Source organism: Alternaria atra, assembly GCF_907166805.1.
Source record: "Alternaria atra isolate CS162 genome assembly, contig: 21, whole genome shotgun sequence".
Lineage (NCBI taxonomy): Eukaryota > Fungi > Ascomycota > Dothideomycetes > Pleosporales > Pleosporaceae > Alternaria > Alternaria atra.
The window spans coordinates 2,848,038-3,922,135 of record NW_025091319.1 but is presented as its reverse complement, the minus strand read 5'-3'; the positions used below and the strand labels follow the sequence as shown (position 1 = coordinate 3,922,135).

The following is a 1,074,098-nucleotide window of genomic DNA, read 5'->3' as shown; positions in this document are numbered from 1 at the left end:
GGCTTGGGCGTATGGTGTGTCTTCGCAGGCGGGTCATCACCGTCGAAGCATCCGCCAAACCAGCCTGGATACTTGCATGATGAAGTAGACGTAGGTGTCGACGACGTGGTTGTCACAGTAGGTGCCGGAGCAGGTGTAGTAGTGATTGTCATGGTCGTAGACGAAGTCGTCTCGTCTAGGCAGCCAAACCAACCGGGCGTCTTGCACGTCGAGGTCGATGATGTCGTCGTAAACGTCGTCTTGCTGTGTGACTTGGTCGTCGATTCGTCGAGACATCCCCACCATCCTGGGGTTTTGCATGTTTCAGTTCGCGTGCGACTAGACCTGGTTGACGTCGATGTGGCTGTGGGCTTCGAGCTCTTGCTAGTGGTCGTCTCGGTGCCGTTGCTCTCAAAGTACTCCCAAGTGTAGCAGTCGGTGCAGTCAACGTAGGCTTCGCATTTGGGAGGCGCATCGTACTTTAGTATAACGTCTCGGATGACTTCAACAATCTTGTGGGTGCCAATACCCATGCGCCAGCCAAAGTCTTTTACTGTATCGTATACGCACTTTTGCCCGGTATGGCAGACACTCTGCAAAGCGTATCCGCCAATAGTACAGGCACTGGTAGCTTGGTTGCATGCGCCCATGTATATGGGATCTGCAGTATGTCCAAAGTGAAAACCGCCGGTGAACTTGCGCTGTTGCAGTGAGCCGATCTGGTGGCCGGGTGGCACAGGAAGACCGAGACGGGACGCTGGCATGGCTTCTGGGACAGCTTCGAAGGTAACTGCAGGATGTCCAAACGTGAGGGAGAGGAAAGACGATACGGCACCACCGAGAGAATGACCAGCCATCCAAATCTCGGCATCAGGATACAATGCCGTGACATTGTGGTACAGGTCTTGAGCAGCGTAATAGTATCGGTTCTTCTCGCGAAGGGCAGTGACGAGGCAGGTGGAGTTGCAGGTGAAGGCCGAGGTTTGACAGTCGCAGACTTGTCGCCACAGGTACTGCCCACCCTGGCCGCAGCAGCAGCTGAAAAACAGATTGTCGTTGATCTTGTCGTTTGTAGTCGTCTCGGAACCATCGAACATGGCGGGAGATGTACCCTTCAAGCCTATGACGACTGTCGAGTTCTCGGTATCAGCGAAGATGTGGCCTCGCAGACCGTCTGATTCCCAGCCGAAGTCTTCCGTGTAGTTGAAGCCGCCACCGACATCCTCCCACTCGCCAGTACCGGGATCTAATATGTAGGCGTCTGAGGCCATGCGTGCGAAGCTGAGGACTGTCTCTCGGTCGGTGACGTTGGGTCCTGCTATCTCGTCGATTGTCCAGTCCTCTTCAGGCAGCTGCACGCCTCTTCCGCTTCTTCTTCCCCACTCTAGTATGCCGGCGATTGTTTCCTTGCTCCTATCGGCCAGTCTCTGGATGTTCATGACCTCGGATTTGACGCGCAGCCGCGGCACGGGCTCGCGACTGACCGAGTGCTCGTCTTGGGCTGTCCATACTGCGACATGTTCTGGAACATCGATTCGCCTATGGAGCTCGGGGTATTTGTAGGCGCCATGGTGGAAGATGTGTCGCAGCGTAAAGTCCTTGTCGATGTTGTGAGCACTATGCGGGAGAGGAGGCGGCGGCGGCGGCGGCAGGACGGACATGTCGGCCGCGCTCGCAACGCTTGCAGCCAGGAACGACAGCAGGAAGGAAGCAGCCACCCGCGATGCAGAGGGACAGGGTGTTTGTCGGCCCATCTTTTGAGATTATGATAAGGAAAAGAGATACGAACCACAGAGAGAAAGAGTGAGAGCGCGCGATGGCAAGTCCAAGCAGCGGGTGAAGGCTGCCTCCATCGGACATCGATGACGATCGGTGCTTCACTTGACCCCAGACGCCCAGTGGCGCCGCTCCTTTCACGTGCGGGTCGGTGCGGGGAGCTCCCATCGCTATGGATAGCGAGCTCTGGGTAGCTCAACCACGAGTACCAACGTCGACTCCAAACGCCACTCGTTGCCGTCTTCCATTGACAGACAGTCCACCCGACACCTTGCACATGTTATATCCTCCTCTCAAGTGCACCAAGACGATTTCCGGTACACGCGGAAGTGCAGTGCGCAGCCGCATGACGTGAACGCATGAGCTTCGTTCCCCCAGTTTCCCAGCAGCATCACTCTCCCGATGCAGGCACACGACACTTTTAGATTTCCATTCCACGTCCTGCAACAATAACAACATGACCGGGCGGCCCAGAAACCTGCATCCTTCGCGCTCTTTTACGCGGCTCGACTCTGCGCCTAAGAGTCCGCTCTCACGAAGTCGAGCCAACACACTGCAAGGGCCACACGCATCAGACATGCTCGATCCGTTAAAGGCTGCCATGGTACCCGAGGAAGATGAGAACACTGACGGTGACGTGTTCGCGAAAAAGGAAGACGAACATGAAGATGAAGAGAGCGACGAGTCCAAAGTACCCGACACTTTCGAGGAGCTGCCCATCGAGATCCGTAGCTTGACCGAGAGGTATCTTCTGCCGCCCATGTCACACGCCATCGCATTAACGCCTCCGCAGGTTCCTCGAATCCCTCACAGCCAAAGTACACCCCACCCCCCTATCCGCCGACGCCCTCGCCGATCTCTTCCAAGACTTCTACGGCCGTGCCTCCGCAAAAATCAGCACACACATAGCTACCCTCTCTGCTCGGTTGACAAGTGACAACTATGTCGCAAACGCGAAGAAAGGGTCGGCCCCATCAAGTAAACCATCGTCAATACGGAAGGGAAGCGACCCGTCAGGGGAACAACAACAACAACAGATGCTCAGTGCGACCGAAATGGCTGACCGCAAGAAAGCGCGGAGATCACTCGAGCTCAAGCGATTTGCACTTGAAGAGGCTGTGGAGCGCGCCGTGTGCGAGAAGGTCTACCAGCGGATATGGCGGCATAGGAGCACTGATGACGAGGAAAGGGATCACAAGCTCAGATCGCGCACAGCTGCGCTCTCGCTCGTTGGCATTGGTCTGAAAGAGCTCTTGATGACAGGCGAGGAGTTGACTGAGGAAGAGCGCCAGAAAGCCAAAGAGAAGGAGCCCGAGATTCGGGAATACCTATCTGCGGCACGTCAAGACATTCTTAAGATGAACGAAGAGCGGTATCCGCTTGGAAAGGTCCAGCATTTGACTGCTGCACACAAGTCCATTGTCGAAGCCTTGTCAAAGATATTTCCTTCCACTTCGTCTGCTGATGAAATTCTCCCGACGCTCATCTACGCACTCATCACCATGCCACCTGTCGACTTGAACGTGATTAGCGATCTGAACTTCATACATCGTTTCCGCGGGTCCAGCCGTATGGATGGCGAGACTGCGTATTGCCTGGTCAACTTGGAAGCAGCCATCTCATTTTTGGAGACCGTCGATCTTTCTTCACTACGCGCCGAAGAAGCCACTCCTGCGAGGCCAGACTCCAGGCCTTCGACGCCCAAATCCGAAATCACACCCATGCCCCTAGGGCTTTCGGACGCGCCGGATCTCATCCAAACACCAGCAACTCCCATCTCCAAAACACATTCCAGAGAACCCTCAAGTCCAACGACCACCAAAGCTCAGCGCCGCTTGAGCAACCTCATTCAAACACAAACCAACAAAATTGAAGCTGCCTCTGATGCAGTCCGGGATTCTATTCTTGATTCCGCCGACCAGGCACTCGGGAGAATTAACAACACGTTAGACACTAGCTTCAAGTTCTTCTTTGGTGGTCTGAAAGAGAAGAATCCAAACGGACCCGTGCAGGAGCAACCAGTACTCCCCAAGACACTGGAAGATGCAAGGAAGCTTGTGAGCTCTCCCACCCGCGCAGAGCGAGACGAGGACGCCTTGAGTGTCAGTGCAGCAAGTTCAGTGCAAGGTGACGAGCCAACAGAGGCTCCTATCAGCAGAGGGCTGGATGCGAAGATGGCTGATCTTTTTGCTGGCAAAAGACAAATCAGAGATCGTAGCGTCGATTCCACAAAGTCAGGGGGCAGCAATAGTGGACGGCGCGTTGCATTTGCCTCAGCACAGAATGTAGAAGAGAAGACACCATCACCAGCTCCTATCAAGACGGATCCTCCAACGCCGAGCAACACTTCGGCAGTTGACTCCCTGCGCAGTATGGGCAACAACTTCAATCCCTTGAATCGGTTGTCCAGTATGAATGTACTGCCTCGCTTTGCACGCGCTGTAAGCAGCAGTAGTACACCTGTTCTCCCTTCACCGAGCCAGGAGCAGGTCAAGGCTTCGCCTTCTCCAGAGCCACTAAGTCGCACAGCCACGAACGAAATACCACCAATAGATGACAAGGGAGCGAGGGCAGTCGCTGCTTTGGAGCAACTGAAGAAGACTACACCGCCTGCCAAGCGCTTCTTAGAGGCGAAGGATTCTCAGGACTTGAAGCTCAAGGAGGTAGACGAGTTATTGAAGGAGTATCAAAGACTGGCTGGCGCATTGAGAGGAGCAATCAACTACTGAAATGGACCATATACTTAGAAGGAGGAATGTTCCCAGACAACCAAGACCGAGAATTCCAATCATACATGCTACCTGTACCAACTCTATGCGTGTGTTGTAACATTTGCTTTATTACAAAACGTTTGCAACGCAGTGCGTGGTGAACAGCGGCTGGCTCAGGGCTTCGGCCAAAACGGGGGTTACCGAATGGGGAAGGGGCAACCAATGCGCACGGACTGTAAACAAGCAGCCACAACACACTGTTACGCGCTCCGCATCGACACTCCGGCCAACTTTCGACACCGCAATTCCCGAATCGCAGATATGGCGGAACCAATGTCAGACTTTTTGCCAGAGAAGCTCAACACCTACTCTGACGACATCATCATCGACGACGTCGATATGGCGTACAATGACCCTCCCTCATCGCCTTTCGTAGACCATATCGATGTCGAAGACCAGGAGAATATCGCTCCCAACGCAGCGGCCACCCCCGTAAAGCCACTAGTCGATCTGGAGGACAGCGCACCGCAATCTGCGTTCAGAGTGTCGCCAGAGAAGAAGTATGGGTTGAAAGAGCGCACAAGCCCAATGAAGACGCTGCCGGCGAAGAATTTGATGGACGAGTTCGACGACGCAGCACTCAAGATTAGTAGCGAGGATCGACAGACTCCTAAGAAAAACATCTCTCCAGTCAAGGAGACTTCCGTCGACCGACCTGGATCCGCAATGAGTAGCAACTCCCGCAAAAGCCAATCACCCTCGAAATCGTCTCGCGTTCCATCACCCGAAACCGCTCAGCGCAAACCGACGCATACACACCAGCGTCAAATATCTGTTACACCATCGAAACGACCAGCCTCTTCTCACCAAGAGCCAGCCCTTCGTGATAATGAAGGCTTGACTACCGCAATGAAATTCATGGAGGAGAGCAACTCGAGAAACCGGGAGACTCCAAGGAAACAAACTTCACGAGATTGCGAATATGAGATTGATCTGAGTATGGACAACACAGACTTCAACCCAGACGGCCCAGAGGTAACATCCTTGGATGTTGACGATACCTGCTTCAGCAACTTCTCAGAGATGCCCGGAATAGATATGACAAAGTTTGCCCGCCTAAAACAGAGCCCTACAAAGAGAGAGATGCCAGATGTAAGTCTGTATGACATTAGTCAAATATAAGATGCTAACAATGTGACAAGGCTACGCCTCGCGCTCGCACCCAGATGACCCCTTCAACGGTCCGCCGATCAGAGCGTACACCTAGTCCTACGCCACGGCGCGCATACAACGATAACGATACTACAAACCTGCTCTTGGATTTCACAGCTCAGATCGAATCCTTCTCGTCGTCTCGCCGCGAGTCAGCAGGACGCGGACGCCATTCGCCTAGCAAGTCTGCCGCTGAGCCAAATCTCCGCTCATACTACCAGAACCAGCGATCACCGGCCAAGGGTGGATCGCAATTGCCTGCTACCCCAAATCAGAGAAGCCAAATGTTCAATCTGTTAGATTTCGAGCTGCCTCCGGCACCAACACCACGATCGTTACCTACTGTCACTATTCGCGAGCTGGAGTCTGTAAAGTCTCAGTTTCAGTCTCAAGTCTCGTCTCTCACCGCTAGCTTATCTGGGAAAGAGGCTGAGATCGACGCTCTTTCGAAGGCCATTGCCGATGCCGAGCGCCGGGTTGGCGAAGCCCAAGAGACCGTCCGCGACGAACGTTCTGCTCGAGAATATGCAGAGACCCAAATGGTAGACTGGAAATCGAAGGGTGAAGAGGTCCAGAAACTACTGCAGGATGTTCAGGCCGAGATGGCGCGCAACGATGCTGAGCGTGAAGATCTTCTAGCGAGATTAGCTGATGCTGAAAAGCGTGCCGACGATGCTGAGAGCCGCTCGGCTGAGCTTGAAACCAAAGTCATCGATGCTGAAAGCAAGAACGTCGACATGACGACTTTCATCAGCGGTGACGAGGGGGATGAGAACAAAAAGGTCTACTCTGAGCTTGAGTGCCAATCTGCCATTGCTGAGAAGGTTAATGAGATTGCACGCGACTTACATACAGCCTACAAAGCTAAGCACGAGAAGAAGATCAAGGCCCTCAAGGACAACTACCAGAAGAAGGCCGACGAAAAGTGCAAGGAGCTACGAACGCAGATCGTTAGTCTCGAACGACAAGTGGAAGAGGCGGGGAAAAAGCGCGACAACACATTCAGCAGGATTAGTCCCGGTGAGCATGACTCCAAGGACGAGAACCAAGGAGCGACTCCCTCAAAGTCTATAAGAAACGCCGAAGACGCTCAGATGCTAGAAGCGCAGAGAGCCGAAATCGAGAACCTCAAAGCTAGACTCGCTGGTCTGCAATCTGAACTTCACTCCCTTCGCAAATCCCACGATACCCTTGTGGAAGATCTCGAGGCTGAGCGCATCGAGAAGGGCGAGCTGGTAGCAGCTGCCGAACAGATGCTGTCTATGTGCGGTGAGAAGATGGAAGAGATGCAACAAGAAGACCTTCGCCGTTCACAAATGAGCTCTGCACCACCCGCTGCGCCTCCACAACAAGCACCGCCCCAGCAAGCAATGCGTAACACAGGCTTCCTTGCTGGTGGTTCTAGTACCCTCCGTCCCGGATCCGCTCTTGGGGGTGGCCGCCCCGGCAGTGCTATGGGTGATCGTCTAGGTGCCATGAACGAGCGCCCAGGCAGTGGCATAGCCAAACCATCCGGTCTTCGTGCACCAGGTGGCCTGAAATTCCAAGGTACTCCCGGTCTGAATAGGAGCCAAAGCGGTGGCAAGAGCAGGCTACTATCAAACATTGAGCGTATGGGCGGAGGAAAGACACAGGAGTAGAATGCCTGGCCCCCTATTGTACGTGCTATGAAGGGGTTTGGATACGAGGTACCGGTTGTAACGTTGGGATCATACCCGGGTATATGGAATTCCCCACCAAAAGATGGAGTTGGGGCGGCGCAGTGACGGAGGTGCATATTGGGCTCATTTGATTACGAGCATGATGACTTGGACGCTGGCGTTATCAAGGGTGGCTACCTTGGTAGTCAAGCTCTTTTCCGTTTATTGTTATTTGCTGGTTATGTTGGTGTCTTTTTAACGCGCCTGTCGGGCACACAAGAACGCATTCGTGACCACTTATACAGTTCTGTGCACTCACAAGTCTTACTGGTTCATACTTTCACCAGCCGTGCTAACATATTTTGTCCACTGTCTAATGCTCCTATGACTCAGCACCTCCATTGGGAAAATACAGCCAAAACGCATAACGAAGAGAGGCAGCAGGTATATGATGCAAAGTGTTGTAAGCAGATTTAGGCTGGTTCAAAGGTGCTCCTGCAACTGCGAACACGTTTCCACGCTATCACGTGATGCTGCAGGAACATGTTTAGCGCGCCTATCCCATGAATGCATCCAGTGCCATCGTCCAGAATCGTAACACTCACATCTCACTCTTGCAGCAACGCCCCGTGTTCACTTGCTTGTCTATATCCCATATGAGGCATACAGCATGGTGTGATAACCGATCATCGATACGATCGTACCTGCGATGCGTCCGTGCTAGCGACGACTAACGAAATGGTAACGTCATGTCGTCGGCCTCTCAGCAGCGACATTGAGCATCGCCAGGGGCTCGTTTATGTAATTAAGCTCTCCCATGACATATTTCAGCGTCTAGAAAAGCTATATGCCGCGTTCTATGTAACCATGGGGATGTGGGTAACCTGCGTGTGGCTGGATGTGGTGAGGTCTTGGCTAAGTGTGATGTAGTCACAGCCCGGGATTACGTTGGAGACCAGCTGTCAAACAAAGATGCGATTTCATCATAGCAACATGCACAAAGGTCTGACGAAGCGCTGACGACAGATGTACGATTCTGGATTGGGAGGCACTAGCATATAAGATACTCTGTTGGCCGGCTTCTGTTGTGCATCAACTAGCACAAACATCTTCTCTCTACTCACAGTAAATAATCAATCCTTCTTCTCGTACCTCACCACTTATCTCTATCATACTACAAGCACCAAACATCATGTCTGGCAACGACAACCCTGGAAACTTTGCCAATCGCCCTAAGGAGGAGGTCAAAGCTGCCGCGCAGAAGGGCGGAGAGCATTCTCACAGCGGAGGTTTCGCGTCCATGGACGCCGATAAGCAGTAAGGAATTCAATTTACGAACTGCCTGTGTGACATATGTTGACTTTGTATACCACAGACATGACATCGCCTCCAAGGGCGGCAAGGCTTCATCCGGTAGCTTCGAGCCCGGCAGCGAGAAGGCCAAGGAGGCTGGCAGGAAGGGTGGACAGTCGTCTTAAGTCTTCAACCACCTCACTATATCACCTGGGTGTTGCGACTTGATATTGCTCCTGGTTTGCGCCCAAGAGGGTGATTACAAAATCTTGAGTAGTCAACGAATGAAACGATATGACATATCTCCTACAATCGTGGACATGATGTGAAGCTCTTTTGCTAGCGAGCGTGTTCAATTGTTTCGCAGCGTGACTAGTGTTGTACAACCTGTTTTTCCATTGCCAACCCAGCCCAACTGTCATAAGGTATATGCATGAATGTCGTGAAGCCTCCCAGATGCGACCAAACAAGCCAGTTTGCCCTGCATATGTAGTGTCAAAGTGCAAAATCCCAAGGGTGTATAACACCCACCCACCCCAGTCTACCAAGAAAAGAAAGAAAAAGAGGAAAAATCCAGCGTCCAGGAACGTGATGAACGAATGTGAAGAATGTAAGGGGGGTGTATCAAGAAGAAAAAAAAAACGCTCTAAAACATCACCATCTAACCGTACATGTCGCAGCTCATGGTCTTGATCTCATACTCACTCAGGCCCTCAACAACACCACAGTTGACATCCCAGCCCAACTCGAAAGTGTCGCTCTCAGGCATGTTAGCCTTAGCATTGGGGGCGCAGTTAGCATCGGGAGTGTAGTATGAGACCTCCATGTTGGGGGCTGAGTTCCAGTCACAAGCATCGACGCGCTTGTAGAGAGTGCGGCGATGCATGCGAAGAGCCTTGCGTTCGACGGCCTTGTTGGTAGAATCGCAGAAGCAGCGGGCCGCGAGAGTAAGCTCATCGCGGCGGCACTCGCAACGGGAGCCGTCGACTGCATAGCGGCGGGTGCCTGCCTTGACCTTCTGGTGAGGGCGGTTCCACCAGTGGCCATCAGTTGAGTTATCAGTCTCCTCGGAAGCTTCGGAGTCATTGGTCGCTGTCTGTGTGGGCTGGTATTGCTGATAGACGGTAGTAGCCACGACAGTGGTAACGACAACAACCGGGCTGTCCTCAACAGGCGTAGCGGCTGGCGGTTGCTCGTAACTCTCATCATCCTTGGGAGGAGCCTCGGGCTGTGCATAGGTTGGCTGAGGGGTTTGCTCAGGCTCAGTCTCGGAGTATGTGGGTTGCTCGGGCTGCGTGGCAGACTGAGATGGCTCACTGGGCTCAGTGCTATCGCCAGAGCCAGTACCAGAGCCAGCACCAGAGCCAGCACCAATGTGGACTTTAGCACAGTTCATGAATGACTGTAACGAAATTAGTGTATGTCTCACATGCATTTCGTCTCACTCGTGACTTACCTCATGCTCGCGATTGAGCCACACCCAGCCGAAGATAGCATCGCCTTCGGGCATACCAGTAGGTACTTTGAAGTCGAAGGTCTGGGCCTCGGGTGATCCGTCCTCAGTGGCATGCGGGCAAGCGCCGTGGTATGAGGCTGCCATCTTCCATGTCTTGCCCTTGTCGGTCGAGAAGCCGACCTGGCAGGATCCTCCAGAGTGGGTACCGCCAGGCGCCTCTGGGTCGTAGTCGTAGTTGGTGAGTTGGAAGTAAGCGTCTTGTCCAGGTTGCCAGGTAACAGTAGCATCCTCCGTGTCGAACTTGTCAAGATGACCACGGCAAATACCAGGAGAGGGTCTGCTATCACCACCGTCGGGGCCACAGCAACCGAGTGGGAAATTGAACTCGGGGTCAAGCTCCGTGGATTGCTTGTTGATGGAAGGGGCTCCTCCCAGGGGAGCTGGGTAGTACATCGACATGTGGGCCTGGGCAGCGCCAGCCAGGGCGAGCACAGAAACAATGTTGGTGTACATGGTGATTTTGGTAGATGGGTTCGTAAACAACGTATTCGCAATGAGTGAGTTTTCAGGGTATCAAATGAAGGATTTGGAGCCTTAAGTGCTGGGTATTCCAAAAGAACAGTCTATTGACAATGTCCCACTGTGAATATAGCAAATGTCTGAGAGGAACTTCCTAGGTAGCAACAAAGAAGCTCAAAGATGAAGACGATCCAGCGTTTTCGAACACAAAAGAGGGAATATAGAAAGAATGTCGACGAAGGCTTGCTTGTCAGGAGGGAATGTGTGTCACTGGGAGTGATGCCCTCTTCCACATCGGGCGGCCTCCAGGCTTTATATCGTCTACCGACGACTGGACCAAGACTGCCGGTTGGCTCGTATGTGTTCCCGTCCAGCACGGTCAGTCTATAGCGGCTGGAGGCTGTTGTGCGACCAGCATGTTAGTCGAACCTGCCTAACAGTGGAGCTGACTGGAAGCCCCTAACTACTGCGCGACCAATGTGAGCGAGGTCACCTCGCGTACGTGCGGATACGAAGTTGGCCTTACTGTTTCGAAACAGCGAGACGCGAGAGCCTGTGGGGTCTCGGAGCAGTCCCGTTCAGGACCGCAAAGGTGTTTTCACTGTTCCTGGCTGGCGAGCCTCGGACTATGTTTGAAGCCTTGCCCCTTTGAGCGTAGAAGCGGCGCTTGTTCCTGCCAAGGGGTGTCGAGGCGGGGAATCACACACGAGATTTTGCCTGCCGTCTAAACCTCATCTTGTGATGATTAGCCAAGGATTCGAAGCGTCTTGTTTCACCACCAGAGATCTTCAGGGTTCTTCGGCTGGCTTTCCAGTGCGGATTGACGTACAGGGAGTCCATTGGTGCGAGAAAAAGTTATTATCTATAAAACCGCTTGCTTGACCTCGCCACGTGCGTGTGATCATCCGTTCCCGACGTTTGTTTTCACCCATGTCCCTTCGTTTTACTGTCTCCAACTGCTATATAGATAGTACCTCGACGTTCAGATCTACAAAGTTGCTTTGGAAAAAGTTGACATGTAACACTGTTTACTGCAAGATGTACTCGAAGCGGGCTGCGGATGCCGTTACGCGACGTATGCCACCTTCCGTAAACGTTCTACCTGCGTTTAGCTTCTCCCCATCTCCACTAGAGGGGTGTCATCATCTTTGTCCACAGCTGCAGACTGCAGGGGATGCTCGGTGATGCGCTGCCAGACACCCGTCTGAAATCAGAGCTCCATATTATACGGACTCGGGAATATCGGCATTGGGCATCGAAGGCGGCATCGAGGCGCGAGTTCCAAATTCACTTCTCTTGGATGCAGCGCAATACGAGAGGGGTCTTCTAAACAAGGACAATTCCTCGTCACACGACGACATTTTTGAAGACGTCGCTTGCTTGGCCGCTGTCGTGACGTCGGCTCTCCTCGGTATGCCTCGAAATAGACGCCGTAGTGAGCCACCATCAGGCACAGTACGTATGCAGCCTGAAAAATATCATCTTGTTGTATTTTCGACAACATCCTGGTCCCATGTCACTGGAAATACCTAGAACCCGATAATACCGTTAACAACATCCCAGCTCCCAAGTCGCCTTAACCCGTCAAATCTCAGTGTGGCTTGTTTTGACATTAGGGATTCCCGTGCCATTTCCGGGCAGCCATTCGATGGCTCAGGCAAGCAAACACGGACTGACCATGAAGCGCCTGGTGGGACAACTAATGAGATCCCGCTAATCCCAACCGCCCGATTGTTTCACCTCAACATCACCTGCGTTATCGATTGGGAAGCGATATCTGCACGGATACCTATCGCGGCCCGCCAGTTGGAATGACAAGCGAGATGTTCCATGTCTTGTCCCGGGGTCATCTGGGATTGCCTTTAATCTGGGACCCGTTGCTTAACAAACAACCTTGTGTATGGAGGCGTTTGTGTGATGCCCTGGAATTTGATATAGACCAGTGAGATGTTGTCAAGCCGTTGAATGGTAAAAGCAAATCTCACGATGGACTGCGATGCGCTCGCCGCATCCACGCCCAGAACGTTTGTGATACTGTGATGAAGCTAACGGGCTCTGAGACGCTCGTTTGCCCAGTACGGTGCGTTCTAGTTACCGCAATGCCTTGAGAATCGTGATATATCCCTATGCGAGGGGCAAATTGCACAGCATGTATAAGGCTGACTGTATCTGGTTTCACGGTCTCAAAACAACCCAGCGTCCCTGTTTTCGATATGTAGATTTCTCAAAAAAACAATGCTTTGGCAGTGTCACTTGATGCACAGCAACATGCCACTTCTGCCAACATACAGTGTTCATATGCATCAGGAGAACATCGTCTGCCAAGTTTATCTAGTTCCTGGCGCTTCTGCTAGCCGTATGTCTTGTATCCAGGTCTTGACAATTTGTTCTAGGCCTTGAAGGCCTAGCTCGAGTGTGCTAACCCAGCCCACTAGACACCCGCATACCCGACACCTTCTCCGACACATATAGTGCATTGGGATGCCAATGTAGCGTACCAACAAATCACAAAGACTCAAGAGGAGGACTACCATGACTAGCCATATCCTCCATTTATCCTCCGCCGGAGCAATATACTTCAACTCCCTTGGTAGCCCGTCAAATCCATAAGCACTCAACTTCCACCATCCACCTCACGGCATTACTCTCCGCCCTAAGCCATGAATTCAGTCCTGTAGCCCAGTCTCCGAAGTGGTGTCATGATTTTTCCAGAGTACTGGCAACTGAATCGTCTCATCTAGATTGTTGTAGTCCTTCCCGCATATGCTGGTGAGGGGGGGCATTTAGTAGCTGGTATAAAGCAGGCGTGAAACTATCCATCATCCCCCTCCATGATCTAGAGCTGAAGTTGTTGCGCTTGGCCGCACGGGACTGAAGCCAGTTTCACCATTCCGTAAATTCTCTGTCGGCGAAGGTTGTGCCCAGCTGCGCCGTCCAACACTGATATGTCGTCATACCTATACCGTACGAATTTTGAGGTACTCCGTGATTGAGTTGTGGAGTGTATGATTGTAGATACTGTTCATTGCGCGGATGAGACAGTTGTACACAGCGATGATCTTAGTTTCCGCTTGCGGACCCCGAGCTGTAGTCCCGCTGTAAGAGCTTGGGATGGGTAGGAGCTTTGTCGAGCCACGCTCCCATGTGTAGGACTTTCGTTTGCAAGCTGGGCCATAATCCTGCATCGTGAGTGTTGGATACATTTCTCTGTTGCTTTCGCGCATTCACATTTTCAGCTCGTCATCGGACGATATCTTGAGCGTTTAGAAGGGGGGAACAAACTACACTCATGGGCGTATCACTTCGGCCTCGTTGCTTGGACAGAAGGCTGTTTCGGCGAGTCGATAAAAAGATGAGAAATTTGATAGGATGGCAACAATAGCGCTCCAACGCCTCTGCTCGCCGTTCAATGTCCTTTCCTACGCATTGCAACTTCACACGATCATTTTGCCAGCTAATGAACGTCCACATATTATCCGCTGGTCTGTACATATCAAGTCTTTGTTAACGGTATGCAGCCTGCTAAGCATATGAGAAAGAGCACAAAAGAGTTGAGGGATGCCCCTAAATGAAGCGGGAGGAGTTCTTTCTGTGTCTCGCTAATAGTGATCAAGCCTAGGCACAAGTGCGTATACATTGAGATGTTATCCACGATCTGCGGCACAGTGTCACGGCCGCTAGCTTTTGATAGTATATGATTTCGCTATTCAAATCTACTTCTGAAGAAGCTTCTCTAGCTCCGCGGCTATCGCATCACCGACTTCACTCGTACTTGACTTTCCGCCGATGTCGGCTGTTCGAATGCCGTTGTCGATGGTGATCCTGGTCGCCTCGTCGATCTTCAGTGCAAGGTCTGGTAGGCACAAAGAGTACTTGAACATCATGCTGATAGAAAGGACAGTTGCAATGGGGTTGACGATGCCTTTGCCGGCGATGTCGGGCGCAGAGCCTATTAGTTGTAAGCGGACGCGCATGCAGTGACTCGTTAAAAATGACTTACCATGAATGGGCTCGTAGATTCCGTTGAGTTTGGTCTTGCCATCTGGAATACCGCCTAAACTGGCACTCGGCAGCAGACCCAAACTTCCTGGGATGACACTAGCCTCGTCGCTAATGATGTCACCAAACAAGTTGCTTGTAACCACAACGCCATTCAGCGCCCTTGGGTTCTTGATCATAAGCATAGCCGCCGAGTCGATGAGATGGGTGCCCGACTTGAGATGCGGGTACTCGTCCTTCATGATGCGCTCGAACGTTTTTCGCCATAACCTCGAGGTCGCTAGAACGTTGGCCTTGTCCAAACTCCATACTGGCACGGGCGGGTCCTCGGCAGATGCGAGACTACCTGCTAACCGTACTACGCGCTCAATCTCCTCGACGCTGTATGGCTCCGTATCCATGGCCTTGCCATCGCCCTCGTCTTCCTTCCTTTCGCCAAAGTATATGCCACCGGTCAATTCACGGATAATGTTGAAGTTTACGCCGCGAACGTTGTCAGCCTTGAGGGGCGACGAGTCGACGAGTGAGTCGGAGGCGAAGAAGCACGGTCGCAGGTTTCCGAAGGTGCCGAGTTCTTTGCGAAGTTTCAAAATTCCCTGTTCTGGGCGCACCTTGCCGGTTCCCCATTTCTATACCAATTGTCAGATGGCCTTGGGTAGTTTGGGTATTGTAGGCTCATACCGGTCCACCGACAGCACCGAGGATGATGGCATCGGCCGACTTCGCTGCTTCGAGTGCTTCATCTGTGAGGGGGTTGTTGTGCGCGTCTATCGAACACTAGAACTTGTTACCGCGGATCAACTACGTCATGCCTCAAAACTTACTCCTCCAAACAGGTGCTCTTTGAAGTTGAAAGTGTTGTCTGTGTGTTTTTGGACAACTCTGAGGACCTTCATCGCCTCCGCGACAACCTGGACATGTTCGTGAGTAGTTGCGCAGAGAAGGTGTCAAGGTTGCTGTTACCTCGGGGCCGACACCGTCACCTGTATGCAATCAGCGCTCTGCTTGTCGAAATTCCAGAAACATGGCTTACCGGCAAGAACAACAATATTGTGGGCAGTCATGATGATTCGAGTATATCTGAAACTCGAGGAAGGGTATCGCGCGCTCAAGAAGTTTTACCAAAGATTCGTGAAGCTACCCCACGAAGCAGTGCCAGCCCCGCTAGATGCCGCGACCCCTCCGACGTCGGCCACCTTGTGCCGAACATCGACCTACCACCGCTCATCTTTCCCAGCATCCTGACGCTTCACAGACACGACCAAGTTATGCTTTTTAGCCCTCGTTCGCGAGGACGCCGATATCGCCAGGCTGAGTTGCTCGTTACCGCTCCCGGTGTCGCAACCAATTTCAATGTATGGAAAGTGACTCTTGAGTTACAGGCCTCTCGTCGTAGCTACACGCGCAAGGAATGGTCCATGGTGCGAAATCACATTTCAAGGAGGCTTATACATTCCAATTTTTTTCTCTTAATACATCTTACGCTAAAAGTAATCCACTACACGGTGCGTTCGTGAATGATGATAGGATACAGTTCACACCTAGGTACCTTCAAAGCGTACCGTGTGTCTCAAGGTACAGCATTACTAGAATGAGCTTTTTTATAACATAGAATGTTGGGAAATCGTATAGTAACACTGTAAGAGACTTCGAAAAGAGTAACAGGTGCGTAGGTTGCCCCAACTTATAATGCTCTCTCAAGTCACAGCTGTATGATTGTGTCCCCATCAAGTCAGAGTGATCACTTCTCACGAGCCAGGACTTTTGATATGGGCCGGAATACCATTCTATCTACCGTTTCGTATCACACAGATTCATATCTACTCCCGTGAGATATATTATCATGTCGTCTTTTTACTGTACTGTATTGACAACACTGCTTTGCAGTGGGGTCATACAGAGCTTCTCATGCCGTTGTACACTGGCAGCTCTATCATGCTTGCTCCTGCTATACGATGAGCAGATGCGGACACTGACGAAGAAGTGAGGTCCTCGTTTATGTGGTCGGGTTATATTTTTAACAGTATCTAGGCGATCGATTGGATGGAAGCAAATTATCAATCTGCACAAGATGCTGTGTCTTCCTACCAATTCGCCCACGCTAGTGAACTTGCATACGCCGGCGATGCCATCATCGAATTCTTTGCCACCGCCACTTATGAGCTGCCTGAGTATGACACTGCAACAGAAGAATCGAAATACCCGCTCTCGTTTTCGACGGACATACCACACCGAACTGCCGGCAGAGGTATGGAACATCAAGATACAAGACTTGAAAGATATCATGTAGATACTGGATCCGATGATTCCCACATTGGAGCCAGTCTAGCTATCTAACACGCTGGGTCAAAACCTTCCAGTGAAGACGTATGTATTTTCAACGAACACAAGCCTTATTGCCGAATTGACGCCACTCTCCTTAAAGGATGAAAGCAGTGCCTCGATGACTACTCCTCAGGCAATAGCAGAAAGGCTTCCTGACCTTAGTAAAAGGACGTAAGGTACCACGTCGGCCAAGACTACGGCAGTGAAGAGAAGCACAATGCGCGGTGAAGTTCACGACGATCAAGACAACACCTAGGTACCACTGCAAAGAGTTGTTCCACAGCTGTTACAATACTTGCGGGAGTCGCCGCTGCTGCTGTTGTAATGCTGTGAACAACAAGTGCGGGGATGATTGCTGGTAGGTTAACTTTTTTTTTTCCATTTATTCAACAGCCGTGTCTCTGGGCTGGAACATACCCACACCCACCTTGGTTGTACGAATCAGTTTTGGATAAAGCGCGATATGCTATTTTTATCGTTCAGTGCCGAAGCGAAGTTTCGTCTCGTTCAATCACATCTTCTATATTCTGCTCCATTGTTCTTGTGTGGGGAAGTGATTGTAGAATTCCGAGTGTGTGCAGGACCTTCGTAAGCTGACCCTCCACAAGCATACGTATGTATTACGACTACCGCCTCTTCATCCACTGGAGGGTGCCAAGTGTTCAATCGGCAGTAACCCTTCGATGTGCGGCCGCGGTTGCCCCTTATGATTGTCCAACGGCACAACAGTGAGACGACGCGAATGATAGGGGGCAATACTTGTCACCACATCACTCATTGCTCCTAACAAGCGCGCATATTAACCTTTGGGGGACGTGTGCGACTACCATTAAATGGTCACGGCGTGCCATGGAGTCTTGGAAATGTTACTTTTGGATGCTGCAGGACTGGCGACTGGGAAATTGGTGGTTTGGTGTTTGAGTAAGCAATACACGGAACCAGTACCATAAGGTTTGAAGCTTCATCCCATACCAGTTAGAACCAAAATCCCCGTGGGGTGTAAAAGTGATGAAAGTGGCCTGCGGCCACGGTGATGCGTCGTGGAGGCTCTGTGATCCGACGCGGGATGGCGCACCGTCTAACCTCTCGTGCACCAGCCTCCGCAGATCTCCTCTCCACACGCAAGCTACAAGTCTCGATTTGGCTCTCGTTACACGCATCCTCACCTGCCGATCACAGCCAAGTGTCTTGGATATGAAGATCCTCAGATTGCGCCTCACATTCAGTGCGTGGTCTTCTATATAATTATGGCCGTCCGCGTCTTTTTCGCGACAAGCCTCCGCGTTTCTCGGCGCCGCGCAAGGACGTTGCGTATTTCGATGCGCCAAGGCATGCGCAATATCGTGATGCAATGTTTGGACGGTGGTTGTGCAATTTGTACTCTGATCTGCAGCTTTGTGGTTGGGTTAAGTCAAAGTGTTGGAGATGCGTTTTGGACTGGCTGCTCTGGGCATGGGGCTTGGAACCATCCCACTGTCCGCGTATCGCGGTTGGCGCAATTACCCTGTAGTGACCCCGTGGGTGTCCCATGATGCCCCAGCTTACCTGTTTCCATTCCACCACTAGTCAGTTTGTCAGATATAATGCACATAGTCCCCCTCTACGTGTGTTGGCTGCAGTTCGTGGTCCACGGCCTTGAACAACGCCGGTACCGCTCACCGATTTGCGCGATTAAAATCACCGCTTTTTTCTTCAACAAACGAAGCGAACTACGGTTCGCGCTCCAGACACTGTGCAGCACAGCTCTAGCCGCATAAGACAACTTACTCATCTTTCTCTCTTTCATGACTTTGTAACCTCACACCTTCTTATATCGCAACTGCAACAACGATCCCAAGCTCGTCCGGTAACGTACACACAAAGCCGTCCGCGGCGAGCGTTCTGGCCACCACATCCGAGACCTACACCAAAGACACAAGGACTCAAAGCCACCACACACTTCACCATGTTGTCCGTTCGCTCCAGTGTCGACAGCATCTACAGCCGACTCAGCGGCGAGAAACCTCTTCCAAAGCCGGCCTACCACTGCAACATGAACCCACAAGAGCAATCGCTTTGGGCCATCATCGTGAGTACCCTTCTACCATCTGCCTTGTGTTTAAAAGAACTTGTACTAATAATTTTTACGTAGGGTGAAGAGAAGTATGAATATACTCGTGACAAGAAAGGCAGAGTACACAAGCGCCGCCTCAACTACGTTCAACGCGCCCAGAAGCAGCGTCAGTTCTTCGAGTCTCGCGTCGGCCATGCCATCGTCGGCGACGAGTGGATGAGGATGAAGCTTCCCTCCCGAAAGTGCTAGTATATCGCTATGCACACGTGGCTGGTCACTGCCAGCATTATGACCGACACGTTTTGGTCTATTGTGTCGCGGAGTTAGTCGGATGGTTTTTGTTACTGGGTTTCGGTGTGGCTCAGGCGTGCTCCCGTCTGAAGTGAAGATCATAAACTTCTTTAAGCTACTATCTCTTTTGTACTGAGTTTGGGGGCGTCGGATTTGTGGCCTTTCGCATAGGATATACCCGGCATATGCATTCAGCGTGGAGTTTTTTTACGCTACTGAGATCAATACATTTTCTGATCACAATCTAGTTTTATGCCTTGACGACATTGAGAAGGTGAAATTAACTGCTAATGGAATGTTGGGAGTGGTACCTACGCAACTATAAGTCATGTTGGAGAACATGATAGTAGTGCAAGTAACATGCGGAAATCTTATACAGAGCCCTCAGAGTACTTGTCCATAATGAATGAATGATAGATGTCTTGCCTGGCATATGAGGTGGTGTAGAGCTGGAGGACGCCTAGCTGTCGGCCCAACGCCACTGGCCGTAGCTCGCTTCTGCCCATTGGCTGGTTCAGCCCTGGCGGCCGCTCAGCCTTCGCCGCGGGCTGTGACCTCACTCTCCCCAATTTCTTACCCAACACACCGAAAGCGAATCGCCATCTAATCGAGTCATAATGTTCTGGCCCTACCCATGAGGAAATACGCCTTGGAGAGTTACAACATCAACCCCACACTATGTCGGACGAGGAGGGTCTGTTAGTCATCGCCGCGAATGGCGACCTTGTCCTTGATGTCGCTCAGGAAGAGGGCAGGCAGCAATTCTCGTATCGCGTAGACTCCAAAACACTGCAGCAAAACTCGCGATATTTTGAGAACCTGCTGAGTGATCGCTTTCATGAAGGGCAGCAGTTGGCGAAAGCTTTAGAAGCACTCCAGTTGAACCAGAGTGCCCAAATCGCAGATGCTCCTGTCGATGTGCTTCCTCACATATCCATCGTTAATGTCGGTCGTGTAGCCGTCGCCAAAGCCTCTTCCATTCGAAACCTCATCGCAGACTTTCTCCGCGCAGTCCACGGTCTCGACCTTGCCGTAGCCAATCCTCCCGTGGCCAATCTCGCCAATCTCGCTGTCGTTGCCGACCGATTCGATGCTGTCGCGTGCCTGTCAAAGCATATACAGAGGAAGAAATACCTACAGTTGATCGATGCAAAATCGAGAGGCAAGCCGGTTCCAACGCAGACGGAAGAAAGAATACGGCAAAAGCTCTTTGTCGGTCTTCTCTTCGATCATCCGTCGTGGGTGACGCGATATTCAAAGCATCTGATCATGCGGGACTCAGTCCAGTGGCGGCCGGGAATAGAGGAGGACCATACAAAAGCGTTGTGGTGGGACATACCAGACGTCGAGGACGAGTTGATACAGCGACGAGAGTACATACTGGAGACTATCAACTCTCTACAGGCTCATTTTCTTAAGCTATACACGTCGGGAGAACGTCAATGCAAGCTCTGGTATGATACGTCGCTACAATGCGACTCTTTTCAACTAGGAGAGATGGTGCGCTTCTTTTCCAAAATCGACACTATACGGTTGCAAGGCAAAATCTACGACAATACAGAGCCGACGTACTATCTTGGGGACATTGATCGACTTCTATCATCACTTCGCCAGTGCTCCAACTACCAGGTCGACAGCAACCATGGACACTGCGGGCTGCGGTCACGAATACTCCCGCTCCTTGACCTCATACAAAACCAGCTCAGTCTCGATACAGGTATCTTGGATATCGGCATTTGCGCGGAATGCTGGTCCAACCATCGCAAGGAGTATGCCTGGCAACTAGCCAAGCGACCGGTGATGTGGGCACACCCAAAGTCTTTAACGGGTAATCGGACGCTTACCAACGCAGTCGTGCGTAAAAGTCACCAAAGGACGCCAAGTAGCTGCCTCAGTAGACATGTGGCGGTCAGGGACCTTTTCATGGCTGTGGAGCGCGACTGGACTGCGAGGGACGTTTATTGAGGAGACAATACACCATCAAGGCCGCTTTTGAGTCCTTTCAAGCCTCATAAAGACCTGAGCTCAAAATGCCCCCGTCAGTTATTGGTACGCTAGAGCAGATTACTAGGGCAGTTTCCGCCTTGCTACAACCGGTCGAAGTACCGCTTGATCTATTAGATGTCGTCGGCATCACATGGAAACAGTTCCCAGCTATTGAGGATAGTGGAGATATATTGCAAAGCTAGAGGACCGCGAGGTAGTGTCCGCCTTAGTAACACCAAGGAGTCAGAGAGGGAATGTTGATGTATTGAAGGTACTGCAACGAGAGGAAGACCAATCCACTTCTTCAACTCAGTGCCTATTGACCTCGCGAAAGATGTTCTTCGAGTGGAGTGGAGTGGTTCATGCATGTTTTAGTCTCTTGAGCGCATTACGCGTGATTCGTTCAAAGAACAATCGATGGTTGTGAGCCATGCCTGTGAGTGGATCTGCTTGTGGTGGCTGAGCAATCAGCAATTAACGCTACCTGCAACAGCTCGGCTGTGCATGCTTGCTTCTGCGTAGCACATGGCGTTTTTCGAATGCAGTTTACCCGAGGCACACCGACTAGCAGTAGACACACGTTTCAATCGCCTCTAATACCTTAATTCTCAAGGCCTCTGCTGAGGCGCACACGAGGCAGATTCAACGCTACTAAACGGTCTCCATACTGTAACGTTGCGATTGTTGTGAATAGTATATAGATTCATGAACCATGGGACAACTTTCCTCTTACACTAAGACAAGGGCATTGTGCTTGAACAAGCTTTCACCTGTCGTTACAGTTTACTCTCGAACTCTTTGACGTTTGCCCTTGCTCGAATGTCTGTCTCACTTTCCGCTGTTCAGTATTTTGACAACACCCAGTCTCTGAACTACACTACCTCGCCATACACCCAACACCGTACACTGTCCAGAAAGCCTGAAAATATGTATCAAAAGTTGAAGAAGACCTTTTCGACCCGCAAAGCTTCAAAGTCGAGCAACGACTATACCACACGGGATGCAGAAAATGCTGGACAGATGCTGGATAATACGCTTACAGCTACACCAGTCAGCAAGAGAAGTTCTGGATCCCGCAACAGTGGTCTTACACCACCCTCACGCACTAACCCGCTTGCCTCGGCGTCGCCTGCTACACGGAGGCCTAGTAAGTACTACAAATCCCACATCAGACGGACTTCACGAGTGTTTCCTTCAGACACTGACTTCATGCCAGACAGTTCAAGTATAAATCCCTTCAGTTCTAATCGTGAAGCCCCGCCGGCTTATACGCCAGGCCCAGCCCAGAACGTTCATGCAGCAAATTCAGCTCCAGCTATCGATCCCACGGACGATGATCCTTATGACTTCCTCCGAACCTTCGATACAGTCTTTCTAATTGACGACTCAGGGTCCATGGCTGGTCGTTCTTGGAAGGAGACTGGCAAGGCTCTTGAAATGATTGCACCGATTTGTACTCAGCGCGATGCTGATGGAATCGACATCTACTTCCTCAACCACCCAGACTCTAGTCTTTACAAGAACGTCACATCAGCGAGTACCATCATTGAGATCTTCCAGACTGTGCGTCCCAGCGGTGGTACACCAACCGGTCAGCGCTTGAATAAGATCTTGAAGTCATATATTCGGCGATTTGAAAAAGACCAGAGTATCAAGCCCATGAATGTTATTGTCATCACCGATGGTGTGCCATCTGATGACGTCGAATCCGTTATCGTCTCAGCCGCCTTGAAGCTCAATGCGACACCCGCAGAATTGTGGCAAGTGGGTATTCAGTTCTTCCAGGTTGGGAAGGAACCCGGTGCGCGAGATCATCTCAAGCAGCTTGATGATGACCTACCTGAACTGGTGCGCGAAGCGGGCGATGGGACTCGTAGAGATATGGTGGATACGGTGCCTTTCACTGGTGAAGGGGATACTGAGCTTACTGGCGCCGGAATACTGAAAGCAGTGTTAGTAATGCGCCTGCACAAACTGCATATGAAACATATACTGACTTTGTACACTCACATCTAGGCTCGGAGCCGTCAACAGGCGCTGGGATCGTAATTCCAAGGACTTACATCGTGCCTAGCCATGCATGGTTTGCTTCTACAAGTATTCATGGTGTGCCTTGCTGGTGGGCCATTCGGAGGGGTTGTCCAGATTAATCAATCTAATATGTCCAGAGATATAGGTTTTGACGTTGATTGGATGGTTTTATGCACCTGATGTAGGAGGTGGTGTTATCACGGGAGTTGGTGGTTCGATATCCTTTGCGGGTTGTTTCTGCATACGCATGATGATACCCCCTAGCCTGCATGATACGACGTTGCATGGAGCGGTTGGGCGGATATCTGCATTCGATTTTCCTGCTTTAGCCATAGGCGCTATATGGTCGTACCGGTGTTCTCGAGGGCTGGCTCTTATCTCTTCTCACACTACTCATACGTTCATCAATAGCCTCACTCTATAGATTCCAACCTCGTCCGCTGGACCAAAAGTCGTTATCTCGTGATGATCACAGGGTCCACCTACCAAAAAGCCTATACATGAACGATGTTCTCTGAGAACCGAGAGAGGGGTAGTCTCCATGCAGGTGTGCCTGGAGGCCTGAAGTCTGCCTGAGGATGCCTTACAAGGCAGACTCGCCTATATCTACCGGGACTGATCCTACGCTTCTGAAATCATACACGACGCCATAGGACACTAACGATGCCAAACCAGTGATACGGGTTGTCGTGGCTACCAATATATGTTATAGTATATGCTACTTGGTGCAGCTGGCTCCGTGGAAGGAGGGTGCAATATGCTTCTCCAGTGAAATCCATAACTAATGGAGTGCTTTCCCCTCTCTTGCTACAATTCAGTCAAATTTAAAATTGGATGCATATTCGGGATGTGTATGCAGCCCGCTTTATTAGTAACATGCATACACAGGATAGGCACCGAAACGCTACACTATTTACAACACGCCTCACGAACCGGCAAACGATTCTCAGCACTTTCGGTAAATCGATACAAAAGTAGACTCTAGCAATGCATAGCTCAAGTGGTACTGGGAAGTTGTGGATATACGAAGTCAAAGAAAAGATCTAGACAGTGGATTACAACATAATGGAAAACTGGTTGGCGAATAGCTGTTGCATTTAGGTCTACATCAAACTTAGCTTTACTCTAGGCATTGTATCTAGGTATCGTTAGTGAATTCGTACTCATGTCAGGAGTTCCGGTATTGCGACGGCCCCAGAGCTATTGAGCATCGTGCAGTGAAACATTGTTTGATTGGTCTCAGGACTTTCTGACTAAAAGAATGAACCATGTTCACGCTTGTCTACGTTAGAGGGCTACAGTATGCATGGAAGGTATTCTTAGTCGCTTGTTGCAGTGGGAATACAGGCTCTGTAGATGTTGATTGTGGAGATGTAGGTGATTAGAATGGCTAGACGAGTTGGTATCCTTCCAGTGCTTACACTAATTTATTAATCTTCCAAGCCGGATGTGGGTTGGCACCGAAGATCTTGTAGGATTTGAACATTTGAACATTTGAACCCCTCAGCCCGTGCCACCATCTTGCATGCCACGTCTCGTACCTAGGTAAAATTGATCAATTCTCCTCGAGTAGAACCCCATCCAAATCACTTTATAACTCCAGTTTTGCAGTTTCTTACCGCTATGAATGATTTCCACCACTTCCACTGGACGCCCCACTTGAGCATGCTGCCCATAGTAACGATGACAAGCGGCGGAGTCGAGTTACAAGGGGGCGAGATTGCCGAGCGTCAATACGACATAGCATGCGCATCATGTCGTTCGATCAAATTCATTGACCTTCCACGCAACAGTCTAGTCATGCCTAGTGAGGAAACAAAGCATTACACTAATGGCATTACGATGATGGTAATTCGTCAGAGCCTACCATATAAACCGGGCTGTGCTCTATGTAGCGTTTTGAGCCGTGCTCACCGTTACAGAGAAAATAGCTGGCTGCCTAAAGCTTTTAGTACAGTGCGAATACCTAAGGATCATCCATGGGAGCAACTGCTATGGCCTACCCAAGAGAAGGACTATCTTATGGGTACGATCATATTGCAAAGAAGCCCAAGTGTTTTCAGAGCTCAGCGGGTCCCGGAACGTTACGATCACTGTCGCGCAAAAGTCTGGGTCAAGAATTGTTTACAATACCATAAAAGCTGTCGCACTGGGAAACAGGTTCCGAATCGCATGCGACTGATGGATTGCTACGAGAAGAAGATTATCAAGGCTGAATCAAGCTCATGTTGGGTTGCATTAAGTTATGTTTGGGGCCCGGACGATGCTTCAGCGTCGACTAAACAGACGACTAATGTCGGTCGATACTCGTGGCCATCTTATATTCCCCGAACAGTAGCAGACGCTATGACCGTTACTATTGACCTTGGGTTTCGTTACTTGTGGTGTGATGCATATTGCATTGAGCAAAAAGACAATACGCATAAGGCTGACCAGATACGCAACATGGACAAAATTTATCGGTACGCAGAATTCACTATTGTCGCCACTGGTTCCAGTAAACACAGCGGTTTACCTGGAGTCAACTGTGCTCGTCAATCGGAATATAAAGTCTTCTCTATCGACGACAGAAACATTGTTTGTTCTGGTTTGTCACCAACGGATGCCTATACGATACTCCGAAACTCAGCATGGATGGAACGCGGTTGGACGTTCCAGGAAGGCCTGATGTCAAAAAGACTCCTTGTTTTCACCGATCAGGAGATGTCCTTTTACTGCGACACTGCGTCGTGGACAGAATCGATTGGTGGCGTTGAGCACATCAAAGATCCAAGTGGTGTCATATGGGACGATTGGAGCACGAAATTATCGCCTGTTTGTTCCGTCGATCGTACGTCGACTGCACCGCATCATGAAAGCATTTTTCATCGACATAAGAATTTCATGCGTTTAGCTGCACAATACACCAAACGTGAACTACGCTACCACTCCGACGCACTGAATGCTTTCTCTGGGGCGATTGAGTACGCTATATCCCTGTACGAGGTTTTTCTAAGAAATTACTGACTTTGTATACCTACGTTTAGGTACTTGTCGGAAATACAGCCCTCACTCTACCATATCGCTGGCCTACCATACTTTCCAGGAACAATGGAAGATGATGGCCTCAAGGAAAAGTACTTTTTTCGTTCATTGGGGTGGGTATTGTTCTTGCCCAGCACTTGTAAGCGAAGGCAAGGATTCCCATCCTGGTCTTGGACGGGCTGGATAGGTGAAATGGTCAGCCCATTCGATCTTCCAGACAATTTCACACCGCTCGCACGGAACGTATATCTGGGCTCGGAGAGCGTGTCTGCAAATACACACTCAATTCATGAAGACCTCTCCCGAGCGTTTCTCGACACTGTATCCGTCATTCACTTTGACGCTGATTTAGTGACCTTACACGATTTGCCTGGGTTCAATGAGCCCATGTTTGAAACCACCGCGTGGGACATGGGCAAGGCTCAAAAAGCGAAAAAGATGTTTCCAGGCGTGTCATCTTTTGAGCGAAGAGAGGTATATACGAACATGATTCAGGGACTCTGGTCTTTCCTACTGCTTGGCTGCTTCTCTCACAATGGGCACAACAAAGGATTACTCGTGGCCGTGGAGTGGAAGGACTTGGTCACGGCGGAAAGGGTAGGGTGTTTTCAAATTGACGACCTTGGATTTAATATCTCCGGAAAACTAAGAACAAAAAGGGTGAGACTTATCTAAGTAAAGGTGTACAGAACTTGTTGGGCACTTGCAAGCACTACGTGGTCTTTTCTCAATAACGGATTGAAGTACAGCTGAATGTTATCGAAAGAAGCTGCACCATGACACAGGTCCGCTCATACATAAAGATCCTGTTTGTTTGTGTCTTGTACAAGATTGAGCGATGTGGTGCAGGGATGGCGTAGGCGGGATCTGCGCGTCGATGACGTTTTGGCTTCCCAGTAGCTTGGCCAACCCCAATTACAACATTTCTGGGCATGTCGACCCAGAAAGAGGGGAAAAGCACCGAAGCTGCCATCCCTTACTTCACCAATCTCGTGTGGACTATTTACCGTATCAAAATCGCCCTGCTCACCTCGGGCTCGTCGTCGGACATGGCCAAATCAAAGGCGCTGCAGAGCAACCTGGACGTCGACTACGTGATTAGCTATCGCTTTGCGAAGACTGGTATGTGTGCCAATGCGGGGTCTAGAATTGATATGCTGATAGGCGCGTAGACAAGACGAAGGCGATTGCGCAGTTTGAGAAGCTCTGCGAGGCTCTGGCCAACGTTGGGCTGCAGACAGAGGTCCGCAATGGAGAATCGCACTCGATACTCCTCTTCGTGAGAGTAGCTTCAGACGAGCACTTGTTTGGTGAAGTATACAGGTCCAGGTACGCAACGCTTCATACCGCCTACAAAGTCGGTTCCTAATTACGCACAGAGTCCGCGACTGGATCCACGGCGTTCGAACGGCTGCCCCCGAGAAAGTTACCCGCGAATCGCTCGAAGCCGAGCCCCTCTACGAGGCCGAGAGACTGCGCATAATATACCAGCTCATCACAAACCCTCCGTCCGAAGGTGGAGCTGGCATAACACCCAAGGAGGGAGAATGGGAGAACGTCGAGTCGATCTTTGCGCTGCACGACCATGCTTACAACAAGGACTGGATTAAGAAGTGGACCTCGCAGTACTTCCTGACGACGGAAGATTTGGACGATATCAGGAACCGACTGGGAGAGAAGGTAAGCTTTCACAATACTGTCTCGTGCGCATGTAAGCTAACACGGCCAGATTGCCTTCTATTTCGCCTTTACACAGTCCTACTTTACCTTCCTCATCCCCGCTGCCGGCTTCGGTTTCTTCTCATGGCTCTTCCTCGGCTCCTTCTCGCCTATCTACGGTCTTGCGAGCGCCCTGTGGTGCACCGTCTTCACCGAATACTGGAAACAACAGGAGGTTGACCTGGGCGTTCGCTGGGGCGTCAAGGGTGTCTCGAAAATCGATGTTAGGAAGAAGGACTTTGAACCTGAAAAGACCATCACCGATCCCGTCACTGGCGAACAAGTCGGATTCTTCCCGGCATCCAAGCGCTTCCAGCGGCAGTTATTGCAGATCCCCTTCGCCATCATTGCAGCCTGTTCGCTTGGAGCTGTCATTGCGACCTGCTTTGGCATAGAGGTCTTCATCTCTGAAGTCTACAACGGACCGCTGAAGAGTCTTCTTGTGAGTGTTGACTCTGACCCGCAGCATACGGCTTGGCTAACCTCACCAGGTCTTCATCCCCACTGGCATTCTCACAACTGTTAATCCCGTCCTCAATACCCTCCTAACGCAGGCCGCTACGCGTTTGACCCAATTCGAGAACTATGAGACGTCGCAGGCGTATGAGAAGGCATTGACTCAGAAGATCTTCGTCATGAACTTCATCATGTCCTACCTGGGAATCTTCCTGACTGCCTTCGTTTATGTACCCTTTGGCAAGATCATTGTACCTTACCTTGACGTCTTCAACGTTGCCGTCCGACCCTTTGCTGAAGACGAGAAGCAACTACACCTCAACTCGACGAGCTCCAGCTGGAGCATCAACCCCGACCGCCTCCGCAAGCAAGTCATATACTTCACAGTCACCGCCCAAGTCGTCAACCTTGGCATGGAGCTTATCGTTCCATACCTCAAGCGTCGTGGCCTTGCCAAGTACAAGGAGATGCAGTCTGATAGGGCTGCGAGGAATGGTGGTTCCGCACCGGCTACCGTTGAGAATGACCCAGCTGAGGACGCTGCCTTCCTTGACCGCGTCCGCAAGGAAGCCGAACTCGATGTTTACGATGTCACCGCCGATCTTCGTGAGATGGTCGTGCAATTCGGGTACTTATCACTCTTCTCCGTGGTTTGGCCACTTACTGCTGTATCCTTCTTGATCAACGACTGGATTGAGCTTCGCGCCGATGCTATGAAGATCTGTGTTGAGATGCGACGACCCACTCCATGGCGCGCGGATACTATTGGCCCTTGGCTCGACTCCCTCTCCTTCCTTACCTGGATGGGCAGCCTCACTACATCCGCTCTTGTCTACATGTTCTGGAATGACCGCACTGGTCCTAGCGGCAATCCTTCCAACATTCAGCTCTGGGCCCTCCTCCTGGCTGTCTTCTTTTCCGAACACCTCTTCATCCTCTTCCGCTGGGGGGTTCGCATCGTGCTGTCCAAACTCGATTCTCCCGGCCTACAGAAGGAACGCCGTGAACGCTTCCTGGTACGCAAGCAATACTTCGAGGAGAATCTTAGCCAGCTGCAGAATATTCCCAGGTTGAGTGAGAAGGGTGGCGAGATTACTAGGAAGAGTCTCGAAGAAGAAGCTAGGCAGGGTAGTCTTAGGGATACTACTCCCGAGATTAGGTTCTGGCAGCGCCAGAGGAGCTGGAGGGAGAGCGCGGCGGTTGCTAAAGATCTCATCAGCAGGGCGCAGAATGAGACTATTATGGAGACGAAGAAGGAATTGTAGAGGATGAGGGTAGCCTGATTGTCATGTACAGCCCGAACCGTGGGTGATGGGAGTGACGATGGTGGATATCCTTCAAGGCTTTTATTGTGTTGACTTGAGCATTGTTAGCCTGGCGTTGTCTGGAGTACTCCTACTTTGAAATGCTACTAGTCAATGACAATTTACATAAATGACTGGCAACCATATTGTACATGTTGCAATGCAAACTTCGGCCCTTAATCTTGTGCCTACGCTGGAGCTATTCCTTGAAATCGCTTCTGGCCAAACATACAAACAGGCTAATCTTTCTTCCTCAAGCGCATGCATAAAGCCTGCTACTCAATGAGAAAAGACGTCCCGTTGCTGGCGACATTTCTGAAGAGGGGACTGACGTCGAAACTCGCAATGCGACGTCCTTCGATCAGACCAGGCTTCGGATTCGGCGTTACAAGAGCAGGAGTTTGTGCTAGATCGAGTTGTCCGCGTTCAGCGTATCATTAGTATCATCTAGGTGCTCCTAGGAGCGAGCAAACAGAACAGCGAAAAAAAAGAACAGATTTATCATGGAAAATCTACAGTACAAAGAAACAGGGGGGTTATGGAAGACGTATAGAGACTGTACATCTCGTGTCGTTCGATGAATTAAAGACCAGACAGAAGACAACATCGGTGGCGGGGAGGACTCGTGTCGCCGCGTCGAGATCTGTGGGATCAACATGGTGTGTGCGAGGCCTGTTCCGGTCGATGAGGCGTCCGTCCGGATAATGTACGTAAATAGTTGCCAAACGCCTATAGCGCCGTAGATTACCTTGGGTATCGTGCGAGGGTTGAGACTTTCATGCCGCCCTAATCTGTTCGCATGGTGAGTAGACCCTGCCGAAGCATTCGTACTCGCCTACCCATAATGACGCCTTACGCCACACGCTTCTGACACTTGGGATTCCCGCTGGCCCGTTAAGCTGCAATCATCGTTCCGTTCAGCTGCGCCTGGATCGTTTTCCACATAGCTTGTGCCCATTCATCATTCCATGTTTGGGCGTCATCGATGTCCTTGTCAAGAAGTGTCCTGGTTTGATTCCGGCTGGAGAGGAAGTAAGTTCAGTCCGAAAAGGTTCATGAGTCCAAAAGAGCTCATGAGGACAAAAACTTCATCCCTGCAGCGTACGCACGAAAAAGTATGTAGCACCCACTTCAAATCCAGTATAACGCGACTCACTTGAGCTTTCTCATGTGGTCTCGCTGCTTTGTGTACGTCTCGTAGTTACCGCCAAAGACACATTCGAGGATACTGGGTCCAATGTTTTGTCCTGAGCGAGCGGCCTGCATGCGGTCTTGAAGGGTGCGGTACGCCTCTCTGAAGCAATCAAATGCAAGCTGGACCTTGTGTGATCCACCAGAGATGTTGTTCTCGGGACGGTTAGGGTCCTGGATGGAAAGACCGTCATACCTCTCTGGACGACCATCAATGCCGTAGTTAGTCTGCGATTGTCAGCCGTGCGAACCTATATCAACCAAGTTTGATATCGACATGTGAATGCTTACCTTTTCAATTATCGCTGGTGGGTGCATCTGGATGCGTTTCCGGGACAGATCGAAATCGCCGTAGTACTTCAGAAATCCTAGAAAGCATTCTCCGAGGTTGTCCGGTTTGGGGGAATGCTGAATATAGCTGACGATCATGCAGATGATACTGTACCCTCCGATCCCTCCAGTGTGGACTTCGTTCAGTCCATGCATAACAAGGAACTGCTTCATGAGTGCTACCATATATATCATGTCAGGGTACTGTTGCTTCCACTGTGCAAATGTGGCTTGCGCTTGCACTCCGCTCAAATTTTCGAAAGAGATGTCAACTTGAAGCCCCGTGAGAGCGTCTTCGAACTTGATGATGGGGACGCGCGCAGGGATGACCTGGGCGTGACCGTTGGCTGCCAATTTCGTGTCTTTGAGCCTCCTAGCTGCCTTGTAGAGCAGGCTCTTGTTGGCGTTCCTCGCGGACATGTCCACAACAGCTTCTCCACCGTTGTAGTGTCTATCGGAGACATATACCAAATCCATATCAGCCGTGGGCAAGTAGAGACCTGCAGGGAAAGAGCCAAAGCACAGGATACGTCCGTTCTCCTGAGGAAACCTGCGTTGGCCCATGGCGCTGTTGACACGATTGACCAGCCTATTACGCTGTTCGTGCTCGAAGGGCTTGGGTGCGACGAAGTCGTAGAAGTCGAGGATCTCGTTGTGAAGCCTAGCATTGCATTAGTACAAAAATCGCATTACGAAGCCTAGAGGTTCTCGTGCAAGGTTCCAGGATATACTGGCATCGCAAACCTCTACGAGAAATCTAGCCGCAGGTATACAAAGAACTTACCACTTCTCAGGTTCGCTAGCAAGATGTGCGTAAGGGTCGGGTGAGGGGAGCCATGGCGTTGGATTGATGTTGGGGACGGGCAACCATTCTTGAACTACACCGCTCAAGCTGGCCTTACGCTTGTTGTTAGCCCTCGCAGGACGAGGTGCTCGATGTTCGGCTAGAGCAGCTTGTTGCCTATCAACAATGCTGTCAATGTGTGCAATTTCGCTCAAGGAGCCTTGAACGGTGTTGGGGCCATCGTCGTCGTCGTCACCAAACGAGATGAAGTCGTCGTTGGCAGCAACAGAGTTGTGTCCGGCTGTCTTCTCTGCCTCTTGGTTCTTCGCTTTCCGAATCAACTTGACAAAGTCGGTTCTTTTGCCTGTGGTCTCATCGGGAGGCGGCAAGGCAGTGTACGGGTCCGGGTTAGACCACTTAGGAACAGAGTCGCCATCAGCACGCTTGGCTTGCGTCCGGGCTGCCTTGGGCTCCCGCGTGTCGCCTTCGCGATCTTCATCGGCGGAGTCGGCGCTCTCTACTTGCATATCTGCTTCTTCGTCATCGGACAGGTCGTCCGGGTTGTGGAACCGGTTGGGGCCGTCTGCGACACCCAGTGCACGCTCAGGACTACCCTCGTCTTGGTGCTTAAGAAGAGCGCGCTCATGAGGGGCAGCCTTCTTGAAACCGCCCCGACGGTAACCATTCGCGTTGTTCCTACCGTCTGCACGAGAAGAGCCTCGCGAGGCCCCACCACGGCCGCGCCTTCTTGATGATGCAGAACCGGCAGGGCCACGCGGCACGTTGGAGTCTCCAGCAGGCGGAAAGCGGGGAGCAGGATGGCTAGACTCGAAAGTGAATTGAGACTGGTTGCTGTTGCGCGCGCCGCCTGGTCGATAGCTGTCGCGATCATTACCAGTAAACGTCATGCGGTCTACGAGTGGTGGCGGGCGCCGCGCTGGGCGATACGAGTCTCCCATGTTGAGTCGCGTTTGCAGTAAGGTGGGGTGTCGCGCGCAATTGATTACTTCGTTTGTTGTGGGCGGATGTTCGATAGCGGTGTGTTGCGGATGGACAAAGGTCTTTGGGCGCGAAAGATTTGTCGAGACAGAATGCGAGTAAGCCAAGACTCTAGCGCGGCCCCGTGGTTTTGTGGGGTGAGCGCGACCCAACCCCCGTGTTCACTCCAACTTGCCTTCAACTGGTCGGTGCGTGAAGTGAGTTGAACAAAGTTTCCAGTAATGTTTCTGGTGCACAAACGCCTTTCACTTCTCCACTGCTACATGGAATATACACAAAGTCCCTTAACTAACTAGCCTGAAGTCTGTGAAACCATAAGACTGCATTTGAGCCGCAAACGAATCCCATGCCTTGAGCATGCAATTGACGTATCATACACTCAAACACTCATACAGGCTCTGATGTCCGATAGGTTTCTGCTAAAACAAAAAAAAAGGCTAGTCGTTGCGGAATGGAAATGGGTTTCAATTGTACTCGGTGGTAATCTTCTATTGATCGCTACGACGTAGCTGCGTTGATAGTACAGTATAGGAACACTGGGGAAGAAATAGAATACACAAGAGAGTGGAGAGACCGAAGCATACTCATGCTAATCTGACCACACTCTCAACCTCGAAGCGCCATCGCTTACTGTATCCATAGAACATGCAAAGCTCAAACGCTATGCCCAACGCCCCAAATGCAACATATTATTCCTTCGTCACTCCATGTAGTTCGTCAAGGTAGTCCGACCAGTAGATTCCGTCCTCGATATGGGCTGGTCGAGAAGAACTGCGGCCAAGTCTCAAGTAAGCTCACTCCTCTTTTGTGAACTTTGGCTTGAACCCTTCTCTTAATTCCTTTTCCCGCTCCGCCACCCGTTGATGTCCTTGCACCTCCCTCTCAATCCTCTCTCGTGCCCTCAATATCTTGCTCTGCAGATAGAAACTTCCGCCCTTCTTCGGATCGTTCAGATCAAATAGCCTCTTGAATCGCTCTGTGACAGCCTCTATTTCGATGTTACCCATCTTTCCGGGACCCACGTTGAGGATTTGGCAGGCTTCGTCCATGGTGATATTGGAGGACGAGAAGGCGCCACCGCTGCCTCCACCATTTTGACTGGCGGCTGCGTATTTCTGTGAAGCGGCGGCCTGACGGTACGACTCGGAGACGGCACGGCCTATTATTCGAGCGCCGGAGAAGACGACTTGTGTTATTATACGGTGGGCCTATGGGTGTTAGTCGAGGATGGTGTGACAAGGGCCAGGAACATACCATTGTAAGAAGAGAAGAGTTGAGGAGCAAGTACACGATCTCCGGTTGCAACAGAAAGTTATGTGGGAGTCACTCCTGCCTGTCTTGGGTGGGTGGGCGTTGTTGTCGATGAGGGCATCCCCAAAAATTCTGGGTCGCCTTCCGCGCTTTCGGCCTTCCTCCGCAGCCTGCACGTGATCATCACGCCGGTAACCTCGACCAATCACGTCACGATCGCAAACCGCGATCTCCGCAACCATCTTTGTGCACTTGACAGTGGCTGTGGCCATGCAATACGATTAAAACATAGGAGTAAGAGTGATGCATCCCTTGCACGCGCTTTCCAGTCGTGTTCTTCTGGAGATTGTCGCCGGATGGGCTACCATGAGGCTTCCGCAAGTCGCCCTCGGACTAAGACATTCACATGCTCAAAGATCCCCGCATCATTTCCGGCGGCAGCATCATGTGCGACCTTGCATGACACTTCTTGACTTCTCTCGGGCTCTAGGTTTGCATTGTTAATAGCCACCCTTCCTATATAATCACCGAGCGTGGCTTGACAAGAGCACAGCACTCAGCCTCATCTGCGCAGCCAGGCGATGACGCACATCTCCATGCATGGCAGCACTAGGTTGGTAACTTCCAAGCTCACAACAACATTCATGTAAATCGGGTCGCGCCAACAACATGCTTATATCCACCTAGATACACCCTGGATAGTGCACATGTCCACCCCTTCCAAGTCCAACAACGATGCGTCGTCCCCGCAGCCGACCGGTGATCCAACGCCCACCTATGCGTCTTTCTCGCCCGCCAACCTAGGCCAGACGACACCACAAACAAAACTGCGATCGGCCATACTTGTACACCAGAAATCCCCGCTACTCGCTGCCACTCCACCGCAGATTACTCGCGTGCTCGCATATTCGCACCCCTTCATACTACCTCTGAACAAGTTTGCTGGGCTGGTAACATGGACAACCGGAGATTCATGGGAGAGCTTTCTCCTAGTCGCAAGCTTTTGGGCGGTCGTCATGTACGGTGATGCCGTGACGAGATATGCAGGGCCTATCATAGTAGTATCTGGCCTGATACTGGGCATGTACACCCGAAGATACTCCCCACTGTCATCGACGGGGTGGACAGGGGAGAAGGGACAGAAGGCGCACAAGCGGGTCGAGTCAGACACCAACATCAAGCACCACAAGAGCCTGGAAGAGATTGTGGATAGTCTAAAGCTCTTCACTTCACGCTGCAACATCCTACTGGATCCCTTTTTGCGCCTTACAGACTTCCTCTCTACACAGAGGACTGCGACCTCGGCTACTACACGGCCAGCACTCACCGTACTATTCATTCGAATTCTTTTCGTATTGCCGCTGTGGATAGCACTCACTTTACCGCCATTCTATATCCTGACTACGAAGCGAGTCGTACTGGCGGTAGGCACAGTAATACTAAGTTGGCATTCACGACCTGCTCGTGTAACCCGCACCCTACTGTGGAGATCGAGGACAGTACGACGTACCTGCGCCTTCATCACTGGGTTGGACTTTGGCGAGATTGTATCGGTAGACAGGAAGGGTGCGCCTCCTCTGCCACCTCGAAAGAAGAGCACGCAGGAGGTCGCGGCTTCACTGGCGGCTAAGCGTCGGCCCGAGTCTACAGGGGTACGCTTCACGTTTTCCATCTATGAGAACCAGCGAAGGTGGCTAGGCATTGGATGGACATCCTCTATGCTTGCTTACGAGCGAGCGTCCTGGACGGATGAGCACTTGAACCCTGTTCCACCAAAAGACCAGTTCGAATTGCCTGAAGTTGAAGGGGGTCAGTCAAGATGGCGGTGGGTGCAAGGCAGTGAGTGGAAGGTCGAAGGTGGAGAGAAAGATAGTAAGACTGAGAAAGGGGCCTCCAAGGAGGAGTCGGCGTGGATATATTACGACAACAAGGTGCGTTTAGGAACCCCCTCTAATATTATATTGATGCTAACTCAAATAGTGGAGAGACGGACGAAGAGGCCAAGATGGCTGGGGACGTTACACGCGGCGCCGGAAATGGTATCGCGATGCTGAGCTCGTGGAATCCACCTCATCCACGGATACCACTCCCATGCCCACTCCTAAACCCGGGCCAATCGACACTTCCGGAGACCTTGACCCTAACCATCTCACAAAGCTTTCCTCCAGTCTCAGTGTAGCATCTAGCACCGATCCTACGCTAGTAGAAGGTGACGGAGGCGAGTATGCCGCGTCGATAGCGTCTGATACAGATGCAGCGAGCACGAAGAGCAAAAGGAGCTGGTTCAAAAAGAGGCGAAGCAAGAGCACAAGCGGTAGTGTCAGCGGTGTTACAGTCGTCAGCGACACGGGTACAACCGGTACACGTAGAAGTGATGAGGATGATGTGCAAAGTCCTCTTGACCGCATGGCCAGGGATGAGGAGTGGAGACTTGGGGATGACATTCGTCAACATCTTGATATTTGAAGTAGCTGAGCGTTTGGAGCACCATTGCCATTATACATGTATTATTTGACCCCCTGCCTGATACGGTCGCGCCCTGTCTCTCTTTGGTGAGCTTTCGCATACTGATTCAAACGATCTTTGAAATGATTGAAATAATCATCTGGAAGATTCGAGTGATCGTCTTGGGTCAACGGATTGCTATAGTATCAGTGTCTTCTCTGTTGCCTCTCTGTGAACATCTGTGCTACAACAATATCAATGCCTTTAGTTTGGTGATTCTGCCAATATATCAAGCAGATTCATGCAAAGTTCCACAACAAAGTACAAAGACCAAGTTTTCAAGTGAATGTCCATTGATTCATAGTCATATCTCATCTGATACTTCCAGCAGTCGTAACCCTAAGATTGGCAGTTCACCCCAGCTTCCAGCAATGCTATTGTTCCATGTCCAAATCGCTCAATGGATGTGTTGTTGTTGAAAGAGATTCGAGGTTCAGGGTAGTTTGACGCTTAGTGCTGTTCCCCAATCGTTAGTGCCAATTTAAAGCAGACAGATAGAGGCACTGCATCAGTGCATCGTAGGATGTACTTACGGAGCAAGATCCGCATCCACAGCTGGAGCAGTCACCAGCGCAGTTGCAGGTAGAGCAGTTGCTGTTCAGCTGTTAGCCTGTGCCCCTTCCATCTTCCAAGTAAAGTGTCCATCACGGTGCTGGCGCTAGCCCTGAAGCAGCAACACGCCAGCGTGTGTCAGCCACCAAAGATTGGTTGCAAGACGTACCAGGGAGACATCTTTATGATGGTGATTGGTTGGTTGGTTGGGTGGTGTTGTTTGGTTGGTTGGATTGTGAAAGTGTTGGAGCGTGATGAGCCATCAAGGTGCTGAGGGCAAGACACTTATATAGACCGGCTGGTCGCCGGCTCGCGACTCCCAACAGAATACCTACCCACGCTGCAGTGGAGACTCAGCTCTCTCTTGGAATGGTGGTCATGCGCGACCTTGGCCATGGTGGTGGGGTCCGATGGAGAGTGACATATCGACTTGCTACCTGCCTCCTGGCCCCCCTCCCAGACCGCCTATCGAAACTCCGCATTTAAGCGTGCACTACGCTCTTCGTCGACCATACACAACAGAGAGGACAGAGGGGAGGAACACTTGGCTGGTGGAGGTTCACCGGCGAATGGTTGGATGGCTCACCCCACTGGGTGTGGTAGATGTTGAGAGTTACCGCTTTAGGCGGCCTCTCGCACAATTCCCGCACATACCTGTATACTTGATCGGGCCGGTTAACGGGACGCTCTCATATGGGATCAGGCTGATACGAGCATCTCTCGATGGTATTGGGCGTGGCACTATCTGCCGCTGCAGCCGCATCACCATACTGGGCTTCACTGCACCTTTGCTTCACTCCAAGTTGCTACCTGACCACTAGTATAGAGGGAAGCCTCGGAGTTCTCTCCCTTACCATGTTCTAGCGTATGGGTTGACGTCCTGCACATGTAAGACATATTGCAGATCGCTCACAGGACCCGTTGGCCTGGAGCCTTGTAGAAAACGGCACGGGCACGGCACCGTCAACGTGGGATAAGCTTAGTGACCCCTAACGGAGTGCTTACGTCTCAACTGTCTACTGGCTGCGTGGTAATCGGGTGGTGACACTGCATGTGTATTCCCCGCTCTTGGGCAGTGTCTAACTGTGGAACTGCCAGTTTGCAGTACAACTCTACACGAACCTATGTTACAGTGCACATGACTCAAATCTTGAACCCAGAACCAGTTTTTCTCACGGTAGAATCTTCGGCGCCTTCTAAGGCATGTGAATGTAGTTGATATGACGTACCGGCTATGGATCTAGATCTTACACTAAGTAGAAGCGCGTGATCTTGATGATGATGCATAGCGCTCAAAGTAGTATGGCTGAGAAGCCAATCGCAACGGTCCGTCAGCGGAGCTATGATGCAGCTAGTGGGCAACACGTGGGGAGAAGCCTCATAGTTCTCGTGGGGACTTACCTAGGTAACCCTAGAAAACGACATGGGGCACAGTACATCATGAGATGTATCATCTACATGAATGAAACAGCTTCTAAGCGAACCAATACTCCCAGCAAGGAATCTAGCCTATATAACTTTGACGTATGAGCGGATGGCGGTTGCCGCGGTACCTAGGTACTTGGCAAGATGTACCTATCTTATCCCCACACTTAAGCACACTGATACACTAGTACTCCACAGAAGGCAACCACCATGTCCCAACAGTTCCAGCAAAGCGGTATCATATCGATACAAGAATGGTAATCACGGTACCTCTAGAACCTGAAGCGGCAAGAATCTTCCAGCAGCGCTTTTAAGCCGGAGAAGGCTCCAAGGCTCCAAATCCACTGCTGTCACCAAGCTGGAGTGATAGGCTACAACGATTTGAAGATCTCCCCAGAGGTACACCGGTCGCCTCACCTTCATGATTCGGAATGCAACATTCCTTAGACACCGTAAAAGGAAGGTGATATCTATGTTGAAAGTGAGACATAAGAAATTGGCGGTATGGCTGGAGTGGATCAGTCATGTGTTACTTGTTGCCTCAATTGCCTCTACTTCGATCTCTCATCGAGCCAGGATGATGCTCGAGTGAATGAAATGATGCTTTGTGAGAACATCGAGTAAAACTGATGATAGTCATTCAAAGACCGTCCTCATAGGTAGCAGTCGCCTCACTCATAAGTGTTCGAGACTTTGACGGAGGCTTGCTGTTTCATTATACAAGAGGATATAAATGTACAAGTATAAGGACTGAATACATAGACTCAGCTGACTCATTCATCCCTTTCGCAGCACATTGATCTATTCGACTATCAGACGACAGGACCACTATCTCCATCTCTCCATATCTCCCGAACGTGTGAAGCTGCGTCGGAAACTTCCCTCTCAGCAGTAAGTGGATCTTTCTCATCGGCAAGAGAAGCCACATACGCTATCCGACTCATTTCGCACAGGGCAGCAGCAGGATCGAGACGTCGTAGTCCTAGCGCTCTGAGGAACTTGTCCATAAGCTTTTCAGCTTGTTCCTTTTACGTATCTGACTTAGCACCACTGCCCCACGCGTTCACTTCGGGCCCGGTACGGTTTTGCGGAGTACGTGTGATATTCTCTAACGTTTTGGCAGTATTGAGGACGAGCTGATCGTCTCCATACTGACCAATTACTTGCAATCCTATGGTGTTGAAGAAGGGCTCGGTGGCTTTCGAATTCCCCAATTTTTCCTCGTTGTAGGGTGCGGCTGTTGGAAGAGTGATTGCTGGTAGTCCGGCAAGACTAGCTGGCACGGTGAAGACATCATTCATGTAGGAGTACACCGGGTCCTTGGTCTCAACTTCAGCCAATGAGGGCGCCGTTGATGGTGCCGTGGGGCATATGATCACGTCTACGCCCTCTGTCTTTGCCAAGGGCTCTTCGGAATCGAACAGCGGGTTTGGCGACGCAAAGACCCGGTTGAAGTCTTGTTGTACAAGTCTGCGAATCTTTTGTGCTTGTATGAAGTAGTTGTCGATAGCCTGAGCGCTTAGTGAAAAGGCCCCAAGTAGTATACGTCGCTGAACTTCAGGACCGAAACCTTGACCTCGAGTCTTAGCAAAGAGGACACTGTCTGGTGTTCCATCGATGCCTTCTGCTCTACTGCCGAAGCGCACTCCATCATACTTTGCAAGATTGCTAGATGCCTCGGCTGGTGCGAGGACATAGTAAGCTGATAGCGCTTGCTGTGTTGTCGGTAGTCGGACAGGATGCAAAGTATGACCATGATCCCACAAGTGCCTGAGTCGAAGGATCCACGCTCTTCGGACAGCGGGGTGCAATGTGTCAATGTTGTAGTCGAGAGGAATGCCGATCCTCAATGAAGTTGGTTGGTGTCCCTTACGGAACTTTGCGCGGGTTGTATTGGGGACGGAGGTTGGGTCGTGTGCATCGTGGACGTTGAGCTTGTCTGTAACCTGTCAGAAATGACGAGATGCTAGTCTACAACGCCGAAAACTCACCGAAAATGCTCTTTACACTCGCGACGTTCTTGCCGAATATCCCAACAGTGTCCAGGGAGTTGGCATAAGCAATAACGCCCCATCTCGACAGCAGTCCGTAGCTTGGCTTGTACCCAATGACTCCAGTATACGCAGCGGGAAGCCGTACGGAGCCTCCAGTATCGGTACCTAATGCACTGATCGTTTCAGCACATATACTCCAATTCGTCGAGGATAAATGACTTACGCCCAACATTGTGAAGTAGCGACAGCAAGCGCGCTTCCACCTGAGCTTCCTCCCGCACTCGCTTCTTCACTCTCATATCTCTGCATCTTCACTGGGCCGAAATGTGAATGTGTTGAATGCGATCCCATGCCGAACTCGTCCATGTTCGTCTTGCCCACCACCACTGCGCCCTCATCTTGGAGCAGCTTCACCACCGTCGCGTCATATGGGCTGGTAAAGTCCCTAAGAATTCCAGAAGAAGCGGTAGTCTTCAGATGCTTTGTGCAGATGTTGTCTTTTATCGCGATTGGCTTGTCATTGAGGCTGCTAGCGGACTGCTCGTCAAGGACATTCGATTCGGTGGCATCGCTGCGCGTGAGAAAGGACGGATCGACGAGTGAATTGAACGCATTGAGATGCTTATATTTCGATTGATTCAGTAAGTACGTCTTCGCATGCTTAGAGAGGGACATGGAGGGTGGCACACATCGCCGGCGCGTTATCGCGAGTGGGATGTCGGAAGTTGACGAGCGGGACAAAAAGTAGTCGCGACGTCATGTGATGTCTTGGGTGGGTGTGGACTGACTCGAGTACGCTCAACGTGCCCTCCACCGAACAGCAAACACCTTTAAAGTGCTTTCATAGATACGATGCAACTCGAGCCAACGTCTACGACTAGTATGAAGTATATCAAGACGATCACGAAGGACCGTCGACTGAATGCTTGACCAGCTTCGAGAACATCCCAAGTGGGGGTTATCATTTCCCGCTGCGACTATTGTGACGAAGCCTGGAACCCCTCTATCGATGAATGAGCGGAACATGTCAAATGCGAGCTCTATCTTCGGGACGCAGGTCATGCCATACGCTTGCTTGCATCTACGATCAAGAAAGATCCTATTGTTCTTAACGGTGCGACTGTACAACATGTTTAGATGCTACCGACCCAATGGACGGAATCTCAGGAGGCACTAGAACAACGACACGTCGCGTTACAGAATGGCCTACAAGGTATTCTTAGGCATTGTTACTGTATGTACATATATGTATAGGCAATTAATAGGTGTCTAATATATGAGAGTTTGACGGGAAAAGAACATTTCCAATTGTTTTAGGGAAATCGCAGTTCGGCACCAGGGCAGGCCGCATACGTCAGCGTTGTTAGGAAAGCATTGGAAGAGCAAGCTCTTCAAGGAACGAATAAGAGAGGAGAGAAGGATGATCTACAAAGTAAAGACGAGGACGAAAAGCCTGTGGTAATCAAGACGCACATGCCATTGGTCCTACCATTTGCGTATGGCATGTCAGGCAAACAAAATAGGCAGTATGTGAAAAGCTTCGTTCTAAGAAGTATCTGCCGGTGAGATTTCGGTCTGGGAAGTTTTGTCCTGAACGGTTTCGGCCTCGGAAGCTTCTGCTTGAGCAGTTTCTGCTTGCGAGTTCTCGGCCTGAGACATTTCTTCGGGTGGTACGGAGTGATTTGAGGTCGCATTGCTGCCTCGGCGTGTTGAAGGATGCGGTGGAGCATTCACCAGGTCTTCCTTCGCTTCAGTGAGAATAAACTCGTCCTCGGTCGATTCGATGGTGAAGCCCATGCCTTCCAGTGTCATTGTCCATGATTCGCCCTTCTTTGCGATAGGCGAGTCTGGAGGAAGCAAAGTATTGAACAAGTCCTCAAATTCGCATTTGTTGCGACTAAATTCAGTAACGCGTGGCTCCTCATCTAATGGTAGGTCCTTGAGCTTCACAAGCTCCCACTGAGGCCTGTTCGGTGTGTAGTGCCACTTTGGTTTATTTTCTGAAGACGGACAGATTGAAACAAAATAACCTGGATGTTTTCTAGGCCGGTCCGCCATCTTGTCGGTTCGAAACTCAGTTTTGATTCGATGGCTTGAGTTAAGCCTCAGAATCCATTTGTAATGTGGTTTCTTCAAGTTAACACCGACCCAGGATATCCGTGATGGGTTGGCGTTTCCAGGATGATCGACGATGACTTCCGTGACATTGTATCCTAGGACGTCCGCAGGATTAACCCTGTATGCGTTTTGTAGGTGAACGTGTTGCCGAAGTTCCCTCTCCATGTCTGGCGACGCCATAGGTGTAAGGTTGCTGGTGTTTATCCAATGTTGAGTGACGTGATATAGATCTGGAATCCAGTGTGTAAACTCTGTATCCCTAACTAATACACACAGAATCCTTGGTATGATTACCTGTTGCTCGTATGTCCTTGGGAGGTCTTCCGTAGACTGGAAAGTTGGACAGGCGATGCGACCTGCATTAACAATCATTAGGCAAAGCCGGACCAGCGCTTGTTTGGAGGGTTCTTTCAATTCTTTTTTTCCGTACTTATCCTCTTCATCATCACTCCGCTGGATGTCTTCCATGGCACGATCAAGCCTGTCAACATCGAGAAAGTTTTGACAAAACTTTCTGAGCTTTCCTTTGGATTGCCAGTCGTAACGGCCATGATCAGGATGTAATACATCCATGAAGTCCAACAGTGTTGGCCGATCTTCTTCAGATTGTCCTGGCTCCTGAACAACCTTCTTCATCACGTCTAGGAAGAGTTTCCGAACGTGCAGGCAGTCTGTTACGTTCAAGCAATGGACGACGCGTGAGGCCATGACTCTATCAAGCTGTAGCTGGATGTCTACTGTTGGAGGAAACTTCATCTGGCGAAGCTCTGCGCACGTAGGAATTTTGTGGCTCTGGTCACGACAGCTTTGCCTGAGCATGAACAGTGGTAGATCCCGGGTACATTGATACGCTTCGGAATCCTTTTCCCAGACACTTTCGACGAGTTGCTTCAGATTCCCGGAAGTATGTTGCATATCCGCCTTGAGAAATTCGAAAAGTTTGTCAAGATAACGCCAGGTCACGCGATTCTGCGTTCGAGGGTTCCCTACTTGTTCGTCGTAGTACTCCCCTATCCACTTTCCCACGTCATAGATGTCGACTGCGATTTTATTGCTTCTCTCGAGCTCTTTATTGAGCTCGCGCTGCTTCAGGTTATCAAGCTGCTGAAGTGCGGTTTCTCCGACCATGACAATGCCGTTGAAGCTGTCAAGAATGGCTCTTGTTTCGGGCCCTGGCGCTTCGTGTGGTTTGTAAATAATATCGTGTTCAATATTCGACCAAGCATTCATGACAAGTGTTAAGACCTGGATCTCAACGGTAAAATCATCCCGGTGGAGCTTAACATGAAAATGGTCTCCCCGATATCCAGGGAAGATCTCTTCGGTTGTAGAAATGTTTCTAGTTGTGGAATTTTCGTCGCTTGTGGAGATGGCTTCGGTTGTGGAAATAGCTTCGGGAGCCTCGAACCTCGTCCATTGCGAGATTGCGATCTCCATGTCGAACAGGTCCTTTGGAATATATCGGCTCTTTTTGGTTCTTCTCACGAGCTCGATTTCGGTGTGTTCTACGAGACATTTTTCGACCTTTTCGACATCGCCTGGGAAGTAGAGGAGGATCCGAATGCCACCGATGTCAGGGAGACTTTTGAACATCTCGTCGACATCCGAAAAATCGCCATAATCGTTAAGTCTTACATGTCCTTCACCCCAGTACCTTTCCCAGCTTACTCTAAGATTCTTCATCTGATTTCTGTCATCTTCTCTTTTTATCCTTTCCTTTCTCTTATTCTGGACGGATTTGACAGCCGATTCCATTTCCTTCATTCTAAAATGGGGATGGTGACATCTAACATCCGCTTTCTTGAGTGCTTCGGGTAGTAAGATGTCATTAATCCGACGTGTACTCTTTTCAATCAGTGCGGACCTTTGTTCGTACTCTCTCCGAAACTTCTCGATGAGCTTAGTCTCTTCCACCATGACGTCGGGATAACACCGCTAGCAGTAAGACTAGAGGTCTCTCAATGTAACGCGGCAGCCGAGGCTCTAGTGCAAAGGTTGTCCAACAACAAGAACAAACAAGGATATATCAAATCAAAGTAGAGAATGTGTCGGAAACGCTGTCAGCGATGAAAGTGGAGTTCTGAACTACCAGAATGACATGTTGTGTCACCTCTTATGGTTCGACCACTTTACCCCACTCTATATGAGCTATGCGGCATTTTTGCTTCCAATAGCTAATATATTCAAGGTGGTCTTACTGGGTAGGCAAGCCATGGCGAGGCATGAAGGCAGTTCTTATCTCTCAACAACCTACATTCAACTGCATCCGGTGAGAGTGGCCGAAGAAGACTACCTTGGCAGATTTGTACGCAGATTTAGGCAGCTTATTGCTGGCTATTTCACCAGTGAGCGTACAGTGTTTGATGTAGAAAGGCTGGCCCGGAAACCACCTTATCTGGAAAGGCTATGCTGTGGTTGCACGCGATTGGGATTACTCAGTAAGCATTCGCAGTGAATATAAGAGAGTCTCAGGTATTTTGACCGGTCATGACACTGTCTGCCTGTAGGTGGTCAGCAGGTAAGGCTCCGCGGGTCGCACGCAAGGCTGCAAGATATACAGACCAAATAGGAAGCTCATGATGAATGGCTTGCATACAATTACGCCTCGCGAAGTCCAAGGCATCACATAATGACTGCGACTGGATTACACGGGCGGGTCGTTATATTGGTTTTCTCCTCTCACTTCTTCTCTTCACGGGCCAGAATACAGCCACTTTCCGCCGCCAAGTACTCTAGACTTGAGAACATCGCAATCTGAACTTCTGACCCCTCTTACCGTACACGAAGAGCCCATAGTGGATGTTATCGAATATGACACATTTTTTCCCGAGGGGTGCTACTAGCAGCACTTTCTCGTGCCTCGAGTTTCGCGAAGGTAAGTTTACAAACTCTCATGCGACAAACGTCGAGCAGCTTCTCGGTCGAATCCAAGCGGTTAAATCGGGCTCGGCGGAAGGCGTCTCAGGTCTCTGCATGCTATTCGAAGACATCAGTCCTGAAATGGCCGCTCAAATCGATCACCTGTTCAATATTGGGCTGGAATTCTTCCACAACCACTTGGCGGCAAACAAGTTTCCCCAACTAGGCTCACAACTCAAGAGAAGCACTGTCTCATTGTTATCGTCGCAAAATGACCCTCAAAAGTCTGTTCATTTGTATTACAAGAGAATCCTCCAAGCAGAACAGCACTTGTCGCCAATTCCTTATAACCCCCGCGTAGAAGGAAATGCAGAGAGGTATGCCGGTCAGATGCCACGAATGAAGGAATGCTGTGTTTCAATTGCCGATGCGTGCTTCTCTATAATGAGGAAGGAGATTAGCCCAGAGTTATGGATATGTAAGCCGCACCTTCTCTTCCAAACATGACAGAGCCTATCAATGACGCCTGCTGGAAATAGGCGTGATGCTCGTGGACAAACCATACTCGTCCGTCCGGTCAGCTCACCAGTTTCAACCGCGCTCAGCAACACCGAGCTTTTTAGAAGAGACCATCACAGCCTTGTCTACATCTCCATTGGAGTCCGGCGTCAGTATCTTTGAGCTAGCACGACACCCAATACGAATCATCCTCGCCGAGTGGGCGCTCTACTCGTTGCTGATGGGTCAATACGTCAAGCACTACGAGTTCTCGTTTGAAACTGTAAAAGGTCTGAGCAGTACTGAGATCAGCAGCATCATGCTCGATCTTCACCGTTGGCGGCGGCGAGGCCAACGCAGCGTCGAAAAGCTGATGGCGATGAGATCGTTTGTCGATGAAGATGGCGGGCCGAGCAAGGTCCTATCCAGAGACATCGACTTCATTTCTCAGCAGATCGTTCAATATCGGCAGTCTTTGGAGTCAATGGTTCCGATGCTTATGTCGATGGTCCAGCTTATGGACTCCCGTCGTGGCATGGAAGAGACCGTATACGTCAAACAGCTGACCCACATTGCATTGTTTTTTCTACCGTTGTCCTTCGTGGCGAGTCTCTTCAGCATGAATGAAGGATTCGCGATCAACTCAAGTGGGTTCAAGATATACCTTGCTGCCGCACTTCCGCTACTCGCACTAGTTTTGCTAGCGTCGTATCTTCCGAAGTGGGTCAGTAGTCACTCTATCAGCATGAGAAGCCAAGGCGTAGAAAGTCGTCATTCATAATGACACGAGAGATTGGGACGTCGGGTTTTTGTACTGTTCAGAGCAGTCTTTACCTAGCTCAAACTTAGCATAGTGATGGGTAGAGAAGATGGTAAAACAAATGGTTCTTGTAAATTCTGCTTCCTTTTCTGCATAGCTGGAGGATATTCTTGATGCCGATTCTGAAGGTCATTTCGTTATACATAGGCAACCATGTACCAGCAGTGTCCTGCGGATTAGTAGTTAGGTGTGTATCCACTCGCTAACCCCCGTTGTTGTATGTTTTTGACCATGTTTTTTTTTGTTTATACAGATCGAAATATGTGTTGTTCGTTTGGTGAATCATTAGTCAGATGTCTCTATACAATGCAATGAAGTCTGCTAGAATAGTGATGACAGGTATATGTCTTACAGACGCTATGTTGCATATAACGAACCCAAACGCCTCGCTATGCAAATAATACCCATGCCATGTTCCTATAGAAAAAAAGCCTGGTAAACACCGCTCCAAAAGCTTATTCGTCCATCTGCCACTGGTACTCCAGTTTCTCGATATTTGCTTTGCGATTCCTTGAATCGAACCACTGCTTCTCGAACCCGTTTCCTCGATCGATGCCGTCCCACCGATGTCCCGGACGGATATTGTATCGGTTTGGTTGAAAAGGTCCTTGGTATAGAGGCTTGCCTGTAATACTACGTCCAGCCTTCTTCTTGCGCAAGAAACCTGAAGCAGGATCGTTCCAGTGCCCTCGTTCCTTTAGCTCGTCGTTGAGCTCCGCGTCGTCTGCATACCGCGCAATGGTCATCGTCTTCGCATCCTGTAGCTGTTGTTTCCTGCGCTCGGCCTCTGCATTTTGTACATCTCCGCGCGCTGCCTTTTCCTTCTCACGCTTCTTACGCTCCTCTTCTTCAGCTTTCTTTCGTGCCTCTGCGCGCTTCATTGCAACGTTGATTATACGACCGCTGGCATCTCGGTAAATGGTTTCTTGCGCGGCGCTCCCCATTTCTTTTGTGACCTCCTCGGCCTTGCGCTTCTCCTCTTCTTGTTTCTTCTTTATTGCTGCTGCGACCTCGGCGGCACTTTGGAGTCCTGCCTTTGCACCAGACTCCATCCTCATGACGCCATCTGTGTCTACCATCTCTGGTGCTTCATCTTCGTCTTCGGCAGCTTTTTGGCGGTCAGCAGCTGTCCCTGCTATGATCGCATCGGCGGCGGCTGCATCGGCTGCAAGTTGTTCGGCATGTGAGGGTGCGGCGACACCCACGGCTGTCCACGTCGCGGCACTGGTGCCTTTGGATTTCTTCTTGGACTTTTTGAGTGTGCCTCCACCAACTATAGCATGATTTGTTAGCCTCGAGTTCGTGTAGCGTGCGAAAATCAGAATACCCATACCGATCATCGGCGCATCCTCATCGTCCTCGTCTGCCTTGTCTTTCCAGCCCAGGTTGTCATCGTCGTCAATGATGAGCCCAGCATCCTTGTTCTTTCTCTTGCGCTTTTTCGACTTCTTTTCCGAGTCTGCTGTGAGGTAATTCTTTGCCAAATAGTCGGCGAGTCCAGACATGTTCAGAGTGGGCGTTTCGTGTGAGTGGTGTTGCAAATGTCCAGTCGCGAAGCTCGGTACGGAAAGTTGAGAGCTTGGCGCGCGCCGCCATTCCGCATCACGTGCTCTCGTGTTGTCGCGTGCTGCAGGTGTAGATCCCGCTCGGCTTCGAGCAGTTGATCTCATTCACTTTTACACCTCGAATCATCATGGCGCCAGGAGAGCGCTCAGAAGAAGTTTGGCTATGGTACACGGCAGTATACGAAGCGATTCAAGAGGTGCCTTCTGGCAAGGTCACTAGCTATGGTCATATTGCTAAGCTAGTAGGAAAGCGTGCGTTGTGTTGCCAGATGACGAGGACGACTTGCTGACATGTTTCTTTTGACCGTAGCCGAATGCCCAAGGTAATACACCGAAGAGGACATGACGATGTGGTTGCAACATCACTAACGCATGACGTCAAAGACAAGTCGGAGTGTGTCTCAAGAACCTGCCGTCGCCATCGACCGATAGCAGCAAGAAGAGTCCAACGTTCCATAGCCGCAACGTGCCTTGGCAGCGCGTGATCAACGCCAAAGGTGGCATCAGTCCGAGGTCAGCGCCTCTTGTTACCATAACAAGGCTTTGTTGGCTGTTGTTCGATTGCTGACTGGAACAAAGAGGACCGAGCGCAGCGGCTCAGCAAGCAGATGCTCTGCGCAGGGAGGGAGTGGAGGTCAGACAGGATGCCATGGGGCAGTACACAGTGGATCTTGGGCAGTACGGCTGGTTTCCTGAAGTCCTTCCCAGCGAGGCTGGCTTAGTTGAAAGTAGCGACGAGGAGGACGAGGAAGAGGCCGCGTACCATACCTGAAGCATGCGCCTGAGGATGCACCGGGAAGGGCTGTCTTAGTCAACCATGCCAGTTACGACACGTTAATGTTCCAAGATAGCTGATTGATGGAAGGGCGTTGCAATGCCATGGTATGGTATGGGGTACATATCTTGGCTGGTTCCTAGTAGCCCGTGTAAGATGACTGGGCTAGGCTAGCAAGAAGGGCACAGACACAGCGGCCGAGTCCGAGCCCTTATCAAGGCTGCGTGGTGAAGGGCGTCATCTAATAAGCTGCGATTGTTGGGATGCATGCCGTGACTGTTGCTGTCTGAGGTGTGGAGGGACAATGTGGGGTCGGCGATCGGAAGATGGAGCACCAGCTTGGGGCGCTTGAGAGCTGGGAGCTTCACGCATGTCCTTGCATACCAACCAGGAACACGGCGGCCTCCAACTCGCCCACGTTGGCCACCAAAGGCGCCTGAAACCGCCATGATGGCATCATGGGCAACAGCGTCAAACCGGACGCGCTTCGGGCTAAAGCGGGAAATGGGCCTCGGCGAGTCGGAAGCTAGAAGCTGGGTCATGAGCTCCTACAGCTCCCCTTATCAGGAACCACGACAAAGGCGGGGATGGTGCCTACGCCCTTGACGACATAAGGACGGCGCGAGTAAACAACTGCCTGGCCCGGACACGAGCCGTAATCTACCATAAGTAACTGCATAGCCACTCCCCTCGCCCGATCAGACCTCATCATCCTGAGTCACTTCTTAGAGTCATTCACAAGACAGCTACTAGTCATCCGCCGCGCCTCCCTCTCTCCCGCGCATATTACCTTGCCATACTCATCGTGCCTGTCACTTCTCACTGTTTACTCTCTCCATTACACCTAATCCACCTACTAGCTATTTGCCGCAGCACCGCTCAGCCACCGACACTCTCTCTCCGTTTGCACCATACCAGCTAGCCACGATACATATCATAGCCTCAGTTACCGAACCAAGTCGCAACATCGCCATGTCGACCTCGCAGACCTTCACCGGCGACCTCCGCAGCGACGCCAAGGAGTTCAACCGCGACAAGAACAGCAGGGCGAAGTGGGCGCATGGACAGTCGTTCGGCCCTGGACGGCGAGAGGAAGACGGCAAGCCCCGCCCTGCTAAGCTGTACCCTCACGTCAAGTAAGTCGCCTCTCAGACCGGACCTGGAAGGACCATCAGAGTACTAACGTATGCAGGGCATCGGCTCACGGCCCCATGAAGGCTCGTACCGCTTTCAACAAGGACATGACTTCGGCCAGTGACGAGTCGTCTGCTGACGAGGACGTTGAGCACCCTTCTGCAGCCCCTGCTCCAGATGCCGAGATCGCCTACTCGTTCGATGCCCAGCGGGGTCCTAGCCATGGCAGCCAGATCCTGAACCATGCTCTCGAGAAAGCCGTCGAGCGCTTCGAGACCAAGGAGACGGAGAAACTGGTGAAGAACGAGTACGAAGTGCTTGACTTGTACGATGAGGCGCCACGGCCCAAGCGACATGTGGCTGCTGAAGATGACGAGTACGAGTTTGTCGACGTCTGAGATGGGCCTCCTGACTTGTTCTCATTTCTTATCGACTCTTCTTCACATGTTTTGCATGCACGACTCTCCAGCGTCCCTTGACATCTGATATCGACTTCGCTATCGGTTCTCTCATTGATGTTTACATTTGCATTATGGTCGTTGGCAGCATCAATAGGTGAGCGTCTGGCGCTTTTCTGAGGACTTGAGCAGCCATATACCCGTCTCGGCTTGCTTGCTTTTAGTTTGGGATATTGGTATGGTACACTTGGTCATGAACTGGACAAGTGACGGCCACGGGAGTTTGTGGCCTGTACTTTGTGTTCTGTGGGTTCAATCCTATAGCTGCACATACACACACGTAGTTGGTAATGATATCGCTAGGGGCGGCATGAATTCATGTCGTTCAAACCGAGTTCGTCTTGCGGTCAGTTATAACTGCAGTTGCTGAGGGTGGCTAGCTTGCGAGAATCTGACCATGTTTAGTCACGCAAACATGGCGATGTTGAATATCTGGTGAAAATGGCGCAAGGGCATGGTGATGCGCGGCCTCGTTCCCTAATAGGATGAAAGCGCGACGGCACATGGATGGAGTGACGGAGCGCTTGGCCGGCGGCTGATTAGCCTACGTCATCGCCCATCAGAGACCAATGCGCCTCAGGTCTCTCACATTTCTAGAATCCCAACGCTTGCGACACCCCGACTAGAAGCTGTCGCAGCAATTCCAGTCCCACGCTATCGGGACACTATACACCACTCGTCTGCCCCCCCAAGCACTCGGCTTGCCACGAGCACAGCCCCCTTTCAACTCTTTTATCGCCCGCGGCCTCGTGCATGGCGCGCGCCGTATAGAGTGATCCAACCGACGTCCCCCATCAACACTCAACATGACAGTGTCAGTCGACAATCCACCACCACAATCAAAGGGCAGCCGGCCACGATGGATGCTCCACGTCCAGGCGCAGTTTTGGCGCGTTCTTATGGGCATCGGCATGATGCTGCATCGTCTCGCCCGACCACGACCACCGAAGCCTGCCTTCCATAGGGACATCGATGCCACCGTCTCGCCGCTGAAAGGCAAATTCCGCCTCAACTTCTACGTGCCCAAGGAATACAAGAAGCAAAAGAAGCTCAAGGGTACTAGGAAATACCCTGTTGTCATCAACTTCCACGGAGGCGGCTTCGTTCTAGGAACCGCGCATGACGATGCGCGCTGGTGCGGAGTTGTTGTTGACGAGGTCGGAGCCGTCGTCGTCAGCATCGATTATCGTCTTGCGCCTGAGAACCCGTTCCCCACAGCCGTCGAAGATGGTGCCGACGCGGTACTCTGGCTGGCACAACATGCCGAGGAATTGATGCTCGATGCGGATCGGTTTGCTATATCAGGCTTCTCCTCGGGAGGAAACATGAGCTTTACTGTTCCGCTCTGTCTGCAGGGCGAACTCTTTGATCGAACTACATCTGGCGCTAAGATCATCGACGACCGCGCCGGCAGCGTTCCCAATGCTATCATCCGGCCTCCTCCCACGTTCGGCCAGAACCTCACACCGAATGGCTCTCGCGTGCCCCTCGTGCGCCAAAAGTCACGCCTCGACCGCATTGCTATGCTCCGCCAGACAGGCGCCTCCTCGCTGTCGCTCATATCCTCGTACAAAGACACCTCAGGAGTTTCAGTCATGACGGAAGCGTCCAACACTGTTCTCAAGATCAGAGGCATAGTATCCTTCTATCCACCTACCGATTACACACAAACCCGCGCGCAACGTCGAGAGACCTGCTCAAGGGTTGACCAGAACCTTCCTGCTGTCTTCACCGATCTTTTCGACGACTCTTATCTCCAACCACCCTCGCTCGATCTCGCACACCCATGGCTTAGTCCCGGTATGGCACCTAAGCACATGCTCGAGGCGCTCCCTGACGACATTGTCCTCTTCTGTTGTGAATGGGACATGCTTCTTGCTGAAGGTGAACGATTCCGTGACCGTCTGCAAAAGGATCTCGGAAAGCGTGTGCACTATCACTGTGTACCTGGTGTGCCGCATGGCTGGGATAAGGCACCTAACCCTCTTAGAGAGAGCCCTGGTGCTCGACAGCAATATATGGTAGCATGCAAAGAGCTGAAACGCATGTTTGACATTGAGGATGACGAGGAAGATTCGCATCAGAACTTGCCATGTAAGAAATACCACAAGAGTGTGGACTTGGGCAGGGCGGGTCTGCAGGCGCCGGAGCAGGCTCGAGTGTAAGCTGTGACTTCGTCTTTTTCTTTTAAGCTTGTGGTTATGTGTTCCAAAGTCTCACATCAGCGGCGTTTGATAGGTTCTCGAGGCTGAGCCATCCTTAGCATTTGTATGGAGGCGTATCTTTTCTGTAAGCACATTTGTCGTGTGGGGTTTTATATTGTTCTCTAAGTGCTGTGTGATGTTGTTATTTCGTGGGTCCTTCAGGACACCTCACATGTGTGTGTGTGTGTGGCTGCCGAGGTTGGTAGATACTAAATCGATTCGCTTTACTCCGATATTCAGAAAGCTGAACAGAAATGATATTACGTTATTATTACTCCCTAAATATTGCGATGCCATTTCAGTGAGTGAAATACGATAAATCACCACTCCTCTGTACAAGTACAAGTCGGTATCCTAAGACGCGCTAGATGATTAAATCCTGTTCAGGCAGGCAAACAAAGATGGTAAATTAATACCCATGCTTTGCAAACTCCTTCTCCGTCCAGTCCCATAACTCGTTCGCAAGCTTGTCGTTGTTGAGTATCGCTTGCGTGTACTCCTTACCATTACCCGCCGACGTGTAGAAAGCACCATTCTTGACCTGGCTCTTCGGTGCGGTACTGGACCACAACTGCATCTTCGCACCCTCGGGAACACTAGTCAAAAAGGGACTACACACGATAGAAAACAACGTTCCTAGCACAGGCCGTCTCGTCTTCAAGTTATCCCAAATGCCCGTGTTGACAACGCCCGGGTGTAGAGCGGTGGACGTCATGTTGGGATATTTCTGGGCGCAAAGCCTGCTGAAGTAGTAGTTTGCTAGTTTCGACTGGCCGTAGCGAGCCACGGAGCTCAATTCCTCAGCAGGTGTTGTGAGTGTGGGGAATAGGATACCCTCTTTAGGGGCTTGCTTGAAGAGTTCGGAGCTGAGGTTGATGATGCGAACGTCGCTGTTTGGTTGCTCGGCGGTACGCTGGAGTAGTGGGAAGAGGAGCTTGGTGAAGAGAGTAGGTCCCATGTAATTGCTGCCGAATTGGATCTCGTAGCCATCGCTGGTCAGGTTGGCGGGGTTACCAGTCGTTCCGGCGTTGTTCATTAGAATGTCAATTCGGTTGTTCTCGGACACGATACGATCGGCGGCTTGCTTGACGGACGCGAAAGATGCCATGTCCAGCTCGAGATAATGTATTCTTCCCTTTGCTGAGGGCACTTCTTTTTCAATCTCTTCGATTGCTGCATTGCCTCGCTTGCTGGTTCGGGCTGCGAGATACACCTTATCTGGGTTGTGCTTGACAAGTTGAAGGACGCTTTCTTTGCCGAGACCACTGCTACCACCCGTCACGACGATAGTCTTTCCCGATAGATCGGATATGTCTTTTGCAGGGTTGAAATGCATCTTGTAGATGACGTGGTTGAGGGATGCGATACTCGAGTCTACTGCGGTATCTCGTCCGAGAAAAAAGACCGTGGTAGATTGGTGATAGCTAGCAACTTGCGTGGACTGATGGATTGTGAGATTTGATAGGATTCTTGGAGACTGATAGTTTGAATGGATTAGTTGGTCGTCAATAGATATTGATAGTCTATGAATATGTTCAAGACATGAATCTGAAAGAGGTGTCGACCCTATATACTGTCATGAAAGATGACAACGGTAGACGCCGCTTTGAGCGCATCGCAGATCTCATCCGAAGATTGGTAATTTCAATTTGAATCGTAAAGTCTGTTATTTCCAAGGAAAAAAAGTTACAAGAGAAACCCGATTAGGCGTCTTGCTGGTCCGTCTTTAGACTTTCGGCAAGACTCGTGACCGACCGGGCAAACGTGTCCCCGCCATTCTTTTCTCTGTACACTTGAACGTCGTTCACTACGATGTTTTCCGTAGGGCGCATATACTTAGGGTACGCGGTCGGCCGTAAGGTATACCAGTACCTACTTCCCGTTGGTTGAGGGGCGAACTGTAACGATGCCTCAACTCAGCTATCGAGCCAAGTCATGATCAGAACAACACAGAATATTAGAGTTTCGCATGTCATATGTTGCTCGCGCTCAGTCTTTCCGCCAGTCTCGATATGCATACAAACCTTGGAAAGATTACTCAACACGTTCTTTAGAGTCTCCGCCGTCCTCCCTCAGTCCCCAAACGGACGCTTAGCGTATTTCTTGATTAGTGAACACCTTCGCGGTATCTTGCGAAATGTCGATAAGTATTGCAGAACCTGTCGTTGTTCAACCTTTGCTATGCGCCTGCAAATATGTGCGATTGACTCGGATGAATGATTTGCCCGGGCCATCCCATTCAAGGCAGCAAGCATTCCGTTGACTTGTTGTCTTGTGCCATCATGCCCTACTCGAACCAGGCGCAGATGTAACGCCTGCAACACTCCTTGCAAGTGGCGACGACGCCCATACGATTTACGGCACGAATGGGTCATGATATACTCGGGCGTGGTCAGGGGAAGGAGAAGGAAATGAGTGTGTGTGTTGTGCACAATAGATATCCAGAGGAAGAAGGCGACCAGGAGCAGAGCTGAGTGTGGCTTCGAGTTCATTTTAATCTTTGCATATACTGCCACGCGGCGGGAACAACGACGCGAAGAGATATTGCTGATCAGGATACCAGGTTCGCGACTTCAACAGTCGTTGGAGTTGATTAACCATTTTGGCCTTTTTAATCTTCGCCAGACCCCAGCGAACGAGATCCAAAACTGGGCTGCCAGTTCTGCTTCACCGTACGGAGCAGAAGCAGTTGTTGACCACGTACAAGCGGGCACAATGCTGGCCTGTGAAGTTATGATTGAAGTGCTGCGCCGGATTCTGTCGAAACTGCAATATTTTTCTCCGTGGAGGAAACCTGCGTCGCTCCAACGTTCGAAGACTGTCCAGGCCTGTATATCAGTCGCTAATATATCTCACAGGAGTCTGCATTTGACACGCGTCTTCGATGTGTACTCGTATATAACGCGACGGCCAGCATCAAGTTGTGCTTGAAATGTTCGAGAACGATCGTTCGATTAATCGCATGGTAAGGTTACAAAGCGGCGCATCGGCACGTTACACGAGCAAGCTGTAGGGTTGTGGCAGGTAAAATGCTTATACTCGCCTTCGGCATATCCTCTGGATTAGGCATACACAGGTGGAATGTGTTTTGTATGTGCGGCGTATTAGCCGCCTACACAACATCGCGTAAGTGCCTGAGGCCAGGCTGTTATGCCTCGTTTCAATCTTCCGTCGCGCGTATACATGCCTGCCTCTGATTAGGAAGGCGGCGAGACCTCGACCGCAATCTCTGGGTATTTCCGAAACGTCGCGCCGTTATCCATGGTGTGTTGGGGCCTCATTTCCCGTCGATCACAGTCGGGCGAGCACTTACTGCTTCAGCGCAACCAAGTGTCGCAGTGTTTGCTGTTATACCTGTGTCTCTCAACTTTCGTATCGCAAGAATAGATCTCAGCTCTGTCGTCTCGTAGCACATTGAGTTGTGGGCAGCTTTGACTGTTGACAATCTTAACACAGCCAGTGATGTCGGTCAGATCGTCTTGGCGGCGGATCGCGAAATTGCTCCTTGGCCCAGCGTCATCTTGAAACCAGGCTTGTGCTTACCACAACTTCTTAGCCCTGCAGCATTTGTCGCTTGTTCCCCCGGTATCGTCACCCTGCCACGACGCTTGCGAGGTAATCCCGTCAAAGTTCATGGGTATTGTTGGCACGGCAAGCCGCGGGGCCAATCAAATTTACTCATCTCATACAATGTGCATTACCCTGGTCCTGGCCTCGTGACGGGTTCTCGACTCTGCAATTTCTTTCAGACGCGCGAAAGTGGATTGATGATTGCCGCTGGTATGATGGCAGCGAAGTGTGGAGGCGCCAGGTTCGTTTCCTGGCGGACCGGTGGTGATACTTGCGCAAATCCCGCCGTTCTTTGCATCTCTTTCTTCTCTCAACCTTCCCACGACTGTGTCGCGGCCTGTTCCATCTTTCTGGCTCAATTGAGCTGTCCATTCCTTTACATCTGCGCCCATATTTTCTCGTCTTTCCTTCAACCTCAATTTACTTTCTGATACTCTAACGAACTTGAAACCCAAGATGCCCGGGATGCTTACAAGGTCGAAATCACTGAGGTTTCTGAGAAACAATCGCAGGGACGCCACGGAGCAGGACAATGGGGACTCAATGCCGCCTGTTAAGGGCCCTCAAACAGACTTTGACAAATACAAGGCAACGACTTCCGATTCGAGGACCGAAGGAAAGCTAGGAGTTCCGGACATGGCAAAGCGGCCAAGCACATCAGGTGGACCTGGAGAGCGTCCACTCATGTTCCATAGGAAAACAAATCCTGGACCATCGATCTATTCTCAGGATCATATCCACTCCTTTCAATCACCCACTACTTCGACAACTGTACTCTACAGCCCAGACGCCACGAAAGAGCAGGGAGTCATTGGTATCGCTCTTGGGTCGCCTACCTCAAGCTCACACTGGAAAGTCACATCTCAGGCGGCAATATCAACAATAGATCCTAGGTTTCCTGATTCCCCAATGGCGACGCTCAGCCAACCCAACGATTCCTCAGTCTCCCTGGCCAGCCGCCCGGAAGCACCAAAATCTAAACTCAGCCGATGGAAGTCGTTATTCCGGAAAGCACCTCCACCTCAAGCGGAAAAGCCCTCATTCTATCAGCTGGCGCAGACCGTCACTGCAGCACCGCGCGCAGACAGCCACCATGATGAAGAAGCACTTGAGCCTCAGGCACCTCAACCGGAAGAAAAGGAGAGGGAGAAACTGCGCAGTGTGTCCCCGCCCACCTATCGACCCAACATCCGAGCATCGCGCAAATGGGCACCAGGAGAGTTTGTTCCACCTCAATCGCCACCAGAGACGTCTGCGGCTAGGGAACGTGCATCAACGCTCGGAAGTGTCCCATCACATGGACCTGCAAAGTCCATGCAACGGGCTTTTACAACACCGGATCTGGGAGCGCGAGGCATGCCAGACGACGTCCCACCTGTGCCACAGGTTGAGGTATCGAAAGTCAGCAGCAAACCGCCACCACAAGATTCAACCGCGTCTGCAGGCGATGGAGGGCCTCTTCTTGACGTCAGTCTCCCCGATATCACAATGGAGAGATACAGTGTTATGTTCGGAAACCTTTTGCAATCTGACCTGAACCGATCATCTCTCTTGGCCCGGCGACAGGGCAACACGGAGAAGGTCAAACCATTGCAAGAACTGTCTGCAAAGGTATGTACTCGCAGTTCTGGCTACGTCGGATCTTGGCTAATAGCACAGCAGGACAATCAAAAGGACGAAAGTTCTGTAGATTACAGCCTCCAACGCAGGGTAACGTCGCCTACTCCAGCGTCTGGTTCGCCCCGGCTCTCACTCTTCCCCTGCACCAACCCAAGTCGCGCACCATCACCTCTCTCTGGATCCGTGATGAACCGCAGCAGGAAGGATCTCAAGCGATCTAGAACAATGCCCACAAAAACTCCATCTAAACAAACATTCGCTCAAAATGCGGAGATTCCGGCGGTACAGATTGATTCCGCAAAGCTGAAGCCTGTACTATCTCCATATCTGAAGCCATCGTTGACCCCTACTTCAATCCGCAGCTTCGAATCTGATACCGACTCAATCACGATTATAGTTGCTCAAGCATCTCCCGGTCACCCCAAACCCATCAAGCTACATCTCGATGATCGAGAGCCTGAATGGGAGATTTGCTCCAAGCCAATCAAGGCTACGAAAAGCGAAAACCTTACGGTCAACAGTGTGCCAACCTCCCCACTCATCCGCTCTCCTTCGCAGAAACAACCAAGAGTCACGAAACTCAGTGCCCTCTCATCACATCCATCTTCTGCTCCTCTCGACGCACCCTCGCCTCTGCAAAGGTTGCAGAGTTTGTCAACTCCACCACACTCGGCCAGCAGACTCGGCGAGAAGCGTGTAGAGATCCAAGCAAGAAGAAGGGAAGGAAGGACAGAAGAAGTCGCTACGGCGAAAGCCATGGTGGGCGTTGCAAGGAGTGTATCTGTGAGCAGAGCAAACAGCCCAAGAGCGGTGGTTCGTACCATGACAAGCCCGCATGAGGATCGCGTTGTGGATCGATTGGCCCTCACCCCTACGATGGTGGAAGTCAGGAACCGAAAGAGCCAGAGAGTACAACTCGAGGATGCCTAGACTTTGTGTCTTTCTTCACTTCTAAAACTCTTCTTTTTTGACTGAAATTTTTTCCTATGTCTATTAACGTTGAATCGCGTTTCTAGCGATCAGGGCTTGGTGTTCCTTGGGCGTTGCGCGCTGACACAGCCCGAGTTGCACATGCACTCGCGTGTCATTTTGGTTCATGCGGTTTGTTTCTCATAAGCGGGGGTCGTTCTGGTTGCATTATCCAGGAGATCCCTGGACTTCCTTATGTGCGTATATATGGGGAATAGGGATGATCTAAGACGTACTGCTGGTCGGTGTGTAAGGAGCTAGATGGGAAAGGAACTGGGCTAGGCGGAAAATGTTGATACCGCTGGAAGGCCTACAGGCCTCCGAATGATACTTTTTTTTAACATCCATCACTAGGTTCATTGTGATTGTGTCGCTTGCTACAGCTTGAGAGCTTTAGGCTTCTGCCGAAGGCTGTCCAGGCATGATCTAAACCCAAATTCCTGGGATGGGGCCGAGAGGATCGATCGGCGAACTTCTCGGATGAATTGCATGCCTTTCTCTTGGAGCATCGTCCGAATTTAGGCAGATGAATACCTTGAGGGTATGTTCTGGTGTTGGGTGCATCAGTTTGGAAAACAAGCTTTGCTGCACCCAGATCATGACCGTGACTTGTCGCGCACTCGCAGAAGGGCACACGTGCAGTGCGGTGGCTATGGCGCGAACGACCCCGCTCGCGACGTCCCGCGACAGGCGAGAAGGCACATCCTCATCTCCTGTCGCCCATTCATAACAAGCTTTGATAGGAGACATCAAGCTCCAGCCTTTTGCCTCCCAGACTTGGAGCTCACGCTCTGCATTCAAGTTCGTTTCATACAGAGATGGCTTTCAAGCGACTTTCAAGGGCGCGGGCCATCGTTTAGCCCCCACCTCTTTGCTAGCAAAGTTCAAGCCTCCTCCGATGCGATAAGCCATCCTAGTGGTAGCACGGTACATCTGTCGGGTTTGCAGCCGTACTAGTCGCAAACGTGATTGCAGAGAAGCCATCGGCCAAGTCTTTCCCGCTTTACGATACAGTATGCCACTCGCTTTCAGGTTAGGCGATATCACACAGCCTGCCTGGCGTACAGCCACAGCTGCTCTTCATTGGAGAGGCCGCTCCAGATAGCAGTGAGCGCTGCACCTCGGTCAAGCAGTACTGTCGCCTACTGTGGGCTCTCGCCAAAGGCTTAGCCCAATATATACAGCGGTCGCATGCCATCCGTTCAGGCTCGAGTGAGGCTGAGTACCAAAGACATGGAACCCTCTTCAGCCTTCTGAGCAACTTCCATTTCTCCCTCTACAATCATTTCACTTTATTTCAGCTTGGCTTTCGAGTCGGTGTTTTTGATCTAGACAGGATCGTCCCACGTGACGGCTCTACGCCTAGCTCTGCTTGTCCTCGCACTGATCAAGCAGGTGTAATAGAGGGCTTACCACCGTATACGATTCGACACCCTCCCAGAATTAGTGGACCTGAACTTTGAGAGCCCACTGAAACTGCCAGTTCGAGAACTGCTCAGCCTTAGCTATCTTCGATCCAACGAGTAGCAATCCCAATACAAGTCCACGCACCAATGGTACCAATACGAGCTGGGAGCGCTGCCTAGCCAACCCGCAAAGTTCAGCAACTGTAACAGCGAGGAAGGAGCATTCCGAGGAGTATGTCTGGTCTTGAGGTAAGTAGACATTTTGTGTTCTCGATATCCTTCGGCAGCTGTGTATACCCTTCGTAGATCCTAGACTCGGCACGCGACCTCTCAAGGTTCATGAATAACAGTATTATGTTCTGATCGTTGCTTATTATCATCTAGATTGTCGCAGCTGTTTCCGCAGTCGTTTCTGCCTTCCATGGTGGATCGGAGCTACTCAGAATTGTCAAGCAGAAACGTCGCGCTCGTAAAGCCCGCGATCAAGTTCAACAAGAATGGCAAGAGGAGCAGCTACAAGCTTCTCTACTCGCAGGGGAGCAGCAGATCGATCTTAGGTACAAACAAGATCAGAGAGAGCTGGGCGACTATGTTCGCGTAGGAGATGGTGAGTTCCATGATAGAGGTTCGTACAGTAGATTGGATAACTGACGCTGGCGTACAGATACAGCTCGAGAACGCCTCTATCATATAGGGTTTATGCTGCAGGCTCAGATTATCAGCAGCTTACAGCAAGCTGCTACGAAGTAGGTAATACAACGACTTTCATGCCAGAACAAAGCTAACTTTGACATTCAGCGGAGACTTGCCCCTCAACTTGCATGTCCTACACGAAGCCTCGATCACGAAACGGACAGAGACGCTGACAACGTTGGATGAATTGAAGCAAAGGATATACATAGCAAGACCTATGGTACGGCAATTGAGGCCGTTCGGCGAGGATCATACGGGCGCCCCGCATGATTACGGCAAGGCGCACCCACTATCGGAGAGCTATCCGACCGCAAGCTTCCCATCACCGATGGACCTTGAGGATAAAAGATATACCTTGGCCGACTATTGTGGGAACCAGGCTACCGAAGATACGTCTAGCAGCTCTCGATCGGCCTACACGCTTGCACAAGCTGCAGATCCAAACCTCAATTTAGCTCTGGATGGACTCCGCCCCGGAGACCGCGCATCTATTATGAGAGATATCCAACACATAATAAGCTCTTATCAAGGACTCCGTGTTGAGAACGGGTCAAGGTCTCCAAAAGGCTACACGCATAGCGGAGGCCATCCTGCCCGACGAGATACTCTTACCATGCTGAACGACAGAGACTTCTATGATGAAGCAGTACAAGAGCAGGACCGAAGCCTACTGCAGCGTTCTCATGGCCCATCGTCCCCAACCGATGCAGTAAATACAGTTAGGCCTATGTTTGCTAGGGAGAAGGAGCAGCACATCTACAACCAACTCTCTCCCGCGAACAATCCATATCCCCGGACACGAACCCAAACGCTACATCCTCGATGGTCAGATGCCTCTAGCTCAGCGCAGTCAAATGCGGCTTCGCTCGGCCGCAACAGCTCCAATTCATCGCAAGGTGACCATGTCCGCTCTCCAGTGTCGTTATATGATCAACACGATGAAACTCACAAAGGCTCACCGTACACCTCTCCCTACATAACTGCAGAAGACAGATATACACCATCGCCCATTGCACCACTGGCACCCTTACGTCCTCAACCTAATGCGCCATCGACCACTTCTCCCAACCAAGACGCAAACACACCAACACACATGCCCTGGCCCGGATCGCAACAGCACCAAAATTCTTCTCCTCCATTACAGCATGCGGCACTGGTACAGTATGGGCCGTCACAGCCATACAATGTGCCCATTGAAGAAAACACTGTCGACATTAGCAAGTCAACACATCCTCAATATTACGTAACGCCTCCAACAGAACGTGGCACATCTAGTCCACGCAGTACCAGCGACTACCGAGCTACTGCGTATAGTTCCCCGATCGTAGCTCCTACGTCTTCAATGCCAGGGTCTACAGCTATCTCCCGCCCTCGACACGCTAGCATCACACCCTCTATCGCCTCGACCGACAGCAGTAACTCTGTCCCGATCGGTATCCTTCCAGGCCGCCGTGTGCGTAACAACATCAGATCTGATACTATACAGAGTGGACCTGCGGGCGGGGAAAGAATGATGAACGGCCGCCCAAATAAGGACAACGATTATTGGGGGTTCTGTAAAGGTGCCTGGGCTGTAAGAGAGGACCCTAAGAAGGGCATCGCTGTTCGTAGTCAGCCCCTCGGCTACTATAATACAAGACAAATCTGGAGTTGCAAGGCATGGTAAGTCATGACTGTAAGAAACGCAAGTGAAACATACACTGACTTCGTACCTCCTTATCTACAGCACCTTCACAGGCGACGTCTTCACTGCCCCGCATCCCACAAAGAAAAACAAGACTGTCGAAATCATCGATCCGCGAGTCAAGACCTCAATGTCGGGGATACGCTATCGATGGATATTCCTCGCTAAATCACACGTTAGAAAGAAGGCATCAGACCCTAAATCGAACGATGACAACTTTGGCTGTGTACTTTGCCTAGCACAGGACAAGGTAACGGGTGTTTATGGCGGCGTAGAAACACTTATGAATCATATCGCGCTTACGCATGTGGCGGACATGAGCGAGCAGACAAGGAAGAAAGTCAACTGTATTTTGGGCAGAGTGGCGAAGTGTGATGAGGAGTTTGACATCAACGTACCGATTTTCAAAGAGGAGGAGCTTGCCGGTTGAGTAAACATAACGAGCGCTGAATTTTGGAGCACGGCAAAGAACGGCGTTGCGGATTTGTGTTTGAGGATACCCTTGCTTGGATGCGCTATAATGTACCCTAAAGGTATCAGTTGTGTTCTGTATCGATATGCTATAGAAGTAAAACACTGCAAATCCCTTTGGGGTACGATTTAGACAAAACGTGTTCGTTCAAATAGCCTGATCTATGTGTAGATAATGCCTTGTCAGATAGAACCGACAACAGTGGTAATCTAATCCTCTGACAATGACTTGCCCGGCCGCCAGTTCTTGTACCGTTCTGCTTCCGCCGCAATGGTATGCGGAACATGCTGTTGTATCGCCTGCTCAAAGTGCCGCATATACACTTTTGGCTCACTACTAGGATCCATTGTGTAATCTGTAATGGCCAACTCGATAGCAACAGCGCACAACCCACTGATATCTGCTCCACTGCTCCCTTCAGTCCTCTTGGCAACAACATCTAGATCAACATCCTCTGCGAGTGGTCTCTTTCGCGTGTGGATCTGCAGAATCTGCTTTCGTGCTTCCTCGGTTGGGAGGCCAATGTGAATGTGTGCATCGAAACGGCCTGTACGAATGAGCGCCGAGTCGAGAATGTCAGGCCGATTGGTTGCGCCAATGATGAAGACGTCTTTCAGTGCCTCAATACCATCCATTTCGTTTAGCAGCGTTGTGACGACGTTCAGGCCGCTATCCTGGGTCTTCTCACGCGATTTGCCGATGGAATCGATTTCGTCGAAGAAGATGATGCAGGGTTTTGCTGCGCGCGCTCTGCGAAATACGTCGCGGATAGCTCGCTCCGATTCGCCAACGTACATCTTGATGAGTTCGGAACCTTTGACTGCGAGGAAGTTTTGTTTGCTCTCTGTTGCGACGGCTTGCGCGATCAGGGTCTTTGCGCAACCGGGCGGGCCGTAGAGCAGGACACCTTTGCGAGACTGAGGTCCGCCAAATTTGATGTCAAGGTCAGGATACTAGAAGCATGGTTAGTGTTGTGGTCGGATTGTAGATGTGGATGAAGGACCAAGGACGCAATATATGAGGCGTTGCGACATGAGGGAACGATGCACAGTTGAAACGTACCTTGAAGGGACGGATAGTGATGGCCTCGAGCACAGCGCGGACGTGATCCAGACCAGCTATGTCCGTCCATCTGACCTTGGGAACTTCGAGGATGCTGTCCTTGAGTACCGTCGGTTGTACCTCGCCAAACACTGCATCAAAGTCCTCTTGACGGACGTAATCTGTCTGCTCAAGCTTTTCGCTAAATGTAGTCTTCTCCTCTTCGCTTATCGACTCGTCTATCTGCTGTTCTCGTCGGTCTCTTGCGAGAAGACACAAATCGTGAATGTCACGTCCGACGAAGCCGTGCGTACGCTCTGCTAGCGCAAGGAAGTCAAGGTCTCCAAGCCTGCTAGTGCCCAAGATCTGTCTTAGGATATCCTCTCTCTGCTTAGCGTTAGGTGGAAAGAGTTCGAGCTTTGTCTTGAAAGCTGACGGTGACCGAAGGCTAGTATCAATGTCGTATATGCTACGTGCTGCTGCTGCGACAACTACTTGGCTGCCGCCCAATTTTGCTAGCTCAGTCCGCAGCTTGTTTACGAGTGTCTCGGCTTTATCGAGGAACCTATCAAGATTGTCCATGATAATCAAGCTCGGTTGGTTGCCACGAGCGTCCTCAAAAGCGTCGGATATTGCCTTTGCTTGTCCTTTTGGATGTGTATCGGGATCTACTCGGTACACTTCTTGCCACGGGCATTCCGCTAGTCGCTCTAGTAGAAGACTTTTACCAGTACCCTCGGGACCGTGTAGTAGGAAAGAAGTAGGTCCACAGAGGCGTAGGTCGTGTTGGTGTGGTAGAGTATTTGTGAGATAAGAGAGACGTTTATTCATGGTAGTAACGTGGCTAGAGAGGCCACCAATTCCATCACCCCTTACTTGAAGAGTTTGTGTAGAAGTTTTCGGGGCCTGCTGAGTGGGGATATCACCAGTGGTGGTGACTTGAGTGATAAGCTCATCGAAATACACTGCATGTTTTTCAGTTGGACTTGGGTCAATATTCTGCACAGTGACGCGCAGCTTCTGGCTCTTCTGCTTGAAGCCTTTCTGCTGAACTGGAAAGCTGCATCCTGGGAGGATGATGTCGGAGTCCACTGCTACGCGGTCGTCAGAAGTGCTAGCCAAAGATACCCGTTGACCTACCTAGAGTATGTCGTAACCAGTACAAGAGTTGCTCGTTTGAGCTGAACTTGACAGCTTGGTTCTGAGCATCCGCAAGACTGATCTCTACGGATTTGAGAGGTTTCCAGGAGTCGACCTTCTCGATGAAAACGGGATCATTGAGAGAAAGCTCGTATTGCTCTCGCAGGAGATCAGACACCTTGGCAATCGTCTTGTTTCCAGGGTTCGTCTGAGAGGCTAGCCAGGCTACTCCATAGCCTTTGAAGCCAGCAGCTGTACTTAGTCGGACACAGTCGCCGTTGACAAGCCCCAGCGCTTTTAACTCTTTTTGCGATAGATGAACGCGGAAAGCGCCACCCTCGAGCGCATTACCGGGAATGCTGGGCGGATTACGCTCCAGCGGACGTAGGGTGTAGGATGTTGCTGGACTCATATTATCATCTCGCACTGTAACGAAGGTGGGAGGTGAAAATTCCAGAGATTGCTTGCTGTATTGCTGTGAGTCACGTCACGTGCCTAATTCACGCTCCAAGTCTCTAAGCAGTACGCAGATCGAATCCAGCTCCACCAGTGTCTCTTAGCGTAGCATTTCCAGTGCTCTCCAGTGTCGCCCACTGTGGTGAATAGTATTAGGGTGACTAAGCGACTGGTGAGCTAGGCCAAATGGGTGTGCTAGCGCGGCCTTGTTCCGAAGCTTTTCTGAGTATCGGGCTCGTAAGAGGGCAGCTTGCAATGTAACGAAGCTGCGCAATTGATGCCACCGCCGCGCCTTCCTCGACATCTTCGGCCATGTCATCCCTCAGGGACCGCGTACCAGATTCGCTGCGCCCACAGGTCGACACACGTACTATCCTCGACCGCCGGCGATGAATCCCCGCAAACCACGACTACGAACAGCCACGATGCAGAGAAGAAAAGCTGGTGGACCGCGGCTTTGAGCAATATTGCACCCTGGAATCATCAGACGTCATTTACCGAACCACAACAGCAACCACAACCGCAACCGCAACTGCAGGACACTCGTGCTTCCGACTCAAACGAAGCGAAAAATGGCGTATCTGAAGAGCAGACCCAGGAAACTGGGGCTGGGCAGACCAGAGAAATAACTGAATCGCCAGCGAATCGTCAGCGAAGGATACTGCGTTCGGAAGCACGTTCACACGGCAGAGAGGCAGACAAGATCGAGAATCGAGACCAAGATATCATTCCAGTGAGGAAGTACAGAAGTTCTTTAGAGAGGCCGTTGGACCAACCAGTCGTTCCGAGAAAAGTGCTGTCCTTGCCTGTCGCCCCCGATAGGAGTGGCCATGTGCGGATACAGGAAGCCACCATACAGAAAGTTCAAAGGAAGCAAACTCCGATAACGATCAGCGAGAAGGACGCTACTACAAGCCCTCAAAACGATGATACTACAATCATACGACAGCAGCTCCAAAGCTTGTTTGAGCAAGTGAAAGCCCTTCAGGTCGCATTGGAAGCGAAGATTGCGGCGGGGCAGCAATCATCTTCGACTCGCCAGGAAAACGACACTCCGACTGTGGAGCATACACTATCTCAGACCGATGAGCGACAATCAACATCGATACAGTCGGGGCCGAGAGTCACTTCAATGACCAGAAGCCCGGCTCCCTTCCGTCATGCAGAGACTCCTTTCCCAAAGACTGGTTCTGGCACTCTTTGGTACAGTCAAAGAGCTTTCCGTGACTCGGCTTGCACATTAGGAAAGGTAGCCACAGAACTAGAGGCAATGCGCTCTCCTAGCGTAGCCTCAGTTGCTCGGCATCTCCGCAGTCGCCTGCGTGTATTGGTTGAAAACGCAAAACTTGAGAGCGACTGGAAGCTGAGGGGCATGCTAGGGTCCCACTACACGAACTGGGACCTTCTTTATGCGGAAGACAGATACTCTCCTAACGTGATCAATCGGCCAGATCTGCTCTTGAAGCTGCAAGTGATAGATATAAGGTCAAAGTCGCACAGTATTTGGAGGAATGTGATGCAGTTGAAGAAAGAGCTTTCAATCATTTCGCCAAGAGTACCAAGAGTGCTGAGGATGGTTGTCTCGCACATGGAGGAATCCCGCGTGCAAACTCGCGACCATAAAGAAAATACGGAGAAGGCTCAAAACAACGTTCCGTCAAGTAGCTTAGAGAAAAAGAACGATGGGGAGAGGTTGACGCGACGAATTCATACGCAGTCGCGTTCGATGAAGTCATCAAACGATCTTAACATCACTACTGAGGATAGTCGCCGGAAAAGTACAACAGTGGAGCGATCCTTGAGGACAGAGGACGAAACAACACCAGAGTCAGGACTGAGATCAGAGTCTAGCACAACTACTACTACCAACGTGTCTTCTAAACCGACACCAGGTACATCCGAGCTAAGTGAGCAATCGCTTCTTGAGGAACTCTTCCCAGAAGCGAGCAGCACTCCACAACCTCGTCAGCCTGAGCCAAGCGACCGGTACCCAAAGCTCAATCTTCCGGACTCAATGCCTATTGTTCGTCGAGAATTCTCCGACCGCACTCCGTCACTCAAAGAGCAAGTGGTTGAAGCCTTGCAGAAGCAGGGCGAGCAAATCACCGTTCTCCAACTCACGAATTGTAGCACTGAGCTGACGGAAGCCGATTTCCGTCGGATCATACCAAAGAGCAAGCACATCGAAGGCTGGCACCGAGATGAGGACTTGTATAAGATCGTGCCTGGCCGTGACCCCTTGAGTCTGGAGCGCCTACCCTTTTACTATCTCCTCTTCAAGAACGCAGAAGCAGCCCTTGCGTACCAGAAGAACGCTTCGAGGCTGCACAAGCTGAGCGCTCTCCATCAACCTGCGAACATCTTCTCCGCCATCCCGCCACCTAAGGGGTTCCTCGAAGAGGGCGAAGACATCACAGCTGCGATCTCATCCTATAACCTCCTACCCACACACCACCCCATGAGCCTGAACGTTCTGATGCAACCTTACAACCCTGCACTACGCAACTTGATCGAGAGAGGTGGCTACCAACCCATTGCACCTGCAGTCGATGAGAAGGGAAACCACATCTGGAGGGTACTCATGCACATCGAAGGCTACGAGCCTACACCTTCGGACCTTTTCAAGATCTTCTCTCGCGACGCGTACAAGCACGGCATGATTCTCCCCCTCCGTAACGAATCACAAGCATCGATTCATCGTCTCCGCGACATGATCAACCTCAAGATGTCGTCCAAAGCTATCTCGTCGAGTCGTCCCCGCGCATACGGCACTTTTGACCAGTCGACCTCCGAGTCGGAGATGACGTACGATGATCCGGCGATTCAGAGCATGCTAGGTGGTGCAGATGAAGATAACCCGAGCCAGCAGAACCAGCTGGTGATGAATCGCGTGTACAATCGATGGGTGCTGGATTTTGAAGACGAGGATATGGCTCGGAGATGGAGCGTGCGGTGGCATCGTAGAATGCTGCCCGAGTTGAGCCATACGAAGGGAGCGTGGAAAGACAGTGAAGAGGCTAGAATCTGCAATACGGAACTTCTGTGGTGATGACATGGTTGTACGATAGAATGTGTATATAATGATGAGTTTTGCTATAAAACTCCAACTTTCTAGCGATCTGCGAAGTCGTTCTACGTGGTGTGTAACACCGGGTATCATAATGTCATTTCTCCCGCGCCAAATGTGGATCTCAAGCCTTTGAGTACTAAGAGCTGGTGTCGGCCGCAGTCAGGAACGCCGGACTCCAATATTCGTTCTCGCCAGCTTGTGTATCCACCCATACCAGACTGTCAGCCATGAGGTCCTCGACGACAGCATGGGCGCGAGGTCTCTCCCAGTTGAGGTTCAGCTGCAGCATGGAGACGGTGACGTAGCCGAGAACCTGTATGGCTTCCAGCACGGTGCTCTGGTCTGTGTTCAATTCCTTGGGCACGCTTCTTATCAAGCTTCTGTGCCCAATCTTCATAATGGAGAAGCACGATCCAAGTGGAGCGAGCGAGTCTACGGCGCGCTTGATGTCGTCATCGCTGACTTGCATGCTTCCGCCTATGCGCTGTGACTTGGATATGCGTGCTTTGAGATCCGATACACTGATCAGCCCGCCATTCTCGGATCGCGTAGCCCGACACTCCTCCACAATCAAGACGCCCAAGTTGAAGTAGAAGTCGTTGACACTCCCGCCCAGCAGTTGTGCCCAGATGCTCTCCCCACCACCTGCACTCGCCTTGCCATCTTTGCCATCTCGGTGATACGACGATGCGAGGAAGTCAATGTTGAGTGCCGAGCACATGCGCGCGAACTCGGCGCGGAATGCGGGATTGGCGCGAATGTCCTTGGAGTGTGTGACGGCGAAGTTGTGGAGGAGGGATTGAAAGACGGAGAGCTGGGTCGAGAGGGAGTCGGCATTGCGGGTTCGGAGCGTGGCGCCATGGGACGTATAGTGGTGGTTTTGCAAACCGCGTGAGGAGAGCGAGGAGAGGCCTGGGGTGCGGCGACGGTCCATGGTGGTGTTCGTGTTCGTGTGCGTGCGCATGGGCGTGCGCCTTTGGTGCGTTTCTTCTAGTGAATTGGTAGCTCGGACGGACGCGACCAGAACGTCGACGTGATGCAGGGTCTGTTGGGCGATCCAGTTCCACAGTAATAGCTCGAGGCTACTGCTCGTGGCTACTGCTCGTCGGCGAGACGCTTGCGAAAGATTGCAAATGCAGGTGTCACCTGCAACTGCCACCTTGGGTGCACCGTGTCTCTTAGGAAAGACTCAAGAGTTGCACTACTCGTAGTTGGTCGGGCCGGATAGGTAGAGGAGGTAGATCGTCAAGACGTCGCGTACGCAGATCGCATCTAGACAACAAGATGCTTGCCCACGACCGCTTCTTGTCAAGGAACACCCATTAATCAGACAGTTCCCTCCACCTCATGCGGAGTCGGGGGAGATCGTCATACCGAGCCGAGCCTCATGCTAACTCAATGACGTATGGCGCGCGTTTCGGTGAGATATCGGTCGCTCTTTTCCCGGTATATGGCATCAGATGTCCACACGTTTCCTGATAGCTACTCATGCGACAACACAATCTTAAGTGCTGGGCGCGGCGCGTTCACTCAAACTTATTCTTCCCCTTCAACTTCCCTTCGTCTGTACCTTGTTGACCCGAGCCATTAATCGACTGGACCCTGAACCAGTGCTAGGCTGCCGCGCTCACGTGTTTTAATATTTTCGCGTCTTACCCTTCTTGGAATTTATGATACCCCATTTATTCTCACCTGCTCGAGTAGAGCTTTGCGAAAAACCTCTCCTCAAAATTCTACGACATACCTGGTTCGAGGAAATCTTCCGCCCCAGAATGGACCCTTCGACAATCAACAACTGCGTACTACTGCTAAACCTGCCGCCAAAAGCACTCGCCGGCATCGACCTACTATCCTTCACATCATCACCGCGTTTTCGAGGCGTCAGGAACGTTCCGCCTGGATTGCATTTCGTTTTCACTGCAAGCGACAGTACCTTGTCTGTAAGACATGGTGCATGGTTCTATGTTTCGCCTGGTGTAGGCTCGCCACAAGTCTTTGTCAAGAAGTGGGACGAGAGCGCCGAAGACCTCGTAGCCGAGACCTCACAGGCCGAAGTTTTGAGACACAAGGCAAACCTTGGAAGCATATGGAAGGACGGCCTCACGCCATATCGCCAAAGTGTGCAGGAAGGGGATTCTGGAGCTGAAGAAAGCTGGTCCGAGGAGTCTACGGATTGGAGCAAACTTACATCACAAGTTACACCCACCATGTTATCGAGGATATGCGGGCTAAACCCCGATCACTGGAACTTGACATCCGCATCTTCCGCCACACAGGATCTGGACGACATACCGGGCCTAGAGACTAGCAATAGCATGCTACATCCGGAGAAGGAGCTGCGATTCTTGCCCATCGATCTCAAAAAGACCTGGAGAGAAGGTGCGACTGGAAGAGAACGCACAGAAGCTGCACAGGACCGGTCCTGGTTCCTCGGAGACCTTATCGACAACCATTGCCAGGCAAGGGACTTACGGGGTCGAGAGAATGAGATCTTGGGCGAGTTACAGTTCACCTTTCTCATGGTCTTGACGCTTAATAACAACTCCTGCCTCGAGCAGTGGAAACGACTTCTGCGACTCTTGCTCACATGCCGGCAAGCAGTCAAACAGCGATCCCATCTGTTTCTCGACTTTCTAAAATGCCTAAGGATACAGCTTGGTCATTGTGCCGATATGGAGGGTGACTTGTTCGATATGAACGACGTAGGCGGGGGCTTCTTGAAGCCGCTCTTCGGTCAGTTCCGCAAAGCTCTCGACGACTTTGACGGAAAATGGAAAGCAGATTTGGTAGACGAGCTGGACGACCTGCAGGATTATATGCAGAAGGAGTTTGGATGGCAACCAGAGGGTTCGTATCTGAAGCGCGGTATGTTGGAATTAGAGGACGGCGAGCGGGTAGAGATGGAAGTAAACGGCGCAGATGCAGACGACGAGTTGGGCGATTACGCGCCCACTATCGTAGACTTGACTCCTGAACAGCAAAAGCTGCTAATCGGGAGCGATATCGGTCACGCGAAGCATTCAAATGGTGAAGAGTCAGAAGACGACGTCGATCTGGACGACATGGATACGCGATACTGAAGCATTAAGTAGACCATGCATAACCGGTGAGATTGAAAGAGACATTACCAACTTACTTAGCTCACCGGTTTCGTCTCCACATACTTTATCCCGTCAAGCTTGGTGGACGCCAAACAAGCCCTACGGCGGTACTTCGTTTCAAAAATAGGCGCCTGCAGGAAGCCCCCAAGCGCTAGTATATGCATTTCTTGTATCCACGTGCTAATGGCTATTGCGGACTGCACAGCCTTACGCCTAATATAGTGAATACCATCATACTTCAACACGGTGTCTGAATTGATGTAGCCAAGCAGATGTGGCGAGAATACATGCCGATGCCCGTTGCGGCGCAGCTCGTCAGCAAGGCGTTCAGCACAAGACTTTGCACAAGATGAAGGTGGTGTAAATCTCGGCCCCCAAGTTCTGGCACAACACCAAACTGCTTCGGGAAATTACAGCCTTGGCTCGCTATTCCCTGGCACGCTATTGACACCCCTCATCGCCAACGCCCGTCACCCCATCCCAAATACAGGCAGCTGAGGCTGAAGCGCCTCCAAGCTGTGCATACAGTCATGCTACGTGTAGGAGCTTGTGACCGCTCATTGGCCTCGTTCATCAGCTAAGAGCCTTACGTGGGGAGAACGGCGAGTGATCTTCACGCGAAATGAGGGCTGTGAGCCCCCTTGGCTATGGACCCAAGCGATGCGGTACGCCTGAATGATTCGATAAAAGCCACGACTGTTCTCACATGTTGTGAACCGTCGTCCCAATACTATTCGACGTTTCTGGCTATCTTCTCACCACCGCGACAACTGGATCTCATATCCCGCTGACTTTGACGATACAAATCTTCATAATGGAGAAGCAAAACGGTAAGCAGTCGCCTTTCTTTTACCTTTGCGCTTCAAATCGACGCGATTTGATGCATCTCAGTGAACACACTGTTGTGAAGCGCATAGTTTTTTGGAACAACTACGCCGTTGTAGCTTTCAAGCTCTATACCGCACACACCACGGTTCTCTTGCTGACAGTTTTAAAGTACCCATGCAGCAATACCCTCAGTCGCCAGACATGACCGGTCACCCACCCATCTACCATCAAGATCCCAACGCGCAACAATACCAACAGCAACCAGCCATGTACGCGCAAAATCCTCAAGGCCAGCATCCGGGCTCGCCGCCGCCCCAGCACCCCCAAGGCGCATACATCCAGCCCGACCATGCTGGCGCCCAGCCTGGCATGCCTCCCCAGCAACAAAGCGGAGCCGTTTACCAGAATGCGACACCAATTGCAAGCCTAAACCGCGGTCCTGCACCTGCAGATTGTCCCGCGTGTGGACAACGTGCCATGACCAACGTCGCATTCGGTAAGTGTCCCTGTACGAACTGCATGTGAGACGTACACTGACTTGGTACTCCTACATTCAGAGACGGGAAACACCACACACGCCTGGGCTCTCGGTCTGTGCTGCCTCTGTTGCTTAGGATGTATCCCCTATGTGATGAATTCGCTCAAGGATGTCCAGCACAAGTGTGGTCGCTGCGGTGTGTTGCTTGCGACTTGGCATCGCAGCGGAACCACCGAGGTACATATTCACTCTTAGACCATGTGGGGATTGCACATGTTGGCTACACATACAGCGGAGAGGGAAGATGTTGTAGGATAGTTGAGGGACAATTGAAGGCGGATGATACCCAGAGGAAGTAAAGGGCGTTGAAGCGGCTGGGTGCAAGGTGTTTTACACGTTACGTGTCGTTGTCATACCCAGATTTGATTGTATTTGAATTGAGCATATTTTTTCTTGCTATGCTCCGTAGCGATGTGTGAGCTAGGCAGATCTTCGAGCGCACTGACTAAGGCTGGATTTTTTTAACCGGGAGGCTCATGTTCCGTCTTCGCCAGTCAAAAGGTATCTGATGTGCTCCATGTCGATATAAACGTTGCTAAACCCTAAAAAACTGGTTGTTCCAGACTGTAAGCACTCGCATGCATCTGACGTCACATAGGGTCATCCGCGCATCACATGTTGAAAACCAAGATTTTCAGGCTATGCAACACCATCGGTACAGCGCCACACATCGTGAAGGATCGAATGTCAATCCGGCGTTAAAATGCCGCGTAGCCACTTATTGACATCACTGCCACTTTACGAGCCACACAAGAGCCACCGCTAGCAAACCCAAGCTTTGGCTACGCAAACCAAGCTTTTGCCAGCTTCCAAGATTCCTTGTCTCATGTCGCTTAATCGCGTTAAGATCTTCATTTCCTCCACATCACCATGCCGCCAACCGTCCAGATCGAGGGTAACGGCAGGGTTAGCAACAGGTTTGTGGCTGGTAATTTACCAATGCGGTGGAAGAGATGTGAGGAATGATGTCGTTTGGCAGGATACGTGACCGTGTGACGATGTGTGGTGAGGAAATTGGCTTTTGGGGCTGATCTAGAATATAAGGAACGTATCGTAAGCCTCTCTGTCCAGTTTCCACAAGGCCTATCCCTCTTCTTCATTCACTTTGAGTGCCCAGTCAGTCCGCTAAGTGTAGGTGCTGCTTGCTTTGCTGGCACGCTACGCGGTTTGCTGCCTCCTCTTTCCGGAACAAACCATCACAACAAAGACAACAATACGTCATCAGCACTCCATATAGATACCTCACTCCAGCACCTCACCAAGCTGTTCTCGACAATAAACCTCACCATCCACGAACATGGGTTTCTTCAACAAGCGCAACACGACACCTGTTGCCGCAGACACTACAACGGCAACTGGTGCTCACGAGAAGCGAACTAGACCCAGGCGTTCTTCCAAAGGCGGGTCGGCGTCTTACAACAGCAGGCCTGGCTTTGGATCATGGCTCAAGGCTACTTGGCTCGACATTCTGACTATGGCTCTCATGGGTGCTGTTGGTCTTGGTGTTTACTTCGCTGACCCAGCTCCGAGCCGTAGCTTCCCCATCATCTTCCAAGATGGAGAGATTGTCTATCCCCAGTTCGCTTACCCTATGCGCAACGAAATTGTCCCGATCTGGGCTGCTGCTCTCATGGCTTTCTTCATCCCGTTCGCTGTGTTCCTGATCGTTCAGATCCGTGCTCGCAGCTTCTGGGATATCAACAACGCCACCATCGGACTGCTCTACGCCTTGATCACCGCGGCTGTCTTCCAAGTCTTCGTCAAGTGGCTCATTGGCGGTCTGCGCCCTCACTTCCTCGCTGTTTGCAAGCCTGTCATTCCTGCCAACATTCTCTCTACCGTCGGCACCAATGACAATGGTGTCGAAGCTGGTAGCGCCTATGGTAACGTCGCCAACGGATATCGCCAGATCATGTTCGACCGTAGCATCTGCACGGGTGACAGGAAGGAGATCAACGACAGTCTCGAGTCTATGCCCTCTGGCCACACCACGGCTGCCTTTGCTGGATTTGTCTACCTGTACCTATACCTCAATGCCAAGTTGAAGGTCTTCTCCAACCATCACCCAGCTATGTGGAAGCTCATCGCTCTTTACGCACCTATCCTTGGAGCCTGCTTGATCGGCGGTGCCCTGACCATTGACGAGTACCACAACTGGGTGAGTCTTCACAACTGTCACTTCAGATATCTAGATCATTGCTAACAAATGCCCAGTACGACATCCTTGCCGGAGCAGTCATTGGCACTCTGATGGCCTTTAGCGCCTACCGCATGACTTACGCCTCGGTCTGGGACTTCCGCTTCAACCATATCCCGCTTATGCGTCATGCTCCCTTCGTCTATGGAGCCGGCCCAAGCTCTTTCGATGGATTCCACGACACTGTCTTCACCCGCAAGGCTGGATGGGGTACAATTGAGGGAACATCCTGGGGAGGTGCACCATTCGATGCTGCAGATGGTCCTAGAGGTACCATGATGCCGCACCCCGATGGCCCTGCTCATGGCCACCACGGCAGCACCTCGAGCCGTGTGCAGAGGAAGCCTGTCGGTGCTGACAGACATGGTGAGCAGATGGTCTAAACTACAGCTTAGCCTGGTGAGCACCTCAAAGATCTCAGCTTGTAGATAGGGTTGCGCAGCTGCCGCATAGCTTGATGTGCAGTTGTGATAATACTAGGGGAACTCGAGTAGGGCGTTTATTGGGTATGCCAAGCTGACGACTTCGATTTCACGATTATGATAGCGAGGCGTCATTGAGCTCTGGGAATACCATAATATGTATAGTATAAAGTCAATTTAATAACAAGCTGTATCAAACACTATTGGGTCTCATTCAAGCGTGAAGCCTTGTTCTGCCGAAATGTCTCGGAATCATCCCGAACGGATTCCGAACATCTGCCCGCGTGTGTTGAGCCATGGCGCGTCATACAAGGAAACCGCGCGACGACGTGTCGGCAAGTCACGGTCGATCTCAGCTCCTGTGTAAACTCCAAAGTGCCTGATAAGCTCTATCATGGCGCTGGGAACAAGCCTGCCCTTCTGGCCCGCCTTGGTGTTTACTTATCTAGAGCCCAGTAAGCCCTCTCTCTCTCTCCCTCTCCTCTAACACCATGCGACAGCACCCAGACATGTCCCATAGCACCGTGGACACGTCCTCCACCGACTCCAAACGTTTACAGCTAATAATTCTCAGTATCGGAGCTCCTAGGCGCCCATGCCGCCTTCTCAGACCCCATCTCCTTCACGGAGCGCCAACTCCCCGTTTCCCTCTCTTCCACGCCTCCGCCTCCTACTGCCATACTCCTCGCCTACTCCCTTGGCAGCCTCTTCCTGATGCTCGCCGCCCTGAATATCCTCTGCACAGCCATCACACACGATGTACGCACTACACGGTACTACTTGATGATACTGGCGTGCGGGGATATGGGGCACATGTTTGTGAACTATGTCGGCATGGGGAGCGAGGTGTTTTGGAACTTTGATCGCTATAACGAAGTCATGGTGGGGAACGTGGCAATTACAGTGTTGCTTTGGACAATGAGAGTTTTGACGCTGAGTGGGGTGTTTGGGCGGCTGGGGAGGTAGATAGAAACATGGCAAGGCAGTTTGAGTGGAGTTGTATTGTGGAAGGTCTATATACGCTACAGATAAAGATTAAGAAAATAAATAAAAAAAAGGTGTAGCAGACCCGACCGAACACCGTGGAAAGCAAGCGGTTGAAAGGAGACGGGACGCCTGTCGTTCTTCAATCCCAGGGACTAGCAGAAGGAAATATACTCTCACAGCTCTTCGAGTTGTTTCTTTAGATCTCGTGCCAGCTCCTCGCCATCTTGTAGGCTCATCATTTCAGTTGGTGCGAAGATGCCTATGTCCAGGGCGCCATTTCGTATTGTGGCCTCGACATCGATAGCATGCTGTGCATTGGTTAGTTTCTGCTCAATCCAACTGTAGCTTATCACTCATGTCAACTTACCAAGTACGCTCCATTAACGCGCTCATTCACAAGCTCGGCAGGTACCTCAGAGCTACGATTCTCAGCTTTCGATACCTTACTGACCGATTCCTGCCAGTATTGGATCGGTTTGATTGTGATGCCCTCCTCAGTCTGAGCATCTCCCTCCATCTCTTGTGTATCCGGCAGAGACAGGAAGTTGACGAATGTATCGACCTTGATACCAGTCCATTCGCTGATCTCGAAAAGACTTGCAGAAGCATTCGCTGGGTTACTGATGTCTCGAAGATCGCGTTGGATATCGCCAGCTAGTTCTGCAAGGTTTCGACCGAGTGGCGTCTTGACGCGTAGTGGTAGTAAATTGACTGCAGGTACAACCGCAGTTGCTATACCATTGATAGGTAGCGAGCGATTCGCAAGGTAGACTCCGATGACCACGTCCTCGTCGTTTCTGCTGGCTGAGTTTGTGGTGTGGATCTTTGCGTACGCAGCGAGGAAAATTGATTGCACTGAAACACCATGTTGACGAGCGATAGCCTCCAGTTTCGAGGTCACCAGCAAGCCTGGGATAAAAATCTCTGTCCTCGTTTCTGGGCTCTTGGAAGGCTGAAGCAGCCGGTTTTGGGACAAGTTCGCGAGATATCTCGTCCAGAAGGCCCGCTTCTCCCTTATCGCCGATGCTGTGCACCCGCTAGCGACAACATGGACGAATGCATCGTTTGATAGAGGAGTTGTGGCACCATTGCAGATAGCTTGAAACTGTTGCATCATGAAAGGTAGGCTAACACCGTCGTATAGCGCATGGTGGATATTGAGCTTCAACGCCCAGCCGTTCGCCGTTTGCGAGGCGAAGAGGTGCACCCATGGCTGTGTAGTAGCAATACCTTGCATATGTTTGCCGAAGTTGTCATGCTCATCGCCAGTGACATCTGTGACAGAGCCTTTTGCATCTTTCGATACGATCGCTACGTATGGCATTCGTTCATTGCCAGATGATGCGAAGAAAGTCTGCAGAACTGGACTTATCGCTACCAGGGCTTGCCATGATTTTTTGAGATCGACGAATTCCATAAAGCCATGGATCTCATAAGTAAACTCCGCATAGAAGTTGCTACCTTTGGAGTTTAGCCACATCGACAGCATGTAGAGCTGTCCGGCGGTAACTGGCAGAATTTTGGTGACACTTGAATTTTCGACACAAGCTCGGTCCAAGATTCCTGCTTTGTCTAGACCTTGGAGAGCTTCTTGAATGATTTTATCAAGATCGGTATTGTTGTCTGGATTCCGTGTCATACGCGTATCCACAATGCTCGCCATCTTCTCGATCGTACCAGCTCGAAGCATCTCACCAACGCTCAGAATGATGCCCTGTTTGCGGAGAAGAGAAGATACTTTGATCGCACTGATAGAGTCTAGTCCCATGTGGAAGATAGTCATGTCGCTCTTGATTTCATCTTGGGGTATCTTCGATACTGAAGCTAGCTTTTCGCGGATTTGGCGAGCTGTTTCTGTGCTTGTTGGATCCCTAGTGTCCTTGTCGTCGACTTTCTCGGAACTACTGATCGTACGAGATGGTTCTCTAGTGAAAGCCGGCAAGCCACATATCGATGTGCCCTTTGCGGTAGCCTCGATGACAGGCACCTTTGGTCTGTTCATCAAATACTGGAGCACGTCGTCCATTCGATCCAATAGCTGCTTCGATCCTTCTCTGTCGAGAACCTCCTCTTTGACCGCACAACGCCAGACCAACATCTCGTTCACCACTTCCATCTCTACACACACCGGATATTCGACGTCGCTATGGCCCTTAATGCTCGTGTAGAGCTTTTCTTCCCCGCCCTGCTCTTGTTCCAAGCCCTTCTGATAAATGAATAGACCCCCAAACAATCTGCCATCGACACCAGCCGCGGACAAAGCTTTCCGCAAGGGGTAGTGCTGCCACTGTTTGATGTTCATGAAGTTTTCTTGTACGTAACGCAGCATATCCGTCCCAGATCCGTGCAGAATTGCCCGGATTGCCACTGTGTTCATAGTCGGAAACAACAGCTGAGACCGTTCATCGTCGTCCCTTCCGGAAAGTACGGACCCGAAAGTAATATCTAAACTCTGGGTATAGAATGCTGAGACGAGAGCAAAGACTGATTGACCAATGGTTTGCAATGACACATTGCTTCTCCTCGCAAAAGCCTGGAGCTTGTCTACCCGCACTACACTGTTTTGCTCGTGACGATGAACGTAGCTGCCGATTCCGCTAGAAGCGTCTGATCGTCGAGGGAAGAAGCTCTGCTTCGCATCTGAGAGATAGTCTTGCCAGAAGCCTGCAGAAGCAGATCCGGACGTCGCGATGATGTCTGCCAACGAACGTTCATAGCCGGGTCGAGAAATGAATTGATTCTGGTATGCTCGGTACACGTCGGCGTGCAGCAAGCTAAGAGACCATCCATCGTAAAGGGCGTGTCCGATTGAAAGAACAAGGTAGCGATGATCGGGAGTCTCGATGAAGCTAAGGCGGAATGTAGGTGTCGAAAGCGAACTTCGTACGGCATCATGTCGAAGTTCATCGAACACCGATGTGAAGTCAGGAGTATCCTCCAACTTGAGGTGAGACCAGAAATTATAACACCTTTGGTAGACAATCTGTGCGAAAGAACCGTCGATTTCCGGATCATCTATCTCCACAAAACCAGTTCGTAGGATCGGTGAGGCCGTAATGACTGCAAACCAAGCGTCTCGAAGCTTCTCAATATCGACCCAAGAATGCACCCTGAGCACATCGTGATTGTAGTATCTTGTGTATTCTGATGCAACCATCTCAGCCACCATAGCTTCTTGTAATGGTGTAAGGGGAAGCACCTCTTCGACATCGGCCGTATCAAACGCATGCTGTTCGAGGTGTCTTCTCATTGACTGCTTGTAGGGGTCAAGGTCTGATTTCGTAGACTCTTTGCCTGGTGTTTCCCTGGCTGAGATATGCTGTGCTATTTTCGCGATGGTCAATCCGCGCGTGATGCCACTTACGGGAATATTCACTCCACGTTTCTTGAGCTTTGAAGATAGCTTGATAGCATCGATGCTGTCGAGCCCGAGCTCAAAGATAGAAGTAGCTTCGTTAATACCCTCGAGTTCCAGACCGGATAGATCAGCGATCTCTTCCCTGATTTTGATCGCGTCGCTGGTCCATTCGAAGCTGGTCGTGTCACCAGCATCGTGGATCGCTTCCGTTTCCAAGATAGCTCCGTTTTCTACTACACCGTTCACTTCAGCATTCGATTCCGGTATAGAAGACGGATCTTGCAAGACCTGTCGCAATGCTGCCTCGAATCGATCTAGAAGCTCATTCGCTAAACTTCCATCTGAGACATGACCTTGAGCGACCAAGGTCAGTTTGAACACGTCGCCCGTCTTCTGCTCGACTTCCAAAGCCAAAGGATAATCAGCGACAGTGTCATCATCTAGGATCTCCCAAACATCGTTCCTTGCCCACTCTTCGTCTCCTTGTGTGATTTGGTATGCAAAGAGATTGTCAAACAGCGGTTGATTCGGAGTTCTCTTGCACCACTTCATGACGTCTCTTAGTGGCGTGTGCTGATAGGGATGAGCTTCAACGTTGAAGTCATGCACTCTCTTGATAATCGATGCCCAAGATTCGCAGTGTTGAGCGCGATGCTGATATGGGATGGTATTGAACATCGGGCCTATGATGAGATCTGCACCTTCTAGGTCAATGCTACGTCCAGAAACGATAATTCCAGCCGTCACAGGACCTCTGATATGCTCTTGAAGTACGAACAGCCAGCAAGCTTGAGCGACGGCTTGCGCCGTAACGTTGAGTTGACGTCTTACAGAATCAAAGTCTGTCAATGCATGTAGTATACGGGTAACCACGACAGCCCTTTTGGTTGACTCGCTGGAAACAGCGGGTAAAGGAGAAGACCTCTGAGTCAGATGATCTTGCCAAAACTTCTTCGCTCCGTCTGCGACGTTCAGCGGGCCATAGGCGAGTGCAGTATGGAAGGCAGGTGCGGCAGACTTCGGGTCCTTGTCGTTGTAGTAGTTCCATACAGCTTGGAAGATTAATTCGATACTGTTGCCGTCGTAGAGTGCATGGAAGATATGTATGACCAGCAGCTTCTGCGTTGGGGTAGCGACAAGACGCAGCTCAAAGGGATGTATGAGCTGGGATTTGTTGAGCTCCAGCCAGCTGTGTCGCAAATTTTCAGTGTGCTCGGCAAGATGTTGGTCTGCGGCTGAGGTTCGCGTTATTCCATGAAAAGGGACGCCACCAAGAACTGCTTGCACATAACCTTCTTCTGTGTTGACGAAGACCGTGCGCAGTATCGGGGTTAAAGTATGCACGCTTTCCCATGCCGCTTGGAGTTTCTGTTCGTTGATGCTGTCATGTAACCGGAATTGGAAGGTGTTGAAATACAACCCGTTATCGCTTTCCAAAGTCCTCGCAATCATACCTTGTTGCAAAGGAGTACATGGCGCGACAATGTCGATCCTACTAGATTCGATCGATAGTGACTGTGCGATGGAATGTTTGTAGCGATGTTGAACTGCGTGGATAGCTTGTTGTGCTGCGAGAAAAGATCCATGGCCTCGATTGACAGGACTGCCAGCGTTGAAGGCTTTCGCAAGACGACGAATGGTAGGACAGCGCATTACTAAAGATGCACTGGCGGTTTCGAAGCCGACCTGCTTGAGTGTACGCGATACTCCGATCACAGAAATTGAGTCCATACCTAGCTCATATAAGCTGGTATCCTTGCCAATAGACTCCTCGCTCACGTCCAGTGTTCGAGAGAGTACATGACGGAGCTTCTCATCATGTTTTGACCAGGATTCGTCTCGGTCGATTGTGTTGGCTGATATCACCTGCAGTTCGCGAGAGGAAAGTGCTTCGTAAAGCTCTTTTAGCTTCTTAGCGTCTGCCTTGTTGTTGATGTTCAGTGGCATTGCAGTGAGAGGAACAAAGTGCGTGGGGACCATGTATGGAGGAAGCCTCTCGTGACAAGCTTCCTTCGCACTCGCCATCCCTTCGACATCGTCCAGTCGGACCTGAAGTTGAGCCCTGGAGAGTTTGCCACACACCAAGAAAGCCACCAGTTGCTCTTTCTGCTGCTTTGGATGCTTCAGTACTAGTGTTGCAACATCAGAAATCGTCTTGCTGGACTGTTTAATGACCGAGTTGATTTCAGCCACCTCGAGGCGTTGACCACGCAACTTCACCTGATCGTCTGCACGTCCCAGGAAGTCGAATGTGCCGTCGTGCAGTACTCTAACTAGATCACCAGTCCGATATACACGCTCGTTGAAACGCTCTAGATAAGGGAAGCGCTCCGCAGTTAGCTGAGGACGATTGAGGTAGCCTTTGCCAACGAGTTTGCCTGAGACGCAGAGTTCACCAACACCACCTCGTAGAACTGGGGCGTCGGAACCTGCGTGAAGGACTAAAGATCCGACATTGTCGAACTGAGGACCAATATTCGAGGGTTTGCCGTTGGCCGGAACGCGTGGGTACATTGTGCATCCTATCGTTGCTTCTGTTGGCCCATACCCGTTATAGATGACAGCCTTTGGACCCCACACATCGAGAATCTCTTGTTTCAGACTCTCGCCACCAGTGATGAAGACACCCTTACAAAGGCTGGGTACTTCATCCGGGTGGAGGATCTGGGCAAGACTAGGCGTCAGATCAATGTGGGTAACGTTGAGATCAGAAATAGACTTCGCCAGATCTTCGAAGATGAGGTCCCGATGTGCTGAAACCACGCAGATGCCAACAGACCAGCTCCAATACTGCTCAAGTACTGAAACATCGAAGTGGAATGAGGCAAACTGAAGCCATCGCGAATTTTCATCCCAATGTCCAGCGAACAAACGCTGGAAGGCAAGAAGCGCCTGCACCGCATTTTCATGGGTCAGTTCGCAGCCTTTGGGTGTGCCCGTAGTGCCAGAAGTATATAAGCAGTAGCTACGGTCCTGAGGGTTTATCTCGTTGTTGTACGAAAGCGCAGAGCCAGATAGCGAACGCCAGTCGATCTCGTCGAGCTTCAGTACAGGCACACTGATGGTCCCCTCAAACTTGGCAGCTTGAGAAGACAAAGATACAACAGCTTGAGCCCGCGAATCCTCAACGATATAAGTCTGACGTGCAGCAGGTGCGCTGGGATCGACAGCGACAAAGCCGCAGCCAGCCTTCAGTATCCCCAGCATGGCGAAAGATGCTTCCGGACATTTGTCGAAACACACACCAATCAGGCTACCTGACTGAACCCCGTAAGAGGTGAGTAAGCGAGCAACTCTGTTCCCTTCTGCATCCAGCTCAGCATAGGTCCATTGCTCAACAACCCGCTGCCCTTTATCATTCACTGACACGAACTCAAATGCAATGCGCTTAGGGTATTCAATCGCAGTATGCTCGACCAGTTCGTGTAGTAGCTTAGCATTAGACGGTAACTCAGACTCCTTAGCGGGCGTGATAGAGTAGAGCTGCTCCGTACAGCGGGTCTCGACTGCAGGGCTGGTCGAAGTATAACTCTCGATCAAATGATCTAGCTGATCAAGGATCAGTTTGGCCTGTTCTTTTGGTATTATATGCGGTAAGAACGTGAGTCGATACTCTAGGCGTCCATCTACCGGCTCCAGCTCTATCGAAACCGGGTACTCGATGGCCGCTCTTTCGTCGACCACTTTCCATAGAGTACTAGCCTCTGTAAGACCAGGAAACTTCTGATAGGCAAATATTGTGTCGAAAAGTGGTTCGTTCGGAAAGCCCATCAACGTCTGGATCTCCTTGAGCGGTGTGAACTGATATTGCTGGATCTCGGTATTCAGCTCCATGATTCTGTCAAGGAATGCGACTTTATCACTCAATATCGTGCATGCCACTGGTACAGTGTTGATGCACGGGAAAACAGCATCTTCTGCCCCTTCGAAGATTCGACCGGATAGCACAACTCCGCATGTTACTGAGCTTTCTCCAGTGTAAGCGCTCAACAAGGAAAGCCAACTCGCAATACCTGCAGTCTGCATGGTGATGTTTGCATTGCGACATCCGTCTTCTAGGACACGAAGTGGTTTTGCGGATTGGCGCGTGTAAACTAATGGAGAGCTTGGACTGTATCTCAAAGGTGCAAGGTTAGGAAAGCGACATGTGTTTGTAGCCTTCCCAAGGCCAGCCCAGAATATCTTTCGATCGGCGGTGTTTGTACCGCTAAACTGAAGGATGCTGCCGATGGCTGCGTCGATAGGTCTTGGTGACGGTAAAGGCTGATCCAGATATGCAGCAGCAACGTCATTGAAGATGGATTGGAGACTTTGCGCGTCGAAAAGAGCATGTAGAATGGCCAGGTCAAGAGCATAGTACCCCTTTTCCTCAACGATGCGCAATGCCCAAGCTGGCGAGTGCAGCTTTTTCAGAGATGCGTGCTGTAGCTGCTGGACCCATTGATCGATTGAATCGGAAGTAGTGTTTGAGGTGACAGACCACGGCAAGTCGACGGATTTGGAAGTGTATTCAATCATAGCAAATGGGTGAAGCGGATCCTTGACATGAGCAAATCCGGCTCTCAGTACGCTGTGGCGTTCCATTGTCAGGGTCCACGCCTTCTTAAGTCTATCGATGTCCACATCCAATTCCAATTGCAGGCGAAGGGAGTTCATATATACAGCTCCTTCTTTAGCCAAGAACTGCGATACCATGCCGTTTTGGAGCGGAGTACAGGGGCGAAGGGCTAAGACATCGCTATCCGGGATGTTGTTATCGCTCAGTACCTGCGTCCTATATTTGTGTTCGAAAGCAGCGAAGTCAAATTGTGAATTTGTAGACACATCGGATGGGCTCGCCTGATCTATAAACTCTGCAAGATCGGCACACGTGGTATGCTTTAGAACATCAGTGGCATTTACACGATAACCTTGTTTCCGGAGTGCAGCTGCGACTTGCACTGCGCTGATACTGTCAAGGCCGAGTTGGTAGATCGAGGTTCCTGGAGCAATATCATCCTGTGAAGTATCGGACAGTAGCGCAAAAGTGTCTCGAACATCAGTCTCTGTCTTAGTCCATCGATGATCCAATTCATGTCGAAACCCATTGGTAAGGAGATCGGCACCCGCATGGTCTTGGAATATGTTCGCCAATGCTCTCTTGTCAATCTTCCCAGCCATTGATCTCGGTATATCTTCGACGAAAAGAAAGAACTGGGGAACCATGTAAGACGGTAGGCGGTTGCTTGCAGTCTTCTTAAGCTCTCGCTGCAGCTCGAAAAGTCTCCTCTTCTCGATCTTGCCATGCGAGACTAGGAAAGATACAAGCTGCTCTTTGCCCGTCTCACTCCTCTTAAGGATCTGGGTGGTCACAAAAGCGATGTCTGGATGGATATTCTGAATGACGTGGTTGATCTCGCCAAGCTCTACTCTGAGCCCACGAATCTTCACTTGATCGTCCGTGCGTCCCACGAATTCGAAGTTGCCATCGCTCAGCATTCGTACCATGTCGCCACTTTTGTAGAACCGCTGGCTGTGATAGGTGACAAATCGCTCGCTTGTAAGACCAGGTTTGCCGAAGTAGCCTCGCGCGAGTTGTGCACCTCCAATATAGAGTTCACCGGTACTTAGCACAGGCAAAGGCGAGTCACCTTGAGATGAGAAGATGGCGAAGGTCGTCGTTGGGAAGGGCTTGCCAATGACCGACGTGCTTGCATCGCTTGAGATAGGGCTTATAGTCGTGCAGAAGGCAGTTTCAGTAGGTCCATACGAGTTGACACATGCACTTCCCCATTCCTCTGCGATGGTGGACGACATGGCTTCTCCGATACAGTACAGCCACTTGACGCTCGGTATATCCGCCCTCTTGAGTGATACTGCAACTGAAGGTGTAAGGTCGAGCAAGTCGACCTGCAGAGAGTTGATGACTTTAGGTAGATCGTTCAACAAATCATTCTGTTCCGCGGTACAAAGGGTGAAACCGAAGGTCCAGGCCAGGAAACAATCGTAGTAGCACATATCAAACGTCACAGCCGCATATTGTAGCAGTCGCGACGATGAACTCCAAGGGACGCGAGATTTGGAGCTCAGGATAGTTTGGATTGGAGCGCGATGTTCCATGCTGACCGCTTTCGGTACACCCGTGGAGCCAGATGTAAAGAGGCAGTAGGCTAGGTTCGAGTCCCTTAGACTAGGAACGACAGGATTGCTATGCAGTGTGGGTGCAACAGCCTGAATGTTGACAATGATCGCCTCGGTTAGATCTTTGGGAAGTATCGAATTATCAGAGCAAAGCACGAGCTTTGGCTTCAACTCTTGGAGCATGACCTTTCTACGTGCTTTGGGTAGACTGGGATGTACCGGTGCAAAAGCGGCTCCAGCTTTAAGAACTCCCAGTATGCTTGCATAGAACTGTGGACTCTTTGGTATATGAATAGGGACAACGTCTTCAGGTCCAACTCCTTCTCCAATGAGCGTATGCGCAATGATGTTTGCATTTTCGTTCAGAGTCTTGAAAGACCAAGTCGTCCTCCCGCCATCCGGAAGCAAGAAGTCTAGCGCTACACGTTCTGGGTGCGACGCCGCCATAAGCTCGAAACCAGAATGTAGCAAGGCTGTTCCAGTTTGGAACCGCTCAAAATCTATGTTGGACTCCGCTCGGAGATGAACTGGCAACTTTGTGATGTCGATAGATGTTGCATCGGGAGACGCAATCAACGATGACAGGCAGGCATCGTAAGTCTCCAAAACCAATAGAGCCTCCGCTTTGGATAGTAGTGACGTTTGGTAGTGTAGGACTAGCTCCAATGTGTTCGCGGTCGGATCTTGAACGATCTCGCATACCACGGGTAGATCCATATCGCCCAGGTCTTGTTCAAGTGTCCAAATGGAAGAATCCAAAGGTGCTCTCGGCTGCTGAAGTATCACAAGAGTGTCAAAAAGACGACCGCCCTCTTGGAGTACCATGTTCTGTATGCGTCGAAGCGGAGTCAGCTGGTGAGCAAGCGACTCAATACTGAGAGTATGTATCTGGCGTATCAAAGCGTCATTGGACTGTTGGGAATCGAAGTTGACGCGAACGGGCAAAGTGTTAAAGCAAGGAGCGACGATGCGCTCGAGGCCATCTCCGGCAATGCCGCGCCCACTGACAACATTGCCGAAGCAGATATCGTTCTCACCCGTGTAGAAGTGCAGCAGTTTTGCCCAAGCGGCCTGTACTACCGCCAGTAATGACACCGATGTGTTTTGACATGCTCTCCGTATGTTGTCGAGCGGTAGTTGTAGACGTCTTGATGAGGATGCGGATTTTCCAAGAGCTCTCGAGTTGTTACCGGTGAGGTTAGGGAAAAGAGTAGGCTCAAGGCCCCCTAATAGAGCGGCCCAGTATTGATCGCCCTCTGCATAATCCTGATGAAGCATGTGCTGCAGGTACATATCGTGAGAAACTGGCGGTGGCAGCTTGTAGCCCAGATACAAGTCTTGTATCTCCTTAAGGAGCGTGGTGATGGCAATGCCATCGTAGAGCGCATGATGGCAACTAAATAGCAACTTCGTGGACGTTCCATCCTGAGCCAAGGCAAAGTAGACCGGAGGCTTCTCGGCTCGAAGGAGGTCGGAGATAACGCTGTCCATATGTGATGGCACCTTGTCTATAAAGCCATGGAAGTGCCAGTTCAAGCCGGTATCGCGTAGAACAACTTGCGTAAATGCGAACGATGGGTCTTCAGTGGCAACGAAACAAGTACGAAGAATCTCATGTCGCTGGACTATGCTCAACCAGCAGTTTTGCAGCCGCGAAACGTCTCCTTTGACGTCGAAAACCATCGTATTGCAGTACGCCGAGCCTGCGAACGATTCACCGCTCGACAACATTGCTTCTTGAAGTGGTGTACAAGGTAGTAGCCTTGCCACCTGAAATTCGCTTTTATCATAACGCGCAAGAATTCGAGACACTTCGCCTGGATTGAGGAAGTTATCTAGGTTGATGGTAGGGGGCTTGGTCGTTTCTCGCACTGGTGAGCGTGAGTGCAGATCGTGAGCAGATGCTAGTCGAGCGATTGACGAGTTCTTCAACACCGTAGAAACGGTAAAGTCGCCTAAGTCTAGTTTTCGAAGTCTATTACAAAAACGTATAGCTGACACGGAATCCAGACCCATGTTGAAGAATGATGAAGTCCGCCGAAGGTCTTCCGATGATATGCCGAGTGTCTGCGCAAGAACATGGGCTACGTTTTTCTCCCACAACGATGACGTTTCCGGCTCTTCGTCGCTGTCGGTTGGTTGCATGGTAAGTTCCAATTGGTCTTCCGATAGATTCGAAAACAAGCTTTGGAGGAGGCGTTTGTCAATCTTGGCCTGCATCGTCATTGGGAGGCGTGAGATGGGAATGAGATAGGAGGGAACCATATAAGGTGGCAAGCGACGCGATAACAGATCGAATAGATCCAACTTCGTCGGTTCGAACTCCGTGAGTTCTAAGCGTTGGAAACAGTCAGATACGGCTGTGGTGGGTACCCAGAAAATAACGAGTGTTTGCGCATTGTTGGGACGCGGTAAAAGAAGAGTGACACAGTCTTGCACTGATCGGTGATCGAGCATGACTGATGTGATCTCGCCAAGCTCGACACGCTGACCACGAATCTTAACCTGATCGTCCGAACGACCCCTGGAGAGTATGGATCTATCAGGTAACAGGATGCCCATATCACCTGATCTGTATAACCTCCCGTAGAGGGGATGATTGATGATTTTTGCGGCGTTCAGTTCTGGACGGTTCAGATAACCACGGAAGACCTGGTACCCTCCAAAGCAAAGTTCTCCTACCGCGCCGCGGGGGAGAATAGCCTCGCTCTCGGGATCAAGCACGAAGGCTGAAGTATTGGTGAAAGGCATGCCGATGTTGTTGATGAGATCGTCTGGAGTGACCGCTGCTCGAACGGTGCATATGTTTGTGGTTTCGGAAGGACCGTACCCTTGGTATAAGCCTTTACCTGCCCACGTTCTTCGAACATGTTCTGTCAAAGCTTCTCCCGCAGTCACCAGAAACTCGACTCTCGGCACATTCTCCGGATTCACTAATGCCGCGACTGTTGGTGTCAGACTTAGATGTGTGACACCCAGGCGATTAATCGCAGCCTCAAAGTCATGGAACAGATCATCTTTCTTCGCTGTGCACAAACATATGCCAACGTACCAGGAGAAGTATATCTCAAAGACACTGACATCAAATGCCTGTGAGCAGGACTGGAGCAGGCAGGATTCCGCGGAGATAGGGTATATGGTCGAAAGATACTGCAGATTGCTCATGAGGTTATCTTGGGTAACGAGAACCCCCTTGGGTGTTCCGGTGCTGCCAGAAGTGAACACAGCGTAGGCAAGATGCTGTCCGTCGTACGGCACGTTCAAGTTTTGATCAGAGTAGTCTGAAAGCTGGCTGGCGTTGAAGTCTATCAGATCGACTCGAAGATTCTTTCGGATATCAAGTGAAGTCGAGGAGTCGGAGACACAGACCTTGACTCGCGCGTCATGCAAGATGGTCTTGACTCTCTCGATTGGTGTATCAGGAACGAGCGGTAAGTATCCGCAGCCGAGCTTGAGAACAGCAAGGATGCAGACATAAAGATCGATCGACTTCTCCATCATGATGCAGACTAATTGATCGTTGCCAACTCCATGCTTAGCAAGTACGCGGGCAAACTGGTTAGCGTGGGAGTTCAGCATCTTGTAGGTCGCTACCTTTTCGACTTCCACACCACCACGTATAACACGGGCGAATTTGACAGCCGGCCTTCCGGGATCCATCAGAGCCCATTGTTCCACTGCATAAGCAGGACTACGCTCGATAGGTCGCTGCCGAGGCGTAGGATTGGCGATTGACAAAGAAGGCGTGGTGAAGCACCATTTCATCTTATCGACGTCGTGATCAGTTCTTGCTAATAATAGTCCCACTACTTCATCGATCTGGCGCGACAAACATTTTATCTGTTGCTCTGGGAAATTTGATGCATCGTAGGTGGCGCGAAACGATATGTCATCTTCGCGTGGTTCGAACTCAAGTGTGAGTCTGAATTCAAGATCGTCCGCGCTATCGATGACTCTGGCGGCAAGTGTCGAGTTTGAATCCGAGGCTATTGATTGTTGCCATACGAACAAGACGTCAAAAAGCCGTGTTCCAGGTCGTATATTGCCTGCCCTTGCTATCTCGCGCAAGGGGATAATGCTGTGCTTCAGACTTTCTCGATTTAACGCTTGAGTCAAACGCAAAAGTTCATGAGTGCTGTGAGCGTTGTCGAGGTCTATGCGGAAGGGAATAGTTGCGATGCAAGGACCGATGATACCCTCCACACCGGCTACAGGGATAGTCCGCCCAGATGTAACGTTGCCAAAAAGTACGTCGGCTGTACCGCTGTAAAGACTAAGCACGTATGCAATAGCAGCTTGGAAGTAGACCTGAGGGTTGATAGCCATTTCATGAGCGCGCTGAAAGAGCTGGGACCGATCGATAGTAGATAGCCCAGTAAAGTGACGTGTAACTCGATCGCCAACAAGCCTCCCGTGGTAGTTGGGAAGCGAATTCGGAAGGTAGCCGTTGAGGAGACTAGTCCAGTAGCTTCTAGATGCCTGATGATCTTCGGGCTTCACTTGGGATAAATATTGGACTACTTCACGGAACTGTGGTCGTAACGCAGTTTCCTCATTACGCAATCGTGTATCGAGGTCATGTAGCAACAGATCGAAGGACCAGCCGTCGTATAAAGCATGATGCATGCGGAACAATATATGAGGTCGTTCAGAGATTGTCATTATTTGCGCGTGAAACGGTCGCAGGAAGTCTTCCTCAGACTGCAGTGTGTAAAGCATAGAGAAGCAGTCCACCTCCTGGATTTGCGAGGCCAGTAGTTCTTTCCAAATGATTTGAGAAAAGGTTCCAGAATGTTGCGACTGCGCATAGAAACCGGTACGTAAGACCTCGGTTTTGCTGGCCAAATAGTGTATGGCGTCTTGAATGTCTTCATACGTCCGCGAAACTGAAAGTTCGACCTCGATCCAGTTGCAGTAAGCAGTAGGTCTAGACATTGTCTCCACAAGCATAGCTTCCTGTAACGGAGTACAAGGTATTACGCAAGCGATATCGCTACGCCACCGCTCCAGCTGAGGGATCTCCATGTAGACGAGTGACCTTGGAGAGTCTTTCGTGGAGCCATGTAGACTAGTGGCTGTTGTAGACTTTCTACATATCGCGATGAGATCTGTCAATGTTTGAGCTGATAGTACATCCATTGCTCCCAGCTCGAATCCCTCTCGGCGTAGCCCAGATGCTATGCGGATAGATTGAAGAGAATCCATCCTAGCGAAAGCAAAACCCAAATCTAAATCAGGATCTTGAGAGATATGGTGCCTAACGATACTCAGGATGGACCGGCTTACAGGATCGCCCGGGGTGATGGTGGTAGACGAATGCGTTCCATTAGAGTTGGCCTTGCGGAGGTACTCTCTTGCGAGAGAGTCTTTGTCGATCTTCCCCGATGGGAGTTGTGGCATGGTATCTATGAAGCAAACGTCTGATGGAACCATGAAAGCCGGAAGCCAATGGCTACACATATTGAGCACATCTACGCGTGTGACTTCATGCGAATCAGCAGCGCAAAACGCGACCAAAGACTCCTGAACGATCATCACTGTCGCTGTACGACACCTCGGTATCCTCATGATAGCCTGTTCGATCTCGCCGAGCTCAACCCGCTGCCCTCTCAGTTTTACCTGACCAGCAACGACGCGGCCTAAGCATTCCAAGACCCCATGGTGGTTGATTCTTGCACGATCACCGGTACGATATAGACGACCATACTCTGGGTGTTCGACGAACGACGCAGAAGTGAGGTCTGGGCGATTCAAATATTCTTCAGCAACTTGAGGTCCCCCGACAGCGAGCTCACCAACCTCCCCGGTTCTGAGAATCTCGATTGGCATCAAGGGCAGATCTCCGGTCGGAGGCGTGATAATAAAAGCCGAAACAGTATCCAAGGGACGACCTATCGTACTAATCGGTGAGCATGTCGAGAACTGTGGCTGCAACGTGCAGTGAATCGAGGCTTCAGTCGGTCCGTACATGGCCCACAGTATACTCTCCTTCGTTTCGTCGCCACCATACTCATCGATAACATGTTGGGTAAGCATCTCACCAATGGTGAGTAGCAATTTCAAACCAGGCACGCTCGATCTGCCCTTAAGAAGATTGCTTACAACTGTTGGTGTGAGTTCAACTGCATCGATTTCGAGGTTGTTGATGGTTCCTGGAAGGTCATCGAGCATCTGCGCACGTGTACTGCCAACCAACGTCCGCCCTCGGAACCACGGAAAGAAAATCTCAAATATGGAAACATCGAAGGTCTTGCACTATGTTAGTACGGAGCGAGATGCAATTACACATGTGCACTTACAGGAGCTGCAAACTGAAGAAAACGGGCGAAGTCAGGAATGTGGCGGTTATGAGCCAATAGACTTTGGGTGACTGCGTGGTGCGACACGCTCACAGCCTTGGGCTTGCCGGTAGAGCCAGAAGTATACAGCACGTAGGCTAGATCCTTGGTACTCGGCCTTGGTATTTCGACAATCAGGTGATCCTCACGATCGCAGAGTTCCTTGTCCACGAAAACCACTTCGGTGTTGACGGCTGTCCGTATACCTTCATCGAAGGTCGAGAACGTGATGAAAAGGTCAGGGGATATATCATCGAGAATAAACTTTAGTCGTTCTGTAGGTGTGTCGAGATTAAGAGGACAAAACGCTTTTCCTGCCTTCAAAACGGCCAATAGGGCTATGTATAGTTCCGGAGACTGTGGCAGAAACACCGGGATGATAGACGAGGCACTTTCAAGCCTTGCCAGTCTTTCAGTAATTCTACCAGCCAAGACATCGCTCAGAAGATGTAGATTCCTGTAGGAGAACTTCCGCCTTTTCGATCCATGTTCCAGGAAATCGATAGCACTTGCGTCATAATCAAATGGCCGCACAAGCTCGTGGAGGAGGTCAGGTCCGCTCAGAATCGAAGGTCGCTCATTAAGTACCGATAATCGTTGGTTTGCGCCGTTTTCTTGGATCATGTCGTGTAGAATATTAGATAGTGTGGCTAATGGCAATGTTCACTGGTAGGGAATTCGAGCCGTTGTCGTTCCTAGCGATACGTTTATGAATTTTCAGAGAAAAGAACTGCAATAGATGCACTCGTTATTGCTGAACGGAAATTTGCAGAATGCGATGCTTGTCGCAAGTTGCTGTGATGAGAAACTGCAGCACGGTGATTGGTTGAAGGGCTTCAAGTACCTTGAAGCCAGTACACACGAGGCTGGTGCACGTGAGAACGGGTTCTAACACTCTGTGCTTGGGTAGCGCGTTCGAAGCTTAATCACGAAGTGTGCAGTGCTCTGTTGTTAAGCGCAGGCAGCAGGCGACCTTCAAGAACGCGACGCGACCTCCGATTCGGAACGAGCGAGCAGTGCTGAGGAAGGATAAAAGTTTAAGCTGAGGCGAGAAGGTTTTCGATGATTTCTTCGGTCGCAGCTCTCTCCGTGATGTTGAGCGCGTTATCCGTGGTGGCAGCGTCATACATCCTGGTTGACTGGCAGGTGGACGTGTCATTCGACAAGCGGCGCGTAAGATCTGATACCGTGAAGCAGACGCTTTTGGCGGCTCTGCAAGCGAACGGGAGTTAGGAACGAAAACTGCTCGAGACAAGACTAGATCGAGACTGAAAACCGAGGCTCCACCACAATCATGCTAGCCTGGAGTCGTAGCGCAAAGTGGTGGGTATAAAGGCGTGGGCGCCTTTCCGATGACGACAACGCCGTCGCGTTGGCTGGTTGGGCGTCATTTTTTATCACCTATTTCTGTCTCCCCACGCTGGTGAGAGGAATCTGTTTGTCAAGCGCAAACATGGTGTAAGATCCCGTTAGGATGTGGTGTTGGACGCGATCTCGGAGCTATGTCGCTGCTTGGTGGGGAAGATGCAAACCGGGCATGCCGCCGAAAAATCCCGTGCTTTACGTGACATGCAAAGCAGGTCATCCCTTGAACAGGATTATCAGATGAAGTCTACCCCTGACCTGATCTTAGGTGGCTGGTAGCCCAGCCCTACAGGAGTCACTAGGTATGCACGCTGCATGCCACCTCTGTCTATCACAGAACCGTCTAGCTCAAGCTCACATGCCGCTACCCGATGACCGAGTATATCTTATAGACTTTCCACATGCGAAATTCTAAAGTATTTGAACAAAAACTCGTCACGCCGCCATGCTGATGCATGGAAATATAGCAAGGCGGCCCTCTATGATCATGCCAAGGCCCTAATTTAGTCCTACGCTCCTACCATGTCTTCCATTCTGCGCATGGGTAGCTCTGACATCAACAACGCTGAACGTTCACATCAACATCGCCTTTATGGCATCTTTTTTTATTACAGCCCGCAGTCGTGTATTCGTCGCGACACCCACTCCTTCGCTTATGTGCAGATGAATTGCTTTTGAGCACTGCAGTACCGGAATCGCATTGAAGCACGCCAGGCGCGCGCCACAATGCCCCGTTATCATGACGATGACAATTTTGAGAGTCAGCCCCTTCTGGACTCAGAAGAAAGTGAGATCGAGGACGAGCCCTCTGTTCGTCACAGTACGCAATGGGAGAGGCACGTAGAGCCGTCGTTAGCGACTGTTCAACCTCAAGCTTTCGACGGTCCTACTGTCTTTCGTCAACGATTCATCCGCCAAATCCTGGGCCTGAACCCTTTCAAGACTTCCTACTTTACACTGTACAGACAACTGGATGATGCTGGGTCGAAAATCATTCTGGCGTTGGGTATATTCACTGCGATTTTGGCAGGGCTGCCGCTTCCTTTGATAGGCGTCGTCCTGGGGCGCATTATCAACAATTTCCCACCCCATCCAGACGAGCTGAAGCATCTGCTGTTCCGTCTCATGTCAGTCGCGGTCGGTTATTTCGTCGTTACTTGGGCTTGGGCCGTCTGCTGGGCTGTCATAGGAGAACGCGTGAGTAGGAAAACCAGAGAGAGACTTCTGCATCGTGCACTAGGCATGGATATGACCTACTATGGTGCGTACATGCCCGAAATATACCTTGCATAAATCATACGTTGACTCGAAATGCCTACTGCAGACACCGTCTCGCCTGATCTATCTAGCATTCTTACAGAAAAGACGCAAACCATTCAACTTGGCACCTCGGAGAAGGTGGGCCTCTTCATCGCATCAATAAGCTACTTTATCTCTGCATTTACTGTGGGATTCATGCTCAATGCAAGACTGACCGGAGTAATGTAATCATCATCTTCGCCGGGCCAGGGAAAAGTCGTTAACATAGCCAGGTTCGTCACGGTGATACCTTCCATGGCATTCGTTGTTTACTTCGGCACCAAGCAAGTTTCCGATCTATCCAAGCAGGCCGCAGTGTACACCGAGAAAGCTGCCTCCGTCGCTGAAAGTGCTATCCGTGCGGTACAAATTGTACAGGCTTTCGGCTTATTCGAGCAGCTGAGCGAGGAACATGTTCATCACTTGCGATCAGCATTGAGAATCGGAATCAGAAAGAGCGTTGCAGGTGCTGTCATGCTTGGCTCAGTGTATTTTGTGGCATACGCGACGAATGCACTTGCTTTCTGGTATGGCGATCGCTTACGGGATGGTAGTGCAGAGGCTGGCACCATTTATGCGGTTGTCTTTCTCATACTAGATGCTTCTTTCGTCGTCGGGTCGTTTGGTCCATTCATCCAGACGTTCGCTATGGCTGCCGCAGCAGGGGCTGCCGTACTGGACGTTCTGGATCATCCGACATCCGATATAGACGTCTATTCCCCAAAAGGAAAGCCAGCAGAGAGTGCACACTTTGAGAAAGATCTTGTCCTTTCATCAGTCTCGTTCGTATATCCTGCTCGACCTACTGTCAGGATCTTAGACAGTATCGACCTATGTATAAAGTCTGGACAGGTGACGGGTCTTGTTGGACCGTCCGGCTCGGGAAAAGTAAGCATGAAACCTTTGGAGGACGTAATCTTCTTGCTGACGTGATCTTTCTTTAGTCTACTATCGCATCCTTGCTTTTGAGGCTTTACGATCCGACCTACGGCCACATATATCTTGGCAATGATAATCTGAAGTCATTCAACGTTCACAGTTTGCGCTCGCATGTTGCGCTAGTCACACAAAACCCAGTCCTTTTTACTGGGACGATACTGGATAACATCAAGCATGGTATACCGAGTCGAGAAAGAGAGCAATTAACCGAAGATGAGATTCTTATCCGATGCATGGCGGCAGCGACGGAGGCATACTGCGACTTCTTAGACCGTCTTCCAGAAGGCATACACACGAAGATCAGCTCTGGGCCCCAGTCTCAACTGTCAGGCGGTCAGAAGCAGCGTATAACGCTCGCGCGTGCGCTAGTGGGAAATCCATCGCTTCTTCTCCTGGATGAATTCACAAGTGCCATGGACGGTACGAGCGAGGCTATTGTACTGGAAAATCTACGTCGTTCTTCTGCGAGCGCTGCCCGAACTACTGTCATCATTGCACATCGTCTGGCAACTGTGCGAGATGCCGATCGCATTGTTGTTATGAAGGACGGTAGTGTAGAAGAAGATGGGTGCCATCAGGACCTTCTTAAGAAGAACGGCGTCTACGCGGAGCTTATTAGGGCACAACAGTTTGAGAAGGGACAACCGTCGACAGCCTCATCGATACGATCTACGGCTCGCTCATCGCACAAAGAGCATAGAGATTATTCGAGTGAACCAGACGACACGACCCCATCGACCCCAAAGTTGCAAGGCGATGCGCCCAATATGAGCGCATTGACATTGATCGGAAGATCATTGGCGTTAAGCCGCCGTGAAACACCTGCCATAATCGTCGGTTTGGTTTCTTCCATCTTCAGTGGTGCAGTCATCATTGGAGAGGCGCTTATATTCGGAAACTTGGTCGAACTCTTGAACGACACAACTGGAGCAGACGATCTCACCAGCAGAATCTCCTTCTACTGTTTACTTTTCTTCGGTCTGGCCATCATCGCTCTGGCTTCCCACTCCTTTGGCAAAACCGCTTTTGGTATGGTCTCAGAAAATCTCACTCTACGGGTCAGAGATCTTTCTTTCCGAACAATACTGCAGCAGGATATTGCCTGGTTTTCTAAGCCTGGTCATTCCCATCATGCCTTGATGTCGCGTCTGAACTCAGACAGTGGCAGTATCAGTGGGCTCTCTGGTGTTATACTTGGAACCGTCTTCTCAATTGCGACATCTGTTCTCGGCGGCATTGTCCTGGCCCACATAGTAGCATGGAAGATTGCTATAGTGTTACTGGCAGCCGTCCCTGTCATGCTGCTGGCTGGCTTCCTGCGCCTTCGTATCTTGGCTATGGCAGAAGAACATCACCAAACGGCGTATAACGACGCAGCAGCTCTTGCTTCAGAAGCCACTTCCTCCATGCAGATCGTTGCGGTTTTCGGACTCGAATCTCACTTTCTTGACGGCTATCGAGAGGCGATCCGAAAACCGTACGAAGAACATCTCAGGTTCAGTGTGCTTGGCAATATTCTGCTCGCCTTTTCACTCTCTGTCACATATTTCGTCTACTCCTTGGCGTACTGGTGGGGGTCTAAGCAAGTGCGCAACGGCAACTATAGTCAACGAGAGTTCTTTATAGTGCTTCCTGCACTGCTTTTCTCCGCACAATCTGCAGGCCAGCTCTTCAGCTTGGCGCCAGAAGTAACAAGGGCAAAGGCTGCTGCCCAGAGCGTCTTCTCACTACATGATGAAAAACCGACTATCATCACAGATCGGACTCCTTTGGACTCTACCATCACTAATACATCGAACGGAAACGCCTTGTTATCCGGCCCTTCAGCCTCATATGGTACATTCGGTATACGGGGAGAGCTTGAATTCCGCAATGTCAGCCTCTACTATGAAAGTCGGCCAAATGTCCCCGCTTTGAATGACGTATCGTTCCAAATTCGACAGGGCGAGAACGTAGCTTTCGTCGGCCGTTCAGGTGCTGGCAAGTCAAGCACAATTCATCTGATAGAAAGATTCTTCGATCCAAATGCAGGACAAGTGTATCTCGATGGGCAAGACATTCGACAAGAAGCTGTTCGTAACCATCGCGCCCGCCTAGCGCTCGTTGAGCAAGAGCCAGATCTTTTTCCAGGCTCAGTCAAGTTCAACATTGGACTAGGCGCACGGCCGGGCACCTCGGTCGGCGATGAAGACATACAACGTGTGGCTAAGGAATGCGAGCTCCACGATTTCATTATGAGCCTGCCGGAAGGCTATAACACCGAGGTCGGCTCTCATGGATCGAAACTTTCAGGCGGTCAGCGTCAACGTCTTGCTATTGCTCGAGCTCTGATACGCGATCCGGAAATCCTGCTTCTCGATGAAGCGACGTCTCAACTGGACGCCAATACCGAACGCGAAATCCGAAGAGCAATTGCCGCTGCTTCTAAAGGCCGGACTACGATCATGATCGCTCATCGATTAGCAAGCGTACAACATGCAGACCGTATCTTTGTGTTTGACACTGGACGTATTGTCGAACAGGGCCGGCACGATGAGCTTGTGGCTATGGGGGGAATATACGCCGCCATGGTTGCCACGCAAGAGCTGGATTAAACATCGTCAACGGTGCTTTCTCAGGTTTGCACTATGCAAAATCGGCGGTGGATTTTGGCTGCTCTCAAACGCAGCTCTTCTTATGCCACGGATGCATTGTATCATATGCATGTACTTGTATCTTCATTTTTCGATCATCCATAAGGATTCTATCCGCACAGCAAAAGCGTACGCAACAGTTTCTTTGCCAGTATCATTAGAGTCCTCTTCACAATTAATACTTAATTCCATCAACTACGGTACACAAGTTCCGTCTACCTTCTTCGCTATGATGTTTCCTATTCAGGCTACGGCGCCGCCACTGCATGCTCGTGGGATATTATATGTACCACATGTGGGCTATGATGATTAAAATGCTCGGGTCGAGCCATGATCGTGTAGCGACAATGCTCAAATGAGTCCGGTCGCTACAATATCGTGAAAACTGACACTGACGCAGCAAATTCTTTTTACCAATCAGGTCATTCTAGTTCTTCTATCTCGTTACTACTGAGAGCTCCCAGGACTTTTGGGGCGACGACCATCAAGAAAAGGACTTGAAGCGCCTCGTTCGTCATCAACATACTTTACCTGCGCTAATACGACCTGCTTTTGAGTGATCGGCAGCAGCGGCGTGCTAACCGAGCCTAGTAACAACGCCGAGACATGCAGTCAACTGGTGGTGTCGTTGGGCATGCACCAGTTGGGCCGAGACCGCTCCGAACTCGCAAGAAATCTCTTCATCTAATCTGATGGATTGATTCATTTCCATCTGATAATTTCTACTCTGCCAAGCCAGTACTTTACCCACGACCCCACGGAGACTATACTTTTTTGAACCAGCCGATGCGACTCCAGGGCAAGTGCAGCGGGGCATGCCTGAAAATTTTGCCTCCGCCATGCGCTTCATGGGCGCCAGGTGAGCTTTTGCTCCACAGCCTAAGCTCCGTCATCTTATCAGATGGCGCGTCTGGAGATCGGTGACATGGGGGTTACGCTGCCATCACTTGGTTAGCGAACCACATATGGTAACACCGGGTTGGAACGGACCGTCAGGGTCTACTGTTACGAAGTGACATCGGACCATTCTCTGACGAGCGTGGCAGCAGTCGTCGATCGACATGGGTGAGCTATACGCAAGAACGGATCCTGGGCACGGTTATGGTCAAGGTACAAGTCGTGGCTCTCGTAGACTTTTTCCATAACGTGGCGACGTCAATCGTACGAATACCCAGTGATTGAAGCCTCTTGTGATTTTTCAAGTGGAGGATTGAATAGGTATGTTAGCATCTACGAATCCACTCGTGTTGTTCATTCGCGTCGAGTGTAGACGTCATTGGTGTTATCACATGAATCCGCTGACTTTCGGCTTCGCGCGTACAGCTTTGCGATTATTCAGCCCACAGGATCGAGACTTGGAGTGTCGTTGGAACAATCGGCGTACGTGTTTCAGAAATCTGCGAAACAGAGCGACAAGTATCACGTCGCGTCGTTCGTGTCTACGATACTAACAGCGCTGTGCCTTTTGTAGTGATATCCGCTGTTCGTTTACGCAAATATGAGCCCGCACGCCGAAATGTCGTCGAACACGTCCGAAGGACCAGCTCCGGCCGTCCAGCGAGCTTTCAATGGTTTCTTGAGTGAGAACTTTGAGGAGAACCAGCTTCCGGCATTTGAGAACCGATCACATCTTCGATACACTCCGGAAGATGAACTACACGACTTGATTTGTGTCGGTTTCGGACCTGCGTCACTAGCTATTGGCGTAGCTCTGCATGATGCTTTGGACGGAACAGACCCTTCCCTTGTAGATGTTCCTGGTCTACAAAGCAGATCACCAAAAGTTGCTTTCCTTGAGAAGCAGTCGCAATTTGCATGGCACGCAGGTATGCTCCTACCAGGAGCGAAGATGCAGATCACGTTCATGAAAGACATGGCTACCATGCGCAACCCGAGAAGCGAATTCACATTCATCAACTACTTGCACCAGAAAGATCGCCTAGTGGAGTTTGCCAATCTCAACACCTTCCTACCAGCTCGTGTTGAGTATGAGGACTACATGAAGTGGTGCGCCAGCTGGTTCGAGGATGTTGTAGCGTATAGCCAAGAAGTCGTCAAGGTCATGCCAGAGAAGTCACCGAATGGGGAGATTACTACATTCACCGTGGTTTCGCGCAACACCTTGACAGGCCGCACCGAGTCGCGGAGAACCAAGCATGTGGTCATCGCTGCGGGTGGAAGTCCGAACATCCCAGCGCCGTTCCCTACGAACCACCCCAGGGTTATCCACTCGTCGAAGTTCTCGTACATGTCGAAAGAGCTTTTGAAAGACCACAACGCACCATATAGCATTGCGGTGGTTGGAAACGGCCAGAGTGCCGCTGAAATCTTCGACTTCCTACACGCAAACTATCCGAACGCACGAACACGAATGTTAATCAAGGGAGGAGCCCTACGACCGAGTGACGACTCGCCGTTGTAAGTAATAGTTCAAAGCTATGCTGTTTCCCTGCTAATCAGGCCAGTGTCAACGAAATCTTCAACCCTTCACGAACAGACTGCACGTACAACCGCGATCCCAAGCTCCGCGCAACTACGCTCCTCGAGGACAAGGGCACCAACTACGGCGTCGTCCGCCTTCCGCTCCTCGAGCACATCTACGAGACGCTCTACTTACAACGCATTCGTCATGGCAACTCGCCGGCCGAGGAAGAAAACTGGCCACACCGTATAATGCCATACCGTCGTGTTATTGACGTGACTGACTCGCCAGTTCGACATGGTGGTGTACGCCTCCAGGTGCAAGATACCAGTCCCCTATATTTCTCCGAGTGTGCGGGCGGCCAAGAGAGGCAGGAGACATTGGACGTCGATGCCGTCTTTGTAGCAACAGGCTATCGCAGAGATCTGCACGAGACGCTGCTCAAGGACGCGCGACACCTGATGCCTGGTGGAGAGTTGGAGGGTGCCAAGTGGCAGGTGCAGAGGGACTACAAGATCAACTTTACAGAGAAGAGCGTTGGTGAGGATGCAGGTGTCTGGTTGCAAGGCTGCTGTGAAACCACGCATGGTGTAAGTATTGTCCCGTCTTATTGGTGAGGTGCGAGAGGTGCTAATGATGACGACAGTTGAGCGATACCCTTCTTTCGGTGCTTGCGACAAGGGGAGGTGAGATGGTGAGGGGCATCTTTGAGAAGCCTGCCAAGTGGGACAATGGTGATGTGCTGGGAGGGTACGAGGTGCGCGAGTGATCAGCGGTAATGGCTCGCGCTTTGGGAAAAAAAGGTACATAGGTAATCTTCTCCTTTACTTGCTTCAACTACTATGACGTCTTTGACCATTCCAACTTTGTGCCAAAGCGTGTCGCTTATCTACTTGTCGCTTAAAGTCCAAATCTCACTCTTGCATTTCATGTTGTGCGCGGTGGATATGGCGAGCAGAAAAAGCAATCCTTGTTTGGCATTGATATCAGTGCCTAAGTAGCATTCAGGGTCGTGCCTTCCTGTTTGAGGACCCTGGAAATTGAAGCGGCCCGACGATGAGCACAACGTGACTCTGGGAGTCGAGCTTGGTGTAGCTACTGCATGAGTCTCGATGAGCAGACGGTAGCCAGGAAGGAACGATGAGTAGAGTGAATTACAGCAATCACCCCACGATCATGGGCGTGAGGAGGCTGGCTGCTTTCGTCACTAGCGCAACCAAGGAAAGAGCCCAATTCCATGGATGTTGCAATGGCGCCAACATCAGCGCTACGCTGACCTCACACCCATCCTTTCCCTCTGCCTGTGAATATCCCCTCTTGCGCACCAATCTGCGCGTCTGTTCCTCTGCGGCTGCTCCAGGTCCTGCTGCGAACAGCGTACGGCCGCTGACCACGTAACACCACCCCGCAACAGCCAAACGAAGCACCCCCGTCACCTCGAGTCTCGTACGGCCACAACAAGTGCGCTCCCCTTCAGCCTACGCCTTTTGCAATCACGACTCCAGTGCTGCGCCGCAGTCGCTGTTTGACGTAGCTCAGCCCACTTCCCCAGCCAGCGCGTACCCTCGGCATGCAACACCCGCAGTGAGGACTGATTGGCGTCTCCTCCCGCGACACAGTCGCTTCCCAACCCTTCGCACCCGCAATTCCCGGTTGCTATGGAGCCGCAGTGGACAGCCTATTCAGAGGCACCGGGCAATCGCTACTCGCACAGCATGACTTCCTCTCCACACGCCTCGAGAGACGCCAGCGTGTCTTCGCAGATCAAACCGGACCCGTACGCAACGCCGTCACGACAGAATTCAATGCCTCTACAATCGCCCACCGGCACTGCTAGCCGCGGACCCGAATACAACGACGGAGATGGTGATGTGCCCATGGAGGATGCATACAAGCCACGGCTGAACAATATGGCGCGCCCAACCCAACAACAGAGGCATTCGCAGCAGTACCTGCAGCAAGAGGAAAGTACTGCCGCACGCAGATACTCGCCTATGAACCTTTCGCCCACCTCGCCATACTCGGGTGGTGCACAGCAGGGTGGACAGAACTACACCAGCTTTACCCCTCAGGCCCAAGCGCAGAGTCAAGGCAACCGACAGAGCCCGACGCGCAACAATCCCTACATATCGCCGCCCAACAACTACTACTCTCCGCCATGTACGTTCATTCTGTGTTTCGATATACTCCTGTCCTAGCGCCCTGATACTGACTAGCATCACTTTAGCCTCCCGACCGCATGCGCCTCAACTGCCACCCATACAGTCCAACATGAGCCCAGAGAGTTTCTACCCGCAATCTGCAACGGCGCAATTGAACGCAGTATACAACAGAGAGGCTCGGTCGCCGCGCGCATCTTCCAACTCTAACCCTCCTCCGCAACTCCCTCCCATGGGACGAGGGCCGGTACCAAAATTCGAAAAGTGTGTCAACACTGCCGACTTGCAGCCTAAGATCAACGCCCAGCCGCCTTTTCGTCGCGCCAATCCAGAAGGTGGATTTATCAGCGTAAGTTGAGCAGCATAATATAAAAATCATATGCTAACAGCAACGTCTAGCCTCTACAAGCGCTCACTGCGCATCTGCCCATGACCTACAAGCTGTGCAATGGCGGCTTCAACTACCAGTCGTCGCGCAATCCTCGCAGAGTACTCACGAAACCGAGCAAGGGTGTCAAGAACGATGGATACGACAACGAGGACAGCGATTACATTCTCTACGTGAACGATATTCTGGGGTCGGAAGAGTCCGGGCACAAGAATCGTTATCTAATTCTGGATGTGCTGGGTCAGGGTACCTTCGGACAGGTCGTCAAGTGCCAGAACTTGAAGACACAGGAGGTTGTCGCAGTAAAGGTTATCAAGAACCGGACAGCATACTTCAACCAGAGTATGATGGAGGTGTCTGTCCTTGATCTGGTGAGTGTTCTGCTATAAGGAAGTACTGGCGGGACTAATGTGACGCAGTTGAACAAGCAGATGGACAAGAATGATGACCACCATCTTCTGCGACTAAAGGACACTTTCATCCACAGGCAACATCTGTGTCTGGTGTTTGAGCTGCTGAGCGTCAACCTGTACGAGCTAATCAAACAGAACCAGTTCCGCGGATTGTCCACAACGCTGGTACGCGTGTTCGCACAGCAGCTAATCAACGGTCTGGCATTGCTTGGAAAGGCAAAGCTGATACATTGCGACTTGAAGCCTGAGAACATTCTTCTGAAAAAGTACGTAACAAATTTGGTGGTGGCGTGCATACACTGACCCAGTGACAGCCTTGAGAGCCCTATTATCAAGATTATCGATTTCGGTTCCGCGTGCGACGAGCGTCAGACTGTGTACACTTACATTCAATCGCGATTCTACCGATCTCCCGAAGTCCTACTCGGTCTACCATACTCCGCCGCGATTGATATGTGGTCACTAGGTTGTATTGTGGTTGAGCTGTTCCTCGGTCTACCTCTGTTCCCTGGCTCGTCGGAGTATAACCAGGTGTCAAGGATAACAGAAATGCTTGGACTACCACCTCATTGGATGCTCGAGATGGGCAAGCAGTCGGGAGAGTTTTACGAGAAGTCGCAGGATGAGTACGGCCGTAAGCAGTACCGACTCAAGTCAATGGAGCAGTATTCACGGGAGCATGGCACGAAAGAGCAGCCCAGCAAGAAATACTTCTCTGCTACGACCCTGCCCGACATTATCAAAAACTACCCCATGCCGCGGAAGAACATGAAGCCAAACGAGATCGAGCGAGGTAAGCAAGCGAATCAACGCAGTTGCCGTCACAGCTAACGTTCCATAGAAATGGCCAACCGAGCTGCCTTCATCGACTTCGCTCAAGGTCTGCTAAACCTCAACCCTCTGGAACGTTGGACTCCTGCTCAAGCCAAGTTGCACCCTTTCATAACCCAAGCAAAGTTTACTGGGCCGTTTGTACCCCCTATGACTCTGAAGTCCGGCTCAAGCAGATCCCCAGCACCTGGCGTCCAGGAGCAGCAGCGATACGAGGGCATGAGCAGACAGCGACAGCAGCAACAACAGCAGGCCGTTGCACAGCAACAACAGGCCCAAGCCGCCCAACACGCTGCGTATGCGAATATGCAGATGAACCAATATGCCGCTGCACAAAGCCCGCAGGCTCCGCAAAATCCGTACAATATGTACCCTCCGAACCACCAGGGCGCCCCTCCACCTTACCCTGCGCAGGCAGCACAATATGGCCAGCCGATGAACATGATGCAGCCACAGCAGCCGCGGCAATACAACCAGCCCCAAAACCTGTACGCCCAAGCTACAACCCGCGCGGGTCGACAACGAGCAACGACAATGGATCAGCAACAGTCGGGACAATCAGGCATCCCTCCTGCGCTCCAGAGGGTTATGAGTCATCTGGATCCAAATGCGCCCGTCCGTTTGCAACCGTCACCAGCATATTACCCACCACCGCCTGATGGTGCCCCAGAAAGTGCGAGCAGTGCCGCCAGGAGAAGAGGGTCGCGAGCAGGCAATTCGAACCGTAACCAGAATTTTGTGCGAAATTTGGAAGACCGGACACTTGAAGAGGGTTTCATGGGTCAGAATCATTGGCAGTGAGGGGATGGCTCCGATGAGTAGTTCTCATATTACGAAAATAACGCTTTGCACAGCGTGGAGATCTGACGGTGGATGAGTCGCGGCGTTCTGAGTTCTCCTTGATGCCCATTTCTCCTCATGGTGCTTCCGTCGTTATGGTCGTCTGAGACACTGGCAAGCGGTATCATGCTATCAACGGGTGGAGCCATACTCGAATGACCGCGCGGGCCGCATATCGTTCACAACGGTCTGCTCAAATTGTACTACGACCCAATGATGCTCAGCGTCTTAAACTGGCTTCAGACACGTCCCCTGGTGGGCCAGATTGATGACTCTACAACCTGCACTGGGATTAATCGAGCGAGGTAAGCTGGACCTCGATTGGAAGATACACAACAGGACGGAAGAGATGCATGTTCAATAGCATGACTGTTGTCGCCGAATGTCGAGCCATGACTCAAAAGCGCCCAGCCCTTGGGGAAGTGGTGTATGGCAGCAATTGTACTTTTAGTAACTTCTCATAAACTCTTTTGGTTGCGTCTTTGTGGCCAATAACTTGCGCATTTAGCTATCACTATTGTTGTTTATGTGATGGATGGTTTCGATGATGGGACATGGTCAGAACGGGGCAGACTTGGAGTATTAACAAGTACAGAATCCTAGTAAAGACGAAACTCAAATGATAAGTATTCTAGACATCAGTCTACTCTTAGTGACTGTACAATGATCATTTGTTGTTGCATCATCTCAAAATCGGATAGGCGTTGGCGCGCCTAGCGTGCGACTGGGGTGAATGTGTTCGCGTCTGTTTAGGGTTAGGCGCGGGGCACACAGTCATGGCTTGGCGCTGGCTCGAAATTCGGTTGCGGAAAGTTCAAACAAGGCGGCAGTGATTCTGGTCAACCCACAACGGCGCCTGCCACATATATTGCCCCCGACCCCTCCGGCAAATCCCAACTCTCGAGAACAGCAATCATGGCGTCCCGATTCTTTGCCGCCAGCGACAGCTCCTCGGACGAGTCCAGCGAGGAGGAGCTCTACTCCAACGACGAGGAGTCCGAACAGGAAGACAGCGACAAGGATTCCGACGACGAGTCCGATGACGATGACTCTTCGGACTCTGGTTCAGAAACCGGTGCCAACCGCTTCTTGAAGGACGCCTCCAGTGACAGCGAGAGCGACGACGAGGATGTGAACAAGGTGCTGAAGAGTGCCAAGGACAAGCGCTTCGACGAGTTGGAGGCGACGATCAGGCTCATTGAGAATGCGCAGAAGATCAACGACTGGGCTGTCATTTCCGAACGTACGTTCACTCTAGAAATAGCCCTGGAAGGGGCATGGGCGATGGTGGCGGGGTACATGAACAGTGCTGACATTACGGGTATACAGAGTTCGACAAGCTCATCCGCCAGGTGCCAACTCTCACCAAGCAGAACGATGGCAAGGTCCCCAAGCTGTACATTCAGGCCGTTGCCGACCTCGAGACGGTTGTGGTCGAGACACACGAGAAGCAGAAGGTCACCCCCAAGAAGATGAACGCTGTCAACGGTCGCGGGTTCAACGCTGTCCGTCAAAAGATCAAGAAGCACAACCGCGACTTTGAGAAGGACATCAACGCGTACCGGGAGAACAAGGAGGACTTTATGCGCGAGGAGGAGGAGGTTACTCAGGCACCCAAGGAAAAGAAGAAGAAGAACAAGATCCCTCAACTCGGCACCGAGGTCGTCGAGGAGGCAACTGACGATGGCTTCATCACAGTTGGAGCTGGTGGCAAGGCTGTCCTGTACACCGCTGAGGGTATCCTCAAGCACTTGCGTGCGATTGTCGAGCAGCGTGGTCGCAAGAACTCGGACAAGCTGGAGCACATCCGGACACTGGAGAAGTTGTTCGACGTAGCCGTCAACGACTACCAAAAGGTCCGCGTTCTTTTGACTCTCATCTCGACGCGCTTCGATTTGACGTCTGGTACTGCCAGCCACATGCACCAGGAGCAGTGGAAGCTGTGAGTATTGCTGAACCGATACATGGCCGCTATTTGCTAACACTGTCTAGTGCCGACCAAGAATTCGGAAAGCTCCTCCAAATCCTTGAGAACAGCAACGAAATTGTTGTCATTGAGAACGCCGAGGAATGGGAGGACGACGACAAGCTACCCACCATCACACCTGGCGAGATCTTCCGTATTCCAGGAAGCATCGTCTCTTTCGTTGAGAGGCTCGACGACGAGCTCACTCGCTCGCTGCAGCACATCGACCCACACACGTCAGAGTACATTGAGCGGTTGACCGACGAGGCCCTGCTGTACGCTCAGCTCGTCCGCACCTTGGTATACGTTGAGAGCATGAAGAAGAACCCAAGCCTGGAACTTCCACAAGATCCATTGAACCGCATTGTTATGCGGAGATTGGAACACGTCTACTTCAAGGTACGCAAATGTTCCACTCTTGTATACCTGCTCATGCTAACATGCCCAGCCCTCGCAAGTCATCACTATCCTCGAGAACAATGTTTGGAAGGCGATCCCAGAGAACCTTGACTCTGAGATCACCCCCCGCGCCATCTCCAACGACACCGCCTCCCTCGTACAAACCCTATGCACATACTTGTTCCAGAACAGCGAGGGCATCATTCGTGCTCGCGCCATGTTGTGCCAGATCTACTTCTTGTCTCTGCACGACCAGTATTACAAGGCTCGCGATATGATGCTCATGTCTCATTTGCAAGAGACTATCAGCAACTTCGACGTCAACACACAGATCTTGTTCAACCGTGCATTGGTCCAGGTCGGTCTCTGCGCTTTCCGCGCCGGTCTCGTCTACGAGGCGCAAACTTCGCTACAAGAGATCTGCGGTAGCAACAGGCAGAAGGAGCTACTCGCACAAGGTCTGCAAATGCAGCGATACTCCCAGATCTCGCCCGAGCAAGAGCGTCTCGAGCGTCAACGACAACTTCCCTTCCACATGCACATCAACCTTGAGCTGCTAGAGTGCGTCTACTTGACTTGCTCCATGTTACTTGAGATTCCTCTCCTCGCACAACTCGGCTCATCACCAGACCTTAGGAAGCGGGTGATTAGCAAGACCTACCGCCGTCTCTTAGAGTACCATGAGCGCCAGATCTTCACTGGCCCGCCTGAGAACACGCGTGATCACGTCATGCAAGCTTCGAAGGCACTCTCTGCTGGTGAATGGAAAAAGGCAGCTGAGTTCATCAACTCGATTAAGATCTGGGAGCTCATGGCCGACGCGGAGAAGATCAAGGACATGCTGTCCTCGCAGATCCAAGAGGAGGGTCTCCGCACATACCTCTTCACATATGCACCCTTCTACGACACTCTCTCCATCTCCACACTAGCGGGCATGTTCGAGCTGTCAGAGCGCAAGGTTTCCGCGGTCGTCTCAAAGATGATCTCACACGAGGAGCTCGCTGCCGCTCTCGACCAGGTCAACTCGGCCATCATCTTCAGGAAGGGTGTTGAGTTGTCGAGACTCCAGACCCTCGCACTGAGCTTATCAGACAAGGCATCAGGCCTCATCGAGTCGAACGAGAAGACGCTGGAGCAACGCACACAAGGTACCGCCAACGCCTTTGAGAGGCAAGGTGGACGCGGTAACCGCGGTGGCCGAGGAGGCGGCCGTGGCGGTGGTGGTCGTGGAGGAGGCGGACCAAGGGGTGGAAGGAATCAGCAGTTCACTGGTGGTGCTTTGGGACGTGCCATCCAGGCTTAGACGTCTATCTCGTCTTCTGGGAGGCAACGTAGGGTCATGGGCGGCGAATACGGTTTTGTCGGACTACACCTTTTTGGTAGTTCCGTGGTAATGCGAATGCTTTTCAGCTAGATCATGAGTGAGAATGCAGAAATGAAAAAGTACATGGTCATGTTTTCGTGTCGACCACGCCTATCGTTTGGTTTCTTGTTGGCGTGTTTTCCTTCTACAACTACTCTGTGGTAGTGTTTTAGAAACTCGTATCCTTGAGGGAAGTCAAACTGCCATGGTTGATTAAGCACCTAAGAACAAATGGGATGACGGAGAAAGGGCGATGTGCAACGAAATGGACACTTAGATGATTAAAGCCCTTATTAGAGAGTATAACAAAGTTATGATTTGGAAGGAAAGAATAATAATATGCTGTGATACGTATAGTAGAACTGACATCTTGGCATAAATCGATTTGATAGGAGCCGGTTAGAAGATGTTTCCTCCAACGAATTCGATATGCAGCCACAGCTGCAAAAATTGGCAAAAAGGTGGGCGAGCCCAGAGACTCGTTACTCTATAACCCGGATTCGTTCCTTATAGCACAAAGACGCCCCCTGCTTCGCTGCGCCCACGCTCGAAGATTTGATGTTCTCACACAGGCGACCCCAAATGCCGACTGCCGTGATTACCATAATCATGTCCAGCCAATGAGAGCACAGCTTAGATCAGCCAATCCAAGCGTCCGCCCCAGTTCATATGTTATGGACACATGAAATCCAGACCTCCCACCCAGTGAGAGCCACTACGAGCCAAAAAAACAATGGACGGGCGGGTGATCGAAACCCGGACCTTCCGCAATCAAAGTCGAAAATTTGCAAAGCGGACGCTCTACCACTGAGCCACACGCCCCTGGTGATTTATGAAAGAACGTGATTTGGATGCATTATATTGTAGGTGGTTTCCCATACATCTGACAAGAACGCCCCGAGGCAAGTTTTGTAGATACGTGATGTGGAGTATTGGCATATGGGGTTGCCGAAAGATGCCGATCGCTGCCCGAGCTGTCACTTTGCCGTTGCGACGGTGCAAGGCCGTAAGATTGATGTTCAGCCGACAAGACAATGCGACAACGGGGAGCAGAAGCATCGATCGACCTGGGCACTGCGCATCGTCAAATACGTCTCTTGGACTTTGTTGTACCTATCCGATACATGTCCTCGACCACCTGCCTTAGCCAGGGGAGACGACGGATTTACCGGCCCGCCAAGACCCTGTCGATCCATTCGTCTCCGACACGCGACTTGGGAACTTCTCGAGGATACGCAAGACACAAGTGCATGGCAGCCGCAATTGTCCCACACTGGTGAACAATGAAATTACGAATAGCCTCCGCATGGCACACCCTCGCCGTTTTGCTTCTGCTGGGCGGAGCAGCGCAGGCTTCTTTGGGCGACAGATTGCCCGACTTCAAGGACTGTGTACAGGTACGTGTAGATATGGGAGCTGATTCTTGGAGACTTCTAGGCGCGTTCGCTAACACGAAGTCCACAGGTTTGTAAAGAAGCCAATTGCGGCCCAGATGGTCCGTCGATACGTATGCCACCCATATCCATCCCGAAATTCTAGTCTCGTGCCTGGTACTCACAACTCGCGCAGCCTTCCACCGCCGTCTCCTTCTCTGGGACTGTCCCTCCGAATGCGATTACACATGCCAACACATTGTAACTGCCCAACGCCTCGCCCGCGACCCTCCATACATGCAGCCCATCTACCAATTCCACGGCAAATGGCCTTTTTACCGCTTCATGGGCATGCAAGAGCCATTCAGCGTCATCTTCTCCCTCTTCAACTACCTTGCGCATGACTGGGGCATGTCGCAGCTCCGCGACAAAATCCCCGCTTCGTACCCGCTGCGAAAATACTACCTGTGGTTTGGATACGTGGGCCTGGCAAGCTGGACGTTCAGCATGATCTTCCACACGAGGGATTTTGGCGTTACGGAAAAGTTGGATTACTTCGCTGCTGGCGCGAACGTGCTGTATGGGCTGTATTACGCGCCCATCAGGGTCTTCAGACTCGATAGGAAGGAGCCGAGGAAACAGAGCTTGCTGAGGCTTTGGACGGGAGTTTGCATTACCTTGTATACGCTACATGTCCTGTACCTCTCGCTCTGGTCTTGGGATTATACGTACAACATGGCTGCCAATGTTGCTGTTGGCGTCGTAGCCAACTTGCTCTGGAGTGGCTTCAGTTACCTCCAGTACCAGAAGATTGGGAGGGCATGGGCTGTCTGGCCTGGTCTGTGTGTCGCCTGGATTATCTTGGCTATGAGTCTGGAGTTGTTGGATTTCCCGCCTTGGAAGGGCATGATTGATGCGCATAGCCTGTGGCATTTGGGTACGGTTCTGCCGACTATTTTGTGGTACAAGTAAGTTGAATGGTCACGTCGTATCTTGTAGGTGATTAGGGCTAACGATTCCCCAAGCTTCCTCGTCAGAGACGCCCAGGAAGATATTGCAGGTACGCGGCTCAAAGATTGATCGACACAATCGCTCTCCGATAAGACTACCATTCGCCCGCTGTGTACGGCTCCGTCGCTTACCATTTTCGTCTCCAGGAAAACTGCCTACGGCTGGTTATGGTGCTGGTGCTTGGAAGGACAAGAGCTAGTTCCGCCTTGAGATGCTCGCGTGATATTTTGCGTTTGCATAGCACGGTGTTCCTATAGAGACATACACAGGACCATGCAATTAGGCTGTATATTGAGCAATACATCTACAAATACACTCAAGACCTGTATTCGTCTATGGGCTTGCACGAGTGTTTAGGTTGATAGCAGAAAGTCTCGCATCACCAAGTGCGAGCTTTGTGCAGAGTGAACAAGAGAGTGAGGGGTTCAGTCGTAGTATTCATAGATTACTAAATAACCAATCGAATACAGCAGGTATCACAGTGAAAACGCCCGACATCTATCGTCGTAGAGAAGCCATAAAAGTAGACCCATCGCAGCCTGACATGAAGTGAAAATCGACAAGTGCGTGATCCTATCTCAACCTTACTCATCCGGAATGCTTAAAGACCCCTTTGTCCACTCGCCACCATTCAAACCTGCAGAGGTAAAGTCAGTGCATATCCCACACGCATCTCGCACAATCACAACTTACCTCTTGTGAAAGCCGTAATGTCATCTCCTTCCGTCTGGAAGAACACATACAAGCTGTCCCACAACGTCTCCTCTCCACGCTTCTCAGCAAATGCTGTAACAGTAAGATGCGTACCCCCAAGCCCCACCACCGAACCCGCTACATCAGTAACGGTAAACGTCTGGTCTTCAATGAACGTTGTGTTTTCAGCTTGGTACGTAACATTGTACCCCTTGATACTTCGATCCGCCATTTGCGCGTAAAAGTACGTTGTGTAGCCAAGAGACGTGATGGGGTACACGTCTTTGATGGCGCCCATACTGGCGTTTGTCCAGGAGTTGATGGGGTGGGTCGGCGTGGACGTGGCGGTCTCATTCGTATCTTTCCACCAGAACTCCACGTCATTGTCCTTGTTATTTAACATGGCGTAGGATGTGGTGCCTGCGCCCCAGCTGTAGCAGCCTACACCGGCATGGCCGTTGAAACCAGACCATGGTTCGATGAGTACCCATACGTCCTCTGTTTGACCGCTGTACCAGGCGTACTGATGAAAGGTGGATTCGTCGACAGCAAACCATATGTTCTGTGGCGATGATGATGCGGTCAGTGTATGTCTTTGAAGTAGTTTGTACATCTCAAACTTACCATGCCTGTTTGTCCCTCAAAGGGGTCTGTGTTATTGAGGCCAGACGCTGTAGGAAATTTCGTGAAGTCGGAATCTCCGTAAAAGTTCCCCTTGTAGCAAGCCTGTAAACCAGTGGTTGGCGAGTCGAAGGCTTTGAGATTGAGGTCGCTGAGCGGACCTGGTTGCCAGATGTCGCTTGTGTTGGACTGGATCAGTTGCTTGACGGTGTTATTTTTGTCGATGTAGAAGATATGGAACTGTCCATAGTCAGGATAGTGCTTTAGAATGAGGAGGTTACCTGAGTTCGATCGCGGAGTCGCGATCTGCGGAAAAGTTTATTCGATCATACTCACATATTGAGTCTCATTGAGGGCAAAGGAGACTGCAGATATAGGTGATGCACTTTTCGCATCACCAGCAACAGTTTGAGCTTTACCCCCACCAATCCATTTTCTGTCCGTAGTATATTGCATGAATCTAATATCGCCTGTATGGTGCTGAAAGTAAAGCGTGAAAATCCGTCGTTGGCCTTTATTCCAAGATTCTCCAGCTAGAGCGATACCTGTACCGTCTGCAAAGCAGTAAGTCTCAAGTCAGCGTTCGTTTCGTACATGTCTCGTAAAATCAACTTACTGAAAACACCCTTTGTCGACAGGTAGTCGGCATTGAGAGAGCCGCCAATACATGACTCAGGATTATCACGACAGAAGGGATGAACTGTGTTCTCATCTCTGTGTATTGTTAGCGCCTTAATTATAAGGCAAAGATACATGCATTGTGAACCTACGAGTCTTTTTTCTGTAATCCCAATCCCAGACCGAGTCCTAAGGCGAGACCGATAATCGCAATGATAATGACTCCAATGAGAATAAAGAACGTCCGCTTCTTCATGCCGCATTTTCGATCCTCCTTCGGTGGCACTGGTGGAGGACCAGCTTGAGGATTATCGTACGGGTCGACATGCTCCTTGAATCCATATGGCCGGATGTGCGGAGAGGTAATGGTAGTGCCTCCATGTGACGAAGGTGACATCGGTCGGCCTCCATGAGGGTAATGACTGAACTGGCCCGGTACTCTACATATTGGTGTATAAAGTCAGCACATGCCTCATAGGCAGTTAGAACAAGGATACTTACACCTGAGGTCCCTCGAAATCTGGAGTAGGTTTGCCGACTGGAACAGCTGTGGCGTATGGGATCTCCTTCTCCGTTGAATACCTATTAAACAATCAGATCAAAAGGCTGGGTGGAGAAGCGGCTCAGTTCTATCGGATGAATTTGTTAACTCAGCGAAGATGACATACCCTTGCTGATAAGTTTCATGGTTTTGTGGTTGAGGATGTTGGTGATACTCATGTTCATACGGTAGAGGAGGGGACACAGCTGCTGGTGAGTTTGCGTTAGAGTAGGTATGAGGCGAGCCCTCGGCTGCATATATCTGATCGTGCTCATGGAAACCCGGTGGAGGAGGGCTCCATTGACTATCGGTATAGCTCCGGGGACTGCTTATATCGTCACGGTGTTGGTCACGGTAGTCCATCTTGCTCAATGAGAAGACTAGGTATGGAGGGTGGGTCGGAATCTGAACGGAGAGATCCAAGTCCTTGAGCCTGGTCAAGTGGTATGAGCCCGATGCGGCTGCGCCTCAAAGAAATGTGGGAAAGGGTCTCTGAAAGGTAGGAACAGGGTAGCCTGCACGCCTAACTGCGCCCGTATACTTCTGGACTATGGATCGTCCGCACGTACGCTAATGCCTGTCTCCTGCACAACAGTAAGCACAGCAGTTTAATATGTAGCTATGGAAAGAACCAATCGGGGTTCGCAAGGCGTTCTGTCAGCATCACCGTAACCGGATGATGTTGGGCGACGGCGCTGTCATTCGTTATGTGTTAGCTATACTTCGATCAGATACATACATGGTCGGAAAGGAACCGAGCATGCGATGAATCCGACGGTTGAAGATCTAATGTAAGTGTACCATGGCCCGAGGGATTGGAGGGAAATGCGATTGTCCAATAATAGTCGCGCGGCACAGCCCCACCGTATGATACAGCCGCCTTGTAGATATCCGGCAAAATAGTATGGCATTCTCATCGTAGATACAGCATTGTGGCTTTCTCTGGAGGCCAGAGCTCAGCCCTGACCCTAATCCAGGGCTGAGAGCTGAACTAATATTAGGTTGATGATTCGCCGAGCCCAAAACTAATGCATGCACTTCCTCTTAGCCCGGAGATGCCGAGCGCATATCAGCTGGAGAAGATAAGCCCTACTCGCTTGTTGATATACAGGTGTGGTGGATCAACCGGTAAGTCTTTCTTTGGAGGTGTAGCGAAGTGCGGGAGGATTCCGAAAACCCCGCGGCTTGACCCCAGAATCTGAAGTCGCACTTGAGTAACAACAGGGAGAGGACAATGTTCCCAAACAATGTGCCGCGCTACGGCCCTTACCGATGTAAATATTGGAAGATGCCTCACTTGTTAGCTGGCAAGGCCACTCTGGGTTCATAGACATGGGTAAGCAGCGTTGCGACGACTCGGGAAGTTCGCGCTCGAACCGTATCTCGGGCTGAGCTCATCTTTGCAGATTGAGGTTCCACGAGGCGTGGTGGCTCATTGGTAGTCCGCAGCTTACCGTTAGGCGCACAATACCTAGGAATGGTAGGAGGACCGAATGGTGTACCGATGCCGATCCTGTCAATGAAGGGACCATCAGCAACGTACGGCAGAATGACGCACCAACAGTGAATACGATGCATAAACCGGGACATGAGGAGGGCACACAAAGAAGCTGTGCGGCTCAACGGACACCAATGCAATAACCCGGGGGTCCGGAAAGGATTCCTCTGTCCGACTCGTCTGGAACCAAAGCAGATGACGCTGAAAGAAGACTGAAGGTTCGAGATTGTAAGGGCGGCAGTATCTGTTAGAGTTAGTATTGAAGGGACTTCCGAATGTGTGCTGGCTGATGTTGATGTTGATCCACTCTGTAAGAGCTTCCGGTTGAGCAAGCACCAGGAACGCTCTTTCTGTCGTACAATCCAGTATACCCAATATGTCTCCACGAACAGTCAGACCCTCAGTTTACCTGGCTTGAATACTCTATGCTGTCAGCCAGACACTTCCTGTGTAGCTCTAGTGGAGCCCTCAAGTATCCGAGCATGGTTCTGAAAGTCGCCGACGACCATGGAGACGGAGACTTGTTGCAAACTCAAGGAAAACTCAATGGGATACTCATTAACAAGTAATATCCACTGATTCTGTATAAAGTGCGCTCCATCGGCACATAGCTATGTGCAGATTAATACAGGACTGTATGATAGAGCATCTGCAGACGGAATGACTTCTCTACCGCAGGAAGACGATATGGGGTAAGCAGTACCACTCGAAGACGCTGTAGTACCACAGAAGAAGCTAATAATGTGACAGGCAAGTATCAGATTGGTTCGAGGAGCGCCCAATCAATAAGACCAGTCGTCAAAAGCTCGCCCGAATGACAGGCGACAGAGTCCTCTTTGCTGGCGTCGATTGGGCTAAGTTTCCTGAAGGCACACAAGCAGGCAGTAAGGTTCGCATGCTGGACTATGCGTGCGGCCCTGGGTTTCTCAGTAAAGTGTGTAGAGCTCGAAAGCAAATGGAATTTCTTTTGCTGACTGCAATTCAGATCTTCGGACCATATGTATCTTCGATCCACGCAGTTGATGCATCCGCCGCCATGATCGAAAAGTACAAAAACAACATGAACGAGTTTGGCCTTGCTTGCGAAAAGGTCGCAGTTATGGTCGGAAACTTACTGTCGGACCCACCTGAACCTTCTCTCCTGGCTAGTGAAGAATATCAGCATTTCGATTTCATCACAGTCGGATCAGCCCTGCATCACTTTCCGTCCGCGGAAAACGCTGTTAGACTCTTGGGTGAGCGGTTGAAGCCTGGCGGGGTCCTGCTCATCCAGGATCTGTATAGCCACGTGAGTAGTGAAGCTGTTCAAGAGTCAGGCCAAGCAAAACATCCGCAACAAAAGGAGGGCGATATAAAGGCGTTGATGGAGAAGGCTGGCTTGGTTGATTTCAAATTCGAGGTTCTACAGGAAAACCTCGAGATTGAGCTGCTGAGCGAGGAGGTGTGCCAAATCCAGTGTTTCATTGCCAGAGCGGCCAGGCCTTTGAGCTAGCCGGGACTGTGCTCGATGATGGGTCTCGTGGTGATAGTTTCGCATATAATTGTTACAGAAAATAAGTTTGTTTGTGAGGAATCACCTGAGATATGTCGAGTGAATAAGTGGCCGAGCCCATCGCACAGCCACAGCTCAGCCACAGTGTCTCCTAAATGAGTCAGGGTCATGACGCACAATTGTCCGCACCATCGAAGCCCAGCCCACGAAAGCCATTTGACCCTTTCACACCCAAACGGACCTACACCCCTACCCACACTGGAGACGCGAAATCACTCGCGATCGACAGTGAAGCCTAGCAGAAGACCCTCGCACACACCTCATTCATAGCAGACGCGTCTGCCCCGCCTTCCTTTAAAGTCGCCGTCTCCCCCACATCAGCATCCGACGCCGGCCCAAGTGAACGGCAACACCCGCGCGACACATCGCGAAATATTCACACCAACCCGCAAAGCGACAGGAATGGATTATATCTGCCCTAGAATCATGGCCTTTTTCTGGTACTCGAATCTCCCTAAGATTGCGAAGTTGGGCGACGTCGTCAGCACTGGTCACCGCGTTTGAACGCGATATTTGAACTCCGGATATCTCTATACACCTGGAGCCTACTGGCGAGAAGGGCAGACATTGAAGAGAGACGCTTGAAGCGGAAACATAGCGACAGCCGCCTTCACAAGTCTTGATTTGTGACAAAGGACGTCCGCGCCATCCGAAACAGCCTTCACATTCACCGTTTACGGCGCGTGCTCAATCATCACGACAGTGCTCGCAGCAGTGGCCGAACAGAAGCTCTTTGGAAGCATACCTGCGCCTCCAAGGGTTTCTCCGGTACCAGCGGTCACATTCCCCGCAAACGAACCGCTCAACCGTGGTTGTCGCACACCCCTGACTTTCCTCGCTGACTACGTACTTCATCTACCGGACGAGACCTTGCACACTTTCGGTCTTATAAAGTCGATTTACGCCTTCCGGCGACATCCTCACCGCAAGGGCAGCACCACACCACACAAGCAGCCACAAAACCCATCACTACCACGCATCACACGACGCCATCATGAGTTGCACAAAGATACCGGCAAGCGTCATCATGCCGCCCCGGGAGCTGAAGCAATACAAGCGATGGCAGTGCTTGCACACCAACGTCAGACCAGCTGAGCAAGGCTACATTCCTACAGCACACGAATACGAAGATTTTCACCAGTGGCTGAAGCGACAAGACTCTGGATACTTCTCAGACATATTCGATGATATCACCGGTCACATCTCACATTGTGGTTCTGAAACAACGTCATCTTCGTTCAACTCACCAGTCGCATCGATATGTCAGCATGCGATGCATCCCGTAGCAGCGGGCCAGCCACAATCACGATGTCCCGTCTGTATTGTTGAGTTGCATGTCAGATACATGAACGTCCTGTCCGAGGCACTTAAAAGTGCTGGTGGTCGCGCTCCCTCTTGTACACTCACCAGCTCTGAACACCAGGACATAGTGTACAGCGCTTGGTGCAAGGGGAAGATTAGTACACTCAAGGAGCTGTCGAGACTAGAGACCATGGCTGAAGAAGAGGCTAGATGGTCCGCGCAGCACCCGGAGACCAGTCACGAAGAGACGCAAACCGCAGCGAAGGCGGTGGAGCTATACTGGTCAGAAACAACTGGTTGCTTGGAAAGGCTACCGCGCTCCAAAAAGCACACTGCTGTAGTCTTCGCTCAAGATACCGACTTTGCGCCCGGACGACCCAACCCTTACTTCCACCGACGATCACCTCGATATGAACCTGGGAAATATACAGTTGCGGAACAAGACGAACCAGAAGAGGACCAAATCTCAGAAGATTCGGAAGACTACTCCCAAGTCAAGATCCATCATGTTGGTGAAACAGAAGAGTCGGTCAACGAAAGTCTGCTTTCCAATGAAGAGGAGTCACGGCCGGTCTTTGACTCAATCGACGAGATCGAAGACGATGACGAGAATAGTGACTGGGAAGACATTGACTCTGGCGACGAAAGCTCTGAATATGGTGATGAATGTGGCGAGGGTGATGGTATATATTTTGAAATCGAGGAAGAGGCGAGCTTTATCGTCTTTGGCGATGACTGAGCTGATTCACAGCGGCCCAATACTCACCCACTACCACATGACCACCACGAGCAGTGCGCCGCATACTATGAAGCGATAATTACGAAGCGTATAAATACCAACGAGAGAAGATGCACGGTGCAGAGACGTGAAGAACGATGTCCAATGAGGACGATATAGGCGAAGGACATAAGCAGGTACCAAATAATGGTTGGCAGATTTCGATTCGCGGTAGGAACGTGAAGAGAAGCAACAGACTTCATAGCACGTATATGAGTGATAGTAAAGGCACTCATCTATCATCAATGACAGTAGTTCGTTATCTTGACACGCGCGCATCCATTTCCATGATTCTTTTCATTTTCGAAAAGTCATTGCTTGCCCCTCTCACAGGTGCCTTCATCTCCGCGACATCGTACCTGCACCATTACCTCTAGGCACCATGGCCGCGTCTTACGTAACATCTGCACTCGATGCTCTCGGCTTTGACGTCCAGGACTGCTGCAACGAACTCGCCTTCTGGGCCCTCAGAGCAGATGACTACCCTGATGCCTACGAAGCATGGAACGCAGCCTTCTGGCATCGCAACACACCTCCCACTGTTCACGACGTTGAGTGGTGCAACGCTCTCGAACTTATTGGTCTAAGCCTGCATATCCACAACCGCTCCGCAGAAGCTGAAACGTACCTCCAAGAAGCGCTTGCGTATAAGGAAAGGACACTTCCACACGGCAACAAAAGAGTGTATGAATCTCTTGTCGGGATTGCGAGAGCGCTGGTCGCTCAGAGCAAATACGTGGACGCAGAGGCGTACTTCCGGCGTGCACTTGATGGCTATAGGCGGCTGTTTCCAGAGGAGAACAGAGAGTTGTTGCAGATTACCAATGAGCTTGCATATAGTCTGGCGTGTCAGGGTACATCTCGCACGGTACGAGAAGCGGAGGCATTGGCGAGAAAGACATTGAAGATAAGAGAGAAAATTTTGGGGAGAATGCAGCAAGAGACGGTAGAAAGTGTGTGGACCTTGGGTTTTGTGGTGGAGAAGGCTGGGAGGAGAGGTGACGCGAGACATCTGTACGAGAGGGTATATAGAGAGGGGGGAAGGTTGTTGGGGCAGGAGCATGTTGATGTTTTGGACTACAGAAGCGATTTGGAGAGACTTGGAAGAGAAAACGATGAGGTGGTACAGTGTTTACTGTTTTGAATTGTACATTGAACTATATATACGCACTGATGTTATGCACGCCTCTGACGTTGCGCGTCTGTGATTTAGAAAGCAGTCTACTGCATCTGCATTACTACGCCTTTTCCTTGCCCTTCCCGTAAGCATCCACCAAAGGTGCTTCAGGCACTTCGACACCCTCAATCTTCCACCTCATATCAGGGTACGAATCACTCAGCACGCTAATATCCACCCTCTTACCCTGTGCCTCGGGTGGCAGCGAGACCTTGGTAGAAGCCTGCAATCTCGAGTGTGCGCCTCCAGATGCATTTGCGCCGCGCCCACCTCGTCCATGACCACCGTTCCTATTAGGGTCAGGCCAATTGACACGCTTCAAAGCGATGATTTCGTCGGTATTGGAGTACGAGATGATGGCGAAAAAGCCTTCAGTCTGCGGCTTGGGGTAGCGTGGAGCAAAGATGCGTATGCCGCCTTGTTGCATTCTAGCTGGGTTCTGGCGTGAGATTCTGAAGTCCAGACCGAGTGCGTTGACGTTGCCTAGATCGAGCTTCAGGATGGGTAGGCGAGATACCGGCTCGATGAAGCGCTTAATACCAGTATGCGGGACACCAGCAAATTTAGCTGAACGCTCAAGCACCGCGGAAGATGTAGTGGTGGTCTCGATCAGTGTCTTCGGACTGGCTTTGGGATGTTCGAGACGTTTTTTCTCCTTGTCAACTTCCACGCCTGGGAAAATTGACAATGGTCCGTCGGTTGGCCAGCGAGCGGACTTGATAGCCTGGAGGATCGAGATCATCATCTCGCATGAAGAGAGATAGCCAAGTTCAGTTAGCACATCAATTGATGCCTGCACGATACGAATGCTCTGATCCAATACACTGTTCAGATCACCGACGTAATCCGATATTGGCAAGTCGATGCGCGAGAAGTGGGCTTGCAGGAGCAGGAACGACTTGACGTGTGGATCCCACATGGGTAGACCAAAGTCGTCTGCAGGGATTGGGAGGGCTTTCGACAGCTCGGCATTGATGAGGTCTTCATTATGACGAACGGGTAACTCATCGTACTCGGTAGCGTGCGAGATCCATGAAAGAGCATCCGAAAAGGTTGCGTTGCGCTTGACATTCTTTACAAGGTAGCGGATTGTCTTATGGCTGAGATAGTAGTAACTCATGATCTTGCCGAGTGGAGTTGGTTCAACTTCGCCTGTTGGCTCTACGACCGCGCAAGACGACTCGTCTAGTTCACTGAGAGAGGTTTCCACCAGTTCGACCATGTAGTCGTTTGCGAGGGATTGTGCAGCTATCGTATTGTGCTCTTCAGCCGAAATCTCAAGCCCATAGAAGGAAGGATTCTTATGTAGACGGCGGAAGAAAAACGTCCAAGTTAGGTAGTCCAATGCGTCTTGCTTTGTAGCAATGGTACCGGCAGAGATTTCAGCACCCAAATGATTGTCGAGCACCTTGTGAAGTGACGATTCGACGGGAAATCCGGTATGCAGGAAGTGCTTGTAGAACTCCTTCTTTGCGTCTTGCGTGAAGATACGTGCGATACCCGAGTCGTCGAACTGAGGACGGCCAGCACGACCCAACATCTGCAGAACATCTGTCAGATCCATGTCTTTGTACCCTTCGGTTTTTGCATCGAAGAACTGTGTGCCTTTTACCACGACGAGATGGGCCGGTAAGTTCACGCCCCAAGCAAGTGTACTGGTCGCGACGAGAATTTGAATCTTGTTGTTTGCAAAGAGCTCTTCAGAGAGTGATCGATCGGTCTCGACAAGACCAGCGTGATGCAGGCCAATGCCAAAGCTCAGTGCCTCACGTAGCGAATCGTCTTTGACCCGATCGAGATTGACGGCCAGGTCGTCTTCAGACATGCGCAGGAAGCGCCTTGGATTATCTTCCATACCACAGAAGTTGATGAGATCGCGAGCTGTTAGACGAGTCTGGCGACGCGAAGCTACGAAGACGATAACTGGCTTCTCTGGCGAGTGGGCTTTGATTGCAAGGAACGTCGGCCGGTTCATCGACTGCATAAGCGGACAAAAGCCCCGCTGCTCTGGGAAGCCGTCGATGAAGATCTCCAACGGTACTGGGCGAACAGAATGCCGGAAGTTGAACAAGCCCTCTTTGACACCCAGCCAATTTCCAAGGTCCGATGCGTTGGCGCAGGCTGTTGACATGCCAAGCAGGCGAATAGAGCCATCTTTCTTCTGCGATGCGATATAGTTCATACGTGAGACGATGATTTCCAGAATTGGACCACGGTCTCCACCCAACAAATGAATCTCGTCAATAATGACCAAGCTGACTTGGCGAACATAACCGCGAGTTTGCCAACTACGACTGATACCGTCCCACTTCTCTGGAGTCGTGATGATGATATCAGCATCACGAATAGTGCGTGTGTCTGGAGTGTTGTCACCAGTCAGTTCAACAAGCTTGAGCCCCATCGGACCAGCAAGTCGCTTGCCCCAATCTTGTACACGCTCGCGGACAAGTGCCTTCATAGGCGCAATGTACACAACCTTTGAGCCTGGCTTCTCGCGGAATGCCCACCACATTGCAAGCTCAGCTGCAACGGTCTTGCCACTACCTGTCGGCGATCCAAGTAGAACATTAGCGGGTGTATGATATAGGCAGTGGAAGATCTGCGATTGCATAGGGTTGAAATATTGAAAGCGTTGCGCGTAGACTTCCTCCAGCAAAGGGTTTTTCAGTGCAGCGATGGGTAGAGGCTGGAGATTCAGTAGATCTGTGTAAACGCTCTCGGTGTCCGGTCGGATAAGATGCTGGAAAGATATGGGATGAACCGTCTCTGCGCCCAGCCAACGATCAGACAAGGCGCGAACGTATACCTGCGTCGGCAAAGGATCAGACAGCGGGATCGTGAAGTTGAGTTCGTGATCATCGTACAACTTCCTCCGCGAGAGGATGAAGAACTCGTGGTGATAGATCTCAGATGTCTCGGAGTTCTCTACCCAAATCCAGAACGACTCGGAAGTACCATGGTGGCGATCATTCCAGACGAAATCGGGTGTGAGAAACAGCTGTATTCGTAGTACATCTCTGTTGAGCGGAGCGATCTCAGATTCAATGCTCAAGGTCGGGAAGTTGTTCATGAGCTTCGAGATCACGCCGCCCATCTTCTTATTATGGACCATGTCTCCTATCTCCGTTGAATCCATGTCGCGCAGAGTCTGTATTGAAGGATACTTGTGGTCGAGCGCACGCAAGACCGGCTGTGGGAGGTCATACTGATGCAATGGATGCTGAAAAGACCAGCATCGGTGTTCAATAGACTGACAAAGGCTGAGAAGTACGCGACACTGGTAACCCCAACGCCGATTAAGCGCAATCATGAAAAGCGCACGCGCAATACGCGCGGCATTCTGGGTTACGTAGTTTGTGTCTGAAATGAGTGTGAAGTCTTCTAGTCGTGCTCGTGAGATGTGAGCTTGAAGGAGGTAATTTGTCTTTCCGTGCGATGTGGCATATCCATCCTTGACTTGTGTGATGACATGTCCTTCTTCTTTAAGCGCTGACAGCTCCTTCTCCTCGGATTCGCGTGATTGCACCTGGTCAAACTCGCCACTCATGCTGACCATAGCCAAAGCATCCGCGTCCGTACTACGAGGCCGCATCATAGTGTTGAAGATTTCTATACTCGATTGCTGAACGTAATACTGACTCGCGATTCGTCCGACATCCTTCGCTCGAAGATCTTCAGTGGTCTCGTTGAAGATTATCATCTGGCTCCTCTGTAGGATTCGTGCGGCGTCGATAATAAGCTTCCGGCGTCTTCCCACGAGCTGTGGGTCGTCGCGGATCTCCGACCATTCAATGCCATACATCAGCGGGCTTTTCTGCATCCGTACGAACAGGTACGAGTAACCAAGCCACGTGACAGCTTCGGACACGGTCGTTACTGTACCCAATGAGATTTCAGCATTGAGGTTATCTATCAATTTTGCGGAAAATCTTGACTCAATAGGCTGTTGCTCAGTCACAGCGCGCATATAGTGATCAAGCCTATCGTGCGTGGTACAGATAAAGCCGATACCAGTGTCCTGGAACTGAGGTCGACCAGCACGACCAAAAATTTGCAAAACGTCCAAAATACCAAGGTCGGTGAATTTACCTTCCTGGGCGTTGTAGACTTGGGTACCCTTAATGAGGACCGCTGCAGCGGGCAAGTTGACACCCCAAGCAAGCGTCGCTGTACAGCAGAGCACCTTCAACACGCCCTCGGAAAAGAGACGCTCGATCAAGTTTCTGTCAGAACGAGGCATACCGGCGTGGTGAGTACCCATGCCTTTTCCAAGTAGCTCGCGTAGTTCTCGACCTTTTGACTGTTTCATGTCGCGCACAGCATTCTCATACCGGGGATGATCTTGCGGGTCGAATAGATCGGTGCACTGTTCCTCCATAGCCATGTCATACAACCGCCTAGCAGTCTTGACTGTATCTTTCCTTGAATGCACGAACACCATTATTTGATGACCCAGCTTGAGCATTTCCACAACCTTGTCGAAAGCCACTTTTTCCACATTTTCGCGTGACTTTGCAGAACCCGGCTTCCCCTTTGCGCCAATGAAGTGCTGCTCCAGGGGTACAGGACGGAATGAAGCGTCAAAGTAGAAAAGGCCGGCCATCTTATTCACTCGAAGAAAGTCAGCCACGTCGACGTAGTTCGGAAGTGTCGCTGAGAGACCGACGATCCGGATGAGTGACTGTGTACTCTCGACTTGTCGTTGGGTGCGGGCCACTAAACTTTCCAGAACAGCTCCACGCTCATCGTGCAGCATGTGAACCTCGTCGATGATGAGCAGTCGTACTTTCTGTACCAGTTCGGTATCTCCTGTGCTTTTCCTTGTCACCACATCCCACTTTTCTGGTGTAGTGACTATGATTTGCGTATCCAAGATCTCAGCCTTGGTAAGATGCATATCACCAGTGAGTTCGCGAGCCTTGATACCCAACCACGCTAGGCGCTTTCCAAGCTTCTCAGTAACCTCAGCAGCGAGCGCCTTCATGGGTGCGACATAGATAATCTTGAAGTCCTCCGTCATGACAGTAAAGTCGGTGGCTTCCGGCTCGTCGATTGGATTCGGCACAACGTTCTTGGCCACGGTGTTGAGGATTGTGAGCATGGCAGCATCTGTTTTACCAGCACCCGTAGGTGCGCAGATCAGCATGTTCTCACTAGTTTTGTATGCAACTGGGTATACAAGACTCTGCATCCGGTTGAGTGACTTGTAGCCTTTAAAGGTACGCTGACAAAGACCGTCCAGTTCTTGGATCTCTAGCAGCCTTCGACCTACGCCAACAGTACCTACAGCTACTGCAGGGATCTCATATTCTTCGTAGAGGTTGTTATCGCGGTGTACAGTGTCCGGAGGTAGCGCGTACTTCTTGCCATAAGCTGAAAGCTTGTTACCGGCTTCGTGAGTCCGATACACGTGAGGATATTGGGGACCTGTTCGGTCCATAGCAGGCGCTAAAGTAGCTGTCTTGTGTTCCCAGTCTGCGCGGCGCAACGCTTCTTCGCGTTCGGCTCGAGTCTGCAAACGACCCATGACACCACTGCCCTGAGCTGGAGTGGGTTCATGTAGGGATCTCATTATGTCCTTTCGATGTGATATAAGGTCCGCCACCAGATCCAGCTCCCCATATCCCACAATGTCCGCGAGCATCATTTGCAACTCTTCGTCTAAGCGTAGTCAGTATATCAAGTATATTGGTCGTTGGTACGAAGCCTTACCGTTGCTGTCACTGGACAAGATCGCTGTAATCTGCTCCTTCAACGCTCCAGAATCCAGACCAGAACTGCTTCGAGCTACTTCAGAACATTTCTCTGCTAGCCATTGCTGGCTATAAACCTCTCCTGTAGCTTGCCCGTCCAGGAATTGGTCCAGGTGGTCACTGCTGTACTCTTCCTCGTACTCATCACTGATGACATCCCAGATATCTTCACCGCTGGCAGTTCCAGAGAAGTCGTCGTCGTTGAGTTCAAGATCATCTCCGTATGCTGGCGCCTTTTCAGCATCAGCAGGGAGATTGAGTTCGGCAATGGCTTTGCGCATAGCATCGAGTTGCTCGAGCCATTGCACCTGGGCGTCCTCGATGGCGGGCGACATGATTGCGACTTGTTTAGAGGTTGTCGTCGATGTGACAGAGGTCAGCCTGTTTGACCGCTCTTCAGGAAAGAGGGCGTGGTTTGCCTCTTCGTCAGGCTTGGCAGAATCGATGATGGATGACTGGGCTGCATTCGGCTGGACTTGCCCCGCCCCCACGCATTAGCGCTATGACATAATCAGGAGCGCCGCGCCTTGCTGGCGGGACCGACGCATGATGCGCTATCACGGGCCGGTCGCAGGCACCTCTTTCGAGATCAGATAGTCGCAAGGCCCACACTTACTACACTCTCTTTTGTCGCCTATCTGTACCAGCACCTTTACCTACAATCTCATACAACAAACCGCTAACATGAAGGTCGTCTATATCGGTGTAAGCACCCACCCACCCACTCACTCACTCACCGCCTTCAAGAAACCGTCTAAAGTCGCTAACAATGCATTTAGGTCTGGAAGAATGAGACGAAACCTAGCGTTGAGTTGACATGTGAGCGCGAGCTCAGCTCCTACAGCCGCTTCACACGAGGAAGCATCAGCGAGTTCGTACGTGACGAGGCCCAGCACATAACCTAGGACGATAGCAGCATGGGAACGACAGTCAAGCTGATGGGACGCGTAGATGTCTTTCTTCGCGGGCCAAGTTGCCGAGCGAACAAGACCAGGTCAGAGACAAGATGTGGAAGAGAAAGGTACGACACATGACATCCCTACGTGCTCCCTGTCTAACAGCGCTGTCAGACTACATCTTTCACGCCTACAGCCGCTCAGAAGGCGTTTGCGGCATCATAATTACCGATTTCGAATACCCCAAGCTTGTCGCGCATCAGCTCCTCTCCAAAGTTCTCGACGAATTCGTATCCAAATACCCAAAATCCGCCTATACCTCCGCTACGAAGGAGAGCCCACAAATGTCTTTTCCCGAGCTGAAGGACTACATACAAAAGTACCAGGACCCACAACAGGCAGACAGTATCATGAAGATTCAGAAGGAGTTGGATGAGACCAAGATTGTGCTGCACAAGACTATCGAGAGTGTGTTGGAGCGTGGAGAGAAGATTGACAACTTGGTTCAGAAGAGTGACGGGTTGAGCGCTCAGAGTAAGATGTTCTACACACAGGTATGTCAAGAATACCGTAAAGCGACGCGGTTGGAAACTAACACCGGTTTCAGGCCAAAAAGCAGAACTCGTGCTGCATCGTTATGTAAATACTAGGTTCGCTTTGCTGGCTTCTTGACCTTATCGGGGCGTTCACAACTGGACTTCGTAGTCGAGACAAGTAATCTTGCATACCATTTACACTCTATACGAACAATACATTTCGTACTTCTAAGTACACATCTATGCTAATGGCACCTATACCTAGCGCTCACCTACTTCGTCAGGCCGACAACTCCCTGTTCCAGTGACCTCCTCCAGTGTCACGGGACCAGGTTGTTGTTCTTGCCCAACAATGTCAATGACCACATCATTATCATCCTTTTCTCGAACCATGGCATCTGGCAATTCGCGCTCTTCGTCAGACTCGGGATCAGATGCTAGAGAGCCTTGCTCGAAAAAGGCTTCAACATCTTCTCCTGCGACTAGCTGGCCATCGGAGCTCGTCTCTGCCTCAGAGCCTTCATCTATGATATCGCCAATCTGTCGAGCATAGGCTTCCAGACTTGTTCCCAAAAGTGTTTCAACCCTGTCCCAGTTGTCAAATTCGCCGTCCGGCTTGTCAAGGAAAGATGGGCCTCTCCAGACAACGAAGATGTCAGTTGTGGTAAGCAGTATGTTGATCCAGGGCACTTTCCGATCCTCCTCCATTTTACTAAACCACTCTTCAATACCCTTGATGAGATTGTCCTTGGAATCGTCGTCGGTGAGTTCGCGGTAAGTGACGTCCGGTTGAGAGGGTTCTTTGTCGCATAGTAAGGTGCGGCATTGCCATACATTGTATTCCCAGCTATTTTTAAACGAAGTCTCAGCCCAACCATCATCTTTAGGACAACGGTATGGGGAGTCAGGATCGTAGCAGGGGTAGTTCCGAGCGTAAAGGCCGCTTGAACGATGTCGAGTATCCTTCGTTGTGTCTGGCGAGTACGAGAGGCGCTCCTTTACTCCCTTGTGTGTCCGTGTCCGAGGGAAGATTTGGTCAGCTGCTGCTAAGCGTGCAGGAAACTGGACGCCCTTTGCATACCCTTCCACAGCTGTCTGCGCTATACGAGCGCGCGAACTCGGTGTCCACAGTGGGATTCGCAGCCTCCCATGAAGCTTCCAAACGCGCGATATCCTCCAGGTCATCGACGTTGTTGACTAAATCGGTTTTCCGCTTGTAGTATGCCCGCTTTCCGACTTGGAAGTTCTCACTAGTAGCATCCAGAGGCAAGATACGCCAGGGGCCGCCAGATTCCATCCACTTCTCCCATAGCTCACCTAGAAGCTTGAGATGGATCTGCAAAGTGCACATAGGACACCAAGCGATCGTATCGCGCTCCTTGCCCTCTTCGTCCGACTCATCCTCCCGCTGATCTTGAGCTTCTAAACGGGGATCCCGAGGGTGTAGTGGGTGTCCGCAACGCTCTGCCAGTACAAAACCCGCAAACGACGCTTTTGGCGACTTTTCCTCTGCATCTGGAGCTCCATCAAGTTTAGCGCGCTGTTTTGCGCGCCACTCTTGGAAGTCCATGTATTCGAATGCGGTTGGAAGGAGGAGGTAGTCATCGTCTAGTTTGGCGACGTTGAGGACGGTCTTACGTCAGTGTTTGTAGAGTGAGAGCTCATATGACAGGAAGAGCGCAGAGGCTTTAGGTTCGATCTTTTGGGACAGTGTCACCATGAGCTTCGGCCGCACGACCAAGGTAGATGTAGGCTTGGTTCTTGAAAAACGGCTGGGTGACAGAAAGTTGAAGTCGAGAGCGAAAAGCTGGTACCAAGAGTTGAGGATGCTGTAGCGACGAACGTATCTCTTTTGGTGCTTCGTAATGTTGGTATTGAAGAACATGGGAACTGCAGCGTTCAGGTCAGGTGCAAGGGTCCATGGGTTTTCGGTTCGCTTCCACAATGGCGTTTTTCTTACATTTAAGTCACATTCACTTTGGCTTACGTCACGTTCTTGAACGATATAAATGGCGAACAGGCACCTTTTGCATGAAATCCTCTTCGTGTCTTCCATAGACCCACAGGAAATGTTTGACTAAGGTGGAGGAAGAGCTTTCTAGCGACTGGAGGAAGGCTTCACAGTGTGCACCGGGGCGAGGAGCAAAAGTGTGCAGCATGTGTAATGAAAGTTTCGGATACACGAATATTTGAGTTGTGAGGATTGTACGTGAAGAAACCACCAGAGGGCCAAGTAGCGCAACGAAATAGTTAGCATCAATCAACTACACGGGTATATTCTTCTTCGCATGATTGAAGTCCTCCAGAAATTCCTTCGTGTCAGGGTGACCCGCGCCACAACGCTTCTCAGTACCGACGTAAGCCCGCTCATATGATGTTAGAGCCTCTTCATATCGGTTTTGCTTGGCGAGGATGTCTGCAAGTGTATGAACGCCGACCAATGTATCACAGTCATCAGCTCCTAGGAGTCTTTCGCTCTCTAAAACGAGGCGGCGGCAGACAGTTTCCGCTTCTTCGAGGTGGCCTTGTTGAATAAGCGTTTCAGCGAGGCTGTTCATGGTCAGCAAGGCTTCATGCCGTGCCTTCTCGTCAAGGTCGGTATATAAGTCGATGACGCTACGGTATCGCGTTACCGCCTCCTCGAGCTTGCGTTGCTTAATGAGCGCTCCGCACAGAAAATTCACACTTTTGATTGTCTCCGAGTGGTCAAATCCAGATCTTTTCGACCTGTAGTCCACAACCCGACGATGTATATCCTCGGCTTCGGCAGCTTTGCCTTGCATGTTGAGCAAAGCGCCTAAGGCACGCAAACCATGGTATGCGTCATCAGTTTCTTCGCCGTAAGCTTCTTTCCGTATACCGTGCACTCGTCGATGGATCGCCGTAGCCTGTTCAACACGCTCGTTGGTCATGTATGTGAGCACAAGTCCGGCCATGAGCGACTGTATCTCGACGCTGCCAGGTCCATAAACTCGTTCATATCCCTCGACCGCGCGCATATGCATGGCCTCGCCTTCTTCGTACTTTTTCTGTTTGTTCAATCGTGCTCCCAAGTTATTTGCGCTGTCCAGGGTGTCCAAGTGGTCGGGACCCAGCAAAGCCAGTCTGCCTTCATACGCTCTTCGAAACATCTTCTCCGACTCGTTGTATCGATTGAGAACGCTGATCGCTAAGCCAAGCTGATGATAGCTGCAAAGGGTATCTTCGCAATGAGAACCTTGAACCTCCTCGAGTGCTGCCAGTGCCGTACGACCCAGATTCTCCGCCGAGGTATGGTCCCCTATGACGTATGCAAACCGTGATACCATCTGGATAAGGCGTGCCCATGTCACAAGCAGGGCCCTATCTTCTGGGCGGTAGTTGGCGGCCTGCCGAGCGTGCGGGAAGAGGTATTGGCAGACCTTCCAGTTATCGTGTTCTGGCTTCGGAAAATAGTCCCTGATGATAGCGACGTATTTTTGCATCCAAGCTTTCAGCTCGCCATTGATCTCCAACCACCTCTTGGTAGTGTATTGCACTAGCCTGTGCATATTGAAATGGCATCCGTCGACGTTCGTTTTGATGAGCGCAAAGTTTGAAAGTACCCTCCAATCCTCGTCGAAACAAGCAGATTTGATCGTTTTATCACCAGCTTCTCTCTGCTGAGCCGCACGCTGGCGCCGCCTAAGATAAAACCGCTGCCGTCTGCTTTGGTTCCACCAATTGAAGCGGGGCTGGAACGGAGTTGTTGAGGCGGTTACTTCCTCGCCATATTGACCGGTGAGAAGCGTCTCCGGAATGCTCTGTCGACCAAACAAACACATCAGCGACAGGAGTCTTGCAGCCGAAGGATTTGTCTGGCGCACATACTGGAGGGACAGATGCCATGTCTTAACGATCGAATTCGTCCTGTTGGTGTCCCGACTCGTTTCGTGGGCACTTGTTTCCAAGAGCTGCACTGTTTCTTCACTCGGCGTCCGGATCCTCTCAATAGCTTTCGAAATTGTGAGGCGTGGGTAGTTTATGCTGATGTTTGTCGCAATCTGAGATATTGCTAGTGGCATGAAGTCGACCGTCTTAACAAGCTCCGCAGCTTCAGCTTCGGTATAAGTGACTTTGCTGTTGAGTTTCTTCTTCAGCAGAGCAATCGCTTCAGATTCATTCATCTCATCCACATCGATGTGGTATGCGCAGTTTCCAGTAATCATCTGCGCAGCCTCAGTATTCCTTGATGTAACGAGAACAGACCCTCTTGTCGAAGTGGTAATGAAGTTGCGAATCTGTGGTATGGGTGAAGCATCGTCGACGCTGATACTGGATGCGACTTTTGGTGCAGGCGCAGTCAGGACGTCAACAGAGTCGACATTGTCGAGGATCATGGTCCACGGACCATTCGATTCGTCTTTCAACCAATCGCGCACCATAGTAAAGATATCTACCGCCTTCTCGTCCCAGCCTCGAAGACCGACTGCTTTTGCTATCTTCCGGAAGTCCTGGGCGACAGCAGCCGGCGTATTAAATGTCACCCAGAACACCCAAGTGTCCGGTGCGGCTTTTCGTACGCGATAGCTGTATTCGATGGCTATGCGAGACTTGCTAAAACAGCTGTCAGTCAAAGACATGCACTGGATCATGGCAGGATCTTCCACTGCCAGCATCATTCGAGCACGTACCCGACGCCGCCAATACCTATCAAAGCCGATCTTGACCCAGGTTGACATCGAGTCATAACATCATACATCACGCCTCGCTCCACGAAGTCTGCTTCTCGCTCGAATGGACAAGTGCTTGTCGGTTGTGGTGAAGAAATCTCATCTGCAGAGAAGACATTAGCCTATGTTTCTGGAAGAGTGTCGAAGAATAGTATACACATACTGGCCGAAGGTGGTGTCACGTTTGACAGCCCATAATGCATCGCCTCGATGTATCTTCGAATGACTTTGTCCGCCTCGCTCACATCGCTGTCGTATTTCACGCTTACAATAGACTTCCACCCACGTATGGCTCCTCCATCGCCAGGCTTGAACAAAACCTTGTCAATTATTGTCTCCAGCTTCTTAATTTGATCAAAACACTCCTCAATCGCGGGCTTCAATGCCCTCCTTGCATCGTCTGTCAGATTCTCGATTTTTGCATTCGTATTTCGAAGCGCAAGAACAAAAACAGGTAGTCGAGTGCTGACATGTTTGAGCGCATCCGGCAGACTGTCCTCTTTCTTGCGATATTCATTGAGACGCTCAGCGACTCTAACGCTGATATCGATAACTTGAAGAATGCTAGCAGCGACACTAAGAGCTGCGAGTTCCGCCATGGCGTTGCGGGTAGAATGGGAAGACTAGCTGAAGACAAAGAAAACGTAGACAAGGGGCAAGCCGCAAGAAGAAGTCATCGCGGGGCCTCCAAAAAGACAGGATTTCTGCAGGGTGACGGCGCAGCAAGGCTGCGACAACTTGTGATGCATCGACATGGGTGGCGGCAACAGTAATTCGCTGATGGCGCGTACAATCGAAGCGCGAAGGATGCCGTGTGATACGCCAAGAGGCAGCCGCCACGGTGGAGAGTAAATTTGCATCTGAGAGATATTCACAGGTTCAGGAAGAACTAGGAACAAGTCTGGACAAAACAGGATGAGGAACTGCAAATTGGCAACGTGACGCGCGCAGGTAGAAGCTGTACGGCGGCAGGGGAAACTGAGCCCTGGATGAATAAGTATCAACAATCTCACATACACTGTTGGTCATCTTCGTGCGTGTGAGTTAGACTTCGAGTGACATCTTTTCGAAAGCTTTGCCCGGCATTCACGTAACGAAGCTCATGCTGTCGTACTTTGCGAAAAAGCGCAAGGCGGGAAACTGCCCCCGGCCTCCCCAGGACCAGCCACCAGCGCAAACCTAAAACATGACGGAAGCGAGGGGCACGTAGGATAGCATTCAAAAATAAAGAACAGTAACAACGCACACCATGTCCGATCGATATCATCGTAATCGCGATATTATTACTAGGCTTTCATTCCTAACGTCTGCATGAACTAACGCCGTATCCCAGGTACTAGTCATGTATCGTACCGATTATTCTACCTGAACTGGATATCTTGGAAAGAAAAAAGAACTAGAATGAGTACAACTCCCTCGACTTACCGACGCCTTCGTAACGGAAACCTAGTGCCTCCAGAGGCACAGGGTCAACGATATTACGCCCATCGAACACGTACATGGGCCGCCGCATCACCTGCGAGATGCGCTTCCATGATATTTCCTTGCGCATTAAATCCACGTCGCCACTATGTACTGAGTCTCCGCGAACATGTACGGGACTTCCCTTGTTGCTGAATTCGTCCCATTCTGTCAATATGACCACGGCGTCGGCATCGGTACATGCGTCATAAGTCGACGAGCAGACTGTAAGCCTATCCTTGATGCTTTTCGGGTGTGGATTACTGGTCTCGATATCCTGACGTATCTGCGATTCCTTGACTTGAGGATCATAGATTCTGACGTTGGCACCTTCTGCAAGAAGGTTGTTGACGACTGTGATGGCTGCTGATTCGCGGGTGTCTCCTGTGTCCTTTTTGTACGCAAAGCCGAGAATCGCAAGTGTCTTATTCGAGAGTGAGTTGTACAAACATCGCACGATGCGGCGGGTAAATCGATCCTTTTGGTACTCGTTGATGTCCACTACTGATCGCCAGTAGGCAGCGACTTCGAACAAGTTCAGTGACTCTGCGATGTATGCCAGGGACAGAATGTCTTTGCGGAAGCAAGAACCACCGAAACCGACCGATGCTTTAAGCATTCGAGACCCAATGCGCTTGTCTAGTCCGACGGCGTAGGATACCTCATCGATGTCGGCACCCACGGCTTCGCACATGGCACCCAACGCATTGACACTGCTGATTCGTTGAGCAAGCAGAGCGTTTGCGGCCAACTTGGCCAACTCCGAGCTGAACAGGTTGATTGTGATGATGCGATCCGCGCTGACCCAAGCAGAGTAAATCTGGGCTAGGGCTCGTGCAGCCGCCAGTCCCTGAGGTGTCTTTAGGGAGCCGATCAGTACACGATCGGGATTCGAGAGGTTTTGAATGGCGGTTCCTTCGGCCAAAAATTCGGGGTTCGACAATATCTCAAACTCTACTCCAGGTTTGCTTGTTGCTCTTAGAACATCTCGAAGTGTGTCCGCCGCTCGGCACGGTACAGTGCTCTTCTCTACGATAATCTTGTTGTCCGTCGCTACAGCCCCAATCTTTCGGACAGCAGACTCCAAATAGGACAGTTCGCTCGCATGTCCTGCACCCTGACCCAATGTCTTGGTTGGGGTATTGACACTCAACAAGATGAGCTCAGCTTCGGCAATGCCGCGGTCGACGTCGGTGGAGAAGATGAGGTTGGGCGCCCTCTTGTTTGGAATGCCATCGCGCGATGGTTTGACCATATCCATGAGGCCAGGTTCGTATATGGGGAGGTCATCTGATTGCCATGCAGCAATGCGCTTGCTGTCGTAATCGACTACCGTTACCTGAATGTCCGGATTCGCGTTCGCCATGACTGCCGAAGTTGGCCCTCCCACATATCCTGCACCAACGCAACATATCTTAGTTATGCGGCCAAATGTTTTGGACTCGATGCAAGGGCGGTATGAAGGTGCCGGAGTGGGCGCATCTTGCCGTGTATGAGTAGACATGAGAAGCATGAGAGAATTGGGAGAAATGAATGTGAAGTAAGACCCAACTGTTCTGTTCAGTTGAACGATAATTGAAAAAGTGGCTGTGGAAGTCTGAAAGATACCTATAGGTACACAAGGCTATCGAGCTCTCGAATGAGATATCCACAAACCACGGACAAGTACTGAGCGACCGCACAAACTCATGCTCGTCTGGACGGCTATCGGCATCTTCTACTATCGTTTACACAATCCCGTTTTGGCGCTTACAGCTGCCGAGGATGGGCCTTGGCGGATTGGACGGTCTGAAAGCGTTTGTTTAGGAGTTGAGCACTGTCGCAACGGAAGTGCCGGGGTCGCCACGCCCATTAATGGTGTGCCTGCCAAGCCAGCCTTAGCAACGTCGGATGTAAAGCCTGTGATGTAATCCTTAGTATGGGAACCCCACAATACTCGGCGAGGTTTGGCTTTTGCTGCTGGGGTTGAGCAAAGTGCGCCTATGCGTTCATACTTCCGATTAGTTCCATTGCAAAATTTCTAGATTCACGCCAGGTTGCTCGACTTTTCTCCATCCGGTCCGAAGACAGCGCAGAGGAGCAAAGTGCTACGAAACACTAACAAAAATAGATCATGTTCAGCCTGCTAATACCGGAACTCGGCACCGCATAATCACAACGAGTTGAGACAGTGTGCCTAGATAATGGCTGGACTAGGCACCATGGCGCAGTTGATGGTAATCATCTGATTGGGGGGCCAGCACATAGAGGCAGCCATTACACCCTATTTACTCACACTGGAGATACAGTACTCAGATCCGGTCCATCTCCGTCTCAAGCTACTAGGATTCATCGTGTGACACGGCATACATCATGCTTTGCGGGGCGCGGACAGACACGTATGTGGTGAGGCTAAGGCGTCAGCCAACCGTGGTAGTTTCCGAAACCGAGAACTGGAAGCGAAGCAGCTTTGTCTGTCATAGCCTCAGTGACGCTATAGTGTTTCTCTACTAACCCCTGTCGGCCCAGATACCGGCTCAGTCAGCTCAATTTGAATGAATCTTTCACTGTACACAGCCATATCACCAGACCGGACACGACTCTCCTCAACGTCGATCAACAAACACAACAGCACCATGGAAGAAACCGAAATAGCTCACGCCGAGCCAGTGTCAACGCAACCGATCAATGGTGAAGAGGAATATATTGCTGAACAGCCTTTCAGAGAGCACGAACCGCTGCTGGATCTCGAGGGTCAATATGGGGGAAAGCAGGAACTTGCTCATCGAGCGACTGAGCCGGCCGCCAGTAGGACGAAGACATTCGTGTTCCTGGCAGCTTATTTCCTGATGAACTTGAGTCTTACCTTCTACAACAAAGCAGTCATGGGTTCGGTATGTAGCACGCATCAGATCGGGTACAACCATGGAGTTAATAGAGCATACAGTTCCCATTCCCATGGATTCTGACAGCAGTACACACCGGGAGTGCTGCTCTTGGAAGTTCGGCCTTCTTGATGTTCGGGCATTTCCAGTTGACGCGACTGACACCCCGCGAGCACCTGGTACATTTTATGTTCTCGCTCCTATTCACTTTGAACATCGCAATGTCGAATCTGTCGCTGTAAGTAACCATGGGCTCACCTTCAACTCAAAGTCAATCACTAACGAGGGCTTATAGAGCCATGGTGTCGGTTCCTTTCCATCAGATCATGCGGGCAACGTGTCCACTCTTTACGATCCTAATATATCGCCTCGTTTTCTCCAGGAGATATGCTATGATCACATATCTATCCATCGTTCCTGTAATGCTGGGTGTCGGCCTAGCAACCTTCGTTAGTAATATCTTTGTACGAACCGCATATGAGACATATACTGACTTCGTACACCAACCCTCAGGGCGACTACTACTTCACCGCCCTGGGTTTCACTCTAACTCTTATCGGTGTGGTCCTCGCTGCCATAAAGGTGCGCAAACCCCGAAGGATCGTGAACATTACTCGTGAAGGATGCTAACAGTCAAAATAGACGGTCGTTACCAACCGTTTGATGACAGGACGCCTGCGACTACCCGCACTGGAGCTGCTTCTCCGCATGGGTCCCTTGGCTGCTGTGCAATCTCTGCTCTACTCCGTACTCATCGGCGAGTTCTCAGAGTTCCTCAGTTTCGTCAATGCTGGGCATTTGACAATGGAGAGGGTTTTGACAGTCTCAGGTAACGGCCTACTCGCGTTCGGCCTCAACGTCGCGTCTTTCGAGACGAATAAGCTTGCAGGCGCACTGACTTTGACTATATGCGCGAACTTGAAGCAATGTCTAACTATCGTATTGGGAGCATTTCTGTGGGACGTGCCTATCAGCCCCATGAATGGAGCCGGCATACTTCTGGCTTTGGCAGGCGGAGCGTGGTACAGTAGCATAGAGCTTAGGACAAAGGCAAGAGCCAATGGATGAGCGAATGAATTCTCGCGTCACACTTCTCTTAGCGTGGCGCGCTAGTCACGATCCCAGATGTGCACGTCTGACCGATCGCTTGGGTCAAAGCGAAGCGCCAACGTTCCGTTCTTCCCGTTTTCCCTGCCGAGTCTGCCTCGCTCCATAAACCTCTTTTGGGATCATGCAAATCGTGCAAAACCATACTAGATTGCCATGGGTGACGCCACACCATGCCTTGCCACGGGGGTACACGGCATCCAGCGAAAGGCGAGCGTTGCTTAACTGCGAGCGGACTAAAATTAGCACCCACTTACCATTGATCATATCATAGTCAACTCTAGAAGGTTGTGGCTCAACACACATGCGCTATGCTTCGTCCTAGGACTCTCGTTGCTGGAATCCTAGCTTTTGCGACCGTGGTCTATCTTTGGACTGCGCTACATCTTGGGTCCTTCGACGCCGTACACGCAGCCACAACACAAGATGCGCTCACAAGCAACATCAAAGAGTCCCGTCTTCACCTGCTCGTAGTAGCTACCAGCAGCGGCCTTGATTTATGCCGCCTTCTCCTCTCCGCCTCTATTCTCTCGTATCCAACTCCGGTTTTGATTGACTGGGCTGGAGAGGGTGCATTCAATGCTGCAGAAACCCACCTTGCGAAGATCGCAGGTCCTCTTCGCTACCTCGAGAATCTTACCGCCATACAGGACACCGACATAGTCCTTCTCCTAGATGGATTCGACGTCACCTTCCAGCTCGGCCCGGATATTCTGTTGAAACGGTACTTCGAAGAAACGGCTGCTGCAAACGAGCGTTTGATCGCCCAGTATGGCAAAAGGCATGTGCGCAAACACAACGTCTACAACAGCATCCTTTTCGGGCCGGATAAGACCTGCTTCCCTGAAGATATACAGCGTTTAGCATGCTGGATTGTACCCCAATCGCCTCTCCAGCCCGACGCATTTGGCCCTTTTACCGACGGTTGGGGGGACATGCAACACGCAAGACCACGCTGGTTGAACTCCGGCACCATTATGGGACCCGCTGCTGAAATGCGAGATATGTTTCGTGCGACCCAAAAGAAAATCGACAAGACGTATGATCCCGAGTATGTGCTGCGCAACTCTGATCAGAAGTATTTGGCGGACGTATGGGGTGACCAGGAATATTCGCGTATATTGTCGCATGGAGATATGCCTTACGGGATACCTGAAGAGGTCCAAGAAGTTGGTCTACCGACGCTTGAGGAAGGTCAGGAAACTGAATATCACATTGGCCTAGATTACCGATCAAGCTTGTTTCAAACAGCCGCTGGATACAGGAACTATTTGGCGTGGATGACGACAAACCGTTCCTCGCTTCCTTCAACATCGACATCTATAGAGCCGTACCGGATCGATCTACAGGAAGACGTGCTACAATCTAAGAAGCCGTTTGCTGCCATTTCCGACGATGCAGCGTTGATGGAGACTTCATGGCGAAATGTGTCTCTCGGCTTCAACACTGTTACTGGTCAGGCTTTTTCACTGCTGCACTTTACAGGCGACAAGTCCCTGCGGGATAATTGGTGGCCTCGAATGTGGTATCTTAAAGAGGCTGAGCGCCTTCAACGTGCATCAGCTCAGGTACATGATCGAAAGATCGGATCAGATCCCATCAATGGGGTCTCGTGGATGAAGAACATGCTATATGATAGGAAAGAACGCGAGTCAGAAGAGAAATCAGGAGCTTGGAGTGATGAGGGAGAAGCGCTCTCGTGGGAATCCCTTTGCGGTTCACACGAGCGTGCTTTGTACAGTGGAGAGCCAGAATCTGAGGATGTTTCATTTGCGGAGGTTATATATCGTTGAGACCTGAAGCAGCGGGCGTTCTATTAATTACATCTCGATATCAGTATCCATCTTTTACACGAAATCGTTGAATCACGCCACATGGTATCTTTGACAAACATAAGCCCAATTTCGGTGTCCACACCAACTCGTGTTCACGTTCCTTACTGGAAATCCTGCGCTTGCTATGGTAACTTACCAAATAGGTGTCAAAAGCCGTGGAGAAACTACGCACCTTTTCGGCAGACCTGTTCCGATGCCTGCAACCATAGCCACACGCTGCACGTCCATCCGCCACTGCCCGGAGTGGCACCAACAACACACTAGCAAGCATCACATCCACCGCCGCGGCACGGCTATGCGATCCGACTAGCTCCAATGCAAGGTTGCATACTAGCAAGACGAACTGATATCACACATGGTTCATTGCCAGCACGCGCCATGCCCTTGCTCAAGTTCAAGTGCATTGTCAACCTCGGCCCTGTCACAACGGCACTCCAGCCGTGTGACTGCATTTGTATAATCGATGCGTGGATACAAGCAAGTCTCAACTGAGTACCTGGACGCCGCAGTCGGACGACTACCGACTCTGAGTCGACGGCGCCGGGTACTCGTCGCAACGACTTTCATACTCCTTGTCGCTTTACTCTTTGCTGCCAACGGTGCCCGTCACTTTGTTCCAGCTTCTATACCCTCATCCTTCTCCTCTTCATCGTCTGGCGAGAAAAGCAACCCAAAACCATCTGCCAACCTCCATCTGCTCATCCCCGCAGACCGCAAAGATGTAAATCTTTGCAAAACGATGCTCAGCGCTGCAGTGGCTGGGTATCCAACGCCAACGCTGATCAACTGGGGCGCTAAATTCGACGATAAGTCGCTTGTGGCTGGAGGCTCTCATCTGGCCAAGATCAGTGGTGTGCTCGAGTATCTGCGTACACTTGGACCGGAGCGCGACGACGACCTGTTACTGCTTGTGGATGGGTATGATATCTGGTTTCAATTGCGTCCCAGTGCGTTGATATCGCGCTTCCACGCCATCAACAACGCGGCGAACACACGGATACGGCAGACCATGGGCTCGAAAGCAGCGGCCGCAGAAGGCATAAGTCAGAACATCATCTTCTCTGCGCAGAAACGCTGCTGGCCTTGGAAACCAGAAGATCCGCCGTGCTACGCTGTACCGCAGTCCTCGCTGCCAGACGACATTTACGGCCCGGAAACGGATACCGATATTGGATTCGAGAAGAACCCCTATGTGAAGTTTCGGCAACGCTATCTCAACTCTGGAGATGCAATGGGTCGCGTAGGGGCGATGAAAGCGCTCTTCGAGCGGGCGATGGAGAAGGCAGAGAAAGACCGGAACTTCGGTAGCGATCAAAAGATTTTTAGTGAGATTTTTGGAGACCAGGAGTTTCAGCGAGAGGTCATGAGGCAGCGGCATCGAAGTGTGTTCCAGAAAGTGGGAGATTGGTCGACCGGGAGGAAGAGCATCCTCAACCCGCAGTCTGAGCGACGCATGCGCGAGCACAAACAAGGAAAACCGGATGAGTTTGGTATCGGGTTAGACTATGCTAGTCTACTCGGTCACCCAACCGTGTTTGCAGAAGAGGATTCAGCATGGGTCACATATAATGACCCCAAGTCTATTGCGCAAGCTTCTGCCGAGCTCAACATCGCGCCAGTACGCGTCCACGACCTCGCCCAAGACATTACAGACTCGCAGCCACCATTCCGTCCAGCAGTCGTCGCCCCCGGTTCCATCTTTCCTGGAGATAAGACCTGGCGTGACGTCCCTCTCTACACCAACATGTGGACGAGCGTCGTCCCTGGCCTGATTCATCACAACGCCCATCGAGACGGGCTCAAGTCGCTGCGCGTCTCGGTCTGGGATCGCATGTGGTACTTCAACTACTCTAGGAAGTTGTACGAGTCGAATGCTGCTGGGTCAGTTGGTCCTGTCGCTGTGGTGCATGATGACGAGGGGAGGGAGCAAGCGTGGTGGAGTCCGATTGCGGATAAGGGTGGAGCGAAGTCGGATAAGAACGAGTGGCTGCCATGGGATGATATATGTAAGGAGTTTGAAGGGGAGGTATTCAGGGACATCTAGATGGTTAATTCATTATTTAATATTGTTTTAAGAAAGCTATAGACATTCCATGCATCTACCATTGGCCTACGTACATCTATTATGGGAGCTTTGGAAGACACCGTTATGTGATGCCGGAACAATCGCAGAGGTAGACATAGGGTCTCAAACGCTCCAGAAAAAAACACGAGTTAAGCAGGCTCGTACCAACTCTCAGGCCCAGACTACCATCATCGCAGCACCCCCAACACGAAGCATACCCATTGACGACCCAGAGAACAAGAAATCACATGAACCAATCGGTAACACCATCCCAGTCGTTGAAGTAATTATCATTCCTCGTCGAGCTTGGACTCCCGGCAACTCCAGTGTGTTTCAACTTCATCGCCTCTTACACAGTGGGCCATTCTACTGCACTCATGTTTGCTCCATCGTGCGTCCATCGAGTATCGTTTGTAGGTACAGTAGGAGTCTCCGCCTAGTTAGACTCATAGTAAGATTTCTCGTAGTTGTCTTCATCACTTTTATCGTCGTTGATGGATTCGATGTCGAAGTTGGAATGCGGAGGTGTGGGAAGCACTTCCCAAGAATCCTGGCTGCAGATTGTACTGACGAAATCGTATTCAGCGGCATTTAAATCCGGGATGCTCTTTTCGATGTCAGTTTCCAGGCGGCAGACAGTGTTGAAAATGGGACGGCGATAATCCTGTATGGGCGGATCTAAGTCTACGCAGTTGGGCTGGAGTAGTGGTGACATGTGCTGCGGGAGGTCGTCACCGTCGTGGGTACCAGGCCAGGTAGCAGTATCCAATGAGGATACATCTGCTGTTGCGAAACTTGCTGACCGCACACCTGGAGTAGGATAGGTATTCCACGCATGCTCTGCCTCCAGCCCATCGTATGGGGCTATGAAGGGTGACTGAGAAGAGTTCCCAGGGGCCGTAGGGGTGCTTATGTCAGTATCTGTAGCTACATCCTTGGATGTAAGAGCTGGACCCTCAGCCACAGGTCGCTGGGCTGCGGAACTGCTGCCATACCAGATGAGTTCCCCATCGGCGAAAAACCTTGACCTTTTCCTAGGCTGTGGAGGTATATCACTGCATGTGAGAGGCGTATCTAAAGCAACTACCACAGGACGTTGCCAACGGCCATGGAAACGTGAATTGACGATTGTACGTGCATCGTCGAGGTAGGGCCGTTCTCCTGCAAAGCCATAGGCTAAGGACGGAGCTTGAATCTGGCCATTCGCTGTCTCATGTTCGGCAAGTAGAGCAGCGTGCGCCAAGTGCATCCAGGGGGTCGTAGACATGGTGGGTGGCATGTTCGCTTTTGTAGGAGAGTCGAGGATCACAGGATAAGACGTACTTGTAGTTTGTATCGGTGTCGACAAAGGCGCTGATTTCTCTTGCTGAATATCTGAGTCGTGGGTGGGTGGGACAGAGACTGTTTGAAGACTCTTCGACGCGAGTGCACGGTATGCTGCGATTGTTGCTGCGTTCTGTGCGTGAGACGAAGATGTAGATGTGATGGAGAACTCCGAACAATGCAAGTCTTTCTGAACACACTTCGCTTCCAGAAATCTGGATTTGGATGGATACCGTCCTGATGAATCTGGGCAGGCAAGAAACGCGGAGACTGGAAAAAATCGTGACTTCTTTCGCTCAGGCTTTGGGCCACTCAAAGAGCGTCGAGATGGCATTGCTTTGATCTGCCATGGCTGCGACTCGCTAGGCGGCGTGCACTCCTCCGGTCTCAACGCTGTTCGCGCGGGATTTCTTGCAGCGGCCATTGAGTTCGGCAGAAACTGTGGTGCCCAACGAGGCCTGTCAACATCAAAGTAGGTAGGTTTTGTAGGTGCGGCGCTTCGAATATGGGTGTATGAATCTGCCATCCGTGGTCGGGGCGGCTGTTCATCGTCGAGACGTAACGCAGCAATTGTCTTACACAACGCGCTAATACCTCTTTTATGGCATCCTTCTGCGGTCTTACTAGAAGTTCCTTTGCCCTCATGGCGGTTTCCACCCCGCTTGCCTCGCCGTCTTTTGCTTCCAGTCGGGGTGGGTACGAAATCGAAATTCTATTTCGGCTCAGTGGGCGACTGGTCCAGCTCTGCTAAGATACTAAATCTGTTCGCTACAATAACTTAGGAGTTGTCCAATAGGATCTATCTGGAAGCCAACGTACGAGTAGGAGTAAAATCATGCTGATGAACACAAGTCGTCAAGCAGTGTTTGGCGGAGATGGCTCTAGTGTCGCGTACTCGACAATCGGAGCAGCGACCGTCTTTTGAGGGACGCGCAAGCTTGGAGACTCGCGTGGAGGTTTTGTCATGGTAGGATGGCTGAGCCTTTCCTAGAATCATGCTAGCGGTGTAACGAAAGGCGATGTTAGACTAGGAAATATAGGGCAAACGAGAAGAAGATGACGGGATCGTAGGTTCAGGATTTCGGTGTTGTGACGTGTGGTAGGAGGGAATGAAATGGAGTATGCGTAAGATAGCCATAGCGTTGATCGTGCCATGTGACAGAGGGGTGTTTCTACAGAGGAAGGAAGCGCTGGCTGTGCAACCATGCCTATGGTCAAGCCTTCCCGGCGTAGCACTTGGCAGAAATGTTCTCCAATCCGAGAACACTACTGAGAACCTTCGCGAGGAAGGCACGACCGGTGCAACCCGAGGCCGACATAGATATTGATGAGGTTGGTGTGCGGTCTTCCATCTCGACTTCGAGGTTGACAGGACCGCGCAGAGAATTATCTGCACAAATGGTGGGTTACTGAATCGCATCCTGTACAAGCTAAATGGCATTGATCAATAACCTGAATTATAAAAGATGGACACTTCTACTAGGCAAACACCACATATTGCCCAATGTCATGGCATCAGTGCCTGCAGTCGGCACATCAGAACAAACTAACAACCGTGATACTCGGTGGCTAGGAATCCTCATCCCTTCACAACACCGTCGCGCCGTAGCTACGATGGAATTCAACAAAGGAAAGTTGTGGTGTTTCATGAGGGCTGGGGGAAGATGACAAATGGAGCTTAAGCTAGGGCCATGACCTCAGAGGTGCTTAGAGCTAAAATTGGTGGGGAAGCCATCTCTCCATCTCTGCCTGGACTTCTCTGCTGTCGACTAACCCCACCTAGCAAATACCCTCGCCGCACACTTCTCCCGTTCCAGGGCGCTCCAGGATAATTGGCAAGAACCGCGAAGCTGCAATTACCTGGAGCCGCTTCCGCATTCGCACCCGCACTTTCACCAGCACCTTCCCAACAATCATGGCCGACACCGCCGCACGCACAGGCTTCGCGCAGAAGCAGCACCGCCGCCCAGGATCGCGCATCGTGCCTGCCATCCCATACCGTCTGTCTAAATCCCAGCCATCTGCAAGACCCATCACGCCAGAAGGCTCCAACAAAGGCACCGCCGCTCAGCCATCTGAGCCGCAGCCGGAGCCGCAACCAGTGCCGGAGAAGCAGGTAGAAGAGCAAGCCGAACAGAAGCATGCAGAGCCCGTACAAACTCCTCTTACGCCCGAGTCGAACGTTTCTGGCGCCGTAAAGAGAGAATTGCCAGCAGACGCCTTGGCTAGTCCATCGCAGAATGGACACAAAGCATCAGCAGACGCTCATGGTGGGTATTCGCTATGGGCCGCTTCCCATGTTGAGCACATACTAAGTTTCGAAGATACAGAAACCCACGTCAACGGCCATGCCAACGGACATACCGACGAGAAGCCTCCCCCGCCGACGGAGCCCAGCGCCGAACCGAAGCCAGCCGTGAATGGGGTGCATCGCAAGTTGACCATACCCGCTCATCTGCCCCCGCCCTTCTATCCTTCGAATAAGACCGATACGCCGCCAGCAGAGGGGAGTGACACTCTGTCGCACCGACACCAGCTCAGTGCAGGCGCCCTGGTCTTCCAGAGCGCAAATGAGTCACCAGCACCTCCTGTGACATCTCAAGAGCCAGAACTGCATCCGCACGAACAGCACTCGCTGCCTCGTCCGCCGCCTGGCTTTGGTCCCCAGCAATTCGCGCCCTATTTTCCAGGTCATGCTCAACATCCCTCAGAGGCAGGAGCGCCCTGGCACATGCCCCCGCACACAGTTGCGCCGCCTGAACCCACATACACAAACGGCTCTGAATTTCGCCTTTCACAGTTCCCCAGCGGTCCGAACGGCTACCCGAACCCTTACAATAGTCATTTTTCGCCGGAACAGGCAACTTTTGTCGGAAATGGTACCCTCACCTCGCACTCGCAGTCACCGAGCAAAGCACGATTTGGCGAAGCAGTACCGACTTCAGAGCATGGCGATGAGCATCATGCCTTGTCTTACCAAAACGGTACTGCACCTCCTGCCGAACGTCTGGAGGAGTCGCCTTTCGAGCTTGCGGGATATCTGTCTACACAGTTCGGGAACCCCGAATTCGCTGATTTTGTCCTCCAAGTTCGGTCGCCGGAATCGGTCCTGGTGTCAGTACCGGTGCACGGCATCGTAGTCGTACGCAGCCCAGTCATAGCAGAAGCCATCCGTCGTAGTCCTGCCCCAAGTCATCGTAGCAGGGATGCGCGTCGGCTGGTCGATGTCCTTGCACTAGACCCTTTCACCACCAGCGAATCCCTGGAAGAAACTGTCAGAGTCCTGTATGGTGCCCCACTTCTTTCCGCCCAGACTTTCCTGTATGGTCTCGCACCTTATATGTACGAGAGTGAGCAAGCGTCCCCCTCCAACGATGCTCGCCGGCGCATGCAACAAGTTCTGAGCTACATCGCGGCAGCGAGGACTTTCCAGATACCTAGCATGCAAGCACGTGGCATCGAGATTGCAAGGATGCTTCTCCGATGGGACACTGTGGAGCAGGTCTTGCAATACACACTGCAAGCCAGCCCTGGACCACGGCCGAGAGCCGAAGGTCCTGATACGGATGACCCCTTCATCTCAACGTTGCTGAACTACGCTCTCGAGTTCGTCGCCTTCACCTTCCCGGTTGACTTCAAGCTCTACTCGATAGCACCTGAATTCTCCGACGCCCCGCGTCTGCCCACGGTCGTCGAAAATCGCCAGGCCGCGCATAATCCACGGCTAAGCAAGATTCGCTTTGGTGATGCGCCGACGGAAGAGGACCACCAGCCCAGCCATGCGACTGTCGTGTTGTCGACCATTCTTCTATCGCTGCCACTTCCACTCGTAGAGCGCCTCTTTAATCATCGTGCGACAGCTAACCAGATCGGCTGGACTGGTGTTACTAAGATCTTACGGGATGTCATCAACGAGCGCGAAAACCGGCGCCAGATAGCTTCGCGAAGCCAGTTGAAGCCGACTCAAGATGGCACGATCCCTGACGGGCTGTTAGACAACGTGTATCTTGAGGAGCGCGTGGAACAGGTCGAGCCATCGCCTCTTCATCCTTCCGGCCATCGGTTGGCGACAAAACGGGTCGCTGGTGAGACTTGAGGGGCCGTCCGAACAAGTGGAGCCTCAACGACGTTATGTCTTTCTCATGTCAACATTCGATATCGGCACGCCTTTTCGGGCCGGATACATACAAATCGGGTAGGTTCTTTCCTTAGGGTGTATAGCATAGTGAGCATTCATGGGCGTTCACGCAGGCGTTGTGAGCGAGTCCTTCCACCATGACCTTTCCTTCGGTCACCAAAAGTACGACACGACATGACGAAGCATATTCCCCCAAGATCACGACAGTATGGCAGCTTGACTTTGTTTTGTACATCATTACGGCATGTTTCCCTTTCTCTATGATGATGGCGTCTAGGGCAAATGTGTCGAATCTAGGCGCTGCCTGGTATACAATTGTGAAGGACGAGATCTGAAGGTTTAGATAGAGCGCACGCAAGGCGGGAAAATAGTATTCATGGTAGTTAACGAATCGCCCAAATGTAAAATGTGGAATTCTATATCGACGTTGGTACAGAACAGCAAAGCCTAGTGATCCATCTCAGCAGGGATTACCTCGGTTAAACAGACGGCTATTAGACGGAAATAATGACCAGCACGTTTCGTGACGTGCTTGTCGCCGCACGCCGTTGTTTGTACTTCCTAAACTTCGGCTAAAGCACCAGACATTATTAATAACAGAAACCCCTAACGGGACCCCGAACCCGCAAAAGTAGAAGTCCTGCAGCAAGCACGTTTCGCCAAGTGTTGCTCGGTCTTAACTTCGAGCGAGTTGCTAATGGTGGAGAAGCTTGAGTAAGGAGGAGGGCGTGTGGTGCAGCCCGTATTTGTATTGAGAACCGTCTAGACGTAGGCCCCAGTCAGGCTTTCCGAAATTTAGTATATGATCTGCCGGACCCGCTTGTCTTCTTCAGATCTCTTTGCGATCTCTTTCGCGTGCGCGGTGCCGTCAACTCTATTACAATCTTGTCACTCCCTTTTTCTTGTGTGTTTCTTGGGCGCAGTAGATCGGCTGAGCCGTTATAGCGACCAGATCCTCGGGAAATAAACTAATTCGACCCTTACTACCGACCGAATCAATCCGCCGTGGTGATACTGAGAAAGATTGCCAGCGCTGTCGATCACGACAGTTGCAGCCACGGGACTAGGAATGGAACCTACCAACATCTTGTCGCTAGAACGCGATACACAAACAGCAGCGGCATCGGATGCGTCAACGACTTTCGATGAGAAACCAAGTCATCAGGCGTCTCTTGCTTCATTGCACAGCGCGCATAACTCTGTGGCGAATCAGGATCATGAGAAAGGCCAGCACGTGACCGAAGCTACGAATGACGAAGGCGCTGCAGGTTTAGGGACGACGTTGGAGCCTGTTCGGTCAGCGCATCCTAGTGTGAAGGATGTGTCCAAGATACCAAATGGAGGGTTATGGGCGTGGTTACAGGTGGTTGGTGGATTTTTCCTGCTGTTTAATTCTTGGGGCATCATCAACACATTCGGATCCTATCAAGCATACTACGAGACCAACCTACTCGCCGATTCGAGTCCCTCTTCCATCTCATGGATCGGTTCTATTCAAGCTTTCCTCCTTCTCTTGGTCGGCGCACTCACTGGTCCGATATACGACGCAGGTTACTTCCGCGAATTACTCATTGTCGGAAGTGTCATGTTGGTTTTGGGCCAGATGATGCTCAGCCTGTGCCATGCGTACTGGCAAGTGCTCCTCGCGCAAGCTTTCTGCATCGGTATTGGAACAGGCTGTTTGTTCATCCCTAGCGTGGCTATTCTTTCCACGTACTTTTCTACCAGGATCGGAACTGCGATTGGACTCGCCGCATCTGGGTCGTCGTTTGGAGGTGTCATCTATCCTATCGTGTTCCACAAGCTTCTCCCCCAGATCGGATTTGCTTGGACGACAAGGGTTTTGGGGTTTATTATTCTGGCGACGATGATCATACCCAATGTTTGCATGCGCGTTCGCGTTCTACCAGCAAAATCCCGCTCTCTCCTCGATTTGCGCGCCTTCTTGATGCCGGCGTATAGTCTCCAAGTCGCTGGATTCTTCCTCGGTTTCATGGGATTATATATGCCGTTCTTCTACGCACAAGTCTACGCTATCCAGGAACACATCACGAACGAGAGTATGGCCTTTTATCTCCTTGCTGTTATGAACAGTACGAGCGTTTTTGGTCGTATAGTACCCAACTTGGTAAGCCCAAAGCCATTGCATCTAGTGGTTACAGTTTGCTAACTTTTGTTCAAAACAGTTCTCCGATAAAGTCGGCCCTTTCAACGTAGTGATTCCTTGCACTATCATATCGGGTCTCCTCTGTATATGCTTCATAGCTGTCTCATCTACCGCTGGTATAGTCGTCCTCATGGCATGTTATGGTTTCTTCTCTGGATCTTTCGTCTCGCTACCACCCACCATCATTGTCCATCTAAGCACCGACGCGCGAGACAAGATTGGCACAAGACTAGGTCAGAGTTTCGGTGTCGTGGCTATCGGTTTACTTGTCGGAACTCCAATCGGAGGCGCGATCCAAGGTCATAGCGGTTTCGATAGTCTTTGGGTTTTCGGAGGATGTTTGCTATTCGGAAGCGCGGTGCTGCTTGTCACTGCGCGGGTGGCATTCAAGGGATGGAAGGTTATGGTCAGAGCATAAGGCATGTGGATAGCTACACCACGCAGATGGTAAAGAAGTTATCATGAAAAGTCTATGTAATATATATTAGAAAGGGTTTATTCAATTCCAAATGTTCGTCACAGGAAGGAAATTCACACTCAAGCACATCATTGTCCCTCACACCACGCTTTCAAGTCTTCGTTGTAGCCTTCCCACATTTTCTTCGTCTTCTCTGGGAAACCAAATTGTCGGGCTATAACGTTCTCGCCCATGATGAAGGCCAGTGCGCCGCTGAACACTTCTTCTTGCGTAAACTTCGTGCCACCAGGGATGGTGTTGCTGGGCTCGAAAGTGAAAGAGTGCGTGCCTGTGAACACATACGGTAATGAACCAGTCCATGCAAATGAGATAGGTGTGTTGTGCTGTAACTGTCTTAGATGATGCTCAACTAGAGTCTGGTAGTCACCTACTTCAATCGAGGCGTCTATTGTTTGTCCAGATGCGAAGACGACGCGTATCTTGTTTCCTGATTCAACAGGACCGAGTGGGCTTATAGAAGTGAAGAATCCTTTGTGGTATTTGGGAAGGGATGCGAAGTCGAGGAACTTTGCGCGGACGCTTTCTGGTGGGGATGCAATGTCAATGCTTGCTGTGACCGTCATGGCTGTCAAGTAGTAGTTGGAAAGCGATGGTGATTGAGCAGGTTGATGATCTTAGCTCAGTGTTATGAAGGCGAGATTGAGTTTAGTAGTGATGAGAGAAGATGGTGTACTGGACCACTGTTATATATTGAAAACTGTGTCAGCCTTTTTGTGCATACATGTCTATAGCTGGAGTCGCCTAGCGAATACATCGCTAAACCCTTTGCGGCTCAATACGCGGGCATGCACACGAGGCCTTTTTGCAGGGCTATGTTGGCATTGCATGTGGCGCACGAGGAACTCAGTATTAAAGTCGTGATGGGAGAGACTAGAACGGGGCGTTGCGTGCAGGTGTGAGGGGTTCTTATCTCGCCCAATGAGCCGCAAGCGGTTAAGGTTGACCCTGTATTCGGCCGAGATGCAGTCAGCCCATCTCTATTCCCACCTTCCTGTTCAGCCATCTCGTTCAATGTACTGCATTCGTTCCAGGTGTATGTATCTCATGAAAACCAGGTTCGGGCCATGGTCAATGTAGCTGGCCGTTCGAAAGGATGCTCAACCTGCCGCAGACGCCGTGTCAAGTGCGGTAAGCGCCGACCGTCTGCATATTGGATGTTAGGCTGACAATATCAAAGACGAGACCCATCCTACTTGTCAAAGATGTGAAAAGGCTGGTTTCCATTGCGATGGACCACAAACGACCGTCTTCATACAAGGTAAGATTGTCAAGTCTAGAAGGTCGCAGAAGCCAAAGAGCAGCGTGGCAGACACAGATACTACGACAGTATGGAGAAGGCAAAGCGTGGAAGAATCGACATCGGCCTCTCCTGACCACCATCTTACAATTCCCGAAGTCAAGATCAGGCTCAACAAGAATGAGGTCTACATCTGCTATTTGCGCCGCCATCTGCTCCCCAATGGTCCCATCGACCTAGGGCTCCAGGAGCTCCAAGCCCCGGACATCGGCATAGAGTATCCATCGACAAAAACAGCAGATGCTCCACTATTTGTCCAAGCTTCGCTTAGTTTCGCTACCCTCTTCTTCGGTTCGCGATATCAACAAAAAGAGATTCTCACCCAGGGCTACGCTATACACGGTGTAGCTCTCAAACGACTGAATCAAGCTTTGGGTCTACCAGAACGCCGTACGCACGACGATGTCATCGTTTCCGTTGTCATTCTGACAATGCTTGAACTCTTCATACCTACTGGCCCTAAGAACTGGCTCAAACACATGCTTGGATTGGAACAGCTTCTGGCGTTACGTGATCCGGAATCTTTGGTATATGCATCGTTTCGAACGCTGGAGCTGTACAAAGGTGTGCGACACATGATACTGATTGCATCCTTGAGGAACAGAACACCTTCTATCTTTGCGCGACCGCAGTGGAAGACTGTATTGAGGACAGCACTTTCGTTGGAAACTCCGGAAGAACAAGATTTACACGATGTGCTCGCAGATTGCTCGGTGCTAATGGCCATTAGCGATGAGCTTTTCAAATCTCGGCATGTATCTGGCTCAGGATATTCACGACGACGAATGGAAATCCAGTGCAGATGCCAGGAATTGCTGTCATTTCTCGGAGCCTGGAAACTCAGATGGGATAATAATGAAGAGAACTTCTATATCGAAGAAGATTATGTCGAAACGGACACAGCTGGGACACCGTCACGTACTATTTACAGGTTCATGAACGACTCAGTCGCGCGGATGTTGATGTTGTACAACACAGCTCTGATCTACGTACTCAGAATCATGGCTACATTGGAAGTTACACAGCACAGTCCTTACCGTAGCCCGAACGATGTCTTACAAGGAGGTGCAGACGCAAATATCATCACCGAGAGTTCTTACTACCCCATCATCCATGCAGCAGGGCTGGATGTCGCCCGCTGCGTCAAGGACTACTTACAGCACAAACGTGCGCGTGGAGACATGGACTTTGCTTCTCCTGTCGTTCAGTGGGCTGTGATTACTGCCGGGAAGGCACTCCTCTCTGAAGAAACCGAATGGATGGTTGGATTCTTGGAAGGAGACGCCACGTTTGACGTGGCGAAGAGGGCGTGGGAATTCTAAAAGTGCATACAGACTTCTTGTAATTTGTAAGTGAAAGAGACCGGTAGCCGAGTGGCTTTTTTGCAACCAATTTTGTAACTGCTGATCAAGGGCAGTTCTCCTATATCTGGGACATCACCTTATCGTCGTCAAACGATTCGACCAATCAAGAAATGCGCTGTGAATTCTTCGCTATGTGTATGTTCGGAAACCCTACTGGCAACGCTGCAGTCACATACTATAAAACACTATCTCTTCCTCAAGCCAGATCCCTACCTCCCAACAATCTTCTTCTCAAGGTACCGCGCAGGTATATACACAATCGCTGTTACAATGAACGTGAACTCGTTCGCGATATCACCACCATCGGCTCCAATAAGCCCTCCAAGCGGTCCAACGTACCAAGTTTCCACCATACCCATAATCCATGCAACGATACCGATGACGAAAGCTGTGCCAGCAGCGATACCAAGCGGTAGACGACTGGGGTCGTTCCATGCATCCAGATCGTAGTTGTCGAAGCTCATGCGACGGAAGATGACGTGCTCGCTGCAGAGGATGACAAAATACTGGGTAGTCCAGTAGCCGAGGAGACTAAGAAAGTTCTCAAGGTAGACACTTAGTTGCTCGCGACCGCCGATAGCGAGACCAAGGATGGCGGCGAAACATACTAGGATCCAGATGAAGCGGGGGACGCGCGCGAAAGGACGGGCGAACTGCTGGCAAGAGATGGCGGCGCTGTAAATGGAAATGACGTTGACGTTTATACCTGAGAGGACAAGGAGAGTGAGAATCAGCTTTGCGAAACCGCGTGGGTAGAGCATGGCCTGGATGAGGAAGCCGAGACCCTCATTGTCGTTTATCTCTTGCCACTCTGGTCGGTTGTTCATGCCGGATCCTACCACACAGCCTGCTAACATGCCGATGGAAGTGGGAATCGCGATACCGAAGGTTGTCATGAGAAAGACTTTCCAACGAGAGACATTGACCGGGTAGTGGACGTAGTAATCTGAAGCCATAGTCTGCCACGATGCTGAGCTACCATAGACAATAGCAATCAAGCTCAGAACCTGTCCACTGAGGTCCGCGCCTTTTAGTTGGGTCGTATTGCTGTTGTCCGCGTACTTGCCAGTCTCTGCGAAGAAGATGATGAAGATGATGAAGAAGACGAACCACGCATAGCGTTCGTACACCAGGATGGCTCGCAGACCGACGAAGGAAATGAATGTGGCAACTACAGCCAGGATGACTATGCCAACGATCAGGGAGATATGGCCATCCGCTACAGCAGTCAGTGCCAAACCACCCGTTATGCATGCCACAGACGCCCAGCCAATCTGCACAATAGTGTTAAGGGCAGCAATGAGCTTGTTAGGCCACCATCCAAACGCATATCTTGACACAGAGATTTGTCTCAATCCAGTCGGCGCACCAAAAGTGGCCGCGAACCCCGTCGCAGCGCCACCAAGGATAGACGCAAAGATGGTGATGACGATGCTCTGGCGAAGCGCTATAGGCACACAAAACGAATCAGTCGAGCAGTCCGCAAGGGCGAGGGAAGAACAAGATTCTTACTCAACCCGAATTCATGTCCAAGCAGACCAGTGGCAAAACAAGACGTGTTCATCGTTCCGGACGCCCACAAAAAGAACATGTTGAGTTGCTGATGCCATGGCACGTGGCCCTTTTCTTCTGGCAGTTTCCGACTGATGGCTTCTGATTCGATTCCCAGTTTCGCATCCAATCTTTCTTCAAATCTGCGTAGCTTGGCTAGAAATCCCGTTTCGCGGGTGACGGTCGCATCGCCAATTCTCCCGCTGTCGGTTGAGACACTGGCCTCATCCTGGGCCTTTTCAGCCGAAAACATCATGGAAACCGTGTGTAACGAATACTCAGAAGGATGGTACAAAAGTAGTAGTAGTAGTAGTAGTAGTAGTAGTAGTAGTAGTAGTAGTAGTAGTAGTAGTAGTAGTAGTAGTAATCACAAGGAAGTTATGAGCCATCCAGGGTCTGCGACGAGCGAAACATTCTCGCTTTTTAGTAGCCAGCTACCCCACCCACCTACCGCGCACACTCGGCTCCCGCCGCGTCATGAGAAGCCATTTTGACGCCGGTGGCAGGGTGCGCGAGAAAAAAGAGTTGCCGTATGCCGCTTAGCTTGTGCGGCTTGCAAGAACTAGTAGATCCACTCTTATCTTTGACAAGCACTTCTGGGCAAAGCTTAGCCTGCCGGCAATCATTGTCTATTCCCTCGGTAGGGATCTTGTGTATGAGCCCTGCATGTGGTGGCCAGCTTATCACGAGTTGGCCCCCGCAATTGCCGCTACCTTTATCCTGGGTTGATTAGCTTGACGATACGGTGCCGTTTTCGTATTACGCGTGTAGAGTATGAATATTTTGCATTTTCGAGGCAGGTACGCGATACTTGAGGCGCGATGCAGAAATCCCGGAAACTTATGCAACGTGGTTACCTGCCATATAGTAGCATTGTAATTCATAGTGTATGCTCAGTGTCTGTTTCATGAAGTCTATGAGTGCGTGCTGATGAACGCTCCGGCAGAAGCACAACTTTATGCATTCCAAATTCTGCCTATAGAGTACATACTATACAATGTATTTGAACCATTCAACACACAGCATGCTATAAGCCCTGGACTGAGTGGAGGTGTATTCATGGTCCCATCTAGACGGCCGACGGTTGTGCTGATTTCGTCTTACTTGCCAAAAAATTGGCAGCCTTACTGCTTAAAGGACTGACAAGCTCACGCTGTGTCCGCGCATGTCTTACACCACGTGCTTTTCTCCTTTTAATCTCGAGGATCCTGGATGGTGTTCCACTGCCCAGACCACGCTCCCACAGAGCATAGCTCACCACCTTGTCCAGACCAGTCTTGCTGCGCTTCTCGGTCTTGTTAGCCTTGACGCGACGTAGCTCGACATTGCCCATGTTGATTAAGTCGCCCAGGTCAGCCCTCCGCTTAGTAACAACTTCAGATGCGGCTTGCTGCTTCGCTCGTTCACGTGCCTTCTGGCCTTCTATGTGGATAGCAGAGTAAAGACTGGTAGGTTGAGGTTTGGCGGCCTCCAAGAGGTAACTGTATAGATCGCCTAGAGTGTTCGCTGAAGAGAGGTGCGGGTCGGAGATGCGGCAGCCAGTCAGTTGGTAAAGCCGTTTGAAAAGCTATAAATGTCAGCAGATATCAAGCAGAATTTTTGGGTAGACGTACAGCGAACTTGACGTCAATGTCAGCAACGGGGATGTGTCGCCACTTGGTCTCTTCGGGCTTGATAGCAGAAGACTGTCCCTTGCTTTGCTGAAGCGATTTCTTCAGAGCTGCAAAGTCGGCGGCCGAGCGCTGCGCTCTTTCCTCAAGAATAGCATGTCGCGACTCGCTCGCTGCTGCTGGGGCGATTTCGTTAATGGGCTCTGGGTCCGCTGCATGGGCGGGAGGAGTGTTTAGGGCTGCGTCAGGAGTATCTTGAGGAGGTGCGGTTTCTTGAACCACCACTTCCTCAACAACTGGCTGCTTGACTGGTTCTTCAACTGGCTTCGCGCGAGGCACAGGACGGTTCGACATGAAGTCAAACGGCTTCTCGGCATCCTGCTTGACCACTGCCGCCCTCTTGTATGCTGGTGTTTCTGGATCCATGGTCGGTACCTGCTCCTGGGAAAGGTTGGCACCCTCGAGCTCTTCAACAACCTCCTCCACAAGGAGCTCGTCTGGCTCAGCTTCCCAAGAAGGTGCCATTTGCATCGTCGTCAGAAGGTCATCCAGGCTCTTGTGCTCCGGGAAGGCAAGAGCAAGTTCGCCGCTTTCTGTCCTAACTAGCTTGATGTCCTTGACCCAGCGTGGCCGATCGTAAACACCTCGGTTGGCGAACTTGGAGAAGTCCATATCGAGACCAGCCTGCCTCAGAGCGTAGATCTCGGCAACAGCTTGCGTGAAACGAGCGCGCATGTCGGTGACTCGGGCAGCTTTGGAATGGAGACCGAAGTTGTACTGGGTATACGGCCAGTTGGTTTTCTCGTGCATCGTCTGCGCCATCATCAGGTTCTCATCCTTGAGAGTGTATGGTGTGCCCGTCAGCTCTTCGATTTCATCGGCCATGCCCAGTGTCAGCGGCGTGTATGTCCGTAGTGTTAGTTTCTCGAATTCCTTGGCTATGTCTTTTTCGACCTTTTGTCTGAGCCAGTCCTCGCCACCAACCCGCTGAAGGTCGCCTGCGTGCTTCGCTGGCCTGTACATGGGGAAGTTGGAGGCTTCATCCTCAAGCACCTCTTCATATTCGCCCTGGTCTTCGGGTGCTATCCGGACTGGCGATGTGGGATCGTATGGGTCAACATGTGCGCCAATAGGTTCCGAGTCGCCGAGAAGACGTTTCTGCCATCTTCGCACAAACTGCTGGTGCTTCCGCTTGTCCTGTTTACCCGGAAGGAGGAATGACTGGGGCGCGGTCGTGGAGAAAGCGGCGGTTGCGGTGCGGAGGTGGGTGCAGGGCGACAGAGCAGAGCGGCAAGGCAATGGCGATAATGTTTGCCGTATCGAAGCAGAAAATGGATGTGAGGGATCAATTGCCCGCGAGGGGCGCGGTATTCGGCGCATTGGGTTCGAGATGCGGGTGATGCCCGTGGAGCGGAAATTCCTTCGACATATCGACGAACACGCCAAGCCGCCGGACATGAGCCAATCACAGCCACAGCAGCCCCGAGCACTGTAGGAGCGCGCAGTTTTGTAGCACTCAGAACATGCAGGTTGTCTTGTCGCCCTGATGACTTGGATCAGTATGAGATGGTTGAGACTGATTTGATTTGTCTTTATACTGAATCGCCTCTCAGCAAAACTTCTTTACTAGCCAAGTAGAGCCCCTCTCATCATACTCGGCCTTGGTCACAAGCAAGTCCTTCAGCAACTCGGGCTGGCTAGCGACATTTGCTCCTCCTAGCCATGTATGCTTGATCGGATCGTCTGCCCGTACTACCTTCAGCGGATACTCTGCCGGTACCAGAGCCCTCAAATCTGTCTGCAGTCGTTCCATAAAGCCAGTAATTAACGAGTTCCCGCCTACTACAACAACATTCGCCAGCAGACCTATTCTCAGAGCTTCTGGTAGTACGCTCAGCGACTCCATGATGGCGCCGGGTATACCATCTTCCTGAATGCCAATATCCGAGGGATTGAAGAGCAACTCTGGCACAGCGAAGCGCTCGTTCCCCAGAGGCAGCAGATCCTCCCTTGGTCCTTGTAACGGTTGCAGCCCGCGGCGCATGCGTGACTTTGCAGGGTCGTGGGGCCGCGCATGGCCGTGTATCGCATTCTCGTAATCCGGCAGCACGTAGTCAACTACAATGCTCGAATCCAGCTTTCTTTTATTCCCCAGCCGTCCCTTCCATGTCTGCTCTAGATCCGTGGCAAATTGCTGCGACGAGGGCACGACGTACGACACCGCCTCTTTAATCTCGTTGAGCAGATACGTCTCTTCCATCATGTTGTAGTGTCGCAGCGAGGAGAGCTCTTTCAGGTAGTTTGTGAGCAGCTTCCCCCCCACTGTGAGGCGCCGCACGGCCGACTGTATGAGCTTCCCGTTGTAGAGGGGTAGGATAGTCGTGTCTGAGTACGAAGTATCGATGATGAGGAGGCACTCTTGCGGCAGCGATGACAACGAGGACGCAGTGGGAGTGGTGTAGGCGTTTAGTGTCGCGCCCACGCATCGGTAGTACGCAGCGAATTCAAACTGTTCGAAGATGATCTCGTCGCAATTCTTCTGGAGTTCTTTTGGACAGTTTGGCTTCTCTGTTAAAAGCAAGTTTGTATCTTTTGGGTCACACTGTCTACTGTCAGCCAGTATATCCTTCGTGAGCTCGCGGCTGTGCGTACCCACCCTCAACCCCTCCCCCACGGCGTCGCCCATAAACTCGTGCTCCCATATCGCCTTCTCTGCCTCCCAGTTGACGATGAAGCCTTTTTCCACCGGACGCCGGAATGCCAACTCTCCGAAATCCTTGCAAGAGTCAAGCTCGGCACCAACGTAAGTGCGCTTGTCGCGTGTGCTGCGCGCGATGCAGTTTGGAATCACGCTGCAGTCGTCATATGTACATTCGGAAGCGGCAGGGACGAGACCGGCCTTGATTGAGTATGCGCCATTGTCAAGAACGAGCGTCTTGTTTGGCGGTGCAGGCGCTGACTTCTTGGTCCCTTTGGGTGGCATCGTTGGTGTCTGTTAGTTGGGGCTGCGCTGACGGAGCGATTCGCGACTCCCGTTTTCCCGCCGACGCCTGTTCACGTGGGGCCCACTGCAAAGCACCATGCCCATGTGGGCGATGACACTTAGGTACATTCATCTTCAGGTCTAAAATGGCACAATCGTCTCCTTATGGAACCAGATCTTCAAACATGGGTACATGACCGCAGGAACGATTTTCAACGCTTGTCACTACTAATATCACCATGCCACCTAACATCGTGTCCAACCAGAGCATTGTGGGACAATACAATGAAACCTACTGGAGAAGACAGAATTTAGCGACTCTGCCACGCAAGACCTCAGCTCATTGGCCTATTCATAGGCACATGGCTTGCATTGAGGTAGAGATGCCAATATAAGCAGGTTGGAAGTGCGGAGTATGCATACCCCGCGATACCCTCGCATTGGATATCACTGGTAATCATGTCTTTCACTCGTTCAGCAACTTTGGTGGGTCACGAGTAGCTGATTGCCTGCTTTCTCAAGGACCCAGGGCTATTCTCCAATTAGTCTATGACGTCAATCTCTCTTTGGCGACGAGGCACGCGAGTCCACGAAAACCATCCGAACAAACTCTGAAGCTGATATCCAGACAATTCTCATACACTCACCATGGACGACTGGCAAGATGCCGCCTTCTCATCACGACATATGCACAATCGCAATGGTCGCGGCAGCAAGTCCAAACATACGGCCGCGTTCGACGTACGCAAAACATTTGCAAGCTATTCAGTCAAATGTCCAGCATGGCAGAAGGCCTTGAGCACTAACGAGGATGCTCAACCGGAACAAGACGCATCACTGGAACTGTATCGTCTGACTGAAGGCGGCGAGGGTGTTATTGGCCAACTATCTTTACCGGGAGTGTTACAAGCGTCGGTCATCTTAGCTGGCAGTCGTGACAGTCTTAGGCGGGCAATTACAGAAGTGGAGCCAGTTGAATCGAACGAAGAGGATGATGAAGATGAAGATGATGACGAGGAAGAAGAGGATAGCGATAACATTGAGCCTGAGTCTCCCGAAAGGAGTCGCTTCGAGACGTTCGAGAAGAACAGCTTCCGCTCACCAAAGTTCTGGTTTCGATGGAGCGGCGAACCTACGAACTTTGCTCAAAGTGCGTCCAAAGAGGCTGGTGGTCACGAAACAGAACTAGGATATATTGTCTTCTCTGGAAACGACTGTCGCAAGTTCAAAGGCACAATTAACTGCACAAGTCTGAAGTGGAAGAACGTAGCCATCACGGGTCACAAGCTCGTAGCACGATCAACCTCTGATGAACAAGTTACTTGGGGAGAGGCGGGAGTCCTGATATAGGTTCTGCAATTGTAAAGATAGTTACCAATCACACTCTCAGCCAGTTGACAGCGAACCTATCGCGAAGTTCGTCGCGACAATAAGCGAGCGAGGCCGCATGGTAGCTCCATTGCCTCTTTACACGGATCCTATTCTCAGCAAGCATTCAATGGCGCTTTCCCAAGTTAGTGAACAGCTTCCACTTAATGTCAGATACGGAAGCAACGTACCATCCCACGTCACATAAGTACCCTTAGCCATTGCAACCCATCTTCCATTACCAACGCCACCGGAGACCTTGGCCCAGCCCCTTCGCTCGCATTAGCTTGACCCAGTATAATCTCGGATCAATCGACGCTGCTACTTACTTGTCGCCATTTACGGTAGTCGTATCCGTCCTGGTATAGCAGCTCAACTTGATCTTGGTACCTTTGGCGTACTGGCCCGGAGCTGTGCAGCTCGTCTTCGGGCATGTACGGTAACGTAGACCGTCTACAAGGACTGTTGCGCCGACGACGGCGCGTTTCTCCATCTCAGCGGCAGGGTCGCGACGGGCGACTGTAGGGTCTAGAGCGAAGGCAGTCGAGGTAAGGAAAGCGAGGGCGAGGGCTGTGACCTTCATGATGATTTGAGTTTGATGCTTTTTTGATGATATTACGATGAGGTCTTGGTCTGGTGAATGATTCAGGTAGGCGGCTGCGAAAGGCTTCTTATACCTCAGATATGCAATCATATTCTACCTGGCAATGTCAACTTGCTCTCGCATTCTTCGTGTTCCTTAGTCGCGCGATGCAGGGATGGCCGTGCGGTCTGAATCTCTTCATCACCCTATATTTTAAGCGTTCTTGGCAAATAGTTACACGCCAAATTAACCCAATGAAAATGGCTTCATATACTAAACTATACAATATATGCTCGCTTTGCTCGCATTCCTCTTTCTATACATACCAACTTGCACCGTGTCTAGCTGCACAAGCGTTCAGCTTTAATTTCGCTACTCGTATCGGTTCCAACGTTCGATTTGGCCCCAAACGCAAAATTTGGGGGCGAAATGCTTAGGTCGACCTAAGCGATATATTTATGGTAAAGCTTTCGAAACAAATATCCATAAAGATGGTAACTGCTTGATGGGGTCATATCACATAAGCAACGGCATGTCCCTATGCGCTAACCTTACTTTCACCTTTACTTCTACCTCCCCATCTCTCCAACTCAACTGAATCTTGGAACGAACGCACAGATTTACAGAACCCGGCAACTTCAAAGAATCAGACTAGAGATAGTAGTGACTAGTGGCTTGCTAGAGGCTGCCTAAGTAGGTACCTTAAACGCCCTTTTTTAACTTTAGCAGCTGAAGGGCGTAATGATAAACCATTAGGCAGACTATGGCGATGGAGATTAACTCTATGTCTACCTATCTCTTTCTTTTGAAAACTATGTCGTTGAAGTGTTGCGCGTGTCGCGTATAGCGCTCACGTACTTCGCTTGTTCACGGTGACACAGAAAATTACTAGGAACACGCCTAGGTGCTGTGGCTATCTAGCCTTAGTGATAAATCTCCAATGAAACAATAGGACTTTGATTTGTTAGCTTGCTCAGAAGGGCGTCATGGCCCACACTTCCTTTCGCTTGTTGTCGCTGCCTAGTCACGTGTGTGCGTGATTCAGCCCGACTATAAACTGACAGCTCCCTCGCACGTTACTATAATCTCTCCCTTCCCTTTCAGAATCTCCTTTGTCATAATCTCGACTAGATTGCAACTTGCCAATCTCAACCTCATACTACTTCGTTGCAGTCATGGCACAGTATCATGCTAATATAATTCGATCAAACTCACTGCGTCGTCGGCTCCTACAAGATATCGCGGAGATCAAGCAAGACCCATACCCAAATGTCCACATCGAGTTCGATGATAACGACATAACAAAGGCGTGCCTCATCCTCACCCCGGAAGGACAGAAGCCGCTTCATCTCAAGATCAACTTTCCAGGCCGATATCCACTAATTGCGCCAAACATCACCATCCAAAGCCGCATCAATCATCCCAACGTGTTCAATGAATACATTTGTGCTACGATGCTCAATACCGAAGAGGGTTGGACGCCAGCTTATACCTTGAAAGGTATCGTCATCCAATTATTGAGTTTCTTCTGCAGCGACTCGCTAGAGCAAGACCATGGTAATGGTACTATTGATCTGACTCAATACCGGCAGGAGACTACTCAGATGTGTGGTAGACGTGCAGATAATTTTGCATGCTCTTTGTGTGGGTTTGGAACGAATTCGCCGCCAACACCGGCTGATGAAATGGAGGTCGACTTCGCGCCCCCGTCGACTGTCGTCACCTTGCCTCAGGTTCAATATCCGAACCGGCTTTCGAGGTTGTTCACGCTGCCAGATGAGATTGTTCTCGCGATACTCACTGAGTCCAAGACCCGTGACGTTTTGGCCTTTGCCGATGCTGTTCCTTCCATCAAGACCATGATCAACTCATACGACTTCATTCGGATTCGCGAACTGCAATGCTTTTGTCTCAAGCGATCGTTTTTGAACACCAAGCTTGGAGTAGGCATCTCCATCAAGGACGGTAATCGACCAGTCTTCCGATCCGAGTTTGACTTGTTGAGTTGGGAGGCATACTACACGCATGGTGTGCGACACAGCGTTCAGGGTGTTTCTTTCGACAAGTGGCTACCTCTACCGCTCAACCGACGCCATTGGAACCAAGTCAAGACAGATGCGATGGCATGCATTCAGGACATTCACACCACGGCGAACATGGCGAGCTATGAGCCCTACTATGTGGATGTATTGTATCACACCATGAATACTGTCGTTGTCCAGTTCTCATCCGACGCAGAGAAGGGCTACAATGGTCCTGATGCGCGCAGCACCCTGAGCCATGCGTCGGAAAAGGCCGTTGACGCATACTTTGGTCTCTTTCATCTTCTGCTATGTCTCGCGACCGAGCACAAAGAGATCATCGCTAGCGCCAACAACATAATCCAGCGCTTCATGGCCGGTCCGCGTACGAAGGCGCACTTCCCTGATCTTGGCCACGTGCTGGTAGCGACTCTTATCTGCGACGCGGGTTTGACCGAAGAGTTGACGTACGAAGTCATAAAGGAAGCGATCCTACGCAACGTTGTCTGGATGCTCGACTACAAAGGCGCTGGTATGGCTGAGCTCGCGTATTTGGAGCCTTCTGCAATCTCTAGATACCGTACCAACATGACATACGCCGCATCACCCACCTCATATCGCCTCATGATGTTCATGAAGCTTTTCAGCTCAGCAGCTCGCCCGCCCAACAAGACTCTCATTGAGCTCCGCAACTCCTTCTTCGACGCGCATGGAGCCCCTCCGACTGGCACATCAACACGCATGGCCGAAGACATTCGTGAGATCCACGAGTTTAGCACCTTCCCGCAATTCTTGGCCAAGATGGGTCTCAAGCAACTGCCTTCTCAGTCTCAATTCACGACATTCCTGCGCCGTACCATTACTGACAGTATCAACGCTGGTTACTCGATTATGCCGTTGACCCAGAGCCAGCTCTACCTCATGCGTCAAGCCAAGGAACCTCATGTGGAGGTCTCCGAAGATGTGATTGTCACATATCATGACCGGCGGTGGTTTCGCGACCGTAGTTGGCAAAAGCCGTCCTTCTTCCCGAACAGGGGCGGTCACGGTGGTAGAGGTGGTAGGGGTGGTAGGGGTGGTCGCGGGCCGCGTGGTAGTAGAGGCCGTCGCTAACCAGTGTTGAGTTTTCTGGTCAATTGTAGATTGCGATGATATTCGCGCAATATTTAGCTTCACATGGGAAATAGACAGCACCCTGAAGTACAAATTGACTCATTCCCAGCCTTCCACTTTCTCGTGATGTTACCTCTTCCGACATGGCTCAGGAATCCTAGAACGGCTAAACGGCCAGACTAACACCCTGCAGCATCTAGGTTCCAGTCTACTCGTCAAATGTGGGGAAAGGCGCAACAACGTCATGTCGCATGCTGTACCACAAGACAGGTATTGCAAGTCCGCATCTCGAAGTCGGATCATCCTCTCTTCCTTTTCCTCTTCCCAACAAGGACAGCCTTCACAGCGAACTCAACCGTACTTCACCTCTTCTACACACCTTGCAACATGTCTGGTACGCCTCCGGTATTCGGTATTGCATGTTCTCATAGCTAATCATCTCGTAGACCAACTCGACGACAAGTTCATGAACTCTGGTGGCGGTGGTGGTGCACCAGCTCCCCAAACGTCAGGCGACAAGGGGGATTCATCGAAGAAAGACGGAGACAAAAAGGACGATGGCAAGGGACAGGAGAAGAAAGGTTGATATGCTTCAGGAATGAGGTGGCTGGCAGATGCGGGGTTAGGGCTGTCGATCAGGAACGCCTAGGAACAATGCATCTCGCTGGGTCAGCGAGTGCGCGAGAACAAATTAGCGGAAACGTTTGAGCAAAACATGATTTACATTGCAGATGTTAAGCTCTCTCCTCATGTGAGGTGTGTTGGAATGTGTTGATGCGGGGAAGTGACCTTGGAATGACTCGCGATCCGTCATGTTGACGTTTACGAGACCCCACGTTCTCATGACGTCTACACAGTGCCATAAAAAGGAGCCTCAGTACTCCCAAAGGCTCCTTCAAAGCTTACATCAACGCAGTGTCCTGTATAATCCACGTAACAACCACAGTCCATTGACAGCAACCATGCCCGGTACGTTGTCTCCCGCAAGGCCTCCATGCCACCTGCATTCGTGCTTCTTCGCTAACACCCAGGATTTTAGATCAAGTCAACGACCCTTCCCATGAAAAAGACACCTTCGGTGTTCAAAAGTCAGCCAAGACGCCTCAGAAGGCAGCGCGTGATCAAGAAGACTACGAGGCGCAGAAAGAACATTCAAACAGTGGGAGTAACACACACTCAGGTACAGGCATGGAGTACGTTGATCGCAAGAACATCAAGGGAGAAGAGAAGCAGAGAAGAGAAGGCAATTGAAGAGCGTGTCATCCCATACAATGAAGTCCTATCTCTTGTCCAGACTTGGACGGTTATCATTCAACATTCTACCTTCCTCATGATAACCGGTCAACCCTGACTTGATACCTGCACTCCCATCAAGATTTTCTAAGATGCAGTTCCACCTTTTTCAAGCGGCTCCGTGAAGATGAAGAAAATTCAAGTAGTCGAGAGTTATAGCTAAACGCGAAAGTGACACCAAAAAATATACCACCGAAAGCTAGCACTACTACTACAACTGGGAACATCCCCCGTCACTGAGGTAGCGGTGCGAGAACTCCTGTCATTCGCAGCTTGACGCGAGTGCACATGCAGTTTACGTAGTGTGCATCGAACCATTTGACTTGGCGGGTAGCGTATACTCTGGTATTGCGGTCAACATCTACGGAGACTTGGATGTTTGGCTTTCGCGAAATTTGCACGAGGTCACCCATAGCTACTCATACAGATAGATATTGAAATGCTTTTCGTGCTAGCTAGCTCCGTTTGAAGAAATCATGACACCATACACAGTGGAGCAAGTTCGAGGATTCAGACAATTGCCACTTAGATCACCACGTTCTTACGCTTCTAAGTCCTTGGTACATACAGCTCTTGATTGATTATATAAAAAGCTTTCCACCGTCCACGTGCTCTATAGCGGTCACTCAAAAATGATGAAGCTCTCAGTCATAACCCTTCCATCCACAGCTGAAGCTGCGTTTCCATCCGTTCGCCAACGCCTCCCAATCAGCCGTGTTGAGATTATCGCACCACAAGTCCTCTAGACCTCCCAAAGGACTAGTTTTACCGTTACCTGAACAAGACTTCCCGCAAGTCTGGAACGCAAACGGCTGACTCTCGATGTAGTCCTCTGTCGTCATGTAGGGCCTACACTCCACGCCCTTCATGTAATCACAGCCTGAGACCTTCTTTTTAATCTCAAGGTTAATTCTGGAACGATCGTGGTCGTGCGCTGGAAAGACTTAGTACAAGAAAGACAAAGTTGAATAGTTTTACTTACGTTTTGAGACGGTCATGTCGACTCCAAAAGGCATGGAGTCACCAAAGGGACGATTGACCGACTGGATGTAGTCCGTCATTTTCTCAAGCTTGTTCCCACGCGTATTGTGCTGGCCAGCGTGGAAGCCGTTGGGATCGTACAGCTTCCAAGAAACTTCCGAATAGTCGTCCCACATCCATTGAGAAATCTCCACCTTCCAGTGACCATTCCTATTCATAGGTTTATGGCTAGGAGCAGGCCCTGCTGAAGAGGTCGATGATGCAGAGCGTCTAGAAGTCATACTGGAGATGACCTTGGAAGTCGAACTTGCAAACATTGTGGTGTTGCTAGCAAATATGCTCGACGTATCGAACAACGAATCATCGGGATTGTTGTTTCCCTCATCATCATCCAGAGAGAGTGGCGCTCGAGTGCATGCTGGGGCATCGGAGGTGAGCGTGTTGGTGCCTGTCTTTGTTGTTGTGGTATCGAAGCCCTGAGCCGGCCCGCAGATGGTCTGAGTGGCATCGATTATTGGTAAACATACTGATGTAACCATCGTGGATGATGTGCTACCAGTACCCCACATGGTCGAAGGTATGGCCGAAACATCAAATCCTTTTGTGCACATGATGAAACGATCAGTAATGACAGTACGCTGGCTATCCTCGCAGTTGTCTGGATCCGGTTCGTTCGAGGGCCTAGTTGGCGCAGGACCAGGCTTCGGTCCACAACCTCCTGGAATCGTACATCCTGGACGGTTGCAGAGCTCCGGTGGGCAAGGATCGCATCCTGCCCCTCGACAGTATCCGCCGTAGCCTAAGATGGAGTCGTCGGGTTGCTTGGCACCTGGACAACTACCGAAGAAGGTGCAGGGGTTACATCCGAAGATACCACACGGGATGTTCAGCTCGGAGTCATTTCCAGGGCAGCCAGGTCCATAGCCCAAACCCATCCACCCGCATCCGCAACCGAGAAGTTTGCACTTTTTGTTGTCGGGTTTGGGGTATGACGTTGGTTTTGGTTTAACTCCCTTCGGATCGTCCTTGTCGCTGTCGCTTGGACTGTCGCTATCACCATCCTTGTCGCACTTCTTTGGGATACATGGGCATACAGGTCGCTTGAAGAACAGGAAAGTCGCGATCCTCCACGTGGAACATTCAGCAACACAATTGTTCTCTTTGCAATCCGGGTCGGTATCCGTGTGAGAGTCTGGATCGCCATCACTACCGTCGACATCGATCGGACTAAACCACCATGGGTGACACCAGGGGATATTCTCGGGAAGTAGACATTCGTGTGGCGGCTGTTCATCGATCGGCCGGGGAAACGGCCAGTTTTCACAGTAGATCTTGCACCAGTCGAGGCTCCCGCACTCCTTGGGACAACCTGTCGTGGTGGGCACAGGACGGAGGCTGCTCGAAGTCCCAGTAGGTTTAGGAACAACTCCTCTCGGAGTGCTGCTAGTCGGTGTACCGATAGGGAACGGGCCAAAACCACCCGGAGTACTGCTAGTCGGCGTTCTAATCGGAACGGGAACAACGCCGCTTGGAGTGTTACTGCTCAAAGTTCCAATTGGAATCGGGGAGTTGATGCTTCCATGGGTGCTGCTACCAGAAATACCAGGAGGGATGATGGGGGTAACTGATGGGTTGCTGCTGGTCAAGCTACCGGGAGGGAAGACGATGGTACCTCCTGGAGTGCTGCTACCGTGGACCGAAGTCAGACTATTGCTTGGGACTGCGACTCCCGAGGTCTGTGCAACGGAACTGCCTTGAGCACTAGATTGGGCCGTGGAAATGGAACCAGAAGGCCGGACGGATGATCCAGGTACTAGCACAGAGCTAGCAGGTGGCCCAGAAAACCAAGCAGTTGTAGTGCTACCGGCAGGGTTACTCCAGACACTCGAAGGCGAGGCAGAGCCACCAGGAGAGCTCCACACTCCAGAGGACGCGGCAACAGATGACCCACCGACTGAGCTTGCTGTAACGCCAGAAGATGACACAGAGCCACTCGCAGTACTAGACCGCGCCGATGACCACGCGTTTGAAGAGGTTGCAGCTCCAGAGGAAGCAGCAACAGAAGAGGCTCCAGAAGATGGTACAGCTGAACTTTCTGGGACCGAAGATGCAGTGTGGGATGGGACGACACCACTTGAGCCGGCTAGAGAAGACGGTTGATTGCTCCAGGCTGTGGAAGACGACGGAGCAGGCGACCACGGGGACGAGGCAGCTTGGGAAGTGGATCGACTGCTCCAGGCCGCAGAAGGTGGCGGAGCAGGGGCTGGCACTAAGGATACCCACTGGGATGATGCAGCGTGCGAATTTGATTGGCTGCTCCAAGCTGCGGAGGACGGTAGAGCAGATGCTTGTACCGAGGATGCCCAATGAGACGAGGCAGCTGAAGATGGCGGAGCAGGCGCTTGCACCGAAGATACCCACAGGGACGACGCAGCCTGAGACGTTGGCTGGCTGCTCCAGACCACAGAAGATGGCTTCGCAGAACCTTGTACAGATGTTATGATGTGGTGAGATGGAACAACGACGCTCGAGATAACTGGCGGATTGCTGTAGGTGATGGAAGGCCGGATGCCAGTACCGCGTGCAGATGTCGTGACCACAATCGGATCTGTCGGTATACCTTGGGGGGATCTGGGATGCACAACAAGTGAAGGGCCTAAACTATCCAGGCCATCAGGCTGTTGCGGAGGGGCGTTGTTTTCATCACAATTGGTGACCCAGAGCGAAGTACCTCCGAGGCAGTGCTTGTTAGCAAGGTCCAGTTCCAGGGCCCGTGTATCCACGTCGCGATTAACGATAGCCACATTGATTTTAGCTGGCTCAAGGTTGGCAGACCAGAGGAGGTTCAACGAGGTATCGACATTTGTGGGGTCCGCGTGTGGCTGGTCGTCAAGGGTGTAGGCAAGAACGGTCAACCAATCCACCGCGTCTTGCATATCCTTCAAGTGTGTAGTGTTGAGATACTCGGACTGCGCTAGGGTGACGACCGAGATGCTGAAGTCCTTGCCTAAGGCTTCGCGCAACTCGTGCATGAGGTCGACCTCGTTCTGGGTACCAGCGACATTGCTTCTGCGATCTGAAGCATCCAGCCACCCCCAGTTAATCTCGATTCCGGTGAACTTCCACGTGGCGAGAAATTCCTTCAACGATTCGATGAAGGCCGCCCTGTTGGTCTTGGTGCTCGACATGATCGACCATGCGTAGGGAGTTGGACCACTGATTGCCTGTTTCGGTTAGCTTATGTCCTACATAGATGAAGCGCGGAACTTACAATTCCTTTATGCACCTTGTCTGGCAACTGAAAAAACTGTCGATAGACTTCGCCGTCGTCAGGATTCTCCATACGAACGGCAAAGGTCTCCTGATCGAAGACAGCGAAAGCGAGCATTGCATGGGTGTAGCTGGACGCATCAATACCGCCGGGCCGGATGAGATCACAGCGATGGTTTGAAGTTTGGTGGTATGCAACCTGACGCCTGTCCCTGTTTGCGTCGCATGTTGGAGCTGAGCTTACACTGTCGTATCGGTCGATGATAGTGGACGGGAAGCTACTGGCGTAGCAACCGATGGCGGCCAGCCCCAGTAATGCGAAGATTGGCAGCCGCATCTTCTGAAGCCACAATCGTCGTTCGCAATTGCTCTGATGGTGGGGAGGGCGATAGAAGAACAAGGGTCGAGGAAGGGGTGGAGAGAGCGAGTAGGAGGCGTGGTGGAGAAGAATTTGTGGCAAGGGAGTGCGGGCTTATATGGAACGAAGCAGCTAGGCAGGAGTGCTAGTAATTTGGTGGGAGTAAGGGTCTGTGAGGGAGGCGCAAGAAGGTGAGAGATAAATCTTCATGGGCAAAGGCGCAGCTAGTGGGCAAAGGCGCAGCTAGTGCGCAAAGTGAAAGAGCAGGCGACCACATACCGCCAGACATGTGGAGGTATCGTATCGATTCGAGTAGCCATCTTGCCCTTTCTTCATTGGTCAGCTACTCACCAACCCAGTCAGGTACCTGGAGCGGTGTTGAGACGAGAGCCCCTCAGCAATTCATCAACGCCTGCGATGGTTGACTAGCGTCTCCCTTCTGAACGGTCTTGCTGGCTTCGATACACAATACTTTTCCGCACTTTCGGGAGAGCTGTCGTACCTTTCTCTCTTGTTGGTTAGTTTGCTAGAGCCTAGTGCTCACACAGCCAATGTAGAATGGATATATATTGAAATTCAAAGGCAAATTCAGCAGGCATGATAAACATAACAGCGAATAGATCTCGATCGGGACTTGGAGTGAATATCCTCGTACGACTCGATCAATGTAGACGGCCGAGGGAAATGTGCGGCAGCCATGTCAATGTCTACAGCAAACGTAAGGCATGCATCGCAGCATCTTAGTTGCTAGAAGAAGGCGACAAACAAGCAGGGAGTTTTCATGACATAAGCGCCGTAGGTTTTCTGGTAGATTGCTGTGACATGTGCCTGTCCTCAGACTCAACGTGGGCTTTTGATAAAGGAATGCCATTAGGATTGAGGAAAACTTACGTTATTTGTGATGATTATGTGGAGTGTAGTGCTATAAAGAGATATTTATAGGAACTGCACTGTTTCCACGGACTCGACGATAGCTAGAGTCCGGTTGCAGTGCGCGGGCAAAACTGGATGTTGTATGATCGAAGCCAACGGACACGATCCCGTAGCACATGCGCATTGAACGCTGCGAGTATTGCAGATAGGTAGGAGACGCTTGGAGAGACACGAAGAACGACGATTGGGATCGAGAAAGCAGTTGAATCGAATGGGATCAGCCGTATGCTGACGACAAGGGCAATGGATCAGATGAATGATGAGGTTAGCCACGCGAGGGAGATGGAAGAACGACCCGGATGCCCCACTTTTCGAAACGCGCTAGGGACGCGTCTAGTATTCACGATTGAAGCAGGCACCGACATGCCAGAATCTGATCATAACGAGACCCTCATTGTCGCGCGGTCATTCCGCATTATCCCTGCTACCTCATTCAGGGACTACGCGACAATCAAACTGTATTCCGTCGGTCGTCATTTGCGCGAAGAACCCCAGCCCTTCCTTGCTATAGGGCGGATGCGCATAAGTTCCTGTGCTCTGCAACCACACCTAGGCCGTACAACCAGCGCAGTCTTTGACCGCATGTAGAACCGTTTCTCTCAAACGCCTCGCCAAACCTATAACTGCAATACTAACTGCCATAGACGAGGCTTCATGCAGACGAAACGATCACCGATCATTCCAGTCCTCTACTAGACCTCCGTAAGCTCACAGCTTCTTGCCACCAGTATCAAGCCATTACTATCGATATCCGCCTGAGGGATGTCTCATACCTGAAGCCGCACGGTACCTGTTGAACTGCTACGGACCTGATACAGACCCTCTCCTATAGCACAAGTAGTTTGAGGAAAAGGCTGACAGACTGAGCAGACAAGCACTAGCCAGCTGGCGACATGGAATTTCGTACCCCTCATCTGACGCCGAAATATTCGCGAATACCTGTTGCCACTACTTCTGGCTTGACGTTGTGTACGGGTATGTAACATGCACACCGTTTTCACGCCGCAGGTGAGAGATGAGGTTGTTTATAATCGCAACACATGCTTCTTTGAAAACTTGCTCAAGACACAGACCAGATATTGATGTTGTAGCTCTCTGACGTTCGCCATCCCGTTGTTCGAATCCTTCGCTGCTACACGTTTGTACATAGTTACTTTGTATTGGATAAGCATGGGATAGACACTGGTCATGCATGTTTTCAGGTGTGCGTGCCATGTTATGGTGGTACATGGACTAAAGCGTCCCTTCCTGGTGATTATATTGGGTCGACATTTCTGACAGTATTCTACGAGGTTGGGTCCACCGAACTACGCCCTATTGTTGCTTTCTGAGACGACGACTACGCCACAGAGGTGGATTGGAACAAGAACGCAGACAAAGGAGGTGCCCTCATTTGCGGTCTCGAAGACTCCGGCCAGGTTGCAGGCCGTCAGATCAGGGACACTCGCGAACCACCGTCTGCTGCGAGTCAGTACAACGGTAGTCTCAAGACGGAATAGTCAGCATAGTGCCAGGCATGGAAATCGTGCAGGTAGTCATACAGTCGAAGCTTGCTGTGCGGATGGAAGCACATGCAGCTAACAACCGCCATTGCTGATAGAAGCCTGGCCACATTTCTTCACATCTCATATTTCATTGGTCCATGTGAGACCTAGGACAAGCCTCATCATCTCGAGGTAGCCTGGAAGTGATGAGCAGGATGCGATAAGGTGAAGCCCGCAGCGGCGCAGCCCGCACGGCAAAGGCTGTGGGGCCGGGGTCTTCCATGGTTCCTTCCGGCGCAAATGGCTCGACGCGCACAAGTGCATTTATGCCTTCAACATCCCACTTCGTGCCCGCGCAATCCATCATGATGTCGCATTGTCAACCTCCAATAAATCTACGGCGCATCATTTTTGCTCTTACGCAGGCAGTAGAAAGAGCGTGTTTAGCATGCTCAAAAACTACTGGGTGATCATTGCGGGTAAGGCCGCGCTTTCGGAGGACGTTCACTGAGGCGCAGTATGAGAAGCTCAATCCAGTACTTGGCTAGCCTTGAAAGGCGTGAGAGGCGATGGACCTCGCACACCCTCGAACCGCCTTGGTCGGCCAAAGCGGGCATCATGCTGCAATCAAGCCTCCCAGGATCTTCACTTGGTGTGTAGCGCGATCGTCGCAGATACAATGCATAGCTACTGCTGCTATAGGCGGAACTTACTGTTAACAAGACACTAAACACCGAGGTCGACTATGCCTTCGAGATCCGCCAAGAGGATGAAACGCCCGAATATGACGCCATACGGGCTCAACCAATCACAACAGCCACGGAAAAGCTCCTATCTACTAGACATCATTTCGATATTGCAAGCGATAAAGGTCTTGGCTCTTGGCAACGGAATTTATGTTCGATTGGGAAGGTATGGTAAAGAGGTGTGTAGGGGTTCTCCATCTACGATTCGTCCGTGCGGGGGTGATGGCCTAAGGCTGGCACATGATCCGAGCGACTTCCTACTCCAATATCACCGGAACTCTACCGTATCTCTACCTCCTTCCTTTTAGGCCACTTGCATCGTGTAGCGTAGGGGTACATGCAGCCTGTCCATTTTCCTGTCGACAGGTGCTGTTTCGATACGACGCAACACCCGGGGGCGAATGTCTTGTCAAGTGCCTTTTGGGGATTAACACCATGGGCAGGCGTCTTGTGGAATGCCCTTCGGTGATCATCATTCCGATACTGCTGAAACACGTAACAACATCTGGCAGCGGATGAGGAAGGAGATCTTTTGGTAGCGGCGGATGCAATTTGGAACTCTTGTGAAATGCCTATTAGGGACTACCTTTGTGATACCGCTGGATCACGTAACAACACCTTGCAGCCGATGAGGAAGGAGACTTTTCGTAGCGCCGGATCCAAGTTGGGATTCTATCTTGGATACTGATGGCCAAGGCATAATACAAGTCGCAACGCTGAAGCTGGAGTAAGTATAAGTATAGACGTGTGTTCTTGTCCAAGTTCAATCACTCCATCAGCATCTTCTTAGCATCTCGCCTCTGTAACATCTACGCCTCGTCTCTTCAGTCTTGTTCTCGAAACCATCGCCATGGAGCTCACCGGATTCCTCGCTGCCCTGGCAGTCTTCCTGCCTATCGTCTACGGTGCCCCTACCACGGCCGCCAACAGCCTACACCCCGAGATCCTCGCTGCCATGAAGCGCGATTTGGGACTCGATGCTGAGCAGGCGCATGTCCGTGTTGCCCGCGAGCTCAAGGCCACTGAGGTCATCGAGCAGCTACGTACCAAGGCTGGTAGCTCCTTCGGTGGCGCCTGGCTCGTCGATGGCGAGCTCAAGGTCGCCGTCACTGACGAGGCCTTGACATCTGATGTCGCTGATGCTGGTGCCACCGCCTTGGTTGTTTCAACTCCTCTCTCCAAGCTCCAGGAAGCCCAGAAGGCACTTGACAACCTGGACATTGAGTCAGCCCTTGGCAAGCGCTCAGAGGCCGCAAACGGAATTGCGGCTTACTATGTTGACATCGCCGCCAACAAGCTCGTACTTGAGGCCCTTGCCGACAGCACCGCTCAGGCTGAGGAGCTGGCCAAGCAAGTCGGCCTCACTGAGGCCGAGTTCGAAGTCAAGACCGTTCAGGCTTTGCCGACCACATTCGCCACCATTCGCGGTGGTGACGCCTACCTCATCAACCGCGCCGGACGATGCTCTGTCGGCTTCTCTGTCACTGGCGGTTTCGTTTCTGCTGGCCACTGCGGCACTACTGGCAACACTGCCTCTACCACCGCCGGTGCTACTATTGGAACCTTCGCGGGTTCAGTCTTCCCAGGAAACGGCGACTACGCTTACATTCGCGGTACTACTGGAAACACCTACACTGGCAGAATCAACAACTACAACGGCGGTACACTTCCTGTTTCAGGCAGCACCGCTGCCGCCACTGGAGCCAGCATCTGCCGCTCCGGTTCCACCACCGGTGTCTTCTGTGGCACCGTCCGCTCTCTGGGAGCCACCGTCTCTTACGCTGAGGGGCGTGTTACTGGTCTCACCCAGACCAGTGTCTGCGCCGAGCCCGGCGACTCTGGCGGTTCTTGTAAGCAATAACCCCATAATAACTGCGATTGATACATATACTGACTTCGTTCGTCAACATTTAGTCTACTCTGGTGCTCAAGCCCAGGGTGTCACCTCCGGAGGCTCTGGCAACTGCCAGAGCGGCGGAACAACCTACTTCCAGCCCGTCAACGAGATCCTGTCAGCTTACGGACTCACTCTGACCCGTGGTTAAGTAGCTCTTTGTTACAATCCTTGGCAAGGCGGTTCAGAGGGACATTGGTAGCAGGATTCGCAAGTTGTATATATTTGAATCCAGTTACTCTTTGTGACAATCCTTGGTAAGGTGGTTCAGAGGGACTTTGGTAGCAGGATTCGCAAGTTGTATATATTTGAATCCAGTTGCAAGCCAATTTGTACCACACTTGAAGGTTCTGTGATGTAGGATGCATGACTGATATACAGTTCTTTTGGATAGCAGTGATAGTTTGACTATGATTGCACACACGTGTCGATTACAACCCATCCTGCATTCTTTCTTATATAGTCGATCCATGCACTTCATAGGCTTCAGTATCGACTTGAGTATGTAAAGCAAGCGCAGCTGCGCCGAACGAGCTGACAAGAGCTGACAAGAGCTGCATCCGTATCGTTCGGCATCCTGATATGATCCAGTTCCAGAGTCCGCCGGAGCAGGTTTTCCAGCTTTTCGATTGCTGCTCGCGGAACTTCGCCAACGACAACTACCGCCCGAACGTCATTCATGGAATAATATTTGTCCTTCGCTACTGTTTCTCGAATGGAACTATTCAGAAAGATGTGGGCATGATCCCCGTATTCTGGTGCACCTAAACAAAACCAGTACTCGCGGTAGAACTCTCCATTGGAAAACGGATAGTCCTCTACTGGAACACCACTTCGAAAAGCCCGACACGCATGTAACTTTGTTTTTATTATTCAATTCCGATGATCAAGTTTGTAGGGCCATCCTCGTTACGATCTTAAGATGCTCGACCCGTCCTGTCGCATCAATGGGAGAAGTCATAAGTCTCGCAAGCGGCTCGTGCTCCATATCTTCTCATGAACAATCTATCGTCATCATCGGGCAAGGTGGAGGACGCTCCGTAGGCGGTGCCCCAGGCAGAATGTTGGAGATTGCAGGGCAGATCAAAGCAGAACATCTAGAACGATGGCCTGGAGTTTCGGCCAAGTCGTCTGTGGCCACGCCGATGACAGGGCGGAACATGGATATTGTGGCTTCGCTATCGTAGGCGCCAGGCTCGTCTTGTTGATTGAAACGGTGCGTCGCATGCTCGAAGTACGCGAGATACTCGGACGCGGTCTGATACGTTCCCAGTCCTACAAAGACGGGTGAGTCGACTCTAGAAGCTACGATGGTCGATGGGTTCGTCGTAATGGCGAAAGGCCCCCTATTGTAAAACTCGATGGTCTTTGCATGCTTGCGTACATGCGAAGAAGATACATACTTTCAGTATCGACTTCGTCATTCAATCAGTCGCAGAAACCACACGCTACTTACCAGCCTCGATGTCGCTGACGGTTCTTTTTTCTCTTGGCTTCCTACTTGCCTAGGTAACACGTCGCATGCATTAGCGAGGGCGAACATGCCTCACAGCCCTTACTGCAAGACCTTGGAGAAAGCGCCATGGGCGCTGAGACCATTGTTCCTGGAATCGTGGCAAAACTCTGACTGAAACAAGCTTCTTCGTAACCGCGACACTGGAATCGAGGCTGTGACGTCACGTGATCCGTACAGCCTTCCAGGGTTCCGTAGTAGCTAGGGAAATGCAGTACGGAGCAACAAACATCAGTAATCTGCTTCGCAAGGCAGTTTCACGAAGACCATGCACCCACGCACTGCGGCACTAAGTAGCAAGTTTGGCAGGACCCGAGTAGTCCGTCCACTTGCGCTATGCCGAATCTAGCCAGCATAGCCACTTCCTGCGCTTCGTTCATTGGTCAGGACCCGTACTCGGGGTAACAGACACAAAATCTTGTTGTCTCACTATTGCTAAGTGTTGCCGTCGCAGTTCCGAAGAGACCGATCGATTGGATGGCGGTGCCACAAGGCTCTCTGTATGTACACGCGGCGTTGATACAGCTGCGGCCACAAGTAGTTTTGTTGTTGCCTGGGGGATAGTGCGACGGCTTTATGCTTCATAGTTGGACTTATCAGGCTGGCAGACTTCAACTTGTTTCCGCTGTACAGTACCATTTACTTCTTTCCAACAACAGCACTACTCATATCAACCCGCATCCACGAACCTCCAAAGTTTACTCAGTAGGCAAAATGGCCATGGCTCAGGAACGACCTCTTCGCATTCTCACTCTTCTTACTAGCGCTCTCGCACTACCTCTTCTCATTGCCACGACAGTCATATCCCTAGAGTCCCCATACTGGTATAGCCATCGCGATGTAACAGCGTTTTGCTTTGGTTATATTCCACTCGCCATGACCGCCGTTGCGTCTACCGTGAGCATGGTTCATCAACGAAGGCGTGGTACCGTACCAGGACCCAGGTTCAGTATTCTAGACGGGTTGGCTTGTATCATGTATTTTGCGATACTCATTCCGATCTGGGCAGTCGAGGTTGGCGACCTGGGCGCACCAGGATATGGCTTGTTAGCTGGATACACAACTTCTCCCATGATCGTCAACATGTAGGTCAATTGGAACGTTAGCTTAGCAGGCAGATCATTGGCTAATATCTTGACAGGTTCGTTCACTCTTACTTCTTCGCCTACAACGCCCGATCGATATGGTCTTCGTTCGCTGCTCCACAGGTGCATGAATGTCCTAACTGCCACAACAACTTCACAGTAGGCGTCCCGCAGATCAAGGAGACGAGCAAGAGTGGAGAGCGGTACAGTCTACTGCGTGGGGAGGACTACCTTGATACTGATGCCGACGCGGAGCACTACATCGATACAAGCGCTAGGCCTTCCGAGGAGCAGCTACGCCCCGAGTGTGACGACAAGGGTGAAGGTGAAGGGAAATCCATCATCGATGTATGAGCAGTGGCTTGGTATAGTCAGCGCTCTAGGTCTACGCTGTTCGTGCGACAAAACTCCTGAGTCTGATGGGGAAGGGAGAGGAACTGATGTAGCGATATTGGGGATGTTTGGAACCGATGCCCACACACGGATGTGGTGGCTCGTCAAAGACCTAGCAGGATGGCTTTGGCGCCACGAGGCTTGATGAAGGCGAACTAGATATATAACATATCTCTTTATTGGATCTGCTATGGTACTTTGGGTTCATTCGCGATCGATTTGCGTTTGCGTAGTTTATTTGACTTCCTATATGTACACGTTCTCGCTCGGGCGATCGCAAACCGAGCGTCTCTACTGTCGTCGTTCTAAGCGTATTGCGCTGGAAACCTCTCTCCTTGGTCCCACTACAAATTGCAAAGTTAGTAAGCGTTCTTTTTCAGCACCAGCGCAAGACTTACGTGCTCAACGATGCATCCGCCTTCCCAACGAAACCGGTCAACAACCTCCCCAAAACTCCCGGTTTGGTAGTTGAGCCAGCTTTGTGGGTTCTTAAAAGCTGTACGTAACGGTGTAATGTTCTGCGAAGCCCAAATTGGGGAGAGAATGTTCCATGCGGAGTCAGACCCGTTCTGTGCAAGAGGGTTGTGGTTCTATACGTGGTTTGGTTAGCTGTCGTTGATCCTTTTGTAAAAGTCATGACTCTCTTACAATATAGTCTTTCGAGATGTACTTAAACGCCTCACTGATATCTTGCTTGTAGATAAAGGCTTGTGCGAAGGCATCAGCGCGTTTCGCTGTCTGTAATTCGGTTGTGTTCATCACACGTACGCATGGTGCTGGCTTTGTAGGGCGCGCCTGGCGGGCCGCGAGTACGTCTGATCTGCTATGTAACTCGGCTGGAGCAGCCAGAACAGCTAGAGGTGCAAGCACTGCAGAGGCGAGGATGGTGAAGCGCATGTTGAAGAAGTGTAACGAAACGTGAAGCTGGAATACTGAAATGGCAAACGATGTACCAACGAGAGTATACTTATACCATGAATATGTACCTGAGTATCATCGTTGTACCCTGCACAGACCTGCGATCTACTTCAGACTGACAATTTACGGCGCAATCTTCTAGATTAATGCGCCTAGCTGCCCCACCGGCTGTATTCCGGGGTTACATTCGAGGCGCTATCGCCATTTGTGGTATTCGGATTTGTCGTAGCCTTGGGATGTTATCGACATCTTGTGTAGTGGTCGGCAGTTGTGGCGAGCGTGTTTGTACTAAGATTGTTCGTAGGCTCAGGAAGTGGGCAGGTTCACATAAAGGGGACGCGAATCTGGCCGGGGTCTGATGACGTTTGCGCACCTGTGTGGGGCCTCAATCAACGCCTGCACGTTCTTCGCAACTCTTGGAAACGTCAGATATGTGCTCTGGAGCAGAAGACCGAAGGTTAGTGGGCTGGACTTGTCAACAATTTGACCGACACTCCGTATCTTCTTGATCACGCCTCGATACGCGCGTAAATCCCCGAGGCACCTAGGTACAGATCACTATCTTCACAACGACACCACCGAAGCTCCATTAATCGTCGCCCTTTAACTGATAGAAACTGCACCTTGGGGGCACTAGGTTCTTCGTTTTCTAGTGTACAACATCAAGCAAGCTGCTGAGAGCAACCTCTTCAGATGCACCGGGCAGGCCCTGTTCCCGCGGCCGACTGCTGGATCTATCCTGGGGGAATCACAACTGCTATGTAGTAGTTTCCAGGCACATCAATCCCTTCGACCCGATGACACACTCTCATGACTATACGAACGACCTAAAACTCTGCTATAGGTATGTTTTTGAAACGGCTTGCGCATGTTGAGCATTTCAGTTAGTCTTTGTAAAGGTTAGATCAAAGTGCTGGATACCCACTATATGTCGCTCATTGAGGACGTTGGCATCGTAATCGTGGATTATGTCTGGATATGTCGACTCTGGGTGCATATTCTTCAAACTTTGATGAAGGTTGTGGAAGCTTTCCGGGGAATCAGGGCGATGAGTCGCTTGAACAAGTGAAGGGTTTGTTCATGTATAATGCCTCGTCCTGCTAATTGCGGATAGCGACACACTCCACGTCTTTCTGCAGACGCGGAAGGCCACCGGACGCTATTACCAGAATGTCCAAGATCGCCCAACGCCAACACAAGCATTCTGACTTGGATGACCACCAACTTTGTTGCTTTGCTACTCTAACAAGTGTTCCAGTCCTATTAGTCACCTTCATCCTCGTCCGTCATTTCATCGTCTTCGCTTGCCATCCTAGACACGGTCTTCTGCTCGCCCTCGAGTCTTCTCACTGTCCGAACCATAACCATAGTCGTGAAACATTTGCAGCCTCTCCTTCACGATTGCTACCTTCTTGCGCTGCATCTTCGCGGTGTCCTTGACAAGCTTCATTCCCTCACCTCGATACTTCAAACCATCTACGTTTCGCGTAGCCCGTCTCCTCTCCTTCGAATAGAATGGAAGCTGGGTGTATTCGAACGGTTCTCCATAACTTCCAGTGCTGTTTCGGAATAGATCACGGGTCTTGCTGTACACCTCGGGAAGGTGAAAAACAGTCGCGTTGCAGCCTTCATCGTCTGATGAGTGCTCAGAGCCAGCGGTTTCCAGGTACTCCTTGTAGTCGTCATAGATCTCTTGTTGCGGCTTCTGGAGCCTTGTGTTGGCCCGTTCGTCATTCAGGCACTTCCAACTTATAGCATCCTTTCCCTGAACCTTGATGATGATGGTACTTCGAACAAATCGCCACTGCGTCGTTCTTGCTAACTTCGAATGTTTCGTCAGACTCCAGCTTCTCGATCAGGGTGCGCTTGACTCGCTGGCGCCAATTACCAAGCCCGGTCGTCTTCAGTAACGCTAGAGTGTCTTCAGCATTCATGGTAAGAACGTCAGCGAAGAAGTCGAAGCCTTTCTTGTCTTTCTTCGAAAGCAAGTTCAGGAATGCAGGGCTAACACCGAGGATGTTGAAGTCTGCCATCATACCTCTCGTGGAGTGTACCAGGTGCTGCTGGCGGTCATGTAACACCCCATGAACTTGGTCGATAACCATATCGCACACATCGAAAGCTCCGATTGTATGTGCAAACATGTAGAGATCTTCCAGCTTTTGCATCGACCACTGTATCTTTGTGGCTCGTAAGTCCCGGTGACCTGTGTCAAAGATCTCGACAATATCGTGAGTGGGCAGGGCAGGGCAGGTCGAGGCGCAGGCGAGATGCAGGCGATAAATTGTGTAACAGTGCTGTCGACTATATCATCTTCATACTCGATTAAGTCGATGATCGAGCCTTCTCTGGTGGCGTTGCGCACAAAGGCACAGTGTTCTACAGCTAGCTCTCGGCTCAGGAAAGGTCGGGTAGGATGTCCACGTCGAGCGTCGTCGACCTTCCGCTTGAAGCTGAGAACGTTTTTGCTTGCTTGATGGATCTTGAAGCGCGTGACTTCTGCACCTTTCGCCTGCAAATCGCCCACATCGACCGTCTGTTGCTTGGCAATAAAGTCGGCAGAACTGGAAGTGTTAGCATCCGTTGTCGGAATGGTGTTGGTATGGAATTTCTTACATTTTTCTCTTCTTCTCAAACTCGAAAATGAGTTCGTTCGATACCGGTCTCGCCTGGACCTGCTTCGAGAGAAGCCGCACTAAGCTTTCGTCCTGTTCACGTAGTATTCTGGCACGATCATCTTCCGGTTCCGATACCACGGCTTCCGCAAACTTCTCCCGGGCCCTGTTCTGCGATTGTGGCTCACAGGTCTGCTAAGCGTTGCGCGTCAACGTGGGGATAAATTCGTTGTTAGCCTGAAGCACATCGACCGCTGGCAAGACCTTTATTGTAGCTGGTACGTGAATTTTCCTTTGCGAGGCGGTTTTCTTGAGACTATTGATAGTGTCACTTCTCGTGTTGCAGATGGTGAAAGGATTCCAAAGTTCAAGTCGTGAGCAGGGACAAGAGTGGAAGTTGATAAGTCTAGAAAGGCACGCGAGATTGAAGGTCAGATGCCAAATAAACGCGCTGTAAGAGTCCGCCACGTGAAAGCTAAGCCCGCTCAGCCCTCCGAGTGGATTGAATGATGTCCATGCAGTGTTAGGTAAGCAATGGGGGCAATGCGTCGCTACGACCAGCAAAGCGAAGGTGAAAATGAGATTGAAACTAGCAAATACTTCAAGCCTCTTTCACTTAGATGGTAGGATGGATGCAGCACAAGGAAGTGCAGGAGCCGCAGAACTCCACTATTGAAGGGAGGGTGTAGAGACAGACATACACCTTGGGGTTTGTTGTGCCAGAGGATTCGCAAGTACATTCGTGTACATTATCGTTGTTTGCGAGCGCGTAGAGTACTCAGATCTTATATAACGACTTCTGGAGTAGACAAACGAGATTGAACCACTCTGAAAGCTCACCTCCGATCGCATGCATTTAGCTAAGTCTTTCCGGAATCTCTAAACTGATCCATGAAACCTTGACAGACCTATACACACTCATTCCTTTCTACCTGATCAGTCCATCACAGCCCCCACAACCTCTTCACCAAACTTCCACCCCAGAAGTTTATAAAAGCTAACCTTCATAGCCTGTCTCTCTATATCTTCTAGTTCCTCTTCCACTGGATCTGCCTGACATGCCTCGCCCACCTTGTTCAAAGTCATTCCTACCCAATTCTTTCTTCTTTAGTTCTTCTCTTTCGGTCCTAGTGTACACTAGACGTGGGTGTACGAAGTAAGTATCTGTCTTATATGCGGTTCATACAGAGACACTGACACTCGCAAGGTCTCACTGTCTTCCGCTCCTCATACCATGTTGGACCCCACCTCCTTAGCTCCAAGATATACCGTGTTTGGTAGCTACGCTACCATAGCCGGTGGCGTTATACATATCCACGACATATTTGTGCATATGACTGTCAAGGATGCACCATTCGATGACGGCGAGAGCGGCGACGGGGACGGCAGAGCTGGCGAAAGTATGGAGAGGAGTTGCGGTGGCGTGCACAAGGTGGGGTCGTGTGGAACGCATTCGGCGTATTTTTATCCGCTTTCAGATGCCGTGGATGTGTATTTGTTTGATGGTTTCCAGCAAGCGAGCCTGAAAAGAGACATGTTTTGGACTTGGCCATTTGTCTGAAAGGGTGTGTGAGCGTCATGGTGAACTTTCACTTCGGCGGGCGACGACATAGTGTTAGTAAGCTCTTCCCATTGTATGGTTAAAACCATAACGAATTAGTCGCAATTATTGGACGCTTCTCGTCTAAGACAGTTGGCAGGTGAGACGATTGCAGTACAGGTGTCGTAGAGTTAGTGTACAGGTATAGTATCACTTTGCGCTGTACCCGGGATGGTCTCGCGTTTTTGCATAGTTATATTGACCAAATGTATACAAGGTTGCATTATACGTAGTACCAAGTAGTACCTCTGGCGATCCAGAAGTATGTATGAGGAGGCAGGCCTGGGGAGGTTATATGAACCACGGTGATCAATGCAGCTTTGAGAGATCAAAGCTCGTATGATATTTCTTCCAACTGCCAGGTATGTATAAGACCGAGCCGAGGAAAACGACTGAATTCCCAGAAAATCACCAACTACTATTCTTCACGTCCCTTCTTCAAGCCAACAGCAAGCTGCACAACCCAACGAAGGAGGACCCCGCTCTCCTTCTTAGACTTGCCAATGCCGACTCAGACTAATCTCATCACTGCCAGCATCCAAACCCATCTTCTCGTATGCGCGCCGACTGGATGAGGTTTTGGTCAACACTTCCAGCGAAATGATGATATAGGCTTCTCAAGACCTGATACACTGAGCCCGCAGCAGCGCACGGCACCAGGCCGTAACGACTACCTTGCGCTCAGGGTAATGATTGGACAAAAAAGTAGGGTCAAACTGCAAGAAAACCAGCATCGGATACTACAAAAAATAGCCCGGAGGTCATACAAGGTTCTTACTTTAGAGAAAGTGGATATATAGTTGGATAAGGCCGCATGGAAGCGGAGTGGAGAAAGGCCTTGTTATAATGGATTGGGTGAGCTGTTGAAGTTCGTTGTCGAAGGAGCAAAGAAGGTCAGGAGGGTGTAGTTTATGTAGATCCCAGTGTGATGCTAGCAGTTTGTCGGTCTGTGCGTAGCCTGGAGCCTTTCACCGACACATGACCCGCCTGCCACAAGCCTATGAGAGCTCGAGAAATTGAATATTATCTATTTGATTTATAGGAAGAGGCGATTCACGATCGAACCACAACGTCGATCAGACCTCTCCGCTCTTCTGCGCCCTTAAAATCGCACCTTCACCGTCATTTTCACTTTCACTTCCAATGCGTAGCTGGATCGTCCCCAGAATGCATCTAATCTACGAGTCGTCGCTTTCACGGATGAGATCCGAGTGACCACGCAGATAAAGTATCTCTTCCTGGAGTTCTTTGAATGCCATCTTCCGGCTGTTGACGTTCTGTTCATACCAATATGGTATGATGGCGAGAAGTTGGAGAAGAACTTCGCTTGAGGGAGTATTGCCTGATCATATCCAGAAGTGAGATTTCTTCCACCCCAAGAACGACGAATAGCTTAACAGCGTGGTGTTCCGCAACGAAGTAGCACTGGGCAGCTCCAGGGACTCGTTCGAGTTTAACCGGTCGGCCCGTACAGTGTCCGTGCACCCAACGCCCGGAGTCACCGGACGCCCGCTCCGAGCCTTGAAGCCCATCACAGAGATGAGGCTACAGAGCCACGTACAATAGTTATTACTACGAAAGTCTTTGGTGGAGTACTCTATAGACATATGCGATCAAGTTCCTCTATATATATTATTTATATAAGGTGGCGGTGCGGCCGCTACGTGTAGTGTGGGTTCGCACGGGCGGAGGAGGCGTCGCAGGCTTCGGGCGACTACGAGCACCTACAGCACGACGCGCAGGCTTTGGTTTGACTACAGAAGCTTTTGAGGTTGTAGATTTGCCTCTTTGGGACTGTTGTATACCTTTTGCAGAGTCGCGAGCCTGTTTAGCAGCGGCTCTGGCAGCCTTCTGCGCGTCTATTGCTCGGCGTTCCTCTGCCTTAACCTTTGCACGCTCTTCCTTCTCCCTCGCCCGCTTTTGACGCTTCTCTTCCTCAATCTTCTCCTTGTATAGCTTATTAGCAGCTGCTAACTCCTTCATCTCTGCCTTTCTTAGCTCTTCTTCCTCCTTCTCTTGCTCAGTAACTGCCATGCGGACGCGCGCCTCTTAAATAGCTCGAGGAGACCACACCATCGCCCCGCCGTGATACTCCTAGTGCTGTTGCAAGTCTAATTGCCTGCTAGGTTGCTTCTGACGCTTCTGTTTTAGGTATAGCTTCTGCCGCAAGCCTTCTAGTTCGTTGTGAAGGAGCTCTACCTGTGTCGATAGGTGGTGGATAGTTTGGCCAAGCTTCCGTGCACCTGCACTGCGAGGATCCTTCACCTCTGCATGCAGTGTAGTGCAAGCTCTAAGCTAATCCTCTGCAGAATAGGCTGTAGAACTAGAAGAAACTGAGCCTGAGTCGCTAGGTGTTGCGTGGCGGAATCTATCCAGTATAACGTCAGGGTTCATCGGGCTTATCCCTGTGGCAGTGAAGGCGTTTTGTATAAGCTCTTCCTCAAATGTGTGCACCCAGGCAGGCCAGAATAGGTGGAAGAAGTCACCTTTCGTCAATGGCGATAGGCCTTGAGACTTCTGGAGGTAGTCATCGAGCTCGGAGGCGTAGGCGGAGGAGAGTGGCTTGAAGCAGACTACATCCAACGGCTGCAGCGTCTGTGTACTATGAGGTAGCAACACAGCGAGTATAATTCGATTTTGATCGCAGTAGTTAATGAAGTCCTGCGTTAGGTAACTCCCGTGGCTATCTACTATTAAAAGCCTGTAACTTCTGCGCGCCTTTAGCTTTGTATAGCGGTTAAATACCTGTTCAAGCTAAGCTAATCTAATATTATTATTTGTCCAGCTAGTAGGCGAAGAAGCTACGTGAATTAGGTGTGTTCCTGCCTCAATATCGGCCACCCAATGGCTCTGGATTGTGGAGTTTTTTGATGCGAATATGATGCCAGGAGGCAGAGCAGTACTATCTGCGCAGATTGTAGCTAACAAGCTCACCCACTCACGTGAGCCATCTTAACGAGCCTGCCTAACCTCCTTCTTCTTATATTGACGCCTACTGAAGATGCGCTTCGACCTTCCAAGTACCCCAATTGCGAAGCCCTTCTCATCTATATTGTACGTATTCTCTAGCTCAACGTTATACTCAGTGATATTCTGCTGCAGTAGGTTAAAGTAAAGCTTATACTTATATCCAGACTCAGCGTTATGGCGATTAGAGTCCATACCCGTCGCCTAGTGGCAGGTAAGTCGGTCGCGGTGACGGTGCAGGAAGCGTGTAACCCAGCTATTAGAGCAAGGATCCTAGGCTACTTTAGACGCGAAATTTTGTACTATAGCTCTCGTAGGTGGCAAGTGACGCGCTGAAAGTGTTTCTATATACTGCACAAGGTCTGCTTCTTGTTGTGGGGTGAGCTTTCGTTGGTTTAGGTCAGCGACGCCCTGAGGGACCTGCACACCGCGGTGCGCGCGGGACAACGTTGTGCGCGAAACACTGTGTTTTTGAGCAATATTTGTATAGACAAGTTTATCGCCTGGGTCTAAATTACGAATCTCTGCAAGCGCATCTTGCAGGCCTGGCATGGTTGTTGAGTTGTTACGCGTTGAAATACTGTGTAGATGTTGCGTGCCGGGCGTTCAGTGACTCCGGGCGTTGGGTGCACGGACACTGTATGCCAAAGCTCATCGAGACGACTGGGAGTCCGATGATGGTGTTAAGCTTCAGAAGTACTCAGACAGCCGAAGTCATGAATCCGGCAAAGAATTGGAGATCTTTGTGAACCGTGACGCTTCGGCTCATCATTGCAGGAAGCTGTTAGAAGAAAATAGAGGACGCAGGGTTGTCTCAATCACTATCGGGTCAAAAAGAGGGCAAGTCTTGACTTGCCGTTAGTGGACAAGAACGGCTCAAAGGACGATATTTCGGTGGAACGCTTGATGAGCAGCGCACCATGCAGGCATGTTGACCCTTGGTCTATAACTTCGCGTTGAATATTTGAGCACTTCGACGCGTCGTCAATAGCAAGCAGAGTTCCCTAACACATAACGCGACGCAGCATTGCGATGAAACATGTAAGAAAATGTTGAACGTAATCGGGAATTTGGCGATGTTAAGGCTTTCTCACAACGCAGGTACGCGGGTTGAAGCATCAGTCGTGGTTGAAGCCTGAGAATGCAAGCGAGGGCGCAGGTGGCATGGATTCCGGCAGCCGCGTAGTGCGACACTATTGGGTTGCCAATCTATGCGCAGCACCGCCTTTCAACAATACGTCACGCAGCTGCAAAGAGTCTCTTCTTTAGGCCAGGTAAATAGTACAAGAGCTCGAGAGACAAACTTTAGTCATCGAATCAATCAGATTAGGCAGTTGGCAACCTGTCTTAGATGCTGACTAGTCCTCTCTGCCTGCACTGACTTTTAAAACCGTGCTTTCTATTTCCACCTTTCACTTTACTACTGTCTTTCAGATGCTGATTGAACACGGCCTCTAGCATCGCCTGCCCAGGTGGTCGTTCTGGCGCTCAGTCCCAAGAGCTTGATCTGGTCATGGGAGGTGACGCTACGCCATTCTGAGTTAGTGGCTACTGGAAACTTCCACAGGGATTGTAAAAGAGGCGCCAGGTACCTAGGTAGTTCTCCCCAAAATGGACGAACGCGCGCCAACCTGCTTTTCCATCCGGCCTCTGTATGTTTCTTATAACATGCCTAGCAAGCAAACAACCCTTGAGGGCTTCATCCCATTCGACATTTGAGTAGAAGGTCCCCACCTTGGCGCGTGTTTAACGCTGGTTCATTAGCGCAACCGCTTCATCAACTGCTCTTTTCCACCCGGGCGCTTAACTAACTATGCTATTGCACGACGCATCTGAAACATTGTCGCGTCCAGAATGTCGGGTTTGACTAACTGTACTGGTGTGTAACTATCTTTCTGCTGAGGACCGCGCCGCAATGTCTAATATGGGGGCCTTGGGTGTCTTCGAAGTTGTTCGGGCGGTTCGAGGTGAACCTTTAAGTACCTCGAAGTACCCATCAACATGATGGTAGAAGAACTCTATCGCACTGGTTCGATACGAAGGACGCGATCCTGTGATTAGTCGCTATGGCTCAATATCGATTTGGCTCGATATCTCCGGTAGACGAAGCACCACCCGAGGTGCGCTTGGACAGCAGCGCGACCACCGGACTATCGCTAGACAGATCTTCAAGTGACGGTCAACTAGTTGCGTCTCCCAGTAAGCAAATAACTCGAAGAAATTATAGGTACGATGTTGACCATTGAGCAGCACCACACCGGGTGGGAAGCACCTCGTGGCTTCCCTTTACTCTTAGATGGTACTACCTGGTCGTGCTAGCTAACCTCGGTCTAATTCTGGGCTCCCTAATCGTTTGGCTCAGCTGCCAATCCAGGAAGAACCATGGACTGGGCGATAATGACGGCTCGTCGATGATACTCTTCGGGTGGCGCTTCACTCCTACTCTCATCGCCGTGCTTTACGCACAGATGACTGTCATATTGTTTGAGGATGTCAAAAGGACAGAGCCATTTGCGCGACTTGCTAAAGCGCCGACGCAAGGCACAAGTGCATATGGTACCATTCTCCAGACCCCAAGAGCATGGTGGTCCATCTTTATGGACATCTGTTTCTATCGAAAGCGAATTGGCAAAACCAGCTGGAGTTTGATATGCGCTGCACTCGTCAATCTCGTTGCACTGCTAATTATATCACCTCTTTCCTCGGCCCTACTCACAACTGAGGAAGCCATTATTCCTGGACCTATCGAATTCACGAGACTTGTACCTAAAGACGCCGTCCAGCTTCCGGCAATTGCGACTAGGGATACTTACTTTCGGACAATGGCTGCACTTATGAGGAACGTGTCAACGTCAGTCTGGGTCACCGATACCTCCTTAACGCTCCCGTTTTGGCCATCGTCGGAGCCGGCTCAATTCGGTCCCAAACTGACATCTACATACAGTGCATGGAATGCAGAAACTACCACATTACGGTCAAATTATATTTGCCACGATATGAAACTCGAAAGTGCAGGCTTGAGCGAGGAGCGGTACTCAGATGTATATTCGGTACAGCAACACGGACCCTACAAGGGAACGCAACCTATGGTCACTTTCGTACTGGACTCCGATCAAGGGTGCAGATACGAGTTGAAGATACACCCCTTTTCCGACCTCGCTTACAATGGAGGCATGACATGGTCCAATGCGACTACTTTTTTCCCTACTACTCTTGGCCGAGTACTCGCTTTTGGTGGCAGAGTCATCGCGCCTAATGTTACTTCCACGCACGTATACGCACGGGTCAACGCTACGCAAGAATGCAATAACCACGACATTATTCTCATGAACACTCCGTGGACCGCCTCTTTGAATGCTACGGAGATTGGTCCATTCATTTCCGACAACATGACGTACGAGCGCTCATCCGAATTTCGTATGCGAGGCATGCTGTGCAGTTCCCAGTACTCTATGTCTACAAATATTACAAGTGTCACTAGTTCTGGAAGCCCAGACCACTACCTCAACGCAAGCTCTGAATTCGAATCGAGTAGCCAGGGACTTCCTGACAACCTGGTTGACGTTTCCATCTTCCAGGCAACAAGCATGCAAGACAACTGGAGAACATACTTCGATTCAAGTAGCATGGAAACCGATGCCGACAGGGCTGGAGGGTCGGCTCCGGGTACCCCAGCGGAGGCCGGAAAGCTGCCAGGATATTCTGGGATGGCGCCCATGCTTGCCGCACTCTCAGGTTTCAATCTGACCGCCTTGATCAACGACCCCAATATCACTCAGACTGCAGCAAAAGTCAAGGGACGGTTCTTTACTGAGACGATACGTGAGGTGTTCGATTTACCTGACTTTGTTCAAGCAGAGAAATTCCAAGGAACAGCTACAGTCGTTCAAGAAAGGGTGGTTGTTTTGACCGAAATTGGATTTACACTAGCGGCATTATTCTACGCTTCAGCTGTGTTTCTCGCTGTGCTACTTTGGGTGTCTCGCTTACCCCACCGACCGCTCAATCTTCACTCGGATCCTTCTAGTATCGTTGGTCTAAGTCTTCTGCTACAGTCTCGCCTGGTTCGAACCGCTACCTTAAGAAACTTACACGCCGCATCAAGGAGCGACTTCTACAACTCGTTACGAAGGGAGAATTACTTGATGTCGGACCGATATCTAATCCAAAGTAGCGTACAACCCAGTATGTTAAGACATTGTTCAATGCCATATAACGAACTTGCTAATATTGGACGTACAGCATCCATCCCACCACTCATCAAAGCGAGATCTGATTGGAGACCGCGTGTGATCCACGTACGGATGCTTCTCGCTTTAAGTGTTTTACTTACGTCAATCATGGCCGCGATTTTGACTCTGAACGCCTTCTCCGCGCAGTCACTACTATCTCAGGTCGGCTTTACCTACGAGGCTGACATCTCAAAGCTGAATCTTAGCTTCCCGACATTTGCACCTATTTCCATCGCACCGACTGTTGCTAGTATCGTGATCGGACTCTGGTGGGACCAGCTAGACATGACATTTAGGACACTCCAGCCCTATATATCAATGTCTCAAGGCCCGACGCCAGTTAGTACTGGAGCAGGATTAACGTACAAGTCTAAGACTTGGGTCGGTGCAGCCTTTAAAGCTGCGCGCTTCCGGCATTGGGTCCTTTTCATGGTTGCCGTTGGCTCTGTTCTGGCCCAGGTTCTTACTGTCTCCATGTCTGCTTTGTTCGAGAGGAGATCTACGAACACTACAAAGCAGGTAAAGCTGCTCCAGAATCTGGAAATTCGCAATGATGCATTGGTATCAGAAATAAAAATACACCTAGGCGACGTGCCGTACAGCGTTTCCCAAAGTGTTTTGGACGAGTTGTATCTTGACGCTCGTAAGAACTGGCTATACGGGGCAGGGATACAACAATCATTCAACGGCTCCCAACTGCCCTGGTCATCAGGGGGTTGGAGCTTTTTACCGGTCGATTTGTCGCATATTTCAAACACTACAGATTCACAACCCCTACAGGACACCTACAGCAGTCCAGCAATCGCCTCGACTAACGTAAGCCTTCAAGTACCTGCTATCCGCGCACGACTGGAATGCAACTCCATCGAGGAAATCTCCAACGTATCATCATGGCTCGAGCCTGCCAACCTTACTAGAGGCGAGAGTATACTGCCAGAGGACATTGCACGGCTTGAGAGTACGGGGGGGCTTCAGCTTTACACGTTGTCAATCGGTATCTTTGAGAACAGCTCGTCCGCGACTCCAACCTTCTCACCACCAACTTATGAACCGTGCTGCGCCAATGGAACTATTGAGCAACCGCATCAGAGTGTCATAGGCTACTGGTCTGCTGTTGGAGCCCGACCTCCGTACGACGAACATGTTTCGTGGCCGCTCTCTGTTGTTCCAAAATGGATCGTCGGGAAGCCCATCAGTATCGAAAACTTCAACGGACACAAAAACCTATATTTCAGAGAAGAACCTCGAATGCAGGCTGCCAATTGTCAACCAATAATCGAGACTACAGGAGCTACCATAGGTGTAGATGCTGAGTCTGGGGCTATTCTTTCCTGGAAAGTTGAAGGTCCGGTAGAGCCGATGAACCTTGCATGGTCCGATGCTTTCACGCGGCATGAGATCCCTGGCCACACCCCAGCATTCGTCAACAAGTCTTACAAAGGGCCAATGAACATTACCACATCTTTCGGTATACTTTTTCTGGGCTCAATATTAGGGTCTGCAAACCGAAATTTTGATGACAATGCCTTTGTGTTTCGAGACAAAGAGCGTGGCATCGACATAGACCTCATGACCAATACAATGTATGCTATGGCCGGCAAAGATGCGGAAGCACTACTCGACTATACAACCTTTACAGAGTTGGCCGACCGCACATTCCAGATGTTCTTCCAGCAGTTTGTCAATAGCGGGTTGTCATTGGCGGAGGGCGGCTTCACGTACCAACCGGTGAACGACAAAACCATGGAAAATCTTACCCGACCAATCGACGCAAATGGCACAGTCATATTGAAACGTGAGAGTGTCCCGTCACGGAGTATCTCGGCGTCAGTGTCGACCCGCATCCGCGTTCTACATATGAACACCGTTGCAACATACCTGTCGGCCGCAATACTCACATGGCTCACGGGCACAACCTTCATCATCATATGTTTACAGCGGAAGTATACAAGCTCAATGCTCCGCGATGTACAGCTCATCGCCGATATGCTGGTTCTCGTAGGCGGCAGCGACAACTTCTTAGAGTTGGTGCAAGAGCGCGGCGTCTCACTGAAGAAAGATAGGGAAGTTCAAACAATGCTGGGTTGGTTCAAAGACAGGGACGGCGAGGTTCGTTGGGGAATCGAAGTGGTTGGTGGAAGAGATCCAGTTCAATGGGTGGACGCCCCAGAAACAGGCAATCATATCCGAGAGAAAGGCCCGCGGAAAGCTAGATGGTTACTTTCGTGGAGGAAAAACTAGGCTTTAGTGAGTAGAGAGGGAATGATTTATATCAGCTGCTATCTCAGCTGCACATCTTCCACATGTTCTACGGTCGTGAGCGCAGGGTTTCATAACAGCAAAACCCCTCATGATCTTGAGATCGCCGTCGCGTATCCCTGGAGTAATGGGTTAGCTCATTTGCCCGTACGCCCATCCACCGCGTTCGGGATGTCGTCTGATCAGAGTGCAAGATTATTTCCCTAGAGACGCTGAGTGTCTGCGTCAAGAACAGTGTCAACAACCCAGAATCCCATGGTTCACTGAACCAGAGACCTCCTTGACTTTAGCAATTCATCCGTTGGTCCCCCCTCCCCCTTCCCCCAATTTGTGGACCGTAACGAGCGAGATAACTCAGCAAAGGCAATGTTGACGTACGTTTGTGCGGAGTCGCACCGACAGATGCACCTAATCGATATCGATATCGGCAGGTGTATGTGGGCATAGTGGACGAAAGAGTGGAAAAGTGGAGCATAGTTACCAATCCTGCTCTGGTTCTAGAATGTCGAGCTACTATATGACGACGCAAAATCTAGTGTAAAGCCTGCTGCTTTTATTGTGCGCAAATGGTTGCGAGAGCAGGCTAACTACGCGGCTCGACGGATGCGATGGTCGCTACGTGGTTCAACAAAGGCTCGGCTCACAAACTCCAGCCCGGCTGCAGTTGGCCCATAATGTCACCTAAATGCTTGATCGATTGAACGGCTCCCCAACGATCGTCTTAGTCCTGCAGAATGTAAGGTACCGGCAGTTGTCGGCAAACTATAAGCTGGTCCATGGCGAAGGAGTGACGCAATGGACGTCGACTCACGGGTCGCGGAGGGCGGGCCTGAGCGCCCAGCTTTCTAGAATCTTGGATGTGGCATGCGAACCTGCAACGTAGAATTCTCAACTGTGGCTCGGAACGGAGGTATGGCTGCGTGGCCGGTATTTGGCTGGTGCGCAACAAGCTACCCATAACCGACCCGGCCGCTGTCAGTCGCGGGGACGTTGCTCATGCGGGTGATGCGTGCCGTTCAGAGGGGGGTTGGAGCGTGGTTGCGACATGAATTGGTTTTGCGAACATGTTCGTTGATAGCCACAGATTGGCCTGATGCACTAGCTCAATGGACGTGTTGATCAGAGCAATCGGAACCTGAATTGGCTTCCGCTTGCGATGTGATGCGCGAGGTGATCGCGTGGTCCAAACATACCAGGAAGCAGCGCAATCGAATAAGCATGTGACGTTGTTTCAAAATGTATTCTTAACATCACGACTCAGCTTGAAACACAGCATATTCGATTCTTGCGACACGAAAAGAAACTACATGTCACCCAGCAATTTGTACAAACATCTGTTACAATGATGCACCTAGTTCGAGGAGCTGCGCAATGCGACACGAATCAGCCACGCATGCATCCGAAATTAGTCAAGTTCACAAAGCAAGGAGCGTCGGTGAGATAATAGTGAATGGATCTATTTTCAAGCTACAAATAAGTTCAACAAGCCAAGACGTCTTTGCATACAACCCCACGTCCGTGTTCAACTAAAAAGGAGCCAAAAGTCCTCGACGAAGCGAATGAATGAAACAAATGTATCCCGCTAGCCCGCCTGAGGGCTAGAACCCCAAGATGGTATCCTGTATCGTGACTTCGTGAAAAAAAAAAGTGCGAGCGAGAAAGCGGAGACGCCAGCCTCCAAGATGGCCAGGCAACACACCCAATGTATCCTTCGGAGAACATGGTAGGCGAGGAATCAGAGTGAAGATGACAAAATCAAGCATGACAGGTACGGGTCGATAATGTGGTGTAGAAATGAATAGATTAGGCCTGCGACACTGTCTACCTCTGTCATTACTCGAGTTGGATCAACTCTAATCTCCTCTTCCTAGCTTTTCTGGGTATATCGCGAAATTGGTATTCTGAATTATCGGCTCGTGGAATATGGAAGAAACCAGTCCCTCAAACACCAATGCCATATTATAAAAGTGACATGTGAAGCTTATGCGTGGAAAGGCTGGTGACGGCGGGCGTGGTCGTGGACGTGCCTCTTTGCGTTGACGTACTCGTACGCAGTAACGTAGACAACCTTGGTCTTGGTGAGTCCCTGGTAAGGGTTCTCGTCTTGTTTTTGGGGCGCAGGGGTGACGGCGGCAGCAGCAATCTCGATATCCGCTGTGTAAGAGTCCTCCTCATCGGAAGCCGAAGAAGCGGACGTGGAAGTAGGCTTAGCAGCGGAGTACTCGGCCTGCTTGGTGGAGCTGGACGAAGGCTCGGCAGAAGATTCGGGCTCGCTAGGAGAAGAGCCGTAGTCACCAGAGGGCGCCTCTCCACCGCACATGTAGAAGTCCATACTGGACTGGAGGTCGCAAGTCTTGGTCTGAACGTCGTCAGGGAGGACGTAGGAAATCTTGCTGCAGGACACAGGGTCGTGGCAGGAAAGGATTGGGCACCAAGTGTTAGAAGCAGCCGCGACCGCTGTGCCAGTCTGGTTGCCTGCAACAAGGTAGTATCCCTCCTGTCTGGTGGGGCATTCCTCGCTAAGGCAGTCCACGTAGGAAACGTCGAGGTAGTTGTTGTGGTACTTGGCGTCACCGGAGGTTTCGAGATAGTACTCCAGTTGGGTAATATCAACACCCTTGCACTGTTGCGTCTTTGAAATCTTGATAGACACTCCGGTCTTGTCGGAAGTGGCAGGGGGGTAGTTCTCGGAGTAGGTCTCGCCAGTCTTCAAAGTGACCATGCCATCCTCGGGGCAACCATCGCCCTTGTAGACGGACCAAAGGTGAACGTCGTAGTCGCAACGGTTGATGATACGAGCGTAGGGCTTGTTCGTGTTGCATTCCTTGTTCAAGGTGACAGCGCTCCTGAGGGAGGCGGTGGCCGACGTGGTCGCGACCATGGCCGAGGCCGCAGAAATAAGGGTAATGAGCTGCATCGTTATAGAATTGGACCGGTATGATATTTGAGGAAACGTTGAAGACCCGAAGAGATCGATCGAAGGAATGACTGCTGAACACCTGAAAGAGTGAAGTTATTCAGCGAATGAACGTGGGTGACGAAGTCTTGCTTAGGCGGTAGAGAAGGAGTTTGGGACCTGGGGGATGCGCAAGTAAATAAGATGGCTGCATCCTAGTCCACGCAGCCCAGGCCCACTTCGAAGCCCGTCCGCCATGGAACTAGTCGTCGCCACGGCGTGGACTTCTTTAGGACGGGGCTAAACGTCGTGGCTAATCCGGAGAACAAGCATGGGACAGCGTGCTAACCGCGAACAGATCGGTTCTGAACAAGCTGGGTAAGGGGCGATCCAATCGGCCAAGCACGGTGCCTGATCGTCAGGGCAGTCACACTGCGAGTGGTAGTAACTTTGACCATCTCATGTCGGGTAAAGCACGAAAGCAGCGTAAATTACAACAGGGATGCCGCCGATCGACGTTGCTGTCCTCCTGGCTTGCACTGGCTGCAGAATTTTTCGGTTGAAACGAGGCAGCTTCTTGGGCGCGTCCTACACCACCTACAACATAGACGCAAGCAGTTGCTTGGCTCATTGACGAAGTTGGGCGCTCCATTGTTGTGGTGCGCGATGTGGAAGTCTTCAAGTTGGTGGTGTAAAAAACCGAGATGAATCCGCTTGGCGAGCCTAGCTATTCTCTTAAGCGATCCATCTCCCGTTCGCAAGGCTTGAATAGGGGCTGTGTCCAGGCCTCGTCACTCCCGTAGGAGTATGATCGTCTGCCGCAAGTTGTTGGATCGTTGAATCATAGTCACACAGTATGTAAGGACAAGTCGTAAAACAGCTGTCATGATTCTGCTGGAGCCGTTGAGTTGCGCGATCCTTTGCGATGACCAGTCGAGGATGTGTAGCAGGAACATGCATCGACAAGTGCGAGGTCCAGGCCAGTGCGTTGTCGCCATGTTGCAGAAAGCCGGTAGTTTGAACCATTAGGAAGGGCTCATCCCCACTTGTAATTTCCCGGAGTCGCCAACCGGAAGTCTCCCACGATAGGCGGTGCAAGATGAGATCAATACAGCCACAGATGACAGCTCTTTGTTCTTTGTTGCACTCCACTGCACTGAATCGAAGCAAACACAGACTGACCTTGGCTGGCTTGGAGGTGGAGCGTAGCGTTGTGAAGCGTGCGACGAATGTCGTCGCCCGTCGACTAGACCATCTCGGCGACGCGATTCATATGCAGAGCAATCTACCAGTGAGTCGTCCATAGTTGTGCTCCAGTTGTGCAACTTGTCAAGAAGCATTGTCATCTGCCTGACTTTACATAGTCACTTTGGTTGAGAGCCACGAGAAAAGTTCTTGTGGGGCCCTTTTAGTCGACACGTGACAAAAGTCCGCTCACCAGAGATCTGCTTCCTCGTCCAACAGCTTCCTGTACCACTGTCATGTTTGTTCGATAAAGATTCTCGAAAACGAGAAACAGCTGATAGTACAGCCAACGGCAACCCTTTTTAGAAGATGGAAACTATTTCCTCAGGTCCTCCTTTCGCAAGAAGACATCTCGCCTGCTTGCCTCGTCAATCCGTCTCGCATCTACTCGGAAGCCTTCACAGTGCAAGTTTAAGTACCTAGGTATGATACACCGCATAGGTGCGCAGCAGTCTGATGCATGTTCTTTCGTTCTTCTGCTCTGGATCGTGTCAGAAGAATTTATGGCTCAGACGTACCATTCATACACTGAGTCCACGCAGGCAATGTCTTAGTGGTTACTATGTCAAGCACGGGGTACTTCACGACGTCGATTTAAAGACCAAACTTGTGCCATGTGACTTGCGCCCATACCGATTGGCACACACGGAGCTAAAGGCTTGAGGTCAGAATAGAAGCGTGTCTTACCCGATGACGCGATGAGTAACGTTCCACGGCCCACTCGAGCCATGGTACGACATCACGACCATCGACTACTGGACAGCAGTCAAAATCGACATACGCTAAAGTCAGGCGCGGCCAGCTCCCAGATGGATCACCTTATACCTTACCAAGTTATGGGTATATGTTCCTTCCGACTTCGAGTTTCCTCATGTTTGGATGAGATCCGGCCACGTGAACGGAACGACTCTATGGAATGTCGAGATTTTTATGTTCTAGTTGTTTCGCCGGTAATCGACCAACACGCGTGGTATCTTGCCTCCTTGAGAAAACGGATACACCAGTTGTGTGCGTTACAGGAGATACTGGTAGGAAACTTGAAGGGCAATATCTGCGTCGGCATGATCGACCGAGCAAAGGCTCCGTTTTCTATCTAACTAGGAAGATCTCAGGTTCTTCACGCCTTCGTCGTACTCTCTGAGGCCGGTGTTCAGCGAGCCGTACGTCGGCCACACTACAGATCACGCCCACACTCAGGCTAGACTCGATACTGGTAAATTGCAGTAATGAGCGGCAGCTGTATTCGCCCCCACTCAACTACCCAAGCAATGACGCTTCCAGTCTGCCGTGGCACCACGTCAGTCGGACTGCTGATATGCTTCAAAGTCAGTTCCATCTATGCCAACGGAATACTTTCAGATACCGGCCACGACAAACATGCGGTCGCACCATCTACTGTATCGCGTATACCTCTGCGTTGGTTGATACTTTGGTTGCGAGACACAATTGTGAGATACAAGCTTCATGACCGTTCTGGAAGGCTCTAGCTAGTTGCTTCACACGAAGATCAAACGCTCACTACAGAAGCTATTTAGAAGCAAAGCACTTAGTTCACACTAAATCATTGCAACGAGCGGATGCGTTTTCATGCCACGTATAGCACGTGGCTCTGCAAGTAGCTGAAGGAAGCCGCATGCTTATCTGTTCAGGCGCAGTGGGTACCGTTCTTGCCGTGTTGCGGTAATGGTTATGCTGCTCGTCGGTCGATTTCACGTTATCTTTGCAGCCGTCTCCGAAGTGACGGTATAGATGCGGTCTTGTTGCATCCAGGGTGCATCTTTGGCGCAGTTTATCTCTTCTTTGTTATCTAGATCTTTATCAAGTCCTTGTTTCTCCGCGGAAAGGATGAACCGATCGGATTTTGCCAGCGCAAGCCCATGAATGCATCGTCTTGACGCTTCTGTTACTGTTCAAAAGCTGACAATGATATCATGGGATCTGGGCGTACCAAAATGGGATGCTCCAACGGTTTGAGCATCATCTTCTCGATCCTCCACCGCCGGTGACGAGTTAGCCGCCTTAGCAGCATCCTACGATTGTTGCGCTTATCCTTGGACATCTGTCCTTGATTCTGCCCCTCATATGTTAGTCCTTCGTCCGCGAAATCATGCATTGCATCCCATCGGTTCGATTCAAGGAATCACTTGGCGCGTCGAACGGTGAACTTTACGCAAAAGACTGTATTCGCAGGTTCCTCAATGGACGGTAAAACCGGGAACAAAGGCAAATGAACCGGCGCTACCAACCGCAGGCTCCAATAGAAAATCAGATTGGGCCGCAATAACCAGAAGTTAAAGACGCGGCAGTTTGAAGGACCACACTAGCATACCATGGGTACATTCGAAGCTTGTGATTGAGGAAGCGATTGTCGCGAAAGAAATCTTCCGCAGTCAATGCACGTATAGGATCCTTGTACTGTGTAAGGCATGCACGGTGTTGGACATACTCAACCAACCTTGGAAAAGTAGCCATAACAGCCGCAAGTCAATTCTGGTATAATCCCGTCAACCATCGTCGATATACACCAATAGTTCTGTATCTTGCCTAAGCAAGGATAAAATAATGCGTTTTCTAGAGCATCATGTGCACGTTCTTCTATGCACGCAATTGCATATAACATTGCATTGCATCACTCAATCTGTAGCGGCACTAACTGATAATAGATAGTCTAGGTAAGTGTTCGTAAAATTCTACAATAGCGCGTGTACACCGGTAATGACATCGCGATGGCTGCCCTAAACCAGAACGCTTTTGCTCGCTTATGATGGTCCATCTTTGACGACATATCATCTATCTGTGTCGCAAACTGTCTTTCGAATCTAGCGCCGGAGGCGACACCTTTCTCGAAGATCATCCTGTCGCCTTGGAGCCTGCGTCAAACCTTAGTGTAAGAAAACCTTATTTTGCTGCCGAAATCCTAAGGGAATATGATTGGGGCCAAGATGTGCCCAAAGAGAATCCGGGGAGACCAGCAACTGTATGAGACGAAGTCATGGTTCAACGAAGCGGCGGCGATCCATTGCTCGTTGGCAATATAGTTGCGCAGTTGCACCAATACCTCGAGAGGATGAGGAGCAGGATTTTGGAAGCCACGAAACCAATGTACAATGTTGAACATGGTCTGTCCGTCTACACGCGCCCCTTCCTCCAAACATTCAACTCTTCTTTGGGGTACGAGAACGTCATAGTATCACTATGGTTTAATAGTCTAGATGGCATGACCATGGGCCAGTACTGGAATAACAGACAGTCCAAAGTTGCTGGCGCTACTGAAGGTAGCAGCGGCGTATCTCAATACCCATCAAATCACCAGAATGCGACCTGTGAGGAGCGGCTCGCGTAGAGCGCAAGCAACGGCTTGGCGGATGGCCTTGGGGATTTTCACTATCAGACCGACAACTAGGAAGTCGAGTAGTACTGCATATTCGCGCACTTGAACCCCGTGTAAATCCGACCCGCACCATTGCTGTGCCACGCACGCGCATGATCGAGTCGTGCCTGATGCAGCTGCACGGGACCAACGCCACATGCACCTAACACATGCCGCTTACAACCATCTTATTCACCTTGTTTTCCTTGAGAGATAACCCTCTTTGCGGATACATGTAATGTAAGAGCCGTATCCGCATTCGGTACGGCCGGGAGCGTCCAAGGGCGGATCGAACGGTCACGGCCCGTGATCGGTATCTAGGTAAACTTGAGATACGGGGTGTCTAGATTTTGACATGGTACATGCCGTGACGAGACTCCTATAAGGGTATATATCCGCTTCCTTATCGGTGATTTCGTGCGCCGGTTGTATGCGATGCAAAGTGTTGAGTGGCTTGTCGAGAACCCATCTAGATTCTAAGATTTGGAAACTGTAAGCTGGTATTGGAATAATAGATCTGATCTCAAACATTTAGAAAGCCGCTTCCCGTAGAGGTCCTCCTTTGAACGACGAATGGGTTATCTTGCTGGGTCAAGTACGGGGCGCCCTTTGTGGGATGTCTTTTGCCTGGAAACTGTGTGGCAACTTTCCCCACCCGTGGCAAGAAACGGTAAAGTCAGAGGTTATTCAGGTTCCGCGGTAGTCCATTTTGATAAACAAGCGTGAAGGTTGCGGTGACACAACACCATATCTGCCGGATTAAACGTAAGCCGCCACAACCGCCAGCCAACGGAAGACTTGAGATCTGAGTCATGCTGCTGGTCTTCGGCATACCGACAACGGGCTGTATCTGGCTTCGGAAATGCGGTCCAGTAAGATTGAAGAGAGGAATGTCGGTGTGGAACTCTGCTCCCGGCTCGTGCCGTATGGTGTTCAGCCGACTATTATCCCGCGTCGAGGCGAACCTCTGACCTGGATCACTGCGTACAACTCGTCCAAAGTAGTATGGTTATTTTTATATCATTTGAGAAGCGTATTCAGGCACGAGGGGTTGGAGATCGAGATGTTTACGACATGGAGCGGAGCGCTTGCTTTTGATTGACGGACATTTGAACTCGAGCAATATGTAAGTTTTCTGCGGATCATCCTCTACAACCAAGCCATCGCCAAGATCAATGAGCGGTTTGACTTCAGGCGAGAAGAGAAAGAGAGTCCGAAAGCTGCAGTAACGCAAAGGGTGTGGAAAGACATGGTTCATAGGATACAAAACATGAGCTTTCTTCAGCCCTACTACAAGTAACATATGTATACATCCACTAAGACAGCTCTGGTTGAACTGAGTCTGCTGTACTCTTGTACCTCTACCAAGCGCCAAACACCGAGAGACCAAAGAAACCAAAAAGCGTTTGCGTCTGCACGCATAGGAAGGATCATTAAGAATTGGGGGTAGTTGACGCAGCACATGCGCTGATTTTCAGTGTAAAAGAGATGTTTCCTGTTCTCACATGTGCCGACCTCAATTATGAAGATACAAGCGCCACGAATGGCTGGCGGGAGGGCCGGGTAGTAACGGGGTATATGTCGACCAAGGTGCTCAGTGGGTGGCGCAATGATTTCTACTGGTGTGGGAGCACTCTATGCTTTCTTTCCGTTGATGGCCTTAAGCTCGACGTCACTGTGATGGCATTAGCTTTCCTATCTTGTAACCCATACACAGGTTCAACGATAGCACGATGAAAGAGATGGCTAGCGAGCCGTGCGTCGTCTAGAGGAACGGCACACGCTTGTGACACACAGACGAGGCGTTGCCAGCATGCTGAAGTGTCTCCAACGATGCGCGAAATAGAATTAGGCACTTACAAGATTAATTTGGCATTCGCAGGGATATGTCCGGGAAAGCCACTGTTGTCCGCATAGTCAGTAATTGCATCCCATGATCTTATCAGATCATCGAGGTTCAAAGATTAGGAGATGTCATAGGCTGCGGACATTCGTGTCGTACAAGATCGGCGGTTGCGGCGGCATGAGTGTGGGAAGTTTGGAGCAGAACGGCTCAAAGGATTCTCGGAACATCGTAGGCCGTACTAATCCTTGGCTCTATCAGGCGTCCGTAGCCGTGGTGGCGTGTATACTTCGGTAGCCTCTCGTTTTGCTGGTTTCCGTCCCAATCACGGAATGTATGAAATGCAAATCGAACTTACCGAGGGCCGTATGCGTAATCACTGTATCGCACGTATCATTAGCACAGTGTACTCGAAAAGACATACCGGTCGCACCATTACGTACGGTGTTATGATTAGAGTTGCCTTCTCTCCCAGTGTCATAGGTGATGCTTCCGCGGAGCCCAGAATTCCCTCATCCCATCCTGTGCATGAGCGTCAGTCAGAATGCATATCTAGATTCGTAGGATGCGTATGCATTAGGTACGAAGCGGAGTGGTTCGGGCAGCAAGAGCACACCTTTGATAACTCGGCCTGCGCCGATGGGAGTGATTAGGTCACCCCGACCTACAGAAGTATCGAATCTGGGATATGATCAATACGGCGTTTTATCCGAAGTCCAAAGCATGGACCCTGCGGATTCGCTTACTGTCCACCTTTGTGGTCTGGAGCATCGTCGTCGAATAACCATCCTGAATTGCCGTCAGATATTGTCATTAGGTTAATCACTTTTCTTACCAGTGTATTCCATAGAGACTTCATCGTGTTTCTTGGGAATGTCTGTACCATTGCCCGGTCTGATAACGAGCTTCTCTACGCCCATGTTGAACGAGTCGAGCATGGATAGCGTCTAAGGTAGTTTTTATTCTTTCTTTTCTTTAAAACTGTGAAGCTCGAAGCGGATGGTATGCAGACTATGTAGGGTATCCACTTCCTTTGATGCTGGTCAAAGAGCTGTGGTGTTTGTTAGGAGTCGAGAATATGCAAAGATGGAGGAGTAGGTCGGGAAGTGGGTGAACCCCAGGTTTTAATAGTGGTGCCGATATGTGAATCCAAGAGTAGGAAGTTCCGTAGATGCTCTGACTGGAGCTAAGTATTACATAGCTTTTGCTTCGACCAAAAGCATACCAGGGTTTGCCGCGAAGCTGTGCAACAGATTGGCCTGCTCGGATACGTCAAGCATACTTTTTAGCCCCTTCGCAGATGCGCATGTTCCACATCTTTGCCTCCAAGGTAATTGCGGGCTACGTATGGTACGACCCACAGCCGTCAGAACGTGTCCGTCTCTCGGGGAATCCTGCCCGAAGCTCAGGCCGTTTGGAATGTCAGAAGTAAGGTTGGTCTAGCCCTTCCAAACCGCTCTTCTTCTGCAGCATCCCAGCTGACACGCGATTGGGGCTCCACATTTGACATGGTGGAAGGTTGTACCCGTACTAAACTTTCCCGCGACTACCGAGCGGCCTGCCAATTTCGTTACCGATGTTTGTTTTGTGACGACACGGGTTTAATTGCATTCGACGATAGCTTCATTCCTAGGTCGACACCAGTACGATGATGAGTATGTCTGTGTGTAATTAGGCTGATAGGACAATGAAGCGAAGCACGGTGGTGGGTTGCAAGAGACCACGGTCAAACTTGCGAAGTGCGGTGACCGTCACCACGATGAAATGTGCGCATGGCGTTGGCGCCAGAACCTTAATCCCGTCTAAAGAACCGGAAGGCGCAAATAAGCCGGCCATGGTCCCTAACTCATCAGTAGTCGCACGATGGAAGTAAAAAGGAAAAGCGCCTCTGACGCAGCAAAATTTGGTCTCGTCAAATAGGACACGACCGCTGCACTACACCATCACAGAGGACTGTGCGCAAACTTTGATTCGGCAACACATCAGGACCTGCATAAACTGACTGTTATCATGCGTGTGTAGGGCCCAAGACAATCTGGTTGCAAAACCCCCTTCAAGCTCAGAGGAAGCAAGTGGCGGTCATACAGATTTGGGGATGGGTATGGACAAGGGTGGCGTGCATGCAAGGGAACGTAGGACCGTTCTCAGAAAAGTAATGTTCGGTCATTCATGGTAGATGCACCCCCACGGTTTCAGATATCTAATGATGCTTTCGCTCTTCTCCAACTTAATTGTTCGTCTGATCCTCCTCGGTGCTGTGATCACGCTCTTAATGTACGAGCTGAAGACCATCTTTCCTCATCAATGTCTCCAACCCATGTGTAAGATGCGGGTCCAAGAACCTCGCTATATTTCTGCTTTCAAGTCTGTTATAGCTTGCCAATCAGAGGCGTAGCGGGAACACATCCGGCTGCCGTACGGTGCTAGACCCACCCGAAGAACAACCGTATTTGCAGCGGTTCGTCGAGGGGACCAAATGCGGAATTGCTGGTTATCGTGCTTCTCGCGGCAAACGAACAATTATTTTGTACCAGGGTAACAAAGCGCAAGTAGTGTGGGGCTAAAGAGTAAATCCGATGGCCATTACACGTGGTCTTTTGACCGTGCTTCAGCCATCCCTTCTCAGCCCATCAGCTAGCTTACGATGAAGACAATCGCGAGCCCTGTGCGTTGAGCCGGGAGCCCAACAGCGTGGTCTGGGATCATTGTACGCTTTGCATTGGCTGGTTTGACTGCGCTTGCAGCGGCAACTGAGTCGTGGAGAAGCTCCACGCACCTGGAGTGCAGCATCATATCACTAGTCAACTGTGGCTACATTCTCTGCTATCACGAACTACACCAACTGCACATTGCCTTACCAACAGGCATTTTCGCTTCGATTAAATATCCGACAAGTAATGCGCGCTGCATGTAGGCACTCGTACCAACCGTTGACAAGAGTTCCTTGATAGTGTGGCCCCGGCATTATGGCCCGAAACTTTCAACAAGGAGTATTTCAATGGCGCCTCTGACTACCGAAGCGCTACCCATGTCGAAGATGATTTCACCTTATGTTCGCCCAGAATGGTGATTGCGCCAGGTCGGTTACAGCAACACTAGAGAAGCCCGCATTGGGGAAGCGGCTGTCTTTGCGCACACCGGCCCGGTCAGCGTAATGTATCCGGTCTATCCCTGCCTTTTGTATGAAGGCCAATAGCCGCACATAGTTTGTACCTATCTGGTCGATTCCATGACTGTCGTCAGACATGACGAAACCACCTCCCATGGCTAAGAACATCTGTGACATACATTAGTAAACTCGACGCCGAGTTCGGGCATATAGCGGTGTGACTGACCTGACATATGGGCAAGCACGGATATGGCTCGGCCAAACCTTTTCGCAGCCCGGACGAGTTCAATTCGAGAAGAGCGCCATACGAGGCTACGAATTCCAAGTTTCGCTGTATCTTGTCCCAAACACCAGCCATGTCCTTGAAATCGGCATCGCGATGATCGCTAAGTAGGCGAATAAGATCAAAATGTCCGACCACTGGTGGCCGTAGCTCTTGAAGCATCTCGTACTGAGAGTCGAAGTAGTCTTCAAAAAGCCGCTCGTCCGTCCCACCTGCTTTATCTCTAGCCTGTTCATACATGGTGCGGTCGTAGTCGATCGGTATTGTGTGTGTGTGGTGGACAGAGCCCATGAAGAAATCAAAAGTATACTTGTCGAGGATGCTGCGAATGATTTGAAGCGTGGATGGACGGATGTATTCGGTTTCGAAACCAATGAGGATCTGTATCTGGTTTGAGTATACGTCTCGTAGCCGGTGGGCCTCGATGATAAAGTCATCGAACAGCTTCGCGAGACTGTCCACGGTGTGGGAGTCGGCTTCTTCGGGATAAAAGTCTTCAAATGGTCTGGGTATATGCTCCGTCAAGGAGAAGGTGTGGAAGCCTTTGGCTATTGCTGCCTGGACAACTTCCTCGAGCGTGTTCTGCGCATGTCCACAGAACTGGCCGGAATGGCTGTGATGAGAGTACGGCATATTTTTATAGTTGCTGCACGTTTGATATATCGCGGCGTGTGTAGCTATGTGGTGTTTTGTTATGGATGAGTAGCAAAGACAGCTAGAACATGTAGCGGGGTACCTTCAAAAGACAAGTCCTACTCTACCAGTAAAACTACTAGACTGTAGACTGTGCGAGGATAGGAATGGTCTACGAATATACCTAGGCGTAATAGACGCACTTGGAAAGGTATCTGCGAACTGGTTAAGCGCGTCCCGCGTTCATTCCAAAAATTTGGTCGCGAACGCGAGACGTATGATGCAATCTGTCAGCCTCGGAACGCCCAGAAAGGCATAGTCTACCACTTTCACCCCAAGTATAGAACAAAGTCGCATGGATTCCCATACTCTACTCGGCAACACAAACAAACAAATCGGTTCCTCCTCATAGAACACATCGCTTCTAGGCATTCATGAGCGTGAGAAGATTCCGCAATTTGAACCACCAAGTTAGTGCTGAAGAACGACATCACACCCATCAACAATCTTCAAAGCTGTCGACCTCGATCTCAACATGGCAAGCCCTCAACTACCCATCACATCTTCCATATCCCCCACAATATATTTTGGCTACGGTTCAAATCTCTGGCTTCACCAAATGACGACGCGGTGCCCAACCTCGACGTACCTAGGAGTCGCTCGCCTACCAAACTACCACTGGATCATAAACGACCGGGGCTACGCCAATGTCGTCGAATCAGCTGACAAGCAAAACACATCCTTATCTTCTTACGGCGACGTAGTCTTCGGTCTTGTCTATTCACTTCAGGCAGAAGACGAAAAGAGACTAGACAAGAACGAAGGCGTACCCATGGCTTACACAAAGGAAACGCTAGAATGCGATTTCTGGCCTTCTGATACAGAGCACAAAGTTGATACTGGCAAGGACCCGGAAAAGAAAAGGGGCATGCTAGTTTATATCGATAGGAACCGTGTTTCACCGGATACGCCGCGGGACGAGTATGTATACCGGATGAATCAGGGGATTGCTGATGCGATGAAGCTGGGGGTGCCAGAGGGCTATGTGAGGGATGTGATGAGGATGTATATCCCGGCTGAGGAGGAGGATGAGGGGAAGGAGGCAGAGAGGGAAAAGATGGCAGAGTTTGCTAGAGGGCAGGCGGCTGAATTTAAGGATGAGAGTGGAGTGTTTCAATAACATATCGATATGGCAGTCACGGCGCACTGACATGTCGCGTCCCAGCAATGGAATGGTTGAACAGAGAAAGCATTGACTGAGTTGATAGAATAGATCCCGTCCGAATGTGAAGCAAACCCCTAACAACGTCGGTAAAGCACACCGTGACGTGACAAAACTCACGGCAATTTCACGTCCAAGAAATGGACCAGTCTGCAAGCTAATGTTTGTCTCTAATCTCTCCTGCCGCTTGGCCCTCTGCGTCGGAGCCGTCCTACAACTCCTCACGAGCCCTACGGTAGTTGGCCTATCAATGCAATGCATTAGTTAGGTCCAGTGAAGACTTGCTAGTAATCCGACGACTGATGTCTACGCACCTCCTGTTCAACCTGCAGCTGCTCGACGACAGGAGCCAGCTCTGACAGGATCTCGTATGCCTTCTTGTGGTACTCGAGCTGGGCGGCGATGAGTTCGGCGAGGTTGCGGAGGGGCTCGGGGGTGTCGAGAACCTATTAGTGAGTTAGTGTGAGGGTGCCAGTACACGACGATGTAGGCTGAGGGATGCGATCGTACATTCTTCATGACACCGACGGCCTCCTCAGTCTGGCCAACAAACTCATCCTCAGCCTGCTCAATCTTGGCTCTCGCCTCTTCACTGATGTCGTCGTCCATGGCCGTCTTTGGAGCCTGACCAGGCAGAGTGAAAGCAGGACCCTTTGCATTGGCCTTGGTCGCATCCAGGCTCAACCTCGAGTTCTCCACTGCCTTGCGAGCACGTGTGGCAAACTGGATGTTGGTGTTGAGGGTGGTACTCCAGCCGGCCAGGAAGCGGCTCTGGATCTGGGCGTCCTGCGCCAATCGCGCCTCACCAACCTTCTCGCTGGCAATGGCGTACTTCTCGAGAGCGGTAGCAAGGGGGTCTTCACTCGAGCCTGTTTGCTCGGATGTGAGCATGTGCGACGAGTTGAGGGCGGCGCGGGCAATGGCATGGTTGAACGTCTTGGGCTGGGGCTTTGCCGAGGGGGGAGCAGTGAGGGCAGCCTGGGCTTCGGCGGGCGAGGTGGCGCTGGAGAGGAGGTTGACCTTCTCAGAGACGGTGCGTCCGAGGTCGTTGAAGGATTCGCGGATGTTGGCTGGGTAGTCGTAGGCTTCGTTGGCGTATTGTGAGCTATACAGTCAGCCAGGCCAAGCACTAGGGCGTGGCAGAGGGTGTCGTACGTCACCTGCAGCATGGTTGTGTGCACCTTCTTCAGCGCATCGACGCGCTTCTCGAGCTCGATGTAGTCCGGGGGGAGTTGAGTCTGTCACGGCCCGTATCAGTATTGCTTTCGTTGGCTGCCATGGAGCCTCGTCGCGACATGGCAGCGAGCCAGACAGGGTAGCCGCACCTTGTCCTCGACATTGCCGACTTGCTCCTTGACATACTGCTGCGTCCTGGCAGCCCAAGGTGTGAAAGAAGCGCTGTAAAAGCCATGTCAGCATATCTCGACCCTGTACCCAATCTTGCACAGCTCGCAGGTCGACACTGCGGGAAAAAGCATACGATATGTTCTTTCCGAACGCCGAAATCTTTCCGAGGTTCTCCATGGCGAATAATGTGTATCGTGTTATCAAAGCCTTGTTTGCGTCTTCTGGCTAGGGCGTGGTGGTCGAGGTGCTCTCGCGACTTTCATGTGTCTCCGCTGCCCGCTCCTGTCAGGGCCGCGCATCATCCCTGCATTCAACACTAGGCTTCTTCGGGTCATCCCCAACGCTCCCCCTCCCACTTCCGCACTCGACAAAGCTTGAAAGAGCACGGCATCACGACAGTGAGTTGCCAACTCTAGAGTTGCTCTGTCAAGGCATAACCACCAAGACTTGAACATGTGGCATTGACATCAGAGGCCATATGCGCCATGTCTTGGACCCCAAGAGAACCAGGTGCGGGTCAACTTCACTGAGATATAGATTGATGACATGCATGGCTTTCACGGCCATCATATGCGAACTCACTAAATTTGGTTTATATCTGCCGTAGCCTATCGTGCACTCCCAGGTTTGTACAAATTGCATGTGAACCACAATGCGCTGTTGTGACGATATGTGTACCTAGCATGTTTCCACCACCCTGCCTCACATCAAGTCCACATGACACGTTGATCGCTTCCTCCATCATGAGTAAACTTTCCATCAATATGCATGTGGTCCGCCTTTGCTTCTTCGTGCTTCCATCGATAGGGCAGCGAACTCCCGATCTCTATGAGACGTTGAAACTAACATGCGGCCCAGTAGCACCGACAAACGTCACACCACATGACGTGTCTTGCCTGTCGCTCGATTCTTCCTCTTCGGTATTAACCTGCCTCAACATCTGGACACGAAGATGGGATGCTGTACACTTCGGCAGTAATACCTAGAGCCAAGCCAAGCCATGCCAGATCTGTGCATCAACGTAGCACAGGACGCCTCTCGGAAGGCCATCTCGGCGATAGATGGTGACAGGACAGGGCTGATAGAGCGTTTCAGGTAAGAAAGACTCTCTGCTGCGATGCACGCAACCGTCGTCTAGGGAACGTGGGCGTATGCACTGCGGACGTGGCATTGCGGATGATGGGCACCAGTCCTAATGTTTTATTGCAACATTGCTGAATGACTCCAATGTTTCTTGTGCACGAGACATGGTTACCGCACAGCGTATTGTTGCTATGACCCCGGCGGATAGGCCTCTACGCTTGACGACTTGCGGCTACTTCCGTAGCCTGATGACTGCCAATCCGGAGAACCATATGTTGAACCTAAGCCATCGGCGCTCGTTACCGTCATGTTATCGGATGGTGGTGAGTCCGAGATGGTTAGGGAGCTGAAAATGCCTCGCATCTCTCGTAGGTCGTCCGAAACTTGGTCTTTAGGAGCCTGTGTGCGCTCTTTGATGAAGTCTTTGATGGATCGAATTATTGGTGGACAGCCTTCGTCGTTGGGGAGCCACCAGTCTGATGGGCTGAGGCCCATAGATTCGAGCATGCGATTTCGAAGAACATCAGAATAGATGTACCTGTTGCTCTGGTTAGCAGAGGCTTGGAAGAAGCTTGTCTGTCCGTGGTCTACACCTAGAACAAAACGTCCTAATCGCCCGTCGTCGTACAAGCAAAATGCTCCACTTACCCTGCTGCTTCGATCTTCGCAAACGACCTTCGAAGCCACTGCACAGTCTTCTGGTCTTTCGGTAGGAACAGAGTCGCAATCGCGAAACTGACCTGTGCCTCTAGTAGTGCGCCGGGGGGAGCGTCAGGATATGCACACATAGCCTCAAAGACCTGCACCGCCTTGAACGCTTCTTTTGTAACATCTGGATCAAGAGGCACCTTCAACGCCATAGAAGATGAAATGTTGAACATGAACTGGATACCCCATGTATCCAACAGCAGGTAATTCGACGTCCACAACGGACCACCATATATGACATCCGGTTCGTAAGGATTGACAAAGTCTTCTGGGTCTGGCTCTCCTGGGATATGGTGGACCTTGTTACTAGGATCAGTCAAAGCGGCGCCTAGGTTTCTTTGCAACGACTCCACCCTCTCCTTTAGTATTGGTAGTTGGGTCATGAAATCCTGAGGATTGACGAGACCTTTGGCAGTTCTCGCGAACAGGTCATTCGAATCTTTCGCTACCAGTCGTGAATGCGCAAAGCGCTCTTCATACAGCATGTCGATGTCATCTGGCTTGTCGCGTACTTTCTCAACGTAGCATTCATGTACCGCCACGTACCACTCGCGACCAAGCACTGCTTCACCACCAGACTGGAAGCCAACGAACAGGTCGAATCGAATGTACCAGAGTAGTACCTTGCAAAGGAAATTAGATTTGGTGATGGTCTCGGGCGTGTATAGGCGAGTGAGCATTTCGAAGGCAGCTTTCTGATGACCCATGAGGTTGACCCAGTCACCAAGCATCTCCTGAAACGGGTGTCAGCACAAGGGAATTGCTTTTCCGAAAGGCTCTATACCTCAATACTTGCAAGTTGTAATATAGTCAAAAAGGTCGCGAGCCCCTGCTTCTTGTTCTTTGTGATGGCTATCCTCAGTCGTGAGACAGACTCGTTGTAGAATTGGAGGAAGTTGGACATGCGACCATCCGGTTGTGCAAGCGTATGGAAGTACGCCGCGTAACCAGCTACAGCGTACTTTAATGGCTCAAACTTGGTCGCCCAACTCAAAAAGTCACCTTTGAGGAAGCCATGTGTATCACGTTTCAGAGAGTAATGATGTACACTCATATGGTTCCGAAAGTAGTTCAAGTAAAACTGAAGGTCTCGCGCCATAGCCGATGTGCCCTTGGTTGCTGGACCGGTCTTGGTAGTTTGCACGCTGCCTTTCCGAGACATAGATGGTCGTATCGTAGGCGGTATCGAGGATGCTTCAGTGGATGGAGAAGTACTTTGATCGAGGAAAGAGCCTGGTGTATGTGAAGAGTCGCGAGCATCTTGGCTCCTTGACATGTCGTCGTCGTCATCATACTCGACGTAATCGTCCTCTTCGTCTTCATCCATGATCGCAGGAAGACGCTCCTTGTCCTCTCCTTCATGGTCTTCGGGCGAAGATTGATCGTCCGCGGATGTAGACTTGCCCGACTTCGACCCACTGCGGGTCGATTTCTGACTGGACTGTGAGTCTGGGTAGATGCACTCGCGGCTCCCCTTGCGGCATCCTAGCAAATATCGTCAGACTATACAGTTTTTGAGCGTGTAAAAGCAAGCGCAGGTACTCACGTTCACACACAGGATGGTTTTCGTCGCACTGTTACCCATCAGCCAAGTCGCCATCTTAGGAGGTAAAGCGCATACCTTGACTCTTCTTTGCCTGCAGGTAAAACAGCCGCTCCGAGTCCTGCGATGCTTCACCTGCTCGCCAGGCGCTGGCCTCCTTCGCGCACGGCTGTTCGCACCATGCGCTGAGCCCAGGGGGCCAGATACATCCTCATATTGATCGACGTAGTTTGGCTGACCGATGTTTTCGTATTGTACAAATGGTCCAGGGACACCAGGTTGAAACGGGTTGTCTGGCAAAGTGGGTGCATATGAGCCATGCGAGATTATAGTTGGTGGGGCATGCTGAATGTTGGAATTGGGGATCGCGTTGGGATCGAGGTTGTAGTACTGAGGCGGAATGTTGTGCCCTGGAGGAGGATAATATCCAGACATGCCTAAGAGGATTGGAAAGGGTAGAAGAACGATGGAGTGTAGGTTGTTTGTATTGGTAAATGTTGGTGAGCCGTGGACGGTAAGCTTGCCGTAAAAGGATCAACGTCATCCAATTGCAAGGGTCCGAGGTCGATCGCCGTGTCCACGGGTGTGACAATGGCTCGGGCGCCAGGTACGGGATTTTGGAGGGTTATACTTGTAGAAGCACGCTTGCAGGATCGAAGCCGTGATTTAGTTCAATGCACGCTGATTTGGGCGCGCGGGTGTTGGCGCCAGCTAGTACCTAGACCAAGCGGCCTTGAAGAAGTATGCGATAGACCGGGATCTTGTCCGCAAAGGAGCAAGTCGGTCCACCGCACCACAGTTGCTGATGATGGAAGCGTGTGCAGTACCAGTCTGAGACTGAAACTGGACAACGTTGAGGAAGAGAGCACAGCAGCCGCATGCAGAGGTCGTGTGAGAGTCAGCCCGTGACAGGAGGCTTGTGTTTAGTTCGGACAAAGAAGCAATGTCCAATGCCAGGAATGGATAGTCTCAATGTTCATCAAACGTCTGCATCTAAAGCCGGGGTGCAGTGAAGGGGAAAAAGCAAGCCATAAGCCGCTGAGTTGTCTCCCAGGCCGCTATGCTATGGCCGTGCACCTAAACGCTTCCGCCTTCCGCGCAGCCATGGATTAGCTCCTTGCAAGACACGCTCTGCGATCCCAGGTCTGATCGCTCCTGATCACCGTGCGAACTGGTCCACTCGCCAGCATCCACATGGGATGAATTCTGGGGAGAATAGAAGGGTCTGCCCGGAATAGTCGCTCCAAAATGCCGTATAGGGTCATTTTTTTGGCACATCCCCGCCGTTGATCCCGCCTGTCAACTACTCTTAGGCGTGCTGCCATGACGATTATAAACTGCAGTCAGCTACGGCTCGAGGGAAGTCGTGGATCGCCTTTGCAGTAGACGGACCCAGCCTAACAGAAGACAAGCACAAATTTGGACATGATGTGCACCGGCCCCGATTTCACCAAGGTGGTGAGGCATGTGGGGCGTTCAGAGAAGCCACGGGGCTAGGTCAATCGTCAGCGAATGAGGCCTGAATGTGAAGCTGCGCAGGAAGCGGCTGTCAGAGTTAGTGCACACACTCGTACGCGCTACACATGAAAGCCCTTACTCGGGACTGCCTGAGGGTGTCGTTGAGTATAGGGCAGGGCCGGTATATCCATGGACATTTCCGTGAACTCCACTCTCCTGAAGTGGGGAGTGCCCCGATGCAATGCAGTGCAATTGCCCGGTGGCAGCCTTTAGACTTTCAAGCCTCATCAATGTGCCTGTTAGGAAGAATATCAAATTGATATTTGATCTCACAAACGCGGCTAGCGAGGATGGCCACAAATTAGCCAGCCATGCAGCGCCACTGACTCCTTCGTACTGAGTCGACCAGGCCGTTGACGGGAAAATACAGCCTGCTTCGAGAAGATGGCGACCCTATTTGCTAACCACTATCAGCATCATCGAGCTCAGCCCTGGGTCCCTGTCCCATAACAATGGTAGCTCTTGGATGCCTGCATCTCCCCAGGGCATGGAGGCGCCACGGCTGTCTGCACGTTGACGATGCTGCTGGCATGCCGCGGGAAGATTGGCGCGCAAATGCAGAGCTAAGTGGCATGATCAGGATCGTCTCATCTGCCCTTTGTCGCCCAGCAGCACTTGGGACACATGGCATGAAGACGCGTTTCCTCTACTGTCAGACTGATTCCTTTGGAGGCACTATGAGGTAACTGTCTCTGTGTCGTGCCATGCAGGAGTGACCAACAGGAGACGACTGTCTGGCCCGTGCGCCGCAACTGCAGACTCAACCAAGGCGGGGGCAGGATTTGATATCATCAAGGGCCCTGATAGACAGTGAGACCTTACAGAGGTTTGATGTCGTGTTCTGCCCTATACCAGCATGGTAGATGGCGGAGGCTGTAATCGCGAATCCGGCAGCAGCTGACTGGTGGACCTTGAGCGAGCGAAAGAGCGGGACGCGACCGTGCAGTTGCTGTGCGTCATGCGAGCGGCGGGCCTTTTTAGGTGGATGTCGAGATGATTGACACCACATCTCATTTGCTTTGCAGCTGAAGAGGCCCATATACCGACGGGGTCTAGATGTGCTGTGCAATGTCTGGTACGACCTTGGAAGTCCATTGTCGCAAACCTTGCCGCAGCTCCAAAGCCGCCCACGGCATGCCAATCGCGGTCTGCATGTGCCGGTGGCTTGCGTCTTGCATGCCGCGAATGGCGGGCTGGATGCTACGGCAAAAAGTGAGGTGGGGTGGGGTGGCTGTCGAGCTTTTTTGCCGTCGTTGGAGGAAGAGCAGGCTCAGACGGGACGACTCACCACAGAAGGTGCGACTTCGAAATGCACTATTCCACGGCAACGGACCCACGTGAAGCTGGCAGGGTTATGCTCACTTCGAAAAAAGAAGACGATCCAGAGATCCGGCATGAAACAAGAATAATATGTAAGCCGGCTTCGAAACGTTCCGTAGCCTCTCTGCAGCAGAGTCTCTCGTGAATTCTACGCTTTCTGGCACGTCGCCGACAACACTTCCAATAGTACTCTCTGTCTGTCTACCAAGGAACAACTACTGCTGACCTTGAGTAAGCCTAGAAAAACTAGAGTCTACTACCAAACGCATCATGTGTGACTGCAGTCTATCCCTGCGAAATCCTACAGTGTCATGTTCCCAGCATTAACGTCATTTCCACCTGCCTTCGATAAACACTATCGATCTTCTCCACTTGTATTTATCATGCAAATCGACTGTTAAGTGGCCCCGAGTGAAACGTGAAGACCTAGGTTACCTAGACTAGGGACAATCCTGTGCGTAGCTATGGAGTATCCGCAAGGCTGTAAGAGATCATGAGCTACAATAGTTCCTTCCGTATAGAGCGAGAAACGTTGTTTCTTCCTGAAACGGAAACCTCATCTCCGAGCTGTTCGGTGGACTAGCGATCCTAGACACGCAACCGTTAGGGATTTGGCCATCGGTGCCTGCTGCCTGGGACACCAACCTGTGAGCGTCCTCAGATGGCGAACAGATAACCTGCTTGCGGCGGCTTGGAAGACCATCTAGACACGACATCACGCAACGGTCCGCCCTTCGTATTGACTGGGATCCGCCGATTTGCTGGGAGAACGACTGGTAGAATGCTGCCAGGATGACCTAGGAGTGTACCCTGACGTAACGCGACGAATGTGCATCCTGTGTCGGGCAGTGGTCTTGAATCATCAACCACCATCTTGGATGATCCTTATGTCTGCACAAGAATCATTTGTGACTATTGCCTCTTCTTTACCTATAGGCCCATGTCTATTCATCTAGTATATACGAGCTGCAGCAAATGAACAGCTTGTTCATAGATGGTGACATTAAGAATGTGAATTCTGAACTGGGTGACAGATCGCAAAGGTCGTCAGATGGAGGCCCGCCTAACGTGTATACATTCCATACTCCACGATATGCAGGGTCTGCAATTCCGCCGCAGCCACACACATGCCGCGCGATAACGAAACTAGGCACACATCCGGATTCCAAATTCCAGCGCGCATATCCAGTACGATCACCAACGACTCCCACTGTCCCGAGATCAAGGCGCACGCCATTTTCGGTTTCTGTACCCATCCATCTCCAACCCAGTCTCCACACAGCCTATATCAAGCTATATCAAGCGAAGCTGTTCACTCATCATAACTCCTTCAGCGCTCCGCGGAGGCAGCGACAAGGAGACCATCACCAGTCTACGCCCTAATCAGAAATACCCGGACGCTAACTACCGTGAATATGGCGGCTGCCAGTAAGAAGGCGTGGGCCATCAGCCAAAGGTGTGTGCACTGATATACATATGTGTGGACCTCCCTCTGGTCAGTTCACCGACATCGTATGATTACTACGGTTGTGGCGGCCGCCCGCCCCGGCAATCATTACTCCTACGATGCAGGTCGGGTCAGCACCACACGTTCCAGAACGAAGACTCGTCCTGTGCTTCTTCGTCGTTTCCCGTAAACGTTCCGCCGTATATCTATACGCTGGCCTAGTACACACCAATCCGTCTGACCGTGAGGTGAAATGATTCAGACATCTCGGGTTACTAAGACCGAATATTGGCCGGCACGACGCGTTCCGTAACGTTTGGGCGACTCGTCGCACCCAGGCGGTTGATGGGCATCTATATCACCTCAACTAAGCCACCGAGGTACGTGAAGCATAGCATGATGCAGACCTATGTGAAGGATTATGCATCCCTATATATGCATCTGTGGGAGACGCAACTCGGAAAAGTAATGTGCCGAAACAACGTTCTTTGTCATTATTGCTGCTTGCCCGGCTGTCTTGAGCACAAGCGCAGCAGTTCGTCACAACTGCCTGATATAGCTTCAGAAGCTAGATCACTTCCCCCATCTCCTCCTACCGCATATACAGTGAGAGATTCGTAGCAAGTCATTGAGATGCTGCCCGCTAGGAAAGTAATCGAAATCCCATCCCTTTTTCCCTGAGATGCCGTAATGCCAAATATGCCAAGATCCAAGTGATAGATTGCGGACGCCATGAACGCTCCAGTTTGTACGAAATATAGAAAACAGCCTGATACGATAATCCTTCGTATCCAATAAGTCGGGTAGAGTAGCCAATCATATAAGAAAGGGGTATATGTGAAGAATTGAGTGAAGCCCTCGCGGTGAAGAACCAAACCTGGCCTGCTGCAAGTGAGTTTTGGTCAAGCAGCTGCTTGCGGCACAGAAGGCGTAGCGGCATCTTGGGTGGTATCGGATTCTTTAACCGTTTCATGTACGCCCTCACCTCTGCAGAGCGGACATGAGTTGCGTCCAGTCGTCAACCACTAGAATAAGTCAGCACGCGCGATCCCACGAATCGAGGATAGTAACTCACCTGATCAATGCAGATCTTGTGGAACATGTGTTCGCACTTGATCAGCTTCCGCGCCTCCTCGTCCACTTCGAAATCGCATAGGCAGACGAGACAGCGCGCACCCGCAACAAGGTTAATTGTCTCCGCACCCACAACAGCTTCAGCTACAAGAGCACCAGCATCACCGCGTATCCTGAAGAGGCCTGGAGCCGAAGCCACGTCCTCTTCACTCGCAACTGGGGGTTTGGCGGGACCGAGTATAGATGAAAGCAACATCATATCTTCGTAAGTGGGCGAGTCGGTGAACAGACTGGGAGTGGTAAGAATCGGGTGGTTCTCAGGATAGCTTCCACCCAGCACATAGATGATCCAGCTCCGCGAACCCTCCCCAGGATTGTTATCTGGCTCCACGACGCCTCTTCTACGAGGTGCGCCTGAGCCATATCTTGTGAAATCTGACTCGCTCAAGCGCCGTGGCCGAGCATTACGCGTATGGGTTTGTGGCTCTTCTGCAGTGGGCTCGAGAGTCGATCCGGCAGCTCTGCGGACGAAGCTGTTCCGCCGTGAGGGTGCTGAGGATTGTGTGGTCGGTGAAGGCGGGGAGGTAGACGTCGCCGGCGTCGTTGCGCCTGATGGGCCGGCTGAGAAGTTCAGCGTCGTAGCAGGTGTGGAGGGTGGAGGAAGCGGTCCTGGAGGAGAGTCTGTGAGGGATGACCATGGACGAGGGCGCTCTTGTGTCGAGCCGCGGTGATGCCTTTGGCTGTCGTAGTTCGAAGGAAAGTTGAAGCCGCCCATCGAGGCTCGCCGTCTGTGGCTGAAGCGGGTTCCGTTTTGCGGCGGTTGCAAAATGTTTGCGTTGGCATCGCCCGGTGACGTGGGAGGTGTGGGGAAACTAGAGAGGGCGTCGAGGAAGGGCGGTATGCTCGCATCTTCTTGACCAGTGCCACTTCCCGGCTGTATAGATCTGATGCCTACAATAATGATGGGCACCATCCTGCCTTCCCCATCTTCCTCGCCTTCTGCTCCGCCGTTCCCTGATGCACTGCCACGGCGCCCACCAGTGTCGTTGGTTCCGTTGTCGGTGCTGGTGCCGAACCTGAACATCCTGAAGAAATTGAGGGGTGCCTGTGCGGCTCCGGGGGTATCGCCACCTTGCCCCTCCTCGTTGCCCCGGAGCGCTGATGCTATGCTGCCGTTCTGAAGTGACTGTAGGAAGGTATCGAATGTGCCGTCTCGGGTTGCAGCTTGGTTGTCGTCGCCGACCAGAGAGGCTGCCGTGGCAGCTGCAGCCAGCGATAGCAGTCTTGACAGCACGTCGGCCTGATCTTCGCCCTGCCTCAGCTGCTGGACATTGTCCATGTTCTCTCCATCCTGCCAGAGCGATCGTCTCCTCCGCGGGTGTCCTATCATGTTGCGTAGTCGCCGCTGCGAGGGAATGATGCCGAGGGACCGTCCATCCCGTCGCAATGGGCTCAAAGGAACCAGCGGTCGCGGTCTGTGTCCGTCTGGCCGCTCGGCATGTGAGTTGGTCCGCAGCAGCTGGTCAAAGTCTAGTCCTAATTCCGGTACCTGTACACGGGGAAGGAAGGGCCCTCGATCGCTTGTGGTATGTCTCAAAGCGGAGCGGCTTGGCGTGGTGTTGTTATTGTTGTTGGGTGTACTGGGTGCAGCGAAGCCGGTCGTGGGCTCGGTATTGCGGGCAGGCAGCGGCGGCCGTCTAGACAGCAAGCCCGTCATGGAGCTGAGCGAAGAGCGTGCCCGGTGCAGCCGCGACCGCGAGCGACTGGGCATCGGGGCATCTTCGGGCGCTGACGGGCCAGCATCGTGGCGCCCAAAGTGAGAGGAGAGGCGGTTGGAGAGTCTCGTAGTACTGGATCGGGGTCGTGAGGGCGTGTCCGGGGCTCTCTGCAGCAACTCTGGCACCGTGTCGTTGGCAGGCTGGGACGAGGCCAATAACCCAGGCGCCCATGACAGCGGGCGCGATCGCCGCCGTGTTTGCGCATCCGCAGCGCCCGTCGAGTTTGCCTGGCCCATGTTGTGAGGCCGTCCGGCGAGGAAGGCGCGCCTCGAGAATAGAAACGGTCGGAGAGGGTGTCCTCGGGTCGATGTGTCTTCGGTCAGAGCAACGAGGTCCGGCGGCGGCAGGGCGGTGATGTATGGCGCAGCCGAGCCTTCCCCATCAGTCACGGCGCTAACGGCATGGAGCTACCGCCGTCTGTTGCTCTTGCCTCGAGTCTATTACTGAAACTGCTCGCCGCACCTTTATTCTACAAACTCCAATTTCCCCTTCCCTCCCCTCAGTGTGTGCGTGGCCGCTACCGCTGCATAGCCTCACCGCTGCGTCTCGGGCCTCTAAGCAGGGGCCGTTGCAGCTCAGACAGCCGCATGAGCGTGCAGTCCTGCGTCATCACCAGACATGCAGCACTTCACCACGCAGCTGCGCGATGAGCAGAACAGGACACGCTCGTTGCGCGCGAGTCAGTTCCGCAAGTCGAGAAGAAATAAAGATAAAAGGAAGGAAGATGAATCACCTTTCGACCTAGAGGGAGAGGACGAAACGCAGCCAGACGCCATAGTCCAATCGTACGCCTCGTCTACCGCGCCCGGAATAGCTCAGCTGCGTGTCGCAGGCCTATTGCCCAGCCAAGAGAACGAAGTCCCTCCAGCACCCTTCCCTCATGCGCCTGTGAGCGTATCCAAACCACATCATGCACCTGCTAAAGTCCAAGAGGAAATGGCCAGGCCGCCTTCACGCCTCTACGCCGTCAATGCCACCTCCAAAACTGGTGCGGTTCAAGGCCAACCAGAGGCGCAGAAGAGAGCGCATCTAGATTCTTTGTCCACGCTGATGCATTGCTGTCTGCTCAAGGGAGATTATGAGCGCGCGGGGAGAGCGTGGGGCATGATCTTGCGGACGCAGGTTGCTGGTGGGCGCCCTGTGGATCCTCGTAACCACGGACGTTGGGGCATTGGTGCTGAAATAGCCCTGCGCCGCGGACCACAAGCACTGAATGAGCACAGATTCTCTGAAGAAGGCTTTGAGCTTGCTCGTGAATATTATAATCGTATGATCATACAACACCCGAACCGGAAGCTGCAGCCTCATGCTGTTGACGAGAGAACATTCTACCCACCCATGTTCTCACTATGGATCTACGAGGTCTGCGAAAAGAGCAAGCGCGCAAAAATAGCGCTGCGTGATGACATCGCGAATCAATTGCGCTCTTCTCCAAGTATGTCTGTTGATAGTGACTTTAGTAAGGGGCCAGACGACTTCTCTGCGAAAGAAGAGGCGATCCAAATGGAGGAACTCACCCAAGCTCTGGAGATTGCAGAACGCCTCGATCAGGTCATCATGTCACCACCCTTTGACAGACAACCAAGTCTTTTGGAACTCCGCGGCAATGTCGCCTTATGGATAGGTGATCTCACCATGGGAAAACTGGGCTCAGATGAGGACTGTGACGTGGATCCATCTACATACTCAAGTTCAGTTCCAGGCCAGCTGAAACGACTTGCAAAGGCGCATCAAGAGCTACTAGCAGCGCAAGCGTTCTTCGAGCGAGCTGCAGCCAACGGGGGTGAAGCTGCAACCCTGTCCAGTATCAATGTCAAACGCAGGAATCTAGTTAAGAACATGGAGCAGTTGCGCGCTGCTGGATGAGGTGAGTAGTCAGCTACGCTGTCTTAGAACATGCAGCATTAGGACACTGTACCGAGCTTTTTATGGCTAAACGAAGTTTGCTTCTCTGCGTTATACCCATCTTTCATATAGACACTTCTATAATAAAGGACTAGACATGACCTACTACCACGTAGTAGGTACGATGTTTTCATGCATATTCTCTTCATCTACTCGAACCCTCATGTAGCAACCAGTTGCACATGCGTCAGAACTTGACGAATCAAGAACGTTACTCAAATTCTTGTTAGTATAATTTCTTTATAATCCTATCTATGCAAGCGCCGCAACTTGTGGCGCAAGAGGCGGCAAGGAAAAAGCGATAAGCAATATTTGCTACATACCTATCACATCTACATTCGCCTAGCTTCTTCCACATGTGGGAAAACAAACACGGTCGACCTCTTGTACTCGGACGGCAAAACCACCACACAAACAAGTATTCAGGCATATCATACCACGCTGATGTGAATGAGAGTGATACTATGCCCAGATTAATACAAATGAGAGCAGAGGAAAGTCCAGAAAAGAAAGCCAAAGTCATAAAAAAGCCGACCTATTCCCATGAAAACCCAAAGTCGTTGATTTTCCTTGCAGGAAGTAATCCCTCCCAAAGATGGAGCTGTGGCTTAACTTGGAAAATATGAGAAGCTAGTTGAAGCCATCTAGCACTGAGGCAAATTGCAGATCTTGCGCACGTTCTGAGGAGCAAAGGTTTGGGGTCCACTGGTGCAGACGCGCTCATCACCCTCGTTGTGGCAGTCTAGTGAGTCGACCTTTACTGCGTTGCCAGACATCCACTGGTTGCTATTGTTGTATTAATTATTGTGCCTAAAGTAACGACAGTAGTAAACTTACCCAAAGCAGGTCCAGGAATGGCTGATCTGGTAGTAGGCCTGGTCTTGAGGTCCACGGAGGTCGAAGAGAAGACGACGGTTGGAGACCTGACACTCGTTGTTGTTGGGGACAGAGGCACCGGAGCCACTGCAATGAGCGCCGGCCTGAACGGGGTCGTCAACGTTGGCCATGGGGAAGAAAGATTTGAAAGTGAAGTCGACGCTTCCAGAGGTGGGAGAAGTGACTAGCTTGTAGTTTGAAATAGTGTAAGAGATAGGGACGCAGTCTTCATCGCCACGGCCGTCAAGGCTGGCAGGTGCGGTCATGGCAGCAGTGACAAACACTGCCGAGAGGATGATTGAGAAAAGCATCTCGAGCGTGTGATTCTGATTGTAGGGAGAAATGGGAGTTGGTATTGATAATGAGGCTAGGAAGTGTTGTGATCGTTGATCCCACCGACAAGGTAGTATCAAGTTGACCTGAGCACTTGATATTTGTTTGGGTGTAGGGAGGAGAAGAAAGAAGTAGTAGAGGTTGGAGGAGTATATGCTTAAAAGGAACAGACAGGGTAAACGAACGATAGCAAAACAGTCATTCACTGGGGTATCCTGCGCAGGACAAGAGGAATTGGTGAAGTGTGGCCGTACAAACAGAACATGGCCAGTCCGCGAGGTTCAATCAAGGTGGCCTTGCGGCTGAAGGCGCCATTGGGCGGGCCTTGGTATAAGCTGAGCTCCAGGCGTTGGGTGGTACGACCAATAGATGGAGCCACATAGTGAAGGACTAATATTGAAGACAAAGCGATGTTTGCGGGGCGAGTGTCAGATGTCTCCGTTGGTAGTACGCAACATGTAGTCTTGTGTCGAGTTGTTTGTGTCGTAAGATTGGATTCGATTTAGTGATGGTACTCAGGATCCCGAGCACCAGGTGAGCCTTTGGCTGCTCGGAAGATGCTCGTGATCGGCAACATAGTCATGTTCTGGACGTCCGATCGGGTGCGTGCGTCATTGGCTGGGAAGCGAAAGACCAGCATGACACTCCCGCGGGGAGCATCGTCATTCCACATGAGCAAGTTGACTGCACCCCAACACAATGGACATCACGCCGATATTCAATCAGGTGCTCGCGAAGCACGATGCGCGTCCGATTGAGCCTCCTGTGTTTCGCGTCGAGGCCCTCGACGGCTTTGTGAGAGAGGCATACCGCATTGTAGGCCACGTTGCGCGCCTGGACCTGGCCAAGGTGAAAGCTAACTGGCACAGCGACGGCACATTGCAAAGCTACATGCAGACTTGAAGTCGATACGGCAAAGCTATCTCTCGACCGCACATGCTCCGCGCCGGAAGCAATACGCACGAACAGGCGCATCATCCGTCTCTGCAGACAAAGATGCCAAGTACCTTAGCGACTCACAGCGCAACGAGATCGATGCTCAGGCAAAACTATCGATACACCAGCTGAAAGATGCCATTGAAAAGCTAGGAGCTGCCGAGCAGGTGCGGCAGGAGACGCAGACGCAGGTCGCCCTCAAGAAGCGCGCAAAGCAGGGCCTCGGTGCACTTGGACGATGGGCAGCCGGCGGGGCGATCACAGCGAAGAGCGTCGAGGAGGAGATTGAGGAGGCCAAGGCGAACACGATCAAGGAGCATAGAAGGGGCATAATATGGACGTTGGATTTGCAGCTGGAGCAGTGTGTCCTGTTCCAGACCGACATGATGGAGATTAGGCACATGCGCGAGGTGGAGAAGAGCAAGAGCGTGTTATACAAGGCGAGGACTACAGGGCCAGGCAGCAGCGACTATGGTGGTATCAACGGTAGCCACAATGCAGGAAGCGAGTCTGGAGATTATCGAGCCAAGTCGACGTACAACCCGGACGAGTCGAGCGCGGCGATTGAGAAGCAGTTGGACCCAGAGCAGCTCCAGCTGTTTGCGCAGGAGAACCAGGACATGCTCAAGCAGTACGAGGACCAGCTCGACAAAGTCCGGTACGTGCTGCGAAATGCTCGTCTCGAACAGCTACTGACACGGGCAGTGCAACGGAAAAGTCGCTCATGGACATCTCGGAACTACACTCGACGCTCGCATCTAACCTCAGCATGCAGGAGACACACATCAACCAGCTCATCGAGGACTCGTTCAATACGACGGAGAATGTTGGGAGTGGAAACAAGGAGCTCAAGCGTGCGACGGAGCGGGGCAGTACGGCGCAGAAGCTGTTCTGGGCTACAAGCATATTCTGCACGACACTTGTCTTGTGGGACTTGTTCATTTAAGCGTGGAACAAGATGGCGTGGTGATCTGGGTAGCTAGCCAACATGTGAATATATCGCGCTACGTCTGTTAGTATCCCGTGTGCTCTGAGTGGACCAAATTTCCAGAAGCAGCAATGACAGCCATGTGGGGTCGGCATACTTGAACCAGCAGCTATGCAGACCCACTACCGTTCATGGCCCGCTACGCGGCAGCAAGTTTACTCATCGACGAAGCATTATGATGGCAAAGGCCCTGCATGTGAGAAGGGTGGTTTGGCCGGCATGATTGCGGAAGCGGCAGCTTGTGCCTCGGCTTGCTTGCTCACACGACCCTACGGCAGACCTTCCGAGCTTCAACTCTATATAATGCGCTGGCTGAGTGCCGTCACCATGTCAGCCAACTCTTGTTCCATCGTCTCGAGCCGGCCTCCCGGTTCTCCGCATCGCATCTTCAAAAGCAAACTGCGGGGTTTAGCGCGGGCTGGACGCGGCTTCCCTTGATTAAGCGGCGGCAGCGGTGAAACGTAAACGTGGGAGAGCTCATACGGCGTACTCATCATGCCAGACTCACCTGTCCCCAAGCCACTCACCTCGTCTCCTTCCACTACTTCCACCCAGACTTCTTCCACGACCCGACTCTCCCAGATATCCTCACACATCGAACCAATGGCTGCTACCGCTTTCGACGCGAATGTCGTCCCCCAGGCGCCTGAAGACCCGCTGTTCGGGCTGATGGCTGCCTTCCGCCGCGATGAGGACCCCCAGAAAGTCGACCTGGGCATTGGAGCTTACCGAGACGACAATGCAAAGCCCTGGATTCTGCCCGTCGTTAAGAAGGTACGCCCACCGCGCCTTCCTCATATCCTTGTTCAACATGAGCTGACAATGCACAGGCCGACGACAGACTCCGCGACGACCCCAACCTCAACCACGAGTACCTACCCATCGCTGGTCTCGCAGAGTTCACAACCGCTTCCCAGAAGCTGGTGCTCGGTGGTGACAGCCCCGCCATCAAAGAGAAGCGGGTGAGGATATCACTCCACCACGTCATGACTTGAGCTCACACCACACAGGTCGCCAGCTTGCAGACCATCTCCGGTACCGGTGCTGTCCACTTGGGCGCCCTCTTCCTCGCCAAGTTCTACAAGACCAAGAGCCAGCGAACCGTCTACTTCTCAGACCCGACATGGGCGAACCACTTCCAGATCTTCTCCAATGTCGGCCTCGAATACAAGACATACCCCTACTTCTCCAAGAAGACCAAGGGTCTCGACTTTGATGGCATGATCGGAGCTCTGCAGGATGCTGCCGAGGGCAGTATCATCGTACTGCATGCTTGTGCCCACAACCCCACCGGTGTCGACGCTACACAGGAGCAGTGGAAGAAGATTGCCGAGGTGATCAAGTCGAAGAAGCACTTCCCCTTCTTCGACACAGCATACCAGGGCTTCGCTTCAGGCGACCTCGCAACCGACGGCTGGGCGATCCGCTACTTTGTCGAGCAAGGCTTCGAGCTCTGCATTGCCCAGTCGTACGCGAAGAACTTTGGCCTGTACGGCGAGCGAGCAGGCTGCTTCCACTTCGTCACCTCCCCCTCATCCGATGCCGAGAACACCATCAAACGCATCGCCTCACAGCTCGCCATCCTCCAGCGCTCTGAGATCTCAAATCCTCCCGCCTACGGCGCCCGCATCGCCTCGACCATCCTCAACGACCCCCAGCTCTTCGCTGAGTGGGAAGACAACCTTCGTACAATGTCCGGTCGTATAAAGGAGATGCGCAAGGCGCTTCGCAGCAAGCTCGAGGAGATGGGCACACCAGGCACATGGAACCATATTACAGAGCAGATCGGCATGTTCAGCTTCACCGGCTTGACAGAACAGCAGGTGCTGAAGATTCGGGAAGACTCGCATGTATACATGACCAAGAACGGTCGTATCTCCATGGCTGGTCTGAACACGCACAACATTGACTACTTTGCCAAGGCTGTTGACAAGGTCGTGCGGGAGACACAGTAGAGTCGTGGCGTTCAAGGGATATAGCATCTCGTAAAGACTCTACAGGGGTCTACTAGCCAGGACAAGGCCGAAACCAGGAATGTGTTACGAATATACGAGATAGAAGAGCTAGCATAGACTAAATCCTCACCTCATTCGGAGCCTTGACTTCGTTCTCTAAGGCTTTAACATAATGCAGAGGTCCCGTTCCACTTGAGCAACTGCGCGAATGGACTATGTACGCACATCGCCCTAGTGAACACCCATAGATAATAGCTCTTCGGTTGATCAACGCGTATATACGCGTCTGTAGTATTTACTATGGCTTGCAACGTGGTAGTCATAGTAGCACAGTTACATCAACACAGAGTGTACAGCTCATACACATCACCCAACAACAAACCAAATAACTAATCTAAATCCCGACAAACGGCAGGAAAATAGCTAGTATGCAGAACCAATCACAGATTATCGCTGCATCATACTCCGTGCCCACAGTCTGAAGTACCTCGCAATAGCTCGAAACTACCAAGCCAGAGCTCCTACCCTAATCCTACGAGGACAAAATTCCCAGGGTTTCCTTTTTGAGCTGTGACCGCGTTCTATTGTAGATCAGGGTCGCTCTTGCTAGTAACACGAAAGCTTCACAATCCCGCTATACAAACCCTACAGAGGGACCAATATGTCTAGTAGCACAAGCACTTACCATTTCCCCGACATTTCGTGTGGCAAGGCGATATCATGAGGCCCTCCAACGAAGCACAACAACAGTGATACACGCATCAAGGATATGAACATCGACATCCATCTCTTCGCCTTGGACAATGAACAACTCCTACAACGAACCCGAGTAGCCACTCAACTTCATCGAACGAACAACCACAACGGCTCAGCCGGCGGTATCGAAGTCTCTTCACCCTTTTGTGGATTGCGAATACACGAAGTTGAGACGTGTTCTGCTTGAACGGTTCAAGGACAAATTGGATGCATGGCAAGAATGGAAATTGGTATATAATTGAATTTGCAGTAGGACAACGAGGATGTTGCTATTGATAGCGATACTAAATTATGAGTGGCTATGCATGACATGAAGGAAAAAAGGTGTGCAGCTGTTCTAGAGGAGACTAAGTGCAAGTGCTGCGTTGAACTACCTCGCATCTCAATGTACGGAGACCAAAGATAAGCATTCGAGGTTGTGTACGCAGTGCCAGACGAATCAGACGAGCAATTACACAAAAGAGTAGTACCAAGGTAGAGATATGAGAGTTTTATTACAGTAACTACCGTTCCTCGTTTCTGTACAAACTGGCCGAGCACCTTTTTCGACATTCTCATGACCTTCATCGCGTTCTCCAAAGCCTTGCAAGTACATTCGCCTACTTAACACCCTTACTATGTGTGAACCTCGCAATATTAACCCCAATATTCCAGCTGGTACCCTTCCTTTCTTTCTCCCTCTTATTCTTCTTCTCCTCGCGTTCCCGTACTTCGTCGCTCGACTCGAGGAGGCTGTCCCCACTAAGCCGTTTTAGTATGTCCATACTAGATGACGCTTTACGCAGGATGTTCCTTTTTGGTAGCGGCGGGATCAAGTTGCCCAAATCTGAGGTAAAGGATGGTAGAGCAGCAATGTCCGCGGCTGAGGATTGTAGAGATGCCTTGCTTTGCTGGGTGGTAATGTCTGGGTTCCGACGTTGGAGGAACATAGACGACGTGATGAGTGGTATGGAGCGGTCTTGGATGTCTTCTCCGTCATCCTTTGTGTAGCACCATGATGACTCGCTGGTTCCTTGCAGTGGCAAGCTCATTGCACTGCTGTTGCTTGACGAATAGACGGATTGCTGGTACGGCGAATACAGTGCTGTGGAATGAGGTTGTACAGTATCTCTGCGTTCTGGTTGTGGTCTGCTGAAGTAGTCTGTGGAAACTAAGTCTCTTTGAGCCTGCTCTGTTAGAAGAAAGGGGTTGTCTCGAAAAGCTGGGTGGTCTGACAGTGGGGGCGGTGGATATGTTGGTGTTCTTGACCGTACTGGTGGGAGACTTTGGGATGACCTGGCTATGTTATGTGGTATATCTACTGTGTGTGGACGTGTCATCGTTGTTGGTACTGTCAGACTTGCTTGTGACAAGCTTCTAGACAAATTGGATGGAAGACGCGGGGATGCGGATCGTGCGCGTGTGGTGGAAGTTTTGTGAAGAGCCCGCGACGCAGTAGGAGGCGGTGGTCCTGGTATTGACAGTGTCCTCGGGGCAACCTTCTGCTGTGCGTTCAACCAGTCTGGGGTGGCGCATACTGATGTTGCTAGTGCATCAATCTTCAAGCTGGAATGCTCAGCTTCGGCAGAGGTGAGAAGCTTCTCGATTGCTTCACGCAAGTCCTGTGGGTCGAGTTCGATATCCTCGTTTGAGACCTGCCCATCGATCATCTGAGAATGAGTTACTTGTTTAGAGAGCTGCCTTGAGTGAGAGCCGTCGGATGATGCAGTTTTACTATCCGAAAGCCCCGGTATTTCGCTGTGGAGATGACTCCAAGTATCTCCTAGGTGATCTTCTGATATCGGTGGTGCAGGAAGGCTTTGAGACGACTTGCGCAGTGGTCGAATGCATGCCCATGGCAGTGATTCTCGCATAAGCTCGTAGATATCAGGTACTGCTGGCAGTGTGTCCCATTCATCCAATTTCTTTGCGACCCATGGATTCTGGGTGCATCGGAGCTTTGAAAAGTAGGCGGAACATGCTTGGGTATTAGAAAGTGGATGACCGTAATCGGTCAGATCTTCCAGTACCGTTGTGAACTCGCTGTTGAAATCTTCGATGCTTGCATATTGATCGATGTGCAAGTTCAGGAAGTGGCAGAACGCGTGGTGGTATCCAGAAAAGTTGAACACGGTGAATCGCTCATCCAGCGCCTGTAGTATCTCCTGCGAGCTGTAGTTGGACGGAGGTAACGGTGGCCCGACTTCAAACAGTTCCAGCATCACTTCCTCTGCCAGCGAGAGAAAGATGTCGAGCTTGACCTCTCGACCTCGCCGTACCCATGATCTCCGCTCTTCGAGCAGGCTCGGTTGCATGTCTTTCGTCTCCCTTACGGAGATGGTCGAAGCTAGCCTTGGACCCGGCATAGGCATAGCTAAAGCGCCATTACAGTAATTCCAGGTATCTTTCATTTCAAGCGCGAATTTGACGCTACGTCGCCAGCGAGAGTATTCAGGCCCGGTAGAGTCAAGTTTCAGGAGGTGGACGCCGGGTAGACGTGGAGAGGTTTGTGTTTGCATTGGATTGCGTGCACTACTCAAAACGGTATATGATAGAGTGAAGGACACATACAAGGAAAACAATCATCGAGGAACCGACCGCATTTGAACATCACCGCACCCCGCGACACCCATCAGAAGCATCTCACCAGCGCATGGTCGCATGTACATCAGCCATTATACCCCAGCTCTTTGTTCCAAGGCCGGACTCGCACAACGCGAGCCAACCGTAGCTTGAGGCATATGGTCCTGTACCACCAAGATCCTAGAACAGCGTCGCACGTCCCGGGGCCCCTTACCTACACAACCCATGGGACGGTTTTGGTGCCGTTTGCATCCAATGTATTCCCTGGAGTGTCGCGGACACCTTGGCGTGGGTTGCAGTCAGCAGCAATGGCGTCGGGTACTAAGGTCCTGTAGGATGCGCGGCGCAAGCGAATCAAAGAGATGGAACGCGAGGCTCAATGGAAATTACTGGTTGTCGGAATCCGGCGGGGTTGTTTCGGGGAGTATCTTCGTCGCCTCATTCCCAACTCCGAAGGACGAGGACGCGGCTCTTCACGCGATCAAGGGAACGAAAGCATGTCGTCCGTATCGACGGACTGTGCGTCTTTTGCCACGCATGAGAACTTGAATAGAAGGACCTGTCGCATCAAACACACAGCAAAGCCATACGCAAAAGCACAATCTCTTTTAAGCTCTTGGAGTATTGTACACGTGCAAGCGGAGCAGTGGGGCAGGACGAGCTGTTAGTAAGGTTGAAACAGGACGCTTTTGGTGTGGGCAGGCAGACGACTCGACGTCGTGCCCAGATCGTTATCTGTTATTTACATTAATGAAGTAACTTCTCGTTTCTTCATCGAAGTATTCGATAGCAACCTCAGGCGTTGTGGCGGAGTGGTTATCGCGCAAGACTAGAAATCTTGTTCCTTCGGGAGCGTCAGTTCGAATCTGGCCAACGTCGTCTTTTTTGCTCTCTGTGGTTCTGTTGGAAGGCAGCTTCTGCTTGAACGTATAATTTTTGCAATCCTGTGCTCTATCAGCTGCGAAAGGAAAAGCCGTTCTCTGAAGGTTTACCCTGCCAAGCTTATTTCGGCATACGTGCACTTTACGGCTTGAACACTTCATGACCAACCGACGTACCCTATGCCACTGCGACCTTTTCCGTTCCCCTTCCGAGTGGGCACTGATGTCTGTAATATCTCGAGACTACGAGCCGTTCTCACACGCCACTATGGCGGCGAGCCTTTACGACCTCTGCACCAATACTTGAGACGAGTTCTTACCGATCACGAGCGCCAGTACTTCTGGAATCGTTTTGGGCCAGAAGAAACCATTTCCAAAAAGATAGATTCAGTCTCTCAATTCCTTGCTGGCAGGTATGTATACATCATACCACAAATATGGGCAAAAGGCTTATATGATGAAAGATTTGCGGCGAAGGAGGCTTGTCGCAAAGCATGCGAGCAACTGGACAGCAACGCACGAGGCTTCAAGCATATCATGATTCTACCCGTCAACTCAGTGGACCGCAATAAGCACCAATCTTCACGGCCCCAGGGCTTGATACTGGACAAGGTCTACGAGCCATACGCACCAGCTCCAAGTGACGCAGAGAATTCTGCCGATGCACGTGTCGCAATGCAACACGTAATGTCGACACTCGTTGATGTGAGCGAACTTGACGGGCAGCTGTGTGAGCTTAGTATCAGCCACGACGGCGATTATGCGACTGCAGTTGCTATTGTGCCAGTCACGGAAAGAGGGTAGGATCTCTGAGATTGATGAGATTTACTGAGGCGCTATATTGGAGCAAAGCAAGAGAGGCGTTGTTGGCGCAGTATATAACCCATTCAGTTGGTGTTGCTGAATTCATGGATCCTTCATCACATAGTAAAATTATAGGGTCTTAATCGAGCATATGACCCATGGTTCTCAAAAGCATACTTTGGTACAACGTAATCACCGCCGCCATGTAGGGCAGTTGGCATCACCATTCAACAGGAGTAGTTAACGTCACTAGTCGTGGTTGCCAGTGTACGATAAATTGCTGCCTGGAAATGTGGCCACATGCTCATGTGTAGTAGACAAGTACATAAACGCTGTAGATTTTCACCTAAGATCGTACATCCAAATATCAACGAATTATCTAGACACACACCACCGCAACATGGCTACCAATACACGGTCTATGTTTGACAAGTCCAACATCTTCGCGCCAGAAGTACCATCAGTATGGCAGCGCTTGCGGCGCAACCCAACGCTCTCTATAGCGCAATGGCTGTATACCCATCAGCCGCCCAAATCGATTCCAAACCCCACTGCTTTTCCAGTGAAGGTGGTATGCATATCCGACACTCACAACGAACAACCACGCGACCTACCATTTGGCGACATCCTCATTCACGCCGGCGACCTGACAGTGAATGGAACGTTCAAGGAACTACAGGTTCAACTGGACTGGTTAAGTAGCTTACCGCACCAACACAAGATTGTAGTAGCAGGAAACCACGATCTACTTCTCGATCAGACATTCTTCTCCCGCAACCCGCGACTTGTAGGTCTCGCAAATGAGAAGCAGCTGCAGGAACTACGCTGGGGCTCCATCACCTACATCTGCAGATCATCTGCTACTCTCGATGTCCGTGGTAGGAGTTACCGTATCTATGGCAATCCCATGACACCGCAATATGGCAACTGGGCGTTCCAATACCCAGACAGGGAAGATATATGGAGCAACACCGTCCCTGAAGCAACAGACATACTTGTCACACATGGCCCAGCTAGAGGCCACCTCGACTCTTCACCTTCGAACCCGTCTTACTTACATGGCTGTGCTCACCTTCAGAGAGAACTGTGGAGGGCCAAACCACAACTGCATGTCTGCGGGCATATTCACTCAGCGAGAGGGGTCGAGCAAAGGAGCTGGTTCTGGTTAGAATGGGGGTATGACGCTGTGTGTCGTGACGACAGACGCGTTGGTATTGTGCTGATGCTGTCTGTCTGGGTCTGGTCATGGGTACTATATGTGTTGGGACGAGAGAGGAAAGCGACTATGACGAGTGTCAACGCAGCTGTCGTTGGGGGTCAGGGTTTAGTTGAAGGCGAAAAAACTCTTATCGTGGATCTTGCGTAGATCTTCTGTGGATGACTGCAGAACCATGTCAAGCGTTAGGGTCCCTCTAGTTAGTCAACAAAGACTATATCTGGTGTTGGGACATTAAAGTCTGCGTGGTTTCCTACTGTCTATGCCAGCTTTCTGTGGAGTACCATACAGCGTGCAAATGTAAATTGTACACGAGCCTGGCTCAGGACTTCTGGAAACTCGTAAGAACCACATATACCAAATAAAAAAGTGGAGTTGGAGTTCTGGGTTCATGCGTGCCGTTACGCCCCACCGATCCTCGCGATAGCGACACAGAACACGTTTCGGGACGTCGAGTCCATGAACAGTGACCTTGTGAGGAGCCGCCAAATGTGGATCTGACAGGAAACAAACGCATAAGTTGGAATAAGACCAAAACGAATCAGAGAACGCTGGTGATTGACATGAGAACATGATCACATGGATCGGCATCAAGCGAAGGTAGAGTATAGGAGAAGAAATATAGCATGAACGTGATAACCGTGCCTAATGTACGTGCGGGGCTATATGTTGTGGTGGCTAAGAAATGTTCTTCCTTCTGTTGACGGGAGTGGTTTCGAAACGTTCAAGCGCATGCTGGCAAGACTAGTTTCGGCATATTGAACGACACTGGCATTGTAGCATATCGCTCAATACTACTGTATAAGGCGCGTGCAATGAACCAACTTCGATCGAGATAAATCACGTCTTTAACCGTCGAGGCGGAAATCTCCTTGCGATGGATAGGGGAATCCCCGTGGGCAAGGGGACAGCCCGATGCCGCGGTGCATTGGCTAGACTATTGGATCGGCCAAGGCTTGTCCACGGGTTTGCTCTCAATGTTCGCGCCTTCCTCGTACAGTCATACGCAAAAGTTGAAACGAGTCACAAACCCGCGAACCTCGGCAATGACGGGTTTGAATGCTTGTAGAACAAACACAGAGGGCCAATTATAGCTGTGGCAGGCCGTCATAGACCGAGTGGGAAAAGTGAAACGTTAGAGCACGCGATGTGAAGTTGAGGCGTCGATAGAATGGCGTCAGTCATGGTCAAGCTGACTTAAGAGATGAAGGGCAGTCCAGCCAGAAGGTACCGGTACTAGCAGCCATAGTCGAGGCTGTAGTCTGGGTGAAGGCTAGGCACGGACAGGGGCTGATGGCAGGCATACTTCCTACCTAGGGCACCTGTAAAGTTCATGTCGTTCCCTGGGACGCAAGCGTGGAGGCGGCGAGCAGAAAGTCGAAACCGGCCGTCTGCCCTAGGACGAACTTTGGCGAGTCGTAGCGACGACGATATGGGCGAAGCGCAACTGGCAGTCAAAAACGATAGCGTGATCAATGCAGCAGTTGGTCGCACTTCGGAATGACTGTGGACACGAGGCCGGCAAAAACGCTTGCAGAGTAGTGAAAGGAATTGTGTGGCTGCAGGCGATACACAGCCCTGCATTCCTTGAATGTCAGCCGAGAGTTGTCGTGGTGCCAAGTAGCGAGCGGTAGAGACGTTGGAATAACAGTCTGCAAGGCCACTGGGGAAGTCCCGCGATATTGCTTCCGAGGATGGACAATCAAAGCATGTCCACGGGTGCAGGTGCAGGTGCAGCATGAGGCGTGGTGGTGAGCGATCATCATCATTCGCATGCGAGTGGGACCCGTGTTATGCCGAAATGAAGGGCTGGGCAAGGGCAAGGGCAGCGCCTTCTCTCATTGGCCGCCTGGTGGTTGCTCCTTGCTCAGAACCCTCCGCATCGACGGTGGAGAGGAAGGCGCTGGAGATGGACAGCAAGACTGTATCTTCTGTCGTCTTTACGTCTCTCTAGACTTTGGGGGTTGATTGCAGTATCGTGAGCAAGGGATACCGTGTCCTGGACATTCAAGTGGGATAACCGGGGTATATATTACCCATGGCTAGTGCCGTTTGAGCACACAGCCGTCTGCACGACCAGGGCCTCGCGGCCAGATGCAAATTAATCCACAGGCGCATCGTGGCGGCATGCGCAATCTGCTGCTGATGGAGACACAATGTCCACTTTGCCTTTGCCTTTTCGTTGCCAGCGTCTCTGAGGTTTTCAGTCTCTTGTCATGTTAAACCTCCTCCATTGCATGCACCATTAACGTCAATACTCGACTACTCCCTCTCCAGCAAGCGCCGTTCTATTTCGCGACTATCGAACGCAGAGGCCCGCCGCCCGAAACCCTGCCTTTCCCCGTCGTGGACGCTCGCACTAGTGGTGAGCAGTTGGTTCTCCTGCAGGGAGCACACGTTAGCGACTCGCAGCCCATTGCGCTTGCCCTCTTCTGCCCCTCGCCCCTGCCTGCCGCCGTTTTGGCCTGGACACCTGGGCGAGTGCTGCTGCTGACGCTTGCCCGGTCTTCTTCTTCTTCTTCACTACCCGTCATCCACGCCCCAAGCCGACCTCTTCTCCACCACCCGCCGACAACCCCCCCCCAACGGGCGCATTCATATATCGACTCTGCGCATTCCCCGCCCGTGGCTCCCCGTGGCTCTCTCTCCCAACCGACAAGCACTCTTCTCCACGTCGCACCAGGCCTTACGCTCCCTTGCACGATTCTCCGAATCACGACCACTCTTTGAAAAGCAATATCGCTCCACCGTTGCAATTACTAGTAATTTGACCGTTGCCTATCAACGTCGTCGCCGCTCGTTTTAGCATCGCACACCACCTACGAAAACGCGCCCCCAACCCCGCTGGCCCTACCACGACGCGCACGTTCACCCGTTACTCAGGAACAAAGAAACCGCTCCCGCTACGAATTCTGCTTAATCGACAGCAACGACAACCACTTCGTCCGACCGCTACAATTCTTTGTTGCGCATTTGTTTCCTGGCTGACATCCACGTGTGTACCAACCTCCAATCGGCCTTGGTCCGGTACCGCGTGCTTCTAGACCACGCGACGACTATTCTCCGGTACCTGGTAGTGTCAAACATGACAGCGTAGACCCGCGACGACATCGAATACATTGCGACGACGCCGTAACTGCATCGTCGTCTATTCCTAGCTGCACCGACAGTCTAGTGAGTCACCCAGCTCAGCGACGCGCCTTCTTCGACGAGACTGACAGGCTATAGGTCCATTCTTTACCCATCATTGACAATCGTCAAGTACACTCGTTTACCAAAGCCCTGACAGTACGTTTTCTGACTTTCGCTGCAAACACCATGTCTGACACAACAGCAGGCTTCTACGTATATCGCCTTCGACACCCTCAAGACACCCAATCCTACTTAACCGGGAATATAATCGTAAACATGCCGCGCTCAACCACAGTATGGGCGGCCGCCCTCGTTCTGGCCAGTCTTTCTGGCTCTCCGCTCCTCACGACAGCAGAGGCTATGCCTGCACCAGGACCTCAACAAACCCAAGGCCGTCCCAGATACTACTTCCCTAGGCAAGTGAAGCGACAAATCGTTACAAACTCGACTACCCCAGCGGCTACCCCATCTCCGTCTCCTGAGCCCGAGTCAAGCAGCTATTCTGAGCAACTTTCATCGCGTCAGATGGACTTCCCATCCTTCATTGAGTCGCTGTTCCGTGGCAGTTCCGACACCTCGGCGCTCGCCTCCTCTTCAGACGTTAGCACCAGCGATGCCGACACGACCAGCACTCTGACTTCTACATTGGACGATCTCCCAACAACACTGCCCGAGGGCTCATCTACTGCATCTGCCTCAAAAAGCAGCGTCCTTTCCCCACCCCCTCCGCCTCCAGCCCCGTCAAGCTCCAGCGTTGAATCGTCAAGCCAAGCCCAGGAGTCCATCGTCGTGCCAACATCTGAGGCTGCCTCAACACCCACTCCCGAGGCGCCGAAAAGTGAGAAGCCAGCCGAGACTCCCATTGTAGAAAACCCTCCGGTTGGCTCCACCAGCGGTCTTCCCGAGACAATTATTCAGCCTACCTCGTCGCCTGAACCCATTCCTGAGCCGAACCCAACCACTGTTGTTTCCTCATCAGCTGCTCAGTCCTCTGCACCACCCGCGGCAGAAATTGGTACCACCAGCGGCCTTTCCGAGACCATTGTTCAGCCTACACCCACCGCGCAGAGCAGCGCTGCGTCTTCCACTAAAGCCGATAGCCCTATTCTGGGTCCTATCCTTGGCTCTACTGGTCTACTCCCTGACATTATTGTCCCGCCAACCTCTGCTGCTTCAAGCTCAGCCGCTGTTACGTCCTCTGCCGTCGACAACACCCCGGCCTCTTCTGATGTGCCCAGTGTCGTTGTACCGACTACCTCGACTGTCCAGAGCTCAGCAGTTACCTCCACCGGAGGACTGCCCGACGTGATTGTCCAGCCATCATCTTCCGCTGTTGACAGCAAGCCAGCTTCCACAGGCAGCATTCCCGAGACTATCGTGCTGCCAACTTCAACGATCCAGAGTTCAGCTGCTGCTCCTACTGGTGGGCTCCCGGAGACCATTGTCCAGCCATCCTCATCTGTGGTAAACAACGCGCCCGCTTCTTCTGGTGGCATTCCGGATGTTGTCGTACAGCCAACTTCCACTGTGCCTACCTCTAAGCCTCCTGGTATCGAGAACACCCCTGCCTCGACAGGCGGATTGCCCGATGTTATCGTTCAGCCTTCATCATCAGTTGTTGAATCGCCTACCGCGACACCAACCTCTGCTGGTCTCGTTGGCGGACTTCTCTCGTCGCTCCTCAACCCCATCATCGGTTCCACTGGTGGGGTTCCCACATCCGTTGTTCAGCCTACCCAGGCCGCTTCATCGACTGTTCCTCAGTCATCGGAGCAGGCTGTCGGTTCTACTGGAGGCATTCCGGAGACTATCGTGACACCCACTGCGTCTCCTGCTTCTTCTGCTGCACCAAGCTCTCCTGATGCATCAAGCTTCCTCGGGCCTTTCATTGTCCCTGGATCGACTGGTGGCATTCCTGAGACTATCGTACAGCCTACCTCTTCCGGCGGTCTTGTTAGTGGTCTCCTTTCGTCCGTTCTTGCGCCTGTACCTACTTCGGAGGTTGGCTCCACCGGAGGCATTCCTGAGACTATTGTACAGCCGACTTCGTCTGGTGGTTTGGTTGGTGGCCTACTTTCATCGATCCTTCCCCCTGCGGCCACTTCCGAGGTTGGTTCTACTGGAGGCGTTCCCGAGACAATTGTGCAGCCTACGTCATCTGGCGGCCTCGTCGGTGGTCTTTTGTCCTCGCTCCTCGCCTCGGAAACTCCCACAGCTACCTCCCAGGTAGGCTCCACTGGAGGTATTCCTGAAAGCGTGGTCCTTCCTACGAGTGTTGCTGCCTCTGGTTCAAGCGGATCACCGCTTTTGCCATCATCTGGCATCGTTATTGGAATCACCACTGCCTTGGGCACTGGAGAATCTGCTGCTCTTACTGCGACACCAACCCTCCTGAGCTCTGGAGCCATTCCTACCTCAGAGACTGCAGCTACTAGCTCTGGAATACTTGATATTCCAGGTCTTCTCTCGTCGGTCGTGTCGGAACTGCCTGGTGTTCTGCCTACCGGTAGCGGTCTCGCGTCCACTGCGCCTACTCCAGTACCATCTGCTAGCGCGTCTGGCCTCCTTCCTCCAGCGCTTTCTTCGCTCTTGTCATCGGCTGTTTCAGATCTCCCAGCATCTGCTGTGCCCAGTGCTTTGTCGAGCATCCTGTCAGGTTTGGACTCCGCTCTTCCCACCGGCACTGGTCCTGTCATTATCCCGACCATCTTGCCTTCAAGCCTACTGTCTTCAGGAATCCTACCATCATCCGGTGTATTGTCATCCTCAGGAGCGCTCCCTTCCTCTGGCGTCCTACCATCTTCCGGCCTATTGCCCTCTTCAGGTCTGCCAATTTCTTCAGGTATTCTTCCTTCATCTGGCGTACTTCCTTCTTCGGGTCTTTTGCCATCCGGCGCTGTGCCCACTCCCACCTCTGAGGTCGTGTCTTCGTCTGGTGTGCCTGCCTCCGAGAGCGTTGTGCCTACACCCTCAGAAACTGCCAGCGTTACACCCTCGGCGACATTCTCTGGAAGCGTCTTACCTTCAGGCACTATAAGCTCGGGCATCACTCCTTCTGGTACAGGCTCTGTTGGAACATCCGCATCAGCGGTTCCAACTTCCTCGGGCAGCTCACTCAGCGTCCCAGCCTCAGAAGAGCCTTCGTCGGCTACTTCGACTGCCTCGCCTAGCAGTGCTGCAGCTACCTTGACTCCTTCAAGCTCTGGTAATGCCACACTCAGCGATGCTCCCACATCGGTGTTCAGCACCGGCTCGGTTGTGCCGTCATCTTCCGCAAAGTCTACACCACCGCCAACATCCGAGACGCCTACATCGACCAAGACTGAATCTGCCAGTATTCCCATCCCAGTGACCCCAACTCCCACCAGCACGGCACCGCCGATCTTTTCCCTCAAGCCTACTGCCACAGACAGCGCAACTTCTCTCATCGTTGGTACTAGCATCATTGTAGAGGCTTCCACAATGCCAACCCCTAGCCCTACCGCCAGCACTATCCCATCAAACTTGCCCAGGATGATTGCGCCGCCTGGAGGAGTTCCTCCAGAGATCCCGCAAAACAGCTTCATGGGCCAAGTGTGCTTCAAGTGGCCACTCAACTACCCCTTCGTTTCTGCGAACGATGGTGGACAGCAGATTTTCCACTACCTGCCTCTGGCTATCGCTGACGGTTTGAACATCTCGTCTACTGAAGTCAAGAACTTCGGACTCAAGCCTCTCAACACCATGGAATACCAGGGTTTCATCACCACCCTGGCTTTGTTCACCATTCCTGCGGACCTGCAGACGAAGCTTGCAGCTCAGCTTCGCAACCCTGCGGATGCCTTCTGGAACAATAAGAACTCGACGGTAAACGATCTTACCACCCTGATCAACACGGCATGCCCTCTCCCCGCTGGCAAGCTTCCTGGTGACAACAGCCCTGCTAATGCGGCCGCCGAGCCAGGTGCTACTTCCACTGGTGGATCTGGTGATGGTGGTGCCATGGGAGGCGACATCGGCGCCAGCCGCAAGGTTAACTCGACCAGTGCCATCGTCGCCAGCAGCGCCATTGTCGGTGCTATTGCCTACGGTGCGGCCATGTTCTTCGTTGCTCGCAGATACAGAAACAAGCGCATGGCCCACCAGCGCGCAAGCTCTGTGCCCAGCACAAGCCGCATGACTTACGGCTCGATTCCCGGTGGCGCTGCTGCTTGGATGCACGGTGCCCGGAATGGGCGAATGACGCCTGGTAGTCGCGGCAGTCAAGGCAGCAGCAGCACGCAGGGACGCAGTATTCGGACACAACAGATTTCAGCTCCGGTCATGGCTGAGAACTCTCTTGGCTGGAACTAAGGCACTCCCGACTGTTTCATCCCCACACCGATTCTGTGTGGTTGTACCATATACTGGACGGGAGTGGCTCATCAACACGCATTGTTGACAAAAAGCCTTCCCATGTGTTTACATTATGGCGACCCGCTTTGTCTCATATCTACGACCATCTATTGTACCGACCTCAGCCAAGCTAGTGCCTTGACAGGATCTAGCCGCAGACCATCTCTCTCTCTCTCTCTCTCTCTCTCATCACTATCGTTCGGACACTTTCGCTCAAACCACCATAAACTTACCACTATACTTTAACATATATTCTCCTTTCACTGTATTTCTCTTCTAAGATACCAGTCTATGCTTGCGGACAAGCTAGACCGTTTTTTCCTCTCGTCGATTTGTCGATATATGGAATGGCTATATTTGCCACGGGTGGAAGGTTTGGAGTGTACGCAGAATCTTCATTATGCGTTGTGCATGCATGGGCGGCAGCGCAGGGGGCACTTGTGGGGAGGCTGTTGTTCCAAGTATATAGTTGTAGGGTCGGAACTGAAAATTTCACTTACTCGCTGAGAACCAAGAATATATGTGGCGTGAAGATGTGCAGATGTGAATTCGCAAGGCTCTGTATAGCCGCAACGTCAATGGACGGCTCGTATTGGACAATGACGATGTATAAGCTTGACTTTGTGGCTTCTCCTTTGGTGTGGGATCTACAGCGCGCAGTGAGCGGAGGCGGTAATGTTGCGCATTTCGTCTGCCATCGATGGTTTTCCGAACTACCACGTTGGGGAAGTAGCGACGTGAACCCTGTCGCTGTCTTGGCGCAGCTCCGCCGAACATCGAACACATTGCGGAGGACAACAGGCAGTTACACGCCAGCTTTTCCCGCGACTATCCTTTCTTCCTTCCCGACCATATACACAATCGATACCTCTTTACTCATCCTCGAGTCTTTCGGCGTCTGCCTGCCCATCTGCGGACTGGCTACTAAAGCCACGTTCCTATAATCCACCCCTCCGCAGCATATACACTTAAGCTACAACGATGCGTCTGGACGTAAAGGTACGCAACAATGCGCCCTTGGATATTCCCGCAGCAAAGGGTAAACCTAACTCGGCTATGATTATAGAGGCAGCTCTTCGCACGGTCGGAGCGTGTCAAAGGTAGGCAGTCTCGATAGACGCACATCAACTACCAGAACGTATACTGACATATCATAGGCATTGGTAGGAACACCAACTCTACTGAAGACGTTCGCCACTAAACCTGCCCAAAGACTTCCATCCAACCGAGCCATGGATCCTCACGACCTTGTACAGCGGTATGCATAGCTGGGAACCCATAACACAGACGGTGCGCTGACAAAAGCAGGACACGTCCATATCTGGTCGTACATATCGCAATCAATCGTCAAAACTTTTGAGCTCACTGACGTACCCGTACGCGCCGGTCGCTTCATCGCGAGAAAGAACTGGATAGTAGCAGGTAAGGGCCTGAGCAATTCAGATCCGCAGAAAGAGAGGCTGACATGACCGTTCAGGTTCCGATGACTTCCAACTGCGCGTCTACAACTACAACACTTCGGAAAAGGTCACATCTTTCGAGGCACATCCCGATTATATTCGCGCAATTGCTGTGCACCCAACACAACCTTTCGTTCTTACTGCCAGTGTGGGTAACAACTTCGAGGAATGCAAGGATCAAGCTAATATAGCTTCAGGATGACATGACAATAAAGCTCTGGGATTGGGACAAGTCATGGAAGTGTATGTGGACCTGCTGTACCACAGATTATGGCGTGCGCTGACATATTGTAGGTGTCCAAGAATTCGCTGGCCATCAACACTACGTTATGGGCATCGCGATAAATCCTAAAGACCCAAACACATTCGCCTCCGCGTGTCTCGATCGGACCGTCAAAATATGGTCGCTCGGCAGCTCAACCCCCAACTTTACCCTCGAGGCGCACGAGACCAAGGGCGTCAACTTTATCGACTACTACCCCCAGTCGGACAAACCATACCTCCTCACAACCTCCGACGACCGAACGGTAAAGGTTTGGGATTACACCACAAAAGCGCTAATCGCGACACTGGAAGGCCATACCTCCAACGTCAGTTTCGCCGTATACCATCCCGAGCTCCCCGTTATCATCTCTGGATCTGAAGATGGCACCATTAAGATCTGGCACTCGTCGACCTACCGATTAGAACAATCCCTAAACTATGGCCTGGAGCGCGCATGGTGTGTATCCTATCAGAAGGGAAGGAATGGCGTCGCGCTCGGATTCGATGATGGCGCTGTTGTCATCACCATGGGTCGCGAAGAGCCGGCTGTCAGTATGGATGGTAGCGGAAAGTTGCTCTGGGCAAAGAACAACGACATTCTCACCTCGGTGATCAAGGGCAGCGATCAGCTCAAGGACGGAGAGCGCCTCTCCCTTCCCAGCAAGGATCTTGGCTCCACTGAGCTCTACCCACAGGCATTGCTCCACTCGCCCAATGGACGGTTCGTTGCAGTATGCGGTGATGGCGAATACATCATCTACACTGCGCTTGCTCTTCGAAACCAAGCTTTCGGTAGCGCACTCGACTTTTGCTGGGCCTCGAAAGAACACGACAAAGACTACGCCATCCGAGAATCTTCCACTAGCGTCAAGATATTCCGCAACTTCAAGGAGCGGAGTGTCCTGAACGTAGGCTTCTCAGCTGACGGCTTGAGTGGCGGTGTACTCCTAGGTGTGAAGGGTCAAGGTGGCATTGGATTGTTCGATTGGGATTCTGGCGCTCTGGTCCGACGGATAGAGGTCGAGCCTAAGAGCGTATACTGGTCCGAGAGTGGAGAACTGGTCACTCTGGCCACAGAAGACACATTCTACGTCCTACGATACTCCAGGGAGAACTATCTTGAAGCTGTGCAAAACGGCGAAGTCGATGAGGATGGCGCCGAATCTGCATTCGAGGTAGTTTGCGACATCAACGAGAGGTACGTTCAAAGAAGTCATCACTAAACCCTCAAACTAACAACCTAACAGCGTCCGCACTGGTACCTGGGTCGGAGACTGCTTCATTTACACAAACAGCACGAACCGCCTGAACTACCTGGTTGGTGATCAAACATACACCATCTCCCACTTTGACTCCCCCCACTACGTCCTTGGGTATCTACCCCGTGATTCCAGGATTTACATTGCCGACAAGGATGTCAACGTGGTCTCCTTCGCCCTGTCTCTGGCAGTTGTTGAGTACCAAACGCTTATCCTCCGAGGTGATCTCGAAGCCGCTGAGGAGACGCTTCCTTCTGTGCCCAAGGACCAGAACAACAAGATCGCTCGATTCTTGGAAGGTCAAGGCTACAAGGAAATGGCGCTCAAGGTTGCCACCGACCCTGAACACCGTTTCGACCTTGCCTTGTCTCTCGGCGATCTGCAGCAGGCTGTTGCGATTGCTCGCGAGCAGGACACGGAACACAAGTGGAAGACTGTTGGAGACGCTGCCCTTACAAACTGGGATGTCAAGCTCGCGCAAGAGTGCTTTGTGAAGGCCAAGGATCTGGGTTCTCTCCTGCTCCTCTACAGTGCGACATCTGACACCGCAGGTCTCCGTGAACTCGCTGAGCTGGCTGAGAATGCCACAGCAAACAATGTAGCCTTCTCGGCGCTCTGGCAAATTGGCGATGTCCAGGCGTGCATTGAACTACTTGTGAAGACCAACCGCCTCGCCGAGGCCGTCCTTTTCTCGCAAACTTACAAGCCAAGCGCCACGGCCGGCCTTGTCAAGCAATGGAAGGAGTCTCTGGAGAAGGAGAACAAGACAAAGGTCGCTAGACTCCTGGGTGCGCCACCTCAAGACGGTGAGGGCGACGCCGAGATGTTCCCTGAGTGGGATGAGTATCTGCGGTTGGAGAAGGAAGGAGGAACTGTGGAGGATCTTCTGATTCAGGAGGACGACGCAGAGGCGGAGGATGCGGATGAGGAGATTGCTGCTGACGCCGAGGAAGACGAAGATGAGGAGGAAGACGACGAGGAAGACGAGGAGGAGGAGGAAGAGAGTGAAGAGGAGAAGTAGATGCCTGAGTAGAGTACTTCTGTGCTTGGTGGATGCATTCTAGCTGCAATTGGGTTTTTGCTGTGTGGTTGCTACACGTAGCGTACGTACGGTAACGGAAAACGATACAATGATATAGATGTTCAGCACATGTCCTGATTGAAGTTGTGATAATGTATTGTAGCATCATGTGACGTGGTATCGCCTCTCTTCCTAAAAGCACATGTCTAGTCCATAGTAACGCCCATCGCCGCCGATATATACGTTCGTGTCGTCTTTCATAACATTCCAACATGTACAGACATTTTTACAATACTTGCATGCCAGACGGTGGTAGGAGACTTGCTTTACCGCACGACTGCCTCGTTGGCTGCACCTTGGTACGCTGAATCGCGGAATTTGTCTTCGCCACTCGCTGTGCTGTCGCTGCTACTCGCTTCCTCGGACACGGACTCCTCTGATGTGGTGTGCACTCTGCTGCGTACGCGTGCGTTCATCTCGTCGCGTGTATCGTCGACAGACTCCATCTCGCGCAGGCCCTTTCCCCGACCAAAGAAGTCCTCTGTCCTTAGTCCACGAACATCACCCTGCGCCATTCCTTTACTGCTTCTCAGCGTGCCGTCTGCCTTCTTTCTCCTGATGTACTCCCTGACTGGGCCCATGGCCGCATCTCTACACGCCTCTTTGATGTCGGAACCGCTCATTCCAGCCGAAACACGGACCAGGTAGTTTAAATCGAAGTTCTGCTGGTCGATTTTGGTGCCGCGCAGAATAAGGGAGAAGATGTTATGGCGTTGTGTGGCTGAAGGGAGAGCGACAGGGAATTTCTTGGGCATGCGTCGGAGGATGGCTTCGTCAATGTCTTGGATGCGGTTTGTGGCGCCGAGGATACATATCCGCTGGGGGGTTGATGTACCGGAGGAGGTGCTGGAGGCGAGGCCGTCCCAGTGGGTCATGAATCTGGCGAGGGTTAGTCTTCCTGTGGTCGCAAGGTGAATGGCACCCTAGTAGAGAGATATGCGAACGTACTCAGCTTTCACCATGCCGCTGGCTTCGTGTTCGCCGCTTCTCCTCTGTCCCAGAACTGCGTCAATCTCATCGATAAAGACGATACTTGGTTGCAGTTTTCTTGCCAGACTGAACACGGCGTTTACGAGCTTGTTGCTGTCGCCGTACCACTTTTCCGTCAAGGTAGAGATGTGCAGGTTGATGAAGCAGGCACCTGATTCGTGCGCGAGGGCTTTTGCGAGCATAGTCTTTCCGCAACCGGGAGGGCCGTATAGGAGGACACCGCTGGGTGCGCTGAGAAGCGAGGAAGAGTGCGAGTAGAGGTGGGGCATGGTAAGAGGGTAGATGACGGACTCCTTGAGCTCTTCAATTATGGAATCGAGGCCGCCAATGTCTAGAACGTGTCAGCTTTCCATTGCGCCTAGGCTTCAAGCATACCAATTCGCGTGCGCCAGACGCGACAACGTATGGAACAAAGCTTGAATGAGTTTGTGACGTACCCTCGAAGCTCACAGGAATCTCCTCGGGCGCAACAACTTCCATGGCAATGGTCTGTTCGTAGGTATTCAGATGGAGATCCTGTATTCTCGGCCGTCGGGGCCTCGACTCTGTATCTTCCTCATCTTCACTGTCGTACTCGCCATAGCTTTTCCGTCGTTTGCTTGTGAGGATAGCGTCGAGTTTACGGGTTGCAGCTGAGGCTTTGGCGCGGGCTTCTTCTTTTTGTTGGGCTTCAGGGTCGAGGCGCGTGAGGAGGTTGCGGATGACGAAGTAGGCTATCAGGGGCTATGGGGGACTTAGAAGGTGCTTTGTAAGACAGCGAGGGGTATAGTAGGTGTGGGGGAGGATATGGCGCATTCGTGGGAATGGACCTACTGCAGCAGCTGCCATGAGGATGTCTGGAAGATAGCCGGTGAGGCTACTCTTCTTGTTCGAGCTCATATTGGCTTAATTGTACTTTTAGAGGTGCTTTATGATACGAGAATGGCGTGGGATTGTGCTCCGAGAGCGAATGCCGGGTCTGCGAGTTGCTAGAGCGTGCGTTGTCGATACCAAAACTAAGGTTCCTGACCTGGAATCGGCACGCCACAACTATGGAACCTGCAGCCGCGGCTACAACCACCTCCGGCGTCATACGAGCTCCGCTCCGCATCGCATCGCCGCATACCTTGAACGACACAATTCACACACACAACCATAGTCACCATGGCTGCCATATACAAACCTACAGAAGCGATTGCTCTCCTCCGCCCAACATTCCTATTACCGCGTATACATGGCTCAAGTCGAAGGGCGCATGTCGGGCGCATCGCCTTCTCCACTACCCACCATGCACAGGCTACACAAACCTCGACGAGCAGTCCGACTCCAAAACCGCAGAGGAAGTCTATTTCATTGACAGGCGACACGGGACAAGTCCGATGGTCTGATCTATCACCGGGCGAAAAGGCAGTGCGGACAACCCAGCAGAGTTTCAACTTTGTGGTAGTCCTGGTAGGCATAGTAGCAACCGTACAGCTTCCCCTCAGCAGATCCCTCTTTGGAAGCGCAATACTAACAACAAGTCCAGGGTGGCGTAGGCTACTTTCTTTTCTCGGATGTCTTCAGCCCCTCTTCCAAGACCGCTTACTTCAACCGCGCGACCACCCTCATACGTCAGGACGCCCGATGTCAGAAACTCCTCGGTCCCGGCGCTGAAATTGCTGCATTCGGTGAAGGATCTTGGTCGCGATGGGCGCGCAACCGCTATCTCAGCAGCACTGAAGAGACGGACAAGTGGGGCACGGAACATCTGCGCTTTAGGTTCTATGTCGAAGGTCCACTGGGACAAGGCGTCGTCCATGTGCATTTGACCAAAAGACCAAGTCAGAATGATTACGACTACGAGACCCTCGCCGTCGACGTCAAGGGGCATCAGAGGATTGACCTCATAGCCGGCAACAAATCGAGCAGCGTCGCACCCAAAATTTTCGGGGCGCGGTGGTGGTGAAGACCTAACAATCTCGGTGCATTGCATACGGTAGTTTGAAAGGGGTTTGCTGGTGGAGCTACGAGTCATTTATCCCAATCCAGACTTCTCATTTTTTGCTGCTGAATAGGTAGCCCGTTTGAGGCAACGTGCAATTTCCTCTCCTCCCTTTAGAAATGCCTTTCGGTGCGTAAAGAAATGAGAGAAAAGCAGGGGCAAGGCAGGAAGCTGTGCGCTCGTGTACCACGGACTGCAAGACTCTTCCTTTGCTTGGGCAAATTTGGGCAGCAACACGGAGCTAGATGACTGCGTCCATTACTTGTGCTTGATCAAACTGTGTCGCTCGTGAGACCATGGGATGCGGCACACGAGGATGAGAATTAGCCCATGACCCTTCCCAACCATTGAATCCAGCTCGGCCACGTTCGCACACGTGCGCCGCAGCCTTGCAAATCAAACATTGCAACGAGCACTTGAGCTCTACCCACTGCAGAATCAGAATACCCAACACAATGACCGTTTCCATCTCACCCGCACAACCCAAAGACGCAGCCCACATCGCCGCCCTCCATGTCCAAGCCTTCAGTTCAAACGTCCTCATGCGAGCCATCTACCCCACCCCTGCTATCTGGACAGCATTCCAGAGCAGTGTAGAAGACAAGTTCATGGCTGACATGCACGATCCCAATATCACGGTACTGGCCGCCCGGTACATTGACAAGGCCGATATCAGAGAAGAAGGGCAAGGTAAGATTGTAGGTTACGCAGTATGGTACCATCCTGTAGGAGCAGAAGAGAAAGGGTGGAAACCGCCGGCTTGGAAGTTGCCAGAGGGTACTGATTGGAGTGTCTTGAGGCCTTGGTTAGCAGCTGCTGCGAAGGTTTCGCATGAGGTTATTGGAGATACGCCACATTATGGTGGGTGATTTTAAGCCCATGGAGACGGCCTTCGCAACGGACTAATTCGTGTTACAGATCTTACCTGGCTCGCTGTATCATCTGATTATGCTCGCCAGGGAATAGGTACATCGTTGCTGCGCTGGGGTCTTGACTTGTGCGAGAAAGAGAGTGTACCTGCGTGTTTGGATAGTACCGTTGAGGCGATGGAGACATTTTATCAGAAAGCTGGGTTCACAGAAAGGGGCAGAATCAGGTTGGTTGTGAACGGAGAAATGTACGAAGAAGTTGCTTGTGTTTATGAGCCCAGACGACAGATGATGCCACAATAGAGCAGCGCTGAACTGCTTCTAAACCTGATAGTCCTAGCCGTCTATGTCAATGCTACCTTCAAATCTCTAGGTGTTTCGCCGTAATTCTGCACTCTTTAGGGTCTTCACGACGATCTCCTTCTCACAAGCATAGCCACAATTCCGTCTGCCAATCTCTTCGTCATCATTAAGCCAGGATCATGATCTGGGTTGACCTCTGCGACTATCATCCCAATCACACTCTCGCTACCCAAGAAAACCTCCAAGGCCGACATCATGTTCGGAAACGTCACTCCCGTGAAGTTGGGGACGTTTGCCAACGGAAATTCGCCTGGATCGATAGAATCAACATCCAGATGCATCCAGATAGCTTTGTGGTTGCGCTCCAGGTGTTACAAAGCGTCACACGCACGCGCCTGCGGATGGAATGCGACTGCTTCTGACGAGAAAACTTGAGAGTGCTCTTCATTGAGATAAGCTAGGTGCTCACGCTTGTTCCCAGGGTGAAGGAGATTTGTGCTGAAGAAGACGGTGTTGGTAGCATCGCAGAGCATATCGCGACTGAGTACGGGATCGGCATTCGAGTCGACGAGTGCCCCGGGACGCGCCATGAGCTGCGTCATGGTCTAAGGGTTGATTACGAATTCAGCATGTGTCATACCCAGTCTGTACATGAGTGTTACTCACCATGCTCGCAAAGTAGCCGTTCCAATCGGCGTCCCCTGGTGAATGCATATCAGTATCTGCATCGATATACATGAGACCCACGTCCGTGCCGTAGGATCGATACTGTCTTTTAACGTGGGAGAGGATGACCGGCAGCATGCAGCATTCGCCACCAAGAATCAATTGGAAAGCACTGGGCTCTTGTCCGAAGTTCTTGATCATCTTCCGTCGCACTTGGCGAAGGAGCTCCAGATTGTCAGCTCTGTTGCGGATGTCGCGTGGTACGAAGGGACTTGGCTGGTAAGTCATGGTTTCTTCGAGCACATCTAGTTGCTGGGACGCATCATGGTAACCCCATATTCCACTATCAACAACATCCACATCTGCTTGAAGCAGTTTTTGGCGAACCTTGACTGCTTTGAAAGCCGTGGCTGCCCCGGACTTCCCCGGGATGATAGAACCACAGTCTGCTGCCACATAGGTCACGCAGGTCTTCTGTGTAGTCTCCATTGCGGTAACGTACGTGCTAATGCTGGACCTGAAGGTGAGTGTATAGAGTGTTCAGAAGATGATGGCAGGTGGCCTCAGTCGCAGGATGCTGTGAAGAGTGATGAGTCCAAGTAGCATGTTGCTCGCAGGACGTGCATGACAAGGTATGATTGCAACCACATTGCACCTGCTTCTACATGATGAATGGTTGATTTGATTCTGCAGTGTACTATTGTCCAAACCTTGGCGTAAGCTGGAGCAAGTCAGCATCTGGTACTGTGTCTTTGACGTCGCCTTCATCCGACAGAGATCGTACGAGTGACATGAGACAGGCAGGCTTCTAACACTTCGACGCAGTGAAATGACGAGTGACATGACGGAATGTGCAAGCAAGGTGCAAGTTGCGATAGAATGGTCGTGGCTGACTAATCCGCTATGCGTCATCTTCTTCAACATAGTGAGGCTCGAAAACCCGGGCATTTATGGACAAAGTGAATGAGGTGCATGCTAGACGCAGCTCGTACCCCAACGTATACTCCATACTATGCTGCTAGACGAGAGATATGTTGACGCTATGGTCGCGTCAAGTGACGAAGGATATTTTCTACCCCCATGACTCGGAAGTCCCTACGCTTGCTGTTCATCCGACGCACCACCAAAGAACAGAAGGATTGGGTACACGCTTATGCGCACGCCCCATGGGGATTGACAATGTTGAGTTCGGGGACGCGCGCCGCTCTTCAAGAGCTGATGCAAAGATCCATATTTCAAAGATGGCACGGATATAACGGACTTGTTCTAGTCAGGGAACACACCAATGACAGCAATTCCTTGACACATGGTGTCGCTCTCGAACGTCGGCGTTGCATCATTGCTCGACCACGACGACGCGTTTGGGCTCCATATGCAAGTGTGCTTCCTGTTTCGGCGACCCCTTTGATCGCTTCTACCCGGTGGCCCTCATTCCGGATCCACAGCCAAGTCGCGACCGAACGTGAAAGTATTTTGGGAATACCGGTCCGGCGAGAATTACGCCACGAGGAAATGCCGACGCTTGGTAGCCGTGGTATTCAAGTCCCATGACGCCCTCTAACATGACTGTTGCTCACTTCTCTTCTCTTCTCTTCGTCTTTCGCAAAGTACTCTAACACAACATCGCGATACTCTCCTACGCAGCAGCTGTCGCAATGGAACCCAGTTCAACCAATTCGTCAGAGCAGACCCACGTCGACTCTCACGAGATGCAGCAAATACAACCCACATACCCATCACCATCGATACAACCCGAACAAGCAACAGGCAAGACAAGAGTGCGGTTCAACAGCTCTGCCAACGTCGAAGTCCCTCCACCGCCTCTCGAACAAATCCGCAGTTACAGCCGCGTCAGCGAGTCTGGTTCCAATGAAATCACCACGAACCAGCACACGGTCGATGCTGAAGAACTCCTCAATGCGCACAACGCTGGTGAGGGTGTCAATGCGCAAAACCTCAATGCGCTGCCGTTGAGCGAGGTGGACCCTGATGGCGCATATACCGTTACCGGCAACAACAACGGAGGCGTCTTCTACCAACTCCTCCAAGCCTACAAGACACCGGTGCGTGGTTACACAGACACATCGTCAGAAGCCAGCGAGACATCACCTTCACAACGGCCCGGGTCTTCTTCAGGCGCCGGCACCCCTTCCAAGCGGAAATGGTACAATGCAAACAAGCCCATGCAGTCCACAGAAACACTGGCAACTCTTATCGGAGCCTCGGCCAAGCTGGCGAACCCTAAGGACGAGAAGAAGGACATTCCTATACGCCCGCGCCATCACAAGCGAACTAGCAGTGCCGGAATCATCGCCAAGGTCTGGAAAGCAAAGGAAGACCAGGATGCAAAGATTAAGATCCACGTTGCGAATATTCTCAAGCGACAACAATACATCATCCGCATGTGCCGCGCCCTCATGCTCTTCGGTGCGCCTACACATCGCCTCGAAGAGTACCTTGCGACCACTGCCAAGGTCCTCGAGATCAACAGCCAATTCCTCTACATCCCCGGCTGCATGATCATCTCCTTTGACGACAATCTCACCCACACGGCTGAAGTCAAGATTGTCCGTACCGCCCAAGGTGTCAACCTTGGCAAGCTCAAGGACACCCACGACATCTACAAGGAGGTTTTGCACGATGTCATCAGCCTGGATGAAGCTCTCGCTCGCTTGGACGAGGTCATCAATGCAAAGGACCGTCATCCTCGGTGGTTGACTGTCCTAATGTACGGTTTAGCTAGCGCCGCCGTCTCTTGCTTCTTCAAAGCCCGCCCCATCGATATGCCTGTCATCTTCGTCCTCGGAATCGTCCTAGGCTTGCTTCAACTTGTCATCGCCCCTCTGTCCAAGACATACAGCACCGTTTTCGAGATCACTGCAACCATCCTCATGAGCTTCCTTGCGCGCGCGTTCGGTAGTATTAACAATGGGAACCTATTCTGCTTCTCGGCTATTGCACAGAGCGCCATCGCGTTGATCCTTCCTGGATGGTTGGTGCTCAGCTCAGCCCTTGAGCTTCAGTCTCGCGCTATCGTACCTGGTTCTATCCGGCTTGTCTTCGCCATCATCTACTCGCTTTTCCTCGGATACGGCATTACCGTGGGCACAGCCATATATGGTGCTATCGACTCTAACGCGACCAATTCGACCCAGTGCCAGAACCCGATGAACCCATACTGGAATTTCCTCATGGTTCCGCTCTACGTCTTCTTCACGACATTTACCGTGCAGGCCAAGTACAAGCAGATGCCAGCCATGATTGTCATCGCTTTTGCTGGCTACATAGTCAACTTCTACGCTGGAATGAAGTTCTCATCGTCAGCGCCCATTGCCTACACATTTGGTGCTTTCACCATTGGTGTTCTGGCAAACCTCTACAGTCGGTTGCGTCACGGAGTTGCAGCAGCCGTCCTCCTGCCTGCAGTATACGTCCAAGTTCCAGGATCTCTCGCGTCGAGTGGCAGCATCAACTCTGCTCTTCAAACAGCATCAGCCCTGATCAAGGGATCCGGAGGAGTGGCCGACGTGAGCAGTTCTTCATCCCGAGCCAAACTTATCACTGACGTAATGCAGACCACAACCGACAGCCTGAATGCAATCGTCTTCAACGTCGCTGCGTCGATGATCCAGATCGCTATCGGCATCACTGTTGGGTTGTTCATGGCTGCTCTTCTTGTCTACCCTATGGGCAAGCGACGCAGCGGTCTGTGGACACTATAAAGTATTCCCATAATTTTCTTGTCTTGCATAGCGATACGGTGTTAAAGGAACCCAAAATGGGAGGAGTTTGGGAGTCCGCCTGCTAATCATTTGTAGTACTTGAACACCTAGATGTTCAGCTTCGTTGGCCCACATGGAGATGAGTGGTGTCTAGGTGAAGTGTGAAGGTAAGCCCCATTGCAACACGATCGACTACCCCGAAGCAATTGTCGATCCGCCTTGCGACAAATATCTCCAAGCAGCAAGCCGTTGCGCCATCTCCAACACTAGTTTCCTTGCGACATCCAGGCCATACAACCCTAGTCGGATTTTGGTACTCCCAACCTACGCAACATTGGCCCTAGCAAACAGCCCATCAAACGACGTCAACCACCCGGACCACTGCACCATACACCCAGATATAGACCTTGCGCCCAAGCCTTCCTTTGACCGACCTTTGCTCCATGCATTTAAACCTTCCCGAGGCCCAATAGCTCCCCTGCACATCCACGCTCACTCGTCCCTTCTGTGATGCTTCGTTTATGTTTGCGAAGCTTACAGAGGTTAACGGTGGCATGCATTGCGTATACGTCTTGATACCCAAAGCACATACCTAACAATGGAATTCCTAACCGTAGACCCATCATACAGGGTGTCATGAGATGTTACATGTTGTTCGATGTGTGACTAGAAGAACACTAACACATGATATGAGTAGGTGTGATCTAAGGAAGGCAAATTCTGCATATAGAGCTTTGATATATAATTTAAACATTATTGCCATATAACTTGCCTTTTGTTCATTGCCCTTGTTTTGAGCCCTTCAATACAGCAACAAGGTGGTTTCTCGTGATGGACAATTCATATCCACACATCTGGGCCGATTCCTAGTTATGGACAAAGAAACACAAGTCGCACAGTCAAGGTCGTGTCGGCCTTTGTACGGAATGTTTGAGAGTGACGCGTTGTAGGGTGTATACCATGTAAGCTCGCCAGCGTATATAGCGAATGCAAGACGAATGCCATGCACAGAAGCTCGTGCTCTCTGCTTTTTAAAGACAGTATATGGGTTAGACCGGATAAATGCTCGTGACTGGACACCGACGGGATATGGAGTGTTGCAACAGTGACGTAGTGAGGTAGCCTGTGCTCAGTGACATCACTTGTCGTCCAGGGACAAGAGAGGCTGGTGAGTGGCTGTACAGACTTTGTAATTGTGTCTAGCCAACAACCGGTGTATACATCAGCAGGAACGAGCCGCTAAGGAAGCCTTATCAAGCCTCTCATATGAAAGTCTTCGTATCTGCAGCCCTATGTCAGGTGGTTATGAGGCTCTGGCGCTTAGGCTTCTCCGAACCTTCCCCAGCGTCCAAGCGGAGGCAGTCATCGTTCTAGAAACCCTACAGAATGCGCACTGACGTATGTGCAACCCAAGCTCATTGGGTACCGAAAAGAATAGGCCTTGGATCGGGTCCGAAGTATACAGATTGTCGTCTGATTGGTGCTGGATGGCCTACGTGAGACGGATGCGCAGTCAGCGCCATGGTGGTAGTGGTGGTGGTGTCTTCGGTGGCAATTCGGATCCGCTTGGATACACAGTAAGAAGCTTGAGAGTTGCTTTTTTGCACTTGGAGAACATGACGATGTACGGAACCTTTCGGAGACTAGGATATACGTATGTATGTGGGTCTACAGTATACTCCAGATGTATTGTAGCGATTGGGAAGCCGACCTTACATTAACAAGCGCCGTTCTCAGATAGACAGACCGGCATGTTGCAAGCGGAGGCCATCATGATTCCCCGATATCTGCTCGGTCTTCCGCCCATCTAGACTCGGCATATGTACAATGATCTTACATCGTACGATAGATCTGAACGGTCGTGCTTTGGTAAGGGAGCGGGGCTAAAGCCAGCCATGATTCCCGTAGGGCTGCTAGTGTCCGCTAGGATCTACAAGCGCTGGACCCTGACATCCATTCTATAACACTATTACGCTTTGGGATCGTGATAAGATGACCCTGGAACGGAGAGATTTGATTTGACTGAGACAGTTGATCCATGCCCATGTCATGAGACGACGTGGTGGTGCAGCAGGCAATCAACATGTTGCTCCGCATCTTGTAGTTCTTGGGATAAGCGAAGACATGGCGAACACCTTTACAATTGGACGGTCTTGGCTATCTTGTGAAGATAATGCAGAGTATTTGCATTAACATTCGACGACTTCGACCTAGCGCTGTGTATGGTTTTCGGAGCGGCTGTACCATCATGCGGGATCAAATGAAGTTGAACCTGTACGTCGGTCGTATCCACCGGCTCATAGCATCACCTCCTCCACTGTTGCTGACCGTTTAACCGGTTAGCTAGCCTCGACATCTCGTAGGCTCATGAAGCGAATCCGGAGCTTCATGTTGCGGAAAACGAGCTGTGTCAGCAGCGAGGCAGGGGTGATGTGTTGCCACTTATGGATGGCGAGCTAATGTCTTGCAGCGCCCAGACCAAGTCTGTACGAGCTCCGAATGGGCATGCTTGACGGTGGTACGTGTCGCCTATCGCTAGAAGAAGGGCCATCAGATAAGATATACGGTCTCGCTTGCGTATGTATCGGCCGATGATCGATGCTGTACAAAGTTAGATCGCACAGCCCCCAAGAGGATCCGGTCAAGGATGCGTAAGACCGGGTCGAATTTCAGCCTTCATGCACGTTTCGCAGAAGAAGCTCTGGGGCAGGTCCGGCCAGCTCTCCCCGCGCACGTCACTAGTGCGCCACTAGATTTTGAAGTGCAGAATTACTCCTTTGAGTAAGCAGTCCAGCGTAGTCGCAGCAGAACGCCGTAAGGCGCGACATTTTCCCTACCACTTGGGCGTGATATGTAGGAATCACGCCTTGGGACAAATGAGGTCTTGTCCACAGCCTGATTTTGCAATAATATACATTTGGCTTCGATAGTCTTGGGATCTCCATCACGCAAGCAGGGCTGCACCACATTGCCTGCTCAGATGCAATATGGTGGTGTTATATTACCTCACGCCGCCGAGCAATCGGCGATGGTGGTAGTCGCTTGGGAATGTTAACATGGACAACTGATAAGTCGAGGCAATCGCGCTTACGTAGACTTTTCGCTAACTTAGCGTACCACGTGTTGCCGCCATAGGGTTTCTTTTCCGCATCCTAGGTAGTTGTACCCGACCACTCACCGATTACCCATCAACCTCGCTTAATAGCTGCACGATAAGACATGTGAAAGGGCTTGCCAAACACTCTGTCCTTTCTCATCAAGCTAGCGAAGTATGAGATGGCGCTCCTCTTCGATGGTCATAACTCGATATTATGGAGCACCCGATCTCGAAGGCTTCGAGGCTGGCGGTAGCCAGTTCCCTATGAAGGGCGCAACATCGAGCAGGCTATTTCAATGGTAGCCAATAGCCCCCAGGTCGGTGTTCTTCGCAACCCTGAGCGAGGAAAAGCGGTGACAGAATTGGAATGCACCTTACACTGGTCGCGGCTAGCACGAACGACACTTCACTACGACCGAACTTCGGCCCATGGCTCTTGAACCGAAAGCCCATCAGGCCAGCTGAACGTAACCTTGGGTCAGGATGCCGCCCTGATGTCGTAACCTAGTTGAGTTCCCTAGGCTCACGCACAATAAAGCAACTATGTCGAGCTGTGTGAACATCTCACTGCAAGACGGATGTTGTTCGATTGATCCTTCGGAATGTTCCACGATAGCCAAGGATTTCCGGACTTGAAAAAATACAGCCCTACCATGCATCGTGGGCGGGACGATAATCCTGAAGTGGGGCTCCTCTTCGAAAAGACAGCGCCGGGTACCTTTGACTCTTACTAAGGTCGTGACAACTGACTAAACCGGCAACCGTATGTCCGGTTGGCGGGAAATCGTTGCGGTTTAGCTCAGCAAGCATGCCAACCTTTTATCAAGGACTCGAAACAGTCTAGCGCACGCCCTGTACAGACCCCTGTCCCATGGCCATTGGTTGTGTAACTCTGGGAACCACTCGAAGACGAGAATAACAACAGTTGATGTGCTTGCTGCATTGATGGACCGTGCTTCGGACGCGTGTGCCGGTAGAAAGCTGTATGAGCATGCAGTTCAAGCTATCTTCTGCACGTATTCCCGCTGAAAGCCACATTTCTAGGGTCCACCATAGCCGTTGAAGTTAGTTGTTGACATAGTTGCATGACAGGATGAACCCCTGCTCAAGCCACTGGCCGCAATCTCATGTGACTCGACGCGATTCCAACGCAGAGATGCGCAACGTCCGCACGGTGTATAAGATCTCACCTTGCCCACTGTTGTGTAAGCTATCTCCACCACACAAGTATCTCAACCCGAAGTGACGCAGCACTTACACATCATATCAATAGCCGCCTCTGACATAGACCCTACCCTTAAGAGAATATCAACACTCATCTCTACACACCTTTTCACCTAGTACAAGGACGTATCGACTCTCCTGTTCTCACCTTCATACAATCGCAAATCGAGCGCAATGGATTCTCAATCATTCGATTACTGGATGGCACAAGGCAACTATATTGCTCCACCACACCAGACAGCCGTATTCGAGATGCCTCCAGACCTCTCTAAAGTTCCGAGTCTGAGCGGATCACCTGTAAGGATTACATCTAGGGCCTTTGGAGTTCGCAAATTAACCTTTCAAAGGTCTCATCTACATACGACCAATTTCCTGCACCTCTCCACCAAGCTTACTACCCTCACATTGTCGACGAGCCCATGCAGTTCGGATCATATCCCATGCCAATGACTCCCTCCGATTTTGGATCAGATCACGATAGCCCATACTGCAGTCCGCGGCCATTACAGCACACTGAACCTCCTTTCGGAACTATCCACACACCTGCACCAGCGGAACGAAATCACACTACCTCAGGGGTATGTATCCGTTACTTTACATATACAAGCTCAAACTAACATGCGAGTAGCGCCGAAGAGCTCAAAATCGCGCCGCTCAACGTGCGTTTCGAGAGCGCAAAGAAAAGCACGCCAGAGATCTTGAAGCTCAGCTATCAATTCTGAACGACAAATACACCAAGCTCGAAGCATCTCACACAGAGCTCAATGCTGCCTACGAAAAGCTTCGAAGGACAATCGAGCTTCTCACACAGGACGACGATGCAGAGGGTGATGATGAGGAAGGGACTGTTACCCGCAGGCGAGGGAGCAACTCGGATACTCTCCGCAAGCTCCTGGATATATTACATGGGGAGTTCAAAGGAATGGCGCCAGTGAAAACAGAGATATCCTAGCCTGCGGATAGCCAGACATGGGGTAACTCTTTTCCTTGATTCAGACTTCGCTTCTTGTCTATACTCTTTTTGCTTTTGCGTTGCAATTAGCGGTCATTGGGCTGTATGTCTTGGGCACTTTTGGAAGCGGTGCTTGCTTTTTCTTTTGTAACATGGCACCTACCATGGAACTCTGAATTGCTAGTTTCATAGCAAGCGAGCTGACCATTGCAGCTGGCTCCATCTCTCACTATACCTTCATGACTGATGAAGATACGGCCAATCTATCACAGATAGTATCTAATACCAACTTGTATCCGCTACGAACCAAAATCGTACACATCATGAGCTTCTGGGCCCTGCGTCCGTTGCGTGATACACATATGGGGAATAAACGTGAGAACATCTACCTCGAGCAGTATCGTCCTAGCCCCCACTCCCCCCCATATTCCCAACAAGATCAGTTAAAATTCCGATATAGGAAGCCGGTCCGTCAGCAGTAGCCCCACTCTCCAAAGATCTCCGTAATGCCACCAATGAACGTCCCAAAAGCTCCGGTCCGGGTATGCTCGTTCTAACCAGCCCCCAAAATATCACTGTGGTATAACAAGGGTCGATAACAAACAGGGAAATTCTGGCGAGGACCTTGAAAATAGCTATGCCGGTGGCATCCAATGAGCTGGAATGTGACCATAGCGAAGCGACCGTTCGATAGACTTTGGTGTGGAGCAATGCAACAATCGTAGCATGTGCAGTAACATATGGGGTTCAGTCCTGCTTGCGTACTAACGATTCCCTAACGCAACAATCAACCATGTATGGCGATGGCTAGATTCGAGGAGATACACCTGACATGAGGAGGGTTTTGAAGGGGCGGGCGAAGTACTGCGGGTCAGGTACCCGGATGACCGGCCCGCCATGAACGTTGCTGCACGTGCATTGCCTTTCACCGCGATGAGACCATCTTCCCAAAGTCTAGAGGCAAGTGCGACGATAATTCACAGCCAGTATCTACGCACTGAGAGGGTCTTACTACCTGAGTAATGTGATTGAATACGAAGGTTCCTAACCTATAGCTCATCAAGCAAGTGTGCCTGTTAAGGATAACGCCATGAAAAGCTTGGCTAACCACAGCCATGCTCTTGGGACGCATTGGTATCTCACCTTGTCCAAGTTAGGTAGACCATTCGACGCACCCATGTGCGCTTTCAAGACGCTAGCATATAACATGGAGCGAACAGGCGAGACGATGCATGAAAGGCGCGGTACGGGCGTGACCTCGTAAATGCAAGGCATTCCGCGCGACGGCTGGAGGGGCCCACCACGCCAACGCACCAACTGCTTGCCTCCCAGCATTTTTTCTTGCCCCACCATAATGTGCATTGGGAATCCGCCATAGCTAGGCAACACGGGCGAAGCGAAGAGGTAAGAATAGACGAGCAACCTGGGACTAGCTGCCCGTATCTATACTATTTGCTTCTTTGTGGAACGATGCCGCGGAGGCTTCAGATGTGGAAAGCTTGATTGTTTTCCATGTTCACTTTTTGCGAGATCGGACGTTACCGTTCGTGTCACCCCAAAAATAGGCTCTCCCGCATAATACTACCTCGCGAATTTGTTGGATGGAATGACGACATTGTTGGATTTATTGTTTGCTGAGTTCTTGAGACAAGTGTTTAAATGTCACGAGTTCATGGGTAAAATACTAAGAGGGATTCAGGGTCTAGCCTTTTCCTTCAATCATTCTGTAATCCTAGTAGTTACAACACCAGCAATCACAGTGCACTATCATAACCCTGGTGACGGCCTTGTTGACAACAATATAAGAGCAGCTGAATAATTACGTAGCGTCTATCGTCTGATTTCGTTCAATGTTTGCTCTAAAGAAAAGGCGAAACCCCGCCTACATCGGTGACCCTGTCTTGCCAAAGGCTATTACTGTATATCCTCATGTTTACCCCATGACGTAACGCCAGACTCCCAAAAACTCCATGTTTTAAATCGTTTCTCATGACTGACGGGCCGTTTGGCTTGAATAAACTTCGGTCGACATGAATGGCGCATTCAGCAAGCAATGTTGCTGGCAGTCGCACTCGTGCCCTGGCCTTCTGGTACAGCCACGAAGTCGTCGCTTGTCAGTGCTCTACTAAACATCAAGCAAGCCGTCTCAAGCTGTCCGCCAGCTGTGCCATAGTATCCTGCTGGTACCACCACGTTCTCTGCCCAGTATGCTGTCTTGCACTCGACGTGATATCCGTAGCCGTAACATTGCTGAAGACACTGTTGTGCCATGGCAGTTGTGTTTGATGTGTAGGAAGGGTAGTAGGAGCTGTATAGGATATCGTCGTGGGCAGCTGGTGATGGCACGTAAGATGTGTTTGACTCGGTGGACAGAGGATCCGTAACAGTGCAGGTCGAAGGTATAGGCACAATCGCAGGTCCGCCTGCCCGAGCAACGGTATTCGACGTGGGCAGCGCAGATGTCAACGAGCAGAAGGCAACAGCGAGCAAAGTAGTTGAAGTGTGCAACATGGTGACAATATGTTCAATAACTGCCAGAGAGGTTCTAGTGTAGAGGTAAATGTACGTGAACGCGGTTCTGATCGCTGGTGATCAGCCTCACGATGTTAGAAGCGCGCGATACTATATAAGCATTCCTGCGCCCTACTGCATGATGCCTGTGAGTGTGATGTCAATGTGGGTAGCTGGTAGGGCCAACCTCCCCGTCAGCGCGTTCAGCCGCAGCGCTATGCGTCCATCGTCATTTAGCCTACCATCAATCGCCACTCAGAGCCACCTATAATGCAACTATACCTCGCAACTTTTATTATCTCGTATGTGCTCCCTAGCAAGGTGTTGGGGCGATGTAACGAGGATGGCTGTCCGCAATAGTTCAATGGTGCCGTATTGTCCGAGATGATGTCAAGGGCACCGGCGCTGTAATACCGCCCTATCGAGGTTGGCAGGGACGTGGGGAGATCCTTGAATCCCAAGCCTATGTCGCATCCCGCTTACGGATAGAATGTCTCAGGCTCGATGCCGCGCGCTTTGTTTCGTTGATGGGAATCATGTTGTGCGAGGGATGCAGATAAACAGGACCGTGGAAAGAGGTGGTACTGCCAAATTTCAGAGCCAATGCAATCCACGTCCGCTGATGAAGTGCAACTCTACACAACCGCATATTTAGATACAGAACATCCTCGTGTTGTCGCAGAGCCTGTCGCGGGGAAAGGCTAACAGTATGAACTACACTAATGCTTGATAATGAAGTACTGCATTAGAAAGGAGTTGGACATGAACGACGTAGGTGGTGACGACACGATTCCGAACCACGAAATGACGCCTCGCATCATCCAAGACTTGACAGAGCTGTTCATGATAGTCTGTACAACAATAATCAAAGATTTTGAACCTTATTGCCTCTTGTGAACATTACAAACCATGGCCGCACCTCCCAACAAGACTCTCCAGTCCCTATCGGGGAAATGGCAACTGAACAAAGCCTGCTCCGATGACTTCGCATCAGTCCTCGCACTCCAAGGCGTCAACGTCCTAATCTGCAAGACAGCCACTGTAGCATCCATTCATCTGAAAATCAGTCAACCAGACGACCAACACATCAACATGGCGCAATCAATTACAACCGGAAACATCCCGGGCACAACCGAAGAGTACACCTTGGACTATGAGTGGCGAACCAACCAGGACAGTTTCTTCGGCGAGATCTCAGGAAGGAGTCGATGGGTCAGTGTTGAGGAGGGAAGGAAGACGGGCGTAGTTGGCGAAGGCGAGGGGGAGTGGATCGATGGGGATAGCGATGGCAAATTGATACACGCGGAGGGAAAGAAGGAGGATCAGTGGGAGGCTAGTCACCTTTGGGGGGTTGAGGTTGTTGATGGAGAGAGGAGACATACAAGAAGGGTGAGGGTCAGTAATGAGAAAGGTGAAGAGCTGAGAGTGAGGATGGTGTATGACTTTGTTGGTGAATAGCAAGGGCTTGACTTGACACAAATACTGGATGGTGTTTCATCCATGGCTGCGAGTCAAAGGAAAACAGAATGCTGAATATCCTACTGACACCTAGCGCTTTGCTCTACACTGCCAAGGGTTATAAGCAATCATATTAGAGTTGAGATTGACCCAAAGGCCCACGTCCGTGAAGATCGCCATGTACGATATACGATGTTTCCATTTATCTACACCTACCTTGGCAATACGCCGATGTTATCTGGAGTTCACTCCTCAGATAACCAATGCCGAATAAACTGAATTTACAAACCAGCCCCTACTCTTCTTTTTATCACTGTATCCTACGTGATGATAATATCCCCTCCATCTCCCTGGATTCCTCATTTCCAACCACTTAATCCCGCCCATGGATCGTTCCCATTCTGACCCTGTCCTTGTGCCGGTCTCTGCGGGTTCGCGTATCCCCCAGGTCCATTTGGATAGCCTCCTTGGCTGAAGTGACTATAATCTTGCTGATATTGACTTGGCGGTGGTCCTGGTGGAGGTGGCGGTGGAACATAACCCTGTGGTAGATTGTTCTGAGGTGTACCACCCCATTGTTGCTGTTGGTTTGAAGGAGGCTGACCCCATGGCTGATGCGGTTGGTGTTGCGCAGGCGGTGGAGAGAAGAACTGTTGATGTGCTGGTGGTGAGGTGGGGTTGTATTGATTGTGGATCGCGGGGTTATAAGCTGATGAGCCCTGCGAGTTCTGGGCTTGGTGCGTGGGATATTGCTGTCCATAGCTTTCCCGTCGTGGGGGTGGCTGCTGGTTGTAGCTATTTGAGGGTTGGCCATAGGATTGCTGTGGCGACATGAACTGTTGGCCCGGGCCTGTGGTCATCGGGTAGCGCGGCGTAACAGGTGGTGAAGCTGCAGGATTATATGCCGAATGGCTAGCCCCTGATGTTGACGGATAACCAGGCGTAGAAGATAGTGGAGGTGGTATGCTCTTCTTGCGGCCTCCACCTTGTGATACAGGTGAGCCTGAAGGTTCCAGTGACATTCTCTCCATGAGTTCCTTCATTCTGTGCTGTTCCTGATCTGCGCCCTGTGTCTTGTTGCGCTCCTCAATCTTGGTCAAAAGCTGTCCGCCCTCACTGCGTCTGTTGTTTACAAAAGTTTCAACATTCTTTTGTAGGCTTAACACTGTGTCCTTCATCTCCGAATAAAAGGTTTGGGCGCGCGTCAATCCAGCGACAAGATCATTGAAGCTTTGGTATACTCTGCGATATTTCGTCATGACAATGTTTCGTTGTCTTGAAAAGGCCTCATATTTGCTTTGCTCGGATCGTACGCGTTTGTCTTTGAGTAGGTCTGAGTAAGTTCGAGTGAGCTCTTTCAAGAACGAAGCTTGTTTGTGATTGGCCTGTAGTATGCGATTTTGGTGTGGTCTGAATTTCTCCAACTCAGCTTTGAACAACTGCGACTCCTGGTTCGCAATAGCTTTCTTGTTCAGAATTAATACATTGGAGATGTCATCAGAATGAACCTGTCAAAGTCAATACATAGCATATTTGAGCGTCGGTGGTTACATACCTTGTCTTTGAGGTCCTTCAGTATCTGCGTCCTCTCCTTCTTGACAAGGTTCAGCTTCCGCAAGATATCCTCGACAGCCGCAATCTGATCTGTAACCGATGGTCCCTCGTCAATGTCATCATCGATGAGATTGCCTTCGGTTGGCCTAGGACTCTTGCCCTTACTTGCGCCTGCCTTGACCATAGCTCTTGAGTACAACACATCGGCTTCATCCGTCTCGCCAGCTGATCGCATCTCGTCAAAGTCGGCTTCACATTGCCTGAAGGTGTTGTATAGTTGTGCATCACTAGTGCTTGCCTCTTGAACGGCACCCCGATAGTTTCTAATATCGTCTCGCAGTGTGGATGTTAATCGAGAGCTAGGCTGCTGTGTCCAGTCGGGTCCGTACTTGGATCTCATCTTCTCACAGACACTCTCTTCCATATCTAGTTGTTTCATGCTGGCATCAAGTGAGCCTAATATCTCGGACTTGTCCCTGTCCAATTGCTCGAACGCAGGACCGAACGATTGGTGCCCAGCGAGCTCTTCGCACCACATTCGGAATTCGTTATCGACATGATTATCTTGGTCCATACCTCCTCGCAGCACATTGAGACTATCAGGTAGTTTGAGGTAGTCCAGGCTAGCCGCCATCTCATCGTTGGCGACCTCGACACGTTCACTCTCAGCGCGTATCAGCTTAGCCTTCTCTTCATCGTACAAACTAGCTGATTCAGTAACAGCGAGTGGTACGATTTTCTGGAAGATGTCTGGACCGATGATCCTTTGGATATCCTGACCCTGGTATAACTCGCTGACAGGTATCGCTTTGGCCGCAGGCATTTTTGGGACTGGCGTCAATGCCGCTTCATTCGGAATGCCTTGGTGGTAGATAAAGTCGTTGTCTTTGGAAAACTCCGCCAGTTTTTCCTGAACGTTGGCTAGATGTTTTTTCGTCATCTCTGCTAATATGCCCCCAGTCTCCGAAGTCAGATTCGAGTTCGCCGGCGCATTGTTCGGGAAGCTATGAGCTGCTCGATTGGCGTCTTTGGCATGCGTTTCGGCCACTTGTAGCCTGCAGATGGCTACACCGTGGGTGTTCGCGTCGTCATCGGCCAAAGCCTGATAGTATTGGGCTAGCGAAGCCATGTGATGCGATTTGATCTGTCAGACAGTCAGTTTCCATTTGCACCCGTTGTTGTGATCTTCTCACCTGGCAAACCAATAGCCAGACCTTCTCGAAGACGGCGTTTGTGACGTTTTCCTGCGCACCTTCCGTTGCCTGTGTATACAGAAATGCGGCCTGACTGGCCAGTTTTGCCAGCAAGCCAACCTTCTTCCCGTCGGCAATCTGCTTCTCCAGAAACACCTCTTGCGCTTGTGCCAGCATAATCGCTATCAGGGTTTTGACCGTCTCGCGGCTAAGGTCGGTCGATGGTGCGTGTAGGAAGTTCTCGTTGATGTATGTGAACATGCCGGCCGAGGCCTGGAATGAATGATATGAGGTCTTGAGCCCGACATCTTCATGGCGGTTCTGATGTGCGGCGTGGCAAGATAGGACAGCAGAGATGTTGAAGATGATGCTAGCCTTTTCGTATGCGAGAGAGTACTGAGAGGTAGGTTTGTGTGTAAAGGCATCGAACCTGGCATTTGTTAGTCTTGCTTATCCTCTACTCCGCTCATTCTACCCGCAAGACTCAGGACGTACCATGTAAAACTAATCTTGATGTGGTTCTCATCCACGGGGAATCTCAAGTCTAGGAGTTCCAACTGTCCGTAGTATCTGTAGAGTAGATCCCGGCCGGCTGCACTGTCCTTGCCGGCTCCTCTCATATCCTGGCGCAGGCGATTCAGCGTTCCACATTCCTCGTTATAGCGCTCTGGGTCGTCGCCATATGTGGCGCGTATGTACTGCTTCAACGGGGTTGTCCAGTCGATCTCGCTGGTCTGCTTCAGCGGCACTGAGATCATGGGTATCTGCGTCGTCATGATGGGCGATGCTTGCGCTGAGTAGGCCGCTGCTGGGCACGCTTTCTGAAGGAGTATCGCCGTGAGGATTGGTTCTTTGGGCTTGCAGGTGCGGTGATGGGCGACAATGGCGTAGGTGACAACGTGGGAAGTGGGCTGTCGTGGGCCTCGGATGGCACGCTAGGACGGTAGCTGGCAATCTTTCTGCCTAGTACTCTTGTATAGATACAGTGAATGGTGCTGGAGTAGTAGATGGATCATGCAGCAGATGGCGTCGAAAGTAGGGATATGCACAGCGGGACGATGCGTTGGTCGGGTGGCTGTTCACCTAGTCAGGCGTTCGCAGGGAAACAGCCGCATGAGGCACAGTCTAGTCAATCCGAGTCCTGGCAACGATTGTCTTGCGGCGCAGTGAAAGCTTAAAAGTCTACGTGGTAACAATGTAGACGATGTCTGATGTCGACGGTGAGCTCGGAGGGTGCGAGCGATGTTGGTGGGGAAGACGCAGGCAACATGCATAAGCAACACCAGAGCTGCGACTTACTCCTTCACACCCGCCTATCACGCCTCAGGTACGCCACGAGAGTCAGACCGCTATCGATATGTGACTCTTCAAGCTCGTCACACCGTCGCGACAATCTATGGAAACCGCAAAGCCGACCCCAGCTGTGCGGCTCGCGTCGACCAATTACCATGCAAGGAGGCCGAATCTGGCGTTTGTTACGCGCCCGCGATATTGGCTATAGCGCTAGTGAAGCATCTCAAGAACACTGGGAAACTACCCTTTTTTTTCATCATCGACGACTGATTAGACCCGAATGAATTTCTTTGGTTGATCATGAACAGCGTAATATTATACAAGCCTTGAGTCGAGAGGCCAAATACAGATACTTCTATACATCATGTCCAAGCCGTCTTCATATACGCCATCAAATGCTTTCAATCGTCTTGCTGCAAACATGAAAACATGAGTCGCATGAGTCGCCCTGTACGCCGACCCTCTTATACAACACCTCGCAACATCATCACATGCTCACCCAGACCCTCTCTTCTTCTCATCTTCTTCCGCCTTCCTCCTCTCCTCTGGATCCAAATGCTTATGCTGTCCTGTGAGGTTATGCCACGCGCTCTTCAGAAAGCCTTCGTTGGTGTGATCATCTCCTACGCTGTTGCCATGTTCATCCTTCATCTTTCCGGGGTTGATGACGCGTTGCGCGTTCTTGTCTCCCATCTCATCCGCTAGCATCTCAAGAATTGTCCGCTGGTTAACACTGAGATATTTGGGCATGTTGACCTTGAACTCAACACGAAGATCGCCCTTGCCGCCTCGTCGGCCGGACAGCACTTTCATACCCATACCAGACAGCGTGACGCGATCGCCGGTTCCAGATCCGGTAGGAACCTTGACTTTGACTTCGCCGTCGAGGGTAGGGACTTTGATCTCTCCTCCGAGCACGGCAGTGGTGAACGGGATGGTGGCGGTGTGAAGAATATCGGATCCGTTACGCTTGAACTTCGAGTCGGTTGCTACGCGGATAAGGACGTAGAGATCACCTTTCTGACCGCGGACAGAGCCAGAAGACATGGCGTGTCCCGTCAGCGGTGCATCTCCCTCGCCGTTGACACGCAACCGCATACCATCTTCTACGCCACCTGGTATGTCAATAGTGATGGTTTTCCGCTCTTTGACCGCTCCATCGCCGCCGCAAGTGCCGCAAGACGAGCCTCTGGGTATCGCGAATCCAGACCCTCCGCAAGATGAGCAGGTTGCGCTCATGTGGAAGCCGCCCATGCTCGTCACCCTTTGTCCGGTACCTCCACAGCTCTTACACTCTGCTCTCTTAGCACCCTGCTTGAGACCACTGCCACTACATGTCCCACACTCTGCCATGGGGCTGATGTGAATGTCCTTCTTGACGCCCCTCGCCGCATCCAAGAACGAGATGTTCGTTTGCACCTCGATGTTGTCACCCACCATGATCTCTTCTTCAAAGGGATTCCTTCTCCCACCTCCGCCTCTTCCTCGTCGTCCACCCGTGAATGCTCCGAACAAATCCTCAAAGTTGATATCCTGGAATCCTCCTGCGCCTTGGGCACCACCAAATCCACCGAAACCGCCGAAGCCTCCTCCGAATGGGTTTCCTCCTGGTCCTCCCGCGCTAGCCCCAGGGTTGAAGCCGCCGTTTGCATCGAAAGCACCGGCACCGTACGAGTCGAAAGCCTTCTTCTTTTCGGCGTCCGAGAGAACTTCGTATGCGGATTGTGCGGCGGCAAACTTCTCTTTCGCGCCGGCGTCTTTGTTTGTGTCGGGGTGGTACTTTTTAGCCATACCGTAGTAGGCCTTCTTTATGTCGGCGGCAGATGCGTCTTTACTGACTCCGAGTGTCTTATACGGGTCGGCCATGGCGAAGGACGGGGGGGAGACGTGGAAGAACTGTATATAGCCTGTTAGAGTTTATAGTCGAGAAAAGACACAGATAGGGATACGTACTCGTATTGATTGCGCATTATGGTGTTGCTGCTTCTGTGCGATTGACGGTCTCCGCGATTGTGGTTGCGAGGCCTGCGTCGCTATACATCGGCGCTGACATTTGGCGAAAGATCTCGAACTGGCAATGCGTACAGGAGCCACCGCCTTGAACGGCATGGGACCAGCAAAACTCATCTTGAAACGATCTGGGGATGGCAAAGAGTGTGTTGATGCTGCTTTTCGCTATCCGCTTCGACCTGTGATGTATAAGCCGACAATTGACAACTTTTTGCGGGCACGGGCCGGTGACGCACCATCATTGGTCGCCCTCGGTAAAGAGCGCGTCGAAGCTTCGAGAGTTTACCACGACGCGACTGCCGCTCAAGGAAAAGCCGGAGGCAGATAAACAAACAGATGCATATATTACGGCTGGTCTTTGCACATGATACCATTGGCTCTACCATCTACCCTCGGTTCGCCATGTGAGAGGCACGTGGTAAACATGCTATGGACCTCATACGCCGTAGGCGCATCCGCAACCTTGAGCCCAACTCCCAGCATTACCAAATACTCATTATCAATAATCCTCATGTCTGTATATGCCATGCTTTACCTTGTATGTATAGATCAGACCGATCCGTAATGCATAACCGTTCCCTATTCATTAATGCCCAGTATCCCAAACTCCTGCTCAATGCGTGTGTTGCGTATGTAAAAAGTGGTGGCTATCGTGCCAAAGAGGGGTATCGTCGAAGAAAGTTGGAAATGCTGCCATGTGTATGCGCGGAGTGATCCAATCACTTCCTTTGAGGTGCGAATCGTACTCTGAACTCCTTGTCTGTCATATGGATCAGCAAAGGAAAGGTGTCGGACCATGTCTGGACGCCTTACCCTGATGTTTCGACTTGTAGAGCCAGTCGACAATAACGTCGCTCTCTGTGACAGCCTGAGAGTTGAAGCTTTTCTTGACAGCCATGCCTAGCTGGTCCTTGTGAACACGTCGTTTTCCTTTCGGTCGTGCCATGGTCGGGGACATTCGTCCAATGCCCTGATTCAATACGACGTGGCTGAGCGGGTTCTTGAAGCTGGACGGGCAGTCGAGTCGATAGGCTCTTCGGTAGCCTTGGAGGACGGACGAGTCTTGCGATGACCATTTAATCTATTGTAGAGGTCATGTGTCAGCGACCGCAGATGTGGACGTCAAAATAGTGAGGACAAGGGCGCGACGAACGTTTCCTGACGAGCTGAGATCGGTCGAGGTCTGGCCACTGTTGGTAGAAGCATTGTCTACTTCTTTCAGGTTGCTGCCGTTTGCGACATGTGGACCACCGGTACGACGACCGCCCCGCGCGTTCGAGCCCTGGAGGTTCTGTAGTTTGTCCTTAAGTGAGGTGTGCGCCTCGTCGTGAGTATGAGTGCGTTTTGGCGGCATCTTGGTGGACCAATGGCGTATTGCGACAGGAAATGAAATATGCTGGCGTTTTCTCTGAAGCTTGTAGGGGTCCGTAAGTGTTTCGCGAAGATGAGCATGCAGTGGTCGAGTACTGATCGCCAGCGAGATGGAGAGCAAAATGACGGGCAGGGCCCATGCGCGCAATGACGTTGGCGCGCTTCTCGGTCAGGGTCCTCCTTTCCCTTCCCCTGCATTAGGCCAAGCTACTACGAGCTCCTTCCAATCTCGACGTGTTATCTATGGGATGATACATCGCCCTCCAGTATGTCTACGCTTCGGACTGTTTTGGCGACACGCTCGGATGCTGTCTCATACTTCACGCTGTGTCGCGTATGTCGCGTGTCGCTCGGCAGCTTACCCTCACCATCCCGGTCGCTCGCGTAGTGCATCCCGAAATGGCAGCACCGGGTACTTGTCCAGACATGACGAGTTGAAGCCTTGCAGATAAAGCTCGACGATGCGGATGGCCGGAAAATATTCCCTAGGCTCGATCGACCCTGATATGAGATGGTCCATTTCTGGTATTGAAGTGTGGAGTTGACTTTGGAGAGGCGCGCTATGGTGTGTAAGGCGTTCCATTGGCTTCAGTATCTAGCAGTACATCAGTGGCCAGAAAGACTGTAAGCATCAGGCCTCTGGAAGCGCGTTCCGACAGGACGTTCGTCGACCTTGTAAGCGCGGGGTACCAAGATCCAGGAACTGGAACCACGATAAGCGAAGGCCACGGAGCGAGAGAAATTTGCCGGCGTCGTTGTGAGTGGTTGGCAGAGTGCAGAGAAAGAGCAGGCGTCAACTTGAGTCGGAGAGACCTCGGGAGCCGGATACCCGTATCTTGCGATTAGCTCAACTCGATGCCTGGCAGGTACCAATGCGTAGGCATCAAATCCGGCCAGCCTGGATGTTGAGGAAGGAGCCACAGTACGGGAAAGCTAGTGCCATAGCTCAACTGTTGCTGCGGCAGGTGCGCGATATGTGCTTGTCTATCACATGCTGGACAACACGGTAAGAGTATCACATCAGATGCTAGAAGACATGATTAGTGCTCGGCTCGACCATGGTCATTGACCAAGCCTCCAATAACTTCTAGTCTGAGCGTAGGGCATAGGAGGGATCATCCACTTCGGCAGGGTGACTTCAAATGCCTAGTAACATACCATCAGCGCCATACATGAGGGCAGTACTGATGTTCTCGATGGGACGAACTTTACTTCATGCCTCTCAGCAAACCTCGCTATCGACGGATGTGACAGCGCCCTCGTTTCTCTCACCCGAGGCAGCACGAAAGGTGTCGCTTTACCGCCGATTCTGTACTCTCAGTTGACGGCTCTCAGTTGTGGCCTATATAAGCAATTCTTCCAAGGTTCCCAACCATCCCTCCTTCTGTCTCCTCCACATTACTTTTCTCTGGTGTATCTTCCCTAGCACGTCTTACTCAATCAGGGCTGCTCACAACGATAGTACATTAGCGTACGGTAAGATTCGGCTCTTGCACCCTTACATTTATCATAAACTGAAACTGGCTTACAGTCTAGACAACGTCAAGTCATCAAAGATTCACAGGTCAACTTGGTTTGAAGTGGTCCGGTGAGTTCGCAGTACAATGTCTAACCGTGATCCAGTCTTTCACGGCCCGTATTTTCCACAGTACATGATGAACCCCGCAGCCAACAACTTCGCTCCGACCGGTCCTCAGCAGAATGGCACAACCAGCCAGGTGAGCACTCCTTCCTCACTATACCTGGAGGCACGGGTTCTCAATCTGGAAGAGGGGCATGCAAACTTGCTCGACGACGTCAACGGTCTCCGGGAACTGTACCGGGTTCTCTCCTTCTCCGTCGAAAAGCTGAAGAAAGAGGGCTGGCCAGTACATGTTGACCCGTTTCAAGAGGTGGATGCAAAGATATCACGCCAGAATGCTGTACAGTTCCGGTCAGAGCTGGAGAGCCTCAAAAACGAGGTACAAGGATCTGTGCACGGCGGCGCTGACGTGGAAAAGGCGAACGGTATGACGACCTCCAAGAGGACTGGCAGTACGCCTCCCCATCTGAGGGCTGCCAGTGTAACTAGCGGCGGTAAAATAAAGAGTTCTCTTCCTCCACACTTGCGCGGCAAGAAGGTCGAGTCTAGCAATAACCACAGGTGAGTCTACCGCCTACATGCGTGATAATACTCGGCACGTCTTGGATCACTCGAAACTGACGAGGATACAGTATCAAGGAACAGCTCGCAGGAATCCAATCCAAGGACCGTTTCACCAGCAATACCCAAACCAATTCATCGGCCAAGCGAATTCATATGCCAGCCCCAAGCCCGCCTGCCTCACCAGAGACTATTGTCCAGGACCAAGCGCTGTCTCTCGAACGCCTTTCCTTAGAACAGGCCTGGAAGCCCTACCATCTAACAACCCTAGCCGCATTTTCGGGACAAATTCTCCCAGGCGATACCGCCATCACGTTTCATCCTGACTTCCTCGCCAACACCTTAGGCGGAGCTTCTTGGTCACCTGGCCTACGCTTTATCAAAGGCAAGGGCCCATGTATCCTCAAGAACCGCACGTACTACCAGCTAGATCCGCGGAACGAACCGTATCTTCCCGAGGCGCCTGGCAGCCATGGTGCAAAGCTCACCGCGTTCTTCAATAAGGCTCCGGAGGAGGAGTTTGCCGACCTACTCGATGACGATTCCAATTCGTACGAGGGTGTACCAATGTTTGTTCTTGTGGGCAAACGCTACATGTACTACGGAAACTATTCCCAGACGCGCTGGTCTGATAAGTTGGACTATGACACCATGACAGCTAGGGTACCTCAGCACGTCAAGAATTACTGGGCTGAAGAGCTCACATCGGCAACGCGCGAGGAGTGGGTTACCGAAGAGCTCAAAAATCATTTCTTTCGCAAGCCCGAGTACGATGGTCGTCTCTTTGCTGCACCCGATCAGGAAACCACTGTTGACACCGAGAAAGAGATTGAGTGCACAGAGAAGATGACTAGGGATGTGCGCAAGTACGCTGAGAAACTTCGCGAGTGGGAGAGGGAGGCCAACATGAAGACTGCCATGATCAAGAAGCAGTCTATCCTTGAAGCTTTCGACGCGGTAAGTTGTGCTAAGATACAAGGGAGTATGGGAGCTAACCAAATACAGTCTGATATGGATGAGGCGCCTGCGCTTCGCCTCTGGTGGGAATACCTCGAGTGTGTGGACTGGAGGAAGGACTTCTACGACCTCCTCGTCACACTTCAGAAGTGCTCTTCCGGGAGCTACCTACAGTAGTTTGGCTTGGCACATGTCTTATCTGAGAAAAAGATTGCTGTTCATAGGGAATCTGAACCAAGGTGGGATTTTGCATTCTACGGCGGATTCGAGTCTAGGGCTGATTTGCTCATCTATTCCTACGACATACCCCAAGCGGCACACATGGTGCATTTATCGGTCACTACTGAGGTAAAAAGGCTGGGTCTGCATGACACCCGATTTGAGGTTTTATATCATTCACCACTCTGATTTTTGCTTTTCATTATTTAGGTACCGATCTATCTCAGAGCCATCATTATAGCGCTTGTGGAATCAGGTAATGCATAAAAGTCTTTTCTTGTTATACTATCTCTTCCCACAGTACATCGATAACTTCGATGGACGTACGAAGAAGCTCATGGATTGTGTCCTATCTAGGCGGACACTAGAACAGACACTAGAAAAGACCCTAGAGATATACACTGTTACTTCTCTGGTATAGTTGTAACGCAGACTATTCCGTTTACTTTTAGGTTGCATCTCGGTATTTAGGGGTACAACCTTTTAGAAACGAGCTTCTTCGGACGGCCAGCAACCATTGAATCGTCTCTAACTTGCTAAAGGCCTTAGCCGAAGCTTTGGGCGCCACTCCGTGTCTGAGAGGCGCTTTCGGACCTGGTCTTCGGATTGGCCTTCATTTATCAACCCTGGGGCCCGCTCAATACAGGATGGCACCTCTCGCATATCAACGCTTATCCAACGATGGGCATCATTGCATGGCGCTATCGAACACTATATCGTCTTGTCAGGCGACCACATTAAGTAGACAGCCTATCCAATACCTCGATCTTACAACGTTACCCACCTTTACTAGTGACGAGGGCGTTAGCTACCGAGGCGCTGTATGTTTTGACCATATCCTGTTCACCGTCTAGCCTTCGTTACGCAGACAAGCTATCGTATCCTGGGACTGACATGCGATGTTGACATGGCCAAGCTTCTCGACCAGGTTTCCATATCGCTCAGCATAGTCCGTAGATCTGCATGTGCAACGAACGCTGTCGTGACGTGCATAAGCGAGTAATCAGCTATTCGGACAATGGCTCTTCAGATCGGTAATTGGACGAATGTTTGCATCATCAATCTTTAACAAGTTTTGTAAGAATAACATTTCTTTGATGTCGATTACCAGAGTTGTTTCGAGGTAAACCCCAGACAACCATACGACTCAAGCTTTGGACTTCACCTAGGCAGTCTCCACAGTCAATCAAGCATCGACCATCTCTGATTCAAGATTTTTTTCGAAATATAGATGACCCACACCTCATATACCAAGCATCGAAGTCACGGGCACACGCTACCGCTTTCCCCGCGAACCGTGACCTCCGGCTATTAACATCCCTGCGAAATTCATCTATACACGTCCGCAACGGCTGCCTCCTCCGTCAAACTATCCAAAAGGCCTCATTCGTCTTCTCGCATCATTGGTCGACTGAAAAGATTAAATGGTCTTCCCCGGATCTGGCCCGGTAACACAAGCTTCACCCTAGGTCGAGGCGCCATGCGGCTATAACAAACGAAGCATGTGGTCTAGCAGTAGACATCAATCTATGGTACATGGGGAGATTTGCCTTCGCGACGAAACACAATACCCGGTATTGTTACGCGATACGCGCTGGTATGGCTTGCAGGGGCAGACGAAGCGTATATGAGATGATGCACTCCCAGTCTGTACGACTTCCGGTCTTCTCACACGGCCAAACAACCCTTCCTGCATCTTTCTGCATCAATATCATAAAGCAACATGAGGTTTTCTACAGCATTCACAGCAGCTGCTTCGCTGCTAGCAACCACGACTGCGCATGGCGGAGTTGATCAGTATATCGTGGGAGACACAACATATCAAGGGTACATTGACCTTATCATATCTGCTCATTACACATTCTAACAAGGCCAAGTTGGTCGCCGTATAACTCAGCTTCTGGTCAAAAGACTATTCAGCGACAATACTCATCCTACGACCCCATGTACATCAAGGATCTCTCTGTAAGATTTTGCAACAACGTAGATTAGGCAAAAGCTAACACTTCATAGACAGTCAACATCCGTTGCAACAACAATGGCGCTCTTGGTACAGGCGTGTCAGGCACCATTGCCGCGGGCGCAAAGCTGAAGACACACTGGAAGCAATGGACTCATAGGCCGACTTCACTTCTCGTATACATGGCGAAATGTCCAGGATCTTGTGACAGCTTTGATGGAGCCGGCAAGGTCTGGTGTACGTGTAGCTCTCCCTTAACTGGTTAACGTCGCTCATGCAACCACAGTCAAGATCTTTGAGCAAGGCCTCATATCTGGAACTGAAAACGCGGGAATCTGGGCGGGTGATGCTATCCTTGATACTCTATATGCCACGGTCACCATTCCAGCCACACTCGCAGCAGGCAACTATCTGGTCCGCCATGAGCTCATCGCTGTTCACCAGGCGAATAACCCACAGTGTAAGCTTCTTGTTCGATGCTCGTATATCGTAACTTCAGCTGACACCCTCTAGTCTACCCTGAATGCGCTCAGTTCACCGTAACAGGTTCTGGGACAGCCTCCCCTCCAGCATCTGCACTCGTATCTTTCCCCGGTGCCTACACCGGAACAGAACCCGGCATTGCTTTCAACATCGACTCCCCCGACGCTATGAAAGCAACCACATACCCTATTCCAGGCCCTGCTGTCTGGGACGGTACGGGAAATGCTCCTGCCCCGGCGCCATCTGCTACACCAACAGCTGCACCAGCATCCCCCACTACCTTGGTAACCAGCGTAGCTGCTGTGCCGACTGCACCTGCATGCCAAGTAGCAAAGTATGCGCAGTGTGGTGGTATGACGTACAGTGGATGTACGAACTGTGCGAGTGGGTCAACATGCAAGGCGAATGGCGACTACTATAGTCAGTGTGTTTAGACGTAGATAGCTCGTATGAAGAAGTTCCCGTTACTGCCAACATGATTTGCAATGCACCCACATTGTTTGGATGCCTAATCAGAAGCGGGATAATAGGTAGCGTCTTGGCAGGGGTCAGTTGTTCTTCCGGATCCATGGCTTTGCCATCGCTACTCATATCACCACAGTCTTCCATGGTTGTTCCAGCCGCAGGCGCGGCTTCAAGCCATTTCGATACATTAAAATTTGCTTTCGAATTCGTCAACTGTCTAACTGCCTAAAGCCATAACCTTCGCAAGAACGGCATCGTCACTCAGTCCATCTCCTTTGATGGTTGCATATGCTGGCGCAAGTACGGCCTTCTCGATCTCTGTGTATTTACCATCGCAGGCAAAGATGAGATCACCATGCCGAGACTTGTCTACCATCAAATACGCGGCTGCCCGGGCAACCACTGAGGTAGACTGGCAGTTCTGCGAGACCGCGTCTAGGAGGCCCTTCAAATCGGGCAAGACCTGAGTTGCCGTCCATGAAGGGGCGAGTGTGTTAACGCGGATAGGTAGACCAGCAGCTTTTACCAAAAGCGCAAAACTCCTACCAAAGCCTAGAACACCCGCTTTGGCCGTCGCTGAGTCGCGTTGTCAGTTGGAGATCTACACATGATCGACGAACTCGTTACTCACAATAATCGACAGCGCGGACGGGATGCAAGCCGGTGCTGGACCCCATGATGACGATAGATCCACCCTCGGCCTGGCTCTTCATGTAGTGAGCAGCGAGCGTCACAGTCTTGACAACGCTGTCGAGGTTGATGTCTAGAGTGTCCTCATTTGGTTCCTTGGGGTCGCCATTTTCGTCGATTTCAAGAGCCAGATAATTGGCCCTTGGTCCAATGCCGGCATTGGCGAATACAAAGTCAATTCGGCCATGCTTCTCTTTCGTGGCTTTAAACAGTTTCGTTAGATCGCTCCAGCGCCTGACATCGATTTGGACGAAGTGACAGTCAGCCAAAGACGCCGGTGGTGCCTGAATATCGCCAGTGACGACTAGTGCGCCTAAAGAGACCAATAGTTCGGCTGTGGCGAGGCCGATGCCTGATGACCCACCTATGAGGATGTCAGTATTCTGAAACCTTATTCGACGGCATCTAAGTACCCGTTATGACGGCAACTTTGCCCTGAAAGCCCGTTAGGTCGGAATCTTGGATTTGGAACGATGTCATGGCGAGATTAGGTATGATGAGAGTAGACGAATGAAATTTCGAACGAAAACCAGAAAGGACGAGGGGTAATATGCAGACATTTTGGGCCCCCTGCATATCAGAGCGTATGAGCTCAAGCTCATGCAAGAGTGAACTGATTTGGAAGAGTCAAGGACTGGCATTGTGAGGCTGCCGGGATTCTGGGCCTAGAAACATCATCTCAAACAAGATCTAAGAAGCCTTCGGGGATTTACAGGGAATACAACGAACTCGGAAAGGTCGTCCGCACAAGGCCCATTTTTTAGCGCAGGGAAGGACGCGGCTCGTGGCAAGCGAGCTACGGCCCAGAAGCCACAAACTCAGTGTCTAGCCAAGCCTCGTTGCCTGCCTAGTTATTAATCAAAGCCTGCACCTTGACGGCAACAGACGTGCCTGAGCGATTCCAACTTTCCCGCCGTCTTGGAACGAACAGTTCCTACTCATGTAGTGTGTGCAAAGTGCCGGCGTTAGAACCATGCTCACGGGCGTCAAAGCTGCAAGACCCACTTAAACTAGCAACGGCCCGACAGGAAAAGAATATCACGCGACCCACGTACTGTGTACCCAGATCATGCTAAGGGGTCAACTACGCTTCATAACTTCTTGACCTTTGGAATCAATTGCAAAATAACACACGAAAAGCTTCTTCCATGCGAGCAACTCTTGTCATGTCGCGGCCCGTAACGGATCATGTGAGGAAAGCCGAACTTCCACACGACAGTCTCGAAGAAGATCTGAATGCGGACCACGCGGCACTCATAGAGCCAACACTACCACTGATGGTAGCTTCCGCGGCTAAGTGACACATTAGAACTGATCTAGACGAAGCTCCTTACGTCTAGCGCCGGCAGCCTGAGAGTTCGACACAAGGCCCTGTTTGCACGGCTCACAGTGCTGACATGAATTGACCGAAAAGTGGCAATCTCCTATGGCACGGTGTGCCAGTGTGTTAGAGATGAAACGTCCAATATATGTCGTCCTGTAAGCTGCCCCAGGGTCTCTTGCTCGTCACCTGCTTGCTTCATTTTCAGTCTTTAACCCGTTTATCACTATTGCGTGGGGAGTATGACGACTGTCGAGGTGGCTAGAGATGGAGTGGCACTGTTGTATTGCGCGATCATATTGCTCGTGTTGAGCTGGATCGTTTTCTGCATGCGAATCGGAGTTCGGATGTGGAGAAAAGCGTGGGGTATGGATGATTATCTCATGTTCGTTGGAACCGTAAGAGTTCAACACCACCGGTATGGGATACATAAACTGATAGCTTGTGATAGATTCTATTCTCAGTCACAGCCGCTCTTTGCATCGTCTGTTGTTACTATGGCTCCGGTCAGTTTTCGCGAGACCTTCCAACTGCAACAATATCCAAAGGAACAAAAGTACATATATCCTTTCCATGAACCTCTACTTCAGCCCATATTGACAGCACCCAGCTCTTTTATATCGCGGAGTACTTCTATGCTGTCAGCGCCATGTTCGTCAAGATTAGTGTTGCCGTAGCGCTTCTGCGTATCGCTGCCAATCGTCGATTCTTCACATGGGGTCTATGGGCGCTAATTGGTGCTACTATCGTTGCAGCCCTTGTATTCTGTATAGGTATCGCAAACATCTGTGAGTTGACTTGCTCCACATGGAGTGCACGCTGTTGCTAACGATTCGACCAGGTCATCCCATCAACACTCTTTGGGGTGAATCGAACGGCACCTGCAATCTGCAGCTCAATACGAACGTCAGTCTATTCTATTCAGCCATCGAGATTGCAGCAGACTTCAGTCTCTCCATCATGCCAGCTATCTTGCTTTGGAATGTTCAGATGAAGGGGGCTGTCAAAGCTTCAGTGGCTGTAATGCTAGCGCTCGCTTCTTTGTAAGGCCTCCATAACCCCACACACTGTGTGACCAACAACTGACTTCACCCAGTGCGTCGTGCGCCACCATCGTCCGCCTCAAGTACCTCACACTTTACAGTGATCCTGGCGAGTTTATGTACAGTACAGGCAAAATCGGCTTCTGGTCCCTGACCGAAGTAGGCATCGGCCTCATCGCCGGTTCGTTACCTCCCCTTCGCCCTCTCCTCTCCCTTCGCATCAGGGTGTCCGCGGGCTCCAATACTCCTGCCGCATCCAATGGAAGAGCGTATCAATCCGGAACGAACAACAGGCAGCCCACCTCGCGCTCGCGTGGGATAGCTATGGACACTTTTCAGACCTTAGGCGACAACGATGACGCCGATCAGAGCGACGGAGATTCGCAGAAGAACATTATCAAAGAGACTAAGTTTACAGTAACATCAACCATTGCTGGAGGTCATGGAGATCCAGGGTCAATGGCTTGGGATCGTAAGGAACGAAGCCATGTCTGAGGCCACACGCCTGCAACGAGAACGACGCCAAAGAAGCACCAGCTCTAGACAGTAACAGCGAACGTGCGCCATCGATATCTCCTATACTTTGGATGTGATTGTGGAGGGCTCCCGTTATGTTGTAGATTCTCCGGATCCACGGTCCATGGCCGTGAACTGGAGGCTGTGGAGAAGTGTTACTCTACCCGAAAATGGACCGAAGAAGGCGGTCCAAGCTGTTCATCGTTTGTGCTCTCGATATACCCCACACTTGTATAACAACCGTAAATGTTCATGATACTGTCCAATCAGTATACTCCGGCCCAGTTACTATGTATGGTGGGCCTCTGAGTCAAGAGCGACATGCGCGTAGTCATAGTTCAAATAGATTTTGCCCAAGCAACAGCTACTAGCCGTTCTACTTAATTGGGAGACCAGGCGTGTAGGGCGTGTAGATAATCCGTTACTGGGCAGAATATACACATAGCCTTGGCGAAACGGTCTCTTGTATTGCCTAAAGAAGTTAGTAGACATGCCGTGGTTGAATTGTTGACTACTGTGAATTGTCGCAAAGGTCACATGAACGCGTGTGAGGCGTCTATTTTCGGAGATAACGACGAGCGGTGCGTACTAGCTACGTCAGGCCGTTTTGAGCCGAACCCCTCCACATTATACTCGACGGCGCTCGAGCGTACCATCTCAACGATACATAATGAAGACCGCCATGTTCTCCAGAGGCAGCCTGTCAGCGTCCCGCAGTCTCGCATCCACTTTTTCACCACCTATCCGAACGAATCTACGAACGTTTTCTAGTACACGACGAGCATCCTCCGATATGGATACAGCGGCGTTCGGCGAGCAACACATTGCAAAGGGCATTGGCCGCCTCACGAAGCATGTCTTCGAAGATGGCAAGGGCACCTTCATTACCACGGACAAGGGCGTTAAGCTGCTAGATATGACCGCTGGCATTGGTGTCGTGAACCTTGGCCACTGTCACCCCAAGGTCAGTGCCGCTGCAGCGGCACAATGCAATAAGATTACCCACGCCCAGGTCAACATTGGCTTCAGCTCCGCACAAATCGCTCTTCTCAAGGGGTTGATTCCAATCCTTCCGCATGAGTCACTCGATACCGTCTTCTTCTGGAATTCGGGTGCAGAGGCAGTCGAGGCAGCCGTCAAACTGGCCCGTGCCGCGACAAAGAAGCCCAACATCATCGTCATGCAGGGTTCCTACCATGGCCGCACAAACGCGACCGCCTCGATGACAAGATCAAAGACTATCTACGGTGAGGGCCATGGCCCGCTCATGGGCGGTGTCTTTGCGTCCGCGTTCCCATACTATAGCCAGTTTGGCCTCTCTCCAGACACACCGAAGGACCAGCTCGTGAGCCAGGCACTGCTTCAGTTGAGGCTCACTCTGCAGCAGCAAACATCTCCGTCAGACACTGCTGCTGTCATCTTAGAGCCCGTTTTGGGTGAGGGAGGCTATGTCCCAGCCCCTCCAGAGTTTCTACACGGCGTCAGGCAAATATGCGACGAGCACAATGTCCTTTTCATCGCCGACGAAGTCCAATCTGGCATGGGTCGGACGGGACACATGTGGTTTGTCCAGGAGTCGGGAGTACGGCCGGATATTCTCATCTTCGCAAAGGGCATTGCCAACGGGTTCCCTCTATCCGGTATTGCGAGCAGCAAGAAGCTCATGGATCTCCAAAAACCTGGATCGATGGGTGGAACGTATGCGGGTAACGCAGTTGCATGCGCCGCCGCAACAGCCACAATCAAAGCCTTCCATGAGGAAAAGATTCTAGATAACGTCGCCGCACGCTCCAAGCAAATATTCTCATTCCTCAATGATCTCAAGTCTTCTGGAACTAAGGCCGGTAACTTGATCGAAGACATTCGCGGATCAGGTCTCATGGTCGGTGTGCAGTTCGCAAACCCAGAACTGCAACGCGACTCGTCAAACACCGCTGCGCGTAGCAGTCAGAGCCAGCCGCAGATAGCACCGAAGATTGTACAGGAATGTGTCAAGCGAGACATGCTTCTTCTCAGTACTTCCGTGTTCGACGTATTGAGATTCATTCCGCCACTCACAATCAGCGAGGAGGAGTTGAGCCAGGCCTGTAACATCTTCAAGGAGTCTCTAGAGGCTGTTGCGAAAGAGATGTAACTGTCTTTGACTGAGCGATGCGATACATGTCACTTTGGAACATTAGAAATTGCTACATTAGTAGATACATATACCCTTTTTTGCGCTTCAATGCGCGACTAGTCAACGAGCAACCGCGTCTTTACCTCTGCTTATTTGCTTAGATAATGTGATGTAGCTGTGGCCGGGGGCATTGATCTGTCATGCCGCCTCGCGTTCGTTGTTCGGAAGGCCGAACACCAATCAGCGCCGTTCATCTCAGCTACTGCCGAAAGCGGGCGAACAATATGCCGACTCGCGTGCTCGCTGTGCGCAGCACTATGCGAACTCGCGATGCTTATTAAAACTAGATTTCATATGCTTTGATAATGCCTTGGTATACGCACGAGGTCAGGTCCTTATAAAGTATGCAGGAGTGACTAGAATTTGATATCGACAACAGTCAAAACCACGCTTCCTTCGCCTTCATCTCATCATATAATACTCCATCAACCATCAATGGCCCTCAGAACAGTTCTCGTCACAGGCGCAACTGGCAAGCAAGGCGGCTCAGTCGTCGATGCCTTACTTAGAGCGAATGCACCCTATGAGATCCTAGCACTTACACGGGATGCTCAATCTTCATCATCCAAGAAGCTTCAGCAAAAGTCGCCGAACATCAAGCTCGTAACTGGAAACCTCGATGCAGTCGATGACATATTCGAGACAGCCAAACAGTCGACAAAGGCACCGATCTGGGGCGTCTACAGCGTTCAGGTAAGCGCACTTGGAACACTGACCATTGGGCCTTACTAAACAGTCTCACAGGCCCTCAGCAAGAACGAAGAGAAACAAGGCAAAGACCTTTTAGATGCCTCAATCAAGAATGGTGTATCACACTTCATCTTCTCTTCTGTGGACCGCGGCGGCGCAAACTCGGATACAGACCCGACAGTCGTCCCACACTTCATCACGAAGCACAACATCGAGCAGCACCTCTTCTCTAAAGCTAGGAAAAGCGGCATGACATACACTGTCCTGCGCCCTGTAGCTTTCTTTGAAAACTTGACACCGAATTTCTTCGGCAAGGTCTTTACAACGAGTTGGGCGATCAAAATGCCTAAGGAGCAGAAGTTACAGCTCATCAGTACTAGTGACATTGGATTCTTTGCCGCTCAAGCATTTCTCAAACATGACGATCCGGTATACACGAACAAGAGCATATCGCTCGCAGGCGAGGCACTGTCCTTTCAGCAGTTCAAAGAAACGTTCGAGAAGAAGACTGGAGAGAAGCTTCCAATGACTTATCGATTTGTTGGTGGGGTATTGTTCTGGATGTCGAAAGAGCTTGGATATATGTTCAAGTGGTTCCGCGACGTGGGATTTGGCGCGGATATTGAGGGGTGCAAGAAGGTGAATCCGGGGATGAAAGATTTTTCGACTTGGCTTGAGACGGAAAGCGCGTGGAAGAAGAGCTGAGAGAAGCCAGATGAGAGGAAAGGAGGATTGAGTTGTGCAAGTATTTGTAATAAGGCCCGTTGTAATCATAAACCTCTTTGATCAATCGTGTGTTATCGGGGCATTTTCGAGAGCTAGATCAGGGAGAAGGACACACCATATAATCGACCTTCCACGTAGTTCAAAGCCTTGACGCCTCTCGTCCAGCTATCCTTAGCCCTTCTTCTCCATCAACGAGCACGCACCAACCTTCTCCTCCCCTTCCGCCAGTCCCACCGATGGCCGCCTTGAAGTTAGCTTTTGCATACTCTAGAACCTCTGCATCAAAGCTCCCAGGCTGCAGCCATACAGCAGGAATCCCAGCCTCTTTCGCATCCTTGAGCAACTGCCTCGTCACGGCAGGTGGCGTGATGACCGACAGGGAGTAATTTGATGCTGGTGGATCTTGGAGAGCGGTTGGTGAAGGCACGGTAGTATGAGCTCGGTTCAAGATGGTGACACTCGGGCTCTTCGGGTTTAGAGGCGTCGCGGGAAGAGAGTGCTGGAGGTACCATGCGAAGACTATGATATTGTATCAGAAATCATGCGATAAAGGATATGGCCGGGCGAATAGATGTTAGCGTACTTTTGTGCCCGTATTTGGATGGGTCGGAAGAAGCGCCCGCCACTGCGAAGCGTGGGCTTGAGAAGAAGAGTTTGAGAGCTGCTTCCATTTCTGCGTCGCGCTTTTGGCCTCGTGTTGTCGGCATGTAGGTATTCTCTCTTGATAGAGTCTATTGTTATGTGCAGTGAATAGGAAGAGCTGCTTTGTAAGTGTTAAAGGTACGGCATGTGTTATCGATAACGCCTTGAGTAGCCGAGGCATCGCGTCACGTCATCATCAGCACTCGCGCGTCGTTGTGTTCCCATCCGCGTGCTTACTTCATAGTTGTACAACGTTCTATGACAACACGCGTCTTTCCTTGACTGAGAGAACCCCATACCCTATCTGAGAGTAATACAAACGCCTCTCCTCTTAAGCCTACTACACAAATCGTAACGTAGCAGCTCCGTATGTAAAACGACAACCTGGATGTCTACAATACTATCACTTTTTTCAAAGCTTCCTACGATCTGCTGTTGTAAACTGCACGATAGTATCTAGGCATGTGCATTATCTCTGCGTATATCCATTTTTGTTTCTTGGACGGGGTGCCCTGTTGACCTATCCATCCAAAAGCTAACATGCTTCAGTTGCAAAGTGATGCGACAGCTCTAAAGAAACACGTGGGAGCTCAATCCTCAACAGGGACTCCTGGACCGGGTCGCTCATTTGCTCCTCTATACTCCCTGTCTCGCTTTCTCCCTCTGCTTGCGTTGACTCTTTCACCATTTCAGCCTTTGCTTGAGCTTGGAGTACAGGATGCCTCTTATCGGAGATGTCGAGCACACCCAGAAGATCACCATTCCGTGTCCGCGGATTATCGTCGCATGCGCCCTCCCACCGTCCCGCTCCTACAGCCTCATGTGCAAGCCGCTGGAGCTGCAGCGTATCGTTTGTAACCCATTCGATACTAGCGAACGGCCTTTTGTGTCGCTGCATACGCGCAGTGGCGGTGGGTAAGCAGGCCGAGATGACCATGATTAGGCCACTGATCGAAAACATTATAGTAAGGCCGAGCATATTGAACGAAGTATAGGAGTCGCTTCGGATCTTCTGGCTGCCACAGATTGCTTGTGCTTCTGCAGACGTAGGCGGTGAGTGGAATGATCGGGCCTCTGACGTGACTGGACCCATCGCTTGATCAAGTATTGCCCGCTGTAGATCGGCTAGTGTAAACTTGAACCAATGTTCAAGCTCAAGTTCCCACTGGTTACTCGGCAAACCGTCCTGTCCAAGGTTCGAAACACAATCACTTGCCAAAAGAGATCCACCTCTCAAGAAGGCGGTGAGTTCAGTGAAACCGTTAGCCATGTTCATGATGGCGGCTAAAGACCAGAGGAATCCATTCCTATCTTTTGACTTTGAGAAGATTGTTGATGCGGCTATTCTGGTAGCTTCGAGAATCCCCTGTAGCGGCGTACAGCTTTCATCATGCTTCAGGGAAGGATTACAGAACTGGTATTATTGGACACACGCTAATGTTCGCACTGGCTCATCGCTCTGGTAGAATTGGGAACTGATATTTCTGTATGCTGACGTTGCATTAATCGGGCCCAGCTCTGCGGCAAACCACAAGTCGGTGACAGGTGTAGAATACCTGACGTTGTTCATCTCGAGGAAAAACACACTAACATCTGCGTCCACAACTGAGAGTTCTGGAATTGGCTGCCATGAATTGACCGAGGAAGCTTGATCGGGATCACTTGCATCATAGCGTGTGGTACATCTATAAAGAACCTTACTTCTCAAATTCATTCGTCATTTTGTGCGACTTCCGAGATATCGTACCCGTTACGAGCTGTTTTTCCGGTTCCGTTTCCAAACCCGGTTATATCAAATTGCTCAGTATATCCTTCATCTTTTCCGTTATAGTCAGGATCGTCGCCGTAGAGGAATTGTATCTTTTTGGAGGTTGTGGTTGTATTCCAGCGCGTATAACCCTTGGTGCGTATTGGAGCACAGCTGTTTACAGTTCGATAGAGGAATCTTGAGGAAGCAGGCGAATTGATGCCTAGGTCATGGTGACTGTTTAGCAAACCAGAATCTAGACGGAGAGCTCCTACTAGCGAGTGGCATATTCGATCTTTGCCTGGAAACGGACAAGGGATACCTTTCGTGACCGCTACAGGAAGGGCGTTCTTGACGAAGGTTCAGCAACTTTCTACTGATACAGAATTCCTGTAACAAACTGATTCGTAGTTGGCACTTGATCTGACTCTACTGGCGAGATATGACTGATACGGACGGAGGTTCTGTCCCTCATTGATAAGGGAGGTGTTCAATGTAGCGCATTTGTCACCAATGACGAGAACTTCGCCACCCCTGGATGTAGCTACCCGAGAATTTGATGTACTAAGTCAGCGTATGCATCACATTTGGATTGTAAATCGAAAGTCTTACCCGCGAAGAGAACACTCCAGCAGTACTGAAAGCGCAAAAAGTTGCTGAACTTAGGACCAGTGGTAATGAGACAGATCTCAATAAGGCGAACGGCACCACTTTGCGCCAGGTCCAAGACATTCTTGACAGCCTCCACAATGCTGCCGTGCTGGTTTCGGAGTTGCGAAGTATCGCTTGCTGTTGGTGGTACACCGCACTCTGTGGTGCCTCCCGGCTCATGTTTTGATGAATGAGAAATGTAACGATAGCCCAGAAACATGTTCCAGTGAAAGCTACTTGTAGGAGTACGAAGTTGGTATATGTCTCACATGCAGTTCGTATAGAGACGCTCACTAACAAACAACGCGAGGAAAGCAATAAGCAAACCACCGTTTTGCAGCGTGGTCGTAAGTGTAAACCCGGCAACAGAGCCATGAGACCAATTCGTCCAAATTCCAAGGTAAACTGACTCGTATCCAGATGACATGGTAACGTTCTGAAGTGTTACATATGTTGAAAGTATATTAGGCTCGTTTAGGACTCTTTATGTGATGGGTATAGAAAACGATATTCCTCATAGTTGGATCCTGAGGCGTCTAATATACCCATGTAGAAGACACGCACAAGCAAGATCGTCTTGTTAGTAGATAAGAAAGCGTACTCTAGACCCCAAAAAAGAAAGAACCAAAAGCGGCCAGGCGCAGCATGGTGCCATATTTCAATGAACCTATCATGTTAATGCGCGAGGGCGGTAACGATAGATCTATGCATCTGGGTGGTGGGGGCGGGGAAGACTAAGAGATAGGTAAGTGAACGCACAAGGCTGGGTGGCGAAAAGGCTACGACTGCGCACATATCGAATAACGGTTCTACGTAATACAACATTCCACATGAGATGTGATTTTCCTAGGTGGAAGAAATCTTATCTGCCATAACAACAGTGCTTCAGTAGGAGTTTGGAGAACCTTTAAAGGCATGGTGGTATTGGAAGGTATCTACGAATTAGATCAGCTTTATGATGATGTAAAATGTGATACATGATCTTTCGAGCTACACTCCGACGACAAGACCAGTCAAGGAGTCGAATATGCACTAAAGGATGAATTTAACATTGCCCATGTATTAGCGGAACAGCAGTACGATACAAGGTGTTGGCATCACAGACCCGGCTTACTTCGATCGCGGACGGGCAGTACGATGCTGATATAATTAGATCCCACTAAGGTTGTGCGACAGGCGATCGCCAATCATATCATAGGTATTGCATCTACCAAGCCTGTACGCCATCTTTGTTGATGACCTTCCCGCTATCCTCGTCTCTCTTTCCTTCGATGACATCCTTGATAAAGATACCTCCAATACTAGCATCGCCTGCACCCCACTTTTTCATCATCTCCGGCCCGGTACCTCCCAGTCCCGTTGCCAAGAATCCGGGGCTGATCCCGAATACCTTGACGCCATCCACACCAAGAGTCTTTGCCCAGTGTAGCATCATCATGTTCATGGCAGTCTTGCTGGAACGATAGGCGGTTTGGGCCATAGACGGTGGCTTGGGCCAGCCTTTTGGTGGCGGCGCGGTCAGGAGCTTGGAGTCGAAACCGCCAGAGCAATTCTCCAAGGAGGACAGACCGGAGGTTACAAAGAGAAGTCTAGGGTTAAGAGATGAGATTAAGAGGGGCGCAAATACATGAGTCATCACTTGGGTAGAGGTTGTATTGAGAGAGTAAGCCTTGTCCCAAGCTGCACGGATGCCCTTGGGGCTAGGATCGTCGCGCATGATGCCGTCAAATGAACCACCTATCGTGAATCAGCCCACTGTATCGATGAGTAAAAGGGCAGCATCTACCTGCATTGTTGACCAGAGTATCGATTCGTCCATACTTGCTCTCGACTTCTTTGAATGCCTTCTCGATTGACACATCGTCTTCAATATCGATTTGGATTGGTACGATATCTGACATGGACTCTGAAATTTCGCCCTTGAGGCTGGCGATTGAGCCCTTCGCCTTTTCGAGAGATCGACTGCCCATCAGGATGGTGTGCGGTTGTGGCGAAGTATATAGAGCCTTGATGCTCTCATAACCGATGCCGGTATTACCACCGGTAATGAGAACAATTGTCGAGTCGGTCATTTCGGATAGGAGGTCTCAAGATTGGGCGGTAGACTTGTTTGAATAGCAAGGCGAGAAGAATGTCACTGTATCCTAATTGTTTGGTTGAAGAGGACCCCCCTCTTTGTACTAACCTTAGATCTCCACATGTGGATACCTGGCCCGCACTTAGAGAAAGCGCATCATCCGAAGTTAAACCTACCCGCATCGCCGACACCAATACTACATACCAACAAGTGGTCTACTCCAAGAGATCTCTAAACTCTAGCAGTATTTTTGTGTAATGGGAATGAGATTATTCGACAAGAGCAGTATATTTGTTGTGACCTACCTAGGTACCCCGCAGCCACCGAGGAGCGATGACGCCAATGCCGGACATAGTAAATCAGTTATGTAGCGACCTCCGACCGCGGATCTAGCCTACTATCAATTTTCCGCAAATCGTACTCTCACGACGATACCACAAATAGCGTTACATGTTCATCGACGACAAGCATCAGATATTACCTACATGCAAGAAAACATTGGATGGCATTGACTGCATGCTCTACATGGTCTATGATTATAGAATCTGACGTTTACAGGAGGTCCAAAATTACCACAGCTTTCGGGATAGTGTACATTGCAAGCTCTCGAAGAGCGTCCGGTTGAAGAACAGGAGATGTACTATGGCAACACACCGACGAAAGAGATTGAAAAGAAATTGCTGCTCATAACTCACATTTCTTATACCGGTTCATTCGTTCTAGTGATTTGCACCATTGTTGAAGTTGCTGATGAAAACGACAAGTACTGCGCAATATGCTGCACTAGCTCCGAAGAGTTCATGCCGCTTCGCCTTCGTGACAAGCGACATGGCCGCTGAGAACAGAAGGGTGAAGACTACCAAGATACCAACAGCATCAAAAGTAGAGTTGCGATCACCGATTGAAGTTAGCTGATACATAGCCACGACTGGCAAGACTAGCAAGACGAATATCATAAGCGTGATGATCAGTCCAACGAGCTTCTCGATGCGCGACTGTGAGTAGTAGAACATGCAGTTATCGCTCGTCTTTTCGCGAAGCTCCTTGGTTGCGAACATTTTCTACGCATGTCAGACATGTGAATATAATATTGATAGCCTTGGTTTACCTGAGTAAGAGGACAGTGCACTCTCCGAAGGCACGATTCGATGAAGCCGTCGAAACCCGACCATTCGCGGCCATGTCGAAGTGATACAAGGTCTTCTTTCCGCATTATAAACTCTTCTTCCGAGTCATTAGTCAATGGCTTCGTGTTGTAGAACCATGTCCGAAAGTTCCGATAATCACGCCTTGATGGACGTTGGAAGGCGTTGAGTTCGCGTGCTTTCGACAGTATCTCGTCTAATACCGCGTTAATTGTATGCTCTTAAGTATGTGTGCCAAAAAATACCGTAGTTCACGAGTTTGCATCTGATCTCGTTGATTATATGCGCACGCTTGCTTGCAGTTTTTGCTCTTTTGGCCTGTACAAGATCACCGCTTCGTGACCGCAATGGCTTCTCATTGCCATTCTTGGAATCAAGCATGTCCATATCGGTGAGACCTTTCTCCAGACAGCGGAGCTCGTCCTGCAGTTCCAAGATGACACGAGAGTGCAGGTAGTTGAATCCACGGTATATCGACCAGTTCGGCTCGCTGGATTGGAAGGCTGCTTGTCGAGGATAACCCTGTGGATAAGCCTCTACTGCTATGGTTTTAGCTGTTTGGACAATGGAACAAATGGAGCTCCACGTACAGGGTATTGTTTTGGTCCCCATAATCTCCTGTTCGATCTCTGCTGCCGTAGGCTTGGCGTTAGTAATGCCCTTACCCACCTGACATTGCGTCAAGTCATTTCGATTCGTCTCTCTTAGAGCCAAAGTTGTTGCTCGGCTATTTGCATCAATGCTTGCTCGGCTGGGGCTTTGTGGGCTTTGGACGATCCCTTTCTCCGCATCGGAAATATCAAAGCTGGGTGTGTTTGCTGGATGCATTGTGTGATTTGGACTCATGAAAATGGAATGGCAGAAAAGATGGAAGAACGTCGTCGCATGAATGCGAATAATTTGAGAAACCAAGGATGAGACCGGTTAAGCAGTTCGAGATGGGGAGATAAGCCGGTACTTTTGTAGTAAGACCAATATAGAAGGCTGAGAATGCCAAGAGGTCGCAACTTCGAGCTGTTACGGTCAATTTGCGAAACGTTACCCGATCAAAAACTCAAAACATAAGCAGAACCTTTGACCCCTCATTCATCACTTTCGAGATCGGTTCCTGGGAACAATTTGCCTTCTTTCCAGGGTAGATTGGTGACAGGATCCTCCAGCTCATACATCCAACGATTGGATACAAATTGAGAACGAGCCACATTGAAAGTTTTGAAATGCGTGTTCCCTGGCTCTTCAACCATCATCTTGACCGGATCTCCTTTCTCATATTGTGGCTTCCGCTGGCCAGAACTATTAGTCTAAACAGCAAGCTTGTATGAAAACAGCCCTCACTCACACCCGCAGGATCATCACTGGGCTGCACAGTTGACTTGTTCCGCTCGTTGTCGGAAAGGTCTTTCTGTACGAGGCAAAGCGCGACCGGTCAGTAGTAGGCTTATCCGCTGGTGGTGCGGGCGGGGTTCGTGTGATCTCACCTGGTCCGACATCGAGGAGATCTTACTAGCGGAGTTGTTATGATTAAACGAGCTTCTTCGTTGATTTGCTGCGACGCAAATGCCTGAGGCATCGAGGCGAACTGGCAGGCTCACTTGCGCCCTTTATCTGTTCAGGCTTGCATCATGCTTCAACCAAACTGTAACTCGGTTGGCCCCACAAACAGATGAGCCGTACCACGTTAGGATTTTAAGCCTCAACTCTGCCGATCGATCGAATGGATGACTTGGTGTACTATCGTAGTGGAGGGTCGGGTTTGCTTCTCATTGGGATGATTTTGTTTGTGGCGCCCTGTGCAGGACAAACGTCAGGGGCTAAGAACCAACCAAAAAGAAGGCAGCGGCTGCGCAAGCTACCAGGCAAACGGTCCTCTAGCATGACAATTACCTGCGACAGAAGAGCACCAAGATTGTGTAGCTACAACAGCATAGCCACATGGAGGACGATGGCTTTGGGATTGCACAGCCTGTCGTGACACTTCAAAAAGAGGGCCCGTCCTCTAATGGCCGCCTTACATACATCAGGTCGCACGGTTGCTGACCACATCGAACCAACAGAATCCACCTAACAGAATGGGGCAGCAAGGCGAACCGACAGCCTTTCGCAGTTCTTCGCCTGCAAAAGTCTCTCGCAAGAGCTCGCTCGTTATACCAGACGATGCTGCCGCCGCCCAAACCGCCAGAAAGGAAGAGGAAAACATGGAACGGAAACGAGACGCCGTGAGACAGGCCATCTTCCAAGAAGCCTCGGACGAGGCTTTGGAGATTCCCATCGGATACCTGAAAGTTGCGGTAAAAATTATTCGATGGGATGAAAGTATAGACGACTTTGAAGGTCACACTAAGGAGGTCAGTACATCGTTTTGTTTCATTTCGTGGCAGCAATCGTGTGCTTACCCTGATGTATAGATTGAGCGACTAGAATCGATATTCAAGAATAAGTTCGGCTATGAGTGCTCTGTACATGCCATCAATGATAGCAAACGTCCACAGCTCGACATTAACAAGGCGATACTGGATCATGTGCATAAGCATGACGATCCTCATAGTTTACTGATCATTTACTACACGGGTCATGGTTCCAGAGACAAGGAAGGGGGGTATCTAGAGCTATCAGCGTAAGTCATTCACCGCAGGTGTCAGTCGAGAGTCTAAGTCAATTAGGAAAGAGGACCCCTCACACGCTAGAGGACGACATATGGCGAAGGCAAGCTGGCGCAAAGCGGAAGTGCCGGTTTTGAACGAGATGGAAGGCGACGCCCTTGTCATATTGGATTGTTGCATGGCGAGTGCAGCAGCCGCCAAGTGCAGAAATGTTGGGTCACGGATCTACCAGTTGTTAGCAGCCTCAGCTGAGGAATCGTTCACGTCTGGTCCTGGGCCGAACTCTTTCACGACTGCACTCTGCAACTCTTTAGAAGAATTGCTAGCAGAGAAGGGTGGACCATTTTTGCTAACACAACTGTGCGAAAAGATCAACGAGAAACGAAAGAGGCAACCATGTCTAATATGGGACCGACTACGAAGCTACAAACGAACCGTGCAACTGGGACCTCTGCACCAGCACCAAACTCAGGAACGCAAGGCCGCTTTCCGGAAGGATGCACTGGAGAGAGCGTCGATCAACCTCCGACTATCGCTGAAAGTCGAAGATCTCGATAAAGACCAAATCAAACATATTGCACGGGAGATACCTCGCATCTGCCGCGAGGCCAAGGTCGACATTCGACGTATATATTGGGAAGGGATGACAAGTAAAAAGCGAGCTATGAGCAGTATCATAGACGCTGATAGCGACGACGCTTTCGAAGTCACGATAGATGATCGAAGTGAAGATGCGATCGGGGGCGCTCGTCCGATGGTGTTCGCAGCTGCTGTGCACAGTGTCAACAGAGCTTACAGAGTTCGAAATGCCTTCAGGAAGATACAGGACCATCGTCGGCCGGTTTATGTAAATGCAGATGGAGGCTTCCAGCTCCTCGCCAGAACATTAATGACAGGTTCTATGGCTGTGGCATTTGCATTGGTGGGTGCATTGATCTTCACCGAGACTAGGGAGAGATGCATCTTGTTCCTGGCTGGTGTAGCTATGGTGGTGGCGTATCAAATGCAGCAGCTTGAGCAAGACTTACAAGGCAATCGACGACGCCGTGGTTCCTGCTAATCAGAGGTAACAACGTGTGTATACCTAGATAGATGGGGAATGATTAGCGTCTGGGGGGTTTCGGTTGTGGAGTTGACTCGTTGCGTGCTGGACATTTCCTAGACCTTTCATCAGCAGCGTCATTGCAACACCCTCAAGCTTTGGATATAGGTATGAGCTTAATCATAGATATGAACGTCCATCCTTTGCCAGGAAGAACGTGCCCAGTTACGAACAAGGAGCTTTGGAACGAAGTGGACGCGACGCGTGACCTCGTGATAGAGGACTAGCCGCATTAGAATAGCTCCGCCGCTATCTCCGCATCACCGCGTCAACCCCAGCACCGGCAAGCCTCCAGGCTTCACCATATCATAGCTCCCACTACCATCTACATCCTCAGCAAACATGAAGTCAACCACACTATTGCTGCCTCTATATACGGCTGCCCTTGCTGCTGCGGTTTCGCATCCCAAGGACCCTCAAGTTGTCCTGCAAGAGCCGCAGGTTACTATCGCCGAGCCGGATGAGTATCTCATTGAGCTGTCGCCGGGCGAGACAAGATGGGTCACCGAAGATGAGAAGTGGGAACTACGCAAGGTATGGCGCAACTTTCAACATCGAGAACTGTCTGTGTGAGGCGTATCTTGAAGCCTGCCGCTGACATCGTCCAGCAAAACATCAACTTCTTCGATATCACGCACAACGCAGAGCTCGGCACGCTGAACCACCAGCTCAAAACCGAGAGCGTGAAGTTCCCTGAAAAGCCTATATACAATGAGACCATCGCCCCACTGCTCAAGAAATTGGAGAAGGACAACATGCGAGCGCATCTCGAGACCTTCACCTCATTCCACACCCGATATTACAAGTCGAAATACGGCGTAGAGAGCTCGGCATGGCTCCTCGGTCAAGTCAACAAGACAATCGCAGATGCAGGCGCTGTCAACGCTTCTGTGAAGGCGTTTCCCCACCCCTGGGGCCAGTCCTCTATCATCGCCACCATCCCTGGCAAGAGCGACAAGACGATCGTCATTGGTGCCCATCAAGACAGCATCAACCTCTTCTTCCCATCTCTCCTGGCCGCCCCGGGTGCCGATGATGACGGCAGCGGTACCGTGACCATCCTCGAAGCGCTGCGCGTACTTCTCAAGTCCGAAGAAATTCTCAAGGGCGAGGCAGACAACACAATTGAGTTTCACTGGTACTCTGCTGAAGAAGGAGGTCTTCTGGGATCGCAGGCCATTTTCCAGTCCTACGAGAAGGAGGCTCGCAAAGTCAAGGCTATGCTTCAGCAGGACATGACTGGTTACGTTCAGAAGACGCTCGACGCAGGCGAGCCAGAGTCTGTTGGTGTCATCACCGACTTTGTTGACCCTGGCCTTACCGAGTTCATCAAGCAGATCATCACCGTCTACTGTGGTATCCCGTATGTTCTCACAAAGTGTGGTTACGCCTGCTCGGATCATGCCAGCGCGTCCAAGGCCGGCTACCCATCAGCCTTTGTCATTGAGTCGGATTTCAAGTATAGCGACAACAAGATTCACACAACCGAGGACAAAATTGAGTACCTCAGCTTCGACCACATGCTTCAGCATGCGCGGATGACGCTTGCTCTGGCATATGAACTTGCTTTTGCTAAGTTCGAGTAGTGTCAGATGAGATGGAATAAGGATTGCTTTGCCTAGTCAACTTGAATAGTTCATTATCATTGCACGAACAGCCAACGATGTTATAGTCACGAATCAATTTTATGAACGATACTCAGGAAACATCGAACCCCATGAAAACACGTGGCGCACATGCATGCTTTTATCGCCGGATGCTATTGGATTCGTAGAGAAGAGCCACACACCAACACAATGCCCTGATGATAGCCGTATGTTCCCTCCATCGAGGCCGTATCCGCGTGGCTAGCCTACTTAGTCAAGAACGATTCTAGGTGAACATCACTGTGCGTGTTCCCTTCTCTCTTTTGATTTGGTTGAAATTATGCCTGAATCTTACACACTGCCAGCAAATCGCCGCCTTGCAGTATTACATTCTGCTTGAACAAGATGGTTGCGTGCAGGTGCCACCGAAATCGCCAGAAGGAAGATATCCGGCGCACACCAACATCTACAAGAGTATCATTTGACTGACATCTTCATGAGTGCAGAGGCTGATTTGCAGGCAGAGCCATGCAACAACAAGATGTCATCAACATCCGACTCGAAGACTTGCAACAACAACGGATGCGAGCGTTGGAACGAAAACTTGCTCTATACAATAGGTATGTTTGAGTAAACACTCGGCTTCGTTTCCAAACCCCGGAAGGCTACAAGACACTGGGACGCTCTCAAAAGAATCGCGGGAGCCAGCGTAGGATCTTACAGTCGAGTTTGGAACGTAGACTTCGCCGATAAGATGCAACGCCTATTACCACTTGAGCTATGCGCAATGGTCTATGAAGAGCTTTAGAGTGAGAGTAGCTACGGAATTGCTCCTCTCGGCAGATCATCCAACTACCTGCGCAAGTAGTTACTCGATTTATCTTCATTCCAGACCGGGGTGCTCAAATCATGTCCCAGATCTTATTAAGAATGTTCCCAGCAGAACTGGTTTTGGATGTTTGGTTCACGTTTTAGTACACCACATCACTCCAACTCAGCTCGCGATTCTATTTGGGCAGAGGATCACCAGTACGGTTAGCTGTTGGGCCAGGCTTTCTTTAAAAATGACATGTCCGCTAGTGTATGCACACACTTAAAAGCAAATATATGCTGATGCGATGCGATGCGATGCGATTCATGAGTAACAGTCCACCCATCTATATGCAGATGCAGATGCGAATGCGAGCAGTGAAAACTCGAGACCGCGGACACATGCGGATTACAAGCCCATGTACTATCCATTGTACATGAGTAAAGCAGACCAACTGAGGGACCAGCGAGAGCGCTAAAGATCTTGAGACAAGCTTGAGGCTAGGACAGACTAGACCAAGCCATAGAGCGGTCGAGGCAAAGTGTCACAGACCTGACTGCCATTGTTCCCAGCCTTGAGCTTCGCACCCTTCAAGCCAACATATGCTTCGCGCCTGGCTGGGTTACCGACAGTAACACTCCACGTCTTCAAGCCATAGTAGACACCGATGTGATGTACGAGCCAGCGTCCGAAGCTGCCTCCAACGTCTTCCTCGGGTGTCTCGAAAAGCATAAGCTCCTTCTTGATAGACTCGGCCTCTGTAGGCGAGCGGAGATCGTTCATCTGCCCATTCCTTCCAACGAAGACAATCTCGTCGTCCTCGCTGTCTGGATCAGCAGGTAAGCCATCTTGCTCTGCCTTGCGCTCCTTCTCCTCCCAGTCCGCGACGAACTTGCGTACCTCGCCCTCGAGGTCCATGAGCAGACCCTTGGCACCACGCGATCGCTTGAGCTTCTCGCGCAGCTCCTTGGGCACGACGCCGGGAGTTGTGGGCTTGTTGGCTACGGTCTTGGTCGCAGTCTTCTGGGCGACAGCAGCAGTCTTGCGTTCATTGGACTGGCGCTTGAGGCCTGCGTCCCAGAGAGGAGCGAGATAGTAGGGTACATTCTTGGCCGTATAGGTAGGGTGTACTTCCCAGTCCTTTGGCAGTGGAGGCTCGGCGTGAGGGTTGTTCAGGAGGCGGTCTGGCTAGAAATCAATCGACGCGTACTTTAAACGATGAATTATCCGCAGTGCAGGTGATGATCAGAGGGTCGTGTTGTAATGCGTAAAGCGTCTCCGAGAGAAGGGGGAGGGGCAACCGTCAACGTACCATTTTCCCACCTCTGCCTGCGCCTAGTCCCTTCCTTGCCTCTCAACAGAGCTTCACGCCTTTTCAAGCTATCGCGGCGTAGCGGTTCTTTGCGATGATAGTAACCGCCTTCCTTTGCAGCTGCTGAGGCACCTACGGGGTATGCAGCAGTGACAGGCGCATCGTGTTCATCGAGCGGGATCGCAAGCGTAACCGAGGTACCTTGAACCGCGTCTCCAGGGGCAGATATAGCCACAGAGCTGAGCGCAACAGTCGCCTGCTCGGTCCACGCTTCGATATCGATAGGTTGACGTGGGGCATTTGCCTGCTGCGGGCTTGAGGGAATATCGCCGACGGCCATTGTGGTGGCGATGATGGTACGAACTACGGGGAAGAGTAGTATAGATGGCGTTAAAGAGAGAGTGATGCTAGCAGGTTCAGAAAGCAAGATACCTGAATAGAAGGCAAGAGCACAGAAGTACTACCACAGATTAAGGATGTGTTCAGGGACAGATGGCGATAAAGGCCGCGGCGCGATAGGGAGTCATTAGGTCATGGTCGTAGTTCGCGTCATGCTCGCGAGCCAATCAATCAGCAAACGTGGGGCAAACTGCGCATCTCGAAGTGAGACAGCGAGAGTCACACGTCTGTGACTGTACGTGTAGTCATCAAAGTCTTCCTTTCAAGCCAGAGACGTTATCAAATATTTATTGACAGTCGTGGTTGCTTCATTTGCTGAATGAGCTGTGAAGCGCACGCAGGAGCTCTGCCACATGCTAATTGTCATCTTCACTCTTCCGGACGTCGCACAGCCTTGGACTTCACGATTGCCATGTTCCTACCTGCATTTCGACCATCGCTGTTGTTTCTACAACTAACATGGGCGGACCAACACAAAGGAAATCAGGACCAAACAAAACTATCTCTCGATTGCCCAGAACTTGTCGATGTCAACTGGAGTGGTAACATCATTGCACTCCGCAAACTCCTTCCAATCCAGCGTGGGCTGATGCCATTTGCGAGTCGATACCAACTGCTTCTTCCAGTGCGCGCTATTCCTGCTCACACGACGCCTGGTTCCAACAAGAAGCCAGTCCGTCTCTTTAAGATCTCCTCCTTTACCTTGTATCGATAATTGTAGACACTTCGTATACCACTCCGGTAACCCAGTAATCTCCACATCCTTGATGCCACGAAGTGATGAGAGGCTTTCGAGACCGAAAATGAACTTCTCCATGTTCATGGGAATACAGAGATGCGCGATATGGCCGGCAGTGTTCCTATAGATAGATTCAACTGTCATTTGTGAGACAAACTGAAAATCGACTTTCAGGTTGTCCAATAGAGGCTTCTGGTCGCTGTCATCTGCATGCTCTTTTAGGGTTTCGACAAGATACTCTAATCGTGACCGCTGACGCTTAACTGCCCAATGGCTATTGACATCAGAAATTACCTCGATATGGATGCTTCGTAGATTGCGTAGTAATGGGAGCCGATCGGGGTGGCCAAGAGGTCCGAAGACGAATGGACTCCGTAGTGACTTTGGCCACATGGTTTGTCCATGGACAGTGAATTTGTATGTATTCGATCCGTAAAGAACCGCTGAAGCACTTAATAAGGGTTGATGCGCGTCATATGAAGAACTTACATAGCGCTTCATTTGAGACGAATTTGTTCACTCGGAATAGCTGCGTCTCAACCGTGATATGGTTCCAGCGACGCACTGAGGTGTTCCTGTAGAAGTGATTACCTCCTACCTTAGAGGGGACGTCTTCACCGTTTCGAAACCCGTTGGTAGTCCAGTCAGGTTCGCCACTCTCCAACCAACCACAGTGTTCGAATGTGATCGCCATGTTTTGTGGGATCAAGAAAGAGTATACGTGGTATCGGAGTTCGGCTGGGAGATCTAGAAGGCGGAAGTCTGTCATAGGCGGTGGCGTTTGGAGGAGAGATTCAGAAGAAGGCGCGGTGTTGGGGCGTAGATGTACATGTGCAGGCTGCAGCCCCAAGACCAGGTTTACTACGCCGCAGACAAAGGTGCAGACGTGGACGAGAGCCCTGACATTACTGATGCAACGGAAAGTACAAGAGATTTTGTGGTGTTTCCAAAGGTAGTGGTCTACTCGACATCAAGAAAGCGGGAAAGGTACGGTGGCACACGAGCCAATTGGGTGGACTGTAGGAAGAACCTCGAGACCTAGGTGGACTGTAGGAAGAACCTCGAGACCTAGCTGGATTGTGACCACGAAGGGCATTCGTCTACAGAAAGGACAAAGTGGTCTGGACTGCCAGTGCCCGTATATGTACCGTCTATCATCTACTGGTATGAGGCGGGGCTCAGGCTCGAACGTGCAGACCACAGCTGATAGTCAGGCATCTATGCAGATACTGCGATACGAACGAGAGCTTTCAGGCAACTGGCTGTTCGTCTTGTCCATCCCTAGCCATCTCCTCTGCCAGCCATTCGGCCTCTTTCTGCATCTCGTCGTCACTCCGGGGCTTGCGGCTATCATTGTCGACAGCAGGGAAGCCTCCTTTCTTTTCGTCTCCAGCGAGATGTGCACTGGCTGCCCTCTCCTTGTCGGCAAGCTGCTTGCTCAGGTCCGCATCCTCGCTCTCCATCATACCGTATATAGCGTCGGTGCCACCCTTCTCTTCTAGATCGTCCTTCTTGCGAGGGATGATGTGTGCATGGACATGAGGCACGCTCTGACCAGCGTCTATGCCATCTTGTATGGCGATGTTCAGGGATGAGGCACTGAAGACTCGCTCCACCATGCGGGATACCCGCTGCACAGTCAAGAATAGGTCCTGCACTTCGGCGGAGGACAGGTCGTTGAAACGCGGCACGATACGGCGCGGTGATACCAAGACATGGCCAGGCAGGAGGGGCTTGAGGTTGACTATGGCAAAGGATAGGCGCGTTACGTGGAAGACCTACGTACACATAGTCAGCTTGACTTGTTTATTCTCGTGATTTGTGAAGTGCAACAGCGGCCGCATAGGTACAACGCACCTGGTTCGTAACCACAAAGGTGCCAAACTTGATGGCATCCTTTGTGAGCGGCATTCTCCCCGGTTCGTCGCCTCAAATCGTGTCTAACAGGCGTCGCAGGTACTGAGGCGCCAAGCAGTCTCACCGCAGGCGCAGACGCGGGCGGCGGCGCGCCGAAACCACACGGAACTTTCCTCGCCTTCTACTGCGTATGCACGCCATACCTCCTTCACCCCACTCTCTTTAGCGCCGACGCTACACCGGAAACTCGAGGCGACGACTTGAGGAGAGGAGAGGACCCCGTTCTCGGCCCAATCTCAGCACCTGTCACACGTCCGATGCGACGCGTGGTGAGGTGCTGCAAATCCATTCGCACAACCAGATCCAACACCGTGGGGAGACATGGTGGGGTTTGCCCGGTGCTTTTGACATGTCGCTCTCCTGCTGGCGCCATGACGCCGCCGACGCCCTCTGGCCTTTTACTCATCCACCGCCGGCCACCTATTACACTATAAATCTTACCTCCCCAACATAGCCTCTGCGTGACTCCAATGCACGCGGTTTGCTCTTATCAATACGCGTTACTGCTGTGGAGCACCTAGTGGACCCTTTACTCAGACCTTTTCTGATAGCACACCTCTGACTCCCAGCTTAGCTTACTTGAACAGCCGCAACTCCACCAACAAGACACGCCAAGAGGGTCTCATAACTGAGCTTGGCTGGAGTATTGGGTTTCGAGCCCGGACCGTCTTTCAAACAAATTGCCCTCCAGAACAAACACGATTCCGCCTCACCCGCCTTTGCACAGACAAGCCACAAACTACTATTAATTGACTTGGCACACTGCACTGCGGCGATCGTACATTGTGCACGACGAGACAGGAAGGATCCCCACAGTTCCACCACGCTCGCTTGTTTCTTAAGCGTAAGAACCAGCATCAGGGTTCGTTTACAGATTGCTTCGGTCCAAGTATAAGAGGGTCGGACCTCCGATATTCTGCGCTTCTGGACCCAAGTCGGATATACCATATTCCACAACCTTCCACCCCGATTACATAGCGCGACTACCACCACACACGCACCAGCCCACGTTCTCACTGTCCCCATCGAACCACGGTTTCCGTTGGTCGGTACCGCGCATCGCTTCTAGACGACTACATAAGGTCTCGCCACATCGCTTCTTAAAGTTCATAAGCATAAAATCCCCGATACCAACAACTATCAAACTTCCCGACTCGTCCCAACACCCACAACCTCTACGATGGATATTGCCACTACTTCCCGCGCCTACTTCGCCATGCCTTCTCCCACTCCAGAGGAGAAGATCTCCCTCCAGGCCAGCAACACAGTCTACACCTACCACTGCCTGTGCAACCACCTCTTACTTGCAACCACGACACCGCTCCCCTCTCTCCCCAAACGCCAACACACGCGCGATGCCGCACATATCATGCCGCTTCCGCCAGCACCCACTTCTGGTCGCAATAAGAACGCGCTGTCGCAGGATCACTACGGACTCCTCCTCTCGACCCGACAAGACCGCCAAGCCGAGATCATCACCAGCGACGAGGGCTTCGAGAAGCGATACCTACAACGCTGTGGACGATGCAATCTGGTTGTAGGCTACCAGTTGGACTGGCAACAATTCTCCGTCGATCGGTCCGGTAGGCGAGAGGATTACGTCTTCCTTCTCCCAGGCGGTTTCGTCAAGACGAGCGACATGATTATGGGAAAGGCGGCTACCGCGTCTGCATCCGCCTCAGCAGTCGGCGGCGCGGGCATGGGCACTGTCAGTGTCACCCAGGTCAAGGTGTAGGCGGGATCCGTCCGTTCTGCGTCGCCGTTTGAGTTCTGGGGCTCCCCGCCTTCCGTTGCTCACTCCACGGGGAAGCGTGCACAAGTTTCCTCAACAAGAATTTATGGAATCATGATTACGATTGCCCCCTTCCCTGACGATTTTTGGTTTCGGCGTTTATTGATTTCAGTTGCTTTTTTGGAGTTTGGACGTGCAGATCAGCGGGACGTTTTATTTCATTTTCATCATCATCATCATCATCATCATCACATCTAGATACCCCATTAGTGAACGCGCAAGGCTTCTCATGCTACAGGAGGAAAGAAGCCTACATCTTTACAGACAGACAGCGTCCCTTATGGATCCAAAAACAGAGTTGCATTCCCTGTTTACATCAAAATGTCACCTGAACATATGTGTGTTACTTGCGTGACTTCAGTCTTTGCTTATGACGATATTGTCGGTGCATCTTGATTCGCTGCTCCCGAGCTATCCGACTCCTATGCCCTGCTGCCCTAGTGTGCAGATATCAAAGAAGTGTATATGTATATCATGTTAAGACAATTCCAACGCCGACGTAATCTGCATGCAAAAAAACCGTGACCCGTTTCAGACATGCTCGCATAAAATCTCAATAGAGAAGAAGAAGATTGGGACGAAGAATCGCAAGAACCAACATTAGTTCTCCGCAATCGTCTTGACGAACTCTGCAATCAATAATTAGTCAAGAGTCCCTCCGCGCGCAATCAGGGATGTGGAAACTTACCCCTGTAGTCCACCTCGTTATTGCTCGCATCGATGGTGCTCTTGAACAGCTCATCCACCTCCTCCTCGCTCATCTTCTCGCCCAAGTTGGTCAGAATGTACTTGATCTGGCCCTTGCCGACAAAGCCGCTCCGGTCCTTGTCGAAGACTTGGAAGCCGCGGATGTATTCCTCGATATCAAAGGGTTCGCGGAAGCCGCCGGGGCGGTTGAGAATCTTGGAGAAGGTGTCGAAGTCGACTGTGAGTGAGTTGTTAGTTAGCCTTGACGTCCATAGGCAGCAGGTGCAAGACGCTTGGATGGCGGATGCGGGTATATGGGATGCGTACAGTCTGCGCCAACACCACGCTCCAGATCGGCAATCTCAGCCAGTGTAGGGTTCTGTCCACATGCGCGGAGAAGGTCGCCCAGTGCGCCGCGGTCGACACGGCCGTTGCCGCGCTTGTCAAAGAGCTGGAAAGCTTCGCGGTAGTTGGTGGAGGCCTGATTATTGTTATCCATGGCTGTTCTTTTCTCGTTTATCAAATCGCTAGTAGTGGGGTTGTTGTTGCGTTCGTTCGAGATGCCTGCTGCTGCTGCTGCTGCTGCTGCTGGTGGCAATGTGAAGGTGCAATGTTGACAGCACGTGTAACAGATTGAAGCACGCGCGCTGTTTTGTTGCAGCCAGTCGCCGCTGCCCATCGCCCGCACGCCAGGGCAGGGACGACCTGGCCGCGGCGGCCAACCAACGATTGCCCAGAAGCCACGAGCGATGCGGGGTCCAAGTTCCTGAAGAAGAAAAGACTTTACTTACCATTGTGTGTGAGGTGTAATCTGCGAGTTACTTGGAGACAAGAAATATATCCAGCAAGTCCAAAAACGGTGATATAGGCGGTGTGAGTGTTCAATCTGGTGTTGAAGGGGCTGTTAGATGTATCCTGAGCGTGGGCCGCCTGGTGCATCGAGCGCAAAATACTGCCCGCCGCCAAGTGTGAGCCACCGTCGTCTAAGCAACGAGCGGTGTACTAGGTTTATCGATTGACGTTCATGTCGGGCACAACACAAAGCTGTCAGTTTCGAAGAGACGACGGGATTTGTCAGCTGGCATACACACGGCACGTAGCTATCCTCTGCGACCAATGAAGAGAATTTCGTACTTTGCATCTACCATGGTAAGACTGCCTATCCAACTCGCAGGTTCCAAATAGGCATTCCTAGCACCATGTTATGTGACAAACGGTTCCTATGCACCTACTGATACACTAAGCATGGCAATATTGCTCACAACTTGACGAGTAGAGAATACAACAGATCTAGAAGGGGATGACTGCATCTTGCAAGTCCATTCTATTCATGCCCCTGCATCTAATAAACGCCTCTAAAATTTCTCCATCAAGTTCTTCCTAACAGTCCACATCCGTGCCCTCTTACCATATATGTACATGGGAATACTGAAAAGCATGCACCCTAATTGAATGCCTCCAATTGCCAAAAACGTATCCTTGCTACCACTTGATTCAAGCCAATGTGGGAAGAAGAGGGAGAAGATGAAGCCGTGTAAAACGTCTGTTCAATTGTGTCAGCATCCATGTGACCGAAGCAGGTATCTTGGGTTTCAACGTACTCTTCGAAAAATTAAGCGTCACAAGCGCTTCGCCAGCATACATGCGGTAACTGTCAACGACGAAAGTAATGGCCGTGGTACTAGCCAGCGAGCATCCGAAGCTGATGACGCCAAAGAAGACGGTAGGGACAATCCAATTGTTCCTTTCTTCTGCACTCCAACCAAAACCCATGAGTCCGATGACAGTGCTAATGGTAATTGGTACCGCCATGAGGAGACGGAATTCTGGCTCGTATACGCCATCGTTCTTACGCGCCATGAACCGTACTACAAGATCGGAAACTCGACCTGCTACTGCGGTACCGAGAACACCACCTACAAATGGCGAAATATAGACGAGGCCCACTTGGAGCGGGGTGAAGTTATACGACGTATCGTGGTAGATGTGTGCAACTGACTCAGACAGCACAATCAACCAACCAACAGCAAGAGCGTAGACGAGCGATGACCAAAGGACGGCAGGATAGGCAAAGAGGATAAACGGACGGATGGCAACACGAAGCCACCTGTCCTTGACGAGACGTCCATTCCATGGCCTGAGCGACTGACGATACGACTTTCGTGGGGCATCACGATAGTAGTCGGTATAGTGGATGGAAAACTGTTCTGAGACGTGGTCGGATTCGGCAGGATCAGTCGATATGTGTTCGCTGCCAGCACGACTATCTTGCTTCTCCGGGTCGGCTACAGTGGTTTCTGGGAGCTGTCCAAAATAGTCCTGACGCGGGTTCTCGCCAGGTGTGGAATGTATGCTCATCGGAGAACGCGGAGTCGGCGGAGCACTTGCCTGTCGTCTTGTCTCACCAGTAACATCTGCATGGTCAATCTTGTCAATGGGCTCTGGCTCGGCAAATCCAACGTGTGCAGTCTTGTGGCGTTTGGTGGGGAGCTCATTAGGCGATGCCAGAGGCGATGTAGGCAAAGGTGTTGCTGGAACTGAGGATGCGTTCTGTGCTCGTGATGCATCGACAGCCTTCTTGTGATGCAGGTGTGGTAGATGGAAGTGTCCATTGTGTTGCCCTGGACTCTTGCTACGAGCGCGATTGTGTCGCTTAGCTGGCCTTGGTGCTCGGTCCCAAAAGGTTTCGGGCACGAAGAAGAAAATGAGGAAGAAGCAGAAACCGACGATAATGGCCGTGATCCAGAACACCCACCGCCATCCCAGCGATTGCACAATAGCGGCACTGACCAAGGGGATCAGATTCTTCCCGCCAAGCAAAAGTAGCGTGTAGATACCCAGACGGTAGGCTCTTTCGTGGAGGAAGAAGATCTCGGCAATGGTAGCGCTCGGTAGGCACTCGACTGGGGAGACAGCAAAGCCCTGGACGATGCGAGCCACCACCAGGGAGGCGTAGTTGGGTGATACGGCGCACCATATTGAGGAGATGGTAAATAGTATGATGGCACCCAAATAGACGGGTCGCTTTCCGAACAGGATGGCAGTAGGTGACGCGAAAACGCTACCCATACCAAGTCCCAGCATGTACAGGCCTGTAGTCAATGCCACCTGAGGAATTGTCACGTCGTATGTCTCAGCAACGTCGTTGAAACCAGCGGCTAACAACGGCGTCATTCCTCCTCCGATCATGCAGTAGAAGCCCAGCGAGACGAGAGCGAGATCTCGTCGCACTTGTGCCCAGTTAAGCGGGTCGTTTGCCGATTCTTCGGGCTGAGGTTCCAGAATGAAGCGACCGTCCTTTGTACGCTTCTTCTCCGGCAGTCGGGAACGAGACGACTGACGGGAGCCTGGTTGCGAGGCAGTCCGCTGAGGCCGGGGACGGTACGCCGTGGGTAGAGACGAAGCCGATGTGCGTGCGTGGGCATGTTGGAGTCCCAACGGTTCGTTGCGGTTGTGCGTTTTGGAAAGGAGGATAACGGAGCCTGTGAGAAGGTGTTAGTCCGCCACCCGCTTATAATATACTGATACAAAGGGTTGCTTACCAGGCACTTCGTCAGTCTGTGGGTCGCTAAGGATTCCCAGATTCCACCTGCGTCGAGGGGCATCCTTCTCTTGTGTGGATGTGGCAGTCGAAACCACGCCACTCTCATCAACTGCTTGCGGCTTCCGCCAGGGTGTGAAGTTGACCATGCCGTCTACCCAGAGTACAATTCTTTCAACCGGAGAAGGAGGAATGTAAGAGCCAGCAAGGTCTATATCAGACGGCGCAACCTGTGATCGATACCAAGGCTCTGATGACTAGTCCCTTCAGCACAAGACTCACGAGGACCCTTTCCCCACACCAACACCCTAAGTCTCCACGACGCTGCAGATGCGCGATAAGAACAGGTGACGGGATGTGGAGTCTCCATATCCACGTTGGGGAGGCAGCATAAACATGTGGTTACTACAGACAATGCGCGTGCTCAAGAAAGTGTGTTATCGCTTGCCCGCGTTCGTGCATATCGCGGCTACCATTGCTAGCGCCAGTGCGATGACGTGCTGCCAAGGCCCATGTGACTTGGGATGGCTGAGACCAGCCGCCCCATTGGTTGCCTCGACCTTCACCGCCAACATCCTTAGTCGTGCTCAGACATGCGCAGTCATGGTCCTCGTTGCAACATCTCTCCAGCCACATCCGTGAGGCACGCGATACTTGCCGTCTCCGCCGTTTCCGCTGCGTTACTTGTAAGATTACTTGCCTATAACACATGGTTCACAGAGCATGCAGCCCGTGTTCGTATCAAACGGAATGTAGCCCCCAACGCTGCTGCCCGACAACCATATTGGAGCGGAGCAATATTGGCGAACACGAGGCGATCATGTCTGTGCCAGCGAACATCATGTCGGCCAAACCGCGGCTCCGCAGGTTTCGGTCAATTGGAGCGGGTCGATCAACCGCATGCTTGCTCACCACCATGATTTCGCATTATTTCCATCCGCTGATACGATAACGGCGATTCATGACATGACACGTACACCATGGTCTGCTATAGGGATCGCATTGCACATCGCGGCTTACCTTACCAAGAGATGCGTCGATCATGACTATCTTGATATTCACTGAATCAAGATCGAAGACATGTTCCGCAATCGTCTTCTTTGTTCTCCATCTCCACAACATCACTTTAAAGACAAGAGTGTCGCCCGCTTCAGGCGGTAACAACTATTCGCCATGCATACCCGTATCCGTAAGTACAGGCATGCGCTGGAAAGTCAAATCCAGTCTACGCACATCGTTGTACAGCGCCCTGTTTTCGAGAATTTGTCCACAATGTTTTCTGCCTCTGCGTGTGAGCTTCATCTCAATTCACAATCAGCTTCTCTCTTTGTATGACACTCGGGTTCGTGGCATACCTCGTTCAGTGGAAATGGGATAGCTTCAAAAGCATTGCTTTAAAAGCAGAGTATGGTATAATGTAAGCGATCCATCCTACATGTTATCCTCTCTCCATCTACTCCTAACCTTCTGCCATCCTTCCATCTCTCCCTTTCCACCTCTCTTTTCAAGACCCAATCCACGTTCAACCCATTCCTGACTTCCCATTTCACTCAACCTCGACAACGCTCTAGCAAACGCGAATCGTTCTTCGTCGCCAGAGAAGATACTACTGTTCTTCAACATATCCATGTTCATGCCAAGGTCATCCATGAGATTACGCATAACGTCCGAGATAGCTTCATGGTCATCTGCTTCGGGAGATTTAGCAGGTGGTTTGGACGAAGAGGAAGCGGTGGTGGGAAGTTTCCCAGCTTTCTGTGTAGCGGTTACAGCGTCGTTTAATTCGGATTGGTCGAGGAAAAGGGCTGTTAGGGGAACAGCTGTGGTCATTACTAGCTTGGCCTGGTTTTACGTTAGTCTAGTATACTCCAATCACGAGCCCTTTTTTTACAGGCTCCCACACTACTGGTATCTTGCTTACTCTGGATTCGTACACGGCATCTATAAAGGTGATGAATCTCCGCGCCAAGTCTCTTGACCTGTAGTTCATCCCAGGCACCCCTGTAATGACAAACGCCTCGTATTGCCTCGTGAGTTCCAGATAGTCGGCTGCTCCCGTAGCGCGTCCGATGATGTCGTCGAAGCTAAACACGGCACACTTCCCACTAGCCTTCGGCACACGGACTTCTCTTCCCCAGACCTCGTGAACGGCCGGGTGCGGTGGGTCGTTCTCAAAGTCGCCGAGGAAGCGGAACCATCTCTCTACGTGTGTTTGTGCAGAGGCGTCTAGAGGGTGGTGATACACACCACTTGGCGGCCGTGGGATCTTTCTGTAATCTGTCGAAGAATCCAGGTTCAATACGGTAAGCCTCGTTTTTAGGAGATTGATACAAGGTACGAAACTCTCCCTTTGTATTCCATTCTTGTAAAGATCGTTTGGGTGTCTGTTACTCGTCGTGACGACGACTGTCCCATGGGCCATTAAACTCTCCATTAACCTCCTGAGGATCATAGCATCAGCAACGTCCGTACATTGGAACTCGTCGAAGCAGAGAACAGAGGAGCGTTCTGCTATGCCCGCTGCCACAAATGGTATGCTGTCGATATCGTTCCCGTGCTGCATCTTCATCTTGTGTAAATCTTTATGTACGCTCTGCATGAAGGCGTGGAAATGTATCCTTGTCTTTCTCTTGATGTTTGGTGGAAGTGTGTCGTAGAACAAATCCATCATCATTGTCTTTCCACTGCCTACATCGCCAAACATGTACATGCCCTTTGGTAGCGAGTCCGGTATGGGTGGTAGGGACGACCCCGCGGGTTTGGATGATGAAAGAAAGGAGAAGAAGGATTTCTTGGGCGGTTGGAGGGACTCGATGGTAGGTTGTTGGACTGGCGGTTGCTCGTAGGATTTCAACATGTCGTGCAGATCTTGAAGGTTTTTGATAATATTGCGTTGGTGCTCGTCGTCTCGTAATCGTCCGGATTCGACGCGCGCATCGTACTCGGCCATGGGGCCATGGGTTCGCTCAGGGTCTTCAGTTGCATCTGTGAAGGTCAGCACTCATATTACTCTTAGTAATTTATTAAATCATGAAACATACACTCACGCGCAGCCTGTGCATACCCTCTGCAACCCGCTGGCGCAAACGAAACTCTGTTCGGCACCTGGGCAACGTTGCTCGTGCGCGCAGCAGTATACCCTGGCGCATTCCTCCCCTCTCTTAGTCTTCTTGTGCAGTTTGTGCAAATCGCCCTCTTGCCATCAACTGCCAGATTGCGTCCCACGGCAATTCTCTTCGGCGTCGGGCCAGCGCATCGCGAAAGGGTCCTCAACCCTCTCAGGGCCTCGGATGATGTCATTTTCGACATTCGGCGCGCAGCCTAAAAGCTTGCGATGTAACAGTAGGAAAAAAGGTAACTTGAGCTGAGTCTATGGCATAGTGGAAAAGGAAAGCTCAGCAAAGCCACACGACGAAGTTGAATAGGGCTGTGGAGCGTCAAGCATGTGCGCGACCCACGACGGGTTGTTTAGGGTGGCGCGGGGAGTTTCTTCGCTGCAGCCTCGGCTTTTGACTTCCGGTCTGGTGAAGCTGCAGGGATCTCGGCCACATTTCAGTAGCCGATAGGAAAACCTCCCAAACCTCATCATGAGTATTTACACATACTTGGGTTCAGACACCGACTTACACTGTTCATCATCATTAACATTGTTGCTACCTGCATCGTGATCATGACTCCTCTTCCGCAGCCACATTCTCATATCGCCCTCCCTCATCCCCACCCCCTCTCTGATACCTCATCTTGGGCACCTCATACAACCTCGTATAATCCACTCTCTCACCACCCAACCTTGCAAACCCACTCTCTTTTGAACCAAACATTGGGCTGGTATCGCACCAGAAATCTTTGCAATTCGTAACGATACCTCGTGAAAAGGGGTTGCTTCGTCTTTGCCGCATTATCTGCTCTCCTTGGCTTCCGTGAAGCGCAATAGTGAGGAAGGTGTCGATTCCAAGGAGACGCTTCCATTGGTCCCAAATAGAAGCCTGGGGTTGAGGACGACGTGGGGCATCGCCTGTGTCTTGGCCGGAGCCGAAACCGTTCGTAGGGGCGTTGCCTGCACCACCAGATACGTCTTGACTAGTATCGCCAGTCGTCACGAAGGAGTTGATTGCGTCGGCAGGTGTGCCACCATGAAGATGTCCGCGCATGCTTTCGTAGGTTGTAAGATTGCGCGCGATCTGGAGAAGCTGGACACAGAGAAGCATGGTCACCCATGTCAACTGGAAGGCGGCCCATATTGAGAGTACAATTGTGAATGGGTCTTTGTTGAGGACTTTGCAAAGCTCCGGTGAGATGACCGCGCACTTGGGGAAATCCTTGGGCGCATCACGTATTTCCAAATCTACCGATATTAGCTTCACGAGCCAGGCTAAGGGGTGTTGACTTACAAGCAAGCGCTAGCCTTATGAAACAGACAATTCCGAGTTCTAGTGATAACACATATAGCACGAAATGTCTGTGGTTGTTGTTCGCGACGCAATTGTTCACCCATGGACAATGACTGACATAGTTAGCGCTGTCCTACACCGCCAATGTGGGCTACTCACTGATCACTCTTCGCAACGCAGCGCTCGCACCTCTTGCAATGTTTGCTGCGCAAGGGTTTCCGCACCATACAGTTTACACAGAAGTGGCGTTCATCAAATTGTCGTAGCTCCATAAGCTCGTCAATAACCGCCTTGGAGGCACTCCTGCTCGACGACTTGGGTACAAAGCCGGGATCAGCGGTCATGGTGAAGAAGTAGAAATAGGCCGTGAGTCCGTAAAATGCCGCAAATAGAAAGTTTAGAAAGAAGTTCGTCCGAATCGTCCAGGGGAGGACTGTTGTTGCCCAGCGGAGACCAACCCAGAACAGTGTGCCAGCGAAGATGCCGGCTAAGAACGGCTGGAAGCTTGTCAGCGGCAAGGCACAAGTGATACAGCGGTAGACTTACAGTATGATGTATGCTTCGCATGTTCGAGGGACCCCATCGCAAAAGCTTCTGTGCTCCCCATTGCATGAGGTACGCAACAATCAACGCCAAGGGTATACCAATAAACGCCGGGTAATGACTAACGAGGAAAAGCGCAGCGAAGAGTATAGCAAACGGCCAGAAGAATATGAATCGGCTCAAAAACCACCTCGTGTCCTTCACACCTGGGATCGGGAACTGTCTCGCGTTTCCGTTTCGGTCAAAACCAGCTTCCATAAGAGCGCGACGCCATTGTCGGGTAGTGTTCATCTCCTGTGCCGTAACCTCTGGTGTCTTGCCATCGTTATTCTTGGCGAATCGGTCTGCCCCATACTCTAGCAGCTTCTGTATTGATCCTTGGCTTCCCTTTACGAGCGCCCAATGTAGCGCGGTGAAACCCTGGTCATCTGTCGCATATACGTTCGCACCCCATCTCAGAAACAAATCTACACAGGACGGATAGCCCTTGTACGCTGCCCACATGAGTGGGGTGTGGCTCTGGGGGTCTGGGATATCCACCGGTATGTCCTGGTGTAGCAGCAGAACGATCTGGTACACATTGCCATCGAGCGTCGCGCTGTGCAGGAGATTGAAGCCCTGGTCGTCGGTGAGGAGAGGGTCGGCGCCGTGGTCAAGGAGGAGATTGACAATGTAGTAGTTGCAACGCTTCGCAGCCCAGAGGACGGGTGTTGCAACGGCATCGCCGCCCTTTGCGTTGATGGGCGCACCGGCTTGGATAAGGAAGTGGCAGAGAGCGTAGTGATTGTTGATGGCGGCCCACTGCTTACAGTTAGCCTTGTGGTATTCTCAAGTAGTCTTTTGTGCGTACATGTAGCGGTGTTATGCCCTGCTCATCTTTGAATGTCGCATCAAACTTGCCGCTGTCGAAGAGTTTCTGTATAGCCCCGATCTCTCCCAGTCGAGCTAACTGCATGATATCCTCCTCCACTGGAAGGCTGGGCTTGTTGTCCGCCATGACCTCAAGTTCATGGTCGCCCGTAGAGGCTCCGTTGCTGTCTGATGGCGTAGCAGCCATCTCGGGGGTCCGCGTGATGCTGTTTGGTTGCGGAGCTTACGACACCTCCGAATCGTGGTACCGCGATCGTTGAGATGGCAAGTCGATTCCAAGTTGAGTACAAGTTTGGAGGAGGTTCTTCGGGTGTCACCGCATGCTGATGACTGCGGATATGAGGTCAAACTAGGGATTGTGAGGCTTTACAGACGCGGAAGATGCGGCGTTCGCGATTTCCCACTGCGACCAATGCGCGCATCACACATCCTTGTTGCTGCTAACGCAAATCGTGGCGGTGCCACGCAAGCCTCATGCTTAAACCCGGAACCCGGCTTCAGCAGCCACATTCGTTTTCCAATGCTGACAACCGGTGAAAAACTGGATGATGGATTCAAGTGACTCAGAAGACTATATGATTATTGACATATGTCTTTTTCTTAGCATGCCTCTATTGATGTTCTCCGCTCCCTCGTTGTATTTGAGGACTATGCGTTAGACTCAAGGATGTCGTAACAAAGACTTCTCATGCTAAGGTGAGAACAATCCAGCCTCGGATCGGGGCCGTTACAGACCGTAAAGGTCCGTCAGAAACTACAGCAATCCACACTTTATTGGGTTGTTTCCCACTTGGGAAGATCGGTAATGGGAAACCCATGTTTACAAGTAATCGTATACTCACTTTCACCTTGATCTTGGCAGCTTGATATCGCGCTAGTCACAGATAGCCGTGGACCTCGGGCTGGAACTACTGTCATCGACGGCAAGACCAACCTGCCCAACGTAGTAACATCTCAGAAAAGATAGGACGATAAGAGGTTTGTCAAGCATTAGCTAAACGATGCAAATAATCTATATCCAAAACTTTTCTGAAAATCGAGACCATGACCCGATATCTACCTTACCTACCATACACCCTTTTATGACAATCTTTTTGAACGAGCAAGGCTTTGGACCTCAACATCTAGGCCAACATACCCTGGAATTCCCCACCTTCCCTAAGCATGTCTTCGGCTTTACCGGCTTTGACTAACTTGCCCTTCCCGAGCACCACACAGTAGTCTGCCTCCTTGACTGCTTCTAACCGATGTGCAATGGTGACCACCGTACTACTCTTCATTTCCTCTCTCAGTACGCTTTGAATCCTCTGTGCCGTCTCGAAATCGATACTAGCCGTCGCTTCATCCATGATCAGTATCGGACTCCTTCTCAACATGGCTCTAGCTAATCCGACAAGCTGTCGTTGGCCCTGCGAAAGACCCTTACCCCCGCCCTCGATGGGGGTCGTGAGAGTCCAGTCGTATTGGTCGCCGCCAATCTTTTGCAGCACAGATAGACAAGAAGCGTCAGAGTAGACAGACAGAGGGTCTAGGTTCTTGCGCATGGTTCCCGAGAAGAGGACAGGCTCTTGAGCCAGGAAAGTAACGCGGCTGCGGAGGGCTTGTTTATCCACGGTAGATATATCGATCCCATCAATAAGAATTCTACCGTTTTCAGCCGCGATAGTGGCGAGAAGAGAGAGGGCCAGAGTGGACTTGCCAGAACCCGTGCGCCCAATTACTGCCGTGTTGGAGCCTGCTGGGATCTTTAGGGTGACGTTCTGAAGCGCAGGTTCAAGGTTCTGTGCGTAACGGATGGTCACATCGTCGAACTCAATGTCACCACTGTACGTAGGCCAATGTGCGGGCGGCTTGACAACGCCGGGTGCTTCAGTTTCGATGTCGAGGAGCTCAACCACACGCTCGACGCTGGTAAAGTCCATCTCCAGCGTTCCGTAGATCCTACACATCCACTCCGTGTGTATAACGAATTTTCCCGCAGTGATGAGCACGAACGCAGTGAGTCCGGGGCTTATATGTGTATAGACGGCGATGAGTGTCATAACGAGCGTAGCACTAGCCGACATGACACTGAAGCGAAGCGCAAGCCATGCCTGAAGCGACCAATAAAAATGGTCGTTCTTCTGAAAGTTGTCGACGACCTCGATAACACGAGCTTGAAACCGTTGTTGTGCATTGAAAGCTCGTACAGTGGTAAGACCTTCAAGAAGCGCACCAAAGTTACTCATGAGTGGTGATAGCGATACCATCTGTCTCCACGTTAGTACTGGAAACACCGAATGAAGCTATATGACTTACCTCGAGTCGTCTTAAGCTCTGCGACGTAGGTAGAAAGCGGAAAAAGTAGTATACGAACCCACAGCCAAGCAGCAGACCGAAAGCCAAGAAGGCTGGGGTTGAAGACAAGATAATGACGACGGCGCTCATCCAGCCTATGATCTGCCAGGCGAATACGATGAAGGCGTTGCTCAGTTCGCCATCGATGGTATTCATGTCGCTAGTCAGTCGGTTCATCAGTCTCCCTACTGGCGTTACATCGTAGAACCTGAACGTGGCGTGTGCAACGCGTTCAACAGTTTCCCTGAAGATGGTCTTAGCAGCATGGTAGCCCACACCGAACATGATCAGGTTCGTCCACCAAAAAAGTACGGCGGTCGTGGAAACGAACAGAAAGAAAGTCCAAAGCCAAGGAACAACATCGTCCGCTGCTGGTGGCAGAAAGTCAAAGATACCCTTGTGTCCATCCGGGTTGTAGCTTTCGGCCCAGGACTTGATGAACCAGGTCTGCGCAACATCGAGCACACGGAAGAGTGCCATGACGAATATAGCAACGGACCACCATCGGAGAGTACCTGCTCTGATGTAGCGCCAATACACGCTCCATTTGACACCTCCCTTTGCACGATGCTCATCTTCGATGAACTTGTCGGGTACAGCCGCTGCTTGCTCTTCCTCACGCTTCTTTGCATCTTCTTCCGACTCGGTTTCGTTTGTCTGAGTGCGCTTTAGTGCGTTCGCATCTTCGATTTGGCTCGGTTCGTGGATTGTAGCTCTACCCTGCTCCAAACGAACCCATTGCTTGGCGATACCGTGACATAGTTCTGTTCGATGTGTGGCAAGAATAGTCGTTCTGCCTTCGAGCAACGGTCCAGCTAACAATTTACCAACGATGAACTCGGCCGTCTGATGGTCTAGAGCTGACAGCGGATCATCAAGCAGCAGCACTTTTGCGCGGCTATAGACAGCTCGCGCTAGTGCCACGCGAGCTTTCTGGCCTCCAGATAATCCAATTCCGTTCTCGCCAATATTCGACAGGTCCCCATGCTTGAGCTCCACCATGTCGGGCAACAGGGCACATGCCTCCAGGGTCTGCTTGTAGCGACTCTCTTCGTAAGGGTACGAGAAAAGTATATTGTCACGGATACTCATGCTTTGAAGCCATGGAGTTTGCGCACAGTAGGCAACTACCTGATCAGGGCGCACAAGCTCCCCGTCTGTCGTATCGAGCTCGCCAAGGAGAGCTTGCAGCAGCGCTGTTTTACCGGCGGCAACCTCGCCATATACCACGGTAAGTCCCGGTGGAAAAGATAGCGTGATATCTTCAAGGACGTTGTGGTCTACTCCAGGCCAGGCAAAAGATGCGTGGTGCAGACCAAGATCAGCAGTACCTTCCGGTACAACATCCGTCTCTTCCTTGTCTGGCTCAGCCATGAACTCCTCAATACGGCCCATCGCGACGTATGCATTGAGTAAAGTAGTAACAAGTTGCGGCAATGCCCGAAGATACGATTCCAGCAGGTTGAATAGATCAAATGCAGGGAAGATTAGATCAATACGCAAGTGTTGGCCGGCCAACTTGGTGAAGGCATAGAAAGCAACAGCAGGAAAGAGTCCAGAACCAAATCGCAGAATGAAGGAGAGCGACGTCGAAAAGATGATGTTAATGATACGGAGATGCAGCTCCTTTTGGCGAGACTCCAGTATTCCGTCCAACCATGCGCCTTGCCAGCCGTACCAGCGCAGATGACGGATTGACTCTATAAATTGACTCGTACGTTGCAACTTCTCGTCGGTCGCCACTCTACGCTTCTTCTCGTAATGGACCTGAAAGCGAGCAATGACGATATTGAGTAGCTGCGAAGCTGCCAGTGCCACAACACCGAGTAGGCATGCCCAACCCAGCATGCGCCAAATCAGTATAGTCGCAAAGATGGCACCTGCAGGCTTAGTGATGATATCGGAAAATTCCCAGAAGCGCTGCGCTATCTCGTACGCATCATTGCGCATCAAGTTGAGGATCTTTCCCATCGATGCAGCCTCTTTGTCATCTTTGGGCTGCGTTTTGATATTCTTCGTAAACACTGATCGAACCGAACTCATCAAACGTCCTAGCCAACTTTCGGGTGTTGGTTTGATCGTTTCATCAGTACCGTCACTGTTCTCGTCATCCGTTCCGTGTGCCTCGTGGTTACTGTGACCATTGGTCTGGTTTTCTTTGACTTCCTGTTTTGCACCTAGAATCTTGCGATGCAATGTCTTCTCGTAAAGCATCGTGATGAGCTCACCTCTACATCTCTCATACGCTCGCCTCTGGTACCATAGATTGAATATGTTCAGCTGAGCGGATATAAGGCGCACAGCCAGGATGATACAGGCGTAGGTGATCGTGGCACTACTGTTCTTGTCTTCCAAAGAAGCGAGTACTCGCTGTAAGAGTACCGGCGTGAGCAGAGCTGCTTGCGTTAGACCCATTCTAATCAAAACAGAGAAACAAAGCTCAAGACTTACTTGCGCACATTCTTATCACGTTCAAGACGGTCGTGCGTATCAAGTCCATGCCGTTCGCGACAAAGATTCTTTTGGTCACCGATCCCTGGAGTTTTCGGAACGCCTCGTGGAGTCGCGCGTGCTTAAATTCCCAACCCAAGTCCCATATGTCCCCGTCTTCCATTTGGCGAGTCACACCTTTCTTGATAAGTGGTTCCATCCAAGACACCGTCATGTACTGCCAGGGAGTCAGATTATCTTCAGGAGTCCGGAGCTGGATTGTGGGGGTGTCAAAGGCAGGGCTGATGTCTTGTCTTGGTAACGTAGGATCTCTAAGAGGCATGTTGAGTATCGTAACGATGCCCAATACAGCGGCCGCGGGTGCGACGACCCAGGGGACATCCTTGGCTAGAAATTTGGATTGCCTATGAGACAATGCGACCAGCTGTTCTAGTAAGAGGCCTGTGAAAAGAAGCAACAGCGACAAAGAAGCTTTTCTTGGGCGCTCCACGATGACGATGGCTACTACGATGGCCTATAATGATTGTTAGTCGACAATCACAATTATACCAGACATTACGCACCCATGCAATAGCTGGATAGATAGCTGATGGCTGGCGTATGGGAAAAAAGACATTGAGGATTTGGAACGTGAGGCCAATCGTAGCTAGGACCAAGAGGCCAAATGTTCCGGTCACAGGCTGTTGCGTCAAGGGCGTCTCCACCTCACTTGGCTTCTCCTTTGCCTCATGTACGAAAGGTCTCGTCCATTTCGGCCAATACCCGTCTATGAATTGTAGTGAGTAATTGAGCAGGACTAATGCTGCAAGCATAGCTGGTATTGTTGCAACAAAAGGGAGAGCACATGGCGTGAATCGTGCTCCTCTTGTATCCTAGCGGGGTCAGCCATATCCAAAGACGCTTTTTGAAGCTGTACTGACCCAGATGTGATGGCAATGCGATATTGGTGGTATATCGGGGAATGTTGGAGCCGAAGACATTGGAATCTGAAAGGATGCCATGATGTTTGCCTCGCAATAAGCGTGTTGCCACCTATCTAGACAACACTTCCTTCCACCTGAGCCCCAGCCGATGAAGACTTGATTGAGCAGTAGTAAGCATGTAGACAATGTCTTACGCGGTGCTCTTTGGCATCAATGGGAAGAGTTCGGCAGCGAGGCGAGTGTCGGTGAACATCTCCAAAGGCAACCGCAACGGAGCGGCGACTAACTTCGGGCGTACTAGCGTACCCCACTGATAGTCATTGCAGATGTTCGGAAACGAGCAGAGCATCATCCAAGTATGAGGTATCTGGTGTGCCGCATGCATCAGAGTATCACAGCATGACCTTCCTCCTGCGTGAGGCAACACCAAGTCCACACCTCATATGCAAGCCCAGGAACATGGATGCATGTCGACAGAATCATTCGGCTGTTTACCGCGTTACGAGAAGCAGAAACGCGTCATCGCCTCAGGAAAGATTCGAGAATGCAATCCAGTCATCGATCAAACCATGATAGGTATACAGGTCGATGACATCGTGGTGCTCCCCGGCGAATACGCGCTAAGGCGCCAAGGAAAGTCGCCATCTCAGAAGGACCCAAGGATAGACGAAGCAAACATGCAGTGTGCTCCTTCTCAACCACTTTGGTGTTGTTACACTGCATCCTCCACTCCCATCTCATCTTCGATGGATGAATCCTATCACTCGATATCGGCGCCTCGACCATGCGAAAGGAGCGCGTGATGACGCGCGAAACGTCGCTGCCTCTGGCGCTCCTTCCTCTAGGTGGCCAAAACACACTCGTTACTTTTTCCATGGGATCATCAGCCACCGCCATTGAAAGCCACATGGTCATTTTGGATGCGTCCAGTCTACAGTTCTTGCAAGTCTAGACATTTGATTGTCAGGGTTGCGGCAATATCGCTCCGCTCTCAGGAAGGCTGCGAGGCTTCCACAGCCCCAGCCTTGCATACAGCAAACGCGATGTTGGGGCCAAAGCTATTAGCCTGGCATTCACCAAGCAGCCGCAGTAACTGTTCATAGGTGTGTTGACATGGGCACAGCTGCTAAATATGCACGTCTGTTGCAGCAGATGCACCCCGTGTACCCTCGCTTATTTCAGTACCTGGAAATGACGGCATCGAGCGTGCCTGAGATGGTACTACAATGTTCATCGCTGGCGTGCTGCTCACAACAACCTTCTTCGAATCATTGCACTGATGCAAACAACAAACATTGCCAGCATCAATCGAGACTCATGTTGCTGAACGCGCCATTCTTACCTTGTTGTTAATGCGAGGATGCTCTACGAAACATGCGAAACAAACCAAGCCTTAGGATACAGCAGTGACATTCTGCACCGCCACACGTACGCTCATGCGATCTCTGCAATTGCTGGGAAGCAATCCTTCAGCGCTCCAGTGCACACAGCTCACATGTTTAAATTGCACCCCCGGTGTATGCATTTTCTTCTACCGCGTAACCAGATCATCTACATTGTACACCGTCTATTATCCACCATTTTCCCTCTCATATATGGTTCCCCACATCCTTTCAGACATCTCTTCACTTCTTAAGCTGCAGAGATCAAGACAAAGCCTGCCGCTAGAAACAAAGACTGAACCTACCGGTTCAAATCTCACCGCAATGAACTATCCCCAGACGGGACAGCGATTCACGGCCACCAAGAGCGACCCTACTCTAGCCTCCACTGGCTCACCTATCAGCAGGGGCACCACCCAATCGCGTAGCCTAGTTAAGTCAGCTACCTGCGACAAACGTTCCAATCGGCCTACTCGAATCGTCTCTGATCCGTTTGCACGTCAAGAACGAGTCGCCACTGAAGCAGTGCAAGCTTCCAATGAGTCTATTCCGCGTAAACGTCCACGGTCCGATGGTAGTCCGGATCCGGATGTAGATGACCCCCACTTCAAGGGCCTCGGCTTCCCTATCAAACCCTGACACAAATACAAGATCGACTCGAAAACCCTATCAAGAGAATGACAGGCTTTCAGCAGGCCTGACTCCGAAAACCGCCAGATCTACCCACGATAGTTTGTATCAGGAGCTACGGAAGATGTTGACTCCTAGTGACCAGAAAGGCAAGATTTATGTATTATGTGACCCACATAATAGAACCGCGGGTTACAAGATTGGATGGACGACGCGAGTGTTCAGAGACCGCATCGTTGAGCACGAGAGAGGCTGCAACTTCACGGCCGATGTAGTCCACGTGTCGGATCACGAAATCGGAAACTGTGCTCGCCTGGAAAAGCTTGTGCATCTTGACCTGGAAAGCCACTGTACGCCGCTTCAATGCGACAGACACAACTCGGCACACAAGGAATGGTTTCAGGTTACTGAAGAGATGGCAATCGGGACCGTGAAGAGGTGGGAGAAGTTCATGCATCAAGAAAAGCCGTATGGCTGGAACAGGCAGCTGACGATTGTATGGGAGTACCTCCTCGAGACGAGGTCGCCTGCATCTCTTGATGTGCGTACGTTAACACACGATGCTCGACGAGAGCATTGGGAGAAAATACTCGCGCCACCAACAACCGACGAATACCTTCAAGCCTACCGAGCGCACATCCAAATACTGCTGAAGAACCTCCATCGCATCATATTCGGCACCTGGCTGTATGTACAGAAGTTCTTCTGGCCGATTTCCACCTTGATCTACGGCATGATCACATTGGTCCTAGTTCGAAACCTCCTGGCATTCTATGCGTTCGTCTTCGTGCTTGGATGTGCCAGCGTAAACATAATGTCTCATGTACCTTTGACTTCTCCGAAGCGACGGCCTAGAACGCCCAAAAAGGTGATTGCGGCAGCTGTTTCGATGGAACGGTAGATAGTGAAGAGAGGTGGGACATCCCGCGCTTAATGAATGCCTTTTAGCCGTATTTGAGCAGTTATCCTTGCTTCTGCAAAAAATGCAGAAGATAGGATCTTGAACCCAGAGATGATCACTTCTCCGCTGTATGCGTCGAATGCACAATCTCCCTCTTGGGAAGGTACAAATTCTTCATGCCGTTCTTTCCACTAGCGACGATAGTGCGGTAAACAACACCCAAAGTGTCGACACTTGTCAAGGCCGTAAACATCACAGTCCGGTATCTTCCCCGCAAGCATCCGTTACACGTTTTCTGGGGGCATTAGCGCGCTCTGAGTCCCGTAGTGTATGTGATGCGGGGTACGTGTTCCCGCGAAACGGAAGCTTTTATGTATGCACCCCACATCACGAGTTACCATCCCACCCAGGATAATACTTCGTCTCATCCATGTAGATTGAACCTTGCCTCGGCTTCGATTCTCGAGCTTGACCGGAAAGCTCGATAGTGTCCTTCTAACCCAGCAGCAAATCCTCGTCCCCGTACCACGCGACCTGTCCATCCCACCATCAACTCTTCATCCATGCCTCCTCGATATGCATGCCTAGACATAGATCCCAGGCACAGTTTCCTGGGCCGAGGAAGCTCAGATGCAACCAAGATGCCTACTGGTCAACTTGTCGACATTCAACTCCAAACACCAGATGTCGATCTCCGAAAGATGAGATGAGAACGGCGACAGCACTCTTTAGGGACTGCACGTCCGTTCGCCAATATCGAGAATGCATTCCAAGATCCTAGACAACTCAGATACCGAGGCAATGACTGAGGGCATGAGTGTGAAGATAGTATTTTGTACATGTAAGAAAGAGCATAAAAGGAACAGGATGTGTCACGATTAGAGACACAGCACGGTCAAGCAGCAGACTTCCAACTTCTCTACATCATCATATCCTCCAGAGCCATCAGGCACAGTCTATCGCTACTACAATTGCCAACATGAAGTCTTTTGCGCTTCTTTCACTCTTCGCTTCTCTCGCTCTTACTTCGCCCATCGCTGTCGCGGTACCCGTCGCTGCGCCCGCCGACGAACCCAAACTCATTACACTCGAAGCTCGTCAGTCCAGCGCCACCAGCAATGAGCTTGAGACTGGAAGTAGTGCTGCATGCCCAAGGACAATCTTCATCTTCGCAAGGGGAAGCACTGAAGCTGGGAACATGGTGAGCACGAGCAGGTCCCCTCACAAATCATCCATTGTAGCTAACTATCACAGGGCGCTCTAGTTGGTCCATTTACAGCCAGCGCTCTTGAGAGCGCATACGGAGCATCCAATGTCTGGGTTCAGGGTGTAGGTGGCCCCTACACGGCCGGCCTCGCAGAGAACACACTTCCGGCCGGTACCTCTCAAGCCGCTATCCGCGAAGCTCAACGTCTCTTCAATCTCGCCGCTAGCAAATGCCCCAACACCCCCATCACTGCCGGTGGTTACTCTCAAGGCGCTGCTGTCATGTCCAACGCGATCCCCGGTCTCAGTGCTGCCGTGCAAAATCAGATCAAGGGTGTGGTGCTGTTCGGTTACACTAAGAACCTGCAGAATGGAGGAAGGATCCCAAACTTCCCTACTAGCAAGACTAGAATCTACTGCGAGACTGGGGACTTGGTTTGCACCGGTACGCTCATCATTACGCCTGCGCATCTCATGTACTCAGACGAGGCTGCTGTGCAGGCACCCATCTTCTTGAGAGCTCAGATCGCCTCGGCATAGCTGGCTTTGAGACAGGTTTGGATGGGGTTTATGTAACATGCATGGATAAAACTTTGTCTGCTACTACCTGGGTTGTCGGTATGGGCAGATTTCTGGATTTCTCGTCGAATGGAGGACACATTCTTTACAGCAGTCGCTAGTCTTGAAATTGAACCAATCGTAAACAAACCTAGTACATGATTCGCGCGAAACAGTGCTAAAAGTGAGACTTACTTCACTTAGTAGCTACTGGGTACTAAACTATTAGCCCACTCCTCTACGTCCTTGAACTCATCTTCAACATCATCAGGTATGCCATTGCCATTCGCATCAACCCACTTCTCTCCGCCGTCGATAGTTCCTGGCCCAGCCATAGGGCTAGCATTCTCATCGCTGATCAACTCTCCCGTCGTTCCGTAACTCCTCAACTCATCAATGAGTCGCGCATCAACCGCATCCCGGACTTTACTCGCACCAACAGAATTTTCAGCAAGTGTCAATGCATCTTTCGCTGACAAGACTTTCTCGGGCGCTGGGAAAGGAAATTTGGTTGTCTGGATGTTCATGCCGCCGTAGTTGCTAGACGCCACACCGAGCTCCGTTCCGTCCAACACACCATCGCGGTTCGAGTCGTAGAAGTTTCCTTCAACGTATCCCTTAAAGTTTGTGTTTCCCCGCGTGAATGCCGTTACGCTAGTACTAGGACCACTAACGAAATAGTTTCCGACGATATTCGCTTCGCTCGCTGCGCTCGAATCTCCAGCGATGTATCCACCGCCTCCGCCCCAGTTGTAAACAACGTTGTTGGTAAAATCATTGGTGCCCTTGACCTTTGGGTTTCTTGTCTTGTTATCAATGTACAAGTTACGGAACAGACTGATTCCGTTCCCGACATTTGTTTGCATCAAACCGCCACAAGAATGTGTTTGCAGACCCTGGCCAATGATACTGTTTTGGATAGTGATGTTACCGACTTCGTTGCCAGATATCGAAAATGTTTCGTCGCGACCCCAGGATACAGAGATGTGGTCGAAGATCATGTTATTCCCCTCTGCAATCGTGATGCCATCTTTGCCACTACTGCCTCCTTTTCCCATTCTGATGCGCAGATACCGGACGACTGCATCGTCGGCGTTGCTGAAACTCCAGCCATTGCCGTACACTGTGATACCATCGCCAGGTGCTGTTTGCCCAAGGATGGAGATGCGTTTTGATACGATCATGCGCTCTGTAATCTTGATCAACCCTCCGATGGCGAACACAACTATGCGGTCGGGTAGGGAAACGGCATCACGAAGCGAGCCTTCACCACTGTCGTTGAGGTTCGTGACAACGTAAACGGTACCGCCACGACCGCCGACTGCGTTACGACCGAAGCCCTCTGCACCTGGAAAGGCAAGAGCAGTGGCGGAGCTCACTAGCAAAGGAATAAGAGCGAAAACAAGCATGTCGACGGTGATACAATAAACGGGATGAAAAGCAGAAAGACAGGCAGAGAAATATGTTGTTATAAAAACCCACTACGCGCCATGCTTCGAAAAGACAAAAGCAGCTACTAATACTGCAGCTTGCTGCTCGCGGACCGCATCCTGAATCGCGGCTAGGTGGACAAAACGTGGTGGATTGTTCCTTTAATTTACCCCAGATCTTCATGATCGACAAGGAAACTAGAACGTTAGTCCGCCAATCACAACGCGGAATGCGCTCAGACAGGTATGGGATAAAGCGATGCAGTGTCTCGTAATACAGGATGCATGCATGCGTAGATGATACAAGCATGCCCTCGGTTACTCGGTGCATTATCCTTCCGTGAGGATGTTCCCACCCACAGCGCTCACCTCAGTACATGCTGGGGCCTGTTTTCACGTCTCCACGAATAATACCCGCATCTGCAAGTTCAGCAACCAAATCCATGAGCATGTGATCGCACCCTGCAGCAGCTACCACGCCAATTGTAATAGGCAGCGTCTCGTTTCTCTCTGTGACCCTGCTGAAGTACGTCCTCTCGCCGATCGGAACAGTATAGTCGGGCAGCGCGGCCAAAACAGACATCTGGTTTCCAGGCAGCCCCGCAGCGAAGATACCGCCTGGTGCAGTAGTGTATATGTCACAGTAATCTTCCGTTCCAGCCCCCATAGGGTATAACACCAACGTGGACTCACAAGTGGGTGTCAGCGTTTCTCGAAACCAGGATTGAAATTTCCTCGTTCGCTCGATAGCAGTGGTATAACTGGAGGTTGGCAAATTGGCAGCCCGATTCCATCGCGCTCGCGTTTGTGGGTTCCAGTACGGTGCTTTGCCGAATTTGGCGATGTACTGCTCTCTAAAGGGTAGGCCTAGGTCGCGGTATTGGTCGACGTTGGTAATATTAGAGTAGGTGGAGCCAAGATATGTTGCTAGGCCCTCTGAGGTGTTCGCGTATGCATTAAAACTGACATTAGCGTCGAAAGTTGTCAATTTGGCATCAAGGAAGGTGGCGAGCTGGGAGATGAATGAATTGAAGATGTGCATGCTCGTACCATTTACCGTGGGCCAGAACAAGTCGGGTAAAACGATACGCTTGGGGTAAGACGTATATGTCTTGGCCGGAAACCACCTTCTATGTACGGCCTTTAGCAGCTGCGCTGACCGAGCCAATACGCCCGGCGTGTCGAAAACTGCCGAGATCGGGAGAATGCCATTGAGCGACAGTGAAGCGTTGGTGATACGCATACCGAAGAGACTATTCGCCATAGCTGGTAGGCGAACCGATCCACCTGTGTCCGATGCAGTTGCGATATCCATCCATTCGTATGAGGCAAGTCCAGCTCCAGAACCCGCCGACGACCCTTGAGGATGCTGGTAACCATCACCTCTAGGATTAAAAGGAGCTAGCTGATCCACATAATCCGCAGTCGGTCGCTCTCCAAGCGCAAACTGGGTGGTCTTTGTCTTCCCAATCACTACAGCACCCATGTCGATCAGCTTCTGCAACGCTGCCGCACTCTCGGGGGCAGGGTCGACGAGGTCTCGATACGCTCTGTTCCCGCCACTAGTGCGAACACCCTTGAGGTCGTGGATATCTTTGACTCCGGGGCGTTTTCCCGAAAAGGGTTTGTCTACTGTGGGGGCTGGGTAGTATAGTCGAGAGGGCACTGCGATACTAAGAGCTCCATAGGCATCTGTCAAAGCCAAACCTGCGACAGGAACGAAAGTCCCATTCGGACCTTCAGTGACGGACTCCATGAAAGCGAAGTTGTGATCCCAATACAGTCGATAGACCCTAGTAACAGCACTTGACGGGTGAAGCAAGTATGGACCGGAACTCAAATCGACATGCATCACGTTATAAATCTTCCTGCACCCAAGCGAAGCAACGTACGTATGTGCGCCGTCTGACAGAGTACCCGTACCGCCAAGCACCAGTGTGGAGAGAAAAGGTTCTGCGTACACGTCATCGCGGGAGAGAAATGAAGTAATGGTCGATTCCAATAACTCCGCAGTAATGGTAGGTTCGGTGAAAGAAAGGTAGGTGATGGGCACCGCTTGAGTATTGGACCATGACTCGGTGCTAGGAGCAAGAGTTGTTGCGACAAGATCCGGGGAATAGTACGACGTTGAATTAAGCTGAAAGACGGTAGATGCTTTGACAATGGCTGCAAAGTGCGGAAACAATGTGAGTCTCATAATGGGCGACGCGGGAGCTTAGTAACGAAACAGATCTCGAGCGCGCCATCACAAGGCATCTTGATAGACTTATATAGTCGCATCTTCGGCTCAATATCGCGTGTTAGTGTAACGCGGAGTTCAGATATCATTGCATCTGTACTGTGTTCTGACGGCGCGCGCAGAAGTGGGTAGAAAGGAGGTTAGCGCAATGCTGATAATGCAGGTAAGAGACTTGGCATGACATCACGCGCAAGGAATAAGTCAGAATCGACTTCCCACAGATAACGATCAAGAACATGAGTAACATCCATACGCTAGATGACAAACTGATCAATCAGGATTGTACTCATATTTGGATGCTACTGGGAGCTGTCTCTCACAGAGGGATAGAAACACCTACCATAAGATCAGGGCTACAGGACAAGGGACGGAGAGCGAAATTACTATTGCTTAGCGGAAAGATGAGAAAGTTAAGGCGTTGAGTTCCGGGGACAACAGTGGAAGAAGCGCAGTGGCGGTGGTTATGACCGCATTGGGGTAGACCTAAGAATGCAAGAAGGTGTGATGTTGTAGTTGTCGAAGTTTGGAGGCTTAAGTTGTGGTGTGGGTAGAGGTGGTTATCGTCAATGTGGGCACGGCATGGTTAACCAATATTAAAGTGCTATTATGATACGAGACAGCAGGTAAGTGAACTCACGTTACTCACCTACGGGTGTCTTATTCACAACCAATACCATGAATCATAACAATATACCCTAAAGATACGCACAGCATCAACTTCTATAGAGAAGTTGGGGTGGGGAACAAACCGCATGCTATTTTCTTGGAAAGAGTCATGAACGCGTGATGAGATACTTGGTGTTATGTGATGTGATATTGATAGCATGCGTGTTGTGCTTTAGAATGAGACACTCCCAAGATATGCCTGAAGAGATTCGTGAGAATGAACACAAGCTCAGACTATCAACAACTGACGTCTATGCAGCCTTTTCAATCATCAAGTCTAAAACGCCTGCGTTATGCCCGTGAGGCAAAACAGACACGCAAAGTCTTTTGTAAACCACGTTAAGTCGGAGAGCCAGATGCCGCCTTTTTACTGTGCTTATTGTGAATGCACAAACTTAATGCGTTTTGTTTTACGCCCAAGCAACAATGAGCTACCTAGCAGAGTTCTGGGATCTCCGCTAAAAAGCCCGAGGTCTCTTCTGTGTGGGACGACTCGGACCCGGTGATGCACTCGGTCTTCTTCGTTGAATGAGACTATCGTCATCGGGCTCTACTCCGGTAACGTGTTGTCCGTAGAAGTTACAACCCGGATCATCAACGTCTTCGCCGCAACAATCCCACATTATCGACCCATCTCCTTGTCGCGTCTTGCGCCCAGAGTGAGACACGCAAGGCGCGTCCACGTCCACGAATGGCTCGTGGCATACAATGCAGGTTTTCGTGGTAGGCATAGACGCTTTGTGGATACTCGTTGGCTGTGGAGTAACTTTGGTCAGTAGCCTGGGAGTTTGGTTAAAGTTTGATGAGTGGCTCGGGGTATTCCGTATTGGCGATCGTAGTGTGGGTAAGTGTGATGTAGTCCGAGGATAGGCTCCAGGAACATGCAGCTCACCGTCCCAACCAGGTACCGAGCGTTCATACGGCTCACGCTTTACTTGTGGTATGGATGAAGAGCCATGAGATTCTTGTGGGGCTCGACTTTGGCTGTCTCCGCGAGATTGTGCGAGATACTTGCTGTGATTTGGGGTCGTGTGTACAGACCTAGCTAGCTTCCTCTTCGCCTCTTTGTAGATTTCGTCGCTATCGTCATCATCTTGTGTCTTAACTTTAGGCTGCTGCGATCGCATCCGATGCTGACTGATCATGCCCTGTGCGGATGTTGAGTGAGGCGCAAGTCCACGCACGAGGGCACCAGAAAAGGCTGGGGATACCTGGCAGAGCTCGAGCAGCACCTTTTGCAGGGCGCGCGGGTCCGCTGTGTTAATGATCTGTTTGATATGCTCAGGGTTGATGGGACGCGCTGGTTGTGGCGCAACAGGGTTTCGCGCGGAAGTCATCGGCTGGCTAGCTTCCATCTTAACGTGTGACACACCGTACGGACGCGGCTCGCGTCCAAAGTACAGTTGAGCTTGTCTCTGGGGCAGTCTTGGCTGTGGCCATGGTTGGGGCCGTCGTCGAGGTTCCGGCTCTGGTTCTGGGGAAGAAAGAGTAAGGTCGATTGTCTGATAGCTGTTGCTTTTGAGAGAATCCCAGTCAGGGTGTGTTTCCGATGGCGCCATTATATAGATAGGACTGAATACAAGTCAAGAACCAACGTAGCACAACGTGAATAGTCGATATCAGTGTCGCTGCGTGTTGGGAAATGGCCCCAGCGTCGTACAATGGATGAATGCTATAGCTCACCGCAACGAGTCGATCTTAGCGCGACGCCAAGTCACGTGACATGACGCACGGGGCTAGATCGCACTGGTTGCTGTACCCCATAAACTTCGCTTCGCACATTACAATCCCGAGCATCGGTCTGTGATTACATGGCCGCATCTGCTGGTCCCAACAACGCGTCAGTTATAATACCCCCAGCAATGCGATATGTGCATGCGGCGTAACTCCGGGGATCAATTCTCCACCCTTCATCAGCCCTCTGTAACACGCTACAATCAAACCAAATCACTGCACGGACAACGACTAGTTTTCCACCAACCAGCGCCGCTTACATGCGTACCCGTTCCGCAACTCGACATCCTTCGTCTGGGGTGCAGGCGTTATAAATTTTCCGATGGCTTGCTTTACTTGTTTCGACAAGCTTCGTAGCGGGGAAACGACGACGATGTAGCTCGCTGGGCGTTTGTTTCGAGGTCTTGGTCAGACCGAGAGAGTCCGTCAATATAGTTTGCATACCCGGCATTCGGGGCTTGTTGCATGTATAGATACCGCGTGTCTTCAGGCTATATTCGACATTCAATTGCTCACTTTCCTTCCTTACAGCTTCTTGTTACTTCTTCACCATGCTTGCATCACTCGCTTTCGTTCTTTCGCTCGCAGCATCCGCTGTCGCAGCTCCAACGGCACTGGTGCCACGGGCTGGACGCACATCTGCTCCTGCGGGATGCTTGGCTGTGGGCGGTAGTGGAAAATACAAGACTGTTCAATCGGCCGTTGATGCACTGAGCGCTTCCGGTACGGCTGCGCAATGCATCTACATCGCCAAAGGCACCTACAAGGAGCAAGTCTACATCAAGCCGCTGAAGTCGGCCCTGACCATCTACGGCGAGACTACAGACACCAGCAGCTACAGCGGCAACACCGTGACCATCACTCAAGGCAAGAGTCAGGACGATGCTCCCAACAATGACGAAACTGCCACTCTCCGCGCATGGACCCCAAACCTGAAGGTTTACAACATCAATCTGGTCAACACCCGCGGACAGGGTTCGCAAGCCCTCGCCCTCAGCGCCAATGCCGACAAGCAAGGCTACTACGGATGCCAGTTCAAGGGCTACCAAGACACCATTCTCGCCCAGGTCGGTAACCAGGTCTACGCCAAGTCCTACATTGAGGGGGCCACAGACTTCATCTTCGGTCAAAAGGCCACAGCATGGTTCGAAAACGTCTCTATCGGCGTTCTTGCAGCGTCGCAGGGCTACATCACCGCAAATGGTCGCGAATCAGAGTCTAACCCCTCGTACTACGTTATCAACAACTCGAAGATCGCCGCTGCTCCTGGTAACACGGTCAACGCGGGTGCGTACGTCCTTGGCCGCCCATGGAGGAACTACTCTCGTGTCGTGGTTCAGAACACCAGCATGACCAACGTTATCAATGCCGCGGGCTGGAAGGTCTGGAACACCGACGACCCCAGAACCGACAAGGTCACCTACGGCGAGTATGCAAACACTGGTGATGGATCCAAGGGTACCAGAGCGTCCTTCTCGAAGAAGCTTACCGCTGCTGTTAGCATCTCAACTGTTTTGGGTAGCGACCATAAGAACTGGGTTGATGCAGCCTACATGTAATAGTGTTGCAGTGAACTGGCGCATACGCGGACGTAGCTAGTACGTGAAAGTGTGTCTTCTTGTACATATTTCACTGACACTGTGTGTCTTTATTCTTTACGAACTATTCAACCTGGAAATATTTTGCTTTCTAAATATCTTGAGAATCGTTCAAAAGCTTGCGTACATCGTGTCTTACAATAAGCGATAGTAAATTGGTGTATTGTGACTTGAAAAGGTCCAGCTGAGGTAAGCAGGGCTAGACACGGGCCAAATGAGCGACCCACTAGTGGGTCACCGGTCATGGTCGGATTTTGCTCTTCTTTGCTACGACATTCGGTCTTCCATTCCGACTCTGCGATCGCAATATCGGCTCAAACAAAAGATGTCCTATGGAACAGTAGATCCGCCACCGGCGGCAGGACATTCAGGTGTAGATTTTCTACCACGCCTACCACCTACAGCTTCAGACCCTGCGCAAGATGCAGAAGAAGCACACCAGCCGGCACTATGGAGAAGGGTAGCGGCAAGTTTAAGGATGTTTTATGAACGTAACTTCGGACTTTTCTTGGTATTCTTAGCTCAGACTTGTGGGTCTATCGTACGTGTGATCTTTTCTTCTGTGCAGTCATTGCATGTAGTTCGAAGCTGCTACTAACAGTCATCCCAGATGAACACAGCCGCCAAACTTCTGGCTAATGACCCATCGATCAAGTTTCATGCCTTACAAATCATCTTTATTCGCATGCTATGCACGACGATCATATGCTCGATTTACTCCTGGTACCACGCCGTGCCTGACTTTCCTTTCGGTCAAAAAGGAATCAAGGGATTGCTTGTGTTGAGAGGTACTGCGGGATTTGTGGGCCTCTTCGGATTATATTGTAGGTGTTGCTTCTTCTCCACTATTCTCGTTTGACTTGCTGGCCCCACGGGAAGAAAGGAACATACTATACCAGAAACAAATATGAGAAAGTTCTAACACGCAACCACAGACTCCCTATCCTGGCTCGAAATCTCCGATGCAACGGTGATAACATTTCTTATCCCGACTATGACGGCAATCGTATGCTTCATCTGGCTGCGCGAGCCATTTACCTGGAAAGAAGCGCTATGCAGCTTCATCGCTTTCTGCGGCGTTCTCTTCGTCGCGAGACCACCGTGGCTCTTTCCCTCTTCGCATATGAACCCGATAGCCGAAGACTCGGACGGAAAAGTAACGTTACCTTCGATAACGGCCGAACAACGGACATTGGCGATCCTCATTGCTATTCTAGGCACTTTTGGAGCAAGCACTGCGTACGCTACTATCCGCGTGATAGGCAAGCGTGCACACTCGCTGATCTCGGTGAATTACTTCTCGCTCATCGCAACGATCGCCTCTTTTCTGCTCATCTTGGTTCACCCTTCATTGCATTTCGTCATGCCCAAGACGCTCGGCCAATGGGGGTTAATCGCGATCATCGGGCTCTTTGGGTTTCTGTTGCAGTTTCTGCTCACGGAAGGACTGCAAAGAGAAAAGGGCGGAAGGGCAACAAATCTGACCTACTTACAACTGGTATTCGCGCTTGTAGTCGAAAAGTTGATTTGGGGAACTACGCCGCCCATCGAGAGCTTAGTAGGTGCAGTGCTTATCATTGGAGCGGCGATTGCGGTCAGTCTTCAGAAGGCGGGTGGAAAGGAGGGTAAAAAGATCGAGGTTGCTAACGATGAGGAGAGGAGGCTATTGGAAGAGGAAAACTAAAAGAAAGCTCAGTGGACAGTGATATGATGAGAGGCTGCATGTATGTGCGCCTGATTCATGATCGTGTAATTTGGTTTGTGTTTCGTAAACACAGACTCTTTCCCTCTGTTCCACCCTACTCAAGGTGTTCTGCTATCAGAGTTTCTTCCTCTATTTCTCTTTCCATCTACCGAATAATACCGCAAGCTTTTGTTGCAGTTGGCGTGGGTTCGTGTTCGTGTTCGTGCGCAGATCACGTCTAGGCAGCGCCCACATGTGGATGCATTGCGTGGCAGTTGATGGGATCCTGTGAGACATCGCCGTACTAGAAAGCATCTCGCTAGGAGAAAAAGGCTCCGCGTAGTTTTGGTCAACGTCGCTGCTTCACGCATGCCATGCGTCTTATCGACTTCTACTTGGAGGGACACGACCTATGACAGTCGCATGTGGTTTTTTTCCAGAGTAATCATTTCACACTTCGCCCCTCTCGTCTCTTGAACTGGTGTCACTGCAAGCTCTACCCACCGGGCTGATGATGTGCTCCTCGCTCTCGTTCATCGTCGTATCCATGTTCGTGATCTCATGTACCGTTCTCTTTTTACCCTTTCTCTCAACATGCGACAAACGGAGGCTATCCGGGAGAGCGTTGCCAGAACTATCGTGTGACGGCTTGCCAGATGAAACAGCTTTCTTGGCCTGAGTGAAGAAGGGTTTGAGAATGGGTGCGTTGACAGCTATAATTCCGACGAACTATGGAGATGCATTAGTAGAGTTCAAGCAGCGGCAACCAGAGGCGAAGAAAGCGTACCGTCTCACGGATCGACCATATGGTACCAACGTTGATTTGGGAAACGTCTTGGAGACACAAAATGCAACGGAGTAGTGTCGCAGTCATGATGAAGATTCCGGTACAGAGCCAAAATCCATATAGCAGCTTCCTCTGCAAAGGCAGCCGGACGCTCCATAGCAGAGGCATCGGGATGAAAAGAATCATGAGATCGGTACTGAGGGCTAGTGAGTATAGTTTAAGCGAAACTGGGCAGCGTCGGAGATCACTCACGTTACGTTCGTGACTACCAAAGCCAAGTACTTGGAGATATTGAGGGCACAGTCATCATCAGGATATGGATATACTTGCCATAGCCGATGGATCGGATGGCAGTGTGTGAGGTATACGATGATAGTGGCAATGTATGCTGCAATGCAGACAGCCCCAGTGATCTTGACGAGGTTTCTTTGCTGGAGATTGAGACTGTTGGTATTATTAGTATGAAGCGATCAGAGGACGACGAAAAGGTTCATACGTGAGCCTTCTATAGAAGAAAAGCATACAAGCTTTCACTGTAATACCAAATCGTTAGTACAGCGGTTCTGACCGTGGATGTTTAGTTACCAAGGTGGTTGTTGCACGGTGGCAGTACGTACAGCACCAAATCAACGTGGTATACAGTATCCATCCAGCAAGAAGGCACTTGCTACCCACAACGATACGTTGGGTTTGCTCAGGCGTAAGTTCCAATGCGATCTCATTACTCATTCCTGTAATAGAACCGTATCTACCGATGAGCTCTAGCATAACGAGCTCAGCGGTAAAGAAGAGGGCACAGAGTACGGCGAAGTAATCATCTCCATCCCAGTTCAATCCAATCTGCCGACAACGCGCTATGATCCGACACAGTATGATGACCATTCCAACCGCATATTCGATCCATGCTTCGGTCGTGAAAGGGTTGTACATGTTGTTAGGGCGAGCATCGACAGGTGAGGGTCCCGATCGAACCTATTCAGGGTAATAAGGTCTTTAACAAGCAGTATTGGCACAAAAAGTAAAAGATTAAAAAAACGAAAGAGACACGATACACGATGGAAATCGAGGCTATCAATCGGGTGTAGATGAATCCATGAGGGTGTAAAGCGATTGGTATGGGTGTCCTTGCGGACGAAGAAGGCGACGAGGCGCGGTAGGTTCCAGCGTTCGCATCGGGAATGATCGACTATTTCGTACATCTCGCTACCTAAGAATATGGACATATGAGCAGGGTTGGGAAATCGCTATGAAGATCGGGCGGCCCGATACCTAGTACGATGTCAAGGCGATTGGTTCGGGATGTGCTTTTTCTCCTCGCATCGCCTCACGAGGAGGAGATGACAGTTGGCTAGACATTAGCTTGGATCAGCGTCTGATCAAAATATAGCTCCTAACCGCACACGATCGTTCATGCCTTAGCGGCGCACGGCATAAGCTCATGGGGGCCGTAACAAGTGTGGATCTCGGATCTGTCCGTAGCTTCGAGTATCTCCAGATGACTGTGCCTCAATGCGCATACCCGCAGACACTACGTCAGTGTCAGGACCGTGGGGTCTTTGGATATAAAAAGAAACACATTGCCACGAGCATTCCTCAACGCAAGTCTGTGGGCGTGCCGTTGGATGGAGCTGCCGGCGAACGACAGGATGTGACAGGTCTAGCCGAGATCTAGCCCCTCCTTCGAAATGCTCTACCAGTCCACTCAGACGCTTGCGTCTCTGTCGTTCCGCGCCTTCGTTCCGCGCCGTCTCAAGCACGCTGTGAAATGCGAACGATAAAACTCGCCCGAAGATGCCTCTCAGTAGAATGTCTCCCTTGACCTCTTTCCTTAGCATAGCGAGTAGAAACCAGGAGTTCGATCTATACTGTTCCCACAATCAGACATAGTCTCAGAAATTCTTCGAAATGCTGGAATGCGCGATTCCAGAGCACCTCCGCAAGGAAAGGACATACCCAGTTAGCACACCGCCCAACTATGTTCCGCCGTTCCCTGCATATTGCTCCAGGTTTCCTACCAAGATGGACGACCTCGTTATGGCCATTATGGGAGCACAATATATCTCTGTCGCCAGCAATGACGGCACGGCTATTCTCAAGCTACAAGATTTTGTAAACGAAGCGCCGGCGTCAAAGCGGCCGTCGTTCTGGGAGGTAGCTTCCGTTGTCGACAAGAAAGGAGCCTACAACATCGCTGTCGTTGCATATTGGCGCAGCGCAGACCTACACGAGAAGTGGCAGCAAGAATCTGGTTTTGATACATGGTGGCAGAGTTCAGACAGAGAAAAAGATGGACATGGCTGGTTTCAGGAAGTCCTGCGTCCAACGATAGATCGTTTTGAGACCGTATTCTCGAATCCAGAGAATCCAGAAGGAGCCGCCAACATGCAGGAGAAGATCTCGGGCGAGATGGAAGAACACGCATACTGGGGTAGCATGCGCGACCGGCTGGCATCTGCTCAAGACAATGAACTCAATGGCAACAAGTTGAGTTCTGCTAATGGCAGCGCCAATGGCATGACTGACAACGGCAACGCTTCTAAACGCGTTCGTATACCCGGCACGCCCAACCTGTGCGTGATTCGATCGGGTCAGGATTGGTCCGACACGCTACCCGAAGAGCGCAAGCTCTATCTTGATACAATGCATCCTGTGCTCATCGAGGGTATGAGATTTCTGCGCGATGAAGGTCGCGAGGTTGGGTGCTATGCGATGAACTTGTGGGACGTTGTGGACTCCAAGTCGTTCGAGGCAAACCGCGAGAGGACTTTCGGTCTCGGCTACTTTGATGATCTGGCATCTCTTGAATACTGGAGTAAGAGCCATCAGACGCATATCAATATCTTTGGAGGCTTCTTGATGTATGCGAAGAAGCTCAACAATGTGTTGTCTCTGCGGTTGTTCCACGAGGTTTACTTGCTGGAGTCGGACCAGCAATTCTTCGAGTACATTGGATGTCATGCCGAGACGGGTATGGTGAATGCGCGTCGAGCGTAGATCCGATAGAAGAGTCTTTAGCAAATGCACGCCCCAAAGGCTGATATGTATCATCAGCTTGCGCGGAATTAGGATTAAGGATCAACACGATTGAATGGATCCCCAAGTTCTGTCAGCCCAAAGAGTGACCAGTAATGTCATGCGCTATCATGTGTAGTCGAGCAGGACGAGAGTTATGACGGGTTGTGGGTCGACACTGGTGGAGCACCTTGGCGCTGCTGCCTTATCGCCTTATCGGCATCGCCTGAGAGACGCGACTTGGTACACGTCAAGCCTCGTCGAACTCCATCATTTCAAAGCCGTCCACAGCCACTTGCATCAGCATGTTCGTTCCACCAAAAAGCAAAAGGCGGCTCCTAAAGTGTGGAGAGTGCTAGATGTCCGACGCCTTGAAGTGGTGACGCGAACAAGCGATCACGCGGGTAGTAATGTACCCCGCGAAACATGATAAGCGGCGCGGAGCTTACGCGGGGATATGGCAACGCCATCACTCCCTGGAGGTGGCCTGAGCCATCCGTCCCCTTTACATGTTCTATCTCTGTCTTATACACGTTTCTAGTAGCATTCTGCTCTTGCCTTGAGTGTGCCGCTACTCTCTCTGCTACATTCGTCCGGCTATTGATGTAGCCACTGTCCGTTCACCTAGACCAGCTCCGAGGAGCTGTTGGTGCCTTGGACAAGAGATATCTGATTGATAAGACGGTATGATTTGCTTGATGTTGTATGATCAATTGATACTGACAAAACACAGGGCGAAGGCTCTCAGCCTATCCTCTACATTTCATTTCCATCCAGATCATTCCCCAAGCTCGAATATGACTTGGTGGCGCCGTGACCCGACCTTCTCTCCCGTCCAACGTTACGCGCAAAACATCCTCCGGTCCCACGAGGCTGCTCTTCGCACGCGATGCTTCTCTCGCACGCCTTCCAAATCTGCCCAGCATGAAGACAACGATGGCAACAAGCGTCCATCCGGCATGTCCTATCTCGAGTGGCTGCAGCTACAGCAATACGAGCGGTGGCGAAAGAAGCTGATGGACGACCCATACCAGGTTCTCTTCGGGGCTAGCAATGATATGTTGAGTGGCAAGGGGCTCAAAGATTGGGAATGGATCAGCAAAAGCTTTCCAAAATGGATGCTGAGAGAGATGGAGAGCCATGACGATACCAAATCGTCGTCGAAGCTCGATAAGGATGGCAGCTCAGGCCCCAAGTATCCAAGACGAGTTGAGATCAAGGATGAGAGTTCCGATGCGCCCAAGGAACGAGAATCTCACTTCCCACAACCCTCCTTCAGGACAAGCCGATTGCTCCGTGATGACCCGACTGGGGTTCAGTCGCCTTCAGATTTCAGGAGACCTCGAGAGCAGCCTCATAGCAAGGCCGCCGAACGCTATCCAGAAGTGCTGAGCGAGCCTAGAACAAGCTCGACTAATTCTACACATCCCGCAAGTGTCCCACAGAACTACGAGCTCCAGCAACCAGTACCACCGAAGAGTACAGAGTCCTTCGGAAAGTACATTGTGAAGACGAAATCTGATGCGGCCACCAAGATCGAACAGTCCGGCAAAACCAAATCGACTACGGAGTATTCCTTCGGAGATCAATTCGTGACAGAGAAGACTAAACACAACGATGAATACACCGATGGTGCGACTGAGATCGGTACTTGGAGAGAAACTACGTTACAAAGGAGATTTTCAAACGATCTCATGGCAAAGCCTGAGGTTAACACTACCCCACCACGAGTGGCGGAAGACGAGCCCTCGGTACCGAAATCGTTGACTGAGAAGATTCACAAGGAACCCTCAGTGCCGCCTATAGAAGATCGCGTTACGTCGCTTCCTACAGATCCGGGTCTTGCAAGCACAAGACAACCTGCCACTCAAGAACAGCTTTCATCACAACAAGAACCTGTCTCACAAGGCACTACCGCATCTGCGCGGTCTACGTCAAAGATCTTGAGTCAGCTTCCCGAAGATGACTTGGACTTTTTGAGCGCAGATGACATTCGTGCAAACATGGCCGCGAGAAGGAGCAGAGTTGTTAGCGACGAGCTCCGAAAAGCCGAGCGAGCTAAGTTAGAGAAGACTTTTGAGGAGACCCATAGGGAGCGTAATGTTATCGATTCGATGCTTGAGGCCAAGGTCATCAACGACCAATTTGTGCGTCGAGTTGAACGACAAATGCAACAGCCAGAGACATCGCATGAGTTCCAGGAGATTAACGAACCGCGAACAACTACACAGGTTGACAAAACACCATACACGGCAAATGAAAGCCAGCTGGAGTCCAGCGTCGAGCGAATGAAATCATGGCTCGAAGAAAGCGGTGCCAAGTTCTCGAGCCTTTTCTGGCAAGGTAAGCAAATATACCTGTACGAACTGCAAGTGAGACATGTACTGACTTTGTACATGCACATTTAGATCCGACTGAGGAAGCAGACGCGAAGAAAACCCGCTTGTTTTTCGACAGGATCTTGGCACGTATCCGCAAGGGCCGTACGACTATGAAGCAAGTGATTGAAGATCTAGAGACCGATATTCCAGCATCTAAACTACTTTTGAAGCGCATGAAAGCAGATGAGGACCTACTAGATTCTGCTATCAATGCCTTACGACAACGTTCCGGAAGCGGCAAGTCGAATGCCCTGACACCGAAGAAGGTCAGAGCTATCCAGGAATTGCGTCTTAGGTACCAGAGCACAGACAATGATCTTACCAAGGCATACGCACAACTCCAGGAACTCGGTGACTCAGACGCAACAAAGAACGTCTCCCCAGCGTTCAAACGGAGACTCAGCATCGCATCAAAGATCACGCAAAAGAATGCTCACCTTACACGTTATTTGATCTGGAGTCTGCAGGCTCGTCTCGAGGACCCGGAAATCGAACAAAGCATGCTACCGAATTACAAAGCTGTCGCGAACAGTTTGCTGACCCTCAGGGACACACAGATGGCTTTATCTCGGTTGCTGGAACGTGCCATGCTCGTTTATGGCGTTGCGCCGCAGACGTGGGAAGATGTCAAAATCTTCAGTGACCATCACGATGTTGAAAATTCGCAGGAGAATGAGCAGCCACCTCAGGCCAAGGTATATGTCGGTATGAGTGAGGTCGACAAAGCCCAGCTTCGTGCTAAGGTAGCTGCTGAAGAACGTCTCGCCAACGAGGTCGATGCGCAGAAGTCCGCTATGCGTGGGCTCTCAGATGACGGATACGCGCGTGTGCCGAAGATGGCACCGAAGAAGTCGTTTGAAGAGCAAGGACCTCTTGCCCACAGCTTATTCAGGCCTTTCGGACCCGTTTTGGAGCGCTTAGAGAGTGAAACATCATGGAAAGTAGGAGCAGCAGAGATTGAAGAGAAGGCGACCCGCAAACTTAATGACAACAAACTCGCTGATGACATTCAAAAGGTATACGAAGATACGTATGGAGAAATTACTGTTGACCATAAGCAACCAGAGATCCTGGTTGACGAAAAGAAGGTCGTGGAAGACAATGACGTGAAGAAGTTTGATATGCTGAAGGACGATCCTGCGATAGAAGAGATCTCGATGCGGGCGAACAAGCTAAAAGCCTCAGACCCGGCACCTAGTGGAGAAGTTGCATTAGTCAACACTGCAACAGAAACTGTACAGGACACCCTTGCCGCTGCCCACACTTTTGTGTTTTCTGAAACTGCCACAATGGATCCCAAGCCGAGCAAGGTGCCTGATGAGACAGTTTCTGAAGTATCGCCTCTGGACACATCATCTCATGTGTCAGAGACGAAATCACGAATGCTTTATACGATCCTTGTGCATGATCCGGAGACTGGCAAGCTCTCACTCACCACCTCTACGTCAGTTGCGCCTCGTGGCGTTTCACCTATGATACCACTGCACGAAGCGTTATCGCAGCTCGACCAGCCCGCGAAGTTCATTCCACACATCAAAGACGGCCTTGAGGTCGTCACTGCGAAGAAGGATATGCTCATCCTTCGGGATGCCCTCAACTCCACGTCGTCTACTAAACCGTTCGAAATGATGAACACCTCAAGCGTAACGGACAACAAAAAAGGCGCTGATAGTAAGGTAGAGAGGGGTAACATCAACCCCATAGACGGGACAGCTCGCCTTTCGCCTACTGGCTACGTTGGACCAGAGGAGAGCCAAGAACAACTCGAGAAAGAGTTCACTGAGCGCAGGCAGGCTGCTGAGCGCGTAGTTAGCACCGAGGAAAGCAGCAACGAGCGACAGATAACCCAGCAGGAGAGCAAAGGCAGGAAGAAAGGCGGTAAAGCAGCTGGTATAGTCAAGACAGCCATTTGGGCCGCCGCACTATGCTACGTGGCTGGTGTACTTGGAGAAGTTGCTAGCTAAGTTGCTTTATGAAGTGGGGTTGAGGTACCACGAGTCGCCCTCTTATCTAGTCACTCGCTTTCTTCTGCTCTCATTTTTGATTTAGTCATTGGGTGCGCGGGAACGTCGGCGTTGGCAAGGCTTGTCACCGCTCTTGTTTGGATCGAGTGTGTATGTATATCATCTTTCTAGTAACACATCTTGTCATTATGCTTTCCCTCCCCATAAATGTCAAGCCTACTTCCCAATTATATCGTCATGTTTGCCGATCATGGCAAGTCCACCATGCGGCCTCCACCCTTTAAGTTTCCACTCTCCACCCTCGACCTGGATGTACGTGAACTCCAGAAACGAGCTATTATCCCACTCGCCCACATATCCATCAGCAAATTCTCTCACATGCCATGCGCGAACTTGCCAGATTCCTTTGGCTTCTGAGGCGCTAGTGCGTGTGAAAATGCTGGCGCCAAGGAGGTGCTGGGTTTTGACTTGAGGTGGTATTAGTAAGAATATAGAGAAATTAATGTGAAGGGAAACACGAGAGAAAGAAGGAGGACGAGGGTGAGTGAGACGTACGGTCTGGGTGCCCTAAACCTTCCACCCTGAAGGCACCCTCGAAGAATTGCTCGGGAGTGCACTTTCGGACTGTTCCTACGGCAGGAAAGTCAGAGTAGTCGGCGACTATCTCCGGTGCTGTTATTGCAAGAAACGCTGACAGGTCCTAGTGTCATTGTCAGTACACTGCTATGAAACGGTTCTTGCTAATCCCAAGTTGATGTATAAACCTTTTTATCCCAAGCGATTGACCATTTGAAGGAAAGATTGCGGAAAGCACGCTCGTCTTCAAAAGAGTTGGTGAGCATTGAGATGGTCAGTTCTGATAGTTGCTGCGTATGCAATAGAGACGAAAGGTCCTGTTAATGCATTTTCTATACACTGGTCTTATACCTTGGTAGGTTTATTGTACGTAGGAATAAACTACCACGAAGCGGCTCCGTTTCCTTCTTTCAGACGCGCCTTGCAAGTACCGAGACACCGGTTGACTTCAAAGTCCTAATTTCACAATTGGTGGAAAGACACCGTAACTTTAGTCATGGTGTGGACTTGACCAGCATACCCCCCGTGTTTGGTACGGTGAATGTCGGATGTTGCTAATACCGAATGCCGAGAGTAGTGCGACCATTGATCAGGAGAAAATCTTGGAAGTGAGGACATCTTTTCGCCCATCACAACACCGACGTGGAAGAGCAGCAAGCTAATGCCCATTGCCGTATTATAGACGATAATAAACCAAAAAGATAACACTAAGATGAGTAAGTGCACAATCATTGGACCGCATAATCATCACCACGAATGCTCGGCCTCGCCAGAGTTGCTGGAGGCGATACGAAACGCATGTCTGGTACCGAACGTTCGAGCTCGGCAGCCGGCATCATGTGCTTTTTGGTGTATGCAAGAGGGGTGGTAAACATGGAATCATGTTTCTGGCAACGATTGTCGAAGGACTCACCGCGAATCTCGATGTCGCTATCCGGTGCCTACGACAGCATAAATCCGCGTCATCTTCATTATGGATTGATGCAATGCGCATAGTTCGAGACCTCGCATTGGAGAGGAACCATAAAGTTGGACTTGTGAACAGGATATACTCTTCAGCAGACCAAGTCTTGATTTGGCTTGGGCGGCCTTGTCAAGACAGTGAATTCGCATTCGAGACGTTGTCATGTGGGACGCTGGAAAAATGCGATATAGACCGATTTGTTGCTGCAGTGGAGGATCTGTTATGCAGGAACTGGTTTGGACGACTCTGGATACCACTAGAGTTGACACTATGTCAGCAAGATCCTATTGTTTATTGTGGTTGTCAGATTATCACATGGGATGCCTTTGTGCTATCCATCGAAGTGATAAAGGACCGAATCCAGGGTGCCGCAATTCCATTGCAGTGTCGATACCTTCCGACCTTTACATTCGTCAACATTAGGAGAAGAGTCTACCACTTCAGATCGTACCCTCCTGCAGTGGTAGCTCGAGCCGAGACCGTTCTACAACTTCGGGACATGAGAAACGCTTCTTTCCAAGCGAGCTTCGCTCAACGCATATTACACAATATGTATCTTCAAGCTACCGATTCACAGGATAGAGTCTATGGCCTATTTGGATTCTCTAGCTTTGGCACACGACCGATCATACCGGATTACAAAAAGACGCTCACAGAAGTCAGCGCAGAAGCAGCAATGATAGTTATGAAGGAATCTTTCACTGAGCATCTTCAATTCCAGGATCGATGTGACACAAATCTATCTGGTGGTCGCAACATCTCATGCTTCCCTGATTTGGACTCGTTAGCGTTGACTCGGCGATCAGGTCCTACCATCTCACCACCTCTTAGTGTTCTACAGGCAGCGCTCGCCAAATCAGATATATCGTCCCCCCTTCCGCGGTTCTCTCATGATGCGCTAAAACTAGAAACCGTGGGTCGGGTTCTGGGGAGTATTGAACTTGATGGTACGAGCGGATCAGATTCACGATGCGCATGTCAGCAAGCATTTCAGGAATTCATAGGATATCATAGTACCAGAGCCGGAATCGAGAACATTGTTTCAGTGTTTTTAGGCTACGGCAGCTCGTTTGAGATGGACAAAAAAGGAATTGACATTATGCTTAGAATATTTCCTTGGGCTGGAAGACAAGCTCTATGATGATTTTCGGAAAAAGGACAGGGAACTCGAGAATCTTATGACGTCCTACAGTCGTAATTTTTCAATTTTCGTGACTGATACTGGGATCGTTAGTTTTATGTCCCGTTTGCGGTCTGGAGGCTTGGAAGGTTGTATCGTAGCTGGACTGTTCGGTATAAACCTACCCTTTGTTCCCACACAGCATCTGATGGAAATTACGAGATGATTGGTTTGGTTTATCTCGCAAATCCTACACTAGGAGATGAAGAGCTTCTAAAGCAGAGGAGATTTAAGAGCTGCGGCCCGTCTCAGGAAAGAAATTTCGTAATCATCTGATTCTGATCAGAAGCCATTATGTTACATACTAGCGACGATTCATAGAATAACGTGCCAATTTGGCGTAACTACATGTCCTAAATTCTTCTCTATAACGACTCAAACAAACAGCCCCTTAACCAACCCCTCGACAGCATCATAAGCCTTGCCTTCCTTCTGCCCACCGGTCGCTCTCTCCGTAATAATGGGAATCTGATCTTTGCCCACCTTGTAGTTTCTCAGATCACTATCCAACTCCAGGTCCTTGACCAACTTCAGAATCCTATCCCCAACCTTCTCAGCATCAGCCTTGGCATCGCCAGACGCCGATTCATCGATAAACGGAAGCAAGCGAGCGATCTGCTCTGCAGCAGCGGGGTCCTGAGCCTTGAGCCTGACCACATGTCCGAGAGTGAGGCATGATGTGATACCATGCGGGATACCGTAAGGAGAGCCCAACGCGTAACCCAGAGCATGGGAAAGACCAAGACCACCTTTGACGTTGTAGCCCAGGAACCCAAGGGAACCGAAAGCAGCGAGTTGAAGTTTCGTAATCACGTCTTCGTCTTTGGGGTTTTGCTTGTATTTTGGCAGAGCTTCAAAGAGGGTGGCTGCGGACTGTAGAGTTAACCATCTAGTGGGCATCTCAGTGGCTGTTGGGTGGTACAGTAGCTCAACAGCGTGGTCCATGGCGCGGAGACCAGTCGACATCCATAGGCGCTCGGGAGTGTGTAGAGCGAATTTGGCGTCGTATAGGACAACATGAGGGACGAGTTCTTTGGCTCTGACACCGGTCTTTACGCCGTCGGATTGTGTGTAGCCGGCCATGAAAGTACATTCACTTGCGCTCAGTGTGGTGGGGATGGCGATGTGGTATAGGTATTTTCCTGTCTTCTCGTTCAGCCGGTAGCTGATGGCCTTTGAACTGTCGATTGGACTTCCGCCGCCAATGGAGATGACTGTGTCGACGCTTTCATCCTTCTTTACTAGGTCGGTTGCTTCATCCAGTTGAGCGACGGGCGCATGTTCGCCAATCTTCGAGAAGGTGCCGGCGTGTTTGTCTCCTAGAAGCTCTTCAACTTGCTTTACCAAGGGCGTCTTGCTGGCGAGGGAGTTTCCAGTAATGATAAAGGCTTTGCTTGACTCTTTTGGAAGACATGAGAGGAGATGTTGTTTGACCGAGTCGGCACCGTAGTGAAGCTTCTGAAGTTGAGTAGGTTGCCAGAGGCCGGAGAGGGGGTGGTTAGTTGCGTCTGTCATCTTGGGCTTGGCCTTCGTGGAGCTTTGGCGAATGCTCAAGAAGGATTGATAAACGGTTCCAGTCGGCTCCCTCTGAGATATACAGGGTGAAAGGTTTCTGAACAGATAGTGTATGGACCTGGTGGTAACGGATCTAGTGACGCTGGATCCACGTGCGATAAGGAGACTTTGCTTTACTACAGTTCGAGTTGAAATCATAGGTGGAGATAGTTTCTTTGAGGCTGGCCTTGCGCATAGCTAAAGTACGGAAGCCGTCGGTTAGTAATGACGTAAGCTTAGCGGGTCGATATCATGACTTATCCCGAGGTTTAGATGGTGGGGCACAGCACTTACTTTGAAGTAAACTTGCAGCGTGAGTAACCTAGTCGTAGTTCGCAGCGTAGAAAGACTTCACTTCATGGACAGATGATGAACATTTCAAATCGTAGATTGTAGAGCGGAGAAGTAAGCGGAGTGCTACCATCTCGCGTCTCTAGGCTATGGTACACTCATTGGCTCCGCCATTATATCGTCCCTTCCACATCATGTCCTGACCACCAGAGGATATCACTCTTTCGTTATTCCGACGTGTACCAAGGATCCGTAAGGGTAATAAAACAAACGCTAATGTGAGAAGAGAAATCGTCGGAAAGTATGATACAGAGATGCTCAAACATGTGTAGGGACATGTACACGTCTAAACGTGACCTAAACCAGACCAACCGTGACAGGATGCAAGACGCCTGCTTTTGGACGTAAAGAAGCGATCAACGAGAAAGACAAAACGAGTGCTAAGCGATTAAAGCATTTACTGCTTCTTCTCGCCCTCACCCTCAGGCTGCTGAGGCTGCTCGCTCTGGTTTTGGCTCTCGGAGCGGGCCTTGTGCATCTGGTCGAACAGGCTCAGGGAGGCGTTCTGGAGCTCGTCGGTCTTCTCCTTGATCTCAGCGGCGGTGGCAGTGCCCTCGCCAGACTGGCTCTGGGCGATGAACTCGCGCATAGAAGAGATCTTCTCCTTGATCTTCTCGGCCTCAGCCTTGTCGAGGCGGTCCTCGAACTCCTTGAGGGCCTTCTCGGTGTCGTTTACAACGCTATCAGCGCGGTTGGCAGCCTCGATGGAGTTCTTGCGCTCCTTGTCTTGCTCAGCGTACTGCTCAGAGTCCTTGACCATGTTCTCAATCTCGGCGTCAGAGAGACCAGATCCGGAGGCGATGGTGATGGACTGGTCCTTGTTGGTGGACTTGTCCTTGGCGTGAACGTGGACGATTGAGTCAGCGTCGATGTCGAAGGTGACCTCGATTTGGGGTACACCACGGTGAGCCGGGGGAATGCCAACGAGCTGGAAGTTACCGAGGAGCTTGTTGTCACGGACGAGCTCACGCTCACCCTGGTAGACCTTGATCTCGACAGCGCTCTGGAAATCGGCAGCAGTGGAGAAGACCTGGGACTTCTTGGTGGGGATAGTGGTGTTACGGTTGATCAGACGGGTGAAGACACCACCAAGGGTCTCGATACCAAGAGAGAGGGGAGTGACATCGAGCAGGAGAAGGTCAGTGACCTCACCAGCAAGGACAGCACCCTGGATCGCAGCACCGATAGCGACAGCCTCGTCGGGGTTGACAGACTTGGCGGGGTCACGGCCGAAAATGCTCTTGACGGACTCGGTAACCTTGGGCATACGGGTCATACCACCAACAAGGATGACCTCGGAGATGTCGGTAGCCTTCAGGTTGGCGTCCTTGAGGGCCTTGCGGACAGGCTCGACGGTGCGGCTGATGAGAGGGTCCATCATCTTCTCAAGCTGAGAGCGGGTGAGCTTGGTGTTGATGTGCTTGGGACCGGAAGCGTCGGCGGTGATGAAAGGCAGGTTGATGTCGGTCTGGGAGGAAGAAGACAGCTCAATCTTGGCCTTCTCGGCGGCCTCACGGATACGCTGGATAGCCATGCGGTCGCTGTTCAGGTCGATGCCCTGCTCCTTCTTGAACTGGTCGACGAGGTGGCGGACGAGGGTAATGTCGAAGTCTTCACCACCAAGGTGAGTGTCACCGTTGGTAGACTTGACCTCGAAGACACCAGCCTGGATCTCAAGAATGGAGATATCGAAAGTACCACCACCCAAATCGTAGACAGCTACGACGTTGTCGGTGGCCTTGTCAAGACCGTAGGCGAGAGCGGCAGCGGTGGGTTCGTTGACGACACGGAGAACGTTGAGACCAGCGATTTGACCGGCGTCCTTGGTGGCTTGACGCTGGGAGTCGTTGAAGTAGGCGGGGACGGTGACGACGGCGTTCTTGACGTTCTTGCCCATGTAGGACTCGGCAGTCTCCTTCATCTTTCCAAGGACGAAGCCACCAACCTGGGAAGGCGAGTACTTCTGGCCTTGGGCCTCGAGCCAGGCGTCACCGTTGGTGTGCTGGACGATCTTGTATGGGACCTGCTGGATATCGCGCTGGACCTCAGCGTCGGTGAACTTGCGGCCGATGAGACGCTTGGTAGCGAAAAGAGTGTTCTCAGGGTTGACGACAGCCTGGCGCTTGGCGGCGATACCAACGAGACGCTCGCCCTCCTTGGTGAAACCGACGACGGAAGGTGTTGTTCGGCCACCTGTGGAAGGAATTAGTATTTTGATCAAAGTGGCTGAAAAATCATCCTCGACGTACCCTCGGAGTTCTCAATGATGCGAGGGACCTTGCCCTCCATGACAGCGACGGCAGAGTTGGTGGTACCCAAGTCAATACCAATGACTGAGCCCTTGACCTTCTCCTCGCCGCCCTCAGCATATCCTCGCGCAAACATGGCAGGAGCCCTGAATGCGGGTGTGCGTCGCGCCGCCGAAGCCGCACGAGGCAAAAACTATGATGAGGTCAGAGAATGTTGGAACCATGTTGGAAAAATGCAATTACTTACAGTCCGTGATAATCTTGAGGACAACATTGTGAATGTGTGAGACGCTGCGTGAGGAGATGCAAGCGACAGAAGATTGGATGTAGAGATGATGAGTGGGAGGGGAGATGGTATATATGATGTAGTGATGGAAGCTTTGACGATGGACAAAATTCTCGGAGAAGATTCTAGCTCGTTTTGGTGTAAAATCGCCGCCCGAGGTTCCGCTGTAAATGTCTGTGCTTCCGAGTTGCTACGAACAATTGACTAGATATGCGACTTAACTCCGAGTTACGATGAGGCGAATGGCAGACTCTGTCAGTGGTAGACGCTGAAGCATGACGCGATGATGGCTTCTGGCTTTTGTGCTATGACTTTCACCATGAGTCGCGGTGTTCAGGGCTTGGCGCACATGGCTCGCGTGTGGGGAAGATGCTTGACCATGGTGACGCCTGGAGCACCTCGAAACACTGCGACTCTATCAACCCTCCCTCCGACATATCCAACGTGCGCCACAGTAGAAGACAAACACCAACCTCATCTCACCTAGAAATCCATCTGCACCGCATTCCTGTCGAAACACTTCGACTTCCGCGCCTAGACGACTTGTGACGTAGATTGCCTGCTACCGCTGAGCCTCACAAGCTCCACTTACCGTCCCAGAGACATGCAGCCTTCTCCAACTTGACCGCAAACTATGGCCGTCGATGACTTTCTGAGCAGAGATACGGATACATTTGTGTTGGCTCAGAAGGCTTACTACCCTACCAAGATCCCTATCGCGTGAGCGTTGGCCATGCACTCGAATACCACGGGCGGACGCTGACGAGTGCAGACACTATCAATTGCGGCATTTCATCTCCTGCCCTGAGCCAGATCTCCTCTACTATGCGAGCGGCGGGGCCGTCTACTGCCTCAATGCGGCTACACGAACACAGGCACACGTCACCACACTACCCTGGGAAGCGCGCTGCACTGCCTCTGGCTACGGCTATGTCTGCGTGGGTGGGGAAGAACATGGCAACTTCGCGGCCATCAAGGTGACCGGCTTTCCTCCAACAGACCCGTCCCAGGTCGACGCCTCTTTGCCCTTGGATTTCGAACACCGCCTGCCTCGACCGCCCCTGCTAGGCGCTGCATCGCGCGTACGTCTCGAGAAGATCGGAACCGATATCGTCAACTCCATATCCATACACAAACTGCCGGCTGAGGGCGACGGTCAAGATGAAGTCGTCGCAGTCCTCACCAACAACGACAAGACGGTGCGCGTCTATTCGTTGACTCAAAATCTGGAGCTGGCGGTGCTTGACTTGCCCTTCGCAATGAACCATGCTGCCATCTCGCCCGACGGCCAAATGTTGGTGGCTGTCGGTGACGCCCCTGTCGGTTATTTCTTCGAGCGCACAAAGTCGCGGAGGCCTAGCAATAAGACAAACGAAGAGCACATACAGTCAACACCTCCAGCATGGGAATTACTCAAGCAAGTGACTCTCTACCGACCCGCCCATTCACATGCAGATGGCTATTTCACTACAGCTTGGTCACCATCGGGACGTCTTTGTGCAGTCGGCTCTGAATGCGGCTATATTACTGTTTTCGATGTCGAACTGTTGAAGGTTGTTGAGTATGGTGAAGATGCAATCCTACAGTTGATAAGTTCCACTAGACCAGACAGCCGAACTGGGCCCGGCGCTGTACGGACGATGCACTTTTCGCCAGCACCATGGGACTTCCTCGTTTGGAGCGAAGACCAAGGGAGAGTATGTATCGCTGACTTGCGAGCTGGTCTTAAGGTTAAACAAACCCTGACACTGGATCCGAAAGAAGAGGGTCTCGAGACGGTCGAAATAGCCGACTTCGACGTCAATCTTAGCCCAGAAATGCACGAACTTCGCAGAGAAGCAGATTTCATCCGAAGATATCGACGCGCTTTAGACTCGGAGGGAAATACCGCGGCCATAAATGCTGCGAACGAGTACTTTGAAGCAGACTCTGAGCGACAGAGACTCCATCGGCGACTAGGTGTCGTGGAATCGGACAATGATCCACTTGGCTTAACGGCGCGCGAAAGGCAAGTACTCAGTGCTTTACGGACAAGTCATAGACAACGTGAAGAGGCCCGCGAGCAAGAGATAATACCCCGAAGTATCAACTACACAACTTCTGAGCAACTCAACACTGTACCGTATGTTACGTACCTGACTGCTGCGATGAAGTTTGACTAACGCGATGCAGGGAGCCCACTGCCCGAGAGGTAGCTGATGCGATGGCTCGCTTCATGGCAGAGAGGACGGGGCAGGCTCACTCACGTAACTGGCTTCAAGAGCGCACAACTCCTCACCGTCGCGCTTCAGTCATTGTCTCAATAAACGAAGGCACTGTTAATGCACCTGCCACCCTCACCAATATCACTGACACTGCTCTCACCCGTTCACCAAACACCGTGCCGGCACACGCACGCCGCGTGACCAATGAGATAGTCGCTTCGACAGATGAAGCATGGCGTACCGTTGAAGAGGCACTTGCTGCTGAGCAACAACGCGCTACAACCCGCAGCACTACTGCACATGCGGCTGGCACTGACAGCAACCCTACTGCACCCGAACTCCGCAGTGAGCTTCGTCGTATCCGTCAATTGACGCAGGCGCGTGAACGACTGCGCATCACTCGTGCTGGCCAGCCCATCCTTGAAACGTATGAATTTAGCCTGGGCCTTCGCGGATCGAGCCGCACAACACATGATGCAAGACTAGGTGTACGGACAGCGGGACTGGCCATGAGCCAGGACGGACGGACTCTATACTGTGGAACGGAGGAAGGCATCTTCGAGTTCAAAATGAACCTCCATGTCAGGAAGTCGTTTCCTGCAATCAATCCCCGATAATTTACTCTTTTGGGCGCTACAATGGCTTCAGACTGGTTTTTTTTGTTGTGTCTTTGTTCAATGATCCTGCAATTTTTAACGCACTTCTTGGGACGGTCTGGCATTTGGCTCGGCGAATAGGTTCAGGCGCGCAGTGTGGTTCATGGAAAGGGCTATAATTATCTTGTAATGTCAACTTTTTCGAAAAAGGTATACCCGCATATCAGATAGTCAAAAATATCCAGGCAAATTGGACTTGTGGTCTTTTTATTATTATTTGTTCATGTGTGATTGATTATGGATTCTTTGTCTGAATCTGGGGTAAATGCCCCTGTCGTCCGCAGTTCGGAGGCGAAACACCGCGGGCGATGTTCGGAGCAAGGGAAAACTGCCGATTTGTCCTCGATGGCGCAATTCCAGCGGTGACTCCCCACACGACGGGACTAACGCACCCGTCCACATGTCTTTGATGGCATCTGCCAATACTCTTGCCCTTTGGACTCATACACCCATCACCTAAACCACCGTGACCTTTGAGACCGCTTCGCTTTTGGTCTTACTTTGTCCCAAATACATTGATTTCGTCATCGCCTCAACGCGAAGCTCGAAACTCGTGCACTCCCGCCACTCGGCTTTCACCAAGTCCGCAACGCGGACACAAAATTATCACAATGGCCGGAGAGAGCTCTAAGAAGGCCAATGCGGCTGGAAAGGCTGCAATCCCGCTCGACATTGACGGCCACAACCTACCGCCATCACCTGCGCCGAGTTCGCCCCGCAACGGCAGGAAGTATGCGCTCATGACGGAACTGGTGTATACAGAGAGCAGCGACCAGTACAACGCCAGCTCTGTGCCCATCTACCAGGTATGCGACACTGAGCTGTCACGGGCATTTGTGAGCGGCCAAGGGCTAACATACGCAGTCTGCGACTTTTAAGCAGGAGTCCGCAACCGGTGGCGGCGGCGAGTACGACTATACACGATCCGGTAACCCCACACGAACACATCTCGAAAGACATCTCGCCAAGATCATGAACGCGAACCGCGCGCTTGTCGTCTCATCTGGTATGGGCGCTCTCGACGTCATCACCCGCCTCCTACGACCAGGCGACGAAGTAGTAACCGGCGACGACTTGTACGGCGGAACAAACCGACTGCTCAAGTACCTTTCAACACACGGAGGCATCATTGTGCACCATGTCGACACCACAAACCCCGAGAAAGTACGCGAAGTCGTGAACAACAAGACGGCCATGGTTCTGCTCGAAACGCCTACGAACCCTCTGATCAAGATTTGCGACATTCCTGCTATCGCTAGCATTGCCCATGCCGCAAACCCTACCGCAGTAGTAGCTGTCGACAACACCATGATGTCGCCCATGTTGCTGAACCCGCTCGACCTTGGCTCTGATATCGTCTACGAGTCTGGTACAAAGTACCTGTCCGGTCATCACGACCTCATGGCAGGTGTCATTGCTATTAACGACTCCGCGCTTGGAGATCGCCTCTTCTTTACCATCAATGCTTCCGGCTGTGGTCTATCACCTTTCGATTCTTGGCTGCTACTTCGCGGTATCAAGACCCTGGGTGTCCGCATGGAGAAGCAACAAGCGAACGCTATGCGTGTTGCCACCTTCCTTGAATCCCATGGCTTCAAGGTCCGCTACCCCGGTCTGAAATCACACCCACAGTACGATTTGCACTGGAGCATGGCACGTGGCGCTGGCGCTGTGCTGTCGTTCGAGACTGGCGATGTGACCATCAGTGAGCGCATTGTCGAGAGCGCTAGGCTTTGGGGTATCAGTGTCAGCTTTGGCTGCGTCAACTCCCTCATCAGCATGCCTTGCCGCATGAGCCACGCGAGCATTGACGAGAAGACCAGGAAGGAGAGGAACATGCCTGAAGACATTATTCGACTGTGTGTTGGTATCGAGGATTCTGAAGATCTCCTGGATGATCTGAGCCGCGCTGTAAGTTTTGCTCTCTCGACGAAGAACTCTGTTCAGTTTCTAACATGTGTACAGCTCGTACAAGCTGGTGCGGTGAACATCACCACGGAAGGCTTCCAGGCCCTCGCCGCAGAGGCACCTGTCCCAAGTCAGCCCACAGAGGCTGTCCCGGCTCCGGCAGAGTCATAGACATCCGTCCCCATTAGTCACCGCTGTTCTGCTTGCCATAGCAGATTAACGTGATACCCTTGTTCCGCATGTCGAGAGACATGACGGCTTCACTTCCAAACTCTCTCTGACCCAGTCACCTCTGTCATTGTCTTTCTTATAAGAAATAGGCAATGTTAACGTGATATTCGTCCGGTTATATATTAGATAAGCATAGCATATGTGTTGCTAGCGGGAGTTCTTGTGGAATAAAAAGATCTCCTTGCCGTTCAATAAAACATCAACCTCTCAGCTTTCATCCGATTTCTGGTACTTCTTGTATTCCGTGTGTTATCAAAACTATGAGATAGTTAATCTCGTGTTACACGATGACAAAGCTTTCTGACTCGAGTATGTGCACAATGCTAAGATCGTGCCTCGCGCTCCGACGGTAGTCCGAGGCCTTGTGCCAAGCATGACGCCACGTGGTTATAGGATGTCTCGGAATCCCGTACCTTTCGCTTTATAGCACAGCACATCTCAGCTGTCTTATCACTTGGTACTTTTGCATCGCAATCTTCAATCCGCTCGAACGGCCAGATTCACATCAACCTTTCGCATTACAGCTGTTAAAATCACGGCTTTCGACTGACCTTCCAAACTCACCTCAAACTTAATGTCCCGCGGTATCGCAAGGTGTACCTGCACATCTGAAACAAGCCTCAGGCACGCCATCAGACTCGTCACTGCAGAAGAAAAGAAACGCATGATTCATCCTTGTGTTACCCCACACTTCGGATTCGGATCACGTCTTGTGCTGAGGCCGACAAGCGAGGCTCCAATTCAGTAGAGATAACGTCGATTTGGCACCTCCACATCGACAGCTGCATTGTTATCCTTGCAAGACTACAATGGTAGAGTAAACTTAGATTCGAGAATGGCACAGTTCTTGGATCTTCCCCGCGAATTGCGCGATGCGATATACACAGAGCTGCTTCTATCATGTCGACCTCGCCCAAGCCTAAAGGATACACAATCAGCGTCCGGCTGGTGCCGCATACGAGAACCTGAGGGGCCATGGGAGAATGGCTGTTTAATCGCGTCACAGGGCACACCACCCACCTGTACTAGCTTCCTGGCATGTAACCGTCAAATTAATGAGGAAATGATGCAAATCATAGGAAGAGCGAACCGGAAAAGGCAGCTTGCTGCATGCATGGATTGTTTGGAAATTGATGGGACGTATTACTTCACTTGGCTCTGCATGCCGTTCGTCACCACGAAAAAGAACAGTTTGCCCAGAAAGGGAAATGAGAACAAGGACGTGTGGCTTAGTAAGGTCCTATCAAGCTGGGCATCTCTATTTCTTGGTACTGGAACCTATCACCACGCTATCGGCAAAGCTGTACAAGCACCAGCATATACGACGAGCATCGAGCAATTATGGATAGATATTCGCCTCTTTACACCAGCCGAAACAGGTGGGCTTCCTCCTCCTGATCAAACAGCATGGGAAATATGCGCAGTCCTGAAGCACATATTCGAGCAAGGCCCGGACCCCCTCCACAGGAGTCGAAAGGTGACATTTATTGACGAAGTTGTCTTAAACCTGTTGCCTCAAGGGCTATTGCGCGATACCTCCGAGGCTTCCAGTCCCGATGGTGGCAACGGCATGGATTACGATCTGTACTTCAGACCAGAGAGCCCCATTGTCATAATAAGCCACGAATTAGTCAATGTGTGGAACAAGATCTGGACTGCGAACGACTTCAATACGGTTGACTACCAGGCACGATACTATCGCATGCTATTAGAAAAGATCAACAAAGTCCGCATCTGTGTCAATGGAAAAACGTTCAAGACGAGAGAATTGGCTGTCGAGCTAGAAAGAGGACGGGCCGAGATGAGGAGAATCCAGAGGAGATAGGCACGTCGTAATAGCGAAGGGCTTCCCTTCCTCTCTTGGTTGGAGAGCTTTGTAGCGGTGTGGAAACACTGATCGAGCGCTCGGAGATGAAGCAACTGGTGAAGGCTCTGTGCGTTTTCGACATGTCTAGAAGTTCGATCGCATGAAGCAAAACCGTTCTGTGGCTTTGTGTACATGCACACGTCGTGCTTGACATATCTTTTCCTACGAGTTCCTCGACGCGAGGGTCGCTAGAGTAGAGCTAGTCTTACTTTTCCACGTCGCTGCGGATGCGGCGTTATACTATGGTAGCTAGCTTGCCACGGCCTTCTTGCATGCCAATCTCCAAATTGCCCGCCCGAGCAGTTTCCCGATGCTCTCGAAATTGCTGACGAGGCTTTTTCACGTTGAATCGTTCGCGAGCATTCCCATTCGTCGATGCTGTCAGGGGTAATCTTAGCCTCGGTTCGGCACGCCCTAGTCTAGACCTGCCATCTGGGCATCGACAAGAACATTTTCCTGACACAAAGTCTTGTCGATCGAACACGAATCCCCGGCACCAGCACGTCCTGTTATGCAATCGCCTTCACACCAGCAATAGTGTTCCGAAGATCGCTATCGATAGCGCTCCGCAAACGCGCCATCATAGTGGCGGATACTAAGTCTAGCTGTAAGACGAACCAGCGCTGACTACATTCCGTCCAACACATTCAGTGGCGTGCTTGGCACGGCGGAATGCGTTTCGTGAAACAGAGCCTCCGCGTCACGCCCCTTGCTGCTTCAGGCTGCGCCCCTACCGTCATTCGTCGCCATGGTCAACTTTACGAAAAGACTCCACTGCACCCCACACTCGATTGGCCAGACCGCGTCGGTCTGGCTCAGGGGCACAATGTGCACGACGGCCCCTGCATGCCAACGTGTGTCGCGGATCGCATGTTAGACCATGATGGCGCTGCCAAAGGTGCGGGAGCGAATCCCCGTGGGCGCCATGGGTTTACGAGGATTTTTTGTGCGAGGGTGCAGATACGCGTGTTTTATATTTAAACATTGAGTTGGAGATCTTTACTCCTGACGGGAGGGTTTGCTCGCTTGCTTCATTACTCACATACTCTTGCTTCTGTCATTCTTTCCCTCTCTTCATTCCTTATTCCCAGTCTCTACAAAAACGCTCTATCATCTCTACACTCTCGCTCGCATTGACCATATCCTGTCCTTTGAAAAGCATCACTACTATACACCACTTCAACTGCTGGACGGTTGCTTACTCTAAATCCGAGACTTACGGACAAGATGGCGGCGTCCAACGCTTCGACTACGAAGACGCTTCGGCCAGATAATATTGAGATACCACCTTCAACAAGCGGTACAAACAAGCCAGAGGAGGAGTTTGAAGGACCGATATCACCACGGTCATGGCGACACCGTACTGTTACCTACCAGGTCCCCTCACGGAGGCAGACCAACGGTAGCTTGGATGCTGAAGACTACTTTGTGGGTTGTTTCCAATTGCTACAGGTTTACAGCTCGCTGACAGTAAGGAATAGGTTGGTCCCCGTGACCTGTCCAAGCACAGCAAATGGCCGTATTTTATGCGAATGCACGGATCTGTCTTTCCTAAGATGATAATACCCCTCACAGTAGTAACTCTGTGGTCAACCCTGATCACATGCGTCTCGCAATTCATCTTTGAGCTCAAAGTCAGCACTCTCCTTCTGACTGTTCTCGGTTTCGTCGTCGGTCTTGCCATCTCCTTCCGAACAAGCACTGCATACGAGCGTTATACCGAGGGCCGAAAGTACTGGAGTCAGTTGATCTTCGTTAGTCAGAACATGGCAAGAACAATCTGGTACCACACTTCCGAGCGCGAAGGTGATCTCGGAAAGGAAGACCTACTCAACAAGCTCTCTGCGCTCAACCTACTTAACGCCTTTGCCTGCTCTGTCAAGCATAGGCTTCGCTTCGAACCTGGTATCGACTACCCCGATCTACGCGACCGCATCGAGTACCTGGATACTTTTGCCCGCGCTGCCGATCTCGAAATCCCTAGGCCGGGCGACAAGAAGAAGATCAAGGCTGTTGGTGAATACCTTGGTGTCACGTTCGCCGAGTCGAACCCCCGCAAGAGGATCAAGCGCTCCAAGAAGCCTCTTGGTAACCTGTCCCTCGAGATCCTGAACCACCTTTCCTGCTACGTCCACAGCATCATCGACAACGAAACGCTCAAAGTTGGCCTCTACCAGAACCAAGCTATCACCGGTATTGTACAGCTCAACGAGGCCTTGACTGGTATGGACCGTGTTTTGCAAACTCCCCTACCTATCGCCTACTCCATCGCCATTTCGCAAATTACCTGGGTTTACGTTATGATGTTGCCTTTCCAACTTTGGGATGACCTCCGCTGGATCACCATTCCAGGTTGTATCTTCGCCGCGTACATCATGTAAGTTCCCAGCCAAGCAGACATCCCTCAAGTCTACACTGTACTAACAACTTCTTTAGTATCGGTCTCTCAGCCATTGGCCGCGAAATCGAAAACCCCTTCGGACACGACGTCAATGACCTGCCCCTTGAAGCCTACTGTGAAGAACTGGAAATGGACATTGACACCATCACCGCCCAACCCGCTCCTGCCGCCCGCGAATTCATGCGTCGTGATGGCAACATGCCCATCTGGCCGCTCAGCCAAAAGAACTACCAATCTTGGGCTGCAAGGAGTAAACAAGATATTCGCGATGCGTTGATGACGAAGACCAAGGCGGATATGACGATTAGGAAGAGCTTTGCTGTTCCGAGGGAGAGTGAGAGTGAGGAGAAAGAACATCATGGTTTGCAACAACAGCATGATGCGTAGTTGGGGGAGGTTGTGACTGGTGCTTTTTTAGAAGCGTGGGGGCGCTGGACAGGTGTTTATGGGTGCGACTCTTTTCGCTTTTCCACCCAAGGTGTGACATTTTTCTATCTTTACCAAAAGGGTGTATATCCCGCATAGCGAGGATTCTTTTCACGTCGCAATACTAGTCTTTATTATACTATGCTTTTCGTCTTGTTCAAATGCTTGACTTCACAAGGAGTAATGTTTGCATTGGAAGCTAGGTCTACCGAACCGTGAAGCGTGCGAATGGTCGTAGCAAAGATGATGGATTTGTGCTGACTAGGTGAATTATGTACATTACAATATCGCTCATTAACTTGCCTTGCTGCGACCATTTGGACGATACCAGTCCTGACCGGTTTGCGTATATCTCCATTATCATCTTTACACATTCATTCTATATTTTCCATGGTCTCTTATTTTATCCCGAGTCGTTTGTACCAATGTAGGTCAATGTTATCCTGATATTGAAGGTGGCCGTCTCCACTATTGCGAATAATCTCTACATAGGACGCGGTACTATATGTTGGCGGATCGACCGATACCTGTTGCAACAGAAAGGGTGCTCTGGACTCAAACAGTGCAATTAGAGTGTAGTCGGACAATGGCCTTACTTGTTGAACTACGTCTTGAACGTGACCGGAATAACCGTCATCAATGGTAATGTATAGCTTGGCTGCTGCCTTTGCGACGTAAGAGCTACGGTTCCGCGGCTCCGAGGTCGCCGGACTTGTCGCAAGCCGGGATGATTGCGGAAAACCTAACTCTGTTTAGAACTGTTTGAATTTACCTAGAGAGGACTGGAGGGATTGCGATGTCAATGAGTAGTTGTTTATGACTCGATTGTTCACAGTCATACCTCCGTCTGGCATCTTTACACCGTGGTCGTTACATGTTCCCACCCGATCAAATGTTGGCCCTCTAGATATGGCATCCGACGAGCGTTGCTGAACACAAGCAAGTCGTCACACCACTTACAGTGTGCATGAAAGGTCATCTATTTGATGACACGAAAATCTACGACAACTCCGAATAAGATCAGAGTGGGCTTGGTACCAAACGAGTAGATTGCTGGGACTTGTAAGTACCCAGCTGCTCATTGTGGTGTTGAGGATGCGAGATGGACGACGATGGAAGCTGAAGCGACCCCCAGCAGGCTAGCGCGTTATGGCGCTTTGGCAAATGACGTCGCACCTGCCCTACGCCTTACATCTGACACTTGGAACTACTGCTCACATGCAGGCCCAGGCGATCATTCATCTAAACGGCCCGTCTGCGTCAGGCGCGAACTAATGCACCCTTCAGACTTTACGGCTCTGATATGCCTAGACCTGCTGGTTTCTGGGCATACTTTCCTCCACTCTTCACAGCTGAGCTGAGTTCTACCATATCTCAATGTCTATGGTCACCATGTCGGGCCCCCCGACTGAGTCTGCACCTCTTCAAACCATAACAACAGACATACCAACTATTGTCGAACCAGATATGGACACAGAAGAGCGTGGCCGACTCAAGCGACGTAGGCAGTCGTCACAGCACTCTCCACGCCGTGCATCTTCACCATCGCGCGGCCATGACCGCAACAGCGGCTCCCGATACCGAGAGCATCACCGCAAACACCATCGACCCTCCTCTCCGACGTCGTCCGTGTCTCCGCCTACATCCGCCCAAAAGAAGACCAGACGGCGCAGCGATGCCGAGCCCGATCATACATTCCGGGGACGAGCACGCAACAGGAGTGGGAGCAGGGGAAGGACTAGGAGCCCACTATTGGAAGCCGATGATGTTTGCGTCGAGAGCGACGATGATGTAAGGAGATTCAGGAAGAGGAGTGCGCCGCCTAGTCGGCACAGGATTGAGGAGGCGGACGAGGGAGGTGAGGTTCGGCGGCAGAGGAGTTATCCAAACCTATACAAAGAGGACAGAAGGGATTCCAAGGGTGAGGGAGAAGGGAAGGCGCACAGAGTCGGTGTAGTGAACTCGACAGAAGAGACCAAGACGGTGCCCCACTCGGTGAACTAGCTACTCTGGTATGTTTGACTTGTGTGCTTAAGATATGCGTTACAGGGATCAGTTTATTATGGTGGTCTGGTGTATATTAACTTCAACTATGTAGCAGTGTAATTTGTAATTTCGGTTGTCGAATGCCCTCCATGTTGTGACTGACTACAGCACGCGACAGATGTTCCAGTGTCTCGCTTATGTGATGGCGATGTGGCTGTGCGCGCATTGGTAGTAAAGAGAACCTGGCCCTACAAAACACAACGATGCAGTGCTCCATGCTTGTCGATTTCGCGATCACTGATCAGAGCCTTGTCTGCAAGTACAGATGATATCCGAAGGCTCCGGATTGCTCACATCAGCATCATGTCGTCTCGAAGCTTCCATACCGAGGCGCAACAAAACCGCCCCACCCCCCACGGCCCTACCAATCATTGAAGCTTAAGTCCGCCATCACTCCCGTTGGCTAACCTCCAGCCTCACCCCCTCTATTGCCTGGTTACTTACCCCGTTATGCCTCCGCCAGGCAATGAATATGCCGCCGAGCAGCTTAAGAACTCAGGCAACAAGTGCTTCAAAAATGGCGACTATGAAGGAGCCGAGGGGCTGTACTCGCAGGCCATTCAGAAGAACTCCGCAAACCCTCTGTTGTTTACGAATCGCGCAAACGCCAGGCTAAAGTTGGAAAAATGGGAAGGAGTAATCGACGACTGTATTCGGAGTATCGAGTTGTTAAAGGACAACATGAAGGCATTCTTCTATCTCGGTATGCTTTGATCCCCTGCGGAATCGCGCAAAAGCGCCACGACCGCATTATCACTCTTGCGTGAGCTCTGTATGCAAGACCTCAAGACTAAGAACAGCATAGCGCAAGCCCAACTCGCCATAAACCACCCCAACGAAGCCCTTTCCTCAGCCCTCATGGCCTACGAACTATGCACCACCTCGGCGCAACAAACCTCAAACGCTGCCACAATATCTGCCCTCGTCCTGAAATGCAAGAAAGCCAAATGGGATATCCGCGAACGAGAACGAATACGGCGGCGCGGTGATCTCCTCTCCGATCTCGAAGCGATGCTGGAGACACAGTTCAAAAAGGACATGGATGAGATAGAAGCACGTATGGAAACTGGAGAAACTAGTCGATCAGACGGGCAGGAAGAGAAAGCAGAGCGCAAAACGGAATTTGAGAAGAAGCGCGATGATTTACGCACCGCCTTCGCGATATCAGACCCGGAACATCAGCAGAAACGTGAAGTACCGGATTACCTCGTTGATGGCATAACGTTTGAGATCATGCATGATCCCGTGGTTACCAAGAATGGCAGATCCTACGAGCGCGCTACGCTGATTGAGCATCTCAAACGCAGTCCAACAGACCCGCTGACGAGGGAGACGCTCACCATCGGTGAGCTGAGACCGAATATAGCACTCAAGGAGGCTTGTGAGGAGTTCATGACGGCCAACTCGGGATGGGTTTACGATTGGTAGGTTTGCGAGACTTCATTGGTCCGCGTGTATTGTGGCAGGTATGTGGAGTGGGGTGAGAAAAGGATTGAGCGAGCGTCGAGGATGAACGCTGACAACATCCTAGTGAGAACGGTGAGGTAGACCCGGATGCGCGATGGGCGCACTTGTCTTCAGCCTAAGATGTACTACCCAATTTGAGTGTCTGGAAGAGCTTATCATGTCTGCATTGGATGGCGTTTGTTGGATGTTCTGTCTTCCATTCTTGCAAGCTTGCCAGCGACGATCCCAGTTCTATACCCACAGCTGCTCAGATATTTTCCCTCCCCTGCTTTGTTATATCAATGACAAGCTCTTATCGTGGCGCTTGGTTGTCTGGAGTCATCTGCAGCTCTTGACGGAAAAGCCAATCTTATCGGCATGCCAATTCGACGACAGCGTTTCCGTCAGCCCTCACATGTCCATGTCGGTTGGTCGATCCTTCAGGCCCACTTCGCTTACGTACGCACTATACTGCCCTGTCAAGCTCCACACTACTTTATAGCTACCTCGGCAGCCTGCAGTATGCAGTATCTAGCCCACCAAGATCTTCCGACTGGTGGCCGTGACTATACTAATTTGACTTCTAACCTAAGTCGTGAAGCCGAAGCTCCATCACATACGCTAGGAAAGCCTTGTTATGCAGGATAGTATATGCAGCCGTGCGGTCACACATGAGGGTCTCGTACCGTTTTACGACTAGTGTCGGGCGTAGAATGATGGGGTACATGCAAGAGATGAGGTGAGAGGAGAAACGAGGGGCTCTAAAACCTTCCATCTTGTGTATCAACTATTCCCCTCATATGCTCCTCTCGTTCCGCATACATCGTGAAAACCTAGCAACGCATTATGGATACACCACGTCCTTCTCCCTGGCCCCAGGCCACCAATGAACTTCTTCCGCATACGTTGTTTAAGCTTGCAGCTCAATATCCTTCCGCCACGTATGCGGAATTTCCCATCAATCCAAATAAGATTGAAGATGGGTATCGCAAGGTCACTTTCGCCGAAGTAGCGAATGCTGTCCATGCAATGGCGTGGTGGATAGAAGAGAACGTTGGGAAGTTGAGCGAAGAAGAAAAGACTGGGACACAGACGTTGGTGTACATTGGACCAAATGATATACGTTATGCGGTGTTGTGCTTAGGAAGTGTGGTCGCGGGTTACAAGGTGGGCATTCTCTCAAGATTGGCAATATGGAAGCTGAAGACTCGGCTGACAAGAGGGATAGATGCTCCTCCCATCACCACGGTATGGAACCGAGGCGCTGATCAAATTGATCGAGAGTGTCAATGCAAAAGTTATGTTAACACCGGAAATACCAATACCAGTTGCCGCCGAAGTACTGTCGAAGAAAACTATGAAGACAGTCCAGATACTGAGTGTAGAGCAAGTTCTCACATCGAACCCGGAGCCATACCCATACAACAAGACGTTCCAACAGCACTCTCACGAGCCTTTTATTTGCCTTCGTACGTACGCCTATTTTCACCTTCACCTTTCCCACACTAACATCCTCCGCTAGATACATCCGGTACAACTGGCTTCCCCAAACCCATTTTCTGGACACACGACTGGACAAACAGCGTAGCACGAACCATGTCCCTCGGCACACCATCAGGCTACAGTCTAGAGCAAGAACTTCTCTATGGATCAATGGGAGAAAGAACCATGCGAGCGATGTTCCTTTTCCCGCCTTTCCACGCCAGCGGGGTTATCGGTATGGTAATGTTTCCCCTGCAGCTCGGTGTAACACCATTTTACCCACCGACATGGACTACGCCAGCTGAGGGCGTGGAGAGTGCTCTGGTAGCGCTAGATACGATCGCCATGCGAGATCGAGGCGAAGCAGTGGATTGTGTGACCCTAGTGCCGCCCTGTCTCGAGTATCTGGGCAAACACCCAGAGACCCTACGCAGACTGAGTCAGAGAACGCGACAAGTAGGCTGGGGCGGCGGCAGCGTCAGCCGCGCAGCGAGTGAACTCGTGGCAGCGCAGGTATCCGTTCTGAACGTCATGGCATCGACGGAACTTGGTATTTGGCCCAGTATCCGTCGTAGCGATAGTGATCTATCGCAAACCGCATACTGGGAGTACACCACATTTCACCCTGCTCTCAACATTCACTTCGACCCTGTTTCCTCATCCACAGAAGGCGTCACGTTGTACGAAGCCGTCATGATACGCAACAATGGAACAGAGCACGATGGCTACATTCAACCCATCTTCTCTATTTTTCCAGAAGCAAAAGAAAGACGACTTGGCGATTTGTTCATACAACACCCTCAGAATCCAGAGCTGTGGAAACACTACGGTCGTGCGGATGATCTTCTTGTTTTCCTCACAAACGAAAAGTTCTTTCCAACGGCAGCAGAACAGAGGATTGCGAGTCATGCTGGTGTGGTGGAAGCGGCGATGGTAGGAACGAGAAGGCCGAGAGCTTCTTTGCTTGTGAGATTGGAAGATGGAGTGAGTGTAAGTGATATTTGGGATCTGGTAGAAGATGTAAACAAAGACTCGCCTGTTTATGCGCGGGTAGGGAGGGATAAGATATTGGTTGTGGAGGAGCCGTTTCCGAAAACGGCCAAAGGAACGGTGCAGAAGAAGGCTTTGTTAGATTTGTATGAGAAGAAGTTGGATGCTTTATATGAATATTAGTGGCTAGGCAGCTGCAGATTTTCGTTGCGTAGAAAGAAGAGTAAAGCAAGGAGATGGTATTGATAGCGACTATGATACTACGTTCTCACGCATTCCCGCTCAACTGCTGTTTCCATCCCGCTGGGCACGTCCCGGTACATGCCAATCCACTGTCGCTGTTCATGTTTGAACACAGTATCTTCGCAGTACCCCCATTCTTAGGCTTGATGTCGATGTTCTTGAACTTCAAACCCGTGCAAGGCGCGCTGCGACTGCAGTAGATACCTGCAGCAACGTTATATCTCGATGTACCCGTAATGTTCTCCCACGTGATGTCGCTGATTTTCAATCGACTCGAATCACAGTTCTGGTAACTGTAGATACACGGCGAAACATATATGGGTTGGTTGACGTCTTGAAACTTGATGTTGCGGAAGGTAACATTTCTGACATGGCCCTGGCCGGGATACGTCTTGATCCAGGCCGCATTGGAACTATGAATTGCAGTGATATCTTCGAAAACGACGTCGTCAACGGTCTCGGGGACGTTCGTGGGGTTGCCCATGGATCCGATGACCATGGCACCGGATTCGTAGCAGGTTGCGTTTTTGACATAGATGTTCTTACTGTTGCCTTTGACGGATATGCAGTCCTTCGGTCATGTAAGAAAATGGAATATAGGAGGGGACAATGAGGGCTTACATCGCCGCATGTTACAACCCAGTTCTTCAGTACGATGTCTTGCGAGTTCCAGCTATCGAAGCCATCAGTGTTGACAGTACCCCACTGCGAAGATGAGGTGGCATTCATGTCAAGATTTGTCATCGTTATGTTTTGAGAGTGGGCGACGAATGTATGCCTGTTCTGTCATCAGCAACTGGCTTATACCTAAGACGCTATGTTCTCTTGTTTCGCTGGAGACGTACCAGAACTGTGACTGCCTCCAGGTAATTCCATCAACCCATACATTCTTTGCTTGCCAAAGCGTCAAACTGATCGGTCTGCCGGGCATGTTGCTTCCATCACGATTTACATCATACCACTTTTGCCCGTTGCCGAAGAAGAGCGCTTCGCCGTGGCCTAACAAAGTGAAGTTTTCACCACCAAGACGAAAAGCTGTACTCCGCTGAGCGTATGTCACGCCAACACTATTGCGCACCCAATACTGAATATCGTCGCTCCAGGTCAATTTGCCACGGATAGAAATGTCACAGTTCTTGAGGGTCAAGATGTCCATGACTTTACCGATGGTGTAGTCGCCTTTTGTAATTTCGATCTGACCGTTCTGACCGCATTGTTTGAAGGCGTCCATGATGGAAGGACTATCATCCTTGGAGCCGGACGGGGTAACGGTGCAGAGAGTGCCGGTTTTGGTCATCCCAGCAAGCGCTGGTACGATCAGAAGACATAGTCGAAGAAAGATGAGGTGAAGCATTCTGTCGATCATAAAGAGATTCCCGTGCGGTAAGGAGCAGAGAGGACTGATTAAGACACACAAGCTTTAAGAATGCTTGTTTTGTGGGACCACAGCGCCCCGCAAGCAGGTAGCATCATTGTTCCAAAGTCTATACGCATGTAGTAATCGGAATAGTCTTGATACGCGATCTGAAGAATGTGATTGGTGCAAGTATTCTTCAAGATGTTAGTTATTCGGCTCTTGAGCTGTGAGCAATCTAATAGATGAAGAGGCCAGGGCAATGCTGTGGGGAACGAGTAATTGCCCTGAAAAGCTCTGAGCCAAGCGAAGATGGAGCTGGGAATAGACTCATTGGTAGCGCGTGACTGGAGGTTCAACGAGAATGGATGTGATGGAGCTAATGAGGAAGGTTGGAGAAGAGCGCGTTGCAAAGTGGATGACTTGAAGAAGAGGCGGTTAACCAGGCAACCAGAGTGTAGTGATCTACTCAAATGTATCTCGGTTTCTCGGCGCCGTGTATGGTATGGCGATGAAGCGAGATGGTGGTAGAAGGAGAAGATATGGGTGGTAGCGCGAAAATGGTACCTGATGCCAAGCCCACGTCATTGGTCGTTTCCGAGATCCCTTCCACGGCTCGAACTCGGCATCTTCATCTCGACGAGGCGATTGCGCAGCCATTGAGCGTCGCTTGGGCTGCCTGTCACACTCTTTACCATGAATACTGCCGCTAACATTCGTGCGCTACGCGTGCGGCCATCAATACCACGCTGCCGCCCATGCCATCGCGCGTTCCAGCACCCCACAAGATATGCTACGACAGCCACTGAAGCCACGACCAACGTTCGATCGACTGGTACCCGCACCAAGAACCTCATATACGGCACTCTTCTGACGCTTGGTGGCACTTTCGGCTACCTATATGCCACCGACACACGCGCAAGCATCCACGAATGGCTCGTTGTCCCTGCTCTAAGACAGATATATCCAGATGGCGAAGAAGCGCATCACGCTGGAACGCATATGCTCAAGGTGCTGCACAGCTTCGGCTTGAACCCCAGAGAACGCGGCGTGGCTGACTCGCGGGGCGATTTGGCTGTCGAAGTTTTTGGGCACACATTGAACAACCCGATCGGAACATCTGCTGGCATTGACAAGGGCGCTGAAATACCAACACCGCTATTTGAACTCGGAGCGGGAGTGGTAGAGGTCGGTGCCGTCACACTACTGCCGCAAGAAGGCAACCCGAAACCACGCGTCTTCAGAATACCCAGCCAGAACGCTCTCATTAACCGCTATGGATTCAACTCCGAAGGCGCTGAGCTGGTCGCTTCGAGATTACGACACCGTGTCAGGGAGTTTGCCTACCACGCTGGGCTTGGCATAGGCGAGGACGCAGAACGCCAGATCCTCGATGGCGAAGCTGGTGTTCCACCGGGATCGCTGCTAAAGGGGCGTCTTATGGCTGTACAGGTTGCGAAGAACAAGACGACATCCGAGAATGATATCGATGCTGTAGTGCGCGATTATGCGACCGCCGTGGGCCATGTTGGGAAGTATGCTGACATCCTGGTGGTCAATGTCTCCTCACCTAACACGCCTGGCCTTCGCACTCTCCAGAACGTCGAACCTTTGACACGGCTACTCTCTGGAGTAGTAGGAGCAGTCAAGAAAATTGACCGCAAGACAAAGCCGGTTGTTATGGTAAAAGTCAGCCCCGATGAGGATACGGAAGAGCAAGTGTCAGGTATCTGCGAGGCCGTCTGGGATTCGGGTGTGGACGGTGTCATTGTTGGCAACACGACGAAGAAGCGACCAGATCCACTACCCAAGGGCTACTTACTTGCCGAATCAGAGGCAAAGTTGCTCCTCGAACAAGGCGGATACTCAGGACCACAAACCTTCGAGCGCACGCTTGCCCTAGTCAGCAGATACAGGAAAGCACTCGACCAAGGCCCGAAGCACGTCGCACTGCCATCTGATGCACGCACCGAGAAGCCCAAATCTGGCCAGAGCACGGGTGACGAGCCCTCTTCCAGCATCCTAGAAAAGCTGGACCTTTCATCATCCTCCACCGCGTCTTCAAAAACCAAGCCAACGCTCGATCTTGACCAACCATCCTCAACACAACTCTCCTCCAACATCGATGACCTTTCCGAATCAGCACCTACCATCACCCTTCACTCTACACCGAAGACCGCACCTGCACCAAACGCACCACGCAAGGTTATATTCGCAACGGGCGGCATCACAAACGGACGGCAAGCGAGAGAGATCCTCGATGCTGGAGCGAGTGTGGCACAGGTATATACTGCCATGATCTATGGCGGAGCGGGTACTATCAGCAGAATCAAGCAGGAGATGAGGGATGACGCAAAGGAGCAAAAGACAATCACAAAGCGGTATTCGGCAGACGAGAGTAAGTAGGGGATTGTATGTTTATATGTTGACTTTACCGAATGCATTACTTAGTGCATGGGAGTATTCCAGAGACAGACTCTTCGTTTCCGGTGTATGGGTGATGATTCACCCACCAAAACTGTATCCCCTTGTACAAGACTACATGGGAGGCGACGCTCCTCTGCCATATGGTGTTGCGCTAACCTCATCTTCTAACTCCGAAGTAGCACTGGTTGCTGAAGAGCAGCCATCCAACAAACTGTCTTCTCCGCCATTTCCAGGAAAGGCAAATACAATGGAGGCACTTTCACTCTACCATTGAGCGCCAACTTGAGGAGCTTGATGTTGCCACAGGATTCCAGTCCTACTCCTTCGGTGAAGCGATCGAAGACGTACTTACGACACACAGCGCGAGCACCAAAACTCTCTTTGAACGGGACGCTCTCCACGTAGTCTTTTAGAACTGATTCAAAAGGTTTTTGGGAGCAAATCTCGGAGGGACGCCACAATGAACGCAACACTGTCAACTCTGACTGGAGCAGGTTCGATAGATAGATACGTTGTGCAACAACAGAGAAAATAAACGAACAGCTTGCTGCAACTTCACGAGTACCTATTGCTAGCCTCCAGCGAAGTACTCAGGCGTGCCAGATTGCCGAGCAACTAGTAAAATATAGCTTCAAGGAGGTACCATCGTACAGTAGATTCTACAAGCGATGTTTGGCTAAAATAGATACATAGAACATACATTTTGACGTATGAGCAAACAGAGAAAGCCCCTCTAGGGTTTTCAGGTCCGCCGGCACTTGACCGGGTACACGGGTAACCACTGCCCTGCAGCGAGGAGACGGGCCTAGCGCTCCAAACCGACGCGCTGAAAATGCGTGACATCATCAGCCTTACTCAAGCAACAACGCGCAACCTCTTATGCGACAACATATGCAACGAGCTGCATCGAAGGAGCACTTGTGGGGTTGCGTTACCATATAGAAGAGAATTGACGACAAAAGTCCCTTCCAATACCACAAAAATCAGGATTCGGGTACCGGATTGCGACTCATCTCGCGGAGAATTGTGCGATCAGGATCTTGTCCATACTGTACTTTCTGATGACGAAGCTAACGAGTAAGGCACTAGCTGAGACAGCTGTGGTCATGACGAAAACCGAATCGAAGCCTCTCATATACGCTGACAAGATGGCACTCTTCTGTGGAGTGTCTGCCATGGTGCGTAAGACGAAGATGTATTGCTCGGAATCATGAGCGATAGCTGTAGGCAGACCAAGCTCGGAGAGCTTGTCCGACATGGAGTTTGTGAAGATTGTTCCTGAAAGCTTTGATGAGGGTTAGCATCGTGTAGGGGAGTCGAATAAAAGTTGAACTTACGGCGACACCGAGCGGCATTCCTAAACTTCGAAGAAAGCCATACATACTCGCTGCCATCGCTGCGTCCTCCGGCTTGGAGATAGCCTGAATGCCGACGTTAAGGCTTGTGAGTACCATGCCCATACCGATACCCAGAACGGCAAGAAAAATTGATGTAACCACAGTCGTTGAATGCACATCGAGGATGATCTGCAATCCGCATGCAAGCGTAGTGATCACCCAACCACCCCAAATCGCCCATCGGAACCGGCCCAAACGCGTGGTTAAGACTGACACCACGACAGAGCTAGGAACTGTGAGCAGGCAGACTGGCAACATGTCGACACCTGCTTGAGTTGGATATCTTCCGCGAACACTCATGTCATAAAATGGCCAGTAGTACAAGGTCGTGAAGAGCTTGATATGTCAGCACATAGCTAGGTAGGGGCTTGAGATGAACTTACGAGCAGACCATTGACCAGCGAATTGTAGAAGGCGGCAATTGCGCTCCAACTCCCAAAGACTGCCAACGGCAATAGAGTGTGGTCTTTCCTGTAAAACTCCCAGAAGACGAACACAACGGTCCCAACAAGTCCCACGATGATGGGTGCAAGAGTTGCAGATGAGTCCCAGGGATGTTGGATGCCACCCCAAGATATTCCAATCAACAAGCTCGTCATGCTGCCAACGAAGAGCACCGCACCCAGCCAGTCAACTCGCTTGAGCTTTTCCTGAAGCGTGAGCTTCGCCACAGCATCAAGTTGCACGAAGAAGATCGCTACAACGAAGCCGATTGCGCAGAATGGATAATTGATGTGAAATGCCCATCGCCAAGATGTGCTTTCCACAAGCTTACCACCGACTACTGGACCGACGATCGACCCGATACTCCAACACCCAAGAACCATAGAGAAGTACTTCGGGCGTTGTCTCAAGGGTACGATGTCGCAAAAGATGACTTGCGTTAACGTTACAATTCCACCGCCGCCAATTCCTTGAATGCATCTCCCTCCGAGCAGCGTAGTAAAGTTGTCTGCTACCGAACATAGGATGGTACCGATGGTGAAGAAGAGTAGCGAAGTGATGAGGAGTTGTTGCCGACCAAAAACAGCGGAGATCGATGCGATGACTGGTTGGAAGATGGCCGAGGTGAGCAGGTATGACGTTCCTGTCCAGAAGGCTTCAGCTGCAGTACCATTCAGCTTCTGAGCAATCACCTATACAATGTTAGGACAATTTGACGAGATCACGGAACAATCTTCTCAACTGACAGGTAATACTGTGACTAAGATTGTAGCATCCAGCGCTACCATCAGCGATATGAAGCTCAAGCTGATCATGATCACCAACTCTTTCTTTTGCGGCTTCCACAAATCTGGCGCTTGAATCTCCCCCTGTGCTTCGATGTTGCTTTTGGACATGTTGTCGGTTACCGAGAACGTGTCACCATGTACTGGACGCGTGGTACATGAGACTGTAGGCTTTTCGAACCGGTCTAATCCACCTTTAAGATCTATCGCACAGTCAGCACAAAATTCTGCTGTAAGTTTACACTCTCAGTGGGATTGTTAGAGTGTCCAGGAACTCGACGCAAGTAGACTTTATGGCCGCCGGATTTGGCCAACAACACTTGGGTGGTGCGGGTCGAGTAGCATCGCCATACACAATACGGTACTTTGATATGGGGAGTTCGACTGCGTGGCACTGATGTAAGACACGCTTACCTGTAGTAACACCGGTGTGGCTGTCCCACATTGGACTGGGCGGTTCGCTGTACTCATCGGTAGGAGTACCGCACAATGACTCCCACCTATCCATGGTGGTCTCATTCCGGTGGTTTTGGACGGCTCTGATCATCCTTGGGAGCGAGATAAGACGAGAGAGTACTGGTCAAAGGATCACTTGGCGTGGAGACAGGACGAGTAGAACGGTATTGTCGGAGCTGATTGAACGACAGTGGTGTGTGTGTGTGTGTCGGTCAAGCTACGGACGTCGACCTCCAGTTGAAGGATTGAGGTACAGCGAACGTCCCCTCCTTCTACGGATGAGGCTCATCCCGAAGATATAGATCCTGCGGATTGAAGTTGCTACTTAGGGCACTGATCGTTTCACACAGAGATCGAGCGCATGCCTGGCCAAGCTACCCTAGCTATTCGGTAAGAAAAGCAACTTCATCCCGTTGGGGTAACAGTTGTGGCGCATCTCAATTTTTCGGCGATTGTTGATCTAAGGGTTGCTGCGACCGATCAATTGAATCCGGTGTCTGCATCAACACATGCTCTTGACCAAGTTGAGGCTCAATTATGCCAAAGTAATCGCTAAAGCGACTTGGAGATCCCAAAAACAACTGACGACGTAGTAAGCGTATGGGAAATCCGCCTTCTACGTTATCGGCTGGCAGTATCAGCCTTGCGCACCGACTCGACGAATTATATCGCTCGATCTGGGCAATGCAGCTAGCGCTGGCTCGCGATCTGCGCCATGGGGATGCGGCTCCACAATTAGACTACCCATGCACCCATGTTTCGAACAACCTGAAATGTGGCTTGCATGGCAAAAGCACGTAGTGACAGTACTCTGGAAGGGGTGCATAAGCCTCACAGACGTCAAACGCCCCCAAGACCCGCGCCTAGAGGCTTTTTATCGTTGGGAGCTGTCCCAACGCATGCAACGGCACCGGAAAGAGGACCGTGGTTGCGCATGATTTTTCGCAAGTCGGAGTGTGCGCATTTTGTCTCTTTTCAGGCGATGGTCAACCGCTGCAGTCGCTCACTGACTAGTTCCTAGATAGGAGAGTGCAAGCGAATCGGATGAAATCTAACGAGAGGTCAATCGATAGTATGAAAGCTTCCGCTTTGCATTCAGCGCCTTCAAAGTATGTCATAGGCATCAGCACGCACCCGATTGCAGATTGTTTGGTTTCTCATAGCGTGTGGCATTACGATGCATTCATCCTGCGTGCCGTAATCCTTAGCCTCTTTGCTTTGTTAACAGCCTTGAGCTGTGGTAATGGCATGCAAAGTTTCGAAGTGGTCCTACATAAGCGCGTGTCACAGACAGACACGGCTGGCGTTCCAGCAGGACAGTACTACATCCTTCACATCTATATCTCGAGACAGTCGAACCACTACCAGCAGCCTCATTGAGCTTGTCGATCCCTACTCTCGGTACCGGAACTCACTTCACCGCTGAGTATTATGGCAAACAGCAAGGCGACCAACGAAACAATCCCAGGCTTCGAGCTCATTGCTCCTTCTATATGGGAGCTTGATCCGAGATCCGCATCCGTTTTTCCTCGTCTCTCGTCGAACGACCTTGTGGCACCGTCGCTCATTCTGCTATGCACTTGGACAGGAGCCCAAAACCGATATATCGCCAAATATACAGCAGAGTACCGAACTCTTTTCCCTTCAACACGGATCATGGTTATCACCACTTCCGCAAAAGATCTCTGCTTCAGAAACTCCGCTCGCAAACAGTGGCGCATGAGACCTGCAGTAGAATGCATTTCCAACTACCAATACCTGCCCGACCAAACGGCCGAGAATGGTATTCTGCTACACGTCTTTTCCGAAGGTGGAAGTAACAAAGCCTGTGAATTAGCAGAGGCTCACTACAGGTTCACTGGAACACGACTTCCGGTCTCAGCACTATGTCTAGACAGTACACCGGGTCATCCACGATACCTGCGTTTATGCGAAGCCCTCAACAAGTCACTACCCCAGATACCGGTCTTGCGGCACATTGCTATATTGTTCGCCAGTCTAGTGCTAGGCTGCATATGGATATTATACACCGGTATCAAAGGGTTTGAGAATAACGTCATTAGCCGAACTCGACGACGTATCAACGATCCTACCTATTTTGATCCCTCGGCGCCACGTTGCTACCTCTATTCAAAGAACGATACGTTAATCGCGTGGCAAGATGTATACGAACATTTGGAGCAATCCGAAAACACTGGTATCTCTGTTATAGACGTGCCATTCGAGACTAGTGAGCATGTTGGGCATGCGAAGGCAGACCCGCGGCGGTATTGGGATGCTGTCATGGCGATATGGCAGGAAGCACAAACTAGGGAGAAGCAAACACCTTATATCACGTTATCTGAGACAGGTTGCGTAGTTTTGGACCTACCAAAATTTCCAGAATTTTCTGAAAGGGAGTGGAAAGATACTGACTCCCTACGCGATTTTTGACAGGGCCCTGTGGTAGTAAAAGGAGGGACAAATTGTTTGACACTTACATCTCGATATACCCCTCTCTTATTCAACCTAGTCGCGCTTTTAATTGCTTTATCGTATGAGACAAGCGCGGAGCTATGACTTGCTCCTTTCATGTGTTGTCTTTACACTTCCATCTTTTTTAGATACACGCTAAATGCTGGAACGATTGTACATATCTCAAGAAGCATCTTCTCGTATCTGGAAATAGCATGAAAAGTCACACTACTAGCGACATCCAGCTGCGCTGATCCGTATACCTGCAGCACCATTTCGGACGCTCTGCAGCCATCCCGTTTTACTATCGAAAAAGGCGCCAGGAAGCGAACTGTTCCGATCTAGAAGCGACACATTGCCAACCAGGTAACTGGGATTATGTCCTTTAGTTCGTGCTGTGAGTTGTAGACTATCACTGCCGGACACGCCTAGCGTAGTATCTAGCGCGAGGCTGGCTTTCAGCCTTTTAAAGTTACTCGGCACCCACCGCTTCCCCACGAACAACAAAACAACGAAAACTCAATATTGCGTTCTATTGAACTATGACGTTTCTCTCAGGCTCGGCGAGCGATCTTCAGCCGATAACATCGATACGCCGACGGATTTGCTGCAAGCTAATGCCTCACCAGCGTGTCCGACTGAGAGACTCTAGAGGGCTCATTGTAAGCTGATATGCCCACAGTTCTCTACCCTCCAACCGATACACCTTACAAAGAAATTCTGGACTATTGCATAGCCTTTTCAGCATCATTCGTCATCATGCCGTTCAGATGTACAGCCGCGGCTGTGCAATGCAAATGAACAAGATAATCGATGCCCAACGGTCAATCCTCCCATATAGGCGGTCTTCAATTACGCTATCAGGACCCAATCAAAACCTTCTGCTTGGCAGGTAATCCTTGACTGCCTTCTACGCAGTCATCTTGCAAAGGCCATCCACAAAACAAAACAAAATAAGAGAGCATTATTCGCGCCACATCTCCCTGCATCGTGTTAGAAATGGCAGCATACGCCAAGGTACTCACTGGGCAGTGACCGCCCTTACGTAAGACTATTTTAACCTCCAGTGACGAAGATGTCAAAATGCAATGCTTGCACGTGGAGTCTTGATAGCCTCACGGAAAGCGCCACACAAATCCTTAGAGATCTACAATGCACAAGTGCTGCGATCGCCGGAATTGGAAAATGGAGGATTAGTAGCAAGAAGACATACACCGATGCAAACGGTGGAGAATTCAACAACATATACACACCAAAATTCGCAGTAGGGAGGTGTCGAATAATCTAGTGTGCTCATGAAAGCCAACACAGCAGCTTACTACAGGGCCAAGAAGTAAGCAATAAACGCTAGGAATCGAGCGGTTTCGTAGAACGTGTACGTGAGCGCCTCGGTTTACATTTGACCATTTTGTTCCATTCTTACTAGAAATGCTTAGATCAACGCCGATTTAACATGTTTTGTACAAGGAGCGGTATTTACTATCCTCTATCTTTCAGTACTGCTGTATGAAGTGGATAGAAACCATGAAACCACCCCAAAGCTTTCTGTGCCTCCTCCTTCCACTTGAGAGTCTCATCTTCGAGTTTGATCAGTCCCAGAGATATCTTCCACAAGATATTAAGCAACCAAGGCAGTGAAGGCAGTCCTATGCCATCTTTACATTGACAGGACTGGATAACCTTAAGGCTAATGAGCACAATGAACTTGCATATGTCAGTGTTGGATAGGCTTCCGGCTTCAGATAACTGTTCCGCAAGATGATTGCATTTGATGATCATCGGAGCGTCGACCCACTCCGTCGTATAGTCACAGTCCACCCACCGCCAACGATCGTGTAACAGCTCAAGACAGCCAGTCTTTCTCTGTCCGAATCTTGCAGCTGACTTTGTCCATGTACAGCCCCACTTTCATTTTCACGAGGAGATACCCAACCATTACGCTCTTGCCTGTACTAGCTGCAGCCTGAAGTACGCTAGGTAAGCACTTCATGTCGTGACACCAGGGCTGCTTGAGGGGGTCCGTGGTAGAGTGCAAGATGTGGTCGACGGCCCTAAAGTTACCGACTGCTGCAGCCGCAGCTAGAGCGTCAGAGACAAATCGGGAGAGTGTCTCGACATGATGTTTCCTGAGCCAAAGGAAAACATCTTCCCTGAAACGATCATTAGTGGCTACGATGGCCCGTATGAGATCCAAATTGTATTGCTCCCGAAGCTCGGTAGCCTCATCTCCTGTGGAGGTAAAGCGCATGAGAACATCGACGAGCTTGTTGACTGTCGCTGGGATGATATTCCAGTAGCCATGCAAATTTCGAATGTGATTTAAGAGGTAGACCCTTGTGTTTACATTTGCGGTTTCTTTCGTTGGAAAGGTGTCTCCTTCGGTTCAAGATCGTTCGGCTTGCGGTAGGTGTTGTTGGCTTGCTACCGAGCTGGGTCATCATGGCTGCCGGCCCCTTGGGCACGTCGCCTCCGCTGAGTGCAATGCAACCAGGTCGCCGAATCCATGGCGCGACGTGTGTGCTTGTATTCGATGCGTCTGCGATTCAGTCGAGTGTTCATAGCATGATGGGTTGGAAGCTGGCCAATATCGATAAGGGGTGAAGCTGCTCAGCCAATGACAAATTAGGTAAAGTAGCAATTTTTTCATTGGTCACTTTCTTTGCATTTGCAGCTCCATGCTCACGTACACGCGTTTCTCAGCACTCAGTCAACTAATGTTCTCTCGCGGGAGTGTGTAACACGACGTACAGCCTTCAAAAGCAAACACCGCGAGATTTACTATGATTTGGAAAGTTCATTAATCGTCGCTGATTTTCTCTAATCCAACACTCCGGTTTCAACTCATTACAATCTTAGTTTCCATTGATTTTGCTCTGCAAGAACCTAGGCGCAGGCCCGGCAGCCTCATCCGCGTAAGAGAAGTGTGCGGCAGTAATAGTGAGCGTTCCGACACAAACCAAGTCACCAGTAGCACAATATACCTCCAAGTCATCGCTGGGGTAGCTAGGAATATTACCACGATTCTGGGCGTTCTGAGTGTAACCGAAGAGCACGATACCCTTGACCTGATTGCGAATCGTAGTAGAGAGCTTGGGGATAGCTCCCGCAATAACAGCTGTACCTTGACTGCTGAGATGTTAGTCCGAGAGCTCAGAGTAGAAAGGTATACAAAGAAAGTACGCACCTGTAGCCACCAGCAACGATGGAGGTGTTAGGGCACTTCTGATTTGCTTGCTGGAAAAGACCGACAGCCTCGTTGATAGCAGCCTGTGAGGTACCGCCGGGCAAGGCATTAGAGCCCAGATCAGCCAAGTATGGGCCACCAACACCTTGGACCCATACACCACTTGCGCCGTAGGTGCGCTCAAGAGCACTAGCTACTACAGGGCCAGTAGAAGCGCCCTACCGACATGTCAGTCATACAGCTCCAGTTGCTTGTAATACGCGACATACCATATTGCCAGTTTCCGTGGATGCGCGGGCGAAGATGAAAATCACCTTTGGACAAGCTCCTGCTCGTCCGTTCTCAAGTTCGTTCCTGGTGCTCGTGCCGAAACCGAACTGGCGAGCTTGGACCTCGTTTTCTGAGAACTGAGCTGTCGAAGATACAGGCGACGCTGCTGCAAGGGCAGTCATCACGGAAAGAGCGAAGAATTTCATCTTGATGTCTTGTCAGGCTGGGAATGCTGAGACATAGAATGTGAATGAGGTAGTAGTAGCGATGGTGAGGCTCAAAGGTATCGTTGTAAATGGCGAATGTCTTCCAAATATTTATCCTTTCCTAAGGTATACAATGTTGTTTAGCGATCATTCACTCCCCGCCAAACTTGTAGAAGCCTCGGAAGAAGAGATGAAGTATTGACCGCCATTGGATCAGTGTTTGTTCACGCTCCAGCACTTGCAGATCTCCGTGTCCACTCCTCACACCTGACCTTCTTCAAGGAATCTCAATTCGGCCGTAGCTGCGTAATTCCGAGCCAAACTTGCCGACGTGCCCTTACAGCCGCCACTGTTAGCCTTCTTCTATAATGGCGATTGCTCCGTAGCGTTTGAGTTCGCATGACATGCCGACGCTACGGATGACTTCATGAGTCAAGATACGAAGGTGAAGACGCTAGAAGGACTTTAAAGGACTGGTCCAAAAGGTCAATTTCACCTTAACATAAGCATAGATCGGCGGCTTCAGATACGTCGGAACCTGATCAATGCCGCGATTTTGTCGATACGAATGCTGCAACTGCACATAGCATTGAAGGAGACATTGCCTTGAATCAAATAGAGAAAGATGTTGGAAGCTTGTCAGGGATGGCAATCCACCCGCTAGCGTCCGCACCAATCTAGCGTTCTCCACTGGACGCCCCTGTCCCGTGCAGATCATCCTTCGGTTCGGTCAGCTCTCCAATAGCCATCAAACAACTCCTCGTGAGCTCTTGTAGACATCAAAATGGCTTGCTTGGCAGTTCTTGAGGTCCTCGTCCAGAGTCAAACCTTGTACGTAGCGTCGGACATTTTACCTGTAGCAGTAGTGTATTATGATGAACACGGGAGGAACCGGCGAACCGTAATACAGGCAGATGTCCCAGTGCATAGCAGTTCCTACATACAACGATGCGGCGGCATGGCTTATCTACCTCTTGATAGACTGTAACCGAAAGATTATTGTCGACCATGTCGACAACTATTTCTAGGCAGTCCGCTTTTTGTGTCCACTCATAATTACATGGCCCGCAGTGACGAGACAAACGCGGATATCCATGTTGATGACGATATCAGGGTGACCAGCAGTCTACTAAATGTACACACTGCAGCGCACTCCAGAGCTTGGCGGGACGAGTAGTAATAGACGAGCAGTGGTACAGCATTGTACGACGTTTCACAGCCATATGCAGCCCAAGATAACAACATCCCGCGCTGAAGTCGGTGGCAAGGAGTTCAAGCGGACGACGGAAGTAGAAAAAGCAAACACCGTGACGATTAGTTTCTTTGTCCCTAAGCGGTTGAACCTAAATGACAGACACGGCGTCTCTATTCACTCTTTCTACTCACAAGGACGACTCCAGATATAGCATTGCGAGTTGATACCGTCTGCCTGTTGGTTAGTAGCAGAATTTCGGCTGCGCTTCAGGGTTGGAGAATCTGTAGCTGAAACGTATGCCAAAGAACAACGAGGATCGAGGTAAAATTTTGAGCAAAATAGGATGGAATTAACCCAAGTACCACGATATATCGTGGAAGAGAAGCTTGGGTGGTAAACAGTCCTACCAGCGACTACAAGTACGCACCAGCATTAATACCTCAGCTTTCTTGTCCCTTTCGTTTTCTTGATCCACCTGGCATCCCGTTTGCTTAGTTCCACTGCACTTCTCTTCCTCTTCGCATCTCCGCCCCCAATGTCAGCTGCAGTAATGTTTCCACACTCAGGTGTTGTCAACCTTTGTCCGAACTGATCAGCAGCCCAAATGAGAACACCATTCGACCAACCAAAACCTTCCACGACTTCGTACTCTCCGCCCCCTCCAGCAGCATTGGTACTCTCATCAGCGTACTTTTCGAAGATCGTTCCATTGCCCTGAGAGTTAGGAAGTTGCGGCACCTCGTCGGTCGCGCCACCGGTGACACGCCATGTACAATACAACGAGTCAAGGTAGCGCTGTGCAAGGCGGAGGGAGAGGTCTTGCGTCCAAATGTAGTCCTCAGTTGACTGCTCGTCGTCGTCCTCACTGACCTCGAGGGGCGTGTTAAGCAGACCTTGCATAAGAATGTATTGAAGTGGAGGCCAGACGTTTGGCTCGTCCCACTGCTGGCCGGTCTGAAGGTTCGTTGCAGCAATCGCACCGTCTCGGGTTTCAAGAAGCTCTTCAACTCGTGCGTATACACGCCTCATTGCTTTGGGGTCATTCTTGATGCTATCAGGAGCGGCACCTGTCCAGAAGGGATAAAATTGAGAGATTTGGAACCATATTTGTTGTCCAGGCGGTGCTCCTTGAAGCGCAAGTGGCGTACTTGTGTTGTCGGCCAGGGTGTAAATGTTCTGGCTGCTGGAGGTTAAGTTGTAGTCAAAGTAGCTGTAGTGCTCAGGTGACCAAAGGAAGGTAGTCATTGCCTCGCTACGGTTTGCAGCTCGGCCAGCCCACTCGCGTGCAGCGGTGTAGTTGCCTTGGTGGCGGTGGAACTCAGCGATCGTGATCTCGTTGTAGTAAAGAATCGAGTTGAGCTCTACCGGGATGATCTCAATAGTGTTGAGCGAGCGGAGAGGGAAGAATGTTTTGGTGACAGCGTCGGATGGGTTAGCAATCCAGCGCGCTGAATAGTCCCATCCACTCTCTGCACCCGATGCAAGATTGGAATACAATGTCGCTATTTCGGTCTCATTGAGTGGCTGCGTAGCGTTGAACTCCTCGCCTTCTTCGTTGAAGTAAGTCGCGTTGTTGGCAGTCACATAATCCTCATAGTAGGACTCAGGTCGTGGCTGCGTGTTCGACACGGCATAGTGGTTCAGGGAGTAGTTCATACCAGCGCGCTCGAGTGTCACGGTACGATTATTCACCCAGAAATCATACTCCTTCTCCAGGATAGGTATCGCCCGCTCGAGCAGAGTATAGTTCTGGGTATACTCAACGTAAATACGAACCATCTGCGTAAGTAGTGGTGGCTGCGATCGATTTTCGTAGTAGCGACGGGCACCATTTGGCACGAAGCCAATATCTTCGACAAGATCTAGGAAGTTTTCGATGATGTTCTCGGCAATCTGAGTAAACGATCCCTGAGTACGAAGAAGACCTTCAATGATCCAGAATGAGTCCCAGTAATATGGCTCCCTGAATCGACCACCAGCTACCACAAAGGTACGATTGACCGGAAGGAAAGAGTTGACGCAGTCAGAGCAGTTTCCAGCCCCAACATATCGACGTGTCAAGTCAGGCCATATGTCGATAACCTGGCGTGTGAAATCTCGAACAACAGAACTGTTGACGTTGTCGAGAAAGTCTGGCTGGGTTTCTAGCTCATCATTGGGTACTTCTTCTAGTTCTGAGCCGGCTTCGCCAAAGTATTCGGACAGGAAATCGTTCAGCGCTGTATTGTTCTCAATTGGTCTCGAGAGGTTGGCAAATGCGGCAAGCACTTCGTCCAGCGGGCGCGTTGTTGGTCTGCTATTTATTAGCCGTGATCAGACCCGGGTCTTCCTCCAAGTTACATACAGATCAACGAACGTCTTTGAATCCTCAAATGGCCTTGCGAGTTCAATTTCGCGAAGCAAGTCGCCATAACAGTAGATGGGCGAGTCGCAAGGTGCAATTACGCTACCATTGATGTACAGCGCACTTGCTAAAGGCGCGCTTACAACGAGAGTAGCGATCAACGAGCGCATTGAGGCCATGGTCTAGGATGCAACTCCGACGAAGGAAAAGACAGAACTGATACGAGAACGAATACATCCATGCCGCCTACTTATGCTCTCAACCGTGCGACCTTAGTGTACGAAGAAACCTGCCATTGTACCGCGTGGTACGGGTACGCAGACCGGTCCGTACACGTACGTGGCTTGCTAAAACACACACGATGCGTATGGGCATACTTGGCAAGCTTTCCCGAAGTACCCAAGTAATAGTTTGGCATCAATAAATGGCGTATCAGAGGCGTGGAGCTGCTGGTAAAATGTGGAGAGGCCGAGCCCATGCGGAGGTTCCCCGCAAAAATGGCTGTCGAAAAAGTCTTAGCGTGATGTCATCGCTGTCAGCTCGGGACCGAACTACGGTACACAGGCATGGCAAGTGCCGCATGTCACAACTCTGACATTGGAAAATACCTAAAGACTCTCACCGTGTGATCTAGAACTTCGAAATACCTACTCGACGAAGAGCAAGGTGGGCCCGGCTACACCGGTGTATACCTAGGTACCTTACCGCATTTCCCAACACCTCGTTGTATATAGATCCCTAGGGCGTCTAAGGTAAGCACCGAAATGCCGATACCCGATTGAACACTGGAACAGTTATGACTCCAGAAGCTGCGACTTCTACCTTGACGACCGTGTCAAATATATTGGCGTAGCAGTAACTAGTCACCAAGAGCATGAAACTACATCGTGACCATCACATCGTAAACATAGCTTGTCAAGGCATTGGAAAACTAAGCCGAAGCGTCCGTCGATGTACTAACATAACTGCAATAGTAAAATTTTCAGAGCTAGAGCTGACGTTACTTCTACTATTGGCGGCCTGCCCCTGTCGTTCCATCCCTGGGGTTACAATCCCTTCATCCGTACATGCTTTCACAAATTCATAAATGGCATCCAATTCCTGTGGCTTAGGCTCCGAGATAGTTTGCCGCCGTCATTGATATCCAGTCCGAGCGGCACCACTGGTATAAAGCGATGTCGGACGCGCTTACGAGTCGCCGAAGCAATTTCTGACGATCATTAGAACCACCACTCAAATTTCTTCCATGAGTGTGCAAAGTCATGGGAAGAACAATCAGACATGGACGCAGTCTAGAACGAAGTCGTCTCGATGATCTTGGTTGTGCCGAGAGAGCCTACACCACTGTATGACTTACGAGCCAATTCGCTTCACCCTGTCCGCCTCCTACTTCCCGTGTATTCGATTGGGCGCAACCCCATCTTTTCGATGCCAACGGTGCTTCTCAATGACCAATACTGGGCTATCGACAACTGCAATTTGTTTGTCCAGAGTACCGCAATGCCTTGGCCCATCTACTCATAACTTAGAGATTTCGAATTGGGTGGATCCTTTCAGGCAGGTTTGCGAGCGATTAAAACAACCCCGAGATCTTGACTTTATTCAGCTACCCAGGCTTGCCGTTGTTGCCGAGTTTGCGCAATTCAAGCTGCTGAATATCGGATGTGTGTGCGATGGAGTTATCTTCTTCAGCTCGTGAGTAAGGCGAGCTTGAGTATCCTAGCGTCATCCTCACCCCAACATCCTCGCTAAGCCACCCAGACTGACATTGAGACTAAAGCTCAGCCTAACACCCTTAGCCTGTGCTGTAAACTCCTGGCTGTGTTCACTCCATTCCCTCCGAATCTGCGCGCGCTGTTGGAGAGCGCTAGGCCTTCTCTGCATGTTCTCCTTCTTATCGCTCTCTCTCCGCGCAAGAACTCTACGTTGCGCGTTCTTCGAATCTTGTAAGATCGGTGCTGTCATGGATTGGATGCCTACGACTTGATGTGGCGGCACGTTTTCGAATAAAAGTTGACCGCCCTGGGACTGCATGACGAAGCTTTGGTACCGATAAGCATGCAGGATCAAGCTATGAACATCTGACATGGCGCTCTTCTCAAGGAATGTAAGAGCAGATTTGTAGTGTCGCAAATCCCACACTGAGGCGTTCTTCTCAGTTATTAGTAAGAAATTGTCTCCGGCACCCAGTGCTACGAGGCGTGGCCGATCAGTCCAACTCCCGTCCTGGATGTTGTTCTGTAAGGCAACGAGTAATGCTCCTGGGAGGTTTTTCCAGAGATACGAAGCTTTGTCGTGAACGAAGAAAGACGTGTTGTATGGTCCCAGCGTACACCGTATATTGGGAATATCGCGATTCCGAGCGTATAGGAAGTCAACCAACTCTGGCGGAAGTCCAGAGTTCTCAACACGGTCTTTTCCATCGGTATCACGCCAGGTAAGGAGGAAGCTGTCCTCGAAACTAAGGGTCACATGATAAATCTTTTTCAACTGTGAGGAGCTGAGAAGCCTCGCCAACTTTCTTGGAAGACGTGCACTGCGCCATGGTCAGCATAGTATTTCCAACCCATTTCGTACATGAAAGCATACTGTTCTCGCCTCGATGGACATTGAAAGAAGTGGCTGCCGCGCTGGCCAAACGTAAACGTGGAATCGCACATGTGCCGCCGAAAACTCGGGCTCGCTAAGAAGAGAAACGCTCGGTCTAGATCGATGGAAGCGGTATGAGACGCTGAACACAGTGGGTCGCTATAAAGCCGCAATATTGTGAAGAAGTAGACAATCGCACGATCGATTGTGTTGACATTCGCCTTTGCCAAGCTTGATCGCTTCCAGGGTCTAAACAGGATAGCAACCGTCTGAAACCGTTGTCGGGGAACACGCGCAAGTTTGTAAAGACGTCAGGGCCACGGAAAATTATCAACGGTCAGAGATTCACGCGCTTGTACGTTGAGCGCATGTTAGTTTACTCGTTTAGGCGCGTCGTTTACATCCTCAAAGACTTCATCACCTTAGGGGTACGTGACGTCATAATCGCTTTTCACCCAATCGCGCGCAGCCGGGAATGAGTGGTACCACGAGCAATACCTCGTTCTTTTCGTTCGGACCCGATGACAGCTTCATATCAAAAAGCTTTGCGGGACTTAACTAGTATGCTGCCAACCTCCCTCCCTTTACGCGACGGCTAACGATCAACAGTCGCAATCTCCCTTCCAGCCTCCAAGATCTACTCCTTGGTAGGACCGTTTCAGAAGTACACTGGGCGGCTCTAGGACCGATAACCGAATCCTGGATCCTAAGTTCCAAAGACTCGTCGGGCAAGAACAGTCTGCGCTGGGGCTCATCTATACCTTCACGGCTCCAGAATATCCTGACCAAGACATGGCATTCTCCACTTCTGCGTGCCTTCTTGGGACCGGATGACTCCTTCATTATCTGGCATCCTGAGCTTATACGTTGGGCTAATCTGCCGCCGAGCCTGGAGGATGCCATACAGTCTTGGTTGACACCTTCCGGATGGCGCGTAGGACCGCCGCGCATTGTAACATGGGGCCCCGAAGGCGCGTTCTTCGCCATGAGTGAGTACGGCGACGTCGTGTATCGTTTGGGCGACGAAAATGCCTGGGATATTTACAAAGAGACGGTAGAAGAATGGAAGGCAGAGAAGGGTTTTCTCTGGAGCGATCTGACTTTCATTACCCTGGATCCCACAAGCTCCGACCAATTCATCGCAATTCGGAATGATGGAACATGGGCTGGCTCTATTGACGATATCAACGAAGAAGCGTTGGAGACTTTTGCGCTCAACTTCTTTGCCCGGGCGAAGAAGAAGTCGAAACCTAGCACATCCCAGTCGAGCGAACAGATGCCCAATGGTACGACTACGCCCACAGATGCGAAACCCAGCGCTGCGACGCAAGCACTCTACGAAAAGTGGTCTACAGAAACGGCAGTCATGTTCGCAGCCGCATCAGCAGCAGCCGGAGGCTCGAAACCCAAAGTCCCACGCAAACTCCAAGTTCGCTCCCAGTCCAGTAGTTCAGATGCCTCTAGACCGCCACTGCAACGTACGTCATCTGCATCGCCAAAGTTGCTTTCCATGTTTCCTTATCTGCCTAATACGATTACGACTTGCAATCTCACAGCGTGTACGATACTCAAATCCGAGCCAGATAGTATACACGCCTGCCAACACGATGTAGAAAAGCTACTTCGAGCAAGCGGTTTGTATAGCTACGAGTGGTTGCGCCAGGAGCGCTTGCGATGGCATCCCGACCGCTTTGGACGATTGTGCGAGGAAGAATGGAGGGAAACTGGGAAGAAGCTCGCAGGCGAAATGTTCAAGCTCATGAGCGTACTGATAGAAGATCTCAAATCGCATCAAGGCGAAGGCAGTGGCAGTAGGGATGCATATAGGAACTAGAATCAAAACAAGGCGCCTGAATACAGTTAAGACTGTCTAGCAACCAACCTCAAACTTCCTTGATCTTTACCCAAACTCACACTACTAATTGCAGCCACCTCCTCCAACCGCCGTCGCCCCACCGGCCTAGCTTCACTCGTAACCACATCGTCCATCTCGCAAAATAACATTGCTAGTATCGAACTCTTCCACAGCCGCTCGCTCTCCACGCCCCTACTCTCAAGATGCACTAGTAAGAGAAAAACAGCCGAGAGCGCAATCATCGTGGCAGGAAAGGCGACCCAAGTCCAGTTGATGTTGATACAAGTCATTGTATACCACATTGTCCCTTCAGCAGGATTGTTGAAACCCGGTATGCCGTGGGTACGCAGAACGGTGTTCATGGCTGAAGTTATGTTCGTCATGAGACTGCCGACATGGTCAAGAGGCGCCTTTTGCATTTCTCTATTATTCCACAAGACACGCATGTAGGCAGAACCATAGCGGGCAGACTGTACATCCATGAGGTACTGCGCGCCGTAGATGGCGTTGAAATGTTGCCGTATACCGCTCGTACCCGTGGCTGTCATGGCCCAAACGCAATCTTCTGGGTACCATACAGTTTCCGCACCTGGGCCTTCCATGGCCAGGTACGTTATGTTGATGGGTGCGGCATCGATATTGCTTTTTGCAACGGGTAGATAGCCGGGTGTGTCTGTGGTGCGCTCATCGCAGGTAATTTCTGTGCCGTTGCGGAGGGTTTGTTTCGTGGCTAGGCGGAAGATGGTATTGGTACCAGAGGCGACGTCTCGGCCAATACGAACGCTCTTGACCAGCTCTTCTTTCAAGACACCGTTGTGATATGTTGCCTTCAATGTGTTGACTGTAGGATATATGCCGCATCTCATCGCTCTGTACTCGCGGCTCTGGCTCGTGGAGTTCGATAAGTATATCATGCCTATTGTAGATATGGTGCCGTTGTATCCGAGTTGTGCTGCTTCTACGCTAGTCACTAGGTACCCGGGCCAACCAGCAAGCAAAAACTTGACCGGCGAGTCAGTAAAGGGATTGTCGGAAAGCGATAGAGAAAGACCAATGTTCCTTGCTTTTGTGCCGTTCTTCATAGTCAAATCGAAGTTACTTGTGAGCGAAGCTGTCCCGTTTGTACTATTCAACGAAGTGCTGCTCTTCTCAGCACATGCCTCGGGACTGCCACCACAGTTCATGCCGATCATAAACTCGGTTGGCACATAGCCGTAATATTCAGAGTCGTCATAGTTAATCGGTAACTCTACTACTTCTGATGTGGCATCTGCACACCAGTAGTCGGTAGCCAAAGTCGAGTATGCCGATCCGTTCGCAGCCGGAAAGGTGCAATTGCCAGTTTTACATCCGTAAGAAAGAAGGGTAGTTGTATCCTCGAGTGGTTGAAGTATCCCGACATCTATAGCTACACTCATAGGAAGGAACTCATCGAACCTTTGGGGAGCTATCCTTTCTCCACTTGCGTTGTAAGCGTTGGATTTGAGTATCCCGACTGCGGCAGATTCATCAGGTCGGAGGCAGTCATTAAATACGATAAGTTGTTGGGCTGCAAATCCAGTGAAGGCCGACATGACGGTGATAAAAGCTCCCATTGCAGCGATAAAGCTTTTACATGTAAGCGCAAATCTAAACAAAACTCAAGTGCACTTACTATGGCTTCTTGATACGAAGACCGAAAATGAACAAGACAGAGCCCCATGCACCACGACTTGCAGAGTCGAATCTTGCCATGTCTTCGAGCTTACGTGCTTTACGGAACCATTGCCATTTCGATTGACTAATTCCTTCCGCAAGTACCATGCTCACTCCAGCCCTAATCATCATCGAAAAGAGTGACACGATAGAGTTGATACTGACGATCTGGGGCCAATCCGGTAGCGGACGATCTTGATGCGCCATAAGCATAATAATAAGCCCAATCAATGATAGTAGCGCAAAAATGCAACTGCATGTCTCCGCCGTCCAACCCTTTCTCCACAACCGCAGTGAAGCATTAGAGACCACCTTCCAGCCTCGAGCGATACCGCGCGGGATCACAGCCAGAGCACTCAGGAGTCCTGAAAAGCATCTTCGGGGGGACGTTGTGAATTCCTTCCTTGACTGACTCTGATCGGATGCCTCTTCGGTGGTGATTGTGGGCCCTTTCCGTTTTTGTTGGAGTAACGGACTCGATGGTGGTGGGTCTGTGCGATCCATTGTTGAGGGAAGAGCGACGATGTGTGCTGTCTGTCTACGTCTGGAATGCTCTCATACTATAAGGTTCCTTTTGGCATGGGTGAAGTGCAAGGCGGCGTAGCAGGGCGCAAAGGCGGCGTCCTGCACTGTAACGGCTCTATAGCGTGTACTAGAGTCTACATAGGTAACGAGTTGTACCCATGATGACAGGGGTCAGAGCATCTGGCGGTTCGACACTGTGTCGCCAGGTAGATCTCTGTTGTAAGCAGCCGTTGATATTCCTTTCTTTCTGTTCCTTGCTTGTGTTCGTCGATGCTTTTACAGACAGCGCATCTCGACAATGTCTTCTCGTACCTATACGTACGTTATCCCCAAACCCGTGCCTCCCACAGGATGAAACCTGAAGCGCCCGCTGCTTGTTCGGCTCTTTACTCTGCCTGTCATTGCATATGTGGACTAGCGCACCCGCAATATGTGATGAAGTTGCAGGAAGAACTGCATGTGCGGGGCGGCTCAAATTTAGGAGATTTACTATAGGAAGCAAGCCACACAGACCCTGGGCGTTAACCTCTTTCCGCCCCAGGTACCCGCAAGATGCAGGCGACTCCGAGACCAACTACTGCTATCCTTGCGCTTGGGCAAGGGTTGCCGCTGCCGCGTTAGCGCGATACCTCAACTGCACATACAAGTTAAAGACTAAATAGCTGTCGGATTTCTACATGAAGCGAAGGATGAAAGTAGTATTCTAAAAATCGTCATTCTGTGCTGACTGATTGGATGTCGAAGTATAAGACCCATTTCGAGCCGCCGCAGATACCAAACGATGGTGATCAGGGTATACGCCTATCCGTGTGAACGCCGAGTATCCCAAGAGGCCGTTATTAAAGTCAATATATCGCCAAATCGCATGCTCAAAGTGCGGCGACTGTATACATTTATGAGTACCAGCTCGGTTGCTGATTGTACCCTTGATTGTCACCAATATGATCGTCGTACTCTTCCACTTCAAACTTAGAGCCTAGAGCCTCATTCGCTTCTCTTAACATGGCAGTCATCTGCAAGCTCATCCTGCGCATACGCTCGTCTTCCTCGATCTCTTCTCTCCGCACTTTGTTGATCAGACGTTGGCTTTCTTTCGGCAGAGGGCTCGAGGTTTTGCTTGACTTGTCCTCAAACATGGCTGGTGAACCGTAGCTTAGTCGACTGTAGGAGCGCGCTCGTTCGTGTGAGCTAGGAGTGGCTGTCGGACTGCCGTAGAAAGATCGTCTCTCGACTGTTGAACGTCGCGATACTGGGATTAGGGAGGGTCGCTTGTAGGATGGCGTTCCTGTGTTTGGTCGTGATACAGGGCGTGGGATCAATGAGGGCGATCGCTCGGGCAGTCTTCGCTCTGACAATCGCGGTGTTGAGGGTCTTGATTCTGTCTCCAGGTTCGTTCCAACTACGACCCAGTTATCTGCTGTGCGCAATCGCTTCGCCATCCTGGGGCGTTCGGGCGTGATGGATTCTATGGACTGGACTCCATAGTCGTCGCTCGGGGCAGGGGGTAGTTGCTGCACCGGACCTGCTTGATAGGGGTCGTCTTGGAGCCCAAGTTTTGCCGCGACCTCCTCCTGCGCGTCGATGTTGTATCTCGGTCCTCCTCCCGCCTGAAAACCTCGGAAAGGCACCGTGCAGAACTGGAAAAGTTTCCCAGCTACTCCTCCAACAAGACCCATTATAGACCATGATTTGCTCTCGTTGGGTGTTGTGTGCATCTCGCCAACTGCGATCTGTCCCGACAGGCCAACTTGGGGTGTAGGTGGTACGGACCAGTTGCCGCGCTGCTTCTGGAGGTTGAAGTAGTCATCGTAGTCGCCGTCTCGTCTCGTATTGTTGTGCGTCCCATCCATACCCCCAGCAAGTTGGTAGCGGTCGTTCGCAAGCGGAGGCGGACTTCTGGTGTCGCTGAAGCGAGTGTTGTTCAAGTCATGTTCCCCCCAGGGACCTCCTATCGCGGCTTCGTGCGCCGTGGAGCCATATCGGGAACGCTTGCGGGTCTCGTGGACGTGTGAATCAATCAGGTGGCCGGAGGTTTCAGGTGCCGTGTCAAAAATGCCCGTTTGAGACTTTGCGCGTGCATTTGAGGGCGAGGGAGTATACAGCCCGGGCATATCGTTGAAGTAGCGCGAGTTGGTAGCCATGCAGGGAGGTGGATACGGAGGCTGCCTTTGGGTGGGAGGGCTGATCAGGGACCGCTAGCGAGCGAATGATGTCAGGCTTGCTGCAGGAATTAATGCCGCCCGTCGAAGGCTTCCTTGGCTCGATGCTCCAAATGGCAAAAAAAGTAACTAAAGGGTCATGCTGGGTGCGGCCTGTCGCGTGTTCGGGATGTGAGTGGGGAAGTGCGGAGTGAGAGCTATTGTTTGTATTCAGCCGTCGCTGGGGTAGCGCCATGGACGGACCATCATCATCACCGCATCAAGGAGTAATTTCAATATTGCCCGATTGCGTTCAAGATATCCAAGATGAAGGGCTAATGTAAGAGTCAACAAAGAGCAGCGAACCTATCTACGAACACAACAACGCCTCCCTTCCCAAGACTGGGGTATACCTTGCTTGAACACCGCCAATATGGTCATGTCTCCCTACCGAACGCCAGCGCGATCAGCGCATTCCCTTTACGCCCTTGCTATCCAGCCGCTATGCACAAAATATTCAAACAGTTGCGATGACTTGTTTGTGTCGATCTTGCAAATCTCTCTAGCCGTCTTCTTCTTGAGCGCACCGCCATTATTGAGAGCCGCCCGAATGATGGTTTCCTTAAGCGCTAGATATGGCTTAGGCATAATACGCAATGTACTGCATATTTCCACCTCCTCTGCATTGAGCAGCTGAAGATCCGCTTTTGACTCTTTGCCAAACTTGAGAGGCACGGTGTTGGGGAGTGACTTTGGCACGAACTTTGTCTTGGATTGTTGTGGTGTCAGAACGCCGTTCGCACCGTTGACGCCGTTCTGAGCGTGATCTGGAGGTGGCGTTGTAAGGCCACTGTTTTGCTTGACGTGCAGAGGAAGCTCCTGTGCAAGCAATGCTGTGGCTGCGGAGGGTTGTTCAAAGGGCGGCTGTGGCTTTGTCATTCTACTGGACGCCAGGCGATCGAACTGCCCAACTGGAGGCGGCCGGGTTTGTCGTTGCTGCTTCTCCTGTTCATACTTCTCGCCAGCTTTAAGACTTGTAATTTGCATATTCCTCCACTCCTGAAGTTGCGAGATGGCCTGCCTAAGGTTGTGCTCGTATTCCAGGTCCTTGCAGAACTGCTCAAAGTCGGCATGCTGCATCATCCTGGCAAAGGGCTTCGCCTTGTTCATCAAGTCTTTCTCTTCCTTGGTTCGCTTCTTGTCGGCCAGCTGATTCTTGCGGTACTCTAGTAATTGATGCTCGAAGATGATCTTCTTGCGCTCAACTCGAGCATCTAGGCGGTGGTTGTAGATTTCCATGATGGTCATTTTCAGCTCCATCTCCGGCTCCAGTTCACCGGTCCTTGGGTTCAAGCCATCGCCGGGATCGAATTGCATGTGCTGCACCGCCTCTTCGGCTTCATTGAAGTACTCAGTCTCGAACTCCAGACGACCGGGCATGTATCCTTGGACCTCGTGGCAGGCCGGGACACTAGCCGTGGGCTTCTGCTTGGGCGCATCGGGTTCGCGGCCTGCAGCCTCCTCCTTCTTCTTCTCTATCCTCCTCTTCTTCCTCGCCTGGAACTCGTGACGTGGTATGCGGGTACTGAGCTCGGTGTCATCCTTGCTGCAGTGCTCGGGCAGGGGAAAGCTTGGGCTGTCTAGGTAGGTGTTTATGTAGTGGTCGCGGACCTCGTCCTTCTCACGGTAGCCGCCTATGTGATCCGCAATGTCTGCCCATGACCCCAGACCGTATGTTTCGGCACCTTCCAGAAGGGCCAGCTCCTCGTCAGCGCCCCAGTCTTCGGTGTATATGGGTATCGAGTGCTGCTCTATCACTTTGAACTTGTGTTTAGCCGGCTGGTGGTCTCGTGTGGCCTTGCCGTCGGAGAAGCATGGCACGCAGAGGTCGTACTCGCTGCATACGTCTTCGGCGCAGCGTATGCGGACGGTCGACGTGATGTCGGACGAACAAACATCGCAGACGTACTTGGTGCCGCCTTCAGTACCCCGCGTGCCCGTCTTCTTCTTGATGACACCCATGGTGCCCCGCTATTGACGTGGGCGCGCAAGTGAAGGAGGGTTGGGGTGAGACAGGAAGCTGTGGCTGTGCACTCAGTCACGGCAAGGGCGCGCGTCGGGGTCTTGGGCGATGACTAATGTATTGTAATATAATGCCGCAGCTCACAATGCTGGACTGAGACGGGCGGCTGGGTACGAATGGCGCGTCCAGACGTCAAGCGGACGTTGTGTTGGGCTCCAAGGTCACGGTGTTGACGTGCCCACGCCGGACGTTGTTCGCGGCGGCGGCAGCTGCAGCCGAGGCTGGGATAGGCAGGCACGAATCACGATATCACTCGCAATGGCGCAACATAGTCGGAATTAGAATAGAAAAGCAGACTCTCACTTGTCCTGCGACACGCGAAACACTGCAAAGGAATGAGAAAAGGATTGGCGCGTCAGTGCGTGGGCAGTCCGAAATGAAGGCTAGTTTCAGAGACCCAATGACACAACTTCAAACGAGGACCCTATCTTGAGCATCGCAGCATTGACGGAGACCTGGGGCACTCGGACGTTGGACACATTGCCACCAGCCGCTCCCTATACCTTGGTCCCATCTGCCCTCCTTCTCCATAGACGACCTCTCCCAGAGCCTCTTCACCGTCTGCCAGCACCACCTCCGCTCCTTGGTGTGCCCCTCGTCGCCTTCCCGCGCCCCGTTGTCTCCACACTCTCGCTACCTAGCACCCTGGGTATCCGTCTGTTCTTCCTGCATCTGCCCACCGCTGAGCTGCCGCAACCATGTCTTGGAAGCTCACTAAGAGTGCGTATACCGCCAGTGTCTCTACTGCTTCATGTCCCTCTAACACGTACTGCAGAGCTCAAAGAGACGCATCTTGCTCCCCTCGCCAACACATTCAGTCGCTCGTCGTCGACGTCGACAATAGTCGGTGACCAGCCGACACCCAAAGCCTCGAGTTCTGCAGCCAGCGCGACCACCTTTGCAGACTCCAAGGACAATGGCATCGGTATTTTGGTCCTTCTGCCCCCACTCACCTCCTGCTGACCCAATCCAGCCGCCTCAGAAACCAATGCAGCCACTCCTGCGCAGCCTCTTCGCCCCGGTATCCTGATCGTCACCCTCCATGAAGGCCAGAAGTTTTCGCTGCCCCCGGGCGCCGAGCAGCAATTCAGCGGCGGGAGTCACCACCAGGGCTCCATGTCCCAGGGTGGCGGCCTCTCCGTAGCAGGATCAATGCGGCCTGGCTCATCTTCGCGCAACGCAGTCGCCGGCTCCTACGCGAACCGACCGCAGTCTGCTGCTGGCAGCATCAATGCCGCGCCTACGATCCACGGTCGTTACTCCTCAAAACACCTGCCCTATGCCCTAGTAGATTTCGACAAGCAGCAGGTCTTCATCAACGCAGTCTCCGGTACACCAGAGAACCCACTCTGGGCGGGCAGCAACACCCAGTACAAGTTCGATGTGTCCCGCGTCACCGACCTCACCGTCTCGCTTTACATCCGAAACCCTTCCGCATCGCCCAACGCTGGTCGCAACGAAGACATCTTCATCGGAACACTCAAGGTCCACCCTAAATTCGAGGAGCAAAGGACGGATAGCAAAGCTGGAAATGGCGACGGCTCAGCTGGCCAAGCCGGCGCTGATTGGATACCAGTACAGTTTGGTAGTGGTCAGATGAAGGTCGGAGTCAACTTCGTCGAGAACCGCCAAGATCGTCTTGCGATTGACGATTTCGAACTTCTCAAAGTCGTCGGCAAGGGCAGTTTTGGAAAAGTCATGCAGGTGCAGTATGTGCTTACGCGCTCTTCTGAATTATCAAATACTCACAACGCGCAGGAAAAAGGATACGCACCGAATCTACGCCCTCAAGACTATTCGCAAAGCACACATCATTTCCCGATCCGAAGTCGCACATACTCTCGCCGAGCGGTCCGTTTTGGCTCAAATCAACAACCCCTTCATCGTACCGTTGAAGTTCTCCTTCCAGTCGCCAGAGAAGCTGTACCTTGTTTTGGCCTTTGTTAACGGTGGTGAGCTCTTCCACCATCTGCAGAAGGAACAACGATTCGACATCAACCGAGCTCGGTTCTATGCTGCAGAACTACTATGCGCCCTCGAGTGCTTACACGGTTTCAACGTAATTTACCGCGATCTGAAGCCAGAGAACATCCTTCTCGATTACACTGGCCATATTGCCCTGTGCGACTTCGGTCTCTGCAAGCTCGACATGAAGGATGAGGACCGGACAAACAGTAAGTCATGTCTGAGCATGGCTTGAACCGGAGAACTAACAGTCTTTTAGCATTCTGCGGAACACCAGAATATCTCGCTCCGGAACTCCTTACTGGCGCTGGTTACACCAAGTCAGTCGACTGGTGGACGCTCGGTGTTCTCCTATACGAGATGTTGACCGGATTACCTCCGTTTTATGATGAGAATACCAACGACATGTACCGCAAGATTCTTACCGAGCCTCTACACTTCCCCGGTCCTGAGATTGTTCCACCAGCTGCACGCGATCTCTTGACTCGCCTCCTAGACCGCAACGCAGAGAAGCGGTTGGGTGCCAAGGGCGCTGCAGAGATCAAGGCACACTACTTCTTCCACAGCATCGACTGGCGAAAGCTACTCGAGAGGAAGTACGAGCCCAGCTTCAAGCCCAATGTGGTATGTAAAACTGTCGTTAATCAAAGGCTCACAACTAACATACACTTAGGTTGACGCAAAAGACACTGCCAACTTTGACCGCGAATTCACTTCCGAGGCTCCAACAGATTCGTATGTCGATGGCCCTATGCTTTCGCAGACTATGCAACAGCAATTCGCAGGATGGTCATACAACCGCCCTGTTGCGGGTCTTGGCGATGCTGGTGGTTCAGTGAAGGACCCATCATTCGAGGGTGTAACGGAAAGATAGTGCATTCCTGGTCTCAACACTTCGGCTTCGGAGAATGGCCGTTGAGTAGGCGCGTGGCTTGTCACGGCGATGGAGCCGACTGCAAGCACAACACCCGCCGGCTTTGGATCCACAGATAGAAGACATGGTGATTGGTGGGATCTCAGCGCTCTTTGATGCTTTTTGGGTTCTGGAGCAACGGCACGGCGCTTGAGGCAGCATTTGTGTGTGTGAGAAAGCCTAAATTCAGGCAAGCAAATCAAGTCGATATCCCCATTGAGTTAGATATGCACATGTCTTAGTGATCAGCTTTGTGGTGCTTTGGTAAGGCTGTCCAGAGTGGAACCAACGGGATGTTCTGACAGCAAGCGCGTGGTAAAAGTGGTGCCCCTCCTTCCCTCAACGGAGCTCTGACGCAAGCGGGGCTGAGTCTCGGCCGCGCGACTTACAATTCTCCCATGACATCCGCGAAAACATTCACCTCTTCCTCACTCACACCTTTCCCATCATCTCGCACTTGCAATTGACCGTCCCTGTCTCCAATTGTCCAAGTTTGAAACTCTGTACCCACCTACTAGACCCGTAATACAACATGCCCGGCTTCGCACAGGCTTCAGACCTCAACGCCTGGTCGGCGCTCCAGGACCACCACCAGAAGCTTGGCAAGGACATTGTCCTGAAGGAGTACTTTAAGAAGGACCCTCAGGTAGGTCTAGGTTAACTGATTCTAGTACATCGCTAAGAGATTGCAGCGATTCGAGAAGTTCAGCCGTACTTTCAAGAACGATGCCGAGAACTCCGAGATCCTGTTCGACTTCTCCAAGAACTTCGTCACTGAGGAGACACTGAAGCTTCTCATCGAGCTCGCAAAAGAGGCTGGCCTCGAGAAGCTCCGCGATGACATGTTCGCGGGTGAGAAGATCAACTTCACTGAGAACCGCGCCGTCTACCATGTCGCTCTCCGCAACACCTCCAACCAAGAGATGAAGGTCGATGGCCAGAGCGTCGTCGAGGACGTCAATTCGGTCCTTGACCACATGAAGGAGTTCAGCGAGCAGGTCCGAAGTGGCGAGTGGAAGGGATACACTGGCAAGAAGATTGACACCATCATCAACATTGGTATTGGTGGTTCTGACCTGTATGCAGCTCTATTCGATACCCTTGAAGCATATGCTAATTCTTATTAGCGGTCCTGTCATGGTCTCAGAAGCCCTCAAGGCCTACTCCCAGCGCGACCTCAAGATCCACTTTGTTTCCAACATCGACGGAACTCACATCGCAGAGGCTCTCAAGGACTCCAACCCCGAGACCTCTCTCTTCCTCATCGCCTCCAAGACCTTTACCACAGCCGAGACCGTCACAAACGCTAACACTGCAAAGTCATGGTTCTTGAAAAGCGCAAAGCAGGAGGACATTGCCAAGCACTTCGTCGCCCTCTCCACCAACGAGGAGGAGGTCACCAAGTTTGGTATCGACAAGAAGAACATGTTCGGTTTCTCCGACTGGGTTGGTGGACGTTATAGTGTCTGGAGCGCTATTGGCCTGAGCGTGGCTCTCTACATTGGCTTCGATAACTTCCACCAGCTCCTGGCTGGTGCTCATGCCATGGACAAGCACTTCAAGGAGACTCCTCTTGAGCAGAACATCCCCGTCATCGGTGGTCTTTTGAGTGTTTGGTACTCCGACTTCTTTGGTGCCCAGACTCACCTTGTCTCTCCGTAAGTTTGTCACTTTCGCAGATGCGCTTAATCTAACATCGTCCAGCTTCGACCAGTACATGCACAGGTTCCCCGCATACCTCCAGCAACTGTCCATGGAGTCGAACGGAAAGGCCATCACCCGCAGCGGCGACTACGTCAAGTACACCACCGGTCCCATTCTATTCGGTGAGCCAGCCACCAACGCTCAGCACTCCTTCTACCAGCTTCTCCACCAGGGTACCAAGCTCATCCCTACCGACTTCATCCTTGCCGCCCAGAGCCACAACCCTGTCGAGAACAACAAGCACCAGAAGATGCTTGCATCCAACTTCTTCGCTCAAGCTGAGGCCCTCATGGTCGGAAAGACCCCTGATGAGGTCAAGGCTGAGGGTGCGCCCGAGAATCTTGTCGCTCACAAGACCTTCTTGGGTAACCGACCCACTACCTCCATCTTGGCCGACAAGATCACACCTGCCACTCTTGGTGCCTTGATCGTCTACTACGAACACCTCACCTTCACCGAGGGTGCCATCTGGAACATCAACAGCTTTGACCAGTGGGGTGTCGAGCTCGGCAAGTCGCTGGCCAAGAAGATCCAGGCTGAGCTTGACGACGACAAGGAGTCTACTTCTCACGATGCTAGCACAAGCGGTCTCATCAACGCTTTCAAGAAGAAGGCCTCTTTGTAAGCGGCTGATGATGATGTGTTACGAGCGGCTGTAATGGCTGAATGACTTGATGACTGGAGGCTAAACATGTAGCAAGTATCTGAAGCATCCGTAGATGGTATCGATATCATGAAATACCAATGGACACATTGAAGTATAAATTCATGTCTGTAAATCCCAACATGTATCAATTGTGATGTTTTAATCAACTCTCTTACCCCCACCGCCATATCCATACCCTCCTAATCCGTAGCCACTCCCCATACCACCTCCTCGCCCGTTAGCGACCGGCAATCCATAGCCACTGCCTCCGTTCCCAAATCCTCTTCCACCACCACCATTCATCCTATCCGTGGCATATCTCTTCAGTCGTCTCGGCAATTCAACACCGCGGAAGTAAACGACACACACGGCCGCACTCGCTACAGCACTCAAGAAACAGTACACCAAGGTACTAGTGTAGATATGTCCGCCATATCCACTCCAGCCGGGAGGCAGCGTGGTGCTCGGATACCACCTCACACTAAACGCCAAACTCAACGGATCACCAATCGTAATCTTGGTATTCCTGGTATGACTCGAGACAGAATACGCAGTCGCCGCATCCACCGTGCCCGGCGCTACACTCTTCGGACCCGCATGGACCAGCAGATTCAAATAATTCCCCACATGCAAATGGCTCAACTGCAGCGTCCCCGCCAGAGCTATAATCAGTGGTGTGTACATGGTGCTTTGCGTTCCTAGCGCGCCTTCCTGCGTGCTCTCGTCGCTTACGCGGTATTCTGTTTCCATGACGGATGGTGGCAAGGGTTTCGAGGGGATGCGGCAAGATAGCGGCGCGTCGTTGTGAATGTAGAATTCGAGGAGGTGGAAGAACTCGTCCGTCACAAAGTCTATGGTGCAGTTTACGTCTTTTTCGACGCCGAAGTTTAGGTGGAGGGGTTGGCCTGTTTCGTTGCAGGTTGGGAAGGGTATGTATTGCAGGTGACCGGCTGCGTCTGTGATCTGGAAACCAATGCGTTAGTGGATGCGGATTAGGAGTTGACGGGTATTCGTTGGGCTCCGAAGTGGTGTTTGGGACGTACATGTTCACCAGTATCTCTGGTACTTGGTTAGCAATTGCACATGCGGCTTCTTATGTATATGTTGACACGTACATGGTCCTGTTCAAACAGCTGACTGGGATTATCTCGCCGGGATTGTACCCTCGTGCTTCTTCCACGCTCTTCATGGGCTCCTGGCCGCTTAGTGCTGTTGCGAGGGAGGTCAAGAAAGAAAGTAACGCGACGGCAGGAAGCCATGATGATGGCTGTCGTTTCGAGATCATGGCGAGAAAGATATAAACAAGACTGGACTCAATCACTCAGCGCACGGGTATCGGGTGCTGCGCGTAAGGCAGCTGCGACGGTCGAGGTGCATGTGTCAACTCGGACATTGTTTAGTACGCGAATCGAGGTCCCTGGCCTGTGCCCGTACGCGGCAAGAGACTCCCGGCCCAGCTCCGCAGTCTAAGCGTTACACTTCACGACCAAGTTAGGTGCACGTAACACAAACATGTGAACGTTACTTTGTGCTGCGGAGATGACCATAATGTCTTGGTAGCTACCAATTCTGTAAGCACCCAGTGCTTATTATGCAGATGCTGTTATAGTACAATAGATACACGTTCGATTCGTACATGCTTGATATCCCTGCCATTCCGAACCCATGAAATCAGCGTCATATGCGTTTACCATCCCTTCCTCGTTAGTTCTGTCACCCGGTCGGTCACATCCCGGAAACCCTTCTTGAACCTCGCCCTCCACCTCTCAGACGCCAACCGCTTCCTCTTCAGCCCGCCTCTCTCGTGGAACCTCTGTTTGTTGAAGTCACTCTTGACTTTGTTCCTTGCCATCAAACTTCCCAGCATGCCAATACCCCTCACAATATCACGTCCGCGGCTAGCATCTAGCTCTACAGTACGTCCGTATGTGGGGTTCAAGCGTGGGAACTGAGAGAATGTCTCTTCCTGCTGTACGGCGAGCGAGGACGCATCTGAAGGTTTGTTGGCAAGACTCGGGTTGATCATATCCTCGGGCAATGACATGTCGCCGAAATTTAGGCCTGGCTTGTGGGCAGGCCGTCTGCTCTTGGTACCTGCGAAGTCGGCCCCAAAGACGCGGTTGGCTGGTGAGGTAGGCGCTGCGTCCCGTGGCATATACGGCGCCCTGTTCGTGGTCATGCCGCCGAAGAGGGAGTCGATTGTCTGTGTCGTCTCGTTTTGGGTGGGCTGCGGTCTTGCGGCTGCTCGCTCAGTGACGCGGCGGATTTGTGGTCGTTGAGCTTCCTGCTCGGGTACATATTTTTGGGCATCGTCTTTCCTCAGTGGCTGTGCAAGTTGCCTTGGCGTGTTCGATATGGCCCGTTGGCATGCCCAGGATGGTGTTGTCCGTCTTGAGCATTGCGGTATGCGTGAGAAGGACGAGGGACGGAGCAGTCGCTCGCCCAGCGATCGTGAGGCCATTTCCAAATGTTCCTGCTACGATCCTGGCATCGGTGAGAGTGATTCAACGTGCTGGCGGCGGGCAATTGCGGGTTGGCTGCGGTGGATGATGGAAGTCATGCAGGTCGCGGTTCCCAAATTTGTCGGCGTTGTAGTGGTCCGAGCGTCTCTCGAAGCTCCAAATCTCAACTGCGACTTCTGTCTCTCACTGCAACACGCGACGAGCACCTCGACAATTTAATCTACCAACTCCTCCAAACAACACTATCGAGTTCCGCGACTGTATATCCATCCAAGATGTACGGTTATCCTGGTACGTCTGGCGATTCTGTGCGACGCGAACTCTGCTAACATGCGCAGGTGCTCCGGGCTACAACCGCCCTCCAGGCTTCGCAGGCACTCCACCAGGCATGGCAGGCATGGCGCCGCCTGGAATGGGTAAGGAGTTTACTTCCATACTCACAACGAAGCTAATCTTGCGCAGGTCCACCAGGCGCCGCTGTCCCTCCCGGTGTGGCAGCACCCCCGGGTGTCGCGAATGCCCAGGGTCCACCAGCAATGAATGCTCCACGCGCTCTGCCGTCCGGATGGCAAGCGCCCCAGAACATGCCCAACTTCAACTTCAATGCGCCCGTCATCCGTCTGGGAACACAGGGAGGACGAAGTGGTGCGGTCGAGAGCCCTGTAGGCGGCCGAAGGGACAATGCAGCACCACCTGGTCGTCGTGGACTTGGCATGGACAGAGACGGCGATCGCAGAGACGGAGTCCAACCCGTTAATCCTCCATCGCGCGAAGATATTGCAAGAACCATCTTCGTTGGTAACATTCCTGACGGCGTCGGAGGCGACGAGGGCATGGAGCGCATCCTGGAGACGGCAGGAAAGCTCGTTCGCTGGACGAGAGCTACCGATGCCAACAACAAGCCCCAGACGTTTGGATTCGCCGAGTTTGGAGACGCCCAGAGCCTGGAGACAGCCGCTGAGATATTCAAGGACGTGCGTGTGCCTACAAAGCGCCAAAAGCCCGGCAAGCCGAAAGCCGAACCCGAAGGCGACGAACAAGAGGAGGTGGAGACAACAAAGCTGCACGTCATGGTTGATGATGCCTCGATCAAGTACGCAGAGGAATGGAGCAAGACCCGAAACGAAGACGAAGCTACGGTTCAGTTCAGGCTGGACAGCGCAAAGGAAGCCCTCTCCTCCGTTCTCGCAAGCTTCTTCCATCCACCGAGCGCCCCCAACGTCGACTACGCAGGAGACACAATGATGCAAGAAGCGCAGGCACAAGATGGTGAAGATGTAGAAGTCGCATTTGTCAACCTTGCCAACGGGGAGGACGAGCTTGCAGATATTCCGGCAGAGATGCGTGATATTGTCGCTGCAGAGATTGCTGCTTTCCGCGACCGTTCTAACCAACGCGACCGTGAACGACTCTTGAAGGAAGAGGAGCTAGAAGCCGAGGAGCGCAAGCGTAGTGGTAGGCGTGCATCGCCACCACCTTCTGCCCCTACTGGACCCGGAGGCGCTAACGGCGTACCACTAGGTCCCAGAGCAGAGAGGGGTGTTCAAGGTGCCCCCAGTGGGCCCAAGGGCTCCCAGTTCCCCCGGGACTATCAAGGCGGCGTCAACTTTGTTAATGGTGGTGCTATCAATAACGGCGTCTATATCAACCGAGAGGACGACGATGACTCTGCCAGTGATTCAGAGCTAGAGCGCCGTCGCAAGAAGAAGCGAGCAGAAGAGGCTGACGAGGCATACAAGAAGCAACTCCAACGCTGGCTCCAAACCGAGCGTCGTACCTTTGCGTCCGTCGAACGCACAAATGACTACTTTAAGAATATGGACGCGGAACGCGAGAAAGTTCGTGCTGCACAGGCCAAGCAACTTCGAGAATTCGACGATGACCAGGAAGCAGCCTCAAGGCGTGACCTCTACTACCGCGATCACAGCGATTGGATCCGCGACCGGGAGCAAGTTCGCGGCCAAGAGGCCAAGGAAGATGCCATCGATCGAGAGCAAGAGCGTCGCGAGCAGGCGGCACAGAGGAAGCAAAAGGATCACGCCCGTGGACAGGCCGATGCCTTCTTGGAAGAGCAAGGCGAAGAGCTCATGCGCAGGGAGGAACAGCGCGAACCGGCACATTTCAAGATCTCCCTTGGCGCTGCAGCCAAGAAGCTTGAGAAGACTGCCGCTCCTCGTCGAACTGCGGCCGATGTTGAAAACCTGCTCGAGGACGAAGATCTCACTGACCAATCCGGCTCCAAGAAGCGAACTCTCGTACCCATCAACTTCGATGCCGCCGTACGTGCTAATCTTACACAAGAAGAGATCGAAGAAGCACAGCGACAGCTGGCACGCGACATCCCCAACGATAAGGAAGGTCTCTGGAAATGGCCTGTCGCTTGGGAGCATTTGCCCCAGAAGAACATCGACAAGGACATAAAGCAATGGGCTGGAAACAAGGTTCTTGAGCTCACGGGTGTCCAAGAAGAAATGCTTGTTGATGCCATCGTGGACCACCTGAAGAGCAAGGGCGCGCCTCAACCGCTCGTGGAGAACTTGGAAGTGGTAAGTTTTTCTGCCATCGCATTGTATTTGGGTTGTGTTGCTAACGATTTCGCCAGGCTCTCGACGACGAAGCAGAGGCTCTTGTGAAGAAACTCTGGCGCATGGTCATCTACTACAGTGAGACGGAGAAGAGGGGTATCAAGTGAGCGTGTCGCCTCCAGCTCATGTAGAAGAACGGTTCATCTTCGACATTGTCTACCACCGATGTGGCTTTTGCAATCTTTACAAATCGGGCGAGTGAGTATCTGGGGGTTTTGTTCTGGGTAGCTATTGACGCGTTGTAGGGTCCTCGGATCTTGCATCACGAAACGAAGTGTAGATAATGGGTGTATGGATGGGATGAAGAGTCATACCAGGTCCGTCCTTTTACTTTCGATCGTCACACCACTAATACACAGGCCCATTCTATTGCCACTGTTTTTCCAAGCTGGATGGTAGTTGATTGCGTGGTTGCATGCGGCTTCAGTATGGTGTGTGCTCATCTGCGTTTACTGATGATGAGCTTGGAGTGTCAACATTGATACTCATGCTCCTCGGGCTGGACTACTCCTTCGAACCCACTCATACCTTCCCGCGGCCGGTAAGTCTTGTTTGCCGCGGTATTTGATCACACTCCACGATAGTACACAAATGGTGAAAGCAAGTAAAAGACGGGCTTCATTTTGACATACTTGCCCTAGTCGTCGCGGCCGCTTTTCACTTAATTTCTCCTTCGCACCGTACGCATTGTCATGGGTGGTTGAACCCAAGCTTCTCGCCTAGGTGCGAAGCACCTGGAGCCGCCTGGCAAAGCAAGGGTCCCCTATAGTTCGTGGGGTGTAGCACTGTAAAAGCTCACGTGTGAGGTAAATAATATGCCGGCAACCGTGGTCAACGCTGCCATATGCCCCGGTTTTCGCAGCCCCAGACAAGTGGCGCGACGAGTTCTTCCACGAATGATGAGGGGCAAGTGGGGTTAAACTCACGATGGCGCGGGCGGTTGACACTATTTGGTGTGGAGGTGCGTGGAGGTTTGCGCCGGATGCCTTGCCAGTTAAATAGACCGTCTAGATCCTGTGTTCCAATAAGTATTTCGCTCAATCAATTCCAATCTTGACTTGTCCATCCTCTTTTAACTTTTCATCTTCAAGTCTTTGCTTCGAAAGAACCATAACCTTTGGAAGCTTTGCGGGGTATTTCACGCTACGTTCCGACTATTCCGAACGTTGAGAGCAACGCAACGAAGACATCACAATGGTCATTACAATCACAGGTGCTGAGACGAGGGATGTGCGGTTTCCGGTACGTTCCACAATCTTTCAAAGTCTGAGCATAAAGAAGAGAGAGCTGACCTTCCTGAACTAGACATCCCTTGACAAAACTGGTTCCGATGCTATGAACGCAGCGGGAGACTACTCTTCAGCTTACTGCATCTTACATACGGACTCTGAGTTCAAGGGTCATGGTATGGTGAGTCCAACTCGATTCCCTATTGCATATGAAATATGGGGGATGAGCTTACAAGGCCCTCAAATGCCTGTTACATCGCCATCTTACCTTACCTCTATTTACCGCTCGTGACCGAGGTGTTCTGTTCCCAGAAGACTCTAAACTCCGCTTGAATTCGTTCCTCAGTCGCTTACATTTTCCAGACTTTCACAATTGGTCGTGGTAACGAGATCGTATGCACCGCCATCGCCTATCTCGCCGACCGCATCAAGGGCCACACACTCGATTCCCTTGTTGCCAACTGGGGAAAGACATGGCGCCACTTGGTAAACGACTCTCAACTCCGCTGGATCGGACCAGAGAAGGGTGTTATCCACCTCGCTCTCGGTGCTGTCGTAAACGCTATCTGGGATCTGTGGGCGAAGTCGCTTGGCAAGCCTGTATGGCGAATTGTTGCGGATATGACACCTCAACAGATTGTCGATTTGATCGACTTCCGTTACATAACCGACGCCCTTACCCCTGAGGAGGCGCTAGAGATCCTAACCAAAGCCGAAGCTGGTAAGAAAGAGCGACTCCAAGAAGCCCTTGACAGCCAGGCCGTCCCCGCATACACCACCTCTGCGGGCTGGCTAGGCTATGGCGAGGACAAGATGCGTGGCCTCCTCAAGGAGACGCTGGCGAAGGGATACAAGCACTTCAAGCTCAAGGTCGGAAGCGACATTGCGCAAGATAAGCAGCGTCTCAGCATCGCACGAGAGATTATCGGTTTCGACAAGGGCAATGTGCTCATGGTCGATGCGAACCAAGTCTGGAGTGTACCAGAGGCGATCGAGTACATGAAGGCGTTGAAGGAGTTCAAGCCGTGGTTCATCGAGGAGCCCACCAGCCCTGATGACGGTATGTATCCCCCGTTCAACTCACCCATGCTGTATCAAATGTGTACTGACTCCTCCAGTTCTTGGCCACAAAGCCATCAGAGAAGCCCTCAAGCCCTACAACATCGGCGTCGCAACAGGAGAAATGTGCCAAAACCGCGTCATGTTCAAGCAATTCCTCGCCTCAGGAGCCATCGACATTTGCCAAATCGACGCCTGCCGTCTCGGTGGTGTCAACGAAGTCATTGCTGTCCTCCTCATGGCTGCCAAATTCAACATTCCCATTGTACCGCACTCCGGCGGTGTCGGTCTGCCAGAGTACACTCAACATCTTTCTACCATTGACTACGTTGTTGTGTCGGGGAAGAAGTCGGTGCTTGAGTACGTTGACCATTTGCACGAGCACTTCTTCCACCCATCAAGAATCGAGAACGGGTACTATGTTACACCCATGGACCCAGGTTACTCGGTTGAGATGAAGCCTGAGAGTATGGACAAGTTTAGCTTCCCTGGAGGCAAGGACGGGTGGTGGCAGAGCGAGGAGGCGAAGCCAATCTTGGAGGGTATCAAGATCTAAGCGTTGTTTTTGTTGATAAAGTTTGAATAAAAGCGAATTTAAGCGAGTAAACGATTACGCGTTTTCGGATATGCATGACTTGTTCGTCAGATTGCATGCTCGCCAGCAACACGCGCCAAGAAACAATCAATTTCTGAAACTGCAGCTTCTAAGCCAGCTCTTTGCGCTGCTGCATGTTCCTCACTAATTGGGTGCTGACCAAGTATCCTAGACACTCTCGAACCCCTGTGCGCTTGGTGTTTCCGCTTCCCCAGCTCTTTGATCTCCCGAATAAACTGCATACGTTTGTGGTCGAAGAGTTCGCCGTCAAAGTCATTAGAGCCCCAACTGCAGGTGCGGTACATTTCCTGGAAGGCCCGCAATATGTTAGTTTGCTCCCTAAGACTATTCGCGCCTTCAGATCCGATCTGCGCTCGCAAGGTGTCGATTGCGTCTATGGTATTAGAAGGTAGACGAATGCCGCCAGGCCAAATGTTCTGGAAGATGATTGGATCTTCCAAGATCTTCCGTAGCGGTGGTTCGTCGGAGGAATCTGGATTCCAGTAGGGTATCCACTCCAGGTTCTGGAACCTGACTATGATCCCGTCCAATACTGTTTCTGCGGGTCTTACGGGTGATTCATCCCACTCCTTTCGTCCTACATTAGACCACTCCACAATCGTTTCTGGTTCTCGTTAGTGCTTTTCTCCAAACATATGGGTGCTAAACATACGATCTTGAGTGTTGTATATTAAATCTGTGCCATACTGCCCACTGTACCCATTGCCTTCCGTCAGCCGCAACATCCACGATGGAAGTAGCTTTGTGGCGTTATCCCGCCACAATTTTTCTCCCCAGCGGATTCTCCCAAGGAATTTCGAATCTTCAAATTCCGCAAAGTATGTCGCAGCTCTCGACTGGGGCATCATCTCAGTCCCAAACTATTGCCATCCCCAAACGACTTGGCTGCGGATTGCTGTCATGGATTTCCATCAGTTCGATCACCTCAGGATCAAATCCCCTCTGCTAGAAAGTGGTAGTTGCAATAGCGCTTGGTGGATGTGGTGGAAGGATGACGTCCGTGGGCATGATGTAGCGCATTGTGACGAAGAGGTCGAGCAGCTTCGTCATTCGGGAGATAAAGCCTACGTGCTTGTTCACGATTGCATCCATCGTCGGTGTCGCCATAGTCAACTCGCGACGTCGATGATTTCGACGTCAGTGTTAACAGTTTAGGGTCCCCGCGACGCATCTTCCGTGTCGAAGTGGGTCGACGGTGCTGGATGGGACAACTACCGAGACAGGCTGCAGGTTCCCTCGCTCCTACCTTAAGACCTCTGGCATTCTTTCATGGAAGAAGTACCAACCAGTCGCACAAATCGAATTATTGCTAATCTTGCATGGATGTTCAGATAATCTTGTATTGAATCTCTGTATAGTTGTATTCCCTAACATCACGCATTCGCAATATGCGGTCGTAGATTGACAGTCTAAATGCCAAATGACGCAGCTTCCCGACTCTTCTTTACGATTTCGTTCAATCGCATCATCATTGTTGCATCCCCAAAATCAAGCTGACTTTCCTTTCTAGGTTCATAGAACAATTGATCAAACTTGGTATTGTTTTGTTTGCAAGCACTTCGTACGAAAACCACTATAGGAGGATATACCAGAGCCACAGCATCCCACTTCTCTTTCCCAATTTCGAATATAACGCGCTGCACGTTAAGAATGACTCCTGAAGTATCTTCTAATTTTCTGAAGGCGAGAACGCATACCTCGATAAGGCGACGTCGAAGTTCAGGATCGGCAATACTGGCATCACTGCCGATCGTAGCAGTGATATGGATAGTGACATAAGGCAGGTGCAGGCTCAGCTATTCATTGAGGTAGCTGAAGGCTGTGTCGAAATCTGGGGCTCGCACATCTGCGTCGATAGGAGGCGATTCGAATACGTACAAGCCGAGGCCGACGTTGATATTGCGGAGGTGGAAGTGTGTCTAAATCCGTGACGAGCTGATCAGCGCAAATGGCTCAGCGGTAGGATCGGTGGATTGGCATAGGGCGATGCTTTTATGAACCACGTTGTCAAATACGCGTCGACTCGTAACGACTATCATGCTGGGCAGCTCTTGATGGACCTGTTTGCAAGCGCAAAGAAGACCAGTTACATTTCGAAGGGTTGTAACTTTCGGCAGAAGATAATGATAGACTCGATTGCGGATTTCGGGCGGCATGAGGAAAAATGGTCAGCCTTATTGGGTTTAGGATTGAGGGTAGCTGGAGGGGCAACAAACGCGGTGCGAGAAACGTCGATGCTTCGGGCTCTGCGTACGTCTCGTCGAAATCTTTGTGCGAACTTATCATGAATTCGTCTCCTGTATTTGAGCGAAACGACCATAGCAAGTTTCCGGAGCTTGTTGACAGGATCGGCAGTCGTGGTCTTCGTTGCAATCACCAGATCAGCGGCCTCATTGTCGTAAGAGATAGATCCAGAGTCGACTATCGAGGTCTTGCTAGAGATAGAGAAGCCTATCGCTTCTCGAAGATAACATCTCACACGCTTGAGAAGAGAGTCATTCGTCGATATATTGAAGTGCTATGACACTAGGAACCATGATCGTTAGGTTTGAGTTTGCTGCAGCAAGAGGCATTAATAATGATGAATATTGCGGAGTGACCAGGTGTGCCGATAAAATTCTCTCCATTGATGTCGGACGCAACTGTCTTCATGACGTTTTTCGAGCCTGTAATCATCCTGCTTTTCCACCACGTTGGCAATTCAAGGCTGGTGGGAGCGGTCCAGTCTACCACGAATAGCAGCGGGGTTAGGAGTAGGTGAGAGATAGGCCGGCCACCCTCAAACAACCCTTACAATGCTATACACACAAATCGATTAGATCGATGTTGATAAGAGAGGATGCTGTCAAGATGACTGGTCACTAGAATAGTGGAGGATGGTAGAGTACCTTGAGGCTCGATGAACACATGTGGTTGCGTTATCGGACAGTCGGGCCGTTCCGCCTGGGCGGCTATTCAAGGCTCACGGCATGCCATCCGATACTGCATGAACACCCTACATCTTCTCGACTCCTCTGTGTTATATATACTGTCACTCATACACTGCCGGATTCTACAAACCGAATTGCTCACAACAACGCTGGCAGGACATCATCAAATCTACGGCCCCGCCTGCACCCCACCACCCCGCTTGATCCCCGGAACCTACCAAGAAAGCACATAACCTTCAAGGCCAGTTCTTACAATTCGAATCATAATGGCTCCTCCTCCAGCTCCAGGTGTTTGGTGCCCCGCAGTAACTTTCTACACCCCCGAAAGCGACACCGCAACCTTGGATCTCGCGGCACAAAAGCAATACTTCACATACCTCTCTAAATCAGGTCTCACTGGTCTAGTCATTCTTGGATCGAATGCGGAGGCATTCCAGCTTACTCGCGAAGAGAAGAAAGCATTGATTAAATGTGCCCGTGAAGCTGTTGGCCCCGACTACCCCCTCATGGTGGGAATCTCGAGCTTTTCCGTACCACAGGTGATGGAGAGTATCAGCGATGCCATTGAAGCCGGAGCGAACTACGGGCTGCTGCTTCCAGCCGCATACTATGGACCTGCAACATCCAAGGAGGTTGTCATGGCCTTTTACAATGAGGTTGCGCAGAAGTCTGAGTTACCCATCGTTATATACAACTTTCCGGGTATCTGTAATGGGGTGGATCTTGATTCCGTCACGATCGCTGCGCTTGCCAAACAAAACCCAGGGAAGATCGTCGGTGTGAAGTTGACGTGTGGTAGCGTAGCAAAGATCACAAGGCTGTGCGCTGAGTTGCCGAGCGATACCTTTTCCACGTACGCTGGACAGGCGGATTGGCTGGTTGCCGGCCTGGCAGTCGGAAGCGCAGGTTGCGTGTCAGCATTCAGCAACGTCTTCCCGAAGGTCTGCTCGAAGGTCTACGAACTGTATACCAGTGGCAAGACACAAGAAGCATTAGAGTTACATCGAAAGGCGGCACTGGCAGAAAGCCCGATCAAGGCTGGTATTGCTCCCACCAAGCACGCAGTAAGCCAATACAGCGCGAAGGCAGCCGGCATCCAGGGTGCAGAGGAGAGGCTCAACCCAAGGCGGCCATACATGCCTGTTGGTGAGGCGCTCAAGACAAATGTAAAGAGTGCTATGGAAGAGCTAGCTGCAATAGAAAACAGCTTGTAGATCAGATCTATGGATGGATCTTACTAGTTAGTTTAGACAGAGATACTTGCATCTCGTACCCGAGCGACTATGCTACTTTCTACGCATAGCAAAGCGATATTTAGCATGCACATTATCCTTCCTAAACTTTTGGAATATGTGATAGTTTAGAGTCGATTTGCGATGATGATTGTGTTGATGTCGTGAAGCAGGGGCCTGGGGAGACTAAGGAAAGTGCAGACCCTTGATTTAGCGGCGCACGTGCCTTATCGATAATGAACATTCACATCTCGAACTTTTCCCAACGCTATCCAACACAGCAAAAATGGCGGCGCAAAGAGGAGCAAACGGTGTCGAGAAGAAGAAGAGGTCGAAGAAGAGAAGAACGAGGACCGAAGGTGCGATAGGCGTATTGAGTGAATGGCAAGGCATGCGCTAACGATTGGGCAGTCTCATCATCGAGCGAAAGTGACAGCGATGTCTCAAGCCCAAGGAGCCGAAAGGTGGCTGCGGTAGAAGAAGAGACCAAGGTACTATAGTCGCGTTGAAGTGGTTTCGTCTGAGCTGACTTGAGGAAGGAGACTTCACCAGCCCCAACACCCACCAAGAAGGAGAAGAAGAAGTCTAAAACTGGCAGCGCACCGGATGCTCAGCCAGATGAAGATGTTGCTATGACGGATGCACCAGCTCCCATACAACCAGCAAAAGCAGCGTCAAAGGCCAGCAAACAGGCCCAAGAGGAGTTCAGCGCCATTTATCTGCGCAAAGTCGCAGCTGAGTTCGCTGATGATCTGGACAAAGTTCGTGAAGCGCAAGACTTCAAAGCGAGTAGCGTGCCAATGCTTATTCATGCGCTCAAGCAAGGCGAAAGTCTGTTCAGTGTAGAAGAAAGAAGAAGGGTCGTTGGGGCCGCAAACGCGTAGAGAAAGAGGCAAACATGGGCGGCGTTTGGGGGTTGAATTTTGGAATTAATTTGCACGCAGTTATCGTAATGGAACCGTCTGTATTCACCTAGGGGCGCATGTCCTATTCATGCGCCAAATCTCTCTCCAGTGGCCCTCCATGCACCAAACGCCTTGCTATGCCAAATCTTGTGAACACATCTAGTACGCCTCAATTTCCATGCCGCTCCGCCATTCCAATTCGATTGTCCAGGCCAGTAGATTTGGATGCTTGATGACAACCATGTCGTGTGCCAGCTTCATGACTTTCTCTCTCTTCTCCGCTTTCTCTCCCGATGGCAGCACCATCAACGTATCGTACGCTCTAGCTAACAGCTTTTCCTCGTACTCGCGCCTCAGCTCGTCGTCTCTCGTCCAGTTGATGATCTCCTCGTATATTCCTTCTAGCGGGCTAGCAGCGTATATCTCATTCTTGACAGAGGCCGTGGTGTTTTCCAATGTCGCACCGATGCGGAGCCGTCTCTCTTCTATGAGCCGCTTGATTGTGGAAGCCTCCTGTGTCTCATGGATGTCGGCGATGCGCGTGTAGGTTTTCGACGGGTCCGGTAGACGGCCTTCAAGGTACGAGTAGACGGGTGAGGATGGTAGTTGTGTGCTGAGCGCACGTGCATATTGAGTCTTGGTGCCATGTGCGCGGGCGTGATCTACGAGCTTGTCGATGGCGGATTGAGACTTGTGCGCGTCGTCGCTACTCTAGTCAGCATTTCATCTTCCTCTCCAGTATCTACAATGCATACAGGTTCATATAGATCTGCGCCAATTCCAGGCCAACGTCGATATTCTCATCAACCTTCGCGCTCTTGAGGCCTTCGTACATGCCCCTCAGCCCGAGCCATGCCTGCGGATCTTCTGGCTTGATCTTGGTCGCATCATAATAGGCCTTCGCCGCTTCCTCAAACCTGCTCAAGCCGTCGTTCGCGCGTCCAAGGAACAAATAGGCGAAGTAGTTCTGGGGGTCGTTCTCCAACACCGCTGCCGCTTGATTCTTTGCTTCATCCCAATCCTTTGCGCCGATAGCAGCCTTTGCGGCCTTGAGAGCGGTTTTCGTAGACATGGCGTTGATCCAGGTAGTAATGGCAGGGGTATGGCCGTCCGTACGGTGTTATTCGTGTTATGAGAGTGCCATGAGGAGTGAATTGAACTGCGGAAGCTTTGGTGGGGCTCGCAGCGTTCAAAGAGCAAGCAATGACGCACGGCATACTAGCGTCGATCCTGGGGCTCAGCCTTACCAAAAGACAAACACCAACCTCAACCCTTCTGCAATTCGCCTGCCGCGATTCTTCGCCCTTTACTTGTCCAGACGCTTTTGATAATTCTACTTCCTTTCGTTGTAGCATCTATCGGCGTTCTGCGTTCCATTGACTGGGTAAAAAATTCGGGTTGCTGTCATGGCGTCACACGCGGACAGTGCGCACGACCTGCTGGATCTCGACATCTCGACATTACGGCAATTCGTTGAGCTATTCCCCAATGAGGGCCTAACGAAAGTCATCACAGGCTGGCTGAGCAGTGGCATATCAAAATACCCACTTACGGAAGAGGGCGATTCAAGAGAAGGGCCCGACCTTAGTGAGGGAGGGGTAGCTCTTACTCAAGATGTGCCCGTCTCACAAGAGGACTGTTTGGTGTTGATGACGGAAGGGATCGTCGAGGCCGCGAAGTCACCACTAACACATTGCTTGCTCGGAGACTACTACCTGTCCTTGGAGGAGTACGAAAGTGCGGTCGAAACTACAAGAAAAGGCCTGAAGTACGCGACTGCGGAGGCAAAGAGAACCGATTTGTCGTTCCAAAGGACGCGCGACGCTTTGAGTAGTACGCTTGCTACTGCGTTAGTCTATTATCAGGCCCCCAGGAATCATCTGGAAGCCAAGGGTATCTTCGAATCCATCTTGAAGCGCAAGCCACAGTTCACCTCTGCACTCATCGGTATCGGACTGGTCTTGGAGGAAGAGGAGGAATACGAGCAAGCTTTCCAGTTCCTTGAAAAGGCGCTACAGCAAGATCCTTCAAACGGTCGCATAGGTGCAGAATCAGCCTGGTGTCAAGCACTTGCAGGCGACTACAAGACTGGGTTAGAAAGACTCGAAGGGTATCTTGACTACCCCCAGCTCGATGCCTCCAAGCAACGTGGCCGTGAGCTCCGCGCGCAGACGCTTTATAGGATAGGTGTCTGTCTGTGGGAGCTCGATCCGTCAAAGGCTGCGAGGAAGGACCGCCAAGGAACATATGCGAAGCTGCTTGCAGCCATCAAAGCAAACCCGAATTATGCGCCTGCATACACTCTGCTCGGCATCTTCTACGAAGACTACAACAAGGACCGCAAACGAGCACGGCAGTGTTTTCAGAAGGCTTTCGAGCTATCGCCTTCCGAGGTTGTTGCAGCAGAGCGCCTAGCGCGCCTTTTCGCCAATCAAGGTGAATGGGACATTGTTGAGGTTGTTTCGCAGCGAGTGGTAGACTCTGGTAAAGCTCGCCAAACACCAGGCTCAAAACGGAAAGGCGTCAGCTGGCCCTTCTCCGCACTAGGTGTCGTGCAGATGAACAAGCAGGAATACCAAAAGAGTGTCGTTTCTTTCTTATCCGCGCTGCGCATTAGCCCGGATGACTACTACTCCTACGTTGGCCTCGGCGAGAGCTATCATAACTCTGGACGGTACAACTCAGCATCACGCGCGTTCAACTACGCAGAGAACCCCACAGACGGCGTCGTACTAAAGAGATCAGATGAAGAGGGATGGTTCACGAAGTACATGCTCGCAAATGTCAACCGTGAATTGAGCGAGTTCGATGAAGCTCTTGCAGGATATGAAACAGTACTAGCGTCTCGACCGAAAGAGTTCGGTGTCTCGATAGCACTCCTACAGACACTTGTGGAAAAGGGTTGGCATTGCATTGAGACGGGCTTTTTCGGAGAGGCTGCCGACAGCGCTACCCGGGGTATCGAGGTTGCGCTGACAATTACCGAATACAAGCCGGATGCTTTCAACCTTTGGAAAGCTGTTGGCGATGCATGCAGCTTGTTCACCTGGGTCCAGGAAAAGCTCAAGCAGTTCCCTGTAGAGTTGATCGGGAACGTGCTGCGCAGCAAGTCGGACATGAAGATCGATTTTGACGAGCACAAGGACATTGATGGGCTCGGACAGGACGCTTTAACTGCTCTCTCCACAGACGAACACACTACTCTCGCAAAAGTACTCAAAGCCTCGATACTTGCACAAAAGCGAGCCATATCGAGCTGTGCGCACGACATTCACGCACAAGCTGTGGCATGGTACAACCTAGGTTGGACCGAGTACAGAGCGCATGTCTGCTTGGAGCAGGAAGGCATTGAAGGATTCAAATTAACAACATACCTCCGAGCAGCTATGAAGTGTTTTAAGCGCGCCATCGAACTTGAAGCTGGTAATTCTGAGTTCTGGAACTCGCTTGGTGTCATTACGACAACACTGAGCCCCAAGGTCGCCCAACATGCTTTTGTTCGTTCCTTACATCTCAACGAGCGCAGTGTGCACACTTGGACGAACCTTGGAGCGCTTTACTTATTACAAAATGACCACGAGCTTGCGCACACTGCTTTCTCACGAGCACAATCACAAGATCCTGATTATTCGTTAGCTTGGGTGGGCGAAGGCATCATTGCGTTACTTACTGGGGACGCCAATGAGGCGCTCTCCCATTTCACTCACGCATTCGAGCTCTCGGAATCGTCACTGCTCTTGACCAAACGGCAATACGCCGTCTCAGCTTTCGACTTCCTCGTCTCTTCACCTTCGTCATCCAGCGACATCACGAACCTCATACAACCTCTGTTCGCGCTCCAACAGCTCAACTTACAAGTACCTTACGATGTCCCACATAAGCACCTAGCGGCACTGTTCCTAGAGCGTGTTGGCAACTATGACGCAGCAGTGGCTGCTTTGCAAGCTGTGAACGAGACTGTTGAGCAAGAGTATGAAAAGTCAGAGTCGCTGACATCACTGGCTCGTGTTGCACAAGCCAAGACAGACCTGTCTCGCAACCTCCTTGCTGTCGGATCTTATGATTCAGCTGTGGAAGAAGCCGAGACGGCACTAGATCTGCTCTCTGAACTGGAAAGCGATGCGAAACAGTCTGCATTGTCCAAGGACCAAATTACAAAGACTAAGCTATCAGCTCGCCTTACAGCTGGTCTAGCACACTACTTCAGCGGCTCCTTTGATGCCGCTATACCGTATTTCCGAACGTCGCTCGAGGCAACCGGAGCCAATCCAGACATCATATGTATTCTCGCTGAAGTACTCTGGGCCAAGGGCGGAGAGAATGAGAAGCAAGTGGCTCGCGACCAACTCTTTACCGCTGTCGAGAAGCACGAAGGTCATGTCGGCTTGTTGACACTCATCGGCGCAATGACAGTGCTTGATGATGATTTGGAAACCATGGAAGCCATCAAAGACGATCTAGACCGGCTGCGCACAAACAAGGAGCTCAGCGACGAACAGCTTGCACGGGTGGAGAAGGTTGTCGAAGCCATCTCAGTCAGTCTGGGTGGCGAAGAACAAGAACTGGATGAGGCTCGACGCAGTGTCATGCTTGCGCCTTGGAAACATACCGGCTGGACTGAGCTCGCTGACGCTGCAGGAGGTGATGTGTTTGCCAGTACACTTGCGAAGGAAACTGCGATGCGAAACGCGCCACCGAATGGTACGCTTAGTGCTGTTGGTTTGGCAGGTGCCATGGGCAGTACTGGCGATGTAGGAGATGCTCAGAGGGCAATTTTATTAGCACCTTGGTGCAGTGACGGCTGGAGTGCCTTGGCCGAGTGTGTTCAAAGTGCTTGAACAGGAACAAGGCCATCTCGCAGGCATATGCTATAAAAAGTCATAGAGCTTGCAGGTTCCGAACAATTTATCCGCATCAGCGAAACTACTCAAAACACATCATTTGTATTGTATCTGTATGGCCTAGTAAAGTCAAAGTCTGACCACTGATAATGTCTTCATTTCACTGTCGTCGCGAGCCCTTTGAGTGGCGGCAGTGCATTGCCAGCAACCGGTGTTGCCACTTGAGAAGCTGCAGCGCCGGAACTTCCGAGTTTCGATTCTGGCTTGATGTCTTTGGAATTTGTGTCCTTTTCTGTAATATTCTCCTCCGCTAATTTAACAACCTTGACCGTGTCGCTCTGTCTGTCTTTTGAGGCATCATTTATTTCCCCAGTCACGGTGCCGGCCTTTTCCGGCAAAGATACGCTGGGTTCATAGTAGTGAGACGAAGGGCCCATGATTTTTGAGCCAAAGATGACACAAGTGCGCTTTTGCAACAATCGGACGGCAACGTCGCAGATGAATTCGGCCGGCAATTCTGTCTGCTCGCTTCGAAGCCAGGACTCGTCGCCAAAGTCGGAGTACAGATCCAAGAGGAGCTTCCTGGCCTGACTTCGATCAGGCGTACCCTCATACAGCTTTACTGTTGCTGCAGCCGGGAGCATACGTTTGCTGTTAACGCTCAGTGGGGTTTCTTTGACCAGCTCTTGGTAGAAGACGAGCATTCCGTCGATTATCTTATTCTTAGACGTAGTATCTTGTAATTTCTCTGCCAACACGTAGAGCTGACACAGCTTCAGCCACTGCCCAGTACCGTTGATGACTAGCTGATTCGCATAGACCAGATTGAGGTATAGTTTCACAGTATTGGGGTCGTCGTCCGGTAGATCTACATTATCTGCGATGAAAGTTTTCCCGTACCATTCCTCGCTGGTGGCACGCTTGATGAACTCCGATCTAGAGGTTAAGAGCGGCTTGTGCACGAGAAAGTCTATTCGATGATGGCCCGTTCCGACACGTATATTCGTTAGAGCAGTGTCAAAACTACGGACCGTCAGCAGCAAAAGCGATTGTCAGACTAACGCACTTACACTAGCATTTCATTTTCGCAGACTAGTCTGACCCTGGACTTGGTTTGTGCATCGCTAGATGACTTGTTCACTGATGCCGGTAACGGCGACTGGGCTAGTGGTTTATTGAGATCGAATTTTAATTCTGACATGATAAGCTGGAAAAGGCTTTCGTATCCTTCTGTCTAGTTTAGTCTATGGCTAGACCTTTTATAAGACAACGAAGGCTACTGTTTGTGTCGCTTATACATGATCATGGGGAACAACACCTCGTCAGGATCAGGATTGTCTCAGTTATGTATCGGACATGCGCGCGTGTGTAACCACAACAAACAACAAGCCAAATTCAAAGCTTCACTTCAAGATCATGAAACGATTGTGCTGCCTCAGAGTTCCTGGACCTGGCCTCAGTGCGTCTCGCAGTGGTTATGCAGGGATGAGGCGCAGCACTCAGAACCATCCCGGCTAGAAGCGATTGTAGTATCTTGTTATGCGTTAGCATCTACTGCTCAGACATGGTTAGTGGCGAAGCATACGTAGGAATTGTGTGATATAATTATTCTGACTTGCGTAATCTAAAGAAAACCAAAGCACAAAGAAGACACCTAGCTAGCGCCCATGTGTGGCATGTAATTGCTCCAATCAGGAGTTTTGTACACGCCATCCGGCAGGTACGCCAAATTGATGATCGACTCGATCACAATGTATATTCTTGCAACGAAGTAAACCACGGCGTACACACGAACGCACAATTTGACTACAGGACCACCGATCCAATGACCCCACGTTTTCATTGGCGTCCTCTCCATCCTATGTCTTGCATAGTCTCTGTAGTCCTCCTCGTGAATTGGGATTTCGAAAGTCTCTTCTGGGAAACGATGAAACGGCCGCGCCACCTTCTTGTAAGTATGTCGTACGACTACTAGAAGCATAACGAAGAGTATGATAGGCAAGGGCCCGACCAATATTAATCCAGAGATCCGCCAGAGTATTTGTTGGGCTCGAGTGTTAAACGGACCATGCCATGCTAGTAGATGCAAGCCCCCATAAAATGCTCCGCCTGCCATCGCACCAAGCCAGAATAGCACTTGGGGCCGCTGGAGACTGAGGTTGAAATGAATGAAGGAATATAGCCATTGGTAAAACACTTCGTCCCAGCAACTTTGCATGAAGGAGGTTATCCGCGTCATTGCGTACGACCAGGTGAATGGCTCGCTCGGAAGAGGCAAATCGGGGATGCTCGTAACCACGCATTCGTATGGTAAGTATTGCTGGTTGTTCTCGCCGTGTAATTTGGCAAGAGATTTATACCGTACATAAGTAGGATTCTCTCGATAGTAATGGTGCGGCCCATATATTTGATTCTTTGCATCAAGCTTGGGAGTACGTATGTGCAACCAGGCATACACAGACCTGCGAGAATCTTCAAACGAGTTTGGTGGTTCTATGCCGTTGGTTGTTTCATCTGGGTCTTGCGCAGCCTTGACAAGAACGCCCTCAAAGGTTCCTGGTAAAGGATCTGCTAAGAATTTAGGAAGTACGATGAGCTCGGTGGGTTTGTGCAGCTCTCCCAGGCCGCTTTTCTCGACCATCCGAGCACACAAACTTTCCGTCCTTGTATTGTCACAGGGTATGAGCGTGGATTCCTCGATATCCAAGGGCTTGTCCCACCAAGCAATGTATACTGCCAAACAGCACAGCGCATGCACAAGCGTGTTCATCTCCAACAGACTAATAGGATAACTCGTCGCAAGTCGGCCGATGGTCTCGACGACAAACCAAGTCGCCTGTAGACACACCAGTGTCTTCGCTAATGCACTAGCTTTGCTCTTATCTTCTATTGCCTCTTCCGAAATATCGGGAATCAGGTCGGGAAAGTACTTTATTATATGTAAGAGTCCTTGTGTTGTGAGCACGGCTCGCGTGATGTCATCCGGTAGGATGTTTATCTCTGATCTATGCGTTGAAAATGCGAAGCCACCCATAAGCGCGTAATGCGCGTGGATCTTCGTCCATTCGGCGAGAGGTCGTGGAGAGACGTCATCTTCGATCGAGTAAGAGTCGGTATTATTTCCCTCCTCTTTATCAACATGTGCGGCGGGGCCCATATCTTCTCTATCAGTCATTTTATCTCGAGGGCGTGTCCGCTCAGCAATCTTTGCAATTTCTGACTGTAGCTGCTTCGCACTGAGCCACTGCTGGAAAGCAAGCAAGACAATCTAGGCATTGACTCAGTACTGTTCTTAGGTGGTCCTGGCGAATTACATCTGTTGTTTGCGTGTAGTACCTACAAATTCTGGCGCAAAGAGGCCAACGACGAGCCATACAGTCTTTCTCTTTGCCATGTGCGTAACTGAAGTCTTTCCATGATCGGGTATGTTGAGATGCAGTGCTGTCCACACACACAGAATGAGAGTGATAAGACATGTAGAGAGGATATCAAATGTGCCTCTTTCATTTGGTCCGCCTCTCCACTCTCCTGTTGCGTTGTGTTTAGGCGATCCAAAAGGCTCCCACATATTGCAGACTTATCCAGTAAGTGTTGTGATGTCGACCAGGCTGAGACCATGTGGGAAGATATGAGGCGCAAGTTCTTGGAGGTGCGGCTGACATGCATGTGCAGTCATGACCTGCGGCTTATTGGTTACGTGGCATCGGACTACCCTCTGTTTTCTGCATGTCTCGATATTCTAGGCTTCAATCTGCGAGATAGCGTCATCAGTGCATATGCACTTTCAAGCATTTGTAATATCGCATGACGAAGTTTCTCTTTCGCGCTGCACGTAGTGAGAGTACCAGTAGCGGACACGTTTCCATTCCTACTATTTCAGGTCGTGATCTGACACGTACTGTCGGACAGTCATCCTTTCTACTTCTTGTCCTCTTCCTTGGTTGGAGCCTCTCTCTTCTCCAGTATCTTGTCTACAATACCAAAATCTACCGCCTCTTGCGCATCCATGAAGTAATCACGCTCCATATATTTCTCGATCTCTTCCAACGTCCTCTTCTTCGTGACATGCGACTGGTATATCTTGTTCAGTTTATCTCGAATCCTTAAGATCTCTTTGGCATGGTCGGCAATGTCGCTTGCCTTGCCGCGGTATCCGCCACTCGGCTGGTGTATCATGACTCGTGCGTGTGGTAGTATGTATCGCTGGCCTTGGGCGCCACCTGCAAGTAACAATGACCCCATGGAGGCTGCAATGCCCATGCATATCGTGCTGACCGGACAGCGGATGTAGTTCATGGTATCGTAGATGGCAAGACCGGCGCTCACGCTGCCTCCGGGCGAGTTGATGTACATGGATATAGGCTTCTCGGGGTTATCGGCTTCGAGGAAGAGGAGTTGTGCGACAGCGTTGGCGGACATGTAGTCGTCCACCTCGCCATTCAGGCAGATGATGCGCTCTTGAAGCAGACGAGAGAAGATGTCGGAAGTTTTCCAGCCTCCACCCTATGAAGTCAGATAGGAAGCGAAGAATAGCGTTGCTGGGCTTACAGTGGTCTCTGTCACGTAGGGTATAGGTAGTGAGATTGCTCGTGGTGTCTGTTGGTCTTGTTGCTGTGGGCTCCATTGCGGCTGGAAGCCGAATTGGCTTGACATTGCTCGTGTGCCATGTCTGCAAAAGCTTTGTAGCGTTGACGGCCTTGTAGCCCGCCGTAATAGAGAAGCCATCATGTGTGATGTTGGGGTAGCTCCTTCCTCCCCACATGAACGAAGCTATGGGGCGCCAAGCCGGAGGTCCGCCGCAGTCGTTTGGAATCTTTCGTGATGCCTCACAACCTCATACGAACCATACAATCATCCATCTTTCTCGCCTGATGCCAGGCAGATGGACTTGTCGCCCGAGATCATGCTTGAGCCCCATTAGACTACCTTTGCGGGCTCAATGCCGCCAGTCTTCCGCTCACGTCTCCGGTCGCATCTTGAGGGGTCGCGACCTTGGCCCTACACGCGAGGATGCCCACCAGACGTTCCGCCTCCGTAAGGACGAGACAGCCAGAGAACTCCCACTGTCGCCATTGCTCGATCCGATAGTCGTCGAGGAGAGATCACGCTTCGAGCAAACAAAAGAGCGACCGAAATTTGCCGAGTTTACGCCTTTCCAGAAAAAGCTATGGATGAATCCATTCGGTATGCACATTCCTGTACTTTTACGAAGACATGTATCTGACAGTTTAGCCCACGCATTGGCATCGCCTATCCGTCAATGTCGCGCGACAGTCATCTTGCTCCCCGCCGCTTTCTTGGTGTCTTTTCATGCCCGCCCCCACCCCACCACCAAAGACCCGTGGCTCCTGCCAGTCTCTCTTACGACGGATAAGAAACATCTTGGTCCTCCATTACGGTTAATTGGGAAACATCTGGTCGTCGCACACATGGGCAAGAAGAAGGCGTGGGAGAGAGCTCTATACGCACGCATGACGGAAAAGTTTGGCGGTCACAACTTGAAGAAGATGGTTTGGAGGGAGGACATGCCAGACTTTGTATTAGAAATCATGCGTAAGAGACTAGACAGCAAGCTGAGCTGGAACTTTGGTTTCAGAGGCCGCTTGATTCCAGTCGCAAGTCCCCGAACTGAGGACATTGAGAGCGTGGAAGACGTTTCCTGCGTGCTCATATTTCGATCGCTTCGCACTCGCGCGGATGACTTGCAAAAGCAGGTGGATCAGAACATGACTGAGCTGGAAAAATGGTCAAACTACTTTACCAAGAGCTTCGAGGCGAAGCTCGATCCTCACGCTGCCCCAGGGGTTACCCACTCCTCACCGCACTGGTATACTGGTCCTGTAGTTTCTCGTCTGCAACCTCGCGTGCAGTTTCCAGAGCTTGAGTTCCATACCACCGTTTGGCGAGGGAAGAAGGTTGCAGTCTACAGCTTGACGGATTTGCTTGGAGAAGACAAGGCGCAAGAATTGATAAAAGGCAGCCAGTACGTTGACGAGAGATGTGTCGTAATGAAGGCAGCAAGACACAACGTACCGGTGGAGATACTGCTCATGCAACTTCAAGCGTATATCGCTCAACCGGGACCTTAGACATTCATACAAGGAATCTAATAGATCTTCTCTGGCTCGCCCCTTGTGCCGCATATCACAACTTGCTAGGTCGTGGTGCTCTCGCTCATCCTTCTGTCCCAGTCTGACTTCGTCATCCCGAACATGTGCTCGTCCTGGATCTCACCATTCTTCTCAACGTGACCCTTCAGTACACCTTCCAACGCATATCCATTCTTTTCAAAACATCGCATGCTCGCCACGTTACCAGAGAACACGCCAGAGTAAAGTTTCGTTAGTCGCTGTCCGTTGTTCTCGTAGCTCTCGAACGACCATCTTGTGAAGGCTTCCAATGCCTCTGTCGTGTACCCTCTTCCCCAAAATGACTTTCCAACCCAAAAACCGACTTCGGCAGTGTGCGCATACACATCCATGCCTGGTTTCAAGCCGATACCTCCAATGGCGACATCTGGTGATGATCGTTCACAGAGGACAAAATGGTGTTGATACGGGAGTACGAGATTCATGTTGATCCACTGCTCGGCACTAGAAAGTGTATATGGGTTTGGAAAGGTGTTCCGCATGTATTTAACGATAAGAGGGTCGTTAGCATGGAGAGCTGTGTTCGGGGCATCTTCCAGCCGCATCGGGCGGATTGTGAGACGCGTGGTTGTAACTATGGGTGCTGGAGCTGATGCGCTCGTCTGTGCTGGTGTCGGTTGTTCGGCCATGTTGGCTGAGATGCAGTACACCGACGGATGGTGCAAAAAACGAGAGGATGTAACGAAGCTAGGATGACCAAGAGAGTTTGATGTATATGTACTTTTAATGGTTTATCTTTTGATAGTCGTTGCCTCATGAATGTGATACGAAGATGCAGGATCAGGCCAGATAGCGAGAAGCAGACGCACCTTCCTGGTTGGGAGGGGTGATTGGTGGCCTGAGATGACTGCATTCACTGATTGTCATCGAAATACGGCCACCATACCGCCATAACTACCAGCTTATCCAAGACTTGACGATTGTCACATACACCCTGGATCACAGTGTTGTGTTGGAAACATGTGACGAGGAGAGGGGTGACGTCGTGTGGGCGCGATACTAGCGTAGCGCGCTAAAACGCGTCAGTCGCGTGGGCTGTCCAGCGCTCGGAATTCTTACCTCGCATTCTAACGGCGCTGTCATGTCGTCCTTCGGAGCAAAGTAAGTCAGTACAACTGAAGAGAATCTACACGTCTAACAAGCTTATAGGAAGGTTGTGAGAACCTACTCGCGACAAACAAAGCGCCAACTCTACGATGAGGAACCGCCCACCAAACGAAGACGCGTCGAGACCACCACTGAAAGTACCGAAGCCGCGACCTTAACGTCACTGGATGTGGCTCCTGCAGCCATCGTCTCGTCTCTTGAACGCGGAAGCTCCACCCCTCCTCCATCCAGCCCAAAAGACTCGCCTGCAGTCTTCTCAGACGAACCGCCTCGGTCTAGTCCACCATCGTCCCCAGTACCGTGCAGCTCCCCGCCGCCCGTCCAAAAACGGAGACCAGTCTTCTCGATATTCAAAAAGCAACTTAAGCCCAAAACACCAGTCCAAGAAGCCCTTACAGAGCGAAGTCATAATGCGCAAAGCCCGCCGAAGCCAGCGCCGAAAAAGAAGCAGATGGTGCAGATGCAGTTAGACTTGGCCTCGGAGACGCGGAGGACGTGTAAGACATGTGGAATGCAGTACATACCGTCACATGCTGAGGACGCGGCGCTGCACAAGAAATTCCATGCCATGAACCTTGGTGGTGTCGACTTCACCAAGCCAGTCGTTGAGCGCTTCAGGAAAAATGAGATATGGAGTGGTCACGGGAGCTTCATTGCCGTGGTCGGAAGGAAGGATACACTGGCGCTGCGCAACCGGGCGAGCGATGTGTTGAAGGTTGTGAATACAGAGCTTGCGGCTGTTTCAATATCAGATGATGAGCTCTGGGGACAGACGAGTCGGACGGCCAATGCAGACGCGACGGAAAGAGGAACTGCTAGTTCGAAACAGCAGCCCTCAGCAGAATGTGAAGCAAACGCGCCTCTCGTCGATCGGTTCAAGATCTATTTATACATTCGAGGCAACAAGTGCATAGGAGCATGTTTGGGAGAGCGGATTTGGGAGGCCTATAGGGTCTTAAACCCCACCACTTCGCCTGAACAAGAGGATGGAGATGCTGTCGCGCCACAGAGCTCTTCTATTTCTATCAGCACGGATTCAGATGCAGCAACCCTGGGCATATCGCGTATATGGACTTCAAATCAGCATAGAAAAAATGGCATTGCGACCAGGCTGCTGGAATCCGCAAGATCCGACTTCCTCTATGGGCTAAACGTTGACAAGGCCAAAGTCGCTTTCAGTCAACCGACAGAGAGTGGAGGCAACTTGGCGCGCAAGTGGTTCGGCTGCCAGGCTGGGTGGCATGTGTATGTCGACTAGCGTGTCATAGAGATAGAGATAGATATGGACGAAGATAGCTGTGGCCACTGCGAAGAGGATTGTATATCAATCACCGTCTGGAGAAATGTGCAACCGTCGGTTTTAGCAAAGTGATAATGTTGTAAAACGAGCTAGTTACCACACATAGGGTTCATCTGTGAGACATGAATCCCGTCTGCGAGATTGTGACAGATGCATATTCAATTCTTCATTGGCAGGCAGTCATGCTGTACGAGGTACGATGGTGGGGTCTGTTCGCTGTCCCGCGCCGGATCGCCAGCACCTGCATATCGGCGATGATCAAATCGCAGAGCCGACCGACCATCAGCAGCAGCATTTCTTGCGCTACACTATCTCACCGCTTCACCCAAGCCTCTTCCATGTACATAGAATAATGCATTGTTTTTAACGCCCGCCATGTCGTCCGGGAACCCTTTCCGCCTTTCTCAAGCTCCTCGTCAGCCCGCGGCCGTCCCGCAGACTTCCTTCATCAACACGGATAGCAGTGTCTCTGAGGCGCGTAGGGAGGACAGCGACCATGGTATTCCCTCGCCTTGCCTTTCTACGTCTGCTGGCATTCAAGGAGTAATTGTCTATAGTGCTCGAAGATGTCGCCCCGCCGCCGATAAAGACAAAGAAGTCTGTCCGCATACTGTCTCCAACTACGACAATTCCACCCTACCCATTTGACGACAAAGATGTGACTCTAAATGAGCTCAGGGCCCGGCGATCGAGCCAAGGTCCGCCTGCAAGCCCACCGCCTCCCGTAACACCCGCTGGCTATGCCAACAGTTCAATCACAGCGGGCGAAGCCAATGCCCAAGTTATTGGGAAAGACGCCATGGCAACAGCGGACGTCCCCCCAAGTCCAAGCCCTTATTTGAACAACCCCCAAGCCACTCTATCGCCAAGCAATGTACCGGCGAATCCGTTTTCGAGAACACTGGCGTCGCTAGAACCGCAAGAAAGGGAGAGCGAGGAGGAGCGGACGAATACGGGAAGACCAATGCTAGGCAACAGCAGGGCATCTCTAGATGTAGAGAGCTTCAAGAACCTACTCATGACCGGAAAGCCTACTCCGCGACCATCCGGCCCGCCTCCGCAGCCTACGAGCGCGTCGCAACCGGTCGCTGGTGCGCAATTTGAGACCAGCAGTAGCACAGATACTTCCTCGGTCTCACGGCAATCGCTATTCGAACCCCCACAAGAGATACACGCTGATTCGCCACGTACATCTGTCGATATGGCAGAATCAGATGACGACGAGAGTATGGGACTGGTGTCAGAAGTGAAGAAGGGCAAGAAGAAGCCCCCACCTGCGCCCAAGCATCGTCATGGGAAGCTCGTCACGCCGAGACAGCCACAGGTAGTGTCGTTCGAAAGCTTTGCCGCTACAGAACCGGCACCTCCTCCAGCCATTAGACGAACGGATAGTTCAGATACAAATAAGCCACTCCCGCCAACTCCAGTTGTTGCGCCGCAGTCCCTACACATCAGCACTCAGAATACCACGCCACTACAGTCTCCACCAATACCGCCGGTACCAAGTCAGCCTTCAACACCATCAGAGGGTCCAATTAGACAGAAGAAGATGCCTCCGCCTGTACCATTGGCTCGGAGACAAAGTCAGCTCAAGACTACAACTACTGGCAACAGATCGCGAAGCAGTTCAAACCTCACCATATCCTCTCAACACTCAGTCGATGCCCTACAGAGCCCCGGTCCAAGTACCCTTGACCCATCATTTGGAGCAAAGTCCCCGCCCCCTCCTCCACCCTCACGGCATGGCGCACGACTTGCGAACCTAGGCAACTCAAGCGCGAATTCTTCGAGTACTGAATTGCCACAAAGGTCAAGCTCGGGACGAATACCGAGATCTGTTCCAGAGCCTCCGTCATCTCGTCGTAGCACTCTAGAGTCCCAACCTTCGTCGCCTGCACCTAGTGTGTACCGCACCTCATCTATATCGTCCAATCGCAACACTCATCGCAATGTCTCAGGAGAGAGTACAGGGAGCAACATGGCGCCACCTCCGCCTCCACCAAGGCGTCGACAATCGAATCGCTCGAGCCTTGATCAGCAAAGACCTCACGTATCCTACTCCTCTCCCACAGAAAGCCGAAGAACGAGCACAGAGTATCGTCGCACGAGCACAGAGCACAGGCGATCAAGTGTAGCCAGTGAAAGTTCGCTGAGAAGGACGTATACACCTGTGGACGAGAAGGGCGAAAACGAACACGCTTTGTACTCGCCAATCGAGGAGAGCGAAAGGAGGCTAGGTCTTGATGAGAACGTGAGCGGTGGAAAGGAAGGCGAGGGAAGGAGTGATTCGAGTAATATCCTTGACGACATGGAAAAGTTCCAGCGTGAGATTGATGAATTGAGGACGAGGTACAAACAAGCGGGATAGCGCTTCACTTGAGCAGTCACCGAGTGGGAAGCACGGGGTGTATATGTTGGCATAGAAAGTGCCCTCACACAAGAGACTTTGAGCATCTTTTAGAGATATTCCAATCCATATTCATGCATCGCCCTTCCTCATCTTCCTCTTCGATTCTCCATTAGTACCAAATTTCTGCTATGTCGATTCAAGACTGCTGCAGTTTCCTTATGTGAGTAAACAGCTCCCCTGTAGGACATCTACCATCACCTGCTCTTGTCTCGCTAACCAAAACATCCCTACTCCCTCACAATCGTTCATACCATGCACATTAAAACGATGCCGCACCCTGACCCTATCACATGTTCGTCCGCACCAGCACCAACAATATACATGAATTCCCTCTTAGGAATCGGTAAACTCACCATCGCCCACACCATCACCACTCTTCTACAAACCCAAAGCCCCACCACAAAAGGTCATTTTTGATAGACAATCACAGTCTCATCGACCCCGTAGCATCGAGGTACCCCCACACGTACACATCCACAATATCTTGAGGAACGCAAAGCCGAACGCGACCGCGTAGTGCGCAAACATGTGAACGATGCAGCTTACTCGCATCATGTGATTATATTCACAGGTCCGTACGGCCTAATTCATGGGCTCATCCCGCTGTGACAGAAGTCGTATCAGAATTGCCGCACAGAGATCGCCAACGACGTTGCTATCGCACATGGTTTTAGGGTTTCCGCCTTAGAGGCCGGACGTGAATTCATCCCCTTTGTACTTACTTGGCGAGGTGGACAAACACATGAAGAGAGTAGAAAGCGAAGAGCGGACGCGGAGCGTCTCAACAAAGTTGGTGGATGTCGCAGAAGTGGAAGAGTTGAGACGCGAATGGGGAGACAAGATGTATCGCTTTGGAGTAATCGAGGAGTTGGTGCTGGATGTGACGTTGCTGAGCCCTGAGGAGGCCGCAAGAGTCGTTGTGGAGTGGATTGAGCGGGTCATAACACTAAACCCATTGTAAAGCCGCCCTGGAGGTATTCCCAGTGTTCTTCACCTGAAAAAAAAATTGTACAAAATGCTGTGAGAGCCATTAGGCTCCAGTTTAGTAGGTAATCCAGTCACAGCAATCGTAGAGCACAAGATAGTAAGTAGTGACAAAGCCGTCTTGGAATTAGGCTCGTGAAGAGCTACAGACATGCTACGCTAGCTGTCCGACGAAGGATGATACTCCGTTCCTATAGAAACCACCAATACATATATCAAATCATGAATGGGGGTGTGCGCAGGCTCAGGCCATGATAGCCAAGGCAGCGGCGCCCATGGCGACGAGCGAGCCCATACCGACGACAGGTGTTGCGAGAGCGGCACCAGCAGTCTCGGGAGGAGGGGACGTACTGCTCGCCTCCGGCTCGCCAGGGCGTCCTGATGAAGAAGTAGCCACCATGATCGTAGTAACTGACGCAGTCGAAGAGGCAGAAGCGCCGGAGGTCTCACCAGAGGGGACGATGAGCGTATTAGTGCCAGGAGGAGCACCTGAAGTGGGGATCGGCTGTCCAGGAGGAGGCAGGATAACGCTGGTAGTAATGTCTACAGGCAGGCCACTGCTCAGAGCGGAGGAGATGGCCGATTCAGCAGGAGGTGGCGCATACGACGGCTTTCCAGGCTGGGGAATGCACTCGGTGACGGTGACAGTAGCGGTGACGGTGGCAGCGGGTGCGCAGACAACTGGAAGACTTGTTAGTTTGTGTGATGCAGAACGTGTAGAGCAGTGTACTCACAGTCAGAAGCGACGACAGCCAAGGCAAGCGCAGCGACAGCGAGGAGCTTGTAGCCGAACATGTTGATATTGGTAACTCAATTACGGGTGGTGATGGAGCTAAGTAGAGCTGGATTGAAGTATATTTGACTTGAAGTGATGCAGCTGCAGAGATGATGGAGCGTTGGAGTGGGCGTCGTGAAGAACAGAAGAAATGGGGACAGAAATGTTGTTTATATGACGTGCTGGCAGCGTTTGTAATTACGGCAGAAATCAGTTGCGTGGTGGGCAGGAGCGAAAGTGAAGGTGAAGGCGCGACTATGAGTGGGTCGAAATGGTGCGTTGTTGTGCTCTGTAGGGTTAGCCAGATACCCAGGGAAGGGACCTTTGTGTCACCACCTGCCCATACAGCATCCAGTGACCCGGCAACATGGCATCTTTGGTCAAGAATGCCAGCGCCGTGATACAGATGCGACTATCCTTCTCACCGGATTGCACCATGCACAATGAAGAGATGCCACAAACGTGACTATGGAGAATGGCAGAATAATGACGTACCTAGCCATGAATCTCTGCAGTGCTCGTGTTGAAGACAAACAACAGAAAGAATGCAGGGAGAGGACATGTGTCAAGGGCTAAAGATGCATTCTGAGAAGCTGTTTGCTTGATGCATTGAGTTACCTGAGGATGTGACTGACGTAGAACACCAGAATTTTCAACCCGGAATGGTAGTTACTTGTGCAATTTACTAATTGCGTTGTGCCACCACTTGAATCTGGTTGGCATATAGCGGCTGTCTCAAGACATAGGTTTACCTTGTATACGAAACCGACACCATGGGAGCGAGCACGAGTTCTTACAGTCAACTTACAACGAACGACTTGATGTCCGTCCTATGTTGCATGAACTCATGCTATAGACTATGCGTATACACTTTGCGACTGGAGGACCAGTAGAGAGATGGACGGAAGTGTGATAACAATGGAAAGACTCAAGAGCTCGACGATCACAATCTGACCCTGAGTGCAGTAGTGCGTGGTTGTAGCAGCGAAAAGATACTACTGCGTCAAAGGGGCCTAGCTACAGGTCAGTTGCTACTCTTGTCGCCACCTCTTTCGTTGTGTATGTATATAGGTGATTGATCAAAGAACCTGTGAAGAACACTCATAAGTGCCATGTTAAACACAAGCACACAGTCAGCTGACCGTGAAGGACACAGGACGCGTGGGGACCCGTTCCCCGTCGCCACTTGTTGTGCAGGAGTAACTTCTGCCACTCCAAATAGCCTGTGTCGTCTTCGAGGGCTCCTGCAAGTTTATCGCGATGCTGTAGATTAGCCTAGAGTTCAACAAGGCGGTCCGCGGATGTGGATCAGCCACCAAATTCCCAACCATGGATAATCGTGGAAGCTCAAGGCATTTGCAGACAATGCGCGAAGCCGCGGGTTCAACTGGAATCGTCCGGAGGACGGCCGGTGCTAGCAGTATACAGGAGGTTTCCTCCGTCTCGATATGACGCGACAACGCCAACGTGGCTGCAAATCGCGTGGCTCTCAAGAGGCTTGGACATTTACCCAGTGCCTTGGGTATTCCAAAAACTTTGCGACTTCTTCATCCTACCGCCGTAAAGAGCCAAAAAGTAAGCTGCTGCTGCGTTGTCCCTACTAATCGGACGTGGGAATCTGAGCTTGCTGCATGGCCCGATACGAGCTGTATGCACTGCGTGCTTGCTTATGCCGTGCTGCGAATATGCTCGTGACGGCCATTGGCTCTGAAGGAGGCCGAGGCGGTGGCCTGGACACGGCGGTGTCGTAGCGTGGCTGATGGGTGCTGTAAGCTGTAAGGCCCAGAGGTTTACAGACGCCTGTATATGCGGTGTTGGACAGAGGAGGGAAGAAGCAACGTTCCGCTGGACCCTTTTCGGCCTTCTAAGATAAACCACCCGCAGACCTGGAGCGGTCTGCTCACTTGCATGCAATATCCATGCATTGTTACTTAGAATTGACGGTATTGCAGTTTGCGATGATGCGCGGGAAGAGAGTCTTATGACAGATGGCCACAAACTGAATACATGAAGAAGACCATCACAATCAGAGAGCGACTGAGAAAGACCTAGAACTTGATCTGAGCTGGAGTGGGTGTGCGGCATTGAATTGTCCTCACCGCATCTGCTGTTTCGCTAAAGAATGCTCGCACACAACGCGTTGTACAGACCGCCTATACAAACTTAATCGCTCGTGGAACTCTCGGAAGCAATCGTCCCTCTGCGGGAGATACAGAATCATTAAAACCGACAGCGGGGCTGTGCTGCCGATCTCAGGACGAATGGTGGCGAGCTCCACAGAACGCATTTCGCAGAATTGCGAACCCAGTCATGAATGGCGATTCAAGCATTCCGTATGGGAAAATGGCTGCGAATACCGATAAACGAACTGCCTGTGGGCCTGGATGGAACTATTGCGCATTCTCAGATGGGAGTTCTCTCCGATATGCTATCAGCCAATTAATCCCGAAGGACTTGCAGTAAGCTAGCCCATCGCACATATGGCAAGCTAATGCAGCAGATTAAGCGCATCCACATCAACTTGGGCTTTTGAGGGATCCCGGGACCGCGTACGGTACAAAAAGAAAAGGAACGATAATTTCGAAGAGGGGTTTATGAGAAGAAGGATATTTGATTGGAGAGGAGCATATCACCGAGACGTGCATGCAAGCGAGTGCAACCGGCCACCGTGCGTTAGGGCCCGCGGAGCGGCATGGCACTGAAGCTCTACACTCTGGTGTTGTGTACTATGTAGTAATTTGGAGGTCATGGGTTGAGATCAGACCTTCCGAACTAAGGAAGAAAGATCGCACAGCCTACAAAAACTAGGCGGCGTTGCACGCCGGAGCAAATTGGCATAAACGTCACAAAGCCTTGCCGTTTGCAGTGTACTCGAAACAATCAAAGACTTATCTGTGGCGTGGAATTGAGAAATCTGGAACAGCCGTGTCCTAAGGCTGTATTTCGAGGGCATTCCGTCATCACGCAGTCTTGGTGAGTGGCATGGGGAGCATAACGGCGGAGTAGTAAGGAGATTAAAGGGCAATCGGCATGGGTGCTGCGGCGTGGCGTAAGCGCTCCACTTGCCGCATTAGCTTGGACTTGTTTGTTGTCCCACTATCGAACCGCACGATCAGATTATGTTGCAGCCTCGCTTCATTCCAATAGTGCCAATCGAAGGTAGTCTAAACAAGCTGGAGAGGTTTCAGAAACCCCAGCAGGTGGGTGGCTGCTCAAGATGCCGGTACAAAAAGCCGCTGTGTAACGAAGCGCGTTCAAGATGCCGCAAAGGATATCGCAGCCGCCTCGGATGCAAGATCATGCAGCTAAACGTACGTTGGATTAGAATCATGTGCGCCAGCTCCAGATTCCTTCACATGTGGGTGTGAGATGGCGCCAACCCAATCCTCCGCGACGTCACTTTTACCGGGGGTTGGTGCGGAGCGTTGCGTACCAGTCATCGTAGCAACGTGGAACCTGCGTCACCTCACGATGATCTCAAAACATAAGATTACTTCAAAGGAAATGAAATGTGCCAAGTCTGGTTGAAAAAGGAGTCGGTTAACCGTACAAGTCCGCAAGTAGAGGACCCAGAACCACGGTCACTCACAGCCCTGCAGTAGACGAAAGCAATTCCGTGTGTTTGACGGCTGGCAAGCCCGACGTCGGCTCGATGTACTGGATGCAGGGAGCCAAGCTGAGAGAAACGCAAAGTTCAAGCATCTAGACGCGGTTGCTGAGTACTCTCCGGCATGTTTCCTAGCCCACTCGGTGCACGAAGAGCCGATGGGATGCACGACGGCCGGAGATATTTCATCTGAGATGAGATCTGAAGTCTGATGAAGAGGCAGGGATTATCAGATTTTGACTGGCTGATACACTGACAGGCCGAAGCTAGTATCCTGGCGATCTGGTAGTGGGCACTTGCGGCGGGGCAGAAGCCATGGAAGGAAGAAGCCATGCCGTGTGACGTCGGCGGACGGCCGGGTCTTGGGTGAATGCCATAGTGACAAATACTCCAATTCAGATCACCAGGCTCAATTTCCCATGGTGCCAATAGCCTGGGGAACGAAAGAATTGCACTAACCGTTGTGTTGACAGAGCGCCGTCCCTTCTTCTGACGCATGGCCTCCCGCTGGTACAGAAAGCGTAGTAAGGAGGGGCACCAGCAGTGGTTATTGTTGTGGACCAAGGAGTCGGCGACATGTTTTTATCGAGCAATCGGCGCGCACGTCCTGGGCGGTGGGCAGCAAAGTTCTCAGGGCGCATCAGGGCTCCGAATTTGCGTGAGAAGTACGATCAGATCGGAGCTATTCCCGATATGAGGTTCGCGTATCTCAAGTTTTCTTCCTTCGATCAGGGCTCCCCTTGTTCCTGAACCTGGGCGATCGACTGTCATGAGATTTGTGCAGCACGGTGAAACCAGCCGTTTTGGCCATTTTACATGGCTGCAGGTAAGGTTATCCAAAGCTGGGTATTGTTTGGGGGGGCATGACGAGGTGCGACATGATGGCGTTTCGCGTTAGACGGCTATTCGTCGCGAGTTCTTCCATTCAGGTATAAGCGTAGGATTAGACTCGCTACAGTATCAGCCGCCGACTGGAAGCCCACGCAGGCGGGAACGAGCCAACGGCAACCCGACGGCTGCGTCTCCATAGCGCGGGCCACTTTACGTGAGCATGTGCGTTCGCGTTTGGTTGAGCAGTTTGCGGAAGCTTCTGCGGCCGCGATCGCGATTGCCGTGCACACAATAGCCGGCGCACGTTTGATTAAGTGTTCCTGGCTGGCCAAAGTAGAATATTGTAGTCACTGTGGTAGTTGATGGTAGTTGGGTACGGTGCAAACGTCGCGTCGCAAATGTAAGAGCTATTGAGCCAGAGCGGCCGTGTTAGTCAGCCCGGAGACAGGATGGTTAATCCCGCGCCAGCCAGATGCCATGCAAGGCATAGCAACACCTAGGAACCAGCTGTGATATCATGTTGATGCGACGTAGGTGGGCTCTCCCCCTCTTCAACCACGCGTCTCGTTTATCGGCGGGAAGTGCCACAGAGATGCTAGCGTGCTCGATCGCCAGTTGGCCAAGCCGTGGGCGTAGTGTTGTCCTGTCGCTGGCTTACGGGTGCCGAGGGCAATATGCAGCTATTGAGCCTGGCACAGGGCTAGCCGCGAACCTTCTCCCCTACTCCACACACCTCGCCGACCGGCCTCCAGAGCACGCCGGACTTGCTGCCGCTGCCCTCGACTGGTGCCATTGGCTGCTTGCTGTCCACAGGTGCTGTGCACAAGTGCTGTGGGGACTGGGAACTGCTGGTTTCTGGCACACTGCCCTGCCGCTGCTTGTGATTGATTGTGTGGTCAGATTCCAGAAGACTGCAATTGCTTCTTTCCATTGTTGCTATAACATGTGCTAGGCAAGCCCTCGACGTAACGCGCCCGTACTGCTCCCAATCCGCTGCTTCACCATCCACCCCCCCAAGATACCAGCTCCCGACGATCGATCTGCTCTGCAAGCGTCCATGCACAAACTGTTTACTGCCATCGAAATACCCAGTCTTCGTCCGCTAGACTCCGCCACTTGATAATCCTGGCTTACCCTCCCCCGGCCCGTAGCAGAGATTTGTGTGCATCGGAACCACTCACACGCGCCCCTCACAGCTCGATCGCTGCCACCCCAGCGCCAGTTCCCACTTTGACACCAATCTTGTACCCCTTTGGGACCCGCGGCCAACTTTGGCCGTTGCTACTGTGCCTCACGTCACTCGTCGCGTATCTGTATCTAGCTGGGTGCTGTCCGAACCCTGTCGTCGCGGTACGTGAGCGTCTTTCTAGCTCCGTTGTTTTTCGGCCCATCTTTAGGCCTGCTCCGCCCAGCACATCCGCACCCGCGTGGACAGTCGCCACTTTTCTCCTCTCCGTTTACATACATTGCCCGCCCGCTCCTCGCACTTTCTCTTTCTTCCATTATTCCTCACAGTCGAAGTCGTTGCTAGACGTACCCCTCGAACTGTTCCAAACGACTATCCGTTGTTGTGCTGACACCGCTATCTGTCAGCTACCCCACCGCCACCCACACACCTTTGCCGCTCCACGCTTTTATCCACCATCTGTTGTCTGGACCTCACCATGCCTGCCGAACGTCGAACCTTCACTTCGGCCAGACCGGTCAAGACTGAGCGCACTCATGAAGAGAACCAGGAGCGGTTAGTCATGTCAACTTAGTCTACTTGAAACCAATTCTGATGCCCGACAGTGCTTACATTGCTGCCTCACGCCGCAGTGATCGTAGTCTAGAGGCTCGCATTGAGTCGGCACGTAGGGCTTCTGAGATTCACAAGAAGCGTACAGGCCGTGCTTTGCGTGTAACTGAGCAGGATGTCATCAATGAAGAGATGTACGAAGAGGAGGATGATGATCTGCCCACTCAGTACCAGCGCTTGAACGCGCATCTGCACACTACCTCTGTCATGTTCAACAAGAAGCTCCATGATTACATCGCGACACAGCACGGTGTCAGAAACATGTTCATGTCGCAGTACCAGAACCAGGGCCCGGCGTTCCAGCAGTTTGGTCAGCAGTATCCAGCCAACGGTGCCTCGTTTCCCCAGGCAAACAACTGGCTGAACCCTTCCATGCTTCCACCACAACAGTTTACTCCGGCTTCGCCCCAGAGTTTCCAGCAAACGCAGCCTTTCAGCCCAACTACCGCTCAGCCTCAACAGAGCTACCGACAGTCACCGTATCACATTCCTCAAAGGACTCAGTCTCACCAGCGCGCTCTTTCTATTCAACTGCCTCAAGGCACATCGCACTTTGATCCGTCAGCTCAGCCGGCAAGTGCAGGTACCACGACGCCGCAGACCGAGCTAAACCGGAGACTGTCTTTACCGCCGCAAGCTTTCCAGCAACCAAACCAAACAGTAGAGCGACCAACGCGCCCTTCGCTATCGCGTTCGCCTACTGCACACTCGCTTCAGCACCGTCAGTCATCCTCACCACAGATTGCTTCGCCAAATGCGGCTTCAGTCCATGATGCTGCACCTGTGCAGAGTGACCCTAATTCACCCACTTCATATTCTTACAGCCCCACGAACTATCCGTACAGTTCGCAGGCACTGAACACCAACCCTTTGACGTTGTCTATGCCACCCGAGTCGCAGCAGTTTTTGGGATCAGTCCTTGATCAGAACGACCCACGCACTGCTGTCTTCATGGCTGGCAGTGACAACCTTCCTCAGCCATTTGCTCCAACATACACCTACAACCCTAACAAGGTTACACGGGCACCGAACAGCACCAGCATGTCAGACAATGCTACTGGTTCCGCTCAGACTTTGTCTTCTGGTCTTAACCTGAAGACCGAGCCTGTCTCTGGCACCACATCACCGTCGATGCCGAGTGCCATCTCTGATGGCTTTTACTCGAATGATTCATTCTTGACACCTGGCAATGGTGACTACAGTGCCTTCTTCGACTTCCAAGGCGGCGACTTTACACATTCTTTCGATGACCAGTCCACCAATGACCAGGACAACGGCAACAGCCTCGTCAACTGGGATTAGGATCCTTGTCTTTTTCTATTCTTTGTCTATTTCTTCTTTCGAGGCCAAAGGCTTCTTTGTATGACCCCGTTTGGGTTGTGTGCGTCGATTGCCTTGATACTTTGCTACGCTTGGGTAACGGTTCTGGTTTCACACACACATGATACCTTTTGTACAGTGTCGTTCACGAGGTTACGACTGGGGGCGTTGCGTGGAGTTTCCATATGGGCTAAGAAATAGCTCCATGCGTTCAGGATACAAGCGTATTCCCTTGCAGGCGCTTTGAGGTTGCTGTCGCCTGTATAGCGATCTCCTCTCTCAGTAACACTTCAACTCGAAGTGCTTACTGCATAATACATAATTGTAACGGCTATCAGCTGTATGCGATACATTTTGCATTCCTGCTTTGCGTGATATGTATGTGACGTATTATTAACAAGATCAGGTTTGCAACTGTTCACTATTCTTTTGTCCCACAAACATATCTCCCTACGAGCTGACACCCGGTTAAGGTTCGAGGATTAAGAAGCCAAAAGAAGATGATGAAACAGGAGCCCAGAAGACCAATGAACACTGACTGTCCAGCTTGTGGTTCCGTGTCGGGTAACAGCCTTGATGCGGCCCGTCGAGTGATTGGTAACATGCACCAGTTTTGGAACCCAGTTACGCACAATGTTCTGCTACGTGACGAATTACATACTTGTCACTCGTAACCCTTTGCGCAAGTCTGGTCGTGCCGAGTCGAAGGTAGTTTTGGAACAGATAGGCTGGCTCACATGATGACACTAACGACGAGCTAGCGTCGTGAACAGCACCCTCGTACCGTTGACAACGCTTCCAGCAGATCTGTTCCATTGCAACGACGACTTCAGCCTGTGCGATCCGCACGAAAGTTTACGCCAGCACGTTCGATTTTCTTTCGCTATCAAGCTACGTTACCATACCTCAGGCCGTCGGAAGGTCTCGCGGCTCGTTGCGCTGACCACCTTGTCCTACCGCGGGGTTTTCTGTGAGACGCAGGACCCTGGACTCGAATTTGGTTCCTGCATCCGTGCATGGAGCTAGTCGTGGCAGCTTCCACTCGACGATATGCAAGCTGTTTAGTGCAGTCCCTGACCTCGAGTCGTCCGTGGTCCTTCTGCTGCGTTCCTCAAGCAAGCTCTTGTATCGTACCACTGGTACATGCTCTAGTAGAGCCCGAAAACTGCACAACCTATACTGACAAACAGCGTCGAGTGGGAGGCGACAACGCCGATGGCGGGATCAGTCTTCTGTGTGCAATAACAAAATGCATATTGATCCTGCAATGAGCCATATTCATGTGGCTGAATACCGATTAATCAAATGCACTCCCGTCCGGTCATAATGCCTCTTCCCATATGGAAGTGTATGTTATGGGCAAAGAAACACTGCGAGGCGTCTGTCAGGCGGCGTTCCAGCCGACTTCACATTCTTGCGTCACCCTTGTAACGCCTCTAGAATTCGAGTATGGTCGAGCATAACGGAATCCGGTGCACTCTTCAACGTCGAGTTACGCCGGTCCATTGGCTCACAACAATACCATGCCCAGAGAAGTGGCTGTATCAATCTGTTCGATCTCAACAACGGTAGGTTGGATCACTTCGTCATTCGCGAACTCATTCCTTCGAGCCTTTTCTATATTCGCTTCCTTCTGCACTACCGGTGGCGGCTGCTGCGCTGCAGTGTGACGTTGGTCTACTCTAGCCGTTTACCATCCTGTAACCACTTTCTCGAGTTAGATCCAGAATTATCAGCGTGTTGTTACACTATCAATCCATATCAACACACCAGCTAACCTGTCTACGGATCGCTGCGAAGCAACCTCAGCCAGTCTGACCTATCGAGGCATTACGTCTCTTCTCCGGTGACGGCTGCAACTCTGAGCTTCCACAAAGTCAAGAGTCCGAGCCCAATATGTCGAATGAAATGACATAGGCATCATAGATTGTATGTTGGCTGCCGTCAAGGTTGAACTTCCGAAAACTTGGGGGACGGATACCATAAATGGAAGCATAATGCTATGCTGCATGCCCGTGTTGGTGCTAACCGATTACTCTGTTGCTGCAGCACAGTTCTGGCAGGATCACACCATTGTACCATCGCGGTGGAACAAACATAATCACATATAAGATCATTGTCTTCACTCACTTGAGGCACAAGCCTTTCAGTTGTAATTGTTTGCTAGACATAGCCTCCCGTTTCTTTCTCCATTACCACTCGTTTATTCATTCACCTCCTAGAATAGGAATTTTGCGTGGCTTACGAAGAATCATGAAGCTCAGTACCTGCATGCCGTTGGTGGCCTTTCTGACGCTCGTTGCTGCCGAGCAGTCGCCATGTAAGTATCCAGTTCACCACGGCCGTCGAGAGCATCTACTGTTCAAGTCGTTGTACTGGGAACCTAATTTCTCTTGCTCTTACAACATGAGCTAACAGCTTTACCTAGTGAACTTTCCACAGCACGTGCGGCCTCGACAGTATGCACCGCCACCGCCATACTCTCCTCCTTATCCGACTTCAAGCAGCAGCGGTACTAGCATGTCATACACATACTCCACTGGTACTGGCATCTCGCTCTCCACTGATATTCCTCCTGTTCCAACGTCCTCGTTGTCAGCGAATTCCACAGCACCAGAGCCCTCCACAATCGTCTACACCAGTACTATTGTCATCACGTCGGTTGTTGTCCCACCGACATCGTAAGTTATGATCAGTCGATGCAGTTCTATTCTCGTTGAACTGATCTGTTGATCCAGTGAAACTTCGCCAGGAGACTCTACATCTACCGCGGCTACAGCGAGTAGCTGGGGTAGCAGCTCTTCATCAATGAGCATCCCTCTTTCGACTGGAACCCATTCTTCCGGATCCGGGTACTACCCATCTTTGCCACCCCACGATACATCCGCACCTTACGGCAACAGCACCGGCACGGCTTCGTCTACTTGGGGCACGGGTACCGCGCCAGGGTCTTCAATACCCTCTTTGACCTCCACAGCTAGTACCAACTCGACAAGTTCACAGAGTTCCTATGTTTCGAGACCATCGACAACCATAGAAGGGCCAAGTACGAACGTGACTGTCATTACTTCCGTCATCGCTTCCACCACTGTCATCACCATTCCCCCTCCATACCCTTCTAATGGAACCGTGACCGACACGAGCACTAATCCCACCGCAACATTTAGCGGTAACAGTACTACTTCTGGAATTGCCACGTCCTCCGGTTACTATGTTCCACCTGGCCACGCCACCAGCAGCGGCAGCAATCCTACTGAAACCGATACCGTTTACTCGTCGACCATCGATATATCAACCATATCCTGGATTACCTTCACGTCCGAAGAGTCATACACTACGACTAAGACACCCACATTGAAGACTGGTGATTCAGTATCATCGTCAACTTCGGCTTCGACGTCATCTAGAAGCTCAAGAATCAGCCGGAGTCGTACCTCCACACACGATTGGTCTCGAACTCACACCATGTCCAGGTATTCCACCACTGACTCGGCCTCATACACTCCAAGTACTTCCGAAGAGACCTCGTCAGCCAGCAGTTTGTCTAGTGTGGAATCTTACACACCATCATATACACCATCGCCTACAGAGGATACCAGCAGTGTACATAGTGCGTCCGAGACCGGGTCTGCTTCATCGACGTTGTCGAGATCGTACAGCTACTCACTCAGCTCGATTGTGACAGACTCTTTCACTCCTACACCATCTGATGCCACAACATATCCTGAGCCAACGCCGACAACGGAAAGCTACTCATACTGGACAACCGCGTCGTCCGGCGAGTCTTCCAGTGACTCTGAGACCCCATCATATACTGAGTCGATCAGCTCTAGCACTAGCACTTTCGTGCTTCCTTCCGAGACGTCTTCATCCATACCTTCAACTTCTTCTAGTAACGAGTCCAGCTCCGAGACTTCCACCGTCAGCAGTACCGAGAGCTCCTTCACGTCTTTAGTGTCTGAAAGCTCCTCCAGCTCAACTAGTATCGTAGTCAGCTCCACCAGCACCGACGCTACCGCTACCTCTTTCCCTGTAGGGTCTTCTACCGCTACTTCCTCAGGCTACTCTTACTGGACCCCACCCGTTAGCTCAGCAACCAACACCGATGCTACCGCTACTTCCTTCCCTGTAGACTCGAGCACTGACATCACGAGCGCAACAGGAAGTCTCACACAGACAACTTTTGAGACGAGTGTGAGTTCGACCAAGAGCGGGTACGCGCTGCCGCCTGTGGAGACGTACGAAATGCAGGGTGACAAGGTGAAGAGAGGCATGGTGAGACTCTCTGCTGCTGCTATTCGATGCACAAAAGAACAAGCGCTAACTACTTCCGCAGATGGGTATGTGGTTTATGTGAGGACCAAGGTTCCGATTACGCAGTGATGGCTCCTTTGTGAAAACGATTGGATGAAGCATTACGACATGTCATCGCATCTTACCAACACAGGCCTCATTACTTTCTCTACTTTCCTTGATTGGTGTAGACGTTCATTCCATCTCCTTCTCGAATTCTTTTCGCTTCTCTCTCTTGTCACCCGCCCACCTTGTCAATGGTCTCTGGGATGAGGTACTTAATGATGACTGCAAGATGTTGGGTCGTAGTTCAATATGAGATCTTTGTTTCTTTAGACACACGACGCTGCTGCTTTTACGTGATGGCTATATGAATCCAGTGAGGACTATGCCGTTTGATATATATTAAAGGAGCCGTCACAACCCTTCGCAACCACACTAACATCTATCTCTGTCGTAACCTGCAAAGTCATATAATGGCCCAACTTTCCCGAATTTTACTTCTCAGCTCAGCACACGTAGATATCTTAAATCCTCCTCTTTCTACACCAATAACTAGTCCAGCTAAAATACGCGACTCGTCAACCTTTCTGGCAATGGAGACGAGCACCTATGTTTGTACATACCACCTGGTTTGGTTGAAGAGAGCGTTCTTGAGAAACACATACCCTGAACACGAGTTGAGATTGCGAAGGGGACAGCGTGGTATTGCATTACGGCATGCAGTGCTGAGACCAGTTCGCGATCGGACAGCGATCGAGCCATGGAGCAGGAAAGGCGGTGAGATAGTACAGGAATGCAATGTGGTAGAGGCATCGGAATAAGCGTGGGCGAGACGGTAGATGAAAACGTGGAAGCTGTGATCGTTCATCAGAGACCTAGAGGTATAGGCCTGTTTACAGCAAGGTCAGCAGCATGTTATGAACTAAAAACCATATAGTTTCACCGTCCACGAAGACCAAATTTTCGTCATTGAAACATTATTTATTTCATTCATTCTGCCGTGACGATTAAGCTTGACCTTCCTGAGGCAGCTAAGCCAACAAAGCATGACCCCCTCATGTCATTACGTGTCGTTCCCAATATACGTCGACGTCTTTACATCTTGCTCTTGGCCTCGCCCTTAAGCTCCTGTGCCTTGCCCTTGGCCTCGCCCTTAAGCTCCTGGGCCTTGCCCTTGGCCTCGCCGGCTATCTCGTTCGCCTGGCCCTTAGCCTGGCCGGTCGTTTCGGGAACAGACTCCTTAACGGCGCCAGCGACTTCCTCTGTTCATGTTGTTAGTCTCCGTCTTCTCGTTTGCTAGTATGTTTGAAGCTTGCGCACTGTACGATGTCGTCATATTCTCGGCTATGAGAGAAAATAGAGCATCAGGCGGTGCAACGTAGGTGGGAAATGTGATGGATGGATAATGTACGTACCGCCCTTCTCAATGCCCTTTACGGCAGCTCCGGAAATCGTCCTGTCGACGGCCTTGGCAGCATCCTTGATAGCCTCTACGGGGCTCTTGCGTGCGACGGGTGTGGTGCTGAAAAGGCGGGCCTGGCGGGCGATCTGTTGACGGAACATATTGATGGTTCGTTGTGTGGTTGTTGGTGTTTAGGGGAATGTAGTTATTGGTAGAGGTGAGAGAGGTGGTGATTGATTTATTGGATGGTTTGATAGATTGAGATCTTGTGGGTGTGCGGCAGAAGACAGCTTTAAAGCATGTGGACGTGGAGAGCTGCTGTACAATGACGTAGCTATGATCAACCAATCACGGATGTGGGTCCGAGTGCTGCCATGCACGGTGGAGGAACATCGCGATTGCGGAATTAGCATGCCTAGGCTAGGCTTCACAAAATTTTGCATGTGCACGTATGCTATTGTGAATGTCATTGATTCATTATGGTTATTTGTCTGTTTGACCTGGCAATATTGCATCTTCTCATGCTTAGTACAGCGCCTTCTGCCACCATGCACATCTAGCGTTCGCGTTGCTGTCGCGTACATCCTCAATGCCCGTAATATTGAGCTCCAAAACATTCGCATCCGGACCGTACATGTTGAACTGCTTCACGCCCTCGGCGTCTGGCACACCGTTCTCGGCGAAGCTAGTGATAAACTCCTGCAGAGCAATAGCAATGGTTGTGTTAGTGACGCCAGTGGGCGAAGTGGAAGCAGCACCACCCTGGAAGTACGTATACCCAACATCCTGGCCATGTATAGCCGGAGGAATCGCAAAGAGGTAGGAGTATGTCTTGTTTCCGTAGGCTCTGGAGAGGTAGTTGGTGTTGCATGTGAAGACACCCTCACTAACGATGAGGCTGCCGCGCTCAAAGTTGTTGGTGTAGCCCAATGAACCATCGAACACTGGAGGGTAGAGGGTTTCGACGATGTAGTCTAGAGACGATTTTGGAGCATTGGCAAATGCGCTCGCGATCTGGTCTTCCAATGCGTCCTCGTTTGGAAGGTAAAAAGGAGTGAAAAGGGCTCCTTCGTTAGCGTTGTGACCGACCATTACGCGTACGTTCTTGTCGAATCGACCTTGAGCCAAGAGTTGGGCTGGCTGCTGAGGAGCGAAGAGACCATCCACCACAGGCCCGTAGGTATATGTGCCATACGGAGAATCATAGATGATCTGCTGGGCATTCGCACGCATGATCTCTTCAGATGGAAGAGCACGCAGCTCCGCAAGAGACGTGGTGTTGGTGAGCGTAAGGAACCTCTGGTAGACATCCTCCTGCGTAACAACAGAAGTTGTCGGTTGCCATCCGGGGCTCTGGGGAACAGCTTGTTGGAAAGGAGCTGAACCGTTAGTGCCACCATATGCAGTAATCTGATGCATAATCGATCCACCTCCAGCACTTTCGCCAAAGACAGTAACCTGGAAAAAGAAATCAGTACATGTCGCAGATTCAGATACCAATTCCGACTTACTCGGTTCTTGTCACCTCCAAAGAGGTGAATGTTCTCCTGAACCCACTCAAGCGCAAATCGTTGATCGTATAAACCCAAGTTTGAAACACCTCCTTCCGCTTGATATGAAGGGCCACCCATCCAGCCGGTAGCGCCAAGACGGTAGTTCATCGCAACATAAATGACGTCACCATTGGATGAGTTGCCGGACGCAGCAAGCAGACCTGCCGGGTTGTAGTTTTTCTGGCCTCCTGTATAGCCGCCTCCGTAGATCCATACCAGAACAGGAGCCCCGTAGCCTTGCCCGGCTTTGCTTAGCACGTCCTCGGGAACAAAGACATCCAGGAATAAACAATCTTCAGACTCGCGGGGATCCGCTTCGGGGACCGGGCTGCTGACGTTTGCCCCCGCTGTCGAGTACGATGTGTTGGAAGCAGGAAGACCGAGCAAATATCTGGTCAACGACTGAGCCGCCAGTGCGTTCCAGCCGGGACTAGCCTGAGGACATATTCTGTATACGTTAGTATAATTGCGTCAAAGGTACGCCCTCATAACACCTACCTTGATACACTGCCGGTATTGATAGCTGATCTGTTTTCTGCTGGAGCCTGAGGCGGTGCAAACCTCAAGTTCCCAACAGGTGGAGCGGCATATCGTATGTTGGAAAAGTTGTAGAAGTTGCCGGTATTCTGGATTAGTTAGCAAGGCGACATCAAAATTGGAAAGAAGAGTGACGAACATTGAAACCTGAAGCCTGGTAAATCTCGTAGCCAAGATCGACAGTAGGCAACGACGAGTTCTGTGCATACGCAGCACCTATCAAAGCTGCAACTGCAGCGAGTTGCAGCATATTGGCGAACTAGATGAGGATGTGAATAGAGGAGTAGCGACGAGGTGCCAACGTCTATCTTCTCCAACTACTCGGGATTTGCAACGATAAATAAGTCTACCTTTGCGCAAGGGGAGCCCGCCAACCAGGTACGGGTCGAGCATCCATATATACTCCTGTCATCCTGCTTAGCCCAATGAGCATCATGTAATGTTGCGGCGGTCACGCAAAAGCCGCAGATGTATCCCGCCTCGCCCCAACCCAGCTAGCTGCCTCCACCACAGTAACCGTCAATGGAACCAACTTGACTCCCGTGCCGATGGCCTTCCGAAGCAATACAAACGTGCGTCATTGCGGCGGAAGCTTCGGCGACTAGTGTTGGGTCTGATTCGCTTGCTGAGAATCAGCGCGAATACGATTAGTACGTGGCTAGCTGTGCATGGCCGTTCAGATATCTGAAGTCGAAGAACATCTCCCTAGTCTTGTATTTGCTCAGCTATAGATGTAGTTTGACGTTTGACAGGTGGAATCAAACTTTTTGAGCTGTCATTCGGCGTTCCGGCGAGATGGGACTGGATGTCATTTCGGTTCTATGACGAGAGAAGATCCGACGAGGATGTTCCCCGCAAAAAGGATCGAAGGGATCCAATGCTATCAGGGCGTTCTACCGAGGCATCTCGTCTGGCCACGCAACAGCCTCCTCCAACGGCCTGGTAAACCTGTCGCTTATGAACCGTCGCCCGCATATAGAAGCTAGAATCTCTAGCCCGGGCGAAAGTTGGGCCGTCACACTTGGCAGCCGTTGGTGATCGACATGCAGCCTCGCGTACGCTCAATGCAAATGTACCCACATAGTTTGCGTGTGCCAATCTAGGTGCAATCAGCAGCCTTGCATACGTTCTTGAGATATCCTACATGCATGCGCTCCTGGATTTGACCTACCTCATACCGGATATATGTCGTCCTTCGTTGAGTTGTGGGCTGTACTTCGATTGTGATAGGCCCAATGATGACGTTTGTCTCGTCAACCATTTCGAAAACGATCACCCCGAAACTAGTAGCTCTTCTCTAACAGCATAGTATTCCAGGTATCTCACGGATCATTTCTTAATGGCTTGCCAAGACACAAACATGCTGCGCGTCACGTTTGAACGAGACTTCGCCGTTCAATCCTGTAATCGAACAGGGAGAACAACAAGAACAAGTCAATGCTGTCAAATCGTTTCCACTGTTGCAGGAAGTTACGGAGTATACCATGTGCAGATACGACCACAAGATCGACAGAGTTCAAATTCAACGTGAAATACTCTTGCGCAATCGAAGCCCGGCAAAGAGTAGATCTGCGAAGGCACCAGGGTACTGCAATAGAAACTACTCACAACACGATCCCAAGTATGCTGTTATTTGTGCTCGTGTTTTGAGGCTCTCCTGTTCCAGACTGACGCATTTTACTGGCCAATTTTTTTCCTTTCACTCTCGGACTACTCTTACGACACTATAGAAACCATATCGACACAACTTCCACTTGCTAACCACTGGATGCTACTCTACTCACAACATCTGCGAAAGAGCTGGAGGCCCTTCTGAATAGCCCTTCTACAAACCATGGCCGACCCAATCACGTCTGACTTAACGCCCTTGGCGAATGACCGAGCGACATTTCTAACACCGCCCCTGCCCAACCCGCTCCCGTCGTGCTCCAAGCTGCGTAGCTGCTTACAGTGGTAACTTGATCGAGCGGATGACGATTTACTCGTACACGGAAAACCACTGACGCTGTGGGAGCGTATACTAGTGCTCAATGCGAGCAGATATCCAGAGAAGTTCGATGCGACAGCTGAAAATCTCGACACGCGATGGAAGAAACGGGGATCAGCGTCGCCAACAGAATGGGAGCAAGATGCTGCGTTGGCAGTAATGAAGTACCCGCTTGGTCTTGACACTGTATCATATACTATGTGTCATGGCATGTTATTCGTTCTACTATCTCATGCTAGCGAGGGGGTACACTAGTAGTAAGAGTGAAGGGGAGTGAACTTTCACGTCGGGTTTGTACTACACTACCCAGGCGCATCACCGTCAATCGCCCGCACGTTCTCGGATGCTTCTAGCCCTTCTAGATATGGACATGTGTTCACAAAACTCCTGTACATAGCCTTCAACTATGTTTCCATGCACCTGTGGTACACTACTGTTCTGATGACCCCATAGCTAACTACAGACCCATGCAGGACATGAATCCGAAACCGCTTCCTAGTCTCCGGCCAACCAACAAGGCAAGTAGACTCCTAAATTTAATGGGGATCGATCCAGTAACAGCAAATCAGCTTCCAAGGAAAATGCGTGACGTCCCGCACCCGCCCAAGGGCTACTCAGCCTACTCAGCCTACTACTTCCACGGTTTGAAGAAGCGCATCATTTCCAATGCACACGCCTATTACGCGCAACGCTTTCCCAAATCCAAACGCCTCGACTTCATCATCTCCTCTACTACACCAACCGGCCGTTTAGATGGTGTGGAGTACCAAGGCGCGCTGATAGTCTATCATCATCCCAAGTCGCCTAACTGGAAGATGCTGTATAAGAGTAATAAATTTCCTATCGCAGAAGAAGCTGCGTTTGAGGTCAAGTATTGGCTTGAGGAATACAGGAGCGCTGTATTCGACAAGATGGATGCAAGGGATATATGGATACCGGCAGCAACGGCGGACGGGAAAGTTCAAGCTGGAGCGCCGAAGAAGAAGAAAGAAGAAGAAGAAGAAGAAGAAGAAGAAGAAGAAGAAGAAGAAGAAGAAGAAGAAGAAGAAGAAGAAGAAGAAGAAGAAGAAGACTAGTAAAGCTGACAAGAATATGGAAGACGTGCATGTTACGAGAGGCAACTATAAGTCACCAAACGCTGTTGTTGGTGATAGCGACGGCACTGGCAAAGTCAACAAAGGCAAGGATAAGGACTTTCCGAAGCAGCCAAATGTCTCTATCCTCTCCGACCGGACTAAAGCTGGAGCTGATATTTTCATGCTCGATCTGAAGCGTAAGTCGACCGCCGAAGAGGAATGAAGAACATGAAGATCGATGAAGACAAGCGTGTCTTTGTTAGCGAGAAGAAGAAAGATTCAGCTACCAAGGAAGAGAAGAAGGTGCCTGCTGAGCCTGCCGTCTTTGTTCCGATCAAGTTGAAGCTTCCTCAGCATAAGAAGAAGTCTTAAGCCGTACGTTATCTTAGGTTGATGAGCAGAGAAACATCTGGTAAGGACATGGTGGATACAATTTGTTGATAGCGCGGGATGACTGAATAGCGGGAAAACGAGTAGTCGATGAGACGACATGACCGCTATCATCCTGTCTATTCTCAGGGGAACCCAAGAGTTCCTCAAAGCAGTCAACAACACCTCTCCACTCCCCAGATACAATTACTAATCTTCTATCACCGACACATACCACCGCTATGAATAGCCTTCCCTTCTACAATCCCCTCACAATTTCGCCTTCTCATTTCTCCCACCTCCTCCCTCTTCCCCACTAAACCGATAGACAATCTCTTCAAACCCATCGGCAGCAAACACGTACAGCCAAACCAGATCCCCATCTCCTTTGTTGAAGATGCCGTGTTCCGCATCACCCGGTATAAAAACAACCGAGCCTGTATTGACTTCATGCTCTTGCTGATCAATACAAACAACCCCAGAACCAGATATCACATGGTAAATCTCTGCATGGGAATGTCGATGTAACTTGAGAAACCCTGCATCTCCCAGTGATTCTGGATTGGACAGAGACGGTGTCGAAGACTTGGATTCAGAAGAAAGGGAGGCCGGACAAGCAATCACGCTTCCAGACGGACAAGTAGCGATCCCTGTTGTGAAAGTATCTGTCGTAGTCTTCTCATTTGACATGAGAGTTTTCCAAGTCACGTTGCCTCCTGTACTAGGATCGGGGAAGCCTTCGGGTGGCATGTTGGCTATTTGTGCGGCATGCAGGACTAAGGGTTTGACGGGTCGCCTCGAGGTGGTGGAACGCATTGTTGTTTATGCTGTGTGACTTTTGATGAAGGGATTTTTTTTTAGGGGAGGGGTTTATCCAGGGAGAGCGGGAGGGTGGATGTGCATGTGGATGTGCATGCAGGGTAAGTTTAGATAAGGGAAGATGAGACGGGGGTACGACATTGCGGAAAAGCGGGTGTATGGGAGATACATATGCGTAGGTACCTAGCTGTTGACTCTCAAGTCTTGTGATGTTATGGGAAGTATTTCGTGCTTGCTACGTCTTGTTGACATATGCAGGTGGGGTTCAGAGGGGTAGCTTGGTAACCACACTCGGGATTGAAGCTCTGAGTTCTAACTAGTTCGAGGCGTCATTGGCGTGCCAGAAACTGAGTTCCTTTTCTGCGCGCTTTAGACCGCCGTGATGGCGCCGCGACAACCCGGTGGCTTGGTGTTGTGCTACCACATTTGCTGCTGTCAGGCCACATGGCAACTGTCGTAGTGAGCACGGCTGAGCTTGACTTCTCACGCGTGCATACAGAGCATACAAGAGAATGTGCAGATCTGATCTTGTCTGCCCAACGGGTTTGCGATGAAACTGGGCTTCATCTTGTCGATTTATTGTTGATTGGTTCAACTTCGCAATTCGTCATATTCGGCAAAGTAATAGTGATTCAACTGCGAGAGACTTTATACGGAATATTTGGATAGTAATCATAGTGGGTTGTCGGAATAAGGATATACCATCCAGAGCTTAATGGGACCCGACAGGGGAAGCATAAAATGACGGCCGCTTAGGTTGGGCTGCCACGTGGTGAAAGCGACGGATACGCAGCTAGTTGTCCGTGGCTGAGGTAGGCATAGAGATTCAGGTACTGCTACATGGTTCGTATAAGATGTCACCATGTCAACATGTTGACATCACAGGGTTGGCCTTGTGTTTTGATGGACGCTGTGCACGATTACTGCTAATGTTGAAGATGCGGTCTGTCGCAGATGCACACTGACGGCATGGCGCGCTCATATGTAGACTGTCCACCTATAGTGGCATGCACAGCAGCACCTTGACCTTGACAATCGCGCAGTGGTTGCACGATCGGATCGCGAGTATACAACGACATTCTGTGATCGTACTGGCGAGTCAAGCAACTGTCAACCACGGCTAGCGCGGCGAGGCGCCTTGCCCAGAATCAACACCGTCTGACTGGCCTATTCTTAGGGGGGTCCGGAAAATCCACCGAGTTTCAGCGTGTGTCCCTCGTGGCCATGTGGCTTGGACCAGGCTTCGTACCATGCCCTATCGTGTTTACCGATGCCCGAACGCTGGGATGAAGCTAAGGCCAATCTGTTCTGCATCCCATCATGCACATGTGCGTCCAGTCTCGCTCCTGACAATTCCACCTACCTACTCGACGTTTTCCCCTACACTTTTCTGTGCGACCAAAGGATGCTGCAGTCTTTATTGCGATAATGAAGTTTTTGACGTGGACGTAACGCAACGAAAACGCGCGCTGAGCGCTGCCGCTTCCACGAGGCTGTGTTTTAGCCTGGATTGGCCGATCGCGAGATGGCCATGGAGAAGTTTCAGCGAGGCCATGCAGCGCCCGAGCGGACGAGAAACCGATCTGGGACTGTGACGGGGGACAAAGCCATCGCGAAGAAGAGATCGAGCTTAGGGAAGGCGGCTGGTGGCTTCCAGAGTAGATTTCTTGCGTCACTAAGGAGTAAGAAGAAGAGCGGTGCAGATGAGGAGTTAGCGCCGAACCCCTCGAGGTACGCACCGTGTCCCCTTGACGACGCTTGAGATGGCACTGATCATCGCAACACAGCCCGTTTCTAGATGCACTATTCCGATTGCCAGATGAGCTCCACATCTACATGTTGCGCGAGTTGTGTGTCGCGGATCTGCTTGCTTTGAGGAGAACGTCGCGTGTGCTCAATATGCTCGTCACAGAGAATGCGCCTGCACTGGTGCGCTACTGGGTGAAGCATCGGCTCGGCAATCTTCATTTGCAACTTTACCCGGCTCCAAGACCAGACGCCATCGACTTGCCATTCTTACTCACCATGCGACGGCGACACATAGCGACCATCAGGCTGACACGGCAGCTTGCCAATCACCTCGTGGGTGAGCCGATGGAACATAAACAGCTGTGGACGTCCGTGTATGAGAGAATGCTTCCACTAGTCTTTGGGGTTGGATATTTCCTAGATGAACATCGACGACTACTCTTGGAAAGAGATCTTGGCCACATCCGGCCACGGTCTCGTATCGGCTACCATGTCCGTACGACAGGCGGTATCACAAACCAGGAGAGGAAGATTTTGAAGAACCTAGACGCACCCCTGCGGCTACAGTACTTCTACATGTACTGCTTCATTGTGCAGGTGCTGCTTCGGAAGCTACGACCATCAAGTCATACTGGAGCGGTAGAGAAGTTCCTGCGAGGGTGGTCCAACCAGCCTGCCTGTTCAGAGGACATTGCCTTCTTCCTGATTTTAGGTGGTACTGGTCAGATAGCCAAACTCCTCGCTTGCCCGATGTATAGTGAACGGCGAAGATATCTCCTGGCGTACAGAACGCACATGTCGCCCCACACGAGCAAATGCTGGAGGAGACACTGGAAAGATGCTGGCGTGGTCTCACCTGCGTTGCTGGATGACATTCCCTGTACGCAGATTGGCATAACACAGCTCGATCAAATCTGGGCGCCGCTCATGGCTCAGATGATGGAGTCGGGGGCGAGAGAGTTTACTGAACAGGAAAGGATACGCTACGAGGACCTGAAGATGTCGAGGAAGTTCATCAACGAAGTAATGGGTTATGATATTCTGCGAGGCCGCGCCGCTGACGGGGGCGAGTCGGACGATGAACATGAGGCATGAGAAACGCGTTAGCATTGTACCAAGACAAGACACTTTGTAGCGGCCAAACTCTGCACCTTCCTCTGCGGGATTTGACACATGTCGGTTGCCGTGCAATTTCCGCTTTTCATCAGTTGTTGAGGCTTGTACCTGCTGGCTTGGCTTAGTTTCTGCTTCACGATGCCACCAGCCCACAGCTATTACGTACTGGTCCGGTCGCGTAGCGCGCTATGAATCCTAGGAGATCATAAAGGCCGACGGCAACTATGGACCCTGGATCTGTCAGCTGGAAAAACGTGGTGCATGCGACCAGTTTCCGTTCGTGTCTAGCAGAAAGCTTGACCTAGCAATCTATTTGTGCTTGACCTTAACAGGAGGGTGTTAAGCCTACCCACTTTGCTCTGGACTGGCCAACCCAAACCTCGGTCTTTGTGCATTCTACCATATAGAAAGCCTTTAATGGGATTGGTAGAGCGTTGTCATTGGCAAGTGTGTATATTGCATTCCCCGGATTATTTTTCTTTTGCAATTTTCCAGTGGCCGGGTAAGTGGCGGGTAAGAGGACCAGATGCAGGCAAGGAGGGCTCAGAGAGCGACCAGACCCTGGAGTGGTTGCCGCAATGGCCGAGCAGGCAAGTCGTCGTCGGAGCGGGCCCACTTGGTAGCTTCCATAGGCGCCCGTGCGTGTCTTCTGGAAACCGTCGATAGTAGTGTGAGGTGGAGCACGTTGGAAGGCTTGGAAGAAGTCGGCCGATTTGACGCGAGGGCACAGCCAATGAGGTACCCAACGGACTTTGCCGCAGCGTCAATGAGGGCGCGGGCAATTACTGATGACGGACTCGCTCCACCGCCATGCCACCATTGAAGATGGCAGGATTAACGCTTGCGAAGCCTTGCAGCTGCAGGATGAAGAGCTTGAGGGCGGCATGACAGAGGTACAGTAGTGGTTTCACGCAGGCCAAAGTAGAAGGCGGAAAGAGAGTTAAAGTGGAATGGAATTGTTCCGTGGCATATTAGGAATGACGCGCAACGGTCAGCTAGGAAAGCAAAGCAGCACAACGTTGAGGGCGCTGATCGGTAGTGGAAGAGGCAGTCGCATCCCATCCGGATCGGGAAGTGGCGCATATTCAGCGTGCAGGCGCGACCGGAGGGCGATGGATGGGGCCAGGGCTGCGTCATTGGATTGGATTGGCTGTGCGGAATGGGACAGACAGACGCAGCTACTGGGGGACGCCTTGCTGGGATGTGCTCGTCTGTGCCCATCCGTCGTGTGCCTGCAATACTGTGTCCCTCCATCACACGTCGTACGATCCAAGGCACGCATCCTGTGCATCCGCTGCAAATCACCCGTGTCACACCATGTCAAGTGTCTGCATGTCTGCATGTCTGCATCCCTCTACATGTCAAGTGTGTGTGTGTGTTGTTGTGAAGATGTCTTGTGGCTGGGCGGCCAATAGCGCGCTGCTGATACTGACCGCAACAACAGCCCGCATTCACCCCGGTCGCAGTAGCGTCGGCTCTTGCAAAGATGCTGGTCCGCGCCCCCCGTAATTGCTCCCAGGAATCGTCGCCATCATGGGAGCTAAAACCCGCTATGTCGTCGGCGCCATGCGTGCCTCCATCGTCTACATGGCAGTTCCATGCCGTGCAGAATGCCAGTCGAGTCCTAGCGCTGTGCTGTAAGCCCGTTCCATATAATCCTTTGAGCCCGGCCCAAGGCTTGCGACCAACACCAAGAATCCCCATCCGAGTGCCACTCCACACCTTCAACCACCGCACCACGCGACCCTGCCACCCCTTCTGTGCTCCAAGACTCGTGGACCTGTGCCTGGCCATCCTCCTTCCCTTCACCACTCACAGCCCAACCACCACCACACCAGAGTGCCCCCGACCCGAGGAGCGCGGCAACTACTCCCCTCTGGGCTATCGATTGTCAGCTGAGCCACCAACCCCGACCCACCACGACCCATAGCGAACACCATGAGACGATAGACATAAGACAGAGAGCAGGAACTATGGACTTTACGGTAAGCACCCGCGCGCTTATACTTGACTGCGGATGCCCATGTCATGCGCTCCCGCCCTCAGACGACTCCGGACAAGAGCCCGGCTAACGCAGCCTCCAGATATCCCTCGCACATTTTTGCGAGACCCACGGTCCGACATCCATCATCTGCACCCAGGCCTCGACTTCTCCCTGCGGCTCCTGCAACCCATGTGTGACACCGCCTTCCGAAGAGCCGCACTCGGCCTACTCCTACAATGGCCTGTACGATCAGCCCACCACCCTCAAGCTTAACGCGCGCCTGCCACAGCTCACCTCGCCCTTCGACTCCCCACCCAACAGCCCGCGCTCCCCCACGCATAACCCATACTTCCCAAGCTTTCCCTCCTCATCCGGCAGCAGCTTTGGCGGAAGGAGGACCAGCAGCACCATCGACTCCGACTCGGACGCGTGCGAGAACTGCCAGATGGTAGTGCCCCAGAAGTACAGCGACAAGATCCCCAACGGCGCGCCTGGTAGTCCCACAAAAGACGGACGAGGCAGGAACGGCAGTCCTGTGCTGCGTAGCTCTCAGAACTACCCAGTGCGACGGCCCATCTCCCGTGATGATGTCAGTAGCGCTGATTCGTCTGATGTCTCAGACACCGAGCAGTCGACTTCCTTCAAGAGCGGCGCATCGGGCTCATTTCCGGATTCCATACCTCCCTCACCAATGCTCGTGTCGAGAGGCATACACACCCACACACTCAACTACATCTCCACCAGTCAGCCGCAGTCGCCCAGCACCTACTCGCTCCTGCGACGCACTTGCATCCGTACTTTGTCCACCGAGGTCCTCCCCCTCAGCAAGCCCTCTGGGCCTATCATGTTTGGGGACTCAGTCGCTGGCTATACCATTGCCTATGTCTTTCGTCTGCAGGATCCGCGTTCGCGAGGGGCTAAGCGCACCTATGCCTTCATCGCCATGGCTGGTCGCGACTACCGGAGAGCTACCAAGGCCATGGTCAAGATCATCGAGACATTCGAAGGAATCGCCAACCGCATCATCGCCCTCGCTGACAGAGTCCTTGAGCGTGAGAGCGCAGCGTCGCAGAGTCTTTCACGTCCGACTACAGCCATTTCCGGCAGCACTCCTCCTCTTGGAACCTCCGCCTCTTCAATGCCTCCAAACTTCTCCTCGGGGCACAAAGAACGAACCTTGTCGACTACAAGCACACCCAACTTCCGCAACATCACACCCGTCTCCTCCTTCCTGTCTGCGAAGAAGGTTGACCCGGATGGCTTCCCTCGTGTGTCCCGCGACGTGATGAAGGCAAAAAGCCTGGTCGAGATTGTTGGCCAGGAGAACTTCTTTGTGGACCTTCACGGCCTCTTCTGCCATCTTCTGCACTCGCTTATCAAGCAGTTCGGATGATGTACTTGTCTTACTTCGCTTTGCTCTGTTTATACGTTTTCTTTCTCCTTCTTTGTATGTCTTATTTGTCAATTTCTGTCGTGCGTTTTAGCGTCTCCGTCGTCCATTATATCGTGCGTTTAAGCACAGGCGTTGGGTCAGGTGCGATTACTTCAAAGACATTCCTGTCTAGCTTCGCCGCGTAGAGTTGTCGAAGCCGAAGTAGCTTTATACCCTTTTCGAGATACCCAGGCTTCTCTTACACATTGGAGACGTGGACTCATCTTTACAATGGCGTTTTGGGGCGAGTAATCGGGGATGAGGGTGAGAGGGTACGATGTAACGGCCACGTTGGGACATGACTATGAAATCGATGGCGTGATGGCCGCGATGGACCAGGTCATGGTAGTCTAGCTTGTTTGTAGCATGAAGATGTACAATGCCATTCACACGTTAGCCTTGACGTTTGTTGTGTGTTTGCTAGTGAGGTACTGCTCCCATTCACGAATTGAGCGTGTGAATCTGTATGACACCATCACGGTGCTATCAAGTCAAGGTAAAGGTGAGGATGTTCTCTGAATCGGTAACCTGAGCGGTTGACATTCGCAAGAGAGATTAACTATCGGCCCATCACAGAAGTTTCTCTCCAGGCAGACGCGTCCCAAAGCGGACCAGGCAGACGAGCAAACGTCGTGCGTGTTCTAACGTCGATCCAAGCGTGCCGGGACGCACGGTTCAATGGGACACTTTTTGTTTTTGGCGCTCGAATGTTCTCACCACGCCTGTAAATTAACAGGTCCAGCGTGCACCCATTGTGAAGCTCTCATCCTTCTAGCATATCTGCTTCCAACGACAAAAAGCGCGTCATTGGCTATCTCATTGGCCATGCGGTCGCCCGTCCTGTTAGTGCTGTTAATCAACTCTCCTCTATCACTTCCCTGTTCATCCGTGATAATACGTATCTACGAAGAGCTTGTTGGGCTACAAAGCAAGCTAAGACAATAAAGATTAAGACTGCAGATTCAAAAGGTTACTCTGAGGTAGAGAATGCGCATTCCAGTAATTTCTCCGCGCAGGCAGCGAGATCGTTGAAATGCGTTCAACCGGCCGTGGGCAGCTAGCAGCTCTTAGCATACGGCGGATTGTAGTAACGTGCTAAGATCTTTACGCGTCTGCAGTGCGTGCTGTGGCGAAGAACTGCGGCTCTGAGCACGGTATGTAGGCGGTGTGACATGATGTCATGGGTGCTAATCATATTCTGACGCATGTACAAAGTAAAACGTCGAGACTGTGAAATCATGAAGCTTCATTACGGGTCGTGAGTGTATATATACAAATCGTCATCAATGTGCCGTCCCAACATGTTGTTGCTGCACTTTCTGTTGCTGGATTACTCTGTGGGCAGCGTCCTGCTCGTCCAAGCTCTGCGATCTTAGCGGAACAATCGTACCGTTGATCCTCTCAAGATAAGGTCGGCACTTGTTCCACTTGTCATCCAACTTGTGCATCCTTTCTTTGAACGTCACATGATTCTTAGTTGGAGAACTTGTCGGGGACGTCCTTGCCGGTTGCTTTTTCGAACATGTTACGAGCGCCATCGGTCTGCACGAGCATTAGTACTTTGACTTGATGCAACTTGAAAGTTACCAAAATCGAGGCATACAATCTTCTCGTTAACGCCCCGATTCTTCTCAGTATCCTGACCCGCGGCGCCTCCGAACTTCTTTTCCGCGGCGTCGAGACCCTTGTCGAGGTAGTCTTCCCGCTGCGCTTGGTTCTGCTGAACACCCGTCGTCGATGTATCGTTGCTGGTGGGTTCTTGCGAGGCATTTCCTGGGATGGAATTCATCTTGTCTTAAGCGTGTGAGGTGTGTGTGGAAAGCTAAAGGGTCAGTATGACGAGTGTAAGCGGGAGCTTCGTACGATCCAGGGCTCAAGGCTTACGAGTACGGATGTCCGGATCGCAACGCAAGTTTAATGTGGCTAAGTCGTATATTGATTACTGTAGCGTGGCTTGAAGCGTGTAAAGATGATGGCACCACAGGGTCAACAAGTTCCTTATGTAGGACCTCTGACTTCACGTAGGAAGCAGCGGGACATGATTCTGGGAATCGTCATGGTGAACCACCAGCCACATCAGACGAGCGTAACTGCCCTATCAACAGCCTTGCACATCCATTATCATACGATTCTGTATCTTGAATCCTTTGCCAATCTTCAAAAACTTGGCTTTCGGGCACTTAAACTTGGCTTTGACCCTGTTGCCGCGTGGATTGCGGATACAACAGCCTTTATCCATCGAGCATAAGGAATCGCTCCTATCAAACAACACGGAGACATGATTTCTCGTAACATTTCATCACTGGTCGTCGGAAGCGCGTTGTTCAACTGTTGTTCAAGCGCTGTTCAAGCGCTGTTCGACGATCTCGCATACCTATGACATCACCCCATTCAATACAAGGAGACTTTACCCGGTATGACGCAGCATGAGTAGCATGATCTGCAAATCTCGACGTTTCTCAATGGATTCTTATCCAAGATTAGGACCGAAAAGCGGACCGAAAAGCGGAACGAGAGATGTGGGTCGGTTTTGCGTGTCGTGCATGATGCGGAGACGGTGGCGGAGCGAGCAGGCATAAGCGATTTTGTTGAGAGGATTCTTTCCATGGCAGGTAAGCCGTGGAGCTCGGTGTTTGAATCTCATGCAGTTGTGTGCTTGTTATCTGGCCGAGCTGCAGAGTACATTGAATCTGGAGTTGCATGTTGTAGAGAGGCATCAATGCTATTGCTCGAAGCTTCCACTCGGGCAAGATGAATGTTCAGCCTCATACGTGCCTGCGCGTTGCAGATAACAATGCTTCATACTCGTGCCTAGCACAATTAGGTCTGTTGTCGCTCTGCCTGGATTCGCTATAATGATTAAATTAAAGTTATTCGCGAAATGTCGTGGTACACACAACTACTGCATCACTGGATACCCTCAGAAGCCATACTTCCATTATGTGATCTATAGCATCTAGTTCTAAGGTCTACATTGCATAGAACGGAAACGTTACGGATTTTTGTCGCTGTACTCCGCTCGCCAGCCATTTAGCATGTCAAGCGACGACTGTGTATAAGGGTGTTGCTCGCCAAGGACCTGCTGGCGCAATTGGAAGCATCTTTGCATCAATGCAAGAGCCTCCTCGTAACGAGCTTGGGCCCACAGCGTGAAGGCCAGGTTGTGCATGATGGTCAGTGTGTTAGGATGCTTATCGCTAAGCACTCTTCTCCTCGTCTGCAGTACTTGCACCTCTAGCTCTTCAGCCTCCTCCCATCGCCCTTGGTTACCATACGTCGCGGCTAAGTGGGCTATGCTAACCAGCGTATCCGGGTGCTCGTCGCCAAGCACTCTCTTCTTTGCCTGCATTACTTGCACCTGCAGCTCTTCAGCCTCATTCCATTGCTCTTGGTTACTATACGTTAACGCTAAGTGAGTTATACTACTTAGTGTATCAGGATGATCGTCGCCAAGCACTCTCTTGCTTGTCTGCATTACTTGCACTTGCAGCTCTTTAGCCTCCTCCCATCGCCCTTGATTGCTGTACGTCGCAGCTAGGTTACCCATACTAGTTAAGGTATCGGGGTGCTCGTCGCTAAGCACTCTTTTCCTTGTCTGCATTACTTGCACCTCTAGCTCTTCAGCCTCCTCCCATCGCCCTTGGTTACTATATGTTAACGCTAGGTTACCTATACTATTTAGAGTGTCAAGATTCTCATCGCTAAGCACTCTCTTCCTTGTCTGCATTACTTGCATCTCTAGCTCTTCAGCCTCCTCCCATCGCTCCTGGCTACTATATGTCGCGGCTAGGTAGCCCATGCTAGCCAGCGTATCAGGGTGCTCGTCGCCAAGCACTCTCTTCCTCGTCTGCATTACTTGTACCTGCAGCTCTTCAGCCTCTTCATATCTTCCGTCACTATAAAGAGCTATAGCACACTTCAATGCAAGACGCAATCTTTCTTCGTTGTCATCATCTGCTGGACTATGCGATAAAGCATACTGGGCATGCGGAAGTAGTCGTCGCCACTTGCTTCTGTTGCTGTGATCATCATCTGGGAACACCTGGAGCAACCGCTTTGTAGTGCGTTTAGTCCACTGTGTAAGCTGTCCCTGCACTTGCAGCCGCTTGCGTAGAGCTTGATGGACTAGTCGATGAAGGTCAAGCGCAGACTCAGCAGGTCGCCTAGTGACGAGCGCATACTTGTCAAGTATCTTGATAGCATCTTCTCTTCCTTGCATTGAGACAGCCTCTAGAAGATCGAGCGAGATGTCTTTTCGGTCTACGCATGCAGCAAGAAATAGACAGTCTGCAGCAAACGCATTGTTACGACAGATCTCGTCTATGGAAACACATAGTGCAGCAGCTACAGGGTCTTTCACACTAGAATCTTGTAGTCTACCCTTAGGCATGTCACCGCTGTGCTCAATACCTAGTTCTTTGTAATCGTCTAGTCGTGATCGGTACTCTTGCACCGTCATACTGCTAGCCTTCATACATGCCGCTGCTTGCATGACTCCTAGAGGGAGAAACGATAACGCTCTTAGTAAGTGCTCGGCTTCCTGCTGCTCAGGGTCTGAGAGTGGCTTCGCCAAGCTAACTTGTAGTATCTTTAGCGCCGCATCTAGCGTTAGCTCTCGCAGCGCTATGATGTCCTGTGGAGCAAACGCCTGAGCTGTGTCGCTGCTAGTTGTTGTGAAGATGACAGAACATAGCTTAGACTGCGGCAGACAGTCAGCTGAGTCTGCGACTTCTGTTATAGACGAGCCGCTAGATCGTATAGTAGTGTCTTCTGCGTTGTCGAAGACTAGTAAACACTGTCGCGCACTAATCTCTTCTACACAGCTTTTTACAAGCTGCTTTATATCGGTCTGGTCGTCGTCCCACCCGCGAATACTAAGCTTCTGCGCAACACTTGCATACGACTGGTAGAGACTATGTTTATCGCTCGCGTCTATCCAGAAGACTGAGCAGCTTTTATTGTTCAGCCTTGTTCTATGTGCAACCTCGAGCGCGAGCTGCGACTTGCCTATTCCGCCAGGTCCAACGATCGCTAGTGTAGTAGTAGTCTGTTTATTGCTAAAGAGCTGTGCTTCTAGCTTAGCAAGCTGTGACTCTCGACTAACGAAGCGGAGGTTTTGTGAGAACGGGATAATCGACGGTGCGCTACCAGCTGCCTCTACTTCCGTCTGCAGTCTGCTTCGTGCACTCTCCTGTCCTTCACCATACGCGGTAGGCATAGAGACGTTAAGAATCCCAAGCAGGCAGTATACAATATCTTCCGCTTCCGTTGTTCTGCGATTTCTAGCCCATCGTCTTCGTTCAGATATAGTAAAATCGTATAAAGGACAGTTGCGTAGTGCCGCGAGCGGTATGCTAGTAATGTCGTGTAGTAGTTGATCAAGCGATGCTTTGTCGCCTATGTGATATCCTTCACACGAAAAGAACTCGACTGACACTGGCGCAATCAGTTCTTGGAGCGTCCATCCTCGAGTGAACCACGCGCTTGCACGGAACGACGCCTCCCAGTCGCTGTGTTGGAGTAGTTCTGTCTTAGTTGACACTGACACGTCTGACAAGAAGACGTAGCATCGTGTCGCATCTTTGTACCATTGGAACATCGAGTTGATCGCCTTTGAGAGCTCTGAGAGATTCCACTTGTCGATGCAGCAAGTGTCGATCCAGAAGTACTGCAGCTTGTCCTGGGCTGCTTGTTTGGCGCAAAATGCAAGCTTTCTATAGCCTTCTTCCTTCTCCCTATAAGCTTCGCTCTGTACATCGTTAAAGAGAATCTCGGAGTCGCTCCATCTGTGCGACAGAATGGCGTAGGGTGGGACCGTTTTGCCGTGGAAATCTGTCAAGACGAGCCTTCCCAGCGTGTCATAGTGGAGAAGCCGCATAGCGTTTGCAGTTGTAGCTTAGCCTAGGAATAGCGAGGTATGAATGACTTTTGATGTGTCAAGAGTAGAATAGCATAGTCGCGACAGAGCAAAGCAGGTAGAGGACGCTTACTCTGGGCTGCTGTAAAAGCTGCATGTCGAGGAAGTGCATGCGACTAAACTAAGTGGATGCTAGGCACTTCGGGGATCCTACGCTAGACATTGTTCGCTATCTGAACCCACGTTAGACTACTGCACATGTGGGCAGGGTGCCAGCGGGTAGAGCAGTCATACTCAAACTGTCATCGTAGCGCCTCTCGACACCATGTTAATGAGGTCGATTGCGCAGCGATATAGGCCGTGTAGATGTGAAGATACTGTCTTGTTGCGCACACTTTGTGCACTATTCCGCAGAGGTTCAACAAAAGGCTAATTGGTTTGTAGTAGAAGTAGTATAAGCCCGAGCTAAGCGCCTTTTAATAACGTGTTCCACCAATAAGCTGGACACGCCAGTAAGCTGAACACCTGTCACGATGTTCCATTACCACAGGATTCCAGCCACAGACTGGTGAGCCACCGGGAACCCTTCGGGGCACCGTCGGATCACACCAGCCACAATCACGTGACGTAGGTATATATCATCCCTCTGAGAGGCTTGATAGCTCCTCAAGAATTCGTCTCAATACAAGCCTATACCGATATCTCAGTGCCTGTCCAACTACTCCTCACAACACCCCACCAAGTTATCGCGACTTAGCTTGCGCCAACGACTATAACCCGGCAACAATACCCTAAACAGACCTCTCATGAAGTTGAACTAAGTCTTGCAATAGTCTCCTATCACAGTTATCTACGCTAGTTACTCAGCGCGCTTGCGACAGTGTACGACGTCGTAAGATTAATTCTACGAACGCGTCTCCGTGGTACCTAGCTGTTACGACCTAACCGAGGAGATGCCTAGGGAGTCAGCGTAATCACTTTGAAGGATTGCACGGCACAGTGCAGGGCTGCGGCACAGCAACCACGCCGCAGTCACGTGCCCGCCAAGAGGACAGCTGCTTACGCTCAACAGTGAGCAGCTTACGGCCAATCAGCATGCGCTTAATGTTGAGCATCACACTCATTAGTATATAGCCTTTGGCAATGGATTCTTACAATCTAGTGTGTTCAACTTTGTATCAAATCTAAGGATTACTACTTTGCTTCTCAACTATCGTGTTATTATATCGATCTTCCAATCGTGCTAGTACAAAACTCGTCCATCGTCGTCCACCTATTCGCTAAAAACCAACACTAAACTGAAACCTGCAACTTCTAACCAGCCAGCTCAACCCTCCTTCTCAACAACGCCCGCGCCTCCGTCTCACTCAGAAGCTCCAATCCCAAGTCCTCGAGCACATCCCTCGCAGATTGATTGTCCGCAAAAATACGCCTTTCCACCTCCCAAAGCCCCAGTTCCCCTCCATTAGCCTCAGACGCCGTGTCACGGGCGGGTTTTGCTTTTTGCGGAGCATCATGCACCTCATCACCGTCTTCTGCGGCCCAAGCCCCAGTATCCCAGTCCTCATCATCCTCGCCACCATCGTCACCCCGACCTGCTGCAGTATCAACCTGCGAGGCTGAACCGCCTTTTACGGGTAATCCGACGATTTTGACGCCTTCAAGACATTTCCTTAGACCCGCTTCTGCGACTCCTGTACCCACGTGCTTGTCCACAACTCGGCATATAGCAGCCAGGTCAGCATGGAGCTGGGCAGCTCCTTGAGCAGAGAAGCGGTACCGGCTTAGCACATTCTCCCAGAGCGTAGTCGAGATGGTAGTCAGGACGGCCCGAGTGATGCGGCGCAGCGGCGCGGATGCTAGGGCGCGCGTGAGGAATGCTAGCGTGCTACGTAGGTAAGTAAGTAATGGGTCGATCTCTGCAGTCGGGGAGAGTTCTGTGGCGTTCGAGGCGGAAGCGGAAGGGCCGCTTAGAGTTGCCCATGGGTTGCTGTTTAAGAAAAAAAGCAAGGTCAGTAAGTGGGTTTAGACATGTAGGGTTTCGGATCAACGGTGCAAGGGTCCAAATGTGGAAACGTACATGTGCCGATATGGACGCAGCGCCTCACGGACATTGCTGTTGAGCGTGTCGATGATAATCTTCTCACTGCGTTCGCGGAGGCGCGCGTACCACGATGCTGTTTCGTCAAAGAGCGAGCCACCGTCGACGTCGTCATTTTCAACGTTCTTGGATGTGCGTTCCGCCACATCGGCAACGCTCATGGTACCAATATTGCTAGTCTGGCCACGAGCACGATCTTGTAGACCTTCCCAGATATCGAGGAAGAACTAAGGAACAAGGGGTTAGCTGGCGTTTGTGTCACACAAGAATTATGCGAGTGAGAGCCTACCACATCGTCGCTCCAGTCACGCATTGCCCGTTCAAGGTAGTCGGCACTGCCATACGTCTTGCAAAGGCGCTCCAGTCCCTCAACGCCAAGCAGCTTTTCCTGTTCCTCCTTGGTCACACCGCCCATAGCGCGACCCAGTGACGTGGTGATGGACAGATACGCTTCCAGATTGCTCTGCAGCCTTTCGTGGAGTTTATCGAATATGGCAATCTGAATGTCTATCAGGAAGGTGAGCTTCTGGCTAAAGGATGTCAAGGGTCTGTATCGATCTGCAATATGTAGTGGATTAGCGACAGATCTGGAAAGGAGGGGCTGGCGAGGACATGCCCGTTATGGTTTCAAGCAAGTCGTTGACGCGGATCGCTCCCTTGGTGGGCTTGGTGGCTTTGGGATCGACGCTCTCGTAGTCGAGATCACCAAAGTCTGGAGCCTCGACAATGTTCTGATAGCGAGACAGTGCGACTACCGGAAGTCAGCGATCCGAGAGATGTCCCTCGGGCGGCAGATCAACGTACAGTCTTTTTCTACCTGCAGCCATCGACCAAACCAGTCGCCTTGAACAAGAAACTCCCATGACAGGCCCTTCCATCCGTCAACGCCGTAGCCGCCGTCATATCCCCAAATGTCTCTGATAGTCGTGTCAAAGCTCATTATCTCGTGCATGAGGTGGCTCAGCAGCTGGGGCTGGCCTGCGACTTTGGGCAGTAGCGAGCCAATCTTGGTGCGCAGCATGGGCAGTAGAGCGGTTATAAAGGCGGACATTGCATCAATGTAGACGGGGTTAAGTGCGAGATCTGTGCCTCGGAAGTGACGAAGTAGGACAGGTTGCACATGGTCACTAACGAATGCGCTGTAGTCGTCCAAAAGCGTGGTAATGTGAGAGAGAAAGTACTCTGGCCTATCGATGCGGTTGGTGGGCCTGTCACCGTCGAAGTGATAGCGGAAGCGCATCTCGAGCGGCTGCACGAGCACCTCAATGGGGAAGAGCACGGGCGGTAGTTTGACCTTGTCGCCCGGCCCGCTGGCATAGCTCTTGCCCTGCAGCTCGGGAAGCTGCAGGTCCAGCAGCTTCACGATGGCAGTCTCCCATTCCTCGTGCAGCTGGCTTGGGATGTTTGCTTTGGGCGTGGGCCAGTGTATCTTCTTGAGGACGCGGTCGAGATGGGAGGAGAAGGCGTCGAGGATCTTGGTGCGCAGGGCCTGGGTGATGGTGTTGACGTGGTGGAGCAGCTGGGGAGCAGCGCCCTCGGCGTCGTCTTGGAGGTTGATGAGGCGGGTGTGCAGTGCGCGCAGCTGTTTGTAGGGCTCGAGGGCGGCTTCATTGGACGTCTGGAGCTGCGACTGGGCTTGTTTGCTGCGACGGATCAGCTGACGAGGCCGTATCAGACACAATGGCTGTCCTACCTGAGTACGTCGACTTCAGCCAGCAGTTGCACGTATCCATGGGCCACATCGAGGCGGTGGAGTGTGTCGAGGACCTGTTCAAAGCGGGGCACGGCATCGTCACTCGTCTCGGAGGCAGTGATGACCATCAAGCGGCGGTCAATATCGGCTTGCTCGTGCTTGAAGTGGTCGGCGCGCCGGGTGAGGTCGCCATGGTGCGAATGCGACGCCTCCTTGGCCGTATGTAGGTCGCGCTGTGCGTCGTCGAGCTGCTGGCGGAGGAGGCCATGCTGCGTGGTGATGTTAGCCAATAGGGCGTCGAGCTCGTCTAGGTCGGCGGCATTCTGGAGCTTGTCGTCGAGGAAGTCGGCGACGCGAGTCTGGTTGTCGTCCATCTCGTACGATGTTTGAATTTGGTGGGCGTTGGCCTGCGCCTAGGCATGTCACTACGCAGCTGTGGCGACGTCGGTAGGAGGGCCTGGGTGGTTCGTGCGGCACCTCCCACGATTTTGTGGCGTCCCCGATCGATCATCCCAGCGATTCCTAGATCCAAGATCCAAGATCCAACCGTGCGTCAGGCCACTATTGGAGAACATCCTTAATGCAAGCACTGCCGTGTCCCACGCCCCCGTAAACTTCTGTACCGCTGTCTCCGAGGCCTAGGCGCCTCTGTTCTGCTCGTGTCTATTTACTGCGTGGCCTGCCCTGCACAATCGCGAGAGCACTGCAGACTGACCTCCCCACCCGTTAGCCGAAGTTGCGAACTTTTTTTGTGTTGCGCCGCCGTCATCGCCAGTCGCCATGCCCAAGGAACACAAGAAGCGCGGTCGTCGCGAGGAGCAGAAGAAGCGGAAGAGGGATGTCGACGACGATGCAAGTGCAAAACGATTCAAAAAAGAAGACATCGATCAGCTCGAAGCTGAAAACCCTGCCCAACATGTCGCCGAACATGACGTCGCCCGCCCAGATGCGACGCCCTTCTACGGAATGCTCGACGAGCAGGAGCAGGAGTACTTCAAGAAGGCCGACGAGATGCTCGAGCTGAACCAATTCGAGAGCGATCAAGACCGCGACATTTTCCTCGCCAGTGTCTGGAGGGAGGCCGATGGCAAGGAACTGAAGATTGCGAGCAGCCAAACGTCGCGCCTGCTCGAACGGCTGATCCTTCTCTCCTCGCCAGACCAGCTCAAGGGCCTATTCCAGAAGTTCAGTGGCCAGTATGTGCGCCGTCGCTCTTTCCGCATCCAACATGCTAACACATCGCAGCTTCCTCAACCTCGTCCAGAACCGATTCGCCTCCCACTGCTGCGAAGCCCTCTTCATACAAGCTGCGCCCGTCGTCACCCAAGAGACTGCTATCAAGCCCGAGAAAATACAAACGCCGCCGTCGTCTGACCCCGACCAGGTCCTCGTTTCCATGGAGAATCTGTTTCTATACACGCTGGGCGAGCTGGAAGGCTACATGGGTTTCTTAATGACGGACAAGTATGCGTCGCATGTGCTACGCGTGCTGTTGGTCATCTTGTCGGGCGCTCCGCTTGAAAAACAGAACAAATCGGCCATGCAGAGCAAGAAGAAGGAAAAGGTCACAGTCTCAGGCGCAGAGAAAGAGCAAGAACGTTTGCTGGAAGAGAGAGCCGTGCCCGAAAGCTTTTCGGAAGCGCTGGAGAAGGTCATTACCGAGAGTGTCTCCGGGATTGAGTCGCACTACCTCCGCACTCTTACCACGCACCCACTCGGTAGTCCCACCCTACAACTGCTGCTCAAGCTGGAGCTTTCCCACTTTGGCAAGTCGCGGGCCAAGGACGAAAAGTCCATCATCCACCGACTACTGCCCGACAATCCCATTGCTGAGGGAACGGAAAGCGCCATCTTGATCAACGGGCTTGTATACGACACTATTGGCTCCAGACTGCTAGAAGTCATCATCGAGAATGCGCCTGGAAAGGTCTTCAAGTCCATCTACGGAGAGTTCTTCAAGGAGCGAATGGGTACGCTAGCACGCAATGAGATTGCAGCCTACGTGGTTGGAAAGATCATGGAACGACTTGGCAAGGACGACCTAGACGAGGCTATGCGTCAGATCGTGGACCAAATTCCTAGCCTGGTAGAACGTGGTCGGACAGGAGTTATCAAGACGCTCATTGAGCGATGCGTGGCTCGAGAGATAGACTGCTCGCCTATCAAGGCCCAGCTGGAGACCGCATATGCCGGTTCCAACGGCTTTGAAGTTACACGCATCCTCAAGCTCAGTGAGGAGGATGGTAAGCCTCGTGCCAAACACGAGCATTCGCCAGAAAAGGTACATGGTTCGCTGCTGGCACAAACCATGATGACGGTGGATGGACCCCTTGGTCAGCTCGTGTTTGACTCTCTTGCCAACCTATCTCCTGAACTCGCGATTCAGCTGGCCCGCGACTCTACAGCATCGCGTACGCTTCAAGCAGCCTTGATGTCCAAGAATGCTTCTGTTATCTTTCGACGAAAGATGATACAACAGTTCTATGGCAAGATTGGTGAACTCGCACTGGACCCTGCCGCGTCTCATGTAATCGACGCCATATGGCACGGTACAGCTGGCCTCGCCTTCATCCGCGAGCGCATTGCTGAAGAGCTGGCTGAGAACGAGAACTCGCTACGCGAATCCTTCGTGGGTCGCGCAGTCTGGCGAAACTGGCGCATGGATCTATACAAACGCAAACGCGGTGATTGGGTCACACAATCGCGTTACACAGCCGGTAATGACGGCTTCCAGAGCTTCCCAGAGTCAAATGGTGATGCAACACCACCGCAAAACCATCGACAGGGAAGACATCTGACCGCCATCGAACTAGCACGGCAAAAGCACGCCGCTGCCAAGGCCGCACAAGCCAAGGATGGCAAGAAGCCGAGGAAGGGGAGTCAGACAACAAACAGCAGCGTAAGCAACGGAAGCAGCAGCAGCAAGGCAAAGAGCCTTGCTGCACAATAATAGTGTCTCATCCCGTTTTTGTACAGGGATTTCATATGTTCAGCACCGTTCCTGAGAATGAGGCATGCAAAAACGGCGTTTTTTCGAGCAGGGTTTGGGTGGGTCCTGAGTACGCATTTTTCTGATTCGACGACTCTAGATACCTTTTAGTGGCTTAATTGCATGAGAACTTTCGCGTTTTAGGAATGTGGGCTTATACCCCGAGTAGACACAATCGATGACTCTATGTTCGTCATTCTTCTATGTCAGCGCTAACGCCGATATCTTAGCAATCTTCTTTGTACACTGTGACTTCTTCTACATTCATCTTACATCTTAACCGTGAACCAAACTTGCTTTCTTGACAATCTTCATATTAATTTGCCATAATCTCTCTAGAATTACCTTGAAATGGCTCGCACACTACAGGAAAAACCACTCAATCGCGCTGATGAAGTCAAAGACGTAAGTGGTGCTTCGGAAGAGCATTCCGACCATGTTCGGAAACATCCTGAACTCACATTATTCCCCTCACCTGTTATCACATCACCACATACCAATCGAAATTCAGGGATCAGCTATGGAGATGCCTGCTAACAATACAAATAGCTTCTCGACGCCGTTCAAGAGCTGATAATACCCTTTATCCGCTCCGCAGACGAAGACGCAGCGACAAAGCACACAGGCCACGGACTGAAGATCGAAGGTGGCGGGCCCAGAACCACGTTAGTGGAGCATCACCCACCTAAGAAGCTGGAATCCATCCTTAGGGAGGAGCTGGAAATCAACGATGAGAGGGCCGGTAAAGATGGGTTGCTAAAGGTTGTGGAAAGTGTTTTGAAATACTCCGTGAACACATGGGATCAAGGGTTTCTTGATAAGTTGTACGCCAGTACGAATGCCGTGGGAGTAGTCAGTGAGCTGTTATTGGCAGTATTGAACACTAATGCATGTTTTGCCCTCCAGATTTTATGAAGACGACACGACTAACAACCCTCAGTCACACGTCTACCAAGTCTCCCCCGTCCTAACACTGGTCGAAAAACGGACTACAAAATATCTAGCCTCACTATTTGGCCTTCCTTCCTCCACTTCAGGAGGCATCTCCCAACCAGGAGGCAGCGCATCAAACAGTTCTGCCATAGTAATCGCTCGCAACACCCTTTACCCCGAGACAAAAACCGACGGTAACGGATCTCACAAATTCACCGTCTTCACTTCAGCCCACGGCCACTACTCAGTTGAGAAAGCAGCCAACCTTTTCGGTCTTGGCTCCAAGAACGTCATACCGGTCCCCGTGGACGATCGTGGCTGCATGATCCCCTCCGAATTTGAACGCTGCGTAAAGGAAAGCAAAGAGCGCGGCGAAACACCACTGATACTCAACGCAACAGCCGGAACCACCGTCCTCGGCTCCTTCGACCCCTTCACCGCTCTCAGCAAGATCTGTAAAGAACAAAACCTCTGGTTCCATATTGACGGCTCGTGGGGTGGAAGTGTAGTATTCAACGCCCAGTACCGCGAGTCACGGCTCAAGGGCGCTGAACTCGCCGACAGTATAACCATCAACCCGCACAAGATGCTCGGTGTACCAGTGACATGTTCCTTCCTCCTGGGCCGCGACATGAACACCTTCCACCGTGCCCTCACACTACCTGCCGGCTACCTCTTCCACAACGCGCCGGGAACCGATGCAGCGGATATCCACGACCTCGCTGATCTGACCCCCCAATGCGGTCGTCGCGCTGACTCGCTCAAGATGTTCCTAGCCTTGCAATACTACGGTGCGCAGCACTTTAGCGATTTGGTGGCCCGTGGATACGAGAACGGAGAGTATCTTTTGAGGGAACTGAAGGAGAGTGGCAACTTCAAGACAATTAGTCCGGAACCGCTGCCGTGTCTGCAGGTGTGCTTTTATTATGCCAGGGGAGGGGAACTGAAGGGAGAGGCGGATGCGAATAGCAAGGCGACGACGGAGATTGCTAGTAGGCTTATTAGCAGAGGATTCATGATTGACTTTGCGCCGGGTGACAAGGGTAAATTCTTTAGGGTTGTGGTTAATGGGGGATTGATCAAGGGCACGTTGGATGGACTTGTCAAGGCATTGGAGGAGACCGCTGCAGATTTAGGGTATTAAATAGACCAATCGAGGATAAAGGGTATGGAGGCTGGTAGAAGGCAAAAAACATAGAGGAAAGAAAAACGACAACATCTGATATCTACGTATTAGACACATGAGGTATTATATAGCAAATCATAGAAAGTCGTACAACACAGACTCGTACAATAAGCAGCCCACGTGCAAGCCAGATCACATAATCGATTTGAAAACATTCATTCATTTGAGATTGTGGTATCTATGTTACATGATGTATGTTTCTCGTATCCATACCCATAGCATGTTAACACCAGAAATGATCTTCCATACACACTTACGCAGCACTGGGCCGCGGGTGCGTCGGCAAGAAAGATGGCAGAAGTGATGGGTGTATAAACTTGCTTGTTGGGAGATGCAATAAGAAAGATGCATGTCGTAAGACGTAAGACGCGATATCCTTCCAACAAGTTGTGGTAGCTCTCTTCAGGACAGTTAATCGATTACACCCCAATAACGCTCAGCGTTGAAGGTTGATGCAGAGTCTGCCTTCCACCCCGAGTCGAAGGCACTGAAGAGGAACATGTCGCCATTGAAATTGGCACGGATCGATTCAAGAGCGATACGCTGGTTGTCAGGTGAGGGGATAGCAGCGCCATTGGCATTACCCTGGCGAGGCCAACCAGACTCGGTGACGACGATGCGCTTGTTATCACAGGCAGATTTCACACGCTCAACTTGGCTCTTGACAAACGCACCGGCATCCTGAGCCTGTGTGTTTCTGTCGAAGAAAGCGTGGATGTTGACCATGACCACATCTGAGGCCCCACAGATAGCAGGATTATCGATCGTAGCAGGTGCGGTCTCGACTGCGCCCACAGGACCGTTGTAACCGACGCTTTGCAGCTGACTGCGAGCGCGACCGATGGCGTCAACGACTTGTGAGGATGTCATTCTGTGCTCGTTGACACGCTCATTCTCGACGGCGAAGAGTTGGATAACATCCCAATTGCCGCCGGCATACTGATCGATGGCGCTCTTGTAGGCCTGGATGACTTGGCTGAGGTCTTCGCCGCCACCGCTGGTATCTAGGTATGCGCCACCCATAAGCTTCTGACCGTTTTTGATGGCGTTCTGAACTGCAAGCGGAATCTGATTGCAGTCCATGCCATATATGCGGATGACTTTGTAATCCTTCATCCTACTGAATTCACTAGCGAGTTGATCCGCAGTCTTGCAGTTGGCGGAGCCAGTGTAGGCATCCCAAGTTATGCCCAGAGGCAGGATACCAGCTGGAGACGATGGTTGCGGTGTAGGCCCAGGCTCTTGTGTGGGAGCAGGCGCCGCAGGTGGGGTTTCGGAAGGAGTAGAGAGGGTCGCCTGTGTTGTAGTCGCATCCTGGACATCGACAGCAGTAGGCTCCGCTGAAGGTGAAGCGAGCGTGGACGACGGCTCTTCTGATGAGGTAGGTAAGGAAGCTGGTTCTGGCACGGGCGATGAAGTCTGCGGAGGCTCGGAACTTGAAAGTACTGCCTCAGCTGTAGTTGCGGCTACAGTTACAGAGGTAGAGCTAGTGAGTATCGCCGAAGTTGTGGTTGAATAAGCCGCGCCCGCCTCGTCGACGTAGACGATAGCTTCGGCAATCGTCTCGGTGACATATACCACCTCGGTGACAAGCTTGCGCTTGTGGTCTACAGGTTGTTAGGAAAAAAGCTTGCTGCTGGTTGCTCTTGTAACTCACTGAGAGGACGTCCGCTCGCAGAGCCCACAAGAAGACTGACAGCTGCTAGAGCGCTCGCTAAAACGATGGACTTCATGGTGATGATGAAGCGAGCGTTATGGAATGTTTAGCCTGTGTGTATGACGTAAAGGTGCTGTTTGTGGGAATGTTGTCGGGTGTTTGAATGAGACTCGGTGAGTACAGCGTAGCGCAGATATAGGGTTGAGAAATGAGCGACTGACTGCCTGCAGTGAAAGAAAGGAAAGAGAGTCCAGTTGGGTCGATGCCGGGAAGCTGTGAACCAAAGGGAACGGTAGAGACTGTATTCGGCGTTGAAGGGGAAGCGCAGTAAGTGATGTTAACGATTATGCGCTGTTATGGTACCCGTACCTGCCCACGCTAGCGTCTTTCGGGCAGCGCCAGCGCCATTTGAGCAATGACGACAAACGGCAAAGGAGATCGTTCTACAGGGTCCAGATATCATGGTCGCGACTGCCTTTAATGAGAAGATGTGGGGTGAAACGCGGACTGGAACTTATAGTAGGGAACATGGGATGAAACATCAAACTGCCTCAGGCGCAGAACTACAAACATCTCAACGAGTAATACCAAGTGGAGAAGGAAACAATTTATGTCAGAACAGGCAACCTGCCCATCAGACGAACTGATGGGCACGTGGCTTCTCAACATCAATAGCGATGAAGAAAGTAGCCAAGTATTGAACCAAGTGATGTAGAAATGCAGTCGATATCTCCATAGGTAAAGATTTCATAGATATGTAAATGGAAAGAAAAGCCAAAGATAGGGATTATGAAGAAAGAGATACACCAAGACTTGCCGAATCAAGTCACCAGGTCGTATATTCGCATGTATCCTGGTGTGCAAATGCAGCCACGAGAGCATGTGATTATGCTGCGACAGGCATAGGTATTAGCTGCGAGGTAAGTGTCTGTTGGTATACGAGTTGTGAAGATTGCTGCACCAGTTCTCTCGTGAGGTAAATACGTCGGCTTGTGATACCAATTTCTCGTTGGATTCGATGAACTGATAGATTAAAATGAGATGCAGGGTGTCGTTGGAAAGCGAACATAAGACGAAATCTGTCCGAGGATGAGAATAGTAAACCCGGCGCAGGATGAGTGGTGTGGTGTGGAATGCACTACGACTGGAACGATGGCTACTGAGCGCGAGAACCTACGAACGATATTCCTACATATTCGCAATGAGACGAAGTGCTTGCCGTTTGGTCGAGCGCCCACGACGCGCGCCTTGACAACAGCATTGTGAATGTTCTGGAGCTTGCAGGTGAGAGATGCAGTCCCAAGAAAAAACGAAGGATCAGAAAGCCTTTAGCCTAGATGATGTTACTCACTTGAAACCAGTTGGAGACGACGGCCTGCCATGAATGCAGTCCTCACGAGTAAAGTGAGGAACTTTGGACGCGCACCCGACAAACCACGCATAGGGTATGAGAGAATGCCTGCATCATGCTGTTGTTAGGGAGCACTGAATGGAAGTCGTTGATGGGAACTGGGATGTGGACGAAAAGGAGACCCGCAGGCTGGAGTCGGCCTGATAGCGGGGCACGTGTGCCGCCACAAAGCTGTCAAACCTCCTGGAAATCAAGCGCGGGGCATCTGCCATCTCACCTCCACCCCTTTCCGTGCCTGAATCCGCGTTGACTGCCTAGCAAATCGAGACGCGACAAGACCGCAAGTTGGATCGCGACAGTTGCGCGAGTGAAGCAAGAAGCACGACTCGAGCTGCATCCGCACAGGCAACAGTGCACGGCCAGCCCTTGCGTCTTCGTTGTAGACCGTGGGTTTCGCCGCCTGCACTGGCCTTCGCTTCCGTTAGCGTTCCCATTGGGCGCACCCACATTGACGATGAGTTTCGCTCACTATATATACGCAATATTTTGCGAGTCTTAATGTGCAGTGCGAGGATTTGTACGAACTCATTTCTTGCCTTTTACCAGAAGTGACCGCGAGTCCCGCACAACACTGCACTTACTCAATCTTTGGAAAACACCTCACCCTCTGTGGGTTCGAAACACTGTTTTTGCACTTTCTTTTTGCCTTTTTGCTCGCGCAGGCAACAACCACAACCACTCTGCTCTGGTAAGATCAAGACTGCCTACTAAATTGTTTACTGCGTTTACATTTCTGCAAGTCTCGAACAATATAATCTAGTCACAGGATCCAATGTCATCTTCACCTTACCGTGTCGATAAAGCCACTCATATTGTTTTCAAAAGCATCTCAAGATTTAATCATCGGTAACTAGGAAGTAGTCCATAGGCTCAGCATCGTAATGTACTTAAGACAATGCGCCACCGAAGTCTAACACTTCATCTTGATCCCCCTCCGCTTCTCTTTCTCTCTCCACTCGAACATAAACTGCACACCAGTGAACAACGCGCCACAAGCCGTGGCAAGGAACATCCAACCAGACCATGTCCCCACGATGCCACGAACCAAGTCCTTGAGACCATCTACTCCTAGCGCGAAGCCAACGAGATTGGCCGTCATGAGCATCAGGATCTCAAATACAGCGCCAACGCCGCATAGCCAGCGATAGGCATCCGGACTATTCTTCCACTTCCTCGCTGGGAAGATGTACGAAGCGATGATCTCAGGAAGAACGAACAATGTGACAAGCCAACCCCACATCAGTAATCGAAGCTGGATATCGTGCCAAATCGCGATGAAGGTAAACACGGCCAGGTAATTTCCAACTGACCTTGCCTTGCCCATCAGGCCTTCGCCCTTGCTTCCACCCAGCGGAATATAGAGGTATCTCAGACTCCACTTGTTGAAGCTGCGGTGCCACCCGCGCCAGAAATGCATGACGGAGTAGTTGTCAGACATGCATCTGACCATGTTCTCGGGAGGATCAATTCCGTCGATCAGCGACCAGAGACGGAAGAAGCGCCATGGAATGAGAAGTTTGAGCCAAATGTGCTTCAGGTTGAAGAAGCCCAACATACTGAGCTGGGCTGGTGTGTACTGCGACCAATCAGGTCTGGCGTGGAAGATGGCGACCATGTACATGTAATGAATCATGATTTCCATGGTGAGCAGGACAACGATGAAGCGAACGAGGTAGAGAGTGGTTCGTTTGGTGGTGATGCTGTGAGGTCTGTACCGGCATTGAGCGATGTAATCGTTAAAAGTAACGATGGGCCCGGCAAGGTAGAGAGGCGAGTACATGGCATAAGCGAAGTAGTTGCGGAATGTATAGTCAGTAGGTTTAGCAGGTATAGTGACTCGATCCCGCTCGGAGAGATTGGAAGGGTCGAGTTGTTTCTTCTTGATGTTATTAGCTATATCGAACTAAAGAAGGATGGGTAAAGTACTTCGAGGGGACTACTAGTACGAGAGTTTAAACTCCAGTAGTAGTCAAGATTGAAGCTTATCAAACGGAGAATGGTAAAGTTGAAGAGGACTTCCCACCGGGGTATTAAGCCGCCGTAGCTATCGAGGGTGTGGCCAAAATTGGACGCTGGCTGGCCTTTCTCGGATACTGTCGATGGGAGAAAAGTGCCAAGGATTGTGGCGTATGAATAGCCATCTGAGAACTCATTCGCGAACAGAGTGCCGACGTTAAAGATCCATGTGGCAGCTGGTACATACTGTCGAGGAAGCTTGGTTCCGATACAGTAGTTGGCATACAGAATGGCGAGGATCTTGAACGCGGAAAAGCCATGCAGAGCAGCGAGGAAAACGGCAGCAAAGACAAGGTCGAAGGAAATTCGTTGGTTCATGCGAGCATCTGCTGCAGCACTGGGAGTCAAGCCCATGGTAAGGCCTCCGTTGCCTGTCGAAGGCCGGACTTGAGTATACGTGTCCGCCCTCCAGAACAGGTCATAGGCCTTACGCAACATAGGATGAAGCAGGACAACGATGAAAAGGTAGGGAATGTTCTGGCGGAAACCGCCGTATTGAGCATCAGTGTTGTCCTGTAAAGTTAGGCTATGGCATGTGATCGTTAATGGTGCAACATACCACTTTGCGTCCAGGTATCCAACCATCGGATAGTAGATGGTCAAACTTTGGATAGTTTGGATGAGATTCTACAAACAGTCAACATAGTTCACCCTCTTTCTGCTATGCTGTACGAACCTTGAGACACATCCAGCACCAACTTGAACATGAAGAACACGCTAGTCAGAATGACCACGTAGTAGAAATAGAACTCCGGCGTGTTCCATAATGGGGGGTGACTTCTATTTTCTGAGCTCTTACTCCCATCCCGACCATCTTTGACCGGTACTGGTCCAACAGGATCAAGTTTGGCTTCCTCGAGCGCTTCTTTCGGGGGTGCGGTCGCCGGGACAATGAAGCGTGTATCGAGGGTATCCAGCGAGTAGAGCTGGCGAATAAATTTGAGGGCCATTGTATTGCCTACACTATCTCTTCATCTTCTGGTGTTTGAAAGTCCTGCATGTATGTCCCTGACTTGTGCGGAATGGAGGCGCGGGGGACAGGTGCGGTGATAGAGGCCAGGTCCGCAACCTCAACTTTTGGAGTTCGCGTCTGGCGACAGCTTCGCTCCAACACCAACACCTGCCCGCCCAACCACAGCGCCCACGTAGCCTCAGAGACCCATAATCAAGCGTCAATTGATCTAACACTCTACTATTGACCTGCTGCAACGCTTTGCGCATTGCGATAATCGCGCGCAATGAACATTCCCAACTCATCGGCCGCACCAGCTGCGGGAGAATACGCCGGAGGTATACGAGGCTCCACGAAGCTTTATACGGAGCGCATGCTAATCCAGGTTTATAGATGAGGTCTCTGCGATCGTCCTGGACCCCGGATACTCGACGGTACGCGCTGGATTCGCTGGCGAGGATGTACCCAAATCCGTCTGCCCTTCCTTCTACGGCCAGACGTCCTCAGGCGAACATCTCTTTGGCGAAAACGCGATACATGCGCCCATCGGCGGCCTGGATATTAAGAATTACTGGGGCTCAGACGGCATAGTAGAGGATTGGGATACCGCGACCAAGCTGTGGGAGCATGCTATCACGAGTCGACTCACCGGCGCAAAACCGACCGACCCTACGAAGAACGGGCTGAACGATGGCAACGACGAAAATGGAAATGGGGAGGGTATGGACGTGGACATGGAGGCGTTAGAGAACAACGAGAAGCCTCTGGAAGACAGCCCGCTGCTCGTCACAGAACCAGGCTGGAACAGCGCAAAAGCACGGGAGAAGTACATCGAGATTGCCATGGAGGACTGGGGCACGCCAGCTTTCTTCCTGCAAAAAACGGGTGTATTGGCTGCCTTTGCATCAGGAAAAGCGTCGGGCATCATCATCGACGTCGGCGCGTCACATACATCGGTTACTCCTGTACTCGACGGCATGGTGCTACGAAAGGGCGTTCAGAAATCCCCTCTAGCAGGAAACTTCGTTTCAGACCAGATACGAACGTCGTTCAAGCAAGCCCAGCCTGAAGTACCACTGACACCACACTACATGGTCAAGAGCAAAACGCAAGTCGACGCCGGCGCACCCGCCCAAGCAACCTACAAAACCTTTGAAACACCACCCAACGACTCGTTCCGTCTGAACGAAGAAGAGCGCATCCTTACGTCCTTCAAGGAGTCGGTTGTAGAGGTCTGGCCCGGACCCGGCCGCTTCAGCACAAACGAAGAGCTCGCAAAGAGCATGCCCGGCCGACCCTTCGAAATGCCAGACGGTTGGAACCAGGTCTTTGGTATCGAGAGGTTCCGCGCCGCAGAGGGTCTATTCGACCACAACGCCGCGCTTGCTAGCGAAACCATGCCCGCCCCGAAACCCGAGCAGACTATCCCAAGACTGGTCCAAGCCGCAGTGCAACAAGTAGATGCAGACCAGCGCCCGCTTCTCCTCTCCAACATCGTCGTGACAGGTGGCTCAACGCTCCTTTACAAGTTCAACGAACGCCTCAACTACGAGATCAATGCCATCTACCCCAGCACCAGGAACAAGCTCATTGCACCTGGTAGCGTTGTGGAGAGGAAGTACGCAGCCTGGATTGGCGGCAGTATACTAGCTAGTCTGGGAAGTTTCCACCAGTTGTGGATTTCGAAGAAGGAGTACGAGGAGCATGGTGCTGGTATTGTCGAAAAGAGGTGTCGTTAGGCAATGTGTTCTAGAGATGACAGATACATGACAGGAATAAGATGAAGATGTTGGACAATGTTGCCTGCAGTGAGGGCTTTAGATGCATTCTGTTTTGTTAGGTAACATAATACTCAAAAGATGCCATGACTGAACGTTGCCATCATCTAATGCTTGCTCTGAATGTCTGTGAAGTGGTTCATTGATCGTCATCATATTGCCTTTTAGCTATCCGGCTGAGAGGGCCCGTCTCTGGAACCCCGATTCGGCGCATAACACACATTCATGTTCGTAACGCCATGTCACCTATGCACCCCTACGAATCTATGTCCATGGTCTCGGCCGTGCCAGCTACATCGCCATCCTTGAGCTCATGTACGGTAACATACTTGCTGATCTCCTCCTTTGTGATGATCTTCTCGTTCAGCACCGCCGTGGTTCCCCGCTGGAACCTGTAGTTCCTCTGCTTGGGCTGCCTGGCGTTTGGTGTCTTGTAGTTCCTCATCAATGTGGTCTTGTCCTCTGTGATGACGGCTACGTCCACGTTGCTACCTGAACCCAGATCGTTCCAGATACCCGCCTCGATGGCGTTTGCGCAGAGTGTGACGGCGTCCTCCCTTGACAGATCAGACTTCCACTGTGTCTCGAAGACGGACATGGCAGCCAATGAACCCGAACCCATGGTGACGTACGGCAGCTTGTCGGTAGAACCGTGGGCGTGGACGGTGAAGAGATGTGCGCCGGTGGGGTCAACACCAGCAACGACGAGGTAAGCGCCAATGTGACCTTGGTGGCGGAACAGATGCTGCTTCAACATGGTCATGCAGGTAACGACGCGGGGCTTGCGGCCGGTGGAGAGGGCGTGCAGTTCGAGGTTCGAGGAGATGATAGCGGTGGTGAACTCAGTGTCGGCGGCGGTACCGGCACCAGCGCACCATATGTGAGGGGAAATGTAGTGGAGTTTCTCGCAGTTCTACGGTATATGTCAGACCAAGATGCATGGCGATTGCTGTGTCCATGACGGGGACAAGCCTACCTTGTCTGCTACTATAGGACCGCTGGTAGCTCGGGTATCTGCAGCAATTACCACACCGCCGTTGAAGAGACATCCCACAATGGTTGTTCCTGTGCTCGTCGCCTTTGGTAGCGGGATACCCTGGGCGTGGAGGGCCGCATTGCGGTTGTGGTTGGAGAAGTCGAAGCCGCCCATGGTGTGTGTGTGAGGCTACCGGTGAAGTCGAGGGTATTTGTTGCGGAGACGGCGTATATCTGCGTGTGTATGTGTGTGTGTGTATATGTGAAAGTTGCGAGTCTCTTCCGGGGATTGTTTTGGCGGCGGCGGCGATGGTGAGGTTGCGTAGCTGTCGTGCCTGGAGCTTGGGAATGGGCTTGGCGCGGCCTTGCAGCTCCACTAGCTCGGGAACTTTCTCAGAACAACAAAGCGCGTCGCTTCAAAGTGTCGAGCTAATGGTCGCATGCTTGTCGCTCAACTATCAGAGCGCCAGGCACTTCCTCCTTACATCACCGCCGTTTCAATAGTCTTTTAGTCTTTGGAACGCCTCCCGCCTAGCCTATAGCGGCCTGTTTGCTCATTCCCAACACACACCAACCCTGTTCACGCGCGATCGTGCACGACCTCCGATGCATATATGAATAAGCTGAGAACTCCTACGCGCGACACCAAGCCGAGCCTCCTACGCGCCAGAACCTGTTCGGCCTGCAAGTCTTGCAGAATGTCTAAGATTCCCGCGCCGGCTGTCGAGGCTGGGCCTGAGGTTCCAGAGGTCGAAACTGAGGTAGCTATAGCTTGCTGCAGACCGACATGCGACTGTACTAATCCAACCACAGCATCTAGGCTTCAAGGTCCTCAACCAAGGAAAACAAGGCCCCAAGAAGGTCAAGATCCTCCCCCAGCCATGGCCTACCGATAATCTCCCTCCTGCTTCCGCCAACCTGCTCTCCGTCGCCTCCAAACCCGGTCTTCTCGCTGCCGCTGGCCCCAACGTCCTCGTCATCACATCTACAGACACCTTGCGCAAGGCTTTCCAGAACAAGACTACCGCCGATGCCATCGAGAAGCCCGATGACCCGCGCCTCGAAGACCGCGACATTGACGTAGTAACAGACTACGCACCCGACATTACCATCTCCACTGCCAACCTACGCCATGTCGCTTTCTCTGCCGACGGAGACTTCTTGGTCACATCCGATGAAGCTGGAGGTGGCGTGGCTATCTACAGCGTCGCCGACGTTGTCAGCCGAGGCAAGAAAGATGCAGATAACAAACTGGGAACAGACACGACCATTCGCGCACTCCTACCAAACCCGTCTCCTGAATTCGAACAGTACTTCGCCATTGTCCTTGATTCTGGCAAGCTCGAAATATGCGACGTGGGAAATGGCGCCAAAAAGGCGATCCGAGAACACGACGTCAACTGCGCTGCTTGGAGCGCGCGTGGAAAGGCCGTAGTCTCTGGCTCCACTGATGGCACCTGCGCCATACACATGACCAGTGGAGAGCTAAGGGGTGTCATTCCTCGACCTCCAGATGTGGATGAGAACTACGAGGTGACGGGCGTGTCATGGCTGAAAACCGAAGAGTTCCTGGCTGTCTACTCGCTCAAAGAACAAGACCAGGACAGTCCAGAACCCAAGAAGTACAGCGTTATACAATCTGCCAAAGGTTGGGGATCCTTCACGTATCACTCATTTGCCTGGGATCCTCTCCCCGAGGCATTCGAACCTCCACGCCGCCTACTCCCCGCACGCATCTCGTCCACGCGCCTGCAAAACTGGAAGCCCGATCTCGACGATATGCTCATCATTACCTCCTCCCACGCAGACTCCATTGCGATACTAGCCTCGACAAGCAACAAGATTTCTCCACACCAAGAGAATTGCAACGAGCTTATGTTGGTGGGGGTTGACGACACCAAAAAGGCTCAGGTACCGCGAACAGCTTATGGAGACACTGAACTTGACAGCGTCTTCATTGGGGAGGCACTTGACCTGTCAAGTAAGGAGAAGATATTGCGCCCCATCCCCGCGTTGGAAGAGATCAACGAGGCGCCGTGGCCGTTGCCTGCATACATGGCTCTTACCCATGAAGGTCTTCTTTCGGCCTGGTGGGTCGTCTGGAATAAATCTATTGAGGCTGGCGAACGCTACCCTGGTCTCATCTTCAACAGTGAAGCCACCAAACACCCGTCTTCATCAACTCCGAGGGCTTCTACTCCTGCGTCAAAACTCCCCATCGCTACCTCTACCCCCTTTAGCAAGTCCGTAGGAACACCCGCAACCCCAGGAACATCAGGCATTCCCCAGTTTGGTAACACTGGAAATGGCTTCGGTACACCAACCCCCGCTCTGATGAAGCCTACACCTCCAGGCTTCGGAACGCCCGGGTTCGGTACTGCTGCTACTAATCTGCCTGCCCCAACGTTCGGCAAGCCCACGCAACCCGCATTCGGTGCTCCATCTTCAATCGACAAGCCTGCTCAACCAGCTTTTGGCGCGCGTTCTCAATCAGCTTTTGGTGTGCCTTCTCAGCCTGCATTCGGTGCTCCCTCTTCGATTGGTAAGCCTTCTCAGCCAGCTTTTGGAGCATCTTCTGCAATCGGCAATCCCGCAAAGCCTGCCTTTGGAGCACCTTCCACTGTGGGCGCTGCTGGTGGCTCCGGTTTTGGGGCAGCGGGTGGAATGGGAAACAAAGCATCGCCGTGGGGAGCGCCTGCACAATCCTCCGAGTCAAAATCCAATCCCTTTTCGGCCGCTGCTGGTGGCTCGTCCGGGTTTGCCAAGTTTGGAAGTACTGGAGGGTCAAACTCCTTTTCGAGCTTTGGAAGCAACAACTCCGCGCAAACCGGCTCAGGATTTGCATCACTTGGACAAGGGCAACAGAAGTCTGGTTTTGCGGGCCTGAAGACGGAGCCGAGCTTTGGTTCTACCGTGACCGTTGGTTCTGGTACTGGGTCGTCCCTGCCCTCTTGGGCAAACACGCCCGCTCAGCAGAGCAGCTCAATCTTTGGACAACCAGATAAATCCTCGTTCAACACGGCCTCGTTTGAGTCGAAGGAATCCGACACGAGCTCCGCAAACACGGACCGAAAGAGGGATGAAGCTACACCTACACCACAAACTCAGCCATCACAAGGTCTGTTCGGTCTTGCAGGTGGCTTCAAGCTCGGCACTACTTTTGCAAGCGATGGCACAGCCAAGGACGATCCAGCGAAGCCGGCGGCTCCTGCCAATGGCTCGTTCTTCGGTAGTGACTTTGCCAATATGCTAGGAAAGACAGGCATGAAGCCGCCTGCTACTCCAGCGAGTGAAGCTCCTCCACAATACGTCTCCACTACTCCAGCATCGCCGCCAAAGCCAAAGCCACTATTTGGTGAAACCCCTGCAAAAGAGAGCGCAACTCCCAAGGTTGCACCACCCATACAAGAGGCCGCTACTCCGGTGAATGACGCGCCTTTGCCACCAGACTTCACCAAGGCTAAGCCTTCGAAGTCTGACGATGCGCCTCTCCCTCCGGATTTCATCAACACCAAGCTGCCGAAGTCGACTAGCGATGATTTGCCTCCACTCGCCGGCAGTCCCGGCGTTGAAGTAGAAGCACCTAGTTCTTCCGTTGACGCATCTCCTATTGACAACGAGGATGAGGATGACCATGACCACGATGAGGAGAGCGATGAGGATGAAGATGAAGACGAGGAAGACTTCTCCGATGAGGATGAGGACGATGTTGAAGAAGCCGACAACACATTCCCGTCAAACAACGCATCAAAATCACAAGCTGCGAAGCCAGGTAACTGGACCTTCCAAGACAGTATGAATCAGTCGAAAAGTTTCTTCCCCCCTGCGCCGACTCCTCCCACCATGAAATCCGGCGCCACATCACAGTCGGGAAGCAACGCTTCAACCGCCCAGCCTTCCTTGTTTTCTCAACCTTCGAGACCTGCTGCCAACCAGCCATCGTTCGCAGGCTCGTCACTGTTTGGACAACAACCGACCAAGGGCCCTCAGTCATCAATGCCTGCGAAACCAAATTTTCCGCCTCCGGCAAACCGCGCCCAAGACCTTCGCTCGCCTAGTCCAGCTCGTTCAAGCTCAGCTTCTCGTGTTCGAAGAGAACCTCTGGTCGCACCGGGTGCTTCACTAAGCTCATCTATGCTCGGGTCCAAGCCACCTACGCCGCAACCACAGGTCTCCGATCTTGAAGACGAGGAAGATGAGCGGATGCGGGCACAGCTTGCGCAGCCGATTGAACCCAGCCGGAACCTGGAGGAGTTCGTCGCATACCAAAATTACACTGGTGGCAAGTCGCCTAGCAAGACCGGTCACGCCGCCCAGATCGAGTTGATATACAAGGACATCAACGGCATGGTAGACGCACTTGGCTGGAACGCACGATCCATCAAATCGTTCACACAATATCACCTGCAGCCTCAGTCCGATCACCAAATTGATCGACGTATGCTGGATGATGTTCAAGATGAGGGAGCTCATGGCTCGTGGTTCGAGAAGTTCACACTGTGTGAGATTCAAGCCTTACGGTCTCTTGAAAACGAGCTTGAGCAAGAGCTCGATGCTGGACGCGTACAAGACGTGCTCGTCAAGCTTACACAGCTTGCTCGCTTACTTCACGACAAAGCCAAGCTGATGACTCGTCTTAACGATATACGCCGCCAAATAATCAATCGCAAAGACCCCGAAAAGGCAGAAGCACTCCGCAAGGCACCGTTGCCGAAGGAACTTGCGGATGGGCAGAAAGCCCTGCGTAACGACTATGCCCAGTTATTGACATCGTTACGCAAGGCCGAAGATGCTGTTGCAGTGTTGCGCTCACGTCTAGCTTCGCACAACGCCCAGAACGGCAGTACAAAGGCGGTGCCATCCATGGAAGCTGTGAAGAAGACAGTCCTCCGACTGGCCAGCCTAGCCGAGCAGAAGAACAATGATATTCTCGTCCTCGAGGCACAAATGCGCAAGATCGGTCTCTCAGATTCCAGTCGTCCATCCTCATCCTCATCACGCAACGCCGGCACGCCCCGCCGATCTCGTGGCACTGATCTCCGCCGAAGCATTGCTGACACACCGTACACTACGCCGCCAACCAACCGTAATAAGATGAGTTTGAGCGAGCTCAACCGTCGTGCTCTCACCCCAGACGTCGAGGCTACGCCTACACCTAGCAAGGGCTATGGTTTGTTCTATACGCCCGAAGGCAGTCCGACAACAGGCAAAGAAATTGCTCGTCTGAGCGACCTGGTTGATGACAACATCGACAGCTTGCGACAGACCGCCAGGACGAGAAAACAGGTTGCTGAGGGTCTCAAGAATGCGCTTCTCGATCGTGGAATCAAGGTCACAAAGGTTAATTGAGGTGTGGTATTGTCAATACAGGTGTTGGATTATGATTGTGTATGATTAAGCGTAATTGTTATTTGGGACGTTTGGATAGCGATTGCATGCATATGGGACTGAAAAGGAAAATGTAATACACCTTGCATAGACATAGTGGGCACTGCAAACCATGGGTTCTCGCTACGTTTTAGTTGATATTGACTGACATCGAATCATTCTTCCTCTCGCTCTCACCTTCTCTAGCGGTCTGTAAATGGGTCGCGGTGCCACAGCGCTTAGAACCCACAGCCTCGTCCAGGCTGCAACTCCAGTTTCCTCATAATGCTGGATCTTTCCAGCACTGTTTCTCCATTCAATCGTAATCTGTCCGAATCGAACACTTTTAGATATTATGACCTCCTAGGGCATCGACTATAACAGCTAGTCTACACGAGGGATGGCTCCTCCTGCCCCCACCCACGACTACTACGTCACCTTAGAGGTGCTACCAACCGCGCTTCGTGATGAGATCAAGGCGTCGTATCGCCGTCTCGCACGATTGCATCATCCAGATAAGAACATCGGATGTCGATACGCAACCGCGAAGACCCAGCTCGTGAGCAACCGTTCTGAGAGAACAGTGCAACAGGAAGTTTGCAATGGTAACACTAGACACAGATCAATGCAGCATGGGAAGTCCTTGGAGACGCAGACAAGCGAGGCGAATACGATCGAAGTCGACCACAGCTAAAGGCGCCATCATTCGGCAGTCGACCTAGCCCTCAGCCTACGTCCACCCCACAGTCAAACTATCAACCACCCCCGCGTCCCGACACAACAGCTCAAGATGAAGCTCGTGCGCAAGCAGAAAGCGACAGAAAGCGACGAGACTGGTTAGACTTCGAGAGATCCCACGAAGAACAAATCCGACGATCTCAGAATATCATCAAACCCCTCGAAGCCGAAGTCGACCGTCTCAATGCGACAATTGATAACAATCGCACGAAACTAGCGAACGATGTTCCGTACGCCTGGAATTTCTTTGCATTCTTGAGTAAGAGACTGAGTGAGCAGGAGAAGAGCGAGATCAGGTTAGCCTCCATCAACGCGGACAATGCTATTCGGATCAAGCAGATACCCCTAGATAAAGCAAGAGCACAACTAAAGCAACTCGAAGACCAACTCACGCGGCGAAAGGTTCAAGAAGATAAACGAATAGCGGCTGAGAAGGCCCATAAGGCGAGTATGGAACGACTTGCAAGAGAAAGAGCCAAAGAAGCTCAACGACAAGAGTGGGCGAGACAACAGGCTGAGCGGAACAAAGCTGCTCAAGAAGCGGCAGAGCGTTTCCGGCAAGAGCAAGCGAAACAAGCAAGGGAATCTGCAGAGCGCGAGAGAAAGGAACGTGCGGCCTGGGAAGCAAGATGTAAAGCCCACCAAGAAGAAGCGGAGCAAGTGAGAAAACAAGCAGCAGACGAGGAGCGAGCGAGAAGACCAACTCAAACTAAGAAGAGCTCCAGTAACTGTAACCACAGACTTTGGTGGAACAAAGTTGAAGGTCATCACATCTGTGCGCACTGTACCCGATCATTATTCAAGTTTGCAGAGCAATGTCCTGGCTGCAATACTATAGCCTGCGCGTCCTGCCGGCATATGTTGAAAACTGGAGGCATTCCATCTGCATACAAAAGCGACAGGAACGGGAGTACGGGACAGGCGCGGCGTTGGAATCGCAAGGGCTGATACATCTGGAGTGGATTTCTTTGCGCATGATTTGGATTGAGGCATTTACTAGCACGCATGCTTTGAAGCGTACTCGGGGTTAGACTAGGTTAGCGATCGGCTTATAATGCCAGTTGAACCTTCGGTTCCGTGCTTCGGGGCATTAATGCGTCCGATCGGCCATTAGAGGAGTTACTGTGTAAGTCCTCATTAGGTATGGCATTGGGCGGCTTCGTTACCTAATCGTTCTCCCGTATCTAAGCCGGAGAACTCTGCTTTTAACCGGCATTTTTGATGACGATTCCTTCTTCTATGCGCACCCAGTCTAGACGTAGTATGGATGTGGAAGAACAGAATGAGATGTTTAATAAGCGACCTTTGACGATGTGTGCAGTTCCCACTTTGTTGGCCCGCCCCGCCTTCGGTCCATCCCACTACGTCAATGTGGGGTAAGCAGCTCATTGTATACGCGTAGCGTATAACATTCAGGTACCATAGAAAACCATCATCTCTCTCTTTCTCTTCTCACATTCGTCACTATTTTGAACTTCATACACAGGACACAAGTTCTGCTTAGTGTTTCTCTTGTTCACTCTGTTTTTTCTCACTGCTCTATACTCAAACAATAATCGTCGATTACATACCCAAACCCAAGATGTCTGAAAACGCTACTGAGGTCGTATACATGCCTATGAGGCCTGGTCTCGATCTCTCATCGGGTGAGGCGAAAAAAGTATGGGACTCAACCTTGAGTACCATTGCCAAACAGCCTGGTTGTAAAGCATTGTATTGGGGTCGACAGATTGAGAACCCGGATACCGTCCAGATGCTCGTAGGTATGTATTCACTTCATCACTGGTCAGCCGACCGCTGTTTCCACCTTGCTGATCGATTATAGACTGGGAATCTATCGATGCTCACAAAACTTTTGAGAAAACTCCAGGATACCAGCCCTTCGTGTCAAGAATAATGGAGAAACTGGTAGCCGGCGACCTAACAATGTTCCACGTAAAATTCCCGGCGGAACAGCCTGGATCCGATAACCCATTCACCATGCCTGTCACTGAGTGCTTGAACGGCTTCTTCTCTCCCGATTACCCACAAGACGAATACAGTTCCCAGTTCTCTAAGTTCTGCGCCCAGGCCTCTGAGATACCGAACTCAGGAGCTAAAGGCTTGATTGGCGGATGGAGTGTTGAACCGCATCAGCATGAGAAGCTTGGTGAGGGTGTTGACGGGAAGTTGTTTGCCGGGTTCATCGGATGGTCAAACGTGGAAGCACATATGGAGTTTCGTAAAACTGAGGATTTTGCGAGGATTATCCCATTGTTGAGGGACGGGATCAAGGGGATGAATGTTTGGCATGTTGCGTTCCAACAATACAAGTAAACAGGATACGATTATAGGATGGTTAAACGCAAACTAGTCGAAAGACGCAGTAAAGTAGATTTCTCTGGGTATACATACGTTGTCGTTGAAAGTTTTGACGCGGCTATAGTTCGATGTAGATCACGGTTGGCGTTTGCTCCTCAGCGCGTAGATTTTTGAGCCTTCCCGAATTGCGTTCGTCTTTGCTAAATCGGTGTCGGTTGTTCCGTGAGTCCACAGACGCACCAGCTTTCGAACATCAGCCTCCAGAAAGCCCACTAACAGTATGTAGGTAAAATTTGGGTGCTCATTGCAAGCTTGCCTCATTCAATCTTCTCCGGATTACTGCGTAGTCCGAGAATGCTTAGGGAACAGGCGCGCTGTGCAGACAGCCCACCCTGGATAAGGACTGCATATACTAGCGCTCATGGAAATAAGATCGCCAGATTGTCGACAAAAGCGCGGAAGGCTCCAGAAACTAGTGGGAAAACTATCGATCCCCATTTAAACACTGACAGTACCGAAAATGCATAACAGTCGCTTATCGACCGATAGAACTCCTCGAGCGCCGCGTGCCGGTTTCTGGATAAGCTTTCGAGGCCGCGGTTGAAACAGTCTCCTTCGCTCACGACATGCCCTTTGGTGGGAAGCTAGACTCCTTCCTGAACCCTCCCTTCGAGATCCTGGCAAACTTGAGCGTGGCGAGCTGGGCCCACTGACCGTTCCATTCCTTCAACTTCCTCAGGTTGATAACGTCCTCAAGGTCCGGTACCCAGAAGCCGGAAGCATACTCGTCCTGCTCGGTTTTCTGGTTAATCTCCAGCAGGTTTTGACGCGTGCTTGGTGGTCGTCCCGGACGACGTTCTGCTTTCAATTTTGCCAGCTCTTCATCATCGCGACCTAGGTAGTCTTCGATCATAGCCTGGACTTCGGGTACACTGAGTGGTGATTCGTGCTCTGTGGTATATGATTGGAACGATTTTATTCTTAAAACTGTCACGCGTTAGCTATGATATATCAACCTACTGGCAACTGTATGCATACGGTATGGACGATTTTGGTGTTCTCGGACTTTAGTAAGGCGGTTGAGCTTGTCGTCTCTTTGCGCTGCGCTCTGTAACCGCTTCGTGTCCCGACTGCCTTCATGAAGATTGGGATTCTTGCCCTTCTTCTTCGTAATCTTCTTGTGCACTTTGTCGAGGCGATTGCTGACCATTTTGAATGTTTGATGTTTGATTTGGTGCTGGTGCTGGAGTAAGAAATTTTGGATATCCGTCGGCGCGTCGGCGTTCGGAATCACGCTAGTTGACGGATATAGACTAGGGCATGTGTTAGCGGGGCGCGTTCCTGTCATCTCGTGTACCCGCGATCAATGACTGCTCCACACTTTAGATCGTGAACGCGCATCCTTTTCTCTTGTCTTTAGTGTACAAGTGTACAAGAGCTTCTCTTCTCCTATCGCCGGTCCACGACGACAACATGTTGCGGTAGTTGGTGCGTCTCAGTCCGTTGTATAGGCCGGACGCGTGAGCGGCAAAGGGTACAAGATGGGTATCTCAGGTCAGTACACCCAATCACTCCCCCTACAATGCTAATCCCGGAAAAGGCCTACTTCCACTACTTAAATCGGTTCAACAACCATGTGACCTCAAGAAATACGCTGGCAAGACGATTGGCGTGGATACGTATGGCTGGCTCCACCGAGGTACCGCAGCCTGTGCCGTTGAATTGGCGCTCGAGAAGCCGACGACCAAGTATGCATTAATGCGTCGTGTATATGACGCCCATATGCTAACATAATCCCAGATATGTCGACTTTGTCATGCACCGCGTCCGCATGCTTATCCACTTCGGCGTCACACCCTACCTTGTATTCGATGGAGACAACTTACCAAGCAAAGCTGGCACAGAAAAGGGTCGGAGAGAAAGGAGAAATGAGGGCAAAAGACTTGGATTGGAACTCCTGAAGGTCGGCAAGGTAGCCCAAGCGCAACAGGAACTACAGAAGAGCGTGGACGTGACACCCGAGATGGCGCGGATGGTTATCGAAGAGCTGAAGCACCACAATGTTCAGTACGTCGTCGCGCCTTACGAGGCTGACTCGCAGCTGGCATACCTGGAGCGGAAGGGCATCATCGATGGGGTCTTATCCGAAGATTCGGACCTGCTTGTCTTTGGCGTCAAATGTCTGATAACAAAGCTTGACAAATGGGGAGAGTGCATCGAGGTCAACAGGAATCACTTCACCGCCTGTAGGGAGGTTAGCTTGGTGGGCTGGTCTGACGCTGATTTTCGAAGAATGTGCATCCTTAGCGGCTGCGATTACCTACCAGGTATTGGTGGACTGGGCCTCAAGACTGCCCACCGAATGCTACGAAAGCACAAGACTGTCGACCGTCTTGTCAAAGCTGCTCAATTTGACGGCAAACTCAAGGTGCCAGCTGGGTTTATGGCATCGTTCGATCAAGCAGAGAAAACCTTCCTCTACCAATGGGTCTACTGTCCAGTCGCAAAACAGCTGGTCAATCTTACGCCACTCGAAGAGGGAGTCAACCTTGCCGATATGCCTTACATTGGAGAGGAAGTACCTTCACATATCGCCATGGGTGTTGCACAGGGCGATCTATACCCACGTACGAAACTCCCGATGAACATCATCAGCAGCAGTAAACCGAGCGGAAAACCTCTTGTCCCCTCTCGCAGAGCCTCAGCAGTCGTCCAGACACCGGATGCGAAAGGTATGAAGCCGATCGACTCGTTCTTCAAGGCCAAGCGTACCCCTTTGGCGGAGTTGTCTCCGAATCTGTTCACACCATCACCAAGTCAGCAAGTCTTGTTGGAACAGCAACGAGATTCCAATAGTTGGGCTGCGGTACCTGCACCAATCTCACGCTTGCGACCGCAACCGCCAACGCCAAGTACGGCGCCTCAACCACCCCGACGTACGATGACTGATCCAACTACCGGTCGACGATCGGTTCCGCATCCTTCTAAGAGACAACGACTGTGCTCCGATTCCGTTTCCGAGACCTCTACTGCAGGCGGTGAGGGTGTCGTCAGGAGTCAATTCTTCACATCTTCCATGCCAGAGCCAAGCCCAACGTTACACCGAGCGAAGAAGAGTAGGAGAAAGACCGACCAGGATTTCGAGCTCTACTCCGATGACTCCATTCAGGAGGTTATGGTCGAGGTGGTTGATCTAGAACAAGCTGCGGCTGAACCCAAAAAGAAGCTCCGTGTCTTTAGTGATACCCAGTCTAGTGTAAGAAGCGACTCACAATCAACTATCTTCTCTAGAGGCAGCACTGCGCAATCCCAGGATACTATCGGTACCCTCACACCGGCATCTTCGCCAGAACCTGAGACGGTCTTTAGCGCTGCAATCTCATCCCAGATGAGTGAACTGCGATCGAAGTTCACCTACAAATCTCCCTCACCATCACCGGGGGTACCACGAGCCAACAAAAGCCGTCTAAACCGCCGACCTACTGAGGCCTGGCAACCTACACCATCTCAGGAATCCGTACCCACGTCCGTTGCCGTGCCTGGTATAGAATCCATTCTCCCTGGAACACCATCCAAGAAGGGGAAAGGAGTTGAACTCACAAACTCTACACGGACTGCCACGGAGGCCGAAGTGTTTGTAGCCGCGAGCTCACCACCTCCTATGACGCCTGCGAAGAGAAGGAGATCATCACTGAAGGGGAGCGAAGACCTCCTTGTGCCGGATAGCGAAGCCGAAAGTGAGTGCTCGCCCCGAAAGCCGATGTTCAGCCTCAAGCGATTCGCGTTTGCCGGTTAGTTTCAATTAGCGTTGCATAACTTTAACATATCGTTACAATGAGCGTACGACTCGCAGTACTGTTGGCGTTTTTGCGATTAAGCGTGTTTGGTTTGGTTGCAAGGCGCATTCGGTCACGACCATGGCAAGCAAAGACACGAAGTATCATAACATGTATCTTCATTTGGTAGTATACCCTCAATACTTATCTGTTTTAATGACAGCCGCTACATATCTGCACCCCTGCGTTCGATAATCTGGGTACGCCAAAGACCTTGCGAACCATGGACAAAGACACAACAGCGCTCACGTTTATTACATTCACAACACTAATTACGGCCCTCAACATCTTGAGACAAAGCACCATCATCACGATCATGTAGTGGTCATAGTGCATCATCAGTGCTTCTTCGGCGTGGCTTTGTCCTCCATCTCTCGTTCAATAACAACAATTTTCTGGTTTAAATACTACACAGTAATATATGGTTGAAGTTAATGGTTGAATGAGTGACGACGGTGTAGCGCAACATAAATGGTAGCTCAGACAAAAGCACATGTTTTGAAGAATATAGAAAAGCCTGCTAGATTGAGCAACAGTACCAAAGCGACTTCAATCAAGTTTAGTAGCGACAAAATCCTCGGCGAAATCCCAGTCGATATGATATTCGTCCTCATCATTTGTCTTCGACCCACGCTTTCATGGTGTTGTTGCGAGCAGTTGGGTGGACGAACGTAGTATTAAGCAATGTGTCGATTGCTACATGCACATTAGTACAGGCGTGAATGAATACAGGTCTCCAGCGCAAACAGGGAACTTACGTAGTAGAACTTCCATACCACTAGGCATTCGGAACAGCGCACACTGGGTCACGAGTTCGAGCTCAGAGCGCTTCTTCGTTGCGGGACGTATATCTGGGGCTCCTTTTTTGCCTATCATTGTCATTTGGTCATTGAAACATCTACCGTGCGGGTTGTTGTAAGCCTGGCAGTATCGAACGCCAGCTGCGGCATGGTTGCCGAAGCCGATGATGAATGAGCACAGCTGGCTACTGCAAAAATTGCTGTAGTACTGTTAGATGATATTTCCGTGGTCTATACATGATAAATTCGTTGGTTTGGCTGTTGCAACTCCGCTTCGGTAAAGCGTGAACTAACTGGCATTGTGCCTGCTTATGACGCATTTGGAGACCTGGTCACCTTTGTTGGCATCTGATGTACTTGCGAATGGATACTCATCACAGTTCTCTCCAGCTCGCGGATTGCCACCATTAGTCTACAAAAAAGTCAATGAATGATTGTGCAAGGCGCGCCCAGAAAGCCAGGGTCTTAAACTGCAACAATTGGGTCTAGGAAGACAGCCAGCGGACCTTTGACGGGCCTTTCCGATATCACTGTCGCGTCTACCGGTACCACCGTAGCGATCATACTTCAGTGTTGCTCCGAATGATGATCAAGTACAGTAAGCGCCACAGCACATATTGTTGCAGATGTCTGAACGAAGATGAGCAAAATTTATACAGAAGGAGTTGAATGGTTACCTTGAAGGTTGTCTGCACAGTTGAGGATCATGCCAGGCTTGCGGAGCCCGGAGCCTACGAGGCTGGTAACTAAGGGAATCTTGAATACCATAGCTGTGTATTGCATGATGAGTCTGGAAATGTCTTTTGTGCGGCATATCAGAGAGTGAAACCGACACCTATATACTCATGTTCGCCCCTATTGATCTAATAACTCTACAGGTCGCCTGAATTTGTGAGTCTTTTTACTCGGACAGACTGAAGTATGGTGGGTCCAACTGTTTGCATAAGTCGAGACATGATCTCGGAACCCGTCCAAAGATCTGGCAAACCTTAGTTGAAAAGCTTTGCTGGTCCCAGGAAGCAGCCGGACTTGCTGTACTTGTATTCCCGGAATGTCTTGGTCCAAGATACACTATCTGATCTCACCGGTACAAAAAGGTCGACGCTGACACTCAAGACATGAACTCAGGTCATTCTGCAAGGCTGTTTACTTGTTTGCTCGAACATTGAGACTTTAGCGTGTAGATCGATTGCATGATGCTGGGGCTAGTGATAGCTGAGAAGAGACGCTGCACTCTTTTGACCGTGGCTGGCGACACGTTTAGAGATGACTTCAAAACAAGCCGAACATGTTACTAAGATTGACGAACCCAGTCACCCCACGAATGCATGATCGGCGTTCTTAGAAGATCAACAGTTTCTCACTAACCACATGTCTGCGGGTTACAAAGTCTCTGAGCAATTGAAGATCGATCCGGTCGTCATACACTGATAGTTGCTGAAATCTCACTATCGGACAAGTTGATTGGACAACCAACTATCCGAAAGTAGTGCATGGCGTTTTCGGAATGTGAGAAAGAACAAGATGGCAAAATTCATACTTGGACTGGAGGTTCGGCGCGTCAGTGAGGGTCCATGATGGTCAGTCTCTGACATCACAACAGGTATCTACGCGCTTTTCTACATTATCTTCTGAGCTCTGTACGACGTACCGTACATGTGCCTCACCTGCTGATACTACCGTATCGCGCGTCAGTCACCGATGCCAGAGCAGATAGTGAAGGATACGAGCCCAGCGCTTATGCCGGAAGTTGAGATGGTAGCGAAGGTGAACGCAGGAAAGGCTTGGGAAGAGGCCGAATGAGCGGGGAAATAGCTCAGTAGCACTATCAGGCGTGTATGGATCGAACTCTCCGGACCACGGGTTGCTTCCGGCAGATGTTGTACGTTCGTTCGTCCGTCAAACCAGTGGTCATATTTGCGCATCATTAGAGGAACGCGATTGGTGCTGTCCGATACGGTAGTAATGCGCCATTGTTCGAGTCGGATATGTATCGTAATACTGAGCTTGATACTACTGCCATATCATCGCTTCTCATGGATGATATTGACAGCCTGACGCGTGTATTTACTACGTTTCCTTCTTTAATCTTCAACCCACTAGCACACGCTTCAATATTTAATAAAAAAATAACACAAATAACACTATAGATTGCTTAGGATCTTATGCTGATCAAGAAAGTGGCCTTTACCTATTCATTTACCCGCCAACTTGTTGGGATTATTGTGATCGCTGACCGACTTCTCAAGTAAGAGTCACAACCCGAAGGTGAAGGCGGATTAGAGCCCCACAGACCATGCAGGTTACCTCATACAGAATCTATCATCATCTTTGACGACCTAAGAAGTATCCCCCACAAAAATATTGAGCGGTTCTCTGCACAAGTGTTCACGATTGGTAACTCCTGGGGAACTCGACATGCTGCTGTTGGACCTACCCCTGGAGGTCTTCGAGGAAATCATAGCGGCTCTTGCAAAGAAGTTTGGGCAGCGAGATGTCGTACGATATCGACTTATTTGCAGTAAGTGCAATACATAAGCCCAATACTCGAAGATGTTGATAGAAAGCAGAAACGTTCGCAAACACAATCAGGGCTTACATTCTTTCAGCCACTGTTCCAGTCAACCTCGCCAAATTCCTGGAGAACACTCACTCCACTCGTCTTTTCGAAACATATGGTGGAGAGATACTCCATAAGGCTGCTATGCGTCGCCAAACAATACGAAACCAAGTCATCGACTTCGTCCGAGCTATAACCAAAGCGTCCGAACCAGATCCTACACTCTATCCTGCGAGAATGATGGTCGTATGCATGTGCATGATGGGACTGGAACCAAAATATCTGCACAAATACATTAAAGGCACCGAAATTGTCAACAAAGAAAAGCGACCGTGCTCCCTCAAGGACATGATGCCCGCTATTGCTGCCGCATCTGGGGATACCGCGCTGTTCAAAGAGCCCAATCTTACCCCAGCTATGCTCCTCAAGCAAAGTCACGACCTCTTGCCAAGTGCACTCAAAGCTGCCATCGTAGCGGAACAGTATACGGTGCTTGAGCGTATACTCGGATATCTCCTAGACAATGTCAAGGGCAAGCGCAAATCCGGTTCATGGAAGGATATCCGAAACGCTGCCCGGAAGATTGGCAAGGCTCTATGCATAGCCATACGCTTGCACAAGAATGTTGCTGGAAACATGTTATTCGACTTTCGCGATAAAAACGAGCTCTTCGACAAGTTTGCACCTGTTGAACTGGGTGATTGGCTTGTCAACGATGCTGTCACGTACTGCAATACAGCTTTGTTGTATCGCATCTTGGAAGTCGATAATCCCGGGTTTATAGCGCATGTCAAGGACGGATCCAAAGCACATTACAGCCTTGATCTTCAAACTATGGAGACTCTGCACAGGCGAGGTGGAACTGAAATATGGAACCTGCGTAAGTGTACCTGTATGGACTTCATGTGAGATGTATGCTGACTTTATATAAATACATCTAGTACTCCGAGATGGTGTCATAGGACCAAATAAAGTCAACTTTGATAAGACCCCGCTCCAATGCGCACTTCGGAGACGACGATACGACATTGCACACATTCTCATCGAAAACGGTGCAGAGATCGACAGTATCACGCCAGATGGAAACAATGTCCTATGGAGCGCGGCAAATGATGGCCACGTAAAGGACGTCGAGTTTCTACTCGATCACGGCGCGGACCCTAATTCTCATGGGGAGAACGGCGAATCTGCAATTGCAACCGCGGATTCGAAACTATATGGCAAGTGTCGTTTCTTACTTGAGACAGTAAGAGACCACGGAAAGGAGGATCTCAAACGTCCTGATCTATAGGAGAAATACGAAAACAAGATTTCCTTCCGGCATTGGCTTGGCTAGTGTTGACAACTCTCGATTTGCCGAAGCAACAACATCGAGCAAGAAGACAGGGTAGTACCGAAACTCTTAGTGGCAGAACATATTACGGAGAGATCGGTTTTATTAGTCAACTAGACGGCTCGGAGCCTGACTGTGACGGCGATTGCTGGGTTGTTGGTGAATCAATTGTGGGTGCTATCACCAGCACTGGAGTTCATCTCTTTGCTATGATCAGTCAGCAACCACGGGCTTGAATCTGGGTCTCATATATATATCAAATGCTTGCTCTGCTTTGGTGAGATGTCTCCAATGGCTTTCTTCCATACTTTACGCCGTCCCAACCCCGGTAGATGTCGAGAGGTACCCAATAGATTCCTAACAAGTTCATTCATGGCTTGAGTTTTTAGCGTTGAACACTAGCATATTTGGAGTTTACAAGCTTGTAATAAATTGCAAAAATTGACTAACAAAGTGTTCACCGAAGAAAGACATCGAGGTTGTACAAGTCGTAGAGGTTGTGGTGGCAATTACCTAAGTACCGCAAGCCCCACCATCGCGTCACTAACTGGCCACACCTCTTTCCCTCCTATCAAACATCAACAACATACCATGAAACTATTAGATATTCCGACAGAATTGATTCAACGGATCATCAGCTTCTTGGTTGGCGAAATTGGCCCACTATGGGTATCCGACTACCGACTTGTCTGCAGTACGCCGCAATGACACGATCGGCGTAAATCCAGCTTATGCGCATAGAACTATTTGCCCATGAGATCCAAGAAGATGTCTTGAAGCGACAACCACTCATCGCATACTCGGAAAATGAGCGGAACCTACCCAGTCCAGTGGACCGCCACATCTTCACCGCCATAGATAACGCGAGGTTTGAGAAGCTGTTTGCTCAACATGGTGGCACCATCATAAGTCATGAGGCCCTCCGACGACAGAAAACGCCTTTGCCAATAGTCGAATACTTGCGGACACTCACTGATGCCATATTGGAACCTGAAGAGATTGATCTTTTGGGCGACTTCCGAAAGCAATACATGGTGCAGATATGCACGGCTCTGTCCAGTGTGTACTACAAGCAACTTCGATGGCGCCTGTTCCTACGCGACTACTCTGACCTTCAGGAGCCAGATATCGAAGATGACTTACCCGCAGCGTTGGCCGCAACGGGGAAATTGACGAAGCTTCTAGAACTCGTTGCGGACAGCCCCGACCGCTTAAGACAAAGCTGTTCCTGCTTGTCCAGTCCGTTAGAGGCAGCTGCAGCGTGCGATCAAGTGGAAGTGGTCAAAGCTATCATAACAGCCTTCTCAGCCTCAGACCGAGAAACTCACAAGTTGTCCCGACCCGCCAACGGGGCCGGGCTTATTGCTGCGATGCGCAAAGGGGCGAGGCTATCTGGAAACGTTCTGCTTGATGAATGCATTCTTACATCGCGAGTCAAAAACTCCAGTTGGCTCCACTTGACTAAGGAGGTGGCGAGGCATGCTGACAATGGATTTATGAAGAGACTGCTGGAAATGAACAAGGACGACGATGGAAAACTTGCGGGACTAAAGAAGTATGAGGCGGAGTACGTGCTGCAGGAGGGCAGTTGTTCGGTCTTACGCGCAATCATTCAGGACGGTTACCTAGATCCCAACGGAACAATTGGAGACTCGACACCACTTACTTTAGTGATAAGACACCATCGTTACGACCTCGCTCGGGTACTTGTTCAACATGGCGCCTACGTTGATAGCATACCCAACACTGGAGAACCTGTGACCGCGTTGTGGCATGCAGCTAAAACGGGTTATCGCGGATATGGCGACAATACCTTGCCTGGAGTCAGGTTTCTTTTGAAACATGGAGCGGACCCGAATTTTGGAGGGGACTGGAGATCTCCGCTTCAAGCCGTGAAAGGGTTATGGCCCGATGTGGGTTACCTTTTACAGCAGGCAAAAGACAATGGCCGCGATGTTGTACTAAATCTGGAAACCTGGAGGAAGTACCAAGACAGATCGGCAGGGGAAGTGCGCATAGTGATTGACTAGAACCGGTCTTGTGAAGAGTCTTTCAAAAGGAGCATGCGACAGCTGGTAAACACAGAAGCTCGTGTCAATTAGACCGAAAATGAAGAATACGCCAGTTCCAAACGGAAAGTTTCAATTGGAGATAGCGAAGAATATCCACCATGTATTCATGTAGGGCTCGAACCACCGCTGATGAGCAAAACGCCATAATCACTCTGTAACCGTACACTGGATATCACAAATACAATGGATCGTACACAGTACCTCAGTACTTCTCCTCTAATCGCGCCGTCATACCGGTGACCGCTATCCTCCTGCTCTCCTCACGCTCTTTGATATGCATCTCACGCTCCAGCTCCTGCTGCATAGCCATTTTCTGAGCAATAGTGAGCTGATCGAGCACTTTAGAAATGCCTTCCTCCGTCTGCCCATTGAACAGACCCTCCAAATCTGCCTTTGTAGCAATGGCGAGCTGGTCTTCTAGCGCCCGCAGTGCTTTCGTGCCCAGTTCCGACACAGCTTTCTTGAACTTATCCTCCTCATCAGCCTTAGCCTTCTTAGCTGCTTGCTCGCTCTCGTCAATATTGGCTTCGCCAGTTTTGCGCTTTGAGGCTTCCTTCTTTGCCTTTGCGGCAAGGTAGCGAGCCGAATGTCCCAATGCACGTCCATCTTTAGTCAGCGGTTGCTCCACGTTGAGCGGCGGCGCGGTGAAGAAGAGGACACGGCCCTTTTCGTCGCGCTGGAACTGCTCGCGGATCTCAAGCGGTATGCTGGCGTTTGCATGGTCGGCCATGACGTAGACCTCTACAGGCTGTGGGGCTTTATAGTTGAGCGGCAATTGCTGAGGATACGGTTGTTGGTAGCCTGGCGCAGCGCGCGGCGTCTGAAAGGCCTGCATGGGGGCAGTTGGTTGGGGTGTGAATGGTACATGTGGCGTGATAGGCTGGTAGGCAGGCGCCTGGGTTGCCTGCTGGTGCATATGTGGAGCGGGTGATTGAGAGTGGGTATGGTAATGTGTCGCATGGGTTGGCGTGTATGCTGGTCCAACATGGTGCTGTTGTGGTGTTGGAGCAGGCATTGGCGTTAGGGTCGGGGCTTGCGCGATGGGATAGTTTCTTGATGATTCGTAGCCGTGCGACGAAGCCGTGGGTAGGCTTGGGGTGGGCATGGCGGGCGCGGGTGGAGGTGTCGGAGGAGGTGGTGGGGTGGGTTCAGGTGGTGGTGAATCCTACAAGATCTGTGAGCATTTGTTTTCATGGTGATATAGAGTACTTTTTGCTTACCTTAGCGTCACGCGGACGACGATGCACGGCGCCAATCTTTGGAGGAGCATTTTCAGCACCCCACTCTGGCTTTGGAAGATCGTCGTCCTCCTTTTGGTCGTCTTTGAGCAAGTACGCAATCGGGCTGGGTACCTTCTTCAACTTTCGAGGCGCATCGAACAAATCCATAACATAGTCCTTGTCGCGCACCTCGTCGGGTAGACAACTGGCCCATGTCTTGATTTTGTTGAGCTTATGGTTCTCTTCGTTGTATCGAGCTTCGCAGACGTAAATCTCCTTGTCGGAAGGAAAGTCACGGGGACGACCTTTGTTATAACGTGTAATGAACATGACGAAACACCGGTCCACTACTTCATCGATGCGGTGGTCTCGATACTGGCCAGTCTTGACAACCTCATTTTCGAAGAAGTGCCGGTCGAAACGGTGCACAGTCTGCTCCGGGCGGTAGTACCAGCAGGCATTCACCCACTGTCCGCCGTTCGCGTCTTGCCAGGTGCGATAGATCTGGGCCACAATTGGCTTTGTGAGGTCATTCGCATTCTGAATATGCACCCAGTCACCGACCTTCCACAGCTCACCATTGTGAACAATGCCGCTAGGCATGGGGATACGTCCCTCTTCCATGACGTAGTCGGTGTCCGGCCTCTCCTTCTCGGCCTTTGCAACCTTGCGCGACTCCTTTTGGAGATGCACAGCATCCTTGTAAATCTGGCTGTCCTCCTCGTTGTACTGCTTTGCATTCTCGAACATGAGCTCGACGTCCACCATAAAGTGGTCGACCGAGTTGTACTTCTTTCGCTTGAGTTTGCGCTTGAGAATGTCCATGGCCATTGGGTTCTTAATCTCGGAGTGATATTCGGGCATGACCGTCTTGTCGGGGACGCGCTCGAATGCGCTGACCATGAGCTTGTTAAGCTGATTTCGAGGCTTCCTTATGGCTTTCATAATCGTCTTGATGCGTGCCTCCATGGGTGTGTCGACCCGCGGCGGGCGTCCGCGCTTCTTTCGCGATTCTGGGTCGTCGTTCTTGGCGTCCTCCTTTGCTGCTCTTGAGCCACCTTCTCGCTTGGTGATGGCAGCTGTGGATCGCGGTCCGCGCCGCCTCTTGCGTTTGCCTTCGTCTTCTTCATCATCGTCCTCTTCTTCGTCAACTTCGAGCTCTTCTTCGTCCTCATCTTCCTCTTCCTCTTCTTCCTCCTCTGGTAATAACGGATCTTGTTCAGGGATCTCTCCAAGGAACGGTAGGGTAGCGACTGTCTCGGGGACGATCTTGTCATCCACCAGCCTTTTCAACTCGCGTTCGATGACCTTCTTTACTTCAAGCGCATCCACATATGCCTGCGAGTCCTGTCTATTATACACCTGCGCATTGTGGGGAATCAGCGCCAGGTCGCGTACGAACTCAGAGAAGTTCTTGTACTCTCTTTGCGCGATCTTGGCCTTTATCGTGCTCAAGGCCATAGGCTCCTTGATGATGTCGTAGTAGTCGGGCACAGCGCGCTTGTTCACTTTGCGCTGGAAGAGCTTCGTGGGATCGTATGTTCCACTGCGCACTGATCAGCCAAAGAAAGCATTGCACAAGCAGCGCAAATACTTACTCGTCGATCCTGTAGTCGTATACATTCTTGAGGAGGTTTGACATGGCCTCCCATTCCTGCGCCGTGACAGTCGACGTAGCGCCAGCGGACTCAGCAGTCTCGGTGGTAGGCACCGGTGTAGAGCTTGGTGCGCGTCCGGACGCCATGTTTGCGATAATCCACTCGATGCTGTTGTGTTGTGGTATCCTTAGTGCGCCTGATACTGTCGTCGTCGCGTCGTGAATGTGGAAGTCGCGACTCTGGGGCGGAAGTTTGGATTCGCCGTTCGCCGACCCCTGCCACCCATCTCCGGCTCGGCCTACCTCCATGATTCGGGAACATTCACCTACGCCATGCCACTTGTCCCATGCCAACTGTCGCCTTTGTAGCGTCTTTCCGTAGCTGACAAACGATCCTTTTCTAACAAAGCTCTCCTCGTGTTTGCGCAATCGTGAAATTCTCCTTCTTCATACATCAACTCACTCATCGCAGCTTCCATCTAACAGCTCTCCACCGCTAAATCGCCCCACCAGTCGACTGCTATCACGCGCTACGCCATCGAAGCTCCCTCACCCATACTCGATACCACTCTGCGTACTTATACCACCTATCCTCAGCTATTCCAGTCGACCCATCACATCATGCCGATCCGCATCCGGTTACGCGCGCCCAACGGCACTCACACAATATCACTCAACGATGACGCCGCTGTCTCAGACCTTCTCTCCTCTATCAGCGAAAAGACAGAACTGCCACTCTTCGAGCTGAAATGGAACCATCCGCCACAACCGCTCGATCCTTCGCTATACGGCATGTCGACGCTGTTAAAAGACATCGATCTCAAGCTAAACGGCGCATCCATCATAGTCATTGCACAAGCTACGGGCGATCCAAGTGAGCGTAAGCAGGAACAAGAACTCCAAGCATCCACATCTCAGGCAGCACCGCTGTCACTTCAAAGGAAGCAGAATTCCGCGCTCAAGGACACGCCCGAAGTTCCAGTACCCGACCGTGGTGGCACCATGGTCCTTCGAGTTATGCCCGATGACAACTCTTGTATGTTTCGAGCAGTCGGCAGTGCCGTCTTGTCCGACTCCCTCGATTCCATGACCGAGCTCAGATCGATGGTTGCGCAGGCTATACAACGAGACCCGGAGCAGTTCAATGAGGCGATCTTGCAACGCTCTCCGGATGAGTACTGCAAGTGGATATCATACTCTGACTCGTGGGGTGGTGGCATCGAACTCAGCATTCTGTCTCAGGAGTTCGATATCGAGATTGCCAGCGTCAACGTTCAAGACAACCGGGTAGATCGATTCAACGAGGGCAGACCACGACGGTGTATCCTAGTATATTCTGGAATTCACTACGACACCATCGCCCTTGTTCCCAACGGGGTGTCACCTCAGGACCCTTCGCAAGATATCAAGCTGTTCGACGCGAAGGATAACGTAATTCTTGAGGCGGCGAGGGAACTCTGTGGGCAGCTGCAGAAAGCACATTATTTCACCGACACACAAAAGTTCGACATAAAGTGCAACAAGTGTGGTTGGAAGGGGGCTGGAGAACGGGGTGCGATACAGCACGCGACCGAGACCGGGCATAGCGACTTCGGCGAAGCGGACTAAGTACTCTTCTGTTACACTTTCTTCTCTGACGAGAGTTCGTGCACATCTATCGATACTAGCGTAATGCAGATACCGTTTGTACGACAACATCATATGAAAAAGCCTTGTGACGTCGAAACCCTAGCCAACAAGCTCAGCGTCGTATGTTTTCCTGCTTTGACAATGGTATTACCAGATACCTCCATCTCCCAACTACAAGTGGCGAAGGTTCTAAAGTGGACACAACAGAGTTGGACTCTTCAACTTCCACGCCAGCTTGTTTCATACTTTGCAAATCGTCACTCAATACCCTAATCAGCCTTTAGTATGATTCTAGTAGTAGCACGTATATGTAATGACCGGCATGTTCCCACGGCTCGCTCAGAACCCATCAATCTTAACTCTACACATTCTTTGTCTACCTTTATTCAAGATGCGCGTCTCTGCTGCTCTCACCACTGTTGTCTTAGCCGGCAGTGTCACTGCTGCTCACCAACGACAACAACAAGTTGCTGTCCTCTCTCGGCATCCACCTCCACACCGATGGTGCTAACCACGGCGCCACTGTTCCCTTCCACGACAAGTGCCCGTTCAGCATCCCAGCTGTTGATCTGAGCCCCATCCGCCACAGCCACGACATCACCTGGGGCAAGGGTGTCAACGGCGGCAACTTCATCAACCGGAAGACATTCAAGGCCAACGGTGCCAACCTAGGTGGATGGTTAGAGAAAGAGCAAACCCACGGCCCTAGTCTGAAGTGGGTGGCGATAGTGCTCCTGATGAGTGGACTCTTTGCTAGAATCTCGGCAGCAAGTGCGCTTCAGTCTTTGAGGAGCGTTATGCGTCTTTCATCAACACCACCACTATTGACGAGCTTGCCAACGTCGGTGTCAATACCCTCCGTATCCCGCTCACATACGCTGCCTTCATCGAAATTCCTGGTTCCCAGCTTCATCACGGCAACCAGTTGAAATTACTTAAGACCATTACCGACTATGCCACCAACAAGTACAATATGCACGGTAAGTCGATATATTTCAAGCTCACGTTCTGAGGACAGTGCTAACAAGCTCTTCTAGTCATCTTCGGTCTCCATTCGCTTCCCGGTGGTGTGAACAACCTTGACATTGGCGAGGCACTCTTCCACCAGGACTGGTTCCAAAACTCCACAAACCTTGACCACTCGTTCCAAGCTGTCGATGGTGTACTCAACTTCATCAAGAATAGTGGTCACATTAACGCTTTCACGATTGCACCCATCAATGAAGCTTCTGACGACTTTGCTGGTTTCGGATCTGCTGCTGGTCTGACTACCAAGGGCACTGACTGGATCAACACCCACTTCGACGGTGTACTTAAGAAGATTGCTAAGGTGGATAAGCGTATTCCCATGATGATTCAAGAATGCTTCATGGGCATCCCAGAATATTGTCTTCGACTCGCACATCTACTACTTCGCCGCTGCCGGCACCTACACTGGCTACGTTAACCCCGCTGTATGTGGCAAAGCCCAGTATATCACCCAGGAGACCAAATTCTCTGTTTTTGTTGGCGAATGGTCGCTCCAGGCTATTTACAACAACACCCTGAACACCCGCAAGACCATATTCGATGCTCAGCGCTACGCGTGGAACAAGTACTTGGCCGGTGGTTCTTTCTGGAACGGCGTCTCTTATGCGACCGCCAAGGTTGATGGCGACGGTACTCAGCGCGAGTACTGGAGTTACATTGACTTGATTCACCAGGGTTTTATCACCAAGATCACTAAAAAATCTTACTGTTAGGTGGTTAGGGGAGGACGAGTTATGAAAGCATATATGCCCAGGTAGAAGAGGTTTCGTAATGTTTAGTGTTTTGAAATTGATTGTTTTCGTGATATCTACTTTCTCTGATCTCTCATCATGCAAAATTTACGTTATCAAGGGAACATCTCGCTATGAATGTTCCACCGAGGGTACTACGTTTAGTTTCGTACTTCCAAGGCCTCAGCCTGACCTTCGGATGTGGAGCAACTGGTTCTTTTCGAGTTCTAATGCTCCACGGTATACCCAATCGCCAGCAACAAGGGTTCTTGGGGGTATTTGGCTACAACACCAAGTGAAAGCGGAGTTCTTTCACTGTACCACTATGGGTAAAAGCGATCATCACCTTTCCAATCCCTCCCTACTTATAAATCCCCTGTTGACGACCCCAACAACTCACTTCATGCTTGATTTCCCACCGCCACCACCGAACCGACCTTGTCAAGCCAGCTAGTAATATTCTAACTTCTAGCGCACAACTCACTAGAAACGTAGTGTCCACACGTCACGTATATCTTGTCGCAGTTCGAAATTAGTCTGCAGATAATACCTTGACCACGACTATCTTCCCACACAATATTACTGCTTGCCTGCAGCTGTGGGCTTCCGGCGCCTACGTCTGGAAAGTGAGTGCGAGAAGGCCACTGTGTGTGGTATTGAATCTGATCTGCAGCAGTAAGCAAAATGGCGACTCCAGACTCAGCCAAACGGTCTACGTTGACCTCCAAGCTACCAAAGTGAGTGAGCGCATACGGCTGCTCAAATTTCCAGTGGCTGATTTTCTAGTCTCTCTGGTGAAACCATCGCAGTTCAGGCCGGCGATCAAGTCTTCTACGTACACAAATCTCTCATCGGCAACAGCTCCGAGTTCTTCAAAAATGCCACAAAGCCAGAATGGAGGACCGATTCTCGCCCTATTGACCTATCCGACGAGGAGCCCCGCATCTTTGAGAGATACTGTTAGTGGCTATACTCTGGAATCGTTCCACCAACCTGCCCAGAGGAAAGGAATTACAAGTATCTGGCCCGCATGTACGTCCTGGGGGAGAAGATCGTCGATTTTGAGTTTCAGAACGCAGTCATCGGGGCAATAATCTCTCGAACGAGACAACTGAATACGTTGCCAAGCCTGAACGCTGTCATGATCATCTACGATGGAACGGCTGAGAAATCTCCTGCAAGACGTCTTCTAATTGACATGTGGGCGTGTACAAGTGCTTTGAACTTGAGGTCTGCTAGCAAGGCACTTCTAAACCCAGCCTTTAAGCCCTTTCTCAACGACTTATTTCCTGAGATACTAGAAAACCGAGTATCAACAAAAATATCCGGAGACAAACCATGGATCTCGCAGCCGGCCTCATATCAACGAAAGGTTGTTGTTCTCAAGAGCAGTTTGGCGGAACAGGAAGCCGACGAGGTCATCTCTGAACTTTCCGGCCAGGATAAGATGGACATGTCGGAGGCTTGAAAAGGGCACATATGCATGTCACTTCGCTGCGCGATGGAGTGGTACACAAGTACATATTGACGAGGAGAATTGAATACTGCCGTTAATGGTTGCGTGCGCGTTTGAATAAGCCTTCGTAAATGGAACGTTAGAACGGAACTACAGTGTGCGTAAATAAAGACATCAAAAGCTCACCCTCACTTTGCTTAAAATAGTCCATCTATACCCAGGTGAAGGCAGACGGATTAGTGTGAGACTTCGAACATACTTTCTCTCTTTTGCATTTTTCTGTCCACCATCCTCTTGTTCCAAATCTCTTGTCAAACACTCGCGCAAGCTTACCTGTGTAAGCCATAGTCTTCATTTGCCTGGACCGACTCCTACATTAGGTTGGTACAATTTACAGTCCCTACATTCAGCGAGACGGTAGGTTGCTTATGGCGGTGTCTCACATACCAACTACTAACGGCGCCACCGTTTAAGAGGCGCCATCGTGCTTGACCAGGTCGGCCGCAACGAGACCTCGTCGTTGCACGTACATACCGCCATCCTGACCAGAAGTTCCAAATTCCTCCAGAACGCCATGAAACCGGAGTAGCGCACCGATGCTACGAAGCCTATCGACATGTCCGACGTGAACCTTACGATCTTCGAAGGATACTGTGCGTGGCTGTACACCGGAAACGTTTTATATCATGGGAAGTATCAGCGCTACCTTTATCTCGCTTGTCTTTATGTCGTGGGGGAAAGACTCATGGACACTGCCTTCCAGGATGTCATCGGCGCCGCTTTCATCAGTCGTCAGAAACATATCAACAACAGATTTCCTGGGAATACAATGATACAGACAAATTACGCTAGTACCTTTGAAAACTCGCCCGCGCGACGCCTGATGGTAGACTTCTGGGTGTTTGGTGCTAAATCAATATGGATTGGGCTTACAGATTTGATTGAGAATATTTGCCCCGACCTCGTCAACGATCTGGTCCGCGGGCTCATTGCGAAGCGAGGCGCACCCGACGGCTTCGTGCAGAGGCTCTGGCTCGCGAATCCTGAATCTTACCGTGTTGGTAGCAAGGAAACTAAGTAAAGAAGCTCGTTTGTTTTGAGCTGTATCACCAGATGCTAGAGGCCATCCCACATTCCAAAGCTATTCGCTGTACCTTTTGTTAACATACACATACATGGGACACAACGAGTACCTTCACGTTCGTTTACTCAGATACAAGTCGCACCACAAACGGCTGCGACTAGAGAAAAACGCTACTGGGAAATGACACAAAGTGAGAAGGAAAACAAGTCGACATGAAAAAGATATCTTCTCACTTACTAGCTACCATAATTCATCACTCAATACTAACCGCCGAAGCAACGATATCATACAGTTGAAAACGCCAAAATATTCTACCCTTGTGGCTGACCGACTGACCACTCTGCATGCTCCCAAACTCCAAGTCATATATGTGATAAGCAATAGTAGTCTAGAAACCAAACCCACCAGGGAAGCCACCAGGAAATCCGCCACCCTGCTGGAACTTGAAGCTATCACCACCACCGGGGAAGCCACCGCCTCCACCTTGCCTGAACATGAACTGCTGACCACCAAACGGCGAGCCCTGGAAGGGGTGACCTTGTTGCTGCTCGTTGTTGTTAGGGTCGTCACCACGGTCGAAACGTTCCTTGAGTTCAGGGTCGGAGAGGACTTCGTAGGCTTCGTTTACGGCGGCCATCTTCTTTTGCGCATCCTCGGGTGTCATGTTGTTGGCCGAAGCCTTGTCAGGGTGGTAGATCTTGCTCAACTTGCGGTACGCCTTCTTGATCTCTCGTTCGTCTGCATCACGCGTTATGCCGAGGACTTTGTAGTAATCCTTTGTCTTTGACCGCTTGAGCAGTGTGTGTGCTTTGTTGTGCAGCTCATCTAGTTTCTGACTTTGGTGATGCTCCTTGGCGTGGTCTAGGGTACGAACGCAGTCTTCGAACTCATCAGCTTCGAGCTGGCCTTGTGCTTTGTGTATGAGACCGTGTAGCGAGTTGGGGTTGAATTGCAGGGCTTCGGTACAGTATGGCGTGCCCTTCTTCAGGTTATTCATTTCAACGTAGGCTTCACAGGTCATCTCTACGAGGGTTTGGTAAAGGCCATTAGGTGAGTTGGCGTAGATGTAACCTTGTTCGGTATAGTCCTTGAAGTCTTGCTTGACCTCCTTCAGAAGACCGGGGTCCTCTTCGCCGCGGTCGATGAGGAGTTTCGAGGCGGTGGCGAACTGGCGCTTCTCGAAGAACTTGCGAACCTTTTGAATGTCTTTGTCGAGGTTCTTTTCTCTTCTTCGCAGCTTCATGCAGGCTTTCGAGTCGGGATCCGATTGGAGACATTGGGCGATGTGCTTGAGACCCTTGTCGGTTTCACCCAGTGAGTAGAAGGCCATGGCGGAGCTCTGGAGATGGGGTTCGATGTCGCCGGTGTTGATCTGTAGGAGATGCTGTAGGTCACTGATACCTTCGATGACCTCGCCCTTCTCGAAGCGACAGCGTGCTCTTGTCTTGCGGATGTCGTATGCTCCGCCTGCGACTACAATGGCAGTGCCTGCATTTGAAATGCACGAATCCCAATCGCCCTTGTCTGCCGCCTCTTGTGCCATGATAGCAGCGCCCTGTGCTTCTTCCAACTGCGCGATCGCGTCTGTCTTGCCCGCAGCCTCATAATCTTTCCGTGCTGCAGCCCAGTCGGCCTTTCTGGCTCTGATCTTGGCCCTCTGCACCAATGCGCCCTCGAAGCCAGGCTTCAGTTCCAGTACCTTGTCAAAGTCATGCTGCGCCTGTGCCGTCCTTCCGATCTGCAGGTAAGCGGCGCCACGCCTGAAGTAGGTGAGGTAATTGCGCGGGTCGCGGGTGATGGCAGCGTCGAAGTAGAGGAGGGCGTCTTGGGTGTTGCCAGTAGCGAGTTGAACACTAGCATCCTTGATCAGCTGCGACACCGGAGTATCCGCGGGAATGTCCGAGGCGGAGAGTGCGGTTGCGAGTGGGAGCAGCCCAAGGGCAATGGAGGAGAGTCGGAGTATCATGGTGGGTTGGTGTTGAGGTTGCTATGAATGAGTGACGGTAGGTTGGATGGTGGGAAGACAGTAATAGAGCCGGCGCAGAGAAGCAACGGCAGGTGCGACGGTCAGGTCATGGAAGGAGCGAGTCGTGTCTTTATTTGGTCTTTCACTCAAACAATTGCAACTTGTCCTCAGCGACGCATGATAGCCGGGGCGCACTGGCCACCTGGACATTGGGACCCCAGACGCTAATGCGGACAGGGGCATGGATGATGACATGCCCGTGAACGCCGCCGCCGCTACGCCATCAGGACTAGAGGACTAGAGAGGCGCATACCTCATACCTAGCTCCCCTTCACACTCGCCTTGCGCACCATTTTCCTTTCCCTCCCTTTCACTCCTCCCATACCACTTCGTCGGTAATGTCTTCTATTCGGCTACGCATCGACGGACGCATATTCCGCGATCCTCAGAACCGCGAAGTCACCCTGCACGGTATCAACTGTGCGGCAGATGCCAAGTTCCCTGCGAAGCCAGATCAACCATCACATATACCAGACAACTTCTTCGACGGCGACAACGTCTCCTTTGTTAATCGGCCGTTTTCCCTAGAAGATTCAGCTACACACTTCTCGCGATTGCGTAGTTGGGGCTACAACACCATTCGCTATGTCTTCACATGGGAAGCCATAGAGCACGCGGGTCCAGGAAAGTACGACGAGGACTGGATAGACCACACCATTTCTCTCCTACGAAAGGCAAAGGAGTATGGTTTCTACATCTTCATGGATCCTCACCAGGATGTCGTAGGTAGCGCTATAATACACTCAGTTACCTCTTCTCTAATACATCGCATAGTGGTCACGATTCTCTGGAGGTTCTGGTGCACCCATGTGGACTCTCTATGCTTGTGGGCTGGATCCCGAGCACTTCGCCGTTACCGAAGCTGCCCTCGTACACAATACATATCCCGACCCTGCCACCTTTCCTAAGATGATCTGGACCACCAACTACACACGACTAGTAAACCAGGTCATGTGGACACTCTTCTTCGGCGGCAGGGACTTTGCGCCCAAGGCTATCATGGACGGCAAGAACATTCAGGACTATCTGCAAGAGCACTATATCGGAGCATGCGAGCATCTCGCGAAGCGGATACAACAAGCGGGTGACTTGTGGCATGACCCAGTCATCGGATGGGAAAGCATGAACGAGCCCAACAGAGGCCTCATCAGCTACCAGGACATCACCCAGATCCCGAGCGAGCAGAAACTACAAAAGGGTACCTCACCGACGGCTTGGCAGGCGATACTTACCGGATCGGGTAGAGCTTGCGAGGTCGCGACTTGGGAATTTGGCGGTTTGGGACCGTACAAGAGCGGCTCGATATTAGTGGATCCCCAGGGCACTATAGCGTGGCTATCAAAAGATTACGACGACACCAAATACGGCTGGAAACGCGATCCGGGGTGGAAGTTGGGCGAGTGCTTGTGGGCGCAACACGGCATCTGGGATCCGGCAACTGACACAGTTCTGAAGAAGGACTACTTCGGGATCGATCCTAGGAATGGGGCCAAGATTGATTACGAGTACTTTACAAACCACTACTGGCTACCGCACTACCGCGCGTACAGCAAGATGGTCAAGTCGATATTCCCGGACTCCCTGATGTTCTTCCAGCCTCCAGTACTGGAGATACCACCAAAGGTCAAGGGCACAGAAGACGACGACCCTAACATGATCTTCTCACCGCACTTCTACGATGGCATCACACTGATCACCAAGAAGTGGTATGTTCTGTCAAGCTAAATCACATCACATCTCATCTAACAACACACAGGAACCGTGTATGGAACGTCGACGTATTTGGTGTTCTGCGAGGGAAGTATCTGACACCAGCGTTTGCGATCAAGATTGGAGAGAATGCCATCAGAAACTGCTTCTCGCATCAGCTCAAGGCAATTCGAGACGAGGGTACAGAGTACACGGGTGTTCATCCTTGCATTTTCACTGAGATCGGCATTCCATATGACATGGACGACAAGTACGCGTACAAGACAGGCAACTACAGCAGCCAGATAGCAGCGCTGGATGCGAACCACTTTGCACTTGAAGACAGTAAAGCTAACGGATTCGCGTTATGGACATATGTCGCAAATGTAAGTTTGTGTCCTATGCACAGTTGAAGCTTGGCTAACAAAGACAAGAACTGCCATTACTGGGGCGATCTCTGGAACGGTGAGGACCTGTCTATTTACTCCGTGGACGATAAAGCAGTCCCAGCAGGCGCTTTCTCACCAGCCGACTCTCGTGCGTCACTAGACACCAATTCACCTGCCTATTCGAGAGCGCAATCGACCGATACCCTGAGTATCAGTCCTTCCAACGTGCAGAAAACCATTACGCCAGAACGCATGAGTTCGAAAAAGGACGATGGCGATGTTCGTGGTCTACGCGCAGCAGAAGCCTTTATTCGCCCCACTCCTGTTGCAGTTCACGGAGACATCTCATCGTATGGTTTCGATCTCAAGAACTGTACATTCAAGCTTGCGCTCTCTGCGCCAAGCTCGACAGCAGAAGAATTCCCGACGATCTGCTACCTCCCTGAATTCCACTTTCCATCAGGGCAAACGAGTGTCGAAGTCAGCGGTGGCAAGTGGACCATCACGTCCGAGGAGACGAACGGTGCATTACAGCAGACGCTGCGATGGTGGCATGCAGAAGGCGATCAAGTCATCACCGTCAAAGGCGTCGTGCGAAAGCCGGGTAGCGCATTAGGCACGGAAGAGGATGAAGGGTACCTTCAACAGTGCCAGAAGCAGACTTGCGTTGTCATGTAGTGCCACAAATTCGCGATGTCGGGGTTTGGTGTGGTGGGGGATTCGGGCCAATGCACGGTGATGCAATGTCATCTGATGCTCAGGTCACGCAGTCAGCGCAGTTTTTGTGCATATTATCTGTTTGGGTAAACGTGAGCGATGGACGACTTTATGTACTTGTCAAGGCGTTTCGGGGCATCTGCGGCAGACTTGGATGTGTACATAGCGATATTCGATGAAGACTAGTTTGGAAGCGACAAGCCTAGTTCTGGCGGCAAAGCAGCTGACATCGCGTCGACGTGACGTGCCTTTGGGACTGCAGCCTGCAAAACGCGTCTGTGGAACGTGCGAAGTGAATATAAACATCATTCGCCTATCTGAATCGTTGGGACAAAGTGCACCACGTCTCGGGCCAGCGAGTCAATGAAACTGGGCTTACACGCTACACCGCCATCTTCTTTGGTTTGTTCTAGACATCGGCGCCAAAGCTTCCTGACCCACGATCCTTGTCCTCTACATCTTCCGCTTTCAGCAACCTCCGCCCGAATATTCTGAAACTCGGAACAACAAACACACGACATTTCCCTAATACCCGAGCTAGCTTTCGAACAGACTTACCCGACCTTACATCTCACGGGCCAAGGCTAGAGAAGCCGTCTCCAAGATGAATGTTGGGGCAGACCAAGCCCCGCAAACAAATGGCGGCGACGGAGCGCAACACCAACACCATAGCGCCAACGGAGACTCAGACCTCTCCCAGATATTAGAGGCGCTGCAGGCCATATACGCAAACAGTTCGACCAATGATACCCGCCGACAGGCAACCGAATACCTCGAGCAAGCAAAACGGCACCCCGAAGCGCCTTCCCATGGTCACACGCTCGCCCTCGACCGCTCGCAGCCCGCTCCGCTCCGCTACTATGGCCTTACTATGCTGGAATACTCGATAAAATACAGCTGGGAGGATTTCACAGTAGATCAGGGAACAGCGTTGAGGGGCTATGCGATCGATCTTGCACAAAATGTGTCCGAAGGCGAGCCGGTCTTCATCAGGAACAAGATCGCGCAGCTATGGACAGAAGTTGCGAAACGCAGTTGGGGTGCCGAGTGGCTGGATATGGACCGGCTACTCGTCTCATTGTGGACCACTTCGTTACACCACCAGGCTGTTGTCCTATACGTCCTGGAAACACTTTCCGAGGAAGTCTTCAACCGCGAAGACGCTACAGCAGGCCTTCGAGGTAGCGACTTGGGACGAGCATGTGTCGAGATTTTCACACCGCTCGCCGTCATACAAGAACAACTCCCTACACGCGAGAAGAGTCTTGATGTGCGGTGTGGAGACGAAGGGTGGCTGAAGAGGCTATGCGACAACTTGAGCTGGTGCTTGGGGCAGGACTACCAGAACCAAGAGGCTGTCAAAGCGAACGCGATCAAGACCATGCATGCGCTTAAGGCGGCTATGCCATGGATTATGCCCAAGGCCATTGCTGCGACGCAAGTCATCGAGGCTGTCTGCAAGGCGCTGGCGACCCCAGCCGTGGAGATGCAGATTGTAAGTCGCATCTAGCTAGCTAATACACACACAGCCGCTAACGCAAACAGGCCGCCGTCGAGACTCTCCAAGCCATCTATAACCGAACCCACCTACACGACGACGAGTTTGTGGAGCTTGTATGCCCCATGTTCACTCCTGGCAGTGTTTCGCTCCTGCGAGAAGTATACAATTGGACGCTCACGGATATGGATGTGAATGATATAGATGACCAGAAATATATGCTCTGCAAGAGACTTTCCGAAGTAGGCACTCCAGCGGCTCTTCCCACTTGTAATGTCTTGCTAATGATAGCAGTTGGCTAATAGCCTTGGACTGTTCATTGAGCAAAAGCCCCAATCTATACCCGATGGCAGCGACCTAGCGGGCATATTCGGTTTCCTGTACGACGTTATGCGCAACCCTAGCCTCGTCGTCTCTATACCCGTCCTCCATTGTTGGACTAAGTTGATACGATCGAGCATTGTGCGAGACTCCGATGTCGTCAACTCCATGGTTGGCGGACTACTCGAGACATGTTGCGCCCGACTCATCCGATACGAATCATTGCCCGAAGATACTGAAGACGTCACATTGCAGTTTCTCAACGAAGATATTGATACAGTGCCTGAGCGTCATGCCTTTTTGGGCAACTACCGCCGGTTTTGCGCAGATGTGATCGAGGTCTTGGTTCGCAAGACGCCCGTTGAGGCTATGGAGCATATCCTTGCCCAGGCAACAAACATGTTTCATAACCTGTACAATGGCCAGCCCTCTTTCCAACGTCAAACCTTCACCAAGAATTCTCCGCAAGTTCTTCAGGTTGATGCGCAAGTCACTGTCATCGAAGCTGCACTGAAGGGATACATGAAGTGGCAGCAAGGGCAAGGCGAAGACGCACAAGAGAATGAAAGGACGCGCAACACTCTGGAAGACTCGCTCGAACAGTGGGGCAGGCAAATTTTGAACGCCCCGTTTGACGACCCTGAAGTCGGGAGGAAGATAATCTCGTTGATGGCAACACTTTCAACAAAGGCTCTCGGTGACCGGCCAGGTTTCGCTCTTACCTTCCTGGAGTATATGCTTACAATACGGTTAGCCGATGATACAAACTACCCACAATACTCCGATGCTGTTAAAGACCTCGAGCGCATATGCAGCCTTGAGATGCAGAAACTAGCGATGAAGTTTGCTGACGACTTTATGAACGTCTACGAGCAACTAGAGGCAAAGGTCGATGAGATGATAAATGATCCAACGACTGACGAACGCCAGCGTATGGCGTACTCCGCTTTCCTTTTCATCATCATACATAGATGTACAACTTTAGAACGCGCCACACAAGAAGAGCGCATGAGGCAGATGCTCAACAGCGTCAAGGATGCTTGGCGCAACGATGAGTTCACCGAGGCTATCTCTTCATTCCAATCTTTCTGTGGCGTGTTGGGCATGGGTCAACTGCCCGAATTTCTATCTGCAAACAACTTCCGTGGCGTTCAGGATTGGTCTGATCAACAACTGCCTAGTGATGGCCAGGCATTGCAGGCCTCAATCCTTGAGCGCTCCCAACATCTCCCACTGCGACTCACTAAGACGCTACTGGCAGCGTCGACGGAGAAGCTTCGCGATGGTACTGCTGCGTATGAGACCGCGGCAATACTATGGGCTGAGGTCATACCTGTGCTGCTTCCCAACCTTCTTCAGCTCGTGAGCCATGCGCAAGCGTTCAATGACATTGAAAGCAATTGGTCACACTTGCCGGTAGAACTACAGCAGGTTATTCGGAGAGTACTGACGGACCGGTTCTGGCAAGCGGGCATATCGACGGAGAGCAGAGATGATTTCTTTGCGAGAGTCAGTGGTTCCAAGTCGACATATGAGGGTTTCGCATCGACAGTACGAGGCACTGTACGACAGATTAGAGAGAGCTCGTACTACATACTCTATTCGCTGACAAGATTCCGAGACTTCTTCTATGGCATACAAGATTTGCCGGGGCCGCTGAGTCAAGCGCTGTTCGGTCATGCTGGCGCTTTGACTGCGCATCATCTATCCGTTTTACTGACAGTATCTACCCATCTCATTGAAGGTTGCCCAGCACGGTTACGGTCACACTTCCTACCACCCATGATACAAGGGCTGTTCAGGGAGCTCGATCGAAAGATTTCCGGAGAGTGGAATGAGGTTGCCCGACAAGTGGCGGAGTCAGGGGACAACGACAACTTGACGGACGAGATGAAGACGGAAAGCATACTACGTCAGCTCACCTATTCGTCTGTCTCGCTTGTCGCTGTCTTGCTCGATTCGAGGCAGGGTAAGTTATTCATTGCTTTTGAACGCATGTGGTGCTTCTATCGCTAATGCTTTTGGCGGATTCAATACGGTTTCAGTACCGGCCTCCAAGTTATAGCCGTAAAGGGAAAAAGGCTAACCCTATCGCAGAATTTGCCCGTCACGATGAGCATGGCCGGAAGGAAGCCAACGCACCGCCCATGTGCGACTTCATCCTCGCAACTCCTGCAGTTCTCGAGCCCATCCTCCTTTTCTGCAACTCAACTATCCGTGTTCGAGATACCAGGTCCGTCGTCACAATCGTCCGTGTAATGCGTACCCTGCTTCTACAGTTCAAAGAGAAATCCCCAATTCGCGACTACTTTTGCAACGATATACTCAAGTCAGCTATCACGTCCCTCCACGAGCCCTACTTTGTGGATTGCCAGAAGGAGCTTGCCTCCCTTATTGCCGGCATTATCCACCTGGACGAAGACATACCGCGCTCGATCATCCTGTCTCTACCCGGCATGGGTGACCAATACCGTGTCGACCGCCGTCTTGCAAAACTCCGCGCCGCCAACAGGTCGGACGAACGTATGCAACGCAGTATCGTGCTCGATCTTTTGAGTAGCATCAAAGGTGTCAGTATTCACGAGCAAGGCAAGATCCACAGACCAAAGGCCAAGCCCAGGTCCGCCATGATGGAGCAGTATATGAGTGTGGATCAGCAGCCAACTATAGTTAGAGGGACTTCTCCAGGCTTAGCAGGAGTGGCAGATATGTTTGGAGAGTCGTAAGCATGCGATGCGAAAGGGCATCATTCCTTCAAATGGGGGCTGGTAATCAGGTACGACTTGTTGGTGGGAGGGATAACTCGGTGGAATCAAAGGGTATCGGGTACGGTAGTCCGGTAATGGGATGGATGGACTAGGAAAGCATTATTGGGACGACACGAAACGGCAGGCTGAATACAGTATAATTGGTATGCATAGCATGGATATTTGGCTTCGCTTGACGACGACGCCATGTTAGCGTTACACGTTGGGCAAGAGTTTTCCTTACATTGTTGCTCGTTAGATCTTAAATCAGAAGCTTGCACCGACAACCACCTCGAATTCTGAACGTCGCTAGTGCCAAAATTATTGAATGTGACAGTCTTATCGATTACCCCTCCCCCGCTCCTGTGCTACCTTGCCGTACTTGCCTACCTACCTAAATAAGAAGCAACCCGCGAGTCAGCTCCTGCCTCATTGCCATCTCATCATAAACAATCATCCCTCATCTACTTTACTTGTGTCGCCCGAACAAGACGGTGCATAGAGCCTATCACAAAGTTCTCTTTTGACATGACCGAGATACCAGTCGTAGATTTTGGCGCCTTCTTGTACGGCAGAGAGAACGATAAGAAGAGAATTGCCAAGGAGATTGACGATGCGTTTTGTAGGGTCGGATTTGTGTATCTGAGTAATCATGGTGTAGAGAAAGAGATGGTGAAGGAATGTTTCTCCTGGTCGAAGAAGTTCTTCTGTTTGCCACTTGAGACGAAGATGCTATCTCCTCATCCACCGGGTGGAAGCCATCATCGTGGGTACTCGGCGCCGGGCGTGGAGAAGGTTAGTCAAGGGGTTTATGATACCAATGAGCTGAACAAGTTGAGGGAGGTAAGCTCACACGATTATCAATGTTCAGAATATATGCTGATATGATCCAGACACCTGACTACAAAGAGTCCTTTGAATCAGGCAATATCGATGACGAAGCACAGCCAAATATCTGGCTTCCAGAAGACAAGCTCCCTGGCTTCCGCGCATTTATGGAAAAGTACTTCGCTGAATGCGCCAGTCTCATTCACAGTATCCTCGACGCTCTCTCCATCGCCCTGAATGTCCCAGAGCCAGGTCTCTCTTCCACACACTCGGAGTCGCTCTTCCAACTCCGGCTCCTTCACTACCCCTCCATTAGCGCTGATCAGCTACGCAACAACGAGCGTAGCAGGATCAACTCACATTCTGACTTTGGCACTCTAACCCTGCTATTCCAAGACAACGTCGGAGGATTAGAAGTAGAGAATCCCGCCGAACCAGGTACTTTCCGCGCGGCAGAGCCTATTGAAGACACCGTGTTAGTCAACATTGGGGACCTAATGGCAAGGTGGAGTAATGATCGCTGGAAAAGTAGTGTGCATCGTGTTGGACTACCGCTCGCTCTTCAAAATGCCACAGAAGGTAATGACAGGAAAGTGGTAGTACCAGATCGCTACTCGATTCCTGTGTTTGCGACACCGAACATGGATACGATTATTGATGCGTTGCCGGGATGTTGGAATGAGGAGAAGCCAAAGAGATATGAGCCTGTGACTGCGTGGGGGTATGTCCAGATGCGTATGGCTGCATTGTATGAGTAGAGATGAGAGGGTGTAAGGGACGTCGAAAGAGTAATTCGTCGTGCTTCGAATCCAAAGTGAAGCCAAACCCCGCACGTGAGGACGCGTCCACGGGTTCTCGCGGTCCTTGGCGCCATCCCCACTTTCCTAATTGGCCAACTCGCTGCGAGCTGTATCCTCTTCTTGCCTTGGGTCGCCTACACTTTTACCTGGCTTTCGCGATCTTTGGTGCAGCTACTAGATCTCTCGCTCTCCGTCTTGCGGACCAGCCTTTCGAGGCGCAGTAGGCATTCACGATGGATATCTATATTCCAAAGGTAAGTCACCATGCTGAAACAAGGCTGATAGCCCCCGGGGCGTGGCACTAGACTAGCTAGTATCGGGCGCGAATAACAAACCATTCGCTAACCAGATACCACGAATCTAGGTACCCAAGAACGCTAACGACATCGAGTTGAGGATCTTCTTGAAAGATCTACTTCTCAAACTAGACGTGCTTGCGTTTGACATCCGAAAGTATGGGGGACACAATGGAAAACCCTACTTCGCCATACTCACCATACCGAGCGCAAGCAATGGAGAGCAATTCTTACAACGTTATGGCAGTCAGGGACGTCGCGCAGCGCGCCAGCCTCTGGAATTCCAAGGTCAACGGCTCGAGTTTCGCCTAAACAACAAGCCTGGTCAATTTGATCCACTCAAGATCAAGTCGTTACAAGAGAAAGAAGAGGCGGAGAGGTTGAAGATCAGAAGCCAGGCACCTATAATGAAACTTGAGCGGCCTTCAGGGCGATCAACGCTGTCTTTTCGTACCTTGATGACAGGTGTTTGGAATTATAATCACTTCGGCAAGCTCGTGTTCGATCAGAAGTTCAAGGATGGAAGAAAAGGTTTCATCACGTTTGGCAAAAGTGCTTTAGTGGTAAGCATGTTCTCCGAGATTGTTTATAATGCTAAAAGTATGCTCACTGACTTATCCAGATATACCTCCAAGCAGGTACTGCCGAACCCTTCAACTGGCACTGCAGAATCGACATTCCCTACGCAATCATAGAGCACACGATTCCGTCGGCCGACAAAGACAAACACGAAACGATTACATTCACTCTCAAGTCGCCTCCGAAATTCTATGATATCCAGTCGACCGATGACCTACACCTGTATACCGGCGAGCAAGCACCGAACGACATCTCCTCCATGTTAGCGAGCCTCAATATGAGGCCACAGAAAAAGGTCCTTCGTCTGCAAAGGCTCTGCACGTTGAGCAAATCGAATGATAAGAACTCCGCTTTGTGTATGGTATACAAGATTGCCTTTCCTGACACTCAAACCACGAGATTTGCTTGGAACTTCGTTAAGGACTTCTCGGTACAGAAAGCATACTGTTGGAAGACCATGGTCCCCCCCAACCAGACGAGCAGCATCGAGGCTGAGTATGTGGTTGTCGAAAACAAGCTTCGCGATTACGGCCCTTCTGTGCCAGCATCCTTCGCTTTCCAGGTTCGTTATCAACTAACGGCGCTCGTGCTAGAGGGTACGATTACTCCATCCAAGATGATAGAACTCATACCGCATGTGCAACGTATTGCTAGGCAGTATGGTGCCGACCTTACTGCGAGGGCAGTTCGTCGTCTCGGACAGCAGATACCTACACCCGCTCCAAGAGTTCAAGCGGACAACTTCAAAATCAGTACACTCGTGGCCTTTCTCAATGAGAGCATTAAAGACATCGAAGCCCTTGAAGAAGTTTCCCGAGATTTGAATGTCAAGCAGAAGAAGCATCACCTCGTATTGACTTATAAAGCCATAATCACACCTACAGGTATGCGCTTCTCTACACATCACAATCGTAAACATCCCAGATTAGATAGCTAAAACTACATCTAGGTATCTTGCTGCGCGGCCCTGACTGGGGCGTCTCCAATCGTATCTTGAGAAAATACGACACCCACAGCAAGTATTTCATGCGTGTATTCTTCGCCGACGAGGACGGGTTGTCGGTATTTCACGATCCACGAGCTTCGCAGGAAACGGTGTACGAACGTTTTCGAAGCATCCTTCGGGCTGGTATCTCAGTAGCCGGACAGAATTTCCAGTTTCTCGGATTTTCCCACGCCTCACTTCGTACCCATCAAGCTTGGTTCATGGCTCCGTTCGCGAAGGATGATGTGATCGTTTGCGCAAGAGATGTTATACGTGATTTAGGCGACTTTACACACATTCATTGCAGCGCAAAATGCGCGGCTAGGTGAGTTGCGACCGTACAAAATGCATGAGACATGTACTGACATATTATCTCCACCTCCGCAGAATTGGCCAAGCCTTTTCTGGTAAGTAACGCGCCTGTACAGACCGTCTGTGAAACATGAACTGACTGCGTACACCAAAACGTAGACACCATATTTTCCGTTCCAATTCCACCAACTGCCTTAGTCACCGAGACCAAGGACGACATTGTGCGCAATGGTCGGACATTTAGCGACGGTTGCGGAACGATTTCTTACAAATTGATCCGCAAAGTGTGGAGGGCCTTACCTCCGGATCGAAGACAACACAGGCCGACCATACTACAGATACGCTACCGAGGTGCGAAGGGTGTCTTGTCGCTCGATGAGTCTCTTCCAGGCGAGCAGCTACACGTTCGAAAGAGCATGACCAAGTATATCGCCAATGAAAGCTGGCAAGATCTTGAACTCTGTGGAGCTGCCTACAAACCTTTGTCGGTGTTCCTTAACCATCAGTTCATTAAGATCCTAGAAGATCTTGGTGTCCAGGCAAAGAATTTCAAGGCGGTGCAGGACGAAGCAGTCAATACCTTGAAGCGCATAACGGAGCATCCAATCAATGCGGCGAGTTTTCTTGGTGAGTTCTCCCAACGTACCGGATCCAGAGACCATCATAGACTTTGGTCTTTTGAATGTCGGGTTGAGGCACTATGTAAAGACTATACTGACAATTGTCAGAATACTCGCACTCTGGCGTGTTCGCCAAGGTTCCAAGGCTGTTCGAGCTGATGCATCAGATTAATCTGTCTTTCCACGCAGATCGGTTTCTGACCGATATTGTAGAGGTTGCAGCCATGTCAAATCTGCGGAGCTTGAAGTATCGTGCACGAATTCCTGTCGCAAAAGGCTACCTACTCTACGGCATCATGGATGAGACGAATACCCTGCGCGAAGGTGAAGTCTATATCGCGACACAAGACTACAATACAAGTGGTATACTAAAGAAAATTACTCTTGTTGGTGATCGGGTGGTGATTACCAGGGCACCAGCGCTCCATCCAGGCGACGTCCAGCTTGTTACCGCTGTCGATGTTCCGGACAACTCACCCCTCCGTGCACTTCATAACTGCGTCGTTTTCTCGCAACAAGGCCTACGAGACCTGCCTTCACAGCTGAGCGGTGGTGGTAAGTAATGTCCCTGTATGAACTGCGTGTGAGGAGGTACTGACTTCGTAAACCCACAATTAGACCTCGACGGAGATCTCTTTCACATCATCAACGATCCGCGACTCGTTCCTGACTTTACCGTGCCTCCTGCAGACTATCCATCGACACCGGCCAAAGACCTAGGGCGTCCGGTAGAGGCTAATGATATTGTTGACTTCTTTATCGAATATATGAACATGGATCGGTTAGGCCAAATCTCGAACAAGCACAAGATCCGCGCAGACAAAGCGCCTGCTGGGACTCGAGATGCAGAGTGTATGCTTCTTGCCAAGCTCGCATCCGACGCCGTTGACTTTAGCAAGTCTGGCATTCCTGCCGAGATGGCCCAGATACCGAGAGGTACTGATCATATTCGCCCAGATTTTATGGCGCCTGGATCAAACCTAGTCATCAACGAGATGGGTGCAGCTGAACTAGAAGAGCTAGAGGGTGAAGATATCGACGATCCTGATGGAGTGAGTGTGCTTGACGCAGATAAAGCACGAGCCCGGTATTATCGAAGTAATAAAATCCTAGGAGTCCTCTATCGCGACATTGATGAGAAGAAGTTCTTCGATAGGATGAAGAATGATTTTGAAACGTTTCGTCGCCGCTGGGGTGGCGAGTCTCTGGTGCAGAAGCTTGAGCGATATGTGATCCGAGAAATCCGGGGTGTGCAATGGGAACATCATTGGGATTTCGCCGAACAACTCCGTGAAACATACGAGGAGAATCTGCTCGAGATTATGGACACGCTTCGTCCGACTCGTGGCCAGCCTCTCACCGAGCTTGAGGTGTTTAGCGGTAACATCCTTGGCAAGAAAGAGCGCGCATCATCCCGCTACATCCGCGAGGCCAACCTCGAGGTCCAAGAGCGCTTCAATCGTGACGTTAGCAACATGACCAGGAGGATTGTTCAGGGTGATGCAGACTGGGACGTTGATGATGATGATTCGGAAGCATTGCCACGTTCAGTCGCATGCTTCATGGTAGCGTTGGAAACAGATGGCTGGGAAAACTACCGGAGTTTGAAGAGCTGGAAGTATGTTGCTGCTGCGGTATGCCTGGAGCAGCTTTGGAAGTACAACAATGGGCACTTGCGACCACTTTGAACAGTGACGCTGCATCTTACATTGGCCTGGCATCGAGGATGTGTACGATACTTATGACTTCACGAGGATACTCGAGGTAGCGCAGGATGCGCACTGAACATTAGGTAGATGCAATAACATTACGGACATGACGACAAATTGTGACTAAATGCATCGATCATGAACTCATGTAAATTCTAGTGAAGCCGACCGCTACCAGATGTTTGCAAATAAAATACGCAACGCGAAGCGTGGTGAGTTGATGATGCCTTTGAGGAGCCCCGATACTTTCACTTGGGGGAGAAATGCACAAGCTCTTGCGTCCGAACTACGCCCAGAAGCCTGACGAATCAGCGTCTTCGTATGCGCAGAAGCGGATAAAGGGGCAAATGTTTGCCTCTCGCACTCTAAAAAAAAAAGGTGGATAAGAGTTAGAAGCCCTAGGATATTTTCTCTCCCATGTTTACTATAATACACTGCCGTTGTATTTGGTACTAGTGTTTCTGCGCAGCCGTACGTTCTTGAGGTTCGCAGCATCAGCCAACTAATGTCACATTCATGACCCCGCATCCCCTGACTGGCTGGCTGGCTGGCTGGCTGGCTGATGTCGGGAAGTCCGGATTGCATCACTAAATCATCATTCAGCAGAACCCGCATCCTGACCAATCGCAAGCGCTGTATCGGATGGGCACCAGGGCATAACCCATCACGAAAGCATTTGGGGGTTCATATATGCAAAAATTCCCCTTCCTTTCATCATACAAACAACCATCTGCTTACGTCATACTATGACAACAGCAACATCTTCGATGGTCTAGTGGTCATGATTTCCGCTTGTCAAATCTTCTGGATTACAAGCGCGGGAGACCGGGGTGTATGTGCAAACCAATTACGAGTAGTGATAAACTTGTTCTAATCGTGCAACAGTCGATTCCCCGTCGGAGAGCTTATCAGACGTGTGTCTTTTTTTTTGGTTGTCAGAGGGGGTGGGTGGCTTGGGTAACATTTTGGGTTTAAGTGCGGGGTTGTTTCATATGGCGAACGCTGCAGATATTGGTAACACTCCTGATATTACTACACCATTTTTTTGCTTTGAGTTGCTGTTGTGGTTTGAAACTGCAAGAGCAGCTGTGTGATGATCGAGTATGGAAGAGTGTATAGTTCTCTGATTCTAGACCTCAGTCATAATCGCACTATCAATGGGCGTTTCTAAGCGCGATGCGCAAGAAGACATGTACCATGTTCCATAGGCTACAGATTTGTGCAGATACAAAATTCCATCAACTGGCCGGAAATCCTGCTCGAGCCATCTTCTTCCCACGTTGAGCCTTGCGGTTGTGGTTCGCGCTTGAGCCCTTGTTGGCCTCCTTTCGTTGCCGCGATATCTGCGTGCCTTTGTCATCAGCAGGACCCGCGACGCTAGCGCCACCACGTCCACCACCTGGACCACCACGTCCGCGACCTCTACCTCTACCCCTACCGCCGCCGCCGCCGCCTCTTCCGCCACGACCACCTTGCCCGTCACCACTAGCTTCATCACCAGACCCTGCCGGGCTATCCCGCCATGCTGTTGATTGAAGTTCCCGCTGCTGACCCTGGAAATTGGAAAACTTCGCTTCAAGTCGCCGTAATTGCCTGGGGTTGCGTCCCATCATAATGGCCCAACCTTCGATCGCCTCGTCGGTCATACCGGTCTCGTTCTTGAGGGCCGCTCTAGCCTTGCCCCTCCTTAGCTCTGAATCACGACCAAACAGCTCGGGTGTCATGGTGTAGGCGCGGAACAGGGCTTCTTCATTCTTGTCACCAAGGTCGGCGTCCTCGCCAGGGCCATGCGCGGCAGTGTCGACCGACGCACCAACGTCTTCCGCGTCATATGTGTCATCACGCTCATCGTCATCCGAATCGAAGGCCGCCAAAGCTGCCATGATTGCTGACTTGGCGGGCGCTTTACTGCGGTCAGACAAAATTTTATCAGCGTTCAGATCTTGACCCCTTCGGCCCATGTGAAGCCGAGATGTGTCAACTGCGAGCTTATCAAACTCATCACCATCAAACACATTGCGCCGTTCTGGAATATGCTGGCTTGATCTCGGTGGTGGCAGCGGTTGTGAAGATGTCGCTGGTGTAGGCCTAGAATTCGTTAGTGCCGATGCCTAGAATCAGGATTACGCGATATCAAAGGACAAAACTTACAGCTTCTCGCTCCGATCTGCCTCGGAGAGATGTGGGGGCAGCGAGTCTTCCAAGAGATGCGCAGTGACCTGCTCAATGTCTTCGTTATACTCGTCTAAGCACTTCACAATGAAGCCTGCACCAAGATCTGGAAAGAGGTCCTGTATTTGACTGATCATACTCATGCGATGAACATGAATCTCGCCAGTGAATGCTCCATGTCCATAACTATCTTGATCCGCGTTTGCTTTGCCTTTATCTACTTTCCGTCGAATTAGCCTCTTTGGTCGAGCTAGAGCGGATTGCCGAAATGTGCTTAATGATGCTGCAGTATTCTTTACTCTTGCAGCTTCCGGAGTAGTAGCTTTTTCTCTGATCTTCTCGAGCAACGGTGTGTTTGTGACAAGGTCAGCAACCAACGTCTTTTTCCCAGGCCCATTCTTTTGATCCTGCTCTTCGCTGGATTTCAGGCTGTACAAATGATCGGAAAGCAACGAATAATTAGGCTTTGGTCCCTCTAGTGCAGCTATGAGGCCGATATATGCAGTCGTGACTAGCTTCTTCTGCATTGACTGCGGTACTTGTGGGTACGCGGCAAGCAAAGAATCGAGGAAATCGGACCCTGTGAGCATGAAGATGCTGGCGTCTGACGAAGCCCTGAGAAGAGGTGCGATTCGATCAAGTGTCTTCTCGGCCTCTTCCGGTCGCTTAGATTCCAGATTCCGGATGAAAGATGTTTTCGCAGTCTGTAATGACTTCTCGATTACGGCACCGTTTCGTCTCCAGGCTCCCTGCAAGAGCGTACGGAACTGCTCGCTTTTGGTATATGCATGACAAACATCGGACAGAGTTGACCAGCTGAGCAAAGAATTGGGTATCTCACCCCTTGAAAGGATCCTGTGTAATAAAAAGAAATTCTTCTTTCGCAATGACGCAACTTTGGATGCTAGCTCATCGTCCAGGGCCAGCTCATGGAAGAAAGACAGTAGAAACTGTGTTAGTGAGCCATCCTCTTTGATTGCTGCCGAGAACTGCTGATCCCCGAGTCTCAGGTACAGCTCAGCTAACGAAGTCCAGGAATCCAGGTATAATTGCCATTCGTCGGGAAGTATGCTCTTTCTGACTTTTGCATCTGGAAAAGGCGCGAAGTGGGGTAGCGACATTACTATTGGATATGCAGTGAATTCGAGGTGGAGATAGAGTTGGGAGATGCAGCGTGCTGTAGCAGTAATGAGAGGAGATTATGAAGGGTTCAATTTCTGGTGTTTGTCTGCAGTCATGCAGTCATGATGGCTCATGGGCCCGCCTGCCGAACGATCAAAAGGGAGCGATACCCGATGCGACTCTAGCGTCCGCAATCTTGGCGCTCATCGCCCACAGATCCAAATTGCGCATCGCGAAGAATTTAACGACTTTGAACGCCGTCGCAAATTTAAACGCCACCCCAGTCATCACATTACCGCGATCGAGGATCCAGGTCGTGACTGGAATCTAACTCAGTACCTACAACAAATCAACACTCCAACCCGACAAGATGTCTTACAACAAGCCCGAGAAGGACTTCGGTGAGGGTCCCAAGATCCACAAGGCAAGTCTCCCCTCAATTCGATGCGCACGACGCTGTTTACTGACTGCGTCTCCAGATCCGCATCACCCTCACCTCCCGCAACGTCAAGAGCCTCGAGAAAGTCTGCCAGGAGCTCATCGACCGTGCCAAGAACAAGGAGCTCCGCGTCAAGGGTCCCGTCCGTCTGCCCACCAAGCACTTGAAGATCACCACCCGTAAGACCCCTTGCGGTGAGGGTTCCAAGACTTGGGACACATACGAGATGCGCATCCACAAGCGTAAGTGCATACCGCTCTAGACAGTCAATTGGACAGCAGCTAATCGCGACCTTAGGCCTCATCGACCTCCACGCTCCCACCGAGGTTGTCAAGCAGATCATCATCAACATCGAGGCCGGTGTCGAGGTTGAGGTTACCATCGCCGCATAAGGGCTTGGTCCGTACAAGGGTTATTAAGGAGTGTCAAGGGTCTGAACAGACAGGTGGTTATGAACAGCTCTAGAAGCTGGATATACACGAAATGGAATGATTCAGACACGATTGCCTATTACATTGGAGATGTGTGCTTTTGATCGTGAGAGGCTTATTCGAGCCAAATATGATAGACTGCACACCCCACACATGTTTGAATTTTGCTAGAGGACCAGCTCGTGGTGGCTTACGAACATGATCACCTATCGCTATGAATAAGGAAAATACGTGGAGTATTCGGGGCATCAATGTGTGTGATAGCCCCATTTTCTCTCGAGCGCACGATCACGCCCTCTTTCTTCCGCCCTGATATGTCCGTACTGCTGCAGAGATGATTTCAAACTCCCGCTTAGTGCAATATCAACCGTTGCCGTTAGCATGTCGTAGAGTTTTGTTTACTTACCACTCCAAATATTCGCATAGACCGCAACAAGATCAAGCGCGCTGCCCTCATACACCATGTGCTGCGAAAGTGAGTGGAAAATGGGATAGAACCGCACTCGCTGTGGTGAGTAACCCTTGAAGCTAGTCACTGCACGTATGCACTTTTGTAGATGGAGCGTCGGTCTTATGTGATGGGATCTAAAGAGTCACAATGAAGCACTTCAATATACTATATCTCCGTCCATCTTTCTATCTTCCGTAACGACGCCTGTATGCCTTCAACGCATTACTTGACGCTCGTTCAAGTTCTAAAACAGTGGCCTGGTAGTCTTCGAAGCCCCGTGTGTCGACTTGTAGCTAGAACCATAGTAGATGGAGAGCTGCACATCACCGTATCCACCTCCATGATACCATGTGCCACGGCCGGGTCCGTAGACCTTCACAGCATTATTGACTCACAACCTCAAATCTGACAACGAGGCCTGTACATCTTCAACACAGTCACCATGTACATGTGTTAAGATGTTGAGGTATCCAAGCGACTACTGTGGCTCTACAGACATCACATGTCATCAAGTAAGACATTGTTTTATATAATCCGGACTTTCTTACTATGAAGTGCTCGTCAGCTAGCTATGAACTTTCAAGACCATGTGTCATATCCCCGTGAAGACCACCCATTTCCATATCCTAGTATACATGATTCATAGAGGGGGAAATCCGCCAAGAACCACCAAAAGCCTTTCAGAACCCGCACGAGTGGGAGTGATAAGGGTGACGAAGACGAGATGCCGCCAAGTACAGAAGAAGCATGCCAACGTTCGTCTCCTCTTGCCGCTCTGGCGTGTTGGGCGGCGGCGGTGGAGGGGAGGGGGGAGTGTTAGGAGGATACAAGTAGCGCTGTCGGAAATTGTGGTGGATCACGTAGATCCGGCCACAGGGAGTGATAAGCAGGGTGAACTCGATATCCATGGTGATAGCTGTTAGGCAGTTGTAGCACCAGTAGTAGTGGACTGCTTGCGGGTTGACAGTTGTCTGATCAGGTGCGAGCCTTTGTGCCACCAAGTCTTGATGCGGTCGATGATACGTTGTTTGCGGTAGTCAACTGCTCTCATACCCTCCGCGTCACGGAAGGTATGCCGGTTTGCGGTAGTGGATGACGTGAACGCTTGAGCTTCGTCAACACAATCCTGGAGGATTGAATTTGTTGACGGCTTGGTGGACTCGGGCGAAGCAAGATCCTGTGCTTTAGTCTTGCTCCTGCCAGCTCGAGTGTTTGTTTGGTTGTCAAACGTAGCTTTGCGAGTTGACGAAAACCGCTTGCGCAGCGAGAGCCTGGTCTTGTGCGTGGTATCGTAATGCTCGTCGTCAGAAGTATCCGAGGCAGAGAGGTGATCGCGGAAGATAGCTGTAGGTGGAGACAAAGCGGATGTGGGATAGCGTTCTCCAACTGCGTGCGACTGATCACCGTTACGGCCAAAGGCGCTGAAGCGGTGATGACTTGCGTGTGCGGTGCTGTCGGATGGTGACCCAAAGGGCGATGCTGTAGCTGTCTGCGCAGTCGAAAAGGAACTTGCAGTAGACGTGTCAGAGAGTCTGTTGCGGAGATGAGAGGGACCAGGGCGAGGGGAGTGTTTTGCAGCGGGTGGACAAGGGAGAGAGATGTCGATTGCGGGATTTGTTGACGTTGCCCAAGGATAGTTCTTGTCCGAGTTCCAAGGACGCGTCTCGGTCGCTGTAGGCGTGGAAACAATCGATCTCAAAGACCTTCTTGATGACAGAGCCGAATCCCCTGAGATGCGAAGCTCTTGAGGACCGACTGTATGGGAGTGTGGGCGTAGAACAACAGGTGACGGAACTTGAAGCTCTAGAAGCGGAGCTGTTTTGTTGTGTGCTGGGGTGCTAGTCACGTCGTCTTCGTAGGTCGACTTATCCGCAAATGAATCTGCCTCACTAGCGCTGTTTGCAGTAACCCTATCTTCGGGACGGCTTGGATTACCATGTCCCTTCTCCTTGCTCGTAATCTCAATGTAGAGATCATCCTCGATGACAACCATGTGGGATACTCCACGCATGGGACGAAGTCGAGCATAGGAGCGCTTTTGCGTCGGATGGATCTCGTGAATCTCATCCAACGCGTGCTTTTTAATCTCTTCCTCGATTGGGAACTCAACCGGGTCACCACACTGATAGTACTCCCTCAACGACGGGAAGAACTCCGAGAAGCGCTGTGTGAGCCTTCCAACAGAAGGTATAGTAAGCCGCTCAATCTCCGCCATAAGCTCCGGCGAACGCGCACGATGCATGGCGAACAAGTTCATCATGGCAGTAAGCTGCCTTGACAACCTCGAGCGCTGAGCCTCATCCAACTCGGCGAGAGAAAGGCGCAGACCTGTGACATCACCCGCTGATGCAGGCCGCAACGGACTACCTCTGCTCAACCTCTGCGACGCATTGGGCACCTCCTCCATTGACCTTGAGTAGCGAAGGCCAAGCTCGTCGGTCAGACCATCAAACAGATTCATTCGACTAAATCGCATCGAAGGTAAGCCGTGTGCCAGGCCAAGTGTGCTGCCGACATTGCTACCAATAACACTTCGGCGATGCGACACCATAGACGATCTTCTCGAGAAGTTGACCGGATCCTCTCCCGAAGCCCTAACACCCGACGGCGCCCCGAATGGAAAACGGAAACTCGAGCTCTTCAGGTTGCTCGCACTCGTGTTGAGGCTCGAGTCCTCATGCGACTCCTCTTTCAGGTCAGGCAGATAACGCGAAGGGCCAGGATACCTATACCCGGACAGTCTGAGGACCGTTGTAGTATCCTCTTGAATATTGGTCAAGGGAGTCAAGGACGAAGAGTCGAGATGAGCTCCAATACCACTTGGCGGCCGCAGCGGCACTTGCTGAGCTCCGCCACCTGTAGCAGAAGACGCATAGCGATGCCATTCTATATGTGTGGTAGTCTGGCTGTCGCGACGATTAGGTTCCGGGGTCGCCGCAACTCCATCCGCAGGGTCTACATGGGAACTTGAAGAGCTATCCTGGATCGAATACACAGATGAGGGTTCGATAATGGCAGAATCTGAGCTGTTGAAAGCTTTTTGTTGCGCAACAGGAATCGGGCTGCTACCAAGGATCTTGTAAAGGTTGCAGGCTTCCGGAGTATCGAAAGTGATGATCCGCATCTTCGCGGCAGGTACCCCTTTTGGCTTGGACGATGTCACTTTTGATGTCGTAGTTACCTCCACGACAGGGGGTGGTGAGCTTACAACCCCATTGAAGCTTGAGGCGCCGCTCGTATCTTGATTCGAGTCACGAACAGTTGAAATCGTTTCATCTGACCTCGGCAGATCCTCTTGATCGAAATTCTTCCGAGGCCTAACAAAGCGCGATGGTAGAGGACGCATCAAGAAAGAGACTGCAGCGTGCACACGTTGAGCTTCCTTGGAAGTAGAAGACTCCCGAGGCGGGACCACTGGCGGCAGGTGCGTGGTGCTAAGCGTGGATGATGAACCAGATACCGATACCGAGCCTTGCTTCATACTCTGCTTTGAGCTGGTCCGCAGTTTGTTCGCCACGATCGAGAAGCTTGATTCTCGGTGGGGTACCGGCGGCTGTTTACGAAGTATAATAGAGGATGGTTTAGACAAAGGCATCTCAGTAGTCGCCCTGCTCTGGCTCATGACCAGGTTCCCTAGGTTGGACGAGGGGAATCGAGACGGCGGTACAGAAGTAGCACGGATAGGACTTGCGGCAGTCGCAAAAGAGCAGGCATCTAATTCCTTCAAAGGCCCATCTCGCTGAGGCGCGACATCGATCGCGGACGCAGAAGAATCCTCGTCAAGGTTCCTCCTTGGCTGGAACGATGCTGACTCCAAGAATGCCTCTGGCAGATCTGTACACGACTTGAAGGACAACTCATCGGACGACTTTTGGACATGGCTGCTTCTAGAACGAAGGGCAAGTGGCAACAGTTTCATATCCTGATCTGTCGAAACGTCCGTATGCTCTTGCCCATCGCTCTTATCTTTCTTGGTCATCCCACCTTGTACCAGAGCGTCGGTCTCATTCTTAGAATCGGTTCCTTGGTAGCCTGCAAGAACATCCGACATACCATCCTCGGTACTGTGGCCGGGGCTTGCAATGCTTGTGACAACATGGGCTTGGACACCAGGCTCATTTCCGAAGCCACCACCTTTGGCTGTTGGTATGGAGTGTCGAACTGCGAATTCAAGAGTGGACGAGTCAAGGACGCTAGATCCCGTTTCTGATAAGATACTACCACGATTACGTCGGCTGTCTGTCGGATCCGGCGTGGCTCTGGAAAGCATATCAGATGCAAATGACTTCTCAACAGGTAGGTGGTCAGAATGAGTAGACTTATTGGTCTTTGACAGTGTCGAGGACCTTGGGGTCAGAGGCCTTGGAATAAGTGACCTTTTTGATGGCGTTAGGGGCTTTCTTGGTGGCGATAGAGATTGCCCCGAAGAGCTTGTTGACTTGATGGAAGACTGGATATCGTCCGTCGTTGAAGCCTCTAGTCCACTTAGGATCAAATTCCTCGTGATACGGCGAGCTACCGGGGACGCCGGGAGTTCCGCAACGTCGTTTGCGATATGGTCGATGTTTGATAACTGGGGAGACACGACCTCCATCGACATTGGTTGTGCCTCTTGTCCTAAAAAAGGATCACTCTTCAATACCGCCCCAGTGGGGCTAAACTGCTCGGCGATGGTTTTGGTCCGGTCCATGAAGCCAACAGGGATAGTCTCGGCTCCTGGGTCTTCAGGCTCATTGCGTTCAAGCTGTCCATTCATCCCGTAGGATGGCGCCGATGAAGGCTCCTCTGTGATGACAATGCGGTTCGTATTGGCGACCTTGAAAACCTTGGTTCTATCGAGGCTACGGTGCACCTCCATGAGGTGACCATCTTTCGGAGTTGGCGGTAGGGCCATGTCGGAGGATGGTGCGTCTGAGTCGGTACGCAAGTTTGTGTTAAAACTGGAAATGGAAGCAGGCGCAGACCTCTTAAGACTAGCTTGTTCGACGGCAATGCGGTGCTTGTGGTCGACCGGCAAGGGTGGAGCCTCCGAACGAAAGTCACTACCCCTACGCCTATCGTCCCTTCGATCTTCCGAGCGAGGCTCGCGGATGAAGTTGCCTAGAACCTTACGAGAGATGGGATGCCCATTGTTCAAGTTTTGTGTTTGCCTGAGCTGATCTGGTCCGCCATAGACAGGGAACCCGTCATCCTCCACGGCACGATTTCCGAGACTCATTGTAGATTGGGAAGATGGATTCATGGCTCTCATCTGCCCTGGGTTATGCCGGTTGCTGAAGCCACGATGTTCCTGCCCCTGTCCAGCATGCTGCTGCGGATGGTTGTAGTATGTGCGTACTGGGTTGTTGTAACCTTGCAGTGGGCCAGCAAAAGACAGTCTTTCGTCGTCGTAGGCTTGTGATCCCTGTGGGGGTAGTCTGGTGTCGTCGCCCAGGACGGGTGAGACCGATCTCTGGTATGAACCAGGCGGCCTGAGCCCGCCCCCCGATGAGATTGGATAGTTGTACGAGTTCGAAGACCGAAATGCTGGCTGAGGGCGCAGACTAGTAAGGGACCTGTTGCTCACGAGGCCGTACTTCGGTGGCTGTATAGTATGCGTCATAGAATGGGAGCGATGCGAGTCCCTGTCGCGGTTGTCCCTTCCGTTGAAAGGTGATGAGCTGGCGGCGTTCATCGTCGTTGGAGAGAGCGTATCAGCGACATACTGCTGCCCGTAATGCAGCATTGGCTGGCGTGGTGCGGAAGAGGACAAAGGGAAGTGACGAAGCTGCCTGCTAGCTCGGCTAGACGCGTTGGACATGGAAGAAGCTGTCGACATCCTACTGGTTGCGCGCGAGCGTATAGGACGCTGCATGTTATTAATGCCAGACAGGTCGTCAAATTGGGCGCCGATGCCGACGTTGCCCATCTCGGTCCCAGTGCGGAGCATGGACGAAACACCGCGATCGAGAGCAGGTGGGATCTCAGAACTAGGTGCCCGCGATACGGGTTTGCCTGATGTTCGGCTCAGGGCGGAGATGTTGGAGGCTCGAGACATGCGGCCGCCGCCGTTCGGATCTTGCTCAGAGAGCAGCATAGTGCTGTTGATGTGAGAGATGCCGAGCGGGAGAGAGTAATCAAAGGCTGTACGCAGGGCGAGAGCGACGCTGTCACGGCTGTTGCTCTCTTGATTGCGGTGCTGTAGAAAGATGTAGGAGTTATTGGTATGACCAAAAAAAAAGAGGCGATACTGCACAAGGTGGCAGATATCCAAGAAAGACGAAAGCGAGTGACCTTTACACAACCTTCACCAACATCTCCGCCAAAAGGAGAGTGGTGTTGAGAATATAGGTGTTGTGGTGGGGGAGGTAGAGGAGACGGAGGAGGCTCGGTGGGGACGCTGTTTTAATGGCGAGACTGGCGCCTACTTCACGTCTACTACGACAGGAGCTACCTCACTAAGATTTCTCGAGGAGGAGGCATGGATACCGACGATGGAAAGAATGCAGAAAAGACGCAGAAAAAGTCAGTGGCAGAGATGTATATGAGACTGGCCCCTACCTACTTGTGCGTAAGGAGCACCGAGCGAGACACCAACAAAACAGCCAGCAGCCAGTATCTCATCGCGCTTCCTTCCCGCGCGTCGCCTGCCCACTGTACGCAAGATATACACAGTACCCAACGACCGCCGCAAACTATCCCCAGCGAGCAAAACGGGCAACCGTATCTCCGGAGTCATCCGCATGACTGTGCCTTCTGGTGCAACCATCTCCGCATGCGAAACCAAAGCCATTGCACATTGTTCGTTACCGCATCAAATCTACGCGAACAAGAATATATACATCCAGAAGCCCCAGCAAGCCACCGGGAAGACCGGGCACGAACCACGGTAGAGACTATGAGATTTGGATTGCGCAATACACAGAAACGCAGAGTCAAAGGGGTATATAGCCTTGCAACGCCAAACAACAGGACCAAGGATGGCACAAGGAATAACAAAGATCAAACTAGGGGGGTATCACTCAGCAATAGGACCTATATCGCCAGATTTCTTCTTGGTGAATAGCCGTTTGAGAGATGAGAAGCTACTTCGCTTCGATAGCCGCTTGGTCGATGCATCTGAGAAGGTGGACAGAGAGGTCGGCGGACGGCTTGGCATATCTGCAGGTTTAGGATGCTGTTCTGAACGATCGAACGCAGGAGAGCTGGCACTTAGTCGACTTGATATCGAACCTTTCGGCGTGCTTAGGTTCCTGCTGGGGAATAGACCAAATTGCGCAGTTTGTCGAGAGGACATGGAAGATACTGAGCGTGGCGACGGGAAGCCCGGTGTCATGGCCGATGCGCCTGATACAGAAGAATACGCCGAGTCCTTTCCGGTCAAAGGCGGGCTATAATCGCCGTTTTGCGGTTTGGCTGATAGACGTTTCGTTGCCGGTGAGCTCTCTTCTGCGGATAGATTAGATGGCGAAGACACTTTATGCTGATGTCCTAAGAGCTGACTTGTACGACTAGACTCTGCCTGCGGTGTCGTTCTTTCACGTTGCTCCTCGTTGTGCCAGGCATCACGGGAGTATCCCGACTGGTTGGCCTGGCGTCGCACATCCACATCAGCATTGGAAACAGCTGATGCGGAAGAGGAGTCTTCGCTTCGTTTTGGCGTCTCAGTGGCGGAATCACACACGTTCGTGATCTCGGGCTGTTGTTGAGGTCTTGCTCTTATGGTCGAATGCCGCTGGGGGGTTCCGAAACTAGCGGGCGTCTCCCTACCAGAAGTCGAAGCGCTCATGAATGGTGGACGCTCGGGTGGAGGTGTAGGGAGAGGTTTGTTGTTGGCAAAGTTTCGAAACGGACGTGCCTCGCGGGAGTTGGATGAATTTCGTGACGACGTACGCGTTGCAATCTAAAGTCGTTAACAAAGCTCAGGCATAGAGTCCGGCTGGCGATGCTGAGACGGAGTAGAAGATCATAGGCGGCCATACCAAACTTCGGCGACTTGCGGCACCACAGCGCTTCTCAATCTCATTGCAGTAGCTGCTCACTTGTACGAGCACAACACCCAGTCTTTCAGCCTTTGCTACAAGGCTTTGCAAAAACTGCGACCAGCCGCCGGTATTGCCACACATGGCCGAGTATATGCGCCCAATATCCTCATTGCGGTATGTCCACGCGTCCCCTACGTCGCCCAGATACAAGTCGAGTTCTTGGTTGGCTTCGCGAAATACGTTTATATCAATCAGGTAATCGTTGAGCAGTTGCGACATGCGCCCGATGGTACGTTCGATTACGATGTTGCCGTCGAGAAGTTGGGCGCGGTACGAACGGTCTTCGAGGAGGCGATCGAATTCGTTTACGTGTTCCATGGGCACTTTTAAGCATTTATGCCGGAAGAGCATGTCTTTCATGCTGCTTTCCAGGTCTTCATTCGCACGCTGCAGAAAACTGTCAAGCTCGTTGACGTGCTTTAGCAGGATATCTGCTACATCGGCGACCGACTTCTCCAGATGCTGATGCAGTAGGTGGACACCGAAAATGATCTGCGCCACAGTCTTTGTCAGGGGATGAAATTTGCCTTTTTGATTATTCCTCCAATGACAGTTGTATGTGAAGTTCCACGAGGGCTCCGAGGCGCCCTCCTCTCTGCACAGCATTTGTTGGCGAGTCTTGACGCTCTTCTTGGGATTGACGAAGGGTACGTGGCCAGTCTCGCCGGTGGCATCGAGCATGGACTCCTCAAAGGGTGCCTGCATGGACGAGAGCGGGTGTATGGGGAAAGTGGCCGTCATGATGCGTTTGTCTCGTTCGTCTTGCCATTCGTAGGAGTCGCGGTCTTCGAAGCTGTGACGGCCCCTCTGCGATAAGCGTCGAAAAGGAACCATGGCGAGGTACCGAGTCGATGTCTCTCGATCAGCTCGGATTATGATGGTGCTACAACAGCCAAAGCCAATGCAAGCCGCAACTCGCAGTTCAAGGACCCGGACTGCGCATAAGCACGAAACACAGGGTGGGAGGGTCCGGGGGCGCTGGTGTGTCGTCGTCGGGCCTTCTTAAAGACGCATGGTGAAGGATGGCATTGTGTGAAGAGGGTCGACGCCGCAGGGGATGGAAATGTTCAACGTGCCGGAGATGGCGGAAAGAAGACTGGACACGGTCCCAAGGTTCAACGACCCCTTCGGTTCGTCAGTCATCAGGTCACAGGTCACAGATCAGCCTGGGGATCTGGCACAGAGACGGGGGTTTCTGGTCGCCAGGAGGTCTGCAGGTGGTGCAGGAGGCTTGACTAGAACAAGTTTGGCGGATGCCTTAGTGCCCGAGACGGTTGGTGTTCAAAGGCAGGGCGGGGAAGCCATGGCTACTCTCCACCACACAGCTATCGCGACTAGAAGTAGACGAGCAAGCCTCAAACAAGAATAAACTTTGACATTGGCTATCCCCAGCGGCGCGCACCACTACAGATATCCGTTTCCTTGGCTGTGTTGCCACCTTTAGCTGAGTGCAAGCGTGTCAAGCAGGCATTTTGGCCATATCATCACGCATCACGCATCACGCATCACCCCGGCCAGGCCAGGCCCTCTGTGTGCGCTAGAAGATGCAATGCAGTCGCGTGTACCAGACCAAGCAACGCCTCCAAGCTTTTCCATGGCTGCCCTGAGCGACGATCCCGCCATGTTGCCGTCGTCGTCCACGGGCACACCAAGTGCCGAGGCTAATCATGGCCCGCTTTGATCTTCTAGTCAGCGAAACGGCGCATCGCGCAGCAGACGTCATCAATCGCTTCGAGCGTAAGTATAACGAGCGCTATGGTGCCTGGCCGATCCCAGCGGGAAGTTTCAAAATCGGGCTGCAAGCGCAAACTTGTGAAGTCGTGCTTGTGCCTGACGAGTAAGGCACCAACATCCAATCACAGTGCACGCGACACGCAAACCTCACGTCGCAACCATGACAATTGCTCCTTCCACCCACTAGCCCGTGCGACATACTTTTGACACTGAGAAAGAGATTGCCTTTCGCCCGCCGAGGGAGAGAAAGTTAGATCGACATGGCCCAGACTGCAAAAAACAATGGCACGAACTACCCTCTTGCGACGCCATAGCAGCAAATGATGCAACACGTAGTCTTTCCATCCCGTCACCGAGATCCGACCACAACGAACAAGGTGCGCCCATACCGGACTCATACATCGCGAAATGCAGATTGTCTCACAACAGATCGGGTGCATCGAGAATTGCAGAAAGGCCAGCAGAAAGATACATGACAAGCGGGAAGAAAACATGGCGAAAGTCGTCAGCTGCCTCTCACGACCGGCCGCGTCAGCATCGTGAGGCCTCCAAGTACATGCGCAGGCCAGGCATGAAGAACGATGGAGAGCATGAGTTATCTCGGATTGCTATCAACTTCGTTTACCAGCCCCGCCATCTGATCCAGACATCCACCACCCTATCTCCATCCGATTCCGAGTCTACCACTAGATACCATCCGAATCCTGCACCAGCCACGCATGCATGGTTTGGCCAAACCATAACCTTGTCACCAATTGTCAACTCGTTGCATTCGCTCCTCTCCCCCTCCCATGTCAAAATTCCGTGCTCTTGACTGATGCGTCCTACAATCCATCCCGTCTTATCTTCTCGCTCGTCGTATATGTGCTTAGCAGAAGCATTGCCCAGGACAGGTGTGACGATTCCTAAATGTCGGTGTACGAAGTCAGTACATGTCTCACATGCAGTCAAGGCATAGAGATTACGTACCCCACCCTGGATAGGACTTGCAAGGTTCGCGACCCATCGCGAGAGAGCCAGCTGACACAAGGGCTTCAGGCTTCGATCGTTCGTTATACACGCTTGTCACCTCGACCAACATCCTAATGCCAATGTTCGATTTAGCGAGAGGCTGGAAGGATGACGTGGCTGCGCTAGAAGCAGATGGTCTTGCGTGTGTAGCGACTTGCTGGCAGTCCAGCACCGGGTACACCCCAGCATGCAGCTCAACAACATGGTCTTTCTGTAGACGTCCAAGCACTTTATGGAATTCCCGGACCTTGGGGCTGGAGCTTGACAGCATGTTCTGTGCTGCTGTCGCCGTGGGTGTCGCGCCCACACTCAGCACCAACTTCTCATTGCAGCTTTTTGGGACAGCCTTGATTGCTGTTTCCAAGCCCACCAGCTCCTCGATGAGCCCATTCGCGGCATCGTCTTCCGAGGATCCGGCATACGAATGTCCGAAATGAGAGTAGAAGCCTTGCATGAAGCATCCAGATCCTGGTTCCTGACTTTTCTCAACTACTGTCTTGACGAGCGAAGGGAATGCGGGAGACGAGGTTTTGACGCCAGCGCGTTTATAGCCAGTATCGATCTTGATAAAGACTCCCATCTCAACCTTGGTCTCCGATGTGGTGAGTCGATCGTGGAATTTGAGAAAAGCATTCTCGTTGTCGATGATGACACTGACAGATCTGGGTTGCAATTTCGAGGCTAGGGAGATGAGACGCGGAATTCCGGATTGAGGCACTGGCACGCCATACAGGACCTTGTTAGATGAGCGTCAGTTGTGACTCTTTGGGCAAAATCTATGAGTGACGGTGTCCGAAAAATGAGATGAATGCGAACAAAGACGCGAATTGTCCTAGAGATGTATCCAAGAAATGAAACTCATAATACATACACTAGCTTCTCTCCCTTTGCCCTGCGCATCGCGTAGCTCTGGCAACAGGTTTTCTGCCTCAGCAATCGTGCTAACGATGAAGTTTGCCGGACCGCTTTCTCCGACTTGCATCTTTGATAGTTCAAGGGTCTTATGGCTCTTGACATGCGCACGAAACCCTACTTTGAGTTCTGCGCAAATACTAAGCATGGCATCGCAGTTGCGTCGTATGATGGCGCGGTCAAGGACGACGGCTGGAGTGGGGAGATCTTCCAGCTTCTGGCCTAGGTACTGTGAGAGAAGAGAGGCGTGTGAGGGGAGCGGGTAGGAGGATAAAGGGTTGATGTCTGCCATCTTGTCGTTCTAGGCGATATTCAGATTGGAGTTGCCTCAATTGGTTGTCAGGTTTAGTGTTGATGTTTGTGGTCGTGTTACTGTTATGAAGCCGCAGGAGCGTTTCTTATATAGCTCCCAGGACCACCAGCGTCGCGAAATACTTCCAGAATCAGGCACTATACTATGAGTCACTCTGCTTTCCTCAGACTCAAAAGCGAGATCTTCCCTTTCCAGAGTCTGTCGTGCTGGTTCTTATCGGCCGTAGGCGTTACTGGGGTTAGCCGTCGGAGAATGAATGTGCGATGCGGATCGGCCGCGCAGCTTCGTCGAACCAGAGAAAGACTCCTGCAAGGCCGCGGATGTTCAATAGACAAAGATGTGTGGTAAGCTGGGGGTAATGAATTCTGCTATCGTCGCGATGCTACCTCGATGGGGAAGATGTGCAATAAGCTGGGGGTAATAGTTTGACGCTGGTGGTGGACCCCGGAGTTAGTACAGAGTGGGGTGCTGCATCGCGACGTTTCTTGTGGGTCCAGCATACGAGGCGCTGATACATGAAAACACGCATGTGCACGAGAGAATGTGTACGGTCTGAATTGATGAAAGAATATGAGGTACCGAAAGTCGCTATAGTCGGTGTGCAAAAGCCATCACAAAGGTTCTCATCGTGTCTTAGCGTGTAGACTGCCGAAACCCATGCTAAGAGCCCGGTCCCGGCCACACACTACTCAACCTCCTCCTTCTACCTGTCATCGCACTTCCTGGACTAACGCTCCTGGCTCCCATGCCCGTCGCCGCAAAACTGTTTTCGAGTATAGCGTCCTCAAGATCATCTTCCTCTTCGATTCTTTGCACAATATCCGCTGGTGGCTCCTCTTCAAACACAGCCTGCAGATCGGCATGCGGACTCAACTGCTTCCAGCTCCTCCAGAAGCCAACATCTTGTAGCCATGTTGTACGTTTCGAAGGTCCGGGGCCATTGATGCTGAGTTGGCGACGTGGCTTCCACAAGTAGCGTCGCTCGTAGTGTGAGATAGCGAGGAGGATCGGAAAGTTCAAGATACGTATCGCTGAGACGTTGATCTTGTGGAACCACCGTGGCGACAGAATGAACTTGAGAGGAAGTAAGACGATGAACGCGAATAGGTTGAAAGGTGGGCGATAGGCGAATAGAGAATCGGATTTTACGCCTTCGAAGGTAAGCACCGCTCGACGGAATTGGATTTCTGCTGTCGCATCTGCTGCAATTTTGCTGAAGGTGTTGGAGAGGATCGACACCAATACTGTTAAGAATAGGGTGTTACCCAGAAAAGCGTAGATGACCATCAGGGTGGGCCCGAGTATCTCATGGAAACCGGGAGCTTCATCGATGCCTGTACCATCCAGACCAAACCAGATCCATAGCATCCACTTTGAGATGGTGATCGAGTTTGGTGAGTCTTCGTAGCCGACCGCAGGGTTGCTGATGCTCAACCATTTAAGCGCCAAAAGGAAGCCCCCGAAGCACCATACGGCGATCAGACTCAATGCAGTAAATTCCTTAACCATCGCTCTAAGTGCGATGAAAAGCATGTTCTCGGGCATAAGATTGAATGCGATGCGCGGAAATAGTATTGGCGAGGCGATAGCCAGGACGTCGAGGGCTTGTCTACCCGTCTCGTCTTGGCCCATCATCCACCCATGGAACCGCATCCCAAGATATATGAGAAAGATGCCAGCAAACGTGACATCCAAGAAGGCCCATAGCTCCTGAGTATGTACCTCCCAGCCGTGCTCCAGACATGATATTAGTTCGTCAAGCACCCAGCCGCTACCGTAGAGTAAGAACACGATCTCTGCGCCGGTTAGAAAATGGTCTTCTCGCATGGTCATGCACCAGCAGTATAGTGCGAGTAGTATGATGAACTGTACTACTTCGATGATGTTGCGTGTTCTCGGTACCATGAGACGGTACTGGTTTAGTGTCGGCGCCTTCCGTGGATCGTAAAGCGAGATGGGCTTATGCTTGTAATGATCTGGTATGATATCCATGTATACGGTCGGGGTATACACGATGCGTCCCCGATAGATAGCATCGATGACCTTTTGGCTCGCAGAACCAGCTAGCAATACTTTGCTCTCAGAGACAATAGCCACCTCCAGCGCCGTTAGTTTACCCTCATAATCGCCCTGGCCCTGGTATTCTGAACTGTGACGCGGCGGACAGCTCTGATCTGGCGCGCCTTGGAACGGTTGGAAAGGCGCTACCATAATCTGTGCTAGGAGTAATAGGCCAGCCTTTCCTGTAGACTCTTCATCATGCCGCCGGAGCACTTTCATGGCTACCAGCTCGCATAGATTCGCGCGCGTTAGGTCGACAGTCTGATGGTGTTGCTGAAACTGCTGCTCTCGAAGGAACTGCATGCGATTGACGAGCAGACAGTAAACAATGGATATGTCTTCTTCGTCGTAGAGGCGATCCACCAGTGGTTTTACGATGAGAACGTTCATGCGAGGCTCTCGGAGCTGATCTACAGTGTATGGATCCTCGATCACTGCGAGGACAAGACGTCGTATCCTAAGGCATGATTAATATCAAAACTCGGTTTCTTACCTGGCGCATTAGACATACCTGTGAATATTGAAATACGTCTTCTTGTTATTGTTCAGATCAGGCGCACTAGCAGTTCTCGTAACCATCGGCTCGCCTTGACCGTTGAAGCATCCGTCGGCACCGGCATAGTCCTCTTCAGGAAGCAATGTTTCCTGTTCCTCTCTACTCTTTGCCGATCTCAATGCATCGCTCAGCGTTCTCTGCGTTTCCATCATATGGGGACGCTTCAAGTACTTTCTAAACTCGATGTGCCTTGACGGCTTCCGCTCTGGTGACGGTCTGCGCGTAGTAGGTGAGACTCCGTCGCCGCTATTGTTGGAGGGTGCAATAGCACTGTCATTGCTGTCATGACTTTTGGTGGGATTCGGATTGAACGGTGGTCGAACGAAGGTGCCGTAGGCGGGACTGCCGCTTCTGTTCCAGTCTGGGCTTGACGTCGGGCCTGACATGTGAGGCTGCTGCCAGCCTTAGGTAATAGTGATAGGGGAGGTCCAGTAAGCTGCACGGGGCTGAGTGAGCGGGTCCTTTCCAAGGTCGCACTGGACGAAAGTGGATAAGCCTCAGGTCCGTGGAAGCTTCGTTGGAAAAAGACGCTGCGTTCTATCGAACTCCAATGCGCTTTGCACGTCGCAGCAAAAAGGTATCAAGTCTGCCCCACGACTATGTCTCGGTACTCTTGTCACGACTGATGTTTTTTCGTGAATGTTGATAAGGTGGGAAAAGAAAACATGGATCGCTGCACCGATTGGAGAGTCGGCGAGTGAAGTTTCACGCTAACGTCATTCGGTGTAGATCTTCTTGATCATCGCGACGTCACCCCTTGACAGTATCGCGAAGCTGCCAGATCTCACAACAACGTGCTTGAACAACTATCGGGTTTCTCTCATAATCATTATCGCGAGACTCTTTGCTCATTGTGAATAAGGACGCGCCATCAACTGGGTGAGGGATGAAGGTTCGTCATTTCGTAGTCGCACACGTGAGCTGCTCGCCGAGCTACGCCATACTTGCGGGATTAACCTCCGTGACGAGCGTTGAGATGCATCTCAGAAACAACCAGTAAGAAAGATGAGGCTGAGAAGGAGATGGTCTCGGTAATCTCTACATGTTCGATTGGCAGATGTGTGCTCGTGGCCTACTAGGAAAGAGACACGTGTTGACGTACACCAGCCGCATTTTGGAGCGGTGTCTTTGTGATGGGTATCTCACTACACCCCGGACCCCCACTGGGGACTACATTATATGTACCATCTAACCAATCGAGATACCTCGAACCCCACTGCTATCTGTCTATCGTCCTCGGAGGTCCCTCAATCGGACCGAATCGCTTTTGTGGCGCCTACATCGAAGCCCTGCCACGCTTGAGGTCTTTCCTTCTAGGTCTAGTGGTAGCGTCAGCTATGTGTTGGATTTGTGAGTTATACTATCATTCAGCATGTGGACTTCATTGTGAGCGTTTCAGGCTCCTTGATGTCGATATATTCCCGCGGGTTATTCAGGAAAGATACTTCGGAAGGTCACGACGGAACAACACACCTATCAAGACTTTTTTTTTTACTTAATTCCGGGCCATACTGCTCTTCGCGAGGGATCCAGTCACCGGTGGCAAAGTCCACGTAGCATTCTGCGAGAAATCGGCGCAAAGGGTCAGTAGGCGGACAAAAGCGATAGATATTGTTGATCACGTCGTTTATAGGAATGTACCGCGCATCGCCTGGCCAGGTGTGATGGAAGAGGTTCAAGGTTGCGCAGAAAACAACCTTCCAGGACGTTGAGTATTGCGATTGGCCGCAAGATATGTAGAGACCGCTTAGCCTATCGTGCCGTGATTGGGCGAGATTGAACATGGATGAACTGCCATCGGGCGAATTTCGTAGGTTGGGAACGTCGCCAATGTGAAGCGTAGTAACGTAGTCCTTGATAACGCCTGGTTGTTCGGCTGTCAGGTCCACCGTGTCGGTATGGATCCTCTCGCAGTGAAGAGCTATCCTTGTGTACTTGTATGCGTGTAGAACCACAAAGGTAGGGTTTGCGGATGAGGAAGATGACCTTTTCGGCATTTGGACTAGAGGGCCTGTGTTAGATGAGGAAAACGATTCTGGAAGTGGGGGTTATACTTCTCTACCATGGCTCGCAATTCGAGAAGCTTTTCGAGTACTTGCGCCATGACAAGATAGGTTCTTGATCGGACATGTTAGGTCGAAAAGGTTTTGTAAGCGATCATGGAGGGCAGGCAGGGCCATCTGTAGTTTTCACGTTAAAAAAACTGATCACCGTATTCCCAAAGAGCTGAGGTGTATCGGGTTGCTGGGCTAAAAGCATCACTTGTCATTTATGCTACCGATGTACACCTCGGCCGAGTGATCACATGGCGTCCATGGAGTCAGAATAGTATGTTGTAAAACCAGATGCTACAGCTTAAAAGTCTAGGTAGGGAAACGAGGGAAGGGTACATGTCCACATAATTCTTTCGCCTTACTAAACTTGGACTCCATCACCTTTCTAGTAGATATCCAGCAGGGCTCTTGATTACAGTAGTGTCACTTGAAGGGATGTTTGAGCTAGACATCTGAGTACAAGACTGGTAGCTGAGTTCGTCGGGGTAAGTCGGTACCTCCAGGGGCGCACCACGGCGACCTCAGTTACTTGGAGGATCAAGTGGGTAGGACCGGACCTGTAGGTGGCTCGTCAGCGTGTTCGAGGCGCTGCAGGTGCCTAGGCTGATGTTTGAAGTATCTTAGCGTACGTGGGTCATGGGTTGGACTACACCTTGGTGTATGGAACTGACGGCTTCGGAGAGAAGGATTTGGTTGGGAAAATATAGGTCGCTAGGCCGGTTTCGATATCGTGAGACACACCGAGTGGGTTTCTGCGATGCCGTTTTGTTGTCGTGTTTGCTGGACTGAGGAGTGGTGGGAGATACTGTGTCGTATCATCAATGCAGAAAGTACGGTGAAGAACACCAGAGCAAATGCTCCGAATCGTTGTAGAGACTTGTATAGTGGTGACGAGAAGGAAGCGTCGTTGCCAACTCTGTCTGTGAAGCCGAGATTACTGCAAGCAAGAATACCATCGGTGGCCAGTTCAATTTTGTTTTTGACATGATCCTGTTCGATAATTACTATATTCTGCTCCCGTGCTACATTCCTGCTCTATCATGAAACCCCATGAGCATTGTCACTGCCGCAGAAGTAGGTCTATGCCCCCTGGTGGTTTGTGGAGGTTCGAACGTCAGCTTTGGTCGAATATGGCCCGCCTCGCACAACGTTCGTTACACTGAAGTATCTCTGGGGTAGCATGCCGGCGCTTGATATCTTGAATATCAAAGACCACGAAGACACGACCGACACTGTCCACCGCGACTTTAACCTTCTCTTCGCTGCGTCTGGCGACCTCCGAAGCGCGATCAAATCTATCCTTGGATTACCGAACGGGTGCACTAGGGGAGTCACGGCTGCTCTCGATGACATAAACTTCCTGTTCGTGGTGCACAATGCCATTATGCTCTTGATCGCACTGCATCGGGATCCCGAGACCGTAGTTCTGGCGTCACATGACTCCGCGATATCGCGCGAACAGGACCGTTTGCCCACCCGAGATACCATTATCCTACCTAAGGCAATGCCTGCACACAGAGCTCTTTTCCGCCCCTGAACCGCGTCATTCTTTTCAACACTCATCGTCTGTACAACCAGCGTGACCCGCCCTTTACGTGATAACGGCCGCGTAGCCAATAGAATCGTCGAAATCTGCTTGCCGGCACTCTCAGTCTTCTACGGCTGGCGCACCTGCCAGAGGTAAAGGCGTGACTGTTCGTATCGTTGGTGCCTGACAGGCATCAATTCATATCGAGATTAGCGGGTTAAGAGGACTATCTTTGCGGGCGATGGATCAGATCTACCTAGGTATTCAATATTACACTCCTTCTCTTTGACCAAACTCACAAGTACTCGCAGTTACTCGCAGCCTCATTCTTCGCTTTGATTCAGCTCTTGCTACCTCTGCCGCTTTGTCGAACCTCTGCCGCCATGTCCTCTAACTCTCTTAAGGACTACTATGCGGACCTCGGTCTCGAACTTGGCGCTTCCACTGGAGCCATCAAGAAGGCGTTCCAGGGCCTTGCTAAGAAATACCATCTTGACAAGTCAGGAGTAGCGGATGCCACGGTTTTCCGCCACGTCCGCGAAACTTTCGAACAGCTCTCCAATGCTGAGTACCGCGCTCAATACGACCGCTCCTACTGGCGCACAAAATTCCAGACCGAGGTTCCGACTCAACAACAGAACAATGATGAAGGTGAAGAGAACTTGTGCGGCACATATGCCACCCGATATGGCGCTGAGACCCAAGATGAAGCCCCTAGAGCAAGTCCACCGCCTGTCAAGTCGCGACGTAAGCCCAACGAGCCGAATTGGCAGTACTTCTTGGGAAAGGCGTGTACCGCTTGGCAGAAGGAGGAGGCCGCCTACTGTATGAGGCACCCTGAGATTTACGAGAGGTGTGTGGACTCATTTCTTTCATACCTTGCCTTTACTAAAGTGCTCCCCAGCCCGCTCAACAGTGGCGCTCCAACTCCTAAGCCTGGAGGTATGGCACATGGCATGGTCGTCCTGATGTCCCACCCCTGCATCCAACAAAGCTGCATCTACAAGAGCACAGCGTGGCGTCTTCAGACTGGTGACGAAGATCAATGCGTATTCTGCATGGCCGTTCACACCGGCGGTAGGAGATGTCCCGGCTGTGAGGTGCTGGCATGTAAGACGTGTGTCGAGAAGGTTCGCGCGTTGGAGCGGAGCCCTTTTGAGGGATTGAGGTCGAAGGCGCAATGCTGCTCGTCCGGTGGTTAAAGCGAAAGGTGGGATGGTGTACAAGACGAGTCGTGATGGGAATCTTCATGGAAGGTCGAATAGGCTTAAGGTACTAAGACATGCAGGAATTGATGCACAAAACCTCATCTACGTGATGCATGATCTCTGAGTGCTCTCATGATGCGTTACCTCCAAAGTCAACATATTTTGACACCGCAAAGGTCCAGAGTCCGTCGTCCTGGAGGTCGTTGTGCGCAGTCAGGGTGGGTGAATGCTTCCAGAGCACGTTATGGTCGTATTTGAAACCCAACCTCCTAGGTTTCACGCGGCAGCTCTTCGCGTGCGAAGCTGCGGTCGGTTGCTCCTGCCGCCCCTGACCGTGCATTGACCCCGCACATCCAAGACCTGGGCACGGGCTTGCATCATTGTTGCATCCCAGTGTCCCACATTTCAGAAACGCCGTGCTGTGTCACTCCACTTATTGACGCGCAATACGTCCAAGGCCATCGTCAGCCCGTACCGCGAGGGTGGCCCCATGTATGGTACCCGGTCTTGCACAGCTCCGCAAGTCTTGATTGGGATCAGCTTGTCCTGGTGCACGAGGCCGACGTTCTATTTGCAACCATTGTAAGTTAGCATACCGTGTTCGCATCTCCTGTCGTGGGAACGTGGACGGCGTTAGCACGGGACAACAGCACTCCAATCCAATCCATTCACCGGACCCTTGCGGAACTAGCGCCGTTTACAACCTCTTGACAGATTGAGGTCTTTGGACTTCTACTTTCCTCCGTGTTTGCTGGTCATACACTTCATAACAACCAACCAACGCCTTTCGCTCATTTTCAACAACATTAGTCCACATTCAACATGGACCTTTACCGAGCTACATTCGCTGGATCGCTGCTGCTCAATGCACTCGCCTTCTACCAGTCGCACCGCTCACGGAAGGCGGCGGTCGTAGAGACCGTGACTACGGACAAGAAGGATGAACACGAACATGTAGAGCCTGATATGGAGGGCCTGAGCAAGTTAAAGAAGCGTTTCTTTCCTATTTATTTGCTGGTCAATGCGGCGGACTGGCTTCAAGGACCATACATATACCCAATCTATAAGGGTAAGTTCAAGCAACCATCATCTTCTGGCCTACATGGCTGATTCAAGTGTAGACGAGAAAGGACTTCCCGAAGAAACAGTCGCATTCCTATTCCTCATAGGATTCATCTCGGCCGGCATATCCGCATCTTTCGTAGGCACACTCGCAGACCGATACGGGCGCAAAACAGCATGCTTAGGATACTGCGCTCTTTATTCTATATCATGCGCCACCCTCCTGTCCGACAACATCTACGTTCTCTTCTTCGGTCGCATCCTGGGTGGTGTGTGCGGAACCGTCCTTTGGAGCGTCTTCGAAAGCTGGATGGTCGCTGAGTTCAACCAGCTCATGCTCCCAGACAGCGAACCCCATCTGAGCGCGATATTTAGCACGATGACTACTTCCAACACATGTGTAGCGATCGGTGCAGGTATCTTCGCTGAATGGGCGGTCAGAATGACAGGCACAGCAAAGGCACCGTTCATGGCTTCCATTGGCTGCTTGACCCTGTCTTTTCTTGCTATTTCAAGATACTGGGGAGAGAACTATGGGACGAGCAGCCGGAGAGCGTCAGAGACTGAGGGGCTGCTTCAGCAGGAAGAGGCTACTCCAGCTCCTCCAGCCACGTCCGCTCTCCGAACGATTCTGCGAGATCGCAACATTATGATGCTCGCATTGGTATCAGGATTCTTCGAGGGGTCCCTTTTCCTGTTCATTTTCTTCAAATTCCCAGCATTGAAGCTCAGCCATAAACTGGCGGGCTCAACAGATGGTAAGCAACACTCTATTCAGCTAACGGCAACATGACAAAGTTAATATCTAGCAGAACTTCCTTTTGGTCTCATCTTCGCCATCTTGATGTGTTCTATGATGTTTGGCTCCCTACTTTACAAACACCTCTCTACATCTGCAACACCTGTGCCGGCGCAAAAGATGCTGACAGGCATCCTGGCTCTTTCATCCGCCTGTTTCTTTGTTCCTGGGCACTTCCGCGACGAGCGCGTTACATTATGGTGCTTCTGCATCTTCGAGCTATGCTGCGGAGTTTACTACCCCGCAATGGGCTCGTTGAAGAGTAAGCTTGTTGAGGACGGCTCAAGAGCCAGCATTTACGGCATTCTTCGAATTCCACTGAACGTGTTTGTTGTGCTTGCTTTGAGTACCACGAAAGAAGGTAAGCACTAGTTTTTTGTCCAGATCTGAGAGCCAAGAACTAACTATCGATCCAGGCGAAGCGCATCGCGATACGGTGTTTACCACTTGCAGTGTGCTCCTGGTGGCGGCTGCAATAGTCGTTCACAAGACACTGACATGATCTCATTATACTCTCCACTTTCCTTTCTAGTCAATCTGCATGGCGCTAAGAATAAACATAACCTCGGGAATGTATAACCATCATCAACAAGCCTCGCGCAAAGCGGAGCAATACCCAAGATAGCCACATCGCGAAATAGTGATTTACACATACAATACCCACACTTCCTTTCCATAGATAATAGATCCATGACATCATGCATTGCGACGCGTCTTTGGAAGGTGCGTCCTGAAACACGTGCCTTTTTCAGGAGAACATCGAGACAAAGACACGAGCGAAACAAGACTTGATGATGATCAGCCGACCCACATGTGCTCCGCCGCTCCATCGTATGTCGTGCGGCTAACGAACTTCCCCGTCATCCACTAATCACTCCCTAGCTCTCAATGGTGCGAAGATAGCGGCGTGCGGCTTGAGCGGGGTTTCGTATGATCAAGGCCGCACGGGCCCATGGACGTTCTTGCTCGACTAATGCTAAATCTGTAACGGGGCATTACCTGTTGTTTGGTTGCGATAAGCGCTCGGCAGATGTACACGTAACACTGTTGGTTGTTCCGCTGTTGTCGTTTCGCACGTCCTTGGCACATTCGAAAGGGCCGACATCACGCGGCCAAACCAGGAGCGTTGTTTGAGGGTCTACTCGTTACGTGAATCTTCTGAGCACTTGGCTTCACTTTTGTTTGCTCCTCCCTTCTTCCTGCCTTGTCTTTTGTGTACGCTTGACGCGATCGTAACGTTACCTCCACCGATTCAACTCAGAGGTTATATATCACCGTCTTTTTTGGCTCAACTCTTCCCACCATCTACAACATCACTCTTTTACCCGCAAAGATGTTCAGGTCTTTCGGTGGTACGCTCAGTCAACTCTTTCATGCTTGGAAATTTACTTACAAGTCTGGCAGCCCGCATATTCGCTGGGATAGTTGTCGTCGTTTTCCTAATCGTCATTTTCCACAATGAAGAATCCGCTGGTACGGCTCTACTTCCCTACCTGCCCGTCCTTCCATCAACGGGCTCTTCGCAAACCTCCTCTATACTCCAAGCATGGATAAAAGACCGATCTGCACTGTCAGAAAAGTCGTGGAAGAAGAGCGTCGAGCTTCGCGACCAGATGGCGAAGCAGCATCCGGACAACCCGAAGATTCCATTCTTCCCAATGGACTTTCTGAAATACCCATACACCATCTGGGACTTCTTCCCAGCGACATGGACATGCCCCCACGACATCCAGCGTGTCGGCCGACTCGGTGACGGAGGAAAGTGGGTTTGCGGGATGAACATCTATGAGAGTCTTCCCGCACCCAAATCCGCACCCGCAACCATCGGATCGCAGGAACCCCTCTCGAACGCACAAGACGGCCTCGTCATGTATAGTTTCGGCATCAATGGTGAATCCTCGTTCGAAGCCGAAATGCTCGAACGTGTTCCTAGCGCCCGTATCTGGGGTTATGACTTCTCCGTTGACGCATGGGGTCCGCAAATCGCAGAGAAACACCGCCATCGCACTTTCTTCAAGAAGGTCGGGCTAGGCAAAGAGGACAAGCATGACTCCGAGCCGCCATTCTGGACTCTTCCTAGCTTGATGAAGCAAAACAACCACACCTACATCGATATCCTGAAAATTGATATCGAAGGTAGCGAATACGACGCTTTAGACACTATGATGGACGCTTTCGACAACATGAAAACAGCATCTGGAAAGTCTGTCCTGCCTATTGGCCAGGTCATGATTGAACTCCATCTCGGCGACGGAATCAACACTGAGAACGCGAACGCCGGGGGCAACGTAGACTTTGGGCGGTTCAGAACTTGGTGGGAGAGGTTGGAGCGCATGGGCATGCGACCCGTGTGGATGGAGATCAATCTCTTTGCCGTTACACTAGGTAAGAGTAAGGCGAACCCAAGGTGTACGGAGTATGTTTGGGTCAATGCCAAGGACCAGAGAAGTGTCCTTTGGAATCTGTAGATACCTAGCATCTGCTTCGGCTGCACGATCAGTGGCAGTGGCGTTCGGAGCTTGGAAATGGCACACTCGATGATTTTAGGTACAACCAAATGAACTCTTTTTTTTCGTTGACGATACGTGTCTCTGTTTGAACTATGTGATGTGATTGTTTTCCCCAACTCTACAGTACCTGAGGATTGCATGTGCCGCGTGATGCAAAATTGAGGCTTGACTAAATGTGATCTAGCGCACAATCCTCCGCCCTCCACCAATCTCTCGGTGCTGCACGCGACCTTATATCCGTTCCGCGCGAACCATCCAGCAAGACCAAGAAGGAGACAGAAGCCGACAAGCGAACAACAACCCGCGCCATGCAGGGCGTCCAAGCTCGACAAGCCTTGTCTCAAACCTACTACCTATGCCTCACATCCTACGCCTTGCCCGGGCAGCCAGCGTTTCGGCCGCCGAACACGGTCCGCGTTACACAAACAGCCTCGCAATCTACACCAGTTGCCCAGACGTTTTGTCCAAAGACTTTGCAGCTGACCGTAGAGACTGCCATCCAGCGGGTCCGCTGAAGTTGGTCGAAATTTACTTTTTACACCAAGGACATCGCAATTTTAATGATGATGTTTGTCAGCTGAACTGGCAGTAAGCTGTGGTTAGATTTCCCCACAATCCGCTATCCCACCTCCAGTCGCCTACATCGATACCGAAGTCCAATATCCGAAGAGCGACCGTTGGTAAGCCCTAGAAGCCTGTATGCCTAAAAGCGCATGCTCTCGTGCATATCTCAGCCATCAACGCAAACTCACCTTGTTGATGGTATCCTGGATTATTATACATCGTGCCACCCAAACTTCAGCGACTAATCCGAAACCACGCCAAGCGCCGAGACTTTAGCAGCCACCACTTCTAGAAATCTGACTGCCCGGGGAAAATAAGGTTATGTCGCTGGAATCTGAGGGCTGTACAACTATAGAATTCTGGATGATGTTCAGATTTAAGGACTTTTATTCTGATGAGAGAGCTTGTAGCTACAAGGACAGTCACAGATGGCCTGGGTAGACTGCTTTTATACGAAGCGGGCCGGGCCGAACACCATTAAGAATACATGTGTGTCGCGGAGAGAAGCCTGCAAGATTTCCACAGCGCGAGGTGGTCGAGGTAAACTACTGTGCTTGCCTTATTCATCTCCATGGATGCGAATGCTATCGACAATTCCATACCTCTCTACAACGTGATACAGAGTGCGAGTAAGACTGCGTGCGCAATAGTGCACACAATGGTCACTAATTCTCACCCGCTAGCGTTGATATGGTCAGAGTGGGGGGCTTTGAGGTCGGCTCTGTACATTAAGAATAACACAAAAATCTCTAGTAACACCGGTGTATTAGTATATCGTATCTCTGGTCGAGACTCACTCTCCGTTACCAAGTCCACTACCAAAAACCTTGTCTATCCTAGTCGCCCTCTCCCACACTACATCACCCTTTCCGTCCTTACTACCCTTCTTCTTGAAGTAAAGTATCCGATGCTGAGGTATGAATTCCTCGTCCGTTTGCTCAGTTTTCCACTTTTCAAGTCCAGTCTCTTTTGCGCCCAAGAAGCGGTCTTCATATCCAATAATGTAATCACTCGGATCAAGACTCGGATCCCAGCGTAGGCGATTGAGAACGTCAGAGGCAGGACGTAGTTTGGTTCTCGACAAAGGTGTCGAAGTAGGCTTTGGACGCTGAGGTATGGCACGCTGGGGCTTTATCTCATCAGCATCTTCAAAGTCTTTGTCAACTATATCTTCGTCGTCGTCGGAGTCTGAATCCATCTCTGCAGCATAGATACCCCACTCCCGATCATCCAACTCCAAGTCTTTGACTTCGCTAGATCTTACTATCGAGGCATCAATCCAAGACGTACTTGAATCGAAGTTTTTCTCGTCCGTTTGCAGCTGCGTCAAGAAACGATCCAGTACTTTTTCCAGAGCCTCTTTCGCCACTTGCTTTTCCTCCACACTCTTCACAGAGACGGCCTTCTCAGCTTTTGAGATTCCAATTAGGTAACTCCCTTGATACTCTTTGCCATCGCTGACATCTTTCGAACTGCCATCAACGAAGCGGGCCGGCCAGATCTGTACTCCTGAGTTGGGTATAGCTTTGTGGATGTCTATTATAATTAGTACAACCATTGCACAAGAAGTACAGATATTAGAATGCTTACCTATGACGAGTGATATGCACCGAGACTCGACCCAGCCGACTAAACTTTTGCCCTTCGCCAACGTTTGGCCCCAGAACTGTATATCAACTTTGACAAAACTGTTGTAAGCGCGGAGAAAGTCTGCAACCCCATGCGGGAGATTTGATGCTAGTTCCGAAGTTGACGGTGCACCGAAGAACGCCTCCCACGTCATCCCTAGCTTGCATAGCTGCTGTTCCGCGGTCTTGAAAGCCTTGACTAACAACTGCAAGCCAGGGACAGTAGCCGTATGGGCGATGTTAGAGTTGGGTGCGTGGTAGCCCAGCACTACCATTGGCTCTCTTGTGCTGCGGTAGTAACGCGGTCGCTTTTTGTGGTGGATAGCATCGTAGACGATGTCGTTCGTCCAGTCAAAGTGAGCGTAATAATGGAAGAAACTCGCGACTATGTCTGCAGCTGTGACTGAGCCAGAGTCTTGTCCAAGCTTTTTGCAGATCCAGGTAAGCATGAGCGTGATATGGACGCCGCCAAGAAAACCGAACTTCGCACTATAGATGCCACGCTGAATAGCCCATAGCTTGATGCAACGATAAGCTAGGCGGAACGCAGAAGGCGAGGGCAATGTACGTTGAATGTAGAGTAGATCGCGGTAAGGCTTGAGTTTGCGAAGTGAAAGTACAGAAAGGTTGAAGATGGGGTCGGATGCTGGAATGTTGCGGAACTCGTGCCACCTGTTTGCTACCTGTCAGCATCATTGCGGAATAACTATTATGTGAGACTCACCTTTCGACGACCTGAGGCGCAGAGCAGTATTGCAAATCCATGAGTATCCCGTTGACAGAAAGTTCGAGCATGGTGCCTGTACTAGCTTCGACCTTCCGCAAGATCCTAACACCTTGACTTTCGGCTTTGGTAAGTCGTTGCCGAGCAAGCTTGAAGAAGGTCTTCGAGCTGATGGTACCAATACAAAGGCAGTCAATGTCTGAATCTGGCGTCCATACACCCAGCGCGTACGAGCCAACCGGTACTATGACCAACGGTATGTCAGACTGCACTGGGTTCGCATCGTCCGATGTACCAAGTAAGATGTTCTGGAGGCTGGCGAATGCTTCGCGCCAGTCGTTCACTTCTTTCTCGTTTGGGAACATATCATGTGCCTCAAGCACAGAATGTAAGCTCGCGGTGTCTGTCATGGCTCCCGTTGCTCGCTTATATTCAACGATAGGCTGTTCTGACGACATATCCTTACTCCTGTCGTTCAATACCGCCGTATCCATCAATCGAATCCTTGCTCTCACGCCGTAATGGTCACTAGCAACAACCTGCTCGCCGTAAATCATCTCCGGAACGCCGAAATGGTTGAAGCGGGCTATACGGAGCGATTCTTGCGGCCGGACTAATATCCTATCGTAGCGTTGTGGCCGATCATGCGAAGTGGTGGTTGTCCCTGCAGCAAGCCGGTTGTTCTGGGGGTCGAACGTTGCTCCCTCTTCACCCTCGAACAGATCACCAGGCTCAGTAACACTTGTTTGGTCCACTCCTTCGACACGTGCGACAGACCATGAATCAGACAACCCAGCTTCCCGAATCTCACTCTCGATTGCTGATAGTGCGGATACAGTCTCGCTGGATATGGACTGGTTCTTCGCGGAGGTCTCGATGGTGTAGGTCGACGTGACGAGGTTAAAGTCGCCGGCAATTACCCATGGTTCGTGTCTGTAGTGTCGCTCCAAGTAACGTATTAGAGTCCCCATTTGAGATTTCTTGGTAGCAACCGAGCCGTCAGTAAGGCCAGCAGTCAGATGCACGCCAGCAACAACCAGACCCTCTGAAGCCGCAGAGCTAGACGTCGCTACGCCTCTGAACTGTGCAACAAGAGCACTCTTGTGTTTGCGATGGAAGGGAACCGAGTGCCAGCGAAACGGATAGCGACTTAGAATAACGACGTTGCGCAAACTAGGAAGGGGGCCGAGATCGTTCTGCCTGGGTGGTCCATGCGAAACAAACGGATACCTTTGGGCGATTTGTTTCACATCCGGACAAAGCCGCAGTAGATGACTAAGGAAGTCATCGGAGACTTCTTGTAGCACTAGTACGTCGGCTATCGCTGACTCGGACAGGATAGTGCTGATAATCAACGGATCACGATCATGGTCTGGCGGATACTCGGTATCTACCAGGACGTTGTAGCTCGAAACAGTGATTTCCTTGACTTCAGCCTCGCTCTTGTCTTCACCTGTGTATGCTGACCATTTGTATTCGACTGGATCAAAGCAGAGTGCTGGTTCGGCTAGCATTTCGTGATCGTCAGAAGCCGTCTCTTGCTGACCTCTGTCGCCATCAGATTGAACCGTAGGCAGATTTGAGCTGGGTGCTTTCACCCAGTAGTCCGAGCTATGAGGTCTCCAGACATCTTCCGGAGACCCGATGTCGATAGTTCCATACAGTCTCATGTGATCCGTTGGGTGTGTGCCAGTCGTCCTCTCGCGAATCAGGATAGCAAGCGTGCCGACGCGGAACCGCATATCAGGCAGTAAACGCGCCTTGCCTAGGAGGTACGACTGTGATAGCAGAGGATTGCCTTGCGATTGGCCAATAGTAAGATGCGGTGTAGATCGAGCAGGTCCCTGGCCCAAAGCTTGCAGTACAGTCGTACGGAGCGACACGAGAGGCGAATCATCATCCTCGCCCCCGTCATCGGTAAGGAACACAGTCATATTGTTCTTTTGAACGAAGCCACCGGCTTGAACCAATTCTATATCAATCGGAGTCCCTTGGTCAAGATGTTCTAACAAATACTCTCGAATTTGTTGTTGTGCTTTTGGGAGTTGCTCAGGTGCTACAAAAGGATAAATAAGGTTGATGTGCGGTGGCCACTGCAGATAAGAAAGAACAAGGTCAATGTATGTCTCTCATATGTGTAGTTGGGCCAAAACTTGCCTTTCCGTAAGCCTTGTCGTAAAGTTCCCGCAAAGGGTCAACGTGACGGCATTGAGAGACCGGCGGAACAATGCACAACGCCGTGTCGTATGATGTCGTTGACATTTTAGTCTCAGGTGGAGCTTGGTCGGTAAACGCCATAATCTGAATGTATAGGAGATGCACAAGGAGCTATTGCAAAGGGGATCTTGAACACGTAAAGAACGACCACGGTATTGACTATTCTGCGCTCTTGCAAGTATCTAGCGACCTTTATGTATTATATAAATCACAACCAAACACTTGACTCCACCCGGTGTATCACCCTATCTCCTGATCGGGCGGGATATGTGACTCCTGGAGTCATTGAGCCTTATGCGTGAGGCGCAGGCCAAGTGAGCCAAAATGAGTCATTTGCGCTAACCAAACACGGGTCTCGCGCCACAAGAGTCGGGTCCATCGAAACAAGACGCTACACGAATGCGCCATCTTGTTGGAAGATTACTTGTAACAGCATTTTGGGCATACTGTAAGATGACTCCAACAAATTCGAGGGCTGTTCATGCCTAGGTGAGATGAGAGCAACGCGCGGAAGCTCTCCAACGGCCCGAGCGTCAAGTGGGGTCAGTGCGTCATAGGCTCTGGTACACGACGCGAATAGCCCGTCAACTTTCATTCTTACACCATCGTCGCAATTCCTAGCAGACAGCAGCTATGGTTGGCTTACTGGACTTACCGAGCGAACTGCTCTTCAATATCATCGACCTTGTGCTTTCAACGCCAACTGTGCAACCAAAGAACGGCACACGTTATCGGCCCAACTGGTGGAACACCTCTCAACGCAATCTGTACTGCATACCCAACCTGGATCATTTGAAAAGTCCGAAGGTCATAAATCTGCTACTCCTCAACCGAAGAATATACATCGAGACTATTGAATACCTCTCAAAAGCGCCGCGAAACTTCGAGGTCGACATCGCAGTTGTAAACGATCATTGGCTCTGGCCGACACCACGCGTTGCTCCCGTACGCAAGCTTGACGGAATTATCGAAAGATTAGATGTCAATATCATACCCTGCTGTACCGGAGGACAGCGGTCCCTGCAAACGGGTTGGGATGATGACATTGGGCAAAACATGTTTGATCTGTCTATGGGAAACTTTGCTGCAGAGGTACTTCTAGCCCCATTGCTCTACTTCTTGCTTTATTCGCAAACGGACGTGTGCATAGACAAGCACATATCAAAGGTCTTCCAGGGTTTAGAAATTTGGGTCGACCCACCTCTAGATGCTCATCTGTCTGACCATTTAGACGATGGCCAGGATCTGCCCATTACTCAGATTGATACTGTGGCAATCTTTGTTGACACGTCAAGATATGGAAATGGTAATGAGAGTTTAAGCCCAGTAGTAGTGCCTTCACGGAAGATTCAAGGTCTCGCTCACCTCGATTTCGAGCAACTGTACCCAATCGACCGTGCAAAGTCAGAACACTACCTTCGTGGACTGAGCAGCTATATCGATGAGTGGACTCGCACTTGGAGCACTGAGAGAGTAGGGGAAAGAATCGGCAGAATACAGTTCTATCTTGACAAAGAAATGTGGAAGGAACTGGATTTCACAAGGCGTGACACAGGTGTTTGAGCCATAACTTGCATTCCATAGGACAAACCACCTCACGAGGATTCTACAACCTTTGGGGATACGACATGGTGTTTTCAATCCCTTGTCACATGCGTACGACGCAAACGACGCCCAACCTCTTGAACCTACTGAATGGATGTGTCTTCGACATTGTGAGCATTATTGCGTCCGCGCTACGCCTTGCTACTCCCTAGGATGCTGAGCGGCGTCGAAACGGCGGTGGCGTTTAGAGCACCAGGATTTGCTACATCAATTCTGAAGCCGCGTACAAACCAAACGGCCTCGTGTTGCTCAAGTCGAAGATGACTCAGAATCAACGGAGCTGAGGTGGAAGTTGTGACGAGATAGCCAAAGTCTGGATTGTAGTCGCCTACCTACGGCATCGAACACCACAAGAAGCTGAAGCCGGGTGTGCGTGCAGATTTTACACCGTATAAGACGTATGGCTTAGTCCGCAGCACATCGTAGGGTAGCACTTAGCGTTGGATGGATCGGATTGGGATTTACATAGCGCACAACAAGATCGACAGGACGAGGATCCAGAACTTTTCCGTACGATCACTTTTGCATTCCCTGAGACTTGGATAGAGGAGGATTCTGGTCACCGGCTGCTCGCGCAATCGAGTATTCGTTGGGAAATCGGGAGGTGGGTTCATCGCTCCTCTGTGACTTGGAGCAACAGAAACAAGCTTCACAATGACCGACTCTAAAAGGCAAGCGTTTACGGCAGTACGGCAGGTGGGGTTCGTCATTCTACGATAATTTGCTCTGGGATCGAACGATCCTGCAGCCACGTTGGAAAAACAATTGAAGATCAGCAAGGAACTGACGCGCAAAGGATTGATTGGGATTATGGAGCAGGTTCAAAGAAAAGCATGGAAAAATGTCAGTGACGCATTTCGCATTGGCGTCATCACGTGCCCCGCTCTCCAGCCACCAATCATACCAGTATTGTGGCTTAGCGTTTGAAAACTATCCAATACCATAACGCGCCGAGAAAACGCAAGGGCAACACGGTCGTTGTCGTGCAACAAGACCAAGCACGTTTCCGCGGGCCCAAGTTTAATCTGGGTGCGGGTTGGCTGACGGTGACAGTGACGGTAAGTGACGATTGCGTCAAATGAGCAAGAGTGGCCTTCGTGTCACGTTGCACTCACCTCGTCTTCAGCACTATAAGAGAATTGCCTCACACGCTTTCTACTTGCTCTAACATCAATCAACAAGCTTCTCCAAACCAACATTACCATCAACATCGATACCTAAAAGCATTTCATCATGGTTCGTGCACAGCAGCCAATTGATGGCCCAGCCGACTATCCAGCTATCGACAAGCGAGAGCAAACCGGTCTGCTCACACGCTTTGTTCCCGACAAACTCAAGAACACCTCCTTCTACCGTTGGCTGTTGCGCCTTACCCGCGTCTTGCAGTTTATCTCGTCCGTTGTCTCTCTTGGCATCTTCAGTCAGCGCCTGTACAAGGTCTACCGCCTCGTCAACAGTATCAAGACGCGCCGCGGCGTAAACGGTGCCTATGGCGCTGTTGAAGGCATCCTTGCTGCCGCTGTGTTGTACACCCTAATCACTACGTTACTGTCCTGCATCAAGAAGTCCGCCAACCCTGGAGGTAGAGCGCTGAGGTGGATCTGGGTACTTCTCGACCTGCTCTTTGTCGGTGCATTCATCGCTGTCGCTGTCTTGACGCGTCCGAATGGAGGCCTCGCCGGTGCCAGGCACTGTTACAACCCTAGGCGTCTTGTAAACGGCGCAAACCCCAGCACCATTACTGGCGAGACTGCGAGCCGTGATGACTCTTGCAACTTACCCTGGGGTACATTCATCTTGGCCATCATCAGCACGTAAGTTGTCCATACTGGAAATTTGTAGCAGCAGCTTCTAACCAACTCTCAGGCTCCTGCACGCCATTACCGCCTCTTTCCACGAGATTAAGGATCATCGCCGAAGGAACAGGCTCGAGCAGGAGAAGGTCGCTCAGCAACAAAACGGGATGGCAGCCGATGGCGTTCGCTATTAAGCGCACAGCGTTCAGAGGTGCACACGGCATGTCCCGCATGCTTCCCTAATTTCCTAGCTCAGCGACCAAACAAGCACGTGTTTGTAAGGTGGCTGAGTTGTATCAGTATTGTACTATATCCTCACGAAGTTCATGTTTAGTGGTGGCGCAAGTCGGTCGAGTTTCTTGTAGTTACTGGGCAAAAGAGTTCAGCATTTAATCAACACAATACAACAAACTGTTTTCATCATAAGACACCAATTATGGTATACTGTTTTTAAAGTGCTTGCATATTCACGTTCACTTCCAACAAGGTTTGATTAGTGTAGCTACCTTCTCCACTTAATGTTGGCAGTCTTTAGGAAGCTCCTCGCGTCTGCTTCCATCACCCTGTTCCCCAGGATACCGCTAAAAAAAAACTCACCCCATCTAATACATCAGTTAAGTCATATTCATTGAAACACAAGGCTTTCATCAGTTGGCGTAAGGATGCGGCGGCCACTGAGCATATTGCGACGTCATGTGTTATTGATGCATGCATGTTCCAAGTTTGCTCCCGAGTTGCATCATTTCGTTCCTGACTCTTAGGATTTGGTTGTTAGTCGCTTTTGGCCTGTCTCATGAAGAAATGCATGGGTATCTCGCGTTGGATTCGCTATGGCGTTATGATGATCTCATCTTGGTTGAAAGGGACTAACCTTGCTTGGGCATTGCACCTTGGGCGCGACGGGCACGCACCTCAAGGCTCCACCACGGTTTTGGCATACATAATCGACCCAACTACACGTCGCAGAATCAAGCGTGAATGACTCTACGTATATCGCTATTACGTAATAGAGAGCCTCGAATAATACCACCGCTCTCCATTAGAGTTATCCGCTGGTCTACGCATCGCCCAACACAGCCTTCTCGAACCTTGCCACACACTCCTCCGAGGAAATTCCTCCAATCCAATATCCGCCCCTCGCATCCTTACCTACACAGTTGCCAATGCCTCCTGGACCTACGCCGTGACCAGTTTTTCGGCTATCAGTGCCGTATACGTTAATATATGTTGGCTTGCCTTTGATCGACCTGTCGACTGGCTTGACTTGGTCGCCATTATGAGAGGCGATGGCAGCGCTGAAATCAGTTTCGAACAACTTCGCTTTCGCCCAATTTGTGAATACGAACACTGCTGGTGCTGTCTGCGCATCCGGTGGCGACATATTAGTCTGTTGTTCGATGCGGCTGGCACGCTGAGAAGCTTCCACAGCCTCCCTGTTCCCTTGCTCAACAAGATCTTTGCGTATGCGAGCCGCAATGTGGCCCAATGGCATATTCAGGAATTGCTCTAGACTGAACGGGGAGACGATGCCGGTCGTGCAATTTCCGATATATGCTTTTCCTCTTGGAATTAAGACTTCGTACTTGGATGTAGATGTCGATAGAATGTCTCGCATCCCCAAGACATTGACAAATATGACTGGTCGAGTAGGTGGGGAGTCTAGAAGAGTGGTATCGGATGATACGAGGTGTCGGACCAACCATGCGGAGAAGATATCGCCGTCGGAAAGGAAGGGCTTGGGTTCGGAAGAGCTTGAAGTGTTGTAAGTGATTTGTGAGGTGTCAAGAGAGGCGAGATCGCGTATCGCTTCGGTACGTAAGCGAGCCATGTAAGATGCGGGCATGTAAAGCATGCGGGCGCCTTGTGCACTTTTTGATTCGGAGGCTTGAGACGAAGATTGTTCTTTCTTCTCTTCCACCTTCGCATCAACAACATTCGTATCCTCTACTTTCGCTTTGTCTTCACCGAGAGGCGCCCCAAGTTGCGCTAGCGGATCAAAATCGTACCCCCAGAACTCCGGTACATCAGCATCCCTACCCTCCAAAACCGCCTGCCACGCTCTTAGGAGGGCTTGCCGTCCCATCGCATCAAGCAACGTATGTAGCCAAGTTATGGTAACGAGTGTCGCATCCTGGAAGCTCGCAATATGCAAACCCAGTTGCGCTTTATCTGCGTAGATCCAGTCGTCCAACACAACAGTGCTGTTTTCCGTCTGTGTAACCCCACGTAGCGAGTCCATTACATCAAAGAATTGGATACCATCGTCTTGCTCATCTACGACCGGGAATCTGCGGCCGATGGAATGGTCTTCAAGCTTCATGTCATACGTTTGATGTGTGAAATTAATCGGTGGACGTTCCTTAGTGTACTGTGCTGGTATGTGGTATTCGAGCCTCTCAGTCGTGGTGTTAAGACGCAGTCGTGCTCCCAGTTTCTTCCAGCCAGGCCTCTCGAGCAATTTCCATAGCGCATCAACGAGCTTCTGTGAATCAAGAACGTCGTCAAAACGCATGGTGAACTCCACGGAAATGTTCCTGTTCTGATTTGTGTCATCGCGACTATGGAGCGGTATAACGGTATCCGTGGGTACACGAGGAGGTGTGTTTGGCTGTGCCGTGGAGAGACTTGTTGAGGAGGACATTCTGAAAGATGCGGAGCCTGTCAAGAATCATGTAAGAGAGAAGAAGGGCATCATGCCATACGATATATAGTTTTGCCAGAACATCCTACTCTACGCAGATACTTCGAAACATAAGCGGCGTGATACAGATTCTACATGCTCTCGTACAGATGTAACGCCCGAAAATCCCGTTGGTCATTACCAACAAATGATTTTCGCGGGGTTGATTTTACCGAAAAGCATAGTAAGCCAGAAGAGAGGTGGCCTAATATACGCGAAATCCAATGTACGCCCTCTGCTCATGGTATTCGCTCTTGTTACTCCCAAAATTTTGTGCTTGTCAGCGGCGCGGTCGCTTATGCTCCGTCCCCGCTAAGGAGCAGAGATTAAGCGGTGCATTAGCTTAATGGGGATAGTTTCGCATTAAGGCTTACACCTCTGCTCGTATGTCTGATGGTGCTTATGCTTGATCGGCAAAGCAATCTATAGATGTTGGGAAGATAGTGTCAGGAGACTATGCGATGGGACAACGGACAGGCTTGATGAATCTCCGTGCTTTTTGGCATACCCACAAGTAGCTTGTACTCATATCAGCATCGAGACATCCGAATAACTCGAGGCAAGTAGCTCTCGTTGCTATCCCCGCAAAGAAACCTCAATTGCCAGGCCCAGTGAAGTTACCGATGAATACAACCAGGATCGCACAATATGCTGCGGAAGCCGCGAAAAGCTCATGTCTCGCCGCCTTTGTCAGCAAACTCATCGCCGCGCTGAAAAGCAGAGTGAACACTATCAGTACACCAACCGCGTTGAATGTGTCTCTGCTGTCAATGTCGACCTGGCTTGTTGTGGTAACATTGCCTGCAGCGTCCGTCACCACGTGTGCGGCAGTGTTGGTCAACTGGTACATGGTGATGACAGGAATAACAAGGAGACAGAATATGACGAATGTGATGAGGATGTTGACAAGCTTGTCAATGCGGGAGCTGCTGTAGAAGGAGACGTAGGGGTCTGACGTCTTCTCTTGTGCTTCTGGGGTACGGAAGTACTTCTGCTAGTCCGTTAGTATCGCTGTTTTATGTACTATACTGACCATCTGCTTACTTGTAGTGGAGGCGCCTTGGTACCAAAGATCCTTTGTAAGAGACGGTCCGTTTGGCTGATTAGAGTCTCTACACCGCCATCGAAGGTCGCCCATTCGCGACCGTTGTACAATGAAACGATGTCTTCTTTGCTGCGGATAGCGTCCATCTCGGCATCCAAGAGCGGCTTTTGGTTATGACAATAGCGTCGTACGCTGCGGTAGTTGCGGTCTGATGGCTTCTGAAATGATTCCAGAGTCCTTGCCTTGATGAGAACCTCGTCTATACAACTATTAGTTGGCGGTTCGTAAGGTAGAGCTCGAGCTTAGTTGCTACGACATGTACATACCGTACTCCATCAGCTTAGTTTTAATCTCTCGAATTATAACTCGTCGGCTACGGGGCTCTCCTTCGCCATCAGATTGACTGACGTCAAAGTCCCTTGACTTCAAACGTACGGGATCTTCATCATAATCGTCCCAGTCGATCTCGTCCAACTCTTTCTCTAGTGTTGTGATCTCATCTTGCAAGTCGAGCAGGACACGTGAATGCAGATAGCTAAAGGATCGGTACAGTGAGAAGTTGGCTTCACTCGATTGGAATGCTGCAAGTCTCGGGAAGCCATTGGGTGTTTTCTCCACTGATAGTCATGAGTGGTGAGTGGAATGTTATCCAGAGAGTGACTCACGTGTTCGCGTTCTGTTCTCAGTCACATATTCGGGTTCAGGCTCTGAGCGGAAAGGGACTGTGATTCTTCGCAAGAACTTTGGTCGCTTCTTGTTCTCTGAAGCCGTGTCAGTCCCCATTCACCTACAACCAGCCTTTAGGCCACAACACAATCAATCTAGTACCCTATCGTCATGGCATGCACGCGTGAGCTGACCGTAGCGTGTTTCTCTAACGTGTAGCAGTATATTGCTGACTGAACATCCTTGGCGCCAGATATGGTGGGGCAAGTATAATTTGGGGGCCAAAGAGGATCGTGTGGGATCACCTACGAGGCTGTGCACTCTCAACATCGATTGAGTCTGTTCGTACCGAGGGCTGGATAGTAGAGTGGCTGTCTTCGGTGCTCTCAATGAAGTCTCCTGTTAGAGTCGCATCGGTGTTCGTAGGCGATACTGGCGATTGAGGTGTTTTCTCATCGGTGAAAGTATCCCCGGTCATAGTACGAAGAGGGGCCATGATGGTGCACAGAGGTTGGCGGGGGCCACACACAAGCGAAGAAGCGATAGGAAGAAGACGAAAACTTTTGCGCACAAGCAATAACCGCTCAGATAGACATCAAAGGTGAACTGTGGCTCAACAAACTGTGGCAAGAGAGCAGTGTATGTAGTATTGAAAGAACGAAGTTGACAAGGGCGATCGCCCTATCCGTAGAACTCAGCCCCAACGCCATGAACGCCCCTTGCACAATTGGCTGCGCGCATCTGAATCACAGCTGCCTGGTGACTTTCCGGTGAGCTCAGCCTCAGCCATTGTAGCACGGCTCAGCTGGCAGCTTTCAATTCCTTCTCGCGTGTCCAGCCACTTTCCATCTGTGTGGTATAGAAGTCTCGGAGCTGATACTCAAAATATCCCTTGGCAGTGTTGTACCTGCTAGCATAAACGGTGAAAACACCCCTCGTTCGTTCACCATTTGCAAATACGGGCTTCTGCACCATTTGGCCCTTGCTGAAGCGCGCGTTTGACTGAGACAGAGTCAGAGCGTATTGCCTGGACCTATTGACAAAGACTTACTTCAGCAGCGTTCGGGTTCAAGAGTACCCCAGATTTGGTCTCAGGAGTTGCATCTTCCGATGCTGCGTTCATGTACTCGTCCTGAGGCTAATAGTCAGCCCTGTGAAGCAGAGAATCCCTCGGCGTGGCAGCTAACCTCGATTGCCTGCATAGGCTGTTCTTCGATCGTGGTCGCCATCGTGATTTTAGCTCTTGGAAATGTGAGGCAGGAAGCCTTGTGGATTGTGCCCTGGAGGATGAGAAAGATGTCTGCTATTATAGAAGTCCTTGTTGCTGGCCTCTTGATGGTTTGCCTGCCGCAGCCCTAGGCAACAGAAGGTCGCGACCGGTGCGGATTATGGTTGGGGGCTCATATTGCTTGCACAGCCGCGGTTTAGCAATGTTGCATGCAGATGGAGCGACACGGCATAACAACCCACTCTGCGGGTATGGTTCTGATGAGCTCATTGCATCATACCTTTCATCGCCCTAAACAGCAAATGCAGAGGCAGATAATCCTAGCAAGTTGGTGTCGATGTTCGGGTGGTGGAGGCTCAGTTTTGGCCCCCAAACACTGGCGATAGAGTTGGCGAGGTGCTGATTGGCGGCCTGAGGCTGCATCTGCCGTCTCCGCACTTGTCCAACCGTGTTGCATGTCCCACCCAATATGGGGGCTGAAAGCTGCTGCGAACGATTCTACTCATCATGGCCTGTCGCCGTGAACCTCGAGCCTCGCAGCCTCACGGCCTCCCAAACCAATGGCTCTTTCTTCGAGCACAACGGCGCAAGTTGTCGACGCAATGGCGGCTGAGATAGCTCCTCGCACCGTGAACCCATATCCGAACCAAGTCATCCATGCCGACATACGGATACAATCGATTGACAACGAACCGGGCCAGAATGGCGCAGTTTTGCAGAATGGCGAGCCTGTGGTGGGCAGCAAACCAAGCACGGCAGACGCTGGTTACAAGGAACAGGCGGCTGTGATGCAGGAATGGTGGACCGAAGCCGTCGCAAAGAACATGGACCTGCCCGAGGGATACGCCAAAGTCGCAGTGTTGATTGTTAAGTGGGCAGATGAGCTGGACGAACTCAAGACCGGAGATGAGGTATGTTGGAATCAAAGTACGCGTTGGGCACCCACCATCTGACCAAGGCTAGGCCCGAGAACTCAAGGCCCTTTTCCATGACCGCTTTCACTACCACACCGACATCGTCGAGCTGCATGTCGGCACCAAACCTCAACTCCAACTCGATTCCTACGTCAGCGGCTTCCTTCGCGATCACGACGGACCTGAGAATCTGCTCATTGTTTACTACACGGGACACGGCGTCTACAACGAGGAGAGGAAGTGCTTGGAGCTCACGGGCAGTCTCAGGAATAATCCATTGTATGGTAGAGGATTTCGCAAGAATGCTCGTGCAAGCTGGACCAAGGCCGAAGATCAGTTGCGACACGAGGACGTAGAGAGCGATGTCCTGACCATCCTGGACACCTGCTACTCGAGCAACTTCGCCAAGTCCGGCAAGGAAGGGCAAAAGAAGTTTGAACTGCTCAGCGCCTGCGCGATTGACCAGTTGACCGAAGCGCCTGGCAAAAATTCATATACCCGTGCGCTCATCGACGCCTTGGAAGAGCTTCACGACCAGGACCCCGAGGGACAAATATCGACCTTTCGTCTATACCAGCGTATCAATATGAATCCGAGGCGTAAAGACACTCCCTCGCAGATATGGTCTCGCGGCAAGAGCACCCAACATAACGACCAGCATATCTTCCTAGCGCCTCTAAAGCCATCGAAAGTTAATGCGTTCAATTGGCGGCCTAAGCCTAAAAGCTATTTGACGTTGCGTTTTGGTCTCCGAGATCCGATACTGAACCAGGAGCAGATTGATTTCATGACCAAAACTCTATCCAAAGCCTTCGGCAATAAGGCAATGGTCGGCCTGAGAAGGGTTGATTGGGAGGGTATTGAGGCTGCTCCACCAACGTCGGACTTCGAGCGAGTGGCGTCCACCATGCGCGTCATAGCGCAGTGGAAGAGGGTCGTTACTAAAAAGAAGGACTTCAGAGAGTCTCAGCAGAAGTCGGAGGCTAGCTCGGTGGCTGAGTCGCAAAAGCGCACGAACGAGGACGCAGATGACCTTCCAGAAGCCAAGCGTCGGTACCTGGATGCCTCGCAGCCTCCATCACCACCCGTCTCTGACTCTTCGCATCTCGACTAATGAACGCGAAGCAACCTCATTATCTTTTTGCGTGTTGAATCTTTCCGTCGCCACGAGTTCGTTTGTTTTAGGATACCCATAGCGTTACACCGAATGGCATATGTTTCGGTCTTTGCCCTTAATTAGCTTACAATCAATTCTCTTGCTTTAACTCTCCTTTACAAAGAACTTCTGGTGATGCATTCGCAGAGGTCGAATGATGTTACCTTATGAGTTTAACTGCCCAGCTGCTGCACAACCATAGCCCCCACCAATCTTTACACAAATTACCACCTCTGCTTGAATAAAAGGGTTCACATACACGCACTGGCGAAGGTCATTAAAAGTCCCATGCTCAAATCATCAGTTGAGTTGCTCCATTAATTTTGCAGCATTGTTGTTGGGCTTCATCTTCAGCCCCATGCAAACGGACAGCGCACTGAGGCTGAGGTGGTGCCACCAGCATGGGGGTACTTTCGATCTCACCACTATTGCCAAATTAGCACAACAAGATAACACCACACGCGCAACACGCTGAGCAAAGTCACCTCGTGCCTCTTAGTCTCTCCCTAGTGCTACATGGTGGTGAGACCAACCGTGCTGGATATTGTTGCAGCATTGTATAAAAGGTAAGCCATCGTGGCAACATACACCCATATCGTTATCAACATCACCATCATATCCACTACTACAATACATACATTACCATCATCCGACACGCTTAACGAGCACCAGTCATTCATCACTCCAACACACCTCTCGATGACTGTGTCCACCACCACAACCACCGCCGCCGTCCTGACAACAAATCAACACGACCACATCATCGGTCATTGTCGCGCACAACGGCAGACGCTCTACTCATGCAGCGATGTGTGTACCCCCGTACAGTTGCAGCCAATTCAGAAGCCTGTCGCCACCCCACAAGCAAGTGAGGATGACTGGACAGAAAGTCAAGAAGAGCTCGAACGCTGGGGTATGGATACCACTGAAGAGACAAAACCCGCGTCTAGTGAAATTACGACGCCGAACGATACGCATAGGGGAGAATTGAAGTACGAGGAGGTAATGAGGTTTTGGCAATAAGAGAGGTAGAGAAAGCACATGGAGTATTGGATTTAGTCGATTGTTAATTAGATATATTATTGTCAATAGTCGTGTCAAAGACTGCAAACACAGCAAAAACCGCCGATGCTATCTCGACAATGAATCAGCGAGCTTATGCATGCGACTCTACGCGCTCAACACCATTCTGCTTCTCATACTGCATTGCGGCGTCCGTCAAGGCTGGCTTCAGCGCGTCCGCGGCCTCACGCGTGAATTTGCGTGCAGAAACCTTGTGCTCAAACATTAGGTCCAGTTCAGAGTACGTGAATCCCTTTGGCTCAGGAAGGCGGAAGTATCCCCATGCAATGAACAGAAGCGCAATGCCAGCCCAGAAGAAGCCACCTTTAGCACCCCAGTTCCAGTCGTTCTTGCCAACCATCTTCGGCATGATTGTGTTTGTGATGAAAACAATAGAGTTGTAGGAAGCACGTGAAAGTGCGACGGTCTTTACACGCAGGCGCGACGAAGGAATTTCGGCTGCAAGGGAGTAGCAGATGGGTCCTAGAGAAAGCTGACAGTGTTAGCTTGCGATTGGCTGCTTGATGGAGTATAAAGACTTACCTGGAAGCAGAAGATCATAAGGATAATTAGAACACCGCCAGCGAGACTTGCACTCTTGTTGGAGGGCGGTGCAAGTCCGATGAAACCAACAATCAGAAGTATGATGAAAATGGCAGACAATCCAACCAGGTATATGGGCCGTCGGCCAAAGCGCGTCATGATCCACCAGGCGATAAAGCATCCAACTAGGCCCAAGCAGTCCTGACCGATGGTTAGGTGGAAGGAGTCGTCTTGACTAAGTCCTACGCCTTGCATAAATTGGGTTCTGATAAAGTCAGTATATACCTTACATGCAGCACATGCAAAGACTTACCCAAAGCCCATGAAGGGGACACCACAGAGAGCTTGAGTGATGAAGGCCATGGCAGAGACCTCAGTGCGATGTAGGTCGCTTCCTCGGAACAAATGCCAGTAGTTGGTTCCAGCGCCGACTTGTTTCTCGTATTGGTCAGTGACAACCATCATCTCCACATGTGCATCGAGATCGAATTCAATGCCATCTGTGGGTGTAGTGATTTGGCGGATTGCTGCTTTGGCCTCGTCGATGCGGCCTTGTCTGATTAGCCACCAAGGTGATTCCGGTGCGAGGAAGGTGGCTAGAATGATGGGAATAGGCCAGATCCACTGGAGAGCGAACGGAATGCGATATCCCCATTGTGTCGTGTTCTTCATCAGTCCAGTGAGGATACCAGTAGACAAAAGACCACCGATGACCCAGCACATGTTGATCCACGAAGTCATGTATCCTCTCAGATGCGTAGGACAGAGATCCGCAGCATACGAGATTGCCAGTGTTTGAAAAACACCCCATGGCAGACCCTGGATGATACCTCCAACAAGGAACATCTCCAGTCCCGTAGAGAAGAATGGGATGAAGATGGCGCCAACCATGAACAACATGCTGCCGATCATTGTCTTCTTGTATCCGATCCATTCAGTGATGTAGCCGTTGATGATGAGACCGAGAATGCATCCGACCTATGTATCTATCAGTAAAGCTCATTGAGGTGAAACCTTCCTTGGGGATATGCGTACCTGGGTGCCATTCAGGATGATGGTCTGCCATCTCGAGGAGACAAGTTTGTTGCCATCGGCGTCGATCTCATCGCCGAACCTATTTCGAAAGGGCTGGAACGCGAAAAACTTGTTCATGAGACTTGTATCGTAGCCTTCCATCACAACGCAAAGCGATATGACAAACGAGAATACGATCGCTTTCCACCAAAATCTCAAGGACTGCCTGACAGACATGTTGTGCTCATTGTTGATGGCCGCGCTGGTGTCGTCGACGGCATTGTGTCCTTGGGTTGAGGTAACCCTTTCGGCGGCCACATTGCCAGTGGTCTTCTCTATTGAAGCCATATTGGACTTGACTCCAGAGTATGCGAGGGACCAGGAATGATGGTGTTCGGTATTGACCTGTTGAAAAGATGCAGCTCAACCACATGGACGGATCTGCGGTCTATATAGACCCCAGTGCTTTGTATGCATAGTCAAAGAGATGAACCCTTTACAGGAGCCATGCCACAAGTGAAGGGCTAGCCCGAGAGCTTGGAAGTCTAAGCCCCGGTAATGGCCGAGAAGGGGCAAAAGCGGGTTATCTTGCGGGGAAACACATGGCAGAACATTCGTACAGAGTGCCCATGGGGATAGATGGGGCGTCTAAGTGCGCAAAGAAGGCCAATCACAACAACAGCGAGGTTTGCCCAGTCGGCCACCACTAGATCGTGAGAGACTTTTCCGCCAATATACCGCCGCTAAAAATTTCATGGTAGGTGCTTTGATTCAGCGTAGCCGTTTCTAGTTTTGGTCAGTCGTCCCGAGGCACGTGCGAGTCATGCAGGCCCGCTTCTTTCATCTTTCACCCACTCATCCAGTTCTCCGCCAGTATTCCGCTCCTCATCCCCAGATTATTGCGCAACTTCGGACCTGGTGATGCGCAAACCATCTGCATGCAGTGCATGCCGGTAAGCCACCCATACGCTGTCCTAGTCGGTATAGGCGTGCACCCGCTAATCTGGTTCAAGAGCCCGTCGGCGCAAATGCATCTATCCGACAAACCGGTTGGCAACGGTGTGCGAATACTGCTTGTCACATGGTCTACACTGTCTCCGAGGGCCCCCAGAAGGAGGCTACTATGCCAATCGCCGGGCTAGGCTTCACGAGAGTATTACGAATCAGCAAGCTCTCTCACTACAAGCCAAGACACCACCAAATCAAGACTACGAGGATCTACCACCAATTGCCTTAGGGCGAGCCTTGGTGGAGTTGTATTTCGACTACATCCATGACCAATTTCACTCCATGTATCACAAAGCGTCATTCATGGACGACGTGATTAACAATCGGGTGCCGCCTATAGTGCTCTTCGCTATCTTTGCGCTTGCCGCTAGATTCTCTACCGACAAGTTCTTTGACGGAACCGATCCAAGAGAAAGAGGCGAGGTTTATCGTTCAGCAAGCGAGAGACTGTTTAGCATCCGCGAGCTCACTCCTACAACTGTCCAGGTATGCGTTTTGCTGGGAGCATACGCTGCTGCGAGTGGTGAGACAGACGTTGAAAACCTATACTACAGTATGGGCGGAAGGCTCTCTCTAGCTCTTGATCTTTCGAATCGTCCTGTCACGAATTTGGTGGAGCGCGAAGTTAACATCAGAACTTGGTGGACTCTATGCATGGTAGATGTTTGGTCATCTACTGCAGTGAGACTACCACGTATCATGCCATTTGATAGCGCTGTGCCGCTTCCAGTGGATGAGATACCATTCTCGGCGATGAGCAGTGGTCTAAGAGGAGATGTTAGCGACCAAACGCTATGTGCTAGTTCCCCCCTCCTTGCTGAGATGGTCAAGCTCAATCGCATTCTGGCGAGAATCATCGACTTCAATCGAGTGTGCGTGTCAGAACATCTCGAAGGCCCACCACTCGAAAGAGGCATACGTGAACTTTCCCGCGATCTTGACGTCTGGTTGGAGGAAGTTCCGCACCATATGCGTGATACGCCAGCAAACCTCGAAGCTTTCGCATCGCGTGGCCTTGGGCGTATGTAAGTTGTGACTGTACGAAATGCGTGCGAGACATACACTGACTTGGTACCTTCACATCTGCAGGTTCGTAGCTGTATATCTGGGCTATTACCATTACGGATTGCTTCTCAACTATCAATTTTTGTCTTTGTCGATTGACGCACCAACCGACTCTGCACGATACGCTGACGCCTGCAAACAGCATGCCGCCCGGCTCTGCGCCCTCGTCTATCGCTCGCATTCTACTCCTGGTAGTGAAGTCTTGTATTCGGCAGTTTCGCATATTCTCGTCGTTGCTTCTACCGTCCAAATTCACACTCTACTCTTTTCTGGCGACGAAGGCGAGATACGTCTATCGAAGTCCAGATTGGAACGCAACTTTGAGATACTCCTGCGTTTGAAAACGTATTGGCCGAGTGTTGACGGCGCGATGAGCCGTCTGCGAGCGTTTCACCAAACTTGCCTTCGAAGCAAAGAAACCAGCTTCGTTCTTGATCGATGGTTGCTGCGCTTCCTAGTTCAATTCGCGCCTCACATGGAGCTCGAGCCGAGGGACAATGATCCTGAGTACGAAGCACTGCTTGCGTTAAGCAGACAATCCCCGCTATCGTGCTATTCAGGATTATCTCTGTAATCGTGCAAGCTCGAGTCAGCAGCACCCATCGGAATATGGTGGGGTAGTGATGGACGCCAAGCTTTAGCGGCGGAAAACTCACCAATTTTCCTGCCCTTGCGGAGCCCCCGACATGCTCCAACCAAATCTGCGGGCTTGGCACAAGGGTCCATTCATCCACACCTAGGACCCACTTGAGATGGTACATACCTAGAAGACTGCTTAAGACGCTGATGATGCTTCTCTTGTCGAGAAACAAAATTATACTTTCATCATGACTATGTCACGTAGCAGCATTCTCGTGGTGACGACGTTGCTGGGAAGCGCGACGGCCATCAACAACGGTCTCGCTATTACGCCGCCAATGGGCTGGGTAAGATCCCTCAACGATACTTCAGATCTAGCACTGATTAGAAAAGAACAACTGGAACGCTTTTGGATGCGACGTCTCCGAAGACCTTCTCCTCACGACCTCCTCACAGATCTTAAGCCTAGGATTGCGAGATTTGGGTTACAACTATGTCGTGCTGGACGACTGTTGGCAAGATCCGAAAGGTCGAGATAAGAAAGGAAAGCTTCACCCGGCGCTTGACAAGTTCCCCAACGGCTTGAATGCTATCTCAGATCATCTGCATAGTCAAGATCTTAAGTTCGGCATGTACAGCAGCGCCGGTGAGATGACATGTGCGAGGTTCGGTATGATTGACCAGTTACCCTTGCCTTTTGTAATATGCTGATATACACTAGAGGGGTCACTAGACCACGAGGTCGACGATGCGAAAAGCTTTGCGGGTTGGGGTGTCGACATGCTGAAGTACGACAGCTGCTACCACATGGGCCGCGTTGGCACACCATCAGTGTCGTTTAATCGCTTCAAAACCATGTCAGATGCTCTGAAAGCGACAGGGAAGAATATCCTCCTCAATTTGTGCAACTGGGGAGAGGACCTTGTTCACACAGTAAGCACAATGAAAGTCCTAGCCCGCCATGACATTCATAAACTGACCTCTCATAGTGGGGGATGAGCATATCCAACAGTTGGCGGATTACAGGCGACATCTACGACTCTTTCACACGTCCTGATGATCTCTGTGGATGCAACACCCTGGCGGCAGGCGATGTCAACTGCGTAGCACCAGGCACACACTGCTCAGTACTTTTCATTCTCAACAAAGTCGCTCCCTTTGCCGACCGCAGCATTCCCGGTGGTTGGAGCGATCTTGACATGCTCGAGGTCGGGCAAGGCGGTATGACCGACGAAGAATACAAAGCGCACTTCGCACTCTGGGCCGCTCTCAAATCTCCACTGTTCCTTGGTAACGACCTGCGCAACATGCCAGCTTCTGCTCTTACCATCATCAACAACCCTGCCATCATTGCGCTCAGCCAGGACCCCCATGGACGAAGTGTAACGCGTGTTCGAAGGGACATAGAAGGTGTAGCGAAAGATGAGTGGGGCGTGGGTGAGACGCACGTCTGGGCCGGACATCTGCAGAATGGAGACGAAGTCGTGATACTTCTCAACGCTGGTGGTGAGGACATTGAGATGAGCGTCTCCCTCGCTGAGATTTTCATACCATATGGACCCGGTGGATCAGCACCACACGTAAAGTATGACTGGGCTATCCATGATCTCTGGGCTCATCGTATGTCCGAAGCCACCGCTGAAGAGCTACTGAACGCGGACACTCATGTGCAGAGAGAAGCGACCTTATCAAAAGCCAACTGGTACAACGCTACTGAGATCCCTTACGCCAAAGGCCTCGTCCAAGAAGACGCACGATTGTTTGGCGAGAAGGTTGGCGTGGTCAAAGCTGGTGGCATACTCAAGGCAGATGTGAAGAGCCATGCTGCGCGAGTGTTTCGACTGCGGAGAGTCAAGCAAGAGGGAGATGCATTCGAAGCGAAGAGCATATCGAGAGAAGATGGAAATGAAAAGGACGAATTGTAACGCCATGAATGATTAGTAAGATGCTTTTGGCATAGGGGCCAAGAGATGACCTTAACCAAGGCCAATCAAAGCACATGGCCTGGATGTATCGCCCTACGCATACATTTTCCGAGTAAATATCTCCTTCTGCGTGCATGCTTACAAAAGGCTTTCGCATCGGTTTCGTGGTAGACCGAGTTTAGTAAGCTAAATGCTCAAGGCCGATAGGGCTTACATGCTCAGTCAGCTCTTTGTGACTCTCCAAGGACGATCATGCATCACGGTAGGAAAGAGTAGCAAAACGATAACATTGAATGTGAAAGAAATGACGAAAAGCCCAATGTAGCTTATGCTCATCCTAACATCTCAACGATGTGAAGAAAAGATAAAGTTGCGTTCGCTGACGTTGGTTTTCTCTAGCATAGCCAATTTGAATTTCATACACCATGAAGCTCGTCAGCATCATCAGCATTTGCACCTTCGCTCTGTCGCAGCCTGGGCTCGCGCAGTTGTCAAACTTTGATGATTATGAGCATGAGCGCATCCAGCTTGACGACGTCTCCACTCATTTTCGTTACTACGGCGAAGGACCGCCCGTTCTCCTTGTGCATGGCTTTCCACAGCACTCACTAACGTGGCATACCATCGGACCAATCTTGGCGCAGAACTGTATGTGGTTCAGTATTTCCAATCGCAGATGGCTTGTAGGCTAATACGAAAGCAGTTACTGTGATCGCCCCGGATATACGCGGTTGCGGAAACTCATCGCTTCCTCTATCAAAGAATTACACAGCTGCAGCTGCCGGTGCCGATCTTAAAGCCGTTCTAGACTACCTCAACATCACGTCTGCATATGTCTTTGCGCATGACAAAGGCGTGGGGCTTGCAACTTCTCTTGCTATAGAACGTCCTTCGGTCGTTGAAGCTATCATTCTCGCCAAATACGTTCTGCCAGGTTATGGGTACCCTGCGCAGGTAACGAGTCCCAGCCTATACCAGAATTGGCAACTCTCATTCTTTGGCGTGCCCGATGCAGCCGAGTTCTTCGTTCAAGGGCGCGAAAAGCAGATGCTGAGCTGGTACTTCTTCCATGCGAGTTATTCCGGCACAGCGGCTTTGAACGAAGACCACTTGCAGCGCTATACGAATGAGATATCCAAACCGGGGTTTTTGAGAAGTGGTATGGAGTACTTCGCTTCGGTGTTCGGTAGCGGGAAGAAGTTGCAGATGCCGTTGCTGGCATTGGGTGGCGAAGCGAGTTTTTCCCCTGTGTCGCTGCTGGAGGAGATATGGTCGAGGATAAGTGATGACTTCGTTGCTGAGGCGATTCCAAAGGCTGGACACTGGATTGATAAGAAGTTCTTTTTTCATAGTCTATTTACGTGCGACGTGACTTCTAGTTGCATTTTAAGCTAGAGCAGACCAGCTAACTATTGAAATAGGCGATGAAAACCCAATTTGGACAGGTAAGCGCGCGTTGCAGTTCTTCGAAGGAGCTGGGGAGATAAGCAGTATTGATCTATCATATCTCAAGGACCGAGTTACTCTGCAGGGCGGTGTTATTTGATGATAGGCGGCCAAAATCTTAAAACAACGAAGGATAGTATGGACAAGCTCCCAAGAGGATTTGGAAAGATTATTTAGAGCTACAGCAGAGTTTCACTGACATCATGTACTGGGGCTTCCTTCAAGCCCACTACGACGACGAAAGTCCTGTAGCCAATTCGGATTATCAGCTACTGTTTGGTTCCACGCATCATCCGCATCCTGGTATAACAATCTTCGCGATTCGCGTTGAAACATCTCGTCCGTTGGAATAATGCCTGATAACATCTGCTGTCTTGCAAAGCGACTGAGATGGCGTGTAAGAACGGTAGCGAAGTCATGATCGTGTTGTGTTGACAATTCTCGAAGAGCCGCCAGGGAGTCTTCAAAGGCTTGTTGATCAGGTGTATGTGCGGTCTCTGTAGAAGGCTCTGGCGCTAGCTCTTCAAGTTGAATGCGGGAGACTAACTGCTTTGTATGATCGATCGAACCTGGATTGGTTGCTGAGAAAGGGACGACAGTCTTGGCTTGTTCGGCAAGTAGATAAGGTGGAAATGCGTTGATGACGCGAGCGGCCACAGCAGGCTCGAAGCAGTGATCGCCTTTCCAATTGGCCATAGTCTTGCCCTCGCGAAAGTGGGCAGCTAGATGGTCCGCTCGCTCATCCCAGCTATTCATATTTATATTGCATATGCCGCAACGGGATTTTACTGGCATGGTCTCAAGCTTCCAGTCGTCGATTAGAGGTAATGTTTCAAGTCCATGTACTAGGCGAAGATGCTGCGTGAGGTGATCTTTTCGGTGGAAGATACGGGGAGTATTGTTGCCGTCGGTGCATGCCGCGTGGTTGTGTTGCTGCAAATGCTGAGGCGTCGGGTCTAGTGCACTACAGTAGGCGCAATGTACTCTCCCGGTTAGGGGTAGCACCACAGAGGCTCCGTGCGGCGTACACATCCAGCTTTCAAGGTTCAAATGCAGGGATTTCTCGTGGCGTGTCCAGTCGTACTTATGCTTGAAGGTGTCACAACAGAATGTACATTTGAAAATGCGCTCTGGGTCGTTCATTTTGTTGCCCCTTACTCTACCCTTGTTCCGCGTTTTAGTGGCCTGGCTGCGACGCTTCGACTGTGACGTGGCCGAGTGGCTCGAGTTCACGGATCGCAATGAAGATTCACTCGCAGCGCTGTCGAGGCTGGTCGTTGATGAAGGTCCCCGATATTTGCGAAATGCGTCGCGACTAGACGGTCGGCTGATACGTGGAGAAATACCTACGGGCCTGTCTTCCAGGGCGTGGTAGATGGCTGACAGTGACGCAGCCTCGTCTTCAGGTGGCGAGTTCCGCCACCGCTGAATAGCTAATGATTGACCTTCTTCGTGTCGGGGACTCCCACTGGGTATCACTATCGGGCTGGCGGTACCAGTTGATCTACGCATAAAGTACTTGCTTCGACGGCGAGGGAGTGTGTGATGCCGTTGCGCTGGTGGGCGTTCATGAAACTCAGCCGGTTGGAATGTATCGAACAGATAGCTTGGTGAAGTTACGGTGCTCATTGGCTGTGATGTGTCCTCGAACGTAAAATCGTGGAAGTTCGGGTCGATTGCCAAGTCGTCGTCGACGCTGAATGCGGCAGGCGCACCAGATGCAGGGTTAGGTGCATCCTGGCTAGCATCGGTTGCCAGGAAGTTGGAGAACCAGGAGGGGTCAATAGTGTCCTCATTCCAGACCTGCGTTTCCCAGTCGTCCATTCGTTGATGATCCATATCCTCGGTAGTCGCGAATGTCGGTTTGGTATCGAGGTTGGTGAGAACGGCAGAGGGGTAGATAGATGGCGTCAGACGGAGGGACCAGCCCGAAGTCGGCGTGCCACTCTAACTTCACCACGAGGATATGAATAGATCTGGATTAGCGAGTAGTTACGATACACCCAGAAGAGCCTCGGGTTTTCTCTGACCGATATCTGAGGAATGCAAGGCACAAGTATCTCACAAGGCGTAGGGCGTGCGGTGGGGTAAAGTTCAGAACGCGCTAGCCCAGCGATCTAGAGCAATTCCTTCCCTCTAGCGTAAAAGGTCCATCACCCACCAACGCGACGTAACGTGACCTGCCTAACGATGGAAGACGAGGACGGGAAAGCTGTTGGAGAACAGACTGAGCGAGTCTTAGAAGGTGTATTTGGTAAGCCACTTCAACACCATTTCGCCTCCTGTTTCTAACCTCGCATAGCGGTAGCTAAACCTGCACATGTTTCCTCTGCAGATGTCCTTCTCAATCTCCAGTCAACGTTCGCTCCATCAGCTACGTTTGCGCCATTGCTCAAACACCAACCTAAACGTACCAGCAAATCGTCTGACCAGGTCTTCCGTCTGGGGCATGGCGGTACCCTCGACCCTTTGGCTTCAGGCGTGCTCATTGTAGGGATCGGGCGCGGTACAAAGTCACTGTCGCAGTTCTTGGCCTGTGACAAGACTTATGAAACTGTTGTCTTGTTCGGTACCAGCACCGACAGTTACGATTGTACGGGAACCATTACAGAAACAGCAAACACTTCGCACGTCACTCGTCAGATGGTCGAAGAAAAGCTAGGAAAATTTAGAGGAACCATCCAGCAAGTCCCCCCTGTATACTCTGCGCTCAAAATCAATGGCATCAAGGCTTGCGAATACGTGCGACAAGGCAAGGAATTACCGAGGGAGTTAGAGAGTAGAGAGATGCACGTCGACGAGTGTATGTTGCTAGATTGGTATGATGCGGGAGAGCATTCCTTCGCATTTCCTGGCGGAGAAGAGCCGGCTTCAGCACCTGCAGCGCGTATCAGGTTGACTGTGTGCTCCGGTTTCTACGTTCGCAGCTTTGCGCACGATCTGGGTATTGCATGCAACACCCTTTCACACATGGCCTCTCTGAATCGTACACGGCAAGCCAATTTCACCATCGATTCCTCACTCACATCTCCAGACACCGTTTCCGCCCTCACATTCGCAGAGCTGGACGCCGGCGAATCAACTTGGGGTCCAAAGCTCACACCACAGCTTGAGAAGTGGGTTGCCGCTAATCCGGTTAACCTGGGGCATGTTAATGGGCGCCAAGAAAGCATGAAGCGGAAGATGGCGCAAGAGAACGAAACGAAGCCTAGACAGAGGTTTCGTGGAGAATGGGTAGCTGAGACGAAGAAAGAGAGAATTAGGCAGCAAGGAGGAAAATTCAAGGGTAAATGGGGACGGAAGCCCAAAGTTGAATCAGCGTCTGGATTGCCTTCAGCAGCACCCACGGACCATACTATAAACACCAAAGGAGACGGGTCACCCAGCGAAGCAAAGCCAGCAACATGACGAATAAGATTGTGGAATCCAGGGGTTGTAAGACCTGGAGCATATCAAGGCGTCAATGATACAATGGCGCCCCAAAGTTTCTCAACAGACCCAACCACTCCGAACTCCTATCTGTCAACTCACAGCATTCCAACATGGTCCACATCCCTAACTCTCCATGTGGCTGCGCCTTGCTGTTCAACACTAGGCTGCTACCATCTACTACGCCAAGCTGGAGCAGTTTCTCCATACCAATGTAGTTGTCTTTCCGAATCGCCGACAAGATTGCCGGAAGTTGCGGACGTTGTAGCGCATATCCGACGTCCCATTGAACCACCATGTCGATGAGCTCAAGGTATTGCGTATTAGGCTCCTGTTTAGTGGGAGGAGTACAGTGGAGGAGCATATCGTGAATGGGCGGCAGAGCGGCGATCTGTCCCCGTCGGGCGGCTGCGGAGATGGTGTCTAGAAGCACACGTACCGCATCTTTGTTAATGCCTTTAATGGCGAAGCTTAATGCGTCATATGTCAGCTCTGGAGCAAGGCCTATCATTTCCGCGAGCATCGACGTATTGGTTTCACTGCTGTGATAGGCGGCGAACTGCAGTACATTCATATCCTCAAAAGCTGGGTCGCGGGGATGTGCACCTGCCCGAAGAAGTACGCGAGCTGTTTCCAGAGAGTCGAATGAGAGAGCAGCAGCAAGTGGCAGGGCTTTGATCTCTTTTCTGTTTCGACGGAAGAAGACATCTTCTCGTACTAGCCCGCCCCTGGCCTGCAAGATAAGTTCGACTCCTTGCGCAGCATCTGCTGAAAGCGCTCGTCCGATCGCCGTTCTTAAACCCAGATCGGTGGCGGTGCGTTGTGCGAGACATGGGTTGAAGCCTCTGTCGATCAGTAGTCTTAGTATGCGAAGTGCGTCTTCCGGTCGCTTGTCCCATGTTTCTTTCGTCAATGCGTTGATTGGTGACACGTATCGCGTGACCTTTCCTTGATATTGCAAGACGTCATCCTCTTTCTCGTAGTTTTCTGGCATGCCCTTTATGCTCAGCATCTCTTCCACCGCGTCTGCCCAGCCTGCGCGGACGAAACAAGATAGCACCGAATACTCATATGTCGTCTGCCACGGACGGTACCCAAACTCAGCACTTTGCAGTTCACTCTTGTTGTCGAATACGCCGGAAACTAAAGCCGTGGGGTCGAAGTCTTGATGTTGCATAATGAGTTTCAGTGTACTCATTCCCTGGTCAACATTCTTCCATTTGGAAAGACCGTCGAGAAGACTAGTTTTCACAAGTCTGACTTGGTTCTCCGCCCAATAATGTTGAGCGTCATACATCTCCCTCGGCCATTGCTCAACCATTGGATTTGCTTCGTGCGACGCTACAAGGCAGTTTATAAGATCCGCGTGCCCTTTGTAGGCAGCCGCGAGTATCGCGCGATCCATTGGAGTATAACTACTTCCTTTCGTGGTCTCTCCGTAGCTAGCGCCTTCTCTCAAAAGATAGTCGACCACTTTTGCTCGCCCACTCAAGGTAGCTTTTGCTAAAGCTTCGTGCTTTACTCTTTTCAATCTACCGCTCGATCGATATATAGGGTCGGCTCCCATGCCAATGACTGCTTTGACAAGAGAAAGACTGCCTTCTGCAGCGACTTCTTCAAGAACGTCGGTCAAAGTGTCCTGTGATGGCCCACTAGCCGGTTTTGTCGAAGTCGCAGCCCTTTTAAGTGAAAAGCTTTTCTTGAAAGACGAGAAACCCGTCCGACTTGATCCATCATTCTTTCTGCTGAGTCTACGCATTATCTCAGCTTGAGCATCGCTAGGATTCATTTCAAGTGCCTCGCTTTCTGTGCTTTGCATGGTCGAAATGGAGAAACCCCTTTGTGATAATTGGAAAGGGCTACCAGGCAAGCCTTGCATGGGCGACGAAATGATGCTAGAGCTGCGATTACTGCTCATGCTGCTGGCAGTGGTGATATGCTCAAAGGTTCCATGAGCTACCTTCAATGGCTCTGGTGCTGGATTGGAAGCTCCAGGGTGTTCAGGAGCGATATACATGGACTGCATCTGGTCGGAGAGGCCATCTCCGTTGCTAACACTACTACCCCAAGACATCGGAGGAGTTGGAGGAGCTGTTGACGCGCGTTTAAGAAAGCGTAGAGGTTGTGGTTGCGAAGACTCGGGTATGTGCTGTGATGAATACGTTCTAGAAGCTTGCGCATCTAGGCTGCTCGAAAGATGAGAGAACTCATAAGTTGCTGAATCGTTATTCGGGGCTCTTTGACGATGGTTTAGTGGTACAGGTGCTATACGCGACGTTGAGTGGGCCCTGTTCGACTTCAGAGATGGATCATAACCGAAAACGGGTGACGCAGACGGGAAAGTGTCCTCGTCTTTCATGTACTCAGGCGCCTTGTAAGCAGTATCGTGAGGGGCGTGTTTCGAGCAGGAGGCATGTTCGATAGACGCTCCTGCGATTGTTGGAGAAATTGGCTGAGCGGGCGCAAGATAGTCAAATGATGGTCCGCCAAAATAGCTGCCGTATTCAGCAAAGCCATCCGCATATCGCTCCTCGTCATGCTGCATCTTCGTGGATCGTTGAAGCCGTACGTTCGGGGATATCGAAGCGATGTTGGTCGTGAGGTCGCGCTGCCAGGCTAGGAACAATGTTCAGAAAGCGCTGGGTGGAAGAGTGTACTCGAAATGAAGGTTCAAATGCCTTGCAGCCTGCCGTACATGCAGACTTGCGGTATGGAAGATCACTTCAGGCTTCCAATAGGTCGACTCGAATATTAAGATGACATCCGTATAACTGTGAAAGCCGTTTCCAAACCGCAAGCGTGCTACCAAACAGAGGTATAGAAAGGGCATCATGTGCAGGGTCTTGGATACACGGAGCCATTTTTCGCGCGCTCGTCCAAGAGAAATTGGGTGAATCCTAAGATCACAGTAACGGACAAGCTGACAGACGAATGAGCTTCATGCACCCCGCACGTGGGCACAAAGTTTCGAGATGTCTGCACTTCAGCCACCGTTCGCGCTTACACAACATGTCGCATCAGAGCTGTGTTTCGCTGCTAGTAATTTGTGTCATTCTACTTGTCGTGTGTGCGATTGCCAACGTGCCGCGGCGCGCACATGGAACGCGAGCAACGTGAGCCTCTTTGTTCCCCAGATCACGAGGACAGTGTAGCAAGGGGCTCAATGCGTACGTTTCTAAACGGAACGCGTTATCGCACATTTTGGATGGTACTTAACTCGCTTCTCGTACCAGCTGACGCCATATGTAGTGTAGTGAACCCAAATGGTCTTTTTCGTTCAGACATGATCGCGAAAGATTTTGAGGGTAGATACCATTGCTCAGCAAGGAGCCTTGATCAATGTTCTTGATTTCACTCGCCATCAGCGTCAAGCCTCCGTCAACCCCAACATCTATTCTCCCACTACACTCATCGAAGACCGTTGCTCTGTAGATTGGCCTGCTAACTGTAGCCGACTGTCAACGCGTCGGAATTTTGGAGGCTCTAACGAGCATGTGTACGATTGCACGGATGGCCGAGTCGAAAACGCCCTCTACGATTCCCCTGCTTGTCGGTTGGAAAGGCCTTTGGATCGCGGTCGGGCTCTAGAATGGAAGGGGAGCGTCAACATTTTGCGCTTCTGTTGCAGGATTGTTTGCGACATTGGACGTTGCGCTCCGTTTTGATCTCCTTCTTATGGACATCTCCGCGCCTATTAACATGACCTCCGGACGTAGAAACCAAATTGGTGGTACTATAAGGTTTGCTGGCGTCGCGTCACCTTCTCTAGCGCAAAGCCCCTGAGATGGCCTGAGCAAAACTATGACGCCAACCAGCAAATGGTACAGTACCCTCGGGCTCAGACCAACCTCTTGTCCGCGAGTCCGTCGACCCACTCATCAAATATCCGTAGTCAAAGCGCGTTCGTTGCGAGATCTGGGCTGTTCGAGGAACAAAAAATTTACCATGGCGCTACACATCGCCTTTATCGAACAGCATACCATGGGTAAAAACATTTAGGCTTACGGCGTACCAGACGTCCGCCACACGTTCTTAGTCGCTTCATGAGTGTGAAATAGGACCGATGTTGTCAAGGGAAAGTCAACCGCAACAATAGCAAGCACTTGCGTTCGGGGCGGAGGCAACCCCGCGAAATCGCCAAGTCTTCGAATCGCTATCGGGCTGTGCTGCATGCGTCTCTTTTCGCTTCCAGCTCGATTCAGGACAATACCGGAGCGTCTGGGCAAACGCCACGAGGGCGTTCCAGGAATTTCCTGGCGCGTGCGGTAGCTTCACGACAAGGTCACTCAAGGATGCTGCAGTACCTGATGGCTTCCGCCAGTAGCTTACCACGCTCACAGTATGCTCCAGGACTCTCATTCGTAGCTTGAGATCCCCAAGCCGCTTCCGCCTTCTTCTAGTGCTATCTAGGTTTGGTACCGAAGTTTCATTGCCCTCTGGCAGTCAGGAACGCCGAAGCACCATGCCTGCCGGTCGATATAGATTGAAGAACACGCGGCCAGGTTTGAACAAATGATCAACGGGATGGGGGATATTTCCGCTCATGTCTGAGACGCCACCCGATGCCAGGCAATATGCTGAAGTTGTTGGCTATACGAGTGTGTGATAAGCTGGTGGACGTTTGTACAACGGCGCAAATAACACATCTAGAGACTGCCGGCCTGTCTAGCAAAAGAGTTTGTCTTAACGGCAATAAGATCAGACCCGCGGAGCTGGTTGATCGACTACTGATCAGCACGGAAGGATGACGCTACCAGCCGCTTGGGACTATGCGACTCATGATACCAATGTGTAGCATAAAACGCTTGACCATACCACCAGTTCGGATTCGCGATAACGCCGCCCCTTCTGGGAAAACCCTGACCCTTGTCTTCGCGCTGCCCGGTGTATGCAGGTGTCAAGATGTCAAACGACCCCAAGTAGAGACTACAGTCGTATTCACATACATTTCCTTCCATCTGATCGTATTGGGGTAAAGCAAACCCCCGCCGGCCACACACGCACCGTGTGCGTGTTTGCTCGACGCCATGGAGATAATCACTTCCATTGTAAGACCTTCGCATGCGCAAATATCCTGACATCTCACTCATCATCCACAGATTATCCAGGGTATTCTGCTCGGTCTAGCACTGGCTGTCACGATCCTACGATGCTGGATTCGTCTCATTGTAGAGCGGCGCTCGTTGACACTACCCGACTATCTCGTATGGGGAGGAATGATTTGTGCATTTGGATGGTTTTCCTGCTCTACGAAAGCGCTCTACATTCTGATTGACCATCCTCTGGATGAGGAGACGAGAAGTGATTCCGTTGCATACCTAAAGGTACGTCGGCTGTACAGGATGTGGCATGTACGGTGGAACATGTAGGCTAACTAGTTTTGACGACAGGTTGTCTTCGTATCCGTCTACTTCTTCGATACGGGATTGTATTTTCCCAAAGCTTCACTTGTGGCTTTCTACTGGTGGTTGATTCCACAAGGCTTCAGACGTCTCCGAATCGCAGTTTATGTTACCACTGTAATCGTGATCCTCACTTGGATCGCCAGTATATTGATGGATACTCTTATCGCACCCAACATTTCGGATAATTGGTACGACCAAAGCATGTTTATCACAGCCAAGTGTTCTTCCAGCTAACGTCGACTGTTCACAAGGTCTATCGAGAATCAACTCAACTCAACATGGAACACTTACTCCAACTTGTTAGTCAACTGGGTACTCAATTTTGGCACTGATCTCTTGCGTAAGTGGTTCTAAAGTCTCATTTTAAGACGTTAGCTAAGATATCTTGACAACTAGTATTCGGGCTACCATTCTTTATCTTCAACTGCTTGAAGCTCCGTAGACGACAAAAGATTGGTTTGGTCGGTATCTTCTCTCTCGGCGCAATCACGATGGCGATCAGTCTCGCCCGATTCATCGTATACAACATGGACTACGACGTTTCCGATGCCGATGGAAGTAAGTCACCACCTCCTCTGGCCCCTTTCTACGATCATCTTGGCTAACACAGCTACAGATCTGTGGTGCACCGCCGAAATGTGCACAGCCGTTATTGTCGTCTCACTTCCATCCCTGAAAGCGCTCATTGTCAAAACAACGCCCAACAACACGTACGACCGCAGTAATTCTGGATACCTGCAGGCTGGATCTGGCAAGGCTACTGGTGGCAAAGGCAAGGGGCACGGGCATAGCTCCCATGTTCAGGGCGGTACATTGGACGATGATGAGATGGAACTTACTTTTCTCGTAAGAAATGTCCCTGTACGAACTGCATGTGAGACACATACTGACTTTGCACACCTACAATCAGGACCGAAAGGCTAGCCCTGCACCAACTGGAGCGACTGATGAGACAAGAGTGCAAGATGGGAAAGATGCTGTGATTGTGACGACGAATTTCACTGTTACTAGGGATGTGTTGTAGGCTGGGGTAAATAATGATACTACTATAAAAGTACAAATATGGATAAGATATGACCAAATGATAGCAAAAAGCACATTGTCAAAAGTATGTAATTGCTGGTACTTCAAGGATGATGTCCTGTTTGAGTGTGTGGCTTCTATCATGAAAGGATAAAATCCGCAAATCAAGCAGCTATGGAACGAATGCCGACCTCGGTCTTCTCGCACCGAAGTGAAAGGAGACTTTCTTGTAGTCTTGGGTGCTTGGACTGTATGGTAGCTTTTCCAAAAACCTTCCATGCACTAGGGTGATTGCGGTTTGCCTGATTCCAGGTCGCAATCGTCGCAACGATGAATGGGAGCTCTTTGACAATCGAAGTCACAAACTCGAAACGGCTTTCATTTCTTCTTTGTCGGCCTTGGTCGGACTCTGATGAGTCCATGCTGGGCCTAGAAAAGCATGTGACGCCGGGAATCCGAATTGAGAGTGGAGAGAAGGTGCATATGCTCAGGCATACTGCATCTCAATGTACAAGAAGAGCGCAGTCTGCATAACACTAACATGTAATACAGGGCGAATTGTGAATATGACATGTGCATAGTCATAGGAGATTAGCGAGGTTATCATCCATTGTGACGTCCGTGCGGATATAACGGCGAGGAGGCGGTGCAGCGCCCAACCAACGATTCGCTCACATGGCCCACCCACCCGCCGTCATCCACCAACTCCAGTTCTCTCCTGCTGGACGCACCCCAGCGCTCCACGCTCCACGCTCCACGCCATTCCTTCACCTACACCAACCACTGTACTCTCAACTTGCGCCTCCCCACAACGTCCACGGACGTGATCTGGATGCCGGCGATATGATGCCCAGTAGCTGCCGCCTCGTTCCGTTTTCAACTTTACTTCTGGCTTGGGCGGGCTTTGTGCTGGCTGGCGACACCATCACCTCCGGGAAGATCAAAGTACAGCTTTTTGCTGCGCCCTCGTTCTTGAGCGAGGTCAGTGTGGACGCGTATAATAACCAGTGTCTGTCGCTGGACAATAATCTGTATGTTCCACCCGTATCGCGGCATCTGGGCGGCTGCGCTGACTCAGGAATAGCATCGATGGGCGCGTACAGAGCATCTTAGTAGGCGGACATGACGTCCCGACTGTGCTACAGAGGGATGACTACTGGAACTGTCGCTTCTATGAGTAAGTGGAGGGCTGGGCTTTGAGGGGGGCTGGCAGCTGACGTTCTGACAGCAACTATGACTGCGATGGCGACGACAACCTGGATCGGTACTTAGCAATATCCGACGGTGCAAACAACCTTGGAAGCATTGGTTGGGGCACGAAGATACACGGCCTGAGGTGCCGCAACCGTGACCATGACGACGACTGAGCGAGCGACGAGCCACTGCGAGAGACGAACACGTGCAGCCATACGTCAATAAAGCTCCACACAGATCGGTCAGCAAGTGTCGCACAACGACATAGATTCGATATCAACACGCCAGTAGGATACTTTGGTCGCGGAGACAAGAACGCGGTGGGGTAGGACAGGAGCATACGACTCATACGTGTGCCAAGCGCACGGCACGGACTGATCAAGCATCCAAGCAGGAAGGGTGGCAGTTGTATACCATGGGCATGCATCATGCGATATAGCGATGGGATTGGCGTTTACACTGGGTTCTGCATCCACATAGGACAGGTGACAACACCGGCGTTCGAAGTGCTCGACGCCCACTTTAGTGCTGTACCAGTACCGAACCAATATAAATCTAAACATAAATATAACAAGTTTATCAGTTACAGATTCCTGTTTGTAGGCGGCTTGTATATGTATTACTGGCGTGTTGAAACGCAGTCGCAATGCCGAAAGGCACCTTCGTGTCGATATGCAGGTTTTCAGCTATACACATGTATTTGATATCCCAAGCAGCATTGTGAGAGGTATGTGATCACTCGTCTATTCGTTCATTCGTGCCATCATGAGCACCTGGGTATCTCCAGCGCGAAAACCAGCCGCTAAACGCCATGCCATGCAATGCTTCCACTCTCACTACCAACTACAAATCGATCAAATCTGGCGCCTCTCCTGATCCTACGCCGCGCAGAAGGACAATCATATTCCCACTCTTGCACGGCTCGCCAATCTTTTCGCTAAACTTCAACAGCCGTCCGCCTTCCACGTGGAAAACGCGTAACTTCTCCTCCTCACCGCCGCCACGGTTGTTCACATTTTGAACCTGCAATGACTTGGCCGCCATATCCAGCACGCGTCCCACAGTCCACTCCTTGTTGTAGAAGAACTTTCCCGTTGGATATTTCGCCTTTGTTGTATCGGCGGACGCTTCGACGTGGAGGTATATCCGCTTCTCCTGGGGTACGCTGGCCTCGCCCTTCGCTGTACGCTTGAGCGCGTTGAGCTCGACTTGTGCTGAAGCTGCCGCCGACGACGCTGAACTCCTTCCCATCCCCAGGAAGCCCGTCTTCTTAGGAGCAGATCTCCGCTTCTCGTCATCTTTCTTCTTCTGTTCAGCCCACGCTTTCAGTCTTGTGAGCGCTGTTTGCGTGCGCGCTTGTACATAGTTTTGCGGTCGCGCACCGATGGGTGTGAGGTTCTTGCAGTCGTGGTCCTCTTCGAAGCGATGCTTGAGACAGTATCTGCGATTACATCGTGTACAGTGTACGCCTTGCGCGCGGGCGGTATCAATCAACGTCTTACACGACGGATCAGCGCACTGTTGGTCGTGGTTGAAGACGGTCGGTTTGGGAGTGGATAGTGACGAGGCTTGATTATTCTTGGCTTTTTGTCTCGCCCATTCGCCTTCTTTAGGACACTTGTGCGCGTATTCGGTGCGGTGGTCGAGGCAGAATTTCCTAGGGTTGTTAGTATGACAACACGTTCGGATGCTGTACGTGTTATGTACCTACCCATGACAACTCTCGCATCGGAACGGTAGGAAGTCAAGTACATTGCAGTACTCCATCTGGCAATGCGCCCCAATAGCTTCTAAATCACCCTTCATCTCTGTGTAGCTTGATTCGTTGGTCGCCATGTTTGTGGTGGAGACAAGGACAATATATAAGTAAGGGACAAGTAAGGAAGATGCTAGAGAGTGAAGAAGGCGAAGGTAATGTGTAGTAGACAAGCTGAGCAAGCATGAGAAGCCTCGAGAAGGCCGCTTAGGCTACCAAGAGCTTACGATTGTCGCCGCGCCATCTTCGGAAGGCGATTCCGATGAAGGGCGACTAGCGCTAGTCATCTACGCCCGCTAGCGCCAGGGTCCAGCAGCTGCCATCCCATCAATTCGCGTCTAGCTTTACCTTCACGACAACCATCAGATTCCGTCTCCACCGTTGTGATCGATGTATCCAGCAAACAGCAGAACATGACCGTGTATTTACTGGATCGTTCGTCCACGATCTAGATCTCAGGAAGAAATCAGAACTTGAGCTCCTCCTTTTCATTCGCCCGGAGAAGAGGCTTGATCTCAGCCTTGTCCATACATCGCCTCCATTTCAACGCGATGGCAGCTCCACGTATCGAGATGCATTCCACAAGTAGCTACAGGTTGACCTGAACATTTGGCGGAAGTCTTGTACGGCTTTGTTCCGGCAGACTACTACCATGGTCCCCATTGAGGTCCATGTCCAGCATCACATGGTGACCAGCCGTGCTTGGCGAAGGCTATGCATATGTACGTATATGCATTTCATTTGCTGAGGCTGAGGTCAGTCTGCCTCGCCAGTGTATATGAACCCGTTGCCCCAGGCTGGCCCTCATATCTTCCATCGTCCATCGTAACACTTCAGCGCGGCGCAATAATGGCGGAAGTGATAGGTGCTACAGCCGCTGTTGTCCAGTTTGTGGATGTGGCTCTCCGACTTTCATCTTGTCTAGAACACTTTTGCTCAGATGTGCGCAACGTGCCGCGTCGTTTTCTTCAACTGCAGACCGACCTACACCAGCAAATCGAGATTGCCCAGCACATACAAAATGATCACGTACCTGGTTTTGCGACAACAGCATCATCGTTGGCGCTTGATACACCTCTGCTTGAGTACATTGGCCTTGCTGAGGAGTTGAACAAGACGCTGGGAGGACTGCTCGCTCGTAAGAACGATGGAGTGCTGCAACGAGGTTGGAGTGGTATCTGTTCCCTCCGCAAAAAGGAAGAGGTAGCACATATATGTGATCGACTTGAACAAAAGAGAAGTATTCTCTCGTTGTGGTTGAATGCAGCAAATCAGTGAGTAGAATTTCTGTAGGTGACCGAACACCACAGCACTGACTAGTATGCAGCAAGCTCTCGTCAAATACCGCGGCGACTACTGATCAAATTCAACTCGAGATTGGGGAGACTTTGGCGCTTATGAAGACAGTCGACAAGACCTCGAGGACAGCCGTACTAAGTACAGCACAGCTATTACCTCACGTCGAACAGATTGACCGAAACTTATCAACCACTTCCGAAAGGACCGAACAAATCATACAAGACCTCCAACAGCTAAAGTCTCACTCGACGAGTCTCTTAATAGACCGCGATGCGCATACAACAGCACAGGAATTAAGCGGTCAGACAACAGCCATGATTCTCTCAAACACCGAGCAAATACTTCGGGCCATCGAACAGCTAGGTGTCGACTCAGACAGAGCCAATCTAGGTACGAGGGATAGTTTTGTCGTGGGCAAACTACGTGTCGACTCATCAGACACACGGGTTCAGCGAAGCGCTCTGGAACCTACTCGTAGATCTCAGAGATGTAGGTGTCGAACCGTCAATACTGCGCGCCGCTGGCAGCCGTTGTCTATCCTTCAATTCACCCGAACCTTCCGGACGCAACACTTCTCATACTGCCCAGATCATCGGATCTCGGAACAGAGCCTCGAGATCACCATGCAAATTGTTCCTCCGTCTTGGCTTGTGTCTCGTACCATTGATATTGGGACCCGAGTACGGAATTGGTCAACCATGAATCCCTTCTCGATTAGTCCAATCGTGATAGGTACAAGCAGGCTTGTTGATTCAAGTATTTCGCCTGCATTTCGTGCGATTGCGAACACCAAAGAGGAACTATACAAGAACGGACAGCATCATATATTGATTCCTCAGCTTCAAGTCACACTGCAAAAGCTTTTCAATAGCAAAGAGGCTTCGGTTCTCGACACCGACGGCAATGGGAACACCGTCTTGAATGTAAGGCAGCGCGGCCGTACAGCGCTTGTACTGTCGAGTTAACTTGTATTACAGAAGATCATTTGGCTATTCACTGCCTTCCCTGGAATCATCTCGACGCCAGGGGATGAATACGTTGTCCTTGTTCAGTTCCTGTTGGATATGGGTGCCGATCCGAACGTTTTGAGAGCTCCGACGCACGACGACAGCCTTCAGTATCGAGGAGACTGCCAAGGCACCACATGTGATCAACTTGCAGGTCCTATTGCATGGAACCTCTCCCTCGTGGAGTGGGCTAGAACACCACAGGTTCTTGAAATTTTTGAGCGGATTACAGATGCTGGCGGCCACTCTACGAGACCTTACGTGGAAAACATAATTCCGAGCTTCCGATGCCTTCGCTTTCCTCTTGAGATCAAGCAGTTAACGATCTTCGAAGATCAGATTGATAGTAAGTTTCCGCTAAATATGCCAGTTTCCATAAAACCCCTAATATGTTCCAGTTTTGGATCTTGGGGATCTTGTGCCGCTAATCTTGCAACGAAATGAGAAACAGTTCCGACGCATTGTCCAAAAGACTAAGCTCTCGAGCCTGAATCGTCGATCTTCAGTGAATGGCCTAGCTCCGATTCATTTTGCTGTTTTGTGGCCTGTAGGACTAAACCTGTTGGTAGACAGGGGTGTACAGGTGAACCCCGAAGACAGCCACGGTCGGCGGCCTATACATCTAGCCGTAACCCTGGGCATTGCTGACTCCGTACGATGCTTGCTCCGCGCAGATTGCGGGCTCTTCAACCCCCCACACGACGAAAGCCTCTTGCAACATGCATTAAGATTAGAAGATACACAAAGATCTCAAATCTTGGATCTGCTTATTCCGGCGCTCATTGATCGTCATACACGTCTCTTGGATCTGGCCAACTCGCATCTGCCGCCAGCCGTATTCGTCAAGCTTGGTTTGACGTCCGGACAACTGCACGAACAAAAGGCGCCGTTCATCATCGATATGCTCTTATCATATGGGATCGATGTCCCAGAGGCTTTGGAACTTGATGGAGAAAGCTTCTATAACTTCTCGGACATGCATGGTCAGATATGTCTAACGTCGGAAATAGCAGATGTTTTTTGGGCCGCCGGGTTTCGCGAAATTGACACTCCTGACGAATGCGGTGTGACGCCGTTTCTCCAAAGCTGGTTTTGCGCGAATTTCGAGATGGTTAATTGGTTCACAGAAAGAGGCGTGCCATTGCAATCGATACATGAAGATGCGCCTTTGACTGCTCTCCATTTATACGCCAAACGACTGGGGTATCCCGGTGCTGTCTTCGCACATAAAATTGATGTAATACCTACAGACGAACGCTACATGGAAGCAGTGCAAAAAGAGTTGGGCATACCGTATGATGACTGCACATGCGTATGCTCCCCTAAAGGTTGCACACCCGTCAAGGTCATATCCGATAGCAGACAGTACGGCATTGGTTTGACCAAACTTCTTGTACGCAAATGGATGGAAAACGTAAAACCGCCTGAACCTCTAAGAGCGCAGTATGTGTATGATTTCACACGGTGTCAACTGTTCAATTACCTGGATGGTGAACATACTTGCTGCTATCTCGAACAAAGGTGTTCGGTCGAATATTCCGAATCCCCAAGAAAGCCAATCGGAAACAAGTGGATGAAAAGAGTCATCGACATCCACGATGCCTATAAAGAACATGCCAAGTTCTGTCAGCTGGGGTTACCCTTGCCAAGAAGAGAGAGCCTACAAGTCCTGGAAGACCCGGAGATCTTCGAAGCGACTTTAGAATCTGCGATGTCGCATTACGACGAGATGGATCGGCTTGATACAATGCCAGCCGAGGAACAAGTGTTTGGGTATATCAACTGGCTTCTAGCGGAAGGACATCTGGATATCGAAGTGAGTTATGAGTGCGAGCACCCGGAGGACTGGTAGTATATATGTTCGGACTCTGGTGTTGCCTTGACATTGAAGATCGTCGGGTCCTTCCATAATTCAAAAGCATCGCAATAAGAATTGATCGTTCTCGAGGCTCTTCTGAACGCAAGCGACCTTGGAGAAGTGAACATGATACTGTAATTACCTTGTAGTGGTTTCTGTACTCTCACATCTCCCCGCGTTCGATTCTTTCAAGACATCAAAATCACTGCATTACTAAAACTACCAAACGGCGTATCCATGCTTGTGCTTCTATGCAACGCCATGTTATTTGTGCAACCCTTACCCAAAACCATGCGCAAGAAAAATCAAGATCTGGACTTCGTATCAGCATCAGCAACTCTCTTCACCAACCCTCTGATCTTGGGCCAAAGTTCCGGTATGCGGAAGGGTTTCGAGATGGCATCATCCATGCCCGATGCCAGCGACTGTTCAATCTGTTCCATGCGCGCATTCGCGCTGACAGCTAGGATAGGAAGGCGAAGGGATTGTTTGTCAGGCCTTTCATGGGAAGCGGATGAAGTAGACGAAGTTTTGTTGTGGCGAGGTTGGGTAGGCGACGCGGAATGCGGAGCCGACGGAGCCACGAGAAGGCCCTGGTGTTCGTAGTCGCGGATTAAGCGGGCGCAGGTAAGGCCATCCATGATGGGCATTTCAATGTCCATAAGAATGATGTCGAGTTCGTGTCTGTGCTCAGTAGTAGAGCTGTCTTTCTCGTTTCGCCAATAGACACTGTCCTTCAGCCATTCCAGCGCCTCTTGGCCGTTGCCAGCCACACTGATGTTCCAACCAAACTTTTGCAGCTGCTTTCGAAGCACCTTTTGATTGACCAGGTTGTCTTCTACAATCAAGACGTTGAGTTTGATCGTTTGCATGGCTTCCTCGCCTGTCATCGTTCTACGAGGAACGGGTCGTGCTTGTACCGCTCGAGCGGTGACATGGTCAGCTGGTGAATGCGCGAGGCGGACGCTGATGAAGAACGCGAACGTCGATCCTTCTTCCTTTTCTGAGTGAACCCCGATAGCTCCTCCTTGCAACTTGGTGAGGGACTTGGAAATGAACAGGCCTAGCCCCGAACCTCCGTATTTGATGTGTGTGCGCGGCGTGGCTTGCGAGAAACGGGAGAAGAGTTTCTTTTGCTCATCCGTGGTCATCCCGCAGCCAGTGTCCTTGACCTTGAGCCATAGGAACGCTTTACGGCCCTCACCCCATTCTGCCTTATCTGTAACATCGGTCTTGGGCTTTTCATCATCGGTGAAGGTTACTTCGTTCCAGCATTTCGGTGGGCGGCTCCAGGAACCACCGATAGTAACGGTGATAGCCTTTTGAGGGCGGTCTTTGGTGAATTTGATGGCGTTGGTACTGGTTACGTCAACAAACGGCATGACAACTGAAGATAAGGCTGCTTACAGTAGGTTGATGAGAACCTGTAGCAAACGCGACGGATCGAGCATTGTCCAGTCCATGCCGTTGAAAGTTTCATCAACGTGGAAAGTGAGCTTGATACCTGACTGGTTGCACTCGACTTCAAACATCCTTACCGCGTCCGACACCACGACCGCAGGCTGGACACGCATCGGCGTAATCAGGATCAAGTTAGAATCAAGCTTAGACAAGGTGAGTACGTCGTCAATAACGCGTTTCTGATGCATCGAACACGACACAATGATGAGAAGCGATTCGATGCAGCTCTGAACTTCCGCTTCTGCCCTGGAGATGTCGGACGGTTGTTTTGATGCTGCGAGCTGGCGTCCGGATAATTGTTGGAGTGAAGCGATGACTGAGTCGGCGCATTGTACAACCGCTGACAGTGGATCTAAACGGTGGTGAAGGACGTTAGTACGTGTCTCACATGCAATTCGTACAATGATAACACTAACTGCGAAGTTCGTGCGATGTCATATCGATAAAGCTGCCTTGGTCAGTGAGAAATAGTCGGAGAGTGCGTGGGAACTTACTTCTCTTGTTGTCGTTTGGCTTCCAACGCCTCATCTATGCGGCGCCGCTGGACGCTCTCCGCCCATTTGAACTGTGATATGTCGAATAATGTTCCCATTATGCCTGGAGTGGTCAGCAAGTACATAAGTTGTAGTGCAACGAAATATCATCGTACTGATCACTTTTCCGCTCTCGTCCAGCTCTGGATAGCTCGAACTTTGCACCCATATGTTTGACCGTATGCCATCTTGGTTGACCCATGTCTTCTTCAAACGGAATTGCACTCCATTGGATTTACCACCTTTGAGCATAACTTCCCAATCTTTTTGCACTCTCGCCACATCTTCGTTAGAGACTAGATCGAACCACTCGTATTGGTTGACTGGAGCATGTGCGTGACCCGTAAGCTCAAAGAACTGATCATTGACAAAGTTCATGCCTAGATCAATATCAGCATATGATATACAATGGGCAAGATCTACTTACCACTTTCCGGGACGTATATGTAGATAGCCGTAGGTGAAACTTGGGCAAATCGCGCAAACTTCATCTCTGCCAGCCGCGCTTGTTCGAGTGCTTCCCTAAACATGAACTTAGTATATGTGTACCATGTATGCTTCGAATGGTACATACACCTGCGCCTGTGCTGCTTCTTGTGACTTCTTCTGTGCGTTGATGTCTATTGTATTGCCCGCAATACCGATCAATCGCTTGTCATCATCGAACACGGGAACACAAGCTGAGAGTACCCATTGCGCAGTGTCTTTCGTCCCTGGGCGTGCCTTCCAACGCATCTCAAAAGTAACGGATTTTCCTTGGGCAAGCGTGTTCCACATGGACATTACTAGTGCTTGGTCATCCGGATAAACAAGATCCATGAATGAGTACTCGTCAGCTTTGGCGTCTCTGGGTTGGGAACTGAATATTGTTAATACAGTAATATATAACGTTGCAGTTAAAGTTACCTCAGCCTATACCATGCCTCATTTGCATGTAAAAGCTTTCCCTCTGCATTGTACTCAAATACGCCAACATCACTCATCTCCATCATCGTCTGGATACTTTCCCATCTGGCATGAAGGTTTGTGTATGGTATGTTTTTGAGTGATGCCATTCTGTCGCGCTTGAGTTCGCTAACCAACTGTGCCTTCGATCGTGTGAAGACCGGGGTTTGACCAATACTAAAGTGATCGTTGTCATCCATGTTGTCCTCCAACGGCGGTGAATCCTGCTGCTGCGTGTCGGATTCTATCGCTCTCACTACCTTCCAACCGCCATTCCGCCCCGATATTTCGGCAGTCCAGACGCGGCCACCAAAATCATACCGAGGTTTGTATTCACCCAAAGCCTGCGCCCAGGAGCGGAAGAGGAGTGCGGCTCTGTCATTAGCCAATATGGGATTGCTGAGACGGAGTTCTCGGAATACTTCATTGCAGAAGAGAAAGTCGAAACCCAACGCTATATCACCCGCTTTAATGACGAATAGCGGCGCGGTATCAGCGTCCAGGTCCTCCAAGTCCAGCAAGCGTGTATTGGAACGCTCGGCCGACGGCATTTCGAATAGGCTCTAACAAATTTCGATGGAATATATGACGAATAACAGGCGATTGAATTGTCGGGTAGTGTACGGTCTTGGGGGAAGGCTCGGCGCTCAGCGCATTGTGCAAGATGTCGTTGTAACAATGCGATGGAAGGGGCGGTGTCCAGCGGGAATATTGTCAAGGAAGTTGCTGTTCAAGTTCGCCACTAGGAAAATCAAGACCGCCGTGTTTCCAGACAGTCTCACGAACTTGTTGCCAAAAAGGTGAATATGGCATGTATGCCCCAGGATGCAGTTGAGCGAGTTGGAGTGTTCGTGCGCTGTCAGTGGTAGTATGCTGGCGTACCCTGGATGTGCGATCTGGGCTGGAGGGCCGGGGAAGTGCACCAATGTGTGGCATGGCAACTACTGTATGCGTGGTAGGTGGGGTTGAGTCGGACCGTTCCAGTCCTCGATGGCCGCAGTAACAGACTAAACGTAGATGCGTCGGATATCGGATCAGCATAGAGGAGAAGGGGACGTCTTCGGCCATTGGTTGCCGTGGCGAGTGTAAAGCTCTGATTTTGACGCTAGTTCAATCTCGACCGCAACAGTAAATTGAAATAGCGAAAGCGTCGCCTTCAGGGTCCAAGATGATCGTCGGTATCGGCCCAATTCTCCACCGACTGCTGTTGAGGCAACAACTCTTGCCCAACCCATGTGGCCCTGCAGCATCTTCCGGCGTGTCAGACCGGGATTTCCATGCCAAAGCAAATGCAAGCATCGATGATCCCAGTCAGACATGATGGAAGGTCAAAAGACATCGTGGTAGACATTCCGAAAAGGCATGGCAGGTAATGTGGACGCCAACTCGCTTTTCGAAGACGTGAGCTTTGCTGCCTAGCAGATGTCGCTGTTGAAGCACCGAGGTTCCATCGTGCTGATATCTGGACGAACCATGGTGTTATTCGCAAACATGTTCCTTGTACTCGCTCTAGTGTCGTGAGACATCAATCCATCCTCTCTTTTCGCTTTTGTGCCTGGCGTGAGCGGTCAGTTCATTTCTCAGATCACGTGCTAGCGCGCTTAGAATCTCTTGGCGTGTAACCCTGGAACTGGATGAAGTCGCGACCTTGGTTTGTTGCTAGCATAGCAACTTTCGACCACAATCGACGGCCGTGCACCTACTTCCCAACAACTAGGTGTGTTGTTGCCAGTCAGCATTGCCTTGATCCGTTAATATGGGCAATGATGAGTTCGGCTGGTCCTCTGAAGACGAAGAGCAATTCGCCGCTACCACAGATGCTGTGCCAGATGGAAAGCGCAAACTTACCCTCAACAGTGTGAACAAAGCTTCCTCACCCAAGCGAAACAGACATGAGGATAGTGCCATCGTCACGCCTTCAGCCAACACAATTCTTGCCAATCGGATCCTCAAGGAACGCTTCGCCATCGATGGCTTTCGGCTCCAACAGGAAAGAGCTATCACTCGACTCCTCGATGGTGGCAGTGCGGTCGTTGTGTTTCCCACTGGAGGTGGCAAGAGTCTTTGCTATCAGGCGAGTCATGTCTTGGTGCAATGATTCATCCGTCTAACTTTCCAAGGTGCCTGCCGTGGCGTTCAGATATCAAGATGCACAGCTTGGTCGCCGGACCGCTGACCAAAGCGGCGTCACCCTGGTCATTGCACCGCTCATCGCTTTGATGAAGGATCAGGTCGATGCCCTTTTGCGCCGCGGCATCAAAGCTGCTGTGCTGAATTCGTCCATCTCTCGCGACCAATTCCTGGCTACACAAGATGACCTCAAGAAAGGCCACTTAGATCTTATTTACTGCGCGCCAGAACGTCTCAATAGTGAGGGCTTCATTGCATCACTCAAAGATATCCCTGGAGGCATCCGTTTGTTAGCTGTCGATGAAGCGCATTGTATCTCGGAGTGGGGCCACTCATTTCGCCCTGACTACCTCAAGATCTCTCGTTTTGCCAAAGAAGCGCAGGTTGAGCGAGTTGTGTGCCTAACCGCCACAGCAACGCCAAAGGTTGCCGAAGATATTCAAGCTGCTTTCTCCATACCGAAAGAAGGCCTGTTCCGGACAACCATGTATCGTCCCAACCTACGTCTTTTAGCTGAGGCAAATGGCAAAGACGCCGACTACGTATCAAAGTTAGCTGCTCATCTTGCGAAGTACCCCGGTCCTACCATCGTGTACGTGACGATTCAGAAAGGCGCAGAGACGCTGGCCGCAGAGCTGCAAAAGCGCGGCTTCAAGGCCAGGTTTTACCATGCTGGAATGCCCGCGGCACTGCGCTCCAAAACGCAAGATGAGTTCCTCGTCAGCAAGGACATGATCGTTATTGCTACAATCGCATTCGGTATGGGCATCGACAAGCCAGATATCCGTAACATCGTTCATTTCGACATACCTGACAGTATTGAATCGTACAGTCAGCAGATCGGCAGAGCTGGTCGAGACGGTAAGCCGAGTGTGTGTATGTTCTATCTCTCGACCAAAGACTTCTATCTCCGCAACATTTTCACCTACGGCGATCGGCCTTCGTCACGCTCACTGAAGTCTCTAATGCAAGATATATGTTCGGCAGCTCGTGCGCAGCTCAAAGCGGGTGACACTTTCACACTCTCACTATACACACAAGGCCAGGATACCGACATCAAAGCCACTGTTCTCGGCATTCTGTACGCCCAAATGGAGTTGAACTTCGAACTTTTCCGTTCTGCCGGGGCTCTCTACGCAAAATATAGCTACATCACCAAGAATCCGAACATCGTGCGCAACGATGGGTCGCCGGCGGCATCCGCGATTGTCAGGGCATCAGTCAAGAGTAGCAAATGGACACACATCGCTTTGGATGATCTCGCAAATTCGACTGGCATCCCCCGAGCAGATCTAGTGCGTAAAATGGATGAGTGGAACGAGCGCGGTGCGATCGAGCTGAAGAAGGAGGGCGTACAGAACATATACCGTCTGGAGCGACCTCTACCGTCCACACCTGAAGAGATTGACAAAATCGTCAAACAGCTTGATGAAACCATGGAAAAAACCGAAAAGCAGAACCTTGCCCGGACTAAAGCACTACTCGACCTTATCACCGACAAACGCTGCTTGTCTAGGTCTATTGCGGACTATTTCGGAGAGAGCTCTGATATATCAGAAGAGTGTGGACATTGCACGTGGTGTGAGACACACAGGCAAGTGGTACTACCCGACGAGCCGCCACAACCTCCCGACCCCAAAAAGGTTCAGCAGGTACTGAAGGAGATCAGCGTACGCGATGATCCTAGGTTCCTTGCCAAGCTCGCGTTTGGAATTAAGAGTCCACGTATGACTGCACTGAAGCTCTTCTCCACGAGTGCGTTTGAGTCGATGAATGTGTGTGATTTCCCAACGTTGTTGAACGTCTTTACAGAGGCTTGTGAGAAGCAGAGTAAGAATGGCAAGGCTTGAGGACGAGTACAACTGACATCTTGGGGCAATGGTTCTTGGTCTGTCGCAAAGACAACCGTGTAGTTCGTCGAATTACACTTGGTATTCTCGCTATCAGTATTTTTTGGACACAGAACTTGTAACTGTGAATCGATCAATTCCAAAGAAGGATTTAATATGTACATTCATACTGAGTGGATTATTTGTATGTGTCGTGCATCTACAGACGTCTATGAAGACATGGTGTGCGTCCATAGTAAGAGCCTTCTACAACTCCTTCTTCAGCTTGTTCGATTGCGTTTCTTCTTTTCTCAATTCCTTAACCCCAGTCGCCGGTCTGCCCGCGACCGCTTCTTCACCACCAAACGTCTTGAACGCATTGTAAAAGATCCATTCAGTGGCGTGCTCGACCGGTTCATCAAAAACGAATGGTAAGAAAGGGACTGCGGCGAGACCAAGCTGCACGCCGTTAGCATTGCATCAACATCAAATAACCGAGAGTTGCTTACTCCGATCGGACCCCAAGTCCTTAGCGTCTTATTCTTTGCATCCTTCAGCGCACGCCCAGAGTACCTGACAATGCTGTGTATAGTGAAAGCAGGTAGACCCATAGAAGCAACAGCCTGGAACACAGCTCTCTGCGCCATAACAGCCCTGTAGTCCTCAATCGCTGGTACCTTTCCCGCAACCACCTGCCCACCGGTCAATGCGCTCCCGGCTTCACCATACTTGACACCCTCTGTACTTGTAGCATTCCTCGCCAGATCTTGCACCTTGTCGAATATGCCTGTACTGGCGCACTTGCCTGTGGCTGCGAGATCTTTGTCCTTTGCTTCTCCCAGACTCTTATCTGCTGCTTCGTCGATGTACTTCTCGGGATGTAGTGTACGTTGGTTGCGGCAGTAGGCTTTGTAGCCTTCGTGAGCGACGTCACCGGTAAGGTAGAGCCAGGATATACCGTAGGCACCCTTGACTAGGTAAGGATGCGCGATGGGACGGAAGGATTCGCCAATATCGGAGGTGTAGGCTACATAGCGGTGCGCAGAAAGCATAATGGTGCGGATTCGCGAGGCGTACGCGGCATAGCGGAGTGATGTATCTGTTGTATCTTCACCTCTGTAGTCTTGTCAGCTAGGCTCATATAACGTGAAGAAAGCCGGCGCATAGCTGGTAGTCGTTGGGACGAGGGTATAGAAGGCAATCGAGGAATCAATACATACTCGCCATCGTAGAGCACCTCCCACAACTTCTCTTCATCGTTGAGCGTGTCCTGAAGCTCTCTCGGCAGCTGTTTCCTAGCTGGTGGAATTGAGAAATCCGGTCGGGTGCCTTGACGCTCCACTGGTACGCCGTCGACCTCTACGATCTTCTTGTTGTCGTCTTTCGCCATGGTCGATATGCTATACGGTCTCTTCCTTTACTCGGATTTTCGAACGACGGACAAAAGAGAGCGGAAGCAAATCCTGGAAAGGTGCGCAAGCGTAGACCTCCATGCTTCCCTGGTACCACTACTGCCTACCCTAACCAGAGCACACCTCGGCATTCTATTCGACGTCACACCCACTCAATCGTTGTGGCTGTGCTGGGCTGCACCAGCCACATAAGATCGGCCACATACCGCCAAGACCCCATCTTCTCTTCCGAAGAGAGCTCCGCGCAAGCGCAGCAACCACCATCGCTCCACCCCACGACTCTCTCCATCCATTGACGCCCCATCACCCCGCTTACGGCACGGATAATCCTTAAATACCGCAAAGATGGTTGCTATGTACACTATTATGGGCCGCCAGGTCGGATCGCACGTCGTACGTTCTTTCCCTAAAGATGTAGTGGAGGAAGAAAACTTTAGTTGGGGGAGTGACCGGAAGCATTGGACGAGCGCTTCATGGCGCATGCCTTGAAGACCATTCATGGGGGACTTGCGAAACTAGAAAGACGACTTGGACTACAATCTGGGACATGGGCTAACAAGTACTGTGTTTAGCTCGCAATGGCCACCCTCGGTGTCACATTCACCGGTGCCGCGCTCTCCATGGGCGGCAAGAAGGCTGAGGACCCCACCACTCCCCCGATCAACGCAAAGAGCAGCGAGGAGGAGAGCTTCGTCAAGTGCGTACACATACCCTGGAAGTGACATGCCGCTAGTTGTTTGCGAAAGCAGCGGAGTAGAGACGCTTGTATCGGAAGACCGGGGCTAACAACATATCAGGGAGTACGTCAAGAAGGCCGCCGACAAGGTTCAAGGAAAGCAATAAACATGACGTTCGGACTGGGGCAATGACGATAGTGGACGAGAACACGATGCGGCAACGAGACCACTTCGGATAGCCGCGTGCGTGCTTCAAGGATGTGGAACACTGTAGATACGCCAATTGTACCAACAAGCAAGCATTGGAACGACCTATCCATTCTCACACAAACTGCTCCCTGCCATTCCGACCGTATGAACATGACTGGGTATTCGATACTACAAAGCAGAATATAGACATAAGCATGCGCTCAAGACCAAGGTATAAAGCAGCCGTCATAACCATCATATAACCAGAAGTGTGCAAACAAACCTCCTGGAACTTAATCCTGATCCTCCTCCAAGATGATCTTCTTACTCATACTATCAACAACCTTGCAGTAGAACTTGGCCGCTTGCGCCCTCGGGAAACAGATCTCTTCTGTGAGGTAGTCAGGTAGTAAATCCAAGAGCTCCTTGTCTCTTTGTTCGTTGAGCAAAGGTTGGTAGATGAACTCCGTGTCTTCGTAGGATGTACCGCTCAAGGCTACCGTGAGGTGGAAATGTAGTGCTGGAGGGAAATGGTCAGTATGTTGTTCATTCAATGCTGGAAGACATATGGAAAGTGACTTACTGCCATTACGTCCTGTTTGTAGACAATCGTAAATATCTTCCTCGTCTTCAGACCTCCTTACGCCCAGAACGACAAGGTTTGTAAGGTCGCTGTAGAGGTCGACCTTCTGCTTTGCGAGCGTCGCTTCCTTGGCCGCTTCCACATTGCCTGGCAGGACAACGCCGGCCGTCCTGGCTTTCACTGCGCTGCCAGGCACATTCTTGGTCTCTGGCTGCACTGATGATCGGGCTGCTGCGAGCTTGTTCGATAATGCCTTGTTCTCGTTTTGCGCCGATGTGAGTGAATCCGCAAGCTTCTTGTTTTCGGCAGCGAGACGCGCCGACTCTTTGGAGGCTGCTGCTAGCTCTTTCTTTATCGATGCGAGGTCCGAGGTGCGGGATTGGAAATCTGATATTTGTTGCTTGAGGGCTTTGATGGCTGCATCTTGGTCTAGAGATATGTTAGCTTACGCTGTTGGCCTGTATTTGTTGAGTCGTACCTTTTGCGATCTGGTCTGTCCGCTTTTTAAGTTGCTCAAAGTTTGACTCCTTCCCTGACGAAGCAGACTCCTTGAGCGTCTCGTACTTGGCTGTCATAGCGTCCAGTTTCTTTGTGAGATCGCCGACTTTCCGTCGCATGACAGGGTCCCGCTCAGAATCAGACACGCTTCCTGTCCGTCTTACTCCAGCTGATGTTCGTCGCGCTCTACTGTTCGGTTGGGCTCGACGTGCGGAGGGTCGAGCGTGTAATGGGGGCATGCTTTCGGGTATCTCGTCGACTTCAGTCGACTCGGACACATCCATTGGGTCTGCGTCGAGCTCTTGTTGTGTTTCTGGGATTGTCATCTGCTCAGGCTCGGCCTCGGGCTCATGTGCGCGTTTCGTCCCTCTTGATTTTGTTGTAGGTTTCGCCTTTGTCTCCTTCTTCGCAGGTTCTTCTTTCGCGACAGCCTTGCGCCCTCTCTTTGCTGGCGCCGCCTCTTCGACTTCATCCTCTTCCTGCGCCTTCTTTGCTGGCCTGCCCCTCTTAGCCGGTTTGGCCTGCACAACCGGCTCCTGCTCTTCGAAATCTTCCACCTCCTCTGTATCGCTTTGATTGTCTTCAGTGGGTTCGACCAGCGCCTTGCGACTGCCCTTTGCCGCTACTTTCTTCGCGCCTGCCGCCGCGCTCTTCTTCATAGCTGCCGCACTGGTGCCACTCGTTCGACGCGTCGCCGGTTTACCCTTCGCAGTTGCCTTTGTCGCGGGAGTCGTTTTCTTCGTTTGCGCGGCGGTTCCACGCGTTTTTCGCGCCGGCGCTTTGTTTGCGCTGTTGGATTCGGGTGTGGGAAGCCCATTGAGCTCGTCGACTGTCATTTCGTCTTCCGAGGCTGAGTCGACGGTAAACGAAATGTTCGCAGCTTTGCTTCGGGGCGCCATCTCGTTCTGTTCCGAAAGTTTAGTAGGAGTGGGGAGTTGAGCGTGCGGCGGGATGAGAGCGGGAGTGGCATGTAAACACACGACCCTAGCGTCGCTTCCTGACATGGCGCGTCTGCCCCCGAACACACAATCAGGTCTTCACTGATAAGCGCAACATAATTTATGACAGAAGACAGCATAAAAGAATCGTTATTATTCACAAAAAGCGGTCTGCTACTACAGTAGAGTGGGCTCAATCGCCCAGCTCAGGTATCATCCCAAGGTATATATCCAGAACGCCCAAGATCAGTACATCGTGAAATCATAGCACACACCACATTACCGTCGAACCCTTACCCACTGTACTGTTGTTATCTCCCGACACTGCTTCCGCCCCAATTACTAGGCGCAAGACTGCTAAGCTTGCTCGATACTGTACTACCAGAGAACCAACTCGATGACACACCGCCGCCAAATCCGAACTTCCACCACTTTCCTCTACCATATTTCCTACCGCCTCCAAGACCAGTTCTGTTGCTCTTCTTGTCGTCAATCTTGTCTTGCCACTTGAGTTTTGTCTCCATGATCGCTTGGATCGAGTTGATGATGAGGAAAGTCGTGGATCCAATAGCGCGGAAGAAGGCAAGACCAGCGACAGCCCAGAGAATGAAGGTCAAGTAGAAGTTGTTTGTCACTTTGCGGTCCGAGTATGCTTCGCTGACGGTCATGGCGAGGATGGCGTTTGAGATGAGCCAGATGACGACCATGTAGGTTCGTACGGCACGGTAGTAGTCTTCCTGTTGCTGCGATTCGGAGATTGGGGGCTCAGGTACTTCGACACGATCACGCAGATTCCGGAGGGCTTCGTCGTAACCACTGTCAATATCCAACTGCTCTGATGGCATTTCGAGTTCGACAACGTCCTTGTTCTTTCCCTTGGCGTCTCCCAGATCCGTCTTCGCTACGTTGTCACCCTTGGTTCCCCAAGTGATGTCGTGTGTATTGCAGAACGCGTATACTTGGAGAGTGGCGATGTAGGATGGGAGAAGAGCAAAATATTGCGCACTCGACGTGAACATGTGCCATGGATCCAGGTACATGAAGGACATGAGGAAGTATAGACCAATTGTTGTCGCAGTTGAGATGATGAGGTTGGTGAAGACATTGGCGCCTATCGTCTTTGGTGTTTCCGGATCCTTGAGCTGGACAATGACGATGTAGAAGGAAGCGAAAGTGGTATAAGCCATGATGACACCATACATGACCATGCTCCAGAAGAACATCTTCTTGGCACCTTGGGGACGGTTACCCATAGACAAGATGAACTGCATGCAGATAAGCAGGGTGCATGTGTAGCGTAGGATGTAGAAGATGTATTTTCCGATGTTGTGGCCGAAGGGATCGAGTTCCGGGTCGGACAATGAGCCGGCAACGAAGTAAAATGTCAGGTAGAAGTTGGCAAGCGAGAAGAACGTGAACAGAAGTTGCACGAACTGGTACACGAATTCAATGTGGAGGAGAATCTTGCGCCCAATCGTATGGTCAGTCGCCCATACTTGCTTGAAATGGAGCAACGAGTAAACAGCTGCGAAGAAAGCACCATTCAGCCATCGTCGACGTTGGGAAATGAACTCGGGTACAGCATCTGCGATGTGTTAGCGTCAGTGGTCGATAAAGTTTTGGTGTATGTTCTTACCTGGCACATCTGTCTCGCCAGTCGCCGCTTTGACATATTTCAGAACCCATTGCTCGCTACGCTTCGCTACAAGCTCCCAACACAAGATACGATCTTCAGCCAGATACATGTTTGCCGTGAAAACATCTGCATCCTGACCATGGAGCGTCTCTCCCTTAAAGTACTGGCTGAGGGGACCGTGACCTGTGTGGTCATTTTGCAACGCGTGGTAACGGTATGCCGAGAGCGCACCTGGCAAGACTGTGATGTATCCGAACACAGACTCCAATGGCTTGTCGAGAATATTGGACATCTTGTATTCGAAGTTTTGCGATGCGACAAGCGGGTTGAGGAGACCAAGCCAGGCTTTGCCTTTACCTGCTTTGATTTCTCCAGCAGCTCCGGCAACCGAAGAGTCGGTATCGAACGCTTTCCACAAATGGTAGAGAGCTTTGGGTCCAGGTTTAGTTCCCACGTCGAGTAGGATGCAGACGTTCGGGTTGAGTGCCCGTCCAAAAGCGTTGAAGAACCAACGATGCGAGTTCAGCTTCTTCGAGTTCTTCTCCTTCAAGCAGAAGATCATTTGACAGGGCACAATGCCCTTCTCCGCGCCTTTGAACTTGAGGTCTGAATCCAAGGACACTTGAGTCGTGTATTCGTAGACGTGAGCCGTGACCTCTTTCTGGTTGACGTGGTTCTTCGCGATACCCTCTTGGAAGCATCCCATTGCTGCGATTGCATCTAGAGTTCGGGGGTGAACCTTTCCACGACCATCCGCGATGATGCACACAACGATCTTTTGCCATCCGTCCTTTCCCCAAGTTCTTGACTTCATGCGCGAGCAGAAGTGGCTGATGTTCTGCATGACACCGTGCATCGTTCGGGTAAAGTCAATCTCGTTCTCGTTATACATGGTGATAGCGATGAATAGCTCCGTCTCCCGCTGATTGCCGATGTTTTGGCGTAGTTTGTAGCCACGGTCGATGAAGTCATCTGGATCGCATGTGACGGCTGTATATCGCATGTGCGTGAACTCGATGTCATCCCGTCGTGGAAGGAAACTGTGGAGGATGGTCGGGATCTTGCATTCGAGAATGAGTTCACCGTTGATCAGGCGAACCTCTTTCTTCGTCATTACTGCGTCTCGCGCTCCACGTCGTTCCTGTGCGCCATCGGGAGCTGGCCCGTAGTGCTCTGCCTTCTCGTCTATCTCAGTGTATATGTCCGTATATGTGTCGTCGGTCATGTATGAGTCGCGCGATCGCAGGTTAGGTCTGTCGTCGCCAATGTCGGTGAAGGGGTCGTCATCGTCGTGAATGGGAATTGAAGTCATATCGGTCATGTCCATCGTGCCCTCAGATCCGCGAGAGTCGCGCCTGGCGCCATGGGTGAACAAGGGCGCGGGAGGTAGTGGTCGCTGAGGGCTACCTGGCCGTGGGCTGCCATGGAGGTCCAATGGCTCGTATGAGTTGACCGAAGCTGGCGGCCGCGAGTAGTCGTCTGATGTGCGCGTGGGTGAGTATGGCCGGTCGGGTGATAACGGCCGCCGGTAGGGAACGTAACCATCGTCCTCTGGCGGCGGCATGTTTGGTGCAGTATCCATCACAGACGGCGTCCGTGACAGGCCGGATACTGAGGATGATGTGGGGTGGTATGTTCGCGATACTGGCGATGGAGGTCTGCGGAGATCACGTAATGGTAAGTCTGGGTCTTGTAACTGTACGGTCTTGGGAAGCGCCGTGTAGTTTGCGAGTTGCGACTTGAGCGTCTTCCTTCGCGGCATCTGTGTGGGCACTGCTGCCGCGCTCGACGTTGAACTCAGCGCATCGCCGGCCTCGCGCAGGAAGTCGTGAATGTCCGCCTCGGCAGCCTTCTGCTTGCCCACCTCTGACATGGTCATGCGCTCGCCCAAATCGGCCGTATTGCTGTTGGCAATTGACATGTTTGAAGTGTCCTCGAATGAGGGTCTTCTGGTGGGGAATGAGATTGGGTCCAGAATGCAGGACGCAAGCGAACGAGAGATAATAAGACAAATACTCACGGCATGTAGCTTTGGCTGTCATCCACGTTTGTCAACAAGCGCATTGTTGATCCTCCTTGTAGTTGCTGAGGGGAGCCGTCATCATAGTCATATGCAGGTGGCCGTCCATAGTGTGAACCACTGTGCGGTGTGGACCCGTCCATCATGTGTATATGCGCCGCGAAAACAGAAATGGGTATAAGAAATGTGTCGTCGTTCTTCGTGAAACCCGAGAAGTGATTGAGATGGGCAAAAATGCGATATGGATGTCTTCAAAAAGGGTGGAATAGCTACTTTCCCAGCAGTGATGCGATGGAGGCGCATGCCACGCTGTTGTTCCTTCGGACGTTGTTATGGTAACGCCATACCCCTGTCCCTGCCAGCCCAGGAACACACCCCAGATGCGGCCCCATGTGGCTTAGACCGTGATACCTCAACCACCCCATGTGTAATTCGTCCGGACCCGCGTGCGACTGTTTCACCTGTCGTATTCTATTGGTCCGGGATACGGCCTGCACTATTGGGTTTCTCATCGGTTGTCGAGGCAAATGTCTACTGGGTCTTGCCGGCTTCGTACTAGGTCTAGAGCGTGTCAGATGAACCCACCACAGCCGAACAGGGTGTTTGCAGGTTACCGCCAAAGCTACGACTTGTTTGTGTGTTGAGCATATGCATTTGCTTCTGTCCAAGACACAAACATCCCCCTGAAGTAGCTCTCGACTTCAGACTGGCCTGACGTCAGTAAGAATGACCGCACTTCTTAATCGGCGAGAGTGCGTTTACTCGACCAAATGCTAAATGTGAGGCTGAGCTTTGGCCTGGCAAGAATCTGTACTTGGGATATTCACCCCTCAATTGTATCTTTTTGTCCAGCTACCATTTACATTACAGAAGTCGTGAATGGCTCGTCGTGGCAGTAGATACGGTGATATGGCACACTGCGAATCAGATGCAGCACATATTGCACATTATCTACATCTTCGTCATCTACCCCACATCATATGCTACTCTGGTACCTACTTCTACGCTTACAAAGTCCCACTACACAACAGAAACCACAAGAGAACATCTCTTCAGATTTGGCAACAGCCAATTTGCCCGAGAATCGAATGTCACAAGCAAAGCTGTCTAACAAGAAATTCACAAAGCTTCTCCAGTAGCCAGGATGCAGCAATATAAAGAAACCCTCCCGAAGGCATGGAAATATGTACCATCTGGATATCCACGAAGGAGCCTTGCAAAGCGGACTGGTTTCAATGGAGTACAGATGGCTTTGAGTCGTACAAGGCGCATGAGACTGAGCAGCTCCGACTCATCGTCCACTGACATGCAGCACATGCTATCTGCAACAAGCTTGTCGTATTTTACTTTCCCCCGCCTTCTGATAACTCGGGACCAATGTGTAGCTTGATAAGCGCCAGGGCTGATCCTTCGCGCGCCGAGAGTTCTAACCCGTCCCAACCGGAGTCCATGTTTCTGTCGATCTATGGACTCGATAGTTCCAAGGTTAAAATTATCAGGTACCAAGAGGCGATCTGAGCATCGAGTACGGCGGGTACCTAATGCGCCGTGCGGCATACGCTCTAACTCTGCAACCCGTCCTAGCATGCGTCCATGTTTGCATCGCGGGGTCGAAACTCGATCGACAGCTCGTTGGAAGTTGGTGACAATAGAGATAAAGATTTCACGCAAACCTTTCAACATAGTAAGACACATGTATTCATTTCCGGCTTGCCGGAATTGGGTGGGAAAGAAGAGCGATATTCGATATGTTCAAATCCGGACCACGTCCCAGTGAAGTACTGGAACAAGCGTCTTCGCTCTCGCCGTACTTTACCGTACTCCAAAGAGGTACCTACGATGCCAATATCCCTTTGAAGTAAGTCTCAATACCCTTGAACCCCTCCTCGTCGACGGTGTCAATGTACCCAACGTATTGATCCGGTCTCGTAACAACCACGCAACCCGTCTCCCTGTCGACACCATACCCCTTGTATGCATTACCGAAGCCCTCAAACGGATTGGCGTCATCCGCGTACACCGAATCGTAATCCCACCCAGTCTTCGCATCGAAGGGGTGCAGTATATCTGGGAAGTCGCGCAAGAGTTCTACTTCCTTGCGCTTGGACGAGTGCAATGTAAGCACGTCCACGTTCTTGATGAGATGCGGCGTCAGTACCGATGACGATGACAGACCTTGGCAGAAGCTTCTGAGGCGGGCGTTCTGCTTTGGACTTGCGACGTTGCCGGCAAATACGATGATACGGAACCGTCCATCGCTTCTCAGCTTCTGCTGAAACTCCCAGGCTCGACCGTCAGATTGGTTGATGACCTGATGGCTTGGGAAACGCATGCCTAACTTTGTCTCTGAGGCTAGCTCTTGCTTGCCGATGACTTCGAACTTTGAGGATACGTCTGTCCCATCGCCTTGATCTGCTGCGTTGCCTGGTTTGCCAACTAACATGCTCGTGCCGTAGTCGACTGAGAGTCCCGTGGCGAATAGCTGCCCTAGATCTTGTTAGCAAAGGTCAATCGCCCGTGAACTTTTGTCCTTACCCTTCAGGAATGCCCGCTTGAACTCGTCCATGTTGACGCCTTCCTCATCCATGACGTCCTTAGCCGGCCGCCCTGAAAACAGCCTTGAGAACTTGTGATCAAACGCAATCAGATCCTGCGCGATACGCCTCCGCTCGGACTGGTAAGTCTTTAGAATGGATGGTTGAGCAATACCTTTCACTACCAAGCCCAGTTTCCAGCCCAAATTGTACCCATCCTGCATCGAGACGTTCATACCCTGGCCAGCCTTCGGTGAGTGCGTATGTACAGCATCACCAGCCAGGAACACGCGGCTCTTGTGATGGAAGTTCTTGCCTACTCTCTGGCCGATCTGGTATGCTGTCCACCAGTCGCAATATTCGTACGTCAGCTTATACGGTGCAATGATTTTTTGAGCAGCTGTGATGATCGTATCAGGTGTGATCTTCGACCTATCCGCTCGACCACTGGCATCGGGCTTGATTTCTGTGAGCTGAATATAGAGCCGGGCAATCTTGTTCTCACGTGGAATGATCATCATTGATCCTGAAGACTCGCTGTGTATGGCGCAACGTTTGCGAACATCCGGAAAATCGGTGATGGGAATAATGTCCAATACTCCCCAGATGTGGTCTGTGGGCTCTCCCTCCAGCTCAAAGCCTAGTTGCTTTCGTGTCCAACTGTGAGCACCGTCGCAGCCTACGACATATTTCGCCTTTACAATCTCCGTGCTACCCTGCTTTTGCCGGCTATTCGCGATGAGATCTTCGGTATCATCGTCTGCCAGGTTACTCCTGAAAAGACCGTCATTGATTCCGGAACCCTTGCTTTGAGCCGGTTTGGCCTCGTCCTCGGTAAGATATCGCAGCTGGACTGTGACGGGATAGTTGTCTGAAGAGTGATCATCCACCCGATCTTCCGCGATATGGAGCGACTCGGGCAATACCGCACGCTCGACATGCAGCCTATCCTTGGTGTGCTTTTTGATATGGTCAAGGAAGAATCTTTCAATTCGTCCCTGATGTAGTACGATCTCCTTGAATCGAGAGAGACCAGGTGGTGTATCCGGCACCCCATCTGAGCGGCGTATCACACCGTCTTCGCCGGGGTTCTACGAGTGTTAGGAAGGCTGGAAATCTGTTCGAATGTAACAACATACCCACATGCAGAACTAAGTACTGGTCAGTCAAATTCATCCAAGTTACAAACGTTCGAAGATTCAATAGTCCAATCTTCTTTCTAACAGGAAATCACATGCACATACTTCTATCAAGTGATTTGCTTCCTTCCAAGCTCTATCGGCGAAACCAAAACTGTCAAAGATTTCCAGGCTGCGGAGCTGTAAACCATCCGCTTGTCCTGAGTAGATCTTTGTGCCACGTTTGTCGACGATGCGAGCGTCGATGCCACATCTCGCCATCCAAGCTGCGAGCATCAGTCTGAGATCTCGTCAGTATCCTAAAGACGTTGGTTAGGACAGTGATGATTACCCTGCTGGACCAGCACCAACGATGAGGCTTCTCACTTGTTAGTCGCATGTTCAGGTAGTTTGACATCGGCAGACTAACACATCGCATTTTGACTCCTTTGTCTCCGAGACCGTCATCTTAGAGTTTTCTCGCCGTTATCACTGAGAGCTGATAGTTCAAGTGTAGCTACCCCGCTCGAAGTATGCTTGTACAAAAGATGGGTGATACACATCACCTAGTGTGGCTTGCATCTAATATAAGCTCTTGCGACCGCTTCGTCCCGGGTATCCTAGTAATCTTACAGTACGGCAGTGCACTTCGGCGCATCGAGAGTGGACATCCCGTTGGTATCCAGGCGACTTGTGCGTGGCTACCCCACATCACGCCAAGCCGGTTTCGGGTCGCATGACGCATGGAACAGTATCCAGACCTCGTGATTCGCATATCCGAATGTGGGTCGAGACTAAGCGCAGGAACATTTTGGAGTTTGTCAGGGCTTTGTCAGGTGAAGAGGAGATGAGGTTGTGGATGCTGCGGTCTCGGGTGCGGCAGTGCTGCTCCTTCCACTGCGCGTCCACAGTCCGCGATAACTTCGTGCGAATCACGGGTCTCTCTTTGTGTTTAGTGGACACGGGATTTTGACCGTGGTCAGAAGCTGCATACTAATAGTCGTTAGCTACCTTGTGTAAGTTACAGCAGTTGGTGCTACAAGTTCATCGACAGTTGATTCAGAGCAAAACTGAGTTGAGCAAGTGCAGCGATTGTCAGTACTTTGCGCACCATAGAAGATTTCACTACTGATACGGGGTCATGACGTACATAAATCATCAGCGACGCCGCCTCAAGTGCACGTCACCGGCACTTAGTCTTTAGCTAGCCAACTCGCAAGTATCACTATAGCGTCTTAAACAGTCTCGCTCAGCTTTCTAAAAACCACAAATTTTACGTTCAGCATGTCGTTTACGAACTACGAATTCAAGACCGCCCTCGTGACAGGTGGTGGCGGTGGCATCGGAAAGGCGCTTGCGCAACAGTTGATAAAAGATGGGAAGAAGGTCATCATCGCCGGCCGCACAGAGTCGAAACTGCAAGAAGCCGCAAAAGAGATTGGAGCAGCAGCTTACTACGTGCTTGATACTGGAGACGTCAAGTCTATTCCGGCTTTCATCAAGAAGCTGATATCCGAGCATCCTGACCTCGATTGTCTCATCAACAATGCCGGTGTGCAGCGGCCGCTCGACGTCAATGAAATGGATCCAGAGGAGTTCGGCAGTAAAGCCGACCAGGAAGTCGATATCAACATCCGTGGGCCAATGCACCTTACACTTCATCTGCTCTCACACTTCAAATCCAGACCAATGGCACTGGTTGTCAACATTTCCTCCGTTCTTGGATTCGTGCCGTTCTCTATCATCAATCCCGTATACTGCGGTACAAAAGCGTGGTTGCACTTCTGGTCGATGGATCTACGAGCCCAGCTAAGAGATACAAAGATCAAGGTCATTGAGATTGCGCCACCCACTGTAGCGACAGACTTACATCGCGAGAGGAAGGACCCAGATGACAATAAAAAGGAGAAGAACAAAGCTGCGTTGAGTGTGGAGGAGTTCACCGAGGAAACGATAGGAAAATGGAAGAAAGGAGATGAGATGATCGCTGCTGGCCCCGCAAATAAGATTGTAGATACTTGGCAAGAGAACATGGGGCCCATCTTCCACAGTATGGCTAAATAGTCACTTGGAACGAATTAATGGTTGATTTGTGACTTTATGCCTCTCCTCAAGCGATATTGTGCGGCTATGATACCGAAGGTCGACTACCAGGGGTGACCCGTACAGGCACCCTCAAGGGCAGCTGCAAGCGACTAGCCAATCTGCCTCACTAATCCGCAGAACGCTTCCTTAGCTGGCGGACCAGCTTCTTACACTTCAATAAACTTCTGTCGCCGCCAATCTTGAAAGATTTCGCGATTAGAGTACTTCAAAGCATGAAGCGAATGCCAGTACCGAACCCGGCGATACCCATGGGAATATTGACGGCTGTCTTTTTGCGAGCGCTAATAGCCCACGAAAGAGCTCCAATGCTACCTGTCTCCACGAATGTGCCAATCAGTAAGAGCCAAATGGTCTGTCTCGGGTACACGTTGCACATGAGGATGGCAGTGTATACGCCGACGCCGATGCCAGGGACATAGAACAGAAGCTGGAGGCCAACTTTGTCACCATTGGATCCCTTGACAAGAGTGAAGTAGATGCTGGCAAAATAAAAGCAGGCATACAGAGCTGCATCGGTCGCTGCAGACATGAAACACACCAGTGTCACATCCTTCTCATGGAAGAGCTGATATGGTACCACAGGCATGATACGCTGGAGTATTTTTGCGAGATAACGACCTGGCGCCATATATCTTTGATATAAAACGAAGACCGCCAGCAAGAAGGGCCCACCAACAAGCGGTATCAGGACTGCTGGAGATCCCCAAACATAAGCTGAACCACCCCAGCTAGTCGCAAGCAGAATCAACGTTACTCCAACAACAAATGTCCATACGCCAATCAAATCAATGCATGCACACCTGTCGAAGAAGGACTGGAGAGAGGTCTGGCCTGGCTAGTCCCGGCATCAGTGTCCGCTCCACCGTCAACGAGAGTGACAGCATCCCTCTCATATGGCGCCAAGTGTATTGGCATTACGTTGGCGATAACTCACGATCGTGCGAAGATAGCAGAGAAGACAGGTTCAGGTGGCAGGATGCATAAGGAATGTAGAGACAGGGCGTAGTGTACTGATACCGTACGCAGAGCTACTACTCAAGTTGAAGAACTCCCAATAGCGAGCCGTCAATCTAGCGAGTGCGAGCGGTTGGTGGCGCAGGTCAAGGACTCCGCATTCGCTACCAGGTGTCTAGTGTTGGTTTCCAGTCTAAGTTCGCATTCGCTAGATTCATCATCTATTCACCACCTGGGCATGTATGTTACCCCGCATCAAAGTTCTCTGACTGGCAGCAAAACTGAGACCACCCAAGGTTATTGAATACGACTGAAAAGATTCCATGGCAAGAATTCCATAGTTACACCAACAAGCATGTAGAAGGAACGATGCCGGGTTGACCTTTCTCATAACTTTCGGTTTCCTCCGGTAACGAGAGACTCTGAATATCCTTGATCCTCGTAACGACACTAGAAAGTATATACAAATGAATTGGGCGAACACATTGCGTGACAGTCGACTTTCCTGCGTTTAGAGTCCAAACCATTTCATGTCCTCCGCCTCATGTACCGGCACAGTATGTCCCACATTCAAGGCACTGTAACCAACAAGCTTCGTTCCATCTCCATACACCATCTGCGTGTATCCGTTCTGCGGGGTATTCGTCACATTCTTCGTGAACGACACATCCAGCAGCCCACTCCACTCTTTCAACTGCTCACCCAGATTCGGGATCTTGACGAGGGTATCAGCGGTACCATGCCATGTCGCCATGCGAGGATAGGTGCCAGTGTAGCCTGGGTACATGGCCTTGACCTGCGCAACCCATTCCGCTTGCGTCTTGATGACTTGACCGTTTGCGCATCGCGGGTCTGCAGTGCTGGGGCTGGCGCCGGGACTACCTGCTACACAGCCTGCTGCGACACCGGAATAGCATGATCCTGCAGCGATGACATCGGGGTAGGTCGCCATCATGACGTTGGTCATCATACATCCGGAGCTGCTTCCAGTGACAAAAACCTTGGCCGGGTCGGCACCGTACTTCTTGATGGTGTACTGGATCATGTTGTTTAGGCCTTGGTTGTCGCCGCCGGCATCACGGGAGAGGCCCTTGGCGGTGTTGACTTCCCAACAGTTGTTGTCTTTCTTGGTTGATGGGAAGATATTGATGAAACCTTTTTGCTCAGCTAGACTGTTGTACTTCGTGGACTGAGCATAGGCTTCTCCAGTGCCGCCGCAGTAGTGTAGCTATTCATGAGTTAGAGTGAGGCTTATTGAAGAAACCTTGCAAGGATGTGAAAGCACGTACGGCCAGGATGATGGCGGGTTTAGCTGCGACTTTGGCGGGAACATAGATGTTCATCTGGAGGTTGGAAGGATTGGCTCCAAAGTCGTTGACACGAGTAAGAGCGCCATTTGCAGTTGCACAGATAGCAGCAATGCTGCCGAGTACGGAGGTGGAGAAGTGCATCTTGGATGTTTTGCGAGTCCGTAAGAAAACAGTCTTCTGCGAACCCCTTCCCTCTTATAGGCCTGCCATGCTCGTGGGGAGATGTTCAGTAGCGCGAAACATTGTGAGGTCGTTGCCCGTAGATACTAGCCGTGCTTGAACGCTGGCAAAGTGTCAATCTAAGAAGTTCCGGAAATGGAAGGCACGGCCATGTGCAAATCCATAGATAAAGGTAGTTGAGTGTCTGAAACACTTTCTCGATCCAATCAAAATCCAGTGAAACAGCTCACTCTCGCATTTGGTCGAGCTTCTGAGGCTTTCGTGCCTACTGAGGTTAGGTGTCAGGGGAATTCGTGTGGAGTTACCGTAGGGGATCAGGGATCTCGGATGTTTACCCCGGGTGAAGTCCCGCCAAATATATTAACCTACTACCGAGGTTTGCTCCGAAGCACGTTGCATGCAGCAGTAGCTACTTTCGCATCCACGTCATCTGTTGTGTTTTATTGTGGAAGTTGCCGTTCTTGTTTACCGTACATCAGCACTTGAACAACGCTTCATCCACCATCATATCTGCTATTAATCTTCGTATCGACAACATGTCGGTCACTGAATGCAAGCAAAAGCCTCGATGTGCTTGAGTATTCGTCCATTATGCTACCATATGGGCTAATTCTATTGGGTATCTTTTCACGCTGTAGTCTACAAGTTCGGGTGCGCCTCCTTGAACTCCTTGCTGTAAGGATAGTCAATGTATCCCTTCTCGCTCTTGGGGACGTAGAAGGTGTCGCGGTCGTACGGAGTGAGCTCAATGCCCTTCTCTATCCGGAAAACAATATCAGGGGTGCTGATGAAGTACCGTCCGAATACCGCTACAACATCACGGTCCTTGTGTTCCTCAACCAACTTCTTTGCATCCTCAGCCTTAAGCCCACCAGCGATGAGCAGCTTTCCAGAGTAATGGGGTAACAGGGGGTTGAGGGAGTCGTATCCCTCAATATCGGCATTACCGGATACGCGAGCCTCGACAAGGTGGAGGTAGGCCAGGTTGAATGCATCCAGTCTCTTCATGATATCAGTAAACTGGGGAATAGGGTCCTTCATCTTCATTCCCTGGAACTCTGAGAAAGGACTCAACCGGATACCGGTCTTGTCCGCGCCCACGGCTTCCGAAACAGCCTGAGTAACCTCGACGGCGAACCTGGAGCGGTTCTCGACGGAGCCGCCGTATGAGTCTGTGCGCTTGTTGCAAGTGTCTTGCAAAAATTGATCAATGAGGTAGCCGTTCGCGGCGTGGATTTCTACACCGTCGAAGCCAGCTTCAATAGCGTTCTTAGCTGCCTGAGCATAGTCGGAAACACTCTGCTTAATCTCGTCGACAGTCATCTCCTTAGGAGTTGCGTAACCCTCGCCTAGGGATGTTGCACTGGAGGACTTGACGGTAATGCCGTTCGCTTGCGCAAAATCCTTGTTCGCTACACGTCCAAGGGCCCAAAGCTGGAGGTAGATGTACGAGCCCTTCTCATGCACAGCTTTGGTGACTGGTTTCCATGCGTCGATCTGGGCCTGTGTGTAAATGCCGGGTACGTTGGCGTAACCGCCAGATTGTTTCGAAACCAGAGTAGCTTCCGTAATGAGGAGAGTTCCTGGTGCGACAGCGCGCTGTCCGTAGTATTGTGCAGCCATGGGCAGAATCTCATGGTTGTCGTTAACACGGAACCGTGTTAAAGGTGCCATTGCGATGCGGTTCTTGAGTTCCATAGAGCCCACCTTGAGTGGCTGGAAAAGGCGTTCGGCAGACATCTTGGTGTTGTGGGTGTTTGATTTGGGAAGGTTTGAGAGTTCGTCCGACATGTAGGGAAATGGGGGAGAAAGAGGGCAACAGCTAAGAGTATGGAGTGATGAAGATGAAGAGACGTCAAATACCTATATAAGCCTCATACTAACTACATCCTGTTGATGGTTTGTAAACATCGATCGGTCGATCTCGGCAATTGCGCGATACTAATCGCGTAGAATTTTCTGCTGCGTTCTATGACGGTATGGACCCTGGTATGCATGGTTCTAAAGCTTATCTAGCCTGTGTATGGTAAGGAACGTCTGAATGTAGGTATGAAGCCGCTGGAAGCGAGATGGTACCTGAGCTTGGCAGGGCATGAGATTGGTGGCGGCACTGGCGGTATCACCGAAGCTTACGACGTCATCTGCATTTGTCAGCCGAAGCTCTACTACTTATCTTAGCGAATACTGATCAACATTAGATAGAGGAGGTAGATGATAGGGGAAAGAGAGAAGCTGCAGAAACTAGAGGTATCAATTGCTCCAGCGAAGCTATACAACTCCGAATCTTTGTAGCCCCGTTTCACTCCTCCAAGAGCTTTTTTGCACTGCTCAACTGCACTTCCAGATCCTCATACCAGAGCCATTGAAAGCTCTCCTTGATCTTCTCTTCGATTTTGCTCATATCATCTTCTACTCCTTCGACCATGAAATCGTATGCCAGAGCAGCGTCTATGCTCCGTTGAATGCATTCCTGAGTTCTTGGTCGCCTCACGGCGTCGTACGCTTTGAACGCAGCCTCAATGTTTTCGGTACTTCCAGCGGCGACGATTAAGTGACTGAGTAAATACGCGTCTTCCATAGCCATTCCGGCTCCAGCTCCCATATGAGGTGTTGTGGCGTGTGCGCTATCACCTAGGAGACATGTACGATTCTTGAAGTATGGTGCGTTGTGTTGGAGAGTGAAGAGTGCCCATTTTGATGGTAGATTGTGGTTCGCGATAAGATCAATGAGCGACGTATGCCATTCTTTGAACTTTTCGCGAACCTCGTCCCCATTCGTCGGCACTGTCCAGTCGTCCTGGCCCCAAGTGCTGGTGAATGATCGATCATGTGGTATAGCGACCATGTTGATGAACTGGCCATGCTCGACAGGGTACGTGACGATGTAGCCTCCGTAGCCACAGTACAGCTGGCTGTTCATAGCCATCTCTACTCCTAGTGCCTTCTTGGCTTCCTCTCCTGGAACCATAGCTCTCATCGCTACTTCATGGGCATACTTTGCCTGAATGTTTGGACCACATACAAACTGACGTACCTTACTTCTAATGCCGTCACAACCGATGACTGCACTGGCTAGAGAAGTCGTCCCATCAGTAAATCTTAGCCTGAGCACTCCAACATCCGCTTCTTCGACACTTTCGAAGCTTTTGCTGAAGCTTGTTACGTCCGTGGGAAGCAATGCGACCATCTCGTCTAGCAGACGCGCTCGGTGTATCCGACCTCGCATTCGAAGTCCGGCCAGCGCACCCTTTGGCTGCTGTGTGTCATTCTGATGGAACGCGAGATCCCCAGCTTTAGATCCATGAGGTCGCTTCTCGTCCATGCCCCATCTGATTGTATTGAAAGTGCTATCCCGCTCAGGGTTGGTATTGAAGGTCGCGTGTTTCATGAAGCCTTCCAGCAGTCGAGGGTCGATAAGATGTAATGCAGTCGTGGCATTGGCGCCGAATGTGACACCCGCGCCTATTTCGGAGAAGGCTGGGGAAGCTTCGTAGATGTGTACTTTTACACCATATCTGAGGAGACCGATTGCGAGGGCAAGGCCACCAAGGCCACCGCCAACAATCGCAATCGGAAGAGCCTTGTGGTTCTTGAAAGTTGTCTTCGTCGGTTCGTCTCCGGTTGACATTTTGTGGAGGTCGCTGTACGTTCAAGTCACTTCTGTTTTCTGCTCTTCATTCACGAAGCTGTGTCTTAGATCACTGGCTGTGTGCCTCAGAGCATTGTCGATCAGCTTACGGGTCGGACCTGCAAAGCTAATGCGAGCTGATGTAAAGCCGCAGACACATGACTATATACATATGGCACCGCGCTGTGTTACTTCCTCCTTACACAGATAGCTTGGAACAAATGATATATCTGGCTCAAGAGAGCGCAAAAGCGGGGAAGCCAGAAACTGTGTAGCTGCACGCTGATTGGTGGTAATTGCGTTCTTATCTACTACAAATGCGCTCCACATGCTATCGCATGGGTCGCCCGACAGCAATACATGTTCCAGAACATCAATATGCTTACCTGCCGAATTCATTGCAGCATTGATTCATCTCTTCACAGCTCGTTGTGCGCCGGCGCAGCCTTTTGTACTTCAATACCGCAGACAGCAGGTGTACCCACTTCCATTCGATACACACACTTCTCCTCTTCGACAATCTTCCAGATCTCGTCATTCTCGGCGCAAGCTAGAATAACCATGGTGCTTCTGTTTGGTCCGTTCCAGCAATGCTGGCCGTTCTCGTACTTGATTGCGATTCTTTCACCACTGCCCAAACCTCTTCCGTCGGCAGGGAGCTCTTCATCGACAGTGATGGATTCAATGCGTGCAAAGTTGCCCATACCAGTGTGACCACCACCCTTCTTGGGTTTCTGGGTGGTTTTTGAGAGGAAGCAGTGCTCGTATGTGTATTCGCCGGAGTCGGTCGATGTGCAGCGGTCTTTTAGAGCGCGGAAGATGGAGTCTGGGCCGTAGTCTTTGGTGAGATCGTCCTCGTGCTTTGTAAGTTCTGATTTGTCGCCCTCAAGTTCCTTCTTCGCGGAGTCTAGCTGCGACCTGGCGTCGGTGACGGCCTTGGATTCGGGGGCATCACCAGACGTAGGGTCTGCGAGGATGCCGTTCTCGATGAGCATGACACGCAAGTCGCGAAGCTTACTGTCCACCCAGCTACGAATAGAGTCGGGAAGGTACTCTTCGAACTTGTAGACTGCATTCTATGATCAGTGGATATATAAGATGTGTAACCAAAAGGTACTTACGGAGCTCCACGTCGGACTCTTCAACCGTCTCGAACTCCTCCCACTTGATAGCGCTCTCAGAATCTGGCTTGAGAATCTCATCGAGGTCACGGTCCAAAGCAGTGTTGGGGCCTGTGCGTTCCTGTGCTGCGTAGTTCTCCCAAGCCTGCACGGCACGCTTCACGCCTTCATCGTTGAAGTTGGGGTTGTATTCCTCCTTGAAGCGCTTCAACATGCCCTCGAGCTCCTCGATCCTTGCTTGTGCCGCATTTCTCTCATCTCGCACACGGTTGACGTTCTCGGTAAGCTCTTGGATCCTCTCTTTGGCCAGGCTGGCCAGCACCGTGACTTTGCCGCCCTTTCCTGCGCCTTTGACGACCTTGCCTCGCTCCGCCCTCTCGATCTCGGCGAGGCTCTTTGTCAGCCCATCTACCTTGAGTGTCGCGCCTTCAATCTGTGTTTTGAGTGTCTGTATGCGGTCCTCGACCTCCTTCCGCATGCGACCAGCCTCAGCCACGAGCTCTTTCCGTTTTTGCTTTGCAGCAGTCAGGCTCTTTTGTCTCGTCTCGTCCGCCTTCCTCCATTCTTTCCCTATCTTCGCACACTTGTCCTCACATTTGACACCTCCCACACGCTCGTATTCGTCGCTGCCGTCACAGCATAGTTCATAGTCGCATGCGCCATCGTTCACGTTCGTAAAAGGAATGTAGCTCGGCTGGTGGCCCTTGTTCTTGCAGTAGAAGCCAGGCAGGACAGGTGTAGAATTGACATCTTTGCCTTGGAAGCCCAAGGGTTGTGGTGGGGAGAGGGGTGAGAGGTAGGAGCATGCTGAGGTGCCTGGCTCGTCAGAACCATCGGGGCAGTCGCAGTAGTCGTCGTTCAAGCGTGCAATTGGGAGCTTGATAGTCGGATTCGAGATACAAGTGAATGTCTCGGCATCCTTGTAGTACTTTGCAACTAAACGTTGATTGTTAGTCACACGTAGTCGTGTATCTGGAAGCTCTACATGAGCTGTAACGGGTGCAACATACACTCTGGACCAACACCCCGCGGCCGGGCGGGGTCTGATGCCGCATCTGCAGTGCTGGCTAAGAGAGGGAGTATAAAGGCTAGCGAAGACACGTGCTTCCTTCCCATTTTGAATATGGAGAGAGCAATTCGAGCTGGACGCTCTAAGATGCCCGAAATGCCACATAGACATAGTTTCAGGGTCCAGTGGCCCGTGCGCAATCGTCTGAGCCATCTCCAGCTCTCACTCCGTACCAGCAACTCTTCACGACAACGATGTAGGGTTGACAATATCTTCTTCCAGCACCTCTCCAGGCGAATAATATCTGTCTCCCTCAGATTATTGAGATCAAAGCTCAGCCTTTGTTTGTCGACGTCGCAGCCGATCGGGCAGACGCCCTACCGTACCACTGCAGCATTGGAGAGTGGTCCTATATGGCGAAAATGTATGATCTAGCACGATTATGCCTTGAGCTACTTAATCAATGTGTTTGAATTACATGTCCTCGATTACAAGAGCCGGTCTGGAATCGTCAGCTTCTTGCAGCACATATGAGTGGATTGGAATGCGTTTACACAGAATCACCTCTTCGAAATGATCGCAACACATACCCCCGTGCACCTCGCATCCAATATGCCGTCTCTCACGTCCATGTGTCGACGTACGACTACCCTCACGAAAGAGCATGTGGTACACGTCCTAGCCATACCGACACATTTGGGCATCAAACAAACAGCAGCTTCATGTGCATGTCGCAGTACCGAATTTACACCCACTAACAGCGTTCAATCACCGATTCAGTGGATCTCCCGTTCAAATTCGGTTGTGCATCGGGCAAAAGACGCGGCTTTTGGGCGGCGGTCCGTGTCTGCGATTCCAGCAAACGCTGTATATGCATTCTAATTGCTCCGTCTTGGAGCCTCGGTCATCAAGATCATACACCGGCATGACCGGAATCGCACTCTCGAACTATGCCTGTCGTTTGCATATACACCCGATTCGCGTTGTAGTTTATACGACGAGAGTATGTCAACCTTGTCGTCCTCTCTCTTATACCCCCATTCTTCTATCTCGGCATAACGTCATCTCTTGTTATTTCTGACTCCATACGATTCCCCCATAATCATGACCTATGCCGATGAGGATGAGATCGATTGGAGTGACGGTTCTTTCCACACTCCACCTCAGAAGTCCATCGAGACCACTGCTCATCCACTTCAACCCAGCCCATCTGCGGAAACTCACAGTGGTCAAGGTTCACTATTTGTATCCGATAATCGCAATCAAAACCAGATACCCTACGGTTTTCCGCTTGAACCAGGTAAGAAGTTCAGTCTAAACGGAAGCCGCTGACTCACAGTCTATAGCTTCCGTGAACGGCAACGGCACGTCTCAGGGCCCTACGCGTGTTCAGCGAGCTCGCATAGGTGTTCACCTTAATCGTCGTTTACCTTCCAAAGAGGATTACATGAATTATGCACTCTATCAAGCCAGTCAGAAGGCTTACGAGGCTACCGTTTTGAATACCTTTATAGCACATGCTTTGCATCCCGACCGCATAGCCCAATGTTCCGAGGAGTCAACTAGTGGTCTCCCAACTGTTGTAGAGTACATGAAGTCGGTATCTTCTGAGATCAATCGTATCACGAAAAAGATGATCTGGAACGCTCATTGCCGCACGGTTCACCTACTCGCAAGAGATGGTAAGGATGGCACCCCATTCCTCGATGTACACGCCTTCGACTCGAGAGCTTTCTCCGATTACGGTCCCAGTAACCTCATCCCTGTGGCCGACACAGTCAACGTATCTTGGCATCGTGCCAGTTCAAATCCTGCAATGGTGCAATACTCAACCAAGGAGTACGAACTCGGCTACCAGGCCAGTGCTCTAGAAGACATTGACGATTTTAACAATACGGTATTTCGAAATGTAAACTCCGGTGGAGCCTTGCCCGTTGGACGTGCCGTCAGGTTGTCAACATCCAAAAAGCGTAAGGGCCAAAATATGCCTGGAGCAGCTGTCAGAGAAGAGCGATCCACCATACCCCGCAGTAACTGGCTTCCTTTTGTGCCATTGGACTCAGTCTCAAATCCCCACGTATCTCAGCCCCTCACAAGCACTCCAGTCAATATCATCCACCGAGCAGACTTGCATAGTGTTAACCAAAAGCCCGTAACTTCTGTCTCTCCAGCCTATGCGCACAGGGGGATATCGTATTCACCCCCTACCCACCTTGAAAAGCTCTTCGGCCATCATGATACTGAAGCCTCTAACAGCGATCATTCTGGCACACCTGTACAAAGCATCGAGTATGCAGAAAAGGTGCATGCTTGGCGAATGAGACTGATCAACGATCACAAGCGGAGGCTGACAAGGAACTGGGGCAACCCACCACAGGCTCTCGATTGTGCAGTTCAAAGTTTGAAGCAAGCCATTGCTGTGGCTATCTCTATGGGTATCCGTCCTACCGCACACGACTACCAGAAAAAGGTCAAGACTATTACAGCCAGGGAACAACACTGGGAGCACGTCGGGCCTTTCCACCAGTCTCAGAAAGAATGTGGTTCAGCATCTACTAAGGGAACCACGCCCGAGCCGCGTATGTCGCATGATTGCCTCACGCACCCAACAACGGCTCTATCAGATTCGATCCCAGGCCACCTAGCCTTGGCCGAGCTACCGAGATTGGCGCCCTCGGCACGTCCAAAGAGGAAGAGGAAGAGAGATACAACCGCAGTCGAGCACACCCCAGCCAATGTCTATGCAAAACAGAAGACGACGGCCTCCAAATCCTGCAGACACCCCGTAACTCAGTCAGGGGGTACGAGTCTATCTGCTCACCAGCTACCACCTCCTTGTCCAAATGGATCGAGAACTCTGGAACTACATCAACACCTTCCTCCTAATGCCTGCTTTGAGCCAACTTCAGAGGACGAGAAACATGTTTGGCGTTGTGCCTTCAAGCACGCAATGGGACACTATTACAATGCTGGAGATCGCAAAAGCTGTAGAGGCTGCAATATCTCTCTTAGTGATAACGTTCGTGTTACTTTGATGGACTTTTATATGCCACCGAGAACCTTTTACTTTCAACCTGCGCCAGATATGCGCTGGAAACCTTCCAAACAATCAGCCCAACCTCGCAAGTCCGACCGTCCTTGCCACAATGCTGTTGCAAAAGATGCTTACTGGGAAGCTACCAACACTGGCGCGTCTGAAGAAGAAGCTCGACAGATGGGTGTAAACGCAGTAGTCAAGTACATCAAACCGAAGCCGTCTCCAAAAGCACCTACACCCGAACCGACGCCAGAGCCAGAGCTCGATCTTGGTCCCCACCCCAGCGGTTCAGCCACTATGGAGCATGGTCAAGAGATTCCGGATGGCTGTTACTGGGAAAAGCGAAAGGCAGGCGAGAAACATGCCTGGCGATGCGATGTCAACCACGCTCTTGGGCGGTACTACCTAGCGGGCGATAAAAAATCCTGTCCAGGATGTGGATCTAGTCAGAATGGACCTGGTAAGCATGAAGAGATGGACTTTTATCTTCCATCGGGTGTCATTGTCCGCCAAGAAGCACCCGGCTTGTCGAAGTACAAGCCTCGTAAGCCGTACAACTTGAGCAAGTCTACCGCTACGAAGAGAGGAATGGTCACCCACAACCAAATGTGCTCCAAGGTATACTTTGAGCTTGTTGCAGAAGGATATGACGCAGGGAAAGCTATGAGGCTTGCTGCAGAGAGACTCGACAATGAGCTGGACAAGAAGCAAGAGAAAAGGTTGAAACGACAAGACGAAAGAGAAGGGTGAAGATTCGGATGCATTTATGAAGATGAGTACTGCAAGCAGTGCTTCAAGAAAGGATTCCGCCAATACGAGTCAAGCCGATAAATCGAAGAGGACTCAGTACCGTCGCAACTCTCGAGGTGGCTGTACTACGACTCTTATACCCAAAAAGCGTACCACGAACGACCTTAGCGAGGACGAGACGCATGAGGTCTTCATTGGTCAGGAAATCCAAGACATGACGACTGAGCAAGACCATTGGGATTATATTGAGCTCTCTTCCGATGAAGAAGGCAGTTCTGCCTCAGAGGTTGAGTAAGGGTATAGCCGGCGACTGTGAGATTGAGAGACATGCAGGTCGAAAAGCATTCCTTTGGCTATTGTTGAATGGGCTTGTTCATGGTGGGACCTTGTTCTAAGTTTTGGTTGAGTGTATGTTGTTATTGGTCACGGTCCTTCTGATGTGGGTCATACTCTATGTTCTCAACTTACTGTGTGTAAGTGTGTACGTTTGTATGTATGCATACATCTCCAATACTACTTTTAAACCTTGCTTCAACCTTCACTACTGTCTTGTGACATCATCAAAGATTTTCACCTGGCATAGCTTTATGAATTTGTGAGTGCATGCGTGTACTGTGCGTTTGAACGTGGAAAGCCGCCAGCTGGAACATAGGTTGCACCTTGTTACACAGTAACATGCTCAACCCAACGAACAATAAGGTACGCATTAGGCGTCGAACATATGCAATCGCTAGATATAAGTCTTTTGTATATCAACAAAAAGACCAGCGATTGTTATACTTCCCTCAGTAACCCATCTGCAGAGCTCACATATCCCAAACACTGTCGAAGACCACAGCAAACATGGTCGCCATACCCTCTAACCTCGCCAATACGGCCAACATATTCGCCAACTCGTTAATAGCACTGCCCTGCGAGTCATCATCTAATGCGACTGACACAGCCACAAACTCAGGTCTCGCAATACTACGGTGTTATGCCGGACTCTACGATACTACAGACTCTTCCTATATATTTACACTTACTATACTCTGCTCTGAATTATCCACTTCCGCCAACACACCATTATCGCCATTCGGATGCTTCGGACAACTCATGGTCCAGATGCCCCTGTCTTCAGCTACGGACTACACAATCATGAGATCAAGGCTTTCCTCTGCCTACTTTTTGGCTTCTTGTGCTGCACGATACATGACGTGGCCATCTTGACTTGGCCGCTCGAGCAGATAGGGGATGATTATCGATTTTTTGGATGGCAGGGATGATAATTACAGAACTGAAGCGCAAATCGATGGATCCGGAAGGCTGTGAACTGATAGTTGGGGCCAAATTTGTCCTCAGCCTTGCGCGCTCATACTTTATCCGGGGAACCGGCAGTGGGCTGATGGGGCCGGAATCAGCCTGACGAGAGGAACATCGCCGATCGGAAGGACCTAATGGCTGGACTACAAGGGGACAATCGCAGGGCACGCGTGCTGTTTAGAGCAGTGGGCGGGATGGCTACACCTCGCACGTCGTGTGTCAGCTTCAGTCTGGCTCTTGCGCAATCGAATTATGGGAAATCCTGGCATGATACATGACGTTAATTGAAGGCTGTTAAAGACTTCAGAAAAATGCCATGCGGTTGATGCTAGACAGGATAGACAGAAGTTGGTGCTGGAAGTTAAGCGCCTTCGCTAAACGCTGTCGTATCAGTACTGGTACCGGTAATGCTAGCGCAAATCCACGAAGCAGGACCAGCCCGGATCCAGAACTCCCACTTCCACTCCTGCAAAGCTTGTTCTAGACTTGTACAGCGCATCAAGCCCTTCGTATATTGCGCATCTGAAATTCCCAACTCGAAGTCATGTTCACTTCATCTGCATAGTTCCACGACAGACGAGCTACGACCATGTACAGCGGACGGTCAAGCGCTAGACCTGGTTCAAGCGAAGCAGATAGCTTAGGTCTATTTCCTCTACAGGAGTCAACTACGAGATCAAACTTCAAGGCAACGGGCGCACACGAAGCTGATTCTCTCTGAGAATAGGAGACTGACAGAATTCTAGAATCATAGCTGTTCATGGACTCGATGGACATTATATGCGTACATGGACCAACACGAAAGTCAATCCTCCGTTCTTCTGGATAAGAGATGGGTTGGGAAGAGATCTTCCAGAATGCCGTCTGTTAAGTTACGGGTACGATGCTTCTACCAGGCTTTCCTCAGGAAGGACCCACCTGTCTCTCCGAGATCATGCTACAAATTTGCACAACCTAATACAACTAGTGAGGAGGACTCTTTCGTCAATTTAGCTTCAAGGACCAGTTCTTACTCGAGATGTAGCACCTAGAGACCGAAGGTCATCCTCGCCCAATCATATTCATCGCCCACAATGTCGGTGGAATCCTGGTCAAAGAGGTACGCTAATCACACATACAGATTCCCGAACTATCCCCTAATATGATGTAGATGCTCTCCCAGAGTTCAAAGTCAGCAAGGTCTATGGTTCATGAACGCACGGCTGCAATCCTTTTCTTTGGTAAGTGGGGGTGTGGCAAGTCAGTATGGATACTTTTTGACAAATACTAAAGGCACACCACATCGCGGATCGGAAATGGCAATGCTTTTGAGGAGGATGATCAAGATTACAGGAATTTATGGGTTTAACAATGCACTCCTCGACGCGTTATCTAAGGACTCGGCAACCGTGCAGTTCACAAACGAGTCATGGATGCACTTGCAGCCAACATATGAGATTTACAGCTTTTACGAGACTCTTGCTTCACCTTTAGGGACGAATAATACTGTGGTAGAATCCCTTATCTATTTTCGCTACTGCACACTTCGTAATGCCTTTACTGACCCCGATCAAGGTTGTCACTAAGGAGCAAGCGACACTCAACATGCGCCGAGAAAGGATCATCGCTTTACAAGCTTCGCATAACGGGATGGTGATGCCTCCAGGTTTAGAAAGTGCTACCTACAAGTTAGTGCTTCAGTGCTTGCGGAACGTCGTCATGCACCTTCCTAAGATTCGGATGCCAGTTATACCAAGGCCTTCACCTGCACCAGTCCCACCAACTAGCGCAATCTCGTTAGCAGCTCCCAAACTTATCGACTTCAAGGGCTATGTGCACCTGTTCAAGCAAATTACAATTTCCAAGACGGAAGAATGTTGGTTGTCTGATATGATGCCTAAATCACCAACGGCGTTTGTCAGGCACCAGGTTACTCCGGGCCCGTTCGGGCCGGTATGCCAAGCAATCGCAGTATATTAGCCTACCTTACCGCTGTTGTGGCTCGACAGCGGTTCGTCTCTAGTCTTACAAGGCAATATACCTCTACTTCCACTATCGCGGTGCATCTCGTATCTATAAAGACTCTATTGCTTGACAGCGTTACTAAGCAATATCAACGATACATCTACCGACGATGATCTTGACCCACTGGTATGGTTACATGTTCCGCTAAACAACACAGCTTGGGTCAATGTCAGTAATTTTAATGCAGGTCAAGATTGTATGCCCAATGACTAAGTACCCTTCTAGCCCTGCTTGCAGAAAATTGTGAGCGATCAACAGACAAACCAAGAGCTTCTGATAACCGAGCAAAGATACTGGTTATCTCATGAGCGAAAGCAACAAAACCTTCCGCATTCCCGCTACTTCGAGCCGTCATGTTTTGTCCGTGGCAACATGCAAACCACTCAGTTCGTCATATATGTTAGTCACGGTCTTTCCTCGCTTAGTTACGCTTCAGCTATATTTAAATATCGCTTGTCACTCGACTAATAGGTTCCAGCTACCGTATATGCACTGGGATTCGACTGAGTGCTTCATGAAGCGGGCAAGATACTCAAATGCTATGCTAGGCGGAAAGACCGCCGTCATTCCTGACAATTTATCAGAGGAGGGAAAAGCCATCTATAAAATCATGAGGGAAGATAGTAGCAACTCGTCCTCGTTGCACCCGAGACGCAGTCTAGATCAGTTTTTCTATTCCAGCCTACGTAAGACATCTTCCAGAGACCAGGATCAAGTAGTGTCCAAGAATACGCCCAAGGACGCACGCGGTGGAAAGAAAATGATCATGGTTGATCAACTATGGCTTTGGCTCTTAGAGACCCACGACATCAACTCGACCACACCTGATAAGATCAAGACGACTATCTTCACTTCATTCTCCAGAAAAGAAAGGGAAGGTGGTGCAGTTGAGAAAGATCTGGAGGATATAGCAGACTTACGTCAAGCAATCATTGACGAAGCAAACAGTGAAGACATTGATTGGGCGGTTAACAGAAGTAACTACGTAGGACTCATCATAGATCAGGCTGTCAACGTCATGCTTAGAGTCAGGACTGAAGAATCACTTGACTTTTTGAGCATTTTCCGTGCGGCCATCGGAGAAGCAGTAAGTCCAACATGGTCCTCGTTCGTCTATTCTCTTCTAACATACTTGACTCTGATAGACAGAAGCGCAAACCAACTTCTTCCGAATCTTCCAGAAAAAATGAAGTCCAATTCGGATGACATCAGTGAATCTCAAACCAAGCGCCAAGTCGAGCTCGCCCTTGAACTGACCGACATCATCGACGAGCTCAACAGCATGAACCGCCTTTTCGAGGCGCAAAAGGACGCTTTAGATACAGCAGTCAAAATTTTCGACAATCTAGACTGGGGTATATCTGATCAAGACCGGTACAAACCGCTGAAGGAGAAACTTTCGATCATCAAGACCCAAGATATTGAGAGATACATAAAGCAGGTCAAACGCATGACCGCGGATGCTCAACGAACGAAAGACAGCGTAAGTTTATGGTCTGCATGTCATTCACTCGCAGAATATATGTTCAACCCAAACCAAGCGACTGACTCGCCTAGCTTAAGGATCTGCTCGATCTGCAACAGAAAGAGGAAACTCTTAAGGAAGCCCACTACTCGAATAGGCAAGCTGATGCAGCCCGAGAACAAGCAGACGCAACTGAGGCCCAGTATCAGATCCTGCTTCTCTTTACCATTGTGACCATTTTCTTCGTATGTATCCTTCCCTGACGGGATTACGTGAAAACTGGCATACTCACATTCACAGGCGCCGCTTTCTTTCTTCACGTCATATTATGGGATGAATGTCCGCGAATTCACTGGTGATGCTGGAAATACTAATCAGCGAGCAGTATGGAGAGTCATGGGTCCGATTTCAGCGGCAATCATTTTGGGCTTGCTGGGTGGTGCATGGTACATGTACAAGCAGACAGAGAAGGAGCAACTCAAGCGAAAGGCGAAACGGAAGGCTAAAGATGACAAAGAAGAGAGTATCTAAAGTTGGAAAATGATTCTTGAAGGGTTCCGTTACGCAGGGCTGTCGCACAAATCATATTCGTATGTCTTCATTCAAAATGATTCGGATATGCTCATTCACTTAATGCTCCCCCCGCTCGTTTTGACCGAGTGGCGAGGGTGACGATGTATCAAAGTTACTAGGACCTTTCAGAGTAATTAGCGTCGAAGGCAGTAGCAAGTTCTGTTCCATAAAAAAGGTCAGGGTACACAAAATGAATTCAAGTCGAGCAACTCGATTGCGACCAAACATTTCATGACAACTTTCTCTTAAAGGAAGGTCACCCCTCAGGCATATTCGTATGGCAAGATAAGCTCTGACATGTTACATGCCGTTACCGCTTCCGCTCCACAATGATGATATTTGATATTCATTTTTAAAAAGTTTTTCTTCCACATACGACCATAGGACACTGAAAATTAGGCTTCCCGTCCGCTCAGCCATATACAAGCAGTGTACCGGCGGATTAGTAGTTAGGTGGGTGACCACTAGCGAATCCCCGCTGTTGTATGTTTTTGGATATCTGAAAGAAAAAAGTTTTTTTTGCGCGTGGGCGACTGCTGCATTCATTGGTCGTGCAGATGAACCATGTGGGTCTACAACGGATTCGCTCCCTTCGGAAGCTTGACCTTGAACACCAGAACCTGGTTGTCTAAATTATAGCCCGACGCGTCCACGTACTTGTTTTGGCCGAAGTTGATGTAGCCTACAAATTGTTAGTATGAAGCCATGGATCCAAAGGCAAACAACTTGCCATTCTGAGTGATGAAGTCGTTGTCCGAGAAAGAGACTAGGTAGTACTGCTTTCCTTCATCCTCATCTTGCCTTTCGCTTCTACCGATTTTGTCATCCTTGTTAACAGGCAACATTGCGAAGCTCTCCCACTTCTCGTTCAGCAGGTTTGCGTCTTGTTCGCCGCCATTGTGGAGACCGAATCTGCCCAGCTGATCGTTGTTATTGTAAGAAAGCCATGGGCAGTAGGTAGCAGGTACGATGCTGCTCTTCAACACGCCATCTTTGCTTGCGATCTGTCCACTGATGGCATCAGCCGCTGTACCTGCAACGTTCGTAGCTTTGGATATGTCGATTACATCCGCGTTGCGGTAGATGGACTCCGTACTTTCTGCGCCATGGCCGGCGTTGGAGTCGCGTGCTAGGACGAGAAACTGCGTTTCGGAGATGTAGTGCATTTCGGACTGACTAGCGACGCGTCCTGTTGGTAGGACAGGAAGCTGAACAGCATACTCGGCCTCTAGCGTGGTTGTGTCGTCTTTGATGCGATACTTGAGAAGGCGAGTGTTGCGACGCTTTTTCGCAGAGCTGCCACCGTCCTGGATTGTAGCACTCTGGAGCATGGTGTAGAGATACTTGCCATCTGGACTGGCGGTCAGAGCCTCCAGGCCTTGATTGTTGCCTCGGCCACTGTCTGGGTCTTCAGGCGTGATCTCAAGATCTGGGTCGTAGATTGGTGGAGAGGCCGCGTTGAAACTCTCGGTACCGTTACGACGGGGAACAAAGGACTCTGGAGTACGAATGGCCTTGATCATCTTGCCACTCTTGTTGAATTGGTAGACATAGGCGGCGTATTCATCGCTAATCCAGAAAGACTTATCGTCTCCGAGCACCAGTCCTTCGGTATCTAGCGGAACACGGGCATCGCCAGTGCCATTCTGGCCAAAGCCGTTACCGGTGTCTGTGAGGTTTAGCGCTGTAGGCTAGAATATGATCGCAAAACTCACATTTGGCAAGAGGAAGGGTAGGAAACCCTGGATAAGTGATGGTCTCAGTAGGGTCAAGACCTGTCAAAGGCGTACCGTCAGGTCCGGTAAGGAGAAGGGTGTCGACGTAAGAGAACTGAAAGTTCGGACTGGCCGGCTTCTCGAGGGTCGCTTCGACTGGTGTAAAGGTGACACTGAACTTATGGATGCGAGTCTGAGTATTTTGGGTACCCTGAGTATTCCAGCCACGGTCAGGCAGGCCCCAAACGACACCCTGGTAGGCGCCTTTCTTGTACTTCCAAGACTTCTTCTCGAATGCAATAGCACTTCCAATGCCACCAATGGTGTCGCCGAACTTATCACGGGCGTCGCTAACTAGTTTCCCGTAACCCGCGAGCGCTTCGTAGGTATACAGCTTGCCATTGCAGTTGGTGGTATTTGCCGCATTCGCGGGATCATCACGAGTGATGACCAGGCCAGCAATGACTTGACTGACCGGAAGCGCCAAAAGGCTGAGCGAAGCGGCGAACAGCATCGTGAAAAGTAACTGACTGTAGTGTGCCTGAACAGGGGAGTTTGGAGCAGATTAATAACATATATTAATACCTGCGAGCAGGAGGACCATCCCGCAATGACGCGACCCGACAGACAGGAGCAAAGGCTATCTTGCATGCATCTTCAACAAACGAGCTACACGTGCGCTGTCTGTTTGGCTGTAACCGATGAGGCTACAGCTCTAGTTGCGGCATGGCGTTCATGAGAGCCGTATGAAGAAGCAAATGGCGTCGAAGAAGCGGGATGTACGACGAAACCCTTCTCTTGGGATGTCACTAGATCATACCAGCAGGCGCTGTAGGAGTTCAGGTTGCTTGTAGATCCCCCAATGATGACGCGACGTTTGCGGAGGTGAACACGCACGTTGTTCGAGGACCTCTTATGAGTCGCTGGCCGGCAATAATGCCTAGACGGCGTTATACTCAATTGGGCAGGCTGCATGTGAGCTAACACCACTCTGATGGGTACTTAGATTCACATTTCTTGGAATTCTGGCAACGGCAATCGACTCAAATCTTGACATCAATATACGATACGGAGCCAGATGCTCATGCCGGCCAGTGCTGAGAGACACTCCCTGCTGATGACCCTGGAAGGATACCTAGGTTAGGTACCAACTCTACTCACCCAGCGTAGAAGGATGAATATTGTACAACCACAGAGAGGCAGCAGTGACAGTACAGTGATCATATCTTGTTTGTGAACATATTCTTGCAAACACCAAAGCGAGCACTTCCTTGCTTCTTCAGCTTTGCAAGAAGCCCCAGTTTTTCTAGTCAATACGATGGAGGCACGCTCGTCCAGCTGTGACTTCTCAAAGTCAAACGATTTTGGTCTCGGGGACAGTAAGGACTCTCGTTGCCTCGTGTATCGTTCTTACTTCATGTCCGGTATTTATCTGTTGCATGCTTGCCCTGCCTGATACTGCACACACGTCGTTCCGCGATGGAAACCTCATCCTAGGACCCTCACATCACTGACTTCCGAACTCCTATATTCCAATCCATCTATAACGATAAGCGTAGCTCCTTTCTATGCTCGGATACAAACGCTGGCATATCTTCCCTAACCTTTGGTTGACACTACTATCCATCGTATCTCACACCAACGATGCTTGGAACGTCTGGCGATGGACTAATCACAAAACTCACCTCATACCTCGCCGCAGATAGCGCTATACCCCACGAAGTCCCTCCTCCTACACTTGATCAACCGGGCGAGCTGTACCCTACTCTGACAGCGACTGTTTACGATGATGCGGAAGCTTGGAGCGATGATCGAACAGGACTATCAGCGAGACCTTTCTCGAAGACGATTCCTAGACACTCACTGAAGAAATCTGCTAGTGAACTAGTAAAAACTCCCATGTACAAACTGCGTGTGAGACATACACTGACTTCGTACGTCGACATCTTAGGTTGTACTTAGTCAAGTGCGAAACGAGCGCTCAACTGCAACTGCAGCGCTGAATGCAGTACGCTTCAGGGAAGACGAGCGCCGCACAGCCTATACAATCCCGTCTCCAACACGCACCAGGTTACAGCCTCCTCGCCCTACCTCCCAGCGTTCCATCAGCAACTCTCGACATGAACTTAAGTCCCGCTATCATGATCCAGCCATCTCATCTGCGAGCCTCCAAAAGCAACTTGTTGAGCAAACAAAACCTGCTATTGAACGACCCGGTAAACCTAGTCTGACTGGGAACGGAGTTTTGAGGAGTTCAAGGCCAGAACCTACCAGATCTACTGCTATGCGCTCGAGCTCAGAGCCGGATCCAGCGCGAGCACTTGCGAACCCAAGGACGCGCCCCTACAATATGACGCTAAAGCCATGCATAAAGAAAAAGGCGAAGAGTACCACAACCACACCACCAGGCGAATTGCAGCAGAATGCCGTTAGTCTTGAGCCAAAGTTTCTACGTCGTGTCAAAACCGTCGATTTTGAAGAGACTGGCTCAAAGCCGTCGCTCTCGCTACCTCAGGTAATTAACACACCAGTAAGCTCAGCCAAGCCGATATATGATTGCGGGAATAGTGCCAAGTTTGCCAACAACCAGACAGAGACAGTCAAGCGGTGTCCGTCTTACCCGAACACAACAAGTACAGCCAAAGGCACTGTGGCAGAACCAGCTACTACGCGGACGGACGTACATGTCATCGCTATTACGCCATCGTGGAACGCGGGAGACCTCGCCAATGATGACGGTGCTGATCCGGCAACACCCACCATGCAGATTGTTGAGACAAAGAGTGGCAGTTATGAGGTGGTTTGGAACGATGTTCCACATGAGCATACCATCAGGACAAGAGGGCGACGGAGTTCGTCAGCAAGTCATGCTCTAGAGGGTATTGATCCAAGCGCCAGACGTGGCCTTGAGCGAGTCAACTCGAAGCTTGCAGGATGGTCGGGAACCTGGAACAGCCCATCGGACAGCTTCAGGCCTACTATTGTGGTTTTCCCCGATGACGATGGCCGGGCTGTTCGCTATGATTGCACGGTGGACGACGAGGGAGACCCGACAGCAGTAGTACCTCCAAACAGCCTGATGACAAGCGGCGCGCCTTCTCGCATCCCATCCCGCCCTGCAAGTGTGCCTACGACCAGGACTGTGTCGTGTGAGGAGATATCGTTGCGGGACGCCTTACAAGAGACGCCACCACACAGTCCACGAGCGGGGTCACCGCCTTTAAAGCAATCTCTTGTCGTGCCCAGTATTGAGATCAGAGGACGAAAAACGAAACCATCAGCAGTTATTCGAAACCTCTCGAACCTTGACGAAGCAGATACCAAGTTTCGCGATCATCGCGACTCTGTTACAATTGCACATGCTCGTCTTGTGCATTCGGGCAGCGTGTCGCCTGAACTGTTTGCGCATAGAAGTTCTGTTTCGCTGAAAAAGAAGCGCATGCATGCAAGAAACCATGCCGCATCAGCAGCAAGGACAGTCTCGCGTCAGAAAGAAGTGTCGGCCGAAGCATTAGGACTCTTTGCTGATGAGGACATCTCGGCAGTAACACTGCCTATTGTGATAGAGCATGCTACACAAGCGCCTGGAAGCAACAGCTCAGCGTCCATTCCCCAACCACCACAACAGGCTGCCAACAAACGCCACATACGGATAGTGGAGTGAGCGAGTCTATAGCTAGACGGATGATGTTGGCTGGGGAGTGGGACTGAGTGAGTATACAAACCGGATGTGAGGTAATATTGGTCTCTTGTAACACTTTCTACAGAGGATTAGCAGCCGTTAGAGTGTAATGTCAATTGAAATGCGTTGATCTTGATCTCGCCGTCAGCGGATGCTAGGGGATGATGCTGAGCGAAGCTGGAAAGATGTTTGGGATTAATGGCTCGGCGTACGATGACGCCGATCGGCGCAATCATCGTTCCACAGACCTGCCGAGGTCGTCGCTGGATTGCAGCCATCCACACTCCAACACTCCAACATGTGCACCAATGAAGCTCGACTGCGTCATGTTCAGGCACCAGTTTGAGCATCCAATTGATCTCTAGTCATCACAACACCTTTCTTGGCGCATAGCACGACTCGTCTCGACCTTCTTCCATCAGGAGATGCAATGCAGCGCGTTGTACCTGCACGCGCCCACTATTGTAATGCGTATAGAAAACTGATACTTCTGCTAAGGTTTTTGCTCTCTGCTAATGATCTAGGGTCTACCATGACGATGATCGTTGTGGCCTTCCATGCCTTGTAATGTCTCATCTAACAATTGGCGTCGCAGCAAGCGTTTGAGCATCAAGGCAGATGAGCATCATGCCGCGTTAACACCACCGTCTCCATGGACTCACCCATATACACTTACTAGATTACAGCCACAGTGATGCCATCATTCGCACCCCACGAATCCAGTCACGACGTCTCTATCATGGCATTCGCGACGGATGACAGACTGAAGCGCGACCAATGATATGATTCTCTACACAACACCGACGACCACTCCGATTCGAGTACAGAGATTGGTGATTGGGAGGCGGAAGAAGCAGCCCTGCGAAGACGGCGGAACAAGACGGTATGGAAGAGAGTGAAAGGCTACAGATGGATAATAGACACAGCACTTCTTCTCGTCATCGCAGGATTGTTGGTAGAGAAGAGATGGCAAAAACATGCAAAGAGCCACGAATATGAGCTCGCAGGAGATATCACGGGGTTTGCCCCAACATTCTCACAACAGATCGTGAGCTTCAAGCCCGATCCGGTTTTCGCCCCAGAAGATGCAACAGAGTTTTGGAGCAACGAGACGCAGCATGCATGGTTAAACATCGTACCAGGTACATTGTGCCCTACTTGTTACTCTCAGAATCGCACGGTACTAACAACTTGGGTAGAGGGCTTGGGCTACGTCAATGTCAAGAATCCTTCCGAATATTCCAATCGTAAGTCCCTGTGCGAAATGCTTGTGAAACATACACTGACTTCGTACACCCATATTTAGTCCCGCATCCGATACACGATTACCCCAACCATACCGTCTTCACCACATCCGTAACGCATCAGCTTCACTGTCTATACACTATATTGGACGCATACAATTCCATGAAGCTTATGGTCGCATCGCCAGTGTCTGCGAACCCTGTCAAGATGCCATGGCACATCAATCACTGTTTCGAATATATTAGACAGGCCATAATGTGCGCGGGAGACGTGGCATTAGAAGGGGCTGCGACAAGTTTCCCAGGCGATGCACACGGAGAGGATCGAGGCGGAAGCGATGGGTGGGATGCGAAGCATGTGTGCAAAGACTACGGGCAGGTATATGAGTACTTGGAGAACGAAACGATCAATCACATGAAGTGGATCTCATCGGATTAGTGATCCACATATTTCACTCGGAAATAGCATGTGAAGAGGAGTATGCCTCATGGTGCGGGCCGTTTGGATAGACCCAAGAGTAAGCCAAAAAAGCTTCGCACACGGATGTCGTGTACTAGAGCTACAATCAGCATTTCCAAGACATTAGCATACATCCTTGTTGTGTACTTACTACTTTGAGCATTTCCGTCAAGATGGAGTAGCGATCTGACTGTGCACTTTATGTTCAAAGCGGTGTTACACAGGGATATTTTCTCCGAGGATCTAAGATTTCCTTCTTTGAGGTTTCGGACGCTGTCTGCAATCAGCAACATCCTCCTACTGCCTGTAACGTGAATTCTGCCCAACACACAGTATCTTCCGAATCCTCCGAGCATGCAGATGTACCATCGGGTAGTAACCCCATTAAGCATAACATGCGAGTTGCAGATCTACTGTATTGAAATTGGCGAATCACGACTCCCGTGTTTCAGCCTCGGCAACGGAGCAGAGCAGGGATGCAGCAGAGACGGCATCACCGAAAATCCACGCTTTAGCCTCCGCGAGCACGTCCGCCCGTGAATGGGTGAAGACCTCAGCAATCGGCCGCCGCTTTGCACCGTGTCGGAGCTGAATGCTAAAATCGTTACATGTGCCGTAGGGGGTCTTAAACGATGCTTTGTGGAACCACTAGAATTTCGGACGTCGGAGGCGTGTGCTATAAGAGTCTGGCTTGCCCTGGTGGCTGATAGTATAAATTCAATACCTGCGACAAAGATACCTGGCTGCGCCTGTGGCTGTACTGGACGAACAACGGACGCGTACTGGCAATATCGGACACCTTGGAACAACACTGCAGCAAGCGGAAAAAACAACAGAAACGTCCAACTGCTAAGCTCGGCCGAACACCCACCCACCGACTGACATTCTTGGCACGTAAAAAAAAGAGGTTGTAATTAGCAAACGAATTGAGGGGGAAGAAAACAAGGACTAGGGTTGCTCGATACCTGGACTTGGCTCGAAGAAAGGATCTTGGTGAAGAACGAACCTAGGTAAAGCTGACAGCGGCTGTGTCGTATACCCCCGTAACGACCCTGTTACCGCATCGACGATTCAATTGCCTTCGTGCGGAATTGTAATTAAATACTCCACGAGGCGAACACAGTTTCCAGGACTGAAGCACCTGAGAATCACCTGCAAGAGCGTTGCTGCCCTCGATTCTCGTTTCTCGACGTCATCACTAAAACCTGTCGTCAAGCACGGTCTTCTCAACTACATTCTACCTCCGAACACGATGGCACAGTCACCTCTACTCTTCATTGTTGCGGGAGCCGCCATCTCCTATATCCTATACACCCGCATCACACTCTACCTTGCGCGCCAGCGCTTCAAGAAAGAGCATGGCTGCCAACCATGCACGGCGCAATTCCACAAAGATCCCATCTTCGGAATTGACAATGTGAAGGCCATGGCGTACAACAGCAAGAACCATATTCTGCTACAAGAGAACCGAAAGCGCTTCCAGCGGCTCGGTAATACTTTCCATAACAGGATAATTACAGAGCCTTTCATTGCGACGTGTGAACCAGAAAACGTCAAGACCATTTTGAGTTTGAAGTTCAAGGACTTCAGCCTTATACATAGGTCGGCTTCCTTCACTCCTCTTCTGGGCCACGGTATCTTCAATGCGGATGGCGAGCGATGGGCTAACAGCCGTCACCTGCTGCGGCCCAACTTCGCCAGGGATCAAGTCGCCGACATTGAGGCTTTCGAGCGACACTTCAAGCTTATGCTCAAACATATTCCCAAGGATGGCTCGACTGTCGATTTGCAAGAGCTCTTCTTCCGCCTGACGATCGATACCGCAACAGAGTTTCTTTTCAACCACTCTACCAACTCGCTCCGCATGGTTGGCCAAGATGACGCCAATAACGAGGATCTAATCTTCAGCAAGTCGTTCAACTTCGCACAGGAGGACATCACGATCCGCACCCGTTATGGTATATTCGATCGATTCCGAAAGAACGAGGAGGGCAAGAAGGCCATCGAAATCTGTCACGCCTACATTGACAAGTTTGTGGCTGACGCTCTGCAATTCAGACAAGAATTGGACACTGAAAAGGGTGCTGGAAGCAAGGACGAAAAGTACTACTTCATTCAAGAGGTCGCCAAGCAGACTACCGACCAAAAGAGGATCCGCGAAGAACTTATCAATATCCTGCTTGCAGGACGTGATACGACTGCCAGTCTGCTCAGTAACATGTTTTTCGAGATTGCCAAGAGGCCTGACATCTATGCCAAGTTGAGGGATGAGGTTGCAACGCTTGAGGGTCGCACACCAACGTATGAAGAGTTGAGGAACCTCAAGTACCTCAAGTGGTGCCTCAACGAATGTAAGTTCGCTTTCGGAACTGGAACTATCGACGTACTAATTACAAACAGCACTCCGCGTTCATCCAGTCGTACCTGGTAACTCTCGTCGAGCCATCCGTGACACTGTACTGCCCCGGGGTGGTGGTCCAGACGGTCAAGCGCCCCTATTCGTACCCAAGGGAACGACGGTCGGATACTCGCCATACACTATGCACCGTCGCCACGATCTCTACGGCCCAGATGCAGACGAATACAAGCCTGAGAGATGGGAGACCCTTCGTCCGGGCTGGGAATACTTGCCCTTCAACGGCGGCCCACGCATCTGTCTTGGCCAGCAGTACGCGCTCACCGAGGCGAGCTACGTGACGGTTCGAATGGTGCAAGAGTTCAAGACTATGGAGAGCCGAGACCCCGAAGTGTGGCGCGAGAGCCTGACACTGACTCTGTGCTCGATGAACGGTACACAGGTTGGCCTTACGCCTGCCTAGAAGGAGCGTAAGCAACGACGGATATCAGGCTGCTTTGAGAGATGCCACGTTGGAGAGGATAACGGAAAAGTCTAGCACGCCGATTTGTGTCTGCTATCCGAAACGGAAGAGGATTTTTCATCTATACGACCTACTTTGCATGAGCATGTTCATGCGCACGGGAGGAAGCCTAGGAGATGGAGGCGGCCATCTCTATACTAGCGTGTTCCTGGTTCACATAATTTGGGCGAGGGCCTTCAGAGGCAAGATTTTTACTCTTCACACTCTTCACCTGTAGAATACCTTTGACTATGGAATTGATTTATGTTCTTTGACGAGAAATCTAAGATGGCGGGGTGAAGTCCGAGTGGTGCTGCTGAGACATGCTGGTGCATTCTGTCATCTCACAATGACTCTAATGTCTTACTTTCACCATACCTCTGTCAAGATATAAAGCAATCAGTACTCGTTCTTGCTAGCCTCAATTAGAATCGCGACGTTGTTTGCAACTGTAGTCAGCCAAATCGAGACTAGCGCCGGAAGTCCGCAACGTGGGAACCTAGAAACACAAGTGTTGATCAACAACAGCGAGACACGCCACAACTCACGCAACGAGCCCTTTTCCCAACTCGTCCTATACTCTGGCTGACAAACACAATGTCGCGAAGTCACCGCCCTTCGACTACGCCTATGGACTTTGAGTGGACGAATCAAACAGGACCAATCGACTCTCAATCGCCGTTCCTCGCAGCCGGCCAGCAAAAGAAGCGTAAGTCTTCAGACCCATCCTTTGCTTTCGGACAAGACACACAAGAGGAAACAGAACCGCTGACTTCAGGGCCCTCGTTTGGCCAGCCAGGTCCACACTCAGTACTAGACTCACCGTCAAAAAGCGGTTTCGCAACACCAAATCGGCTGCGCGACCCTGACAACCGCATGACATACTTCAGCCGCGACCCCAGCAAGTCATTACCCTCAACACCAGCGTCTTCGGTGCCGGCACATATACAACCAAGTCCCTGGTCTATGCGAACGCCCTCACACGATATCGACTTCAGCTCCGGCGGAGAGACACCCGGCACGTCCCAAGTAGACAGCGACCCGGGCACACCAGACACACAATTGGCGAACAAGATGGGCCGATTAGGCAATGGCGACACAAAGGGCGGTCGGCGAGACAGCTGGTTCAAGCGAACCTTCATGTCAAGTCCGAGCCCCACCAAGGAGCCCCGCGACAAGGACATGCCGCAAAAGTACTACTCCAAGAAGGCTGAGAACCGCATAGTCAAGCGCCGGTCAGAGCGATCACGGTCTAAGAAACGCGCTGCTATACATGACGAGGACGGCGACGACTCAGACAACGAACGAGGACGCCCACCAGTCCCTCCGAAGGAGGCGGGGCCCGTCCAGCAGACTTTCGCTATGACTGTGGGTGGCTTCCTCTCGTGGGTTGAAGCGCATCCCAACCTTCCATCCGTATTATCATACTACCTCCAACTCACCGTCAACATGTTCCTTGGTAGCCTCTTCATCTACATTGTTTACTCCGCCTGGGCCGGCGTGATGACAGACGTTGACATTGAATCTTCAAAACACGCGTCAGAGATAATGGTCGAAATCGCTGCTTGCGCTACAGAGTACAATCGCAACCGCTGTCGACCGGAAGAGGTTGTACCGGCTATGGAGAAGGCATGCGGTGTCTGGGAGACGTGCATGAACCGCGATCCGAAGAAGGTTGCACGCGCGAGCGTGACGGCAAAGACGTTCGCCATGATTTTCAACTCTTTCGTCGAGGAGTTCAGCTACAAGTCCATGGTATGTTGCCTTCTTTGCTTTGTTTTCAATGTGTGTGCAAGCACTCTCAAACTTGCACACCAACGAGATAGGGACGAACGGATGCGCAAGTATGATTGCAAGCACTATGCTCAATCCTATGGTTATGCACAGCGCGGCAGCGCCCAATTTCAAAGCCCCCGATACACCCATCACTATGGGGTCGAAGGAGTAGACTCCGACTTTAACCCCTACACCGAACATGAAGGGCCATTTGGCTGACCAACCTTTCCCCTAGATCTTCACGGCCATTGTCATCTTCGGCGGCTTCAACCTTTCAAACTGGGCATTCGGCCTTCTCCGTTCGCAACAACAGCAAACACAAGCCCACCATCAGCAACAACAGCCGAGCGAGTTCATCCCACAAACTCCACACAGAGTAACCAGCAACGGATACATACAAAACCACGAGAACTTCCCCCCACCGAGTGGCAGCTACCAACAAAACTATCAGCAAAACTGGCAGCAATTACCACCATACCAGCAGCAACCACAACAACAACACACGCCGTATCAGAGTCATACCCCATATTCACAAAGGCATATTGAAGCGCCGCCGCTGGTTCATGCGCATACCATGCCCGCGCTACCCAGTACGGCACAAGAAGGGGCACCTGTGCTGGAGAGTGGGAGGACAACGCGGAAACGGGGGCTGTTCCGATAAACGCTCTTTATTATCATGATTTTCTTGAACCTCTTTGTACTCGTCTGGATAAGCGTATTACTTCATTTTGTATTCACGTACTTAGGATTGTGGTAGGGTAGGCCTGGCTTTGGGTTAGGTCAGGTAGCATAAGCGTGGTGAAGCTGGTGTGGCACCTCATGTCGCGAAATTTCACAAATCTCCAATTGCTTTCTCCTGTACTGTTTGTCCTTGGATCTGATGGTTTCGCATCTTTCCTGATGACTGTGTCTCTGCTTTTACGACATCACGATTGATTTCCATACGAGTAATGTATTGAATGAACGGATTACTAAATTTTATCATGAGAAGCATATCTAAGCCTCCAACTTGGATATCAAATGGCCAATCTACTTGTGAACCGCCAAAACGCCCGAATCATGGACCCCATATCTACATATACACACAAGCTGATCTTTACGCAGCAGCCTCGGTCTTAGTCTCCTCCTTGCCACTCTCCTCGTACTTCTCCCAGTTGGCTAGGATGTTACCAATCTTGGGAGAGTTGGTAAGCTTGTACACATCCTCAAAGTACTCCTTGGTCAACGCAAATGGCTTGGCAGTCACGTTGGGTATGTACTTCCCGACCAACTTGCTTGGGTCAATGGATGTCTTGTGAATCTTCTTGAGAAGGAAAGACCTGAAAGGCTTGACTCCAGAACGCAAGAAGGTGGAATGGAAGGGTACGTCGATACCCTTCAGCGGGATGGTAGCGAAGCCGCGCTGTAGGTCGAGCGGCTTGGGCTTGGCTTCTGTTTGCTCAGCACAGCCCTTGATGATCTCCACCAGGTGGTTCTTGACTTCCTCCAGTGACAAAGTCTGCATGAGCGCCTGGATGTCGATCTTTTGTTGCTTGAGGTAGTTGGTCACGCCAGTAAGGCAGTCGAGAGCGCGGAGGTCACCAGCAGCAACGTACTGCATGTTGGCGATGTTGTAGTTGACAATCTCCAGAAGCCATCCGGTTGTCTCGGCAATGTTCTCGACCACGTATTGAAGTGCCTGCTCGTTGAAGGTCTTGGAGATCCTGCTGGGGTTGACAGCGCACATGGAATAGTTTGAACGACCAGTCTCGTCACGCTCGACAGCGACCTGCATCGTAAGACCACGGTAGAACACGACCGAGACCAGACTCTCGATAGGCATGACCTCAGCCATGGCCGCAAGAGCAGAGTATTCACCAAGAGAATGTCCAGCGAATGTGCTCTCGACCTGGATCAAGCCCTTGGCACGCATGTCTTCGAAAGACGCCTTCTCCATGAGTGTCAGGGCAGGCTGTGTGAACTGAGTGGCTGACAGCAGACCAGTTGGTGACCGGTAAGTGTAAGATGTGGTATTCTCGTCAATCTCCTTGAAGATCTTCTCGGATTTGATGGAGCCATCCGCCGCAACAGTCTCGAAGGTCATAGACATGTAGTTCTGGCGGATAGCCTTACCGACTGGACCACCGAAATGAATGGTGAGTTCCTTCGGGTTGTTCTTTACGATGTTGGTGATGGCAAAGCCTATTGTGAATTAGCATGTGCACGATACAAGTAAGGTGATTCAAACTTACCATAGTTATCCATGAAATGCTTGTCAGCACGGTCCCAGACCTCCTTGGCAACGGGACTGCTGTTGTAAAGCTCCATACCCATGCCTTGCTCTTGCGAACCTTGTCCAGTGAAGACATATGAAGTGGTGGGTTGCTCGACCTCAGCCTCACCAAGAAGGACCTTGTCTTCTGTCTCCTGGTTGCTGACCTCGATCTTGATGATCTTACGACCAGATACCATACCGACGTGTTGAAGCTTGACGTCAAGCATGTCATCGGGAAGCACCATGCCGACAAGGTTGACGTGGTAGCTCCTGACACGACCAACATTGTTCTCAGCGGCCCATGTCTCGACCAAACTTCGGACAGCTGCGCTAGAATACATGCCATGGGTAATTGTACCAGGCAGGTTAGCGTAGCTAGCGAAGACACGAGAGACGTGAATGGGGTTGTAGTCGCCAGAGACGCGAGCGTAGTTCTCGTTGGAGACAGGCGCCTTGAGCTTGAGGGGAGTCTTGCCGTGTAGTGGGATAGCGTTGTCGAAAAGCACTGGCTGATCGACCGCAGCACCGTTGCGCTCCAAGTAGTCGAGGACAGGGTTGCCATATGCGGTACCAGATCGGTAGTCAACAGAGGCGATCTGGATAACCTCCTTGGTTGGAAGCTCGAGCAAGACCTCTCCCTGAGTCTCGATGTCTGAGAAGACCGTCTTGTTCTTGTATCGGACGACAGTCTCAAGTTTGAAGAGCAATGTCTTGTTTAGCAGGTCAATTTCAGGCTCTTCGAAGTTGAACCACTCCTTTGACCGCAGGATCGCGACATCCTTGCTGGTAGCCAAGTTGAGCTGAATGGGCTTCTCGACCTTCCTCTGGAACGTGTTCTCAAAGTCGTCGTATGCACCGCGGTAAAGGAACTGGCTGGTAACTTCCATTACCGGCTTACCGTCGCGCGTAATGGTGCCGCACACTTCTACCATCTTACCAGAATCCTGGTTGATGACAGCGTTGATCTGTGCGGTGGTATCAAGAACATCGCCCTTCTTCAGTGGCTCAGCACCGGAGACCATACGGAATCCGTTGGAAAGATGGACCAACTTGAGGAGGTCACCATCGATTGCGCGGGGGAAGATGGGCTTGGTGATAGCCTTCCAACCGACGACAATAGCGAAGTCCATGGGAGCATAAACCTCTTTGCCAGGTCGATCAACAAAGGCTTCACCTGTGTTGCCGACCGCGTGGACGAAGTCGTTGATGGCCTCACTTGTGACGGTAGCACGGCCACCATCGAAGCGCGAAGTGACAGACGCGTCGAATGGACATTCCTCATCTCCGAACCAGACCTTGTAATAGAAGTCCTTGATCCGGTCGTTACGGGCGTCCATGACCTCATGAATAGGCGCATAGCCTACGTTGGGGCGGTAGGTGAAGCGGAAAGGCAACGCAACAGCTTGCTTGAGGGCGGTACGCTCCTCGTAGATGTTGAGCAAAATCTCGCTGTCCTTTGTAAAGCTGACATCGACAGTCTTGATCAACTTGCCGCCGTGGTGTAGCTCCTTGACGATGATGGCAGTCTTGGCAGGCTCGTTGGGGTTTTGTATCTCGATGACCATGCCAGGCGTGGGCGCGAAGACCCTAGACGTAGGGTTGGTCTGGAAACGCTGGCCCTGCACGAAGATGTCTGCAGTGAAGAAAGCGTGTCTCCATGAGTAGCTAGTGCCTGCCAGGAGCTGTAGCCATGAGTGTACCTCCGGCATTGTGGCGTTGGGAGCAGCAGAGAGGCGGTAGATGACCTTGTTCTCAAGCTCTGATACGGTGAGACCATCAACCTCTAGACCCTGTGGTGGGGCTAGTAGTTTGCTACCGAAGTACTCGATGACAGGAACCTTCGACTCGTCATCACCGTAGATGTCGCGCAAAAGGTACTTGATATGGCCCTGGTGAACGCCGTCCAAGATCTCCTTGATAGGCTCGTCGACCTTAGTGGAGTACTTGACGGCCATGGGTCCTTGAAGAATACATGTCCTGCCAACGTCCTGGTCAACAACAGCATCAAGATCTTCAGATTGCCAGAGTGAATCCTTCTTGAAGAAGAACTCAAATGTCTCGTCAAGGACAGGAACAAATGGAACAGGCTTCTGTCCACGACGTTGGCAAAGCAACAAGAAGTGCTGCACATCCTGGGCGCTGATAAGCTGCTTGTCGGCGTCAGGATAAGCCTTGAAGACCTTCTCAAGCATTGGGAAGGGGTCGTTGAGCTCATCGTAGTTCTGGATCAATGACTCGCTGCTAGCTTTGCTGAAACGCTCCTCCAGTCGGCGGATGAAGTCACCGGTTAAGCGCTTCAAGCTTTGGTCAATCCAACGGGTCTGGTGCTTGACATACATGAGGTCTACCATGCGTTGAACGACCTCAGCATAGGTCATGTCTTCCAGGTCGACCGACTCCCCCTTCTTGTTCTTACCGAACCAGACTTTCTGGAAGTCCTTGTTCAACTTCTCAATAATGTATTCGCGCATCTTCTTCAGTTCGGGAACACGCTTGGCCTTATCAAGACTGAAGATCTTCTGGTCCATCTCGTGCCAGAAAATGACACCACGCGTGGCGAGCTTGTGGATAGGCTCACCCATCTCAGAGCGAACAGTGATGACACCTCCAGCTGGGCCCTTGTAGGTCTTCTCCCAGTCACTGTCATCGAGACCAGGAGCGTCCACGATCGCCTGCTTGGCCATCTTCGATGTCTTTGCTTCCTTGGCAGTCATAACGCGACTGCCGAACAAGCAACCATCGTATGGCATGGGCGGGTAACCAAACTTGGTCGACCATGATCCGGTGAGGTATGGGTATGTGTCTTCGGCACCACCGAAACCGGAACCTGCGACGAGAATCAGGTTCTCGCACTTGCGCAGACGGCTGTACATCTGCAGAATAGGCTGATGGAAATCTTCGAAGGAGTGATGACCACCAGCACGACCACCAGTCCACTGGAGCAAGACTGGGAAGGTAGGGTTTGCCTTCGCGATGTTGATGGTCTGCTGGATAGCCTCGACGGAACCAGGCTTGAAAGCAATGTGCTTGATGCCTAGGGTCTCGATGTACTCGTTGGCTACTTCAATTGATGGCAAACCGGCACCGATGGTGAGACCTTCAATCGGAACGCCCTCAGCCCTGAGCTTAGCCAAGAGCGGGATCTGCCAGCCCATAGCGCGGGGGTTGACGTAGATGAGATTGATGGTGATACCACGGCCAGCAGGGATCGCCTTCTCGACCTTGTTGATGGCAGCAGTCATGGTCTTCTCGTTGTAGTAGCCACCACCAGCAAGTTCGATCTCGTAGCCGGCGTTCATGGTCGCTGCAACAAAGTCCCATGGTACAGTGCAAGGCGTCATACCAGCGACCATGACCGGAGGCAGACCGAGCATGCGGCTCATCTTGGTGTCGACATAGGTCTGGCCAGTTGATGTTTTGACGAGACGAGGACCGTGCTCCTTGACCCAGTCCACAGCGTACTTGACGGCGTGGTCGAAGTCACGGTCAAAGATCTCAGGCTTGTAGCCGACTTCAGCGTTTTGGCCATCGATAGCACCCGCAAGGATAACACGAACACCAGTACCGTCCTTGTTGCGATTTGTGAGCACGCCAAGACCGGAGATACCGCCAGGGCCGAAATCAAGGATGTGAGTAGCCTTGGGGAACACGGTTGCCTTCTCCCACTCCACTGAGTCGGCAGTGATCATGCTAACAAGACGAGGAACGATGTTGTCGGTCTCATTCTCACGAATGTCTTGGCCTGTATGTGTGTCATACATGGGAATGCCAAGATCCGCGGTGGAGATCTTGATCGCCTTGAGATCATCCTCGAGCTGCTTGGTCGCATCCACCAGATATGGGCTGTGGAAGGGGGCAGTGATGGGGAGGAAGCGGTTGACAAAGCGTACTTTACGCTCGGTGAAGGGTATCCTGGTTTGGTCCAAGCCAGTGGGAGCCTTGACCTTGCGCAGACGAAGGTTGAGACCATACAGAGAGATTGGTGGACCTGTAACTACAAAGTTGCGCGCGCTGTTGACCAGCGAGATGGCAATGTGCCGGTCTTGGGGTAGATGGGCATTGGTTGCGTCGATGTGGTCCTGGACTGCCTTTCTTGAAAGGTCACGGATGGAAAGCATGGGCGTGGGCACACCCTCACCATTATCGTCTGAGTCTTGCAAGACTGTTGGTGCCAGCGAGGTTCTAGGGAAGGCTTGCTGACTTCGCGCACCGATCCAGAAGAGGATCTCAATGGCTTTCTTGGCAGATCGCTCAAAGGTCTCCCAGTTCTTGGATTCGGCAATAGCGGCGGCTGTAACGACACCCTGCGAGTGACCGGTTACACCGGACAAGCGACTGCGTACGTGTCCAGGATGGCTACCGAGGACTCTGCACGTTACGACGTAGTGTGCGAGCTGAGTCAACCCAATCAAGGGCAAACTGACGGGTGCGGAAACCAGGTAGTCGGTGTCGGGTTGCGAGTCTCGGTTGTTGAGCCATCGCATAACATCGAGACCCTTGGAGTAGAGCTTCTCAGCGCGCGGGTCGCGCGACAGGACGAGAAGATGTTGTGCCTCGGCGGCAACAAAGTCCTCTACGAATGAGGGATAAGTGTTGTAGATCTCGCGGAGTTCATCGAAGTACTCCTCGATGTTGCCCTGGCCGCCCAGAACAGCGTATATGAAGGCATTCTCGTCGGAAGCTTCACGGAACAACGCCGATTCGTGGTGCTTGATAGGTCTCTCTACCGCGGCACGGGCAGCATAGTATGATCGCACCGTGACCAGCTTCTTCTCGGTGATGCCAGGCAGAGATGCAGCCAGCGCATGCACCTCGTTGCCTCGGAGGAAGGCACGCTCGAATTCGGTAAGAACAAGCTTGAGCACCTCCTCGAAAGAGTCGGGGTCCTCCCCCTCCTCTACCTCTTTCGCGATAAAACCAAGGTATCGCGCCACCAGTTCCGCCACTGATGATGGCTCATCGTCTAGGGCGAGCTCGTCGGTTGGCTCAGGAAGCGTCGACTTGAACGTGTCCCTCAATTGTTGTGCATTGAAGTGGAGAGCAGTGGGGATGAGGAGGGTATATTCGAGCGAGCCGTGGGAGAGGATGAGCGGGCGCAGGTTTGCCGCTGAGCGGGGCGTGGAGATGCCCGTCTGCTGGCCGGAACCGTACATGGTGTGAGTGCGATTATTGCTGTCCTGTGTAATGGCAATTGTAAGCTGAGGGTTCAGAGGATTGGGGGGGTGAGTGAGGAGCAGCGGAAGGCGCATACTTCGGACAGATTATACGTGTGGAAGGAACGACGTGGGCAGGAAGGAGCGTCTGGGTAGTGTGAGCTCTCGTGTGGTGTCTCGTTATGGCGGGGAAGGCGCCATCAACGCAATACAACGAGCAGAAACAAGTTGGGAGAACAGGTGTCCCCAACTTCTCGCAAGAAGCACTCAATGCGTACCTGTTCACTCAGACAGAAGCTAATCTGGCTGATGTGCTCGGGATCTGGCCCGTAGTACTAGTAATCGTATGGCAGCTCCCTTGCTATGTGCGGTGCGGTGTGCGAGGGGCGTAGAGAGAATACCGCAGGCAACAGGATTACAAAAGGGTCCCAGGGTATAAGAAAAGTAATCAGGAGGGAGTGCTTATGCAATTGGGCGGGGAGGAGGTGAGGAATGAGTCGGAAGCGGTGCGCTGGCGTGGTTATGTTCGCGCCGAGTTGGTCGACTTTTTCGACGAGGAGCTCAGATTTGGCCCGCATATCATGGGCCACTAGCGCCGGCAGGGGTCTGCGGTATGTTCCTACACAAATGCTGGGGCAAACACTCAACAACTCGGATGCAAATGCGCTTATCCGTACCCGCGCAGCTGTTGAGGACACGGTGGACCAGCTTATCAACCTCCAGTCGAGTTACTCATCCTCTCGCAAGTCGAACCAGAATCACATTTCGTCTGCGTGGTTGCCTTCGCACCGCTCGCAAGCCCACCTCTTCCAGGCGAGATTAGTTCGTTGAGCACCGGCCAAAGCAGTAACGAGCTGCAGTCGCAGGGGTCTGGAATTTTAGTACCGCCAGTCCGAGGCGGGAGAATTCCTCAACGCCCTGACATAACAACGCAGCCCGCTGTCCTGTCCAACAAGAGATAAACAGCTAATGCGTTGGATCTCTTCTTCCTGCAACACCCGTTGACTGCTCCTCTTCTTTTGAGAAAAAAAAAAGTCAATCGTTCGCGGGGAGACAACTCACCCCTCCCGGACCCTTGAATCGTCTCAAGTGCTCTCACCGCACTACACTACCCACCCACCTAATAGCGCGTCTTCTTCCTGGCACTTCCTTCCTCCTTAGACCCACGATACCCTTCTTCTATTTTGTAATAGAGATACCCATTGAGCTCCTTTGAGCCTCAACCCACCCTCCTTTCCGCCAATTGCTCCCTCCATTACCTCATCATGCGTCCCGAGGTCGAGCAGGAGCTCTCGCACACGCTGCTCATTGAGCTGCTCGCATACCAATTTGCCTCCCCCGTGAGGTGGATTGAGACGCAGGATGTCGTCCTCGGCGAGAAGACGACGGAGCGCATCGTCGAAATCGGCCCCGCGGACACGCTCGGTGTCATGGCGAAGCGCACACTTGCCAGCAAATACGAAGGACACGATGCAGCGCGATCATTGCAGCGTCAAATCCTGTGCTACAACAAAGATGCCAAGGATATCTACTACGATGTGGACCCAATAGAGGAGGAACCAGAGGCTCCAGCTGCGAGCAGCGGGGGTGCTTCATCAGCGCCCTCGTCTGCACCCGCAGCTTCAGCACCTGCTGCCGCCGCAGCACCACCTCCACCGAGTGCTGGACCGGCAGCCCAGGTGCCAGATGCGCCAGTCACAGCCACCGACATCCTCCGGACACTGGTGGCCCAGAAGCTGAAGAAGCCGCTCATGGATATTCCGCTGAGCAAGGCCATCAAGGATTTAGTCGGAGGTAAGTCAATTGCGTAACACACAGCAATACCGTAACTAACAGCCCTACAGGCAAGTCTACCCTCCAGAACGAGATCCTCGGAGACCTGGGCAAGGAGTTTGGCTCAACTCCCGAAAAGCCTGAAGATACCCCTCTCGACGAGCTTGGTGCTTCGATGCAGGCTACCTTTAATGGTCAGCTTGGAAAGCAGTCCTCCTCCCTCATTGCCCGCATGGTGTCTGCCAAGATGCCTGGTGGCTTCAACATCACAGCTGTGCGAAAGCACCTCGAGACAAGATGGGGACTGGCGCAGGGACGACAAGATGGAGTTTTGCTGCTCGCTATCACCAACGAGCCAGCTGCACGTCTCGGCTCCGAAGCCGACGGCAAGGCTTTCTTGGACGAGCAGGCAAACAAATACGCAGGTATCGCCGGAATCAGCTTGTCAGCTCCTACAGCTGGTGGCGACGCTGGTGGTTCGGGTGGTGGCATGATGATGGACCCTGCGGCCATCGACGCGCTTACCAAGGACCAACGCCAACTCTTCAAGCAGCAGCTTGAGCTTTTCGCACGATACCTCAAGATCGATCTACGTGCAGGTGACAAGTCCTTCGTCGACTCGCAAAAGGCGCAGTCTGCGCTCCAGGCCCAGCTTGACCTATGGACCACCGAGCATGGCGAGTTCTATGCTTCTGGCATTGAGCCCCAATTCACACCACTCAAGGCTCGCGTCTACGACTCATCATGGAACTGGGCACGCCAGGACGCTCTCACCATGTACTACGATATCATCTTCGGCAAGCTCAAGGCGGTCGATCGTGAGATTGTCAGTCGTTGCATCGCCATCATGAACCGCTCAAATCCTCTCCTTCTCGACTTCATGCAGTACCATATGGACCACTGCCCCACCGAGCGTGGTGAGACATACGAGCTTGCAAAGGAGCTCGGTCAACAGCTCATCGACAACTGCAAGGAGGTTCTGAACGAGGCTCCAGTCTACAAGGATGTCGCAGTACCCACCGCGCCACACCTGGAGATTGATGCCAAGGGCAACATGAACTACGAGGAAGCGCCAAGAGCGAGCGTTCGTAAGCTCGAGCACTACGTGCGCGAGATGGCTGAGGGTGGAAAGCTGTCCGAGTACGGCAACCGCACCAAGGTTCAGAATGACCTGCAAAGAATCTACAAGCTTATCAAGCAGCAACACAAGCTTTCCAAGTCGTCACAACTCCAAATCAAGAGCCTCTACAGCAATGTTATTCGCTCGCTGTCAATGAACGAAGGCCAGATCATGCCCAACGACAACGTCAAGGCTGTCGGAGGCAAGAGGGGCCGTAATGGTCGCGTTAATGGCACTGCCAAGCAGGGCAAGGTTGAGACGATTCCCTTCTTACATCTGAAGAGGAAGGACGACCATGGCTGGGAGTACAGCAAGAAGCTCACTGGCGTCTACCTAGACTGCCTAGAGGATGCTGCCAAGTCTGGTGTCACTTTCCAGGGCAAGTATGCCCTTATGACGGGCGCTGGTGCTGGCTCCATCGGCGCGCAAGTCCTCCAAGGTCTCATTAGCGGTGGTGCCAAGGTTGTCGTCACAACTTCTAGGTTCTCCCGTGAAGTCACCGAGTACTACCAATCCATGTACTCGCGGTACGGTGCTCGCGGCTCTCAACTCATTGTTGTGCCCTTCAATCAAGGTAGCAACCAGGATGTTGAGGCTTTGGTTGACTACATCTTCGACACCAAGAAGGGCCTTGGCTGGGATCTCGACCTCATTGTTCCCTTTGCTGCCATTCCAGAGAACGGTCGCGAGATCGATAGCATTGACTCCAAGTCGGAGCTCGCTCACCGTATCATGTTGACCAACCTTCTGCGTATGCTTGGAGCAGTCAAGAAGCAAAAGCAGGCCTATGGTTACGAGACCCGCCCAGCACAAGTCATCCTGCCATTGTCCCCCAACCACGGAACCTTCGGTAACGACGGTCTCTACTCAGAGTCTAAGATGTCGCTCGAGACTCTCTTTTCGAGGTGGCACTCAGAGAGCTGGGGTAACTACCTCACCATCTGCGGTGCTGTCATCGGTTGGACTCGTGGTACAGGTTTGATGGGCGCCAACAACATCGTTGCTGAGGGTATTGAGAAGTACGGTGTACGCACCTTCTCCCAGCAGGAAATGGCCTTCAACCTGCTTGGCCTCATGGCACCACCGATCGTCAACCTCTGCCAGGTCGAGCCTGTTTGGGCAGATCTCAATGGCGGCTTTCAGTACATTCCCAACCTGAAGGACCTCATGACCGACCTGCGCAAGGAGCTCACAGAGACAAGTGACATCCGCAGGGCCGTCATCAAGGAGAATGCCATTGAAAACAAGGTTGTCAACGGCGAGGCGAGCGAGGCCCTGTACAAGAAGGCCACGATCGAACCACGAGCAAACATGAAGTTCGATTTCCCTACGCTACCTGACTGGGATACTGAGGTCAAGCCTCTCAATGACAACTTGAAGGGTATGGTTGATCTCGAGAAGGTTGTCGTCGTTACCGGTTTCTCAGAGGTTGGGCCTTGGGGTAACTCCAGGACACGCTGGGAGATGGAAGCGTATGGCGAGTTCTCCATCGAAGGATGTGTAGAGATGGCATGGATCATGGGTCTCATCAAGAACCACAACGGTCCCCTCAAAGGAAAGAGCTACTCCGGATGGGTCGATGCTAAGACTAACGAGCCACTTGATGACAAGGATGTCAAGCCCAAGTACGAGAAGTACATCCTTGAACACGCTGGTATCCGTCTTATCGAGCCCGAACTATTCAATGGCTACGATCCCAAGAAGAAGCAACTTATGCAGGAGATCCAGATTGAAGAGGATCTCGATCCATTCGAAGCTTCCAAGGAGCTTGCGGAGGAGTTTAAGAAGGAGCATGGCGACAAGGTTGAGATCTTTGCGATCGAAGACTCTGGCGAGTACACTGTTCGCATGAAGAAGGGCGCCACACTCCTCCTCCCCAAGGCTCTACGCTTTGATCGTCTCGTTGCTGGTCAGATCCCTACTGGTTGGGACGCCAAGAAGTACGGTGTGCCCGACGACATCATCTCTCAGGTCGACCCCGTAACACTCTTCGTACTTGTCTCCACGGCAGAGTGTCTGCTTGCCAGTGGTATCACCGATCCCTACGAGTTTTACCAGTACGTCCACCTTTCTCAGGTCGGTAACTGCGTCGGTTCCGGTATCGGTGGTACTACCGCCCTTCGAGGAATGTACAAAGACCGATTCATGGACAAGCCAGTCCAGAAAGATATTCTTCAGGAATCCTTCATCAACACCATGAGCGCTTGGGTCAACATGTTGCTCCTTTCATCTACCGGACCTATCAAGACCCCCGTCGGTGCTTGTGCCACTGCTGTTGAGTCTCTCGATATCGGTTACGATACCATTGTCGAAGGAAAGGCTCGTGTCTGCTTTGTTGGTGGTTTCGATGACTTCCAGGAGGAAGGTTCGTACGAATTCGCCAACATGAAGGCTACCAGCAACGCCGAAGACGAATTTGCCCACGGACGTACCCCCAAGGAGATGTCGCGTCCTACCACAACGACCAGAAATGGCTTCATGGAGTCGCAGGGTTGTGGTATGCAGGTCATCATGGACGCCAAGCTTGCTCTCGACATGGGAGTCCCCATCTACGGTATCCTTGGCTTCACTGCCACAGCGACCGACAAGATTGGTCGTTCCGTCCCTGCCCCAGGAAAGGGTGTGTTGACGACTGCGCGAGAGAACCCGTCCAAGTTCCCATCTCCGCTCCTTGACATCAAGTACAGGAGACGACAGATGGACCTTCGACGCAAGCAGATCAAGCAGTGGCAAGAGTCAGAGGTCCTCTATCTGCAGGAGGAGGTTGCAGCGATGAAGGACGCCACTGGCGAGGGTTTCGACGAGGCTGCTTATCTGGAGGAGCGTGCTGCCAACATCGAGATGGAAGCAAAGCGACAGGAGAAGGATGCGCTCAACAGCCTGGGCAACAGTTTCTGGAAGCAGGACGCCCGCATCGCTCCTCTTCGTGGTGCACTTGCTACCTGGGGTCTTACAATCGACGATCTCGACGTCGCTTCTTTCCACGGTACCTCTACAGTTGCCAACGACAAGAACGAATCTGACGTCATCAACCACCAAATGCGCCATCTTGGCCGTAAGAAGGGCAATGCGCTGCTTGGTATCTGGCAGAAGTACCTCACTGGTCACCCCAAGGGTGCCGCCGGTGCTTGGATGTTCAACGGCTGCTTGCAGGTGCTCAACACTGGTCTGGTACCTGGCAACCGTAACGCCGATAACGTCGACAAGATCATGGAACAGTATGACTACATTGTTTACCCATCCCAGGCCATTCAGACCGATGGTGTCAAGGCCTTCTCTGTCACTTCATTCGGTTTCGGACAGAAGGGAACCCAAGCTATTGGTATCCACCCCAGGTACCTCTTTGCCGCGCTTGAGCACCACCAGTTCGCCGCCTACAAGCAGAAGGTTGAAGCTCGCCAAAAGAAGGCCTACCGATACTTCCACGACGGTCTCATCAACAACACCATGTTCCGCGCCAAGGACAAGGCACCATATGAGGACGAGAAGATGCAGGAGATCTTCCTCAACCCACAAGCGCGCGTCACCATGGACAAGAAGACCTCGAAATACAGTTACGCGAAGAGCTCTGCTCCCAAGAAGGACAAGAAGTCGCAGGAGACGATGAAGATGGTTGAGCAGCTCACCCAAGCTACTGCTTCCGCCAACAGCAAGGTTGGTGTTGATGTTGAGAGTCTTAGTGCGCTGAACATCGAGAACGAGACCTTCATCGAGCGCAACTTCACCGAGAAGGAGATTGCATACTGCCAGAAGGCACCGAACCCTCAGGCAAGCTTCACTGGAAAGTGGTCAGCCAAGGAGGCTGTCTTCAAGTCTCTTGGTGTCAAGGGTCAAGGCGCCGGTGCTCCGCTGAAGGATATCGAGATTGTCAACGACGAGTCGGGCGCGCCAACTGTCCAGGTATGCTCATTCTTACACCAAATTTAAGAAGTGGATACTAACATTTACACAGCTCTATGGCCAGGCTCACGAAGAAGCTAAGCGCGTTGGTGTCAAGAGCATCAACATCAGCATCAGCCACTCGGACGACCAGGCTGTTTCAGTTGCGATTGCGCAATGTTGAATATAGACCGCCGGCGACTTGTTCATATTCATGACGATAGATACATGGTAGTATAGTTGGACAAGAGAAGGAACATTATTCCCCTGCTTGTTTTGGTCTCAGGCGCATAGATTAGATGTGTCCATGGCTCGTAAAGATTTATGTATTGTAATGCAAAAACATGTTCAAACATTGCTCTGTTACATTGCTTGATCATTACAGGTGTTGCGCTCGATGGTATATCGTTAGTCTTCTTCGCCTGCATAGTGTCCGATCGTTATCTTCACAACCTGACGAAAGCGAGATAAGCTCAACAAAACCCCGCTCGCTCGCACAAAGGGATGTTGGACATTGTTGAGAAAGTTCGGTTACATCAGATAAGACACCCCACTGTTAGCCGTTTTACGCGGTTCATTATGCAGTTGAGGCTGACCTGCAGCGGGTAGCTGCATAGCTTGCATGTTGTTGAGCACCAGTCGGAAAAGTCGCTGGGAACTGCGGGAGCGTGCACTTTGGGTTAGGCGTTTCGGGAGGGATAGTTTGGTGGTGAGATGGAATTGTATTCTGGTCGAGCCTGCGGCAGCTATATTTTGTGCACGATAGAAGAGTGACGTGATATGCGCTTTCGGTGGATGCAATGGTGCAGATAGATTACGCGGCCTTTTGTGGCTTTGGTTTTGACTTTGAGATGACATAGTGTGTAGCGGCGCCTTCTCGCTACTCAAGAAGCGTACAGCTATGGGGTTTTTTTTGTTGGCTAACTCTTTCGCTCTCGAATGCGTGGAATTTGGTAGAATATGTTTGTAGCTGTGATGGTAGGTAAACAATTGCGACTTCTGAGAGAGAGATGTAGGGCGTATGTAGTGATCATCATATGTATAATCTTTTTGTATGATGCCAAGGTCTTGGGTCCTGTATTGTACCAGACGGATAAGGGGGGATATCCGATTAGCTACATTCACTGGGTCAGGGTCTATATACCCCACTTCCATCTCACCTCCTTCACGCCCGTATGGCTGCCCCTCACTCCTCCTCCTCCGTGTGGCTCATCATATGCTCTCATGCGTCCCAAGGCATATTGTTGTATGATGGTTTTGTAGTATGCGGAGGCATGTCCGATAGGAAGGGAATAGGCCGAAAAAGCTGTATTTTACTTCCCACCTTGCATGATCATACACTTTAGCGTACCACAGTCTTTTCTTCTGCACACGAGTCGCTCTTCTTACACCTGACTCGCACAAGCTCCTACTGGCCAGCCAAATCATCACATGTCCTATAATTTCGAAGTACGATCACTACACAGGCCCATAGTAACACTTAGATGATCACTCTTCTTCATTGTAGACTCGAGTTAATGCCGGGAAGGCCAATTCTCATACATATATTGAATGTGGCTGCGCTCATGTTTTGTCATATTCCAGTGTACTCTCGAACAAGTCTGGAGCCTTCCACGTCGTTTGCCTACCATGATCCAAGACTTTCGTGTCGCCACTACGCAACGCCTCGATGCATGATGTGGCGGTCGATATATTTTTATCCGAAGCTAGCTCAAGTCTTCATATCGTAAGGGTAGACATGCTCAACCCATCTTATATCCTGATGGGATGGCCTTAGGTTTGGCGCCAGCTTCGTAAGTCCTTTGCTATGATCCTCAAAGTCTATATAGACCTGGATTGGACAACGATCAGAAAGCTCCTCCAGCCCATGATTAGGACATTCCAATGTTCCCCCAGCAGAGCTTGGGTAGTGCACAATGCTGTCGATGTCGTATGAGTCAAATGTAAAGAGGGGAAGGAGACTCCCAGTAATGCCTTTAGTGAACGCACTACACGCGCGTTTATTCTCAAGTACATACCTGATGTTACTGCATATGGTAGATCAGGTTATTTTAGGGTCGCCCTTGGCTTTGGCGCGTTGCCAACACTGTGTCGAGTCATCAATGATTGTTCATCTTTGAACAAATTTACCAAAATTCTGCTCACCTCTTTATGATCAATTATATTCTCATATTGGACCTTGATATAGGTGTCTCGATCACTACACTGGTGTTCATGTATCATGCCTAGCATTTGTTAGTGCATCCCTTGGTAACTTACTACAAGATGGCTCATTACCCATGACATGACCGAGCTTGTGCATAGCGCAATAAACACAGTAATCATCTCCAACATACAGCGTGCTCTCCCATGGTCTCTCCTGGTTAGGCTGTAAACCTACATCAGCCCCCCATTGTATTTTGTCTCTACCCCAGAAGATAGCCAGGGTTGTATGAGATAAAGCTGGGTTCCAGTTATCGGGGTTCTTGCTGTCTGGCGAACAGTACATCGGCTGTCCCTCGTTGGTCAAGTGCTCTTCGAAACTAATGGCGTGGCCGGCTTCTTTGCCAGCGGTTCCAAGAAAACTAAGGGCTCATCGGTCAACTACGACATATTGGATCCAGTAGGCATATACTCACGACATCCACGTGTCTATAGCAACTCTTATGACCGGCAAGGCAACCTCGCGATCCTCCTCCGTGTCGTAGTAGTAAAGGATAACGACCTTGTTTTCCAAGTCACGAGGCCATCTCACCGGAGCTTTACCAACAGGGCCAGCAAACATATCAGTGGCGCCTTGGCCGTTTTGACCAGGATCCACCTCAGTCTCATGTAAATACTGCGCCCAGCTGATCGCTTTGGTACCGTTTTCAAAACGGGGAGAAGAAATACCACAGGAGAAAATCTCATTGGGATCTGGCTTATGCTTGATCACACCTGTAGTCGTGAGGGCCACGAATTGTAGGAGATTGAATAACATCTTGGTAGATGATAAAGTTATTGTGGATAGAGGTAAGGGCGGGAAAAGTAAGGTCGAGAGGCGGCAGGTGTGTAAGTAATACAAGGATAGATTCGCGACAAACACAGAAGCCGTGAGCGACGTGGGTGTGAAAATGGCCTAGCGAGCTAAAAACCAGTGATATGAGAGTGAAAGTAATGGTGAGAACACGTAATGACGCATCACACACAAGCAAGTGAGAAAAAGACGGCAACTTTCAATGTCACGATGGTGACGGCAAAACGCGATTTTCATTGTTCTACTCGCAGTACTCGAGATGTGGAGAATGATGAAATACCCCAACACTCTGCAGTATTTTCTTTTTTTGCACGAATTTGAGTCTGAGTCTGTTTGGGTCACAGCCATCCAGCTCTTTCTTATTGAACGCAACATTAGTCGCCACATACACAAGTGTTCACTTGCCAAGTCTTCAAGCATTGTTGGAAGCCAATACTTTGCTCATCGCAGCTGAAGAGACTTACCGGACCAATGCAAGGGATCACTAACATAAGCATATCGAGCATGGTAATGGAGAGCTGGTGCACAGTGTGTCAAGCGATTGTTGTACTTCACAGGCATATTACTCGGCATATCACCATACAGACCATGGTAGAATTTCCTCTCTACCTCTTCGGATATTAGAAGGCGACGAAAATGAGCATGTAGTCTGCTTACATTGTCCCTAAGAGATGTTGAACAGTGCATGATGATGAAGTAGACTTCAGATGAAAACTAAGTATACCGAGCGATCCACTGTTTAGTGCTACTGTACCCCGGATAACACAAGACACTATTGTTAGGTTCAGGGTCGGCTCTTCACCGGTCGAGCCTTTCGACTATCATAACGAAAGCGCATTACTTAGATTAGGAACAATTAAGGTCCCCGCACTGACGCGGCAAGACCCTGCTCACCAAACACGTTGTCCGGAAGATCAGCGGAAATTATGCTGGTTTGTCATCTCGGTTCTTGAAAGATTGTCACACTTTCGATTCCCCGACGGATCGATCGCGAGATGCTACCGTAAGCTTAGAACAGAATTTGCCGTTTCAATTTCGCGTCTCTTCTTGGCAGAAAGATGGTAATCTGTGACTGGACTCGTAAGATGACGGTGACATCGACGGCTTCAATGAATGCTCGCAGCTCATCTTGTGGATCCTGGTGTCAAGTTGGTGACGGGTTTCTATAATCCTGATGATTACTCAGGATGGGACCAGTGGACGAGGACTTAATGCAAACAAGGGAATGAAATAGGATCTCAGCTTCGTTGCGGAGGTGTCAATGTTGACATGTAGTGTCATATTCGACGGGCCACAGCCTGATAAGCCTGACCCGCTGTCGAAATAACGGTGATGCTGGTTTGCAGCGATGATGCTTGGGTGGCCAAGTTTTAGAGGGCCTGTAAAGCTGTTCGGACTGCAGTGAGGCGTTCGCCGGACATGGTGTTCGGGAGTATGAAACAATCGTGGGGTTGTTTGGCAGGGTGACCTGGGCTAGATCTGAAACCTGATCAGATAGTTGCCAAAAGTACCAGCGCGTAGGTGTTTGTCAATGTGGCGTTGAATAGACTAGACGCGTCTCGTCGCGTGCTACGGGATGGTCACAGCAAATGAGACGTGGGCGTCTCACAGGGCTGGAGTAGCGCCGATCCTACAGCAATTTCACGGACGGCCTGGAGATGATCATCATCAGCGTACAACGGCAGGCGGCGGATGAGGGGCAATTTGCTCACCTCGTGGCACCGATGCAATCGATTAGGTCCAGCCCGGACTAATCATTTCGGTATACCGGTTGAAACTTGCAGAAAAGTTAATAATATGTAGAATATCTCAGACCGACCGTGGATGTTGTATATGCAAGAAAAGGACGCGCTTATCTACAGTAAGCTCAGCAATTACTGAAACGCAGCCAAATGAGGTAATGCCATCCGCTGACGAGGGAAGAATCAGCCACGTCGGCATTTAGTCTGCATGGTGTGCTCAGCACTGCAGCTTGGATGCGAGAAAAACGCCGGCTTTCATATTAGGCAATCAGCCTTCAACGTTCCGAGCAGAAGGGGAGGCATGCCCGTTCGGGTTCTACGGGCAGGGGCGGCCTGACGGTAGAGAGACGGCCACACGGGAGATGACACGACAGTTGGACCAGGTCTACGGATACGAATCTGGCCGGGCCCGGTATCGTAACAATACAAGACCAATTGAATTCTTAACCTCGAGAGTCGATCAGGAGGAGTCGTCGAGCATGGTTCTGCACTGATGGTAGTACATGGAAAGGGGAGGTATGACAGCAGCAGGCGGTTAGGCCAGGGGAAACAGAGAAAGGCCACCGGGACCATGACTAGGAGGCTGGATGATTCGCTCGCTTCATTGTGCGTCCCGAGGTTAGCGGCTTCAGGTACGCGATGGGCGTTTGGTACTTCTGGGTCGCCTCCCCGCATACTTTGGCTACCCATGTGCGAGGCTGGCGATTGGATAGTGCATTTTGTAGGAGCTGCAGAGCTGACGGGCGGAGAGGCAAAGCTGACGATGTGTCGTGGCGAGACGAGAAAAGCAAGTTGACAGAGGCTATATGGAAGATGCAGGGATGGATCAGCCCCTCCCGACGCCTGCAAGGTACCGTTCAGGGCAGGGCGCTGATTGGTCAGAGTGCCATGGTAGCATGATGTCCCTCGCCATGTTCATGATACTTTTTGTCGTTGCGGCAGCTGGAAATGGCGGGCCAAGGGCTATCACGAGAACGTGCGTGGGTGTTTTTGAGAATGTGGGGTGAGTCAAAATTTGTTATTGGAAAAGGAAGGAATGCCTCTGCGACGCGTCTGAGGAGGGAGGAGCGACGTCTGACAAGGAAGGCGCAGGTCTGACGAGGAAGGAGCGACGGCGCTAGCAAATGACCATTTGATCACGTCGCCGCGTCTTCAGTTGTCGCGTTTGCTTGTCGCCCGCATCCCCTGGGACGGCGCGGGTTTTGGGCTCAGCGGCGCAATCATGGCCGTCAGACTTCAGTCAGCCTGTCGAGCGGATGTTGGCCCGCGCGTTATGGCTTCTCTCTTCACCCTGCACCGCGACGCCCATGCACGACCCGGAAATGAGGCTAGTGGAAATTGATCCTTGTACCATGTGAGTGTGCTTGTCACTCCCCCAGAGGCCCAAAGAGTGCATACCCACGTTGACCCGCTCCTCGAAGCATCTTTTCGATCGGGAGATCTGCTCTCTGCATTCCTTTCCTTCACCACGCCAGCACTCCGCAGCGCGCGTGCATTCACTCCTTCACCTGTTGTCTCCAGCTATACACGCTCCTTAACTTTTGTCATAATCTATTGTTTTGTACTTTTTGCAGCCATCCAGAGACGCCCGCACCCAAACCCGCCTGCAATCGCCGCACGCCTTCCTTTTCGCCCTGGGCTCTCTCCTATGCCTCTAGCCGACATTACATTCCACCGTGCCTAGGACACACATTCAAAAAAAAAAAAAGACTGCTCCCGATCGACTGCGTTGTTGTTTTTAGCCCCACTACATGTTCGCATCTGCTCTTTCCCCCCAGCCCGAGTCGCCTTGCCCTCACCTTCCCCACTCATCGCTCGACTGCGCCTGCCCACCCTCCACAGAGAAATTCCAGTGAAGATTGGTTAGCGCACAACCGTCGCTATAATCCAGTCTAATCGCTGCCACTAGTAAGAAGATACCTCCTCTCGTCTACATTGCCAAGGCGCCCACCATTGCCTCTCGCCTACTCCTGATGCAATGCCGCGTTCGAATATTTTTGCTAATAACTACCAGGGCATCATGAACCGCTGGTTGAACAGGAAGAAGGATGGCGGCGAGGATGTGGCCGCTGCAAAGAAGACGAAGAAGGGCAAGAAGGGTCAGGAGGAGCCCAAACCAGAGTTCGACCTCAGTGCCGCATTGCCCAAAGCAGATGACTTCCGGACAAGTCTGATCATGCCCGGCCTGTCCACCCGCTTTAGCATGTTGAAGGAGCAGGACGACCCAGACTCCAAGATTGGCAAGGCCAGCGATGATAGTGTACTACAGCCGAAACGCCAATCGCGCCTCCACGAGTTTGGCTTCGTACCTGGCGGCCTCTCCGATATTGCTGAAGTCTCCTCCCTCAATGGCTCAATTCGACCGCCCTTCGCAAACGAGCGAACCAACTCCTTCGACAGCAGCAGAGACGACGACGGCTCCGGTAGCATGATGACCAGAGCTAGACCTGGCGAGGGCAACGTCTTGTTCGGTGGAAGGCAAAAGATCTACATGATCTCCAACAGTAATGCAAAGGGCACTGGACGGACACTATACGATGACGACGTCAATATGTCAGCATACCAACGGCTCCGACAAGAGGAAAAGGACAGGCTGAGGCAACAAGCGGAGAATGACGAGGGCCAGCACTCTGAGCCATGTAGCCCTACGGAGCTCAGTCGTAAGAGGGAGACTTCGTCATCCACCAACTCAGGCACAGTGAACACGCGTACGTCCACGGCTGCGACATCGATAGCATCCCAGGGTCCCAACTCTGTAACAGCATCCTCTCCTGCGTTCCCTCCAGCAGGCGCCCCTATGACATCTCCCGATCTAAGTAAATCGACGACGAAACGGAGGCTTTACGATCAGGCGCTCGACCAGCAAATCCAAGAGCAACAGTCCACAGCCATGAACCGTCTTAACTCCATACAACGCACACGTGCGCCAACCGGTCGATCAACACCACCGGTTCCCATAGCTCAAGCACGGTCTGCTACCAATCTCAGCGACCGCTTCGCTCGAGGACCAGGATTCCGCTCCGACAGCCCAAACGCGCTCCAGTACCCGGGCGTCAGCAGAAACAACTCATCCGGTGCGTCTAGTCCTGTCCTCGCTCGTCCACAATCGCCCGCGTTGGCGAGTCCCGTTATTAGCGACAGTGAGGAGGCACATGCTCTCAATGCCGCACTCCAGCCCAATGATCGAGGCAAAGCCACCGCTATGGGAACTTTCAACAAACCCAAGGCGGCTTTTAGTGAAGAGCAATACGCAGAGCGCTTGCGCCATATGCAACAGGACCGCGAAGGCCGTAGTACACCAACTCACAAGGTTGAAAAGTCTCCGCCTCGCAAGCCCACTTTGAGAGAGCGTGCAGAACAGCAAAGGCGAAAGCGAGCTGAGAGTGATGCAAAGGAGCGGTCGAGCCCTGAGTCAACTGCTGAACCTAGTCAAGTACCATCTGCTTTCTCCAGATTCCAAGCTGCCGCAAGCCAGATGAGGACTACAGGGCCAGCAACACCGAGCTCACCACCAACTCACCGCCTTCCAGAACTCCCGCGTCAGCGCGCAGCATCTCCAGACAACTGCAACAAGGCAACTTTCTTCAGTTCCCCCGATTCCAGTGATGGAGAGGAAGAAGCCCCCAAACCGACGGTTCCTCGTCCGATGGAGTCGACTCGCCGATTTGACAATCTCCCCGTGGCAACTGGACCCGCACCCTCAATATTTGAGCATCCTGCTCTCCGCTCTCGAATGCCATCGGAGGAAGAGGTTCCTCAGAGTGGCCCTGCGTCGTACAGCCCCGCCCTGACACAGGAAGCGTCTCCTCGCCCTGAGGAAACGGTTAAGGTGGATGGTACTGAGGTTGACTCCCCAACATTAGGTCCTGACAACGGCGGACTTAGTGGAATGATCAGACAGCACCTCCGCAACATGAGCAATGTTTCCTCGAACTATGGCGAACCAGGTCCACCAATGATGAGCCCACCAATGGGACTTGCCATCCATACACAAGAGTTTGGCCTTCAACGCCGCCAGCCAGGATCCGAATCAGTCACCCCTGCGCCCTCAACCTACAGCCATTCTAATCCGTGGGACTTGGATGACATCGACAACCCTTACCGCGATGAGAATGGCAGGATGATCTCCGAAGATCCGGTCAATGGACAGGGTGCCGCACCCCTTATCATGAGCGCTACTGAACCTAACCCCGCGGCCCCTTGGGACCTTACCCCGCGAAGAACCCACGAACGAATCGCCAGCAACGAGACAGAGGCTGACCACGAGGCTTTCCAGCGGGATCTCGCTCACAGGCAGCGTCTGATTCAGGAAAACCTCCGTGCCAAAGCTGAAGGCCGGTCAACAAGTCCAGCACCTGGCGGACCTTCTGGCGGACTGAAGACTGCCTTGAACATGCTCCGTGCAAAGTCGAGCCGTGAATCGTTCGCCACAGTTGAAGTTTCGAACAAATCAGTGAGGAAGCTTGCTCTTGGAGGAACTTCAGTGAACGTTAGCAGCACTTCGCTCGTGGGCCTTCAAGGTGACGTGCCTCCACTGCGACCAAAGCAGTCTCGAGTACTGCAGCAAAGCGAGCAGGACGCACAACGAGAAATGGAACATCGCCAGCGATCAGCAACGGAAAGTAGCCGGACTGGTCGCCCAACAGGTAGATCTCCACAACCATCGACGAGAAGTTCAACGCGAGAGCGCTCAAGCTCGGGAACATCATCAGGCCGCTCCCGAAGCCGCCCTGACCAATACCGAGATGATCTGGACCAGGCTATGAACGAGGGATCTCGTGGCGCGTATCCTCTCAATACAATGCCATCACTTCCTGGTTACGTCGCTCATCCCACGCCTCCACTTCCTGCTGAAAGACCATCACTGGATTCTCAGGGTCGCATGCGATCACGTAGCAACAGTAAAACTGCAGCAGCAAACTACTTCGAATCGAAGCATCTCCATCCCATCCAAACCAACGCTGGATCGGGCCAGAACTCTCGTCTCCCTCTTCCTCAAGGCAAGTTCTCTCCGGGAATACCAATTTCACCCCGACCGTCTCCAGGTGGCTACAACAACGCAAACGGCAACGCCTTCTCGCACCCAACGTCTCCAGTGCCTCCATTCTCTGCCAACCATACCCCTCCTGTCTCGAACCCCACCACACCCAACGTAACTGCCTTTAACCCAAGTACCGTGCAGCCGTTGACCAAAACTGGAGTTCTACGGAAGAAATCAATTGCGAAGTCGGAGATTTCGGAGCCTGTGTTCCTTTCCACAACTTCTTCCATCGACACGATCAATCTCCCAGCTGGTGCTTCTCTGAAGAATGGTATGGAGAACGACGCACCACCCGTTCCGCCCATCAACCCTATGAGAAGACGTTTCGGATTTGGCCGCGGTGAAAGCCAAAGCCCAACAGGACCATCACCTTACGATCCGGCTGTACAGCCTGGCATGGAGGCACCACGAGCTCCTTATGCCGAGCCCCTCCGCACGAACTCGTCCGACGGACTGATGAACCAGTCCCAGCAACCAAAAGGCAGGCTGCGCAAAGCGTCAAGCGAAGGCAGGAGTCTGCGTGGAAACGCACAAAGCCAATTCGGGCCATCTCCAGCTATGCCCCAGAACGGGTTTGCTGTACGCAACAACTCGCCTCCACGTCCTGTTAATGGCCCGGCTGTTACCCAACAGTCTATGGAGGGGGGCATGTTTTAGACGGCCCCCTCATTGGTGTGATATCTGACTCTTTTGTCGACATCGCAATATTTGAGATCAAAAGCGAACATGTCTCAATCTTTGGCACATTTGAAAAATCTCTTCTTCCTGTCTGTCTACTTTCGGTCCATGGATTGCCATATGTGCAACCACGGCCTTGTTCTTTCCTTGGTCTCTTTTTTATTTTTGGCTTTCGGCTCAGCAATATACCTTCCCGTTCTGCAACTTCTCTTTACAAAGATCACTTTTCACGATCAACGATAGGGTTCTGGCTAGATTACAACCCTCACCGGGCTGGACACGGTGTTCTTGGTGGTTGGCAATCGCATCAAACAGGTTTGAGTATATTCAGTAGAGTTGGGCTCGGAGGATTGCATGTTTATCGGAGTCGAAATGTATTGCTAGTCACTACAGCCCTTTCATGGGCTCGTTAGATATCCGGTGCAGCATGTGCTGCCGGAGTTGCGTCAGCCAATCTCATGGTGTTAAATACAATAAATTACACCACACAAAATGACCCATGAGCAACGCCTTTTCCAGTGTGAAGTCTATTGATTAAAATGACTCGAGACCAATTGCATCGCGGCCACTCTATCCGAAGCCAGCGTCGACTGTGGGAAAGGATTCAACGGTCGCAAAGTTGCTGAAACCCCCGCGTCCAATGTTTGGTCTGGTACATCTACCGTGCCGCATTCCCGGTTTCATCATTGCCGACGACATCCATGACCAACGGCGTCAACATCATCACGTTCAGAAAAGCATAATTCCATCACCATACAGAAGGAATATGAGACGAGAAATTGCCGATCTGCAAGGGCGAGCGACTCACGAGCCTTATGTTTCAGGTGCCGCAGACAGGAACGTGCATGACATCGAGAACGTCGGATCGTCGCTGCAAGAAGCGACTCTAGAACTATAGGCTCTAGACGAGGAGGAGCAGCTCTATCATTGTCGTGAAGAAGGGTGGAGGAGATGAGATGGCAAACTAGATTGAGCATCTGTGATGAAGAGATCGAAATTGGTGTGAGAGGAGAAAAGGGATACGGGTGGAGATGATGATCTAAGCCTGCATGCCGCTTATCGCGTACCTGCATCTTTGGATCCTTCGCGCGTGGCTGTCCCTTGCCGAAGCCAACTGGAAGTCACCGATAACTTCTCGGCAATTTTTCGCCCAAATGGTGAACCCCCAGTTTTGCGCAAGGGAATCTCTTCATCCTTCGTGGCTTAAGCACGATTTTCGCAGAGCGCAAAGTGGTACAGCGAAAGAATAAGCTATTGATGATGGATGCTGTACAATCTAGTCTACGGTAGCGGTGCACTACGCTACTGACCCAATCGAACCGTCGACGGCATCTTCCCCATCCGTATGCCAAGACGACATACTTTTGTCTAACGCATGGTCGGTATCCGGTGCCGCACGAACGAATGCAGGTTGCCCGAAGCAGTCGTCAAGCAACAAAAGCAATGGAGGAGATGCAGGGCACGAGAGAAAGAGAGACTTAACAAAAACGCTGCGTTCCTTCATCAGGTACAGTATCCCAGCACATCTACAGCAACGAAGCCTCGAGCCTCAGCATCAGGCCTGCCAAAACACCAATGACACAACTCCGTAACGAACATGATTGGCCCGGCGAGAAAGAATCGCACCGTGGCGCTGACGCAAAGAAAAAGCAAGGACGCAATCTCTCACTCCATCTCCACTGCTGTGCCACCACGCCACCTAACCAACGCTAAAGGACCGCAAGCTCGGCGCCATTCCAAACTCTAAGTGCTACCTAACTCTCCATCCGAGGCACGTCACACGCCTATGCGAGGCTCTTGCTCACAGTCCGGTCATCATAACTCGACAAAACATGACCATTTCAATGGTGTAGCCAAGATAAATCTATCGTGCAGATCAAGGAACATTGAGAAGAAGGGAGGGGGAGTGGGCAACCAAGCTTGCAGGAGCAAACTGCGGCAATCCCTGAGTCGATCTTCGGGTATTCCAATGTTAATCTCCACGAGTCTTGTCCTATGGAGCAAGCTTGAACCTAGGGATTGGTTACCAGAATAAGTCGGGGCAGCCGTTACATGTTTTACCAGTACATAGACCCTCTTTCCCCCGTCCTTCGCTCAACCCTGTTCATTCACCCGTCTCTTCGAATACCTCACCTACAGTCTATCTTTACTTTTCCGAAGTCCTTCACAGTCAATTACACAATATAATCAAGATGCGTTTCCAAGCTACCGTTCTCGCCGTCGCGGCTTCGCTCGCTTTCGTTGGTGCTCAAGATTTGAGCGGCATCCCGCAGTGCGCTGTAAGTTGCATTCCCCATGGTCATTGCTGGTCCGATGAGATCTCGGCAATCGCAATGAGGAAGCTCCACATGTTCTGAGCCCGGCATCAGCGCATGTTTGTTGGACCATCAACAACTAACACAAAGACCAACAGATTCCCTGCTTCGTAGCCGCTCTCCCTGGCTCCAACTGCGGCGTCACAGACACAAACTGCCAGTGCACCACCGGCCGTTCCGCCATTGAGAACTCTCTCCTCACTTGTGCGCCCGAGCGATGCGAGCAGAATGAGATTGCCAGTACGTTGATACCTCTATATGCTTCCATCCTATGGTCATACCTAACATAATCCAGGCCTCGCCCCTGCTGTCTCTTCCCTCTGCGCTGCCGCTGGTGTAACCCTCTCCAACATTCCTACCGCACAGCCCTCCTCTGGTTCCGCTGCCGCTACCGGTTCCGCATCCACCAGCCAGGTTAGCGGAAGCCGCACCATGAGCGGCTCTGCCTCTCCTACTGGCTCCCAGGCCGCTGAGCAGACTGAGAACGCTGCTGCCGGCAAGCTTGCCAGCTACGGTGTCGTCGCCATGGGTATGGCCGCTGTTTTCGGATTGTAGAGAAATGAATCAGGGTCTGGCAGGGAGGATACCATATCGAGATGGGGCATCTTGGCCATTTAAGATTTTGTAATTGAGCGGTCACATACCCGTCGTTAGTCCGCAATTGATACCGTCTCGTTCGTTTGAATCGTCGTTTCTCCGATATTGTGCTGGGAAAGGTTGTGAAGTGGTTTCGGATTTGTTCAGGCAGCTTCCAGCGCGCTCACCCATTTGCCAGACCATGCCGTGAACTCATCGTCTTCACCATTCCAGCTCTGTTTGACCAGCTCGATCGCGCTCTTAGCCTCGCCACAGCACTTTTCTAGAGTTTGTTTCGCCTCGTCTTCGTTAAGATCGTAGAATGCACCCGCGATGTCATCGACCGTTTCGGGTATCGTCTTGAGGGCGTTCATAAGTTCGTCAAGCTTCTTGCAGGGTGCCGAGGTGGTGCCGTTCGTGGCTGCAGTCGGTTCGAGTGTGGAAGACGCAGGATAGGTTTTCAACCTCCTCTTAATCAGTGCTTGGTATAGCATGCCTACCATCTTCAGCTTCTTGACACTAGTGTCTAGCAGTTCCTTCAACACCTTGTCATCCTTGCCGATCTTGTTCGACGCGCCAAAGACCTCGTCTTCATCTTCACTGCCTTCTGCTTCATCATCGTCGTCTTCAACGTCCTCTCCCCACTCTTTCAGCTCTTCAATCGCATCGAGCAATACTGCTCGTAGCTCTTGTGCCTTCTTGGCCACCAGTCCAACAACACCATCCGCGCATAACTTCAATAACGCGTCACATGCATCCCATAATACACCAGTGGAAGACAAGACTTCCTGCTTCTCGTTCTCTGTCGGGCCTTTGTCTTTACCTTGCGTATCTCGTCTTTGCTCTGCCATCTTCAAGATCATAGCAAGAACCTCTCCCCATGTCCCCAGCAGCCTCCGTACCTGCGCCTTGACTTCCGTGCGCATTATGTTCCCGATATCACCCCTCTGACCCTCTCGTGGTACGTATGAGGCCGCAGCCACCATGCTGTTCAGTGGGCCTGAACTCACATCGCCAATCTTCGCTATGATCGCCGAGGGCGTGAGAGGTGGATTTATGAGAAGGAGCGACAGCGTAGTCGTGTGCGATTTTAGGAGTGTAGTCGACGCTTTGATGACATCGAGAGGGTTTGCGATTTCGGTCGTTGAGGTTTCGGGCTTTGAAGCAGCATCTTTGGTGGGCGCGAGGGAAGATTGGTAGTGCGTAAGGAGCGCTTGCGTGGTTTTGGTGAGGTCGATGAGTGTGCGCAAATCTTTTGGCTTCGACATCCTGACGGGTTTGTTCAGTAGAAATTTAGGCAGGCCTCCCTCTGAAGAAAATATCGAAATGGCTGGCGATATGTGCGCCGTTCACAAGCCAAAGACAGTACCAAAATTTTGGTGGGGCAGTGACTCTTAGCGGGGTACCTAGGTAGCTCCGTCATAACGGACATCCTCCGCACACGGCTGCATCAATCTACGTCTCCATACCACTCTCCTCCTACTATCCATGATCCATTCCTGAATTGATTTTTGATCTCTTCAGAGTACCTCGGTGCCAAACTTGTTGTTACAACAGCCCGGTCGAAAACCCTGTGATTCGAGGGCTATGTCAAGGCAGTAAACCGCAAAACGTAGACTGCATGTGCTGCATCTTGGACATGCCCGAACGAGGTAATGTGCCGCTTATGCATGTCATCATATGTAAGTAGGCATAATTGAGTCCAAAGTCTGCCCCGACACCTGCTGAGATGACCACATGGCGCTCGCCCCCGCTCCCGTGCTGCTCGTACTGAGCTTCGCCAATCGGGCTCGCACACTAAGGAACGATGGCTGAGGCACTCAAGTGTTGACATTCACCGGAACCATGATCTGACCAGTAATGGCTTGCTGCATGTCACCCCGTGATCCCACGTTACAGGTGCATACATGACGACTTGCATCGAGCAATTACGCCTAGATCATACTATTCGTTCAACCAACCCGAATGGTATGGGCAGCCTTGAGGCCTGCCTTTGGGGGAATGTGATGATTCCAGAGGAGCAGAGCCGCAAGCCCTTGAACATACCAGCCTGATGTATATCTGTCAATCGTAGATGCGCGAAGGACATAGGCTCTTAGACTGTACCTCAGGATTGCACTGCTCTTCACCGGTTTCGCCTCCTTGTCCATCTGCCCGAAATTCAGTCACGCCCGAAAACTGCCCATTGTCCTCCGTATACCTCGTACTCAATGTCTTACGTGTGGGATACTTTTTCAGACTATCGCCTCGACCAGGCGGACTTGCAAGCGTACCTAACCGAATTGTATGGGTCATATAATTTTTTCATCGAAGTAAGACTTGCAGAAGTTTGCAAGGGCATAGGCTGAGCAAGGTTTGCAGGTCGTCAACGGGACGTACAGATTCTGGATTCCTAAATCGTTAACCCCTGTATGAGAGAGATTCGCAATACCCAATGTTAACACAGATCCTAACGTGCTTCCAGGATCAGCGAGCAGAACTTAAAAAACGGCGATGGGAAGATGATTGATGAAAGATGTTGGCAAAGATAACGTGGGGCTACATGCTAGACATCCTCGTACGCGGGGCTTAGCAGGATTTGGTGGCATTCGTCTAGGGCAACACACCGGACTCGGGACTTGGGGCTGTGATCATCTCCGGTGATGCTATATAACTTGGCTCACCCAAATCCCTTGGGGACAAACTTTTCAGCACCTATCATTTAGTTTTGATATAGTCGCAATGGATAAATTCGTTCTATCCTGCAAAGAGTTCAGGGACTATCCTAAGAACCTTACACAGCGCAGCGCCCTCACACACAGCACGACAGGATACTTTGATCGACTTGAAGCTCAATCCAAAGACCTCTTCCGGGATTCCCGAGACAAGAAAGTAGCGGTTGATTTTCTCGATTACCATGAAGTAGATCATCGTAAGCAGCCTATTGCCAGCTGGGGTTTAATCTGCTAAGCATGCACAAGGCTATAGCCCGGCATGCATCCAGGATCAACGCGAATTGGAACTCATATTGGGCTTCAGACAATCAATGAAGGCTGAGGCTATTGATCCAAGGTGTCGGTTCATGTACGTGGACGTTGTGTTTTCTGAGGCTCAGCTGATGATGGTAGATTTCTAACAGCAGGCCAAAGCCGGGCACCGTTGCGTATCACGCACGATATGTTCAGCTTGCTGTGCACATTCTATCAGGTCATCCCCTCGTTTCTGGACTTTGTGTTTCCTTTCGGGTTAAGGGAGCATGCACAAGACTTCCATTTCAGTGGGCTGAGAGAAGAATCCCGGTTGGCTTCGTACGACAAGGCCTGTGCGCTGCCCGGATTAGATCGCTCAGGAAGAGACATTCGCTTTTGCTACAACCTAAGGTCGGTAGAACCATCAAAAAGTCAGTCAAAATTACCGTGGTCTATCCGCCAGTGTGCTGTATATCATACGTTCGACGTGGAGAGTGGGCGAATGTCCTGGATTATCGTCAAAGGAAATAAAGATATCAAGAATCGTGTGACGGAAGCGTCCGAGAGGCAGACAAATAACGGGAAATCTCTCAAGTGTTGTGGCGATGCGTTTGCAACATCACTAGAGACGCATCTTTTGTTATGCAACTGGTCCGGCGAGAACTGGCGATGGTACATCAACGATCTCGAAGATCAGTTGCAAACACTAACAAGAGGGGTGTTGGCATTTCAAGTTGAGAAAACTCCTACGCCGTTGTCATCGCCTCTACTCCCAAATATCATGAGTCCATGCCTCAATGCAGGACCGTTTCACAACGTATCACAGATGTCTCCAACAAGTCCCCCGTCGCGATCTTTCACGCTACCACCGATTTTGACAGCACGACTTCCGAACCGGTCAAGTACTATGCGATCAAGCCCACAACCCTACACACAATCACCAACGGGTAATGTCGACCAGTCTGGCAACTTGTGGACATCGGTACCAACAGTCAACTCTCTTCCCAAGGCAAGACGATGGAACTCAGCTGTAAACAATCTTCGCGGATCACTGACACGGCCCTGGCACCTTGATACAGCCAACGACAGTCCAGTCTCTGGAGATGAAAAGCAGCTGCTATCATCGCCAGAGAGGTTGTCGCCCCCACAGTTGCCCCCCACCTTTTCTGATAGTGACTTGGATAAGACACCCGATATATTTACGTTCAGAAATCTTCAAGATATACAATACATCGAAGAGAAAGCACAGGAAGCTATGCTTGTGTTAAAGCTGAACACAGAGATTCTTGAACAACTGAGACTACATTACGACGAACTCACAAAGCATGAAGACTTTCCTCAGGAAGTGCGTGATAACTGTAGGACTAGCCTTCATCACTTTGGTAAAGGCGTAGTCGGGGTCGAGAAAGATCTACGCATGCTGCAGTCGCGGACTGAGACACTGTTACACCTCTTGGCTGACCGAAAGACCTTAGTAAGTACTGTACTCTCAAGTTTCATCGTTGGATTGGGGACTATTCTGGTAAACATCTAGACTGGATCTATCCAGTTCATACGAGAGGTCGCAGCTGTCAGCAGTAGTGCGGCCATCACGCACACCTCAGAAATGAGAAGCCCAAAAGAGAACAGTATACAGTAGGCATGTACTGATACAGTGTTACACAGGTAAGCGGCATATTGCAACATCGAAGCTCCAAAGCTAGCGAATTCTACGCAAAAGAGTCCCGAGAATCCGCAGCTCGCATGGAGACGATGACTTTGAAGATGCAAGACCTTGCTATGAAGACGAAGCAAGAGACAGTTTCAATGAGGGTGATCACCACTGTGACTCTTTTCTTCCTTCCAGCAACCTTCATCGCTGTAAGTGATTGGTATGGTGCTTTGGGTCCGCACATCTACTGACTCTATGCAGACTTTTATGAGCACCGACATCCTCAAATTCGAAGATGGTGGACAAGACTTACAAATACAGGGTCTCAAGCTATACTTGCAGGTTGCTTTGCCTGCGACAGCAATGACCTTCGTCGCGTGGTACGTCATCTATTGCTTGGCTAGAAGAGAAACTAGACCGAACGATCGGTCCGAAACAGTTGGTGAGGCTTGATCTCCAGGGTTGTTGAATCATTAGATTGGCCAAGAGTGTGTCACAAAGGAGCGGCATCTCCTCTTCTTTTTAGACGTATAGATTCCAAAAATTGCTTCGAACTGTGTAACACTCGGATCAGATTGTCCATGCTGTTTCGCACCATGAAGCCTGCCATAGATACGACTTCATCTAAAGGTTGACGTGGTTTCATGTAACGACCCAGTCGGGCGTCCAGTGATAAAGGTTGTTGTAAAAGCCACTAGAAACTGAGAGCGTGTCAAATCTGAGTTGCAAGCCATGGTCAGTAGTGGACCGGTGCATCTTGGCGGCTCCACGCCATGTTAAATTGTTCGACCTAAAGCCAACGTCACGCCCACGAGCAAGACGAATTCTGCCGTCTAATCCTCAGAATATTGATCACCACTTGTTGCGATCACCTATCCGATTACATTCGTCAATATAGACTCGTAGCAGGTTCGTAGCTGTAGTAGCTGTAGCTGTCAATGCTGGTCGGTCGTTCGCCATCCTTCCCTTTCCCACCGTCTGTTGTCTCTGATGACTTTCATTTCTGTCGTCGCATCTCTCATAGGAAAGAGGATATAGTTCCAACTGGATAACGGCAAGCTCAACGAAGGACGAGGCTGCCGTGATGCAGGTCCGGATAGATTGTGGCTTGAAGCTTTTGGTGGGGCACCGGGGTTTCCGTCTTGATCGCATTGCTTAGCGAACGACCGTGGAGTAGCTCCCTAGGCCTTAACTTCAGCCTGGCGGCATGCACTCATGGAAGCTTCAACCTCACTTTCAGCTGGCCTTCTAAGCTTGATACGAGCTGCTTCTCCTTCAGTTTGTTCCTACACTCGCCGCGACTCACATCGAATGTGACTACCTACTGCGCATCATCTCCAACGACCACTATGGCGTCCGGCACCAACTGCGAACGTTCCGATTTCCTCGAGCACGTAGAGAAGTGCAAATTGTTCGCCGTGGGTGAATGTCCGCCCACAGACACACGACCGATCGTTTCGATACGCGCACTCCGAACCTACCTTACTACAGACAGACTGCGAAAGCTCTTGCTATACGTGGGATGTTCGCCCAGCCATGAACATGCTATCCGAGAAAGATACCTGGCCGTGTTCTCAATCCTTCTTTCGATAGATCGAGGCCCCTACATAAGGAATTTCGTACAACACGACCACCTAGCAGACGAAAGACTGCCTTTCCTTACCCGCGATGGACTGCCAGAAGTTTGCAAAGTTCTATTCGTCGAGTTTTACGATGCGCAGTGGAAATTCTGCGCGAAACGGCTCGTGCATAACCGGCTGAACGATACGAGGCTACACGAGCATACGGTCGTGCCGTTCAAGAGGAAAGAAAAGCTAAAAGAGGGAGTGGACTCGACTATCTTCAAAGTGGAGTTGTTTGAGGAACACAACCACCTTTTTCCAGTAGGTCAACTCTCTGCGCGCTCTAATGATCACGTATATGTAGCAAGTGGCTGACTGCTTTGCGCGAAGGGCGAACTCGACAACCCCCCTACTAACGTCTTCATCCTGAAATCGTGTCACTCGGACAATATCAAATTATATAACAACGAGGTGGAGGCTTACAGGACCCTACTAAGTCACCCAAGTGGCCAACATGCGATGCAGAACATGGCTCGCTTCCATGGTTCGTGGATACAGGGTAATACCTGTAATATATTACGTGAATACATCGGCGGCGGCACCCTTACAGACTTCTTCAAACACACGTCGGAGCCAACGACGGCGAACGAGATTTTGGAGTTCTGGACAAATTTCATACAGTTTATACAGCCGATATCATGTATACACCATCTTCCCGATTTGCACGACCATCGTTCGTACAAGGTGGGGTAGGTGTGAACTTACATACCTTTTTGACTCTCGCTCCAAGCTGACTTATGAAGGCTACATAACGATATCAAACCGGATAATATTCTGGTATCAGAGCAGCACAGCGACAGCCCATATAACGTCTCTTTCAAACTGGTAGATCTTGGTCTCACCGGATTCGTACTGGCGAATGAGTACGATGAGACACAAATTCGCGATATACATGGCACAAAGATGTACAGTATGTTATCATGGATGCTCAGATTTACCCTGGGCTGACATACTCTCAAGGTGCACCCGAATACTTCCGTGGTGAGACGAGCAGGTTCATGCAACAAAGCATCAAACAAGCACACCCAGCCAAAGACATTTGGGCTTTAGCTTGTGTGATCAGCTTGGCCGCGGTCTGGTCCGTATTTGGCCATAAAGGGTTAATTGACTACCACAAACGGCGAGTGGACGCAACTGCGGCTATCCCATCCCTCGGAAACACAGGTTATAGCGGCTGCTTCCATGATACTACGAAAGTGCTCGCTGCTGTAGAAGTCATGCATAAAGAGGCCTGCCACTCACGCCGGACCAATATCGATAATATTGTCACCCATGTCATTCATATCGTTGGTGGAATGATGCTCGAAGATTATTCAAGAAGACCAGATGCGCTGAGAGTTTACGATGATCTCACTCGAGCTGTACAGCTGGCGACCCCACCAGGCTACAGTGTCAATCCAAACCCGCCAGGAAAAACCGCTTACCCTCGCCGCTCCATGCCTGGTCGTCTGCCCCCTGACATGCCAGTTGGACTGGGCTTGGATACAGACTCACCTTCCATGAAGTCGCCCCATGAATCTCAAGGAAGTTTAATAGATCGTCCTCCAGATAGACGTGCAACGTTCAGTGCAAGATCGCATTCTCGCCCGTTCTCCGGCGCCTCGAGTGTTGGACAGGTAGAGGTGTGGCAGCAGAGTCCCCCAGCAGCGGCTCACGATACTGCACATGTTTCGCAACAGACTCCAATAACTAATACCAACAGCCCTGTTCCGCAGTCCGGTGCGCCCGTCGGTCAGACAGCTCTTCCTGTAGCTTCTATTCATGATATCTTGGATTACATACGCAGGAGGAACTTGAACCCAAAGAAGACGTCGCTGAAAGGCGAGGAGTGGCTAAAAAGACTGCACGGCCGAGATCAGGTATGTGAACATGTATGAGTGGGTTGTGGCAATCTTGCTAACTAAGACATACTAGATTTTCCTCGTTGATGACTCCGCATCGATGCAACAACATTGGGAAGAAGCCAAAAGCGTCTTCGAGGCTCTAGCGTATCTAGTCAAGAACATGGATCCAGACGGTATCGAGTTACGGTTTGCTAACAGTTGTGAGTACGACGGCCGTCACAGGCACCGTACAAGACTTATCAGAAACCTCGAAAGGGTAATACCTGGTGGTCAGTGTCAAATGGGTATCGCACTCAACAAGATCCTCCCAAACTACTATCACACCCAGCCAAATACACGGTCATCTTGGTCCCTACGAGTAGAAGAAAAGCCTGCAGTTAACATTTATATTCTCACGGACGGTGTGTGGTCGCAGGGTGAAGATTGTCTTTCAACTGTTCAGGACCACATCACCCGCCTAGTCGATGATCTATGGAAGACTGGTAGGTTGGAACATGTCGGCATCGAGTTCATCCGCTTTGGAGATGATGAGACTGGAAAAAAACGCCTGGATTTTCTTGACAACGATGGATTGAAGCACTACCATGTCCCCAGAGACATCGTTGATACAGAGCCGTCTACCGGCAATGTTTTCAAGATGCTCCTAGGAAGTACCGATGGGAACTGGGATAACCAAGGCGAGGCTAGACAAAACTCTGTGCCGAAAGACAAGGAATATGATTGACCTATTGGCCATGTCTACTGTTTGGTAAACAGATCATTTCATAGAGATTACAGCGTGTACGGGCAGGATCGTGGGATCACACAGATTGCACTAAGAAACCTTTCCTTTTTGATTCGAGGAGTACTACGCATGATACCCAGTGTACCACGGCGTTTGGGGATGCCGGCATCGCATCCAAGGTGAACGCAACGAGACCAATTTACGTGTTGTTCAGAGGATTGTGCGACGATTTCTTTTAGGCTAGTCTAGACACATATCAGACAGTATGCTTTCTATATATATTGTACATAAATGCCGTTACTCGTGTACAGCATTTGCAGCGTACCTCAGTTATTCCGCTTACTCTTCTCCTTTTGCTTCTTCTGCTTCTTCTTTCCCTTGCCCTCCTTGCCCTCACCATCATCCTCACTTGCCCTCTTCCCGTTTCCGTTCGCTCCCTTCGTAGCTCCCTCCAGTGCACTGTCTGTTTCCTCATCCTTGACGAGTAGTTCATTCAATGCGTCATTGAACTTTTCCAACTCACATATCTCGCCAATCTTGACGCGCATGTAGTCGAATGCAATGGCGACCTTCATGTCCCTGTTGCGTACTTTGATGACACGCGCATTCTCGCGGAGCGAAAAGGAGGTTTCGTGTGTGAGGGAGGGGATCGGTTTCGCGGGTCCTGGCGCAAGGGCTGTGGAGGAAGGGATGGTGGGGTGCATGTCCATGTTGTCTGCATTTTCGATAGTGGGGTCGACTTCGGCTTCTTCGTCTTCCATGGGTACGTCTTCGGCGACCTCTTTGGGGTTGAGTAGAGGATCTTCTTCCTCGCCGTCGGTGACGGTCTGTAGGACAGGAATCTTTTGGTATCGCTGGCTGAAATGTGTGAGCACAACAGCTTTAGCGTTCATCTGTGCTCCGATACCAAGTGCTTCGGAGGTGGTGGAATGTTTCTTTGCCTTTGCGTCACCTTGTAACTCATCGTCGAAAGTTGCTTCGTGAATGAGAACTGTGGTGTCGGTTCCGATCTTGGAGAAGTGGTAGCTTGGTCTACAGTCGCCCGAATAGCTGACTTTGAGTGGCTTCACACCTTCAGGATCTGATGGTGAGCTCGGGAAAGTCATCGAAACAGCCATGGCTCCATGACAATGTGCTACCTTAGCAGCTTGTATGTCTTGGAACCCAAATAGTCGCTCGTAGTCTCCTCTTTGTACAATAGGGTTCTCAGACACGTTTTTGCCGAACGAATTTAGTATGGATAACGTCGAGCTCTTGCGAGCTTCATTTGCGGTGATTTGAAGAGGTAGAATCCGGCTGTAGCCAAAGTCTTCGATTGCGGAGTACTCGTTGAGCCACTGAAGCATACCACTGTGTGATATCACAGAAAGACCGTATGCGTTGGTGTCTATGTTGCTCGCGGAAGTATCGAGGGGCTGGGAATTGGGAACAGCATCGTGTACTGTCTGGTACCAAGCACGAATCACTGCTGCTGTACCCAGGTGGTGATCGGCATGCAGGTGGCTGATCCATATTAACCGCAAATTCTTGATAATATCCACAAGTTCTTCATGGGGAAAGACTCTTGAAAGTTGGCCCAATGTGTTCTCTCCACAATCGAGGAGGTAGTTTCCGATGCCAGGAACCCGTACCAAAGTGGCAGACACGTTACGGTATTTAGACGGCAAGGCAGAACCTGTTCCGAGGGTCGTCACCTCGGTGTCAGGACGCGCAAGTAGCTGTCTCCACATGCGCATGTCTCCGCGGTTGCCCTGCACGGCTGCTTGGGCTTGTTTGGCCAGCTCAAGAACTTCAGGTGGAGTCTCGCTTCGTACGTCGTTGGGAACGAAGAGCTTGGAAGCAGTATCCTTCTTCAAAACAAACTTCGGCATGAGTGTAAAGGACATGCCTCGATCAGCAGCAATGGCTCCGTTGAGCGATGGCGATGGCGATGGCGATGATGCTGACGGATCAGTCCTGTATAAACTTTTCTGGGGTAGAGTGGTGTTGTCGAACACAGGCGTGGAATATCTTGTGGGGTCGATCTGTCCAAGACGCGTAGCCTGTGCTGCTACCGAGTCATTTGCAATGCGATTAGGCGCAGTATCTATGGACGATATTACGTGTTCTACACTGTCCATCTTGTTCATAAATTCGACAAGAGCCGGATGACCTGCGACGCCTGGACCAAGCATCCAAACGATAGCTCCAATGCCGGTCATCACTTCTTGAGAGCTAAGCTCTTCTCGCTGAAGGATACTTTCAATATACGCAATTGAGGGAATGTCCAGGATAGCAACACCCTGCCCAGGCCTGTCAGCTCCCATGACCTGTTCTGGGGTTATGATCTCGCCGTTCGCATTCGAAACCGACTGGCCGTTCGTGAGTTTTCCGAAATCAGGCCCCGGTTTGACGCCTAGCGCTTTCGCGCGTGCAACGTCGAACTGGCCACGGGATGGGTGCGACCGCACAATGTACGAAACACACTCTGGCGCAGGCCTAGTCGGTGGAAGGGCCAGAATAATAGCGCCAGGCCACGGCGTCCGAGTCCAGACTGTGATATTGGGAAGAGGATCTGAGCCACCCGGCTTTGGACCTTGGTAGGGCTCGTATCCGTGTGTGTCGGGATTACGAACGAACATGGCCGCAGGCATTTCTACCTCGGAGATGTGTCGTTCTACAAGCGTGTCCATTCTCCAATTCGAATCGAACATGTACTTGATGGTCGCTGTCCGTATCCGGCCGTATCTTACTTCACGGTCTTCCGGGCTCTCGTTTTCAGGAGCCTGGAAAGCGTCAAACGTGTTCAATTGTGTGTCGAAGTGCTGTCGCCGCTTCTCCAGTTCCGCTTCCGCTTGTGTATCCAATTCAGAGACCCTAGGCGATACTGACAAGGCCCAAACTTTGATGCTCGCATCCTGCCAGGTCGGAACTATAGCACCATTCTCGTCCTTCTGAGGCGACTGTTTGACATACTCGGTCGCATTGATAGGTATGCCCTTCCTGAAGATGAATCTCCGACATGTTGCCAGTGTATGCTTTAGGTTCGGTGGTCCGTAGATGTCGAAGTGCGGCTTTGGTGGTGCTTCACCTTTCTTTCCTCGCTCTTGACCCTGACGAAACATATCCATGGCTGTGGTATAAGAGCTCGTACTCGAGTCAGCCAATGTGAGCATCATGCCAATCAATCCGCCCATGTTTTTCCACTCTGCTCTTCCCGTCAAGAAGAAATCCTGGGCCTTCAGCAGGCGTGTACCTTGCTGCACCATTGCCCGTTGAGTACCTTCTGCCAGGTTACCGAAAACATAATGCTTGCTCGGCGTCCGCAGTACCAGCGTTGTGCCTGGCGTATCAGCCGTAGGCGTCGTGACGATTTCGACGCTACACGACATGGTTTCCCTTCCTTTCGTGATGATTTCACCACTATCTGCCGAGGCCTTTGTTTGTACTCTCTCGAGTTCGGATGCTTCGAAAATCGGTAGCTGCGCGGATTCGCGTAAATTTGGTACGAATTGAGCTTGTGGATGGGCTTGCGCTCCTTGGTGGTTCACCCCGACCAGTTCTTGACCGCGATATGTTAAACGTGTGCGTATTCTAGGCTTTGCCAGATCATGGGCCTTGGTGTTCTTTTGGTGTGCAGATGCAAGATCGGTCAAGACATCGAGAACCGAATAGCGGGGATTACTGGTTGCAAAAGCTCGGGGAAAAACGCGAGATCGATTCGCTAGAGGGGTAGGTCTTGAGTGGAGAGTAAAGGCAGCGTAATTTGTATGCGCTATAAGTCGACCGTAACGTGGGCGCAATGCGAAGAACCGGACATTAGTCGTAATGGTCTTAACTCGCTCCGTGGCGCTAAGTTTGGAAGCCAACTTGACGAATAGAAGAGAAAACACGAGAAGCAACCATGTACAGCTTGTTGAAAGAAAGAGCGCATTCAATGAGTCGAAATGATGCGCGTCACTCTGTCGCGATGCGTCAATGATTTTTAGGCGAATAGAGGCCCGTGCGAATTAAGCCGAGCGGATTGGTTCCGCATCGCTTTGCTGCTCCCTTATCGTTCACCACTCCGTCTCGGAAAAGACATTGCTCTCGTTGGGTATCATTATTCGTACGAACTATGCTACTGCTTATCATCCTTTAGTTTTTTGTGTTGTCGCTACACACCCCTTCAGACACTTCCCTGCTATCACACTTAAGCATTCTTCTTCCTCAATGCTCCTCCGTCGACAGTGATATCCTGTCCAGTAACGAAACCTGCCTCGATGAGATACAGTGCAGCATCGGCAATGTCCTTTGGCCTTCCAGCTCTATTTGTCGGGTGGTCAGACACATCCTTCTCACTGATCTGACCTGCCCAGTCTGCACCGTTCTCGTCACCTTCCTTGCTCTCGTGTGCGACCTTGATGCGTCCAGGTGCAATGAGATTGACTCGAATACCCAGGCTGCCTAGGCTGATCGCCATCGAGTGCATCAAACCAAGCTGACCCGACTTGCTTGAAGCATAGCCCTCCTGATTTGGGTCGGACTGATGCGCACGGAAGGAGCCAATGTGGATGATGCATGGACCTGCCGGGCTGGAGTTGTTCGCATTTTGAATGTGCGCGCCGTGTTCGACATCAGATGCTCGGGCTTTCATATACGGGATGCAAGCTTGAGACATGGCGAAGGGACCAGTAAGATTGGTGTCGATGTATGCTTTCCATTCATCGATAGTCGAGGGGTCCTCCATGGTCTTGCCATCCTTCCACTGCGGGCTTGCGATACCACCGTTATTTATTAGGACATCAATGCGATCATTAAAGAACTTGGCCGCCTCTTTGACTTTGGCACGGATGTCTTCGACGTCGCGAAGGTCGCAGATCGCCGAACCAAGTCTACCGTCGGCGTAGTACTGCCTAAGGTGAACCTTGGTAGTATGCTCGAGCTCTTCTTCATCGATATCGAAAATGTAGGCGTGATGGCCAGCTTCGAGCATCATCCGAGTTAATGCTCGACCAATACCTCGGGCTCCGCCAGAGATGATGATGTTCTTGTATAGCGCTGGTGCTGGTGCTTGGGCTGCCATCTTGAGGAGTTTGAAGTGTGAGGTTCGTATCGTTTGGTTTGGAGACGTGTTCGCGGGGGTGAACTTTGCGTAGGTGTTGTTTGTTCAAGTACGTTGGTCTGACGTCACGCCTCAACACTTCGTGTGTCGCCACGGTAGGCGCTGCAAGAGATCGTGAAATCGGAAACCGATATTCTGGAACTCTAATCTAGGGGATACAATCTCTCATATTCTATGAATTTTGTAACAAAAATCACAGAGCAGAGCTTCAGGACCCTTTCTAGTGTTGCATACAATAAGAAACTGACTCCTTCGTGCACTGCACAAGGCCAAGTCCAAGCCACTCTATATTGTCCAGCTCGGCGCGAACGATGTTTCTGTGGACGCTCCTCCTCCCCATGACCAATTTCACCAGTAATCAAAAGGTGAACAGCGCCAGCGAACAACACACCACAGCACTGCAGAGAGTCAGAATTGTCCATAGAAGCCCTACCAATCTGATTGACAGGTAATGCGAGGAGGCAACACAAGACTAGGTCACTAACGTGCAAGGCTACTATGCGGATTGAAGCACATGCGAGTATGTGTACTAGAGGTAGACACTACCGAAGATGTATGTGAGGCTAGTGAGGTTGCAGCCATTGTATTTCTTGGATGTTCCAGAGATGTGAATTTGGACGACGACCGCAATGCTGAGCAGAGTAACCTGGGATATACTAGAACCGCTTGTTGCTATAGCATCAGTGATGTCTTGAATGTACCTGCCGGAATGAAAAAGATTCATGGCAGTACCGCATGGACTTTGTCCTTTCCAATTAAACGTGATGACATTCTCAGAGGTCTCGAACATGGTCGCGCGATATCTTGGAGGACGGGAAGACAAGCGACACTGCCCAGGAAGACATTGCAGGAAGAGCGAGGATTAGTCATGGACATGAGGAACATATCACCATGTTGGTGCAATCGGCACCTTTAGTGAACGTTCAAATCGCATCCATAAATCTTTTATCAAAACACGACAACCAAGTCCCTCCTGACGCCTGAGAACACCAAGTTCCGTCAAAGTACAGGTATATGACCACATGCATGCATCGTTGAAATCAGAAAAGCGCCGTCAGCCTATTGCAGCTCACATTCCGTCTATTGCGAACGCTGGTAAACACCAACAACCATGGCGTGGTCACGCTCGAAGGGCTCAAGGGTGAGCTGCTCCTTGGGCTTGATGCCCATCTCTCGTAGCTTGTTGACCTCCTGTGCGAAGACGGCTTCGGGGGCAGCGGTAGAGTCGATACAGTTGGCCTTGATGGAGATGACGATACCACCTCCGACCTTGAGGAAGAGTCCGGCGTTGAGACCAACAATACGGGCTTGATCAGGCTGAGCAACGTCGGCGAAAATGCAGTCGACCATGCCGACGAGCATGCGGTACTTCAGAGGGTGACGAGCTGTTGACTATGTTAGCGGGCTGTCAAGAGGGAAGATTGGGGAAGTAACATACCATCCTCGACAATGGGAATGACGTTGGTGCGGTGAGTGGCCATGTTGATAAGATCACGACCGGAGCGGTGGGAGAACTCAACAGCGAAAACGGTTCCCTCTGGTCCGACGATATCGGCAACGTGAGAGACTGATGTTCCTGAAGCGGCACCGAGGTACAGGACCTTGGAGCCAGGGCCCATGTAGATGTTGTCGACACCACCCAAGATACCAGCGGCCAACTTGGAGCGGAAGGGGTTCCAGACACGGTACTCTGTGCTGGATGGGGCTTCGGTCTCGCCGTCCTTGGGTGCAGTGCTGGCACCAACGCTGATGCGCTTCTCGCCGTAGACGGACTCTCCGGGGGTCAAGTTCTTGGTGACAAGGAGATCCTCCTTTCCGCGAGCGACGAAAACTCCTGCGTGGCGATGGCTGAAGAAATGGTTAGTAGGTGAATTGCGCAACTTGAGCAGGCTGTACTTACGGCTCAACGATGACCTTGGCTCCTCCACGGGCTCCGGCTCCGCCACGGCCACCTCCTCGGGGCGCACCACGGCCTCTGGGAGCTCCACGACCACCGCCGCGGGCACCACCACGGCCGCCACGGTCACCGCCGCCGCGACCTGCGCCAAATCCACCGCGACCACCTCTGGGGGTGAAGCCACCGCGACCGCCACGGTCACCACCTCCACCACGTCCGCCGCCGCCGCCACGACCGCCTCTGTTGAAAGTTAGAGCTGCGCTGCGAATGAATGATCGGATAAAAGCACGGAGAAGCGGGTATGTTCAAAGTTGCACCCTAGCTGGAAAACGCCCCAGCGGTACTCGCTATATGTTATGCTGTGCTTGCGCCATAGCATAATATAGCGAGTATGTTTAGGGTGCGATTTGCATAGGTGCGACTCAGGGAAAAAGAGCTTCTTCGCAAGACAAAATGCGCATGTTGAGCGAGTAAACATCAAGACAGCTAGTGTCTATATGATGATATATCGCTCAATATGGGATGATTCGCACATGAATCATATTGCGATAAAGATTCGAGGTGTGCGCAAGTCGTACCTAGGTGTGAAAGCCATTGCTTAGAATTGTCGGAATAGTTGGAGTAGGTGATGGAATGCGAAAGCTACTGCGCAAAGTTAGTTTTGATATAGAGGGTCGTGGATATTTGCAAAAGTACCTCTGCGTGATCTGTTGCACTAGATGCGCGTTGACTGTGCGCGTTGAAGTGGCTGTGGATACGGTATGTCGCGGTATGGATGCTGAAGAGCTTCGAAGTGAAGTTCGAGCTCACATTGAAACTTTTCTAATTAGCGCCATAATCTGCGCGGCCAATCACGTGTCGAAAGCACAAGCGGCCCACTATTCCTTAGCGAATGCACCGGGAACCACAATGGATTTTCGATTTACCTTCACGTCGCCAGACTACTAACAACAACAGCACATCTCGACAAAATGGTACGTTTACCGTCGCGATACTCTGTGCCAACCTGCACGCATCGAATATGGGATTAATTATTGCAGGTTCGCTACGGTGCCTCCTCCATTGACGGCGCAAAGTCTGCTCGCGCCCGCGGCAGCTACCTCCGCGTATCCTTCAAGAACACCCGCGAGACTGCTCAGGCTGTCAACGGCTGGAAGCTCGACCGCGCCCTTACCTACCTCGGAAATGTCTTGGAGCACAAGGAGGCTATCCCCATGAGGCGGTACGCCGGCAGCACTGGACGCACTGCTCAGGGTGAGTAGCCCTACACTCGATTCGCACAAGGGATACATGGAAAATTGTAGTGGAGGACTATCTTTTGGGCGTTGGAAACAGAGCCGATGTTGGCAATTGCAGGAACATGGGCTGACTTGAGCAGGCAAGGCTTTCGGTGTCTCCAAGGCCCGCTGGCCCGTCAAGTCCGCTGAGATCCTCATCGGTCTCCTCAAGAACGCCGAGGCCAACGCCGACACCAAGGGTCTCGACACCAGCAACCTGATCATCAAGCACATCCAGGTCAACCAGGCCCCCAAGCAGCGAAGGCGCACTTACCGTGCTCACGGTCGTGTACGTACACTTGGGTCTATAGTCGCAGTCCCCTCTAACATGTCTAGATCAACCCGTACATGAGCAACCCCTCCCACATTGAGCTCATCCTCACCGAGGCCGCCGAAGTTGTCCAGAAGTCCCCCGAGACCCTCGAGCGCCGATTGAACTCCAGGCAGCGTGGCCGCGCCGTCCGCAAGGCCATCACTGCCTCTGAGGAGTAGAGGAAGCAGAAGGAGATGATGTTTCGGCGAAGAAAACGGTCAAGGCATGGGCACGGTTTGGGAGTCAATGAGCGATGAATATTCAGGGTCTTTCCACACTCGTCATGTATGCATGATATGGCACTTCGATTTCTGCGGTGTCTGGTCCGTAAAATAAATAGGGCCACGTCCTGGTTCCCAAATGTTCAAAGCCGAGACTTCCAAAGTTGTGTTCACGATACTGATAGCCCGTATGCTTGACACTTACATGAACAGAGCGCTTGCTGATCGATGTGGTGCTTGTTTTAAGCGGTTTCATATGCCGTCCGTGCTACGAAGAAGCTCGATTTGTTGGAAGCTGTATCTAAAATTCATTACGAAGGTATTCTTCACAACTTATCTCATGTCTACAATGATGTAACATGCAGCGAATATCTTTGGGGTGCATTTGGGGCACAACTCCAAAATGAAAGAGTCTCTTTCCACAGCTAAGAGTACTTCCAAGGTTGTCCAAATCCACTTCCACATGCATTGCAGGCCATGGACCCTGAATTTGCAGAATTTCCTTCCACTCTAGGGCTGACTGGACCCAGAACACGCTAGCCCCAATCGACCCTAGCGTACTGGGGAACTTTGGCATCTCGAGCTTACGATGCTAGCAAAGCATACACCCAACGGCCAGCTAATCTTGCATGCCACGAACCCCTGATATGATGTCTGTTGCGAATCCTATATCATCTGTTTCGAGTCAGTTGTGTTTTGTTGCCTTGCTTCATTTGCCCTGGCCAACTTTCCCACGATCAATGACGCAAGCCCAGCAAGCCCAGGCATGGTTATGTACCTCGCCACAAAATGCGCCGAAAGATAAGAAGTCATGTATAGACTAGGATCTACCCGTCATTCAACGTCTTTTTCTACCGATCTGTTTCTTTACTAGAAAGGGCGACCGTTTTTCACGTGCGTGACTGCATCTCCAATCTTTACTATACTACCATGGCCCGGCTACACCAATCTACTCGCTACAGGCGGCAAAGACCATCCTGCGCCTCTCTCCTCGCCATATTCGCCACAGCAGCATGGGCGCAAGACTCGAAACGCGGTTTTGCGTTCATAGGCGACTCGCATGTACCAGACAACCACCTACTTACTTCCGATAACTCGCCAATTTCATGGTACTACAACTGGTCTCCATATCCAAACAGCGACCTTATCCCGACGGATAGCCTAGAGTTCGTCCCTATGATTCATGGCATAGATGCCACTGAAGACAGCCAAACCGAACGTGTCATACGAAGCTCGCCGGAAAGCAGCAAGCACCTTCTATCCTTCAACGAACCAGACGGTACCGAAGAAAGTGGTGGTAGCAGCATAAGTCCCGAAGACGCCGCGAAAGCATACATCGACTTCGTTGTCCCCTTCCGGAATGGTAACAGTGGGGGCAGGAACTGGTTGATCAGCCACCCAAGTACCACGGGTAGTCCAAACGGTCTCGATTGGTTACGACGCTTCAATGAGTCTTGTTATGAAATCGATTCTGAAAACGGATGCCCAACGGACTTTGTTGCTGTACATTGGTATGGTGCTTTTGACGGTTTGGCAGGCTGGTTAGGTACCCTGGACGAATTCTACAACACAAATTCAACAAGAGATCAGCCGCTGAAACTCTGGGTTACCGAGATGGCGCTCCCACAACAAGACGAGGAGAATACTGTGGGCATGATGAATCAGACACTGCCATATCTTGACCAACTGGATTACGTTGAACGATACTCGTGGTTCGGTGCTTTCAGAACAGACGATGCAAACGAATGGACCGGCGATGGCGTGGCGCTGTTCGATGATGATGGCGGCTTGACCGAGCTTGGCGCTCTATACTTGGGTGATGGATTTGAGGAAGGACAGAAGGGTGAGGGTGCAGAGGATGCGGCGAGTGGACTGAGGGTCAGTGCAGGGCTGATGGCCGCTTTGTCTTTGTGCGCGACTGTATTTGCTATGCTGTAAATGATATCCATAATAGATTTCCCTTCTGCTGTAGATACCCTCACGATTTGTATAGAACAGCAAGAATGTATAGCCATGGTTCCTGACTCAAGGCTACCGTGCCATGTGGCGCAGTTTAGCGCGGCTAACAAACATCCGATCGGGGTCCAGTAGAGTGAACGAAACCGTCACCTACAACAGTCAAACTACTATGCCAACAAACCCATCCCCGGGCGCACCAAAATAACTACAATTGCCAGTTTGAAACTTTTTCTTCTTGATACTTACCATGCAGCGGTGCAGCAGATAGCGAAGACGGGCGTGAATCTTCTGATGAGCCTAAGTCGGAATTCAGAAGAAACAATCGCAACATCTTTACATGAACCAGAGTTCAGGCCCGTTGCACGGCTACACATACAATTCAATAACAAGTACTAAACCCATGTGGACAGGAAGCTGTAACAAACATATATCGCGTCGCGATACGCCTTGCCCCACGTTTCACGCCAAGCCATCTCTAGATCTGTCGAAACATGCCAAACACTCCATGTTGGCCACTCAAACATCCCTCAGAAAACCTTAGACATGCGATCTCACACTAAGAACGTTTGATCCAGAACCATTGTTCCACTCGTTCTCCTATATGCCACGATAACCGAGACCCATGTACAGCTCGGAAGGCCATCTGCCATCCGTCTCAAACAAGGTATCAACTAAGCTTTTCCCAAACACAAGATAAGCTTTTCTTCGTACGAGCGCTTGCAAAACAAGCCTCCATATAATATGTTCAACGATCTATTCCTGTCCCGGCTCATACTGTTTCCTTTCTCACGTGCACAGCCTCACCCTGTCGGGGCTTCGGCGGCTATGGTACTCAAGTGCTGGTGCACACACAGTGTCGGACACGAGTATTTCCGAACACACATGGCACCAGAGTTGCTTTGGTTGGCCATCTGTTTCGGTAACGTTCATAGTGCGGCGCAAACGCTAGATGAAAATAGTAGGCTAAGTTAAGGAAGAGCTACATCCGTCGATATGAGCACCCGGATGTCAGAACAAGAGAACAGTCGATATATGAAAAGATACGGATGCCTTGGGTTTAAAAGTATCATCTTTTACCTCCTGTTCCGTTTACAGTCTTCTATCTAATAAACCTCGTTCCCCATGCTTCGATCATTCGATCCCCGTCAATCCTCCAAAACCACACATCATGCGCCCCTCTATAATATCAATCGTCACTTTTCTAGCAAGCATCACATTCGCAGCACCAATCAACAAACGCGACTATGCACCTTTTCCCCTCGCCAACGGTTTCCCAAACCCCAATCAAGAAGCCATCCTCCAGATCCAAAAAGACGGCCACGGTACCCTTCCCAACGGCCCACCACCACCCACAATCAGTCCGGATGGCGTCATAAACCTCAAACTCATTGCGCTAAACGAGTTATTTGAAGTGGCCTTCTTCACCGAACTAGTCGCGAACGTAACCGACAAAGTCGAAGGTTACGATCTCGGAGACAGACAAGGCTACATCATAGAATCTCTAAAAGCCATTGTCGCGCAAGAAGAAATGCACGTTCTGAACGCAAACGAGGCGTTGAAACACTTCAACCAAGTCCCTATAGAACCCTGCAAATACAACTTCCCCGTCACCGACTACGCTGGCGCCATCGCTCTAGCAGCAACCTTCACCGATCTCGTTCTCGGCACTCTGCAAGATGTCAACGAACTCTTCGCTCGCTCGCAGGACTTTGGCCTCGTGCGCGCTGTATCGTCCGTGATAGGAAACGAGGGCTCACAAGAAGGTTTCTTCCGGGTTGAGCAAAAGAAGAGACCGAGCGCACAACCCTTCATGACAACTGCGGCGCGGGATTTTGCGTTTACGGCCATCCAGGACTTTGTTGTAAAAGACAGTTGTCCGAATATCAATGTCATACCGCTCAAGACATTCAAGCCTTTGACGATTGAAACAAAGGATATCAAGGCTGAGACGCAGAAGATCAAGTTTTCGTTTTCCATGCAGGATGTAGGCATGTTTGAGATTGACCAGCTCAAGCTCGTTTGGATCAATGGGCAGAATGTGCCGGTTGTGAAGGGGTTTGAGAATGTGCAGTTGATGAACGATAGGGTCATGTTTGAGGCTGCGTTTCCGTTTGATGAGTTTGTCATGGAAGGGTTGACTATTGCGGCCGTGACGATGGGTGCAGATACGTTTGCTGGTGCGGGTGAGGTCGCCGAAAGGACGGTGTTTGGGCCAGGAATTATTGAGCTGAACTAAGTGGTGGGGTGTTGAGATGTTGATTGTGCATAGCGATGGCGTTGGTGTTTCGTTGTTTCGTGTACAAAAAGTGTTCCTGGTGTGTAATTATGTAATGTCTTGTGTTGCTCATACTAGAGATTCTCATAGTCCCTGCGACTCCTCAACATCCCCTGGCTTCTGCGCATGTATTTCATCCGAGTTCAAATTAGGCAATCTACGCTCTACAACTCGCTCAGAGGCCTCGCAATCAGAGTCTTCATATCGACTGTATGTCTAAAACTCTTCAAGAATTCCCTCATTGCGCTCGGCAGCCTTGGTTTATGCCAAATCTTCATAGTGCTCATAATGTATTCCTCATCAGGCTCCCGGTTTCTGTTTAGGTAGAATAGCGCATTACCAAGAGGCATCCAGAGAGCCATTATGCCCGTTACACCGAACTGCTCTTGAACGAAGTAGTCGATTGACTTCATAATCATTCTTGCAAAAGGCCGGGGGTGTGGGCGATCGGGGTGCGAAAGTAGTGTGTCGGTGGAAGGATCAATGCCATTTGCGATGTCGAGGGAAGAGTATATGAAGAGAGCTGTTAGCCAGTAGCGTACTGAGACGCAGGCAATGTCAATGTTGGGGAAGTTGATAGGTGTTAAGTTGTTGACAATCTCAGGTGTATAGATAGCGTTCGCTTTGGTACTGACCCAAGCTTCCAGCTCGAAGTGCAGTGTCCAGCATCTTGCTATCGTGTATACTTGCAGCCCTTCTTTCTCTTGCTCGCTCATACATTGAAACTGTAACTTGTCCACGGCTTCCAAGAGCTCGGGTATGCCACAGAGGATATCGATCAGAATATCATCGGATGTCTTGATTCGTCCCTTCCAGGGTATTGTCTTCCACTTTTCCTCATTCAATATCGTTGGTTTTCTGGCGCGAGTAGCCGGCCCAAGTAGTCGATACCTTGCGTTGGTGAAGAGTAAATGTGCTACGTCGTTCTCCGCGAATATCTCAGGGCCACGACTGACAACCATGGCTAGTTCGCCTTCACAATGGCTGAGCCAGCTCTTCGCCTGGTTGGTCGTGTTTGGTTCCGCGCCGAACAACATGTCGAAGAGAGCCATGACCCGCGGTACAACAAGGAGCGACTCGCTACTCGCTCGAGCAGGGTACTGTAGAGCTACTGCCGTTTCCTTGAGAGCTTTACCGTACAATGTTCTTCCCTGCCGCGTAAGGTTTTCGTTGTTCGAAGTTATCCCAAGCTGTGTTATGCCGACTGCCAAAGCAGCCATCTGTAGTGCTTTATCGCGCGTACTAAGCAGGGGCAACAAGTTCACAAACTCTTTTGCGTCTGTGTTGGTGGCGTGAACTACTCCCTGTGGATTGTACATACTCAGGAAAGTCGCAATGGTCTTTTCGCTGTAAGCAGATCTGGCAAGCCCATCTGGCAGCATGATTGGTACCAAAACAGGACGGGGTTTCCGTGTTCCTGGACCAGATGCAGGATTTACCTGCACAATTTCCATGGTGTGCCGATGTGGCTGTTCGGGAGATCTTGCAGTGGTCGCATGTCGTCCTACTTTGGGTATAGGACGGGGAGACCCGCCTCCGGTTTGGTAGATGAATATGCGATCCGAATCGTAGCCTCCGCATGTGATGCCGCGTTCCTTGCACTGACCGCACTCGGGCTGGGCCAAATCGCACTGGCATACATCAGCCTCTCATCCTCAGGTGTTCTCCACAGATGCTCCCACTTACACCCTTCTTTCTTTTCCGGCATGTCACACAGCCTTTGGAGCGTCCTGGAACTCCCACCATCTCGGTAGATTATAACAAGCGCATACACGATGGATTTCGTACGCTACCGCTGTCGTTCAGCGCAGAATACTCCCTTTATGGACACACATCGTCTGCCTGCAAGCGGAACGGTGAAGCACGAAGTATAGTGTTGTAGGGCTAGGAATCGGGCTTAGAGTCTAGATAGTGATTGGTGCGCATTCGTCTATGACGATACCGTTAACATTTGGCAAGCTTGGAAGGTGGCTTGTACAAGGTGTCCAGTAGAGTCAGCGCAGTGCGACCAATGAATGTCATCCGCGCGTTGCCTCTTTTGGTTGATTCTGCGACAATTCTCGCTACAGCAGTTTGGGTTAGCTTTCAACGCCGATTGATCAAAGTAAAGCTTTGAAGTTGCAGCTGCGTCCTGTCCACATCCTGTAAAGCAGATTGAAGTGACCTCGCGCTGGTTTGACCGCCACTACGATCGAACTGTAGCCTAATAGATCGGCCAGGGTGGCTCCTCTGTCGCATAGACAACTCTGTGCGGGTTCATTGCGCGCGCACTGGCAACCTACTGCTGACATGGTGCCTAATAATGGCTTCTTTTGCATACTGGCGCAAAATCTTCTCAATCCAGTATGAGAATGAATACTAGAATTGATGTTATAACATGCGACCATCTCTCTTTCGAAGATGGCGCACACTCCAGCAACCATCATCGTCTACACTGTACCTGACCAGTCTCTCACACTTAAACTAAGGAACCATTGTCCTTGAGACTCAAGCATCTCATACCACTATGGTTGCGTCACCACCATCAACAGGCGCTTTCGCCAGACACGTTATGAACCCACTTGGTTTCACAAAAGCCTATAACTTCTGGCTGTATGTCATCTTCGGCGGCGCATTCGTAGGCTGTACGTCTCCTCGTATCCCACATTCTATACAAATCCCTGATACAATTGATAGTCGCCCTAGCCCGTCTTTCCTACCTCGACTTCTCCAGAAACTTCTGTCCAGCGGATGGTCCCAGCCAGAGCGGAAATAGCGCAGCACCAGGAGAATGCTACTACTACCTCAACTTTAGCCAGTACAAGATCGGCATCTTGCTGCATCTCGCTGGTGTGCTGCCTGCCAGTCTGATTGCAGTAGTACAATTCACTCCCTTTATCCGTCGGCGCTGGATTATCGTACACCGCATCGGTGGTTACGCTGCGCTCCTCCTCTACCTCGTGGGACTTGTTGGCGCACTGATGATTGCACGTCATGCATTTGGTGGTGGCCTGGATGTACAAAGCTTCATCGGTGTTCTGGGCTTCGGTTCGTTGGGCTGCTTCATCATCAGCTACATCAACGTCAAGCGCCTCCAGATCGAGCAACACCGTGCGTGGATGCTGAGAGGCTGGTTCTACGCCGGTACCATCATTACAAGTCGCCTTGTCGTCATCATCGCTGCCAATATAATCGCCTCGCAAGGCTACTACATCGTTTGGACCTGCGCAAAGATTGCAGCAACCAATTCCGATGATGTAGACCTTGCAACTTCATACCCAACCTGCGCATCTTTCGTCAACGGTACAGATCCCGAGGCGGTGTCAAGCGTTGCGGCAACTTTTGGTGTCGGGGATACGGCAAACACTGGCGCGGCTCTGAATGTCGTCTTCGGTATGGCGTTGTGGGTGTCGCTTGCGCTACATGCCTTTGGTGTAGAGGTCTACTTACACCTTACACCAAAAGAAGCGCAAAGGTTGAGGCAAATCAGCTACCAAAGGCAGTTGGAAGCAGGTTTGTGCAATCCTGGTTCCGCAGGTCTTACCGCGGATCGCCTGGGGGATGCAGAGAAATGGGTTCCAGAAACACCCAAGAAAGATAGTACGAGTACGCCAACGGCCCAATCGACCGAATCTGATACCACAGCAGAGACCAGTTAGAAGCGCATGATATGAGTTCGGTGTTTTTGCATAGCATGCGGCGTTTTGACTTTGGAGGAAGATTAAGCATATGGGTGCGAGTCATTAGACTAGTCCTTGAAGAGAATTATTAGGTTGTAATTCAGGAATCGCATTTCAATACTCTACCAAATACTCCGCTAATAGTGCCATTAATTCGTTAGTCGTGATCTCTAGTGATCAAGCATCATCATTCATCCAGACTGCTCACCATGGCAGCTGAAGAGGAGTAGACAGCTTGTTCTTAGGTCCCAGCACGGGCTCGGCAGTACCAATATCACTGGAATCACGATTAACTCACTGCGTTGAATCTGAATTGGATGGAAACCCACCCAGGTCCTCTTGGAGCCCAATACTGTCCAGTATGACTAATATCGAACGATTCAATCCATTCGACAAGCGACTGCGCAGCGACTTCCGGTGTGACTGCACCCCCTTCGTCCCAGAACTTGTCAAAGCCCACGTTACGGGTCATTTCCGTCCTCATGAAGCCTGGATGCACGGTGACTATTGCAATGCCACGGTCCCTCAAGTCTAAGCTTAACAGTTTCGCGCACATGTTGAGCGCAGCTTTGCTGGCATGGTGGCCGTAATTACCGCCACCCTCCGACTCGTGTCTGAGCGTAATACTGCCGCTCTCTGAGGAGACGAAGACTATCTTGGACCGATCATTGAGAAGTGTGCTGTTGTAGTTGGCGAGTGCGGTGACGAGGACGGTGGGACCGATGGCGCATATTGTATACATGCGCTGTTGAGCGGAAAAGGATGGCTCCTTAAGCGACTCAGTTGCAAAATAGCCTGCTGTTATGATGACAATGTCCAGGTGTGATATGTTGTGTGATTCAAGAAAGTGAACGAGATCGCTGCCGGCATGTGGAGATTCGAGGTCGACATTTGGAATGTAAGTGATATTGTTTGCTTTGGAAAGTCAGCCGATCTGTTGCAAAATTGGAGCAAAAGGAGGCTTCGCTCACTACTCTCTGGAGGTTCTGACGTCCTTGCGGTTGCCAGAACATGGTTGTTTGCGTCTGCTGCATAGGTTTTTACGATGCTCGCACCAAGGCCGCGAGTAGCTCCTACAACGAGTATGGTAGGCATGTCAGCGGTAGAGATAAGAGAACGATTGTTCGACGAGTGTCAATAGTAGCTCAGGAAGAGAAGATGCAAGGCTCCAGGTGAAGCATCCCGATGACGTCGCACGCGCTTAGGATTGCGAGATTGCGATAAGATAAGGACGCGTCGCGTCTGGAAAGAACACTCACCTTGCAGTCTCCCCCACTTTGAACTTTGGATGACCTGGCACGAATGTCTTCTCGTGATTCTGGGAGCTCGAATCAAATTCGTTGAAATGGTGTTATTGGGACGATCAATTTTACCTTCATCTGCGTTTTATGAGCAACCTTCTAGATGTGTGATATCGGCGACGGACTTGCACGACAAAACCATGTAAGAGTTGGTTCGAGTATACTGTATTTGCGAGAAATGGCAAAAATAATCATAGTGCAAACACGAATGACCAATGTTCGGATTCCATTTAGAAGAAGCTTTGCTCAACCCAAAACACCAATACCCAAAGCGACCAAGGTCAAAGGGCTTGCAACATAAGGGAATATCAACATTCATGACCTAGTATTCGATATCAACGAGTGATGGTAAAAGTCATTACCTCCCAACGCACATACATGCCCTTGTGCGGTAGCTTTTCTTCGATATAAACTAAGGAATGAATAAGAAAGTGGATATTGGTAGGCTTGTCAAGATGCAACAATAAGAAAAAAGGTCAAGCTAGATGTCAGAATCATATCCGAAGGACTCAGTGAACGCCAGACCAGAAAATATAACTACAACACGAAGAAATGTTGATATGACTGTGCGAGTACACCGTTCGACAGGGGTTGTGTGATCATCACTGCATGCGTTTCCGCTTGCGCGCGTCATCCGGTTCATCTTCATCCGTGCGCTCCGCAGTTTCGGCAGGATTGAGTAGCGAGTGCACATTGGACGCCATACTGGATCGTCGAGTAGGTGGTCCAGGCGTGTCGATGCCTTTAAAAGGGTACCTAGCTCCAGGTAGTGTCCACCCACTGTCTGCACTTAATGTCGATGGCATGTTGTCACTTGACAGTGGAGGAGTACCGTGTCTTGATGATGTTTGCCGTGGACCGCGGGGTAGTTGATAGGATTCTAATGCATCACGGAGCTGCTGGTCGCCGCCTCCGATAGGTGGGCGGTGCGGTGACGAGGGCCACTGTGTGGAGTTGTGGCCAGAAGCGTAGGGCGAGTGGACTGGAGCGCTGGGAGGTGGTTGCGGTTGCCAGCCATGTGTGCGGATATCTGCCGAGGTATGCCGCCTATATAGATTGTATGGTGGGGATGAGCTGCTTGGCAAGTTGCTCCCCGGGTTTGCAGCTCCCGGCTGCTGGACTGGTGGTGGTGGTGGAGGAGGTGGGGGTGGCTGATGTGAAACTGGAGTTCTGGCTGAAGATGGAGAGTAATTACCCGTGCCTATTGAACCGTACCGTCGTGGAGAAATTGCAAGATGCGCCGGAACCGGAGCCTTGTATGGAGCTTGCCGCGAAATACTCGCCAAGGATCCTCTTCGCGAGTCTATTAGATTGTCTTGTGGCATTTGCCGAGGTGAAAGAGGTGGGCCGTTGCTGGAGTCTACCTGCATAAAGTAGGGTTGGCGTGCTGAGAGGGGTGGTTCTTCTGGTGGCTCTAATGCTCGGAGCATGTCTGTTTGTCGAGCAATTTCACGTTGCATCATGGCAACTAGCGAGGTTAGTATGCGTGTTGCACAGACAAGGTTTAAGTATAGGCACGTACCATCCCTGTGAATTGGATTTTCCGGGTCCGGTACCATCTGCATGATCAGAGTTGCGAGGTCCTGATTCCACTGTATGATATATTAGCTGCTGTAGATCAGGCTGAGAAAACCGACGTACTTGGTGGCATTTCATCATGCCCTCGGCCAGAACCGAGCTCCTTTGATTGAGGTAAGCACATGTGTCTTCTGACCGCTGCATGCGCGCATGCATGTCGTAGAGGCTATGCTCGAGATTCTGGAGGCGTGACTCTGTGGGATCCGGCATTGGCTCGACTGGCTGACCAGCTGGTGGTCCAGTAGGGAGCTTGGGTGCGGAGAAGGAGTCGCGATGGATGAGGGCGTGTCTCGACGCACGTCGCTTGATCTCTCGTAGACCGACTAGATCGCCGCGTTTGAAGTTTCCATTGCCATGCTTGAACTCCCACAGCGGTGTGTCTGGAGATCCCGTGTGGAATACGTCACTCACTGCGGTATGCCGTCAGCATGTTATACATAGTATAGCACAGAGCACTTGGACACGCACCTTTATGGAAACCGTACATGTTCAATTGGCGGACAAAAGAGGAAATGTTGGTATGCTTGAAATAGGACCTGGGGTACGTTAGTTGGAGAGGTTGGAAAAGTCATAGTTCCAGATGAACATACGACAGCACTTTTGAGAACTCGCTAGAGGGCGACATGACGAAGCTCTCGTTGGTGCTCGCCCAAGAGATGAGGTGCTGGATGCTCTGGTCTTCGAGCATGCTGTGTCGCGTTAGTGTCGCATCACTTGCGTACTGTTGCGGCACACCCACTTGTATAGCTTGTGTATGAAGGCCGTCTGGACGACCTTGGGCTGTTGTGCAGCAGCTGCTGCGCCCACGGCAGGCGCGGCGTTGCCGTTGGGCGATGTGTTCCCCGAGTCCCCATTTCCTTCTCTTTGCGACTGGGACTGGAATGAACTTGTGCCATTGCGATCAGACGGCGGGCCCATTGTCGACGAGGCGGGTGTGATGTCCATGGGATCTCGGGGCGGCGCAAGCGTCGAGCCGGAGGAAGGGAGGATGGGTATCGACTTGTGAAGGTTGGGATTGTGAGGGTCGGCGGCGAAGGGGCTTCGGCGGGCCTCTGCGACAGAAGCCATGGCGTTGGCGTCAAATGTGGAGAGCAGACGCAGTGTTGAGATGTTGGGCTGCTAGAGCACAAGCCTTGAGATGGGCAGGCCTGCTGGGGAAACCCCTTGATATGTTTGGACCGGGTGCGATGGATGCAAAGGTTCAGAAGTGTCTCGAAAAATGCAAAAGCTCTATGGATGCAGGGTCCGGATTTGCGGTGGCCGCGAACGTGGTGAGGCGGAGAAGGTGCGGAGGAGCATGCGATATGTGTGGCCGACGTCGCCGCAGACGCTTCGACTCGGCGGGCGCGCTTCCTGGAAGCTTTTTAGTCTTGGGGATTTCTTCTAGCGCCTGCGCGAACCGTAGAAATTTGGTTCCAGAAAGGCCGGGATGGCAGACGGTGCGAGTGGTCCTTTGTCGGATCGGGAGCGGCCGTAGCTGTGGAATAGGAGCTCGCGTGAAGGCCGACGAGGGGGTCCAAGCGTTCTTCTACGACGGTTGACACGCTTTTCCAGGGCACAATTCCATATGCCGTGTTTGAGCGCAGCTGGGCTGAGGATGGTGAATGGCTTGGCGGGGATGAGGAGAAGACAAGGTGGTGGGAAGGATTGCGAGGCGCGGCGAGATGTGCGGTCGTGTCGCAAAACTGGCAATGGAAAGGAGGTCCAGACACGGAAGCAGTCGAGGGCGGAACGGTAGCGCTGCCGAAGGGGAATTATGGGGGACCGATGATGTTGGAGCGTGCTGCGGGAGCATCTGAAGGCCTTTGCGCAACAAGAACGGAGAGAGAGCCAAGTGTCATCCAGCGCTGAGGGCGGGCGGCGGGCACATGGTCATATTCATCTATCTATATCTATGCCAGCGCCAGACCTCTAGACACACCAGCGCCGGGTGACAGTCTGGTAAAGCAGTCCAAGGGCCGCTGTCCGGATTTGCTACCGTTGTAGGGCAGTCGGCATGCAGCTCGCGGCAAAGACTGGCGTCCATGTCGTGGTTGCATGCGTCCAAGACCCCTGTTGTCGGCCAGCTGCAGGTCGAGACACTGAAACATCGCTCGACCATAATAACCCACCGCTAATATCACTATAACGCGAACTGTTTCTGCTGCGGGGTCAGTGTATAATGCGGCTGATATGCCTATCCTCACACCCTGTCCCCGTGATGCGGATGCCCATGGTCGCACAGACTGGAATACGGGCACCATCGCCATACTTGCCACTCCGACTGACTCCCATGCACAGGGTCAAACATTGCTAGTCGACTCGCGACCATCAACGCCTTTCTCGGCTTTGGAACCGGGTCCAGGGTCCGCAGGATTGGCTAGCTTGCCTACCCGCACAGACGTTCTGACGGACGTCAACCACCAAACCCATATCCAGTCAGCACTCGACCGACTTTCCCCAGGCCACTCTGAGAACGTTGGCGCTACCCCAGAACTACTGCTCGTCTGTACCACACAAAGCTTGTGATTACACGACTCGGGTCGCGGGTTGCTATCGATAGCTCTGCCTGTTCGTCGCTCCTTGATCCTCAGTAGAACCAACATGACCACCGACTTCATCAACGCGTTTCGGCGCCTTCAGGTACACGAGAGAGGCCAGGCACTTCAGAATCTAACAGCAGAGCTATCGCCTTATGAGTGGAGAGCACTCCATGCCACGACCAGTAGTCGCACCTTTCAATTCGACGTCATCGGTAGTTTGCCACTTGAGCTAGTCGCTCAGATATTTTGTCACTTGGACCCTGCTACTCCATATCGCTTGCAAAGTGTCTCGAGACGATGGAATGTTATCCTCCGGGGCCTACATGTCCTCAAAGCAAGCCTCAATCAGTGGTATCAAAGCACTGTTGATCTTCAAAATGCCGATTACGCTCAGTGTAAAAGGAAAGCTCGCAGTATACATGCCGTTCGCACTGGGAAGCCTAGTCATGTCTACAAAATCAGACCCGATGGCAGAATATTCGATCCCAGTCTGAGAGGCAACAATCTCAGTTGGCTACACAATCTCGATGACAGGCGGCGGCCACATTTCGCCTGCGTGCTCGACCTGGATCAATGGGATCTTCGCATGCTGGGCGGGCAAGCTCGTGAAACAATCCAGCACGTTTTCACATCTAGTGAAATCGTCGTGCTGACCACATTTGCAAACATCTGTTACGTTCACGAACTGCAGGGCAAGCAAGACTGCAAAAGGTTTAGAGTACCAAACAGTAACTACTTCGAGAATGTTGCCTGTCGTGGACGCACTGTCGCATGTGTTGCCTCTCTCAACAATTACACATCCGTATACATCTGGGAGTATGATTCGTGTCGTGGGAGGTCGTTTGAGATCAGACATGAGCTGGGGACCATGTTCCTCGACTCAAACCCGGAGTAAGTGGCTTCCCACCTATCCGGAGCATTAGCCGTGCTCCTTTCTCCAACAACAACATCTACGCGATGGTCTTAGCCAGGTTGGGTTGTAATACTGACCCGCATTCAGTAGAATCAATTCACGCCTTCTAGCTCCTCTTATACAGCCCAAGACCCAAACGATTGTCATATTTACCGATGCCTCACGTGCTACTACACGCCCTCACGACCAACAGCATTTCGCGTTCAGTCGGTACACATATGGTGGAGAGTGCATCAGTACGCATTATCCAAGCCTCCCTGGTATTTCTGACATCATGCCATGGCCAGTCATCAACAACTGGGTTCCAGTAGATTACAAAAATTCTGTCTTCGCAATACACATACAGGAACAAAACGGAGCTGACACATCGTCATCAGTCATGCTACTGTTCAACGAGGAGGATAACGACTTGAGTGCTTGGCAGGGTTCAAGATTGCATAACGGTGGTTCGATGGCTTTGTGGAGAGACACTTGTTATGGTGCCCCGTGGGAGGAGAAGGCTGAGCAGCCAGATATTATTGCCCACATGGGTACCAGCGACGCCAGACGCTACACGCCCATTGTCTCAAAGCCAATAGACGAATTAATGGGTGCTATCCGAGGGGATATCCGCCCGCACATCATGATGAGCGAAAGGTACGTTGTCCGGTCTGACATCAATTGCCTGTATCTAGCCTGTTTCCATGATGGCGATCAGGGCAAGTGGCCGAAGAAGAGTGAATCATTCTTCGATAGAGGGGAACTTGAGTTGTTGAAAACAATAGAGATTTAATCTGCACCCTAGTCTTTCTGCAATGAATCAAGCACAATCGTAGATCTGCTGCTGACGATTTCACACACCAAGACGTGCATGTGAATCATCGAACCACGCGCCCTCTGATTGGCCCATGAGAAGATTGCGGGGCACAGCACACCCCACCATAGATTTTCGGCGTACGCCGCTCTAGCCTTGCCTACTCAAGTAGGTAACCATTTCGACTCTGCCGCGGCAGACAGACTTTTTTTTGCAAAAACAATTCTACTCCCCCATTCTACTCAAATACCACGTTTTACACTTGAGAACCGTAGTTGAAAATACTGTCGCGAAAATGGTCGAGAAGGTCTACGTCACATATAACCAGGTATGTACATGATTCATCGTTACACGTGCGACCAGACACCCCGCGCACCCACGCGTATGCAGTATGTTTGTGTTGCTGCAACGAGTCTTCCGACATATGATGCAAGAGCTCGCATCGATTCTATGCAGTCATTGGAGGAACCAGATCAAGAGACTCGGCCTGCCTCCCCGCCTATGCGATCACGAACTTCGAGCCCTTGCGCAACGCCCAGTAAACAAAATATGCGCAACATAGCTGACAGCCCCCTCCACCACACAGGTCCACAAGCTCTGCCAAGAGGCAGCAGACCGAATTCTCGATGAATTCAAGCCCAACCTCATGATCGCCATTGGCGGTGGTGGTTACGTCCCTGCGCGTATTCTCCGGTACCTACACCTCGACACCCCACAACCAGAGAGACGTCGACTAACAACCCCCCTAGTTCCTTCCTCAAGAAGCCCGGCAGCCCCAACATCCCCATCCAAGCCATCGGCCTCTCCCTCTACGAACAGCTCGACTCCAGCGCCGACTCCGAGGTCGAAATCCCCGGCACAAAAGTAACACGAACACAATGGCTAGACCTCTCCTCCCTCGAGATGGCCAACCTAATCGGCAAGAACGTACTCATCGTCGACGAAGTAGACGACACGCGTACAACGCTCGAATACGCTGTCCGCGAGTTGGAAAAGGATGTCGAGGCCGCAGTCAAGAAGCTGGGGCGTGAGGGCGAAAAGACCAACTTTTCAATCTTTGTGCTGCATAACAAGGACAAGGCGAAGAAGGGTCAGCTGCCTCAGGACATTCTCAAGGGCAGGTATTGTGCCGCAAGGACCGTGGGCGATGTTTGGATCAACTATCCTTGGGAGGCTACGTACGTTCTCTCTCTCTCTCTCTCTCTCTCTTATTTCGTAACGATTGCGGCTAAATACTGACTATGCTTTTAGTGACATTGACGAGCATGACCGTCATTCGAGGGAGCAGGAGAGCAAGCAATAGATGTCTGTGTTGAACAACGATATGGGATAACGACGGGAAAAGCATGATGACATTTAGGCATTCGATCGAGCATTTACGGATGGGATACACTGGAGTTATCTGGAATAAAGGATCGGAAATGGGTTGGATAGAAACAACAGCACCAAATCCAACGAGTCACACCATGATCTATTCCAATCATCACAAAATAACAACCAGCAGATGTGACAAACGGGTATATTAACGGCGAACGAACTGGGTATATTGATTGACTGATGAGGGTCATAACATCGTAATCATTACCCAACAAAACGTCCATCCGATGCCATATGCTTTGCCATGACAGCCTTTCTCCATCCTTCTACTTTCTACAATCTCTCCATCTCAACTCGCCCACACAAAGGGTATATCGTGGTTATTATACAAGAAAGAAACAAGTGATTCAAAATGCCCCAGTAAGCCCCCCCTGTTTTTAGTTAACGCCGGATGATGAAAAACGCTGCAAACGCTTATACAAGTATGAAAAGCGCGGTCGACGACGTTGGACTCGTGCTAAACGTCTAGTTGGTTGTGTTTGGAACGGGCGAGAGAAGTCTTGCTTCACTTTATGCCCATTTTGCGGAACTTGCGGGATGCACGACGGCGTAGACCGTTCATGCCCATAGCCTTCCTGAGGCTATCCCTGTCTCCGTCTTCTTCATCCTCCTGTGGTACGGCGAGCAATCTTCGACCGTTCGTGTTCTTTACAGAAGTTTGGTGCGCCATAATGTTCTGTTCACGCCAGAACATGCGCTTTTGGTCAATGACATTCTGGGACAAATTCCCGAACCCCTTCTTTACGAACGCCAGGTCGTGCAATATGTTGGGGTCAAGGCAGCGCCTGGGTAGCGTCTGCACTGCCATGAAAATCTCGCCATCACCGGGACGGTATTTCTTGATTTCTGGTTCACCAAGCTTGAAGATGGCAAGAGCGTAGCGGTAGAGGGCACGGGGTCCCTCATAGAGAAAGGCGTCCCAAACGCGAAGTACGGTCTCGATCGGCAGTACACCCACGAAGATGCTCATGAACCAAGAAGTGCAAGAGAGGGCGACTGTCGGTTGTCGTTGGAACTTCGAGTTGGGATGAGCGTTCGAGCCGGCGCCGCTGTTGATGAGATCGGTGTCGTTGATTGAAGCCCACACCTTTGGCAGGTAATCCTTGATCAACATCATAAGAACATTGACTTCTGTGTTGGCGAGGCTGCGAGCATGAGCACCAGGGAGATGATTTTGCGTGATGATTGTAAGAAGGATGAAAACCTTCTCCTTGTCCTGCTTGAGGAACAACAGAAGAAGACCAGCAATGAAGTTGAGAGACTGGCAGTAACCGATGTTAGGGTTGTTCAGGGCAAAGCAAGAGAGTACCTCGCGCAGGTCTTGGATCAATGCCGGCTCGTCGTCGGATTCGCCGTCGAGTAGATCAGTTGCTGGTTCCGGGCGGAAGTGGATGTTGTCGGGGAACGTTCTGTCAAGATCTCGTTCAATAGCATCCTTGTCGTCCTTGTTGAGCTCGTCTTGGTTGACGCGAGCTACTAGAGACTTGTACAGGCCGACATTCTCTTTTTGTGTAATCATGTGCTGACCACCAGAATAGAACCACCACATTGCACCTCTCCACTCCGGGGGGTATCCTTTACGAGCATAGCGTTTGACCTTTTCGCACATCTCCGGAAACCTGGTTGGCTCATTTGTTGACAAACCTTGCTTGGCCATTAGGGAGATCCATTTGCCTCTGCGGCGGGAGATGTGCTCTTCGTACTTGGAAGCCCATGCGTTGTACTCTTGAACATTGATCTTATCGGAAGCCTTCTTGAATCCATAGCGGTCTCTCTCTACAGGGGCGGCCGTCTTCCGCAGGCCAGGTGTTACTACGGTCGTGATGTGCTGGTTGGGAGGCGCCAACGTAGGGCCTCTCGGAGTCTCAGGCTTGCTCTTGGTCGTTGTAAGTTGAGACATCATGCCAAGATCGAACAACGCGCTCTTCCGGTCGAACACGCTCGTAGAAGCGCGACGGGGAATCGCCTCGTCCTCATCCAGCTCGGGGAGCGGCTCAGATCTTTGCATAGGCGGAGATTGAGGATTGTGGGAACTAGCCAGGGATTCATTGGAAAAGGTACGCGGAACGCTTGGTCTTTTGCTATGACGCTTGGAGTAGGCTTCAATATTAGCCCAATCCTGGCGTGAAAGTCGAGATCGGCTCGGCGGCAATTGTGGAAGTCCGGATATATCACGGCGAATGTGATCGAGCTGTGAGCGGCTGCCATTGGATTTCCTTAAGTGGTGTCCCTTGGTTTCCGTGGTCCTGAGTGCCAGAGCTTGCAGTGTAACGGACACACGCCTAGGTGCTTCTTTACTTGTCCGTTTTACTGTGCCTGACTGCCTCTTTTTGGACTGCTGCACTACAGCTTGGATCGTTCGTGGTGTGTATGCGGCCTGGAATGGACTGATTTGTACCGAGGGCAATAGTTCGATACGCAACGCCTTCCGCTCGGTCGGATCCGCGTTGTATCCCTCATCCAGATCTGATCCAGAAGGTGGTCGAATGGTCAACAGCTCCTTCGAGTCCGCATGAGGTCCTAGTCTACCGTGCATTGACAAGCGTGGCCGGTCATCCCATTGCTTTAGGCTCTCGTTCGATTGGAAGGAATCTAATGAATCAAAATCGCGAGATGGCGTCTGCGATAGCTCAGGAGGCTCCAAGTCAAGACCTGCTGGCGAAGAGCTCTGCAAGTCTCGTTCACCCTGCTCGATGATAGGACTGCGCTCTTCATCCTCCTCGTCGTAGTAGTAGGAATCCAGCACGTCGCCGACAGGGTCTACGTATTCATCTTCCTCGGCGATTTCGGAAGTCTGGACAGTCTCTGGTGAGCCGTCACGGTCCCGAAGCCGATCTCTTGATGGATCTCTAGAGTAGAGGCTATTTTGCCGATCACTGGCAATGGAGCTCCGTGCGGTGGCAATACTGCTTCTTTCGGTACCGCTGGTTTCCAGTATACTCGAAGAAGCATTGGTCCACCCGGACCTGAAACTGGCTCGTGGCTCTTCGCCACGAAAAGGTCGAGGTGGGGGAGGGTAGTAATCGTTATGAGCCCAATTGGGGGCGCCTCTGTTTGGCTTGTAGGTGCCAGACAGATTAGCACGTCCGGTGCCTCCATATTGCGCGTAGTCTGGGATAGATGTTGCTGATCTTAGAGGAGGAGTGGGCTGGAAAGACTGCTGCGAAGAGCTTGTCATTCCGCGAGGCCTGAAGGGTGAAGCTGGTGATCCAGGTAGATCCTCGGTGGAGGAGTCCCATGATGGCCCGGTTGAGTTGACAGGATTGCTGGCCAGAGGATTGAAAATAGCGCGAAGATCAGGCGAACGTGGGCCGCTGTCCTGGCGAGCCATTGCAGGAGCTATTATTGGAGACATTGGGCCCTGTCCCATTCCAGCTTGGAAGTCGTTGAGAGGGGGAGGTACAGCGGCATGGCGAAGGAGGGAAGGAGCTCGCTGGCGTTGGGTGAACTTGGGGGAAGGCAGGCCCGCAAGCGGAAGGGTCGGGCTGTCTGCAGGCGACGAGCTGTAGGCGGGGCGCTCGTGTGGTGGCGTGTCTGTTGTGTCCATTTGAAGCTGAGCTGGGTGCTTGGACCGATGTGATCCAAATCCCCTCTTCGCTGCATATGGGACCTGTGGCTGTGGAGACGTCGGAGGCGTGTATTCCGTGGGTGATTGGTAGGGAGCGTATGGCTCGGGGCTCCTGTCAGCACCAGCTACTGGCGAGACGCCTGTAGCGACACGTAGAAGAGCGTCGGCCATTGTGTGGTGAAGGGGTGCAGACGTGGTGTAGGTAGGTCAGCGAAACGGGCGCTCATTCGACCGGAGAACAGGACAGCTCGGATTTGGTGATTCGCGGTAACATTCTCGGGTGCGGTTGGCAGGCTTGGAAGCGAGAGAATGGTGGTTATCGTGAAACGGCGTGGGTTAGTGGAGAGCCTGTGGAGAGCCTGCTCTGGGGGCGTGGCGGCGGCGGCGGCGGCGTCGTAGGCAAACAAAAGCAGTTGTGCTGGTGAATGGGGAAAGCGAAAGAATGAGGTTGGGTACAAAGGATAAGGAACGTGATGTGCCGCACTGGCGCGGGTGCAATCAGACGGTGGTGAGGAGATGAGTGCGGCCAAAGTGTAGCAGGAAAGTCTCCTTCAGCTACAGCGCCTGGATCCGTCCGTTACTGACTCTCTGCCAAGACGCGGCGCTTCCCTCATCCCCGATTCCTGTAGCCTGGGAGGTCGCGGGCCGGTAGGAGCTTGGTGGACCTCAGCGGGCGTGTCAGAGGAGTTCGTTACTTTGACATGCAACGGCACAAATTAGGAGAGTTGCATAAGCGCTGCAACAGGTACCGACCGACCGCAGCTTCGCGAGATTGACGCGCTCCGGGCCAATCAGCTGGGGAGGGGCTATTGGAACACGGATATTTGGGGGCGCGGACATGACAGCAATTACCAGGCAATGCACCGTCTACAAAATTATCTGCTCTGTACGCTTCATGGCGAGAAGGACTCGCAGCACTCAGGCCGGCTCACTCGGATTACATGATGCACTATTTGCTTTGCTGGAACAATGAGGCGCGTGCCCACACGCTTTGTTGCGCCTGACTCGTTAGCACAGCGCCCTTGGTCCTGCACTCGCAGCCTCCGAGCTCCTCACGCAAAGGGAACAAACTTGGATAGTCGGCCTGCCTAGGACGCAGCAATCTCAGATAGGAAGTGCACTAGACGGTAGAAGCCTTTCTCGGACTTCGAGAAGGAAATTTTCAGGTCCCCCCCTGGTCTTATGCTGCGGCTCGCTTCAGAGAGCACTGGCATGGGAGATTTGAACATGACGACATGTCGCGATTGTACTCATCTTATTTGGCGAACCCGAGTAAGTCTACCCTGCATTAATCGCCCGATGCCTAGCTAAGTTGTGGGTGCATCGCGATCTGCAAAACATTGTATGCTTCTTCGCCCACACCGGTCAACAAGGGTTCCGTCCGCATGCAAATTTCGCCGAACGCCAGAGATGCAAAATGAACATGTATCCGTCAAGTACTGTGCTGCCCAAACCGATGCCTCCATCCGCCTGGCCGGTAGAGGGCCCGTGTGACCCCTCACTTGGCGTAGCGCTTGACCCAATCCTTTACGTTCTTCTCAAACTCCTTGCGGTTCTCGCGGTATTCGTTGGCGATGGAGGGCTCAATCGCGTCGTCCGGGTTGGGCTCGATCAGGAGCGTCTGGATCAGGCGCAGTACGGAGACGACCTTGTTTGGCGGCTTCCACTCGTCAGCACGCAGCAGACCCAGGCACATGGACCCCTTGTCGTCGTTGCTGACGTTGGGATGGTAGATCTTGGTCCGGAAGCTGACAACGGGTGGCTTGAAGGGGTATTCGGTTGGGAAGGTGATCTCGAGCTTGAAGTGGCCGCCCTGCATTGTAGCTGTTAGCAGGCGCTACCGACGACGCACGGAAGGCGCATGGATCAAACAATCCAACAACATACAGCGTAGGCCGACTGGGCTGGGCCATCCATCAACACTTCCCATTTGGTCATGTTCTGCTCGTCGAAGTTGATCTTCATACCGGGCGGTGTGTCCGCCATGCACTCGCCGTACTCCTGCGGGCCTGTTAGTATGATTGCTTTCTGCGCCAGCATGTATATTGCCTTGCCTTCATGATACGCTTCTTCGCTCCAGTGCTCATGATTGCGGTTGGTTAGTGTGGTGGTGTGTTAGGTTTGGTTGAGTTTGGTTGAGTTTGGTTGAGTCTCGTGCGAGACTATGTGCTGCAATGTAGTAGGCGGTGTAGTTGAAATAAGTAGCTCGGAGCAAGCGCGAGCTGTGTAGGTAAGGAAGAGCGACGATTAATAATAGAATGCAAGACCTTCACTCTTCTCGTAGGTAGGCGGGATGCAGTGGCAGGTGATGGACGTGAAAAGAGGGTTGTCGATGTGGGGAAAGTTGCCTATGGATGACGAGGGACCTTGGATCCTTAGTCAAAGCTCCGCACGCGGCCCAGAAGACGATCGCCTTCACACGTTCTGGCAACAGGGACACGCTAGAATTCACACGTTGTTCGTTCCATCGCCGTCTCTTCTTGTCTGCAACATGTTGTACACTCCGCTCGAGTGTGGGAGAACACAACGACGTCATAACATGACCAGGAAACAGCGGGTTCGGGACTTCGCGCTTCCTTTGCGAGCACCGAACATCAAGGTGCATCCCCGTCACCATATCTTATCAAGATTCCCATGTCGTTATTCCACACTTGTATCTCGAGATTCATCTAGAACACGTGGTTTTGACCAGTTGGCGGGCTAATGTGTTTCAGCTTGGACTTGACAACTGCTAGACGCTTGCGGCTGGCTTACTGACGGACTGCAAGGCGAAGACCGCGATAAGAACCGCGACACGTTTAGCAACTGTTGCAGTCCCTGAACACGTAGGCCACCGCATTTGCGCGCTTCACCACTAGGCATGGCGCATAAGCGCCGCGTTATAGTTCGGAGCTCCGAACTTACTTTCTGGGTGCTGTCTCTGGCGGGAAAAGTCTTCCTGAACCTAGACATAGGCGCAATGCAAGGCAAGACTGAAGGTTTGGTCACTCATCGCAGACGCTATCTTTGTGAGTCACATAAACCGCCCAACACTCAAGGTCACGTTACACCGCGATAGAGACGCGACGCGCACACCCCAAACGGTCCGACCAAAAAAACGGCTTTATTTCCAAACCTCAGTTCCCAGTCCATGTTAGCTTTTTTTTTCTGCGCCTCGATTCTACATGGCCAGGTCCAACACGTCATATCACGTCTTGTTCATGGCTCGCTTACTGTCAATCCTCAGAGGGCCAGCCACATTCCATGGTCTTCCATGTTTTGCAAGGCCATCTAATGAGGAGTTGCAAACAATGACGCCTCGCAGCCTGATATCTGCTGCATCTCATCATGCAGCAATTGGCGAATAGCAGTACGAGTCTGCATGCTACACAGCCCAACCTGCCAGCGCTAGTTGTCCAGGCTACAGGGGCATCGACTTGGCATTGCCGGTATTTAACAAGCTGCGACCCCACAACTTCAACCTTACGCCTCACGACAAGCTTGAGTTCGACAACCAAAGCGTGCTTTATCTTCACCACCAGTGTTGGTAAACTCGCTAAGCTCTTCGGATTTTCAACGACTTTTCTCTCCCGAAAGGTTTGCGAAATCTGAGAGTTTCCGGAGCTCCCATTTCTCTCACATGAACGCTGCGTCACACTAACCTGTCCACTCTTTACGAGAAATTCCCTCGCTCGCTACTTCGATCTCTCTCTTCGGTCAAAATGTTCGGCAAACGCTCTTTCGCTAGTTCGAAGGAAAAAGACCGTTCAGGCAAGATCACTAAGCAGCCGAAGAGATCGTTCCGCGATGCGTCCAAGCAGAAGGTCATGGTCGAGAAGCTGGATGCGCGCAAGGACAGTCCAATGATGGATGGTGGTTCACCTGCACTCACCTCCTCTATTGTGACAGTGATCGTTGGTTCCGACCAGCGACTGTTCGCTGCGCACGAAGATGTCCTAAGTCACTCCCCGTATTTTGCTGAACTGCTGCGGGGCCAGTTCTTCGAATCCGCCAATCGCCGTATCGATCTGCCTACGGAGGAACCTGAGATCTTCAGTTGCATCCTCGAGTATCTGTACAAGGGCGACTATTACCCGCGCCTTGTCCAAGACAAGCGACGCCAGACCTGGATGCTCGAAGGTGCAATTGCCTCACCAGACCCAAACAAAACCGGCGACCGCGCAGTTGCCGTCGAGCCAACCTTTTTCTACTCCGGCGTAGGAGACGTCATTCTCCGCGACACAGCAGTATACTGTGCAGCTGATCGCTACGGCCTCGAAGAGCTCAAGAAGCTCTCTCTGCGCAAGCAGGGCCTGCAGAGCGGGATCGAGGTCGGAACCATCTTGCGCAGCGCACGCTACGCGTACGAGAACACGCCGGACAGCGACTCGCGGCTGCGCGCTCATTACCTCGCTCTGATCATCCGCAGTCGGAAAACTTTCAAGCGTAGTGGCACCATGCAGATGGAGATGGAGATGGGGGGAAAACTGTTCTTTGACCTATTCGTGGCTATGTGCAATCATGTCGATGATCTTGTGGACGCGAGGTACGCCTTGCGCTTCTCCTCCATTCAAACCCTCCCTGACAATATTCGCATACTGTGATGTTGACCTTGTACTGACAATCTTCTAGCGCCTCAACTCGCGGCACTCCCAGGACCATCTAAAGGCACAGATCGCACACCCACTTACCCGTCACTGTAACACCCGCAAACAAACACAACTCGCATACAACCCCCGGAGTACACACCAAGTTGGAAACCTTACCTTACTCCGCTCGCACACCCAAATTGCCGACCAGCGACAAAACGTGAAAACAACCAAAAACATTCGGCGTACCGTTGTATCATCTCTCCCAACTCATCTTATCTCTCTTGCTCGCTCTCTTTTACTAGTGGAGTTTGCTTACCCCCATCGCGTCCCCCTTGGCCCTTAATTCAACGACATCAACGAGCTCTTCCCCTCTCTGCTTGCAGAGAGAGTACACCACGACGAAACTGTGTTTCCTTTGTTTTGTGCTTTTAGGGAATCAAGGGTTTGTTGTAAGAACATAAAGGGAGAAAAAAAGGGGACATATATTTTTGGAAACATGGTGCTGCGTGGATTAGGAAGACATCGTGCTGAAGGACACCGCTCTCTGGTGGAGACGTGTTCGATGCGGTGACAGATTGATCGAGACCGCTTGGAAGGTTCAGACTGACTGTGGAGGATATCTTAGCGGTGGTGATAATGAGAAAACCCTTGGCCGCCGCTAAATTCTGTGTTGATGCCGACTTGATGTGATGTTTAAAATTGTCCATGTTTACCACTCTTCTCACCATGGAGTATCTTGCCTCTACGAACCCACCTCAAACGCACCATCAACCAACCCCCAAAACTCCTCGATAATCTCCTTCTGTCCCTCGCCCCCTCGCACAGCCAAATACCTCTGTCCCTCAACCTCCGGGTTCCAGTTCCCTGGGTTAGCATCAACCACCATACCCCCAGCTTCCTCCAGAATAATCCACCCAGCACAAACATCCCACGCCCAACATCCCGCCTCCCAATAGATATCCAATCCTCCACTTGCAACCCCACACAGATTCAGCGCGGCTGAGCCAAACGACCTCAATCCATGCACCATACCACCCCCATTCTCCTTTGTAGCTGCCAACTTCTTGAACGTCTCACTCTTGACCTTGAAATCATTCCCACTCCGATCACTCCCCCACTCCACAGCAACCAAACACGAATTCAGCGTCTCCAAAGGCGTTGGCGGTGATAATGGTAACTTGGTCGTCTGGTTCAGATACGCGCCTTGTCCCTTAATCGCAGAGTACAACGTTTGCGTGAAAGGGTTGTACACGATTCCTACCGTAGGCTTACGGTTTATCGCTAGACCGAGTGAGATGCTAACATAAGGGTAGCGGTGCACAAAGTTTGTTGTTCCGTCAATGGGATCGCAGATGAAGGTTGGTGCCGAGGTGAGCTTGTCGCCTGGTTTGTATGTTTCTTCGCCCATGAATTCGTAGTTTGGATATTTTTCGCGTAGCGACGTCGAAATGAGGTTCTCGACTGCGCGGTCCGTTTCTGTGACGAGGTCGACGGCTGCAAAATGGATTTTTAGTTAGTACGGGCCATTTTTTGATAGTCGGAGAGTCTACTCTGGCGAATTGTTACGTACAGTTCTTCTTCGACCCTGAGCCTTGTGTTGTGGGTTTTGCCGAGACGATGCGTTCGCCAGCTTGTTTGGCAATGGAGATCATGAAGTCGTGGACTTCTTGGAGGTTGACGTCTGCCATCTTGGATTGACGTTTGTCTTGGAGGTTTACTGTGGGATGGTTCAAGTTTCGATCTTGTGTTGGGGAATGTTGGAGCTGTGTTCGATAGCTTTCGAACGTCAGAAGCTACCTAACTGCCCCTCGGTGGGGCAGCGCCGGGAATCATGTATGCAGGGCCCTCCACGTGGGGAAAAGGCGGTTTTCAGCTGTGGACATCGCGAATCTCCACTTTGGCATCGTCTTGGAGCACTGGATTTTGGTCGAAGGATATGAGAATGGTAGATGGACGGTGGTCACGAGATGGTGTTAATAGATACGCACGAGTATTCAGCTTGAGAGTCAACATCACACCGCAACAAGACGACTACTTCATGCGGAGAGCAATGCTAACAATTGGTAAATTAGGACTAGGAGAAAGAAGTATAATTTAAACCTTTGAATTGACGAAGGAAGTATGCACTAAACCGATAGTATATAGTCCGACGATCTCTCCCCATGAATAGACAGATAGCGACCGTAGCTAACAAACCAAGGGAACACCAAACTCCAACCCATATCTACAACCAGCTGGGTCCTCCATCTCTATGTACATACTGACCTTCCTTCCCAAGTCTAAACCCTGTATCCAAGCCACCCGATAGTATTCGAATACACACTCAGATTGTCACTCCACTTTGCCTTGTCCACCCCATCAACCGTAACCATCCACTCACTACCCACCTCACTAAGCGCAAAGGCCTGCACACTGCTGTCACCCTCAATACTGAGGATCCGGCTTTGGCAGTTACGGAACCCATTTGGCGCGTCTGGACTCGAACATCCAACGTTGTAGTTGCGGAAGAAAGAGTACAAGCCGCCACCGTAGATGAGCACGTTCTTGGAGTTGAGAACGCGGAGGCCGTAGGCTGAGGCACCAGACGGGTATACCGGGTCGGAGTAGGCATCAGATCTGCCGTAGGGTTGGTTAGAAGCGTCGGGTGTGGGCATGTAGTATGGTGTTTCGGTTTGGATGAAGCCTGCGAAGATGTTCGATGCGCTGTTGAACTATCTGTCTGTTAGCTTTTGCTTATGTTGCCATGTGGCAGTATCAAGAGTGGCGGCTTACCTGGTACTGGTATAGCGCATGATGCTCGACGCCATTAGCCCATAGCCATACGTTCTGCGCTTCGACATGCAGTCCACGTCCAGTGAAGACGGAGATTTGGGTGGATCGTGCATCATCCATATCATGGTCTGCTGTCCAGAACCAGTTGTTCTCAAAGTAAGCTCCGTTCGCGCCCTTGGTAACGTGAACATTGGTGTGTGCAGCCATGCATTCCTGCTTGATGGATCCTACAGTAGAAGGGCACTGCGCAACCTGCAGGTTTGTACCTTTGGCACCTCCAATACGGGTATGCACATCCCAGAGACCGGAACCACGTTCGGTGTTGAGGTTGTATTGGATCACGATAGCTCCTGGAGTGGCGCCTTGGGTTTGCACAATCATGTCGGACCACTCGACGCGACCGCTCTCGCCAGGCTTGCCAATTTGCATAATGGGGACAGGTCTGTCTTTGTTGCCGAATGTGGCGCCTGAGCCCATAATAGAGGGAAAGGTCTCGCCAACCATTCGGGAACCAGGTGGAACGTAAATCGTTTGGGTGACCTTGTAGACGCCGTGTTCAAAGAACAGGACCTATCAGGATAGTAGAGTTAGTATTGGAACAAGAGAGAGTATGCAGTATCGAACTAACTACGTACCTTGTTTTGAGCAGCAGCTCTGGTGATGGCATCCTGTACAGCTCGGGTGTCGTCGGTACGACCATCACCTGTGGCTCCACTACCACGAGCACTGATGAAGTCACCAGTACCAAGATTTTCGTACTGTGGCTTCGACTTGGAATAGTACTTGCCGCCATCCAATAGACTTCCTGGTCGGGCGACAGGAGTGAAGGCTCCTTGGAACTTCTCCGGACCGTTCGCGTTGGGAGCGTACTTGTTGCCCTGACCCCAAGCTTGGATAGTGAGTGTCCCACCTGGGAGGACAGTGGCTCCGTTGCCTACAACAGCATTGGGCACGTTGTTGAGCCTAATGTTCTCAAGTATCAGCTGGCCGGCACCGATAGGTTTACTGTCCCTTCGCCATGCCATGTCGACAAATTTCTGACAGTTGGTGATCTCAGAGTCAATAATGACAACAGAGCCAACCTCAAGTTTATTGGCCGCCGCGCCGTTGCTCATCGAGAAGGCCGTTCCGCAGTCGCTAATCGAAAGACCGGAGTACAACCAGCCCCAGTCCCAGATCTGTGAGATACCGGTGACAGCCTTGGAGATCTTGACATTGCGCATAGTGAACTGCTGGTTTCCAATGTTCATACCATATAAACCACCCGAGATATCGAGGTCAGCCATGTGGCCACCAGACCCATTCTCAACGAAGATACCAGCATGCACCGAGTTTGATGCCTGGGTCATGCGGATCTTAACATTTTGGATAGTCGTAGCTTGCGAGGCAGGCCAGTGGATACCTTGGAAGCCATTGGTTGGTGCGACAGCAGTGCCATCGATGATCAAGTTACGGATTTGTCGTAGAAAGATGTTGGTCGATGTCCAGCCAGGGTTACCGTTGTTGCCATAAGGACTAGCGTCGATGAGAGCAAGAGCTTGGAGAGTAGGAGCAGCCTTTAGAACAGGGAGACCTCGAGGGTTACCGATAAGCTGTGTCATGTAGTAAAAGATGATAGGCTTGCCAATGAGGTAGGTTCCAGAGGGGATGTAGACCACGGCTGGTGAATCAGTGGCCGAGTCACACACACCGGGACCGCAACGGTTCCCGTCGGCAATAGCACGATTGATTGCATCGGAATCATCGGTGACACCATCGCCTATGAGATCGTCAGTGGCATGTTGGAACACGAAAAGCAAAGTGGCTCACCCTTTGCTCCATATTCCTTGACATTACGGAAGACTTTGTAAGCGCCGTTACTGTTGAAGGCGGCCCTTCCATTGCCAGAGAGGTCATTCAACCAGTATCCATCTGTGATAGCAGCAATGCCTTGGATGCTGCTTATGTTTGATGCAGGCTCAGTACTAATTGATACTTGTTGATCAGGGCGGGCTACAATGTGTCAGCGTTGAGGGGTTGTAAAGCGGGGGGAGGTGTTTATTTACATATAGCAGCGCCCTGAATGCCGACTGCACTGAGGCAGGCGATCAAGGAGGGTAAGTGCATGTTCGTAAGCATGTACCAGTAGACAATCGTATGTACAGTTACAACACAAGTAGAAGGCGTACAAAGGAATGTAGAGTGTAGTAGAGAAGAGAAGTCTCAGGAGGGAAGATGATGATGTCTATTTAATCTCCCCATTTGTTCACTGCCACCTCTCTTTAGAGGGTGTGATAGGAGAAGAACCATACACCCACTCGACCGGTTAAGGATCTGCCCCCATGAAGCCTGTCGACTGGCTAGCTTGCAGCATCCGGTGATGAGGAACCTTTACCGACTGCCACCTAGAAGGTCATAAGGACCTACCACATACCGACTTACCAGGCGGCTACCCCGTTGCCGTCTGAAGGGTTACATAGCTTATTTCGGCTCATGGTTCGAGATGTCTTAGCTTGAGTAACGTAGTCTGGGGAATGGAAGGGCGCGTATTTACGCCCTTCCTCTTCGAGCCAGATCTCCGAAGGATGTTTCGTTTTGTTTTGCTTTGTTTAGCCAGTTGAGGAGTCCATTCCACCCCCTTTTAGCATGATTTGTTTTGACGCACAAATGCTGTAGTGACTATTAGAAATTGAATGGTCGCGGATATTGGAATGCAATGCGCCGCTCGAGATTCGCCTTGGGTGGACTCCAAGCAGAGAAGAAGTTGTGAGGAGACCCGGGGGATTTGCAGCTAACCTTGATAGGCACTGGTCACCGGGTCGGCCCTATGCATATTATTGCCGTGAAGCGCTGTCCAGTGACAATGCAAACACCGATCAAAAGCATGTGATGGACGTTAGTTCCAAGACCAGAGTGAGCGTCGCTGTGATTGGCCCCACAGTCAGTCATGAATGATAGAACCCCAGATTTGCGCCATCTACAGTAGTTCGACCACGACACCTGAATGTGGGGTAGTCTTGATAATAGAGCCATGCGTCGCACTGCATTAGTCTGCCCTATGATCTTGCCCTGCAGCATAAGCCTCGAGCCCGCGTGCTCCTGCTAGTTCCTTCTTGAACGTCAGAGCACTTACTTCACACCCAACTGTGTAGTGATGGGGCAAATGTAGTGAGTCTTGTGAGACCATTGCAAGACAAGCAACCTGAAGGCCAGCCCGAGATCACTGTTTGGACCTGCCTGATCGGAACAAGGTTGGTCTGAAACGGCGCCAGTCGAAGGTTGCAAATGACGGCGACGTCAGGCGCGCGAACGCTCACCGCGGAGTGTACAGTGTCGTTTGCGGACTCGGGGATGCCCAGATCTGGGCGTGGTAGAGCTGTAGTTGGATTAGAGGTTGGCCGAGCCGTGTTCTAGAGAAGAACTTCCTGTGTGTATGCCTTGGAGATTGTAACATCGCAAGCCCCTGCTTGACTACCCCGGATTTTTAGAGCCAGGCCTAGACGACGGTCATGCACAGGGTAGATCATGTGGATCAGGTTTGAATAGATTAAAAGAATCTAGTTATGACCAGTCATGTGGTAGGAACCCGACTTGCACGTTCGGCCGATTTGCCACTAAGAGCTGGCGCCGCGCTCAGTAGCTTCATATGTCACGATACATGAGCCGGGAGTCGATGAAATAGTCACGGAGTGTGTGATCCAGGTAATCAAGCGAATCTACGCTTGTAACTTCGGACAAAGTCGGTTAGTCTATTTGCGGTAGAGAAGGTAAGCAGCGCCGGTTTTCAACTACACGCCCGTCTAGTCACAAGATTGGAAGGTAACCATGATAATAGTTGTTTGAGAATCGTAGTTAACCAGAAATTTTGTATTGCAAAAAAAGGGGTTGCGATCCGCGCCAACATGCGCAACATGGGTCTGCGCAGGGTCGCAGCATACAGTTGTTGCGCGGTGTCGTACGACGAATTTCTCGGTACACAACCGTATACGACAGATCGCCACGCTAGCGGTACGACCTCAAAGATTAGAGACTGTGTTCATGTACCAGTTTCGTACGCGCTATTGTCGTCGATGTCTTCTTGAGGCTGGTCGGCGACCGGCATCCGAATGCCTAGGCAATGAGACAGGCGCTTCAAGGACATCCCGTAACACGTTGTAGCACAGTCGCGTCACCAACTATTCACACGAAGAGTGTATGGCCTTTCATAGAGGTATCATAGCTTCGTTGAAACCCTGATGAACAAGGCCTCGCCAACTGTGTATATTGTACCGCCGCCGTCTTCGATAGTCGCACGAATATATAGTTTCCGATCGCCCGCGTCTTGTCGCTCGATCTTGGCCGTGAGGAGAAGTGCCCCGGGAGTCGGCACTGGCTTCTTGTAGGTGGTGTTCAGATCTGTCTGTGTTCAGTTTGTATTCTGGGGCTGATGGACGACATGAACGAACAGGCAGTGAAGTAATTCAAGGCAGCTGCGCGGCGACCGTCCTCTGTTATCTTTTGCACTTTTCTCTCCATATTCAGCATGATCAAGATGCCGCACATCTCGTCGAGTAATGTTGCAGCACAGCCACCGTGTATGATCTGCGGGTAGCCATTGAGTCCGTCCCCTAGATCCACGATAGTTTTAACCTCCTTGTACGCTATGTCGCCATCTTCTTCGTGGATCGGTCGCAGTGTTAGGAGGGCTCGTATCGTGCGATCTGTGCTTAGCGTTTCTGCGAAGAAGGAGTCTTCCCCGGAAGCCTTTGGTGACCTTGAGGCAGTATTGACTGGAGTCCAGTTGGGGTCATTGATCAAGGCAGCGGCCCAGGGAACAGAGGACAGACGGGAAACGACGGCGTCCGTCATGGCGCATCGATATTCTTTGGGGTGGGAGTCGCCTGTATCGCTCCCGCGACATTTATCCAGAACATGATTGTGGAGCTCTGGGTTGGAGAGATACCGAGGTGTAACGGATCGTGGAGATTGTGGGGATCGTCAGTGCTCAGCTCAGTAAGCCGTTGACGCAGCCTCATTCGTTCGTAACCACGCCGGCCATCGATACCTTGAACAAACCACAACAACATAGTCTGAGACCAACATCCACTTTGCTAGATGATACTCCCAACAACGTGTGTGAAGAGGTTCGAATCGGTCCCTAAAGCTTTCATGTGATTGCACACCTCATAATGCAAGACGTCATCTCTACGCGCTAAACAATACGTCAAAGACACGCGAGCCGTAAACAAGTAGGAAGATCTTAGACTACGCCTATATATCAATGATGTAGCTGCCGAGGTACTGGTAGGTCATAAGCTTCTCTTCCCCAGGTTTCGTACTCGACAGTCACAACATCACCAAACATACCCATCCTAAAAAAATAAAAATAAAACAGCAATAATGGTCGACAACTCGCACTCCAAGTCCGTCCGCGGCACCCTCTCAAACCCAAAGACCAAAGAAGCCATAAACTCGTCGAAATCCACTCCCGATTTAGGCGATGGCACGAGCCTGAAACCCGCCAATGACGACAAGAAATCTTTCCCTTCAAACGATTCCGCTCCACCAGCCGGCCAAGGAAATGATACACCTTCTGCTTCCTCTTCCTCATCCTCATCTTCTACCTCATCATCTTCAGATTCTGCCCCCACAGTCTCAGACCCATACCGCAAAGCCGGCACAAGCGCTGGTGGCGGCGACAAAAAAGCCATAGGCAACGGCGGAAACGTAGAGGATCGGAACATGGAAGATGGGAAGCAAGGAGGTAAGAAAAATGAGGCAAAGGAAGATCTCCCGCACAGCAAAAAAGTACGAGGTACGCTGACGAATGACGACGGGGCGAAGGTGAATAAGACTCAGCTGGGTGACCCGGCGAGTTTGAAGGCGGAGACCAGTAAGACGGAGGATATGGGGAGGCAGACGGAGAGGGAGGGGCAGGATAAGAGCGGAAAGAGTAAATTGTAGACCATGTGGAAGGAATAGGAGACTGGGATTTACATGTAGATTCGGTTACGTGAATTTGAGTTCGTCTATATCATTACTGGGTATCTCTCTAATCTAGTCTATATGCTATAACCACCATCGTGCCTCTATAATTCTACTTGTGACGATGCAAACGCATCTGTCAAAACGCTATCAAGCCTCACTCACTAGCCTCCGTTCTCTGGGGCGCCCACCCCTTGAGCCAGTTCCTTGCTTTATCTAAATCCCCACCCTCAGCTTCCATTGCAGCAATACACCACTCCAGTCCGTATCCGCCCTTGCCCTCGATGCCCTTTTCTGCGGCAACCATCTCAGCCAGTGTTCTAGACTTCTGCGTCCTCTCGTCGACGCAAAAGTGCAGCGGGGTGTCATAACCCTTCCCATCCATGCCTTGCAAGAACGGCTTCACGAGCGGTATAGCGTCTTTGGTGGGTAAAGACTTGTCTTCCTGTCCTAGGTTCTTACGGCCAGTGCGACAATATTCGTTCCTACACCAGGCTTTCCCACAGCCGGTAAGTAGCTGAGAGAGGTAACGACGCTCAATGCGGCGACGGAGTGCTTTGCCTTCTGGATCGTGCAGAGAGACATAGAGAGGTCCGAAACAGACACTGCACAGGCCAATTTCGTTGCCTGGACCCTGGCCTTTGCGCGTCCCAGCTCGCGTGTCGCCTGCCTTGTTTGCGCCATCTTGAGTACGGCCACAATTAACATTCCGGCACATGCGTGGTGGTGGGCGGGATAGGCGTTCTAGGTCGTGATGCCGCAGATGTGTGTCCATGTCTCTAAAGCGGACAATCTTGTTACAGAGGTGACATTCCGTTGTTCGACCGCCATCTGCCAGTTCGTGTGGTGTAAGACCGGAGAGGAGAAGTTCAGGAGATTGATCGTTCGGATCGCCTTCTTGTGGAACCTGTAGGTGACAGAAGCGGCAAAGAATCAGTTTGCCAGGACAAACTGTAGTCTTGTGATGTGAGAGCATGGGTATCGACGGGAATTCCATGTCGCACGTTGAGCACACCTGCGGCGTATGGTAGAGAGCATCGTGTTTCTGTCGGCTCAATGGAGTATTACCACTGAATGTGTCGTGCGGACAATGCCAATGATTTTGAAAAGCTGGCGAGCGCTTCTGAAAAACTTGGCCGCAACCTTGGGGGCAAAGGATGTTGTTTCTTAAACAAAAGTTCTCGTGCAAAAAGAGTGAGCCTTTGGGTACTCGTTGTCGGCAATTTTGACAAGTTACTTCGTCCGGTCTCGTCATCTCATTCGTCTCTGAGACCTCTTCCATCTTATCTTCTGCTTCTGTCTTGGGGTCATAAATCGACACCTTCAAGCGGAAGGGTTTGGGTGTGCTTGAGGGTGATCCGGATGGGTATGCGTGGACTGAGATCCACACAGCTTCTGCATCGTCGAGTTCAATGTTTGTAGGCCGTAGGCGTATACGTTTCGGAAACTGGCTTGTCAAGTCTGCGAAGACATGCTCGTCTTCTCGTGGGCGAGCTCTTTGCCGTGACGAATATGGGCTGACGAATAGATCGATCTCATCCTCATCGTCGACTTCATCTAAGAGTATCTCCAGTCCTTGGGATCTGTCCCATGATGACAACTCGAAATCAACATATTCTCCTTCGAGTACTTGTCCAGGTTGCGCATTGAATATATCAACCGTGCCGCCAGTAGAACTACCTTGTGATGTTCCGGGTGCGCGGTGCATCTTTGCGGCTATTCTCTTCATTGTTTCGCGTGCCTGCTCTTCGTTCAAGGCCTCGATGTCTACCTCCAAATCTGTGTCTACCACGCAGATACCATCTCCTTCAGGCTTGAAACCGTCTACAAGGAAACGGAACTGTTCGCGCTTGCCACCAGCCCCTCGACCGCCGTCTACAACCAAGACCTCGCCGTTTGTTAACGTTGTAAAGTTGGATCGCAGATGCTCCTCAAGTAGCGATTTCCAGTCTTCTGGGTCATAGCCAGCTTCGAGAGGCCGTAGCTTTACAAAGGTGCCTTTGGGCAGTTGTTTGGCATGCACAGTGATTTTCGTAGATGCAAAGCCGTTGCTCTCGAGCGGGCTTGCTCCATTCGACATAGCCACGTCGCCTTCGTCGTGGCCATTCGGACTGGCGTTCCTCGAGGGTTCTGCGGATTGTGCCTTGATTCCCAATGCCTCTTTCAGGAAACTGCTCAGCACGATCTCGCCCTCTTCTGCGGAGAACTCGCGTATTCCTGCGTGCACAACTCGGCCATTGTCCGGGTTCACAAGTCGAAAGGTAAGTGGGTGGGGTAGCTGCTGGAAGCGATCCTGCGTCTGTTGTCTTGCGTGGCGTTCGGCGTTGAACGTGTACGGGTTGAAGGGATCGAAGGCGGTGATATGCGGTCGGTTCGCGTCGACATTGACGACAGGCGCCGCGGCGAGTAGTTGCTCTAACGCTGACGGTGGAAGGAGCAGTTTGTCGCCCGGTAGCGTGCTTCGGGTTGCGTGCGCGAGTTCGTATTGAGCGGACCACTTCAGCTCTACTGGCTCTGTTTCCGAATCCATGGTAGATTTGTCTTAACTACGGAGAGTTGAATGTAGGGACGGTGATAGTAGGAAATACATCAAATGAAGGCGAATCTTGTGTTGGAGGTACAAAATGGCTGACATATGCGCCTCACGACTCGAAGCTTCGGTGAATGCCTGGCGTCATCACGCTTCCTTCCGCGCCTCGGCCCGTTAGTCTTATCGATAGCGCTCGCGCCCTCGCGTGGTAACGCGTGAAGGTACCGCCACCGTTGGACGGAGAAAACTCTCTAGTTTCACCAATCCTAGTCTTCATCTATATTCGGCCTGAGATCTTTGACGTCCGGTGAACAACCTCTGCCCCGGTGCATTGGCGAGGGCCGATCCCTAGCCTTCCCCAGACACCCCGATAGAGCATCGCCAAGTGTATCCCAGCATGTGTCCTATAATATGCGCTCGAACAGTTGAGCAATCAAAGTTTGCAGGTATGCAGCCTTTCCAACAAGAAAGACTTGGCTCTGCCCGGGCACTATCTGGAGAGATTTCTTGCACCATCTGTACTAACACTCCTGTTGAGTTTCGATATGTCGATTCATGTTCTAACCGGCCAACGTGGGGCAAACACCCCGGCGGCTTTCTGCGTCGCGTCGCATGCCTGGCATCTCGCAGCGACTGTTTTAGCCTGTTTCCACTGTCCACAACCAAGACCTCCGGCGCGGCCTTGGCTGCAAGACGTGTTCCAATCTATGCTTCATCGCGGCCTGATCTTGCAGGAAGCTTTGAGTTGCGTACTACACCGGTCTTGGCAGGGTCTCCATTTGCGATCGCCGCAGGGGACGAAGCCATCGGCCGTATCCCACGCCTACGCAACCCCATCTCCTGCAGCGTCTCAACTTCGATTAGTCTTTCCTTTTGCTCATCCAACACACACCTGCAGTGTCAGACCAGTGGCACGTGCCTGTTGGGGCTGCCGTCTTGCATTGTAATAAAGAATCGGTGAGTACCCATCTAACCTCTGGCCAAACTTCTCTGGTTGTATTCCTCGAGCACTCGTCATGGGCCCTTCTACTTTCAGTGACGACCTCCCTACCTCCCTGGCGGACCTACTTTCCAACACCTTGGTCCTGCGCCAAACTGCTCCTTACCTCCCAATATCTGCCCTTCGTAACCTGTCGCGAACCTGCAAGTCTCTACACCATGCTGTCTTCCAGTCGCCAGAAGCCTTCCGCTACCTGGACCTATCCCCCGTAAAATCTGCTATTGTGCCTTTCGATGGACCTCTTGATGTCGGTGGTGTCAGTTTTCGTGCTGAGCGAATGGATGAAGCCCTCACAGAAGACGACTTCTATAGCGGCCCTCTACGTCACATCTTCAACAGACTGGAGAAGCTTTACGTCCTGCGCAACGTACATACACTCGTACTAGACGGACTCAGCGTGACAGCAGAGTTAGTAAAGGAGCTACTTACGGAGGAACGATTCAACGTTCGTATACTCTCTATTCGCGAAGCGAAGCACTTGAACGAGAGAAAGCTTCAGCAATACCTCCGATATGCGGTCCGACCGTCAAGACCTGCGGGCACACCTCGAGTCAAAGGCATCTACATCTTTGGTCCCCGCGATCGAATACCTCAACCTGCGTCACCAGTGACGAGAAAACTGTCCGCAGACATCCCTAGGGGCGTAACAACTTCACAAGGAGCGCAGATTGGGGCACAATGGAACGAGAAATCGCAACAGGCCTTGGACGCTGTACTAGCGCGGACTGAGGATAAATGGTATCAGTCTTCTGGCAAGATCATACCGAAGCGGCCGTCCTCGGAATGGGCAGAGATACTTCAAGCGTGCGAAGGCGTCATCGCTTTCGATGCTGTACTGTGCAGAGGACCACGACATGACCCAAGCAAAGCATACGTTAGGGATGCGACTGCAAGTGGACCTATTCATCCATCCTCGTTCCTGCGGCCTACAATCGCCACTGTCGCGTTGGGCCCATCGGGCTGCGAGACATGTCACTCGTCTCCAGAAGGACCAGCAGTTTTCGGTGACTCAAGCCCGTCTCATCATCCATTACTCAGCCCGGTACCGCTGCACGGCTCCTCCGTGCGTGCTGCTCAGATACCACATACACTTGACGGGTCTGCGCCTCCACCTCTCATAGTGCGATGCGAAGACTGCCTCAAGGGACGCTGGTGCGAAAGATGTCACAAGTGGTGGGACGAGGATTGTTATACTGGATCAGTTACCGCCCAGCGTACGGAACTACAACAAACCGAGCTTACTGAGAGCTTGAAACCCGATGGGACCAGTCAACTGCTCCCAAAGCAAACGATCAAGGTACATATGGGCCTCTGCGTGGAACACTGCCTCCGTGAAGAAATGATGGCCGGAGCCGGTAGCGACGGGATGTGGGGATGATGGACCTACCTTGGCGTGCGAGAAGCGATGCTACCTTGAGGCCGTTACGATGTAGTTGGATTCCGGAAACCAGTCTTACTCAGACTGGCCGTGGAGCCTGGCTATTGGATAATTGCACCTGGAACTGTCACTTGCGCGCCAAGGTAAGTGCTCGATCTTTGATCAAGAAATAGGCTAACGTGAACCAACACAGGTTATCGGTGTAAGACGTGACTGTTTTGGCTGTGGCCATACATGCATAAGCTGTAAGGAGCTGTTCATTCGGACTTGCAAGAAATGCAACAACGAGTATTGCCGTGAAGACAACGACGCGTCTTCCGACACCATGGTCAGTACAGCACGGCGAGATGTATGGATAGCCGCTAATGCATCTACAGTGTGATTGGTGCAACTATACCTCAAGGCGAACCAGGGAGATGTACTGAACTTGACTTTTGGCGCTTACGAACAGCCTAGATACCTTCTGTGGCAACGGACATGACAGTGCTTGCGACTATTGCTGGTTTTCTGATGTATGAATGATGACTCTCCTCTTAGTATTAGTGTTAGATACCCCTCTCAAACTTATAAACAACTTTTCTGAACATCTATTATTAACTTTGCGAATGAGATTCTCCCGTGCTATATGTTTCTGCCTCAAGTGCATGCAGAGTGCTATATAGCTTCGTCGCCTTCATGTTGCTGCCAAGCCCCGGCGGCTCATGAATGGCCAGCGCCGATGCACACGATGACATGTGGCTGCCACTTTGAGCCATAACATCGAAAACAACCAATCTTTCTTTCAATTTCAGCGAGCGAGTCCTCGGTTCCCAATATCAAAGCCTACGTTTAACGCGATCTGTCTTTTCCGCGCAAGAGTCTCCGGTGACGTCGTCCTTCGCTCCACGTAACATCTCGACCCCAAACCACCTCCGCTAGACCTCCGCCAGGCTCCAGCACTGCGAAACCCTCGAAGCCAGATCACTTCATCTCGAACCTACTTCTGGTCACGATACCCCACGCATTTGCATACTCGACAATGGCGCAATACGGCTACGGGCAGAACGCTCAATACGGCGCAGGAAATGCGCAAAACCTCCAATTCTACCCGTCTTCATTCTCCAACCAGCCAGTATCTGGACATTCCACACCATTTCAGGCAAACTACGGTGCGCCGGCGAGTCAAGCATACCCCGCACAGTATGGCGCGGGGTTCGCTGCACCGGGTGTGAGTGGGCAGATGGGTATGGGTAGTTCAGGGCTACGGACAGGATGGCTGGCAGCTTTTGGTACTGAAGGGTATGTCGAGAGGACGAGTTTGTGTAACAATCGCTGACATGTAGTAGATATGACGGAGAACCGCCGCTGCGTACGCAATATCGACCCCACGACCGCATTCGACTGGCTGACATTGTGTAGTGGAGGAGTTGGGAGTGAATTTCAGACATATACAGATGAAGGTTGGTTCTAGACAACAACGGCGCGTCATCAGGGAGCTGACGAGGACTTTAGACATTGGCCGTTCTGAACCCATTTGGCCGGATCGACCAGCACATCATGGACGACAGCGATATAACGGGCCCAATACTTTTCTTCCTGATTTTCGGCACATCCCTACTGGTAGGAAGAGCAAGCCCACCATTGGGAAATATAGGCTAATGTGGAGTAGTTGTCTGGGAAGCTTCATTTCGGTTACATTTACGGTAAGCCAGAGAGCTGCTCGACGAAAGACAATGACTGATTGGAATAGGTCTGGCGTTCGTTGGCACAATTTTACTTCACCAGATCCTCTCCCTCATGTCTCCACCTGTCAACGCGGTCGAGGCAACTCCTGGAGACCACAGCCACCCGCATGGCTCACACCTCGGCTCCTCATTGACATTTCCACGATCAGCCTCGGTGCTCGGATACTGCCTGCTCCCTCTCGTACTGGTATCGATGTTTGGAATCATTGTACCACTTGACGGGCTGTTTGGATATCTTCTGACAAGTTTGGCTATCACATGGTGTTCTTACAGCTCCAGTTCCATGTTTACCGTTGTTGGTAAGTTGAGACTTGTGACGGAATTATCCTTGCAAACTAACATACCTCTCAGGGCGCATGACTTCGATGCGAGGCTTAGTAGCGTATCCCATGGTTCTTTTCTATGGTAGTTTTGGTATCATGGCCATCTTCAGCTCTCGAGGCACTGGCCAGTTGGCAGCAAAGGCGGCAGGATCATAAGGAGCTTCAGCTCAAGAAGGTTTCAAGAGCGTCTTTACCAAGACATGTAGAAAACTTTGCGCATATGCGTACGATATCTAGAATATAACTGAAAATACATTCGAATTATGACTTCCAAATTATCTTTCACAGCATGAGGTTGTCTGGCCAATCGGAGTGCGGTTGACCTGCTTAGAGCGATGACGACGAGGACCCTGCACGAAATTGTTTCTCCCGATAAACTCCGCCACCCGTCCGTCTTCTTCAGCCCTATTATACCCCTGCTTGCCTCTCGTTTTCACAACCATTCTTCTTCTTCTAAACGATTTTCCACAATGGGTTGGTTTTGGGCAGACACCGCACCCGCTGCGCCTGCAGCACGTATTGCGCCACATCCTATGCCTCGAGGCAGCATGGAGCCTCCGGTATGTCCAGTGTCACTCCACATGTGTATGCGCATCTAACAACATCGCAGCCAGAATGTCCAATGCACAAGAAACCCACAGCGCCCGTAGTCGCCGAGAAGAAGACACCCCAAGGCGCTTGCCCATACGTCCCACCTGAGAATGCCTCTACCAGCGCATCAGAGCCACCACCAAAGACCGGCTTACTCGCCCGCCTAAACCCTCTCAACAACATGTTCTCCGAACTCTCAAACGAGCGCGCAGACAAGCAATCCCTAAACCTCCCCCTCGAGCGCGAAACGTCGACGATACCCAAAGGCGACGGATCACTCTGGGAGTACCCCTCACCCCAGCAAATGTACAACGCCATGCTACGTAAAGGCTACACCGACACGGACATCACAGCCGTCGAGTCCATGGTCGGCGTACACAACTTCCTCAACGAGGGCGCCTGGGCCGAGATCATGGGCTGGGAACGGCGTTTTTCCCGCGGTCTAGCAGAAGGCTACGAGATCTGCAAAAAGGGCGAAGACGTCGCAAACTTCATGTTGGGAACACACGAAGATCCCTTTGACACAACAACGTGGGATCAAAAGGATATCCCTCCCCCGAAACTCCTTCGTTTTACCGGTCGCCCGACGGAACCTACGCCGAAATCTCAAATACTGCAGTGGCTTGGTTATGTCATGCCTGAGAAGTTTGGCACGGCGCCGCCGTTTGACCGCCATGATTGGTTCGTCGAACGCTGTAACGAGAAGGGGTGCAAGGAGGTTAGATATGTGATTGATTATTACGAGGGTGAACCCGAACCTACGGGCGAACCAGTCTTCTTCCTCGATGTTAGGCCGGCGGTTGATGGGCCCACCAGTGCGGCGGAGAGGTTGATTAGGTCGGGCACAGATGTTTGGTGGAAGGCGTCCGGGGGTGTGGCGAGGGAGTTGAGGAAGTTGGAGGAGGCGAAGAAGAAGAAGGATGAGGAGTGGGCTGCTAAGAGCAGACAGTACAATTAGGGTGATTGGATTGGCATGTGTACATGAAGCATTGCGCGGCGTTTATTGGTTTGGGGTTTTTGTATTATTGGTTTGTACGAGATATGGGCTTTGCTGATGATCTGGATGGGGAGCTACTTTGCGGATTTTGTTTGTTACGCCGGAACGTTTCTCTACTCTCTAGCTTATGTTCTCTTGTAATTATCCTTTACAGCCTCTACTCAAGCTTGAGCCCCAAAGTAAATCCTTACTATCTGTGCACCCCAATAAACGTCCTCTCACCCCGATACATATGAATACTCCGACTAAAATGATCCTCCTCCTCTTCCTCTTCCTTGATCCACACACCATCCACAAGTTTCGCTCTCACCATCTTCTCTTCATCCTCGTCTCCTTCTCCAGGCAATTTTCCCCCATCCCTTGTTTTCCCCTCTGCCATTCTCACCCCAACCGCCTCAACCACCGTATCGAAACCCTGTTCCACGTCCTCCTCGCCCCATGGCAGTGCCTCAACGTCAATCTGCTTCTCCTTGCCCAGCAAACACATGATGATAACCATGGCGCCTGCTTTGGACATGACCTGGTTGTGCTGTTTACACGCATCGTCATTACAGCACTCATTGCACCCTTCGAGACAATGACAAGACGTGAGTCGCTGACATGCTTGGTTGAGTAACGTATCGATGAACTCGAAAGCTTTGGTGCTGATGCCAGAACCACTCGCACCACCTTTTGCATCGTAAAAGGTCAATCTAGCAGGTCGCTTCCTTGTTGATTCCTTCTGCAGAAATTCTTTTTCAGGGACTTTACATTCTGTGCGGACGTCTCCTGGCATGCTGATGACGAAATTGGGCATGAGTTGCAATACGGCGTGTTCGGCGGCGTGAATCCCAGCTGCGATATTCAGGCGTCGAGACTTCAAGATATCCATTGCGCATTTCGGTACGTCGAGCCACATGCCCTTGCTAAACAGGATGATAGGTGGGTTGTCGACCTGAACGGCATCTAGAATGCGGCGTTTCTTGTCGATTTTGAAGAAGCCGTAGACGATTTGTCGGATCTTGATGGGGCCGTAGAAAGCTTTTGACCTTGAACCGGGGATTCGGCGTATGGCCTCTGTTTCTACAGGGTCGATGTCTAAGTAATCGCGTTGTTGGGTTGTCCAGTCTACTTTTACATGTTCGACTTTTGCTAACATGCGCTCTTGGGAGAACTCTTTAACGAGGTAGGTGTTTCCTTGGTGGAGGAATATGCCACCGTCGTAGAGGGTAAAGAAGGCGCGGCTGGCTTCTAATTCTTCGAGCACCGTGTTCTTGCCATGTGTGATGTCGATGATGGCGAAGTGGTCCTCTTCGGTATCGCGGATTGCAACTGTACGCGATGGCTGGGGGAGGAAACGGGAGTTGACGTGGTAGAAACCTTCTTTGTCGCACCGCATACGCTCTTTCGCAATTTTAGGAAGGAGGGGACCAAAGTAAGCGGTATCGACTTCGACATTGATCGGCATCTCATATGCAGCGCACTGTATGTGACCCTCCAAGACAAGCATGTTCGTTAGGTCGACTTGAAGTGCGCAATTGGGCTTAGTGAAGATCTCGTCTGGGTTCGACATGTAGTACTGGTCAGTAGGGAAGCAGTCCCCGACCAGAACAGATAGCGAATCTCTATTTCTCCTACCAGCACGACCACTTTGTTGACGGAGGTTAGCGATAGTGTAGGGAAAGCCGACTGTGACAACAGCATCCAGGGAGCCGATATCGACACCAAGTTCCAGCGCGCTGGTAGCTACGATACCGCAGAGCTTGCCGTCGAACATCTCTCGCTCGATCTCTCGCCTATCTTGCGGCGTGTATCCGCCTCGATACGACATAACCCGAGCGATTACCTCTGGCCTCTCCAAGTTGGTTAGTTCAGTCTTGACAGCAGCAAGCAGCGCTTCACACTGCTTCCGTATACGACAGAATGCGATAGCTCTTATGCCCCTCAACATCAATTGACAGAATAGCTTTGCTGTTTCAGCCATGCAATCACCGCGTCCAGACGTAGGGTCACCAGGATCCTTGAATGGCGTGTTCCAGCACAAGAACTCTTTGCGTCCAGAAGGGGAACCGTCGAAGTCTGTCAATTTGACTTCATCAACACCGAAGATGGTCCTCATATGCTCTTCAGGATTCGCGACTGTAGCTGAGCAGGAGATAAACTTGACGTGGCGGTTTCCAACCGCCGCGCATACCCTTCGAAGACGGCGCATGATGAACGCCATATGTGCTCCGAACAGTCCGTTGTAAACGTGCAGTTCATCTACTACTACGAATCGTAGGTTCTGAAGGTACGTCCGCCAGGCGTCCTCTTGCGGCAATATTGTGATGTGCAGCATATCAGGGTTCGTAAATATGATGCGTGCTTCGTCCCGAATGTAGTTGCGTTCGCTCATAGGCGTATCCCCATCAAACGTCTCGACTAGAACTTCCTCAAAACCCGGCATAAAGCGCAAAAGTTCCTTCATGCTCTTTCTCTGATCCTGCGCAAGAGCCTTCGTTGGGAAGATGTACATAGCTCTGGTATTTGGTTCTTGTTCTAATTGATGCAGAACAGGTATTTGGTAGATTAACGACTTACCAGAGCTAGTCGAAGTCGACACAATAACGTTGTGCCCATCGTAAAGATTATTGATAGCCTCAGCTTGATGAGCATAAAGCTGGGTGATGTTCCTCGTATTATATAGCGCGTTGACGAGATTCTGCGACATGGCAAAGTTCAAGTCGCCGTAAACAGGTTCTTGGGGGTCGAAGACGCGGTGGCCATCTGGCACAATTTGACCGGTGTACCACTCGAGTGCCTTGATTTCATTCAAGATATCGGGGATAGCCTTCCGTTCTGCTGGTATGGAGGCTGGTATTGACGATTGGTCCGGACCAGGCGTGGAGTGTCGGCTCTCTGTTGGCACAGGAACGAAGGCCTTTGACGCTTCCTTGATCTTCTCTACCGAATCAACGCCCTCCTCGGCGCATTGGTTCAGAAATGCGTTGACTGCCGATGTGAACTTGAGATTCCTCTTCTCAATCAAATTCATCATCTGTTTTTGACTGTACACCGGCATCTTGAGCTCCTCGTGCCGCAGCTTTGTCGTGGCCTTTGTAGGTTCCCCAGTCTTCTTGTGTTGCACCTCGCGCTTCAAGTCGCCATCGATGAATTCAAACAGCAGCACCTCCTTATGCTCGCCCTTGTCCGGTTCCGGCCCAAGTATCGCAAAGTCGGTCGTGCTTCTCCCATGTAAATTGTCTTCTGCGCCCATGACATTGATTAGGAGCATCGCCTCATCAACATAGGCAAAGTTGATGGCCTTCGGAACCAATGCCGTAATCTGCGCCACATCCTCAATGACTAGCTCTCGTTGTATGTTGGCCTCGACTGTGCTTCTGAGGTTTTCGAGTGTCGTCGCGAGGTGTTTGCGCGTGCACAGAAACGTGTACACAAGATTCACGGCGCGGTGTACCTGAGCAAGCTTCGTGAAGTGCTCCGGCCATGGTATCGACGTTTCGACGAATGTGGACGAGTTGTTGCGCGCAAGAGATGGTTTGCCAGCACCGCTCTTCTTTGGCGCGCGTCTTGGTTTCTTTCCTCCATCATGTGTCTTCGTGGCTACGCTGGTAGTGGTCGTCGTTTCGACGGGATCTGGCTGGTTGGGGTCGATGAGCGAGCCGTCTGGTCCAACAATCTTGTGAACCTCATTCAACCCTTCGCCTTCTACAGCTGGCGCCGCCGGTTGTATTTCCTCATCATCTCGGGTTTTCCGTTTTCGCTTTCGTACAGTCTGGTCCGAGACGGTGGCGGCCTTCATTCGAGGCATCTTGGAGGCATTGTCGTTGTTCTGGATGCAGCGTCGGTAGGGAACTTTGTTTCACAATCAATGACGCAATGGCGCAAGGAAAGAGCAATCTCGCACCAGACGGAATTTCGATGTAGCTGTTCATCTACCTATCGGAGATTATATAGGCACGTTCTCGACCATGAATTTCGTTCTGCAAGTCATCATCGCGACCGCTTACAGAAAGACGTGATTCTCGCGTTACGCGTTGCCACGCTCTCACGTGCAAAATAGTTCTGAGTGCCCCCACCCTTATTTCAGTCCAAGTCCACGACAATGCACGACAAGCAATTCAAAGACCTATAAGCGAATACTATGTTCAAGAGTATAGGAAGAGTCCATGATGCATTAAGACACCTTCCCCAGGGTATATGGCAAATGAACTCAGCATCCCGCCCACATTCCACCACCCAAGTAGCCACTTGTGAATGTACAGAAAGGTATCGAACATGAAGCACTCCTCGCTAGAATGCATGACATCAGAAAAGACAGACCTGAACAAGGAATCAACAAATAGTAAGCCATTACATCGTAAATGAAAGACAACAGCTCTCGCCGGAGAAGTTACGTCATCTGATCAAAACATATGACGCCTAGGTGCAAGGAGCAGATAATCTCGTCGCACCCCCCTATGCTCATAGCCCACCTGCGCCAGGAAGTAGCATCTCAATGCACTTGGTCAGCAAGTTGCTTGCCTCATGCAGCAACTCCCACCTCGTCTTCTTGAACATGTCCCTCATAACGATCAACAGTCCCAAGCAAGCATTGCGATTTGATGTCTTGCTCAAGTCCTCAGGTGATCTTACGCCACCAACACGGTTGAGGTAGAGTACCATGTCCCTGACCTTGTCGTCATAGCTTGGAAGTTGGTATGGCTCCTTGACTGGGCCATCGAGCGCGAAACCGTACGACCAGACGATCAGTGTGGCAAAGTACAGCACCCATGGCCGATTGAGAAGGTAGTCGTCGCGCGCCGAGTAGGAGAAACCGGCGCTAGATGGGGTGTTGGGATTTAAACTGTGGTCCCCTGCGACCATGACGTTGGAAAGGAAGCGGAGAGCGTAGAAAGTGGCGTCCCGGGCTCGGGCAGTGGGGGCCCACATCTCCTTCATGCGGCGTTGCGCACCGTTGTAATCTTGCGGGGTTATCGATCTCCCAAGTAGTCTGGGAGCGCCTGCATAAATCTGGCAATCGACTATATCGACGTGCATGGCCATATGCGCCAAGTGATGGAGGACGGTCCGGGATTCGAAAACGTTGTCGTCATCAATACCATGAGAGTATCCGTATGAGCTCGAAGCAGAGCGGTCCTCTGATCGGTTAAGTGAGCTGTCGAAATCCTGCTTCCAGAAGTCAAAAGCACGGGTTAAGGATCCCCGCCACTTGTCGCGTCCACCTAGTGCTGTTGTCACACCAAGCGAGCTGACTTGCAAATCCCGCTGGTTCATATGCCACGACACGCTCAGCAAACCTGCCATAAGTATCGTGCGCCCAAAGGAATTGGTCCGTACCGTCTGTCCATTCAGTGTCTTCTTAAGACCATCAAGAAAGGACATTGGTTTGATACCATTAGAAGTCAGGGATTGCTCGACCCGACCCACTTCGGAACTACTCGTTGCAGACCAGAGAGCTTCGTCACATGGCAGTGGAAGACGCATCTCGTGAGCAACCATGACAGCGCTGTGGCCAAACATGGTAGCGTGGATGCTGTCCATCACAAAGGCCGCGAATGCTGCTCTCCTAGTAGCCTCATTCGTGATCCAATGGTTCCACCATTCGTCGGGTGTGTTTGCTCCGCCGATGCCATTACTCTTTCCATCCTTGACACTAGGAGGCGAATCCATGGCTGACCGTCCGATCAACGAGCTTCCTCGCCTCATCAGTGTCAATGTCGTGGCATGATGGATGTGCGCTCGTTCATGCAATGGGCGTGTAGAGTACATCTTCTCGAAGACCTCTAGAAGGAGCAAGCCCTGGAATATCCATAATTTAGCGGGTGGACGGAAGTCAGCGTCCATGAAGAGTTCCCAACGCAGGTGCCAGGCCAAGAAGTTGGCCAGTTGAGCGCAAGCCTGTGTCGTCTCTTGACCGTAATTCTTTTCCAAGCAAGAAGCTCCGAGACACATGATGGCGAGCAATAGGAGCTCAGGGCAGGTGCTTGCGTTAAATGTTGGCTTGTGGAGGATTGGTAACTGTGGGTGGAAGTGAACCCAGTACGAGCTGATGTATGTTTGCATCATGTGCAGACTCAATACGTGACGGCTGTCGTCTTTATCACCGTCCATGATATCCTCCTTTTGCTTCTTGACTGGCGCATGATCTGTTTCGTTGAAGCGCAAGTGGATGAGATCAAGGAGATCTTTCCGCTTGTCTTCTGACAGGGCGGTTTCGGGAAGCGTGGTGTCTAGTATGCTATGAACAGCCATTGGATGTGCGGGTGGCGCAGGGTTGTTCAGGTAGCCAGCGACTGAGGGGTCATAGTTAAAATACGGTGCTTGAAGTCCAATTTGGGATGACGCACCAGCTACGGGGTTTACTCCGCCCGGATATTCCATGGGCGATGCACCTCCTGGGTTGAACTGGTTGTCGTTGAAGAGCCACGCCGCAAAGTCGTCGGCCATGGCGAATGGTGACCGACTGTATCCAGCACCACCAAACATTGGTATGGCATACGCAGGGTTTTGCTCCATTATGGCGTCAGAGACATTCTGCATTCTGTTGTCTATCTGGCCTGTGGACTCGACACCGTTCATGGGCGTCTGTCCAGAAGTGCCATTGTAAAACTGGTTCTCTTGTTCTCGAGAGACAGGGGTGCCTGTTGGTTGAGGATATTCTGGTGGGGGTAAGGAGGAGAAGGGAGGGAAGTTTTGTTGTGATTGATACGCACTTGCGCTGTTTTGGTAGCCGGTCGAGGGTGCGGAGGGAGTATACTGGGATGGTGTAACGGCAGAATTGTAGGGTGAGCTCGAGCCGTATGAGCTCATGTTTGACGTCTGCGCGCGCAGATCGGGCCGTGTGAAGTTACCATTACCCACATGTGGGGAGTTGTGGAGAGAGGTGCGACCTCCACCATAGTTGCCCAAAGCGGCCGGACGCGGTGGGGGTGCAAAGCTCCCAGAGCTCTGGGACTGCATGTCGTAGGGCTTAGCCTCTGAGCCACTGCGGTAGGTATCGTCGCTCCCCGTCCTTTGTAGCGAGTCTTGCCTGCTAAGGGTGGTAGTCGAGCCAGGAGACTGGAAGTTTGGCGGAGACATTCGGTTGCCGGGGCCAGTGTTGGAGGCTCCAGAGGGCGGAGACTGCATGCCATGCGGCCCTTGGGTCTTGATGCCGTGTGGTTTTGAAGACGGTGCATTCTTTCCACCCAGTGCAGCTGTCACGATGGGGTTCAGATTGTGCATGTTGAAGGTATCCTTGCGCAGTAGTTGCGAGCCCCGTGCCGTGTGTCTCTCCTTGTGGCGCGCACATAGGTCTTGTCGGACGAAGGAGCGGTGGCAATCAGGAAAGTCGCAGTGGTAGATTTGCTTGGGGTTGTCTATGCAATGTTAACCTCGTTGTTGCAGCTCTAGTGAGGCATGTTGGAGCTGCAGCAGCACTCACGGTTCAACTGGTGGCGGTACAGATGCTCTGCGCGGGAGTAGCTCTTTCCACAGCCCTCGTGCGGGCACTCGAACTTCTTGTCCAGGCCTTTCCTGCTGCGCCTTCTCTTCCTCGAGGAGCCATGGCCGTCACCCTCACCGTCGCCAGTGTCGCCGTCTTCGTCTCTGTCGCGTCGCCGGCCACGGGTCTCGCCGCTGTCGGGCGATGCGGGGGTTGGGGGCTCGCTCGCGGCGCCAACAGTCGTGTCCATCTTGTCTCGAAACTGCGTCTGGATCTTGCCTAAATCCGACGCGTGCGCAGCATGCATAGACAAGATTTGCGCCGTCATTGCCAGTGGGAGATGTAATGCAATGTCGTGTGTCGCGACTCTATTCAAGTGCGCGTCTCTGGGGTAGAAGGTGGAGGTTGTGTAGCCTGGTGGCGGGATGACTCGTGTGTCAGGGCGCCAGATGGTGTTGATGTTAGTCGAGAGGCGCTCGGCGATGGGCGTGCATGCTGCTTTGGGAATCACACGGCAGGCGGGATGCTGGGGCGGGCTAAAAGGGACGACGTGGGTTGTTTAGATGCAAATCGGCGTGATCCTGGGCGATGACTTGCAGGCAGACGTCGGAGAGCCTCTTGAGTGGAGGCGGGTGTATTGTGTCGTGTAGTGTCGTGGAGAGAACCCTGGACTGGGGACGTGGGGAAGAGCGACAGTCGTGGGAGCAAGCACGACGGGCGCGGGTAGATTTGTGGGAATGCAATGGACAAGGCCGGTGCCGACTTGTGACTTGTGACCACAAACCACCAGCGACCGGGACTTGTAGTTGTGAGCCGAGAGACGCTTACGCTGTCCGCAGTAGCCGCGATAAGAACCAAGATGCCGTGGCAGTGGATAATCTGTCTGCACCGCGCTCCAGCCTGCCTGGAAGAAGTAGTGAGGGGTAGGATAGCCAGCCTTGGGATCTTCCGAGGAGACGCAGGCTCAGCTGTCAGCAATTAACTTTAATCCACCACGACCGGCCTGGTTGATGCACTGCGATAGACATATAATCCTCGCATCGCCTGCAGCCAGCTTGAGCAGCAGAATGTGGAGAAGCGAAAGCCCTCCTGGCGCGTGGGATGGGCGACAGCTGGCGTGGGGGGCTGCTCAAGCAGATTTAGCTGATCTGACCTTCTTCGTCACCGTCACTACTTCTCGTAAACCGCCTTCTCTTTGGCTGGATTATGGTAACCGTTGATATCAACGTGTGCCTGTTCATGCACCGTATGCACAGGGCTGCAGAACGTGGCCCACACCAAGCACAAGATTCTGCAAACAAGGAGCATTCGACACCTTTCATCCCAGACCTTGTCTGGGATGTCATCCTTCCAACTTCTGATACTGCTAGTTCTTGGTATCCAGCTATCACCCATGCCATCTCTCCTTCATACCTGCAGACCCTGAGTCACGGCTTTTACTCCCTCTACCACCACTCAGCCCAACCACTCCCTCAGCATGGCCCAACGAGCAACTAATTTCCACAACTCATCACACGTGCGCCACACTCAACACCTGTCCCATTCGCTAGCATTTACCCAAAATGCTAGCGTGAACTCGGCCCGTCGGCCTCCAATTGATACTTGCATGTTGGACGCCCTACCCCAGGATCGTCTTGCCGCGCAGCGAGAGACGCATCTAGGGACGGCGCCCGCCAATGAGGAGCGGGCCGGAAGTCACTATTTGCTTTTGCGGCAATCGGAGCTCGGCGAGCAGCTCGTCGCACGCGTGTCCACATTCGATGTTTGTCGATCGATATATCAATCTATCCGAGTACGATCAAGACAGTAAATGCGTGGTTGAGCCTCAGCAGCCCTACGCACCTTTACGGACGTTGCGAGATACTTCACGCTGTGCAACATGACAACGCGGGAAGAAGAAAAAAATGAAGACTGGCTTCTGCCAAAGTCGCCCCCAACGACTGACTGGACCAAGCTCTGCAGAGGCAATTTTTCCCTTCCTTGCCGCTGAAGTTCCAACTGCATTTTTGCCGAGCGCCTCTCTGCCGCCACGGAGAATATACAATATCGCATTGCTTTTGTCCTTCCTTCATGTTTCAAGGCAAGAGCATCTTGCCACTTTTGATAGATACTGGCATTGACCCTGTCTATACGGGTCTCATGCGCAGAGATAAGGCGCTCCGCGCAAGCTAAACAGATGCCGCTAGCTGAACTACTATCCTGGTTGGTCTTCAAGGTGTAGCCTGAGGGAACCACTGCGCGTGGTCTTCGTTAATCATGCACCAACATTACCCAGCATTTGGTCCCAACTATCACCAGGTACCAATGTGAAGTAGTATGAAGTAATGTGGAGAAACCACATCACGTCATACCGTGCGTAATTACTACGAAGAACCTCGTTTTTTAACAAATTATACCCCCATATACCAAAATGCATCCTAAACGTATACGTGATAATCTGCGTTACAACTCTGCCAGATAAGTAACAGTGTATACTTTTAGGGTCTATTTTAGTATATGGGGGTACAATTTATTAGAAACTAGCTCCTTCGTGTGTGTGTAGACGGATGCCAAGAATGCCAGCTACGATCTGCCCTGCCAAGTCATGATCCCTTTCAATCCTACGCTAAAAGTACATAATAATGGCTGTCCCATGGTTAATCAAGGTCCACGATAACTCAATCCTCAGCCTTCGGTTGACCCTCTTCGATTGGCTTCGCAGCAGAGTCAGGCTTCTTCACCTGCTCCGAGTCTGCAGTAGCTGGCTTGCTATCGTCCTTCTCAGCTTTAGCATCATCCTGAGATGGTTCCTTTTCGGTATCTTGGGCGTTCGAAACGCTGGCCTCAGCTGCCTCGGTAGCCGCTGACTCTGTCGTGATATCTTTATCTTGTTTTTCTTCTTCCTCAGGCGAAGTATCCGATGCTCTTTCCTCGCCTGCGCCCTTCTTTGCTGCTTCATCCGTGGCGTCCTTGGCTTCTGGCGCCGTTATCTCTTCGGCAGATTCAGCCTCGTCATCGTCTTCATCTTCATCGTCATCATCATCATCATCATCGTCGTCTTCTTCGTTATCTTCGATGGCCGTGACATCTCCATCGCTGTCGCCATCTTCGTCTTCGGCCTCTTCTTGTGCCGATTCGAAGATCTGAGTAACAGGCCGTGATTGTAAGCTCGGGCGCTCTTCTTCCTCCTCGTTTTCTTCCACAACTGTGTGAACCACGGTAGCTCCCACCGATGGTGAGTGCCTATGTCGTTTGGTAGTACCAGCTGTTGATAGCGTATGATCTGATATTACCTCAGCCGGCGTGTTCACTGAAATCTGTGATGTCGAATCGGAAGGTTCTCGCTTCATAATCAGAGGTGGTGCTGATGGCTTTGCCTCCGTCGATGGCTCAATGCCCTCAGCCTCTGGAGGAATAGTGTAGTTGTCTTCCGGTACCAGACCGTATACGTCGCAGACCGTCTTGTAGAAAATGTATAGTCCTGTCCGGCCCTCAACCTTCCAAAAGACCTCCCGGTGCGAGTACCATGCGTGCGCAAATATTCTATAAACTCGCCTGAAAATGTTGGTCAACTGGCGCATCTGCGAATGCTGCGTCGACTGATCGGTGCCCAGTGCGAGCCTCGAGGGGAAGTGCTTCGGTGATGTGAGAGTATTAGCCGCCCAGTCGAGAGTGTGGCAGCAGTAGTCAATGGCGCAACATGATTTTGGCGGGTCGTGTACCGCGCAAAGATACTGCCACTCTGAAGCACGCATCTCTGGACAGGTCAAGGACGAGCAAGGTGGATCATCTGCGAAGAGGGCAGTAATGATCGAGTTGACCTTCTGTATGAGGAAACGGCAGAGCTCGTAAAGCCACAGAGTCCTGTCTACATTGGTTGGTGATTGCGCAATCTTGAGTGCCATGCTTCTGTCCACTGGCACGATCCCATTCGAATCGGCGGGATGCGTCAAGGAGTTATGGAGCGCTTTGAGGTGTTCGGTAAGTTGGAAGGCCGAGTCAATCTGCGCATCTTGTCAGCTAGGCGCCGTCTTTGGTGCAGAATTCCTCAGCGCACTTCTGATAAATCTACGAGCGGAGGCCCCTCTGCCATGTTCTCCGCTTTGGTTCCTGGTCGTATTCTCCGTTCCGCGGCATGGTCGAGGTTGCTAAACAGCTTCTGTTGCTCTGGCGACGCTGATACTGGGGAAAGCTGGTCTTCTGGAATGGGCGGGGGGCTGGGGAGACGGGGCGAAGCGGGCGACGTCATACTCGAGGAAGAATGGGTGATGGAATGCGCAATTGCTATGGCAGCAGACGTCGATGATCACGTAGGCGGGGTGTGGTGCGTTGTTGACATCGGACATCTGGAGCTTGCCCAGGCGGATGCAGGGCAGTGGCAGGGGTCCTCTGAACTAGTCATTACGCGACTGCGCTAGCTTCATCGCGGGTCAGTGGACCATTTTCTACATGACTCCGCCCACCCCACGACGTCATTTCGGTTCCTTTTGGCCCTCCAGGATCCGAAAGTAGATTTGTTTAGGTAAGTCGTGATGGTGGAATTGTATGCTTTGTGAGATTGCACATTTCTGCGAGTTCCTCATCGACCGCCTATTCTTACTTGACACAGATCAATATCTTGACGCTTTGACGCCCTTCCTCAAAATCCGAATTACTGTCCAGTACCAACTTGCGAGCCATGGACGGAAACGTGTCAGACGACGAAGTACCCAGCCTCGTCCAGCCAGAGACCGACACCAAAGTCATCGATGACCGGGATGAAGAAATACCCAACCTTGTGACTAGCTCGGACGATGCACCTCAGAGCAAAGTGCCCATCACCATAGTCACAGGATATCTTGGTGCGGGAAAGACGACCTTGCTGAACTACATCCTAACTGAGCAGCATGGAAAGAAGATTGCCGTCATTCTGAATGAGTTTGGTGACTGTATGTTCTCCTCATATTGAACATAAGATGTCAATCTAACGCATAACATCAGCGATTGACATCGAAAAGCAGCTCACCGTCTCTGATGCCAACTCTACATCTGCCCAGCCGGCGCCTTTTGTGCCATTAGCGAACGGCTGTATATGCTGTTCCGTCAAGGATATCGGTGTGGCAGCCATCGAGAATCTAATGGAGCAATCCGGACTATTCGACTACATTCTTCTTGAAACGACCGGTCTAGCAGACCCCGGGAACATTGCACCTATGTTCTGGCTCGACGATGGTTTAGGCAGTAGTATCTTCCTAGATGGCATTGTCACACTCGTCGACGCGAAGAACGTCCTGAAGAGCTTGGACGAGGGGCTAGGCGATGAAGAGAACATCGAAGAGAGAAAGAAAGCGAACCATGACGAACATGGCCCGCTGTTGACAACAGCACATTTGCAAATCAGCCATGCAGATGTAATCATTATCAACAAGACCGACCTAGTTTCCGAGCAAGAACTACAGCAAGTGACCGAGCGAATCCGATCCATCAACGGCCTCGCTCGTATCAAGACAACAACTAAAAGCCAAGTTCCTCAACTCGAAGGACTGGTACTAGACCTTCACGCCTACGACGAAGTCACAGATGCGGATCTAAAGTTCGCAAGCAAGGGACACAGCCACCTCGATCCAACAATCACCACTTCAACCATCTCCTTCCCTGCCTTGACACGTGATCAAGTCGACAAATTTGATCTCTTTCTTCGCACTATCTTATGGGAAGAAACACTGCCTGCCGAAACTGAACACAAGTCCTTTGAAATTCATCGCCTAAAGGGCCGCGTCCCCGTCAAGGACGGCAAAATACTTCTTACGCAGGGTGTAAGGGCTATCTACGATACGAACGAGTTTGACGCCAAGGCGGAAGATGGGAACGAGGAATCGAAATTGGTACTGATCGGAAGAGCTGTAGACCAAGAGGCGTTTAGACAGAGTTTGATGGCTACGTTGGGCGATTCTCATTAAGTGCTTCTTGAGCCGAAGATAGATATCGGGCCGCCAGGTAGTGTGACCACTGGCATTTCTCGTGGGATGTACAGAATCATAAAAGCTATGCAATCAAAGTCATCAAAAGTTGTCAAACAACTCGAAAATTCTTTTCTCTCTGCTAATCTAACCTCAAACAATCTGCAAATAACGAACGACGCTCATCGACACGGCAGCCGCCATCGCTTACACAATACCCTTCTCATTCCCGACAACAGTAGTCTCATTCCCAGACGACGCATCACCCGAAAGCGCTGCAAGACCAATTTCACGGTTAATTTCAGCCATTCTCTCCTGGTCCTTGAGCGCAGTACCCTCACTACCAAAGATGGTATCCATCTCCTCGAGTGTCAACCTCTTTGTCTCAGGAACAAAGAACCAGATAAATGCCGCACCAAGTGTGGTAACCATTCCGAAGAGAATATAAGTTCCGTATGTAATGTTTTCCAGTAACTCCGGGGTAATCTGTCCGATGATGAAGTTGTTCATCCAGTTGGAGGACCCACCAAGCGCAGTACCGTATGGACGAGTGGATAGAGGCCAGATTTCTGTGAGGGGTATTAGATCAAAAAGTGCCAGATTGAATATATATGGACTTACCAGCGATCAAAATCCAAGCACAAGGACCCCAGGAGTATCCAAAGTGGATAACAAACAGCCAGACCATTACTACTGCCGCCCATCCAGCCGCACGGTGGTTTGCAAAGTTGTCAATGTTCTTAGCGAGAATAACAGCAATGACAAAGTGTGAGAATGCCATGCCGAGGGCACCAACTGCCAGAACGGGTTTGCGACCTAGACGGTCGATATACAGGACTGCTGGGATGGTGGCGATGAACATGACTATTCCCACAACTCCAGTAGCAAGGAGTGACGTGGTGGTGCCTGTTAAACCTATTTGTTCGAAAATCTGGGGGGCATAGTAGAGGACCTGATAAGTCAAAAGTCAGCGTATATACCAAAAGTTGTTAAGATAAGTGTTGGGATCACACATACCGCATTGATACCAGTCCATTGCTGGAAAAACATGGTGACGGTAGCAACGATAACCCTCTTGAACATAGCCTTGGTCTTGAAAAGGGAAGCAATGGCAACAAACTGGAGTTTGAAGATGTTCCATGCAGTCTGCTCGCGAAGATGAGGAAAAGCTTCGGCAACGCTGCGTTTCTCGAACATGGACTGGGCCTTAATCTCAAGGAATTCCAACTCGATAAGCTCATGATCGACAGGGAGATTACGAAGGGATGCGAGATTCTTCCTAGCTTCTTCCTCACGGTCATGGTGCACCAGCCAACGTGGGGAGAAGGGCATCCAGATCATGCCGACGATGAGGACGAAAGCTGGAACGAGCTGAAGGCAGATGGGTACCAGCCATGCTGCATTGGATTGCGTCTCCAGTGTGGTGCCGCCAATGTAGTTGGTTCCGTAATTGATCCAGAAACTGATCATGATGCCAAACGTGATGGCAAGTTGTTGTAGTGCTACTAGAGCACCGCGAACCTCACTACATGGAGTTAGCATATTGTTCCGATCGTAGAGACTGGAAATCCTCGATGGTACTTACGGAGGCGCACATTCACTGTTGTACATGGGAACAATGACTGAAAGACCACCAACTCCGATACCACTGTGAATCGTTAGCCAGGATTCAGCTGGTTTAGGGTGTCTCTTTACTGACGTGATGAAGCGGCCAGCTAGAATTTCCTCATGACCACCAGAAATCGCAGTAATCTGGACCACGACGCCGATGATGAAGATTGCTGTAGCGATCAAGATACCATACTTGCGCGAGAATGCCTCGGCAACGAAACCAGACATGACGGCTCCAAACCAGGCTCCAAGTTCCAGAATAGCGGTCAACCATCCCTTTTGTGTTGGATTATCAACGTAGCCGTCGGTTTCTGCTCAATGTAAGCGCAAGGCAGTAGTCAAAATCGCGAGTACATACGTGCTCCAAAGGATGGCATAGCCAAGATTCCGCTGAACATTCCTTGGTTGTATCCGTACAGCACTCCTCCAAGACAGGCAAACAAGGCGATGAGAAACACCTTTCCGTTCTTTACAAGAGCTCTAGGACCACTCGCGCCCATCAGGGCTTGACGTCTCTGGAGCGCGGCATCGAAGCCAGTCGCACCGCCACCTCCTCCAGCCATGACAATGATTGATTATCGATATTAGGAACGTTTCGAAAGGTTGGCGAAAGTTTGAAGTCACAGGCGTCTGAGCTGTAACCCGGGATACCAAAAAGCTTACAGTCCTTTGCTCGGAGACTCCAGGCTTATGTATGGGGTGCAGGAGCCCGCACCACCATCTGCACAATCATCCAGCACCCCAGTGACAAGACCGTAGCAGTGTGGGGAACCAGGCGTCCATACTCTTTCCAGAGCATCGGTAATAAGTGCTCTTTAACCCCTTAAGCATACCAAGAAGAAACGGTCTCTCGGCAACATGTAGAACACGGCTTGAGGAGTGCCAAGCCAAAGCTTTGAGTACACTAATTGGATACGGAAAGCGATGTAAGCCTCCACTACTCTTGGCAACTAGGTGCCGTTCGTGGTCTATCCGCCGCTGATGTCGTTCTGTTGCTGTGGGCCAGGTGCCAAGGTCTACCCGAGCAGGCTTTAGGCTAAATTACTGGCAATCTGAGATTCAACATCGGTCATGAGTAACTTCGTAGGAGCGGAATGCCGATTTGATGAGACTCCGAGGGATCCTTCCACGGTTGAGACGGCAGTTTCAGTAGCTTGATCGCATCATGAGAGGCACAAATCAATAGTCCTGAAAATATGACTGCGCATCATTCGTCTGCGAATGTGGAGTTTGAGAAGAGGACGGGTGACTGGAGGATGAGTGCTGACGCAAGCAGACGCATGGCACTCGAACGGTTATAGCCCACCAAGGCGGTTACAAATCTCGTCAGACACAGGTTGTGCAGGAAGGAACTTTTGATTGGCATTAGTCTTGATACGTTATATGATCTTCGGAGGATCCAGCTTGTGCTGCAAGGATTATGTGCTGTTGGCAGCCTTCGAGCCTGTGCTGCTCAGCAGACGAACCAGGAATTCGCATTGAAATGTCGTAGATAAAATGAAGAAGACAACATCCATGACTCGTAGAAGCTGGTGCTCTACTCTAATCATAAATGGTCGATGTGGGTGGAGTGACTGAACGATGAAGGCTAACGAGGGCGGGCCCACGGGGAAGGATCGCCCCGCGCAATGGCGTGTCAGCGAAAACGCGTGGACGCGCTTTGGCTGCGTCACAACGCTAACATCAACACCAACCCATACAGCCCATACTATCAACAGACAGTCACCTGTTTTGCAAGCATGGCAGTCTCAATTTTCCAGCGAAAGCGTGATCTCATCTATCTCGTCTTCTTCATCGTGCATCTGCCGGTAATGCTAGGTAAGCACAGAAACTTGCATATTGAGCTTGTGAGCCCTTTACCTACAGCATTGAAGCAACACCGAATACACTACGACCAGACTTCTTCGTATTACGTTTTCTACACTGCTATTCGGTGGTTTCCTATCTCAATGCCCTAACCACCTACAACTGAGAAACGAACTAAGCAGTACTAACTTAACCACAGCATTTGACCTAACAGCCTACTACCCAATCCAAATAAAGCCACTCTGGATGTCCTCTTTACGCGACTGGTATATATCTACGTACGGCGATAGGTTCTTCTACAACGCCCCGGCCTGGTTTCCTATCCTGACCTTCCTTGAACTCGTCTACCATCTCCCCGTAACTATGTGGGCAATTCCTGCCTTGTTACGCGACGACCCCCGCGTTCCTCTTGCTCTCCTAGTGTTCGGTCTGGAGACGAGTTTGACGACGTTGGTCTGTTTGGCAGAGATGCTGAGTTGGGAAGAGTTGACGTCCGTACAGAGGGGTCTGCAGGGGCTGGGTGGTATGTACGGGGGTTACCTGGCTGCTGGTAAGTTATGTTATTGTGTTCATCAGAGCTACAGAGTGGAGTGTGGAGTGCTTTTCATTGGGCTAACGAGATCAGGTATCTTTATGACGCTAGACTGTTATGCAAGGTTGGATCAGATGATTGCGAAACAGCATCGAGGGCTGGAGCCGGTGACCAAGAAGAAGTTGTGACACTCTGATTTTCCTATGAGAAAGATCCAAGGAGATGGCCGTGACAGGCGGTGGTATATGAGCTAGCTACAGAGACCAAGTGTTACTGAGTTTATTCGACGATTAGGGGTAGTACATATGAAGTGAAGGGACTGAAGCCAAAGTATACGAACGAAGCTCTTGGGGGCATGAGCCCATCGAGTCAATACATGGCTACGTAACACGTCACTGTGCATAGATTGAGATATGTACGACATCAGTCCGGAAATACTTTGCATTGGAGCAGCGTGTTAGAATGATACCTGCCCGCCCCGGTGGTCATGTAATGATACAGAAACAACGTTATACCCATGCGCCACGTACTCCGCCAAGATTCGACAGAGCGTTTTTGTAACACCGACCCCATAAGCTATGTCTACCGTGACGCCGATACCTGTGTAATGACACTATCTCGTACACCGAGCGCCAATCGTTATCCTTACGCAGCTTCAAACGTATCCCAGAAACGCCAAAAACAAACACTACATAATCATCAAAACTAGCCCCAACATGAAAAGGATCAAATGTGATACAAACAATGAAACAAGAATGGCTACGCAACATAAGGAAGGAATATAAGAGTGATAGCTCTGTACAACACACCCGTTATCGTGGACCACGCTGATTGGAAGGTCGCAGCATGCACCTTGCCATAGATAGACTCTAACGTCAATCACCGGGTTCTTGTTCGACCCGACGATATTGGTAGCCGGCGGTGATGGTATACCCAGTGCACAACGAACTCATTGAGTCAGGCAATGTAACACCCAGCATATGCGCCTAATACTGCATAAATCGGTAGACTGCATATGTGTTTTCGTAGTATGCGTCGATGGCGGTACAGGGTCTGAACGTGTTCGCTCCAGCAGAATTGGTCGAGTTAACGGTGGGGGTTGGCTGGCTGCATTGAGATTTGCAGAAGTGTGTTGCCGCCGTAAATGTTCAGAGCTTGAGAGTGTGAGAGGAGAAGAACCGTTTTGAAAGCAAAGTACAGAGATTAGATGCAAAGGGAACCCAGAGAACGCCGCCCTTTTGTTTTTGTTTTGTTAGTAGAAGACTTTGATAGTCTTTTCGTCATCCACTTCTTCGGCCAACATCCATAGCTCATTAACCTTCTTGGCTGTGCCAGATCTTTCTTCGAAGTCTTCACCTAGCTTCATAACGCAGCTGAAAGCTAGACTCCAACCATTGACTCCAGCCGCATAGAACGCTTCCGCAACGGCAGCCTCGCGACTACCGCATTTGACGAGCTTGTAGATCTGGCGGCCGTTGAAGTGGGCACCATGAATGAACGGATCGCTAGCTTGACAAGTGCTGAAGACTAGGCAGTAGACGAGCGGAGTGCTCTCAAGGGCTTCAGACTTTGCGTCAGTACACTCATGACATGTCCCAGCATAGCCATCATCAACGGCATGTCCAGCAGCACATTCAAATATGTCATCGTCTGTTGGTGTCGTCATAGCCGCTGATGCCCATACCTTGGGCGTTTCTAGGCTCACTGGCCGTGCGTTGAGTAGGGGAAGTAACTCGTCCGGCGCCCATCGGTTCGCCTCGAGCGTCCTGATACTTCGGAGATGCGCTTTGGTAGGCTTCTCGTACCAGATCTCAGAACTGCCATGTTTCAGAAGCCACTCAAACTCCTTGTAATCCGCCACATGAGCCGGATGCCTTGTCATCAAGACATTGCGTCGAAAGGGCCCGATGCGGATTACGCGGCTTGCAAAGTCGGAGATGGACTCGCTAGAATATTGTACTTGAATGAACTGGTTCGGCGTGTCGGTTTCTATTGGAGGAATGAAAGACGTCACCAAGAGGCCGGGGGACGGCTCAGGTGGTGGGGGTGGTGGCTTGAAAGGGTCAGCACCGGATATCCCGAGAAGATGTATAACTTACTGGCGGTGGGAATGGGGCGGGAGGAGCCATGCCGGTCACGCTAAAGAAGGGCGGCACGCCCGGAGGTGGCGGAGGCGGCGGCTTCTACTGTCAGCTTACATCTTTGGCAAATAGAGGAAAAGTCGCAACATACGGGTGGAGGTGGCTGTTGCAGATGTCAGAATCATCCTTCACATCACGTCAGATATGACTTACTGGGGATGCCAATGGAGGGCAATTCTTCTCCAAACCCGGAAGGCCGGGTTTTGTTTGAACCGGAGGTCCCGAGATATAAGGGAAACCCATCTTGTTGAAAGAGTCCACCATCTCAGCCTCATGTTCTGTAGATTCACCAGGCTGACACCTTCCGAACAGTGCCTCGGTTGGATTCTTACTGACATTCATGGCGCCTTGCGAACCCGGGAGCGCAGCAACGTCTTTGGGAGACTCGACTGATGGTAGAGGTCCGCGGAAGGTAGACGGTGGAGTGCGATTCGCGTTGCTCCGGATTGTGGCTTCAGATCGATATGGTTCGTTCGAAGGCTCGCGGGATGATGCGATGAGGGTAGAAGATACGTTCTCAATGAATACAATGTCTTCGCCTTCCATGCCTGCGTTTCGTAGTGTAACGAAAGGTGATGATTTGGAGAGGGCTTCTATCAGAAGGTTTTATTCCTAGATTGAAGACGTCGTGAAACTATAGCTTTGTACGAATGAGAGCTTTCAATAGACTTATCGAGTCCTAAGGCTCAGAACCGTAGCTGAGTTGTCAGCCTCCGGGATGACTCTAGAAATGTGAGTCGTGGCAACAAGCTAGTCAAACGCAGAGCCCTTGGAAATGATGCAGGAGATGACCTGCCTTTTATTCTTGGGTAGTTAGCGCATATGCCGCAGCGACAAGGCCCAGTGCCTCGCTTTTTTGAGAGGGACCGTGACAGTGGCGCCACCGATCGCTAACCTTGCGTGGCAGCATCTTGCACGAGTGCCGATTACACCGTTAAGGGTATTCTTGCTTAACAGTAAGCTGGTATGTTGTACAATTGTGACTGCCAACGTTGAAAAGCAATGTTAGTACGGTTACATCAACCAGAAGATGAGCAAACGATCGCATGATCCATGACCTGTACGAAACCTTGAGAGGACAGAAATCTCCCCATCTGGTTGGAGTTCGATCGCAAAAGATCATGGGTCCCGCATCCTTCTACGAAGTGGTAGCGATGACGATTCGAGCGATTCCTTTTTCGAAGACTAAGGGTAGGGGCGGAATTACCCATGTTGTTGTCCTTCTATAGTAGACTGTTATTGGAGTCACTATGTCCGGTGATACCAAGACATCCTATCGGTCGGGTCTTGCATAGGACCGAAGTGAGGCTTGAACAAGGCGTCCATCAAGTGGTAATAATTGTCTGCATCAACCGCCTTGTAGAACACAGGATGATCTCGAGATCTCGTTACGATCAACACGGAAATGTTTCTAGGGCTCGGCCACCGCACTTGCAGCGGTAAGGATGTGTGACTGTGCGCGTTTTCGAAGCCTGTAGTACTGGCAGCCACTGATTCGATGCGCCTATCGTTATTGGTTCTCGGCAGCTACGGTGCATTTGGTGGAAACTCTCATTGGTAGCTCAATATTGCCTACTTGCTGAGCTCGACAAAAATTCTTGGAATCTTGCCCGAAACCTAATGTAAAGGCGGGGCCGAAGCTGAGTGGTAGTTTCGTTTCTGCTTTTCTTCCAGGGCGCATCAAGACCCGGGAATGCCTTTTACCCCAACATGCGGACTTTCGAGGAGAGTTCCTCGATTATAGCCGTTATCCAGAGGTTCGAGTCCAAAATAACAGCTAGGTCCATTCGGTAAGGGCCCTTTCCGAGCGCGCATGAGCGAATGGGCACAGGATATGCATCTGCTCTGCAGCAGCTGCATTATCACACCGCAATTGCGCCAAACCAAGGTACCCGCGTATGCGATATTGCAAGCGGTGAGAAATCTATGTTAAAACCGATACGGACGTTGATTGAGGCATCTATCAAGGCGTTTGATCACTCACTTAGGTTGCGAGCGTCGGGTGACGCACAGGCTTCCTGGGGGTAGTTACATTTCGAGGTTCACTGCCAAGGTGTACCATACCCTGGATGAGCTCAAGCATGTTCACCGGACGAGCATTCGTCGATCCATGGCGTACCCCAGGAACACTTGTTTGGAGTATAGTGAAGCTGGCTAGGCCGCGTGGACTGCATTTCCTCCAAACCTTAGCATATAGAGCGTGAGGCCGAAGAGCTTGGTGTGTAGATCGGTCGGATCCATAAAGCGAAAGGGAGGCTGTGGCTCAGCAACGTCCAAGTCGGTGTCTTCCATAAATGGGCCCTATGATCCTGAGGATGCTTCGTTATCATAGTAGAAGGCTTCCCGAAACTCGAAACCGAAATGGAGATGGAGATGGAAAATAGACTCGCAGAACAAGCGGCATGACTCGTTCTTATAGACATGATGCTGCTTATGGTACAAGACTATCTGAGGGATGGGCTGTACAGGTCAAAGGGCCGGCTGGTGCCTTGATTGTACTATAAAACGAGGCGGAAATGTGTATGATGAGTATAGAGATCTGCCGTCTTGAAATAGTAACGACAAGCGAGAGCAAGAGGAACAAGGAGGAGTACGTAAAGTAAGATTTCGAAAGAAGTCGGAATTGTATTTTTTCGAAAAAGGAGAGTGGAAGCAAGAAAGAAAACACATGTGAAGTCAAGATAGAGGTGGAGGACCTTCGGAGTTGGCCATTTAGGTAACAATGGGGGAAGCACGTGATTCTCGGCTTTAGCTTTGGACGCGCCCTGAGAGGATAGGCGTCATCGCATCTTCCCAAGCTCGCAACTCGACGCCGAAGGCATCTTCACATCGCCATCCCGCTCTACACACTCCCCTACCGTATCCGTTCACGAAAAGCTTGCGCTCAAGCACGCTATCGTATCGCCGCACGTAACCCCGTACACCATCGAACCAGCACATCAACAACCCGACAACCACAATGGCGAACGGGTCAGTCCTGCGCAATGAAGCTCTACGACATACATCCGGCTAACGTAAGCAGATGGGCACCTATCATCGGCCTCATAGTCACCGTCATCTTCTGCGGCGCAGCCTGGTTCCTAGCTCCAAAAGGCGAGAACCAAACGTACGTTCACAACATCTCTTCGTCCAAGATCACACCCACGCCTACAAAGCCCTGCTTGCGCACCAAGACCTCTTTAGAGCTGCTCCTCGCCATGCATGAGAATCGAAGTGCAGGTGGAGGCAGGCGCGTCCATTTCACCGACGACACGAGCAGCGATGGTTACGAGAGCGAGCAGCCATCTTGATCCACATTTGAGACGAGGACTTGAGAACCAGGAAGGAAGTGACAGACCTTGGGCTAACTTTTATGGATAGGGTCTGGCGATCTACACTTGTACTGTCTGCCGCTGCCATGTATCTCATGTGGGCGATTACCTTCCTCGCGCAACTCCACCCACTTATCTCGCCCATTCGAGGCGACTTACGACCAGAATATAATGGAGGACGTTAGCGTATCGCACTCGCAAATGTTCAAGGCGCGAGACATATGCATGCGAGAATGAATGATGGCATGGGGTAGCCTGCACTAGACGACAGAAAGCGCTAGGGCATGTAGCGAAAGGATGCATCATACTAGAGCAGCCGTGTACTGGGCGAGTCGCATCTAGGGGCTGTCGATTATGGGCACCCAAGACAGTGCATGACAGGATACTTGAGCGCATGTGTATAATTGGTTTGGCGTATTACGGAGCTTCTTGGCTTGTACAAATATCAAATGGGTATCATTGCTTGCAACCAGAACGCTCATGACTATCTCTTCGCGCCCTGCCTTCAAGAAGCGCTAATCGCGTTTCCCACCCAATCCCAAACATTCCCGGCAATCGTCCACTCGCTCAGGTACCCTTCCCACCCCGTTCCCAAGCCCGCTGCTCTCAGTATACCCCAGCCCACGAGCGTTCTCAGCCCCGCCCCAATACCGACCAGAACACCCGCTCTGAGATACCCACAATCCATGAGTATCTCCAACGCAGCGATGTTGTTCACTATCACCGCCCAACTGACCGCCGTCGCGGAACTAGGCAAATCATAATCCCAGATAATGAGCAATATAGGAAACAACTTCGTACAGCTGCTAACGAGCAGAGCAGTAGACAACGGCGTCGGAGAATGGAACTGTGGTATACATCTCTGCCAGAGTCTGCGCGCCGCACTGGGTAGACGCTCCGCGTCAAAAGCGCACAGAAGCCGTATCGGTAGATGAAAAGCCAGCGTACATAGTGTGACCAGACAGAGGAAGAATAGGTATTGTACGCCGAGTGGATGCGCTTGTAGTACTACCGCGTTTTTTATACCGTCATGTGGAGGTAAGAGCGGACTTGTCGACGTGATGTTCGCAGAGGAAGAAGAAACCGACGAGGGATGGTACGGCGATGTGGTAGGCAGAGGCAGAGGCAGTTTCTCGATACGCGCCCATGTCAGGTAGACGTCGAAAAGGAGGAGCAGTATGCCTAGTCGTAGAATGGAGCGCTGTATCTCATGTTAGTCTCATGGCTCTCTCTCTCTCTCTCTCTCTCTCTCTCTCTCTCTCTCTCCTCATGCAAAGGAAGCTAAATTCACACGTACATCAAACCGACTATCATCCCTTCCCAACCGATTAAACAGCAAATGCCGATAAACCTCCGCCTTGATCAACACCAGATCAATAAACAGAACTACGAAATCATGTTCCACGTATTTATCCGCAAACTTCTTGCACACAGGGCATTGTGTTAGGCGGACACCTTTCCCGAGGGCTCGGTCATCGGCTTTGGAGTACGTTGTGTAGAGCGTGCGCACGGGGGTGCGGCAGGATATGCATATCGGCATTGCGGAGAATGGAGAGATGTGCCGGTGTTACATGGCGTGGGGAGGTAAGATGGGGTTATGTGTGTTGCTTGCGACGTGAGATGTGGGGTTGTGGAGTGCAGGTGGAGTGTTGGAGAGGATGCGGAAAGTGACGATACTTGGGGGAAAGCATTTGGCACGGTGTTTAGGGTGGGGGCTTGTTGCTAAAGTCCGGCAACAAATTCGTTGGCTAAATAAACCATGTCAAAAGTCTCACGCATTCATTCAGACGTGCTTCCATTACAATGTTTCATTCAAGAATACGCTAGCCTTGATTATGCTCCGTTTTCGTCTTATGTCCTACAAGATTGGTTGTAATACATTCAATGCTTTTGACGCCAATCCCCGTACTCATGCACCTATTCAACGCCTCGCACTGCAAGAATGGTAACGAAGAGAGAAAAGAACCCAAAATACACAATCATCGCTTCTGTATATCTTCACAACCCTTCGGCTTTGCCTCCTTGCTCCTCAGCTCACGGCTTTTCAGCGCGCGGCTTCCTCGAGCATGGCACTGAGATCCCTCGCACGTTGGATCCAGGCCTGGTCGTCCATGTCTCGCCCCAAAACATCGCTGCTCAAGATGATGCGCATTACCTCTGCAAGACCGATGGCGTTCTCTGGACCGCCGAATAGCGCGCCAGTTCGTCTGCTTACTGCACCCCATTGCTCTACAAGGTAGATGATCCACTTAACGAGCAGTTTGCGGTTGCGGCCAGCAAAAGGCTGTTCTTGCGCATACCACAGCGCTTCCAGAGTGGCGACCAGGTTCTCAAACGGCGCTTGAAGTTTGAGGAAGACATCGATCGGCCATGTGAGGTTGGAGTTGAGTGCAAGATTCTGCGCATTCGGCGCATTAGCATCGTGTACGTAGAACTCGAGGTCGTATTGGAGAAGAAGCTGCAGGACGATGTTCACTGGGAAAACGTTGTCGTTGAGGTTGGTACGGTGACCGAGGTCCTCGACCTTCAATGCGACAATCTCCCAAGGCGCCCCTTGACGATCGGCCAAAGCGTTTCGATGAGTTTGATCAATAAGGTTAGTCCATGTCGAGCGGATATCAGGTACGTTGCGGTAGTCGGCAGCGTGGTAAATTAGTAGACATATGTCGTAGTATGCTGCTTGGTCGGCATAGTCATGGTAGAGCTAATGAAGTGTTAGTAAAATTATCACTGGTGATGTATCACATTAAACTTACTTCGTCGAGTGGGTGGATCTGGCCGTTGAGGTGATCAATGACATCTTCCCTTCGCTTACCGCTAAGTCGCTCATCGCCCTTGATTCTTTGCAAGACATCATCTTGGATGTTGGCAATGTCTAGGTGGTCGCTAATGTTTCTTAGGAGCTCCTGTCTTGACTGCCTGTTGCGCACCCCATTCTCTGCGAAGCCATTCATCCGCGTAGAAGCATTGGCCTTTGCACGCGACAGATATTCTATCCTCTTCTCGAGTGTCAAGGGTAGGGTGCTCTTTGCGAGCTGGTATTGCGTCTCAGCAGCACTAAGGTAGTCGTTATAGTGAGCGTAGTAGCGCCACAACAGATCTGCATGTGCCAGGTTTGTCTCCGAGCTTTGCCGCAAGTAGTCGACTACGAAAGGAGAGTTGATCTCCAGCAACCGCTCGGCCCAGCCGTTCTGCATGTACCAATCGTACAAGTAGTTTTGAAAGACCTCGTCGTCCGAATTGTTGATCTGCTCGTACGCTTCGTGCTTGCGACGAGTGACCTGTGAAATGACACCGTCGGGTACGGGGCCCTGGGTGTTGTACGCCTGATCTACAGCTTCAATAACCTTACAGATCAGCGTGTAACAAGAGGCGCGCTTGTCGAAGTACTCTCGGCGCGCGTCATTCGGGTCGACATTGCTGTCAGTCTTGTCTCGAATCCAAGACAGAGCTTTGTTACCCCGGTCCCATTCTTGAGCAACCTTCAGGGCCAGTCTGATAGCACCTAAGTGAGTCGTTAGTACTGTCCAAACGCAGATTGTGTAACGAGCTTACCAGCATAGAACTCGAGTTGAATGTACTGATTGACTGTGGCAGCCAGGTTCTCATAACTCAGACTCTTCGCCACCTGCTCGAATAGTCTCAGACTGTCGTTGAGCAAGATGCGTCCGCGTTCAGCATTTGCACCGGAATCGGCAGCCTTCTTCAGACTCTCTTGCGCCTTGAAAATGACAACATCGTCGGAACTGCAGAAGCTGCCACACTTCCTCCGCAGAGCTTCGGCAACTGATTCAACGTTGGAACCCTTGGTGATGTTGCGGTTTACTATTGCCTTAACCAGCTCCCTTGCGATCTCTCTGCCTTCTTTGACAGAGAAGAGACCGTGGAAGGTGAGTTGACGCACTCTACCCTGTAATTGAGGATCAGGCAGCAGTACCAGGATATCTTCCAAGCGCTCTTCGAAGAGCACCAGGACGAAAGATATGCCTTCGACAATGTTGTTGATCATCTGCAACAAACTAGTGAGCGCCCTGTTTTCGCCTTGGAGCTCGACTTCTTCTTGTCGCGATGACGCGCGACCGAGTGCCTCTGGCCCAGCCAAGCCTTCAATAAAGGACCTGTTTGATTCGAGGAACTCCTGGAGCTGAGCCAAAGAACGTTGAACTTCTTGCAACTTGGCGATCGGATGTGTTGATGTGAGGACAGGTCCAGTCGGTGTGACAGCCTCGGTAATGATGGGCGTGTTCCAAATGGATCGGACGATGCGTGACACATACATAGCAATGCCATCGTGCCTTGGTGATGCGCGGACGTTCTCTACACTCAAGCCTTCTACTGTCGCGCTCTCTGTTAAATGCGCTTTCCCGCCAAATTCAATAAAGACTCTGCGAGCAAAATCAATAACCTCGGGATCAGTAACCTTTGCGATTCGCGAATCGGGTCCAACGTCCGAGCCTTGACCGCACGCAACAGCCAAAGCGGTAGCAGAGGTCTCGGCCAAACCGTACTGCTTCGCGAGCTTACGAATGTCGCCTTCAGCACCCTCATGACCTCCGTTCTTCACAATAGAAGCAAATATGTCAACAAGCCTTCTTCGTCGGACCGTTTCGATGCCGTGCGATGTGATGATGGCGTACTCGCATAAGGGTTTGTCGAATTGGGTCGAAAGTTCATTGCCAAAACCCAGAGGTTCATTCCGAGCCGAGAAGGGTTCCGACACCAAGCCAATATCCTGCACCCTCCCTACCAGTTCTGTATACAAACCAGTCTCGGTGTATCTCGGAGGTTCTGAGCTTTCTCGCTGGCCCAGCAGCCCAGAGTGTGGAGCGGAAACAAACATGTGATGGTTTTGGTCGTTGGGGGATCGAAGAACAAAAGAGAAAAAGGCACCGGGCGCGTACCGTGTTGCGACGGTAGTCTCCCTAAGGTATCTCGACTCGAATCCAACCGCTGTGCCCCCTTGGTAAGGCTGTACCTGAGTCGAATTGCCCTGCTGCGAAGGCTGGCCGTCATTTGGAGGGAATCGAATATGTCGTAATTGCATACTGTTTGGTGCGTTTATGCTGTTGGCGCTCCATTGTCCACCAGATGTCGTGCTCAGGTACAGCCTACACCCGGAGGATGTTGTGGCCATCAAAGATAGATTGTCCGCTTCTGTACTTGAAATGGGACTCAGATGGACAATCTGCATCTTGTCCAAGGCGCCTGTCGGCCGTACAATATGCCCACACATTGTCTCGATCTGTGTTCGTGTCCGGGTGAGAGAGCTCTCCAAGACATTCGGCGCGCGCATGTAGTAGACCTTGATGGTACCGTTGGTAGAAAGGGTGTACAGGACGTTGCGTGTATCGTCGATTACCATCTGCTGGATGCCGGCTTGTCGCGTCGGTCCGTAAAATGGTAGTGCGGGTAGGCCGATGGACGTTGTGACGTGGTTCGTCTTGCTGCACTTGCTGGAAAACCACTTGTCTTCCTGCTGATAGTTCAGCTCGTATACGTCCTCGGTTTGGCCATCGCCGAAGAAGATGCGCCCGGTTGTTGTCGAGCCGGCGATTGCAGTCACGTTGATCTTCCTGACCGAGGTCGACAGTCCCGTCCGGTACATTGTGATGGCATGAACGCCCTCGGGTCCTCGCTGGCATTCCACGGCTATCAGGAAGATGTCTGAAACAGTCGCGACCACGAGTAGGTATTCGATAGTGCCAACAAAGACACCAGGACGCGGCTTGACAAGCTTGACACATGTGATGTTGCTTGGTTGCTCTTCGAATCCAACGAGTTCAGGGTTCGGATGTGTGTAGTCCCAGAGGTAGACCTGGTTGTCCACGACGACCCAGGCGTGGTTAATCTCTGCAAACAGGCCCATACTCGTCGACATCTGCGTGTGGTCTACCTGCTCAAAAACGGCCTCTGGAAGTTTGTAGGACCGCAACTTCTGGAAAGGGGCCCATGCCGGACTATTGGGTATCTCGTACTCGCCCGAGATGCCCTCTGCGCGGCTTCGTTAGCATCTCACCAAGCTTCTACTACTACTGTTACGTGACTACTCACGTCCAATGTACGCCTCTAAAGCGGGAAACCTGTTGTCTCGGTCCAGCATGCTGTTTATAGTCCGCGATGCGCGATCTATGGGACTCTCTGTTGGCGGTACAGGCAACGCTTGCTGTTGCTGTTGCTGCGGCTGTGGTTGCGACATGGAGCCTGTTCTCGCGAAGCCAGGCCGGTTGGGCGCAGGTGTGTTGACGAAAGCGCCGGGGGTGGGGCGTTGCGGAGTCGCGGGCGCCATCTGGAAGGCCATGATGGATTGTGTATAGGGTTCAAGTGTTGCGCTGGTCGTAGCCCGGGTGAGAGCGAGCTTCAGATGGAGGTTGGGGGAACGCGCCGGGGAGATGGCGTGCACATGAGCTGCGCGCGGATGTTTAGATGATGAGAAAGTAGGAAAAGCGCACAGAGTAGAAGGTCAAAAAAAGTGCTCTGGCGCAATTGCGACGCTGAGGCTCAGGTACAAGCTGCAAAAGTGACGGCGGTCCACAACAAAAGAGATGCTTGGCGCGCAGGGATGCTAGCTATTCGCGTCAGAGCGCGTTAGGGTAGTCCAAACTTTTGTGCTTTCAATGTTTGACTGTCGACGTTTCACAAGCCCCAACTCAATCTCTCCGCCTGCGAACATATTCGTATTCTAGCTGGTTACATACGCTGTCGGTGGTCGCCCCTTCCAGTTGCAGCCGCTCCTGCCTCACACCATCCAACAACACTCACAACACCCATCATCATGTCATTATTTCGCACCACAATGCTTCGGAGGCAGCTTCTCACTCCTCCCCGATCCATGTGTCTCCGCTACTCATCCACTTCCACCTCGGAAAACATTGTTCTCCCCCGCCTGCAGTCCGACCTCAAGACGGCCATGCGCGCAAAGAACAAGCCTGCCCTGAACGCAATTCGTGCTCTGCAAGCCGAGATTATAAACGCCTCAAAGACTGCCAAGCCAATCACTACTGATGGAGCCCTCTACTCCCTCATCCAAAAGCAGATCAAGTCCTCTTCGGCCTCAATTGAAGAATTCCGGAATGCAAAGAGGGAGGATCTGGTTGAAAAGGAGCAGGCGCATTTGGACGTACTGAACGGATATGCTAAAGAAATCCCGACAGTTGAGGAGAGCGAGGTTGACGCGTTAGTGAAGAGCGTGGTTGAAGGCCTAGAGGAGGGTAAGAAGAATTTTGGCAGCGTCATGGGCAGAGTCATGGGAGGCATCAAAGGACGACCATTTAACCTCGAGTATGTCACAAAGAAGATAGAAGAAGCGGTTGGGGCCAAATAAGCGACATGATGCGCTGAGTGGGGGCGGGATGAATTGTAGAAAAACTGTACATATTCCATGTAGACTATGGACGTCTCTCCAAACGAGGTAACGAAAGATACGGCCAGATTACGACACTGAAATGATGCCTTGATGATTGCTTTTTCCCGGGGTGAGCAGACCCATCAGCTTAGTGGACATTTCGCTTTGCGGGGTATCGTTACCACTTGCTCGTGGCCTCAGAACGTGGCAGCTTTGACAGTCCAACATGGCAAGGGTTCATCGAAAATTCCAAACAAGTCGATGCATTCGGACACCCGGGCTGCGGCGTTGTAGTACAACTACATCGTGGCTGAGGCAGCACCTAAGCGGATAACTGCGCCGCGATCCGCTTCCAGGCTTCGGGGCTTTGACGTCATCGGTAGTCAAGGCTTCGTTTTGCGGGCATGCATCCCATCGAATGCGGTCAATGACAGACACTGACGGTAAGGATAGCCTGGCGTGCTCAAGGGTCTTTGGGTAACAAGGCCAAGTATTTTATCTCCCGACGATGCTCAAGAAGATGTAAAGACCTCACATGACAGTGGGAACTGCCCAACATCAGCCCGAACCCACATGGATTCACATGAAACTGAACCATGGGGAACTCCGCGGCAAATGAGAAACCAAGGCACATCAGGGGTGCGTCCCTTCAGTCATGGCACAAGTTAGCGCCCAGGCCAGATGCAGGGAGTGCAGCATGCGCGAGCGCCGATGACGAAGCCCGTCGCGAATCCTGCATCTAAAGTTGGTCGCACCCACACACCACCAAATCTCCGGCGAGACTTGCATCCAAGGCACTTATATTCTCGTTGACCTGCTTGTTGCGTCGCCGTCAATCCGTCGCATTGCTGTTGCTGGCGCTCCTAGTAAACGCCCTGTTCCCTTGTGACATCTTCCGACGCATAACCGGCAGCCCCGCACCATACCTCATACATCATACATCATCACCCAACCACTGTTGAGCCGCATTTGACCACTCAGCCATGTCGGTGTACCGCTCCTCAACGGGCAACTTGGACCGCTTCGAAGAGCCACCTCGTGGCGGTGGTGAGCGATGGGATCGCGAAAAGTTTGAGCGCATGAGAAGAGGTGGAGGAGGCGGCGGCGGCGGCGGCGGCGGCGGTGGAAGTATCGCTGGCGGTAGTAGCCGTGGTGGTCGCGATGAGTACGACCATTACCGCTTTCAGGAGCATGACCGCTTTCCTGGAGGCCATCGCGATGTTGACTTCCATGAAGACCGCGCACGCAGAGGCCCTGCTGTCATGGAAAGAGAACGCTTTCACGAAGATGAGCGTTTCGCCCGCCCCCAGCGCCGCGCCCCCTCCGAGCTGTTCCACGAGCCCACTCCATCCGAAGTTGCCAACCAGGCGCTTGCCCCCTACCGCCGCAGGTCCGTCATCGACAAAGACATCAACATTGATATTGACATCAATGAGCGCCGGGCGCCAGCCCCTCGCCCGCCTCGCCCGGCACGGCCGCAATACATCCGACGACAGTCATCTCTGGACACTTTTGACCGTAAGCCCCTGCCACGGTATGGCGATGTAGAGAGATATGAGAGGTATGAAGACCACGAATACCGACCACCAGCCAATGTCCCTATCCCGCTTCCTATTCGCGAGCGTCGGCGATCACCCCCTCGCCGTTTTCACGAGGAGGATGACTTTGAGGAGATCCGATACGACGACCGTGGCGGAAGGGGCCGGGAACGAGAAGACTACCGCGAGGTCGAGGTTCACCGTGAGAAGAGCAGAATCCGAAGGAGCAAGAGCGTAGCAGCCAAATCGACACGCAGCTCTTCCATCTCCAGTTTTGAAGAGATTCAGCCTTCCCGCGCGACGTGGGGCAAGAAGGGCAAGACGAGACTTCCCAAGCGCCTGGTCAAGAAGCAAGCCGTTATCGACTTGGGTTATCCGTTCGAAGAAGAGGTATGCCATTCACACACAATATTGGAATGTCACTGATCATATTAGGACGACTTCATCATTGTTACCCGAGCACTCGAAAAGGACCATATCGATGAGGTGATCAAAATCAGCGAGAGCTATAAAGAGGGTACGCACTCGATTCATCCTTTGACGATCTTTTCTAACCATCTACAGAGAAAATTACCTACGTTTATGAGGACAAGCTCGATGAAGCTCCACCGCCGCCAGCCTCGGTTGCACCACCAGCTTCAGTCGCTCCTCCTCCGCCGCCTCCTCCTCAAGAATTCTATCCTCCTCCACCGCCATCTGTATTACACGCTCCACCTCCACCTCCGCAAGTGGTATACGCACAACCACCTCAGGTTGTATACGCTCAACCGCCGCCGTCTCACCACGCGCCAACTGTCTACGCACCATCAGAACGTGCCCCCTCACCATCCATCCACGAACACGAGCGTTACGTCGAAATCGACCGCTCAGCCGCCATCCATGGACCGGCAACTTCTTTCCTCCCAGAAGGCCGCCAACTCGTCCGCCGAGACGACCGCCGTTCGGAGCGCGAAATCCGCGACGAGATCCGCTTCCTGGAGGAGGAACGCCGCATGCTCAAGTACGAGCGCGAAGGCGACCGCGAGTATGAGTTCGTCGAGCGTACTCCCCGCAAGGAGGTTATGCGCGTTGACAGAGATCGAAAGGGTAGGTTAGCCCTTGTTCGCTCGGCCCATTAGAACGACTCGTTGATATTCGGTGGTTACAGTTGTACGAAAGGATCGCCCAAACCCCAAGATTGTGGCGCTGGCTATGGGGACACTGTCTTGATCGGTCGATTCAAACCACTGGACCAAAACAGGCGTCAATATCCCTGGATCACTATTGCCAGGACCCGGAAGAGAGTGGTACTGGGATATCGCAACAAAGCTTCTTTTTCATGTCTATTTATGAGTTACGGCCGGCTATTTGGGATACTTCTTCTTTTCTCGATCTCTATTGCACATGAGGACTATTTTTCTTTCAAGACGCGGATATACAGGCAAATGTCATCATGTTTCGGATTCATGGGCAAGTTACGAGTTATGTATGATAATGAATGATTACGACTACAAAGCATGTTTTGATATCAATCTGATTGGGTGACATATAGACCCATGATATTCATAGGTTATGTCGAGTTAGTAACATACTAGGTCTATATTGTCTTTTCTTCGAAGCGAAAGTGCCCACTATTCCTTTAAATGTTACATGCGACATGCACGACAGAGAAACCCCAATCAACAGTCACGGAAAGAGCATTTGTCTCGCACATCTCCCTACCACGTAAATAGAGCCCAGAGAGACTTGTAGTCATCAATCTGACTCCCATTACAGGGCATGAGGATCCACCTCGACAATCGGTCCCGTGTACGACTTCTTGGCGAAGAGAAGATAGTACGCCACGCTGAACAAGGCAACGGACCCTGTCACCACACCAGCCCAATTCATATGCACAAGATCAGGGCTGACCTGGCTCGGCCAGAAGCTGAAGAAAATAATCAAAGTAAGGTAGCAAATAGCCACGACATTGTTGACAACACCCCACGCACCTTTGAGACGCCAAGGACCCCAGGTCAGGCTGCGATCGTAGGCCTCGTCGATTTGGGCTTCATTGAAGATGGTAAGCGAAGAGTCAGGATTGTCCAAGTCTCCGCGGAGCCGGCGCCAGAGGAGAAGACCGATTGCGAGGAGATAGGAGAGGTAGAACCCTTCCAAGACAAGGGATATTGTCCCGTTGAAAGCAGCGCTGTTGCCGATGTTGATGAGAGCGAGTAGTGCGGCGAAAACGGTGACGACTAGGATGGATACCACGGGAATTGTGCTGCGGTTTTCGATCTGCCATTTGTCAACTATAGACTCTTTAATACTTTGTCAGTGCGGATACTCACCATGCTGAGAGCGCGAGAGAAAGGAAGACCACGGTCTCGGGCAAAAGACCAAGTCATACGAGATGCAGCTGCCAAGCACCCCATCGCGCTACAAAATTCAAGAAGAACAATGATTGCGACCATGACGGTAGCACCAGCCTCGGAACCGACAGCGTCTTTGAATATGCGGAGGAAAGGCGCGGTCGCCGCATTCTGATCGCCAAGCAACTCTGGGATATCGTGCGCGCTGAAGAGAACAGCGAAAAGCATACCTAATGCTAATGTACCATTGATAACAAGACTGAGAAGCATTGAGCAAGGGACGTCGGTGCTGGCATTCTTGACTTCTTCAGACATCTATTAACCTTAGTCAGATGTGATACAAGGGGCTATCTGGCTTACATGAACAACTGAATCTGTTCCAACAAATGCCAAAGCATTACCTTGAAGCCCGACGAAGAAGGCTAGAGTCTGCGTGCTCCAAGCACCCTCATTATGGAATGTCGTGAAGATCTGCTTAGCAGAGTTGTGGGTAGGAGTCAGGTATACTAATGGCACCAGAATGCCGAAGAAGCCAAGGATGTGGACGATCAACACAATGACTTCGATGGTAGGAAGCGCCCCGCTTATGAAAATATTGATGAAGACACACAGAAGCAGTATGGCCCAAAGGAGCAGTGTGCCGTGCCAGCCTTCTCGAGTATAGGTTCCGTCTAGATCGTTAAGACTGACAAGCTGGAGAATCAAGTCGGCAACGAAGTAGCACACGGAAGTGAGAGCTGCTATCCAGCCAATGACAGTGAGCCAGCCTAAGAAGAATCAGAATTAGACTGATAATGTATTGAGCGTTGAACACACCAGTCAAGTAGCTGAAGAACTTCTTGTTTGATCGTGGCGCCAACAAAGAAACCCAATGATATTGACCGCCAGCAGTCGGAACTGCGCTGGCAAGCTCGCCGATACAGACAAAGACGGAGAAGTTACCCAGCCATATTAGTATGAAACCGTATATGAGACCAGCAGGTCCACCGCTGTAATGTCGTCAATCGCTGTCCAGGATATGGAGATATCGAGCACCTACTTCGTGAAGCCTATAGAAAAGATGCTGCTATGACTTCAGCGAAGCTTTTCGTAATAGTCACTCACACTTACACAAGCAAAGTCTCCCAAGTGCACATCAATCCACACGAGAGACCAGTCATTGACACCAGTCCGAAGCGGCGCTAACATTATCAGACTCGAGAAATACGTGTTTCCGAAACAGAGCATACCTTTAGCACCTGCTCCTTTCCCACTCTTGCCAACTCATGCCTGTCGCGATCAAAATGCTGGCCTTTTCCTTCCGAGATGGACCCTCGGCCCCTTTGCCGCATAAGTTCACGATTGGTCGTCTGCAGGTCAACATGCTTCTCCATGGTGACCTTCGATCTAGCTCTTTAATTCACGACGTGTTGAGCAACTGGAAGGTGACCAAAGCAGTTGGCAGTAACAAGTCTCCAGCAAGCAAGCAGACCAGGAAAGGAAAGAAGATACCTGGAAGGTGTGTCGTGATACAGGACAGATGCAATGCAAGTCAATCTCTATATATATCATTTCCAAAGGTAACATGAGCCGTGTGCACCGGCAAAGACGGTAGAGGCGAGGGCTAGGAGGCGGTCGCTCGGCAATGCAATCAAACGTATGGAAGCTAGACACAAAACCAGCAATTTGCACCGCAAAGGCAATTGAAGGCTCTCTGCAGTAACGGCGGCAACTCACAAGTCGACGTATCGCACCGCAGTCGTAGTTTCAGCGACGGCTCCACAGTAGACGGGCGTTAATTGGCGCTTAGGTTGCACGATTGGGCTGCCGAAACTGCAAAAAGCGGTGGCATGCATAGATTGCAGATCCCTTGTTCGCATATCTTGGAGATGGCAGAGGCGAATGAGGTACCTCCTGGTCTTTTTCGCGTATTTGTCGAACAGCATGGGCTACGCTGGAACTGGCAGATGCATGTCTGCACCCGGTCGTCACGCTGTGCATATGCCTAGGAAAGCAGCGTTTGCAGTGCCTGCAACTAACAAAAAGCTCGTCATAGTTTTCTATTGCAAAAAGGGGCTCGTGAGGAACCTCGTCAGCGCTTGTTACTCAACGTGCGACGATGGGCTATCATAGTCTCCTTGTGGTATGTGGACCAAGGATAAGGCATGCGGCAAGTGGCAACAGCAACGGCTGTCATACCGTTAGGATCGAAAGCCGAGACACTCCACAGATTTGTTGTGGTACGGAAATGGTCAAAGAGCGTTGCGGTGGTTGGGGGACGGAGGGAAAGTGGATCATTTCATGCTGTGCGATGCTAGTTAGTCATCGTCGGCCCACGTGGAAAGCGACTCTCTATTGCATCCCCGCGGTTTCAACGGCTATCATGACGCATCGCGACGTCTTACCCAGCGGTTTAAGCCACACGCGTGCTAGCGATGCGCGTTCTACCAGATTATGTGTGAGCGGGAAGTGGGCTGCCGGTACTCAAGCCGATCTCCAAGTGGCATCCAGCCATTCTCTCCCTTCCCCGTCCTGCACGTCTCAGCATGACTGTCATGACGTCTCACTACAATCGGGAACCTGTGCAGATGCATGCCACGCTTGCTGCATGCTTCTGTCTACTCTTGGATGCTGACATTTGCAGCTACTGGTATGCCGCATTACATCTTCGAGCAGCACGCATGAAACGGTCCTTTTGCGGCATACTACGGAATACGAAAGCTCAAAGAGGCACACAACTTCTTGTTGACTGGAACAAGCACGGACCTAAGTTTGAGTACGGACCTCAGATTGGGCGTTGACCTGATCGATTGCCATCTCTGATCTCTGGTGAGTATGCAACCTATGAGCATCATGGGATCCGACTCGCGAGCACTTGGTCAGAGAGTCTCAAGAGTCAAGGCGGTCGGTATCACCCTAAAATATTGAACGGCTCATTGGACTTCAAACTAGGACGTGCGCGTGGCTCACGGGCTATGGTACAGCGGAAAGTCCATATTGCTTGCAGGACTGCGATACCGCTTCACTGGATGATTGCAAATGGCTTTCCAAGCATTGTTTTATAGTGTTCGAATGGTCCGATTGTGTACAAGAGAGGTCCCTATTGATGCTCTGTCGGAGAGTCGTACCTGAGACATCATGAAGAATTATGGTCCATTTGGTTCTGGCAAGATATCATTGTTCCAAGAAGGTAGTATCGTAAAATCCTCGCTTCAACGCACGATCGCAATCTCATCACTAGAAACATCACGACTCTTCACCTCCGCCTCCTCCCATTGCGCACCAACAACCGTAGTCTTCAAGATCTTGGAATGACTTCCGGTACTGGCTGTCTCCCATCTTTTGTTATCCCACCGTTTCTCATATCTGTGGTGTACAGCCGTTATTCCAACACCCATCCCGCCGTTGAGATGAGGAGGGCCTTCAGGAACACCGGACGCGGAATCGGCATTTGTCGTTTTCTCCTGTGAGAGCATTGGTAAGAAGCGTTTGATTCCGCTACTTTCCATCTGACTTCTGCGACTATGTCTTATTCCAGCACCCACCTTTGAAGCAGTGCTTGAGAGTTGATACGAGCCGCTTTTACTGCGCGAGTAGCCATGCTCCGAGGATGTACCTCTACGCCGTAGCTCGTCGCTACCATAGAGGCCCGATGGGACAGATTCTAGGAGCGGACGGAGGTAGGGTACACATGATGTGAGAATGGTGATGCACTCAATGATCTGTGTGACAAGTGTCCATTCCCAGAGGTCTCTGGTCGGGTTAAGTGAAGTGAACCCACCAAGGTAGGCCATCTGGACTGCGGATGCTACGATATCTCTGCAATATGTCAATAGGAGAAAGTTGTGGTGAAGTGTCTTGTGACTCACAGTGATCGCGCACCGAAGAATGTCAGGATAGTGATCTTCTTACTCATGTTCATCTGTAGCGTCATGATGACATGTACTGGAAACAGTATCAAAGCCAGATCCGTCATTATGTTGACGACACTCACTGTCTGCCAGAAGGCAGCCTGAAGAAACTATCAGCAGCAGTCGTAGATACACCAAAAACTCTTGCAACATACTAAGTCAAAGCAACTTCCATCTCGAGCAAGAAAGCGCCACGGCTCTGCAGCGCCACACTGAAAAGCCGACACGACCTCGGACAGTGCGCTCCATAATGCGATGAAACCTATCAAGCCCAAGCCCAAGTTTCGATGCAGCTTCGAGGCAGTTAGGATCATTAGCAGCGAGATGATGGATAGTTTCGCGAAACATAATGTTGCAATGTAGAGCAACTTGTTCGCATAGTCGGCCTGTAACGCGATCAATAAGTGACTTCGCATCGATGAGACCCAGCCAGATGCTTACTTGTTGATATACCACAATTTGAATATCAGTCATTTCCTGAATATCTCGTCCAAGACCACTGCCGGTCTGCACGCTGACCGATACACCAGAGCCTATACTCGCAACCTATTCAAGACTGATCAGTAAAAAAAAAACATTTACGTACGTTGAGCAATGGCATTTTTAATGACGCACCAAAGCCAGCAGAACGAAAGCATCGTCAACATCAAGGCTCCTTTCGAGTGCACGCTTCGTAATAAGCCTAGTTAAGACAACCAAAGCAGAAGTGATCAAGAGAATCCAAGTAACAACGTTTACAAATGGACCGACATCCGCGCTACTTCCGGGTTGGCGCGGGAGAGGGTGATGAGAAGAAACAAAGAGAGATGGGACCATCATCGCATCGTATCTGTGGTAATTAGATTAGACACCAGCAAGAGCAGCGTAAATCTCCAAAGAAACTGCTGCGGTAGGAACAGCCAGCAAGAAACAATAGACTCGATACGCGTCGGAATGTGCGAAAAAAAAGCACCAGTCAAAGTGGATGCTCATGTAATCAGGCGGCTTGTACGTATGGATAACGAGCTTCCCAACGCCCGTATCCATCTGATAGAGGCAGAGTGCCAAATGTCACCAGGTAGCCTTCGGTTGGGAAACACTAAAAATCAACATAGCACATACTGTCGTTGCCCGCCCTTCACCTTGGGTGCGACACATACTTACAAACGAGGGAAGTCGATTAGATTGAGAGCTGGCTGGGGAAGGGTCTGCTACACTGGGAAGTAGTCGTACAGTGTTACACAAGTGTAGCCAAATAGAGGGACGAGTATGCAATGACGACTAGACACTTGTGTATCCTCGATGGAACTTGCCTCCCTGTGGAAGGGGTATTTATACTACATGGTACGAAGTCTGGGTGAGCCTGATATATGCTGGTAAGTTAGTTTAAGGTACATGTCGGGCACTAAAATAGTAAGCAGCATCGTAAAAGCCGGTATGTTAGCTAGGTAGCTTGGACGACGCCCATCATCTTGCAATCGCTTGCTGGCCCGCTCCAGGGTCTGCTAGCCTTAGTGAAGCCTTCCAACAGGTTAGGCTCGGCGCCGTATCACGCATGTTTGTTACGCGCGATTCAAGAGTGGTGTTACAATCCGGTGGTGGAACATTTGCCAGCACATCTTGTGCGATGTCCCATTGATACGCAAGCTCTCAGTTGGGTGGCCGTTCCCGCGGTGGCGCTATCTGTCAGATGATGGCTTCTCACAGGTTGTTGCACGAAGAAATTTGTGGAACCCGCCAAGGCGGACGTGACAACACTAAGGCCGAAAAACAGAAATCAAACAGTGGTAAAGTGACGGGTGTTCGTATTCTGTTGTGCTGCTACATCGGTCTTCGCGACTCGTGCTTGAGATCGAAGAACTCCATCTCTTCCGTGTATAGAACGAATGTGAGGTACTTCAAAGTTAGTCGCATATGGGGGCTTGCCACGTCAGTTAGATCGGACTCGTGCAAAAGCCAAACTCGTGCCTCAACTCAAGCCTCTTACGGGCGGATCTCGACAGGGTTCTTCGCTGAGTGATGGAAATTGGGTGTGGTTCTATCAATAACAATGCTCTCAGCATCAGCAACCGCTCTGCCACTAAGCAATTGTTTTATGACTTCTTTGAGCTTCTTGAGATCGTCTGAACTGAGGTGACTGGTATCGCCGAGTGCCGGTTTGCCGTGGTCGTCCCAATCAACTCTATCATCGATGGGTGCCGGGTTGCGGGCGACTTCATTAATATCTGGTACGGCTCGTGTGACTGAGTGTAGTGTTGTTGGAGCTGCAGCGGTGCCCATCGCAAAGGCAAGTAACGGGAGTAAAGCGGTAGTGGCGTGCGTAGTGAGTGCCCTGATTGCTTGTTTTGGTTCTGCTCATCATCAGAAAGTTCACACTCTTTGAAGCACTCTTACTGACACTTGAAAGGGGATATAGATAAGACTTTGATGAACAAGATAGTACATTCCCTACTCTTGGCCCCAGAACATATGTGTCGACTGCTATGTACTCAGTGTAGCATCTTCGGAACCATTACTCCTCGTATGTGATCATCACATCCCGACGTTTCAGACACACACGCCTTCAAAACCGCTCAGCCACTTTTAACAATCTTCGGTCAAGTATCAGCGTTACACTGCGCTTTTTGTCTTCTCGCCATCTAGTCATGGTAAGAACTCGATCAGTTCGGGCCGTCCAAGAGACTTGTCGACTGCCTGCGCCCACGATATCGGCTATCTGACAATGTGCAGAGTGACACAGACACTTTTCGTGGCCAGGGAACTTCGGAGTTACACGTCCTTCCGATCCATGCCGTTCGGCAGCTCAGGGCTGATGCTGATCATGTAGTGTAGCCTCCATCGATATTAGGTCGCATAATCATCGGAATTTCTGACAGTAACCCGGTCTTTGTTACCACGATCAGAGTCGAAATAATGTACAATTCCATCTTAATTGGCTCCTGTAAACAACCATAGCCATGCCCATTCCATCTGTCATTTTGTTGTATCTCAGTCACGACTCTTGAACACCACTACTTTTTCCTCGTCATCGTTGTGTTCATACGCGTCCTTGTGTCCGTGGTACTGGAAATAGGCCTTCTGAAACTCCTGATAAGGCGATCCCGGTGGACAGAATGCAAAGTTTTCCAGGGCGTTTGTCGCTTCGCGATAATCGTCAAATTCGTAGCAAGCATGTTGATCAGGGCGGGTGGCCCATGAGATCAGCTTATCCCAGTCACGGCACTGTCGAAGTTGGCCATCACTCCCTTGGTGCGCAAGTGGAGCTGGCATCGGTGTGTCATCCGCAGTGCACATGATGTCTTGACGAAGGCCATCAAGGCAGTGGTAGAGGTGAAGAAGATCAAAGGGCTGGGGGTTGCTCTTGTGCTTTGAGACGATGGCTTTGCGAATAAGTTTCTGATAGTGTTATTGGATGAAGGTCGAGGTTAGCTTGTAGATACGTACGAGACAATGCAGATCATGAACCCCTTTAATATAGTAGATGCTTCGCTCAGTATCCCAGGGAAACCGAGTAGAGGAGGACAGACCCATACGTTTTGCAAACCTGTCGTCGAGCGTGACTGCCATAGCATTGGTGTCGATGGCGTCCCATGCTACTTCCATATCACTATCACTCGCGTTCGGATGCCAGTACTCTGACGTCGCGTGATATGGCACAGTAATGTCGTAGGCTAATCCACCTTCAAACTTTGTAAGCTAGTATCAGACCGAGATGATTCGTTACTTACTATATTTACTCTTGGCTGGGCTGTGCGCAATGCGAAGCTTTGCATTATCCATCACGAGTAAGATGTTTGCTGAAAGAGAGAGCAGCAGAAGAGACATGTACGCTACGAAGCTTCGTGTGTTCGTCGGGATAATTTCGGTATTCTTAGAGTCCCACGATACACCCTCCTTGTCCTCTAGCTCTTCTAGGATCTCTTTCTGTTCATCGCTACACACTGGTTGATATGCTGGAGGCCGTTCCATTCTTCGTTTCACTTTGTAAAGTGAAGGTGGAAAGCAAGCCTCCGAAGCTCCATAAGATGGGGGGCGTCCATTGCGTGTGACAGACTCCCGCCTCCAGTTGCACAAACCTATGTCGAAAGCCTGTTTCGACGAAAACGTTCTCCAACCACAACGCTCCGAGCTCGGACCATGAATGAATAGCAACACGATCAGCCTCGGTTCATTGTTACATCGCCCGGAAGACTTTCTTCCCGCCCCGTACGATCGAGGAAGGTCGCAAGCATTTGAAGATGATGATAGCGATACAAGTGCTACCGAGTGGCTGGAACATGTGTGAAAGGTGAGGGGCTATCTGGGGAGGTGTGCTGGGGCGCAAGGGTGTTACTTGCCAGCCTCGCCAAGACGCTAAAAGTGTCAACGGTACCTTCCTTGTTGGGATACTTCACCCTAACATGGCAATCTATGATATCCAATACTTGGGTCAAGCTATATCTCCGATTGCGCTGTCAATGCGTAGCGGCGGCGAGGTAGCGTGGTTGCAGACTACTTTACCTGTCCGATGTCGCCATGGCTTGACCTGATCACCGGTCAGCAGCAATGGGACAACAATACGTGATTCGAGAAGCAAAGACAAAGGAAGAGCTGGATGCGATAACGAACGTCATATGGGCTGCAAATTACACACCTTACGAGCCGTTCATGCAACTCTTCTTCCCTGTTCTCGGCTACACAACGGCTCATCGCGAAGCTGCCATCGCTGAATCGAAACAACGCTTGTGGACACAACACCAAGCCGACAACTCCAGTCACTGGTTCTACGCTTTCGACACAGTCACTAAAAAGACTGTCGGTTGCTCGCAATGGGTAATTTCCACATCGAACCCATTTGTTGGAGGCATACCGAAGTTGACCGCGCCTTGGTGGCCCGAAGGCGAACATCGGAGGTTCTGCGAATCAATTCTCAATCAGGTGTACAGGCCGCGCGCGAATTGGATGACGCGGCCCCATTGTGGTAAGTGGAGCACCTCTGCGTTTCTCCAAACGCGCTATCTTCGGGTCGAAATTTGTGATTGTACGAATGGAAGGGATTTTCTTCGTCCTGCCGCTGACCTATAATCAGCACTCAACTGGATGGCGGTGGATCCCGGTCATAGAAATCGTGGCGTCGGCTCTCTTCTCATGTATGTTGGTATCACACGCGCTGATGGGCTTGACCTTGAATGTTGGATGGAAGCGTCTAGCATGGGCAAGCCACTTTACGACAAGTTCGGGTTCCAGTCCCTTTTGAAAGTTGCTTTCGACAACGAAGAATCAGAAGCAAGCGACGAATGGAGGAAGTGCGCACATGACCTGACGCCTCAGCCAATCTTTGCCATGTGGAGACCGAAGAAGTCCAATGGGTCGGGTCCCCAAGAAGCTTGCAACCTGCCATGGGCGTTGGGCACTCGGTGATGAGAATCATGATACAAGCGATCTGTATAGGCAATAGTCAGAGTATTCAGATATTTTAGCACTTTATGGACGGCATGTAACCGAACAAAGGCATGTTAGAGATCAAGTGGGACTGGATGCTAGCTCTCAAAGCGGATGGAACTTGGGTCTGCTGTGTCTTGAGAGAACGAAGCTGCAAATGGTAGACTATGTGGAACGTGAGTGTGATATGTTTGACGGATCGGAGAACCGGAGGGGGATATGTACCAGTAGGAATTGCTATTTATCGTACTTGCCCATAGCGCATGATCGCCTGCCAACGATCACATCTAGTACACTATATCTGATCCGTTGAACGTGTTGCTGCTCGTACTATTCTGCTATGTCAGCGCTTGTTAGCCAGATAATGCATATTAACGCACCTCGAAGCTTCTACTGTCATGTTCCCTGCTCGATATCTAAGATAGTGCACTGTTGTACAACAACTATCCGGCAAGCTGGCAATAGCCAACGAAGAACTTATGACTGCACTCCAACAGATGTTGCCGAGCTCTTTCGTCTCCCAAATTTCTTCTGCACCCACAACATTCCCACAAACAATCGGGTATCGGCTCTGCACCGGGGTAGGGGGTTTGATAAAATAACCGGTAGGCTGGGTTTCCTCGAGACATGCTAGGGACCGCTTTCGTGGTGGCGTTTGAAAGCTCCTTTCTGGGAGCTTGGAAAGTTCTTGGTGTTGTCGAGCTAGGCACAGTGTCGCGTTGCCGTAGGAGATATAGTGGTCTACAAGGTGAATCGGAGGTCTTTGAAGATATGCTGGATAGTAAACGTGCAAATGTACTCTGCGAGCGGGCTCGTGTATGGCCGTGGATGTTGTGGATGGGCTTCGTCGGCATCGCGGCTAGTAATGTGAGCAATCTCGAGTGACAGTATGATGATTCGCGAAGAAAAACAGCAAGAAACAGTAGAAAGTGAAGAAATCGCTCGTTTGTCATAGCAGAATCAATTGCCGACGTGTGCAGTTACCAAAGTGACTTGGGAAAAAGAGAAAGAACCCACCACTGTGCCACTCTTCATGCCTTCCCTCAAGGCTAGACACTGAGACTACATTCTACAAATGGTGCGTCGTTTGGTCATGTCTATACATAGCTTGAGTTGCAAGTATACTCGATAATTGTATATGTACCACTTGAGCTCGTGGTGGTTGCTATGTCCAGATATCATCCTTGACATACCCGCTCGCCACAATGGAGGCGAACTTGAGCAGAACTTGGGCGACTGTGAAGGATTTATAGAAAGCGGCCAGAGTTGCACTTCTTGGGACGGGTCCTGCGGCGCGGTACTAGCCGCACGGTTCGCTCATTGCCATCCAGCCTCCAGTTTCTCGATTGCCTCATCTTCAGAAACAACATCAGCCATCTTTGCGTTGATATCGGAAATGTTCGCATCGTGGACAGCAGGGGACTTGTCACCGCATGCTTCTCCAACAACCTGGTATGATTATTAGTGACGTTCACAGCGACTCATGCGTTGCCAAGTCGGTCCACACCATTGGTCGAAATCCAAAACACATGGCGTCGAGAGCAGTCGCGCGCACGCAACCACTTGTACTGACGCCACATATTATCACAGTATCGACGTTGTAGAGTTGGAGTCGTGTCGCGAGATCGGTTGCGAAGAACGCGGACGGGTAGCGTTTACAGACAACGACTTCGCCAGCGGCAGGCTCTAATCCTGGAATCCATTTTTCAAGGCCATTTCCGCAGCCGGTCTGGAACAGCTTCAGTAGCGGTACTTTGCTGTAGAAAAGTCCCGCGTCCGACATGTCTGGCTCCGTGTATTCGACTCGCGTCCAGATCAACGGTACCTTGCCTTGGCGGGCGGCAGCGACGAGTTTTGCGATGGACGCGGGCGCCGCCGCAGACGCAGCGTTCGATTTGGTGTCTAATGGACTCGCATCGCTCCAGTAGGCGTTACAAACGTCGACAAGTAACAGCGCCGGTCTTTGACCCCATCCTATCTTCCCGGCAAAGCCTTTTTGATAATCGCGATGAGCTCTCGAGGGCATTTCGTGGTTTGGGACACTAGAGGTGAGTCATGATTAAATTTCCGGTGGAGAAGAGCGAGCACACTATGACGGTAGCGTCGCGCCGCTTGCTATAGCCAGCGTTGGAGGCCATCACCATCGCCGTCCATTCCATTGAAGGCGCAACGTTAAACAATACAAAGCACTGGTGCTGAACGGAGCCTCGGAGCAGTTCCGCCAGGGTAATTAGGCGGCTTTCACGCCCCAGGCCTTCGGGAGCAAGCAACCGGTTCCCAGCGGACCATCAATATACCGACATATACTACCCGAGGTATCTTGTTCATTTCGCACCGCCACATGGACAGACCCTCGGCGGAACCCATTTCAAAGGCTCTTGTTCCAATGCAATGGCTTGCGGCACTGCCAACTGCCCTGTCAGCATAGCGTTGATCTTTGGTGCATCCGTTACGCGCGCTTGAGGGACTCAATTCACAACGACCCCGGACTTGGCACACCACATGATCGGACTTCCCCACATGAGCGCGCAGCCGGAGGCCGATGGCTCTCCTTCTCCTAGGACTGCCAGTTCAGTCCCCGCCATGGACGCAAAAGAAGGAAGAATAGGGAACGCCTTTGCGTGCGAGCGCTGTCGAAAGCACAAGGTTCGCTGCGTCCCATCTGACACTCCCGCTATCTGCCAGAGGTTTGTTTATCCAACTGTGTTTTTGCTCCACATCGAATGACACGTGCCCCAGATGTCAGAAAGCCAGAGTTGAATGTGTGGAACATGTTGCGCGCAGACGGCCAGCAAAGGCGCGCAGCGATGGCCAAACACCCACCAAACTGCGCGACTTCGACAAGAAGTTAGACAAGCTGTCTGCTATTGTTGCAACAATGGCACCCTCTCCCACGCAGTGTAGCCTGCCCTCGGTGGCCACCATCCCTTCGCAGGTGTTAGATTCCTCACAGCAGATGCCGACGCCAACGCCAATTGCCGCTCAGCCTGTGTCCATACCGTCGGCTCCCAGAACTTCAATCCTTCCAGCTCATGCGAATCAATCTGAGAGTTCTGTGCCATTCTGGGAATCAATGATCGATACGTTGTCTGGCCTTGGTCGACTGGATCCTGTCATCAGATCCATCAGCTTAGTGCATATGCAGATGCTGCTTGACACGTACCGTAGCATGATCGACTTCTTTCCCTTTGTAACATTACCAAGGGAATGCCGCTGTCAGGACCTCTTTCAGAGCCGGCCAATGTTGATGTTTGCCGTGCTGACCGTTTCTTCCTACGATTCGGTCTCGCTTCAGCGAGCACTGAGCCTGGAGTTCCGTAAGGTGGTCATGGTCCGGATTATGAAGGGCGAAAAGACTTTAGACCTCCTGCAGGGACTCTTGGTTTTCATAGCTTGGCATCATCACTACATGGAGGTCCAGGCTGTTTCGATCACTATGCTCCTTCAGCTGTGCTTGGGCATAGCACACGACTTAGGCTTAGACAGCATATCCAGGACTGTAAGGAGTCCCCTCCAAAAGGATAGCCTAAGAGATAGGGAAGCCAAGCGAGCTTATCTGGGATGCTACTACCTATCTTCCAATCTAGGTCTGATGGAGCCTGGGAAGGCAAGGGCTATGTCGCATACTAGCACACTCCGAAACTACGCGTCAGAATTAGCTTCTTCCTGGGAGAATACGTCGGACGCGGTACTTCCGATACTGACCGATGTCTGCCAATACATGGAAGACGTTGAGGAGACTTTTCGGAATCAGTCTGAGCAAGCAGTCGTGGTTCGTACTCAGGTCAAACGATTGAGTGACAAATGGGACAACATTCGTCTTGCGTCCAAGCTGCAAGCGAACGATTTCAGTAAGCAGTTACACCACAGCAGGATATTTAGTTACTAATTCACGGCCAGCAATACTACAATGGCTACAGCTTGCAGCACGTATACACCTGTATCGAACCGCAGCTTCCATTGATCTCGTAGATCGCGACAGCACACCATGGGCATCAGGATTCCAGCTATCATTACGTGTCACCTTGGTGCGGTCAATCGAACAGTTCCTCGATAACAGCACAAAGCTTCCAACTAAGCATTTCGATTTCGTATCGTTGATCGATTGGCTGAACTTGATAAACACCATCACTAGCTTGAACAAGTTGGCAGTCCACGCTTCACCTATGCCAGGTTGGGATGCTAGCGAGCTGCAGATTGCAAAGTCGTTCGACTATTTACGCGAACAATTGTGCTCGCAAATGCCTCGCCCTCGCGATACCTTGGAAAGCCACGAAGACGCGTTTGGGCGTTTTCGACGTATCACATCGGTCATGAGACTAGCACTGCACGATGCGATTGGCAGGGGAAGCCCGAACGGCAACACATTCGAACTTGCGACTGGTTCAGGACGGACTGTCTCCCTGCTCCACAACCTGGCTCTTCCTAAGATTAATGGCAACGGCTCGACGAGTGGAGTGGAAAAGCTGCCGAGTTTACGAGACGTAACTCCTTCGCTCGACATCACCAGTAGTGATTTCCACTGGAAGTTTCTCATGGGCGCGGTCTGAAGGAAGTTCTGTTAGAAAACCTTATGCCCTCACATATGGAAGTCTGGCACTGGCTCTGCAACATTTTTATCCATCATCCTCGAGACCAACTAGCGACGGTTGCGCTTCCCTAAAATCTTCGCCATCTCACCGGACTCCCTATTCCGCATCAAACACCGCCCACATCATGCGGCGTCTCCTCGGAGACGTCTCCCCCAGACCGGACGATCGGGCATTGTTGACCGGCCAATGGCCTCGTCTCGGTGGTTGTGTCCAATGTCCGTCCGTGCCGAGGCCCAGTCTGCTGCACGCCTACAAGGCAGTCTTACGGGCAGAATCCACAGAAAAATCATTCGCACGCCTCCGGTTACTACATCCAGATGAACTCCCGAAATTCTTCCGTAGTTCGTTGTTCCAGCGCGGTTTATTTCCGCTTTGATATTAGCGATGGTCTGCTTTCGCTTTTGCATCTCGTATCCTATCGTTTATATACCCAGCATCAACTATCGCATCGAATATATGATTTCAGCATCCAATCTGTGTGCAGTTTCTTATTGTCAAAATTTGGACCCGAGTTGCAGCCAAGATTTTGCTGCATGAAACTCTACGCGATAGCATCTAGGCGCAAGCCACAGGCGTTATCACAAGACCTCCTATACTTGTCGTACCAGCTCAGCCTCCTCTGCCGTGTTGAACCTTGAGAAGATATATGTTAGCACACTATCAGTAGTCATGACCCGATTAGTTTTGTAGGTACTTTTGGTCAGCGATCGCCCTGTTAATAGTAAGCTCACTATTCAGGCCTATGGGTCAGCGCTCACTACCTGTGTATAGCCGTATCGCCTGTCCACTCTACACAATCGCTCGTCTACGTTAGGTCGGTTTGAAAGAGCATCAGATTGAGTAGAAGACTACAAGGATCGTCAATAATGGGCTGTATATCGAGCAAATCTGCTGGACCAGAGCGCCGTCGAGGCGACGACTCGATGAAGCCGGCGAAGTCTCTTGACCCTCCCCAGACAAGAACGGGCGTCAAAGCGCAAGCACATGCCAAAGTTATGGAAGTATTGAGGCCAAGCTCGAGATGCGGCGGAAGTCGCCCCGGCTGGGGTTTCCATGGTGGTGGTGGTGGTGGTGGTGGTGGTGACGGTGGAGGATGGGGCGGCAGCGGCGATGGTGGTGGTGGTGGTTGATGCCGTTACGGGTGAGCTTTGCGCCATGTTTATTTGAATCACTTGTCGTTATATGAAGGTTTTACTCTGATTATATTTTCTCCAAAGGCGTATGCAAAGTATATACAATATTCATTGTTCACTGGAAGCTGAGCTACATGCGCTTGCAACGCATCAGCTGCGGCGATGACTTCAGCCTTGCACAGCCATCATCTCACCTCATATCAAATCCGTCTAAGTCAAAGAATTGTGATGCCTATCTATCCACTTCATCCTTTTACCCTGTCTTCTTTCCTCCCAGACTCGGCTTGCTTCTCTCCTTTTTCTCCTATAATATAGCAACTAAATCGTTATAACACCACCGCAACACCATCGCTCAAGTATATTCATTCCAAACAGAATCGCTCTCCACGGCACATGCGGATTTCTAGCAGTCACGGTCTGCGAAGAAAGATACACCATGGGCTCTTGTCTAGCCAAAGCAAATCGCGAACTTGAACGCGCACAAGACGAAGCACATCATACATCAGCAGTATTTGCTGCTCGTAGATATGGAACAGGTTACACGAATCATGGAAATAGCAGTGCCTATGGAGGCGCATATGGGGCATATGGAGGCAGCAGCGGTGCACATGAAGATCATGGTGGCGCTGACTGTGGTTACGACGGAGGAACCTTCTCCGGAGGGGGAGACGGGGGTTTTAGTAGTGGAGGAGGGATGTCAAGTGGAGGTGGGATATCTAGTGGAGGAGGAGGAGGCTGCTAGATAGCATTATTCACGGAGAAGTGCATGCTAGGACGAGAGAGGTTCGAGTTCGGTAACGAATAGCGAAGAATCTGAGTTGTGTGAACACGTCCTTATGTTTGACTTCACACGCGAAAACATCACCTGGAAGCATTTACCTTCATCGTCTGCTTCATGACGCCCGCTTAATCCCAGCGTATCACCGAACACCGTAGTGACAGTTATGTTCCTTTCTCAGTCAGAAATATTGCTGTTTATATAACTTCCTCGAACCTACTGTCTACTTAATAATAATAAAATACCCTTTGCAAGACGCTTTGCCCCACTTTCAGACTCAAACCAGCATCCAGCTCCCCCTCCCAGGAACTCATCATGGGATGTTCTTCCTCAAAACCAATCCCAAAGCTCATCACAAAGCCGCAAGCGACTTGTGCGCCACCCACCAATCCAGAAGGTAGTGCTCGCTATGGACATCCAGAGCCGTGCAACATTACCAATCCAGTCGCTCCACCTACGAACAAAACAACTATAGCTACTGTTGTTGCGACAACTGTTACTTCTACGAACAAATATAGCTACTACGACGCAGGTTACAACTGGATCAGCAAGCGTGAACACCTTCAGAGTTAGGATAACTAGCTCGTTTACTGCACTATAGGATAGAATTAGCGACGGGGTTCCCAACCGTGGAGACTGACAAGTGCCGGAGATGTTGTTGTTTTGAGGAGTAGTGGTATTTGAGTGTCATTGCGGTACATGATGGAATGTACGACTCATCGTGCGTTCCTTGATCCTCCACTTCCACCCCCTTTCCTTGTTTCCCCATTGAAGATGCCAGCTAACCCTTTCTACCATACACAGCTTATGACTGTATCTTATTCGTCTTTTCTCTCTACGCCTACGAAAGTCTAATTCGTATACGCACTGATCACCCAGTAACGACCATCTTCGTAAACATCTACTCTCGATTGACTTCAGTTTCATGACGACATATCTATAGTACTGCCTCATAAATCCCTTACACTCAAGACAATACATCACCTCTTTGTTTCGAGACGCGGATTACTCGAAGGCTACTCGCTATGTTTTACTGTCGCTCCTTTACTCACAACTGCACTTCCTTTTTGTTTTCTGACAAACGCCTATACTAATCTTTCCTAACACTCGAGCAACTCATGGCACTCGATTATGTCAACCCTCACTCATACAAATGTTATGGGCTGCATACCGTCGAAACAATAACCTATCGCTACTCTCATCCCCATGCTCATCACTAAGAGCATTAGCTAGCCAAGGCCAACCCGAACCCCAATCTATGATCCTCCTTCGTACATCGACTCTAGCAAACCAATTTACAGCCGAGGAAGCGGAGGTGTGTATACTGGCGCTTCAGGCAGCGAGTACAACTGCAGCAGAGAGTCAGGGACTGGGGGGTGGACATGAAGACGATGGCGTAGGGAGCTAGATGTGTGAGCCAGCAAAGCAACGAGCTGTGGGAAACGTTGGACATGGCTAGTAAGCGAATAGATCTTCTGGTGATTTTAATTTCGATATTGATGCGAATCTGACTCCGGGTATCATTGCGCCGTTGCTGCTTTGACAGCTCTATATTTTGAAATGCCCGTTCCACCGGTCATAGGTTTTCATAGACTTCTATGCCTTCTTCTCTCGCCTTTGTACTAATAAACATGCTACATGCCTAATCTCTTATGCGAGACCATACCGTTGCAGCGCCTCTTACCGTATCATGCGGAATGGATGACCTTCGGTGCTAAACACCCAGCTATCCAAACTTGCAACCTCGACATCCGAGAACGTAAGCCAGAGGTATTTCAACGTTTCCGCTGCCCAGAAGCTTTCTTGCATGTCCACCCATTTGTCCTCACCCTTCGTCTGCGTATTGTACACGTCGGCGAGTTGTGCGTAGCCGAACGGCGCTTTGCAATGCTGTTCCATAGCTGAGAAGGCTTCCCATGCCCACTCACGGTACCGTTGATCGCCCGTTATGCGCCATGCGTAGAACAGGCTCTCCACATACTCAGGCCGGCCCTTGTATGCTGGTTCTAGTGCCCAGATGCCGCTCTTCATGGCTTCTCGCTCCTGACGTGTGGTTTCCGGGACGAAGAGCGGATCATCATATCCGAACTTGGGTATCCAGGCCCAGGTCTCAGGACCGATCTTCGTAGGTGTAGAGGTATACGAGTGGCGGCAGCCTTCGAGGAGCGCGAGCGCAAAGGTTCGGAGGTAGGGTTGGTCGTAAAGTCTGGAGGCGAGGAGAATGGTACCAGGTGCGAAGCAGGCGAGATGGCCTTGCTGATTCTCATATGACTTGTCATTATGGCGCCCTATGTACAAGTGCTGCATGTAGTGATCGGGCGCAGGTGCGGAGCGGGAACTGAGATGCTTGCGTAGGGAGTACGCTGCGTCAGTAAAGCGTTGCTTGTATGTGCCAATATGAGGATCTGTCCGCGGGGCCAAGAGAGATATTTTGACGAGGTATTCATAGTATGAATCATGTCCGCCATCCCAGTGCCTTTGGCGACCTACTGGCTCCCCTGTCATAATATCAATGGGTGCGTCGACCATACCGGCCCATGGTGTCTTCCAGTTCGACCACACAAGGGGTGCCCATGCATTCGTCGAGTTCTGCGTGTAAACAGGGTCGCCAGTCAATCTGGTCAGGATGCGGTTCTCGAGTATCGAGGAGCCAGTTCGCGCAGGGCCTATGGTGGGGTGTTCGTCGTATCCGTGCTTTGTTGGATCGTCGCTGAAGACCCAAGAAGGGTCCGGTTCGCCCTGTTGTGTATCAAAGTCGACACGAGGCCACGGCATACCTGTAGGGGTATCGTATGCTGGGGCAAGCTTCTCTGCTAGAGTGACAGCATGCTCGAGTACCAGGTCGCGCGCCTCCTCGCTCAGTATATCCTCCGGAATGAGTCCAACATCGTACATGTCCACAATAGACAAGAGCCCGCCCAAGTATCGTATCGTAGTCTCGAAAGGGTCGACGAGGTCTTTCGCTTCGGTAAAGTCAATCGCCAGTATATGCTCCAAAGAATGCGCCAGCTCGTCCCATAGCCCCATCAGTGCCAACGTGCTAGCTGAGTCTACGATGAAAGCCCCCCACCCATTTCTAGACGAAGAGTTGCCTCCTGACACAGGTAGGATATCGTCGCAGCCCCAGGCGTTCTCCCTGTACTTCCAGAAGGTATATTTCATGGCATCCCGCACGCTCTTTGCCCGTGCCTCTTCCGCCTTGCCCGTTCCATTCCAGTCCCCATGCTGGACCTGTGCGCCAAACGCCGGTATACCCCTGTCTCGAACAGTCGGGTTCTGGAACTCTTTGATGAGGAGGTACAGTGTGATGACGATGATGGCTGCGAGGAGCTTGAACGACGACTCGGGATTGCGCTCGAATTTGGATTTGCCCCAGCGGCGGAAGCCGGGCATAGTTGGAAAGTGGTAGGAGCCTTATGATGCTGCCGGGTGCGCTCAAGAAGCGGGTGGTAATAGCGCGTACATCTGTTCTCAAGGTGCGGAGCTGGTGCGGAGGTGCGACGATCGATGTCCAACGTCCCACGCTATCATGCCAGGCTTGGCTCAAAGGGAATGACTTTTTGCGTGGGAGCCGAATATGAGCTTTTCGAAGTAATCGATCGTGAGTTCAACGCGGGCTTGGTGCATGTGAACGCTTCGGTCGTGTCGCGCTGGAGTCTGTGAGTTCGTCCAGGCTTGGCATGAACTCTCTCTGCGTCGTCATCCCGAACTTTGCGACACCATCGCAATTGCACCTTTTCATCTTCGACATGGCTGTCTGGCAGTGCGTGCATATCTTGACTATATACGTTTATACGACTAACATCCAAACAGATGGTTCAAGGGCATACCACCCAAGACGCGCATGATAATTGGCGTTGGTGTTATGGCATACGCGGGTGCTGGCCTATACATATCCGACAAGGCTGAAGAGAAATTCGGTCTCACTCCGACCGAGAAAGATAGGGAGGAACTACGAGATGTGCTGCCTAAAGTCTCCACCGTCGAAAAGCGAACCTCATGACGGACTTGATCTTTCTCAGCTGTAAGATACACCAATCTGGGAGGAGATGATGCACACCAAACATGTGTGATCGATAGGCCTTTTGACTCGTAGAAATGCTGACGCGAAGTCAAACATTTATCAGGCGCATACATAGCCTTCGTTGCCACCACGACGCCTCAATGTACATATGCGGATACTAAGGCAGACATTGGCACTTCACCACAACGAAGAATGTCACCTGAACAATCGTCCCTTCTTGAGTATCTCAACCATGATTATGTCTTACAAGGCAGTGCTTAGGTAAAAACCACGTCTTCCTATCCTTGAATCCACCTCAAGGCTTGACGACCATGGCTCATACCTTGACGATTCTACGACGACCACCGAGGCTATGCAAAAGCCGCGAGGGTTATCTTGGTATAGCGTCAGGAGACGAGATTCACCGCTATGCCGTACTCGTCTGCATGCATGGCGCAGTACATAGAAACGACGCAACCTCGGCGCTTACCCAACTGCCTTTGTTGGCTCCAAAACTCAGCCTGGCGCTGTTTATCGTATATCCTTATTTGCTTCTTGTTGATTGATGTTTCATGCAACGTCCCCTTGGACGAACTGATGGATTCCTCCCCGTCGACTGAGTATCATACAACAGCAAGACGTCAATATACGGTAGCGTGCGGGCACTGTCGAAGCAGAAAGATACGATGCATTCCATCCTCCCATGACTCTCAAGGCCGATGTGCCAATTGTATCCGATTGAAGAGAGAGTGTAACCTGCAAGAGCGCAATGCCCAATCCAACTTCATAGTGAACGGCAAAGAACATGTTCCCGAGGCAGAAAGAGGAAGAACTCAAACTCGCGATCGCGCCACGTCGCCCTATCACTACTCAGACAATGAGACAACGCGATCACAGTCGCCAGCCCATAGTTTCTACCATGGCGACTCGCCGGCCCGGAATGCGTCTCCTATCGGCATTGGAAGTCATGCTTCTCATAGTAGAGTCCTTCCACCTTACGAGAATACCCATGCGCTCTCGGTCTTAGAGGGAATGCCCCAGGCCATCATAGCGTACCCAGGTCCTACGCGCACGACAGGCTATCAGTACACTTCCCTCTTAGACAATGAAATCCGACTCCTTCGGATCACACCCGGTTCATTCAACAGCCCTCTCCTCTGCTCCTTAAAGATCGTTTCCATGAAAAAAATCATCACGGTAGTACACGAATTTCAGGCTCTTTCGTATGCGTGGGGCAATGATCCGCCTTGGTACGAAGTTCTCTTGGATGATCTTCCCAGATCAGGCAATGAGCCGATTACTACAGGGGTGAAGCAATTCCAGACGTACGCTATCCGTAGGAACCTCTATCAAGCTTTGAGACATATTCGTCTCACGGACGACTATCTGTGGCTCTGGGTAGATGCTCTTTGTATCGACCAGACGAACATCCATGAGAAGAGTCAACAAATCCCGAAATTGCCTAGTATCTACTTCAACGCTTGGAATGTTATTGCGTGGCTAGGAGACGGCGAGTCCTTGCCAGGGGGTGTTGAGAAGGCCGTGAGCTTAGTGCCGGACATTCTCAACCTCAAGACGCTAGATATCGACTTGCGCGGGGATACACTTGATGAGGATGTGCTTCGCTCTTGGGCATCCTTCGGTAGCCTTCTGCAACAACCGTGGTTCGAGCGCCGGTGGGTGATTCAAGAGGTAGCTTGTGCGAGGAAGCTATCAGTTCGCGTTGCAGATAAGATCCTGAGCTGGCTGGATTTTGCGGATGCCGTAGATTTGTATTCGGCAAACATCGATCAGATGCAAGCGCTCTACCACCAATCGGCACTATTCAGAACAGAGCCTGCTGCTTTGGATCACATTAAAAGCACTAAAGCAGTGGCACTAATGCAGTTTTCGCGTAACGTATTTCGAAAGCGATCTGATCCGCCAAGCGTTTCGAAGTTGATGAACCTGAGATCTCTGGTCCTGGCTGCTTCATCGTTTGCAGTGTCAGATGTTCGAGATGTTGTTTATGCCTTATTGCATCTCGCCAACGATGGACGTCAATCAGTCACCATACCGCTCGGACGGTATGACGTCTTCGTCTCTGACTATTCAAAACATCCTGTGCAAATCTTTGAAGAGTTTATTGATTATAGTATCCTAACCTCAACGTCTTTGGATATCCTATGCCAACCTTGGGCCAGTTGGCCAGGTCCTTTACGCACTACCGCGTACAAAGGCAGAACCCTACCCAGTTATATAGGGGTAGCATCATTCGATGAGGGTGGACTTTGTCAGCGACATATTCCACCAGACGATCTGCTCGGCCCCGTCACGGGTCAAACCTACAATGCATCTCGCGGTGTCGCTATAAAAGCCAGAAGATTACCACAGGCAATCGATATCTTGGAAGTCAAGGGAATATTGCTAGGCACAATCGAAACGTTTACTGCTTCAGCTGTGCACAGCGGGATGCTCACGAAGAACTCGCTAAGTATGCTTGGGTGGTGCGGTACTCTGGAAACGGGCATCGATGACAGACTTTGGAGGACACTCGTTGCCAATCGCGATCCAGATTCAAGGATCGCTCCTACCTGGTACCGGCGCGCATGCGCCTTAGCACTCACCAAGATCGATGGCGACGGCCATCTAGATTCAGCCGCTTTGATTGCTGATAAATCGCAACCAAGTACATTGATAAGCTATCTCCGACGTGTGCTAGTGGCAACTGAAAACAAGAAGATCTTTCGTTGCACAAAGAATACCACCTCTGATGACTCTACGGGGGCGAAGGAAGGGGCACAAGAACAGGCAAAAGAGCAGATACACGAAGCCATAGTTGGTCTAGGGCCAGAAGACATGGGGTCTGTTGGTCAGCAATGGGTTTGCATTCTATATGGATGCTCGGTGCCAGTTATACTCAACGAGGTCGATGGCCGTAAATATCAAGGCGACGGAACATATCACGTTAAGCTTACCGGACCCTGTTACGTACATGGATACATGGAAGGGGAGATATTTGCTGGCATGAGCGAAGAGGACATTCGGAGCAGGTCAATAACATTCAGCATCCATTGAAGTTTGCACCGATCTTTAATCATACAAGCTATTGTACATATAAGACCGAAATGTCGTCTCATCGTAACCCAAAGGAACAACGGAGAAGCAAACCGCTCTACCACTCAAGCATCCCCTTCACCCCTTTTTCCTTTTGCCAGACTCAGGCCACTTCCCTCCATCCTGAGTATAATCTGGAAAACCATGTTCAGCTTTCCTCTTTTCCCCTCGCACTTCGGGTTTTCCAAGCACGCCGCCGACAATGGTCGGTTGACCAGCAGTCGCTTTGTTGCTGTCTTCTGAGGACATAGTGAGATCATCTGGAACAGTTTGGTTTCCGGTTTCGCTAGTGTCATTAAAGCCCTGCGCAGAAGCGTCTTTGTTCACACGGAAAGTTTGCTCAAGAATCGCTTGCAGGGCTGCGTTGTTGTCGTCGTCCTCATCATCGTTGTCATCTTCATCATCATCACCGCCATCCGGACCCTTAGTTGGACCTCCATCACCGCCAGATCTGGGCGGAGGCTTCTTATACCTAAAATGAAGAACCCCATTTAACAGATCAACAGTGCCAAGGCAGTCGAGAATCTTCAAGATGCGCACTGTCATCTTATAAGGCAATTCATCCTCACCCAGGTTCTCATCCGCTACGCTCCGAATAATCTCCTGCATACGCTTACGTGTCTCGAGCGAGTTGAACGCCATTCTTTGGTGGTGGTATTTCTTATCTCTTGGTCTAAACGCACCGTGAAGGCCGTTTGTGAGAAACTTCGGGTTTTTGAGTAGGTATTCGAGCATGGCGATAACCCATGGCCCACATGCCGAGTTCTTGTCCCCCTTATAGCTGTTATCATGGGTGTCATGAGGGACATGTTTGAGGGTGACTGCAGTAAATTGGCCGCGCTTCAGATCCATAACTTTGTCGTATCCACAGAGAATTTTCCCAGCAGTCCACGCTGGTGGAAGGATTTCCTTTATGCACCACTTTCCGTTGGACTTTTGTCCAAGTGTCAAATGACCGTCCAGCCATCTGGCATCGTTTCTTTGCTTGTCGATTATCATGAGGCCCCAATGCGTGCCGCCACCAGGGATGATGTCTAGCATGCTTTGATCACCTGTTTCTGAATAGTCTCCTTGGCCTGCTTTCCTACTCTTCTTAGCTTTCGCAGCTTCAGCTCTCGCAGCCTTTACACGGGCTGCTTCCTCCGGACTAGCCATACCATTCGTTACGGGAACGATAACCCATCGAATGCTTTCTTGCTTCATAGCATCGTAGCATTGGCACGAAAGAACATCTGTCTTGAAATCATTCTTGTCGCTGATACATAGGCCAACGCTAGCGAGCTTTGTTGCGGCATTTGATGGCACGACGAGTATATCAGTTCGACTCGTCGTCATGAGAGCTGCAGCCAGGCCAAGTGCATTATCCTCTAGCCAACTTTTACCAGGGTGCGTAGAGCTAGTTGCAACGATATCGATAAAGTCCTCTATACTGAGTACAAGAGGATCCCCTAGATGGGAGTGTTCGATATAACGACTGCGCAGCCATTTGTTGATAGTCTCTTCTCTGGTTTCTGGCGGAGGCGGGGCGGGTGGTGGCATATTCCCGAAGGTATCGCCGGCAGCCGGAGCGCCTTGATCGTTGTGTTTGGACATGACTGCCGCACTATAGTTTGTTGCTGAGAGATTAGACCTTGAGATTCGAAAGAACTTTGGACATCCACATACACGGGTCACGCCCAAGGATGATTTGTACCGTCTCCCTCAAGATCAATGAACAAAGCCGAAGGATGTATGGAAAGAGAAAATGGTGCAAGAGACAAAGCCACTAAAACAAGTGATTACTTCCTTTGTCGAGTATCAGACGACACGATCATTGTCCGAGTCTCTTTCACACCGGTTTTTCCGAGATGATGGCGCCACCTGTGTACGCTAACATCTTTTGGTCAAGAAGTGGATTATTCTATAGCCAGCCTGGCTATTAGTGAAACGATAAAAGGGTCGGGATTGTGAGAAGGGATAAATGTCTCGAAGCATTTATAATGTAACTAGTGGAAGCTGTAGTCTATCATGAAAGACTTGGCTAAAAGGCCGTATTTGAGACGTTATGTCAAGAACCCGAGGAAAGTGATAGATATCTATCCTGGTTGCCTGCTGACCGCCTAGCACCTTTACCACAGTCTTTTACCTTCATTATCTGGTCTTTGGCTGGTGTGCCACAATCTCTTGGCCTCCCACCCCCAATCTGTATGGGTCCTCAGGGTCTTCAGGGTCAGCGAACGGGTTCGTATGAATCTCTCGATCCTCGAACGGCCTTTCGCATCCTGTAACCTTGGGCTGGCTGTCCGAGTCCGGGTAGCATCTATGAACGTAATACCGAAGTTGTTCATCGGAATGGGAGCAGCACTAGTGCTGAGGCCAGAAGATGGGATGTTGCGGCGGTTGTCTGTGTTGGTAGTGAATGGAGAACTGTTAAGATTGTCTAGTCTCATTGACTGCTGCGCATCGATTCGCTGGTTCGTGTACGCGGCAACGAGCGCGAATGCGAAGTAAATGGCCATGCTACTGTTGGTTAGCGAATGCCCTAGTGCTTCCAGTGTATGTGGTGTTTCTCGACTTACCATAACGCCCCCAGCGTTCCCAAAACCTCGCATCCTCGTACGATACCTTTTGCCCATCTGCTCCATCCTTCCAACGCATACATCGTCTTATCATATTGCCAGCACGTATCGTAACTTTCGTCGATTTTACTATTAGGGAAACTGTTTAGCCAAACAGCACCTAGAGCGACCATGGGGAAGTAGATAGTGAAACATGTGGATCCGAGCATGCCGGCACGGTTTGAGATGCTCGCGGACCGGTAGTGGCCTCGAAGAAGGAGTAAAAGGTCGACGATCAGCCAGAAAGGGTTGAATATGAGGACCGCTACTATTGTGCTGTGGGGACGTTGATCAGCATCTCTTCATGCATACAGTGGTAGAGCAGATAGGCAAGGCTACTTACAAGGTTCCATAAATCTCTCTAGCACTCAGATACTCAGGACCTGACTATCCTCCCCCAGTATCTTCAGCTCTTCCTACATTGAAAACCTTGTCCAGGTTTGCATAGGTAAGCGGCAAGTTCTTGGTTTCTGTCTGGAACACAAAGTCTGATGGGCTGGACCCTAGACCAAAGCCGCTGAAGTCAAAATCGCCAGTGTTGCTCACGTTCCAACACTGAACCTCGTGGGGTGAGCTAAGTAACCGGTGTGCCATAGCGATACAGAGACCGAACTGCGCTGTAGCGACAAGGATAGACAGAACGAGGAGTGCATCGGTCGCGGTCCGGGTGCTGTTGGGCCAGCGTGTAGATTTTGCGTGAAGGAACAGAGAGAAGCATGATCGTGTCTTCTCCCAAGACGTGGGTCGTACCATGCTGGTCGGGATGGGAATTCTACACAATGTTGTGCAGCTGCTGGTCGATGTCGTGGATACTGGAATGTGGCATGAGCGAGGATAGCAGGTGAGCAGGACTGCTGCAAGAGCAGTGTCAGCCCCTCAGAGTCTCAGGGTCCTTGATGTTATCTGGTAGCGGTTCAATGAGTACCGTGGGTACAGCGTCGGAAGCGATGTGGGTGCCATGACAGGATTTCCCTGTGTTTGTGACAATTGTGGCTGTGTAGTATACTGTGAACAGATATGGAAGTGTCGCATTTTCAAGAGGAAGTCGTGATAGTGGTTCAGTGAGCAACAAGCCACATGGTAAGTAAAAGAGGAAAGAGCGACCGGTCGGGAGGTATCAACTTGAATTGGCAGCTACATAGAAACATCGGGCGCGGGGGGTAACAAAAGACAAAAAGGCTCGTGACAGTGAAAAAGAGATTAATCGTATCCAAGAGGTGTTGCAATTTACATGCGGCTGCGATAGGGCCTAGGCACAGCTGGCTGGAAAAGCCTATCCGGCAGCCTATTTCCGTACTGATCGAACCGGTAATCCTCCTTTTGTTCAATCCACATCTGCCCGCATGTCAGCCTCATGCTAACATCTAGAGCTTGCTACCGTAACGGGGCGGGTAGCCAGTGTTGTAACCACTCACCTCGCGTTCGGCGTACTGCCTGTCCAGAGGCACTGGTTGAGGATTTAGTATTTCTTCGTCGCCAAAGCCCGCGTCTCCTTGAAACCTACGCGAATAATGGGCTGCGCCGATGGGTTGGGGTGCACCGTACTCGGCGTACTGTGCGCCACGGGGGGCGTACTGACCTGGGCGTTGCTGGTTGGCGCGCGCGTTGCTCTGCATCCAGGAGTCGCGCTCGGGGAGACGGTCCTCGAACGATTCAGGGCGGCGGCCGAGGGGCTCCGGGAAGGGACGGCTCTGGTTGTAGTTGCCTTGAGTTTCGATAGGGTACTGCGAGCGGTAGTGGTCTTGCTGCTCAAAGCGCTCGTCATACTGAGTCTCGTAACGGGGATCACGGCCATGTTGTTCGAAGTGAGCGTCGTAACGGGGAGCGGGACCGCGCTCATCGTAGTGTTGGGGTCCGCGCTCGCGCTCATCGACGTACACGTCGCGATGCTCCTCGTAGTGGGCTGCGGGTTGACGGTCGCGCTCAACCCAGACGTCGCGGTGTTCCTCTACGCGTCGAGCCGGCGCGCCGTCGCGCTCGACCCAGACTTCCCTGTCGATGTGCGTCGTGTGTGTCGGCTGGGCCTGAGGCTGAGGCTGAGGAGGTTCCTGATGGATGTCGATGTCGATGTGAGTTTCCTTCTTGGTCGACTTGGGCTTGTGCGGCTCCTCGTATGGCTCCAAGGCAGTCAAGTAGCCGAGCACCTCGCTGAGGCTGGCATGCGCGATGTTGAGTTCCTTCTCTCTGTTCTCCAGCTTCTCCTTCTCGCTGAGTAGCCAGTAGACGCGGTGCCTTATACCGATACGGCGGCCGTCTTCGACATCGCCAGCGACGCGCTCAGTGTGCGGCGTGATGTTCTCAAGAGCGCCGCGCACGTCGCGCATGCATCCGTAGACCCACTTGGACTTCTCAGGGTTGGCTTCGAGGATGTCGTGGATTTCGCGAATGGAGAGAAGACGTCTCACTTCATCAAGGTCGGACCGGACGCGGCCAATGATGCGCACGTAGACTGCATTGGAAGGACCGACGTCGCGGACGCGCTTGGCTTTGGTGAGGAATTCGGCAAGCTTGTAGGCACCTCCAAGGGCACCAGCGGCAGCACCGAGGGTGAGGATCTCTCCTTTAACCATGACGGGCGGTGTGAGGATAGCTCCAGGGAGCTACCGGCAAGGTGATGGTGATGGTTCAATTGAGTGAGTGAGGGCCTGCGTCTCTGCCTGTACCTGGCGCGAGCATCCCGCGCAGGTTCAACCGGCTGCGAAAGTGGGGATAGACGCTTTGGTGAGTTTGTGAGGAGAGCAGAGTTGTTGTCAGTCAGCTACTCAGGGCAGCTTCGACAGGGGCCGATGATGTTTAGTGTTATTCGGGGGCTGGGTGCTAGCCACATGGGGTGGGACTAGCTGCAGCTCATCACTCCTCGCGACCAGTCCGAGGTCTTTCCTCCCCCATAGCTCCACCCGGGAACATGTGGCTTCCATCGCTTGCAACCGACGAGCTGATCATGTTCATCAAGACGATCCAGAGCGGTGAAGAGAGACACTTTGACCTCACATGAAGAGCGCTTCTTCTGCCCCGTAAACAACAGTAAACAACATCTCCAGGTCTTGTTTACTCCACCTTTGATACGCGCCTGGATCATCCCAGTCCAACATGTCAGCTCCACTGCGACAACGCACCGACCTGCCCTGAAACCTGTTTGTCAAAACCCTCCCTCTATTTACCATATTTCGCGATGAAAGCTCGAACTTTGGGGTCGCTCAAGCTTAGTTCGCTGCCTTCGGCATCCAACAGCTCTCGGTCCTTGTTCTCAAGCTCCAGCTCCATCGCTTTCAACTGCTCGTCCAGTTCTGGGTCTGTTAAGCTAGCCTGCTGGAATGGCGCGTGCTTATATAGCGCACTCAAAATAGCCCTCAAATCTGCGTCTGCTTTGCTTGATCGCTCAGCAAGTCCATCATGAGTCGATATCGCGGTAGATTCGTAGTGGTCTTGAAGCTTCTTGCTTCGCTCAAGTTGAGCTTGCTGCAGCACATCTTGCAGGCTCTCAATGTTGTCCTGGCTGAACGATATGCCTGCATAACGAAGCGCATCTTGGAGTGCTGATGGAAGGTCAAGCGTCGATGTGGGCTTGAGCTTGACCATGGGGGTAAAAGCTGACGTGCCAGAGTTCATGCGTTTCAATCCGGGCGTCGCAACTGGTGCGTGTGTCTCTGGCATACGCTTCGCTGCCGCTGCTTGAACATGCGCCAGTGCTTGTTGGAACCCGTCAGTATCTCGCGTGCTAGTAGTGATGATGCTGAGGCGTTTGCCCATGTATTCGAGTGTTGAGAGCACCTGACTTATTAGCAATGGTCCAATGACTCTTGAGATGTTACTCACGTAGTTGAGCCATGCAGTTCGTGCTCGCATGGTGTCTTTCTCCTTGCGCTCCTTCATCTCAGTCATCGGCTTGCGTATTTCATGCTCGACGACCATTTCAGCAACAGACGCAATCTCCGAGTGTAGCTCTTCCAGTTCAGCTTGCAGAGCAACCTTTCTCTCTTTGAAGTCGTCCTCTGCTTCCTCCGAAAGGCCGTTCTGTGAGTCTCCTGATGCGTTGGTAAGAAATACGGCGTCCACCCGAGCTTTAATCTCTGCAGCGCGAAAGGAAACAATCGCCATGCACCACTGTTCCATCGACTTCTCGTCCTCACTGACTTCAGGCTCAGTGACGATTTGAGACACTAGCTTAGGGAGTCGGCTTAAGATCTGATCATCTGATGTAAAGCGTTCTGACAGGTAGCTCTTCAGCGTTGACTTCTCAGAATCGATCTCGCGCTGAGCATCGGTCATCTGCTCTGTGACTGTTGCAACGACATCATCGACCTACGCAAATTAGCAAAGCTAAGAGTATGATCTTTTACAGCTTACAGAGACATCTAAACGAGCTTTTTCTTGTCCCTCTTTCCTCCTCCGCTCGTTCCTTGCATGTTCCACGTCCAAGTTTGGCTTGTCAAGAGCTTTTAGCTTCATCAACGCATCTTTCTGTGCTTCCAGAGCTTTGCACTGGGCCTCGATCGCAGTAGTGGAGCTTCTCAATGATTCAATTGCTGCTGCGACTTCATGGTCCAAGATGGGTCGGATGGGTTCACCCTCGCTTTCGTACTGGTGCAAAAGGCCCTTCTTCTTCAAAGTCTGGTACCTAGACTGCTAGTCAGCAAGAACCAACATAATCGGAGTGTAGACGCACAACTCCAGCTCCTCTCTACTCAACAAGGTGTCCTCGTGTAGGTACTCCTCAACCCACACCGCAGTTTCGTGCTTTGTCTCGGCATCCTCAAAACCTAGGAGAATGTTGTCGAGATCGACTTTGAGACCTCGCTCCTCCACTACGTTCAGTAGATGATGAGCTGCTTGTTCTTCCGCCATGCTATCAGAAAGTGTGTTCCAGTGTCGGTGTTTTGTGGCAGATGCGAATGCAGTTAGGTCGCGAGCATTTCGATACGGTGAGCCGCGAGAACCATTCGCGCAGTCGCGGTTTTGGAGCCCAGACGCGCTTCGCGACTCCTACTCTAACGTTACACCACAGCACTCGAACACATACACAGACCTCCAATCCATAGTCAAAATGCCTCCGAGTGCACTAGAACCCGTCATAACCCCTGAGCCTCCCAAAGAAACCGCGAAGCAAAGCGCACCGCCAACCACAAACCCGACGGCACCCAGCAACCCCGCGCACGAAGAGCATCAATACCTTACTTTGATCCGCGACATACTCGAAAATGGCGAACACCGCCCCGACCGAACGGGAACTGGCACGCGTGCTATTCCTTTCCCCGCACAAATGAAGTTTGCATTATCGCGACCTTCGAGCGACCCCACTCAGACACCAGAACTCATCCTGCCCCTCCTCACAACGAAAAGAGTATTCACTCGCGCCGTAATTGGTGAACTGCTGTGGTTCGTTGCAGGCAGCACACATAGCAAGCCGCTCTCGGACGCTGGTATCAAGATCTGGGACGGCAATGGTAGCCGGGAATACCTTGACAAAGTGGGCCTGAACCACTACGAGGAAGGCGAACTGGGTCCAGTATACGGCTTCCAGTGGCGGCATTTTGGCGCCGAGTACAAGGGACATGCAGAGGATTACACAGGCCAAGGCGTCGACCAAATCGCTGAAATAATCGACAAGTTGAAGAACAAGCCCTACGATCGACGCATCATATTGAGCGCATGGAACCCCGCAGATATCAAGAAGATGGCCTTGCCACCCTGCCATATGTTTGCGCAGTTCTACGTTTCCTTCCCTGGTCACAAGCAAGGCGAGCAAAGACCAAGAGGTGTTTTACACTCCCTTCTCTACCAGAGATCCTGCGACATGGGTCTCGGTGTACCCTTCAACATCGCTTCCTACGCGCTTCTCACACACATGCTGGCTCATGTGTGCGATCTAACACCTGGTACCTTTACGCACACAATGGGCGATGCACATGTATATATAGACCACATAGATGCGCTGAAAGTGCAGATAGAGCGTGAACCGCGAGACTTCCCTACACTCAAGATCAACCGAGAGATTGGGGGCAGTATCGATGGCTGGAAAGCCGAGGAATTCGAGGTCGTGGGGTATAAACCACATGCGGCTATAGCCATGAAGATGAGTGTATAGTCCTTTCCAATGGGCAGCTTAATACAAATGAAACGCTTGATGAAATGCAAGAACATTTCCCCACCATCTCCTAAACACACTACCGCATCTCCAATACACTGCTGCATCTGTGAAGAAATTGCGCCAAACTTATGTGCAAGCCCTTTGCGGTGCACCGACTTGCAAGCATAGTCTCCTCTAGGTCTCGCCAACACTTGGATGGAGAAATTCACTTCGCTCGAGATAGGATATTGATGGAAAGAAGTATTGCATTACCACGCTGCTTTGATCAACAGCGAGTTGGTATCTAATGCATCCCAAACGCCAGCCATGATTTTCCCCACCTGCAAACACGCAATGCAAGAACGCGAAAGACTCCAGGTCCGCTTATCTGTGGCTGGTCTTTCCGATACCACGCTTTCCGGCAGTCTGAATAACTGTTAGCATCTATACTGATTGTGGGAGAGGGGAGAAGCAAACTTACCAAATGCTTGATCAGAGAACCAGTCTGGTGCCTATCGGCCTCACCCTGTCTAGCCATCCTGTTCATCTTCTTTTGCGACAACTTCGCCAGCTTCTCAGCCTTGGAGGCGGCGGTCTCATCCGTAACACCATCCGTTCTCCTGTTGGTGCTTTGGCTACGGCCTCGGCTCTTGGCACGCTCAAGCATAGCAGCTCCAGGCGTATCGACATCCATAGCATCGCCACCAGGACCCTCTGATCTTCCACGAGCCAAGCTGCGGCCTCGCGCCTCTGCCTTCGCAGTCGTACGCTCGATAGCCTTGGAGGCATCGTAGCCGAGACTTTCGAGATGTGACTCCATCTGTGACATCTGCTTCGACTTCTTAGTCCTAGGGATGACGGCCCTGTTCTTGAGACTCTTGCGCATCTTGGCTTCGTTCCGGATGAGTTGCCTCTTCTCACGGATCAGCTCTGCCTTGTACCTGATGTCCGCCTCCTCGGCGTCCTCAAGATCATCGTCCGACTCGTAGAAGCCCTCACCCTCCAGCTTCTCTTCTTCAGCCTCAAGTGCGGCAAGCTTAGCCTCGATGTCAGGGTCGATGAAGTCGTAAACATTCTGGCCCTTGAAGACCTCGGGAATGCGGTCGTGTTTCCACTCGTCGTTCTCGAGAAGGTAGTTCTTGCGAAGGTCGATGTTGTACACACCGGCTCCACCGTTCTCCTCTTCCAGGTCACGCTCAAGGAGCGGCCTATCAGGGTCCTCTTTGTCGTACTTCTTCTTGTTAAGCACTGCTTCTGGAATATAGGTCTCGCGAGTGACGCCGCCCAAAGGTTGGGCAACGTGGATCCGGCGAAGAAGTTCACCAAGACGACCGGAAGGCTCGCCAGCGCTGTTGGTACCAGCCTTGAGCTTCTCGGCGTTGCGAGCAGCAATCAAGCGATCGCAGACCGAGTTTCGCACAGCCATAACACCCTCGAGAGTGTTGCAGGAAAGCTCTAGCATCTCAACTTCGCCAGACTTGAGCATACCCTGAAGCTGTTCCTGTGTCTCGGGGTCAAGCTGATCCGGACGCATAAGATCGATCTTGTTGACGACAATCGAGATCAACTTGTTGGCAAATAGAGGCTTAATGTTGTTGAAGAGGGCGATTTGCGAGGCGACAGAGTAACCGCATTGCTCACTGAGATCCATGAAGTAGAGAATGTGGGCGCGAAGATGGGCAATGGCGCAGATGGACTGATGTTCGATGGTGTTCATGTCCTCGAGTGCGTGGTCCAGGATACCGGGAGTGTCGACAGCCTGGAAACGAAGCATCTTGTAGTCGAAATGTCCGACATACAGACTCTTTGTGGTGAAAGCGTACGGCTGAACTTCGACATCGGCTCTTGAGATGGACTTCAAGAATGACGACTTGCCGACGTTGGGGAAACCAGCAATGACGAGTGTGCGGGTGTTGGGGTCGATAGACGGGAGACGACCCAGATGCTGCCTGACCTGCTCAAGGTAGACAAGAGGATCCTTTAACCTCTTGCAGATGGTAGCCATACGTCCCAGCGCCGCCCTCTTCAGCTGCTTGCACTGGAACAGGGATTGTCCGTACTTGAGAAGGCGCACATAGTCGCGCGCAACTGTCTCAATCAGCGACTTTGCAGTCGAAAGCTGACCAAGAGCAATACGGAAGTGGTCCGCATCGTAGAGGGTGTTGAGGAGATCGCGGTGGAACGGGTGGATGTCCGCCAGGCGCGGGAAAGCCTCGATGGTGGTGGAGAGGCGCTCGGTAAAGGTTTCGGACGTGTACTTGACTTTTCGCGTGTAGAAAGCTCGAATTCTGCTAATCTTGAATCCTGCACGAATCTGGGTCGGCAATCTAAGAACTAGTCAGTTTATCGTCTTTCATGCGATACACATTGCGCCTTCAAAATCGCGAAAGTGCAGGGCGGTAGAGAGAAGGCGCTTTGCGCGAGTGTGTTTGGAGAAGGAGCCTACCTTCTCTGGGTCCTGGAAAGTACAATATCCAGGAACTCCTGGCTCGTAGGCACAGCGGGGATGTCTTTCCACTGAGTCTTCATTTTGGCGACTGCGGTATGTTGTTGTCGTGAGAAGCGGTCTGCGCTTTCCAAGGACTTCAGGGCAAAAAAGTTCGAGACGCTATCGATACCGTGTGGGGCACGTCCAAATAGTTCGCCTCACCGAAGCGCTAGTCCCGCATTCAGTCGCTAGCGCTCGATTGCTGACTGGGCACCAGCATGCACATTCAAACAGACGCCTGACAAGACTACTATTCGTATTTCCAGCTATTCTTTCTTGGAATCACTCACTGTATACAAGCGCTAAGTTGTGCTACTATTGTTTATCAAAAGAGAGCTGATTGACTTTCAGAGTACGATCGTATGGGTAGAAGAGGTAGTCCGCCGTTACTAGTACTCGCCCCGGCTTTTCTCTTACGCAGCTGCAACTTCGAACGGCTGACGCCGCGAGTGGTGCCTTTCATTTCGGCGTTCGCAGCTTCCCTTTGTTTCTTCTGCCCGCAACGACCAATGTTGTATGTCTCATAGGAATGTGTTTAGTGTTGACCTTTTTCGTCAGTTTAGACTTGGCGGGTCCAGACTCGTCGTAGTCATATCTGAGATGAATTCAGGTAAAGCTATGTCCTATAATATCAACATTCATCGATAGCTCTATGGAACGGCTCTTTTAACATCAGTGCTTCAGTCCAGGACCTGGTAATGAGCATCTACGGGATTCTTCCCATTGATCGTAAGAACGTCCTGTGGGCACGCACTCATCACCACAACTATATCTCTGAGCGCCTCCAAGACTACATAGTCTCCAGGCTTCGTCTTCGGTTCTTCAAAACTGATGCCTCGCTTCGCACCTTCCCCTTCCTGTGTTATAGGAATGTTCATGAACAGATTAAATGGATCTGGAACTCTGCACCCCATCTTTGCTTGTAGGCCTTCTAGAGCCTCCTTTTGGTCAGCCGATAGTGACGGAGACGTGGTCAGCCCGTGCAAAGCGTCCCAGAAGTTGTCTGTGCAAGACTCGTGGTACCCATTGACGCCCAGCTCACTGTACCGCCATCTATCACACGCTGCGACCAGAGTGTCGTGCACGCCTGGACTTGTATCTTCCACAACCTTAACCATCGGTGCCCTTTTTTGACTGACCATGATATCTCCTACCGCAGGTGTCACTTTCAGTAGACTTGCCCGGCAATGACACATGGACATGTATTCGGGTGCGCTGGCGGCGGTATTGGCAGTAGCGGAGTACTTGGAGGGCGAGTCGGAGGTCGCGTTTGGGTAGAGAGGTGCTTCGATCTTTGAAGATGCAGTCATGAGGACGGCAGAAGGAAGCGCGAATGCCCAGGTATCAACGACTTGATTGCCATGGGTGTTTGTTATCTTTATCTTTTGGCCGGCTTTCACGAGGGTGGCTGCTCCGCGGCGGGCGGGGACGGTTTGAACAGAGGAAGACATGTCTTGAGGTTTGTGAGGTGTCGCAAGGCGTCTATAATGGGAGTAAGAAGTTATGTGTGCGTATACAGTAAGACAATGCTGCTACGTGGAGATCAGTGAATACGCCTCCAGATATACATGCATACCCCACTTGTGCTGTCGCGTTAGGCCGTGGGACGGGAAGATAGGAAGATGGGGTTCAAAATCTGCGTCATCCCGTGTAGGCAAGGTCAGCATACGATAAGTACCCGTATCATAGTCATTAGCAACAGCTCCAGCTGTATCTGCAGTTCAGCGAAAGAGTCCAGGCACACAGGGTGAGCGCGTAGCATCGAGCGGTATTCATGGATCCTGATGACTTCCTTGATCATGAAGGTAACCCAGACGCGTGACGAGTGCCGTTTCGAACAAGGCAGACTTGAGTGAGATGTATGAAGTATGCGAAGACTTGGTGAGAGTGAAAGTAGGATGTTGAAGCTGTGACAGTGAGGTGCTGCAATCGCGCTTATCACGTGTCAAGAACGCGGCTTCCATAGGACACCCTAGCATTCCCGAGCGCCGCAACCCAAATTATCCCCACCACAGCTCGACTCCTTTACCGCCAACCCGCACCATTCCTACCCAGTCTTCACCATGGCTGCCCTCGCCAGCAAGACCGAGTCGCAAAACATCTTTACGAAATTGAAGTCAAAGCCTGCGAACAAAGTATGTCCTTTGAACAGGGAGATATTTGATCCATATCTAATACATGTCTAGATATGCTTCGACTGCGGCGCAAAGAACCCGACATGGAGTTCTGTACCATTTGGCATCTACCTATGTCTCGACTGCTCGTCCAACCATCGTAACATGGGTGTCCATATCTCCTTCGTACGATCCACCAACCTCGACAGTACGTTCACTCAAGACTCTGGAGACCATATACAGTATATGCTGACCAAGGCTAGTCTGGCAATGGGACCAATTACGAATTATGAAAGTTGGTGGTAACGAAAGCGCTACCAAGTACTTCCAGTCGCACGGAGGCTCCGCCGCGCTTGCGAGTAAAGACCATAAAGCCAAATACACCAGCAATGCCGCCACCAAGTACAAGGAGGAGCTGACTAGGCGCTGTGCTGCGGATGCCAGAATGTACGGAACAACAGCCATACATAGTAACTCAAGCTAATCTAATCCTACTAGGTACCCCAACGAGGTCGTAATTACGGACGTACTCGAAACTGGCAGCGACGGCAATAACACTCCCGCTGGAGAAGACGACGACTTTTTCTCCTCATGGGACAAGCCCACCATCAAGCGACCGTCGAACCCACCCTCCCGTACCGGTACACCCAAGGTCGGATCGCCCTTCCTAAAGCCTGGTGCCAACGGTAATGGAACCGATCGTCCCAAGTCACCGCTCGTGGGCGGCTCTGAATCGAGCGCACCCGCTGCAAAGCCAGCAGCCGTACGAAAGACGACTGCAGGCGCTGCGCCGAAGAAGAACATTCTAGGAGCGAAGAAGAAGGGTCTCGGAGCGAAGAAGGTGGTTGCTGCAGATGGAGGGCTGGATTTCGAAGAAGCAGAACGAAAGGCTCGCGAAGAGGCAGAGCGCATCGAGAAGCTGGGCTATGATCCTGAAGCCGAAGCCGCTGAGGCCGCCGCAGCCACGAAATCGAAAGCCCCAGAAGCATCAACCATCGTCTCTCCCACTCCCGTATCGCCACCACGAGGTGGTTTCGGCTCTACTTCCAAGCCCGAGCGCTCCAGTCAGGATATGGAGAGGTTAGGCATGGGCGTACAACGTCTAGGTTTCGGGCAAGTAGGTGCCGCGAAGAAGCCTGCAGCACAGAAAAAGATGGGTGGCTTTGGCAGCGTAGGCAAGCCTGCGCAAGACGACGGTGAGAAGTACGCACGGGAGAAGTTTGGCACACAAAAAGGTATCTCGAGTGACGAGTTCTTCGGACGAAACGCATTCGATCCCACCGCAACCGCGCAGGCTAAGGAGAGACTATCAGGTATGCATCTTCTGCAAGGGTACATATATTTTACTTTGCTAATTCTTTTATGTAGGATTCGAAGGCGCAAGCGCCATCTCCTCCAATGCATACTTTGGCCGACCCGAGGACGATGTCGGGGAAGAAGACTATGGTGACCTTGAAACCGCTGCCAAGGACTTTGTCCGCAAGTTTGGTCTTACGGCTGGCGACGATCTCGAAAACCTGACGAACATGCTTGGCGAGGGCGCTACAAAACTGCAGGGCGCTGTCCGGAACTACCTCAACTCGTAGGGTGGCTTTGAGGCCGTGTACTAAACAAACGCAGCTGGCGTGCGGGGGGCACAATTGATTTCCATGCGCAAAGCTCGTCGCAAATGATGAACAACACGTGTATGGGCGCTTGGTGCATTGAACGGAGCTTGGAGAAGAGACACCATGAAGCGTGTTGTTGTTTTGGTTTCTACTGTGTATTCTTTTGCGCTGAAGACCTGGACTTGGGAATGGTGTTTTGGGAGTATAGACAAACGCAAGCAACAGTCCTTCAATCCAACCTTGTAATCGTGTTTATATGATTCAGGCTGTGACTATCAACACCAGATATCATTGACACGTGAAAAGAGGATCGCGAAAACGTCGTTCGAAATCCGTTCAAACGCCTTGTACTACCTCAGAGCTAACACTCAATCATCCCTATCCCCCCAAACGTCAGCTTCCTCCCTAGCCACCGCATCCAAATCGATCAACCCCCCGTTCCCTCTGCTTTCACTACCTTCGTCCTCGTCGTCACTACTATCATGTTCACGGGCCTCCTCCCGGCTCATTGAACCCCACCCAGCATCCTCATCCTCCTCATCCTTGGGGAAAGCTGGTGACACTGGAACGAAATCATCCATGAGATTACTGGGAAGGCCGGCCGGTGCGGGACGCGGACGGGAAGAAGACGGCGGAGAAGGAGATAGAGGCATCATTGCCATTTCAGGGTGCTGGGACAATGGGGTTTCTGGTGTGTGGTCGACGAGATTTGGTGGTGTAGTGGCGCCACGATGGAGATTAGATGGCTCTGCGTGAGAAGATGTAGGTGATGAGGCTTTTGGTCTATTTCCTTCTTTTGAAGATGGTCTAACTTCTTCTTGGTCTTTCGTTGCTTGTCGCGAGGATGATTGTATGGCTGGTGATGTATCTACCTGTTGCGTAGGCGGTAGCTTGGCATGATGCTCTTGCTGCTGTTGCTGCGAGAATGGGAATATGGAGAATAGGCTTGCACTTAGGCTGTGTCTGTTTGGCGCTCCGGGTCTTTGTTCTTGCTTCAGCGTTTCTTCTCTGCTCCTCGGTACATTTGGAGGTGGGTGTGATGCTGAGTGGGAGTGCAAAGGGGCCTTCCTGTTGGCGGCTGGACTGGGAGGTTTCTGGATAGGCGTTTCTGGCAAGGGAGCTTCGCACATCTCACAGGCTGTGAGATTTGGATCGTTGAGGAATGTGCACCGAGGACACTGTTTCTTGAGGTCGGGTGTTGATGGGCTTTCGGATGCTCCAGCTTCCAGAGGAGGTTGAGGTTGTGGTCGAGGAGGTTGACGAGGAGGTGCTGCATCGCTTTGATTAGGCATTTGATAACCTGGACTATATCGCTGTGCGGTCCTTGAGTGTGTTGGTGCCGTGTCGCGTTGTCGGCTTGCAGATGATGTACTTGCATTCGCTCCGGCATTGGGATTGGGGTCCACGGAAATTACAACCTGCACATCCCTCTTCGTTCCACACTTCATACACTGACACTGTCGTACAACAGTCTTTGTATACGTATCCGTCACCTCAGCAGGTGCATCGAACCTGATCTCAAACTTGCCTGGCTCACCAAACCCGGGGGTACTTCTGTTATCTCTCCCTTTGGCATTCGCGTAGCCTGCTCCTTTCGCTACGATAGGTATGATGGGATCAACCGCTCCGAAGATCAGATGGTCAACAAAGGGTATCAACATCAGCTTTCCACTAGTCTTCATGTGGTGGTCGACTTCCGGACGGAGTTGGAAAGAGTCGATAGACTGTAGAACGCGGAAGTACTTGTTGAACATGTCGCCATACCATTGGCGAACTTGGACACCTTGCTGCAACAGCTCTTTCGCAATGTTTCGTGGTGCAGGGCTCGGCCATAGTGCATCTATCAAGTGTTTCTCTTTCAGCGCCTTTCTCACCATCAAATCTAGTCTCGCGCATTCATACAGCCTCTTCTCTAGTCGTTCGTGCAACTCGTACTTTGCGAATCGAATAACCAAACCTCTGACGAATCCAGCATCTAGGTTCCATTTCCTTGTGAAGTAGTCCAGAGATTCCAAATCTTTCTGCGCTTGCGCATTTGCAGGCCGAACAACAAGTGGCGAGAGTTCATGGCCCATGGATATCCATCGTTCTGTTTGGCGGGGAAAGGCGGTTGCTGTAGACCAGAATGAGCGGATAGGGTAGTATTCGGCTTTGAAGTAATTAAAGATGAAGTCCAAGAAGTCGACCTCTGTAAGCGGCATTGCTGCATGGCCGCGAGGGATGTCCATGGTGAAGGTCGGTCGTTGTAGGTGGCGAGCAGGTGGAGAGATCACAAGGACAATCACAAAATCATTCGTGACAGAAAATGAGGACTGCAATTGCAGGCGTGAAAATACTCGAAGCCCGGTTGCAAATCTAGCGACCCGAACTTCTTAGGTATGTGAAAGGTTGCTGCCTGGATGGTGGAATAGATTACGTGTGCAGGGAGAAGCTGTGAGAGTTGACATGAGTGACGATGCCTATTCAGAGCTGCGCCACAGCATGTGATAGTATTACAAGCGCTAGGAGGATTGCTTGCTCTGCTTGTTCTTGTGACGGAGTTTCTGGGGTGTACGTCATTGTGTGGCGGTGGCTGTGCTCGGTCGTTCTTCCGCGTCTGGCCGCCCATTCATCCTCGACGTTGTCAGGTCAATACACCCACATATGCAGATTGTGTTGGTAACGCTCTATAAATCACTGTGAGTACCAGAGCCCAAACAACCGAATGAAAAGAAGGTTGGCCAGGCGCTTCAGACGAGGAAGCGCATGGCAGCGCAAATCCGTGATGCAGCAAATACAGAGCATTGCTAGCCAGAACGTGTGCGATCTCAGCTACCTTATTCCTAGTGGCATAGCCCTGGCTTATCAGGGTGACGGTTTTTCGTATTTCTTTGCGTGGAATATTGCGCGTTCTTGGTATGCGGCTCTGAGTGGTAAACTGACTTCTCAAGAGATGCGAAGAAAGCGTCAGAAACAGGACACCTCCTCGTTTCAAGAAAAATCTCCTCCCTGTCCAGATACTAACCCTATTTGAAGGGGAAGGCAAGATGGTTCGGCCAAGCTTTGCGCAAGGGTCAGTAACGGTAAGGGGTGAGCAAGGGATTTCCTATAGGCACATTGATCTGACTGATCCGTGTGCTTGATCTCCCACTCTAAGCTCTCCCATACGTGGGATCTTACAACATCGTACGTTGAGATCTGCCCTTCTGCCGAGATAAGAGGGCTTTCGACATCGTCCCGCATATCTACGATATATAGAATGCAGCGATCAACCAGGAGGTCTCGGCAGCCCTACGTCTTTTTGCTGAAGCGCACCCATAGCCGACAATCTAACAAAGGTGTCTCGATTACCGGGCGCCTTTTACAAGAGTGATAGACGGTAGACGCATACAGATATACTCGGCTTGGTCCCTCAAATTGGTTACACAATCACATTAACCGTCCCCAATCCCGACCTCAGGCTTACGCCAGACTACATGGACGATGGAGAGGCCGGAACTCGAAAAGGCGGAGAGGCTGGATATGTCAGATGGTTTGCAGATCGCACAGCCTGAGACCTATCCAGAAGCAGTCAACCGCTATTCTGAGCATGGCGACACAAAACTGCCACAACTCCACAATGATGACGGCGATGGCGGACGCGATCGTTCACAACGAGATACGGCATCAACACGTACGGGGAATTCTCACGACCTCTTGTCATATCGAAACGGACCACACAGTGATCTATCACATCAAGCACCCCACATACAGGTTCCACCTGACATGTGGAAGAAGTTCTTCGCCCACAGACGACGCAAATACTGGTTTACAATCGCCATGTCGATAACCATAGTGGCTGCACTCGTGGGTACCAGTATAGGGGGAGGGCTGGTTGTGCAAGATAAAGCCGACAAGTAGGTCTTTGTTGTGCCATCCTTTGCCGTTTCCTAATGCTTTGTCAGGAAGGCTGAAGCTCTTGCAGCTGAGCAAGCTGCAGAAAGTTCGCGTACGATGCTAATGCCTACACCCATATCGGCAAGCGCTTCGGCGAGCGCCTCGAATACTTCATCAGATATTCCAACGAACAATCCATCGGACGCATCTAAAGACACTGGAGTAGACTACACAGTGCGGCCTTTTGGCGCCATCCAGTCGATAAATACAACGTGTCCGTCCACACTCGTCATCTCGAGTCGATTGGAAGGCAAGACGTCAGACATTAGTGGCCGTTACATGTATAGCTGTCTTGACAGCACCAATATACTGGACTCCACCCTCCTGAGTTTCACTGCATATACCTTGGAGCAATGCGTCGACGCGTGTAGTCAATACAGCGCCATGCACAGTAGCATAGACAATATATGCAAAGCCGCCGTAATCAGCTCCGACTTTAGTGGAAGATACGAAACTGCGAACGGAGCGAACTGCTGGTTGAAGAGCGGAGCTGGCAACGCTAGTACAGGACAGAGCGGGTACACAGCGGCGGTGCTTCGTGAGGCGTAGGTTGAGAAAGACATGGTGAAAAGACACAGGGTTCGGTTATCAGTCGACCATTGCGAGGGCCATTGGCGGCGTTTGCACTTTGTTCAGAGATTGATGGGTTGAATTTCCTTATCTGTAGGATTAGCAAGCGTTTGAAGTGGCTTCTGTCATTATCTGTTGTATACCAATGTCAGTCGTTATAGTTTCTTTACGACGCGTTCCTCTCCATGTGTGCATCTTTGCAGTGCAAAGAAAAGGTATAGAACTCTGGAAATCCAAACGAGTTATAAAAATCTGTAAGATGTAATCTAATGTAGCAAAGATAATTGGTGGCGTTGCACTGAGGATCACCCGTAACCCCCAATGGACGTATCATCTTGTGTGCAAACTCGATCGAGACTATCTACCCAGAGACAAATCGTGCGTAACTTCCTACGTATAGGAAAAGAAGACAGAGTCCCTGCCCACGATGGAGAGAAGAAAAAAGACTCGTTTTTAGACACAAGGGACGTACTCTGCCTTGTTCTGATGTGCATCCGAGAGTGTATGGAGTGTCTTGGGAACTTCCCAGGTTCAAACACTACGCAAAAAGGTATTCTCGATCCAACAACAAGCAAAAAGATCGTTTTCCGACACAATAGAGTAAGATGCCTCAAAGTAAGGGTCATGTGTTCTCGATCTTGGGAGTGATTTGTGAGATATGTCCATTGGTGTGGTGGTGGTTTTGGGTGGGTCAACTCTGCAAAAATCACTTTTTGGCCTCCTTTACCAAACAGAGACCTCTCAACAGCTTTCCACTCAACCAAGATGATAGAAAAGAGCAAAATGAAAACTTTTCCGACACCGGGAATCGAACCCGGGCCTTGCCGGCACTGTACAGTGAACTGACTCTGCAGATGAGAGCGGCAAATCCTAGCCACTAGACCATATCGGATTTTGATGGAGAGAGTGGACAAACAATGTAATATATTGACGAGATTGAGACGGCTTCATGACAGGAAGGTCGAATGGGTCCTTGTGCAAACCCGTGGACGAGAGCGGGAAACCACTTGGGATCACCATGGAGAAGGTATGACATGTCGAGGGTGTTGGCGGGGCACTTTTTTCTGCTTACCCCTGACTACCCCACTTCGAGAAATCTCTAGCATCAGGCCCCTCGGAGGCACCGCGGATATACTAAAACACTATTCGAAGCCATTGGATATGTGGTTCGAGTGTTGGGACTGATCTGCCTAGCGTTGCTTTTGATACAAGCCAGTCTGGCGAGATTTTCCAGAGCCAATGTCTCCTTTCTACATCTTGGCCGGAGCAATCTTCACAACTCTGCAACATTGCACAACATGAATCTGCCTAGAGCATTGAGATACTTCTGCCTTTGTCACTGATACGCATTGGTTTTGTCGTTTCTCTTCCTTGTTGATGTAGACACTGCTGTATTCCGCGCCGAAGACATATTGTATTTGGTACTTTAAGCTATGAGGTGAACTCGCAAGCATACTGGTTACATGTACAGCTCTTTTCTGGCATATGCATCCGATCATCCACGAAAAGATGTTCACTGATAGCAAGACATCCGTTCTATCATTGGCGCGGATGGTGCCAAAGGGCCCGAATTGCATTTCTAATGGCCATGTACCGTATACTAAAATGTACTCCCTAGTACATGAGCACTTCTAGGACCGCATGCTGTCAATATCTTGTCGTACTACAGTAACCATGTTAGATTAATCAAGCAGTTGAGTCCATCTTACCTAAATTGCGCAAAACACAACAGACCATATCTATTCATTCCTCGACAACACTTGCCCCAATCCAGATCCTTGAGAGCCTGGCACTCTTTCTTACAGCGGCACCATTTCCCATCAAGTTCTATGATCATGATATACTTCTCTAATGTCCACCGTAGCGTAGAATCCGTTCGCCAAATAGCCACTCTCTTTCGACTTTGTCGATGGATGCAATGGAAGCTCTCCTCTCGTCTTATGACCAAGCGACAAGATTCGGGAATGCGATATCCGGCTAGAAGCAATTTCCTGTGTATGGCATGAAGATCGTTCTATTCCAGATCTGCTCGATCTTCGAACAATGGAGGCGCTTCCAAAAACCAGCCCTTATCATTTTGAGCCTGGTACAAGACTTGTCTTCAGCTGCTTGTTTGAACTGTCGGGGAGTGTTATTGAGGCGTTCTAAGCCCAGATAGTTCAGATCAACAAGACCGGCATTCTCAATCGGTATATCATACTTTGTGCTGGGCTAACACACGGCTTATGTTCCATGTACGACGATGGTAGAGCGAAAGGTTGGCTCTGGGGATGTTGGGTCTAGTCCGACACGCAATGCGTTCTAGAAGGGTGACACGTCATCAGAGTCAGAACGTGCAGTGTTTTCCAGCAGCACATTTTGATGCCGGGCAAATTCGGCATGGTGGAAGATGTGCTTGATGTTTCGAACCGGACCAGGGTTCTTAGGTGAACGCCACGCTATGAAAAGATCTTGGGAAGTGGCCAGAATCAAAGCTAGAACGAAGCAAAAGCAAGGTCGCTGCATATGTATGTTAGTGCTCATTACTGACACTAATCACAAACGGATAGGGTGCATGTTATAGTCTTGATCCGAAGGGGCGAGGGGATTGTAGGCATGAATAGACAAAGCGATGCGACGTGGTCGGGCAGGTAACAGTAATAATGCAGTTCATGTTTGACTACGCCACACAACGTCACCTTTCTATGCCAATCATTCGCCATCTCAATATATTTATATTGAACTAGACGTCACTTTCATCTCGCCACTTGAGGTTCTCAGCTTGATTGGAGTTGCCTAGCCAAAAGAAACGCAGATAAGAAAAGAAAATACTTCATGCAGAACAGGCCGGATACGGAATAGTAAGAATACCCGCACACAATAGTAATGAAAAGACAAGTAGAGTTCTAGGTCAAAGTCAATTTCGGTGATAAGGTACCCAACTTGCTTTGCCATGAGAGATGAGTGCTAGGCCTATTGTATGGATAGCATCGTAATGACGGATAAGACGGTACCAGTTCCAGAAGAAGAGAAGAAAACAAGTTGGCTCCCGAGTTCGGCAGCAAATTGTGCATTGCTGTCGCGTACAAAAACGCAAAAACATACAACAGCAGGGATTCGCCAGTGGTCACCCACCTGACTACTAATCCGCCGGTCTCGAGCTTGAGTACCGCTGAGCGAACGGGAAGCGCTATGATCTTGAGCCTATGGTCGTATGTGGGAGAAAAGCTTTTGCAGTGTCTTGATATTGTCCGTGGTCGGGATGATTGACAAATGCAAATGCAGTGGCTGTGTTACGGTTGCGCCTGAATCCAGTAGAACACTATAATCGCACCGATACTAGTACTTGGTAACTTCGATAAGCACTCTTCACATAAGACCGGGTGTCGTTGCAATGACGTGCATGTAACCTACCAGGATTGTTGACATGGGTAGCCGATCATTGTCAGACACCGAAGCATCCTTCCGATGCGTCCCATTCCTTCGGTAGGAACCCGAGCACCGGAATCTGGGGATGAAACATGCTAGTTACCAGATCTAATGACGACGAATCGGGGTTTTTGGAAGGGAGCCATGCGCCTACGCAGCAGTGACGGGCATTAAGCGTGAGGCAAAAGTGTAGGCTGGTGGCGTCCAACAGTGGCGTCGGAAAACTTCGCTTTAGCCCTGATCAACTATGCTTGTGCGATATCAAGCGGTGTATGCTGCGGGTGTCGTTGCGCTAGTAGTGTCTTGTACGCGCTTCCGTCGCAGTGGAGTTGTACCTGCGCAAGACTTACAACCCTTGGATAGTTCGTAGTTATCCTGTAGCTGCTACTTGAGAGAAGTCAGCAAGAAAACATAGTGTGGCGTGTAGACCCTGATACAACGGTGTTTATGATCAGCTACCTTGATGTGGCGGCTCCTTGCAATCGGAAAGGTTGTGAAGGAAACATGGAGGAAACTTTGGCGACTTCTGCACCAACGTCGCATATCTATCACTACGATCGTTCCGTCTGGTGGGTTAAGCTGTGGAAACACAATAGGTGCATGATTGTGCATAGTCGGCAGAGATTGTGAGCTACGTTGAGGGTTGCGCTCGTACATAAGTGCCTCGTGGGAGTACTGTCAGGTGTCATGGTACTCTACTAACAATAGTAATGATCGAAGAGACTGCATCACTTTGGGAAGCACATGTTTGGTATGCGACGGCCCTGCAATGGCCCCCACTCAAGGAACATGCTGCACTGCAAAGGCGCAAGAGACACCCGGCATCGCAGAGCGTCCCAACTGAAGGAACTGCTCTCGAGGACGTAGGGATCAGCATGATACCTCCGCAGAGTACTGCATGTGCTATCGAATGCCGAGTCGTGTATAGTTCCCCCCTAACCACGACGTCAGCGTCTCCATCAAGATCACGTGCTCTTCGCAATAACTGACAGAAGGGCTTAGCGAATGTGGGGAGCGCCTGTCAATCAACTTGTCTAAAATGGCAAGCGGTTGACGTGCGTAGATATGGCATCAGCCCATGTAGAAATCAAGCTTTGGATCTAGGGTCCAGGTCGCTAAAGTGCGCCAGTTGGAGTAAGGCCCCTTCTGTAGTCGCCGTTCACCTACCACCATGCGCCCAATGCTGTTCCGTCTCTCGTGGAAGCCACATCAGAGAACAGAATTGACCCCTGCATTCGTTGCAAAATGTGCATTCATCTGATCATCGATGTAGTTTTCTGCAATACATTTCCCAAATCCGGTTGTTCAGCCCGCAAGCTTCCTCAAGCTGGTTGCAGCCTGCTATCATAGAGAGCCTTGTCTATAATAGGTTTCATATTGCGGTCACTTCCGTAACCAGCTCTGATCGGGAGGTACCGATGACTCGGAAAGTGGTTTGCTTTTGCAGCCAAAATGGGAGGTGCAGCATCTCGGGTCCAGAGCCTTGGTAAACTTGGGCTCAGCCCCTGCTTGTATCCTGTAAGGACTTCGTTATCATGCCAAAGGTCATTCGAGCGCTGTTACTGGCACCCGTTTGTTTGCACCTGGTACTTAATTTTCGGGATGAGTACCCGTTACCGTCGAACCGACGATCCGTTTGACGTGAGGACTAAAAAGCAGGAAAACCCGCGATTGCGCCGAGCGAACCAGTAGACAGTTCTCCCGGTGAACGTCTGACATTGACTTTGGAAAAATAAAACAGGGCAGAATTGTGTCTTTGCCAACCCTGAGTCGGTGCATGAGTGCAGCACTAATGCAATCGTGGTGTGAAGATGCTGCATTAGCGTTCTGGTGAGGCTGCTCTGTCGCAACCGTACTCGCAATCTCGAATGCGAAGTTCAGCGGCCATGTCTGGAAATAGAGGTATTCCGAGCCCCATAAAAGCCCACATGATCGTCATTCGGCACCGTGGACTGCTACTCATCAGCACATAGCATCAGGAGGCATAGCGCCGACACGGACGCCGACCGGCATCTCGCTCTCTTGACCGCGTACCTAGGTGTGGCCTTGCGTTGGGGCAGCCTGGCGGCAGGCGATTCATGAGTTTAGAGTTGTCACAATCGGAGGCTGATGGGTGCCCAGCTGTCGGGTCCACGCGATTCCTAGATGAAAATCATATCTGGCACACAGACGGATAGGCGTGCGGGTCCACACGGCAGAGGCTCATCATTGCGGAGTTTGGAAATGCGCTCAGCTTGCCCTGAGCCAGCCACCAGCGCGAAGGATGCTGCGTGTGCCGGCCATTCTAGTAGGAGTTATGCAGGTGACGTCGAAACATGTCTGGGGTGCTCGGTGAATCAAGCGCGCAAAACTGGAACAGAAGGTCCGGTAGGGTGGTTGACGGTATAGGTTAATTGGCGGACGCTTAAGCTCGTTGGCCAGCGTAGGCCGCGGCGCGCGAGACGACGCCATCAGTCGATCAGTACCATGCCTCTTTGAGCGAAGCTTCCTTAATGCCAGGGCCAAGTATCAGAAGCAGTCCGCCTGGTGAGAGACCATCGCGGCGATTGCGCGGAGTCGCGGAGGCCTGGTAGCAATAGCGGCTAGCTGGGTCCAATGTCCACAGTTGTCGAACAGGGCGAGTAGTGTCAGCTTCAGCTGGGGCCAGTCGACATGAGGAATTGAGATGATATGTGCGTGAACAACGGTCGCATATGAAGTGTCTTTTGCGCCTAACCAGCAGAAACAAGGTTCGTGTCGTGGAGACAGAAGCATAGCCAGCTGTCCCCAAGTCCCACGTTCCACCCAGGTTCCACATACGAGCGGAATCTCCACGCGACTGATGCTGATGACAGCTGCCCAAGCGACTAGCAGACAAAGCATGCCTTTAAGGTGGAGCAAAGTGTCAGAAAGGTTGCTTTGCCGACGTGCAGTGGGTGAAGGCAAGAAGGGTGAGGATCCTCGGCAAAGCATCGTAGCCGCATTCGAACTAGGCAGCGCACCAGGTGAATTTCAGGTTAGCTTGTCAAGCCGTCATCCCGCCATCCATCTTTCAACGCTCGCAACCAAAGAACCTCCATCGCTTCGACAGTCGTGTGTCTATATCGGGCAGACTGGCCAGGAACCCACGTCCTGACCAAGACACCACCCCCCCTTCATCAGATCCGTTGATCAGCCGCCAATTTTCTTCTCCCACTCCCCTAGCGCAAGCCCTTCACCACCCCCCGGTCCATTGGCACGCACTCCGACGAGACCTCGCACGACAGCTGCCGAATCGAAACTTGACTTCTTGCCCTGCTCCTCTGGACACCTCCAAGTCCGTGTCCACACCCGCTATTTCTGCATCCGACTCCCAGTTGCTCACCCTGATTCAAACCCCATGTACCTTGTCGCTCCCCAGAAAAGTATGGTCCCAATTCTAGTCTAGAACATACATGCTCCCTATGGTCTTTCCATACCTGATGTAGGCACACTGTGGGCGCGCTATCATTTTACGTACAGCCTTCCGTCTCTACGAACGGCGGCGGGCTTGCCGCTCTCTCCCCTTTTGGCCTTACCAGCGGCCTTTGACACCTGGTGCGTGCTCCCCACTTCGTTATAACTAACATTGAAGCCCTTGACTCCACATGGCTCCCGTGGGCTGAATGATCGACTTCCTTGAGTAGATTTGTTCTTGCTTACGACCTCTGAACTACTACAAGACGACACCATCACTTCCATCTTTATCACAGTTGACCGTGAAGCTTGACTGCCTAGCCACTGGCGCCCCGCAGGACTCTCCCATTTCAGATCGGCACTTCTGCGAGGTTAAACACTCTTGGCTCCGCCGCACCCGCTTCCAAGCGGACCAACATCATCCCGCCGATCTTGTGCCCCCGTTCGTCAAGATCGAAGATTACTTAGGTATGACATCTACCTAGCCTGACATCCCTATTTGTGTCGTCAGTAGCTTCGTACTAAGTGCTATACCAGACTCGCTTGTCATCTCTCTCATCTCTTCACCTCCAAACTATGGCGAATATGGCGCCAGCTCCAGTATCGGGTGGTCCGGGCGATGTTTCACCAACAGGCGGCTCGGGGTCTGCAACGAACTCCAAGATGAGGAAGAGGACCAAGACTGGATGTCTCACCTGTCGGAAACGCCGCATAAAGTGTGGTGAGGAGAGACCTACTTGCGCCAACTGCATCAAGTCCAAACGTCAGTGTGAGGGCTACAACCAGAGGGTCATCTTCAAACCACCAATTGGCGACTGGCCAAATCACCCAGGCGTGGTCAGCACTATACAATATCACACTTCAATGCTTCCTGGGACACGTAACCAATCATATCGCGGGCCTGAGCCAGCTACCGCTGTGGAAGAGAGCATGCTTGGTTCGATTCAACCTCGCCCGCATGGTAGCTTCGACTTCTCACACATCGACACGAGCTCAGGTCCTGGGCCTTCAGAACCCCAGCAAGGTTACGCTGGAAGGAATCCCAGCTATACACACGAGCAGGCTTATCAGCAGCCGATGCCGTCCCCTCTTCACCAACAGCCGCTTCCCTCGCCAAACCACCAAGCACATAGCCACACTCCCACCGCTTCATATTTTCCGCCGCCTTCGTCAATGCACACAAGTCCACAAACACAATTTAGACACGATTCGCACAGCACCTACCAACCACCCCTTCAATATACCCAGAGTTCATCATATCCACCGGTTTCAGTCTCGTACAACCACGAATCCAACCCAAAGGCCGCGGTTCCTCAGCCTCCGCCGATCTACTCACAAGCCTATCGATCTGATAGCCAACAAGCCGAAGGTCCTTATCGGGATCATTCAAGTGTATCACCTCGAAGCGACCAATATCCCCATTACACAGAGGCACCGCTGGGGGTGCAAAGATATGACAGTCATCCGCAAGCCCCTGTACACCCTGTGCAAGGAACTTCGGCAGATTTCAGCCAAATTGCAAATCTTAACTACCCAGCAGCAGTTTCTCACGCTGACTTCAGTCATGCAAGCTATCCTCCTGTCCAGATGCCAATTCATGATATGACCCCAGATGTAAAGTATATGTCACAGCCTGTCCTCGGTATGTCTCGTGTCTAGTTAAAACCTCGTATACCCCAATGATTACTATTATTTTCTCTGTGTCTAAGCCCTTGTCCACTGTCACTCCATAAATTTGTGCATGCCTCTAAAGCCTGGATGTCTCCCCAATCCTCTCCAACCACAACAGCACGCTACTCTTCACCACCTAAAGTTGTATGTTACTTAGCTGACTGTTCGTGTCTACAGAACAACCTTCCGCCGTACCACAAGCGCAGCGATCTCAACCGCAACTTCTCCTCGATGGCTTTGGTGGTGACGACCACGTTAGCCCTACACAAGTTCTCGACGAAGCCGCAATCGAAAACGAAGATGACGACTACTGGGATGTTCAATCGGACGAAGACATGTTTGATGCGGAATTTGTGGGGGATGAAAATGCCTTACTTGCGAGCAAAGAGTTCGACAACATCCGTCGCATACACCTTGAGAACTACAACGAGCTGGGGATCAGACGTTATGATGCATTCTTGTATGACGGGTTGCTGTCAAACTATAGACCAGAATATGCGGCAAGCCCTTTGCGCAATCCCAAGACTGCGAGAGTTTTCGCGCACTACATACATGTGGTAAGTGCGACAGGGACAGCTGCACAATATGTGTTATCGCAGATGCCGCGTGGTTTCCCAAGCCGCCCCATTCATACGGTCCACTGACTTCCATAGACCGGACCAACGTTATCAATGTACGAACGAAATCCTAGAAACCCCACCCTCATCTTTGAAAGTACTACGCACCCCGCTCAGCAAGGTCTTTGGACATACACACTGCCTCTGAAGGCTCTCAGTCATCAGGGATTGTTGCACGCCATGTTAGCGCTTGCGAGCCTGCACATTGCAAGATTGCAAGGCGCCTCCATAACACCGTCCTACAAGCACTACGCATACTCCTTGAAACGACTCGTCCGCTCTCTCAGTGATCCTAAGAAACGTCTATCAACCCTGACATTGGCCACTTCCTTACTTCTGGCCTTCTACGAAGTTTGGACAGCAGAGCATGTCAAATGGGGTACGCATCTTATCGGTGCCCAGCGCCTCATCACTGAGCTCGACTTTCGGTCATTAACGCGCGAGGCAAGACGGCTGCGAGCGGTGCAGACTGCCATGGAGCGACAATTCCCATACCAAAACCCTGAGATGCTCATCGACCAGAGGCAGTTTGATCAGAGACTCACAGATAGCGCTTTGATGCCAGATCAGAGTCTTGTAAGCACGATTGTAGGCCAAAAGGTCAACTATGACGACTTCGGAATGGTATTCGAGGACAACGGCCCAAGGCACGACACAAGACCTAACATACCTGCGAAATTGGACCTGCAAAGCTACGAGACACTACAGGATATATACTGGTCATACGCTAGGCATGATGCTTATCAAAGCATTATCAGTGGCAATCGCCTTATGTAAGTAACGTGGATGGGGATTTAAAACATACAACTGACAGGTAGCAGCAATTCCTATCGCAAATGGTCTGATTGCCCTCCAAGAGCCCCGCTTGGCCGAGCCGATGCACTCTATGGCTCTCACGACCATATTATCCTTCTTTTGGGTCGCATCGCAGACTTCATGGTCAGAGACCGCAGTCGCAAACTTCGACAAATAGAAGCGGACGGTGGATGGCGACCACGTCCTAATATGCCTGGTTTTGGGAACATGGGATCGCCTCTAGGCGGCCCACATGGTCAGCAACAAATGCCCCCGAGCTCTACAGGACCTCCACCTCATATGCAAGGTCCACCACCAGGATGGAAGGGGCCACCACCGCCAGGCTGGACAGGTCAGCCTCCATCACAACCTCCACCAGGCTTCGGACCGCCACCTATGTCGGCTAGAAAACCGCCTCAGGGTGGTCAGCCCAAACCATCAGCTATGCCTAATTTTTATGGAATGGCGCCATCGGCAGGCCCAGGACCCATTCTTTCCAGTTACGAAAATCCAAATTATGAACGCTCACCACAGACCCCAAACACGCCTCACCCTCAATATACTGACCTACCTTCTGAATACGAAAAGGCAATTTCAGAGTGGGAGAGCATAAACGATGCACACACGGCAGTCGTGCGTATCTTGGAACAAACTGATACCTTCGCACCATTGCCAGAAGACACTTATCCACCAGCGCCAGGAGAATACCCTAATCAACAAGGAAACATGACACCCTTCGGCCCAGCTATATTACACAGAAGCTACGACATATCCATTATATGGACACTGGTTCACCTCTCCAAGATCATCCTTCTACGGTCTCACCCGGGTATGCCACCCGCTGCACAAATGGCGGCTGGTGTATGTGCATCCGCCACCGCCCCATACTGCATGCTCATCGGCCGCATATGTGCCGGTTTCCAGATGCCCATCGATTCAGATCTCTCTCCCTTCCTTGGCGCAGTCTTGACAGAATCTACCTTGTCGCTGTTCTTTGCCGGCATTACATTTCAGGACCCGCGACAACGCGAGTGGCTCATAACCAGGCTGTTAGAAACAGATAAGAGGACAGGCTGGGCTAGTGCAGGGACCATTGCTGTAGGATGTGAGACAGCATGGACAAAGGCTGCCGAGATAGGAAGAGGGCCGCCATACAAGAGGAGGACGAAACGGGCTCCAGCAGTTAGCCTTGAAACCGAAGAGGAGGAAATTGGTGGAAGAAATAAGGAGCAAGCCAGGGTACAAGAGATACATAGGGAGACAAGATATGTGGTTAAGAATCGGCCACCACCGTGGGCTATGAATTTGTTGGGCACTGAGGAAGATCTTAGAGTTGGCATGGAGAGATTTGGATTGTAAGGAGACAAGGGGGGAATAAGAGAGAAGGGAGAGCTGGTGACCGACACTGCGAGGAAATGGCAGAAACAGGGACGGAGCAACGAATCGCACAACAGTACCTCATCGAACGAACCAGCATCGCGAGACTCGGATTGGCCAAAGCCCAAGAAATAAGCATCATCACTTCAGCGGTGGAAGCATACCAGGAACTCATCTTGAAAGGGAAGAAAACAAGATTCAAACCTAATTCCCATCACTTACCCCGAGGAACTACCAGTCGTCAACGGAGCCAGGAATTAATAGGCAACTGCATCAACATCAGTAAATAAAAAAAAAGCCTTGGATATTCATTATACGCCTTACTACGCTCTTCCTGCACGAGGCACATGAACCATACCATACGATACCCCCTTCAGTTAAGAAAAAGCATTGTTACGTTGTTGGGAAGATTTAGCGAAGGGGATAAAATACAAGAGAAATTGTTTGTTGTGGATTGGAAAGCTTGAAGCATGTTATAGGGCGATAGCAGGATCTGTTGGTGACCAGGGTATTTAGTCAATACAGATAGACGGCTAGCGTAATCACGGTACCAGACGACGACCATTTGTTGACGTCGGCCCCATCGGGTGGGGGGATGACCCTGTTGTTGAACGATTCGGGGCATGCAATAGCAGACAACGCGGAGAAAGTCATCCAGCAGGATTCGAGGAAGCGTATTGAACTTTACATGTTGATTTGTCTACAGATTCTCCAAAGGTCAAATTGCGCCCGCTCGCTCGTTAGCTAATGAACATAAGGGGGTTTTTTTTTTAAACAACTCGTGTCCGATGGATGCCACCAACGCCTCTTCCCAGCCCAGCAACCAGGTCGTGTGAATCCAATTACAAGGATATGTTGCGTGCCGTATAATATGCCAAACTCCAATGTACGCCTAATCCAGTGATGGCGTAATGTGACCATCTCCAACCGCGGGTATCTCTCGATGCCGCAGTATCCATTACACTTCTAAAAAAAGTAGTAGAGCACACCTCCACCCGCCGTCATGAAAACGCCAAACCACCACCATTGGTCAGCCTTGACGGCACCAGGCGCCCTCTTGTACAGCACCTCATGGTTCATAGGCAGTTCGCCGCGCTTGGAGTTCTTGGCTGAAGCGGTTTGCGTAACGAGGGGGTTGAGGGTCGTGGTGGGGAGCATCTTTGGCGAGGACATGGCTTGGTAGAGAGGCATCATGGGCGCACCGTCCCATTGGTAGAGGGTGATGCGTGGGATCTTGGCGTAGGCGTCTGAGACAACGTATTCGTAGTGCTGTACAGAGCAGTTAGTATGAAGGACTTCAATGTGTTTACTGAGCGCCAATGAATTTGGGGCTCGGAGAAAGGCGTTTCAGCATACATCGAATAGTTCGGTCGCATTGTATCGTGTGTAAACAGCGTTCTTGTACGCGCACGGGTCGGAGTATAGTTGTCTGCCGTCAACCTTGATAGGCTTGAGGATTAGGGAGCCGTTTGCGAGTTTCTCAAAGGTTCCGTGTTGCCATTGGATTATGCCCTTGGGACATTTGGGATCTTGCGCTGTGATACTCGTCAGCAATGGCTCTGTCATCGCGCCTGCTCAACACGGTTGTGATAGCGTTGAGACGATTGCTGATAACGTACGGTTTGCGATAGCACGGTAGTATGCCTCCTCGAAGTGACCATCCGCAGTAAAGGAGTAGCTGATGCCGGTGTGCTTGGGCTCGGTGAATTTCTCATTTACGGGATCGTAGAAGTCCTATAGAGTGGTTAGTCTGGTGTTACTGGCAGGTATTGATATAGGAGTGCATACGGGCCCGGTCATTGTCGAGTTTGCCTTGCTCGTCCATGTGCCGACGAGTTCAGCAGGAATGGCGGCTGTTTGGGCTTGCGCGCCCAGAATAGCGGCTCCTGAGAGCAGCAGCGCTGCTATCCGTGACAACATGGTTGGTGTGATGCGAGTGTGTGAACGAGTGTGGATGGTCGGCGATGTGCAAAAGCGAGCGTGGGTGCGCGAGGGCGTGAGGGTGGTGAGTAGGGCGGTGTTGGTTGTTGAGGAGAGGATGTTTGGGCATGTTTGAGTGTCGCCGCCTCCTGGCTTGGAACGAATCGACAGGGATCACGCGGCTAGTTGCAGATCATCACCGGCGTCCGGTGGACAAGGCCGACATCATCGCCCGCACCCGCAGCGGATCTCTTAGCTATTTCCGCCCTCATTCGCTTTACCGTGACTCTATAAATAATCACCGTTACAATCAACATCTTTGCCAATTGCTATCGACGTTCCATCACAACATTGCAGCACCAAGTTCGACTTCCGGAGCACCGGTATTATCGCTGGAACGCCGTTACGCTTGCAATTGAAGGACGCTATGGCCGCGTCACTAGCAGCTGTCAAGAAGGAATTGCGCAACAAGATTAGGACCATGTTGAAAGAAGTTCCCGAAGCGGCCGCTGCTACTCAAAGTACGTCATGCTTCTGTGCCGTTGCTGCTTCTACTTATGCTACCAAGCATCCAATGCTACCAAGACTCTGTTGTCCATGCCAGAGTACAAAGCTGCACACAGGATAAGCGTCTACCTATCTATGCCGGGCGGTGAAATATCTACGAGCGACATTGTGCGCAATGCACTTGACGAGGGCAAGAAAGTCTTCATTCCCTACACGTATAGTTTGGAGACTCCCAAAGAAGGCCAACCAAAGTCCATCATGGACATGGTAGAGCTAAAGTCGATCAAAGACTTTGAATCGTTGGAATCTGACAAATGGGGTATCCCCACTCCAAGCAAAGGTTCCATATCATCACGTGCAAATTGCTTTGGCGGTACCGGCATCACCAATGGGGAGACCGAAGGTGTGAGTGCTGGTCTCGATCTGATCGTCATGCCAGGTATGGCTTTCGACTCGCAGTTCGGCCGCCTGGGACACGGTAAAGGCTTCTACGACTATTTCCTGACGCGTTGTCACCAAGTATCGCGCATGCCTTTTCGCGGTAAGAACTACTAGTATTGTGTATTTGGAGGGCTAACTAACCAAGTTGAAGTTGGCCTCTCGTTAACTGAGCAGTTCCTGCCACCAAACGAGTCTGTTCCCATGGACTCCTCCGATTTTCGCTTGGACGCCTTGATCACTGGTGACGGCGAGCTCCGCCGCGTGGGATCTTGATCTGCTCCCATGAACCTTTACAACGAGATGGTCCGCGTTACACGGCGTCATCTTCCTCCTGACCTGATGTATGCGCCGTGTCCATCGCATGTCTCTTCGACCGTGTGGGGAATAAGTAGGCGTTCGCGCTTATTGGAGCTGCTGGATGAGAGAGATGTTGTCGCCCTTCAACAGGATCTGGCCGACTTTGCGCCTCTCCTCTGGCGCGTCCTTCTTTGCGAGGGTGACTTCAATGGCGTCGTCGATAACGAGGTTCATAAATTCGTCAAAACCCTACATAGTTGTCAGCAGCCATCGCAACGACATGTTTAGGCAGTCGTACCCTCAGCTTTCCCTCAATGCGCATGCCCAAGTTTTCGTACAACCATACCGAGATGGTCGCCCGTGATTGTAGAAGCTTGAAAATGAAGTTAATCGGAGGAAGGAGAACTAGAAAGTAATTAGCTACTGTCGAGGCGCATGCACGTGGTAGCGGTCGTACCCTTTCCTCCACCGCGGCCTAAAACGCGTTAGCTAATCAATCTGTAATGAGGCGGGTATACTGACCACCACGTCCAGTCATTGCGAGAGGTTGATCGCGAGTCTCCGGTAGTGTCTGGTAGTTTGTAGGGTCAGAGTCGGGGCGCAATGTGGGGGAGAGGCTTGGAGGAGAAGCTGTGGTGGAAGGAACATTTCTGGCGCGACCTGAGCGGTCACAAACGCCTTGGCACCAACGTGGGGATCTTCGTACTACTTTGACTATGCGACCAAACGCAACTGCCCGTCCCCGAGCAAACTCACCACCACCACCACCACAACAACTGCCGCCTTTCTCACTACTTCACCGCTTGCACCTGCCACCTTTTGCACTCGCCTAACAAGCCAGTTCATGCGCGCAATATAACACGCTCCCCGCCGCCTTGCTCCGAGCAGTGTCCGCATCCGTTTCCCCCCCACTACCTCCTCGAATTCCCTCACCATGGCTGCCAACGGACAGCAGGTCTTCGACCCTGTGCTGGCGGCGCACAATACCATGGCGTCACAGGCGGATCGCGCACAGAAAGAGCAGGCACATCAGTTTCTGGAACAGTTCCAGAAGTCGGTATGTAGCATGGGCACGTTTGTAGGAGGCATGAGGGGCTGATATGTCACAGGAAGAGGCATGGACAACCACACTGGCTATGCTAGAGGCAAACTCAGCAGACGCGGCTGCCAAGCTTTTTGCTGCCACTACGCTCAAGGGAAAGGTGGGTTATTGCTACTGTAATGTTGGTATATGCTGACTGTGCCAGATTGTATATGACCTTCACCAAGTGCCTCGCGCACAGCTTCCAGAGCTCCGAGCATCTATCATGCGGAATCTGGCGGTATTCCATGCTGGACCCAAGCCCATACGTTTGCAGCTATGCGTGTGTCTGGCGAATCTGGCGATACAGATGACCGAGTGGAAGGATGTCCTCAAAGACGTCGTCAACGCCCTCGGTTCAGATCCAGCAACGCTACCATGCGTCTTGGACTTTCTCCGCGTTCTCCCCGAAGAAGTCACGCATGGACGCAAGATCGCTCTCACAGTACGTCCGAACGAGCCGCGCCCCGTCATCAGCCCACGACAATCCCCCAAGGTGTCGACATATGATAGTAGAGTTGTAGTCTAATATGTGGTGGTCAGGAACACGAGTTGACTATGAGGACGACCGAGTTGATCGACGACAACGCCCAAGAAGCCCTGGAACTCCTCATCCGATACGGCACTTCTTCACGTACGCTCAAACTTGCCCTACCAAGCCTGCTTCTACTGACCCGCTATAGCCGCTGCTGCCCAGAACCCACAGCTGCTCAACTGTATTACATCCTGGATACGAGAGATACCACTGGATGCCATCATCAACTCCCCTCTTCTCAAAATTGTCGTCGATGACTTGTCCCTGGATGACCCCTTCGAGGCCGCTGTTGAGTGTTTAAGCGCCCTCATTGCAGAAACCAGAGATGTCGATGAGACGCTCAACTCAATAATGGTTCTGTATCCCCAGGTCATCAACCTTCAGACCAAGCTCGCTGAAGCGGCGCAAGAGGAAGATTCCGAGAAGTTCAAGGGTATCGCTAGGATATTTGCTGAAGCTGGAGAATCATGGGTTATCCTCATCGCACGTCTACCGACCGACTTCCGCGCCCTGGTCCAAGCCATACTTGCGACAGCTGCACTGGACAAGGAGAGGGATGCCATATCTCATACCTTCAAGTTCTGGTATGACCTGAAGCAGTATCTTACCATCGATAAATATGCAGAAGCACGCAACCAGTGCTTAGACGTCTACTCCAAATTGGTAGACATCATGATCGGTCATCTCGAATTTCCCAAGCCGGAGACTGGCGACGAAAAGGATCTATTCGAGGGTGATCGTGACCAGGAAGAAAAGTTCCGAGAGTTCCGTCATCAGATGGGCGATGTGCTGAAGGACTGCTGCGAGGTTATGGGCGTCGTCGAGTGTCTACAAAAGCCCTACGATCTCATGCAGCAATGGGTCCAGACATATGGCGCTCAAGCTGGTCCAAACAATGTGCCCGAATGGCAGAAGCTGGAAGCGCCCCTGTTTGCTGTCAGAGCCATGGGTCGCATGGTACCTCCTGATGAGAACGTCATGCTGCCCCGTCTGATCCCGCTCATCGCAGGCATACCCGACCACCACAAGCTGCGATTCCAAGCTGTGATGGCCTTGGGAAGATATACCGAATGGACCGCTCAACATCCCGATACGCTTCAGCTGCAACTAGATTACATCATGGCCGCCTTCGACCATTCCGCCAAGGACGTGATTCGAGCCGCTGCGCTATCGTTCAAGTTCTTCTGCAACGACTGCGCGAGCCTGCTGGTAAACTTCGTTGGCCCCCTGCAACAATTCTACGCAAAGAACCTGAACAAATTACCAATCAGCAGCCAAGAAGAGATCACTGAAGGTGTTGCGTCAGTAGTCGCCAAGGTACCCAACGAACAGCTTCTGGCAACACTCAAGCTGTATCTCGACCCGGTCATGGCTCACTTGATCGAAATTGCACGACAAGCCAAGGACGAGGCGGACCAGAAGCTCATCGCAGACAAGATCAATCTACTGACCATCTTCTTCGAGATGGTCAGGCCAGAGATTGCGCCCGGTCAAGAACATCCAGCCGTCAAGTACTGCCAAGAGATCTTCCCTACTCTTGCCAACATGATCACACACTTCAACGCAAGCATACCTATCCTTGAGCGTGTATGTCGGTGCTGGCGGTACATGGTGCTCTCCTACCGTACAGCTATGCGCCCACTCCTGCCTGATCTTGCGACCAAGTTGATTGAGGGTTTCGACAAGTCGAGGCAGGGCTGCTTCCTTTGGGCGACTGCATCTATCGTACGGGAGTTCTCGCAAGGTGTAGATGACGTTGACCCAAGTCTGGCGAACGATGTCTACCAGTTCTATGAGCAGCAAGCGAAGACCTTCCTGCGCATACTGAGCGATCTGCCACCTGAAGAGCTCCCAGACCTCATCGAAGATTACTTCCGTCTTGCCGCCGATATGACACTCTATTTCCCTTCAGAGTCAATTATGTCGCCACTCATGGACACTGTTCTTCTCGCAGCCTGCAGCTCCCTGACATTGCTTAAAGAGGACCCTATCATCGCAGTGCTGCACTTCCTACGTGATTTGCTCGGTTACGGTCGCAACTCGTCGCCGTCATCTAGCTTCGACAATACGCGTCACGAAGTCCCCGAGCAACTGCGGAACCGCGTCAAGCAACTTGTTGTTAGTGCGGGCGTCCAGTTAGTTCAGCGTATTATGACTGGTATGATGTACAGCTTCCCCGAGGGCTGCTTTGCAGACTCTTCTGGCGTGCTCCTCGACCTCTTCGAGCTCATGCCAGAACAAGTCGCTCAGTGGGTTGCCAGTACCGTCGGCATGTTACCGCAAGGCAGCATCACACCTCAAGAGAGCGAACGATTCCTCAACAATATCCGACAACGTATCCAAACTGGCGACGTCAGAATGATTAGGACTATTCTCCAAGATTTCACTACTAGTTACCGTCGGCGGAATGTTGCACCCCGTGAAGGTCTTGGCAGACTGGAAGCTTCGCGGTTCAGGTTCTCCGGTTAGATGCTGGATTCCGAACCAAGGCTTCTGTTTCAGAATGGGGACGCACCAGAAACTGAAGAGCGGTTTAGGCGTTCTGCGCTCCTACTTCAGATGAACCAGTTGAGCGCTTCCATGGGCCAGTAGGACAGTGGTGTGTTTGGTGCGTGGTGTAGTGTATATCGAATAGCATAATTGTACTTGAAGCGTTTGTGTGTGGGCATTTGCATGGAAGATCGGGACATGAAAGGGCAGGATACCATCGGTGGAACAAAGTGGGGTTATTGTTCAATGAGTTCAGATACTGTGTTCATCTCTATACTTCACTTTTTTTTCCGATGTTTGTGTAAGTCTTCAAAGTGATGTTAGGCTTATTTTATGCTGGTCGAGATACCAGTTTTGTGACACCGATTGATAACAGGTGCATTTAGACTACGCGTAGACAAATCACCAGCGGAATTGTTGAATGTCCAAGATTTCGTCATTGGTAGGTAACTTTGCGCATAGATTCAGGTGGCAACATATTATCACGACGTAGGTCACGAATATGCATTTGCTTAGTTTGAAGCGCTGTGATCGTGGCTGCTACACTCATGCCTGCTCCTGTTCTCTGATGCAACGTTACAGACCGCACCCTCTTCTTGTCATATAGCAATTATGCTTGAAGCGCTACAAAGTGGGCAGCAGCGACCTTATGTGACCCTAACAAACAACAGCAGCGTCATACCAGCTTCCTCACAATTCTGCATATAGGTTCATTTCTGATCGCTTACCGATACAGCTTTGCGGCTATCGAACAACATCCTATCTGAGCACCAACCTTTGACTTGTATCCGTTTCCTCCTACTACAGTGTTTCCCCTATCATATCCCTTGACCCACTGCCGTTAACGCTACTTCCCGCCATCGATCACCATTCATCACTATCCGGCATACTGCGCTGCTCACAGCCCTTTCCGTTCTTACTCCATACAGTGACAGGCCTGCATCGACATCCAAAGGCTCTTGGTCCCGAAGCCGATAACTACACGCTAGGTATGCTTTTGACTCCTAAGTAAAAGAATGTGTAACATGAGATCGAAGTTGACGCCAGATATTCAGCAGGGTCGATTTGCGAACGTAACAACGTTCCCCTTCACCTGTGGTATCTGCGCACCTCCCGCCTGGTATTGGCAAGAACAATATCGGCAGAATCTAAAGCTCGCAACCATCCAGGAAACGAACATCCTGGATCTCCCATACGGGCGACCCGGCCTCGCGAGAGCTAACTCCACAGGATCCGGTTATAGACGCACCTCAATCAGGTCGAGCACTTCGAGCGCATCACAAGCGTCTACCAGACCAAGAAGACACTCGCAGCCAGCCCTCCCGCCAACACTTGCTGAGAGAATCGCACTAGGCCCTCGGCTCAATCCATACCACAGCAAGAATCCCTACCGCCTCGACAGATACAGTAACGTTCGGGACGTTTACCTTGCCAGACAAGAGCAACGTACAAAAGAAGCAGCATATCAAGAAGAGCGGCTTGAGCAGCTTCGCCTCCGTCGGCGGAGGGTTTCTCGTCAATTTGACGGATCAAGATCAGCTGGAGCTTCACCAGCTCTGAGCCGCACAAATTCGGAGAAAGACCTTCCCCGAACATCTTCTCTCAAAAGCTTCACCAAAGAACTGACAGCGTCTGAGAAGTTTGTGCCACTTAGGCGCACAAATACCGGTGACTCCAACGCATCCTCATCTGGACAGTCGAATAAGTCTAAGAAGTCAAACCTTTCTCGGGTGTTGACGGCTGAGCGCTATGATCGAGACGCTCAAAGAAATGAAGCACGGCAAGAGCGGCAGTTACGAGAGCCTGGCGTTGGAACGAACGGCAAGCCAAATTCTACATCGCATGGAGGACAAGGACTCGGAAGACTCCTTGGAAAACATGCGGACAAGAGTACTCGGTTGGCACTTTCTTCAGTATCATGTTCATGAATCCAGATGACTGATCTGCTGTAGCGAACGCGCGCGCGATATATGGACCGAATCGTTATCTAGACGTGATAAGTTTCGCCCCGACTTCCTCACGAAAAATTGGAGCTTGCATCGTCGAACACAATCCTTCGAGTAGATCATACGTGCACTGCTGCTCGGCAAAGGAAGACTCGCGTCTCGCTGCCTTGGAGCACTTGCTCGTCATCACTGAAGATCTGCTCCAGCGACTTATGGATGCCGAGGGCATCGCGAGTAGTGGCTGGTTGCCCGCCACGCCACAGTCACACCATGCAGCAATGTTCGGAAGTGCGCCCGGTAGCACAGCGGGTGGAAATGGTAGCGTGGCAAGCAGTGTTCAGCCAAGCCGAAGGGGCAGTGCTCAACCACAGGAGTAGGACTCTTTTCATGATATTTACATTGGTATACTCACAAGAAGTAGCCTCCTCATCGACTATGCGCAAGGTTCACCGCAATTGATGCAGCAGTCGCCGCAGTTTCCACCACCCCCGCATTCAGTCTCGTCGCAGACTCCTTTTGTCAATGATTTCAATACGCCTCATTCGCATCACCACATCCAAAAGCCTAAGCTCCCTAGAGGTAGCAGTGATACACTGTTTCAGACGACCACTAGTCCACCGAAAGCGTTTGTGCAGACGGTCCCAAGAACCGACAGCGATATTATTCAGCAACCTAAACCGATGCCTGTCGGGCAGTTCCAAGGCCCTGGAAGAGGCAGGGTGCAATGGAATCTGGGCTCTGAAGGGTAGAAGAATTGGGTCTTCCGTCATCACCTGGTTGAGGTCAGGGAAATGATGGATGTTGGGTATTCCTAAATTACATACGGATGCTTGAGTTGACTTTTCAACCGTATTGTTACTGCACGGATATTTTCATCCTGAGTTTGCGTATGATTGATTCTACCAATGGTGACTTCCAGTCTCGACTGTGACTCATGAGCGTATCATACATGAGACGGCAATAGAGCTGCCACTTGATATCACGTATTGTGGATTGCCAGTATACTCTAATTAGATATGGTCAGTCACTCAACCCATGACTGACTTCAGTCTACCTAGGTGGTACGTGTGATGGATATGTGAAGCTGCGCAAATATGGTGACAGTGACTCTTACTGCGTTCCGTGGTTGATGAAGCTGATGAAAGGGAGTGATGAGTCGCAACACCCTATTAGCGCGAAATCTTGGCGGCGCACCGCACACATTGAATTGCCCCACTGGCTACCGCCACTTCTCGCTTTCTGCTATATCATCAGGGACCCCGACTACCAACGACCCCAACATTCACAACACCACAACCACAACCGCCAAAATGTCAAGACCAGCAGGGTGAGTCTACGCGCACCTTTTTCTGTCCATCTATGCCGGCGCTCTCCCACCACCGCACATCAAAACGCGGTCTTTCGCATACACCCCAGCCCTGTTGTAGTCTGGTGAGCTGACAATAATTCTATAGCCGCACCGACTGGGCGGAAGAAGACGACGAGGAATCCCTCACCTCCCTCCCACCCAACCAGGTCATCAAGAACAAGGACGGAACAGAGACAGTCATCTCCTACCGTATCGGCGAAGACGGCAAGAAATACAAGACCACTCGGCGCATCAAGAAGACGGTCGTCAAGCAGATTGTAAACCCTCGTGTGGCCGAGCGAAAGCAATGGGCCAAGTTCGGAGCAGAGAAGGGCAAGCCCGCGGGCCCGCAAACAGACACCGTCTCCGTCGCTGAGAACATCGCCTTCCGACCAGTATCCAACTGGAAAGCCAGCAGCGAGGACAAGGGTGATGAGGCGAAGAAGAAGGCCGAGCTCAAGAACGCAAAGATCAAGTGTCGTATTTGCCAGGGCGACCATTTCACCACAAAATGTCCTTTCAAGGACACCATGGCTCCCGAGGGCGACGTCGCGCCCGCGGATATGCCCGATGACGCGCCCGGCGTTGGAGCAGGAGGAAGTCTGGGCACTGGCTCTGGAGGCTACGTTCCCCCGCATCTGCGTGGACGTGCTGGTGCTGGTGAGAAGATGGGCGGCAAGTTCGACCGGGACGACAGCGCAACCCTCCGTGTCACCAACGTGTCTGAATTCGCCGAGGAGCAGGACCTACGCGACATGTTCTCCAGATACGGACACGTCACGAGGGTTTTCTTGGCCAAGGACAGGGAGACTGGCCGTGCGAAGGGCTTTGCGTTTGTTAGTTACGCAGACAGGTCGGATGCCGCCAAGGCGTGTGAGAAGATGGATGGATGTAAGTTTCAGGAGAAGTTTGTGAGATTGGACAATGCTAACACGATTCAGTCGGTTTCGGTCACCTTATCCTGCGTGTTGAGTTCGCTAAGAAGGCTTAAGCTTAAGGGATTTGTGATGGCTCAATGACGTTGCAATTTGGCGTTCGGGTGGTTTAACGGGCTATGACATCTGTAGACATGCGTCTCCATGGTTGACGATAGTTGTCGTTCGTGACTTCAGACGAGGCTGCTTCTCATGAATACCAATGATAGAGTGCTCGCTTTGAACACATCCCACACGTCACTCTGGAACAATACATAGTTTCATGGGATTGGAGGAACGTTGTGAAACTGGAATGCCTGCGGCTCTAGTAGTATTGCAGGCGGCATTCTTACAGCCGACCGTCGCTGATCGTAACTTCGTGAACACTCTTCCAGAGCGATCTAATCGCTCGCCTTGTACTTCTCCCGGTACTCATCCAGCCTCTTCAAATCCTCCTCTCCGCCCAGACTCCTCAGATACTCGACAACATCATCAAGCGTCAAGATAGCCAAAACCGGGATGCCGTACTGCTTCCTAACTTCACCGATGGCACTGGGGCCTGGTTTCCCATCCTCGTCATTGGGAGTGGGTGTCTTCTCTTGCCTGTCAAAAGCAACGATAATGCCGACCAGCTCTCCGCCTTCCCTCTTGATGATATCAATAGCCTCCCTGATGGCAGTACCAGCAGTAATGACATCATCAACGATAACAATCTTCTTTCCCTTTAGACTTGCACCAACAATGTTTCCACCTTCACCGTGGTCCTTGGCTTCTTTACGGTTGAAGCTGTAGCTCTTCTGTCCGTACTTGGCAAGATCCAGATCGGCGAGCTTGTCGACTGATGCTGCTGCTAGAGGAATGCCCTTGTAGGCTGGCCCAAAAAGAATATCCCATTGGAACGAAGGGTCTGATTCGCCATGTGCCTTGAGAGTGTGCGCATACGCTGAGGATATGGAGCGTAGCAAATCGGCTCTGTGAAACAGTCCTGCATTGAAGAAGTAGGGTGATATGCGCTTGGACTTGAGTGTGAAAGTGCCAAACTTGAGAGCACCGGCTGACACGCAGTCCTTGAGGAAGTTTTGTTTGAATTCTGGGAGCGACATGGCTGATGTTTTCGTTATCGTTGATGTTTTCGTTTTCGGAAGTGGGTGAGGATATTCAAACATTTCTTTCCGAGCTCGGAAGCAGCGACCCTTCGAGAAGGTGTCCGTGCACCAATCCGTTCGTCACTGTTCATGTTGCTCGCCAGAACTTTTCGCATCACAACGACGCCCCAGCACACGCCACTATTGTCTGCGCATCTACCACTTGTGACACTTGTTGGTTTCTTTTAGCTCGGCCTGTCTGTTTTAGGTTTTCGGGCGTCTGGGGAACTATCAGTTCGGCTGTGGACAATCAGGCGCAACTCTTCGTCATTTCTCTACGCCATCACAACCTGACATCTTCAACATGGGCATGTATGTCTTATTCCAATTATGCACCCACAAACCCACCCATACTAATTGACCTTTTAGCTGGGACTCCCTCACCGGACGCAAGTCCAAAGACACGGCATCCGCCTCGCCCCAAAATTCCGATTTTGTGAAAGAAGACACCTTCCAACCCACACCCTTCGACCCCAACACCGCTATCCAAAATCCTTCAGAATTCCTTCTCGATCCCTCGCAACTACACCCTCTCGCTGGCCTCAACCAAGATACTCTCGACTATCTATCACTCGAAGACTCCGTCCTATCCGATCTGCCTGGCGCACAATCCGCCTTGCCTTCTCGCGGCTGGTCAGACGACTTATGTTACGGCACGGGTGTATCATACCTCTCCGCACTGACTATCGGAGGAGCATGGGGACTTGCTGAAGGACTACAAAAGAACCCGCCTAGCATGGCGCCGCGGTTGCGAATCAACGGCGTGCTCAATGCGATAACACGGCGAGGACCTTTCTTGGGAAACAGTGCAGGTGTGATTGCAATGGTGTACAACGGCATGAACAGCACTATTGGGTATTACCGGGGCAAGCACGATATGAGCAACAGTGTGGTGGCGGGCGCGTTGAGCGGTGCGCTGTTCAAGAGCACAAGAGGGACGAGGCAGATGGCTATCAGCTCGGGAATCTGCGCGAGTGTAGCAGGAGGATGGGCGGTACGTCCAACAAACCCCAGTATTGCGAGTATTCACTAACACCCCACCCAGATAACACGAAAAGTCTTCTTCGAGCCCGACTTAAAAGCAGTCGACTAAACTCCAAAACAAAAAAGGATTGCCCCAAGCAAATGGACTCACAATCTAATGCTGCCTCGCCGAGCCTTATTCCAAAAACAAGCGTGCAGCGATCTTTTCCCAACTTCTATTACGTTCGACGTTTATCCAGCATTTACACGAGTGCGATCTTAGCGCATCCTCCTCCTCATCACCACTCTGCGGGCCTTGCCCAACTTGTACAATAAGGCTGGCGTTCATCATACGGAGGAAAGACCCGGTTGTCACAGAGGGGTTAGAAAAAGGTTCATGGTGTTGGGCTGTTCTTTTTCTTTCATCCGGGAATGGGTCTTCGGAACGGAACGACTAGGCTGTGTGCTGTGTATTGTGTATGTATGTATGTATGTAAAGACGAAGTGATGGAATGAAATGGAGCAAAGATTAAGTAATGACATATTTGATCAAACATCAAGGGCGAGATACGCATGGAGGATAGTTGAGCTTGGGTTACTATGTGCTTGTTGGACAATCATGTTTGCTGTCTAACCAATTGTTCTCAGCAGCGTTTCCAGATCGCAGGACCTACGCTGCTTGTCTGGAGTAAATCGACTTTTGAGAGGAGATATTAGTATATTCTCGAGGCAGCCTATCTCTACCTCTATCTCGCCGCATTCCAATTCACCTGAGCACTATACAACGGAGAGCCCAAGCCCTCTTCTTTCACACAAACGAATTCTGCCTCGTCATCAACACGGGTCAAAGCTCTATCTACTACATTACATCTTCGCCCTTGAACCGCTTGCTGGACTTGATCCCAAACTTGGTATTCCTCATGTTTGAGTCAAGGGCGTGCCTGGGTGGCTTGTTGAATGTTTTGAACTCAGGTTTCAAGGGCAGGGCGGTAAGTTGGCTGAGCTGGAGTGGGGAAGTAGTTCAAGAAGCAGAAGGTAGTAACATGTTGATGTAGTATAGTGGGGTTTGCGACATGGATGCAGGCCTCACAAAGTGCCCAGCCAATATGCACGAGCGCGTCCCTAGCGCGTCCCCGGAACAACTGAAGACATGCGCCTCCCCTCAATCAATCAAAGTATGCCGTCGCTTGTGCGCACCCTCGTATATTTCACTGACACGCGCGATAGTGACTTCTGGCGCTACGGTTACCGGAACTACTTTGACCTGTAGCTTCTGTTTGATCGGCAATGGGTCTTGCCTTGGCAAATGGGTCACTTCCGTTACATCCCTCTCTGGAGAGGTGTCCTGAGCGTCGGCTTTCACCATGGCGGTTTCATGAACTACCTTCTTGGTGGCATTACCACAACCGGCATCTTTTTCTTTACCATTGCATGATACGTTGATTGGAATACTTCGCGCAACATCACATTCAAACCACCTACTTGATGGTGCTGTTTGCTTACTTCTCACGACACCATTTCTCCCATTGTATTTTCGATGAAAGACTATAAGCCGCAACGTTCATCTCACAATGCGTAGGATTAAAGTGTCCCGCGGAACCCCATATCACCGGCCCATGTCGAGGCAACACAAACGGTCCCTGCTATATGCGCTTCTTTCGGCCGTCGCGTTTGGCGGGTATTACTGGCTGTACGCGCAGCCCATCGATGTGTTCGCCGTTCCGTTTAAAGAACACGAAGCATACATGCATGATGGATCGACTCGCGCCTTCACTAAATCGGAGCAATCCTACGATTGGCGGGAAGCGCCCTTCGTGAACAAGATCGTGTCCTACATACCGCTACCAACAACCACTCCTCGCAAACTTCCTCCCGTCCAGTCCAAAGACTTTCCCGAAATACGCGCGCAAAGAAAGCAGAGAGAGCAACGTAGAGTCGCCGTACGAGACGAGTTCAAGCATAGCTGGGACAGTTACAAGGAGTTTGCTTGGGCACAAGATGAGCTCAGGCCAGTTACAGCGGAGGGTGAAGAGTCGTTTGGCGGCTGGGGTGCCACTTTAGTCGATTCGCTAGACACACTCTGGATCATGGGCCTCAGAGACGAATTCGAAGAGGCCGTGGAGGCTGTGGCGGCCATCGACTTCGGTAAGACCAACCTTACCACTGTGAGCGTCTTCGAAACGACCATCAGATACCTGGGTGGACTGTTAAGTGCATACGATATGAGCGGCAAGCCCATCTTGCTTAAGAAAGCGATACAACTCGGAGAGATGCTGTATCGAGCGTTTGATACAACCAACAACACACCTCTGGGCTGGCTGCATGTGGAGAACACCAAGGCGATAGGGAGGGCAGCCTTTGCTGCTGAGAGCAACATCTGCTTTGCCTGTCTTGGAAGCTTGACAATGGAGTTTACGCGTCTTGCGCAGGTCACGTTAGAGCCAAAGTACTATGATGCGGTCGCGAGGATCACCATAATGATGGATCACGCGCAAGACAGTACTAGGCTACCTGGTCTATGGCCGACTATGGTGAACGCCGCGAAAGAAGAATTCAACCAATCTCGCTTCTTTTCTATCGGCGCGCTTGCTGACAGCACGTACGAATATTTCCCCAAGATGTATGCGTTGCTCGGCGGCGTGGAACCTGCGTACGAGAAGATGTACCGTGACTCGGCGGAAATGATCGACGCGTACATGCTTTTCCGGCCCATGGTGCCTGACAGCGCGCACGGAGAAGACTTACTACTATGTGGCGATGTCTTTACACGCGGCGAAGATGCCAGTCTCGACCCTACCATGCAGCACCTGACATGCTTCATTGGCGGCATGTTTGGCTTAGCCGGTCGCCTCTTCTCTGACCCTGACCACGTGGATCTCGGCGCGAAACTTACCAAGGGGTGTATATACGCCTATTCTGCTACCCCTACAGGCATCATGCCCGAGACATTCGATATGATCGCCTGCGATTCCCGGAAATCCTGTCCCTGGAACCAAACAGCTTGGGAGGTGGGCGCAATGTATCACTACAGCAGCAAATATATTGCTCATTTCGATGATGCGGTGGAAAAGTACAAGATCCCACCTGGCTTCACCAACATCCGTGATAGACGGTACCTGCTCAGACCTGAAGCCATCGAGTCCGTGTTCATCATGTACCGCATCACTGGTGACCGTCAATATCTGGACGACGCCTGGGACATGTTCACCAGCGTTGTTGCCGCATCTCGAACGCCACACGCAAACGGACAAGTCCGAGACGTTACGTTTGTGGCGCCAAAAGCCCCAGGCCGAGGATTCAAGTCCGTTCCAGGTGTAGGCGATGTACCGTACACACACGAAGACAATATCGAGAACAAGATGGAAAGCTTTTGGACAGCGGAAACGTTGAAGTACTTTTATCTCATCTTCAGCACGCCAGATATGATCAGCTTGGATGACTGGGTTTTCAATACTGAGGCGCATCCCTTCAGGCGGCCAAAGCCGAGATAGGTACAGGCTAAGGATGACGTTGAAGCTAGTATGGGAGAGTAAAGAACGGGATGGACGAGGTCAGCACGGCTGTTGGTGTCGCGATCTCATATGATACCCGGCACAAGCGAAGAAACGCCTCATTGTCGCTATTGCTTTTTGGTAGCATAGCCGGAACATTGCATTGATTGGCGTTGTACAGTAAGCTTAGATAGTCTTTTATGAACTTTTGGCACTACCTTGTGTAGTATGTAGCCGGTTTTCGCACTTTGTCTTCTTTTTTTGCACTGTTCTTTCTGTTCTATCTACCGGCTAATTGTACTAGTTAAGGTCATGGAATGGGGTCGAGCTCATGCGTCTGACATGTAGCCACCGCTAACCGACATCTTCACGCGCTTACTGCGATGCGCATTCTCGCCTTGGTCTTCCTCGCAATCCGCCAGTCTCTTGATTTCCTTGCCCTTCTCATCCGCAATGAAAGTCGTCACTACTGGCTTATCCTCCACAACATTCTCTGGCATAGTCCCAACAGCTGTCTCAAAGACCACCTGGAAAGACGCCGGCTTGACGAAACGCGAGTCTACAAGCTGATCCCACTCCTGCGCCACGTACTTGAACTTGTTCTCTGTGCTCAGCCGCGGATTAACATGTATTTTCGCCCTAGAAACAGCCAGTAAAATCGGTTCCTGGTATGAAGACAGCTGCGGATGATCCTTCAACATGCCTTTTATAGCGCTCCAGGCTTCGTGGTAGATGACGGTCCGAGTACTTGTATACTTTCCCTCAACGCCAAGATGCCACTTGCTATCTGTCCAGGCGGGCCAATAGTCCCGTACTGCACCTGGCTTTCCATTACGTAGGCGCTCTAGAAACCCGGATGCTGGATGTGCATCGCGTTGCGTATGCACACCAGTTGGAGGTAACACGCGGGTAGGTGTGTCGAGAGAAGCGCCCTGAACGAGTGTAAGACCAGAGTCTCTCCACGCTCGGTCGAACGCCGGTTTTACGATATCGTCGTGCCAGATCTTAAGGAATTGGTTGTCGAGGTAAGGGACCATGGTAGCATGTGGAAAAATGAGGAAGAGATGGGGGTACGTGCCCATGTCTCTTGACATGTTATCTCCTTCTGGCGTGGGTGCGTATGTAGTTCCGAAAAGTAGCGCGCACTGGACGTCTCTCTGCGTCACATCGTGACAATGTGAATTCAGATATTGGACGATGCGATGTGCATCAGCCTCGCCTATCGGATTCACGGACTTGTGATTCAGGGTATTGGAAATCCAGGGGGTTTGCTCCCATGTCAGACGCTTTGCAAATGCGAGTGAGGTTGGGAGGCAGAAAGAGAGCTCGACGTGACACTGTTCTGATTTGGCGATGACGGAGAGGGTGGCTAGGCCGTCGATATCGCGCTCGTGGGTGGTGGACATGATGGTGTTGAAAGAGGGGGCAGGAAAAAGAAGGTAATGAGAGGATTCTGGTAGTATAAGTACTAAGAAGGGGTTTCGGAACTTACCAAGACTATGGAAAGCGACCAGGACATTGTGAACATGTATATGTCGCGCGTAAAGACAGTGAAAGCTGAGGAGAGACCACTAGTGATGACGCACGCACTGAGACATTTGGGCAACTGAATGAAAGCGTAGAGATCCTTTTCTTCCAACTATGATATTCAACATACTTGAGTAGAGTACGCACGATGCTAAACATACTGCAGTGCTTTACTGCTCGATGAAAACTGGCTCAAACTGTGATATACCCGTAGCGTCGTCACAAAAGTAGTCAAAGTATTCCAAAAGGACTTGAGCCTGGACATCAGAGCTCAATTAATAAAATCTCGAAGATAGCAGCACTGGAAAATGCTAGGCTCTGAGATTGTTGGAACGTACGCGACACGGAGGAGCAGAATGTCGAGATGGTGAACTTGACGGATGTGACAGATCTAGTGAGGAAGACGACGAATGCCTCAAGTGACATCGCGAAAGTCAGGATAAAACGCTCTTATTACGTAGGGTTGTACTCTACAATCTAGGCTGTAAATAACAAAGAATACAAGGTACACCAATATAGTAGGCAAGGTCAAATACTAATTCTTCTGAGATTACTATAAAGACTTGCGTTTGTAGTACCCTCTTTTCTACACGACCTACAGCTTTCGCGATGACATTAGAGGAATGCGTCCGTCCCATGCAGTGATTTCGGTGCGCGCAGCTAGATTCTCAATCTAAAACATATTCTACTGCATCCCTGACTTGGTTTCTATTGTGTTTTCTAACCACACAACGTTTAGATAGAGTGCCTCTCCTTCAGGCTGAGTCATGCTGTAAGCTGCCAAGATGGCAGCCTAACGTCAGCAAGGATTTTAGGACGTAGTATTAAGTACACCTGCCTCTTCGCGCATGAACACTCCATCTTTCCTATGCTCACTCGGAATTTCCTAATCTTCTCGTCGATATTGTTAAGAGATGGATGTTGTGTCGTTAGGGAAGCACACCTCGGAAGACCGGCAGCCTATCTCCCCCCACCAAAGTGCCACTGCGGCTTTAACTACCGGAATGTTCGACGGATTGAGCTACCACTCCGCTGCTTGCGGGAACGCCACCCACTTGCGTGTGCTTCAACTCACAAAGGGTCCATCTTGGTGTGGATAAGCTTGACCAAGCGGGCGCCACCAACTTGGCAACGCTTGTTATCGCGTGCTCGAGGACATCGCTATACTCCCAACGACTCAATCGCACAAGATACAGGATCTTCCGTAACACTACCGCCGACAAATTTTCATAGATTGCACTGCAGTTCGGTGACACCACGTCTGGCGGCGATTGGCTTGTCGTGCGGTCATAGCACAGCGAACCCTTGACCCGGGCGCATTCGAAATCGTGTCTGCGAATGATGCCATCTAGCTTGGTCGCACCAGCACCTCGCTATTCATCGACCGCTATCACCATACGGTTGCAATTGGACTATAGATTGCCCTTTTCGGAGAGGCATCTCCGACGCGAGATGACACGAACCTCACTCTACTCGTCGTCTCTCGCCCGAGACACGATTGTAGACCTTGTTTCTGATATGCCGGGTGTTCTAGATCCCGATTGATGCAAGAAGAGCAGACGATAAGGTCCATGGGTCGCGCAAGCAGCTTGACTTTCGCCCCACTAACATCGTCCCGCATGGCCTTTGGATAATGTCTTAAATTCGGCCGCCTTCTCGTATAGCACACCTGCCTTTTCAAACTTAGGGACAGCCCTCATATGGCTTTTAGAACAGGGGTCTTATCTGACGTGCTATTGCGCGCGACCTCGCTGCAATCGCACATGTTAGGACCATGATAACGCATTTGTACCAGGAACATCACATATATATCTTAGAAACGGCACTTTGTGCTCGAGGTAAGAATCAAACGGCCTACCACGCGCAACCATGGCTGCAAATCCCCTTGGTGATGTGTTAATTCTCGGCCAGCCTAATGCAGTTGGAGGCACAGCCGTCACTCTTCCCAGCCACGAAGCGATCAACGCCTTTAGCGACGAGAAGAATCGCCTGGCTGTTGATCATGGAGAAGTTGACAAGAAGGGTGCTCTGGAGCCCGAGGTCAAGGCAGCCCTTCCCGAATATGATGCCGCCGAGCACGAGAAGGACGGCGATGGCGAGGATCATATCATCGTTACTGGCGCCGACGCAGCTGCTCACCTACTGCCATTGCGAGACGACTTCGAGTCTGCATTGACCTTTCGAAGTCTCTTCTTGGCCTCTATTCTATCCGCGTTCCAAGCCGTTGTGTTCCAGATCTACCAGGTAAGTCCACAGTCCTCAGATCTGTATATCATAGAAGCTGACATGCACTCTAGTTCAAACCCACCCTCATCACTATCCAAGGCACTTTCATCGTCCTCATGGCCTATTTTCTCGGTAGAGGATGGGTCAAGTTGTTGCCACGCGGAGACAAATTCGAGGCTCGATGGAGAGAAAAGGGCGGAGTTGGCAAGACACCCCTATGGATCACAATCATGTCCTTCTTCAACCACGGCGAGTGGAGTTTGAAGGAGCATGCTATCACGTCGATCACTGCAACATCGGCATCGATCGCTGCTCCTAGCAGTCAGGTCTTCGCGGCATCCGACCTCTTCTACGACATGCCTCTGAGCCCCATCACTGTTATCTTCAGCACCATCTCCATTGGACTCTTCGGCTACGGCATCTGCGGAATAATGCGCCCCATCTGCGTTTGGCATGTTGATTCGGTTTATTGGAGTAGTCTTCCCACCGTAAAGGTACTCCAGGGTCTCCACTGGCAGACCGTCAAGGACTCGAAGCCACTTCGGTGGTTCTGGATCGCATTCTGTGGCATGTTTGTCTATGAATTCTTCCCTGCGTACATTTTCCCGTGGCTGAACTCTGTATCAATCCCTTGTTTGGCTGCCATGCATGCGACCGGGTCCAAAGCAGCCATACTTACCAACGTCTTCGGCGGAGCTACCAACAATGAAGGCCTAGGCTGGTTCAGCATCTCGTTCGATTGGCAATATGTAAGGAAATTTTCTCAAACGTTTGTGGTTTGCAAATTCTAACCTCTCCCCTAGATCACCTCCTTCCAGTCATCACTCCCGCTCAAGTTCCAACTGCATCAGACTGCCGGATTTATAGTCTGCTTCTTCGTCATGCTCGGTATCTACTACGGCAACGCCTGGGGTTCGAGGAGTCTTCCCTTTATGTCGACGCGTCTCTTGACCCAGGAGGGCAAACAGTATCCAAGCGAAAGCGTCTTCATTGACGGGGTCCTGGATGAGAAAGCTTTGCTACAATACGGTCTGCCGAGGATTACAGGCACATTTGCCTATGCTATGTTTATGGCTAATGCTGCAGTAAGGTTTTTACTTCTAATACACACCGTTTGTGCTAATTTCTCTTAGATCGGTGCTCTAATTGCCCATATTATTCTCTTCTGGGGCGGCGATACGGTTAAAGCATTCAAGGATGCGAAGAAGGGACGGTTCGATGATCCCCACCACGCGCACATGGCCAAGCACTACAAAGACGCGCCTCAATGGTGGTACCTCGTTGTACTTCTCGTCAGCTTCGTGCTCGGTCTTATTGTTGTGATCAAAGAGAATGTTACCCTTCCAGTATGGGCTTATGTCATTGCACTGGCAATGGGAACAATTATCTCGCCATTCGTAAGTTTATGCTCGAAGCCTGTTGATAGGTAACGTTTGCTAACTGCAGACTAGAGTACCTTGCTCTATGCTCGCTTTGGTAACGGTATTGCAACAAACAATTTGTCCAAAGTCATTGCTGGACTGGTTCTACCTGGACGCCCAATAGGAAACATGTACTTCGCGGCATGGTCTCATAACGTCATCAACAGTGCTGTTCAGCTCAGCATGGATCTCAAACTGGGCGAATACCTCAAGATTCCTCCTCGCGTCATGTTCTTGACGCAGATATACGGTACCGTTCTGGGTGGATTCATCAACTACGCCGTCATGATCTCAATCGTTACGGGTAACAAGCACCTCCTGGCTGATACCGACGGTAACGCATCGTGGAGCGGTGCAACTATCCAATCGTACAACACCAACGCCTCGACCTGGGCGCTCGCCGCCTACCTATACAAGCAAGGGAAGGCTTACTCCATTGTGCCCTTTGGTCTTCTCATTGGCGCCGCTATTGTCCTCGCGCACCGTATCTTCGTCCGATTCGTCCCGCGCATCGGCAACTTTTCCCTCCGCGAGATCAACTTTCCTCAGTTCATCCAGTACGCTGGTTACATTCCGTACAACCAAAGCCAGACGTGTGTGATTCTCAGTTGGACGATTGTTGGCTTCTTCACGCAGTTCTATCTGCGCAACTACCGCCCACGCATCTTCAGGGACTACTCGTACCTTATTGCGGGTGCGTTCGATGGCGCAAGTCTGACTTGCTTGTTCATTCTGTCGTTTGCTGTATTTGGCGCCGGAGGGCCCGCGATTCCGTTCCCACAGTGGTGGGGAAATAACGTTGCTGGCAACTATGATTTATGTCCTGTGGCAGAGTAGAGGGCTAGCGTCGTTGCGCTTGACGTCTCAGTGGAAAACCAGAACCAAAAGTATGAAGCATACTTTGCATCGCACCTAGAGCGACAGTAGATTATAGACCACCATCTCTAATCTCTTGACTCCAACTTCTTCCTGTCATCGGTGCTGTATGCTTAAACAATGCGTGGTTACAAGCTATGATTTGATGTCTCTAGTAGTCTAGCGTACGCATCGACTCAACTGCCGCCACAACTCTGTACCTCGCAATTCCCTCATCTACCACGGTACTGGTGCACCATCGTACCGATAAAACTTCCCACTATCAGTCTCCTTAAGCCCAGCCACCACATCCAACATACTCTCCACACTAACTTTAGCCTCGATCATCGCACCCTTTCCACCCATCCTCGTCTTCACCCAACCAGGATCCATACAGATAACCTTGACCCCATTCGCCTTCAAATCCTTCGCTTGATGTAATGTCAACATGTTCAAAGCTGCCTTACTCATGCTATAAGTACAGCACTTTGTCACATCTGTCGCAACAGTCAAGCTACCAAGTCCCGAACTCATATTCAGCACCGTCGCGCCCCTCGCTAAATACTTCCTCAGACTTTCGACAATCTTGGCCGGACCAAGGACATTTGTCTGCATATGCTCGTTCAAACTCTTCGGATCGAGCGTCAGGCTTGTATCAGCGCTCGTTGCATTGATCCCAGCGACGTTGAAGAGGAAATCCAGGCTAGCACCGGTTTTGGTGAGGATCTCTGCAACACGGAATTCGATGCTGGCAAGGGAGTCGAGGGAGCTGACATCGCACTCGATAATGTGGATGTTTGAGTTGCTGTTCAGGCTTTCGAGTTCCGAAGTGTCGCCTGATTTGGAGCGGACGCCTGCGATGATGGTGTTGGATGGTTTTGCGGCGAGTTGGCGTACGAATTCTAGGCCGATGCCGCGGTTGGCACCTGTCAGGAAGTAGGTTGCCATTTTAGGTGGTCTTCTTGAGCGGGATCGTATGGGTAGGTGGCCTTTGCTACTGGTGGAATGCGACTTCGAAGTTACGACAATGGTTTGATGTGAGATTGGCGATGAATTTCTTAGAGGAAGAGTCTCTGGAGCCGATTTTCGGGGTACTAGTTGGAGGTGGGGACGAGAGAAGTTTTGAGACTGCGAGGAGCGACTTGATGAAGTACTTCGCCTCCGCGGGCGGGTCGATGTGGTGTTGTTGTGCCGTGTGTGCTGCATGCGGTCTACTTCCACCGGGTAAATCATTGCTAGTGACGTCGAGGTGGAGTAGAACGTAAGTGGAAGTAGATGTTTTTTGACCAGTCGTAAATATTAGTACAGAAAAGTGCTATACATGTTCGTCAGTTCAATATATGTATAGCATGCACGCACCACATGTTTGCCTGGAAGGCGCCGGTTAAGAGACCCGCAATCCCGTTACGAAGTGTCAGACCGTCAATTCTGTTACATGGAGGTTCATGCGGTACCCGGCAACAACCAGAACAAGGCTGCGATATTATGCTTTCGCGGACACGCTTGTCTCACGTTCTCCGAATTCTGTCGCTCGTACAAATTGTTGTTCCTAGTGAGGTTTGTGAGTCGGAGATGATAGGTTGCGCTTGCCGCTTCGGACGAACCGAACGCGGATTAAAGGAACTCGTCATGCGGAAGACAACCATTTCTCGTGTTGTAGTGACGGGTCCAGTAAAAGACAGATCGAAAATGGAGTGAGAGGTATAAAGCTGCGATTTTGCATAATTACTATTTTGTGCTCAAGTTTGAGAACTATTACCCTTACCACTAGGATATGATGAAAGGGAAAGAAAAGCTTCACCCGGGCAGAGGCCACGAAGAACACCCCCGCCGCGACTGTCTGGTCCGCGTAGCGTGACCTTGACTTGGTATCGGATCCGCGATTGATCTTTCGACCATTAGCATGACACCTCCGTCTCCTAATTCCCCCATAATCCGACTGCTCCGCGCCGAAGTAGTGTTTACTCCATGTGGTCCACCTTGCGCTTCTCGCTGGCGCCCTTTACTACACTCGAAAGATCGACAACTGCATCACATTAGTAAACGAGCAAAGGACCAATGGGTATATAGCAAACTTACGAGGAAGGTCTAAGGGGAAGTCGACGCTAGCCAGCATAATTGCTAAAAAGATGTACCATCCACAGAGGCAAGTAACGAAGCAGAATGCACCAGAAGCTTCAGCAAGCTTGGCAGCAAGTGCTGCTCGACCGTTTGCAGCCTGGAGATAACTGCCAGCCAGGAGGCCGAAAGCAGGCACGAGGGTAAAAAAGATAAGGAAGAAGACCAAATTCGTGCGGATGGAGCAGATGAGGTAAACAAAGCATAGAATGCCCATCATGATGAGGAAATATGCTATGACAATGGTCAGAAGTGCATTCTCGTATCTCTTCTTGGGAGTCTCTTACCAAGACCGACGTTGAAGCCAGCAGACTCTAGGCCTGTACTGCCTGCGACGTTAGGGTCGGCGTACGCGCCATATGCGTTGTAAATAGGCTGAAGGGTGGCGGCGAAACCGAGCCAGAAGGCACCGAAAGAGCAGAAGACAACAAAGGGGAAGGTATTTCCGAGGATCCACTGTGTCTGTTGTTAGAGAAGACCATTGAGAGCTTTGATAGAAACACACTTCACCAAGACCACCGAGAATCATGAGCAGACCGCCCGCGAAATAGTACCAACCGGTGCTTGCTGCTCCACTTCCACCAGCACCTCGCCATCCCATCAGCGTCATGCTCAAAGGATGCAGAGACAACAAAAAACCGATAAGAGCGCTACCCAGAATTAATGTTCAAACTTCAGAGGTATATGCAAGGAGGACGTACAGAGGCGTTGGGTTACCGAATGTCTTGCGCAGCTCTCCTTTTACTTTGTTCTGTGGTGACAGATATAGTTTCTCAAAAAGTTCTGGCGAGATGGAAATGCTACCTGCTGTTCGAATCTGATGCAATGCAGTACCCGAATCGGCCGAGGCTTCGAGGTGCGTATGTCCGCCATATCCATTGCCGTAAGCTAGCGAGGGTCAGTCAAAGACGAATGTGTGTACTGCAAGAGAGTCCCACGATCTTGCCGAGAGAAATCTTTCTCCAAGGCGTTGGGCCCGTCCATCATTCTTGTTGTGGACTCGTTTCTCGCAGTTGATCCAGCCGATAAGGTCTCTGCGTCTCTAGCTGTAGTAGCGCCGAGGTGGGCGTCGTTCGTTGCGTACTTGTGATCGTGATTGGAAGTCATACAGGCGACGTGGTTGTCGAAGAGACCGCTTCCGTTGGAGTCGTTATTAGAATTAGAGGTATCGTAATGATGATGACCGGTCGAGGAAGTGGTAGTAGATGTTGAAGTCTCGTAACGTGACATAGGAGGCTAGGAGGCTGGAGAGTAGGATTGATATAGGGGGCACACAATGTTCATTAAGAGTGTAGATAACGATAACGCTCCGCAAACCTTGAGGGCACGGATTCCAACTCCAAGAAAGCATAGCTGCGGACGAAAGCAAGCGATCATCACCGACAATGTGGCAGGTGCGGCCAGACCCCCCGGTAGAACAAGGCTTTGAGGACCAACCACTGCGGCTCCGCGTTTGGCCTTATGCACGTAGTCGAATTGGCGGGAGGGCAGATCTGCCCAGACTAGAGCTTGAGGAGCGTCCAGGTCTTGATTCGCCGGAGTCATGAGGAGTTCCTCCTTAGCTGCGAACGTGGCTTCCCTGGCGACGCAACCCAGGAACAGCAGTGGCGTCTCATGCAGTTACGTCGTACGCCCTGGACACTCCGCCCACGATACCGTCTGAGCATGTTATAAGATCGATGACGAACGTGTGGATGAACGAGTGGAGGGATCAGATTTCCATCAATGACGCTACGATCAACACCATGTTTCTATGTGAAACGCCTCTTCACATAATCTTAGTCTCGCCGCATGGACAAGACCCCGGCGACCCTAGTACCCAAAACGGTCGCAATGGCAATGGTACACATTCGAGGTCACAACGTGATCATGACCTGACGCAGCAACAACCAGTAAGGGATCAACGGCTCCAGGAAGTAAGATCGGTTCTGCGGAGTCGAGTGGAGATGAAGCACGCGAAAGCTGGGGATGTGTGCGGAGCCTAGACTTTGAAGCTAAGTGATCGTCGGGCCGTCACTAATGGGGGTTGGCTTTGCGGGGAAAGCGTGCTAAAAACGCTAAATCCGGATGAGTGTTGCAGGTGTTATTTCCAAACGTCATGTCGCGCACGGCATCTTAAGATGTGCATGAGATTTCGTTTTTTAGTCTCGCTGATGGTAATCGAGAGAGCGACAAGGTTGCACCAATGCCGCTCTGAAATGGACCGGGGTGCAACCTTGCAGTTGTGGTGGTTGCAGATTTGTACAACAAGGGCATTCTGATCGACTGACTCGAGTCAGTCCAGGTCATAGATAGTCCGGCCGTGTGCGGCGAAGCTGTCGTGAGCTGGTCGTATGTTCATCTTATGATCCATGAGCCATTCTCGTAGCCCCAAAATGCGAGGGAAGGCCTAGAGGCCTCAACCCCCGCGTTTCACTGCCGAGGTGCGCATGACGGCATAAGAATCTATTGTGACTCGCGTTCAGGTGTAGGGTATTTGGCGAGTAGCCTGCGCTCATCCGACAACGTATCCGGAAGAGTCCAATGGTAGTGACGGGGTCATTCCGCATGCGAAGACGCCTAACCCAATCCAGTTGACCATAGTAAAGCCCCGGGAATTAGGTATTATCCGCAAAAGCCGGGCTCGCGATGGAAGTAAGTAGGGGCTGGCATATGATACAAGGTGTTCCGATCGCAAACTTGGGTGCTGCTGGATCCCTTTGCATTCGCAGAGAAAGCCCGGTTGACTCCACGTTGGGCAATGTTTCCCACTGATCATTCCGATTAACACGCGGTTGCGACCTTTTAGACGGTAATAGGCAAGTTTGCCAGCTGTCCAAGACGCAGACCGCATCTTCCGTGGTTCCGAACCATCAGCATCCCAGTAAGACCGCAACCCAGCATACTAGCGGCGCACCCCTCTCTGATCCGAAAGCATTCGGGTTTTGTGGAAGATAGTACGACAGGAAAAGATGGCATCCAACCTGATGGAGGATCTTGTCCGTTGAACTCACATCTCCTTATGCATTGCAAATGCATCCACTTGCTCCACAGGACATCCTTCCACAGCGTACAAGCTATCAGAACCCGAAGAACGTAACGCGACGCTCCAAACAAATGCCATATCACATTGGATCTAGGAAATGATGAAGGCACAAGTTTTCAGTAGCATAGTGCGTAAGGTGTTGAAGGTTCATGCCGGCGGTGCTCGGAGGTTTTCGGTGCTTTCCAGTGTTGAGATGCCGAGAGCTGATGGATAAAGCGAAAGACGGTCCGGATCGTCGGTGTCTTCAGACGTTCGATCGCTCAAGACTCTCTCTCCTGTCTTTGGCATCTTGTGATCCTGGCGATTACTATAGCTCAACTCGGGTGTATGCACAGCTGCCCTTGCCTAGTGCTGAACACTGCGTGTGAGATGGTTCATCAGGATCAAGGAGGTGCAGATAGTAGCGTCGAGCGGAGTGTGTACAACGATGATCGGATGAAGTTTGTGATGGCGGAGGGCATGCGTTCCGCAGCAATCAAACACGATGCAACCTCAACAAGGGAGCTGACGATTGAAGAAGTATTGTACGTACTCTCATAGAAGATGGGAAGGAACACTTTGGTGGGGAGTACCAATGACAGCACCTGTGGATGTCGCGCTCTTCATATAGCATGTGCACATGACAAGGTCGGCGGTGATGACGAGAAGATAGGTAATCTCTTCCGGCCGTAACCTTCACTTTGTCGCCCCGTCCCGAATGTGATTCTTCTTGATCACATACCATGTTGAAGCTATCAGTTCCTTTCTGTGCATGATCTTCCGAGGCCTTAGGCTCCGCCTACTTCTTCAATGACCTTCTTCAGATTCTTGATATCATGCGCAAACCGACCCAAGAACAGGCCATCGACGCCCTCGGAAATCTTTGCAAAGGTGCCGGGTCCAGCGCTCCCTCCGTAGACAATCCTCGTAGTGCCGGACCTACCGGCAGCCAGCTTCCTAAGCTCTTTTGTGACGTTGACAACGTGGTCGGGGTCAGCGGGCTCCTTTGCGCCAATGGCCCACACGGGCTCGTAGGCCAGTATCACTTCGGTGTCATCCGGTACCGCAGCCAGCACCGACATGACTTGAGGCTTACACTCTTGTATAGCTGCACCCACGGCTGCCGATGCGACGCTGTGGTGTGTCTTCTCGCCAATGCACACGAGCGGTATCAGGCCGTTCCTCGCTGCTGCACCAGCCTTGTTCGCCACCGTCTCGTCTGTCTCACCGAACACGGCTCTGCGCTCCGCATGCCCAATTTCTACTATCCTTGCTCCTGCCTGGCGTAGCACCAGCGGGCTGACCTCGCCTGTGTATGCACCCTTGTCCTCCCAGAAGGTATCTTGCGCGCCAAGCATGATGGACGAGGGCTCGAGGATACGGGCGGATTCGGTGAGGGAGACGAAGTCGGGGATAACGAAGAGATCTATACGCGCGTTCCAGGCGTCACCGTCGAGTTGCAAGACGCCGCGAACGTAGGAAAGCGTGCTGGGCAGGTCGAAGTACATCTTCAGCGAGACGCCGACGATGCGGCGGGGTCGGGCGATGGGCGGCATGGCGGCGGCGGCGGCGGTTTGCGTATGTGTGTATAGAAGGAGTGAAGGCTACCAGTTGCTCTCCAAGTACTATGTAACAGAAACAACACGTCCTGGAGCTGCGTAACAACGATGATCCGGGGTTACCGCAAAGGGTAAACCCGGGGAAGGAAAAGCAACAAGCCGTCATCGGTGGAGGAGGGCAGGGGTGGGCCGACGGACACGTTTGTGGGGCTTTCATGCCACATTCACCACCACATGCAATGCCGCATTATATTATGCGCGACTCGCGACTTACTGCAGTGCTCTCGCCGTCCGCTGTGAATGAAGCGCGCCCACAACATGTCACGCATAGCCACACAAGCTTCAATTGGTGCCACCCACCTGCAAAGTAGTCATGGCAGGCCGCCGAAAATGCGCCTTGCTTGGCGAGGCTCCGATTGTTCCTCCGTACTGCGCTAACCTCTTTACTGTCAACCTTCCGCTAAGGAAAACTGCACATCAACGCATCACTAACCCTTCCGCTTACTGACTGACCGACAGCAAGAGAGAACAGTGGTACATGTCGCGGACACTCGCAGATCGCTGGGCTCGCAAAAGATACTTTGGATAGCTCGTGGGGGGTCAACACCGCAGTACGCAGCATCCTTGCACATCCCGCCCTGAGCTCACCGCGGGGTGCATATTCCTCATATTGTATTCTCACCAACGACGGCAAGAATCGACGCAGATTCTCTTTTCCCTTCTTCTCCTACTTCAATTCCTCTCATAACTCTCCACCATGCACATCTCTCAGAAACTCGCCCAGGCGAGGGAGGAGGGGAAGCCGACCTTCTCCTTCGAATTCTTCCCGCCCAAGACAGCGCAGGTAACTATACCCTCGTATCCCTGGCATGAGGAGCGGGACGCTGATTTCATCTAGGGAGTCCAAAACCTCTACGACCGCATGGACCGCATGCATGGCTTCGGTCCGCAATTCATCGATCTTACCTGGGGCGCTGGTGGCCGCCACTCCAAGTTGACCTGCGAGATGGTCAAGGTTGCACAATCCGTCTACGGTCTCGAAACCTGCATGCATCTTACATGCACCGATATGGAGAAGTCCAAGCTCGACGACGCCCTCCGCGACGCATACAATTCCGGCTGCACCAACATCCTCGCGTTGAGGGGAGATCCGCCGCGTGAACGAGAAAAGTGGGAGGCTACAGCAGGTGGCTTCCGCTACGCAAAAGATCTTGTCGTATACATCAAGGAGAAGTACGGAAACCATTTCGATATTGGTGTGGCGGGATACTCCGAAGGCAGCGACGACAATGACAACGTCGATGAGCTCATCGACCATCTCAAGGAGAAGGTTGACGCCGGAGGAACCTTCATTGTGACACAGATGTTCTATGATACCGACCTCTTCCTTGAGTGGGTCAAGAAGGTTCGTGCCAAGGGCATCGATGTTCCTATCATTCCTGGTATCATGCCTATCCACACACATGCGGCATTCCTACGGAGAGCCCAATGGACGAGATGTAACATCCCGAAGCATTGGACCGAGGCTCTAGAGCCTGTCAAGAATGATGACGTCGAAGTACGTGAAGTTGGCAAACATCTAGTCGCAGACATGTGTCGGAAGCTGATCGATGCTGGTATCATGCATCTGCACTTGTAAGTTGTCCGCCCGTTACAAGAAAATAGCCTTTCTCATACCCATATAGCTACACCATGAACCTCGCACAAGCCACCCGCATGGTCCTCGAAGAGCTAGACCTTCTACCAGACTCCGAGTCACCGCTAGAGAAGCCTCTACCATGGCGGCCTTCGCTGGCACTCAACCGACGAGACGAGAACGTACGACCCATCTTCTGGCGCAACCGCAACCGATCCTACATTGCACGCACACAAGACTGGGATGAGTTCCCTAACGGTCGCTGGGGAGACTCGCGTTCACCCGCCTTTGGCGAGCTGGACTCGTATGGTATCGGTCTGAAGGGTACCAATGAGCAGAACATCAAGCTATGGGGCACACCAATGTCCATCAGAGATCTGTCTGAACTCTTCGTACGCTATATGGAAGGAAAGCTCGACTCTTTGCCCTGGAGCGAACAGCCCATCACGACTGAAGCTGGGTCTATTCAGGACGATCTGATTGACCTGAACCGTCGTGGTTTCTTGACCATCAATTCCCAACCTGCTGTCAATGGAGCCAAGTCTTCAGATCCGGTATTTGGTTGGGGTCCACGTAACGGTTATGTCTACCAAAAGGCATACCTGGAAGTCTTCGTCTCCCCAGAGCACATTTCAGAGATCATCACGCGTCTCGAGCGCGATCCTGAATTCACCTACTATGCTGTGAACAAGAATGGCGACTTGAAGACGAACGCTCCCAATGAAGGACCAAATGCCGTTACATGGGGTGTCTTCCCAGGCAAGGAGATTGTACAGCCGACCATTGTTGAAACAGTCAGCTTCCTCGCGTGGAAGGATGAGTTTTACCGTCTTGGACAGCAATGGGCGAACTGCCACGCAGGTGTCAGTCCATCACGTTACGTGCTCCAAGGTATCGTAGACACTTGGTACCTCCTGAACATCGGCAAGTACATTCGCTTGATAACTACGTTTCCTTTGCTAACATCGTGTGCAGTACACAATGACTTCCACGCAACCCGCGGCATCTTCCCCATCTTCGACGGGTTAGAGGTCAAGGACATGGATAAGCCGCTAGTCAACCCTAGCGTTGATTCTCCTGGCGCAAACGGGGAGGAAGCGACCAAGGCAGTGAACGGTGATAGCCACACCAACGGCACCAACGGCGAGCAAGCAGGACCTCGCAAAGAAGAAAACCCAAGCCTAATCGACGCTGCCAAAGCAGCCGCTGTCGAGGTCACCAATGGCATGAGAAGCCTGGCAATGTCCAACTAGGCTTGCATGGCTTCGGGTCTTACTACATTCAACACGCCAAGACCAACTTAACATGAGTCTTTTTTTGGAGAATCCTCCACTCCTAGACTGGCGTCCAACAACACACACGACAGAGTTCCTACTCTCAAGAGGACTCTTGCACTTCAACAAGCGCAAATTTCTGGTTCTTCATTCTTTGGCGTAATTCGGTTATGGTTGATATTGAGAAGAAAAGGTTGTGATTCGCATTGCAATTATGTGCAAGCATCTGGGAGGCGTCTATTCAACCTAACGACTGCCACGAAAGATGTGGTGCGGGAACCTAAAAAGTTCAATAGCATAGTGTAGGATGATATGACTTTCTAAGATATCCGATCACTGCCCTCAACGGCGGCGATCAATTTTCCACTACAATCCTTATAAATCACCTTGAGTAGATGTCTTTGAAATAGAACATGGCATGCTATCTTTGAGACTTGGAAACTTCACTGTATATGCAAGGGTTTGAGACAAGCATATGATGTGCATTGTTGTTTCTCTTCGTTTTGATATGAAGTGTGAGTATATAAAAGTATGTGGAAAGAATTGAAATGTCGCGCCATCAAGACGTCTTACTCGTACACACTGCTCCATCTTCTTTCCACCATAACACCCTTTCTTGGGTGAGGATAGATGTAGTGAAAGTCCTAACTCTAAGGGCTCAACTCACTCTTTGCCGCCGCCGAACAGGCTGCTAAGCCAGTCAAAGAAACCGCCCGGAGCATCGTCGCCAGGTCCCTCCTCGCCATTCTCCGAACCGGGCAGCTCAGGCATACCCGTGGGCTGAGGACCGCGAGTCAGAGTCTGCATTGTAGTGGGGAGACCAGGCATTCCGGTGCCAGGGAAGGGGAAGGGAGAGCCACCAGTAGGCATGGGGAAAGGAAGGTCGGTTGGGAAAGGAATATCGGATGGAGAGGGACCATCGCCAGGTGGCTTAGGAAAGCCGCCAGTGGGGTAAGGCATATCAGGTCCACCAGTTGGCAGAGGGAATGGAGCGTCAGGCTGGCCTGTTGGTAGGCCAGGGAAACCCCCCTCCGTTTCTGTAGGTAGAGCGGGAGTACCGTCTGTGGGCTCCGCCAACGAGAAGCTGGGTAGTGAACTGCCGGCTCCGGCTTCCTGTCGTGGAGCGAGCTGGTAGTCGATAGCCAAATTGCGGACGCGGTGACGGACAGGCTGCATGCCGTCGGTGGGAGCAGGGAATGCTCCTGTTGCTGTGGGAAAAGGGAAGCCAGATGCTGTACCGGTTCCGATTGGGGCGAAGCCAGGCATCAGCTCTGGGGGAGGAGCTTGACGGGACTCTTTGGTGCCGAAGATGGCGTCAAGGTAATCGCTGAATGGGGCAGCGACAGTGGTGCTCGCAAGAGCGGCGAGGATGACGGCGTTCTTCATCTTGATGGTGGTGTCTTTGGTAAGAAATGTAAGGGTATTGTTTGAGACAGAGCGAGACAGGCGGTGTTGATAGTAAAGATGGTGGCACAGCCAAAAGAATGTATCTATACCGCTAGGATATCTAGAGAGCGACGACAAGAGCAAAGAAAGGCCTGCTCAAAGAGTGTGTAGGACAACTGTCTGTAAAGAACTGGTTGATGGTCGTCCAATATGAGGCCGAACCCAAAGTATATATCCTCGTCCGGAGATTTCCAGCCATGATCAACCACTCGTTCATCTAAAACCTGGTTCCCGCAAGCCCCAGAAAGCCCATTCGTTTGACATTGCTGGAGAAGAACGCCCGTGCGACCTGCTAGTTACAGATAAGATCGATCAAGCCTTTGCGAAGACGCGCCGAAGGGTTAGAGTAATCTCTGCGGGTTAGCGTCACGCCCCATCTGGCCAGTGTGATTCGGAGAGTATAGTGTGGAATTCATGCCGATCACTTCTGTAGTTTCATTTGTGCTCCAATTAAATCGTTGTGTAAGCCATAGGTACAAAGTGAACAATTGGGTAGCTTGGGCCAAGCCGGTGTTTTGCATAAAAGCAAGGCTGCGATGGCCATGGATAGATTGCACTGAGAGACCAACATGTTTCGAGAGAAAGGTCGAGATGCTCATGCCAGGCACGGAAGGGTCGATCGCATATAATGATACTTGTGGGTCCGTTTCAGGCGTACGCGTACCTCAACGCCAAGATCAGAATATCGCCAACTGATTGGCGCAACCTCCTCCCGACCATGTATGCTCTGTAACAGGCACATCGTTTACTTGAGCATCGGAAGACTTGCCTGGTGTTTGACATATGGTAGCGGCGTGGTGTGTGTGACGTATGCTCAGTACAACGCAAAGATCGGGATCGAAGTACGTCAGGCATCCTCAGGCATCCAAAGCATCAGTTCATATCCATCCAATCCTCCTTGCAGCATAACCCCAGCCACTCAGTAGTGCAGTCACACCTGTGAACGCAATCAGTGCTCCGTATCCACTACCGTACGCAAAACCCGCACTCCAATCGCCAGCATGTAGCAGAGCTTCCGAAAGCGGACCACTGCATAAATTGCCCACGCCTTTCCCAGCCGATAGACACGCCCATACGAAGCCAGAGTCAGCACCTTTGCGCTTCTTCTGGGTGTCTGCGACGATAGCACTCCAAGCGCTCGATTGACACCCAGCAAAAGCACCATAGACTACGCAGAAGATGTACAATGGCGCCAGTGATGTGGAAAATCCCCAGAGCAGAAAGATGCCGACTGTTGAGCCCAGGGCGGAGACCATGAGGCAGGTGGTGACATGGTACTTGTCGGTCGCAATTCCCATGCACAGACATCCGACAAATGCAGCAGCATTGACGAGAATGATTGTGACTGTGCTTTCGATGCTACCTGCACCAATAGACCGAGCGAAAGTGGGTAGGTAGATGGCTGGTAGGAAGAATCCAAGGCTCTGGATGATGTTGCCCGATTGCAGAATGAGATAATTCGAACAGGTCCAGAAAGACAAGTCGAATCCTCTGGATTGCGATGTTTGAGACAGTGGAAGGCGAGGTTTGAAGAAAAAGACGATGGGGAAGTTGAGGGCCACAAAGCTGAGTGCGCATACTCGTAGAGTCGTCCGGAACCCGTAGGAATGTAGAAGCCATTCGAGTATGAGAGGCAGAATAGCCCCACTCAACCCTAGGCCGGCCATGGTAACTCCGTATGCAAAACCTCTTCTGCGTACCCACCACTCTTCGATATTGAAGAGGATTGGCGTCCATGCGAGACCGCCGCCCAGTGCGTATAAGATGCCTTGGGTAATTATGAGGTGCGTTACGCTCGTGGAAAGAGATCCAAGGCCCAAGGCAAGGCAGACAACTACTAACCCAACTGGTGTGGCCCAGATACGAAACCTGGGAAAGTACTTTAGTACGACGAACCATATTGCAATGTCCATGTACATGATGCCCTGGGTAGGTATTAGTCTTGGTCTCTGAACAACTACTGTAACATACCATTGCACAAGTACCCACAACGGCAACGTTGCTTTGGCCAGAGAACTCCTCACTGGTAGCGTAGTATTCCTGAAAGACGCCGTAAGAGGAAGGAAAGCCCCAGATCATGGCCTCGAGCATGAAGCAGGAAAACAGGCAGAGCCATGCATCCTTGCCACCGTCGGTAGACGGAAGGGAGAATCCATTGTCGCTGTTTGGTTGTGAATGGTCATTTTCTTGTAGTAACTCGATGTCTGTGGTGGCAGCCGAAGAGGGTTGCTGTGGGTAAGTGGCCAAGTGGACCTGGGTACTTTGAGTTGGAGCCATCGAATGCCTTTGTTTGATTACTGAAGCTGTACCAGCAGACTCATACTTATGTACCTTCTTTCTAGCATGTTGGAGTCGGTAGTGACGATATTAGCCTAGTTTTCAATCGTACATGTAGGGCGCGTTGGATGTAGGGTTCAGTGGGGCTCTAGAGTCCCCGGAGCCGTCGGAAAGCGCAACAGTCATAGATGGTACCGGTATCGGTGCCGAAGCACACCTGTAAATACTGAGTACCCCGCTGGCGCTACCTGATATGGCCTGTACAGGCAGTATTGACTAACAGTCTGTTGTGATGTTTGATGGTGTTCCTGTTCCATCTGGAGAAACTAGGCTCGACGGTTCTTGGCATAATGCAGGGGCGCCCCAGGAGCGGAATTCTAGCGCGACGCGACTTCGAGACGGACGCGCCTTGACCAGCGCTGTCACGGCCTCGAGCCGATTCACTCGTACCACGACCATGATGCATTTTCAATAACGAATACCAACCAACTATACATCTGTAACTCTAGATCGCCCCAACTGCCGCCATGGATGACTCTCCGCGATCTTCTAAGCGGAGAAAGCTCGATACTCCAAAGCGCACCGAATCGAGCCCATCAACAAAACCGTCGACACGGAAAACCCCTGGCAGGCTTGCGACCCGATCCGCCGCAAATACGAAGGGTGATTCTGTACAGGATGATGCAAAGAAGCCAGCACCAGTGCGCAAGGGTCGATTGACCAAGAGCGCAACAAACGGTACGCCGGCGAAGCGTGCGGCAGAAGAGGAGATCGATGTCTATGATGATATCGAGGGCGCATTGAACGTCGAAGTATCCTCGCGACCAATCCGAGCCCGTAAACCGACACAGAAAGCAACTAAAGAAAACACTCCGGTTGCTACGCAGGACAAGGAGGAGATACAAACAACCACTCCACCCAAACGACGAAGGGGGCGACCTACAAAAGCGGAAAGCGCACGTCGGGCCGCTCTGAAGGAGGCCGGCGGCGAGACAGGAGGATCCAAAGATGCTGTCACGCCTGTTAAGCCTGCGAAGGCTGTCCGGAAGCCAGCTGTGTCCACGCGCAAACCAGCAGCCCCACGAGCAGGTGCTTGGAAGAAGAGAGAGCCTAGCCCCATCGCAGAAGAGGATGAAGAGGCAGATGAGCTGCAAAACAATATCAAGGCCACTAAGCTCTCGAAGCCACGCTCAATACGGAAGCCAGCTACCAGTACACAGAAAAAGGCTACAGCGCTGGAATCAGAATCAGAAGAGGCGATTGCAGTGACGCCCTCCAAATCAGCCAAGCGACGAAAGCCTGTAGGAGAGCAAACAACCATACCAGAGAGTGCCGACGAACTCGGCGACGGCTCTCCCACAAGCAACAGGAAGCTGACTGCTAGTGCACGAAGACGCTTTAACCGCACAGACAACATCGCGAATAACGACGAAGAGCGCTGGTCGAATGCGGAAGATCAGACCAATGGACACGACGAGGACGAAATGGAAGTAGACGGGAACAGCCTCCTGGATAGCGTGCTGGACCCCACCGAACCGAGTCCCTTCAACAAGCCTACTTCAGCTCAGAAAGAGAAGCTCGCTCCTTCGGTCATCTACAGCAACCTGGTACCGGGTCGTGAGCTTGATCTACTGAAGACAGTCGTCATGGAGCGTATTACTGGCAAACGTCCCTCACCTCTAGTTGGTTTAGACGAGGAGTACAAGTCCGTGTACCAGCTTGTCGAACATACCATCACCGCTGGTGAAGGCAATTCAATGCTTGTCATCGGAGCTCGGGGCAGTGGAAAGACCGCGCTCGTGAACAAAGTTCTTTCTGAAGTCTCCAAAGATAACGGTGGCCAATACCATGTCGTACGACTCAATGGCTTCATTCATACAGACGACAAGATCGCGCTGCGGGAAATCTGGCGTCAGCTGGGCAAAGAGATGGATATCGAGGAGGATGGTAGCGGGCCAGGAAAAAATTACGCGGATACCTTGGCGACGCTGCTTGCTCTACTTTCTCACCCTTCCGAACAAACTGGCGAAATGACTGATGAGGTCGCCAAAGCTGTCGTCTTCGTGATGGATGAGTTTGACCTTTTCGCTCAACATCCCCGCCAGACATTGCTTTACAATCTATTCGACATTGCACAGTCACGAAAAGCGCCCATCGTGGTATTAGGGTTGACGACACGCATCGATGTGACTAACAGTCTCGAGAAGCGAGTCAAGAGTCGCTTCAGTCATCGCTATGTGCATCTCAGGCTGGCGACGACTTTTACTGCGTTCCAAGAAACATGCAAAGCCTGTTTGTCAATACAGCCAGAGCAACTGAGCATCGAGGAGAGAGGTATACTAGAGGGTGGTACCAAGGGTACGCCAGCAAAGAAGGGAAAGAAGAGCGATACGCAAGAAGATGCGCTATCACAATGGAACTCCAATATTTCCGTAAGTTCATCAACAGCCCTTTGCTGTCATGTCACAACCAAATTAATAATCTGCTAGGAACTCTTCGCATCGCGCTCTTTTCTAACCCAACATCTTGCACCATCCTTCTACCTCACAAAGTCCGTCCCACAAATCCTAACCTCTTTCCTCCTTCCTACCGCCACCCTTTCCCCCACCAAACCCTTCCAACCCGCCAACCTGCTCAACTCTCCGGATTCCAAATTATCTCTCGTTCCCTCGCTGTCGCAGTTATCTCTTTCCCTTCTTATCGCCGCTGCAAGACTAGATATCATCCACGACTCTGACACGTGCAACTTCAACATGGCCTATGACGAATACGTTACCCTCGCATCACGGGCCCGCATTCAGTCGGCAGCTGGTGGACTGAGTTCAAGCAGCGGGGCGAGTAAAGTCTGGGGTAAAGATGTAGCGAGACGAGAATGGGACGGTCTTGTTGACCTGGGTTTGGTTATGCCGGTTATACAAGGACAGGTTGGCGCGTTTGGCATGGTGAGGTGTGATGTTGCTTTAGAAGAGGTGGGTGAGGTATTGAAGGGAATCAAGGGGGGTGATAAGGGGTTGGAGAGGTGGTGTAGGAGTATTTGAGCCGTCTTGATTCTTATTACTAGATATGATGAATGGCTTCGGCTGGGCTGTTGTTTGATTAGCATAGCGCCTGTAGTTGGCGACCATCTGTAGCAAGGATTACGTCCTTTTCCATCAAGCATAAGATGTGAAGATATTCTCATTTCTTGGGCTTTTGGGGAAGGCGTCGGCCACGTAGGTGATACGGTGGATTTACTTTTTGGCAGGCGCAAAGACGATAACACGGCGAAGAACCGTATGACAAAAGCTGCGAAATGGCGCATCGATCTTCTGGAGTGAGACAGAGGGCACAACGGTGCATGATTTTTGTAAAATAGGCATAGCATAGCATCGTCTTCAGCATTAAATTTCCATCTTCCTGTACACCTCATCACATCCGATATCCTAACAACCCCAGTAAGTAGCCCACTTACTCTTCCCACCAAGCACGCCCACAAACTCCCTGGCGACAACTCGACTCGTCTGCTCACTAGGATGCAGCGGGTCATACCACATGAAGCTATCCGGACTATCCGTACTCGTACAGTTACTTCCTTGCGCATCACACAAATGCTCTACACCCTTGACATTAAGCGGCGCCCCCGTCCCATTCAGATAGCTCGCAGGGTTGTTGTAAATATCCGTCATAAGCGCGTTAACATCAAAACTAGCCACATTCGCATCTTCCCAGACTTCTTCAACTTTGGCTTCAAAAGGCGTGCGGTACTTGTAGACTTGGTTGAGTGCTGCCACGGTGTTTTGTATGCGGCCGTGCACTTCGGTAAGGTTCTTGCCAGGGACATCGGGGTAGTATTGTGTTGTTTGTAGACCGCCATCTTGGGGCTGTTGATACTGAGGGAGGAGGTTGAGTGGAGCGAGGTTCATGATAACAAAGTTGCGGCCTCCGTTTTCGTAGAGGCGTGTGATTTGGTCGTAGACACAGTCCATGTAGTCTGCCACGGTCTTACCGGGGACTTGACTGTCTGTCAGGAACGCCCCGTTTCCGAGGTCATTTGTTCCAATCCAGATCGCGTACACGGTGGTGGAGGCTTTTCCGGTAAAGAATTTGGTTCCATTGGCGTTGCTAGCTTTGGAATCCGCAATGAAGGCGGGGAGTTCGTAGCCGGCAATGTCAGGGAAGGGTGCGTTTATAGCAGAGAAGTCGCGTGGTGTCACTTCGTTAGAGCACACAGCTCCTGAGACGGCGTAATTGTAGAGATTCATCTTCGAGTAGATGCTAGCGTAACGAGCCCACGAGAGGCCGCCTGAAGCAGTTGCTAGACCCTGGGTGTTCTTAGTAAAAGGCAGGAAGTCATGATACTGTCCGGCTTACCACCGGTTGCTGCCATGCCACAGGAGGCGCAGAACCATTGTTGTTGATGAAATATCCTAGTCGATTCTCATCTGTGTAGCTGTCGCCGAACGTCACCAATGTCTTGAATTTCCCGTCGCGCCAACCCCCTGCAACTCCACCAGTAATCGCTAGGTTGGCGACAAGCAATCGAATTGACCAAGAAGACACCATTGTGATATAGCCGAGCTACCGGCGATAACATCTTCGCTGAGAGACACACTGGTACTTATACCGCTAAGCTGGTGGAGGCTGGCGGGAAATATCTAGAGCACTAGTCATTCCTTTCCGCCGATACATGGGGCTCATTCAGGGCGGCAGATTTTCCATGATCAATTGCAGTTGGTACGCGGGGAAACTGGGGACGCGAGCCCGGTTGTACATGGGAAATGATGTCGGTCGCGGGAGCTATACGCTTTGTGGGCATGGCTGGTCTGGGATCAGGCTAAAAGGTCTGCACATTGCGCAGCTCGATCGAGTGCTGTCGTCGATGAACCGGAGATTGAGAGCTGCACCAATAGTAAGTACTTCTAAGTATTAACCTCAAAGACTGGCGTTCAACGCTGTTCTTGTGCTGTAGTTATGATAGTATACAGCTTCGAGCTGGCCGTGTCCGATTCGTCATTTTCAATTTATGCAGCTGATGATGGTGATTCAGGGGGCTTCTACGATATTGCGTGATGCATAGATCTTCCACGCGGCTTGTGGGCATGGCGCAAAGTAGATCTGGAGAGGAACGATGGCATCGTCATTCCTTTAGAGGCTGGTAATGTTCGAGACTGATGATATCGGGTACCCGCCCGAGGTATGCTTCCTGTGGCTCCCAGCCGAGGTCTGGATTTAACAAAATCTTGCGCGCGTATCCTGGTATCGCAGCCGTGTATCAGTATCTGACGCGCGGAAGATTATGTTATGCCGCCTGCCGTTAGACCTACTTTAGATAGTTTGCTGGGGTAGTGTGAGCGCTATTCAATTTCGAAGCTCCTAGTTCAGAACTTCATGGATGGGGCTCCCAGGGGGGAATGGAAAAAAGCAGTTGTTGTACGCTCCTCAAACAGTGATCCGGTTGTATGTCGTCCTCTTCATATGCTTCTTCTGAGGGTGAGGCGTGGTAAATTTCTTTTCTGGGGACCAACTCTTTTATCGCTAGGATGTTCGAATCGTAGACCAAACGCGAATCGACACTTTGATAAGACAACATTGTGCACGCCAATACTGGCATAGAAGTGTCTCGTTAGGCAGCTTGGTCCAACGTGGGCTCCTTGATAGTACCCGCTTCCCCGGTGCACGCGTCTTGGGCAGGCCAACGCTGGTGGATACTTCTAACTATATTGGATCAAGGCAGTCGATAGCCCAACGTCAATACGCGGTAGTGCCTCAAATGAAAACAACACCACGCTGAGTTAATAGTAAGAGAGAGAGAGAGCAAAAGGCACCTATGATGGAGGCTTCGGCATGCCAAGTTCTGACCCGAAGGAGGTGAATCACTGCCAATGAAGCGGCATTCTACAGTTCGGTCGCAAAGGCGTTGAAGTGTAGCCAGCCAGACAAGCGCCCCATAAGAGCGCCTATTTCGCTACCAGACTGTCGGAGAAATGGCATGAGGTCGAATAAATCTACCGACTAAGTCCCCGTCTCGTTGGATGGCTGTGTTCGTGGCGCTTCACCCCCGATCTGTAGAGCGAGGACGCGATCTCGAAGGTTGACGTAGGTGGTGTTGACTACGATGGTTCCTTTCTTGACATCGAATACACACTCGTCAGGGCCACTAGCGTCCCATAGCCTGTCCCTTGTCGCCCCACCTTCCCTCGTGGTCTGTTTGACCCTCTCTGCCTTCTGAATTCTCATCTTCAGTACCACCTTCGTATGCGCGCAGCATCCCAATGTCCAAGCTGCGCCGCCATCGTGCATATCGCTTGCCGATCCTCGCCCTCTCCAGCCTCACCAGCAAACCTTCATCACACTCGGAGTCAAGCTATACATCAGCTTGAAGACATGCTCGAACGTGCCACAAACACGCGCTCACCTTCGAAGAGTCATCTTGACATAGTCGCTGGCTGCATGGCATAGCAGTACCTATAATTTCATTGAAGCGAGGCTTATTGCAATCGATGCAACCTGCTCAACGGGCGACTGTGACGAGTATGACCTTGGCGTGCTTGGAATTAACAAGCTTAAGGGAGAAGAACGTTACTACTAAGATCCCACTATGACACGTTGTAAGTGTATATGCGAGGGTGTGGAAGACTTCTAGGTTGCATGTCAGCCTGTTTAGTTTCAGAGCATTCGGAATTAGCTTTTTAATATTTACTGAACACGATGAAGCCGTGCGGGCTGCCCTGCCTTCATCATACAGTTCTGACAACCATAGGAAGATGCCCTTGCTCCCGACTATATCGGCCATCCCTCTTCACCTCACGCAACCACGAGCCTGTGCACCCGTGCATTTTGAGAGTTCCATAGTGTTATGCAGCACCTATATCGAAGCCAACAGATGCATGCCGTATCACCGGGTGCTTTTTCGACCCCTAGCGACATACCTGGAGCGAATTAGACACACACCATCAATTAGGACAGATCATCATTTACATCTCGATGTACAGTTTCAGATCCACGTTCTGAAGCTCTGTTCGGACTTCCCCCATGAGGGAATCAAATTCTCTAGCTGTATAACCAAGAGTCGATGTGAACGGCCATAACCCAAGCGACTCAAAGAGATCACCGATCATCTGGGCATGTGAATGCGCGGTCAGCGGAATTCCACCAAATATAACAGGGATGTACGTACCGTGACAGACTCTCTACCGAGGCTGGCTTGAGTCGGATCTATACATGACTTCTCAGTACTGTTGTGAAACAGGGCGTAGGTCTAAAAATGGCCGAAGATGGCTGGCACTAGGGAACAGTAAACGGCTTCCCATGACCGGAAAATACTGAGTAAGAACCAAAAGACAAGAGATGGGTGGCAATAGAGAGACCTTACCTGGGGACCAATCACCTATGTGCAGCTGTATCACATCGACGTCAACATCTCGGTATCTATTATCGAGCAACATCTGCTTCAACCGACGGCCTACTCTTGGATTGCGATCCATGCTTGCCATAGCGCTTTGGTACAACTGCCACCATCTTCGCACGGCAGATTGTTCCGTAAGACGTCCATTATGAGATTGAATAATTGGTAGGTATTCCATCACCTGGACCCAACCTGCCGGCTTTAGCAGTAATTTCACGTCTCTGATATATCGGACCCATCTTTCAGTCTTTATACCTGGGAACAAGAATCGCGAGTGGACGAGATCGTAATGATTCGATTGGAATATGTCGGGATCGCGAAGGGGGTCGTTGAGATTATGGCAGATCAGGTCCAAGTTTTCGGGTTGGTCTGGAAGATCCCTAGAAATGAGAGGTCGGCTCAGTTTGCGTATGTGGGTAAAGTCCATATATGGCCTTTACTTACATAGGGAAGATATCGACGGCAGTTACCTGGGAGCGTTAACATCTTCCCAGCGGTATGAGGCCATTGCAAACACCAGTCCACTAAGATGTTGCTACGATATGATCAACTACGCACCTCGCAATCCTCAAATTCTTCTGCGCATTGGACAGCCCATTCTCCATCACCGTAGCCGCATTCCAGGATTGCACGGGGTTCCCCCACTGGTACTCTAGAGGAGAACAATCTATCGCCAAAGATTCTAGATACAAGGCGATGTTGAGCGGTCAGTCTGCTCTCTTCGCGGTCATCGATGGCTACTGGTGCGAAGTAGATACTCTCGTCGAGGGATATCCTTTGGAAAACTCGGCCGTGGACGCTGACTCTCTCTGAATCTTCGCTCATTGCTATTCGGGTCTCTGACAAGAGGTTTGTGACTGAGGGTACTTTACGACAGCTCGCAGTCAACACCCGAGGAAAAAACTACTACGCTAGATAAAATATGGTAGGCGACGGGGATGACTTAAAACCCACAGCGACTGCAAGAGGATAGCAAGACGTTGTAGACTTCACGATCTGCAAATTGCTGTGAGTTGGCGACAAGCTCGGCAAAGGCGCAAAATTATCCGATATCGTGGCGAAAGGAAACGTCACTAAAGCATGCTGACGAAGTAGCCGCAAGTCTTGAATCACGGGTAGTAAAGTCTGGACACCTTTCATCCTCGCGGAGACAAGCGTTATCTCTTCAGCTTGCCGTTAGACATTAGGACGATCGCCACGATCTGGTGACATATGTAGCTTGGAAGGCTACTGGACCGGTGAGAACAACATCCGTCGCAGGATGCAGAAAGATGAGCAGATCGTTTTACTGCTTCCATCCCAACATACCGGGCGCTATATAGTCGGACCAGAATGAGGCGTACTGCCACCAAGGACTGGTAATCAGGGGTTCATTGCTTCCAGTAGGAGGGCTGGTTCGAAGACTCTTCCACAGTCGTACGGCCGTGAGGCATCATTGAAAACTCGTATCCGGCAAGCCGCAACGCCTGGCACACCGGCAATTCAGGTATGTACCCAACATTAGGTCAAGACAAAAGAAGACCCACCATAGTAGCTCTACCTACCTAGGTTTGCTTCACCCACGACTCGCTTTAGACAAAGCTCTCATCGGAAGAAATTCCGCCGCACAATGTGCGATTCGCCATAAATACAGGCGTTACCTACGCTAGTGTATAAATCCGGTCGTTAATGAGCACGTGGTGCATGGCATGCATCAGGCGGGCGGATAGCCCCGCTGACAGTCTCCTCGAAAACGACACCGCTGACATGGCCTCGGGATACGAGCACACGTATGGAAAGCCACAACACGACGTCATTTCTGTGGCTGTTGGGATGATGTCTACGTTGATGAGGCACCTAAGAGGCACTCATCATCGCCACAGCTTTCGGACTACTTCACAGTTACGGGGATAAGTGCTGTGACTGCGCTGCCCTGTGCGTTCGTTAACCCATGAATCTTAACACCAGAACGGCCGGTTAGTAAAGATGGGCCTAGTGTAGCCTGCTCTCGGCCTACTACATATGTAGCCAGAAAGGATGCGGCCCATTATTCTCCGAGCTTTTGACGTAAAGACGACAACCTCACATTCGTCGCCGAGACTCCTGCGAGCAACACGACCAATCAGTACTCTTGCATCATAACCCACGCGTGTTCGACGGGCCCAATGGAGAAGCTGTGCAAGATAGGCGAAGATGCGCAGTCTTCAAGGATGGACCAACCCCACACGTGCGGCTTCCTTTCCGATGAGAAAGATATAGTCTGCTGGTAGGACACTCGGCGTCAGAAACCAAGCAGCGTACACGACAAAGCGTTACCAACATAGCAATGCTCTTTAGACTGCGATTTTAACCAGAACTTCCAAGATACAATGGGTCTTGTAACAAGGAAAAGAAGTCTTACTCGAGTCGGATCAAAGGAGTGTAATCAAAGTATGTGCGGGTTATATCGACTTGCATCTGTAAGCGTTCCGTACCCACAATTGTGCATCCACAAACCCACTCCCGTACAATTCTTCGTGCTGGTAGCACGATAATGATCATTATATGCCGCCTCACGATTTTTTCCCATTCCTGTTGGAGACGAGGGTTATGACCTACCGGCTGCTATGATGAACCAAAGAATAGTACAATATCTAGGCACCATACAGCGATGATTTCTGTACTCTGGTGGTCTGTACCAACAGAATCTTGAGTTGTTCCCGCTAGGGCGGCTCTAGAACAACTACTTTGACCAGAAGGGTCGTCACCCAGTACACACAAGTTCTACGAGCTACCACAAGCTGGGAGAACTTCTGACCTCTACTTCACTAAGATGTCCGTCATGTGGTGACCGGCATGACGTCGGTCATGGTAGCTTCCGGCGCACTATGCCCCGTCCGATACCTTTGACTCTCCCCATCCACTAATTCCATGCCTCTCCCTCTCTAATTAGTGGCAGTGATAGAATACAGCCTGCAATAGGCGCACTACAGAAGATTTTGAGGCTCGGTAAGGTAGGTACGCGAATGCTGAAGGCGGTCAAAGCCGTCAACGGGCCGAACCGCGCATGATGAGCGTATACAGCGTGCAAGAGTGGTGTCCTGCACGCTCACGCACGAAGGCGCTGTGGAGTCCTCGATAATGGGTGAGCAAATGGTAGGCAAGAAGCGGTGACGATGGGGGTCTGGGTCGGCGTTGTCTTCGGCATGACGCAGATATCGATAGAACTAGAATGATCCTGGTGAAGTATCGTGTTTGCAAAGGATCGATGATGCTATCGACTATGCATATTTGGGTAGTGGACTTTGGGCCAGGCGTTGTGTTTACTTAACATTGCTGGCTTGCTGCATTGGAACGTCTAGATCCTGGACAAGTTCAAGCCTGAACACGAATGCTCTCAATCACCGAATACAGCGAATTTTCCAAAAAAAAAAGTAAGTTTAGCTGATTCTTCTCACGGAGACTGGGGAGCGTCTAAAGCTGGAGACCCCCATGTACTAGTTGCAACATGCTGTGTCTTCAGACCGATAGTTTGGAGCTCCGCGTGTCGGCCATCTCGCTGGTGACAAGTATTAGATAACAAGCAGTCACTTCCAGTGCACTATTCAGCTATGTCGGAGGGAAAAGAAAACATCGACAGCGCACTTGCTCCATCTCCAATGCACTCCAACATCGCGGTGCCCAGGACGCGTGCGGTACGTGTTTCGGGCCTCGCGCGGTGCTATTGGCAGCCCCACATCAGCTCAGTAACTGTTCATCCATCAACTCTCTATAACCAAGGCTCAACGATCATGGTAACCGGGTATGAGGCTCATGATTGTCACATGATACCCCGGACTTTCCAAGGTTGCCATCAGGAGGACATGATGGGGTGGTGGAGGCATGTGAAAGCGTGAGGTGCACGGTGCGCAACTCCCCACACATGACCAACTGCCGTCGGGGCCGAGGTAAATCGTCATTATCATCAGCTCGGCTGCTTTCATGAGACACGTCCGGGTCAGATTGAGAATGACCTTAGTTTGAACATCCGTCACGCTGCAAGCCACCTATCCTCTCATCTTCACTTTCCAAAACCTGCGCTTTCCTAACGTGGGATCTTTGCTGATACCCATTTAACATTTAACACTCTTGTTGCTTGCTTGTATTGGACATTCCTCGAGCGCAACTTTTCTCCGTCAACCAACGAAGAGGCTGCCTCTTCTCAAAAGCATACGAAACACATCATGGCTGCGCAAGAGCTGCGATATGATGGCCAGACCGTTGTGGTAACGGGTGCTGGTGGTGGTCTGGGTCGCGAATATGCCATCTTCTTTGGCAGTCGCGGCGCGAACGTTGTTGTAAACGACCTCGGTGGAAGCTTCAAGGGCGAGGGACAGGGCTCAGCGGTACGTCTTTTGGTTCTATCGATGATTCTTCCATTACTAACTCGGCGACAGGCTGCAGACAAAGTCGTCGATGAGATTCGCTCTGCTGGCGGCAAGGCGGTCGCCAACTACGATTCGGTCGAGAACGGAGAGGCCATCATCAAGACAGCTGTCGACACATTCGGACGTATTGATATCCTCATCAACAACGCCGGTATCTTGCGCGATGTCAGCTTCAAGAACATGAAGCAAGCGGACTGGGATCTAATCTACCGAGTCCATGTCTACGGAGCATACAAGTGCGCGCATGCTGCGTGGCCATACTTCAGGAAACAGAAGTACGGAAGATTGATCAGCACCGCGTCCGCTGCCGGTCTCTTCGGATCTTTTGGGCAGACAAACTACTCTGGTACGCATACACGTTCTGTAATCAACACAAGCATGTGCTAACTTCAGCAGCTGCCAAACTCGCTCTTGTTGGTTTCACCGAGACGCTCGCCAAGGAGGGCTTGAAGTACAACATCCTCTGCAATGTCGTCGCCCCAATCGCCGCTAGCCGAATGACTGAAACCGTCATGCCTCCCGATGTCCTCGAGAAGATGAAGCCCGAATGGATCGTCCCGCTCGTTGCCGTCCTCACACACAAATCATCCACAGAGACTGGCGCCATCTTTGAGGCGGGCGCAGGCCACGTAGCCAAGCTGCGATGGGAACGAGCCTCTGGTGTCCTACTCAAGGCCGACGACTCACTCACACCCGAAGCTGTTGCTGCCAAGTGGAAGGATGTCGTCGACTTCTCCAAGCCTGAGCACCCACAAGGTCCAGCCAACGCGCTTGAACTACTTGAGAAGGCCAACCAACTGCCATCCAACCCCCAGGGCGAGCCGATTGACTTCAAGGGCAAGGTCGCTCTTGTCACTGGTGGAGGTGCTGGTTTGGGTCGCATCTACTGCTTGCAGCTGGCTAAGCGTGGTGCCAAGGTCGTTGTCAACGATCTTGTAAACCCCGACAACACCGTTCAGGAGATCCAGAAACTTGGTGGAGAGGCTGTTGGCAACAAGGGTGATGTTCAGGATGGCGAGTCTGTCATCAAGACCGCCATTGAGAAGTACGGTCGCATCGATATCCTAATCAACAATGCCGGAATTCTCCGCGATAAGGCGTTCGCCAACATGACCGACGAGCAGTGGGACATCATCCATAAGGTTCACCTGTTCGGTACTTACTCCTGCACCAAGGCTGCATGGCCTTACATGCTCAAGCAGAAATACGGCCGTATCCTCAACACCACCTCTACCAGCGGTATCTACGGTAACTTCGGCCAGGCCAACTACGCTTCGGCCAAATGCGGTATTCTCGGTTTCTCCAAGTCTCTTGCGCTTGAGGGCAAGAAGAACAACATCTTCGTCAACACTGTTGCTCCTAATGCCGGCACTCAGATGACCCGCAGCATCCTGCCCGAGGAGGTTGTTCAGGCACTCAAGCCCGACTACAACGCCCCTCTGGTCATTCTCCTTGTCTCCGACAAGGCTCCTGAGCCAACTGGCGGTCTATACGAGATGGGTTCCGGATGGTTCGCGGCGACCAGATGGCAACGCACTGGTGGTCACGGCTTCCCTGTGGACGTAAAGCTTACGCCCGAGGCTGTCCTCTCCCAATGGGAACGCATCACCAACTTCGATGACGGACGTGCTGACCACCCCTTCGACAATGCCAGCGGTCTCAAGTCCATCATGGCCAACATGGAGAATACTAGCAAGAAGAACAAGAAGGAGAAGAAGCCCACAAAGAGCAACGAGGAGGTTCTCGAGGCTCAGAAGAAGGCTCTAGCTACTAAGTCCCAGGGCACGCCTTTCGAGTACACCGAGAGGGACGTCATCCTTTACAGTAAGTTTTGTCCATCGCTTGACACCAGCTTCGTAACTAACACATGTTTCAGACCTCGGAATTGGCGCCAAGCGCACCGACCTTCCTTTTGTCTATGAAGGCGACGAGAACTTCCAAGTAATCCCCACATTCGGTGTCGTACCACCTTTCAACGCCGAGCCGCCCTTTTCCTTTGACGAGATCGTCCCCAACTTCGACCCCCGCATGCTCCTGCACGGCGAGCAGTACCTCGAAATCCGAAAGTTCCCCATTCCCACCGAAGCCAAGCTTGTCGCTGTGCCCAAGCTCGTTGAGGTTGTGGACAAGGGCGCTGCTGGACTGGTTGTATATGGTAGCGTCACCAAGGACGCAAAGACCGGCGAGGAGATCTTCTACAACGAGAGCACAGTATTTATCCGTGGCTCTGGTAACTTTGGTGGCCAAAAGAAGGGCGGTGACCGTGGTGCCGCAACAAAGGTCCACAAGCCACCGCAACGCGCACCAGACACTGTTGTTGAAGAGCGTACGACTGAGGAGCAAGCGGCCATCTACCGTCTCTCCGGCGACCTAAACCCCCTCCACATTGACCCAACATTCAGCAAAGCCGGCGGCTTCCCCACACCCATTCTCCACGGTCTGTGCAGCTTTGGTATCTCGGGTAAGCACGTACTCCAAACCTACGGTCCCTTCAAGAACATCAAGGTCAGGTTTGCAGGTGTTGTACTGCCAGGTCAGACATTGATCACCGAGATGTGGAAGGTAGGGAACACAGTCATGTTCCAGACCAAGGTTAAGGAGACGGGTAAGCTGGCTATTAGCGGGGCTGGTGCTGAGTTGATGGGTGGTGGTAGCAAGTTGTAGAGTGTGAATTTTTGCGAGAGCGAGCCATTTATAGGCGTTAAGGGGTCTTGATGCCTTGTTGTGTATATGTAGTGTCTATATTATTGAGCTTATCTTCAAATAGTGTCTCAATTTCTAGTCTTTATCGTACAGCCCGTCAATATGTCGATCATGAAACTCAGTTCCGTGATAGCATCGTGGAGAACGAGGACTAAATTTTGTGCTCTTTGCTTCTCTTCTCATGCTCGCCAGAGTGCATCCGCCATCTTCGCACTCTGCGCCATCTCCTTCACATCATGTACCCTTACGATATGCGCACCGCCTTGGATAGCCGCCGAGATGGCAACGGCAGTCCCCCAGGCCCTGTCTTTTGCTTCCTTGACTCCCGTAATATTCCCAATAAACTTCTTCCGACTCGTTCCGACAAGCCAAGGCATGCCTTCCAGGCCCGGATATCTCATCAACTCGTCTTGCCGGCGAAGTAGCTCTAGGTTTTGTGCTTGTGTCTTCGCAAAGCCAATACCAGGATCAAGGATGATGCGCCAGCGCCTGACGCCTGCCCTCTCTGCTGCATAGACGCGTTCGAGAAGTTCCCTTCCTACGGTCTCTACGAGGCCGTCGGGATAGGAGGTCATCTCAGGACAGGTCATGGTTTCTGGGGTGCCGCGCATATGCATAAGACAGACCGTGCAGCCAAGTTTGGCCATGGTTGAAAGCATCGAGTCGTCCATCGCTCCTGCACTGACATCATTGATCATATTTGCGCCAGCGTTGATGGCCTCTTCAGCAACGCGTCCACGGTATGTGTCGACACTGATTGCCACATTGTCGGCCTCCGGCAATGAGCGGATCAGCTGGACAGCAGGTAAGATCCGTGCTAACTCTTCCTCGGCGGAAACCTGAACGGCACCGGGCCGAGTTGATTGTCCACCTACATCGATAATCGTGGCGCCAGCCGCAATGTGTGCTCGGATGGTGTTTGCTAGCGTCACTTCGTCGATATCATAATTCTGACCACCATCTGAGAATGAGTCTGGTGTAACGTTCAGGATAGACATGATCCGCGTGTCCTTCGCTAGTTGGGCAGACGAGATGGGAGATAGATCTGGTGCAAGTGGCGTCATCGGGACCAGCGGCACATCTGATGCGGGTAACTTCTTAAGATAATCCCTAATTTGACCCTTGAATGGGAAATGTTCAGGTCCTCTCAGCAAAAGCCTAACGAAGGTCAAAACTGCTTCATTAAATACACACAAAATTGACTTACTCGGAAAGTGGGCGCAGGACAAATTCTCTCTCAAACATCAACGGATGAGGTATTTGTAGTCTCTCGTCGGAGTACCTTGTGTATCCATGGAGTAGAATATCCAGATCAATATTCCTGGGTCCCTTGTCGATGATCTTAACGCGATCCATCTTCTTTTCAACCCTCTGAAGCTCATCTAAGAGTTCAATTGGTGACAGTGCAGTCTCTATCTACTTGCGTCAGTTCAACATATAGATTGAGAGTAAACACGTAGCGTACCTCACAAGCACCGTTTACGAAATTGTCCTGATCGACTACATACATAGCCTTACTCTCCCACAAGCTACTAGTCTGTATGATGTCCACCTTCCCATTCGATTCCAGCTCTCTGCATGCACGTTCAATCATGGCCACTCTATCGCCCATGTTGCTCCCCAAGGCGATGAATGCGCGGTGCTTTTTAGTATTCGTGCCATCTGGTGTACTGGATATATGGCGCCGCGATATTTGCGACGAACTCCGGAATTGGCATGGGTAGCGTAGAGCGCGAGGGTTAAGTAACGAAACACATGTCCGACGTTGAGTGAGCGACGAGCGAAAATTCGCAGAACTAGGCAGCTTGCTGTTGATGGTGCTGAATGCACGCATCGTACGGTGCGGACAGCATGAGAGTGCAGCCCTTTGCGTAACTAAACACTTCGACGCATTAGTGAACATACTTGCATGTGACGCCGTGGGACAGAGACTGGCACGCGATGCCGGCAGCCTTCCCCAGAACACGCTAAAACTGATACAGCTAGCGTTCTCCGCGTGACGGTTGCGTCGTGCCTCGGCTCACGGCCTGATGAGAGTCGACCAAGACTCCTCACTCCATAAGAAAGCGCCCGACTCCTCACTCCCGTTGCCTTCCTTGCTGCTTGCTGAGATACATTCGCATTTCCACTCTTTACACATACAGCAAAATTCAACCGTATATTTTCAATCACCATGGCTTCTCCACGTATGTCATCCACAGTTCATTCACATGTTCCTCAACTGACAAATCTCAGAGCAAATCCGCACCAAGCTTACCGACCTGCTGAAGATCCAGCACCCCGTTATGCTTGCTGGCATGAACGTGGCTGCTGGACCAAAGCTCGCTGCCGCTGTCACAAACGCTGGTGGTCTCGGTGTCATCGGCGGCGTCGGATACACACCCGACATGCTCCGTGAACAAATCGCTGAGCTCAAGGGATACCTGAATGACCAGAACGCGCCGTTCGGTATCGACTTGCTACTCCCCCAAGTCGGAGGTAGCGCGCGTAAGACCAAGTACGTACCCAGCGAGCTTGCCCCATCAAAGGCATGAGACTGACGATATGCAGCTACGACTACACCAAGGGCAAGCTGAACGAGCTCGTTGACATCATTATCGATTCCGGTGCCAAACTGTTCGTCTCTGCCGTCGGCGTCCCACCCAAAGCCGTTGTCGAGAAGCTACACAAGCACGGTATCCTATACATGAACATGATCGGACACCCCAAGCACATCAAGAAGTGCCTCGACATTGGTGTTGACATCATCTGCGCACAAGGAGGCGAGGGCGGTGGACACACTGGAGATGTTCCCACATCCGTCTTCATCCCGGCGGCTGTCAAGATGGTAGAGGGCCACAAGTCGCCCCTGACCGGCGAGCAAGTACAAATTGTGGCTGCTGGCGGTATCTTCAACGGCCAGTCCCTCGCTGCGATGCTTACGTTCGGTGCTACCGGTGTCTGGGTAGGAACGCGTTTCATTCTCTCCGAGGAGGCTGGTGCACCCAAGGCACATCAAGAAGCCGTCCGAACAGCTGGCTGGGACGACAACATCCGTACCATCATCTTCACTGGTCGACCACTTCGTATCCGCACCAACCCATATGTCGCAAACTGGGAGGAGAACAGACAAGCCGAGATCAAGGAGCTCACCAGCAAGGGTATATTACCTGTCGAGCATGATCTTGAGAAGATGGGCGATGACCTCGACGACGAGACCATGGACAACGCGCGACCGTTCCTGATGGGCAAGGTCGCCGCTGTTGTCAACGAAAGGAAGTCTGCGAGGGAAATTGTTGACGAGCTCGTCACGGATGCTGTCAAGTGGCTGAACATTGGCAACTCATTCATTGTCTCCAAGTCCAAGCTCTGAGCAATGAGTTTACATAGTTTAATTTCAAAATAAATTTCTCCATCTTATCTCGAGAGAAGCGTTATCTCAATCTGCGAAGTACAAGCGTAAAGATGATTCAAGGGTGTATGGTAAGATGCCGCATCTTGGAGACTTAGTCGAGTATGTCCCATGGGCTTAACTGCTCGGACGCGCTATACTAATCAAACGAATGTCAACCTGCAACCGCTCGAAAACATACGACGATCTGATACCAAATCACAAGGACGAGGAGCGTTTTGCGCGCACATATTGCTAAGCAACAAACTAGCGGTGAACATAGTGCCACACGTATATGCATGGGTGTTGCGTCCTTAGAACGTCCGTTTCCTACCTTTGTCATTACGATCACAAACTCAACTTCACCATGCCTCAAAAACCGGGATTCTTGCGAAGATGTGCGGCAGAGCTCCATAAGGAACTTGCTGCCGTAGAAAACCGGTTGTCTGAGCACATTATGTGAAGCGAGATGATAGCTGAATATCGGTGCCTGCGAAAACATATGGACCCCCACCCCTGTTTTGTTAATCGATCGTCCAGATTGACAGTTATGTCAAATCGTCGATATCAGTATGAGAAAAAGCCTCTTTTTGCATTGCAGAGGATTTCTATTCACTCTTGTTGCAATTATATAGGAGTATGAGACGTATAGGGGCTTGTAGAGAGTGTGAAGGTGAAGGAAAGAAGTAAGAGAGCTTCCATCCGGTCTTTCTACGGAGGTTTGATGACGTCTTTGATCACCTACGCGGTAAGTATCTTACTCCCATCTCATCCGATAGGTCAGTCTAAAGCTATCATCTCATGTTTTCTGCGTGCTCTCTCTCTCTCTCCTTCACCCTCACACTTTCTGCTTTTACCCCTACAGGCTTCTACCCCTATAGAACTGCAATATAGTGGATACAAATCGTCCGTAATGCAAAAAGTGACGTTTTCTTATACTAATATCGACTTTTTAACATAACTGTCAATTTGGACGATCGAATGCCAAATTATGGGGGGTCCATATGTTTCTGCAGCGATAATAACTCCATGCGCTTTGCAGTATGAGATTGGACAAACTCAAGATAGTTTCAAAGGTAAAGAAAATCGAGTCCGTTGTTCAATCGCCAACTTCTGCAACTCAAAGAATAACGTTCACACAGACAGACGGAGTATGAGTACGAATATGGGAAATTGATATGGCGCGAGAGGGTGGTAATGCGTGCCCAAGAGTTATGCAAAGGAGGGTACGCGTGTACAAAAGGCATACTTGAAAACAGTTCATGTACTGATCCCTCAATTGCAGTCCCTTCGATCAAGTTGTCCATACTTATGTGCAAACTTCCTGCCTGCTCTTTGCCACGAAGATTCAGGCCCAACTTCCACGAGAATTGCGTGATGTGGTCTACCATTACATCTGCGATGAAGACTACCTCGGTTTGACGTCGCCCTATATGTCTCCCGATCCAGTGTCTGATTTTAGATCTTCAGATCTAGTGGCTGGTATATACTTCTGACACCAGCGTGGGCCTAGATCACACATCATGAACTCCGCATACTTCGGCCTGGACACGGCTCGGGAGACCATGGAGGTATACGACCATTCTTCTGCCGATCGCAGCGATGCCTTCTTGATCCAGTTACCCGGGCAAATTGCCACTCTGCTGCAAAATGATGTTTTCAAGCTCGGCGTTCGACCGGCTGAGCATCTCAGGGCGTTGAGCCTGCATCTTACGCAGGAGGTCTTCCAAGGTATGGCTCCAGACGAAATTGCTGAGCATTATCTGGAGGAACCTCTCGACCAACTGTTCGAGGGCAGCATCATCAAAAAGAACTACTTCAGACTTCATGTTACCCTGCTACAGTCACAAATCTACCTCAAATAAAGAGACTTGACATTCCGTATTCTTGTTCCGTTCTACTATGCTTTCCAAGCTGATGGCGGTGAAGTCCGTATCTTCTGAGGCTATACAAGGACTAACTCGCGCTTTGACACCACTCGAGCCGAGTGCCCTCTTGAATCTATCATCAGTGAGTGGCATTCTGACTCAAAATGGTGATCAAGCGTTATCCGGATTTGGGACAGACAGTCAGAAATTCCATTACATGCTAGAAAGTACCGACATGAAGACAACGTGGAATAAGCACCGGTCAAGCGGGAGCAATATCGAGTGTGCATATAGAAGCTTGGGTTACTTCGAACTGCAGAGCTGGATGTGAGTCATGTATCAAGTATACCTAGGTGTTTGTGGATGGCTTCTCAGATATGCGTCGGTTTTATATGTATTAATCACCATCATACCTAGGTAACATTTCACGCCGTCTTCATTCTGTCGTTCGCACATCCCAGCTTTACCTAGATATCAATGCTTTGGTGAGATAAGGCATCACAGATTCACCACTGCATGAACGATATCAAGAATGCATTAGATTAAGCCATGATCGCGATGCTATATGCGCCTACGAAGTGCTGGTGGCTGAGCTCACAGGCAAGCTAACTGGCATTGGGGTACCGGAAGCCGAAGCTGTAGATGATGCGCCGCCACCACTACCACCACCGTTCTTCTTTTGAACTACGGCCGATACAACTTGGCCGGCAGTGTTGGTCACGATGTCGACAAGCGCATTGAGAGGCTCGTATGAGAAGGTCTTTTGTGTGAGTCCCTGACCAACTTGTTTTGCGCTACCAGTGATCTCGGTCATGTTGAGCTGTAATTCCGGTTAGCTATCGTTGCATAGAATAGTATGATGATGCTTACCTTGAAATTTCCGACAATCTGCTGGAGGGCGTCTCCACCGGTTCCCACGACCTCTTGGACGATGTTACCGAGGTTATCAACCAAGAAGTTCAGCGTCTTTCCGTTTTGCGTAATCGATCCCAGCTACTTGCTGTTAGTTTCCTCCATATTGTAGAATCATTTGGACACTTACAAGACCATCTACAGCGCCGATTACTTCTCCAACCAAGTTCGTAACGTTTCCGATCAAACCGATTAGGAGAGGGTTCAGGTCCAAAGAATCGAAAACGCGCTCAACGATTGAGACAAGGTTGCCCAATCGTACGATCAACTCAAGCTCAACATCTACATCGGCAATAGTGATGTTGACCTTCTCGATTGAGACTTGGACACCAGCGTTGATCTGAACGAGACCGGCAACCTTGGCATTCAGGTTAAGATCTGCTTGAAGCTTCTCGACACCTAGTTCGATTCTGCCTACGTGCAGTTCAGGGACACGGAGAAGCACATCCGGGGGTGAAGATCCTGTAGGTGCAACCTCTGGTGGTCTGGTGGAAGTTCCATTACCTCGCGGCGGGATAGTGCTGGTAGGTGGTGGGGTTGATGGTGCTTCCGATGTCGTTTGCGCAGAAATGAGTGTTGCAAAGGTAAGGAAAATGCTGATGAGCAGTAGGCGGATAGAGAACGACATGTTGGCGTGGGTGGCGACAGCAACAACGACAGCGATAGTAACGAGCGAGACAGCCGTACAAGTATCAGTAAACACGGCCCAGGTAATGTTTAAAGCGAAGGAATCCCGTTGCAAATCAGCGGAGACGGCAATCCTGCACATGTGGTATTACAAGGGTTCCCATAACGGCAATCTCGGGTAAAGCCCCCTATGCAGGCATAGCAAGGATTCCCACAAGGCTGGACCGCGCCATCTGGAGTAATGCTAAGGCATGAACCTCTAGAAATCCTGATTCGCGTGCGAACTACCGGTTTTCTAGATTTTCTGTCGAATGGCATGTGCCAAAATGATCTCCTTAATTTCCTTTTTTGCTGGTGTGGTGGATGACGGGTAATCGTTCTATGCAATGATCCTTGCAGGCAACTCACTACTACACCCGATGGTACTGTTAACCGTTGCTCGCCCGTCTCTTGTCGATTAACGACATCCATCGAGTTGTTGCTTCCTTCCCTTCGCTCCCTCAGCAGCACGTCGACCTCCGACCAGTCTCTCTTTCACCACCAGTCAAGATGTTGTCGATACTTCCGACTATTACACTCCTTTCGTTGCCATTCCTCGCCGTTTGTCAATCTGCCTCTGATGGCTACAGTGGCTACAAGCTCGATGTCCGAGATGACGGTGACCCAACTGCCGTACTTTACGAGACGGAAAACACATCTTCGTCCAACATCTCCGCCTTGAACCCCATACCGGACGTCTTGCTTAACGCATCAGTTCACGTTGGCGAAATTTTCATTGGTGTCGACAACCTGACTGCGAAGATCAACCTCGACGCACAGGTACTCCAGTTGCTGCAGTTCAACGCCGGAGTAGACCTTTCTGTCGACAAAGTCTCACTCCTTATCCAAAACGTCACAGCCAAGGTCTACCTCGAAGCACGTCTTGGTAACCTCGTATCCATGGTCAGCGACGTATTGGACAGCATTGACCTCAACCCCGTCATTGCGGAGCTCGGAAACGGCCTCGGATCCATCATCAACGACACCGCTGGACTTGTTGGTGACGTCGCCGGCGGACTTACTGGAGGAGGCAACGACACTGCACAAGCCAAGGCAAAGCGTGACATTGATTTCCACCAGTGGGACCTCCGCAACAACATCCTCTATTCCGTCAACAACTTTGAAGGCAACACAAACAAGCGCCGCGTCCTTGCTCAAAACGGTGATATCGTAGAGCAAACTCTCGACAATTCCGGTACCATCTCTGCAACTTCCATCGTGGGTGATTACCTCAAGAACATGAGGTTCAATGGCTTCAACGAGAGTGTGACGTTCAAGGGCGAAGAGGTGTGGGAAGAGGAATATGTTTATGAGCCTTTTATGGGACTATACTCCATCTCAGGTGTGTTTAAGAGCAAGAGTACAGGAGAGGTTGTTGGCACGCAACTTCTTGCTGAAGCTAGAGGGGGTGGAAGCGCGAGTATTGGGAATGAGAAGGCGTAGACTCGAATACCATTACGCTAATGTAGAGGTTTTTACAAATGGGATGTTAATGTTTTATAAAACCACCCCACGACTTCCTCTCTCTTGACATCTGATCACATCAACCTTACCAGCAGGAGACGTCTTTGACTATGTCTTTCTTGTGCCATGTACCTTCTGCGATCGCATAAATCATCCGCAGCTACCAGGTCCGGGCGAGTTTGTGGTGAACGGCTAAAATGCCATGAACGAGCGCACGGTAGTTTTACATGAACATCCGTGCGAACATGCGAGATGTAGGAACCGAGATTTGCCATGCAGCCACACCCAGGAATAGCAACAACGGTCGAGACCGTTCCAAATATTGAGTCAACGATGATGTCACCGCTGGTAGGAGCGACATCCTTGCAACACGACCGTAAAATCGCAAGGCATTGCGGAATGCGAATACGTGAAGCACAGATTCGTACCAGCACAGCATAATGTATCGTTCTTGTTCAGGTCCATGGTACGGGAACCCTGCGTAATGTCAGTGGAACGTTGCAGCATAAACCGGTCTAGAGAGAAGTGTCAGGTTAAGACATGGAGTGAAGTGTGATAGTGTGCTCTATTATTGCTTGTGTTCAGTCGTCGCTGGAACGCCGATAACGCCATACTATGTTGATATTCCGAGATGAGATTACTTGAAGAAACTTTTGACGCCATATGATGTCCAAGACGAGTTGCTGCCGTATCTTTATCCATAATTCGTACACATCGTGCCATCTTGAGCCTACAAATCGCAATGACGGTGGGAGATTACGGTATTAAGATATTGTCGTTTTTGTATTCGGAAACGGGGTCATCTTGCGGTTAGATGTGTAGGTTGAAGTCATCGACCTTCCTCTTCCTCAACCACACATCCTCATAACTTCCTACTCTTCAAGCCTTCCCATCATATTCTTCCGTACCTTGGTATTGACCACACCGCCAACACCAAATGCAGGGACAATACGACAGATCCTCGCCGCAGCACTCTTGGCCCAATCCCTCACAACGCGACTGGCCCTCCCGTCAACACCACCCACCGTAGCATCAGGCCTGTTATACAGATCAAGACCCAGCAGATGCAATGGCGTGCTCACAATCTGAACCGCAGCAGGCGTAGCAAACTGCGCGACGCTCAGCGCACCAACATACTTCTTCACTTCCTCGCCCATGCGCTCGTCCACCTTGGGCGCAAGCAGCGGCGGCAAGTTGAAAGAAGCGAAAATGGTAAGACAATCGCGAATTGTAAAGAGCGCAAAAGTTGGCAAAGGAACAGGTCGAGGAGACGACCCCGGCGCAGCAAAAAGCCGCGTAAACTGATTGTCCTTGTACAAACACAACGCCAGATTCGCTGTACTCGTAGCTAGAAACTTGCTTGTTCCACTTGTTTGTTCCTGTAATCCTTGTGTGGGCTTCACGGTCGCGGAAACGGTATCGATACTGTTCGCCGTAAAGTATGTTCCAAAGTATAGGCTGAAGATGAGGACGAAAGGCTTGCTTGCCACAAAGCGGTGGGGTTTCGCCAACAACTCCACGGCACTCTTCTTCAGACTAGCACCTAATGTGTTCCTGCCACTTGCGTTTTCGATGATGCCTTTATCGATCATGGTTATAATGGGTGCGACAAGTACTCCCGCTGCACCTGCTGAGAGAGCATCAACGCCGATGCGTAGACCGAGCTTGGAGGTGTTCCATTCGCGAGGTGTGTCGGTCGAGGTGGTGGGTGTGCGCATCGCAGGCAGCGGGAGCTTGGGTTTGAGAATTGCAATAGAAGGTGTTGCGACCTTGGGTACGGTAGTTTGCTCTCCATGCTCTGTGCTTGCAGGTGTCTTCACACCGCTGGCTTGTTCTTCCCCCATTGCAGCTTCCTCCGATGACTGATAAACTCTCTCTTTCTGTGCTGCATGTGAATGCTTCAGCTCTCCAATCTTACTCTTTTCGCGGGCGCTTTACGCTTGTCGTTCCTGGTAAATTCCCTTCCGTCGTGCGTCTCGAGTGCGACGAATATGCCGCGAAGATTCACAACAAAAGAGCACCTGTTGTTGAGGGATTTGATTCACCAGGCGCTGACGAAAGATATCGGAGTTTAGCTGAAAGTTCTCCGGCGAATGAACACCGACGTCGGAGCAAGAGCAGCCGAGTGGGCACTGCGCCCATTGATTGGTCCATATCCTTGAGGCCTGCATCATCGGACTTTGGTAGGCAAGTTGGCGATGGGTAGCATCGGCTGAGATATGTGTATGTATGTTGCATGCCATGCCAACTTGAATGCAGGGTCCATCGTGGGGCACCCGAACACTGCTGACGATCCGGGGCACGTTGAGCTAGGACACTGCACCCCTCTCTTACTATAATCTTGCTACGATGAGAGCAAAACCACTCGATGAAACCAAAAGTTAAAACGACAGCGCATCTAGTTCTGCATGAGCTTGCCGATTAGGGATGAGAGAAATTGAAAGTCTGTAGCTAGGACATGCCTACAAGAGTGGGCAATTCACGACTCATGATGTTTATATCAACCGGGTAGAAAGGTAAACGCGGCTGAGCAACGAGCAACTTAGCCGAAGCCGTCTCCCGAGATTCCGAAAGAAACCGGTCTTGCGTGCGTGCCTCGTTGGCGGCCTTCACTAGCGACCGGCGAGATACCGAATACGCAGAGATGGGGTGGTGATGTGTAGGCGGTGTGACATATACTGTAACAACAACCAGGTAAGGATGAAGGTCGGTTTGATCCTTGACTAAATTGGTAGTTATGAGCAAAGTATTCCGCTTCAAAACTATCCTAGTGTTCCCAACAATTCGCTTGCATGTAATGCGCCCAAACTCCAATACACCCTGGGAACCCCGCAAGAGACTATTGTTTGTATCTCAATTCCTTAGAGCGCGCAGCCTCTCGGTAAACGCTTCCTCTTCTTGTTCAGTGGGCCCAACTTTGGTCTTAGCCGGTGTGGCTTCTTGGAGATCTTGCTGTAGATCTACGCCGGCCTTGTCCGCTGCCTGCGCCATCAGGCGGTCGACGTCTTCTTGTGGTGTGCCGACTGCGGTCGCGGAGGAGGTGATGTCCTGATAGAGTTCGGTGGCGGAGTCTACGTTCTCGAACTGCTTCTCAAAATCGACCATGACGGAGGCAATCTAAGTATTGTCAGCGGTCATGGAGCAAGTAGTCGTGAGTGTCGCGTACCCTCTCTGGACTCATAGACTTCATAGCCACGTCTAGACTCCGGTTGACCTTCATCATGTTGCCTGTAATCTGTCGCATTGTGACTGCTGTTTGCACGCGGCCTGCGACGGCATCGACGCGCGAGGCAAGTTGTAGAAGGTTGAGCTTCTCATTCTGCTTGCGGATGGCGTTTCCGGCGTATATGCGTGCAATGTCGTTGTGGCCTTGTTTCATCGCCTGGCATGGTTGTTAGTCCGACGTCTTTCGCGTGAGAAACACGTTGTCCACCTTTTCCAGCTTGGTCTTCTCGGCCTGCTCCTCCTTGCCAGCTTTGAGCGCCTGCCTGTTCAGCGACTTGGCCGTGAACTGATGAGTGTGAGCTTAGAGTTTGTCAGGGTAAACACAAGCCAGCTGACCTTGAGGTTAAAAAGCGCATTCTCGAGACCCGACATGGTGTATAGCTGGGAAAGGTAGGGGCTTGTGGAGTTGTGCTATGGGTAGTGGTTCGGGAGATAGACAGTAGTGGGCAACGCTGTAGGTGGGATGCGGCTACTGGCCACGCGGGGTGTGGGCCCAAGCCCGACGTCATTGGCCATGACACACATGCGCGTCTTACTCTGAACGCGCATTCACCAAGGAGGAAGTGAGTACAGGTGGATGAATGCGGATAGAATAAACTATGTGCTGTCGCGACAACTGCGAGCTTCGTGCTGTAGCCTCCCAGGCTTGAGTCTCCGTCGGACAACGCCTATTATCATGCTTGAAACATGCCGGCCCGTACACCCTAAATGCCCTTGATGTATCCCTTATCTAAGCCAAACGCCTGCCTCGCGCCTTCGCAATGCCCATCAAACGCCGCGCAACTGAAGCCATTATTCGTACAAGTCGTTCACAGAAAGCAACGCTACTGCGCAGGCGGCGCGTTGAACTTGCTCGTAGCGTTCTTGAAGAGCTCTTCCTGCGCAGCGATGAGCTGTTCCTCTGTCATGCCACTCTGCTCAATCTTGGTCTGCTTCTTTTCGCGATTCTGCCCCGCGTTAGCTAGTGGTCGCGTAACTTGTACCCTCGCAAACATACCTGCTGCTGCTTCTTATAGTCTTGAGCCACCTCGAGGATTGCGGGGACGTAGTCGCCAAAGTCGAGCTCTTCCAGGGCAGCCTTGACGTGTTCGCAGGCTATTGTCTTCTTGGCGTCTTTTTCGGCGATTTCGTTGGCTTCAGATGAGATGAGCGTGATGAACTCGACACAGCACTCGATCAAGAGGTCGCGCGAATCTTTGGCAAACGTCATGCCAGGTTCGCTGGCGAGGATGTCTTGAACAATCTTTTGGACGGTCGCTGGGGCGCATTAGCATTCACGAGGCGGCTGAAGTTTGAAAATGCCGACCTTTGGGCAGCGACAGGTCGTCGTTGCCGCCAAACTCGCGGTCAGACATGGTGGTTGGATGCGCGGCAGCGGTATGGTGTTGGCTATGAGCTTCGGTATCGCGCGTGCCTGTGGTTGCAGCGCTGCTAAGTAAGAAATGCAAATAGGCCGCACGGGCCGGCTGTTTGGCCGAGCTGGGGCAATCGTGAGGACCCTTTGCTTAGGCAGGACCACTCACTGTGTAGCCACGACAGGCCCCAAACACAGCCATGATGCAGGACGCTTGTCAAGTATCGAGTACGGAGCACTTCGTATCTAGCAAGGTACATGCAGCACTAAGACGTGTGCTGAAGGAGTCGCAGTCTTTTGGGCTATCAGTCTTGTGCTTTTCTTTCTACATGTAGCAGAAGTGATGGACTTGGATTGCACGTCAAAAGAGTACCATGTCCTTGCTATAGCTATAGCTGCATGCTTGCTTGGGCAGTTTGTAAACCAGTCGAGTATGCTACCATTGTACTACAGATAGTAATCAGACGCCTAGCTACAAAGACGCTATCTGGTGCTATCGGGCCACATGTCGCTAATGTGCCAGTGGCATCACGGGTGGAGCGTTGAGGCTTTTCTTCAAACGACAGTCTTGGAGCTTGATGCAGGCAATGGCTTGAGCATTGATGTGAGGATAGTCGTGCTCCACCCGACACGGCGCAGTGGAGGCGATGATTGGCAGTGAAGGGGCCCTGGCCGACATGTTAGCCAGGGACTGTATCTCTTCCCGGCCGGTTTGGGAGATGGCGGCCCAGTGGCATGTCGGCAGAAGCAAAGGTAGTGGATAACTACGTCAGCGCGTTGCACATGCTTGGCACACACACAAACGGACGGCCTGTTCAAGTGTGGTTCTGGTTGACTACTTGCGCATGCTGCTCGCCGAGACAGATGACAGTGGCGGTGAAAACCGGAGGACGACGACGGGCGGCAGGAGACTGGGCTGGACGACCGTCGGCGGCGCTCCTAGGTGGACGGATGGTGCAATGCAATCACGCAGGTAGTAGATATAGATATTGATATCAAGGCCCGCCTGAGTGAATTCATGTTCAGTGAGCTACACGGCGCCTGCCTATCTCGTTTGCCGGTGACGCTGCTATCATCGACTGCACGCTCGAGCATTTTCCACTTCCCGAGAGACCCCCCAGGCCATCCCACGGTCCCAGAGTACACGTCTACCCAGTACCGCTGTACACCGCCCGCGCGCCTCAAGCCTGGAAGAACTCGGACTGCCTGCCCCGTTAAAGTGCTAGAGCAGAGTTTTCGCACAGTCGTTGCAACGCGCTTGTTTAGGGCTAAGGCGGCTCGGAGCAGCAGGCCAGGACCCAAGGGATTATTATGACTTCACGCCCAACTGCGGACCCGGCAGACAGCTCGCTCTCGACATCTCCCACAAGCGACACGTACTCGAGTAGCCCGTCTCGACGCAGCCTCCGGGAAACCACCAAGATTCCTACTACCAAAGGCTCCGCTGTCGATGCCCTCCAGCAACGTCCCGGACTAGTCTCTCGCGCCTCGGAGAGTTCGACCAAGACGATTCGACCCCGCCATCACCTACGCAACAAGTCGAGCAGTGTTGTTCCCACCCTCTCCACGCTCAACGTCGGCACTGCGCCCTCGACCCGCCAGACCAACACCATGGCCCAACACACGACAGGCAACGCCTCCTCTGGCGCTGCCGACCTGCTGAGGCAAGCAATGACCCGGTAAGCTCAACATGCCCTCTAGAATGCGCTTTTGCGTCTGGCCACGCACCACACCACACCATGCCCATCGCTTAGCTTGGCCCCGGCTGGCCATTGCTCGTGGTCATATGCAGCTGGGCGAAGTCTGTCGTTATTTCTGCCTCCCATCACCCGTCTCCTCACCACGCCCTCACCGCCACTTTTACGTCTTTTTGCCTGGCGATTGCTCTGATTGCCTTGATTGCCCGATTGCCTCGATTCTCGGTGCCCTCGTCATCACTGCTAACGCCGCACAGAGCAACCAACGACAACAACGACGACGGACACGACCAGATCGGCTCCACCAGCTCCACGCCGCCCGGTGCCACGACACCCAAGCCCGACCCGACGGACAAGCGACTGCCGGGTATTCTGCACAGTTACTTTGGCCAGGTTCGTAATTCTCTTATGCCTTCGCGGAAATCCTCATCCACGGTCAACCCCTCCCCCGCACCCGTCACTGAACAAGTGTCGGACCCCCGAGAGAAGGAGCAAGAGTCGCCCACCCACCCCAAAATGCTGCCCAGCCCCACCCCCAGTGCCTCTTCCCGAACTCCCTCAACCTCGCAGTTGACTGGTGAAACGGAGAAGCTAACGCAAGGCGACTTTGCGCCGTTGCAACAGGCTACACCTCCCCAGACACCGCGCACCCGCTCACAAGAATCAAAGCCCAAGCCCTCGAACCTATCACGCGCCTCAAACGCATCCGACGATTCAAAGGAGACCAAGACGGCCCCCGTCGTGGCGCCCAAGGGCAAGCTTGCAGTCACAATTTCCGAAGGAAGGGGTCTACGGCCTAGCACAGACCCCTACGTTGTCTGTCAATTCCAATGGGCCGAGTACATTTCAGATGGACCTAGGCACGATGAGTCCAAGCGACCGCCTATGCAGATGAAGCGGACCGAGAGCCAGATGGGCGGTCCAATGGCCATCCCCATGAAGAGCCGACAGAGCAGCAACAGCGGGCACAGTTCAGATCCTAGGGAGAATGGGTCCCTAGAGGAAGTAACGAACCCGAATTGGGAGCACGAGGCCATGTTGTGAGTGACTGCTTATTGTTATTATTTTCAATGTATGGTGATGCTAACAATCGTAGTGACGTTGTGGGTGACCATGCCGAAATTGACGTCTCCGTTTATGACCGGGCCAACGGCGAGGCTTTCCTTGGCCACGTCCGCTTCTGCCCAAACCTAGTCGAATACAGTGAGCCATACGACGGCTGGTTCCCGCTAGAGCCTCGAGAGGGCGAGGGAGGTGTTGTCACTGGAGAGATCCACCTCAAGTTAAACTTCCAAAAAGTTGAGAAGAAGCACTACGGTCCTGAGGATTTCGAGATTCTCAAGCTCATCGGAAAGGGCACATTCGGCCAAGTATTCCAAGTACGCAAGCGGGACACTCGCCGCATCTACGCCATGAAGGTTCTGTCGAAGAAGGTCATCGTGCAGAAGAAGGAGGTTGCCCACACGCTTGGAGAACGTAACATCCTAGTCCGGACGGCCATGGCTGACTCTGCATTCATTGTTGGACTCAAGTTCTCCTTCCAGACACCATCAGATCTATACTTTGTCACTGATTACATGTCTGGAGGCGAGCTCTTCTGGCATCTTCAAAGAGAAGGCCGTTTCCAGGAAGGCCGTGCCAAGTTCTACATTGCAGAGCTTATCCTAGCCCTGCAACACCTGCACGAACACAACATCGTGTACCGAGACCTTAAGCCCGAGAACATCCTCCTGGACGCCAATGGTCACATCGCCCTTTGTGATTTCGGTCTGTCCAAGGCTAACCTTACCGAGAACGCAACGACCAACACATTCTGTGGAACCACAGAGTACCTCGCACCCGAGGTCCTCCTGGACGAGCACGGTTACACAAAGATGGTCGATTTCTGGTCGCTCGGTGTACTAGTATTCGAGATGTGCTGCGGCTGGAGTCCTTTCTACGCAGAGGATACACAGCAAATGTACAAGAACATCGCATTCGGAAAGGTCAGGTTTCCTAGGGACGCCCTCAGCACTGAAGGTAGGAATTTCGTCAAGGGACTTCTCAACAGGAACCCCAAGCACAGGCTTGGCGCAACACGCGATGCCGAGGAGCTCAAGGCTCACCCCTTCTTTGCCGACATCGACTGGGAAGCTCTGGGTAAGAAGAACGTGGTACCACCATTCAAGCCCAAGCTCAAGGGAGAGCTGGATGTTTCCAACTTCGACCCTGAGTTTACCAATGCTCTCAACGGCCCCGGTTCTTTGAACGCACGCGCAGCCGCTCTGGCATCAGGCGTCAACCCTGCTTCCACACCGCTGTCACCAACTATGCAAGCAAACTTTGCCGGCTTTACCTTCACCGACCAGAGTACAATGGAGCAACAATTCGGTAGTGACAGGCACAGGAACGACGCTCTAGAGCGAATGGATGAAGACGAGGGGGACGATGTCAACTGGGACAGGCCTGCGGGGCGCGGAGACAGAATGTCCGGCATCGTTCCCAGCAACGAACACGACGTCTTCAACCATGGCCAATTCGATGTATGATGAGCATATGCTCACATACGCAGCCTGCTCTTCTCTATCCTAGGTTCCTCCACGACCTGAAAAAAGTTTCTGCTTTGTCCTATCTTATCAGTACATGGCGGTACTATTCATACGAGTCTTTTCTTGGATACCCGGAGCCTACCACACAGGACTTGGACTGTGTTCAAGTCCTTCACTAATTTGCCCCATCGGTCGCTGCTGTCTTTGACCTCACGCATGGTCACAACGATACAGCCTGTGCGCCTCATGTCTTTCGACGACAACGCCGAGGACCTGACATAGCGCACGATTGATTACGATTACAAGATTTTACAGAATGAGTTCAAGTTGCTGCGGTTTCCCACGCTACAGTAGACACGATGTTTCTTTGCTGGGCTATGGGTTTGCATTGCGCTGGTGCACTGCTTTCGTTTTTTTCCATGTGGGAGTTCTAATGGTACTTTGTCAAGTCAAGGCTGTTTATTTATCATTCTTTGTGCATTATGCGCGTGTGTTTGCACGTCTTTCTGCGCGTTCGGCATACTAACGACATGAATTCATACGCATCGTTATCGAAAGGGATATGGATCGGGGTGGTATGACGGATATGGGCGAGCCTTTTTGTACATAAAGATATGAGACATCAAGTTCATTTGTTCATTTATGCCGCTATGATTTGGCTCTAACATTATTTGTTGTCTTTATATCGCCTTTGCTCTCCTTCTACGCTAACCACCTTCTCTGATTTGCTTCCTCGCCGGGCTCATCCCACACCTCCATCATATCCAACCACTCCAACACAAATGCTCCTACGATCTTACACCAATCCCTGACAGTCTTCATATCCAGATGCTCCCCATCGTCCTCCATGGTATGCCACACCCTCGGAAACGGACTAGGGATAACATGCAATATCTCCACGCCTTTACCCATAAACGGCAAATGATCATCTGAGATCCCGCCACCACCCATGGTCCCATTTGCATCTGGTAAGAAAGGTGAACCAGGCTGCGATTCGAGGAGTTTAAGATCTCGGAGTCGTGATTCTATTGTTGATAGGTGGCGGTATGCCCAGTGCGTTGTGGGGAAGTAGGATGGCACCGTCGGGGCCGCGCTACCAAGAAGATCGAGGAGCAAGAAGAGGGAGATTTGAGACAAGGGAGTACGATTTTGGTAGAACTTGGAGGCTGCAGAAGGGGGGTTGGACGTCGAGGCCCATTGCTGTGCTAGAGATCTAAAAGAGATTTCGTGTTTAGTAAGTACTGTGTACATGCAAGTTTGTGGAAAAAAAAAGGGGATATTTCTAGTCGAGAAAATGAACATGGAAAACGTACCTCGACCCGTAAAGTGAATCCGTATCGCTCCAGTTCTCAAACGCTTCTTCCCCGTCAAGAAATAGAATCTGGATCCCCATGTCCATGTCTACGGTTCCTCCCTCTTGTAATGCAGACATCTCATCGTACATGCGCTGGATATATGGGTCGATTACTTTGGCTATATGCATCAACATGGCGCATGGCGCCGCACTATCCGTCGCACCGATGAACCCGCTAGGTTGCAATTTACTATCGTAGTGTGCGACCAGCGTGAGGAGGTTGGCTTGCCCTTCGCTGACCCATGGTGGCTCGCGTTTGACGACTAGATTCGCAAAAGGCAGCTCTGCGCCCCGCGATGTTGGGGTCGTGGATGTGCTGTTTTGCCAGGATATGTTCCAGGCTGGTAATTCGGTCTGGAAGTAGGAGACTAGGTGTCGTTGGGCGAGAAGTTGGCCTGGGGTGCCGGGGACACGGGGGATGAGGAGAGGAGCGAGGAGAGGGCCGGTTTTGGGGTCGATCGCAGTGTCTGGGGAGGGTATTGCGCGGAGGAAGGTGTCTGATAGAGGTTTGTAGGCGGTTGTTGGGGTGGAGAGGAGGAGGAGCGTTGGGAGAAGCGTAGATGGGAGGGTGAAGAGCATCGCGATGTTGGTTGCGAAGATGCGCAACTGGTAGAGAGTCGCACGCGCGTGCCGATCGCTGTAATGGACGACAGGTAAGTACTCGGAATACGGGAAAGACGAGTGTCGTTTTGTACACAGGAGAAGTAGAGTTCACGCCGAGCAAGACTAAGTAGCCGTATACGAAGCTTGGAAGAAGAGGTGAATAGAACAAGTCTCCTTCCACCAACTAAACTTCTCAATTCGGAGTGTGTTTCATCGCGGCTGGGGTTGAAACTTCGTGCAAGTTTGGCCTACTTCATCAGGCAAATATCGAAGAGCCATTTCTGCCGTGCTTACCGACCTCGAAATGGTCTTGCGTTTCGTGCTTCAGTTCGGTCCCTGACGCGGCAGAACAGCATCCCTGTAGCGCACGTGAGCTGCACGTTCATCTTATCAGATTGATCTGTCTGCGGCATGCTGTGTGATGACGGAGGATCTAGCCTATCTCGGCGCATTCGATGCATGGCAGACATTCTGCCGAGGTGCTGTTCAGATGTAGTATGTAATTTTAAGCCTGTGAGTTTGGAGTAGAAATTGGCAAGATTCCTATATATCGCCGCCTAAATGCCCTTCATACAGACTAGACAACTCGGCGCAGTAAATACATATCAATCTACAACTTCGCCTTGCTCTGACCCTCACACTTGACAAGCGCGCGTCCATTGGTGAGAACAGTCTTCCCTCCCTCGACCTTTACGATGAACCTGATCTCCTCGAACCCATCAGCATCTTTATCTCCAGTCCTCCACATGTCAGTGATCAGCTTGTCTCCCGGCTTGACAGGTGCCGCAAATCTCGCCTGGAACTCTTTCAGGTTCTCGGGTTTCGAGCCACCAAATGCTTTCAAGATGGCGTGTGCAGACATGTTCCAGGAGAATAGACCGTGGATGATGGGGCCACCGAAACCCATTTTCTTGCCTGGCTCGGGATCGGCATGGAGGGGGTTGTAGTCGCCGTTCAGACGGTACAGGTGCGCTGTTTCCATTGTGGTCTGGTGAACGTGGGTCTGGTCAGGATTGCGTGAGGGTGGAGGGTAGTTGGGTTGTTTGGGTCCTGTCGGTGTGTCAGTTCAACGTTGTCCGTGTTTTCTACACCATGAGCACCGTGAGGACTTCAGGAGAAAGACATACCCTTCGGTCCACCCCAACCGCCTTGACCAACGTAGAAGCCACTGCCTACAGCCCTGGTATAGGTCTCTCCACTCTCAGCATCAACAAGACGTTGCTCCGTCTCCACAACGGTAGCCTTGCCCTTGTCGTAAACACCAAGCACCTTGCTCCTAATCTCAAACTTGCGTCCGTCGCTCGTCACAGGGAGTGGTTTGAGGACTTGAAGTTTGCGCTCGCCATCGAGGATGTGCTTAGTGTCGAATTTGGGAACACCTTTAATAGGCTCTGCATTGCTGCGCGCGTAGAAGTCAATGACTTCTTGGTCCGTGTGCTTGAACGGGAGGATGATAGGGTAGGTCGGGAAGGCGGCGAAGGAGGGATGGAGCTCCTGCAGGGCGTGTTAGAGTTATCGCGTAGTATGTCGCATTGTACGCGTGAAGGTGCTAGAGGTGCGTGTTAACTCTGCTGGATTGTACTTACGTAGAGGAAGTGTAGCTCATCTGGGTAGGTAGCGCCAATGCTGTTCGCAAAAAGCAGCAGGTCACGCTTGAGCCATTTCACCTCATACGAAGGAAACTCGAAACCGACGCCGGGACCCAATTCTTTGCCCATGTTGATAGCAGATGTCAAACAAATAATATTCAGGTTGCGAAACTACAAAGACAATAGGTCGCTCTGGGGTAAGAAGTAGAAGCTGAGTTGTTGTCCTAAGCTTCCAGGTTCGCAGCGGGGCGGTAATCGCGGAGCTGAAGTTTGAGCCGAGGTTCGATTCGTTCACACTTGGTCAAGTCGAGTAATTCCACAACAGGATTAGTATAATACAACGAGATTCAAGTTTAATGAGGAGAGTCTTGGATGCCAATGCCGATGTCGGTTTGGATAAGTCTTTTGCCTTGCTGTGGGACCATGTTACAAGTTTGAACATCGTATTAGTCTATCTACAGTGTCGATGCTTCGATCAGAAGCCAATATTAAGGCGGCAAAACTCTTGTCATGCCACCATGCAGATCGTGACAATATACCTGTATAAATCTCTTCCCATCCCTGTCGTCCATCGTAATATCGTGATACCACGTCTTCCCACTATCCTACGGTCAACAAAGTGGGACCACTATCCCATACGCCGAGTGTGAAATGATGCAACCTTTTGAGTCTAAGCTGAATCATGGAGATGACTCCGACAAATGCTCAGAATGCAAGCGAAGGAAGAAATAAAGTTGTGGTGGGGGTATAATGTGGCAGACATGTCGTCTACTGCTTGACCTCGTAGGAACGGCGGAACATGCTGTCGATGCCGGTAAGGTAGTAGGTGCCGGGAACAATGGTGTCAACGCTTCCCTTGGGAGTGAAGTCCTTCTGGAGGTGAGCCTGCTCACGGAGGTTGCACATCTGAAAGGATCCGTTAGTGGGACACTTGGCAAAAAATGAAGGATTTTCATGGACTTACCTCGTCGTAGACCTCAGGGGCGACTACACGCCTCTTCTCGAGACGGTTCTGAATGTCAAGCTGCTTCGCAATGTTCTCGGTGTTGCCCTTGACAGTGAAGGAGAACAAGGAGGAGGCCAGACCACTTCCGTAGCTGAACATACCGATGCGCTTGCCCTCGAGATCCTGGCTGCTGATGTTGGCAAGCAAGCTGCACAAGCTACCGTAGACACTACCACAGTACATGTTACCGCACTGGGTGGGGACCTGGATGCTGGGCTGGACGCGAGACGCGTAGCGCTTCTTAGCGAGACCCATGAAGGTCTTCTCTACAGTCTTGTCTGAGACGGAGGTAGCGTAGTCCATGTCGCGGAGCTCAGCGGGGACCTCGGCGAAGATGGGGTTCTCGGGATTGGCGAGGAAGTCGTTGTAGAGCAGACGTGCGTATGACTTGGCTACAAGCTTGCAAGTAGGGGCGTGGAAAGCCATGTAGTCGAAGCGGTCGAGAGCGGTCTCGAGCTCCTTGCTGCTGCCGTTGACGCCGTTTCCATTTTGCTGCGACTTGAGAGTCTTCTCGCGCTCGTTGTAGGCCTTGTAGCAGGCGTCGACAGCCTCGGTGTAGCAGCGAACGGAGAAGTGGCCGTCGACGACAGGGTACTCGCTGGTGAAGTCGGGCTTGTAGAAGTCGTATGCGTGCCTGATGTAGGAGCCACGCTGGCCGGCATCCATGACAATGGGCGCGTTAGGACCAATGAGCATGGCAACACATCCAGCGCCACCAGTCGGGCGAGCATTGCCCTTCTTGTACAGCGCGATGTCTCCAGCAACTACAACGGCGTCGCGGCCGTCCCAGGCCGACGACTCCATCCAGTTTACAGAGTTGAAGAGAGCGTTGGTTCCACCGTAGCATGCGTTGACGGTGTCAACACCCTCAATGTTGTAGTTGCCAGACTCTTCGAAAAGCTGCATGAGAACAGACTTGACAGACTTGGACTTGTCGAGCAGAGTCTCGGTACCGACTTCGAGACGACCAATGCTCTTGGGGTCGACGTTGTACTTCTTGAACAGCGAGGTGACGGTGGTCAGGGCGAGGGAGTAGATGTCTGCGTGGAGAACATGTCAGTCTCGCCTCTGGATGGATAGGGTCGCGCGAGCAGAAGATGTTAGACTCACCCTCACGGTCGTCGCAGAAGGACATCTTGGTCTGGCCGAGGCCAATGGTGTATTTGCCCTGAGAGACGCCATCGAACTTCTCGAGTTCAGCCTGGTCAACGCACTGGAGACGACTTGTTAGCATGCGTTGTTGCAAAGCGGCGCATGGCTATGGGGGGGGGCGGCGAGTACCGCGCGTGCCACGCAGACAACATACCTGGCTGGGAAAGTAAAGCTCGATGGCTTTGATACCGATGTTGGAAGGACGAGCAGCCATGTTTGCAGTAGTATAGCGTGGTGTGAGGGGAGCAGAAGGGGAGTGTGTTGGCGAGAGAGGGGAGTTCACCGCCTTAAGTACTTTGACGAGTAAATCCTACGCGACAATGGCAAGGTGCAGTTTAGTAGCGGCAATCAGTTTCGTGGCAATGCTAGTACGGCGTGGGTACAAGGCTCAAAAGGGAGAATTAACGGGTTTTGTGCAGAAGTTAGCCCTCAACAATGCCAACAGCGGCCCACGCGCTTGAATGTTGTGTCTGCTAGTCCCTGGGATTTTCGGTACATTCTTTTCGGTGCATTCAGGGTCTCGTTGCGAAGACCGGCGTGGGTATTGCTAGCGGGGCATTCATGCCACGAAAAAGAAAAGCATGCATGCCGCTTTCCTCACTCTGACACCACGCGCATACTCCTAAGCGTTTATCCCGACTTCACGCAATCATACTGCTGATATCGCGAGGTGGCCCTTTTCATCCGAGCGGGACAAGTACACACTCGACCACCTATCCCCGTCGCTCTTGGCATGCAGGGATTTACTAGCTAGTCAGGCACTCAGGAACCATCAGCCCATCACAACAAGTCACCCCTAGCAACCTCATACTCTCTGAAGGAAGACTACTCGCCGTGACCAGGACACAGCCTCCACTGTGTGCATAGTGCCGCGTCACGATGGCTGCGAATCTTCGATACTCTGAGCAACTGCAGGGTATCTGGTATCGTTGAAACAGGACAAAATGCTGTTGCCTATAGACCCGAGTTATAAGTTAAGTTTATAGAACCAGATACAATTAGTAGTGATCGGCCGAGACTGTTCATTCTCGAACCATTTCTGCGAAAGCTGAGAACGACCTGAAGATACCTATGATTAGCACAGCATATAAGAATAGCGTAAGAACCCAACAAAATCCATGGCGTCATCTACCATCTTCCAAAGTAGGTGAATATTGTCCGCTTTGTAGAGTGGAACATGTGCCACCACCTGATATCCAACTGGAAGAGTTGGCTGGGACATCCTGGGTAGATGACGCTGCAGATGACATGTTCAACACGTGCTTCCCAATGCAGAGTACACAAGTATATAAGTACTGCAGGTCAACTACTGCAGGTCTTGTCCTGCCAACCAACTTCATCTTGCAAACGTCTCAGGTCCTGACCATTGTGTCTATTCTGCCACCGAGGCCTTTCAGCGGAGACATAAGAATGTAGAGAAACCATCACCACATCTTCCAATGCAACAGTATGTTATGCAATCACGTATGATGTGCTTCTATACTTGTCTATGCACAATGGCATCGACTTGGAGCAGGAATATGCTCTGTATATCGTTTAGACAACGGAGGGTGCCGTGGCCGATAGTTTTGTCCAACATGTTCTGTCGAACAGTAGAGAAATACCCAGCCGGGTATTAAAGACGATGCATCAGAGCCAGAACAACGATAGGCGGGATATCAGGGAGCCAGTGCTGTTATGCAGGCCGCTGGGTCCGTGTAAATGTGGCATAGAAAGGCGATGGAGCGTATGAGGCAAGGTCAGGTTAGCCCAAAGTAGCCCTATATTAACAGGAGAGGGGCGAAATTGCGCTCGCAACCACTCGAAGCAACGTTGACAGATATGCAGTGCGAAGAGATGATGAAATGAGCGAAATGCAAGTTGGAAGGTTGGAACGTCGGTCCAGGCTGGTGGAGGGAATCTGTTCTCGAACCGGTGCTTATCGAGGTTTCCAAGGTTCCAAGGTTCCAAGGCTGGTGTTCGCCCGTGCGTCTTTTAGTGGCGCCAGCGTCTCAGGACAACCTCTGCCAAACCTGATACACCCTCTCTCCGCTACCAACTCAACGACACGACACACACGCCAATTCGCAACACACTCGCTACACGCGCGCCATTCATCGCTACCGAGCGCGCACTACATCGGCTAGTAATACGACGGCACGACTGCATCGCTTTCAGGGAGGACTGCCAGGGGATAGGAACGGGCCTTTGTGGCTCAGGGACAGTTCGGCGTCATGGACCGACGCAACAGCAACAACGACGAGCCATCGCGACGGCCGAGCAACCCCGATGTCTTTGACGACGACTACGAAGTTGATCCGGACGAGGATGATTTTATGCCCTCGGTCTCGGATGGCTTCCGACCAGCGAACACGAGCGAGGCATGGCAGGGCGGCCGCCAGAATCACGACCGGATAGCAGACGCGCCGCAACGGCAAGCCTCGACATCGAAACACCCCGAGACGGACCTGCGAAGGACGGCAACGCGAAACAGCACGGCCAAAGTGCGGGACTCTATGACGCAAGACGGCCGACCACCCCTCAACCGTGGACCCAGCCACCACTCGCCCCTCGCACATCGCGACTCAGTGAGCTCTACCGGATCCTTCGCAACGACCAGCAACTCGGAGAACCCGTTCGAGACGGGCCCGAGCCACCCATATGGCATGTACCCCCAGCTATCAATGGCACGGCCACTCAGCGTAGCAACAAGCTCCACCGAGCGCCAGCCGCATCGATCAATGTCACTGCAACGCCCGACACATCCCTACGCCATGTACTCGCAAAGCGGTATTGCCGACGAAGAATCACCAGACGAGCCAGCCCAGCCACCCGTGCCTCAGGTCCAGTCAGCTATTCCTGTGGGATTTCCGGGTCTGAACAACGGCTACCACAGAGTGCTTGGGCCTGATGGCGAGGAGCAGGACATCATTGGGCCCGACGGTCACACTGAGCAGCTTCCCCCCTACTCGAGATATCCAGAGGAAGGACCAACCAAGGCATCTTTGGCAGCTGAGGCAAGCGCATCGTCGCGTGTGATTCCGGCACCTGTCCAGGTCGATGCAGAGGATCCTTTCAACACCCCCGCATCACCCGTCTCACCACTGAGCACCACTTCCTTCTCGCCACCTTCTCTACCTGCCGCTCCTCTATTACCTTCGGTTACACCCGCGCGCTTGCCACCTCAAAGACCCGAAACCCAGACCGGCAACTTGGCGCCTGCCAGCTCCACCTCCGTGCAAAGCGGCACTGTTCCAGCGGAACCCTCTGACTCGTCTTCTTCATCTTTACTGGCGACAGAGAACCACTTCTCAGAGAAGGCGGAGCCAGTCGCGACCAAGATTAGTTGGCGGAAGAGGAAGCTGTGGGGAAAGGTGCCCATGGGTGTCGCCCTTGCAGTTCTCATTCTCGTATTAGTCTTTGCTGTCGCCCTCGGAGCAGCTATTGGTACCTTTGCTGCCAAGAAACACAACGACAACGACGACCAAAATGAGAATGAAAACCCTCATGAGGAAGCGTAAGTTTTCATGGCTCTTTGACAATCTTTCCAACTAACATCTGCTAGTCAACCTCAAGTCACGGGTCAGAATGGATCACTCTTCGACGCAGTTCCCATCTCAACACCCGCTGGGCTCTTACCACTGCCAACCGGCTCTTTCGCACTTCCTCTGGGTATTCCTCAGGAGAGCAACCCTGGATGTTTGACACAAGCAAACCAATATTCTGCATGGTCATGCAAGATGACCTTCGCTCCACTTGTCGTAACTATCAATGACACCGTCATTGGTGGTGAGACTCAGCAAGTTGCGTCCATAGGTAGCGGACCTTCTGTGCCCAAAGGTTCCATATTATACGGCCTTCAGACTCCTTTACTCGATACCAAGCCAATGGAACTAGTGCTCGACCTCGACTACAAAGCCTATGGCCCAGCCTATCACTTCTCTGCTCGATACGACAAAATAGTCATCCTGCCGCCCGACGAGCTCAATTTCGGGTCAGGACTCACAAAGCGACAAGACAACAAGTATCGACAGCGTTTCGAGGTCAAACCTGGCGACTATCCTTGGTACTGCTACTGGAACAATACCTACATCGAGGGTTACATCTACTCTGATGACAACTCGACAGCTGCCGCTTTCACGTCGTTTCCTACTCAATGGCCTACGCCCACACCTGACCCGACCGGTGCTGGTGCCGTGAACGTTGCTGTAGCAGCAACGTCAGCCAGTAGTACTACAAGCTCTGCACAGCCTGCTGAGGCGTCTGCCACGCCTTCCCCAGTCAACCTGGCAGTACCAGCATCACTTGCGGCAAGAGACTCCGCTTCCGATGCTTCTTCACCTCCTCGCATGCCACCTTATCCCCGGATCGTCAAGATTGAAGAACGCCGGCTCCCTGACTCGCCGCAAGCATACTGCCAGCAAATGCTTCTACTCGACAACGGCGAGATAACATCGGCACCCAGCCCGAATGACAGTCCGATCAGAATCTGGCTACAAGAATTAGACCCGACCTACGAAGAGTACTTTGCAGCTCAACCTTCCCAGACAATCACATTCGACAGGAAGAGTAAGCGCGAAAGCTCTGCTGACATTCAGCGTCGTATGGATCCTCCAGATGCCTGTCACTGTCAGTGGATGTTCAAGTGAACGATGGACATGGTTTAGAGCGATTTCCTTCTTTCTGCAACGATGTTAGAGCACGATTTTTGAATACTTCTTTCCTCACGGGCATTGGATACATTTCACCTGTTTGGTGTTCTACGGCGTTTTGTTAACATGGACTCACGAGTCTCGACGCATATCTGGCATATTTCGGTGTTTCCGTCTCATTTCCTTCTCAGTCAACACGTCTGTATGCTATATTTATAGCTTCCCGCATTTCTCGTATCATCTCAGGGGGTGGAAAGCAGGCCTTGTATGGCCACGTTTTGCGTATATTGTTGTCATGCTAACTTGTATATATTGCGATGGTGGGAGTTCAGAACCGCGAGTACAAACGTCGCGTGAGTTCATATTGAAAATGGTTAGATAGAAGAACAACATTATTTACATTACGAGGTTTGACGTTTTTGGTTGTGCGCCGCTTCCTCTCTTGGCCGAATCAGGAAATATATCACCGTGTGACACCCCTGGGAAAGACCCTTCCAGGGCTACCTCAACATTGAGTGTTTCTAGATGCGTGTCAAAGTTGGGTATCAATTCATGCCAAATGCACTACATGGTGCTGATGCTGTGCTGCTAATGCCGTTATCTATAAAACCCCGTCTTGATACACAAGAGGCTATCTACATACAATGTGTTTCAATCACTCGTCCTGCATCCGATCAAAAACCCTAACCCCAAACTTCCACACCTCATCCACAACCAATTTCTTCTCCCCGCCCTCGGTTTCCTGCAGATCTAGTACCACCAAGTCTGCATCCGCGCCCTCTTTCAATGTGCCCTTGACATTCTGCAGTCCCAGCATCTTTGCTGGTGTCTCGGTAACCGCCTTGAGGGCCTCGGGCACACTAGCCCCAGTCCAATGCAAGAAATTGCTAACACAGTCGACAAGCTGAATGCTACTCCCCGCAATCTTACCATTCTCCTCGAGTGTGAGCAGCGGGCCTTGCTTGACGATACGCGACCCATTCGTCCAGTCATACGTCCCGTCGGGCATACCCGCCAGTCGCATGGCATCGGTGACGAGAATGAGGCCCTCTGGGTGAGCATTCCATGCTATCTTTATAGAAGTCGGATGGAGATGGATGCCGTCTGCGATGATACCAAAGTAAGGTTTTTGGATAGACGACGATGGTGTGCCGAGGAGACCGAAGATACCCGGGTTACGGTGGTGAAGAGGGCGCATGGCGTTGAAGAGGTGGGTGATCATTTGTGCACCAGCTTTTATGCTGGATTTTGCTTCTTCGTAGGTTGCTTCTGAGTGACCGATTGAGACGGTTACGCCAAGGGAGTTGAGGTGGGGGATGCATGGAAGGGCGCCGGGAAGTTCGGGTGCGAGGGTGATGAGCTTGATAGGTGAGGATTTTTGGAGGTTATTGACGCCGTAACATGCTTCTAGGTTGGAGATGCTATTTGTTGGTTCGCGTAAGACGGATATATTGTGGATGCCGTTCTTGGTGGGGTTTAGAAATGGCCCTTCGCAATGGGCACCGAGAGACTCTGACCCGTATGATGCGTTGCGAGCGGCGCCTGAAGGCCCTAGGAATGGTAGTGCCTTCTGGTAGACCTCGGGTAGTTGTGAGGTCAAGGTTGGCAGGTATGATGTAACACCCGTCGCTACCAAGCTTCGATTGACTCGATGCACTCCTTTGGCGTAGGCTGATGTGCCTTCATCTGGGATCACGGAAAAGTCGAACCCGTATGCACCATTGAGTTGCGTATCAATGAGTCCTGGCGAGAGGATACGTCCACCTAGGTCGACAATTTGTTCCGGTGCAGTACGATACTCGTAGAGTATCTCTTGTCCGTTCAGAATCTTGCCGGTGGTGGAGCTTATCCATAAGTCCTCGTTGACCAAAGCATTGCCTTTTACCAGCAAGCAGTTGGTGAATTTAGTCACACCTGTGGAGTCCTCAGGACACATTGATATAATCGATGGCATCGCAGATCGTAAAGGTTTAGCTTCCTACTAGGTGGAAGATGCTTGAAGGGTGAAGAAAGTGAAGTTTAGTTCAAGAATTGACCGTAACTGGAAGGAATGAACGGCTGGTTGTGCGTGGGCGAGCAAACTCAACACCCGCCACAAAGGGACCCGCAGCGTACCTGCTACTTCTATCGCGACTACGCACCTATGTCCGTCTTCGTGCGATGATGCTATTGAGTCATCATCGGCGGGCAGACTTGCCCTCCACGGCCTGTATCGTTGCAATGAAGCACACTGTCCGATTGTACAGGCCTACTGGATAGTAGGATCAAGGTAACATAGTGATGATCACATTTGACCGAACAATCCGGATGTACGACGGTTGCATGTGAGGTGGCATCGAAGTGGATGTCATTGATAGTGGAAGTGGGTGGTGTAACGATGGGACGGGCTTGCGATAGCGGCTCGCTAATCACGTACCCCAGCTCGGAATGGCGTGAATGCTACCGTGCCATCCTCCCCATCTTTCATCCACCATTACCGATCTGCGAGTCACGTTCGCGTCTTGGTGCCCACGCGGAAACCCACGTCGCATTCAGGACTTCATTGCGACGCAACGGCGCTGTCATCATGAGTAAGGTCGAAAACATGGACCCTGTCTGGGATGACCTCGATAGGTGAGCATCGCGCCCACTCACATCCTGAGGATGCGCAATATGACCAAAGGTCAAGCTAACTTGCCCGTGATGCAGGACTATGGTGGGTCGCATCCGTCTATGCTGCGACAGGATTCGCTGACAAAGGCTTTGTAGGGCCAACTGTTCATGATGGGCTTCGATGGCACCTCGGTCACTCCTCACATTCGTACGCTGATCGAGGAACATCATGTTGGCTGCATACTACTTACTGCCAAGAACTGCAAATGTTAGCAGCTTACGTTTTCTGTGGCTATTTGCCGTCTTATACACTTACTAATTTGTCACAGCCGCCGAAGATACTACGACGCTTATTTACGAGCTACAGAAGATTGCTCACGATGCTGGCCATCCTGTTCCCCTGGCGATTGGCATTGACCAGGAGAATGGCGGCGTCAACAGTCTTTTCGATGACATCTATATCCGTCAATATCCCAGTAACATGGGAATGGCAGCTACAGGTTCTACCGAGCTAGCTTTCGAAGTAGCCAAATCGACTGCACAAGAGATTGCTGCGTGTGGTATCAACTGGATCTTCGGTCCGTGTCTGGATGTACTCACCAATGCACGTAACCAGCCTCTGGGAGTCAGGACGGCTGGTGATGATCCTCAGGAAGTGTCTGCCTTTGGATGCGCCTTCATGGCAGGCTACAAAGACGCTGGGGTGGTGACTCTAGGCAAGCACTTTCCTTCGTACGGTAATCTGGAGTTTCTAGGCTCAACACTCGACGTGCCGATCATCACAGAGTCCCTAGAGCAACTGAGCCTAAGCGCTTTGATACCGTTCAAGAAGGCTATTGAAAGAGGTCTTGATTCCATGATGGTTGGTGGTTGCGCCATGTCATCGGCCGGACTGAATGTGATGCACGCTTGTTTGTCTGAGCAAGTTGTCGACAATCTCCTTCGTAAGGACCTGAAGTTTGACGGTGTCGTGGTCTCGGAGTGTTTGGAGATGGATGCTCTCAGTCACAACATCGGTGTAGGTGGCGGCACAGTGATGGCGGTCAACGCTGGCTGCGATGTGATACTTCTATGTCGATCGTTTTCACTTCAACAAGAAGGGCTGAAAGGCCTCAAGACCGGCATAGAGAGTGAAATGGTCTCGAGAGAACGCATCTTCAACTCCCTCAGACGCATACTAGCCATGAAGAAGAAGTGCACATCATGGGAGAAAGCATTGAACCCGCCGGGTATCAACTACCTAGAGAAACTTCAACCATCGCATACCGCACTATCAACAAAAGCATACAACAGCTCCATCACAGTTGTGCGAGATAAGAACAGGCTTCTGCCGCTGACAAACATAATCGAAAGCGAGGAGGAGCTTCTTCTGCTGACACCGTTGGTGAAGCCTTTGGCTGCATCAGCTGCATCACGAGCAATGTCCGACGCTGCTAATGGCGCAGCCAGTCACTCACCAGAGCCAGCTGCTTGGGATCGGAGTTCGTCAGTTATGAGCGGAGAACGAGTCTTCAGGGAACTGGGCCGTTCTCTCGCCAGGCAACGCAACGGACGACTGCTTCATACATCTTACACTGCGAACGGTGTCCGCCCAGTCCACGAGAACCTCATCAATCGGGCAAGTGCCATCATCGTCCTTACGGCTGACGCAAACCGGAATCTGTATCAGCATGGCTTCACCAAGCATGTCTCAATGATATGCAACATGCAATACACAACTGGTGGCGAAAGGCGTGAGAAGCCTCTTATTGTTGTCGCCGTGTCGTCGCCGTGTAAGTATCTCTGTACGAACTGCATGTGAGACATACACTAACTTCGTACGCCTACATCTAGATGACTTTGCAATGGACAATACCATTGGAACTTATATATGCAGTAAGTGTCTCTGTACGAGTTGCATGTGAGACATACACTGATTCTTTTTTTGTTTAGCTTATGACCTAACTGAGACCGCTCTCAACTCGTTAGTACGCGTGCTATATGGGGAACTGCAAGCGACTGGATCCCTCCCGGGTACGCTCAGCAAGAAACAACCTATGACGCGACAACATTGGCTCGTTGAGAATTTTAACGAGACTCGAGACGAAAAGGCTCTGGATACACTGATCGCAGCTGTTGTCGAGGGTACAGGCTCAAACCAACGGTCGGAGATGTCAAGCGCGACCTCGAGTTCGTTCATCCTGCACCACCCGGAGGTAGAGGAGTCACATTTCGTCGTTAGGAACAGCAGCACACAAGCACTGTATGGATTCTGCTCGACCTACTTTTTCAAGGCTACTGGCACTGGTGTGATTGGAGCCTTGTTCGTAGATCCAGCGAGGAGAAAGCTCTCGATTGGTCATTCGCTGCACAACCGAGCTATCCGTACACTGCTGCAGAAAGGAAGTATTAAGAGATTCCAGCTTGGATCACGCCTCCCAAGTATGTATCTTGGAATCCCAACCGGACATGGAATTGAGCGCAAACGACTTCGGTCGTGGTTTGCTCAGCTTGGCTGGGGTGCTGCGCTTTCTCGTCCAGTCTGTAGCATGGTTGCGCGCAATCTGCAGGCATGGACCCCACCTACTGGCATGGCGAAGAGTCTAGCAAGCGCAGGAGCACAATTCGACCTTGTGTACGGATGGGATTATGCAGCACCCATTCTCGACCACATCAAAACGAGCAACCGTCAAGGTCTGGCAGAGGTGTACAAGCTTGCGCTCACAGACCCGACAGCCTGTGGGATCATTCGGGCAAAGCGACCAGAAGATGGCGCGTTGGTGGGCACTGTTGTGCTTTACAATAACCACTCGCGACTTGCTGAGTACATACCCCCATTGAAGGACCTCAACGAGGCGGCTGGAGGTATTTCCTCACCCGTCATATCACCTGGTGTAGGAGAGTATTCGACACTGCTGCAGGGGTTGATCCTTCTCGGCATGCGACAGATCAAGCAGTTGGGGTGCAACGCATGCTTGCTCGACTATGTGAGTAGCCGTCTATTCCTCGGCCATGGCAGCAAACTAACACAGATAGATGGACGGAGACGGCAACTTCGACGGCTTCTCGGCAATGGGGTTCGATGTCATGCATACCTTTGAGGAAGTTAGCTGCGATGCTGCAACATGGACCATGGTCCCACCCGCTTGATTGGTCTGACTCTCTCATCATATGCCGACATTGCTGGCTGCTTGGTTCAAAGCTTTTTGAGTCGGCGTTTTGGGAATATTTTGGGCTTGTGTACTAATTGCGTTTTGCACTCCGACACGGACTGGCGTCCCATTGGTTACTACTACCGCTTGTACCATAATCTGATGTCGTTCCATGTATGAACCCGAACGAGTTCCTCTTCCGACATGCTCACTCGGCTCATCTTACCCTGCTGCGCCTCTCATCTATTGAATCAATAGACATGGCAAACTTGATAGGTAGATGTACGACGCATAGCGCTAATCGTGTACAAGCGACGTCTGATTAGAGGTGCCTGGAGAAATGGAGGTTGTTCCTGAAGCTGAGCGGGTCCATAGCCAGAGTAAGAGGCGCCACTGGTGCGATGGCGTAGGGTGATCACCGTTCGGCTTGTCCCTTGGAGAAGCCCTACCGAAGGAGCCCGCGTGCCAGCGCTCTGTGTCTCTTGGATGATTGAGGCGGTATACAAAGTGTGCCTGAGCATCTTTTCCACTTATATTCAGGCAACCGAAGCCTATCCTTCCCGTTCATAAATCCCCTGCCGAGCCCCACAGCAGGCGGGACCCTTTGCGCAGCGCACGTATCCGACCTTGGCCACAAGCGCATGTGATGCGTCGTCGCACAACTTCAACCAGACAGCCGCGAAGCCTTTGACTTGGTGCGCTCCGTATGAGCCACAGCTCCGAGCCTTTCTGCGCGTTTCAGCCCCAGTGTCGCTCCTCAGCGCGCCGTGCCAGCGTCCAAGCTGTGTCGTCCCCATCTTCTCCGCGTGCTCGCCTGCCGCACCTCTCCACCTTCAACCCCAGAGCCCCAAGCGTTCCCAAACCACAACCACCACTCACCAACTCCCACGTGCGTGCCACTGCATACTCGGTCGCGCCTTCCTCATCGCCACGTCCTAGCTATCGTTGCGCGTATGCGCCAAATCGAAACCGACCTCTCTCTCCACCCTGGCCAGGCTGCACCGAGCCATGGAGCACTTCAACACCAACACCATGTCGTACATACCGCTCCAGACCGTCACAGGCCCCGACCAGCAGATGGCCATGCCGATACCCCTCCAGTATGACCAGCGCTCCAACTTCGACGCCGAGACGTTCATCGGGTACGTACAGTGCGTGGCACATGCTTATCAGCTGCTAACCTGTTTGCGCAGAAGTGAGGACGCCTACTCGACATACCACCTCCAGCAACTACCACCCCAACTCAAGCGCTACCCGAGCACATACGAAGATCCCTTCTCCGACGTCCAAAGCGGCTACGAGCAGTCGATACACCCACACGAGCACAATGGCATGCCTGAAAGTCCAAGCATCGAGAGCAACAACAAGCTCCTTAGCTTCTCGCTACCCGTCATCCCATATACCATCCTCACGTATGCCATGCAAAGAGTCTCAATATCCATGTCGGCCCAGCTCCATGGCATGTTCTTCCTGGCTGAATCTCCCTGGGCAACGGCAGCTGACGTCCAGGCGCCTTCGGAATTGACTTGCTATAGGAGGAATCTCTTCCAGATCACTGGTACCATCACGCTCCCCCGAAGCCTGCAGTTTCTCATGACTGACCAAGGCGACCAAATACCCATTCTTGGCCAAGAACTCACTATATCCGCGACCGAGTCGCTCGAGGGCAACGCGGTAAAGATAATATCGGTTCCGTGGAAGACTCCTGCAACTGGCTGCGCGTCTGTTGAAGATAAATCCGAGAAGGAGCCACCGACATACCCACTCGATCTGTCGACCGGTCAAGATATGGACTCGGATTACGTCAGCTTTCCTATCAGTTGGAAGCGACTACAATTCCGAATAGCAACTGCAAACAACGGGCGAAGGAAGGAGCTTCAACAACACTTCGTAGTACGATTGAAGGTGATGGCAACCCTCGCTAATGGGGCCAAAGTACCGATATGCGAAGTTCATTCTGGTGCAATCATCGTACGAGGAAGGAGTCCGCGCAACTTCCAGGCCCGCAAGGATTTGCCTATTAGTGGAGGTACGACCGCGCGGAAAGTGCATACTCCCCAGCAGCCCAGTAGAACGCCAACGGGCGACACAAATCAGAACACGCCGAAACAAACATCAAATCTACCTGTAGCCTCCTCAAAGCCGATGGACCTACTACAGATGCCGTTTGAGTTCAACACAAGTGAGATGCCGCCATCTCCAGATTTCGCCTGGAAGATGCCAGCAGGTGCCATGACTGCGATACCGCCAGATCCCCCCTCATCCCAGTTACAACATGCGACACCATATGCACATTCAACACCTGAAATCTCACGGAGCGTTCCTCCACAACGGGCATCTATAGCACCAGTCACCCTGTTTCTTACCGACGACGAGCCACAAAAAGCACCTTCGCCTAGTGAACAGCCAAAGAAACGCGCAACCCCAATGCGGCCCCCTTCCTTCTCTCTAGGCATCCTCAACAGTCCTGATGAAGGTGCCGACATGCTTTACGAATATTTCCCGCTTGGTCTGGACGACTGGATGCCGCCTGTTGATGCTGTCTACCGACCACATGTTGTTCATCATATTACTCCTCTCCCGCAAGAATCAAAGGCGGATGCTGGCAGGAGTCGGTCGAAACGGTATTTTTCGGATGCTTGGTAAGGGAAGCCAGGCTGGTTTGCGTTTTTGTTATGATACCCTTTGTGTTGAGTCATATGACTCCCCTTTGTAATACTTTTATGATGAAAAGAATACTGATGGTGGGTCGGAGTGCATCATGGCCTACCCGAGTTCTACCTTCACGCTTTCCTCGCACTCGGATAAAGGGTTAAGTTCAAGTACAGAAGATTCTTGAGCTTGGATATCTCAAGATTCAGCGGGATGAGGTAGGCAGCATGAATTTGGCGTTTTTCTTACGACAGCAAGACTTTCTTCAATCTACTTCGAAGTCTTTGTCGACTATATATGATTGCTACATCTCCCCTTCTTGGCAAGCTATTATTATACCACTTTGTTCTCATATTGCGCCAGCTCATGCTATGTCCATATTTGCGTGTTGATCGACCGTCTTTCTACGTTTGAAGTAGCAACGTCTCGCACACATCGTATTCAACCTCGTCGCCTTCGTATTGCTCACGTATGATATCCAGGAGAGTTGATCTTCGGCACCAACACCTTATCCAGAGTCGACAGACTACTTGCCGCGAATGCAGCCGACGCAAACTACACGCAGATGTAACAAGAATACCGCCGACAATGCTCCAAGACGATTGCGGAGATGAAAGACTGCAACCGTCCTTTGGAACTATCACCGCATCCACATGGCACCTACAACCCCAGACCCACCCATCTCGCCAAGGGCAGTTACAGAGGCGTCAGTACCCCCGCAGTGCAACTCCATATACAACGTAGTATCTTCAACGCACGTACACTCGGCGTCGTGGTATCGTGCTGCATTGTGATAACCGGACTTGTTTCCGACCCAAGTTGGAGTTGGAGTCGGAGTGCGGAGTGCGGAGTGCGGAGCAAAGGAGTGTAACAGTAGCATTACATTGCATCGTTAATCACCACCACCAAACTCCCGATCATCTACCGTCAACGAACAAAACAAAACAAAAAGCGCCGAACGACTGCCGATTTCCCGAATGTCCCCTAAGAAAGTCGCAAAAAAAAAAAAAAAAAGACTATCTGCTATCACAACGTAGCATTTTGGTGACATGCGCTATTGTTGGAGTGTCTAGTCGCTCCGTGTGTAAAATGGGTAATGGGTACATCTGCAAGATACCTCGGGAAGTGGGTCCGAGGATGGATGGCGCAATTTGCAGTTTGCAGTTTGCAGCATGTCCATCTGGGACCCACGTGGCGCAGGAGTATCGTATCTCCTATCTTATTTCTCGCTACCAGTGGACGGAGAGCGCCGGTTTGGGTTGGTATGCTCCGTTCCCTTGACATGGGGCTTATATTGGGCAGGTGGGTAGTAGGCGTTACGTTTCGTGGCTGTGGCATGGTTATATTGAGCGATAGCAGTGGAGTTCAAATTACGTACTGCCTGTCTAGAAGGATGAACTTGGGTTTGTCTGTACAGTCCGCATGTGGTGCTTGGTCCCCTTTTCCTTTCCCGCTGCTATACGCTGGTGTGCGATATCGTCGGGAACCATGTCCATCACGTGTCAAGTATGGAGGAAGGAGAGAAGGAGAGAGCGGATTAGAATATGTTTCATTAGGTCGTCTGAATGCCCAAGAGCATTGCGATGTAGTGTAGCAGAAAACGCCAAAAGGGAACAGTGTGGTAAAGCTCCCGTATGCTCTCGTAAATCTTCCCATGCTGAGCTGTAAAAAACTTTCTAAATTGAAGAAAACGTGTATAAATATCGCTGAAATGAATTTACAATAAAGTTGGATAAGGCGTATAAAGAGAATTTGCGAGATGCATTGTGGGTATCATCGCATAATGATTACTGTCCTTCGAGACAGCAAACAGCAACAGCTGCGCCATAAATCGCTGACTCCACGGCAATCTCCAAAGAGACGGAGCCTGGTTCCGCTCCCGAAGCAGTAGTCAGCTCATGGAGGTGCGACTGGCATAGCTCTCTGAAAAAGGGATACTTTTCGATGACAGAGCCGTTGCAACCGATGCTCATCCGACCAGCGGACGCAGGCGTCAGGCCTTCTGATTTTGTTCTAAGTGCCCACAGCGCGTGGATACCCGTTGCGAGATAAGCTGCTGCACGATGCGAGACTACTTGCGAGACCTGACGGACGAACTGAATGTCGTTGTAGGTGGGTGGCTTGCTGAGAGGGTGCTTGGATTGGAAGAGGACTGTAGCACTCGTCAAGTACTTGGAATCATCCATCTCCATGGCGGCAATGGTTCCGGTATCCAGGGTGTAGGGTTCAGCTAATTGATGGGGTATCTCTCCGCTGAACAAGCCTGCTGTCTGCACGGCTTCCACCAAGATCAATCGAACGATCTCTCCAATATACCGACCACTGATCATGTGCTCAAAAGGCTGGAAATCGGGTCGCATGTGTGCGTCGTTCAGCTGCTCGTCCCATCTAGTTGTGGGAAAGACGTCTTTGCCGAACATGCTACACTCGGTGTTGACGAGCACATGAGTAGCCCCATCCAGCCATTGCTGGGGGTAACCCTTGTACTTGGTAGACGCGAGTGACGATACAGGCAGGTGTACGGATATATTAAATCCGGTTCCCAGAATAACAGCAAAACGCGTAGAAGGGTCTTCGTAGGCACGTGATAGCAAGGTTGCTGATGAGTCGTTGACGATGGAGTCCATGTGTACTGGTAGGCCCTTGAAAATGTGAGAAGTTGTAGGAGGCTTTATTTACCATCAAGACTTACCCTCTTTCTGCACGGTGCCATAATCAGCTCGCTCAGATCTTGGCCGAGAACACCCTCTGTCGCGCGAAACCCCTTTCCCATATCTAATAAATTCGCACTTCGACTAGAAGTTTGCCTGGCAACAGTCAGTCTTGCAAGGTAGACTGCACAGAGAATACGTACTCAACAGGGAAAGACCACGCCAAGCCCATGGGAAAGCTCTCAGTGTCGGTAGAATTTCTCAGTTGCGGATCTGCAAGCGCTTGCTGTATCTTCTCGGCCATCCACTCAAAGAACTCGTTGCCTCGTCTTTGCCTGACCTTTTCGTCAATCTTGTAATTCTTCATGACGACAATGCGCATGTTCTTGGCACCAGGTTGTCTGCCATTCAGTTCCACGAGTGCAATACGGAATGTAGAGCCACCGACATCGAGAGCCAGATAGGTTCCTTTTTCCAAACCGGAAGGTAGTTTGTGGTTGTACGATGGCAACATGCATATGTCGCTCGATTGCATTTTTGGGGCAAATTGATCCTGCAACTTTGCAGACATGTCTAGCATCTTGCCAGGTCCTAATGGTGCCTCGAATAGGCGTTGGACTTCATGGAGTAGATCGTCCATTGTCCGGTCGTAAGTCCGAAGTCCATCCCGTACGCGACGTCGCGAGGTTGACGACGGAAGCACGGAGTGCAAAAGCGATGGTAGCATGGCGATTCTTTCTAGAGCCGCAAGAAGCCCCTCCCAAAAATCGGACATGAGCTGTTTGTACCAGCAATGATTGTTGTCGTCGTTTGTTGCTTGATGCAAGTCACGGGAGCTGTTCGACTCTGGGGTAACGGTGACGCGGCCGCTCTTGAAGCGTTTCAGCCGGAGAGGTGGCATGGAGGGACACGGTAGGTATGGTTGACGATGACGACTGGTACCAGATTGTAGAACGAACGTTGTTTGTAGGTATTGTATCAAAATGCAAAAACCAGCAAGAATGTTCAAAGCCTGCGAATGTCGTAGTGAACGGGGGCTAGACACGGGCCGGTAGCATTAGTGAACCGATGTCGCAAATAGCTCTTAAGCATAGTTGTATGACTTGTCAGAACATTAAAGAGGTTGTATCCACTAGCAGACGTAGTCAGGTATTGCTCCGGCGACTGGCGTGCGAGACCCGCTGCTGAGGCACGGCAGACAAGCACGTAAGAGTGAACGCGGGGGCCAAGGAGACAATGGAAGCAGGGGAGGAAGTCGTGAAGGCAGCGTGTATTGGCCGTGAACAGCAGTCGACGGCGTGTCGCTGGCGCCAGGCACACTGGATGGGTATTCGGAAATATGGCGTTACTGTCATGGCGAGCGTTGGTGGGGTTTCGTAGGAAGTTTCCTGACGGCCATTGCTACCGTTACAGTCGGCGACGCCCGCTAGCCCGTATTGGGACCGCAAATCTAGCCGTAAGCGTTTACGATGGGACTTCGGTGGACAACTCGCCGCGGTATGATTCAACCAGATTGTAGGCGTTATGCAGTGTGGCGATCATCGCACACCCCTTCACAGGTGTTTTGGTGTAAGCAGCAAGCAGGATTGGACACCGTTGAGTTGACGAGACCTCGGGATGCGTGAATGAGCGGAAAGCACGTGCCTCCCGCTGTCCGGCGCCAAGTCTCACTCAGATCAGATCCGACTAGGCAAGCTTGCGCCTTCATATCTAATCGTATTCAATCTCACCTGTGGATACTGATAATTCACTGTAGACGATGTTGCCATGTGGTGCTTACCTAGCGTACTACTAGGTTTCTTGCATAACGAGGACTCGAGAATCGTGGAGTTAGCTGACAACACGGAGCCAAGGACCCTGCTGCTGCACGACCTTGGTGTAACCACCACCTTCCTCGTGGCCCTGGCCGGACTGTCGATCCCCGATGTGGACCCGAGGCCTTCCAAGAACCCACTGAAACATCGTGTTCAAACGATTGTGGCTAGGAAACTAGTATATGGTAACACTCGCTTTTGCTGACCTCCGTCTAGCTCGGTCGTAGATCATCGTGAAATTTGGTAAGTCTGGAAGGGGCGATCAGCTGTCAGGAATGGCATCCCGTATTGCTATCATGCACCCTGTAAGGCAAAGCATTTGCTCCTCGGAGCTCTTGGTCTCTTGTAACAGATACGTGGCGATTCATACCGGTTGAACGGGGCGTGAGATGCTGACAATGTTCCGCACATTGTACTGATGCTTGGGGTTTTCCGGCAATAGGCTACCGGGACTACTGGTTCTTGCTGGAGATTAACAAAATAAAACTACAGCTGTGTACCGGGCAGTTACTATGCCATAGTACATGCCCTTGCACCAACACATGTACAGTGGTTATGAGAAGGTTCTTTCATTAGGAATATGGATAAGCCGCCATGCTGTAGCACCACTGGCTGCGTCAAATTAACCCGCATGCTGTGCCACGGAGAATGTGAACCGCAATGTCGTGTAGAGACCTGTAAATGACCGCCTAAGCTCAAATGTCGAGAAACCGGACTCCTTAACTCTGATCCACTAATTCAACTCCAGTTGAGGTATCCTAAAGAGGCAAATACAAGTAAACCAACCCCCGTCATTACCCATGCAGTCCCAACCACGAGCGCTCTTCGGTAATTGGACTAGACCTTTTCAGTATCGTTATGCGCCGTGTGGATGATCGCCTTGGGGGCGACTTCCGCAACTGTCTCATCGGTGAAAGCGACATCTTTCTCGATGGCGACAGTATCCTCGACTTTCCAAAGAATTACAGGAAGAGCAACAAGCAGACTGCCCGCAAGCAATCCCCAGTTGCTGGCAAACATTGTCATGTAAGCAATCTTGGTGTCATCCAAACGCCATGTGATGGCACCTCCAGCAGACTGAATGCCTTTGTAGAATCCGGCGAAGTTGGCGAGCTTGCGGCTGTTGTTTGTCAGGGCGCCCATGAACCTGATTTCATTAGCATTTTGATCAAGATGTCTCAACTCTTATTCCGAACTTACCAGTAGACTGAGGTTTGCCAAGCGGCATCGGAGAAGCCGTAGAACATGTAGAGAACGAAGGGACCAGCGTAACCTGGGTCAGACCAATCCTTCTTCTCGTTTGTCTCGTCTTCTGCCCAGGCGCGGTCGTAGGTCTTCTGGAACATGTAACCGAAACCCCAGATGATCATGATGGTCGCGAAAAGCACGCCCCATGCAGCCTTAGCACGTGTTGTGCGACGGACGCCCTTGATGTCAAGCGCATATCCAAAGACGTAGGCGCCGATAATCTGCATAATGTAGTAGACGACGCCATTGAGTGCTCGGGTGCGGACGTTGAAGTATGCAGCGTTGATCTCGGTGAAATGGTAGGTGTAAAACCAGTTGGATGCGAGGAACATGGGGAATAGAAGGATAATGTAAGGGTCGGTGAAGAAGGTCTGGTAAAGACCGACTATCTCCGACTTCCAGGAGGGGTGCTTCATGACGATGATCTTTGATCCATCATCACGGATGACATCCTTCGCGTCGACCAAAGTCCAGGCGAGAGCGGCACCGAGGATGGTGAGGACAAGGAAGCCGACGTAGGTACCGTCGTTGACTGTACCGGCAGTCTTAGTGTGGATGTTCTGGCCCAATGGGATCTAGGAGAGTCAGTACTTGATGACGAGTTATTTCGTACTATTCTCAAGGAAAAGGATCGCGTACCAGACTACCAATGACAGCACCCAGGTTGAAGATCATCCAGAACCATGAGATGTAACGACCCTTGGATTCCTCTGGCGGGTACGACATCATGATGGCGCCCTGGGCGCACCAAAGCAGACCAGCGCATACACCAAGTAGTGCACCAGCGAATGTAGTGAAGCCCAGATTCTGCGTGTGGTTGTAGCATAGGTAAGATGCAACATAGACGGAGTATCCAACGCCGCCAAAAGACAGAGCAGTGCGGATGCCAAGCTTATTGGTAAAGGTGCCGGCAAAGAAGCCGACAACAGCAAAGGTCGAGTACAAAGCCGTGTTGGCCCGGTTGTTTGCAGTCGGGTCAAGTTGGCCGCCACCACCCATGCCATTCAGAGCATTGAACATGCCTGGACACATGAAGCAAACGAATGAAACAATGACCAGCTGGACGGGTGGTGATGCGAACCATGGCAGCTTGAAACCGGCGATGGTGAAGCGCTTGTATTTCCATGAAGCTGGCAGATCAAGCGTATTGGTGTCAGTCAACGAGTTCTCCGGAGAGTTGATGTCGTGTGGAGGCTGTTTTTCCTCATTGGTCGCCATGATGATGTCCGCGCGATGATGGGTGTTGTCGGTGTTTAGCGCGTGGATCGGAGTTGAGCCCTGCGACAGACGGTAAAGGCACGTCGTCGATGGTGTGGAAGATGCGAGCAGGCAGGATACAATAAAGATACTAGATGCTCGCGCTCAGACCAGGCAGGATACGATGATGGCAAGCTATAATTAAACGAGGTTTGGGTGGGTTGAAGGCGAGGGGCACTTGGTTTTAAGCATCTGTCAGCTAGGGTCTTCACACGGTCCATACCAAATCTCCCCAGCCAACCTGCATCGGGGTAGCAAGGCGGGCAATAGCACGCGACACCCTCTGGCCTGAGGAATTAAACGACTGCAAGCCCACAAGTGACAGCCGTCGGTGAAGGATTCGTTGGCATTGGCGCTGCCCAGGCAAACGCCAGCAATCAGCCGTATCCGCACCCCCAGGCCGTACTACAATGCAGTAAGCAGCAGCAGCAGCAGCAGAGGGACGGCTACAGGTGTCCGGAACGGGGTCGCCAGTGGTTCTCGGGACAGCCATCGGGGGTCAAAGCGGGGCGTTGGAGACCTGCTTATCGACCATGCATGGATCTGCATGCGTCTGCGACCACGCTGTTGGTTGATGAATCGCCGTCCCCCCCGGCACAAGGCTGTGAGCTAGAAGACGCCGGACTGCAGCCACAAGTGCAACGCTCTCCGCCCGCCACCCGAGTCGCAAATGTAACATCGTCCTCCTGCGACTCCATCAGTACATCGGGCTTATCAGTCGCGCTTGCTATCGTGATGTTCGTCTCTGGCTGCCCGCGATGGCTAGTATCCGACCCACGCTCGAGCAAGTTTCCACTGCTATCATGGTCGATGGTGGTAACCATGCTTCCACCATGCTCCTGTAACATTGCGCATGGTAGCAGACGGGGTATACAGCCGCTTTAGCTGGTGCAGATAGGCACGTTGTACTACCACGTTCACCTCCAACTGTCCATCGCATGACGCACCACGAGCATGCGGACCGATAGGGTGAAGATTCCAGAGAACGTGGTCAGACCCGGCAAGTCTGACCGTTGTCCATGTTGACGAAGAGACCTTGGACGATGGTCGAGCTTGCGATACTACCATGACCCAGAGTGACGTGAAGCTGCTGGAGCTTTCATAATAATCATCGCCAGTCCGCTGTAGAATTGCCCTCTAACCCCTCACTTAGCACAGAACACTCGCAGTGGCACAGACAAGACAGACATTATGTACGAGCATGCAATCCTTCGACGTCTAACCCTTGGCTTACCGCTTCTAGGCGGCTAATTATCAGAGACGACCCGAAAGCTGCATCGCAATACATCGCCGACTATGTCATTGGTGCATCTCTTGTTCCCTTGTCATGCTTCATTGTCAGCTAACGCCTCAGCATAGAGCGCATCAAGGCCTTCAACCCTACACCTGAGAGACCTTTTGTCCTAGGGTTGCCTACTGGCAGCAGTCCTGTCCTGATCTACGAGCATCTTGTCAAGCGCCACAAAGCGGGCCAAGTCTCCTTCCGCAATGTGATCACGTTCAACATGGTACGAAAGACCGCCCTGCATGTGCCCCAGTATCCTTGTTTCCAATGTAGCACAGCAGCGTGATGTTGAGTGGTGCTGACCCAATCAGGACGAATATGTCGGCATTCCACGAGACCATCCCGAAAGCTATCATAGCTTCATGTACAAGCACTTCTTCTCACATGTCGACGTAAAGCCTGACAACATCAACATTCTCAACGGTAACGCGCCCGACCTAGAAGCTGAGTGCCATGATTATGAAGAAAAGATACAACGTGCGGGCGGTATCGAGCTGTTCCTAGGTGGTATCGGGCCAGATGGACACATTGCCTTCAATGAGCCAGGATCCAGCCTCAAGTCTCGGACTCGCGTGAAGACCCTGGCATACGACACCATTCTGGCGAACTCGAGGTTCTTCGGGAACAATCTGGATCAAGTGCCGAGAATGGCATTGACAGTTGGAGTTCAGACTGTGCTGGATGTAAGTCACACCAACATGTACCTTGGCAAAGTCTCACAGACCTCAGGCACGCGAAGTAGTCATTATAATAACGGGCGCACACAAGGCGCTAGCGCTTCAGAGGTGCATCGAAGGTGGTGTGAACCACATGTGGACGCTGTCCAGTCTGCAGATGCACGCCCACCCAATGATTGTGGTTGACGAAGACGCTACCTTGGAGCTGCAGGTCAAGACGGTCAAGGTACCTTCTGCCAACACACACGTCACCTGATGCGAAACTGACACTTTACAGTACTTCAAGAGCATCGAGATGGTAGGAGACGAACTGGGAATGCGCCAGAAGCTCCCCAGAAAGCGCGACTCGCTTATGGACGAGGGTACCTTGCTAGCCCCTGACCAAGAGAACGGTATCAGGTTGACTGTGCCGCAATTTGATCTCTCTCGTTCAGCGAGTCCAGTCCTGGAACCAATGAGCGCTCGCATCACCGACGAGGAGGCCAGTGTATTGCATCCCGTGAGTATGGATGAGATCGCAGATCAACCCTCGGTCCGAATGAGCGCTCGCGTCACCAGGTAGCCTCAGCATACGTTTCGAACGAACAGGCAGTGGAAATTGTCAGGAAGCCGTTGTGTTGCGACGTTTATTTTCTTTCTTTCTCTTTGGAAATCCCTTAACTGGTTGCTGGGTCAGAAAAGAATTTCCTATGAGCTTTTAGATTGTCCCAATGCACGACGGTATATCGGAGAAACCGTTTGATAGCCACATTTGGTCGCAGTTATCCTACCGATAGTTTGCAGATATTCATTGAGATATAACAGCTTTTGCATGGTCGTAGAGAAGCGTAGAGGTGATGGTAGGGTTGAAGTTGGATGCAATGTGCCCGCCTGTTGGAAGCACATGGTATTAGAATGTACAACAAAAATCAGACAAGGGGAATATCATGCCAATTGGTACATACACGCAGGCATCAACTGTCGGCCGGTTTGCTTCTTCGTCTTCATTTGTGTCGAAATACTGCGTCGTAGAAACTTGGGGAGTGTTGTGTGCTTGGATTCGGGCATGGCTTTAAGACGGAGCGCGTCGCTACCAATTACGATCGAAGCGTTGGCCTTTGTTGGAGACTTGAGCATATGCGGAAAACTGCGTATAACTGGTTGTGCTTGGTGGCAGGCTCTAGAACGTCATTGGCGGCGGGTGGGTGCGCGTCATCCTGGTTCCGATCTCCTCGTATCAAACTAATTCGGCCGCATCCTCTATGTGAACGTCCACGCGCCGGTAACCATGTCTTTCGTGGTTGAGTAAGTTGAAGCATTCGAGAATGATGCGTTTTATCTGGCTAACAGAATTGCAGCCAGGTGCGACGAATTGACAGCCAGCTCGATCGGCTGCAGCTGTCATCCACGCGAACAGGCACCTTCTCCATCACCGCCGAGGAAGCCCACGACCCCACCAAGACGACACGAATCGCACATCTGCAGTATCTCATCAAGTCCCTCTCTACAACCGCATCATCCAAACACAGCCTTGTCCCTGTCGCGCGCATATCGGAGACGCTACAACGTGCCAACATCGCTAGCAGTTATGAGGATGCGAGCTACGAGCATGAGTTGGAATGGCTACTAGTTAGCAAGGCGACGACACAGGTCTATGGACAGGTCTTGAGCACGATACTGGAACAGACCATCCCACTCGAGGACGACTTGTGGTACTGGGACGACATTCTCTCCACCTACCGATTCGCTGGGTTATACTCGATACAGACATCCCCAGTCCGGGTGTGGAAATGGTCGCAGGAGATATACCATGATGTGTTGTCACGTGGGGGCCAAGTCGCCGATGGTTGGAGCCAGTTCTATGGCCTCGTCAAAGATGCAGTCCAAGAGCGGAGCATCGCCAATATCCAGCGAAGGGTCGTGAGCCCACTGGCGCTTGTGAGAAACGAAGGCAGAAGGAAGCGGGCAGCCTTGAGGAAGATACGGCTCATCAATGCAAATGCGCTCGGCGTACTGCTAGGCGAAGGCTTGGGTAACGAGAGGTATGCCATCCATTAATGAATTGCGGAACAAGTGCCGTCGCTAATCGTCCCAGTGTACACGACGATGGCACACAGTCGCCCACACTGCTCGGCACACAAGGCGGACATAGGTGGAAGAGCGTCATGTCTAAAAACATTGCCCTCATGGATGCCGTCATCCAAAGCGTAAACACCGCAGAGCTTTCCGTTGATAAGTTTGACGACTCTGTTGCGAGCATCACCCAGGACGATCAATTCTACTCACTACACGAACCCACTGGAGAGCGAAGTGCAAGCACAATCAAGCCGGCAGAGGTAGCGGAACGGCTGCAGTACTTACTTCGGGATGCACTGCCTACCTACACCTCAAACTTCAACGCTGTGGTCAAAGAGAACGGCCGTCCATCCCTGATCATCCGGTATTGGCTTCCCGCCACTATGCTCCTCGTATCATCAACCACTATCCTGCGCATATTCGTCAACCGCAAAGAGGAAATCTTGACTTGGGTACGCGAATTAGGACAGACGGTAATCGACTTCTGGACGAACTGGGTCGTGGAGCCCGCGATGAGGATCATCGGTACCATCCGCCACAACGAAGACAGCGAGGTTTCCATCATGAGCAAACGAAGTTTGGAATCTGACCGCGCAAGCCTTGAGCGCATGGTTATTGACTTTGCCGTAAAGAACCCCGAAGGCCCAGCATTGACTGACACGCAGATCGCCGACATCAGAGCTAGAGTCCGCGAGGGTGACCTAACAACGGTGTTGAGATCATACGAAAAGGATATTCAAAGCCCGGTCAAGGGAGCAATAGTCGGTAACCTAGCTAGCGCACTCCTCATCCAAGTGCAGAAGACCAAGGTCGATGTGGAAGTTGCCATGAGTGGTATCGACAGCATCCTCAAAAGTCAGGAGTTGCTCTTTGGCTTTATCGGTCTGACCCCCGGCGTACTCGTCAGTATCGGCGTCTATCGATACCTCCGAGGCGTCTTCAGCAGCCGCAAAGGCGTGCAGATGTGGGCCAGGCAAGGTCGCATGCTGCTCATCCTACGCAACATTGATCGCATCCTCACCAGCGCGACTCCTACTGAGGATGGCGAAATTTCTTACAAAGACCACGGTCTCCTTCTCTGCGAAGTGCATCTACTGCGACAAGCCGCGAGCGGCATTCTACCACGACGTATCTTCCACGATCTCTTGGTGGAAATAGATGAGCTTGTTGACGTAAGGAGTGGGCTGCAGCGACAGCAAAAAGTAGTTGAGCGGATTAGGTGGGCGTACTCAAAATGGTTTACATGACCAAGGGTGTCTTTTGCAACTGGGATCATCCAGTAACAGCGCATTTGTGATCAGCGTACATGCCCACTTGAATACAAATATACCAAGAAGCTCGTGCATTACGAAATGTATCTTCCAAAAGGCGTAAGCCGAGTATACGAGAATTGCAGCCTGCTGTCCTGAACTAGGAAATAGCGAAGACGGCCCAGGTGCGACAATGTGCAGGGAGACACCAGATATCAACCCCTTCATACACCAACGCACCAGAGCATGATGATGCCTTGTGGTTTCGGTGCGTGATGCCGGCAGTGATAGCCGAGTCAGGTCAAATGCGCAGTTGCCACCAATCCGCCTCTCATCACTTGCTGCGGACGTCCTGGGCAGTGACGAAGGTGGTGAGCCCGTGCGGACTATTGGCGCTAACGTCCAACGTTGGCTGGCACCTGTGAACTCCAACGCCATTCACTTCGCTGCCTGCTGTTAACCACACAGCGACATATACCCAAGACTGATTTTTATCGCCTACACCCTCAACTGTCGAGTCGAGCGTATCACCGGCATCCTCCCGCAACCTTCAAAGGAAGCCAGCTCACCGTATACCCCAAACCGGCGGGCGCCAACTCCGCATACCACTTCCGATCGATAACGCATATCGCGGCCCTATACCAACATGGCTGGATCCAGGAATTACGACTTTCTCGTAAGCTCGCCCTACCCGTTTCCTTGGCTTGCGCTCCCAACCCTTCCATACTTGCTGGACCCTGAACGCCCCTCCACCGCTTGTATACCAAGACCCACACTAACACTCCCCCGCGTAGATCAAACTGCTCCTCATAGGCGACTCGGGTGTAGGAAAATCGTGCTGTCTGCTGCGCTTCAGCGAGGACTCATTCACGCCCTCGTTCATCACCACCATCGGCATCGACTTCAAAATCCGCACCATCGAGCTCGACGGCAAACGCGTGAAGCTGCAGATATGGGATACTGCCGGTCAGGAGCGTTTCCGGACCATCACCACAGCGTACTACAGAGGTGCCATGGGTATTCTGCTGGTGTACGACGTTACAGATGAAAGGAGCTTCAATAGTACGTTTCCGTTGCGTATCCTGGGGAGGATAGCAACAAGTGGGCATCGATAGCAAAGGCTAACACTGGGCAACAGACATTCGCACATGGTTCTCCAACGTCGAGCAACACGCTACCGAGGGCGTCAACAAGATTCTCATTGGAAACAAGTGCGATTGGGAAGAGAAGCGCGCCGTCTCCACAGAACAGGGCCAGGCCCTCGCCGACGAACTCGGTATTCCCTTCCTCGAGGTTTCAGCCAAGAGCAACATCAACGTCGACCAGGCCTTCTACAGCTTGGCCGGAGATATCAAGAAGAGGCTAATTGACACGGCGAGGACGGACCAGACGGCGGCGCCCAAGGTAGACGTTAGCGGGCAAGACGGTGGAAACGCTGGTATGGGCGGCAAGTGCTGCTGAGAATAGCATCGAGGGGAGCAGGAGCAGAGATTTTGCCCTGAGATTGCTATGGGATACAAGGGAGCGATCTGGCTATGCGAAGGATGGTCGTATCGCGCTTGTTCTGGCTATAAAGTGAAGTGTGAGCAGCTTGGCTCGAAAGTACTAAAGCGGAACGATCACACAACGACTATACGACGAATATCCGCTCGAGCGAGTCTTTTGGGTAGCATCACCTTTTCTTACGAGTCTTTGTTTCGGCGTTTTCAAGAGAATGGGAGAACCTACTTTATACAATTACGTATTGTAATGCCAACCTTGTACATGCAAGAGTCATTCTTTACATGGCATGGAATCGGATTACTAACAGCCTTGCGCCTACTGCAGTGGTATGTGAGGTAAAGAAGGGATATTGATTGCTAACACTTTTCTAGTGTAACCGAAGCGACGCCCTCGACATACCTTGCCGTGTGCTTTTACTTGAAAAGATGACCACCTAAAAGAAAGCACACCACCCGATATACATAGCCGCCAAGTTATGCGGGTCCCTGGCCATAGCAATAAGCGCCTCGACATATCCCTCTACACTCAGCGGCACACTCTCCCCCTTCAAGTACCCATTCACTTTCGTACGCGTGATATCAAGGACTTCCTGCGGCGTATCCGGCACACCCACAATCTTCTTCCTCCGTTTGCCGCCCAGAAAGTCCGCCGTGGGATCATGCACAAATGTCTCCAAGATGGTAATAAGCGTGTCTTCGTGCTGCCGAAGCAGTTTGTACGTGAGTTCAGCGGCTTTGCGGAATGGGCCTTCCACGCCCTGGGGGCCCATGGCGTCGACCATGTTGTGTGTGAGGCGGAAGGGAACGAGCTCAGGTTTCTCGAATGTGAGACCTTTGTCGAAGAGGCAGTTGAAGTCTACGTGGAAGGTGCCGCCGTCGCCTTGTTCTAGGAGTACATTTTCACCGTGTCGGTCTCCTAGACCTAATACGTGTCCAACGATACTCATCACAGCGCAAGACCGTGTGTAGCGGAGACGTGCGGCGAACCACGCTTCTGGCTCGGGGAATGTCTCTACGAACCATTCATGCAACACAGGCACGAATTTACCGAGGATGCGTTCAGTGAAGATGGTGAGTTTGGAGGGCGATGACGAGGCTTCATTGAGCAGCATACGGATCTCGGTATAGTCGATTGGGATGTTGCGTTGGCGGTAGAAACGAAGGATAATGTCGCGCATTGGTTTGAGGCCTTCGACCCATTCGATGGCTCCGCACTCCTCGTTGAGAGGTGTCACGGCATATGTTTTGATATACAGGCGACGTTTGCTCGACTCAATGTCCTTTTGAAGAGCCCGATTGATCATGGCGTTAAACTCCATGAGCCGCTGGTCCTTGCGTAAATCGTCTTTTGGTTTGCAAAGTAGGCCGTATGAGCGTCCGTCTGAACCGCGTACGTTCAGCTTCCGTGGACGCTGTAAAGACGACAAGACTAACACATCGTCATCGAATGACTGTATGGTGATGGCATCGGCTGAGAATGGGTTGTGACGACGGATAGCTTGGCTGTCGTTGCCAGCGGGCAGATTCGGAAGCAGATTGGCCTCGATAGGCACCACCAGAGGTGTGGGAGCGAGCTTGTGGTTGAATCCCAGCTCCCTTGCTAAGCTCACGTGTGCTACTCGTGACTCTATGGGAGCATCGCAAGCTGCCAATAGCGCGTCTGTGAGTCGCTGCCCTTGGATGATGAGGTTCTTGAGATCGACAGAAGCTCCTTTGCGTTTGGTTGTGTCCTTCTTCTTGTTAGCGGATTTCTGACCTTGACCAGATCGAGAACCTACGCGTAATTTCTGCAACACAGCAGCACCCCGAGCTCTACGGTCATCCTGCGTAGAGTGAAGGACAGCGAGTAAAGCCCAGAGCGCCTGCTGTGGGTACGATGAAGCGACTCGAATGATGATCGTCTGGAGAGCATCCCAAACGCTCTTGTTTGGATGGCTGATGCGTGTAATGATCTGTGGAAAAGCAGTATACCAAGCGAATGCAGGCATCCGCTCTCCGGCGTAGCGCTTGACGTACTTGTTGATGTGGTCAAGGTAATTGAGCCGATGCTCATGAAACTCCTTATCTTTGGCGGATCTGGGTACATTGTTCATAACTTCCATACCCATGTCCAACCACAGCGTAAGTATCTTGGGCAGAGTCTGGTAGTAGTACTTCGTCCCGTATACCGTAGAGCGGACAAAGTTCTCAATGACCAGCTTGATCAAGCTGCCTGCGAGGTATTCAGAGCTCTGTTTTGTTATCGGCTGTCGCTTCTCCGACTCGAGAAGCTTCAGATACCATCGACCCAGGTAGTAGTGACCTTTGTCCCATCGGGGATACGTTTGCACACCTGTTACATACTCCTCTTTCAAAGACATCGACTGTGTCTGACCCGCGCGATCTAGCCATTTAGCGAGCAATAGTTGAGCATGGCACTTAACCTTGTTCATTGAGTGCTCCTCGCCTCGACCGACTGTAGTCACGGAGACGTTGATGGGTACTGTGTCCTCTTGCTGAAACGCATTACTGTCGATTGCGCCACGTAGGTTTTGTATGGCCTTGCGATGGTGGCCTTCTTTCCAAAGCAGCTTTGAATACTCAATCTTAGACGCGTTATCTCCGAGTCGCTCAGCGTGAAGCACTGAATTGAAAGCCGTTGTCATGAAGCCTCCCTTACGAGCCAGTCGTCCTGTCGTAAGCCATGCCGAAGCGATGTCGAGATTCGTGAATTCGATGCTATTTTCTGTCAGTATACTCAACATACGTAAAATCAGGTTACTCACCGAGACAATGTCATGGCGGCGCGGCGTAGTCCCAGAAGATATTGCTTGTCCGATGTGTACGCTCCGATGACGTCCAACCGTCGGTCCAGGTTCTCAAGGATGGTTTCACGGTCTGTCGCGACCCCATTGCCCATACCACTTACAGCTTCAACCTCGTATAGTGCATGCAGTTTTACAAGATATTCATGCGATGCCTGTACAGAAGCTGTGGTAGATGGAGACATGCTCTTTGCCAGAAATTCTCGCAGTTTTGCGATGACGCTCTGAAACTCGACGCGGTTCTTATGGCGAAGTGCCAACAGCGCTCGACCTACTCCAACGTTGAAATCCACAAAAAGATTGGGGTCTGCGACACTGACTGCACCAAGCAGTCGATCGAGTTGTTCCCATTTACCAGCAGACCAGGCTGCTTCAGCTGCAAAAGGCAATGTGCTACTCGAAAGCGGGTTAGTCGCATGGAAGCCATCCACGTAATTAAGAATCGAATCTTGAGTATGCGTTAGCTATTCTTCATGTGGTTTACTTGTTCGGACTCACCATATTGACCGGACTCCTTCAGGCAAGTGAGAAGATTGATCTGAGTCTCGACATCGTTTGGTTTTTCGGAGAGAGCAATTTCATACCAACTCTGAGCCGCTGTCCACCGTCCAGCTTTACGATCTTCGATAATCTGCTGCTCAGGATTGAGGACCTTGAGATGGGCCGATATTCCTTCGATACTGTCCGGCTCGTCGATATGCGCGTAGATCATCTGCAGATGTTGCAATAAATCGTCCTTCTCGGAGAAAGGCTGCTTCGACGCCAGCTTCTTGTCTCGCTGCTGACGAAAGTACTGTTCCCAGTGGAATAAAGCCCGAGCGTACGAACCGCATTCGACAGCTCGTCGAGATATAATCTCCGCAGGAATGAGCTGGAGTATTCCTTCAACGCGACTGACCTGCTTGATGGAGTTCATCTCATCGTCCTCGGACACACCGCGTCCCGTTTTGCCTGCCATTGTTCTTGCTTCAGTCAGGGACTTCTTCTTTTCTTGTAACCATAATGACAGGTAGTCGAGCGTTTGGAATACGTTCTGCGACAGGTCAGCAAATCAAGTCTAAGGTAGTAGTTGTAGAGCCTTGCCTCGCTGCACTGCTTGATGATGGAAGCTTCATGTTGCTCCGCCGTACGCAGGTCGGCCTGCAGCACCTGCAAGAGCTCTCGGCCAACATTGGCCATGTTCTCATCGTTGTCCGATACGATAACGTTCAAGGCTGCGAACGGAAGTATGAAGGTAGCTATTGAAAGATCGTAGCCTCTGATGATTCTAGCTAGAACGGGGAAGACCATCTCAACATTGACACCCTGCCCTTTTCGCAACAGGTCGTAAACAAAAGTCTGGAGCCAGGTTCCATGGCTGAGCTTCGAGTTGAAAATCGGATATGTCGGACCCTCGTACTGTATTGATGGGTTCATGTTGACAGAGTATTTGGAATCCAGGAAGGGCGTTAACACAGTTCTGACAGCCTCTGGAATATCGTTCCAACGTAGTGCCTCTGTACTAGTCTGCGAAGACCGAGGCTTCGCTCCGCGGAGAGCACTGAATCCGCAATGCTTGAGCATCTCCTGCATGGCATAGGCGATCCAGCCCTGTGCTTTAGCATTTGTGGTAGACAAGAAGACCTTGACCAGAACTTGCTCAAGGAGCAATGCCACGAAATCGATATCCTCGTCTCTGCGTGAGAAATTGGATAGCATTAAGACACGCTTCTTTTCACGAACCGTTTCCACTCGATATGGATCAAGACCGCCGATGATGCCGAGGCATTGAGCACAAAGAATGGTGATATCAGAATGGTCTTCAGAAAATCGTACGCTAGCATCAAGGAGAGACCGCGTCAATGCCGCCAACACCGGGAGAGGTTTCTGGCCGACTACAGACTGGTGCAACTCCTGCTGATTATCATCTAGAAACGGCACAAGCTCTCTCAGTGCCTGCCGCACTACTACTGAGTTCTGGTCTTTGCATCGATTGCTGAAGGCATGAAAGACCTTGATAGTCTCGACCATATCTTTGAACTTTACTAGTTCTCCTTCAATTTTGGAGAGCATTGATATGCCCGCTAGAGAAGGAAGATACTCAACCCTAGCTCGAAGTTGTGCATTGTCCTGCTGTATCATGCTCTCAATGGCTTTTTGAGCTTTGAGCTGCGTATCTTCGGAGAAAATCGACCAGTGTTGTACAATCAGTGCGAATGTTTGATCAACGACTAGCATTGTTTCGTCTCCGTCGAGAGCTGCCAAGAAAGCAGACCAGACTGTGAATGTATCGTCACATAGGTCTGGATCTCCCATGGCCGATTGGAGACAGGCTCGGATCTGGGGCAACGCCCCATTTACGCTAAATCGTGCGAGGTTGATCAGATCACCTATAGCAGCTATGCACCTCTTCCTTTCGGGCGTTGTATGGGGAACGGCCTTTCCGTGGGCGCTAGGGGCCTCGATGACGTTCGAGAAATATGCTATAATGCCTAGAATATGTGTCTCGCAGAATGCATCCAGATTCTTGGTCTTTGACGAAGATTTGCGCTGACCTGATTTCGTATCCGGTGCGAGAGACGCAAGGGTGCTGAATCCCTTGTAATAGGGTTTTTTCCTGACACCTTCTTGGTCGGCCGCTAGTTTCAGTATCTCGATGGCAATGCCGGTTATGTCCAGTGCAACCCAGGAATCAAGCCGGTTGTTACTGCCATCACGTATAGTAGGCTCAACAGCCGCGAGAGTCTCCATTGCTGTTCGTTCGACTTCAGCGACGGGCTGTGATAAGAGCAAGGCGAGTATCTTCGCGAGATTGGCTCTTGGATGCGTCAAGACGTCGATGATAGAAGCTTTCCGTGCCTGAGCGATCTTCTCGATGACGTCTCTTCGTTTGCTCAATACGAGATGAGGAAGAGTATCCGCTTGGGTTTGCACCAATAGTTGACGGACGCTTTGCTCGGTCAGATCTGCCAGCTGCTGCGCCTTCTGAGGCTGGTTAATGACGTCTTTTATGACTGAGAAGCCAATGACCTTCCAGTAAGGGCTCAAGAGCTGCATTGTATCCATAGAATACCCTTTAGCGATCGACTCAAGTTCGCGGTAAGCCATACCGCACACCAGTGCGTTAGGATGGCCTAGGTATTCGATGAGGTGATGTAATATTATGGGTAGCTCTAGTTCGCCGCACGTCATTGCGGTTCGACCATACGCAAGGATCAACGTTTCCTGGTCGGACAGAACGTTACGTTTCGCCAGAGCATCCAGAAACTCTATGAATGACCGCCGATTTTTCCCGCGAACGTTCTTGGATATGTCATCTCGTAGAAAAACCATCAAGGAACCTGTCGCCGCAAGCTTCAGCTCCCGTAGGGATCTACTCATAGACGCAAGTAACCATTGCCCTAGCTCACACACCTCGAGAGATAGATACTCAGGGTCAGAGATATGATTATAGACACGGCCAATGGCCACAGCCATAAGCACCCGAGATTGCGATGACTCTTCGAATGCTGGCTCTTTCGTGACGGCAAGCATGGCAGCAATGGCGTCCTTCCAGCTCCCTGTATCATCCTGTTCATTCCAAAACGTTGTGGCGCCTCGTTCATGCCGAGAGCTGGTATCGCATAATATACAAGCAAGTGATTGTAGTGGCTGTGAGGCGGATTGTGATGGTTCCAGACACCGAGATCCAGCACATGCAATCTTTGCGAACGCGGTCATAATATGCACTTGTACACGCTCGTTCTGTCGTTCATCGTCCATCATGGAAGAGTACCTTGCTCTGTTAAAGTCAGTAAGGTATATCAAAATCAATTGAAACAACTCACTCCATGATATTATGAAGATTAGACAAGTTGAGGATAGGGGAGTCGTAGGTACTGTCATTCAATACCATCATGAGCCGCTCATAGGTGGTACGGTTGATGTCCGAAGTGTCCGGTAATGTCTTACGCCGCTTGGTAGGCCTTTCTTCGCTCCCTAAGTTCAATTCGCGGAATACCTTTAGGATTTGCGTCGATTCGTCGGTAAGTTGAGCGTTCGAAAAGCTGCCAGTGTCACTCTCGCAGAGCTCTTTACGTATGTCTGCAACATGCATAGGCCATGTACCTGGTAAGGTCCAGAGACAGAGGGCAAGCTAGCATCTATTAGCGTGGACGGACATTACAGTGTCCTGTTCATACCTGTAAGTCTTTATGGAATTTAGAAAATTGCTCCACGTCCTGACAGGCTCTGGCTACAACCTCCTCAACATCGTGTAGAACGATTGATCTGCTCGCGTCCTGCCGGCGCTGGGTAGTCGAGACATCTGTAGGGGACGAGATAAGTATACTGCGTAAGTGGGTGAAAAGGATAGCCAGTCGCACTTGACTGATTTCTGATGCTGGCGATGATGACAGGCCATCAAGAAGCTCGCTGAGGCTGACAATCAATCCCTGTGCATTCTTCAATGAAGCCAAGGAGCGATATTCAGGCGAAAGTGCAGGAAGAAACAGGATTTCTAGTAGCTGCAGATATACACGCGTAATCTCATCGACGAAAAGGCGCTTCTCCGAACTTGTTGTCCAACGCCTGAAATGTTTCCACAAAGCTTGAGCACTGTCCATGATCCATGGTAGATGATGATCTAGGGCACCAGGCGTTACAGACACGCTACCTTGAGGTTGGATGACATTGGCCAACGAAAGGAGCAGACAAAAGCCAATATGGATGGCTCCTAGTTGCGAAGTGATTGTTCGTTGCAGATCATGGGGTAGGGCAATGATTTGCTGGCTTTCAGGCCAGAACTCGCCGATGCTGGTTGATGATGGCAGGGCAACACTGAAAGACGGCGCAGGTGCGGAAGCCGGATCGTCCACAGATTGCAGCTCTGTCAAGATAGCTGAAAGGGGTAAGCAGATGCAGGATGAATTTTGGCTTAATACTCACATTGCACACACGACCTGTAGAGTTGTGAGACTGCTGTAGCTGGGCGCCAGAGAGCAGATGTTCGAGCAAGCACGCTTAGGCACAGATGGAGCAGTTGCTGTACGTGTTCGTGCACAGGATTGAGTGTTGCATGGGTCAAGAGGCCCAGCAACTTAGGGAACAACCAGAGAATGAGCGGGGGCCGAGGAATACTGTCATCTTGGCCGTCCCGGATGCTCAGCAGTAGATGTGGCTTTTGTTGCAAGATGAAGGTGAGCGCGGCAATACTGTCGATGCCCTGCTGCCTCTGCTGGTCCTGGGCAAACGGATCGTCTTTGAATAGTCCCTCGAGACCCGCTTCCGCGATGACGCATATGAGCGCTACGAGTTGTTGATCAGGCTCGTCGGTGTTTGGATGCTGGAGAAACTCTTTTACTAGTTCACCAAAGCTGACTTTGGCTACTTCGCCATGCCGCGCATTGACATTTGAAGCGTTATGCACAATTTGAGCCGCGATGGTAGAAGGGGGCGGAACGCCGTTTGAATTGCCGTTAGTCACTGGTGGCGGTGCCATCCGCTGAGTCGAGCTCCCGCCTTTGCGGGCCATGATGCACGTTACTGGCGTGGCATATCGAGTAAAGCAGGAAAGAGCGTACTCCTGAAAGACGGCCGGACACCTGGATGTTGGCGATGATGCTAAGTTTCTGGGTTCAAGCGAATGTTTGTATAAGTCTTGACTGATTCAAGATGGTATTGACAACGGAGTGGCGTCTGATTGGACGCAGGTGGGGGCCCTCTCTGCAATTTGCTGTGCGGTAGTCGCGGGCCTTCAACGAGTGTTGTTTTGCGCTATTGATACGAGAATCCGGCTGTCGTCGCAAAACGCGCGATGTAGGCAGATGTATGACGATTGTGTAGGGTCCACTGAGAAAGTGCATAGACTTACATGTACGCGAAGTCGCGTAGTCACGAGACCCCGCTAAGCTCCATCTCGGGAAGGAGCGTTACTCCGCAATCCGACATGGAAGCATCGAACCACCCTTGCCCAACATTGAAAAGCCCTGTGATCGCAACCTCGGACGGTGTATACATCGAGCACGGACCGTACGCATACTGAAGCCTACTTTGCATCCCCGCTAGATCTAGCACCCTCTAAACCGCAGCCATGCCCGGCCCATTCACATCGAAATCTTTCAGCGCCACACTCCCCAACTCGCTCGCCGCTCGATACCGAAAGTCGCTTCAAAAGCATCCCTTCCTACTCTTCGGCCTGCCATTCCTCTCTACGATAGTTCTGGGGTCTTTCATGTTGACGCCTGCCACGGCGCTGCGATACGAGCGGTACGATCGCAAGAACCAGCAAATAACACATGAGCAGGCCATGGGCCTGAGAGGAGAGCGGAGGAAGGTGAATATGAAGGACGAGTACTACGTGCGTATAATAGGCAATATAGTGATTGGAGGGGCCTGGGCTGACAACTACACAGAGACTGCAGGCCAAAGATCTTGAGGACTGGGAGCAGAGGCGTGTCAAGCGGTTGCCGGGCGAGCCAGACGGTACACTTGTCTAAGTTGTGCACATTGGATATATCGGAGCATTGGTATGGCGTTATGGAGGTTCATTGACATGAGAATGCCGATTCATTATGCACCAGTGCCTACGTGCTCGCCGGTGTCGCATTGCTACTGAAGTTTTCAATGAATACTATCAGAACAGCGCAATATGCCTCAGCCACTGCAAAGAGTTTGACTTGCTTCGCATTTGTCGGGAGACTCATAGGCAGCGAGAACAACAGGGAAGAGACGATCAAGAGCCCTATATTGAGGAGCGTACTTGAACGCCCTTGATCCCAAGTTACCCGGTACATGATGGATATGAGTGAAGAGAGTAGGGGGAAGATGACAGTTATGATCGCCAGGATGGCAAGCCATTAGATTCGAGCGATGTGGTAGTAGCGTAAGCGTATCCATGATATTTTGCCCTCCAGACGCGGGTTGGCAAAGTACTTAATGCAATCGACTGGTCTTATATTCCATACGTATACTTACTGTGACACCCACAGTGACGAGTCGGTCGGGCAACTTGTCAAAGGGGCCAAGCCCATCTGATAAGGTGAACTCGTTTGCGTTCGCTCGGTCGCTGGATTCCGGCGAGCTTACATGTTTTCATCAGAACATCGTCGTATTACACCAGCTTGCTTTGAATCTATGTGGGCAGCATGCCGCGCTCACTGGGAAGTGGCCAACCGGTTGCCCGATCCGTCTGTACGTATATTAGAATATCATTGACCAGGGCTAGATCAACAAAACAATGTAACATGTTTACTGGTTGCATACGAATCCTTGCTCGAGCATTGCACAAACAGTACAACCTACACGTTCGCTGAACATTGCGACATCATGACCTCTTCCGGTGTCCTAACAATCATCGTATTAACAAACCAATAATTATGTGACCAACCACTTCGAGTAAAATACCCATGTGGAACACTGTTCATGACTACTCACTTGGAGTGTCCATGTCTGCGAGGAGACGTCGCCTGAAAGTGTGGCTAACCACCTATCGGGTAAGCTATCTTACTCACCTACCGCGGCTGCATTATCACTCGATATCCACGCTTCTCTTGATTCCACTGAAGCATACAGTGTTACTATTGCGTTCTACATGCAAAGCTGAAGGTTGGATCTAGCTCGCATATCTTCTGCCTGACGATTCGTCAGACAAAACATCAGGAAAGGAAAGATGTAACATGCTCAATCGCTATAAATGCAAGTCAGAAAACTCTGCTCGAACGCTTCGCCACAGAAGACAAATAGGAAACAGCCGATTAAGTCTCTGGAAAGTAACGAGGGTACGACAGCATACATAGCCGTGAGACAAAGTCATGAGGAAGAGACAAAAGGAAATTTGAGTGGGTATCCTGAGACAAATCTGGTCGTAATGCTCGCCAACTGGGGAGAGCGTGAGGATTGGAGACACAAACGGGCGACCAAGTCCAGAGCTGATGTTAACAACATCTCCCACTCTTACTCTTCTGCACCCGGTTGATGTCTTCTTCCCAATCTTGCTGGTGTACAGGGATGCCGGGTGTGGTGGGAAAACCTAGCCAACTCCGCCTCTTGTCGCCTGTACCTAAGCGGAAGCTGCCATTGCCAGCACCGGGGTAATCGAAGTATCCAGCCACATTACCGTTGTTGTCCATGGCCGGTGTAACTCCAGCCATAGCATACTGGCGCTGTTCCTCTTCGAGCTTCTTCTGTTGCTGTTCGACCAACTTGCGGGTGATGACACGGAAGACTTCGTCTACACCTTCACCATCTTTGGCGCTGATCTCATGACAACAATCCCAGCCCAAGTCTTGTCCCCAGAAGCCGCTCGATCGATTACTCTGTGGTGATGCCATGCCACCGGTGTGGAAAGCGGCCGGCACAGAGCCCCAGCCGCTCGTCTGAGTACTGTGTGACTGTCCGTTCTGCGTAGGGTAGAGATTCTCGGCGACGTATTCGATGCAGCGCTCAAAGGGTACTTTTCGCTTGGTAGGGTCTTCGGCTACGACATCTGACTTTGTTCCCACAACATGGAGAATCACGTCTTCTCCGAGGTTCGTTTTGAGTTCCTTGAACCAGCGGCCCATCTCGTCGAACGAATACGGATCGGTGATGTCGTAACATAGTACAGCAGCGTTTGCACCTACAGAAGAGTTGGATACTGCAAGAACCAACATAGTAGACTACGAGGATGTATCAGAAGTGAGGAAGATATTGGCATACCTCTGTAGTATAGCTTCGAAATAGACCGGAAGCGTTCTTGACCTGCTGTATCCCATATCTGTAACCGAACCACGGTAGAAGTGTCGATGTCCACAACCCTCTTGGTCAAGAAGGATGCGCCGACGGTCGACTGTGTTGTAGGAGGTGTAAAGGCGTTCTTCACATATCGGTGGACGAGTGAAGTCTTGCCAACGCCTTGGCTGCCGAGGACCACGATCTTTGCTTCCAGGCTGTTGGACATGGCGGCGAATTTCCGTCACACGTCAAGGGTGTCTGTATACGTCGATGGTCGGCGGTGCAGGGGTGGGGCGGGAGACGGATGTTGTGGGGTCGGCTCAGGTATGCGCGGTGCCTCGGGGCCAGGAAGAAAGGGAATGCGTGGTAGGCGGACGTAGGACAAGTTGCATGGCGTGCAGTCAAGACGTGTCGCCGGCAACTGTGGGAAGACGCAGAGGATTGACGTAGAGCGTGTCTGAGAATATTAGGCAGGAGATGAGTGACCGAATGACAGTCCAGCGTGTTTGGCGCTTGCACCGATTCTCTTGGCTAAGGGAGGCCATGTGACAGACGCCTTAAGCCAATGTGAATCAGATGCGGGAGGTACGCATCGAAGATGGAAAGGTGGACGCCCATCGTGATGGCATTCCTCGAGGCTGATTGCCATCCAGGGTTCGACGCGCCATGTTGATGTGTGTTGGGTAGGTCAACAATGCACGTCATGCCCAGACAGGTGTCGTCCCTTCCCCGCGTTTCGGAGCAGCGCGGAGTCTTCCACGCGACTGATAGGTAGCGACGAAAACTTCGTTACCTGCCCTGAAGCAAACCCTAACGTTCCTTGGGGTCGACGATATATCTCTAGGAAAATGTCGACTATCGAGCATCGATGCGGGATACCGAATGCGACAGGTCCGATATCCAGCTCGCCCCGAGCTCTGTGGTGCTAGCTCTCAAATGCCGCTCCGCGACCAGCATCCGATGCCCGCGGGGATGAATGTACCGAGCTATCACCCCAAACTCGCTGCCGTCACCAACCTGGCCCTTCCGCCCGCCCAAGCTCTTAGTGCCTGGAAATAACCTAGATCGGCTCCATATATTTCCTGGCCTATCTTCGCGACTTGATTACCGACCCTTCAACATTCTGCGCCCAGTACAACACCGCGACGATGAACCACGACAGCAACGATACCCAAAAGGTGAAGCTCACCGGTGAGCAGGTCGCTGAGCACAACAACGCCGAATCATGCTGGGTCATTGTCCACGGCCGCGCCTACGATGTTACCGAATTTCTGCCTGAACATCCCGGAGGTCAAAAGATTATCCTCAAGTATGCTGGCAAGGACAGTACTGAGGCATTCGAGCCCATCCACCCGCCCGACACCCTCGACAAGTACCTCGACAAATCCAAGCACCTGGGTGAGGTGGACATGAACACAGTCAAGGAAGAGGCCAAGGAGATCGATCCCGATGAGGAAGAGAGGCAGAAGCGCATTGAGCGCATGCCCATCCTGGAGCAATGCTACAACTTGATGGACTTTGAAGCGGTCGCGCGCAAGGTCATGAAGAAGACGGCATGGGCATACTACTCCAGTGGTGCAGACGATGAGATTGTGCGTCTACTCCTAGAATCACCGCCCCTAACTTGAGCTGACTTTTGCTAGACGTTACGAGAAAACCACAGCGCATTCCACAAGATCTGGTTTCGGCCACGCGTACTCATCGACGTCGAGAAAGTTGACATGTCCACCACGATGCTCGGCAGCAAATGCGATATACCCTTCTATGTCACCGCGACAGCGTTAGGCAAGCTCGGCAATCCAGAGGGCGAGGTCGTGCTCACGCGCGGCGCACACAAGCACAATGTTATCCAAATGATACCAACACTGGCATCCTGCTCATTCGACGAGATCATGGATGAGGCAAAAGACGGTCAGGTCCAATGGCTGCAGCTGTACGTCAACAAGGATCGTGAGGTCACAAAGCGAATCGTGCAGCACGCCGAGAAACGCGGCTGCAAGGGTCTCTTCATTACCGTTGATGCACCACAGCTCGGTCGTCGCGAGAAAGACATGCGGAGCAAGTTCGACGATGTCGGCAGCAACGTCCAGAGCACCGGTGGAGACAATGTTGACCGTAGTCAAGGCGCCGCACGAGCCATCTCGTCCTTCATTGACCCGAGCCTTAGCTGGAAAGATATCCCGTGGTTCAGGAGCATCACCAAGATGCCCATTATTCTCAAGGGTGTGCAGTGTGTTGAGGATGTCATTCGTGCCGTTGAAGTTGGCGTCGAAGGTGTTGTTCTTTCGAACCATGGTGGTCGTCAGCTCGATTTCGCTCGCTCAGGTGTCGAAGTGCTCGCAGAGGTTATGCCTGTTCTTCGCGCGCGCGGCTGGCAAGACCGCATCGAAGTTTACATCGATGGCGGTGTCAGACGTGCTACAGATATCATCAAGGCCGTCGCACTGGGCGCCAAAGGTGTAGGTATTGGCAGGCCGTTCCTTTACGCCATGTCTGCATACGGTCTCCCAGGTGTCGACCGGGCTATGCAGCTGTTGAAGGATGAGATGGAGATGAACATGCGCCTGATTGGTGCCTCAAGCATTGCAGACCTGAACCCTTCTATGCTTGACACACGAGGACTCAGCATGCACACTGCTACTGTACCCCACGACACTCTGGGAATGAATGTGTATGACCCGCTCATCGGCCCTCAAGAGAGCGTCGTCAAGGAGAAGGCTAAGTTGTAGAGGAGCCTGTGATTGTATTGTATATCAACCTTAGGCGCAACGGATTTATTCAAGCATAGTCAAATGTTATATATCTTCGCAACATACAGCCTTTCCTTGATAAGAGATTTAATCAATCTGCCTAGAGTTCATGACCACGTTTGCATGTGCTATGATTCACCATCTTGCACTGTGAAGTGCTCAGGTATGGTGGGCTTTGTTCAGACCGTGATCACGCGAAAGCGCGTTCGGCGAGTGGGGAAGGAGCGCTGGGTGGACCCTCCGATCGTCAAGCGTCTATGGGTCGCTCTTCCAACTTCACTCACAGCAGGCCTCGAACATTCACATTACCACATCATATTACTATACAGCTCTTGTTCTTGGATCGTCTTCGCATTATCGCTTGTAGTTTTTTGTTTGTTTGTTTTCATTGACATCATCTTATGGGTGCTCCTGAAGCCGCAGCGCAACCCGGCGCCGGCTGGGACGAAGCGCAATGCACAGCAGCACTCGCACAGCTGGAGCAGCTTCAGGCGCAGGTGAGGGTTATGTGACGCCTTCCCTGGGTTTATACTGATGTGCCACAGATCAACGACATGCGCTTAGCTATCCCACGCATCATCGAGCCTTTCCACCGCCCTCCAAGTTCCACGACTTTTAAACTATATGTCGAGGGTGTGAAGGGTTCTCAGAACAACCTAGATGGGCTTACAAAGCAATGGAAGGACTCCGAAATGCAGAGCACGTTGGAACACGTCAAGGAAAGCTTCGGCGCAAATGCGGATTTGTCGGAGAGCGTCTCAATACCGTCTCATGGATGGGTAGAAAGAGCGCGGAAAGCGAAGGAGTCGTCAGAGAGCAAAGGTGGTGAGAGTTCAGAGGCTGTCGGTGCCACCCTCACCGATGAGGATATATCTCGAATCGTGGTAGAGTTTTGCAAGGCGCACCCAAATCTAAAAGTGGAGGCACACGATGATAATCGGAGCATATCTGTATGGCAATCGCATCGTCTGGAGAATTGCTTTGCTCACAAACATGACAGACGCGGTTCGTATCCGGTTCTCTCATGCTGAAATTCCGCATTGGCATCGAGCGCGAAGCAAACGGACAGCACAAACTCAACGTCGAGTGCTTGGGGACAACGGAGCCCTTTCTGGCCATTACAAGATGTATGGCATCACGGCCAAATGCTGATGATTTGAGGTATCTGTTGGTACGTACATGACTTCTCGTGTTATAGGAATGGTTGGACTGTGTGCTAATTTCAACAGGATATGATTGCTGCGTACAGGACTGTGAAAGGAACATCGTGTGCCAGATGCGGAAAACTCCTCGATAACTCGGCACTGACGCCTGCTGCAAGACGAAGTAAACAGGTCGTTGATACGACTGAATCTTTTCAAACTATATGGGAAGCGTTCCACGAAGGCTGCATGTGAAAAGGCTTCTCCACAAGGCTAGGTTAAGGAGACACCAGCGCCGAACTCATTGTCAAATGGACCGCCCAGAACATGTGGTCGGTGTTGATTGTCCTGCCACCAGCCACCATGCGCCGTTCGTAGAGCTTCGGGGAAGATGTTCCATTTTCTGTTCGTGTATGGATCTGGCTGCCAAACCGCGTCCGACCACATACCGGCATGCCACTTCACGTGCTTTCTCGTGCGGAAGTCGTAGGCCATATCGCGTGAACGCCCATCTGACAGTATACCTCCCTCTGTCCAAGGCGCGAACTTGGTAGGATTGAAGGCGAGCTTGAAGGGGCCTTCGTCCAGATGGACATGCTTGGACCACTGGGATCGCGATGGACGCTTGGCCATAAAATCTCTTGCATCAGCCGCACAGCCGACGAAGATGTCGGGGCCTTCGCCTTTGAGAATGTCTTTCATTCGGCCCAACTTGGAACCATTCCTACCGTCTTTCGGCCAGACGAAAGCTTTAAACGTTTTTGGATGTCGCAATTTTCGATTGTCTTGATACCATCCATTGGGTAGAAGGGCATGTCCGCGAATGTATTGGGCTGGTGGATGTCTCCACGGCTCTGTAGTGGGAACGAATATTGGTTGGTAAGGTAGAGGTTCGGCCATATCTCTGAATTAGTATCACGCCTGAATGTGAAGGAAGTGTCTTGAGGTTACTGCGATAAATGTTCGCTTTTGAAGACTACATTCCGTGAGTCGTTTGCTAGTAGATCGTGAGAAGGGATCTGGTTTACACCGCATGACGAAGTCTGAGCATCATTGTTGTCGTTTGTCGTGTCGCTATCATCTAGCACACAAGTTTTAATATCATTCGGCCATGCACCCATTCCCGTTGGGCTCATTGTTGAATAGTTAGATTCGCCGGTTGTGCCACCCTCTCGTCAAACGATAAACTCCATCTTTATGCTTTTGAGATCCAAGTTTGCAAACAACGAGAAACGAGTTTCGACCCAGTCACATTGGGGAACTGCCTGGGCGAATATCAAATTGTACCAGTTCTTTCACGTCGACGCGTACCTGAAAGACAGGGATTACAGCGGTCCGAGCTCTCAAGCTTGAACAACGCGATCTCGTTTCTCCAGGTTTGTTTTCGGCACCATCAACAACACCGCCCAGTACAACCACCATGTCGCTTTTCGGCAATCTTGGAGGCTCTCAGCCCGCCTCTACTGGCGCATCCGGTGGAGGACTGTTTGGAACAGCAACAGGCGGATCAGGCGGTACCACATCGAGCTTGTTTGGCAACGTGGGTGGAGGTACTTCGAATGCGCAACCCGGTACGACACAAGCACCAAGCACTGGAGGCTTAGGAGGCGGACTTTTCAGTGGCTTGGGTGGAGCAAAGTCGACAGCGACCACGACACCCTCACTGTTCGCTGGCGCCGGATCGACCTCACAGCCGCAAACGCAAGCGCAACCGAGCAGCTTCGGCGGACTGTTCAACAATCCGGCATCGCAATCGACGACCAACAATACGCAACAAACGAGCGGCCTTGGCCAATCCTCCCTCTTTGGCGCTACCTCAATCCAGCAGCAACCCCAACAACAACAGCAGCAGCAGCAGCAGCAACAACAACAACAACAACAACAACAACAACAACAGGGCGTGTCTTTGTCTCAGACAAACGCTGGCACTGGTCGCTCAGCCCACTTCGACCATCTGCTCGAGCGAGGGCGCAAGCGCAATGCTGGCGAAAATGGCGGGAACAATTTCGACGAACTACCGTCCTTGCAGTTGGGACTGGGAGACATCGCACGGAAAGTGCGCAACCTGGGTGCTGGTGGTCCCTCAGCAGACCAGGTCCAGGACCGCTCCCAGGATCGCGCTGCGTAAGTTGGCCTTGAACGTGATATGTTTCTTTGTGCTGATTGCTTCTAGACACTACCTGCTTTCTGCCTCTGGCGTGAAGATGGGCAGCACCCTCCGCGACCTCACCCAATTCTCCTCGCAGGCCGGTCTCGCTGCACCCGGCCAGGCACAGAACCTCTTTGATAACGACGTGGACGGCTACATCTCGAATCTGCATTCACAATCAACCCTGGCACTTATCCAAGAAGGACTGGAGCAATCCAAACGCGACTTTGATACCTTCCTCGAGGACAACGTTCAGATCGAATGGGACAAGCAGAGGCAGAGGATCTACGAACATTTCGGACTTGGCCGACAGAGCGAAGACATGGCGGCATCCCAAAGCGGTGCATTTGGCAGCACAGCTCGCGGAGCTTTTGGACGCGCAACAGGGCGCAAGGGTCGTTCTATGGGCCCTAACGGCGGTGCATCTGTCAATGGAAGATCGACCTTTGGAGCATCTGCTGCTGGACCGCCTGTCCTCGGCGCCTCTCAAAGTGTTCTTGGTGGGCGCGATTCCACCGACAAATCTGTCATGGGCGGACAAGCTGCTCCTCAGGATCGATACGCTCGTGACAAGCAAGAGAAATTCATGGACGAGGTCAAGAAGCTCAACGAGTCCAGGCTACGTGAGAGCTCATTCTCAGTACTTCATGCATTCTCAGATGTGGAGAAGGCTGCGGGCACCGAGTACTCAGACCACTTCACAAACGCATACGGAGCGCTTATATCCATTACTGGCGAGAAGATCGAACTGGAGGCTTCCAACCCCAGCTCTAACCAGCCGAAGGAGCGTAGTTTCGCCAAAGACTACCTGGACGAACAACCAAACTCTGCTGCCAGCGTACGCATGCGCAAACGTATACTTGATGGTTCTCGAAAGTTCTTGGAAAGCAAGTTCCTGGAACAAGTGGAAGATGTTCTGCGGAGAAACCCTGCAGAGGCGCTTGTTGGTGGAGTTCCCTCCATGCTCAACAAGATCCGAGGCTTCGTACGAGCGAAGTCTGCATTCAAGGAGCTCGGTGCCGACAGTGAGCTGTTCCAGAGGATAGGTGAAGCCGGCGATGAGTTCCCCTGGATTATCATATTCTTCCTCCTCAGAGGTGGTCTCCTTACTGAGGCTGCTGAATATGTACGAGAGAAGAGAAACTTCTTCCAGAACACCGATAGAAACTTCCAGGCAGCGATAACTCAGTATGCCACCGATCCGGAGCGAAGGCTGAACCCAGATACGCAACAGAAGGTCGCCCATACGCATGCCCAGAGAACTCGCTTGAAGACGCCGGAGGACCCTTACCGAATGGCCTGCTACAAGATCGTTGGTCGATGTGACATGAGCCAACGCAATCTGGCGCCAATCAAAGAGAACATGGACGACTGGGTATGGCTGCAGTTTAATCTGGCCCGTGAAGGTAACCGCGCCGAAGAGAACGCCGGCGAAATCTTCGGCCTGGAAGAATTGCGAACGACCATCAAGGATATTGGTCAGCGCCATTTCATGAACGACGAAGCTGAGTCTGCAGGCGGCTATGGAATCTACTTCTATCTCGCCACGCTTGCTGGTCTATTCGAGCCAGCCATCAACTACCTCTACACCCACAACTATGTTTCTGCAGTTCATTTTGCTGTCGCTCTAGACTACTACGGCTTGCTGCGTGTGTCAGATTGGACGACTGCAGGTGGAGAGATTATGACCTTCACTACGCGACAGCAACCACAGCTCAACTTCGGGCGCGTGATCGGCCACTACACCAGTGACTTCCGTGCCGCACGAGCTGATGCTGCAGCTGACTACTTGGTTCTGATCTGCATGAATGCGGATCTACCAGGTGAAGCAGGCCGACAACAGGCAGAGCTTTGCCATGAAGCGCTTCGTGAACTTGTCCTTGAGACGCGAGAGTTCTCTACATTACTGGGTGATGTCAAGTCAAATGGCGAGACGACGCCCGGTCTCATCCAGGAACGTGCGCCGTTGCTCAGACTGGACGGCGAGATGGGCTTGTTGAATACCATCACTAGCGAAGCTGCGAGGATGGCAGACGACAATGGACGCATCAACGATGCCATCTTACTCTGCCACCTTGCCGGCGAGTATGACAGCGTCGTAACGATCCTAAACCGCGCACTTGCCGAAGCACTCTCTGTAGAGCTCGGTCAAGAGCCACTTCGTCTGGAGCCGTTGAAGCCACGGCTGACGCCCGCAGAGTCACAACAACAGCAGCAGCAGCAGCAGCAACGAACTGACCTGACCTCGTCGAGCTTGAGCATGCTTGGAACAGATGATCCCGTCGAGCTCGCCCAAAAGGTTCTTGCATTGTACGATCAGAACAGTCTGTGGTGGAGGAGGGTATCGCAAATGAACCGTGATACAGTTGGCATACTGTTCCAACTCAACAACGCAAAGAAGGTCATCGAGGCCGGCGACTATATGGCAGCACTCGGCGTAAGTTTTTCTATCTCTGTCTTTCACGATCATGCACTAACAAATCATGCAGCAAATCGAAAACCTTCGTATCCTTCCTCTATCTGCTGGAGGCAACGTCAGCGATATTCGCGCTACCGCCAACAGCTTCAACTCTTACCCACAAGAGATCTCACGCAATATCGGCAACGTACTTCTCTGGTGCATTGGTTGCTGCTCGCGACATCGTGAGCGTCTTCTGTCCGGACAGTTCGAAGACAGAATGCGCAAGGTACTTGCGGATCAGCTGCTGCAGAAGGCGAAGGACCTCATGGTCTTTGCCGGGTTGATCAAGTACAAGTTGCCACCGAGGGTGTTCGAGACGCTGGCGCGGGAGGGTCAGGAAGTCGGTGCTTTCTAGAGTTTGAGTAGTAACGATAGATGTTCATATGTTGGAGTCTTTGGATTTGACATTATAGTCTCGACATGGGCTGGGAAATGCTTGAGTTTGCGAGCACAAGGCGATTGAGCATTTGCGCAGCGACTGGACATGTTTGGTTTGACATGGAGTGACACGAATAAATCATTGTAATCCCGGATCATCTGTACCCCAAGAGGCCGCGTGGGGTGATAGCCAAGGCAAACAATATACAGTAACCGTACAGTAACCGTGGCGCAGACTATGTCTCGTCATCTTGACTGTTGTTGGCATGCATCTCTTGCAGATTGAGGCAACAAAGAACCTTGGAAGTCGTTCGATTCTAGGAACGTGCCGGCGGCCGTGGTAGGCGATCCTTTCAGGCTCGCGTTGAGGATCGGCGAGTGGTGTGACCCCACTTGGCGGGCCGGGGAGCTCTTTTCTTTTGGAGCTCCCACGTCATATGGGCGACCCAATGGTCCCGACCTCATCACCTTATCTCCAGTTTGAGTAATACGTACAACTGTCGCCTTTGATACAGAAACACCCCGCAAGATCCAACTAATAATCAACTAAATCGCATTACTTCTGAGACTCACAAACGAACACTCAGGACTCGGCAAAGCTACCCCTCCAACCACCATCGACCATTGAAACTTCCCAACACACAGGGACCCGCTTCTTCTCGGCGTCTTAACTTTCAAACTAGACAGGTGAATCCACATTGACCTCATACTGACCCACGGCCAAATATCTTTTCGGACCTTCGCATTCAGCTGCGAATAACTCCAGCCTCCACATTCACCAGCTCAACATTAACCTACACCTTCCATCCCGCCTGATACCCTATCCAAGAACATCCGATTTTATATTATGGCGCCCACCGAGATCCCACCGCCCCTCGAGGGCAAGAAGAGGCGCATTGGAGTCATGACGAGCGGAGGAGATGCGCCCGGCATGAACGGAGCAGTACGCGCTGTAGTGCGCATGGCCATTCACAACAACTGCGAGGCCTTCGCTATATATGAGGGTTACGACGGCCTGGTCAAGGGCGGAGACATGATCAAGGAGATGCACTGGGAAGACGTCAGAGGCTTCCTATCTGAGGGCGGCACGCTCATTGGCACAGCACGATGCATGGAATTCATGAAGCGAGAAGGCCGCAGGACGGCTGCGAAGAACATGATCATCAAGGGTATCGATGCTCTGATAATCTGTGGTGGTGACGGTTCCCTCACAGGTGCCGACAAGTTCCGTGCTGAGTGGCCGGAACTGCTGACTGAGCTGGTGCAAGAGAAGCAGCTCACACACGAGCAGGTCGAGCCCTTCAGGCACCTAAACATTGTCGGACTGGTTGGCTCTATTGACAACGACCTTTCCATGACCGACGCTACCATCGGCTGCTACACCTCGCTCGGCCGTATCTGCGAAGCTATCGACTCGGTCGACACCACTGCTGTCAGCCACCAGCGTGCTTTCGTCATCGAAGTTATGGGCCGACACTGTGGCTGGCTCGCACTCAGCGCTGGTGTCGCAACAGGCGCCGACTTTGTTTTTACACCTGAGAACCCACCAAGCGAAGGTTGGCCGGAACAGATGTGCAAACAGATCAAGAAGCAGAGAGAAATGGGCAAGAGAAAGACTATCGTCGTTGTTGCCGAGGGAGCCATCGATCGCAACTTAAACAAGGTCACTTCACAACAAGTTAAGGATATTCTTGCAAATGAAGCAGGACTTGACACACGAGTGACGACCCTTGGGCACGTTCAGCGTGGAGGTACACCATGCGCTTACGACCGTATGCTTGCGACACTCCAGGGCGCTGAAGCTGTCAAGGCAGTGTTGGAAGCCACTCCCGACACCCCCAGCCCGGTTATCTGCATGCAAGAGAATAAGATCGTCCGACGACCACTCCTTGAAGCTGTCGCGCAGACCAAGGAGGTCGCTGTAGCTATCGAGAACAAGGACTTCCACAGGGCCATGCAGCTCCGCGATACCGAGTTCGAGCAACAATATCAAGCGTATCAGATTACTACAGCACAAGACCAGCCAGATCTTCTATTACCAGAGAACAAGCGCATGCGTGTCGGTATTATCCACGTCGGTGCTCCAGCCGGAGGCATGAACGCAGCGACCCGAGCTGCTGTTGCGCACTGCCTTGCTCGTGGCCACACACCAGTTGCGCTCCACAACGGTTTCCCTGGCATAATCCGCCACCACTCTGATGAGCCCGTAGGTGCGGTGCGAGACATCAAGTGGATTGATGCTGAGACCTGGGCATCTAAGGGTGGATCCGAGATCGGAACGAACCGTGGACTCCCTAGTGAGGATCTCGAGACTGTTGCGTTCGTCTTCAAGAAGTACAACATTCAGGCGTTGTTCGTTGTTGGTGGCTTCGAAGCATTCACAGCTGTTTCGGAACTGAGGAAAGCACGGGAGTACTACAAGTCGTTCAAGATTCCCATGGTCATCCTCCCTGCCACCATCTCGAACAATGTCCCAGGAACAGAGTACTCTATCGGTTCGGATACTTGCCTGAACGCGCTTATCCAATACTCCGATGCCTGCCGCCAATCAGCATCAGCGTCGCGTCGCCGTGTCTTCGTCATCGAGACTCAAGGTGGTGAGTCGGGCTACATCGCAACTGTCGCCGGTCTCAGTATCGGAGCATTAGCCGTATACACTCCCGAAGACGGCATCAACCTCAAGATGCTCGACCGCGATATCGACCACCTCCGCGACGTCTTTACCAAGGACAAGGGTATCAGCAGGTCTGGTAAGGTGATCTTGGTCAACGAGAAGGCGTCCAAAACCTACTCCGTCCAGATGATCGCTCAAATGATCGCGGAGGCCGGCAAGGGCAAGTTCGAGTCTCGTCACGGTGTACCTGGTCACTTCCAGCAAGGTACAATCCCGTCACCCATGGACCGTGTCAGGGCTGTCAGATTCGCCATCAAGGCTATGCAACATCTTGAGAGCTTTGCTGGTCTGGACACAGATGAGATCGAGGACGACTCCATGTCAATCAGTGTTATTGGAATCAAGGGCAGCAAGTTAATGTTCTCTCCGATGGAGACTGTAGAGAAGAGGGAGACCGAGTGGCACCGCCGCCGCCCCAAGCATGAGTTCTGGATGGCTCTCAAGGAGACAGTAGACACGCTTTCTGGCAGACCTCAGGCTCCGGCTAAGCCTGCCGACATCGACACACTGGCTGGACGACCAGCGAAATAAACGAGTATGGGACTTTTGAGCTCATGAAAGTGTGCGGGCGTATGTTTGAGTTTGGAGAACTTGCTAGAAAGGGCCTTTGGCCATCATGATCACGGCGTACATGTAGATAGATGCTTTCCTATGATAACGACCATGAAATGACATGACTAATACTCATCTTATCTTAGTCCTCTTGAAACTTGTCTAGACTCTCATCATTCCAGCTCAAAAATTTGCCGTTGAAACCCTTGACCTCTTCACCTCCAACCGCCAGTCTCGCAATAACATAACCCGGTTGCTCCGGCTTCAAAAGCCCTCCACTACTCTTCAGTCCACTGAACTTCTCCCTATCATTCTCGCTCATCCGCTCGTGATGAACTTCTCGGATCTCCCGCTGCATCTCCGTGTCTACAACGCCTGGTCGGATGGAAATTGTTGTTACAGAAGGCTCTTCGACTGAGAGGGTGAGGGCTAGGTGGTTCAAGACGGCCTTTCCGGCGCCGTAGCAGCCCCAGCCTTGGTATGCAGAGGTTGCCGCGCCACTCGAGGTCAGGAGGATACGGCCCTGAGTTTTGCGCAGAGAAGGGAGGGCTGCTTGGATCTAGCGGGGATTCGGGTGGTTAGTTGAAGTGTGGAAATAGATGGAGGGGGCATGGAAGTTAGGAAGTGGTCTGTCTCCACGTATACTCCCATCTTCCATTTCGGGAGATAAGACGAAGGAAAAAAAAAATGAACGAGATAATCTGAGGAATCTAGGGGGAATACTCACCAACCCCACAGCGCTAAAAACATTGACATCGAATGCCTTCCTCCACTCCTCAGCAGTACTATCGACCACCTTCTTCACCGGATCCAAGCTCCCGTGATTGATGATCAATGAGTCAAGACGTCCCCATTTCTCATTTGCCAAAGCCACAGCCTTTTCAGGTAGTGAAGCGTCGGACATGTCGCCAGCAAGTACTGCAACTTTGTCGGATCTATATTGCGAGCGCAGGGCGTCGAGGGCTGACTGGGTTCGTGAGACAAGGACTAACTTGTGGTTGCGGGAGAGGAGGTGGTGGGCGATTGCTTGACCGATTCCTGCATGCACGGGTTAGTAGGAGATGACTCACAAACTGTCACAATAGCTTCCTTCTAATATATACGGAGAACTCGTTGCAACGTGCTGGTTTTTGTACTGCTTCCGTGATCTAAAAGACAAGAAGGAAACTCGAATTGTAATGCTTCGACTAGGATGGGAATAGATGCTTTGAGTTTGTTACACGCACACACGTACCTCTGGAAGCACCCGTAAGTATAACAACCATCTCTTTTGATTGGCTCATTTTGATTGTTGATTGGATGTTTGGAAATGTGAGCTGGGCATTTGAAAAGTTATGCTCACGTTGGAGGGGTATACGTCATATTAGTCAGCTTCTTACCATTCGAGCAGTCCATAGGTTGCTAGAGAGCAACTTGGGGGTCATTAACTATAGCAGAAAATGCACGTCAATTCATCAGAATGCTACTCTAGATAGACACGAGCAGTGGAAGACTTGAAATATTGGCTTGCTGTCCAAACCTGGTTCATTTTTTGGATGCTTTCGTGGTACCGCAAGATGACACCCAATCATCGCGTCACTTCTCGGTTCATACAAACCGAAGGAATTAGTTCATTCGACGCACCCTACACGTTCCGAACTCTTTATAGAAACTCTCGTCTACATACTCGCCTTCCCTCTACTCTCAAAAGGTAATATAAGCACTAACAATCCCGCAGCGATGAACAATGCCCCACTCACGTAAACCGGCGCACTGGTTTCCAAATCCGCAAACATGGCAACAATAGGCGCCATGATACCAAAGACTCTGTTCGCGCTCGCTGTGATAGCATTTCCTGTACCGCGATCCTTTGTTGGGAAGATTTCGGGAGTGTATGCGTACAAGACTGCGTACATGATATTGCTCATGAAGTTGTAAGCACAGTTCCATCCAAGGAGGCTGTTGGAATTTAGTGCCGTTGTAGAGCATAGGAGGAATACACCGGTCAGCACTGTGGATAGGGATAGGGTGCCTTTGCGACCAATATAAGGCGCCTCGACGAGCAGACCACCAAGGATACATCCTGGGACTCCGAGGACGGCGATGATGAGACTGTTGCGATAGGTTATGTAAGTTGAGCCATCGCCAAAGTCAACGCCACGTGTGGCTTGAATATAGGGTAGGTATGCGTTATAAAGTGGGTAACCGAGCCCGATGAACGCCCAGACTAAAGTGATTGTGCTAGTTGAGAAAGCTAATTTCTTTGTAGCGAAAAGAGCCCTGACGTGGGAGCTGTCCAGCTTCTGAAGGTTGCGCTTGACCGCTGCGGTGGCAGTGCTGTTTTGCTGGGCAGTACCAGGCAGCGCGTAGTTGTTGCAAGCTTCCAGCTCCTCAAGAGTTAGAGATGAAGCTTTGCCGTTGCGGCGGGCAACTTCATGAACAATACGGACGGCTTCTGAGTCGTTGCCTTTGCCCATGAGGAACTTGGGCGACTCGAAGATCGTGAAGAAGACGAAGCGTCCAATGAACATCATCAGCGCAACACCTCCCATGACCTTGAAAGTGAGTTAGCGATTACCGCTGAGAGCATGTGGAATAATACTGACAATCATAAAGTATCGCCATCCCATGTTCTGTCTCCTCGTACAGTTAGTGTCCGTTTGCTGACAGGTGAGGTTTCCAAGCAGTGGCCATGCCACAAGAGTAGCAAAAACCTGCGCAAGAGCCCAGTGGATCGAAAGGATCGTCAACAGGTACTGGTGGGATCCAGGGAGAAATTCCAGAAAGATAGCGGAGTCCACGGGCAAGTTTCCGCCTACGCCAACAGACCACAAAGCAGCGAAAGTGCCAATGGCAGCAAAGTTCGGACTGCTTGCCGCTATCATACCGAAGACAGCCGTGATACCGATGGTGAGGTTGAAAGCCCATCTCCTGCCGAAGATGTCACATCCGAAGCCCCAAAATACTGCGCCGAAGAGAAGCCCAATGTTTTGGGACAAAGAGAGGAGGGGTGGCCTTGTAGGACTGAACTCGTTGGCCACGGGTGTGAAGATCAATGATGTTACAATGGGCCAGAGGTTGTCCATTGCCCATCCGAAGCCGATGACGATGAAGAGCTAGGAGTCATTAGTCGATTGGACAACACTAGATATAAACAACTTGTGGGTGTCGACTGGATGTTTCCGATGTATAGTGTGTCGATCCAACATAATCGAGCACTGCTGGAATTAACGCTTACCTGCCACTGATACCTTCCCATACCAATATCCTGAATTGCCTTGTTCAGTATCTTCGCCTTAGCTTCGTACACAGGATCCAGGGACCCATCTTCCAGGACGCTCACAGGCGCTTCCCCATCTCTTGCAACAGTTTGTGCTGAAGGCTCCTTGGTACCGTAAGGTTCATCGATCTTCCTTGCTGAGGCGGTCATGGTTCCTATTTGTTTTGTGGAACCGATCCTGAGAGTAACAAGTGAGTGAGAGCGCAGGTCAAACTAGATCAAAGTCAACACAGACGACTAGGTTAATACAAGCGAACTGGTGGCGAGTGCAGTGAGCATTAGCGACGCTAAGAAACCTAGTGAATGGGAGATCTTCAACGGAAATGGTATATGCTTGAGCCAGTGGTTTGGAAACTGCATGTTTAGTGTGACGACTTTCATTGTTCCTTGTCGCGCAATCGGCCTTCCCGCTCACGCAATACCATGCATGCGGGCGGTACTGTGACCACGCGCGGGGTACATTCTGGGGGGCGCCATGGCTGTACTATATTCCTGTTTCTAATTTCACGTTGGCGATAAGAAAACACAAGCCGTTGTCGAAGCCTATACCGGGGTCTGATACGTTATGCTATGCGATAAGCAACATCCAGATGGTCAAGATCTGCAGTGCATGCGAGATGGTGTGGGAGTGGGAGACCTAAGTTCGGTAACGGAGTCCCGCGGCGCTAGTATGACGTGCCGTCAAGCCTAAGATGACTATGTGGGATCCACGTTTACCAAGAGGGAGAAGCTTGAAATTTGGTAGTCATTATTTGTTTATACCAAGAGTCTATGACCCTATATCTGGTGTACATAATCTCTGTGTAAGTACCAGCAATGCGTAATGCAAGCCAGTGCAATAGCAAGACGGCAAACCATGGTCTACTTCCACAGCTTGCTCAAACTGGTTGCCTTGTCGTCGTGCTTGTTCAGCACCTTTGCAGTGGCCAGGTCAAAGTCCTCCTGTGTTACGTGCACTCTCCTCTCTCTGAGCGCGTACATGCCGGCCTCGGTGCACACACCCTTCAACTCAGCTCCTGAACATCCGTTCATCTTCTCCGCAACCTTTGTCAGGTTGATACCACGCGTCAAGTTCATGCTTCTAGAGTGAATGCGCAGAATGTCGGCACGCGCCTCGACGGTTGGCGGTGGGAACTCGATCTTTCGGTCGATACGTCCGGGTCGTAGAAGGGCGGGGTCTAAAATGTCCAGTCGGTTGGTCGCCATGATAATCTTGATGTTCTTGGTCGGCTCGAAACCGTCCAGCTGGTTCAGCAGCTCCAACATGGTTCGCTGCACTTCAGAATCACCACCTGAGCTTCCCTCCACTCGACTTGACCCAATGCTGTCGATTTCGTCCATGAAGATGATGCTGGGTGCGTGTTCTCGTGCCATAACGAAGAGCTCTCGGACCATGCGACTACCTTCACCAATGTACTTTTGCACCAACTCGCTACCAGACACCCGAATGAACTTGCAGTCAGCGTGATGTGCGACGGCACGCGCTAGCAGTGTCTTTCCTGTACCAGGCGGACCGTATAGCAAAACACCCTTGGGCTGAGCGATACCGAGGGATTCGAAAAGCTCGGGATGTTGTAGACCTAACTCGATGACTTCCTTGATCTCCTTGATCTGCTGGTCCAAACCACCAATCATGTCGTATGTGCTGTCGGGCACCTTCTCGACCATCATTAGGGAGACGAGGGGATCGACAGACGAGGGAAGTAGCTTCTCAAGCTTGTACGAGTCGCTGAGTAGGGTGACGCGCTTGCCGGCGGTGAGTTTGCTGATATCGACGCTGTCCGCGACATCGACGACTGTCTTGATTAGTCGTGGTTCTGCCTCTGGGTAGAGCAATACGTACCGTATTTGCCTTCAGGGTGAACCTTTACGAGCACCTTCTTGGTACCCATGACCTTTACTACTTCACCGACATAGGATCCCGGCTGCTGCAGAAGGCCGAGCTCTTCTCGCAATAACCGTACTCTTGAGTTGTAATCGTTGCGCTGGGCTTCGAGTCGTCGTAGCTTGGCCTGTCCCTGTATAATCTCGAGCTTCATCGTCTCGATCTTGTTGTGGAAGAAGGTATCGAGCGCCATGGCTGTGGCGGGCGCCGGCGGCGGTGTTTGGGATGGTGCGGGTGATTAGGGCAGAAGTTGAATCTTCTGGGGTTGTGTAGTAAGCGGCAACAGAGACGACAGGCGAAGGGTTGTGGGCGAGATAGTGATGGCGTAGGCGTTAGCTTTGGTGTTACACCTGGGTGGTGACGGGCACTGGAAGCTTCTCGGATTAAGGTTAGACCGATACACCGGAGGAAGGAGCCACAGAGCCACAGAGCCGCACGCTCTCACAAGTCGCGTCACCATCTGGCCACCACGATTCCATACGTTCTTTCGCGCGCACGTCGACTATCCACAGTCAGAGATCAACTGACTGCATTCTGACATGGCAACGTGTGGAGAAAAAATTTATTGATTACTGACATGTTGCATTCTACGGAGAAGTTCGCTTCTTCCAACATGCACCTTCGCCCAGGAGAGATCCTGAAGGTATACGGTGTACTTTGCATTAACACACTATAGATCATAACTTACTGTATACTGTCGGAGCAGGCTTTGGCGTTTATGGTAGAGCTCATCAGAAACAAGTTTCGCCGTACCATCATCGGTAAGAGCGTGCAGCCACCTAGTTTGAGCTTTTCGCTCGACCTATACCCTTACGACGCGCTCTTGACGCGCGCGCTTACTTGTTTTTGTTGCGGCGCTGCTATGTTCTTATCCTGTCGCTCGAGAAACATGGATAGTATCTCTTGTGAGATGGCGTAGTTGACCTGCAGACTCTGGTCCTCAGCTAAATTATCCTGGATCTTGAGACGATTCACGTCTTTCCACATGTCCTTTTCGAGCGCAGCATTGATCTGAAGAGCCTGATTGCGCACTACGTTGCGTGTGATGATGCGCTCGGTCCTGACCGGGAAATCTCGTGGCGACGTCTCAGAATCATCAACGAGCGTCTCGTCTCCGCTATCTTCGCCCTCGCCATTGCCTTCGTTGTTGAGAGCTTTAAGGTCCGCAAGGGTCAACGGCACAGTGCCATCATCTACCATAGTCAGTTGGCGTCAGCGAGATACTGTCAGCTGAGGACTTACTTGACGGACGTCGACCTTTCAGTAATCTCGCAATCCGGAGGCCCTCACAGTTATGGACGTGTTCCCTCAGATACTCATCGATTCGCTGTATAGCTTCCGCATTGACCACGGCTTCTTTCCCTATGGTGCGTATCACTCCAACGTGGGCGACTTGGATCCGCAATACAAGCATGGTCTTCACTTGGACTAGCTCATCCATGATGGCACTCAGCTTCTTCTCATCTGCGGAGCCATACACGAGCTGGCGTGCAATCTGGTTCATTTTGCTTGTCATCTTCGGATCCAGGGTCTCAAGCAATGCAGCCAGCTTGTTTTGAACGCCTTGCAGTCGGACTAGCTCTGTAGCGACAGTCGGGATTTGCAGATCTTCCTCATCGTCTATGATACCGATGATGGCCTTGATACTCTCTAGTTCGCCACGGTGTCGATTCAAGACATCAGCAAGAGCTTTCTGGCGACTATGCGCCTTGCGGAGCCGATCAACAATTCGGAAGGCTTGCTCCACGAGTTGAGTGGTAGCTTGGATCGCAGCGAAGACAGCCAACACTTCAGCCTATTGCTGTAATTCAGCTTAGCTGCACATCAAGAAGAAGGGGGACTTACCATGGTTCAAGCGTATGAATTGTGATGTTGTTGAATGCGGGAACAAGTGTCAGAGGTTGCGCTGACAGCTTGAAGGGCGTGAGACCACACTTATCCCCAGCTGGACTGACCCGAAGCGTCTTTTGGGGCGCAGCGTCGACTATGAATCGACTGTGATTGCGGTTGGTCCGGTGACAAGTTCGCAGCATGCATGCGAGATCGCAGCCACTGATTCGCCATCGCGAAGCGACCTGCAGCCGTAAATGCACCTTAGAAAAACACAAGTTCACGCTGCTACTGGCGTCCAATAGGGAAAACACCTTTTTGAAAGGTGTGGTCCTAGGCTGACAGTACTTGCGCTCGACGCCACATCCTACTAGGATCCGGGATGGGAAGAAGATATTGGTCGCGCGCAGATCGAGTTGCCGTCCTACTTCCCTTCGCCAGATATGATTGAGCCAGCACCGAAGAGAAGATCGAATCGATCATGCTTCACAACGTAGAAGCGATATATGATAAAGTCGCTTTTCCGTTCAAGCGAGTAACAAGCAAGATCCACGTAGTCATCCGTGGGCAGAAGGTGGATATCAGCTGAGCTGACCTCCATCGTGAACCGGGGATCTTTGCATACTACAAGGCCCAGCTTGTGGACAATTCTTTGTGCGATAAAGTTGTTCGGAACATCGAGTCGAAATATGGCGCGAACCACGCGACGGCTGTCACTCGTACTGGAGTTCAAAGTCAAGTTTTGTCCTCGCAAGACAGATCGATCCAAAGCGCTTTTCTGATTGTTATCAGCCGCCACCCTGCACCAAGTCGCGCCGGTTGCTGCATACTGGCATTTGTGCAGCAAATCTCGCGGACACTTTCGACAAAGATGGAGTCTTCGGCACTTTGCGTACGTTCAGCGTCTTTCCTGTGTACATAGTCGGTAATGCTGATTCGTTCCTAGATGGAACAATGTTTGTATCCCAGCCGTGGTGACATTCTATAACTAGGTTATGGCTTGTATATGTATACGTTAGGGGTGTGTTCAGTCAGTCGCAGTGGGGTTCGACTTACATGTTAACATTATAGATTTTGTCTGCCACCGGGCCGTTGATTTGAACGGAGTTGCCGCTGGAGACGTTTCGGCTGGCTACCGCCATGACTTGACTTGTCTTCGAGATACTGCTAAGAGTAGTCATTGACGACATGTCTGATGGTGCGTCAAACATCCCTTTGGATAACATCGACTGGGACGAGTCTACCTATGGAGTTGACCGTACTCAGCACTTACGATGAAAGGAGGCTGTGAAGCCGTGATTGGGACAAGCATCTGATCAGCCGGGCGGGGTAGGAAGACGCCACGACCGGTGTGCTGCGGGCTGCATATGGCTGCCCTAGGTTTGCTGAGTGATGTTCTTACAGCCCTGTATCGACATGTAGCTCCGGTCAACTCGGAAGGGCAAAGCGTATCGCCAAGCGAAAAACTACCGTGAACGTTGATAGATGGATAAGCGCTTCTTGGTTTATGCGCAAATCTTCGGCCTGCGCCCCCATCACCGTCTGCCTTGCCGTCAAGCTCGTGATACATGCTATGCGCTCTGTAGGATCGCCCCCTCTTTACCTCCTCACGCCACGGCCAACATGAGCTACATTGCTCGAATGCGCCTTGGCTAGCGCTGCCCTCCGCAGCCGTCCAAACCCCGTTCGTGCGACGTGAGTAAGCCCCACTCACATGCAGTACGATCACTTTGACTCCGCATCATGGATCGCTATCGTATACATCAACTAGTCACGGAGCTGGTCGACGATAGCCCAAAACAGGCCGCGGACATTCTTACTAGGTGCTGCGTAGAACAGGAGAAGGTCCTCCAAGAAGTAACTTCATATATTTTACAATCAAGACCGAAGCAGTCTGAGGCTCTTAGTCCTCCTGCCAACAGATTGAATATCATATGTCCACCGCTTGTTTCGTCACCTTCACATGGCTCGCATTACACTGAAACCCCGCCAAAGACCGACGCGAAGCCTTTCTTCAACAACGTATCCATTCAGCCCTCCTGGAACAGCATCGTCGGTGACATCGCACTCCACTAGGGAAGAAAGTGCATCGGGAGAATACATTCTGCTTCCTACACTCATTGGAACTAAAGTTGTAGACCAAAAATTCCGAATGAAGTCCGCACCGATCAAGTACAGCCTGATACGAGACGACGTTGGCAAGCGGAACCTAGATGACTCCTTCAACTTGAGCTCGGGCGAAGTGCCCCAGGTCGAAGTGCCACATCACGCATCAGGGGGAATTCAACTGGTGCCTGTCTCCTGTTCTATTGATCTAACATGGCGCCGACCCCATTCGAACTCGACACACAGCACCATGTTTTACGTGGTGCCTAAGGAAGTGCTCGACATAGACATGTATCTTGGTTACGAGGATTCAGGTGAAGACAGTCCAAGTATGTATACAAATTGCAGCCATGACCAAGCTATGCCCTTTGGCTGATTAGATGCATACTTGTGCCAGCATATCAGCCTACCATTGTCCCGCAGCCGCGCGCTCGACAATCTCCAAGTTTCCAAGAATACAAGCAAGAGCTGCGCCCTCACGCGCCAACACCACCTTCAGTATCCTTCCACCGTTCGGCAATGACTTATGACGGATCCACCCGCGCAAGTCCTGTTCACCGTCGAGAGGAGCAACACCATCCACATCACTTGGTAGAGCCCTTCATAGCCCGGCAGCAGTCGTACGTAAGAGCTATGGGAAGTCACCAGCCTTCACCAGCCCCTACAGTCCTGGATGCACATATCGAGCATCCACAGCCTCTCCGATCAAACAACGCTCCGACAACCCATGTCCATGATTCCGATCCCAATCAAGCTGCCGATAGAATGAGATTGAGCCTCTTATGGGACGCGACTACTTTGAATATTTGGTTAGATTTGAACGCACATGGTGAAGCTTTTTATAAGGCCTTCCAGCAACAGGCTGTAAAGCAGCGCAAGAACATACTCGATCGGACCACAATCACAATACAATTGAAGAAAGACAGGACCGTACCAGATGAGGCAGCTTACCCCCTTTCTCTTGATGAAGACGATTTGGAAGCAGACTGGGAGACAACTGTCGAATGTCTGGAGGTGAATAAAAGAGACAAATCGCCTCATATTTATGGAGTGGTGGAAATTGAAGAGGGGTGAAGGTGTACCCTTCGCTCTTGGCTTTTAATTCCAAAATTCATGCGACAACACCCACACCGAGTGTCACTTGAAAGAACGAGCGTTCCAAAAGAAGCTATCAGGGATCTCATTATCGTTGATGTATTGGACGACGACGTGTATTCTCACACGTATTGTGGTCGCCGGAAATAATGTCAGTATCACACTCGAGTCGGAGCAGGGCTGTGCGACAATTAACGAGGAACAGAAAGAAATAATGAAACCGTAGCACAGGCGTAAGGCTACCAACTGAACTAGATATGAAGGGATGACTCGTACATCTATGTAAATCTCTCGAACCCGTCTAGAGACCCATCTATATATTCAGGCACATCAAGCACGACTAGCGATCTCGGAGGAGACGAAAAGCGCTTCGACCATGAGGATGCCGTTACAAGTACCCTTAAAACGCTACCAGACGTTCCATCCTCGGACTTGTTGAACCATCTCACCAACTTCCTCATGTTCTTCACAAAATCATCCATTTCATCCTCCCACTCAAAGTCGTAAAACTCAACGGCATCGATAAGGATGAACATCGCGCTATAAGCCTTCCGCAGCCCTCTGAGCAGTTGTGCGACCGCTTCTGCGTATGTCTCGTAGCAAAGATCCTTCATTCTTGCCATGTCGTCCAACCCAAGAAAAGAGAGCAGAGGGCGCCCTCTTTCGCCAGTGTGTCCATGCTTATCACACAGCGCAAGAAGTTGGACGAACAATGCTCTTACCATGAGCGCTGGTCCGGAACTCACAGTACTTCGTCCACAAAAGAAAGGGAGGACCAGCGTGCGGGGCGCCGTTTCCAGTTTTTCGTAGAGAAGTGATATGAGGAAGCTCAATGGCGACGTCTTTTCGAACTCATCGTGGCCTTGGATACACAGCATCTGGGATTTGTCTGGCCCTCCCAGCCAATTCCGAAATTCGGTGGTTTTGCCCACCCAGCCAGCGCGATTCTGAAATTTCGCAGGGCTGTTCAGTCCATGCTTGAGTACTATAGAAACTTCCGGTACATGTGTATGTTTAGCCTGGTTCAGTTTTAGCTCCTTCATAAGTTGCACTGGTGTGATAGTTGCCTTGGCAACCTGCTCTTCGAGTTCGAGTATTCTTTGCTCTAAGCGCAAGTCAGCTTCCGGCATACCTTAGAAGACTCTGGACTTACTGTCATTTGCGGCATCCAAGCGTTCCTGCATCCAGTCTTCAGCAAATCTCTTTATATCGCCATTCCCTTTGTTAGATTAGCGTCACGGATTGAGATTCGTCTAGAGAGACTGCGGGCTCACATGCAGCATTCTTGATCGCGTCATCGAGAGAGTCTTTAAGCGCGTTCAGCCCTCTCCCATACGCTTTCACCTCTTGAAGAGTCGATTGGACTTCACCAATGCGTCCACCAAGGCCGAGAACGTTCGAGTTGATCTCTCGGGATTGGGTATTGTTTGCGAGTGTAGTAGAAAGTATAGCTTGCTGAGACCAAGCCTGGTACAACTGGGTCTCTTCCATGAAGCGACTCTTAGACTCGCGGATGTTTTTAAGGCACTGGTCAATTTTATATCCATAATTATTGTTCTTCAACAAACTATCCTTGACGTGTTCTACAATGTCAGTATAGATCCATACTCTGACTATAAAGTTCCATGAAGTTTGTGGTACGGGTAGAGCCGACTTACTCCAGGAAGATTGTTTGTACCACTCGAGGATCGCCTCGAGAGCTATGAGGAGATTAATGTAGATGTCATTCACGCACAGTTGTATGGTGTTACGTCCTGGATAGAGCGTCTGGTACTGCTCGCACTGATTCACGATTTCGGGGACTTCTCGCAGCAGATCAGCCATCCTTTCACGGACTTCAGAGTGTTCTGTCATAGCCTCCCGCAGCTGTCAGTTCCCAATATCTGTAATGATTGATTGGAAATTACCAACCGTTAAGATTAATGTCAGCCCTCCGCAGAGAGTCTTGTACTCTCCATCAGGTAAGAGGCCCACAAAAGACTGTATGGACTTCGCGTTAGCCCCAACGCATCTGAACGCGACGCGTATCTGTCCCCATGCTGTATCATCCCTATGGTACTCCTTTACCACAACATGTATGAGCTCAGTGATCTCGTTCCAGTCGTGACACGAATCCGGATCGAAGCTTGCTATTTTCTTGTCTTTGGACTTCTTCTTCTTTAGGGCTGAGAGAGCGTTCGCAAAGCTCTCTTTCGTCGCCACTACTCTTAGTTTGCTTTCCTTCAATTCTTGTTCATAGTCTTCCAGCGCTGTGCCCCAGGCCATCGGACGAGGTACAAATTTTTGACGGCTTGCGTCAAACTCGCATGGTAGCTCGCCTTGGGCATTGCGGAACTCTGTCTGTCGGTTTTCAATGAAGTCAACTGATATAGGCTGCGTTGATGGGCGGGGAAAGCGGTCATCGGTTCGTTGGTGTGGCGGCATGGTCCTTAGCAGCAGGGAACTTGCAGAATCGGACTATACAACGTATGGGTGGCGGAAGCGCAAGATGGGTTGTTCATACAATTATGGGATGAAGATGGCAACCATGTTTCAACATCGAGAAGTGGGCACTGGCGGATACCTGGATTTTTCGGACGAGGCTGAAAGCTTGAAGGCTGAGACGTACATGTGTGCGCATTGCCAGTAAGATAGGAGGACACTACACCCACAGCCTTGCGGCTCGCACCACTCACCATTTTCCGGCGACTGCAATCATCTCATGATACCGACGCAGCATTTGTTTGGGGGCCATATAGCTAGCTGTGTTATCGTCGTTGGAGGCTTTACCGCTGCTGGCCTGGCCCTATCTGGCCAGGTAGTGAGATTGATACTGACGGCTCGCAATTGGCTACCTCTTGCATCAAGATTAGCTGACCACCATGGGGCGGGAAAGAAGGCCGGTGTTTTGCCCAAATGCCTCAAGGCGTCTCGCACTGACCATCAATCTGAGCCGTGTCAGCATATGCTCGATTGACGCCACTCTCGCTTTTTCCAAGACATCTGCAACCACAGTTAGAATCACACAGCTGATCATTTGAGGAGTAGCCGTTGGGGATTGAGCTAGATAAGTAGGCGCTACTGGTGATTAGACTAAATGAGGGAATGTCATTGGAAGTTGCAACTACAAGGCGTTTTCTAGACCTCAGCTCCTATCTCTCGAGCACACCGATGCAGGTTGTAGCGCCACTCGAAATATCATCTTATCAATAGGTGGTTAACATTGCGAGTGCTGGTATGAAGGTGAGTGACCCGACATAGGCGAAGAGATTCCCTTCACAATTTTTGCACGGGTGTTCAGCCTCCATCGATCCTTGGTCTTTTACATTCAGAGAAAGCTCACAAAACAGCTGGGGGCAAGGCCGTCCACAAAAAGGTATATTGGATTTCGATGCGGTCGCAATGTGCATTCTTATGTAATGGAGATCAGGAGACACGAAGAGATTTTGACTTTGTTGATAGGCAAGAGGCATTCGCAGAGTCTGAGCGAGAGACCGACGCTGCGATGTCTTACACTGAAGATTCGGGAGTGGCGCTATCTACGTGCAACAAGCAGGGCATATCCAGTATATCGCATAGTCCCTAGTGTCTTGATGGTTTGCTGAAAACGTAACAGATGGAGAGAACAAATTGGAAAAACCCACCACTGTCATACTTCCAGACGATACAATTGACTTCAAGGGCGACGAAACTCCTGCCAAGGCCGCTGAAGATCCACCGTTGCCTGAGACGGGAACGGAAGACGTAGAACTAGGATGTACCGATGCCAAGCCTGTGGTGAATCGCGCGGATAACGAAGAGAAGTTGTTAAATGGATCCGAAGATCTCGAAAATCTTGACTCAGAAGCAGATGATAAAGACCTCAGTGAGGGTTCTGATGTCGACGAGTACCTAGAACAATACAGGAGGAGATACGAGGACATGGAGCCACGAATTAATCTAGCACCAAAGCGTGTGAAGCAGTCCTACCAATACACCAGAATCTTGGAAGAGAGACTTTCACTTCTAGAGGAAAGAGCCACCGCGTTTGACAAGAAGCTGCGCAGGATAACAGACGGCGTGGATGAAGTCCCTCCAGCACCACCCCCACCCCCTCAAACCGACCGGCTGCAGCTGAAGCCCGAACTGAAGTTTCAACTCTTGAGAGATTTGAATCGCCTAGGTACAGGAATACAACCCGCCACTCATCAGATCGATGTCTTTGTTGGGGAGCCAAAAGCACAGAAGACCGGGAAGTTTCGGAGACGAAAGACGGAGTCAGAGGCTTTCGAAGATGACAGTATGGGCAACCAGATCGTGTTATCCGATCCAAAATTGGCACAAGTCTCCGATTCCAGCGATGAGAGAAGGCTGATTGAAGAAATGGCTAAAGTCAAGAGCAAGCACTTCCCGACTCGGATTCGATTAAACGAACCAGCCATATATCACCTATTTCGGAAGTACCTTGCGTACAATGACGTGGATGATATCATAGACAACGTGGTGCTGCGGCCTTTCAAACCCCTACTTCACAACAAGGAAGAGTTACGCAACATCATGTTGGACGTGGTCGCATCTTTCACTACAATTATTGAGCAACGTGCCTATAAAGATGTGGGGGCGATCAAAGATCCTGGGGAACTAGACAACGAAACCACCACACATCAATCTCAAGAGGCGATTGAAGTGACAGATATGCCACCCAAGAAGAGCTGCAATGCTGTACCTAACGATGAGTCCAGTGCTCCTGACGCCATTACGGCAGACGAATGGGACACTGTATTGAAACAGCTCGAGCTTTTCCAGGAGACCTCGTGTTGTGGACGAAACATGAGCGCATGGTCAACCCTCACCGAGGTCAAAAAGTCTTTCCAATGTGTCAACGACTTGCTTGACAATTATTTGCTGCCTGGACATACGGAACTCCGGGAACGTAAGACCACGAAGGTGCGATTCTGTGATCTATGGCACCTTTTTCAAACTGGAGATCTTGTGGCTACGAAGCCATTGACAACTTTGGATGAAACAGAAACACAGGATCGATTGGGCATGAGAATTCTTATGACAGCAGGTGGCAGGAGAGCCATCATGCCCAAACTTCCTGCTCCAGTATTTCCAACTCCTGTGAAACTGCTCATCCCGGAGGACACGATTGAACCTATAAACGGAATCAATCCGTTTTGCATTTATGCATATTACTTGGACTTTAACGGTTCTAGACTGGTACCTGTACGAAGACGGATCGTGATTGCACCATACTCCGGAGAGCGAAATATTATGGATCTTGACGTTGTCCCAGTCAATTATGCTAGTGACACGGCTGAAATGCTGAGAACACGGGGCGAGAAATTCATCAAATTCGTCACGTCTCTCATCGCACCATACGTGGACTGCAAAGGCCTCGAGTTATGCACCCGAGAGGAGCTCAACGATAAAGTTATCGTGGATATGAAAGGGTATCTCGGTAGTAACCCTGGCGACATGCCGACGTTCCAGGAGCCAGAAGAGCTGGACATATCAGAGACCAGCGATTGCTATAAAGGAGCAGACTGTGATTATGGGAGTTTTTCCTGCTATCACCGCTCTGAAATTGTACATGATCAAATGTTCGATCTCGCAGCCTATCGGGAGTACGTCGAGGACAAACCTGTTTTCCATCCGCTGTCGGGCACGCAGAACGCTGGTCCAAGGGAGCTTCCTGATTTTAGTATCTGCTATTATCGCGTGTTTGCTTACAAACTTCGTTCGCGTGAATGGGGTGAGTCTTCAACGCCCTCAAAATGTCAGATCTGTGCTTATAGTGGGCAGTACAAGTGAACGTCAAGGATCTCGAATTACTAAAAGAGACTGAGAAGGGCAGAGGCTTCGAGAAGCTGGTCTTGTCGCCGGACCACAAACATATCCTCGAGTCCCAAGTCCGAGAGCACTTTCGTAAGAGAGGATCGCAAGCTGTTGACGGAAGCACGGAGAATGACATGGACCTGGTCCGGGGTAAAGGACAAGGGCTTATCATACTTCTCCATGGTACAGAATTCTTCATTAAGTGTTAGAGGACACGACTGACGAACCTTAGGGGCGCCAGGAGTCGGCAAAACATGCACTGCGGAATGCATCGCTGATCTGGTGGACAAGCCGCTTTATCCCATCACATGCGGTGACCTAGGAAGCTCCGCCGAAGATGTCGAGAAGAACCTGAAGAAACACTTCACACTTGCCAGTCGCTGGGATTGCGTGATGCTGCTAGACGAAGCGGATGTTTTCCTTGCCAAGAGGAAGCTTGAAGATCTTCAGCGCAACAGCATCGTATCGGTGTTCCTTCGCATGCTAGAGTACTACAAAGGTCTACTGTTTCTGACCACTAATCGCGTGGGCACTTTTGACGAGGCTTTTACATCTCGAGTGCACATCTCGCTGTTCTGTAAGTGGTCGTTGATCCCGCTCCCATAATGCCCAGGTGGCACTAATACTAGTACATCAGACCCCAACTTCGACAGAGACACCACACTCAAAGTGTGGAAGACTTTCATTGATCAGACGCAACATGTACTGGAAAGCAGCGGACGTAGTAACGTGACTATCGATGCAGAAGCTATCGAAAAGTTCGCTCGGAAGCACTGGAAGGAAAACAAGCAAGCACGCTGGAACGGACGTCAAATCCGAAACGCTTTCCATACTGCGGTGGCTATGGCCGAATTTGGCGCACGAAACCAGAAGGCTGAAGCAGGCTACAATGACCACAAAGATGTGAAGATCAACGTGGGGAAAGCGGAGTTTGAGAAGATTGCCAACACTGCTAGGGAATTCGATGTGTACATGACCGAGACAATGGGTACAAGTTTCGATTTCAAAGCATCGAAAGATGGATTGAGGAAGCAGCAGAAGGAGCAGAAGGAGAAAGCAAAGAAGAAGAAAAAGAAGAAACAGTCCAAGTCGAAGAAGCACAGCGATTCGAGTTCAGATAGCGAGAGTGAGGACGACGAGGATGATTCTGATAGTGACTAGTGGGCGAGGGGGGGAATTGAAATTCGGAGATTCTTCCATAGCATTAGGTACCTTTCCCAAAACCACTTGCCTATGCTTACTTACGCCATTACAAAAAAGTCTCAATAAGGAAGGAAAATACCTGATCAGTTAGGGGCATAATTCTAAGTGACTGCTGTCTCTGCAACTTGCTCCTTAACTTCGAGTTTTCTTTACTGTAGGTGCAAGTCAGCTTGCGGTGTGGCGTATGAATGACATCATAGGCTACGCTCTTCGAGTACCGATCGCCGTCCATCATCCGCTCCACCATACCTATTTGATTCCCGTGCCGCTTGCCCTTGTAAGGCACTTGTGTTATATTGGGCGTCGTCACGCCCCAACTCAATTACCTATCGAAACACACTATCGGCCAAACATAACAAGAATCTATTCATCGAATTCTGCCCAGCAATTAGTGATGACAAGTCATGAAGGAGCTGATAGCATATCTCTTCGCGAGCCACAGCATTTGAATCACGGCGAGCAAGAGCGCAACACGATCGACGATGCCGGGCAAGCTGCTAGGCAGCGGGATTTAGACAGGAAGAGAGCGATCGTTCTAATTGGTTCCGCGTTATCGCAGCTACCAATATGGGGTATGATAGCTAGAATATCTACGTTCAAGTAAAACTATCTCACAATTATAGGCTTTGCCATGAGCTACGGCGTTCTTCAAGAATACTACTTTGACAATTGGGCGCTGGAAGGTAGTCGCAAAATTACTGGAATCATTGGCACAACATCCAACGGCGTCATGTACGTATCTATGCCTTTGTTGTTTGCTTTGTTCACCAAACGCTGGGCCCGTAATCGCCAAAAAGCAGCAATTTTCGGTGCTCTACTAGCATGCACCGGCTTTATCTTGTCGTCGTTTAGTAAACATGTTTGGCATCTTGTCGCGACACAGGGAGTACTGGCAGCATTGGGATGTGCACTCGTTTACAGCCCGATCACACTATCCCTTGGTGAATGGTTAGTAACGCTTTTGCACGAACTATATATGAGACGTCTACTGACTTCATACACCAACATCCAGGTTCAATACCAAAAATCGTATCTGCAACCGAGCTGTAGCCTATGGCATCTGCCTGTCCACGAAAAACATCGTGGGATCAGTTTGTCCGTTCATATTCCGACGTCTTCTCGACCGCTACGGTTATCAAACCACCTTACTCGTATGGGCCGCTGTTACAGTTGGAACCGCTGTTCTCTCCATCTTGATGATACAAACACCTCGTCCAAGCCTCAACATAAGCGCTACTACTCGAGGGCGAAAGATTCCGTGGCACTTCCTCAGACATCAGACATTCTGGGTCTACAGTATCGCAACTCTGCTTCAAAGCGCTGGTTATGGTATCCCGCAAACATACATCAGCGAATATGCACGCAATGTATCCAACCTTTCTCATACCTTTTCGACGCTCCTTATCACTCTGATCAATATACCTGGCATTTGCTCCTCCACTTTCTTTGGCTTTTTGAGCGACAACAAATACTTCCACCTTTCTGCTCCAACTGTTACCGTAATTTCTGCTGTCAGCTCCGCACTGTCTGCATTTTTGCTCTGGGGCTTAGCCGCGCAAGGGAGTATACCCTTATTAGTGTTATTTGCCATCACTTTTGGCTTTTTCGCTAGTGGCTACAGTGCAACCTGGGGCGGAATTATGAACGACATAGAACACGATGCAGCGCAAAGGAACGAAGCCGTCGACGGCGGAGTGATATATGGCTTGCTTAATGGTGCCAGGGGAATCGGGTATGTAGCAGGTGGGCTTGTCAGTGTGCCCCTCATTCAGGCTGGAAGTACGACGTCGGTAGGGCACTTTGGATATGGGACGACTTACGGTCCCCTTATTATATTCACTGGTCTCTCACTATCTTTTGGCGGTCTGGGGCTTGCCTTCCGGCGGAAGTAAGAGCCAACGCTACGTTTGCAAGAAAGCCTCGCTAGAGATAAATAACTCGAAACAAGCGATGAGAGAGCACGAGTAACAGAGAGATACGACAGAGTTGAATTGATTACAAAAAGTAACCTTTAAGTAGCGCACTAACTGTTGCACATGCTTTCTACGATGAGGAGGAAATTCTCATCAGCCATGATCTATCGTATAGGAGGACCTAGGCATCCGTTGGAGCAGCGCCAGAGGGAACAGCGCCTGAAGGCATAGCTCCGCTCGGCATAGTCCCGTTACCTCCCTCACCACCTTCACCACCCGCACCCATGGCATTCTCATTCGCAACTCCACCACCTGCCTGATAGTCCGCGGCAACAGCATAGTACTCATCGTCGGTATAATCAGCTGTAGAGTTTATGCCAATCTGGATCCAAGCCATCAAGCCATCTTCTACATTGTCCCCAAGATACACGTACTCTGGGAAGGGATCGAAGTCATTATCGGTCTGGACGATAGACCACATATCCTCATCATTGGTGGTATAAGCCTGAGTGTTGGAGGCGTAAGGCTCCGTAGCTTCGACAGCGGACTTCAGGTCTTCCGGCCAGAAGAGTTGGCCAATATGTGTTACGGCACCATCAGAGCCCGTGGTACCATTGGAGCGAACAGTCACATTGGTCTTGACGAGGAGGTGCGTGTGTGTCGCGCGGCCTTCGTAGTGACCTGGGAACAGGGTATCGAAGGCTACGACACCGTCGGCATCGGTCTCTTGGACTCCGCGTAGGAAAGTAGTGTTAAGGCCGCCTTGGCCGGACTCGACGCCGCTGTAGTAGCCGGTGGAGTTGCAGTTCCACACATCCACGTAAAGCTGTGGGACGGGTTCACAGGTGCTTACGTCGACGTATTGGACTTCTAGGTAAAGGTCGATGCCCTTTTGGTTCTCGACAACGTTCTTACGGATCATCTCGCTAGTGACATAATACGGGCCGTCGGTGACTTCTGGGGAGAGGATGCAGGAGGTGTTTGCAGCGAAGATCTCACTGGCGAAAGTGTTGGGCGTGTAATCCATCACACCTGTCATATTGTGGTTGACGGTCTCGAATTCCTGGAGAAGGGCCAGATCGCGACGGTACTTTTTGGACTCTGTGGGTTGATGTCAGTCACATCTACGGGTATGTGAGGGTACTGTTGGAGAACGTACTTGCAGTGATCCCACGCTTCTCACGAAGCGCATCCAAGGTGTTTGCGCGACGTGCCTCTGCACGGCGCATCAAACTACGGTGCTTGAGAGTGTCTTGACATCCGGCCAAGGAACGTTTTGCTGCTGCTGCACGCAGACCGCGAGCGTCGATCTCACGCTTGATCTTCACATGATCATGCTTCTCGCCAGGGTGAGCGACTACAGTGCTGATGAGGGAGGTGGCTGCAGCAGCACTGGTGAGGATAGAAGTGAGGTTGACCATTCTGGAATGTCAATTCGAGGAAAAGATCAGTTGGATACGGCAAAAGAACGAATGCGAATTTTGAGGATCTGATGCAATCAATGGAAGATGCCAAATGGTAGTGATGAAAAGCAAGGTATCGCTTCGAACCTCACTGCCTTTATACATTCCGTCCTTTAGTTATGCTGTCGTATCCTGTTGGAGACAATCGCAATGAACGTATCGTCGCAAGTACAAAGGCTTCGTCACGATACATGACGTGGCGCTCAATGAACCTAAGCCTCGCCATAGCCCACGAACACTTTTCGAGCTTTCTCGGCGTGAAGGTGTGGAAAGAACTAACCCATATGGTGTAGCTTCGTCACCAGGCTGACGGGTCTGGAGCGCGGAATCAAAGATTCAATCATACTAGTGGCATCTGTCATACTGTGCAACGCGGTCATACCCATGTGAAGTTGGCCTGGCTGCGTACGTATGCCTGATAGTGTTGAAACGAGCGAGCGGACAATTATGTACAAGGACCACAGTCGGGCGGGAAGCGCCGAAGTTAGCGTCGGCAGAGATCCGAACTAGCTGTAATCAAAAGTATGCCATTGGTTGCCGCCAAAGTAGTTGCGAAGATGTGCGTATACAAGTCGTCGCAAGCTTCGTCAAAGTTCTTGTTGATGCTTAGGTTTCGAGTCATGCACCAGGCGATACCATTGATTCTTTAGGCGTCCCCCTTTCTAAATTAACTCAACATCAGCTCCCATTGTACCACAGCACTATTATCATCTGCTTCCCCAGGCCTTTTGCATCAACGCCTCTACCGTGATGGGATGTACGTCAGGGAAGACATCGTTTCTCAAGCCCTCTCTTGTGATGTCCATAACTCCTTTTACAGCCATGACACCCCACTCAGCCACCATAGCGCGAGTGACGTCTTCAGGAAGCTCGTAAGAGTCCTCCGGTTGCTCCAATAGCGTCGCTTGACCCTGCTCTAGCTTGTCAATGGGGTCATAGGTGACTTCCCATTTGGCACCTATCATTCCGACCATCAGTATTACTCACAATACAATTGCCAGAGATGACTTACCGGTAATCCTCTCCGCAATCCCCACGACTTCATTCCACGTCAACTTATCGCTAGCAAAAGCGCTGAACTCGGGCCATCTCTTCTCCTCGTCCAGTAAAGCAGCGATGTACTTTGCAACATCCGTCGAATGTAAGAACGTAACCGACGCCTCGCCGTCGCCCGGGAGTGCCGCTTTCCGATTGTCAAAGTCCAAGGCATATTTAAAGGGCTTCACGTTACTCTTGCAATAGGGCATGCCAAAATAATCTGAGAGCCAGCCGAACATGACACGCGTGAAGTCGAGATGAGAAGTGCGGAGTAGATCAACAGCATCCAGCCACCATTTCGCTGCAGGGTGAAATTCAGGGAGTCCGGGGTGAGAGTAGTTGATTCCGTACTCGCTAGGCATAAAGCGCCTTACTGAACCAGAATCGATTGCTGCTTGGATGAGGTTCATCTGAGCTTTCGCATTTGCTTCAGTGTAAAGAGCCAGCGCAGATACGACAACCTCGACATTGTGTTTCTTGAAAGACTCTTTGATAGACGCTACGTCCTCGTAGTCTGCTTCGATTACTTGTACGGACTCAAAGCCTGGTATTTTGTTGGCCTAGATAATTGTTAAAGACTCTTCCGTGCGAACGGCAGAATTCCGTGTCATACCTTTCGGCTGAGGATCAAGACTTGGTGTTTGCCTTGACGAACAAGTTCTTCAACAATTGTGCGGCCCATGCCACCGGTGCCTCCGGCAACTGCTACTGTAACCATGTCTGAAAATCGATTAGAGATAGGTAATAGAAGTGACTTGTTATAGGCTATTGGAAGAAGCGGTGATTGAAGATGCCACTGAGCAAAAGCGAAGTAATTTCTGGTCGTCTATTGACATCACAGCTAGGCTTATATGACCAGCTGGTGGACAAAATCCGGTCGAAAGCTTCATCGCTGTACTACGTGTATTGCAAATCTGTCCCCCTGTATCTTGGCACAGCGGCGCGAAGTTGCTCCTAGACATTGATGGAAGCTACGCCACTTGTCAGCGTCGTGTAGAAAGGAGGGCCTAAGGACTTGGCGCCTCATCGAAAATACGTGACATGAGATCCACAAACCATAGAATGGTCGACGCAAGCACCAATGATTGGATCGCGGTACCGTGGCGGACATACGGACATTTCGAAAGTGCGTAAAGTAGGAGAATCAGCGTACCAGGAGGCATCCCATACACTTAGCTAGCTCTATGTGGGCATAGCCTAAACCCGGAGTCCGCGGATAGCCGACATTTGCACCATTGACATCGACTGGGACGACGAGTGTTCCTCAATTACTCAGCCTGATTTGGTTTTAATTCGATTACATCCTAACTACGCAGTATCGATGACAAACAACCATACTTCATGCAGCACGATCTTCCACACCCACAATGCTCATGGCACATACAAGTCTCCTCGAGACCAAGTGGATATGCCATATCCGGAACAAACCCCCCCGTATTACAGAGACTCTCTTACTGGCCTTAAAGCTGCTGAAGGATGTCACCAGTCGTTCCTTATGGGCTGAGCGTGGATAATCTGGGATTACACGATCAGGATATACTAAATGCGGTAGATGCAAAAGTGAGGACGAAGAACAATCTCTGGAGTGCACGCACGCGACATCGTATACCGGACGAAAGCATTGCTATTCGTGTGCTTAATCGCTTGGATAAGTGCATCTGCACCGCGAGAAATTCATCAAGTAGCTTCGAGAAGCAGGTCAGCAATCAGAATATGCGAGCCATACGTTGCTCCAATGTCACTTTCTACATACCATTCAAAGCGACGCTGTCACAACCAAGGGTTCACTCTCATCTCTTGAAGCCAACCCTTCATTGAAAACCCCGGGTCTGCGTTACCTATAAATACCAATCAACAGCATCATCTTCCACCCTCTCATCAGTCAACTCTCACAGTTTGCCACATATCCACCGTTCAGTGTCTTTAGGCCCAGAAGACTATTGAGTCCTGATACCTCATTTCAGCAACGACGAATCTTTACCACAGTCAACATGCTACCCTTCCTCTTGACAGCGTTCTTGAAGGACAGGATCCTCAATAAAACCTTCTTCGTCTGCCTCTTGACCTTCGTGTCCCTCATCATCTATCTCTTTGTCCTCCTCGGCTGCATAAGCAAAGGGGTAGGAATCGAGAATCTATATTGGGTCATGATCTCACAGAACGGGACTGCTGAGCAGCCACCAGTTGAAGTGAGAATAGGGTATTTCGGTACGTCTTTGCCTTGATTCAGCGCTCTGGATGTGGACATCACTGTCAACATAGGTCCGAAAGTGACTGATATACCGTAGGTCTCTGCGCGTCCTTCCCACCAAATACCACAACGCCCAGCGACAACCCGATTCCCGCGCCATTGGAATGCTTCCCAGGTGATACACCGCCGGGCCTTTCGAGTATACCAATGACGCACCCCGTCCTTTCCTCTGCCCTGACACTCCAGAAGTCTGCTCTATACCCTCTCCCTGCACTTGCCTCATCCCTCTACCTTGTGTCTCTGATATATTACTTCATCTTCCGGGAACGAGGCGGCCGTAACGAAAAGATTTCAAAGTTCCTTTTAGGGGTCAGTGCAGCGCTGGGCGTTGCGGGAGCATTGTGTGCCATGTCTAGTGCGAAGGCGTTGCATGAGATAGGGATCTTGCTGGGACATCATGCGGTTGATGGTGGAGAGGGCGAGGTGATGATTCAAGCTGGGAGTTGGGAGGGGGCTGGACTCTGTATTGCGGCTGGTATCCACTTTTTCATTGTGATTTACGCAGCATGTGGAATGCCTGGATTTAGTCTGGGTTTTGGTGGGGGGTATATTGGAAAAAGGTTTTTGTAGAACTGAATAAGAGATGACCTTCTGTGCAAAAGTACAGAGATGCGTGCTGTTATCGCAAGATTGGTGTCCTGTGTACGCAATCAGTAGTATATTGGTCCGTAGTTCGCATTAGTATCCAAATTGTGAAACAGGAGTAACCGAAGATGTCGGGTTTTGAATTGGAGAATATCGAATACTGTCGAGCCCGTTCTCGAGTGTGCCCGCAACACCATGAACGCCTCGCCAAGGAAATCCTCGTGCCTGGAGATGCCGTTGCATTCGTAATGAAAAAAGCGCTTAGAATTGATCAAGGGTCATGCTCATAGAGACGTCGGTGTTCTCAACCATCTTGGTGAACTCCTCGAAGCTAATCTTGCCGTCGCGGTCCAGGTCGGCCTCCATAATGGTCTTGTCGACGATCTACATAGACGTTAGACTCGTTCGCTGTGTAGCTACTGATATAGATTGTACGTACCTGTTGCAGCTGCTGGTCCTTCAGGTTGCTTCCAACCATCATCTTCAGTACTATGAAGAGCTCGCCGTTGCTGATGTAACCGTCGCGATCAATGTCGTATACGCGGAATGCGAAACGCAGCTTCTCCTCCTTGTTGCCCTTGCTGCTGAAAGCCGAGAGACCGGAAACGAATTCCTGAAAGTCGACGTCGCCGCCACCGTCCTCGTCGAAGATGGCGATCATGCGTGTTGCGAGAGGGTTCGAAGAGATCTGAGGGAGGGCTAGGAATTCGTCGCGCTCAATGGTACCGGAGTTGTCCTGGACTGAAATTAGCCAAGCTTCCCAAAGTCTCTATACAGTCTTGGTCGCGCACCTTGTCCAGCTTCATAAACCGCTTCCTTAGGCGGTCAACCTCCTCGCGGTCAACTATATGCTGTTAGCAAGCAATTCTCAGCCCCGCCAGTGCCCTCCCGAGCAGGCCCTCCGCTTTGGCCGCCTACGTACAGTTGGACCCGGAGGCTATGTTGTCGAGCAGCCCGGACTGTTGGTTACCCATGTTGGCGGTTTGTCTGGGGCAAGAATTGGGTGGTGGAGGATGTTGGCGTGGCTCAAGGTCGTGGGGCTGCTTGGTCGCTGCCGCTAGGGTCCAGCTACGCTAGAGGCAGGCACCGCTCCCCGACGTCAACCGCCAAGACTGTGCATTCACTTCCGTGCATCTGCATTCAACGCTCCCACTGAGCTTCACGGCACGGTACACGGTACACGGTAGAAACAATGGACTCGGACATCCCCACAGAAATTGGCTCCATCCTTCAAGGCGCATCCATAAACCGACACCCATCCGTACGACACGACGCGAACCCATCGACGGCGGCATCCGAGAAGCAGCCCGTTACTCTCAATGAACACCCGGATCCCGACAGCTCAGAGGTCGGCGAAGATGAGATTCCCGTCAGCGTGTTGGATCCAGTACCGCGACAGAAGACGATGCCTCCGCTGCCAGACCTGCGGTTCGAACAAAGTTATCTGAAGAGTATCGAGCAAGCAGAAGGGTGGCAGGGCGTGTTATGGATCACACTGCGCGATCAGGTACAGCTGCAACAAGGACAAAAGCTGGCCAAGCCTGAGCTAATCAGTAGCATAGGTTATCATGTGCTTCGCGCAAGGCGTGCTGTGGACTCTTGTACTCAACGGCTGGCGACACTGGAACCGGTCGGCCAAGTTCAGTGGACATGGCGTCGGCGCGCGGATACGGAGATGGTGGTGGGGAGTTAACAACTGGTCGATACCAAACGCAAAGTCCAAGTTGAGGAATACCAAGTTGGCCAAGAACGTAACGGAGGTAAGTCTGGCCTTCTTAAAAGTCTGGCGCCAAACACTTGTCTAGATTGCGGACTATGAGCTGACAGTTGTTTAGTATTATGAGGCAGAATTCTCAAGTGCGGCTCAAGATTGAACACGATGTGCCATAGCTTTCGATTCACCCAGATTTACGCCTGAATGTCATGGGTTTACGCAGAATCTTTAAGAGTGATGAAGACACTTCACAGACCGCACATGGTCTCTTCATTCTATTTTAATCGCCGATACCGCCCTACTGACGCGTCTCGGAAGCCTTGGTGATGACAATGGCGTTTATTAGTTGTCAAGTGCGGAAGATGACATTGGCGCCCCTTCCTGTTCGCTGAATGTGTCTGCTCTACCTCCAGTTTCTATTGTCGGCTAATGAGCGTATTACAACTGTGAATACTTGCTACGCCTGGAGGTACGATCGGTTCGCAACACCACTCCGCGGAAGTCAAGATATCTGTGTATGTACGTTTGCCGCATCGAGAATAGCCCGACATGCGGCACAGCTCCTTGTATAGGCCGTCGTACTCAACTTGAACTTCAAGATCCTTTACCTCTACACGTCCTTCAAATCGGTGCTTTCATTATGGACCCATTGATCAAGTAGTATATAGGCGGGTCAACCCAACGACTAGCACCGTCGAGATGAGCTTTGGGAATGCTGTCGCCGGCGCAGGGCAGGCATTGTCTACGCGATCTCGGTTCAATCTGTCCAGGATATATATCGAGCAGGCTACGCACGGCTTCAACGTGCATCGAATCTAAGCAAAAAGCCAGGTACCAACTCTACACTCGAATTCATTCCTGCGCGTTTGTCAAAGCTGGTCTACAAGTCTCGACCGGGGACGAAGAGTGCAAACAAGTTTCCTGTCACAGCAGCACATCCTCGTATTGTGTCACCCGCGACGAACAAGAACGACCTTGTAGTTCGACCAGCTGCCTCCAGCCGCCTGCTCCAGGATAACACGACGTATTGCCGCCAGGACGGTTTCCGACATACGATGCTAGAAGACGCAATTTGGCCCAAGGATAGTCAGATCATCGGTTTGCCATCAGGGGCTCAGATGAGTTACGCAAGACTTGGCCGTCTGAAAGAGGTGGGGCAACACTGGGTCTATTTTCATGGCACTTCTGGCAGTCGATTAGGTGGTAAAGCTAAACCAAAATATGCTGAGAATCAAGGCGTTCGCATCATCACTGTTGATCGCTCTGGCTACGGCCATTCCTCTTTACATGACAGAAGAATATTAGGTTTTATAAAGGATGTCGAGCATCTGCTCGATTACCATGGCATTCAAGAGTTCAAGATGCTTGGTGTGAGTTGAGAGGGAATGGATGTTGAAGTAGGCATCCTGGGGGAGCACCTATATCAGTAAAAGAGGACTTTTTAGCAGCTGTAACTAAGTCCTTCAATCCTAGAGGAAGCGTCTGTTATGCTGCTGTCCCACTGTTAGACTGAATTTAAAGCCCTCACGAAGGAACTTGTGGAGCAACAGTGTATACATTGAGAAAAGGGTTTGGTATATGGGTACAACTCATGAAAGATAGGCTTCTTCATGGAGAACCTTGAGTATATGAGTGCTATATATCTCAGTGAAGACCTAATAATGCCATCATGACGAGAGACTGGAACACCTTCTCCTCGGACGCGTTAAATAGGCAACTTATACTTATAAGCATTTGAAATGTACCTATGACCTCGAAAGCTGCGGTAATCTGAACGTCACGTGACAACGCAAGACCGCGTTCCGTCTTCCGGCGCGTCGCACATCCTCAACGCCACCTGGACATCCCCACACATCCATCCTACTCTACGGCATGCCAGTTTACACCTAATACCCCAAATATGAAGCCCTTTCGGCCTCTTACTCTAGCTCGCCCTCGCCCAGAGACTGGCGAGCCACCAAACAAGAAACGGAGAATCTCGTCCAACGCGCTTTCCTCGAGCAATCGTCAACCTATCAACACGCTAAATAACCCCGCGCCCGCGCAATTCCTGCCTCCGGGTCTCGATGGAAACTATTACACGGTGTTGTGGCGGAAATACACAACTAAAAAGAACAAGACGTGGGATGGCGATGGGGTGCTCGCTGTGACAGGTGGTTATGCTACGCTCACGGATAGCGATACGGGAAAAGAGCTGGGCAAAGGAGTATGCAATCGACCGCTACTTCCAGGTTCGGCGCTATCCATTGGTGGCAAGGAGCTTGAGATTGAAGGCTCCATTGACAAGGCGGATTACCTCGCTGGACGCACGTCCCTCGGAACTGCTGCAGCTGCGCCTTCAGATCAGTCGAAGCGCGCCGAACTGGGATACAAGCCTCTTTCATCGGCCAAGTCCAAAGCGAACAAGAAAAACAACGCTGCTGATGATGGGGGGAAAGTACCAGACTACAAGCCATCAGCCCAGCGCAAGCAGCCATTCAAGGCCCCTCTGTTGTCAAACACCGTCATGCCTCAACGAAACCCGTCGATCCCGCAGCCACGCCACGACCCTCACGCGCCGAATGCCCTGGTCATGAAGCGACCCAAATCTTGTCCGAGCGGAAAGCAGATTGTTGACGTTGTTGTCGATCCGGTCCTCAGCAAGCATCTCCGCGAACATCAACGCGAGGGTGTGCAGTTTCTATACGAATGCGTGATGGGCATGCGATGCGAGGGCGAGGGAGCCATCATGGCTGACGAGATGGGTTTGGGCAAGACACTGCAGACCATCACGTTGCTCTGGACGTTGATGAAACAAAACCCGATACACGATACCTCGCCGGTCATCACCAAGGCTCTTATTGTGTGCCCTGCTGGCCTTGTCGACAACTGGAAGCGAGAGTTCCGAAAATGGCTAGGCAATGAGAGAGTTGGTGTGTTCGTGCTAGACGGCAAGAACAAGAAGATTACCAACTTCACAATGGGCAAAGCCTATAACATCATGATCGTCGGATACGAGATGCTGCGTGTGGTACAAGAGGAGTTGAAGAAGGGCAGTGGTGTCGACATTGTTATTGCAGACGAAGGCCACAGGTTAAAAACGGCCAACAACAAAGCAATGCTTGCCATTCAGTCTCTTAACACTGAGCGGCGGATCATCCTATCAGGTACACCTTTGCAGAACGATCTCGGCGAGTTCTTCACCGCAATTGACTTTGTCAACCCTGGTCTGCTTGGGCAACGATCAGCATTCAAGCGGTCGTTCGAAGTGCCCATCATGCGTAGCCGTCAGCCAGACGCGAGCGAATCAGAGCTGGAAAAAGGAGAGGCACGATGGAAGGAGCTCGTATCTCTCACCAGTCAATTCATGATCCGCCGAACAGCAGAGGTGCTTTCCAAGTATCTCCCACCCAAGACTGAGCACATCGTCTTTTGCAGGCCGACCAAAGGACAGGCCGAGGCGTATCGTGCAATACTAGGTTCGCCGACGTTTAGACTTGCGCTAGGAAGTACAGATATCGCACTACAGCTCATCAATGTACTAAAGAAGGTCTGCAACAGCCCGTCTTTACTCAAATCGTCAAAGGATAATGATGACACACCATCGGAGATGCTGCAATCGCTTCTCCCACTCATACCGAGTAAGATCCTCAGCTCAAGTGCTTCGAGCGCGAAGCTGCGACTGCTCGACAGCCTGGTTCACCGAATCTATACCACCACAGAAGAGAAGATCGTCATTGTTTCGAACTACACTACAACATTGGACATGATCGAGCGGCTTCTTGTCTCGTTGTCATACACTTACCTCCGCCTTGACGGTAGTACACCGGCTTCCAAACGACAGGCACTTGTGGAGAAGTTCAACAAGACTCCAAAGACTACATCCTTTGCCTTTCTTTTATCTGCGAAATCTGGTGGCGTAGGCCTCAATCTTATCGGTGCATCGCGTATCGTGCTCTTCGATATCGACTGGAACCCCGCTACAGATTTACAAGCTATGGCACGTATTCACCGTGATGGCCAGAAACTGCCATGCAAGGTATACAGGTTTCTCATTCAAGGTGGTCTAGATGAGAAGATCTATCAGCGCCAGGTCATGAAGATGGGTCTCGCAAATGCCGTCGTGGACAACAAAGCCTCTGCATCATCTTTCTCGCAAGAAGAACTGCGTGACCTCTTCCGTCTCGATGAACGTGAAGGTTGCCAGACACATGACATACTCGGCTGTACATGTGATTGCAAGGGCTCACCGGAAATCAAAGCCGAAGAAGAGGATGTAGCTTCCGAAGACGATATTGAAGACTCCGAGGAAGATCGTTACCCTACCCTTATGAAAGCAAGCCAGGTCAACATTGAGGAGCAGGAAGCGAAGATCAAGGCTAGGCGCGCGGCGAAGCTTCCTAAGCTCAGGATGTTGATGGAGTACCGACATATTGACACCAAGATCCTCAGGGGGACGACGAAGAATAAAGGAGACGAGAATGAAGAGGAAGAGGTTCTAGACGACATGGCGGTGGCTGTGGATGATGATGTATTCTTCGATGTCCTGAAAGAATCGGAGTGTAACGTCGGCTTCCTACTAACGAAGTCGACGTCTTAAGTGCATCCTATGCGTCGTATGAGAGAAAGAAGGGTTCAAGCATTTTTTATAGACATGCATAGCGTCGGAGTTTTAATTCAAAGTAGCATGGCTAGGGGTACTCAGTACCCCTGGCCCCCGAGAGTTTTCGTATCATAATAAGTGAGGAGCTGTCAGTCAATCTTAGAGTCGGCTAGAGGTTCCTACATATCAAAGCAAAAGGTATAGGGTATGTCTTTCTCTGCTCTAACACTATGATCCACTTGGTGGGTAATTGTTTGCTGTTTCGTCTTCATCGAGGAGATGGCTTCCTTCGTACTGTGGCCTAGGCTGTACGCACGAAAAGAGAATAAGAGTACATTGAACGCTCGACTACAAAATGCAGGTAGAGAGTGAATGAAGGATTCCCTAAAGATAGTCCAAGCCAGTGGTAGATGAAGCTTCTGTTCTCTTGGAATGGAGAGAGTATGCGCCTTTGAACCGAGAATTCATGCTACAAGGTTTCTGTTGTCCAAAGCGTCCATCTAGAAATGACGTCCTCGGTCTAGATATGGTAATTTAAGAAAGAAGTAACATGTTGGTATTGACGCGTGACTGCACTGGCCCACTTTCACTTCTCACTGATTTCAGGTGTAAGGTGTTCCGAACTAGCAGCTCACCGTGTCATCACTGGTTCCCATTCACTTCTGGTCGGGCCCACCCTTGGCGTGCCTGAGCCAGGTAACAAACATAGTGATGTGTTCAACGTTCTGCCCTAACTATAACAGCATTGAATCGAAACCAATCGTTGTGCGCGTTGGGCATGCCAAGCAAGAATTCTTTGTCCACGAGAGGCTGCTCCGCGCAAGCTCTGAGTTCTTTGACATGGCGCTTAAGAAAGAATGGAAGGAAGGACAAGAGGCTGCTGTCGACTCGTCAGATGCGAAGCCAGAGCACTTTAGGGGTTGGGTCAAGTTTCTCTACATTAATCGGGTGTATTTGAGAGAAGAGAAAGCCGACAATAAATCTGAGAAGAAGCGGACGTCCTCTAGAGAGATTGCCATATGAAAACCTCTGTACGCTCTTGGTGACTTCTTAAGAGACAGTGATTTTCGGGACGCCTTGATTGAAGCCATGATCGACTGGATGGTCACGATGGAAAGATACCCACTGCGACTTTCCAGTGTCGTCTATCATCATACAAAGCAAGAGTCACCGTACCGACGTATGGCAGTCGATGCTTTCGCCAACATCTAGGATCGAGTGAACTTTCAGAGAGAGGACTTCAACGACTCACCAGAGTTTCTGCACGACGCCTTGAAGGCTATTTGGCCCTGACCTCGAAAAGGGTATCCAGAATGTCACCTCAAAGGAGTGGTTCCAGGGGGTGGGCGGCTGCAGGTACCACGACCACGGACCAGACAAGCCTTGCTACAAGCAAACCCATCAAAACTCATTGTTGAGCTGAGAACAAGGTATGGAACTGATCTCAAGCAAAGGCGATAATCGAACTTGGAGTGCTAAGTTCCCAGGCGAGGGAAAGCTAGACACAACAACCATGTGGTAACATGTGACAAACAAGTCAATTGAAGATTATGCAGTACACAGCTCAGGAAGAGCTAATTGAAACCCTCTTAAAGACAAAATGAACCCGGGTATGCGCACCGACATTACAACCTTTTCTCGTAAACACCATAAAACGCCATCTGTAATAAGTGCGCCGAGCGCGAAGACAAACAACCAACTAGAAGTTATAGACAAGAAAGGAAAAACGAAGGGGTCAACAACGCTAAAACGACGACGGAGAAGGAAATGGCCAGATTTCATATACCACCCATATCCACCTCTTTGGACAAGAAATCCGCCTCCTCAAAATCACTTCCACAGCCTGCGCCAACTCGTCCCTCTATGTGCGACGCATTCTCGAAATCCATATCGATGTCATCATCGCTGATCGTCCTCTGAGTGGTTCTTCTTGACTTGGGTTGCGCGAACTGCCTCACCGGTGGCAGCGTGTTTAGCCCTTGAGGCGGCGTCTCGCTCAAAGGACTAACAGGCACCTCGTCGACCTCAACACCCATGCCCATGCCCTTCGTGGACGATGAACCGAAGAAGAAGCTTGTGTCCAACTGCCTGACCTCGTCTTCGTCTTGCCATGAGCGTTTCGAGGGGTTGTGTGGGCGTTGCGATGTGGTGGAGCAGCCGCTATCGGTGGAGGATGACGAGGAGAATGGCTGCGTAAAGGTTTCGGCAGGGAGAGGGAAGTAATTTGGTGGCGATGGAGTGCCGTCCGCATGGTAGAGATGTGGGTTCGTTGTAGGTTGTTCAGCAAATCCCCCAATCTTATGCAGACCGCAGAAGGGCAGTAATTCTCGCTGGTGTTGAACTTCGTCTGGTACAGCTTCTCGGGGTGGCTTGACGGCCAACGTGGGTCTCGACATGGGCAGTCCGGATATCTTGTGCGTCTTGTAGCCTTCCGGCACGCTCTTTCTGACTCTCATTCCGACGCTCAGCAAGTCTGCTTGTACTTGTCCTGGAACGTCTGGAGCAAGTCTCTCTCTTTGCTGTTGCTGCTGTTGTGCAACGCCTCTCGTATCTTGGTGTCGCGGTCGGATAATCGGATCTAGGCCCCGCAGATCGTCGTTATGCTCGAAATCGTCCCGCACCTCAAAATAGCTTGTGATACTGGGTTGGAACTTCCTCTTGCTGCGGTGTTCTTCTGTCGGCGCGTGACGAGTTTGCATAGCGGGTGTGAAACGTATGTGTGAGAGAGGGGAGAAGGTTGGCCGGCCGAGTAAGGCAGAATTATGCAGTCTCGCTGCGGTGGAGAGGGGATCTTTCTGATGCCGCTTCGATGCACGCTCGAGCCTTTGGGGGCTGAAGATGGACAAGGATCCGGGATGACAGGACGGGTGATCAATTTAGTTGCTTAACGAGGAACGGCGGGTAGATTTCGTTTTTTGATTCAACGCCGATGGGAAAACAGAGGGCGAGAAAAAGCAAGAGCGACGGAAATGTTCGAAGGCCTGGCCGGATGACGGCAGTTGATGTAGATGAGGAGTCGTGACGCGACAGGCCGAACCAAGGGAACCAAGGGAACCAAACGATGATCGTTGACCGGCTTATTCACGCGTCCCCCACTGCGCATCGCTCACTATGTAAGCTTTCGATTGTCTGAGATTCAAGGTCGTCTCAACACTGCGCTGAAACCGCTACATATAGTGTCTCATGGTCAATGTCTGGGTGGTACAAAGACATTTGCTTGTCGCGCTTGCGGTCGTTGCTGCGCGACAATACCTGCTTGCTGTCTCGCCCAACTTTGTAGACAACCTTTTCCAGCAAGCATTTCTATCCACCCGAAACCAAACAGGGCCATGTGTACGGCTGAGCGTGATTACGTTCTGGACATCGGCGTGCCTTATTCCCGTTCACGCACGCTTACACATCCTCTGCTCAACTCTAGGGTGATCGTCTATTGGACCTGCCGATCCTGATCTGGGCCCCATCCCCCGCAATATCGGTGCGCAATGCATCATTCCAGTCCGAAGCATAACCAAGATGCGAATTGGATGCAGAAAAGGCCTTCATTTGCCTAATAGTACATCGATAGGAACACCCTTGTTCCTAGTCACGTATGGACGCCATTACACCGGTACGCCTTCCTTCTTAGGACACGCTTGCTGATAGAGATCCATAACCCAAATGCACCAAATTTCTCAACTTGATACGTCCTGTCAAGCGCTTGCTTGTTTCTTTGGTCATCCTGTCTCACATTGACCTCGCCTCTACGATGTAGGCACAGGAATGTTGCCCATCTCAACTTCCTTCCTCTGTTGCCTGGCTGCCCACTTGTCCGCCATCCAAGTAATGATCGTAACACCCATGCTTGCACCTACGAGCAGAAATACGATCAGCGTGCCGGCAAGCGCAAACTTGCTTGCTCCGCAAAGGGTCTTGAAGTCTCCATTACCCATGCCAGCCGGCATAGCGATGTCGCCTGGCAAATCCTGAGTAAGTGGTTGTGAGTTCTGCATCTTGCAGGTCCAGGTTTGGATGGTATCAACTTCCGGGGCGTTGTTGTTGAGCATGTGTGCCCAGATCGTTGTGATTAGAGTAAGGAGAAGAGTAGGAAGGAGGGTGGCGAGAGAGAGGAGAGCGCGGAGAGTGTATTTCTGACGAAGGGCGAGCTGATGATTGTCAATATGCACGTCTCCACACAATAATGGTAGGACTGTTGCTCACCTGAGGCATAAATGATGCGATCAAGAAAGCACCACAGAGAACCAAGGTCACGACGGACGATGCGATAAGCGCTTTGGTTCCTTGCACATCAAAGTGCTGAGGCCACATCGGTGCCCACCAAGGGTTTGTGAGATGTTGCTTGTTGAAGACATTTAGGGTGTGTGCTGAAGTGCCGAGAATGCATATGCTGAAGAGGACGACGAGGCCGGTGATGATGGCCTGTGCCAAATGGAACGGAGCGGGGTTGATCTTCATCTTGACAGTAGTCTTGTTTTCAAGATATTCTTTGTTGTATTATATGAGAAGCGTAAGGTACGAGGGTATAAGGACCGAGTCGTTAGATTGGCGTCAACCAGGAGCACCTCTTTTTCTTGAAATGAAGGACGGATAACGAGACAACGAAATAATAAGCAAGCAAAGAAGGCTTGATATAACCTGAGGCTTCGAGAGAACGTTTGCCTGGGATGATAGGAAACAACTCTGGGGGTGGCACATGCCTTTAAAACGACTTGGTCGCAACTGGGGTTTCACGCGTACAGAACACATCGTGCAACCCCCTGCAGCCATCTTCAGTTCGCCTCTCGAAATAGACGAACAAGAGCAAAGAAAGAACGTTAATCTGTCTTGCCGCTGCGACCATCAGTGGGACCTGGGTTAGCAGCGCCGAATTACTGGGTTCGTGGTGGTGTATTGTTATTCGCAGCGCGTAAGCTGCAGACCAGTCCTAGAATAGTGATATTAACCAGCATGTTGTCTTGCCGCATTACCGCATATGTACATTTAGCAACCCACACCGTTCACTGTGGTCGGTGGCATCTCCACTCAATCAATGAGGTTGCCGATCGTACCGTGCGTCAGGTTCTGTGGCTTGCCTGTGGTTTCGCTGGCAGCGAAGTATGGCAAAGTCAGGGCATGAGCGGCTGTAGTGCGCTTTCATGCCGTCGAATAAGGGTACAGAAGGGCCTAAATGCAGGGTCACTAGAGTGTGAAACGCGGATGAGGTGCGGGCGCTTCGAGAGTTGAGGTGCAGACGTTGATTCGCGAAATGTATGGGCGCTTACAAGTCTATGGTCCTTCTGCACTATGATTGGCTGTCAACTTCTATGTGGGAAAGAACATGGAATTTCACGACCAACGAAAATAGTAGTTGACTTCAGACAGTAAGCTTAGTGCATATTTGGATAGGCAGATGGGAATGGTAAATGGCTCGGTGCACTTGGATACAGCAATAATGGTTGAGAGGCGTACTTTGTCATATGGACTTTGATAGTACTGTTGGAGTGATGGGGTTTACGAACCTCACCTTCTAACAATTATGACACTATCAATCGTAATATTATACATATATACCCGCTGGCCAGAGCAGTTTTAACCAAGCCAAAGTGTGTCAGAGCGTTGCAAAATGCCATGACCGGAGAAACGGCTCGTACGCGCTCTCATAGTTGACCTGTGAGACCTCCAAAGCCCCACTTCCGCCGCCCAGGACTTTGTGTGTTTTTCGCCTTGCCCTTCTTCGCAGCCTCTAGGGAGTGTTCCTTCTCCCAATCTTCATCGGCCTTGTACGCAGTGATTGCGTGCTCGAGATTATAATCGGCTTGTTCAAGGTAAAGAAGTGCAACATCGTATCTGTCACGGAACGTCAGTTTTTGTATCTCCAGGATTAACTCAAAGGTTGTGGCGCTTACTCGGCGACCTTGCACCTAACCATGAACTTCCGTAGCTTAGTCTTTTTAATCTCTTCTTCCTCGCCCTCTAGTGGCCTCGGGCTAAGACTGACTCCCCCCTTGTAGAACTCGCCCGGTATAAGCACTGTTCTACGCGCCGCGAGCAGATGGTCTGCATATAGGTTATTCGTTCGACGTAAAGCATCTGCGGATACACCGTATCGAAGCGATAACGATAAGATGGAGTCGTTGTTCTGATCGACAAAGTGTAGGACATCAGGTGCATTCTCAGCATCTGATTTCGCCTTCTCGGGTGGCGGTTGTAGCGCGTTGTGTGCTGAGTATGGTGGTAGTTCGTCGTCGGTTTGCTGCTCGTCTGGTGGCGAATATGTAGGAGGGTCGCGTAGACCATGTGGTGGTAATGCTGATGGTCCCGTCGATATCTGGCAGTAGGGGCAGTAGTTCTGGAACCTTGGATTGTCCGTCAGACATCTGGCGCATATGGCGCGGTCACAGCAGTCAAGTCTACGCTCGAACTGTGACGGCTTCTCGGTCTTCTCATCGTATGTTGGGGGAATGGACGATAAGAGGGCAGCGCAGGTACAGCATGCCTCCGACATGGTGAAGTAGTATAGTAGACTTTGGTGTTAGTAGAGAGATTCTAGACTTGGGTTCGTATGAGATGGCCAGAGGCAAAGTGACCGCCGCTACGTCATGACTAAGACGGTTAGCGATCGCGAGTGCACGTGAAGGCGCGATAGTACTGTAATGTTAGGCTAGGATCAAACCATATACTCAAAACATGAGCTCTCCTCTAGGGAGAAGGCATAAACAGTCTATATAGCGACTGCAGAGTCATGTTAGGACGGTTAGGTGTTGAAGTTTGGCAGCCTGGGAGCGTGGAGCGTGCCAGGGTCCGTCGCTGCTGCCAAGTCCATGCCCGTTAGCGAGGACACGGGCCCACACGAATTTGCGCAGCCCAAACTCGAACTTTTCGCAAACACCATCCTTCCTTACCGTCCACCGCAACCACACGAGGTATGTCTTTGACACGAGTGCCCTTCAGAGCCAGGGGATGCACTCGCCTTCGTCCACAAGGATGAAGGCGACACTGCCTCTCCTCTTCGACAAGAGCTGAAGAACCCTCATGCAAGGGCACTCTCCATGCTCTGGCATCTGGAGGCTAACCACCCACGCGCAGATACCTCAGTCGCCTCCGCCACAGAGAATCTCCCGATAACACCGTCAATATGGTCAAGACTTCCGTCCTCAACGATGCGCTCAACGCCATCAACAACGCCGAGAAGGCTGGCAAGCGCCAAGTCCTGATCCGTCCTTCTTCCAAGGTCATCGTCAAGTTCCTCACTGTCATGCAGCGTCACGGTATGTCAATTGCCCTTCCTTGCACTCGTCGCACGCGTAGTCCCCCCTGAAGACGTGTAAATGTTGCCCAACGTTCTCCGCTAGTAAACCTCCATCACCTCTTCGGGCTGATAACTACTCACTGATCTCGACTCCCCACGATCAATGAGCTTTAAGTGTCCGATATATTAACTGCGGAGAACTTACACGTCTTCGGATCCCTTTCATGACGTCTGATGTTTATTTCGCCGCAACATACACTAATATTGTTTCTTCAGGCTACATCGGCGAGTTCGAGGAGGTCGACGACCACCGTAACGGCAAGATTGTCATCCAGCTCAACGGCCGCATCAACAAGACCGGTGTCATCTCTCCCCGCTACAACGTCCAGCTCCGCGACATGGAGAAGTGGGTTGTCAAGCTACTTCCCTCGCGTCAATTCGGTTACATCGTCCTTACCACCTCTGCTGGTATCATGGACCACGAGGAGGCCCGCAGGAAGCACGTTGCCGGAAAGATTCTTGGTTTCTTCTACTAGGTTACTCGGATATGTGGTGGAGTGGGATGCAATATACCCGGACTTGGGCAAGCATATATTTGACCAAGTAGGTCCATCATGGAACCTTAGACGAAGAAATGACAAAAGTTCATGACTGAGATACTGAGAAGTTTGAGTGTGGTACATTTGATGTGAGCTTTTATCGTAAACGTGATTTTCATCACCAGCTGGTTTTGTCTTACAGTTGGGAGTGCGATCATGTGCACATGCAACGTGTCAATGTCTTAATTGAGATCGAACCGTTCGTGAAGTAGTCATTGTCACGGTGAAATCGCATGCCTGCTGTGAATAAATTTAAAGTATTGGTCTCATTAACTATGTACAAGACAGTTCATCAAATCGGCTACCCAGGAAAACGCCAGTCCGTGCCACTACTTTTCATGAACAATCATCAGCCGTTACTCGTAAGCCATCGTGATGCCTCTTATCAGAGCATCCCCTGTTCCCAAAAAACCAATCCCTAAACGCCTATGCTGAAATTCCCTCAACTTCCTTCTCCGGTTTCACCCAGTTCCTCTAGTCGTAAAGGTCCATATCGCCATCAGCGTCATCCAGTTCGGCCACAGCATCGGACTCATCGTACATCTCTGAGTCATCCTCGCTGTCAGTGTGGTTGGGTAGTACCATGATGTGTCCGTCATCTAGCACGACCCTAGCGGTCTCGCCTTCCTTGATAGAGCCGCGAAGAATGAGCACAGCGAGACGGTTGAGCACCTCCTTCTCGATGAGTCGTGCAAGCGGCCTGGCACCATAGGCTGGCGAGTAACCTGCCGAACCAAGGTAATCCCGTACCTCTGGTGTCATCTCGATGCGTACGTTGCGGCCGTTCTGGTTGAGTCGCTTCTGAATCTCGCCCAGCCTCACGTCAACGATCTTGCGGATCTCGCGCTTGGTAAGACGGTTGAAGATGACGATGGAAGAGATACGGTTCAGGAACTCGGGGAGGAACCAGTTGCGCAACGCACCCATGACCATCTCCTTGGTGGTGGGGTCAATCTTGCCGTCGGGTGCGTTGGGGCGAGACAGGTGCTCAGCACCCAAGTTGGAGGTCATGACGACGATGCAGTTCTTTGCATCGACGACTCTGCCTTGACCGTCGGTGATACGACCGTCATCCATAAGTTGGAGAAGGACAGTAAGCACTTCCTTAGCAGCCTTCTCAACTTCATCGAACAGGAGGATAGAGAAGGGTTTGCGACGAAGAGCTTCAGTAAGTTGACCTCCTGCATCGTGGCCGACGTAACCAGGTGGTGCACCGATCATTCTGCTAAGAGAGTGTCGCTCTTGATACTCAGACATGTCGAATCGGATCATGGCCTTTGCATCGTCGAACAAGAATTCTGCAAGAGCCTTTGTAAGGAGCGTCTTACCAGTACCAGAGGGACCACAGAACAAGAAGCTGGGCGGTTGGTTAGGGTTGGCCAGACCAGAGCGCTGGAGTCGGATGGCATTGGAGACAGAGACGACAGCCTCCCTCTGACCAACGACAACCTCTTGGAGATGACGCTCCATGTTGAGCAGCTTGTCCTTCTCTGTAGTCTTGAGTCGAGTGACTGGAATACCAGTCCAGCGAGCGACGATCTCATTAATCTGATCCGGACCGACAGAGTCGCTCATGAGAGCCTCACCACCTCCACTTGCTTGGTGGGCCCACATTTCAGCATCCGCGCGGGCCTTGTCATGCTCCAGCTCGCTGATGCGCTGCTCGACATCAGGAATGGCGTAGTACTTGAGATCGGAAGCAGTCTGAATGTCGCGCATACGCTCGGCTTCAGCAAGCTTCGTCTTGAGGCCCTCGAGCTTAAGCTTCTGCTCTTGGATGTCCTTGCTGCGGCCCTTCTCGCGCTCGTACATCTCACGCAGCGGCTTCAACTCTTCCTCGATGTTGGCCGCCTCGGCTCGCGCCTCCTTCAGACGGACTTGTGATGCCTCATCCTTCTCTCGGGAAAGCGCGTGGATCTCGATTTGTAGTTGTCGGTGGCGTCGCTCAAGATTATCAAGCGCTTCAGGTTGTGACTCTCGGGTGACACGGACGGCGGCCGCAGCTTCATCGATGAGGTCGACAGCAGAATCGGGCAGTCGACGTTGGGTGAGGTAGCGGGCTGCGAGGGTAGCGGATGCAACAATGGCACCGTCCATGATGGTAACACCGTGATGGGTTTCGTAACGCTCCTTGAGACCACGAAGAATGGAGATGGTCTCGGGAATCGATGGCTCCTTGACGAGAACCTGTTGGAAACGACGCTCGAATGCAGCGTCTTTCTCAATGTACTTCCGGTACTCGCCCAGGGTGGTCGCACCAATACAGTGAAGCTGTCCACGAGCCAGCATAGGCTTCAGCAAGTTGGCAGCGTCCATGCCGCCCTCTCCGGAAGAGCCAGCGCCCATGAGAAGATGGATTTCGTCAACGAACAATACTATCATCTCTTTTGACTCCTCGATCTCCTTCAAAACGCCCTTCATGCGGTCTTCGAACTCTCCGCGGTACTTGCTGCCAGCAACCAAAGCACCGACATCGAGAGAGAGCAGCTTGCAGGCTGCGAGGTTGGCCGGTACATCCGCATCGACAATACGGCGGGCAAGACCCTCGACGACTGTAGTCTTACCAACACCAGGTTCTCCGATGAGGACTGGGTTGTTCTTGGTTCGTCGAGTCAAGATGCGGATGACTCTGCGTGTCTCGTCTTCTCGACCAATGACTGGGTCGATTTTGCCCTCTCGTGCCATTGCTGTCATATCGATAGTGAACTTCTTCAGGTTCTCGTTCTCCTCCTCGGCATCTGCCGTCTTGGAGTCCACCCGCTTTGTGCCTCGAAGTGCTTGGATAGCATTGTCGATCTGCTTGACGTTCGGCACGTTCGACTCGGCGAGGATTCGTTGTAATTGAGCATCCTGGCAGAGAGACTGGATGAGATGGTCGACAGCAATGAAGCTATCTTTTTGTGTTTTGCTTAAGTCTTCTGCAGCGCGAAGCACCTTGGCCATCGCGGGCGAAGGTGAAGTACGCTCTGGTGGAGGATCTTGGCTTGGTAACCGTACCATAGCCTTCTTGAGGTTGCGCTCGAAGAGTTGAGGGTCGCCATTTGCGCGTTCAAGGACTTGCTTGAATAGCGGCGGCGGTGGTACGTCGACTTGGTTCGCCAGGTCCTTGGGTGGATCTATAAGCGATACGGCGAGGTGGATGGGTGTGAGTTGTGAGTGCGCATAGCCCTTAGCTAAATCGAAGCTGTCTGCTAGAGCTTTCGCTGCGCGATCGGTGTATGCGTCAAATGAAGTCATTGTGATTTGTGGCTATAGCCTTGTGTATATGGCCCGAAGCCAGAGGTAATAGCGTGTATCGTGAGCTCGTACTCAGAATTCGTGTGTGCGATGAATTGGTGTTGGGTATCTCTGAAGAACAAAAGAAGTGTTGTACAAGGACTCGATGGATATATATATATAGCTTGGAGGCAGTTGTACACAATTGTTCGCGAAGACTTAGGAAGCACTCAGTGGCATCGTGTGATTTCTCGTCATATCTCGAAGCTAGTCGTGGTTTCTGCCCTGTCGGTAGAAGCTTCTGGATCCTCGTACAGGTTTCCGGTCAGTCCAAAGTTGCCCGCCAATCACGGTTACGTCACTTCGACTGCGTCTTTCCCGATCTAGTCTAGATCAACCGCGTCAGCCCAACTGGTGCCACATCAGATCACCACGAGTGTATACCCAACGTTCGGCCTACAATCATCATCGTTTAAGGGGATTCACTCGAGACATGAGCGGGGTTACGAACAGCGTGGCGGGATATGACTCCTCCTTCTTGCCGACCTGACCTTCAGTGCGGACGCTCACAGCCTAAGGCATCACCGACACGTCAGCGACATTGGATACCCTATCCACGTTTGCTGTCATCTTGAAGACGGCGCTCGATGACTTTATCTATTATGATTTTCACCGGAAAGAACTGCGCCTTGCGAATACTTGTCACACAACGTATCGTCTCGACACTTCTTCTCCATACCTTGTCTCACAAACAGCCATGCGAGGAGCATGAACATCGCCATCAGCGTGTCTACAAGACCACAGACATGCACAGCCCACGTAATCAATGTGATTCGTATGCAGACAGCAGGCTGTGCCGAGAACCTGTGGTACGATACCGAAGATGTGAGCATCCAACATTACTGCCACCAACACATGAATAACTACTGTATGGTCATGTCAAGGTCGGGAATGCGGCAGATCGCGTGCTGTGGTCAAATCCCAACTTCCGTCGCTCCGTATCTAAGCACAATCGCTTTAAGTATAGCACAGATTGATAGTGGGCATCTGAATAACAGACATACAGAAGCATTATGTGTGGATTGGTTAATCTCGACTAGTCGTGTGTTCTAGTCCAAATAGCTAGGTTTTGCGATTCAACTTTTCAACACCGGAGAAATCGCCTCACACCCCTTGGCTACTCGCACTCACATTTGACCTACTGCCCGTGTTCAAATACCTTTTCCGCCGCCATCGCATACCAGCACCCCGACTCAAACTTACGGACGCCAAACACCCAGCTCCAGTAAATCCTGCGAAAATAGTAAAATACCATCCGTGACCCACAGAACGCACTAGTGGATCGATGATGGCCGCAGAAGCAGCGCTGAATCCGCCTCGCGCAAGCTGACCTGACGCATACGCAGTGCTCGGTACTTCGGGGAAAACGTCCACGAGCAGCGCGTTCGCAGTATGGCTTAGCATTGTAGCTAGGGCGGAAATGAAGAATTCCAAGACGAGAAGAACGGCAGGGTGTGTGTTGTGTTGCACTGCCCAACCATAGCCCGTTACAAGTGCCATCTCGGCGAGTATGATTGGTATCATGTTCCGGAAACGGGCGCTTTCGATTGGAAAATCTAGTACATTCGCTTCGTCAACCACCTCAGCCTGAGGTGCATGATGCGCGTAGTTGATGTCCATAAGCTTTCCAGCTATTGTGCCGCCGATGGTCATACCGGCCAGCGCGGGGAGGAAACTCAACCCGATTTGCAACTCGTTGTAGTCATACAGCTCTTTGAATATGACAGAGTGGGCGACCTGGAAGGTATAGTAGATACCGTAGGAAGAAGCTACCGTCCAGAGAATCACAGCGGCGTCCGGATGCCAAATAATGCGTATAGAATCGAAAATCCTCCGGAAAGTCTGACTAGGCTTTGGCGTCGGACGTCGATCTTGAACAGTCGCTACGGGTTGATTCCTGTGCTCTCGAATGAGAAAAGATACCCAAGTACACCAGATTCCAGTCGCAGGCCTAGATCCATTCCCAACGATATACCTTGACGTCTCTGGTAGTACAAATCCAACAAGGAGAAGACACAAGATGGCGATCCCAAGCAAAGCCATAAATACGCCCATATGCCCCGTAGACTTCATGGCCAGCGCTCCACCGATAACCGGCCCGAATGCAGATATACCATTGCAAGTCGATAACATTGGTCCCAACATGCCTCCTCGCTCCGACACAACCGCGACGTCAGCCACGATTCCGTAAGCAATTGGTACTGTTGCCGATCCGCCGATACTCTGCAATGCTCGCAGTATCATTAGTACCGAATAGCTGCTCTTGTTGAGCGTTAGACCTAGGCTCGCAAGAGTGTATGTGGTGACGAGCGCCAATAGTACGGGCCGTCGACCATATGAGTCTGCCAATGAACCGAATATTCCTGGTGATATGGCCTGGCAGATGGCATATACAGTCACTGTCAAGTTAATGGCCTGGATGGAGACAGAGAATTCGGTACTGAGTGTTGGTATCAACGGGAAGTAAATCGTTGTTGTTAAGGTGGAAATTAGTTGGATGACGCCGAGAATGTAGGCTAGGTAGGTGCGAGTAGATTTTGGAAATGTGGAGTACGCCTCATCTCTTCTCGGTGAAGTGGGCTGGTTGGTCTTGAGTGCTGCGTCTTTTTTCGAATTGTCGTTTGTTGCGACAACGTCTTGCAGTGATATGATTTCAAGTGATGGCGACATGATAGTGTGTAAGCATGTAGAGATGCTTCAACTGTCGTGTTTGCGCACGCGACTTGTTACTATATCAAGAGATGGGGATTATGCAGCTCACGGTAATACAGCCTCGCTTACTCAACATCAAGCCGTGCTATCCGAGATGCCCAGATCATCCATGATACATGATTGGAAGGTGGCAAGAATCACCCTTGGCTGGGGATTTTCGTACAGCGTCATTCAAGCCGACCTTCAACACCGTGACTCTGCTCTCCAGTTCATCCGTATCCCAAGCCCGCAACTCAACCCACTCTTTCACCTCCTCGACCATGTCCCACCACCTACCCTGTCCATTTGTATGACCCTTCTCTTTTGCTTCGTCCAACACACGTCTCGCTTCACTGAGGGTATGCCAAAAACCATGCACTGTCTCTGCATCTGGGAACATTGGCCTTTGTTCATCGTCGACTGCTAAGGTTTCCGAGATGGGGACGAGATGGTGAGCTGGCGAGGGAAAATACGGTTGATAAAATAGGGACGTGGTGCTGTTGTACCATTCCCGCGGCTGGAAGATCACTTCCTCTCTATGGTGCTCTCTGTATAAAATGTCTTGTAGAGCTGTTGATGGAAGGCCTTTATCGGTATCTTCATTCCCGTATCCTTCGGTATCTGGCGCATTGTATACCGTTTCCATGGCTTCGGTCAAGATACGTAATGAACCGCCGCTAACTCGGATGAAGAAGACTGAAGTGTTTAGATAATCGCTTTCAGACTTTGCAGCGACGATGGAAAGGCTTTTAAAGGTTTCGACATCAGTAATAGGTGGTAGGAAGTGGTGTAGAGGTGTGTGAGGATTCGCGAGAATGACAGCGCCGTTGAAGCAAAGGATCCATTCTACTTGCTGCTCAACTGGTTTCTGAAGTTCATTGGTGATGAGTGATTGGAGGTAGAGGAATTTGTTGAGAGCACCGAGGACAAGCGGTGTACGTAGGGCATGTGTCTTGTAGTTGAAATACTCGTCGTGGAAGTCGTGAAGGGCAAGAATGTGTGCGTTATATGTCTTCTCGCTAGACTCGTAGAAAATCGTCGCTTTTGAGATCCTCCAGTCTGCTTGCTCCCTGGCAGGTGTCCAAGCTATTGACTCGGACTTGAGATTTGGAGAGCTGGTTGACCTAAATACATTGGGCGAAATGAGATTGGATATTGCGGAGCCGAAGGATACGCAAAAGCCAGCGATGAGCGTTATGATACCGAAACTCTGTCGAACTGTATGGTGGTAGCGACGTATTGAGCGGCTAGGTGGTGGCATCCTTGCAGTCTTTGCGCTTGAGGATGCGACGTCGAGAGAAGAAGCGACGCCTATGTTGTGCAGCGAGTTGCCTGTCATGAGTTGCCCAGATAGACCGAGCTTGGAAGGAAAAAGGTCTTCGTACTATCGATAGTGAATGAGAGTGAGCGCGATAGATAAGAATCGATATGTAATCGTTGGCGAGGGTGAGTATGTCAAGGCGCACAACAAGTGAAAGAGAAAGACCATTCATTCCATTTCGTAACTAACTTTTCATGGATCAGTCTCGCTGATACCAATGAATCTTATCAAGATCATGATAATGCCTACATGCGAACTCAAGCGTCGAATCTTACTGCCACTCAGTGACGATGCACCTATTGAAGGGGCTACTAACAAGTTCCCTGGGTATACTTATTGGCTACTTTGCTCTACTGCAGAGGGCTAAAGTGTCGCTCTGCCTCAAGCTTCAGCCTTCTTCTGCTCTTCCGCCGCCTTCTTGTCCTTCTCAGCTTGCGCCTTTGCTTCTTCATCAGCTTTCTTCTGCTCCTCCTCTGCGGCCTTCTTCTGCTCCTCAGCATCTTGCTTAGCGGCCTGCTCCTCAGCCTTCTTCTGTTCTTCAGCGTCCTTCTTAGCAGCTTCCTCCTCGGCCTTCTGTTGCTCCTCTTCCTGCTTTGCTGCCTCTTCTTCTGCCTTCTTCTGGTCTTCGCCATTCTGCTTGTCGGCACCATCCTGTTGTCCAAGTGCCTCCTGAATAGCCTTCAACTCCTCAGCAGCAATCTGCTCGTTGAGCTTGTTGTCTTGTTCATCGTTGTCGGCATTCTGAAGGTCCTGGAGAGCACCTTGCCAGATAGCACCAAGGGTCGCAGCAGGATCCTCAGCAACGGCCGTCCAAGTGGGCTTAGCACCAAACAGCTGGATGCCGGCGGTCTTGGTGGGCATCTTGTTGTCCAAAGCAGCAGTAGCGCCAGCAATTCCGCCGAATCCACCCAGGTTCGCGAAGGCGTTGTTGCCGAGGATGTCCTGGGCGACGAGGGTGCGGCTGTCGAAGACCATGACGGTCTGGGTCTCGCGAGCGCCACGGTTGGCGACAACGGCAGATTGCGCGAAGATGTTTTGCTGGACTTGGTTGCCTCTGCCGTCATCGATGGCAATCTGGATCTCCTGTACGACGAGCGTGACGGTAGAGACATCGCGGAACTGGTTCTGGAAATTGCTCTTGCGGAAGAGGTTGTTCAAGTCATTGTTGAAGCCGTTGTTGACTTGGTCGACGATGAGGACCTGCTGAACCTGCTGGACGATTGCTTGTTGACGACCATTATCGACAATCTGAAGGTTCTGCTCCTGGATCTGGATGACCTGCTGTTGCTGGTTGAAGTTATTAAATCCGTCGATGAAGTTGAAGTTGCCATCGTTTCCGTTGAAGCCATTGACGACGGAGTTGAAGTCGATCTGGCGCTTAGTGGAGCCGGGAAGGGATCGAGGAGTGTTGATGGGCTTTGCAGCTGTGTTGGGTTAGTACGCTATGCTATATGTTTGGGTGCTGAGATTGCGTAGTGAACTTACCAGCGAGACCAGCCGCAAGCACAATAGTCGCAATAGCCTTAATAGACATGTTGATGATGGTTGAGTGGGTAAAGAGGGTAGTCTCCTTCAAGGGAATCGATGGATTAAAAAGGTAAAGATTAAACGTCACAGACGTATTATAAGTTCAAAGAAAGTGGGTCGGCAGACTATCAAAGTCGCTAAAGAATTGAAAAGGGATTAAGGAAGGTAGGAAGAAAGGACTGAAGACTGGGAGAGTGAGTGTGGGATGAGAAAGTAAACCATGTGCGACCCTCCATCAGCTTTTATCCAACGCTTCACCTGTACAACGACCCGTCAATGCCCAAGAAAAACGCCAATATGTCGGTACTTGCCCCCTGTATTGCCGTTGGATGTGACACATGTAGCGCGAACCTTGGGAACTTGCCACTTTGTTACCGGCGATGAACACACCCGCATCTTGCCAAGAAGAAGATGTGCAACTAAAACGTTGCCAAGATTTGCTTGACGGTTTTGCCTTTGCAGACTGAGGCCTATTGTATGAGCCTCAGGATAGCGGAGCCGTAGTATCCGATCTGTAGCCAAGGTGTGGCACTCATCTGGGGTGTCTGCGTTATGCCTTAGCGAGCTCTCAGGCAGTATTTTCGGAGATTTAGATAGGCGGAACATAGACGTCGGTCTTCCTTGAGACAGTGCTGAATGCGGAGGCGAGTGCATGGAGGTAGATCGCTCACCCGATCTTTTGCTCACGGTCGCTCGGAACAGCGATACGACACCCTGCGAACCTCTGTTATGGAATTGGGTATTAGTAGCACCGAGATCCTTTGCGTGGACGATCATGAGCCGTAATCACCATGTTAACACCTTCCACAATGCCACAGCGACCATCAGCCCCTCCATCACCACACCACTTACCCCGTATGCACTCCTGGATCGCAAATCACAATCCCCTAAATGATCGTGATTACTATACCGGTCCTGATGGACAGTGTAAGATGGAAGGTGATGTTCAAGATATCACAGTGGTGGTGAGGACGAAGCGAGACGCACCTGAAACCTCGCAGGTTGTGGATCCGAACTTTGACGAACCACCCAGGTCGCAGATCCGCACAGCGCTATTATATGTCTATGCATTAAGTCTATGCTTTCAATCTCGGATACCATGTGTTCCTGAGGCACTCGCATGATGCTGTAAGTAGATCACTTGAGCTTAATCTTGATTCTTTATACTGTCTATATTTAGTGAAGTCCCAAACTGTGAGCATAAAGACGGCCATGAATGAGGTTGAAATCAAAAACTGCTCAATGTGATTTGACGTGGATATCTACACATACTCCCAATGCCCTATCCAGTACTGACGCTTCATCTAAAAAGTACGAATCGAGGAGTCCCTAGTCGCAAATCACCTTGTCTCCGGAACGCCTGGAAATGCCTACCGCGGCCATGGCCCAAATGGTATGAAGAATCGACGCCAACCGTCGGCGTTGGCCTGTGGCCTCTGTAATACAAGCTGCGTCTCCTATACATGAGGAGATCAAGTAATCCCCTCGCAGAGAAGATGAAGTACTCTACTCGTCGTCTGAGTCGGTGTCGGTGTCTGTCTCGCTCTCAGACTCAACGTCACCTTCAGTGTCACTTCCGCTGGAATCGTCGTTTGCCTGTCTTCGCTTCTTTGGTGGAGCACCGGTCTTCATCTGGTGCATTTGACCTGCCAGCGAATCTGTAGATATGTTAGCCATACTAGTCATAATTAAACTGGAGTTAGTGGGAATTACCTTCTTCTGGCTCGCTGATTTCATCCTCCTCTTCTACCTCTTCCGCTTTACTGGCGTCCTCGACAACAAGAGTAACCTCCATCTTGGTGTCCATACCGACGTAGCTATCGCAAATCATGTGCATGACGAAAGTATAGCTGCCGGCTTGCGGTGGTGCACCAAACTGCATCTTCAAGGTCTGTACGTTGTAGGTGGGGTTACCGCTCTCGTCAAGGATAGGCTTGTCGAAGGTTGAGAAGGTGAACGGTGGTACTGCGATACGTCCCTGCTTGCTGTCCGCAAGGAACACATGCCATCTTGGCGCGTGGTCGCGAGCGTAGTATGGAGCAAATGCCAGAGGTGGCTGGATGGGCTTCTCTCCGGAACGGTCATTCTTGCGTCCAGTAATCGCTGCAACATCACCCTCGGCGGGATCAATGTCGAGCAGGTCTTTCGGGTTGACATCGGGGACGTTGGTGGCGCCACATGGGATGAAACGACCTTTCAGTACGAACTGGACCAAGCTGCTAGGTGTAACGAAACGCTCACCGACAACCTTGAAGAAGGCTTTCTCGAGATGGAAAAGTGGGATGCGCGAAGCTACGGTCATAGCTGTGCTGTATTGGTCTTGAGACAGAAGACCAGACTTGACAACACGGGCTTTGCGCTGATCGTCGGGGATTTGCATGAACTCTTGGATTGTCAAGTGTGATCTTGCTTGCTCAGCCTCAGCCGCGCTAGCAACAGTAGGTGTAAAATGTGGCAGTTGCTCCAAAGGCGATGCGCCCGGTCGTAAAGCTTGGATGAGATTTTGGGAAGTCCTGTAAGCCGAGAGTACTGCTTTGGTGGTACCGTATGCGAGTGCGATGGCGGTATAAGCTTCGTTGAGTCGGAGTGCAATGGGCGCAACTTCGAACTTCTCGTCGTTCAAAGTCTCGTCGTCCAGTTCGACACGGCCAAGGTATGCCCACAACAAGGTCAGTACCTTGCGTCTCCGACTGTCTTCCAGATCGTCCAGCTTTTGGCGATCCTTTTTTGTAAGTGTTTGCGAGACGAGAGATCCTGAACTCTCGGAGAGGACCTTTTGTTCGAGCTTTGACAGACCGTTTTCCGCTTTGTGTCCAGTGAGAACTTCGTTGAACTCCTCTCCACTGCTCAGCGCATGAATGACGCCCACTTCGCCTTGCTCGTTGTCGTAATCGCGGAAGACCTTCCCAGCGCTGGCAACCAGAACTTTATCCTTGGTCAGCCTCTGTGTTCCGTACCACCATTTTCCGACGGTATAAGGGAGAATGACACCGAGCGCGAGCGCGTAGATGAGCAAAACGTATTTGCCGGCCCCCTCAGTCACCAGCCATTGAGGCAGCGCAATACCGATGCTGAAACTCTGCTTGCCATCGGGGTGACCGTATTGAAGGAAGTTGTTGCGAATCTCCTCGTCGGTAAGAGCTTTGAACGCCTTTGTGACATCTACCCAGTTATCGTTGATGGATTGTGTCGTAATGTTCTTTGCGGGGTCCTCGCGGGCTTTGTCGGGATGCAGAGTAAGAGAGAGTCGTCGGTAATGCTTCTTAATCGCCTTCTCGTCCGCATTCTAATCTGTGAGTTAGCGTCATTGTCGAAAGTGCGCGTTGCTAAGGGCGGCCATCGTACCCTAGAAACACCCAACACCTCATAGGGATCCCAGATATCAGGTGTAGTCCGCGCGGTAACCAGTATGAGGTAGACCATAGCAGCATTAAGCGCCCATCCACCCAACATGACAAGACCCCGCTTTATCCTCCTCTCGAGCCGCTTCTGCTTCTTGCGCTGTCCCTGGATAAGATCGGCATGTTCTGGGGTGAAGTCGGACTCTATCCGCGCTCCAGTGTTCTCGAGCTCTGATTGTATATCAGTATAGTGTCAGGCGGTAGTGGTGGGAAGCGCGCACCTTTACTCGGTCTTAGAAAGGAAATTGTGGTGGGGACGGTGACGAGTGTTGTGACAGTGAGGATGAAGTAGGGGAAGAACTGGCCCTGCAAGTCGTTAGTAATGCTTTACACATGGCGCGCGTCCAAGTTGTACCTGCTCATCGTAGTTGTAATCTGTCCCGGACATCTTGAACGTGTCCCTGTGGACGAGGCGAGGTATGCGAGAGAACGACTAAAAGTGATTGGGGATTGTTGTCGAGAAGGATTCCAGAAGAAAAGAAGTAAAACTGGTCCTACGCCGGTGGCATTACAAAGAAGGTGGGGGCGTACGAAAGAAAGTCGTGGCTACTTATTGAAGTTGTTCCGACCACTGTGTTCTTTCCCGCACCACGACACATGGCCGCCGCGAGCAATCTTGGCTAAGCAGGGGTTCCCATCACGTGCCAGTGAGCTCTCCCGCTTACGTCACCGCGAACCACAGAACGACAACAGCCTACAGTTGTGTGCTGTCGGTACGCCATCTCCTAATCAAAGTGAAAGGTGAACAAAGCTCAATTGTTACACTGCACAGAGTAATGGCAACTTTTGTGACTCAAATGTGTCAATATCAGTCCAGCTGGACAGCTGTATGCTATGCTAGGTACATGTGTCCTCTACGCTCAATGCCCCGGTTCCAATGCTTCATAGCAATCGTTCCCTGCAATACGCCTATACAACGCCGTAAACCCACGAGGCTGCAGCGGACGCGGCCTAATGTCCTCGAGAATGACCCAAGTACTTCTGTTCATTCGAGATTATTGGGTCATCTTATGCTGCGGCTTCTACTGAACCCGCCGCTTCTAAGCCATTCGTGCCGTTAGGCGAAGGACTCTGCGTAGCCGCATCTAGAGGCGCAGCGTGGAGTGCAGGTTTCTCGACACCCTTCATCTTGCCGCTCCTCCTCTTTTCAATGGCGGCCTTGACCCAGTCTGCAACCTCCTGATCTTCCACAGGTTCAATTGCTTCAGCGGGTCCCTTGTCACCGGCAGCTTCGCCACCGGCAGTTTCGTTTGCTGCCTCGACTTCCTCCTCCTCTTCTTCGGTGATCGTGTCTGGCTTAGCGAGAGGCGCAAGCCATGCATGTTGAAGCAGCATGGCATATGTTGGCCGAAGATTGGGAATCTTGTTCAAGCAGCCGCGTACAAAGTTCCGCGCCGCGTCGGAGTATCCTTCGGCGGGCAGATCCGGTGGCTCACCATCGACAATAGCCTGGGGATGATTAGTAATTGATGTGTAAAGCCATTTGATAGACTTACGCTGAGCTGACTGAAGATGTTGTTGTACGTCTCTGGTGGATATGGGTATCGTCCCAGAGCGCACTCAATGATCGTCAGCCCCAAGCTCCAGATGTCGCTTTGTACACTATATGTGCCGCCTCCAGGGTTAGCGCCTGCCTGTGCGATACCGCCAGAAGATATCCTCTCAGGTGCCATGTAGCTTTGACACCCAATGTTGGTCTTGGCAATACTGGCGACCAAGTTACCGCTGACACCAAAATCACAAATCTTGATTGCACCCTTGGTATTCATGAGGATGTTGGTAGGTTTCACGTCTCGGTGAATGATGTTGTGCTCATCCTTCAGTGACTTGAGACCCATAGTCGTGGCCATGGTGATCTTGCGCAAGACACCCTCCGGCACACCATCGGCGTAAAGCTTGTCTATGGAACCTCCGTCCATAAACTCCATGCATATGTATACGGCGCCTTCTTGGAAAAAAGCACCATAGAAATCGACGATGAAGGGCGATATACAGCGATGAAGGACGTCGAGTTCCATGATGATAGCAGCGAACTTTGAGTCATCCAGCTCCAGCCTGACTTCTTTCATTGCCATGACTATGCCGGTACCCGCAGCAGGCTTTGCACTGGTTGGACTCGCTTCTTCGTCGAAATTCTTTCGCGATGGCGAACCTGGGGCAGCCTTGTTACCTGCCAGACCCTGTCCTGGTTTCCTCATTCGCGGTCTGCTATGTCTGACCTTGTACACTGTGCCATAGTTTCCCTTGCCGAGCTCGTCTAGTGTGTCAACCTCGTCTAGGGAAATGTTGAAGGAGGAACCGCTAGCGAATTGCACGCCGTCCGAGTTGAGTGTGGCCTTGCCGGCAAACTTTAGGCTGCCAGTCTTCGTATCGACGAATTGTGAAAATTTATCGAAGTGGGTTTCTTGTTTCTTCGGCTCCTCACCTTCTTCGGCGGGCTTGTCTCCGTTCATCTGCGAGAGGGTCAATCCGGGCTTCTTCCTGCCAGCAGGAGGAGCGGATCCGCCAGCAGTTGGAGATGAGCCTGGTAGTCCGCCCGGTAATCCGCCTTGAAACCTCATGCCGCGCTTCTCAGCAAGGGAGGGCTTGGGGCCACCTGCGCGACCAGGAACTGCAGGCGCCGACTGAAAGTTAGTCGCTGGCGGCCTAGCGGGCATTCGAAAGTTGCCGGGTATACCTCCCGGGTTACCACCTGGGGACAAGGGATTGCGGTTGTCGGGAGACGGACCAGGGCTTTGCGGCGCAGGCCCTCTTCCAGGCAAACCCGTTGGTGGAGCGCCCTTCCGCCCGAGATGTACTGCCTGTATTCTTGCGAGGATGTCTTGGGAGACATTCAGCCCGCTGCCTCTGCTTGAGATGGTAGGGGGATTTGAGGGGCGGGGATTCCTAGCAGCATTGATGTTTCCCAGTGGTGTTGAGGAGGATGTCATGTTGGCTGTCGCGCCTGATGTTGTGGATGCAGTTCGGGGAGGGGGGCGTTCAGCGGACAGCAGGTCGGGCGAAGGGGCATTTTCGGTAGGACTCGAGGGTGCGGGTGAGGGCGAGGGACTGTCGAAGACGGAGTCGGAATCGACCTCAGCGTCCGGCGTGGACGGATAGGAGGCCATGGCGAGAGAGTGGGAAAAGTCGCGGCCTAAGATTGGCGGGGTACTGAGTCGAGGAAAGGGGAAAAGAGAGTGGAGGAGATAGTAATAAGAGGGTGTACGGAGAGGACGAGTATCAACGCTGCGACTACACCGCGTAGGGAGATATGGCGGCGATCTCAGCGGGTCTGGTAGTATGGGTGGAGGTGTGATGGTTGTGGGTTGTAGCGTGGAAGTTGGAGCTGTGACGTGATGCTGCAGAGACGAATAATAGCGCGCGTCTGCAATCTTGAATGATTTCACAATGATCGGCCAGGCCGCACCACAATCATGGCGTAGACGGAGATGGATGGCCGAACGGGGTTCACAGGGGATTGAGCAGTTCCTGCTTTGCGCATCTAAGCTGCACCGGTAAGCCTGCTTTGCAGCGTCGGAATGCGCAGATGCGGCCAAGCAGCATCTGGGCACCCTGAACCGAGACACGACAGCAGGCTTCCGAGAGCAGAAGCAGTATGCGGTAATGACCAAGCCATGGGCAACCTAGTGGCAGACCCGCCTATTGATATGCGTTGCCCATCAGTCAAGACAGCCATTTGCAATGGCCGATGTGGCCGCCAATTCTCGATGTGCTCCATGTCGCTGCAGCCCGCCCAGTCCGCCGACGATGAATACCACAGGCGATGAATACCATCGAGGCGCTGAGTGACGATAGCCGCCCGACCCATACCTGAGTCTTTCAATCGTTTTGCAACTTTCAGCTCTAGGCTTGTACGATCCGGACCGGTTCACGTCCATCCCCTATCACAGTTCCTGCATGGCTCGCGGCTTAACCTGCCCTTCCGCCAGACCTGGCGCGGGCTGTGACGTCGATCTCCGCCCATAGCGCGTTCTCGGCCAAGACGCCTTGCGCCTCAAGATAACTCCAGTGTTTCCATCTCCATCGCGCCTTTGCGCCTTCCCGACAACACCACCGACATCTGATATGCCCTTCTTCTCGGCTCCCCAGGCCTTTCGCCTGCGCAGCCTCCAAACTTCATCCTCGGAATTTGTTGCCATGGCCTCCAACTCCTACGAGTACGGCAACAATGGCCTATTCACCGTCTTCAAAAGCGGCAAGCACAGCTCACACCCCGATTTCGCCAACCTCACCCTTCTCGTCTTCGAGGCTGTCATGGAAGTTGTCTGCGTTAGCGCGCCCGGCTACATTGTCGCGCGAATGGGCCAATTCGACGCAGAGAGCCAGAAGTTTCTCGCCAACCTCAACACGCAGCTGTTTACACCTTGTCTTAGTACGTGGAACGCTCGGATAAAAGGCGTGAACTGTTCCTGACCTCAGACCAGTCTTTACCAAGCTGGCATCACAATTGACGGCCGAGAAGCTGGCTGATCTTGCCGTTATCCCTGTAATCTTCGTCGTACAAACACTCATCTCCTACATGGCCGCGCTTCTCGTGTCGCGGATATGCAGGTTCAACAAGAGGGCATCCAACTTTGTTGTCGCCATGGCGGTGCGTAATCTTTCTTGTTCAGAGAAGTAACACAAACTGACGTTCCCAGGTATTCGGAAACTCAAATTCGCTCCCAATCTCCCTCGTTATCTCGCTCTCCAAAACATTGTCTGGCCTACATTGGGACAAGGTCCCCGGCGACAACGACAATGACGTCGGCGCGCGTGGCATTCTCTACCTCCTTATCTTCCAACAACTTGGTCAGCTCGTGCGATGGACATGGGGCTTCAACGTGCTTCTAGCACCTGCCAGTGCCTACAAAGACGATGACGGCGGCAGGAACAGCGCCATCGAAAATGGAGAGTACACAGACGACGAGGCACAGCGCCTTCTTGATGACTCGCATTCCGACTACGAATCTGGGAACGTTACCAGCTACGCTACTTCGGCAGACTCAGACGAGTCCGATTCAGACTCCCTGTTCAACCGCGAAGAGGCTCAAGCAACTACCGATTTCATCACTCCCACCAACGGCAACGCTACGATTCCGGGTGCCGGCGACATGAGCGGACATAGCAATGGCAAAGGTCTTGCAAACGGACATCTCAACGGTGTTCTCGAGGCTCACAAAAAGAAGCAGAATGTCCCCAAAGGCATCAAAGGAATGCCAAAGCGAGCTGGCATGGCGCTGAAGCGCTCTGCCAGTACCGTATCTGTCTCTACCACACGCGCTGGAAACCGGGTGTTCCATGCCCTACCTACATGGCTACAAGGACCTCTTGCTAAGACTGGCTCTGTCTTGTCAAGGTTCTTCAAAGGCGTATGGGACTTCATGAACCCTCCCCTGTGGGCCATGCTGATTGCTATCCTCGTCGCCTCTATCCCTCCGCTACAACACCTCTTCTTCGACCCAGGAACATTCGTCAGCAACTCAGTCACGCGTGCCGTCTCCCAAAGTGGACAAGTCGCCGTTCCGCTCATCTTGGTCGTCTTGGGCGCCAACCTTGCCCGTAACACACTGCCTAAGGAAGACCAGCACTCGATGGAAGACCCGAGTGTGGAGAAGAAGCTTGTGATTGCCTCCCTTGTCAGTCGCATGCTTATCCCGACGCTTCTCATGGCACCCATGCTAGCCGTGACTGCCAAGTATGTCCCCGTTAGCATTCTCGATGACCCCATTTTCATCATTGTCTGTTTCCTGCTCAGTGGTGCACCAAGTGCGCTTCAGTTGGCGCAGATCTGCCAGATCAACAACGTGTATATGGGTGCCATGTCAAGGATCCTGTTTCAGAGTTACGTTGTTTGGATCTTGCCATCGACCCTGCTGTTGGTCATGCTTGCACTCGAAACAGTGGAGTGGGCTAAATAAGCATTTCCTTAAAGGAGGTGACGCGCAGCATGCTATCGGCTGCAGACGTATAATTTGTTCTCAAGCGAGGCGTTATGGTATTCTGTATGGGTCGTTTCCTTTTTGTATCGGGGGCTTCGGGCATGTCAGGGTCTAGGGACTGCACTGCGTTGAAAACAGCTTGTGTATACACTGTAGTACTCAGAAGGTATATTTGGTACTGCCATCTTCTGATAGAACACATGAACATAATTTGCCACGTTACGCTCGCATACTCCACACACTGGTTCAATGCCAGGTTTCTGTCTACTCGAACCCTGACGTACATTGCCAAGGCTGCGAATACTGGAACGAGGCCGATAGCTGCCCAACTGATAGGCTCTAGGCAAGAGCAACTAGGGTAGGGAGACAGTCTACACACCAGTTTGCCGTCTGACCCAGCTATGATGCTCTGCCTCTGAATTGTTTATATCAACCAAGGTCCGGATATAGATTTCGCTGTGCTTGTTTCTCTCCTCTCCCCAGTCTTCTCTCCTCACAAGTTATCCTGACCGCCAATCAGCTTGGCACGTGGACCCTGATCTCGCGTGTACTTTCTGGCGTTCCTGCCACACTAGGTATCGATAACACCTGCCCACCAAACAACCCCGACCTTCCTACCCACCAACGTGGGCACGCCTATTACCAGGTCTCATTGCTGTTCGAAGCCGCCAACCGAGCTCTACTCTACTACGAGGTCGATCCCGCTTACATTGTTCCCGTGCACCTCACTGCGAGCCCTGGGCGATTACCATGGCGACTTCCTCCAATGAGCAGTCGCAGCCCAGTGGCCCTCACCCAAGCGACTCATGCGCCCTCTCGCAAAACACTACTTCGGCCGATGGCACCTCGCCGCGCTCTACAAAAGGTCAGTCCATGCTTTTGCTGCCGCTTTTTGACTCTCAAGCCCTCGCAATCAGTTTCTCATTATTTTCTGAAAATGCTATTCAACTGTCGACCTAGCTGTAGCAATGTGACTGTTCAGTGATTGACAACAACCCCTGCTTAGGCGTCGAGTTGATTCTCGATGTCTGGTTGAGTCCTGTGGCTAAGATGTAGCTTATGCACGCCATGTAGCAATATGAGCGAGTGCAACGCCCGAAAGCAGTGAACCCAATACCTGACTGACACACCTTCATGTTGTCTGCGGAGTGGCTACCGAACACCGGCTAACCATGCGCCCACAGTTGTGTCCTTTCCCGACGATAGCACCATCTCCCCATTGATGATCGGCAAAAACAAGGAACTTGACCAAAAGGATTACCTCGACCTCGACAGGCCCACGAAGCATTACCCCGCAAGCATCAGCAAAAAGAAACTATCTGGACGGCCCTCAGTCGAGCGACTGGCCTCAAACAAGGCGGCGCCAAGTGAGGGAAATCCATCTTTGTCTTCCCTACTCTCGAATAGCTCAACAGATGCCACCTCTGACGGCCAGCACGCACACGAGAATCTATTGAAACAGGTGGGCACATGGCTGAAGCATGAGCGAAGTAGACGCCATGCGCGTAGGGAAAGGCGCAAAGCTGCTAAGGGGGGCGCTGTCCAAGAGCCGATAGAGGCTGTTCCTGATGAGACAGTTGATGAGTCCAACGCTCCAACTAGGAGTAGCTCGGTATCGTCTCACGGTGACGACTCCCTCGATCAACTGGCACACATCCTTGAGAAGACTTTGTCCATGAAGCCAGCCGACGCTAAGAGGAGGATGCAACACTTTCGCAGATCTTCAACAGGCTTGAAGCGACACTCCGCCATTTCTCTAGATACGGACTACTTCGAGTCTGTAGACCAGTTAGTCCCGAGCTGCGAGGCTATCTTAGATAACTCAAAGACTATGGCGTACAACGCAGATGTTTCAAACCGCGAGTCCACCTCGCAAGTATCAGAGAAGGAAGCACGCAAAGAAAAAGAGGCGTGGACCAATTTCCGAGCCGAGGTCCTCCGTCTAGTTCACACGCTGAAACTTAAAGGATGGCGGAAGGTATCCATGGAACAGAGCAACGAGATTGATGTGCAGAGGATGAGTGGCGCTCTAACAAATGCTGTTTATGTTGTCTCGCCTCCCAAGAATCTACCACTCCAAGAGCAGGGCGAAGATGGCCAACCAAAACCAAAAAACCCTCCCCCGTAAGTCTTTCTTACTATACAGAAGACAAGTCTAACACGTTTTAGCAAACTTTTGCTGCGTATCTACGGCCCACAAGTAGAGCATCTGATTGACCGAGACTCTGAATTGCATATTCTTACGCGTCTTGCTCGAAAGCGAATTGGTCCACGCTTGCTTGGCACCTTCACCAACGGACGCTTCGAGGAGTTTCTTCATGCAAAGCCATTGACTGCGAAGGAACTGCGCAATGCGGAGACGTCCAAGCAGATCGCAAAGCGTATGCGGGAGCTTCATGAGGGTATTGATCTCCTGAAGGAAGAGCGAGAGGCCGGCCCATTCGTATGGCAAAATTGGGACAAGTGGGTCGATCGTTGTGAGCAAGTCGTTACTTGGCTCGATCAACAGGTTCGAGAGAACAACCAAGACTCAGTGCAATCTCCCGGCGACAAGTGGAAGAAGCGAGGATACGTGTGCGGTATGGAATGGCCCGTGTTTAGGCAGATGGTTGAAAAGTATCGGAGATGGTTAGAGGAGCAGTACGGTGGCGCAGACAAGATTAACGAGAGAATGATCTTTGCTCACAACGACGTAAGTCGGACCTTTCGCCATGTCATTCAAAAGCTGACTCTGCGTAGACCCAGTATGGCAACATCCTTCGTATGGTTCCTGACGGCGAGTCGCCTCTACTGCTTCCAGCAAACCAGCACAAGCAGCTCGTGGTCATCGATTTCGAGTACTCAAACGCAAACCTTCCTGGTCTGGAATTCGCCAACCACTTCGTAAGCATATTTCTTCGAATCTTCTCAAGATACCATGGATTCAGTGATCTTTACATCGTGTATATGACAGCTGACAATAACCCAGACAGAGTGGACGTACAACTACCATGACGCGGAGTTTCCGTGGCGTTGTAACACAAAGTACTACCCCACCGTCGAGGAGCAGCATCGCTTTGTTCGAGCATACCTGATGCATAACCCATCGTACAAAGCGGCTGGAGGCTACACTTCCAACCCTGCCACTCCACATTTGGGTCCTCTTCCGTCCTCCGGAAGCACGACCGCACTGGCAGCGACTGCCGCCCCCAGCAACATCTCCGCGTTCATGTTGGATTCGCGTGCTCCTCCAGGCGAAAAGTACCAGGAGCAAGAGGCCCAAGCCGAGCGACAGATTGAAGAAGAGACTCGCCGCCTCTTGGCCGAGACCAAGCTCTGGCGTCTCGCCTGCTCCGCCATGTGGGTAGCGTGGGGCATAGTTCAAGCACACGTCCCAGGTCTTCCCGACTTCACCGCTGAAGAAAACAAGGCAAACGTCAATCCCAGCCAGGAAGCGGCAGAATTAGACAGCGCTACAGCAGAGGTTAGAGCCGAGGCGGAGGCTGAAGAGAAGGGGGCTGGGATCGTGGGTGAAAAGATGGCTGAACAGGCACAAGAGAACAAAACACAAGCGGAACAGGATACTGACCTTTTCAAACCACAGGATGAGGAAGAGTTCGACTACTTGGCCTATGCTAACGACCGCGCGATGTTCGTGTGGGGCGACGCTATCCGCATGGGCATCGTGAAGGCAGAGGAGGTGCCTGAGGAGTTGCGGAAGAGGGTTAAGCTGGTAGAGTACTAAAGAGTGGATGATGATACGAAGTCATGATTGAGACGCAGTGAGAATGGCTATGTTGATGTCATTTGTTGATGGAGGACATGCATCGGTCTAGTGGAGAAAGTGCCTTACTGATTCAAGCCATGATCAGGGTTGGAGGAGGAGCGCGATAGGGTTTAGCCCAAGATTTGGAAGCTTACTGGACACGGTACTCCGTGTTACTGGTGTCAGGTCCATGTCTTCTCAATTGACTGAACCAAGACCAAGTCGCACTCAGATGCGAAGAAAATCAAACAAGTAAAACCACAAGCTTTCCGTCATGACTCAGACTGTTGGTATTGTAAAGGCTGTTCGGTTGAGCATAATGCAGACCCATAGATTTGCGCAAACTGGTATATATCCAAAAACCCCATGAAATGACACAAACGCCGGAGAGGATAGCATCCTCTTGTAAGCCAAGTCGTACAATCATGCCAACTGAAGTCTCGACGAACAAGGCATCTCAGCTCAGCTTGTATCCATGACATCACCATCATCCCCATTCTCTTGCTCGTTCGCCTTCTTGGCCTTGTCTATCCTCCCAAATGCGTCAACCAACCCTTCCAAACCCCTAACCTCGTCCGCTCCAACTCTACTGCCACCCTCCCAGACCCCTTCAACGCCATCCCTTGTATCCACACCCCGTCTCTCCAATATCCTCTTACTTTGACTCTCAACATAGACTCTACGTTCGCGGCTCAATTCCTCTTTATCCTTGGTTTGTGGTTGAGAATTGGTAGTATGAGACGATGGAGTGGTGTTGCTGGGTAAAGCGGTATTGGGTAGATGGGGTTTTAACGATGCGAGGAGTTGGCGGAGATGAGGGAGTTGGGAGGTTGTGAAGGTGGTGTGGGTGGTTAACGGAGCGGGTTTCTTGTCATTGTTCTTGTTTTCTCCGTTGGAGGCAGTGTTTGTGTTTGATTGTTGTGGTAGGACTTGCATTCCTAGCGACTGAGCGGCTGCCGTGTGTGTTAGGAATGCGAATGGTACGCTTTGCTCGTTTTGTCCGTTTCTCTCCGACGACGCTTTTGACGGCGATTTAGATGTTCCTTGTTCACGCTTCGGCGCGGGGGGTGGTTGGAGTAAGGCTTTTAGCCGTGCTATTTGCGCCTCGTTGCGTGTCTTCTCTGCGACAAGCGCAGCGTTCAACTTTTGGGTTTCGATTAGTTTACGGCGGAGAGTGTAGAGGGCTTCGGGAGTGAGTTTCGAATCTTTGGGCGGGGGTTCGAGATTCTGTTCTTCTTGTTAGTCCTCTCCCAACTTCCCTCTTCCCTCTTCGTGCCTCGAAGTGATAGTGTCGCCGTCAGCACACATACCTCATAGTGCCCTAACCTAACCCACTCTCCCAAGCCTTCGTCCCCGCCCTTCCCCCTTCCCAACGCAAAAACATTTCTCAGCGTCCAAATCTCCAGTTTATCGAAATTCTTGTCCACGGCATTCTCCATGAGCGTTTCGAGCTTCAATACGCCTTCTTCAATCTCTAGTCTAGCCTCGGGAAACAGATCGTTGCCATCTCCGTCTCTTTCGGGTGTACGTCCTTGGGAGGCGTATAGGTCTGCGAAACCGAGTAAGGAGGGGTCAGCGGAGGAGAGACCGGTTTCGAACGAGTCGGTACAGCGGTAGAGGACTTCGTTTACGGCGTTGATGATGTCGTCAATTAGGGACTACAAGGCTCGAATGTTAGTCGAAGCGGTTCGAGAGTGCTGAGTACAAAGTCGAGTGGCGTTGTCTCGAATCCAAGACAGATGCATCTACACAATCTGGGTGTATGGCGGGCACATGCATCTCCAACACTCTGCATTGCCCCACCATCACTCGGAAACTATACATACAATAGGAGGCCAAGTAAAGTGCTCGGTAAGGAGCATGTTCTCCTGCTGCTTTGCGCTCGCCATATCGTCTGTCGTTGGGGTGTGGTTGCTGTTGTCGCAATGCTCAACTCGATGTTTGCGACGCGCCGAGGGACGTGTTTACAGCGGACCGGGATGTCACTGGACGGAAGACAAGGGTTCGGGGCACGCGCTAGTGTGTTCGCTTATCCTGCCTCTTTGAGAGCCCTTGCAGTGAATGGGTGTGGAGGTGGAGGGGAAAGAGTATTGGCACTCTCCGCGGAACCGTACAATCTCCAGCGGTTTGCGTTTGTTGAGGGCCTAATCCCGTCTACAAGAGGCTGGCAATGCAGATGCTGTACATTCATCACTAAATCACTGGCACAAGAAGTCCCTAGAGCGAGGCGGACAAGTAGTCAAAGATGGAAGATAATCCTTCATATTGTGTGCAGCCTATTTAGCCGTCACACCACTTGATACAATGTCCACAAGCACATATGCTTGAAATCCTAAATTATACAATGCTACCTAGCTGTACAGTAAGACTTTTATCGTCAATACTCAAAGCTGGTGCTTTCCATGAAGATAGATCATGACATCCAAAACCACCTTCAGTACAGCTAGTCCCCTACCATCCACCCAAAGCTGCACATGCAGAGCATGGTTGATGTACAGTCTCTTCAATCTTATGCCAAATGCTCGAGGCAAGAATACTTTTCCGCGGTCGCTGTGGGGCAGAGAGAAGACGGGAATAATTGGTAATCCAAGATAACACTGCAACACAAATAACGCCATCAAGTCCAGAGTAAGACCTGGAGTGACCCTTCTCTCCATACGTCATGTCGCTGTCGTAAATGCAGTAGATGTGAAGCAAAAGACAATACCACCACCATTATCGTACCCGTAACCTGCGCGGCGGAGCTAGGTATCTATACAAGACGTCCTCCATGGACAATGTCAAGTTGCATGTCGCTCAGTACACCCGCTGGGTTTGTTCGCGGAATCGGCGCTCTTCTTCCGCTCGGCGGGCCTTCTTTTCCCGCTCCAGTCGGATTTTGTGCGCTTCGGTGCCGTCGTCCATGAGTGACTCCTTGAACCAAGGGTGTTGCAGTGCCTCCTTGGCCGTTATCCGCTTCTTGGGGTCGTACACGAATATTCGCCGTAGTAGGTCGAGGAACTGACGGTTAAAATCGGTATGCGCTGGTATTGTTTCCTGTGAATGTTAGATTATCATCAAGCGGCACGATGTAAATGAACATACAGGAAGCTTCTTCATCGCTTTCACGTATTTCTTGGATGCCTTGTTGGTGTCCGCGTTGGGGTAATCGAGCTTGTAGTTCTTAAAGTATCGCGCAGCACTAGACATATTAGCAGCGTCATGTATCGAATCATGTGTGTACTTACGAGCTCGATGAGTTTCGTGATGACCCGCGGTCTTGCTTGTAGACGGCTCGCACAATGTCTCGATCAATCTTGCCACTGCAGACGGCCTCCATCATTGCCAGATGCTCGAGGTTGTCGTGCGTTTGGAACAGGGCGTCGCCAGTGAAGAATTCGACCAGGATGCATCCTATACTCCAGATGTCGCAAGGGAAACTCCAGCCTAGGTTGAGGATAATCTCAGGCGCTCGGTAGTGGCGAGTTGATACTACTGAAGAGTGGTACTCATCGTTGAAGGTTGCTGATCCAAAGTCGATGAGGCGGATCTCTGGGTCAAGGAGGACCTTGCGATGCCGCGCTGTCCGGTTAACTGTTGTTGACGACGACGGTACAGTCCTATTGTACGTAAAGGTCTGGTAATTGTTATTGACAAGCAGGATGTTCTCCGGTTTCAAATCGGTGTGGATCAGATTAAGGTCGTGGAGGAAAGCAACACTGGTGAAGAGCTGCTTCGCAAACTTCTGGATGTGGGAGCTGGGGAACGGAACAAAGCCGTTGGACTTGAGGAAGTCAAAGACACTTTGTCCGTAGAGATCGGTGACAATGCAGATGTGGTTCCTGAAGTCGAAGCAATCCCGCAGATGGATACATCGGTTGATGTTGTGCTTGTCGTTGGATGCCAGTGTTGATAGTACCCTCAACTCGATGCGACTGGCATCTCGGTATTTGGGCACTGATCGAATGACCTTGATGGCACAGTTTGTGCCTTTCCGTCTGTCGTAGGCCTGGACGACTTTACCAAAGGTGCCCTGGCCAAGCAGTTTTGTGATCTGGTCTGATATCGGGTGTTAGCACGATTCTTAAGTGTATGCAGTAATTGTCACGTACATCGCTCTGTGAGATCGGCCTCTGGGACTACGATGTAGTGGCCGTCTTCATCATCAACCTTTTGATCCTTTGTGTAGGATTTCTGCGACATGTCAGTATGGAGCAGTCGAGTACGAGTCGCACTTCTTACGTCTTGGACAACCTGGACATAGACATCCTTGGCCTTGATGACGGGGTTAGGCGGCGGCTGATACAAGCTGAAGGGGTCGTCATTGTCCAGCTCTCGTCTCTTGGCCTGTTTTGCTTCGTCCTGTACTACGGCGCGTGTGCGCTTGCGCTTCTGGCCGGCTGCACTGTTGTCGAGAGGCGAGATGTGATGACCATTGCTGACCTGTGAGCCCAGCGAGGTAGGCGCAGTGGTGTTGATAGCGGAGGTGGTCCTGTCGGTGGACAGCGAGTGGTTGGGCGAGTCGTAGTAGGGTGTCTGGGTGGTCGAGTAAGAGGTGTGCTGGTTGTAGACGGGGTCGTATGCCGTGGATGCCGTCGTCTTGCGCTTCTTGTCGGTATGGCGCGCAGACGGGTTTGTGGCGGCGTCTCGTGCAGACGGCGGCTGCTGGCGCGGTGGAGGCAGCTGAGGGTCGTCGTCATCATCATCGTCGTCGTCAATGACAATGACCTCTTTCGGGATGCCGTTCCTGTAGAAGTCGGCCCAGTCGGGATTCCGCCGCCGCTGGGCCGAACCCGGGTCGGTCGCGCTCATGTCGATGGGCGGGGCCTGTGTGATGGGCGGGAGCTGTGGCGGGTGTCTGGTGTGGGCAGTCGCGTTTCGGCGAAGGTCTGAATTGGAGGAAGCGCTAGCGTAGCCGTTGTAGAGCGAGTTGCCTATGCGAGCAGAGCCGTTGGCAATCTGGGCATTGGAGATGGTGGGCTGGTATGTCTGGTGGTGAGAATAAAACTGATGATGGGGCGGGAGTGTGGCCGTGGCGGTCGAGGGCGTAGACATGGCTGGGTTGTCTCTCTGGGGGTGCGAGAGCCGACGTCGTGACGCTACTTCTCTGCTGCGCAGACGGGCGGACCAAGCACGTCGCTGAGGCGGCCAAGCGGCGCGATGGGGGCGCCGATTTGGACGGGTGCCGTCGTTGGTGATGCACAGGCGGCGGTTTCTGCGTGCTGGGACGGAGGCTCGCGGCCAGCAAAGGCGTTATCGCAGGCCTTGGCCAGTCGACGATGGTGCTGCCGAAGGTGCTTCACGCCGCGGCTGGATGCAGGACCTGGGGCGGGCTATAGCAGGCGTCTGGGCGATGGGGGGGCACTCTGGGAACAAGGGCGGGCGTCGAACATGCCAGAGAGGAGTGAAAGCGTCGTGGTCGCAGGGTCGAGGCAGGCGAGTTGAGATCACACTTGTTGCGGAGTCTGTGGTGAGAAGCCGGGGCCTGTGCGGTCCACATGGAGCGTCATTCGTTCAATCTTCTCGCGGCACGCCAGTCGACCGTCTCTCTTTCGCGTCTCGCGCCCTCGTCGACGACCCTACTACACTGCGCCAGCCTCAATCCTCGACTCTATTTGACGGCAATCATCCCCCGTTGCATCTAGTCTTTCCCTGCTACATGCTTCCAAGGTTGCAACAAGGTCATGTGCCTGCGCTGCGCGTTTGGCAGCAGCTAGCCTGATGAACGAGAAAGCCGCCGGACGCCCATTAATATCTCTTCGGTCGCTTGGGGGCAAGAGGGTGGCCCAAAGCTTTCTCCACTCGACCTGTCTGGCCACATTTACGCACTCGTGCAAATGCTCATATATTCCACAATATCAAATACGTCTGCCGCCGCGCATCCTATACAATGTACACACTATGTCGTAGTAGGCCCGCGATGTTGCTGAACCGCGCCCTGACCACCAGCATGTCGCAGACTGGTGACAGTGAAACTGCTGCACATGAAGACCATCCAAGAAGGAAATCAACTCCGCAGCACGAATCCCTACCATGTGCGGCTCTACAGGCATCGGATCTCCTTCCACGTCGAGGCCTTGTGTGACCGCTACAAAGTGAAGCAACGTCGGTGGTCACGGCAAGACGGTGATCTGCGTGTAGTGTCATCTGGTTACTGTGGTAGTCGAGCAACCACCATCCTTCGTGACGAGCGCTTTCTCAATAATGCACGATACCATGGCAACCCGTCTCTAGACACTTCACCTCCCAACATCAAGTCAATTCAGGGTCCATCCAAATCCAGCTATTACTGCATGCTGGCTGCCCTCCGGCTATTCGCGAACCCTGGAAAATACGAGGCCCGGTCCCTGCCGCACGTGGAGCAACACAACGTTGCCGCTCATGACTTGCTGCTAGTTTTCCTCGATATCACCCAACTATACATACTCCCAACTCTCTTATCCTCCAGGCACACGCCACACACGCTGATGTGAGATTTCTCTGCTATTGGTACCGGTCGTCTGGGTTCGCTGTTTTGCATCTCACCAAGGCTGGGCTGATGGAAGGTTTGCTGCACTCCGCTTCACCGATAACGTCATAGCCCCAGCGTCTCCACACCTACACCACACTTCATAGTCAATAGCAGTGTATCACACAGGCCCTTGAATCCACACCATTCACTGAATTAGCAATGTTGGGTTCTTGCGACGACAGTTCTGTATGCGCCTGTGATTAGCCGCCAAGGCTGAGTCGCTGCATGGCCTGCAGTCGTGCGCGGCACGGGTGTATGCTAGCAGGGCGCTCAACCCTGGTCTGGCTGATATGTGGGTACTGTGCCCGATTACTTCCTGCTCACTTCCCACTTGCTTGCCTTCTGTACCTGCCTTGACTGCGGAGAAGATGAACTTTACTCCATTCATTCTATGGTTGTAGTAGTGCAAGAGGCAGTACGTTCTAAAACAAGTCGACTTGGGGTAACAAGAGTTGACAACCAAGTTAACAATCAAGATTTGTATTGTACACTACTCCGTTATATAGCGGTGTTGAACTGCTATTTTTTACTACATAGCTGGTGTTGAACACAGACCATGGTGAATAACATGGTACACACCTATGGGTCCACTCTTGTTCCTCCTCCAATCTGGTGTGTGAACCAAAACATCTTGGCTCAAATACATGTTTTGTAGAGGTAAATTGATATAACCGACAGCTTCCACTATGCAGATGAGTTTTTTTTTTCTTTTTTGGTCCATAGCCGAGCGCCTCTTCTCAGCGCGATAATATGTTCAGACAGCCGCTCCGATGCATTTTTCCTGATGATCGTGATTGCCTTCTTTCGTGATGCAACCTTCAAAACCCAGTCTCGAAAAACCATCACACAGACGCCTCGCATATGCTGGTCAAAAAAGCCGTCCGTGCAGTAGTGAAAAAAAAATCGTGAATCGTGATTAATCACGACGAATGAGACATGGTCGGCTGGTCGATATCCTCGTTCAGCGTGGGTGGACATGGCGCGATGTTGGTGATCACAACTTTGGGGCCACACTGAGTTCCGCGAAGAAGTCAACAACTGTCTTGCAGACACGGTCGACGATAAATTCGACGTCGCTATCCGTGATGTTGTATGCAGGAGCGATGATGACATGATCTCCACGGGTGCCGTCAAACGTACCGGACCCTGGATATACATAGACGTTGTATCCATCCTTCAGCCCTGGTGTAATAGTCAGTAGACGAAATACTCGTGAGAGTAGGACGAAAATACCCAGCTCATGGACCCTCCAGGCTACTGCCACTTCGGGATCGAATGGCACTTTGGTCGCCTTATCTTGCACAAACTCAATCTGCCATGATTAGAAGCTGCAACACAAGTACAGATTGCTTCTCACACTTACCCCGAGAAACAGACCTTTACCCCGGATGTCGAAGACATTGGGATGATCACTTAAACGAGCCACCAAATTCTTCATCAGCTTCTCCCCCTTGTCCTTGACATTATCCAAGAGCTTGTCGTCTCGAACGATTTGTTGTACTGCAAGACCAGCAGCGCATGCCGCAGGGAAGTTCTGGAAGGTATGACCGTGAGCGAAGGCGGATTCTCCAAGGGCATCCGTTATCACTGGTCCCACGAGCATGGCAGATATGGCTGCGTAACCGCCTGCAAGGCCCTTGCCTACCAATTGGATATCTGGGACGACGTCCTCATCTTGCCAGGCATGCATATAGCCGGTGCGGCCCATGCCACTCATAACCTCGTCCAAAACGAAAAGCACCCCGTACTTCTTGCATACACTCTTCATGGCCGTAAGGTAGCCGGGTAATGCGGGAACGCATCCAAGTGCCTGCATCAATATGTCAGAGACTAAGTACTCGAAAACGTGGCCTGATAATCATGGTGCTACTTACCGCGCCCACGACAGGCTCCATAACGAAGCCGGCTACTGTTTCAGGGCCAAGATCAAGGATCTTGCGCTCCAACTCATCTTCAAGTCGTTTAACATACTGAGCTGTCGTTTCTCCCTTGATCATATCGCGGCAAGGATTGCAAGGAGATACGAATTGGGTCTTCTCGGGTAGTATAGGTCTGTACATCTCCTTGCGGCCTTTGTGCCCACTGACCTCAAGAGCACCAAGCGTCGCTCCGTGGTAGGATCGATCGCGGGCAATGAACCACCGGCGTTGAGGTTGCGGATTGTCTTTCGATTTGGAGTGATATTGGTAGGCTAGCTTTTGAGCTGCCTCATTAGCCTCGGAACCTAATGACTGTAAGCTTCTTTTCGGTCATCAGAGGGGCATAAGCCATATTACCAGACCCATAGAAAACCACCTCAGTCATCTTATCATCGGTTGATTCAAGAAGAAAATCTGCAAAATCCTCCACTACATCAGTTTGGAAACTCATGGACGCGGCGTACCCAACACCAGTTTCTTCTTGCTGTCTTATAGCTTCATACACTCTTTGGTCTTTGTGACCAATGTTCGATACAGCAGCACCTCCAGAAGCGTCAAAAATCCTCCATGCCGCCTTGCCATCTGAGACTGACAGCCAGTTGCCCTTGGCCCCTTCGAGAAATAGGGGAGGGCCCCTCGCACTGCGTTTGAGTAAAGGACTGCGAGGGCCATTGCGGTTTCGGCGGTTTCGGCGATCCCGAGAAGTAGTAAGTGCAGGGACTTCGTCCATACTTGATAATGAGATGCTGCTCTCGGATGCTGGACTAGGAGTGCCGCTCCCATCGAATAGTAGAGCCGGTGCCATCTTCGCTATTCGAAGAACAAAGACGGTAGGTAAGTGCGTAATAGAACAATGAACCAATAGAGTAGGAATTAAATAAATTCATGCAAGTCTTGGAAAGGAAAGCACAATAATCGTAGAGGACTGCACAACGGCTGAAGAGGGGAAAACAGAAAGAGAGTGCGAATGCAGGTGAATGACCGGTGCCTTTATAGTCACTTGATAGTCGCATGGGCTAGCCACGAATCGTATTGTGATCCGACCGGTGAGGCGTCTTCTTGGAACGGAACGTTTGCGGTGTAATCAGGCTCAGGGTCATCGAACCACTCTTCAAACTCTCGGCAGACCATCTTCAGCCCTAGATTTCGGGCCGGTGGGAGAGCCTAGATCTGAGAAGACCAGGACATGAAAGCATTCTGGTTCATGCCTAGTTTTCAGGTCCACGGATTTGTAAATTAGATGCGGTGAGGGAGATTAGGCTTGTTCATTCTTGTGAAGAGTTAACGGTCAATCGCTTACTCAATTAGCCAATCAGGATATATTGTGGCTGTTTTACCGGATTTTGCTTGATATCGACGTGATAAAAGGACGGTAAGCCGAGTACGATAGGAAGACGCCATATGTAAGACCAGGGACTATAATTGCCTCGATGTCAGGGCAAGAAACTAGAAGCACTCAAAGATAGTCATCCTTGCATGTACTGCACGGCATAGGAATATCCAAGAGACGGGAACAGTGTTTAGCAGGGCCAACGCGGGTCCGTTCCTGTCGTCAGATTTCCAATCGAATCTCACTTCAGCAGCTTACCACACACGTGCATGCACTGAAAACGCCATGCCTTAGCGGCTCGCAAACAGCCACCACGCATGTATCATTGCCACATGGCGGGAGTGGAGTATCCAAAAAGAGACGTGGGTCTGTAGGGTCGACAAGGTCCGCTACGACCGAATGCAATCAATGCTAAGAAGATCGGATCGGGTTTTAACCGTAAATCTTGTGTAACCGAGCCTAGTGTATGACATCCGAGTGCTCCCTGATATTCAGTGACGGCATTGAACACGAAGGAAGCCTCTTGGGTTCCATCAGAAGCCGAAAGACAGGGCGCTGTGTGCTTACCGTTGCGGATGCTGGCGCATGTTACGAGCTAGAAGACTTGGAACCTGGAAGGCTTGTGCTCCTTCCAATGCATGGGAACGATCTGACACGAGTTCCTATAACGCTTAGATGGAGGTGGATATGCATACTACAGTGATTGTGAATCGTGACCGTACAAGGATGACGTCGAGTGAATGAGTCCACTTACATACTAGAGGTTATTGTGGGTGAGGGTGCGGCCAACCAGATGCATGCGGCCCTGTCGCTTCTCTCCATATTGGCCCGCTGAGAGGGTTGGAGTATCGACGCTTCAATGGGCAGTTGAGGTGCCGGACACACGCGGACAAGTTACTACAATTGATCAACTGCAGATCCTGGCACTAGCGTGACGGCACGAGATGATGCAGCAGAAGGAATAGAACAAAATGCGCAGACGCCATGTCAGGTGCCGTGGTTGCGATTGGGGAAGAGACGTTTTCGGCAGAGCGGGCTTGACGTGGTGGCGCGGCGTGATAACGGTCAGACCCCTGCGTATAACTGCAGGCCGTGCGATGGCGACCAAGACGTCACCTGAGGATTCTAGGAGAAGGCAAGTTGCGGTGAACCAAAAAAAGAGAGTTAGCTCAGCATCGGGAAGTGGTGCTAGAGAGTCGTTGTCAAGTCGGGACGAGAGGTGGTCGACCGGGCCGTAGTAGGGTACATGCAAGAAGGCGCCGAAGCGCCGAACCGAGTCGGTAGCGCTTGGCCCTTTCCACAGCCAAGCCCCGCGTTTAGCTTTCCCCACATCCTTCCAGGCGTTCAGCCGGCCTTGAACATATCACGATAATTCAATTCCACCGGAGAAGGCGAGGTAAGTGGCGGGCCGAGCAGCGTTGAATACGAACGCAATTTGACTCATGGACAGGACCGACCGGCAGACACGATGAATCCCCGCGTAGAAGAAGTCAGCGACTCGGATAGCGATCCGTCAGAGATGGGCATTGACGACGTGCCCGCTCTGATGAATGCGACCAGTATACCCAGCACTAGCACCTCTTCTATGCCGCCACAGTCGCAGATGTTGCAGCCGCAATCGCCCGCGATCAAGACGTCTACGGACCGAGAAAAGTCCAAGCACTACCAATGTCTATACCCCATATACTTTGACAAGTCACGGACAAGGGCAGAGGGCCGTCGCGTGGGGAAGGAGCTTGCAGTAGAAAACCCCCTGGCACGAGAGATGGCCGACGCTGCCGCCGACCTGGGTCTCCGAACCGTCTTTGAGCCTGACAAAACTCACCCAAAAGACTGGGCCAATCCTGGCAGAGTGCGTGTCCTGCTCAAGCATCAAGGCAAATTAATGGACGACGACGTGAAGAACAAGCATCACCTCTACATCCTCATTGCGCAGCATCTCAAAGCCCATCCAACACAGAAGAACACTCCTTTCAGGTTACCCATCGCAGGCCTACCCATGCCAAAGGAGATGCCCGAGCCCGCGATACCTAAGGGATGGAAGATGAATAAGATCCTCCCCCTACACTCGCCTGCCTTGACGGGTGGCGGAGTCAGTGAAAACTTCATGCAAGACATGATGGCGGAAATGATGGGTGGTGACGGAGGCAGCGGCGCAAACAGCGGGACAGAATCCAAGAAGAAAATCAAGGACAAAAAGAAGAAGTGATGCAACTCCATGCATCGTCGCTGTCTACCCGTCGGCACTTCCGTCATCTAAACCCCCGCGTCAGTGGTCTGGCGATTGTCACATCAATCCGCTCCGCGATCATGCATCATTAAGGTTGCCGTAACATACGACATGTCACTGCAGCACACGCGCTTAGATACCATTCACGATAGGAGCAATAAACGTCTCGTGTCGCGAAATCAACGTATCAACAACATCTACATTCATACAATAATGCTGCCTTCGATGTCTTAGCGTCACTTCTGTACGGTACTAACGCCTGCGCTGGCTACCGTCTCTTCGCTGCACTTACACTCCCTGTCTATAACCTCCCGCCTCTCTTTGGCGCTCTCTCTCTTGGCCTTCAAACAGCCGTCAGTATATCGTTTGATCTGATTCGACACAGTATCGAGATTTACACCGCTGCTTCGAGTGCTATGCACCTTCTGTAGATGGGCGTCTGTCTGCATTACAATGCACCGCTAGTTGCCCGCATCTCCGGCATCGAATACTCCGACCGGCATGCATGACCGCCCGCTTATCATGCTGTTTGGACAGCATTGTGCTGCATGATACCCTGCGTTTGAGTGTCTATTATTACATGCTATCCTCACCTCATCATAATACTCGATGGCGCAAACGAAAGTCAAAAATGCTACACGAGACTCGGCTTACTTGTGCGTCATGCATGCATGCAGTTCCTTTCACGTGAGTGCTCAGCGGCCTAAAGCCGAACCCCCACCAACTTGTCGTTCAAGCTTTCAGCCTCCAAAGTCTGACAGTTCCGCGGACCGACCATCACTTTTCCTCGGACAAATTTGATCTGCGTGCACCCTGGTCCCCCACGCGCCACTACTTATGGCCGGCAACGCCTCTCATTTGTTCGTCTCCACCAGTTCTCACTTGCTCTATCCGATAGTTTGCTCCCTACTCCCATAATATGCTCACTTCGCGTGCCGCACCTGAGTCGTGTCAGACTTGGAAATGTTGGGCCAGGGGTGTATGTTGGTCTCCATACCGTGACCGGTCATATTTACCGCATGGCACCACTAGGTCGGGCCAGACACTACTCACGCAAAAGCGACCCTCGGACTTGATCTAACTCTTCGCGAGGCATCCATCGAACCTCCTCTAACGAGGTTATACCTACCACCTACAGCCATGTTGTCATGTTTTTCGCTATCGCATGTTCTTGACCGACAATCCCATACTCTCTGAATCTTCTTACGTACTGAATTACAGAGGCGGTCCATGAGGATATATCAAGAACGGTTTGAAGATCAAGTAGATCAGGTTCCTCGTAGTGAGCCCTCAATTGATATGGTAAGACCGCTTTGACATACGCTTGCTGATCGTGTCATTCCCTCGCTTCACTTCCCGCGCTTCAATGTCATTACACACATCTGAGCAACAAATCGGCTTGAGCTCTATACTAAAAGGTTGGCCCATGAAACTTCGTATCATCCAGGGGTGGAACGTCCATCTAATTAGCCTACTTTTTTGTGTGCGGCACTACTAATCGCCCAACTGTTGGGAACTCCGTGTCACCACCACTGTCTGTTCATAGCCCGAGAAAGCAAACCGGTCAACGTGATATAGCATGACAGTATGCGAACAGCTCCAAGCAAGATCATTTCCGTGAGTGGTGCGGGCAAAACAGCCGCACCCACTACCCAAGGTCGGCCATTCTAACATCGGTGTAAACGAGAGCTGTCCTTTTGTCATTACTTGCCACGCATACCGCAGATCCAACCAAAATTGGCCAAGCTTTAAATGGCCATTCACTGAAGAAGATGAGCTTCCGTCGGCCCGTCAGGTAGTTGCAGGGAGGAGGTGCCGTCCGCTTACTGAGGAGTTACATGGTTAAGCGGGGTCATCGGGCTGCCGTAGCTCACTCGGATGGGCAGATACTCTTCCATTAGTCTAATGATGTGGTTTTTGGGTTGTGTCGACGACAAGTGATGGAGCACGATGCCTGTTAGGTAGTGATTCAGGCGCCCCATTTCACTTTACTACTCGGGACACGGCAGTTCTCCTGCTACTACCAATCGCAAGACTCCCCACACTCATGTAATATCTTGTGGAGGCCTTAATTGGAGGCCTTGTGGGGCAGACGGGTAAGACGATTGTACGTTTTGCTCAGTGTCGCCTACTTTGAACAAAATCACTTGTGAAGAGATCAATAGATGGATATTCACCTACGTGTAGTGCTCGATGCTCCAACTACCTCTCAATGAAATCCACGCCACTTTAATCTTGTAGAAAAGCTCCATGTACTGGAACTAGGTACCTGACAAATCCGATTCGCCATGTCTCGCATGTTTGATTTAAGTATTGACCCCCACAATGGTATAAAAATATTATTGATTGTAACCTGCCTTCGTGAGACCGAGCACGAAGCGATACCCGTAGAGCCATTACTCAATTACAAGTCATACACGCTCACCTTTAGTGATCAACAAAGAGAGCGAATTTCGCGTGAGTCAGGGGCTGTTTCGACGGCATCGAATATTTAGTGCCGCCCATGAAATCAGCACTTCAACGACGAGAGAGTGATCCTGGGCGATCGTCTGAGCTCAACGCGCTTAGTCTTCCAACAAAGATTGATATTACATTGACAATGTTTCCCGTGTTTCTTGGCTCAGGGTGTACAGTCTAGTACATACGATTGTGAATATAGTTCGAGTACTTTTGGAAAATGGTGGCAATGCTGAACACTCCTCTATTCCCGACCATGGCGAAGACCGTTGAATTATGTTCTTGATGCGGAATAGCACACATACGTCTTTCCTGCGTAAGCCAAGGCAACTCCATAGCATCGTGGTCAGTCGAAACCCTCTATGACACAAGGGATATCATCAACTATTGTTGAACCGCACTGCTACATACCTTGAATCTATGCATGTCCAAGTGGCCAGTAGGTAATGACTCTCGTCCCTCTATACCGACCTGGGCTGCGCATTACATATCGTGGAATTAAAAATTATATAACTTTACAGAACGAATATCAATGGCACTGCACAGTGCGCTTGACTGTAGCATATTCGGTAGGATATAGCAACATTCAAGAGCAATAGCAGCCTTTCGTAGACAATTCGTTTGGGAATTGTCCACCGAAAGCTTTTCCCAAAACGCGAAGTTACATAGTTCAGCACTCATACCTCTCCATACCTATATTTCGATAGACAATGAGTATGACGTAGCGCCAAGTAATGCATATCACAAGGTATGCGTCAGGAAACCACATGCTCAAAATTGAGGAAGTAATAGTATTTACTTGCAGAAAAGGACTATGCATATGCCTGAACAAACTCGCCGCATATTCAGCGCCGATCATGGCGTCTATAGGTCTCTACTACTACCATCGTGCTAGACCGTTACCCCTGAAATTATCTTAGATTGTCAAGATCTTTCAACTCAGGTGGAGCAGCTGTTTAGATACCAGCCTGCTGGGCAAATCCGAGCCTTGGGCCATTGCTGCCCAACTCGTGAACGATGTACTTGCTCTTGAGGAAGATGTCACCGAAGATGCTGAAGCCAATACCGTCGTCGGTCTGAATACCACCAAAGCAAGTGCCATCACCAATGGGCGCGTAGTTAACGTACTTGCCGGGAACGGTCTGCTTGACGCCACCAACAGTGATGGAGAAGTCAGGAAGGGAAGCAGTGCAAGGGAAGATGTAGCCACCCTGAGTAGCATCGTTCTTCGCACCGCTGACCTTGGCGTAGTAGGCACGGACAATGGCAGTGTCGGTGTAGATGAGAGTGGTGCCGGTGTCAAGAATACCAGCGACAGTCTTCTGAGTGGTTGTGGTACCGACGCTGTAAGCAGATGCACTAAATCCCCAGAATCCTTGGCTATCATCCGCATTGATGTAAGTGATTGGGCCAGTGTACTTGCTCTTGTCAATGTATCCGAAGTCGTAGGTGCCGGCAGCATGGTACTTGAGTGTGACAGCGAACAACGGCTGGGCGAGCTGCGACTTGACGGTGTCGAAGAATGTCTTCTGTTGGACGGGCTGCACGGTATTGATAGAACTCATTGCAAGACCCAGGAGACCATCGGTGTCAGTGTCCTGAGAGAAGGTTGCGGAGACAGAGGTAGCAGCCTCAACAGCCTGGGTGGTAGCTGTTACACCACCAACTGTGACCTTGTCGGCATAGACCTTGCCAGAAGCACCTGAGCCGTCTCCGTAGGAGATCTTCCAAGAGTAACCGCTCTTAACCTTGGAAGCGTCGGCCTTGTAGTAGTCGTGACCACTAAGCTGAGTACTGGCTTGAAGGGATGAGAACACCCAGCTGGAATTGTGTTAGAAAAGGCCTTGAGAAAAGATTTGATACTCTGGAATATTGGGAGGTTCAAAGATAACTTACAGATCAGAGCTTCCAGTGTCGAAGTCAAGGTGGACAGTGGTGCTGCCAACGGTAACTGGGCTCAGGTACGCAGAGTCGTACTCGTCATTAGGAGCAGCAGGCACTGATCCACTCGCAGCAGCAGCGGCAACCACTGTATTGCTCGCCCTGTTCTGCGCAGCCTCTACGAGACTTTGAGGAACAGCCTTGCCATGCTTGCGCAGAGCCTTGATCTTCTGCTCGGGTCCGTTCTTCAGGTAGGTTGAGCGAGGAACCTGCTCCACTGAGAAGGAGGTACCTTTATCTAGAACATCTGTCAGCTACATGTTCTATGCTGAGGCACTATTGTGTGGCTGGACAGCATACTCAGTTGAACTGGGGTTGCGACGACTGTACTAGCAAAGGCAAGTACCGCCGTGAGTTTGGCGAAAGAAGGCATGGTAACGATGGACTGTTGATTGTACTGAAGAAGAAGGTATAAATGAAGGCGAAGGTAAACCCCGTTTGAGAGGCTTGAGAAGACGAAGCCGGTACAGAAACACAAGAAGGAGAATTTCCCTTGGCTTTATACCAAGCATTGCCACAAAGCGCGGCATAAAGTCTTGTGTCAATGACGATGATGTGCTCCCTACCCTGTCCATAGGTCTACGGTGCGCTCCATTGGCATCGCTGTGGTAGTGTAGGATCACAGTGGGGCAAACGATCAACATTGAAATTAGATCCCGCGACCACTAATGGTAACGAGTCCTATCTTGGCAGGTAGATCATGCTTGCGATTGAGTGGCGCTGCGTTTCATACATTTACCTGCTGCATTCAGACTTGGCGTCGGTCAGGAAGGTGCATGCAGAGAAGGTACATCAACAGGCGGGCACATGGATAGGTGGCAGCCCTTGTAGATCGGACATTGCGACAGAAGTGACCATCTTGCGCGACTTTAGGACCGAATGCGTGGCGGGGCATTCGTAGTAGTAGATTGGTTTCAAGGCTGATTGCAGGCTGTGAGGGTCCGCACTCGTGGCATCGGGCTGGACCGAGGTATGTTCCGTTTCTTGCGGCAAGCAGATGGTACTGTACCAAACATTGATCGTCACTGGTGACATTCCAAAATGAAGGTTGCAATAATAAAGCGTCCCTTGTTCGCTAAGGGCCAGGAAGCGCTTTCACAGTGTTGTGTAGTGCAGGTGCTCACCAGTCAAGCTTCGAGACGCCACTAAGCCTAGGACCTTCACCCTTGGCGCCATCATGCTGCAGGGTGCGGGCCAGCCACAGCCGTTTGAAACACAGCCTGGACATGTGTTGGTCACGCAAACGCGAGAATATGGCAGGTTGTGACCATGCTTCATCCTCGTGGTTGCCGTCGTTCGCTTCATGGCATGTACTTTGGATGTCAATAGTTCAACGCAAGCGCACTGTTGGACCATGGAAAGCAACCGACAAGCGGCCCAACTGCCGGTTAACAGTGCAATCACTTCTGAGTGACGGCGCGATCCAAGGAATGTAAAACTCGTCGATTCGTCCACACGAGCGGTAACTGTTAACGCATGATAGATTAATATCGTAGCAGACGAAGCGATAAGGGCGGCAGCGACTGCATTAGGGAGGTCGCGATGTGAGGTGTGGTTGAAGGGACGGCGGCACATGGGAGGTCCAGTGTAGCCCCGGGCCTTGGTGGACCTTCCCGTGGAGACTAACCCTTACATGTCACATCCACGGATTTTGCAGCCAATCATCGCCATGGGGGTCTTTTGCTCAGCAAGTCGCGAATCTCGTCTTCGGCCAATTACATGTCACATGCCCGCTTGCGCTTCCAACCTGCCCCTTCAGGATGTGATCCGCAACCTTCAGCGCACTACATCGCGGAGTGGGAGGGTATCAAGCATGATCACGCATGCCGAGGGGAATGCTTAGCACTACACTCGTGGGTTGGCACTGCTCTAGGCTGGACTACTGAAAGTTCCTCACGTCCTATCAACGGTGGAGGTTCATTATCTGCTTGCAAGTTTACTGATATGCCGATACTCGGACATTGGAACTTTCCTATCACCTGCCAAATGCGAAGTGAGCTCGTCGTCGTTGGCGTCGATTTCAAGGTATGGTATCAAGCAAAGCCAAGGCCAATGAGGAAGCTTGGTACATGCAGCACAGACATGGTCCGTAACTAGATGTGGGATGTGGATCGGGTATCTTTAGGATAGTTAGGGCTGGCTATCTTCAGAGCACTTTGTGCGGTCAACAGGTAACGTGTTTCGCCGAGAATTCATTCAGCCTCAGCGTTGCCTGTAACAGCACTCTCCAGCTGCTTCAGTGCCGTGCGATACGCCTTCTTCTTTCCATCCGCCGTCACAGTGCTCTCTTTCCACTCCATACGCTTGACCTTCTTGCTCCCACGCTTTATGCTTTCGCCCTTGGCTACTTGCTTCAAAAACCATGCAGCCTCGGTTTTTGTGAACAGCGTCCATGCTTCTCCTGCCTTGCCTGCGCGAGCTGTCCGGCCTACACGGTGGACATAGCTAGTGATACTTGTCGGAAGATCATAGTTGATGACGTGGGTAATATCAGGTATATCCAGCCCACGAGACGCGGCGTCGGACGCAATCAAGACTTTGATCGCTCCAGAGCTGAACGATTTGAGCAGCCTTCGAGACGCATCGGCTGTCAACGCCCTGGTCATTGTCTTCATGTAATTCTTGAACGCGGGCATGAGCGCACCAAGTAGATGCGACAGGCGAGATGCGCTCTCTGTGCTCTTGGTGAAGATCAGAACGCGGCCACTCTGTTGGGATACAGATGCCTGTTCATCTTGGCCGGAGTCAGAGTCTTCATCTGATGACGAATCTGAGGCGGAAGAACCCGATGAAGAGTCTGACGTTGCCTGGGCGCCTGGAAACACGTAATTGAGGAGCACATACAACAGGTGCAAGGGCTTGTTCGAACCATCGCCAACATGCACTGCAAACTCTTCTAAGGTTGACGGCAACTCAAATACGTTCTCTTCACTGTCCAGAGTTTGAGGCTCTGCAGTTTCGTCCTGTACTACGACCAATTTCGGTCGCTTCAGCTTCAGCGTGCCGAGCTTCGTGAGGTCTTTCTCCATGGTTGCGGAAAGCACAACCTTGGTGAGTTGTCTACGAGCAGGCAACGCCATGGACCAGATGGAGTTGACATCACGCTCCCGCTTTCGTATCCGTTCTTGAGCGTTCATGAACTCGACCGGAGTCTCGCCATGGAGGGCATCCATTAGCACAGTCGCCCAACCCTGGAAGTTCTGATTCAAGAGCTGGTCAGCTTCATCGATGACGAGCCAACGCACGCTGTTTAGTAGGAAGCCCGTCGTGTGCTCGATGTGTTCAACCAACCGGCCCGGAGTACATATAAGAATGTCTACACCCGAATCGTATCGTGGGACATGGTCTAGAGACATGCCTCTCAGGTCGTCATATAGTCCTCCTCTTTCCATGAAGCCTGTCTGGTGTTGTCGTGAAGCCTTTTCCTGCAGCTCCTGTGCTCTCCTGGGGTCGTATTGCGGTCTCATCTTGACGAGCTGCTTCTGCTCCGTCGCAAAGGCGACGTTGCCCAAAGCTGTGCCGACTTTGATCTTTGTTCCAGCGCATAGCTCTTCGGCAACTTGTAGGGCTTGATTGACGAGTTGCCGGCTCGGTACTACCACGATGGCGGACAGTACAGGTACAGCACGATCTTTGAGGGCTTCGATGATAGGAAGTAGATAGGCTAGGGTTTTACCAGAACCCGTTTTGGCAGAGACACATATGTCGCCCAAGTGCTGGTCAAAACCAGGATGCAGCATCGGAAGCAATGCTGTTTGTACAGCCAACGCGTCCTTGAATCCTTGTTTCTCCAACTTCTTGACGTATGAGGGATCAACACCCAGTTCAGCAAACGGTATGGTCTTCGATGCTTCGACGGTGGTAGGTTGAGCGAGCCACGTGGGAAGAGTGGAGAATGTAGGTTCGTAGACTGGCTCAGGAATGGGTGCGGGTTGCGGCATGGGTCCGAGGTCGTGAAGTTCTTCTTGTCCCTGAGTTTCGGTTGAAGCTTCCTCTTCGCCTTTTTGTCCCATTGCTTCAGCTAGTTTCGAGGCCTTTTCGAATTTCGAGAGGATGTTCTTATGCTTCTTTGAAACCTCATCATCGTGATCAGCGGTAGCTCCAGTATCACGCTTCCTCTTTTTCGGCTTCTTGATAGTCTTTGGAGCCTCTACTGCCGTGCTGTCCTGTACAGGTGCAGGGTTTGAGGCGGCGGCCATGTCAGTCGCAGTAAGTGTAGGGCTTGATGCTTTCGAGACCTCATTGCGCGCTGGAGCGGGTGAAGGCTGCTTCTTGACGATAGGCGCAGGCGGCGCGAAGCGTTTAAATAGAGGGGCCGGCATATTGAGGTAATTCCTGGCGACTCCCGGACAGAGATGGCTTGAGAAGTAGCCGGAAAGGATTCGCGACGGGTTGCGACTGCACGAGGGTGAAGTTGGCTACAAATTATTCTGGACCCTCGAAATTTGGTCGGAGCTTACCAGACGCTAAACGCCGACTGGTGACGCGCCATGCCCTGCATTCGTTCGCGACGGCGCCATGTATATCGCGACACACTCATGGGGCGTCCCCACTGCATCCATGTGCTGAGCTGCCATGTATCTCCCCTATGAACAGACTCGAGGAGCCCGTCCTCACAATCCGCAAACATGCCCTATAACATCGCGTACGTTATGGATTCAGGCCCCGCATCATATCAAGAGCTTACGCGTGACAGTATGGTTAGCGACAACTTCTATCCCCAACCTGGTACGGACCACGTCTTGAGGTTTCAAACAGTACTCATATGTTGCAGGAGGAGTGGAGAGTCACATGTACCAATTGTCGAGTGTAAGTCTACTTGGTGCCTTCACCCTGTACTTGCCTAATACGGGCAGAAACTCATCGATCGTGGACACAAAGTCATCGTCATCACACATGCGTACAATGGTCGAAAAGGCGTTCGATACCTGACCAACGGCCTCAAAGTCTACTACGTCCCGTTCTGGGTCATCTACCGCGAGACGACCTTCCCTACCGTCTTCTCCTTCTTTCCCATCTTCCGCAACATCGTAATCCGCGAGCGCATTGGAATCGTACACGGACATGCCAGCCTGAGTAGCTTATGCCATGAGGCCATATTACATGCGCGGACCATGGGATTGAGAACCGTCTTCACGGACCACAGCCTGTTTGGCTTTGCGGATGCTGGGAGTATCCTTACCAACAAGCTCCTCAAGTTCACCCTAAGCGACGTTGACCATGTCATATGCGTTAGTCATACTTGGTGCGTTTTCAACTCGCAATGGCTGGCAGCTGCTAATGCATTGTAGTAAAGAGAATACTGTGCTTCGAGCGTCCCTAGACCCTCTCATGGTCTCCGTCATCCCGAATGCAGTCGTTGCAGAGAACTTTCGTCCTCTATCGCATGATTCGATCGATCCTACCCACACAAAAGCACCGGGGCCGCAGCAGCCCATGGACCCAGACGAGATCATCACTGTCATTGTGATTCAGCGACTCTACTATAACAAGGGCACCGATCTTTTAGTAGCTGCTATACCCCATATTGTCGCCGCCAACCCCAACGTTCGCTTTATCATCGCTGGCAATGGACCCAAGGCTATCGACCTTGAACAGATGATTGAGCGCAATGTGTTGCAAGACAAGGTTCTCATGATCGGCCCAGTCCGTCATGAGGAAGTCCGAGATGTCATGGTTCGTGGTCACATATACCTCTGCCCGTCACTGACCGAGGCGTTTGGCACGGTCATTGTGGAAGCTGCATCCTGCGGGCTGTATGTTGTGGCAACTCGAGTCGGTGGTATTCCCGAGGTGCTGCCCACTCACATGGTAGAGTTTGCAGCGCCTGAAGAGGACGAGCTTGTTGAAGCTACTGGGCGTGCCATCGCCAAACTGCGAGCCGGCAAAGTAAGAACAGAGCTGTTCCACAACCAAGTCAAGCAGATGTACTCCTGGACTGACATTGCGCAACGAACGGAGAGGGTGTATGATGGCATCAGTGGTGTCATAAGTCACGGTGAGTTTTATCAGGGTGCAGGGGCAGCTGGCGCTTGGAGTGCCACCCGTGGTCGCGCAGGCGTGCAGAGTTTTGCGCTCATCGAGAGGTTGAAGAGATATTTTGGCTGCGGAATCTGGGCGGGCAAGCTCTTCTGCATTTGTGTCATTGTCGACTACCTGATCTACCTTGTTTTGGAAATCTTTGCACCCAGATCAAGGATCGACATTTGCAAGGATTGGCCTAAGAAGATGTTCCAAGCAAAACAAGGGACTAGCACGAGGCTTATGGTTGACATTGACGCCGACAAAGGAACATTGCTCAGGAAAAGAAGCTCCAGGTATCGTAAGCCGAAAAGAGAACAGCTGGAGGATAGTTGAGAGAAGACATCATCAATCAAGGAAGATCAATATAATGCGGAAAGGCTTTTGTGATTTAATATTACGATTACTGTCGCCCAGCTCTGAGCTCGACAGAGATCGTGAGAAAGGTAGTGCTATCTACTAAAGCCCGCAGGCTTGTATGCTATACCGGAACGCTGAACCGGTACTCCGTGCCCAAAACGCCGATGAAAATGCTCTGTACATGGAAAAGGAGGAGGGAGAAAACCGACAACAGCAGCTATACTGTTGTTGCTTATCCGTAGAACCAGTACTGCGCACTATATTCGACGGTAAAGCTACCCTCGATGCCACTGCAGTCCTTGGGTGCCACGCCTCCAGCGGTGTGTATCCGGTAGACTTCGTTGTAAGCCCAGGGCTCAGCGCCTTCGCTGGTGGCAGTGGCGTTCAACTTCAACCATGGGACGCTACCCAGCCCGTTGGTGCCCTTGGTGGCGGCCTGGGGTGCGGCGCTCTTGCTATTGACTGTGCACTCGATACGGCCGTAGTTGACTCTGTCGGTCTCAAGCATGAAGAGAGGGACACCGGCGGCGGTGAACTGGTGGTGACCTGATAGTCGCTGGTCTGCTTCGGCGGAATTGGGGATGGCGTAGTTCAGTGCGAGAGTGGTTACTTCGGCGAGAGTATTCACGTTGAGACGGGCGGCATCGCAGGTTGCGTTGAAGAGCGTAGCTACCGCGCCCACAGCTTTGGGTACATCGGAAGAAGAAGATGAAGCGCAGGTGTAGTTTTGGGTGCCGCGACCAATAGCGATATGGCGGAGAATAGTGCCTTGTGCTGGGGCACCGAGGGGTGTGGGTGCTACTTGTTGTTAGCATCTGTTGGTCATGCGTTGATGCAAGGATTTGGACAGGCACATACCAGCGGGAAGAGCAACATTCGACAAATCACATAGCGAGTCAGTCTTCCTCAACTCCTCGTACACAACCGCAGGCAGCTCCGTCAGATCCTGTCTCGGGATGAGTGCCGCTATCGAGTCGACAGTCTGTGTAGGAGCAGCGAAGAGAGTAACAGGGGCAAGAGCCAAGACAATACTGAGAGTGGTAGGGAAGATCATGTTCGGTTATCGACTTGTGTTGCCTTGAGGTAATATAGATCGAGTGCTTGGTATCGATTGCCGAGTGTTGGATGCTCTGTGATGTCGATCCAGTGGATGAGACGACGGTGATGTTATATCACGAATTCACAAGTGTGAAACGGATGTAGGCCTTGCCGGTATTGCTGAGATGCGTGCGATCTTTTCTCGGAATAGAGTATCGGTAAGGGGTGCTGATCTATTACAAGACCTTGTCGGAAGCGAAGCGGGGCGTGATGTAAGAAAGTAACACGTCGAGGCGAAATGAGAATTTGGTGAGACGAAAGTAAACAACAACACCCTATTCTAGGAAAGAGCCCCAAAGTCAAGGAAAGCGCGAAAGTGGATGTGTTTGTTTGCCGAGGGAGGAGCGTAGGAAGGCGCGTTGGTGAATGAGGAAATCGTGAACGAGGCCGTCTATGCCATGTTCCTATATACAAATGGCAGCCACACGTTGCAAGCACACGACAGCCAACTTTTCTTTCCCCAGCGCGTAGTCCCGCTCCACACAGATCCTACGTTTCCTTGTACACGAAGCCGATCAACCGTTACCGCCTGGCCCACTTGCCCAACCAGACCACGTCGCTCGCTAATGTAGAAAAAGACCCCAAATATAGCCAGCCGGGGTACCATTGGCTGACAGCAAACGAAGGATGAGGCGACGAAGGTGCATGCGCTGTGGTTCGCTCGACTACCGAGCCGCCTAATGGTCGAACTGACGGCCACTATACCTTATCTGTGTTTGGCGTAAACGCCCATGGGGTTCGCTGGCGAGATGGCTATTTTGGGGGCTGGATGAGAGGGGAGGTTGGTAAAAGTTCGAAAGTGAGGTTATGTGCATTAAGGTTCTGATGCGAGATGCTACATGAATATGCGAGGCTGCTGATGAGGGTTTGTTATTGAGGCTGTGTGAATGTTTAGATAGATACTTGATGATGGCTCTTCAAGTAAGTAAGCCGGATGCCGCCCTCCTGCGCAAGTGAGTAAACCTCACAAAGCATTCCCTCAACCCAAATCACGATCCCCCCTCTCAGCAATACGTGTGTATCGAAAATAGCACAAAAGAGACATTCTCTACCATACCGCGCAAGACACAGGAACATCTACACCGACCAAGCCCGGCAACCGCTCCCTCCACACCAAGTCCTTGCAATTCTCTTCCCTTGGTTCTGAATCCCCACCACCCGCAGAGCCGCCCGTCCTACACGCAATCTCAGCTGCCAAAGTACCCATGTACTCGGTGAACCTACCTTTCAAGCCATATCGTCTACCAACCCTAATGTAGAAGGTACCTCCCCCAGAAAAAGATCACAAATCCACCAAAATGACTATTAATACAAACTACATCGAGCAAAGAAACGACAGCTAATATCACCCCCTCAGGTACCCACAGTGTGCGGCCAATAACATGCGAGAGCAGGGAAGGGCGCCTCGAACGTTGTTTTCGCCGGCGCTTCGCTATTGGTAGGGGAGGCCGCAAAATGGGTTTCCGGGATCATCTTCTTGCTTTAGCCTATCGACCCGCTGGCTGGCTGGGGATGTCAATGTCGTGCAGGTTGAACTTGTTTGATGTTCCGCACTTGCATGCCTTATTTTCGTTCCCATGATGAGTTCATTGGATGAGGATTGCCCAGGGTGATTTATCGGCTAGAAGAGATGAGGAAGGAATGAGAGGATGAGGCGTGTCGCCATCTGAACTGGCAGATGTCCATACAGAAGTACTGATATCGCGAGACACCATACATAACCATGGAACTTCCTTCGCGCTTGTAGAAAGGTCTGGTATTCTTGGGGTGTATGGTTCGATTTTTTTGCCGTCTCTCCAGCCTTCGTTTCTTGCTTAGGTGAGCGTCAATATGGGGACCAAGGAATCATGCCTATGGTATCTACGTGATGATTCGCTACGTGGAATATCAAACAGCCGCCGGGTGGTCAAGGAACAGATGTACTGCGATATCGAACAGGATACACAGCAGCGACTTGAATGTGTGGTAGACTCAAAACCAGGTTTCTGAGATTTGGTATTAGTGTCGCTTGTTGTAAGTACATATTTGGCACGTGTCTTGATCTCGTTGATGCGTACGAAGGAGCTCGTCGGTCTGAGTCGTACCTATGTGCCGGAGCTGGTATCCTTGGGTATACACTTGTAATGTTTTAAAAGTGTGACCACTAGAACCACAACGAATGCCTTGGCTAAGAAGCAACTCAGTTTTTCCGAGTTTTCCCCTGATGCTTAAAGTGTATCCTATCACCTAGCTGATTCAACACAAGCGACGACGGGTCCGTCGTGATCACCGTACATCATGCTAATACTAAAGCAAATTGAACAAGTATCTCGGTTTCATTGCAAGTACCAGGGCGTGTGACATGGCCAACACGCTGCAGCTATTCTGAAATAGTAACGCCCACACGCTCAAAAACACCATAATAGTACACTCCCGCCGACGCTGAATCTTAGCCAGTTCTTAACCCGTTATGACGTTCCTTTGTCCTCGTTATGCCACACCCCTGGATCCTCTGGCCCAGGAACAGGCCCTCCAGGTACGCTTGGTCCAGCAACAACCGCCGCGCCTGCGCTCGCTTCGAAACTGAACAAGAAATAGAACACCATGAAATGCAACGCCAGTAAGTACCCTGCAAAGATATTTCGACTTGTCCGTGTTTGGAGTACGAACTTGGTGACCCGCAGGATCATACGTTCGAAGAGGTGCATGCGCTTCATAGCCCTTGCGCTTTCGCGACCTCGGAACGCGGCGAAGGGACTAAGATTAGATTCATAGGCTGAGCGGTACTTGGTATCAACCGCCGAACCTCCCCCTTCGCCAATGTTGATGGCGGAGGGATTAGGGTTTGCAGCGTAACTCGAGGCGCTGGATGCTGGCCCACGGTTGACCGCATTGTAACTACTTACATACCTCGTCTTCTCATACAAGTCCAGATTGTCCTTTTGCAGCGCGCCAATCTCACTTCGCAGTGATGAGACGGTTTGGTAGGACTTTTGAAGCTCAGCCTCAAGCTCAGAGTTGCGCTTCTTGAAGCGATCGCGTTGGGCAGTGACCATGGGTAGGATACCAGAGCCGCCTCCCATGGGCTCGCCACCACTGCCTCCAGCGCGTAGAGACGCTAACGTTGGGGCTTGCGACGAGTTGTCGAAGCCGGAGATAATGGAGGATGTGGGTGATGAGCGGCCTCGTCGACCTCCAGCAAAGGAGGATTGCGGGTGGCGCGATACATAAGTTCCTGCGACTGACATGCCAGATGGGTCAAAGGCATTTGTAGCTTCTTGCTGGACTTTCTCGAGATCAGCCTCCAATGTCTCGTTGAGTTGTCGTGACTTTTCCAAATCCATGTTTGTGTTAGAGAGCTCTTCTTGCAGAGCTTCAAGCCTGGTCTGAAGATCTTGGTGTGAGACACGCATGACGGTGAGCTCATTGCTGAGCTTCTTGTTGCGAGCAAGTAGGAGCTGTTCTAATGTTTCGCCTTTGCCTTTGCCAGATGCGCTGTTTTGTGAGAGTGCGATCTCGGTAGCTTCGTCGTCATCGTCGCCTGTCGCGAACTCGATTGACTAACACAAATCAGCTGGGGCTTGAGAAGTACCGTTGGAAAAGCATACCTTCAACACTTCTAATTCTTGTTTCACATTTTCGTAATCGCTCCATTTCTGGACTTTATCGCGAAGGGCTTCCTTCTCGCTCCTGAGCGACTTGATCTCCCGTTCCAAGCTTCTCGTCTCAGTTTCAAGCCTCGTTCGTTCGGAGTCTTTTTCGAAGCGCGCATTCTCAAGCTTCCGTAGGAGGGATGAGTTCTCGGAACGTAACCGCAGGAAAGCAGGGTCGTCTTCAACAGCAACCTGCTGTGATGGTGCGGATGCAGACTGGGCTAATTCGAGGCGTAACTGCTCGTTTCGTGCCGTGATTTCGGCCAGTCGATGACTTGTTCGCTCGAGCTCTGAGCTGACGATCTCGAGCTCCGCAGCAGTAGCGCCCCGACCGCCTTCTTCCTCAGTCGCTTCTCCCTGGCCAAGTCGCTGTGAGACCTCGTAACTGGCCTTGAGCTCCTTCAACAGCCGATCCTGGTTTTCAACCTTCTCTTCTAGACTCTTCTCCTTTGAAGCCCAGTTGTCTTGCTTCTCATTCAGCACAGCCGACCATGACGCTTCCACATCCCTGATCTTGCTGTCTCGGCTATCCTCGAGTGTCTTCCTCGCTGTCCGTTCCTGTTCCAACTTTTTGTCAGACTCATCAAGCTGTGTTGTAAGACTCGCTACCGTCTTCTGCAGGCGCTCGTTCTCGGACGTGAGCTTCGGCACAAGCTCTTCGGAGGTTACGAGTGAGTCTACGGAGGCCTCGAGGAGAGGGTAAGGGTCGGGTGCTTCAGAGAGCGGCGAGTAGACTTGGAAGAAGGCAGCCTGTACGGTCTTTGACTGGTTGGAAATGAGATCAATGAAGTTCTGGTATGCTAGGAATCTGGCTTAGCAGAGTTCAGTCAGCTGCGCGCAGTGACACTTACACTTCAAGAGACCTTTGATGTCGCTGAGCTTGCTGGCATCGTCAAGTTTCCGGAAGTCTTTGGTCTTCTGCGCGAGGTCTTTTCTTTGCGTAAGAGTGTCTCTTTGGTGTGCGACGAGGTCTGAGGCTACGGTATCGAGTTGCGGAATGAGCGTCGTGAGATCGATGTCTGGCGCCTTGTTAGCTTTTCCCCACGATGTTTGTCGTAGACATTCGTACTCCTCCACGCGCCAATAGCCCTTTGGAACTTGTTTTCCTCTTCTTGCTCCGCTTCTGCGACAGCCTCTTGCCGCTCAGAGTTTGGTGGTGTCTCGACTCTCTCGTCCATGTCTACTCCGCCCTCCATTGTTGCGCTTCGGTCGCGACCTGTGGGTAAGAGAGAGACGTGGAATTGGGACCCGAAAGGACTGTTAGCTATTGCAGCTCTGGTCAAGCCTACTTGAGTATGCCTTCACGGCGCGTTTGAAATCATGGACCGGTGTTGGTTACGTATGCACGCAGCTTCCCGTGAAACCGCGGAAGGTGCGGCGTTAGGCGGCCCTAATTGGTGGGCTGCGGCAATTGATAGCTCACCAGGCACCACGAGCGCATTCAACCATCCACCATGCGCGTCTCTTACATATCGCTGCCATAGCCAGTCATGGCGCGTGTGATGGTCAACAACAATGGCAGAAGCATCTTCCCTATCGCAGCGACCGCCTCCGCTCGATGGTCCCTACATCCTCCGCAAGCTTGTCGCAAGCCTACCGCTGTCTGCTGACGGCCCCTCTACTGACGCGCGCATCACATGTGTGGAAGTCTGGAGTATGTACGCGTCTTTCCATATGTGCACCATTCCGGGTACTGACGCATTTAGACGGTAACCTCTATGTTGGTACATCCGCCGCTGAGATCATCCACTTTGTCCTACTACCACCGGAAACCGACGACCCTTCCGAAGAGCCTACTGCCATTATCGCCTCTAGATTGGAACCGCCACACAACGACAACAACGGGCCTGGTGTGCAGCAGATCCTGTTGCTTCCCAAGATCAGCAAGGCCTGCGTATTGTGTAACAACACCCTCTCCATATACTCGCTACCCGAGCTGAGCCCAGACTCGACATTCAAACCAATCGGTTGTCTTTGGGTTGGAGGTGTGGACTTGAACGAGGACATCGATGGGTCTGCAGAGGATGGTGTAGTCGTCGTCATCGGCCTGAAGAAGCGGTTGCGACTGGTGCAGATAGCTGAAAACTCCCCCCCGAAAGCGATCAAGGCAATCGAATATGGAGGCTGCCTTGTCTCCGTGCGCCGAGATACCTTCTCATGCGCTGCCGACGCCCACTCGTATGCCCTTCTGGATGTCGTACACCAACAGAAGATAGGCCTGTTCCCAATCTCATCCTTGGACCCAGATGCCAGCGATGTCGGCGGAGCTGCCGAGCATTTAGCAACCGTACCTAGTGCACCCTCTAGAAGTGTCTCTTCTGCAAGTCCACATCCACGAGGTCCAGACGAGCAGCGTGGCCACGCTCGAAGTACCAGTTTAAACGTGCTTGGGCTGGGCGGTCCTTCTAGAACAGCAAGTCCACGGCCTCCGACGCAGCGATATGGATTCGACGTGCCAGAGTCATTGTCTAGGGATGTGTCACCAGCCCCAGCACGTTCCTCTGCACAAGCGTCTATGGGAGGTGAGCAATCTGAGAGATCATCTAGTCATCCTCGTGCCGGTGCAACCTCACCCGACAAACCTCTACCACCATCTCCCCCAGGAGAAAATAGGTTACAAGCTGAGGAGCCTGCGCTACCACAACCGCCGCCGTTCACTCCCTTGAAGCCTCACGTCGCATCACCAAACCCAAACGAGTTCCTGTTGACGGTCGGCACAACACCTTCTGATCAAGGAGTAGGCATGTTTGTCAATCTGGATGGGGATATGTGCAGAGGTAGCATTCAGTTCAGTAGTTATCCTGATGCCATCGCCGTCGACGGGTCAGGGATGGACTTCTCGGCATCTCTCAGTCCAGACATGAACGCCGAAGAAGGCTACGTGCTGGCCGTTGTGCACCGAGAGATCGAGGGCGATACTGCCTTTGGTGTTGAGATCCAGCGATGGGATGTAGACCCAAGTGCTGGAGAAGTTGAAAAGTACTGGCTCGACTTGAGCCCTTTCGGTTTGCCAGTTCACAGCAAAGGCTCCCACATATCGACGCCTATAGGTATGCGCACCGTAGTGCAGCCTTACAACCTCGTGATTCCAGAAGTGGGCGCAAAACTAATCGTTCGGAAACTGCAAATTGCTTCGTCCAGAGAAGTAGCAGGAGAGGCCACACTAGTTGCGAAAAGCCAAACAACAGCCGATCGCGAATTTGCAGAGCGTCTGTCCAAGCTACAGTCACAGACTGTCGTCTGGGCTGGTGACCAAATATGGTGGACGGTACGCAACCCATTGGTGACCCGGTTGGATTCTCGAATTGAGGCTGCACAGTATGCGCTGGTCGGAAACGTGGCACGCATTCAGCCGGATAGGGGGACCATAGAAACGATTTTGGGCGACATTCGAGGACAGGAACCGCGCAACGAGTCCGAATATCTCAGTCTCATATACATTCGTCAAAAGGCCTCGCTTATGCTTTTCATGGACGTGGTCCTGCGTACGAAGGCCAACATCATCATATTTGAGAACGAGAAGCGCATCACAGAACAAGCGCTCATCGAGGGCGAGATAGATCCGCGAGTTGTCTTGAGCCTGATGCCGATTCTCTGTCAAGAAGTCGTCCAGGGGTCAGACGGCATACAGATTTACGGCGGCATCACAACGTTAGTGGAACATTTCTTGCAACAGAATGACCTCGCAACCATGTCGACAAACGTCAACGGCCCTTTTGGTGACAATTTATTGCACTTCGTAAAACGCTATCTTCAGTTTTGGAGAAGACGCAAAGGAATGGCAAGTGTGACTAACGACCCCTCAGTGTTCAGGACTGTCGATGCGGCGCTGCTCCACATCCTTCTTCTCTTGGATCAAGGCAGCCCAAAAGGTACTTCCAGTCCAGGCGCTCAACGAGCAGAACTCTATGACCTAGTAGATAAGGAGGTAGAGTGTTTCGACCGTGCTGTTGAATTGCTAGAGCAGTTCAAGCGTCTCTTCCTACTCAGTCGCTTATACCAGGGCAACTGCAAGGCTTCCGTCAAGGCGTCCCACGTGCTGGCGACCTGGAAACGAATTCTGGAAGGCGAAGAAGACAGGGGAGGTGAACTTGTAGATGGCGAACAGAAGGTGCGCGACTATCTACGCAAGATTCGGGACCAGGCACTTGTAGAAGAATACGGCGCGTGGTTAGCAAATCGGAACCCCAAACTTGGTGTACAGGTATTCGCCGATGATCAGAGTAGAGTCAAGTTTGATCCTACCCGAGCTGTTCCTTTGCTGAGAGACAAAGCGCCAGGCGCGGTCAAAGACTACCTGGAGTATCTTGTCTTCGGCCAAAAAAAGGTACGCCTATGGACATAGTTTGGTGGCTTCTACTGACACTGGCTACAGCATCCTCAGTATGTGAATGAACTCATCGCTTTCTATCTCGATAGCGTCATCACAGAGCTTGAAAAAAACATCGAATCGCGAGCGACGCTATCGCAAAGCTACGAAACATACCGTATCCTGGAGCCGCCCAAACCAACATACTTCTCCTTCATAAGCGACAATGCTCTTGGTGCAGATTGGTGGCATGCGCGTATCCGCTTGCTCCAGCTACTAAGTGAGACATCGTCTTACGATGTGAACACTGTTTTGTCACGCCTGCGGCCATATAAGCAAGAGCTGGTCTCCGAGATGATCATCTTAAATGGTCGACAAGAACGACACGAGGAAGCGTTGAAATTACTCACCCATGGTCTTGGGGACTATAACACTGCTATAAGCTATTGTCTGTACGGTTACGCCTCGATACATCGACGTGCTACGCCTGGCGCACCCCCCGTTTCACATAGTCAGATACCCACTCGTCCCGAGCAGTCACGCATGTTTGGACACCTCCTGAAAGAATTCTTGACCATCGAGGACCTTTCACAGCGTGTTGAGCGCACAAGTGAACTTCTCGAACGCTTTGGAGGCTGGCTTGATGTCGCCGATGTGTTGGCAATCGTGCCGGACGACTGGTCAGTAGATGTGTTTTCTGGATTCCTGATACAGACACTACGGAAGCTAGTGAGAGATAAGGCAGAAAGTGACATTGTGAGAGCTCTCAGCGATGCGCAGAATAGTCAGATGAGCAGCGAACTAGTGGAGAAAAGAGACAAAGTGGGCGCTGCGTTTGAGAACGCGGATTAGTAGGAAATTTATATATATAATGAAGGCGTAAAATGGGCTGAAGCACACGTAGCAAGCTTGAGTAATCTACTCACTCAACATGGGTGTCGTTATTGATCCCCGAAGTCCACTGCACACGGGGCTCGCGCGTGCCTTACGATAGTCTTGGCATTTTCGTACCCGAAGGCACGAGCAACGCCGGAGTGTAGCCACCAACGCCTATCACTTCGCTTTTAGATTCAATTCAACTTCAATTCAACCCTGTTCCCAGTATATCACCCACAAGTGCTCGGCGTCACGATGCAGCGCCGTATGGTAAGTGCCGACAATTTTTGCATCGTGTTCCGCGATTTGGCGCTAACGGCGGCAGCTCACCAAAGACGAAGAGGCCTCAGCGCAGAGTGAGGACCTTGAGGTGCGTCGTGAGGATCAAGAGAAAATCAACAAGTTCAGTTCGCTGCACCAGAAGGAGGAGATTCTCGAAGAGGAGCTCAGGGCTAAGATTGTATGCTGCCAAACGCCGCCCCTCGTCAGTTTTCAGTCTAACATGAGCGCAGAAGGAGAAGGAAGACTTAGAAGAGATCTCGGGCGAACTCGAGCTCGTCGATGAGGAAGAGAAAGTACCGTAAGTTCTTTATGATCCGCTGTGAAGTGGCCTCTCGTCAGACGTGGTCAGGTATCATGAAACTAACCAGAGCCACAGATACAAAGTGGGCGACTGCTTCGTCTCGTTACCACAACCGCAGGTTCTCGAACTTCTAAGTTCGTCAACAGAGACCATTGACGGCGAAGTAGAAGCACTAAAATCCAAGCTTGAAGGTATCCAGGAAGAGATGGGAGAGTTGAAGAAGGCGCTTTATGGACGCTTTGGACGCAGCATCAACCTTGAAACATAAACAACGCAGAGTTCACGCGCTTCCAGCATATGTTTGCCAACGGGAAACCCATTAGCCATCAGGAATCAATACATATTCAATCCGAAAGTTGTTTTCCGGAATTTGTCAAGTTCGGAATCGGCGTTCCTAATGCTTGCCATCGGACTAGACTGATGCGCAGACAAACGAATGTACATGACTCATTCCAGGCAAGCTTCCAAACAATGTTCCGATCTCCCTTGGAGCCGCGCTTCGGTGGTTACGCCGATACACACCACGCCCTACGGTGCCTAGTTTCCCATGAGCAGCTAAACAATACCCGTCATCCATTCGTAGGTCAAGCCCGACTACTCTGAATTGGGTAGCGATGTGATCGACAACCATGCGTGCAGCCACATCATTATCAATCAAGGGGAATGTGGCACATACTAGAGCACCTCGGATAGCTAACTTAAGTGCGCGGGGTCAGCCGTATCCACCTTAGACCGTAGTCAACTGTATCAATTCCTGGACTCTCATTGTTTTCATAAACTTGTATGTTGTCTTGCTGAGGCTCCAGTGCTGCCAGACAAGTGCGTCATTCGGTCAACCACTATGGAGAGCGCCGATCTGGAAAGAACTTATTCCCGAGAACAGCAGGGCTTAGGTCCGGGGCACGAGGCTATCACATCGCCGGTCGCTCTTGTTCGGAGTTTTACATCAAAGAGTCAGAAGAGTTCAACAAGTCGACAAAGCTCAAGGAATCGCAGTACGCATATTATCTGACTGTGATGTTGGGGCTGCTTTTCACTAACGGGTCACCATAGCCGGTGTAGAAAGCTCACGTGCTGCGCGGCTGAGGGAACTTGAAAAAAATGCCGACGACCTTTCTGATTCTGACAAAGAAGATGCGATCGAGAAAGTTGCGTCACGAACACCCTCAACGCTGAGTTTGCCTGGAAGGTCGAATGCTTCGTCGGTGACGTCGAGTGCTCACAATGGCTATGCAAGTAGGCGACATATCATTCGCTTTGAAGATGGAGATCCCGAGAACCCTAATAACTGGGGTCGCGTGAGTTGCTGCGTTCGTAAAGGAACTGACACGAAGCTAATGAGCAATGCAGTGGAAGAAGATCTACGCCCTTATTGTCGCCATTATGAGTGGTAAGTATACCAATCCACCTTTAGCAGCCAAGCACCTGACCACTAAGTAGTCATGAACAGTACCATGACGTCGAGCCTGGCAGCCGGTGCTGCAGTCCCTATATCTCGTCATTTCAACGAATACAACGAGTATAAGCTCATTTTGCCAACGTCAATGTACCTTGTCGGCTATGCATGCGGTCCTATGCTTTGGGGTCCGCTCTCGGAATCGTACGGCCGCAAGGGAACAATGGTAATTTCTTTCGCCTTTTTTACAATCTTTTCGATCGCTTCAGCGCTTGCGCCAAACTTCGCGGCGCTAGTCATCTTCAGGCTGCTAGTAGGCGTGGGAGGTAGTTGTGCCATCAGCGTTGTGGGTGGCATATGCGCGGATATATATCACAATCCCAAGTATCGTGGTAGGAGTATGGCTATTTTCATGGTGAGTTTCTTCAACTAGCAACATATAACATATTCTGACCTCGTATACCAGGCTGCGACAACTTTTGGCCCTATTCTAGGTCCTTTAGTCTCAGGCTACATCGCCGTTGTCTCCTGGAGCTGGGCCTTCTGGGTCGGAGCCATCTTCGCCGGTGCAACATGGCCGCTCTTCTACTTCTTCGACGAAACTTACGGCCCAACAATCTTGAAGCGGCGAGCTCAAAGATTACGCAAAGAAACACGCGATGAGAGTATTATAGCGCCGCTGGAGCTAGAGAAGACAGATTTGAACCACATCATCACGGTAATCTTGACAAGACCATTACGCATGATCTGCTTCGAGCCTCTGGTACTCTTCACTTGCCTGTATCTAAGCTATGCATGTAAGCCAAGGCACTTACCTATACATGAGGACGGCGTTGTGCTAATGCCTACTTCCCAGATGCCATATTCTACATCTTCCTACAATCTTACCCAATCATCTTCCAAGGCATATATCACTTCAACGCAGGCGAAACCGGCCTCGCATTCCTCCCCATCGGCGTTGGCGCAATCATCTCCGCTGGTATCTATTTATCCTGGGATTGGTACCTGGCACGCGCCCAACGTCTAAACCGTCCTTGGTCGCAGAATGAAGAAATGCGTCGTCTACCTTTAGCATGTATAGCCGGCCCGTTCTTTGTCATCAGTGCGTTTTGGCTAGGCTGGACGAGCCGAGAAGGCATACACTGGATCGTTCCTACTCTCGCTGGCATCTTGTTCGGTATGGGGTACTTGTGTCTTTTTATGGCGTTACTCAACTACCTCGTTGACGCATACGAAGTTTTCGCTGCAAGTGCCATGGCCGCCGCCTCACTATCCCGGTCTTCTTTTGGTGCTGTGTTGCCCTTTGCTGCCAAGCCAATGTATAGGGCTATGGATGTGGCTTGGGCAACCAGCTTACTAGGCTTCTTCAGTCTGGCGCTCTGTGTTGTGCCGTTTGTGTTTGTGACGTGGGGTGGTAGGATGCGGGACCGAAGTAAGTTTTGTCAGTATCTGAGGCAGAAAAAGAGAGAAGAGGAGGATGAGAGGGAGAAAGAGAGGGAGAAAGAGAGGGCGGCATTGAGGGCCTGCGAGATCAAAGCTAAGACGAATAAGTTCAAGGAAAAGGAAGATGTATAGGCTATGATTGGATGATGACGTTTGCATGCTACACACTGCAGATCAGTAAACCATGGCAGCAGGCTGTGGACGCCCCTAATGCTATGCTTAGAGACTACCCGGCGAGAATCCCCTTCGGTTCTCAAGTGTCAATTTATCTACATAACTATGCAGGAGAGTGTTATGCCACTGTCCTCTCCCCTTATTCTGTATATTAAACACTGGCCACTGTTAATCACAAAGGTTTCTTCGTTCTCTGGCTCCAAAACGCGACAGGATGAAGCGAAACACTATTCAGCCAATCGTCAAAGAGCATTTTGTGTGCTCTAACATCTTAACGATCGAGTCTCCTCAACGAAATATATTCCGAGTCAGGGTAAGTAACAGTAGCAAAAGACACCGCAAACCGAGTGCCAATATCACCACCATAATCACAGGAATCATCGCTGCGACCGTCCCAGTGTACCAGGTCTGTCCCATCCTTACTATAAAGCCTACGACACCAGAACAGAACGATAACATGGCTGCGAATCTCACTGTCAAGATCTTTGGGACGTCCCAGCCAGTAAGATCGTGCCCGCGCGCTTGTGGCAGATGACCTATTCCTCGAGGATGGGGATTAAGTAGGTGATGGACCAGTAACTGATGACATCACCCTTATTACAGATAATCATTGAGGGTGTTGTATCGTGTACAAGCAACTACACTATAAGAAATATCAGCTGGAAGCCATGATGAGTGAAGCGATTGTTAAGGGACCTATATCAGCACGACGACACTAATGAATTTGTGAATAAAGCTCGATAGCTTCGCGGGCCATGTAACAAACAGTTGCACCGGATTGCCGACCAAATACAAGCTGAAGACATGGTTACTCATCATGCTGATTGCTAATACGAAGAGGAAGGAGTATTCAACGCTTCCGACCGCTTGTAGCACGTGTTCGAGCAAGGCGGCAGATATTCATTGCTATCGGCAAACCCAGCAGCCCACTCAGTACTCGACCATAACGGACGCGAATCCATCAGCGCAGGTTATGGCAAAAGCTGAAAATATCTAGAGTCCCGAAGCGGCAATGATGAGCATTTCCCATGACGGTGTCTTCACGGGAAAGTAAACGAAGTAATCGGCTGAGACGGCCACCTAGCCTGAGCCGCAACTGGAAGCTATGCCAGCAAACGAAAGCTCGAGACCAGCTTACTTAGCTCTAGATTTGGCGACAGGAGAAGCTATGTTGGTGAGACTTGGAGCTCTGGCGGCGTAAAGGTTGATGCAAACATAGATCCACTCAGTATGTGGCTCCAACAAAGCTCGTTCTTCGACACTATGAACGGACAGCAACGCGTGATGTTTCTGCAACATTACCTCAAGCAGCGAGTCTCGAAAAAATACCTGCAATTGATCTCGCAGCTATCAGCGGCTTCCTATAGTATCGTCAAACCATCGCTGCCGAATTCAAAGGAGCCGCTACAGCCTCTAGCTACTTCTGCGTCTCAAATCATGGTATCAATGATGCCAATATTGAGGAAACTACTACGAAGTGCCGCTTGTTTGCCAACACACCTGGATATGCTCCATCATCTCTATTCCGGCTAGCATGCAATAGCTCCTTTTATACTCAACCCAAAGAACTGAAACATGCCATTCGGGTCGCCCTCTCGACCAACTACAACGGTTACTCAGCCACCATTCAGGTCACGTTTGATTTATTGAGAGCGTTGAAAAAATGGAGTCATTACGATGGTGTTACGATCTGAGTTACGACCCCACACGTTCCGCGTCGTCGTTACCATCAATTCCAAACGGGATTCTTATAGGGACGTGGGGAGAGAAATTTTTATGGGAAGGAACGAAGCAAATTCCTCACTTCAAACACGCGTTAATGGACTACTGGTAAGAACTTCTTGCGCTCGCACGCTGTTACATTTCCATCTTGCACTTGCGCTCGATTTGGATGAGCATTACTTTGACCGTCTGGTCACCTGTCCTGGCGCTGGAGGCGATACAAATTTTACCCTGGCAAAAAATTGATTAGTGGCTTACAAATGCTGACCCGACATGAAGAGTAGTTCAAAGTGATACCCATTCCTGGCACGTTTGTGGTCAGCATCGGAGACTTCCTCCAACTTGCAAGCAACGACTGGTTCGCGAGCACGGTGCAGAAATTGTTTTCGAGATTTTAAGATGATCGCATCAGTATATCTTTCTTCTTTGGCTCCAACTGCAACGAAAGAGTTAGAGCATTGGACAGCTATATCAGTAATGGGGAGATAGCCAAGTACGAGCCCATGAGTTCTGTGGAGGTATGATTAGATCGTCTTTCATATATAGTTCGTGCGAACATGCTACTTAGTGGTTGCAAACTGGTTTCAGTCAATCGGATACAAGGAAAGATGACTAGAAAAAGGCTATCGGGGATGTTCAGGCCGCGAACTCCGCGCACGGCATTTGGAAAAACGCTTGTGTTCCTACGGGACTTAAAAGTCCGCATGGAATACACATTGTGGAAGATGTTAGGTTATGCTGTCGTGGGATCCCAGAAACCTAAGATTCAATTTCTGTGACGGTGTTAAGATAGAGGGGAGGACTGCGCTGAATTGACTATCTGAGGTGGGCTAAGCTACATATATAGATGACCGTACATGAGCTATCCTAACTCGTACTAGAGTTGATCTGGGCAAGGCCCAAACCGTTACACTCCCCCCCAGCTGCCGTGATCAACAAAGCTGGCTAGTACCACTGCCGTAGCTCTGCCGGTTCTGGTGAATTGTCATGAGTAGTAAGGAGCTGGCGAACGTTTTCAAGCCCAAGCTGCCTCACAAACTCAGCGTGTTTCTGCCTCACGAGGGACTTTGTAAGTCCGTCTGCAGGCATCTCTGCTGTAGGGCACCACTCTACATTGAGTCGTCCCTCCTGTACCTCCTGTCTTACCCACATCTGATGGGTGTCTACATGCCTTAGCTTCGTGTGGAGCCGTTCGTCTTCCTTCTTAACGATCCCGACCGTCTGCTCATTGTCGCAGTAGATCGTCGGTTGGATCTCTGGGTTAAACTTGATGTGCTGGAAAACGCGGGTCCACCACTCCATTTCTCCTCCGGTTGTTGATAGAGCTATCAACTCAGCCTCAGTTGTCGACTTCGTAACTGATTTCTGTCGGGTAGCCTTCCAGTCAATAGGCATCCCGTACAGCTTGGACAAGTATCCATGAGACGATCGACGACTTTCCACATCATCAGCAAATGCTGCATCAGATGCTCCGTAGAAGAGAGACTTGTCCCAGACGTAGGACGAGCTCTCCGCTATCTTCTGGCTAGCTCTGATCGCCAGGTGTTTGCTTCCGTACAGGTATCTCCATACATGCTTTACCGCTGATATGTGTTTCTGACTAGGGTTCTGGAGATGCTGAGCCAATACGGAGTGTGCTCGTGATACATCAGGCCTCGTAAATGTCGAGATGTACGCCAGCGATCCGACCAACTGCTGATACAGCTGCGTACGCTGGTGATCCGTCTCCTCTTCGGACTGAGCCAGAGAGTTCTCTACGAGCGGAACTGCTGGGTATCTCCCCCCTGACTTCTGATCTAAGTCAAAATTGTTGACTACCTTCTCAATAAATGAGTCCTGGATCAGCCAGATCGTTCCTGCTGTCCAGTCTCTCAGAACTCTGATCCCGAGGAACCACTTAAGCTCTCCAAGCTTCCTTAGGTCGTACACGGCTTCGAGTTCTCTCTCAAATAGCCGGTGATTATCCAGGTAATCCGGATGTACCAGTACGACGATATCATCCACATAGAAGAAGACTATTAGTCTCTCGTTAGTGAACAGGCAAGGAACGTCCTTAACTGGTCTCAGACCCAGCTTCATTATCGTCTCTTTCAGGTGCTTGTACCAGAGAAGAGGCGCGTCCTTTAGCCCATACAGAGCTCTCTTGAGCTCGAGTATCTTGCCGAGCTCTTCCACGTACGGGTCTGGAGTCTGTACGTAGAATGTCTTGTCGAGATGTGCGTTCAAAAACGCGTTCAGTACATCATACTGATATGCTTTTAGGCCAAAGGCTGCTGCGAGGGCCATGAGGAACCGGAACACTCGTGCAGCCAGCGTGGCCGCGTACGTGTCGCCCCAGTCCTCCTGGAGATCTCCTCTCACAACGAGCCGAGCCTTGAACTTGTACAAAAGTCCGTCTTCATCGAACTTGTACGAGAATACCCACATCAGGGGTAGTATCTGGCTGTGCCCATGGCTGTCAGCCTCTGTGACCGACGTAGTCCTGAAGCAACCCTTCTCTTGACAGCTCTTGAACTCTTCCCCTGCTGCTGCTTTGAATTCCTTTCCAAAAGGATGCTTCTCTAGGTCTCTCCATCTCTTCGGCGGAGGCGGAAGCTGATCTCTATGCATCCGCGATTTCTGCAGTTCTGCTGGCTGCAATGCTGCAGCAAATGCAACAAAGTATGTGCCCAGCGTCTTTCTTTGTCGCTTCCCAGTCAGCACATTTGACGAGCTAAGCTGACTGCTGATCTCCTCACGCCTTGGAGCATTATTCAACCGTCGATCTGGCGCTTCTGCGTCGCTTGGTATTGGCTCCCAGCCTCTAGGCAAGTCAATAGCGTCCGGATTACTTTCCGGCTCAATTTCGGGCTCCGGATCCAGGTCTAGCGCATCTTGCCAAAATGTCGGTTCAGGAGTGTTCTCAGGCGTTGGCAATTCTCCAGAAGTATGCTTGGATAGATCTGCTCGCTTATGATGCTGGACTGATATCTGACCCTCCCGTGCTGTCTGTAGGAGCAGCTGGATCTCATAGTCAGTCTCCTCAGGTGGTTCTGGAACGTCCAGAATTGTCACCACCTCTTTTAGAGTCTGTCGGTCTGGATAGACTGGTTCTGTCCCATCGTGAGACAGAAAGACGACGTCTCTCGTTCTAAGAACTCGTCCTAATGCTGGCATCCATACTCGGTATATGTTCGTGGAGTCATATCCGACCAGCTGTCCGATCAGCGCGCGAGATTCGAGCTTCTCTCCACGCTTCAGCTTGTTGTTCAGCACGTAAGCTCGGGCTCCCACAATATTAAGGTGAGCTGCCAACGGCTTCTGTCCACGTACAACCTCGTATGGCGTTCTCCATCCTAGCGCTTCTGTGGGCGTCCTGTTAAGCAAGTAGACTGCTACAAGACAACACTCATTCGAGAGTTCTATCGGCAGTCGTCCATCAATTCTGATCGCTCTCGCTCGGATCACGATTATCTTCCTAGCCTGTTCTAAAAGGCCGTTTTGTTCTTCTGTATACTCCGCTCGAGGTTCTACGATAATGCCAAGATCTCTAAGCACGTGCAGCAACTCGCTGTATCCGCGCTCACTGTCGAGCCTCACGACTGAAACTTAAGCGCCGAACTGTCTTCTGATCTTTGCTAGCAGGCGCATAACTGTGGATTTGAGGGTAGCTGAGCTCTTGTTGGGTAGACATGCAGCCTCATGCCACTTACTGTACAGACATACCGCATGTAGCATCCACAGATCTCCATTGTAGCAGCGCTTATTTCTTTCTCTTAGCTGCACTAGGTCTATTCCTATGCGATAGAAAGGACTAGCAGCTGGCTCACTTTGAGCTCTCCTGCTTATAAACTTGTGAAGCTTTGTCTTAATACAGACCTCACAGTCTTTCCACGTTGGAGCGATTAATTGTTCTTCGACATTGATCCTAAGCACGTGATTGTTCAAGTGCCCTACTGCTTTTCGGCCGATATGGCCGAAGATCTGGTGCGCTGTCTCCTGAGTAACGCTAAGGTCCTTTCTTAGTTCTTTTGAGGGCTTAGTATATCGAGTAGCATATACCGAGAGTAGATCTGGCTCGGCTTTCTGATCTTTCTCTACATCGACGAGCCAGTGGCCGTCTCTGTACTGGAGTAGACAGACGACGTTTGAGGCCTTCTTCTGGTACAGACAGTCCCTGCCTGAGTCAAAGTGGATACCGAGAGATCGGCTCCGTGACAGACCAACGACGCTCGTGAAGAAGCCAGGGATGTATGCCACCCACGTCAGCTTCATCTGTCCTTCTCCAGTCGGAGTCTTGATGTGTATGTACGTCTCACCCCACTCTTCGACTTGAGCTAGCACACCACCAGCGTATACACAGTCTGAAGGTCCACCTCTCTTCGTTGTGGTCCAGTCAGCTCCTCTTGTATTCGTGACGTGGCAGTTCGAACCAGGGTCCAGGATCCACCTTGTAAGCAGTGGTGGTGCTGACAACTCTGTCGCTGCTGCTGTCTGCAGTACTGCGTTAACATGAGGTGTATCACCAGCTGGTTGTCCATCGTCCATATTGATCACAGACGCGTTCTTGGACTCAGCTGTTTTCTTCTGCTTCTTGATCTTCTTCTCTACTGCCCTTAGAGCGTTGGCTGTTGCAGACTGGCTGTTCCGGAGTTCCGTAAATTTCTCTTGGACCGATGCGTCAGCCTTCCAGCCCTTTGTCCTGATTGCTTAGTTCACGTAAGGACACTAGTCGAACTTGTAGATTAGATCACAAATACACTTTCGTGTCTAAGCTCCTGGGACACTTCGGTCTGAATGTTGAGTTTGCAGATTATTGCTGCTAGCTGCCTCAAGGGTAGCAAATGTACTAAGGCCTGACGCTATCGGACGAGTGCGTCGATAGTATGACCGAAACTCTGCAATTAAATCTGAGGTCGGCGTGAAATCTTCGCCCTTCTGCTCTTTCTTAACTAGTTCTTGCAGCTGACTGGCTGCCCAGCTATCATCTAGGCCACGGATTGACAGGATAAACTCTTCTTGAGCTCTGTTGCCGGCGATCTCCGGCATGTTGGCTTCAGTGAGGAGTCGGGTGACTGTAACCCACTCATCAAACCAGGTGTCCAGATTAGCCCTCTTCGGCCTCGTGCAGGCCGTCCTGTAACGAGCTCTAAGCTGATAGTTCCTTTCTCCAATTGATGGACAGAGGTGCTTCTTTAGCGTCCTTAGCTGGCTGTATGGATCGGCACAATCAAGGATCAGGTCTAGGTGTTTGACGTCGATCGTCTGTACGATCTCTAGACTCAGGTTGCGGAGAGCCTTCTCCTTCGTGAGCCACCTGGCCTCATCTCGGTCGAATCGTCTAGCCCAGGAGTTGTACGTCGCGAGCTCAGTCGCTGTCAAGTCTGGGATATCGATCTGCTCATCTGGAAGAGGAGTTCTAAACCTCCTCACTTCCAACTCTTTTGGTCTCTCGTCTTCTAGTTTCTTCAGCCTCTCTGGCGAAAGATCTGGATCGACGTATTCCCACAGACTATTCCTGTCTGCGGAGATCTTCCTCGTGAATAGCCATTTCGACCAGTTATCTGGCTCTCTGAGGATAACTGACGACCTCGTCACCACCTGCATATCCTGCTCTTGAGTTGCCATAACTTCTATAGCTGAATTTGCTCCTAGTGTTAAGTGTCGTGTAACGGATGAACGCAGCGATTAATTGAAGGCTTCCGGGCTCATAACTGTGACGGTGTTAAGATAGAGGGGAGGACTGCGCTGAATTAACTATCTGAGGTGGGCTAAGCTACATATATAGATGACCGTACATGAGCTATCCTAACTCGTACTAGAGTTGATCTGGGCAAGGCCCAAACCGTTACAATTTCTCCTAGGTTCATATATTAGGTCAAGTGTCATCATCAAATGGTGCTTGAATTTTGTTTGACGGAGTCACCAGCCTGGGTTGGCCATATTCACGGTTAATCTCTTGTGGCGCAACATGCACGTAAGGCTGGAGTGAGCACTCGGCTACAATAGGTCTGTTGGTGTACAAATCATTAAGATCCAGGATAGCTTCCAGAAGAGCTCGTAGCTCTCAAATCATACCCTTAATATCCTCATGCAGCCTAAGGTCATTCATAAAAAGGTCCAGTCCTATAGTTTTTCGTATAGAGTGGGTACACTAACCCAGAGGTTCTGATTATCATATTAACGCAACCTTTTCTAACTCGCACATCGCGTTTCAATATCATCCGGAAATCTAAAGTGTTTGCCTGTTCCCGCTCCCTACCGATGCGATGGGCTCTCTCTGTCGTATTCTGAAACTCTGTCTTCTCTCTGCTTCCTACACGATAACTGATCTACTGAGCACGAAGCACTTTCCCTAATCGCTGGCTTACTTGGATGTCTTTAGAAAATCATGTTAAGTACGTCAGTAGAACCAGCTGTCGATAGAGAGACGACATCGAAGTTCCTGCTCGAAGAGGTTTCTGTTCAAGAAATGGTCGCGGTGATGGGATTGCTAATCGATCAGATGTGCCTGTAGAAAAAATCAAGTCTTGTCACAGTATCGCGAGGAGTTGCAGGCCAGAAGTATGTTTACCACACTGTCACCACTGTAGGCAGCTGACCAGTGATACAGGACGACTCGGAACCACAATATGCACCTTCAGGTAACTACATTTGACACATTAGTGAATCGAAACATAGGGTATATTCGTGACTTCGTGCCGAGTTTGGCGCCTGCAACTACCTCATAACCGGGGGTCTTGCCTCTTTGTTGAAAGCCATCCTGCTGCATAACCATTCGACCGCCTCCTGTACCCCAGTTCCCGTGAGAGCACTGCACGGAAGTACTCTACTGTCTCTTACATTCCCACCCTTTTCTCCTTCGAACACTCTCCTTACAAAGCCTTCTTTGATTCGCACCACTTCGACGCAATCTTCGCGATCTTGCTTGTTCGCGAGTATCAGTATGGGGACGCCGCTGGTATCTTCGTTGGCTAAGACGCTCTCTAGAACTATCTTGCACTCATCCAGCCGCCCAATGTCCTCTATGCTTGCTGAATTGTTCGCGCTCAAGTCGGCGAGAGTAGCGTTGCCTACATCGCTGCTGTCTATGACAAAGACGATAGCGTGACAGCTGCTGTAGTACGATTGCCAGAGCCCGCGCAAGCTATGTTGGCCGCCAACATCCCAGATCTTGAGGTATATTGGTGGATTTGGAGGAGGAAGGGCGATGGTAGCAACGTTCTGTCCGACCGTAGGAACTGTCTTGAGGTTGGGGTGGGAGGGCGTATAGGTGCCTTTTATCTGCTCAAGAAGCGTTGTCTTGCCGGCGTTGTCAAGGCCAAGGAGGAGAACCGAGTACTCTGGGGGCTGTTAGACTCGTCGTGGTGGTCGCAGAAAGACTTGGAAGCACACCTTCCTTGCTTGTCGCGTGAAGATATATCGACTTGAAGAGGTGATACATGTTTTGCGCGACGCGTAAATTGGGCGCGCGCTTCACATGGTAGACGAGTGACGGTTGACTTGCGCGCGCGGTTGATCTACAACGTGTCATTCGCTATCGATAAGGTCTGCGCAACGAATCGCAACAATGACCTCTTCCGCTCGACGCGAATTAAGATAATTGGTAGCATGTGCTGTCTCTATGTATGATCGAAGTCCGCTGTATTTATTGGAACATCCAACGCTTGAGACCATATGTTCTGTCGTCGTCATTGAGGATGCAAAGGTACTTCATTATTCAGGGACGTTGTTCGAGACTTGGGAAACTCTGGACCGCCGTGTGATCTTTCCATCTTCCGCAATATGTGCTGGCTTCTTCACATACCTTACCGATGACTCCAATCCATCGAGACTGTTCTTAGGTGGCTGTTTCCATATATTTTCTCCCCAGATCCTCAATGACACCAATGGAGAACGATACCCAGTCTTCATCTGTCTCTTCCGAAGATTTGCCGCAGCCTGTGTCTTTGTAATAATCCTCCCATCGACGCAAAAGATTGAACATCATCTGACGGTAGTACCCAGCATCTATGCTACGAGAGCTGCCTCTATGGGTGGGGCGAGACAGACCAGAGTTCGATCTGATGGCGAAGTCGGTGTCAGTGATTGTGGTGTCGATGGTATATCGTGAAGTGTTACCGTACTTGTCCACAAGCGATGGATCAGCACCACCTCTGAGCAACACCTTGGTCTTCTGGAAATAGCCGCGTGCATTTGAAGAACCTTGGGCTCGACTTGTGGCATAAAACTAGACTTAGGGCATTGGATACGACCTCGCTCGTACCGTTCGAAGCTAGCAACATAAATATAGGAATGCTTATGGCATCGGAGCTCTCATATGCCATGACCAAGTCTTTCTTCCTAATGTGGCTGCCATGTACCAGGAGAATATCGACACATTATAGTCGTTAACGTCGCTGATCTCCATCCTCAGCCTGACACAATGGGCCTCGGATGGTACGTGCCAAAAGTGTCCTTCCCTTCTCGTTCGGCACATTCAATATACGGAGCAGCCAGGTTTCATCGCTCTCTACGGTGATCAAATACAGTAGTTTTGCGGGAAAGCTTCCACAGATTGCTATGTTGCCGCTGACCGATCTCGTGCACTGCAACCAGTAAAGAATTGAGTGAATTCATGGTAGGGTGCCTTTTCTTTCTCTAATTCCCTCGATACAAGCACAAAACCCGTAAGAACCGAGTCCAAGTGTTCTGGAGTGGATGGGCCTACTTCCGACAGGATATGTTCCCATAGACGGGCTCTCATCCTCGAAGATGACTAACCTAGTGCACACCTTCCAGCACTGAACAACAAATCTTGAGGACGAAAGCCAAATTTCAGTAAGAGCTATAAACACATGGCATCACTCAGTGAAGATTCCATGAAGATTCAGGTCACACCTGGTTATCTTACTGTAGACATTGGATGTTGGCCTTCATCCGAGATTCAACGCATTAGTTACGTCGAAGGTAACTTCCATTTTAGCTCAAAAATCATTTGGCAATTAGGGTCACATTGTGCAACGACTGAAGGATCAAGAATCGGAAGTCTTTTTCTTTGAGGGATTCATGGCTGCTGCCTCGCGGCATGCGCGGTTGCGGGATACCATGCCATTGTTTAGATGTTACAATGTAGCCTTGATTTATCTAGCGAGCGAGCGGAGTAGATGCTAAATGGCAGATGGCGATTAAAGGCGATGCCACCTTGAGGCTGGCACCTGTGCACATGTGCCAGGCCACCTGCATGTGACGCCCAAGCTTGATTAAACTATAACCTAGATGCAATTAGCGTTCTAAGCCACACTTGCGTTGTGCATCCAGATGTCAAAGTTTCCACTTTTCTTTCTTCTTCAACGGAGAAGATACGCGAATATATGTAGCTACCCAGGCGCCTAAACATAGATAATGGCACTGGACAGTGCTTCTCCCTCGTGCCCTATACTAATTTTGTGTGCGTTTTGTGAGGGTGAGGAGTAACCTTGAGTGCGAAGCAGACGGATTGCTTCGTACCTGGATACTCTAGCCACCGCATGACATCACCTCGGCACCGCCACGCTTCGCGTAGTGCCATCGTCCTTCACCAAACAACGTGGAAGGCTCCCGTGGTGTCTTCACGCGTCTATTCTCTTGCCGCGGATGGCGCGAATTACGTGCAGCGCTTGCCGGCGGTTTATCTTATCTGGAGCAAAGTGAGAGGTTCGGCGCTAACTGTCCGAGAGGTGCAGTCGATCGCCGGGAAATCGGACGTCTAGCAAGGTCATCTGCAGCTTGCTCCCACCCACACACTCACACATCAGAGGGGCAGGACCAGCACGGTGATGCGTCTTTCCTCATGCTTAATAGCTGTCATAGTAAGGCGGCAGATTTGTGACCTGTGCAGATAGCCACGCAGTTTGAGCGTTTGAGCTGTGACCACACGAGTTCCCCCGAGACAAGGTTGTGCTACAGATGGTCTGACAGTCTGCCCTTGCACACGTCGAAACATTTGAAGCTCCTTGCACAGCGACACCACCATGGAAGATCGCACGCCCACCGGAGGCAAAGCCAAGGTGTCGCCCGAGACGTCGCGCCGGAGTAGCACATATGGCACGGGCAGCGACACGCCTACACAGAGCGCGTCGGGCACAGATTCGGCGCGCAGACGACCGCAAGCTGCCATGCCACCCTCTGGCTATGGTAAGAGCTACAACTGGAGCGCAAAAACAAACAACATGATGCTGACGCGACTACAGGCTCCATAACATCTGGAATCGAGCGCCGCCAGCAGAACGCGACGACATCCGAAGCCTCCATCAAACCCAAGAAGCCTCCCATGAGCCGTCGCGTCACATCGTCCAAATGGCCGCAGAAGGGCCAAGAGTTCAGTGTTGATGACGCAGAAGAAGAAGTGGAACTGGATCAGGCTCAGCAGGACCAACAAAAGAAACAACGACAGACGCCGTTGCGTCGCAAACCATCGACAGTTCGACGACGAACCGCCGCACCCCCGCCCAATCTAGCCACCATTGACTCGACCGGAGACGACGAAGTCGAGCAGGATAACGCCGGTCCGCCAACGGGCGCTGATGCCGACGCGACACCCTCGTCCAGTGAGGAGACGGTACAGGCAGAAGAGGACGAAAGTGGAGGCGGCGATGACGATGACGACCTGAGCGACGCAGAGAGCTTCACGCTACGCGATCGCCAGGATGCCATCAACGTCACACATCCCTTTGGTATCAGGATCTGGAAGCCCGCGCTCTACAAGAAGGGCCGTTCGGTGCAGCGCAATGCTGAAGAAGACATCCATTCCTCGCCCGGTCTCTACGTCAGTAGATGGTTGCTGCTCTTCAATATCGTATGGACCCTTGTCTTCGGTTGGTGGCTGGCTGTTGTCGCCACGGCTGGCGGTTTGCTATGCGCCCTGCTAGGCTTCGACGAGAGTTGCAAGGAATACTCGCACCTGCTTTTCCACCTTGCTGGATATCTCTTCTACCCTTTCGGCAAGTACGTCAAGCTGATGCAGGATGAGGCTTACATAGAAGAGGACGAAGGTGAGGGTCGCAGTATCAGCGAGTACGAGCAGTGGCAAAGTGGTGACATTGAAGAAGGACGTCTTTTCTTCGGACCTACAACTGGTACGAGCTCTCTAATTGGCCGGAGACGCAACAGCGTTGATTCTACCGGCGGAGAGACGACAAGCTTGCTTGGCAGAGATGGACGTGCCAATGTCGTCCATACTGACACTGCAAACACCAAGAGAAGGCTTTTTGGCCGTGGCAAGTGGAATCTTGGTCGAGTTGTCTTCTTCCTGTTCTTCTACGGTATCCTCACACCCTCGCTTTTCCTTGTCTCAGCCCTGTGCTGGTTCCTCGTCTTCACGATACCCATGGGCAAGACTACACTGCTGCTGTTCGATCATCTGCGACGTCATCCTCTAGCGCTCTCGTTCCATTCTGACAACGGCAACGTGCGCCGTCCTGGAGAATCGTCCTCGATACTTCTCTGTACGTACCGCGCAGTCGGTATCAAGTACTGGAAATACACCATCGACGGAACCAACATCTTCCTTATCAATCTCCTTGGTTTGGTTGCCTTTACCATTTTCGACTACTTCGTCTTAGCTGAGGCCTTGGAAATGAAGTTTTGGCTAACAGACCAGTTTCTGCTTTTCACCCTTGCCCTGTTGTCCATTATTCCACTGGCATACTTCATTGGCCAAGCTGTGGCTTCCATCTCAGCTCAATCCTCGATGGGTGTTGGCGCTACTATCAATGCCTTCTTCTCCACAGTAGTCGAAGTATTCCTCTATTGCGTGGCGCTCAAACAAGGCAAAGCCCAACTTGTGGAAGGAAGTATCATCGGCAGTATCTTTGCTGGTATCCTCTTCTTACCAGGCTTGTCCATGTGCTTTGGTGCTCTCAAGCGCAAGACACAGCGTTTCAACGTACGATCAGCCGGTGTCACCTCTACTATGCTCTTGTTCGCTGTTATCGGTGCCTTTGGGCCAACCCTGTTCTACCAGATCTATGGAAGTGTAAGTCACGCTCCAAGGCCTTGGATTGCTCCGCTAAACTGTATTAGCACGAACTTAATTGTCACCAATGCGTGCACTCTAGCCAACATGTGCCCCGCGAACGAGACTGCCGCAGATGCTACTATTCACAAACACCTGCACTGAACGATCGCTTCTACAATGAAGCCGTAAAGCCTTATACTTGGTTCGCGGCTACTATGCTCTTCTTCTCCTACATCATTGGTCTTCTGTTCACTCTTCGTACTCATGCTGCGACGATCTGGACTGAGCCAGATGCCCAGGAGAAGAAGATACTTGAGATGAGCGCGAGCAGCCTCAGCCAAAGCGGTCATATGGATTTTCCCCATTCTTCGTTTGCTAGGCAAGCGACTGGGCAGTCCGTGTCTCGCGCACACATTCGTGACAGCCAGCTGTACAAGCGTATGGTCAGTCAAACTTTGCAGGAGGTTGGGCTTGGACCAGAACAACACGCTTCGGACGACAGGCGGCCTAGCTCCAAATCAGACAGCCACACCCCGCATATGGTACCGCCTAAAGACAGTGATGCACACTCGCACCACTCTTTCCACGTCGAGGGTCTTACAGATGATGCTGCTCAGTCACTTGCACGACAAATCACAGAGATTGCGGCAACTACAACCGCTCTGGCAACGCGCGATGTTACCAGGGCTCCACGCAAAGCTGCCCAGCTGGCTCATACGCCGAGTAAAACGCACGTTGATCGCCCCGTTCATACAAGAACAAATACTGAGGCTGCACCTGAGGAGGTCGACACAGCCACTGGGCATGCTTCCGGTGGGCATGATGCACCGAACTGGAGCCGACAAAAGAGTGCAGCCATTCTTCTGACAGCCACTTTAGCATATGCCATCATTGCCGAAATCCTTGTCAATACCGTGGATGGCGTCCTGGAGGGTTCCGATATTGACGAGAAATTCCTGGGTATCACGCTGTTCGCGCTTGTACCAAACACCACCGAGTTCCTAAACGCCATCTCTTTTGCTATGAACGGCAACATTGCGCTCTCCATGGAGATTGGTTCTGCTTACGCGCTGCAAGTCTGTCTTCTCCAGATCCCGGCTTTGGTGTTTTATAGTGCTATCCACACGGGCTATATCCCCGCTCAGGACGCTGCCAGCCAGACATTCACGCTCATCTTCCCTCAGTGGGACATGGTGACGGTCATTCTCTGCGTTTTCCTCTTGTCGTATATGTACGGCGAGGGCAAGAGTAACTACTTCAAGGGATCTATTCTCATCCTGTCGTATCTTGTGGTCATTGCCGGTTTCTACCTGTCTGGGTTCAACGACTTCCAAAAGATGGGTGTTGATCCAATGGATACCCTAGCGCTGGGTGGTTTGGTCGAGCAGCAGGTGCAGTCCATGACGTTTAAAACACCTTCAAGGGGTCGCAGTGGTGTGACTTACTAGAAGGCTGCTTCGTCGTGTTCATGTATGCTAGGGAAAGATGATAAAGACGTTAATGAGTATCTGCATTGGACAGAATTTTGCAAATAGGGTATATAGCGCAGGCGAAAGGGGAAAATTGGCACAATGGGTCTAGTTAGTAATGAATTGCATATCACGCGACATCAATGCCAAACCATGTCAGGGCGAAAGCCCGCTTGAAAAGTGAGGTACCACTCAGAAATCAAGTGGTAATGTGTTGATCGACAGGACGGTTGAGCAGAATATCCTCAAACTTTGCGTCTGGGTTAAAATGCCGGTGAAGCTTATAGTCTCTAGGCTACATGCAGTCGGTCCGGAAGCAGTGCTCAGCCATGGGCTGACGACTGCATGGTAATGGCATGCGATGGGTGTGAGAGGTTGAGATGCGCGGAGTGAGGCGGATGTGTCTTACAGGTCACGATGCGACGAGGACAGCAAGTTGCAGCGCATCGTGTGGGGCGATGCGGCGATTTAAAGTGGGCGGGTTGGAGAGACGGTTGCGTGCACCATGGTGCGGCAGCGTCGGAGTGGCAGGTTTTAGTGGGTCACGGGCGTCAGCGGGTAGGTTTGTAAAGATCAATCGATACGCCATGGCAGTCCGCGCTTCTCCGTCGAGGCTTCAATCGACCCTCTTTTGCTATATGTACATCTTCGTCGCTGTTTGGTCTTCGCGCGCGACGTGCTAATGCGGAAACGCGCCATCTGCCACCTCACATAATCGCTTTGGATTCTTCGGGGTCTTTTGGAGGCGAGACAGCTGAAGCCACACCCCGCGCTCGAGATCAAGTCTCCATGGGGCGTCGAACCTGGTGTGCTGGTCATCGATAAGACGGACCTTCAGCTCGTTCGCCGCTGGGTGCGCAATATTCCTACACAATTCGGACCGCATATAGGGCGCTTCTCGAGATGCTGCTCGCGCCACCGCACCGCCTCCCGTGGCAGTTGACGTGCGTCTTGTTCGCAACCGTCTCCGCGGCTACCATCTCGTCCACCAACATTTCTACCACGCGTCCAAATCTATACGATGGCACTTTGCCGCTTGCGGATGCGCAGGGAGACGGAGTTACGATTGCCGACTTGATCCCATTGACCAAGGAAGCCACCAAATCAGTTCGTCAAACAATGCGTGTCGCATAGCTTTTCATGCGCTTACAAGGACTAGGTCAAAGGCAACTTACACAATACAAACTACTCCAGCGCCGCTCGAATCTCCAATGACGAAATCGCATACATCAGCTGCAACACAAACGACTACAACGGCTTCGACACTCCGCAGGGCGTTTTCGAACGAGCTTACACCCAGGCCAATATCTCGGCAGTCATACTGTACAGCACGGCATCAAATTACTGCAATTACACGCAGGACAGCGCGCAAGTAATGATCGAGGAGTTTGCCGTATATTCCATGACAAACCGAGACGACTCTACCAAGGTACTCGGTGCCATCATCGACCTACCGGCGCATATGAAGTACTTTGTTCAGGTCCAAGGGCGAGATGAGGGGAGCGACAACGCTGACAGTACCAATCAATACCAACAAAACCCGCTGGGTCCTTCGCCGTCCACCGCTGTCGCCATGATCATTCTCTACAGTATCACAGGTATCATCACAGCCTTGTTCCTCGTCATCATCATCACTGGCGCCGTGCGTGCGCATCGTCATCCAGAGCGATACGGTCCTCGAAATGTACTCGGACGACCAAGGCAAAGCAGAGCGAGAGGATTGGGGCGAGCTATACTGGACACCATACCTATCGTCAAGTTTGGTGAGAAAGAGCCAGCGAAGCCTGCGGATGTTGAGTTGGGATCGACGGCGGAGACGGGACATGTAAACCGCGCAAATGTAGATACAGAAGTACAAAAGAGCTCACAAACAGCTGCAAACAACCAGGCTGCGACACCGAATCCCACTGCCGGCTTAACAGAGACGGCACAAGCTGCGACACCAAATCTATCAGAGGAACATCAATCGGGTATCGCACCGGCACAGCCTGCTGCTACAGCTGCGATGGCGGGTACAGACAACGCGTCGTTGGACGAGGGTCTGGGATGCTCAATTTGTACTGAAGACTTTGAAAAGGGCCAGGATCTTCGTGTTCTTCCTTGTGATCATAAATTTCACCCAGAATGCGTGGATCCATGGTTACTAAACGTGTCTGGCACATGTCCATTATGGTGTGTTGATCCTCTAACTAACGCGTCTACTATGCTAACCTCAGCTAGCCGGGTTGACCTCCGCCCTGTAACCTCTCACGATTCCTCAGCCTCACAAGACCCAAATGAGCTCGCCCCACCTCTCAACCCCGAAGCCGAATCATCACATCGCCGTCGTACTGCGCTCTTTGACATCCTCTCTCTCCGTCATCGACCGAACGCCTCACCAGAGGAACGAATTGGCGCTTTGCGGCGTCTGAGAGAGCAGCGTAGGAACCAGGGCGGTGATTTTACAGGAGGCAGCGCAAACGCGAGTGTTGAGGAGGTCGCAGGTGCGCGCGATAGGAGAAATAGGCGCATTAGTGTTCGGCTAAGTGATGTATTGACTGGCCGATCGAGAAGAGAGAGACGGGATGAGAGTCCGGCGCAGCAGGAAGTATCACACGGGAGCGAGGCAAACGCTGCGCCTAGTTCGAGTGAGCGAGACGTGTGAGCAGGGAGTGTGACTTGGCCTATGACGGACACGATGTATGTGTAGCTCATGATCTGGATTGGCGTCTGGATTTAGGTTTTTCTTGAGAACTCAAGATTAGTTGTGCATCGTACGGCGTTGCGGGATACCAGATGGTGTTAGTTTACATACAATTCATCCTTTCGTTATTACTCAACCATCTCACATCTTGGAATTCGCTTCATCTTCTAGCGAAGTAGTAACCTTTTAGGAGTGGCATAGCTTTACAAGTTGTGATAGCGTTGCTATTGGCAGCCATGCTATCAGCCTTGAGCGATGTTCTTCTCTCCTATAACGTAGCTTGATGTCGCTAGGCTAGCAGGTAGGGAGATAGGTACACGTGATTAGTATATTCACTACGCAGATAGCTAATAGTACAGGCTAGGCTAAGGATAAAGATGTAGCTCAAGAAGCTTATCGTAGGACACGTTCGCGTAAGAAATTTAATATTACAAAATCTAGGTGTAACACGGGACGGCAGAGGCGGAGCGAGGAGGGCGATTATGGTCCCAGCATGTTTGTTTCTCTCGCTCGCGCCTTAGCCTCTAAACCTGCTTATAACTAGCGCCCTACGCGTTAGGAGATAGGCAAGAATTATTCTTATAACCTCTCTACCTAGTGTAGTAATATAGAGCTTTCCCCTACTATTCTCTTATAGTGTAAAGCAAATACTATTACTTATAACTACCCCTTCTATAATGATTCTTCTCCACTAGGGCTAATAGACTAGAGATAGCTCCTTGTATATAATTAGCTAACTAAGCTAAGGTAGGGAGCTAAAGCTCTAGCCTTTTAAGCTTATTATAAACACTACGTTAAGCACTATTAGAATAAGAGGAGGATGCACTAATAGTGCTTAAGGAGTGTATTATAGCTATTATAAAACAACGTAATAAGTTAATAGCTCTTTAGTAGCTACGCGAACTAGAAAAAGAAGTTATATAACTAGAAGGATATAAATAGGTTACACACCTAGCTAGAGTAAGAGATAACGTCTTTATAGCTTAAGACCTAGCTACGCGTAGGCTAAGTGTAAGGAGTAGTTTTAAGTAATAGTATTTACTTTACACTACAAGAGAATAGTTAGGGAAAGCTCTATATTACTACACTAGGTAGGGAGGTTATAAGAATAATTCTTACTTCTCTCCTAACGCGTAGGGAAATAGTTATAAGTAGGTTTAGTAGCTAAGGCGTAAGTAAGAAAAGTAAACATATTAGGACTATAATCTTTCTCCTTGCTTTGCCTCTACTATCCTACATTATAGAGCCTCCTTCTTTAAGCAAGCGTTCTTAATAATCTTAGCATTAATAAAAACCTAAACCTTAAAGGGAAGAACTAAGAAAAGAGTGTCTAGGTACTATACGCTTAGTAAGCGTAACGCTTACGTTATTAGAGTGCGTTACTATTATAAAATGTGTTACGCTTATTTATTATTAATGCTAACGTGCCCACCGCTAAATGGCGCACACTACTAAAATGGCGCACCTCTACATAAAACTACCTTTGCACATTAATAACACTCCACTACAACATGCAATAAAGGCGTACAATAGCTAGAATTAATCCTCTACTTCTACTGCATCTTTCTTGCATGTGCGCTTGTTATGTCCTGCCTCGCCGCAGTTCTTGCAGCGTCGAATACCTCCTGCACTACCACCTGCGCGCACCCTCTCCTGACGCCTCTCCACCTCTAACTAGATCTCAACATCCCTTTGCTTAACTATATCCTCTACCTCTACCTATAATAGGGTCCCTCCCTTCTAGATTCGCTTTTTCTTACGCTTTTTACGTTTAGATACTGCCTAGTTTGCCTCCTTAAGGTTAGCTATTCTAGCCTTAAGCAACGTGTGTAAGTGCACCTTTAAAGTTAATCCCTTTTTAACCTGCAGCTCTATCTTAATAATAGAATTAGGTAATAATTCCTTGTCATCTGTTATCCTCTTAACAATCAGCGTCGTTTAAGCCTCTATCTCCTAGGCGTTGCTTAGTGTTTTAGGTTACTAAGGGGTAGGCCCTAGTGCAGGTAGTGTTAGCGTACGAGGCTGTACTTTAAGCCTAGATAACACTTTACCTAGGTTATGTGGGACTAAGCCAGTTGCTCGAAAGCTTAATAAGATATTGTTCTTTAAGAACGCCTTGTTAAATATTAGCTTAAAGGCAGCTAGGAAGGCTTTCTTGTTAATGTGGTAGATGTAGCTGTCTGCTAAGCCCCTAAGTTCCTTCTTGTACGCTTGCTTTAGCAGGGCAAAATAACCTACATTAAGTAGCTGTAGGATGTGCGATAAGTGTAGAAGCATGCAGAGAGTGATAATATTGCTTTGCTTACACAGATCCTAGAAAGCGAGTAACTTGTAGCTCTCGTGGCTATTAAGGATAAGCAGGCAGTAACTACCTACTGTTCAAGCTTCTGTATGCTAGATAAAGTGCTGTAACTAGGCTAGACTAAGCTTGTTCGTTGTCTAACCGTTGTTATTAACACCTATCCTCTAATCTTTTAGGTTGTTGTAATACTAGGCCTAGTCGTAGTACTTTGCTTTGAGGATAAGGAATAGTAGAATTGACCACCCTATCGCGTTGATGCTAGCGATTAACGTTACCTACTTACGATTGCTAGGTTGAACTCTAAGTAGCTTAAGGCGTCTCTTAGAGGCTGTTACTACTTTAACAGACCCTCCGATGCCTATCTAGAAGCTAGTCTCATTAAAATTATAGACGTCTTCGTCTAAGATCCTATACTTAGCCTTAACGTTGCGTACAAGATTAAACTAGGGCCTAATAATAGCTAGGTTGCTGCACAGGACTCTCTAGTGATCCCGCTGTCTTGTCACCTAAGATTTAATCTTAGGTCTCCGGCGTACAAGCCTGTAGGCCTAGTTTTCTCTAACCTGGCCACTACTACGTACAGCTAGTAGTTGATTGGCCATCTCTCGTACGTAGCTGAGCGTAGGGGCAAATCCTCGCGCGTTAAGCTTCCTGATAGACTGTATAATCGCCTCCTCTTCATGCCTCTGTAGCTTTGATGCATTGTAGTGAGAATTGTGATCAGAAGCTGGTTTAGCGCGTTGCCTTCGAAGGGTGGTTTCAGGCACGTTGTACACAGCAGCAGCACGTCGCAGGCTTAATGACACGTTGGATCTCATAGCCTGGATAGCAAGGATAATTCTATCTGTCTAGGGACGTGATTTAAGATTAGGTTGTTGTAGCATTGTGGAGATGGTAGAAAGTGGTGTGGTCTTGGCACAGTGCGCTATTTCAGTGGTGTGCGCCATTCAGCGGTGGGCACGTTATATTATATTATAGTAAATGCTAATTTAAGTAAGAGAGAAAAGTAACTTATTTTATTATAGTAATTATAGAATGTTATTTACTTCCTATTTAAGGTAACTAAGCTTTTATAAAGGTAAATATAGATTATTGTTTACTTAATCTATTCTAGTAACTATGTATTTACTGTTATTATAATAGAAAAAACTTCTTATCTTCTCTCTTACTTACTACTACTATAATAATACTTCTCTATTACTTAAGCGCATTTTCCTCGTATAATATACTCTTTCATATAATTTATTACCCTAATCCTAGATATATTTAAAAATTCTACTTACGTAGTGTTTACTTATCCACGTTTAGCGCCTATATAAAGTGCGCTAACTATATTACCTTAGTTATAACTTCTACGCGCTACGCTTAGAATATTACCAAGTAAAAGAAGATACATAAGACGTCTAAGGGTTACTATTATAAGTACTGTGTAGCTAGAAATTAAAGTAGTTATATTTTAGTAAGCAACTAAGATATTTTATAAGTACTACGCCTTAGCTAATCTAAATAGGTGCCTACCAAGACAGTTAGTCGCCTTAATTACTTATACTAGCTTTCTACTTAGTATAATACTACTATTAAGAATACTACTGCCCTTAAGTTCAACGCTAAAGTAATTTCTACTAGCGTTAAGCTTACGCGTTACTAGCCCTAGTTTAATTTAGAGCTTATAAACTATTACTACGTTACTACACATTGTAGGACTCCTATTAAAGTCCCTACTTAAGTTCTTATAACCTTTCTTTAATACTTAAGCTTAATTCTTATTAAGTAGCGTAAGATAGGTACTACTCTTTTTTAGCTTCTTATTTATACTACGAAGATAGTAGACGCTTATATATCTTTTCTTAGCATACTTTTTTAACTAACTTTTCCTTTTAGGGTGCTACTATAAGGGCTAGTATTAATTCTAACTCTAACACTAATAATTCTCTTTTACCTCTAGGTAGTAAGGAGCTAGATAATAGTAGCTAGGGCGTAAGTAGAGTAAATATAGGTAAGAGATGTAGAGAGAATAAGGGCGATAGTAAGTGCTTCTAAATAATACTATGTTGTTGTAAGAGTATAAAAACTGTGTTGTAGTGCTAAGCTACGTCGCTGCGCGTACGCTTCGCTAGTGTTTATAGGCCGCTTAGTAGGGTAGGCCGCTCGCTAGTGAAATAGGTTACTACCTTTACTATTACTGTTACTTATATTATTGCGTCGCTATTATTTCTATCTCTAATTTCTACCTTACACGTACAAGAGTTATACCTAATCTTGCCGCAACGGCCGCAGCGTCGCCCTACGCGCACCCTCTTTGCTAGCTCCTTACTCTCCTTACGACTGCCACCCTCCTTTTTAGCAATTAAGTCTAATACCTCGCTAACTATAAGTGTCTCCTCTGCCTATACGTAGCGTCTCTTCTAACGCTTACGCTTAGTAAGCGTCTCTATTGCGTCTTAAAGGCGCCCTATCTCTACGCGCATTAACACAATTTTATAAGCTATCCACTACGCGCCTTTTATTAGCTGTTGTACCTACTTATTAAGCGAACTTGCTAGAGACCCATAATCGATTTGTATATTATTCTAAATTAGCGTTAATTACGCCTCTATTTCTTTAGCGTTACGTAGTGTTTTTGCTCCCTAACTAGCGTTATCTTACTATAGTAGAGTTTACGTACGTAGCTACATATCTAGCTTTAATAACACGGCTTATAGATTATCTAGACATAATCTAGCGCCTTAGAACCCTACGTAAGCATTCTCTCTTATAACTGCCTTCTTAAAAGCTACTTTAAAGGCTAGTAAGAAGGTCTGTTTATTAATGTAGTAGATGTAATTGTGTGCTAAGGCTAAGATCTTATCGCTGTACGCGCGCTTTAACAGCAAGAAGCAGGAAACGTTAAGTAGCTATAGGAGGTGCGATAAATGTAGAGGCATATAGAGAGCGATAATCTTCTTCTCCTTGCAGCGATCCTAAAAATCTACTAAGTAATAGCTCTTGTAGCTGTTAATAATAAGCAGCCTATACGCTCCAATAGGTCTTATATACATATTAACGTGTTTAAGCTAAGTAAGCGCTAGATCGTTGTTCGTCTAGCCTGTTAGGCTTACTTAAACAACTAAGTTACGTAGGAGGTCCTTAGTAAACTAGTTAGAGATAAGAACCTTGCTAGCAAAGATAAGGAAGAGTAGGATAACGCGCCCTATTGCGCTAACGCCTTATATTAACATAGTCTACTTGCGATTACTAGGCTAAAGCTTCTTTACTTTCCTAGGCTTATCTATGCCTGTTACTATGAATTGTAATAATATCTTGCCTATTAGGAAGCTAGACTTGTTAAAGTTGTACATATTCCTGTCTGTAATACTATACTTTGCCTTTATGTTTGAAACCAGCATAAACTAGGGCTTAATAATTGCAAGGTTCTTATAGAGAGCTCGCTAGCAATTGTTTAGCCAGCTCTAGCGCGTGCGTAGCTTATGTATACGCTAGATAAACCTATTAACTTAGTTCTTGCTAATAGACTTAACGCCGCGATCGCGCAGCAATCTATTAGCTATATCTCGTACGTGTAGCTTTAAGGGCAGTACTCTACGCAGATTCTTATTAAGTATACGTTGTACAATTACCTCCTCTTCTAGCTTTGTTAGGCTCTTTAAGTTTAGCTTGTAGTCGCGTCTAGAGGGCTTCCTATCGCGTCGCTGTTGTATTATTATCTTTAGGACTTTGTAGACTGCCTCTACACGCCGCAGGCTTGGAATTTAGTTACGTTTAACGTCTAAGAGGGCAAGCTGCACATTAGCTTTAGTACAAGCCTTAAGAGGTTATAGTTTTTAAAACATTACGTGTTATTACTAGGTACGCGTGTTAGTAGAGGAACTAGGCTGCTTAGTAGGGTAGGCCGCTCGATAGTAAAACAGGTTAATAACTGGAAGAGTTTTTTTTTTATATTCTTTTTTTTTCCTTTTTATATACGTAGGTACCTAAATCCTATACAGTAAATTTACGCCTTAAGTGCACTATAAATAAGTTTCCTATAAACTCTTTTACCGTTTACTTTGTTATAAGCTTTGTGCTTTTTTAAAGTCTTGAACTAATTTTCTTATATCTTTAAAGCCTAAAGCTATAGTCTGAGTATCTTGGCATTTATGAAGACGTCTCTACCTTAGCAAGTATTATAATTAGCTTTTCTTATTTTGTTATTTAGAAATCTTTGAAACCTCTTAGACTTAATAGCCTTCTAAAGTATCTTTAAGTAGTTACATATTATACTTATAATTATCTACAATATTTTATTAATCTGGGAGGGATACGTAAAACATATTATAAATGCAGTAGTAAGGTAGCAAGAATATATAATACGCCTACGTTCCAATTGCGTGCTATACTTAGAATAGTTTTATAGATTTACTAGAAAGGTTCCTACTAGGTTACTAAGATAGGTTAATATGCTTTATACTAACAAGTATAAGGTCTCTCTTATAAAAGACTTCTAGTTTACACTTCTTATTATAATAGTAGCTTCAGTACTCTTATACTTCTAAAAGGTATTTCTTTACTACTACTTTAACGCTAACGTGGTTCATAAGTAAGCAGCTACCCTAAGAGAGTAGCTACCCTAACACTAGTGCAGCGTACGCGTAGCAACGCAGTACAACACTATAACAGATTACCATATTGTACGCAATACTATAGTATTATTTAGAGGCGTTGCTATTATCTACATCCCCTATTTCTACCCTGCAGGTGTAGGAGTTGTGCCTAACCTCGCTGCAACGGCTGCAGCGCCTCTCTACGCGCACCCTCTTCGCAGGCGTCTTGCTATCTTTACGCCTACTACTATCTATTTTAGTAATTAAGTTAGATACCTTACTAACTGTTAGAGTCTCCTCTGCGCGTACGTACTGCCTTTTACGAGTCTTGCGCTTTATAAGCGTGTTAACAGCTTCTCGAAGGCTTCTTACTTCCTCTCGCATTAATACTATATTATAAGCTATCTGCTAAGCGCCTTTACTTAGCTGCTTAACCTGCTTGTCTAATAAACTTACTAGTAACCCTTAGTAGTGTTACATACAATCTTAAATTAGCGTAGATTGCGCCTCTATCTTACAGGCGTTGCGTAGTGTTTACGCCTCCTAGGTAACTATGCCTAGTGTAGGCAGCGTTAGCGTACGCAGCTGTACATCTAGCTTTAATAACACAGCCTCTAGGTTATATAGGACTAGTCTAGCACCTTAAAAGCCTGCGCGAACGTTCTCTAGTGTAAACGTCTTTTTATAAGCTTCTTTAAAGGCTAGTAGGAAGGTTTCCTTGTTAATAAAGTAGATGCAGCTACGTGCTAAGAGCAAGATCCTATCGCTGTAGTAGCGCTTTAGAAGCGAGTAGGGGACAACGTTAAGAGGCTGCAGGAGGTGCGATAAGTAATATAGCATGCAGAGAGCGATAATCGTATTCTCGTTACAGTAGTCCTAGAAATCTACTAAGCAGTAGCTGTTATAGCTGTTAATAATATGCAGTGTATATGCCCTAATAGAGGACACCTTCGTATAAGCATTAAAGTGCTTAAGCTACGCAAGCGCGAGGTTATTGTTGATCTAGCTAGTAGGAGAGACAGTACTAATCTAATCGCGAGGTAGATCTGCGAACTAGGAGGTAATAAGGTCCTTGCCTGCAAAGATAAGGAAGGGCAGGATAACGCGCCCTGTTGCAGAGACGCCTTGTACTAGAGTTACCTACTCGCAATCGCTAGGCTGTAGTTTCTTCTGTTTTCTAGGTTTCTCTAAGCCTGTAACAACAAGCTAAGAGGATATCTTACCTATTATAAAGCTAGACTTATTAAAGTTTTAGGTATCCTTATCTGTAATACTATACTTAGCCTTTATTAATTAAATAAGCGTAAACTAGGGCCTAATAATTGCTAGGTCCTTGCAGATAGCTCGCTAGTAATTGTACGGACGGCTCCATCGCGTTCGTAGCTTAGGTGTACGATTAATAAAGTTATTAGCCTAGTTCTTGCTAGTAGGCTTTCTACTACGCTCTCTTAGCAGTCTATTAGCTATATCTCGTACGTGCGCCTTTAAGGGTAGTACACCTCGTAGAGATTTATCTAGTATACGCTGCACAATTACCTCCTCTTCTAGCTTTGTAAGGCGCTTTAAGTTAGGCTCGCATTCGCGTCGAGAGCGTTGTCTAGCGCATTAGCGGCGTACAGTCGTTTAGGGGACGTTGTAGATTGCTACAGCACGCTTTACACTTAGGTTTTAGTTTAATTTAATATTAGAGACAGCTAGAATTTTATCTCCTTTAGTATAAGCTAGTTGTACGTTGCGTTATTAAGACACAAAACAATGTTGCTGCGCGTGCGCTGCGATAGTGTTAGGGTAGCCACTCGCTTAGGGTAGCCGCTCGCTTAGAAACCACGTTAAGGTACGGCTATTTTAAGTATACTGTAATGCCCTTTAGCCTTACAAACGCTCTTGTATAGTTCTAGGCATACATTTACTAAGTCCTTACAGGATTAGTTAATGTAACCTATATTGTATACTTAGACAACATCCTTATCTTCTCTAACATAGTAGAAGAGCATGTAAAGCATATTAAGGAAGTCTTATATTAACTACGTTATGCTAAGCTATTCTTAAAGCTTCTAAAGTACAAGTAGCACACTTAGCGCACTAAGTACCTAGGCTACATAGTATCGCTAGAAGGGATTAATGTCAGGCACTAGGCTACTCCGGGCCCGTTCGGGCCGTTATGCCAAGCAATCGCAGTATATTAGCCTACCTTACCGCTGTTGTGGCTCGACAGCGGTTCGTCTCTAGTCTTACAAGGCAATATACCTCTACTTCTACTATCGCGGTGCATCTCGTATCTATAAAGACTCTATTGCTTGATACTTAAATACTATCTTGTTTATTGTCTAGCCGTTGTCGCTAACTGCAATCGCCTAGTCGCGTAGGATCTTTGCCTCCTTATACTAGGCTAATAGGTAATACTTGCTAGCAAAGATAAGGAATAGTAGGGTTGTCTATGTAGCAACGTTAATTGCAGCAATTACTATTACCTACTCGCGGTTATTAGGCTAGATAGTCTTCAGCCTGCCTCTTCTCTCTAACCCTATAATAATTAGCTAAGTCTAAATTTTGCCTATTATAAATCTAGCCTTGTTAAAGTTGTAGACGTCTTTATTATAGATGCCGTACTTAGCCTTTATCTACTCTACTAGCTTAAACTAGCAGCTAATTAGCACAAGATCCTTATGTATAGCTCTCTACCTATTGTACAATTAATCAAAACGCGTTAAAAGACTATCTGTACGCTTAATAGAGTTACGCGGCTAGTAGACGTTAACGCGACCTGCGCTACTGTAAGGACATAGATCTAGACCGCTACGCTAACTACACCTCTAGTAAAAAGAGTAGTAACGACTAGAATAGTTATTAGTGTGTAGAATAGTATATATAGATAAGTAACTTCTTCTCTCTCTGGCCTAGCGCGAAGCCTTAGGCCTAGTAAGAGTAAGTCCTTACATGTAGGTAGATGTGTATTACTATATAAGACTAGAGATAAACCGCTGTTAAGCTAAAACAGCGGTAAGGTAGGCTAATATACTGCGATTGCTTAGCATAACACCCCGAACGGGCGTAGAGTAGCCTAGTGCCTAACATTATTCCCCTTCTTAGAGTCGATTAACTTAATTAAGGCATAGTTAACCTAGACTAGATCAAAGTAGCCTATAATAGCCCCTATAGTGCCTACTACGCCTAGTATTAAGAAGAGTAATTAGATAGGGCAGGCCTAAGTTTTAGGTGTAGTTTTTACCTTTACTATAACTAATTTAGGAATTCTCGAAAAACTCTAGAATATCTACCTTTACCTCGGATTCAGGGTCTAGCTAAGCGAAGGTATAAGCTTTTTAGGTATTCCTAGCCAATCTAGACTATCTTTCCTACTCTACACTCGCCTTAACTATTAACGTAGTTTATTAGTAAGCGCTCTACCTAAGTAAGCGCCCTACTAAACACTAGCGCAGCGTACGCGCAGCAATAACACGCAATATTATAATAACACTAAGCTCTAAGACTCTGTAGTAAAGGCAACGTACAGCTTACTATCTCTAATATTAAAAGTAACTAAGTAAAAAGCCTATAACGCGCTAAGGCAATCTACAGCATTCCCTAAAGGATAGTATAGTAGCGCTGTAATAGGAAGCGCCCTTAACGCAACTACGAGCAAGAATTAAAGCGCCTTACAAAGCTAGAAGAGGAGGCAATTGTACAGCGTGTACTTGAAAATGGTCTACGTTGTATACTGCCCTTAAAGGTTAATGTATAAGATATAGCTAATAGACTACTAAGAGAGCGTAGTAGGAAGCCTATAGGTAAGAACTAGATTAATAACTTTATTAAGCGTACACCTAAGCTACGCACGCGATAGAGCTGTCTATACTATCGCTAGCGAGCTGCCTACAAAGACCTAGTAGTTATTAGGCTCTAGTTTAGCCTAGTTTAATTAATAGAGGTAAAATATAGTATTATAGATAAGGATATCTCGAACTTTAATAAGTCTAGCTTTCTAATAGGTAAGATATCCTCTTAGCTTGTTGTTACAGGATTAGAGAAACCTAGGAAATTGAAGAAACTATAGGCAATCGCAAGTAGGCTACTCTAGTACAAGGTGTCGCTGCAATAAAGCACGTTATCTTACCATTCTTTATTCCTGTAGACAAGGTCCTTATTACCTCCTCGCGTATAGGTCTACCTTGTAACTAGATTATTACTATTTCTATTACTAGCTAGATTAATAACAACCTCGCGCTAGCGTAGCTAAAGCACTTTAACGCTATTACAAAGGCGTCTTTTACTAGGCGTACAGGGTGCTTATTATTAGTAGCTATAAAAGCTACTGCTTAGTAGAATTCTAGGACTACTGTACGGAGAATAAGATTATCGCTCACTATAAACTATCTTACTTATTGCACCTCCTATAGCCTTTTAACCTTATCCCTTACTTACTATTAAAGTGCTACTAAAGTAATAGGATCTTACTCTTACTACGTAGCTGCATCTACTATGTTAACAAGGAAACCTTCCTACTAGCCTTTAAAGAAGCTTATAAAAAGACGTTTACACTAGAGAACGTTTACGTAGGGTTTTAAGGTACTAGACTAGTCCTATATAACCTAGAGGCTGTGTTATTAAAGCTAGATGTGCAACTGCGTACGCCGACGCTGCCTACACTAGGCATAGTTACCTAGGAAGCGGAAACACTACGTAACGCCCGCGAGATAGAGGCGCAATCTACGCTAATTTAAGATCGTATGCAACACTACTAAAGGTTACTAGTAAGCTTATTAAACGAGCAGGTTAAGCAGCTAGGTAAAGGCGCTTAGTAGATAGCTTATAACATTGTGTAAGTATAAGAGGAAACAGGCTACCTTCAAGACGCTATTAACACGCTTACAAAGCGCAAGACTTATAAAAGGCAGTACGTACGCGTAGAGGAGACTCTAATAGTTAGTAGAGTATCTAACTTAATTACTAAAATAGATAGTAGTAGGCGTAAGGATAGTAAGGCACCGATAAAGAGGGCGCGCGTAGAGAGGCGCTGCGGCCGTTGCAGCGAGACTAGGTATAACTCCTACACCTATAAAGTAGACATAGAGGATAACGTAGTTTACTATCAAGCGCCCTACCCTATCGAGCGCCCTAGTTTCCCTACTAAAACGCTAGCGCAGCAACAACGCGTAATGACTTAATACTACAAAGCCTCTAGACTCTATAATAAAGCTAATGTACAGCTTACTATCTCTAATATCTAATGTAACTAACTAAAATGTCTACGACACGCTAAGGCAATTTACAACGTTTCCAGAAGGACAATACAGCAGCAACGCAACGCAACACACTCTTAACGCGAGTGTAAGCTAATTTAGAAGAGCCTTACAAAACTAGAAGAGGAGGCGATTGTACAGCTGTACTCGACGAGTCTTTACGTAGCATACCGCCCTCGAAGGCACACGTACGAGATATAGCTAACAGACTGCTACGAGAGCGTAGCAGGAAGCCTACAGGCAAGAACTAGGTAGACAGGTTTATCGCGCGTACACCTAAGCTGCGCACGCGATGGAGCCGTCCGTACGATCGCCAGCGAGCTGCCTGCTAGGACCCAGCGATTATCCGGCCTTAGTTCAGCCTAGTTTAATTGATAAAGGCAAAGTATAGTATTGTAGATAAGGATACCTAGAACTTTAATATGTCTGGCTTCATAATAGGCAAGATATCCTCTTAGCTTGTTGTTACAGGCTTAGAGAAACCTAGGAAACAGAAGAAACTACAGCCTGGTAATCGCGAGTAGGTTACCCTAGTACAAGGCGTCGCTGCGACGGGGCGCGTTATCCTACCCTTCCTTATCTTTGCAGGCAAGGACCTTATTACCTCCTAGTTCGCAGATCTACCTTGTAATTAGATTATTGCTGTCTCTCCTACTAGCTAGATCAACAACGACCTCGCGCTTGCGTAGCTTAAGCACTTTAATGCCTATACGAAGGCGTCTTCTGCTAGAGCGTACAGGATGCTTATTATCGACAGCTATAAGAGCTACTGCTTAACAGAATTCTAGGACTACTGTAAGGAGAACAAGATTATCGCTCTCTGCATGCTATCTCACTCGTCGCACCTCCTGCAGCCTCTTAACGTTGTCCCCTACTCGCTTCTAAAGCGCTACTACAGCGATAGGATCTTGCTCTTAGCACGTAGCCGCATCTACTATGTTAACAAGGAAACCTTCCTACTAGCCTTTAAAGAAGCTTATAAGAAGACCTTTACACTAGAGAACGTTTGCGCAGGCTTTTAAGGTGCTAGACTAGTCCTATATAACCTAGAGGCTGTGTTATTAAAGCTGGATGTGCAGCTGCGTACGCCGACGCCGCCTGCACTAGGCACTGTCGTCTAGGAGGCGGAAACACTACGCAACGCCCGCGAGATAGAGGCGCAATCTACGCTAATTTGAAATTGCGTACAAAACTACTGCGGGTTACTAGCAAGCTTATTAGACGAGCAGGTTAAGCAGCTAAGTAAAGGCGCTTAGCAGATAGCTTATAATATAGTGTTAGTGCAGGAAGAAATAGGTCGCCTTCGAGACGCTGTTAACACGCTTACAAAGCGTAAGACTCGTAAAATGCGGTACGTACGCGTAGAGGAGACTTTAACAGTTAGTAAGGTATCTAACTTAATTACTGTAAAGGAGGGTAGTAGTTGTAAGGAGAGCGAGATGCCTGCGAAGAGAGTGCGCGCAGAGAGGCGCTGCGGCCGTTGCAGCGAGATTGGACACAACTCCTGCACCTGTAAGGTAGAAATATTAGATGTAGATAATAGCGACGCTTCTAAATAATGCTACATTATTGTGTATAGTATAATAATTTGTTGTAGTGTTATACTGCGTCGCTACGCGTGCGCTGCGCTGGTGTTTCGTGGGGCGCTCGCTTAGGTAGGGCGCTTGCTTGTAAACCACGTTAGTATAATAATCTATTATAGTGTTATACTGCGTTCCTGTATAGGTACTGCGCTAGTGCTTAGTAGGGCGCTTAATAGGGTAGGGCGCTCGATAGTAAACTACGTTATAGATAATAACGGCTCTTCTAAATAATCCTATACTATTCTGTATAGTATAGTAATTTAATATAGTGTTATACTACGTTACTACGCGTGCGCTCTGCTAGTGTTTAGTAGGGCGCCTACTTAGGTAGTGCGCTTATCTATTAACTACGTTAATTTTAAGTATTTTGTCCTATTTTAGGCAAGAGAAAGGTGGTGCTAACGTAGCCTAAAACAGCCCTTTTTAGAGTAATATAAGTAAGAATAAAACTAACTAGCCTATAGGCGCCCCTTTTACGACCTATTAGACCCTATCTACGTACTTTGCCTTAACTATCCCTAAATTAGCCTAGTATAGCTTATTATAGCTAGTTTCTCTAACTAAGCAGCTTCTAACAGCTATCCTCCTAGTACTAGCACTTAGTCTAGGTCTACACTAGCTGCCTCTATTTATAGGTCGCTAGTAAATTTCTTTACCTAGATTAACATAGCTGCTATTCCCCTATCCTTAGCAATTATAATAGGGCTATCTTTAAGGAACGTTTCTGTAACATCCCTAGTTTGCCTAGTGCTATTTAGATCCTTAAGTGTAGACGCTATGTCTTAATAAATTACCCCTGTATTACTACAAGTAGCCTCTTTTAGCCTGTTCTACCCTATTATAGCGCATTATTAGCGAAGAAGGGGTTAGCCTGTATTGTTATAGGCTATTTTAACTCTTTCTAGCTTCCTAATAGCTAGTTTACTAACCTAGCTACTATTAGGATTCTAGTTAAGGAGCTTTGTAAAGGTTAAGTTACAATTCCTAGTATTAGTAATAAGGATAACGTTACTTAAGATCTTAGTAAAGACAAGCGCCTACTTTAAAAAGCGGGGGTTTAGGTTTTTTTTAGGGCGTTAAGGGGGAATTCCCGAGGTAAGTAACCTAAAATGCTCTATTATGTGTTAGGCACCAGGTTACTCTAGGCCCCTTCGGGCCTGTATGCTAAGCAATCGCAGAATATTGCCCTACCTTTCCCGTTGTTAGCTCGACACCCGGTTCGTCCCCTGTCTTACAAGGTAATATACCTCTACTTCTACTATCGCGGTGCATCTCGTATCTATAAAGACTCTATTGCTTTACATTTAAACTGCTCTCCCTACATTACCTACGTGCACCTAATTTTGTAACAATAAGCTCTAGAGCTAGTCTACCTAGCGCCTTAACTCAACTTAAGAAGGGCTAGTAAGCAAAAAGGTTAACCCTAGTGGGGGACGTTAAAGGAACCCAAACCCCTCTAAGCCCTTATATCCTAACACTAGACGTTAACGAGTAAGTTTGTTAAGAAGGGACTACCTTAACTACTAACGCCCCGGGGACCCCCTTTTAAAAGGCGGGAACACCAGGCACTACCTAAACTAGCTTCTGGGAAGAGTCTAACACTACTATTAGGGGACGCCTCTAGACAGGATAAGCTAGAAAAAAGAGCTAGAGGAACTTAGGCGTTAGCCCCGGGGAGAAAACCCCCCGGAGCTAACTAAGCTAAGGGAACTTAAACGAAAAGTGTAACGGGGAGACTTATCTATCTTTAGTAAGGTCTTTTTCCCACACTATTACCTTAAAGGGTAGGGGCGTTACTCCCCCAGGCGCCCCCCCCCTAAGGCCCTTTAGAGACGTTTAAAAACCCAATTACTAGCAGTATAACTGCAAAACGCGTGACTATAAGGAAAATCTTTAGGGGACCGCCCTTACCTTGCAACAGACACCTAAAGGGGTAGTCTTTGATTGGGTTTCCCTAGACAAAACCGTTAGATCTACCTGGGATATACACCCGGACAACTACCTACAAGGCCCCCTTTTAGGGCCTACCTAGGCTTAGCTTAAGGCAGTAATGCTTAACTACCTTAGGCCCTTAGAGATGCGACGTCTCTAGGTTTAAAAACACCAAAACGGTTTTTAGACAGAGGAAAATTTGGGCCCTTAAACCCTTCAGCAACTTAACACACTATAGAGCAAGGGGGGAATACGTCTCTAAAGAATACCCCCTTCCATAGACTTTATGGGCCCACCCTTTTCTAAGATAAAAAAGGAACTTATTAGAAAAGGGACCCTAAGGATATTAACACAGTATCTAAGGTTAACATAGTAGCACAATTTATTTAAATAAGACAAAGCGAACTACACCTATAGTAGAGTATCTAACTGCAAAAGAGGGGCCACCCCAAGGACTACACATAAAGACCTTGGGGGGCCCCGCCCCAAAAAAGGAAAGAAGGCCTTTGGGGGGAACTTCAAGAAGAAGAAACCCAAATCGGCCCAGGGGCCAAAAAAGATAACATAACCAAATTAGGGATGCAATAAACATAAAACACTTCTAGAAAGATTGTCCTAAGCAAAAGGGGGCCCAAAAAAGAGTTAGCTAACCCTAAGTTGGGGAAAGGGGTAGGCAGGGGAGTTAGAGTCCTTCTTGTCTGCCTACGTTGCACACCCCCTAGAGACTTGGGAATCAGGGCCCTTTTAATAACTGCTTTACCTAATGCTAACTAAGTTACTAATAGCTAAGGTAGCTATTAGCTAATTGGGCTTTGAAAAACCCTTTAAATTAATGGGGTTCTGCATTAAAACCCTTTGTTTTTGCTATGCTTAAAAAGGGAGCAAAACCCCAATAGTCTAACCCTTACTAAGATTATTGGGAAAGGGGAGGGGATAGTAAGGCGTTAAGGGTCTATAGAACTACAGAGGTTGCAAATTAGGATTAGAGACGCGGGGGAAAAGGGAAAGGGAAACCTAAAAGTGTATTTATTTATAAGTAGCTAACATTTAAAAATTATTAGTATACTTAAGGTTTGCCTTAGATAGATTTTACTGCCTAAGGTTAGCAAATTTTACACAGAGAAAAATTTTTGGGGTATAAAGTCTAAGGATATAACTTTTATAGGAAGATTACTTTAAGGAGGAAAGGGAGTTTGAAAGACAACCCAAAGACCCCCACTATAGATGTGTATAGCTGTCTTGTTTTAAAAACTAAACTAGCCTAGAAGGGGTGAGAGGAGTAGTTACCCCCTTGAAACCTCTAAATTTACCTAATTAGGATTAGAGGACCCCAAAGGGCCCTATTAGACTATAGCCCTAGGTCTAGCTTTTAAACCCCCGGTGAAGGGGCTAAGGTCCCCTACTAGCTGTTGTATAACCTTTTTTTAAGATTTAAGTTGTTAGCAAAGGTTTTTAAGAGGAATACTTAGGGGTAGCTAGAAAAAGGCAAAAAAATCCCTAGTAGGGGCCATCCCTTGTTTTAAAAAAAAGATAGTATAATCTTTTTTAGACAATTGGGGCCCTTAACGGGATTACTGTTGGAACTGGCACCTACTACCCCTTATTAATAAGCCCCTTAGAAAGGTTCAGGCGGACTACACTAAGTTAGACGTTAAGGGGGCTTACAAAAGGTAAGAATCTAAAAAGGGGGAGGAGTAGAAGACAGCTTTCTATAAAAGGTACGGCTTTTTTAAAATTAAAACTGTTCCCCTTTGGCCCCCTACAAACGCTCATAGCAGTTCTAGGCCTACTTTTAAATAAGTCCTTACAGGAATTTGGGATGAAATATATTTAAAAGAGACACCCTTTTATCTTCTAACATAGAAAAAAGGGCATGAAAAAGCATATTAAGGAATCTTATTTCTACGTTATGCTAAGTTATTCTTAAAGCTTCAAAAGTAAAAATTCCCAATTTAGCGCCCCCCAAAAGTTACCTAGGCTACATATTTGTTAGAAGGGATTGAATGAAAAGATGGGCCCGGGAAGAAATCTGGGGTTGTTTTTAGGGGTAAAAGGGGGAGATAGACGAGGGGGTTTACTAGCACGATTAGTAGATCGATGTAATAGTACAGGGTGTGTTAGCACGATTGGTAGATTAATGAAATAACAAATTTTTTAAAATTCTTTTAGTAACCCTTTTTTAAAAAAATTTAAAAGTCGAAGAAACACAATACGCTGTAAGAGCTTTTTAAATTTTATATATTTAATAAATGTCCAAATTTTACATGTCCTATATGCCCTACGGGGTTTAATTTTTCGTAGTACTGTAGTACATTGTAGGCCCGTAATTTTTGTCCGGGTAGTTTTTCCAAGACAAAGGATTACGTGCCCTGGGGGGGGCGTTATCTATTAGCCCCCAAAGTGCTAACCCCAGGCCGACCCCCCCTGGGTGTTTCCCTATTATCCTTTTTTACATAGTTGCAGTTTCCCCTTCCTTTAGGTTCGTAACACTTAGCTACTAACAGGTAAGGTCTTACCTTGTACTGTCTAGGTTTAATTTTACTATTGTTTACTAACTAGGGGCTACTAACCTAGCTAACAGCCTATTAAGAAGGCCTAATTACATAGCAGAAGCCTAGAAACTAGCCTAGAAGTACAATAAAGCTTTTGTCTAGCTAATAAAGGACCTCCTTAAACACAGCAACTAACAGTTAGTACTAGTAGCTGTAGTGCAGACACGTTCTGCCTTGCGCTCTAAGGAATAAGACGTCCTTATAAACGCGTTAAATGAGTTTTAACTAGAAGAACAGCGCTAAATCCTAGACCCCCGCAACATAGAGGAGTAGGAGGAGACAGATAAGGACTTAGAGGTTATTTTGGGACGAGTTGGTTTAAAGAGGCCCCTTTTTAAGCCCAAAAGGGGGCCCGGGAACTATTTAAAGAAAATAAATACCCTGCAACTGTTTTAAGTGGGTTGCGGGCTATCTGGGAGGCAAATAGCCTGCTGGCAGGCTATTTTAAAGGAGCAATACGAACCTTAAAAAAAGCTGCAGCGACACTACTCTTAGAGGGGCATGCGCAAAGACTTTAAAAAAGCGGTATTGAAAGGGGTGCCTTATTTGAAAAAAGTCTATTCTAGCTAGACACTGTCTATATGGGACCCCCCACCCCTCCCCCTAACCCCCGACTACCCTTAGGAAAAAGGTAAAAAGGGGGACATTACAGAACAAAACCCCTAGTAAGATATCTAGGGTAGTTTATAATGCTATCCTAGTAATTATAGATAAATTAACTAAGATAGCCTTTACTTGCTACCCGTGCAAATTTAAGGTTTTCCCCCAGCACAGGGCTAGATACGCGAGGTTATCTAATTACATAGAGTTCTAAAGCGAATTATATTAGATTAGGGTCTATTAATAAACTCTAGACATTAGGACACGTTCCTTTACTATCTTAATGCTAAAAGAGTTTTAACGTTAGCCTTCTATCTATAAACAGATAGGTAAATAGAGCGTTAAAACTAAACACTAGAACAGTATCTTTATTGCTTTTGTGCCCTAGAATAGGACAACTAGGCGTTGTAGATCTTAGTAGGAGAGTTTACGTATAATAATAGTGTACACTCTACTATAGGGGCTACACCCTTCTAGGCTTACTACAGCAGGCACCCTTATAGTGCAGACTAGCCTAAGATAGCTCTAGGGGAAGGGGAGAGCCCTATAGCAACTAAAGTCGCCTAAAAGGTAATTAAGCTGTAGCAAGAATGCTGTAAAAAGATTAAGGTAGCTAATGCCTACTAAGAGGAGTATACTAACAAGTACTGTGCTCTAATCCCTTTTAGGGTAGGAGACTAGGTTTTAGTTTCTAATTAACATATCTGCTTAATAAGGCTAAGGAAAAAGCTAGACTAGAAGTTTCTAGGCCTAGGTACGATTACTGCCTAAATTGGACTATTAGCGTTTAAAGTCGATCTGCTAGGTCTTTTAAAAGTTTATCCTATCTTCTATGCGTCGCTTTTAGAGCTATTTGACCTAAAAGGGGCTATTCCGTACCCTAATGTGCTAGCTTAGGACACTCTGCGCGAATATAGGGACGATGTGTATAAAGTAGAGTAAATTCTAGACAGAAGGCGTAATAAGGATAATAAGGAGAAATACTTAATTAAATAGGCTAGCTACTTAGTAAAGGAGAATCCTTAGGAAGTAAGAGTAAATATTTCTACCAACGCTCTAAAATGTTTCTAGGAAAACAAGGGAATTTAACAAAGAAGAAGATCTACTAAATTACAGCTTAAGAAGCATAGCTAGGGATAGCCTTACAAAGGAGGGAGATAAGTTAAGCTATAACAGGCTATTCTAGTGCAAACAGGGGCATACCTTTACCTTTTTCCCCTTCTTAAGGGGTTTTAGTGTGTTTAATAGTGCTTTAGGCTAGATTAGGCTAGTATTCCCCTTCTAGGCTACATATTGTAACATCTCTCTCCGTTAGCTAACTTAACCAGATCGCAGGCAACTAATGCTCTACAATACTATATCTCTACATTTATAAGTCAAACGATTATGCAAATTAAGTTTTACATTACTGCATAAGGGTTATAGCCTATAGGTATAAAACGCCATCCTATAAGGTACTAATCTAGCCTATTCCAGCCTAAAGGACCCTAAAGTTTCCTATTATAAGTCATTTTTAGTTATAAAGAGGCACTACTACCTATTTAGGTCACCAGAGGCCCTTAGCGGCCCATACCAGCCTATATTACCTAATCCTAGGCCTTTTACGCCATAAGATTATTAATCTCCTTCTCTAGTCCCATAATCTCCTTAGTAGGGGCAGCCTTAATAGACCTAGAGTTCTTGCTGCAAGGAACGTTAGCATGCTAGGACTCCTTCTTGCTAACTACGGTAGTAATCTTAGCAATCTTTATGTTAATAGCGGTGTTAGTTATACGCTTTGAAGGAGCCTGCAGGTGTTAGCAGCAGGCTATAACAGGCTCTAATAGGCTATTTGGCCCTTTAGTTTCCCCTAAAAAGGGGCTAAAAGGGGGGTTTTTTAGGCCCCTCTTACGGGCTTTTTGGGGGAACTGCCATCTTTTCGTACTAATCGCCCCTTCCGCCCCCCCTTGTTCCAAATAGCCTAGATAGCCTCCCGTTAGCGGCCTTAGAATCTTAGATTAATTAGAATTATTGGGGCAAATTTTGGGGGACTTAGGATTATAATTGCTAAGGCAACGACCGTTATACAACTCTAGATGCTAACTAGCTAGAGTATACAACTTGCTGCAAAATGTTAACATAACCCCCATTTAGGGGCTAGACCCCGGTTAGTAAGTCCTCGATAATACCCCGGTCACGTGCGCGGGGGGCGCACTGTCCCAAAATTCTAGGTGCCCCCCCTAAGCACCGGGTTTTTGGGTGCAAGAAAACCCCAAATTTCCCTAAGCCCCGCCCCTACACGACCTTTGAACTCTAGCTACCTTAGTTCTTTTCTCTATTAAATCAACTCTAGTATCCCATACGATAGCCCCCAAGCTAGCCCCTTATATTTTTTTTAATCTAATTAATAGATCTTTGCTTTAAGACTTTTTAAACCCGGAGGGGTTAAGCTTCTTAACTCCCTTTCTTTGTTACGTGCGAGTAGGTTAATCTGCCGCAGGGATTATTTTTAATGAAGGCACGAAAGGCCTTTAAAAAACAACTAGGCAAAAATTTGGCAAGATTGCTACCCCAAGGACTGAAACTTTAAGGACGCTTAGTTAACGCGCTACTAGCCTTACGTAACGTCTAGCGGTAAACGTGTATAGTGCAGCTAGTAGATCCTAGTTACGCGCGGGTACTTTTTTTGGGTAAAGCCCTGCAAAAATTGACAGAAAAGGTTTTTGATCCTACTTTCTCCCAAAAGCCCCCTTTGTAAGAAGGTAAGGGGTTGCAGTTAAACCCTTTGGGTTAGTCCTCTGGGGGAAAGGAAAAAATTAAAAACCTTAGCAATAGCTAAATTGCAGCTAAAAAAGCGGGGCTTTTAAAGAAGTCCTATTAATCCTTTTATTAAATAGGGTATAGGCCGCAATACTAAGTTAAAGTACAAATAGTACAAGATTATAAGCGTAAGGTTAAAGGAACTCCCAAAAGTCCGACTATAATAGAAATTTAAAAAGCTTTTCGGATAAGCCTTACTATTAAAAAAGCAAAAGAATCTCTGTATAGTAACAGGCTATAGAAGCCCTATTTAGTTTTTACTGTAGGGGGAGGGGTACCAGAAGTTTACAAAAAATTTTAGCTACTAGACTAGAGAAATTTTAAAGGGGAAAAACCCAAAATTGGGAAAGCCCTGCACAAGAAGCAGGTACATCGGGAAAGCCCCCTTCAATAAGGAATTAGAACATAGATAACAACCGGGCCTAACCAACCGGAGGGCTGTCTGCCTACGCGTTAGCTAAAACCCCCTTGGGGTACTAGACAATAAAATATAATAGAGTATTGCTTAGATATTTAAAGAATAATGGTAAAAGAAGCTGCGAAAAACCTAATAATAAAAAGATTGTGTAGAGTGAAAAAAGCGAAAAGGGGAAAAAAGAAAGGGTTACCTAGGAGTTTACTAAAACCTTTTGAAGGCGGCTAAGATAATAGCCTAACTAGTCTGGGATATTTACCTAATAGCTGCTTGGCTAGAAGCACTAGAACAACAGACCTTCTAACTAACACTCCCCCAACTAACGCCTAAGAACTATTTAGGCCTAGACGTAGTACCTGCTTACTTTAAAAGCTTTTAAAAGAGAGGCCCAACCAACCTAGACCGTTTTTGGTAGTCGTTTAAATTACCTAAGATAAAAGTACGAGTGCAAGGGGAAACTCGAGTACAACGCATACCTTTTTTAAAAAGACGCAAAAAATTTCCGTCCTTAGTTGAACGAAGGAAAAAAGGCAACTTTTCCCCTTCCCGCTGTAGATTTAGAAACCAATTAAGTTTAGTAGAGGAGCTGTGGGGAACACATAGCCCACGGTTTCTGGGACGTGCACTAGCGAAACGCCCCCTAAATAAGCTTTAGCACCTAAGGCAAGGACAACAGTTGGTTTGCACTATGTCTTAGAGTTTAACTAACTGCGAGTCGAATTAAGCAAAGGGAATTTAGTAAATCTGCCCTTTGGAGATGTTTGGCAAAAGGCCTTATTTATAGAACTTAACGCCTTATACTACGTACTCCTAAGCATATTAGTTTTTTAAGGAGTATACTAAAAAAAAGTTTATTAAGATCTCTAACGACCTCTACTAGATTAACCTAAATAGTAATTTTAAGAAGGATCCTTACGTAACCCGTAAGCTGTACTTTTAAAGGCAATTTAAAAGAGCAAAAGAACACCATCGCTACTGAAAACATG

At 51.0% G+C, this 1,074,098-nt stretch overlaps 369 protein-coding genes across 371 annotated transcripts in view; 183 read left to right on the top strand and 186 right to left on the bottom strand.

Moving 5' to 3' along the window:
* The window catches only part of ALTATR162_LOCUS1725 (uncharacterized protein), a gene marked incomplete at both ends in the record, with an annotated part of 1,866 nt that extends 133 nt beyond the window's left edge, over positions 1 to 1,733 (bottom strand). The window contains one exon of the mRNA XM_043309323.1: positions 1 to 1,733. This exon is cut by the window's left edge and continues 133 nt beyond it. Within this exon, the coding sequence (XP_043165258.1) occupies positions 1 to 1,733 (1,733 nt within the window).
* A 479-nt stretch (positions 1,734 to 2,212) lies between these two features.
* Positions 2,213 to 4,484, top strand: ALTATR162_LOCUS1724 (uncharacterized protein; the record flags this gene model as incomplete). Its single annotated transcript, XM_043309322.1, has 2 exons — positions 2,213 to 2,499; positions 2,549 to 4,484. The coding sequence occupies 2 exons, from the start codon at positions 2,213 to 2,215 to the stop codon at positions 4,482 to 4,484; spliced, it is 2,223 nt and encodes a 740-aa protein (XP_043165257.1).
* A 303-nt stretch (positions 4,485 to 4,787) lies between these two features.
* On the top strand, positions 4,788 to 7,318 carry ALTATR162_LOCUS1723 (uncharacterized protein; the record flags this gene model as incomplete). The annotated part of the gene is made up of 2 exons (XM_043309321.1): positions 4,788 to 5,618; positions 5,669 to 7,318. The coding sequence occupies 2 exons, from the start codon at positions 4,788 to 4,790 to the stop codon at positions 7,316 to 7,318; spliced, it is 2,481 nt and encodes an 826-aa protein (XP_043165256.1).
* Positions 7,319 to 8,510: 1,192 nt separating this feature from the next.
* Positions 8,511 to 8,796, top strand: ALTATR162_LOCUS1722 (uncharacterized protein; the record flags this gene model as incomplete). Its single annotated transcript, XM_043309320.1, has 2 exons — positions 8,511 to 8,635; positions 8,694 to 8,796. The coding sequence occupies 2 exons, from the start codon at positions 8,511 to 8,513 to the stop codon at positions 8,794 to 8,796; spliced, it is 228 nt and encodes a 75-aa protein (XP_043165255.1).
* A 476-nt stretch (positions 8,797 to 9,272) lies between these two features.
* ALTATR162_LOCUS1721 (uncharacterized protein) lies at positions 9,273 to 10,580 on the bottom strand (the record flags this gene model as incomplete). The annotated part of the gene is made up of 2 exons (XM_043309319.1): positions 9,273 to 10,013; positions 10,068 to 10,580. The coding sequence occupies 2 exons, from the start codon at positions 10,578 to 10,580 to the stop codon at positions 9,273 to 9,275; spliced, it is 1,254 nt and encodes a 417-aa protein (XP_043165254.1).
* A 3,719-nt stretch (positions 10,581 to 14,299) lies between these two features.
* On the bottom strand, positions 14,300 to 15,649 carry ALTATR162_LOCUS1720 (uncharacterized protein; the record flags this gene model as incomplete). The annotated part of the gene is made up of 6 exons (XM_043309318.1): positions 14,300 to 14,535; positions 14,587 to 15,214; positions 15,267 to 15,362; positions 15,410 to 15,496; positions 15,549 to 15,568; positions 15,619 to 15,649. 6 exons carry the CDS (start codon positions 15,647 to 15,649, stop codon positions 14,300 to 14,302), a joined length of 1,098 nt encoding a protein of 365 aa, XP_043165253.1.
* A 3,206-nt stretch (positions 15,650 to 18,855) lies between these two features.
* Positions 18,856 to 19,212, top strand: ALTATR162_LOCUS1719 (uncharacterized protein; the record flags this gene model as incomplete). Its single annotated transcript, XM_043309317.1, has 2 exons — positions 18,856 to 18,978; positions 19,042 to 19,212. 2 exons carry the CDS (start codon positions 18,856 to 18,858, stop codon positions 19,210 to 19,212), a joined length of 294 nt encoding a protein of 97 aa, XP_043165252.1.
* Positions 19,213 to 19,932: 720 nt separating this feature from the next.
* Positions 19,933 to 21,219, top strand: ALTATR162_LOCUS1718 (uncharacterized protein; the record flags this gene model as incomplete). The annotated part of the gene is made up of 1 exon (XM_043309316.1): positions 19,933 to 21,219. One exon carries the CDS (start codon positions 19,933 to 19,935, stop codon positions 21,217 to 21,219), a length of 1,287 nt encoding a protein of 428 aa, XP_043165251.1.
* Positions 21,220 to 22,167: 948 nt separating this feature from the next.
* Positions 22,168 to 23,314, top strand: ALTATR162_LOCUS1717 (uncharacterized protein; the record flags this gene model as incomplete). Its single annotated transcript, XM_043309315.1, has 3 exons — positions 22,168 to 22,387; positions 22,457 to 23,192; positions 23,257 to 23,314. The coding sequence occupies 3 exons, from the start codon at positions 22,168 to 22,170 to the stop codon at positions 23,312 to 23,314; spliced, it is 1,014 nt and encodes a 337-aa protein (XP_043165250.1).
* A 3,913-nt stretch (positions 23,315 to 27,227) lies between these two features.
* ALTATR162_LOCUS1716 (uncharacterized protein) lies at positions 27,228 to 29,735 on the top strand (the record flags this gene model as incomplete). The annotated part of the gene is made up of 5 exons (XM_043309314.1): positions 27,228 to 27,417; positions 27,468 to 27,624; positions 27,675 to 27,975; positions 28,025 to 28,456; positions 28,506 to 29,735. The coding sequence occupies 5 exons, from the start codon at positions 27,228 to 27,230 to the stop codon at positions 29,733 to 29,735; spliced, it is 2,310 nt and encodes a 769-aa protein (XP_043165249.1).
* A 933-nt stretch (positions 29,736 to 30,668) lies between these two features.
* Positions 30,669 to 33,038, bottom strand: ALTATR162_LOCUS1715 (uncharacterized protein; the record flags this gene model as incomplete). Its single annotated transcript, XM_043309313.1, has 4 exons — positions 30,669 to 30,795; positions 30,931 to 31,193; positions 31,257 to 31,956; positions 32,080 to 33,038. The coding sequence occupies 4 exons, from the start codon at positions 33,036 to 33,038 to the stop codon at positions 30,669 to 30,671; spliced, it is 2,049 nt and encodes a 682-aa protein (XP_043165248.1).
* An 834-nt stretch (positions 33,039 to 33,872) lies between these two features.
* Positions 33,873 to 34,335, bottom strand: ALTATR162_LOCUS1714 (uncharacterized protein; the record flags this gene model as incomplete). The annotated part of the gene is made up of 2 exons (XM_043309312.1): positions 33,873 to 34,286; positions 34,333 to 34,335. 2 exons carry the CDS (start codon positions 34,333 to 34,335, stop codon positions 33,873 to 33,875), a joined length of 417 nt encoding a protein of 138 aa, XP_043165247.1.
* Positions 34,336 to 35,036: 701 nt separating this feature from the next.
* ALTATR162_LOCUS1713 (uncharacterized protein) lies at positions 35,037 to 36,795 on the top strand (the record flags this gene model as incomplete). Its single annotated transcript, XM_043309311.1, has 2 exons — positions 35,037 to 36,260; positions 36,310 to 36,795. The coding sequence occupies 2 exons, from the start codon at positions 35,037 to 35,039 to the stop codon at positions 36,793 to 36,795; spliced, it is 1,710 nt and encodes a 569-aa protein (XP_043165246.1).
* Positions 36,796 to 39,839: 3,044 nt separating this feature from the next.
* Positions 39,840 to 41,480, bottom strand: ALTATR162_LOCUS1712 (uncharacterized protein; the record flags this gene model as incomplete). The annotated part of the gene is made up of 3 exons (XM_043309310.1): positions 39,840 to 40,750; positions 40,803 to 40,978; positions 41,029 to 41,480. The coding sequence occupies 3 exons, from the start codon at positions 41,478 to 41,480 to the stop codon at positions 39,840 to 39,842; spliced, it is 1,539 nt and encodes a 512-aa protein (XP_043165245.1).
* Positions 41,481 to 42,350: 870 nt separating this feature from the next.
* On the bottom strand, positions 42,351 to 44,840 carry ALTATR162_LOCUS1711 (uncharacterized protein; the record flags this gene model as incomplete). Its single annotated transcript, XM_043309309.1, has 1 exon — positions 42,351 to 44,840. The coding sequence occupies one exon, from the start codon at positions 44,838 to 44,840 to the stop codon at positions 42,351 to 42,353; it is 2,490 nt and encodes an 829-aa protein (XP_043165244.1).
* Positions 44,841 to 46,326: 1,486 nt separating this feature from the next.
* On the top strand, positions 46,327 to 47,061 carry ALTATR162_LOCUS1710 (uncharacterized protein; the record flags this gene model as incomplete). Its single annotated transcript, XM_043309308.1, has 1 exon — positions 46,327 to 47,061. One exon carries the CDS (start codon positions 46,327 to 46,329, stop codon positions 47,059 to 47,061), a length of 735 nt encoding a protein of 244 aa, XP_043165243.1.
* Positions 47,062 to 47,555: 494 nt separating this feature from the next.
* ALTATR162_LOCUS1709 (uncharacterized protein) lies at positions 47,556 to 48,605 on the bottom strand (the record flags this gene model as incomplete). Its single annotated transcript, XM_043309307.1, has 1 exon — positions 47,556 to 48,605. One exon carries the CDS (start codon positions 48,603 to 48,605, stop codon positions 47,556 to 47,558), a length of 1,050 nt encoding a protein of 349 aa, XP_043165242.1.
* Positions 48,606 to 48,793: 188 nt separating this feature from the next.
* Positions 48,794 to 49,437, top strand: ALTATR162_LOCUS1708 (uncharacterized protein; the record flags this gene model as incomplete). The annotated part of the gene is made up of 4 exons (XM_043309306.1): positions 48,794 to 48,917; positions 48,976 to 48,988; positions 49,050 to 49,178; positions 49,245 to 49,437. 4 exons carry the CDS (start codon positions 48,794 to 48,796, stop codon positions 49,435 to 49,437), a joined length of 459 nt encoding a protein of 152 aa, XP_043165241.1.
* Positions 49,438 to 50,412: 975 nt separating this feature from the next.
* Positions 50,413 to 50,972, top strand: ALTATR162_LOCUS1707 (uncharacterized protein; the record flags this gene model as incomplete). The annotated part of the gene is made up of 2 exons (XM_043309305.1): positions 50,413 to 50,576; positions 50,633 to 50,972. The coding sequence occupies 2 exons, from the start codon at positions 50,413 to 50,415 to the stop codon at positions 50,970 to 50,972; spliced, it is 504 nt and encodes a 167-aa protein (XP_043165240.1).
* An 866-nt stretch (positions 50,973 to 51,838) lies between these two features.
* Positions 51,839 to 53,197, top strand: ALTATR162_LOCUS1706 (uncharacterized protein; the record flags this gene model as incomplete). Its single annotated transcript, XM_043309304.1, has 1 exon — positions 51,839 to 53,197. The coding sequence occupies one exon, from the start codon at positions 51,839 to 51,841 to the stop codon at positions 53,195 to 53,197; it is 1,359 nt and encodes a 452-aa protein (XP_043165239.1).
* Positions 53,198 to 53,645: 448 nt separating this feature from the next.
* ALTATR162_LOCUS1705 (uncharacterized protein) lies at positions 53,646 to 54,572 on the bottom strand (the record flags this gene model as incomplete). The annotated part of the gene is made up of 1 exon (XM_043309303.1): positions 53,646 to 54,572. The coding sequence occupies one exon, from the start codon at positions 54,570 to 54,572 to the stop codon at positions 53,646 to 53,648; it is 927 nt and encodes a 308-aa protein (XP_043165238.1).
* A 2,690-nt stretch (positions 54,573 to 57,262) lies between these two features.
* On the top strand, positions 57,263 to 63,608 carry ALTATR162_LOCUS1704 (uncharacterized protein; the record flags this gene model as incomplete). Its single annotated transcript, XM_043309302.1, has 6 exons — positions 57,263 to 58,417; positions 58,469 to 59,209; positions 61,186 to 61,408; positions 61,466 to 61,547; positions 61,600 to 63,156; positions 63,221 to 63,608. 6 exons carry the CDS (start codon positions 57,263 to 57,265, stop codon positions 63,606 to 63,608), a joined length of 4,146 nt encoding a protein of 1,381 aa, XP_043165237.1.
* Positions 63,609 to 63,859: 251 nt separating this feature from the next.
* ALTATR162_LOCUS1703 (uncharacterized protein) lies at positions 63,860 to 66,243 on the bottom strand (the record flags this gene model as incomplete). The annotated part of the gene is made up of 3 exons (XM_043309301.1): positions 63,860 to 64,603; positions 64,713 to 65,785; positions 65,832 to 66,243. The coding sequence occupies 3 exons, from the start codon at positions 66,241 to 66,243 to the stop codon at positions 63,860 to 63,862; spliced, it is 2,229 nt and encodes a 742-aa protein (XP_043165236.1).
* A 1,617-nt stretch (positions 66,244 to 67,860) lies between these two features.
* On the top strand, positions 67,861 to 69,336 carry ALTATR162_LOCUS1702 (uncharacterized protein; the record flags this gene model as incomplete). Its single annotated transcript, XM_043309300.1, has 1 exon — positions 67,861 to 69,336. The coding sequence occupies one exon, from the start codon at positions 67,861 to 67,863 to the stop codon at positions 69,334 to 69,336; it is 1,476 nt and encodes a 491-aa protein (XP_043165235.1).
* A 157-nt stretch (positions 69,337 to 69,493) lies between these two features.
* On the bottom strand, positions 69,494 to 70,291 carry ALTATR162_LOCUS1701 (uncharacterized protein; the record flags this gene model as incomplete). Its single annotated transcript, XM_043309299.1, has 1 exon — positions 69,494 to 70,291. One exon carries the CDS (start codon positions 70,289 to 70,291, stop codon positions 69,494 to 69,496), a length of 798 nt encoding a protein of 265 aa, XP_043165234.1.
* An 838-nt stretch (positions 70,292 to 71,129) lies between these two features.
* ALTATR162_LOCUS1700 (uncharacterized protein) lies at positions 71,130 to 72,437 on the top strand (the record flags this gene model as incomplete). Its single annotated transcript, XM_043309298.1, has 1 exon — positions 71,130 to 72,437. The coding sequence occupies one exon, from the start codon at positions 71,130 to 71,132 to the stop codon at positions 72,435 to 72,437; it is 1,308 nt and encodes a 435-aa protein (XP_043165233.1).
* Positions 72,438 to 73,272: 835 nt separating this feature from the next.
* On the top strand, positions 73,273 to 74,019 carry ALTATR162_LOCUS1699 (uncharacterized protein; the record flags this gene model as incomplete). Its single annotated transcript, XM_043309297.1, has 4 exons — positions 73,273 to 73,288; positions 73,350 to 73,359; positions 73,403 to 73,782; positions 73,844 to 74,019. 4 exons carry the CDS (start codon positions 73,273 to 73,275, stop codon positions 74,017 to 74,019), a joined length of 582 nt encoding a protein of 193 aa, XP_043165232.1.
* Positions 74,020 to 75,121: 1,102 nt separating this feature from the next.
* ALTATR162_LOCUS1698 (uncharacterized protein) lies at positions 75,122 to 76,404 on the top strand (the record flags this gene model as incomplete). Its single annotated transcript, XM_043309296.1, has 2 exons — positions 75,122 to 75,982; positions 76,039 to 76,404. 2 exons carry the CDS (start codon positions 75,122 to 75,124, stop codon positions 76,402 to 76,404), a joined length of 1,227 nt encoding a protein of 408 aa, XP_043165231.1.
* Positions 76,405 to 77,603: 1,199 nt separating this feature from the next.
* Positions 77,604 to 93,870, bottom strand: ALTATR162_LOCUS1697 (uncharacterized protein; the record flags this gene model as incomplete). Its single annotated transcript, XM_043309295.1, has 4 exons — positions 77,604 to 77,738; positions 77,798 to 92,313; positions 92,599 to 93,157; positions 93,208 to 93,870. The coding sequence occupies 4 exons, from the start codon at positions 93,868 to 93,870 to the stop codon at positions 77,604 to 77,606; spliced, it is 15,873 nt and encodes a 5,290-aa protein (XP_043165230.1).
* Positions 93,871 to 95,337: 1,467 nt separating this feature from the next.
* On the top strand, positions 95,338 to 99,443 carry ALTATR162_LOCUS1696 (uncharacterized protein; the record flags this gene model as incomplete). The annotated part of the gene is made up of 4 exons (XM_043309294.1): positions 95,338 to 95,872; positions 95,936 to 96,095; positions 96,144 to 96,798; positions 96,855 to 99,443. The coding sequence occupies 4 exons, from the start codon at positions 95,338 to 95,340 to the stop codon at positions 99,441 to 99,443; spliced, it is 3,939 nt and encodes a 1,312-aa protein (XP_043165229.1).
* A 1,555-nt stretch (positions 99,444 to 100,998) lies between these two features.
* Positions 100,999 to 102,673, top strand: ALTATR162_LOCUS1695 (uncharacterized protein; the record flags this gene model as incomplete). The annotated part of the gene is made up of 3 exons (XM_043309293.1): positions 100,999 to 101,900; positions 101,948 to 102,494; positions 102,551 to 102,673. The coding sequence occupies 3 exons, from the start codon at positions 100,999 to 101,001 to the stop codon at positions 102,671 to 102,673; spliced, it is 1,572 nt and encodes a 523-aa protein (XP_043165228.1).
* Positions 102,674 to 103,562: 889 nt separating this feature from the next.
* On the top strand, positions 103,563 to 106,496 carry ALTATR162_LOCUS1694 (uncharacterized protein; the record flags this gene model as incomplete). Its single annotated transcript, XM_043309292.1, has 6 exons — positions 103,563 to 104,064; positions 104,132 to 104,412; positions 104,463 to 104,822; positions 104,871 to 105,130; positions 105,179 to 105,657; positions 105,706 to 106,496. 6 exons carry the CDS (start codon positions 103,563 to 103,565, stop codon positions 106,494 to 106,496), a joined length of 2,673 nt encoding a protein of 890 aa, XP_043165227.1.
* A 954-nt stretch (positions 106,497 to 107,450) lies between these two features.
* On the top strand, positions 107,451 to 110,203 carry ALTATR162_LOCUS1693 (uncharacterized protein; the record flags this gene model as incomplete). The annotated part of the gene is made up of 4 exons (XM_043309291.1): positions 107,451 to 107,778; positions 107,865 to 108,477; positions 108,528 to 108,900; positions 108,950 to 110,203. 4 exons carry the CDS (start codon positions 107,451 to 107,453, stop codon positions 110,201 to 110,203), a joined length of 2,568 nt encoding a protein of 855 aa, XP_043165226.1.
* Positions 110,204 to 111,546: 1,343 nt separating this feature from the next.
* Positions 111,547 to 112,716, top strand: ALTATR162_LOCUS1692 (uncharacterized protein; the record flags this gene model as incomplete). The annotated part of the gene is made up of 4 exons (XM_043309290.1): positions 111,547 to 111,660; positions 111,728 to 111,770; positions 111,833 to 112,604; positions 112,662 to 112,716. The coding sequence occupies 4 exons, from the start codon at positions 111,547 to 111,549 to the stop codon at positions 112,714 to 112,716; spliced, it is 984 nt and encodes a 327-aa protein (XP_043165225.1).
* Positions 112,717 to 113,231: 515 nt separating this feature from the next.
* On the bottom strand, positions 113,232 to 115,483 carry ALTATR162_LOCUS1691 (uncharacterized protein; the record flags this gene model as incomplete). The annotated part of the gene is made up of 8 exons (XM_043309289.1): positions 113,232 to 113,284; positions 113,341 to 113,902; positions 113,965 to 114,201; positions 114,298 to 114,515; positions 114,578 to 114,675; positions 114,732 to 115,019; positions 115,081 to 115,161; positions 115,248 to 115,483. 8 exons carry the CDS (start codon positions 115,481 to 115,483, stop codon positions 113,232 to 113,234), a joined length of 1,773 nt encoding a protein of 590 aa, XP_043165224.1.
* Positions 115,484 to 117,278: 1,795 nt separating this feature from the next.
* On the top strand, positions 117,279 to 118,110 carry ALTATR162_LOCUS1690 (uncharacterized protein; the record flags this gene model as incomplete). Its single annotated transcript, XM_043309288.1, has 3 exons — positions 117,279 to 117,310; positions 117,369 to 117,552; positions 117,604 to 118,110. 3 exons carry the CDS (start codon positions 117,279 to 117,281, stop codon positions 118,108 to 118,110), a joined length of 723 nt encoding a protein of 240 aa, XP_043165223.1.
* A 1,054-nt stretch (positions 118,111 to 119,164) lies between these two features.
* ALTATR162_LOCUS1689 (uncharacterized protein) lies at positions 119,165 to 120,211 on the top strand (the record flags this gene model as incomplete). Its single annotated transcript, XM_043309287.1, has 1 exon — positions 119,165 to 120,211. The coding sequence occupies one exon, from the start codon at positions 119,165 to 119,167 to the stop codon at positions 120,209 to 120,211; it is 1,047 nt and encodes a 348-aa protein (XP_043165222.1).
* A 421-nt stretch (positions 120,212 to 120,632) lies between these two features.
* Positions 120,633 to 121,394, top strand: ALTATR162_LOCUS1688 (uncharacterized protein; the record flags this gene model as incomplete). Its single annotated transcript, XM_043309286.1, has 1 exon — positions 120,633 to 121,394. The coding sequence occupies one exon, from the start codon at positions 120,633 to 120,635 to the stop codon at positions 121,392 to 121,394; it is 762 nt and encodes a 253-aa protein (XP_043165221.1).
* A 94-nt stretch (positions 121,395 to 121,488) lies between these two features.
* ALTATR162_LOCUS1687 (uncharacterized protein) lies at positions 121,489 to 127,515 on the bottom strand (the record flags this gene model as incomplete). The annotated part of the gene is made up of 2 exons (XM_043309285.1): positions 121,489 to 127,088; positions 127,140 to 127,515. 2 exons carry the CDS (start codon positions 127,513 to 127,515, stop codon positions 121,489 to 121,491), a joined length of 5,976 nt encoding a protein of 1,991 aa, XP_043165220.1.
* A 349-nt stretch (positions 127,516 to 127,864) lies between these two features.
* ALTATR162_LOCUS1686 (uncharacterized protein) lies at positions 127,865 to 128,719 on the top strand (the record flags this gene model as incomplete). Its single annotated transcript, XM_043309284.1, has 5 exons — positions 127,865 to 127,885; positions 127,960 to 128,055; positions 128,132 to 128,201; positions 128,251 to 128,630; positions 128,684 to 128,719. 5 exons carry the CDS (start codon positions 127,865 to 127,867, stop codon positions 128,717 to 128,719), a joined length of 603 nt encoding a protein of 200 aa, XP_043165219.1.
* Positions 128,720 to 128,873: 154 nt separating this feature from the next.
* Positions 128,874 to 130,182, bottom strand: ALTATR162_LOCUS1685 (uncharacterized protein; the record flags this gene model as incomplete). Its single annotated transcript, XM_043309283.1, has 2 exons — positions 128,874 to 129,617; positions 129,694 to 130,182. The coding sequence occupies 2 exons, from the start codon at positions 130,180 to 130,182 to the stop codon at positions 128,874 to 128,876; spliced, it is 1,233 nt and encodes a 410-aa protein (XP_043165218.1).
* Positions 130,183 to 130,876: 694 nt separating this feature from the next.
* Positions 130,877 to 133,902, bottom strand: ALTATR162_LOCUS1684 (uncharacterized protein; the record flags this gene model as incomplete). Its single annotated transcript, XM_043309282.1, has 4 exons — positions 130,877 to 131,554; positions 132,551 to 132,905; positions 133,331 to 133,406; positions 133,467 to 133,902. 4 exons carry the CDS (start codon positions 133,900 to 133,902, stop codon positions 130,877 to 130,879), a joined length of 1,545 nt encoding a protein of 514 aa, XP_043165217.1.
* Positions 133,903 to 134,699: 797 nt separating this feature from the next.
* Positions 134,700 to 136,130, bottom strand: ALTATR162_LOCUS1683 (uncharacterized protein; the record flags this gene model as incomplete). The annotated part of the gene is made up of 1 exon (XM_043309281.1): positions 134,700 to 136,130. One exon carries the CDS (start codon positions 136,128 to 136,130, stop codon positions 134,700 to 134,702), a length of 1,431 nt encoding a protein of 476 aa, XP_043165216.1.
* A 1,249-nt stretch (positions 136,131 to 137,379) lies between these two features.
* On the top strand, positions 137,380 to 138,696 carry ALTATR162_LOCUS1682 (uncharacterized protein; the record flags this gene model as incomplete). The annotated part of the gene is made up of 5 exons (XM_043309280.1): positions 137,380 to 137,637; positions 137,691 to 137,866; positions 137,924 to 138,077; positions 138,142 to 138,210; positions 138,271 to 138,696. 5 exons carry the CDS (start codon positions 137,380 to 137,382, stop codon positions 138,694 to 138,696), a joined length of 1,083 nt encoding a protein of 360 aa, XP_043165215.1.
* Positions 138,697 to 139,046: 350 nt separating this feature from the next.
* On the top strand, positions 139,047 to 140,528 carry ALTATR162_LOCUS1681 (uncharacterized protein; the record flags this gene model as incomplete). The annotated part of the gene is made up of 1 exon (XM_043309279.1): positions 139,047 to 140,528. The coding sequence occupies one exon, from the start codon at positions 139,047 to 139,049 to the stop codon at positions 140,526 to 140,528; it is 1,482 nt and encodes a 493-aa protein (XP_043165214.1).
* A 505-nt stretch (positions 140,529 to 141,033) lies between these two features.
* Positions 141,034 to 142,614, top strand: ALTATR162_LOCUS1680 (uncharacterized protein; the record flags this gene model as incomplete). Its single annotated transcript, XM_043309278.1, has 1 exon — positions 141,034 to 142,614. One exon carries the CDS (start codon positions 141,034 to 141,036, stop codon positions 142,612 to 142,614), a length of 1,581 nt encoding a protein of 526 aa, XP_043165213.1.
* Positions 142,615 to 143,071: 457 nt separating this feature from the next.
* On the bottom strand, positions 143,072 to 143,914 carry ALTATR162_LOCUS1679 (uncharacterized protein; the record flags this gene model as incomplete). Its single annotated transcript, XM_043309277.1, has 1 exon — positions 143,072 to 143,914. The coding sequence occupies one exon, from the start codon at positions 143,912 to 143,914 to the stop codon at positions 143,072 to 143,074; it is 843 nt and encodes a 280-aa protein (XP_043165212.1).
* A 1,959-nt stretch (positions 143,915 to 145,873) lies between these two features.
* ALTATR162_LOCUS1678 (uncharacterized protein) lies at positions 145,874 to 150,681 on the top strand (the record flags this gene model as incomplete). The annotated part of the gene is made up of 4 exons (XM_043309276.1): positions 145,874 to 146,228; positions 146,283 to 148,043; positions 149,128 to 150,224; positions 150,283 to 150,681. The coding sequence occupies 4 exons, from the start codon at positions 145,874 to 145,876 to the stop codon at positions 150,679 to 150,681; spliced, it is 3,612 nt and encodes a 1,203-aa protein (XP_043165211.1).
* Positions 150,682 to 150,809: 128 nt separating this feature from the next.
* Positions 150,810 to 151,304, bottom strand: ALTATR162_LOCUS1677 (uncharacterized protein; the record flags this gene model as incomplete). The annotated part of the gene is made up of 2 exons (XM_043309275.1): positions 150,810 to 151,064; positions 151,113 to 151,304. 2 exons carry the CDS (start codon positions 151,302 to 151,304, stop codon positions 150,810 to 150,812), a joined length of 447 nt encoding a protein of 148 aa, XP_043165210.1.
* Positions 151,305 to 151,805: 501 nt separating this feature from the next.
* Positions 151,806 to 153,360, top strand: ALTATR162_LOCUS1676 (uncharacterized protein; the record flags this gene model as incomplete). The annotated part of the gene is made up of 2 exons (XM_043309274.1): positions 151,806 to 151,869; positions 151,919 to 153,360. 2 exons carry the CDS (start codon positions 151,806 to 151,808, stop codon positions 153,358 to 153,360), a joined length of 1,506 nt encoding a protein of 501 aa, XP_043165209.1.
* A 251-nt stretch (positions 153,361 to 153,611) lies between these two features.
* On the bottom strand, positions 153,612 to 155,206 carry ALTATR162_LOCUS1675 (uncharacterized protein; the record flags this gene model as incomplete). The annotated part of the gene is made up of 2 exons (XM_043309273.1): positions 153,612 to 154,849; positions 154,915 to 155,206. The coding sequence occupies 2 exons, from the start codon at positions 155,204 to 155,206 to the stop codon at positions 153,612 to 153,614; spliced, it is 1,530 nt and encodes a 509-aa protein (XP_043165208.1).
* An 816-nt stretch (positions 155,207 to 156,022) lies between these two features.
* ALTATR162_LOCUS1674 (uncharacterized protein) lies at positions 156,023 to 159,546 on the bottom strand (the record flags this gene model as incomplete). Its single annotated transcript, XM_043309272.1, has 4 exons — positions 156,023 to 156,520; positions 156,567 to 157,784; positions 158,191 to 159,165; positions 159,220 to 159,546. The coding sequence occupies 4 exons, from the start codon at positions 159,544 to 159,546 to the stop codon at positions 156,023 to 156,025; spliced, it is 3,018 nt and encodes a 1,005-aa protein (XP_043165207.1).
* A 648-nt stretch (positions 159,547 to 160,194) lies between these two features.
* On the top strand, positions 160,195 to 160,896 carry ALTATR162_LOCUS1673 (uncharacterized protein; the record flags this gene model as incomplete). Its single annotated transcript, XM_043309271.1, has 1 exon — positions 160,195 to 160,896. The coding sequence occupies one exon, from the start codon at positions 160,195 to 160,197 to the stop codon at positions 160,894 to 160,896; it is 702 nt and encodes a 233-aa protein (XP_043165206.1).
* Positions 160,897 to 161,030: 134 nt separating this feature from the next.
* ALTATR162_LOCUS1672 (uncharacterized protein) lies at positions 161,031 to 161,497 on the bottom strand (the record flags this gene model as incomplete). The annotated part of the gene is made up of 3 exons (XM_043309270.1): positions 161,031 to 161,050; positions 161,106 to 161,185; positions 161,244 to 161,497. The coding sequence occupies 3 exons, from the start codon at positions 161,495 to 161,497 to the stop codon at positions 161,031 to 161,033; spliced, it is 354 nt and encodes a 117-aa protein (XP_043165205.1).
* A 1,175-nt stretch (positions 161,498 to 162,672) lies between these two features.
* ALTATR162_LOCUS1671 (uncharacterized protein) lies at positions 162,673 to 164,631 on the top strand (the record flags this gene model as incomplete). Its single annotated transcript, XM_043309269.1, has 1 exon — positions 162,673 to 164,631. One exon carries the CDS (start codon positions 162,673 to 162,675, stop codon positions 164,629 to 164,631), a length of 1,959 nt encoding a protein of 652 aa, XP_043165204.1.
* A 1,937-nt stretch (positions 164,632 to 166,568) lies between these two features.
* ALTATR162_LOCUS1670 (uncharacterized protein) lies at positions 166,569 to 170,293 on the bottom strand (the record flags this gene model as incomplete). Its single annotated transcript, XM_043309268.1, has 3 exons — positions 166,569 to 166,858; positions 166,907 to 170,129; positions 170,177 to 170,293. The coding sequence occupies 3 exons, from the start codon at positions 170,291 to 170,293 to the stop codon at positions 166,569 to 166,571; spliced, it is 3,630 nt and encodes a 1,209-aa protein (XP_043165203.1).
* A 4,253-nt stretch (positions 170,294 to 174,546) lies between these two features.
* On the top strand, positions 174,547 to 175,741 carry ALTATR162_LOCUS1669 (uncharacterized protein; the record flags this gene model as incomplete). Its single annotated transcript, XM_043309267.1, has 2 exons — positions 174,547 to 175,546; positions 175,611 to 175,741. 2 exons carry the CDS (start codon positions 174,547 to 174,549, stop codon positions 175,739 to 175,741), a joined length of 1,131 nt encoding a protein of 376 aa, XP_043165202.1.
* A 2,076-nt stretch (positions 175,742 to 177,817) lies between these two features.
* On the top strand, positions 177,818 to 178,542 carry ALTATR162_LOCUS1668 (uncharacterized protein; the record flags this gene model as incomplete). The annotated part of the gene is made up of 2 exons (XM_043309266.1): positions 177,818 to 178,188; positions 178,245 to 178,542. 2 exons carry the CDS (start codon positions 177,818 to 177,820, stop codon positions 178,540 to 178,542), a joined length of 669 nt encoding a protein of 222 aa, XP_043165201.1.
* A 344-nt stretch (positions 178,543 to 178,886) lies between these two features.
* ALTATR162_LOCUS1667 (uncharacterized protein) lies at positions 178,887 to 179,478 on the bottom strand (the record flags this gene model as incomplete). The annotated part of the gene is made up of 3 exons (XM_043309265.1): positions 178,887 to 178,925; positions 178,980 to 179,171; positions 179,230 to 179,478. 3 exons carry the CDS (start codon positions 179,476 to 179,478, stop codon positions 178,887 to 178,889), a joined length of 480 nt encoding a protein of 159 aa, XP_043165200.1.
* Positions 179,479 to 180,811: 1,333 nt separating this feature from the next.
* ALTATR162_LOCUS1666 (uncharacterized protein) lies at positions 180,812 to 181,532 on the bottom strand (the record flags this gene model as incomplete). The annotated part of the gene is made up of 2 exons (XM_043309264.1): positions 180,812 to 181,270; positions 181,323 to 181,532. The coding sequence occupies 2 exons, from the start codon at positions 181,530 to 181,532 to the stop codon at positions 180,812 to 180,814; spliced, it is 669 nt and encodes a 222-aa protein (XP_043165199.1).
* Positions 181,533 to 188,747: 7,215 nt separating this feature from the next.
* Positions 188,748 to 193,154, top strand: ALTATR162_LOCUS1665 (uncharacterized protein; the record flags this gene model as incomplete). Its single annotated transcript, XM_043309263.1, has 3 exons — positions 188,748 to 188,880; positions 188,932 to 190,866; positions 190,924 to 193,154. 3 exons carry the CDS (start codon positions 188,748 to 188,750, stop codon positions 193,152 to 193,154), a joined length of 4,299 nt encoding a protein of 1,432 aa, XP_043165198.1.
* A 1,999-nt stretch (positions 193,155 to 195,153) lies between these two features.
* On the bottom strand, positions 195,154 to 196,089 carry ALTATR162_LOCUS1664 (uncharacterized protein; the record flags this gene model as incomplete). The annotated part of the gene is made up of 1 exon (XM_043309262.1): positions 195,154 to 196,089. One exon carries the CDS (start codon positions 196,087 to 196,089, stop codon positions 195,154 to 195,156), a length of 936 nt encoding a protein of 311 aa, XP_043165197.1.
* Positions 196,090 to 202,318: 6,229 nt separating this feature from the next.
* On the bottom strand, positions 202,319 to 203,464 carry ALTATR162_LOCUS1663 (uncharacterized protein; the record flags this gene model as incomplete). Its single annotated transcript, XM_043309261.1, has 6 exons — positions 202,319 to 202,358; positions 202,885 to 202,905; positions 202,970 to 203,048; positions 203,143 to 203,207; positions 203,273 to 203,315; positions 203,362 to 203,464. The coding sequence occupies 6 exons, from the start codon at positions 203,462 to 203,464 to the stop codon at positions 202,319 to 202,321; spliced, it is 351 nt and encodes a 116-aa protein (XP_043165196.1).
* A 2,105-nt stretch (positions 203,465 to 205,569) lies between these two features.
* ALTATR162_LOCUS1662 (uncharacterized protein) lies at positions 205,570 to 209,297 on the bottom strand (the record flags this gene model as incomplete). The annotated part of the gene is made up of 9 exons (XM_043309260.1): positions 205,570 to 205,803; positions 205,862 to 206,595; positions 207,763 to 207,850; positions 207,894 to 207,923; positions 208,088 to 208,219; positions 208,284 to 208,878; positions 208,929 to 209,011; positions 209,069 to 209,171; positions 209,254 to 209,297. 9 exons carry the CDS (start codon positions 209,295 to 209,297, stop codon positions 205,570 to 205,572), a joined length of 2,043 nt encoding a protein of 680 aa, XP_043165195.1.
* A 1,095-nt stretch (positions 209,298 to 210,392) lies between these two features.
* ALTATR162_LOCUS1661 (uncharacterized protein) lies at positions 210,393 to 212,889 on the bottom strand (the record flags this gene model as incomplete). Its single annotated transcript, XM_043309259.1, has 5 exons — positions 210,393 to 210,741; positions 210,852 to 211,645; positions 211,696 to 212,396; positions 212,458 to 212,485; positions 212,533 to 212,889. 5 exons carry the CDS (start codon positions 212,887 to 212,889, stop codon positions 210,393 to 210,395), a joined length of 2,229 nt encoding a protein of 742 aa, XP_043165194.1.
* Positions 212,890 to 217,641: 4,752 nt separating this feature from the next.
* ALTATR162_LOCUS1660 (uncharacterized protein) lies at positions 217,642 to 219,827 on the bottom strand (the record flags this gene model as incomplete). The annotated part of the gene is made up of 2 exons (XM_043309258.1): positions 217,642 to 217,764; positions 217,815 to 219,827. 2 exons carry the CDS (start codon positions 219,825 to 219,827, stop codon positions 217,642 to 217,644), a joined length of 2,136 nt encoding a protein of 711 aa, XP_043165193.1.
* Positions 219,828 to 220,209: 382 nt separating this feature from the next.
* ALTATR162_LOCUS1659 (uncharacterized protein) lies at positions 220,210 to 221,457 on the top strand (the record flags this gene model as incomplete). The annotated part of the gene is made up of 1 exon (XM_043309257.1): positions 220,210 to 221,457. One exon carries the CDS (start codon positions 220,210 to 220,212, stop codon positions 221,455 to 221,457), a length of 1,248 nt encoding a protein of 415 aa, XP_043165192.1.
* Positions 221,458 to 222,140: 683 nt separating this feature from the next.
* Positions 222,141 to 222,683, bottom strand: ALTATR162_LOCUS1658 (uncharacterized protein; the record flags this gene model as incomplete). Its single annotated transcript, XM_043309256.1, has 2 exons — positions 222,141 to 222,282; positions 222,334 to 222,683. 2 exons carry the CDS (start codon positions 222,681 to 222,683, stop codon positions 222,141 to 222,143), a joined length of 492 nt encoding a protein of 163 aa, XP_043165191.1.
* A 721-nt stretch (positions 222,684 to 223,404) lies between these two features.
* On the top strand, positions 223,405 to 224,587 carry ALTATR162_LOCUS1657 (uncharacterized protein; the record flags this gene model as incomplete). Its single annotated transcript, XM_043309255.1, has 3 exons — positions 223,405 to 223,521; positions 223,575 to 224,299; positions 224,347 to 224,587. 3 exons carry the CDS (start codon positions 223,405 to 223,407, stop codon positions 224,585 to 224,587), a joined length of 1,083 nt encoding a protein of 360 aa, XP_043165190.1.
* Positions 224,588 to 225,124: 537 nt separating this feature from the next.
* Positions 225,125 to 226,584, top strand: ALTATR162_LOCUS1656 (uncharacterized protein; the record flags this gene model as incomplete). Its single annotated transcript, XM_043309254.1, has 3 exons — positions 225,125 to 225,403; positions 225,460 to 225,591; positions 225,640 to 226,584. 3 exons carry the CDS (start codon positions 225,125 to 225,127, stop codon positions 226,582 to 226,584), a joined length of 1,356 nt encoding a protein of 451 aa, XP_043165189.1.
* Positions 226,585 to 227,939: 1,355 nt separating this feature from the next.
* ALTATR162_LOCUS1655 (uncharacterized protein) lies at positions 227,940 to 229,691 on the bottom strand (the record flags this gene model as incomplete). Its single annotated transcript, XM_043309253.1, has 1 exon — positions 227,940 to 229,691. One exon carries the CDS (start codon positions 229,689 to 229,691, stop codon positions 227,940 to 227,942), a length of 1,752 nt encoding a protein of 583 aa, XP_043165188.1.
* Positions 229,692 to 230,963: 1,272 nt separating this feature from the next.
* Positions 230,964 to 231,587, top strand: ALTATR162_LOCUS1654 (uncharacterized protein; the record flags this gene model as incomplete). Its single annotated transcript, XM_043309252.1, has 2 exons — positions 230,964 to 231,196; positions 231,248 to 231,587. The coding sequence occupies 2 exons, from the start codon at positions 230,964 to 230,966 to the stop codon at positions 231,585 to 231,587; spliced, it is 573 nt and encodes a 190-aa protein (XP_043165187.1).
* Positions 231,588 to 231,987: 400 nt separating this feature from the next.
* On the top strand, positions 231,988 to 232,953 carry ALTATR162_LOCUS1653 (uncharacterized protein; the record flags this gene model as incomplete). Its single annotated transcript, XM_043309251.1, has 1 exon — positions 231,988 to 232,953. The coding sequence occupies one exon, from the start codon at positions 231,988 to 231,990 to the stop codon at positions 232,951 to 232,953; it is 966 nt and encodes a 321-aa protein (XP_043165186.1).
* A 3,258-nt stretch (positions 232,954 to 236,211) lies between these two features.
* ALTATR162_LOCUS1652 (uncharacterized protein) lies at positions 236,212 to 240,267 on the top strand (the record flags this gene model as incomplete). Its single annotated transcript, XM_043309250.1, has 1 exon — positions 236,212 to 240,267. One exon carries the CDS (start codon positions 236,212 to 236,214, stop codon positions 240,265 to 240,267), a length of 4,056 nt encoding a protein of 1,351 aa, XP_043165185.1.
* A 1,023-nt stretch (positions 240,268 to 241,290) lies between these two features.
* On the top strand, positions 241,291 to 244,313 carry ALTATR162_LOCUS1651 (uncharacterized protein; the record flags this gene model as incomplete). Its single annotated transcript, XM_043309249.1, has 9 exons — positions 241,291 to 241,308; positions 241,376 to 241,409; positions 241,467 to 241,472; positions 241,523 to 241,567; positions 241,618 to 241,731; positions 241,787 to 241,917; positions 241,967 to 242,012; positions 242,064 to 243,231; positions 243,281 to 244,313. 9 exons carry the CDS (start codon positions 241,291 to 241,293, stop codon positions 244,311 to 244,313), a joined length of 2,595 nt encoding a protein of 864 aa, XP_043165184.1.
* A 326-nt stretch (positions 244,314 to 244,639) lies between these two features.
* ALTATR162_LOCUS1650 (uncharacterized protein) lies at positions 244,640 to 246,242 on the bottom strand (the record flags this gene model as incomplete). Its single annotated transcript, XM_043309248.1, has 4 exons — positions 244,640 to 245,252; positions 245,322 to 245,694; positions 245,801 to 246,086; positions 246,177 to 246,242. 4 exons carry the CDS (start codon positions 246,240 to 246,242, stop codon positions 244,640 to 244,642), a joined length of 1,338 nt encoding a protein of 445 aa, XP_043165183.1.
* Positions 246,243 to 246,506: 264 nt separating this feature from the next.
* Positions 246,507 to 247,290, top strand: ALTATR162_LOCUS1649 (uncharacterized protein; the record flags this gene model as incomplete). Its single annotated transcript, XM_043309247.1, has 2 exons — positions 246,507 to 246,794; positions 246,871 to 247,290. The coding sequence occupies 2 exons, from the start codon at positions 246,507 to 246,509 to the stop codon at positions 247,288 to 247,290; spliced, it is 708 nt and encodes a 235-aa protein (XP_043165182.1).
* A 491-nt stretch (positions 247,291 to 247,781) lies between these two features.
* ALTATR162_LOCUS1648 (uncharacterized protein) lies at positions 247,782 to 248,498 on the top strand (the record flags this gene model as incomplete). The annotated part of the gene is made up of 2 exons (XM_043309246.1): positions 247,782 to 248,187; positions 248,245 to 248,498. The coding sequence occupies 2 exons, from the start codon at positions 247,782 to 247,784 to the stop codon at positions 248,496 to 248,498; spliced, it is 660 nt and encodes a 219-aa protein (XP_043165181.1).
* A 371-nt stretch (positions 248,499 to 248,869) lies between these two features.
* On the bottom strand, positions 248,870 to 249,653 carry ALTATR162_LOCUS1647 (uncharacterized protein; the record flags this gene model as incomplete). The annotated part of the gene is made up of 2 exons (XM_043309245.1): positions 248,870 to 249,103; positions 249,165 to 249,653. The coding sequence occupies 2 exons, from the start codon at positions 249,651 to 249,653 to the stop codon at positions 248,870 to 248,872; spliced, it is 723 nt and encodes a 240-aa protein (XP_043165180.1).
* Positions 249,654 to 250,819: 1,166 nt separating this feature from the next.
* ALTATR162_LOCUS1646 (uncharacterized protein) lies at positions 250,820 to 252,886 on the top strand (the record flags this gene model as incomplete). Its single annotated transcript, XM_043309244.1, has 2 exons — positions 250,820 to 252,691; positions 252,740 to 252,886. 2 exons carry the CDS (start codon positions 250,820 to 250,822, stop codon positions 252,884 to 252,886), a joined length of 2,019 nt encoding a protein of 672 aa, XP_043165179.1.
* Positions 252,887 to 257,381: 4,495 nt separating this feature from the next.
* Positions 257,382 to 258,159, top strand: ALTATR162_LOCUS1645 (uncharacterized protein; the record flags this gene model as incomplete). Its single annotated transcript, XM_043309243.1, has 3 exons — positions 257,382 to 257,504; positions 257,555 to 257,785; positions 257,836 to 258,159. The coding sequence occupies 3 exons, from the start codon at positions 257,382 to 257,384 to the stop codon at positions 258,157 to 258,159; spliced, it is 678 nt and encodes a 225-aa protein (XP_043165178.1).
* A 2,043-nt stretch (positions 258,160 to 260,202) lies between these two features.
* Positions 260,203 to 260,670, bottom strand: ALTATR162_LOCUS1644 (uncharacterized protein; the record flags this gene model as incomplete). The annotated part of the gene is made up of 1 exon (XM_043309242.1): positions 260,203 to 260,670. One exon carries the CDS (start codon positions 260,668 to 260,670, stop codon positions 260,203 to 260,205), a length of 468 nt encoding a protein of 155 aa, XP_043165177.1.
* A 909-nt stretch (positions 260,671 to 261,579) lies between these two features.
* Positions 261,580 to 262,128, top strand: ALTATR162_LOCUS1643 (uncharacterized protein; the record flags this gene model as incomplete). Its single annotated transcript, XM_043309241.1, has 1 exon — positions 261,580 to 262,128. One exon carries the CDS (start codon positions 261,580 to 261,582, stop codon positions 262,126 to 262,128), a length of 549 nt encoding a protein of 182 aa, XP_043165176.1.
* A 359-nt stretch (positions 262,129 to 262,487) lies between these two features.
* ALTATR162_LOCUS1642 (uncharacterized protein) lies at positions 262,488 to 265,651 on the bottom strand (the record flags this gene model as incomplete). Its single annotated transcript, XM_043309240.1, has 4 exons — positions 262,488 to 263,636; positions 263,684 to 264,826; positions 264,876 to 265,305; positions 265,371 to 265,651. The coding sequence occupies 4 exons, from the start codon at positions 265,649 to 265,651 to the stop codon at positions 262,488 to 262,490; spliced, it is 3,003 nt and encodes a 1,000-aa protein (XP_043165175.1).
* Positions 265,652 to 266,663: 1,012 nt separating this feature from the next.
* Positions 266,664 to 268,295, bottom strand: ALTATR162_LOCUS1641 (uncharacterized protein; the record flags this gene model as incomplete). The annotated part of the gene is made up of 2 exons (XM_043309239.1): positions 266,664 to 268,064; positions 268,122 to 268,295. The coding sequence occupies 2 exons, from the start codon at positions 268,293 to 268,295 to the stop codon at positions 266,664 to 266,666; spliced, it is 1,575 nt and encodes a 524-aa protein (XP_043165174.1).
* A 602-nt stretch (positions 268,296 to 268,897) lies between these two features.
* ALTATR162_LOCUS1640 (uncharacterized protein) lies at positions 268,898 to 269,532 on the bottom strand (the record flags this gene model as incomplete). The annotated part of the gene is made up of 3 exons (XM_043309238.1): positions 268,898 to 268,938; positions 268,992 to 269,259; positions 269,332 to 269,532. The coding sequence occupies 3 exons, from the start codon at positions 269,530 to 269,532 to the stop codon at positions 268,898 to 268,900; spliced, it is 510 nt and encodes a 169-aa protein (XP_043165173.1).
* A 1,672-nt stretch (positions 269,533 to 271,204) lies between these two features.
* ALTATR162_LOCUS1639 (uncharacterized protein) lies at positions 271,205 to 272,826 on the top strand (the record flags this gene model as incomplete). The annotated part of the gene is made up of 3 exons (XM_043309237.1): positions 271,205 to 271,692; positions 271,764 to 272,649; positions 272,698 to 272,826. 3 exons carry the CDS (start codon positions 271,205 to 271,207, stop codon positions 272,824 to 272,826), a joined length of 1,503 nt encoding a protein of 500 aa, XP_043165172.1.
* Positions 272,827 to 274,591: 1,765 nt separating this feature from the next.
* Positions 274,592 to 275,745, top strand: ALTATR162_LOCUS1638 (uncharacterized protein; the record flags this gene model as incomplete). The annotated part of the gene is made up of 5 exons (XM_043309236.1): positions 274,592 to 274,695; positions 274,746 to 274,833; positions 274,882 to 275,065; positions 275,115 to 275,288; positions 275,342 to 275,745. 5 exons carry the CDS (start codon positions 274,592 to 274,594, stop codon positions 275,743 to 275,745), a joined length of 954 nt encoding a protein of 317 aa, XP_043165171.1.
* Positions 275,746 to 275,993: 248 nt separating this feature from the next.
* On the bottom strand, positions 275,994 to 276,946 carry ALTATR162_LOCUS1637 (uncharacterized protein; the record flags this gene model as incomplete). Its single annotated transcript, XM_043309235.1, has 3 exons — positions 275,994 to 276,352; positions 276,408 to 276,830; positions 276,880 to 276,946. 3 exons carry the CDS (start codon positions 276,944 to 276,946, stop codon positions 275,994 to 275,996), a joined length of 849 nt encoding a protein of 282 aa, XP_043165170.1.
* Positions 276,947 to 278,134: 1,188 nt separating this feature from the next.
* On the top strand, positions 278,135 to 279,325 carry ALTATR162_LOCUS1636 (uncharacterized protein; the record flags this gene model as incomplete). The annotated part of the gene is made up of 5 exons (XM_043309234.1): positions 278,135 to 278,185; positions 278,239 to 278,343; positions 278,398 to 278,575; positions 278,629 to 278,830; positions 278,884 to 279,325. The coding sequence occupies 5 exons, from the start codon at positions 278,135 to 278,137 to the stop codon at positions 279,323 to 279,325; spliced, it is 978 nt and encodes a 325-aa protein (XP_043165169.1).
* An 814-nt stretch (positions 279,326 to 280,139) lies between these two features.
* ALTATR162_LOCUS1635 (uncharacterized protein) lies at positions 280,140 to 281,480 on the top strand (the record flags this gene model as incomplete). Its single annotated transcript, XM_043309233.1, has 1 exon — positions 280,140 to 281,480. One exon carries the CDS (start codon positions 280,140 to 280,142, stop codon positions 281,478 to 281,480), a length of 1,341 nt encoding a protein of 446 aa, XP_043165168.1.
* A 477-nt stretch (positions 281,481 to 281,957) lies between these two features.
* On the top strand, positions 281,958 to 282,917 carry ALTATR162_LOCUS1634 (uncharacterized protein; the record flags this gene model as incomplete). Its single annotated transcript, XM_043309232.1, has 2 exons — positions 281,958 to 282,215; positions 282,267 to 282,917. The coding sequence occupies 2 exons, from the start codon at positions 281,958 to 281,960 to the stop codon at positions 282,915 to 282,917; spliced, it is 909 nt and encodes a 302-aa protein (XP_043165167.1).
* Positions 282,918 to 283,077: 160 nt separating this feature from the next.
* ALTATR162_LOCUS1633 (uncharacterized protein) lies at positions 283,078 to 283,645 on the bottom strand (the record flags this gene model as incomplete). The annotated part of the gene is made up of 2 exons (XM_043309231.1): positions 283,078 to 283,457; positions 283,522 to 283,645. 2 exons carry the CDS (start codon positions 283,643 to 283,645, stop codon positions 283,078 to 283,080), a joined length of 504 nt encoding a protein of 167 aa, XP_043165166.1.
* Positions 283,646 to 284,115: 470 nt separating this feature from the next.
* On the bottom strand, positions 284,116 to 284,856 carry ALTATR162_LOCUS1632 (uncharacterized protein; the record flags this gene model as incomplete). Its single annotated transcript, XM_043309230.1, has 1 exon — positions 284,116 to 284,856. The coding sequence occupies one exon, from the start codon at positions 284,854 to 284,856 to the stop codon at positions 284,116 to 284,118; it is 741 nt and encodes a 246-aa protein (XP_043165165.1).
* Positions 284,857 to 287,185: 2,329 nt separating this feature from the next.
* Positions 287,186 to 288,050, bottom strand: ALTATR162_LOCUS1631 (uncharacterized protein; the record flags this gene model as incomplete). The annotated part of the gene is made up of 3 exons (XM_043309229.1): positions 287,186 to 287,567; positions 287,618 to 287,715; positions 287,769 to 288,050. The coding sequence occupies 3 exons, from the start codon at positions 288,048 to 288,050 to the stop codon at positions 287,186 to 287,188; spliced, it is 762 nt and encodes a 253-aa protein (XP_043165164.1).
* A 724-nt stretch (positions 288,051 to 288,774) lies between these two features.
* Positions 288,775 to 290,028, bottom strand: ALTATR162_LOCUS1630 (uncharacterized protein; the record flags this gene model as incomplete). Its single annotated transcript, XM_043309228.1, has 4 exons — positions 288,775 to 289,116; positions 289,164 to 289,396; positions 289,446 to 289,739; positions 289,791 to 290,028. The coding sequence occupies 4 exons, from the start codon at positions 290,026 to 290,028 to the stop codon at positions 288,775 to 288,777; spliced, it is 1,107 nt and encodes a 368-aa protein (XP_043165163.1).
* Positions 290,029 to 290,282: 254 nt separating this feature from the next.
* Positions 290,283 to 290,690, bottom strand: ALTATR162_LOCUS1629 (uncharacterized protein; the record flags this gene model as incomplete). The annotated part of the gene is made up of 3 exons (XM_043309227.1): positions 290,283 to 290,483; positions 290,540 to 290,602; positions 290,679 to 290,690. 3 exons carry the CDS (start codon positions 290,688 to 290,690, stop codon positions 290,283 to 290,285), a joined length of 276 nt encoding a protein of 91 aa, XP_043165162.1.
* A 579-nt stretch (positions 290,691 to 291,269) lies between these two features.
* Positions 291,270 to 292,860, top strand: ALTATR162_LOCUS1628 (uncharacterized protein; the record flags this gene model as incomplete). Its single annotated transcript, XM_043309226.1, has 3 exons — positions 291,270 to 291,545; positions 291,606 to 291,814; positions 291,861 to 292,860. The coding sequence occupies 3 exons, from the start codon at positions 291,270 to 291,272 to the stop codon at positions 292,858 to 292,860; spliced, it is 1,485 nt and encodes a 494-aa protein (XP_043165161.1).
* A 384-nt stretch (positions 292,861 to 293,244) lies between these two features.
* Positions 293,245 to 294,488, top strand: ALTATR162_LOCUS1627 (uncharacterized protein; the record flags this gene model as incomplete). The annotated part of the gene is made up of 2 exons (XM_043309225.1): positions 293,245 to 293,436; positions 293,511 to 294,488. The coding sequence occupies 2 exons, from the start codon at positions 293,245 to 293,247 to the stop codon at positions 294,486 to 294,488; spliced, it is 1,170 nt and encodes a 389-aa protein (XP_043165160.1).
* Positions 294,489 to 295,809: 1,321 nt separating this feature from the next.
* Positions 295,810 to 296,951, bottom strand: ALTATR162_LOCUS1626 (uncharacterized protein; the record flags this gene model as incomplete). Its single annotated transcript, XM_043309224.1, has 2 exons — positions 295,810 to 296,483; positions 296,612 to 296,951. 2 exons carry the CDS (start codon positions 296,949 to 296,951, stop codon positions 295,810 to 295,812), a joined length of 1,014 nt encoding a protein of 337 aa, XP_043165159.1.
* A 558-nt stretch (positions 296,952 to 297,509) lies between these two features.
* Positions 297,510 to 298,518, bottom strand: ALTATR162_LOCUS1625 (uncharacterized protein; the record flags this gene model as incomplete). Its single annotated transcript, XM_043309223.1, has 2 exons — positions 297,510 to 298,192; positions 298,239 to 298,518. The coding sequence occupies 2 exons, from the start codon at positions 298,516 to 298,518 to the stop codon at positions 297,510 to 297,512; spliced, it is 963 nt and encodes a 320-aa protein (XP_043165158.1).
* A 481-nt stretch (positions 298,519 to 298,999) lies between these two features.
* On the bottom strand, positions 299,000 to 299,660 carry ALTATR162_LOCUS1624 (uncharacterized protein; the record flags this gene model as incomplete). Its single annotated transcript, XM_043309222.1, has 2 exons — positions 299,000 to 299,527; positions 299,607 to 299,660. 2 exons carry the CDS (start codon positions 299,658 to 299,660, stop codon positions 299,000 to 299,002), a joined length of 582 nt encoding a protein of 193 aa, XP_043165157.1.
* Positions 299,661 to 300,846: 1,186 nt separating this feature from the next.
* Positions 300,847 to 301,401, top strand: ALTATR162_LOCUS1623 (uncharacterized protein; the record flags this gene model as incomplete). The annotated part of the gene is made up of 1 exon (XM_043309221.1): positions 300,847 to 301,401. The coding sequence occupies one exon, from the start codon at positions 300,847 to 300,849 to the stop codon at positions 301,399 to 301,401; it is 555 nt and encodes a 184-aa protein (XP_043165156.1).
* Positions 301,402 to 302,058: 657 nt separating this feature from the next.
* Positions 302,059 to 302,644, bottom strand: ALTATR162_LOCUS1622 (uncharacterized protein; the record flags this gene model as incomplete). Its single annotated transcript, XM_043309220.1, has 3 exons — positions 302,059 to 302,087; positions 302,147 to 302,383; positions 302,473 to 302,644. 3 exons carry the CDS (start codon positions 302,642 to 302,644, stop codon positions 302,059 to 302,061), a joined length of 438 nt encoding a protein of 145 aa, XP_043165155.1.
* An 856-nt stretch (positions 302,645 to 303,500) lies between these two features.
* Positions 303,501 to 305,835, bottom strand: ALTATR162_LOCUS1621 (uncharacterized protein; the record flags this gene model as incomplete). Its single annotated transcript, XM_043309219.1, has 3 exons — positions 303,501 to 303,688; positions 303,747 to 305,627; positions 305,688 to 305,835. 3 exons carry the CDS (start codon positions 305,833 to 305,835, stop codon positions 303,501 to 303,503), a joined length of 2,217 nt encoding a protein of 738 aa, XP_043165154.1.
* A 1,282-nt stretch (positions 305,836 to 307,117) lies between these two features.
* ALTATR162_LOCUS1620 (uncharacterized protein) lies at positions 307,118 to 311,677 on the bottom strand (the record flags this gene model as incomplete). The annotated part of the gene is made up of 8 exons (XM_043309218.1): positions 307,118 to 307,528; positions 307,608 to 308,671; positions 308,728 to 308,740; positions 309,547 to 310,031; positions 310,078 to 310,190; positions 310,237 to 310,574; positions 310,624 to 311,421; positions 311,471 to 311,677. 8 exons carry the CDS (start codon positions 311,675 to 311,677, stop codon positions 307,118 to 307,120), a joined length of 3,429 nt encoding a protein of 1,142 aa, XP_043165153.1.
* A 937-nt stretch (positions 311,678 to 312,614) lies between these two features.
* On the bottom strand, positions 312,615 to 317,090 carry ALTATR162_LOCUS1619 (uncharacterized protein; the record flags this gene model as incomplete). The annotated part of the gene is made up of 4 exons (XM_043309217.1): positions 312,615 to 313,739; positions 313,789 to 316,223; positions 316,279 to 316,792; positions 316,842 to 317,090. 4 exons carry the CDS (start codon positions 317,088 to 317,090, stop codon positions 312,615 to 312,617), a joined length of 4,323 nt encoding a protein of 1,440 aa, XP_043165152.1.
* Positions 317,091 to 321,093: 4,003 nt separating this feature from the next.
* Positions 321,094 to 321,860, top strand: ALTATR162_LOCUS1618 (uncharacterized protein; the record flags this gene model as incomplete). Its single annotated transcript, XM_043309216.1, has 2 exons — positions 321,094 to 321,315; positions 321,369 to 321,860. 2 exons carry the CDS (start codon positions 321,094 to 321,096, stop codon positions 321,858 to 321,860), a joined length of 714 nt encoding a protein of 237 aa, XP_043165151.1.
* A 218-nt stretch (positions 321,861 to 322,078) lies between these two features.
* On the bottom strand, positions 322,079 to 323,287 carry ALTATR162_LOCUS1617 (uncharacterized protein; the record flags this gene model as incomplete). Its single annotated transcript, XM_043309215.1, has 1 exon — positions 322,079 to 323,287. One exon carries the CDS (start codon positions 323,285 to 323,287, stop codon positions 322,079 to 322,081), a length of 1,209 nt encoding a protein of 402 aa, XP_043165150.1.
* Positions 323,288 to 323,678: 391 nt separating this feature from the next.
* ALTATR162_LOCUS1616 (uncharacterized protein) lies at positions 323,679 to 325,505 on the bottom strand (the record flags this gene model as incomplete). Its single annotated transcript, XM_043309214.1, has 1 exon — positions 323,679 to 325,505. The coding sequence occupies one exon, from the start codon at positions 325,503 to 325,505 to the stop codon at positions 323,679 to 323,681; it is 1,827 nt and encodes a 608-aa protein (XP_043165149.1).
* A 2,993-nt stretch (positions 325,506 to 328,498) lies between these two features.
* On the top strand, positions 328,499 to 329,506 carry ALTATR162_LOCUS1615 (uncharacterized protein; the record flags this gene model as incomplete). Its single annotated transcript, XM_043309213.1, has 1 exon — positions 328,499 to 329,506. One exon carries the CDS (start codon positions 328,499 to 328,501, stop codon positions 329,504 to 329,506), a length of 1,008 nt encoding a protein of 335 aa, XP_043165148.1.
* Positions 329,507 to 330,539: 1,033 nt separating this feature from the next.
* On the top strand, positions 330,540 to 331,229 carry ALTATR162_LOCUS1614 (uncharacterized protein; the record flags this gene model as incomplete). The annotated part of the gene is made up of 1 exon (XM_043309212.1): positions 330,540 to 331,229. One exon carries the CDS (start codon positions 330,540 to 330,542, stop codon positions 331,227 to 331,229), a length of 690 nt encoding a protein of 229 aa, XP_043165147.1.
* A 450-nt stretch (positions 331,230 to 331,679) lies between these two features.
* Positions 331,680 to 332,946, bottom strand: ALTATR162_LOCUS1613 (uncharacterized protein; the record flags this gene model as incomplete). The annotated part of the gene is made up of 4 exons (XM_043309211.1): positions 331,680 to 331,958; positions 332,017 to 332,212; positions 332,269 to 332,460; positions 332,657 to 332,946. 4 exons carry the CDS (start codon positions 332,944 to 332,946, stop codon positions 331,680 to 331,682), a joined length of 957 nt encoding a protein of 318 aa, XP_043165146.1.
* A 975-nt stretch (positions 332,947 to 333,921) lies between these two features.
* ALTATR162_LOCUS1612 (uncharacterized protein) lies at positions 333,922 to 335,010 on the top strand (the record flags this gene model as incomplete). Its single annotated transcript, XM_043309210.1, has 1 exon — positions 333,922 to 335,010. One exon carries the CDS (start codon positions 333,922 to 333,924, stop codon positions 335,008 to 335,010), a length of 1,089 nt encoding a protein of 362 aa, XP_043165145.1.
* An 815-nt stretch (positions 335,011 to 335,825) lies between these two features.
* ALTATR162_LOCUS1611 (uncharacterized protein) lies at positions 335,826 to 339,373 on the top strand (the record flags this gene model as incomplete). The annotated part of the gene is made up of 2 exons (XM_043309209.1): positions 335,826 to 337,371; positions 337,437 to 339,373. 2 exons carry the CDS (start codon positions 335,826 to 335,828, stop codon positions 339,371 to 339,373), a joined length of 3,483 nt encoding a protein of 1,160 aa, XP_043165144.1.
* Positions 339,374 to 342,468: 3,095 nt separating this feature from the next.
* ALTATR162_LOCUS1610 (uncharacterized protein) lies at positions 342,469 to 343,608 on the bottom strand (the record flags this gene model as incomplete). The annotated part of the gene is made up of 1 exon (XM_043309208.1): positions 342,469 to 343,608. One exon carries the CDS (start codon positions 343,606 to 343,608, stop codon positions 342,469 to 342,471), a length of 1,140 nt encoding a protein of 379 aa, XP_043165143.1.
* A 787-nt stretch (positions 343,609 to 344,395) lies between these two features.
* Positions 344,396 to 346,521, bottom strand: ALTATR162_LOCUS1609 (uncharacterized protein; the record flags this gene model as incomplete). Its single annotated transcript, XM_043309207.1, has 3 exons — positions 344,396 to 346,191; positions 346,248 to 346,440; positions 346,495 to 346,521. 3 exons carry the CDS (start codon positions 346,519 to 346,521, stop codon positions 344,396 to 344,398), a joined length of 2,016 nt encoding a protein of 671 aa, XP_043165142.1.
* Positions 346,522 to 347,167: 646 nt separating this feature from the next.
* Positions 347,168 to 349,354, top strand: ALTATR162_LOCUS1608 (uncharacterized protein; the record flags this gene model as incomplete). The annotated part of the gene is made up of 3 exons (XM_043309206.1): positions 347,168 to 347,253; positions 347,306 to 348,655; positions 348,706 to 349,354. The coding sequence occupies 3 exons, from the start codon at positions 347,168 to 347,170 to the stop codon at positions 349,352 to 349,354; spliced, it is 2,085 nt and encodes a 694-aa protein (XP_043165141.1).
* Positions 349,355 to 350,004: 650 nt separating this feature from the next.
* Positions 350,005 to 351,472, top strand: ALTATR162_LOCUS1607 (uncharacterized protein; the record flags this gene model as incomplete). Its single annotated transcript, XM_043309205.1, has 3 exons — positions 350,005 to 350,199; positions 350,258 to 351,304; positions 351,359 to 351,472. The coding sequence occupies 3 exons, from the start codon at positions 350,005 to 350,007 to the stop codon at positions 351,470 to 351,472; spliced, it is 1,356 nt and encodes a 451-aa protein (XP_043165140.1).
* A 1,222-nt stretch (positions 351,473 to 352,694) lies between these two features.
* ALTATR162_LOCUS1606 (uncharacterized protein) lies at positions 352,695 to 353,357 on the top strand (the record flags this gene model as incomplete). The annotated part of the gene is made up of 1 exon (XM_043309204.1): positions 352,695 to 353,357. The coding sequence occupies one exon, from the start codon at positions 352,695 to 352,697 to the stop codon at positions 353,355 to 353,357; it is 663 nt and encodes a 220-aa protein (XP_043165139.1).
* A 1,269-nt stretch (positions 353,358 to 354,626) lies between these two features.
* ALTATR162_LOCUS1605 (uncharacterized protein) lies at positions 354,627 to 356,187 on the top strand (the record flags this gene model as incomplete). The annotated part of the gene is made up of 3 exons (XM_043309203.1): positions 354,627 to 354,827; positions 354,881 to 355,776; positions 355,836 to 356,187. 3 exons carry the CDS (start codon positions 354,627 to 354,629, stop codon positions 356,185 to 356,187), a joined length of 1,449 nt encoding a protein of 482 aa, XP_043165138.1.
* A 2,535-nt stretch (positions 356,188 to 358,722) lies between these two features.
* On the top strand, positions 358,723 to 359,806 carry ALTATR162_LOCUS1604 (uncharacterized protein; the record flags this gene model as incomplete). Its single annotated transcript, XM_043309202.1, has 4 exons — positions 358,723 to 358,975; positions 359,078 to 359,653; positions 359,701 to 359,738; positions 359,804 to 359,806. The coding sequence occupies 4 exons, from the start codon at positions 358,723 to 358,725 to the stop codon at positions 359,804 to 359,806; spliced, it is 870 nt and encodes a 289-aa protein (XP_043165137.1).
* A 758-nt stretch (positions 359,807 to 360,564) lies between these two features.
* On the top strand, positions 360,565 to 362,373 carry ALTATR162_LOCUS1603 (uncharacterized protein; the record flags this gene model as incomplete). The annotated part of the gene is made up of 3 exons (XM_043309201.1): positions 360,565 to 360,885; positions 360,947 to 361,187; positions 361,241 to 362,373. The coding sequence occupies 3 exons, from the start codon at positions 360,565 to 360,567 to the stop codon at positions 362,371 to 362,373; spliced, it is 1,695 nt and encodes a 564-aa protein (XP_043165136.1).
* Positions 362,374 to 362,458: 85 nt separating this feature from the next.
* On the bottom strand, positions 362,459 to 363,787 carry ALTATR162_LOCUS1602 (uncharacterized protein; the record flags this gene model as incomplete). Of its 2 annotated transcripts, XM_043309199.1 has the most annotated exons (3): positions 362,459 to 363,004; positions 363,055 to 363,211; positions 363,279 to 363,787. In XM_043309199.1, the coding sequence occupies 3 exons, from the start codon at positions 363,785 to 363,787 to the stop codon at positions 362,459 to 362,461; spliced, it is 1,212 nt and encodes a 403-aa protein (XP_043165134.1). The 2 variants fall into 2 exon arrangements, with proteins under 2 accessions (XP_043165134.1, XP_043165135.1); XM_043309200.1 differs by lacking the exons at positions 363,055 to 363,211; positions 363,279 to 363,787 and having other exon boundaries at positions 362,459 to 362,932.
* A 696-nt stretch (positions 363,788 to 364,483) lies between these two features.
* On the top strand, positions 364,484 to 366,193 carry ALTATR162_LOCUS1601 (uncharacterized protein; the record flags this gene model as incomplete). Its single annotated transcript, XM_043309198.1, has 1 exon — positions 364,484 to 366,193. The coding sequence occupies one exon, from the start codon at positions 364,484 to 364,486 to the stop codon at positions 366,191 to 366,193; it is 1,710 nt and encodes a 569-aa protein (XP_043165133.1).
* A 1,030-nt stretch (positions 366,194 to 367,223) lies between these two features.
* On the bottom strand, positions 367,224 to 369,348 carry ALTATR162_LOCUS1600 (uncharacterized protein; the record flags this gene model as incomplete). Its single annotated transcript, XM_043309197.1, has 5 exons — positions 367,224 to 367,499; positions 367,552 to 367,947; positions 367,995 to 368,747; positions 368,802 to 369,043; positions 369,255 to 369,348. The coding sequence occupies 5 exons, from the start codon at positions 369,346 to 369,348 to the stop codon at positions 367,224 to 367,226; spliced, it is 1,761 nt and encodes a 586-aa protein (XP_043165132.1).
* Positions 369,349 to 370,727: 1,379 nt separating this feature from the next.
* On the top strand, positions 370,728 to 371,729 carry ALTATR162_LOCUS1599 (uncharacterized protein; the record flags this gene model as incomplete). Its single annotated transcript, XM_043309196.1, has 1 exon — positions 370,728 to 371,729. The coding sequence occupies one exon, from the start codon at positions 370,728 to 370,730 to the stop codon at positions 371,727 to 371,729; it is 1,002 nt and encodes a 333-aa protein (XP_043165131.1).
* A 2,873-nt stretch (positions 371,730 to 374,602) lies between these two features.
* On the bottom strand, positions 374,603 to 375,410 carry ALTATR162_LOCUS1598 (uncharacterized protein; the record flags this gene model as incomplete). The annotated part of the gene is made up of 3 exons (XM_043309195.1): positions 374,603 to 374,876; positions 374,935 to 375,152; positions 375,204 to 375,410. 3 exons carry the CDS (start codon positions 375,408 to 375,410, stop codon positions 374,603 to 374,605), a joined length of 699 nt encoding a protein of 232 aa, XP_043165130.1.
* A 1,627-nt stretch (positions 375,411 to 377,037) lies between these two features.
* Positions 377,038 to 379,128, bottom strand: ALTATR162_LOCUS1597 (uncharacterized protein; the record flags this gene model as incomplete). The annotated part of the gene is made up of 2 exons (XM_043309194.1): positions 377,038 to 378,898; positions 378,950 to 379,128. 2 exons carry the CDS (start codon positions 379,126 to 379,128, stop codon positions 377,038 to 377,040), a joined length of 2,040 nt encoding a protein of 679 aa, XP_043165129.1.
* Positions 379,129 to 380,680: 1,552 nt separating this feature from the next.
* ALTATR162_LOCUS1596 (uncharacterized protein) lies at positions 380,681 to 381,609 on the bottom strand (the record flags this gene model as incomplete). Its single annotated transcript, XM_043309193.1, has 2 exons — positions 380,681 to 381,485; positions 381,539 to 381,609. 2 exons carry the CDS (start codon positions 381,607 to 381,609, stop codon positions 380,681 to 380,683), a joined length of 876 nt encoding a protein of 291 aa, XP_043165128.1.
* Positions 381,610 to 382,013: 404 nt separating this feature from the next.
* Positions 382,014 to 383,372, top strand: ALTATR162_LOCUS1595 (uncharacterized protein; the record flags this gene model as incomplete). Its single annotated transcript, XM_043309192.1, has 2 exons — positions 382,014 to 382,099; positions 382,148 to 383,372. The coding sequence occupies 2 exons, from the start codon at positions 382,014 to 382,016 to the stop codon at positions 383,370 to 383,372; spliced, it is 1,311 nt and encodes a 436-aa protein (XP_043165127.1).
* Positions 383,373 to 383,398: 26 nt separating this feature from the next.
* On the bottom strand, positions 383,399 to 385,127 carry ALTATR162_LOCUS1594 (uncharacterized protein; the record flags this gene model as incomplete). The annotated part of the gene is made up of 2 exons (XM_043309191.1): positions 383,399 to 385,001; positions 385,048 to 385,127. 2 exons carry the CDS (start codon positions 385,125 to 385,127, stop codon positions 383,399 to 383,401), a joined length of 1,683 nt encoding a protein of 560 aa, XP_043165126.1.
* A 1,379-nt stretch (positions 385,128 to 386,506) lies between these two features.
* On the bottom strand, positions 386,507 to 387,754 carry ALTATR162_LOCUS1593 (uncharacterized protein; the record flags this gene model as incomplete). The annotated part of the gene is made up of 1 exon (XM_043309190.1): positions 386,507 to 387,754. One exon carries the CDS (start codon positions 387,752 to 387,754, stop codon positions 386,507 to 386,509), a length of 1,248 nt encoding a protein of 415 aa, XP_043165125.1.
* A 477-nt stretch (positions 387,755 to 388,231) lies between these two features.
* Positions 388,232 to 389,773, bottom strand: ALTATR162_LOCUS1592 (uncharacterized protein; the record flags this gene model as incomplete). The annotated part of the gene is made up of 1 exon (XM_043309189.1): positions 388,232 to 389,773. The coding sequence occupies one exon, from the start codon at positions 389,771 to 389,773 to the stop codon at positions 388,232 to 388,234; it is 1,542 nt and encodes a 513-aa protein (XP_043165124.1).
* A 759-nt stretch (positions 389,774 to 390,532) lies between these two features.
* On the top strand, positions 390,533 to 392,673 carry ALTATR162_LOCUS1591 (uncharacterized protein; the record flags this gene model as incomplete). Its single annotated transcript, XM_043309188.1, has 6 exons — positions 390,533 to 390,554; positions 390,610 to 390,759; positions 390,808 to 391,543; positions 391,593 to 392,008; positions 392,059 to 392,423; positions 392,473 to 392,673. The coding sequence occupies 6 exons, from the start codon at positions 390,533 to 390,535 to the stop codon at positions 392,671 to 392,673; spliced, it is 1,890 nt and encodes a 629-aa protein (XP_043165123.1).
* A 571-nt stretch (positions 392,674 to 393,244) lies between these two features.
* On the top strand, positions 393,245 to 395,041 carry ALTATR162_LOCUS1590 (uncharacterized protein; the record flags this gene model as incomplete). Its single annotated transcript, XM_043309187.1, has 4 exons — positions 393,245 to 393,358; positions 393,405 to 393,790; positions 393,840 to 394,370; positions 394,417 to 395,041. 4 exons carry the CDS (start codon positions 393,245 to 393,247, stop codon positions 395,039 to 395,041), a joined length of 1,656 nt encoding a protein of 551 aa, XP_043165122.1.
* Positions 395,042 to 395,221: 180 nt separating this feature from the next.
* On the bottom strand, positions 395,222 to 396,347 carry ALTATR162_LOCUS1589 (uncharacterized protein; the record flags this gene model as incomplete). The annotated part of the gene is made up of 3 exons (XM_043309186.1): positions 395,222 to 396,025; positions 396,106 to 396,121; positions 396,178 to 396,347. 3 exons carry the CDS (start codon positions 396,345 to 396,347, stop codon positions 395,222 to 395,224), a joined length of 990 nt encoding a protein of 329 aa, XP_043165121.1.
* A 402-nt stretch (positions 396,348 to 396,749) lies between these two features.
* On the bottom strand, positions 396,750 to 397,523 carry ALTATR162_LOCUS1588 (uncharacterized protein; the record flags this gene model as incomplete). Its single annotated transcript, XM_043309185.1, has 1 exon — positions 396,750 to 397,523. The coding sequence occupies one exon, from the start codon at positions 397,521 to 397,523 to the stop codon at positions 396,750 to 396,752; it is 774 nt and encodes a 257-aa protein (XP_043165120.1).
* A 276-nt stretch (positions 397,524 to 397,799) lies between these two features.
* On the top strand, positions 397,800 to 400,216 carry ALTATR162_LOCUS1587 (uncharacterized protein; the record flags this gene model as incomplete). Its single annotated transcript, XM_043309184.1, has 4 exons — positions 397,800 to 397,815; positions 397,863 to 397,940; positions 397,987 to 400,070; positions 400,127 to 400,216. The coding sequence occupies 4 exons, from the start codon at positions 397,800 to 397,802 to the stop codon at positions 400,214 to 400,216; spliced, it is 2,268 nt and encodes a 755-aa protein (XP_043165119.1).
* A 1,087-nt stretch (positions 400,217 to 401,303) lies between these two features.
* Positions 401,304 to 402,953, top strand: ALTATR162_LOCUS1586 (uncharacterized protein; the record flags this gene model as incomplete). The annotated part of the gene is made up of 4 exons (XM_043309183.1): positions 401,304 to 401,351; positions 401,415 to 401,519; positions 401,702 to 402,398; positions 402,457 to 402,953. The coding sequence occupies 4 exons, from the start codon at positions 401,304 to 401,306 to the stop codon at positions 402,951 to 402,953; spliced, it is 1,347 nt and encodes a 448-aa protein (XP_043165118.1).
* A 148-nt stretch (positions 402,954 to 403,101) lies between these two features.
* On the bottom strand, positions 403,102 to 403,858 carry ALTATR162_LOCUS1585 (uncharacterized protein; the record flags this gene model as incomplete). Its single annotated transcript, XM_043309182.1, has 3 exons — positions 403,102 to 403,178; positions 403,237 to 403,617; positions 403,666 to 403,858. The coding sequence occupies 3 exons, from the start codon at positions 403,856 to 403,858 to the stop codon at positions 403,102 to 403,104; spliced, it is 651 nt and encodes a 216-aa protein (XP_043165117.1).
* Positions 403,859 to 406,209: 2,351 nt separating this feature from the next.
* ALTATR162_LOCUS1584 (uncharacterized protein) lies at positions 406,210 to 407,157 on the top strand (the record flags this gene model as incomplete). The annotated part of the gene is made up of 1 exon (XM_043309181.1): positions 406,210 to 407,157. The coding sequence occupies one exon, from the start codon at positions 406,210 to 406,212 to the stop codon at positions 407,155 to 407,157; it is 948 nt and encodes a 315-aa protein (XP_043165116.1).
* Positions 407,158 to 407,461: 304 nt separating this feature from the next.
* Positions 407,462 to 408,059, top strand: ALTATR162_LOCUS1583 (uncharacterized protein; the record flags this gene model as incomplete). The annotated part of the gene is made up of 3 exons (XM_043309180.1): positions 407,462 to 407,534; positions 407,587 to 407,666; positions 407,715 to 408,059. 3 exons carry the CDS (start codon positions 407,462 to 407,464, stop codon positions 408,057 to 408,059), a joined length of 498 nt encoding a protein of 165 aa, XP_043165115.1.
* A 180-nt stretch (positions 408,060 to 408,239) lies between these two features.
* ALTATR162_LOCUS1582 (uncharacterized protein) lies at positions 408,240 to 409,152 on the bottom strand (the record flags this gene model as incomplete). Its single annotated transcript, XM_043309179.1, has 2 exons — positions 408,240 to 408,786; positions 408,836 to 409,152. The coding sequence occupies 2 exons, from the start codon at positions 409,150 to 409,152 to the stop codon at positions 408,240 to 408,242; spliced, it is 864 nt and encodes a 287-aa protein (XP_043165114.1).
* Positions 409,153 to 409,486: 334 nt separating this feature from the next.
* ALTATR162_LOCUS1581 (uncharacterized protein) lies at positions 409,487 to 412,918 on the top strand (the record flags this gene model as incomplete). Its single annotated transcript, XM_043309178.1, has 1 exon — positions 409,487 to 412,918. The coding sequence occupies one exon, from the start codon at positions 409,487 to 409,489 to the stop codon at positions 412,916 to 412,918; it is 3,432 nt and encodes a 1,143-aa protein (XP_043165113.1).
* Positions 412,919 to 413,076: 158 nt separating this feature from the next.
* ALTATR162_LOCUS1580 (uncharacterized protein) lies at positions 413,077 to 416,489 on the bottom strand (the record flags this gene model as incomplete). Its single annotated transcript, XM_043309177.1, has 4 exons — positions 413,077 to 413,944; positions 413,992 to 414,151; positions 415,358 to 416,189; positions 416,262 to 416,489. The coding sequence occupies 4 exons, from the start codon at positions 416,487 to 416,489 to the stop codon at positions 413,077 to 413,079; spliced, it is 2,088 nt and encodes a 695-aa protein (XP_043165112.1).
* Positions 416,490 to 416,839: 350 nt separating this feature from the next.
* On the bottom strand, positions 416,840 to 417,574 carry ALTATR162_LOCUS1579 (uncharacterized protein; the record flags this gene model as incomplete). Its single annotated transcript, XM_043309176.1, has 2 exons — positions 416,840 to 417,424; positions 417,470 to 417,574. 2 exons carry the CDS (start codon positions 417,572 to 417,574, stop codon positions 416,840 to 416,842), a joined length of 690 nt encoding a protein of 229 aa, XP_043165111.1.
* Positions 417,575 to 417,693: 119 nt separating this feature from the next.
* Positions 417,694 to 419,010, top strand: ALTATR162_LOCUS1578 (uncharacterized protein; the record flags this gene model as incomplete). Its single annotated transcript, XM_043309175.1, has 2 exons — positions 417,694 to 418,105; positions 418,154 to 419,010. 2 exons carry the CDS (start codon positions 417,694 to 417,696, stop codon positions 419,008 to 419,010), a joined length of 1,269 nt encoding a protein of 422 aa, XP_043165110.1.
* Positions 419,011 to 419,075: 65 nt separating this feature from the next.
* ALTATR162_LOCUS1577 (uncharacterized protein) lies at positions 419,076 to 419,699 on the bottom strand (the record flags this gene model as incomplete). Its single annotated transcript, XM_043309174.1, has 1 exon — positions 419,076 to 419,699. One exon carries the CDS (start codon positions 419,697 to 419,699, stop codon positions 419,076 to 419,078), a length of 624 nt encoding a protein of 207 aa, XP_043165109.1.
* Positions 419,700 to 420,151: 452 nt separating this feature from the next.
* ALTATR162_LOCUS1576 (uncharacterized protein) lies at positions 420,152 to 421,435 on the top strand (the record flags this gene model as incomplete). The annotated part of the gene is made up of 2 exons (XM_043309173.1): positions 420,152 to 420,171; positions 420,220 to 421,435. The coding sequence occupies 2 exons, from the start codon at positions 420,152 to 420,154 to the stop codon at positions 421,433 to 421,435; spliced, it is 1,236 nt and encodes a 411-aa protein (XP_043165108.1).
* A 417-nt stretch (positions 421,436 to 421,852) lies between these two features.
* ALTATR162_LOCUS1575 (uncharacterized protein) lies at positions 421,853 to 423,845 on the top strand (the record flags this gene model as incomplete). Its single annotated transcript, XM_043309172.1, has 2 exons — positions 421,853 to 421,976; positions 422,035 to 423,845. The coding sequence occupies 2 exons, from the start codon at positions 421,853 to 421,855 to the stop codon at positions 423,843 to 423,845; spliced, it is 1,935 nt and encodes a 644-aa protein (XP_043165107.1).
* A 1,270-nt stretch (positions 423,846 to 425,115) lies between these two features.
* Positions 425,116 to 425,666, bottom strand: ALTATR162_LOCUS1574 (uncharacterized protein; the record flags this gene model as incomplete). The annotated part of the gene is made up of 2 exons (XM_043309171.1): positions 425,116 to 425,552; positions 425,606 to 425,666. 2 exons carry the CDS (start codon positions 425,664 to 425,666, stop codon positions 425,116 to 425,118), a joined length of 498 nt encoding a protein of 165 aa, XP_043165106.1.
* Positions 425,667 to 431,748: 6,082 nt separating this feature from the next.
* On the top strand, positions 431,749 to 433,184 carry ALTATR162_LOCUS1573 (uncharacterized protein; the record flags this gene model as incomplete). The annotated part of the gene is made up of 2 exons (XM_043309170.1): positions 431,749 to 431,825; positions 431,876 to 433,184. The coding sequence occupies 2 exons, from the start codon at positions 431,749 to 431,751 to the stop codon at positions 433,182 to 433,184; spliced, it is 1,386 nt and encodes a 461-aa protein (XP_043165105.1).
* A 2,271-nt stretch (positions 433,185 to 435,455) lies between these two features.
* Positions 435,456 to 437,585, top strand: ALTATR162_LOCUS1572 (uncharacterized protein; the record flags this gene model as incomplete). The annotated part of the gene is made up of 3 exons (XM_043309169.1): positions 435,456 to 435,522; positions 435,631 to 435,883; positions 435,941 to 437,585. 3 exons carry the CDS (start codon positions 435,456 to 435,458, stop codon positions 437,583 to 437,585), a joined length of 1,965 nt encoding a protein of 654 aa, XP_043165104.1.
* A 1,008-nt stretch (positions 437,586 to 438,593) lies between these two features.
* ALTATR162_LOCUS1571 (uncharacterized protein) lies at positions 438,594 to 439,061 on the bottom strand (the record flags this gene model as incomplete). The annotated part of the gene is made up of 2 exons (XM_043309168.1): positions 438,594 to 438,760; positions 438,914 to 439,061. The coding sequence occupies 2 exons, from the start codon at positions 439,059 to 439,061 to the stop codon at positions 438,594 to 438,596; spliced, it is 315 nt and encodes a 104-aa protein (XP_043165103.1).
* Positions 439,062 to 439,425: 364 nt separating this feature from the next.
* Positions 439,426 to 441,240, bottom strand: ALTATR162_LOCUS1570 (uncharacterized protein; the record flags this gene model as incomplete). The annotated part of the gene is made up of 4 exons (XM_043309167.1): positions 439,426 to 440,358; positions 440,412 to 440,901; positions 440,952 to 441,079; positions 441,130 to 441,240. 4 exons carry the CDS (start codon positions 441,238 to 441,240, stop codon positions 439,426 to 439,428), a joined length of 1,662 nt encoding a protein of 553 aa, XP_043165102.1.
* Positions 441,241 to 443,444: 2,204 nt separating this feature from the next.
* On the top strand, positions 443,445 to 444,425 carry ALTATR162_LOCUS1569 (uncharacterized protein; the record flags this gene model as incomplete). The annotated part of the gene is made up of 3 exons (XM_043309166.1): positions 443,445 to 443,876; positions 443,920 to 444,250; positions 444,298 to 444,425. 3 exons carry the CDS (start codon positions 443,445 to 443,447, stop codon positions 444,423 to 444,425), a joined length of 891 nt encoding a protein of 296 aa, XP_043165101.1.
* A 2,341-nt stretch (positions 444,426 to 446,766) lies between these two features.
* Positions 446,767 to 448,085, top strand: ALTATR162_LOCUS1568 (uncharacterized protein; the record flags this gene model as incomplete). The annotated part of the gene is made up of 2 exons (XM_043309165.1): positions 446,767 to 446,972; positions 447,029 to 448,085. 2 exons carry the CDS (start codon positions 446,767 to 446,769, stop codon positions 448,083 to 448,085), a joined length of 1,263 nt encoding a protein of 420 aa, XP_043165100.1.
* A 1,994-nt stretch (positions 448,086 to 450,079) lies between these two features.
* ALTATR162_LOCUS1567 (uncharacterized protein) lies at positions 450,080 to 451,483 on the top strand (the record flags this gene model as incomplete). Its single annotated transcript, XM_043309164.1, has 2 exons — positions 450,080 to 450,091; positions 450,191 to 451,483. The coding sequence occupies 2 exons, from the start codon at positions 450,080 to 450,082 to the stop codon at positions 451,481 to 451,483; spliced, it is 1,305 nt and encodes a 434-aa protein (XP_043165099.1).
* Positions 451,484 to 452,995: 1,512 nt separating this feature from the next.
* ALTATR162_LOCUS1566 (uncharacterized protein) lies at positions 452,996 to 453,311 on the bottom strand (the record flags this gene model as incomplete). Its single annotated transcript, XM_043309163.1, has 2 exons — positions 452,996 to 453,064; positions 453,126 to 453,311. 2 exons carry the CDS (start codon positions 453,309 to 453,311, stop codon positions 452,996 to 452,998), a joined length of 255 nt encoding a protein of 84 aa, XP_043165098.1.
* Positions 453,312 to 458,693: 5,382 nt separating this feature from the next.
* On the bottom strand, positions 458,694 to 461,547 carry ALTATR162_LOCUS1565 (uncharacterized protein; the record flags this gene model as incomplete). The annotated part of the gene is made up of 6 exons (XM_043309162.1): positions 458,694 to 459,267; positions 459,460 to 459,707; positions 459,770 to 459,987; positions 460,064 to 460,231; positions 460,285 to 461,123; positions 461,174 to 461,547. The coding sequence occupies 6 exons, from the start codon at positions 461,545 to 461,547 to the stop codon at positions 458,694 to 458,696; spliced, it is 2,421 nt and encodes an 806-aa protein (XP_043165097.1).
* Positions 461,548 to 461,953: 406 nt separating this feature from the next.
* On the top strand, positions 461,954 to 466,239 carry ALTATR162_LOCUS1564 (uncharacterized protein; the record flags this gene model as incomplete). The annotated part of the gene is made up of 4 exons (XM_043309161.1): positions 461,954 to 462,369; positions 462,419 to 464,072; positions 464,712 to 465,014; positions 465,103 to 466,239. 4 exons carry the CDS (start codon positions 461,954 to 461,956, stop codon positions 466,237 to 466,239), a joined length of 3,510 nt encoding a protein of 1,169 aa, XP_043165096.1.
* A 453-nt stretch (positions 466,240 to 466,692) lies between these two features.
* Positions 466,693 to 468,014, bottom strand: ALTATR162_LOCUS1563 (uncharacterized protein; the record flags this gene model as incomplete). The annotated part of the gene is made up of 2 exons (XM_043309160.1): positions 466,693 to 467,888; positions 467,939 to 468,014. The coding sequence occupies 2 exons, from the start codon at positions 468,012 to 468,014 to the stop codon at positions 466,693 to 466,695; spliced, it is 1,272 nt and encodes a 423-aa protein (XP_043165095.1).
* A 2,245-nt stretch (positions 468,015 to 470,259) lies between these two features.
* On the bottom strand, positions 470,260 to 472,315 carry ALTATR162_LOCUS1562 (uncharacterized protein; the record flags this gene model as incomplete). Its single annotated transcript, XM_043309159.1, has 4 exons — positions 470,260 to 471,228; positions 471,276 to 471,878; positions 471,925 to 471,992; positions 472,042 to 472,315. 4 exons carry the CDS (start codon positions 472,313 to 472,315, stop codon positions 470,260 to 470,262), a joined length of 1,914 nt encoding a protein of 637 aa, XP_043165094.1.
* Positions 472,316 to 472,603: 288 nt separating this feature from the next.
* On the top strand, positions 472,604 to 474,056 carry ALTATR162_LOCUS1561 (uncharacterized protein; the record flags this gene model as incomplete). Its single annotated transcript, XM_043309158.1, has 2 exons — positions 472,604 to 472,655; positions 472,711 to 474,056. 2 exons carry the CDS (start codon positions 472,604 to 472,606, stop codon positions 474,054 to 474,056), a joined length of 1,398 nt encoding a protein of 465 aa, XP_043165093.1.
* A 295-nt stretch (positions 474,057 to 474,351) lies between these two features.
* Positions 474,352 to 475,245, bottom strand: ALTATR162_LOCUS1560 (uncharacterized protein; the record flags this gene model as incomplete). The annotated part of the gene is made up of 2 exons (XM_043309157.1): positions 474,352 to 475,008; positions 475,072 to 475,245. 2 exons carry the CDS (start codon positions 475,243 to 475,245, stop codon positions 474,352 to 474,354), a joined length of 831 nt encoding a protein of 276 aa, XP_043165092.1.
* Positions 475,246 to 475,768: 523 nt separating this feature from the next.
* On the top strand, positions 475,769 to 480,419 carry ALTATR162_LOCUS1559 (uncharacterized protein; the record flags this gene model as incomplete). The annotated part of the gene is made up of 2 exons (XM_043309156.1): positions 475,769 to 475,831; positions 475,884 to 480,419. The coding sequence occupies 2 exons, from the start codon at positions 475,769 to 475,771 to the stop codon at positions 480,417 to 480,419; spliced, it is 4,599 nt and encodes a 1,532-aa protein (XP_043165091.1).
* Positions 480,420 to 480,837: 418 nt separating this feature from the next.
* ALTATR162_LOCUS1558 (uncharacterized protein) lies at positions 480,838 to 482,013 on the top strand (the record flags this gene model as incomplete). Its single annotated transcript, XM_043309155.1, has 3 exons — positions 480,838 to 480,996; positions 481,053 to 481,806; positions 481,901 to 482,013. The coding sequence occupies 3 exons, from the start codon at positions 480,838 to 480,840 to the stop codon at positions 482,011 to 482,013; spliced, it is 1,026 nt and encodes a 341-aa protein (XP_043165090.1).
* Positions 482,014 to 482,757: 744 nt separating this feature from the next.
* ALTATR162_LOCUS1557 (uncharacterized protein) lies at positions 482,758 to 483,491 on the top strand (the record flags this gene model as incomplete). Its single annotated transcript, XM_043309154.1, has 2 exons — positions 482,758 to 482,938; positions 483,001 to 483,491. The coding sequence occupies 2 exons, from the start codon at positions 482,758 to 482,760 to the stop codon at positions 483,489 to 483,491; spliced, it is 672 nt and encodes a 223-aa protein (XP_043165089.1).
* Positions 483,492 to 484,095: 604 nt separating this feature from the next.
* ALTATR162_LOCUS1556 (uncharacterized protein) lies at positions 484,096 to 484,686 on the bottom strand (the record flags this gene model as incomplete). Its single annotated transcript, XM_043309153.1, has 2 exons — positions 484,096 to 484,463; positions 484,515 to 484,686. The coding sequence occupies 2 exons, from the start codon at positions 484,684 to 484,686 to the stop codon at positions 484,096 to 484,098; spliced, it is 540 nt and encodes a 179-aa protein (XP_043165088.1).
* A 331-nt stretch (positions 484,687 to 485,017) lies between these two features.
* Positions 485,018 to 487,272, top strand: ALTATR162_LOCUS1555 (uncharacterized protein; the record flags this gene model as incomplete). The annotated part of the gene is made up of 3 exons (XM_043309152.1): positions 485,018 to 485,030; positions 485,077 to 485,224; positions 485,277 to 487,272. The coding sequence occupies 3 exons, from the start codon at positions 485,018 to 485,020 to the stop codon at positions 487,270 to 487,272; spliced, it is 2,157 nt and encodes a 718-aa protein (XP_043165087.1).
* A 3,258-nt stretch (positions 487,273 to 490,530) lies between these two features.
* Positions 490,531 to 491,963, top strand: ALTATR162_LOCUS1554 (uncharacterized protein; the record flags this gene model as incomplete). Its single annotated transcript, XM_043309151.1, has 3 exons — positions 490,531 to 490,633; positions 490,683 to 491,552; positions 491,614 to 491,963. 3 exons carry the CDS (start codon positions 490,531 to 490,533, stop codon positions 491,961 to 491,963), a joined length of 1,323 nt encoding a protein of 440 aa, XP_043165086.1.
* A 633-nt stretch (positions 491,964 to 492,596) lies between these two features.
* Positions 492,597 to 494,035, top strand: ALTATR162_LOCUS1553 (uncharacterized protein; the record flags this gene model as incomplete). The annotated part of the gene is made up of 2 exons (XM_043309150.1): positions 492,597 to 492,699; positions 492,747 to 494,035. The coding sequence occupies 2 exons, from the start codon at positions 492,597 to 492,599 to the stop codon at positions 494,033 to 494,035; spliced, it is 1,392 nt and encodes a 463-aa protein (XP_043165085.1).
* Positions 494,036 to 494,279: 244 nt separating this feature from the next.
* ALTATR162_LOCUS1552 (uncharacterized protein) lies at positions 494,280 to 497,203 on the bottom strand (the record flags this gene model as incomplete). The annotated part of the gene is made up of 3 exons (XM_043309149.1): positions 494,280 to 495,242; positions 495,298 to 496,843; positions 496,896 to 497,203. The coding sequence occupies 3 exons, from the start codon at positions 497,201 to 497,203 to the stop codon at positions 494,280 to 494,282; spliced, it is 2,817 nt and encodes a 938-aa protein (XP_043165084.1).
* A 312-nt stretch (positions 497,204 to 497,515) lies between these two features.
* ALTATR162_LOCUS1551 (uncharacterized protein) lies at positions 497,516 to 498,502 on the top strand (the record flags this gene model as incomplete). The annotated part of the gene is made up of 1 exon (XM_043309148.1): positions 497,516 to 498,502. One exon carries the CDS (start codon positions 497,516 to 497,518, stop codon positions 498,500 to 498,502), a length of 987 nt encoding a protein of 328 aa, XP_043165083.1.
* A 412-nt stretch (positions 498,503 to 498,914) lies between these two features.
* On the top strand, positions 498,915 to 500,265 carry ALTATR162_LOCUS1550 (uncharacterized protein; the record flags this gene model as incomplete). The annotated part of the gene is made up of 5 exons (XM_043309147.1): positions 498,915 to 498,944; positions 498,991 to 499,238; positions 499,292 to 499,503; positions 499,561 to 499,853; positions 499,906 to 500,265. The coding sequence occupies 5 exons, from the start codon at positions 498,915 to 498,917 to the stop codon at positions 500,263 to 500,265; spliced, it is 1,143 nt and encodes a 380-aa protein (XP_043165082.1).
* Positions 500,266 to 500,967: 702 nt separating this feature from the next.
* Positions 500,968 to 501,247, top strand: ALTATR162_LOCUS1549 (uncharacterized protein; the record flags this gene model as incomplete). Its single annotated transcript, XM_043309146.1, has 2 exons — positions 500,968 to 501,020; positions 501,070 to 501,247. The coding sequence occupies 2 exons, from the start codon at positions 500,968 to 500,970 to the stop codon at positions 501,245 to 501,247; spliced, it is 231 nt and encodes a 76-aa protein (XP_043165081.1).
* A 1,108-nt stretch (positions 501,248 to 502,355) lies between these two features.
* ALTATR162_LOCUS1548 (uncharacterized protein) lies at positions 502,356 to 502,820 on the top strand (the record flags this gene model as incomplete). Its single annotated transcript, XM_043309145.1, has 1 exon — positions 502,356 to 502,820. The coding sequence occupies one exon, from the start codon at positions 502,356 to 502,358 to the stop codon at positions 502,818 to 502,820; it is 465 nt and encodes a 154-aa protein (XP_043165080.1).
* A 391-nt stretch (positions 502,821 to 503,211) lies between these two features.
* On the bottom strand, positions 503,212 to 504,789 carry ALTATR162_LOCUS1547 (uncharacterized protein; the record flags this gene model as incomplete). Its single annotated transcript, XM_043309144.1, has 1 exon — positions 503,212 to 504,789. The coding sequence occupies one exon, from the start codon at positions 504,787 to 504,789 to the stop codon at positions 503,212 to 503,214; it is 1,578 nt and encodes a 525-aa protein (XP_043165079.1).
* Positions 504,790 to 505,187: 398 nt separating this feature from the next.
* ALTATR162_LOCUS1546 (uncharacterized protein) lies at positions 505,188 to 507,605 on the top strand (the record flags this gene model as incomplete). Its single annotated transcript, XM_043309143.1, has 4 exons — positions 505,188 to 505,571; positions 505,624 to 506,555; positions 506,606 to 506,924; positions 506,973 to 507,605. The coding sequence occupies 4 exons, from the start codon at positions 505,188 to 505,190 to the stop codon at positions 507,603 to 507,605; spliced, it is 2,268 nt and encodes a 755-aa protein (XP_043165078.1).
* Positions 507,606 to 508,248: 643 nt separating this feature from the next.
* ALTATR162_LOCUS1545 (uncharacterized protein) lies at positions 508,249 to 512,189 on the top strand (the record flags this gene model as incomplete). Of its 2 annotated transcripts, XM_043309141.1 has the most annotated exons (4): positions 508,249 to 509,139; positions 509,190 to 509,384; positions 509,437 to 511,432; positions 511,561 to 512,189. In XM_043309141.1, the coding sequence occupies 4 exons, from the start codon at positions 508,249 to 508,251 to the stop codon at positions 512,187 to 512,189; spliced, it is 3,711 nt and encodes a 1,236-aa protein (XP_043165076.1). The 2 variants fall into 2 exon arrangements, with proteins under 2 accessions (XP_043165076.1, XP_043165077.1); XM_043309142.1 differs by lacking the exons at positions 508,249 to 509,139; positions 509,190 to 509,384 and having other exon boundaries at positions 509,533 to 511,432.
* A 549-nt stretch (positions 512,190 to 512,738) lies between these two features.
* ALTATR162_LOCUS1544 (uncharacterized protein) lies at positions 512,739 to 519,314 on the top strand (the record flags this gene model as incomplete). The annotated part of the gene is made up of 9 exons (XM_043309140.1): positions 512,739 to 513,053; positions 513,104 to 513,745; positions 514,203 to 514,697; positions 514,757 to 515,597; positions 516,209 to 516,637; positions 516,739 to 517,185; positions 517,249 to 518,248; positions 519,096 to 519,171; positions 519,225 to 519,314. 9 exons carry the CDS (start codon positions 512,739 to 512,741, stop codon positions 519,312 to 519,314), a joined length of 4,335 nt encoding a protein of 1,444 aa, XP_043165075.1.
* Positions 519,315 to 519,577: 263 nt separating this feature from the next.
* On the bottom strand, positions 519,578 to 521,632 carry ALTATR162_LOCUS1543 (uncharacterized protein; the record flags this gene model as incomplete). The annotated part of the gene is made up of 2 exons (XM_043309139.1): positions 519,578 to 520,427; positions 520,491 to 521,632. The coding sequence occupies 2 exons, from the start codon at positions 521,630 to 521,632 to the stop codon at positions 519,578 to 519,580; spliced, it is 1,992 nt and encodes a 663-aa protein (XP_043165074.1).
* A 371-nt stretch (positions 521,633 to 522,003) lies between these two features.
* Positions 522,004 to 522,464, top strand: ALTATR162_LOCUS1542 (uncharacterized protein; the record flags this gene model as incomplete). The annotated part of the gene is made up of 3 exons (XM_043309138.1): positions 522,004 to 522,057; positions 522,113 to 522,314; positions 522,370 to 522,464. The coding sequence occupies 3 exons, from the start codon at positions 522,004 to 522,006 to the stop codon at positions 522,462 to 522,464; spliced, it is 351 nt and encodes a 116-aa protein (XP_043165073.1).
* Positions 522,465 to 523,873: 1,409 nt separating this feature from the next.
* On the bottom strand, positions 523,874 to 529,030 carry ALTATR162_LOCUS1541 (uncharacterized protein; the record flags this gene model as incomplete). Its single annotated transcript, XM_043309137.1, has 1 exon — positions 523,874 to 529,030. The coding sequence occupies one exon, from the start codon at positions 529,028 to 529,030 to the stop codon at positions 523,874 to 523,876; it is 5,157 nt and encodes a 1,718-aa protein (XP_043165072.1).
* Positions 529,031 to 529,951: 921 nt separating this feature from the next.
* On the bottom strand, positions 529,952 to 531,812 carry ALTATR162_LOCUS1540 (uncharacterized protein; the record flags this gene model as incomplete). The annotated part of the gene is made up of 2 exons (XM_043309136.1): positions 529,952 to 530,836; positions 530,889 to 531,812. 2 exons carry the CDS (start codon positions 531,810 to 531,812, stop codon positions 529,952 to 529,954), a joined length of 1,809 nt encoding a protein of 602 aa, XP_043165071.1.
* A 1,521-nt stretch (positions 531,813 to 533,333) lies between these two features.
* On the bottom strand, positions 533,334 to 534,927 carry ALTATR162_LOCUS1539 (uncharacterized protein; the record flags this gene model as incomplete). The annotated part of the gene is made up of 3 exons (XM_043309135.1): positions 533,334 to 533,617; positions 533,682 to 534,459; positions 534,595 to 534,927. The coding sequence occupies 3 exons, from the start codon at positions 534,925 to 534,927 to the stop codon at positions 533,334 to 533,336; spliced, it is 1,395 nt and encodes a 464-aa protein (XP_043165070.1).
* A 681-nt stretch (positions 534,928 to 535,608) lies between these two features.
* Positions 535,609 to 537,951, bottom strand: ALTATR162_LOCUS1538 (uncharacterized protein; the record flags this gene model as incomplete). The annotated part of the gene is made up of 2 exons (XM_043309134.1): positions 535,609 to 537,466; positions 537,521 to 537,951. 2 exons carry the CDS (start codon positions 537,949 to 537,951, stop codon positions 535,609 to 535,611), a joined length of 2,289 nt encoding a protein of 762 aa, XP_043165069.1.
* A 3,579-nt stretch (positions 537,952 to 541,530) lies between these two features.
* Positions 541,531 to 542,349, top strand: ALTATR162_LOCUS1537 (uncharacterized protein; the record flags this gene model as incomplete). Its single annotated transcript, XM_043309133.1, has 1 exon — positions 541,531 to 542,349. One exon carries the CDS (start codon positions 541,531 to 541,533, stop codon positions 542,347 to 542,349), a length of 819 nt encoding a protein of 272 aa, XP_043165068.1.
* An 828-nt stretch (positions 542,350 to 543,177) lies between these two features.
* Positions 543,178 to 544,718, top strand: ALTATR162_LOCUS1536 (uncharacterized protein; the record flags this gene model as incomplete). Its single annotated transcript, XM_043309132.1, has 4 exons — positions 543,178 to 543,424; positions 543,477 to 544,175; positions 544,230 to 544,577; positions 544,633 to 544,718. The coding sequence occupies 4 exons, from the start codon at positions 543,178 to 543,180 to the stop codon at positions 544,716 to 544,718; spliced, it is 1,380 nt and encodes a 459-aa protein (XP_043165067.1).
* Positions 544,719 to 545,549: 831 nt separating this feature from the next.
* On the top strand, positions 545,550 to 546,684 carry ALTATR162_LOCUS1535 (uncharacterized protein; the record flags this gene model as incomplete). The annotated part of the gene is made up of 2 exons (XM_043309131.1): positions 545,550 to 545,568; positions 545,621 to 546,684. 2 exons carry the CDS (start codon positions 545,550 to 545,552, stop codon positions 546,682 to 546,684), a joined length of 1,083 nt encoding a protein of 360 aa, XP_043165066.1.
* A 1,399-nt stretch (positions 546,685 to 548,083) lies between these two features.
* On the bottom strand, positions 548,084 to 551,576 carry ALTATR162_LOCUS1534 (uncharacterized protein; the record flags this gene model as incomplete). The annotated part of the gene is made up of 3 exons (XM_043309130.1): positions 548,084 to 548,826; positions 548,881 to 549,590; positions 549,643 to 551,576. 3 exons carry the CDS (start codon positions 551,574 to 551,576, stop codon positions 548,084 to 548,086), a joined length of 3,387 nt encoding a protein of 1,128 aa, XP_043165065.1.
* Positions 551,577 to 552,492: 916 nt separating this feature from the next.
* Positions 552,493 to 553,422, top strand: ALTATR162_LOCUS1533 (uncharacterized protein; the record flags this gene model as incomplete). Its single annotated transcript, XM_043309129.1, has 1 exon — positions 552,493 to 553,422. One exon carries the CDS (start codon positions 552,493 to 552,495, stop codon positions 553,420 to 553,422), a length of 930 nt encoding a protein of 309 aa, XP_043165064.1.
* Positions 553,423 to 554,697: 1,275 nt separating this feature from the next.
* On the top strand, positions 554,698 to 555,454 carry ALTATR162_LOCUS1532 (uncharacterized protein; the record flags this gene model as incomplete). The annotated part of the gene is made up of 2 exons (XM_043309128.1): positions 554,698 to 555,278; positions 555,331 to 555,454. The coding sequence occupies 2 exons, from the start codon at positions 554,698 to 554,700 to the stop codon at positions 555,452 to 555,454; spliced, it is 705 nt and encodes a 234-aa protein (XP_043165063.1).
* An 863-nt stretch (positions 555,455 to 556,317) lies between these two features.
* ALTATR162_LOCUS1531 (uncharacterized protein) lies at positions 556,318 to 557,901 on the bottom strand (the record flags this gene model as incomplete). Its single annotated transcript, XM_043309127.1, has 1 exon — positions 556,318 to 557,901. The coding sequence occupies one exon, from the start codon at positions 557,899 to 557,901 to the stop codon at positions 556,318 to 556,320; it is 1,584 nt and encodes a 527-aa protein (XP_043165062.1).
* Positions 557,902 to 558,535: 634 nt separating this feature from the next.
* Positions 558,536 to 560,147, bottom strand: ALTATR162_LOCUS1530 (uncharacterized protein; the record flags this gene model as incomplete). Its single annotated transcript, XM_043309126.1, has 5 exons — positions 558,536 to 558,931; positions 558,985 to 559,244; positions 559,312 to 559,602; positions 559,651 to 559,746; positions 559,961 to 560,147. The coding sequence occupies 5 exons, from the start codon at positions 560,145 to 560,147 to the stop codon at positions 558,536 to 558,538; spliced, it is 1,230 nt and encodes a 409-aa protein (XP_043165061.1).
* A 305-nt stretch (positions 560,148 to 560,452) lies between these two features.
* Positions 560,453 to 560,880, bottom strand: ALTATR162_LOCUS1529 (uncharacterized protein; the record flags this gene model as incomplete). The annotated part of the gene is made up of 3 exons (XM_043309125.1): positions 560,453 to 560,653; positions 560,703 to 560,783; positions 560,839 to 560,880. 3 exons carry the CDS (start codon positions 560,878 to 560,880, stop codon positions 560,453 to 560,455), a joined length of 324 nt encoding a protein of 107 aa, XP_043165060.1.
* A 601-nt stretch (positions 560,881 to 561,481) lies between these two features.
* Positions 561,482 to 562,907, top strand: ALTATR162_LOCUS1528 (uncharacterized protein; the record flags this gene model as incomplete). Its single annotated transcript, XM_043309124.1, has 2 exons — positions 561,482 to 561,790; positions 561,843 to 562,907. 2 exons carry the CDS (start codon positions 561,482 to 561,484, stop codon positions 562,905 to 562,907), a joined length of 1,374 nt encoding a protein of 457 aa, XP_043165059.1.
* A 1,198-nt stretch (positions 562,908 to 564,105) lies between these two features.
* Positions 564,106 to 565,916, bottom strand: ALTATR162_LOCUS1527 (uncharacterized protein; the record flags this gene model as incomplete). Its single annotated transcript, XM_043309123.1, has 4 exons — positions 564,106 to 564,504; positions 564,555 to 564,819; positions 564,868 to 565,532; positions 565,590 to 565,916. The coding sequence occupies 4 exons, from the start codon at positions 565,914 to 565,916 to the stop codon at positions 564,106 to 564,108; spliced, it is 1,656 nt and encodes a 551-aa protein (XP_043165058.1).
* A 942-nt stretch (positions 565,917 to 566,858) lies between these two features.
* Positions 566,859 to 567,605, top strand: ALTATR162_LOCUS1526 (uncharacterized protein; the record flags this gene model as incomplete). The annotated part of the gene is made up of 1 exon (XM_043309122.1): positions 566,859 to 567,605. The coding sequence occupies one exon, from the start codon at positions 566,859 to 566,861 to the stop codon at positions 567,603 to 567,605; it is 747 nt and encodes a 248-aa protein (XP_043165057.1).
* An 869-nt stretch (positions 567,606 to 568,474) lies between these two features.
* On the top strand, positions 568,475 to 570,145 carry ALTATR162_LOCUS1525 (uncharacterized protein; the record flags this gene model as incomplete). Its single annotated transcript, XM_043309121.1, has 4 exons — positions 568,475 to 568,567; positions 568,614 to 568,890; positions 568,942 to 569,153; positions 569,210 to 570,145. The coding sequence occupies 4 exons, from the start codon at positions 568,475 to 568,477 to the stop codon at positions 570,143 to 570,145; spliced, it is 1,518 nt and encodes a 505-aa protein (XP_043165056.1).
* Positions 570,146 to 570,570: 425 nt separating this feature from the next.
* ALTATR162_LOCUS1524 (uncharacterized protein) lies at positions 570,571 to 571,691 on the top strand (the record flags this gene model as incomplete). Its single annotated transcript, XM_043309120.1, has 3 exons — positions 570,571 to 570,793; positions 570,849 to 571,496; positions 571,567 to 571,691. The coding sequence occupies 3 exons, from the start codon at positions 570,571 to 570,573 to the stop codon at positions 571,689 to 571,691; spliced, it is 996 nt and encodes a 331-aa protein (XP_043165055.1).
* Positions 571,692 to 571,792: 101 nt separating this feature from the next.
* ALTATR162_LOCUS1523 (uncharacterized protein) lies at positions 571,793 to 573,430 on the bottom strand (the record flags this gene model as incomplete). Its single annotated transcript, XM_043309119.1, has 1 exon — positions 571,793 to 573,430. The coding sequence occupies one exon, from the start codon at positions 573,428 to 573,430 to the stop codon at positions 571,793 to 571,795; it is 1,638 nt and encodes a 545-aa protein (XP_043165054.1).
* Positions 573,431 to 573,781: 351 nt separating this feature from the next.
* Positions 573,782 to 574,999, top strand: ALTATR162_LOCUS1522 (uncharacterized protein; the record flags this gene model as incomplete). Its single annotated transcript, XM_043309118.1, has 2 exons — positions 573,782 to 573,845; positions 573,894 to 574,999. The coding sequence occupies 2 exons, from the start codon at positions 573,782 to 573,784 to the stop codon at positions 574,997 to 574,999; spliced, it is 1,170 nt and encodes a 389-aa protein (XP_043165053.1).
* A 52-nt stretch (positions 575,000 to 575,051) lies between these two features.
* On the bottom strand, positions 575,052 to 577,565 carry ALTATR162_LOCUS1521 (uncharacterized protein; the record flags this gene model as incomplete). Its single annotated transcript, XM_043309117.1, has 1 exon — positions 575,052 to 577,565. The coding sequence occupies one exon, from the start codon at positions 577,563 to 577,565 to the stop codon at positions 575,052 to 575,054; it is 2,514 nt and encodes an 837-aa protein (XP_043165052.1).
* Positions 577,566 to 580,047: 2,482 nt separating this feature from the next.
* ALTATR162_LOCUS1520 (uncharacterized protein) lies at positions 580,048 to 581,449 on the top strand (the record flags this gene model as incomplete). The annotated part of the gene is made up of 7 exons (XM_043309116.1): positions 580,048 to 580,068; positions 580,120 to 580,344; positions 580,411 to 580,613; positions 580,677 to 580,765; positions 580,822 to 580,983; positions 581,042 to 581,286; positions 581,336 to 581,449. 7 exons carry the CDS (start codon positions 580,048 to 580,050, stop codon positions 581,447 to 581,449), a joined length of 1,059 nt encoding a protein of 352 aa, XP_043165051.1.
* Positions 581,450 to 582,123: 674 nt separating this feature from the next.
* Positions 582,124 to 582,815, top strand: ALTATR162_LOCUS1519 (uncharacterized protein; the record flags this gene model as incomplete). Its single annotated transcript, XM_043309115.1, has 3 exons — positions 582,124 to 582,479; positions 582,533 to 582,625; positions 582,677 to 582,815. 3 exons carry the CDS (start codon positions 582,124 to 582,126, stop codon positions 582,813 to 582,815), a joined length of 588 nt encoding a protein of 195 aa, XP_043165050.1.
* A 670-nt stretch (positions 582,816 to 583,485) lies between these two features.
* On the bottom strand, positions 583,486 to 584,478 carry ALTATR162_LOCUS1518 (uncharacterized protein; the record flags this gene model as incomplete). The annotated part of the gene is made up of 2 exons (XM_043309114.1): positions 583,486 to 584,299; positions 584,354 to 584,478. 2 exons carry the CDS (start codon positions 584,476 to 584,478, stop codon positions 583,486 to 583,488), a joined length of 939 nt encoding a protein of 312 aa, XP_043165049.1.
* A 769-nt stretch (positions 584,479 to 585,247) lies between these two features.
* On the top strand, positions 585,248 to 588,556 carry ALTATR162_LOCUS1517 (uncharacterized protein; the record flags this gene model as incomplete). Its single annotated transcript, XM_043309113.1, has 4 exons — positions 585,248 to 585,672; positions 585,726 to 586,620; positions 586,675 to 587,050; positions 587,103 to 588,556. The coding sequence occupies 4 exons, from the start codon at positions 585,248 to 585,250 to the stop codon at positions 588,554 to 588,556; spliced, it is 3,150 nt and encodes a 1,049-aa protein (XP_043165048.1).
* Positions 588,557 to 588,867: 311 nt separating this feature from the next.
* ALTATR162_LOCUS1516 (uncharacterized protein) lies at positions 588,868 to 592,052 on the bottom strand (the record flags this gene model as incomplete). The annotated part of the gene is made up of 8 exons (XM_043309112.1): positions 588,868 to 589,921; positions 589,970 to 590,375; positions 590,440 to 590,471; positions 590,518 to 590,620; positions 590,673 to 590,936; positions 590,984 to 591,078; positions 591,131 to 591,415; positions 591,463 to 592,052. The coding sequence occupies 8 exons, from the start codon at positions 592,050 to 592,052 to the stop codon at positions 588,868 to 588,870; spliced, it is 2,829 nt and encodes a 942-aa protein (XP_043165047.1).
* Positions 592,053 to 593,257: 1,205 nt separating this feature from the next.
* ALTATR162_LOCUS1515 (uncharacterized protein) lies at positions 593,258 to 595,481 on the top strand (the record flags this gene model as incomplete). The annotated part of the gene is made up of 2 exons (XM_043309111.1): positions 593,258 to 593,584; positions 593,622 to 595,481. 2 exons carry the CDS (start codon positions 593,258 to 593,260, stop codon positions 595,479 to 595,481), a joined length of 2,187 nt encoding a protein of 728 aa, XP_043165046.1.
* Positions 595,482 to 595,727: 246 nt separating this feature from the next.
* ALTATR162_LOCUS1514 (uncharacterized protein) lies at positions 595,728 to 596,850 on the bottom strand (the record flags this gene model as incomplete). Its single annotated transcript, XM_043309110.1, has 3 exons — positions 595,728 to 595,919; positions 595,970 to 596,576; positions 596,681 to 596,850. The coding sequence occupies 3 exons, from the start codon at positions 596,848 to 596,850 to the stop codon at positions 595,728 to 595,730; spliced, it is 969 nt and encodes a 322-aa protein (XP_043165045.1).
* Positions 596,851 to 598,031: 1,181 nt separating this feature from the next.
* ALTATR162_LOCUS1513 (uncharacterized protein) lies at positions 598,032 to 599,718 on the bottom strand (the record flags this gene model as incomplete). The annotated part of the gene is made up of 3 exons (XM_043309109.1): positions 598,032 to 598,258; positions 598,322 to 598,750; positions 598,800 to 599,718. 3 exons carry the CDS (start codon positions 599,716 to 599,718, stop codon positions 598,032 to 598,034), a joined length of 1,575 nt encoding a protein of 524 aa, XP_043165044.1.
* Positions 599,719 to 600,068: 350 nt separating this feature from the next.
* On the bottom strand, positions 600,069 to 603,314 carry ALTATR162_LOCUS1512 (uncharacterized protein; the record flags this gene model as incomplete). Its single annotated transcript, XM_043309108.1, has 2 exons — positions 600,069 to 601,342; positions 601,394 to 603,314. 2 exons carry the CDS (start codon positions 603,312 to 603,314, stop codon positions 600,069 to 600,071), a joined length of 3,195 nt encoding a protein of 1,064 aa, XP_043165043.1.
* Positions 603,315 to 605,247: 1,933 nt separating this feature from the next.
* Positions 605,248 to 607,736, bottom strand: ALTATR162_LOCUS1511 (uncharacterized protein; the record flags this gene model as incomplete). Its single annotated transcript, XM_043309107.1, has 5 exons — positions 605,248 to 605,900; positions 605,949 to 607,038; positions 607,087 to 607,098; positions 607,192 to 607,366; positions 607,699 to 607,736. 5 exons carry the CDS (start codon positions 607,734 to 607,736, stop codon positions 605,248 to 605,250), a joined length of 1,968 nt encoding a protein of 655 aa, XP_043165042.1.
* Positions 607,737 to 608,349: 613 nt separating this feature from the next.
* On the top strand, positions 608,350 to 609,129 carry ALTATR162_LOCUS1510 (uncharacterized protein; the record flags this gene model as incomplete). The annotated part of the gene is made up of 1 exon (XM_043309106.1): positions 608,350 to 609,129. One exon carries the CDS (start codon positions 608,350 to 608,352, stop codon positions 609,127 to 609,129), a length of 780 nt encoding a protein of 259 aa, XP_043165041.1.
* Positions 609,130 to 609,376: 247 nt separating this feature from the next.
* ALTATR162_LOCUS1509 (uncharacterized protein) lies at positions 609,377 to 609,757 on the bottom strand (the record flags this gene model as incomplete). The annotated part of the gene is made up of 1 exon (XM_043309105.1): positions 609,377 to 609,757. The coding sequence occupies one exon, from the start codon at positions 609,755 to 609,757 to the stop codon at positions 609,377 to 609,379; it is 381 nt and encodes a 126-aa protein (XP_043165040.1).
* An 879-nt stretch (positions 609,758 to 610,636) lies between these two features.
* ALTATR162_LOCUS1508 (uncharacterized protein) lies at positions 610,637 to 611,576 on the bottom strand (the record flags this gene model as incomplete). Its single annotated transcript, XM_043309104.1, has 2 exons — positions 610,637 to 611,353; positions 611,415 to 611,576. 2 exons carry the CDS (start codon positions 611,574 to 611,576, stop codon positions 610,637 to 610,639), a joined length of 879 nt encoding a protein of 292 aa, XP_043165039.1.
* A 678-nt stretch (positions 611,577 to 612,254) lies between these two features.
* On the bottom strand, positions 612,255 to 613,406 carry ALTATR162_LOCUS1507 (uncharacterized protein; the record flags this gene model as incomplete). Its single annotated transcript, XM_043309103.1, has 1 exon — positions 612,255 to 613,406. One exon carries the CDS (start codon positions 613,404 to 613,406, stop codon positions 612,255 to 612,257), a length of 1,152 nt encoding a protein of 383 aa, XP_043165038.1.
* A 508-nt stretch (positions 613,407 to 613,914) lies between these two features.
* ALTATR162_LOCUS1506 (uncharacterized protein) lies at positions 613,915 to 615,243 on the bottom strand (the record flags this gene model as incomplete). The annotated part of the gene is made up of 1 exon (XM_043309102.1): positions 613,915 to 615,243. The coding sequence occupies one exon, from the start codon at positions 615,241 to 615,243 to the stop codon at positions 613,915 to 613,917; it is 1,329 nt and encodes a 442-aa protein (XP_043165037.1).
* A 419-nt stretch (positions 615,244 to 615,662) lies between these two features.
* ALTATR162_LOCUS1505 (uncharacterized protein) lies at positions 615,663 to 617,480 on the bottom strand (the record flags this gene model as incomplete). Its single annotated transcript, XM_043309101.1, has 3 exons — positions 615,663 to 616,312; positions 616,365 to 617,300; positions 617,375 to 617,480. 3 exons carry the CDS (start codon positions 617,478 to 617,480, stop codon positions 615,663 to 615,665), a joined length of 1,692 nt encoding a protein of 563 aa, XP_043165036.1.
* Positions 617,481 to 618,477: 997 nt separating this feature from the next.
* ALTATR162_LOCUS1504 (uncharacterized protein) lies at positions 618,478 to 626,462 on the top strand (the record flags this gene model as incomplete). The annotated part of the gene is made up of 9 exons (XM_043309100.1): positions 618,478 to 618,673; positions 618,720 to 619,952; positions 619,998 to 621,129; positions 623,209 to 623,428; positions 623,487 to 623,561; positions 623,613 to 623,682; positions 625,051 to 625,949; positions 626,024 to 626,176; positions 626,232 to 626,462. The coding sequence occupies 9 exons, from the start codon at positions 618,478 to 618,480 to the stop codon at positions 626,460 to 626,462; spliced, it is 4,209 nt and encodes a 1,402-aa protein (XP_043165035.1).
* Positions 626,463 to 627,196: 734 nt separating this feature from the next.
* Positions 627,197 to 628,733, bottom strand: ALTATR162_LOCUS1503 (uncharacterized protein; the record flags this gene model as incomplete). The annotated part of the gene is made up of 2 exons (XM_043309099.1): positions 627,197 to 628,173; positions 628,220 to 628,733. The coding sequence occupies 2 exons, from the start codon at positions 628,731 to 628,733 to the stop codon at positions 627,197 to 627,199; spliced, it is 1,491 nt and encodes a 496-aa protein (XP_043165034.1).
* Positions 628,734 to 629,863: 1,130 nt separating this feature from the next.
* On the top strand, positions 629,864 to 633,584 carry ALTATR162_LOCUS1502 (uncharacterized protein; the record flags this gene model as incomplete). Its single annotated transcript, XM_043309098.1, has 5 exons — positions 629,864 to 630,106; positions 630,171 to 631,778; positions 632,947 to 633,043; positions 633,101 to 633,148; positions 633,208 to 633,584. 5 exons carry the CDS (start codon positions 629,864 to 629,866, stop codon positions 633,582 to 633,584), a joined length of 2,373 nt encoding a protein of 790 aa, XP_043165033.1.
* Positions 633,585 to 634,857: 1,273 nt separating this feature from the next.
* On the top strand, positions 634,858 to 636,424 carry ALTATR162_LOCUS1501 (uncharacterized protein; the record flags this gene model as incomplete). The annotated part of the gene is made up of 2 exons (XM_043309097.1): positions 634,858 to 635,956; positions 636,006 to 636,424. The coding sequence occupies 2 exons, from the start codon at positions 634,858 to 634,860 to the stop codon at positions 636,422 to 636,424; spliced, it is 1,518 nt and encodes a 505-aa protein (XP_043165032.1).
* Positions 636,425 to 637,060: 636 nt separating this feature from the next.
* ALTATR162_LOCUS1500 (uncharacterized protein) lies at positions 637,061 to 638,458 on the top strand (the record flags this gene model as incomplete). The annotated part of the gene is made up of 1 exon (XM_043309096.1): positions 637,061 to 638,458. One exon carries the CDS (start codon positions 637,061 to 637,063, stop codon positions 638,456 to 638,458), a length of 1,398 nt encoding a protein of 465 aa, XP_043165031.1.
* An 877-nt stretch (positions 638,459 to 639,335) lies between these two features.
* Positions 639,336 to 645,646, bottom strand: ALTATR162_LOCUS1499 (uncharacterized protein; the record flags this gene model as incomplete). The annotated part of the gene is made up of 2 exons (XM_043309095.1): positions 639,336 to 640,420; positions 640,471 to 645,646. 2 exons carry the CDS (start codon positions 645,644 to 645,646, stop codon positions 639,336 to 639,338), a joined length of 6,261 nt encoding a protein of 2,086 aa, XP_043165030.1.
* A 1,265-nt stretch (positions 645,647 to 646,911) lies between these two features.
* Positions 646,912 to 652,602, top strand: ALTATR162_LOCUS1498 (uncharacterized protein; the record flags this gene model as incomplete). Its single annotated transcript, XM_043309094.1, has 3 exons — positions 646,912 to 647,440; positions 647,491 to 652,439; positions 652,492 to 652,602. The coding sequence occupies 3 exons, from the start codon at positions 646,912 to 646,914 to the stop codon at positions 652,600 to 652,602; spliced, it is 5,589 nt and encodes a 1,862-aa protein (XP_043165029.1).
* A 2,430-nt stretch (positions 652,603 to 655,032) lies between these two features.
* On the bottom strand, positions 655,033 to 655,377 carry ALTATR162_LOCUS1497 (uncharacterized protein; the record flags this gene model as incomplete). Its single annotated transcript, XM_043309093.1, has 1 exon — positions 655,033 to 655,377. The coding sequence occupies one exon, from the start codon at positions 655,375 to 655,377 to the stop codon at positions 655,033 to 655,035; it is 345 nt and encodes a 114-aa protein (XP_043165028.1).
* Positions 655,378 to 659,175: 3,798 nt separating this feature from the next.
* On the top strand, positions 659,176 to 662,853 carry ALTATR162_LOCUS1496 (uncharacterized protein; the record flags this gene model as incomplete). Its single annotated transcript, XM_043309092.1, has 2 exons — positions 659,176 to 659,863; positions 659,918 to 662,853. 2 exons carry the CDS (start codon positions 659,176 to 659,178, stop codon positions 662,851 to 662,853), a joined length of 3,624 nt encoding a protein of 1,207 aa, XP_043165027.1.
* A 2,213-nt stretch (positions 662,854 to 665,066) lies between these two features.
* ALTATR162_LOCUS1495 (uncharacterized protein) lies at positions 665,067 to 665,744 on the top strand (the record flags this gene model as incomplete). The annotated part of the gene is made up of 3 exons (XM_043309091.1): positions 665,067 to 665,153; positions 665,288 to 665,429; positions 665,485 to 665,744. The coding sequence occupies 3 exons, from the start codon at positions 665,067 to 665,069 to the stop codon at positions 665,742 to 665,744; spliced, it is 489 nt and encodes a 162-aa protein (XP_043165026.1).
* Positions 665,745 to 665,929: 185 nt separating this feature from the next.
* On the bottom strand, positions 665,930 to 667,033 carry ALTATR162_LOCUS1494 (uncharacterized protein; the record flags this gene model as incomplete). Its single annotated transcript, XM_043309090.1, has 1 exon — positions 665,930 to 667,033. One exon carries the CDS (start codon positions 667,031 to 667,033, stop codon positions 665,930 to 665,932), a length of 1,104 nt encoding a protein of 367 aa, XP_043165025.1.
* A 1,453-nt stretch (positions 667,034 to 668,486) lies between these two features.
* Positions 668,487 to 674,554, top strand: ALTATR162_LOCUS1493 (uncharacterized protein; the record flags this gene model as incomplete). Its single annotated transcript, XM_043309089.1, has 9 exons — positions 668,487 to 668,676; positions 668,726 to 668,828; positions 668,873 to 670,187; positions 670,248 to 670,348; positions 670,405 to 670,573; positions 670,626 to 670,744; positions 672,730 to 672,896; positions 672,947 to 673,845; positions 673,901 to 674,554. 9 exons carry the CDS (start codon positions 668,487 to 668,489, stop codon positions 674,552 to 674,554), a joined length of 3,717 nt encoding a protein of 1,238 aa, XP_043165024.1.
* A 326-nt stretch (positions 674,555 to 674,880) lies between these two features.
* ALTATR162_LOCUS1492 (uncharacterized protein) lies at positions 674,881 to 677,925 on the bottom strand (the record flags this gene model as incomplete). Its single annotated transcript, XM_043309088.1, has 1 exon — positions 674,881 to 677,925. The coding sequence occupies one exon, from the start codon at positions 677,923 to 677,925 to the stop codon at positions 674,881 to 674,883; it is 3,045 nt and encodes a 1,014-aa protein (XP_043165023.1).
* Positions 677,926 to 678,725: 800 nt separating this feature from the next.
* Positions 678,726 to 679,598, bottom strand: ALTATR162_LOCUS1491 (uncharacterized protein; the record flags this gene model as incomplete). The annotated part of the gene is made up of 1 exon (XM_043309087.1): positions 678,726 to 679,598. The coding sequence occupies one exon, from the start codon at positions 679,596 to 679,598 to the stop codon at positions 678,726 to 678,728; it is 873 nt and encodes a 290-aa protein (XP_043165022.1).
* Positions 679,599 to 680,717: 1,119 nt separating this feature from the next.
* On the bottom strand, positions 680,718 to 682,129 carry ALTATR162_LOCUS1490 (uncharacterized protein; the record flags this gene model as incomplete). Its single annotated transcript, XM_043309086.1, has 4 exons — positions 680,718 to 681,022; positions 681,076 to 681,485; positions 681,538 to 681,774; positions 682,113 to 682,129. The coding sequence occupies 4 exons, from the start codon at positions 682,127 to 682,129 to the stop codon at positions 680,718 to 680,720; spliced, it is 969 nt and encodes a 322-aa protein (XP_043165021.1).
* A 376-nt stretch (positions 682,130 to 682,505) lies between these two features.
* Positions 682,506 to 683,303, top strand: ALTATR162_LOCUS1489 (uncharacterized protein; the record flags this gene model as incomplete). Its single annotated transcript, XM_043309085.1, has 4 exons — positions 682,506 to 682,508; positions 682,575 to 682,788; positions 682,913 to 683,100; positions 683,148 to 683,303. The coding sequence occupies 4 exons, from the start codon at positions 682,506 to 682,508 to the stop codon at positions 683,301 to 683,303; spliced, it is 561 nt and encodes a 186-aa protein (XP_043165020.1).
* A 972-nt stretch (positions 683,304 to 684,275) lies between these two features.
* On the top strand, positions 684,276 to 685,283 carry ALTATR162_LOCUS1488 (uncharacterized protein; the record flags this gene model as incomplete). Its single annotated transcript, XM_043309084.1, has 1 exon — positions 684,276 to 685,283. One exon carries the CDS (start codon positions 684,276 to 684,278, stop codon positions 685,281 to 685,283), a length of 1,008 nt encoding a protein of 335 aa, XP_043165019.1.
* Positions 685,284 to 686,472: 1,189 nt separating this feature from the next.
* On the top strand, positions 686,473 to 687,540 carry ALTATR162_LOCUS1487 (uncharacterized protein; the record flags this gene model as incomplete). Its single annotated transcript, XM_043309083.1, has 1 exon — positions 686,473 to 687,540. The coding sequence occupies one exon, from the start codon at positions 686,473 to 686,475 to the stop codon at positions 687,538 to 687,540; it is 1,068 nt and encodes a 355-aa protein (XP_043165018.1).
* A 203-nt stretch (positions 687,541 to 687,743) lies between these two features.
* Positions 687,744 to 689,033, bottom strand: ALTATR162_LOCUS1486 (uncharacterized protein; the record flags this gene model as incomplete). The annotated part of the gene is made up of 1 exon (XM_043309082.1): positions 687,744 to 689,033. The coding sequence occupies one exon, from the start codon at positions 689,031 to 689,033 to the stop codon at positions 687,744 to 687,746; it is 1,290 nt and encodes a 429-aa protein (XP_043165017.1).
* Positions 689,034 to 690,085: 1,052 nt separating this feature from the next.
* Positions 690,086 to 691,217, top strand: ALTATR162_LOCUS1485 (uncharacterized protein; the record flags this gene model as incomplete). Its single annotated transcript, XM_043309081.1, has 2 exons — positions 690,086 to 690,203; positions 690,256 to 691,217. The coding sequence occupies 2 exons, from the start codon at positions 690,086 to 690,088 to the stop codon at positions 691,215 to 691,217; spliced, it is 1,080 nt and encodes a 359-aa protein (XP_043165016.1).
* A 225-nt stretch (positions 691,218 to 691,442) lies between these two features.
* ALTATR162_LOCUS1484 (uncharacterized protein) lies at positions 691,443 to 692,333 on the bottom strand (the record flags this gene model as incomplete). Its single annotated transcript, XM_043309080.1, has 3 exons — positions 691,443 to 691,515; positions 691,568 to 692,153; positions 692,210 to 692,333. The coding sequence occupies 3 exons, from the start codon at positions 692,331 to 692,333 to the stop codon at positions 691,443 to 691,445; spliced, it is 783 nt and encodes a 260-aa protein (XP_043165015.1).
* An 808-nt stretch (positions 692,334 to 693,141) lies between these two features.
* ALTATR162_LOCUS1483 (uncharacterized protein) lies at positions 693,142 to 695,185 on the bottom strand (the record flags this gene model as incomplete). Its single annotated transcript, XM_043309079.1, has 6 exons — positions 693,142 to 694,007; positions 694,062 to 694,131; positions 694,181 to 694,527; positions 694,586 to 694,653; positions 694,708 to 694,806; positions 694,857 to 695,185. 6 exons carry the CDS (start codon positions 695,183 to 695,185, stop codon positions 693,142 to 693,144), a joined length of 1,779 nt encoding a protein of 592 aa, XP_043165014.1.
* Positions 695,186 to 698,640: 3,455 nt separating this feature from the next.
* On the top strand, positions 698,641 to 699,648 carry ALTATR162_LOCUS1482 (uncharacterized protein; the record flags this gene model as incomplete). The annotated part of the gene is made up of 4 exons (XM_043309078.1): positions 698,641 to 698,673; positions 698,908 to 699,038; positions 699,095 to 699,523; positions 699,597 to 699,648. The coding sequence occupies 4 exons, from the start codon at positions 698,641 to 698,643 to the stop codon at positions 699,646 to 699,648; spliced, it is 645 nt and encodes a 214-aa protein (XP_043165013.1).
* Positions 699,649 to 700,227: 579 nt separating this feature from the next.
* ALTATR162_LOCUS1481 (uncharacterized protein) lies at positions 700,228 to 703,461 on the bottom strand (the record flags this gene model as incomplete). Its single annotated transcript, XM_043309077.1, has 1 exon — positions 700,228 to 703,461. One exon carries the CDS (start codon positions 703,459 to 703,461, stop codon positions 700,228 to 700,230), a length of 3,234 nt encoding a protein of 1,077 aa, XP_043165012.1.
* A 1,327-nt stretch (positions 703,462 to 704,788) lies between these two features.
* ALTATR162_LOCUS1480 (uncharacterized protein) lies at positions 704,789 to 706,152 on the bottom strand (the record flags this gene model as incomplete). Its single annotated transcript, XM_043309076.1, has 4 exons — positions 704,789 to 705,103; positions 705,178 to 705,291; positions 705,967 to 705,990; positions 706,045 to 706,152. The coding sequence occupies 4 exons, from the start codon at positions 706,150 to 706,152 to the stop codon at positions 704,789 to 704,791; spliced, it is 561 nt and encodes a 186-aa protein (XP_043165011.1).
* An 839-nt stretch (positions 706,153 to 706,991) lies between these two features.
* On the top strand, positions 706,992 to 707,873 carry ALTATR162_LOCUS1479 (uncharacterized protein; the record flags this gene model as incomplete). The annotated part of the gene is made up of 1 exon (XM_043309075.1): positions 706,992 to 707,873. One exon carries the CDS (start codon positions 706,992 to 706,994, stop codon positions 707,871 to 707,873), a length of 882 nt encoding a protein of 293 aa, XP_043165010.1.
* A 730-nt stretch (positions 707,874 to 708,603) lies between these two features.
* Positions 708,604 to 709,549, bottom strand: ALTATR162_LOCUS1478 (uncharacterized protein; the record flags this gene model as incomplete). The annotated part of the gene is made up of 2 exons (XM_043309074.1): positions 708,604 to 709,355; positions 709,432 to 709,549. 2 exons carry the CDS (start codon positions 709,547 to 709,549, stop codon positions 708,604 to 708,606), a joined length of 870 nt encoding a protein of 289 aa, XP_043165009.1.
* A 591-nt stretch (positions 709,550 to 710,140) lies between these two features.
* ALTATR162_LOCUS1477 (uncharacterized protein) lies at positions 710,141 to 712,739 on the bottom strand (the record flags this gene model as incomplete). Its single annotated transcript, XM_043309073.1, has 5 exons — positions 710,141 to 710,572; positions 710,634 to 711,203; positions 711,269 to 712,392; positions 712,443 to 712,625; positions 712,679 to 712,739. 5 exons carry the CDS (start codon positions 712,737 to 712,739, stop codon positions 710,141 to 710,143), a joined length of 2,370 nt encoding a protein of 789 aa, XP_043165008.1.
* Positions 712,740 to 714,825: 2,086 nt separating this feature from the next.
* On the bottom strand, positions 714,826 to 715,460 carry ALTATR162_LOCUS1476 (uncharacterized protein; the record flags this gene model as incomplete). The annotated part of the gene is made up of 2 exons (XM_043309072.1): positions 714,826 to 715,007; positions 715,058 to 715,460. The coding sequence occupies 2 exons, from the start codon at positions 715,458 to 715,460 to the stop codon at positions 714,826 to 714,828; spliced, it is 585 nt and encodes a 194-aa protein (XP_043165007.1).
* A 531-nt stretch (positions 715,461 to 715,991) lies between these two features.
* On the top strand, positions 715,992 to 716,555 carry ALTATR162_LOCUS1475 (uncharacterized protein; the record flags this gene model as incomplete). The annotated part of the gene is made up of 1 exon (XM_043309071.1): positions 715,992 to 716,555. One exon carries the CDS (start codon positions 715,992 to 715,994, stop codon positions 716,553 to 716,555), a length of 564 nt encoding a protein of 187 aa, XP_043165006.1.
* A 178-nt stretch (positions 716,556 to 716,733) lies between these two features.
* Positions 716,734 to 719,106, bottom strand: ALTATR162_LOCUS1474 (uncharacterized protein; the record flags this gene model as incomplete). Its single annotated transcript, XM_043309070.1, has 1 exon — positions 716,734 to 719,106. One exon carries the CDS (start codon positions 719,104 to 719,106, stop codon positions 716,734 to 716,736), a length of 2,373 nt encoding a protein of 790 aa, XP_043165005.1.
* Positions 719,107 to 720,122: 1,016 nt separating this feature from the next.
* On the top strand, positions 720,123 to 721,484 carry ALTATR162_LOCUS1473 (uncharacterized protein; the record flags this gene model as incomplete). Its single annotated transcript, XM_043309069.1, has 1 exon — positions 720,123 to 721,484. The coding sequence occupies one exon, from the start codon at positions 720,123 to 720,125 to the stop codon at positions 721,482 to 721,484; it is 1,362 nt and encodes a 453-aa protein (XP_043165004.1).
* A 1,018-nt stretch (positions 721,485 to 722,502) lies between these two features.
* ALTATR162_LOCUS1472 (uncharacterized protein) lies at positions 722,503 to 723,687 on the top strand (the record flags this gene model as incomplete). The annotated part of the gene is made up of 7 exons (XM_043309068.1): positions 722,503 to 722,762; positions 722,810 to 722,832; positions 722,883 to 722,923; positions 722,976 to 723,083; positions 723,133 to 723,166; positions 723,214 to 723,507; positions 723,560 to 723,687. 7 exons carry the CDS (start codon positions 722,503 to 722,505, stop codon positions 723,685 to 723,687), a joined length of 888 nt encoding a protein of 295 aa, XP_043165003.1.
* Positions 723,688 to 724,001: 314 nt separating this feature from the next.
* Positions 724,002 to 725,080, top strand: ALTATR162_LOCUS1471 (uncharacterized protein; the record flags this gene model as incomplete). The annotated part of the gene is made up of 2 exons (XM_043309067.1): positions 724,002 to 724,091; positions 724,142 to 725,080. 2 exons carry the CDS (start codon positions 724,002 to 724,004, stop codon positions 725,078 to 725,080), a joined length of 1,029 nt encoding a protein of 342 aa, XP_043165002.1.
* Positions 725,081 to 725,309: 229 nt separating this feature from the next.
* Positions 725,310 to 728,909, bottom strand: ALTATR162_LOCUS1470 (uncharacterized protein; the record flags this gene model as incomplete). Its single annotated transcript, XM_043309066.1, has 1 exon — positions 725,310 to 728,909. One exon carries the CDS (start codon positions 728,907 to 728,909, stop codon positions 725,310 to 725,312), a length of 3,600 nt encoding a protein of 1,199 aa, XP_043165001.1.
* Positions 728,910 to 729,562: 653 nt separating this feature from the next.
* On the bottom strand, positions 729,563 to 732,852 carry ALTATR162_LOCUS1469 (uncharacterized protein; the record flags this gene model as incomplete). Its single annotated transcript, XM_043309065.1, has 2 exons — positions 729,563 to 732,459; positions 732,525 to 732,852. The coding sequence occupies 2 exons, from the start codon at positions 732,850 to 732,852 to the stop codon at positions 729,563 to 729,565; spliced, it is 3,225 nt and encodes a 1,074-aa protein (XP_043165000.1).
* A 2,329-nt stretch (positions 732,853 to 735,181) lies between these two features.
* On the bottom strand, positions 735,182 to 736,752 carry ALTATR162_LOCUS1468 (uncharacterized protein; the record flags this gene model as incomplete). The annotated part of the gene is made up of 2 exons (XM_043309064.1): positions 735,182 to 736,507; positions 736,561 to 736,752. The coding sequence occupies 2 exons, from the start codon at positions 736,750 to 736,752 to the stop codon at positions 735,182 to 735,184; spliced, it is 1,518 nt and encodes a 505-aa protein (XP_043164999.1).
* A 429-nt stretch (positions 736,753 to 737,181) lies between these two features.
* ALTATR162_LOCUS1467 (uncharacterized protein) lies at positions 737,182 to 738,442 on the top strand (the record flags this gene model as incomplete). The annotated part of the gene is made up of 2 exons (XM_043309063.1): positions 737,182 to 737,431; positions 737,484 to 738,442. 2 exons carry the CDS (start codon positions 737,182 to 737,184, stop codon positions 738,440 to 738,442), a joined length of 1,209 nt encoding a protein of 402 aa, XP_043164998.1.
* A 207-nt stretch (positions 738,443 to 738,649) lies between these two features.
* Positions 738,650 to 740,616, bottom strand: ALTATR162_LOCUS1466 (uncharacterized protein; the record flags this gene model as incomplete). The annotated part of the gene is made up of 6 exons (XM_043309062.1): positions 738,650 to 739,011; positions 739,064 to 739,394; positions 739,460 to 739,967; positions 740,028 to 740,090; positions 740,142 to 740,364; positions 740,412 to 740,616. 6 exons carry the CDS (start codon positions 740,614 to 740,616, stop codon positions 738,650 to 738,652), a joined length of 1,692 nt encoding a protein of 563 aa, XP_043164997.1.
* Positions 740,617 to 742,222: 1,606 nt separating this feature from the next.
* Positions 742,223 to 742,579, top strand: ALTATR162_LOCUS1465 (uncharacterized protein; the record flags this gene model as incomplete). The annotated part of the gene is made up of 2 exons (XM_043309061.1): positions 742,223 to 742,409; positions 742,485 to 742,579. The coding sequence occupies 2 exons, from the start codon at positions 742,223 to 742,225 to the stop codon at positions 742,577 to 742,579; spliced, it is 282 nt and encodes a 93-aa protein (XP_043164996.1).
* Positions 742,580 to 743,643: 1,064 nt separating this feature from the next.
* On the bottom strand, positions 743,644 to 745,078 carry ALTATR162_LOCUS1464 (uncharacterized protein; the record flags this gene model as incomplete). The annotated part of the gene is made up of 4 exons (XM_043309060.1): positions 743,644 to 744,444; positions 744,491 to 744,571; positions 744,624 to 744,635; positions 744,686 to 745,078. The coding sequence occupies 4 exons, from the start codon at positions 745,076 to 745,078 to the stop codon at positions 743,644 to 743,646; spliced, it is 1,287 nt and encodes a 428-aa protein (XP_043164995.1).
* Positions 745,079 to 747,491: 2,413 nt separating this feature from the next.
* On the top strand, positions 747,492 to 747,822 carry ALTATR162_LOCUS1463 (uncharacterized protein; the record flags this gene model as incomplete). The annotated part of the gene is made up of 2 exons (XM_043309059.1): positions 747,492 to 747,502; positions 747,555 to 747,822. 2 exons carry the CDS (start codon positions 747,492 to 747,494, stop codon positions 747,820 to 747,822), a joined length of 279 nt encoding a protein of 92 aa, XP_043164994.1.
* A 2,065-nt stretch (positions 747,823 to 749,887) lies between these two features.
* On the bottom strand, positions 749,888 to 754,141 carry ALTATR162_LOCUS1462 (uncharacterized protein; the record flags this gene model as incomplete). Its single annotated transcript, XM_043309058.1, has 4 exons — positions 749,888 to 750,547; positions 750,600 to 751,348; positions 751,399 to 753,834; positions 753,895 to 754,141. 4 exons carry the CDS (start codon positions 754,139 to 754,141, stop codon positions 749,888 to 749,890), a joined length of 4,092 nt encoding a protein of 1,363 aa, XP_043164993.1.
* A 495-nt stretch (positions 754,142 to 754,636) lies between these two features.
* ALTATR162_LOCUS1461 (uncharacterized protein) lies at positions 754,637 to 755,164 on the top strand (the record flags this gene model as incomplete). The annotated part of the gene is made up of 1 exon (XM_043309057.1): positions 754,637 to 755,164. One exon carries the CDS (start codon positions 754,637 to 754,639, stop codon positions 755,162 to 755,164), a length of 528 nt encoding a protein of 175 aa, XP_043164992.1.
* Positions 755,165 to 756,168: 1,004 nt separating this feature from the next.
* ALTATR162_LOCUS1460 (uncharacterized protein) lies at positions 756,169 to 757,932 on the top strand (the record flags this gene model as incomplete). The annotated part of the gene is made up of 4 exons (XM_043309056.1): positions 756,169 to 757,113; positions 757,159 to 757,240; positions 757,288 to 757,809; positions 757,871 to 757,932. 4 exons carry the CDS (start codon positions 756,169 to 756,171, stop codon positions 757,930 to 757,932), a joined length of 1,611 nt encoding a protein of 536 aa, XP_043164991.1.
* A 540-nt stretch (positions 757,933 to 758,472) lies between these two features.
* ALTATR162_LOCUS1459 (uncharacterized protein) lies at positions 758,473 to 760,426 on the bottom strand (the record flags this gene model as incomplete). The annotated part of the gene is made up of 7 exons (XM_043309055.1): positions 758,473 to 758,979; positions 759,033 to 759,368; positions 759,414 to 759,820; positions 759,870 to 760,042; positions 760,093 to 760,116; positions 760,164 to 760,234; positions 760,283 to 760,426. The coding sequence occupies 7 exons, from the start codon at positions 760,424 to 760,426 to the stop codon at positions 758,473 to 758,475; spliced, it is 1,662 nt and encodes a 553-aa protein (XP_043164990.1).
* A 1,818-nt stretch (positions 760,427 to 762,244) lies between these two features.
* ALTATR162_LOCUS1458 (uncharacterized protein) lies at positions 762,245 to 766,891 on the bottom strand (the record flags this gene model as incomplete). The annotated part of the gene is made up of 12 exons (XM_043309054.1): positions 762,245 to 762,851; positions 762,902 to 763,044; positions 763,099 to 763,329; positions 763,385 to 763,489; positions 763,559 to 763,772; positions 764,748 to 764,843; positions 764,910 to 765,165; positions 765,219 to 765,273; positions 765,321 to 765,400; positions 765,919 to 766,318; positions 766,367 to 766,602; positions 766,651 to 766,891. 12 exons carry the CDS (start codon positions 766,889 to 766,891, stop codon positions 762,245 to 762,247), a joined length of 2,664 nt encoding a protein of 887 aa, XP_043164989.1.
* A 576-nt stretch (positions 766,892 to 767,467) lies between these two features.
* On the top strand, positions 767,468 to 768,322 carry ALTATR162_LOCUS1457 (uncharacterized protein; the record flags this gene model as incomplete). Its single annotated transcript, XM_043309053.1, has 2 exons — positions 767,468 to 767,882; positions 767,991 to 768,322. The coding sequence occupies 2 exons, from the start codon at positions 767,468 to 767,470 to the stop codon at positions 768,320 to 768,322; spliced, it is 747 nt and encodes a 248-aa protein (XP_043164988.1).
* A 1,338-nt stretch (positions 768,323 to 769,660) lies between these two features.
* ALTATR162_LOCUS1456 (uncharacterized protein) lies at positions 769,661 to 770,369 on the bottom strand (the record flags this gene model as incomplete). The annotated part of the gene is made up of 2 exons (XM_043309052.1): positions 769,661 to 769,792; positions 769,851 to 770,369. The coding sequence occupies 2 exons, from the start codon at positions 770,367 to 770,369 to the stop codon at positions 769,661 to 769,663; spliced, it is 651 nt and encodes a 216-aa protein (XP_043164987.1).
* Positions 770,370 to 770,926: 557 nt separating this feature from the next.
* Positions 770,927 to 773,759, top strand: ALTATR162_LOCUS1455 (uncharacterized protein; the record flags this gene model as incomplete). The annotated part of the gene is made up of 5 exons (XM_043309051.1): positions 770,927 to 771,030; positions 771,083 to 772,194; positions 772,244 to 772,887; positions 773,626 to 773,656; positions 773,707 to 773,759. 5 exons carry the CDS (start codon positions 770,927 to 770,929, stop codon positions 773,757 to 773,759), a joined length of 1,944 nt encoding a protein of 647 aa, XP_043164986.1.
* A 2,767-nt stretch (positions 773,760 to 776,526) lies between these two features.
* ALTATR162_LOCUS1454 (uncharacterized protein) lies at positions 776,527 to 778,239 on the bottom strand (the record flags this gene model as incomplete). Its single annotated transcript, XM_043309050.1, has 1 exon — positions 776,527 to 778,239. One exon carries the CDS (start codon positions 778,237 to 778,239, stop codon positions 776,527 to 776,529), a length of 1,713 nt encoding a protein of 570 aa, XP_043164985.1.
* Positions 778,240 to 778,526: 287 nt separating this feature from the next.
* Positions 778,527 to 778,849, top strand: ALTATR162_LOCUS1453 (uncharacterized protein; the record flags this gene model as incomplete). The annotated part of the gene is made up of 2 exons (XM_043309049.1): positions 778,527 to 778,609; positions 778,660 to 778,849. The coding sequence occupies 2 exons, from the start codon at positions 778,527 to 778,529 to the stop codon at positions 778,847 to 778,849; spliced, it is 273 nt and encodes a 90-aa protein (XP_043164984.1).
* Positions 778,850 to 780,028: 1,179 nt separating this feature from the next.
* Positions 780,029 to 781,906, top strand: ALTATR162_LOCUS1452 (uncharacterized protein; the record flags this gene model as incomplete). The annotated part of the gene is made up of 1 exon (XM_043309048.1): positions 780,029 to 781,906. One exon carries the CDS (start codon positions 780,029 to 780,031, stop codon positions 781,904 to 781,906), a length of 1,878 nt encoding a protein of 625 aa, XP_043164983.1.
* A 117-nt stretch (positions 781,907 to 782,023) lies between these two features.
* ALTATR162_LOCUS1451 (uncharacterized protein) lies at positions 782,024 to 783,538 on the bottom strand (the record flags this gene model as incomplete). The annotated part of the gene is made up of 1 exon (XM_043309047.1): positions 782,024 to 783,538. The coding sequence occupies one exon, from the start codon at positions 783,536 to 783,538 to the stop codon at positions 782,024 to 782,026; it is 1,515 nt and encodes a 504-aa protein (XP_043164982.1).
* Positions 783,539 to 784,929: 1,391 nt separating this feature from the next.
* Positions 784,930 to 785,295, bottom strand: ALTATR162_LOCUS1450 (uncharacterized protein; the record flags this gene model as incomplete). The annotated part of the gene is made up of 1 exon (XM_043309046.1): positions 784,930 to 785,295. The coding sequence occupies one exon, from the start codon at positions 785,293 to 785,295 to the stop codon at positions 784,930 to 784,932; it is 366 nt and encodes a 121-aa protein (XP_043164981.1).
* Positions 785,296 to 785,906: 611 nt separating this feature from the next.
* ALTATR162_LOCUS1449 (uncharacterized protein) lies at positions 785,907 to 787,112 on the bottom strand (the record flags this gene model as incomplete). The annotated part of the gene is made up of 2 exons (XM_043309045.1): positions 785,907 to 785,989; positions 786,047 to 787,112. 2 exons carry the CDS (start codon positions 787,110 to 787,112, stop codon positions 785,907 to 785,909), a joined length of 1,149 nt encoding a protein of 382 aa, XP_043164980.1.
* A 583-nt stretch (positions 787,113 to 787,695) lies between these two features.
* ALTATR162_LOCUS1448 (uncharacterized protein) lies at positions 787,696 to 789,387 on the bottom strand (the record flags this gene model as incomplete). Its single annotated transcript, XM_043309044.1, has 4 exons — positions 787,696 to 788,313; positions 788,359 to 788,844; positions 788,890 to 789,160; positions 789,209 to 789,387. The coding sequence occupies 4 exons, from the start codon at positions 789,385 to 789,387 to the stop codon at positions 787,696 to 787,698; spliced, it is 1,554 nt and encodes a 517-aa protein (XP_043164979.1).
* Positions 789,388 to 789,586: 199 nt separating this feature from the next.
* On the top strand, positions 789,587 to 790,627 carry ALTATR162_LOCUS1447 (uncharacterized protein; the record flags this gene model as incomplete). The annotated part of the gene is made up of 1 exon (XM_043309043.1): positions 789,587 to 790,627. One exon carries the CDS (start codon positions 789,587 to 789,589, stop codon positions 790,625 to 790,627), a length of 1,041 nt encoding a protein of 346 aa, XP_043164978.1.
* Positions 790,628 to 790,993: 366 nt separating this feature from the next.
* Positions 790,994 to 793,138, bottom strand: ALTATR162_LOCUS1446 (uncharacterized protein; the record flags this gene model as incomplete). Its single annotated transcript, XM_043309042.1, has 3 exons — positions 790,994 to 791,035; positions 791,091 to 792,936; positions 793,056 to 793,138. The coding sequence occupies 3 exons, from the start codon at positions 793,136 to 793,138 to the stop codon at positions 790,994 to 790,996; spliced, it is 1,971 nt and encodes a 656-aa protein (XP_043164977.1).
* Positions 793,139 to 793,777: 639 nt separating this feature from the next.
* ALTATR162_LOCUS1445 (uncharacterized protein) lies at positions 793,778 to 794,548 on the bottom strand (the record flags this gene model as incomplete). Its single annotated transcript, XM_043309041.1, has 1 exon — positions 793,778 to 794,548. The coding sequence occupies one exon, from the start codon at positions 794,546 to 794,548 to the stop codon at positions 793,778 to 793,780; it is 771 nt and encodes a 256-aa protein (XP_043164976.1).
* Positions 794,549 to 795,160: 612 nt separating this feature from the next.
* Positions 795,161 to 796,797, top strand: ALTATR162_LOCUS1444 (uncharacterized protein; the record flags this gene model as incomplete). The annotated part of the gene is made up of 5 exons (XM_043309040.1): positions 795,161 to 795,232; positions 795,284 to 795,419; positions 795,475 to 795,658; positions 795,710 to 796,524; positions 796,580 to 796,797. The coding sequence occupies 5 exons, from the start codon at positions 795,161 to 795,163 to the stop codon at positions 796,795 to 796,797; spliced, it is 1,425 nt and encodes a 474-aa protein (XP_043164975.1).
* A 389-nt stretch (positions 796,798 to 797,186) lies between these two features.
* ALTATR162_LOCUS1443 (uncharacterized protein) lies at positions 797,187 to 799,046 on the bottom strand (the record flags this gene model as incomplete). The annotated part of the gene is made up of 1 exon (XM_043309039.1): positions 797,187 to 799,046. The coding sequence occupies one exon, from the start codon at positions 799,044 to 799,046 to the stop codon at positions 797,187 to 797,189; it is 1,860 nt and encodes a 619-aa protein (XP_043164974.1).
* Positions 799,047 to 808,710: 9,664 nt separating this feature from the next.
* On the top strand, positions 808,711 to 812,567 carry ALTATR162_LOCUS1442 (uncharacterized protein; the record flags this gene model as incomplete). The annotated part of the gene is made up of 4 exons (XM_043309038.1): positions 808,711 to 809,767; positions 809,974 to 810,353; positions 810,450 to 811,186; positions 811,235 to 812,567. The coding sequence occupies 4 exons, from the start codon at positions 808,711 to 808,713 to the stop codon at positions 812,565 to 812,567; spliced, it is 3,507 nt and encodes a 1,168-aa protein (XP_043164973.1).
* A 984-nt stretch (positions 812,568 to 813,551) lies between these two features.
* On the bottom strand, positions 813,552 to 814,505 carry ALTATR162_LOCUS1441 (uncharacterized protein; the record flags this gene model as incomplete). The annotated part of the gene is made up of 4 exons (XM_043309037.1): positions 813,552 to 813,854; positions 813,942 to 814,120; positions 814,205 to 814,319; positions 814,374 to 814,505. 4 exons carry the CDS (start codon positions 814,503 to 814,505, stop codon positions 813,552 to 813,554), a joined length of 729 nt encoding a protein of 242 aa, XP_043164972.1.
* A 427-nt stretch (positions 814,506 to 814,932) lies between these two features.
* On the top strand, positions 814,933 to 815,726 carry ALTATR162_LOCUS1440 (uncharacterized protein; the record flags this gene model as incomplete). The annotated part of the gene is made up of 3 exons (XM_043309036.1): positions 814,933 to 815,026; positions 815,074 to 815,553; positions 815,605 to 815,726. The coding sequence occupies 3 exons, from the start codon at positions 814,933 to 814,935 to the stop codon at positions 815,724 to 815,726; spliced, it is 696 nt and encodes a 231-aa protein (XP_043164971.1).
* A 129-nt stretch (positions 815,727 to 815,855) lies between these two features.
* On the bottom strand, positions 815,856 to 816,288 carry ALTATR162_LOCUS1439 (uncharacterized protein; the record flags this gene model as incomplete). The annotated part of the gene is made up of 4 exons (XM_043309035.1): positions 815,856 to 815,999; positions 816,049 to 816,155; positions 816,208 to 816,225; positions 816,273 to 816,288. 4 exons carry the CDS (start codon positions 816,286 to 816,288, stop codon positions 815,856 to 815,858), a joined length of 285 nt encoding a protein of 94 aa, XP_043164970.1.
* A 396-nt stretch (positions 816,289 to 816,684) lies between these two features.
* Positions 816,685 to 819,835, top strand: ALTATR162_LOCUS1438 (uncharacterized protein; the record flags this gene model as incomplete). The annotated part of the gene is made up of 5 exons (XM_043309034.1): positions 816,685 to 816,807; positions 816,860 to 816,952; positions 816,998 to 817,276; positions 817,375 to 817,465; positions 817,515 to 819,835. The coding sequence occupies 5 exons, from the start codon at positions 816,685 to 816,687 to the stop codon at positions 819,833 to 819,835; spliced, it is 2,907 nt and encodes a 968-aa protein (XP_043164969.1).
* Positions 819,836 to 823,112: 3,277 nt separating this feature from the next.
* On the top strand, positions 823,113 to 824,141 carry ALTATR162_LOCUS1437 (uncharacterized protein; the record flags this gene model as incomplete). The annotated part of the gene is made up of 3 exons (XM_043309033.1): positions 823,113 to 823,129; positions 823,257 to 824,041; positions 824,092 to 824,141. 3 exons carry the CDS (start codon positions 823,113 to 823,115, stop codon positions 824,139 to 824,141), a joined length of 852 nt encoding a protein of 283 aa, XP_043164968.1.
* A 324-nt stretch (positions 824,142 to 824,465) lies between these two features.
* Positions 824,466 to 825,167, bottom strand: ALTATR162_LOCUS1436 (uncharacterized protein; the record flags this gene model as incomplete). The annotated part of the gene is made up of 1 exon (XM_043309032.1): positions 824,466 to 825,167. The coding sequence occupies one exon, from the start codon at positions 825,165 to 825,167 to the stop codon at positions 824,466 to 824,468; it is 702 nt and encodes a 233-aa protein (XP_043164967.1).
* Positions 825,168 to 825,513: 346 nt separating this feature from the next.
* Positions 825,514 to 826,302, top strand: ALTATR162_LOCUS1435 (uncharacterized protein; the record flags this gene model as incomplete). The annotated part of the gene is made up of 3 exons (XM_043309031.1): positions 825,514 to 825,521; positions 825,579 to 826,203; positions 826,255 to 826,302. The coding sequence occupies 3 exons, from the start codon at positions 825,514 to 825,516 to the stop codon at positions 826,300 to 826,302; spliced, it is 681 nt and encodes a 226-aa protein (XP_043164966.1).
* Positions 826,303 to 827,917: 1,615 nt separating this feature from the next.
* Positions 827,918 to 829,663, top strand: ALTATR162_LOCUS1434 (uncharacterized protein; the record flags this gene model as incomplete). Its single annotated transcript, XM_043309030.1, has 1 exon — positions 827,918 to 829,663. One exon carries the CDS (start codon positions 827,918 to 827,920, stop codon positions 829,661 to 829,663), a length of 1,746 nt encoding a protein of 581 aa, XP_043164965.1.
* Positions 829,664 to 829,992: 329 nt separating this feature from the next.
* On the bottom strand, positions 829,993 to 831,069 carry ALTATR162_LOCUS1433 (uncharacterized protein; the record flags this gene model as incomplete). The annotated part of the gene is made up of 1 exon (XM_043309029.1): positions 829,993 to 831,069. One exon carries the CDS (start codon positions 831,067 to 831,069, stop codon positions 829,993 to 829,995), a length of 1,077 nt encoding a protein of 358 aa, XP_043164964.1.
* Positions 831,070 to 833,059: 1,990 nt separating this feature from the next.
* Positions 833,060 to 835,674, top strand: ALTATR162_LOCUS1432 (uncharacterized protein; the record flags this gene model as incomplete). Its single annotated transcript, XM_043309028.1, has 5 exons — positions 833,060 to 833,434; positions 833,488 to 834,165; positions 834,220 to 834,501; positions 834,550 to 834,813; positions 834,868 to 835,674. 5 exons carry the CDS (start codon positions 833,060 to 833,062, stop codon positions 835,672 to 835,674), a joined length of 2,406 nt encoding a protein of 801 aa, XP_043164963.1.
* A 255-nt stretch (positions 835,675 to 835,929) lies between these two features.
* Positions 835,930 to 836,640, bottom strand: ALTATR162_LOCUS1431 (uncharacterized protein; the record flags this gene model as incomplete). Its single annotated transcript, XM_043309027.1, has 1 exon — positions 835,930 to 836,640. The coding sequence occupies one exon, from the start codon at positions 836,638 to 836,640 to the stop codon at positions 835,930 to 835,932; it is 711 nt and encodes a 236-aa protein (XP_043164962.1).
* Positions 836,641 to 837,653: 1,013 nt separating this feature from the next.
* Positions 837,654 to 838,794, bottom strand: ALTATR162_LOCUS1430 (uncharacterized protein; the record flags this gene model as incomplete). Its single annotated transcript, XM_043309026.1, has 6 exons — positions 837,654 to 837,718; positions 837,772 to 838,044; positions 838,098 to 838,266; positions 838,316 to 838,460; positions 838,512 to 838,698; positions 838,749 to 838,794. The coding sequence occupies 6 exons, from the start codon at positions 838,792 to 838,794 to the stop codon at positions 837,654 to 837,656; spliced, it is 885 nt and encodes a 294-aa protein (XP_043164961.1).
* Positions 838,795 to 841,602: 2,808 nt separating this feature from the next.
* On the bottom strand, positions 841,603 to 842,370 carry ALTATR162_LOCUS1429 (uncharacterized protein; the record flags this gene model as incomplete). Its single annotated transcript, XM_043309025.1, has 1 exon — positions 841,603 to 842,370. The coding sequence occupies one exon, from the start codon at positions 842,368 to 842,370 to the stop codon at positions 841,603 to 841,605; it is 768 nt and encodes a 255-aa protein (XP_043164960.1).
* A 760-nt stretch (positions 842,371 to 843,130) lies between these two features.
* Positions 843,131 to 845,262, top strand: ALTATR162_LOCUS1428 (uncharacterized protein; the record flags this gene model as incomplete). Its single annotated transcript, XM_043309024.1, has 4 exons — positions 843,131 to 843,217; positions 843,272 to 844,008; positions 844,059 to 844,933; positions 844,985 to 845,262. The coding sequence occupies 4 exons, from the start codon at positions 843,131 to 843,133 to the stop codon at positions 845,260 to 845,262; spliced, it is 1,977 nt and encodes a 658-aa protein (XP_043164959.1).
* Positions 845,263 to 845,946: 684 nt separating this feature from the next.
* Positions 845,947 to 846,669, bottom strand: ALTATR162_LOCUS1427 (uncharacterized protein; the record flags this gene model as incomplete). The annotated part of the gene is made up of 1 exon (XM_043309023.1): positions 845,947 to 846,669. One exon carries the CDS (start codon positions 846,667 to 846,669, stop codon positions 845,947 to 845,949), a length of 723 nt encoding a protein of 240 aa, XP_043164958.1.
* A 938-nt stretch (positions 846,670 to 847,607) lies between these two features.
* ALTATR162_LOCUS1426 (uncharacterized protein) lies at positions 847,608 to 849,006 on the bottom strand (the record flags this gene model as incomplete). The annotated part of the gene is made up of 2 exons (XM_043309022.1): positions 847,608 to 848,654; positions 848,701 to 849,006. The coding sequence occupies 2 exons, from the start codon at positions 849,004 to 849,006 to the stop codon at positions 847,608 to 847,610; spliced, it is 1,353 nt and encodes a 450-aa protein (XP_043164957.1).
* Positions 849,007 to 849,533: 527 nt separating this feature from the next.
* ALTATR162_LOCUS1425 (uncharacterized protein) lies at positions 849,534 to 852,044 on the top strand (the record flags this gene model as incomplete). The annotated part of the gene is made up of 2 exons (XM_043309021.1): positions 849,534 to 851,438; positions 851,496 to 852,044. 2 exons carry the CDS (start codon positions 849,534 to 849,536, stop codon positions 852,042 to 852,044), a joined length of 2,454 nt encoding a protein of 817 aa, XP_043164956.1.
* A 384-nt stretch (positions 852,045 to 852,428) lies between these two features.
* Positions 852,429 to 853,548, bottom strand: ALTATR162_LOCUS1424 (uncharacterized protein; the record flags this gene model as incomplete). Its single annotated transcript, XM_043309020.1, has 2 exons — positions 852,429 to 853,307; positions 853,357 to 853,548. 2 exons carry the CDS (start codon positions 853,546 to 853,548, stop codon positions 852,429 to 852,431), a joined length of 1,071 nt encoding a protein of 356 aa, XP_043164955.1.
* Positions 853,549 to 860,571: 7,023 nt separating this feature from the next.
* On the top strand, positions 860,572 to 863,446 carry ALTATR162_LOCUS1423 (uncharacterized protein; the record flags this gene model as incomplete). The annotated part of the gene is made up of 5 exons (XM_043309019.1): positions 860,572 to 860,733; positions 860,785 to 861,121; positions 861,172 to 862,599; positions 862,652 to 863,380; positions 863,430 to 863,446. 5 exons carry the CDS (start codon positions 860,572 to 860,574, stop codon positions 863,444 to 863,446), a joined length of 2,673 nt encoding a protein of 890 aa, XP_043164954.1.
* A 211-nt stretch (positions 863,447 to 863,657) lies between these two features.
* On the bottom strand, positions 863,658 to 865,090 carry ALTATR162_LOCUS1422 (uncharacterized protein; the record flags this gene model as incomplete). The annotated part of the gene is made up of 3 exons (XM_043309018.1): positions 863,658 to 864,636; positions 864,686 to 864,894; positions 864,944 to 865,090. The coding sequence occupies 3 exons, from the start codon at positions 865,088 to 865,090 to the stop codon at positions 863,658 to 863,660; spliced, it is 1,335 nt and encodes a 444-aa protein (XP_043164953.1).
* A 561-nt stretch (positions 865,091 to 865,651) lies between these two features.
* On the top strand, positions 865,652 to 866,830 carry ALTATR162_LOCUS1421 (uncharacterized protein; the record flags this gene model as incomplete). Its single annotated transcript, XM_043309017.1, has 3 exons — positions 865,652 to 865,664; positions 865,714 to 865,975; positions 866,029 to 866,830. 3 exons carry the CDS (start codon positions 865,652 to 865,654, stop codon positions 866,828 to 866,830), a joined length of 1,077 nt encoding a protein of 358 aa, XP_043164952.1.
* A 1,541-nt stretch (positions 866,831 to 868,371) lies between these two features.
* On the top strand, positions 868,372 to 868,713 carry ALTATR162_LOCUS1420 (uncharacterized protein; the record flags this gene model as incomplete). Its single annotated transcript, XM_043309016.1, has 1 exon — positions 868,372 to 868,713. The coding sequence occupies one exon, from the start codon at positions 868,372 to 868,374 to the stop codon at positions 868,711 to 868,713; it is 342 nt and encodes a 113-aa protein (XP_043164951.1).
* A 574-nt stretch (positions 868,714 to 869,287) lies between these two features.
* Positions 869,288 to 870,256, bottom strand: ALTATR162_LOCUS1419 (uncharacterized protein; the record flags this gene model as incomplete). The annotated part of the gene is made up of 3 exons (XM_043309015.1): positions 869,288 to 869,536; positions 869,587 to 869,709; positions 869,759 to 870,256. 3 exons carry the CDS (start codon positions 870,254 to 870,256, stop codon positions 869,288 to 869,290), a joined length of 870 nt encoding a protein of 289 aa, XP_043164950.1.
* A 548-nt stretch (positions 870,257 to 870,804) lies between these two features.
* On the top strand, positions 870,805 to 871,737 carry ALTATR162_LOCUS1418 (uncharacterized protein; the record flags this gene model as incomplete). Its single annotated transcript, XM_043309014.1, has 1 exon — positions 870,805 to 871,737. One exon carries the CDS (start codon positions 870,805 to 870,807, stop codon positions 871,735 to 871,737), a length of 933 nt encoding a protein of 310 aa, XP_043164949.1.
* Positions 871,738 to 872,630: 893 nt separating this feature from the next.
* On the bottom strand, positions 872,631 to 873,602 carry ALTATR162_LOCUS1417 (uncharacterized protein; the record flags this gene model as incomplete). Its single annotated transcript, XM_043309013.1, has 1 exon — positions 872,631 to 873,602. One exon carries the CDS (start codon positions 873,600 to 873,602, stop codon positions 872,631 to 872,633), a length of 972 nt encoding a protein of 323 aa, XP_043164948.1.
* Positions 873,603 to 874,611: 1,009 nt separating this feature from the next.
* On the bottom strand, positions 874,612 to 875,355 carry ALTATR162_LOCUS1416 (uncharacterized protein; the record flags this gene model as incomplete). Its single annotated transcript, XM_043309012.1, has 4 exons — positions 874,612 to 874,875; positions 874,925 to 875,140; positions 875,192 to 875,269; positions 875,320 to 875,355. The coding sequence occupies 4 exons, from the start codon at positions 875,353 to 875,355 to the stop codon at positions 874,612 to 874,614; spliced, it is 594 nt and encodes a 197-aa protein (XP_043164947.1).
* Positions 875,356 to 875,807: 452 nt separating this feature from the next.
* Positions 875,808 to 876,338, bottom strand: ALTATR162_LOCUS1415 (uncharacterized protein; the record flags this gene model as incomplete). Its single annotated transcript, XM_043309011.1, has 3 exons — positions 875,808 to 875,930; positions 875,981 to 876,240; positions 876,290 to 876,338. 3 exons carry the CDS (start codon positions 876,336 to 876,338, stop codon positions 875,808 to 875,810), a joined length of 432 nt encoding a protein of 143 aa, XP_043164946.1.
* A 1,310-nt stretch (positions 876,339 to 877,648) lies between these two features.
* On the top strand, positions 877,649 to 880,562 carry ALTATR162_LOCUS1414 (uncharacterized protein; the record flags this gene model as incomplete). Its single annotated transcript, XM_043309010.1, has 3 exons — positions 877,649 to 878,016; positions 878,292 to 879,074; positions 879,131 to 880,562. 3 exons carry the CDS (start codon positions 877,649 to 877,651, stop codon positions 880,560 to 880,562), a joined length of 2,583 nt encoding a protein of 860 aa, XP_043164945.1.
* Positions 880,563 to 881,264: 702 nt separating this feature from the next.
* On the bottom strand, positions 881,265 to 882,495 carry ALTATR162_LOCUS1413 (uncharacterized protein; the record flags this gene model as incomplete). The annotated part of the gene is made up of 2 exons (XM_043309009.1): positions 881,265 to 881,775; positions 881,876 to 882,495. 2 exons carry the CDS (start codon positions 882,493 to 882,495, stop codon positions 881,265 to 881,267), a joined length of 1,131 nt encoding a protein of 376 aa, XP_043164944.1.
* A 634-nt stretch (positions 882,496 to 883,129) lies between these two features.
* ALTATR162_LOCUS1412 (uncharacterized protein) lies at positions 883,130 to 884,237 on the bottom strand (the record flags this gene model as incomplete). The annotated part of the gene is made up of 3 exons (XM_043309008.1): positions 883,130 to 883,569; positions 883,647 to 884,013; positions 884,106 to 884,237. 3 exons carry the CDS (start codon positions 884,235 to 884,237, stop codon positions 883,130 to 883,132), a joined length of 939 nt encoding a protein of 312 aa, XP_043164943.1.
* Positions 884,238 to 884,876: 639 nt separating this feature from the next.
* ALTATR162_LOCUS1411 (uncharacterized protein) lies at positions 884,877 to 886,480 on the bottom strand (the record flags this gene model as incomplete). Its single annotated transcript, XM_043309007.1, has 4 exons — positions 884,877 to 885,014; positions 885,073 to 886,154; positions 886,225 to 886,327; positions 886,421 to 886,480. The coding sequence occupies 4 exons, from the start codon at positions 886,478 to 886,480 to the stop codon at positions 884,877 to 884,879; spliced, it is 1,383 nt and encodes a 460-aa protein (XP_043164942.1).
* A 1,999-nt stretch (positions 886,481 to 888,479) lies between these two features.
* ALTATR162_LOCUS1410 (uncharacterized protein) lies at positions 888,480 to 890,894 on the top strand (the record flags this gene model as incomplete). The annotated part of the gene is made up of 2 exons (XM_043309006.1): positions 888,480 to 889,762; positions 889,811 to 890,894. 2 exons carry the CDS (start codon positions 888,480 to 888,482, stop codon positions 890,892 to 890,894), a joined length of 2,367 nt encoding a protein of 788 aa, XP_043164941.1.
* A 658-nt stretch (positions 890,895 to 891,552) lies between these two features.
* On the bottom strand, positions 891,553 to 892,851 carry ALTATR162_LOCUS1409 (uncharacterized protein; the record flags this gene model as incomplete). Its single annotated transcript, XM_043309005.1, has 1 exon — positions 891,553 to 892,851. One exon carries the CDS (start codon positions 892,849 to 892,851, stop codon positions 891,553 to 891,555), a length of 1,299 nt encoding a protein of 432 aa, XP_043164940.1.
* Positions 892,852 to 893,660: 809 nt separating this feature from the next.
* Positions 893,661 to 896,618, top strand: ALTATR162_LOCUS1408 (uncharacterized protein; the record flags this gene model as incomplete). Its single annotated transcript, XM_043309004.1, has 5 exons — positions 893,661 to 893,757; positions 893,819 to 895,261; positions 895,323 to 895,364; positions 895,422 to 896,455; positions 896,505 to 896,618. 5 exons carry the CDS (start codon positions 893,661 to 893,663, stop codon positions 896,616 to 896,618), a joined length of 2,730 nt encoding a protein of 909 aa, XP_043164939.1.
* Positions 896,619 to 897,628: 1,010 nt separating this feature from the next.
* ALTATR162_LOCUS1407 (uncharacterized protein) lies at positions 897,629 to 899,266 on the top strand (the record flags this gene model as incomplete). The annotated part of the gene is made up of 2 exons (XM_043309003.1): positions 897,629 to 897,762; positions 897,814 to 899,266. 2 exons carry the CDS (start codon positions 897,629 to 897,631, stop codon positions 899,264 to 899,266), a joined length of 1,587 nt encoding a protein of 528 aa, XP_043164938.1.
* Positions 899,267 to 901,059: 1,793 nt separating this feature from the next.
* ALTATR162_LOCUS1406 (uncharacterized protein) lies at positions 901,060 to 902,824 on the bottom strand (the record flags this gene model as incomplete). Its single annotated transcript, XM_043309002.1, has 3 exons — positions 901,060 to 901,914; positions 901,965 to 902,079; positions 902,127 to 902,824. 3 exons carry the CDS (start codon positions 902,822 to 902,824, stop codon positions 901,060 to 901,062), a joined length of 1,668 nt encoding a protein of 555 aa, XP_043164937.1.
* Positions 902,825 to 904,574: 1,750 nt separating this feature from the next.
* Positions 904,575 to 906,203, bottom strand: ALTATR162_LOCUS1405 (uncharacterized protein; the record flags this gene model as incomplete). Its single annotated transcript, XM_043309001.1, has 3 exons — positions 904,575 to 904,884; positions 904,938 to 905,560; positions 905,625 to 906,203. The coding sequence occupies 3 exons, from the start codon at positions 906,201 to 906,203 to the stop codon at positions 904,575 to 904,577; spliced, it is 1,512 nt and encodes a 503-aa protein (XP_043164936.1).
* Positions 906,204 to 907,196: 993 nt separating this feature from the next.
* ALTATR162_LOCUS1404 (uncharacterized protein) lies at positions 907,197 to 908,766 on the top strand (the record flags this gene model as incomplete). The annotated part of the gene is made up of 7 exons (XM_043309000.1): positions 907,197 to 907,257; positions 907,396 to 907,435; positions 907,486 to 907,547; positions 907,602 to 907,750; positions 907,839 to 908,210; positions 908,257 to 908,430; positions 908,482 to 908,766. The coding sequence occupies 7 exons, from the start codon at positions 907,197 to 907,199 to the stop codon at positions 908,764 to 908,766; spliced, it is 1,143 nt and encodes a 380-aa protein (XP_043164935.1).
* Positions 908,767 to 909,471: 705 nt separating this feature from the next.
* Positions 909,472 to 912,970, top strand: ALTATR162_LOCUS1403 (uncharacterized protein; the record flags this gene model as incomplete). Its single annotated transcript, XM_043308999.1, has 5 exons — positions 909,472 to 909,488; positions 909,542 to 910,225; positions 910,279 to 911,431; positions 912,304 to 912,571; positions 912,648 to 912,970. The coding sequence occupies 5 exons, from the start codon at positions 909,472 to 909,474 to the stop codon at positions 912,968 to 912,970; spliced, it is 2,445 nt and encodes an 814-aa protein (XP_043164934.1).
* A 475-nt stretch (positions 912,971 to 913,445) lies between these two features.
* Positions 913,446 to 921,306, bottom strand: ALTATR162_LOCUS1402 (uncharacterized protein; the record flags this gene model as incomplete). The annotated part of the gene is made up of 7 exons (XM_043308998.1): positions 913,446 to 915,729; positions 915,777 to 916,263; positions 916,314 to 916,848; positions 916,965 to 919,575; positions 919,622 to 919,929; positions 919,976 to 920,673; positions 920,721 to 921,306. The coding sequence occupies 7 exons, from the start codon at positions 921,304 to 921,306 to the stop codon at positions 913,446 to 913,448; spliced, it is 7,509 nt and encodes a 2,502-aa protein (XP_043164933.1).
* A 558-nt stretch (positions 921,307 to 921,864) lies between these two features.
* Positions 921,865 to 922,270, top strand: ALTATR162_LOCUS1401 (uncharacterized protein; the record flags this gene model as incomplete). The annotated part of the gene is made up of 2 exons (XM_043308997.1): positions 921,865 to 922,131; positions 922,187 to 922,270. 2 exons carry the CDS (start codon positions 921,865 to 921,867, stop codon positions 922,268 to 922,270), a joined length of 351 nt encoding a protein of 116 aa, XP_043164932.1.
* A 1,437-nt stretch (positions 922,271 to 923,707) lies between these two features.
* ALTATR162_LOCUS1400 (uncharacterized protein) lies at positions 923,708 to 924,711 on the bottom strand (the record flags this gene model as incomplete). Its single annotated transcript, XM_043308996.1, has 2 exons — positions 923,708 to 924,408; positions 924,471 to 924,711. The coding sequence occupies 2 exons, from the start codon at positions 924,709 to 924,711 to the stop codon at positions 923,708 to 923,710; spliced, it is 942 nt and encodes a 313-aa protein (XP_043164931.1).
* A 922-nt stretch (positions 924,712 to 925,633) lies between these two features.
* ALTATR162_LOCUS1399 (uncharacterized protein) lies at positions 925,634 to 927,214 on the top strand (the record flags this gene model as incomplete). The annotated part of the gene is made up of 2 exons (XM_043308995.1): positions 925,634 to 926,077; positions 926,129 to 927,214. 2 exons carry the CDS (start codon positions 925,634 to 925,636, stop codon positions 927,212 to 927,214), a joined length of 1,530 nt encoding a protein of 509 aa, XP_043164930.1.
* A 422-nt stretch (positions 927,215 to 927,636) lies between these two features.
* Positions 927,637 to 928,632, top strand: ALTATR162_LOCUS1398 (uncharacterized protein; the record flags this gene model as incomplete). The annotated part of the gene is made up of 4 exons (XM_043308994.1): positions 927,637 to 927,732; positions 927,781 to 928,185; positions 928,236 to 928,406; positions 928,465 to 928,632. The coding sequence occupies 4 exons, from the start codon at positions 927,637 to 927,639 to the stop codon at positions 928,630 to 928,632; spliced, it is 840 nt and encodes a 279-aa protein (XP_043164929.1).
* An 18-nt stretch (positions 928,633 to 928,650) lies between these two features.
* Positions 928,651 to 929,277, bottom strand: ALTATR162_LOCUS1397 (uncharacterized protein; the record flags this gene model as incomplete). Its single annotated transcript, XM_043308993.1, has 1 exon — positions 928,651 to 929,277. One exon carries the CDS (start codon positions 929,275 to 929,277, stop codon positions 928,651 to 928,653), a length of 627 nt encoding a protein of 208 aa, XP_043164928.1.
* Positions 929,278 to 929,797: 520 nt separating this feature from the next.
* On the top strand, positions 929,798 to 933,342 carry ALTATR162_LOCUS1396 (uncharacterized protein; the record flags this gene model as incomplete). The annotated part of the gene is made up of 3 exons (XM_043308992.1): positions 929,798 to 930,501; positions 930,551 to 932,963; positions 933,016 to 933,342. The coding sequence occupies 3 exons, from the start codon at positions 929,798 to 929,800 to the stop codon at positions 933,340 to 933,342; spliced, it is 3,444 nt and encodes a 1,147-aa protein (XP_043164927.1).
* Positions 933,343 to 934,212: 870 nt separating this feature from the next.
* ALTATR162_LOCUS1395 (uncharacterized protein) lies at positions 934,213 to 936,570 on the top strand (the record flags this gene model as incomplete). The annotated part of the gene is made up of 1 exon (XM_043308991.1): positions 934,213 to 936,570. One exon carries the CDS (start codon positions 934,213 to 934,215, stop codon positions 936,568 to 936,570), a length of 2,358 nt encoding a protein of 785 aa, XP_043164926.1.
* Positions 936,571 to 936,733: 163 nt separating this feature from the next.
* Positions 936,734 to 940,000, bottom strand: ALTATR162_LOCUS1394 (uncharacterized protein; the record flags this gene model as incomplete). The annotated part of the gene is made up of 5 exons (XM_043308990.1): positions 936,734 to 937,150; positions 937,319 to 937,558; positions 938,331 to 939,125; positions 939,177 to 939,686; positions 939,809 to 940,000. 5 exons carry the CDS (start codon positions 939,998 to 940,000, stop codon positions 936,734 to 936,736), a joined length of 2,154 nt encoding a protein of 717 aa, XP_043164925.1.
* A 711-nt stretch (positions 940,001 to 940,711) lies between these two features.
* Positions 940,712 to 941,928, bottom strand: ALTATR162_LOCUS1393 (uncharacterized protein; the record flags this gene model as incomplete). Its single annotated transcript, XM_043308989.1, has 2 exons — positions 940,712 to 941,646; positions 941,694 to 941,928. The coding sequence occupies 2 exons, from the start codon at positions 941,926 to 941,928 to the stop codon at positions 940,712 to 940,714; spliced, it is 1,170 nt and encodes a 389-aa protein (XP_043164924.1).
* Positions 941,929 to 942,545: 617 nt separating this feature from the next.
* On the bottom strand, positions 942,546 to 943,583 carry ALTATR162_LOCUS1392 (uncharacterized protein; the record flags this gene model as incomplete). Its single annotated transcript, XM_043308988.1, has 3 exons — positions 942,546 to 942,928; positions 942,978 to 943,530; positions 943,581 to 943,583. 3 exons carry the CDS (start codon positions 943,581 to 943,583, stop codon positions 942,546 to 942,548), a joined length of 939 nt encoding a protein of 312 aa, XP_043164923.1.
* Positions 943,584 to 943,989: 406 nt separating this feature from the next.
* On the bottom strand, positions 943,990 to 944,755 carry ALTATR162_LOCUS1391 (uncharacterized protein; the record flags this gene model as incomplete). The annotated part of the gene is made up of 3 exons (XM_043308987.1): positions 943,990 to 944,343; positions 944,396 to 944,564; positions 944,622 to 944,755. The coding sequence occupies 3 exons, from the start codon at positions 944,753 to 944,755 to the stop codon at positions 943,990 to 943,992; spliced, it is 657 nt and encodes a 218-aa protein (XP_043164922.1).
* Positions 944,756 to 947,044: 2,289 nt separating this feature from the next.
* ALTATR162_LOCUS1390 (uncharacterized protein) lies at positions 947,045 to 949,190 on the bottom strand (the record flags this gene model as incomplete). Its single annotated transcript, XM_043308986.1, has 4 exons — positions 947,045 to 947,871; positions 947,920 to 947,985; positions 948,041 to 948,632; positions 948,678 to 949,190. The coding sequence occupies 4 exons, from the start codon at positions 949,188 to 949,190 to the stop codon at positions 947,045 to 947,047; spliced, it is 1,998 nt and encodes a 665-aa protein (XP_043164921.1).
* A 1,060-nt stretch (positions 949,191 to 950,250) lies between these two features.
* Positions 950,251 to 953,726, top strand: ALTATR162_LOCUS1389 (uncharacterized protein; the record flags this gene model as incomplete). The annotated part of the gene is made up of 5 exons (XM_043308985.1): positions 950,251 to 950,311; positions 950,362 to 952,482; positions 952,533 to 952,748; positions 952,798 to 953,142; positions 953,203 to 953,726. The coding sequence occupies 5 exons, from the start codon at positions 950,251 to 950,253 to the stop codon at positions 953,724 to 953,726; spliced, it is 3,267 nt and encodes a 1,088-aa protein (XP_043164920.1).
* Positions 953,727 to 955,862: 2,136 nt separating this feature from the next.
* Positions 955,863 to 957,102, bottom strand: ALTATR162_LOCUS1388 (uncharacterized protein; the record flags this gene model as incomplete). Its single annotated transcript, XM_043308984.1, has 2 exons — positions 955,863 to 956,782; positions 956,841 to 957,102. The coding sequence occupies 2 exons, from the start codon at positions 957,100 to 957,102 to the stop codon at positions 955,863 to 955,865; spliced, it is 1,182 nt and encodes a 393-aa protein (XP_043164919.1).
* Positions 957,103 to 957,851: 749 nt separating this feature from the next.
* Positions 957,852 to 958,900, bottom strand: ALTATR162_LOCUS1387 (uncharacterized protein; the record flags this gene model as incomplete). Its single annotated transcript, XM_043308983.1, has 3 exons — positions 957,852 to 958,102; positions 958,157 to 958,742; positions 958,796 to 958,900. 3 exons carry the CDS (start codon positions 958,898 to 958,900, stop codon positions 957,852 to 957,854), a joined length of 942 nt encoding a protein of 313 aa, XP_043164918.1.
* A 2,379-nt stretch (positions 958,901 to 961,279) lies between these two features.
* ALTATR162_LOCUS1386 (uncharacterized protein) lies at positions 961,280 to 961,992 on the bottom strand (the record flags this gene model as incomplete). The annotated part of the gene is made up of 4 exons (XM_043308982.1): positions 961,280 to 961,402; positions 961,458 to 961,754; positions 961,810 to 961,862; positions 961,941 to 961,992. The coding sequence occupies 4 exons, from the start codon at positions 961,990 to 961,992 to the stop codon at positions 961,280 to 961,282; spliced, it is 525 nt and encodes a 174-aa protein (XP_043164917.1).
* Positions 961,993 to 962,210: 218 nt separating this feature from the next.
* Positions 962,211 to 962,892, top strand: ALTATR162_LOCUS1385 (uncharacterized protein; the record flags this gene model as incomplete). The annotated part of the gene is made up of 3 exons (XM_043308981.1): positions 962,211 to 962,525; positions 962,581 to 962,799; positions 962,854 to 962,892. 3 exons carry the CDS (start codon positions 962,211 to 962,213, stop codon positions 962,890 to 962,892), a joined length of 573 nt encoding a protein of 190 aa, XP_043164916.1.
* Positions 962,893 to 964,632: 1,740 nt separating this feature from the next.
* ALTATR162_LOCUS1384 (uncharacterized protein) lies at positions 964,633 to 967,311 on the top strand (the record flags this gene model as incomplete). Its single annotated transcript, XM_043308980.1, has 1 exon — positions 964,633 to 967,311. One exon carries the CDS (start codon positions 964,633 to 964,635, stop codon positions 967,309 to 967,311), a length of 2,679 nt encoding a protein of 892 aa, XP_043164915.1.
* A 714-nt stretch (positions 967,312 to 968,025) lies between these two features.
* On the top strand, positions 968,026 to 968,337 carry ALTATR162_LOCUS1383 (uncharacterized protein; the record flags this gene model as incomplete). The annotated part of the gene is made up of 1 exon (XM_043308979.1): positions 968,026 to 968,337. The coding sequence occupies one exon, from the start codon at positions 968,026 to 968,028 to the stop codon at positions 968,335 to 968,337; it is 312 nt and encodes a 103-aa protein (XP_043164914.1).
* A 755-nt stretch (positions 968,338 to 969,092) lies between these two features.
* Positions 969,093 to 970,013, bottom strand: ALTATR162_LOCUS1382 (uncharacterized protein; the record flags this gene model as incomplete). The annotated part of the gene is made up of 1 exon (XM_043308978.1): positions 969,093 to 970,013. One exon carries the CDS (start codon positions 970,011 to 970,013, stop codon positions 969,093 to 969,095), a length of 921 nt encoding a protein of 306 aa, XP_043164913.1.
* Positions 970,014 to 971,054: 1,041 nt separating this feature from the next.
* On the bottom strand, positions 971,055 to 971,766 carry ALTATR162_LOCUS1381 (uncharacterized protein; the record flags this gene model as incomplete). Its single annotated transcript, XM_043308977.1, has 2 exons — positions 971,055 to 971,456; positions 971,512 to 971,766. The coding sequence occupies 2 exons, from the start codon at positions 971,764 to 971,766 to the stop codon at positions 971,055 to 971,057; spliced, it is 657 nt and encodes a 218-aa protein (XP_043164912.1).
* Positions 971,767 to 972,947: 1,181 nt separating this feature from the next.
* Positions 972,948 to 973,795, bottom strand: ALTATR162_LOCUS1380 (uncharacterized protein; the record flags this gene model as incomplete). Its single annotated transcript, XM_043308976.1, has 2 exons — positions 972,948 to 973,137; positions 973,197 to 973,795. 2 exons carry the CDS (start codon positions 973,793 to 973,795, stop codon positions 972,948 to 972,950), a joined length of 789 nt encoding a protein of 262 aa, XP_043164911.1.
* Positions 973,796 to 974,425: 630 nt separating this feature from the next.
* ALTATR162_LOCUS1379 (uncharacterized protein) lies at positions 974,426 to 975,075 on the top strand (the record flags this gene model as incomplete). Its single annotated transcript, XM_043308975.1, has 2 exons — positions 974,426 to 974,558; positions 974,816 to 975,075. 2 exons carry the CDS (start codon positions 974,426 to 974,428, stop codon positions 975,073 to 975,075), a joined length of 393 nt encoding a protein of 130 aa, XP_043164910.1.
* A 537-nt stretch (positions 975,076 to 975,612) lies between these two features.
* Positions 975,613 to 981,084, bottom strand: ALTATR162_LOCUS1378 (uncharacterized protein; the record flags this gene model as incomplete). The annotated part of the gene is made up of 2 exons (XM_043308974.1): positions 975,613 to 978,387; positions 979,618 to 981,084. The coding sequence occupies 2 exons, from the start codon at positions 981,082 to 981,084 to the stop codon at positions 975,613 to 975,615; spliced, it is 4,242 nt and encodes a 1,413-aa protein (XP_043164909.1).
* Positions 981,085 to 981,229: 145 nt separating this feature from the next.
* On the bottom strand, positions 981,230 to 982,366 carry ALTATR162_LOCUS1377 (uncharacterized protein; the record flags this gene model as incomplete). The annotated part of the gene is made up of 1 exon (XM_043308973.1): positions 981,230 to 982,366. The coding sequence occupies one exon, from the start codon at positions 982,364 to 982,366 to the stop codon at positions 981,230 to 981,232; it is 1,137 nt and encodes a 378-aa protein (XP_043164908.1).
* A 441-nt stretch (positions 982,367 to 982,807) lies between these two features.
* On the bottom strand, positions 982,808 to 983,960 carry ALTATR162_LOCUS1376 (uncharacterized protein; the record flags this gene model as incomplete). Its single annotated transcript, XM_043308972.1, has 2 exons — positions 982,808 to 983,850; positions 983,912 to 983,960. The coding sequence occupies 2 exons, from the start codon at positions 983,958 to 983,960 to the stop codon at positions 982,808 to 982,810; spliced, it is 1,092 nt and encodes a 363-aa protein (XP_043164907.1).
* Positions 983,961 to 985,459: 1,499 nt separating this feature from the next.
* Positions 985,460 to 987,742, bottom strand: ALTATR162_LOCUS1375 (uncharacterized protein; the record flags this gene model as incomplete). The annotated part of the gene is made up of 5 exons (XM_043308971.1): positions 985,460 to 985,611; positions 985,667 to 987,239; positions 987,299 to 987,525; positions 987,576 to 987,660; positions 987,710 to 987,742. 5 exons carry the CDS (start codon positions 987,740 to 987,742, stop codon positions 985,460 to 985,462), a joined length of 2,070 nt encoding a protein of 689 aa, XP_043164906.1.
* A 620-nt stretch (positions 987,743 to 988,362) lies between these two features.
* On the bottom strand, positions 988,363 to 990,461 carry ALTATR162_LOCUS1374 (uncharacterized protein; the record flags this gene model as incomplete). The annotated part of the gene is made up of 2 exons (XM_043308970.1): positions 988,363 to 988,803; positions 988,851 to 990,461. The coding sequence occupies 2 exons, from the start codon at positions 990,459 to 990,461 to the stop codon at positions 988,363 to 988,365; spliced, it is 2,052 nt and encodes a 683-aa protein (XP_043164905.1).
* A 1,030-nt stretch (positions 990,462 to 991,491) lies between these two features.
* ALTATR162_LOCUS1373 (uncharacterized protein) lies at positions 991,492 to 993,254 on the top strand (the record flags this gene model as incomplete). The annotated part of the gene is made up of 3 exons (XM_043308969.1): positions 991,492 to 991,726; positions 991,779 to 991,945; positions 991,995 to 993,254. 3 exons carry the CDS (start codon positions 991,492 to 991,494, stop codon positions 993,252 to 993,254), a joined length of 1,662 nt encoding a protein of 553 aa, XP_043164904.1.
* A 771-nt stretch (positions 993,255 to 994,025) lies between these two features.
* On the top strand, positions 994,026 to 996,999 carry ALTATR162_LOCUS1372 (uncharacterized protein; the record flags this gene model as incomplete). The annotated part of the gene is made up of 5 exons (XM_043308968.1): positions 994,026 to 994,140; positions 994,460 to 995,399; positions 995,445 to 995,967; positions 996,015 to 996,158; positions 996,244 to 996,999. 5 exons carry the CDS (start codon positions 994,026 to 994,028, stop codon positions 996,997 to 996,999), a joined length of 2,478 nt encoding a protein of 825 aa, XP_043164903.1.
* Positions 997,000 to 997,482: 483 nt separating this feature from the next.
* Positions 997,483 to 998,909, bottom strand: ALTATR162_LOCUS1371 (uncharacterized protein; the record flags this gene model as incomplete). The annotated part of the gene is made up of 3 exons (XM_043308967.1): positions 997,483 to 998,247; positions 998,331 to 998,678; positions 998,847 to 998,909. 3 exons carry the CDS (start codon positions 998,907 to 998,909, stop codon positions 997,483 to 997,485), a joined length of 1,176 nt encoding a protein of 391 aa, XP_043164902.1.
* Positions 998,910 to 999,816: 907 nt separating this feature from the next.
* ALTATR162_LOCUS1370 (uncharacterized protein) lies at positions 999,817 to 1,002,054 on the bottom strand (the record flags this gene model as incomplete). Its single annotated transcript, XM_043308966.1, has 5 exons — positions 999,817 to 1,000,056; positions 1,000,105 to 1,000,201; positions 1,000,248 to 1,001,058; positions 1,001,112 to 1,001,193; positions 1,001,242 to 1,002,054. The coding sequence occupies 5 exons, from the start codon at positions 1,002,052 to 1,002,054 to the stop codon at positions 999,817 to 999,819; spliced, it is 2,043 nt and encodes a 680-aa protein (XP_043164901.1).
* A 2,450-nt stretch (positions 1,002,055 to 1,004,504) lies between these two features.
* ALTATR162_LOCUS1369 (uncharacterized protein) lies at positions 1,004,505 to 1,006,234 on the bottom strand (the record flags this gene model as incomplete). Its single annotated transcript, XM_043308965.1, has 4 exons — positions 1,004,505 to 1,004,822; positions 1,004,874 to 1,005,320; positions 1,005,385 to 1,005,734; positions 1,005,787 to 1,006,234. The coding sequence occupies 4 exons, from the start codon at positions 1,006,232 to 1,006,234 to the stop codon at positions 1,004,505 to 1,004,507; spliced, it is 1,563 nt and encodes a 520-aa protein (XP_043164900.1).
* A 1,993-nt stretch (positions 1,006,235 to 1,008,227) lies between these two features.
* Positions 1,008,228 to 1,008,968, top strand: ALTATR162_LOCUS1368 (uncharacterized protein; the record flags this gene model as incomplete). Its single annotated transcript, XM_043308964.1, has 1 exon — positions 1,008,228 to 1,008,968. One exon carries the CDS (start codon positions 1,008,228 to 1,008,230, stop codon positions 1,008,966 to 1,008,968), a length of 741 nt encoding a protein of 246 aa, XP_043164899.1.
* A 3,434-nt stretch (positions 1,008,969 to 1,012,402) lies between these two features.
* On the bottom strand, positions 1,012,403 to 1,013,760 carry ALTATR162_LOCUS1367 (uncharacterized protein; the record flags this gene model as incomplete). The annotated part of the gene is made up of 3 exons (XM_043308963.1): positions 1,012,403 to 1,013,267; positions 1,013,343 to 1,013,625; positions 1,013,688 to 1,013,760. The coding sequence occupies 3 exons, from the start codon at positions 1,013,758 to 1,013,760 to the stop codon at positions 1,012,403 to 1,012,405; spliced, it is 1,221 nt and encodes a 406-aa protein (XP_043164898.1).
* Positions 1,013,761 to 1,015,579: 1,819 nt separating this feature from the next.
* On the bottom strand, positions 1,015,580 to 1,017,709 carry ALTATR162_LOCUS1366 (uncharacterized protein; the record flags this gene model as incomplete). The annotated part of the gene is made up of 1 exon (XM_043308962.1): positions 1,015,580 to 1,017,709. The coding sequence occupies one exon, from the start codon at positions 1,017,707 to 1,017,709 to the stop codon at positions 1,015,580 to 1,015,582; it is 2,130 nt and encodes a 709-aa protein (XP_043164897.1).
* A 306-nt stretch (positions 1,017,710 to 1,018,015) lies between these two features.
* ALTATR162_LOCUS1365 (uncharacterized protein) lies at positions 1,018,016 to 1,019,744 on the top strand (the record flags this gene model as incomplete). The annotated part of the gene is made up of 5 exons (XM_043308961.1): positions 1,018,016 to 1,018,032; positions 1,018,084 to 1,018,115; positions 1,018,162 to 1,018,196; positions 1,018,244 to 1,018,632; positions 1,018,679 to 1,019,744. 5 exons carry the CDS (start codon positions 1,018,016 to 1,018,018, stop codon positions 1,019,742 to 1,019,744), a joined length of 1,539 nt encoding a protein of 512 aa, XP_043164896.1.
* Positions 1,019,745 to 1,020,000: 256 nt separating this feature from the next.
* Positions 1,020,001 to 1,020,822, bottom strand: ALTATR162_LOCUS1364 (uncharacterized protein; the record flags this gene model as incomplete). Its single annotated transcript, XM_043308960.1, has 2 exons — positions 1,020,001 to 1,020,566; positions 1,020,627 to 1,020,822. 2 exons carry the CDS (start codon positions 1,020,820 to 1,020,822, stop codon positions 1,020,001 to 1,020,003), a joined length of 762 nt encoding a protein of 253 aa, XP_043164895.1.
* Positions 1,020,823 to 1,023,313: 2,491 nt separating this feature from the next.
* ALTATR162_LOCUS1363 (uncharacterized protein) lies at positions 1,023,314 to 1,025,694 on the bottom strand (the record flags this gene model as incomplete). Its single annotated transcript, XM_043308959.1, has 4 exons — positions 1,023,314 to 1,024,405; positions 1,024,454 to 1,025,298; positions 1,025,350 to 1,025,517; positions 1,025,568 to 1,025,694. The coding sequence occupies 4 exons, from the start codon at positions 1,025,692 to 1,025,694 to the stop codon at positions 1,023,314 to 1,023,316; spliced, it is 2,232 nt and encodes a 743-aa protein (XP_043164894.1).
* Positions 1,025,695 to 1,026,013: 319 nt separating this feature from the next.
* Positions 1,026,014 to 1,029,659, top strand: ALTATR162_LOCUS1362 (uncharacterized protein; the record flags this gene model as incomplete). Its single annotated transcript, XM_043308958.1, has 3 exons — positions 1,026,014 to 1,026,152; positions 1,026,205 to 1,028,825; positions 1,028,874 to 1,029,659. 3 exons carry the CDS (start codon positions 1,026,014 to 1,026,016, stop codon positions 1,029,657 to 1,029,659), a joined length of 3,546 nt encoding a protein of 1,181 aa, XP_043164893.1.
* A 279-nt stretch (positions 1,029,660 to 1,029,938) lies between these two features.
* ALTATR162_LOCUS1361 (uncharacterized protein) lies at positions 1,029,939 to 1,030,534 on the top strand (the record flags this gene model as incomplete). Its single annotated transcript, XM_043308957.1, has 4 exons — positions 1,029,939 to 1,029,953; positions 1,030,009 to 1,030,143; positions 1,030,196 to 1,030,263; positions 1,030,342 to 1,030,534. 4 exons carry the CDS (start codon positions 1,029,939 to 1,029,941, stop codon positions 1,030,532 to 1,030,534), a joined length of 411 nt encoding a protein of 136 aa, XP_043164892.1.
* A 573-nt stretch (positions 1,030,535 to 1,031,107) lies between these two features.
* On the top strand, positions 1,031,108 to 1,033,237 carry ALTATR162_LOCUS1360 (uncharacterized protein; the record flags this gene model as incomplete). The annotated part of the gene is made up of 6 exons (XM_043308956.1): positions 1,031,108 to 1,031,261; positions 1,031,320 to 1,031,564; positions 1,031,617 to 1,031,656; positions 1,031,707 to 1,032,077; positions 1,032,129 to 1,032,459; positions 1,032,519 to 1,033,237. The coding sequence occupies 6 exons, from the start codon at positions 1,031,108 to 1,031,110 to the stop codon at positions 1,033,235 to 1,033,237; spliced, it is 1,860 nt and encodes a 619-aa protein (XP_043164891.1).
* A 3,412-nt stretch (positions 1,033,238 to 1,036,649) lies between these two features.
* Positions 1,036,650 to 1,042,424, bottom strand: ALTATR162_LOCUS1359 (uncharacterized protein; the record flags this gene model as incomplete). The annotated part of the gene is made up of 6 exons (XM_043308955.1): positions 1,036,650 to 1,036,797; positions 1,037,427 to 1,038,078; positions 1,038,865 to 1,039,682; positions 1,039,872 to 1,040,544; positions 1,041,814 to 1,042,323; positions 1,042,376 to 1,042,424. 6 exons carry the CDS (start codon positions 1,042,422 to 1,042,424, stop codon positions 1,036,650 to 1,036,652), a joined length of 2,850 nt encoding a protein of 949 aa, XP_043164890.1.
* Positions 1,042,425 to 1,044,972: 2,548 nt separating this feature from the next.
* On the top strand, positions 1,044,973 to 1,048,405 carry ALTATR162_LOCUS1358 (uncharacterized protein; the record flags this gene model as incomplete). The annotated part of the gene is made up of 3 exons (XM_043308954.1): positions 1,044,973 to 1,045,135; positions 1,045,192 to 1,046,975; positions 1,047,023 to 1,048,405. 3 exons carry the CDS (start codon positions 1,044,973 to 1,044,975, stop codon positions 1,048,403 to 1,048,405), a joined length of 3,330 nt encoding a protein of 1,109 aa, XP_043164889.1.
* A 924-nt stretch (positions 1,048,406 to 1,049,329) lies between these two features.
* ALTATR162_LOCUS1357 (uncharacterized protein) lies at positions 1,049,330 to 1,051,070 on the top strand (the record flags this gene model as incomplete). The annotated part of the gene is made up of 3 exons (XM_043308953.1): positions 1,049,330 to 1,049,533; positions 1,049,586 to 1,050,598; positions 1,050,647 to 1,051,070. 3 exons carry the CDS (start codon positions 1,049,330 to 1,049,332, stop codon positions 1,051,068 to 1,051,070), a joined length of 1,641 nt encoding a protein of 546 aa, XP_043164888.1.
* Between the last annotated feature and the right edge of the window lie 23,028 nt (positions 1,051,071 to 1,074,098).